This window comes from Alligator mississippiensis, chromosome 3 (genome assembly GCF_030867095.1).
Source record: "Alligator mississippiensis isolate rAllMis1 chromosome 3, rAllMis1, whole genome shotgun sequence".
Classification (NCBI taxonomy): Eukaryota; Metazoa; Chordata; order Crocodylia; family Alligatoridae; genus Alligator; species Alligator mississippiensis.
This window is the reverse complement of record NC_081826.1, coordinates 247,306,911-248,404,457: the sequence shown is the minus strand read 5'-3', so window position 1 is coordinate 248,404,457 and position 1,097,547 is coordinate 247,306,911. Positions and strand designations below refer to the sequence as shown.

The 1,097,547-nt window shown below is 42.6% G+C and overlaps 3 protein-coding genes and 2 long non-coding RNA genes across 7 annotated transcripts; 1 reads left to right on the top strand and 4 right to left on the bottom strand.

Annotated features, from left to right (window-relative positions):
• Window positions 1-44,903: 44,903 nt before the first annotated feature.
• LOC132249594 (uncharacterized) lies at window positions 44,904-47,331 on the bottom strand. The gene is made up of 2 exons (XR_009461101.1): window positions 46,955-47,331; window positions 44,904-45,379 (listed from the first exon to the last, which is right to left on the bottom strand). It is a non-coding gene; the product is annotated as an uncharacterized LOC132249594 (long non-coding RNA).
• Window positions 47,332-50,645: 3,314 nt separating this feature from the next.
• On the top strand, window positions 50,646-204,160 carry VCAN (versican). Its single transcript, XM_006263825.4, has 15 exons — window positions 50,646-50,941; window positions 64,146-64,224; window positions 73,423-73,800; window positions 93,299-93,473; window positions 93,588-93,715; window positions 105,099-105,392; window positions 121,326-124,679; window positions 154,734-160,232; window positions 161,689-161,802; window positions 163,373-163,486; window positions 173,879-174,037; window positions 178,667-178,749; window positions 199,745-199,889; window positions 201,278-201,460; window positions 202,059-204,160. Exons 2-15 carry the CDS (start codon window positions 64,152-64,154, stop codon window positions 202,187-202,189), a joined length of 10,830 nt encoding a protein of 3,609 aa, XP_006263887.3. The 5' UTR covers window positions 50,646-50,941; window positions 64,146-64,151; the 3' UTR covers window positions 202,190-204,160.
• A 79,682-nt stretch (window positions 204,161-283,842) lies between these two features.
• Window positions 283,843-410,779, bottom strand: HAPLN1 (hyaluronan and proteoglycan link protein 1). 2 transcript variants are annotated; one of them, XM_019483058.2, is made up of 5 exons: window positions 410,369-410,779; window positions 360,316-360,442; window positions 329,295-329,663; window positions 302,106-302,408; window positions 283,843-288,022 (listed from the first exon to the last, which is right to left on the bottom strand). In XM_019483058.2, the coding sequence occupies exons 2-5, from the start codon at window positions 360,413-360,415 to the stop codon at window positions 287,733-287,735; spliced, it is 1,062 nt and encodes a 353-aa protein (XP_019338603.1). In that variant the 5' UTR covers window positions 360,416-360,442; window positions 410,369-410,779; the 3' UTR covers window positions 283,843-287,732. The 2 variants fall into 2 exon arrangements, with proteins under 2 accessions (XP_019338603.1, XP_006270247.1); XM_006270185.4 differs by having other exon boundaries at window positions 329,295-329,666; window positions 410,369-410,776.
• A 14,667-nt stretch (window positions 410,780-425,446) lies between these two features.
• Window positions 425,447-437,092, bottom strand: LOC109281808 (uncharacterized). The gene is made up of 3 exons (XR_002088591.2): window positions 437,026-437,092; window positions 435,490-435,571; window positions 425,447-426,078 (listed from the first exon to the last, which is right to left on the bottom strand). It is a non-coding gene; the product is annotated as an uncharacterized LOC109281808 (long non-coding RNA).
• A 119,357-nt stretch (window positions 437,093-556,449) lies between these two features.
• EDIL3 (EGF like repeats and discoidin domains 3) lies at window positions 556,450-1,019,075 on the bottom strand. 2 transcript variants are annotated; one of them, XM_019483064.2, is made up of 11 exons: window positions 1,018,559-1,019,075; window positions 1,011,872-1,011,997; window positions 848,584-848,613; window positions 792,508-792,636; window positions 739,915-740,028; window positions 684,568-684,749; window positions 654,118-654,273; window positions 652,877-653,021; window positions 647,656-647,840; window positions 580,093-580,248; window positions 556,450-560,720 (listed from the first exon to the last, which is right to left on the bottom strand). In XM_019483064.2, the coding sequence occupies exons 1-11, from the start codon at window positions 1,018,623-1,018,625 to the stop codon at window positions 560,571-560,573; spliced, it is 1,440 nt and encodes a 479-aa protein (XP_019338609.1). In that variant the 5' UTR covers window positions 1,018,626-1,019,075; the 3' UTR covers window positions 556,450-560,570. The 2 variants fall into 2 exon arrangements, with proteins under 2 accessions (XP_019338609.1, XP_019338616.1); XM_019483071.2 differs by lacking the exon at window positions 1,011,872-1,011,997 and having other exon boundaries at window positions 1,018,559-1,019,074.
• Window positions 1,019,076-1,097,547: the final 78,472 nt, after the last annotated feature.

The window sequence follows — 1,097,547 nt, the reverse complement described above, 5'->3', positions numbered from 1 at the left end:
CTCATAGATTACAGATCAACTCAAGCGGTGTTTGAAAGTCATGAAGAATTGGATTTAATTATGTATATTTACATAGAAGGCATTTTTATAGTGTCTATCACCAGGGATTAAGCACCTATGTAGAGTGTCTCTGGGTGAAATAAAACTGAAGCCAAGTTGTCATTTTCATTTAATTTAATTAAAAAACATCTGAAAATCCCATCTCCCATTTCCAGCACCTGGTTATGATTTACATCTGCTGAACATGAACCCTGGATTTAATCAAAGCATTTACCCTCATTATCCCCTTCAACCCTTGGTCTCTAGTTTTCCTTCTGAGCTGGTACAATGTTCTCTTTCTTTATCAAGATGTTTAAAGTGTGTTTTAGGGATCAATTTTATTTGACCAAAAGCTGGAGGTCCAAACAGAAAAGGGTGCAGATTGGAGCACACCGCTCTGTTTGAGTTGGCTGACACTGTTTCAGGACCATGTAGGAAGATGGAACAATTTTCACTAATAGTGTGTCCAGTTTTCCAGAGCTGCGTGCATTCAGGCATTGCAGTTGCTGAGATTTCAGCCCCAACTTGGTCAATACATGAAAGATGTATAATGGCACTAAATTCCATTTGCAAAATGAAGTACATGCTTAGCATAAGCAGCCTATTCCAGGGAGTGATTGAAATCTCCAGCCAAATAAATGAATGTCTCTGCTATTCCCATCAGCAGCAAGAGAAAGAAACCACGGCTCTCCTAAGATTTTCTCAGACTTTTTGGATTTTGTTAGTAGTTTGAAAGAGGGAGAGACAACCTGTGTCATAAATCATAAACATTAGAGATGGAAAAGGCCTACAGTATGAAATCATCTCATCCATCCTCTTGCCAATGCTGGGGGAGAATTGGCTTGTGCAGAATATAAGACAAAGGGCCAGATTGTGGCATTAAGGCAGAGTGCTGAGTAGTGAGGGATGGGTGGAGCTCTGGGCAGCAATATGCTGCAGGGATAGGTAATGCCTCCCAGAGCTCCCGCAGTGTTACCTCTTAGCAGAATGGAGCATGTCCTCCCCTGTTTGCTTGGACCTCCCTGCTCTGCCTCCTCTATTTAGAAGAGACTAACGGCTTAGCCTGAAACAACCTTTGCACTCAGTGAAGCAAAAAGGCTGAAAAGAGGGCTAGTCACTGCATGCAAAGGAGGAAAAGATTCCTTGTCCTCACTTACCCTTGCAAAACCAGCCACCAGCTAGCCCAAAGGAACTGAAGAGATGGTTTCCTCCCACATTGTCCTCCGGCAATGCGTCACTTCCTTGTGGAGATAAAGTGCGAGTTTCCTGCTATCTATTCTGCAGGTCTCATGAATAGTGCAGACACCCCTAAGATAAGGGGCCCTGGCTTCCTTCTAACATTTTTATGAACAAAGACTTATGGATACTTCTGACTATAACTCCTCAAGCAACAAGTAAATGGGAAAAGAAACAGTCTTTGATAATTGAATGGACTTATGTGCTTGCTTCTGTGCACCAAATAGAAAAGCATTGATTTCATTGTACAGGCAAAACCACTTAAATGGGATGCAGTTAATCAGGACAGACACTTTAATGGAACAAGATGGGGGGAAAGGATTTCATTTCTTTGGATAAAATGTATGTGTGATTTGTTGTTTTAATGGAATGCTCGTTAACAACAAAGCCCCGTACGTGGGATGACTGATAGACTATTTTCCCATGTCAGTCACTGGCAGAAAGCTGCTAATTGTTTTTTATTATTACGCAGTAATAGTGATGAACGCTGCTTGGTCTTAGATGACATGAACTGCAACATAGCAAGCAGACAATGAGTTTTTTCTGTCTAGTAGAATGAAATATCTTGAGCCGCTGCAGAAGCCTCCTGCTATTTATCTTCAGTTCCTGGTTAGTGATTGATCCTGTATCTTTAAAGGCCAAATGGGCAGGTTCAGCATAAACCAGAAATATTTGTTTCAGGACAGGCAATGAATATGAATCAGACACAGAAGTACAGGCACACAGAAGTCTTGAGAGCAGTGGTGACAGGCACTCCCACAGCCCTATATTTCCAGGTTTGGAGTGTGCAAAAAGAGAGTGGGTGGCAGGGGTTTATTTCTCAGTGGCAGCCTGAAGAACAGACACGCTAATATAGACATGCCTGCAGACAGCAAATCAGAATCAGTGTTCAGCTGTGAGTTTCAAAGCTGCTTGCATTGGCCAGGGGAGGCCTAAGTGAGCTAAAATTTTCAAAAGTGACATGATTTTGAGGGCTTCCGTTTTTGGATTCACTATAAAAGCCTGATTTTCTGAGGCTGAATGCCTGCTTTTCTGGAAAATTGGAATCCTTGAAGAAGTGTCAAGATGAACATTCAAAACAGGAAGCGCCCAAAAATCACTAGTTAGTGTTGAAAATGTTGCCTGTATCCATTTCCAGTCAAAGCTGAAACTAATTTTAATTACTAAGTAGTTTGCAAGCGCTGTTGTTTTATGAAATGCCCGGTTTTAAAGATGTTGCCTTGAATGTAAATGGATAGGGGATCTTTCTGCAACTCATTTTCCTTTGGGACCTTGTAATGGGACCCCCTACCCCATTACTGAAGCAGAGAGGGAGCCAGGGAGCAGATGGCTGGTGAAGCCATGAGGACCTGGAGTGGTCAGCCATTTCATTAAAGGGTCCTCTGCCATTACTAGTCCCTCCCGGGGGCTGGAGGCAGAGGACCCTTTAATGAAATGGCTGACCACTCCAGGTCCAGCCAGCACAGTTGGCATAGGTAGTGAAGTACCCTTATGAAATACCACTCTTCTCCCCACCAAGCGTGTATGCAGCATATTATTCCTTTCTTCCTTCTCAGTAGTGGAAGTACACTGATCTCAGTCTTTTCACTCAATGTACTCTGCAGCAAGCCTCTGATTTTTTTTTTTTTTTTGTGCCTAAAGGTCCCCAGAAGTATTTTAAAGAAAAAATGTTCCCTTAAGATGCCCTTAGTATCAAACACAACTACTCTGGTCTTTTGGGTTTAGTAAGATGTAGCCAGATAAAATATAATATGGCCCTGTCCTATTCATCTTACACATTAGGGTCCCCTTAAAAATGTGAAACCACATGCATGAGTAAGACAAACCAGGCTTGGGCCATAGGTGAGATTTACTTCTCTGAGAGAACTCATTCAGCTAGAAAATATGAAAATATTCTGTATTTGTAGTAGTTGCTCCAAGTTTACGTTAGGAAATCAAAACCGTATTAGACATTGTCTGCAGGGAACTTTACCAGACATGGTGAAGTAAAGGTCACTCCACCTTCTTTCAACGGCCTCCGTGGAAGCCAAGTACAAGTGTTATTAGGTGTTGATATAGTGAATATATTAATATAACCAATTGTCAAACATGGTTATCTAAAACTAATCACTTAAAACAGCACTTAGGTGTCTAAGATTGGTATTTACGGGCCTGGTTTTAGGCCTGACACAGCTACAGCACCATTAATATGAAGATTTCAAGGCCCTTCCAGGTTTGTTAATTCAACTTTTCATGGAGAGGTAGGCAAACGAGTATTACATAGGGTAGAGAGAGGCAAGCTTGTGACTTGTCCAAGATCCCACATGGAGAAGCTGACAGTGAAGTAAAGAGCGCCCAGGACTCCAGATGACTTTGTTCAAATCACTGGAATATTGCCCATCAGAGAAGACATTTCAGTGACCTTCCATCTGAAGAAAGGAAACAATATTCAGTGTTTGTGCCTCTTTCCAGCTTTGTCACCAGAAGCACATTATCAGATACGCTTGTATTTTCAATGTGCACTCTACGCTGAGAAAGAAAAAAACAGTCTAAAACCCAGGCAGTGTTAGAGTATCTACAACACAAGATGCTCAAAGACCTTTTGCTTTATTTTCTTTTGACCTAATTTCTCCCAAAGACTAGAAAATGCCTGTAGGAAAACACCTGAGAACCAAACCCTGAGCTGCATCACATCCTGGCCATAAAGTCTGCTAACCACACACTTCAGCATCTAAGTGAGGTGGAGCAACAGCCGACATACTGCCTGCTTCTTGTGCCTGTGAGTATTTCTGTTTTATGACACAGTATTTCCCACAACATAGCCAACAAAAAAGAGATGGGAAATGAAATTAACTGTCTAGAAGTTTTACAAATAAATATCTATAAAAATGAGATTGGATTCTCAAGAACAAAAGAGCTATTGAGACATTTAACCTAAACATATATGATAAACTAATCAGGGGTGATTTATGGCAATAAGCCTTTTGCTGCAAGAGCTCAGAGGAAGTGAAAAAAGCCCTCCCCTAGTGCTTTGCCCTTCAGTACACTCTCTCTCTCCTCCTTGGCTTTGGAAAGATGTGGCAATTCTCCTAATAACAAATCACAGGTTTGTTTCTTCATATTGGACTTAGTGCAGAAATCAGGCAAGAAGAAAGCAGCTAAATGTGATGCTGATTTATGGTAACTGCTCAATTATAAGCTGCAGTAAGCCCAGGATGAGCTGTTTTCTCTCTCTCTTTTTAAAATGCAACTCTGCTTTCAGTTAAATGTGAAGAATAATGAACTGGAACATGTTTTTTAGGTTTGCAACCTCTTTTGCTCAAATAACAGGATATTTCATGTTGCATTTGCTACTAGAGAGAGACTTCTTTACTAGAACAGCAGAGCCTGAGGACACATTGTTGAGAAGAGGTTCAGGACCCACAAAGAGATTCAGAGCTGTTTCTCATCTGTGCAGAGAGAACAAAAACGTGTATTCTCACATTCAGTGCATACACCAACTGCTACTAACTGGTTATTCCATGATTGCCTATGATGGGTTGCCACATGGTAAATGAAGTAGTCCTTTAAGGGAGTTTAGGCTCAGTCTCATCTGTGACAAGTTTAGTCCAAGCATCACATGGTATGAGCATCCGACTAGGAACCAAGCCTGTTGGGGCATATTGGGTCAGTCAATGGACAGACTAAAAGAGGGATAGAAACCTTTGGAGTATCTTAAATGGTTTCTTTTGTTACATGGAGATACGTGTGCTTTTCTGCAGTGAATCTAGTATTGCCTTTTGTGAGACACAAAGTAGATAGTCCTGACTAGTTAAAACATAGTTTTCTTTAATACAGTCACACGTGAGCTGTGAGAAAAATGGCTCACTGAAGAGGTGATGGCAGGGCCACGAAGAACTTTCCTAATAGGAACATGTCATTTCCTGAATGTTACTGACTGAAAATGGAGGCTCTGAATCTTATGGTGACTAAAGTCTAGAAATGAGGCATAGGGGCAAAACTACAAGCAAACATGTGGTAGGATGTTCTTATGCATAAATGGAGAAATGAAGCTGAGAAAATGAGGCAAGACAAGAAGGGACAGAGGTCAAGAAAGCAGAGATGCTCTTACTAGTAATTTCACAATTTTTTTGTCTTTATGTAAACAACTTTGGAGGCAAAAAAGTGCTAATGTGAAGTTAATGAGGCACAACTCAAATTTCTTCCTCTGATGGCTTCCAGCTCAGGGGGAAAAGACTGTTCATATCTCAGTCAGGCTGGACTTTTGGTCTACTACCTGTGATCCAACTGCAACCTGCCTGACCTCCCTCCTACCAAGGGCTAATTGCCAAATAGAAATTACAACATCCACTTGGCCCTTCACCATTTACAACATGAGTGGAAAATTGTCACATTATTTTAATAAAAACACTTTGAAAGCCTCTAAATCAATAAGTATTCAATATTTCAATAAATGTTTATGCCAGCAGTGTGTCTTTTTATTTATGTGGTATATATTACAGTATATATTTTTTGTTCCATTCATGTTTATAACTAGCTCCATTGTAAAACACAGTTATTTTACTGTCTTATGCTGGGGGAGACACCAGACAAAGCTCTGGCCCCCTTGAAGTCAACTGTAAACCTCTTATTAACCACGGCGAGGCCAAGTTTTCAACCAAACACTGTTGTAGGGTTTCAAGTGTGTATAGATTTGAATTCGGGGTTCTCTACAACTAAACAGGTGGTCAGCCAGCAAAGTGTATAATGTGGAGGAACAGATGAGATGTGATTATAGAGGGATGTATTGAATATTTGAGTTGTAACATATTCATCTAAAGGTTGGTGTTAATGTAATAAGGAATCATGACAGTACTTTTTGCAGTGGTATAAATGAGCAGAATCACTGAAGTGATCAAAGATCAAATCCAAAAAAGGGCAAAGGCATCAAAAGTGGGACTTAAAGGGAATTTGGGGGCCTAAGGCAAAAACTGAGATCCTGCTCTGCTGTTGCTATAGGAGTCTCAGATTTTAACCTTAAAGTTCCCCAGGCACCTAGAGTTTTGTTTCTGCAAATGTCCAGAAGCACCTCACTCTTGACAAGGCTAAGCAAGTTAATACTTAGTTCATGCCTAAGACCACCTGGGAGCTACAAACTAGTTGTTTCTCTATTTGCTTCTAGTACACATCCTCTGAGCACTCCAGTGCAAACTGACAGGGTCAAGCTCCCTACAAGCTACCATGGTAGCTTCTGCTTTTTGTTAGAATGAGGCCAGAGAAGAAAACCCTGCTCCAAAGACTTTATTTTATCCAATGCCTGTTTAATATGAAACACTTAAACAGTCCCAGGAACAGCAACCAGAATCTAGGTCTTCCCCTACCAAGTGAGTATACAAACTGCAAAGCCACAGAATCATGCTTTTGTTGGACATGTTTTCTTTCCCTACACCATGAAGCAGCTTCAACGGGAGGGATTAAGAATATCCTACCCCAGCCTAGCCAGTTGTGTGATGGTTAGGGAACACTCCAAGTCAGTAGGAGATGCAGGTTTAGAGCTCCTTAGTTCAGTTTCTCTCTCTGTCAGGTCTCATAATGGGTGAGTGTTTTAATCAGTAGACTACTACATAGAAAGGGGAAAGCTGTTTCTTCCTCAGCTACGGATTGAAAGAAAGGACTGACTCTTACTCAGATTTTTAAACGGTATAGGTCTAACTTCTCTGGAGGATTCTCAGGCCTGGTTACTACATGGATGGAGGCACCTCCCTGCAGCTTGAGTAAGGTGCCTAAGCCCTTGGGAGGAATAGGAGTTAACACTGTCCTCAGTGTTTCCAGTTGGCCAGTTCCAGGTGACTCCCAATGGACTTTAGGCAGTCCTATGCTGAGAGTTCTGGTTTTTGTAGATTCTGTTCTAAGATGCCTATCCTGACCTAGGTCAGTGATTCTCAACTAAAGTGTCTTTTAAAGGTGACATAGGATGTCATGCAATATTAGCACAGTTAGGTGTGCAAACCTCTACACGAGTCACAAGATTAAACCCAGAGAATTCCAACAAAAGTCTATAATGTCAAAGCATTCTGAACTGTTTTGTTCTTTCTGAGTTCTTTGCAACAGAAGAATTGCTCAATAATTTTTTCTCACACAGCCCCCCCACCGCCCCCCAACCCCAAAGTAACCTAATTGCTGGCATTTTCCAAGTGGTGTCTTGAACCTAAAAAGATGTAGGCACTCTGTAGGGAGCCCAGACACAGAGCCCAAAGTGGCCATGTAATCCTGTTATGGACTAGAAGTAGAGGATTTAAGTCTCATGGTGATAAGGGCCTAAAAATGATGCACAGAATTCACTGAAAACTGCAAGCAAATGGATGTGGTAGGGTGTCCCTGTAATGGCATAAACAGATAAATGAAACTGAGAAGATGAAGTAAGACAAGAAAAGGAAAAGGTCAAGAAAGTAAAGATGCAATCTTACGAGGGTTTTCATCATGTCTTTTCTTTTTACTTGAACAATTGTGGACGCAACAAAGTGCCAATATGAAGTTAATGAGGGGCTCTGGATTCTCCTCCAGGGGTCCAGGCAACTAGAAGTTAGGTGTTGTAATATTGAATCTTGTCAATCCTTTTTGGATTGGATTTGGCTCCAGAGGAGATGTGCACCACAAGCTCTTTAACTCAAGGCATTCAACAAAGCATATAACTGAATTTCATTGCTCATATTTGCCCTGTGTAGACCAAAGGGTGTGTCTACATGAGACATTAAAAGCGTGGTAGACTAATTCTACTGCACATTAGCATGTCATGGCAGAAGCTGTGCTAATGCGCAGTAGAATTAAGCTACTGCACATTAACATCACATAAAAGATGTGCGCTGGTGTTACTGCATAGTAGCACTGATTACGATGCATTAAGTTAGTACCTGTAATAACAGCAAGTGTAATAACAGGTACTAACTTAATGCACCATAATCAGTGCTACTGCGCAGTAATCCCAGAACTTAGTGTGCCATACTAAGTGTGCCAAACTGAGTGTGCCATAATTACAATGCATTAATGCACATGTAGATATGCCCATAGGGAACTAACTAAAATCCCACAGTCCCCAATGGGATTCAGTGTAAAGCTCAAGGCAAATTCTTTGCAATACATCTCCTATATTCCTGAATGTTGGGCAGGAATATTGGGCCAAATCCAGTATCCATGGAAGTCAGTTGAATCAGCTTTGTAGAGAGGACATAGCTGGGACAGAACAAGACTGATGCTTAGAAAGGGACACAAATAAGCAGTGAATGAATTTTATTAATAGACTGAAGGTTTTTAAAAGTCATGCTTCTCTGTAATCTTCTCTGTTAGCAACAGGAAGTGTATTTATAAGAGAAAATAAGGGTTCCAAGAACAAAGAGCTACAGCGAGTAATGACAATGAAGTCCCATCTGCTAAGTTACTTTCTATTGACCCAGTCTTCCATTATGCTAAAGCATCCCTCCATTATTATCTTAAGATGGCATTGTCCTTCTAGAGTTGTTGTGTTTCAGGTGAGCTGCAAATCCATGGCTCTGACTACCTGCAGCCATGTACAGCCAAATATTTAAAGATGAGGTCCAGGGGGTAATATATAGTAAATTACTCTTGAAATATTTGCCTACATATATGATTACTGCTTCTTCAAACTAAAATCCTAAATTGGTGCATGCAAAAACTAGCTGCATGCCTATCTAGCTACTCTTTTATACCATTGTGCCAGGTGCATGAGTGCCAGTACTGGGCCAGTGCTGGGCAGCAATGTGTGCCAAACTAAATTGTGCACAGACACAAACCATTTGCTGTAGGCCAGTGGTATTCAAACTAGGGTACATATACCCTAAAGGGTATGCAGTGCTTTGCCAAGGCATATATGCTTAAATGTTAATAACGGTGGTGGAGCTTCTGATTGGTCAGTGTATGGTGATGTCAGTGGACAGGCTGAGATGAGTTTCACGTAGAGGGAATGAACAGCAACCTTTTCCAGGTAAAGGGGTGTGTGGCCAAAAATATGTGAAAAACACTATTCTAAGCCATGTAGCTCTTAAGATACTTTTCACAGCAGTAGGGACTACTAACCCCAGTGTCCTGACCAAATTCGAACTTGGCAATTTTGTTCGGCAGTCTCATTTCAATGGCTTTTGTCTTGCACAAACATTTAGAACAGGAGGTTTCATAGATTTTATAAATTTCATAGACATTAGGAGTGGAAGGGACCTCACGAGATCATCGAGTCCAGCCTCCTGCCATAGGCAGGAAGTCTGCTGGGGTCAAATGATCCCAGCAAGATAAACATCCAAATGCCTTTTGAATGAGTCCAGAGTAGGTGCTTGCACCACCTCTGGGGGGAGTCTGTTCCAGTCCCTGGACACATGGACTGTGAAGAAGTTTTTCCTTATGTCCAGTCTAAACTGGCCTTCCAGGAGTTTGTGGTCATTAGACCTTGGTATGCCTTGGGGAGCCCTGGTGAACAACTGTTCTTCCAGGTCCTGATGCACCTCCCTTATATACTTGTAGGCTGCCACCAAGTCCCCCCTGAGCTTTCTCGTCTTCAGGCTGAAGAGTCCCAAGTCCCTCAGCCTCTCCTCATAGGGCTTGCCCTCTTGGCCTTTGATCATATGGGTGTCTCTCCTTTGGACTCTCTGAAGCTTATTCACGTCCCTCCTGAAGTGGGGGGCCCAAAACTAGATGCAGTACTCCAGGCAGTGGCATCCTGGGGTCTCCGGTACCTGGGGGCCAGTGCCAGCATTTGCACCCCCTCCTGGGACGATCTGAGCAGGGTGCAGGTCCTGAGACGAATCAGCCTGTGCAAGGCCCCCACCCCCTGCCCCATGGCACTTCTGCAGGAGAATTAGCAGCACAGCACACCAGCCGTGTGGGAAGGGATGGTGGCTGGAATTTCTGGGTGGAATAGCAAAAGAAGCACACAACCCACCGAGCAGGCATGTGGGCCACGCACGAAATGTGGGAGGCACCCCTCCCCAGGCCGATGCCTGGGGGCCATGGTCCCCCCCCATCGGTACACCACTGACTCCAGGTTATTGCTACTTTGCTCTGTGTTCCAGCACAAAGAGTTACATTTCACTAGTGAGCAAACTGTCATTACAAAGTACTCTTGGACAAAAGTGCTATGTTCTTAGGACACTGTAATTATAATAATTGTATTTGTTCTTAAATGGATAATAATAAAAATGGGTTCATAAAATCACCCCTAGTAACTGTTTGTGCCTTCCCCATCATCTTTTTGCCAACATGTTATTGTTCAGCCTGTTGGTAAGATGATTCTAGTACATCAATATTAACAGTTTTGTCTATTATCATACTGAGCCTGGCAATTTAGGTTGGGGGAGGGGGGATTGTTTTACAACTGTGACTTATTTTCTTCTTGCATTTTATGAGACCATCAAAATTTGAACATATACTGAAATGAAAATAAATATTGTTCAGCTGTAACCAGTGCAAACTAGCTTAGTTCTATCCAGATGGTGGCTGTCTACATCTGCTCATTATAGTGGGCCTCATTTTGATATTTGAAGAGTTCATAAGGATTTTGCAAGATCTCTTCATACAAACTCTGTTCCCTGAAACAGAGGTCAAACCTTGAAAATGTTGCCTTTGTAAAGACAGCACTGTATTCAGTCAGTAAAGAAGTGAGATGTTCCTTCATGATTTGGCATAAAAATGTTGTCTTCAGAAAAACTGTTACGGGATGAACTTACGTTTTACTTTAACATATACATACTGCAGTGTATGCATTAAAACTGTTATGTCTCTTAGGTCAGATGCCAAAATTCTCCAAAGAATTACTAATCAGAGTTTAAATCAAATACTTTTTTTATCAAATAAATCTCTTCTTTGATTCATGTAAGACAATTCTCCCAGAGCGATCTTAATTTATTTTAAGGAACTATTCTTTGTCTAACAAACAAGAATTATTGCTTCCTTTCTGATGCCAGAAGCTGACAATTACAAAGGAGCTTCCTTATTGCTTTCTCATTAATTATTTTGGAATACGTCTTTAGTTAGTTTTGTGTGTCCTGAAAACCAGAGATTGTGTCTTCATGTGCAATCTATTGCTCAGTCAAAAGAGGAAGAAAAAGTAAGGACCATTCACTGCTAAATTTCTGGGAACCTATTCTTTCCTCACAGGATATGAGTAATTCACATTGATTTTAATATCCCATAGGTCCCTTGTAGCTCAAACTTCACTTGAGCTTCCCTGTCCATATACTGATGATACATTCAGAATAAAGTATGGTACTGGTGTTGATTATAATCATGGTGATTATATATTGCCAGAAAAAAATGAATATATGAAAATAGACCAAGCAATCCAAATAATTAACTGAAAGACAGCATGAATATATTACAACATGTTAGCCTCAGCACAATTGTTAGTGTTTTTGTTAGAGAAAGTCTGGAAAATAATTTTATAATTCACTTGATAAAGAAGCTTCTTTATTTGGAAGTAAAGGTGCTGGGAAGATTTTAACAAGGAAGTGTTAAATCTTATGTGAGGAAACATTATGGAAGAGGAGAGAATTTCTGAGTACTAGCCAACACTGGATGCATAAGGCCCAGAGAGAGAACAGATGTTTTAGCACCTGCACTCTTTTCTCTTAAAAAATAATTCAGATTTGGATGCTCCACACTGGATCAGTTTGTATTTATTTTCTAAAGCTGTCTCTCTCCTCCTTAAAAGTACGTGGGGTCAGAAAAAAACAATACTGGTATGATGCCATGGGTGTGCATGGTGCTGACAGGAAAATGTTAAAGTTAAGCTCTTCTCTCCAGAGGTTTGCCATTTAAAATTAAACTAGGGATGGAATGCAAAGAACACAGATATAGGCTCAAATCAAAGCAAGAAGCAACAAACCTTTCAGAACTGTTGTTTCCAATGGAGACTGAGATAAAAGCCAGTTGTATCTTAAGGATGTTTCTAATTGGTGCTTCTTTTGATTACTTTGAAGATATATCAGTATATTGCTTTAAGGAATTAAGCATATTTCAGCAGAGGCTTCTAGTAAAACTTTGTGGGAGATGTTTTAAGGAAGGATTTGAATATAGAGATTGCTGCTTTGGAGCATGAAAAGAAGGAACAGCATGAACTTTGTCCTCTGCTATGGCTTCTCTATTCTCCCTGTGGGAGATGCTATGTGATACCTTTCATCATGCTTGGACTCCAGGAACAGCCTCATGGAGTCAATGGTACTTGGTGCATAAGATTCATACAATGAGGCATTGCAGTCTGGCATTGGATCCCTAGCATAGTGATGAAAAGAATATTCTTCTCCCTCTGCTCAGCACTGTAAAGTCAATATGTACAGAAGAGCAGCTGTCACCTGCTCGTCCTAATGAATCTTAAAGAAAATTGCCTGCTGAGTTCTGATGCATGTTTTCAATGAATTTTTGATGAATTCTGCACAGTTTTTGATAAATGTTGGTAAGGATGCGCTATCTGACGCAAAGAAAATATGGTTAGAAATTTCCCATAGCTGGATGGCCTGCAACACTTATTGAGAAACTTTTTTTTTTTTTTTTAGACTAATAAGTGATCCAAATGTGAGCAATTACCATCAAGATTAGCTGTATAAAGAAACCAGTTTTTAACTCTCCCATTTCTTGTACCACAACACTGAAGAGAACAAATTTTGAACAAACAAGATACATTTTGACAGTCTCTGAATGTTTTAAATGTTTTAAAACCACAAACTTTAAAATGGCACACTGTACAGCAAAGTGACAACTCATCAGACTTCCACTGTTTACTTGTCATACTGCAGTCTTAAATGACAAGGAGGTTATTTAGCTGGCTACATGATGGACCCAAACCTGTAGTCCACACTTAGCAACACTATCTGCCTTAGTGTGCGAAATCCAGACTTGAATTTTGCATTGGTTTTCATTCTTCCAGCCTTCTCAATGTGTATATATACAACCAGTTTCTCTTTAGATCCTCTCTCAATATCTCTTCTGGACTAACTGAGATCAACCTCTGAATTTGATATTTTGACTGAATAGAAATTGTGAGACTACACATTTCAGTGGAACTACTCACTTGACTAAGTACCTGCACATTGTGAGAAAAGGCATTCAGTATTTTTAATATGCATGTTACTTAGCACATATACATATGCAAATGTTGTAGGGTGGGTTTACTGTACAGTAAATGACTCTAAAGTAAACTCACAGGCATCTACACATGCGAGGAAGACAGAGAAGATTTGCTGCTTGTGGCAGCAATCTGCTCCCACCCCCACCTGCCCTGCACTGGACTCCTGCAGCAGCCAGGGGGAGCTCTAGGCTCCCACTGGGTACTAGCCCAGGGGCTCGCAGGGAGCACAGGGTCAGGAGATCGCTATCTCCTGGCAGGGGCTAGAAGATTGCTTTCTGCCCCAGAAGCTGCCTGTTACCAGGGTGGGCTTCACTACTGGAACTCAGGCAGGGCAATGTCCCCCTGCCCCATCAGCCTGGAGCTCCCAGGTCCACTCTGTGATTGCAGTCACAGGGCCAAGGCTAGGCCTTTTTCTCCCATCCCTGGCCTGATGGTCACAAGACCTGGAGTGAGAGATCCTTACCTCCCAGCCTGAGCTGTGTGGTCACAGGGCCGTCGCTGGGAATCTCCCTTTGACTACAGGGCCAGGGCTGGGAAATAAGAATCTCCCAGCCCAGGCCCTGCAACTGCAGAGCTCAGGCTGGGAGATATGGATCCCCTAGCCACAGCCTTGTGACCATGGGGCTAGGGCTGGGAGATATGGGAGCAATCTCCTGCCCCCTGCTGCCTGGCTGACCAGGAGTAAATGTGCTCCCGATCAGGAGTCTACATGTATGCTATTGTGCAATAAGTAGTTGAGGTTAAAATTTTTACTTTTATTTATTGGTTGCAAATTTACTTGCAATTAAAGCAGATTACTAATGTGCAGTGGTCACTGCACATTTAATTTAGTAGTTGTATAATCAAGTACTAAATAAATGCACAGTAACCAGAGTTACTGTGCAGTAGCACTGGTGAATGCCCTTTTAGTGACACTATTACACAATAGGCTAATAATACTGCACAGTAGCATATTAGCACTGTCTGTACTGTGACATGCTACTGTGCAGTGTTATTAGGGACATCTATACAAGATGCTAATTGCACAGTAATTAGCTGTAATCTTGAATAAAGTGTTTTGTGTAGATGTGCCCACTGTATATTTATATTAAGAGAAAGCAAAGTCAAAGACGCACCTTCCATTCTAAGTGATGGTGCTTGGTTTCTTGGGGTAGTTTGTTCCACAATCTCAGTGTTTCCATAGCTAACATGCTAAATGCCCAGAACAGTAGAGTATAGGAAGAAAATCAGAGAAGAAGATAGAGTAAGAAGAGGTAAGTTCAATTGTTCCTGCCCAGTTTGCACATTCCCGGTATATTACATGCAGTCCAACTGAGCAAAGGGAGCTTCATTTGGGTCACCTAATGCAGCCTCTGAATTTCGCTCAAAATGTTTTCCAACTGTAGTCAATATGAGTTTTGCCAACGCCTTCAAGATTTGGACCTGATCATAAACCATGATCCTCCATAAAGAAGATAAAACATAGAAGACAATATGAAATGCAATTATTTCTAAACATCCAGAAGAGAGTTTACTATACTGACAGATAAAGATAAACAGGAGGAGACAGCTGTAAAAAGAATTTCCATTGACCACTGACTTGAAAATATATAGTCTCACACAAAATAACCACAAACCACATAAAACAAAATATTTAGATGCTGCAAAAGAATTTATTTGAGGATTTTGCCAGGAAAATATGCACAAGGTATCTGTAATAGAAAACGCTACACTTTTCTTGGCTGAGTGTATATATGTTACAGGCTTAATATGCAGATCTATTTCCTTTGTCAAAGCAGATGACATTTTGAGAGGAGTAGAGGACATTTTGAATATTTATGCCCGTGTGCATGGTTTGAATAGAGAGTTTAACCCAGATTTCCTTTATTAAAATGAAATCTACCCAAAGTTAGGAAATTTCAACTCCTTTAGTACACGGCTAGTATAGTATATAATATATGAAAGGCCTTTAAGTACCTGAAAAGAGTGTTATTATTTTGTAGATGATGGCCACAGATTATGGTATCTGAAAGCAATACTTTTCCTCTATCATGAAAGATGGAAGACCAGAAATAATTTGATTTAAACTGTAGGTAGGTAATGGGCAAAACATAAAACAATTGATAAAATGACTGAGGTTCAGGTGAGATAGATCTGAAAGCTCCAGTCAATCTGTACTTTTAGTTTGAGAAATCAGAACCCTCCCCAACAAGCTATCACAGTAATCATATCCCACCCGTCTCATCCCACTTCCAATTATGTACCGGTTTCTGAACCTATTCACATCTGGTAATGGCAAGGAACCGGCCTAGGTTTGAAGTTGGAGCCAAAATTTGGAGTCCTGGTTAATATCCCAAAACAAAAAACATGTAGTGTGCCTGAGTTTGGCTCAGACATGGCTGAAAGTTAGGAACAACTTAAAATACGTAAGCCTAAACTGATGGAAATCTTCAAATGATCTCATAAGCCTTCCCCTCAAGCCAAAATCTTGAAATAATTTTTAAACTGTCATCTTACATTTTTCTTACCTAGATACCTCTATATTAACTTTGGTGTTTTTGTATAGTTACTTTGCTATTCTAAGGTACAGTGGGCTCTGTCAGGAGTTGGGTGGGGGGAGGGAGGGAGGGGATTATGCAGACTAATGGAAATTGAAGGGGTGTTTGGAATAGGGATGATCTCTCACCTGTCCCTGCTCTTTGCACTCAAGCAGCAGCTGCTACTGCTATAGTTGCTGCTGTAGCAGTGGGCTCAGGTTGCTTGCTGCCTCCGGGGGACAGACTCTCTGAGTACTGTCTGCAGCAAACTCATTGCATGGGCTCCCCAAGAGCCGCTTCTGGTGCTCTGTTTACTCCCTGTCCTCGCCCAGATATCCTGTGGGGTACAGGGCTGCATCTGCTATGGCAAAGACTTCCCAGGCAGGGTATCATTCCATTCACCCCCTGCCTCCCAGGTACACTATTTGTTGCAATGCTACACCTGTCCAGCAGCATGGGCCTGTTCCTGTCATGGTTCCCAGTGTGAGGCGGGAGATTCTGGCTCCGTCTCTAAGATGCCATCTGGGGCTGGAGTCCTGATTGCCACCCCCTCTCATTATGCTACTGGAGCCATTAAAGTTACTGGACATGTCTACACAAGATGCTTAGGCTAAGTACAGACAGTCAAAAAGCCTGAGGTTGAATTGATTCTGTCTTTGCAGGTTAGTCTAAGCTGCAAAGACTGAACCAATAAGCAGATGAACAGACATTCACTTTTGATTCAGGCAATGCAGCTACATGCCTGTAGTGGCTCAAGCCAGAAGCTGGGGGGTGCGACAGCACAACTCTCTGGCATATAGCCAGCATGGGCTATTTGTTTGCTTCCCCTTCTTGCTGCCTCCAAGGTCTCTGGGATTTGCAGTCCAGAATCACAGCAGTAGGACTCTGCAGGGTCACTCATCACTTTCTCTTCCTGCTTCCAGGTGCTTTTGGATGGTCACAACCAGAACTAACCTGGGGGAGAGGGGCAATGAGCCAGCCAGTGAGGCCAGTGAGCCACACTGTTCCAGCTAGGGAACAGAGGCATGGGGCCAGCCCTGCTCTCTGGAGCAGACAGCATAGCCCAGCCCAGCCCAGGGCTGCAATGTGCCAGGATGCCAGTGGACTGTGATTTAACTTGAGCCAGGAAGGGGTCTGGGACAGAAGTTTCATAAATCAGTTTGACCTAAATCAGTTAAGTCTGATACTACATTCAACCAGGTTCATCTTAAACCAGTTTCAGCCATTTTGAAGCTAGTTTATGTGCACTGAACCTGTATTCTGTTACACATTTAAACCAGTTTCTGATCACTTACACTGATTTATGTGTAATTTCTGTCACTAGCCCCACTGTGCAGTAGCTTAATAACATTGTGCAGTAGCATGCCGGTCAAAAACCATGCTAATACACTACTACACAGTGTTATTAGGCTACTATGCAATAAGCATCACCAAAAAAACATGTGCCAGTGTTACTGCACAGTAGCACAAGTTACTGCTCATTTAGTTAGTACTTCATTAAGCAAGTACTAAACTAAATTCACATTAACTGTTGCACATTAATGAATGTATAGACGCTCCCACTGAAACTAAAAATAGCAATGATAACATAACTCTGCTATGGAAAAAGCAATAGCATAAATTCAATTCAGGGAGTTAATCATTCATTAAAATTGTAACAAAACAAAACTAATCAGGTTTGTGTATTATTATTTTTTTTTATTATTAATAATAATAATAAACAGGACTTGGTTTGTTTTATTACAATTTGGCCCGGTTAAATTCTTTTGGCCAAAACCTTTTCCTGTGAAAAATGTAGATTTGGTAACTCTCTAATACTTTCCAAAGTTGTGTTGGTTTGGCAAAATTGTTCATTTCAGAACATGCCAAAACATTTCCTAAAAGTCAAAATGCTTTGCTCTGATATTTTCAAAATAAATATTTATTTTTTTCTAAATTCAGATTGGCTTTTTGCTAAGAAAGTCTCTTCAATGATATTTAAAAGCAAGATAAACATTTGAATCTAAAACAAGATCAAACATTTTTGATTATATATATATAAGATTATATATATATAAACATTTGACCATAACTAAAAATCTGGGGAAAAAACATTCTGGCTCAATTAGAAGTATTTTTTTTAACTACCAGAAAACCAAAGCATCGTCTAATCTCACTCCTCTTCTTAAAGTTCCTACTAAGTGATATAATTGTTGAAATTTTCTCTTAGTCTATAGGGACTGTGCAAATGTTCTATACATCATCTCCAGGATGGTTGTTCCTATTGCTTTTTGAGGCTTTTGTATACCCAACAGATTAATTAAGTAGAAGTGATCTCACAGTTTAATGTTTAATAAAGGGTTGCTTTAATTTTTGCACCCTTCCCCATCAGTATTAACAAGATATTTCACGCTATTCCTTTCTTTTGTTGCTATTATATTTGACACATAACAAGAATATTCTAAAATATGACTTGAATTATTAAAAATAATTTTGAAGATGCATGAGCATCTGGTTATTAACAATACTCACTATAAGGACAACATATTGCAAGTATTACAGTGAAGGATGAGCTGGAGTTAATACCATTTCTAACCAGATAACAGTTGCCAGTTTGTCCTACCAGGGAGTCATTGGACAGCCCCATTCTCTTTCACATAGACTGAATCTTTTAACTAATGATAGAAAATTAGGGTTGGAAGGGACCTCAGGAGGTCATCTAGTCATCTTGTGCAAAGCAGAGCCGTCCCAAACTATATCATCCCAGCCAAGATTTTGACTAGCCAGGTCTTAAAAGCCTCCTTATATGCAGAACATATAAGCAAACCTGGCTGACAAATTCTACCATTGCTTTCAAAATATGAGAAAAGTAGATCTATAAACTTGATCTATAGTCTATAGACTTTGGCGTCCTTGGTTTTGTTTTTAGTGGAAGGGATACAAATATGAGTTGAAAAATACTCTCTCATAAAAATATTATATAGACACAAAGGGTGCATCTACACACGCAGGCTCATGCACTTTCAGCCAATTGGTACCTGGGGACACTACCCCTTGTGCCAGCTGGACTGCTGAAGCAGCCCTGAGAGTTCCCTGAACCCTTTATCCACTGCAGCAATCTGGCAGTGGGGGCTGCTGCCTGGCTGTGACCTACTGCCATCTGCAACAGCATGTGGCCCCAAGGCTGCATGACTCCCAGACCTGGATGGGGACTGCACAGCCAGTAGAGGCATCTACCCCTCTGGGCCAGCTGCTAGTGGGCTGTGGCTAGAGTTGGCCTTTGTGCAGCACTATTGCCATGTGTACCCCTGCCCGTCTATCTGGGCAGCTATGGGCCAGAAGATGTTCCCAGTATGGTGGCCTGCTTTGAACTGTCAAAGCATGTCTTCCACAAGTGGCCAGGAGGTTAGCTGCCTCCAGCTGGGTCCCGGGTGCAAGCTCTGAGCAGGCTCCTCTGCCTGGGTCCTACCACTTGCCTCACTAGCAGGAATTCTGGTGTTCCATATTTGAAAACTGAAAAATCCCTGATAAAAAAATCTCAAAGTCACTTTGTAAAATACCCTGAGAGAAAAAGAGGCAAAGACAGAGAGACAGCAAGCAGTTGGCCAATGTTGTATTGATATATCTACAGTGTTAAAGCAGTTTGGAAACCTACCAGTATCACTGTCATCAGAAAATGAATTCTGTATATCTATATGTTTTGCTGTTTGCCTTTGGTTTTCTTATTATAGAGCAGTTAGAGCTCCTGACCCCTTCACTAACCAGGATGTGGAAACAGCTGCCCCTGCAGCCACAGCTCCTGCCAGCAGGGCTCTGCCATGAGGATCCAGAGGCTCTGACAGCTGCTGCTATAGCCAGTGAGTGTGTATGTGGGGGGGGGTGTTTTTTGGGTTTTTTTTAAGTGCTTAGAGGTTGGGGCTTGGTGGGACAGCGATCCAGGAAGCTGGTGGGGTGCATGGGGGATGGGCCATTGGGGGTTCCCCCATGGTCCCCTCCCCCCTCCTCCAACCCCTCCTCACCCCCTACTTACCAGCACAGAGCTCGGGTCCAGCTCCCTGCGGCCTACACAGTGCTTTAGCACCAGGGCGAGGGCCAGCCATAGAGATGCTTTGGCTGGCTGGCTGACTTGCAGAGTGGCTCTGTGGAGGAACCAAGCCTCCATTGCCTCAGGGTATGGTTGGGGGCCATACTCTGCCCTACTTTTTTTTACCCAGGGTATTTTTTGAACCCTGGATATCCAGGGGTCTAATTTTGCCCACGCACTGCAAATTTGCAGCATAGAGAATGTTTTTTTGTTCCCACATGTGCCTCTTGCCGTGTCTCAAAGGGCTTTGAGACACGGCAAGAGGCACGTGCACGCTCGTCTGGATGTGCCCAAACAGTTTAAGTAAAACAATATATTATTAGCTGAGGATCATACAAGACTGATAAACAACAAGTAATTAGTAGTTGTAAATATTTATTTGAGAAAATTAAATCTCTCAGAGGGAATACTCATTCATAATTTTTAAAGTAAAATAATTCTGCAATTTCATTGAGGCTTGAAATAAATAACAGCTGAGCTACAATTGACTAAGCTGAAGATAGATGTGATACTAATGAAGACATAGGAAAAACAGAAGCTTACAGTTGTTGAACTTATGTTTTTCCACTAAATAGTCTAGGAAAAAGAAGGGTTTTCTTTCTAAAACATCAATTTCTGGCTACTACTGCAGACTGACATTTTTCAATTAAAAATGTCAGTTTTACAATTTGAAGCATTACCATATTTTATAATGGAACTGTCTGCCCTAGATTTAATTTCTTAGCAAATCAAACAGGGGGTAATATTCAAATGGAGAAAAATATTCTATTTATTAAACTCTTTAAATATATTTTCTTGTCGGCTTGATATTCTACCTAAGCAAGGGGAATTTTAACATTAGCAATGTTTTACCAGGACATTATAAAACACAAGATTAAAAGAAGGAAATATACACAGAAACTTGTACCATTCCCTGTGCAGACTATTTCCACTGGTAGAAACAATAATGTTAACTAGTAATGCATTATATCAGAGTCAGGAGAAGTGCCATAACATTTTTTCATAAAATTGGTTCTACTCATGTTTAACACCATCTTACTCCATTGCAAATCCCAGTGAAGTCAAGGAAATCACTTACTGAATAGGTGCTACACAGCATGAATGTGAGTGGAAAAAGCTGGCCTCTAGTATTTAAATCAAATTCACTTTTAGAGGTATAGCTGATGTTCCTATACTAAATTATTCCTTAGTGTGATGGCAATTTAGACTGCCCAAAACATATATAACCTCCGATGGCAACTTTTTGCATTTAACCAATTGTCACCTGGTGCAAGTAAAGAGTCTTGACCTAGTCCTCTTCTGGTCCCTTGTTAATTATTGTAGTTGATGTGAGAAGCACTGTACTTTAAGCCCTGGAAACTCACATTCTCTATTAACACACAGGACGATCACTGCACAAATAGAGACCATAGAAACTTCCCCGCAATTTGCTTCTGTGCTGACCCATAGTGTTTACTTGTTGCAGTGAGAGAAGAGCTCAGCCTCCAGTTTCATTCAATCTTTGGCCTCTTTACTGAGACTCTCTAGGTATTTTTAACATGCCTGTCACCATGGTATCTTCCAATTAAGGATTCCAATTAATATCAGTTCCACTGGTATTTTGTGACATGACTAAGAACAGGGCCTGGGTCATCTACTTATTTTGTGAAGGCCAATGAACAGACAGGCTAGGGACAGACATTACATATAAACTGGTTTAAGTGATCAGCAACTGGTTTAAACCTGTAACAGAACAGATGTTCAGTGCACATAAATCAGTTTGAAAATGGCTGAAGCTGGTTTGAGATAAACCTGGTTGAATGTAGTATAAGACTTAACTGATTTAGGGGACTTAACCTAGGGAACAGTGACCATCACTTGATTGAATTCACTATCTGGCATAGGGTGGGAAAGATAACCAGTAGGGCAGAAGTGCTAGACTTCAGAAAGGCCAATTTCAGTGTGCTCTGGAGATTAGTTAGTGAGGCACTGAAGAACAGGAACATTGGTGAGATGGGAGTCCAGGAAGGGTGGTCATTCCTAAAGGGAGCAATCCTACAGGCACAAAAGAAGTCAATCCCATTGCACAGGAAAGGGGCCAAGAAACCCTCTTGGCTGAACAGGGAAATCCAGGAAAGCCTAGGGGTAAGAAAAAGTGGCATATAGACTGTGGAAGCAAGGGGTAGCCACCAAGGCAGAGTATCCTACTTGGCCCGCACTTGCAGGGAAGCAGTCAGAAAGACCAAAGTAGAAATGGAACTTAGGCTGGCAACAAAAATTAAAGACAACAAAAAGTCCTTCAGGTATATAGGGAGTAAAAAGAAGCCACAGGGGGAGCATAGGACCCCTACAGGACAAACTAGGGCAATTAGTAACAGATAGCGGGAACAAGGCTGAGCTCTTCAACGAGTTTTTTTGCCTCTATATTCCTGAACATGGATCAGGGCAAATCTCCCAATTGGATCATAGACAGGCACAAAAGAGAAACCAGCCCACCAACTGTTAGCACCAACTTAGTGAAGGGACACTTGGAGGGGCTGGATGTGTTTAAGTCATCAGGATTGAATGATCTTCATCAAAGGGTACTGAAGGAATTGGCCAGTGTCATAGCAGAACCACTGGCACAGCTGTTTGAGCCCTCTTGGTGCTCAGGTCAGGTCCCAGAGGACTGGAAAAGGGCCAATGTGGTCCCTATTTTCAAGAAGGGAAGGAAGGAGGATCCAAGTAACTATAGGCTGGTTAGTCTCACCTCTATCCTCAGGAAAACCTTTGAAAAAATTATTAAGGATCACATTTGTGGGAGTCCAATGGGAAAAACAATGCTGAAGGGCAACCAGCATGGATTCATAGCAGGTAGATCCTGCCTGACTAACCTTGTTTCTTTTTATGACCAGGTTAGAAAATGCTTAGACACAGCAATCGAGGTAGATGTCATCTACTTGGATTTTAAGAAGGCCTTCAATACGATATCTCATTCTATTCTCACAGATAAACTGAGCAGCTGTGATGTAAATGTTTACATGGTTAGATGTGTGGCAAATTGGCTTAGAGGTCGCATCCAGAGAGTGGTGGTGGATGGGTTGGTATTGATGTGGAAAGATATGGGCAGTGGAGTCCCACAAGGCTCAGTCCTTGGACCTGTGCTGTTAAATATCTTCATCAGTGACTTGGATGAGGGTGTGGAAAGCACTCTGTCCAAATTCACAGATGATATCAAATTATGGGGTAAAGTTAGCACACTAGAGGGTAGGGAATGAATCCAGGTGGATCTGGACAGGTTGGAAAAGTGAGCGGAATAGAATAGGATGTAGTTCAATAAGGACAAATGCCAGGTACTGCACCTAGGAAGAAGGAATCACGAGCACGTTTACAGGTTGGGGATGACCTTTTCAGCAGCACAGTAGTGGAAAGGGATCTCAGAATCATTGTTGACACCAAAATAAACATGAGTCATCAATGTGACAAAGTGATCAGTAAAGTTAACTGCACTTTATCGTGCATTAGGTGCATGACAAACAGGTCCAGAGAGGTGATACTTCCCCTCTATGCGGCACTGGTCAGGCCACAATTTGAATACTGTGTCCAGTTTTGGGTGCCACACTTTAAGAGGGATGTGAACAACCTCAAGAGGGTTCAGAGGAAGGCCACTTGTATGATTAGGGGCCTTCAGGCAAAGCCCTATGACGAGAGATTGAGGGCCCTGGATCCCTTCAGCCTCCGCAAGAGAAGGCTGAGAGGTGATCTTGTGGTTGCCTACAAATTCATCAGGGGGCAGCAAAGAATAGGAGATTCTCTATTGAAAAGGGCACCCCTTGGAATAACTAGGAACAGTGGCCACAAACTGATGGACAGCAGATTTAGGTTGGACATCAAGAAGAACTTCTTTACGGTAAGGGTTGCCAGAATCTGGAATGGGTTTCCAAGGGAGGTGGTGCTCTCCTCCACCTTGGGGGTCTTTAAGAGGAGGCTAGGCGTGCATCTGTCTGGGGTCGTCTGACCCCAGTGCTCTTTCCTGCCTGGGACAGGGGGTTGGACTCAATGATCTGCTAAGGTCCCTTCCAATCCAAACATCTATGAATCTATGATTCAGGTCAAACTGGTTTATACAATGTCTGTCCCAGACCCCCTGCCTGTTTAGGTTAAACCAGGCACTGCCAGCATCCTGGCATGCTCTGTGGGCTGGGCGGGGCTCTCTGCTCTACAGCAGAGTTGACCCCACCCCCCTGCTCCCTGGCTGCAGCTCCTGCAGAAACTTGCAGGCTGCTCCCTCCACTCCCTCTCACCACTCCCTGCTAAGCAAGACTTCCCCCCTCTCCTCTGCCTTGCTGAGAGGTATCTATGTATTAGCTAGCAGACCACATGCTGGCTGCGGTCTGTGCTGTGACTAAGGCAGAATCAACAGGTAGCTGGTAATGTCCCTCTGTTGTTTTCTTAATGGGGTGATAAACACTGTTATCAATTCCCTGCTGTGCTAATCAGAGCATCCTGCAGCATGAATGCCGCATGCCCCTGGAGCCTGGGGGGGCATGGTGACCGCCTTCAGGTGGCAGTGGCAGCGGTGGGGGCATGTCAGCAGGGAGTGGGGAGTTCCTGCAGGCAGCCACGGTGATGTTAGCGGTGGGGGCGGGCCAAGCAGGGAACTCCCACAGGTGGCTGAAGCGATGACAGTGGTGGAGGTGAGGCACACCAACAAGTGGTTGGCGACCACCTGCACACACCGCTGACAGTGTCCCTCAGCTCAGTACTGTGGAAGGGAAGGGAGGGCTGTTCTAGCACCCCCCGGCTTCTAACCTGAGCCACTGCAGGCATGTGCCTGCGATTCTGTAATGAAATGGGAATGTTTATCCACCAGGTTAGACTAACCTGCAAAGACTGAATCAATTCAGGCTTTTTGAATGTCTGTCCCTAGCCCCAATGGCTGAGCTGGGTCTGACCTGCTTATCATTTCTCCATGTCGCCAGAGTCATCCAACATACATATGAACATACTTAAAATATAAAATTAAGCAGTGTATTTCCCTTGTGATTTAACAGGCATGTCTGCCTTGCTTTCCAAAACTCATTCAGTCATCCTTCAGCAGCTGCTGAGTATTGACTTTATTTTATTAGGTTTATCTTCTGGTTTAACCTGCTCCTCCTTATACAAGATATGCTTGATTTAAGTTATTGCACAAGGTTTGAAGACATAAAGTATTGCTCCAACCTGAAATTGTATACCACACTGCATCTCCCAAAATGATTTAACATTTCTCTTATCAGACCATAAGTTATCTCAAGATTACTTTTCTCTTACTCCTGTTCAAAAAGTGATAACATAATGATAAACTCCCATTATGAAATTTAAGATCACCCTTTATGTCTCAGACAAAGAAGAAAATATTTGCTTTTTTTATATTGGGGTCATATGATTTGGATAGATATATTTTTAACTTATTTCTTGTTGATATAAACTATGCAGCACAATTGCACCAATCAGGTTGCTGGTCAATAGCCTTGCTGTGTATAGACTGGCTAAAAATATAGGTAGATGGTATGGTTGTAGTTGCAAGGAGGGTTATGAATTTGGGCAGAAGGTGCTTGCAATCTTTTTTTTGAAAAACACCACACACCAAATTAGAAATGGCAGTAATGTTATCATCCCAATATCTACTCTGTATAATTTGTCAGGATCTCAGTGGAGTATCTGTCACTAGAGAAGGGCTTACTGTAGTATTTTGAATTTAAGAGATTTCTGTAAGTGCCACTTTAATAAAAGCCTTTATTTACTACTTTGGTACCCAGAAGTACCATATGTGGAGGTTTCCTTTTGGTTTTCCTTTTGTTATGACTTTTCAAGAATAAGTAAAATATCTCTAGGGCCTGATAATAGAAATGCTAATGCATGAGAATGTTAAAAGTATCAAACCGTTATGTGGTAGGCCTGAGTCTCAATTACACTGAGACGACTCTACATCATTTTGGCTGTATAAAAGGACCTTTATGAATCAGGCTCAGTATGTTCAAAGCCAGGATGTCTGTATTCATTCTTTACCAGACCCAGATCTTAGACAAGGACTAAGGATGAGCTTTTCAAAACTGTTTAGGAGACACAATCACATTAAAGTTTATGATAAATTTGCATCTAAATCCACTAAGCTACTTTGGAAACTTCAGTCGTTAGTAATGATTGTATTTTAAAACTATGTCTACAACTAAATTACAGAGTAACTTCTTCCTCAACAAAAATCCTTTCTATTTATATATGTATTTATCATTCTGTAAAGGTGCAATTTATTTTGAATGCAGCATATTTTAGCTGCTACTGTAATGACCTGCTCAGATAACTAAAACTGCCATGCAGCTTCCAACCTGCACACTATTTGAAGACATCTCCCACCTTTTCTGACAGGCAGCTGTATGCACACTATTAACAAATTGATTCCATGAGCAGATAGTGCTAAAGCCCAGGTGGTCTTCAGTTTCTCAAAGGAGTTCTCTGCCCTTGGGCAAAAGCAGCAGCTCCCTTGTATCATGCCATCTTATCTCACCCTTCCTCAATACTTCCCTAAAGGGATCAGCTTTCTGTTTTCAAACTGAGCATTGTAAACTACATGCCATGTCAAAATGCTGATATATTTTTCTTTCTTAGAGTAGTTCATGCAATAATGAGGGCTGAAAACTGCCATCTGCTTCCTCAGAAGGGAAACAGATGTGCCCACATCCCAACCACTCTTCACCATTACAGTGATTGATTTGATTAAGTGATTAAGATGCCTTCTCTGGTCTTTAAGGAAGGTGTGAGGGCCTATCTTTAAAGGTGCGTATTTCAAAACAATAACATTTTTGTATTTGCATGTATACAGATAGCCTTTTTTTAGAAAGAAAGATGTATGAACCTGGCCCAGTTTTCAAGCATGTGTCTATAATAATAAAGTGCATCAAATCTCAGATTGTTGTCTTAAATGGCAAAATTGAGAACATTAAGCCCTTGAAGTCAATGTGAGTCTTTTCAATGAATCCAACAGGTCCTAAACACAGGGTGAACAATGTCCAGATTTCAGATGCACAAAACAGTTAGTGTGGCATTTTGCCACAAGATTATAGGCTAATAGTCCATCTAAATCCAGTACCTTTTTGCTCCAACAGTGGCTAGTACTGAAAACAACTGAGAAAAGTTTACAACCTCCACTGTGCATTTCACTGGGTGATGCTCTTCATGGAAAAGAAGTGGATATTCTTTCCTCACTCCAGCTGGTCATCAGCCAGACTTGTAACATAAATTATGTCTACTATGGCCCTGATCTTGTACCACAGTAGGTAGACTATCGATGTATAACTGTGGCATTTCAGGGTCAATCTTTTTGTACTGCTTATATAGGATGTAGTTCAACTGGGTTCTAATCTATGATTGGGACTGCTGTGCAGTACAACTGTTGATACTGGATTTATGGCCCAGATACCTTGTTCCAGGCAGACCCAAACCCTCAGACTAACCATGACCTCTCCATTCGATAATAGGTGAATTTTACTGACACACAGTGATAGCAGATAAGAATAATGCAAACAATTCTATATTTACCAGTCCCAGTATTCATAGAGTCATGGTACGTCTGGCCAGTATGCAAGCTTCACTCTGAAGTTCTCTCTTGAATGTCAGATGTCAGAAGCCTGGAGGCTGGAGGCCAAGGCCCACCCTCCTCCAGTGGGGTGGGTGAGACAGGCTGGTGCCTGAAAGAGAGACCACCATGGTGGTCTTGGGTTCTCCTCTTGGGGACGCTCTGTTGCTTTGAAATCCCTCCTTTTGTATTCTTTCTCCCCCTCTGATGACTCTTCATCTCTGGGCATCATTGACTGGTTTCTCTGTGGTCATCCATCATACTGTCCACATCCTGTCCTGTTAGCATATTTCTTTGTTTCACAAACCTATCATATGCACATATCTTAATTTGGTTCTTTTCATTGTCCTCCAAATTTCATCTGTTTACCAAAAACAGAAATCCCAAAGGATCCGCAGTGGGCCCTGTGACTTGGCACCAATGCTGCAGAGTCCCTTATCTCTGTTATGGTACACTGTTCATGTTATGCAACAGTGTGGTACGTGTCTTCAATTTCCCAGCCTGTGTGTCTGCTTGCTGTTTGCCTGTGTCAGACAAAGTGGGCCTTGAAGGAAACTTTGTCACAAACAGGTTTTTAGAAATCAATTAACCTTTGCCATTGTCCTGGATCATTGTTCTAATGCAATGTCTACTTTACCTACAAGCCAATTCCCAAAACCAATCCTTTAAATACTATTTTCTAGCTATCATTAACAACCATCAGGTAAATTAGTCTTTCTTATATCAAGAAGTTAGTTATTGTTCAAAACATGCCACCCCTTTTCTGTTTGAATCCTTTCATTTCATGTATGTTTTGCAGAGTGTAGAGGTATGAATAGATCATACCAAATTCAGATTAGAGGTAGGGAAACTTACTGTTTTGTGTGTCTGCTTTATCCTGCACTAAATGGAAGATAAACCATGACAATATAGCATTTGTTTTATTCAGGGGTAAACTGCCCCTTTTTATCTCCTAGTTACTATGGGATAGAGGGATCAAAGGATTACCACATGGTCAAGTAACACAAGGTGATCTCTTACAGGCCAGAGCTGTAACATGATACTATTTTAAAAGCAACACTGGGAGCCTTGCTACTGCACAGTAATGTAAGAAAAAAACTGTGGGGATGCTACTGCGCAGTAACACCAGTTACTGTGCAGTCATTTAGTACTTGATTATGCAAGTACTAAACGAATACGCAGTAACAACTGCACAATCTACTGCTCATGTAGATGTGGCCAATATGTAGCTGAGCTTGAAAAAAATATGTTTTTTTAGCATTCAAAATATCTGTAGTTCCTCTTCTCTTTTACAAGAGTAGTGGGTTTTGTTTGTAACACAGCCATGGTAAAAGTTAGTTTGCATATGTGTAAAAGAGTTATAAATTAAATATGTGGCTGGGTAGGATTCAAATTCTTTGAACTTCTGAGGAGAAGTGGCAGGAGAAGCACCCTGTGAGGATGGACTGGCCATCTCACCAAAACAGTTGTTGGCTGAACAGAATAATCAGTTAGGTAGCTGTGATTTTTGTTATCTAGATCCCACACTTGCTCTTTAAATAAATTCTCTGCTTTGACTGTAAACTGTAAGGGTCAAACTAAAATCCATAAAATGGAATAAAAGCCTTTACCATTTATTTCAGTATAATTAGCTCATCTATCCATACTCAGTTTCAGAATCACATTCTTTACTTTTCTCATCATGGTTCAACTCAATTTCATCCCTAACTTTATTTTACTACTATTTTTTTTTTTACTCTACTTTCTACTTTGCTCTTCTACTTGCCCTACTTTCTACTTTTTTTCTTTTCATTTGCTACTTTTATTTTCTCTCTTATTTGCTTTTTCTCTTCCCCTCCCCCAATCTTGTTTCTTTCCAGTTCCCTTCATCTTATCTTCAGTGGTGTCATATAGAATGTGCAGTCAGTGGATAGCAGTGAAATTAATCTCTTCACTAATGTCAAAATGAAGAAAGATATTTGGGAGAGAAACTCCAAGAGAAAAATCTCTCATTTGTCTGATGGCATCAGGGCACTTAGAAATTAAGATTCTGGTACCAACTAAGATTCTGGTCATTAGTCTGATACCAACTAAACAGCCTTTCTATAGAGCTACTAAGGTAGCACCAACATTCCCACAAGGACCTAATCTTTTCCTCACACATTGCTTTTCATCTCTACTTTCCCTTGCCTCATTGGCCTATTTTATCCTTTGTGTAAATTATACAGAGATCACTGGGTGGGGTTTTTTTCCTGTGTTATGCAGGAACTGAGATCACAATGGTTTTTCTGCACCTAGATTTTTTGCTATATGAATCTACTATCTTTGAGAGTAGTTGATACCCATTGATTATACAGACCCCTTCTAAAGAGAGAGTTACATAGTTTACATAGTCCAGCAGCAGAACATCTAGAATGTCTAGGTACAAATCTGTCTCATGAGAGAGGCTCATGTAATCCAAAAGTTTCAGAATCTAAATATGGGAAATATGATCCTCTTTTTATATCTTGATGCATGCTTGACAGGGTTAATTTATTTTTACTACATGTAAAAATAAGTTCCCAAAAATGCCGTGTGTCCATGAATAAACTTAAAATAAGAGCTTGATTGATTTTGCTTCTTTTACTGTGATGGATTCCTGTCCCACCTCAAAGTGTCCCACCTCAAAGTGTCAGGAAGTGTCAGGAAAATATTTGCCACAGGGCAATGAATGTAAATTTCTGTTTACCCCACCTGAGTCCATCCTCTTTGGTTTCACAGGATGTATTTTTTTACCTTCTGCCTCCATTCTAGTTTCATTTAATCATAATGCATGGGGTCACCCAGTGTCACCAAGAAATTAAGGAAAGCAATGGCAATGCAGCCACCAACACCTGAAATTCAATCAGTTCTGTGCAGAGGCAAGTTTTCCCCAGGGTGCCAGCAGTATTACAAGGATTGTAGTTTCACAAAAAGAGTTCTTGGTGCAGAAAGTCACAAAAAGCAACACCACTGGCACTTTGAAGAGGGATCCTGTGGAAAGAGAAGCAAGCACAGTATAAGATCCTGTTCTCCATCAGTGCCCTGGGATACAGTAAGCACTGATGTGTGGGAACTCAAACACAAGAGTCAGGATTTTTTGACTTTTGAAAGAGAATTAAAAAAGAGAAATGTTTGTCCAAGGAAAGGAGAGGCCCAGGAAAAAAGACAGACATCCCACAGGTTCAAGAAAAACATGTATGTACATAAGACACTAGGTAAACTTTGCAAGAAGAGGCAAACCCTTTGAAAAGATTTCTCCTCTCATAGTGACAGGTATTGTCATAGTTTGCTGTCTGTGCCATATAAATGTTAAGAAACAAGTTGTCTCTTTAAATATAGCTATCCTAAAGTCAATTGTATTTATAATAGTATATTAATAAACCAAATTTGGCCTATGAAAGAGCTGTCCTGGTGCTTGAGAATTTTGAATGCCTAAAAGAGAAAAAATGCCTTCACCTTTAACTATCTGCCATTTTATTGTGTTTGTTTTACTTTTTGCATCTTATGGACAATTAGACTGCCTATACACAGTGGCTAGGGACAGAAGTTACACATACACCAGTTTAAGGGTTCTTGTACATGTGACAAAATTGGCCTTTAAAGTGGCTTAATTGCCCTTTTGCATGGCTTTAATGGCATTGCTATTTACACATTTGGTGGCATATTCCACTTGAATTTCGTGATGATGTATACATTTTGCAGCATATTTTGCTTTAAATGACCTTCTTACATAGCAAGGTAAAACCCATCCAAGGTATTTTAGTGTACTATATAACAAAGTAAAATGGTGTATGGGGCACTGGAAGCTCAGACATGCTCGGGGAAGCTCGGGCTTGGCAGGCTTCCAGCACCCTGTGCGCCATTCCCACCGCCTTCTTCTGCCACCAGCACACCCAGCCACCCACCTGCTACCTTGCTGTTCTGACCCAGAGGCAAGCCAGCCCATTCCTGAGCAGTCCCAGGCAGCAGGAAGGTGGCAGGGATGGTGCATGGGGTACTGAAGCCTATATGCCTCTCCCGCACTCGGGGGGCAAGCTGCCAGTGGGCTGAGCAGTCCCTGAGATTTGAGGGGCCCTGTCCTTCCCTCTGCAGCAGCAGTACCCCCTGGGCAGTACCTGCCTGCTAGCAGCCCACCTGGGTGATCCAGGGGGTGCTGCCGCTGCAGGGGAAAAGACCAGGCTCTGCACACCTTAGGGACTGCTCAGCCTGCCGGCAACACTTCCCCCCTGGGAAACCGTGGGAGAGGCAGGTAGGCTTCAGGAGAAAAAAAAAGATCAGGCTCCTCATTGCTTTTTTTTTCTTTTTTTTTCACATGAGCCGCTGGTGGGCTGAGCAGTCCTTGAGCAGAGCAGTTCCTTCTGCGGTGGCAGTGCCCCCTGGGACCACCCGGGGTGGACTGCTAGCAAGCTGGTGCTGCCCAGGGAGCGCTGCTGCTGTGGAGGGAAGGACTGGGGCCCCCCCTGCAGCTCAGGGACCACTCAGCCCTCCGGCAGCTCATCCCCCTGCTGCAAGAGAGGCAGGTAGGCTCTGGGAAAATAAAAAGACCTGAGCCCCTCATTGCTTTTCTTTTTTCTGGTGCAGCCTGCCAGAAGGGAGGTAGGTGAGCTGATGGGGGGCCATGATGCACTGTGATGTGATGGAAGTCCCTAAATTGAAACAGTGGGTTTCTAAATGACACAATTAAAAACCCACCAATTAAAAACCCACTGTTTCAATTTAGGGAGAACTAAACCTCCATAATGTGTACAAACACCTTCAGTGATCAGAAACTGGTTTAAACCTGTAACAGAAGCTAAGCTCAGTGCACATAAAGCAGTTTCAAAATAGCTAAAACTGGTTTATGATAAATCTGGTTGAATGTAGTCTCAGACTTAACTGATTTGGGTCAAACCAGTTTATGGAACTTCTGTCCCAGATCCATTCCTGGTTTAAGTTAAATCAGAGTCCCCCAGCATCCCAGCATGCTTTTCAGCCCTGGGCTGAGGTGGGCTATCTGCTCCAGAGAGCAGGGCTGGACTTGCCCCTCTCCCCCCCTAGCTGGAGCTCAAGCTGGCTGAGAAGGGGATGGGGGACTGCAACTGGGGTCTGCCTGGCAGAGGCACAGCAGGGTCTGCCAGGCTTCCCCCTGCCCCGCCACCCTTTGCCGCTTGCTGCTCAAGCAGGGATCCCACACACCCCCTCCCACACACATGGCAGAAGCATGGCCACCCCATGCTAGCTATCACTGAGAGATGTCTGTGTGTGTGTGTGTGTCTCCAATTTCACTGGAAAAAAGGCAGACAAGAACAGTGTCCACTTAGGGCTTTTTTTTCCCTGAGCAAGAAGCCAGTGGCTTGCAAATGCCTTGCAAAATGCCTGTACCCTGGAGCAAGAAGAGCTTGAACTAATGTGAGAGAAGCTTTTGCTTTCTTGATGGTCTGATCAGCTTTGTGTTCTGATAAGCTCCCTGCTGGCTGCTGGCTTGCTTCAAAGCCAGAGGCATCTCATACCCTGAAACCCTTATATCAAATGAAGGTTCACTGTGCAGCAATTAATGCTGGTGATTGCTTCTACACATCAATTACTGAGCCTGGTCAGTTTCCCCATCCCATGCAGCTTCCCCATCCCGCAGTCTGTCAGTGTTCAACGGGGGACAGAGAGAGGTGTGAGAAATTACTTGGTTTTCAATACATGGGACCTCTCAGTGCTGTCATTTTGAGATTTAAGCAAATATGAAGCACTAGCTAACAGGATAATGCAGATACATGCAGTCTACACAAGCAGCTCCTCCCTGCTCCCTCATTTGCCTCAGGGTGCTAGCCAGGGCCGGGGTCTGGCAACACTCCCCACCCCTTGAGCTGAAAATGGGGGGAAAGGGCTGCTTCCCCCTCCCCCTCCTGACTCACCCCAGCTAGGGACTGTGCAGGGCAGGGTGGGGGTTAAATCCCTCCCTAATCATAGTATCCTGTGGGGGCCGGGCGTTGCCCCCTCTCAACTCAGCATTGTTGAAGGGAAGGGAGGGCTCACTCTAGTGCCCCCCCCCCTCCCAGCTTCTAGCCTGAGCCACTGCAGGCATGTGCCTGCATTTCCTGAATCAAAAGTGAATGTCCATCCACTTGCAAATTGGTTCAATCTATACAGGCTAGACTAATCTGCAACGATTGAATCAGTTCAAACTCTGGCTTTTTGAATGTCTGTCCATAGCCAGTGGGCCCATCTACATGTGCTGCCATTACTGTCATTTAGTACTTCCTTCTGGAAGTACTAAAAGGTGGCATAGTAATAGCCCATACTGTGCTGTGCATGGCACACACAGTTATTTTTAGTCACTACGTTGCTGTAGCAACACATTATAATGAAGGAGTGTATTGCTACGGCGACATAGCTGAGGCATCATGGTTTTTGCCTGCAGACACTATGTTGCCATAAAGTGTTGCTATGGAAATGTAGCATCACATGTAGATGCACCCAGCATTTGGTAACTGATGTCTGTGAATAATTAATTCACTATGTTGTAGGGAGAACTGATTGCAGACAGTTAGTACGATGATGAAAGCAGCAGAACAAGTTTAAAAAAAAATGCATGGCAGACAAGGTTCTTTGGGTAAATATGGTATCTTTTATTAGACCAACTAAATAGTTGGAAAAATTATTCTTTGCAAACTTTTGGGTACAAATGCTCTTCTTCAGGCATTGGAGAGAGTCTGCCTGAATGCCTGGAGAAGGGTGTTTGTGCCCAAAACCTTGCAAAAAACAATTTTTCCAACTATTTAGTTGGTCTAATACAATATATCACATTTACACAAAGAACTTTGTCTGCTTATGTCCTTAGACCAACATGACTACAACCAACAAGCCTTAAAAATATATGGGCACCTATACACTTGTTCCGGGGGGGGAGAGCAGGTATTTTAATTAGAGCAACCCTAGGTCCAAGTCTCTTAAGCCCACCCCTACAAAAAGCCCAAATTTATTATGATTCTTAGTTCAATGTTGTGAATGTTGAAGTGAAAAAAATCTGAGAAAATAACCTGGTCACACACTTGTTCATATTATTTTGAGTCTACAATGGCTGATAAATCCTGCAAATTTCAAACAGGGTTTTCCTGTGCGTAGTTATTAATGTGAATATTCATTTCATAGCGTGGAAGGGATTTCGCAGAAACATGGCTGCTGTCAACTCTCCACAGGATCAGTGCCTAGTCCCATTAAAGTCAATGGGAGCTTGGTAGGATGATTCACGTGTATAAATTAACTTGCATTGTGTCAGTTTTGCAGGACTAGATGCCTAAGTCTACATGATGCAACATGAGGAAGTCAGTAAAGATGGCTCGGTGAGAGGAAGGAGAGGAGATAGGAACATGAAGGTAAAAATATAATCTACTTTGCAGTATTAAGTCCACAATTAAAATAGTCATGCATATACAGCTTTTAAAAACTCTGTCTTCACCTTCCCTTTTGCTTTTGTATTTAATATGCCCTCACTCTACTGAGCACTGCTTAAACTCATTACTCAGCATTCTTTGTCTCTACCTGGCAACATTTGGTGAGAATAGGACCTCAAATAAGGTAGACAAAAGACCAGTGGCACTTATCTGTCCGCATGTTTGCACCCAGATAATTTTATTTCTTGTTTGTTTTGCTGAACTGAAACTTGGGTCAGGTTATATTTTTAGGTGGAAGCTATGGTATAAGAAAATCTCAGTTTTTACTATTTTCATTTCGAGATCACACACAACTCAGAAGTTTGATGTAAGATTTAAAACTTGGCATTATGAAAACCTGAAACTCAATGAATTGCTGTAGATTCTCTGGTAAAAAATATAAAACATTTTTAATCACTAGAAATCAGCATTGCCTTCTGCATCCTTTTAAATGTAGAGACAAGCCAAAACCTTGGAGTACTCAGTTAGCCTAACCCCGCTTTAAAGTCACTGACTAAAGCAGTGGTACAAGAACTCAAGGCACCCCTGAATAACTTTTGTCAGATGAGTGGCACCCAACTTCAAAATTAATTGACAGTGTTCACCTCCTTGCAGGGGGGCTGGGCAGTGGGGGAAGGGTGTTGGTGCTTCTCTGCTTACCTCCTCACACCTTGAATCACCCTTCAGAGGATCTCTTAGAGCACCCTTCGGAGGATCTCACAATATCACAGAGGGCCCTGGGACCATGGTTGAGAATCACGGAACTAGAGAATGTCTGATTGGCCTAAATTGACCAAGCTATTAATTTTGCAGTTCTTACCGTTCTCCTTCATTGCTATTTTACGTTGGATCCTTCTGGTACAAAAAGGCCAATGGATGATTGAGATGTGGAATGCTTCCTATAATCGAGGTGGAAATTTGTCTGTATATTGTATAAAAATCTTTTTTTCTGAAAGAAATAGTCAAACTATATAGGCATGGAAGGGGTAGGCAAGTTTCAACAACATAACACTGCAGAAGCCAAGAATTCATAATTTCATCTTAACATCTGAAAAACAAAGGCTAAGATAAGGAATGTGCATCACCTTTTCTAGTAGAGTTTTGTGCATCATCTTCAGTTCTCTTTACCTCCTATTCTTTTAAGTAGGTTAATCATTAATAGTATAATACAATTATAGTATAATTACTGTAATATGTAAGAGGTAAAGTGCCACCTAGTGGACAAGAATTGTGTCATTGCTCTTACTGTCTAATTTGATGGATGTTAGATAGTAGAGATGTGCAGTCTGCTCAAGGATGTGGATACCTAACGTGTGGACCCTGTAAGAAAAGAAAAGGAAAATGCAGTTATTGTTTATTGTTTCAGTCCTTTGACAGGCAGAATTTGTTTTCACTTCCCAATTTTAGATACCGTGCCAAGGGGGGTTTTTTTCATATGTTTTGGAGCTTTAAGCCATAGAACAATCTGAGTTCACTAGTAATTTATCACGTAATGGGCACATCTACACTTCGTTGTACGGTAACATTGCTACAGCACTGTGCTTTAGTACTTCCTTCTGGAAGTACTAAAGTATGGTGCAGTATGGGCAGTTACTGCACCGTGTGTGCAGCACACTGATTTTGTTGCTACATCGCCATAGCGGTGCGCTATACCAGGGGAGTGTGCCACTACAGCGACGTAGCTGCCGATCACGTGTAGACCCATGTGATTGCTATGTTCCTGTAGTGCACCATACAGCAACACAGCGCGTCCCCACGTTGCTGTAGGGCAACGTGTAAATGCACCCGAGGTGTATGAAGATCTATATGCAGGCATTTATGATGATGATTAAAGCACTGGAACACATTTTTTAAAAACCAAGAACTAAGAAGCATGGATTCTAATTCACTCTAAAAGCTACTGTGTTTGCACTTTTGCTTGCAGTTCTCATCTTGAAGGATATATCCCTGACTTGTGTGACCACACATACAAAGTACCTATTCAAAGACTAAAGGGAGCACAGTAGGATATGTCTCTATTCACTAGAATGAGGAAAAAGACAATTCTGCTTTGCAATGTTAAAGCCCTACTTAGTACTTTTTGGTATCTGACACTCCATTTTTTATGCCCAGTACAAGTGTTCAGAGTTTGTTGTGCCACAAATGTCACTTCTCAATGAGCTTTAGGCTCATTGAGGGTTTAGAAGTGCTGGTGCCTTGCTGATAGCACCGCATGGTGTATAAGTCTGTCTGGAGTTTGCTAATAGCTTCAATGAACCTTTAACTAGTTTTGTCTTCAGGAAAAAAAGCTTGCAAATTTTTATACTGAGGGAGAAAAAGAAAATACCTTGCACAGATAAACTAATTTTCTTTCTTGACTAAACATCCATGTGTAGCTTACAATGCAACTGCAGCAAACTCTAGTCTCAAATATGTTTCTGTGGTTAGGTTTTCCTTTTGGACTCTGGTGCAATTGGCCTTTGATCAAATAGCATGTTTGTGGACAGGAAGACCTGTCACTGGGGAGCAAAAGAGCATCCAAGAAAGAACATGGAGAGGCTCTGACTGACAGACTGGACACAGCAAATTTGGTTGACTGGGTGGTTATGGTGTTGCTTTAGATTTTAGAGTATGCAGAATGGCGTTACAATTTGGATGGGGAAAATTCCCAGAGACTGGAAATGATAAGCTGCTACTTTTTCCTCCATGTGCTTTCTTCACTGATGCTTGGTTCATTCTGACAGTACCCTTTGGTGACTTGACCAGGGTATGAACAAAGAGGGTAGGAGCAATGATGGTGAGGAGCAATAATTCAGTCTTTCCTCCATGGGAAGCAGTTTTAAGTCCTGGACTTGAGAGAAGACTGGTATTTAAAAGCTTTCCCTCTTCTTGGCTGATGAGGTGGCTACTTAATATTGCAAATTCCAAATACTGAGAAACCATGAATCCATCTCCATTATCATGATATTGCCTTAAAACATCATAAAATATTTTAATATTCAGTGTTGGCTTTGCTTAATTTCCACTACTACCATGTCCTCTGTTGTTGTAATTTTTAAAATATGAGACCATTAAGACCTGGAAATCTCAAAAGAAAAACGAAAGTTGGCAACATTGCACTCATCAGACCGGGAACTCTGGAGTGGGAGTTGCACATGGGCCCTTGTGCCGGTCTGGGAAGCCTGTGGTTTTCTCTGAGCCCACCTGCCAGTAGATGTAGCAGCAGCCATAGCTGCCAGGAGAAGCCAGAAATCCCCTGGCTGTCCACTCTGTAAAGTGGACTGTATCCCAAGGGGGTGGGGTGCAAAAGTTTTACCATTGTTGAAAGTTCCTTCTTCCCTTTGAGCAATCAGGGCAGACAATGAATGCATAGAGTTTTGTGTACAAGTGTTTCTAACTTCTTAAAATCCTGCAAATGGTCTAAAAACATCTCTGCAGAAGAGCTTCCTTAGTCCCTAGATTTTTGTAGGCTTACTCCATTATAAATCCTCCATCCAGGCTAAGAAAGAGCTGGCTCGTAGACATGAACACTGCCTGCCCCCAGATGCTGGGGGGACATGGCGACCACCCGCAGGCAGTGGCAAGCGAGGAGCTCTCACAGGCAGCTGCAGTGGTGTTGGCAGTAGTGTGTGGGGGGGGGGGGATGGTGAGCACCAACCAGTTGTTGGCGACCACCTGCGGGCATCACCGGCAGTGTCGGCAGCAACCAGCCACAATCAGCGATCACTCGCAGATGCCACTGGTGGTGTTGGCAGTGAAGGGGGAGGAGGGTGATGAGCGGCGACTGCCCACTGGTGCCACCGGCAGTGTCGGCAGCGGTTTTTGCAGGGGGTGCACTGTCAAGCTCAGGGGGTGCACATATACCCGCGTATACCCCTTACATGTCGCCAGTGTTCATAGAGATGGGGAGCAACAAGAATATACTTTGACCAAGCTCTACCCATCTCTGATGCACACTTTTGATGGGGTGATAATGATGCTCTGAGACTTCAACCCTTTCCAGGTGTATTTTTTCCTTTGCCCAGTTGTTTCCTTCATGCTTTGTTCCACCATCACAAACTACAATACTGCATCACACTGAGATCTGTGAAAACAACCACTGCAATTACCTCATTTCTATTGTGGCCTGGTCTTTCCACTGCTGGACAGAATGACTGGGGAAGGCAGTGACTAGACTGGCACCCTGTGCAGTGTTTGAGGTTATGTAGCATGCCAAATACAGGGGGTGCTGGGCTCAATTGGGGACAGTGGTGGCAGTAGGGGGCAGGTTAGTCCTTTTAGCATCTACCCCCACTAGCAGGAGACACTGGTGAGATAGGGTGATTGGGGAGCAGGTGCAGGAAGGAGGAACCCACCCATCACTGCTACTGCCCCTTGCCAAGTCTGGTGCCCTGAACAGCCACCCTTCTGCCTGTCTGGTCCAATGAGGTAAGAGAAGTAGCTCTGGCTCTAGGGTGGTGTACCTCCTTTAGCAAAGGAAGGTATGGCACACGACCCCTCAGACTGTGAGGAATGGAGGAGAGGTATGGTTGGAGCTCCCAGGACAGCAGTAAGAAGCAGGTGCAGGAAGGGACCACCTGTCCCCCACCACCGCTATTGCTGGCTGACCCAGACACATAGGGAAGCCACAGAGCCACTTCTCTTACCTACTTGGATCAGACAGGCAGAGGTGGCTGTGCAGGGCACCAGGCTTGGCCAGGGACAGTAACGATAGATGGGTTCCTCCTTCCTGTTCCTGCTCCCTGCTCACCTTCTTTCACCAGTGTCCCCTGCTAGTGGGGGATAGGGGATGCTGGAAGGAGTAACCTGCCCCCTGCTGCCACTACTGTCCCCAGCTGAGCCCAGCACCACATACAGCTGTTTCCTGCAGTCTGGCTGGAGCAGGACAGAAGCAGCTCTAGGGCTGCCCTATGCCACGTCAGCTGGGAACAGCAATGGGTGCAAGGGCAGGTTTTCCTCCTTCTGCACCTGTTATCAGGCAATGGGGATCATGGCAGAAGCAGCAGGGAGCAGATGCAGGAAATCTTCCCACCACCACCACTGTCCCCTGCCAAGCCTGGCACCCTGCACACCTGTAGTCAATGGGGTGTTGTTCACTTTGACTTGAATGGGCTGGGGTTCTTCCCATGCCTGAATCAGCTGTGGACAAGGGGGGCAGTGGGTGGGTCCCCCTTCCTGTGCCGCCTCCTCCCTCTGATGTCCCCCACTGGCCCAGGGGCTTCACTTGCAGGGAGAGGTTGCAGAAGGTGCCACAGTCTTGTCCAGGAACACTGGTGGTGGAAGGCGAGCATGACCACACCACTTCACCCTCTTGAATCCATTCCTGGGCAGTATTACAAAGAATTCTTCACATATGCAAATGGAAGAGGAGGGAAATGTTGGGTCAGCTCTGCTGCCCTCTTTTACTGGTTTTAGGGGACTTTTATCCTTTTATCCTATTTTACTGCTATTTGTTCCCCTGTAGGTCACACAAATGAGAACATGTAAGCACAGGGCTTAATCTGAAGCCCATTTAAGTCAAAGTGAATTTTTCCAATGACTTCAGTGGGCGCGTCCACACATGCAAGCACATGCGGTCCAGCAGCTCAAATAGAAGTGGTGCAAATTTTAGCCAGGGCTTTTTGCCTCAGCGCATGTGCTTGGACATGCACTTTGTTGTGGATCAAACTGTGCCACTTGGGGCAAAATAACCCTGCCTGGCTCCTCCTGGATCTGCAGCCAGGGGGAGCTAGAGCCCGAGGCCAACACCTGTGCTGTTCCCATCAGTACAAAAAGCTGTCCTGGCAAGTAGCTCAGGGCTACTGACTCTGAGGAGCTTCTGGGGCCCATCCAATTGGTACCTGGGGACACTACCCCTTGTGCCAGCTGGACTGCTGAAGCAGCCCAGAGAGTTCTCTGCACCCTTTACCCACTGCAGCAGGCTGGCAGTGGGGACTGCTGTCTGGCTGTGACCTACTGCACACCTGCCAGACCCGGATGGGGACTGCACAGGCAATAGAGGCATCTGCCCCTCTGGGCCAGCTGCCAGCAGGCTGTAGCTGCAGAGTTGGCCTCTGTGCGGCACTACTGCCATGTGTACCCCCTGCCCAGCTATCTGGGCAGCTATTGCCCGGAAGATGTTCCAGGTGCGGTGGCCTGCTTTGAACTGTCAAAACATGTCCTCCTGGCCCCATTTGGCCAGGAGGTCAGCCACAGCCAGCTGGGTCCATGGTGCCAGCTCTGAGGGAATTCTGGTGTTCCCTATTGGAAAAATAAAAAATCCCTGAAAAAAAAAATCCCAAAGTCACTCTGGAAAATACCCCAAAATCCATGTTCCTCCACAATTAAAACAAAAGATCACTATAAAGAGAGAGAGCGAGAGAGTGAGACAGAGACAGCAATCAGTTGGGCAATGTTTTATTGATATATCTAGTGTTAAAACAATGTGGAAGCCTACCAGTGTCTCCATCATAATAATAAAGTGAACTCTAAATACATGTTTCATGGAATCATGAATACATGAATATATAGTTTGCTGCCCTCCCACAGGGGCTACGGCCCTCCAACAGGGGTTACGGCCCCCACACAGGGGTTACAGACACCCAACAGGGGCTAAATGGTCCCCACAGGGGCTAGCGCTCCCCCTGCAAGGCCCATATGCCCCACCCCAGGCCCCCAATTGCTACCCCACCTGGCCCCATCCCCCGCCAGCTGCTGCAGCCCCCCGATGGCTACCCCACCCAACCCCACCCCCCGGCTCCCCCAGACCCCCCAATGGCTGCCTCATCTGGCCCCATCCCCTACTTGCACCCCCAGGCCCCCATGGCTACCCCCCAACCCCTGGTACCATCATTAAAAAAAAAAGAAAAAAAAAAGAAAAAACCCAAAAAACAAGCCTCTACTTACCCTAGAAGCAGGGGCTGGGGGGCTCTGGGGCCTCCTGGGCAGAACCCCCCTGGGGACCACAGGACAGCTGGGGGGCAGGAGGGCCCGGGTTGGGGCCGCTGGGGCTGTCCCTCTGCCCCGTGCTGTGCAGGCAGGGCCCCAGTGACACAGATGGCAACTCAAACTGCTGGTAAGTGCTGGGGTTTTGTTGGTTTTTTTCCCCTCTAGGGATGCTGAGGTGTGGGGGCATGGATTGGGGGCCTCAGGGGGTTGGGATGGTGCTGGGCAGGGAAGGGATCGGGGGGGGTCTGGGGGAGCAGGCAGGGGGTGGGGCCAGGTAGAGCAGGGATCAGGGTGATCTGGGGGGCAGATGGGGGGTGGGGCTAGGCAGGGCAGGGATCAGGTGCCTGGGGCAGGGGGTGGCAGGGGGTGGAGCTGGGCAGGGCAGGGATTGGGTGTCTTGGGGGGCTGAGGGGGCTGGGGCCGGGCAGAGCAGGGCTGGGGGGGCTGAGGGAGTGGGTGGGGCCAGCAGGGGGTGTCCCCCCATAATCCCCATTCCTCCAGTCCCCCCAACCCCTTACTTACTGGCACTGGAGCCCTGGTGCTGAAGCAGCAGGCAGCATGCTTCAGCACCAGGGCAAGGGGCTAACCACGGAGATGCTCTGGCAGCCAGAGCATCTCCGTGAAGGACCCAGCCTCCAGTTGCCTCAGGGCATGGTCCGAAACTGTGCCCTGCCCCACAAAGGGGTTTGAGATGGGGCAAGAGGCACATGCAAGCTCATCTGGATGTGCCCAATGAGTTTTTAGATCTGACATATAGTGCATATTACTTTTATGAAAGGTGATAGAGGCCTAGGAAAAATATTACTGAGAGAATCTCTCTCAGTCTATTTCAAGAACTTGCACTATCAGGGTGATGCCTGACATGGAGAATTTTTACTTTTCACAGTGAATGGTACCTTTCTATGGTTTTAAAAAAAAATCTATGAAAGGCGTGTTTCATTTGGTACAAAAATGGACAAAACCACATTTGATTATTCAGAATAATTTCTGCATAAAATTTTTGGATGCAAACACTGAGTTATCAAAACAAAAATAATGTGTGTCCAAGATGCAGCTTATCAGAGGAAGTATGATAGTGTAAGGATTAACACAGTACTTGACTGTGGCTGAGACCCCTTGATACTGATAATTTCCTCTCTCACACATTTTTTGGTACTGTGTTCTGTTTTCATTCAGATCAGAGTGGAGAGAGAACTGAGAAGTGACCTATTCAACCTCTCTAAGGGTCCTCCATGAACTACAATGTGACTGTTCTTTAAAAACAGATCTGGCACTGTAAGACTGCAGAGCATGTTGCCTTTATAAACTTTATTTAGGTACAGAATCAATCACCCTTGCTAATTCTAAGACTGTCCTTCATGGGAAATATCGTAGATATCAGTGGGACTGCTCACAGAGTAGGAATTATTTAGCATGAGTAACATAACCTGACCCTTAGAACAGTACAATACGCACAAAACATGGTACCAAAAGACAAGCAGTAAAAAAAATTATCGCTTTTAAAGGGTCTGAGCCATAGTCAAGTGCTGTGCAAAGCCTTGGTGCCCTGGGCTTCCTTCTGATAAACTCTGTTCTGGAAACTTGCTATCTTTATTTAGATAATTTGGTGTCTGCAACCTTAAATTTAAAGCAAGAATAATACTGAATAATTAATTGTGGTTTGTTCTCTTCCTAACTGAAGCACTCTGTTCATGGTATTTCAAATACAACATAAAAACGAATGATTTTGCCATACAGGGAACATGGACGTTGGCACAAACTATCAATAACTGTTTCAGAAGAGGGTAATAAACATTATAGCCATTATTGTTACCAATACTAACTATATTGAGGGGTTGTTTTTTTTAATTTGGCTGCAAAAATCATTTCAGCTAAAGCTTTGACCGTATACAAAGAAGTACAGCTTTTAATAAAAAAGTGAAAACAAAATTAGCCCATATAATGAGGATACTTAAGAGGTTCTGAATGATTTTCCTGTTCTTAGTGCTGTACCAATTTTAGATACCATTCCCCTCCTTTCTACACCGGAATAAATCAGGGGAATAACTTAATGAAGGTGAATGGACACACACCAGTCCTTTACTGGTGTACTGTGAGAGGGGAATTGGGCCAGTTGCCTCATGTCCCCATGGATGGTGTAGCAAAGGAGTATTCTAACAGTAACACAGGAGGAAAAAGTTGCATTCTGACACTTTAGAGCTGGGAGACTAAACTGAACACCTTTGCAAGGAAAAGTGATTTATTTAAATTGACCTCAGTTATTTCTGACCCTAATATGGAAAGCACGTCACTGTAAGGTTATAACAGACTGAGAGGATGCATTTTGGGGCCATGTCAGGGGAATTATGCAGTGATTGCTTCTACAGTATATCTTTAGCACACCCCCTACATCCACCCTACCCAGATTCAGACTGCAGAGTGAACAATTTGCATTGTTAGGGACAGACATGGGACCACTCATGGGTGACTAGTGCAACCTTAGTTGAGGGAGGCATGGCCCCCCAATGACCAGTCAGCAACTGGGGGGAGGGCCCCCTGTGGCCAATCTCACCGGCCAGGTTGGGTCCCCCCACGGCCGACTGCCCTGACCAGGAAGCAGCCACATAGCTCCCAGAAGTGGCCGTGGAGTTTCATCTGGCTCTCTCACTCCCTGGCCAGCACTAGCAGGGTGGGCACTGGGACTCCCGCCTGCCCCCCCTTCCCATCACCTAAATAGGGAGCGTGGCCTGTCATGGGGTGCACCAGTGCTCTCAGGGGATGCACATGCACCCCTGTGCACCCCCTACGCATCACCACTGGTGTCACTATACACTACACTGGCAGTCATGGTGCCACTATACACTATACTCCAGATCCCCTCCTCACTCAACATACAGCAACAACTCATTCACCAGCCTGCTCACTGAGTAAAGCAGTATGAGCAGAGTATGTGATTATGTAATTAAGGTGATGTTATTAAAATATTTGTTATAATTTTTTTTGCTATCTCATATCTCAAGGGCAGCTTGTAGAATGCCCTTTATCACCTTTGGATTAAAGACAATACATAGACTTTTCTTGAAAATTTTCACAAAGACACAAACATGTGACAACAGTGATTTATAAGTGGGAACAGTTTTCAGTCTTCCTAAGTATTTCCAGAAAGAAGAACAAACAAAATAATGGATGGTCAAAATGAATAAGAATGAAATGTATAAAGAATCCAACTTCTAATGTCTAGGAAAGGCTTAATGAGATGGTTATAAGTGGAGTGAAGGTGGGGATTCTGCATTCTCCATCTGATATTTGGCTCAGTCACAGAAAAAAATCAGACTCTAAAGACAGAGATCACTAAATAAAAGCAGGATTAAAATATCACAGCGTTGTCAAGATTTCTTTTTCTACTCAGGCAAGCCCCTCACCTTTCCTATTATGTCTCACCACCCTCAGAAACCAAGAGCGTCTCCAATGTAAATTAAACTCTTTCCTCTACTGTTTTCTTTTCCTCTTGGATTGGTGAGACTGTGGGTTGCTTTCTTTCTCGCCTGCCCCCTCTTCCATCCAGATGATTGAAGGATACTGTGCAAACAAGAAACATGAGTGGGTTTCTGAAGAGCTGTGCTCTAGTACTACATTTTCTGATGGCCCTTTGTCCCCATACACATTTGTTTAAATTGAACAGAACACATCAGTTTAAAAAAAATCTCATTTTGCTTTAAAAGATCCTCTCATTAGAGCTGTGAATAATGCCTGCAATGCACACAAGTGAACATTATGGAAAAATGTCACTATCTTTTTGAACGTTAGGATATTACCAGCCACCTTTATAATCAGATCAAATCCCTGTGAGTCAGGCAGTTTCCCTTGTTGAAAGAGTCACAACAGCCACCCGGATCTTCTGCACTGGATTCTGGCAAGCCCAGAGATGCACCTTAGGGCTGAACATGAATGATGTGTGCCCCTGGAGGCTGGCGGGGCATGGCAAGCGCCTGCAGGCAGCGGTGACAGTGAGTGGGGAGCTCCCATAGGCTGCTGCAGCGGTGTTTGTGGCGGCAAGCGCTGACTGACAGTCGGTAACCAACCACAGACACTGCCGGCAGTGGTGGTAGTGGCAGCCAGTGGTGATTGGGGATCACCCACAGACAGTGTTGGTGGTGAGGGATGGCGAGCAGCGACCATCTGCAGGTGCCACCGGTAGTGTCGGCGGCACTTTTCGCCAGTCTCAGGGGCATCGCCACCGGGAGTGAACCTTACACATTTAAATTAAAGCTGAATAGAAAACAGCTCTTGAGTTGTTACACATTTTTAAGCACTAACTTTAGGAGCTGGCTGGCTCCTTCTATAGCTGGAGGATAATTTTGTCACATGACAATGACTTTGCATGTGGGGCCAGCCTAAACTTCTTGCACAATTCACTGGTTAATTGTGTGATAATGAATTTGCACAGTAGGGACAGCCCAATTTTTTTTGCGCAACTGCCCAGACAATTGTGTAATAAATGTAATGTGCGGCAGGGGCCTTATAGACTAACTAAATCAGAAAGGCATGGGCTTTCCTGGGCTGGAGTTTTCCTGAGCCAGAGATGGCCTCCTCAGGCACACACTGACATACTCTAAGGCGGTGATTCCCCACCTTTTTTGTACCAGGACCCATTTGCAAACATCAATGGCCAGTCCCAAACTCCTGCCCCTCACTCCCAACCCACTGCCCATGCCCCCAGCGTGTGGGGCGGGGGGGGAGGTTCTGTGTGGGAGGCAAGCAGCCCCTCACAGGCTGGAAAAGCCACCATTCCCCTTATTTTTCTCCTTTAAAGGAAAATCCATTTTTAAAGTTTAAAGTTCCTAATGCTTCCATGTATTTTTGCGACCCACTTCTGGGTCACCATCCAGGGGTTGAAAAACTGCTCTAAAGGTTGCATCCCCAGGGGAGTCCTCGGGGTGCCCGGGCACTGGTGCCTGCTCCTCCTGCGTTGCTCTGGGACACAGTGGACTTCGCAGGGCTGGGTGCCCTGTATGCGGATGCCACCCCGCCGGGTCGTGGAAGGCCAAAGCCCCGCTTGCCGCCATTAGGGCCGCCATGCCCACCCGCCCAGCCCGAAAGCTGGAGGAGCTCCCAAAGCAGCGCCCAGCAGTCCAGCTGCTTGCTGTCCCCCACCTCCAAAGAGATGCGGGTCGGAGGGGGGGGGGTGTCTCTTAAGATCTCCGCCGCTTCCTTGCGCTCAGAGCCGGGCTGCGCCGGGGCCCGGGGGCGGCTCCGCAGCACGGCCCCCCGGCCCCCCCCGCTGCGGCGGCACAGCGACCCCACCCGGGGTCTGCCCCGGACCCAGCGGTCCCGCCCAGCGCCGGCCTCCTCCCGCTCGCGGCAGGACGGTGACGAGGGGCCGCTTCCCCCGTGGGCTCTGCCCGCGCCTCCAGCTCCCGCCTGGGTCCGGCCGCTCCTGCGCTGCAAGAGCCACGTCCCCACGGGGACGCCTCCGCCCGATCCTCGCGGCATGGGCGGGACGGGCGCGCAGACACGGCCCCCAGCCTGGGGCTTCCTACTCCCCCTGCCTGGGGGCCCCACGGCCCACACAGCCCCACGGCCCCCAGCCTGGGGCTCCCTCCTCCCCCTGCCGGGGTCCCGCTGCCCCCGCCCCGGCCCGCACCCGAGCGGGCCGGCCCCTTCCTTCCCCCTTTCCACCCGCCTTGTCCTTAGACTGCCACCCCGGCCTGGCCGTGTGACTCGCAAGCTGAGGCCGGAGGTTTCCCACAGGAAGAAGAAGCCCTGGTGCAGTGCTCCCGACCTATTCCTCAGCATGACCCCAGTTCTTCCGCGTGGCCCCTCACTCCCAACCCTCCACCCCTGCCAGAGGGGGGCCAGCTGCCAGGGCTACGGGACCAGGGCCTGCAGCCCCCTGGCACCAGAGCTGCCTCCCATGGGAGTTAGCAGCTACCGTGGCCGGGGTGGAGCGCAGAACCCAGCTCTCTTCCCCTCGCGGGTGGCCATGTCTGGGGGAAGGGGAGATGCAGGCTACCTGCTGAGGGCTCAAGGGTCCCTGCCATGCTGCCCTGCCCTGATGTGCCCCTCCATGGCCCAGCGGGTGAGACCCGGCCCTGGGAGGGCAGAGAAGCTTGTTGCCACAGCTGAGAGCTCCACGCCAGCCACGCTGCCTTGGTGAGGTGCTCTCTGCCTGCCCAGCAGCGGTGACAGTGCAGAGTTGTGCCCCCCCCCAGGCTACTCCTGAGCAGGCAAGGGGCACATCACCATGGTAGCGGGGCTCCTGGCAGTGGCACAGAGCTGCTTTGCCAGGGAGGTCCCAGTGTGAGGGCACCAGGGCAGGGAGGCCCGAGCCTTCAGTGGGCAGTCAGCATCCACCTCCACCTGGGCTCCACTCTTCCTGGCTTCCCAGCAGAGGTGATCTTTGCAACAGAAGAACCCAACTGTTATTTTTCTGTAGTGAAAAAGAGAAGATTGATGACTAAACAGGCATTTTTTCCTAGGGGTGTCTTGAATCTCAAGAGCTTAGAATCATAGAAAATGAGGTCTGGAAGGGGCCTCAGGACCAGCCCCAGCTAGATCACCCCAGCCAAGGCTTTGCCTAGCCAGGTCTTTAAAACTGCCAGGAGTGGAGATCCCACCACCTCTCTGGGCACCCTCCCAGTGAGAACGTTTTTTTCTAATATCTAACCTCAACTTCCCTCACTGCAACTTGAAAGCATTGCTCCTTGTTCTCTGATCTGCCACCACTGAGAACAGTCTAGTTCCATCCTCTTTGTAACCCCACTTCAGGTAGCTGAAGACTGCTATTAAATCCCACCTCTGTCTTGTCTTCTCTTCTCCAGACTAAATAAGGCCAATTCCTTCAGCTTCTCAGAAGTCATAAAGCAATCACCGCTTATCACTGAAGGATGCAGACTGCTTGGGCAAATAGAGCTTGGGTCAGCCAAGTAGTTGTTATGTGCAGTAGAAAGGTCAGGGGCTGGGGAGAGCTGGACAGTGCTGGTGGCCATAGGTAGCAGGAAAAAATATGACTGGGGGGGCTGAGTAAAACAAACTTAAAAGGTACTTCTACTGTGCTGCTTTTGGGTGCAGAGGACAGGGGGTGTGGGGGGGGGGGTGGGAGTGGTGCAGGGCAAACCCTCCTGACCCCAACTCCTCCCTCCCGCAGGGCCCTTTTGGGGCCAGCAGTGCTGGTGCTATACACAGGGGTGCTGGGCATGGTGCAGCAGCAGGGTGTCCCAGTGGCACTGGAGCAGTGGAGCTGCACAGACCTGAGCACGTGTGGGACACTGACCTGGCTGCATGCCAAATGACACCAGGTGCTGCAGGACAGCAGAGCATCCCCTTCCCCCTTTAATGTGACCAGCACTTAGGTGTGCTCAGCATGGGGTCAAGTCCTTCACTACTTGATGCACTTCAGAGAAATCGAGAGGCTCAGGTCAGTTTTAAATGCATCCAGCCAACTGCTTGTTACCTACATCAAACAGATTTCAAAGTTCCCTGGAATTAGTAAATCATTGGAGATTTGCATTTAGCAACAACATCTCGTTAAGGGAAACCCTGATTTCCCTGCAATGGGAAAGGCGAATTTCTTCTGCCATTTGGCCGGGCTCTGCGAGGAGTTCGGCCAAAACCCGGAGCCGGTTTCTACTTCCAGGTCGCCTCTCTCACAGCAGCAGCCAGAGGTCTTTGCTTCTCGACGTGGCAAAAGTTTGCAGCGCTCAATGGCTGAGTTGGACTCTGAGGCTTTAGGGAGCGTTTAAACACGGATCCTCAAACAGGGCGTGAGGACGAGTGGGGACGCTCGGCCCGGATTCCCTAGCGGTCAGACGTGGTACTGCCACGCGTTTGCTTCCACGCGGCTCTGCCCGTGAACCATTGTACTCGCATAGACACACCTCGTCCTCCCGGCTTTTCAATCCGTCCCTGTCATCCGGGGCACGGGCAACACGCACCCTCGTTTGATTTTGCAAAGTTACAGGCCTACATTGGGATTTGATTTACATCGCTGTAAAGCCACCATCGTTCTGGATGCACGCCCCTGGGAGGGAGATCCGCATCTGGCCGGTGGTGACCAGGACATCAGCTGTCTTGGCTTTGCCACGTCTTTTGTGCCCCGCTTTCGCACTCCTGGGTGATGATCAGTGCGTCGACTATCATACTGCAGCTCCAATTTGGGGAGGGGGCGGGGGTGGGAGTCAAAAGGAAACACTTCCAGACCTTTAGCTCCGCTGACGTTAGCGAGAGCCCCTATAAACCCGTGCATTTTGGTTTCTATTCATGATTTCATGCATCGTTTCCAAAGAGGTTTGGACAGCGGGGTTTCATCTCAGAGAAAGCCTGCGGATGAGTAAAACTAGGGCGGGGATCCTTTGGCTCGGCGTCCTGGGAGTCTGGCCCAGTCGGGGAAGTTTTGAACCATCCCCAATATCTTCCTTTATTAGTGAGAGTGGGGGGCGCGGGGGGAGGGGAGGCCATTGCAATTCCGATCACTTCCTCCCCGGAGCGGGCTGCGAGGCACAATGGGCGAGCGAGCCCCTGCCTTCCCCTCGCGGCTCGCTGCTTAATCGGGGGGGCACTGACACGGGGACAAAGCTGGCCTGCCAGCCCCTCTCGCCACGGCGGGCCCTGCTTCGCCTGCACGCTTCAGACAAGTCCTAACCGAGCGGCTCGGAGCCTTGCTGCAAGGGCTCATCATTCACTGCTGCTCGGACAGCCCCACAGTAAGGTGCTCAATTAGGAAAGCAGCTCCCCCCAGAGCCTGCCGGGCGGACTGTTGTGGGGGGCGGGGGGAGCTGCCTGCTCCTGCCCCTCCGCGGAGCTGAGAAGTTGTGAGCGCCGCCGGCTCCTGCGAGCCTCTTCAAGAGCCCCTGTGCCCTCCTCTTCCCGGCCCCTCCTCCTCTGCAGCGCTGACGGTACAATGATGGGCTCGTATTTGAACTTGCAGGCAAGCTGACTTGCTTCTTTTGCCTCGGAACTCAGGCAGCAGCTGCGGATCAGGTGCTCGGCCCTGGGGGAGGGAGCGGGGGGCAGGCAGAAAGGGAGACCCCGGCATCAGCACCAACCAGGGGATTTACTCTTTCATGCGGCCAGCGGGAACTCTGGACTAGCCCAAGCCCCACGCTGTGATTTCTTGCCGTCTGCAGTGCCCTACCTTTCAAGGTAACCATGCTTTTTTTTTTTTTTTTTACAACGTTTCTTCCTTTTTTTCGGGGGGGGCGGGGGAGGGCTGCGAGGGAAAGGTTGCAAACTATTGTTCTCCGCGGGCCCCGTCTAAGACAAAGCTGGGGGAGGGGATGAGGGATGGGGCGCTGGAAGCAACCTGGGGGAAGTTCAGGCACGTTGCGGGCACGGCGGAGGGTTGTCGGTGCCCCACGGGGTCTCCTGCTCCCGGGCGCAGAACAAAGGAGCGGGGAGATGAAAGGCGGCGGGCAGGGCTGCACCCCGGGGCGCGGGGACAGGGAAGGGGCGCTCTGGCAGGCAGCTCCCCCGGCCCTGCGCTGCTCTCCCATTCCTGGAGAGCTGCTGGCAGGGGCTGCGGGGAGCCTGCCAGACAGCATCTCTCCGCGGGCGGCCTTCCAGCAGCATATTCATGGTAAGGGGCCGGTGGTGCTGCGGGGGCAGTGGAGCAAAACGTCCCCTTCCCCCCGCAGCCAGTTTCTCTGTTCCCCAGGAGAGCAGGGGCTGCTCTTCTCCCCATGGCTTGGGTTTCCCCCTTTGTTTTCCGAAGAAAGTGAGAGCATCATGTAGGGGAGGTTGGACGGCGGGAAAAGCCCCGGTGCTAAAGAGGTTCATCTGGCTTGGAGGGATCGATTTTTGTTGCGATCCAATGCATTTCCCACCCTGAGCGCCCCCCATCACGCACACAAAGGGCTCGTGGGGAAGGATGCGAGGGCAGGCTCCCCGCTGCCCGCTTGTCACCTTCAGTCCCATCTCCCACCGCCCAGACGGGCGAAGCCCATTGAAATAAGTGAGCCTGGAAGATTTTTTATTTAAAGCAATGAGTGCGATTTTTTTTGGACGTCCCGTGGAGCCTCCCTAAACGCCGCTTTCCTCCCCCCCCCCCCTTAAAAAAAGGAGGGAGTTTCCTTCCAAAATGAGTAAGACTTGGCAGACCTGAAACAAATGCAGAATGCAATCCAGGGAGCCGTGGTTTTGCTCTGAACCACGTTGGACAGGAAAGGACAGGGCAGAACCGGGCGCTGTTGCTCCCCAAGCCTATCACGGAGGCATTGTGTGTGCCATTGTTAGCAGCAACTTCTCCTTTCGCTGAAGTCTTCACTTGGCTGCACGGGGGTTTCCCACCCGGGCGCGGGGAGCCCGTCCCCCGCCCCGCCGTCCTGACAACTGGCTGCTCCTCACATTTCTCCAAATGTCACCGGGGGTGGGACGGTCCTTGTGCTCCGGGGCTGGGAGGAAAGATGTGTGTCATAGCTGAAAGTATTTGCTGTTGCAACCCAGCTGCTCTGGGACCGCATCAGCGCTTGCTGGAGTTTGGGAAGTGAGGGGGATCTCTGCCCCCGGGGGGACCGCATCAGAAAAGCTGGAGAGCGAGAGCGGGGATTGGGGCCAAGAGGACCTCTCCGCCTCCCGCAGAGGGGCAGGGGATTTTGCTCTCGCAAGGGAAGCCTGGCCCGCCTGCAAACCCCTCCCCCCGGCCGAGCAATGAATGGGCCGGACAGCGGTTCCCGGGCACAAGCGCCGGCAGCCTCCGCGCTCTGCTGCCGGGTGGGCGGCGGCGCTGCGCGGGCCGGCTTGCGCGGACCCCCGGCTCCCCCTGCTGGCCAGCCCGGGGAGCGCCGCCTCGCCGCGAGCGGGGGTGATCCCTGGTCCTGGCTTTGGTTTCACGCGTGTAGACAGCTCTGATCTAATTTAACCCCCCACTTTAACATGGGCCGGGACTGTTCCTGGCGGCCCCGGCACCAGGCTCAGGGGAGCTGAAGTCACGTTTGAAGTTTTGCGGTTGGCTTCCAGGTTAAGCCTCTCCTCCGAAACTCCCTTTTACCCTCCCCAAGCTGCCTTGTTTGCTCGAGAAGGAACTGCTTAGATCTGTTTTCAGTCCTGGCTTAGCTGGCAAGCCAGCCTCCCCAAGGAGGCTTGGGCTGGGGAGTAACCAAAGGTGACCTGCCAAGGGCAAACAGCTGCCTGGAAGAGCAAACAGACCACAAGGGGCAGAGATAACATGCTCACCTCTGGCCTGGGCTGTCAGAGCTCTCCTCCTTCCAGCCAGGCTTGGAAAGGTGGATTTGAGCTGAGCAAGAGCCTGCACCAGGGCTAGGCCAATCCCCCTTTCTGTGCAGTGTGGCTGGGGGGCTTTGCCCAAAACCCCTGTGCTGCTCGGTGCCTTCCCCGCCATCAGTCTGCACATCCTGCCCACTCTGGTGTTATGCAGGTGCCTGGTGGAGGGAGCTGGGCAAGTCTTGTTCCCCAGCAGCCACGTGGACTGTGAGCATCCCCCTAGCTTGCTCCTTTGCCCACTGTGTTAAACTGTGTTCAGCTGGGAAGTGCAGAGTGATGGCTTGGCTGATGTCTTTTGCTGAGTGGTGGGCAGGGAGGGGACCAGCTGTCACCTGGCTCAGCCATATTTTAGAAACATGCAACCTATGGCCATGGTCCTTGGAAATCCCTCCATTGGAGGATGATCTTTGCCACAGTTCGTTGATGGGTCTTGAGGTGACTTAAGAGTCCAATGCTTGATCCACAGACCCATCAACAGAAGTTATAGGTCTTTCTGCAGGGGAGGGGAGGGGAGGCTGTAGGCTGGGATTCCTCTCCTTTTCCTTCCTCTGTTCTCTGCTGTGCTTTGAGGGCAAGATGTTTTACCTTGAAATGGGCTGCCTCCTGGTGAGGTTGCTGCACAATTGGAGTTGGTTGACAGCTAGCTCTTCCCAGCTCTTGATGTCAGCATTTGTTTTCCTGAGGTACACCTTCAAGAAGCATGGCAATTCAGGACCAGATCTCATACATGCACTGCACACTGAGCCTAGCTCCTTTCCAGACTTGGCGTGGATTGGCTCAGACTCTTCTGTCAAGTGTAAATCTCGAGTACCTGTACTGCTTCAGACTGACTCTAGACAGCCTTCTGAATATAGGAGGGTCCCCTTGGGAAGGAAGTTCATTATACCTTTTCCTGAATGCCCAGCTACTTTGTGTCGCCAAGGTTAAGTTGGCTGAGGCTGCTACCTGGTGGTCCAAATTCACCCAGGGTATATGCTGACATAAGGTAGAGAGTTCCTCTGGTAGGAAATTTGCCATGGCAGAGATGGTAGTTAGAATGAGTCCTGCCAAGTAGCAGTGGAAGAAGAGGTTTCCACCTTTACCATGCTGCTCTCCAGGTCCATTAGTAGGGTACCTGTGGTGATACCCCGCAGGGAAGCTTGCCCACTCTCACACTGAGCTCTTTGGGGCTCTGGCACTAGTGAATCTGGCCAAGTACAAACATTCAGGGACCATGCATGTACCATAATTCCAAAGGGCTAAATTCTGCCCTCAGATGCCCACATGCTTTGAAGTCAATGGAAATTCCATATGTACACATGAGTACAGGTTTGGCAAGTAGCAAACTGGAATGTGAAGCTGTCAGGTATGCAATAAAAATCATATATTTTTAGCTATTCTGAACGTGCAATGACGGTCACATAGTACTAAAGGATGTTAAACAGATTTTGGGGGGGTATACTTTACATATTTTAGTGAGAATTTTACAAAAGCTAAAAGAAACCCAAAGTCCTGTGCAGAAGCCTGCACTGAACAATGCTAGTCTTAAGACTGATATGTAAACAAATACCTTCTGATGTCTTAAAATATGGAGTATATATATGCATGCATATTCAAGGATCTGAAGTGCAGCACAGATCCAATCACCACTCCTGGGCCCCAAACACTGAGGCTGATTACTTCATAAGATATGCAAAAAAGAGGGCATCCAGCTGAGACCAGCTTAGTACAGATCCTGCTTGCATTGTCAGGGGATATTCCCTTTCTCCTTCCCTGGTAGAATTGCTGCTAGTTGACTAGGAGGGTCATGATTTGTGGTTCAGCTGCAGTAATATGAACACGACAAATTCAACTATTGGAAGAAGCTGACTTAATTGCACTCCACATGCAGCTGAGGCCAGTGTCACCTCCTTGGGTAGAACGGGGACAAAGTAGTTTCCCCTTCCCTGCCACATCCTGGGCTGTGTGGGGGGTGGGAATATTATGGGGAGAAACTGGATGATTGGAGGCAGGTATTCTGACTCCTCTCTCTCTTCCTTCCCAAATTATATTAGGAGTCTGAGAGCTCTTCCCTCCCTTCTTCTTACCCAGTTTCTCTTTCCTCTCCTTTTTTAACTAGTCCTTCTTTCTCATTTTTTGCCTCCCTCCACCTTCTCTCAGAGATGAGGGAGAGGATGACAAGGAGGTGAGATGGAAAGATATGACAGAGAAAGGCCAGGAAGAGAAGACACAAATCAAGGTAGTAAGGAGTAGGCTTCTGGGAAGACCTGAGTTTGTGGGTATAGCTTGGAAGTAATAAATGCCGGTAATTATTTTCCTCTAGTTTGATTACATATCTGCAAGGCATTTGCAGACATAAAAGAGATTTTGGGGGCAGATTCTATGCTTAAGCTTAACCTTTGGTGGATACACAGGTGGCTTTCTGTCACCATTGCATCTCTCTGATTTAGGGCTGCTCAGCAGTCCCAAGCATAAATTAAAGCAGCTCTCAAGGAGTGTTCTGACTTACAGCAACTTCCCTGCAGCTGCCAATAGACTGTTCTGCCGCCCAGAATTGCCTGAGCGCGCTGTGCTGTTGACAATTCCCGTCCGTCCCTAGCATGTCCCTGTGCTGTAGGCTATAGATGCTTACACTGACCCATATATTGCTTCAGTGCCAGACGAATTCCTGTGGGGGCTGTTACTTCTGGAGTGCTGGAAAGGGGCCCTGAGTGCCTGCTGTGAAGAACTTGCAGCCTATATTGAGACATAACCTCACAAATGATAATGGGATAATCAAATGGCAGTGAAGATTTAAACACAGGCCAAGCTAGCCAAGTAACAGCAATAGAGCAATTAATCACATCACAGCAATGTGGTGAAACTGGAAAAGTTAATTAAATGGCTGTTATGGTAAAGTTAATAAGTGCCAGCAATTAACAGTCAATCAGGTAGTAGGAAAGGCCTAAAGAATTGATTAAATAAAAGGAAAATGCAGAGCTTGTGGGGTCTATAGAAGATAGCAGCTGTGAACTTTCCAGTCCTAATGAAGAAGGGGGTGGTTCTAGGAAGGCTCTCATCTGGTACCCAGTGGGGTTGGGGGCTGCATACATGGCCCATAGAATAGGTCCTTTCCAGCTTGCCTAGGAAGCAATAGATCCCCTCTAGGCATAATATCCTCTTGTTGCCATTAGTGGTAGGAGCAGTGGCCCCACCTCACTTCTCTGGTACCTGATCTTGGAGTCAGATGCTGGTTAATTTTCTTCTACATGTTATAAAACTTTTTGTTATAAGGAAAACCTGGGTGGGGGGAGGCAATTAAATATATATATTTAAAATATATATATATATATGCAAAAATATATATATATATGCAACTGCCAACTGTTATGGTTTTGACCCTTGCTAGAGCCAGTTTCACATGATCAGAAAAGCTCCAGTCCTCATGCAAAATTGTTCTTTTTTTGGAGGGGAGCCATGTGATTGGCTGTTTTCATCACTTACAATTACATGGGAATGAATAGCCAATCAGTGCTGTTCCTCCTCCCTTCAGGAAAGAGGGCTTTCTGGACAGAGATCAAGGTGGAAGGAATAACTAACACCATTTCCAAAATACAGAAGAGGAAGGGAACAGAAAGAACTTAGCAATTCTGGTGGTTCTGCTCCCTTCCTTTTTCATCCTTTAAAAAATAAGCCTGGAAAAGGAGATGGGGGCTGAAGAAATCATTGGAGCATCGCATCTCCCTAGGCTTGAGAGGATGGAGAAGATGACATAATTATAACAGGCTAGGGATGGGGGAGGAATAAGATAGGATCTCTGGAGCTGTAGGAAAAGCAAAGGCAGATGGGGAAATTGGTGGATAGGATTGAAGAGGGTACACCAGAGATAAATATGTATAGGTGCAAGGGATACAAACACATTTGGGGTCAGAGGGACAGAACTGATGTGGGATGTACAGGGTTGGGGGTGCATCCGTACAGATGTGAGGCTACGAGGGCATAAACTTAATGTTTAGAGAAGAAGCTGGAGGCTCTGAGACTTCAGGTAAGGTTTTATACAAATCTTTGTAATCTGATCTCTGCTAGATATTTCAGCAACAGATCTTGCAGCAAAACCCAAAGCCCCTTACCATGTAAATAGGGGAGAGTTGACAATGCTGTAGTCATTATACACAAACTGTCAATGGGCAAGAGATGTTCCAAATTTAAAAGACAAGCCAGTGTTTTTGTGCATAGTCTCACCATTTTTTTCTAATTTCTTGTGACTGAAAGATTTTTGGATATTGGGGTTTGCAATATATTTTCAAGAGGTGGAAGAAAAGATTTGGTTTCCAGGAGATTAAGTCTTCAAACCACACCCTCTGTTGTGACATCTGAGTGGGAGCTAGTTACGATTTCTCATGATAGCTGCAGGGGATGTTTAATAAAACCTAGTTTATACTTTAATGTCTCGCTGACAGAATTCCAGTTCTGCTGGCAAAACTTTCAGTGCATCTGCCCCGAGATTGCTGAGGTGGCAGAACTCTCCATGTTTTGTTAGCAGAGTTACTCCACATACGTCAGATGGATTAAGGCGTTTCGTACTGTCAAGCAGTCAATGGAAGGTGTCTGTGGACACTGCTGCGACATAAACCTGCTGCTTCAGTCCTATGGTCCACTTAGTGCACTTTTTGCATGGAAATGTAGGTGCTGAGTAGAGTCACATGGAGGCACTATAAGTATCTGAGTGGACATGGCAGTTCTGGCTGCAGTGCAGGATTAGCAGTCTGTGGGCCAAATCCAGCTCACAAAGAAATTGGATCTGTCCTGCAAAAGCTCCAACCTGGCCCAAGGCAGCACAGGAGATGGAATAGTATACAGCTGTGCTGAGACATGCATGCCTTCCTCAGCCCTTCTTGCATCTCTCTTGGACTTTCACTTACCCTTGCTGCAGAAGGGTTGGGCATTGGCTGCAAGGGTCAGTGCAAGTGACTTAGATGCAGGGGGGAGTAGGGGAGATCTGTGGCCTGGGGGGAGATTTGTGGCTCATGGTAGAGGGATGGGTCACAAAACCAGCCTGTGTGGGGGAACAGATTAGAGGCAAAGAAGGTCTGACCAGCACACTCCCCCTGCCGTAGTTCCATTTGTCCTGGTGAACCTTCTTGGTCTACAGGCTGGGCCAAGGAGGGTCATAGCTGTCTTCCTGCCCCTTTCTTCATTCCATTTGGAAGCCCAAGCATGTCCCTTCTTAAGTGGAACTCAGTTTTAGACAGAAGACGGGTCTACTGAAAATTCTTAACCTTTATTTTCTTTTCCTAAATATTAATTCCATAGTTTGCAGTTACTTTCAGGAAGCCCTGATTTATTGCAGTTTGAGATTCAAAGAATGGCTATTACCCTTCTTTAAGTAATCCAGATTTTTTTTTACGTCTCCCAATCAACATAACCAATATAAAGTGTTAAAGCAGAAATCTTTCATGTGTCAGCTTCTCAAACACCTGGCTTCTCTGAAGAAAAGAAAGAAGGAATACCCCTAGGAGCTCATCATTTCATTACTGACTTAGAGGAAATTGCCAGAAGTGACAAACACTTTTTTAAAGACCACCGATCTTCCTGACTAGAAAAAACATGTTAATTGCTACACAGACCTGTATTGGACTGGAGGCCTTTCCCCTCTTTCTTGATGTGGAATGTTAAAGGGAGCAGAGATTATTATTTTACAATGGGGTTTATCCCCTTGACCTCAACAGAGCTACATTGGTGGGAGATAAAATTAGATGCTATATGTCCTGACCAGATTCCAGCTTCAAAAATATTAGCTGTATGAACCTTGCAATGTTATTACAATAGTTACTCTTCACTTTCTCTGTTCAAACACGTAGCACTGCTGTGCACTGTTAAGAACTATTATATCCCAAAGATAGGTGTATCTGGTCCCAAAGGAGACTGCATTTCATTGTGTGTGTTTACATAGCTTTTTAAGTATTTTTTGTTAAAGTTTCTAGCATCTTTCAGTTTGAAAGATGACAGTTGCATAAGTCTGGGGTGAAGTGGCAGTGTGGCTGAAGTGTGTTGGGGTAGATCTAGAGGTTCATATGTGATCCCAGCTCTAGATTTTTTGCTGAAGGTTGAACCAGCTGGAAATGGGCACCTTCTCATTCAGTCTGGGGAGTCAAAAGTGGCCAGATGTGATACAGCAATCCCTTGCGTGCTTTACTTACACTATGATCCAACTGGCTTCTAGCCTTGGGTGGAGCTTTGATAATCATGAACTAAGATCATTTGTTTTAACAGGGGCAGAAGTGAAACACTAGTTCAAGCCTTGTAGGTGCAGAATGGCCCACCCTCATGTTCATTGATGCCTAAGGATACCAAGGATGCAGTTGATCCTGGACATTGGGATTCCAGTGAAACAGCTGGCTCATTTCTGGGTGTTGTTTTAGCTCCCAGTTAACATCCAGCTATCAGAGGGCTGCATGATTTGCAGAGTACAGGAGAGGGAAATGCAAACTGAGGTTATGTGGGACTTGGCTTAGACCTAGAAGGTATGTAAGAGCATGGAGCAATATACCAACATGGAGGCAAAAGCCTAGAGCAGTGGTCCCCAATCTGTGGTACGCATAGCATCAGTGGTATGCAGACAATCTGTCAGTGGTACACATTAACAGATTTATTATAATTACTTTATATGACAAAAATTTGCTGGTGGTACTTAAGGCTGAACTGAAAATTTTGCTACTGGTACTTAAGGTCGTATTGTTTTCAAGTGGTAGTGTGCAGTCTGCCAGAGTTTGGCAACAGCTGGTCTAGAGCTTGCTACTGAAGGAAGGCTGGGCAATTTGGAAGTTTGGTCTGACGGACAAGGAGAGGTGGGCAGCAGATGTATGACCCCATTTCCTCAGCATGGCCCTGCCTCCCACCCTGCAGCTCCCCACCCCTCTCAGGTACCTCTCACTCCCACCGCACAGCCCCCTGGTCCTGCTGGTGCCCCTCACTCCCAGTCTGCAGCCCTCCACTCTCCCCAGGGCCAGGGCCTGCAGGCCCCAGCCCCCCCACCTCAACAGTGCCTGACCCTGGCTGCCGCCTGCAGGAAGCAGCAGCTGCTGAAGCTGGAGTGTGGAGCCTGGCCCCCCATCCCACCCCCTTGTCCCCTTCTCCACTGGTGGCACGGCCAGAGCAGAGCCATGGGGGAGGGAGGATGTGGGCTGCCCACTGCAGGCTTGGGGCTCCCCGCCCTGCTGCCCTTCTACTCAGGCTCCCATGGGCGGGACCTGGCATGGGAGAGAGCAGTGTGCCGCAACCCCATCTGCGACTTCATCCGCAGTTTCCATCACAGTTTGGGAACAGCTGCCAAAGACGCTGTGTAAAAGGACTGGGTCTCTAGCCAGAGGGTCTGCAGACCAATAGGTGATTGTCTCTGGAGGAAATATCTGTGGTGGCAGGCCTGAGGAACACCACTAGATTGCCCCAAGGGGCTCAGTTGTTGTTTTGTAGTTTTGCAATTTATAGCTATCAAGGCTCGGGTAATTGTACCTCTATTTCTGGAAGTCGAGTACAGGGATTGTTGGTAATTTCACTGGAATCTCTGAGTGTTTATGCAAACCCATTGAGGGCAATAGTGTGAAAGGCCTCAGGCACGGAGCAAATTTGGCACTTGCCTCCAAGCATGTGGTACACTCAGCATGCTGCCAGGCACATCAGGACTGGTGTATCACAGAACGTAAAGCAACTCCTTGCAGTGGGATCAAATGCAGTATATAATCAGTGCATGCACAAGCCTTCTGCTTATGTCATGGGAGTTGCAAACTGAATGTGGAGGCAAAAATAACTCTTCCCCCAGAATTTTTTTATTGATTACATAGGCCATTCAGGTGCAAGAAGACTTAGAAAAGATGTTGGAAACTTAGAGGTAGATATTCAAAGTGTGTGGGGATTTTAGACAGGTGTTTCATATTAAAGTCAGCAGGACATGGCTACATCACTGCAAATTTTTAAAAAGTACTCAGCTTTCTGTGTAAGTAACCCTTGCAGCACTGAATGGAAAACTTCATGGTGCATGCCAAAACATTCATAACTATATACTGCCCTGCCTGCTGATGCCACTTGAAATTACACAATGAAGGGATATTGGCAGCAAACCTTTCCTTTACCCTTCCTCTACTTTTCTTTCTCTCTCTTTTGTGCTATTTTCCAGAGTGAAATCTGTTCACCTGCATAGGATTCTCAGCAGTACTGCTCTATGTGGGTAAAGAACAGGGGTATGTGGAAACCCCTCCTCTCAACCTGCTGAGCTTCAGCTGGAGTAGCTTTTAATGTACACTGGGGGTGGGACAGGGTGGGCAGTACAACTGTATAAATATGGACCTTGTGGCTCCTTCTTTGGCTGCCATGTCCCCAGACCTGGGAAGTGAACTTCCAGAAGTAGAGAACGTTTTTTTGATGTGCCAGGAGCACATGTGAACTCCCCCCCTCCCCTTTACTGTGTTGTGTGAGGGAGGATACTTCCCAAGTGTCACACATCTGGAAATAGTTATTGATCTGCTTCTGCTGTCTCTTTTACTCTTGCCAGCTGAATATCAATCACAAGCAGGGTTACAGGCACAGAACATGGTTTCTCCTTCAGCATCATCTCCAGCCTATTCAAAGTCATAACCTTGCAGATTCTAAGCAGACAGATACTTTCCTTTTTTACCATACTTGTTTCAATGGTGCCTTTACTGACTTCCACTTCTTCTCTCAGGGCAGGAGGTGGGGAGGAATATGCAATTGGCACTGCTGAGAAGCAATCCATGCACTTCCCAGGAAGCACGTTCCTCCCTTCCACCTTTCCTTGAATATCTTTCTAATTCCCTTAATCCTGCTCCCTAAGACCAGGGTGGCCTCCTGGGGATAAAATATTCAAAGCCAAGGCTGTGGAGAGTTGGTTCATGTTCTGATCATTTCAGTTTGGGATGTTATAGCCACTAGCATGAAATAGGGGATGATGTGGGATGACTGCATCCCCAGGGAAGCTCAGGGAGCTTAATGTTTCGTAGATCTCTTAGGCAAACATAGCTAAAGCACTAGCCCTTATGAAGATGCAGCACACCTCTCTGATCTTAACTTTTCCATGCCCTCTTTGAACAGGTGGTGTTCCTAAAAGAACTAGCCTGAGCAGTCAGTATGCTTGGGAGGGCCCAAGGCTGGGAGTTGTCCTAGATACAAATGTTCCTTGAACCCGCCTCCTCTCAGCCCACTCTTATAGTCACTGACTATAGCCTGACTCCTAATATTCCATGGAAATTGCACAATAATGAGGAATCATTTCTCTTACATACCAGTTGAAACTGTGCATCAGCACCCTGATTTAAAACTTAGTCTCTGACAAAATACCATGAGGTAGAGGATCAATTAATAAATAATCAAGCTGGTTTTGTTTTTTCCAAGTAAAGCTACATAGATCAGTGATCTCCCTAGCGACTGATTTAAATCAAGCATTGCTATTAAGGCTCCTAAGATAAAGCTTACTGGATGAAAAGGATAAGAATTAACGCAGAGGTCACAATTCCCATTTGGGATGTAACCACTAGAATGTGTGAATTCCATGACATTTAAAATTGCAGAATAAATGTCATCATATTGTTCTCCAGCCCAGTTGAATCAGTCATGCAGGGATGGGGTGTGTATAGCAGCATGCAGGCTGCTCCATGGGGAAGCAGCTGGTCTTCTCTTCTACACACCCTGGGCATAGGTTGCACAATGCGTTTCCCACTGCAACCAGCTACTTAGCCTGTCAAAGACTGGGATTTTAAAACTTCTGGCCTGTGGGCCCATTTGGGTTTTAACTGTGAATCATCATGTTCAAACCCACCACTTTATATGTATATGCTTGATTTATGATGTTTTGTATTTACTCTGAACTGGTTGCACATTATGGACTATATCTAGACCAGTGATTTGCAACTTGGGGCAATACCTAGAAATGGTAGAAACAGCAGAAAATATCGCCATTAGAGTGAGTACATCTCCAAAAGTTGTCTGAGGGTGACTACACCAATCCAACCAGGTGTCAATAGAGAAAATGAAGACTTCTTGTTGCATTAGTTAATATTTTAACTCAAGTGATGACTTTTTAAATACTTAAGCATAAATTGTTCTAAAGTAGATTTATGCCTAAGAAATCTCTGCTCCAGTTCCCTCAAGGCAGTTAAACTGTATTCTGTTTTGGGCAGGAAGTGGATGCCAATTTTGGCTGCTGGTCTAAATACAGCTCGTGTAGTATATCCCAAGAATGTCATCAGAAAACTGAGGGATTCATAGTAACAACTTTTCAACAAGAGTGTCTCTCAGGTCTTTGCTGTTGCTGAAGACTACTGCTCATGATTGCCAGACATAGTATATGAATAACTATAAGTAATAGATGAATATTTATAAAGTGATTATAGTATCTGACACTTATTGAAATTACTCTCCCCTCACTTAGACATTTTTTATCTTGGTTTTTCATGTTATTTACACAGTCAACACATTTAACTGGGATTCAGCATGAAAATTATATTCTGCTGTTGTGGGAATACTGTAGATTTTGGAGAACTTTTCAGTCTGTAATGAACTGGAGTATTTGGCTTAAAAAAGGAGAAGGACAGCATATGTGAAGGGGGCTGAATTGCCCAAATCAGACTTTGGAAACAGAAACCTAAAAACTTCTCCCAAACTTTAAAATATTGGGGCCACATTGTCATTTCAAATAAAATTTCCTTCTGTAATGTTATCACAAAAGAAATGTTGCAAACAGATAATCCTGAAACAAGCTGTATGTAGCAAAATGATGCAAAGATATTCACTCACCTTCAGAATTCACAAGCAGTTTGTGATGCAAAATAGACTTTGTTCTTAAATGGTAGGCTTTTTTAATGATGTGGTTACCAAACCTACTTAGGATTGAATGTGGACTGGAGACCTCTTTCACAAACAACACGAACAGCCATTGAATGATAATGACTTTTTTGTTACAAATGCATTGGACTAGATTAAAGACTTATTGCTGAAAGGATTCATACCTTAGAATTAATCCTTTTCTGTAATGAATAGCTTACTACAGTAGATCATCATTTGTGAAACTAATGACAAGTATTGCTGTACTGAACTACAGCTCTTCATAAGGACACACTCAGATAATTTTGATTGACTCATTTTTTTCTTTTTTTTGTAGGTCAAGATGTTGTTATTAAATATAAAAAGTATCTTATGGATGTGCTCTATTCCATTAGTAACATATACACTGCAAAAAGGTAAGTCTGAAATGCATGGAGACAGTCATCAAAACTATTTTTAGTGATTATGCAACATGGTCTAATGAAGCAGACCTGGATTCTAATATTGTCTCTACCACTGCTCTACTGAATGACCTTGCGCAAGTGACTTATGGCCCTCTCCAAACTTTGACTGTAGGTAGATCTCTGGGGTAGGACTGTCTGTCACAAGTGACCCTTGCTCTCTTCTGAGGTTTCCAGGTGTTGTAGTATGCAGAATAAAGATGTAAAGTGTCATAGGATTATGTACATCCAGAGTAAACTACTTTTTTCTTTAAACATCTAATACTACAGTTAAGATTCTCTTGATCACAAACACGGGGAACCCCAGCAGATTTAATTAAGAGAACAGAGGATAGCTTTTCACATCAGTTTTCAGGATCTTCCCTAACTGCTTACATTATCTTGGAAAACTCTTGCAAATAAAAATGCTAATTTTCTTTGCCAGCTTGTCCAATGGCACTTACAGAACCAACCAAAGATTTTTCTAGAGAAAAGGAGAGGCTGTGATACTTAAATGGGCTTACCTATTAGGAAAAGAGTGAAATATATTTTTCCCTGGAGTAGGAGGGGAACACCATTATTTCCTTCTTAAAACCTCTCTTATTCTTTCCATCCTTCATTAAACACACAGCAGGCCAGAGAGATTAGAGTTGTCCTCAGGGACAATAGACTCAAAGCCTGGGTGACAGGGTCAGGAGCAGACAACTGAGCTTCTATTTTTTCATTCCTAGAAAGCTGGGACTGATTTTGGTTATTAAGTGGCAACCTTATTTTTAGTTTTACATAGTACTTTAGCTGAAAGTGCTGCATACCAAGATGGTATTATATCCTGGTTTCAATGTATATGCTTTATCCTTTAAATGCAAAATAATCCAGTGGTGAATTTCAAAGATCTTATTCCGTCAGCTGTAACATTGCCTAAGAGTGGAGATATTTTTTGCAAGTTATTGTAAAATTAAGAACTATTAAACACAACAGGCTCACTTCAAAAGTGATGCAAATGCTGTGATAATTCATACATCACTAAGAGGCTATAATTAACATTACAGGAAATGGAAGGAGTGAGGTTTTATCAGAAAAGCAAACAGCAGTAGGAAGATTGCATAATAAGATGAAGTCTGAACTTTGTCGTACCCACAGATTTCTTTTCTGACACTTCCCATTTCTATTTCATACTCTGTAGACTCTAGTCACCTAAACACTGATACTGATGTATAACACAATAAGTTTGGCTCAAGGAGTCAGTATCGTATTTAAAGTACAGAAACAAATTAGTGATGAGCATCTAATTAAGTGGTTTTAATAGTAATACAGGCAGCATATGAAAGAGGATAGAAAAAGCTTTCTGTCCTTAGCCATACAATTTGAACACTTTGCCTTTTATTATGAATAGCTTCATCCATAGTTTTATCACAGCAATTCAATGAGAGATTCAGAAGATGGACATTATCAAAAGGACAACAGTCATGGAAAAGAAATTTCAAATAAATCTAAACAGGGCCGTCCCTGGGTTGGGGGTGTGAATTGAGGTGACAGTCCCAGGCCCTGCTCCTTGCCGCCGCCATCGGAGGTTTCTGTGTTACCGTCACCACCCCAATCCCCACCGCTGACTCTGGCTTCTGCAGGTGGTCACTCCCACCTCGCCGCCGCTGCCGGCTTCTGAGGGTGGTCACCACCCTCATCCCCTGGCCCTGCACAGGCTGATATGCCTCGGGCCCTACACACCCCTAGGGACAGCTCTGGATTTAAAGTTGATGAGATTGGTTTGTATCTAGATTAGTCATTTTTCAAGATACAAGAAGTATCAGGAATATAACCCATGTAATATGATACCATGTTTGCCAGCAAACTTTGCAGACCTATTCTGACCTCTTTACTTTTAAAAAACTCTTTCCATGTACCTGGCAGAGCTGGACAGGAAATGGTTTTCCTAGTCCATGAGAATTTGGGGGACATATAACATTTTTGCTTTCCTTATTAAAACAAAAAGTTGAAAGCTTGAAAACTTGAATTCCATGAGGTCAAAACATACTTATATAAGTTCATATATATATATTTAATTGACATTTTAAATTATCTTCACTTTTTTTACTATAATCTGACTTAAATTTCAAATTGAAAAGTCTGAAAATTTAAATACAAAGCAGATGTTATTCTTTTGAAGTGTAGAAATAGGACTATTTGGACAATTTCAAAATCTTTTCCCCAAATGGGAAATTTGTAAAAACTGAAGCTTTGTTGCAAGTAGTTCTGGGTTTGAGGAATTATTTTCTGAGGAAAAAAAGTGTTTTTGATGAAAAATTTGCAACCAGCCTGAGTATCTGGGAAGCAACCTCATTGTCACCTTAGTGTTACCCTCTAAGGCAGTGAGTCTCAGCCAGGGGTACAATGGCTTCCTGGGGTGCCTCGAGATACTTTCAAGAGTGTTGCATGGTACTACAAAATGTTTGCACGTTTAGGTGTGTAAACATGTTTCACAAGATAAACCAAGATATTTCAAATAGGATACAATAGCGTTAAAACCATTTTGCCCTTTTGTGGATTTCTGAGTTCTTTGCAACAAAAAAATTGCTTGATTATTTTTCTGCACTCAAAAAATTATTGAAATTAAGTGCTGGCATTTTCTGCGGGGTGTCTCAAGGCTAAAAATGTTGAGAACCACTGTTCTAAAGGTATGTCTATACTGTGTCCTTGCTGCTGGAGAGAGTGCATGTGCCTGAGTACAATCTGTCTATTTGCCACACATGCCTTTGAGAGTGTCCCTCCATGGGGAAGCTCTCCAAATCTGAGCTTCTGGTGTGTTTAGTCCAGTTGTGTGGTCTTTGGTATTGCTGCATTCTTGTTTTCTAATAGTCTCTCAAACAGCTCAAGTTAAACTTTTGCAGCAGTCTGAGTTCTTACTGTGGTTTATTTAATGCAGTGCCATGGCAACTTCACCCCAGCCCTATGGAAGTCCTCAAAGATTTTACTTGCATATTTATATAGATTTTTATTTTTTGAAAGTCATAGAATCTGATTTTCTTATGAGAATCATAAGAATCAAGCCTTTTTTGTAACAGCAAGTTGTAGATATGCATCATTTTATACAGTCCCCACTGATTACTTTTTTAGTCTGCCTTAAATTTCTCTTTTATCCCTTATCCCCGTATGTGGTCATGTTCATAGGTAGGTTGTACATTAGCAAGGGGAGCTCTTTAAGCCTTATGTAGCAACAAAAACAGGTGTTTTTAAATGAAAGCAAATTATTAAGATCTTTGGATGTTTTAAGAATCTCTAACTTCCCATAAGGTATATTTGGCAGGAGAACGCCAAGAAGTACCAGATAAGGCTCTGGGGTCATAGGAGTGCCCTGTCACAGGATCTGTGCTGTTTGCTCTTGTACACATGGGGGAACTAATGACAAAAGTTAACGAACAAAGTTTACTTTCATTGCAAGCCTGGCATTTACTCACTTTGAACTAGCTGTTGCTGGGGTATTGCAGGTTACAAGTTGAAGCCAGTGACTGTGATAAACGTTGGAGTTTACCTTACTTGCTTTAAACTATCATTTGTCATGTCAAAAGTCAATGTGCTTTCAAGGTAATAGAAGCTGGAAAAGAGCAGAAAGTCCCTTCAGTAGCCACTTGAGAAGTTTCTAAGATTAATAAATAATAAACATCTATCTGCATATGTGTATATAATATAGATATATTTATACATATATATCACACACATCATGTGTGCACAGATGCATGCATCTATGTGTAGGTGTGGTATATTCAGTTCTGCAGATGGAATTTACATTTGCCTGGTTTTCTATGATTTACTGGCAGAGTATGAGAAGTAATTGATCCTTTCATACTCTATGCCTGGTTTACATCCTCCTTCTCTTTACTGTACTAGCTCAGACCACAAACCATCTGTTACGAACACAGAAGGTTTTTTGTTGGGATTCAATTTATTACCTCCATTGTCAAAGTGCCATACAAGTTCTTGCAAGTAGTCCTGATTTTTTTTAAATTTCATTTTAACAATCTAGACATGTTATATTCTTAAGTGCTGAATTCCCTTCTTAAAAGATTTAAAGCTAATGAACAGAGTCCTCTCAGGCTCATTAAAAAAAAATCAGATTAATAAAGCATATGACTTCATACATGTTTGTTATGGCTGTTGATTGACTGCACTGTATAGAATATATGCAGTTAGGCTGTTGAGAAAAGAATTTAATTATTCTCCCCCCTGTAAACCTGGCTTCAAATAAATAGAATCTTTTATTCTCTGAGAATACATTTTTGTCTGATTACTCAGTAAAAGTGTTTCTGTTTGCTTACAGCTTTATTATATAGCAAGATTATTCTTTTAACAATGTCTTCTCATGTAGAAAATTCCTTCACTTTGGATGGAGGCCGCTTTGTCCCATCCCAATGGCGTTATGTTTATTGTCAGTCCAATATAACAATGCAGTGTTAAAGTTAATCACTCTTCATGTAAATGTGTAGTGATTCAAAACTGTTGCAACTGTAACAATTGTCTGAGACTATATAGAGAAAGGAATTTTGTTCTCAGGCAGGAAATAAATAGTTTGTGTCCAGCTTCAAAGGAAAAAGATTAAGCCATACTTCACTGATAAGAGGCTGACTTTACAACCTCAACTTGTAGACTAGGAACACCTGAGGCAATGCCCACCAAAAAAAAACAAAAATGCTGGCTGGAATTCTGTTGAACAGACAAAGGAAAACAGCTTTATTCCAGGTAGGAGCCTACAAAAAGGAAATTCTGTTGGAGAGCTCCAGGAGACAGGGTTGCAGAATTTATAGCCTTAGTGAGCTCCTTGCCTTTAACTACATCCCTTTAATTATGCAGCCCAGAAACTCTTATAACTGTCTAGCAGCATGGTACTAGTTCCCTGACTAGTAGGACATTACAACAGTTTCTAGACAAAACTGTTCTGCAACTATTAAAAACTCGCACCAAAATCTGCTCTGCCCCTCCTAAGGAATTATATATATATATAATATAAAATAAGGGAACTCCAACAAATCCACAAAATAGAGGTCAAACTGTGACTTTTCCTATGACATGATCCTGCTCATCAGTTTGCATAAACAGATGGAGGAAGAATTTCACAGGCAGCTTGTCAGGGAGAAAAACAAACTGGCATTCATTTATATGGAGGACAGCTATTACATTATGGGCAGATTGTGCTACTGAGACGGTGGTTACTGAGACCCACATTAAAACATCAAGGGGAGCACTTGGGTATAATCCTACCTCCAGTGCCATGATAGATGGAAGGATTCCATTAATGGTTTGGATTATGCAGCCTCCTACCCACTGTGTTGCCCAAGTGACTGGGAGCTGCATGCCTTGCAAGGGCTGCACACCATGTGGGATGCACCAGGGTGAATGATAGGCCCCTGTGCTGCTCTCCACGTGGACTCCCCTGCCACTGCTTTGTGCACCCATGTGCACACCCTCACTAGCCGCTGCACTTCATGTTTGTCCCAGACCCACCCTCTGCTCCCCACACTGCATTTCCCTGTTAACCCCCTCCCTCCCCACGAAGGAGTAATAACAGCTGAACAGAATCCTGGGGGCCACAACTAAATCCCTCCACTTGTGGGCTGCCAGTTGGACAGTCCTGGTCCATCTGAGAACACTAATGAGGATCACAACCATTGATTGGTTGTTAGCCCCTTCCTAACTTTAGCTGGGGTAATGTGCAACCTTGGGACACCAAGGAGGAGCAGTGCCTCCAATCTCCCAAACACGGGGACTATGATACAATGTGCACAGAGACATAATGTGGCCACAAAATTTCTTGTGCCTCATAATATTAATTGAGGCCACTATCATTGGGCTGTGTTGTGCTCCTTTGGGCCTGATCTCACAGTCCTAGCCCAAGAGAATCTCACGTTGACTTCCCTGGGAGGTTTGTCAGGATGTGATTCTTTGTGGCTAGGTGACTTAGACTTAGCTACTATGTGTTTTTTTTTCTATTGGCAATGTTTCCTCTGTGAGCAAATTGCGTTGAAGAGTTATTTCTGTCATCTAGCAGAGGAAAAAATACTTATATTTCTCACCAGATATTCAAGTGGTTTCAGGATCATGTTTTTTTTCATCACATAGATGAGGATGTTAATATTTTTCATCTTACCAAGAGGATGTACAGTTAGGCAAAAGGACTGGAGAAGGAGATGTCTGGGCTCACTAGCCCCTCCTATTGGTCAGCTCTAGGCTATTTGTTGACCTAGGAAAACTGGCAGATATCTGCCTTTTCAGCATGTGGTCAAATACAGTTGCAGAACTTTTCTTGACCTACTTGCTCTACTCCAGGGGTTTTCAACCTTTTTTTACTAAGTGTACCCCCAGCGGCCCCCTTCTTAATAAGTGTCCCACGGGGGGGTGGCAAGCAGCTGGACAGCAAGAGGGGGATAGGGGCTGGCGAGCAGCGGCAGCACAGTACCTGTGCAACCCTCAGAAGGGTGCCACTGCTCTCACCCTGCCATGGCCCTGCTCCTGTAAGGCAGCAATGCGCCGTCCCTGCCCACCCCCGCGTACTCCTGGGACCTTTCCAAGTACCCCCAGGGTTACGTGTACCTCCGGTTGACAACTCCTGCTCTACTGTGTTAGGACCTCCTGTTTTCCCCATGTTTTGCTGGCTCTACCCACCCTAAGGAATGATCTGCAAAGTGGCATGCATAGTATCTTGGGAAGATACATAACTTTCTGTGCTTTCAGCTACAGAGAAAATGCTGAAGAAGCAAAAAGGCAGTAAGGGTTAAAAAGAGGACAAATGACTGCTTTCTGCATTGGACAATAAATCATACTTGGACTGTCACAGGAAATAAAGTTTTTAGACTAGAGCAGGAGCATCACTTAACCCGGGTTTCTTTGCCAAACTTTTTTTTTCCTTTCAAAGGGAAAAGTAGTTTTATTTATTTATTTTTTAACCCCATTTTATTTAATAACAGTTATGTTGATTAGCCTGCAAGTCAGAACAGAGCACTCTGATTATAAAAGTCTTTGAGATACTTACTTTGTGACATAGATAGAGTACATTTGTGGCTACATAGTCTCCTTCCATTCTAAAATGTTGCCCTAGAGTAGGATAGATTTAGCCTGTAGATCATGCTGACATGTTTGTTGCCAAGAGATTTCAGCTGGTTGAATGTGTGGATACCATTTTTAAAGAGAGGAAATCTCCTCAGGGTTCAGTGTAATATTGCAAATTACTGTAACCAGAACAAAGTAGCTCTGAAGTTTACTGAAATTCTGGCAGGCAGGTAGAAGAAACATAATGAGGTAATTATTCTTTTAAATAGTCTCTACAATGAAGATACACATTTTTAAGGCAACAAGACATCAAAATAAATTTTACATATTTTGAGACTGAATCTAGTCTCACATCTATATAGTCTGATAGCAGCTCCACTGAAACTGGTAGGCCAGATTCTTCATTCTGTTGCATCATTTTTGCTTTACTAGAGCTCGGTGCAGTTTCACTAACACTAAGCCGGGGCAATGGAATGGAGAGTCAGAGCTAGAACTGTTCACCTAGTGTAAAATTGCAAATTAGGATCATGCCCTTTTAATTTCTATGCTTTGATTGCTATCATCGGAGAAATATTTATTTTCCTACTCAGGCTGAATAGCACCTTATTCACCAAATGTCTTTCTAAATTTCAGTCAGATTATTTGTGGCGGAAGTTATTACTCAGCATGAGCAGGGACATGTGAATCTAATTCTTATTAATTATCCTTTTCCATCAACTAGTCACCTTAAGATTTCCCTACCTTTCTAGTCATCACATCTGAACTGACTTTGTCTTTCTATCTTTAGAAACAGGTTCGTAGGCATTAATTTCTGAAGGTCACTTGTTTATTTTTTAATTTATGATGTAGAGTTGAATCTTAATCATCATACATGGTGCCTGTCTATAAAGCCAAGACCTTTCCATACCAGGGTGAGCATGATATCAAAGCCTAGACCAATAGATACTTAACCATTAACACTTGCCTGTCTTCCTTTTAAAACTGTCCAAAATATAAGCATGCAGAACGTATTTGACAGTTGATATATATGGAGCTAGATAATTTCCATGGTTGGTAGTTATTTTTTCTTGCTTCATTCTGCTAGTGGTCAATTTTGCAGGTATTATTTTTATAAACTCTGAGAACCATAGTGGATTTAATGATCATCATCTCAGACAAAAAGCTAGAGTGCAGGCCACTGGAAGCAGAAAGAAATGTTTTCTTGTGTGTGTGCCTAATGTTATTGAACCATGCTTAATAACTTAATGAGGATTAAGAGCTGGTGTGTAATGGTAGTGAACAGAAATCTTTTCTCCAGACACACACTATAGGCAGGTTGGATGAACAGTAGCCAACTTTCCCCTAAGGATATAGTTGAGTGAAAGCATTTCACTGTAAAGTGTTTGCAGCTGGAGATGTCATAAAACTATGATAAAAGTCCTATAATCACAAGTCTTGAGCCAAGTAAGGACCTTCTGTGTTCTTTATTTCGCCCTTTGCTGTAACATCCTAAATATTTTAGCTCTGAAATATGTTAAGGCCGGAGGTTAGCAAGGAAATAATAATAAAGAAGAATGAACAGTTGGAGAAACTCACTGGAAAGAATAATTTATATATATATAATATGGTAAAATAAATTAACCACTGATTTAAGAATGAGAGTGTTCTTAAGAGTTGCAATGGTTACAAGGCCATTGGATATCATTCCTTTTTTGACTGTTTTATACCTGTATAAAAATACAGGCTAGCTTTTATATGGCACTTTTAACCTGCAGATCCTGAAATACTTTACAAAGGAAATTAGGAATATTATGATCAATTTGCAGATATGGAAACAAGGCACAAAGAGATGAAGTCATTTGCCCAGGTGGGTTTGGATAGAAGCAAGAATATAATTTGTCTTCTGAGGTCTCTGTAGGCCAGTTAAATCTGGTCTTCCGAGTACCACTCCAGGGCCCTGGCCACTAAGTCACATTGCCTTTGAGTTTATTACATTGGTTCCGGTGAAGTTAGGCCTGATACCAACTCAGGGACATGAGAATCAGGTCCCCTATGTGCTTTAAGCCTTAAATAACAATATCATTTATTGAATTTTTATTTTATTGGCTTGCAAATAACTAACATGTTTTTTCCTGTTTTTTTCCCCGTTTCTTCTTCTAGCTAAAGTGGACAAAAAAATCCATGTACAAGGATCCTTATCTCGAAGAGCAATCCTACCTTGCCTCTTTTCAACTTTGCCCACTTTGTCTCCCGGCTTCCACAATACAAATGAATTTCTTCGAATCAAATGGTCAAAGATTGAGCTGGATAGGAGTGGAAAAGACCCTAAAGACATCACTGTCTTGGTGACCCAAAATGGGAACATCAAAATAGGACGAAATTACAAAGACAGAGTGTCTGTTCCAACCTACCCAGAGGGCACTGGTAATGCTTCATTAACTATTGATAAACTACGTGCAAGTGATGCAGGTGTGTACCGTTGTGAGGTCATGTATGGAGTTGAAGACACACAAAACACCTTCTCATTGGCTGTTGATGGTAAGGTTTCATTTATTGAATTTGCAGTTAGCAGTGATCCAAGTTAATCTGGAAAGAACCATTACTAGAAAGTCAGAGGGGACTGAATGGGGTTAATATCTTTGATCCTGGGAAGGATCTGCTCCTAGCTACCTGCCTGCCACTTTTTCTTTCTATTTTACTTTCGTTCACCTTTTTCTCCCCAAGGTCAGGTACAGACATTACACTTGTACTGATATAAGTAATCAGAAACCAGTCTACACCCATAACAGAACAGAAGTTTGGCACACAAAACCAGTCTATACACATAACAGAACAGAAATTCAGCACACAGACTGGTTTAAAAGATTTGCCTTACCTCTCTCCCTCCCACCAAATGGCAAATGTGCATTCTGTTTGCTACCAATCTAAGCTATGCCACTTACAGAAAACTGTGTCACTTAGATCAATTCCGCCTTGGGATTTTTAAATGTCTGTACCTAGCCCAATAGTTTCAGCAGTTTGTATTCTTCTACCTTCCTCTTCTTGCCTTTTGAGTTTTCCCTTTATACCTGGGAAAATCTCCCTCCCATGTTCACTAAATAATTTGCCTCACCAGCTTTACAATTTGCCTCATCAGTTTTATATCTCTCCTTAGGCCGTGTTGCTTCTTCAGAACTTCTAAAAAATAATCTCTGTAGGATTCCTGCACCACTTATCTTACCCTATGACATTCAGTAAACCAGGGGTTTTCAGCCATTTTGGAGCAGTGTACCCCCTGCGGTTGGATGCAGAGCAGGGGTGGGGGTTGGTGCACGGCTGAATGCAGAGTGGCAGCAGTCACCACATGCAAGCTTCCCCTGCTCCCCGTGTCCGGCCAGGTGGGTGGCACCTGTGCGGCAGCACAGGATGGTGCATGGCAGTACTCTGTCCCCACCTGTCCGCACGGACCCCCCAGGGCTTTCTCAAGTACCTCACAGGGTACACATACCCCTGGTTGATAACCCCTGCAGTAAACTATGTATGAGCTGTCATTGGTTTTACAGGATTGTAAGCACAACAAACAGGAATGGTGTCTTTTTAAATGCTTGTGCAGGAGAACATTGTTGAGAACAATGAGATTAGGAGACTAGTGGGGAGACTAGTGGGGGAGACACTGAGGGCCCAGAAGGTATATGAGATGGGAGTCCACGAGGGATGGTCGTACCTTAAGGGGGCAATTCTCCAGGCCCAAAGGATAACAGTCCCTGAGAGAAGCAAGGGGGGTAAGAGTGCTCAGAAACCCCCTTGGCTCAGCAAGGGCATTCAGGAATGCCTGAGGACTAAAATGGGGGCGTACAACCAGTGGAAGGGAGGAGCTATCACCAAGGAGGAGTACTCCTCCTCGGCCTGGGAGTGTAGGAGGGCTATTAGGAAGGCCAAGGTGGAGATGGAACTCAGGCTAGCGTCCAGGATTAAGGACAACAAAAAGTCCTTTTTCAAGTACTTTGGGAGCAAGAAGAGGGCACCAGGCAATGTAGGGGCTCTGCAAGATGCAAACGGTAATCTTGTGGCCACGCCAGACAAGAAAGCTGATATTTTTAACAGTTTCTTTGCCTGTTTTCCTGAACAGGGACCGGGATATCCCACCTACCAGAGGTAGATACAATCTTGGGGATAGCTCTGTCAGGCCTTCAGTCAGTGCAGATGTAGTTAGGGATCTTCTGGAAGGGCTAGACATTTTTAAATCTGCAGGTCCAGATGCTCTCCACCCAAGGGTGTTGAGGGAGCTGGCAGGGGTCATCACGGAGCCCTTGGCCCAGCTGTATGAGCATTCGTGGTCATCTGGCCAGGTGCTGGGGGATTGGAAACTGGCTAATGTGGCCTGAGCCTGCACTTTTCTAGGCTGAAGAGTCCCATGGCTCTCAGCCTCTTATCATAAAGTCTGTTTATCTGACCTCTGATCATGTGTGTGGCTCTTCTCTGGACTCTCTCAAGCTTCTCCACATCCTTTTTGAATTGTGGAGCTCAAAACTGGATGCGGTACTCCAGCTGTGGCCTCACCAAGGCTCAGTACAATGGGAGAGTGATGTCCCAGGATTTGCTTGAGAAGCATCTATGGATACAAGCCAGCGTTTTGCTTGCTTTACTAGCCGCAGCATCACATTGAAGGCTTATGTTCATCTTGTGGTCAATCATAACCCCCAAGTCCCTTTCATCTGTAGTACTAACCAGCGTAGCACTGCCGAGCCTATAAGCATGCTGCAGGTTTTTCCTCCCAAGGTGGAGAACCTTGCATTTTTCAGTGTTGAACACCATCAGGTTCTCATCCACCCATTTAATGAGCTTGTCAAGATCTGCGTGGATTACCTTCCTGTCGTCAGGTGTGGATGCTTTACCCCAGAGTTTGGTGTCATCGGCAAACTTGGATAGTCTGCTTCTGACACCAATGTCCACATCATTGGTGAAGATGTTAAACAGTATAAGCCCTAGGACAGAGCCTTGAGGGACCCCACTGGTGATCGTGCAACAAGATGATTGGCTTCCGTCAACCACCACCCTCTGGGTCCTACTGCGGAGCCAATTCCCCAGCCAACGGATCATGGTGAGGTTGAGGCTGCAGTTAGTCAGTTTTGCCAAGAGGTGATCATGGGATATCAGACTGAAGGCTTTATTTAAAGACAAGATATACGACATCAATCTCTTCCCCCTTGTCCAGGTGATAGGTCACCTGGCCGTAAAAGGAAATGAGATTGGTCAAGCAAGACCTACCCACAACAAACCTATGCTGGGTATCCCTCAGGATATTGCCGTCTGCTAGCCTTTTAAGGACGGCCTCTTTGATAATCTTTTCCAAGACCTTGCCCAGGATAGAGGTCAGGCTGATGGGCCTGTAGTTTGCCGGATCCACTTTCCTCCCTTTCTTGAAGATAGGCACTGCATTTGTCAGGCACTTCACCAGAGCACCAGGAGTTCGCAAAGATCCATGCCAGGGGCTGAGCTATGATGCTTTCCAGCTCCTTGAGTACTCTTGGGTGTAAACCATCAGGGCCGGCTGACTTGAAGGTGTCCAGCCTCTCAAGGTGTTCCTTCATGAGGTCAGCTTCGATGGAGGCAAGGAATCTCCCTCACCCGGAGCTCCCTGACCCACAGTGGGCAGGGGCGTCCCATGGGACTGGTTAAAAACTGACGCAAAGTACCCATCTAGCAAGTTTGCTTTTTCATGGGCATCGGTTGTCAGCTGTCCCATCTGGTTTAGCAGAGGTCCAAAGTTGCCCTTGCTTTTCCTCTGACTCCTCACATATCTAAAAAAGGACTTTTTATTGTCTTTGATATTTGTAGCTAGCTGGAGTTCCATAGCAGCCTTGGCTTTCCCGGTTTGCTCGCTGCAGTTCTGGACCAGAGCAGAGTATTTCTCTTTAGCGGTGGTTCCAGTCCTCCATCCTTTGTAAGTCTTCCTTTTAAGATGCAGAAGGTCTGCCAGTTCCCTGGAGAGCCAAGGGGGCTGCTGTGCCCTTTTGCTGACCTGCCTCTGACATGGGATGGACTTTGCTTGAGCATCCAGGATTGCTCCCTTAAGGAGCAACCACTTGTCCTGAACTCCCCTCCCCTTTGGGTTGTGGCCCTTTAGGGCCTCACTGACAAGCCTCCTTAGCTTGTCAAAGTCAGCTTTCCTGAAGTCGAGGACTTCTGTATTACTGACTGACTTGCCAACTTCACGGCAGATGGTGACGGTGATCAGCTCATGGTCAGTGTCACCCAGCTTCCCTTGATTGTTAGGTCACTGATTTGGTTGTCCCCGGTTGCCATTACGAGGTCGAGCAGCGCTTTACCTCTTGTCGGCCCGTAGACTTCCTGCTTCAGATAGAGTTCATCCACACACGAGAGAAAGCTTTGCGACCACTCAGATTTGGTTGAGCGCTCCTCCCGTGAGATGTCTGGGTAGTTAAAGTCTCCCATGACAACCATGCACCGGGAGCGTGCACCTCAGCCAATTCCCTGGCAAACTCCTGGTAGCAGACAGATTATAATAAGAAAGAGATATCCTATCACAGGAACACAATAGGACATGCTATACTGTCATCTGATGTGCTAAACCTAGTGCAGTCTAAGCCAGGAACCAGCATCTTTCAGGGTCTTCCAATAAAATGTGTAGTGACAGCTATATGGCTATGTCAGGCACAAAGGAAGTACCTCTTGCAAAACCACGGTGTGGGACGTGGTTGAAAATTCCACAGACATTAACTCAAATGATCAAATCCAAACCAATCTTTGGTATCTTTTACTAGAAATCATATCATGGGCTACGATTTTTCATAAGCTCTGTTAATACTGTGTACAGTGTTCTTCAAAATGTCTAATATATCATTTTGGCATATCTTGGTATTATTTAATCAAACATCTGATGTATCGCCTTATTTGCAGAATTTAGGGAGTCAGTGTCTATACAGCTCTATTGGTACTTTACTTTCACATGCCAAAGGAAAAGAAATAATGGTTTGAGCATTATTGTTCAGAAAATAATATATATGCTATTTCATTCTGTTTTCAAAGTGCTGTCTTAACTGCATATGTATATCCAGATGCAGTAGAAATTTGATGTAATAAAACACATTGATGACTTAGTATATGACTACACCATCAAAGGACCTTGCCTGGGAGTACTGCATCAAAGCATGGCAGACTTGCTCAATATGCTACACCCTGATACCAATGTAATGTAGTCTCTAAGTACTACCCTAAGGTAGCTATATTGATTTAATAGATTTTATAGACATTAGGGCTGGAAGGGACCTCGTAAGATCAATGGGTCCAGCCCCTTGCCCAAGGGGCAGGAAGTCAGCTAGGGTCAAAGGATCCCAGCAAGATAAATGTCCAAATATTTTTTGATAGTGTCCAGAGTAGGTGCTTGCACCACCTCTGGGGGGGAGTTTGTTCCAGGCCTTGGGGGCTCAGACAGTATAGAAATGTTTCCCTATTTCCAGCCTAAAACAGTCTTGCGGGAGTTTGTGACTATTGGAACTTGTCATCCCCTGGGGTGCTCCGGTGAACAGGTGTTTCCCCAGATCCTGATGCACACCCCTTATGTACATATAGGCTGCCACAAAGTCACCCCTGGGACTGCGTTTTTCCGGGCTGAAGAGTCCCATGACTCTCAGCCTCTCCTCATAAGGCCTGTTCTCTTGCTCTCTGATCATGCGCATGACTCTCCTCTGGACTCTTTCAAGCTTCTCCACATCCTTCCTAAATTGTGGAGCCCAGCATCCACAGTTGCATCAGTTTGGGGTGGAACATAACACAAAGCACACATGGCATGTTTCCCTGTTGTACTCCTTGATGTACACCTTTAATAGTGTACATATGTCCATCAGACTAACTTTCAATCCTATAGATCAGGGGATTTCAACCTTTCCGGGTCTGCATGCCCCCGGCAGCCGGTCAAGAACGCAGGAGGCCCCTGACAGCCAGACAGGGAGCCAGGGGGGTGGTGGCAGCACCCACTACCGAGTTTCCCCATGAGGCCATCCTAAGTACCCCCCGGAGTACATGTACCCCCGATTGAAAACCCCTGAGATGGATAATAAGTTTTTCTGCAAAAACCCAAATTATATCAACTTAGATCTGTTCCAAAACAAAATTTTACAATTCCCCTCCCCACAGTTTTCCTCCTATTCCCCCACAAAATTTGAAATTAACTGAAGAGTCAAAATTGACCAACTGTTGGCCAGCTGCAGAACAGTAGAGGGAGCCAACATTGTTAAATGGTCATTTGTACAGGTGGCTATTAAATTTGCCTAATCAACAAACAGATGCTATTTACAGTTCCTTGTGAAGAGTGAATCTGTATTATTGTTGCTTCTCTCAAAATTTGGTCCTGAGAATGTTTCTGAGAATATTTATTTATTCTTCATACCTGTGCTTTTATTTGAGAAAGGTGGTCCCATCCCTCCTAATGCAATTTGTCTTACTTTGGCTGCAAACCAAATGTTTTCTATCTGTGCTTTTACATGTCTTTTATTACTTTAGTATCTGCACACATTCTCTTTTCATCTTAAAAAGTGATAACTCCAAAGCCTACAAGTACCATACTACTAAGCCCTGGGTTCTTAGAATATTTTACAAGCTAAGTACAAGTGAGATCATTAGTTTGGTGGGATCCTTTAGAGTATTAGCTATACTAAGAATATTCCCAATGTTTTGCATGCCAGTGAAGCTGAATCTCTTAGAAACACAGGAACTTTTTTGTAAAATTCTGTATGTTTAGGCAAAGCATTAGGGAATGCTTACTAGTAATTAAAATGTCACCCTTTCTACTCAGTAAAGATCTAATACCCTTAAAATGGTGGATGAGGGGATATGTAGTTTATAAGGCACTTTGGAATCTTTCTGGGGGAAAGATATTGTATATAAATGTTCAAAGTTTCTATCTTTATTATTTATTATTACTCTTTAAATGTTAAGTGTGTTTAGTACTGAATAACATACCAGATATATCTAATAAAATTTAATACACTTCTCAGAAATGGCTGAACATATGATTCCAGATTTACCTGGTGTTAATCAGCATTGTTCTGTTGAAATCAATGGAAATCTCTGGTGTACTAATTCAGGATCTGGCTCTCTACTCCAGGCATTTGCTGTTGTCCTGTTAATTTGAATGGATGTTCCCTAGGAAGATGATTTCAGAACACATTTATATTCCCACACCAGCAAGGGTAGTTAAGCAAACTCAAACAGCTGTACTGTTTGGTTTTCACTTGAAACCATAAAAATTAGGCACACAGAAACTGAGTAGGGTCTACTGAGTTAGCTTGTATAAAAAAGAGAAAGATATTTATATTTGAATGGCTATTTCTAACCTTTCATGAAGATTTAATGGCTATATAAAGACCATTGAACCCAGTGTTCATCAAATGAACACATTTTGCCAGTGGTGAAACGTGTGTGGAAAGAGAGGTAATTTGAAAGAAAGGAGAGCGAGCTCTCTGCAGAATATCCACTTGTCCCAAGTCAGTAGATACAAAACTGGAACACCCACAACTTGTCACTGAAAGTAAACTACAAAACCTTTAGGGCCTGATTTTTTCAAAACCTCAAAACCTAAGGATGCCTGGAAAAAAATGCCAGTAATTGCATGTCTGATTTGTATGTGCAGTTGCCACAAATACACATGCAAATTTGATATTTGTGTACAAATGGTCAGTTAGTGTTTAACCAACTATTTTTATACATACATAGTCATTTGCACAAGCTTCATGGCAACTCCATGTGACCTTGTTTTTTTAAGTTAAGAGAATCAGGCTTCTATGTTATTAAACAACAATATAACATAAGCCTTGCAAATAAAATGGGAAGTATACAGAACCAGTGTTTTTAACCACTAAGGCGCATCCAGACATGCAGGGGCGTGTGCTTGCAGCGGCACACTTGCCGCAGTGCACACCCCTGCATGTGTGCTTCATTGTGGGACAAATTGTCCCGCAAAAGTCAAACTTCCCTTGCCCATCTCCTCCAGGCTCTTCAACCAGGAGAGCTGGAGGTTGGGGCCAGTTGGCCCCAGCAGTCTTACCTGGTAGCTTGGAGCAGCAGGGGCACAGGTTCAGTAGCACAGAAGCCTGGATGGCAAGCAGAGCATTGCCTGGACAGCCCAGCCTCTGTGTGTGCTGGCACACCATTGCTTTTTGCTCCATTTTTTTAATTTTTTTTTTTTGCTACTGGGAAATCCTGGTAGCAAATTTTGGCCCCAATCTACAAATTTGCAGTGTGGGGCACATTTGAACATTTGTGGTGCCAAAAAGAGGTTTGTGGTGCCACAAACTGCATATGCCTGCATGTAGGGACATGGCCTAAGAGCCTATTCTCATCAACGTCAATATCCAGAGTTCTTTTGATTTCAGCAGTGGCAGCACTGAGCTCTAAATTGTCATGTAAATATTTATTTGAGGTATGGACAGAAGATAGCATCTTTGAATCTGTAGTTATAAACATATTCAGTTGTTTCCTTATTTATATTTCTCACAAATAAAGAACATACCATAGTAAACCAGCATTCACATTTTTTTGGAGGGGGAGGGAATTTGGATAGGCTTTTTACAATCCTGTGCTCATTTCTTTATTGGCTTACATGTACAATCTACCGTTATGATTTAACAGTATAACAATAGCTTGTAATAATACCATTCACTTAAGATGTGGTCCAGTGGCCAATTAAGTCAGTAGAAAGTTCCCAAATATTTAGGTATCAGACTTTTACTTAGTACATTTTAGCAGGGAAATCCCAATGATCTTTACACATATCAGTCAAATTCACCTGACAAGGCTTCTGTGAGGAAGATATTATGACTTTCATATTAGATCTCTGGAAACTGAGGCACAGAGAAGTGAAATGATTTACTTGCAGGCTGAGGAAGTGTTAAGAATATAACCCAAATTTACTACCTACTATTTGCATGCCTTAACCACAAAACTGTCTGTCTTTGGGGCAAGGGAATGAGCAAATGGAAAAAAATGACTCAGGCAAAGTTTTAAAAGTCAAGAAACCTGAACTTAGTGGGAGCAAGTGAACAGCAGATTTTGCAAGTGACTTAAACAGCATGAAGGAGGAACAATCTTTGTGTCTGCTATTTGGGCATTTGTTTATTTGGGGTCTGTAGTTATTGAGGTTGGTATGTGGGGAGGATTGTACTGTGCTGGTACAGGTGTGTGGGTGTGCAACCATGGCAATGGTAACAGCAAGGGAGGAAACCTGAAATTATGGCAGACATGAAGATGACTAGGTGCAGAAATTTGGGCTGCACATTAGCCAAGAGTGGCTCCCGATGGAAGCAATATATGCTAGAAGTGTTGCCTCATAGGACTAACGGATAGGAAAATGTAACAGCCATGGTAGAGTTTCATTTAGTTTTTAAGAATATGATGAAGTAAAGGAGAGAGCAGGTTCTACATACAACAAAGAATTTGCAATCACCTGCTTAACAAAAGGATCTAGCAGCAGACCCCTTAGATGAGAAGGAAAGACCTATAAGATTGGAGAACTGTGTTTTAGAGATCAAGACATGCAAGGCTCAATTGAGAATTGCCAAAAGTGAAGATGAGGTAGATTGTAAAGAATATCATAATAAATATTAAAAGCTTGCTCAGGTATTTTATTATAAAGGCAAGAAAAGAAGTTAAGCTATTGTAGAAGGCATTGGTGATACCTTGGCTGGAATACTGTGCACAGTTCTGGTCTATAATGTTCAAGAAAAATGAACTGAAATTGGAACAGGAACAGAGAAGTGCTACTAGATGACCACAGGTATGGAATGCCCATCTTATGAGAGGAAATAAGAAGAGCTTGGCCTGTTTAGTGTAGCAAAATGAAGTCTGAGATTGGATATAAGGGATATAATTGCTGTTGATATCAAGAGACTGAACTTGATGACCCAGAAGGTCCCTTTCCTAGGTGTATAATTCCTGGTGTATAATTCCATTGTGTGGATCTCCTCTTTTGTTTGCAATTGTGTAGATTATTTTTATTTCTGTTCATGTTGGCAAACCACAATTATATCAGCTTCTTACTTGTGGAAGTCTTATTATCAAAGTATTTATGCATATTCCCTATCTCATTGTATTAAATGTTTTGTCCTCTATGAAAACAGTTAAACACGTTCCACATTTCCTTTATTTCTTCATCTATATTTTTCCACTTTCCTCACTTTGATGTCAATCCTTGGACTGACCTTCTCACTTGCCTTAAATTTTTGCCAGTTCTTGCAATATTAATATAGGTCCTGCATTATTTTCTTTTGATTTGTTTTGGACTTTTTCCCTTAAAGTCGATCCTGGAGTTATGAGAATATTAATTATTATTAATCACAGTACTAATACTAATATCTCTAATGCTAATTTTGTTGGCAGTCTTATGTCTGGGTGGTCTTGACTCATAAATTTTGAATGCTGATAGTGGACAACGTTATTGTTCTCTTTCCTAATCATTTGACTGCCCTGGCAGTTGACAATTCCAGTCATCCTAGGGTCTCTTATCCCTGAGGAGATATTGTTTCCTCTTCTCAACAGTTGCCACTAGCTAAGCTGTTCCTGCTTCTTCTTCCTAGCTGTTTTTGCAGCTTCCAGGATCTCATTTGCAATGAAAGATCTGTATATCAGTAGAAACAGCTGGATACATGGCAGAAAGCCATGATCCTGTAAACAGACAACACTCTGCAAATCATCACTGAATGATCTGCAGGCCACCAGTGGATCACTGAACACTAAATTTTAGAACCTCTAATCTAGTGAAGTAAGTCCTAACCCAGGAATCAGGAAGCCTGCTTTTTGTCCTCAGCCATTATCAGTAATCAGTAGGCAACTGGCCATAACTTAACCTCTCTTGGCCTCTGTGTACCATTTATAAAACCATGGATAAGAAAGATCTTCAGTAATAGGTTTTGTATCTATGGACAAAAAGGGGCTACAGAAGTGCAAAGGAACATTATTATTCCTTCCTGAATATAGTAGCACATCTAATTAAATGGCCCTTCTTGCCCAGGGATTGGGTTTTAAAATATAACAGTGCAGCCAAGCATAATAGAAAAGAAAAAAGAAAAAAAAGTTCAGCTGATTTTTGGATAACCCTGCCTAGTGACTTCAGCAGATTTCAGGGATTCAGGGTAGCAGGTGAAATTCCTGCAGATGTTATGTTCTATGTTAGAGGAGCACCGATATATTGGTCCATATCGGATCAGCACCAATAAAAGGAAAATTTACATTATTGGCAATCAGCTTTTTTGGACTGATAATGTAACTGATAAATGCCATGTGCATGCACACAGTCACAGCATGCATGCAGCTAGAAACGCAGCCTGGCAACTAGGAGAGCAGCATCTGGCCAGTAAGACTGTTGGGGGAAGGAGCATGGGGAAGGCAGATCGAGGCCCCCACAGTGAGGGAGGAAGTGGGGTAGGGACAGGTGTTGCCCAGCCAGGGCAGGACATGGGGCAGAGCCATGGGCGGCTTGTCCAAGAGGTATAGTGGGGTAGGGAGAGAGAGAGCAGTTCCCTGCCACTGCATGCACCCCAGAGAAGGCATGGAGGGGGCATGTGCCCCCTAGATTTGTGCACGGGACAAGGATGGGCTGCCTACTCTGGGCTCAGGACCAGAGGCTGTGCTGGCCTCTTCCTGGCAGGGGGCTGGGCTGGGGCTGCTCTCAGGGCAGGAAGGGGCAGCACTGGGAGGGGGAATTACAGGGTGGGATGCAGCCACCCCAGAAGCTGCTGTAGCCCCCCACTTGTAGTCCCTGCTCCCAGCACTGCTGCTGCCTGCCCCATCCCCACCCTCCCCGAGTGCAGCCCTGGCCCAGCCCCCCTCACCCCTGCAGCCAGGAAAAGGCTAGTGCAGCCACTGGACCCGAGCCCACAGCGGGCAGCCCACCCTCGGCCTGTGCACAGATCTGAGGAGCATATGCCCCCCATGCCTTCCCCGTGGCGTGCACAGTGGGAGAGAGCCGTGCCCCCACCCCACTTCCCTGCATCTCCCAGACGAGCCACCTGTGGCTCCATCCCATGTCCCACCCCAGCCTGGCTGGGCAGGACCTGCCTGTGCCCGTGCCCAAGCCCCACTCCCTCCCTCACCATGGGGGCTTCAATCTGCCCCCCACCCGCCCATGCCCCTTTCCCCCTAACAGACTTACCAGCTGGACGCTGTTCTCCAAGCTGCTGGGCTGCATATTGGCAGTCAGATTGGTATTGGCTGACATGGCTGGTTAATAATCGGCCATCAGTATCATCCAAGAAAAATCTTTACTGGTGCACCTCTACCTTTTGTATCTTGTCAATTCATACCTTTTTGCCCACACTTTTCTCCCTGGCTGGTGTGGAGGATGGGCTGTTTCTATGGCTCTTGTTCCATTCTAGGTAAAAGGCAAGAAAGCTGGTATAGAAAATAATGGAAATAAAATACAAACCTAGCAGGAAGCAGTAGCAGTGGAAGTAGCAAGGTAGATATAAATGTGAAAAAAACATAAAATTGTAATTCACATTTTACTTGTTATGCAATCTCTCCTTTGTTTTAGGCATTATAATGATAATACACGGGAGTCACTTCAAATGTGGGAGTCATACCACTTGATTGTGCTCTAAGCTCCAGAGGTTTTATGTTGGCAGCCTAATTGATTTATTTCCTCCTAAACCAGAGGTCTCACTGATTACCCTTCAAGAACAGTATTTGTAAAGAGACTATTTAATTTAACTGTTTAAAATTGCCCATCTTACCATTGGAAATTAACCTCCCAGGCTCTCCTGCTAAATTAATTTAACAGGCTGCTCCACTTCTCCACTGTTGCCCACAGTTTTTAGTGTTTGCTTACCTTTCTAAATGGATCTCTGATTCCATCTATACTATCTCTGCTAGGAGTAAAGAGGCACAAGGGAAAACTTCTTAAAGGAGGAATGCAATTAGTGGGTTAAAATGACTAAAGGTTTATGCTTACTGTAGCTCAGGTGGGAAATAAAAGGTCCCCTGAGCCATGATTTATGTTTTCAATTCTGGGACAGGCAAAATGGCCTCTAGCATACTGTTTAAGAGCTTTTTTAAGTTTCAGCAGCTGGTGGTGGGGTCAGGAGCATCCCACCTGGGTAAGCCAAGGATAGGGTGGTGCCAGAGTGTGCAGTGTTCCTGCACACTTTTATGCAGAGGATTGGGGGAACTATCGATTTTGAGCTGGCTTTATGTCTCTGAGCATTCTCTGAGATGACAACAGTCCCTGGAGGCTGTGATTGCCCCTACCTCAGCATCCCAAAGCTGTGGGAAGAATGGCCACAGAAGTGACCCTGAGAATTCAGGGCCAAATTCTGCTTTGTGCAGGTAAGCAAAATGGGGATTGATGCAAGATTCCTTCAGTGGTGTTCCCTGTGGGATGCAGAGGAGCATAGCAGTTGACATATTCCCTTGGCAGTCTGGGGAAGTTTCTGAGGCATTTTGCCCAAGTAATAATGTTAATTGTGTTCTTGCTTACACAGTACAGCACTGCACTCATCTGTCTAAGCTGCCAAAGACCTTGTGTGGGTGCAGCGTGTGACCAAAACTCAAAAAGAGAGACACAAATGGATTATTTATGTAAAAATCTAAAATGCAGTGGGATTTTTTCTTTCATACAGCAACTCTTTCTATAAGCTCTATTTCATGATTATTTATTTGTGATGTAGATCACTGTCAACAATCCCTGCCTATTTTCAGAACCAAAATTTGTGTGGAACATAGTTAACTTTGGGACTCAAATGGAGCATATTTGAGAAGTAGGTCTACCCTGTATATATGGGCCTGTACCTATCAGAGTTAAGCTCTTTGATTGCTGCATGGCAATTCCAGCTTTGCAAACCTTTTCCTTGGTTTTAGCATGGTTTATAATTTGGGCTTTAATATTGATAAAATTATCAAAATAACAGTCCCTGATGGATAACAACTCCCTGATTCTACTAGTTCCTGTTATTAAAAACCCAACCAATTAAATCCTTTCCTGTGTCAAACTTGCCAAATCCAAGGTATAACAGACCATAAGAACCTGCAAATTCCAGGTGAAACCTGGTGAAAGTTTGCTTTAATCAACTGACCATAATAATCCAAGAACTATTTTAGTAGAGTCCTTCTTTTGTAACATCAGTGGATTTTGCAGCATAACATTCTGCCAAGTAACAAAGCTATGCTGCAACCCAGATGTGTGGAACCATAATTTTTTTTCTCCTTCTATCATGCTGTGCATACAAAATAAAAATATACAGGTGATTGATTAAAAGTCATTCTTTTGCTCAACCAAAATTGAATTTTGGATGCAACAAAATGCTTTCCTGCAAGTGCTCTCACCCACAGGTACTGTTGTTTATACTCATTTGGTTTGCCAGATGCTCAGTGACAACATTGTACTGTTGTAGTCTGTTTTCCACTTGCTTTATTTGTTCCCAAGGCACAGCTCTTCTTTGGCTTTTTCTTTATAAAAACAAATAAGGCAAAGCAAAAAACTCTTTACAAATGTTTTAAAAATGCTAAAACTTGGACAATGGGTTTTGCCTCTTTCTCTACCTCCAACTGAAACAATGAAGGTCCTGAGCTTTAATCTCCTTAGCCCTAAGGGGGTCTTCTAATTATCGCTGACATTGCACCGGCTTACATGTACTGACATTCTCCTCTCCATTCAACTGTAGGCTCCTTTATGGCTATTGCCTCCTCACTGGAAATGGAAGAGCCTTAAATTTTAAGAATAGGTAAAGTTTACCTTCTGGATCAGAGTGAGGAGAACAAAGCATTCTCTAGGTTCCTTCCCAGGATTTACAAATGACCAAAGGCTTTCTCTCAACATTGCAAAAGCTGCTTTAAATTGGTAGTATTGTTAACACTTCAGTTCTGCCTTATTTAGATGTCACAAGGATAAGCAATTGAAAAAATAAGTGGTTACTACAGACATGGGAAAAGATCATAGGCAAGACAGCAAGTCATTGGAAATATACTTACACATTTACAGAAAAAAAATTATTTGAAGAAACAAGTTACACATAAAACGCCATCAGCACCCCAGGCACTTGCTGCCTTACCAGACTTGTGTGTGTGCTGAATCGAACAGCAGGAGCTCATCTGCTGAAATGGAATTGTGTTGTACTGAATCAGCAGTCCATCAGCAGTGTAGACTTCTACAGGTTAGGAATCTAAATTAGGACATAAATGAAAATTTTGTGAAGATTAAAAAAAATGAAAAAAGCAACAAACCTCACCACCAGATGAACGGCTTCAGATTCTTGTGAGATTACATGTTTTGAGACTGAGCTATAAACTCAGTACCAAATTGTTTATACAGTTAAAAACATGTACTATTAAACATGGCTTTATAAAATCTTTAGTGAATTGTATTGACAATAGAATGTACTGGTCCAGATTCTTAGCTGGTATCCACTGGCATGATTCCAGTGACTTCAATGGGACTGTGCTAATTTATACCAGCTGAGGACCTGCTTCATTACTGTCATCTATTCTCCTATTCATACCTTTTCATAGAAAAGCCTGTACAATGAGCAGTGGATATTTTCTCAAACTTCAGAATCTCAGTGGTAGGCTGCCTTAATCAATCTAAATCCCAAAGCCAGTTAGTTGCTACTTTATTTCTATTTATGGGTTTCCAGGTGGAGCTCTGTACTGGATCTCTGAACGCCATTCTGGAAGAGGAAAGCAGGCATGTTGGCCCTGTGGTTAGAGACTGAGATATACAAAACTAAAATGCTACTTGTGTTTGCACAACTCAGGGGACACAAATGATCAGTAAATCTTCCCTAATGGCTAGGTACAGATATTCAAAAAGCCCAAGCCTGAATTGATTCAGTCTTTGCAGGTTAGTCTAACCTGTGTAGACTGAACCAATTTACCACTGAATAGGCATTCACTTTTGATTCCAGAAATGCAGGCACATGCCTGCAGTGGCTTAGGCAAGAAGCCAGGGGATGCTAGAGTGAGCCCTTGGCTAGAGAGAAACTGAGCTGGGGGGCGGGGGGGGGGGGGCATGGCCAGGCCCTGGCAAGCCACTGAGTATGATTGGGGAGGGGTTTAAACCCCAACCCTGGTCCACAGGGACCCTAGCTGGGGTGTGCCCGGAGGGGGAAGGGGGAAGCAGCCCCTGCCAGGGGTCCCTCCTACTACTGCGCACTTGCTCGCTGCTCCAGCTGCTTCAGCGGCAGGAGTAGGGGTGAGGCCAGACCCCGGTAGCCTGAGAGGCAGGTGGGGTTTAATCCCCCATTGCAGGCAGCAGTGATGTGGGCACTGACACAGCACTGGTGCCATCCCATGCTGAAAATCCCCTCAGGCAGGGCCCGAGCTGCAGTGCCTGGGCCAAGTCCCTTGCAGGAGTGTTGAACTGGCCATGGGGAGGGGGGATGTGACCTGGCTGCAGATATGGGGGAGGCAGGGAGCCAGGGCTAATCTCGGAGCCTGACTCGCTTTTGCCTCCCGTTGCAGCAGCACGGCCTGGATTGGGGCAGCCCTAGGGGGTGGGGGTCAGCACCCACCACCTTCTGCTTCCAGGCCTGTGTGGGGACCATGGTTTGCAGGCAGACTGCAAATGGAGTGCAGCTCCCTGCCCCCTCCCTCTCCTGGCAATGGTGGCAGAGACAGAATGAGCCATTGCAGCAGGCAGAGGTGAAGCATCTGTCACCTGCCGCCTGCTTGTGGCAATGCTGTGTGCTCAGAGCAGGCTGCCACAGCCTAGTTGCTGTCCATGCCCTGGGTCATGGGGCCAGGCTGGACTGGGCTTCGATGGTCTGTTGCCTCCCCCCACCACTGCTCATGCCCCTAGCCCATGGCAGCCTGCTCCGAGCTCCTGGTGCCACTGTGAGCAGGTGAGAAATGGCAGGAGCAGGAGCAGCAACTGGAGATGAGGGGAGCAGAACAGCCCTGTTGGCCCCAGGCAGCACGCAGCTTTCCCTTGCCCCCAGTGGCTCCTCCTCCTCCCACTCCTGTGCCTGCTGCACCACTCCAGGCAGCAGTGGTGTGGAGGGAGAAGAAACTTCAGCCTGGGGGCTTCTGCCCAGTGCATTGAGCTCTGGCTTCAGCTCTTAGCCGCCTTCCACCCTCTGCTTCCCATCCACAGAGGTTGCTTATTGCACTAGGCGGGCGGAAGGCAGCTGGAGCTGAAGCTGGATCTCTGTGTTCTGGGTAGAAGCCTCTGGGCTGAAGCTTCTCCCTTCAACACCACCTGGAGCGGTGCAGCAGGGGCAGGAGTGGGAGGAGGAAGAGTCACTGGAAGCCAGTGGAAGCTGTGCGCTGGCTGAGGCCGGAAGAGCTGTTCTGCTCCCCTCATCTCCACCTGTGGCTCCTGCTCCTTCCGTACTGAGCAGCTCTGGGTGGGTGGAAGCTTCAGCTGGAGGTGAGGGGAGCAGAACAGCTTTGCCATTCTGGTGACCGATCCCCATGTGCTGGGCAGAAGCTGCCGGGCTGAAGCTTCCACTTGCCTAGAGCTGCATGGTGCCGCAGAAGGCACAGGGCTGAAGCTTCCTGCCTGCCCACCCAGAGTGGCATGGCAGGGGCAGGGGTAGCAGTGGCAGCTGGAGACGAGGGAGGCCGAACAGCTCTGCTGACCCCGACCAGTGCACAGCTTGTGGTGCAACTCTAGCCACCAGGTGCTGCACTGAACTGGGGGTCGACAGCAGCTGCTGGGTTCTGGGCTCGCCAGTGCCTCCAAGCCAACTTGGGCAGCCTGCTGCCCGGCCAGCAGCTGCCCAGCCAACAGCTGGGCCCAGCTGTCACAGAGCCACAGCTGGCTGGGAAGGGCCCTGCCCCCAAGCCTGGTTGGACCCTTCTCAGCTGGCTTCATCTCCATGACAGCCATCCCAACCTGGGCGTGGGGAGCCAGGAGCAATCTGGCTGCGCAGTTCCCATGGCACCAGCCCAAGCTGCAGCCTGCTGAGAAGGGCCTGACCCTATGGCCCAGTCCAGGCTGGCCCCTCTGTGTTCACTCTCAGCAGTGCCCATAGCTGCAGATCAGGCAGGCTTTGGCCACACCCACTGATGGAGAGGGGAGGGGGGGTGCCTGACGGGCTGCTTTGACCTGGCCAGGCAGACCCCAGCTGCTGGTGGGACAGAGGATGGAGGGGGAGATTAAATCTCTCTCTCCCCATTTGCTTCAGGCTATGGATGGGGCTGGGCATGCCCCTCTGCCACCGCTCAAGCAGCGAGGGGGGGATGCCTGACAGGGGCTGCTACACCCCGGCCAGGCAGACCCTGGCTGTGGTCCTGCAGTGGGAGTAGGAGGAATGCACCTCCTCCCTGCTCCCTTCGCCTCAGGAGCCCTGCCTGGCCTGTGTCTGGCCACACTGCTGCCCCTGCTCCAGCTACAGAGCAGAGGGGCAGGGCCTGCCGTGCTGTCTGCAAAAGACAGCCCAGCCCAGCCCAGGGCTGCAGAGCATGCTGGGTTGCTGGGGGACTCGTTTAACTTAAACCAGGAAGGGGTCTGGGACAGAAGTTGCATAAACTGGTTTGACCCAAATCAGTTAAGTCTGATACTACTTTCAGCCACATTTATCTTAAATCAGTTCTGGCCATTTTGAAACTGGTTTATGCACACTGAACTTATGTTCTGTTACAGGTTTAAACCAAGTTTCTGGTCACTTAAACTGGCTTATGTGTAACATTTGTCTCTAGCCAATAATGGGACAGCAATAGATGTTTTAGGATGGGAAACGTCTAGGTGGCATAAAGCTAAGTGTAGGTGGCTTGGTGCCATCTTCTTTTAGCCTCCCCCGGTGCAGCAAGTGGGTCAGGGTAAATCTGCCTTAGGTGTTGTGCCAATTGTAGCATGGCTCAGAACTGAAGATATTTGAAGTAACTCCATGGAAGTCCTGCTCTGTGGAGTTATTCTACATGTCCAGTGAAACTGAAACCAACTCCTGACTATATTCTTTCTGTGACATCAATCTGATGGATATTTTACACAGATTTCTTTTATTTCTGTTAGGAAGCTTTCTTAATAAAACATACATAGTATAATTTCACATAGATCAGTGAAATACTATGGGGTCTGAATTTGGCTTTATAGAAGAAATGGGTTCTAAATATGGTAGAACGTCTTTAATTTTAACATTGCTAGTCCATTTGCTTTAAAATTAATATATATCGCAGTAGACTGTTCCCACCTTTCAGCAAAATGTAGTAGCAAAGAGATATAGGGAGATCTCACATTACTTAAAATCAATACTTTCTCCAAAATATACTGGAAGAAATGAGCTAGCACATTATGAAATATTATGATAAAATAAAATTGACAAAATACAAAGCACACTATGATTTATTCTGCTGTTGGTTTGCATCTAAACATGCGTTTGCTAATTTACAGCATTTTGTAATTTGTAATGCATACCCCAGTGATCAGCAGGAATTAGTGAAGTTTTACTGAATATTGCTTTTCAAAGATCATCATGAGTCATCCACTACCATTTAACTGTAAAGACAGTGGGAACAAGGAACTGTGGAGTGGAAAATATAACTTAGGCCTTCTAAATGGTATTGAACTTTTAGGGCAAATTTCAGATATTCTTGTGTAGCCAAGAATAACATTTGGCTCCTAACTAGAACTATTCTACTAAAATTCTGAAGTCTTTCTGCAGTGTTTTTTTATTTTTAGATTCTGTCCAATAGCAGTCAGAAATCCTCAAGTCCCCCAAAACCCCCAACAAAACCTGTGTAGCCTGTAATATTTTGTAGTATGCAAAATAAAATATAGACATTATACTAGTTTATTTGTAACTAATGTTACATAGAGGCAGATGCCATGGCCATCGGTAAAACCTGATGCCTTCTCTACCCCGGGGCTAAAATAATTTCTCCAGTTTTGATTAGTATAAGAGTGTTATGTAGTCTTTAATAGCAACAGCACTAGAGGGAGACATGACCTTATGTACTACGAGATATCTTGTCCCAACATTCTATTATTATACCAGGAAAGAGTCTCCTTTGTCTGTTTTCATTACTATTGTATTACTAATTTTCTATAAAATGAATATAGCAAATGTAGTATAACTTGTGTTAGTAACGTGAATTTTTGTCTTTGCAGGTGTTGTATTTCACTATCGCGCAGCAAGTAGTAGATATACTCTGAGTTTTAAGCAAGCTCAGGAGGCTTGTCTGGACAATGGTGCTGTCATAGCAACCCCTGAACAACTGAAAGCTGCATACGAAGATGGATTAGAGCAATGTGATGCTGGCTGGGTGTCTGACCAGACAGTTAGGTGAGATGTTCAACTTGCCTCTTGACCACGTTCCCCAAAAGTGATAAACTTGACTTGTTCGTACTTGAAATGCTACCTTACTGTAACAATAAAAACTAACATACTGTATTTCAGATACCCAATTAGGCAGCCCAGAATTGGCTGCTTTGGAGATAAAATGGGAATGGCAGGAGTCAGGACATATGGATTCCGTCTTCCTAATGAAACTTATGATGTATATTGCTATGTGGAACGTTTGGAAGGTAAGATTGGCCTATATTTATGTTGCATGATGAACTGTAAAATAATTGGAGAACTAATAAGACAGACAAGACAGTGAAGTAAAAACTTCTGTATAAAATACATCTAGACTATTTTGCATATAAAAAAAATTCTGGATAAAATGAGCCTATAGTTTGTGGTAGAAGAGGCCTTAATTAAAGGAGAGTGTGGAGGTGGTAAAGTTTGCAAATGGCTATGCAGGTTTTGAGCTGCTATAGTTAGTGACAGTAGACCTTACTATGAGGTTGTTTTGGGAAGTATCTTTGCATTTTTAGAATGCTTAGAATTTTTAGATTGTTTTGCTTTTTATATGAATTATACTTCTTTTTCCTGTTTTGAAAATAAACTGACTGACATGTACTTAATGAAGTTAATAGAAAATTTTCTGTTAACTTCAGTTGTGTCTGGATTAGGCCTAAGGAAATATTGAAATTAATTTCGCCATCTTTTTATTTTTACTCTGTTAATAAGATAATTTTCACTTCCTTATGATACTAGACAGGGATACACTATGTTACTCATTGCTTTAAGTAATGGCTACTATGATTTTGTGAGTTAAGTGCATGTATATAGCTGAGAGATAAAGTACAAGCATTACTGGAGGTGTAGTTCTGAAATAAAAGCACATATCTATTGAAAAACCGTGAAAGATGCTAAATTAAGAGCCTTTAGCATCAAGAGGAATGCTTTCGTAAGCATTAACTTTACTCTGCTTTTGCTCTACTACACCCACAAACAAACTGCCCACTTGCATTCCTAGACTTTAGTGCATTCACTGACCAAGAATTCTGGACACTCAAGAGTACTCTTGACCCAAGACTTGTGAATTCAACCTGTGCCTATCCTAGATTGTGCAAGAAAGTGAAGAGTAACTGGTCCCAGTCCTGATTCAAATAGTCAGCATCTGATTCAGAGAAGGAATCTTCACTTCCTCTCTCAAACATGCATTAAAGGACCCTGCACATTGGTTCTAGCCAGGTTCTAACCAATGTCAAACCTCCCATTTCTACGCAAACTCATAGAAAGGTAGCCAAGGGTCAACTAAAATTAATCTAATTGAAGCTAAGCAAAGGAGGATTCAGGCCAGGTCATGGAACTGGAACTGCTTAAGTGACAGTGATGGATGATTTTCTCCTGTCTGTGCATAGGAAACAGACCTCCTTTCTCATCCCCTTTTGGCAGCATTAGACAATGTCAAATATGAGATGCTGTTGGTTCACTTGAGACAAGTGGTAGGGGTCAAGAGGAATTATTATTGTGGCCTGGGACTTTCTTGCTGGGATATACCTGATGAGCATACCTAATGCATGATAGGAAACTGCTTCTGCACTTTCCATCTGTGTTTTTTCATTATAACCTGGATAGATAGGCCAGAGTGGGATCATAATGATGATCTAGTCAGACATCCTTATTTTTTATTTTCATACCTATAGTCTTTTTGGACTAAAGTTTTCAATGAAATAGAAATATTTGGGGTAAAAGAAAATATCTGAGAAAATATACTCTGATATGTGGATAGGGCTGTGTGGCATCAGTTATGTATTCTGATATGCAAGAGACTCTCTATTAAATTTACTTCTTCCCTGAGTGTGTATGGGTAGAGGAGACCATATGCGTGGCTTGTAAAATACAGTAAGGGACCCTGCTGCAACTTGGTACAAGTGTTACTATGTTAGAGGACATTTCATGAGAACTTGAGCAATATGGCAAGTCTTTCTGTCTAGGTAAGAACAAAGGAGCCATAATCGTGCTCTACATGTAGTAAAAATGGTTGCTAAAAGGACAAACATTGATTTTGAATACAAGGTTTGTTTGAAATTGCATAGCACAAAAAGAAATTAATGAATGGAGCCATTTGCCCATGGAGATAGTTAGATAAACTACAGACACAAGTGTAATTTATATGAAAAGTAAACACTGCATAAAACTACATTCATTGTTTTGCTTTGCTTCATAATAACATATGAATCCCATGGAAGCAGGCCATAGCTTTTAGGACTTGGAGCCACATGGTGTTTAAGACTGTGCATCATTTAGAGCTTAGTTCTGCAAGAGAATGAGTGAGCTTTTGTGAGCTAGTGAACATCCAAAACTCCTATTAAAGACGAAGGGAATTGATGGTATTTGGCACCTTGTTATATTGGTCTTATATATAGTATACTCCATCCCAGTTATTATATTGTTCATACCTGCAGAGGCAGATACTACCCTGAAGAGCTGATTAAGGGCCAGATCTGTCAGCCTTACTATTACTAAATAGTACCTTAACTGAATAATAGCATTATTGACGACAATGGGACTACTCATAGAATAAGGCACAACTTGACAGTCGTCAGGATATCAGAATCTGGCCCATAATGAAGATGCCCATTAAGGAAATTATTGTGCAATCATTTATATACTGGCATTGTATCAGAGACAGCACTAGCCCAGATGGTCCTAAAATAATGATGGAAATATCTGCAGTGCACTTTAGCTTAAATATGTATTGAATTTACAGTACTAATTTGGTTAGTTACAGATGAAGATATGTATGACCAAGCAGCATTTTGGCTTTCTTCTTTCTTTGTTTCTGGCTTTCCAAAAATCACAGTCAGGCTGAGGCATAGATTTCTCCATGAAACACAAACAATTACATTAAATTAAAACCAGCTATCTAGGCTAAATCTTACCATGTCCTTGTTCTGAGGAAAGCCATAGCAATTAAAGGCTGTGCACAATTATGAGTAAAATATTTTGAGTTTTGTTAAAAAACATGGGAATATTATTATGGGAGTTTAAAATGTCTGCACTTTAATGATGAAAAAGAAACTAGAAAAAAGCATTATTTCATTAAACGAAGTGTAGGCATAGTGGCTTGTAGCAGACTAATTTAAACTTTTCATATTTCATTGCAAATCATTAGTGCTAACTTTTGAATACCTTTATAAATAAAAATCAGTGCTTGCAGTTTAATGTTCCATAAATGAGCTATTAATCAAGCTTTAAAGATCTGGGTATAACTTTAGGGACAATTTAACCACTTTACTTCTTCTTGAAACAAGAGCCCCATCAGCAGTTTTGTAGATGATTCTGCCTCAAGTATTCGTGAATCAAAAGTGATTAGTCTTGCTGGAAGCCAGAACAGGATCCTGCTCTATATACCTAAGCTCGCTTATTAGATGAAGAGCTGGGGGATGTGGTGCAAAGACAAAACACAAATGCCAGTTAGAAGCCTACACCCTACAGGGGTGTAGGTTGTTAGTTAGTTAGTTAGCTAGTTAGAAGCTGTGTGTGTAACACATGCAAACAGTGATTTGTTTAGGAAAGTTCTTTTGGGCTGGGGATTGAAGGACTAGAAAGAACCTTTTCCAGCGATGCACTTCTTTCCCCACCTATTATGGGAAAACCACACAAAGGGAAATTGGGCACCCAAACCCTCCTAGGCTACACTGATTATCACTTCAAGGCTGTTTTTTTGCCAATGCAGCCTCTTTGCCTCTTTGGGGTTTCAGAGACAGCTCCCAACAGCACTCTCAGAGAGACACACTGGGGCAGAGACTGGAACTGCAACTGAGGTTGCTGATCTATGGTTGAGAAACACACTAAGATTGGGGCCGAGAGCAGGAGACTGAGAAGTGGGGTGACTGACTGTAGTCCCAGGAAGCCAGTGCCTCTTGGAGATTATCCATATAAATGAAGACCCCAGGTTCTGGCGGAAGGAGGGGTTACCAGGCCAGAGGCTGATTGATAAGTCTAAGTGATCAAATACAGATCACACAGAACCTGAATCTGACTGGAACTGGCCAATATATGAGGGGAGCCCAAGTAAAGATAGGATTTATGGAAGGAGCTGGGTGCTGGGGCAATAGGTTGCAGTGGCTAGAGGGAAAGTAGACCAGGAGTTGCTTCCTACAACAAAAGGGGGGATGCCATTTTGCCTCTCAGCCAAAAGGATTGAGCAAGCAAGCTTCATCATGTAGAAACGTGAGTCCTACAGGTCCATTATGCTTGTGAGTTGAGTCCTGTAGGCTCCCTCATGTCCTAGGATCCAGAGGAAGATCATGGGTAGTAGTTACTGCACGCCAAGGGACCCTTGGTTTTCTCATGAAACTCCATCTCCACCATATGTTGACGGCCCATTGAGAAAGGCATGGTTTGCTATTTTGTGATTATTTACTATTTATTGCTGTGGTTCATTACTCATGTAATATACCCACCTGAATCCCTGACCTGTTCCTTTTCCATTTTTGCTAACTTACCCCTATACTTTCCAGGAGTAAAATGTTCTTTTATTCTTGGCTGGTTCATGATTTCTAGAACTTCAGCACTGTGATGTCCTAGAGGACATTGCTAGAAGAAAGCTTTATGTTAATTTATGTATCTAGCTAATGGGGCATTGAGTGTCAACAACCCAGGCCCTGTTGGTTCTCAGCTGGGTCAGTGAACCCCAGAAAAGGGAAGAATAAAGAATTCTGTCTCCCTTGGGATTCAAAGAAAAGTACTAGAAATATACTTAAAAAATATAATGTGAGGTTATCCACTGTATTTTAGAGAGGGCATGAGAATAGACTTCTTGGGTCCTAAAGTCTGACTGATTGCTGACACACAGTGGCTCACACAAGTCCCCCATCCAGGGTAGTGAATCCATGTTGTGTAAGAAGCCTCTGGCCATGGTTCTGGCCCACCCATGTTTCCATTCTTTCTTTTAAAGCATATGAAAGTTTATGAAACAAATGCATGAAGAAAGGCTCCTGACTCCCAAGACTACTTCTGGTGGAAGTGAATGAGTAAATTAAGCTTCAACAAAATGAAGCTTGTAACAAAACCAGCTGATAAGCCTTTAGAGCCAAAGCATTTTGGCAGGAGGGTGGTAGCAAGTCAACCTTTGTCTTCAACAAAAACCTTGCCTTCCCTGTCTAGCTTGTTGAATTTGACAGAAATAAAAAAGAAGCTGTAGTCACATGCCTTTTTTAAAATAAGTAATGCAAATACAGAGAGCAGGAAAATCCTGGGGATCTTAGAGTCCTCTGACTGCAGAGGGCAAGCTCTCAATCTGCTGCTTGATTTGGAAAGGGGGCCAAGGATAATACACATTGCATTATTGTCTGTAATCTAAACATTGTCATGGTTTCCATTTCACCCCTGCTATTACAGGGCATGACCAGGGCTAGTTTTTTCTCCACTTATCCTCTAGATCCTGGAGCTTGCCCAGGCAATTTTGCTGAGTTATTTTTCAGTGTGGAATCCAGCTAAGAAAACATTACAGATTGCTTTTAACTGGAAGAAAAATCAATACTCCCTTGCTTTGGTTTTGGAGGCTACGTCATTCCTTTGCCTGCCAGACGAGTTTTCTGTTTATTCCCTGAATGTGTGAAGAAGTATACTCCCAATGTTTTGATTGGGAAACCTTGCTACTTTCAAACACTATAATTAAGTAGCTCAAGATCTAGGATAGGGTTAATCCCTCTTTTAAGTATGAAACTTAATATCATCATTAATGCTCAGGAGTTATTTTTCGAGAAGGCATTACTAGTTTAATTATATGTTATTAGTTTCAGCAGCAACTTTTAAGTTTCTCAGAGGAAATCTGTTTGTAAGGGCCAAATTATCTTCTCTACTAGGTATATCAGTGTTGTGAAAGCCAGGATTGGAACCTAAACGAAGTTCCTTTCCCAAATCTAGTTGATGGCCTCAGGTCAATTTTGATGTAGAGACTTGGGAAATAGGGTGCAGAACCTTATTTTCCCTAGTGAATCTTTGTCATTTCCATAGGAAATTACTTGAAGAGTTAAAAGTTCTTTTAAACACGAATGCCTGTTCCTCTTAAAACACCTATCGTCAGTCCCTCAGTTAATGGAGTAGCGTGTAGACATAAGAGGGGAATGATATGGCTCCTTGAATAAGTTTTGCTACTGTGAAAGAAGCAACCAGAGGTACAATGAATGAGGATGGCCCTCTCTTCAGCTACCTGAAGAGGGCCTGAAGAGGGTATCCAGAGCCTGTGAGCAGGGAGAGAGTACAGGAGAGTACATCCCTTCCCTACAGTACATAGACAGGTGATACCTATAGTGTGGCAGCCTGCACTTACTGAACAAAGGGAATGGGAGATGCTTTAATTGTGCCCTCAATGTTTCCCATACCAGCATGATGACTGTTTGGTAAAATGTCCCCTGTAGCACATGGCTACAGTGCTGCAAGGTGGCAGTACGTGGCTCACATTTCCTATAAGAGTACTAAAGGACGCCTCAAGGAACTATCACAGCAATCCGGCATATGCTTTGTTGCTAATATAATTCATATCAGTGAATCTGTTGGAAACCGTTTTCCTCCTCTCTGTTCAATGGGCAGAGATAATTTTTTTTTTTACTGTAGTTTAGGAAAATTGCCAGGCAACTTTTAGATATTTTTAGGTTTCTATAACAAGAATCATCAGTCTCAGGCTTTTTCCTTCGGCATGATGGCTTTGTACTCTGCTTTCAAATGCAGGGGAAATTAACACTACAGCAGACTTCTTTCTTTTTAAATTGGGCAGGCTCACTGCAGACTCACTTTTTAAAGTGTCACTGCCTGGTAATTGGAATTTGGCTTTAAGTGTGCTATTGGGCTGGTTTAAAATGAGAAGCTTTGGGTTCTTAGCATCTCATCCCTGCTGGTACAAATACAAACTGCTATGTTTTAACATCGTTAACCACTATGGGATAACAATAAAAATATTTTGCTGATTGCTTTGGCATCTTTTGCATTCTTTGTGCCTTCATCTTTCCAAAACTTTTAACAAGTCTAATAAGTGGAAATGGACATAAAGCTTCACTATTTTTTTCTGACTGGATCTACTTTAATTAGTCTACATTTTTCTTTAAATGTATTTTTTGTTTTAACATTTATGAAGTTTTGCTCATAAACTGAACTTCAGACACAAATGGTATCTGTGGGAAAGCAGCAGACTTCAGATAATTGTCCAACTAGGCCCCAGGTCTGTTAGACCAATTCAGTAGATTAAAAGCCATTACACCCACTGTACAAATGTGCAGTATTATCAACTTGGCAAAAGCAGGCAGGTTTCAAGTTTTGCTCTCATAAAATTTTCCTTATGGAATAGTGAAAGGTAAATATTGAACAGGGTGGGTCTCTCTTGCATGAACACAATTTGCAATCATAAAAATGTCCATCCCACCAATTTCAGGGTAAAGCCAGCAGCAAAAGACACAAGTACTCAGACTTATATGTAGAATCTAATGTGTGGATATGAAAATATGGGCACAAATTCTGTGGGACATGCTGTGCCTTTTACACCAAAGTCCATACATTAGGCTAGCTGAATAAATACACATAAATATCCATTTAAAATTCCCCCCTTAAGTGTCATTTTGGTCTGGTTGGAACAACTGTTGCACACTCAGCATGGACCAGCTTCTTGGACCTTGTTACACATTTATTTTAGGCAGCTCCTGGAGCTCTTAATCCCTGGGTTGTCTACACATTAACACCTGAAACTAGTTTTAAGCACACTTCAGGCATCTTAAAGTTACACCATTCTAGGGCAGGTTTCTCTCTGATCCATGTTACCCAGCTCATGTTCCATTAATGTGTGGCCACCCCCCATAGATCAACCAACTTAGTTGCAGTTCTCCAAAACCCCAGGATGCAGAATCCCCTCCCTTACCCTTCTGTTCTGTGTGGACAAACTTTATGCCCCCTGAACTCTACTGTCCAGGGGCAGTTGTAGCACCAAGGCAACTCCCCCTTTTCCCCCAGGGGTGTAACCTTTCCACCCTCAGGGGTGCAACCCCATGCAAACAGCCTGCAAAGCACAGCTAGCCAGGTTGCAGGGCATGGGTGGGTCAAGGAGTGGGGCCTGGTTGGGGGGGAACAAAGTAAGGAGCCCAATTGTGTCCCCATGAATTGGGGCTTCCTTCCCAGGACAGGGGAAGTAGCTTTTCCAAAAGCGCCTTCTCTCACTGCTTCCACTTCTCAGCTGCTCTGGGAAGCATGACCAGCACCCCCTGGCCCCAATCCCAAACCCCAGTTTATTAAAATATGAGCTTTTTAATTTAGTTCCTCCTTATTTCTTTTTATTTTTTTTTTAATTTTATTTTATCCTTCAGTGGCTGACTCTCTCCTACCCTTCCCCATCCCCATTTCCTTTCCACCTCTGATTTTGTTACCCATCCCCATTCCATCTCTTTCATGATCTGGTTCCCCCAAGCCATCTCTTCCCCCCATCCCCAAGAGCAGGGATAGAAGCCTGTCCTGGCTCACCAGCCCTGTAGCAGCAACTCACAGCTGTGGATCCTAGTCAGGACCATGCTTGCTAGCCCTCTGGTGGCAAGTCACAGCTGTACAGGTGGGGGGACAATCAGAGAAGGTTTTTAGCCTTACTGTGTGATTGCTCCAAACTCAGCTATCCCCAACACTGATCAACATTTTAGCAGCTCAAAGTGCAACATGTACCAAGATCCTTAGTTGGTGTAAGTCAATGAAATCAATAAAGCAACTTTGTTCTGCACCACCTAAGAATCCATCTGTGTACGTAGACTTTTTTCTTTCCATCCATGTACTAAATTTCTCCTAGGCAGATGACATAAGGGTGATTAGTTTTATTTGCTTTTCAGATATGTCACATCTGTGGCTCTTATGCCATTAGCAAATCATTCAAAATACATTATTTGGAAGACTGTTTTACTTCCCTTGTACAGTATAGCGTAATATTCTCTGGTAATAAAGAACATATTATTTTCCTTTTTAATAATCTTTTTTTAATATGCTTCCATTTCTTATCTACTTAGGGCTGAGTTCTCCTAGACTGTTGTGTGGGTCCATCATTTTTGGCCTTCAAAACAAAGGAAGAAAATTAGAGCTGGTGCTTTAGGGAGGACCTTTGTTTACTGTTCCAGTGTTGTATGTTGCTCCTGTGGAGAAAATGTGGAGATAGTGTCATGCCTCTATACTTGACTCTGCAGTGGTTTACATATGGGAACTAGCATGCAGACAGGAGCAGGCTGACCCCATGAAAGTTATGTAGTAGCAAGCATACTTCCTCTGTGCTCTCAGAATAGCATTTTGCCTCCTGGGCAATATAATTCTGTGCGTTCCCTTGCCCTGAATGGTGCCTAACAGACATAATTTAACCTTTAATGGCTACATTAATTTACCCCTAAGTTAGAAATTCCCTGCAATTTGTATGAGGAAACTCATGCTATGAAATTGATATTACAGCTGTAATAACAAATCACAATGTTTCTACCTAGGAGAAAAAAAATTGGCACACTGCCTCCTTTCACACTTACATTCCTTTCAGGCCTAAAACAAGTGTAATATTGATTTGAAAGAAACCACTCTGGGTGATGCAGTGTCTCTGTCTGCCTTTTGCTAAGTTGTCTTGAGACAAATGCATAGCTGAGATAGATCACATGTCCAATGTGGCTGTGCACCTCTCCCCAGCAATACTAACCTTGTATTCTGATCCAAAATAGATGAGAAAAATATCAACATTTCATAATAAAATTGTTGAATTTACACTACTCTCCTAAACTGAATATTTTAAGTCTCGTTAGCAGGTTCTATGAATCTATGAATCTATGTCTCCTTACAGCTAGGTATGCAGAGTCCTTCTTGGGGAATCAACAAGTGGAGTGGAGGTCCCAGTGCTCACAAGTGGCAGGGGACCTGTCCCTCCAGCCCCAGTTCCCCAGCTGGCCTGGGGGAGCTGAGAGGATTACACACCCTCCGTCTCCCCTTATCAGCTTGCCAGCCTCAGTCTCTGCCAGTGGTGGAAGGGGTAGAGTCTACTGGTCTTCTGCTGTTTTATAATGTAAATGTAGTTCTCTGCTTTCTTTGGTCACACCAGCCAAAGCAGTCCCTCTCAGACTGTTGCCTGCCCATGTCCTGCTCCAGCAGAGAGCAGGGGACGTGGACAGCACACTGAGCTGAGGAAGGTGGGGATTAAAGCCCCTTTTGGACTTCAGCTGGGTTTGCCTGGGGGGGCGGTTGCTCTCAGGTTGTTGCCCACCCTGTACCTCCTACCCCTGCCCACTCCACTCCAATGCAGAAAAGTGTGGCAGGGGCTAACCCCCAGACAGACCCAGCTGCAGTCCCCTGCAGGGTTTCCCACCCCTACCCCCTTGTCAGCCAGCCCTCACTTCTCCAGCAAGGGTGCAGAGGGGTGAGGCCAACCCTGCTCTCTGGAGCAGACAGCACAGCACAGCACAGCCCAGGGCTGCAAAGCATGCTGGGATGTTGGGGGACTGTGATTTAACTTGAATCAGGAAGGGGTCTGGAACAGAAGTTTCATAAGCCAGTTTGACCTAAATCAGTTAAGTCTGATACTACATTCATCCAGGTTTATCTTAAAACAAGTTCAGCCATTTTGAAACTGGCTTATGTGCACTGAGCTGCTGTTCTGTTACAGACTTAAGCCAGTTTCTGATCACTTAAACCAGTTTATGTGTAAATGCTGTCCCTAGCCAAGGAGCACCAGGAAAGCAGTGTAGACATAGCCTCTGTAGACTTCTAGGCAGACATACCTAAAACTCCAAACCAAAAAGGTTGTGGGGGGGGGGGGGGTGGTAAAAAGGGAAGAAAATAGAAAATAGATCATCTATTGATCATATACATGAAAGGCATGTTAATTATTCTGGGTCAAGCCCCATCAGTAATTATAAAGGAAAAGACATTGTTTGGAGAGTATTGTTCACTTGAAGCCAAACTACACAAAGGGTCTTCTGGTCTATTTTCTCCCTCTCATGTAAATCATACATTTGGGGGTAAATATAAATTGATCCAGTGCCTATTCTCATCTTTTTTTCATGTGGGATTGTCAGGAGTCAGCTTTTAGAAATATAACACTGGAAACTAATTTACAGCATCCAGTAAAGATAATTTACTTTCTTTGTGCCTCAAGTGAGATCCTTGGGAAAGGCCAAGGAAAAGGCTGCAGATATAAAATAATTGGTTTGCTTTTCTTGAGAAGATAAACATTATCAACCCAGTTTTAATGAGTGCAGTGGTTTCACAGCTCTGCCTACAGCCCACAGACTCAAGTAGAAATCACATATGGGCTGTATGGCTCCCATAACTTCTGTTTGCATGTTGAGGTTGGGATTCTGTCTCCAGTCATTCCCTCACGCATGTAGTCAGTGTTTGTGCTTTGTGTTGGATGGGTAAGTTACGCATAAATTAGGGCAGACTTGCTTTTATGGTCACAGACTGGATATGGAAAAATGGAGGACACTTGTTTTGGGTATTTATATTGGGCTGGGGGGAAAGGAAAATTGAGTTGATAAGCAAGACTAAGACTAAACCTTCATTATAGAGAGGCAGTCATAATTGGAGCATCTAGAGAGAAGTGTTCAGTGAGATTCATTCTTGTTTGTATCCCATTAGGTACTGTGTTCCATGCAACTGTGCCTGACAAGCTAACCTTTGAAGAAGCTAAAGAGGAATGTGAAAAAAGAAATGCAGTCCTTGCTACAGTTGCAGAGCTGTACGCTGCCTGGAGGATAGGCTATGACCAGTGTGACTTTGGCTGGCTGGCTGATGGCAGTGTTCGCTATCCTGCATCCGTGGCTAGACCTCAATGTGGAGGAGGTTTACTTGGGGTGAGAACCCTATATCGCTATGAGAACCAAACAGGCTTTCCTTTGCCAGAGACAAAGTTTGATGCCTACTGCTTTCAAGGTAAACTGCTTTATTATTATTAGTAGTATTAGTATTACTTTATTATTATTGTAAGAGTGTATAACAATCAAAACCCTGAAATGTCCAGTTCCTTATGGAGCATACATTTTATAATAAAAGCATTAAATTACTTTGACTTCACAAAAAAAGCAAGGAAGCCAAATAAAACCAACTCTGTTAAAATAACATTATGGTTGACAGACAGGGTGCTGTGAAGAGAGGAAGTGTTAACATAAGGTTTTAATCTGTGCCCAGTGTGCATCAGTATGGTGATGCACATTTTTGTACAATCAGCCAGGCTTAAATGGGTTTCCTAGTGCTTTGAGACTGTAGGCAATGCAACCAAAATATGGCTAAGTTAAATTCTGAGGTCTTTTGCAACCCTTAATCACAGTAGTCATATAACTGAAATCCTTATTGCCATGGCCACTCATTAATAAAGTTAATTAGTAAAGAATAAGTTAAAGTTTTGGGGCTGGGTCTTTAATTCAGGATCTCTACTTTTCTGGTGCTCTAATCAATGACTTCGGACTGTGGACTACATCAGCAAAGTGAATTCATCCCATTCTGCCTTCCCTCTAATGATGTCTAAGTTAGAGAAACACATTGATAAGCCTACCAAAGCACTGGTCTTTTCTGCTCAAGCTTTAGAAATTAATGCATTAATATCTTTAGATCCTAAATTCAATCTCTGCTGATTACAACTCACCTAGGTGACTGGTATAAAATGATACGCTGACGTGACTGCTGTCAACTCAAACTGAAATCATTAGAAGTTGAAGTGGCTCAGCAACTTAAATTACCATTTCTCCCCTACTCTGAATGCATCAGATCTTGCAAAATTTTGCGCACAGAAATAATCCCATTGGCTTCAAGGAAGTATCATGTAAGAGTAAGGATTACTTACATATAGGATTGAACTTTGAGTCTGGCAGCTCCAATGGAAGATAACAATGGTATGTTTATGGTCATTTTAAAGCATAATAGGCCAAATTTGCCTTGACTTTTGAGGAGTTGATTGTTGTCCCCCACTGGGCTGCAGTGGCATTTGTTTTGAGGAAGTGGGCAGACCTGAGACCTAGTCCTCGGCTAGGGTTTCATCTTTTCAACCAAATTTACCTTATTCACATGGGCTACCTACAGATGTTAAAAAGCCCCGCAAAGAGCACTTTACTTTCAGCTTGGTGTGCCCCTATGCCAAGCATAGCACACGCCCAGAAGAGGCATAGCATTAGTTTGACTCAGCTCATCCAATGCCTGTATAAATTGGGCATTTCAGCAGGGCGTTTTGATGCTTTTATCTAAAGCTGATTCAGTCAGCTGAAGCGCTTTATCTATACAGACACTGGGGGGAATTGGGTCAAACTGATGCAATGCCTCTTCCTGTAAAGTGTTGTTTTTTTGTTTTTTCATGTCTGTCAGTGGCCATGGTGTCCAGTTACTTGGCATTAGGTTTGTAGAATAAATGCCAGCCTATGAAAACAGAATTTGCACTTTGTGCTTTGACTCTACTTTTTGGAAGTTTCACTTAAGAGAAATGTTATTGACATACGTTGGGACTTAAAAGGGTGTGTTTGTGCCGGGTGAAGCTGTGCTGTGCAGAGATGTACACAGAGCTCGTTCTGTGTACCCTAGTTCCTGGAGGCACTAGGGCAGTGTTAGAGCCGTGCTTGCCTGTGCTAATAAGACGTGTTTTTCAGCACAGCTGAAGCCCTAGTGTCATGTTACCACAGCTACACTGCTTCTTATACCAGAGTTAGCCTGCACAGAGCTAGCACAGGGTATCTCTGCATAATGCTGCCTTATACTTTACGGTCATGCTCAAAATTTCCTTTACAAGTACTTGCTTGGAGGCCATTTTTTAATCTGCTCTTTTTTGTGCTTCCAAAGCAATTTTCAAGGGTGTAAAGATTTTATCAACTTGTAAACCAAAATATAAGCAACCTATAAGTTAAACTCTTACAGGAAAAGTGATTAAACAAACAAACATGGCTTGGGTGAACAGTGTCTTGGACGGCCAAAGCCGACTCGAGGTGATTTAGAAATTACTCGGTCGCTGGGCGGGCTGGTGAATGGAGAGGCAGACAATGCAAAGAGCTTTACTTACGCCGCTTGTAGCCGCGACGCAGGTGGTTTGGTCGCTTAAACAACTCTGAGAGTTGCTCCAGCTGGCAAGGCTCAGGCCAGCGAATCCGTCCACAAATTAAGCCGGCAGGGAAAGGGGTACGTCGAAGGATTGCGCTCGACGACAGGGAGAAGAATCGATAGGTGATCAGTCTATCGATTAGCTTAGCCGCAAGTCAAATCTCTTTAGAGGCACTCTGCAGCATGCTCAAAGTTCTCCGACTTGGGCGGAAGTTGCACGAAATTTTAAATGGCTAGCAAGCCAATTACTAGTCGCCACGTAGGAATAATTTAGAACTGGCCAATAGCGGGACACAAATTTGCATTCAAATGGCGGGAACTCTCTTGCACCGGGGTTTTCTGTTGCAGCAGAAAAACCTTTGCTGTGCAAGAGGCTCTCATGTGGCAGGAAAATTCCATCGTGCCGAGGCACCAAAATCATTGGGTTGTAACAAACAGCAGTTTTTTTCAGAATATTTTCTCTCTTCCAATTTAAAATTAATACAGCATTGCATTATCACTAAATAAGATTTAGTGTTAGTCTGCTGACCCAGAATTCACCAAATACCTCCCTAGTTTTTTATAGAAACACATAAATATATGCCTATGGCCATAGTCTTTTAAGATCTTAAATTTGCCAGGTGCCCATTGAGAGTTGCTACATTGTTTTCAAAAGAAGGTAGGGGAAGTCAAACACCCTCAGAAAGTGCTCAGTACCTGGTAGGAACAAACATAATTGACATCAGTAGTATATTTACCTGAGCAATAGATAGAGTGCTGAATAAAGATGAAATAGTTTCATAGTTTTTTAGAGGCTGAAAGGGTCTTTACAGATCATCGCGTCCAGCCCCCCTGCATTTGTGCAGGAAAGACCGCTGGAGTCAGATGACCGCAGCAAGATGGGCATCAAGACACTTTTTGAAGATCACCAGGGTGGGTGAATGTACCACCTCTGGGGGAGCCTGTTCCAAACCCTCGGCACTCGACTTGTAAAGAAGTTTTTTCTTATGTCTAGTCTGAAGTGATTTTCATTCAGTTTGTGCCCATTATATCTAGTCCTGCCCTGGGGGGCTTTGGTGAACAAATGCTCCCCCAGGCCCTGATAGATTTCATAGATTTCATAGACATTAGGGCTGGAAGGGACCTCAAAAGATCATCGAGTCCAGCCCCCTGCCCAAAGGGCAGGAAGTCAGCTGGGGTCATAGGATCCCAGCAAGATAAACATCCAGTTTGTTCTTGAAGGTGTTCAATGTAGGCGCTTGAACTCCCCAGATTTATTTATAGTCTGTCATCAAGTCCCTCTGAGTCTCCTCTTCTCCAGGCTGAACAGTCCCAAGTCTTTAAGCCTCTTCTGGTCTCTAGGCCTCCAATCATGGAGGATGAAATATGTGTGTGGCCCCTGCTCATCCACTCAGGGGAAAAAGGGGCTGGTATGGAGCTCTGTCCTCTTTCACTGCCTCAGGGCTGTGCACAATAGTAGTTCCTGCACTTTTGCTAACCACTCTCTCCTTAAGAGCAGGATTTAAAAAAAAAAAAAAGGCAGGGAAGCTAAAGGAACAGAGAGAACTAAGAACCTACCCTGCCAGGAAAACAGGGCCAGAGTGCAGGTGGGAACAGACTTCTCTGGCAGAATGAGATTGCTTCCTTTTTGTACAGTGGAGACAGTGCTAGGGAAGAATCTGTTCTTTTTTGTTAACAGTCTCTCTCTGTCTCTCTATGGTGAGGTGGCTGCTCGCTCAGGGCTATGGTTTGAAAGCAGGGCTGGCTGAAGAACAAGAATTCCTTGAAAGCTTTTAAGGTTTGTTTTTGTTCCACACTGGAATGAAACTGAAACCTTTTCAATTTTGTTTTTTTTTTTTTGGAAGAAAAGCATATGTGTGTGTCCAACTTCAGAATACTTAGTAGACAGGTGGTTAGTGCACTCACCTGGGATACTGGTGAGCCAGGTTTAGATTCCTGCTCTGAATCAGGCAGAGCCTGACCTAGGTCTCTCCATGAATGTCCTAACCACTAGAATACAGTCTGTTTGGAGGGATCTCACTTTGGCTTTGACTCCAAATCCCATCTTGGACCTAAGAAATTTATTTGGCAGATGTTTTGTTTAAAAGTTTCAAACCAGCTCTATAGAAAAGTCACAGTTAAACCCATGAAAGTACTGGGAGGTTCTCAGTGATACAATAATCCCTGATCTGAAACTCAGCCACAACTGCATTTTTTTCTGTTTGAGCACATCCTTTACAGCAGTTGCCACACTGTGCAGTCTTGGTTGTCTTCGACCTCAGAAAAACTACAAAACCTTGATTCCCCAAAGAGAACCTCATCAGATTGCTTACATCTCTCTTAATATCTTTATAATGTATCTTTAATTACATTGTTATGTTTCTCCCCAGCTTGAATACTCAGTCAAATAAGCAAATAACTTTGTGTTAATGAAAAGGACAGAACCCTCCCCCCCAAAATGATTGTTACATTCATTTATTAGATCAGAGGCTGCTAATTGGAAACATATTGTGTTCCCCTGTGAGCAAGGCAAAAATCAAGCTGAGTTATCTAGGTAGCACCAGTGCCTAAAAAGTCTGCAAAACAGATGTTGTACAGTTAAAAGTGGTGATGTCACATTTTTACTGTGTCCCAGTAAAGTTTCCTCTGCCTCCTGCCTGAAAGTTGGTGAAGTTCCCACTGACTCAACTTCTTGAATGTTACAGCCACATGTTGTGCTATAGTGAAATGTCAATGATTAAGGACCAGAGTCTGCCACTTTTACTCATGCTGAGTAATATTATACTCTTTGGGTAGCCCCACTGAAATCTGTGGGACACATATAAACAGATGATTCTCATCCCCAGGAAGGTTAGCTGAATCTGGCCCTAAAGAGCCAGCTGGGGAACCAGACTTCTTAAATACTTCAGAGCAAAAGATTTGTGTGAGGAGAAATGTTTATATTAATCATGATAAAAACAATCCTTATACCAGTATTTAAAATTGGAGACATCTTTCTTCAGCTTATCTTGAAGTCTTTTTTATGACCAGAACTTGCTGGAAAATCTCTATTATATTTATTTTAATTTTATTGTTAAAGTTAGAAGAAAGCCCCCACATTTTGAAAAATTCTAGTCTAAAAACTGAATGATATAGTTACTTTTAAAAAATAATACAAGCCAGTAATACAAACATTAAGTTCAAATTACAAGGCACTAGTTGTTAGCTTCAAATAAAATCACAAGTCAGGACAAAAATCTAATTATAGTACAGTTACATTCAGGATTTTCTTTAGTTTGCTTTCCAGTTGCAAATCTATATCATACAAATTGCATTGAGTCTGTAAAATAAAAGAGTTCAGACTAATAGTTTAAGATTTGAAATCTATACTCTTGTTTGAAATATCACTTTGATCATGCATTTCTTTTCTTTCTGCTCTACAGAAACCATATGACTCTGTTTCTAAAATGCTAGTAATTTTTTTCACATTTTGTTCCTTATGTAGTTTGTTCTCTTCTTTATTATCGGTAATTATTTTATTGTATTCATTCCCCAAATACTCGCTTTTAGTCTCTGATTATACAGGGTGCTTAAGTATGTGCCTAAAGTGACTTGAGTTGGATTACCTGTGAGCTACATTGGCACGTCCAGACAAGTGTGCATGTGCATTTCCCCAGGCAAAAATAGCAATGGCACATTGTTGTGCTGCTGCTACTTGTCCCTAGGGAAACCCCCATGCACATGTGCTCTGGTGCACAGCAAGTTGCCCCAGGTGGGGTAGGAAAGGCTGGAACCAGCACCTGGGCTGGCCCCAGGGGGCCTCCTGGGGCTCCAGTTGTGGCAATCTGGGTGCACAGAGCCTGGCTGGCAGCTAGAGTGTGGCTCTGGTCAGCTGGGCTCCAGTTTTGGGTAGCACACATTGCCAGCACATGCACTGTCTTGCTTTTTTCTGCCGCAGATTTTTCTGACACCGGGATCTCCTGATGTCAAAAAATCCCACTGCACTGCAAATTAGCAGTGTGGTGAACGCCTGCATGTGCGGCACATGCGGTTTGTGGCGCTGCAGATGGGTTTGCAGGGGTGCAAAGCACATGTGTATGCTCATCTGGACATGCCCCATGTAATTAAATAATTTATCACTTCAGGACCATCATCAGAAAGAGTCCCTTGTGCATTAAAAGCAAAGATATTTTTGGTGAAAGAGGGAGCATTTAGTTTAATATTTGTTGTTTCATTTTGGATTCAGCGCTTCAATTTAGATTTGGCATTTCATTTCAAACTGTCTCCTTGTTTTGGCCCTTTCATTTCTTTTCAGCTTTGCTCTGTCATTCCCAGAACTACAGTCTGAGAGCTGTCATAATAGATCTGGGAGACCACAACTCCTAAGCAGCATTCTTGTATGGAGCACTTAAGAATGAGAAATAGTTGTTGTCTTCTTTTGGAAGGTCTCTAAGCAGAAAAGCTCTCTTGGAAGTTCTGCAGCACCAACCCCAGTTGACAATCAAATAGGCATTGATCCACTAAAGGGCCGAATTTGACCCCACTGGTATTTTCCATGATTTCATTAGTTCAGTTCAACAGACTGTAGAGTCTTTTTTAGCAGAGTCTTTTTTGGAGCTGGCAGAAATATTTTCATAGACAGTCTTTAGCCATGAAGCTGATCACAGGATATGCAAAGATGCTGGTCCTGGATGGTGTTCCAGGTATCCTTTCTTCTTTGTGGAAAGTGAGGACTTCAGATACCTTCTCATGGTGACGCTAGTTCAAAATACAATGTTAACTCATCACTCTCAAAGGTACAATCGGAGAGTTCTGTTAGTTATCAGCTGTCTGCCCCAGGTTTTAGATTCTGCTTGGCTAAAAAGGCAGTGCCAGGGCTGTGTCCTGCTTTGAGAAGTGCAGTACAGCAGGACCTGCTGAGCTGCAGAGGTAGGAGGGTATGTAGGGCCACTGATGTGTAGACCTGTGGTCAGGCCAGTGGGTCAGCAGAAGAAAAGTCTGAGGTAGACAGCATGCCATGCTACATGGTGGGAACCTGTGAAACAGGGCACTTCCAGTACTATCTTGGACAACTTCGTGATGGCATTGGTGAATGGATGAATACCTTAAGCTCTCTACTGGGTTTTTACGAACAATATAACAAACAGTACAAAGGTACAAAACGATGGTGACTTCCAGCATGCTCCTTGCCTTGCTCACTCCTTCAATCTGGTTGTGATGAAATTTCTGGATAGTAATGCCGAAGGAATTGCTGATGGGGCGAGGAAGATCTGCAGCCACTAAAGTTGGTCCTTGATAGTTTAGAAAGCTGCAAACTTAAAGAAACTGCCATGACACTAGGTAGGGCAACACTTTTTATATGCTAGAATGATTGTATCAACAGAGAGATGTAGTTTCAGCATTTTACTTATGCTCAAAAATTAAGAGTTGGAGGCCGTCTTCCTAACTATCAGCCCAGCAGCTGAAAACCTACTTGATGTCCTATAGAACTTCGCTGGGGTCACAAAGCCAGTTAGCATGGATCAATGAGGTATTAGCTGAATCATGCCTTTACTGTATTGGCTGAAGATATAATTGAGAGGCACACAAACCCACATCCAGGAACTGGGTAGCATCACTGGAGGATCACTGGTGCAAGTAACATTGCTTACTCTTGTGGAAAACCAGCATCTTTGAAGCATCAAGGAGCAGGGAGCTGCTACTGGGTAGTGGCAGACCTAGATACCTGATTCAGGTGTCTATTCATGGGTTCCTTCCTCTCAGTAACAAACAGCAAGGCAGGATTAATCCAGCTGAAAAACAGGCTAAATCATTGCCATTGCTTAGGGTCATTGAAAGCAAGATCAAAACCAGAAAGCAACACTGCTGCAAGAAGAAAGGATCATCACGCCATCAGGATTATTGGGTACGTAGCAATTAGCATGGACTACAGCACTTCCAGCTGAGACCTGTGAGCAATCACCAGATGAATAAAGCTACACTCTGGTAGCTGTGGGTACGGTCACCCTGGCTGACCGTATGGCTGCTCTGAGCAGCAGTAGGGCAGCATTTGCAGTCACCCCTTTGGCTACGTTGAAACCTGTGGCTGTTGCTCTATGCTCCTCTTTAGCCATTTGGTTTGTTTCCCAGCTCCTGACCATCAGCTTGTTTCTGGTTCCAGACTTTGATCCTAAACACAGGGCAGGACTACCCAGTCCCTTACAACATCCTCAGGTCATTCTCCCTTTAGCACCGGATGGACAACTCCTGACTGGTCCACGTTGCTGCTACCAGCTTTCATAGATTCATAGATGTTAGGGTCAGAAGGGACCTCAATAGATCATCGAGTCCGACCCCTGACTTCTTCTTTAAGGAAGAAGTGCTATCTGCTGCTGCAGTCGAAGGGCTAGTAGAGGAATATTTACAAAATAGGGTGCTAATACCTAGTGCCTACCCATCTCTCCTGCCCACTATACAGCATGAATGCAGAATAGTTCTTTAGTGCAACAGGTGCCATAGTCTCTCACAGGTGTGTACCTCTCTCCACAGAAGTGAACAGACACTGGCATTCTATAGAACTCAGTTTTGAGTGGGACAGAGGATGCCAGCAGCTGGAACATATTTTAGTGTAGGAGGGAGTAAGAGAAAACATACTTTGCCTCCTTCCTTGTCTAGTTTAAAAAATAGACATGACAGTTGGCTTCTTTAGAATGTCCCTGTTCATGGAATAAATATTGCCACTGTTTGAGCTGCATTTTACTGGCTGGAGATCCATTTGGCAGAACCGTGTGAGAGGAGAAATACAAACTTTTCTTATCTTTGCCCTACAAACAATAGAGAGCAGGTTTTAGTACCACATCTGATTACTGTCATGTGTGTTTTGTGTTCACAGAACAATTCTGCAATTGCATTTTCTATAATCCTCTTTCATCAGCTCTGGCTTTGGTTTCAGTGGTGGAAAGCGAGCATGCCTGAAGGTGCTTTCGGGAGGTTTCTAAGGAAAGATTTTTTAGATCTATTGTAACCTAGAGCTCCAGTCAAGAGCAAACATATAAGATAAAATTTCCCATTTGTTGTTTTGGAAAAGATATAAAACTGAAGTCTGAAAATGAGTGACTACTGAGTCAAGAATTGTTTTTGAATGTCTTTTAAAACATAAAGAGAGATGGTCAGGGTCATCCCCACAAAGAAGCCACAGGAGCATAGATGCTAAGTAAAACACAGAGGTTGCGGCAATGCTGGTTGCCAGTAGCGCAAGGCATGTAAGTAGGTTTGGAAGCAAGCATTGTGCACTATTAGGTTGATATTGGTATAGGTCCCATCTCCCGGGTAAAAGAAATATTGAAATCCACAGTCCCCATCTGTCATCCTGTTTGCTGGAATGGTGATCTTGATGTTTTGTAACTTTCTTTTGATGAGTGTAGATTAATGGCCTACCACTCAACCCAAAATAGGACTGCTTATTTCTGATCCCTACCAGGTGTGAATTCTATAACTCAGGTATGTCATAGCTCTGAGGGCTGTTGGAACACACAGTCTTTCCTATTGCATTAAGGTCCTGTTCTCAGGAAAGGAATATAGAAGCAGAACAAACCTAACTAACAAATAATGCTGTTAATTATTAAAAATTTAAATATTTTCCTGGATTAATAGTCTGAATCTCCTTCGTTTCCATGGAAGGAAGAGGGGACAACACAGTTCTTGAGGCTACAGCTTGACTCAGAAGCAGTCTCAGCTTGGCACTTGAGGAATAATTTCTGTTCTTCTGAGTGGGTCTACACTCCCTCCTGAGTCTCCGTAAATTGGCTACCACCTGCTCCTGCCTCCTCAGCACTTTGATGTAATCCTGAAACTACTACCTCCTTTGTCCCTGAGACAGGATCAGTCTTCTCTGCTTCCTTGCAGTTGGCAGGTGCAGTGAGATCTGCTCCTGTTGTCCCAAAAATAGGATTCACAAAAATTGACTGGATGTGCAGAACACTAGGTGTTGAGAAGGCAGGCTAATATTCAGGCTGGGGTGGACTGCAGTAGGTTGTGTACTGTTGGTGGTGACAATATTCAACAGCAATAAAATCTGCCAGTCCTGTCTTTGGATATATCCAAAATTGTGTCTTCGATGATCATGACATCAGGACCCAAACCAAACTTCTCATCGAGCAGGCTGCTGTTCTCCATACCCTGCTGTATAGGTATGAAGCTTGGATGACATATCAGAAACACTTGAAAGCTTTAGAACGTTACCATCAGTGATGTCTTCAGAAAATCCTTCATATAAATTGGAAGAACAGAAGAACAAATGCTATTGTTTTGGCTCAAGCCACAGGGCACCATCTCTGTCAAATAGGGTACATTGTAAGGGTTTCTGGCAACCAGCTTCAAAAACATGTCCTATACTCCAACCTCTCTTGTCTACCTGGTTTCCCTTTTTGTGGATCCCACAGATTTAGGGATTGGCACCTGGAACAGTAACAGACTCCATTTTTCTTCCCTTGCCCCTCTATAGTTACTCCTATTTTAATCTCCTCCATTCACACTTCATAATTTTTTTTTGCATTTAGAGAAGAGTGTGTTTTCAGCTCTTTCTTACCTTTTGTGCAAATGATGTAGGGAGGATGGAAGTCATAAGTCACTAGTCAACTTTTGGTTCCAGACTGGAAAAAATAAAACTATATTGATGGTATTGAAAAGTTTTGAAAATTAAGAATTATTTATTTATTTATTGACTTTTCTGATTCACCAAAATATTTAGAAAATTCTGGGACTGAGTTTTGATCTGCCTAATGACAAAAGTTCTTCTGAATTTTCTGATATTGCAAAAAGCTGAAAATCAGTGTAAATATAAGACCCTTGTTCATCCAGGAACCTAATCCCAAGCATAACTTTAAACACAAATAGTTCCATTGTCTTAAACAAACCCCACCCAGCTGCTTCACATTAGATCCATTACTAAGTGTCTCTTTGAATTGTGTTCTGAGTGTCCTAAATTTATTATTTAATGCACAGATAAAAGTGTTTCTTCCTCCAGACAGGACATTCAAATATTCTGGAATTATTATTAAACTTCTCATTTTCTGACCCTGACATTTGTTCTCAAGCCGTTGTTCTCCATCTCCGCCCCGACCAAAAAAAAAAAACAGTCTTAGTATTATTCCACAATGTTAATGTCCTTGTTTAAACAGCAGCTGGTAAGAAGGGGGGGGGGGGGGGAGGGGGGGGCTATTCAACAGTGAAAACCTAAAATAAACATATGGCAAATGAAAAAATACAGTAACTTTACTGATTTGCATAGATTTCATACCAAATCAACCTGGTGGTTTGTAATATAAAAGGCATCAATTAAAATACAAGATAGCCTTTGATGTAAGCAGATATCTGCTAGATCATTTATTTTTTTGCTGCTAATAGATTTATTAACAAAATCTGTCTAATGTCAAACATAAAAAGAAGCACAAAGCAGATAGCCTATTGAACATATGATGCAAGATGTACAGTAATGCAAAACATATGGATTTAGAATCAGGCACTTAAAACTGGGCTGGAGCAACAAAGCAACCTTGTTTTTGTGTTTTTTTATTTTAATGTAAATCAGAAAGAAGGTTACAGTAGTTTTTACAAAAAAGCACCTTTACACACTAGGCATTAGATCTGGTCAGCTAGTATTTGCTAAACCAAATATCTGATAATAGAGTATTTTTTGGTTTGTTTGTGTCTCCTGAAATTTTACCAAGAAATTTGAAGTTATGGAGTGATGAAAAGCATATGACAGCACGTGAATTTGTATAATGTTTACAATTTGAACACCTTTTCATGAAAACTTGGTGGCCACTTAATCAGTTATGAATAATCAAAGACGCAAAGGCTTTGAATAGTGCTGAATCAAATTCGATCTCTTGCTTTTTCATTTTTTTTAATCTGAAGTATTTTTGCCCAGCTCTATTAAATTTTAATGTTCTTGAAATATATAACCTCTGTATTCTAGTTATAAGTCTGAATTAGAGAAGGGCCCAAACTAAAACCTTAGCTCCAAATACTTCCAAGCATCTGGGTAGTTTGGATCATATCATTCTGGGCTGAAGACAGCCACCTTTTGGGAACCACATGCTTTCAAAAACAAGTATGCTAAAAACCAAAGTGGATGTGGGGGATAAAACAGGAAATAAAGCACAAAGAACATCAATAGATATACTGTAAGGATATTTATTATGGTATAATGAACTCTACTGGGCCCCAGTGACTTTGGTGTCCCATACAACTGTATGGTTTGTACTGCCTTCACAGTGACCCTGGGTGAGGCAATTCATTGTGTATTTATAAATGTGTGTATGTATGAGTGTGTGCTTGCACACACACGTATGTATGTATGTATTGAATTATACATATCTATATCTATAGATATAGGTATATACACACACTTATATACATGCACACATATAATGGGATTGTTACGGCAGTGTACAACATGTTTATTTTCTTTTCTTCACAAATAAAGTAGCTGTAAGGCAAATCTGAGTTTTATAGAAATATGTAATAACTATTATTTTAGTTGGAAGAATGCAAGCAATTTTGTACCAGCAGACCAATAAACATCCATTTTTAGTTATTATATCCCCAAAGATGAAATTCCAAGTTTAAGATTGCTCAAATCAGGCTGTGCTTTTTAAAGGAGATTTCACAAAGTCTCTACAGCATTCATTTTAATGTTTCAGTATAAAAAACTTAATTCCAGGAAAAACTCCTTCACAGTCAGGATGTCCAGACTGTGGAATAAACTTCCTCCAGTGGTGGTGCAGTCATCTACCCTGGAAATCTTCAAGAGGAGACTGGACAGTCACCTCACTGGGGTCGCTTGACCCCAGGTGTCTTTCCTGCCTAGTGCAGGGGGACTGGACCCGATCTACTAGGTTCCTTCCAGCCCCTAACAATCTATGAATCTAATCTATGAAAAACTGGAGTAAAAATGAATAACTTAAAGCCACCAAAACATATAAACAATAAATAAGTATAAGAACCCTTTCCCTTTTACATTAACAAGGAAGAACACCTTAATTATTGTACTGCAGTCTTTTTTGCCGTCTTATTTTTTTTTCATATTCACTGCTACTGATTCGGGAATCTTGAATTTCAGCCATAAACTCTTTTTCCCCCCTCCCTGTTGTCTGTCTTCTCTGTAAATCTTCCTATTCTTACATCCAGCATATGCCTACCTATTTTCTTGTCAACTTTGGTATAAAATCAAATAGCTTGTCTTTATGCATGAAATCTTTAAATTTTGGTATGTGCACTAACCATTTGTTTGTTCGGCCTCATTTATACATGGAAAGCCATGGTGACCAAATATGGAAGAGGTGTCTAATTAGCTCTGTGCACGTGAAAATATTTGCTTTGTGGATGTGCCCTGCCCTGAGTATTCTGAACATATCCTATGCAAGTTTATGAGCTTATTTACATCTTTCTAATTTTTTTTCTCTAAACTTCTTCCTTTTCTCTATTATCAGTTCTACCATCCTTATTTGCTTCTTGAATTCCAGACATACTCAGTATTGTACAATCTTTTTTGCTCCATTATTTTGAATGATCAAAATCAGTGGTGCCCAACCTTTTTGTCCAGTGGGCCAGATTGGCAGTGCCTGGTCTGTCTGTGGGCCAGATCCAGTTGGTTCCCCTGATCCAGTGCTGGGTGGGCATGGCAGGCATCATATGGCTGTGCAGAGGTGAGGGTGAGTGGGGAGAGGGGACCAGGGGCAGGCTGGCCCCAACACAGCCCCACAGGGGAAAGGAACTTTACCTGGCCCCAGGGAGAGGAAAAGGTGCGTAGTCCAGCCCCGGGGAGAAGGCGAGCATGGCCAAGCCCCATGGGGGGAAGGTAGTGTAGTCCAGCCCTAACAGAGGGAAAGGGGGCATGGCGTGGCCCTGGGGGAGAAAAGGGCATGGCCAAATCCTAACACAGGCCCATGGGGGAAGGGGACATGGCCAAGCCCTAACAGGAAGGAAGGGGCCATGGCCTGGCCCTCGTATGGAAGGGGGCATGCCAGGTCCTGATCCAGAAGTGGGAGGGGCATGGCTCCATCCTGCAGGGGAAGAGGGGCATAGCTTGGTTCCTACTGGCTATGCAGGGGAATGGGGTTTGGGGTTTTGGCAGGGGGAGGATGGCCATATTAATGGTCATTGCTTCCCAGCTGCCAAATTTCCAGACCCATTGGGAACCCTGCAGGCCAGCTGAGATGGGTCCATGGGCCACATTTGGCCTGTGGTCTGGAGGTTGAGTACCTTTGCTCTACAGTGAGCATGTTTATTTTTTTCTGAGCTTATTTTTTAACTCCCAAGCTATCAACATTTGGTCTTTTGTGTCTGTCTGTATTGGAGCCTGTACATTGAGTTGTGTTGTATTTGTAAGGAGTTAGTGCTGGTATCATGTACTAAAATTGTTGCAAATATTGCCCATGTCTTTATGGTGATTTTAAGAGCCATATTTTGCTCTTAATCTATATGCATAATTTTCTTTGATATCTGCAAGGGAGGGTAGCATCCTGGTATTTGAACAAGGCACAATCTCGTTCTCTTCTTACATCTTATACTTCAGTGGGAGTAGTTTTGTGTTTGAAAAGCTGCAGGATTAACTCCTTTAAATTTTTTTCCAAAGATTCACATAATTGTATCATAGATTGTTGATCCTATCTATGGCTGTTTTTAAAACTGTGGTTATTGTTCTCACCTTTACCACAGAATCCAAGTACTTCTGAGTATAGTTAAATGAACGACATCCAATCTTGTGGCATTGTAATAGTGTTTGATGATGGCATATTTGCTTCTGTTGTCTAAGTACACTCTTACTGCTGTAAGGGTTCCTTTTGGTGATTTGTAATTATGTGCTGAAAATATACCAAGCTAGTATTTTACTTCCTGTTGAATTGTATGCTATAGTAATCCTTGAAAAAAACACCCATACCATTTATTCTGCTGCTAGTTACTAACAAGCGATAGGATAACAATGATGAAGTGAATTGAGAAACATATCTGTGTTTAACTGTAAAAGAATAATTTTAATATGCTGGGAGACTGTTAGCAAAAAAATAGGGAATGAAAGATTAAAATTGTAACATTTCAGTCAAGAGAATAAAGTAAATCATATTTGTATTTTTATGGTATGTTGTCACATCAAAGCTTCTGAGCAGGTTAATATAGCATCATAACATTAATATTTTTGTTCTTTTGTTTTTACAGAATCTAGCACAAATTCCCAATCTATGGTAATATACATGCAAAATACAAATAAATTATAGTTTACTGACATTACTGAGCTTTTGTTGCTGTTTTACTGTTGTTCTGCAACACAAGACATTTCTTCCTGCAATGGTTGTGGTTTGTGGCCACATAGTACTTCCTGCTTAGGGAGCCAAAGATAAAACTGACCTCCCATTTCTTAGGACAAAGCCTATTTTTCCAATGGAGTTATGAGTAATAGTATATCCTAAAGTAAAAGTAGTAATATTCAATTTACTTCCATCCCTTAAAATACTTACCAAAACATTTAAATTAAAGAAACAAACCTGTTTTGTAGGCACTAACTAAATGCAAATTAATTAAAGCCATTACTTGAAAAATGTACAGTTCTTACCTTTACCCACAATCTAAAATCCAAATTTAGTATAGTTTGAATAAACTCTGACAGATCTTGTGGCACTGTAATGTATTTTGTATGCTGACCTTCAAAGCTGTACTGACTTCAGTCTTTGTCAACAACATTTCTTATAAAACTTTTATTCAGGTTTAGCATCCCGTTTTCATCGGGAAAACATTGTTTATGCCTTTTCTAAATGATTTTCTAAATGATTGTTTAACATCTTTTTTTAGGTGAACAAAATGTTTCAGATTCTCCATCTGTTGAGCTGGACATACCTCTGGAAAGTGTGTCAGAACTAAAACTGATACCTTCTAAAGTTACTGTAACACCTCCTGTCTCTGATACTTCTGTTATGGAATCAGCTGTCACCAAAATGAAGATCCCTAATTTGGAAAAAATCACCATGGAATTGGAAAAGGAAGATGCAGGCCGAACTACAAAAGTAGCGGAGAAAAAACAGGAAGAAAAAAGGCCCAAGGACAACATTAAGTTAACTACTGCTCTACCTCAGACTGTCACACATGGCAAAATGGACACTTCTGATTCCTTACAAATGGCAGAATCTGACAGTACACCTGGGTTAGCAGCGAGTGCATTCACACCAGAGGAGATGGACCACGCTTATTCTGTTGCAGAATTGTCTGAGAAACCAGGTAGGTCTGAAAGCACTGAGGATGCTTTTGTGACCTCAACATTTTTTCAGAGCAGAACACCTGGAACTGAGATTCCCACTGATTCATGGAAAACTTTTGAGAGCCAGACTGAACAAATAGAGGTTGGTCCAATAAGAGCATCTGCAGAGACCTCAGTGGAAACATCCGTCTGGGAGGTTTCAGAAACGGACACTTCAGTCACGTTAACAAGAGGGGAAATGTATCTTGGTGCCCAAACCACGAAGGAACCCAGAAAAAAATCAATGGAAGCAAAATCAGACAAAAAGCTTACAACTGTTGTTATTCCCAAAGGTCTATACACTGATCATGAAGAGATTACAACAGAGGAGGAGGGCAGAGCAAGCGCATATACTGTTGTGCCTGATCAGAGAACTATGGCTTCTAGCAGAACGTCAGGATCAGGAGTTATTACTGTATCAAAGACTTTCTTAGACGAGGACAGTGTAACATCTAGGGAATATTCTACAGCACATGAGCCAACTCCAGCAGTTAGAGTAAGTTCTCCTGTAACTCTGTTTGATGAAAATGTATCAGCTGAAGGAAGTGGAGAAGAATTGAAAGATGTTCAGCCTACTGATGCTGAAGTGTCATACGGAGTTCCCATATCTACAGCTGTACCAGCAATTAATCAGACAGAAACTGAATCTGTGCTTCTCTCACAAGAAGGAACACCCTCACCACAAAGTTTAGGAGAGAGCATGCAAACTATTATCTACCCACCTCACCAAACAACAAGGTCAGCCATCTTAACAGAGCAAAAGAGAAAACAGGAAAAAACTATAGCATCGAAAGAGAAAATAATAGATGTTACAACTCATTATATCACAACGGCAATTCCTGCCTCAGATAAGCACATATCAGAACCCGTGGGCTATGTACCAAGTGAGAAATTCACACTTGCCCCTCAAGTTTCTAGCATGTTGCTATCAACTGATAAGGATCAGAAATATGTAGCTGAAGATGTGTTTCATACTGAAATAATAGATGATATTTTAAATACAGAAGATGATACTGAAGATGGATCACAGATTTCTGTAGGTGCTTCAGGGCACGGGGTACATCCAGAGAAAGCAACAGGTGAAACTCCAGTAAGCGTTGAGCCAACAGACATAAGCAGTAAATTTACAGCTGTATCAGCTGATTCAGATCAGGGTAAAAGTGTCTTCCCCATAAGCAGAGCTTTAGAATTGGAAGTAATTACAGTATCAAAAGAATCACTGGAACAAAGCAATGCAACAGTAGAGCCTTTTATGTCTTCAGTGCCAGCATCACAAGCTACAGACTTGCCAGCTGCCATACCCACGGTAACAACTGACAAAATCCAAATGACAAAGAGTTTTACAGAACATGAAGGAGATGATGTTTCAGGGTATCATATTTGGAAGACACGTGCTCCTACAGAAATAGAAGGAGATGTGGTCACTGAAAAATCAATAGCACAACCTACTGAAGACTTTGCACCTACAGAGAAGAAAGTTACAAAACACGCAGTTACAGAAGGTGTTCAGATAAGTGCTGGAACAGTCAGTAAAGAAGAATCACCTGCATTAGCATCCACTACTGTAAAAACCTATGAAGTAACGAGTGCAGTTAATTTGTTGGATGAAGGAAGTACTGTTGAGCTGGTAACAGAAGCAGAAAGAATGACTACTATGTACCCACATATTTTAGACATAGAAGGAGTGCGCATTGATTTTACAGGGACAAAAGAACCTGTTATAATCAGTGATATAACAAAAACAGACACTACTGTTGCAATTTCACCAACAGAACTTGATGTTTCCCCAGCTTTTGTGACTTCAGAAGCTGAAATCACCAAAGTAATGAAGATTACAGATCAGACACCTTTTAATGCCACCATTCCCATAGAAGGAACAGAAACAAGCACAATGGATACAGGAGTTTTTGTGGAGGAACTCTCTATCGAAGATCGAACTAAGGAAGAACTGGCTGTTGCCACAGGCTCTACTGCAACAGTTTCTAAGGTGCCAGTGTCTTTTGTTCCTTTACCTGGATCAATGTCAACATCAAAACCTGAAATGACTCCAATATCTGTTAAAGCAAAGCAGGATGTGGAAGGTTCAGGTTCAGCATATGATGAAAAATTTACAGCTACAGAAGCAGCAGCGCCCTATGTAAAGGTAACAGTTTCTGAAAAAGCACCTGGTAAAACAACACCTGGGACCACACAACTTGCAGTTTCTCCCAAACTTGAGGGGATTACTGAACACAAAGTAAAGACCAGTGAAGTTATAACAGCAGCACCAAGTACTGAAGCTGAAGTGGATGGAAGTAGAAGAACCCCCATTAAGGAAGAAGACAGAAGTGCGGGGAGGTGGGAATCTATGTTGACATCACATACAGAAAGTACCACTCAACCCACTGAGAAATTTACAGCTGAGGAAACCATGGAAATTCTTACAACCCATCCTGTGGAAGGCTCAGGAATATTGGACGAACCTAAAGGAACAGAACAAATGATGGTTTCAGCTATTTCTACGGGTAAAACAACACTACTACGTGACTTAACTTCATCTTTTATTGATGCAGTGGACAAAATCCATCCTGCTTCAACATCCAAACCATTTGTTACTGAAAAACCACCACCTATAATTTACACAGAAGATGATGAGGAAAGAAGCAGTGACATCATTATAATTGGTGAATCTACTTCTCCCAGTAAAGCCACTACTGATGATGATCTCACAGGCAAGACAGTGGAGCCAGACATTGATAAAGAATATTTCACATCATCAACTGCTACTGCAGTTGCACGACCTACCACACTACCCAAAGTGGAGGAAGCCACAGAGGCTTTACAACCTCAAGATGTGTCTCCCTCTACTTCATATCCTGATAGTGAACGTGATATAAAAATGATAGTTATTAAAATCACAGGCAATGATACAGGTAAGATTTTACCTTTTAGACCAGTGGTCAATAATGGCAGACAATTTTCTATAACAAACCAGTGTATTTTAAAATATATTGAGGCAATCCTTTGATCACTGAAGCGTTGCACATTCTCGACACAGAAGCTTAATGTACTTTTGCTAAGTATGCGTTTTGGTAAGTTTTTAAGCTATATTAAGAACTTATCATATAAATGGCTTTGGGCAAAATTCACTGTTGATGCAAGAATCCATCATACTTATAATTGGTGCATCATACATAATCAAATCAGAGATTTAACTTTGCTTATCTGTGAAACCAAGCATTTTAATTTCATAGCTTCCATGCCATGCATTACTACTCTTAAATGTAGATTGTGTTAACATTCCATTAGTCTGTAGCTATTAACAATATCATTTACAGTGTGATCTGCTAAAAAAGGTTGGTATATTCTGTTACATCTACTGATGGATGTTGCGGGATTTGGGGACAGGATATCTAGCAAGCTTTCTGTGGAGTATCTTCATCATAATTTTCCTGATTACTTCACAGAATCTGTGTTGCAAATTATCATATTTTGCACAAGTTCATCAGGTTTTTTAGCTGATGGCACTGTATTTGTATATCCAGCTTTAATTTCATGGGTATCCAGAACAGAAACTGCTGAACTAGCAATGAACTATCAGGTTATATGATTAATATGTTTCTGCAATACAGTAGCCTAAAAGTACCGAGTCCTTAATTTAAGTGTTTTGTGTGAGAGATGATTGTTATTTTAGTTCTCTGGTACAGTGACCCTTTTAAAATGAGATACGAAAGAGCGGAGAAAAAAGTGGAAATGAAAATATAATATAGTCCTATGATTATCATATTATATTTAATTCTTGTATAATGATTATTTCCTCAGAAAGTAGTTGTATTGTGTTTTGAAGCCTAGCTGAATGTTACACTTCCGTTTCACCAGTTAGGATACTCTTATCCCATTGATTCATGGCTATAATTCCCATCAGCTTTAAAGACTTTATCCAAGAGCTATTCTAATTAATGCAAGTCTTTTATTGATTTCAGTGGAAGATGGCTGGTACTCTTATAGAGGTATGTGCGTGAATCAAAGGACAAAAGACACTAAGACACTAGGACACTCCCTTAATATTTCTAGTATTATTTGTACCTTTATTTCTCCAAATGTAATGTGCTGGGGGGGGGGGGCACCACTGCATCAGTGAGTATGTGCTGCCGTGGTTCTCCCTTATCTTTTTTCTTGGAACAGTGGGAAGGCTGTCACTGCCTGAATTACAGGTCCCTTGTTGGCTGCATGACCAACAGTGCAGCTAGTCCTTAGAATAGTCTTCCTTAAAAGCTCATCTTCCTTTAGCATCTTCAGTTAACAAACCTCTGTGTCTGTATTTGTATAAGTATGTGCCCAAATGTTTGTTGGCTTGTGTATGAATTGCTGAAACACAGAGTTTTTCAGTTCTGCCATTAAGGGTGATTTATTCAATTATGTATACCAGTGGTGATCAACTTTTGGCTCTGTGGACTGGGTAAGTGGTCCAGGGCTGGTCCATGGGCCATATCCCACATGCGGTCGGTGTGCAGGGATGGGCCCTGCATTTCTGGATTGGTTCCCATGTGAGTGGATCGGTCCCTGTGCTGCCTGGATCAGGACTTGCATTTCCGGGCCTAGCCTGCATGGCTTGGATTGAGCTCCATGCACTCTGATCCCTCCCTGCACCACCTGGATCGGGCCCTGCGCTGCCTCAGCCTCATATGCCCAATCTAGCTTGCAGGGTGATGCTGTCAGCTAGCAGGGCACCCCATGGGTCTGGAAATTTGACAGGTGGGGAGTAGTAATTAATTTTCCCAAGCTGCCAGATTTTGGGGGTAATGCAGGAAAGATGACATGGCTCTGCGGGCCAGGGGTCAAGCACCCTGAGATATACAACAAAACAATTCCTGTTGAAATAAGGTAGACTTCCCCAAATGGCAGTTTCTCCCTCTGACTTGAAATATAAGGTGTTTAGCATCTGCTTTGTGAAGGATTCTTTCTTTTCCTGTTTCTAGAATCTAACAACTATTGTTCATAAATTCCCCAGCATCTTAAGTATTGATATATATCAGTTTGCTCCCCTTCTCACAACAAGCCAAAGGAGTGTTTCTTGTGAGGATTTTGATCAGCTTCTGTTTAGTTGTTCATTGTTCTCACACCCAGTGATGCATTTGCGAGACCCTGTCAAGCACATTTTCACTTTACTGCTTTTCAGTACATAAACTTGCTTCTGTGTAGAATGAGATGCATGTAGTAGGTGCTAAAGAGGAGGAAACGTGACAAATGGTACTAACATATGCAATGTGATAAAAGAGAGCTATTACAGTCCACAGCACAACCCTTTTTTCTGTCCTACTTTTATGTAAGTTGATTCATGGTCATAAGGGAACTATATAAACATCATTGACTTTTATGTTATGAAACAAGAATTAATAATAACAAGAATTAATTTTCAAAATTATAATTGTCTTTAGTAAAACAGTGGTTCCTCATTTGCACCAGCAGATTTTGATTGCAGTGCTATTTATTGCTTTTAAAACAGTTAGCAAACAATAGAACAAACCTTCCTCTATGATTTTGAAGCTAACAAGGTATCAGTATCACTTCACAAATGACAATCTATGTACAAAGTCCTACAGACTCTTGTAGCTAAATAGCATTTACTGTTATAAAGGAACTTGAGGTACATGTAGTACAACCTGTTATATACAAATGTATGTAATCCTTCTGTACTTGCTAGTATTGGTGATTGAATTCTATTTTTTGCATCCTAATTGTCAGTATTTGTACATGTGGTGAAAACAACAGTTTAAATGTAGCTCTATGGAAGTGCAGTAGCATATAATCCTAGCCCCTTGGTCTCTTGTGTCTAGTAGCTTTACCTGTAGGTAGCATCTTTGACAGTTGGAATGGGGAAAGGTTTCTTTCTGCTGTCTCCACAATTCCAGATGTACACATGGCCACCCATAAGTTGGCATCAACTTTGTGAGAAAGTCCGCTGTCCTTAGATGAAGTGTGCTACAGATTTGTATTCTTTTTGTTGTCTTACATTCATATATCCCATAAATGATGTGGCATGTTGAATGAAGTTTGATGAAAATTATTAACTAGGTTATTAGGCTGTTCTAGACTCTCATAATTTAGTGTACCATGCTGTACAATACACATTCTGAATTTGATTTTAAATATATTTAAGATGAATGTACACTTGTAGGCTTAAAATATTAGACTAGGTATCATGAGAATGCCTCTGTGCAAAGGCTTTTTTTCTTGTGTTCACCAGAAATTAAATAATAAGATATCTAGCTGCTAAAATGTGTGCCTGCAATTAATTTCGTATGTATGAATGAAGTTTCTTGTAGATCTAAAACTGTGCCCAGGGACATAGAGATGGTTTGAGGCCTGGCTGAAAATCAAGCACTTCATTGTATTTTAACAATACACTGAAGCACTGATAAAAAGAGAATATAGCTGAATGGTTTACACTATATATTTGTATATATTTGTAATAGGAATACAGCAGTTTTCTATGAGAAAACTTATTGTACAAACAACCCACATATTGGTGTGTAAACCTGGTCCAGGTGCACAAATTAATGAGGAATATATAGTTTGCCATTTCTGATGGCCAATGTCACCTGATCAGGTGTGCAAATTAATGAAGAAAATTATATTTGTAGATGGGGACACATCCCTTGTTTTCTAATAAATAGGACTGCGTGCATGTTCCATAATGGAATGTGCTTGGGACTTTATTCATTTGTATGGAAACTTTTGCTCACAATCAGTGCTGAATGGGAGTCAACATACACAAAGGAAGAACACCCCCACACTGTATTATGGTATCACATTAGCAATGTTCCACTATATTGAGCAAATCTGAAGTCTTTTCTTTCATTGGTAAGAAACAATCAGACAGGAAATAATGCTACTCACAGCCTTTTTGTGTTCTATAGTGCCAGTGGAGTGTAATGGTAAATTATGATGCTGGAAGGGAATGGGTTAACAACTTAAAAAGTCTGAAAGAACTTTTCAGCTCATAAAGCTTTTATGACCTGAAAAATGTTAGTGGGAGGTTGTTTAACTGTGGTCAAGGGGATACTGAAAACACAACTCCTGTGTGTGTATGAAGGGTAATTTGCACACCTGCATTTTCAGAAACATTTAAAAGTTCAGTTAGTGAAGATGTTGGAAAGTGCTTATTAGAGCTGGGATTTCACATCGGCTCTGTCTGGTTTCTCGTCTCCTTCAGCTGTGAACAGTATGAAATTTAAGGAACCTGTGCTTTGTGGAAGTTGAATTTTATGAAAAGAGATTACAAACTTTTTATGCTAACATTCACTCCTGTTTTAAGGAGCAGATTTCCAGCTCTAGAAATGAAAGAGGTGAGTGAAATTTGAATGAAGGTAAACAAAACAGGAACACTGCTGAGATTCCTGTAATGAAACTGGAAGAATAGAGTCTTTATTAGGACCATTCCTTGGATTTAGAGAGTCTTCATTATGTGCCATAATACAATACCCTTGCTCACAGAAAGTATGACATTACACTGATTCAAAAGGACTGCTTACATAACTGTAGGAAAATAGGATGAGAAAGGGTCTTCTGGGTCACTGAGTCCAGTACCCTGCTATCAAGGGCAGCTATGGCACATAATGTCTTTCATAAACTGATCAAGTTTTATCATGAAAGCTAGTTTAGATTTTTGCCTTTGTTATTCCTACTGAAAACTTTTACAGTAAAACCTCATTAGTTTGATATCAGATAGTTCAGAGTGTTTGATACTTTGAAGCCATTGTCCCTTCCCAGCCAAAAGAATAGTTTTTTGTATATGGATAATTCAAAATATGACTACTTTGAAATTCAAAGCCTTTTTTTGATTCTTTGGATCATAAACCCATGAAAACTTTTTTATTTACTTTGAAGTACAGTAATGCTGTGTAGATAACACTGCAATTTTAGTTTGCAGAGATGGTGTCTTTTTCTAGTGTGTAGCCTTGTATGCCATGCATAGCAGCAGCCCCCACCATATGCCACTAATTTTACACTGTGAGGACTGTACATACTTTTCAGTAGTGTACAAATTCAGCTGGGGGGAGCATCATGGAAACTAAGAAGTACAATAAGTTCAAAATTTCACAGAAGTTGAAAATTATATATGAAGTAGCTAAGAAAGTGAAATTCAAAACAAATTGTAAACAGTAGGAAATTTCTCTTTCTACACTCTCAACCTATTTGAAGAATTGGGATTTGGTAGTGAAGATGACAATGGAAGGACATGAAACTGGGACGAGGAAAAGAATCCAAGGTGCAAAGCATATGGATGTAGAAGAACTGCTCAAGTGGTTTTGTGATACAAGGGCAAATAATATCCCAATATTTGGATAGCTACTTAAAGAAAAAGCAAACAAAATTGAGTTGAAGCTAGGAATCAAGTGTCACTGGTCTAATGGTTTGTTCTAGAGATTCCAACATCATCACAACATCATTTCACTTTTTGCATGCAGTGAAGGATATTTCATCTGTCATGGCTGTGGAAAATTGGCAAGAAAGTGCAAAACCAATTTTGGACAAATACACAGCAAAGAACATATTTAATGCTGATGAGATGGGACTTGTTTATAACCTGCAACCTGACAGGACACTGATACTTAAATGAGAAACATGTCACAGCAGGAAGAAAAGCAAAGAAAGGTTCACTGTGCTATTTCGCTTATGGTAGTGGGGAAAATCCCTGGTGTATGAAAGGCTTGAAACAACTGCCAACAAAAATGTATGAATGACAATTAAGTTGTTTTGAGAGTGACTGTTCTAATATGAATGGAGCATAGCATGTCAAAACCAAAATGTGCTTCTTCTAATTGATAATTGTGCAGTCCACAATTGGGAAGGATTAGGTCTGAAGCACATGTGCATGCTTTCTCCCAGCAAGCACCATGAGCTACGTGCAGCCCCTAGATCACGGAATAGTATTCCAAGTTAACATGGCATATGAAATAACTGGTGTGTTATCTGCTACAGAAGTTTCCAGGAATGTAACAGATCCACAAAAAATGGAACATTCTTGATGCTGTAAGAAATATTGCTATTGTATAGGATAAAGTTCCATCCAATGTCATCATGAATGGCTTCATGAATGGTGGCTTTGGCACCAAGGCTGCCGAAGAAATTGAGTTTGAGCAAGATGATCCTGACTCAGCTGAACTTTAGGGAGAAATGGGTTGTCCCACTGATTTCCAAGTGTTCATCAATGTTGATGATAAAGTGTCAACTTGTGCAGAAGGAAGTGGGAAAAGAGCAAGGCAAGACACCCTTTGCATGTTAGGACCCCTTGCTAGCTGGAAGACCATGGCCACAAACAGGTACTCTGTTTATGCCAGGAGAAAATACTTCTTCCTGGCAAAAAAGAGAGTATAGAGCCATTCAAGGACTCCCTTGTTGAAGATAGCTGGCTCTTCTGCAAGAAGTTAGATCAGTTACCTAAGAGGAAATCATTTGATCAGTGAGAGGAGGTGAGGATGATCAAGCCTGCCCCCGTGCTCAGCTTTTCCCCAGGCTCCTTCCTGGCGCAGAGAAAAGTGGTCCCTCCCCCGCCCGTGTGGGGCTGTCTGGAGCAGGCACAGGTGGCCTCAAGCAGGCTGCAGCGTGGAGCGCCGGGCATGGGGAGGGCAAGGGGCCACTTCCCCACCCCCCGTGCTCAGCACCACCTTGTAACCTGCCCCACTGCCAGCATGGGCCCCGCGCTGTCTCTGGCCTTGCCCGTCAGGGCTGCGTGGTGACAGCAGCTGCGGCCCCCCCGCTTGCCGTGCCAGGCAGTGTTTGCCGTCACCACTTGTGGGCTGCCCAGTGCATGATCTCTGGGCGGGCAGCAGCAGCCAACACTGCCTGGCACGGCATGCAGGGGGGCTGCAGCTGCTACCGCCACGCACAGCCCCCACGGGCAAACCTGGAGCTAGCACAGAGCCCAGGCTGGCAGCAGGGCCAGGTTACAAGCTGGTGCTGAGCATGCGGAAAAGTGGCCCCTTGTTTGCCATGTGGCCAGTGCCCCATGCTGCAGCTGCTCGCAGCCTGTGGGGGGCTGCCTGTGCCTGCTCCAGACAACCCCACGTGGGCTGGGAGCACTGGCCATGGGGTGGGCGAAGGGCTGCTTTTCCCTGCGCTCAGCACCAGCTTCTTCCCTGCCAGCGGGCAGGGGGTCAGGTCTGTGCGCTGCCCCCCACCCATACCGTGGGGCTGGGGGGCACTGGGAGTTAGTGGACCAGCAGGAGCATGGGGCCTGCACTGATGTCCCAGGGCCAGTGCCGATGGGGCCCAGAGCAGGGCCCAGAGCCAGCAGGGGCACTGTGGACCCGGGCCAGCTTCCCCCTTTCCTTGCTGGTACAGCCCAGCCTAGCTCCACAGACCCCTGCCAGCCTGCGCCCTGCTCTGGGCCCCACCGGCGCTGGCCCTGGGACATTGGTCCCAAGATAGTGACCAGAGAGCAGGGCACCTGTCAAAGGGGGGGCTACCCATTGGCCCTCAACAGCCTGCCAAAACTGGGTAAGTGGCCCTCCACCCGAAATAATTGCCCTCCTCTGATATATTTCAATCCCACATTTCTCTATATGATTTATTCACTTATATGCTATTTGAGATAGAGCTGTTTTAATTGTTTGCATTTGTTCTTGTGCTAGATAGGGAAATATTTGTCCTGAGGGTAAGGACAACTCATGGCAATAACTTACTCTGAATAATCACAAAACACCTTTTATCTCTCAGGGGATAAATGCATAATACTCAAACTAAGTAATGTATTTATCCTCAGGTTCTATTCCAAATTCAGTGTTCATCTCAGTGTTTTGTGAAGAAAAGATGTTGCCTAACATTTTTTGCTGTATAGGCCAGTTACTATCTATTGTGATTATAACTGACTGATTAAATACACTGGCATATGTGTACTAGATAATTATGATCAGCAAGTGATTCAGCTTAATCCACAAGTGCTTAACTCTTGAGAAGTCTGTCACATATTCCAGAATCAATTTCATTGACTACCACAGGAAAATCTTCATCCATGGCAATGTAAATACCAAGTGGTGACACTTATTTTGAAAAGCACATCAAATTGTTTCTGTGGCAGCGTTTTGTTGTCATGACTTCCCTGGTATGCCACTATACTGATCTCAGTTCATTTTTCTCTAGTGGTCTTTTATTGTGTACGTTGCTCACTGCTGGTTGAACTAGTAAATGCAAATGCTTGTTCAGTTTGCTGGAAACTGTACCAGTCTCTATATCCTTATTAATCTGTAGCATTCTGGTTGACATTGCGAGCAGGTCAATCTGAAAGATCATATTCACTGCTTAAACAAATGGACACTGTTTTATTTCATCAGTGAATTATTGATATGGTCTTCATCCAGCAGTCTAGCTGAGTGTCAAAGATGCCAATTAATATGATAATTGATTTGTCAAAGGTATACTCCTACTTCATTGTTTCTGTCTAGCAGTGTTTCAGTTTTAAGGGTCAGCTGGTTTGTGCAGAAGGCAGAAAGTCAATTGGCTCTTTTGAAATACTTTTCTAAATGAAATATGGCTCTTACTCAGATGGTTTATAAGGTAGGTAATCTGTTAGACAATTACAGGAGTAGGTTTCATATCCTGAATGACCCTATATATCCATTCTTAAAAACCGGGATATAGAGCTAGATTCTCATCGTCTCAGTTACTCCAAACTAAAGCAAGGGTCTGATGCCAATTACACTGGCAGAATTGTTTCTCCAGTGGAGTCTCTCTACAGTAAATCTAGAGTAACTCTCCAGGGATAATTAAGATCAGAATGATAGTTGCCTAATATCCATCAGAATGACTTCCACAGGTTCTTTCCTACGGAGCAGATTTCCCCCTAACAAGGCCTTTTATACCTAAGGCCCTTAAATCAGCATATTTAATCCTATTTGAAAGACTTGCTGTTTAATGAAGCTTGCTAGAATTTCTCCACATTACCAACAGTAGGGAAGACTATTACAAATAAATTGTACACAACAACAGAATAACATCTATTTGAAATTCAGATAAAAAAATGAAAATAAAGTAAATTAATGGGCTTTGTACTGAATTCCTTACATTCTCAAGAAAAGAATGTGTTTGGCATCTCAAATTATCGTCCCTGTCAGCCAAATCAAGATTTTGCATTGAAAAAAAATTACTAAATAGTCTGCTGGCCACCACTGCTGTTTCTTTCTGAAGAGCTTATTATAGAACGATGAATATATTTTTTTGCATTCCTTTACAGATATTCACAGATACCAGGAAACAGCACCCGCATCTTACATACTGTTCATAGGATGCATACACATTCCCTGCTGTTTTTGCATTGTTACCAAGGAAACCTCCCAGATCTAGACATAGGGATTACACACTGCAAGCTTTTTTACAGGTCTTTGTTTATTCATGAGACAAATGAATGATCATTTATTAATAGGTACAATGCAGGTTTTAGTATTGTTAGGGGAAATTAATCATTTTTAGAAATGTCATTTACACATGTAGAAATTCCAATAACACTTCCATGTATATATGATATATGGTGTCTCTGATGAGAAGCCTACTTTTAGAATACATTTCCTATTTGAAATATAATAGAATTTTTTAAAAATAGGTGTGTGTCAAGGGTGTACTGAACTTCAGTATCAAGGGTGAACTGAACTTTTCTAGATGTACTTGGGGAATATGAGATTACTGGCTATTCAGGCATAGAATTTGAGCTTTTTGCTACCTTCAGAAAATATTTGCCATACTAAGAAGTAGTGTATTTTTATTTTATATAAAGTGACTCAGATGATGAATCTAAATTCAGAACAAATATGTGGTTTGGTTTCAGAAATACAAATAAACATCACTTTTAAGACGATTCAGAGGTAAAAAAGGATTCACAAAAATGATTCCCTTGAGAAGAAGCATCTAATAAATGCTGTAGTGATGATCCTGTTAAAATACCTACCATCTACCCCTAGTTTTTCTGAGTGTTTAGATTCCAGTGTATTTCCATCGCAAAATATTTTTTGTGTGTTGTTTTTATGACTTAAATCTCTGTGCACATTACTCTGAGATAAATGATTTATTTTTCCTGCTAAATATTGTCAGCAGCTTTTCCCTATCCATCTTTTTCCTTTTGACTGTGTAGATGTGAAGGCTTATCAATCGCATACCTAATGCATGTTGGCATATGCCATAATTTTTGTGAATTATTTACATGCTATGCATCAGGCTATTTTCAGAGAATCTGGTATATGGTTTTGGAGACCTCTGAGAACATGAAGTTGAGATTCTAGTGAGTAATTCATGTTTATAGGGAAAAGTTTAGTGCAATATACTATGATTGACCACTCTGCTACATTTTATTGCACTTGTTACAATAGAAAAAAATCAGTTCTGTTCGATACTCAGAAATAGAAATGTTTTACTTCACTAAAGGGTACAGCTGTCATCCATGTGAAGGACTACCATTTAGTCTTTTCATTAAATGAAAGTTTGTGCTGGATCAGGAGCGCTTTGATCTAAATAAGTTAGATCTCTTTTTAATCTGCTTCTGCTGCTCTTATTTAATCTTTCTTTTTTATTTTTGCCTTCATTAGGTTACAGAAACAACAATTATTATTTTTAGTGCAAACAGAGCTAGCTTCTAAATTTCTTTTGCAGTCCTAGCACAGTCAAGCATCCCAGTGATATAGGGAGAGAAATGCATCAAGTAAGGAAAGGAACGCTTAGCTCTTTGTTGTATTTTTATATGTCAAAAGAGTCTCTGACACCCCAAATAGCATCTTTCTGAGGAATGTTCATATCATAGGGTTTTATCTAACCTAGTTTTTCCTTGCTGGCAAACTGCAATCTGTACTAGGGCTGTGCGAAGCTTCGGTCACTGATTCGATTCAAATGAGATTCAGCCTGATTCAATGGCCAGATCTCTGAATCTGAATTGAATAAGGAGACCCATTAATCTCTCCAAATCAAATTGGAAGCCTCTGAATTGATTCGGAAAGATTCGATGATTCAGCCATAGACACAGCTTACATATTTTTTCTACATACCTCAAGGTATCAGGTGTGGCTCGTGAACGCTGAGATGGTGGGGTGGATGGAGCATCGCTTGGGAGCATGGGGTGGGGGGTCCTCTGCATGCTCAGCAGCGGACCTGGAAGTGGACCTTCCAGTCCACTTCCAGATTCACCGCAGAGCATGCAGGGGACTCCCTCCAACCCACAGCTCAGCGACTGCTGCCTCCTGGGTCTGCCCTCCCCACCACCCCCGTGGCCGATCACCTAGCTGGGAGAGTGCAGGGGAGTCCCCTGCACATTTGGCAGTGAACCTGGAAGTGGACTGGAAGTACTTCCTGGTCTGCCACCGAGCATGTGGAGGACGCCCCTGCGCTCCCGTGGGATGCTCCATCCTCAGCATTCATGCTCAAGGTACATAGAAAAACATGTAAAGTTGTGTTTATGGCCAAATCGCTGATTCTCTGAATCAGAATCGACTCTTCGGATTCAGATTTGGCTGAACTGAATTGGGACAGTGATCCAAATCAGCGAATCAAATCACTGTCTCCCGAATCGGGCCAAAACCAAATTGAATACTGCCCACTTTGTACACCCCTGATCTGTGCTATCTTCTATCTATGAAAAGAAAAAAAATGATTCCAGATTAACTACTCTTTCCACTACTCTGTACAGGATTTTCAGTGATCCAAATATCTCTTATATTAGTATTCAGTCTCATGGAATAAAGCCCTTGAAGATTTTATAAGTGTTCTATATCCTTGGTTTAACAACACAAGTAGACTGGCAGGGGGAGATAACACAAGAAGAATGTATTGGTGGAGGAAAGCTAATAGTGATAATGGAGCTGCAAGGGTCAGCGAACCCAATAACAGCCTTTTAATCCTTAGTCTGACTTTTACCTCAAGTGTAGATACTCTTCATGCTTGAAGGGACTGAATTTAGTGTAAATTCCCACATGATTTCTTTGACTAATCATCTGAAAAGCAATGGGCATTAGTTAATTTCATGCCTTGAGGGAAAAAGGCTGTAAGCACACATTCAGAAATAGCAGCAGTTTCACACTTCAAAATGGCTTAGCTGCAGCAGTGACCAAATAGAACCATAAATATTCTTGTTTTACATAGGCATTGGTAGAGAGCAGATCAGCATTCCCAAGTTGGAAAAAAAAAATCTTGAACTGTAAGGCCCCTGGCAGATGTTAACTTAACCTGGCCATGTTGAGGCAATTAATGGTGCAACAAACAGGAAACTAGTCACAAAATTATTCCACAATAATTTTAAATTTCTACAGCCTCACCTTAAACTGAATGCGTGGAAGTGTCATCACCATCCAGTCTGATGCTGGCTACAAGGCAAGACTTGATGGCTCCCCCGTGTCGACAGAGAGTGGTTGCAACCCTGCATACAGTTGCACTCTGCTGTTTTTAGGGTTACTGACTTAAGAGGAGCTCATCAGCGGGGAGTCAGGTTTCAGGGAGCCATGGGGCTCCCTTTGACCTGGCAGGATGACTACCTTGTGCAAACAAGGAGCTGTGGAGCAAGGCACTTGGCACATCCTGGCCACAGGGGCCTTGGGTTTGTGGAGAGTTTCTCTGATACTGGGATCTCTATGTACTAGGACCTTTAAAACCCACACATGCAACTGGGCTACACATGCCATTTTGTGATAGCCCTGGCATACAGGGACCCTGGGATTGGGACACCAGGTTGGGAATTGTGGAACCATCCTGAGATTGAGGAACCTCCCCAGGATGTGGGATTCTGGTGTGTCAGAACTTCAAGGAAACATATGTGCAGCTGTACTGCATACAACATTTTCTGATATCCTGGTGTATACCAGCCCCAGTGCAGTTCTGGGGCTGAAACCAACCACCAGCTGACAGTATGTCCCAAGACAGGACCAAAGTCTTAAACCAGCTCCAGCATGGTCCCAAGGCTGATTTTGGCAATCAGATGGTGGTCAGTCCCCGCCCTGGGACCATACTAATTCACACTGGGCTGTAGGCAGCCAGTTTTCAACTTGTTGGTATAGGGGAAGCCTGAGATGATGATCCTGGACTCCCCCTGAACTGGCAGGTAGTAATGGCACAATTTGGATCTGGTCTCCAAACCCAAAACTGTGCATCATGCAATGCAAGTGTGGCATGGCAGGAGGTGCAATCACGGGGATTGAGGGGCAGGTTCTATTGTGCCTTTAAATGGATGTGTGCCAGGGTTTTCCCTCTTTCCCTTTTTTCCCCTTCATCCTTCCCTGCAAAAATTACAACAAGGAAAAGTTACCCCCCCATCCCTTGGCATTCAGCCGCACGCTACCCCCCTCCTCCTCCCACTTGGCATCTGGCTGCCAAGGGTATTTAAACTAAAATGGGTTGTAAACCCCTGCTATAGAATCACTCTAGACAGATTCTCAGTCTTTTCAGTCATACTTTCAAAGGAGGAGACTCAAGGGCTATGCGTAAAAAATGCAAAAATGTTTACACACCAATATTTGTGTACATGGGCACTACAATGTTATGTGCATGCAAATGAGTATTCAATGTATAAACCCTCATTTGCATTTCTGAAAATAAATCTGTATAACTGGAGTGAATAAACACACAAATATCAGTACACAAATGCTCTCAAACGCTTGTCCTGCATAGGTAGGTCTACACGTTGAAAGTTTGTCCTAGTGAACATTTGACAGTTTCCATTTTTGCAATGATTAGCTTATATTTTAATGACGAAAGTTGGACCCTAAAATAGTCTTCCTCTGACTAAGTATACAGTCCTGCATGATTAATAGCACTAACTATCTTAAACTAGTAAATTCCACAAAGAGAACAGGGACTGCAACCAAATAATGCATCTGATCAACTGATTTTGACTGCTGGCTGCATAAGTAGTAGGCTTGTAAAGAGGTTAAGTTAAAACTTTCTCAAAGTGCTTGAAAAATACTTGGAGAATAGTAAGGGATAAAATGTCAGTAAAACTTCACATTAAGTGACACTAAGTATACATTAACTACTCAACAAAACTGTAAAAGGGGTATTATAGTTTAGCTTTTCAATTGGTGTAACTCAGCACAGTTCCAGTGCCTTTAATGAAACCAGGTGGAACCATGCCAGTTTCCATCAGTAACGATCTACGTGCCTAGTACTGATATGTAACTATGTCCTGTAGTAATATCATAGTGGACTCACTTAGATATATAAAAGAAATTCCTTTATTAGAACTTGGACATCATAATTATTTTCCATGCTCATACTCCCTCTCTGTTTCTTGGCATTGTCTAAGAATGGAAAACTTGGGCAACTGTGCATTAAATAAGATGGCAGAAATAGTATGGCATTATCAATATTATTCAGATCTGGCATCAATTCAGATTTCCTCATCACTGTCACCACAATATTGTTGCTATTGTAAGGATCTTTTGTAAGGGTACTACCAAAGCCAGAAGGTATTACAGTCCTAATCAGTGGCAGCAAAGCAGATGTACATTAAATTGTAAGCTGAAGAATAAAAATGTGTCAGCTATCTGAGAACAGTTTTATTATTTCATAAGCTGACCTGCTTAAAGTGGTGTGAGCAGGATGAGAGGGGCAAAGGATGGATCAGTCTGAATATGCCAAGCTTTAATACTCTTCCCCTTAGCATCCATGATCCCCTGTGAGAGACAAGATACTGGGCTAAATAAACCTGTCTTCTGTCTAGAACAGGGTGGGCAAAATACGGCCCGTGGTCCAGATACAGCCTGCGAGCCCATTCTATCTGGCCCACGGGGCCCCTAAAATATGTAGAAAATTAATATTTCACTGCCCTTGGTTCCTGTCAAAAATGACAGGAACTAAGGCCAATGGGACCTGGGGGAAGGCCGGCAGGCTCCAACAACAGCGGGGCCTGCCCAGCCCTGTCCCACCCCCCCAGCTGGAAGCCCCCGCCAGGGCTTCTGGCCTGGGAGCACATGGCTGCCCCGTGCTGGAACTGCAGGTAAGGGGGGGCGGGGAGAATGGTGGGGGGGGGCCTGGGCAGGGAAGGAGCACGGGGGGGGAAGCAGCTCTTTCCCTGCCCCATGGCTGCTGCCCCGTGCTGCAGCTGGTCGCAGCCCGTGTGGGGCTGCCTGTGCCCGCTCCAGACAGTCCTGTGTGGGCTGCGAGCAGCTGCACAGGGAGCGCTGGCCATGGGGTAGGGGCAGGGCTGCTTTTCCCGCCACGCTCAGCTCTTCCCTGGACTCCTTCGCTGTGCAGAGAAAAGCGGCCCCTCACCCGCCCCATGGCCGGTGCTCCCTGCTGCAGGCGCTCGCAGCCCACATGGGGCTGTCTGGAGCAGGTACAGGCAGCCCCGGGCTGGCAGTGAGCTGCTGCAGCGTGGGGCACCAGGCATGGGGCAGGCGAGGGGCTGCTTCCCCCCCACCCGTGCTCAGCACAACCTTGCAACCCGGCCCCGCTGCCAGGCTGGCAGAGGGGCCAGGTTACAAGCTGGTGCTGGAAGTGGGGAAAAGCGGCCCCTTGGTTGCCATGTGGCTGGTGCCGCACACTGCAGCCGCTCACAGCTGGCCTGGGGCTGCCTGTGCCTGCTCCGACCAGCCCTGCGTGGGCTGCGAGTGCCTGCAGCAGGGAGCACCAGCGATGGGGCAGGTGAGGGGCTGCTTTTCCCCACACTCAGCACCAGCTTCTTTCCTGCTGGCAAGCAGGGGGTCAGGGCTGTGCGCTGCTCCCTGCCTGTACTGTGGGGCTGGGGAGCACTGGGTGTGAATGGGCGGGGAGCCAGTCGGTGCATGGGGCCTGAACCCCCCCTCTCTCTGCTGGTGCGGCCCAGCCCAGCTCCACAGACCCCTGCCAGCCTGCGACCCGCTTTGGGCCCCGCCAGTGCTGGCCCTGGGACATTGGTCCCAGGACATTGGGACATTGGTCCCAAGATGGTGACCAGGGGGCGGGGCACCTGTCAAGGTGTGGGGCTACCCATGCGGCCCTTGACAGCCTGCCAAAACTAGGTAAGCGGCCCTCCACCCAAAATAATTGTCTGCCCCTGGTCTAGAACCACACTGTTTAAGTACGTAAAATCTAATGATAAACCAGCTTCATGTCCTTTGCTGCCTTCCATATTTTGAATTATGAACTGCTACCAGTCTTTGTGGTGTCAGGCACTTGTGCTCCCTTGCTAATGGGCCAGTTCTAACATTGTGTTAGTAGAAGAATTTGAGTGGTACAGAGGCTGTGTATCATGGAATTGTGTTTGGTGTGAGCATGGGGTGAGAGCGAGCAAGGTGAGAGCGGGCTTGGAAGGGGATCTTCTGGTGAAGATCTTTCTGTGTTCCCTCTGCTACCACAACAGGTCACATAGGCCAGGTACAGACATTACACTTTTAATGCTATAGGTGATCAGAAACAGGTCTATACCTGTAACAGAACAGAAGTTCAGCACACAAAACTGATCCATGCCCATAACAGAAGTTCGGTATACATAGAGTGGCTTAAAAATGGCAGAACCTGGTCAAGGATTTGTCCCTCCGTTCCCTAAAGGGTGAATATGTTTTCTGTTCACTACTGATTTAAACAACGCTGCTTACAGAAAACTGTGTAACTTAAATCGATTCCACCTTGGGCTTTTTAAATGTTTATACTTAGCCATAAGGGCTCATGAAAGCTACTTCAGCCCAGGCAGAAGTAAATTTGATGAGCAGGACAGCAGTCACTTTACAGACTGGGGAGCTGGATTCTTCTTCTCCCAACTGGCACATCTACCTATCACCTGGCCTTTTTACTTGGCCAGGGAGCTAGTCTGGCCTTTTAAAAAATGTATCCAAACAAATCATCAAAGGGCATGTGTCTGCACACGCACTAACATTTTTTTTCTATTGCTTCATCTAGATTTTGGATGGAAAAAATGATTTAATGCTTGCTAATTGTTTATTTTGGGGGCTATTTAACCCAGCAGGGTTTTGTAATCATGTTCTCTGTAGGCAATAGGCAATATATTGTCATTGGAAGACTGCTCATGTAAGGAAGTTGTGATAACAGTAGGTTCCTCTTAATGGGGCCAACTGTTGATAGAGCTTTTGGTAATGAGATTGTAGGCTATCCACGGAAATGTGAAGAAAATAGTTGACCTCAGAATATTACGTGACAACAGTTTACTCATTATCAAGGGGCTATCTCGTAAACTTGCAGGGGTTTAGATTTGATCTAGTAGGACTTCCTGCTCTTTAACAATTATGATCCTAACATTCTTCCAGTTAAATTGTGCCCTTTAACCCATTACTCATTCGGGTATTTTTCCACAATGTTATCACCAAGGGAGAAAAAATACAGGAAGCAGTAAGGGCAAGGGAGAGCTCAGAGGTTGTTGGAAGGGCTGATGATAGATTATTTTAAAATCAAAGGATAGCTTTATTTCTGACATGGTTTTCACATCATCATTGCTATTGCATTCAAATTTGGCAGAGACATTTTAAGTGATCAGGCCAAAGCCCTGCATAAAACAGATGTCCGCTTCAGTGACATCCGCTTTCTACAGGTGTTTCTGGCCTTAGCCAGTAATTTTGTCAAACTGAAACTTGTGGGGATAGTTTAATTGTAAAAATGACTAGGATATAAGAACATTCCAATAATTGAAATTTAGGTTTTCAACAGTGTTCTCTTGCATGGAAATACGGACAACCAAATACTATAAAACAGATTGTGTAATTGACCACCCAGCTTGAACAGCTTTCAACTATCCTCTAGCCAGCTGTGCAAAAATTGTTCTTTTCAGTTGTTGCTTTCCAGAAATTAAGTTGAGCAGTTTAAAGTTTTATGGAAGGCCAATTTACATTTGATTTTTTTTACTGAACAAAAGTAGGGAGTGGGGTAAAAAATGTAAACTTTTTCAATTGTCAAAGACAGAACAAAAAATAAATTTTGATTTAATTTAGAAATGAAAAAAAATCTATTGAAATATGTACTATAGCCTCAGATGTTTCAGAAGACAACCAATGTTAACAAAGCCTTTCAAAAAATATATCCAACTGAGGAACATTTTAAAATGAACTAAATAAAAACTTTTGTTTATTTAGACAGAATAGTAATCACAAATTGGGTTTTACTAGACCTCACCCTTCTCTGCCAGATGCTTGAATGTGAGAGGGAAAGATTAAAATAATCAAAACTTAAATGATTTATGGAACTTTCTTTGCTTTGTTTTACTTAGGTGTGTATAGTAGTAGTCATATTTCCTTAACATCTGAGGTCAGATCTTTGGCCCCATTCCCACCTCTTCCCAGTCTGAGGGAGAAGATGTTCCTAGAGTCATGCTTGAACAGGTTAATAGCCTTATGGGATGGCACTACTTACAGCAACCATATGTGCAGGTGTTCAATATTTGCAATTTCTATTCAGCAGAAAATCCTACATTTTAAAATGTAAAAGAGTTCATAAAAAGAGTTTGTCAGTGTTTCTGACTAGTGTATGGAGATGCTTGGTTGTTATGAACATATGATAAATATGCTGTGGACTTCCTTTTTTTGGATCAAATTTTCAAATTGTTACAGTGTAATACAATTAGAATACAGGAATAACTGGGTAAAATTCTATAACCTGTGTTATGTGTGAAGTCAGGCAAGATGAAGTAATGGTACTTTCTGACGTTGAAATCTGCGAATCTACAAACATCTAATATGCCCCTGATATACCAGCATTCTATATTAATATTCTGGCTGGTTAGTTTGTATGTACCATTATCTTTAGCTTTCAAAATCATGATCCTGGATTCACATTCTCAGAATCAGGATTTGAAAAATATTATTCAAATATAGTGAATAGGTGGTGCTATATTTCACCCCACCACAGCTGGGATGAAATATAGCACCGCTAACTTGTGTTAAAATATAGTAGTTGCACAAGATGAAGATTCATATCTGCTGAGCTGATCTACCATGCCAGAAAGTACGGTCACTATGTTAGCTCTTGTTCTGAAGAAATGAGATGTGGTGGTATCCACGAAACAATTGCCCAGTAGAGGAAGAAAAGTCATGCTTATGAGCATAATGGTGGCATTTCTTAGATCAAAATCATGGTGTGTATGTTGGACTTTTGTACAGCAACTAAATGTGACACAAACCAACACAACCAGAGCTCACAAGTGGCAGCATAAACCAAAAGACATTTCAGAGAAAATAAAGACTCTAAATAGCAATCACTAATAGTTCTTTGATTTTCAATTTTCATGTTATTTAATACATTTTATTTGATCAGTGATATAAATTGAGTGAACAAAGGATATAAATGTTGAAGCAACGTGCACTAGACTTAGGACAGGGCTGTCCAAGTGGTGGCCCACAGGCTACATGAAGTTTGTGAGGGGTTAAGTCTCAGCTCCTGGTCTTGTGCTGCTTATCCCATTGCTCCAGTTACTGTAGTCTACAGGCTCTTCCTCTTCCAGCTTCTGCTCCCCGCCCACCCCCTAGAGATGGACTGGGAAGTGAGGTCTTCAGAGCCCAAGGAGCTTGTGGTGCAGGGATACCTGCATCATGCAGTGTGGAAAAGTGGGGGACGGGAGGGACCTTCAACACAGTGCAGCAGGGGAGGACTCACTGTGGGGGAGGGCTGTGTCACCCAGCATGTATTGGCATTGGGGGTATTCCGCTCCTGGTCATCCAGAAGTTGGACAGCTGATTGAGAAGACAGGCAAATGAATACAATATGCATGTCAAAGGGAAGGAAAAGGTGGTACAGCATGTAAAATCATTAACAAATGTGTATAAGAAAAAAATAAGACCACTCTACTTTTATTTTATAAAATCCTATTAATGTTTTTCCTGATATACTGCATCATTTTTACTTCCTAGTGGGTGAGTTGCACTTCTAACAGATTGCACAGCCATTGTGTGCCAAATTGGGGCAATTTGAAATACTGTAATTCTTACCTGTACATGTAATGTACACCACTGAATTTGACCTAATAAGCCAAATTTATTCATGGTTTTACTCCCCTGAATCCTAGAAGACCTTGTTACACACCAATTTTAGAGGAATATTCTATCGAGCAAGCTTGTGATAGTGTAACATTATTAATTGAAATCTATGCCCAGTATACCTCAGAGCACCAACACCACAAAAATGCTTTTTCTGTCTTATCTTTATTTCTTTGTCTGTCTTATCTTCAAAATTTAGGCATGATCCAGTCTGGTGAAGTCCATGGACCTTATTGAATTGGTGTGAAACATTTCACAACCCTTTCAGTCCATTTATTAGTGACTGAGCTCTACCATTTACCAAAAGTTGTTGAACAAGTTCCAGGAATCACTGGATCCATTTATATTATCTGTTATGCAGAATTTCATCTTTACAAGTTATGAATGGATCTGTGCAAAAGTACATCAAACTCAGGTTTTCGGATAGATATAACTTATTTTTTTGGAGTTTTAAAAAAAATATTCCATTTAGTTCAATCAGCTGCTAAGCTGAGGTCTTTGGGAAATAAAACCTTTCCATCTATAACCTCTAAAGAACCATCTCTGAAAATGCTTTCAAAGTTCTTTACAGAATATTTTAAAAACTTTTAAATAAAAATCTTTACAAAGCATATTATAAACCTTCTGCATATATTTGAGATAGTCTTCCACTCAGTAGCATGGGAACAATGTCTATTTCACTGCCAGTGAGCAATCAGTATTGGATTAGAACCAATGGTCAATAAAATCAATGTAAATTTTCCCCTCCACTTTAATGGCACCTGCATTGATCACATTGTAGCTAAGGATGTCAGAGGATGTCAAGACATTCTCTGACCATTGTGATTGGATTCTGGAGTCAGGGGAGAGCCCTCTATTTTATCTATCATGGATTGCTGTTTACAGATATTCAAAGAATATCAAAAGGATTCAAAGCTGGTGGCAGAGGTGATAACTTTTATTAAACCAAATATTTGCAAAAAAAGTCTTTATTTATTTATTTATTTGCAAATATCTAGTTGGTCTAATAAAAGATATCACCTCTGCCATGAGTTTTGGTTCCTTTTGCCTCTAGACCAATACAGCTACAACCTGCATACCTGACAAAGAATATCAAGGAACACAAATGTGATCTATACAATTAACTGAAACACCTTGTAATTATAAACAAAAAATACTAGATAAAGCAGCATGGTTCATATCCCCATATCAGTCTGTCTTTTCCCTCTGTCTCTCTGCTACATACCTACTCACCTTCTTCCCCAGAAGCCTTTACTTTCTAAGTTCCTTCAAGGCCTGTTTGAATTGGCAGCCTGAATTACCAACCCTACAGTTAGTTATTTTTACTTACTTTTTCCAGGAATCGTATTACCAAAGCCTTTTTCTGAACAAGTGTCTACTTTTCTTGCTTTTTTCATGGTAAAAGGTGAATATACGATAAGTTTTTAGTAGCTATATCCTTTACCACTGGAATCCTATCTTTGTATCTTGGACAGGATCTGTGGGTACCTGTACACAAGCCTAGAGGCTACCCCAACATGCTGCAATTACAATGCATTGGAGCAGACTCATTTAACTGAGTCTGATGGAGAATGGTAATTACTGTGTTCCAGCCAGCCTCCATGTCTTGTGTATCAGTCTCTCCATACTTAAAAATTGGGGGGGGGGCTTTATCGAAAGCTCAACAGACAAGCTTTAGATAAAGTGCCCCCACCACCATTTTGAAGCACAGGAATGCTGATACATGAGATGCTCTGGGCACTTTAATTAGAGCAGGTCTTGGAGCTGCACTAATTAAAGCATACCTTGACACTATTCCAAGAGCATGAGTAAAAAAGTCCTATGTGTCTTTACTAAGGCACCTCAGCTGAAATGGATGTGAACATGAAAATTGGCGAGATGTGTCTGGTATAACTAGGCTGTTTAAAACTATTATAGATGGTTGAATGTCTGGACTCAGTTGCTTAGAATTCTTTTTTTTTATTGATATTTTATGGTATATTTCAGATGCTTAATCTGATTTCTTGTACATTTGTAAAAAACATGGTTGCATGTTATGTGAGCTGAATTATTTAGTTTACTCCCCATCTCTGGGTGTTAAAGAATTTATCATCAGTTAGTAATGTTGAAGGCTGACAACTTTATCATTGACACTGAATTACTAGAATTCTAGAATGAAGAAGGATTTTTAGCAAGGAGCAACTAAGCTGCATTCTTTATGATACTGTTTTCTCATAAACCCATTATTTCTAATGAAAAATTGCTTAGTATTTTAGAAGGAGGCAACCTGAAAGTTTATTTGCACTATGTTGGTGTATCATGCCTAAGCAGAATTTCTTTCTTCCTGGACCCTTAAGGCATGTTAGATCTTGAAAAAGCCAACAAGGTATACTGAGGCCCGATCCAGATTTTTCTATGATTCAGTGTTGTAAGCATTTGTATGCATCTTCTAGGTGAGCTTGGAACAGATGTTGTTCATTAAATTTATTACCCATTACAAATGATTTAGACTAAGCCAGTAGTCTGAAGGACTCCCAGGTGTGCACTGTTACAACAACAATGCACTGGTCAGAACTTGTTAGTCATTTTACCTTCTCACTAATTACTATCTATCTAGTCCCATTCTGATGTTTCAGAATTCTTTATTCTTTATGGTTGCATACAAAGCAGTGTATATATTTGTATACCTAAGTAGTACATACTGTTTTTATGCCTACTTGTGAAATTACAGGGGGTTTATACATGTGTTCTGGGAGTGGGGTGGGGGACACTTTAATTAGAGCGGCTCCAAGAGCTGCTGAAATGAAAGTGCCCAGAGCGTCTCATGTATCAGCATCCTTGTGCTTAAAAATGATGGCGGGGGTGCTTTAGCTTTAGTTAAATCTCTCCCACCACCATTTTTAAGTTCAGGGAGATGCTGATACATGAGAAGCTAGAGTCTGCTGGAGCACGGTAATTACTATGCTCCAACAGACTTGATTAATCAAGCCTGCTCCAACGTGCTATAATTACAGCACGTCAGAGCAGCCTTGCTGCTCATGTATAGGTGCCCACAGTAACTGCTTGAACCAATTTGGTCAATTTGACAGGTCATTTGCATAAACAACTGTTTGGCTTGTGTGCATGGTTATAGTACTTAGTCATGCACATACACTTGCAGTTTGCCAGAAATCTGGTGCTTTATGTTTATTGTGTATATTTTCTATTTAGTTAAATTAAATTATTTGGAGGCATGATTCCATTGCTATTTTACCTCACCAGGTGGCTACAAGATAAAACATGGCATGCTGGTCTGTCCTTACTACCTTCTGACCTGAATATAATGTAGGTGTGTTCACATGGTGCCATACCCAGGGTAATTAGTCTGATCTCCTTAGCAGATCTAATCAGTTTGCTCACAGCACTGCACAAAGGCAGTCACCACTTTTTGCTTGGGAGGTAGCACACACAGAGCAACATGGCATATTTCAGCACAGGGAGCAGGGCTCATCCTGGGACAGTGATAAATGAGTTCCACCTCCCTGCCTGGTCTCCCTGCATCTTCCCTGCTAACCCAGGATCAGACACAGGCAGGGGGAAGGCACTGCTGTCCCCAGCTGTTGGCCCCACTGCTGGCCCCCCATGCATCTCAGTTGGAGCAGGGAAGGAGTGGCCCTGGAACTCCCCCCACCCCTGGGGCAGCTGGAGATAGTGTGCAGCAGCAGTGGGCAAGGGAGGAGGTAAATGAAAGGAGAGAGGGATGTGTCACTGAGCACAGAGGCAAAAGCAACAAGGATCAAGTGTGGGTGGGGGGGAGAAACTTTTCTGATTTGGAGATAACCTGGCTGCTGCTCCCATGGTGTGTTCTGCCCACCCCAGTTATGGGGGGGAAACTGGGATTGAGGATGCAGCCACTCCTGTAGTGCCAGTCAGTGCTCCTTTACAAAATCCTAGACCCACCCATGGACACAGGCATCCATGTCATATAATACCTTTCAAAAACTGTTAAAGCATCATCTTAACAATCCTCCCCCCCAACCTTCAGCCTGATAGTTTTCCTTTTTGTATAAACCAGTGTTGTTTCTCCTTTAGCTAATTATGTACCAACCGTAACATTTTAGTGCTAATCCCCATCCTATCCAGTTGATGTAATAATTTCTTATATGGTACTGTAATCAAATGCTTCATATAATATAGATAGAGTAAGTATATGGATTATCCCTCTTTTAGAAAAATCAGTTTTCTTAACAAAGAAAAGTTTCAGTTTAGCTTGGTGTAATCTATTTTTGTCACTGTTGCACTTTACCTGATATTCCATTTACCTTCATGTCTTTAATTATATTTGGTCTAAAGTCCTGCAGACTAGTGAGTTCAGACTAACAGGTTTGTAGGGAGTTTGCCTCTCTGGCTTAATGTTTAGATTCTTTCTGGGGGAGCAGAAGCAGGAGTCCTAGGTTTGTGTCTTTGATGCCAGTCTTTCTGTTTCCTAAATTATGACTGTGTAATGTTAAATGCATGAATGGTATTTAGAACAAGCAATAAAGAGTTCTCCACTGTAGCCCAGTACTTATAGCACTCTTGTGAAGCGGTGGCTTGGGTTGTAGTCCTGCTGCTATCACTAACTTCTGTCCAAGTCCTACTGAGACAATTTGAGTCTGTCCCATAGTTTGTGGGTAATATGTAAATTATCTTTAACTTAGCCCTATCCTCACTGAACATCAGCCCCTTTTCAGAACAGTCCCTTTTCTCTTTTGATTTCTTTGTCTGAAGAAATTTTTTGATATTTGTTTTGGACCTCGGTCAACAAAGTCAAATTAAGTCAGAATTCAGAATAAAGACTATGAGAAGTTTACAATTTACTTCTTTGGGACCAGACCTCTCATAAGCCTTCCTGTCCAAATGACTGTCTTCTACTTTCTGCCACAAGTTATTAGGCAATTTATAGGAAGTCCTGAATGGAATTCAGTTGTTCTGTATGTGTTTGCATTTAAATATCTTTGATCTAACTCAGGTGGACTTATAGCAATTTTCATTTTGTCTCTATATTTATGAATTTGTGCCATGTAGATTTCTTTGCTTAGTCCTCCCCCCATTTTTGTAGGCTCAGTGCTTATTTCTAATATAGTTTTGAAGTGGTTTTCCATCTAGTTATGTCTGGAGCCATTCCTTACAAATTCCTGCCTCCTTACTCCCCACTTCTTGGATTGGATACCAGTTCCATATAGTTCTTGTAACTTTTTCTCAAAGAAATCCCAAGCTTCCTCCAAATTCAAGTGCCTGAACTCTTCACTCCTGTTCACTACAGTAACTGGTTTCCTTAATTTCTCAAAGTTTCCCCTTTTGATATAAAGAAAACTAGTTACAGAATTACTTTAATTTATTCTTCCATTTAATTTAAATGGAACCATCTTGTAATGACTTGATTTCAGATTATTTTCTATTACTAGCTCTTCTATAATATCCTTGTAATTTACCAAAAAACAAGTTTAATTCTTTGTTTCTAATTTATCTCAGAAGAACTGTATCTTCTCTGATTTGGGGCAGATTAAACTACAAAAGAGTTTGTAACATGTGTGTTTATGTAAATGATTGAAAGAACAAGTACATATGTAACTGGTTGCATAAGGACATAATAGCATAGATACAAAGTCAAATCAAAGGTATAATATTTTGATGGCAACTTGAATTGTTAACCTGTATATTTTTCTTAGCTGTGGAAGACTGCAAAACCCCTCTACATTTCTGAGTAACTTAGAAACCACTTTGCAGTAAGATAATTATGTTCTCCTGTACTGCTTGCTAGGTCAAGAATGTACAAATGGAGTGGGGTATTAATAAGAAGTTTGAAGTGGCAGTGGGAAAACATAATAAATATGTATGAAGAAGATATATTAGCCCAATCTAATGTACTGGGACACTTTTTATAAACAGCGTATGAGAGTTCCTTTTTTGTCAACAGGATTAGTCATGTTGAATTCTCTTCTAGATTTCTGACATTTGAAAATTGCTTGTAGTTTATCTTGGAGAACAGCTTTGTTATATGGGTTAGTTGCATTTGTAGAACATAAGTCCTTTACCATGTTTAGTTGCTTGAAATTTTCTAGTGAGGTAGGGGTTCAATTGCTATAGACTTTTTGTGTGTATACTGTTATGTGATGTGAAACATATACTTATAAAAGTAGGTTCAAAACAAAAATACTTAGTACAGAAGAGTTTTGCTTTCATGAATGAGACTGACAAAATTCAGAATCTTTTACCAGAGAGTGAGTTATAACAATCAACATTCTCAGCCTTTTTGATACAGAAACAAATAGAGATGATGGAGGATTGTTTCATTTTTTTGTGACTCTGGTCTGTAACATATGGGGATTTTAAATACTTCCTTTCTAACTGGGGGACAATTCTCTAGGTACAAACATTGCTATATTGTCCCAACAAGCCCTTGTGTAAAAGCTATGTTAGGAAGACAGGGAATTCTCAGCATCACAGTCCTCCACAGAGCAGCCAAAGAGAGTTGCCACAATTTAGGCAACTTCTGCTGCTTCTGCAGTTATGTGTGGGGCTACTCTGGCCTTTAGAGCACCACAAAGTAGTGACTGACACCCCCATATCCTTGCCTCCTAGTTGGTGAGAAAGATGCACTGCAGAAGCTCAGCTAGGGTTTCTGAACATATACTATCAAATTTGCATGGAAATTAATAACAGTAGAAAGTGTAATAATTATTGGATACAGGTCTCAGTTTCCCCCAAGCTTGGGAGATGTTGGTTTAGGAGCATTACTGATAAATGTATTTTAATTGGGACTGAATCCTGAAGTCTTTGATTAGTTTCCATTCATTCCTCTTACAAATTCCTATTGCCCCCTCATTTTCAGCTTCTACTCTTTAAAGACTCATAAAATTCTTCAGGATTTAGACTATAGTCATTTAACTGTAGTCAATAGACACTGACCAGATTTTTTAAAACATTAATTGCAGGTTTAAATGTGGTAGTGATTATCTTTCCTTGATCCAAATGCAGACAAAGATTGTTCTAGCACAGGGGTACTCAACCCCCAGCCCATGGGCAAGATTCAGCCCACATAGCCATGGCTTCTGGCCCATGGGGCTCCTCACAGGTCTGGAAATTTGGCAGTGGGGGAGCAGTGGCAATTAACAGAGCTATTGCTCCACTGCCAAATTTTCAAGTCTCATGCACCTGAATTGGTCCTGGGATGGGCCTACATGGCTGGATCAGACTCTGGCTGGGCCAGCAATGTGTACTGGATTGGATCTGACCCACAGACCAATCTAGCATCACTCATCCAGACCATAGAGCGAAAAGATTGGTCACCACTGTTCTAGCACAACTTGCACGTACACATGAAGAATACAGAATAAACAGTTGTTTTTTAAGTATTACCTAGGATCTTTACTTAATTTAATACATTTCTATGTATAATGGTCAAAGTGATTGCTGCATCATTGAGAGTAAATTAATGTTCCCATATAGGGGTTAAATAATGTTTCTATATAGGAAGTTTATTTAAAAAGGGTGCATTTACATGTGCAAATGTTCCAGGTAGGCAGGCATCTACACTTGTGGGGAAGTGGGAGCAGATTTGCTGCTCATGGCAGCAGTCTGCTTCCTCCCTGGCTGGCCCTGCACTGACCCTCTGCAGCAACCAGCAGGCTCCCCCTAGGTGCTAGCCCAGGGGCTGGCAGGTAGCATGGGGCCTGCTCCCTGCCCACGGGATTGCTCCCTGCCCACAGGAGCTGCCTGCTGCCAGGGTGGGCTCCAAAGGTGAAGTTCAGGTGGGGACAATGTCCCTCTGCCCCAGCAACAGGGAGCTTCCAGTCCCTGCTCAGGGATTGCAATCACAGAGCAGGGGCTGGGGTTTTCTTACCTCCCAGACCTGGCTCCATTATCGGGGAGCAGGGAATGGGAGATGACAGACTCCCAGCCCCCACTCCCCGATTGCAGAGCTGGGGCTGGGAGATAAGAATGTCCCAGCCCCCGCTCCCTAATCCTGAAACAGGGGATGGGAGCTCCCTGTTGCCAGGGCAGGGGAACGTTGTGCCCATCTGAACTCTGGTGGCAGACCCCATCCTGGCAGCAGGCAAATCCCGGGGGCAGGGATCAATCTCCAGCCACCTGCTGCCTGGCTGACCAGGAGCACATTTGCTCCCTATTGGCTGTCTATATATGCTGTACTGTGCAGTAATTGCTCCTGAGTAAATTTGCTACTTGTATTTTTGACGAATGTTTATTTATATATCATACTTTGTCATTTTCTGTGTAAACATCAGGGGCCAGATTCCATTCCATTCTAAGTGTTATTCATTCCCTCCTGCTTCAGTTCTTGTAAAAGTCTTAAAGTGAAAGGTGGGTAGGTCCCCTTCTTCTCCTTGCTGTTTTTTTGTGGCCCAATCTTAAGGGCCAGATGATGGTGGTACAAAATAAAATGTATTAATGGATTTTTATGACTAAAGAGTGGAAATAGAATCTCACAGAAGTGCATAAGTGCACTTAGACATCTAATAGGTAGAATAGAGTCTAGCCCCAGGAACAAATTTTCTTAAATTTGGCTTTGAAGAGTTTGTATACTAATGGTAGAAAGCAGAAGTCAGCTACACTTAGCCAGATCATCCACACATTGGCATAACATTATTGCCCATGTCAATTTATATCTGTTAAGGATCTGGTCCATCTTAGCCAAAATTGGTACTGAAGTAGAATTACAAGTAAGAAAAATCTGTGGATTTGAAGTTCTGTATATCAGTATGAAATTTCAGGCTATGAATAGGGCCAAGAGCTGTATAAGGGTAATACCTTATGTCTGTTGCTTTTCTGAGCCTGGCATGTATTGTATAGACCAAAAGGTTTAGAATAATGTTTACACACAGGGAAGAGTTTAAAAATGCCTGATAAATTTAGAAGCACAAATGCCACAGGAATTCAATTAAAGTTCTGCAACTAGATGCTTAACATACTTTTGAAAATATTTCTTGATAAGATCTGTTCAGTTTCCTAAAGGAAATATTTTTCAGTATATAGTAAATCATTATATAATTCAAGGTATATAACAAATAGAAAAATTAATAAGCATATATCAAGTATCATTGAATTAAAAATATATGTAATATAATTTTTGCTTAGAAAATATATTCATGTGTCTTACAGATTCATAGATTCATAGATGTTAGGGTTGGAAGGGACCTCAATAGATCATCGAGTCTGACCCCCTGCATAAGGAAAGAGTGCTGGGTCTAGATGACCCCAGCTAGATGCCTATCTAACCTCCCCTTGAAGACCCCCAGGGTAGGGGAGAGCACCACCTCCCTTGGGAACCCGTTCCAGACCTTGGCCACTCTAACTGTGAAGAAGTTCTTCCTAATGTCCAGTCTAAATCTGCTCTCTGCTAGCTTGTGGCCATTATTTCTTGTAACCCCCGGGGGCACCTTGATGAATAAAACCTCACCAATTCCCTTCTGTGCCCCCGTGATGAACTTATAGGCAGCCACAAGGTCGCCTCTCTTGATCATTTACAATATTTTTTGCAACAACCAGAATCCACCTTGGATGTTATTTATTAGCATAGTACTCAAAAGTAAAGAGGAGTGTTTTGAAATTACTTTAATTTGAAGTAGGTTGTATTCTGAAGAAATGGAGCTGAAACATGTACTGCCCTCCATTCCTTCCTTCCTTCCAAGAAAACTGACAGAGGTCTAAGTAGTAATTGAAAAGTTTTAGGAGTCTTTTCTGCAGTTTAACAGTTTTGATAGCTCTTTCTCTCTAGACTCACTTGATAGTCTCCCTGTTTCCTTCACAACTCTATAAAACAGTATAGAATTAAGGATAAATCAGCCCAAAGATATTTCTGTGACTATCGAAATCTATGATAATCATTGGTATTACAGAATTGATAGGCTTTGTGTACAAAAATAATGTAAGTGTGCAGTTTTAAAATTGTCTGTATTTAATTTATTTTGCGATACATACGGTATATGTATTTTGAAAATCATATTTTTGGTATCTATGAGATTGTTTGTACTGCATATGTCTATTATTATGTACTATCTTACTTGTCACTTAGGGATTATGAAAAGCTCTTTTTTTTTACAGATCCAGTCCATGAATTTTTGGATCTATTCCATATACTTCCACCTGCAATAGATGAACCCCCCATAGATACAGAGTCATCAGAGACTGAACCTTGTACCTCAGAGTCTGAACAAGAGTCACCTGAGATCGTAATACTGCCTGATATTATACCACCATTTATAGACTATGAAGAAGAAGATGACTGTGAAAATACAACTGATGTCACAACTCCTCCAGCTTTGCAGTTCATCAATGGGAAACAACAGGTGACCAGTGCACCTAAAAGTACAAAAGCTGAAGAAGCCAGAAGTGACCAAATTGAAAGTGTTGCGCACTCCAGAAATGTAACATTTTCACAAATCAATGGAAATAACACTTTTATAATATCTGAAAATGAGGCTTCTGATACAATACAAGCAAGCACATCTAGAGAAATAACAGGGGTACTTGAAATTACACAAAAGCCTACAGCAGATGTTGCAATGTTAGAACCTGTGTTCAGTGGTGAATCAGAAACTGCAACTGTGGATAAATCTGTAGAGATAACTTCTATATTTGGGCAAACTTCACCAGAAACTGTGGGGACATTAACAGAGCGTGAAACTGAATTTCAGCCAAGCTCAACGAATGACACCAAAATCTTACCTCTGATTCCTGTAGAATCTTCTGGTGATGGTACCACTGATTCTGAATTATCCAATGGTATCTTTTCAGAAATTGTGCAGACAACAATAAAGGAAGATGCTGAAAAAAGTTCTGCTATAACTTCCTCTGTTCCTAATGCAGTTTCTGATCCTGCTTACATAGGCATGGGGCAGGATTTTATGCCAGAAAAAGAAACCTCTATTCTAAAAAGTGATAAAACAATTAAGCCTGATACACTTTCTTCATTGGAAGGTCTTATGGAAACAACGAGTCATACAGAGAAGTCTGTAGCAAGTCCTACATCATTCATAATACCAGAAGGGTCTGGAGATGTAGAACAGGATATTGATAAAACTTCTGCTATGGTAACAGACACTGCGGTAACTGAAAATGTTTCTGTGCAAGATATTTCATTAGGCTCTGGCAGAGTCCTGCCAACAAAAATGACCACCATTGTTTCAGAATCCACCATCCCTTTGCCTCAGGGAACTGGCATTGTGTCTTCGTTTTTTGAAATCACTGAAGTAACTGCCTCTGCCAAATCTGATAGTGGGTCCGTTACTGAAAAAGGGGTTATCAGCTCTACAGGAACTGAATTAAACAGTAAAGAAAATGAAAAAGAAGCACAGAGCACTGTTTATTCAACTAAGATATATCCATCTACTATTGAGACTGGAAAGCTGGTATTCAGTGAACTGGGAAGTTCTAGTGATGAAGTCAGAGTTGTAAAACAGGAATCTACCCCTCTCAGCAAAATGGTGTCAGTGACAGCTGCCACGTGGCCTGAAAGCAAAGGGGTTCCTGCTGATTCTCTCTACACAGACAAAGGGCTTTTCATAGATGAAGGATCTGGAGAAGAACCAGCAGACATAATGAAAACCACCACTGACATAGTTTCAGGGAGTCCCACAAACATAGTGGTAAGTACTGACTCCCCATTTATTGATCCAGGTTCTGGAGATATAGATTTTATTACTGAATCTGCTACTAAGACTTCAGCTCCATTGAGGCCTGTGACTGCAAGCCTTGAAATACAAACTAAAAAGGAGGAAAGAGAAGTTTATCACACACATGCTTCACCTGTGGAATGTACAACAACTCTTGAACCAACAATGTCAGTTTTAAGTACTGAGTCAGATGGCTTAACTAAGGAAGCTGAAACAGGGAGTCTGATATCCCAAAGCATTTTTAGTACAAAACAGCCAGGAGAACAAAAACATGAAATAGAAACAACTTTTGTGATTACATCTGTTCCTTTACAAGAAAAATCTAGTCCCAGAATTAGAAAAGAAATGACAACAATTCCCATTGCAACAGAAGGTGAAACTAAATACACAGCGCAGTCTGGTGTCACATCATCTATAGAGTCTGTAGTTGAAATCACTCCTCCTGATGTCATGTTGACACATGCTGTCAGTAGTATAAGTGCAGCAACTGAATCCATAGGAAGTGAAAGTGGAAAAGACAGTTCTCCGACAATCTCTGTAAACCTCTTTATGGAAGCAGGGTCTGGAGAAGAATCCAGAGATGACAGTAGTACAATAGAACAAGTAACACAAGGTCCCAAAGAAAAACTACTTAGAACTAATTTCCCATTTATTGATCAGGGTTCTGGAGAAATGGACGCTACTGCTGTGTCTTTTACAGAAACAATAGTTTTACCACATTTAGTAGCTAGACAACCAGAAACACAAACAAAGCAGGATGAAAAAGAGACTACCAGCCCACCATCTGTGGATTATTCCTTTACCGTTGAGTCTGAGATCCTAAGTAGAAGAACTAAAAGTGAATTCACCACAATTAGAACTGAAATTGACAAAGAGATGGAAGAACAAACAATGCCTGGTGATTTCATAGAGAAAGCTTTTGCTACACAACTTCCTTTGGAAGAACATATACATTTGGAACAGGATGTGCCTGCAGAAACTTCACAAAAATCTGAGGATTCTTCTTCAGTAACAACAAAGGAATATTTCATTAAGGATACAGATCTTAGCCTTGAGATTTCCATTGTTACCACGGTTAGCCCATATTCAGAAGAAAATAAATTAGAGATAAGTTCTGGCACTGAATCTGTTGAAAAAATGCCTTCTTCCTTTGATGATTTTACTTTAGTAACTGAGTCCATAAAACTTAAAAGCAAAGGTATAAGCCCTCCAGCTTCTCTTACAAGAAAAGAAAAGGAGCAGGTACAAAAAATTTTCCCTACAGAAGATATTCAGAGATCATTTCCAATTTCTAAAGGTGGTGGGCTAATAATTAAAGAGAGCAGTAGTGATTCATTGTTTTCAGGACAAGGGTCAGGAGATGATCTCAGTCCTACGTCTGTAGTGGCACTGAATTTTGTGACTGCAAAAGAAACTGCCAGTACTTTAAGTCCTGAGACATTTCATACTGAAAGTGTGGGACCAAGTCTTTCAACTGAGAAAGCAGAAGTGTTTGGAAGAAGTACTGAACAAAGTCATTCTTCTAGTGAAGGAGTCATTCTACTGGATTTTGTAACCAAGGAAGTTTCAGAAACAACAGATAAAATGATCGCCAGGACCTCAGTCTTCACTGAAGAGAGTTCTACAGATTTCAGTACTAGAGAATCCACTGAGAAAACACACTCTTCTGTTGTCACTGAAGATTCTCAGGAACAGGAAGTTGTCCTTACAGCAAAAGAAAGTGAAAAATATAGAACACCAGCTGCTATTGAAGTTGTAACTCAAGAGGGAACTTCACAGCTGATGACTAATGAAGGTACAACTTCTACTTCTGTGTTTTTTAATGGAACTTCTAGTCTTGAAACAGAGGACACATTTGTAACATCAGCATCAAAAATAGCAGCCTCACTATTACATGAAAGCTTTGGAGAAGGATCTGGCTGGGTTGAAATTGAAGGATCAGTTCTTACAGATGCACCTACTCATTTGGCAGGTCCCCAGACAGCGAAATTGGAAATAACAGTTGCTCCTAAAGCTCACGGAGAGAATTATTCTGAAATACTGACCACAGAGGCGACAATAAATGTATCACAAACTGTTTCAGCCTTATTGCAACCTGATGCAGAAGCAAAGGAAATCTTACTGAATCCAACAATAATTCAACCAAAGACAGTTACAGGGAGATATGAAAAAAAAGTCCCAATACTTGATGACAAAAGAATACTTACAGGAAACATTTCTATTTATAATGGGATTACATTAATTGAAGAACGACCAGGAATTACATTAGAGGAAACAACAATCATAGATGCGGATCAGTCTAAAACGATGCCTGAACATATACTAACTGTGGAGACAACTGAAGATGCAGAGATACAGTCAACATATGGAAGTAATGATAGTATGACAGTTGAAATTAAGAAGTATGATTCAACACCCAGTCTTCCTTCAAATGAGGAAAAATCGGATGGATCTGGTGATAGTCTTTCTTTGACTGCCTCTGGACTGTCAATACATAGTGAATCAGTAACAGCTAAGCACACACCAAAATACAAGGATTTTGGTTCAGGGGATGTTATGCAGTTCACAACAGAAACTCCCACCACTACTGAATTTTCTGAATTAGGTTTTTTTTTTCTAACAATACCATCATTGTCCAGCTCTACAGTGACCCACAGAGTGAATGAAGACACCAAAGAATCTCAGCTTGAGACTAAACATGTAACACCAAAAAGTTCAACAGAAGGCATCTCTGAATCAAGTACTTTTGCAGACAATCAAGTAATAGCAGATCAAAGTGAAATAGTCTTTACCTCTGGATATTCAGGAATGGGTCAAGAAAATCTTGATGAAAAGAAGCCGGTGGTTCCCTCTTTTAGACCAGACTTACCTACTGAGACAGAACAGGAGTTAACAAGTGATGCATCTAATGTAAGTATTACTTCTACACAGTTTATATCTCAACATATAACAGATTCACCTTATGTGAGTGAAGAACAACGTACAGTTTACACAGAAACAAAAACCACATCAATAGACTCTGAAGAAACAGATTCACCAAACCTTTTTTCTGTAACTCAAACTCCAAAATCTCTAGTAACTGTCCACTTAGTAAATGGAGTATCTGAATACCCAGAAGTAATCATTCCAAGTACTTTGTCATCAACTGATTCAAACAGGTCCAACTGGTCAGAACAAACCTTCAAAGAAGCTAGTGCTGATGTAACAGCTACCTATAAACCACCCACAAAAGAACTTTTTAGTGAAACTAAGTCTCCACTAGATTCTTCTTCAGAACCTGGATCTGAAAGCACAACTATTGAGAGTACTCCTGATTTTAGTGAACAGATAACAGACAGAACTGAAGAAACAGAAACTTCTGTAAGTGATTTGATTACTGAAGAAGAGACAACTATTTCTGGAGATACTCAATCTATATTTGTTGTCCCTACAGCTTTTATACACCCTGGAGAAACGGTATACACAGACATTCCAAAAGTTAGCACAGCAGAAGATGAAATCCCTACAGAGAGAGTAAAAGACCATAGACCTGTAGGTGAAGGCAGTACTGAGGAAGCTTTGCCATGGCTGTACCCCACATCAGCTTCAGTTTCACATGACAGTACCAAAGGTGGAGTACTGAAGTCTGACCAAGAAACTATTACAATGTTAACTTCATTTTTGGACCCTCTGGAAATAAGTGGGAAAACACAAATAGCTTTGGTAGTACAGAAGGAATCAACAACGATATCTTCTAACATTGCAGCAAAAAATGCAACCCCTGAAAGCATTTCTGATTATAATAAGCAGACTACAGTAAGCACTGAGGAGCTAAATACTACTCAACTTGTAACGTCACCATTTTTCCTTCTGGATATTACTAATCAATCAGATATTTTGATTGGCACCAGTGGGGGTTCAGTTGAAGGCACAGCTGTCCAAATACCAGGTAAGATCCTTGACACATTTTACATGAATTTGTTTTTCGTACTTGAAAAAATTTATCTTATTCTTCATTTTCATGTAAAAATGTTAAAATGCTAATACCCTAAAATGCTAATAATTCTTAGCAAATGTACCCTTTATGAAATATGGTAATCCGATCACATTTGAAAGACAATGGAGACCCAAAGCCTAAACCATTAGACATCACTGTAGTAGGCACAATGGTGAATACTACTGTATACAAACTTAAAGAGAACTAGAATCTTGATCAGAGCTCACTAATCGTAAGTTACTTTCTATTCACATCAGCGGGTTTTGATTAGAACTCAGGTGGCCAGACCACGTGCCTTTATCTTTCTGTTCTTCAGAAATGTAGCTATGTTATTGTGTTGACATGACAGTAGCACTCTTGCAGTTATTTTATAATTGTAGCTATGTTACTGTATATTCTGATTGATGAAGAGAATAGACATATTGTAGACTTTAACTGATGTCAGGGATTGGAGCAAATGATCAAGATCCTTGTGGTGGAGACAGGTCTTGACTGAGGAACCTCAGTCTCGGCAACTCAGGGACACAACTACTGAGCTATTGCCTAGGCTCTTACATCAAGCAAATACACATCTTCCATCTTGCAGCCCAGAGGAGTGGTATTAACTGTTTTCCTGAATGTCTGAGAGAAGAGATGCACCTGCTATTTAGAAGTGGTTACTTCTTGTATGGTTATATGCGTTTGTATTTGTTCCTGTGTGCCTATATCATATATAAATACTTAAGTGCCAGATCATAGTTCAAATGAAGATGAGTAGAATGCCTCTAAATTCTGCTGTTAGAACAACGAACTCCCTTAAATGGTGGGATCTTTATCTAAACCTTTCAGTTCAGTCCCATGTCTAGGATGCACTTTTGTTTTCTTAATTGTGCTTAAAAAGAAGACAATTAGGACATGTTTTGGGGTCAAGCATATGTACATAACAAAGTTTACTTTCAAATAAATAAGATTTATTGGAAATTGAATAGTTAAATATGATCATTCAAAATATAGCAATGTGCTAAAAAGATGCATGTTCTGTGTACCCAGCCATTCCACTTAAACTAACCCTGTTTAAAAGAATACATTTTCCATTCATTGTGCACATATGTTTAACTGTTTTCAGCTATAATTAATTGCCATGTCATGCCAGCTAAATCCTCAGCAGAACATTATGACTGCCAGAAAGTATAAAATGTCATTTTAAAAAGATGAAATTTCTCTGAAAATAAGTTATTATTCTCTATAGTGAATATAATTTTCTTGCTAAAGTTGAAAATTGAAAACTACTCTAGAGAACAGAAGAGTTTTTACAATGAGTTATCTGTGTCACTAAAGTCAAGCTTACAATATCAAAGGAGAAATAAGGAAGTACCCTCCAGTTCTTTTTGAATATATATTAATGTCTTTTCTTTAACTTGTTTAACAGGCCAAGATCCATGTAAAAGTAATCCCTGCCATCACGGGGGCACTTGTTATCCACGTGGATCTTTTTACATATGCACATGTTTGCCAGGTTTCAGTGGTGAGCAGTGTGATTTAGGTAAGATGATACTAGCTTGAAAACTTGTCTGGTACTGGATTGTATGCTGATTGAGCAAAATAACAATGTTTCATATATGTGAGCTTTGAAAATGGAATAATATATTAATGCAATGGCAAAGGCTGAAGCTTTTGAAATATTATATATTTAGACGAGGCTCAGGCAGATTCTTAAAGTGAATTCTGATGGACCTTTCTATCTAGTTAGTTGTTACTTGCTCATAGATGGCCAATCTTAGATGTCGTGTGTTGCTGGACACCTCCTCCTTTACGGTTAGCAGATATATGGGGTAAAAAAGATGTTTTTGTCTGGCATGACATGGACAGACCTCAGATGTCAGAAACTATGGTTTCCTCATTTTTTTTCATGTTATAAAAAGAATAGTCTTGCTGATTTCTTTACACCAACTTCTTAACAAATCAGAATTATCCACTCTCCATTAAGTTATCAGGTCCAAATATATTTTAAAACTTGAGGAAGTAAGTTTGGTACTACATCAAGGTCTAGTCCACAGATGTTATCTCAACCATAGGACAAAAGTTCCACCTAAGAAGCTCCAAAACAAAATTCAATGAATAAAAACTAGTAAAAGTTGGAACTGAAGTAAAAAGAATCTGGTGTCTCACACAATCATGCATTCAAAGGAATTTTCCTCATTCTTATAATTAATCAACTGTTATTCACACAGATGCATAACTTCCCTTTTATATTTTGATACACAGTAACTCTCAGCAATTTAATTTAATTTGGAGCAAGATGTTTGATATATAAAATCGAACTTCAGTTTTAAATGTTGGCTCAGTCAAATTAAGTCTTTTAAAATGATAATTTCCATTTCAGTTTTCATATATACTCCATATGCTCCCTCCCCCCACATACATACACATATGCATTCTTCATAGTAGTTCATCAAGCACTGCTACCATTTAGATACAAATTGGAAATATTAGGGGAATTTTAATATCTAGAATTAATATTTTGGTCAGGAGAGGTGAACTATAGGATTGCAAATCTAGCAAAGGGTTCTTCTGTGGCTCTATGAAGATAATATCTGTGAAAACATCTCATTGAAACCACTGAGAATGCCTTTAAGAAGCAGTGCCTGTATCAACCAGATATCATGGCATGAAAGAAATAGAAGTATTATACAATGAGGCTAATGCCTGCAATATTATAGTCAGAAATTGGCACTGTTAGAAGATTGTTATACTATGGTCACACAATAAAAAAAGCTTTATAGGAGAAGGAATAAGCTACAAGTTGTGAAATCGGTTTTCTTTCTCAGTTATGGAAGGAGTGACAGCTAAAAAAAAAAGTTATAGATTGTGGAGTCACATAGCAAGATTCAATATGTAAAATTGTATTTCAACAGCTCTATCTCTTTTCTGAGCTTCCTGGGTATGCTTGTGTTTGTGCATGTAGATATAATTGTTAGGCAATGAAAACTCTTATAGTGTCTTTATCCCTTTCAGAGAGATTGTTTTTGTTATTAATTCTGGGTAAGGGTACAGTTTGAAAGTATATATAGTATATATGTTTTAAATGTACCTTTTTTCCATTTCTGATCTAGATATTGATGAATGCCAATCTAATCCTTGCCGAAATGGAGCCACATGCGTTGATGGCATCAATACATTTATCTGTCTCTGTTTGCCAAGCTATGTAGGTGCTCTTTGTGAACGAGGTAAGATAATACAATAATATTTTTTAATCTGTGGGTACTCAGATCACTAGTGTAGTTATCAGACAGGCAGAACTCCCACTAGCTTTAGTAGGAAGTTTATGTGAACCAAGATATCAGGAATAGCTCATTTTTATGGGTGCATCTGCTTTTGTTATACTTCCCTCATGTTTCTCTTTCCTTTCTTCTCCTTCCCACTTGTTTTTGATCATTGTTATGATCAACCAGAAGAGGCATTTATGGTTTCACTAATGCAGATATGCTATGAAGGTTTCTTGGTATCTGATTTTAGCCTAGCAAAGCATGCAATCTTAATATAGTCCTGAATAATATTGTAATATACCCGTGTCTTCCCAGTAGGTTTCTGCTACTATATCTAAAGTCTGTTCTACTTGTGATTTGCTGGGGGCCAGATTACATCACTGAGGTGATACAAACTTGCTCCATACTAGAAAGAGCAGAATGCTTACTGGTGTTCTCTTGTAAATAGGGGAGTACATAAGTTGCTACACTGCTTTAAGAAGTGCAACATATCAACACATTCTGGGGCTAGCTATAGGTTTATCTATTCTCAGCCCCTTCCCAATCTCTTTTTAGCCCCCTTTGCAGTAGTTAGGAGACTGTTCCTTATATAAGAAACAGGACAGAAAGGCACCCAAGAGAGAAGCTTTGGAATGGATGGCATAAAAGGGGGATCAAGGAGAAGCATGACAAAATACAGGAGTAGATGTTTTGAAGGACTGTAAAGACAAGTTACTTAGAATATGCATTATGACTGAATATATGGACAAGGAGGAAGACCCCACCAAATTTCTCCTCATATCTAACTTGTATCTTCCATAAAATTCTCCAGCCTGGAAATACTCTAAAATATTTTAGGAAAAGAAGATGCAAGATCACAAGTGCAGCAGAAACCCTCTGAGTTGGTACATATAGTCTCTACAGCTATATAATTGAGGCAAGATACAGTTGCTCCTGCTTGTTAGTACCTCTTCCACAAGAAGTTTTATTAAAATCAGTGAAACTGCTAGTGGAGTAAAATACTATTCAGTGGGTGCATCTACACATGAAATTAACATGACACAATAAACTCCGGAGCAGTTCAAGCCAGAGTCAGCTGCTGTCAGATATAGTATCTAAACGTGTGCCTGGGGCAGCAGCAGTTTGAACTGGGGTGAAGCAGCCCTGGTTTGGCAGCAGGCTTGTGGGGGTAAGCCCCAGGCTCCGGGTGGCGGCATCAGGCCATGGAGGGGCTGGCTGGGGCATGAGAGTGCTAACGTGTGGAGCAATGCAGCAGGCAACCCTTGCACTTAGCACCCTCGTGCCGTAGCTATCCCCTGTCACTGTCTACACATGTGCTTCATCACACTTACTCTGCCATAAGATAGTACTGTGAGGACAGTACTATCTTATGGTAGAGTTTATTGATTTAGTGCACCCTAATACTAGTGCACATGTAGACAGTGATGCTTTACTGGGGAGCTAATTAGGCAACTGCAGTAAAGCGTGTATGTAGATGCATCCAATGTGTATAGGAATAGTAAAACCTGGCCTATTTTTAAAATTAATTGAGAAATTTCCAAAAGAAAAAGAAATGTCACTTAAGAGAACTCTTTATTTTCCCCAGGCTCCCAAAATTCCTTTCTTCCTCTTTTTCTTCTACTGATTTTACCCATAGATCAGTGAAGAAGACTTTGAGATATAGTTGCATAAATTTTGGCCATTTTCAGATTTGCCTTAGGCTGAGCCTGATGGGTAGACAAGCAGTTTGAAAGTTTTCCAAGTGAGCATAAAGGGACTTAACTGAGTTGAAACCACTGAAGAATTGCAAATCCCAACTCTTGCTACAACTCAACTTTTCAGTAGTTTGGATTACCCCTTTATTTGAAAGACCTTCTGATTTTGTTCTCTGAAGACCTGACAATGTTTTTACAACAGAAACAACTAATACTCTTTTTTCAGTAGATGCATAGTTCAGATGGCTCTGAGCATCATGGTAGCTTTAAACTGCATTTTATGATCAACTTGAGAGTGCATTTTAGGTGGTTAATGGGAACATTTCCTAGTTTGTCAATCAGAAACAGACTTCTATTCACTCAGCTTTGGAATTTAAATTTCCTCCACTTAAAGTCTTGCAGTGGTTTGGGACCTGGGAAAAAGGTTCAGTGCCAAATTTCCATTCTACCAGACAAAATAAAACTGTGCTGGCGATTCAGACACAGTTGTCTGGCAAGGAGGGTATATTTCAAGGCCTCAGCCCTGACTTCACTAGATTTAAAACCCAGCCAGAACTAAAGAACATGTATCTCAAAGTCACAGGAAGGGTATAGGTGACTGCTGAGATTGTGCTTCATTTTATTTTATTTTATTTTTATTTTATGTTTTAATACATACTATTAATTTTGAGACCTTTAAAACAGAAATGTAAGTGTCTATTCATCAGCAATGTTGAGGATTTCCAGTCTCATTGAAGGTAATGCAAATTGTAAGGGCATAACACCTCTGAATATTCAGTCCTTAAGGTACTGATAATGGGATCCAGATTCTCTGTTGTATTCTTATCCCTCAGGTAGTTCAAAGAACTAAAAAAGCAGCCATATATGGGTAGCTAATAAGTTGCCCAGAGTTATTACCCTGTTTATAAGCAAGTCTATCATCTTGTTAAACGGTTGTCAAGGTTAGGGAGAAGGTATAGCCAGAGACAGGTGAGAAATTGTCCTTCAGAATTCATTGCCAGCTGGTGGAAGTTGAAAGTCAGGGTAATCTAACCTGTGCCAGGACCCAGGCAAGAACAAATTGAGAACCAGTGAGCTGTCACTGTCTCCCTGAAAGCCCTCTGCTTTTCCTTACCAAGTGGAAGCATAATTTAGCAGAAGTCCAGGTGCTTGTTCTTGAACAGACCAAGCTGAAGGATATGGACAGGCTTTCATTTGTATTGCTACAAAGTGTCTTGGTACTTTGTAGAAGTACAAAAATGTAGTGCTATGTTTGTTGCTTTTTTGACACTTTAATGCAAGATATATAGGAAATGATTTTGTAAGCCTTTGAGAAGGGCCAAACCACAATTTTTTGGGCCCCCCTGCAAGAAATAGTTTTGGGGTCCCCTGCCCCAAAGAAGCTGGCGGCGGGGGTGGGGTGGGGAGGAGCAGCCGAGGAAGCTGCCGACAGCAGCAGGGGTGGCGGCGAGCGACTGGATGTGAAGCTGGCAGCGGCGTTGGGGGTGGGGGGGAAGGAACTGGACATAAGACACCAGGAACATTCCTAGTGGTTTATAGGATGAATGAATCATTCACTTTAAATGTGTAAATTGATGTGTACGTGTCACATTTAATAGGGGTGGTCTAGGATAGTTTGGCCCAGATTGAAGTCAATGGGTTTATAATACTAGGAGTTACCCAGTCTATGGTAACATGAAGTTGGAAGGATTCAGGATTCACTATTCTTAAACGATGAAAATGTGAGCCAATGCATAATAGTTTAGCCCAAGTTGATTGTGTCTCATTACTAGACTCTCCTTTCTCATGCTGAGAAAAATATTACCTCATGAATAGTGCCATGGTTGAGGAATAAGATTCCATATACAATAAGAACATCTGGACCTTAATTTCAAGACTATGGTATTTAAGTACCTTGAGTAAAAGGAGGATAGATGAGCAACTTCTACCACTCTGCCTGAAGGTTTCTTTTATTTTCTTTCTCTCTGCTATACTGACTAGGGTCCATCTGCTTTCAAGGAAATTCATCTTCACTCTAAACTTAAAGCAGGGTTTGGCTGCCATACTGCTAAATTTCTGCAGACAATCGCTCAAGCCTGTTTTCCAAGCACAGCACTGTTCATGGAACTTATTGCCAAAATGGCAAATATGATTTGTTAATAGACATCCCTCTTTGGGACCATACAACAAGGCTTTTATTTTTTCCCTTTCCAGGTTCCCAAACAAATGTTTTTCTCATAATCAGCAACATTGTTTTTAAGACCAAGATCCGTATCCAAATGTTTGTGATGACTGTTGTCTCATCTAACTCGCTTTGTTTTTAGAGTTTAGTAGCTTACAAAAAGAAAGAGCAGAGAAGGGTTTGCTGCAAGGATACTCTTGGGAAAAAGGCAGATTCTGACTGTCTCACAGCTGAGAGGGAATTCTTGAATAGTTTTACTTCAAGATGTGTGGGCTAATAGGACTCTTACCTTCATTTGTTACCTGAATCCAGACATGCAGACAGGGTTCACAGCTGAGCAACACTCCGCTTACATTCTAATACCTGTGTTTCAGACTAATTTCTTAAGCTCCTTTGTGAAATTTGTTTGAAGACAAGGGACCTATTGTCAGCAGCTTATTGCAGCTGTTGAAAAAGCTGAACCTGCCTATATACTGCACCTAGGGGGTACATTTCTAATGCAGGGCTGGGAGAGTTTTACATCTACAATTGCTGTTATGGGGAACAGAAGCTGTGTGGGTAACTCCTGGCACACATCACTGAAAATGAACCTCTAAAGTGCAATAAATCTTGGAGCTAGCAAGACAACTTTAAAAACACCATAAATGTGGCAAGTAGTATTTCAGTCTTTCCAGAATATTTTGAGTTCAGTGTACAAAAAGTTGTGATTACATCCCATAATAAAATGTATGAATATAATGCCCTCAAAACAGTTATTGTTCCAGATTAGTCCTCATACCAAAACCATTCACAACTGGACATTCATCAGATCAGAAAATTTACTGTCATTCTTCAACTAGGCCTTCTGGTGCAGTAAAGACATTTAAGAGCGTAAACCTTTATATATTGACTTCTCCCCTTTCCGCACACACACTGATATGCATGTATCTCTTATAGCATGTTGTTTAGGAGATTAACATCCTGTTTCAACTATATGTAACGTAGTATTAAATCCAGCTCTGATTTGTTATTGTTTTTATATTTTTATAATATTTATTGCAAAACATTTTTATAAATGTTTTGCATTTATGGTATCTTCTGTACTTAATGAAAAAGCAATTAAGAATACAGAAGTGCAAACAAAGAAAAGTCTAGCATACCAACTGTTGTCATTATGGAGAGGCAATCCCTCATCTGCAATAGTCTTTTGGTTACTGTTGTAAATTGCACCATTGCAGATCTAGTATGGATATAATTTATACCAGTGCAGTATCGTTTGCAACCATAGGCCATGTCCAAACAAGCACAGACACGCAGTATGTGGTGTCTCAGACCTATCTGTGGTGCCACACACTGTACATGCAGGTATTCCCCATGCTGCTACCTTCCAGTGCAGGAGTTTTTTGATCCTAGGAGATCCAGGGGTCAAAAAAAACCATGCTGAAAAAAAGCATGATGGTGCACATGGTGGCAAGGCATGCTGCCCAAAACTTGAGCCTGGCTGGCCAGAGCCATGTTCCGGCTGCTGGCCAAGCTTCCTGCCACAGCTGCAGCCCCTGGAGGCATCCAGGACCCCAGGTAAGGCTGCTGGGGCCAGCACAGTTACTGGCCCCAGTCTCCCCTACCCCACCCAAGATAACCAGCTGTATGCTAGAGCACATATGGCCCCAGGGGCACATAGCATTGGTACAAAGTGTGCCACTGCTGTGTGACCCTGGGGAATGTCCGTGCCATGCATGTTCTGGCATGCAACAGATTACCCTAGGTGGGGTAGTGGGGGACTGGGGCCAGCAACTGTGCTGGCCCCAGCAGACTTGCCGCTGCTACTCATCCTTGGGGAAACAAAGGTCTGCACTCACCTGGACATGCCCACTAAGTTTACCTCCACCAGGGGTTCACATTAGTATAACCACACTGGTGGATGCAGTCTCAGTTTTTTGATAAAAAAAACTTTAGTTTTATAGAAAACATTAACTAATGAAACTCTTAGAAGCTGGTAAATAAATTACTATTCATTCTTTTCAACGTTATTAACACTTCTTTAAAAACTAAAGTGACAAAATTTGATACAGTTTCTAGCTTTAGTAGTAGGTCAAGGCATTATCTATTACTTACTATTTTTGAATGCTCTACTGTCTTTTAACTCTTCTAGTCTCTTTGATCCCTCAGATACCATTTAGCTGTTTTTTCTGAAAGTCTTGTCCATCTCCTATTCAGGGTACAATATCTAGATTAGGGGGGGCTAAAATCCTGCTCTATGCCTGATCCCTTTCTCTGTTTATTTCCCCCAAATACTGTTTGTTATTATTTTACTTCCTGTGAGATGAGATGATCCCTAAACAAGATGAGTGATAAAATTTGAAGCTCCTACAATGAAGGACACAGCACAGTTAGTCAATGCTATGTGGTTAAACAGATGTTCTAGGCATCCAGAGACAGACTAAACTTACAAACCGTCCAGAACATAGAGATTAAGACTCACGCACCCAATGCATATCATTGGAGTTAGGAAAAATGCAGTATTGTAGATTACATTCTTTTTTCATAGTTTAAATTCTTCAACACTTGAACAATTTTTACAATATGAGACATTGAAAACAAGGATATAGTAATAAATAATTGTATTCTATTTTGGTAACATCTGTGTTCTTTAGAGTGTGCGTGCATGTGTGCACGTGTGTGCACGTGCGCATGTATTTGTCTTTGGAAAAAGATTTCTGTACCTGAAATCTAGGACAACTACCCCTCTACACTCATAAAGGTGATAGGGATTATCAGAGAAATGTTAGCATGGCCATTGGTATGGGCATTTTCTGAAAGGAGATTTAAAAATGCAAACAATCCAGAGGTCTAAAGAAATTCTGAAGGGAAATAAACTCTTTGTTTTTCAGAGGATAAAGTAAACCTTGTCTAGTGTAAATTAAGATTAATTTTTCCTATGAGTACATTTTTTTTCGTAACTGTTCACTTTAAGCTTTCTGCACCATCCACGAATGCAGCTACTATTCGCTGCTGTATTGTATATCTATACAATTTCCATAGCACTTCCTGAAATCCCATTCTCAAGCATTTCTTGCCCACCTGATCCATCTCTGAGCAGGCCCAACTTATAAAATTAGAAGTTTTATGAACCTTATTTTCAAGAAAGCCAGAGCCGGATAATCCTGAATGGCGACAGAAGACACCTTCCCAGGGCATCTTTGCTCACCCGTTTCCTAGTTTGATCTATGCAGAGTGTGAGCCAATGGGTAGGGGTACCTGAAAACAGCAGGGAAGTGATATGGAAGCAACACAGACATGCTCACAGAAAGCCACACCGCTGAATTAAGTGAACCAGTGGCCTTATTCACATAGGGCATCTCCTTTGACATGTGAATATTGTAGTTAAAAGTTTTGCATTCAGGATATGTAGAAATGATCCTGGTAGGGAGTAAAAGGAAGACCCAGGGAGGAATAGGACCCCTGCTAAATGGGCAGAAACAATTGGTGACGGACAGGGGGGACAAGGCTGAACTCCTCAATGAGTTCTTTGCCTCAGTGTTCCTAAGCGAGGGGCACGACAAGTCTCTCACTGGAGTTGTAGAGAGGCAGCAGCAAGGCGCCAGACTTCCATGCGTAGACCCTGAGATGGTGCAGAGTCACTTGGAAGAACTGGATGCCTTTAAGTCGGCAGGCCCGGATGAGCTCCATCCGAGGGTGCTGAAGGCACTGGCCGACATCATTGCAGAGCCACTGGCGGGAATATTCAAATGCTCGTGATGCACGGGCCAAGTCCTGGAGGACTGGAAAAGGGCCAACGTGGTCCCCATTTTCAAAAAGGGGAGGAAGGAGGACCCGGGCAACTATAGGCCAGTCAGTCTCACCTCCATCCTTGGCAAAGTCTTTGAAAAAATTATCAAGGCTCACATTTGTGAGAGCCCAGCAGGACAAATTATGCTGAGGGGAAACCAGCACGGGTTCGTGGCAGGCAGATCGTGCCTGACCAATCTAGTCTCTTTTTATGACCAGGTTACGAAACACCTGGACACAGGAGGAGGGGTGGATGTCATATACTTAGACTTCAGGAAGGCCTTCGATATGGTATCCCACCCCATACTTGTGAACAAGTTAAGAGGCTGTGACGTGGATGACTTCACAGTCTGGTGGGTGGCGAACTGGCTGGAGGGTCGCACCCAGAGAGTCGTGGTGGATGGGTCGGCTTCGACCTGGAAGGGTGTGGGCAGTGGGGTCCCGCAGGGCTCGGTCCTTGGACCAATACTCTTTAATGTCTTCATCAGTGACTTGGACGAGGGAGTGAAATGTACTCTGTCCAAGTTTGCAGATGACACAAAGCTATGGGGAGATGTGGACACGCCGGAGGGCAGGGAACAGCTGCAGGCAGACCTGGACAGGTTGGACAAGTGGGCAGAAACCAACAGAATGCAGTTCAACAAGGAGAAATGCAAAGTGCTGCACCTAGGGAGGAAAAATGTCCAGCACACCTACAGCCTAGGGAATGACCTGCTGGGTGGCACAGAGGTGGAAAGGGATCTTGGAGTCCTAATGGACTTCAAGATGAACATGAGTCGGCAGTGTGACGAAGCCATCAAAAAAGCCAATGGCACTTTATCATGCATCAGCAGATGCATGACAAATAGGTCCAAGGAGGTGATACTTCCCCTCTATCAGGCGCTGGTCAGACCGCAGTTGGAGTACTGCGTGCAATTCTGGGCGCCACACTTCAAGAAGGATGTGGATAACCTGGAGAGGGTCCAGAGAAGGGCCACTCGTATGGTTAAGGGCCTGCAGACCAAGCCCTACGAGGAGAGACTAGAGAACTGGACCTTTTCAGCCTCCGCAAGAGAAGGTTGAGAGGCGACCTTGTGGCTGCCTATAAGTTCATCACGGGGGCACAGAAGGGAATTGGTGAGTATTTATTCACCAAGGCGCCCCCGGGGGTTACAAGAAACAATGGCCACAAGCTAGCAGAGAGCAGATTTAGATTGGACATTAGGAAGAACTTCTTCACAGTTCGAGTGGCCAAGGTCTGGAACGGGCTCCCAAGGGAGGTGGTGCTCTCCCCTACCCTGGGGGTCTTCAAGAGGAGGTTAGATGAGTATCTAGCTGGGGTCATCTAGACCCAGCACTCTTTCCTGCTTATGCAGGAGGTCGGACTCGATGATCTATTGAGGTCCCTTCTGACCCTAACATCTATGAATCTATGAATCTATGGTATATAATGTATAGCTCACCAGTTACTTGCATACAGCTGGACTCCCTAAAGCTGTATCATGCCCTTGACTTTTAAACAAAAATCCTCATTCCCTTTCAGAAACATAAATATTTATATACAGCTACAAAGGGAAAAAAAATCTTTAAGACTCAGCTTTGCATCAGGAGTAGTGCAGCACACCATGGGGAAAATCCTTAGCATGCAAAAGCTGGCACCACTGGCTGTACTTGTATTCCTTGAGTTCTTCCTTCTATGGAGGCCATACTAGGGTAAGCCAGGGACATGTTCATGTGGCAGGAAAGAGTTGTGGTTGGAGCATGCTATGCTTTGATGTTTCTGAGTTGCCATCTCCTTTGGGGTTCCAAATGCTGTGATTCAGAATAGTCCTTAGGATGAGCTAAAATATGCCAGTATCAAACAGTTCAAACAGACAAACTCAAGCATCTGGTTTATTCTTTCTAAGCCCATCTTGTTATAAAACTAATTTTCCCTGTGATTGAGTTGTACAGTGAAAGTGCAGAACTAAGCTGAGTATGGAAGTTTTATGCCATCTGTTCTGTCTGTGACTGTCTAACCTTGACAATATAATTGACATCAAACTAAAAAATTGCTACAGTTCCAAGGTTCATGCTTATTTCTCTGTAGCTGAATTGAAATTTTGGCTGATGTGAACTCCTATCTACTGTAAATTCTTATCAGCATCATCCCTCCTACAGGCATGGACAATGTGTAGTTCATTTCTTCATATTTCAGTTTTACAGCTGTCCTTAGAAACTGATATCTAAAGTTTATTAAACTCTATTCTGTTGGGGAGGGTGGGTATTTTTTGGCCAGACTTAATCTCTTCCGAGATAGCTTTCCAACTTTTTACATCTGCTACTCGAACAATGCCAATTATTTTTCTCACCGTCCATTTTCAGTCATCAGAGCTACATCAGTCTTATATCCATGCATTGCACCTGGATTTATTTAATTCTTCCAGTGTTATGGGTTAGTAATGCCCTCCTGGGATATTCAAGGTACAGTCTAATGTGATCATCTGGAATTGTATCGTGTGTTAGCAGACAAAGCTCTCAGAGTTATTAAGGCATAATTTTCCTTATGAAAATGAGAAATAGCTAATAGTGAAACAATAAATAAAATAGAAGAGAACTTAAATGAGATTAGAGGATCACTGATTATTCTTAGTGTGGGGATTTTTAAAGGGGCAGCGTGTCTTTGTGAGCTTTTAAGTAACTTTAAATCCTATTGCATAGAAATGCATTTCATGTATGTTCTAAGAAGTGTGTTTTGTTCATTTGCCATAGACACAGAGACTTGTGACTATGGCTGGCATAAATTCCAAGGGCAGTGCTACAAATACTTTGCCCATCGTCGCACATGGGATGCAGCTGAAAGAGAGTGTCGTCTCCAAGGAGCCCACCTGACGAGCATCTTGTCTCATGAAGAGCAGATATTTGTGAACCGTATGTGCTATTAGGATTCCTCTGGGCAAAACGGGCTTGCAGATTTAAAGCTAGTAATTTACACCAAGAAAACAATTCCAGGCCTCCTAAAAGGCATTCATGTTTCTTTTGTAAAATACACATTATTATTTACTTTTTTTCAAGGAAACACTGTGTTCTAGACCATTACTTTTTGCTGTTAATTCCAGTTATTATTGGGTTAGGAAAAAAATGATCTTTGAAGGAAATCAACTTTATAGCTTTGAAGTGTTAGATCATGAGAAAAATACAAGAACAGCAACAAGTAGAAGCCAAACCAAATAATTTATCCCTTTTTCATGGAGGCACAAGCTACTACAGTTAATCTTCCATTTACTGAACTCACACAGGCAGTTACTATGCAAAGGAAAGGCTTTTCATGCGTTAAACTTATATTATTTTATGGCTTTAACCGTTTCATCTGTCTACTCTATTCCACACTTAGTGTAAGCTAAACCACTGTATCTTTAAACTTGTTTCTTTACAATTGAAAGTTAGCTCCTGTAAATGGGTATAGGAGCAGACAATTGACATTGAACTATTGTGCATCACCAAGGGCTAAGTTCCCTCCCACTTCTAAAACAGGTTAAAGTTACATCTATTCCCCACCTCTATTAGTTTACTGATTATCTTCATTTGTTGTATTATTTTGTGGGTCAGGTGTTCAGTCCCTAAATACTGTATTGTAAGAAAACACTTTTGATTTTACACCCCAGTTTGACATTGACTAGGGGCAGGGGCTGGGGCAGAAGTTGCACATAAACTGGTTTAAGTGAATTGAAACTAGTTTAAACCCACAACAGAGATTTAAGATAAGCTTGGTTAGGTATAGGATCAGACTTAACTGATTTTGGTCTAACTGGTTTATGGAATTTCTGTCCCAGATCCCCTCCCAGTTCAAGTTAGCTCATAGTCCCCCAGCATCCCAGAATGTTTTGCATCCCTGGGCTGTGCTGTCGGCTCCAGCAGAGCAGGCCTGGCCCCTTCTCTAGCTATCACAGTGCTATCACACTAAAACCTCTGCTCCCTGCCAGCATCTTCTCACCTTCACAGCAGCCAGATCATCAGGGATGGCATTAGCTCAGCCCCACTGCCTCCCCAGCCCTCCACTTCTGAGAGGGGAGGTGGGGTAGGGGGGAACTCAATGGCCCAGCCTGGCACTGGACCCCTCAGCCAGGGCCTGCCCAGTGCAGTGGGGCAGGGGAGAAAGCCCCCACTGGGGGCTTTTCGTAGTTTCATAGTTGGTAGGGTAGGAAGGGACCTGAGCAGATCATCGAGTCCTACACCCTGCCGTGGGCAGGAAAGAATGCTGGGGTCAAATGGCCCTGGCTAGGTGATTATCTAGCCTCCTTTTGAAGATCCCCAGGGTAGGAGCAAGCACCACTTCCCTTGGAAGTTGGTTCCAAATCCTAGCCGCCCTGACTGTGATGTAGTGCTTCCTGAGGTCTAGCCTGAACCTACTCTCAATCAACTGGTGGCCATTATTCCTAGTTACTCCTGGTAGTGCTTGGGGGAACAGGGACTCTCCCGTTCCCTGCAGGTCCCCCCTGGTAAGTTCATAGACGGTCACCAGATCCCCTCTCAGCCTTCTCTTGTGGAGGCTGAACAGGTTCAGGTCCCGTAGCCTCTCCTTGTAGGGCCTGGCCTGTTTCCCCCTGACCATTTGAGTGACCCTCCTTTGCACCCTCTCAATGCTGTCCACATACCTCCTGAAGTGCGGTGCCCAGAACTGGACACAGTACTCCAACTGCAGCCTGACCAATGTCTCATTGAGGGGGAGGATCACCTCCTTGGAGCTGCTCGTGATGCATCTGTGGATGCGTGACAAGGTGCAGTTAGCCTTACTGACCGCATCCGCACATTGGCAGCCCATATTCATTTTGGAATCAATAATGATTCCAAGATCCTTTTCTGTCTTTATGCTGTCAAGAAAGGAGCTCCCCAGCCTATAGGTATGCTGCTGGTTCTTCCTCCCTAGGTGCAGTACCCTGCACTTGTCAGTATTGAATCCCATCCTATTCTCATCCGCCCACCCCTGTAACCTGTCCAGATCTAGTTGTAGCCTGTCCCTCCCTTCTAGCATGCCCACCTCTCCCCACATCTTAGTGTCATCCATGAATTTGAACAAGGTGCTTTTCACCCCTTCATCCAAGTCGCTGATGAAGATGTTGAACAGTGTGGGCCCAAGGAGTGAGCCCTGGGGTATCCCACTGCCCACATCCCTCTAGGTCAAAAATGACCCATCCACCACCACTCTCTGGGTGCGACCCTCTAGCCAATTGGTGACCCATCTGACTATCTAGGCATCAAAGCCACAGTCACCTAATTGTTTCACTCCACTGCAGACCAGCTTTCCAGCTAGGATCAGCTCATCCCTATCCCCCCTCCAGCGGCAGGGAACACACCAGAACAGCCAGAGACTGGTCCCCCAAGCCAAGGTCTGCCTGGTGTGGGGGAGGGGGGGCGGGGGGAAGGGTGAGAGGAAAGCTCCCACTGTGGTATTTTCACTCCTTTGCAGCCTGGCTTGTCGGATTGGCATGGGCTCAGCCCTGTCCCCTCCCCAACTCCCCGACCTGTCAGAGGTGGGCAGGGGGAGAGAGGAATGTACCAGACTGCCCCGGCATTGGCCTCCCCGTTCAGGGTCTGCCCAGGACAGGGTGGTGAAGCCCCACCAAGGGCTTTTCATAACCCTGTAGCCAGGCGAGCCAGGTGGGGATCAGCTCTACCCCCTCCCAGAGAGGAGGCAGGGCAGAGCCAATTCCAGCCTGATTCACTGGGCTGCAAGGGAGTAAATCTCCCCCAGTAGGCACTTTCACTGCCTCGTGCCAGGCAGACCTTAGTAGGTGGACTTCAGGTGGAGGGGACTGGAGAGGGGGTGAAACTTAGCCTATGCCAGCCTGACAAGACAGGCTGAGGTGGGGAGAAAAAAGTCCCCAGTGGGGGCTTTGCCCCCACCCTCGCTGCACCAGGCAGACCCTGGCTGTGGGGATCAGCTGTGCTGCTGTAATCACCCCCTTGCTCCATGCCTTTTACAGGCAGGGGCTGGAGAGGAGGGAGTGCTGAGCTGATTCTAGTCCGGTGAGCTGGGCTGTAGGTGAGTGAAAAGGCCCTAGTGAGGTCTTTCCCCCCTAGGTGGGAGACCCCAGCTGGGATGAGGGGCCGGTGCTGGGCTGGGTGCATGCATTTTCCCTCCCCCCTCTCATGGGTGTGGGGCTGGGGAGAGGGCAGGGAGCCCTACTAACCAGGCTGTGGGGGTGAAAATCCCCCCACTGGGGGCTTTTTCCATACTAGGCAGACCCCAGCTGCCTAGGGGGGCCAGGGCCAGTTGGTGTGTGCCGCCCCCTCCCCCCCCCCCGAGTTGGGGGCTGAAAAGAGACACTGGTCCGGGGTTAGCAACTTTAGGCAGCTGGCAATGAGGGGTAATGCATGTGAGTGGCCTGGGTCAGTGCAGGCTTCTGCCTGTCTTGGCCCCCCAAACACTGAAAATCAATTCAGTTTGTTATTAGTTCAAGTTGCATAGCTTAAAAAAACCTGTGAAGATTGAACGAATTCTGCCTTGGTCTTTTTGACCCTCTGTACTTAGCCCTGGTGACCCTCTGCCAAAACTTCTGACATGGGTCTCGTAAGGGGCCATGTCTTCTATGAGACCACATACAGATATTCATTTTCTCCTGGGAGAGTCAGTGCTCTCCTATGAAAAACCACAAGTGTACAGATGTTCAGGATTTTTTCTCCCTAAGCAGAAAAGCCACTCAAGAAGAAAAATAAATGTGGGAATAACTAGGGTTACATCATTCCTAGGCAAATTTTTCGTGGGAGAGCGAATGTCTGTACATATTCTTTTCTGAGAGAAGCCACAGTACAATCCTTCAGCATCTCAGGGTTCCTTGTTCCCTCCCTTCCCCCCCCTCCCCTTTGCTGCTCTTCTCTTCACCCCCAGAGACAGTGTGTTGCTTGAGTTGGACTCTACTGCTTCTGCCAAGCAGGGAGGAGAACATACTTCTTTGACAATCATCAGGTTGTGCTGCTGGAAGTTTGACCTTAAGTAGTTGGGGCCAGCCAATCAAGGCTTTCCTGTGCACTGCTGCTATTCTCCAGGCAGACTGAGGGAGCCTGCAGGGCCCCTGAAATATGTACACGGGGGTTGTGCAGTGTCAGCATAGGAAGCTCTCTGCTTTTCAAGGGCTCAGCATTTGAATGTCTGTTTAGGTGTTTGTGGGGAAAGTTTTCTACCAGGAGAACAAGCTGGGAGAATATACACAGCCATAGTCAAATGCTGAGACAGTTTCTTTCTACTAGTTGTCTTTGTCTGACTTTTAAAATGCACAGTTAGGTAGAAAACAAATCTGCTTTTTTGGGAGGTACCCAACAGAGGGAAGATAGGGGATTGTTTAAAATAATTAGATTAGAATCTACATTTTTACAGACTTCCTTAATTAAATAAAAAGGCTAGAAGATACCCTATCAATATTTGTTTGCACAGTGAGTTAAAAAGAATTCGAAGAACAGGAAGTCTACGTCAGTCTGTGAAAATTCTTTATTTTTCTTGTTGAAATGTCTCCCTTCTATGGGAAAGCTCATAAAATATCTTTGTGGTTCATTTCCTTTTAGGAATTGGGCATGATTACCAGTGGATTGGTCTCAATGACAAGATGTTTGAGCGTGATTTCCGTTGGACTGATGGCAGCACACTGGTAAGATGCCTTTAAAATGAAATAACTGATTATAAACCTTTTTCTGGTCATTGAAATTCCCATTAGAAATAAAATTTGGCCTGACTCCAGGAATAAAGCAGTAGCTAAATGTGCAATGAGTTAGCAAACTTCCTTGTCTTGGGATAGTTACCTCTTATGACCATATTGTATTAGGATCCACAGTTTATCATGGCTCCTGCTGGAGTTTATTGTTTTGCACTTACCTACTCATACAAAAACGGTATGAAGATGTATTTGGTTGCATGAGGATTCACCTTTCACAGGGAATGTCTCACATCCTGTTAAGATGGCATAGTGGTTCCTGCATTATTCTTGTCTTGACCACCAGGGCAAAAAGCATTCTTACGTTGAAAGAAATATTTCCTGATCTTGAGTGATTCTCATCTGCTGAGCACCTTGGAGGTCCTGGGAGGTATTTTGAGATTGTACCAGTGCCTGGCAGTCTACTCTTGATTAGATTATAAAGGCAACTTAAAGCCAGTTTTGCCCACTTCTTTTTTGAGCTGCAGTGTGTGTACAAAGCGTTGACCCAATGGCTTCTTCTTAAGATTTTAGGATATTGTTGGTATATTTTATAGCATTAAAACAATAAGGATAAAAAAATAGAAAGGTAAGAAAAACATTCTCTCCTTAAATTAAACTAACTCAGTCAGCTGCTGGACATCATTCAGTTTCACCCATTCTCTTCCCTATTTGTCTCATTCTTAGAAGAGACAGGTGATTTATGGCCAATTTAATACCCATTGATACATACTATGCAAAGATTGGTTCTGCTTATTGTGTCCTTCTAGTTGTGAATGCTCCTTAAATCAGGGAACATCTGATCCTCAGCTCAAACACAGGCAGTCTACTGTCATTACTGCTTTATCACATAGCCATGGTTTCTTTAGAAGGGAATTTGAAACAAAGTTGATTAATTGCCATTTGATGTACAGTAAAATCCCTATTATCTGGGTTTTACTAGCTGGAATACTCCATTAACCAGAATTTCAGCGGCAGGACGCACATGGTGCTGTGCCCCACCACTTTCCTGCCTGCTGCACTGCTTTCTTCCCTGGATGTGTGTGCGCCTCTCCCCCCTGCTGCAGTAGTCTGTGCCTAGGCTGCCCTGGCATTGCGGGGGAGGGGGGAATGGGCGTGTGGCCAGACATGGTCGAGGGAAGGGACCCAGCGTCAGCACCCGCCCTGCCCAGGGTAAGAGTCAGGAGTCCTGCACCCCTGGGCAGCCACCCCCTGCACAGCTGCCACCTTCCCCCCCTCCCCCTCCACATCTGGCAGGAAACCTGGTGCCTCAGGTGACCAGCACTTTTAGCTTCCCGGCACCCACCACTGCCCACTCATGTCGGATAATAGGGCTTTTACTGTAGATGGATAGAGGCTTAAAGGCCTCTCTGAGATGTGTTAGTAAGAGCTGTGGTGTGCTACAGGTGACAATAGAGAAACCAAAGAAAAAAATCAAATGTTTCAATCATGCACTCAACTTGCTGCCTTAGTTCTAGAACCAATGTGCTCACTTGTGCCTGGAGGCACAGTGGCTAATTACACAGTGAAAAAGCCCGAGGCAGAATCGATTCAATCTTTGCAGGTTTCTCTAAGCTGTGTAAATTGGACTGATAACAAACTGAACTCATGTTCACTTTTTAGTTAGGAAAGGCAGCCAGATTCCTATGCCAGAAGACAGGGGGTGCTAAATCATACCTCCCAGGATGGGGAAAAGGAACACCCTGTCCAGGTGCCAGCTCCTGCAGCCCAGCATCTGCCCACACGGGGGGAGCCCCATGCCTCAGGGTATTTCCTGCACACCAGCCTAGGGTCCTCTGAGCCCTGGTCTGCCCTGCCACAAGAGCAGAGGATGGTATCTCCTCCACATGGTCAGGCTGTGGCTTAGACCCATCCCTGCAGGTTGGAGGGCAGCAGTTCCCTGGGCTGATGCCAGCCCCCCCTCTCCAAACCAGGCATCTGCCCATGTGGGGTGAGCCTCACACCTAGGTGGGGTTCCCTGCTCTAACCTGGGATCCCCTGACTTTGGTCTGCCCAGCCATGCTGGGCTGGAGCAGCAGAGGGTGAGCCACTTTCCAGTGGGCCACCCTGTGAGTGGGTGGGGCTAGCAGAGAGCCACATAGTGTTCTGGGATGCCTAGGGACTGTGAGGTAACTTGTATTGTGAGGGGAACTGGGATAAAAGTCTGATAGACCAGTCTTACCTAAAGTGATCTGATATTACACTTATCCAGGTCTATCTTAAGCCAGGTTTGGCCATTTTGAAACCAGTTCACGTGCACTGAATTTCTGTTCTGTTACAAGTTTAGACTGGTTTCTGATCGCTTATCTGGCTTATGTGTCATTTCTGTCCCTAGCCAATCTCTCCCAAGTGTTGGGAGAGGGCTCCTGCTACTGCTGATGCTTCCTTCTGACTCTTGTCACCTGTTCTTGGGAGCATCATGCTTACATAGCTCTTGTACTCCACTCTCCTCTTCCCTTGTAGGTTCCGGCAATCTGGCCTGGGGAGTAGCAGAGCTTTACACTACTAAATATTAAGCAAGCTGCAAACATATATTGCGAAGACAAATTTGGTATGACACAAGCCAACAAAATACAGGAAATTAAAAGCTAATGCTACTGGGTAAACACAGTGTTAAATTTTTTGCTTTTCCTTTGAATTTAAGGAGAGAAGGCATTCCAGGAGCAGGATCAGACCATCTGCCCAGCAGACCTCTTTTTGATTGATCTTTTTCCCATTTCCCTGCCTTTTTTATTTATTTATTTTTTTTACAACTTCCCTCCATCCCTTCTTTCGGAAACAATCTAGGTGACTCCTGAACTCATTTATACTCAATGCTTCAACAGTCTTTCATAGTAACGGATTCCATATGTTTCATGCATGCAGTGATTCTGTCTGAGTTCCCAACTTACTGTTTTGCTGTTTGCTTTTAAATTTTTAGTCACACTAAAAATTTTCTTTGCTTTCTGCCTTCTTACTTGTTAATAGCCATTTATCCTTCATAGTTGTTACAGTGTTAAATAAGTGCTTTAGCTGCAGCTTGTTCAAATGCATATGTGTTTTCTAAAATACATCTTCAGCTTCCATTGGTTGACCTACACCTAGATTCTAAACATGGTTTTATCAATGCCTTATACAATTGTATAAGTACTTCCTTGTCTTTATTGAATTTGTCCTGTTTAAAGCCTAGCTTTATCTAAGAGGCCAGCTCTAATCTCAGAAATGAAGAGAAAATATTTCTGAATTCATTGTTATAAATTGGATTGATACGGTTAACATTTTTACTGATGGTATCCAATAACAACCAGACTCAGAATATATGCAAAGTCATATTGGCAAGGACTGCATTTTTTTCCCTTCCTCAATATTGTGGGGCATGATCCCTTTCCTAGGACCTTCTGAGCATATGCTAATCATCTGCTTCCCTGTGATTGCAATGGCAGGGTATCATCAGTGCCCTTTTATCCCTGCCTTTGTCAGTAGCATGTTACAGGATATTCTTGGTGTTTTGGGTATTGCACCTTGTGGTTGCATGTGGGGGATCTCAGTGGTGATTTGAAGGATTCCTTGGGTAAATGCTTGCCTGTAAATACAGGGAACAGGCCTGGGTGGCTGAGCAGGTCCCTTCCAGTAGTATGTTTTGATATTCCTAAACAACCCTGACTTTTCTGGGAGTTCAGGGTGTTTATACATGTGCTCCAGGAGTGGGGGGAGGGAGGGGCAATTTAATTAGAGCAGCTCTGAGAACGACTCTAATTAAAGTGCCCAGAGTATCTCATGTATCAGCGTCCCCATGCTTCATAATGTTGGCAGAGGCACTTTATCTAAAGCTTGTTGACCCAGCTTTAGATAAAGCACCTCCACTGCCATTTTTCAGCACGGAGACACCGATACACGAGACGCTAGCGGCTGCTGGAGTGCAGTAATTACTGCACTCAACATGCTGTAATTGTATTGTCCAGTATTGTCTTTGTTGCTCAGTACTGTACTGCTCTCACAGTCAATGTTTTCCTTTGAGTACAATGGTACTTAATTCTATTGGCTCAACGGGAAAGTAAAGTTATGTCATACAGTCTGCCGAGGATTTCTCTGGCATTGGAGCTGCCTTGGGGTTGAGGTTAGAGTACTCTAGGGCAACAGGGATCTGTGGCTTGATTAATGACTACTTTAACTAGTGCCAAAGAGCCATAGCAGTCCTTAGATGGCCTCAGGATGTGGTTGATGAGAAGGTGATGTAAAGATACCGTTATCCTACAGCCTGTTTGAATCATGTACCAAGAACAGCTTGGACAGACTTCAAGATCATGGCCCTTAGGTCCTTTACATTTTGTTTATAAAACTGTTCTGATCCTTGGTACATAAAATCTTTTATGTTCAACTTGAAAAACTTAAAATAGGTGATCATTCTGGAAGTGCTGACACCTTCCTACCCCGTGCTGCCCAAATGAATCAGCTCTGATAAATAGTATACATACATTGTGATTTATCCTTCACTTTTAATTTCACTCTGGTCAAGGAAAGTGAAAATTAGGAATCTATGAACCTCAGACTCTACCACTGGAGATTTAGGAACAAGGTTTGGATTACCTGTTGCACATTTTTCATGGACATGAGGCATCCCACAACTTAATTATTCAGTCTGTTGAAGGGAACTCTTTTACCAAGTGTTGGCATATACTTTATTAGCAATTTCTGGAAAAAAGATCAAATGCTATTCTTTATTATTATTATTATTTGCACCTAAAAGATTTTTAAACTAGTCAATTAAATGAAAGGAAATAAGTCATTTTTTTTGACATTTTCAGTTCACATACATCATACATTGTTTTTTTCTAGATTTGTTAACTGCAGCTACAAGCCACGTATCATTAAATATGATAAGGATTGAACAAAACTACACACTTATATTCATTGATTTGTATTACTGAATATACTTCTGAGGGTCTTGCAAGTTATTCTCCACTAAATTATATGTAGGGAAGTGCCTGTCCATCTCTAGCTGATTTCAGTGAGAGGTCCATGGTTATGTTCAAAAACACCGTTTGTGTGTTGCCTTTTTTTACTTCCACTGGTCAAAAAAGATGGGATTTTCTTTTCACCTTTTACTCCTGTAAGCTCACATGGGATAAACACTAGGGGCATCTCTATACATGCTTTGGGATGGAGCCAGGGATGATGCTTTAATTAAAGTGGCTCTGAGAGGAACTCTGATTAAAGTGCCTGCAGCATCATGTGTATTTAGCATCCTGTGTTTCAAAATGGTGGCAGGTGAGCTTGAACTAAAACTCATTTGACAAGCTTTAGTTAAAACATCCCCACCACCATTTTGCAGCTAATTAGCACGCATTGGAGCAGATGCTCAGCATGTATATAAGTGCTCTCTGGTATTATGATGAAGGGAAGTGAATGATGAATAAAGTAAACTTTGTCATCTATCTGGTAAGGCAAAAAACTTGGTACAAGGTGCAATTGAGGAAAAAACACCCAGCAACTCCTATTAAAGTCCTGTCAAGAAGCATCTACATTTTTGGAAATTCAAGTGAGATTTTAAGTGCCTAAATATAGAATTAAACGCGTAATTAGAATTAAATGCCTAATTACTTTTGAAAATACTGGCTTATTTTTCTTATGGAAATAATCAGCTCTTGGCAATTACTCAAAAATAGCAACAATAAAAATATCCTTTTTTCCCTCAGTCCATGTTTTTCATACATCATTTTGCATTTTACATGGTTAACAAAATAATTCCAGTAAATGAGTTCTACAATCCATGAAGATTCATATTGTGTGTGTGTGTAGTCTAATCCTTATGCAAAGTTATGGAGGGAAAATGCTTGTGGCATTGATAAAACAATCAAACCCAATTGGATTCAGCATATGTGTAAGTCATGGGTCTCCAACCTTTTTAAGGTGAAGATCATTTTTGAAGGAAAGGGCAACCCAGGATCTATCCCGCCCCCTGCCTGCTCTGTCCCCCGGCTGAGCAGGTCATTGTGGGGGGGAGGGCAGAGTCAGATTAAGGTCTACTGGGGGCCTGGGCAAGTATAAAATTGGAGGCCCCCTCCCCTTGGGTGGACCCCGCCAGCCTGGGGGGCACATGCCCACCTCTTGTCCCTGTTCCCTGCCCCCGCTATGGCCAAATGTACCACACACGCATGCATACACACAGGCGCACACAGACACAGTCTCTGCACACTCTACTCTCACTCTCTGCACATGGCCACACACAACACACACACTTTCCTCTCACAGGACCTCCCCCCTCCTCCACCCTCGATCACACAGAGGCAGCCCTACAACCCTCCACCCCCTGCCACAAGCTACCTGATGCTCATTCTTACTCCGCACCTGGCTCCCATTGCACTTCCCTGTAGGGAGCTGCTTCCTAGCTGTCCTGTGCAGCCATGCAGATGCAGAGGGCTGGGCTGGGCTGAGCCAGGCCAGGAGCACCACACCATGTTTCTGCGGGTGGGCAGCAGCACTGGGAGGAGTGGCAGGGGGCGGGGCTAAGATGAATTTAGGGGGACTGTAGCCCCCCCAGGCCCTCCCAGTGCCATCACCCACAAAGGCATAGTGTGGCGTGGCGGTCCTGGCCCGAGCCGGCTCAGCCCCAACCGCTGCCCCCACCACGCCAGGTGGGGCACGGCTCTCCCAGCCTGGCTCGCCCTACTCCCTCCTACACACAGTACCATCCCCGCCCCCAGGCATGGCTCTTCCAGACCAACTCCAGCCCTGGCCCCCTTTCTCCCCAGCCCCATTGGTGGAGGGGCCCCACTTCCAGCTCCCAGGGAAGTAAATGTGAAAGCCACAATTTTAAACTTGGCACCAAAAATGATTGCCGAGTTTAAAACTGCACCTTTTCACTTCCCTGCTGATGCCAAAGGAAATGTACTTATCTGTCAGTATTGAAACTTAAAGTTTTGCTTAAAAAGAACTTTTAACAAACTAGGTTACATACCTATTATACTACACATATTCTACATGTTATATCCAGTTTAACAGAAACAGGTACGGTCTGCATTCTTAATATCTGGCACTGATTACAGCTGTGTTAGTTCATCATGATGAAAGTGAGAGTCTCTCAGGTAACTTGGCCTCAAACAATTCGTAGCAGTAAAGAAGAAAAATCAATGCTATACATTTCACCTGGAAGCCAACAGATAGTTAGTTCAGGCTTCAGTGTACAAGTGCTATGTATTTCTGCAAACAATTGTGCTTATATTACTTACACAGATTTGTCAATAAATAATTCTGCCTGACTATTTACTGGCTATATCTAAAAGCAGGTGAAACACCATTAAGGAAATATGTAAGCTACAAATATTGCCGTAAAAACTGTGCCTCTACCTTTTTAATATTCTTTCCCAAATGAGAGATTCAGTAGCAGCCTTGAGTTGTTGAGGTCAAAGGTTGAAGCCCTGTCAGCTGAAAGCATCCCAACAGGTTTAAAACTTCATTATGAAATACTGACTGAAACTCAGCGAGTTCTCTGGCAAGATATTGCCTGATTGCAACTATAGGTGCAGCTGGCTCTGTCTGAATGTAAATGATAAAATCTGTCAGCTATACATAAGAAACGCAAAACCTAGTTCTCTGTAATAATTAGCCTGTTTTAAAAGTCAATATTTTGTCAATATATGACAACACTAGTTTTTGTCTAGTTTCTGATTTGCTTCTGGACTGAAACAACCACATATTAGTTGGTTTTTTTTAACATTTTTTCAAAATTATATCACGATTTGATTAAAACAAAAATCTTATCCTTTTCTGTTTTGGTTTCTGTGTCAATATTCCTGTTGCCCAGTACCCTAGCAAAAGTGGTGCCAGAGGTATGCTGGAGCCAGGTGCCCCCAGATGGAGGGCACCAAATTAAATGGAAGCAATTATGTAGCAGTGCATAGGCGGTTGCTCTGGGCGTGACCTGCGCCAGACCCCAGAATGCCTAGCTACAGCTCTGCTGTTATCTGAGTGTGCATCTCATACGGGATTCCTGCTGCAGTGTTCAGTTTAGCTCATCCCATCAGGAAGCAGAAAGCATAACATACACTTCAGCTGTCCTGTCACACAGTTTGAATATTAATTATGAATATCCAGTAATTGAATATTGAATGCTCAACGAAGCACTTTCTAAAAAGTGTTCAAGAAAGCAATCAAGTTTGGGAAAATCAGTGAGACTGCACAGAGAAAGAAAGGATCAAACTTGTCATATTGTTTGCAAGGTAGAGTTTGTCCATATATTTAGCTAGGATTTGAGCAAACAATGAAAAAAAAAAAAGGTTTTGAGCAAACAATGAATAAATAATGCACTACATTCAAAAATTGGGAAATTGAATTTAAATAATTCACTTAGTCCTGTGAATAGCAACATTTATAGCTGCGAAGCACACCCCTCTAAATCGAAAAAATCTGGTGTTGCTTTTGGCAGTTCCTCCATTGTATTTGGATTGTAGTATTTCACCATTAAGCACCCTTGCAAATAGGCACAGCGGTAAAGGAGTCCATTGGAACGATTCATGTTATGGATTAAGCGCATATAGCTACTTGGGGTTGTGCCTTAGGCTTCTGTCTCACAGGGGGAGTTATTCATATCCTTTGGAAAATGCTGTTGATAATTAGTGCTTTGTATGGCAGTGAGCTCACTCCCATTACACAAGATTAGTGCTGTATTAAGGAGCTGGCTAGTGTCTGTGGCCAGATTGTCTGTCGCTCATAGAGTGCTGCCAGCTAGGAAAGTAAAGGGCATATTGCCACTTTAACAACTGTCCAGAGACCTTACGGTAGTTTTTCTTCCCTTCAACATACAAGTGTTATGCCTCATGTTTGTAACACTGGACTTCAAGTTGCCAATGTTAGGTAGCTACGTAAAAACAGACGTTTCATTCTGTTAACAACAAAGCCCTCTCTTTTTCTTTTCCTTTATTGGTCAGCAAATCAGACTGTTTTAACCTAAACAAATTTATAACTGCTCCTCTCCCAGAAAGACTAAATTCACTGAACAGAAAAAGAACCCCCCTCCTTCTACCCTCCTTCCTCCAAAAATGATAGACTCTTGTAGGGAGGTAGGCTGCCTGTGAGAGTTAAATAAAACAAACAAATGAAAAAAGTACTGTAGGCAGCTCTAAACAAAAAGCCTATTGTGCCAGAGTCCCACAGAATCCTTGAAAAAAGACGATTTTAAATCTACCAAATATTTTGATTTTGAGTTATACACAGTCATTAGGGCCTCTTTTAAGAGCCTCTCTTTAAGATACTCATTTCCTAGGGAGAGAAATTATTTAAAGTATATTCTTTAATGACAGGTATGTTCTGAGCTCTGAATGTCTCAGGGTAGCAAAGCAGCTTCTTAGACAAAGTTTGGGGGTTTTTTTGTTTGTCTTATTTAACCAAAGGGGTGAGGGGGTGGCAATTACTTCTGACCCTTATTACATATGACTTTGGACTGAAACTCATAGCAGCCTAAAATCTGCAATAATGGTTGGAATAAATGATACAATGGAGGATATTTTTCTGTTTGTGTCTCCACTTAGTTGCACATGCAAAAACACAATTGTGTTGTTCTGATTTGCATAATTATTTTAGTATAATTGCCAGAGTACATGTACTTTACTAGTCACTTCTGTTATGCTCAGCAGAAAAATACCTGTCTGCTTGAGAGAGTTTCAGCACAGATCAGTCCTTTTATATTATCTGTGTGTGGCATGTTTAAATATTAATTAAATTATAGTCTAATTCTAAAAGTGCAAATAGAAAGCAAATTTCTGTTAGATCATGGTAATAATTTGCACTAACCCCAAACCATTTGACCAATTTCATACATCCTTCTGACAGAAACAACTCCCTACTGCTGGGGTAGGAGCAGCAGCCAGCCAGACAATTAATAAATTGCTCAAAAGGGGGGGGGGGGGAGGGGGGGAGGGGAGAAACTGTAGTTTGTCAGACTTGGGAGTGTTAGGGGAGTACAAGGCATACAGAAGCATAGGACCTTATTTTCAAGGGTCCTGTTCCTTTTGCTTTTATAATTTAGCATGATTGTCTAGTAAAGAATAGGGGCCCCAAACTGAACACTACTCCTCATTACTATATAATAGGGACTGCTTAGAAATATCTTAACTACATTAGAGGGACTTTGTATAATGATAAAGCTAGAATGCTGCCAATGTCTCTAACATAGATTCGCCTGGTAGACAGCAACATTAAGAAAATCCCTACTCTTACAGAAAGTATCAGTGTCTCATTAGTACACACACAGAACAGTCACTAGAAAGAGCCCTCTACATACACACAGTCAATGACTTAGTCTTCCCTAAAAAATATATGAAGCACAATAAAAATTAACTTCTGAGATCCTGATCAAAAGCGCACTGAAACCAGTGGGAGTCTTTCCATTGACTTTGAACCACGCAGAAAAAGAGGAGAATTAATATTCTCTCTGCATCTTAAAGCTGTTTAGTTCTATTGAAAAGGCAGTTAATATGTAGGTTCAGCTATGGGTAGACAGCTCCATCTAGTGGAAGTTTCCAGTCCTGCTCAGCACAAAGCTTCAATTCACAAAAGAATTCTCATATTTTGGTATTGATTTAACAAAATGCCAAGTGAAACGCATATTCTTACCATGCAAAATACAAGATTGATACTAATTTTATACCAAACCTAGTTACTGGGTTGGCTTTTCACTGCGTGACATTAACAACTTTCTAATGTACCTTACTTTAACAACCATAGCATCAGAAACTTTTTTTTTCCATTATTATAATGCGGCAAGTTGACAAATCTTATTTGAGCAAACACCTTCTTTTAATGATCTTTCCTCTTATGTTCCTGGGGGATTGTTAATAATGATGAGGCTGTACTGTATACATTTTACTTTGGCTGCTAATATTTCTTGTAAAATTCTAGAAAGATATGAATATGCAATAAATAAGGTCTCTAAGCTTCAGTCTCAGCTTTAAAGTCCAAACCTTTAGAGTAAGATCCTGAAATCAAATCAAAACTTCTATTGAATTCAAAGGAGCCAGAAAGTCACCCTTAATGATAAAGCCTCCCACCTACAAAAGATCTGTTGCTTAACTTTCAGCAAGGCACTTCAGTAGGAGGCTAAATTAATCATCGGAGCCACATTGTGGAGATCAGTGGGACTAATGCATTTGAAACTAAGCAAGTCCTTAAATATCCTTCTGAATGTGGTCACATTAATACCCCAGCGAAGCCTATGGGACTTGCTCCCATGTTTAAAATTAAGCACCTGGAGAAGTCTTTGTGGGATTGGGACTTAATTAACTATTCAAATAAAAAAGTAGTTTTTTGTCTCTCCCAAAGCAAATATCAGATATCTTTCAATATTAAGTGATGTTGTGACTCACCCACATGAAGATTTTATTATGAACACAGTATCATATCTCTACAGTAAATACCTTGGCTGTTCCTAGCCATAGAAAATAAATTACAGGAGCGTCTGAACTGATCCAGTTACTGTAACTTGGAGTGAGTCAGTTGATTTTCTTGTGCATCAGTCAATCCAGATGTAAAACTGCGTAATAGAAAGACACCACTAAACAAAAGATATGGCATCTAAGTTGAGCTAACTTCAACAAATAAATTTCAAAAGAACCCTACTGGAATTGGCTGTGCCAATGGGCTTTTCTGATAAAAACTTCTAAGGCTTATCTGATGTTATGGAGAAGTATATTCTTATTCTTAGCAGGGTTATGGGAAAGAAGACAATAATGAGTAATTGTTAGGTAATTAAGGCTTCCAATGCTCAGGGTATTAGTAAATGGTATTCAGAAACTGTTGCTTAAATTTAAGATGAAACAGCTCACAGTGAAAAATCATTCAGCCCACTTCTGATGCCCTTGCCTCAACTTTATGGTATGCTGTATCAACTTTTCAATGGGTGCATCTACATGTACCATTAAGGTGACATGATAAACTCTAGTGCACTTTGCGCTCGCATTTATCACCTTAATGGCACATGTAGATACTCCAACTGCTGCAGTCTGGGCCACATGTGCAGATGCTGTGCTCAGGATTGCAGCAGTTTGAGCCAGGGTGGAGCAGCCCTGGTCTGGCAGGAGACCCAGGGGGTCGGCCCCGGGCTCTGGGAGGTGGTGTCAGGCAGCACTGGGGCTAGCTGAGGCACAAAAGTGCCCGCAGGATGTGGAGCCCTGTGGCTAGGCAGCAGGCGGGGGTTTGGCCCCGTGCTGCCTGGGCTGACTGGGCACAATGTATTCCCAGGTCAGCATTTATATGTGCATGTAGGCACAGTTCTTTTTGCTGGCATAAGATAAATAGTCTCTGACAGTACTATCTTACAGCAGTGAAAATTAGTTTGCTGCAATCTAATAGCATCACACATGTGCACTGTGGTGCTTTAGACCGTAGCATTTTAGTTGTCTACTGTGCAGTTAAGCACATGTGTAGATGCACCCAGTGAGATGGAGTCAGAGGTCTGGGACAGAAGTTTCATAAACCATTTTGCCCTAAATCAGTTAAGTCTAATATTACATTCAACCAGGTGTATCTTAAACCAGTTTCAGTCATTTTGAAACTGGTCTATGTGCACTGAGCAGGTTTAAACCAGTTTCTGATCACTTAAACAGGTTTATGTGTAACTTTTGTCCCTAGCCAGGCAGGGCAGCAGTGGGAAGAAAAATATCACACTGGCAATAGGAAGTGCCAAAAATATTCTAAGACAAGTTTGTACAGTACAGTCATTTAAAGATGCTGAAAACACTCCCCTCCCTCAGGAGGAAGAATAGTAACCCTGTAAATATAAGATTTGGAAATATTTCTAGTAAATACATTTTTGTCTTAGTTATACAAAGGGGATCATTGGCTTTTACATGAAAAAGGTCAAGCTATTAAGTTGTGTTTGTATTAGCAGTTTCTTTTGTTATGGTTCATTATACACAGTATCTGTTGACTGTTCTGGAATGTCAAATCCTAGCTATTGATCCTAGCCCCTTGATATGTATTTCTGAGAAAAAAGACTGGTTGTTATCACTGAATGACTAAAAAATCCCTGACCTGCTATTCAGCAACAGAGATTCACCTTGCCAGTATGCAAACATCTACAGAGCTAAGTGGATTTCTTATTGGTACCTTAAGCTATCATGCATGAGTCATGACTAACCTACTATAAGGCAGGAAGTATATCAGGAAATCTTGAAGATGTGTTCCTGGTGGAAAAGCTGTGCTTATTCAGTCTGATTATGAGTGACACTTCTGAATGACACAGGTTAGCACTGGCTAATACAATTAACTAGCTTCCAGCTGTTAACAGATTGTTTTTTAGACTTAATTTAATTTAAAACAGGGTCTGTCACACAGTTGGCAGTGAGTGGTTAAGTTTAATTCAAATCCAAGTAAGGAAAAAACCCTTTAAAGACTATAGAGACATGACAGAATGTTATATTTGATTTAGGACCTTACGTAATTCCAATTTCCATGGATCTAAGTGCCTCACAGTCCTCTTGTGAAGTGGGAAAATGCCATTATTCTTGCTTTAAAGATGAGGAACCAAGAAACTAGACAATGTATTTCCTGTTGCATGGGAAGGCTGCAGGTGAATGAGAAACTGAACCTACTTCTCCCTGCTTCTAGAGAAGGCCTGTCCACTGGACCACCTCCTCACAAAAGGGGTTCTTTTTGTTCTGTAACAGTAGAAAATAGCAAAATTTGGGCTGTCAGTGCCAATTCCCAAGAATTTGTGAACCTAAATTTAGCCAGAAAGACTTAGTGGATAATTAGAAGGTATAAATAGAAATAATGCCAGCTCTTTTCATAGATTCATAGATGTTCGGGTCGGAAGGGACCTCAATAGATCATCGAGTCCGAACCCCTGCATAGGCAGGAAAGAGTGCTGGGTTCAGATGACCCCAGCTAAATGTCTATCTAACCTCCTCTTGAAGACCCCCAGAGTAGGGGAGAGCACCACCTCCCTTGGGAGCCCGTTCCAGACCTTGGCCACTCGAACTGTGAAGAAGTTCTTCCTAATGTCCAATCTAAATCTTGTTTGAAGATTGGAAGTGGTGACATGGCAAAATAGTTTGAGGACTCCTAACGGCCATACTAAGATTCAGACACTATAGTCCTGGCCCCAGAGTCATGCGATTGTAATTAGACTGTCAACATTCATTAAAATAGAATTTGGTCGTGTGACCTGAGTGTGTTTAAAGTAGCAATATCTGTCTGTCTCTGAGTAAAGCCTGAAACACTAGTTGTGAATGATATAAACTACCCCACGGTAGTGTTAACTCCAATGTACTGCTCTGGGAGATCCAGTGAAGAAACCACCCCAAGAAAGCAAATATTGTGGTAGGAAGAAGTGTGATATTCTCAGCCTTCTGCCATGAAGTTATCCTCTAGTTGCATAATGGCAAACAGTATATGGCCAAAATGCACAGCTTGGATGTACTTGAACATTTTGACCACAAGAATTATTTACATTCCTCATGGCCTTGCTTTCATGTTGTGCATGAGGGTAATGATTTTTTCGGTCAGTCTGTTTTCTGGCATAATGCAACAGTATTCTTGTTAGGGATACAATGCTGTAACAGCCTTTTTTATCTGGCATTAATTAAAATTCTGATATTTAATAATTTAATATTCAGGTTTTCAGAAACAAAGATTGTATCTTATAAAAGAAATGGCTAAAATGCTGGTAAGATGGCATTTATAGTTTGATTGAAGGCTTCAGGGTCGCTTACATTTTATCAGTCTGAGAGTAAAAAATCCTTAGTAATGGTTTCACTGATCTGTGGAGACAGTAACAATTTACATGAAGATAAAACTTAGTTAAAGAGTATCTGGAAAAGGGCCAGTGCATTTTGGATCCATCTGTGAGCTTGGCTGCTGATCTCTTTTGGCTATGATCTTTAAAAAAAATCTGAAGAGTAAGTGATGCCAAGGAATGGATTTGAAATATTCTATTTTTTGGTGCAGTATATTTTTGTAGACAACAGTAATTGAGCTGAAATATAAGGATCTCAAATGTCATAACCACTAGAAAGAAAGATGCCTTGTTTAGGATATTTTGAACACTGTTTCCCAACAGAGAAATTATGAATCAAGTATTTTGGATATGTTATTGCAAGCATGAGGAATGCCTTTAAACTCTGCAACTGCAGTGATTATAGACATGGGATAGCTTTGAATACAAACACTGGGACTGAATTATTGATGCATAGCAGTTTTATGCTGGTGTAACTTTACTGATCTCAGTGGTGTTATACCTGATGTACAGTAGTATAACAAGGAAGAGAATCAAAGCCTTAGTATACTCAAAAAATCTCATAAAAAAAAAAAGATAGAAATGCATTTGTCAAGTAGTACATGCCGTAGAAACTGTGAGAATCTTTTTCAGTCTTATCTCCTGATCAGCAAAGTGTGGCTAAATAAGGTATTGAAAAACTGCAGAAGGAGCTGGATGGAGATTTAAAAAAAGCAGTTCAGCAATCTGGAACTTCCTTTGTTAAACAATTCTCGCATTAACGCCAAGCAAAATCAGAACTATTCAGCCAAAATAAATCTGAGCAATGACGATATCAGATGTGAGGTAACAGCATATCATGCTGGGGGATATCAGACATTCATGGAAAAACCACAAAGTCTAGATACGATCCTGTGCCGTTAGGCTGCAGCCTTGCCAACAAAACAAACAAAAAGTTTGAAGTCATTATGCAGGCCATGTATAACTCGCACAAACTGCTTTTTGTGTGTTTAGGAATTAAGCCAGCAGGGTGATTTTGACCCTCAACTTATACTCCTGTGTGAGGTGCTCAGTGTCCTTGATTCCCACAATCAGAACCTCACAGGAGCATTCAGTATTTTGAAGGATCAAAACCCTAAGGCTACCTGCAAAGCCTACTGAAATCAATAGGAGTCTTTCCATTGACTTCATTTCCATTTCCATCAATAGGAGTCTTTCTATTGACTTCTATTGGCTCTTGTCTCTCTTTTTCAAAGCATGTATCCACACTGTTTTCATGCTACACCTGGAAGTGCCCTGTCCAGTTGTTCCTGCTCTGCACATGCGGGTTCCCAAAAGTGAGGTAATGTTACCACCTTGGAGTGGGACTGAGCATGCACCGTGTTCTCAGGTTCTGTCTGGGGCATGCTTATTGCCACAAGCAGCACAACATTAAGGCGCCTACAAACTTTGGCACATGGAAATGATTGACACTTCATAGCATCACTTCTAGGCATGACACAGATACAGTGTAGATGTCTTGAATGAGTACAGTGGCTAAGTACACAGTCAAAAAGCCTGAGGCTGAATTAATTCACAGGTTAATCTAAACTGTATAGATTGAACTGATAACCAAGTGAATAGACATTCACTTATGCAGCCACATGCCTGCAGTGGCCCAGGCTGGAAGTCAGGGAGTGCTAGAGTATGCTTTCCTGCTTGGCTGGAGCAGACATCTTGGGCCAAACCTTCCTGCCCACCCTGAGAGGGGGAAAGAGGTTGTAGGGAAAGTGCAAAACACCCTGGGATGCTGAGGAACTGTGAGTTGACTTGAATCTGGAGAGGATCTGGGGCAGAAGTTCCATAAACCAGTTTAACCTAATTCAGTTGTTTGATTGTCAAATTGTGGTCTGGAGCGTTAGCAGAATTCATAGGTATTAGAAAGTATTAACTTGGCAGGGGTCACAATGTGAACACTTCTGCTATGGCCCCCTTAATAAATGAGCACAAGCATGTGTAACAAAATGGTCAAATGTGGTATAGAGACATGTGAAGAAGTAGTAGTTAAGTCTGATACTACATCCATACAGGCCATTTTGAAAGTGGTTTATGTGCTCTAAACTTATGTTGTGTTACAGATTTGAAACAGTTTCCAATCACTTATATCAGTTTATGTGTAATTTCTGTCTCTAGCCAGTGAAACAATTGGCAAAATGCCTGTTTTGAATGAGCACTGAGAAAATCCACAGGATCACAGTGGATGTGTCTACACGTTGCTCTACGGTACACTTTGGCGACATATTGATCATGTGTGTCTACATGTGATCGCTGGCTATGTTGCTGTAGTGGTGCACTGCCTGGCTATAGTATGCCACTATGGTGACATAGCTGGTGAATCTCACTGTGTGCTGCCCATATGCCACAGTATGGACAGCTACTGTCCTGTGTTTTAGTACTTTCCCCAACCAAGTAGTAAAACCTGGCGCAGTACTAGTGGTGCTGTATAGCAACATGTAGACACATCCTGTCACTCATACTATGCCTAGACATATCCTCCACATACACACCCATTTTTTGCTTTTGCATTACTCTGCATTGTAGAGCTGTGCTGTTATTACATACAGGGTGATACAGAAAGTCCTTTATATTACAGATCTCTGTTTTTTGCACGTTTGCATGTCATGCTCAGCTGCTGTGCTGGAGGGATTTGCTTTCCCATATACCTACTGTTGTGAAATGCTGAATTCTGCCCCTTAATCCTGGGTATGTCTTTTGTTAGTGATGCTGAACATTAAGATGCAGATGGAGAAGTTACCTTAGTCCCACTTATGAGTTGGTACCAGTCATAAATTCAGTACAACTCAGTTCAAAATATTACAGTTGAATTGCTTAGATAATTAAAAACTCTTCTGGATAAGATGACATACTGTAGTAAATTGATGACATACTGTAGTAAACGTGAAACTTAGCTTTTTAATAGCTTGCTTCACCATAAGATATATACTATTCATGTGTGGTTCATTAACTTTATTTCTAAAATGTGTTCAAAAGGGCACCCAGTTCTGGTTACATTATAAAGTGAAAAAAAGCTAAATGTTTATGGCATTTATAGGACAAGGTCCGGTCAGAAAGATACAAGTGCTGAGTTCATCTATAAGCATTGGGGTACTGTGTAATTTTGACCACACAAGGGACTGATTGCCTGGTTAGTGTCTGGCATTTATATGAATTCCTGTTCTTCAAGAGAGTTATTTTTATCTTTTATTAAATTCTTCCAAATCTTTCCTTTTTTTCTTTTTAAATTATATAAATTTGTTAAAAATATACCACCCTGAAAAATCTAAAAAGATGTCTCCAGTGCAGGAAGATGTATCTTTAGTTGCTGTACTAATTTAGAGCCTATGGTGAATCCAGATGTGGGGGAGTGAGATTATCCAGACCTGCCTACTTCAGGGTTCCCGTGTCTTTCTCTTTAAGCACCTGACTTAAACAGATTTTGAATATGGACCAGTTTCTGCATTTATACTTTTCATCCTCACTTGTCATGTGGGCAGACTAAATTCTCTACTTCAGTATAAATTTCATTATGTATTAATAATTTCATACTGTATGAATGATCTTAAGACCCAGTTCTGAAATAAAATATGTATGAGTTGATTTCATGCATGTAGCCTCATCAGAATCTACCAAGAATCATCTCTGTGGAGATATTTTTAAAATCAGGTTCAGATTTATCTCTAAGGGCATGGCACAAGGCACTGCTGAACTGAGAAGCATGGCATGCATCCCACGTGCAGTAGTCTCTGAACCAGAAATAGCATAGCCTTCTTAGTCAACCATAGGTTACAGATGCATCCATTGTACTTTCTAACAGCACAATACTGCTTCTGATTTGGAAAGTAGTGCACACAGAGCAGGCATTGCTTGCCTCAGCATGGAACTGCCTTCTGCTATATAGATATCCCCACTGGGCATGTTGGGCACAGGACTGCTGCCAGTATGCACTGACTCCCACCTGCTCCTACTCCACACACATCAAATGCCAAAAAACAGATGTGGCCGTTATTAGAGGAAAACTGAGTGTTTGATAGTCAACACACAAGAGACAACAGCCTCAGAATGACACTGGGTGCATGCCAAACAGTGAGTACTTACATTTGTGGGTTTATAACACCTGTGAAGCACCGTCCCCCTACCATGGTTGAAGGCACTGTTGATGTGCCTCTTTGTCTTTTTGGCTCAGTTACAGACTTAAAATTAAAAAAGAAAAAATGAAAAGTAACAGTCAGTCTTTCTGTTTGGTTTGTTCTAGACGGTATATAGAGGCTATGATTTCCTCTTTCTGTCTCTCTTAATTACCTTGGTTAAAAGCAGGAATGTCCTGTATTTTCTTTCTATGTGAGTGTGTGTCTAATGAAAAATGACTTGCAAAATCAGGTCTGATGCAGGAGAAAGGAGATCAGTAAGATTCCCCACATCCTGTAGTTCTGCCTAATTGTAATTTAGCACACTCTGACCACTGCATAAGAAAAGCTGGGTAGAAACCAGGCACTAAAACACAATTTCTCAGCTGTTTCAAGCTTGTTTGGTGATGCTAAAAATAATTTCTACTTGTGGCCTACTGTGCCAGATTGTACTCATTGCAAATCCACCATTGCAAAATCTTTTACCAACTTTGCTGATGACAGAATTTGGCTCAACAGTTCAAAATGTGAAAGGACAGTACATTTCCCACTGCAGAAATGTTGATATGTCCCTACCCACAGCCTCATCAGAATCTACTAAGGATCATCTCTGTGGAGCCTCTGTGAAGCTCTTTGTCAGATCAGGTCCAGATTTATCTCTATGGGCATATCTGCATGGCACAATGCAGTGTTGAGCTGAGAAGTGCTGCATGTACTCTCATTTAGTTTCCAATATCACTGTTTGCACAGGGTGCATCTACATGTGCAATTAATGCAAAGCAATAAAGTTCAGTGTAATATGTGCTGTAGTTTATTGCTCCTGGGTTCTGCATTTACACCTGCACCCAGGATTGCAGCACATTGAGCCATCTTGGAGCGGCCTCAGCTAGCAAAGCGTCTGAGGGGGTCAGCTTGTCAGCTCAGAGCTGCTTCAACCTGGCTCAGCATGCTGCAGAGGGGCTGGCTGAGGCACAAGGGTGCTTCCGTGCTGGAGCTGCCTGCCGGCTAGCCCCACACTAAAGCACCCTCGTGCCCCAGCCAGCCCTGTCAGTGTCTACAGGTGTGTTACTGTGCAGTACATTGTTTACAAGTACTAACCTATGGCAGAGTTTATTAGTTTACTGTGACTTAGTAGGGCTGCATGTGTAGACATGGAGACTTTACTGCAGAGCTAATTAGGCAGCTCTGCAGTAAATGTCTAATGTAGATGCACCCACTGCACATGTCTACATGTGCACAGTTACTGCACAGTAACCGAGAATTACTTCACAGTATGGGTGCATGTCTACACGTATGTGCCCATACTGCTCAGTAACTATGGCAATTTATGCCGACTCGGGCGTAGATTTTCTACCTGCATGATGCTTGTTTGGTGCATCATGCAGTTAGCAAATTTACGCTTGAGTAGTTACTGCTCAGTAAGGTACATATAGAAGCCTTACTGCACAGTAAACTCTGTGTGTGGACTGATTTGGGACTAACTTTATTCCCAAGTCTGTCCACATACAGCATTACTGTGCTGTAATGTCTGCACATGTAGATGCCGGCGTAAAAACTGCTTACTGTGCAGTAAGTTACTGTATAGTAAATGCACATATAGACACACCCACTGAGTAGCACTTTGCTCAATGACTTACTTGAGAGCACACAGATAGTCTTACTGAAATAAGAACATCAAAATCTGACTCATCTGGTGCAGTTCATTGTGACTGACTGACCATAGCAGTTGGACATGTATTACAGTGGTAGACATTTCATTATTGGTTTGTTGTAATATCTGTTTGTCTAGTTGTAGAGAAAGCATATTTGAGAACCTTAGGCTACATTTCAGGTAGTCTGAGTAGCTCTATTGATGTCATCTGATACCAATTTTCACCAGCTGAGAATTTGGCTTGATAATCTTTTTTTTCCCCACTGACACATTCAATTAACTGAAGCAGAAGTATATTATACATCTGGTTTTATCTAATTTGTGCTTCAGTGCCTAAGTTAAACTATTGAATTCACTCCCTTTCAGAGGTAATATTATGTGACCTGCTTTAATATGAATGTAAGCATATCCTGACTCTGGGAATCATAACTTTGCTCCATTTTTCTGCAGCAATATGAAAACTGGCGGCCAAACCAGCCAGATAGTTTCTTTTCTTCTGGAGAAGACTGTGTTGTTATAATTTGGCATGAGAATGGCCAGTGGAATGATGTACCATGCAATTATCACCTTACGTATACCTGCAAGAAAGGAACAGGTAAATATGTTAGCTGAAATACATCTCATATCTTAAACTCCTACTTTACAAACTTAGGACAGCAAATTCTAGATGATGTCTGGCATAACGGACCTTCAAATGTATTTCTATCACAAAGGCAATAGTAATCTGTGTCCATATTCTGTTTGAAGATAACACAACCATGCTCTCTGTCCCATCTATTGTGCTAAAAGGAGAAATAAAGTACCCAAAGGACCTTTTGCATACTGGCCATTTGCAAGACAGCTTCTCAACACACATGTTCTTCAGATCTCAACACGGCTGGCCTACACCTATTGGGTGGGCCGGCAACTTTTTTTTTCATATGTCAACAAATATTACCATCTCCTGTTCACTAGATCTCACCACCAACAAAAGGGTGTAGCTTAAAACTGGAACAAATCAATTTCTGTTACTTGGTTTGTTTTTCAGTTTCCAGTTGAATATATTTTCTCACAATCTGCTAGTGACCAGGATTTGTCTGAACACCCCACACCAGAACTGATACCTTTGACTAAGTGTTACACACTTACTTACCTCCATTCTGGATCCAGAGCTCAGTATCCTCTTTTTCATTAGGACACTCAGTTTGGAAGGAGGAGTTCTGAGTTTTGATGACTGCTCAAAGGTCTATTATGCACTTACAGGAGACACTTGTTACATAAAGAACATTTTTCCCTGAGAAAAGAAAGTAGGACCACTGGGCTACAGACTCAGTTTGCCTCTTGCTTGATTTCATTCTAGACTTCTGATGCTTACACTCTTGGCTGCCTGGTGGCTTAGCTTTACTAGGAGGGGTAGAGGGGTGTTCCTACCCTGTTGTGTAGTAGTTTGTTGGTTAGGGCAATCTCCATAGAAGGGGGACTTACTAGTTTGAATCTCTTAGGTTTAGGAGGCCCCAGAAGTAAGAGCTGCCAATTTATATGTGCATTCTCCAGCACTAGCCTACCAGACAAAAGATAGATTGCATCCTCACCACCACTGCCTGCTGAAGCTGTCTTTTTGATTGAAAGTGATCATAGTTGCTGTGCTGGGTCATAGCAAAGTTTTACCATCTAGCAACTTAGATTGTAGTGCTTCCATGCATGCCCAGAAGCCAAATTTGAGGTTCTTAATATTTTGAGGCTCCTAATTTGAAGTCCAGATATGTCACAAATGAACTTATGCATGTAATGTAATGAGTTTTGTGGCTGGTAGCATGGAGATCTTTTTTGTTTTTCTTCTTTTTTTCAGCTCAGCTGAAGTCCTATTCCATCCTTTTTATGTGCCTTATTTATCAATCTGAATTTGCTTTATGGTCCCTTTCCTGGGAAAAGACTGTAAGTGAAGTCAGGCTTACATTTTGGAATGAGCCCTATAAACTGATGAACTTGCTTTGTTCCCCATAGTTGCTTGTGGGCAACCTCCTGTTGTGGAAAACGCAAAGACCTTTGGAAAGATGAAACCTCGTTATGAAATCAACACCCTGATTCGATACCATTGCAAGGATGGTTTCATCCAGCGTCACGTTCCAACCATTCGTTGTCAAGGGAATGGAAGATGGGATCTGCCTAAAATTACCTGCATGAATCGTAAGTTGTCTTCTAAAGAGAATTGATGCTATATCAGAAACTATAGACCTACTAATGTATGGGTGAATAAATGAATAACACAGGTTTTCATAAATTATAAATCAGTTGTGAAAGATTGTTCCATTAGTGTTCCAGCCCTGCATATTCAAAAGTTATGAAGCAGGCCTCAAAAAAGAATGAAATTGTTTATTTTCTCATACTTGAAGTGTTTTCAAATTTTAGTTCTATACCCAACAAGGCTGGAAACTGACTTCAATTTTTCTTAAAGTGAAAGCTGAGATTGTCACATAATCACTTAACTTAAGGAACAGGAACATTAAAAAATCAATATGGTAAATTATAGTAATTACAGTAAAGCTGAATTGTCAGCACTGTTTTAGAATCTAAGCATTCAATAGATTGCATTTCTGCTGATGTGCTTCTGTATGTAACATGCATGTAATATCAGTTACCCATTTACTTACCCTTTATTAAACATTAATGAATGGTACTCTAACATAAAGTATAACGGTACTATTTATTAGCCATTTTGAAGTTCAGATTGAGGGGTTTGTTTTGTTTCTTTCTCACAGTTTTCTTTTTTGTTCTCCCTTTACAGCGTCCACGTACCAAAGGACTTATTCTAAGAAATATTACTATAAACATTCCTCGTCAGGAAAGGGAACTTCATTAAATTCATCAAAACATTATCACCGCTGGATCAGGACGTGGCAGGACTCAAGGCGCTGAATGCTAAATGGTGAATGGGGATATTCACCATTTCAGCCAAAGTCCTAACTTACTGTGCCTTTTCTATCACTTATAGGAGTATTATTGAATCATTTTGAAACTATGGACTCCAGTATTCACAACACATTTTTGCAAAAAAATTTGATGTTTGTCAGAAAAGTGAGAAAGAAAGGAAAAAAAAAAAAGAACAAAAATTGGGGGAAACCATTTCCAGCCAGTCAGGCTGGTTAGCTTTCTGTATGCCATCAGTGGGGGACCATGGGATAATGTAAACCAGCCAACTGCAATAGTTAAACAGCTCAATTATAGCACCAATGAAAATGTAAATAAGATGATTTAATGATGTTTAATTGTGTGTTGTTTTTAAAATCCTGTATATAAAATGAAGTCACATTAAGTTCAAGCATATTTATGGTTATATGGCCTCAGAGGTCTTTAATCATGATTAGGTTGTTGAATGACATTCATCTTGGCTGGAAATGGTTTCAATAATTGCATTGACTTAAAAGATATTTTTAGCAGGTGAAGATAAACACAAATTACATGTCATTTTGGACACTGCCATCCCCTTTCAGAGATAAAGTTTGTGTCCAAGAGATGCAGAACTTAGAAGTAGCACATAAAGTGGGATCAAGCCTGATCTAGGGACTGCAATGTGGAACTTTTCCTGCTCTCCATACTGGATTCATCATTCATGAGAAAGGACTGCATGGAGGACTTATATATGACAAGGAGGGCCTGTAAAAATCAAAGTGCTAATACATTAACTCTCTCAACCAGGGCCATTTTTTAAAAACGATTTTCACAACACTAACCACAGGTCTATGTTACAGGTCTCTGCATTTTAAAATGGAGATAGACCTAGGATTTGGGGGATTTTTTTAAAAAAAAAAACCAAACAAAAATCCAAAAAGTAAATAATTTTGTATATATAACCATTTTTTAATCTTTTTTATAAAATAATGAATGTTTGTGTATGAATGCTGCAGCTGTGAAGCGTACATAAATAAATGAAGTAAGCCATACTGATTTAATTTATTGGATGTTATTTTACCCATGCAAAGAAAATTGGAAGAGTTCAGTAGTTTATCGTTAGCCCCTGACCTCCACTGATGCACTTGGAACCACAGTTCAATTCAACTACTATTTCCTGGGTGAACAATTTTTTTTTAAAAACAGGATAATTTGTTTGTAATGAAAGGGATGAAAACTGTGACTTATAGAAGCATCAGAATCATGGCTTTCTAAAAAGAATTGTGTGCACAAAAAGATGATAGATTGTTGTAGATGCAGTGTATATGTAGGGATTTTCCGTTTTTTTAAATCCCATTCCACTCTGTCATTGGCCTGAACATGTATAGTAAATGTAGATGGTAGTTTTTAAAATAAGATGATAGTTTTTAAAATAAGCCCTCCACAGCAGGAACCATATTTCTTTGGTATTTTCTGCAAAGCCCCCGCATACTTTTGGACACTGCAAAAATAAAAAGATGATAAATACCCTATCATACACTTTTGAGGTAATTAAAATAATATAAATAAAATTATGTAGGGGACTCATTTATTATATTGGTGGTAGGCAAAGATGATGAAGAGTAGCAAGTAAAAGGGAAAAATTAAAATACAATTAACATGTAGGAGTTTGTGCTAGATTGAATTGTTCATTAAGTAAATGTGCCATAGCTTCTTAGCAAATACAGTAGTTCAGTTGCAAACAGCATCTTTAAGAAATTCCATTGACTGCTACATCCAGTGTAACTTGACGTTTGTGCGTTCTTCATGGCAGTACACCACTGTGTTGACCTGTACATTTTTTCCTCCTCTACAATGCACATAATACTTTTCTCTATTTATATTATCTTGTATAGTGTATAATGTGAATGTCTGTTTTTGTGAATGAAAGTCTAAATCTTTGTAACTTTTATATCTGCTTCTGTTTCACCAAAGAAACAAGGTTTTGCTATACTGTGACTTGTCTTGTTATTGCATGTCTTCCAGTTTAAATCTATGCAATTTTTTTTTATATGAGTAGTGTTAGATTGTCTAGGGTGAACAAATGCTCCGTTGTCTAAATCCACAGTTATTTGAGAGGGATATGCACCTAATCCAATTTCTAGCAAAGTCAAGGAAGTCATTTGATTGAACTTTAACAGAAATTTGATTTGATTTTAGATGAGTGCTGTAAAGGATTTTTGGACTGTGTTTTAAAATCTACATTATATACTTTGAAGCGGTTTATTACATATACACATCAGGACTTGGTTCATAATATATATAATATATTACATATTGCTTCTATATTTAAAAAGATACAGAATAGAAAATAGGTTATAAAACTTTGCCAACTTTCTTATCATATGTATAGAAAGCCCCTGAAGATTTGGTTTTTTTAGCTTCCCTACTTTTTAGATTTAAATTAAAGTTGGAAGGTATTCAGAAGCCATAGCAACGGTAGTTTGAATAAACCAGGTAGACAGCTTAGGGTGATTCCTTTCAGTCATATTGCTCACAGTAAGATAGGACTGACACCACATATTAAGAAACCCAACCCAAACCATATTTGTTTGTTTAGAACGTTAATTAAACTTTCTCCAACTCTGGAGATCTAATTTAATTCTGATTTAGACCCAAATGTGAGGTTAGTCAACCTATACAGCGCATCTGTTCACGTCACAAAACCACCAGGAAATCAGGTCTAGTTCTACATGCTTGTTCATGTCTATCGAGAGAAGTCAGAGCTTCACTGAAATCAGTGGCATTGCTCTGTTACTCCTAGGAGCATTAATGCAAATCCATAAAAGTTTATTGAGATCTAAATAAAAGAATAGGAGATGATATCAGAAATGTGAATCTAGATTTTAAAATCCACATTTCTTGGCCTCCTCCCTTTAGCTACCAAGTTAGTCCAAAAATCTCTTTAGCTTTTTTTCCTTATCTGTTTCTGACAGAGTCTGTTGCAATTTTTTTCCTCAAAAAAACAAGTTAGGAGCAGAAGCAATGCACCTATGTTCACATTCATCCAAGGTGCTAGTTACTATGCTTTTCTCATATACTTGCTCATTCTGTGTATTTGCAGCTCATATAGAAGCTGAGGAGAGCTGAAAAGGCAGATGTTAAGCATAAAATGTGATGGTGTGGAAGAGAAACAAATCCATTGCATGTTTTCTGCGTTGCAGGCAGGCCTAGAGATACTCAAACCAATCTAATGCCTGTGCATAGAGCCCCAAATGCCACAAGCAATGGAGGCCCAACAGTCTACCAACATGTGTGCATAGCAAGTACTATTCTGTGCACCTTTTTGTCCCCTTCTGAAATTGCCAGCACATCCTGAGTGAGATGGCATTGGGTTTCATCGTTGCAGAGGGTGTGCTGAGATACATCCCCTCTGCAATAGGGCAGGAGGGAGGACCCGGGTAACTGTAGGCCAATTGGTCTAACTTCCATCCTAGGGAAAATCCTAGAAAAGTTCATCAAGGAGTCTATCTGTGATAAGGTTGCAGAAGGTAAGATTCTGAATGGCAGCTAGCATGGCTTTGTCGTGGGCAGGTCTTGCCTTACCAACCTCATCTCCTTCTATGACCAGGTAACTTGCAACCTGGACACGAGAGAGCAGGTTGACATTGTCTACCTTAACTTTCAAAAGGCCTTTGATGTAGTAATCCACAATGTCCTCGTGAGAAAATTGGCAGATTGTGGGCTTAACTCCAAGACAGTCAGGTGGGTGAGAAACTGACTGCAGGATAGAACCCAGGAAGCTGTAGTGAACAGATCTGTGTCATCCTGACAAGAAGTGGGAATCAGTGACCTGCAAGGGTCAGTGCTCGGTCCAGTACTTTTCAACATCTTTATTAACTATTTGGACGTGCGGGTAAAGAACTCACTGGCCAAGTTTGTGTATGACACCAAGTCATGGGGGAGCATGGTCACACTTGAAGATAGGCTACAGAGACAGGCAGACCTAGACAAGCTAGCAAGTTGGGCGGATCAGAACCTGATGAAGTTCAACACTGAGAAATGTAAAGTGCTCCACCTCGAGACGAGTAACCCCCAGCACACCTACAGGCTTGGCAGCACCAAACTGACTAGCACCACGAATGAAAGGGACCTGGGGGTAATAATAGACCATAGTATGAATATGAGTCAGCAGTGCAAAGCTGTAGCCAGTAGGGCACATAATACTCTGGCATGCATCAATTGATACATCTCCAGCAAAACCAAGGAGGTGATTCTTCTGCTCTACTCAGCACTGGTGAGACCGCAGCTGGAGTACTGTGTCCAGTTCTGGGCACCACACTTTAACAAGGACATGGCCAAGCTTAAGAGAGTCCAAAGAAGAGCCACCTGTATGATCAGAGTCTTAAAAGGCAAGCCATACGAGGAAAGGAGGAGGGATCTGGTACTCTTCAGCCTGAGGAAAAGAAGGCTGAGAGGGGACCTGGTAGCAGCTTACCACTACACGAGGGGATTATATCAAGGACTCGGTGAGCAACTGTTCATCAGGGTACCCAAGAGGAAAACCAGGAGTAATGGCCACAAGCTCCTGGAAGATCGATTCAGGCTCAATATTAGGAAAAACATCTTCATAGTCAGGGTGTCCAGACTGGAATAAGCTGCTTCCAGAGGTGATGCAATCACCCACCCTGGAAAAATCTTCAAGAAGAGACTAGACTTTCAGCTTGCTGGGGTCACCTGACCCCCAGTTATCTTTCCTGCTTGGTACAAGGGGCTGGCCTTACAATCTATGAATCTACACTACTACATTAAGCAGGAGGAAACTATGCTATATATTGCAGCATAAATTGAAAAGTTTTGGCAAGATCAACTGTGTAACAAGCTATTTCCATATTCCTACCTTGTCCATAGAGACATACCTCTACTTTCAATATGAGGCAGAAACTTTAGATGATAATGGATAGCTTCCTAAAATTAGACCCAATGGAGGCACATTAATTTGCATATGTGAGGTATAGATACTGGAGATGAGGCCAGAATATCCATGCAGATGGGATCTCCTTCAGTAGAAGTAGAGATAAGAAGTAGAGATAGATGAATGATTTTGGATAAAATTAAAACCTTCACTAAAAACTTGATCAGAAGACCAGGAGTAGAAAAAAAAATGAGCTAGTGCTTCACCAGAAATCCTGCTTTTTCAGTACAGGCAACCCTTGCGTTCCTGTGATCCCCGCTAATGGTGAAATCCACGAATAGGACACTGCATTTATGAACGCAGTCTGCATTCATGAACTCAGTGCCCCTGGTGCCTGGGGGGGCACGGCCCCGGTGGCGATGACGGGTGCCCAGCGGTGGTGGTGGGAGCCCAGTGATGGTGGCAGAAGCCCAGTGGCAGCAAGCGCAGAGCTCCTGAGGAGCTCTGGTAAGTGTTTAAAATGTATTTAAAATGTGGGTTTGGCATTCGTGAATATTTGAAACCATGAATGCTGAACCCATGAATACTGAGGGTTTCCTGTACTCTCCAAAATGGCCAGCAACAAGAAGTTCAGAAAATCTAGTAGTAGAGTCTTCTGTCCCAACACTTCCAGCAGAAACCTACAGACCCAAATATACAGCTAGGTAGAATTGGTTACTTTTTCTTTTTTTGGCAAAGCTTATTAAAAAATGTTTCCAGTTGTGTTCTCACTGGGCAGAGGAATCCAATGGCTGGGGCAGCAGTATAGGATTCTGAGGGCTTGGATTCACTTCACTGCTCTGCTTTGGCGTTCCTATGTGAGCTTAGGGAAATCAGTGGTTCTCTCTATAGCTCAGTTCAATATCTGTAAAAGGAGGATACAAATCTTTCCCTACCACATAGGGGTGTTGTGAAGATGACTACATTCAGGACTGTGAAGCACTTAGGGCACTTATAGGGACCCTGGCACTTACAGGCACTTAGGGCACTTACAGGCTCTTACACATGGAGGGAGGCTGCTTTGACCCACTGTAAATCCAGCGTGTCAGAACAGACTCAATTAATCAAATCTGCTGAAGCTCAGAAATTACAGTGCTCCAGCACTTCAGCGTCATGTGTATCAGTGTCCCCATGTTGAAAAATGGCAGCAGGGCGCTTTAAACTAAGTCGTCCTACCACCATTTTTTCAGTGGGCACAGTTTTTTCAGGAACACTGATATACATGATGCTTGCTAATTAAAGCACCCCCCACCTCACCTCCCAGAGTTTATTTATAAATGCCCTTAGATTCTGCAAATGCAGGGGCACTAGACATAATTTTCATATATGAATTTGCAAAATCGACTTTTAAATCTCATAAAATTAAGCCTTCAAATTTCACGTTTGAAAGTTTCAGCATAGTTACTATGGCGCACACATCAGTGGCAATCCCAGCTTTTGGCAAGAAGCAAGACAGAGAAGGCTTTTGGAGAGAAGCAAGAAATGCAGCCTCTTGTAGACATCCATATATACATTTACAAAGACACCCATATATACATGCACACTCTCCGCACCATAGGACATAAGGTCATTCATTGCCTTTATATACTGACTAAAAGCAGAACTATTGTGATGGAAGATCAATCATTTTTCTTCTGAGCGATGTCCCAAATGGAAGTAATTTATGGGTGCTCTTATCAGCATGATTAGGTGCTGGGAGATAGGGAGTGCTGGCTGCAGTAGAGGCAGTCCTATGTGTTGCAACATCCCAACGTTCTGAGGCTGGAAATACTGGTATCCAGAGCATGGTGGAGTTTAATCATCTCCCATGTTATATCACCAGACGTTGCGCCCTCTTCTGGCTTTAATGTTGGTAAGGACACTGAGACCATTATTTTCATTGCTTCCCCTGCCGTTTGTGGGGATACATCAGATTTCCTAATAGGTATTCATGTGAGGAACTATATGACTATAAACTAGGATTTTTTGTCATAAGAATCTGGTAAATAAGTTTTAGGCAGAGGGTTGTTCTGAGCTATTACTTGACCTTTTCCTTCACAAAATCTGGCAAAATTTTATGGACTGCTTTCATGTTCTTCCTACAGTATCAGTGGATAAAAAGGAAAACTCTACAATTTCCACAGCCATGAGACTTATAATAAGACAGAATGCCTTTAAAAGTCAACAACAAATGCATAGGCATTTCGCTTAAAGTGACAGGGCATAGCTTCAATGGTTTCTGGGAGTCAGAGCTATAAAAGCCTAGCAGATTTGAGATTCTAAGGCAACCAGGAAAGCTAAAAGACAACCAAATATGTTCTAAAAAATCGATTTGAAAAGGAAAGGTCTAAGAAGGTGACTTTCTTCATTTCAGGTCTGCATTGTGTCCTGTGTGAAGCTGCCATAATTTTGTTGCTGTTATAAGTTTTACATTTAATTTTGCTCTAGGTTTTTTGTAGAAAGAAAGCTATGGTTTCATGAGAACTAAGCAGTAGTTAGTCAGAGGTCTTGTCCTTAGTCATATATCTATTCCCTGCTCTCTTTTACTTAAGCCTGGGGTCCTGATCAGAATCTCTTAGAACAAATCCTCCAGGCCTTTATGGAATTCCATTAACTTTGGAATCTGTAAGCACAGAATATTTAATGCTACCAGATCTAAATTCCAGATCATAGCCTTAGTGGGTTATACTTTCTCTGAATGTTGAATCTTGACTGCAAAACCAGAGAATTGCACACTTACCTTTATTCAGTTATATCACTATAGCTCACAATAAAATATATATAGTAATGTATTATATTTTTCTTTGCATTTCAGTAATTCATAAATACCTTAACCAATACATTCTTTGTCACTGCTGACAAACTGATAAAAACTGATAAAAATTATTTAGTTTTGTGATTCACTCTGTCCTAGCATTGGCACTAGTCTATTGTGGGCCCCCAGGAACCATGTGTATCTTTTTCCCCCCATCCACAAATATGAAATATGGTAAGCTATAGAGATGAGAAATGGTATGAACCTGGGTTCACAAAAAGGTTCTGCTCTCTCTATATTTTATTTAGTTAGTTAATCTATAAGGTATATATCTACCCAGCCTTCTGTCTGTCTTCAAACTAAAGCGGCTAACTACCTCTCTAAAATTTACTTAAGGGTGTAGGTTGTAGCTGTGTTAGTCTAAAGACATAGGCAGACAAGGTTCTTTGGGTGAATCCGATATCTTTTATTAGACCAACTTAAATAGTTGGAAGAAAATTTTTAGCAAGCTTTCGGGTTCAAAAACCCTTTGTCAGGCTGAGGAAGTCCTTGCACACCAACTGCAGAGACTTCCTCAGCCTGACGAAGGATTTTTAAACCCAAAAGCTTGCTAAAAATTTTCTTCTAACTATTTAAGTTGGTCTAATAAAAGATATCAGATTCACCCAAAGGACCTTGTCTGCCTTAAGAGTGACTGCCCCTTTGTTCTTTTAACAGGTGCTTTGGGAAGCTGGCTCCACTATGCACAAACATCTAGAAGGTGGATCAAATGCTTTATTTTTCTATTCTAGAACTTAATTATCAACTGAAACCACTTAAAATTTCAGATGAAATTTTCACTATGGTTCTTGTAACTCAGGCTCCCTCTACACATTACACTTAATGTGTAATTAATGAGGCAATCATGCCTTAAGTTGTGACCAAGCTACATGTTCAACAAATTAAGCAATAAGCCACAAAGTTAGCTTTTATACCTTGTTTTAAATCACACCATTAATTGAATGTGTGGCCAAGCGCTACCTTGTGGCTGGGAGCCCTATCAACTAAGGGGCTCCCAGCTGCAGGGATGCTGCCAGCCCCACAGCTGACAGGGCTCACAGTGGTGGTAGCGTTGTCAGCTGCAGGACTTGCAGTGGGAAGAATGCTGCCCCTGCTGCGAGGCTTGAGAGGGGCGGGGCTTGCAGCAGAGGGGAGGACACTGGCCCTGCTGAGAGCCCCACAGCTGAAGATGCTCACAGCAGGGACAGCACTCCCAGTGCTGCCCCTCGCAGCATGCCCTGCAGCCCACATCGATCATAGTGGTGTCAGTGCAGGAAATGCTGGCCCCACTGAGCCCCATCAGCTGCAGAACTCATAGCCATGGGATCCAGTGCAGGAGCCCAGGATCATGATCCCAGGCTCCTCCTGCACCAGCAATAAGACACAATTGGATCTAATGCATGATCCCACAATCACGCCTCCTGCCATGCAGTTATGGCATGGCAGGAGGCACAATTATGTGGTTTGTGCCTTAGATCCAATCATGATTTTACCTGCACATGTAAAGAGGCCCATAACCTTTATATAGTGGTTAACTAAAATTTTCTACAATTGAGCTATATATTTGTCTTTTAGCATTTGTAAAATTCAAAGTCTTCCACATCATTTATACTTATCTGTGCAATTTGAGTGTGGAAGCAATACAGCAGGGATTTCTAGGAAGGAATTTGAAGGTACTATTATAAACAGTTGTTCCAAATCACCAAATGATTATTCCTTCCCTCATTTGTATTCAGAGACTATATATCATCATGCCACAAGATTCAAGAAAAACTGTGACGATACAACCTGTCAGATTTGTTAAGTGAATGATGGAAAATCATCAAAGGAAGGTAAATGAAAAATATGGGCTCTGTTTTATTCCGATTTGGTTTTTGTAGACTTAATGCTTGAACTCATTCTTGAAACTCAAACCAGAATATTAGATTTAGATTATAAATGTGTCAACTAATGGCATACTTATAGTCCTTCCAATCTGCTCCCAAAACTGCCACTGTGAAGCACATCTTCTCCCTCTTGGTCCTTTACATGCTAAAAACTAGAAATGAGGCAATGTAGCCGCCTAGGAGTGGCACTGCACGTGTCAATAAGCCCACATGAGATAGCATAAGAGTGACTTGCTTCATAGGAGGTAGTCAGGACCTCGTAGAAATGTAGTATAGGCATGCCTAAGAGCTGAGTATAGTGCCAAGAAAAAAAATAGGTAAGATAAAAAATATGCAAGAAGCAAGATTCTTTGTGAGTGATATGTTTTATTTGTCCAATTGCATGGTTGGGCTAGACTTAGACAAGCTTTCAGGTATCACATTGCCCTTTCTCAGGTCTCACATTTGAATCTGGAAGTTAAATCTTCAGTTGAATTACTCATCTCAGCTATTTTACAGTGATTACAGTTCTAGTTTAACATACAGAATTATTTATGCTGATGTGTATTTTTGTTAGGAAGACAAGGTTTTTTGAGTAAACGTGATATCTTTCATTAGACCAACAAAATAGTTAGAAAAACATTTCTTAGCAAGCTTTTGGGTTTAAAAACCCTTCATCAGGCAGAGGAAGCATCCGCAATTGGTGTGTGCGCTCTTCCTGAATGGAATGAATAGTAAAGAGGCCAGAGGCTGGTATGCATGCAAGAAAGCCAGTCACTGACTAGGTAAATTGAGGAGTCAGTGGGTGAGAGCCAAGTTGGGGGGAAGAGAGGGGATGAATATATCAGATAAATAGTGGACAGATACCAGGGGAGTCATATATAATGTGTCATAAATCCAATGCCTATATTTAGTCCATGGCTTTTTGTATGCAGAAGGTTGATGAAGTGAAGTTCATAGTCTTGTCTGTGAAAAGTATTTTGTAAATTCCCCTTGAGGATTAGAACTGACAGACAGAGACAGACAGACAGAGACAGACAGAGGTTTTCTTGTGAGAAATGTGCCCCCACCAGCAATTGGGTATTCTTGTCTTTAATAGATTTCTGGTATGTACACACACCAACTGCAGATGCTTCCTCAGCTTGACAAAGGATTTTTAACCCAAAAGCTTGCTGAGAAAAATTTTTCCAACTATTTAGTTGGTCTAATAAAAGATATCAGATTTTCCCAAAGAACCTTGTTTGCCTATGTCCTTAGACCAACATGGCTACAACCTACACTCCTGTTTCTGTTAGTGTTGCCATGTGGGGTCAGACCAACTCTCAGGATCTCAATATTGTGCTGTTAGACAAGAGGGTGTGACAATTGCACACACACACACACACACACACACACTGGCAGCAGGAGAAAGACTCAGTGGAAGGGTTGGAGTCCAGGTAGGAAAGAGAAACAGAATGAGTCCAAATACTTGGTTGAACAGGGGTGGGGGTGATAGCTACCCATCCAGGCTGGAATGGGGTCTTTGTCCAGCAGGTGTTGTCCAGAGAGGGGGTTGCTGGCAGGGCCTCTGGGTGGATAGGTGGTGTGGCATGGTGCTGGTCCAGATGGAGAGGGTGTCCCAAGGAGTCAGTCTTCACTACCCCTTTTTATGGGGCAGACTACATCCGATCTCCTACAGGGAGGGCCTGTCCAGGCAATGTCAGTCCTGTTCCAGAGGGTTCCAGGTGTTCTTACTGAGCATGTGCAGCCTTGGTACAATGGTGGGTTGCCTCATCTTTAGTTTCTTGAATGCTGAGGGTGGTACCAATGGCTGGGTCATTGGTCTAGGTATTGGTTTTGATGGTTTGTTCATTCAGAGGGAACTATTTTAACACCTACTGCCATTGTCTCTCAAGCACCCTCATTCATCCCCATTCATTCAGGAACCAAGTTACATAGGAGGGCTAGGTATGAGTCATAGGTTACACAACAGGACCTGGGGACAAGATGGAGACTTGACAAACAAAATGGAAACTTGACATGACTTATGCTAAATTACATATGTAGGCCTAAATCATATAGTATCAGTAAAACAGTTTATATTGATTTTTACTGTTTTATATTACATAATAATTATACAATATAAAGAAGGAGACAAAACAAAACAAATACAACTTGCTACCAAAATAAAATGCTGAAGCTTATCCTATGTCTTAACTCACTTATACTTATCTATAGGGAATAGGGAAAGAACAAGTCAGAAATGGTTGGGGAAGAGGAGAGAATGCATTTTAACATAAAGAAAAACTGGGGTTTTTGCTACATTAGGAAAGAATTCATATACACCAGGGGTTCTCAACCAGGGTGTCGCACAATGTTAATGCTGGTAGGTATACAACCATAGTTCACAAGTTAAATCCAGAGATTTCTAACAGAAATTCACAGTGTCAAAAAGATTCTGATCTGTTATGATTTTTTGAATTTTTAGCAATAGAGGAATTGCTCTATTTTTCTGCAGTGAAAAAAATGTGTGAAAATGAAGAGCTGGCATTTTCCAAGGGGATGCCTTGAAAATGAAGGGCATCTTGAGTCTAAAAAAGGTTGAGAACCACTGACATATACCTTTAAAATTTAATCATAGCCTATTTGGTATGGTCTACAATGTAATCAAGTTCCAATATAAAATCAGTGCAATTGCTACTCTTATTGACTGTCTCAGAAACGAAGCCAAGGACTGAGTAGTCATGGAGACAGAACTATTCGCATCCCTAGAGGTGTTATCTAAAAGTCATGATTGAAACACATTAATGGGGCTATGTGTAGGAAGCTTGCACTGCTAACTCTGTGCTTCCTCTGTTATGTGGAGACAGCTTTCGTCTCTAGTGCTGTCAACACATCACTTTCCCCGAGTCCTAAGACTGACTTTAAGAAACTGCTGCTACTGAAAATGGAAACTGCATTTCATTTACACACTAGAAAATATAGAAGGATAATCATGTGTGGTATAACAAGCTGGCTAAAATGATTTCTCTCACTTTGAAAAACCTGTGTGAAAATGAATAATTCAAATTAAAATTAACAATTGACAAGGTCAGTAATATGCACTAACAGCACAGAACTAAATACAAATCTATGCAGTTATTTTTCATATGTCATTAAATAATATAAACATTTTAATATGTCCATAGAGGAAAAAAAAGCAGAAAATGTTTCAAATTGCTTAGAAACACTATGTCAGTCATCCAGATTCCCACAATGCAGCACTCTTACCCCCCCCACCCACTGGCAGGCAGGGCACTGAGCCCCCTGTTCCTGCTTGCTGTAGCCAGGACTCCAGGTTTACAGCCCCCAATCCCTGCCTATCTCCCTGCTACTTGCGTCTCAGTTCTGGTGGGGGGATGGGAGGAGGGGAAGAACATAGCAATTTTGAAGTGCTGCAGGGCAGAGGGGGTGCAACAGAGGCTATATGTCTGTACAGTGTTTTATACAATTACTTTAATAATGTTTTGAAGCCTGTTACATTTGGAATTGCTTCAAATGTTATACCTGTCTGCACCCTCTATTTTTGGGCTTAACTATAGGATACAGACGCCTGTTGGCATAGTCAGGTGAAAGCTATTTATTTGCCCTCACTCTCACCCACAGTTATTTAGTAAGTGTTACAAAAAAGCCAATAGCATACTGAACTGTATTAATAGGAGCATTGTCTGAAAGTCAAGCAAAATTATTCTTCCACTCGGTTTGAAATTGGAGAGGCCTTACCTGGAGTACTGTGTCTAATTTCGGGCACTACACTCCTGAAAGATGTGGACAAATTAGAAAGAGCCCAGCCAAGAGGGAAAAAATGCTTAAACTTCTAGGAAACATCTTATGAGGCAGGATCAGAAGAACTGGGTTTAGTCTGGAAAACAGATGACTAGGAATGAGATACTAGTACTGAGCATCACAAAACATTTTGCAGACACAATAAGGAGTTTGATTCTGCAGTCCTTCACTGACTATTCACATAAGGGCTTGGAAACAAGTACTTGAGTATATTTTTTTTAAACTTAGACTTTCAAAACTATTTAATTCCAGAGTTTTGGATCTGCCTTGATAGTTATTTATCTAGTAAAGTACCCCACCTCATGGTCTAATTAGTATTTTAGATACTTAGAGACAGTGCTTACCAAAGTAGCTCAAACTGTTTTTATTTTATAACAGAAATGAATGGTTTTCCAAAGTGGACAGATTAAGGACTTCAGCCTTAGGACACTATTTGCCATAGTCCTAGGAAACTTGTTTTTATGTAAACGTTATATACTGTCTGTCGTGGTGGGGGTCTGCCCGGAGGGCCGTGATCACCCTACGACCCCCTTACCGTGCCAAGTCAGCCCAAGGGCACCCTCAAATTCTCACCCACCACATCTTTGATGTTGAGGTAAAGTTGGGAGGCTGCCTACGACTCCCTGGGCACGGTTAGCTGGGACCTCTGTCCCCGTGTGTTCCTGGACCCCCTGGGGGTCTCCCGGTATGATGGGTGCTCCCCAGGCACCCTAGCCTTATGGGCTATGCATGGCTCCTACCAGCCCCTAATACCACGCCCCAAGCCTCGCAGATGTAATAGATGGTATGTCAACACGCCCGCTTCCCTGGCTCTCTCCAATATACGGCCCCTCACTGGGACTCTCGTTGAGCCCCCACTCAGGGCCCCCTTGTAACGTCGCCCCTCTCTGGGGCCTTCGCAATGGCGCCCCCCCACCTGGGGCCCGCTACGCCCGCACTGGGCTTCTTGGTAATGCCCCCTGACTCTCAGGCCCACCGTGCTGCTCTCCCCTTCTCTCAGGGCACACCGTGCTGCTACCCCCTCTCACCGGGGCAACCGCAGCACTCTACCCTGCTCTGGGGTTTGCCACAGCACTAGCCGTTCTCCAGAGGCTCACCGCGCCCGCATTGGGCCTCCTAATAATGTTGTCCCCTCTCTAGGGCTTGCTGCGCCTGTCCTGGGCTTCCTAATACCACCACCCCTTTCCTGGGGCTCGCTGTGCCCGCACTGGGGCGTCTCAAAGCTGCCCCTCTCCGGGGCTGGGGTCTACGTACCCCGCATGCAACCCAGGGTCTCTGTTCCCCGCCCGCAACCCACTGGTTGTGCTTCTTGCCGCCAGTTGCGCCTTCACTGGCGCCGCGCCTTCACTGGTGCCGGGGTCCCCATACTACTGGGGTTCCCCCTTAAAGTACAGTGGCCTCACTCAGGCGCTGGGGTCCCCATACCTCTGGGGTCCCTATGAGGCCTCCTCCAACCCCTATAGCCTCACCCAAACCACCAGTGTAATAACACCAAAGCAAAACAAGCCCCTAGGCTATAACTTAACATAAGCTGCGGGGCTATAACTTAGCATCATGGCTCAAGCCTCCAGAGCTATCGTGAGCTATACTTGCGATCAGGCTTCTACCCATAACTCGACTGAGGGAGCTTCTGCCTCTCCAGCTGCTGGCAGGGTACTTCCAGCCTGGCCTCAGCCCTGGGCTTTATAAGGGCCAGGCCCTGCCCCCTACAGGCAGCTGGCTCCCCTTAGTTGCTCTGGCAACCCACAGCTGTGCTTGTTACCCTGGCAACCCTCAGCTGGGCTTGTTATGTCATGCCAGGGCTCTCTCTCTTCCTGGCAGTTTCTCCTCTCTAGGAGCAGGCACTGAAGTGCCCTGCGGCACTGTCAAAGAAGAATAAAGGTTTGGATTTTTAAATTTTCAACGTCTATCATTCCACTGTTTCAATAAGAGCCACACATACATATCTGACAGCAAAATTTGACCCTCTGACTCTGGCTCCATGCAGAATATGCCAGAAAGTTAATTACTGCTTTGTGTTCTTTAGTAAATGGTGTTTGCCTTTTTAAGGTATATTCCTTTAAACCATACAGCTAGTTCTCCTAGTGATAACTATTTTCTTATATTTAGTGTCTCGGACGGCCGGAGCCAACTCGAGGTGATTTAGAAATTGCTCGTTCGTCAGGGCAGGCTGGTGAATGGAGAGGCAGACAAGGTTTAATGGTTGTAAAAACTTTACTTACGTCGCTGGTGGTTGCGACGGAAACGGTCCGGTCGTCTGAACAACAATGTAAGTTGTTCCAGCTGGCGAGGCCAAAGCCAGCAAATCCGTCTGTAACTTAAGCTGGCGGGAAAAGGGTACGTCTGGGATTGCGCTCGGCGACGGGAAGAAGGATCGATAGGTGATCAGTCTATCGACCAGCTAGCCGCAAGTCAGATCTCTTTAGAGGCACTCTGCAGCGTGCCCAAAGTTCTTCGACTTGGGCGGAAGTCGTGCAAATTTTTAAACGGCCAGCAAGCCAATTACCAGCCGCCACGTGTGAATAATTTAGCACTAGCCAATAGTGGGACACAAATTTATGTTCAAATAGCGGGAACTCTTTGCACCGTGCACTTCTGTGCTGCAAAGAAAAAATGCACCCTGCAAAGACAGCTGCAAATTGGCAGGAACTCTCTCCTGCATGCGGGTTCTTTATGCAGCAAAAACCCTCGCTGTGCAAGAGGCTCTCATGTGACAAGAAAATTCCATCGTGCTGAGGCACCAAAATCACTGGGTTGTGACATGCCCCCTTGCCGACGGCACAACTGGAATTTTAGACACATGAGCACATCATACGGCATCTTTGTTAGAGGATTCACTGACTTGGCAAAGCCTTCACAACCAATATATATATATATATATATATATATATATATATATATAAACACATAAACAAATAACTTGACAGACCGGTCTTTTTAACAAATTACAACATACAATAACTTTGAACACATAACAACAACTGTTGATCATCGTCTGATTGGAGAACATCCGCTTCGGTCCGTCTTCTCCTATAACAGACAATGTCAGTAAACACTTAACAAAATGAGAAAATAGTGTCATAACAAGCCCTGAGCAAATGGGCGTTTGCCGTCTCAGTGCCTCCCTCACAACCATCACTCTTTGGCTTCGAATGGACTGCAGTCTGGTCTCATAATCAGGAGGTTGTGGATTACCGCTTTTGCTGGGGTCAAACCTGTGAAGAGAACAGAATAACAAGACAAAACAAAACAAGAAGGAATCATAATTGGTTTCACTGTAAGGATACTGGGTGAACGTCGGAACAGCGAGTCATCCAGTTGTGATGAACGATAATAGAAGGACGATCGGGCTTCTCTTCCAATTGGACAGAATAGGTATTGGGATATTGTCCTGACCGCTGAACGGTTCCTTTGTGAACTTGTGGATGAGACTGATGAGGGTGAGGTATTGAGATCCATACTAACTCCTCTGGCAGGAACTTGGGTTTCCAAGGTGGGGGTTTCTGGACATTAGCTTCATCCCATAACGGTTTAGCGGTATTCAATGAGATGAGAACATCATGATTGAATTTGGTCCAGTTCTTAAACGTCCCTCCCCCTCTGAGGCGGAGTTTTCTTTATAAAGGCCTATGTGTCTTTCCGCAATACCGTTGGACTGCGGGTGGTATGGCAGATGAAGATGCCATGCTACATTGTGAAGATGAGCAAATTTATCCAGCGCATTAGAGTTAAACGGAGGTCCTCCATCAGACTGAATTTCATGAGGAGATTGCCAGGTGGCAAATACAGCAGTTAAGGCAGCAATAACAGCAGTGGCATTACTTTTCCGTAAGGGGATAACCTGTAACTGTCTCGTTCCCAAATCAACAACAACTAATCCTTTATTTGGTGGTTTAGACCCTGGGAGGGGTCCTAGCAGATCCACCTGCCAAACTTTTCCTGCCTGAAACTGTGAAGAATCGAACGCTCCGATCTGGTGTTTGGTTTTATGACACTTCTCTTTAGCACATATCTCACAAGCCTGAGCTACCTTTTCCCAATCACACCGAGCTCCATATGAGGCCGGCTCTATAATGGTTCGGCACCAACGTTGATGACAAGCCCGTGGTCCTGGGTGACCCCAATTTTCGTGAAGCCACGCGAGGAACAGATTTATTTCAGGACCGGAGGTAGATGTGATAGGCAAAACCACGTTGGTCCGGAGTGGATCTTCCAAAAGCTGATCAATAACCTCATGTACTGGATCAGTATCCGGACGGTGGGACTTAGTGTGCCTAACTAACGGAAGGTGTACAAATCTAGTTAACATCCTCCAGATGTCTTGCCAATCATCCAGGTTTTCGGTGGGAAAAGCTATACCATTAAGAATTTATTGGATATACTGCGAATCAATGGCGATAATTGGAACGGGAGTGTATTGTCATGATGTGTCAGACAATACTCTAGTACCTTTAGGAATCCTAATAATTCACATTTTTGGGACGAATTATCATCTGGGTTGGCTTGGAATATTTCCTTATCATGACAAGCTTTACAGTAGTATCCATAGCCTCCTTCATGCCGGGAGGTTCCATCTGAGGCCATCCACGCTGGGGCAGAAGTTCCATACAGTGTAGCAACCTTTTCCTCATCTTCTGGGCTTGGATCAGGTACCGTGTCTTCCAACCTCCAACAATGCCAATTATAATGGTGGGTAAGTACTAGCGTATTCCAGGTCTTAGACTCCCCTTGAAAATGTGGGTCGATTCTTCCCGTGTCCAGCAAGGGTAACAATGTGGCACCAGGAGCGCGTAACGTCCCATGCCCCCTTGCTAACGGCTCCACCAGTTGTTCGGCTAGGAGAATCTTTCCTATAGCTCCATATTGATGTTGTGCCGCTTGAAGCGTCTTGTGGGCCGTGTATACTAGCTCATCACGGGGGTTGTGCACGACAGCCCACACGTGATTGGTGGTGAATCCTAGGGTTATGGTTAGTGACTCACCCAGACCGATGGCATGGAGTTGTGTACCTTTAACCATGGTTAGCAGGCAAAGCAGATTCTTCTGATCCTTTTCCGTCCAAGGCGTGGACTTTCGGGACTTGTCACGAATCTGTTGCTGTAATTTAGTGAGGAGTGCCAAATCGCTGGGTTCAACATAATGTCGATACCAATTTAAATGACCCAAAAGCTGTTGAAAATGCCTCTTAGTGACAGGGTGGAATGTTTTTAGCGGATCGATGTTAGGACCCTCATGTGAGACTCCGTGGCGGATGGAACCGGTATATCGAGTGCCAAGGAACGTAATGTCATCTACAGGATGTAGGCTTGACTTTTCCTCGTTGATTGTCCATCCCTCACTTTGAAGGTGAGAAACTAGTTGGTTTACTACACTGGCAACTACAGAGCTATCGCGACCCATGATGGCAATATCATCAACATAACTCCAAATTTTTAATTCTTTTTCTGGGGGAAGAGAGTGCAAGGCTCGAAAATTCTTCAGGGTGTTATTCATGGCGCCAGTGGCTAATGATGGAGCGTTGCGATATCCTTGCGGACAAACTGTCCACCTGTACATGATGCCATCAATACACATATTTAGTATTCCTTCCGGGTCAGTTATTGGGATGGAAAAGAATATATTTTTCAGATCCAATGTGACTGCGACCCACTGACTTTGCTGGAACTGTGCCATCTCAAACATACACTGTGGCAGAGTAGACGGATTAGGTTGTTGAAGTACCTGACACCTTTTATTGACTTCTCAATAGTCCACGACCAACCGGGCTTCATTAGGCTTCCCAGGTTTCACAACTCCCCATCCTGATGATAGGTAGGTGCTGGCTGTTACAGTCTTAATACGGCCTCGTCGCTCGAGTTGCTGCAGAAGGTCAGTAAGGGACTGTTTTAGAGAATCCTTAGTTGGGATTGGCCGATATCGCCAGGTGGAAGTGTTACAAAGCGTTGGTCGATGCCAGTCCTGTTCTGGGATAATAATGGGTAATGCCCGTAGCACTTGTTCTTTAAGGTCAAGCGCTTTTATCCCCGGGATTCCTAAAATGTTGATGCCACCTAGAACAGCCTCTAGGGGATATTGGTGATCCTGAACCCAAAACTTGACCTTCGTTGTGACGGCGATAGCGTTAAGCCCTTGTACCTTGATCGTCTTGGTGGTCTTTTGATGAGGTATCATTGAGGTAATCACATTGGTCTGAGCTCCAGTATCGAGAAGGAAGAATACCTGTTGTTGGTCATCCAGATCGGTAGGGTTGTAAACAGTGAGTTCAGTGTATGGATGAGAATCAGTAGGATCGGGTTTGAATTGGTGAAGGCTGCCGGCAGAGCCGACGGCCATTACTCGTTTTTTGGCAAGTCCTCAAAATTAAATCCCAATGCTTCAGCCATACTGGTCTGGGCCTTGTCTCCCAAAAGTCTCAATTGAGCCTTTGTTAGTCCGGAGTGAGCGAGAAGAAATCCGAACATAGTCCTTTCCTTCAGAGTTCTTTCCTTTGGGGTTCTTTCTTTTGGGGTCCTTGGAAGTGACCCCCATGGCTCTCGCTGAGGGGTATACCCTTGACACCTAGGCCTCAATGTTGCAGCTAGGTACGCTGAAGGTCGATCCCTTATGTCATTAGAAGCTTCCTCACCTTGCTTCATGAGTGCCTGCAATCGTGGGAGATGGCCTAAAAGATTTCCCACTGGTTGACCTGCCATCGGGTTCAAGAAGAGTCAGAGTGTAACAGCATTCGCTCCTCCGTGTACCTCTACGCAGGCATCTATAGCTTCCAAGGGTGTTGGAATTGCCCCGGGGTCCGATAGGTGACGATGAGCCCATCTCTCTTTACACTGGACTGCTGTTAGTCCCATTGGATTTGTTCTTGGGCTCCATGAGAGATACGGTACTCCAACTATAGCCAGGAGAAGTTGTTCTGCAGTAGCCTTCTTTGGGCAACCCTCATGCCAGGTGTGAAATTTGTGGGTTACCTGTCCTACCACAAGCTCCGGGAGCGGGATGGGCCAGTGGGCACTGTCCGTGACCACATTCAAGTCAGTAGTGCGCCCTCCGCTCCACGCCGCTTGTCGTGTCAGGGCACTCGCTTCTTCCTTATCCAGAGTGTCAGATCCAAATTCCACTATCAGTCTTCCTAACCACATGGCCAAGGTTTCTTCCGGCCTTATTTTAGATTCTTTGCAAAGCTCTTGTATCTCTGGTCGGGTGTGTGTGCGAGAGATAACAGTGGTATGCGTGGTACCTTCTTCATCCTCAACATGTTTTGTCACAGCTATTGGGTAAGCTGTGGCAGAGAGAGGGTTAAATTCTGTATCTGGGAGCGTTGGGTATATCCCTCCTCCCATTGCCCCCTCCCCGTGGTAAGGAGGCGTGGCCATTGGGAACGACGTCACCTCAGGGGGTGGAGTCACTAGGCGGATCCCCGCCGGGTCTTCTGAAACTCCGCCCCTCTTTTCCGGGTTCCCCGGGTGGCTCGCGCTTCTTTCAGCGCCATTTTCTGCTAACAGCATCATGCGGCTGGCACTGTTAATAAACGCTGCTCCGGAGCCCTTTGCTGTCCGCTCCAGCGACTCCTTACCCGCAGTATGCATCTGAGCCTCCAAATTCACGTATTCCCTTAATAGGCCCGTTACTGCACGGAACAGCACATTTATCATCTTTCCCTTTTTCCATTTAATTAGACCCCACTTCGGCTTGTGACGGCCCTTAGTTTCCAAATCCTCCTGTAGCTGAATAAGGAGCTCATGGCCCCGCGACTCAGGCACCAAATCCGGACAGTTGAACCAGTCCACGGGGGTGGGTTCCCCCCCCCTCCTTTAAGTATAGGGTGCATTGGGCGAACTCCTGAGCGGGGGTCAGCTTTTCTGCTTTCCGCACCTTCACCCCGGCTAGGGATATGGTTGATGTTTCCTCCGGGGGCCGATAATAAACCCGGTCGCTCCCCATTATGCATCTGAACTCCCCAAGAGATAGCTTTGTTCTCCATTCTTTCACTACGGCTTCTTCTCTTTTTACGGAGAAGTAGCCATCAATATTTCTTTCATCCCCTTCTATCGCCTGGTGGTAAGCAATATGCACCCATAGATCATTTGCATTCTCTACGCGGTGAGTCCCGGTGCGCCAGGGGCAGCACCCGATCAGGTTCATCTCCATCACCGTTCCCTTAGATCCCATCCTCGTCGCCATGTCTCGGACGGCCGGAGCCGACTCGAGGTGATTTAGAAATTGCTCGTTCGTCAGGGCAGGCTGGTGAATGGAGAGGCAGACATGGTTTAATGGTTGTAAAAACTTTACTTACGTCGCTGGTGGTTGCGACGGAAACGGTCCGGTCGTCTGAACAACAATGTGAGTTGTTCCAGCTGGCGAGGCCAAAGCCAGCAAATCCGTCTGTAACTTAAGCCGGCGGGAAAAGGGTACGTCTGGGATTGCGCTCGGCGACGGGAAGAAGGATCGATAGGTGATCAGTCTATCGACCAGCTAGCCACAAGTCAGATCTCTTTAGAGGCACTCTGCAGCGTGCTCAAAGTTCTTCGACTTGGGCGGAAGTCGCGCAAATTTTTAAACGGCCAGCAAGCCAATTACCAGCCGCCACGTGTGAATAATTTAGCACTAGCCAATAGTGGGACACAAATTTATGTTCAAATAGCGGGAACTCTTTGCACCGTGCACTTCTGTGCTGCAAAGAAAAAATGCACCCTGCAAAGACAGCTGCAAATTGGCAGGAACTCTCTCCTGCATGCGGGTTCTTTATGCAGCAAAAACCCTCGCTGTGCAAGAGGCTCTCATGTGACAAGAAAATTCCATCGTGCCGAGGCACCAAAATCACTGGGTTGTGACATTTAGAAGGGTGAAATTAGCTGTAATAGAAACAGGAGCGTAGGTTCTTTACTTTTCATTCAATCCAGGAAGAGCACACAGCAACTCCTGAAACTTCCTTAGCCCGATGAAGGGTTTTTGAGCCCGAAAGCTTGTTTAAAAATTGTTTCCCAACTATTTAAGTTGGTCTAATAAAAGATATCAGATTCACCCAGAGAACCTTGTAACAGAAAATATGTTTACTTGCACTAAGACATTCAGCCACTAGATGCCACTGCATGCTGTACAGAATTGCAGAAAGGGTGTGATCTCAGAGGAGCAAGGAAGACAAGGCTGGAACTCAAGCAAAGCACAATCTTTTCTCTGTGTCTATAGTTTTCTTCGGTAAATGCATCCTATTCAGCTGAGATTTTGATTCCATAGAACAAGAAAATACTATGGCCTCCTATGCTGCAATTCTCAGATCCTGCCTTGTTTTTGACCTTTATTTCACACCTACCTCTTGATCTCTCACCTCAGTGCAAACATGCTTGAGGCTCTCCATTTAAAAACATTCTTGACCTCACTTGTCTCTAACTACCCTCTCTCCTCCCTTTCATCTCTAAACACATCAAACATACTGTTTACAATTGCTGACTGAAGTGCTTCTTCTTCAGTTCTATCCTAGACACTCTCCAGTCCAGCTTCCACCAAAAGTGCTCTTGCAAAACTTTCTTAGGACCCCTTCTTAATCAAATCTCAAAACCAGTAATCCATCCTCATCCTCCTTCCCTTGTCAACTACATTTGACGCAGACTACCATGCTCCCCTTCTTGAGTTCTCATCCTTCCTGGGCTTTCAGGCCAGGCCCAACCCAATTCTTTTCTTATCTCTCTAATTGTATCTTCAGTGTGACCTTTACATCTCACCATCTACACCAGCTGTTTCTTAGTGTCCCACAGAGTTTTGTCCTCAGCCCCCTTCTGTTCTTCTTTACCTTATCTCTGTGCAATGGTATCCACAAACACAAATTCAACTATTATTGCTATGCTGAACATGCCCTCTCTGCTCCAGCCATTTCTCTCTCACTTCAATCTAAAATCTCAGTTTGCCTCTAAGAGATAGATGATTAGCTGGTGACCCTAGCTCAACCTGAGTGAAACATGTAGGATATATCTCCCCAAGGAGAGGCAGGGCATGCTGAGATACCTCTGCATGTGCTAGTTTCATAATCAGGAACCGTATACTTGCATGAGCATGGTTAATAAGGCCTAAAGTTAATAAGGCCTAAAGACACACAGGACTTACTACCCTGTGCGGACAACCATGCTAACATGTCTGTACTGCTTTGTTACCCAAGCTGCCTCTCTCATTTTTGCACGGTGCTGACTTGCATTATATTTTTTCTCTAGCCTTGATAATGTATTCTTTGTCGCTGCTTTTTGCATATTCTTCATCAAACATAAGGTACTTGTCTTCCCATTCAAATCCCTTCATAGTCTATACTCTATAACGACTCTATCACCTGTGATTCAGACTTGAATTACCACCTCTAGCCCATGGGGTTAGTTTCTTTTGAAAGTTCTTACTTAATCTTTGTGACTTCAATGAAATGTGCAAAATCTGACAAATGATCTGTTTTCTTCTTTGTTCCTTTATCTGGATAAAGCTTGTATTTAAATGTAACCCATAACAAAATTGTACTAAATAATCTGAGGAGCAAGTGTTGCACATTCTGGACAAGGAAAGGAGAAACATTATAAAAGAGTGCCAAACAGTTATTCCCATTGCAAATAAGATAAAATACCTGATAGATTTCAAATAGAAAGTGTCTTCTATAACTAGCTAATGAAAGTTTGTTTGATGTAATGAGGAGAACCCCCGCCCCAATGATCTTTTCTTAAATATTTAAAAACCTAAGTAAAACCTGCCAACCAACTGAAGAAAAAAGTACTGGAAATATTAGTTTGCTTCTACTACTAAAAATAATAAACTCTTTAGGTCAACTACACAGAGAACAACACATACTGAATTTGATGCAAAAGAGATGAAAAGCACATAGGTGCCTCTAAGGAATTGTAGATGTACAGCTTGTAAAAAAGTAAAACTAGTTTCCTCAACCAAATCACTTGATGTAGATCTGAGACAGGCATATAACAAAGATCAATACCCACTAACTTCAGTTATTCCTATTACATTATTTTTCTTAATCAAATGAAAATAAAGTAATGTACTAACCCAACTACAAAGTAACCACTACAACTTCATGTTGCCAGTTAATAAAATGCACAAGTGGAAATACCTCGGATGGAGGTTGGGTAGACAACCTTAAACCCCTGAAAGATGAAGATTCTTCTTTCTGTTATTAGACAGCTGCCAGTTACTTCTAAATCACATTTGATTGCCTGCTTTTTGTTTTCCAAATAATTTTATTCAGGAACAGTTCGGACTGAGGTAGAAGTGTCATCTGGAGGCTGTTACCTTGCTCCTGGGATTTTTAATTATCAGTGGGTGCGTCTACATGAGACACTAACTGCACAGTAGCCTAATAACACTGCACAGTAGCATGCCGGGTGAACCCATGCTAATACACTACTGTGTAAAAACCTGTGTGCTGGTGTTACTGCACATTGATTTAGTACTTGGTTATGCATGTGACCTTTGTGTAGATGCATTAGCTCCTCTCTTGGTAGACTGCCAGCCACTTTCTGTTTGAAATCTAACATTTTCTTATAATTGCATTGGGAATAATTGTTTGACACTCTTGTCTAATGTTTCATCTTTTCTGTTCCACATTTCTTTTGTAACTATTTCAGGGTTAATTGTCTTTGGCACAAGAAGCTTGTAAGTTGTTGGAGCAAGGATTTCAGCCTTTCTGCCCAGAAATGTCTGAATTGATGGTCCTAATTACTTATTGTGACTAATATTTTGGAATGCTATACTAATTCTATGTGTATCCTTTGGATGAGCCAGGACTCTTTTAAACAGGCATTTTTCTTTTTGTTCTCACTTTCTGTTAGCTCACCCAGTTTTTCTCATGGTTTACCACTTTAATTTGGAAAGCATACTTTGCATAAGCTTTGCAAATATCCACTACTCCTTACAATACAAAGTTTATTTTTCACAATGCTCATGTGATAAACCTGAATTCCAGCAATGCCAAGTGAAATAATTCAGTCTCAAATACTGTTGGTAACTATTTGAATTCATGTGAATTATGGTTGTTGGGTAGGCTTATAACTAGAAATGGTCAATGGTCTTGTAAAGGAGATGTATATGTATCTAGTAATCTCTAGCCATATTCATACTTCTACTAATGTATTATAGCGAATACCTATGGCTTGCAACTTTTGGCAGAATAGAGAAACACATCCTTTCCTGTTTGTCTCAGATATTGCCTGCCTTCAAAAAAAGCATAACAGTAATGACTGTAGCCCTTTGTTTCTTTCCCTTCCAGGCTGGGTGACTTGAGTTGCTTTGTCCTTTCCAAGATGTATTTTCTGTCTGACACTGGGCACATCTACACATGCATTTACTACAACCTAGATTTACTCTAATGTAAACTAATCCAAAGTAAACATTTTTGGCCAGGCATCTACACATGCGGGATTAGGGAGCAGATTTGCTGCTCTTTGCACCACATTTCCTGTAGTCCTGCAATGGGCCTCTGCAACCACTGAGGGGAGCTCCAGGCCCCCCTGGGTGCTAGCCCAGAGGCTGGCAGGGAGCATGGGGCCAGGAGACAGCTGTCTCCTGATCCTGGGGGGCTGCCTGCTGCTGGGGCAGGGAGCTTCTGGCCCAGCCGCAGGGAACTCCTGGACCTGGCTCCCTGATCAGGGGAAAGGACTTGGAAAGAGCTGCAGAGAAGGGGCAAGTCCCAGCCCCCTGTCCTGATTTGCCAGTGGGGCAGCTAGCAACTATCTCACTGCTAGCTGCCCCTCCAGCAGATTGGGGTTGAGGGCTGTCATCTACCCCACCCTTGCAGCTCATTCCAAGCCATGTGCCTCAATCACCTGATTGGGGCATGGGGCTGGGACCTGTCCCTGACCAGGACAGGTCCCAGCCCCTGCCCTTCATGCTCGGCAGAGGTTGGGCAGCTTGTTTGCCACTCATCTTCATGAGCCTGGAGCTTGCGGGGGGGAGGTGCAAGCTGAGGCACCTGTACCCCACCCAGCTCCATGAGTGCAGAAATGAGTGGGAACAGGCTCCCCCGCCCCCACCAGCAGGAAACTCCCAGCACTGGCTCTGTGACCACAGGGCCAGCACTGGGAGACTCTGATCATGGTGATCTCCCAGCACTGTCCCTGTACTTGTGCAACTGGCACTGGGTGATAAAGGTCTCCCAGGCCCCCACTCCCTGATTACAATCTCAGAGCAGGGGGCTTGGAGCTCCCTGCTGCCAGGGGAGGGGGACATAGTCCCCTCCCAGGCCCCTGTGGCAGAGCCCTCCCTGACAGCAGGCAGCTCCTGGAGGTAGGGAGCTATCTCCCACCCCCTGGTGGATGGCTGACCAGAAGCAGATTTTGTTCCCGGTCAAGCATCGACATGATCACTATGGCACCATTACTAATTTTGAATAAATGTGCTACTTGCATTTACAGGCAGCAAGTTTACTCAGAATTGGAGAGAAGTAAGCAGGTGCACATATAGACACACATGCTTACTTCTCAGTAAACTATGCTAATGTGAAGTTAATCATCTTATGTAGACACACCCACTATGTAATAAAGGTGGAACATACAGGAATATTGGTAAGGAACTAGGGGAAGATTTTCCAAAGCACAAGACCCAGGCACTTTCACTAAGCTTGTACTCCAAAATCCCTTAGGGAAAGATCTTAAAGATTCCTTAAATTCTATTTGCTTGGCCCTAGCCAAAGTAAATAAAGGTTAGAAAAGCTAACATTACAGTCATGTAACTGTATAAGAATTAATATCCATTGCCTTGATTGGTGGTTATAGTATTGGAAGGCAATTAGGGATCAAAAATATAATGCAAATTATATCTGCTGTAGTTTTGTAGATGAATTAAAGCAATAGAATTCACCTAATAATCCTCATTTCCTTAGTTTTTTTATTATGAAATGATATTGTCAGCTATGGAACACCTATGAAAATATTCCATTTATATACAAGGGAAAAATATTGAGGGATTGCTTTATGCTTTTGCAGCAAAGAGTGCCAAGTGTTTAGCCTGAAATGAGCTAACTCAATTTAGTACATGCTATCAAATAGTTGTAGCTTAATGTTTTTTTTCTCCCTCCCTTTCCCTGCACAGATAAGCAATTGTTTTACGCCTTGGTTGCAAGTTGTGTGTGTGTGTGTGTGTGTGTGTGTGTGTGTGTGTGTGTTTTTAAACAACAAGAGGAACTATAATGCAACCATCTTCTGAGGCTACTTCTGTAATGAGTCTGTTGTGAGATAACTGCCTATCAGTTTTCCAACCTTGACACCAGTTAAATAATAAAGAAGGTGAGGGTTACAATGTGTTTTTTTGTTCTCTCCTTTTTCCTCCATTGGCTAAAGCAGGTGGGTTTTCAGCACAGTAGAGTCTCTTGCTTTAGTATCTAGGGGCTTTAGTTTGATCATTTCTCCACCAGCCACACACATCTGTGGGTATGGCATTACATCATGTTTATGACAGTCATCTTCATTTAACATAAGGGAAACACAAGATCAGGGTGATCTAATGAATTCTGCTCTTTCCTTCGCAAAGTGGAATGTACTTTCCAAACTCATAACCATACTTCTTTTCTATGTCAATACTTAAGAATATAGCAACAGCCAGAGAAGCATTTATGGGGCAAATCCTTCCCAATGTATTAAAAATAAATAACTGGCCTTGGTATAAATTCCCAATAGAAGTATGTCAGTGCGAAACCACATCCTATTACAAACCACAGGATAGTGGTAAAGCTGGTCTGTGCCATGTGGCTCTGAAAGATCCAACAAAGAATAAATCTCTGTTGTGAAGCAGGTGCAGCACCCTTGCTTGAGGATCTTACATCTTTTAGTCCTTTAATCTCCATGGCTGAATTACACCAGTCCTGCTGAAGCAGGAGCCCTACAAGAAATTTGTGGATGGATTGCACTGAGACATAACTTCTTTATTTTCCTTCCAGAAGCAAACCATCAGTAGTTGTCATAAATAGAAGGTTTATGGGATTGTGCTCTACATTGTTTTATAAAGTAGAAGAAAAAAAACACAATAGGTTCTCAGACTTCCTCAATTTCCTTTATGCAAAGCCTAGTGATTAGCTAAGATGGCTCATAGTATTAGATCAGGTGGACTGTGGCTAAGATTGTGGAAGCTCCTTGGAGATGAGCATTGGTAGTTGGTTTACTTAATGCCATTGCAAGTTAACTGAATTCACACTCAGTAAACAAAACCAACATTTTTCGTGTCACATTATCTGTGGAAGAAGAATGATCTTTCAGTAAAGTTGCAGGACTGAGAGCCATGATATCTAGGTTCTATCCCTAGAATGGGATCCAGGCTTCCTGTGTTTCTATTTAATTTAGCTGTGCTTGGATTTTTCAAGTGGGTGTAATAGAAGTTAGGAGAGAATTAATATATAATTAAGTGCTCTGAGATCTTTCAATGGCAATTGTTATCATAGATATACAAAAAATTATTCAAGGCCTGAAGAATAACCTTATGATGCCAGATTTAAAGAGCTCGATCTGTTTATCAAAATCTACTTAGAGGCAATTTGATTACAGTGCTTAACTGGCTATGTGTGGAGAAAATATTAGCTAGTAAAAGGTTCCATTATCTCCTGGAAAAAACCCATAAAAGATACCAGTGGCTGGTGACTGACAAATTAAAATGAAAATATAGACACAAATGTCTAAGAGTGAGGAAGATTAACCACCAAAACAAACCACTAAGGAAATTGTGATATGCTCACTGCATGCTTTTTTGATACGTACATTGTAGCCAAAAACAACTTATAGGTAATCAAATACAAGCTCAATACAGGGATAACTGGGCATGTCAACACATGCATTTACATTGGCTTAAAGTTACTATGCAGTAAGCAGGAATAAGCCAGTGTCTACACATACAGGCTTTAAAGCACATTAACGCTATGTGTGATCTGACTTGGGACTAAAGTTAGTCCCAAGTCAGTCCACACATACAGTGTTACTGTGGAGTAAGGCAGACTAGGTTCCTTAGGTGAATCTGGTATCTTTTATTAGACCAACCCAAATAGTTGGAAAATAATTATTAAGCAAGCTTTCGGGTTCAAAAACCCTTCATCAGGCTAAGGAAGTTTCAGCAGTTGGTGTGTGCTCTTCCTGGATGGAGTGAAAAGTAAAGAAGCCAGAGGCTGGGCTGGTATGCATACAAGACAGGTAGTCAGTGAAAATGTAGATTGAGGAGTCAATGGGGAGAGACAGGCTTGGCGGGGTGGGGAAGAGAGAGAAGGGGGATGAAAGTGGAGAGATACCTGGGGAGTCAGATGTCAGGCAGGTTATAATGTGTCATAAATCCAATGTCTATATTTAGTCCATGATTTTTAGTATCCAGGAGGTTGATGAAGTGGAGTTCATAGGCTCATCTCTTTGAAGTGTTTTGTAAGTTTCCTTAGGGGATCAGGACTGAGAGATTGGAGAGAGAATGGTTATCAACGCCCAGGAAAAAGTCAACCTACTAAATGGGTACTTTGTGTCGGTCTTTCATCAGTCCCACAGGACACCTCTGCCCATTATGGAACAGCGAGGCCCAGGTGGGGGAGATTCCTTGCCTTCCATCAATGCTAACCTTGTGAAGGAACACCTTGAGAGGCTGGACACCTTCAAGTCAGCCGGTCCTGACAATCTACACCCCAGGGTACTCAAGGAGCTCGCTAGCATTTTAGCTCAGCCCCTGGCATGGATCTTTGAGAACTGCTGGAGCTCTGGTGAAGTGCCTGAAGATTGGAAGAAGGCCAATGTGGTGCCTATCTTCAAGAAAGGAGGAGGAAAGTGGACCCGGCAAACTACAGGCCCATCAGTCTGACCTCTATCCTGGGCAAGGTCTTAGAAAAGATTATCAAAGAGGTCATTCTTAACAGACTGGCCAATGACAACATCCTGAGGGATAGCCAGCACAGGTTTGTTGTGGGTAGGTCTTGCATGACCAATCTTATTTCCTTTTATGACCAGGTGACCCATCACCTGGACAAGGGAGAGGAGATTGATGTCATATATCTTGACTTCAAAAAAGACTTCCATCTGGTATCCCATGATCAACTCTTGGGAAAACTGGCCAACTGTGGCCTCGGATCCACCATGATCTGCTGGCTGGGGAATTGGCTCTATGGTTGGACCCAGAGGGTGATGGTTGACGGAAATCAATCGTCATGGTGCCCTGTGACCAGTGGGGTCCCTCAAGGCTCTGTCTTTGGACCTATACTGTTTAACATCTTCATTAATGATGTGGACATTGGAGCCAGAAGCGGACTGACCAAGTTTGCCGAAGATACCAAACTCTGGGGTAAAGCATCCACACTTGAGGTGATACAGGATGACCTTAACAGGCTCAAGAAATGGGTGGACGAGAACCTGATGGTGTTTAACACCAAGAAATGCAAGGTCCTCCACCTTGGGAAGAAAAACCTGCAGCATCCTTATAGGCTTGTCAGTGCTATGCTGGCTAGCACTATGGATGACAGGGACTTGGGGGTCATGATTGACCACAAGATGAACATGAGCCTTCAATGTGATTCTGCGGCTAGTAAAGCAAGCAAAATGCTGCCTTCCATCTATAGAGGCTTCTCAAGCAAATCCCAGGACATCATTCTCCCATTTTACTCAGCCTTGGTAAGGCCGCAGCTGGAGTACTGCATTCAGTTTTGGGCTCCACAATTCATAAAGGATGTGGAGAAGCTTGAGAGAGTCCAGAGAAGAGCCACGCGCATGATCAGAGGTCAGGAAAACAGACCTTATGATGACAGGCTGAGAGCTATGGCACTCTTTAGCCTGGAAAAAGTGCAGGCTCAGGGGCAATCTGATGGCCACCTATAAGTTTATCAGGGGTGTTCACCAGGATTTGGGGGGATGTTTGTTCACCAGAGCACCCTAAGGGATGACAAGGTCAAATGGTTACAAACTCCTGCAAGACTGTTTCAGGCTGGACATAAGGAAGAATTTCTTTACTGTCCAAGCCCCCAAAGTCTGGAATTAGCCTGCCATCGGAGGTGGTTCAAGCACCTACTTTGAACGCCTTCAAGAGAAATTTGGATGTTTATCTTGCTAGGATCCTATGACCCCAGCTGACTTCCTGCCCCTGGGGCAGGGGGCTGGACTCTATGATCGTCCGAGGTCCCTTCCAGCCCTAATGTCTATGAAATCTATGAAACTCTGCCCCAATAGTATGTGATATCATAAAGGTTCCAATACATTGGGCCAAAACCACTATGACATTAACTCTGAGGTTCCGCCTGATATAAATTGATAAACAGGCTTCTCTTATTATATGACCTTACATATCACCTTCAGGGTGTGAACAAGAGTTCACCATGCCCAGTCTAAGTGTAGGCAGTTTACTTTAAGCTGCCTACACCTAGACTGGGAGCAACCATCTACTCAGGGGAACAACCTTTAACTAAAGGCATAGAAGTCTCCATCAGATCTTGTCTGGGTCATTTCACTGTACTTGTCTTGAGGTATATTATAGGGCTGTGTAAAATTTCACTGGCTGTTTCATTTTGACACTGTTTCAACTCATGTTGAGCTCAAAACAGTGAAATCGAAATGGAACAAAGGGCCTCGAAACAAAATGAGGCTAGTAGAAAAGTTTCAAAACTTTTGAAACATTTTGAGTTTCAAAGCAGCCAGCAGTCAGGTGGTGGGAGACGGGAGAACCAGGGCTGTGTTCCCAGTGGCTCCAGGCTCAGCCAGGCGGGGAGCTCAGCCCTGGCTCTCCCCACCTCCTGCAGCTGGGGTGTGGGAAGCTGATCACAGTGCGGGGTTGGGGGGGATCACAGTGCAGCTGGGGTATGGGAAGCTGCTATCCCTCGCTCAGTTCCCCTTCCCAGCACTGCAATCCCTCGCTCAGTTTTCCTCCCCAGCCCTACAACCAGGCTGGGGAAGGCAACTCAGCCCAGCTGGGCTGAATTCCCAACCCCAGCATAACCATTGGGCTGGAGAAACAAACTCAGCCCAACTGGGCTGAGTTCCAAACCCCAGGGTGACCATTGGGCTGGGGAAATGAATTCAGCCCAGCTGGGCTGACTTCCTTTCCCCAGCCTGATCTAGCGTGGGGGAGGGGAACTGAGCAATTGAGTTCAGTTCCCTTCCCGAGTATCAGGCAGCAGCACCGGCTTCCCTTCCTCATCTGGCAGGCAGCCCCAGGAGGACTGGCACAGCCCCTGCAGCCCTCCCAGGGTTGGACCTCGATCTGCCTGCCAGATGAGAGAAGCTGTTTTGAGCTTCCCCATTATAGCGAACAGGCAAAATGTTGAAACAGCATTGAAACAGCCTCACTGTTTCGATGAAGCAAAACAGAACAGCTGTTTCAAGTTGAAATGAAATTGAAACAAAATGCTGTTCCGTCGAAACCTCAAAACTCAAGTCAAAAGGGAACAGTGCGGTTTTGCACAGCCCTAATATTGAGGTAGTTGATATAACTGATGCTTGCTGTGCAGAATGGCCACCATTCAAAGGAGATATTTCTCCAAAGTAAAGTGCCATTGACTTCTTCTCTCAACCTCATTTGAAAAACCTTCCCCATTATTGGGTGTGATCCATACTGTAGTCATGGACCTTAGTCCAGATCCTCAGCTAGTATATCTTGCATTTGAAGTCAGTGGATCTACGACAATACTGTATACAATTGCTGAAAGGTTGCCCCACGCTAACAATATGGGAGGTTAGAATATGGTTTAGCAATCCAAAGAACTATTGTTTTACTGATAGGAAAATGTTTCTATCACATTGTAACTTCACAAAATAAGCACCTCCAGGATGTGATGGGATAATCACAATTCCTTTTTTTCTTTTTTTTCTTTGCAAGATGAACTCTTGATTCTGATATCCATTTCCAGCACTAAGTGGGTGTGTCTACATGAGATGCTTTACTGCATAGTGACTAATCTACTGAGCAATAAAGTGTTACTATTTAATCATGTGCCAGGCTACTGTGCAGTAAAATAGGCTAATGTGTATTTATCTACTACCTGAAAATACAGGTAGTAGATTAATAACACACGTGTAGATGCTGGCCGGGAGCAATTTGCTTCCAATCAGCCCGGGCAGCAAGGAGCTCACTGCTACCTGGCTAAGCCCCATGTGGCAGGACATGTGGTAGCTAAAGGGGCAGCTGTTTCCCCATATGTAGTGATTGGGACCATCCTGATCCCCACATGGCTGGAAGAGCTGTCATGGAAGCTGGGACTTCTGCATCCCAGGGATGCTTCTCCCAGCCACATGGGGATCAGGACGCTCCCAATCCCCACCATGTGGGGGGATTGGGACCCTCCTGATCCCGACATGACTGCCAGGCAGCGTCTCCCATAAGGATGCCTCTCCCAGCCACGTGGGGATTGGGTCTGATCCCCACATGGCTGCGACACAGCAGTCCACTGGTCCCCATCCTTTCCCAGCCCTGGCTTGGCACCTGGGGAAGCCTGGAGAGCCCTCTGGCTGATGCAATGGGGCAGAGCAGGGCAGGGGGTTAGGAATATCTCCAGTCTCACCTGCTCTGGTTGGGAGCAAATTTGCTCCCAAGCCAGCATATGTGTAAACCCTTTCCCTGGGGGCAATTTACTGCTCCTTTTTTAATGCACAATAACTTTACTATGCTTTATTAGCATAAGTAGGCATGCCCAGTGTTATGCACTTCATAAACTTCTAAAGTAAAGCAATGTACCCACTATAACAAATGAGCTCAGCCTAATGAAGTGTGTTTTAAAATTAAAATTTGTTATGGTACAATTGCAAAGGTCAAATGCAGAGTAAATATGATTACTTACTTCTACGTAAGTGCTTTTTACATTGCAAGGATCTGGACTATAAAATGGTTAATGTATAAATACTTTCAAATGAATTTATAGTGTGTGAGTAAATGAGAAGGGCAAGAATAAAAGCAACAAAAAGCCAATAAAGCATATTACTGATGGTGTAGTCTGTAGGCACAAGACTATATGAACAAATATTACAAAGGTTATTTGTAAGTTATGCTGTTAAGTGAAAGAGCCAGGCATTAATATCTATTGGTTGAATGTACTGTGAAGCAGTTTATCTATCAAGTAAAGTTATTAAATAGCCTTTTAATCAAATAAATAATTCAGGGCTTGTGTATAATGTTACAAGGATCTGGGAATTGGACACCATAAGGCTTAGAATAAAGCTATTAGTGTTAAAAAGGGCAATGTTAGACTCAAAGCTAGTGCTTCGAAACTGAACTATATTTCAGTTGATTTAAAACTAAAGAGGCTTGAGAGAAGCTGATGGCAACCCTACATTTTGGCATGGCTAAATTGGTCTTGAAAAAGGTATTTTGTGTATATTGCAAATTACCCCTTGTTAGAAAGTCCTGTGGACTTATGCAGAGTTAATTTACATAATCATAAAGCAATTATTCCTCTTGTAGGACCAATGCTTAAATATTGTTATAATGTGGCCTTAGAATTTATATTGTTGCTAGTTGCTTTCTGTTTGGAATGTAGCATTCTTTCCTAATTGGGAAGAGTTAATTATTTGGCATTTTTGGAAACAGTCTTGTCTTCTATATTCCTCTGGTTAGAGGGTTTTTTTCCTTTCCACCCTTAAGTGATGATTCTAATAAAGAGTTGTGAGATTCATTGACAATCTAACAATACTAAGCACACATCCCTTGAAACTAGTGGGGAGCTGCTTTGCCATTTATTTTGACTTTTTGTCTGCTCACTCATCTGGCAGTGAATACTAAAGGCTCAATGTCTTGCACTTGGGCTGCTGCATCAAAAAGCATTACCAAAAATGAGCCAGAACTGTGGGCAGCTATCTGTTATCTCATTTGGAATGTAATGCTGAACAGAGTACATTGGACAGTGTGATGTATCAGAGACCAGTTAAAATATATATCTGTCAGTAATTATTACTTCTTAATATTTTATTTGTATGTGACTCTTCAAAAAAGATTCAGTTTCCTCCTGACAAGGTGTAACATGTAAAATTGCCAGCAAAACTCTGAACTTAAATCCTGATCTAACTCACAGAAAATGGATTAAGAAGATGACCGCAATCATAGAATCATGACTACAAGCAAAGCATGGCGGTATTGGTTGCAATTTCTCATACTTATTGCCCATTCTGGAAAGAAAATATCATTCCAATTTTTTGATGATATGGAATTGAAAAGCTTCTATATAGGAATTATTTAGTTAATTCCCATTCATTAAGGATATTGTATTTGTTCCAGTGGAAATAATACATGTGGGGTGCATCTACACGAGATGTGTATTTCGTCTAATTTAATGCACATTTATGGGTACATATTTACACATGCATGCCCTTAATGCACATTAAAAATGGCAAAATTAGACTAATTGTGCCTAAATTTGATACCTGCAAATGAAGTAATCAAATTTAGGCACAATTAGTTATAGCACATTAACACATGTAGATGTGACCTAGCAATAACTTTAGTGCTGGGCTTGCCCAGCCACTAAGGGCACATGGCAAGGCTGCAGGGTGCCAAGTGCACTAACTTTAGTGCCAGTTCTCTGCATGTGTAGGCATCTCCCAAAAATCGCTTAATGTGCATTAGCTTAGTGCATTAAATTTAGTTATGCTTAAATGCACATGTAGACATGCCCATGTATTTGCAACAACAGGCTATTAATTGAACAACATAATAAAACTAAATATAAATATTTTCTTAGAAAACAGTGAGAACACCCCCCGCTCAAAACTAGAACCAAAACAATGTATTTATTTTTTCTCAGAATTACAAAAATCTTAATTTGGTTTAAATTTCCATATTTTTCATTAAAATTTTCCTACAACATGTTGCAGGAAAGACGGGTTGTTTCTTTCATGTAGGAACAATAATGATCTCAGCAAAGACTCTACCTTCCATTTTTATCATCATAAAAATGATTCAGGCAAAAATGAAAGGAAGTGCAATATTTATGAAATTATGCCTGTTTGACCCCTGAAAAGTAAATATAAACTCAAAACAATGAAAAATTATCCTTAAAAGACTTAACATGGGTTTTTCTTGCTGACAATAATAGGAAACATTGTTGCTAATGGATTGGGCCCACAGTTGTCAAAAGTTCTGTTTCCATTCTAAAAGTTTGCAAAATAAAATTAATCCTTTTGTTTTTCAGTAGCAGTTATCACATAAGCACACCTCTCATCCTCCTACATTGAATACAGATGTGAGGAGTACTGGGGAAAAAGTTGCTGTGTGCGCTCTGTGGGGTGTTGAAGGAAATTAAATAATAGAAAATATAAAGATGTAAGCATTCTCTATCCTGTGAACTGTAGTATTTCATACGTATATTTTGGGGGAGAACATAAAGGGTAAACACTGGTCTGATAATAACATATTAAAGGCAATTTAAGATGATTATAGTAATTTTAGTAAATAAGGCTAAACTTTCAAGAAGAATAATGTGTGATTATACTCAATTCACATTTTGGTTCAGTCCTTCATGCCTTCTCCATTAAAATACCTTCTGAAGCCAGTAGAAATTTTGCCTATGTGAAAAATGGACAGGATGTGAAATGGACAGGGTCCTTATAGGGATCTAGTATAGCCTGAATATTGAATTATATCAGTAATGTGTCTAAGGTAGGGTGAGGGGGGACCCATTCCAGGTGCTGACTATGAGGGGGCACCAGGATCATCCCCTAATGGGAGCCTTTGCTGTGGCAAGGAAAACTGCACTCCTTCTGCCTGGCCATCAGAGTCAGGCAGGGCAGCACCACACTGATCGCTATATACGGGGGAGCAGGAGGGCCCCCCTGACTAAGGTGACACCAGTCACCCATGTTCACGACTTGTTCATATATTCTTGTGACCCACTTTTGGGTTGTGACCCATGGGATGAGAAACACTGCTCTGTGCCACTGAATGGCACAAAGACACTTTGAACTTTTTTGATTTGTTGTAGCAGAGGGCCCTCAGGTGTGGGTGAGTTGCAGTTGGTATAGCACTTGGAGGGGGAGAAGAGAGACAGAAAGTCTGTTACACCTTCTCTCTTACCTAATCCAGGAATAGCCTTGGCCTGGTATATCTTCCAGTGCAAGAGTTACTGTGGTGCTCCTCTAATTTATAGAAGCATATAAGATGAGGGCTGGAAGAAACCTCTAGAGGTTATCTAGTTCAGTAGTTTTCAACCTTCTTTTCATTTGAAGACCCCTAAAAAATGTGAATCGAAGTGTCGACCCCTTTGGAAATCTTGAATGGAGATACGGACTGTCTTGAATTGTAAATGTGAGTATCACATACTTTTGATGGATCATAGCAATCTTTTGCAGGCCCCTTGGACACAGTCAGTGGACCCCCATGGTTCCACAGACTACAGGTTGAAAACCACTGATCTAATCCAATCCCCTGCCTCAGCCAGGAGCATTCCTATTCAAAGCAGTCAATACAAATCCTTCTCTAACCTATTACTAAAACTATACAATCAACCCTGTCAGACAACTACAAGACACAGCACCCTATTCTGCCACAGATAAAGAGGGGGACAATGGTGTCAGTGTCCTGCTGCTGCAAGGGTTGTTAAAATACATTCAAGAGATCCAAGGAAGACTGCCATGCCCTCTTGAGGGCTTTCTGTTGGTAGGGGATTTGCAGAGTGCTCCAGACATCCTATCAAAGCACTCTGGGTATGCTGTCTTCCAGACCAAGGGGTAGAAAATTTGTAATTGTCTGTATAGGTTTCATGCCACTCTTGATTCCCTTATGCAAAAGGAAGACCTTGTTTAAGCCAACTTTCCATCTTCTTTGTGTACGCTGCTAGAGTAGCTGCAAAGGGATGGACTAGGGCACAGGATCAAGCCCCTGGGTCTGGAAACTCTGTCTAATGCAGCTGTTTTCCATATGCAAAGACAAGTTCCAAAAGCTGGAATCTTTGCTGGATCAAAACTTGTTTATCTAGAATTTTGCTGTGAAAAGGTCGACAGCTAATTTGAAGATGTTTATACTTTTTGCTGACTGGATTAATATAAACATTATTTCTTTTTCTAAAAATCATGTTCTGTTGTATTTCTTTTGGGAACTATATTAATATCAACATGACTCAAGCATTAATGAAATACTTTCATTTAGATTGATGTGACCATAGCAGTTAGAAGAGCTGCTATAGTTTGGGGTTATTGTGTTGATACACATGAAGGACTTATTCCTGAGGAATAGTGAATGTTATAGAAAACAGCTCTTTCTGCAACAGGGAAGGTGATAATTACTCTCAGATTGTGCTTTTCTATCTCCTAATGGAGTTTTGGGCATAAAACGAATTTGGAATCTGGTTCCATGTAGCAACTAACAACAGTAATATCTTTCAGAATTGGCTATAGCGGAGCTTCTCAGACTTTCATAGCTTCTCACCTCCATTCCAGGATGACAGACACATTTTGATATCCTGCTCATAGGCCGTGTCCACACATGCATAGATGTTTGGTTCCCTGGGGACAACTAGTAGTGGCGCACCTTATGCCATTGCCAGTTGTTCCTGGGGAATGCTTGGTATGTTGGTATGCAGCAGGTTAGCTCAGGTGGGGTAGGGGAGGCTGGGGCCAGCACTGGGTTGGCCCCAGCAGCCTTACCTGGGGCCCTGGGGGCCTCCTGGGATGCAACCGCAGCAATCCTGCTGCATGGAGCCTGGCTGGCAGCTGAAGTGCAGCTCTTGCCAGCCAGGCTGTGGTTTTGAGTAGCACACATTGCCCCGTGTGTGCTGCTCACTTTTTTTTCCTATGGGGTTTTTTTGACCCCTGGATATCCAGAGGTAAAAAAAAAATCCCTATGCTGCTTCCTTGCAGTGTGGAAAACAATTGAATGCATGGTATTTGGCACCGCAGACGTGTCTGAGGCTCTACATACCAGATGGCCATGCTCATCTGGATGTGGCCACAGTGACTATTATCTTATTCTATTGAAATCAATGGAACCTGCTTGAAATCAAGGTACCACTGCATAATAGTGAGGGCACAATCTGGCTCTAAGAAATGTTGTGTGACCTTTTAACTTGCGCAGTGGACAAGTAACATATTGTAGCTATGATCATAATGGAAATGGCAAAAAATCCTGATATTTTAAAAGGCAATTAATAGAAAAAATATACAACTTGCAAAAAAAGGACAACTTGCTGGGGTGGCTCATCTTGTCATGCAGACAGCTGGTATTCCATGTTGCTATACTTACTGCGAGGCGGGCAGGATCAAGAGACAGAAGCATATATATTCCAAATGAAGTAAGTACAATGAAGAACATTTACAATCTGTACAGTTAATCAGCAGTCAGTGTGTAGCTTTAAGATATGAAACCAAAACCAAGATAAGAACCTTTCAAGGTTTTTGTGGCTACGTTTATACTCCTGCTTAGAAACAGACAAAGACTTCTGAGTTTCTGGTTAAAGACAACAAGGCCTTTTCACACAAGATTTGCTAGTTTGTTTTGTAATATCCAGTCAACATTGCTGAGCAGGGGTTGGTGACTCACCTTTTTCCCCTCTGTGAGTCTCCAGTTTCTTTGAAAACTGCTTATTAGTTCCTGTTGGTTCCCAAATTGCTCTTCACTTTTCTTTATGAAACAGAAAGGAGCCCATGCCAAGTTTCATTGCACTTTGTATTTAGAAAAGCCAGTTCCCAAATTTTCTGACAAACGTTTCGACCCTGTTCCAGATTGACAGCACAGTCATATTTTATCTCTGTCTGTAACTGTCCTAAAGAAGATGAACTAAGCATACTATGCAAGGAAGATTATTGGAAAAGTTCAGGCAAGGGAGATCACTTTATTCAGGATAACCTATACTTCAGGAATTGCTCTACCTGAGGTAGATTTATAATTCACTACCTATCTGCAGCATTACATTTGTACTTTACCTACGTTATTTATATATCTAGCCCAGGGATGGGCAATTATTTTGGCTTGGGGGCTGCTTAGCAAGTTTTGGTGAGCTGTCACGGGCCACAAGGATAGCCCTTGAGCTGTCAAGGGGTGGCCCTTGACAAGCGCCTTGCCCCCTAGTCTCCATCTTGGGACCAAAAGTCCCACCTCGAACCTCTGACCTTGCCTCTGGAAGTCCCTCCCCTTGCCCCTAGATGTGCTCCTTTTGGGAAGAGGGTTTGCCATCTTAAAACTGGAAAAAAAAAACAAATTATATACCAAAAATGAAACATCCATAATAATACATTTTAATGTAAGTTTAAAAAAAAAGTCCTGATTTGTGTGTTTGTGCTGTATATATAGTTACAGAATAATAGCTCAAAATGAAGTCTTACTCTTGTATATTGTGGGGGAGTATGGGTGGGTGGGTGTGGGATTTGTGGGGAGCTGTGAGTAGATTTGTGTATGGGGTTTGTAGGGGTGTGTGTGTGTGTGTGGGTGGGTGGATATCGGGTTTGTGGAAGGCTGTGGAGTGAGTGGAGAGGGAGGATGGCCAGGTGTGTGTGCTGGGGTGTGTGCATGTAGCAGTGCTCTGGGCTCCCCCCAGAGGCACGCTGGTGTGTCTGTGTACATATGGTATTTGTGGGGTATATGACTGTGTGGGGCAGGGTGTAGTTATGGGGTTGGCGGGGGAGGGTTTAAAGGTATATGGGGTGTGCACGGGAGCCTCCCTGAGCACCTTCCTGAGTCTGTCAGTACCTGGCCTTACCCCACAACAGCCCAGAGCCCACACGCCCTGCAGTGCCTCCCCACCACTGCCAACAGTGCACAGCCCCAGCCTGCCCCATGCCCACTTCGCACAACCCAGCTGTGGCAAAACGTGCAACCCCTGGGTATGCAGAGGAGGTAGGACAGTTCCTTCCAGCTGCCACTGATGCCCCCAGCCTCACAGTAGCACCAGGGACCAGCATACATGGCCCCAACCCCAAGCACCCCACACTGGCTCTGGGTTTGCCCATCCAGGCTGAGCAGCAGCAGCAATGGCGGTGGCACCAGGCAGAAAGTGTTGCTCAGCGTGGGGCAAAGCAGCTGCTTCACACCACTGCCACTTAGGGCAGCTCAGAGGCTACAGTGATAGCATCGCATTGCAGCCCAGTGCAGAACACACTCCGAGCAGCTGCACAAAAAACTGCCCGGCAGCAGCGAGGGAGAGAGACCGCTTTCCCCCCGCACGGAGCAACATTTTCTGTCTGGGGCTGCCACTGCTGCTGCCGCTGCTCAGCCCAGATAGGTGAGCCCAGAGCTGGCTCTGGTACCCAGGCTTAGCAGCGGCGGTGCAGGACAGAAACTGCTGCTCAGTGCAGGGCAAAAGCAACTCATCCCTGTAGCCGGTGTTTCCTGTTGCAGTCATCCAGAGCCTGCATGGTGTTGCCCTGCACCTTCTCTGTGCTGCCCTGTGGGGCAACCTAGAGGTGGTGGAGATGTGGTGGAGACACAGGCAGCCCCGCACAGGCTCCAGGTGGCTGCACCAGGAAATGCCAGCCACAAGGAGGAGAAAGGGCTGATTTTCCCCACACTGAGCTGCAATTTGTCCAATGCTGTCATTTCTCAGCCCAGATAGGGAGCCCAGAGCCAGCAAGTGGTGCACGGGGGTCAGGACTGCATGTGCTGGTTCCCACCTGTACCCACCTGGTTGGGGCCAGTGGCAGCAGCAAAGGAGCTGCTGGGGCCTAGGCTGCCTAGAAAGGCAGTCCTGCCATGGAGCCACCCCAGCCCCACTCCAGGCCCAGGGGGCAGCAAGATGTGCCATGGCTGGGCGGCAGCCTGGCCAGGTGGGACTGAGGGACCCACCACAGGCTGGACAAAGTCCCTCCATGGGCCAAATCTGACCCACAGGCTGTATTTTTCCCAGCCCTGATTTAGCCCCTATTATTCCACTGACAGCCTCACTATTCCTCTTGGTCAGGTAGGAAGGCACTATTGTTATCCTTACCTTTCAGATGGGAAACAACAGAGAAACAATTAGTAACTTGAAGAAATCAGCTGTAGCACAGTGATGATACCAGTAGCTTTGAAGCTAGGGCCCAAATCACTGAACCACCTCTGCTCTTTAGCTTTTAAGTGCTGCTTCCCATGAGTATGAATGAAGACTTCCTGGTGAGAGAACTCCTGATATTTATGATCAATGCAAAGTTCAAGTATTTATTAGATAGACTTCAGTGAAATTTTAATATTTTGCTAAAATCCTTACAAAGATGATGGAGGCTTTCAAATATTTCCATAGCAACAAGACTTGATAAGGTATGAAACTTTGGAGCCATAAAACAGTAAACATGAAATTACATGTTGCACTTAGGGCAAAGACCAACCTGTGGGCTGGATCTGGCCTGTAGCAGACTCCATTTCCCAACAGAACCCTGCTGTATCACTGTGGCTGGGTTCCATGGAGACATCAGGAGTGGAGGGGCCATGATAGTGCGGGACCAGGGTTTCCATGGAGACCGGTCCAACCAGCACTGGCAGGGTGCATGGCTGGATGGGGATCTACTCTGGGACTAGGGCTGGGATCTTGGGGAAGTGACAGTACAGGCCAGAATCAGGGCATAGCTGCGATCCTCTGCCCACGTGCTCCAGGCAGGGGCATGCAGACAGAAGAATGCAGCTCTGCCCCAGCTCCAGACCACACTGTCACCACCACAAAATCCTGGCCCCAGCCCTGGAGCAGCTCCCCATGCAGCCGCTGCTTGGGCTAGTCTCCATGGAAACCCTGGCCCTGCACTGTCGTGGCCCCACTGCTCCTGGGGCCTTCATGGAAACTGACTGCAGTAACATGGGCAGGGGCTGCTGGGAAAGCATTTAAAATGCAAATATTTGCATGTTAAAGCTTGTTAACTCATGCTAAGTACCCTCTGAGCAACTCAAAGTTATGCCACTTTTGATAAGGGTTAACTCTGGGCCTTGCTACATAGTTCATGTTAGGGTAACTTCTGTCTGCTCCATGGAGATAAAATGAGAACTTTACAGTCCTCCAGCATCCCAGGATGTACCATTTCCAGTGCCTCCACCCCACCCACAAACAAAGATACAGCTACACCCCTGCTCACCAGCTTTCTAGTGGCAAGTCAGAGTTGCACAGGCAAAAAATAGCATTAACCCTTAACTTTCAACTGCAGTATGTTCTAACTTTAATGCTGCTTAACAGTACACAGATGTAGTATGTTCTAAGTTTAATATGAAACTTCACTCTTAGTGTAAAGTTTCTGAGCTGCATGACCAAGCCTTTGTGCAATCTGAAATATTATTCCATTGAAAATGGAAATCTTTGACTTGAATAAGCATTATCCTGTACTCCTTGGTATGTCTTCACATATATCTTTATTAGAACTCTGAGAAATATACCATGAACACTAATATGTTAGCTGTACACAAGAGATCATTTGACAACTATCTGAGTTATCTTCTTGAGTTTTGAAAGCAGGGGGACAAATTTTAGGTTCAGGCAGCCCAAGGAACGTATCCTGGAGGCATAACTGGGCATGTCCCCTTGTGACAATTTGAGGGATCTGTCTGTACATCTCATGAATTCTGTGTGAGGTTATGAAACCACTATAGATATCTTTACCAAGCATTTCCCAAGGGGTGTCTTGAGTTTGAGAGGTGCTTTGAATCTAATGATGGTGTTGCAGGGCAGTCTAGATGCTCAGCTCCTATAAGAGTGGGAACTGCTAGGGGAAGAGCCCTAGCATTGACTAGGGAGCCCCAGCTGTGGGTTACCAGAGCAACCAGAATGAGCCAGTGGCACCCGCCTGTTACAGGTCAGCTGACAGGAAGGGGTAGGGTCTGGCTCACATATAAATCCCAGACCTGAGGCCAGGAAGGCAGTTCCCTGCTGGCAGCCAAGGGGGAAGGAGCCCTGCCCGAATGAGTCCTTACCGCAGGTACAGTCTCTGACATGGTTGAGGGATGGAATACCCCTGGGGTGGCTTGAATGCTGGTAGCCGGGTGGCTTGAATTTATGTTATGGCCCAGGGGCTTGTGTTTTGTTTGTTGTTCTGACCAGTGGCTTGGGTGAGGCTATAAGGGGACAGAGGAGGCCTCACAGGGGGCTCATGGTAGCATGGGGACCCCAGCCTCAGAGAGAGGGGACAGTGATTGAGAAGCCCCAGAGACAGGGGCCGCATTGAGAAGCCCCAGAGGGGGTGCAGTGCCTGACAGGGCTGCGGAAAGCCCGAGAGCCAGTGAAGACGCAGAGTGAGACAGGGTTGCGGAGAGCCCAGTGAGGACAAGGGGGCCAAATTACAACAAGGCCTGGACAAACAATGTCAGTACCATCAGCGAGGCTTGGGCTGTGGTGTAGGGGAGGAAATGGAGTCACAGATAGCACCCCCTGGCATCGGGGCAGTAAATGGGCAGCCTCCTGCTAATTAACAACAATTAATCAATTAACAACAAGGTGTGGCAGGAGAGAAGGCAGGTGGTTGGCCCAGGAACAGGTGGGCGGGCCATGGTTAGTTCGGCCCCAAGCAGGCCCCCTGTTACAGATGGGTTATTTGAGTCTAAAACTGGTAAGAACTACTGGGTTAAAATAACATTCTTAGGCCATCTCCAGACAAGAGCAGACATGCGGTATGTCATGCCACAGACCCATCTGCAGCACCACACACCACACATGCAGGCATTCCCTGTGCTGTTACCTTGCAACATGTAAGGGGCATAGGGGGTTGACCCCAGGAGATCCTGGAGTCAAATCTATGCTGAAATAAGCAGGGTGGTGCATGTGGCAGCAGCGTACATCGCCCAATACCAGAGCCTGGCGAGTCACAGCCATGCTCCAACTGACGGCCAGGGTCCCTGATGCTGAAGCACCATGTCTGCAGCTTCCCATGGCCCCCAGAACCACAAGTAAGGCTGCTGGAGCCAGCACAGTTGGTGGCCCCAGCCTCCCCTACCTAGGGTTATCATACATTCTGGTTTTCCTGATTATGTCCTCTTTTTGGGTCCTCCTATCTCTGTCTGGGTGGTTTTCTAAAATATCAGCAAATGACCAGGATTTTGATCTGCCTCCGCTTCCCCAGCACTTCCTGGCTTGCCCTAGCAAGGAGCTGCTTGGAACTGGGTGGACCGAAGGGGGCAGGTGATTGGAGGCAGGACCATCACGTGTGTCTGTGTGCAGGCCCCAGCAGCTGGAGGCAGGTAAGTTTATGAGGGGAGTGGGGATTGGAGGGCCAGGGCTTGGGGGGCTGTCAGGGGGGTGTGTGTGTGCATGCACATGAGCATGTATGTATGAGCACACGTGTGTGTGCACATGCGTGCGTGTGTGTGTGTGTGTGTGTGTGTGTGTGTGGCTTCTGGCACTAGGGCTACAGCAGGGCAGGGAGGTGGGGGACATGCCTGTCCCTCCAGTGGGGAAAGGAGGGGGCATTATTTGGGGGTAGCAGGGAGCAGCATGGGCAGCAGGGCTGGGGGGTCTAGGGGGCTGTGGGTTGAGAGTGTGGGGCACCAGCAGAGCTGGGGGGGGCAGGGGGCTGTGGGTCAGGAGCAAGGGGCACCAGCAAGAGTACTGGCAGGGGGTGGTCCAGCAGGGGCTGCAGGTCGAGAGTGAGGGGCACCTGCAGGGCTGAAGGGGCTGTGGCTTGGGAGTGAGGGGCATCAGGGGGGCGGGGGACTGTGGGTCAGGGGTGAGGGGTATCAGCAGGGATGGGGGGCTGCAGATTGGGAGTGAGGGGCACCAGCATGGTCTGTGGGGCAGGGTACTGTTGGTCAAGAGTGAGGGGAAACAGCAGGGCTGGGGGTGGTGGGCAGGGGGCTGTGGGTTGAGAGTGAAGGGTACCAGCATGGCCTTCGGGGCAGGGTACTGTCAGCCAGGAGAGAGGGGCAACAGCAAGGCTAGCGGGGCCGTGGCTTGGGAGTGAGGGGCAAAGGCAGGTCACAGGCATGGGCATATCACTGTTCCCTCCCATCATATACCCCCTCCCCTCCCTTCCCTCCTCCCCAGGTGTCCTCTTTATTGAAACTAGAAATATGGTAACCTTACCTCTACCTCACCTGGGGTAACCTGTGTGCACCAGAGCATGCATGTCACGGGTGTTCTCTGGGGACAAGTAGCATTGGTGTACCACTGCTACTTGTCCCTGGGGAAATGCACATTCCTGCTTGTCTGGATGCGGCCTTAAGGGCTGTTGGTGTAGGAGTTAAAATAGTGGGGATTTAAATGCCATACAATGAGTGATGTCTAATTGTCTTGGACAATAGGCTGGCTCCATCTGAGCTGAGCTGGTTTATCAGGTGAAAGTTGTCTTGGCAACAAGGGCTGTTATCACTGGATGGAAAATAATCAAAGATACACATGAAAAAGGGACTTGAAAGTTATAAAAGAGTAGGGACTGAGCCATTTACCTTCTCTTTGGCCCTTTTTAGGAGTCAAGCGGGGAAAAAAACCCTTGTCTTTCTCAGTATAGACAGACTCCCATTGACTCCCTAGGAAAGGGTGAGCAACACCTTCACAATATTTGCTTGTTGCTTTGTTTTAACTATGTGTAGCCTCTTGTGCTTTATTGCGTAAGTAAGAGCAGTGCTGTTTTAAAATTCTGAGAGAACTTTTTGTTATCAGTGTATAAGGTGCAGACCTTCAGCGTGATTTTGAGAAGGTATATTTAAGCTACAGGGGGAGTCTGAGGAGTCAAGACTGGACTTGGAAAACATGCAACTGAATTATAAATTTCAGCTCTGAGGATGGAGCACTAGATACAAGAGCAGTATCACAGACTTGGGTATCTGTTCCCCCCATTCTGCCAGGGGTCAGAAGTGGAAGAAAGCTAAAATGGAAATACCGCATTGCATGTCAAATAGTCACTATAGAATTGGTGTTACTGGCATAATTTAAAGCGGTCTTTAGGCTGATGTGAAGTAGTCCCAGGGCTATTTTGCCCCCAGGTGGCAATGAGAATGGAACTGTGGTTAAGGCCCTCTCCTCAAGATCATTGCTGCTGAAGTTTCAACCTAATGTTTCTGGGACACTTCCACTGTTGCTAAAGTAATATAAACAAGGATATACAAAATGACCTTCTTTCCAATCATTTCAGGCCTTGTAACATTTGAAACTATCACTCAAAGAATAATGTTTTCTACATATTTATTCACCTCCTTCCGTTGTGCGATTCATAGAGCTACTAGATAAGATGCCTGAGGGCACTCCTCTTGACACTGTCAGTTTGAGTAATCAGGTCTTGTTGTATCAAGGCTGTAAGTTTATTTTTTCTTTTTAAAATATCCAGATTGTCAGGTTTGTCTTTCAGTGATGGGCGACTGATTCCTAAATGCTGCTGCAGCTTCAAAGGTGTCATATCTCAGCCAGTATCTTAGTTTTGAATCAAATGATATAAAATCACATTTGTCACAGTATTTCTGCATTTTCTTTTTTTATTTGGAACGACTTGCCAGTGTCCTTTTCACTTAAACAATCCATTTTATCAAACACCTTTCAGCTAGAATTGAGCTCTGCTAGAAAATGAATAACATATATACAATTCAATGCAGTTATTTATAGTTCTGCAGTACCCTGGCTTCTTAAGTGCTTATAGTTGACATATCTGATGATCCAATGCAGTGACATGTTTTAATGTGGTCTGTGTGCCTGGGTACTTCGTGTCATAAAAATAATTCGGAGGGCTTGTATTCTTTAAGATAAGGTAAATCCAAGCAGACAGGAGTTTTGATCGTTTTCCAGCAGAGGCATACTTCAAATACTCAGATTCTTTAGTAGTGTACACTGAAAACCAGCTAGATTTTCTGATTGCCACAACACGGTGGCTGCAGTGATTTGGGGAATTAATGCACAATTTAAGAATTCTGGTTGATGTTATGCAATTGTATCAGCAAATGCCCCATTGTACGTGGAACCCACCATCTGTTCCTAGCATGAATGACAAGTGCTCCCAGTGGCTGGAGGGGCATGGCAGCAGCAGGAGCATGGTGGTGGCAGCGGGAGCACAGTGGCAGTAAGCGGAGAGCTCCCACAGACGCTGCCAATGTTGTTGATGGCGGAGGTGGTGAGTGCCGACCAGGGGTCAGCGACCACCCACAGACACTGCTGGCAGTGGCAGCGATGGCCAGCAGGGATCACTGACTGCCCACAGACGCTGCCAGTGGTGTTGGTGATTGAGGGGTGGCGGTGAGCAGCAACTGCCTGCAGGTACCACTGACAGTGTCAATGGCACCTTTTTTGTACAGGGTGTACCACCACGCTCAGGGTGTGCACGTGCATCCCCTATGCATCACCCCTGGTTCCTAGGTTTTGGTCAGATATTCTCCAAACAAAAAGGTGGAATAAGCCTTGAAAAATCTAATGCAAATGAAAGTAGCTTGGACAATTGGAATGGCTGAAGTCTAGCTTAATCATTTGGAGCACATATGCCTAACAGGGCTGGAGCCAAGAGAGTAGAAAATTCCAGAAAAGGGAACAAAGAAAGCAGATGGAGGTGCTAATACTCATCAACTTAGGGGGACTGAAAGAAATGGCATAGAGCAGGGATTAGCAACCTTTCAGTAAAGAGGGCCAAATTAACGCAGCTCTGCCATTAGGAGGGCTGGAGTGTATAATTTATTATGGGGCTGATCTTCAACAGGAATGTGATAGTGGGTGGCTCCTTCACAAAACATTGTACAAGACTAATAGACTTGTCCCAGGTCCTTGCAGTATATCCATGGCAACAAAGGCTCACAAAGCACCCACCAGAGCAAACCCTATCTCTCTGCAAATCCTAGGATTAGACAGTCTCTGGACCTCTACACCCAAGGGGAGTTAGGGGCAGGCAGCCCTTGTTCACACACCGATAGGAGCCAGGTCTCCTCCTGCACTCCGAAGTCCAGCAAAAGCTTCCTGCCTGCAGAAATCCCCACTCACTGCAATCTTGCACAAGGATCATTACCTGATTGCTCTGCTAGTCCCTGTCTGGTTCAGGACATGCCTCCCTGTTCCAGTCCCTGCCATTGTGTAGCAGGAAGCCCCCTTTGTACATTTTCCTTCTGGACATGGATATAACAGAAGCCCCTTCTTGCCTGCAAGCCTCCCCCCCCCCCACCTCTTTGCCCTATTTTGTGCATTTCTTTTCCTTCTAAGTATTGGCAGAGACCTAGTACACTCATGGCATGGGCATGGCAAGACTCAGAGCAAGCCAGAAAGCTGAAGTGACTTTCTGTAGGAGAAACCTAGAAACTACATCTACATATCAATTAAGCTCAGTGTCAGAAAAGAAAACAAAATAACTAAAATATCCACTGCAATGACTGTAAATATACCCTGTGCTAACCTAACTCACATACTGTCCCCAGTAGCCTTTGATCCTCATTACCTCCCATTGCATTTTTATATATTTCTCACAGTGCATTTTCATAGTTCATCTGTCTCATCTTTACCATGGCATTTTGTATTTTATATTTTATACTTTTAAACTCTTAAGGAATGTACTCCCTGTAGAATGAAGTTACACCCTGGACCATTGTTAAAACTGCATTGAAATTGTAATTGTAAAGTGATAAAATCTGTTGAGTGAATGATGATCATCAGTAGACAATAGCCTAGCCAAAGGACCTCTATTTTAAGCTAATCAAGCTAAAGAACTGATTCCTGGAACAGAGCACTCACCCTATGGACTATTCCTGTAACCCATGACAATACAGTCATTAAGTCAAGGGTGGACCCCCAAAACTTCAGGGACCAGCAGGCAGAGAGACCCCTGTGACTAATAGCTGTCAGGTACTACTCGAGACCCATGTGGGACAGTGACCTCCGGATTGGGTAGCCAAGATGATGTTGGGGGATTACACAAGTCTGCCAGAAAGGGATGAAAGGCAATGAAGCGTGACCCTCAGTGGTGCCCTCTCATCCAGTACCTGACCTACCGAGACAGAAGGACAAGCAGGCGACCCCCTTCTGGAGAAGACATCACCTTGAAGGAAGCTGATCATCAACAGCAGACTCCAGGGCCTTGGATAGGTTAATATACTGACACCAGTGCTCTCACAATCACTACAGCAGCCACTACACGCTATACTACATGGGTTTGAATGAGTGAGTGCATGTGTATATATAATTCCTAAGGTGACCAGTACCACCCATAACTCAAAGTTTGCATTTATGATTGTATTGGTAACTTCATATCCTGTCCAATAAACTAGATTTAATTATGATCCTGTGAGCTGGTCCTTTGTAGCCAACAATTGCAGCTGCTCCCCAGCACACAGTCCACCAAGCTTCAGGACCAAGCAGAACCAGACTGTATTGAAGCACAGCATGTTTCTGGATGTGTGAAGGAGCTGAAGTGGCCAGGTGGTCATTCTGCAGCATCCCGGGCTGCAGCTGCAGCAGCTGACTGGTACAAAGGTACCATCACGTCCCCGACTAACCCAGTTTATGGTGTAAAAGAGCTTTTGGACACATTAGGGAACCATGGATGTATCTCTGTGGTCATTCTGCACCATGCATTGGGCAACAGCTGCAGCAGTAGGGACTGGGACAGAGATGCCAGCATAATCCTGAGCAGCCTGGTGCATGCCTCAGAATGGACCACTTGGCTGCAGCTGAGGTTCTTTCATGCATCTCCAAATCATTTTGCACTATGCAGCAGGCTGGTTATGGACATGCTGAAGCCTCTCTCATAGTCCCTGCTACTACAGCTGCTGCCTAGCACATGCAGAACAGGCCACATTCCTGCCCCAGATTGCAGGGTTTGAATTATGGGGGAAATCAAGGAGCTGAGTCCCTCATGCATAAGAGATGAGAGCCTCCCTGTAATATTTGACAATCATAACCTGGGGGGGGGGGTCTCTGATTTTATTAGGGCATTATGATGGCCCAATTGGGCTTATTTTGACTCCCCCTGGAGTCAAAGTGTAATTCAAACCCTGCTGGATCATCTACACATCCAAAAGCATACTGTACTTTGGAATGCTCCTTGAAATTTGTAGGGTCCTGTAGCTTGGAAGGCTGCTTAAAAATGTTGGCCATATGTTGCCAACTCCTGACAGAGAGAACAGAGGAGCATGGTTTCTATAGAATAGAGTCCTTTTTCACTGGAGGACCAGTAGAAAAAGCTGCTAGCTCTATGTGAAGCTGAACAATTCCATAATTTAGAGAAGATGCCATGTACAAAGGAGAGGATCCTGGACTCTTAAATGGGAGGCCTCTGAGCCCACACAAGACTTACTTCAGACTTCTGAGGGAACCTCTGTATGACTTAATTTTTGTCTCATTCTGTGCATCTTTTGTGCTATTTAAATAATAACTGCATTTAAGAACTTGGCCAAAGTGTACCTGTGTGTCTTGATTTTACTATAATGTGCTTCAGAATAAGTAACTAAAAACCTAGTGCTGCAAAAGGGTACAACTAAAGTGCTGAGGTATTTTGGTGATCAGTACTATTGCTGGGGGGTGCTGAGGGAATCTGTGCTTTAGAGTCACACTTCCACATTTGAGTAGCAGTCTATGCTCAGGAAGTGGACCAGAGAAGCTGAAACATATTGTCTAGGGATAGAAACGATACATAAACCAGTACAAGTGATCAGAAACTGATTCAAATCTGTAACACAACAGAAGTTCAGTGTATGTATCTGCTTTCAAAATGGCTGGAACCAGTTTAAGATAAACCTGGATGGATGTCGTATCAGACTTACATTGATCTAGGTTAAATTGGTTTATTGAATTTCTGTCCCGTATCCCCTCCAGATTCAAGTTAACTCACAGTCCCCCAGCATCCCAGGATGTTTTGCACCTCCCCTGCAACCTGATTAAAACAAAACTTGAGGATTTATTCTATCTTGTATTTATGCTTTCTTGGAGTAAGAGAAGAAATGAAATATACTTTTATAATTTTTGTCTGCAAAATTATGACACTGTACTGCCCAATTTGTTAATGTTTTTTGTTTAATTAGAGGTTGGTCTCTTATGAAATATTACATATTTTATGTAACAGGATTTTTTAATTTTGATTTTAAAAGATAGGCATTTAACAGTCTCATTTCAATTATTGCAGTTCATTATAAGCACCAACTGAAACGGAGTAAAAGCCACGTGCATTAGAAATAAGGTAAGCTAATAAATGAAGTGTGGGAGCTAGATGACAAGTACAGATTCAGTTCTATTCATAGCTTTATTCATTAGTTACAGTGTGCATGCACATGATTTTTCTCTCTCTTTCTCTAAATGTAGCACATACTGTGGCTCTACTAATGCAGATCAGATGAGTGACTGAGAGTCTCCTGTCCTATATGGAGGCTGTAAGTTGGTTGTAGGCTTTTTCAAATAAATTGTCAGACACCAAGAAGAATCTCTCTCAGAATGTTTCTTAGAATGTCTATATTTCAGGAAGATATTTTAAGTATTAATTAGCCAAAGGTATTCTGTGAAATGCAATAAATGTTGAATGGTTAAAAGCTAATGCAACACTTAAAAATATCTTGGTACATGGGAAATGTTCATTGGTATCTTTAGTTGGCATTGTCTGAAGTTCTGATGCTTTGGCTGGCAGTAACAATTACCACAATGTTGCATTTCCTTAGGTCAGCAGAAAATGTGTGTGTGTATGTATGTGTGTGTGTGTCCAAATAAAATTTTAGAGAGAGAGAGACAGAGCGCGCGCGCGCTAATCTTCAAGGGTATCAAAAGTGTAGAATACTATTTGTGTGGTATTGTAAAGATCTTATTTCTATTTAATTAGGAATGTTGGGGGCCTGATTCTTCTCTCATTTACTGGTATAAATTAGGAGTAAGTGGAGCTAAGTGGTGTAAAGAAGCCAGAAGTAAAAGAAGAACCAGATCTCTGATTTCTATGAGATACAGGAAATTTAAGGCGGCAGATCTATTCCACTTGGATACTACTAGCATGTAATCTCCCAGATTAGCTCAGAAGGCCTAGGATATCATTCCTAGATACCACTATGAAAAAGGACTCTTAAATGGACCTGTCAAATGTACATCACTGTATGGTACAACATCATATTCCACTTCTGCTATTGTACCCTTTTGTAAGTTAGGGAGCAACCATAGTTGACAGGTAAGGTTGAGTGCTTTTGACAACCTTAGGTCCTTTGTATTTGCCTTTTCCTTCTTTTCCAAGCAGCTGGAAGACTGTCATAGGCAGGAAGCTCAGTAAGCAACAGCGTTTTATTTCAGGCAGGGGATGAAAGAGAAGATTGACGGCTGCAGGCTTTTTTTTGTTTCTTACAGAAGGACAGAGGGTGCTGGAAGGAGGAAAAAAAATCAGTCCCCTGCTGTGTTCATATGCTAAGAAGCTGTACTTTTTCCTTACCTCTTCTAAATTAAGAAGTGCACTGTCAGCCTGTTCCTTTTGTTTTCATGTTGTGGGAAGAATGTCAATATTCTGCTAGGTTTTCTAGAGCAGCGTTTCTCAACCTGTGGGGCATGACCCAAAAGTGGGTCACAAGAATATACGAAAGGATCATGAACAAACTTAAAAAATGGATTCTATAAAGGAGAAAAATGTGGAAAACCATGGGTTTTCCCACTGCAGGCTGGCAAAGTTCCAGCATGCAAGGGGCTGCTTGGGGCCCTTGAATGCACACTGGGGCATGGGGGCAGAGGGCAACGGGTTGGGAGCGAGGGGCACTGGGTTGGGACTGGCCATCCATGTTTACAAATGGGTCCTGGTACAAAAGAGATTGAACACCACTGCTCTAGACCTCACTGGAGGCAACAGCTATAGAGTGTAGGGCAAGATAAAATGCAGGGCCTAGCTCTCCTTTTCCAGATAAACCTGCTACCCCTCCTGGGAAATCTAGAGAGAGATCACTCCTGCAATACCCTGAGCAGTAAAGGAATATTTTCACTTTGGTGTGAACTTGGTCATTTTATTTACCGATACTGAAAAAAGATATTACTTTCAAAACCAACCAGGTCTGTATTTTACTGATGGCTAGGACTGGCTTCATAAGGAGGATCACTCCTTTTTTTCCTCCCAAAGAAAAAAGTTTAAACCCAGGAAAACTGAAAAATTCAAGGAAAGGGTGTTCTCTCTACCTCATACAAAGTAAACTGGTTACTCTGTAGGCCGTTTGGCTTTGGAAGTCATAAGTGGAGCACAGCCAGCAACTAAAATATAGCAGATGACTGTCCTTCTCCACACATTTAAAAGCAATCTACTAAAAATGTGTCCCCCCCCCCGTGAACATTTTTGTAGGGCGGAGTGCGGAAGGTGATTCCCTCTCCACCCTTAAATAAATATTTACACAGCATTTTTACATTTACCTTAAGGAGAAATACTGAGGCTGTTCAGAAAGCGTGTGGTAGGAAATAAGAACTGAAAACAATCTTCATTAAACTTTTGGCTCTCAATGTGATGTCGTGGGCTTGGTATGTATCACGGGTTTTGAATGAAACAAATGTCCACATAGCAAAACACAAATTTTACTCTCTATCTTCACAATGTATCTTTGTGTTTCTCAGGAAGGTAGAGGAGGAAGAACTTTTATTGCTTTGGGAGGGTACATTAAATACATCCACTGTCCTCTCAACCTCCTCTAAAAAAAAGTGGTGGGATAGGGAGAGGATACTGTAACTTAGGAAAAAATGCATAACGTGATGGGCACAAAGGGAAACTGTAATGTGTGACAGAACAAACCCTTCTTTATACAAACTCTATTTGTGAGAGAATTTCAAAGTTATGGTTTTCTTGGTTTGCGAAAAACTGAACTAGCTCTGTCAAATGGTTTCCAATTTTCTGTAAATACAGAATTTAGATTTGTTCGTTTTTCCCCTCCCTGGCTATGTTTGGTTAAGCCTCGTAATTATAGAATACTTCATTCTAAAGTCACAAATTGAGGCTTTAATACTTTATAAAGGCTGGGCCACAATCGGAAACATCAACCTTAATTTACCTTACTTACATTTCAAACATATGGAACATATTGGCAACAGGTTATTCTGATAACAAGTCCTGTGTGAGTAACTATAGATTTCTAGGCCAAATAAGATATGTTTACCTCACCGAAGCCTACTCAAGTTACATGTTGATTGTGTGCTTCCCCAGCAAAACTCTGCAGGGTCCATTTGGTTCATCAGAGATGTTAAATTCATCTGGCCCTGTGGACTAGATCTAGACTACTGGAATTCTTACAGTCCAGGTGACCCAAGCTTGCTGATGGGATGAGCGGCAGCAATGTTACTCTCCCAGGTACTGGCCTCAGCAGCACAGCAGCTCTGGCACTCATGTGGGTTGACAATACCATTGCACACCCCACTGCTCAAAATGGCCTGCATCTCGAGGCATAAGTGCTGACTCCATGGGTGTTCTGGGGTTCATGCACCCATGGAAAAGAATTAGTGGGCACTCTGCACGCATAAGCTGTAGTCGTTTCCTGCTTGCAGACATTCTTCCCCCAAGGATCCGTCCTTGGGCCTATATTCTTTAACATCTTAATTAATAATGTGGACACTGGTATGAGAAGCGGACTGGCCAAGTTTGCTGATGACACCAACCTTTGGGGTAAAACATACACACCCGAGGACAGGATGATGATCCAGGCGGACCTTGACAGGCTCAGAAAATGGGTGAAAGAAAACCCGATGGCGTTCAACACCAAAAAATGCAAGGTACTTCACCTTGGAAAGAAAAACCTGCAGTATGCTTATAGGCTCGGTAATGCTATGCTTGCTAGCACCATGGCCGAAAGGGACTTGGGGGTCATGATTGACCACAAGATGAATATAACCCATCAATGTGATGTTGCAGCTGGTAAAGCGAGCAAAACCCTGGCTTGCATCCGCAGATGTTCTCAAGCAAATCCCAGGATGTCATCTTCCCAGTATACTCAGCCTTGGTGAAGAGGCTGCAGTACTGCATCCACTTCTGGGCTCCACAATTTAAAAAGGATGTAGAGAAGCTTGAGAGAGTCCAGAGGATAGCCACGCACATGATCAGAGGGCAAGAGAACAGGCCTTATGATGAGATGCTGAGAGCCATGGGACTCTTCAGCCTGGAAAAGTGCAGGCTCAGGGGGGTCCTTGTGGCTGCCTAAAAGTATATAGGTATACATCAGGATCTGGGGGAATGCCTGTTCACTAGAGTGCCCCATGGGATGACAAGGTCAAATGGTCACAAACTCTTCCAAGACCGTTTCAGGTTGGACATAAGGAAGAACTTCTTTACTGTCCATGCCCCCAAGGTCTGGAACAGATTGCCATGACAGGTGGTGCAAGTACCTACTCTGGACTCCTTTAAGAGACATTTCAATGTATATCTTGCTGGGATCTTTTGACCCCAGCTGACTTCTTGCCCCTGGTACAGGGGGCTAGACTCAATTATCTCCTGAGGTCCCTTCCAGCCCTATGTCTATGAAATCTATGAACTCGCCCCAGAGCCCCCCCCCCCCCCCCCATGGTTTTCCAGAACAAGCAGTGCATTACTTCAACCCCACTCTGCAGTGTTTATAAAGATCAGATGCTTCAGTGGAGCTTTTGGTGCTTTTTGCTAAAGCTGATTCAATTAGCTATTAGATAAAAGTGCCAAAAAGCCTCACTAAAGTGCCTGATCTTTACAGATACTGCAGAGCCGGGTTGAAGTAATGCATTGTCTCTTCTGGGCATGCGCAGGGCTCGGCATGAGAATGCACTTCATTTAAAGTGACAGGTTGTTTTTTGTTTGTTTGCTTGTTTGTTTTACATCTGCAAGCATCCACCAGCAAAAAACAATCAGCACCTGTATCTGGAGGTGGATCTTCTGGATTGCAGGAAGCACCACAAGCTGGCTCTGGCCCACAGCATGGAAGTTTAATACTAGTGGAGTATGTACAGGGATCAAAGCTTCTGCCCATATATTCTTTGCATCTACTCATTCAGTGCTATTGGTAATTCTCTTGTCCCACTTCATGGCTGCAGAGTCAAAGTGTGGCTGCTTTTTGTATAGGAGTATAGAAGAGGCTTCCAACATTCTTCCCCTTCCTTGCAAGGCCCTTATACAAATGTGGCAGTAATCTGGGTCTGAATTTAAAATTACAGTTTGATTCCTAGACATATTTCTCTGCCTTCAGTATGTGGAAAGCCTCATCTTACAATCAAATATTAAGTGAAAATGCAGTATCTGCAATCCAAACGAATGCATTTGGTGAGGCATGGGATGGCGCAGGACCCAGAATAGCGAGGGACCTGGCATGGAGGCAAACAGCAGTGCAGGACCCAATGCAGAAGCATAGGACTTGTTGAGGAGTCACAAGGCAGTTTGGGATCCAAGGTAGCAGTCTTTTCTTAGCTATTAATTCTCTGCAGTCTAAAAAAAGTAAAAATATCTCCTTAGGAATACTGGCTCAGTATTCCTTTCCATATAATTTTAAAACTAAATTGAGTGCTTGTTGTAAAAAGTCATAGAACTAGAACTGACATCACTGAAACCAGGTTCCTCACTAGTCACACAGCCGGGGCAGGAACAGTGCCTCCTTCCCTTTGCCCTACCTATTCCACTTGCAACTGAAAGTTCAGGAAAGCCTTGTGTGTAGACAACTCCTTATTTGTATCCTTGTTCTTACAGGTGAGTTTGCTGGAATAGTCAGTTTTTGCTCATTTTGATGATAATTTTGCAGTGCGCAGTAGGAATAAGACTGCAACCACCAATTGATTCAGATTAAGCCACCAGAAATATATCAGTTAGATGCATTTACCCACTACCAAAGGATCTCAAAGCACTTTAAAACAATGGAGAAAGCAAAACAAGGGCAATGGGAAAAAAGCAGCTATTTGAGATATGCAAAGGATAAGTTACCAGCATGCACTTTTATACCTCTTTCACAAGCCTGCTTCATCTGGAAGTGGTGGAGAAGGGGAAATACAGGCTATCATTAGCTCCCCGCCCCCACCTAAAACTGTGCCTGCAATAGAGATAAGTGGCAAATATTACCTCACAGACATCCAGTCAACTTTTCCCCTTTGTATTAACAAACCACAGTTTAGCATGTCTAATGTCACAATCACGTCTAAATTGTTTTGGGTAATTAGCTGATTGGGTGGTTAGCTGGACATCAAATAATACTTTCTTTATCCATGATCTTGATACAGTAGTTGGACACTCAATATTTGTTTCAAGCATGGTCAAGATGCAAGAAACACCTTTCACTGTATTTTGAAGTTTCTTGTTCTCCCATTTTCCTGTGCTGTTATACAAAAGAACCCACAGTTATCCTGGAAAAACCCCAAACAAATAACCTCATCACAGTTCTTGGAGAGTGACTGAATTTTACTGATTTATAAAATAATAAAGGATGGGTCTGAATGTGAGTTTCAAAGAGGCTGTTTCAAGTTTCATGTAGTTCAACACAGGGGACTGACACTATTTAAAGAGAAACAAGAACATACAGAGTCATTCTGTAACACTTAAATTATACAAGCATTTCAGAAAGATGAGTTCAAACTGGAACATGTGCAGAGAAGGGTTACTAGGATGGCCAGGGGAATGGAAACTAAAAACTTGGCTTGTTTAGCCAAAGAAAGCTGAGAGGGGTATGGATTGTTCAGTAGAAATATACCTAGGCAGAAGAAAACACTGAGGAAAGAACTATTTAAACAAAAGAATGGCAATATGAAGAGGTGTCATTTTATTTTGTTTCTATCTAGTTTTAAGATGGAGCTTCTTTTATATGATGTAATTGCCTGCAAAGGCAGGGTATTGGGCTCAACAATCCAGGATGCCCTTTCCAGTCCCAAATTCCAATACTGCAGTATCTGGCTTAGCACCAAAAAATCATTAGGAATTAAATTGTGAATGTATTGATACCCCTAGGCACTGTTCCAAAGGAGCCCTGGGAGCTAGTATAACTCAGGCACCATTCAAAGGCACAGATCTCCTCTGCTTCCTTTTTTTTTTTTTTTTTTTTTGGGTAGAGGCTCATTAGGAGTAGCAGATGACTAGATCCTCCCGCTGGTCAGTAAAAAGTGAAAGAGAAGACAAGGCTCTAACTACTCCTCCCTGCTGCTGTCATGTACTCCTATGAATTGGAGCCTACAGTCTTAAATAGACTATACAGGTGTGTAAGAGAAGTTTGGGAGAGTAGTGTCTTTTAGACCTCTCTACCTAGCCCAGATTTGCTGGTCTACCCCCACACCTAGTTAAAACAATTAAAAAGAGAGTGAGAAACAAACAATAAGACAAAGCAGGAAAGGTTCTTTGGGTAGATGTAATATCTTTTATTAGACCAATGAGAGAAAAGCTGTTGACATCATATACCTTGACTTCCAGAAAGCCTTTGACCTGGTATCCCACAAAGTACTGATCAGAAACCTGGAAGATATCGGGCTCAACTGTGAGGCTGTCAAGTGGGTGTGAAACTGGTTGTGGGGTAGGACACAGAGAGTCCAAATGAATGGATTGGTGTTGTCGTGGTGAGATGTGGGCAGCGGTGTACCCCAGGGGCTGGTACTTGGCCCAGTGCTGTTCAATATCTTCATCAATGATCTGGATGAGGGGGTGAAAAGCTCATTGGCTAAGTTCGTGGACGACAGCAAGATATGGGGTTGTGACACACCCGCAGATAGACTGCAGATACAAGCAGACCTAGACAGGCTGTCATGTTGGGCAGAATGGAACCAGATGAGGTTCAACATAGAGAAATGCAAAGTGCTGCATCTGGGAAGGAAGAACCCCCAGCACACCTACAGGCTGGGCATTGCTAACCTGACCAGCACTACAAATGAAAGGGATCTGGGGATTCATTCAGACCCCAGCATGAATATGAACTGGCAATGTGATGCAGTAGCTGTTAGGGCCAATAAAACTCTGGCATGCATCAATCAATGCATCTCCAGTAAATCCAAAGTGATTCTCCCACTTTACTCAACATTGGTGTGGCCGCAGCTGAAGTAGTGCAACCAGTTCTGGGCACTGCACTTCAAGAAGGACGTGCTAAACCTCAAGAGGATCCAGAAAAGGGTCACTCTTATGATCATGGACTTGCATGGCAAGCCATACGAGGAGAGGCTGAGGGATCTCGGACTCTTCAGCCTAAAGAAGAGAAGGCTGAGAGGGGACCTGATTGCGGCTTCCCACTATATCACAGGTGTACATCAGGGGCTCAGTGAACAACTGTTCACCAGGGCGCCCTGGGGGAAAACTAGAAACAATGGCCACAAACTCCTGGAAGATAGTTTCAGGCTGAACATTAGGAAAAACTTCTTTACAACTGGGGTGTCCAGACTATGGAAAAAGCTCCCTCCAGATGTGGTGCAGTCATCTACCCTAGAGGTCTTTAAGAGAAGACTGGATGGTCACCTGGCTGGGGTCATCTGACCCCAGATGTCTTTCCTGCTTATGTAGGGGGCTGGACCCGATGATCCTTTGGGGTCCCTTCCAGCCCTATGATTCTATGATTTTAACTAAATAGTTGGAAAAAAGGTTATTTGCAAGCTTTTGGGCACAGACACCCTTTGTCAGGCATAGGGAGACTCTACTGCTGTTACATATTCTCCAAGGTAGAAGAGAAGCTAATTTACAACATGCAGGTCTGTGAAAATGCAAATAAGTTGAAGTTTGGAAGACAATGGGTAGAGCTGGGGGACGGGGCTGGGGAAGGGAAGGGAAGCAAATGAGACAAGAATTTTTGTGATATCTTTTGTTGGACCAACTATACCTCTCATACAGCCCCTGGATCATCACAGCTACAAGAACACTCCAGCCCTAGAAAGTATTATAACAACTTATAAATGGTTTGGTATTTTTAATACTAATAAATACATAAGTATTTAATTTTTTTTAGCCTATTCAAATAGGCTAAGAAAACTTTACACTGTTGTATACATCTTATAGTAATATAACAGATCATACCAGGGCATGTCTACATGTTTATTAATGTGCCTTTGCTACTGCACATTAAGTTTGGTACCTCTATATGAGGTAATAGATAAAAATGCAGTAGCAAAGGCAAACTTTTTTGTGCCATTTAATGCGCAGTAGACTAATTCTACCATGCATTAGTGAATTAGTACAGTTTTTACCCTGATGCACTAATGTGCGGTAGAATGGTCCACTGCGCGTTAAGGTGTCTCATGTAGACACATCCCCAGTAAAATCTTACTAAGGAATTCTGATTAATAAACCATTGATTTACACTGGGGAAATGTGACAGTTTACTTCAAGGCTCTGCTGTCTTGAATTATGATTACATTTATTAAAGTTACTCTTGAACTTGAAGTTCTAATTCAGAAATTTTGGCTTTCCAATATATTTTTCCTGTGTAAAATACAAATTTAGAAATACATTTCATAAGAGTTTGTGTTGATTAAAACAAGTCCAAACTGCTTTAAAATCCAGCTGATCAACTGTGTAAACAATTAATAGAGAAGGTTTCATAGTTACAAAAAATTATGTGGAAAACTAAACAACAGTAATACATGCAAGGTTAACCCTCACCCATTCTCTTGAAACCATAACCATTGTTGTTCTCATGAGGTATCTTGTTACCCTTCAACATTGTTTTATCTCAGGGGGTAACTTCTTACTTCACCCGTATGAACAAAATAGAACCCGTGACAACAGTATACATATACCAAAAACTATTTATTAAATATACAGATTGTTTGAAAGACTATTTATGATGATTTGAACCCAAAATATTATTTAACTAGAACTATGAACAAAATTTAAACTTTTTTTCAAGTTTCAAAATGTGAATGAATAATTTGCTAAGGCTGCAGTTCACACTATTTTCAAACTAACAGTTACTTCCAAAAACATTTCCGAACTGTTTAAACTAAATATTGTATTCCTCACAAAGCAGCAGTGATGTACTATGGTGCCCACAAGCAAATTGCTTACAATCTTCACATTGTTTCTGGATTTTGCAGTCATCTGTCCTTGGACAAAAAGCATAATGTCCACTTATGCTTGCAGAAGGTTCTACTGGGGTGTATTGTGGCAATTTGTAATTTAGGGCAGTCATACCAAACTTGACGTACTTAGACAGGTGACTTATATCCATCATTCTTCTTTTTATTTGTCCATCGATCAACTGTTCTCCAAGCTCCTGCAAAAAAAGTACCGTCTTCTTAAATGTGGTCTTTGCTTCCAGTTTGCATTGTGGCCTAGCCAAATGATAAGGCTGGCAATGGCAGCCGCACCCAGCATATTGAAAAATAGTGTCATTGGACACCTGTTGATTTTCTGTCTGCAGGTGGTCATACAGACTAAGTGGTCAAGGTTATCCACCCCACCCTTGTTTTTATTGTAGTCATGGATGATGTCTGGCTTTCTTTGCTCTCCACCCACTGACAGGTCATGGAACATGGTTGTTCTTTGGAACATAGGAAGTGAGGGTGAGTTCCCCATCAAAAGCAAAAATGGATGAAAAAGTTTCCCTTCTTTGATTTGCTTGCATTTCATTTGGGATATTGGCCTTGATTTTCCTAATCATATCCACGTAGTTCAAGTCCTGCTGTAGCAGTCTTTTAGCCAGGTGAAGAAATTGTGAAGAAATTGTCACCCACAATATTCCTTCCCATCTTGTACCAGGGATGAACCAGTTTTTCAATGACCTGGGTAACAAGATTACCTTGTTGTGGAGCTTCTGGTTGCTTGCCCAGGTAGATGTCTCCAGGCAGGGGGAATGATGTTGCTGCATCACAGCGCCACCAAATTTTCAAACCATATTTGGCAGGCTTGGTGGGTACATACTATCTGAAGGGACAGCAAACCCTGAACACAATGAGCTGCTCATCAACTGTCAGGTGTATTCCTGGAATATACTATTTCCTGAGCTGCTCCACGATTTGTGTCCAAATATCTCTGAAGTCAGGAAGCCTGTATACAGCTCTCCTTTCCTCAAATGTTTGATGTCAAATCTCAGGTAGTTGGTGATTTGATGGAATCATTTTAAACTCATGGTGGCACAATAGCAAGGACACCCAGTGCATTACTCCTACAACTCCTCCAGTGCCTCATGACCACCATGGTATAAACCGTTCAGCAATAGGAGGCCAATGTAGGCTTTCAGCTCTGTTTTATCCAGCTTTTTTCTCTCCTTTCTATTTTCAGGATGGCTATCATTCCACTCCCTGAATCTTCTTTCTGCCTCTCTATTTGTTTCTGTTATGATAACAGTCAGGATATCTTGTGAGAGAAACAGGTGGAATGTTTCCACCACTGTGTCTTTATTACTTTCTCTTGTTGGCCCAGCACTTTCATGGACTATGTCCTTGGCTGTTCTCTGATGATGTATTAGCTGTGGACTTTTTTCCCACACTCTGACATTCCTCCCTCTGAAGGTGTCATCATCTGCAATGTTTTCTGGGGGTGGTGACAGTGGTTCTGCTCTACATCCTGCTGTAGCTCTCCTCAGTCTTCCAGGGCAGCCCTGGCGCGTCGTCTTCCCTTTCCCACTGGAAGTGTTGGCATCACTTCTGCTTGTGGCACCAACTCCTCCTCATCTGAGCTGGATGAAGCTTCCATGGATACATAGTCTTCTTGCTCTGAACAATCTCCCATGTGTGGAACAAAGTCAGCATCCTTACTGCCTTGGGATAAGATTTCATCAGTGGATGTGTTGCTGTCATCCCTGGTTACGTGTACAAGACAGACTTCAGTACTGAATATGCTCTGCCTTCTCATCCTGGACTGCAGAAAAAAAAGAAAAAAATTGATTAGTGATGAATGCATAAAAATAACAAACAAAGACAAGCCTGTCCACCTACGCTGTCACAGAAAAATTTCGCCCTGCCCTATGGCAGTGTAGGTAGCACCCTCTACTCCTGGGCAGAGAAGCCAGAGACCAGCATCCACCCTTTATAGGCAAGCCAAATGTGGGTGGATGGTGTTTGGAAACCACACGTACAGGGGCTTATTGAGATCAGGGAAAAGTGGCATGGGGGGTGTCAAGCCCTTACTGTTGAAGGGGACTCCATAGTGTACTCCGTATTGCAGTATGATGTTGTTATATTTCTTCTCTGCTGTCCCTTTGCTCCTTGTCTACACTTTCAACAAAGACAGGGCAAACTAGCTTGTATGTTATGATAGGGACAGGTGAGGCAGAGCTTTTCCATGAGAAAAGAGAGCAGAGATGGATTTAGGTGTGACAAAGGGGTTTTTTTTGGGGGGGGTGTTGGCAAAGGGCAGGATGTTTTGATGATCTTGCAGCCTGCAAACAAAGTGGTTACCAAAAGGGATTACTACATCTTCTGCTAAAGCAGAGTGGAGGATGGCCATCCATTATTTACCATAGATTCATAGATTCATAGATGTTAGGGTCGGAAGGGACCTCAATAGATCATCAAGTCCGACCCCCTGCATAAGCAGGAAAGAGTGCTGGGTCTAAATGACCCCAGCTAGATACTCGTCTAACCTCCTCTTGAAGACCCCCAGGGTAGGGGAGAGCACCACCTCCCTTGGGAGCCCGTTCCAGACCTTGGCCACTCGAACTGTGAAGAAGTTCTTCCTAATGTCCAGTCTAAATCTGCTCTCTGCTAGCTTGTGGCCATTGTTTCTTGTAACCCCCGGGGGCGCCTTGGTGAATAAATCCTCACCAATTCCCTTCTGTGCCCCCGTGATGAACTTATAGGCAGCCACAAGGTCGCCTCTCAACCTTCTCTTGCGGAGGCTGAAAAGGTCCAGGTTCTCTAGTCTCTCCTCGTAGGGCTTGGTCTGCAGGCCCTTGACCATACGAGTTGCCCTTCTCTGGACCCTCTCCAGGTTATCCGCATCCTTCTTGAAGTGTGGCGCCCAGAATTGCACGCAGTACTCCAACTGCGGTCTGACCAACGCCCTATAGAGGGGAAGTATCACCTCCCTGGACCTATTTGTCATGCATCTGCTGATGCACGATAAAGTGCCATTGGCTTTTCTGATGGCTTCGTCACACTGCCGGCTCATGTTCATCTTGGAGTCCACTAGGACTCCAAGATCCCTTTCCACCTCCGTGCCACCCAGCAGGTCATTCCCTAGGCTGTAGGTGTGCTGGACATTTTTCCTCCCTAGGTGCAGCACTTTGCATTTCTCCTTGTTGAACTGCATCCTGTTGTTTTCTGCCCATTTGTCCAGCCTATCCAGGTCTGCCTGCAGCTGTTCCCTGCCCTCCGGCGTGTCCACTTCTCCCCATAGCTTTGTGTCATCTGCAAACTTGGACAGAGTACATTTCACTCCCACGTCCAAGTCGCTGATGAAGACATTAAAGAGTATCGGTCCAAGGACCGAACCCTGCGGGACCCCACTGCCCACACCCTTCCAGGTCGAGACCGACCCATCTACCACGACTCTTTGGGTGCGACCCTCTAGCCAATTCGCCACCCACCGGACTGTGCAGTCATCCACATCACAGCCTCTTAATTTGTTCACCAGTATGGGGTGGGATACCGTATCGAAGGCCTTCCTGAAGTCCAGGTATACAACATCCACCCCTCCTCCTGTGTCCAGGCGTTTCGTAACCTGGTCATAGAAAGAGACTAGGTTGGTCAGGCACGATCTGCCCGCCACAAACCCATGCTGGTTTCCCCTCAGCATAATTTGTCCTGCCGGGCTCTCACAAATGTGAGCCTTGATAATTTTTTCAAATACTTTACCAAGGATGGAGGTGAGACTGACCGGCCTATAGTTGCCCGGGTCCTCCTTCCTCCCCTTTTTGAAAATGGGGACCACGTTAGCCCTTTTCCAGTCCTCCGGGACTTGGCCTGTGCGCCACGAGCATTCGAATATTCCCGCCAGTGGCTCTGCAATGACGTCGGCCAGTGCCTTCAGCACCCTCGGATGGAGCCCATCCGGGCCTGCCGACTTAAAGGCATCCAGTTCTTCCAAATGACTCTGCACCACCTCAGGATCTACGCATGGAAGTCTGGCGCCTTGCTGCTGCCTCTCTACAACCCCAGTGAGAGACTTGTCGTGCCCCTCGCTTAGGAACACTGAGGCAAAGAACTCGTTGAGGAGTTCAGCCTTGTCCCCTCTATCTGTCACCAATTGCTTCTGCCCATTTAGCAGGGGTCCTATTCCTCCCTGGGCCTTCCTTTTACTCCCTATGTATCTAAAAAACAATTTCTTGTTGTCCTTTACTTGGGTTGCCATCCTCAGCTCCATGGTAGCTTTGGCCCGCCTAACTGCCTCCCTACAAGCACGAGCAGAGGAGGTATATTCATCTTTAGTGATCTCACCCTGTTTCCACTTTTTATGTGCTCCCCTTTTGGCCCTTAGGCTGCCCTGGATTTCTGTGGTCAGCCATGGAAGCCTCCTGGCCCCTTTCCCTCTTTTGCCTCGCTCGGGGATCGTCTTGCTTTGTGCCCAAAGGATCGTTTCCTTTAGGCACAGCCACCCTTCTTGGGCACCCATCCCATCAAAACTCCTACTCTGCAGTGCTTCCTTGACTAATCGCCTGAGTGCAGTGAGATCAGCTTTCCTAAAGTCTAGCACTTTCACCCTACTAGTTACCTTACCCACTCGCCGTCTTATGTTGAATTCTATCATAAGGTGATCACTGTCTCCCAGATAGCTACAGATTTGGAGGTCCCCTATCATGTCATCTCCCGTTGCCAATACCAGATCCAGTATGGCATTCCCCCTAGTGGGACCATACACCTCCTGTGTCAGGTGGAGGTCCTGTACACAAGTTAGAAACCTGCGTGAGCGATGGGACCTTGCTGTCTGCGTCTCCCAGCAGATGTCCGGGTAGTTTAGGTCCCCCATGACTACCACCTCTTTAGCTTTTATGGTCTCCGAGAGTTGCCTCAGGAGCCCCGCATCTATTTCTTCCCCTTGGTGTGGGGGTCTGTAACAGACCCCTACCACCAAATCCCTTTCTCCTTGCCCCCCATGTAGCCTAACCCACAATCCTTCTACTTCCTCAGCCTCGGATTCTGTCTTGATGAGGGTTGATGTATATTGCTCACTGACATAAAGTGCAACCCCCCCCCCCTTCTTCCCCGACCTGTCCTTTCTGTACAATCTATAGCCCTCAATATGTACCGCCCAGTCATGGGATGAATCCCACCAGGTCTCTGTTAGCCCCACTAAGTCATAGGTGTTTAGTGCAAGCAGGAGCGCTAGTTCATCCTGCTTGTTCCCCATGCTCCTAGCATTGCATTAGTATATAGGCACTTGAGCCCTGCGACTGGTGCCTTTGCTGCCCCCCTGCTCCCAGTCCCATGGGGCCCATTGTTTCTTACCTTCTTGTTCCTTACCTGTTCTGTTGTGCTGGCCTCCCCATGGCTTTCAGGTTCCCAATGTTCTCCTTCTTCAGGCTGGGCTGTCCTTGTGGGTGCCACATGGTTTGGTGGTCCACAGCTTCCCCTGCCCTCGTACTCCCCTCCCCCCGACGAGCCTAGTTTAAAGCCCGCCGGAGGAGATCCGCCAACCTAGAAGAAAACACATGCTTACCTTTGGGGGACAGGTGAAGCCCATCCCAGCTGAGCATGTCCCTCGTCGTGATGTGCGGGTCATTGTCCAGGAAGCCGAAGCCTGCCTCGAGACACCACTGCCGAAGCCGCCAGTTGGTCTCTCTGATGCAGTTCTCCTGCCGTCTTCCTCGTCCGGTCACTGGTAGGATGGAAGAGAAAACCACCTGGGCACCGAACTCCTTCAGCATGCCGCCCAGAGCACAGTAGTCCGCCATCAAGTGATCGGGGGTTCTCCTGGCCGCATCATTAGTACCCACATGGACTAGGACCATGGGGTAATAATCGGTGGGCTTGATCCTGGCCTGGATTACCTCCGTCACATCCCGAATCTTTGCTCCAGGGAGGCAGCATACCTCTCGTGCCGAGGGGTCCTGGCGACAGATGGGTCCTTCCGTACCTCTCAGGATGGAGTCTCCTATGACGAGCACACGTCGCCTCTTCCTCTGGGTCATCGTGGATCTCTTGATATGTTTGGGGTGTGAAGAACGTGGTGTTTCTTCTTGCCCAAGGGTGTCCTCCTCCCCTTCCATCTCCTGCAGGGTCGCCAGGGCCTCGTACCTGTTCACCAGTCGGACTGGAGAAGCTGGTACCGGTTCTCTGCATGCCGCTCCGGTCCTGGCTGTGACCGTCTGCCACTCTGCTGTGGAGGGTATTCCCCGGGGTGCTTCTTCCTTTGGTGCCTGGGCCTGCAGGGAAAGGAAATAACTGTCAATTTCATCCTCCGCCTCCCTGATCCCCCTCAGCCTGCTATGGATACCATGGATACCTGAAGGGACATGAATGAGGTGTGAATGAATACTGACCTTTCAGATGCATCCACCTGAAGTGGCCAAACAGGTCTAGGCCTGTCATTTATACAGAAATTGCATTGGGGTAACTTGTTACCCCAATGTGTTAACATGGGCTTGGGGTAAGTTGTTATTCTGTATGGAAAAGCACTTTCATGTCTGGGCTAACATATTACCCTGGGCGATTTTTCATCCACAGAGAGCAAACCATTTGTGTAAGCTTGCTGTTCTTTGGGGATATTGTGCACTGTGGTGCCAGTGACAATATCCTAAAAAGAATTTTTTTTTTAATTAATTCACTTTAAGATACTGCACAAAATATGCATCTAGAGTAGGAAATTACCCCATGGGAACATATGAAGGTTAAGCTTCTTAGGTAAAAATATATTTTTTTACTATAAACTCCCCCTCCCCCCCGCCCCATATTTTGCCCTCATTTTCATGTACATGGATGTTTCCACAGATCCACATGCAAGGCAGAGTTTGGTCCTAACAGCTTATGTCAGTGTCATTCGATACTAGTTAAACTGTTGTGCAGTTAACACCATACTTAGGTTTACCTTTAGCACTATTCTGATTCTTATTTCTCTTGTCATTTGTAATATAGGCTTGAGCATTTGGTAGCTGGCTAGCTGGGTCAAATTGGAAGAAGTAGGACAAGCTAGCAAAGCCACTCTGAATCAAAGATAAATGGCTTTTTGGGTAATTTCATATCTTCTCTAAAACAAATTGGTCACTTTAATTCCTAATCTACTATTTAGAAAAAAAATGCCCTTCTCTGACCTGCAAGCTGGACCTTTGCCTTTCTTGGCAGGCAAAAATTCAGCATGATGGTGCTGTATTCATTATTAGTGAGGAATGTCAATATCTGTCTGGGCGAGGGGCCAGCATCTTTTATTTTAGCCAAATGATGGTCAGACATGCTCATAAAGCTTTCTTGATATTGATGCTTTCTCTGAATGTTGCTTCATCTCTGTCCTTTCTAAAATAGGCAAGGTTATTCAGAAGTTGTAGAAAAGCATTTATTTAAGACTGTGAGATTTCACTTTATTTTTGACCCTTTAAAGTCTGGTTTCTGGTTTCAGACTAGATGGAGACTGCAAAACTGTCCAAATTGTCCATGCTAAATCTTATAAATGCCACTTCCTCTAATATTAAATATTATGCACAGGGAGATGGGATTGCAGTTAACTGTCATGCCCTTCTAAGAAGTCCAGTAAGTACTGTTAGGAAGGACTGTTACCCTAAACACATTTGCCCTGAAAACGTGTTAAACTCCTCAAGAGTTTTACTGTATTACCCTTTTTAGACAATGTGGCCTAAATCCAAAATGGGACAAGAAGTAATAGGAAGAGCTGGTTGAGATAGTGTGTATTCCTTCAGTCAAGTTTAGCTTATTTCAATATGTTTCACATTGTGGGCTTCTCAGTTGTTTCTGTGGTTTCAGAAAGTATTTATTTATTTGATTTATATACTTCCCTAAACAAAAAAGGTCCAGTGCAGTAGCAAATGTTAAAATCATTTGTTTGTATTTTTGACTGGCATGAAGACTATGACCTTCCCTATTCTATATGGACCCTGACCCAGTATCACCTCCAGACTGGAGTGCTGCAGTATATGCTCCTTGAGGCACTAAAACCTCACTGAAAAACTCAGAACATTAAGCTATTGCTGAATGAAGCTATTGTCTTCAATGATCGTGTGGTGAAATCATCACATTATTTCTATCATCAACTATAAACCACACAGTGTTCCAGTGTTGGATTTTAAGCTGCAAAACCCTGTATGAATTAAATGCTGGGTATTTTATGGGTGATTTTTAGTGACTTTTAGTGGAGTAGTTACAATTATTGAATTGCATTCTTTGCTGGTACAACAAAGCCTTAATGCTTCCCTTCAAGGCATGGTACAAGGTTTATAATCTGGTCACACCTTCCTTCGAAATGTAACATGGAATTAGTTTCTGAGACACACTAAGGAATTATTTATTATGACATTGTACATGAGTTTAATATTTTTGTATACATCTAAGAGCATTCCATGAATGAAACTAAGTACAAGAACATGTTAATATTCTAATATGACATATTCTTCACATTCCAAAAAATATATATACATTCCTCATTCAGGTCAGGGAACTGAAAAAAAATAGATGTGACCTTGTGAACTTCTAATTGGGAAATATGAAACTTATTCCATAAAAATAATGGTAATTAGATAGGTGCTAGAAGCCTAATCTAAGGTAAATTGGGGTAGGAAGAGGGTCAGGCAGGATAAGGGTGGGGCTAATGGGAAATTGGGGGGCTAGTGGAGCCTGTGAGAGGGGAGGTTGGGGAGGAACATGGGGGTTGATAGGATTGGTGGGCTCTCCCCCTCCCCCACCAAGGGCTATTTTTAGCCCCCCATCCAGATGAACAACTCTCCACCCAGCAAGCCGGCCTCCTCCAGTCCCACCTGCTCCTCCTCCCACCCCAAGTTACTTCCATTGACTCCCAGCACTGGCTGGTAAACCAGCATCAGGAGCTGCTTGCAGGATCTGGGGGTTTGGTGGGTTCAGAGTGGGGGCTGGATGGCCCTTAGGGTGGGTTGTCTGTCTGGGGATGTGGGGAGGGGTTGTGGGTGGGGGACTAAAAATAGCCCAATGTCATGGGTGAATTGGAAAAGGAGAGCATTGGGGCTGGAGACAACAGCTAGATTTTCCCAGCTCGGGCTGTGCTCCAGACATGTACAGAAGTTCAGTTACCATACCCTATCTACATTTAGTGCACCTCTGAGATACAGATAAAATAGATCCAGTCAGTTATTTTTTGACCAATTTAACCTCCTTGGAACTTCTGTACAGTTTGCATTTAGATTGACCTAACTAGGGATCTAAGTGTAACGTCTGCACGTGGGTTAACTAAGTTACATTGAGTGGCCATTTTTAATGTGATCTAACTTCCGTCTAACCTCCTCATATGTCTGTATGTATGCTTGGGTTATTACTTACTCCCTCTCATGAGGAGGTCCTACACAATTGGAGGTCCAATGAGTAAAGGGCACCCTTAGCCAGAGTGCCCAGGCAGATGCTAGAGCTGATGCTCAAGAAACTTTTAAAAGGACTTGAGAGATATTGTGTATGCTTCTTTTTATAGTGTCCTTAATCATCCTTGTAGTAGCTTGATGGAGACTGACTGGTGTGGCATAGATGTGTCAGAGGAGGGCAGCCAGTGAAAGTCTGATATAAACTTCTGAGAATAGCAAACCAGAAAATCTGAGATCCTCATACTGAATTACACTTGGAAAATGTACGAAAAGCTATTATTTCATTAGGCTATACCACATAACACCTATTCTAACCTGAGGAAAATAGGTCATAAAATCTTTATTTTAAATGCTGTGCAAAGTGCTCAAAATCCTGAAGGCTTCCACATCATGCAAAAGAGATCAAATACATATTAAAAGAAACAGGACAGTTTGTTTCAGATGTAAATGCAAAAAAGCAGGCAGATGTAGTCGTCTCAGTTCTTCAAATGCAACAGTTGTTTTAAATACAGTGAGGGCTTTGATGAACACTAATTTTAGGCAGTTCCTCGAGATCTTAACCCCTGCATCATCCACACATTAACATCTGAAACTAGTTTTAAGCACAGGTTATGTGGCATAAAGCTTTGCCACTCCAGGGCAGGTTTATCTCTGATCCACATTACTCAGCTCATATTCCATTAATGTGTAGCCATTACCCAAAGATGAGCTGCCTAAGTTGCAGTCCTCCTGCATCCAAGGATGCAGTCTTCCCTCCCTCACCCTCCTGTTCTGTGTGGACAGACTTTCCGCCTCCTGAATTCTACTGCCCAGAGGATGGCTCTGGCCCCAAGCCAACTCCCCGGACTCTTGCTCCCAAAGGTGTGACCTTCCCACTCCCAGGGGTGTAACACCATGCAAACATCCTGCAGAGTACATGCCAGCTGGCCAGGTTACAGGGCATGGATGGGTCCAGGAGTGGGGTCTGACCTCAACACCTTCAGAAAAGTCAGGAGAGAATTTTTAAATAATTTATTTAAACAAGTTATTAAAGCAAAGTAATGTTCATAATTTTATTCTAATAATCTCATCAAAGCTGCGACTGAATGGAGATTTAATAGAATTTTAAAATCCAAGATATAGACATATCTTATAACTTACAATACCTTTTACTAGATGGATGTGTTATCAGCATTTATAATCACAGCTTTCAAAGAACCTGAATACCAGACTTGTTGATGTGAACACCTCAAATTCTCGTAAGGCATAGAAAACAAGAGGGACAGCTTTAAAGAAACAATCAGTGCCCTTTTTGAGAAAAGGAAGCTATGTGAGGCATCTAAAACCAAAGGAACACTTGGATAGAGTTAAAAATATGTATATGTATATGTACTAATGAAACTTTCATGACGGACAAGGTCATTATGCAGAACCGAGGCCTGTATGCTGGTTAAAAGATTGCAAGTTCTTTTTACCCTGAATTAAAAAAACCTTTACCCCAAATAGGATTGAAAAAGTTTTATCTGAGAAATGAAAAGGGATAAAGAGATTACTTTCTGTAAAATGGCAGGGTTGGCTGAAATTTGACAGCTGAATTAAAGCCAAATTGGTAACACAGATGTAAAAGCAAATTATCTCAATTGTGGAGGGGAGCAGTGTGTTTTTTTTTTTTACTTAAATTTTCCCTAACAATGCCTGCACAAGGAGTTTCCCATAAAATACTTGTTGAACTTTACAAAGCAGCTAGCCAAGACCATGGACCTTCTTTGGGCTTGGGAGGCTAGGTATACAATAATCACATAGATGGAACAAGAACAGTCAATATGTTTCTTTTGAAATCTCCTTTTGGGACTGAGAAATGGAGTTTTCTCATATAATGGAATGATCTAGTTGGGGCTGGTCCTGCTCTGAGCAGGCAGTTTGCTTAAGATGACCTCCTGAGATCCCTTCCTACCCTCATTTTCAATGGTTCTATAATAGGGGTATTATATATCTATAACTGAATTACTGGACCATAAGAAGAACAACTAGCTACAACAATCAAAACCACCTAAATTAGTTACGATCTGTTACCATGTGCATACAGAAGTTAGACTAAAGTAGCTGATAGTTCTTACATGTTTTCTCCCACCAGGGAACTAGCTAGTATTTGGGGGTTATTCTGAGGTTGCAGTACCAAAAAAATCCCCTTCTCAGCAGACTGTATAAGGAGAATCAACTCATTTTATTCAGATATGTACACTGTAGAGCATCAGATCTTGGGAACTTTTCTGTACCCCTAGTTCCTATCTGAAGGAAGGAGCAATTAATTTAAATCACCATTAAGTTTGACAAATCACATTGTGTTTCACTGAAGAAACAGCATATCGATACCACCACCACTGAAATAAAGATAGGTCAGAACAGACATCTAATTTTTCTTTGTCAAGGTGATCATCAAGCTCCATCTACACCCCTGGGAAAACACTCAGAGTTAAAACACCCACACAAATGCGATGGTGACCCTAAAATTTACAGGGCCTCTACCATATATAAAAGTTATTACAGAGCCCAAGTTGGATATGCCTTTTGTGAACATTGTGGAGCACCTTTGATATGATATTTGTAGCCTCTTTTGGAAAGTTGTTCCCTTTTTCTTGAGGAAGGGATTAGAGATGATTAAATCCCACACAGGATAATAAATTATATTGAATGTATCCTAGCCATGATGTAAAGATCACCCAAACCTTTTAGAGAGACATCAAAGTTCTGGGTCAGTCATAAGTGCAAGTTCATGAGGAAGCCAAAGAATAAGCATCAGCACTCTTTTTGGAGAGCTGTCAGGAGACGGGGGATGTTTGAGGGGCGGTGTAAGAGATTTTAACCAATATGGCTTTTGTCCACCATATATCTGAAGAACACACCAAATCCAATCTAGCCCTGACCTTCCAAAAAGCCCCTACACAGTTTAGCATTGAGAAAAGGTTATATATTGAGAGCCTCCCTCTGTTGGCTATTACAGAAACAGCTCCAATTGATTTATTTTTATTGCTGGGAATGTCACAACTTATAAGCAATACATTGCTGTACCTTTGTAGCAAGCTTGTAAAAGATGATGCAACTCATCTTGATGCAGGGTCTGCTGTGAGTTTGGTGAACTCTCTGATGGCCCCTATTTTCATTCAGCTGGATGTCCCTCCAGTAGATTGTCTCATAAGACAGAGCAACAGCTTTTGTTCTTGCATAGCCTTTTTAGAATTGGTACTCAATTACAGCAATCGTACCTTTGGCACTCAATTTTCTGCTGGCCTGGTTTACAAAGGCACCCTCAGACAATGTGAACTGATCTCTCTGGATGGTTGTGACCTTGATGGCCCTGAATGGAAAAGATAATTTCACTGTGGAGAATTCTTAGCACCTTGGTTTTTCAAGGAAAACTTTTGTTGAACAGTGTAGATGTAAAAATTAAATTGAACCACAGTAAAAATGCCTTCTATTTAACATGTGCCCTGCAAGTACAATTACGCTGGCCTCACTTCTTGTGAAGAAAGTACAGGTAGTGCCTCGTATCTGTCTGGGCCACATGGAGGTTTTATTTGCTGCTAATGCTAAATACCCAATAGATGGGGCATGGGGGAAGAGGACAGGAGGAAGTGTCTACTGATGGCACTGCCTTTATGGCTGCTGATTGGAAGAAATGATTCTTGCGACAGCTGCCCAAACTGATTATTGTTTGTTTCATGAAGGATGATGCCTTTAGTACAAACTATGCTAAAACACCTTCGGCTTTTAAGCATTCTAATATTTTTGTCCCTTTCCATCATCCGAGAAGAAACCCCTGCCATGCCTTTTCAACTGCGAATATGAGAGAATTTATGTGAGAGAATACGTGCACCAGGTGCAGATGGCTAGTAAGCACACGAAAAGTCATGCTGTGCTAATCAATTGAAAGGAGTTTGCATGAGGGTACACCTTGTCTGCCTTGGAGTTGTTTCCTGACCAGGATGCATCATCCACTATTAAGGGCTTTACCGACCACTGTTAATATAATTTCCCTCAAATAATTACTCTCTCATCTGTCTCCAAAAATATCACAGAATAAGTGTAATAGCAGTCAATTGTTCACCAAGCTTTATTTGTGCAGACAATTATTCCATTGCAAGTGAAGAACTTTGCACTTTTTCTTATTGACTCTCATCTGATTGTTTACAAACCATGTTTCTAGTCTATCCAGGTCATTCTGGATCCTAGCCCTGCCTTCCAGTGTCAACATCTCCACACAACTTGGTGTCATCTGCAGATTTCTGAAGCATGCACTCAATCCCATCATCCAAATCATTAATGAAGCTACTGAACAATACTGGATCCAGGGCACTATTGAAGTAGCCTGGGGAACGCCACTTTATACCTCCTCTCAGCTAACCATGAAGTCATTAATGACTATTAATTGAAGATGACTATTGGGACTGGTGCTACAGGTTTTAGAGTAGGTTCTGAAGTCTTTAACGATGATTTGGGAATCTGCTTCTCTGGAGACTGGCTTTCTTCTGTAGAGCTGCTCACACCTGCTTAGGAAAAATATTTTCCTGAAAAGATTTTTTTATAGAAACTTTGTTAAAAGTATAATTTTACATAATATATTTAGTTGCTTCTGTTAGTGAAAATGAGACTGCTTAAAAGCAAAGGCTTTGTAAACATCTGGCAAAAATTTTCCTTTTTGATCATTCTTTTTCTTTTAAGCTTATTAACACCCAGATCAAGGAGATGCCAGTGTTTGGGCACAACTAAGGGCAACAACATAATTAGACCACATATCCTGTAAAACTATAAACAGTTATGTCTGTATTTGTTCATGTATGAAAGGCATTCCTTTACAAATCTTGCCCCAATTTATTTTCCCCCACCTCCAACTCCACATTATCCAAAGTATGCCAACCGTTGCTCCTTAGTTTTCCCAGAGGAAAAGGAGCAAAAAAAAATCCTTGCTTCAAACTCGCATACACACACATTATTTCCCCTTTCCCCCTCTATGCAGACTCATGTTATCAAAAGAACAACAAAGACTCTTAGTCTTGACTACAGTAGAATAAAAGCAAACACTCAGGCTACAACAAACACCCATACAATTTTTCCATAACAATTTTTGTGAAGTTGGTATCAAAAGTATAATAACAATCCCTCTTAGTTTTAAACAGTGTTAATAGCAAACTTGGTTTAAATGATTTTTTATCATATCTTGGTGAATGGTAGTTGGGAATTTGTTACTTCTTCACTAGTCAGATCATCCTACAATTTAGGCAAAATGCTTTTAATTAATCCAGCCTATTAGAAATGAAAAGAATACTCAGATACATGCATCTTGTAACTAAACTTATATCTAGCACAAACCTGGAACAGCATTTCTGTTCATGATGGACTCAAGTGCAAAGGATGCCTGGCTTAATCTCAGGTTTTTAAACCTTGCCTGATCAATCAGACATGAATGCTTGTAGTTATCACTTTTTAGCCCTGAATCAATCAGGGCAGTTAATGGTGAACTCATGAACCCTGCTGCTCTAGAGAAGGCATCATACTTTAACTCTGACCCATTTAACTCTACTTAAGCAGATATCTTTACTATGACCTCCCAATTTAAATAAATTGGATTGATTTAAAAAACATAATCAAGCAGGGAGATCAGAATGCTAAAATGTGTGTATTATGTGTTTGATGTGAAACAGGTCAGTTAGTTATATTCCTAACAAGCTCTTAAGTCTGCTTCAGAATCACCTTCAGTGCCTTCCTGAATAGATACTTCCGTGGTCTCAGAACCTCTAACAAACAGGCTCTTGGGGGGAAGGAGCTCTAGGGAAAGATGTTATCCAGCTGTGGAGAAATTTCAAATGAGAAATTATGACAGATCACAGTTTTAACACGTCCATGCTTCATTAAATCTGTTTCTGACCACTGAGGCCCCTCAATACATTAGCATCTGTTTACCTGAACCTCATCTGGGCATTTATTCACATGTTCCTGGAGGTGGGGGGGAGGGTGTTTTAATTAGTGTGGATCTGAAAGCCGCTCTAATTAAACTGCCTGGAGCATCATGTGTATCATCATCCCCGCACTGAAAAATAGTGGTGGGGGGGGGGTCACTTTAACTGAAGCTTGTCAAATGGACTGTAGTTAAAGCACCCCCACTGCCACTTTTTTCAGCACAGGGATGCTGATACGTGTGATGCTGGAGTCTGCTGGAGCATGGTAATTACCACGCTCCAGCAGACTCAATTAACTGAGTAATTACAGCATGTTGGAGTACCTTCCCTGCATGTTTATAGGTGCCCTTTGAGTCTAACTTCTCAGTGATGTCTCTATATCTTCCACTCTTTTCCCAGCACTGATTCAGATGCTGGGCCTGGGCATTAGGCTTAGCAGTCTGGTTCTCCCATAGCTAGGTCTCCTGATCATATTGTGGCAATTCAAACACTGGCTGGACCAGCAGTCTGCTGTCCTGACTTCTCCCGCCTCAGAACTGTTGCTGAGGGAGTACTTCCTATAAAGAAGTCTGAGCAGGTAAGGGATCTCACCAGGGAAGTGTAGGAATCCATGGTTTTTTCCCTTTCATATGCATTACCTCATTCTCAGAAAACATGCTGACCTCTTCCATGGTTTTTCTGGTGACACTGCTCGCCAGCCAATAGTTAGGCTGGAGTTCTGGCCTAGACTGCTGTTATACTTATTCTAATTTATTTATTCCTGCTTTTGGGGAGATATTTTTGGGCATGAAACGTCTCCTGATTGGTGGTGGGTTATGGATCCTGGGTTTGGGAGGAGGCTAATTGACTGATACTTGTCTCGTCTATTTTTATGAGGTATGCGTTGCAATTGTTTCAAAAGTTATCAAAGTTATCTCACCCTGGCTAACTGTGAAAATGGTAACTTGTTGAAAGATGCATGGAAAATTAGTATATTAGAATGATTGTTCAACAATGATTTTGAACAGGTTATGTGAATTGAATGCCTTTATATGGTGCTATAGTTCCAAGAAGGAAAATTCTTTGCAGATTAGAAAATCTGTACTTTTACCTTCTGGTGAAATAAGGGTGAACTTGTATGTCAAGAGACAGAGGAAAGAAAACAAGGGTTAAAATATATGTAGCAGATTAGCTTTGTGCTGAGTGTTGCCTCTTGGAAGTTAAAGAACCCAGAAAACCTCCCTTGAGGCTTTCCAATGTGGCAAAGCTTGCTTATATTTAGGGACCTACTGATTTTGTGGCAGAAGTGGCCTTCGTAGCAATTCCTTTAATTTTGGAGGTTCCCCTGCACCCTTCCCCTTCCCTGCCCCCAACTGCTGATTGGCTGGGGGGCTCCAGTGGTCTTGCTGCTGACTGGCTAGGAGGCAAAAACAGCGTCATATTTAAACCCACGGTTTTTGTCTCTCTGCTGACTGGGAGCGAGCAGCGGGGCCCTCAACCAATTGGCTGGGGGTATGCGGGGGAACCTGCAAGATTAAAGGACCTGCCAAGCAGCCCACTTCTGCTGTGAATTTAGCAGGTCCCTAGTTATATTTGAATTAAATCAGGAACAGCAGGAAAGCTTATTTTCTCAAGAACCCAGACAAATAATAATCAGTATATGCTAATAAGATTATGTTGAATTAGTAATTAAAAAAAAATACAGCTTTGGAAAATGTCAATTTATTGTATTAAACCTAAGCCAGAATGTTGGCAGCCCAAAATAATGTTCCCAGATGGCCTGGACATGGTTAGAGCAGCATTATTGCAATTAATGCCTGTATAGGGAACAGGCCTGGGAGTGTGAATATTCTAGTCCTTCCCTGACTTTTGAATAGTATTGAGAATCCCCTTTTAAGCTCCAAGGCCATAATGTTGAAAGGTGACCACTGTATTTGGCTGCCTCAGTTTCTGATGCTCAGCTAGTGATAGTCAAGCTAAGAATAGATGTTGTATTTGTCCCTGGACAAGTTGTGCCTGTATGTGTCATGGAACAGTTGATACACCCACCCCCTTCCAATCAGGGTTGAGTGAGTGACTGAACACACTGCCACTTTTCTGCCATTGATTTAATTATGTGATCCTGGGATGCCCATTCAGATGCACTTTGTGGTGTCCTGGTAAAAATTGAGTACTTCATATCCCATGAACCTTTTTAGGATTTATCCTGGAACGACAGACATTGGTGTCTGTATGATCTCACTTTGTCCGGGGAAAAACAGTTTGTCCATACTGCATGTTAGCTACTACATATGAACTGCTTGTATGCATATTCTTACTCTCCGGTGAGTGATAAATAACTTGCATAAGTTTAGCCTTCTTTCATTGCCTTCTGCAGTATCTGTGCAAAGGGGTTTCTTCATCAGCTGGGCTCAGGGCTTTTAGGTCCAGATCTTTAAATGCATACTAGATATTGAATTCCTACTGCCCCAAAATTCTGTTCATGCCACTCTGTGGGCACATCTACACGAGCTGCTTTACTACGGATTAGACAAATAAATATAAATAAACATACCAGGTTTTTCTGAGTTACTTACAGTGCTTGAAATCCAGCATTGTGAAATCCACAATAAATTTCATTTTAAATGAATTCTTCTGCAATGCTCTTTATTTAACTTCAGTAATTATTTCTGAAAAAGTTAACAAATGTACAGGACCTATTGGCCTGAACCAGGAGCATAACAGCATCACTTAGATCATTTAATTGTGGTCATTGCCAATGAACATCATTATCGGTATTCCTTGGGTTCAAATGATAGAATGGATGAATTGCATAGCAGCGTTAACAGTCAAGGTCAGTGATTAAACCTCACTGAAATAAATTGAGTCTCCAATTCAAATCACTGCCACAGCAGCAGAACAACTTGATTTAGACCAATGGTTCTTGATGTTTTTCAGATTCAAGGTGCCCTTCAATGGACCCCTCAGAAAAGGCCAGCTCTTATGCTTCACTCATTTTTTAATACAGAAAATTAATAGAGCAATTCTTCCATTGCAAAGAATGTGAAGACCACATGAAAGAATGCCTTTGACATTATGGTTCCTGTTTGAAATTTCTAGACCTATCATGTGGATCATGTAGATGTTTGCATATCTAACTATACTAATATTGCATGGCACCCTTTAAAAGATCTTAAGGCACCCCAGGGTTATATGGCACTCTGGTTGAGAATTTCTGCTTTAGACTAGTGGTGCCCAACCTTTTGCCTTTTCAAGCCTTGTGTGTAGTATGAGGGTGGGTCTGCAGGCAAGATCCAGTCCAGGGGCTTGATCCAGCAAATGCCACACTGCAGCTGGAGCCCTGTGCTGGGTCAGGCCCACCAGTCTCAGTCCCTATCTCATGCCAAATCAGGCCACTCTGCCCCCGCCCTGGCCCCACATGTGCTGGATCAGGCCCCACCACCTCAGCCCTGGCTTCCCAAATGAAAGCAGAATCCCACGCCCGGGGTGTCATGTCAGCTGGCCAGTGGGATTTAGAAGTTTGGCAGTTCGGGATCAGTAGCAGTGTTAATTGCCACTGCTCCCCCACCCCACCAAATTTGTAGACCCTTGAGGATTCCCATGGGCTAGAACACATGGCTCTGAAGACTGGATGAGGTTTGCTGCTCAGTGTCATAAAGTTAGATTGTTGCCAATTTCTAAAAATGGTAGAAAATAAAATATGGTTGATCTCACCCCTGTATGTTGTATGTTAGTTAAATTAGATGTTTGCCTTTTTTGTTCTTTGTAAACATTTTTCCTTGTATTTTTCCAAATACAGATAATACAGATCTGGGCAAAGCAGAATATCTTGGCTTGTAAACATGATAGAACACTAAAACCATACAGACAGAACAATAAAACTATTCTGGCTATCACCAGCTGGGAATCTGTCCCTCTAGTTGTGATGAATATATATTGAGTCCTGAAATCTTTGACTTCATTAAAAATATAGATTAAACACAAATGAAAGTTTCATAAAAAATGAAAATTACATATATTTTCCCCCCAAACAAAACATTGTTCCATTTCCAATATTTGTGCGTGTTCATATGGACTATAGCATCAACCAGAAAACACTATTTTATTAACACATTCTTTCTTTTTATATCACAGGGAAAAAGCCTAATGAATCTATAGCTCTGGGTTGTGCTTTCATAATGGCTCACAGAAGCACAAGATTAAAGGTACACAATAATGGATGCTAGAATTGCTTATAACCACGGAGCTCTTATAACTTATAATCACAGAGCTCACTTTTTTGCCGATGTCTATCTTTGTAACAACTTAGTTGACTTTGTCAAAATAAGCATTTTCTTGCTTTAACCTTTTCTTTCCATTTCTTTGGGAAAGAAGTAAAAGAATGGCCAGGCAATAAAAATAAATCAACCTTTTGAAAAGAACATGATTTAATTGTTGTCATGGGCATCAAAATTCCAATACATTGTGAAATACAAGATAATAATGACACAGCACATGAACGCATTTGAATTTTAGTTTTTCTCCCCAAGAACAGAAAATAGCACAGACTTTAACCAGCTCTTAAGCATTCTCTTCAGATATCATTCAAGCACGTAGGAAGCTCATTCCAAAATTTAGGATGTTTACTAACTTTGATATTTATAAAAGTAAAGCGGGGTCAGTTTCTGTGTGTGTGTGTGTATACACATAAAATTTATGTCCTTTTGCCTATGTGTGACCATTTCATAATTAATTGTATACTTTTATATTAATTTAAAAAACTGTTTACAGTTTAAGTCATGATTTTTTTTTTTTGTAAAAATGTGCTCCCAGTAAATTATCTCTTAACTTTATTTGTTATAATGATAATAGTTAATAGTAATAAGTTATATATCTGGTAATCCAAGACTAGCTTGACCTCCACTAGAACACTGGAAAACCAATAGGCCTTTTGTCAAATAACATAGTAAACCTCATTTTAGACTGAGACTTCCAAAATGTGACTTAATTTTTCAGGATTCAGACAATCTTCAGTGGGATTATTCAGCTGAATAATTGTCCATAGTGATCATATTAAAACTTAGAATTACTTGGGAGTGGCAAGAAGTGCTAATTCTCTATTGTGCTATAGCCCCTTTGTGCTAAAATATGAAGATCAGAACATCTGGGATTATTCTTATCCAGAGGGAGCATCTAGGTGGTACAGAGCCAGCTCAGCCACCGGACCCTTAGAATCTGTTGTGCATGAAGCATGATCACAGGCTGGATAAGGGTGCTGCTGTACTCTATCCAAAAAGCCACTAAGACATGGACAGATAGCTATAGATAGCATAGGTTTGCATCTCTTCTACTTTATGGTGGCAGTTAGTCAGCTTCAAGGGTCTGCAAGGTGCTGCAAAAGTCATGCAAGCCAAATTTTCACACACACACACACCCCCCTTCTTAGCCACACATATCTTAGTCTAGTAACATGCTCAGCTTCACACTTGGCATCTGGACTTCTATGTCTATATTTATAGTTTATTGGCTCAGGATTCTACACACCTGCAAAAGGTGTGTGTGAGAGGGAGAGGGAGAGAGGGAGGGAGGGAGGGTGGGGGTGGGGGAGAAGAAGAAAAACCCAGTGGAAAAAGGACTTTGGGAAAAAAAGGTCTCTACAAGATCATGACCTTGGAGTTCCCCCCCAATGGCAACCTATGTACCTTCTTCCAAATTTGGAGGATCATCATGAAGGACAGGACCATCTACAGAATGGTCCTGTGTCTTTACACAGTCTCTGACTCCAAGTGGACTACTCAACTATTTGTAAACTGGACTCACACTACTTGTAACTCCTCTGGTCATTACTGCTCCCATGACTCCAGAAGGGAGAATGCAGAAGAAATGAAGCAATATTATCCATATCTTTTGCTCATTTTTCCATGAATTGGAAGGGGGATATATGGTCCTTCTAACCTGAAGCCTCTCCTTGTCCTGCCATTTCTTCCCCCAAGCTAACATTACCAAGTTCCTCACCCTTCTTGTATACAAAAGCATTCAGAAAGGCGTCTAAAATGTCTTGCAGATATAGGGTGGGAAATGAATAGAGCTTTGGAAGTGACTGAGCTTCTTTAGGGAAAGGGACTTTAAAAGTGGCTTACCTTCTGCAGCATTTGTGGGAGATAGTGTTTGTGGGTCTAGGAGATATGAATAAGGCCTGTTGTTCATGTGGTGTAACTGTTTATGACAATAATATGCAATAGTTTCAGGGACTCTTAACTGTTGAGGAAGTAGATAAATTACTAAAGAATTGTGCATTTTTAATTATTTAGTTTCATTTAGATATTATGAACAAATATCCATGCTTGACAGTGATTTACCAAGAGGAAATTTTGCCTTCTAAGCTTGTTAGAAATAGTAAGATGAACTCCAATAGTAATACAATACCTTTCACACTAGAGTACTTTCTATTATAGTTTTTCCATGCATTTATTGGTCTAGTCACAGTTTTAAAATGGGACTACAATCATTTCAGGAAACATAATTTATTGACTCATGTCTGTGAAAAAAATCCACACAAAAACATTCATGAAAGCATACCAGTTGTGTCCTACTGGGATAATTCCACTATATCTCGTTTAGATAATGAAACAATGATAAACTGTAAAACTTCACTGAATACAAATATTGGTCCTCAGAAATTATCATAGTCACCAAACTTAGTATAGGAAAACATTTTTTTTTTTTTTATGTTCAATGATGAAGCTAATACTAGATGGGAATTTCAAAGCTGTATAAGGAACTTGCAAGGTCAAGATTTTCTGTCAGTGATTAGTGATTTTTGAGTTTGCCATTGTTCCAGCTTCAGATGCCATAATGAACATTGATTTTAAATTATTTTCAGAAAGCACCAAGTGTCAACCCTCTTAAAACCAAGTGCCTTTAAGATGTCTGAAGTTCTATGCCGAGCATTATTGTGTTCAAAATCACCAGTCACTTAATTCCCCTTAATTTGGCATTATTTTAATGAGAAATGGGTGCTGAAACCAAAAACCCTTAAGCAGCCCTGATTTCTTTCTCTGACACTGAAAGACACAAGTAAATATCTCCCATTTAGAAAACTGAAAATTTGCTAATTATTTTAAGACTTTTTCATTAATCTTAACCATGGTCAACTGAGAAGTTTGGTGAAGTTGACCCCAAATATTATTTTTTAGAAATAGATATATTATTATGTAGGTATACATGGAATTAAGTGAGTACACAAACAGGAAATACACGTTTTTGTCTTTGATAGCTGGTATCAGATTTTTCCCTTAATATTCTTAGTATAGAGTCTTTATTGGTTTTAATAAGCTTTTCCAAAATTTAATCTCTTATGATGTGTAAATAAGAAAGAAATATTAAATATTTTAATGTTCTTTTTATAAGACAATAACATTTCAAAGGCTAACGTAAAATCAAGCTGCTAAATTTTACAATTTTTCTGTCCAGCAGTTCATTTATATAACTGCCCTGAGTAGATGCTAAATGCTGCTTAGCAAATGGCCTTTAGAGTTTAAAAATAACTCAGTAAAGCTACTCAAAGGTAATACAACACTTCTCAGGCATCTTTAGTTTGAATTAAGAAGAAAGTAGGGTTAATTATTCACCCACTCATCAATATTTTATACACAATATTAACACAATTGAAATGTTCAGCAGATCTAGTTGTGCTTGTTGCTATGCATGGGATCACAAATGAACTTATTTGTCTGAAAGGCAGGATTTTAAATGGCAACAAGTCCTGTTTTGTAGACTGACTTTAAATGCTGTATTCACTAAATGGCATATTGTTCCCAAGTGAAAATATCTTTTTTCTATATATTTTTTTGCAAAACATCAGTGAATCCCAGTTAATAAAAGATCATTGTATTTCAAAACTGAGTATCTAATTTTTTGTAGTGTATCTCAAAATGGTACAAATGTCTAAAATCTGTGCTTGTAAAAGCTTCTGCTTTGAGTAGCCTTACGTTCCTTAATTTAGTCCTAGCAATCATCAAGCTATTGCATGCCCCATTCATGAAAATTATATTTTGCTGGGATGATGTAGCTTAAAGAATTCAGCTCTAAAGCTTTCTTATCTAGAGCTTCCATTAAATTATATTAATTTAAAATATCTATTGAATGATACTTTTACAAAAAAAGAATAAAACAAATTAATGGGTTGATTTTATGAAAATGACTCTTTACAGTAAGTAAAAAAGATTATCACAGTTTTGGTAACTTGCATGAGTTCATATTGATAATAAATCTTTCACATGTTCTTAATGAATTTAAAACTGCTGTGCTCTAGGTACTTTCAGTTGTACGCTCTGAAACAGTAGACACCATATAGCTTGTGCTTTTTATCTGGGAAGCCCACAAAGCGCACTGCTGCTTCGTTAGGACTGCAGCGTTTTCTTGGTCTTGAGATTGGGTAGCGGACACTGCCATCAGCCAGCCACCCAGCGTCGCAGCGATCATATCCTAGAAGTTTCCAGGCAGCAAATATCTGACCTACTTTAGCAATCTGAGATCCATCTTTGAGGCAGGCCTGCACAGCTTCATCATAGGTCAGCTTGGTTGGGTGTATTAGGTAGTAAAAACGGCCTAATATAAAGGAAAAAAAGTCATTAGTCATATGAAATAACTAAGAAACGATGGTAATATATGGCATTTGAGGAGATATAGACAGTAAGGGTGTGTCCAGATGTGTGTTGACGTTTGGTTCCCTCGGGACAAGTACAGCAGCGCACCTTGCACCACCGCGTCTTCTCCTCAGGGAACGCCCATGTCACATGAGCTTTGCTGTGTGACAAGTTGCCCTGGGTGGGGTAGGGGAGGCTGGGGCCAGCACTATGCTGGCCCCAGCAGCCTTACCTGGGGTCCTAGGGGCCTCCTGGAGCTGCTGTAGTCCTGCCAGGCGGAGCTCGGCTGGCAGCTGCAGTATGGCTCCAAGCAGCCCAGCTCTGCTTTTTAGCAGCACATGCTGCCTGAACATGCTCTGCTTCTATTTTTTTTTTTTTTTTTTTTTTTTTTTAACTCCTGGATATCCAGGGGTCAAAAAGAACTGCAGTGGGGGGGAGAACCAGAGCAGCGCATGCTCGGGCAGTGTGCCCTTGCAGTGCAGATAACTCCGGACTGTGTTATGCACAACCATGCTCGTCTGGATGTGCCCTAACACTTTATTTATTTATTCTAGGACGCCCCAGTTCTTGCTCTGAATCCATGTTGACTCACATTTTGATAAGGGGAGACTACAGTCTAAAGAAAAAGAGCATGAGAAGAAAACAAATATGCTATTGAAAAAAAAATAATGCTATGTATGATATCTACAGTAGCTTAGTACAGCACAGAACTCCCATTTTCCTCTCATCCAAATGCTATGCACGTCTTTCCCATTCCATTTAATTTATAGTGTGGGTTTCTTTTTTCCCCAGAAATAAAAAAAGGGGAGAGAAAGACTTAAAGGGAAAGGAGAGATTCAGTAAGTCAATTTAAGGTTCCAATCCTGCTTGGCTTCATGCTATCAGTCTATGCGCTGATGGAGAACAATTCTTAAGTCCCAATAAAATAGGTCTAGGAACTTACAGATATCATACTACACACAGTTCATAAATCTCTAGCTTATTCATGGAGGAGGGAAATTAATTAAATCTCCACAGGATGGTGGCTTTGCAATATCCACTAAACACTAAATTAAAATAATCACAGTGGGTCCCCCCCCACCACCACCACCACAGTGGTATGTTTAAATTTGCCTCTTGATTGTATTTAAGTATGGGTAACAAAGGATAACAAATGCAGTTTTCTTAAAGTAATTAACAACTGAAAGAACCATTCATTGACATGATAGACTATGTTTCTGATTAAGCATCACCACCCGTTAAAGTCTTTCTGCAAGACGGCTGAAATACTGCACAACTTCTTAAAAGCAGAGTCTGAACTTGCAGTACATCAAAAACATGCCTGTCATGTAAGTCTTTTTATAAGAGTCAAAACCATTCATGGCAATTCTGTTACTATTTCTTTTTTAGGCATCAAAGGGTACTTTCTCACCATAAGATGACACTGCATTTGATGCTATGAAGAAAAATGCGTCTCAGTCTCAAGGTAATGAATATATATGCTGGCAAGTAAAGCTAACCTCTTGTGCTGAGTTATTAGGAGCATTGATACAAGCACAAAATACATGTATCAAGGAAAGATTATGTAAATTCATTGTGTTCCTTTCATTCATCATGTTCAGGTTTGTTTATCATTATTTGACAAACAATTAAGTAAGTGCTAGGTGAACATGAATTAGAGTGGACTTGGAACAGCGTTCAGGTTATGAAATAAAAAATCTGAGTAAGCATGCAAGACATTAATCAAACTAACTTGCTTCCAGTAACAATTTATATAAGAAATAAAGCAATTTATGCATGGCATCCTTTTATTTAATCCCAGAAGCAGACGCTAAAATTCTTTTAAAAGAAAAGCTCAAACTTTTGATGCCTTTACTTCTTGTAAAGAAAACAAATAGTGTTCACTTTAATTTTATTTTGTAATAAAATAATTACAAAGGGAGAAAGATCTGCCCTTTAAGGATCATCCCCTCCTTCCTGCAAATACCATTGTCTGATTAAGAAATGGATTTATAAAGACAGATCAGAATGGATTTATAAAGACAATGGGATTAACACTGTTTTTAGGCCTGTATCTTTTCACTAGCATCTGACTATATCCAAACAGAAATTTGGCAAAATTGAAAACTCTATGGTCACTAGAAAAACTTTTTTATGATGGTTTATTGCTATCTAAAAATTTAGAAGTATTTCAGTAAGAACGTTCCAAATAACATATCTGCATCAGTAGAACTGAGAAGCTAGATAATCTATTAATTTTATAAAACAGAAGCTGCATTTTAAGGGACTTAAAATGTTTTAAAACAATGGTTCTCAACCTGTGGTCCACAGACCCCTGGGGTCCATCGACTATGTCTAAGTGGCTTGTGAAAGATGACTATGATCAATAAAAAGTATGTGAATACCCACACTTATAATTCAAAGGGGTCTGCACCTTAATTTGAAATTTCCAAAAGGGTCCACACCTCCATTCAAAAATTTTTAGGGGTCTGCAAATGAAAAAAGTTTGAAAACTGTTGTTTTAAAACACTTGCTAGCATACGGTGTTGCTTTGGATACACATACTCTTTTCTGACACTACAAAAGAGTTTTATTTAAAGTGGATGAGGTTTTAAATTTGATATCTGGCTTTGATAGGACTAACTCCACCTAGTTTATTAGCAGCTTTTAAAGCCATATGTCAGGGGAAAAATGATTTTTTATGGATTTCAATAAGGTCAGGCTTTTGACCTGTGATCTCAATGAGTGCTGTTACTATGCTCCACTTCTTTAAATAGGACAGTTCTTAATAATATACATTGTGCAAAAATGTTTACCCGGATCCAGAACATTTTGTTTTAAAAGCTACCCATAAACTGAGCACAAACTGCTGGCCTGAGGAGAAGAGGCATGCTCAGCAATAAATAAAATGTTAAACTCTAAAATGTGTGCCAGACAGTATGTGAACAGCTATTTCAATTTGGTATAATCTTACCCCAAATAACAACAGAATCGAAGTGTAAAGTAACACCCAACAGTTTTTGGCTAGACCTTCATTTTCTCTTTGTAATGGGTAATCCGTTGGGGTGAGGTAGGAGAAACTTTGATCTTGTACCTGTGAGAATCCAAGAAGTCCTCTATCAATTGCTTTATTTTACCCTTCCTTTACTCCTATTTTTATCTCATCTGCTTTGCACCTGGGATAAAATTAATTCAAGCAAGAAGTTCTGCATTGACCACATACACCATTAATGCTTCAGGTAAAGAGATGTGTAGGGCTTTATTGGCATAGAGCATTTTTAGTAGATCCTGAGCAAAGGGACAACATTTGCCTTGTGAAAGCTGTGAAGCTTACATGTCTGTAGAATTCCCTCACCTCAGACTGACAGTCCTGGTTACTGATCTTTCCACTTCTGCAGTTTCAAAGGTAGCAAAACCCTTATTTACCTTTCTTCTAATTTTTCCATTGGCTACAGGGAAAATGACAACGATTTTAGTGTGGCTCATGTCCGACTGAGATTCTTACCTGGAATAACTGAATTACCAATAACTAAAGAAGTACTGCTTCTGCCACTAACCCACATACATGTACAATGAGCTAGGGCCTATTTCAATAAAACAATATAACTGTCTAACTGCCAAGTCCAAAAATTAGATCCTTAAGGCTCCCGCTGAACAGCTCCTTCACTTGCAAAACACCTAAAATCCTGAGAGTGAAGTCCCTCTAGTCTATAAATTCTGCCACCAGACATGTGCACAGCCAACATAAAACCCTGATGCCACAGATCGTTCAGCAGCTGAACTAGGCATCCCTCACTTAATTGATCTGTGGGCCTGGTCCCGTAGACACACTCAGGACACTGCTACTGGATTCAGCTTCGCACAAAACACTCGCAGGATAAAGTAGGAGGCAGGGAGGTTCTCCCTTTGCCCAAGAACCCAGTAGTTAAAGCACTTGCTTGGAATTTGTGCATCTCAGGTTTAAATGCATCTGTCATTTGCCTGTTTTGGACCAAGTATCTGTACCCTGTTCTTCCATGTGACAGAAGAATGTCCTAATTACTGGGTTAGAGGAATTCTGAGATGGTTTAATCTCTTCTCTTAAAGTTGTTTTATTTTGCATTAAATAATCCAAAAATTGGTCCAAAGTGAGGAGAGAATAGGTGGTTAACTGTATGGTTTGGTAGTTAGGGCACTCCCTAGGATATGGGAGAATCAGGTTCAAATCCTTGTTCCAATAATTATTTTATAGAAAGTGGAACAGCTTCAACAGGAAACACTAAGCAGTTCCCCCTAAATATCGTAGTGGTGAACATGTTCTTCTAGGCAGTCAGAGACTTGGGTTCAGATCCCTCATCTAAATCAGGCAGAAAAGAAGGGGTTTTGAACCTGGGTATTCCACACTTAAGAAGGGTGATCTAACCCCTGACCATAATGAAGGAAGAGTATCACACTCTCCTGTGTGAGCTTGTGTGTGTGAATGAAAAAGACCTAACCTACTTTAGGCATCTAACTTCAGAAGAAGGTTAATGGCTGCGATGCCTGAATGAAGGGACGTGCCTGTCTCTATCCTGGAGATACCTTTGTATCTTTGAGGGGCAGGGTCCCACCTCTTTCTTGGCATTTCTCATTGCTTATCTTAGGCAGTTCCATGCTCAGCACACTGGACTTCTCTGAATTCCTAAGAGCTTCATTCACTTAAGGGTTAGGCACTAGAATGCTGACACTAATGCCTGTTTTGGGGTTTAGCGTTAAGTGGTATACTCCAGAGCTGTCCAACTGGCAGCCTGTGGGCCACCTCTAGCCTGTGTGGAGTCAATGTGTGGCTCCCAGACTCCTGCCTGGTTATCACTGTTTCCATTGCTCTGGCTGCTGAAGTGGCTGGGGTCACTGGGGCAGGACAGCATGGCAGGAGCTCACTGACCACGCACCAGCACCAGCAAGAATAGCTTGTTGGGGGGGGTGGTGTGGAGGGTTTATGCTGCTTGAGTGGTAGCAGCTAGGGGTGGCAGCAAGGGATATGGTAGAAAGAAGAGGGCTTGAATGGCAGCAGTGTGGGAGGGGGGCTGCCTATGCAGTGAGGGGGCTGCTCTTGACAGAGTTAGTGGGGAGCCTGTATGGCCCCCACAACATGCAGCTCATATGGTGTGCAGCCTGAGGCCTGTGCGGCATGTAGCCTTGGCTGCTCTGAGGTTGGACAGCCCTGGTCTATTCAAAAAACAAAAGCAAAGCAAACTGTCAATTATGTCTTGCCATTGTGCATTTGTGAAAAAATAAACTGTTCTCCCTTCCCGTTTCATCTGGCAATGTAGCATATCCTGGTGGTTGCTATAATCTGCATCATGTATAGAGTCATCTGCTGAACAGACTCAAGTTTGGTCAATTTAAATAGCCATACTGAATTGTTGATCAAGCGTATCTTTCTTCAGAATTGCTGTTCAAAGTCTTTGGAAAATGAAATGCTTCCTTTCCCCCTCTTTAAACTATTAGGTTTGACATCTATTTTGAAATACAATAGCTTGATTTTTAAACTGATATTTAGCATACAGAGGCTTCTTTCCAGGGGCCTTCTTTTTTCAACTATCAGCCGCAAGTCCAGTGATTATTAAATTAGAAACCTCCTATTCTCTAGGGTAAGTAACACATTATTATGGTTATATGTCCTTATTAGCTTTCATTTTTCTTCTTCAGAATAGGGATTCCTTACTTGAAATTTCATTTACATTGGATACATCATCTAGGAAAATTTCTTAATGTATCTTTTTCCATCTAAATGAGAAACGATGATTTAACTGCTGGGGTCTGTAGTTTCTCACACTGATACAAACAACTGGATCATTACTGAACGTTTAAAACAATCCCATTTAATTCCATTTATTTCTAAACTTTTTTTTAACACAAAAGATTTGTGACTTCTCTGGTAGAACAGATAAAAAACCAATTATGTGGTGCTGTTTATAAAGTATATAACAAAATTCATGCTAATGAGCAGAATGTGTGAAGCAAACTGAACTCATACCTCTATTTTTTGAAAGGAAGCTTAATTACAAAGGGAACTGGTCACAACTGCTATCTAGTATTTGGTTTGCCCAATACTTTCAAGTATAAAGGATTTTTGTGACTTTTTTGAGACCCATTGACACTTCCGTTGTTTGATAAAGTATAGAGAAGTGCCTTAGGCTATACTGAAGTGCATTTTCTTTGTTCCATTAAATTCTGTTCAGCTTTGGCTGAATGGTAAAGTGTTTTTTTTAATCATTTACCCTCTCGTACATGAGCCAGTCAGAATCTCGGAACACCCTAAATAGCTGATGATTGCTCTTCTGAGTCTGCCGTAGGAGTTTTTCAACGCCTAGCTCTCTCTGTCAGATCCTCCACCAACAGAGTTGGACTTGGACACGTCTCTGGTGTCAGTGCTGTCACAACCAAATTAAGTACTGCCTATGCCACAAGCAAGAAATATATTAATCAAAAACAGTTTTAGTCTGCACTAGGTTAACTAAGAGTTAGCTAACAAGAAGATAGTAACAGTTTTTTGCTGCGCATGTCAAAAAGAAATTTATAACTGCGACACCAACATGAAAAAGAACTTAGCCTTCTGTGTTGTACATAAATCATTATAATTGGTCAAAGAAAACAAGAAATAACCCTATGATAACACCCTAGCAAAGACCGCTAGATAACTGGTGATTCAAATTAAATTTATGACGTGGCGAAAAGCAATTGGCTATTACACAAATAAAACCCGTCTTCACTTCCGTGAAGTGGGAGACCTCCGTGCACACACCTGAAAAACCTCTGAACGTATGCGTGAGAGTAACTGACAAATTGATCACTTGTCAGTTTCCCCCATCTCGACCCAATCAGACGTAAATCAACGACCTGCCGGCCCGACCTTCTGCCCGACCTCCAAACTCTTATGCAGACCGACCTATGACCTACGAACTCTAAGCTGTAACTAACCAAGTATCGTTGACCTCCATCTTTTACCACCTTGACGGCGTGAGTAAATAATCTTGCTTTGCAACCGATAAGCGTCCGCCTAATTAATTTCACTTCATGCGTCACAAGTACCCGCCTGACGGACCCTTAACTGCCCGGGTGGGAGTCAGGGACAGCTGCTGGCCGGCTGCCCTGGGTCCCGACAAGTGCAATTGAACTGGCAAACCTGTGCTTGACTGGCATGGGTTGTTTGGCTTAGGTGGTACAAAGGGAATATTAGGCCTTGTCTCTGCTCACCTGCAGCAGACAGCATTTTTCAGTATCCACCTGTGTACATGAACTCTTAGAAGAAGGGTTCAGACTAGATATAAGGAAAAACTTCTTCATGGTTAGTGTGACCAGACTCTGGAATAGACTCAAAGCGGGGGTGGTGTAGGCACCTACCCTGGAGATCTTCACAAAGAGATTGGACACACACCTTTAACCCCAGCAGTCTTTCCAATCCAGAGCAGGGGGGCTGGACCCAATGATCCCACAAGGTCCCTTTGAGCCCTAAATTTCTGTGAATCTGTGTGTGTGAATCCCGCACCAATACTAAAGAGCAGCAACTAAGTGCTCCATATAGTCAGAACAGCTGTAGTGGAAGAAGCAGGAGATTTCTGGGCCAACTCCTTTCCCCAAGCAAACATGGAACCAGCACATGGGACAAGCAGCCAGTCCTTTCTGCCTGGGGGCACCACATGGGGCAGGATCTTCTTTAACTAGCTTCCCTGGTTCCTGTATTTGTGGGGGGAGAGAAGGGGAAGAAGGGGTGATAATGTGGGGTAAGCCCCCTGACTCCTGTACACTGTCTCAAAAGACAATGTCTCTCCACAACACACAGTGGCCCCTGACTTGTCAAGGTGAGGAAAATAGAGATTTAGGCTGTACAGTCAAGCAAATCTAATTCGACTCCCATGCCAGCTTGATTTACGATACTATCTTTACTTACATGACTGGTTTGCTTTGTGCAGAGGATGTGTACACAAAGGGTAGAAAATACATCTGGAATTTTATAACCTCAAAGTTTAATCTGTTTAATATAAAGTAATAACATAAAGTAATACTTTAAAGGATGGCTTGAACTGGCTTTCTAAAATGAACATCAATATAAATAAGCACAAGTGGTCATCCCACCACTCTAGCAAGCTGCATGAAAAAAATATCAGTTCTTTCCATGTTGACATTTGTGCAAAACACCTCTAAAGTAAACATATGCTGGCCTACGAGATGCACCCCATGAAATGGAAATCCTCTGATAGATCAAAGCTGGCATTCTGACTTTAGATCCTGTCTTTCCATATGGTCAGAAGAACTAGAGATGAGTGTTCTCTATGCCATTCTTAACAGTTCCAGTAGAGTAGTGGTGCTCATGTGGTGCTTTTGATGCCATGGGTCAGAGGATTGATGCAGGGTTAATTGGGGGCAAGATCAAGCTTCCCACATAAGAATTGGGCCCCGCACTTTCTCAGCCTGGCCCACATGCTCAGATTGAGTCCTGCACGGACCTGACTGTTCCCTATGCACAGTGATCAGACTCTGCCCCAGGACTAGGTCCTGGGGCCCCACACTGCCCCTGCCTGACCCTGTGCAACAGAATCAGGCCCTGGGGCCTCATGCCACCCCCATGCACCAGAACCAGGCCCTAGGCCCTGAGCTGTACTTGCCCAGCCCTGTGCCACCATGCATGCCCAATTCAGTGCACAGAGCCATGCTACCCGGCCCATAGGGCTTCTCACATCTCAAAATGTTGGCAGCAGCTACTGCCAGATTTTTGGACCCATGGGGTGTCCTGTGGGCCAGATGGCATGGTGCTGGGGCCAGAATCTGGCCCAGAGGCCAGGGGTTGACACTGCTGCTAGAGACCGTTGATACAAGACAGAATTCATAGCAGCTGTCAAGCAGTTCTACCTTATGCCAAGGAACTGGGTCAGATTTGGAGGACTGCACATATGATTTAAAGCTATCTGTGATCTTGACTTCTGATGGGTGTTCTCTTAAATACTGCAAACTCATCTCTAACTTTATCTGGACAAAATGTTGCAGATACGTAACACTAATCACATACACTAAAAAGGACTTTTACTATTGGAGGACTAGCAATGGCATTAAAGCTGAGGTTACATGATGGTTTTTATTCTAATTCCTATTTCCAGTAGCGTTCAGTGACAGGAAACAGAAATTTGAAGCAGAACTCTATAAAAGGTTTGGATTTGGCCTGTGAAAAATACATATGATATGTATTTTTCCCATATTTTTTGCCAAGCTAGTAAGACAGACACCCAAGGAAGAATACAGTGCATAGATCTGTACTTATCATTAACTAAATAATGAAAAATGTAGGGCATATATCCAATATGAAGATTACATGGATAAGTACTCAGTCATCAGGAAATGACAAGACTGCAAATGTAACTTCAGTGCTGTCTCTGTTGCCTTTATTCCTGTCATTATTAGAAAGAAATTAATTGTCAGCCTCCAAGAATGAAAATCACATTACTAGCTACTACACCTGTATCTATAGAGGCAAATATTTATGTGTGTATATCATACACATGCACACACACATGCACATACATATGTGTGTATAGTTTTAGAAACAGAGTGAGATGGCGTTATCTCTTAGAAGCTCAGATATGTGGGTCATAGAAACTAATTAACATCTGCAATGAATGTAAAGAGAGGAATTAAATTAAGCAAAATACTTTAATTTGGTATTTATTTTGAAATAGTAGTTCTCTATCTTAAACATGATCTAATGTCAGTTTATTGTTTAGGTTTATGAAATGTTTCACTAATGTCTTACAAATCATGATCAAATATTACTTCTACTCGCATAAAGGAAAATGTTGCCCTGGTTGTAAATAACAAATGACAAGCTTCTATTTATATAAAGCAAGACAATGCATTTTGGGAGTGAAATAAGAGTGCATGAACTGAACAATATTTAATAACATATCTATAAAGGTCAGAGGAAAGAGATCACAATAGGTAAAATTACACAAAACCACTACTTTATAGTAGTGTTGGAGTTGTGTTATTGAAGTGAAGGAAGGATTTCTCCTAAATAGTTGATAGGGATATGTGCTATAAGGCTGCAATTTTAAATGTTCCACTAAGTGTGTGTCTATGTCTATACAATTAAAAATTATGTATTTGATTAATCTAGTCTCCAAGGAAATTCTAGCCATTCTGAAGTTACTACATTTAGATTTGCATTTAAAGCAGAAAAAGCTATTTCCTTTTCATGTTTTGATAATCTTTAATGTCCCTATTTTGCACCCTGATTTTTCAGGACCAAACTGAAACTTTCATATAATTCTTTCAAACATTTTCTTTTTTAACAGATGAAACAGTTAAAAAATGAGACCCTTGGGAAAATTTACTTGAATATAGTGGGTTTTAGGACTCTTCATCTACCCTTCTCCCTGCCCTGGGTTTTTTACACGCTTGAATTTTGCACCCTCACACCTTCTAATAGCTCACACAGAGAACACTTTTTGAGCTGTTTTTAAGGTATCTTTACACCCCCTTGAGCCTATGAACCTTGGCAGCTGGCTTACTTCCTTACATAAAGTTGAAAGCTGCTTTATTTTACACTAGCTGTCAACAGATTCCAACAGCCATTCCAGCAGTAGTGTCCCAGCCACATCCCATTTTCCTTGGCCATGTCCCCATTCCAGAGCTGGGAGAAATGTTTATGAATGTATGGTGGCTTTATACCATTGGAATCATACCCTGCTGCCTACCATATGGCATAACTGTGAATCTGGATCACCCTGTTATTTGCCTTATTTGTCATAACTTATTTTACTTCTGCAAGGAAAATAGGTGGGTACAGGCCTATCAGGGGGTCTGGGCTAGGAAACTGTGTGCAGGTACAGTTATCAGCACTATCATAGAAATGAAGAGGTGAATGGGATATAGAGGGTACTGAGTGGGGCTAGAAGAGACAATGATGGGAAACAGACAGTATGAGCATAAGCGGTTGACTGTGCAAGAGAAAAGGAATCCCAGACCTCATGTGTCAATGGCTCAGTGTTTGAAGGACTTGCACAAAGGCAGCCAGGCCCTGATGCTGAAGCCCCGCACACCTGCTGGGAGTGGCACAGTGTGGTGCGGCAGGAGCAGGAGGAGGTGCAGAGCAAGCCAAGGGGTGCAGAGCAGCACACGGCAAGCGGCAGCTGTGTTAGGAACAGCCTGTTGGAAGTTGCTCCTGCTCCTGCCCCAGAACATGAAGCTCCAGCTTTAGGTCCCAGCCACCTTCTGGAGTGGGAGCCCTGAGTGCTGGGGCATACTGACTGAATCTATCAACCCACCTGTTCGCCCAGCATGGCATGGTGCAGAAGGAACAAAATTAGAAGCAGGAGCCACAACTGGAGGTGGGGGTAGCAGAGCAGCACCCAGCCGGGCTGCAGGCACTGTTGGGAGCACGGTGCAGGCTGCCCCAGTGTGAGCAGGTGGGGCTCGGCCCACATGGAGTGCTGCAGGAGCAGTGTGAACCACACTGCCTAGGTGGGCTCTGCTGCACATGCCCTCCTTCCCCTCCCCTCACTCATGGCAGGCTCCCAGGGCCTAGCATCTAGGCAGCACCCCCTCCACACACACATACATGTACATGGCCCCCACACTTCTCCCTCCTCCCCAGGAGGCAGGAGCATTTAGACAGGGCTGGACACAGGCATGGGCAAACCAGGCCGCCACCTGGGGATCAGACAGAAAAGGGGCCCAAAATAGTAATCTTTGTTCTATTGTCCAATTATTATTATCATTATCTCTGGTAAAGGGTGGCCCTATACTAAAAGTTCACCCAGGGCCACTGCCAGGAGTATAGGTACATCACTGCATGTAGGGAGCAGGCCCAGGGCTGTCACCTCCCTGCAATCTGGCCCCATGATCCCAGGCTCACCTGCCCCTCTGCCTCTCACTCCTGAATGTTGTGGTCTGCTAGCATGTAGCCAGCATGTGGTCTGCTAGCATGTGGTCTGCTAGCATGTAGCCAGCATGTGGTCTGCTAGCTAATAAACAGACACCTCCTCAGCAAGGCACAGGGCAGGGGGGAATTCCTGTTTAGTAGGGAGTAGTAGCGGGGTGGGGGGAGCATCCTGCAGTCTGTGCTTGAGCTGTAGCCAGGGAGCAGAGGGGAGGGACTAGCCCATGCTGTGCAGCAGAGAGCCCTGCCCAGCCCAGAGAGCATGCTGGGATGCTAGGGGTGTCTGGTTTATCTTAAACCAGCAAAGGGTCTGGGACAGACATTGCATAAACCAGTTTGAGCCAAATCAGTTATGCCTGATACTACATTTAACCAGGTTTATGTCACACTGGTTTCAGCTATTTTCAAACTGGTTTATGTGCACTGAACATCTGTTCTGTTACAGGTCTAAACTAGTTTCTGATCACTTAAACCGGTTTATGTGTATTGTCTGTCCCTAGCCTAAGTGCTTTCTTCCCTTTGGGTCCCTCCCTATCTTGCACTCAAGCCACACTCTGCCCCAGCTCCATCATGAACAAAACATCTTTTCCTTTTCCACTGGGATTTAGTCTCTCTTCTTTTAAAGTAAAAGAAAAAAGATGGGATATTGCCAAGTTATAATGGTTTACCTGCACGCTGCTTGTTTCGGTGACTGGCTGCTTACTAGTCTTTTCTTTTCTGGAAAAGTAACCTGATTGGTCCCAACCATTTGCTTTTCTAATGCATTTTTGCCCTTGGTTTTATTATTTTTTAAATAAAAATCTTTAAGGTAAAAACATTCATAAAAATGATCAAATCTTGCAAGATTTGCTTTTACGTAATTTAAGGGAAGGAAGAAAACAAAAACAAGCCACTAGTTTGGACTGGAATGATGTAGCATAATAAAATCAGATAAACATTTCTGTTGTGTTTCAATCTACATCCAATCGTGCTTTTGACTTTTTTTGGGTGGAGCACATGTAGAATTGGAATCTCTCTGTGTAAAGGAAAAAGTTTTGTTTATTTTAGTCTAGTCTAGGACAAACACACTTCATTGTAGATTTGTAATATGTGCATAAGCAAAAAGTACTTTCTGTATCCATGTTGGTGGGCTGTATGCCAAACAAATGCTTTCCAAGATGCATAAAATTATTCTCAAACATGAAGCTCTAAACTCAGGTCACAGAAAACTCTTTGTAAAGCTGCTGAGGAGAGAACTGTAATAAATGACTATGTATGGTGTTCTATAGTCCTGATCCTTGTTATTTTGTTTAGCAGTGGTCTTCATTTTTTTGACAAACTATAAAATCAGCAGACTAAATTTTAAACTGCACCTATTCACTTCTAGATCAGAGCCAATCATTGAAAACACTTAGCAGGTGGGGACCAATGGTTGTGTACTACAGCTCAGCAGTAAGAGCCTAGGTGATTTGTCGCAAAGTCTGAAGTAGTATGACTGGTATAGGTGCCATTAATTAGACTGTTCTTGCCATACAAAATGAACCTGCTTGATACTTAAGTATGAGCAAAGGAACAAAATGAAAAAATGAGCACTCACTGCACATCACCTGTTCCACAGTAACTGTTTTGTGTGTCCATTCTTATCTTATAGCAAGTGGAAGACTTACTCCAGAATGAATCAGGGCTAATTTAGCACATTTTAGCTTCCACTCCCCTTGGGATAGGAGTGAACAAAATGAAAAAGTTGCCACAGAGCAAAAGATGTGGGATAAATCCTACCCTCAGTTTCACTTCAATATAATTTGTTTATTTACCCATGCTCTTTAGCAGACAGTAAAAAGTGGCACTGAAGTGCTATATAAAGATGATGGATATCTACTCATCAGTTCTTAGCAATGTATCAATAATGAATATCTCTATATACACATTTTCAGTGTCACAAAGACACACGTAGAAGACTGTTTCCAATATTAATTTAAACTGTTGCTTTTAAAAATGATCTTCATGAAAAAGTGGCAAAATATTTTTACTTTAGACTTGTCTCCTCATAAATTCAACAATGACACTTTCCAGAACAAACATGCACTTTGACAAATCAAATAGCTCTTCTACTTTTTAGTACCGTTGGAATTATTTTCTTTTCTGAAGCAATGAAATAGCCCTTATAAAAGTAAAATTAATTCAAAATACTTACCATTGAAGTTTGATGTAAAACAGAAGACATCATATCTGCTTTTATCTTTATCCCAGAACCCATAATTCCTGACTCCAGGTACTGTGTTTTTTCCTCCACAAGGTTCTCTGGGTTTGGTAATGGGATATTGCACTGATCCATCACTAAGCCAGCCTGCATTACACCAGTCCAACCCTGATCTCCATGCTTCATACAACTGGTCAAAGGAGGCAATAACAGAATCTTGGTCCAGACAAGCTTGCTGAGCTTCATGGAAGTTTAAATTGTAGCGACCCAGCCGTGGAAAGTAAGGAAATACAACACCTAGATCAGCAAGACAGAAAACAGCTTATTAGTCTTTTAACCATAAAAAACAGAAGAGAGAAAAAAATAATTCACTGGCATTTAAAGGAAAAAAGTTAAAGGTTAAATCTATAGGGTGTCAAAATATCATTGCAACTAATTAAGTTTAATTTCTGGGGAAATGCTTTGTCAGCAAGTCAACTGTTTTGCCTGAGAACATTGTCTGATGTCTCCTTACCTGGCAGGCTTTCCTACCTGGCTTCCTCCCAGCCTTTCTTGCTGGAACCTCATCAGTTCTGCATGCTCCTTGCCATTCCCTCTAGAACCTTATTGTCACATATTGTGAGAATGCTCTATTTTGAGAAGAGCTGATAGGAATTTTGCAGTCATTTTTTTTTCATCATGAAATACCAGTTTGATGAAGTTAAAATGGTTAATAAGAAAGGACTAATTTTAACAAATGTCTTGTTTTGAGGGAAAAAAAAACCAGGGAAATTAAAATTGTTGACGTAGGTCTTATATCAGCTTTTTCAAAGGAGAAAAAAAATTCTGGTTCAATACTGTTCATTTAGACATGCAATTAAAATGCAAATGTTTTATATGAGTTTCAACACTAGTAAAATGTTTAGTTAATCCAAAATATTTTTTTCCCAGATTGTCACTCCATGTAAACTTTCAAAGGTTTGACTTTTTGTCTTGATTCAGCACAGGAAAACAAGAACTGAAATCTTGAAAATATTCCTTGGATGAGAAAGCCATTTCCCATCCAGCTCTAGTGTTGGCACCTTATATGCCAAAAAATACACATGCAGTAGAGGAAAGTAGAAGGTAGGCAACAGAAATGGTTGAGGGCTATGCATTTTTTTTCCTCTACCAGGTTCTCTGGGTTTGGTGATGGGATAGTGCACTGACCTCTCACTAAGCCAGACCATATTACACCAGTCCAACCCTGAACTCCATGCTTCACACAATTGCTCAAAGGAGGCAATAATAGAATGTGGGTCCAGGCAAGCTTTTACAGGCAGTCCTCAACTTATGACTTTTTGAGTTACAATGAACGGCACTTAAGATGTTTATAAATTGACACCCGGTTTTGACATTCCGATGTAGATTTCGACTTTATGATACTGGATACAGCTGCGTCCAGCTGGTAAATCTGACGTGGTGGAAGGGGAGGGTGAAGGGAAGGGGCGTGGGGTGGCAGATCAAGGCCCCCGTGATGAGGGAGGGGCTGGGGCAAGTTGGTTCTCTGGTGGCTTCCGCCACTCGTCTGGGAGGGTATGGGGGGGCATGTGCCTCCAGATTGGGGCAGGGTGGGTGGGGCCGGGGCTGCACCGGGATGTGCTCTGGGCAGATGGCAGGGCGTATGTGGGGGCTATGGCCCCCCCATAGCCTCTGCTCTGCTGCCCACCCCGCTCCGCCCCGCCACCCACCCTAATTCGGGGACACATGACCCCCACATGCCCTACCACCACTTGCCCAGCCGGGGCAGGGTAGGTATGGGATGGAGCTTTGGCTCATCTGGGAGGGGGGAGCAGCTCCTGCTGCTGTGCACCGCTTGTCCGGAGGCAGCGCAGCGGCCCCATCTCACATCTACCCCGCCTCAGCTGGGTGAGCAGCGCAAAGTCATAGCACCCTTTCCCAGTGGAGCCTAGTGCAGCCCTGGCTCCACCCACCCCGCCATGCCCGGGTCACACTGCCCCATCCTGTGCAGATCTGAGGACACATGCCCCCCCTCCATGCCCTCCTGGACAAGTGGCAGGAACCACTACACAACCAATGTGCCCCAGCCCCAGCCCTGCCCTCACCGCAGGGAGCCCTGACCTGCACCCCGACACTCCTTCGCTTCCCGCTCCCCTTCCACCACACCAGACTTACCAGCTGGACACAGCTGTATCCAGTGTCATAAAGGAACCAACCCTCCCTCCCCCCCCCCATTTATAACATTGTTCCTATGGGAAAATTGGTTCCAAGTTATGACGTTTCAATTTAAGACATGGTTTTCAGGAACCAACTGTGTTGTAAGTCTGAGGACTGCCTGTACTTGTAAAAAGTGCAAGTAAAAAGCAATGAATTATTTTTACTAGAGGAAGCATTTTAAGAGAATGGGCTGGTGCTGCTTTTCAATAGCTGTATTGTGGCTTTTAGTCACAGTTCCAGAATTGAGACAGTAGGAAGAGACACCTCCCTGCTGTGTGCTGTTCTGTTGAATGGAGGATACTTGTCTCCGACTATACCTTGTGAAGGGATGTGCACAGCCAGACAATTCCTTTAGCTACTATGGAAAGATCTTGGACTCTACCGTCTCTCTGCCCATCTGGGATAGCTAGCATCACATTTGGCACAATTGGAATACACTTGGCAGACAGACTGTAGCAACCATTACTGGCCTATGTTCATGGGACATGTGGCAGTGAGATGGTTCCATGCACCAGATGGGAATCAATCATACTCTAGCCCTAAGCTTGGGATGTGGTTTTGCTTATCAGTCCTCAGCCTTTGCAGAAAGGTACAAAAGTATTTTAAAAATACACTTAAGTAAAATTGGGGAAAGCTGCAGGAGTCTTTAGAATTCTTTGAACAGCAAAATTTAATAATAGACCCATGCCTCTAACTTGCAGATTTTTCGCATGTTTTTTCACATGATGCCTTCCAATTAAAAAAAAAATCCACTGCCTGAAGCAGGAGAAACCTTTCAGGGAAGGTCTAAGAGTAAACCTCTCCATCTGGCTCTGATAAAATACAGTACAGAGCAGAGATAGAATTGAAGTAAAAGCTTGGATCAGACCACCTTAAATTTTGGCAGGGTTCTGAAACCTAATCCAGACCTGAATTTTAAAGTTGGAGCTGTACCAATCTTTGTAGGAAGCTGAAACAAAACTGTATGAAATGAGAGCTAGCTATGATTTTTTTCTTCTGAGCCTGTCTGTAGTATTGAATCCACAAGGTAGAGGAGGTGAGGAAAAATATACACAGTTCAGAAAAGGGGCTGAAATCCCTAAACTGATATACAAGAGGCAAGGATTTCTTAGGGTGATATTTTTTATTGGACCAACTGCATAACTGAGATAGGTGTCTTTTGTATGTAAGAATGTCTTCACCAAAAGCTTATCTAACTCCATCCCACTCTGCAGTTGGTCCAATAAAAGATATCTTCCTAAAAAATCCTTGTACTGCAGATTTCCTGGACCATCACAACTATAATATCACTCTAACACTACAATTAAGTACAGACAGTCAAAAAGCCTGAGGCAGAATCGATTCAATCTAGGCAGCCTCCTCTAAGTTGCACAGGTTGAACCAATAACCAACTGAGCTGACATTCAGTTTTCAATTGGGAAAGGGACAGGGAGGCCTGCACTCACTCAGGCTAGTAGGTGTGGAGCACCACAGCACATTTCCCGGCCTGCTGGCCATTGCAAGCCTAGTCAAGTGTCCTCCAATTGTCTCACCAGTATGTGTCCCCAACCTCCTGATGTCCCCCCACAGGGGGTTAAGGAGCCTCCTGTCTGGGTGCTGGCCCACCTCAGGAGGTTTCCCCCAGCGTGGATTCCCCAGCCCAAGCAGACCTGGGGAGCTGAGGGGAATTCCACTCCTCACCATGTCCACCTTCCCACCTTCTGATTGCTTCAGCCACTGCCATAGGAGGGAGACTGGGTGGCTGCCTAGGCAGCCCAGCATGGGGGCACCGGGGAGCCCCTGTCTTGGGGTTTCCCCCCACCCCAGCCCAGGGTCCCCCAACCCCGTGCAGCTCTAGGGAGCTGAGGGGAATTCTTCCCCTCCTGAACTGCAGAGCTGCTTGCCTTAGCTGTTGTGAGTCTCAGGGATACCACCAGGTGGCCTCAGAGAATGGAGGGAAATTCCTCCACTCCCCTGCAACTAGTTTTGCCACAGACTTGAAGCAGCAGAGGCAAAACCAGCTTCAGAGGAGCAGAATTTCTTTATGCTCCCTAAGGCTGCCTAAGACTCACAGGGACTAGGGCAAGCAGCTCTGGGGTTTGGGGGGGGGGGAGAATTCCCCTCGGCTCCCTGGGGCTGCCCCAGGCATGCTGGGCTCCTGGGCAGACACCCAGCCCAGAGGACTCCTTCTCCCTTCCTCCTGTGGCAGCGGCTGAAGCAATTAGCAGCTGGGAAGGAGGAGTGGGGAGGAGTGGGTTCGAAAAGCCCCTAGGGGCTTTCCCTTCCCCCATACGCTGTGCAGATCCTGGCTAGAGAGGTCTGGGGGTCTGTTCTCCTGCTCCTTCTTCTCCCCATCCCTATGGACTGACAGATGCATGTAGGAGGCAGGCTAGAGAGCAGAGGAGTGAGGCAGTCCTTGCTCCACTGAAGCAGGCAGCATAGCCCAGGGCTGCAAAACATCCTGGGACACAGGGGACTATGAGTTAACTTGAACAAGGAAGGAATCTGAAACAGAAGTTCCATAAACTGGTTTGACCAAAATCAGTTATGTCTAAAATACATCCAATTAGGTTTATCTTGGACCTGTACTCTTCAATATCTTCATCAGTGACTTGGATGTGGGTATGAAGTGTACTCTGTCCAAGTTTGTGGACAGTACTAAATTGTGGGGTGAAGTACACACTCTGGAGGGTAGGTAATGACTGCAGGCAGACCTGGACAGGTTAGAAAAGTGGGCAGTAAACCATAGGATACAGTACAACAAAGACGAATGCAGAGTGCTGCACCTAGGGTGTAAAAATATCCAGCACACCTACTGGCTGGGAAGTGACCATCTCAGCAGCACTGAAACAGAAAGGGATCTCGGAGTCATAGTGGACTCCAAGATGAACATGAGTCGTCTGTGTGATGAAATCATCAGCAAAGCTAACTGCACTTTAGACAAATAGATCCAAGGAGGTGATACTTCCGCTCTATGCGGCTTTGGTCAGACCACAGTTGGAGTACTGTGTCCAGTTTTGGGTGCCGTATTTCAAGAAGGATGTTGATAGACTTGAGAGGGTCCAGAGGAGGGTCACTTATATGTTTAGGGGCTTACAGGACAAACCCTATGATAAGAGACTGAGGGACCTGGACCTCTTCAGCTTCCGCAAGAGAAGGCTGAGAAGTGATCTTGTGGCTGCCTACAAATTTGTTAGGGGAACGCAGCAAGGGATCGGAGATGCTCTGTTCACCAGGGCACCTCTTGGGGTAACAAGGAACAATGATCACAAACTGACAAGAGAGCAGATTTAGGCTAGATATCAGGAAAAAATTCTTCATGGTAAGGGTGGCCAAAATTTGGAATGGGCTTCCAAGGGAGGTGGTGCTCTCCTCTACCTTGGGGGTCTTTAAGAGAAGGCTGGATAGGCATCTGACTGGAGTCATCTGACCCTAGCATTCTTTCCTGCCTAGGCAGGGGGTCAGACTTGATGACCTGTTGAGGTCCCTTCTGACCATAGCATCTATGAATCTATGAATCTTAAACTAGTTTTGGCCATTCTGAAAGTAGTTTATGTGCACTGAACTTCTGTTCTGTTACAGGTTTAAACCAGTTTCCAATCACTTAAACTCATTTATATATAACTTCTTTCCCTAGCCTACCTAAATTTACATAGAAGTCCGTCCTTATTTCTATTTTCTCCTGCTACCCTTGAACTTACACAAAAGCAAGGTAGTAAAGAATACAGATATTACATTATGGCTAGGGAGAGACATTCAAAAATCCTGATCCTGAATTAATTTAGTCTTTGTAGGTTAGTCTAATCTGGCTAGGCTGAATCAGTTTGTAACTGTAAAGACATCCCAGAAATGCAGGCTCATGCTAGAAGCCAGGGGACACTAGAACAGCCCTCCCTTCCCTTCTATTGTGCTGAGCTGCTAGGGGAGGAGATGTCCAGGCCCCAACAGAATGCTCTGATTAGGGAGGTGTTCCCCCACACCTGCTTCTGACCATCCCAGCAGGGAATTGATAACACAGTGTTTATCACCCCTAACTCAGTGTTTATCAGCCCATTAAGAAAGCAACAGAAGGATGTTACCAGTAGGGCTGTGTGAAGCTTTGGGTACTGATTCAATTTGGAGGAGATTCAGCCCAATTCAGTGATTCAAATCAATTCAGAACAGTGACTCCAATCACCAAATCGAATCACTGTCCCTCAAATTGGCCGAATCCAAAGTGAATACTAGCCGCTTTGCACAGGCCTACCTGCTGATTCTGCCTTTGTCCCATCTGCCACAGCATAGACCATAGCCAGCATGTGATTTGCTAGCTAATGCTGACAGGTGTCTGTGCAAGGCAGAAGGGAGGAGGGATCCTTGCTTAGCAGGGAGTGGGGAGGGGAGGGGGGAGCAGGGGGAAACCTGGCAGATGCCTGCAGTCTCTGCCAAGGTCCATCCAGGGAGCAGAGGGGAAGGGCCAGCTCTGCTGTGGAGCAGAGAGCCCTGGCCAGCCCAGAGAGCATGCTGGGATGCTGGGGGAGTCTGGTTTTACTTAAACCAGCAAGGGGTCTGCGACAGATACTGCATAAACCAGTTTGACCCAAATCAGTTAGGTCTACATTCTGTAGGTCTGATACTACATTCAACCAGGTTCATCTCAAACAGGTTTCAGCCATTTTCAGACTAGTTTATGTGCACTGAACTTCTGTTCTATTACAGGTTTAAACCAGTTTATGATCACCTAAACCAGTTTATGTGTAATGTCTGTCTGTAGCCCAAGGGTATGCAAGTCGGTCTCAAAGCACCCCCATTTATGAGCATTCAGATCTCCAGCATCAAAGTCTTAAGACTTGAGTCTTAAGTCTTTTCACTGCTACCATTCTAGCTTACATGTACTGTTGGTTTTTTCCCCCTAAAACCATGCAGTTACTAAACCCCAATGTTTTAGTTCAAGAAAATGAAAACACACAAATGTAAACTTGGCATGGTGCTTAGTAAACAAGATTTTGTATTTATCCAGCAATTAACAAGAGTATCTGTTGTTTTTCTTTTCCCTTGTAAGCCTTCAATTACTAGGTATTCTGAACTTTAAACTACAAAAAAAGTAGTGCATTTCATGCCAGTAACTATGACTTCTGAAATAATAAAGCACATATACCCAATGTGCTTAAATTCATGCTAGATATAAGTATCTAATTTTAGGCAATTAAACCCATGCCCAGCTTGAATTGCTAGGATGCTGAACACTATAACTACCAGTGACTACTACTGAAGTCATTGTAAGACCTTTGAGTTACATCAATTGTGAAAAAAAATAAATTTTATTTAAGTATGGACTGAGATTCCTAATGTTCTCACTTGAGTTTGACAATTATAATGTGATGTTATAAAAACAGAAATATGCATACAACTGCATTTTTAGCTTCTGGCTGTGTCTTTCGAGAGAGACTTAAGTTGCTTTTTGTTTAGTTGCAGTATAAAATTTGCAGCTGATTAGCATTAGCCCCCCTCTGCTATTATGGTGAGAGGTGTGGCCAGAGGTGATTTAATATGATAATTCCGAGTGGTTTTTCTTAATCTGTGCTCTCTGTAGCCCTGGTGTAACCTATACATGTATTGTTGTCTCTTGTTCCTCCCCCATTTCTCTGTCTCTGTTAACATTGGATTAATATGGATGATATATATTATGAAAATCTTTACTTTTCAAGAGATGGAAATAGAACCCCAAACTCCTGGCTTTGAGCCCCTTCCTCTTACAACTAGAGGAGACAATGCCCATTGTTCGTATATTCAGATTAGTAACTGGGCAATGGGAAGACATTACTTATCCAGTCGCCTTTGCATATCAATCTCTTCAATGCTGCTTCAGAACCTATGTAAATCCTACTGTTCAAAGAGATGGCATTTCTTCACCAAATATAATAGGCATAATGATTTTTCATAGGTAATCTGGACCCAGAATTTCTATGAAACAAACTGTGATTTCCCCTCCCCTTCTTTTCCATGTTACAGTGTTAAATGGATTCCTTCCAAGGAACACCAGAGACGATGCTTTTCTCTAGTCAGTTGCTTCTACCAATACACCAAAGGATTTATCTTTGTAGGAACCTTACTGACATCAGCTTTTTCTTAATTCTCTCACAGTTTATCAAGTTGATTTGTAGGAACACTGATCTGGACATTCAGGGCCTCATATTGTCCTTCCATTGCATTCAGTTGTCTTACTCCTCACTCTAATGAAGCAAGTTAGAATTGCACAAACATTACATGGAGAATATCAATTTATTGTCAGGTGTCAATCTTGCACTTTGTACAAGCCTCAATTTATTTAAACAAACTCTTTAAAAGAACACCTGATGTTTTCTCAATGCCCAAAGGAAAAATCAACAAGAGGAACCTGAGCCACTCAAGTAATCAGTGATGACACATGACTGTGACACTATAAGAGGTCCCCGATCAATGATCCTCTACTTATAAAATCCAATTTTTGAAAAAATGGTTATAATAGAAATTGGAATTCCATAAAACTTGCATGAAAACCATTTGAAATATTGCACATTCCAATAAAAATACCTGGGTTTATTTGAAGGTTCATATTCTAGTGTATAAACATATGCTTTTATTGTTATTGCATGCTTTGGAACTAAGCATTTAAAATAAATATTTAGAAGAAAAATGAAGAAAGCAGGAGGAGACAAAGTCAACTAGGACTGGGGTTTTATTAATAAAACTCATCCCATTTGTATAGTAGTATTATAGTTCACATGGCATATCTGCAATTGTATGGTACAAGACTATTTCCTGCAGTATTTTTGCACATGGTGAGCTAAGGACAGTGCTGAATCAGCTACTGATCCTCAGAACATTTTTAATGAACTGAGTATCCAGGACAAGTTCCAGTGGCAGTGGTTATAATTAGCTAGGAAGGAACAATATAAAATAACAAATTTGCCCAGCAGTTAGAATATTGAAACTAGTTGGTCAAATATTTGGCTAATGAATATTAATTCAGCTTGTTCAGTTTTCCTGCCAAGCTTATCACACTAGGAATCATTGCTTCTTCTCTCTCAAAATTCAGACACTGGTGTACAACTCCATATTTCTTTAATGGAAAAAAATTTCTTACATGGAGTAAGAAAGTCCCTTTTCTTCACATGCAAAATAAGGGATAAGATTTCAAATAAGCCTATTGATTTAGGTGACCAGATGCCATTGAAAATCATTGGTAGTTAGGGGTGTGTGAAGTGAGCTGTATTCAATTCAGATTCGGATTCAGCTCAATTCAGGGAACAGTGATTCAATTCGCTGATTTGGATCACTGTCCCGATTCGATTCAGCCTAATCCAAATCTGAAGACTCAATCCTGATTTGGAGAATCAGCGATTCAGCCATAGACACAGATTTATATGTTTTTTTCTACATACCTCAAAGTACCAGGCATGGCTCGTGAATGGTGAGATGGTGGGGAGGATGGAGAATCCCATAGGAGTGCAGGGGAGCCTCCCATGTGCTCAGTGGCGGACCCGTAAGTGGACTGGAAATACTTCCAGTCCACTTCTGGCTCTGCTGCTGAGCATGTGGGGGACACCCCTTGTGCCCTCCTGGCTCAGTGATCAGCTGTATGTGGACCCCGGGTGTCCCCTCAGACCCAGGAGGCACCAGTAATCGAGCTGAGAGGCTGGGGGGGTGGTCCCCCGTGCGTGCCGCAGCAGATCTGGAAGTGGACTGGAAGTGCTTCTGGTCCACTTCTGGGTCTGCTGCTGAGCATGCGTGGGACCCTCTCAGGCTTCCGTGGGATGCACCATCTGCCCCACCATCTCAGCATTCATGTGCCACCTGGCACTTTGAGGTATGTAGAAAAAACATAAAAAACTGTCTATGTCCGAATCATCAGATCTCTCTGAATGGAATCAGAGGCTTCTGATTCCATTCAGAGAGGTTAATGGATCTCCTGATTCAATTCGGATTCAGAGATTCAGCTACCGAATCAAGCCAAATCTCCTCCGAATCAAATCAGCAACTGAAGCTTTGCACATCCCACATAGTTAGTTGTCTTATATAGGGTATGAATTCTACCCTAAATAGATAGGTCTATTTGAGGAGTAGGAAAGACAATGACATTCAGGGCTCCTAACATACCACCATCTTTCCAAATACAAATAAGAGCTGAACCCTACTACCAGCCTTTTGCAATTCTTTAGTCATTTAATCTTAAGGGCTAGGTACAGAAGTTACACATAAAATGGTGTAAGTGATCAGAAACTGGTTTAAACCTGTAACAGAACAGAAGTTCAGTGCACATAAACCAGTTTCAAAATGGCTGAAACTGGTTTAAGATAAACCTGGTTAAATGTAGTATCAGACTTAAGTGGTTTAGGTCAAACCAGTTTATAAAACTTCTGTCCCAGATCCCTTCCTGGTCAAGTTAAATCAGAGTCCTCCAGCATCCCAACATGCTCTGAAGCCCTGAGCTGGGCTGGACTGTCTGTTCCATCCAAGCAGGGTTGGCCCCACCCCTCTCCTCCCTAGCTTGAGCACTATCACTGCTCTGGCTGGCTGAGAAAGGGGTGGGAAATCTGCTCTGGAGTGCTGCCAGGACTGCCTGGCAAGGGGGCAGTAGCCCTTGTCAGGTATCTGCAGCCCTCCCACCCCTCTTGCTGCTCCAGCAGTAGGAGAGGAGTTTGAGTCAGACCCTGGTAGCAGGGCTTTAATTCCCCCATTGCAGGGTGGCGGGGGGTAGCGTGGGCACTGACAGGCTCCATTTGTGCACCCAGGGCTTCAGTGGCCAGATGCCAGTAGCCTTCAGGCAAGAGTGGGATTTAATCCTCCCACTGCAGGCAGCATTGGCAGGGGCAATGACATGGTGCCCTGGGTCAAGTCCCTATGATGAGTGGCCAACTGGCCATTGGAAGGAGGTTGGGAAGGGGGATGTGACCTAGATGCTGGTGGGGGGAAGACAAGGCTAGTTATGGAGCATGACTCACCACTGGCTCCTGCTGTAACAGCATGGCCAGGCTGGGGTGGCCCCCAGGGGTGGGGGTCATTGTCTGCTACCTCCCACCTCCCATGTGGCAGCCCACCCCCCTTTCTTTCCTGGTAGCATTGGAGCAAACTTATCATGGCAAGCAGAGGTGAAGCACCTGCCACCCGCTGCTTACTTGTGGTGGTGCTGGGTGCTCAGGGCAGGCTGCTATGGGCCAGGGGTGTGGGCAGTGCTGGGTGGAGGCAATGGACTGCAGCCCATCCTGAGGACCTGGTGCCACCGCAAGCAGGTGGCAGGTGACAGGTGTCTTCCCCCACTCATCATGATGATTTGCTCTGCCACCACTACCACTGGGAGAGGGAGGGGGGCAGGGAGCCACACTGCAGCTATAGCCCACCTGCAAACCATAGCCCCAATGTGGGGTTGGAGGGAGGAGGCGGTGGGTGCTGACACCCACCCTCTGGGGCCACCCCAGCACAGGCCGTGCTGCTGGAGCAGAAGCCAGCAGTGAGTCGAGCTCTGTAACTAGCCTTTGCTCCCCTCCCTCTGCAGCCAGGTCACATCCCCCCTCCCTGGCCCCTCCCTACAGTCAGCTGGCTGCTCCTCAGAGGGACTTGGTTCAGGGTGCCATGTTGGTGACCCCACTGCTGCTGCCTGCAATGGGGAAGTTAAACCCCCCTTACCCTCAGGTGACTGGGGTCTTGCTGCCGTGGCCTGGGTGCACGTTCCCGGGTGCACAAGTGCAGCCTGTTGGTGCCTGCACCGCCCTCCCCCCGTATTAAATCTCCATGTCCCCTCAGGCTACTGGGGTCTGGACCCACCCCCACTCCTGCCACTAGCCAGTGAGCAAGCAGGGGTGGTGGGTTGAGGACCCCTGATGGGGCTGATTTCAGGGCTGGCCCATCCTATCCTGTGAAACCTGTGGTCACAGGGGGCCCCACAGCCAAGGGGCCCCTGTATCTGGTTGCTCCCCTCCCCCTGCCACTAATGCCATTGGCTTCACATCCAGCTGCTCACCACACACTCCCCCACCACTACCACTGCTGCCACTGCTGGCTTCTTTGACTGCTTACCACCCCCTCCCTCCCCTCCCCCCCGCTGCCAGCTTCTTCACATCAGGGAGCTCCAGCTCTAAAACTATTTCTTGCAGGGGGCCCCCAAAAATTGTGGACCAGCCCTGGCTACTTCCCCTGTCCCATTCCTGGCAGACCCTGGCTAGGGTCCCTGCAGGCCAGGGTAGGAGTTTAAACCCCTCCCCAATCATACTTAGGCCTTCCTGGGCCTGGCCATACCCCTTCCCTCAGCTTAGTTTCCCTCCAACTTAGGGCTTGCTCTAGTGCCGCCTGGCTTCTGGCCTTAGCTACTGCAGGCATATACCTGCATTTCTGGAGTCAAAAGTGAATGTTTATACACTTGCAAATTGGTTCAATCTATGCAGGTTAGACTGATCTGTAAAGATTTAATCTATTCAGGCTCTGGCTTTTTGAATGTCTGTCCCTAGCCAAGGTGCATACTCAGCCCAAAGAAGTATAATTTATCCTCACCCACCCTCAAAGACATGGCAGTCTTGCCTAAGAGAATGAAGTAACTTTAAATAGCATTTTTACTACAATAGTTAGTGGAAATATTAAATCTGCTGAGATAATATTATATGAAGTTAGCAAGTTTCAAGTATGACCACTGTATTTAAAGGTAGAATGAGACAAACATTTCTGTTAGCCCATATGGAATAAAAACAGGCTCTCTATAGCCAGAGTAAAGCAATAGGTTTCCTTCATTTCTAGTCTAAACACAAAAGTAAGGCTTTTTGTAGCCAGAATCAACATAGGATACAGTAAGACTGACTATATATACAGTACTTTAGGGAAATATCTTATAGTGGCAGGAGGATAACACAAATGGACAAACTGTATTTTTCACACTGGGTTTCTATAATTTAATCAATGGTGAAATCTTTCTCTTTTTGGTACAGAACCATATCCATCTTCCACAAGTTGGTATACCTTTAAGATTCTTGGTCTTCTTCCACCAGCTACATGAGTGCATGGTAATACATTAGCTGTCATGAGGAAACTAGGTCAAGTGGTTCTTCTTCCCTGAAATCCTGGCAATGTTGGAAGGACTCCCTTTTCTGCCAAGATCCAAATTTATCACCAAATGTATGTGTGGAGTTCATTGTGTGTATCTCATGTAACTGGGATTGCTCAGGACAATTCAATGGAAGGTCTACTAAACTTTTTTAGGAGATAAACCAATCTAAGTGGAAACAGGGAGAGATTACCAAAGAAAAGTATACCTCCTTTGCTCGTGCTTGTAGGGAGGCAGTTAGACGGGCCAAAGCTACCATGGAGCTGAGGATGGCATCCCAAGTTAAGGATAACAAGAAATTGTTTTTTAGATATACAGGGAGTAAAAGGAAGGCCCAGGGTGGAATAGGACCCCTACTAGATGGGCATAAGCAATTGGTGACAGACAGGGGGGACAAGGCTGAAATCCTCAATGAGTTCTTTGCCTCAGTGTTTCTAAATGAGGGGCAAGACAAGTCTCTCACTGGGATTGTGGAGAGGTGGCAGCAGGGCGCCAGACTACCATGCATAGACCCTGAGATGGTGCAGAGTCACTTGGAGGAACTGGATGCATTTAAGTCAGCAGGTCTGGATGAGCTCCATCTGAGGGTACTGAAGGGACTGGCTGACATCACTGCACAGCCACTGGTGGGAATATTTGAACACTCGTGGCACACAGGCCAGGTCCCGGAGGACTGGAAAAGGGCCAATGTGGTCCCCATTTTCAAGAAAAGGGGAGGAAGGAGGACCCGGGCAACTATAGGCCAGTCAGTCTCACCTCCATCCTTGGCAAAGTCTTTGAAAAAATTATCAAGGCTCACATTTGCGAGAGCCTGGCAGGACAAATTATGCTACAGGGAAACCAGCACGGGTTCGTAGCAGGTAGATCATGCCTGACTAATCTAGTCTCTTTTTATGACCAGGTTACAAAATGCCTGGATGCAGGAGTAGGGGTTGACGTCATATACTTAGACTTCAGGAAGGCCTTCGATACGGTATCCCACACCATACTGGTGAACAAGTTAAGAGGCTGTGACTTGGATGACTACACAGTTTGGTGGGTGGCGAATTGGCTAGAGGGTCACACCCAGATAGTCATAGTGGATGGGTCGGTATCGACCTGGAAGGGTGTGGGCAGTGGAGTCCTGTAGGGCTTGGTCCTAGGACCGATACTCTTCAATGTCTTCATCAGCGACTTGGATGAGGGAGTGAAGTGTACTCTGTGCAAGTTTGCGGATGACACAAAAATGTGGGGAGAAGTAGACATGCCGGAGGGCAGGGAACAACTACAAGCAGACCTGGACAGGTTGGACAAATGGGCAGAAAACAACAGAATGCAATTCAACAAGGAGAAATGCAAAGTGCTGCACCTAGGGAGGAAAAATGTCCAGCATACCTACTGCCTAGGAAATGACCTGCTTGGTGGAATGGAAGTGGAAAGGGATTTTGGAGTCCTAGTGGACTCCAAGATGAACATGAGTCGTCAGTGTGACGAAGCCATCAGAAAAGCTAATGGCACTTTATCGTGCATCAGCAGATGCATGATGAACAGAACCAAGGAGGTGATACTTCCCCTCTATCAGGCGCTGGTCAGACCGCAGTTGGAATACTGCGTTCAGTTTTGGGCGCCACACTTCAAGAGAGATGTGGATAACCTGGAGAGGGTCCAGAGAAGGGCCACTCGTATGGTTAGGGGCTTGCAGGCCAAGCCCTATGAGGAGAGACTGGGGCACCTGGACCTCTTCAGCCTCCGCAAAAGAAGGTTGAGAGGCGACCTTGTGGCTGCCTATAAGTTCATCACGGGGGCACAGAAGGGAATTGGTGAGGTTTTATTCACCAAGGCGCCTCCGGGGGTTACAAGAAATAATGGCCACAAGCTAGCAGACAGCAGATTTAGACTAGACATTAGGAAGAACTTCTTCACAGTTAGAGTGGCCAAGGTCTGGAATGGTCTCCCAAGGGAGATGGTGCTCTCCCGTACCCTGGGGGTCTTCAAGAGGAGGTTAGATATGCATCTAGCTGGGGTCATCTAGACCCAGCACTCTTTCCTGCCTATGCAGGGGGTCGGACTCGATGATCTGTTGAGGTCCCTTCCGACCCTAGAATCTATGAATCTATGAATCTGTGAATTTTACATGAACTGTATTTTATTGCCAATGGATGTTAAAAGTCAAACTCATAGGGATACATTTCTAATAAAATAATAGAATAGAATCTAATAGAATAACATAGCTTTTAGCTATGTTAATCAATTCATTTAGCAAAGTTGACTGACTATATTTTCCTTCTCACTGCTGAAAATATACTGATTACTATTGTATTGTCATTGTAGCACCAATGATGACAGACAAAAAGGGATGGTCCTTGCTCCATTAAGCTTAGAACATAAAAGATAGGGAGACAGGCAAGGGGAGGGAACTCAGAAAAGAAAAACCAAGAGGGATCTTCTGTGCAAATCAATAAGACTGATTACAAGAAATATGGCTGGTACTGATTCTTTAAAAAAAATTTCATGAGTGGATATGAAAGGCGGCAGCTACAAGAATAAAAAAGGCATCCTTTTAGACCATGGGTGGGCAGAATTGTGGATCCGGCTGGCCGCCAGACTCCATTTCCCAGCAGCTCCTGCCTACATCACTGAGGCCAGTTTCCATGGAGATCCCATTAGCAGTGGTGCCATGACAGTACGGGGTTGGGGTTTCCATGGAAAGTAGCCCCAGCAGCACTGGCAGGGCACAAAGCTGGGCAGGGGCTACTTTAGACCCGGGGCTGGGATCTTGCAGCAGTGACAATGTGGTCCGGAGCTGGGGCAGAGCCATGATCCGCTGCCTGCAAGCCCCTACTTAGAGACTGATTTGGCCCATGGGCTGGACCCCTGTTTTAGACCAAATTGACCTCCCAAATTTCTGAGTGTATCAAATCAGTACATTTCACAATCTGCATATTTGTTTCAATTATAGATCTTTTAGCACTAAGAGACAAGGTAAAAGGAATTATTAGAATTCTTCTGTGGTATTTTGGGAATCTTTTTATGTGCAACTTGTTCATTAGCTATTATAGGCTTTGGACATGTATCTTTCTCAAATTAGAAACTGAGGGAATAATGAAAATGTAATAAGTTGCCTAGATTTTGTTCATAATTAATACAATAATATTTAGCTACTGTGTAGTACTTTTCACGTGAAAGTTTCATGTGCATTAAACAGAGTGTAAGCATCATCATCCTCATTTTACAAATAGGGAAGCTGAAGAACTGAAAGATGATGTGATTTGCACAACTACATCCAGCAAGTTGGTGGCCAAGGTAGATCAAGGACCCAAATACTTGGCATACTAGTTCAACTGTTGCTAGCAACTAGACCATACTGGGCGTGTCTACACATATATTTACATGCGCCTAATCTGAATGCACCTTTCCTTAAGGTGATGTAGGTGTGCATTTACACATGGACATGCTAGTGCACATTAAGGTGCATTAAATTTAGGCGCGAATAGTTGTCGCAGCAGCACACATGAGATGTGCTAATGTGCATTAATGCAGTCTATCCATTGATGCACACAGCGTTAATGTGTATTAGCACATCTACATGTTTGCTAGTGTGACTTAGCTATTCACGCTTACATTTAGTACCTGCTTTATGTAGACACATGCTTTTAATGTGCCTTAAATTGGGCTAAGGTGCATTAAATGCACATGTGCAAACACGCAAACTGTCTCTTTAAACTATGCCCAAAATAGAATCACTTCCCTTGATTTAAATACCTTCCCAAGTGAAATGGAAATAAGTGTCATCCATTCACTTATTTGGTTTTATTCTTTTGAGAATGAATTAGAAAAATGAAATAAATAGAAGGCAGAAGTGATATATATAAAAAAATAAAACAATAAAAAAAATAACTGGGATAGAATATAAATAGAAAGAAAATTGAAAGAAACAGAAAAATAAATAGGAAAAAATAAATAAAAACATATGGTAACCTATTTTGAACCATAGCACAAACATTAAAATAATCATTATTGCTATTTCAAAGCTTAGATTAAAATACTGTTCAATTTCTATGTATAACTTATTTAATGAATTAATGAATAGGAGCAGAATACTAGTATACAGCTGGAGAGAAAGAGGTCCATTGAGGTAGAGGTCAATTGCTTTCATTGATATGATAAATTTGCCTTCATCTAGTCTAAGCTATATTGTTTGGTACAGTGAACTCACAATGGAGTGAACGGTTGGTTTGTACTGCCAGGGCATTCCTGGAAATAAATGGGTTTGTCTCTCTGCCAATGAATACCCTTGGGGCCAGAATCTTAGGACATTAGCCTATTGATGTGGAACTTTCCCACTGTGAGATTAACTTCATTACATGTAGCAGATATAGAATGTTAGGATCAGAAAGGATGGGCTGATATACCTTGTTTTTGCCAACAGACATTGATTTGCTCTGATATGATCTCTTTATACATACAGACAATTGCAGTCAAAACCAGCACTTTAAAAGATAAAGGTGAGCTGAGAAAGGAGTAGGAAAGAATGAAAGTGGATAAGTATGAAGATTACAGCACGTCTAATACCAATCATGACCAATGTCATGTTTTATAAAGTTTATTTTTTTTTAGGAGAAAATGTGGACTTATCTTAGACTCAGATTGACTTAGGTGCTTATACTGTTAGGTGCCCTGGTCCAAGAGTGCTATACTCAAAATTTCTTCCCTTAAGTGTCTAAGGAATTAGACATCTACATTTTCAATAAATTCTCCAGTTTCCTAAAGCTCTGCTTCTGAATAGGCACAGAAGTGCCCTCATCTTGTCTAATCTGAGAAAGCTGGCACCTAATGAGTAGGTCCAAAAAGAATCCCTGAACTGTGGGGCTATGTGACAATGGATAAATATACCTCTGAGCTGATTTGGAAGGAGTGGGGTAGTTGCTGCTGGGAGGTGCATCAGCTGTTACAATATAATTACTAAGTCTCCGTGGTCCTGAATGAATTAGGGTTAAACTTGCAATGGTTTTGTAATATTTTCTTCCTCAAACTGGGTTTCTAGAGGGCCTGATTTGGAACATATGCTCTGAATGTTCAATATCCATCAACAAGAATCAACTCTTCATAAAACACAACCCATTTCATTTACAGAGGTGGTGGGAGATGGTGCTTTTTATATAGTAGCTTGTGTGGTTAGAGAACTTACCCAGGAAATGAAAGACTTGGGTATAATGTTCACCTTGGCAGGTTCCAAACCCTCTGCCACAAGAATGCTTTAACCAACTAGCTACAAGATAGGCTAAATATTGGACAGTCTTCAACCATCCTGTTGAAAGTGGGCCACTTTATAAATCAAAATTCAAGATTCACTGAGCCAGAGAACACATCTGTCACAGGGTACTAAGATGAGCCTACTCCTTTAAGGGCAGAAGTAGCCTGGCTAGAGAGTCCTGTGAGTGACACAAAGCTCCACAGCTGCAGGCTAATGAGGAAATCAGCTGGCATTGGTGCACGGTCAGCTGGCCGGAAGGAGGCTGGGCCCTGGGCACATATAAGCCCCAGGGCTAGGGCTGGCAGGAGTTAGTTCTCTGTCACCCACCAAGCTTCCTGTGTGAAGGAGCTACCTGGGGATGTTGATTGCCTGATCTGCTGCCTGGAAGATTAATAGGGCTCCAGGAGCTCATAATGTACCTGGGAGGGTGTGACAGCCAGAACCAGAGGGATTAATAAGCAATAATGTGTGCTTCTTGGAGGCATTTGGTGTTTTGCCTAAATAGGTAATATTAGTTAATATAAGCTTGTAAGTTTGCAAATGTAACTTGTCTGTCATAAGTTTAACCAAACTGATAAATTAACTGTTCATGGAACTGACTGGGCCCCAGAGGCAAAGCTGTAGCTGTGAGATTAGCTGGCCTAACGGTTTTTTGCTCAGGGTTCAGCCTTAGCGATAAAACCTAGATCTAACTGCTAGGCACACCCAAACACATTCCAGGAAGAGGTATCCCAAGAAAGCATATTCAACTGAAGCCTAAAAGGGGTTGGGATTTAGGCAGAGCAATGTCAATTTCAAACCTAAATGTGCTGCATCACAATTTGCTTATTGGATAAACCTGAGTCTGGGTAGTAACCTTTTGTGATGATTTTGACACCTTTCAATCCCATAGGGTAACAGCTATAGGGCAAGATTGTGAGTGGCCCTGAAGCCAACAGATTAGCATAAAACTAGGTATAAAAAACACATGCATCAGGTAACCAGCAGGAAGGAGGGAACAGAACGGTCATTTCTGTCCCCGGCCTGGACCCCGGACTCCCGGTGTGAGTGAGGATCGGATCCTGAGCAAGGGCCCTTCCCCGGTAAGCCCTCTGACAGCGTTGATCTTCAGGGACGCCTGACTTCGCTGGAACCACTTGGTGCGCACCTGGCATTGAGGGACTATCGATAAGTTGCCAACCCATGTCTGTCTATTTGTTGTTTTGAACACCCCAGTGTGGCTAATACCCTCACAGTGCCCAGTTGGCCTGTGACAAATTGATCTATCTATCTATCTGTTATTATTATCTGTTGTTATTATTTTACTATTAGCTCTTGTGTATTGCCTTATCTGCTTATCGCATTTATCTTTCTGTTAACTGTTGTGTGTGTGTAAGCTATAATAAATTTGCCTTTATTCCACTCCCAACTTTGCCTCCTCGATCCAAAATTGATACACTCACAGTGCCCAGCTGGCCTGTGACAGAGGGGCTGGGAGTTGCACAATATTTAGGAAGAAGTTTGTTTCCTTAAAGAGCCAGAGTGTAGTGCAGAGAGCCCAGCACCAGAGGGGCACAGTGACAGGGGTGCAGACAGCTGGAGGGGCACAGGAACAGGGGCTGCAGAGCCCAGCACCAGAAGGGCACAGCAACAGGGGCCAGGGGCCCAGTGACAACAGGAGACTGAGTTAGGCCAAGACCTCATCTGAGGGACAATATTTATATACCACCTGTGAAGCATCGGGCGTGGTAAAGGGAAGGTTTTGGAGCCACGCATCTATCCCATAAGGCTTAAGGTGTCTCATGAAGCACTGACTTGGAGCAGGACCTGGCAAGGGATTTCAAGAACCTGCAGGGATGAAGGGGTCTAACAGAACCATGACCACACAAACTCATTGGCAGCCTCCCTATTTATTATTTATATTAACAAGATGTGGCAGGTGAGAAAAGAAGGTGCCCACAGGGCGGAATTGACACAGTCATGGAGCCCTAGGGGTATCATGGGCATCCCTGGAGACCCCGCACCATGACAATGTCCTTACTTGTACAAGGGTTTGGGTTGTAGCCGTGTTGGTCTAAGGACATAGGCAGACAAGGTTCCTTGGGTGAATTTGATATCTTTTATTAGACCAACCCAAATGGTTGGAGAATAGTTATTAAGCAAGCTTTCGGCATTCCATCCAGGAAGAGCACACACCAACTGCTGCAGCTTCCTGAGCCTGATGAAGGGTTTTTGAACCCGAAAGCTTGCTTAATAACTATTCTCCAACCATTTGGGTTGGTCTAATAAAAGATATCAAATTCACCCAAGGAACCTTGTCTGCTTACTTGTACAACGACTTCTAAGTTTTTTTTCCCTAAGCCACCACCAAGCGAACCTGCTCCAGCTATAGTTAATAGAGGCATGGAGTGGATTCTTTCAGTTTTAACAGGAAGGAGCTAATAAATTTGATTTCAAAAGAGCTATGCTGATTTGCATAAGCTGAGGACCTGGTTCAAAACTTGTAGTATGATGAATACTATCTGAGTACATGTTCATACAACCTTTATCCTGGTCTACCCTTTACACAGAGCAAAAAAGACATAGGGTGTGCCTACATGTTGCCATGCTTTAGTACTTTCAAAAGGAAGTACTAAAGCATGGCGCAGTATGGGATGTTACTGTGCCATGTGCAAGGCACATGGGTAGATTTCGCTGCTACATCACCGTAGTGGTGCACTATACCTGGGGAGTGTGCTGCTATGGCAATGTAGCTGGCAATCATGTATAGACATACATGATCACTACATCACTGTAGCGCACCATATGGCGATGTAGCATGTCACTATGTCGCCATAGGGCACCATGTAGACGTGCCCATAAAGTACCTTTATCTGCCATGGGGAGTATTGTCCCAGCTGCAGACATTGCAGAGACAACTCTCTTTCCAAGACAAAAGGGACTTGCTTGGGATGAGAGAGAGGATGACAAGATAATGTCAGAGGTGATGCTGTAGCATGTAAAATTGCTGAGATAGTATATAGCATAAAAGACAACAGAGTAGCTCAGGAAGGGATTTCGGGACTATCTAGGGTCTGATATATGCCATATTGTCTTACATACAACATACCCCCAAATAAAACATGCACCTGGTTTTTGGAAGGTAGAATGTAGAAAAAAATGTTTTCAGAATGTGTGACAGAGTAAGTCCTCCTAGAAATATAGAGCATCCAGGAAGTGTGGTATCAGGATCTTTCTGGTATGGCAAACTGTCTTCTGTGATGCCACACTTTCTAGGCACTCTATGTTTCCAGAAGAACTTACTCTATGTTACACAATGTTAGGTACGCACCCTTGCAAGGGCAGTAGCAAAGACGCTAATTCTTATTGGAAGTAGTTCTCTATATAAGTTCTTGTATAATAAATAAAGTGTTGTTTCCTCATCAAGATACTTTCAGCACCTCACTTGGGCACAATAACTATGGCAGTGAGAGGGTAACACAGAACTCTGTCCCTTCTTTTTGCTGAGCGGGCACAAGTGGCAGCCATCTTGGCAGCTGTATGGCATGCACAGTGCCTCCAGGCTTGCTTCCTTTCCAGCAAAGAAAACAGCTTTTCTACTTAAAAGATGCATCCCAATTTTAGGGGGGATAATTTTGAGGAAAAGTGTATATGTGAGACAATGGGGTAGATATTGTCCTAACCTAGACATATGGCTAGTGTAATGTAGATACATCTGAGCCAGGTCTAAATTAGCTAGCTTGGGTACTTCTAGCAGTTTAGTCACAGTAGCCTGGAACTTAGTGTAGGCTTCAGAATTGCTTGAGAAACAGGGTTAATATTTGAGCAGTTAGCTTGTGGTGTTTTCCATGCTATCACAGCTGCATTCTGAGTAGTACCAAAGCTAGCGCAGTCATATGAGCTACAGTTACTAGTGTCATTGCAGTGTAGGTTTCTGTAAGCCATGTCTATTCTGCTTCCTTTCTGAGCCTATGGCTACTGTTGAGAAACAAGCCTTGCTTACTCTGCATGTTCATAGATTTTCATAGATTTTCATACACATTAGGGCTGGAAGGGACCTCGGAAGATCATTGAGTCCAGCCCCCTGCCCAGAGGGCAGGAAGTCAGCTGGGGTCATAGGATCCCAGCAAGATAAGCATCCAGTTTGCTCTTGAAGGTGTTCAATGTAGGCACTTGAACCACCTCCGGTGGCAGGCTGTTCCAGACCTTGGGGGCTTGGACAGTAAAGAAATTCTTTCCTATGTCCAGCCTGAAATGGTCTTGTAGTAGTTTATGACTATTTGACCTAGTCGTCATCCCTTGGGACGCTCTGGTGAACAAACGTTCCCCCAGATACTGGTGGTCACCCCTGATAAACTCATAGGTGGCCATCAGATCACCCCTGAGCCTGCGCTTTTCCAGGCTAAAGAGCCCCAGGACTCTCAGCCTGTCATCGTAGGGTCTGCTTCCCTGACCTCTGATCATGCGCTTGGCTCTTCTCTGGACTCTCTCAAGCTTCTCCACATCCTTTTTGAATTGTGGAGCCCAAAACTGGACGCAGTACTCCAGCTGCAGCCTCACCAAGGCCAAGTACAAGGGGAGAATGACGTCCCAGGATTTGCTTGAGAAGCATCTATGGATGCAAGCATCTACGGATGTGCTGAAGCATAGCCAGCAGGCAGCACGCACAGTTTAGAGATGTTCTGAATGCATGCCCCATTAATAGTGCCAGAGTCCATGCTCTGGATTGACCTATGGACAGTGGTTGCCCATTGCTAGCTCTGGGCACACAGAGAGTAGGAGTGGGTAGTAGGCCTTATTTCATTGATGGTGCTCCTAAACTCAGGTAAGAAGCAATATAAATATGGCCTAAGTTACTCTTGAGGCTCTTCCAGCCTTTCAAAACAGCCCAGGGAATGGAGAATGTAAAGCCTGCAAACTTCATTCCCTCCCCCTCTGTCACCCCTCAACACATATAGGGTTGTTAGTTCTGTATGGTAGTATTTGGACTCACATCACAGAATTTGACAATGGGTACCCATCAGCATTTCTCCTTTCTTTTAAACAGTACATTATAGACTAAAACTGATATCGCTTCAGTGATTTGTGTTAGAATCAGAGCAGCTGTACTGAACAGCTAATACAGGGTTTTTTTCTTGAGCAAGGCTGTCACTGAATACATGAATGCCTCTGGCAAATGGGAAAAATGGAGCCAAATGCCTTTTGCCTCCTTCTCATCTTTCTCTCCACTCAAAAATGGGTTTTAGTTGACTTAGCCTGTACATGTCTAATTTTCTCTAAGTCCTAAATTTCACAGAAGAATGTAACTCTTTATTAGGAGATGAACAATAATAATGGGGTGAAATATGTTAGTTGAATACTTTTGCCTTTGACAATGACACAGACACAGTGTTGGTCTTTCTGCATTGACAAATGGAATGCACCAGCTGGCAGTGCTACTAGGAGCTGAAAAATACACATAAAGTGTGTAAAGGTAAGGCTGGCCCCAATAGCCAGTCAGCAAGTATTTCTATGCAAATAAATTAAACAATACCATAGCATATAATAGACCTCTGTGAAGGTCGAGGATTCCTGTCCTTCATTGACTTGCAGGTGCACAAATATTTTTCTAAATAGTGCCAGCGGATAACTTGGCATTGACAAGGATTTCCTCTCAGATACACACCAGAAAAATATGCCTAACCATTCTGACTGTATAGCAGATCTCCCTGTAGATAATTTGCAGATCTATTTTCTTTAATTATATGGGAGTGAAAAACTGTTAAGCCTCTACATTTTCTGAAAATGTTGGCATTCTTTGGGAAACTACTCTAACATTATCCTTCTGTCAAAAGATTCATATCTTTTTGGGGGACATATACAGCCAAGCATCTCATGAAGTATGATGAAAATAAATATTTAGTATGATTTTGCCCTATCTACTGTAATAATTCATAATGCTGTCTGCAAAGTGATAGCGTCATATTTAGAACAAATGAAATCCCTCTCGGGCATCTTTCTGCTTTGGATGAGCTAGAGACTAAAATGGTTATACCCTGCATAAATCAGGAAAACCAGAACAATATTTTTATTTATGATGGCTGGTACAGTTTGTGGGCCTCAGATCCCCAGAGAACAATGTGGATGAGTTGAGTTCTCACTGGGTGTGTTTCCACTTGCATTAATGCACTGTTACTACTGCGCATTAAGTTTAGTACCTGTAATAACAGGTAATAACTAAATATGCAGTAGCTGACTCTGATGTGCAGTAGAGCTGGTGCATGGTCTTCTGGTGATGCTTAATGCACATTAGACTAATGATTTTGCCATGACATACTAATGCATGGTAGAAGTAGTCTACTGCACATCTAGTGTCTTGTGTAGATGTGCCAAAGGAAGACATACTTGGGTTTAATATGGTGGGGTTAGCAAACTTTTTGTGGGTTTTTTTTGTCCTTGAAGAACTCTTTTCACTAAAAAGAATCTAACAATACAAGGATGAAACAAAACAATTGTAGATGATGTATTGTGTTACCATGAAAATCAGTTGGAAATCAGACATTAAAGATATTCAGGGTCTTCTTACATTTGAGTAAATATGGTACGTGCTCTTCCTAAATAGCAGAGCTGTCCAACTTGTAAGCACTAGGGACTGCATGTCCCCTGGGCTACACCTCTGTGATCCATGGGCCCTCTGGGCTGCACACCATGCCCCAGTCACCCCGTGCCTTGTTGTAGCACTCATGGGGAGCCCTGGCCTCAACCTTAGCTACCCAACCACAGGCTCTCCTGCTGCACTGCATGGGTGTCTCAGGCTGTGTCTCAGGCTGTGGATTCCCCCTGCCACAAGCTCCCCTGACATCCTGGGCTGTGCTGCCTCTCTCCTGGCATGGGGACAGGAGGTGAAAGCCAGAGGAGGGAGGGAAAGCTCTGAGTCCCCAGCTGCTATTGCAGCCAGAGTGATGTAGGGAGTAACAGCTTGGTGGGATCCCAGGAGCTACAAACTGCCTCTCCAGGGCTGCATGCAGCTCACAAATCAGCAGTTGAACAGCCTAGCTAAAGAGGATGAACCAACATAACATATCTGTTTGAAATATTTATCCACATTTCATTTATGAAACTCTTGCTTCTTCTGATGTGAGATCCAGTTTTAACTGTCATAGCCATTTGGGGTTATTGCTGTATTCAGATCTTAAAAACAATTGTATTGTTTAATTACAACTGTAATATATTGCAGGCCTGGAACAAATAAGCAAACCTTCTCTTTTTTCTTAAATGGTTTTTAGAGAAAACCTAGTTTCGTACATAGCTATTAAATTAATCTTTTAGTTAAAAAACCCCAGAAGATCACAGCTGTTCCTCAGATTCTATAAGTGCCACTTCTCAAATAACTCCACAGATAAAAGGTAATGGTCATCTGCAGGACAGGTTGTGTATGTACAGTAAAAGCTCCATTAACCAGCATCTTACAAGCAGGCATGTCCTATTAACCGGCATGCCGGCTTGTAAGGTAAAGTGGCACTTCCAGGTTCTCCAAGCCCCCCCCAGTCCGGGGCACAGCAGGCTGCGCAGGGCCCGCCTACCTGCCCCTCAGGGCCCACAGGGCCTGCAGGAGGGTTGGCGTTGCAGAGGGAGGGTTGGCGATGCCGTAGGAGGGGTGGCAATGCCCCAGATGCAGCAGGAGAAGCAGCGGCCCGAACAGGCAAAGACGCCTGTTTGGGCTTCTCAATTAACCAGCATATTATCCCATGGGAGCCAGATGACAAAGCTTTTACTGTAATATCTACCAACCAGAATATTCAATTAATTTGAATTGTTGAAATATAATAAATATATGTTACTCTCTTTGTAGATCTATAACAATCATTCCATAGATCAGGGGTTACAGCACTGGCTGGCCCATCAGCAACAATACTGAGCAACATACTGTAGGCAACATGGCTCTTGCTGTCAACTTCAGTTGAAACCTTTTAATGTCCTGTGTCTATAAACAATATTGCAGAGCCTCACAGTTAGTCTGCTCCCTGGATGAGATACTAGCATAGACAATGCATTAGCTAATATTGAGAAAATTATTCCAAACATATCAAGATTTCATAGATTTCGTAGATTGTTAAGGTCAGAAGGGACCTTAGTAGATCATCGAGTCTGACCCCCTGCCCCAGGCAGAAAAGAGCACTGGGGTCAGATGACCCTAGCTAGGTGTTTGTCTAGTCTCTTAAAGACCTCCAGGGTCGGGGAGAGCACCACCTCCCTTGGAAACCCATTCCAGATTTTGACAGCCCTTACCATAAAGAAATGTTTCTTAATGTCTGCTCTCTGTCAGTTTATGGCCATTTTTCCTGGTAACCGAAAGGGACGCCCTGGTAAACAGAGTGTCCCCTATTCCTTGTTTCCCTCATCCGCCCCCGGATTAATTTGTAGATGGCCACAAGATCCCCTCTCAGTCTCCTTTTTGCGGAGGCTGAAGAAATTCAGGTCCCTCAATCTCTCCTCATAGGATCATACCTGCAGGCCCTTAACCATACAGGTAGCTCTCCTCTGGACCTTCTCAAGGTTATCCACATCCCTCTTGAAGTACAGTGCCCAGAACTGGATGCAGTCCAGCTGCGGTCTTACCAATGCTTAATAAAACTTAAGCTAAACATAGTAAGTGTAAGAGCTTTTTCATTCTGCCACTGCTGCTACAATTAATTTAATCAGTATTTAGGAAAAATATGTACTTGTTAGGCCTCCCCCAGACAGCCATGATTCATGTGCTACCTACCTTGTAAATCCAGAGTTACCATTGCTGTGTCATCCTCTAAGCCTTCAATCACCTCACATTTATATTTCCCATAATCCTCCAGTGTTACAGCTGTGATTACAAGAGAAGCATCATTTGAACTGCCTTCTTTCAGAAACACTCTGTCCTGGTAGTTTCCATAACTCTTCCTGTGGTGTCCCATAGCAACAAAGACGTCCACTTCTTTGAGGTAATCTGAGGTGAGTTTGGTCCACTTGACCCGGATTCTGTGGGTTCCTGAGCCAGCTGATATACTTTCACGGTAAAATTTACATGGCAGTGTAATGTTGCCACCTCTGTGTGAGAAGACTTTACTTTGTTCTGCTACCACAGATAGACGGGGGCCATCATCTTCTAGGATGTGAGAAAAAAAAATTAGTCTTCATTTCATTTTAAAAATGAGATACATGATAGATGCTGTAGTAAACATTAACCATGTGATACGGTAGATCTGCATGCTGTGTCCACTCACAGCCAAGTTATACTAATCAGAACAGTGGATATTGTACCCGTTCTGTTCTAATGTTGGATAAGGAACGCATGGGTATCTAACAGATATTAATGAAACCCTGTGCCTTGAACTGAGACAGTGTTTCAAATGCAGTCCTTACTTCCCTGGGGACTAAGCAGTTACTAATACACAGTTAATAATACATTGATTTCATTGGACCCTGTTTATGAAAGGGCAGCTTGTGACCCATCAGTGGAAAGGAGAAAGCAACTGCAATGTACTTCTTCACAGGTAACAACTGAAGAGTTAGCTGCTACTTGCACAGGAAGGACTGATGTGTAAAGCAGTGGTCTCCAACCCTTTTAAGTAGGAGATCACCTTTGGCATTTAAAAGCAACTCAAGATCTACTGCACGCCACTGCCACCACCCTCTCCCCCCTGCCCAGTAGGTACGTCTGTGGGGAGGGAAGTGGGGGGAGGTGGGGGGCACAGATTGAGGCAGAGGGAGAAAAAATTATTTCGGGGCATGCCTCCCCAGCAGGTAAGTCCTACCCGGCTGGGGCCGCACTCAACTTACCCCTATTCCTGCAGCACTGTCCCTCACTGTGGGAGCCTCAATCTAGCCCCCGGCTCTTTCTTCCCCCATGGACTGACCTGCTGGGCTGGAGCATGTGCATGCATCCACACGGCCACTCAGCCCCCCACCCCAGCCTCAGGTCAACTCCAAGAGGCTCCGAGATCTACCGCAAGAGCTGGATCGAGATTCAATGGTTGGTGACCACTTTCACTGCCACAATGTGGGCACATCTACACAGACATTTATTGCAGAGTTGCCTGATTAGCTGTATCCATACAGGGCTATTAGGCTGGAGTAAACTAATTAACTCCACTGGAGGATAGTACTTATAAATAAAAGTACTGCTCTGCTGTGGAGTTTTTTAATTCAACAGTGCTGCATGTGTAGATGCTGGCAGGGCTGGCTGGGGCACAAAGGTGCTTCAGTGTGATAGCTATCTGATGACTAGCTCTGCACTGAAGCTCCCTTATGCCCCAGCAAGCCCCTCTGCAGCACACTGAGTGGGGGGAGCAGCCCCAGCTGGCAGACTGACTGCCAGACTCCCCTGCCAGCCAGGACTGCTCCAACCCAGCTCAACATGCTATGGTCCTGGGTGCATGTGTAAACATGGCTCCTGGGATCAATAAACTTTGGCGTCATATGCACTGGAGTTTATTGCAGCACATTAATATGCACGTGTAGTTGTGCCCTGTAACAATCAGCACAATTAAGTCAGCACAACAGGGGAAGTAACTTGGACCAGGTAGAGCACTGATTGGTAACTTTTATGAAGTGAGGGCCATTTTAGTGGAGCTTAGCTCTAAGTGCAGACTGCTTCTAACTCAGTTCATGCCACCAGAGCTGGAAACGCAGTCACTGCTCACCCCACAATGCTGCTGCCGTTTTCCTGCCTTAAGGGTGAAAGTCCCCATTGCAGAAATTTCATCAAAGTCCCTCACTGATAAAATGCCACAGAACCCTCCCAGCCCCACAAACCAGATAAAAAGTTTCAGTGAGCCAGATCTGGCCTGCAGGCCATAGGTTGCTGACCCCCGAGGTAGAGGGGTCTGATTACTGATAGCTGTCCTCTAGAGCCAGAGGGAAAGAAGAGTGTATTTAGCAAGATAGAGGATAGTGAATTCTTTTCTTTGATCATCAGCATGGAGCTGATCTCCTATGATCACCAAGATTGAGCTTCTTTATGCTGTACAAATCAAAGGCCCCTGTACCAGTGTAATCTGGTAACCAGTGCAATATACATTTTTCCCAATGTACTCAGTGTTGCTCTATTATTAATTCTAAAGTGAAACCTGGAAAATTATCCAAAAAGTTTAATGCTGTGGGAGCCAGATTATAAGGCCTTTACTCACCCTGATGAGCACTTACTCCAGTGAGTAGTCCAATTGAAAACCACAGGTTTTGCCTGAAGTCCCTGCTTTCAAGCTGTTCCAGAGCCTGCTGCTGTTCACTCTTCCACTTTCTCCGCTTTCCTCCCCCCTTCCCCAAAATTCAGCAGCAGAAGAAAGAATGGGACGAGCTGTGGCAGTGCTCAGCTCCTGCTTTCATGAAGCTCTCCAGGCTCCATGCTGTGGCCACTCATACTTTTTTTCCTTTCCCCTGTTGCTGAATGGGGGGGGGGGGCAAATAGCAGTGAGTTTTGGACCTATTGAAAGCAGGAACTCAGGGCAGACCCTGCAACAACCAGCCAGGGAACACATGGAGTTCACCACATACGCAGAACTCTAAGACCTCGCTGACATCCATGATCACAAGAAAGGGTTTCAGCCACACTCCCTTTGGCTGTGGGTCACAAGCACAATGACCTCTCTTCACTGTGCATGGGCCACACACCTGAAGCAGGTATAGCTGCTGCTCCTCTGTCCCCATGGTCCTGGATCTGCCCACACCGACAGGGTACAATGCATTTATTCAGTTGACGTTTATATTGGCCCAAATTAAAGTACTAAAATACCAATATTTTATAATAATATGGTAAAAGCCAAAATGTGAAAGTGTGTCCAAATTTCTGCTAATGTTTTGACCTAGTTGTTGATTTTGGGTTATATTCAAAGAACATAAGTCCACCAAAATGTATCTGAATTTTTGTTACCACTTCCCATAACTATCTGAATTTTTTTCACTTGCCTTCCTCAAGCATCTTCCTCTTTGTAACACATGAAGACCTCTTCACCCTTGAGACTTTGGTCTATTGTCTCAGATGAACAAACACCTGAGTCAGCAACTCCTTTATCCTCAATGTTTCTACCCTAGATCCCTTGATTCAAGTTCCCTTTTGTCTCTATCAAGGCATTATGGTTGATATTCTACCAAACCATGAAATCTACTGTAAATTGAACCAGTTGCTCTTTTCAGTTATTTTGTCTCTGGGGCTTCTTTGTTCCCAATGTGCATCTTAATATACCTTGGGAAAATCCCAGGTTTTGGCAGTAACAGTTGGCCCAGTCAGCAAGCAGTTAAAATAACTTCCTTAATCACTCCCTCCTACTGTCATGCATAGCTTGCAAAAACTGACATAGCAAGCTCAGCTCTTGTGAAGATGGTTGTACATACTGCCATCTTTTACCATTAGAGACCTAGACTAATACTATGCAATGAATCACAAGGATCCACTTACTACAAGAAAATTACTAACTTCACTATACATATAGGTCAAGAAAACAGACTTAGCAGTTCCATCCATGTGGTCTGTATCTGAACTAAACTGCATCTCAAATATGGCACAAAATCTTGCTCCCATTAGCTCCTTATATAAGTGCAGAATCAATCGCGCTCTCTCTCTCTCACTCTCTCATACACACATGTATACACAACCATACACCAGCACATGTGCACATAGAAAGTATCTACACATTCACTAATGAGCTTTAGGTAATGTGCATTAAATCTAGTACCCCCATTGTTATGTACTAGAAAAATGTACATTAGCCTATTTTAAAGCAAATTAGCTGAAGAGCACAGTTGCTGGAGATACTATAATGTACATTAAATTATGCTAATTCCTACTGAAGTTCATGTGTAGATGTACTGAGTCTGTAGAACCTTATCCATAGCTTATTGAAGTCAGATTTCTGTTGACCTTAGCTTTGGTTTGGGCCTTTAGAAACAAAAACCTAGAAATGCAGGTGAAGATATGGTCAGTAAGAGGATTTTGAAAAGGGAACAGGAAAAGAGTAGGATGGGACCCTGTAAGGCAGGCTCAAATAAACTTCCAAATGAATACATCTTGTATTGTTCCACATATCAGCCATCTACAGCTATAGCTTGTTTTGTGCCTCCCATTGCTTTGACTGCAGTAGCTGATTAGGCACTCAGTGGCTTGTACATTTCTGTATACAGCCCCAGGCTTTTGAATGTTGGAAAACGTGCTGGATAAATGATGCATGCATTCCCCAATAATAGGAAACATATGCTTGACTTTTCTATACATTTCACATTGGGTACATGACACAGCAAGATTTAAACTCCTCAGGAAATGCTGCATTTATAATCAAAGCATTACTTCCCATTTGGAAGTTGTAATCACAAAGGCAATCTCATGCAGAAAATGTGTACGTATTTAAAGATAAAAGAAAAAGTACCCCACATAATTTAGTTTTTAGCCAGGAAGGAAAGTACGAAGAAAATTACTTCTGTATATGTGGAAGCATTGTACCCAGGGTTTGCAATCTGTTGTAACACAAGTCTGGCTATGAGGAGAAGCTCAAGCCCTCCAGTGCATTTCATCTTTGCCTGAGGGAAAAATTCCTCTGATTGGCTGCCATACTTACTTCCAGGCCTCCTGGGGAAAAGCAGCAAGACAGGGCTGTTGTAGGGGGCAGACTGAGCTGTTCCTGTCTCCTCTAAGGAGACAGGGGTTTGGGGAAATGAGAAGAACCCTATTTTCATAGGTGGGCAGAAGGAAGGAAAGAGAAAAACAAGCTCAAGACAGCTGAAGTCCTTTTCCATCTGAATGAAAAATGAATGAGTCTACTGCTCCCTATTCTCCTGTGTATCCTAGTAACACTAAGCCTATAAAGGTGAAATGCGATGCCCATTTTATCTGGGCCTGGAGGCAAGAGGACACTGCTGCACATGCTCTTCACTGCCAAACCTGGGAGAAGAAAGGGAAGAGCTATGGAACTGAAGTAAAGACAAAGCTAGAGCCAAAATCAACTTACTCAATAAATTTGGGAGCATTTGGTAAAATTAATTGTGTCTCTGGGACAGGAGAGTGAACTGAAAAATCGAAGTCAGACCAAAAGAAAAATCTATTCTTTTAATAAAATCTTTGTGGTTGTCCTTGGGGTCTGACTCACAATGTTTGAACTCTTGGGGTTGCCAGTACTTTGAAAAATATTAATGCATGTGTATAACAGGCTCCTTCTGTGCCTGGACAATAGAAGATGTAAACCAGGCATAGCTGTAACCTAGGCTGCATGCAGATGTTAATTTCTGCTGGAAGAAATTTCTTTTAGTAGAAAAGTAGCTCAGGAAGTAGACTGCACAAGCATCCCTCCAGCCCCATGGATGGACAGGTTCACAGGCAAGCTCTCTAGCCAGGGGGCACTACAAGAGTGCTCCTTGCAACACCCCTCCCTTAGGGGAGCCTATGAATTGGGGAGTTTGCCCTCTCTCCTGCCTGGGAAGTGGGCAGGCTCTCAAGTGGTTGAAAAGCAGCAGCTTTTCACAAATAACTCCAGGAGAGTTCCAGCCCTAGGAGAATGCCCCCTCGCCCCCCACCATCCCACCAATAAGCTGATTGGTAGGACAAGGGTATTGTTCTGTAGTGGAAACCCTCCCTGCTTTCCCACATAGGAAAATAGCTCTAGTTCTTGTACTTCTCTGGGCTGACCTGGGAGGAGGGGAAGGAGTACTGAGCACCATCATGGCAGGGGCATGGTAGCCTGCCTTATCCTGTGCTGTTCTGGGCTGATCCAGAGCAGTGTGGGGCAAGGCAAGGGCATTTTGCCATGGTGGCTAGGCTACTGAGCCTTGCTACTATGGCACTACAGCCTGCCTCACTTTGCTTTGCTATAGGTCAGCTGGGCAGCAAGGGGAAACTGGTGGGATTGGGAGCTAGGCTTGGGGAAAGCATCCATGTACCAGACTCCTGGCCCCTCTAGATTTTCAATCACTGCCCCTGCTCAGCTGAGCAGCAGGGGGAGAGAAAGCAGGCAGGAGGTAGCACTCCCTGCCCTCAGTTCCCGGTGCCTGGGGAACTAAGCGGAGGGAGTAGCATGGCAAAGCCCCTGCTTCCTTCTCACACTGCGGGAGGGAAGGGAGGAGCAGCTGCCCCCTTGTGCCTTCTCCAACTTGGGGAAGGCAATGAAACACTTTCCTCTGGTTCCAATTCGTCTTTTCCCCAGGAGGGTTTAAGCAGCGGGGAAGTGTGTAGACGTTCAGTCTCTTGGGAGAAACTCTCCCAGAAATGATTTAAGCATGGTTGTTCCTGCGTTATTTTTCTCCTGAAGTGGCTTGAACATCTGCACACTTTTTTTTTGAACCAGGAGAATGCCAATTCTCCTGGTAGAAACTTTACATGGTTTGAGGCTATAACACAGGGGTTGCCATCTGAGATGGCATGAGTCCGTCTCAGGGGCACAGTTTTGCAGGGGTGTCCTAAATCTAAAAAGGTTGAGAATCATTGCTATAGCAGCTTTTGCTGTTAGCTCTGGAGGTTCCTGAGTCAAATGTCAGCCAAGATGTTGGTTTTATTCTTTTTTTTCCTTTCTGCCTACTCCAGAGCATTTATTGCATAATTCATGTTCTGAAATAGCATCACCTCACTGAACTGGCAATCATGCCTTCCGGTACCATCAAAGTCCGTTGCACTCCAGAGGAGTCAAACTCTTGGCAAAGGTAGACAATATTTCTATCTCTAGGCCATGTAGGTAGTTTCAGTTTGGAATTTCACCAGTGGAAGTTGGCACATGGTGGTCTGAGTCACAATAACTCATGGATTCTCTGGACATGTATTTCCCAGTCACCAGTGCCTATGTTTCAAGTTATCTATGTTAAAGATTTCTAGTCTACTTGGGCCTTCAGAGCCAGCCCACTTAGCAGCACCTCTGTCTATAACATTGGCCACTGGGAATTAGTTTACTGCAATGAAAGTCAGCCTAAATGTGTGGTATATCTTGCTATGTTAATACAAAGAATGCAAATCTGATCTGAGACAATGAACTGTTTACAGATGAGCAAATATCAGTTACAAAGGCATGTCAGAATTCCTCCCTGACCATTCCTCCCTGTTAATTCTTTGATAAGCTATCTTTCACTTTGCTGAGTAAAATTATCTATGAATCCAAATGGTAGGATTACCTGAATGATGAATTAGGGAGTGTGTGAGTGAGTATATTCAGTCTGAATGTCATCTTAAAGAGAAAAGAGCAGCTTGGGCATCCAAAGAAATTTTAGAATGGTTATGTTGCACTGCACTGCAGAGCATATCAGCATCCCTAAAGCCAAATTTTCACAGCCTCAGTTGACGTCTTACTAAGTGGATGCTTGAACTGTGACTGTATAGCTTCTTTTGGAGATAAGACAGGCCATATGCATGGTCACATAACAGCCTTATGCAATGGGGTAACAGTGACAAAGGCTCTAGATAAACTTTAGATACTCCTTGTGACTTACAAAGACATCTGACAATAAAGTTAGCATAAACATCCTGACTAGTACTCCCAATCTCTACATGATCAGAACTGGGTTGGAAGGCTGGGGTGGAAGAAGCTTGCCAGACAGGGTTTCCAATGGAGTAATTCCAGGAACTAGCCATTCCGAAGGAAAGCAGAGTTTTGTCTCATAAGGTAAACACCAGTTTAGCTGTTACGAGCCAGACCTACTTGAAGTTCTATACAAAGGATAATAGAGATAGAGATCGAGTTTTATTTTACAAAGGCCTAATTAGAAACTGTCACAGCACTGGCATCCTAGACTTTACAGAACTGACTGTAAATGAATTCCCATAAGATGAATATTAAAAAAAAATCCTGTCTATCAAAGGATAGACTGCAATTTTATTAAAGAAACAATTTCCTTTAATAGGGTTATATGTTTTACATTTTCTTAAGAGAAAAAAGAATGACTTGAACAGCTTGCTTTGCCAAGTTTTCTGCCTCTGGAGCGACACTAAACAGGTTTGAATAGTCTTGCTTTCTGATGCTTCCCTAGATATAACTTCAATTTCTATGTTCTTTCCTAGAATCAGGAACTCCTTCAAGGCTTAATTATATTCTTTCTTATAAATAAATTACAATGGGCCTGAGGATATCATGTTGTATTATTCTCTCTGTTAACAGTGGACTATGACTTGTCAGAAGAAGCAGAAGATGTGACCAAAAGAATTGATGGGGAAGAGAAAGGCAAAAGTATAAATAACTTGTAGACAGCCTGGTATATCCAGGTAGATACAGCTATGAGAAAAAGTACGCTGCTATCAGGTCATTGGCTGTCCACATTGCCTAGCCTCTTGCTATTTCATCTGGCACAAAGTAAAGCTGCTGTGAATGTTGATCTGAACAAGTTAATGTTGACTTAGGAATTACTTAAAGACCTGCTGGAATCTTGCTGCATAAAGCAGCTTCTCCTTAACTCTCCCTAGCCAAATCAAGTATATTTCAAATTGAATATTGTTTAAGTAAAAGTGAACATTGACAGCTATATATATGAGTGTTGGAAGAAAGAAGCTTTTAGCCACCCTTCTGCATCCCTCTTCATTGTGTCCCTTGTCCCTAATTGTTTTGCAATTAGCACTCTTGTTTTGTTTGCTTTCATCTGTGTATACCTGTAATGACTTCAGCAGTATTTCTGCTTATGGTCAAATAACAGATTGATTTATTAACACTCTGTTAGGTTTCTCAGCTTAACTGCACCTTCTGGTTTTTGTTATCTTTAGTCCAAGTTTTACCCTCAGAGGCACATTCACAGCTCTCAGTGGTTTCCATTGGCTTCCGCACCTATTATGAGTAATAGCATATCAACTTCAGATGATGATTGGGACAGGGGGAAGGATGCAAAAATCTATCTGGTAAGCATACATATCTCATGCTGCTAACTGTGGCCCTTGTCAAATGGTTTTGTCAGATTTTATCCATGAAAATGATTCAGAATATAATTCTCGCTATGCCACCCCACACAGTTAGTCCCAAGGGGCCAGATTTCAAGGGAAGAACTTACAGACCAATGGCAGAAATGTGGATACTAGACAAAAATGGCAATTATAAGAATTTCTTCCTTATCTATAATCAGAATGCTTTTACATCATTGCCATGTTCTAGGTAGGTGATCTGTAGAAACCTTTAATGGCCTGCTGCTATTTTAAATTTACTCTTAAATCCATTGAGTTAACTTGGATTGAATTTTGCTTTGCTGGCTTGTTTTTTTATATGATTAGAGCAATATTAGACTTAAAATAGGCTCATACCCCCTCCTTAGATATGGCAACACAACATGCCATACTAGGGTAACAGTAACTTCCATAATAGCTAGAAAAAAATGGTACTTATAAAACTACATACATAACAGTATCAGAAGTAGAGTCTGTTATGCAAGGAAATATAAGAAAAAGTATTTGTATTTATGATGAATGCTAATAACTTCCCAAAATTGTATTGTCAGACTAACATAAGCTTTTTGTTTATATTTGGCTCAAGCACCAGCTACACTTCATTTATGTCAAAAAGAGAAAAAAAAATATATATATACAAGTGTCTGTGATTTCCACTCCAAGCTTGTCAGGAAAAAATATTTTCTACAACATTATTTCTGTAGTATTAATGCCAGATTGGGCCTCTGATGTATAGTATCTCATCAGCTAGTGACAGATGCCAGATAAGTCGGAGTTAAAAGTTCAGATAAACCATTCCAAATCAACAGTACAGCTACAAAAGAATTTACAAATATAAGAAGGGAAATGCAACTTTCTGTAGAACACTACTATGGAAGTTCCAAGTTAAAATGGCTTGCTTGCACCGACTGCGTCTATATGAGATGCAGACTGTGCAGTTGTTACTGTGCAGTCAGTTAGTGCTTGCATAACCAAGTACTAAATGACTGCACAGTAACCAGTGTTACAGCGCAGTAGCATCCCGGCACAGTTGCCTAGGGACACTTACTTCCCAGTAGCTTTTTACTACTGTGCAGTAGCATTGCATCACAGTTAGTCTACACGTGTGCCTGTCTGCACAGTAAGCAACTCATGTGGATGTGGCTACTGGGTGCAGTTACATGTGCCATTAAAGTGATAAACTCCAGGGCAGTTTGCACTGGAGTCAACTGCTCCTAGGTACAGTGTCTGTATGTGCGCCCAGGACTGCAGCAGTCTGAGCTGGGGTGGAGCAGCCCCTGGTTGCCAGGGGCCCCATGGAGTCAGCCTTGGGCTCCAAGTGGTGGCACTGGGAGGCAGAGGGGCTGTCAGGCTGGGGCACAGGGGTGCTAAACTGTGGAGCTAGGTGACAGGGAGCCCCTGGCACTTTAGCACCCTCATGCCCCAGCCAGCTCCTGTCACCATATACACTTTCATTTCAGCACATGTAATTACTCTGACATAGGATAGTACTGTCACTAATGGTACTACCCTATGGTTGAGTTAGTTAATTTGCAGCACCCTCATGCCAGCACACATGTAGGTATTATTGGCGCAGTGATGCTTTACTGTAGAGCTAATTAGTTTGTGTAGATGCACCCACTGGGCGTGTCTACACGAGACACTATGTCGCCATTGTGATGAGCTACGGTGATGTAGCTCATTGCTATGGCGATGTAGCATCAGTGGGCATGAACCTGTGCAGTAGCGTTGGAAGCAACCTGTGTGGCACCGAGACTAGGCAGTAATGGTGGTTACTTCACAGCCATTTAATACTTGCTTAAGCAAGTAACTCCTAACTTACACAGTTGTTACTGTGCAATCAGTAACTCCTGACTATACAGTTGTTACTGCACAGTTGTTTAGTGCTTGCTTAAGCACTAAAAGTAAAAACTGTGCAGTCTGGCACATGTGTAGATGTGCCCGCTGAGTAGTACTTTGAGTCTAGATCTACGAAAGGCACACTACTGCTGCCACAACTCCAACTTTGGGCCCTAAGCTTCCTATTTAGCATACAGGAAAAGTTAGGTGCCTAAGATTGGGAACCACAAAGCAGTGTTAAGCCATGTGCTTTATAATGAACTAGCTTCCTGAAAGGAAGGGCCTCTTTCTACCCAGGACATACAGCCATGAATATCATGTACAGACAGGCACCTAAACCTGCTCATTCTCATAAAACAAAGCAAAAAAAGCTAAGTATTTAGAATACTTGCTCAGATGTGGGAAACCCAGGTTCAAACCCCTCTTCTCCCTGACTGTCTTATACCTTGTCTTCTACCATCAAGGGGAAGCACTGCCAGCACGTTATAGGGCACTACAGAATGCCTGGGGCCCCTCTCACTTTCTCCTGTTGAAGCAATGCCACCTGCATAATAATAATTAACTGGACCAAAGAAAAGGTATGATGGTATTCTAGTGGTTATGGCATTCTCATAGGAGATGTGAGTTCAAGTACCCTTAGGTAGGAAAGGCATACAAAATTGGATCTATCTCACCCTGGGTTTGTCCTCTAGCCACTATGTTAGTATGTAAAATGGGTTACCCCCTCCTCTTCTAAACAGAGCCTGGCCTGTTAAGAGTGCTCTGCCCCCTTCCCCATCTTCAGATAGACAACCACCTCTGTAGACCAACCCCTGCCTCCCCCGTTCCTGGTCACCCCTCTCCCCTGACTTGGATCAGGCTCCTGGCACTCGTGAATGCCTATAAAACTGGCACTTTTAGAAGGATTGCAGGATTTGGTGGGCTCAGGGCTGTTCATCTGGTGTGGGAGGAGGGGTTGGGGGAGGGGGAGAGTGACTGAAAATACCCCAGTGGCATTGGGGGATGCAGTAGGAAAAATGCAGCCCTGGGGTTGGGACATGGCTGGGCTTCCCCAGCCCCAAGGCTGTGATCTGAATGTGTAAAGATGTTTGGTTAGATTGGTCTAACTTATGCCCAATCTAATTTAGTACTCCTCTCATGGGGAACTGAGTTAGATTAGGCCAGTAATTTTTGGTGTGAGCACAAGTCATATTGGTGTGAGAGGAAACAGAGACACTCAAGAAAAAGAACATCAATGAGGAAAGAATAAAACCCCAAGAGAAATGAATGGAAAATAAAAGGAAGAAAGATTGATGAGGAACATAGGAATCTGAATATCTGATCAGATAAACGGTGCATCTGGTTCCATATTCTGTGTTTTACAATGCCTAATATCAAATGTCTTGCAGTTCTGCTTTGCCTGCCAGTATTCCCTCAGGGCTCATATGGCTGTGTGGAAAGTTTCAACACCACATGCAGAAGACCCCTCCACATGCAGGGGTCAATGGGGAAGGACATTTTTCTACTATTAATCCTGGTAGATCAATGTGCCTTTCTTTTTTATATATCATCAGCTGGAAAGTTCCTTTCTGGATTATAGCGTGTATGATTGTACCTTATCATTGTATCTATAAAAGGTCCGCCCTTCTGTATAAAAGGTAGAGAAATTCTATGCAACTTTAAATTACAACTGGTCAAAAAAAAGCTCAGTATTAATTGTAGTCAAATAAGACATGAATTAATTTTCTCCAGAGACTGTTTGTTTGTTTTCTCCCATCCCCTCAAAAATACTGAACAAATTAGAGTCATATGGAAAAATTCCTACAGCCCTGAAGTAATTAAGTTGGTAGTTAGTATTTAGCTGAGGCAACTTTACTTATTTCAGAGATGCAACTTACAGGAAACTATCTTGTTTCTAATTCTATGTCTTTGATTTCTTAGGTAAAATGTCACTATGAATAAATTCCAAAGACAGCCAAAGGTGTGTGTTGGGGAAAACATAGTTATTCCTTACATAGAGCTTCTCAGAGTCTTTCATTGGATTGATTTTGACACAAAAATTATACCACTCTACCTACACAGGGAAAGTAAAGCAGTAAAGTCCTTTTTTGGTATGGAACTACAATAAACTGTTAGTGGGGGAAAAGAAGATGGCTGGCTTTTATCACACATCAGCTATTCCAAGATAATTGCCCATGCATATGCTCTTATTCTGTGGTAAGTGAATATTAAACCTCTTTTACTGAGAGCCAAGCTGCTACAAGATCACATCCATTCACTGCAGGGTAACAGTGGGCACATGGGCCATTATTATGGAGCAGCTGACATACAGCCAAGTTCCAGACACCCTTTACTTTGCTGTACATTTTTCTGATGTGCACACGTACTGTGGATACTTATCTAGTATAGCTTATTCCTGTAACTCTAGGCCAAATTGACACATAGTTTTATATTTATTTAACTATTTACAGTAAGGGGGGTGATATTTTCAGACTGCTAAACTGGTTCAGTCCCTCTAAAGGGTACAGTTAAATCCACTAAGAGTTTGTATCAGTTTAATTTACTCCCCTAAATTTAACTGTATTGCATTAGAAGTAATGTGAAGTGGTATTATTTCTGTGTGTATAAATAAACAAGCCCTTAGGAGGGTTAAGATACAAGATACCTAAAGGTCAATATAATTGTACCTGCACTGGAGATTTTACTGAGCAAATTGCTTTAGAAAAAATCAACATCCATAACCAATATAGTTCAATCAACATCTATATTTAGAACTGGTTTAAGAAGGGAAATTGAAATAATAACAAATATTTTAAGTACAGCTTTCAGCCTTAACCCTCTAGCTTTTAGTCTTAAAAAAATTCATTCCTCTCCAAAGTTCAGGATTCTAGACATTGTTCATTTTGCTCTCAAGTACTGTAGCAAAGGCAAAAGGTATACAAGAATAGCTTTGGCAGAGTGGCTATGTAGAAGGACTTCACTTTGAGAAGATTCTTCAGCAACGGACGACCCCACTCCACCCAAAGAGGACCTCCGCGAGGAGATTGTATATGGACTGAGACGCTTTCTTCAAACTACTTCCTCCACCATTGCAGACCATTGTATGGGTTTGTGTGTATCTATCTTCTTTCTCTCTCAGCGTCACGAACCCCCACCCCCCATCCCTGGGCTTAGTTGACTAAATTGTATTTTCTGTAACCTAGTTGTGTTCCCCTCCTCACCTCCATCCCTGTAATGTTAGTCCCTCGCTCGGGCGATTTGTATTTCCCTACTGGAGTTGTTATCTTTTTGGATTAACAATCCTAAACATCTACTAATAAAGGTCTCCACATTGCCTGGGCACTGCAGATAGTCTCTACTGACTTCAAACAGACAGTAAAAAAGATGTTTGGGACACTAGTCTTCACAGTCCAGTGGAAGACCCATGGGATTTATGACTTATTATGTGGATACAAAGGTCCCAAAAGTCCCAAAGGTACACAGAGAATATTGCAGTCTCCACAGCCTGATACAGGTTGAATGTGTAAGCCATGCTTCTACTCTTATTTAGTTTCTTATAAAGCCCGACTTTTATGTCCTTTTCCAAAGTACTTCCCTCTTGCCCTTGCAGAGCATAGAAAGGTCCTACTATTCTGCTATGAGTATATTGACCAAGTACTTCAACTGAGACACTTGGCAAGGATAGGAGGGAATGCTTTTGTTTTCTCATCTGCCATATATCTAAGAAAGGGCAGAATACAATTTGTCCCCTAAGACTAGGGACAGACATTACACATAAACTGATTTAAACCTGTAACAGAGCAGTTGTTCAGTGCACATAAGCCAGTTTGAAAATGGTGGAAACCAGTTTGAGATAAACACGGTCAAATGTAGTGTTATCACAGACTTAACTGATTAGTTAATTAACTTAACTAATTAACACAGTGTTATCAGACTTAATTGATATGGGTCAAACTGGTTTATGCAATGTCTGTCCCAGACCCCTTCCTGGTTTAAGTTAAATTAGAGTCCCCTAGAATCCCAGATGCTTTGCAACTCTGGGCTGGGCTCTGCTCTCTGCTCCAGCCCAACAGGGCTGCCCCCCCCGCTCCTTGGCTGCAGCTCCGGCAGAGACAGCAGATACAGGGCATCTGCCTGGCTTCTTCCTGCTTACCTCCCTCCCCCTCAACACTCCCTGGTCAAGCAGGGACTCCTCCCTCCCCTCTGCCTTAAACAGACATGCTGGCTATGGTCTGTGCTGTGGGAGACAGGACAAAGACAGACAGGATAGTGTTGGCTTAGGGCTTTACCGGGTAGTTGGTAATGTCCCTCTGTTCCTTTCTTGGAAAAAGTTGTTTAAAAAGAGCTTGAACTAATGAGAGATCCTTTTATTTTGCTGATGAGCTGATAAATGCTATGTAACTCCCTGCTGTGTAACTAAATGCTGTGTAAATCCCTGCTGGCTCCCCCAGCGAGGGTTGAGGGGAAGGGAGAAATCCCTCCCTAATCAGAGCATCCTGCCGGGGCCTGGCCATGCCTCCCTCAGCTCAGCACTGTAGACTGGAAGGGAGGGCTGCTCTAGCACCCCCCCCCCCCCCCAGCTTCTAGCCTGAGCCACTGCAAGTATGTGCCTGCATTTCTTCAGTTACAAATGGATTCAGCCTAGGCAGGTAAGACTAACCTGCAAAGATTGAATCAATTCAGTCTCAGTGTTTTTGAATGTCTGTCCCTAGCCTAAAGGTTTTTTCCTGAACAATATATATACCCACTGCTGACATCAATCAGTGAGTCACAGGTCATGAATATCTGCCTGTATCCCCTTGAAAATGTAAAATACAAGGCTCAGCCATGAAGTAATGGCTCCTAATTTTTATCTTCTATGTAAACCATTGACAAGGATAGTGTTCTCTTGTTGACTTCTTGCCTAAGGGAGCCACAGTAATCTCAGATGTCAAGATATCAAGAAGCTGAAAGGTCTCATATAAAAAGCCTGACAGAGGTAAATTTGAGCTGCTATTTGTGCACAACAATGCTCTTCCAGACATCAGTTTGCACACCACAGAGGCAATCTCATTGTTTGGATAGACTATGCTACCCCATTCTCCATACAGCACAGAGGATGAAGGACAGACTACAAGAAAAACATTTTTGGGATGACAGTGATGTGACAGAAGGTGTTGTGACAAGAGCTGTGCAACAAAGATAAGGGCTTTAACAGAGTTGGGATATGTGCCCTTGTTCACTGGTGGGGAAAAAGCATTGACTGAAAAAGAGACTATGTTGAAAAATAGCTGCATGTTCAGAGATGTTGTTCAAATTTTCCATGCAAGTTTAATATTTTTTCAATAATATGTGGCTGAGAAAAAAAATGAGAGGCATTACTTTCTGACTGACCCTCAAACCAATCTGTCAGGGCTCAAGAGTAGATTATTGTGAGCCCATTCCTGCAATAAAACTTTGAAGAATCCTTACGCATTCTTGGTATGGACCCAACTCCATTATTTGAAATTACACAAATAAAAGAGCCATCAAAATCATTGCTCCCTCTAAGGACCTGAAAAAAAAGATCCACTTCACCCTGCCATGTAATATTTCACTTTAAATTAATAACAAAAAATGTTTTAAGAAAACAAAGGCCTTTTGGATGACTAGTTTTCAAGCATATTCCTTTGTGATTGCATTCAGAGATTCATGTAAGTATAGTTTCCAGGACTTTAAAAGAGGCAAATGAGGTATTAAAGGAATAGGATCATAAGAAAATAGAGCTGGAAGAGACCTCACAAAATCATCTAGTTCAGTCCCCTGCTCAAGGCAGAATTGTCTGTAAACCATCCCAGCCAAGTCTTTTGGATCATAGCAAAGAAGGGCTGGATAAAGTGGAGAAATTCAGCTTGTAGATGGTAGGATATGCCCTTTTTAACTGTTTTTCAACCTTTCCATTGCTTAATGGTGCTATATAATATCCCTTTTTAATTACTGTATTTCACGGTGTATAGGTCAACACAGTATATAGGACAACCCCTGGCTTTCTGATCTGAAAGGTAAGGATTTTCATAGACACAATGTATACCTTTGGGCTGGGCTCAGCACTCAGCTGGTGTGGCCCCATCCCCTGCAAGCGGTGTTGCTGGTGCCACTTACAGGGGATGGGGCTGTGCCAGCTGAACACTGAGCCTGTCCCCATCCCTGTCCCCTGCAAGCAGCACTGAGTCCAGCACTGCTCACAGGGGACAGGGAAGGGGACGGGGATGGGGGTGGGGAAGGGGACGGGGATGGGATGTGGCTCAGCTGGGCTTGGCCTCCTCCTCTGTGAGTGGTGCTGCCAGTGCCACTTACAGGGGAGGAAGCTATGCCAGCCGATCACCGAGCTTGGCTGATCCCAGCCCTGTTCCCATCCCCATCTCTGGTCCCATCCCTGCCCCTGCAAGAGGCACCAGGCTCACAGGGGATGGGGTCTCTGCAAGCGGTGCTACCAAACACCGAGCCCAGCGCCACTCGCAGGGGATGAGGCCATGCCAGCCAAGCACTGAGCCTGGTTCCATCCCCTGCAAGTGTTGCCAGCCTTGGCATTCAGCAGTGCCACTTGCAGCCAACAGGGCCAGGCTGAATGCTTGGCTGACATGAGACCATCCCCTGTGAGCCCAACACTGCTCACAGGAGATGTGGACAGGGTTGTGCTTGGCCAGGCTTGGCATAGGGCTGGCACAGCCTCATCCCCTGCAAGTGGAACTGGAGATGGGGCGGTGCCAGCTGAGGGCTGAGTCCAGCCCCAGCCCCGATTTTTTGATGTGGCACAGTATATACATTGAGTTTGATTTTTAAGACGCAAAAATTGGGCTTCAAAACTCAACTTATACACCATGAAATACAGTAGCTTATATAACATCACAGGCTCTTTGATAAAGACTGGCCTACCATGACCCAGGATCCATTAAACTTTTTTGGCTTTTGCAGGACTATTTTTTGTAGCAAAGACTTTCAAAGCTTATACTTAATACTTTAAGTCTTGGGTCCTGGTTTAGGGACCTGTCAGGAGTGATGTCTGCTTTGGAACCTTTGTAAACTGAAGCTTGTCAAATGCAGAATCATAAAGCTAGTTACTCCCTGTGCCAGGGAGCCTGGGCTCCTGTCACTTTAAGGGGACAGAACACTGCAGTTAGGACTCAGGGCAGCTAAATAGAGGCCAGCTGTGAGGGGACAGGCAGCCAGGAATCCCCATTGCCTAGACAGGGAGCTGCATTAGGAAGAGGGGAACATGCACAGCAGGTCAGCAAACTACTGCATAGAATACACTGGCTGTAGGAGACAGGAGACAGGTTGGCTAATAGTGGGCTGGCTGTTAGCAATCAGGCTGATCAGGTCAGCTCTAGCTGAGAAAGCAGACAGGTCATCAGACCTGTAGGGTCACATGACCAGACAGGGCAGGGCTTAGGAAGTGCACAAAGCCAGTGCAGGGGAGCAGGGAGTCAGTATGGCCCTGTATGCTGCAGGGGAAAGAGCTGATGTCTAGGAAGACTGCAAGGGAGTGCCTGGTTGACCACTGAGCTGCCTTGGAACTACTAGTAAGACCATGAGAGCTTACATATGGATGCAACCCGGAGCTGGGAGTTAGGTTGATACCCAATGAGAGGATCATTTTTTGTTATAGCCCAAGTGCTTTTTGTTTGAGTTACAGCCAGGGGAGGTTTACCTTTTAAGTATAGTTATAATTGGTGGTTTGGGTTTGGAGCTACTGGAGAAGTGGAAGTCCCAGCCATGCCTGAGGGTCATGCAATTGCTTTGACCCCAGCCAGGGGTAGGGCTTAAATAGCAAGAGTAGTGGAGAAAGGGCCAGGGGCCCAGTGTCCAGGCAGGGTGTGAACCAGGGTAAAGGACCTATAGCCCAAGAAGGGTGAAACAAGGGCCCAAATGGGGAGAGAACCAGGGTCAGGGACACGTATCCCAAGAGGAGTGAGAACCTTGGCTAGAAAATTGTAGCCTGACAGGGGTGAGAACTAGGGTTGAGAACGCATAGCCCAGGAGGGGTGAGATCAGCCCAGAAGGGCAGAGACCAGGGGCCCAGCTGCCCAGAAGGGTGAATTTTAGGACTAGGGGCCCAGGGTGAGAGACACAGGGGCCAGAGGCCCAGAGATACTGTTGACTGACAGGGCTGAAGTCAAGAAGGCTGACCCTGAACCAGTGGGCCAGGGTTGAAGGTTTGCAGCCAGAAAAAAGGAAGGCTGAAGCTGAGAAGGCTGAGGCCTATACAAAAGACAGAACAGTATTGAGTAAAACCTGTGAGGTATGGGCATGGCTGTAGGGGAGGTCAGAGGCTATGAATAGCCCATAAGGCAACAGGTGCCTGGGCACATTCGGGCTGGGAGGGCCATCTAGTACAGGACTGAATTTGATTTAGTGGGAGGGGAAGGGAGCCGCTAGCAAAGGTAGGACAAGGGCATACTCTAGGACCCTGGGGCAGCTTCCTTTTGAAAAATCAACTATTACATTTAAGTCCTGGCTGCAAGGGTAAAGGGAGGGTAACTGCAGCTAGACAGGGCAGCAGCCTTTGGGCCACGAGGGGCATCATGGCTGCCCTTGGAGCCTGGTCCTGCTACACTCCCATGTCAAAAGAAAGGGAAAAGGGGCTCAGCATTTCATTGGATTGGACTGCAACTATATTAAAGTTAAGTGTGCACTGCTCAGAGCTATTAATTTTAATAATATAATGAATATGTGAATACTATTAATTTTACTCATTCCTTATTGTAAAATTCAAATGTAAGGTGAGTGCTAGAAGGAATGGAAGAGTTGGCAGGTTAGAGTCTGGATCCCTCTTTTGAAAGAGCAGGTAGCACATGGGTAGCAGGAGAACATCTTTCCCTATGCTGAGCTATTTTGAGCTTCCAACCTTTCATGGAAATGTAAGTATAAGTAACTTCTCCTCACCAGTTTACAACCTGTCATCAAGGGGCTAATTAGGGCCCCTGTGCTGCTGGTGTTTGTCAGGGGGACACCCATATTCTGTTTGTTACTTTAGTCACTGGGTCAAATATTGCTGTCAGTTATTTATGTGCAAGGCAGGAGTTATCTGACTGAAGTCAATCAAATGACACTGTTGTGATGCCAGTGTATCTGCAAAGAGAGCCTGGCCCCCACTATTTTTTTCCAGTTTTGTATACAGTATCTGTATTAATGGTTAATCTAAGCATGGTGAGGACAGGTAGCTTTAACATTATACTCAGATGGTTCAGTCACTTTGATTAGAGCTAACTGGCTGAAGAACAATTTAAAAAGAGACAGAAATACTGCTTCTGACTTCATGTATACCAGAAAAAAATAAAAAAGAAATCCATTTTGGATTTATGTTGGTATAAATAAAATTAGAATAATATCCAGATACTCTGAATATTAGCTGGAAAAAACAACCAGAAGAAACAAGGCAAATTATTTCTGTACCTCTGTGCTGCAAGAGAAAGCCTGCTTTATGTAATTGTGGTTCACAATTTTGAGGCCCTTTTGAAAAGCCTAAAATTGTTCTGGTTGCAAAACAGCAGAAATGGCCATCCACAAATGATGAGAAAGTTTCAAGCAAAGATAAATTCAGTTGGAACAGTTACAGAGGTGACCGAGACAAAGGGAGAATGTTTATAAGAGAAGACAAAAAAAATTGGCTTCTTTAGGAAAATGAAGGCTGAATAAGGATATAATTGCTTCCTTTTTATACCAGGGAATAAACACCAGAGAAAGAAAATAATTATTTAAAATAAAAAGATAGTTTTGATATAATCTGACCAGGAATAAATTCAGGCTGGAAAATATACAAAGTTTTCTAGGCCTCAGATAAATGAATTTCTGGAACAGCATTCCTAAAGGAGTAGTTGGGGGAATCAACCTAAGTAGTTTCATTCTGAAGCTTGATCAGCTTATGAAAAGTTGCATGTTATAACAGGTGTCCATGTGCAGAGGTTCTCTGAGGCAGTCATGTGCCCCTATGGTTTTTGATTGAAGTGGGATCATTATTCCTCAAAAGCAAAATTTCTCCTTCTTTTTCATAGATTCATAGATGCTAGGGTTGGAAGGGACCTCAATAGATCATCGAGTCCGACCCCCTACATAGGCAGGAAAGAGTGCTGGGTCTACATGACCCCAGCTAGACGCCTATCTAACCTCCTCTTGAAGACCCCCAGGGTACGGGAGAGCACCATCTCCCTTGGGAGCCCGTTCCAGACCTTGGCCACTCGAACTGTGAAGAAATTCTTCCTAATGTCTAGTCTAAATCTGCTCTCTGCTAGCTTGTGGCCATTATTTCTTGTAACCCCCGGAGGCGCCTTGGTGAATAAAACCTCACCAATTCCCTTCTGTGCCCCCGTGATGAACTTATAGGCAGCCACAAGGTTGCCTCTCAACCTTCTCTTGCGGAGGCTGAAGAGGTCCAGGTGCCCCAGTCTCTCCTTATACGGCTTGGCCTGCAAGCCCTTAACCATACGAGTGGCCCTTCTCTGGACCCTCTACAGGTTATCCACATCTCTCTTGAAGTGTGGCGCCCAAAATTGAACGCAGTATTCCAACTGCGGTCTGACCAGCGCCCGATAGAGGGGAAGTATCACCTCCTTGGATCTGTTCATCATGCATCTGCTGATGCACGATAAAGTGCCATTAGCTTTTCTGATGGCTTCGTCACACTGACAACTCATGTTCATCTTGGAGTCCACTAGGACTCCAAGATCCCTTTCCACTTCCGTTCCACTAAGCAGGTCATTTCCTAGGCAGTAGGTATGCTGGACATTTTTCCTCCCTAGGTGCAGCACTTTGCATTTCTCCTTGTTGAATTGCATTCTGTTGTTTTCTGCCCATTTGTCCAACCTGTCCAGGTCTGCTTGTAGTTGTTCCCTGCCCTCCGACGTGTCTACTTCTCCCCACATTTTTGTGTCATCCGCAAACTTGCACAGAGTACACTTCCCTCCCTCGTCCAAGTCACTGATGAAGACATTGAAGAGTATCGGTCCTAGGACCGAGCCCTGCGGGACTCCACTGCCCACACCCTTCCAGGTCGATACCGACCCATCCACTACGACTCTCTGGGTGTGACCCTCTAGCTAATTCACCACCCACCGAACTGTGTAGTCATCCAAGTCACAGCCTCTTAACTTGTTCACCAGTATGGGGTGAGATACCATATCGAAAGCCTTCCTGAAGTCTAAGTATATGATGTCAACCCCTACTCCTGCATCCAGGCATTTTGTAACCTGGTCATAAAAAGAGACTAGATTAGTCAGGCATGATCTGCCTGCTACAAACCCGTGCTGGTTTCCCCTCAACATAATTTTTCCTGCTGGGCTCTCACAAATGTGAGGCTTGACAATTTTTTCAAAGACTTTGCCAAGGATGGAGGTGAGACTGACTGGCCTATAGTTGCCCGGGTCCTCCTTCCTCCCCTTCTTGAAAATAGGGACCACATTGGCCCTTTTCAGTCCTCCGGGACCTGGCCCGTGTGCCACGAGTGTTCAAATATTCCCGCCAGTGGCTGTGCAATGACGTCAGCCAGTGCCGTCAGTACCCTCAGATGGAGCTCATCCAGGCCTGCTGACTTAAACGCATCCAGTTCCTCCAAGTGACTCTGCACCATCTCAGGGTCTATGCATGGTAGTCTGGCGCCCTGCTGCCGCCTCTGTACAACCCCAGTGAGATACTTGTCTTGCCCCTCATTTAGGAACACTGAGGCAAAGAACTCGTTGAGGAGTTCAGCCTTGTTCCCCCTGTCCGTCACCAATTGCTTCTGCCCATTTAGTAGGGGTCCTATTCCACCCTGGGCCTTCCTTTTACTCCCTATATATCTAAAAAACAATTTCTTGTTATCCTTAACTTGGGATGCCATCCTCAGCTCCATGGTAGCTTTGGCCCATCTAACTGCCTCCCTACAAGCGCGAGCAGAAGAGGTACACTCCTCTTTGGTAATCTCTCCCTGTTTCCACATTTTATGTGCCCCCTTTTTGGCCCTTAGGCTGCTCTGGAATTCTCTGGTCAGCCAGGGAAGCTTTCTGGCCCCTTTCCCTCTTTTTCCTCGCATTGGGATCATCTCCCTCCTCTTTGTATGTAAATGATAAATTCTTTTGGCCGTCATAATGAAGACATGTTCCTTACAAAGTTGGAAAAATGTGGAAAACAAAGATGAATTCAGGCTGAAATTAGTGCAAAGAAGGGCTTGTAGAATAATCAGGGTAAAGCATGCATTTCTTATTAGAAGAGACTAAAAGAATTTGACTTGTATAACCTAGCAATATGAATCTTACAAGGGGTTATGATTGCTCACTATACATACTGCAGGTTGGGTAGGGACAACATAGAAAGAGAAGAGTTATTAAAGGTAAAGGGTGCATAAGAACAAATGGTTAGAAAATGTCATGAACAAATTTCAGCTGGTAATTGGACCCTTGTCACTGAGGGTGAGGCCCTTGAACAGCTGTGCAATACGAGGTTGAATCACTGCTGATAGATTGCTAATTGCTCAGCCTAAATGAGGAGGAAGAACTGACTTCAGCAAAAGTCAAACAGCTAGTGACCAGATGCATCCAGCAATTAGAGGAGCCAGCAAATACAGCACAGAAGTAAAAATTTTGTTGGGGGAAATTTGAAGATTTTTTTGCACTTTTTTTTTTTAAAGGTAGATACTGGGAAGAGCAGATGATGATAGTTATTAACACAGCAGTAGAAAGGATCAGAAGAAAGCAGGAAACAAGTTATGTGATGTATAAAACAGAAACTATTTCTCTCCCATAAAGTACCACTCATGGGAGAGAAGCCTCAAGGAGTAGAGATGCAACTGGAGTTAAGATGAGATGCAACTGGATGATGGAGTTAAGATGGGATTTGACCACATAGCAAAGAGAAGAAGAAAGAAGACTATACAGATAGACTGCTGGATGACTGATAATATTATGTGACCAAGAAGAGACAAGTTTTAAGTACAAGTCCATGGGCTGGATGCGATGTACCCAAGGGTACTGAGGAGTTGGCTGATGTGATTGCAGAGCTGCTGGCCATTATCTTTGAAAATGTTTGATGACTAAAAGAGGTCCCAGATGACTGGAAATGGGCAAATATAGTTCCCATCTTTAAGAAAGGGAAGAAGGAGGATCCAGGGAACTACAGACCGGTCAGCCTTACCTCAGTCCCTGGAAAAATCATGGAGCAGGTTCTCAAGGAATCCATTTCTATACACTTGGATGAGTAGAAAGTGATTAAGAACAGTCAGCATGGACACCCCAAGGGCAAGTCATGTCTAACCAACCTGATTACCTTCTATGATGGGATAACTGGCTCTATGGTGTGGGGAGACCAGTGGATGTGATAAAATTCTCTCAAGCAAGCTAAGGAAGGTTGGATGAATGGAATGTAGGGTGGATTGTTGGGCTTGATCACTGGCTTGATATCTAGCTGGCAGCTCGTGTCAAGTGGAGTGCCCCAGGACTCAATCCTGAGGCCAGTTTTGTTCAATATCTTCATCAACAATCTGGAAAATGGGATGGAGTGTACCCTCAGCAAGTTTGCGGATGATAGCAAGCTATGTGGAGAAGTAGATATGCTGGAGGGTACAGCAAGGATTCAGAGAGACTTCGAGAAATTGGAGGATTGGAGCAAAAGAAATTTCATGAAGTTCAATAACGACAGTGGTGGCAGATTACAGAACAAGAAACAGTGGTTTCAATTTGCAGCAAGGGAAGTTGAGGATAGATACAAGGAAATAATTTCTCACTTGGAAGGTAGTAAAGCACTGGAATAGGCTACCCAGAGAGGTTGTGAAATCTCCATCCTTAGCAGTTTTAAGACCCAGGTAGACAAAGCCTTGGCTGGGATGATATAGTTGGAGATGGTCCTGCCTTGAGCAGGGGATTGAACTAGATGACCTTCTGAGGTCCCTTTCAACCTTAATTCTCTATAATTCTAAATTAGTGGCAGGGAAATGTGGTTTAGGAACAATTTTGCTGCATTGGCATGATACATAGGAAGAAGAACCAGGCAGAAACATATGATGGTGAGGCAAAGAAAAAAAGGAGGCTAGTCCCCCATGAAGAGAGGAATTGATGACAGAGATGGCCCAGTGCTAGAGCTATAGGAAGAAAAAGTACAACAGAGAAAATTGAAAGAGGGCCTAAAATGATCTACAAACACAAAGAAAAAAGTGTGCGGGGGCAGGAATGGGGACAATTGGAGATTTATACCAGCATCAGGTAGAAGCAGGTGTATATGTTTGAAAATTCCTTGCTAAGAAGAACTAACAGGCCTGTTACCACATACATTCCATAAAATAGCAGGTTAACATACTTCCTGGCAGGAGCAACAATAAAAAATGTAGATTAGGAAAATTCAAGTGATAGTCCTTTAGATCAGGATAACCCTTGAGTCAGCCTGAATCAAGGATGATTAAACCAGGTATGGTTTGTGTTACAAACATTTACAGGATGTTCAACCAATAGGAGTCCTTCACACAAGGATGGATATCATTCAAGTACCTGGGGTAATTGTTTTCTGGGATTAAGGATTAGAAGAGGTTTAATCTAAGAAATAAAAGCAGATGATTGAAAGAGATTCATAACTTCTTTGCTTAGTCCTAATATACAAGAAAAGAAAGGTAAGATATGTAAGTATAGATAAGTATAGATAAAAGATAAAGGAAATGCCAGTGAGTAGAAGGAGGGACAGAAAAAGAAAAAAAAAAGTCCTTGATGACAACAGTAGTCCGGAAAGCAGTAGTCAGCAAAAACATCACACCTAATCTGACTATCTGACTAGGAAAATTAATGACAGCCAAATTAACAGTGATATTATTACACTAAGCAGCATGGGCAAAAAGGTGGCAGAACGGAAACTACTTGTGCAGGACATGAAATTGGAAGTTATAAGGCTAACAAAAGCACAGTGAAGTTGCAACCTTGAATGGAATACAGATGCTGAAATGTGCATGCTGTTCAAAAAAGAAGTAAAGACAAAAGTGTTAGGAAGGTACTGCACATTAATGCTGCATTAGACTGTAAGTAAGTGATGGCATAGATAACGCAGAATTGGTTGGGATCAAAATCACATTAAAAAGAGATTCTACTGGGATAGTTTATAGTCTGCTATGGAACCCCATAGTCAGATGTGGATATAGTCAGAGATCTCTAATAAATGCTACCAGGAGCTGTGAGATTATGGGAGATGTTCACTTTCAAGGTATAGACTGTGGGTAGGGACAGAAGTTACACATAAACCAGTTTAAGTGTTCCAAAACTGGTTTAAACCTGTGACAGAACAGAAGTTCTGTGCACATAAACCAGTTTCAAAATGGCTGAAACTGGTTTAAGATAAACCTGGTTGAATGTAGCATCAGACTTCACTGATTTAAGTTAACTTGGTTTATGAAACTTCTGTCCCAGACCCCTTCCTGGTTCAAGTTAAATCACAGTCCCTCAGCATCCCAGCATGTTTTGCAGCCCTGATCTGGGCTGTGCTGTCTGCTTCAGAGAGTAGGGTTGGCCCCACCTCTCTGCTTACAAGCAGTAGCAGTGAGGGCTGGCTGACAAGGGGCTGGGGGTGGAAACCCTGCTGGGGACTACAGCTCAGTCTGCCGGGAGCAGCCTTTGCCAGACTTTTCCCCACTGGAGCGGAGGAGGTGGGGGCAGGGGATGGGGTGTGTGGGGAGGGGAGGGGAGGGGAGGGGGCAACCACCTTAGAGGGACTGCTTCAGGCTGGAAACCAGCAGACTCCACCTGTCCCCACCACTGGCAGAGACGGAGGCAAGCAGTTGATAAGGGGAGGGAGAGGGGGTGTAATTCCCCTCAGCTCCCCCAGGCCATGGGAGAGGGGGAAGAGGCTGGAGAATTGGAGCTGGAGGGACTGGTTCCCTGCCACCTGTGAGTCCTGAGACCTTCACTCCAACACCTAAGACCACCTGCTGATTCTCCAAGAAGGACTTTCTGAATACCTGGCTGAAAGGAAACACTCTGCCCTCAGGATTATGTAAGACTTATGCAAGGCTTTCTCTTCTCTTCTTGGTTTACATTTTACGTTAGGCTAAGCTGTGTGTGCTCTCATTGTGTTTTACTGGGCTGTATCTTAGGCAAAGATTTTTGGTTGTTCTTTGTTGTGTGCTTGATGTTGCAAATTGCTGTGTTTAATTCATGCTCGCTTCAGAGAAAGGACTATTCTTGTTCAAGCTTTTATGAATTCAATGCCACTACTTTTTCCCCACTTACCCCCTCCTCAGCCTGGGAGGGCCTGCCCTCCCCACTCCTCGAGCAGGGATTGGGTGGTAGAAGCCTGGCAGGCACTGCACCCCTGCCCAGGAAGACATGAGCTGGAGTCCCCTGTGGGCCAGGGAGGGGATTTAAACTCTCACCCTTTATCCTGCTAGTCCTGGGCTGGGGCCTGGACACACCCCATCTGCTCCAGCAGGGAATGGGGTAAAGCCTTGAAAGCCATGGAGCTTCAGTCCCTTCCCTTTGGCAGTGGCTGGCAGGCTGGGAGCTGTACTCTAGTGCCCCCCAGCTTCTGGCCTGAGCTACTGCAGGCATGTGGCTGCATTTCCTGAATCAAAAGTGAATGTCTGTTCATTTGCTTCTCAGTTTAATCTCTGCAGTTTAGAGTAAACTGAAAAGACTGAATCAATTCAGTCTCGGACTTTTTGACTGTCTGTACTTAGCCTGTAGGACAAATGCTACTAGTAATATTAGGGCTTACATATTCCTGGATGTGATAGCTAACAAATTCCTTCACCAGCTAGTCACTGGGTTAATGAAATATGATTCTATTTTAGACTTCATGTTGGTAAGTAACAAGAGCCCTTTATAGAAAAGGGATTAAGAGGACCCTTGGATTAAATGATCATATATTGAATCAGACTAAGTCTCTCTGTCACACACTTGGATGGAGAATAGGAACAAATGAAGGCTAAACTTGAGTTTTGCTAACCAATCAAGAGCTGCAGAAGATGCTATATGAAGATTTTTTATTCCTCCAGGACAGAAATTTAGGGCATGTGTACATGAAACAGGGGCCCTAAATTGAAGCAGTGGGTTTTTAAAAACACTGGTTCAATTTAAGGTGAAGTAAACCCCCACCTCGTGTACACCTGTGTCTTACCTGCCTCTCTGGCAGCAGGGGGAGGGGAGGGTGAGCTGCTGGTGAGCAGGGGAGGAGGGTGGCTGGTGCTTCCCTCCATGGCAGTGATGGGTCTCCCCCCAGGTGGCACCTGCCCACAGGCACCCAGCTTGGGCAGTCCTGAGGAGCACCGCAGCCATGGAACGAAGGACTGGGTCCCTGCATAGCTCAAGCAGGCAGGAAGGCTCCCGGGGGGGGGGAGGATGAGGCTCTCCACCTTTTTTTTTTCCCCTTCAGTGGAACCTGCCTTCCCAGGCTGCTGCCAGGCTGTCTACATGGGCAGTCTGCACAGTCCCTGAGCCTCATGGAGCCCGGTGCTTCACTCTGTGACTGTATGGCAGCAAACTTAAACTCTTCGGAGGTGTTTTAGTTTGCTGCACCCCAAAGTCATTTAAGGTGCATTACACTACCAAATGTGCTACAGTGGCTGGAATTAATGCACAATACACCACCGACACGTTCAAACCCCAACACCATTAAAGCAGTACAAAAGCATTTAACCCACTTTAAAGTGTTGTGCACACATGCCCCTCATTTTGTCTATACACGCTCATATTGAACAAACATTTACTCAGTTGTTTAAAGATTACCACCTTCACAAAATACAGTCCTTTTAATTGTTGCTTATGCAACAGGTACAAATATCTGCATTGTGAATTCCTGGGATAATTAATGATCTGTAAATGTTAAATAGGAAAAGAAAAGATCTGTAAATAAGGTTTTCATTTCAATTTGAGAAAGAACTCAAATGTGATGGAGACTCAGAAGAGCTATCAACCTTTGGTTTTAGGGCATCAGAGAAGGAAGAAGAATATGTGTGGGTGTTAACTAGCCATGACATTTAGGCAAAAAGTTAGAAGGCTTTTTTTTTAACTCTTGTAAGAGTAAGGTTTTTGGACAGCTTTCCTAATGGAAGAGTGGGGACATGAAAGCCAACTAGTTTTAAGATGGAGTTTGATTTGCCTGTGACTGGGGTTATCTGATCTGGTGGCCTCTGATAATGCAGGACTGCAGTTGATATACAGCCAGTCCCTTCCAGTACTATGTTCATAACCTTTCTTTTTTAGACATGAAACTTAAAAGTTATCCATTCCTTTGTTACCTCCAGGCTGGACCCAAATGCACTTACCCAGGGCTGAGTACCTCTAAAACTCACAGATTTCATGTGTGGAGAATACTGCTGCTTCCTTTACTTGTTGCTGCTTTTTGCATGGAGCATTTAACACAAGTGCTCCACAAACTCAACTAATTTCTAGTTGCTTTCCAGATCATGCTATGTGTTTGTGCAGCTCTGAGCAGAAGGATTGCCCAATCCTGATTAATATCACTATAAAAGTAATAATTAGCAAAATAATAATAAAAGCATAAGGTGTAGGTTCTAACCTTTCATGTTCTTTATGCTATGTATCCTTTATATCTGAGACCCTGAATCAGTTGACCTTCAGGTCTCACAGTAAACTTATTTATAAGAAATATTCTGCTTTACTCTGAGGAAGTGAGTTGACTACAAAAAAAGCTCCTGTTTTGTGTGTTAGGAAGTACTCTGTGTTGAAATTTGTGCTGAATTTGAACTATTTTGCCTTATGCTCTTTTACAGACCGAAGTGGTTGTATACCAAGAGCCTAATGATAAGTAAACTGTATGTATTGGAAAAAAAATAGAAAAGTAGATATATAAGCAACTTTAAAAGTTAAATATATGTATACCTATTTATAGTTTGGTTTAAATATTTACTTCAGCAGAATGGTTCAGCTTCTAAAAAGACAAAAATATATTCAGTTCTACGAAGCAGTGAAGTATTATGAGGAGAAAGGAAGGCGTATCCAATAATTAGACAGTAGTGTCAAATTTTAAAATTCACTCCTGGGGATGAAGGCTCACTGTCTCACAACAGCAGTAGGTCTTGATTTTGATTCACACATTTGTTTGACCTTCATAGTATGGGTTTCTTAACAGTGAGACCAGCCCTCTGCAATTCCTTATTTGACCTTGAAAATATAAGGGTCTGTTCCAATAAGTGCAGAGCACCTACAACTCTTCCAGACTGTCCTCAGACTTCTAACTGCTCGGTATCTCTTGATCTAACTGGATATTTATAAGGACTCTAAAATAAGACAATTTGCCAAGTATCAAGAAAAAATGTACTAAACTTTAGCGCGCGCGCGCACACACACACACACACACGTAGAGAAAGAGAGGGAAGAGTAAAACAGCACATTTCTTAATTTTGCAACATTAATACATTAGAACTATTATCTAAGTCAATTCCAGTAGAGGGAAGGCAAATCTCTCTTAGTTCTGCCTATCTGTATTGCATAAATCCCTGGGCTTTCTTTTTACAGGATGACCCTCAACAACTGAAGCTGGGACTGAAAAAACAGCTGCATTGTACTGCAGACTAAAATTCTGCTACAGCTATAAGCCTTAGGATTCAAATGAACCCAACAGAATTATGCAAATGGACAATATAATGTATTTTGTGAATTAGAGCTATGAGGAAAGACATATTTCTTTTCTGGTAAGCTACTTCTTTTCTGATGTTTGAGTTGCCTGATTCTTATTTCATTTATACTGTGTCTTTTTAAGTAATGATCAGCCATTACAACACTTCTGTGGTGAGAATATTTGCTATGTGTCAGCCTTAACTCAAATTTATTCTACAATAAAATAAAGGTATCTAAATCTATTGCAGTTGCTTATTACTTCATGGTGCATGCTGTTTTATTTTAAAATATGCCGTCTTGTACTCACAAATAAATGCAAGGTTGTATCTTGATTAACTGCTCTTAAATATACTTAAGCACTTCAACTAACATTTTCCAAATGTCTTAAGAGTATAACAGTGCAACACACAACAGAAAAAAGAAGGAAGGTTCAGTAGATATTTACAGTGCAAAAAAAAAAAAAAAGTCAATGCAGCAAAACTAAAAATTAAAGAACATTAAGCACAGCATTATCTCTCTAAGGAATCTGAATAACTTGATATTCTCTGTTGAATATTTCTATATTTCCTTACCTTGGATATGAATAATTCTTTCATGGTCCAGAGTATAGTTGCCAATGTGAGGTTCAGCACAGCAGATAGAAATCAGCACCAGAAAAAGTAGACTCTTCATCTTTAATAGCCAAAAGAATCTTCTTCACTGTGAAGACATTGCATACAGAGGCTTGTGAAATTTGGAAACATTTACAGTGTTGCAGTGCACAACTTGTTATAGCCATATGATCTGATAATGGGTGTATAAAATATTTAACCGACTGAGCTGATAATGTTACAATAGCTAGTAATTTTCAGAGCTAAAGACTAAAGCTGTTTAACATTGGATTTACTTGTGTTGTATTAAATGACACTGGAAATGAAATAATATTTATCTATGCAGAAGTACAACTATAAAAATATAAAATGATGCACATAAATATATACACATCTAAGTATATGTATGGCAAATTATAACCACCAACTGTGTTTCTAGAAATGTTTTAGTGTACTTTTGATTTTTTAGAACTACTCCAGATTTGGTCTATTAATGAAGTAACACCAAACTAATATAGATTGTATCCATTTTTGTTATATAATACAATCCAGTTGTAATGGACTGCATTATCCTTAGCAACTAAATAATACCTTCAGAGCTTTTGTCATTTTAGTCCAGGCTACAAGTTAACAAAAAGGGCATTAAGTTTCCTTGATCTAAGCAGAAAAGATGACAAAATATTTCTCAGCCTGACCAGAAAAGGTACATTTTATTTCAGATGCACTTACCATTTTAAAGAGTGCCTAAGTATACAGTGAAATGTTGGAAACCATGCACAAAGTAGGTTAGAGTTGTATACGCTACCACTGCAGTTGCCCTGATTGATTTTTCATTCATTTCTACCTAGAATGCTGACGCACTAACTTAGTGTGCCAGGTAGGGTCTCTGCAGTCAGCAGAGCTGAGAGCTGCAGGGAAAATCTCTGCCAGCCTCAGAGTAGTAATTAGGCAAATGAAGACCTGAAATAGATAAGGAAGCATGAAATACAAGAGGTCTTATGCAGAGGGTTCAGGCTTATGTGCTCTTTATAGCAATCATTTTACTGACAACGGATTCTCTAAATAAAAAGAGCATACTCCCAATCTGTGCCTTTAAGGAAGCTTGGGTTGTTATTTTTATCTTCAAATAATGCCACTATTAGTAATATTGCTGTCTTGCTAATATAGAAAACATATTTCATTTTCTCTCTCTCTCGCTTACAACAGAGATAAAAAGGAGTCTGAACCAAATCTTCACATGTATGCACCCCCAAACTTAGGAAGTGCTTGTAATTGGAATGAATCACAATAAACCAGTCCTTTAATTCAAACACTCTTGAACACTGACCTTTTTCAAATCCAGACCCAAATGGTATAATTTGTAACCCTCTTTCTCAGAGGCTAAAATGCTGAAATAGGACAATTAAGTTTTGTCCTATGTTTTTATAACAGAACTTGTCTGTTATTTGCCTGTACCTCCATTTCTTCAAAAATGCACAAGTTGGCATTCACATTTGGTTCAGTGTCTTTACAGATATGTATCTACAGGTGATGTAAGTAATGCACATACTTTTTTCACGGTGGTTCACACTCTGCAACCCAAGCATCTCTGGATATTCCCTCTTTCTTAAAATGCTTAGCATAACAGTGACCTCCATATGACAGAGGAAGCACAGATGTGACTCCCCCAAGAGCCTATCAACACTAGTTTACCCTGGAGAGGTCACAAAGGAGTGTAGTGAGATGTTCTCTTTTCAGGGACTGCTGATCTGGCAGTTTGAAACATATATGAGAGCATATGCATAGTGCCACATTGCTGGTACAGAAACCCTAAGCCAGCCACCTGATCTATTTTGCCTGCTAGGAAAGCACTCTAGTTATTGTTTTTGGCTTAGAAGGAGACTGATGACTCACAAATTCTTTTATGGGGAAGAGTGTTAGCAGGTCACCAACAGCCTGTCATGCGTTTTGTTTTTGTAATAGACTTACACTGTTTCAAAATGCAGCTCAAGAAGATTCTCAATTTTCATTACAATCCACAGCCCTGAGCCAAGTGTAGATGTAAAAGGTCCTGAACACAGTAAAAACATTGTAGTTCAACAGGGATGGAGGCAAACTGGCCCAAAATAAAGTGAACTTGGACTCTAAATATCACTTGGCAGGTATGTTAGTGCTCCTCTGCCCCCCCCCCTTAGCACTTTATCTCCATCTCATTGCCATGGTCCTGCTAGCACCTGAAGGTCTTAGTGAAAAGAATTATTTACACAGCCTAGTTAATAGGTCCTAACATCACTTTTTTGTGGACAATGCCATTTCACTGGCCCCTGTGTTTAGGGAGATGGGTGTTCATCGCAGAAGGAAGATTTAACCTCCAACCACTTGAAGGCAATGTTCAAATGTTTCAGAGATTTTGCCTGTGGATATCTAACTCCTATCAGTTGGACTTCAGTACCTACCAACCTACTGGAACATCTAATCAAATAACTGATAGGTAAACTAAGAAAATACAGGATAGATGAAATTACTATAAGGTGGGTTCCCCAATGATGGACTAGAACTCAACAAGTATGGTTCTATGTCAAACTGGAAGGCAGTATCATGTGGGGTTCTAGGCCCAGTAGTATGTGATATCTCAATTAAGGTGAGAATGGAATTGAGCATTCATTTAGTAAATCTGCAGGTGACACCAAACTGGAGTAGGAGACCTATTAGAAGACAGGATTATGGTTCAAAAATTATTAGAGGCTAGAAGATATGACATACAAGGAAAGGCTGGAGAAACTGGAGAAGATAAGCTATCCAGGGAGGAAAAAAAATGTGGAAAAAAAAAATGGAGTGACACGCACAGACAGGACACATGGCTGGAAAGCAGAGCTGAGTCGCCCGGAGCCACACTCTGGCTGCCAGCCAGACTCCGTGCAGCAGGATTGCCACAGCTGCAGCCCCAGGAGGCCCCCAGGACCCCAGGTAAGGCTGCTGGAGCCAGCACTGGGCTGGCTTCAGACTCCCCTACCATCCCTGGGGTAACTTGCCACATGCCAAAGTGCACACGGCACGGGTGTTCCATGGGGACAAGTAGCTGCGGTGCAAGGTGTACCACTGTTATTTGTCCCCGGGGAACCAGACGTCTGCACTTGTCTGGACGCAGCCTTGAAGTCCTTTACTGCTCCATTCTTTATATTGTCTTAGTGTGGCAATATCATGAAGGGATGGCCATGGAAAGAGCTCCTTGCATTTAGTTACACTTGGGTCATGCTTTGAAGATTTTCTGTTTATTTCCCCCCATAACAGTGACTGATGGAAGAAGCCAGTGGACCAGGCATTTTGGGGTCTTAGTTGGAAAATGAGTTCCTTGCTTGAGCAAATTATTTACAGGTTCAGATTTTCAATTTACCTATTTTTAAAATGGGGTTAATGATATTGACTTTCTTTGTAAAAGCACTCTGAAAGCTATGGTAAAAGGTGCATTAATTTAAAAAAATGAAAGAAAGCATAGATCCCATTTGACTCTCTATTTGACCCCTGAATTCTAAGCAGAGCCTTAAAGGGCATGTCCACACATGCAGGCACATGCACTTGCAATAGCTCAAATAGCAAATTTGTGCTGGAGTTCTGTACCTCAGCACACGTGCCTGAACATACACTTTGGTATGGGGCAAATTTGGCCACTTGGGGTAAACTGACCCTGCCCAGCTCCTCCTGGATCTGCAGCCAGGGAGAGCTGAAGACTGGGGCCAGCACCTGTGCTGGTCCCAGCAGTATAAAAAGCTGGCCTGGTGAGCAGCTCAGGGCTACTTGTTCTCAGGAGTTTCTGATGCCTGGCCAGTTGGTATCTTGGGACACTTGCCCCTGTGCCAGCTGGACTGCTGCAGCAGTCCTGACCTAGAGTGGCCCCTGTACCCTCTATCCACTGCAGAGGTCTGGCAATGGGAGCTGCTGCCTGGCTGTGACCTGCTGCCACCTGAGACAGCATTAACTCCCTTAGACCTGCCAACCTTGTTTAAAAATTCCAAATTCTCTGATAAAAAATTCCAAATTCACTCTTTAAAATACCCCCAAATCCATGTTCTTCCATGGAGAACGAGAGAGAGATCAGTTGGGCAATGTTTTATTGATATATTTACCATTTTAAAGAAATTTGAAAGCCTACCAATGCCTCTGTCATCATAATAAAATAAATTATAAATATATGCTTTGGTGTTTGCTTTTGTTTTTTTTATCATAGAAAAATCAGAGCCCTCCCTGACCCCTTCGCTAACCAGGATGTAGGGCATAGGCAATGTGTAGGTGGGGCACAGGGGGGCACGTGCCCCCCCTGAGATTGGCCTCCGCCAGATTCTGTGGGTGGTCACTGCCCCCTCCAACCCCCAACCAATGCAGCCGGTGGTGGCTGCGGGCAGTTCCCGCTTGCCACTCACTGCCATGGTGCCTCCCCAGTCATGGGAGGCACCAGTCATTCATGATGTGGGGACAGCTGTCCCTGCAGGTCCCATCCTATTTGGCAGCTAGGCTTGCAGGGTGTGAGATGTAGCGGGATGTGGGATCTGCAGGAGGGGGATGGGGAGGGGTGTGGGGTTCTTGGGTGAGTGTGTGTGGGGGGAAGTCCGGGTGTGGGTGTGGGTATAAGGGGGATATGGGGTTTGTGGGTAGGTGTGTGGGGGGTGGGGGACATGGAGTGTGTGTGTGGGTTGGGGTTGAGGGGTATATGGAGAATGGCAGGATGTGTAGGGGGATGTGGTGTGTGTGGGTGTGTGTGGGTTTTGTGGGCATGGGGTTTGTGGGGGAGGTTTGAGGGGGGACAGCCATAGGCCCGCCCCCTCACCCCCCATGGCACACAGACCCTGGTGCTGGCAGCACAAGCCAACTGGGCTGTTGGGGCCATGACCCACTGCAGGCAGAGCCCCGCAGGGACATGACACCTAACCTGGCTAACCCAGAGCCTGAACATAAAGAATGGAACTGGCCTGACCCAACCTAGCCAGGCCTAGGCCACCCTGCCAATGCATGCCTTTGGACAGGACCAGGATGGCTCCTGCCACCACCACCACTTGCAGCTCCTGTCTAAAGGTGCACACTCCTGGGGTGGGTTGCGCTGGGCTGGGCTGGGCTGGGCCAGCTCTGTTCACCATGTGCAAATGCTGGGTCAGGTGGTACTGCACTGCTGCGGGACTGTGCCTGCAGTGGGCCATGGCCTCAATGTACCAGATGGATGCTGCTGCCAGCAGGGTTGGGGCTGTGCACTGCAGGGGGTGGCTAGAGTGGCAGGTGTGTGACAGCCCCCTGTCAACCTCCCTCACAAATCCCATACCCACAAATTCCCCCACAAACCCCATACACCCACCCACACACCCTGCATACCCACCAACACCCACAAACCTCCTCCAGAAACCACAAAGTCCCTCCACCCGCATGTCCCTACTTACTGGTGATAGCGCCTGGGTCCAGGTCACTGCTGCAGCCTTGCCTCACTCCTATTTGCTGGGGCAGCAGGGGCACACGACAGCCATAGACATGCTCTGGTGGGTGCTAGAGTGTTTCTATGGAGGACCCAGTCTCTGTTTGCTTCGGGGCACACTCCAGGAGCTGCATCACTTTTTCCCCGCATGCTTTTTTTTTATACCAGGATTTCCTGGTATAAAATTTAGAGTTTAGGGAACATTTGTTCTTTCATAGCGTGCCTCTTGCATCATCTCAAACTGCTTTGAGATGCTGCGACAGGCATGTGCTCGCTCATCTGGATGCACTCAAAGTATCTATATGGGTTTGTGCAGCTCTGCATGAAGAGATTGCAAATGAAGCAGTAGCACAAAATAGCTTGGCAGGTATGACAACAGCAGGTGAGAATAAGTATTGGATCTGCTTTAGATACAAATCCTCCATGTGCAAGGGATTCATAACCCATAATTGTAGTGGCAGCACATAGTCAATTTACTTGGGCTTTTGAAGAAGGTGGGGCAAAATTTGGCATTTTGTCAGGAGACAGAGCAGGGTCACCACTAGATTTGCAATTATTCACATCCTGGAGCTGACTGCCAGGTATTTTGCTTGCTATACTGATTTATATTCAGTAGATCTAGATGACATTTTCAGAGGTTTTCATTTACATTTTCTGCAGTATTGCAAAACAAAACAGAACTTTACACAGCATTTACGAGTCACAGCATAAAAAGACAAACAAAAGACAACATGTTCTGTGTGTAGCAGAATAATTTTTCTTGACAACTCTGATTTCTTATCTAAGGCCTCATGAACCCATAGCACAGGTGATCTGGTGCTTTACCCACGAAATTATTACATGCAATCACAGCATCATCAAAGCACTGCTATACAATGCTGGGGGCAAGAAGAGAGTAAACTATCTCTGAATAGACCTTTTCTTTGATGAAGTTGAATCTTAGCATTTTCATGGAGGACAAAGTGAGATGATCTTGAAGTTTTAGGGTTTTTTTTATTGTTTTGGATGTATTATTTCAGTCTCTCTTTCACAACATGTGCTGGGGGGCACCTACAGTTTCTAGTAAACAAATCACGTATAAGGAAAGACAGAAGGCAATATTGCATGACCTGACCTTCCTATTGGTGACTTCCAGGGGCCATAAAAATATTCCTTCCTGCTCATGCAGGGTTGGGTGAAACTGACCTATTGTATGGGCTCACAAAGTACAATTCTACAACAGTAGGGCTGAAAACTGATATTGACCTCATTGTGCCAGAAATTTTTTTACGGGAGTACAAAATGTGATCGAACAGATGTTTTTGCCCCCTGTTGCACCTTGAAAGTCCAAAAATGTGAGTCTGACAACTCCTATTAATAGTTTGTGCTGGTTTATTGCAGCAGACATCTGTTCAGTTATGGTACAATTCCTGCAGCCTGGGGCAGCCTGTGCTTTCTGGGGTTCCCTGCTCTGTGCTTGTGGAAGCATGCCCTGGGTCTGGGTGAGGTACCCAGGGCTGTTGTCCCACAGGATCAGGCCCCTGAAGCCCCAGGAGTGGCAGGGGCTTGATGCTGTCTGCCAGTCAATTACCAGGCAATTGGATCTCATGGCAAAAATGATGACCGTGCGTAGCCTAGTTTTCCCAAAACACTTCTGTCACACTAAACAATGCTATGGGTGAATCCAGGATTTAGCAAAGAGGGATATGGTATACTGCCCCGTCCTAGACCATTGGGAAATGGGGACAAGGTGTGACTAGAGTCCCATGGGTGGGGGAGGGTAAGCAGGCTCGGGGGTTGCGGGGGTTGGGGCTTCCCTGGGGATTAGGGCAGGGGATAGTGGGATCTGCAAGAATGATAGGGATGAAGGCAGTGTCCATGGCAGAAATAGTGGGGCAAATGGCATTCACAGCAGTGATGGTGGGGCAGGTGGCATTTGCAGGAGCAATGAGGTCCATGCAGTGACCATAGGGGTTTGGGAGGGTTTTGCAGAATCAGGGGGCCTTGTCGGGGGGGGGGGGCTTGGGGGATACCAGGAATTATTTGTAGCCCCCTGATCCCCCTGGTGAACCTACCTTGCCATCTCTCCTGCCTCTCTCCCCACAGGTTCTTACTTTATCAGCACCTGGCAGTGACAAAAGCTGACAAAACCAACATGGAGTGGCTTGCAGGATGGAGGGTTAATGAGGGGATGGCTAGTCTATGGCGGGGGTGGGGGGGAGGGGGGCTAAAAGTAGCCCAGTGCCAAGGGGGCGGTTAGGAAAAGCACAGCTCCAGAACTGTGCTTAGTCAGCAGCTGAGTTTTCCCAGTCTTGGGATTGTACAGGTAGCTAGAAAGAAGTTTGATCCACCAGTCTAATCTAGATCGATTAAGTATGAGTGTACATCAGTCCATGTCTATCTAAGACTGGGTTCCACCACTTTTAGACCAGTCTATGTGTGTGGAAGTTCTGTACCATTATAGATTTAGACTGATTTTCAATCCCTGGGCCCCAGTGCAAGGTCCACACCTCGGTGAACTAAATTAGACTGGGCAGCCATTTTTTAACTGATCTAACTTCCTCCCAACCTCCCCAAGTGTCTTCACTTAGCTTATGATTCTATATGATTAGGAAACAGGACAAGAACCAGAGTCATAACATCTTCTTTAAGGGCAGCAGCTCTGCAGAAAAGGACCTGGGAGTTACAGTGGACAATAAGCTGAATATGAGTAAACAGTGTGCCCTTGTTGCCAAGAAGGCTAATGGCACACAGGGCTGCATTGGTAGGTGTGTTGCCAGTAGGTCAAGGGAAGTGATTATTCCCCTCTATTCAGCATTGGTGAGGCTACATCTGGAGTACTGTATTCTGTTTTGCACACCCCACTACAGAAAGGTTGTGGATAAATTGGAGAGAGTCCAGCAGAGGGTGACAAAAATGGTGTTGAGACTGGGGGTATGATTTATGAGGAGAGACTGAGAGAACTGGGATTATTTAGTCTAGAGAAGAGATGATTGAGATGACTGAGGGATTTAATAGCAGCCTTCAACTATCTGAAGTGGGGTTTGAAAGAGGATGGAGCTAGACTGTTCTCAGTGGTGGCAAATGACATAACAAGGAGCAATGGTCTCAAGTTGCAGCAAGGAAAGTTTAGGCTAGATATTAGGAAGAATTTTCTCACTAGGAGGCTAGTAAAACCCTGGAACAGGTTACCCAGAGAGGTGGTGGAAGCTCCAACCTTGGAGATATTAAAGACCTGGCTGACAAAGCTTTTGCTGGGATGACCTATTTGGGGATGGTCCCGCTTTAAGCAGGGAGTTGGACTAGATGGCCTCCTGAGGTCCCTTCTAATCCTAACTTTCTATGATTCTCTCTTCTTTAATGTATCCATTAACCACCCCTGTCATAATGACCTTTATTTTCCACCAAGGACAAGGGCACAACAGCTTGGGTAACAGGGTACCCATTCAACCAACACATTAAGACCTCTAGCAAAACTGAATTAAATTCAGAGACGCTAGGCTTCACATTGCTGGCCAAACAAGTCTAGAACTGATCTTCTTCCCAGCAAAATTAATGAAAAAAAAATTTCCAAGTGAGACACCGTAGCAGAGTTAAGGCTTGTCAAACTCAGCAGACTGTTCACCGTGCTGAACAGTTCCATTGGATGAGATTTTGCTGATGCTGAGGCAAAGGAAAAGAATGATTGATGCCCCTCTCTCACAGTCACAGCTCAGGAATGGAAAAATTCCTTATGCTAAGATTAGTCTGACTCAGAACAAGTTTTCTGCTACCTCCTCCCTTGCCACTTCATTAGTTGTAGGTTATTTGTAAACTTGAGGCTAGAGGCCATCTAAGTGCCAGACTGTCAGTACCTTCTTGTCTCTAACCATGAGCAATAAAAAAGCAGCATGACCATTCAAAGATATCTGGAAACAATTTAAGTCTATTAGTCCCCTAGGGAGAATGCAAATAAATTGTCTGCAGGGAGAAAGAGAGAAAGAAATATCTGAAAGGTCTCTTCAGCATCTGCCTTTGCGATAGAGGACATTTTTGCCAAACATACGAGGACTCATTTGTCCACAAATTGAAACTAGAAGCCTACATTTAGTGTATTAGAAGTGGCTAACTTTTTTAAATAATCCATTAGTTCAAGTTGTGAACCTTGATACAATTCATAACATCTAAGGTGGGTTACTGTTCTTTTGGGATTGCCTTTGAAAATATTAACTCATGGACACGCATAATACAAAATGATAGGCTGTGAATATGTAAGGGTTTCATACATGAAACTGAATTAAAGCCACACTGCCACACGTCTCAGCACTTTGTAGCACTACAAAAATGTAGTGCTATGGGGGTGTACAAGCTCTCTGGCTGGAGAACTACAAAGTCACGTCAAGGGCAAGCTCCCTAGCCAGGGAGCAACAGGAGGTTACTCCTTGGGTCCTCTATCCACAGGGGAGCCAGATCACTGACAGCCTGTCCTCTTCCATGCCAGGGAAGGGGGCAGGCTGTCAATGATCAGCTGGCAGCTGCTGAAAAGCAGCAGCTGCTAAAGAAAGCCTTCTGCCCTACAGAGGTAGCAGAGGTGAAGAGAGCCTGTCACCACTAGTAGTACAGCTGCAGTGGTGGCAGGAATTCCCTCACGCACCAGAGTGGGCAGGCAGTGGAGGCAAGACCTAGGATGAGGGAATTCCCTCTGTTGTCTGAAGACTCCCAGCTCCATCCAGGACTGCTCAAGCAGTAGCAGAAAGTAGTTTCTCATTTGAGTGGCCATGGCACCAGGGCTCCCTGACAGAGAGCCTTGTGACACTACATGCAACTGTACAGGCATTATATGTAGCAGAAATGGAGCCAAGATTTTACAAGGGGCGGTGGTGTAGGTGCAGTGACCAGAGCTGCAGGGGCGGCTTTGCCCCTTGCTTATCCCACTGGAGCAGGCAGATGGTGTTGCAGGAGTAGCAGCCAAGGTCTTAAGATGCAAGGTAAGCATTCTTCCCTGTCTTTTCCTTATGGACCTCTCCTCTTTTCTCTCCTCTCCATCCCTACCCCTCCCATAACCCCCATCCTTCCTGCCTCCTGCTTTCAGGTGCTGTCTTGAGAGTGTGAGGAACGCCTGCCTGCTCCAGCTAGGCTACATGGGGCATGTCCTCAACTGGGACTGTGGCAGCAATGGCAGTAGCAAAAGAGCATGTTCCCTTACTGCATGCCTGTTCCTAGGCTGGGAAGGACCACCTCTGGGACCAGGCAGGGAGGAGGTATGTGCCTACACACTGCTGCTGAAGTCCTGAGCTGACTGCAGCCCCCATGCACCCCAGCTGGAGTGGATAGGAGCTCCCCTCACACCCTGGGTGCTGTCCGAGTGGCAGGCAGGGAATGGGGGGCATGGGAGGAGAGGAAGAGGGAGAGGGACGGGGACGTGCCTTTGTGCACAAAGGGGAAGGGAGTGTGGAAATGGTTACCTTCTTCAAGACTGCAGTCCCTGGAACCTGCTCCAGCAGCATGGCTAGAAAGAGGCGGTGAGGGCATGCCACTCCACCCCCTCTGGATCCATCCTTGACATGTAGCACTACAAGATATAGTGCTGCCCAGAAATTGCTTTTTGAAAGCACTACTATTTTGTAGTGTATTAAGCATCTTCTTAGTGCTACAAACAGCTTGAACAGCTGTACACTTGCTTGGTGTAGCATTACAAGGGAGTGCTCTAGCCATTTGGCACTATAAATGTAATTCCTGAAACAATGCTTGTTCAGTCTCTCTGACTGATTGTTTGGTATCTCATGTCTGATTGGGGTTGATAACTTCTTGCTATCAGCAAAGCTGGGATTGCTGATGGAGTCATGTTACATTCTTGAGAGGAAGGGAGCCAAGGCTTTCTGAACGTTTCTCTTTTAATAAGACTACTATATCAATAATGGAGTATTATTAATATATTAAAGAGAAGCAGAGTCTGTGTATTATTGGGAACCCAAACTATCTATATTTTAAACTTGGTGCTAATACAGGTTCAATATGGGTGCATACACATTTTTGGGGAAGTTAGGGGGGAGGTTAGATTATGTTCAAAGTGGCTACTCAATCTCACTTAGTTCACCCAGATGCAGACCTTACACACAGTTCCCTAGTTCAGTGGATTTAAATGTGAATTGTGCAGAAGTGCATGACAGTTAGATTAGTCTAAAAATGGTCAGCCCAATCTAAGTTAAACATGCCTCTGAGGTAGTCTAACTTAGATCAGGTCAAGCAAGACCAATCTAATTGAAGTTCCTAGTGTAGCCCCAGGTCTGGGAAAGACTAGCCACTGGCCCCAGCCCCTGGGCTGCATTTTCTCTACCTGCTTCCCTGGCACCAGGTTACTTTAGCCCCCTTGGCCACCACCAACCCCAAGGTGGACCACTCCCCTACAGACCATCAGTGCCCCCCCTCAAACCCACCAAACCCCCCATCCCACAAGCTGCTGCCAGTGCCAGTTTTACCAGCATTTGCTGGTGCAGGGAGCCACAGAAGTCAGTCTCCTGTTTTCTCTCTCTCTCTCTCTGACCAACTGGATCTTTTATTATTTGCAGCACAGTGATCCAGCTTCAACAGGCTGGAGAGTGGAAGATAGGGTGGGGGTGAAGGTGTGGAATCCCTTAGAACTGAAGTGGGAATTTGAATCTTGTTTTCCTGTTTTCTATTACTCAGAAGTATTAAGTTCTGAAAAAGACAGTGGCAGTAAATGCATTGTGTAACAGGCCCAGGCTGGTTGATATCTATTAAGCATGCCCAGAGCATTTCTACCAACTGAGGCCCTCAGGAGACATAGACATTGCTCTACCTAGTTCCTGTGTGGCTCAGACAGGGGAAAGACACCTAGGCTGGGATAGCTGTGGGTAGGTACAGACAAAGAAGTTAAAATATCTAGAAAACTATCACATCAAAAAGGAAAGTACATAGCAAGTTTAGATGCCTCCAGGGTTAGGCAGTCATCAAGCAGGGATACCTTACCTTCATCCATATCTTTAGAAATGTTCTCCCAGGTGCCTAATTTTAGCTATTAAATTATTGGAATTAAATTCAAGTTTAATGCCAAATCCCAAGTTTCTAGTATGGGAAATGGGGATTAATTTTCAAAGGCTGGTGCCTAAACTTAGGTAGCTAAATCTATATTTGAGGTCTTTGGAGAATGGCCTAATTTTCAGAGGTGATGAGAGCACACAGCTCTCATTCAAATTCAGTGAGAGCTGTGAGTTTTCAGCACCTGCAGAAATGAGACCATTTTGTTAAGAGTCTGCCTAGATTAATCTACCCATTTACATTTAAAGTTTTGAGCTGATAATTACTTAGTTTTCATACCAGGGTATCAGGAGGATTGATGTACTAATATTTGCAAAATGCCTCAACAAGGAAACAGGGATGTAGGCTGTAGCCGTGTTGGTCTAAGGACATAGGCAGGAAAGGTTCTTTAGGTGAATCTGATATCTTTTATTAGTGGTTTTCTTGTGAGATTTGATAGATTTCCAGTGTGCGTTCAGAGAGACCAAACAACAACTGCACACCAGAATGAACGCACACCGGAAATCTATCAAAGACAGAAATACCCAATTACCGGTGAGGGCACATTTCTAACAAGAAAACCACTCTCTCTCCAATCTCTCAGCTCTAATCCTCAAAGGAAACTTATACAACACTTCCCAGAGACGAGCCTATGAACTCTACTTCATCAGCCTCCTGGACGCTAAAAATCATGGACTAAATATAGACTTTGGATTTATGTCACATTATAACCTGCCTGACATCTGACTCCCCAGGTATCTCTCTACTTTCATCCCCCTTCTCTCTCTTCCCCCCCCACCCCCAGCCTGTCTCTCATCCATTGGCGGCTCAATCTACATTTTCACTGACTACCTGTCTTGTATGCATACCAGCCCAGCCACTGGCTTCTTTACTTTTCACTCCATCCAGGAAGAGCACACACCAACTACTGAAACTTCCTTAGCCTGATGAAGGGTTTTTGAACCCGAAAGCTTGCTTAATAATTGTTTTCCAACTATTTAAGTTGGTCTAATAAAAGATATCAGATTCACCCAAAGAACCTTGTCAACAAGGAAAAGCAGTATATAAGTGATGGGCATTTCTATTACTCAGTTATCTTGAGCATCTCCATTATAATAGTTTGCACCATGTTTATATTTTATTATTTAGAGACTTTAGAGCATGGGATACGTTTATAGATGAAATATGGGAAAGTGCTTGTTTCCTGAGCACCCTGCTTCCAGCCCTCTTAAGACCACCTGGCTTTCATAGGAATCACCTGAATCACTCCTCCACAACCATCTTCCTACTACCTTGGGTGGTTTTTTCCTTGTTAAATGCCACACCCAGGGCTACTCAGCTCCAGACCTCCTGGCCCTTAAAAATAAGATACAAAAGACTTTCAGTTCTTGTATGGTGGTTGGGATTTTCAGAGGAGTGAGATAGATTGTGAAAACTCACTGAAAGCCAACCTGCTTCAAGTCCATTAGAAAATTCCAAACTTGATATAGCAGTGGATTCTTTATGGGTTTACATTTCAGTCCTATTTTATAAGTTTCATAAACATTCTCTCTCTCTTGGCATTCCCTGGATGGTCTGTGTCCATGCTCCTCATCCAAACTTTTGTTATTACCTTTGGACTTCAAACAATTTTTGTGGGAAGTTTCAATGCAATTCTTTCCGCATCTCCAAGATGTCTGACAGTGAAAACAATATTTTTCTGCTGTAAAGAAGAAATAAAGGTTTTCTTCTTGGGTGTGGCAGGAGTATGCTTATCTAACACAGGGAGGTGGAAGAAAGGAGACCAATGATTTGAGCCAAAGCACACTGCGGTGAATGAAAAGACTGATTGATTTCATTAACTTCGCTAGCTGGATTATGCCCCAGGAGTAGGGAAGTTATGGGATTCATGGCAAAGGAAGGAAAAAAGCTGATTTCACATTGCTCAGCTTCAAAGTCCTGTATTCATCTCAGGATTCCAAATATTAAAATAGATATTTTACTATTGGCCATATGACCTAGCTGAGCTCTGTTAGGTAAAAGACATAGGGGGCAAAGAAAAAGTTTCTTTAAACCAATAGTTCTGAACCCTTTTTGTTCCAGGACCCATTTGTAAACATTGATGGCCAGTCCCTACCCAGTAAATAGTTTACGTAGCCTCCTGCCAGCCTGTAAGGGGAAACCCACAATTTCCCATGGTTTTCTCCTTTACAGGAGAAAATCTGTGATTTTCCATGTTTTTCCGTAATTGTCCTTGACCTTTTCATATATTCTTGTAACCCACTTTTGGGTTGCGACCCACAGGTTGAGAAACACTGCTCTAAACCCCTGGTGTTCAACCTGTGATCCACAGACCCCTGCAGAATCCCATAACTTCCCTACTTTTGGGGCATAATCTAAGGGGTCCATGAAAGATGACTATGATCAATCAAAAGGATGTGCATACCCACACTTATAAATTCAAATGGATCTGCAAATTAAAAAAGGTTGAAAACCGTGCTCTAAACCATCGTTCCTGTTTCTGATCTCTAACCTATATGGAGGCTAAACTAGCCCACAATATGAATTACAGAAGCCTAAGGGCTTCTCTAGTTCATGCTGGCTAGAACACTTCTTTAAGGGCCTAATTCAGCAGAGCAGTGAATCCATTGGCCTAATTCGGCCCAGCAGTGTACCCTAGTTTTGTCCTTTTTAAGCCTCCTGTCATGCCTTCATCCAGTCATGAAATTTCCCTCTCCTAACCCCCAATAGATGGTGGCATATACTTTAGGGAGTTGTAGAATTATGAGACTTACAAGGCTCAGGGATTTCATAGTTTCCTCCACATACAAGGGCTGGGGAAAGAAATTTTCCATATTAAAAAAATACCACTTTTCTGTGCTGAAAAATAAAACAGAAGTTTCGTTTCTGAAGATGTGCCATAATGTATCGATTCAAGAGGAAACATTAAAAAAAGCAGGAATATATAAGTATATATTTATACACATACATGTGTACACATTATGTATATAGTACAACAACTTTTGCATATGTCTAGTTGGAAACTAGATTTTTTCATGATCCCTACATAAAGAACCCCTAGGCTGGTGGCATATTCTAGGAATTAAAAAGCAGAATAACTTTGGCAAGGTAACTGTAATTCCAAAATCTCAGATACTGGTATGGCTGAGGTCTTGAAGTTTTCTCATGCTTTACAGGCACAATAGCATATTTAGGCTATTAACTGTGCTAATAACATCAGTGAAAGACACATACTGAAATATTCTTTCCATTAATTTATCTAGTTGAATTTTATTTGAGAGACAGTGGAAACATTTTTGGAATTGGAAAGGTATCATGAAATAATATATTTAATGGCAAGGCTTCAGAACTAATCAAATTAACCATATTAGGTGCCAGATTCTGGGTTGTATGCCAGAAGGTCACTCAGAACAGCTCAGGAAAGCACACCCTTTTTCTCCAATTCTGGGCCATCCAAGGATTAGTCTAATTTATGATTAGAAAAGCTGGATATGAAATGTGTGTAAAGCATTATAACAGGTTTGTGTTCCACAGGTGGCTTTGATGCCCCCTGGTAGCCACACAATCCCTGCCTGGCTCCAACTCTAAAGTGTCCTCTGGAGCCTTTGTCTCTGTCCTCTCTTGGGTTGCTGGCCCCTCTGGCCCTCTCTCAGCTACTGCCTGCCTTCAGGCCACAGCTTACTTCATGTCCTGGGCTCCTGGGCCCCTGATGGGACACTGGTATACCCTCAGGCACTACTGGGACCTCCTCCAACCCCTAATAGTCCAAAACTCAAACCACTGTATGTAAACTATAACACAAAACATAAGCCCTCTGGCTACAACTAAACCTATAGCCTCCCAGGTATTTAACTCAAGTCCTACTTAGCCATGGCTCTTAATCCACTGCCAGCCCTCAGCCCTTCACTTTCTGCCTCCAGACATAGCATGTTCACGGTCCACCTCCCAGCAACAGGTACCTCACCATGGACTTCTTCCCTCTTCAATCTCCAGGGTCAGGCTACCTGCCCTGGCTCATCTCTCTCCCAACCCCTGTCCTTGTCTGGTCAGGTAACTCCACAAGGTTGGCTGCAGGTGCCCTCTAATTAGGCTTGTTAACTGGGCTCTATGGTAGTCCAGCTGCAGCTGTGCCCTGTCTCTCCTACTGGGCTATCCCAGGCTCTCTGTTACAAGCATCTATAGCTGTTCTGAACCATAGGCTGCTTTTTCCAGCAACAATAGTGCCTCCACATCACCTAAAGATCCCACTACAACAGAGGAAGCCTCCAGTGACTGACAAAGGCAGGACTTAAAAGGCAGTGATTCTCAACCAGGATGCTAGGGCACAAGATCTTTTGAAGGGTACCATGAGGTATGAGGAGATAAGTACAGGCTCAGGTTCATCACTGCTTGACCACTGCCCTGCCCCCACTGCCTGGCCTCGCTGCAAAGAGGTAAGTACTGTAATAACTATACAATATAACCATGCTTGGGACCTAGCATCTGCTGGAAATTTGAAAATTCTGGATTTCTGAATGAGCGAGGCTGGGGCTAGGGAAGGGGCGGGGGAAGGGGCATGGCACAGCCCAGCAGCTGCAGGCAGGTGATGTCAGCCACTCCTGGGGGTGCAGCAGGGTGCAAAGTGGAGGGAACTGTCAGTGTGTGTGAGATGTGGGGTGGCAGGGCATGGCTCTTGCTGCTACATGCAACATGGGAGGGCTGCGGGCTGAGGGGCTATGCCAGGCTCTTCTCAGGGGGGGTGTGCCCCCCGGATCTGCACGCTGGATGAGAGCTCTTCCTGGTGCTCGGGGTGAGCAACAACCTGATCTCGTCCAGTGTGCAGATCCAGGGGCATGCACACCTTGGGAAGAGCCCAGCGCAGTCCCCCAAGCCCTCCCAGGGTGCGCATAGCAGCAAGAGCCTCACCCCCCACCTCGTGCCCCACACCCACTTACAGTTCCCTCTGCTTTGCTCCCTGCTGCATCCCTGGGAGTGGCCGATGCCACCTGCCTGCAGTGTCGGATTTCTGAGAATTCTGGAATTTTGAGTGCTAGATTTATTAGGTTATAGTGTATTAGTTTTTTTAATGGATGCTGCTCAATTCACAAAACTTATGGAGGAGTACTTTGAGTCTGACAAGGGGTGACTCAAGTCTAGAAAGGTTGAAAATCACTGTCTTAAGCAGGTTTGTGCTATCAGACATGCCATTGTACTGAGCCCAGCAATACCTTATATCAAGGAATGACTCTCATAGACATCCCAGAAAAAGACATGGTCACAGAAATGCAATAATCTAATGTCAAATAGGTTAATTGCATATTTCTTGAAAATGCTATCTGTATTGCTAGAGCAAGTTTCTATTGAATCATCATTTAAAGAAAGGTAAACAATTCAATTTTACAACAGTAGCGCTTCCAAAAAACTTCTGCTTATTACTGAAATGTTACACAGTTTCATTTGGAAATTGCACAATAAGCATTATATGAGTAGAGCCAAATGAAAGCCACATGTCAATTGTAAAAGCTGGTGCTCTATCAAAAGTATGTTTAATTGAATTAATAAAAAATTAAATTAAAAAAAAAAGATATGTCTGCCTACAATCTGTTAATTTAAAGAAAAGGAAGACCCAGAGAGAGTTAGGGCTCTTGACCCAGGTTTCCAGATTTGGATTCATCTCTTTGTCTATCAAGTGTGACCTTGGAAAACTCACTTGTGGTCAACAACAAGACAGGGAGGGGTAGTGTCTTAGAGACTAACTAGTTTAGAGAGGCATGAGCTTTTGTAGGCAACAACTTTGTCAGCTACTATAAATAAACTGACAGAAATAAAAGATTTCATATAGAAGGGAAAGGGAATTGGAATGATGTAGTCTGTTGCTGGAGAGACATTTTTTTGAGTTTGGAGGCTGCCTGTAAACTGGAATGGCCTTTGTTTCCTAAAGCTATCTTGAGATGACTATCATTCTTCAGGGGGGATTGTAGGTCACTAATAACGTGTCTAAGGTTTTTGAGCTGGGCTCTGTAAGTGATGACCAGAGGGATTCTGTTGTCCTTGTCATAAGCTCAAATGACATCTCTCCAGCAGTAGACTACTTAACTTCAATTTCTTTTCCCTTCCATATAAAATTGTTTCTTTTTGCCAGTCCATTCATAGCATCTGACAAAGTAGATTGTTGCCTATGAAAGCTCATGCATTTCTGACCAGTTAGCTTTGAAGGTGCTACTCTGCCCTATGCTTTGCATGGCTTCAGACTAACACAGCTAGCTCCTTTTGTACCTAGGGTCAACTAGGTTCATAAACATGATGTAAGTGGAATGTGATTGTATCTAAGTCACAAAAAAGTGATCAAAACCAAACCTCCTGCAGTAGCCATGAGACGTGGAGACTTCTACGTTCATAAGGTGACTCCATTTTGGCCTGAAAAGACCTCCAGATGCCTAAATTTAGACTTGAACTTGCACACAAGTGATCCAAAGCAAGCGGCTAGACACCTAACTGTTGTTTAAGTTTTACCGCGATCCAGATTCAAGCTGGGGAAGCAATGAGATTCCACTGAAGTCCTCAGAGAATGGGGATCTCATAGCATACCTAACTTTCATTGGCAGCATTAATTTCAATCCAAAATACACCATTGAGTCACTTGCACTCTAAAACATAGCTGGTTATGTAGATGTAACTCATCTTTTATACAGTAGACTAATCACTAGCGAACTCATCCTGGAAGTCACTGAGCAAATATTCAATCAGGAACCAAAAACCCTGCATTTCAGCTAAGTGCCCTAACCACTATTATGTGTCTACCGTAAGAAGAGAGTGATTTCTTACTAGGATAGTAAAGCACTGGAACAGGCTACCCAGGGTACGTCTACACAAGATGCTTTACTGAGGCATTAGACTAATCCAATGCATAGTAAAATGTCACTATGTACATGTGTGCAGCGATTGCTGCAAAGTGTATTAGTCTAATGTGCCATTTTCTAGTACCTGTACATATAGGTACTAGAAAAACAGCTCATTAGTTAATGTGTCATATTGCATGTGTAGATGCTAACTGGGAGCAATTTGCTCCCAGTCAGCCTAGGCAGCAAGGGGCCACAGGGGGCAGGGAGAGCTGTCCTGGCTCAATGGGACACTGCCTCCCAGCCACATGGAGATTAGGATTCATCACAATCTCCATGGGGCAGGGAGAGCTATCCTAGCTGCTGGGCAGCTGCCTCCCAGCCACGTGGTGAACAGGACCAGTTGGGGATGGTCCTGCTTTGAGCAGGGGGTTGGACTAAATGACCTCCTCAGGTGCCTTCCAACCCTGATTTTCTATGATTTTATGATCTCAAGTGGGCAGAGGTGCCTAATGTGCAACTCTCAGCCAGGAACCTAAGTTCCAGATACACCTTTGGGTCAGCATTTCCAGTTCTAGCCAAGACTATGTCTGCATTTTACATTAGAAAATAATTGACTGAAAAACAGGAATAAAACTGGTGACATGGAGTGGAACTTGTGTTCCCAATCAGAAAACCCTAAATACCAGGAAATTCAGTCAGAGTTCCTCATGCTTGCTCCTTCTGGGCCCATGACTCTTTTATGATGGCCCAGCTATTCAATGGCCACCCTCAGACCACTTTATAGTTAGATATGTGCCTGTGCTCTAGACCTTGCATGGATGAAGATGCCTAAGATGCAGCCCTGAGATAAATGCCTAAGCTCAAAGCAGTTCAGACATCCCTCTGCACCTAGCATTTTCTATTGACTGGTTGCAGGCCCCTCTCTGCTTAGCAGGTAGGCACTCTGGATCATCCTGTGGAGGCACTTAATTTTCTTTATTAACTGCATAGGGATCTTAACCCTGGGGTTTTTTAGTAGTAAATAGAAAAAAAAAATAGTAAAGCACCTATTTTTTAGTTGTGCTGAAGGTTAAATATAGATATCTATGGGAAAGCTTTCAGTCTGGCCTTTAGTCTTTTTGTTGGCCATATGCAAAATAGAAATAATAGTACTTTCCTGCTTCCCAGGTGTGTTGTAAGGATCAATACATTGTCGACTGTGAAATGCTAAAATACTACAGTAATGGGAGCCATATAAATACATAAAAGAGAGTGTAGGGAAAGGGAGCGCTTCCACAGCCATTATGGCTAATCAAAGTACAAGATTTTTTTCTTCAGTCACTGTGCAACATATTGATATAATATAATATATATGTATATACACATGCATATATATGTATATACATTAGAAAAATTATATTATATTAGAAAAATATTCCCTTATTTCAATGTGCTTTCATCATAATGTAGTAAAAGTTATCTTGAGAAGTATTCTGGAAAACATGAGTCATGTGTTTAGTTAATTTCTTTTAACTAAATTATGATTAATCAAATTTAAGAATGTTACTATGAACATGGCTTTGTGTCAAACACCATTCATTTGTCTCTAAGAAAAAAAAAAGAAAACCTATTTCAATTAAAAGTTTAACAATGCAAGCACAATAGTTGAAATACTGTGATATCATCTTAGTTTGGCCTAAAGCAATTCTGTGATTTTGTTCAAGTAAATGTCAGTCTCATTGAATTATTATAAAAATTACATTTTATTATAAAACATCATAATAGAATAATAGATATGACATGATAACATAAACTTGTACAGTCTCTCCAGTCAGTCAGACATTCCAAAGTTACAAAGTTCCTAAGCCCTGAATTACTAGCTCAAACATAGACACTGAAATGTAAAAAAATATAATTCTATAGCTTGATATGATTAAGTTAACAGCAACAGTGGTTCAACTAAAACTCAAAGATAATCTGCATTACAGAATTCTAAAATAACTGAAACAAAAAAACGTAGGTCTTGTAGCAAATAATTTAAAAAAATCTAGCAAGTGTATGATTAGGGAATGGCAAATTAAGTGCTGAACTGGATGGCCCAAAATATCACTCCCAGTCCTGGGTTCCTATGTTCCCAAAACATAGTAATAAATTATTATAATAGGATGCTTAATCTTTCTCAAAAGTAAAAACCTTGCTTATCCCTTTCTCTTGCCATATTGCAATCCTTTGTCAACTCTTCTGTTACAATTAAGAAATGTGCCAAGAAGCAGAATCAGGTTTACTATTGGTCCATATCCTATTTCAATACGCTATCTTATTCAGGATTCAGCTGAGCAGTGAAATGCAATTAAGTGGCTTTCTTATCATTGGGAATTAAGCTTTCCTGAAATACACAAAAAACTTTCTGAGGTGATTACTTTTTGCTTATTGAAATTTGAATGTCTCTTAAATACTCATTTTGGAATACCAGCAAATGTTGGGAAATATATATATATATATATATATATATATATATATATATATATATATATATATATAGTAAAAGTTCTGTTATCCAGCATCTTACAAGCCGGCATGCTCCACTAACCGGCATGCCAGACTGTAAGATAAAGTGAAACCGGAAGTGCCCACTGTGGCACTTCCGGTTTCTCTGCGCCCCCATGCCTCGGGGCAAAGCAGCCTGCGCCGCTGAGCCCCCACGGCCCAGGGGCATAACAGGCTGTGCAGGGCTGTGTGGGACCTGCCTCCCTGTCCCTTGGGGCTCACAGGGCCCTGCGAGAGTGGCAGCGATGCTATGGGAGAGGCAGACGGACGTCCCAGACGTGGTGTGAGATGTGGCAGCTGGGGCCGCTCAATTAATTGGCATATTTTCTTATCCAGCATCCCCCATTCCCGGATAACAGAGCTTTTACTCTGTTATAGAATGAAGAATCAGAGAATCATTGTTTTGGCTTCAAACTTGTCTCCTGTAATCCTCCAATAGCAGGTAAAGGCTGGATTTTTCCTCTTTCTGATTTGGTTTCAAACTTTTATAACTTTAATAAATATACTTGATACTGGGCACGTCTACACAAGATGTTTATTGTGCAATAGACCAGTGTTTTTCAACCCATGGGCCATGACCCAAAAGTCGGTCAGAAGAATATATGAAAGGGTCGCAGACAAACTTTAAAAATGGATCAACACACTTTTAAAATGGATTTTCCTTTAAAGGAGAAAAACATGGAAACCATAGGTTTTCCCTTGCAGGCTGGCAGAGCTCTAGCCCACATGGAGCGGTTTGGGGCCCCCATTACCCACACACACCCATCCTTTGCCCTGCACACCCACCCCCTGCTCCACACACCAAGGGGCTGGGTCCTGGGGGTGGGGGACAACAGGTCAGGACTGGCCATTAATGTTTACAAATGGGTCCTGATACAAAAACATTGAGAACCACTATAATAGACTAACTAGCTGTGTGGTAAATATTGTGCATCTACATGTATGCTCTTATTAGGCTGCAGTAAACTAATTTACTCCACAGCAGGATAGTACTTGTAAATGCAAGTATATCCTGCTGCAGAATTATTTACTTTTGAGCAGTGCATGTGTAGGCACTGGGGCTATCTGGGGCACAAGGGTGCCCAGCTAGCCTAGGTCTGAAGCACCTTCTTGCCCCACGAGCCAGCCCCTCTGCACATTGAGCAGGAAGAGCAGCCCTGGGCTGGCAGGTTGGCCCCACCAGGCCCCCTGCCAGCTGGGGCTTCTCTGACCCAGCTCAATGTGCTGCAGTCCTGGGCACATGTGCAGATGGCATGCCTGAAACAATAAACTCCAGTGCAATGAGCATCAGAGCTTACTGCATTGCATTAATATGTACATGTAGATGAGCTCACTGCAGATGGAAATGCTGCTGTCCCTTAAGATTAAATATCTACAAGATACTGCATGCGTGCGCCTGTGGCTGATCTAATAGCTTGGCTTTTGCACTGTGCAGCCATATGGAATGTTTAGCTGAGATTTGTTGCAGTAATTATGCCCCAAATCTGAAGAAGATGCATCTGACATCATAGATACATAAAACAGCAGTAGAACCTCTTTACAAACTGTCAGCCTTCCTAGCTATAGATATACACAGTAACTGTGCTGCTTCAGGGATGTAGGATGATATTCAATAAAGAAAAATGACAGTTCAAGATGAGAAGATGAATAAGAACTTTACCTCTACCATACTATTCAAACTGACTTATCATCACATACCACTGCCTTAAGAAAGTAAAGAACATCACAAAATGAAGAATAAAAGGAAAAAATGTTGAAATATCCCCTGTGTTTCCACTTTTAGAGAAAAATGACATCAAGTTTATTGGCAGTCTTACACAATTGAGAAATACAGTACTAAGGTCAGCACTGGTGATGCGTAGGGCATGCACAGAGGTGCATGTGCACCCCCTGAGAGTGCTGATGCACTCCCTGACAGCCAGTGCTCCCCAGAGCAGGGGGGGCAGGCAGGAGTGCTGGTGCCCCCCTTGCGAGTGCTGGCTGGGGAGTAGGGGCTCCAGGAGAAGTGCAACTGGCATTTCTGGAAGCAGCACTAGCACTTTTGGGTGCCCCGCTCGTTCCTCTGGGCAAGCGCAATTGGCCGCAGGGGGACCCCCCCACCCCAGCCAGCACAATCAGCCATAGAGGTATCCACCCTAGTTGCTGATTAGCTGCTGTGGGGGGCACATGCGCCCCCTGACTCAGGAGGCACCAGTTGCCCATGAAGGTTAATTAAAGAATGTAAAGCTATTTGATAATGCCATCATGCATAAGATGCCATGGCAAGTAAAATTATCTAAATTGCTTAAACAAAATGGAACACAGAGTATGTGGTTCCCTAGGTAATAAAACGCTTTAGCTTCAGTGTGGGAAATGTTCAAGGTTATTAAGGTATGACTTCAAAATCTATAGTCTGGAAACCCCTAGTTCTATGTTACAAAAATAAGTGTCCCCATAATGTTTCACCAGGAAATGGAACATGCAGAAAGCCACAGAAGGTACAGAGTTGAAGGCAATACACAAAGAAACTGAAACTGTGAGAACAAATATTCAAAGTATACGCTCTGAGTTATGTACATGGGGGATGTCTCTCCAATCTATTGATTTTTTAGATGGATGGCATGGGTAATTGGAGTCCTGAATATTAATAATCATGTCATTTATTTCCCAATCTAGTAATGTCTGCTACACAACACATTTTTAATTTCTTATTGTCATTTGGATTTTAACCTACGTATACTTTGGGAAAGGGATACCCTGCCATGTACTGAATTGGAACCCTTGGATGATCAAGAAAATGTCTTGGTTTTGGTTATATCAAATAATTCTTCTGTGAAAAATGCTGGAAAAGTGAAGTGAAACAAATGAAAAACAAGGGAAAAAATAAAGGATATGACCGTTTAAGATGCTTCATACTGAAAATTAGCAGGGTTCCACAATGTCACAATAAATAGGTTCTTCAAAGGGAATAAATAAGAAGGCTGAAAAACTCATCTTCTCTGTGTCCTTGCAGAATTCACAAATTTGTTGGACTCTGACAGGGCCATGCCAGAAGCACTTCTGCTGTGGGCTTGAGCTCTTGTAACCTCTGGGCTGTCAAACACTCACCTTAGCACTTGTACTTGCATCACCCCAGCCCCCATCTTCTCACTCAGCCTTATTTATGTGTCTTACTCAGCTATGATAATTCTCACTCAGCCTCAGTCACATACATATGCCTCACTCAGCCAAACAATTAACACTGGTCATGCCTTGCATGGTGTGCCAGTCCAAAGGCCAAATCTTTGGGTTGTGCTGTGATGCTTGCAGGAACTATGTAAGCTGCTTGGGCTCCACTATCATGAACTTATGTGATTATCCATGAGGTAACCAGATAGTGCTCATCTAATCATGCAGCAATAGCCCTTCATCAGTAGTGGATTACATAAGTTTGCCCCTGATTCCCATGTAATGATTCATATGAAGCACAACTTTACCACTCTCACTCATTCTGGGTGCATCTACACATACAATTAATGTGATGCAGTAAATTCCAACACATATTGTGCCAGAGTTTATTGCTTCCAGGTGCCGTGTTTACACATGCACCCAGAACTGCAGCGCATTGAGCTGGTTGGACCATTCCTGGCTGGCAGGGGACCTGGAAAGTCAGCCTGCCAGCCCAGGGCTGCTCTGACCTGGCTCGATGTGCTGCAGAGGGGCTGGCTGGGGCACAAAGGTGCCCCAATGTGGGGCTAGCCAGCAGGCAGCCCCTGCACTGAAGCATCCTTGTGCCCCAGCCAGACCCGTCAATGTCTACATGTGCATTGCTACACAGTAAAGAACTCTGTCATAGAATAATACATGTATTTACAAGCACTAACTTACAACAGAGTTTATTTGTTTACTGTGGCCTAATAGGGCTGCATGTGTAGATGCTGAATCTTTACTGCAGAGCCAATTAGGCAGTTTCACAGTAAACGTCTCATGTAGACCCGCCCTCTGAGTAGCACATTAATCATGTTCTAGCATCCTATAAATTGAGACTACCTATGTGAGTAAGGGTTTAAATCACAACATAAATTGGGTGGCAGAATCTGGCACCAGAGGCTGGCTCAATAATAGCAAAAGTCATAAGTGAACACAAAGTCAATAGAATGCTTCCAGTGTGATAGCTATGATACAGAGCTGATGAGAAGTTTGAAACAATGGGGTTATCAAATAAAGGATCTCCTCTTGAAAAGTTGTGGAGTGGATTCATACCAGACTCAAAGTTCCTATCCGGGAATAAGACCCTGTTTTTTTTTAACAGTAACCTTCATTTCCCCATGTGAAAAAGAAAAACAGAGTTGATAGATCTATAAACCACAGCTGTGGAATAATCAAGCTCATTCAGATCTGTTTCCCTTCCCCCAAGCTGCTTCACAAGCCCCAGCTATGGAGTAGATGCAGTTTTTATCCACCTAAATGTGCATGAGCACTGTATTTAGTGTTAATTGGCCTAGGGGAGAGCTGGTGGTAAGTAGCTTTTATATTCTGCTTTGCGGGGTACCTCAGACCACTCTCCGCTGATGCTGCTAAGTATGCTAGGGACACAGATCCCAAGAGCAGAAGTCAGGGATGATCTCACGGTAGCTTTACTGCCACGTTTCCAGGCATATACAAGTGTAGCAGGTAGGCATGGCATGTTTGAGAATGTAATTTCAAGAAGTACTTTGTCAGCAATATCATCATATCCTAAGGAGCTAACCCTCCCTGTACTAGTCAAGATTGGGATTTGAGCTATGATAATTAATTACTTAAAAAATTAATTCATAGGGTTCTATCAAACCCAAATTTTATCTAAACAGCTTCTAGATCGTTGAGATTTCAAGAGCAACATGAGGTATAGAGCAATGAAAACTACCTCATAGCCTGCCATTTAATGAAAGTTTCAGTCTACAGCATGCGTCTATGCCACTTCTATAGGTTCCCACCCACCTGCTCAGGCTGGCAAACCTGGAAACTATGACACCTCCCTGAAGGTACCTGTGATGGTGCTCTCAAGCACACCAGACAAGAGATCTCAAAACCAGAGGTGGGAGATGCCCTTAGGCCTGCTTCACTGCCTCTTTTCCAGGTTTGGCATGAATGGACTGAAGTGGGTGGCCAGAACCTGCTTCTCGGCCTTATTCTCAGGAGCACCTTAGAAGTGGCATAGACAGGTTCATGGATGCACATCAGAAGACTCAAACCTAGCTCTTTAGCTTCATGGCCCTAATAGAAGATGGAAATTCCTGCCTGGCTGACTGAATACCATTCAGATATGGATGGGGTATTGTTGTAGCCATGAAATGTCCAAGAAGCAAGGCTTTTTTTGTGTTATCTTTTATTGAAAGGGAACCTGATTCTCAGAATTTTGTCCAACAGCTTCCCCAACTGTACAGTTGGCCCAATAAAAGATGGTACAAAAAAGTCTTGCCATTAAGATGGGGAAGAATTTTTAAGGACTAAAGCAGCAGAGAGTGAAGGAGATTCATCTGTCTGGAGATCTTATTAAATTGACTGAGGTAGGAAAGAACTGAGGACATCTATGCACGGGGTTGATTTCCTTACACAACAGACTCTGATAAAGCCCAATCTATACTAGAAATGTTTTGCTGGTTCAGCTTGATAGGGATAGCTTTACTGGCAATTCCTTCCTAGTGTAGACTCAGACCAGAAAAAGTACTTGTGTTGGTATAATTTATAGTGGTTTGATGAATAAAAGCAGCCTTTTATCAGTGTAGCAGTGTCTACATTAGAATGTATGCCCATGTGAATATCATAATGAAAATTACATCTTTAACTGACATATGACATGTACAGACATTCACTTTCCCAGGAGAAACTCTCCTGGGAGTGATTTAACTGTAGGTTATTTTTCTCCTAGAGCAGCTATTTTCACCCTGGGAGAAAAAGCCTGAACATCTGTACACTCATGGTTTCTCCTGGGAGAGCAGCAACTTTCCCAGGAGAAACTGAATGTCTATATGAGCCTGTAGTTATGCCAGTTGTCTAGTGTAGACCTGCCTTAGTTATCATGCCCATTCTATCTACTCTCCAGTGACAGAATAACATAAGAGAGAGTTCCTTTATCACCATTCTGGCTGCAATAAAGACATTTTTAATTCCCCCCAAAATGTCCAAGAGTGAATGACTCTCTCCTTTCCCCAAGGCCATAAACAACATTTCTGCGCCCATGAAATGAATTAACACAATTAACGCATTAATTAGCTAGGGAAGTGAGAATTCCAAACCAAGAAGCAGCAATATACTTCTTTCAGAGATTGGAGAAGTCAAGCAATAGACTTTTCAGCCCTTAGACCAGCTCCACAACACAAACACTTCTTTTTTTTTTTTGTTCTTGGACACTGGAGTACTCTTGCTGAAGGAGGCTGGTCAGATGTATAGCTATCACCTCCCACTCACTGGATCATATATGCTCCACGTTGGGAAGACTGATTTTTAGTCCAAATAGCACACACAAAGTAAATTTCACTTCTTGTGAAATTAGTGGAAGATTAAAAACACAGTACAACTAAGTCACAGTCACATTTTTGCAGTGACATGTGTTCAAAGAAACCTTTGTCCTTTGATCCATTTAAAGAACTAATCTTATTTAAAAATGTGTTCATTATGCTCCAAACAGGAGACATTAGAGAAGCATAGAAATAATAAATGAGCTTTATAATATACCATTCTCCCAAGAAATTATGTAGATAGTTGAAATATATTTCTAAAAATCAGGTCATCCTTCTGATTACATACTACATACATGAAAAAGAACATTTAATTAAATTACATTTGCATTTTGAAGAACTGTTGAAAAATTACACTATTAATTTTTTTTCTCACAATGCTTTGAATACCTCTATTCAGAATATCTCTATTCAGAATTTACTGGATTAGGGCACAGATGTTTTGAAATTTTTTTTAATGTCTTCAAGTTAAACAATTGTTTTTAGTTTCTTTGTAATTACAGCTTAAATTGTGGTATTTGGACACAACCCTGGGTTGATGGTAGCATGAAGCTTTATTCTTTTCCTTTCCAAAGAACTGCACAAGGCTTTTGACTCAGGAAATCATAGCACATTCTAGAGATATTTTATAGTGTTACAAATCCATATTTACCTGGGAAGTACAAGAATCCCTTTTACTGGGGAAGAAAACAATAGGGTAAGTGCAATTACAAATCCATCTACTCTCAGATGTTACTTCATAGCAGCTGATGAAACAGACTGTTGCTAATGAAAGCTTATGCCTCTCTGAAACAGATAGTTCCTAAGGCCCCTGGCAAATGTTAAAATAATGGTGCAATTAGGATATGAGCACTTATATATCCCACCCAAAATATTAAACATCCTGCCATGCTACAGAAGTATGGGCAGAACATGAAGTGTTTGAGATAGGGAACAAAATTCCTTAGATCACAATCATGCAACTGCTGGGATCGGGGTGTCCCTTGTTTGATCCTGAGAATCATGCCCTACCTGCTGAGCATCACAGGGCACATCTAAATGTGTAATTAATGTGCCTGAATTTTCTTTGCAAAAAATTAGGCTCATTAAAATGCTGTGGGATGCACATCTACATATGCTTCCCTGTTTGAGCAAATTCCATCTGACAGGAGCAGCCCAGTCCAGGGCTGCTCCTGCCTTGCTCTGCCCCTCTGCAGCAGCCAGTGGGAGCTCCACACTCCCCCGGGTGCCAGCCCCAGGGCTGGCAGAGGACATGGGGGCCAGTCCTGATCCCCACATGGCTGGGTGAGCTGTCCCTGCTTGGCAGGGACACTGCCTGCCAGCCACATGGGGATCCCCATGGTGATCCCCATGTGGCTGGCAGGCAGCATCCCCACTGAGTGGGGACATCTCTCCTGGCCATGTGGGGATTGGGTCCAGATCCAATCTCCATGTGGCTGGGACACAGCAGTCCCAGCTGCTGGGACAGATCTCCCAGCCATGTGGGGAATGGGACAGGCTCCGGTCCCCATGTGGCAGGGAGACAGCTACACCTGTAGTCGGCACAGCTCCCCCCACTGCACTGGGGCTTAGCCAGGTAGCAGTGGGCCCCCTGCTGCCTGGGCTGGTAGGGAGCAAACTGCAGTAGTAGTCTGCACATATCATGAAATAGTTGTAATAGATTATTTTCCCTCTGAAACAATGGGAACAGAGAAAAATTACCACCATACTGCAATTATGCATCTTCTCTTACATTTAATAAATATATTATTAAATATTATTCAATATAAATAAGTGCTTGTGTAGGGGGGGGTGACTTCTAGTTTACAAAAAGATGACTAAGACATCAGTTTCTGTAATAGTAAATCTTGTCTAAGAATAGAGACATTCCCTTAATTTTTACCTTAAAAGGACTTGCACACACATTTTATTAAGAACTTTTCCATGGAATTGTTTTCAAATGACTAACAGCTTTTAAATTTGTCACAAGTGGGAAAAGAAACTTTGGCAGAAGTCCGTTACTGCAAACACCTCTGTTTAAAAATCCTGAATTAGACTTTGGTGGAAAAATTATTCTGGCACAGTCACAGCTTGGCATAATTTCCATTATAAATGTATAAACTTGTATTTTCAGGTTATAGAGTCTATATGTAATATATCAGTTATTATTTGCTGTAAATTCACAAATGCTATTTGGACCTTGGTATTTGCAATAACAACAACAACAACAAAAACGAGAACAACCTTGGAAGTGAATTTTCCAATATCCCATTAATAGTTATTACCTATTCTAGTGCCTTAACTGGTCTCTCTAAGAACCTTCTCTAACTGATGCCTTTTAGCCAGAAAAATGGAGAATTAAAGATATGCACCTTTCATTCACAGCTATCTATAGATATGAATCCTGCCATGAAGTCAATAGAAAGTAGACTCCAAAAGAACAGCTAGGAATCCAGTCAGTATCTTATAATGATGTAACCAAATACTGTTATGCCCTTTTGGCTCAACAGTGATACTCTTATTTGTTCCTTTTGGACTTTTGTTCCTCTCAAGTTTCTTCACTTTATTATGATTAGAATTTTAGTTCAAGTAATGTTCTCATCTTTCTTGTTGATGAGTTCGTGTCCCCTAAGGCTCCATATAACTAGTAAGCAGAGGAACGGAGGGATCTTACCCTTGTTTTTGTCTGCACATTCTGGCCCCTGACTGAGACAAATGCTGTTTATACATAGCTTGCAACAAACAGTTTGTGATACTGATTAAACAACCCTGCCTGGATTTCTTGAACATGGAAGCAAGAATTATTGATTTCATACAGTGTCATCCACAGCTTACTGTAGCAGTATGCTATAATGTCAGTAAACATTTTAAATATCAGGTTAGCTTACCTAAAACAGCTTTGTGCCACTACATTTCTTGCAGGTCCGCAATGTATGGTTCCCTGACAACTGTGTGTTATAATAAAAGATGCAACTTCTACACAGGCCTTATGATCATTGGCTACTATACATCAATATATTCAGTCTTCCCTATATAATGAAATTATATGGTCATCGAAAGTCCAAGTGATTCCCCACTGTATTATAACTACCATATAAATGAATTCTTCTTTATCAACTTTTATTTTAAAAGTATCATAGACGTTTACTTCTCCCCCGCTTCTGCAAAAATGAGGAAAATGGCACCCATCTTCATAAGGGTTTTTTTTATATGTAGCCCAGGTAACTCGGGTATATACTCCTCTTCTCCAATTGAAGGGGATTGTTAGCTGGCAGGTTTGCTGTGGGGGAACTGCAGACCGCTCAGTTTCCCTCCATCCCTATAGAACCAGGCCAGGACAGTCAGGGGACTTAACTATATACAAATGTATTTACATTAACTTATCACAAGGAAAAAAAACATGAATATAAACATATGTACTATAAAGATATCTAAACAAATAACATAAACAATACCCTCTGGGTAAGTGCCATAAAACCTTATACCAGTGCTCCAGATGCAGGTAAGTCACAGGTAAGGATCTGACCCAAAACAGATAAACCTCAAAATAAACATAGATAGTTAACAGATACACTATAGATAAGTATGGGTGAACTTATTGTGTGAATAACCGACAAATAAATATAAATAAACAACAGGATAATAAAAAGTCCTTTTTTAAATATGTGGGGAGCCAGAGGAAAAGCAAAGGCAACATTGGACCCCTGCTAAACCAGAAGGGAGAACTGACAACCGATGCCCAGGAAAAAGCCAACCTATTAAATGGGTATTTTGTGTCAGTCTTTCATCAGTCCCATGGGATGCCCTTGCCCATTATGGCACAGGGAGGCCTGGTTAAGGGAGATTCCTTGCCCTCCATCAATGTTGACCTTGTAAAGGAACACTTTGAGAGGCTGGACACCGTCAAGTCAGCTGGCCCTGACAATCTACACCCCAGGGTACTCAAGGAGCTGGCTAGCATCATAGAACTCCATCTTCAAGAATTCCTGGTGTTCTGGTGAAGTGCCTGAAGATTGGAAGAAGGCCAATGTGGTGCCTATCTTCAAGAAAGGGAGGAATGTGGATCCGGCAAACTACAGGCCCATCAGCCTGACCTCTATCCCAGGAAAGGTCTTAGAAAAGATTATTAAAGAGGCCATTCTTAACAGACTGGCCAATGGCAACATCCTGAGGGATAGCCAGCATGGGTTTGTTGCAGGTAGGTCTTGCTTGACCAATCTTATTTCCTTTTATGACCAGGTGACCTATCACCTGGACAAGGGAGAGGAGATTGATGTCATATATCTTGACTTCAAAAAAGACTTCGATCTGGTATCCCATGATCACCTCTTGGCAAGACTGGCCAACTGCGGCCTCAGGTCCACCATGATCCATTGGCTGGAAAACTGGCTCTGGGGTTGGACCCAGAGGGTGGTAGGTGATGGAAGTCAATCGTCATGGTGCCCTGTGACAAGTGGGGTCCCCCAAGGCTCTGTCCTTGGACCTATTGTTCAACATCTTCATTAATGATGTGGACATTGGAGTCAGAAGTGGACTGGCCAAGTTCACCAATGACACCAAACTCTGGGGTAAAGCGTTCACACCTGAGGACAGGAGGGTGATCCAGGCTGATCTCGACAGGCTCCGGAAATGGGTGGATGAGAACCTGATGGTGTTTAACATCAAAAAATTCAAGGTTCTCCACCTTGGAAAGAAAAACCTGCAGCATCCTTATAAGTACAGCAGTGCTGCGCTGGTTAGCACTACAGATGAAAGGGACTTGGGGGTCATGATTTACCACAAGATGAACTTGAGCCTGCAATGTGATGTCGTGGCTCATAAAGTGAGCAAAACACTGGCTTGCATCCATAGATGCTTCTCAAGCAAATCCCGGGATGTCATTCTCCCATTGTACTCAGTCTTGGTGAGGCCACAGCTGGAGTACTGAGTCCAGTTTTGGGCTCCACAATTCAAGAAGGATGTGGAGAAGCTTGAGAAAGTCCAGAGACAGCTGAGAGCTATGGGACTCTTTAGCCTGGAAAAACGCAGGCTCAGGGGCAATCTGATGGCCAGCTATAAGTTTATCTGGGGTGTTCACCTGGATCTGAGGGAACGATTGTTCACCAGAGCGCCCCAAGGGGAGACTAGGTCTAATGGTTATAAACTCCTGCAAGACTGTTTCAGGCTGGACATAAGGAAGAATTTCTTCACTGTCTGAGTCCCCAAGGTCTGGAATAGCCTGCCACTGAAGGTGGTTCAAGCACCTACACTGAACACCTTCAAGAGAAATTTGGATGCTTATCTTTCTGGGATCTTATGAACCTAGCTGACCTCCTGCCCCTTGGGCAGGGGGCTGGACTTGATGATCTTCCGAGGTCCCTTCCAGCCCTAATGTCTATGAAATGTATAAAACAGGTGAAATCATAGCAACAAGGGGTCCCAGCAGAGCCCTAGGACTCTACTCATCTACTAATTTACAAACATGAGAATTCACAAAATATAAGGCATGACATCACACCACGTATGGTGCAAGAACCCCAAAGATAAACTTAATCCCAAGAGGAAACCCCAATGCCCTTGGCCTTTTCCCAAGCCCTACAAGGAAGCTGGTAACTTTAGGGGGGCCCTCCCAGTGGGACCTCCACTTTCAGGAGCCCTTAACTAACCAGGGGGGACTCCCCCTCCCCTGTGGGAATCCTCTTTTCCCTGCAACTCATGGCTCCCAGGTCTGGAGGGTGGCCCTCGTCCTCTGCGCCAAGCTGCTCTTGCTTGCAGTGGGCTTCGGGGGAGTCGCTGTTCCCTGGAACAGAGCCGCTCTATGCAGAGCTCCTGGGGCCTCTGGTTCAGCCCTGTCTGCTGGCTCAGTAGCCTGAGAACCATCTGGCTCCCTGGACTCAACCTTTTGCTATGCGTCGGAGGCCTAGGATGCTTCATGCAGCACCAGGCTCAGTTCACTCCTGGACCCTCCGTGCAGCACTTCCTGCACCGAGCTCGCAGCCTCATTTCAGGGGTTGAGAACAAGAGCCGCCCTAGGGGCTCCAAAGGTCCTACTCCATGCACTGTCCTGCGCATCGTGTCTCTGGCCACACACCAGAGGTTACAGACCCGAGCTGCCTCATGCAGCTCCCAGGGTCTGGATGCCATGCTGCACATTGAGAGCCTAGCTGCTGGAGCTGTCTGCCATTCCCCGCTGATGGAAGTCTTCAGAGGCACTTCTGGGCTACTGCTTTGCCCTGCTGAGCAGCTCTCCTCAGCTCTTCTAAGCCCCGCTCTTCTCTCTTCTCTGTCCCGGATGTGTTCCCTCATGCTGGGCATGCAGCTCCTTTTATACTCTCCACGGCTCTGCCCCTGAAGTCTTCCTGACCCGAGTGTTGCAGTCTTCAATAAGGTCCGGGGAGGGGGAAGCTCCTCTCCCCCTCCCCTCAGGAAAGGGGGGTGACTTAACTCCTCTTGCTTCCTTCTGATTGGTGGATGGGCTCCACCAATGAAAACAGCAAGATTTCAAGCCTGGGACTCAACCCAAGCTCCGAAAGGCAAGCCGGCTACAGATCTATGAATGAAAAGCACTTCTTGAGAGCTCTTATCCTAGTTGTGAAGACAGCTTTTAAATGTTAGCTAAATATAAGCAATTCAGCAATGTCTGCCTGTTTCCACAAGCAGCCTGAAACAAAAACCCTGAGACTTGTGACCTGCTTTCATTCAGGGTGTAAATGCTAAAGAACAGTGGTTTGAATTAAAATATTTTAATTTAATTCAGGACCATTTAACAAAACCATAATGTTATTATGCTGAAGTTAGCCATTGCTAATAGATGCTAGATAAACAGCTAAAAAAGGTTTTAAATGGTTTAGGCAAGGATCCAGCAATGAGTCAGACTGAATGACCTCCTTAGGTTCCATCCAGCCCTATTTTTTGATGATTTTACACTTCTCTGCGGTAGCATAAATGGGTGAAGGGTTGTCAGGGACAGCTATTAATGGTAGTAACTGCTAAGGGGGTGGACGGCCTTGCTGAGGGTGTGGAGGTTGCTGAAGGCATGCGATCCCATATGCTGGATCCAGCCATGTTCCTGGATCCGGCTGCACGCTGGCCTGAACCCACGGACCTGTATCAGGCTGTGCTATCCAGCTCATGGGGTTTCTACAGGTCCAAACATTTAGCAGGAGGGGAGTGGTAATTAACACTGCCACTGCTGCGAGATTTACAGACCCATGGGGAATCCCTCATGCTGCATGACTTCCTGGGCTGGATCTGGCAAGAACCACTGGCATAAGCTATATTGGATTTACTGTACTGAAATAGGCAAAGGGAGGCAATCAGGAGAGGAAAAATTGAAGAGAGAATATCACTTCATTTCAGGGTTCAGGCCACATATATTAGGTCTACTGTAAAGTATAGAACACAAGGCTTTGTATACACTGTTTGATACATCCAGTTACATTATCCTGTAACTTGCTTCAATATAAAAAGGTTTTCCAAGTAGTGTGCATGCACATTAACACACACACACACACACACACACACACACACACACACGGATGCATGTGTAATTTACATACATATCTGCATAGAAATGATTGATCAGCCAGTGCTACCCATAGAGTACAGGTAACATCAGAATGGGGGTTCTTTGTCTTTAAGAGCATGAACAGGAAGACAGAATTCCTTTCTTCAGGCCTCTCTGCAAATCACCAGTGGAAATTTTGGTGCTAATTGCATGTCATAGGCCTACATGAGTCATTTAGGACAACTACATTTTATCCCAAAGAAATATCATGTGGCCCTTAATGAGGGAAAGTGTGCATGAGAGATGATACATTCCCACCCACAACTCCTGTTCCAGGTGGGGTTTGGAACCAATGAGTTGCTTATGAAATGAGCAAAACCACATAGGGTGGGGACATGGAAAGGGCACTGGGAGATTCACTTCATGTCCTGGTTTAAATTAGGTTTCCCTTGATGCAATCACGGGGAGGAGAGCACCTATTCAGAGACCTGAAACCTCCCATTGGCCTAAGGAAGAAAAAAGACTCCACCGTTAATGACAACTCTAGCCCAGCAAACTGAGATGGCAGCTAAATACATTGACCTAAGAGCTGATACTGGTGATCAACAAAATGAAATTATGTATCTATTCCAAATATTTTCATTAGAACTTTCTAAAAATATTCCTATTATGACTACAAGTTCACATAGATTATGACTACAGATTCCATCTCGGAGAAAAGGCAGCAAGAGGGCACAGCAGCCCCCCTGGCTCTCCAGGGACCTAGCAGACCTCCTGAGGCTAAAAAGAAAGGCCTGCAAAGGATGGAGGATGGGAGTCACCTCCAAGGAGGATTATTCTGCACTGGTCCAGTCCTGCAGGGAGCAAACCAGGAAAGCCAAGGCTGCAACTGAACTCCAACTAGCTTCGAGCATCAAAGACAATAAAAAGTCCTTTTTCAGATATGTTGGGAGCCAGAGGAAAAGCAGGGGCAACATTGGACCCCTACTGAACCAGATGGGGCAACTGATAACTGATGCCCAGGAAAAAGCCAACCTATTAAATGGGTACTTTGCGTCGGTCTTTCATCAGTCCCATGGGACGCCCATGCCCGCTACGGGACAGGGAAGTCCGGGTAAGGGTGATCCCCTGCCCTCCATTAATGCTGACCTCGTGAAGGAACATCTTGAGAAGCTGGATACCTTCAAGTCAGCCGGCCCTGACAATCTACACCCCAGGGTACTCAAGGAGCTGGCGAGCATCATAGCCCAGCCTCTAGCATGGATCTTTGAAAACTCTTGGCGCTCTGGTGTAGTGCCCGAAGACTGGAAGAAGGCCAATGTGGTGCCTATCTTCAAGAAAGGGAGGAAAGTGGATCCGGCTAACTATAGGGCCATCAGCCTGATTTCTATCCCAGGGAAGATCTTAGAAAAGTTTATTAAAGAGGCCATCCTTAATGGACTGGCCGACACCAACATCTTAAGGGATAGCCAGCACGGGTTTGTTGCGGGTAGGTCTTGCTTGACCAATCTCATTTCCTGCTACGACTAGGTGACCTATCACCTGGACAAGGGAGAAGAGATTGATGTTCTATATCTTGACTTCAAAAAAGCCTTTGATCTGGTATCCCATGATCACCTCTTGGTGAAACTGACCAATTGTTGCCTTGGGTCCACCATGATCCACTGGCTGGAAAACTGGCTCCGTGGTCAGACCCAGAGGGTAGTAATTGATGGAAGTCACTCATCATGGTGTCCTGTGACCAGCGGGGTCCCCCAAGGCTCTGTCCTTGGATCCACATTGTTCAACATCTTCATTAATGATGTGGACACTGGAGTCAGAAGCGGACTGGCCAAGTTCGCCGATGACACCAAACTTTGGGGCAAAGCATCCACACCAGAAGACAGGCGGGTGATCCAGGCTGACCTGGACAGGCTCAGCAAGTGGGCGGACGAGAATCTGATCGTGTTCAATGCTGATAAATGCAAGGTTCTCCACCTTGAGAAGAAAAACCCGCAGCCTTCTTATAGGCTCGGCAGTGCTATGCTGGCTAGCACTATGGAAGAAAGAGACTTGGGGGTCATCATTGACCACAAGATGAACATAAGCCTGCAATGCGATGCTGCGGCTAGTAAAGCGACCAAAACGCTGGCTTGCATCCATAGATGCTTCTCAAGCTAATCCCAGAACGTCATTCTCCCCTTTTACTCGGCCTTGGTGAGGCCGCAGCTGGAGTACTGCGTCCAGTTTTGGGCTCCACAATTCAAAAAGGATGTGGAGAAGCTTGAGAGAGTCCAGAGAAGAGCCAAGCGCATGATCAGAGGTCAGGGAAGCAGACCCTACGATGACAGGCTGAGAGTCCTGGGGCTCTTTAGCCTGGAAAAGCGCAGGCTCAGGGGTGATCTGATGGCCACCTATGAGTTTATCAGGGGTGACCACCAGTATCTGGGGGAACGTTTGTTCACCAGAGCACCCCAAGGGATGACGACTAGGTCGAACGGTCATAAACTACTACAAGACCATTTCAGGCTGGACATAAGGAAGAATTTCTTTACTGTCCGAGCCCCCAAGGTCTGGAACAGCCTGCCACCGGAGGTGGTTCAAGTGCCTACATTGAACACCTTCAAGAGCAAACTGGATGCTTATCTTGCTGGGATCCTATGACCCCAGCTGACTTCCTGCCCTTTGGGCAGGGAGCTGCACTCGATGATCTTCCGAGGTCCCTTCCAGCCCTAATGTCTATGAAATCTATGAAAATGAATCCATTAAAGGGAAGTTAAAGATCCAGGAAGATTATAAAGGACTTCTGAGCCAACCTGCTGGAAGACTTCTGCATATCAATCTACTATAATTGCTTAATAGTTTTCAGACCACTGTATTCATCTTTGTAGAAGTAAACAGTGGAAGAAGTTACCAATTCATCATATGGCTACTTTCTAAGTCTGAGTCAGAACTGACTATATGTATGGAAACCTCATTGCTTCAAATAATTTTTCCTGATTCTGTATCACAAGAGTGGGCAACCTCCAGCATGTGTGCCAAGCATGGTACGCGAGGCCATTTTTCTCAGCATGCATTGGGGCTGGGGAGGCAGCAGCTTTTTGCAGCCTCCCGGCTGCAGCCCGCCTCAGCTCTGGGTAGCTGCTGCCAGCCAGGAGCCTGGGCTGCTTCCAGCAGGCAGCTGGGATGCTGCAAGCCGTGGTGGAAGCAGCCCAGGATCCATGGCCATCAGCAGCTACCCAGAGCAAGGGTCGGCTGCAGCCAGGAGGCTACAAACAGCTGCTGCCTCCCTGCCCCTGGCCCTGGCCCTAGCCCCAACAGGAACAGTGCTGGCACCTGCTGCCTTCCCAGAGCCCAGGACCAGGAGATAACTGGGCCTGGGGCGGGAGGGCAGCAGCTGTTTGTAGCCTCCTGGCTGCAGCCGACCCCAGCTCTGGGTACTACTGATAGCCACGGAGCCTGGGCTGCTCCCATGGAAGCCCTACTGCAAGCAGCTTGGACTCCGTGGTTATCAGCAACTACCCAGAACCGGGGCCAACTGCAAACATCTGCTGCCTCTTTGCCCTGGCCCCAGCTGCCTCCCAGCCCCAGACCTGGCCCCGGGATCTGGGGAGGCAGCACATACCGGCAGTGCTCCCCATTGTGCTGCCCTGGCTGCTGCTTCTGTAAAGCAGTGTTGGAATCCGGTGTGGCAGGGCACAGTGGGGTGGAGAAAGCTGCCTGCTACAAGCTCCCCACTGACCTGCCACAACCCTGCGCTGCTGCCTACGCTGTTCCCATGTACATAGGGGAAGTGTGGCACGGCAGCGGGGAGCTTGGAGCAGGCAGCTTTCTGTGCCCCCTGCTTTGCCCTGCTGCACTGGGTTCCAATGCTGCTTTGCAGAAATGGCGAGGGCACCACAGCAGGGAGCATTGCCAGTACGTGCTGCCTCCCTGGAGCTCGGAGCCCGGGGCTGGGTCTGGGAGGCAGCTGGGGCCGGGGCAGGGAGGCAGCAGATGTTTGTAGCTGGCCCAGGTTCTGGGTAGCTGCTGACAGCCACAGAGCCCAGGCTGGGGAGTGGCTTTGGGTGGGAGGCAAGGGGCAGCAGGGCTGGGAGGCAGGAGCTTTGGGTGGGGGGCAAGGGGCAGCAGGGGTGGGGGGCAGGGGCTTTGGGTGGGGGGAAAGGGGGACAAGCAGGGCATCCAGCCATGTACCCCTTGCCTTCATTTTGTTTTTCTGGCATGCTGGAACTCCGGCACCTTCCAAGATGAGCATTGTGGGAGTTTTTGGCACTCCGGCCAAAAAACATTGCCTACCCCTGCTGTATCAGGTCATTTCCACCTATGAAAAGTGAATATGATTTGAATAAAAAGCTCCCAGAAGAGAATGAAGAATGAGATTCTCTTGTATTAAAATTGTGCAAAGTGTCCAAGTGAGGCAATACTTTATTCTTGTCATTATAAATTATGCATATGTTGAACTTGGACTTTTAAGAATTTAGTGGAGAGGACATGGTGCATCTCAGCATGGCACTGCCTTGCATTATATAGGCATGCACCTTAAGAGACTACATGACTTCTCCAAGGTCCCACTGGAAGAATTGGCTGAACAAGGTATTGAAAACAGGTTTCCTGAATCCCAGGTTAATATCTCAACTGCTGGGTAATTCTTGCTCCCCAGTGCAATTAATAAGAGCAACAATTAAAAGTTAACAAATAATGTCTGTTCACAGATCCTTGTGTGTTCCCTCAAATTAATACTATATTATGTTCTTGCTGCTGGTGTAACAGCTGCAATTACCCTTTTTCAACAGCAAGGATTTAACTTCTTGGCAGTAATGATGCCCTGCAAGTTCTTTGCTGGCACTGTGTTCTGCTCTAAGAAGCTCTTAGTCCCAATGGCAGAGTTAGCATTCAGAGATGGTGATGGTGTCTGGACTATCAGTAAAGTTGCCTAATTAGTAACTACACTATAATTTCTTCAGCAATGAAAAGAGAAGGTCTACAAAGGTCACATGACAAAGAAGCATGCCCTCCCCCAGTAAAGAGTATTATAAGTACTGATTGCATATTGCACAGTATACTTATAGGGCATAAGTCTGAAAGCCCAGAATACAGGCATTTTCTCTCTCATGGTAACTCCTCTGGACAACCATGAAAGGACTGTAAATTTTCCCTAAATGGACATAAAGAAATCCTGTTTTACAAAGACCCACTGTAGCTTCTCTGTGCTACACCCTCCTGGCATAGACAGCATTTGGGGAATAGAAAGAATATAGCACCAGGGCATGCTGAACTTCAAAAATTGCTGGAAAGCAGAGCAGCCATTCAGAGACAGTTTCTAGGCAGCATAATTAAGAGCAGCTCCAAGGTTCACATGTTGGTTGCTGAACTGGTGAAGAGGTCTTTACAATCCACAGGAAAGTGCTGCTCAGTGCTGCTTGCCTCATGAACAGGAGTTGGTATTATTATACGCCATTGGGTGAGATTTCATATACTCTTGCATGAAAGATATAATATACAATAGGACAATGCTCATAAAAATGAAAATGACCAACACAATATGCATAAAATATGTAAATTACTGATCCACTGGAAATTGCCTATGTGATAGAAAAAGAATTATTGAATGCCACTTTCTACAAAGGTGGGGAACTAGGATTTTCTAAAATGGATTTTTGCACATTTTGTGCTATAGAAATAAATATAGATTTGCCCTAACCTATGAACAGCCACAAGGAAAGAGACATATATTCCTGTTGTAATGTCAGAAGAAGGTTGAAAGCTAAAAAAAAAAGTGCAGCGGTTCAGTAATGGTACAGTACTAAACCAACATCCTTCACATAAAATAACAGCAGCTGCATCAATCATCTGACGCACCAAAAATAGCCATTATCACTAAATAATATGACAGGATCTGTCTCTCCTGGTTTGAAAATAAATGCTTTTGCTTCACTTTGACATTTATACTATTTTCCATAAATGTTGAGCTATTTCTCTTTCATAGCAGAAGACCATTATCCTGTGACAATATTCTACTCATATGACATTATCTCCTAATTACATGCACAATTTTGCTACTATTGATCCTTTCTGAAATACAGTAAATCTATGTTTTCTATCTACCTGTTTCCTAAGATAATTTAATGCTGTGAAAAAGAAAATTGAGGATGCTTCTTTTGACTTAGAATTGTAGTATGAAACAAAAAGAATAGCTCTTTGAATACATTAGTTGGATGTGATATATTTATTCTGGAGACAAATTGGACTCATCCATAGCTGAGAAAGTAATGTGGTTATAGTCAAGAACTCTAGGAATAATTTCCTGGCTGGACCACTCACTGTGTGAGCCCATGGAAGTCTTTTAAATGTATTAAATTCACTTTTAAAGGACACTTCAACACACCTTCTGAAATTTCGATTGTAATTCTGAACTTGTAAAAACTCATAATAGAGCAAACAGGCACAATTTCAGAGCAAACACATAGATTTTCAAAGGTTGGAGAGGCGTTCACTCTCGTTGATTTACCATTGGTATTGGGCTCCTAGAATGGGACCGCATTTTTTGACTGAAATATTTTTTTGTGAGAAAGATGCAGATTCGTTGACATCAAAATGTTCTGTGATTCTATGATAATGATTCTATGATTAAATTGATCATAAAAATGATTAAATTGATCATAAAAATTGATACAAAATAATCCAAAATACAGGATCACTCCATTTTGATATCTGTTAAACAGAATATTGGGGTTTTTTAAAATTCAAAATGATTCTTGTTTCAAAATAGCCTATAATTTTATTTAAAAATTAACATATGTTAAATTGCAAATATGTGTTTCTAATTTTAATTTTATACAACATTTAATAAAATTGTTGGTTTTGGTTCATATATATGTGTATACACATACGTACCTATATATACACATAATACTATATATAGTATTACACATATGTACATGTAATAATGTATAATATATATACATACTTTTCTAGTAGGAATTACAGCAAACCAGAGTCCATTACTCACTTCGCTCTACCACTAACCACATTTTGTAGCTCTTAAAATCTGAAAAATCTGACTTCCAGATGTTTGGCTATGCCATTTCTGAATGGGAATGCAGTTTGTGCATACAAAAGGGCAAATATAACTAGACCACAGAGCTTTTTGCCTGTCTTAACACGAAAAAAATAGGACACGAACAGGAAATAACTGGAAATCAGATGTAACAACTGATTTGGAGGGCGTGGGATACTGGAAAAATTACAAATTAAAATATTAAAAGAGAAAGTGACACCTAGTGGACAGAACAACCAGGAACAAAACACAAGATGTAAATCAAATGGAGCTCAACAGGTCATGATGCTATGGCCTAGGAGGAACTGTTAATTGAGGAAGTTTAGTATGAACACAGAAATACATTTTTAACATAATTTATTTTGTTCAGCAAAATATCAGTTGTAAGTAACAGCCACTGGGGGAAAGGAGTGGAGACATTTGGTCCCATGCATGTACAATTTACTGTTCTGCTGATGGTCTGTTCCACGATACTGTAAGTCTAAAAGGAAGTTCTGGATTCTGTTTCCACAGCAGTTCAATATCTGCTCTCACTTGCCTTTCTGCAAATCTGAGACAAACTCCAATGATATCACTGACATTATTCTGGATTAATAGGAACATCAGACAGAAAAAAGTTGGCCCAATATCATCAAATTCAAATCAGTCTTCCTGGAAGTTTAAAAAAAAATGTTGAGGTAATACTTCTGTTGTGTCTTATCATATTGCTACTCCTGTGTCACACCCTTATCAACAACAGTGGTAAACTTTAATTGTCCACTTCTCCACTTTTCTTCCTACTGTACCTCAGGAGTGCTTAGCACCAATCTGGGGAGCAACTAAAAGACGGCTTTAAGCCAACTCTCTATTCCGCTGGAGTCATTTAGATGGCTGTCCAATGTGTAGAACAATATGAGAACTCCTACCTTAACCCTCCTTGCATTTTCAGTACAGGCTGCACCAAGAGAAATGTATAACAGTGAATAAGTAAAAATCTTACTGTCCAACTGTCTTACTGATTAATAAGAAATGAATTCCAGTTGAGAGCAATCATTTCAAAGAATAAAAAAGGAAATTAGAAAACTACGCAAGAATATGAGGTAGTTTAATGTCCCATGTGTGGGCAAACCTTGACATTATATTCCAGACTTTTGGAATGCTTGACTAGTCTTTTAATCTGTGCATAAAATTTAAAATGCAAATGTTCACTATTGAATGTAATAGTATCAGTGATAACATGTTGGAATCACATACCTCAGGCAATAAGCACTGATTGCCACAAGGTGGCAGCATAGTAATGATATATTGTTACAGACAAATGAATAATGCATATGTAGCTACAATAATATGTTGTTGAACTTCAAGTCTAATAATTAAACCATTTAATTGAATGGTTCTCGCTAATGTGCTACTTTTAAGGTAAAATGTTATAATATGTTAAAATCTATGCTATTTCATAAACACAAAATTTTGGAATGTATCTTCTACTCCACACATTTTTACTAGTGTAGTGTTTCCATTTGAATTGGTTGCTCTGTGAAGTTTCTTTGTAGAAAAATTAAACTTGATATTGGAATTCTGGGACATAAAATAAGGCATGTATGTGCAATAAGTCTAATGTGAAACAATTTTTCTTAAGTATTAATGGCTGGACAGTTATTCATTTTCATTTTTTTTATTTTAGTCACTTAAGCAAATTTACCTCCCAATTTTCTCAGGCTCTCTCACTTTCTCCTGTAAGGTATATTCATCAGCTGAGTACAGATTTAATTACTTTAAGCCTTGATTCTGCAAACTTTGCAAATGTGCATAACTTTACTTACAAGAGCCCTACTGAAGTCAGTGGAACTACTAACACATATAAAGTTGTAGGTATATTTAAATGTTTACAGATCTGGGATATTATGGATTTCCTTTTGATCATCCAAGTCAAAAAAGAAGAATACAATACCCCAAACATGTATGCAGATAATTTTACTTACATGGGTAATCTCACTGAAATCCTATTAGAGATCCCATTGATTTCAGTGAACTACTTCAATAAGTAAAGTTACTTACACCTTAATCTGTAGGGCTGGGCCCTAAGTTAATGAAGGTGCATTTTACCATGGCTTTTGTAGATATGGGCTACAAAATAGAGTGACAAGTAGAACTAGCCATTAAGCACAGGAACAATGAAACACCAATTTAAATAAAATGGAGGGCAATAGATAATATGTAAAAACCACAGACTGGCAACAGCCTGCAATTTAAAACAATAGATTTTGAATTATCACGTTCTGAAAAACAAAGTACACATTCCAAAGGTGGTGCTTGTGTACACACAAAACAATTACTAAAGATGCGTATGGAGGTCTTTTCATGTCCAGGACACCATAAAGGGTAAAGATGATAATCTTTGTAGATGCCATTAAAATACTCTATGCCTTATTTGATCCACTTTATCGGATAAGTCATCAAGTAACATAATATGATTAGTGTAAGAAAATATGATGTGACACATAACAATGAAAAAAAGTTCTGTAACACACCTATCACCTTGTAAAATGCAGGCTGAAAATGATCAACCTTAAATTTGAACCATTACTATATAATTCTTCTTTCTTCCCTTCTAGACTAGCTTGAAGCATGTTTTCTACTCAGATTTCTGCCAAACACATTGCTAATCTAACCTGTTTCCATTGCCCATATGTTCCTTGTATGCTGTAAGAATTTAAAATAATAAAGAACTATTGTTAATAGAAGATTGTTAATAGACTCGATAATAGGCTTTTGCTACATTGCTAATCTAACCTGTCTCCATTGCCCATATGTTCCTTGTTTGCTTTAAAAATTACAAAAGATAAAGAACTATTGTTAATAAAAGGTTGTTAATAGCCTTGATAATAGCCCTTTGCAACTGTATAAGCAGGAAGATAATACAGGGGCATGTATCTCTAGTGGTGATCTTTCTGTTTGAATGATTTTATTTCTATTATGCCATATGATTAATGATGCAGATTCTGTCATTATATTTGATCCACATTGCTGCCAAAAAAATAACAATGGCTCAATGTGACATTAATTTAGCATTTTATTATAGAACAGGTTTTATGGCTTTGGAAGGGATTCTTCTAGTTTGAGTTGGTTCTTAATATCCAGAGGTCCAGATTAGGAGGAGTGAAACTAAATTTATTGACACCATATAGGAAGCAGGGAACCAAATCAATTAGCCCATTTGCTGCTTAGGCATTTTACCTTCCACAACTTAAATTTGTAAACTTTGCCTGATTAATGGGAAGGCGAAGTTCCCTCTTGCTTCAGCCATTAGCTCATGCATCATGTTAACAGCCTACTGTGGTAATATTTCATATAGCTCTTGAGAAGTTTTGAAAGCACCCAGTGCAGTCTTCAGACAGATTACTGTTCTGTGATTTCTTAATGCTTCTTTTAAATGTTTGTTTTCAGTGCAATTGATCATGTTTAAGATTTCCATTCTGCTGTGCTAATTAAAAAGGAAACAAGGAGCCTATTTTGAGGCTAAGTGAATGTAAAGGACAAGGAAAATGCTTTTTCAATATGGTGAGAAAAATCAGAGTGACTTAATTATCTATGTCTTCTTCCTGTGAGGTACTGGGCTACCTCATCTCCTACCTATTTGGTCCAAGAGGTGTTTAGCTGCTTAGCAGTACCATGCAAAGTCAGAGCTGTATTTGGTTTTATAATGCCCAGGACACATTTCTGTGGCAGTCTTGATGGGAGCAATTCCAAGCAGGCTAAAGGCAGACAACAGTTTAGATCCCACAGCCAGGAAGCCCTCTCAGAAAGCACAGACTGAAAGGCAATATCATCAGTCAGTGCATATTCTCATCCCTTTGATGACTTCATTGGAAAAAAGAAAATTTATACCAGAAGAGGATCTGTTTCTGCATGGGGAGACAGGAAATGAGTGGACAAGAGATAAACTCCTTTTTTCTAGGGAAGTAAAGAGATAGAGAGGTCCAGGGGACGGAAACTGCCTTAAGGAATAGGGGGAGGAGTGGAAAGAAATAGGGAGAGGAGTGGAGAGGAATGAGCTGGGAGGAGAAATGAAGAAGAGGAAAGAGGAAAAGACTGAGGAGTGTTTGTTAACCTGCTGAAATAATCCAACATTTTCTTCTCCTGTGGTTGTCATTGCAAAAGATATTTAGTGCCACATTCTTAGCGCTGCATTGGATTTCTGGAAGCATTCCTGGAGGCTGCTTTGAAACACAACTTGCTTCTTTTCAATATCTGCACAATAATGCCATATTACATGTGAACTGTGTGTGTGTTTGTTACTGAATGATTTAGGAATCCTTTGAAAACATCTATTGATGGCAAATGATATCAAACAAAATTTGAACTGATTTTCACTGGAACCAACTGATATTTTGGGGGATAAAGCACAAAAAGAAAATAAAAACAAAAGAAACAAACAACAAACATGTTCACTGGCATCATTTACGGTAAAAGTGAACAAAGCTGTCTTTACAGTTAAATTGCAACTGTATTAGTTACAGATGTGTGGATTAAAAAAATGGAGGATGATTATTTGAAAAACAAATTTGCAGTATCCACTAGATGGCATACAGTGACCATGTTTAAGTCATCTTATCTTCACAAAACCCCCCATTCATAGAGTAAATAAAGAAGTGCATTATTAATTTATACCATTGCATCCACTCTACACCTAATATTTGTTTAGCCAGCTGTTTCCTCTAATCCTCCCTAAATGCCATTGATTGAAATCCTAAGTACATTCAGACATTTTGCCCCTAAGAACATTTTGTTACCTACGAATTACAACCTACCTTTTCAAGTCGGTGACTGTGTGCTACAGTTACTAACTATGGAGCCAGAATGTCTAATAATTCTTTACAAGCAACAGAAGAAGCTTGTAATCTGAATTTTTTTTCAAAAATTTGCTTTTAATTTTTAGGTAGTTTTAATTGATAAACAGTTGGTTTAACATGAAATATATTAAATTAATATAGTTTCTACATCCAATTATAATTGACACAATTTCAGTAGAAAGACAAGAAACAAATATTAATTTCAGACCAGAATACTTAATTCTTGCCATGACTTGAACTATTTTGAATATGATTAAGTACAAATGATAGCAAAACCAACAATAATACTCTGCACTCATATAGTAACTTACCTGAAGATCTCAGAGGATTTCATAAAGGCTGGGTCAATACTATTTCTCTCATTTAGCACATAGGCAGGGAGATTAAGTGATTTGAACAAGGATGTGGAACCAAAGTTTTGATTTCAGCTCTCCTTGCTCCAAAGTTCATGCCATAGCCAATAGGAAACACTACTATCCTTGTTAAGCCGCATTTCTAATTTAAGCTTGGAGAGACTGGAGTCTTCTCAATTCAGCAGAACAAGACTTCTCTACCTGATAAAAACTGCATAAACAGCAGTACAATAAACATGCCACAAGAAGCAACAACCATTCCAGCATAAATCTAAGCCACTCAGATCCTTTTTTACATGTACTAGCTGTTAATCATGCAAAAAGGAAGGAAATACAACTGATTAGGTTTATAATGAAATAATTCTTACTGACCAAGTCCCTTCAACACTTCTGAATTATAATGTCAGTCATTTCTCTGAAATAGGGCATTGCTGCTATTAATGCACTACTCCATAACATGTTTTTCTCCTTTCTCACTTATAGACTGCTCAGACTTCCAGGGCTTTTATTGGAAAGACAGGCCTTTTGGCACACTTTCATTGCAGAGCAGCAACATTTTGATTACTATCTTCACATCTGTCTTATTTATTTAACCTAAAAAAGCAGTTGTTCTCCACTGAACTTCGCTGTTCCATTCGCCAGTGACCATTGGTTCACTGACTTGATACACTGAACATCTCAAAACCATTTTATAACTATCACTGTATTTAAAAGGTTGAATATATGGGTCAGAGCCACAGTTGGTGCAAAATAACTTAAGTGCATTGACTTATTTCATATTATAGAAGTTAAGAAACTATTCAATATGAAAACTGAGTAGAGCTTGAAACAGATCCTCCTATTCTGATCACCTGGCATACTTTATCAGTTACAAAACTACCTTGATGCTGCACCCTTGTTCGAACTCTAGTGCAGCTGATCATAAACTCTCTGTTTATCATACATATTTCATAATGCTGAGAATACTTGGCTTCAAGAACAGTTTTTATCATCAGTACCATATCTTCTGAGAATCTTAATTTTCAAATAAGTGTCACACATACTGGTACCTTATTCCAAAAAACTACTAAAATTTTTGTTTCTAGTCTCTTCCTATTCAAATTTAGTCTTACAAATAGTTAATACAAACACATTACATTATAATAATGTTCATTTAACAATACTGAATTTAAGTGTAAAAATAATTTTCATATACTGTTAGCTTCCAAGAAAATTCTCAGACTTCTGAGTTTATGGCATCATAGTGTATCATATACATACAGACTTTCCACACTGAAAACTCCTAGCAGCTGCTATATTATGCCTTTTCACAAAGATAAAGGATGGCAAAGAAATACATCTTAATTTGAACTAATCATCTAAGTTCATTCAAACTAAACAGCTGAATCTAAACCAGTCATAGGAAACAGTTTAGATTCTGACATGAAACATATGACAAGTTCCCACTTATTCAAACAATGGAAAAACAGACAAGTCTATTGAAGGTACATAATACAGTTATGGACCCACTGCTATCAATAAGCTCCAGAGATGCAGTGTGATGATACTATAGCACCCTAAAACGCCTGTGCCTAGAAATGTGTTACTTCAAGTTTCTTTTGTTTTTGTCACTTCTTAAGTAAATTTGGGTGGTGGTGAACTACTTATCATACTAGATTCTTTTCCTATCTAACAAGATCAGTCCCTCCAGACTGGGTGGTACAAACACATTCACATCTCTTCAGCTTCTTCCTCAATCTACATAGCTTTCCTAGCTTTCCTAGCTCCTGTAAATTCTTATTCTGTTGATCTGCTGGAAAACATTAATCTCTGTGAAATGTCTTACAGGAGAAAGCCAGTGGACTACAGTATACAATTTTCATATTTCAGACTGAAACTGTGGTTGCAATACGATCTCTAATTTAACACAGAGCACTTAAAAGTCTGATAAATTGAGAGTAGACAGTTGCAACTTCTTTCCCCCACCTTTGCCAAATTAGATCGCTTCAAAATCCCTGATAGTATGTCTCTGATGCCTTAAGACCTGACTTGCTGTATTCATACCATAGTGTTAAAAGAGAAGCAAAAATGAAGTCTTAAAAAAAAAATAAAGCCTTCCTTTTTTTTTTTTTTACCTTGTCCAGAACTCCCAAAGTTAAGATGCTCTCAAAACTCTCCAGCAGTCTGAAGCAGAGGACACGAAGTGCAGAGAAAGTTTTTTGCTGCTCACCTTAAGTGTGTGTGTGTGTGTGTGTGTGTGTGTGTGTGTGTGTGTGTGTGTGTGTAGAATGTCTGTAGCTCTGAATGGCAGGGGACCTGATTCAGGGCAGGGAGAGTCACTTTCTCCCCAAGAGGAAAAGAAAAAGCAACACGTCATAAGTTGAGTACGCCTCCAAGATGTCTTAATTACCCAGGAATGGAAGGAGAAGGAAAAAAAACCTCAGAAATCCCCCCGCAGGGTGGCCGGAGCCTGGAGCACAGCAGTGTCTCAATGCCGTGCCCTGTCCCTTCAAGATCTGTGTCCTGACGTCCTCCCTCCTTAGATCAGTGCCCTGATGTCCAGCCCTCCTGGATCGGCTGCTGAAAGTCCCCCTCGCGCCACACACACGCCCCGCAGGCGATAAAAACTTGAAAGAGTTTTGTTTCCCCCTTGTGAGGGGATCACTGGAGTTAGATGCGTGACACTCCATGCAACTCGATACTTCCGACCACTTGCCTGTTTCACCCAAGCCCCCTACTCCCCCCTCATCCATCTCGAAGATGCTGCTTTCTGCAAGGGAGGGAAGGTGAAGCACTAGGATGGGGGAGAAAGGGAAAAGTTGGATCTAACAGAATCTTACTGGTTTTGGCCCCAAATCCTTCAAAGCTTCTCCCATGACACCAGAAGACATCCAAACTACCACGGATACCACAGCCTGTGTGCCCCCCAAACCCTAGATCCAGCCAAACTGTGACCCCAATCCCCTAAACTCAAACCAGTCCATAGAAAACAAGTCCAGCTGCTTCTTCTAACCTGGAAAGACTGGCCAGCAGAACACAGGAGCTGCAAATGCACAGATCCTGCTGGATCCATTCAGATTTGGCCCTAACGCTCCTCATTTCACAGCATAACTAGAGTTCCCATCAGGTCTCAACACAATCACTGCATGGAAAAATGCCTCCCCACTGTTGCATCCCTGCATGTGTGAACCCCCGAAACCCAGAGCTGGCACTTAGATTTTACTGGCCCTTAGCAATGTTGGGAGCCCACATTTTCTATTTATTTCTAAAATAATTTAAAAAAATTTTCTGAAATAATTGCATTTTCTAAAAGAATTGCCTTGCTCCTGCTTCACTGGGAAAATATGGATCGCGTTGCAACTGGTCCAGCAGAACTACATAATGCATATCTCATAAGTGCATCCTGCCAACTTTGAATCCCCCTCAGCCAGATTCTGCAAAATAGAAAGAACATGTAAAATCTTCTAGTGCTCTAGGAAACCACACTCTGTTCCAGACTGACACAACAACTGTAAAATATGTATCCTGTTGATTTCAGACTGGCACAATATGTACACTGTTTCAGATGGCTCCCTTTTGCTCAGCCCCCAAATTCTATCAGCTAACTAGGGAAGTGCTATTGCAACAGCTCCATTGCAAAAACTCAATACACTGAAGCAATCCTGGTGAATAGATCTGGAAAAATATTAGAAAAGCACAGCTTCACAGTGTTAGAAGGAACTCAAGGGCTATGTACCCCTGGCTTTTGCTGGCTCTTACTATTTTGGTGCAAGCTGCCAATGTATCATTCATATAAGCGAACCATGGTGTCACTTCAGACTGTTCAGGGCAACAGCACATCTTGGTACTAAAGGAATGCAAAATTCCTATCCAGCACCTGGATCTTGCTGGATTGGAGCCAGTTTTAGCCACAAGTCTCTTATCCATGTAAAAACGGTGCTTCATATATCTTGGCAAATAGGTGACAGAAATGTGCAAGTATAAGCCTGTATCAGGACCTTGGTCTTCATCTAGATACTCCTTTACCTATTAGACAACAAGTGTAATCATCTTATTAAATGAATAGCTAAATCCATAGCCTACACCACTGAGATTTTCAAAGCTGTTTTTTGAGATTTGGGTATGCACCTACTATTGAAAATATGTTAAAATTAAAAAAAAATATATGAGGGTCTAAGTTCAGACTATTCTGAAAATCTGACTACTATTATATATATATATCTAGATATATATATATATCTATATCTAGATATATATATATAATAGTAGTCAGATTTTCAGAATATATATAATGGGTCAGGTTATAATGGGATCATTGATATCTGATGGATCAATTCTATGGCAATGTTCCAAGTGTTGTTGGATGAAATGTGGTTATATCTGGAATGATTCAGATGCCAGACCTAGGCCATTGTGACTTCACTATCATACATGCATATAGTTTTATCTGATGTAAGAGAGTGGTCTAAAGGTCTAAAGCTGGCTGATACAGCAGAAGCAAATACAGCTGTTTTGTATGCAGGGAGGAAGGCTCCCAAAGAAGAAGCCAGCCTGATCACCCTGACTCCCAAAGGTCAGACCCAGGGGATTTTTAATCTTCGTTCATCGTTTGGGAGATATCAAGGTACAGGGATTTTTGGTGATGTAAGTGCTTTTGCTTTTTATTTAGGCATAAGAATTTAGGGGGACTTGGGATCAAAGCCTGGCTGTACCCAGTTGGCCTCACTGATTTATTTTTATTTTTATTTTTTGCTAGGCATGAGGTGCTAATTTTTTTAAGGCGGTGGAAATTGCTTGGACTTGCTCTGCATTCTTATATCAAGATACTGAAAATTTGGGGCCAGTGTTTAAGCGGAGGTGGCATGTAACAGAGTCCATCTCAATGACTACACATGTCATCCAGCAGCACTTGGAGCATTGGGGTAGAATTGATCCAGCAGATCTGAAGGATCCCGTTATCTATATATATAGCTTAATCAGGACAGTCAGAGTTTCAATTTATGAGATGGGCTTTTTTGGGCGCTTTTAAACAGGGATAACCCACTGCCTATATTTAGTGTGAGGAATGCTTTGGGGGTGCAGGCCAATGCCCACAAATGCCAGGGTCAGACCCAGAGGAGCCTACACACCCTGCACGGGAATGACCAGGAAGGGAGAGAAGATCCCGGGACACAACCCGCCCCAAGAACAAACAGGCATGTATTTATAACACCAGGCAGAATATATAGGTCCATTGATTCCCGCCTTGAGCAAGCAACTCTGGTTGGAGAGGAAACGGCTTCATATTTCAATAACAGAGCTACCTTTGATGGAGCAGGGAGGGAAAACAAATCTCAGGAAGAAGGGAGGGCCGGGCGGGGGACCAGGCGGCCTGGCGAGGGGTGGCAGGAGGAGAGCTTGAAGGGGGGAGGGAGGAGCTGTGGGGAAATAAGGTGATGTCAAAGGAGGAGGAGCGGGAAGAGGCCGAGATGCGGCGGGAGGGGGGGCTGTGCCTGCCGGGCGATGCCCCGGGTGCCGGCGGAGGCGGGCGGGCCGGGGCCGGCAGCTCCCGCCTGGTCCCCGCGGCCCGGGCCGCTGCAGCGCGGGGTCGGCAGCTGCGAGCGGCGCTATTGTCTCGGGGAAGAAGAGGCGGCGGCGGCGGCTGAAGGGAGGCAGAGGCAGTGCCCCCGCCCCCGATTAACGCGCGGCCTCGCAGCCCGGGGCGGGGCGGGCGAGGGCTTCCGAGCGGCGTCCGGGCAGCGCCGCCGCCTGCCGCACACCCACTCCCGCGGCATCGCTCTTGCGCCAGCGTGAGCAGCAACAGAGCAGCCGCCTCACGCCTCCCGGCAGCGCAGACAGGGAGCGGGCAACCTGGCGGGGCTCTGGAGGCCCCTTCCAGCCCGGCTCCTCTCTGGCCTTGTGGCTCGGATCAGCGTTGTATTTATAGCGTTCCCCATCCCCCCGCTCACGTTAGTGCCCGGCTCGGGCTCTCTGCATTTCCCTTATGGCTTGTGATTCCTAACGTTTTCTAATCAAGTCAACCTGTTCTTCTCAGCTGCAATGGCTCGCAACAGGTGGGGGGACATACCAGATGTGATCAAGCGGGGCATTGGGGACGATGCATAGGGCTGCATGTGCACCCCCTGGAAGCGCCAGCTGCAGAACCAGAAGTGCCACCAAGGAGCGCGTTGCTGGTTTCACCACCAGCTTAGCGAGGGGCTGCTGATGTCCAGTCAGTGTGTGTCCCCACATCACTATCAGCTTCTGGGGAACCCCCCATCAGTCAGCATCTCCCTCCTGGGCCTGTTATCAGCCGGTGGGGGACCCTTCCCCGTTGGCAATCTGGTGTCCCCCCAGACTCAGGAGGCACCAGTCGCCCATGAAGTAGGGGCATCCGAATCCCAAGACCTTCAAGCTTGGGCCTGCAGGTAGGATGCCTGCTAGTGGATTTGGTAGTATCTGAAGTCCCCGGGTGAGAGCCTGGCACAAAGGACGCTGGCGGGTTGTAGCGCCACCCGCAGTGTTTAGAACGATTGAGTTCTGCCGGGTCGGTCAGTACAGTTTTTGGAATGATTGAGTTCTGCTCAGTCAATATGATTTGAAACTGATTTGGCTGAATTGACCTGAACACAAAATATATTCATTTAAAAAAAAACTAAAAACTTCTCTATGACTAGGGCTCTAGGACTCTATAGCAAGATTTTTTTAAAGGATTTTGGCGTGTGTGTGCACGCACACGTGTCCTAGGTCAAATTAGCGAGATTAGTTCCGAATCCTTTGAATCACTCAAAAACCTTATGTGGCCCTAGTACCAGCAAGTATCCTCCACCCCAGATTTTTCAGCTTGGGGCTTCAGATACTTCCAGATCCTTTGGCAGGCATCCTATGTACAGGCCCAAGCCTGGAGCCTTGTAGGTTCAGAAGCTCCCGTGTTTCATTTGCCCTCAGCCGTATGGCTGCAGGAGCAAGCTAGGAGGAATCTCCCATTTCCATAAAGTCAGCATGTAGCTGAGATCCTCCCACTGGAAGCTGGCCAGTGGGAAGCTAACTATGAAGCTCTCAGGGAGTCCTGTCTCCAAGCAGACAGGGGTGCACTCTCTTCTACACAAAGCCATTTTTAAGCCACCTACTTGGTCAGGGTACTTCCCCCTGCCACCTTCATGGTTGCAGTATTTCCCCTGCCAGGTAAATATAGGACTCTATAACAAGAGTAAGTACAGGAGTATAGGACTCTAAACCAAGACAGGAATGAAATGGGAAGAAAGCAGTTGTGGCTGGGGCAGGCGTGTGCTTCTTCAAGGGAAAGAGGAAATTGCACCTGCCCCTTTCCTACATTACAGCCCTCCCCTTAAGGTCGTGAGAGGGACGAGACTGGTGATAAAGCAGAGGAAGCAGCATCTTTTCTGCAATTCATCCCCCAGTAATATGATGACAGTTTTATGTAATTGGCCTACATGACTTCTCATTCACAGCGGTGTGAAGTGAGCAAGTATAGACTGGTTTGAAAAAAAACCCAAAAATAATGTAAGCAGGTTGGGAGTCAGGCACAATGAATTTGACTTATGGCTTGTATTCTGAAGCCTTCCCACATGTGTGGTTTACCTCAAAAGTTGTTTTACTAGTGGTAGATAAAACAATAACAGCATTTTTCAAATCTGCCTGCTTTTTTTTCTGTTTTTGAAAAGCACTTTTGTGCTGAAAATGTTTCTGCCAAACTTTATGTTCTGTCACTGAAGCTGAGTCTGGAAATTCAGCGTAGCTCAGAAGAGCCATCCCAGACTTACAGCGACAGACCAGATTTTCCATTAGTTCACATTGGTATAACTTCCCTGACATCAGTGGAGTTCTGCTGGTTCTGGTTTAAATTCTCTACTGTGTTTTACCTGGCCATACATATATTAAGGACATTCTATTTTATGAGATGACAACACACACAATTAACAAAAAATATCCAGACAATGCCATTATTTTAAAATAACATCTTCCAAGTATAAAATAGTTATCAGCACCTAGACGATAAAAAAAAGAAAATGTCTCCTGAAATTTTGGAAATTGAATTCCATTCCAGTGCATTATCCACACAAGTAGATAACAACTGCTGCTACAGGATGCTGCCATGTCTTGTACATATGCTAAGGAGAGAAGGGTAGCTCCCTTTTTCTCTGGTTTTATATCAGCTAAGACAGAAATGGATGACATGGTATAAACAACTGGATGTCTGCTCTAAGTGACAGTATCTGCAATGGTTCTATAAGGCCTCCTGAAATATTCCAGAATCAGGAGAAAAATGAATGCCTCTTTCCTGCCTCTAAAGGAAAGGAGTGGATGTGTATTCACTATTCACTTTTGCTGGTTATATGCTAATTGGGGATTTCCCTTTCCTGGGGGACTTTTTGGAAACTCCTTTACAAAACCTCAGCTCTGTAAAATGTTTAGGGACATGACCAAGATTCTACCACAAATATTTATCTAAATTCTCTGCTCTGTCATGTATCAAAATTCAAGCCTTTAGACCTGGGCCAGACACATCTGGCTAATGTGCTTTCTCACCACAGGGGAATTTACTGTCTATTTGCATTAGTCAACTGTTGTCAGTTTTTAACACTTCCAAATTTAATAACTTCTTAACATTTCATTAACACACTTCTTCTCATCTCTTCTTGATCATTAATGAGTAAGTTAAACAACACCAAAACCAACACTAACCTTGGCATCATCTCAAGATCTCCTTCCAGATCTTTTCATTGCCACTCATCAAACCTTAGTTTGCAGTTAGCTTCCAGTTCATGTTGTAGTGATCTTCTTTAGCCAGACAGTTTTAATAACTGTGAATTACATTCTCTAAAGAATAATCAATGCCTGGCTGAAACTCCTGAGCCCTGCAAACTAATCCTTAACTACATTACTCAGAGGAGCAATCTGACAAGATTTACATGATCTTTGCTTGCTGTAAAAAAATCCTGTGTTGTCTTACTATTGTCCAAGAACCTCATTGAGTTCTTTAGGATTAGTATTGGGGCTCTGCTGTTTCAGCTGAACACTGATTATTCTTCTGATAATGTATTCACAGTTAGTGAGATGTTCAGTGTTAATCTAGATAAAAAGTAGCTAACAGGTTGGTTCAAAAGCCAGTGTGACATGGTTGAAGAATAAAGCACAAAATAAATACTAATGGTAAGGAGAAGTATGAATTTAAAACAATTTTATCTCTACTATAAAATGTGCAAAGGTGATCCCAGGATCTACTAGTACAAATCTGCAGAAAAACAAAAGGATTAAATTAATTACAATGTACCTCAAAAACATGTGTGTAAATTTCACTTTTGCAACTGGACCCTTAAATAGCCAGAACTCAGCACTAAATACTTACCACAAATGTTATTTTTAGTAAAGTGTAAGTATAGCATGTTTGAATAGCAGCTAAGGAAAAAAAACCCTCCAAAATTATAAAAGATCACATGCTAAAACTCTTTGTTTCTCAAGTTGACTGAGGATGGGAATTTAATGCTGCTAAACTATTTTAAACCAGCTGAATGGCAGAATTATCTAAAATTAAAGTTATCTAAAATTGTTTCCTCAACTAATAACTTGATTTTCTATCTTTTCCCAGTTCAGACCTTGCACAATATAAATTTGTTCTCTCTAGGTTGTACATTAACGGCCAAACAAGGTCAAATTGTTTACACAATGGAAGATAAATCATTTGTAGTTCTTTAATTTTTTGAAATGTGATTTTTTTTCTGAGAATACTGCATTTTCATTTATATACACACGTGCACACATATGAAAATTAAAAAAAAACTTGTAACAAATGCAAATTATGTTACTTTTAGTACCATGTTCCCTAGAGAAAGATTGAGAGATCCATAAAAGGAATGTACATGGTCTCATCTTGGCTGATCAGATCAGGAGAGTCATTTTCATATAAATATACTTTTGACTTAGTTCTTCATCACAGAACCTTTACACATTTCCCTCCAGAATATTCATTGATTTTGTCTTCTGATCTATATTACCTTTGCCTTGGAAGTTGATTGGTCTTCTTATAAACTTGGACCAGCTCCAGGCTTTTCTGAGAAATCTTTTCATGTCACTTTTGCATCTCAAAAGTGATATTGCTCCTTCCAGTATGAAGTCATACATATTTTTGTTCACCTCTTAGTCCTATATGCTTTTACTCTCAAGAACTGTACCTCCACCTTCATTGGACAGTCCTGATGAATTTGTGGGACCCAAAAAGACTTAGGGGGGAGGAAGGCAGGGGAGAAGAAAGTGCTTCAATAACTTGTTAGAGTTTGTCTATGACCAAAAGTATGAACACTTCTTCTTTCACCAAACTGAAATTTAGTAATAAGACTTATTTGCATTTTAGTATGCTAACATCTTCAGATCTCAAAGTGTATCACAAGCCTTAATGTATTGAATAATAAGACACCCTTATGAAGTATGTAAGATTTATCTTCAGCACAAGAGATGAGAAAACTGAGACACAGAGATATTGCCAGATCAATTTTTATTAAATGAGATACATAATAAACATATGTTCTTCTGTATGCATCTGCTCATCTATATTTGCAAGCCCAAGTACACGATAATGGGTGTGTAGATCAGCTATTTGCATGCACAGTTTTAGTACATGGGGGAAAAAGGCACCAAATACAGACCTCAGGATTTGTTTTTTAAATCAAGCCAGTAGTAAAATATTGGAGACTCAGGTTTGGTGAATCCCGGTGCTTTGTTTCCTATCTGAGTGTTTTCTTCGTATAGAAATACATCATAATCTGTCCTTCTTTATATCCGTTATTTCTCTTTTTATTCAAGAATGATGGAGGCAGGTAAGGAGAAAATTTCCCAATCATTTTATTTAAAAACTTATTCTATATTCACTTAAGGCAGGAGTGTTAAAATCATTTGGTTCTGCTTTATGCGGGCCAGATGACTCATGACCATCATTAAGTCCCAAACCATGGGGCTTAATGTCCAGTAGCAGTGACATTAAGCCACACGCCTGCTGGAACTGCTGTTGGCGAAGCTCCAGAACCCAAGGGTTTAATGTAGCCACCACTTGCAACTCCCCACCGCCTTTTGCCCCTGCTGCTGATCTTAGTCACCAACAGCTACTAAAAATTCCCCAAACAGTGGCAAGTAAGTGGGGGAAGGGGGCAGGAAAAGTGGGGGAAGGGGGCAGCTGCTCAAGTTGCAGCAGTATTAACCTAGATTCTGGACTTGTGCTGATACGGTGACTCTGGCAGCTGAAGCAACAAACTCCGCAGTCTGGAGGTGAGTTATCCAGGTCCAAAGAAGCCCCATGGCCTGGATCTGGCCCACAGGCCATATGTTTAGCACCCCAGACATAAAGGGTAAGATTGGAGGAAGTGCACAGGACCTGAGCTGCAGCAGGAAATCCTAGAAAATCTGGCTGTTTTACTCTACACTTCTTCATTAAATGCCCCAAGAAATGTATAATACAGAAGCAGTTATCCAAACTGTCAAGCTTTGTAGATTGCATCTTCCTCCCTGCCAATCCAGCTCTGCTACCTGGGTGGAATGGCCATGGCACTGTCCTTACTTCACCCCATTTTAGATGGTTCCTTTAAGGAACTAGCATGGAGCATCATCACTTGTCCCAAATAAGTATGCACTGCTGTGTAAAGGGTTGAAATGCTCCTGGCACCCACTGACTAGAAGGCATAGGGAAGCAGACCAGGAGAAAATTAACCTAAAATATTAGTTTTTTTTAATATAAAGAGAATTTCAATATAGCCAAGAAATCCTATTTAGAAGGACTCTAAAATAATAGTAGTCTTAAGTAGGAACAGTAGATCAGCTCTGAGAAACTTTGAACCACAAACTCAATAATGAGTATGCACATCGCCCACTATTAAGTTATCAAGTTCACTTGCCTTTAATGCTGTTTTCCTTCTGGCTATTAAAATGAAAAAAAGCCAAAACTCGCAGTTATTCTACTTTATTCAACTGGGCTCTGACATACTGAGTTATTAAAAGTAATAAATATATCTGCAGCATTTTGTGAGATTCACAAACAAAATCTGCAAACCTATGCTCTCTCTGTTATAAAATCTTAGTGACCTCTCTGAATGTGAAAAAAAATATTTGTATTCCTGAGCAGATCACAAATATTCTTCTTCTGAGGCTAGATAGCAGTTTTGCAATCTAGATGGATATAAGCCATCCCAGATATTTGATATAATATAAAATGTGATTTTGGGCAAACTTGATTTTCTCAAAATAAGATATTGACCCCAGAGGGTGGTCTACTTTGAGTGTAGAGCTGAAGCTACTTCAGCAGAATGAAAGCTGCATTCAGTCCTGGACCAATGACAAAATAGCCCAACTAGACTGAAGCACCATTCTCAATTGTAGTAACTATCCAACATCTTGCAAAATGCGCAGACAGGAAACAAATAATTTTTGCTACAGAAATGGTAGCCGGATCAACTCCCTAATGGCATGAAGCATTGATTTCAGGTCTTGTGTATGGTTTTTCCTTCCTTTAGTTCTGACATGATTTTTGGTAGCTTTTATCACCATACTTTCTAAAGATTAATTTAATTGCAGCCCATCAGCAGTGTTTAATGCCATTCTACTGTTTCCCAGCTCAGGTTTCAAAATAGTATATTTTCAGGGATATATGCAATAGGTTAAGATTGCATGACAAATCAGATACCTGGGTTCTATTCCTGTCTTGCGCTAAAGACTTGCTGTGTGACTTGGGCTAGGCTGATGCTGTGCATGTTGCTGCTTTTGGACATTTGTCAGCTATCAAATGAGGCTTTTCAAGAACTTGGACGTACCTGTGGGGATCTATACTCATTTTGAAATAATAGTCTATTAGTCCTTTTAGGGTTAAAGCTAGAGGAATTAAAATCATGAGATCAAGACAGGAACCAACAGCCATAATGTGTTGCCTCTCTTAGGTACAGCAGATACAGCACCTTACTTTGTGCAGAGAAGATCAGAAGACAAGAAGCTACACAGAGGCAACTTGGCACGTCCCCAAGTTCGCCTCAAAATGTGCATGTCTCAAGTTTGCACAATATTAGATCACTTGGTTTTTGCACACCCTAGTACTTGGATTTATAGATACATGCTTAAGGTTTAAATATACAAATACTTCCATCAACCCAAACTGCCCAATTTCAACTGTGTACTTTATACACTATTTTCAACATGGGCCCTTAGTTTGGTAATTTATTGTTTTATTTTTGTGCATCGGATGGCTGCTATCATGGTCTGTGCATGGCTGAATATGTTATGCTATGAAATCTAAACAAAGCAATAGACAGACGTATCTTTTATTTGTAGCTAGACTAAGCCATCTTTTGCACTTAATCCCACAGACAGTCCTATGCCATCAATGAGAGCTCTTGCATGACTAGGCGCTCCCCAACTTGAGTCCAGGGTTCAAACCCTAGCCCTACTACTTATAATTATTAACTGTCTATATCTTCATAAGCCCCATGACCCTGTGGGTTTACTGCTTTGTTTCTTTCTCCAACCCGCTTTTGCCTCTCTTGACAGTAGTAGGTCCTCTCTGTTCTTCCTCCCTTTTCTATCCTTTGTATTTAAATAACTTTTTTCTGTTTGAATGCCCTGCAAGCCCGTTTGTAGCATCTGATGAAGAAAGCTGCTGCTTACAAAAGCGTCTCTGAGTTAGGGTATTGTTAAATGCTTTACTTAGCACGATACATTTACACTGTAGTAAGCATTAATGTGACTTAGAAAGTTTTCTGAGCAGTCACACATTAATGTTTACTACAATCTATATTGAATGACTGAAAATCAGCTTATTTTTGTTCTCAGCTGTGGGATCACACCCAAGCCCATTCAAGTCTCTGGTACAGTGCAGCAGCTGGGAGTTCACTGGCATGGCATGGGAACTGATCCCATACCACATTGGAGCCCTGAAACGGCAAGACTCCAGTATGGTGGTGCACATGGTGGTGGTGGAGGGGACCAACAAAGCTGTTTGTCAGGCTCTCAGCCTTACTGCACGGGAACTTTGAACAAATAAGTTTCTGTGTGGTGGAGGCAGGGTGGAGGGATTTGATGAACAGCTTTGTTGGGCTGCCCACACCTCCTCTGTTGTGCATTGGACTCCCCTAGTTGTATTACCTACAGTGTTAGGTAATAAGATCTAGAGATACTCCACTGGAAAAAAGACTAAATTTACTACACTAAGGTGGCACTTAGCACATGCTTGAATGCTCAGATGCTAGCATTGTATGTACAGTTAGTACATGGTAAGTGTCATGTGTAACGATATCCTTAGTTTATAAGGTGAAACTTTGCCCTGCCTCCTTTGACTCAAGTAAAGTTGTTGAGTGGGACTGTGAGATTATATGGATGGTGATGATATCAAAATGTGGCTGACAGCTCCTCCTCATCTGACCAAGACAAGGCATTTTTTGTCATCCCTGGTACCTATGATCAAAATAAAGATTTAAATTAGGAGCAAATTGCTCCTATTTATTCTAGGAAATAGCATGAACAATGCAGTGTGCTTACTGAGGAAATTCAAATGCCAAGAGAGAGACATTTTGCAAATACACATAATACTGTGCTTTTTAGTTATTCCTGGATTGCAGTCTGCTTTCTGTAGCCAAAGAAGTCTTTCCTTGATTTACATTTGATAAAGTGACAGTAGTTGTATCTCCTGCAGACCTTGCCTTTGTCACCTCCTATTAGCTTGAGAGATTATGTAAATCCCACTAGGCACCTATTTGCATAGTTACAGGGGTGTACTTGGTAGCTGTGTTGATCTGAGACAAAAAGACACACAAGAAACTAGAACTCTTGGTTCCAAAATGATACCTTGTATTAGACCAACTGGAAAATGGCAAGAAAATTGTCCTTTTCTGCAAGCTTTCGGAATCAAAGTCCCTTCATCAGGCTCTGGGAAAAGTGTAGATGGTACAAGATGGTACCTTTTTATGTTACCATCTATGGGGACTTTTTACCATCTTGTACCATCTACACTTTTCCCAGAGCCTGGTGAAGGGACTTTGATCCCAAAAGCATGCAGAAAAGGACAATTTTCTTGCCATTTTCCAGTTGGTTTAATAAAAGGTATGTTGGAATCAAGAGTTCTAGTTTTTTGTGTGTCTATTTGCATAGTTAGACATCTAACTGCCTTTGAAAATCTGATTCTATTGGTTCAGCTTTAAAGGCACTCAAATTTCCCAGCCCACTCAGAATACAGCAATAGGCACGTCTACATGTTCATTACTGTGCCAAGGTTACTGTGCATTCGATTTAATACTTGTATAATCAAGTACTAAGCTAATGTGCAGTAACTGGAGTTACTGTGCAGTTTTGCCAGCTCATATCTTTTTAGTGACACTACTGCGCAGTAGCGTATTAGCACTGTTTGCGCTGCAATGTGCTACTGCTCAGCATTGTTAGGTTACTGCACAGTGAGTAGACGTGCCCCATAGGTAGCACAACTGCTCCAGTTGTAATATTGCTTCATTTAGGGTTAAAGCTTGGAGCAATTTTGCTACCTTTGAATTTCACTTGGCTAGTCCACAGGTAGCAGTTAGAATGTAACAGATGCTGTGCCCTCCCAACCAGCAGCTCCCCTTTTGAAACATTTCCTTTTGAAATGGCTCCAAATGTATGTTGTAACAGCTGTTGTTTGCTTCAGAAAAAGAGTCCCCCCTACCTTTTTAAAAATAGCTTTAAAAGTATATGCCTCCATACTCATTGCTGGTATATAGGCTTAAATCCATTTTCTGTCTAATCTTATTATATTTGAATAAGGCCCATAATTCTTTAGGGTCATTAACTCCAGATACAAGAAAAAGGAAGACTTTACAGTAGGCAACTGTTGATCCTCTGGCTCATGGTGTATGTACCTGTAAGAGTTCTAATCTAGTGCTTAATGAATCCATTTGTACGGAGTCCTGCGACCATCACACCAAGACCTTCAACATCTATACCTAGGCAAGAGTATGGAGGAGTGGAGGCTGCCCAAGACCTACCACCCACCCTGCTTTAAACCACAGAGATAGAATCCAAAGCTCTGACCAAGTCCAGATCTTGAGTGCCTTGATGATTGTAGCTTTTGCCAGAGAGAAACAGATAAGAACTGCTGCTGGCTGCCTGATGCCTCAGCAAGGCAATATTTCTGTCAGGGTAATATCCCTTAGGCTTTTTACAACCAACGAGTCCCCATAAGGCAGTGAGGGGCTAGGAGGCTAGGGTTTTGAGGTACCTTATGACTTGCTACTCTTTACAACAATCACTTTTTGGTTTCTGAGAAGATGTGTGTCAAACCAAAGATTATAAACGCATTTGAAACTCATTTTATGAAAGACCCTACTGTCTGAAAGGTTTTTCCTTTCTGTATTCTGCTAAAAAGATTCTGCACTGCTGGATGGTATCTTGCAATATAATACTAATATTTTTGTATCTTGGATATCAAGGAGCAGTTTTCCCCAAACTGTTTGATGGGTAGTCATGAGTCAGTGAAGAGAAGAGCATGACACTCCTTTTTTCTTCTGTATTAAAGTATTATCTTGGGGCAGTTTGTATAGTCAACATTTCTAGGGTAATAATACAACAATGTCTTTTTGAGCTTTCACTGCACCTCAACAAAAATCAGGCTTCAGAGGCCTCCCCGGGAGTGCCAACTTCTGAACAACCCCCTTCCTGGAGCACACCCACAAGCCTGGGGTAACCACCACCACCACCACCACCTGGGGTCTGGTTGTTGCTTGGGCCCTGTGCCCCTCGGGGTGCACAGGCCTTGTAGACCTTGAGGGCGCTTGACCTACTGCAAGACCTTGGGGTGCTTCCCTTTCACCTGAAGCACAGACAGTTGCCTCCCTTAGTCAGCTGAGCCAAGGGAATAAAAAGGCATGCCCATTCCCTCTCAAGCATGTATCCCAAAACAGGTTGTAGTGGATAGATTTATTGGGTAGAGAGGGTATGCTTGGGGAGGGGTACAAGTCAGAGAAGTCTCAAAAGAAAATCCCAGAGCAAACAGAAATGGCTTGGTAGCCTTTTGACAACTGACTAAAACACTAGATTCTAAATTCCTTGCTACATTTCACGTAAGTCCCTCCCAATTCCGTCCAAGGACTGATTGAGTCTGCTCTAGAGGCAGCATGGCTTGCTGGCTGTGTCCCCAAAACATGGCTTCCCCTCTAGGAAGAAGGGACCTTATATACTCCCCCCGCCCCCCTCCCCAGCCCATTGTGATCTCATCACTAAGTTCTCACTACAAACCAGTATCAGACCATGGCTGATGCCAGTTGGTCAGTTCGAAAAATGTCACCAACCTCAGGTGAGGGTTTAGGGTTATACAGGACACAGGGGAGAGCTCTCCCCTCCTTCAGGAATGTCTCCAGCCCAGGTCACAGCTCAGTGGTTAATGAAACAGATGCGGGGAGGAGCAGCCTGCTAACAACAGTGGGGCAGACTGGGGAGGGGATTCCTCCACACAGGATATCAGGAGAGACCCTGACTAGAAGACAGGAGAGACTTCTAAAAAGAGAAGTAATCTCCCCATACTCACTTTAGGAGAAGTGAAGACTGCTGCAGGCATGTGCAGCAGCACACTGCACATCCGGAGTGAATGCTTGTTCTGGATTGGAGAACGTCGAGCCATGCCATGTACTTCTGGCCCCAGAGACAGGCAGCCAGGGCGAGACTACAGTATCCGGAGGTCTGAGATGCTGAGGTGCTCTCCTCTTGATGCCAATCTATGGGGATTTCAGCTAACGCAGAAGCACTGAGAAGAAGGCACAGGAGATCAGAGGACCACTGCTTAAGGAAGTGCCACCACGGGAAGCTGGATCAATGGTGAAGCCAGTCAGGAGCCATCATTAATATGTAGGTGCTGCGATGGGGAGAGGGAAGATCTGGTAAGCTGAGCCCTCTCTAAGGGCAGGACTGCTCTCTGGAGCCCCAAAGGGACTGTGTCCGATTTCTTTTCCTGGTTTTTTTTTTCTTCATTGACATTTATGTTTGATCTTGGTTGAGGGTGGGTTTTTTGGACTTGAACCCATTGCATTGTCCCTTGGGCATGGACAGGGGTCATAAACTCAAGAGGGTGGTGCCTCTCCTTCCCTGTAGGACTGATCTTGGGGCTAATTAAGGAGCTACAGGCTTTACCCTTTAACCTTGGAGGAACAGGAGATGAAAACAGCCCTCCTGAGAAGGGGTCACCCCCAGTGATTTTTCTCTGGAACTGACAGCCAGGGTGAGTAAAGTCAGGATGCAGGGGAGGAGGAGCCCCATAAAGTGATTTCACTGGGTAGTCTGGGTAATTCTTCCCCAGAGGGCCAACTTCCAGAATCAAGATAAGAAACATCAAAGTCATAGTGGGCAAGAAGACAACACCAGGGAGGGGTTTAAGGAGGTACTCATAACACCTTCTCAGCCTGCTTACTTTTGGAGAAGACATCAACACACCTAGGCCCTATAGTACATATAGTTGACAATGGAACATATCAATTCCAGAGCAATACATACCTGTGCCCATATCTTTCATAAAATTATTGAGAAATCACAATTAAAATTAATAATTCCAATATGCATATGCCCACACAGGCAACTTTCCTATTTTTTCATGAAGCCCCACAGTGCAGCTCTGTCACTAGCTGCAGTGGTCTGCACATCAGTGAAAGGTGGCTGCAATTATTCTCATTTCCCTTTTTAATCACCCTTGGGGAAATTGCCTCAAGGAACAAACACTCTGACTAACTTGTCAGGATCTAGAGAGTCATTGATGATATTGTTGTTTGATTCCTGTCTGGATCAAGTCCTTTGCTGAGTCTTTTAAATGGATTAAAACTTAGAAATTCAGTGGTCATAGAGTGTACCTTCAACTTGCTTTTAAACATTACAGAATATATTATTTTGTATATGTAGAATGATTCAACGAGGAAAATATTTGTCAGGTTATAAAGAACTGTGATGACTGATCCTTCTGTTTTAAAGGAAGACAGAATCTTTGCAGTTATTGTAACTGGAAAATAAATATAATAAGAAAATTGTATTTCACTTTTTATATGGAAATATGCGTATTGCAGTCAGTCAGAAACAGTCTGGAGATCAGATTAAAAGATTATGTGATTTTTTAAAAAAAAGCATAGTTATTTAAGAAAAACAATTTAAATTGGGAAAAAAAATTATTCAGAAGGGCTGAAATTAGCTTTACCTGAATACATTTTAAATCATAATCTATGCAGCCATTCATAGTAGAATGAGAGCATATTTTCTTTGGAATGCTGGGTTTTACAGTTATGAGTTATGTCACATTGGTAAGGCAATAGCCCTACCTAGTAACAGCCTTTCATTTCAGACCAGTCATTCCCTACACTTTTGCTGCAAACATACATAAGCACGTCCTTAGCAACACATGGATAGTCTAATGTTTGATATAAGGAGATATAGTAAGGGGGACAGAGGTAGAGAGATGAGAAATTGAGATTAGAAAAGGTTTGTTAGCTAGTAGCTAAATTAAATAAGGGAATTCTATTATTTAGAGAGGATTTTGTGTTTAAAAAGTGGCACTACAGATTTTCGCCTTTTCCAGATGACTCCTCTGGTCGTCCATATAGATGTGAAAACACTTTTTTTGTCTTCAGAGCCTTTGCTCTTTTCACTGTTGACTACCAACCACACTGCCATTATCTATTCAGTTTTAAAATTCACTACTATTTGTGATAGATAACAAACTTGGAATTAATATGCTCTCTTTAAAATTGAAGGACTACTCCAAAGCCCAGCCTAGCCAATAAATAGTATAAAGATTTTAGTTTTTTTTCATGTGACAGTCACTACTTCCTGAATTTCAAATGGATTTGGAAAACAATAAACCTTTTACTTGGTTTCTTTGTGTACCCCTTGTGTACCCATTTACTGTCAACAAAACACAAATAGTGGGGTTTCCAGCTGCTGTTGCCTTAGCCACAGGAATGTATTGTTGGAGAAGTACTGATTCTTGGCATAGTTCTGTTCCCATTGAACTCAGTGGTAACAGTCTCACTGATAATAGGGATCTACTTAACTCATGGCAAGACAAAGCCATTTTTGAAGCTTTGTCCTGGCACAAATAGCCCATTTTGCAGGCATTTCATGGTGGCCCCACCCCTTGGCGATGATTGGCAAAGAGGCCCCACCCCTCAGTACTAATTGGCAGAGAGGCCTCAGGGGGAATAGGGATGAGGGAGTGGCTTCCAATTTGACTGCAGGCTGCTCTTCATCTGGCCCCACCCTCAGTGCTGATTGATGGAGAGACGCAGGGGGGAGGAGGAGCAGCCACCATTGTGTCTGCTGCCCATTTCGTGCTACCTTGCCAGCTGGCACCTTCCCCTCCTGGGTGGGCTGCAAGGCCCACGCAGGGAGAAGATGTAATAAAAGCTGATTTTTATCCAGCAACCCCGGATTTCAGTTTCCATGAATAAAACCATGATTTAGGTAGTTCCTAATTATAATAGAGCAGTTAGGTCAATGCCGAGCTTTTTTGCTAATCCGACTGTGTATATTCAGCATAGCAGTTACAATATTATTTTTAATTTCTTGATTACAAAATAGTAACATTCTTTAAAATTATTTTAATAAGCTCCAGTCCTGCAAATGTCTAGATAGCTTGCATATGCCTCAGTCAGTGCAGAAGAATGCCAGTCAATGCAGACAAATGGGCTCTGCTCAAATGGATAGGGGCCTGCACTGAAAAGGATTTTTAAAAGGATCAGATTTGGGGCTGGCTGTTTCTTTTATATAGGAGAAGTAGTTAGCTGTATTATTCTGGAGTCAGGCAGAAGAAAGGGCAGGGTGGCACGTTAGAGACTAAGTCATTCAGAACGGTATAAGCTGACAAAGTAGGCTGTTCCCTAAACTGTGGCCTTTCTGAATGAGTTAGGGTGGAAACAGACATCACCTTCTGTTGCCTTTGTGCCACTATAACAATTTTTATGGCATCACAAAGGACAAGCAAATAGACATCCATACCTCTTGTCACACCACAAATTGTGGTCATGCTGAAGGTGGTATCAATTTGTGCCATATTTAGTGGTGGATGTCTCTTTATAGTGAAAGAACACCAGCAGCTGTAACTGCCCATGTTTTCCAGCCATTCTAGCCAGGTGCTCTGGAGGTCTGAGGGGTCCAATCCTGTATAACCCAGGAATTCCTATGCAGAATCATAAACCTCAGACCTTGGGAGTGTCTGCCTAGCCTTCCCCACTTAACAAGACATGCCCCAGATATTCTGGGGCCATATTTTAGTAGTGGGAAAAGCCAGGCAGGTGCTCCCAGAGCTTGAGGGGCCCAATCCCACATGGGTATTCCTGGGGTCTGTCGCTGAGCACTTAGGTGCCCTGCTCCTTTAAAGAGCTGAAACTGCTAGGGAGAGAGCCCTAGCTGTGAGTGAGGAGCCCCAGCTGCTAGTTACCAGGGTAGGCAGAATGAGTTAGTTGGCCCACACCTGCCAGCAGTCAGCTGACTGGAAGGGGCAGGGCCTGGCTCATATATAAACCCCAGGGCTGAGGCCAAAAAGGCACTTCCCCACTAGCAGCCAGAGGGGAAGGAGCCTCCAGGGAGGAAGTGCCCAGTGATGCTACAACTGCCTGGTATGCTGCTCCTAGGGCTAAGGGGGCTCCATGAGCTCTACAGGTACCTTTACCTATTAGACACTTAGTGCCAGGGACAAAACCTGATCCTTTTAAAGGATCAGAGCACACCCTGACCTTTTGTATTATATTATAGCCCAGGGGCTTGTGTTTTGTTTGCTGTTATATAAGACCTGTGGTTTGGGTGAGGCTATTTGGGGAAGGAGGAGGCCTCATTGGGGGCCCACTGCAGTGTGGGGACCCTGGCGCCAGAGAGGGTGTGGCATTTGGGGGTGCACAGACCCCAGTGCCAGACAGGGCACAGCATTTTGTGGGGCACAGAGCCCAGTGCCATGGGGTGCAGAGACAGGGCTGTGGAGAGCCCAGGTGCCAGTAAGGTGCAGAGCAAGGCAGGGCTGCGGAGAGCCCAGGGAGGACAAGGGGGCCAAATTACAAGAAGACCTAGACCGGACAATGTTGGTACCACCTGCGAGGCTTGGGGTGTGGTAAAGGGCTGGTTGGAGCCATGCATATAGGCCATAAGGCTAGGGTCCCCTGAAACACCCATTTTGAAATGGGACCCATGAAGTTCAGGGAAATCCATCAAGACTGTGTCCAACAAGACGTGAAGGCAGCCTCCCTATATTACAAAAATACATCAAGATGTGGCGGGTGAGAATAGAGGGTGCCCATTGGGCCAAACTGACATGGTCAAGGGGCCTTAGTGGTAACACGGCCATCCTTAGAGACCCCATCCCGTGACAGGGTACACAGAAGTAAGTCCCGTAAGCCCTGGGAAAACACATCACATGTCTGACAGCATCAGGAGACAGATCAATGGGCAACGTGTGTGTGTGTGTTTTTTTTTTTTTTTTTTTTTTTTTCCCCAGTGAAGTGGATCAACTGTGCCAGGACACCCCAACACAGTTTATCTACTTCATTTGGTAACATCTATTTCTAGCCTTAGTCTCTGCCCTGCCCTGTCTTCTGCTTTCATATAAGAGCAAAATAAAGGGCATTCCCTTTATTCAGGCAGTCTTTATTCAGGTAAAATTCCTATTGACCTAAAAGGGAGACATCCTGAGTAGGAACTGCTGGAAAAGAACGTTAATTAAAAATAACCAAACTATTCTTCATTGCTAGGTAACCAAGGAAGTTGCTCATAATTTTTAGTTTTTACAGATCTAGAATATGTTGCTATTTGAGAGAGAGGTACAAGTTGGTGGCACCACAAGTCATGACGTTGATAGGCAGATTCGGAGCAATAAAAATTCCAGGGCTTTCAGTCATAACGAAAGCATCAGCTAACTTAAGCAATTTATAGGTTTGACTAGTTAAAATATATATTTTTTTCTGCTTTCAGGATATATTTAAAAACCATATTTCTTGATATCAGAAACCAACCAAACAAATGAAACTTGACACATCTCTAGTAACTTCATATATGTTAAAATATATGTATGCATATGTTGCTTTATAATTTCTGTAGCACTGCTTTGTAATAAAGGTAGTGCAAAAGCTTGGACTTGCAAGATAAGAATCCAACATTTATATTTAAAGGTATTCTATAATATGTATATATTAATGATTTGAAAAGGCATTTCAGTCTTAATGTGGACCCAAACTGGTATATTGGCTTAGAAATTCTGTTGAGTCTATTTTTAAAGGAACACCAGGTAATAGCAATCAATGACTTTTGACAAAATAAAGTAAGTTTGTCACAAGACAGTCTAAGGTAGATGAGGAATGTGTGAGCGTACATGAAATGAGGACAGATACCTTTTATATTTCTTACTAAGCATATAGGTGTAGATATATACTTAATAATGTTGAGAAACATATTATTGATCTAATAGAGTAAGGTTTGACATTTATAAAGTAAAATATCACTCAGTATGAATGGGAACACTGGTATCCTTAATTGAGATGATGTACCTAATCTTAGCAGTCCATAGCTGTGTACAAGTAGTACTTAGGAAATGAAATCATTTACCAAATACCATGATGGAAATGGGAGAAATTTGATTTGTTTGTGAGCTGATAAAGATACATGAAAAAAACACAAGATGAGAGAATCAAAGGGTAAAATCTATATTCTCCTGATCATATCGGTGCTTTCTGGCTTAAAATCTAAATTTTTTTTTGTTGATATCTCTATACTGCAGACCAGACTGCAGTGTAGTGGTATGTATATTAGCTCAGGTACTAGAAACAAAGCTGTATTTCATGGTGCTCTACTATTTAAACTAATTCACCCTGGTGAGAGCACCCTACTCATTAAAGTTTAGAGAAGCTTTAGATTAGTTTAAGAGAAGCGGCATGTTGCCATGACTATTCCCCTTCCAGCACCTGAAGTGAACTTAGTGGGCATGTCTACATGAGACATTACATCACCGTAGTGACAAGCTGGCGGTGATGTAGCTAGTCACTACGGTGATGTAGTGTTGGCAGGCATGAACCATGGTGCTGAAACTACTGCACAGTAGTGTGTAGTAGCTTGTTGCTACTGCATAGTAAGTTCAGAAACGACCCGTGCACCGTCAGGACTGCACAGTAACTGCTTCTTTAGTAGTAAATGACTTGGCAGTTGGGGGCACATGTAGACATGCCCACTGAGAACTAGGCTGAGTATCTTTACACTACAGTGCACTACATTGTGCAATATGTACAAACCCAGAGGCAAAACTAGCCAGTATTGTGCTGTAGGCAGTAGTGCACCCATCTGCATTCTGCACCTCCCTGACTATAGCTCCACGGGCAGAAGAACAGGGATTAGAGGTATTAAAGGTTTGGTGCTCCTGCAGATGTCACTTCCTTTTTTTGTTGCTAATGTGCATCAAGCAACCTAAAGCCTAGTGTCCAAAAAAGGAGGTGACATCTTCCTCAGCAGCAACATATGTCTGGCTCTGCTCCTTCACTCAGCCCTCTCTGCTACTGTTAAAGTTAAAGCCACTACAGAGAAGGTGCAAGGTACAGGAAGGGGAGTGGGGGCTGGAGAAACAGGGGATGGGAGGGTGAGGCACCCACTAGCTCCATTCCAATGCCCTCTCCCATGGCTTGTGCCCCAGCTGCTCACCCATTGTTATGTCACTACACCTACCCTGCAAATGAAAAGAATGGAGGGAAGAGTAGGATTGTAGATATGGGCCAGCCAAAACTGAATTGTAAGGATGGTATAAGGCCTACATGAACCCTTTGTTCTTTGACAGGTGCCAGACTATGGTTTATTCCCTATTACACCCTGAACAATAGCTCAGTTCCTTCAAAAAAGGAGTATTTTCTGATTGTTTTTCAAAGTACAGCATTCTGTCCTGTCCCTGTATCATAGTCCTAGGCAAAAAAGTTGAAATCAGGAATGGAGAAGACTTACAAGATCAACCAGTCAACCTTAAACCCAGAACAAAATGGTTAACTATAGCACATTGTCTAATGGTGTGTCCAGTCTAGATTTAAAAATCCCAAGCAATGAGGCATTCACTATTTCTTTTGACTATGTTACAGTCTACTGCCATTCACCATCAAAAAGATTTCCTAACATTTAGATTAAATTTTCCTCCTCTTTATTTTATCCCTGTAGCAGGATCAGAGCTCAGGGGTGGCCCATGGTGCCCACACAGCTCCTGCGCTACTCTAGCCCCTTAGGGTACCCTCCCTTTTCTTCTTGCCTGCCATCGCTTCATGGAATTATTTTATTGAAAAAAGTGAGGCTGCCTCCAGGGTCCCAGAGCAAGCCCTTGCCTGTTTTTGGCTAGCATGTTCCTCCTGTACCCAGCAGGTCCCTCCCATACCCAGCTGACTTCCAGTCCTGTCCTTCAAACTCTAAGTGGGAGCACTCCTGGCCCCATCCATGTCCCAGGGCATCAGTTACATTAAGGGCTATTCATGGTCTCCTTCCACCCCTATAGCCATGTCCATACCTCATGGTTGGTACTTCCAGTTGTCTACTGGGCCCTCTGGCCTGTCTGTCACTCTCCAGTCAGCCTGCTGGGCCTCTGGCCCTGTCAAGGCCCCCTCTTTTCTCTGGGCCCCTGCCCTTAATCCATCTCCAGGGTTTGACACAGTTTATTCCTACTCTGGCCCCAACCTCCTGCTCTCTGGGCCCTTGGCACTCACATGGCACCTGCATCCATATCCCAGTCTCTAGCTTTCTTGGTCCCTGACCACAGGCTGGGTTGCTTCCACTAGTCCCTTTTTCCTCTGGGCCCTGACCCTAATCCCTCCCCAGGCTTTGGACCTCTCAGTCTAAGCCAATTCTGACCCCAGCCTTCTTTATTCTGGGCTCCTGGCAGTTGTAGCCTTGCCCCAGCCCTTCACCTTCTGGGTCCCTCACCCTAGACCAGACTTCCTGATCCTGGCTTTAGCTGTCCTGGCCTTGGCCTAACCAAGCACACCAACCTCAACCCCCTGGGCCCCTAACCCTAAGCTAGGCTATCTGTTCCTGTGTGCTGCCAGGTGCCCCTCCATACCTCCCCCATAGCCACGACCCAGCCCTCCAGTTTTTAATGAGAACATAAAGGCAGGCCACAACTCTCCCCATGCTGGGTCATAACTTTCCTTCCAGCTGCAAGTCCCCCTTCCTCTTTACTGGTAGATCTCAGGGACTTTTTGGGTGCCACTCAGTGCCCCTCCTGCTGTCATCCTGCCCAGGAGCTCTTCTCCATGCTGTCTGCTAGATCCAACTGACTGCCTGATCTCAACCACTGGTTTTATGTGCCTCCAAATCCCCACTCCTTCCTGTCAGGTGGTCCTCCAGCTACCCACAAGGGTTTCCATTCTGTGCCTGATGACCAGTCTGCCTCTTCTTGTTGAGGATTAGCCCAGCTGTTTGCAGCTTCTACTTCTGGGCCGCTTAGATGTCTGTGCTTTATCTGCTTGTCATCTATCTGCTGGCTTTTACCCATTTGCTTACCCGGCAAGCTCTCAGGGTAGTCCCTTCCCCAGAAGTAACTGCTATCCCAATTGATACTGGATTGCTCACTTCTCCATAGCTAGCATGCTGCAGCATCCCCTTAAAGTAACATAAGCCTCTGATTCCCTGTTACAATCCCATTGTACTTGTTATTCTTTTGGAAGGGTATTTATTAACATTAATGACATGCTCCAGTTGCTGTTTGGACCAGAAACTTTCCTAGTAATTTAGACTCTCCTGTACCTAGTTACTTTTGTTACCATCTATGAATTCTATGAATCCCCTTCAGTTTGATCATTTATTTTTGGTAATTTACTGCCAGAAAATGGATGCTATTTTCCAGAAAACTTCTTGAACACACATGCATTAGCTATCCTTCATTAAGATTTTTGCATCCACATGTAACAGAAGTAGCATTTATCATATCCTGGAAGTTAAAAACAGTCTTTTACCAAGATTATATCAGTTTAGGCTTCTTTCTGTCTTTCAAATATGTTGGCATAAATATTGTAAAGATTCATTTCTTATTTAATCATCACCCTTGATACTTCAGCTGTTTCTGGAATTTTCTGCTTCACTGTTAGTCAGGACATATTTCTCTATACTCTGTCACCTTTTTTTTACTTTATCAAGTACATATATAGTACATAGTTTTGTAGTACATATTTATTTCCCTGTGTTGTTTATTAATAATAGATAACACTGTAGTATAAATATCTTTACTTATCTCTCTTATTTTGTCTTTCACCTAAAGAAAAATCTGTTTATAATATATGGCCAATACCTTAGCTGACCCCTTTTAAGATGGAGATTAATAAAGCATGAAGAATTATCACTGGAGGTAGCAATTAGGATGGAGTCCCAATCTGTTATAAAAATAAGCAAAACAAAACAAAAATCATTGACTGCATTACAATATACTTCAATCAACTTCAAAATAAACACAGTTCATCTTGAACACTTGTAAGAAAGCCAAAAGAAAGAAAAAAACACCCTCTTTATTTTTACAAAACTGCTAACAAAGTACATGATGCATTTTTATCTAATAGTTCAGGTATTAGATCATACCCCCAGATTGTGTACCCAACACCCAACCACCAACACCTAGTTAATTTTTCTTTTCCCCTTTTACTATCTGCTAGTTACTTGGGGAGAACTTCCTTCTGCTAAATAGAAGGCAAACACTGCACATGCTCAATGCCTCCTTTGCCCCCATTTCAAGGAGTCCAACTGCCATGAGCTGTTTCAACTATACTTAGACTATAATTTATAAGAAGACCCCTGTCACTTAAGAATGGTATTAAGGGCACTTTCTGCATTTTCCTCTCTGCATTTTATATACATACGTCCTTCCTGCATGATTCCAGCAGAGGAATAGCTAGCTCCATATTGATTATGCTGTTGTTCCTGTTATCATTCCCAATAGCTGGATTTTAATAACTTGGTAGCTTAAATGATGCTTATTTTTAACAATGCTTTAAAAATTGGTTATATAATAGTCAGCAATGTAAAAGGCTCATTTTTGGTTTCCCCAGAAGAGATTTAATGAAATCACAGCAATGTAACTATAGTTTCAGTGGATCCTATGGAGACTGCATGACCTTGAAAAATTACAATAGCAAAATCTAAGTCTTTGTAATTACAATAGTGAAATGTAAGTCTGCAGCAGGTCTAGGGAGGCCAAGTGGCAGGTATAAAAATATTCAACACCTGCTGGCAATGTGTTACTGTAATACCAGATAATCCCGCTCTGATCTGAGGTAAATTCCAAAAGCATCACCTCTGGAAGCTCCCTCATCATTGGGAGGAACAATTTGAATTACTGATATACCTTGATGGTTTATAAATTAACTCTAATCACTCAGGAGAAAGACCTGTGTCACACTGTGGAAAGCTCAATGAGAACATCTGCTCAAAGCATAGTAATAGACAAAGAAGGAAAGAAAACAGTAGGTTATATGAGGGAAAAAGAATAGTACTGAAAGTGTTGCAATGCTGTGAAATGCATAAAGGGAACAGTCTTGCCTTTAATACTGTATTCAGTGCTTTCAGGAAGAAATGGTAGACTGTGGATATGAATATGTGGCTTGTTCTGTGTGTGCCTTTTACTGATTTTCTTGGGTTTTGGTTTTACAATGAGCATGAATTACTAGTTTTATTTTGATTTATAGAATTACATTTTAATATATGTACTTCAAACCCTGAGCAGGCATTATCTCCTGTGGCCCCACTATTATGACTATACAGAACAAAGTGGTATACAGACAGTGGTATACAAAATAATGAACGGTATAAGGAAGAAAAGCAGACTCCTACTTACCTTCTCAAAATACAAGAAATAAGAGCATTCAATGAACTGAAAACAGCACTGTTAACCTTGGAATTTCCTGCCACAGAACACAGTGGGACACATTTTCAGTTAGCTCAAGAAGGAAAAGGCAGTTCCATATTATTTTTGTGGTCCTCTTATTTAAATTACATCCTACAAAATATACTACACTAATTGGGGATTTGTACTCTACTCCACCCCTTTACCACTGAAACAAACATTCTTCCTGGTACAGAATTGCTTTGCAGACATCTGGCTGAATTGGTGGCAATATAATAGTACTACATGTACATAGAGCAGTGATTTTTCACCAGGGTGTTGTAGCATTCTCAGGTGCATGAGATCCTTTTAAGGCTGCCATGGGGCACTGGACAATATTAACACTGGTAGTTGTGCAAACACCTATACAGGATTCACAAAATAATCCCAGAGATTTTATATAGGATTACGTAGCCTCAAAAACATTTCTGACCTGTTGTGGCCTTTCCAAGTTCTTTTCAGCAAAAGAACTCTACTATTTTTCCATAGTGAAAAATAAGTCAAAGCTATGAGCTGTCATTTTCTGAGGGATGCCTTGAGTCTAATGAGGTTGAAAACAATGATACTGAGCTTTCTTTTAATGTGTACACTTTAAAGTGCTGTAGTGTAGAAAAGTGGGTAGATGGTAAAACTGAGGCAGAGGTCAAGCAACTCACCCAAGGTTTCATAATGACTCAGTTGAAGAGCTAGGAACAGCTCAGAACTTCTGACTTCTAGTCCCATAGTATAAAATTCTGTTGAAATTTTCTGGAATTGTCATAAGTTCTCAGTCAGGGTTGCTAACTATCAATAAATGTACTGGTTGCCAGTAAAAAAAAAAAAAAAAAAAAAAATTGCCATTAGTAAAAACACTAAGTGGCTACAGCTTGAGTGAAGTTCCAACAGACAGAATACAATAGTGCCATTTGATGTCCAAGTAGGTGTGCAGCACCCTGCAGGGAGTGTTTTCTCAGCCATGTACTGATGTTGCTGCATCCCAGGCTGCCTGTAATGCAGCAAGAAACCTTTTTGCCTGCCCCCCCCCCTCAAATGTGAAGCTCCTCCATATGGCAAAAGCCCCTTCTGCAGTAGTTGCCCCTTTGGGGGATGCTTTCTCTTTTTTACCTTTTCTTCCTTCCTCTCTCTCTTTCTTTTATTATATTATTATTATTTTGATATAAGGTGTACTTGTAGTGAAAATAGAGCTTGTAGATGCTTTTACAAATGTACTTTAAGTTTAAAAGTAAGTCGTACCGTGTAACAATATTAGCAAGGGCAGGAATCTCTGTATGGAGTGGGTCCCTGAATGAATCATGGTTGATTGTGTAACACAGTAGCTAGTCTGGATAAGCAATTTAATGAGTGGCAATTAACACCTACAAAACTACACACTAAGAGGAGGAAAGAATCAATACAGAGCTAAGAACTAACTGAAACTTTACTGTTTAAAAGTACAGAAGCCCTAGTTTGAACTAATCAGTGCTGGAAACAGACCCTTGGAGCTGAAATACCCCCCTGATCAACCACTTCCAGAGCTCTATTCATCACGGCAGTGAATCAATCAAAATTCATCAATGGACTCCTGAGACTGCACGTACATGTGGACGTGAACCCTGGGGCTGACAGCTGCCATCCAGCAACTACCAAGAGGGACGTACCTCAAGGTCAATGACCCCTGGATTGGGTAAGCCTGAGAATTGGGGAGTCACCAAAGTCTGCCAGAGAGGGATAAATGGCAGCGAAGAATAACCCCCAAGGGTGCCCTCTTTGACCTGACCAGCACCCTGCCTGTCCAGCCAGAAGGACCAGCTGGCAACCCCCTTCTGAAGTGACATCACACTGAAAGAAGCCTTGACTGGCCATCGAAAGCGGACTCCGGCGCTTGGGGATAGGTATATCTTGACACCAGTGCTTAGTGTTCATAGCTAGCTACTATGAATGTGCGTGTGCATGAATGTGTGTGTGTTTGAGGGGATCAACACCAAGGTTTATGGTCTGATTTTTGCATCCATCCAATAAACTAGAATTTTATGATGATCCTGTGAGTTGGTCCTTTGTAGCCAACAGTAATACCACTTGATCACATGCAGGTGTCTTTGGCAGTCCATTCCTGTCTAGTGGGGGGAGCAGGGCAGGTAGGGTTAAAACTGGCAGGGTCGGGTGCATGGTGAAGGGTGCAGTCAGGGGCATCAGGGTTTCAGGGGTGAGTAGGGCATTCCTGGCAGGAGAGAGGGGGAAATACAGTGTAAAAAAGCATTGCTGCAGTCAAGCTGGATTGTCAAACTAAGAAGTTTTTTTTACTGCAAACTTCTTTTTGACAACCAAACTTGTTCTTATTTTTTTTTTTACTATGGGTGATATTAAACCCCTAAATTTGAACCCACTTAACTGGGGCATAGCAGCAGAGTAGAAGAATTACAGACCCTGGCAGAAGAATTACATTTACATTTTGTAAAACATATGACATTAAAAATGTGTCAGTAAAAAGATTTGGCTATTGGTAAAAAGCTTGCAAACTGTCTATAAAAATATGTATTGGGTTGGCAATCCTTCTCTCAGTACATAGGGCAACAAAAATGTGTCATTATGTGAAACAGCATTATGACTTTCTCCAGGAATTTATATTCATTTTAAACTTTTCTAACATATATCAAAAAAGAAAATCCATTTAAGAACAATTTTTTTTAAAAGCCCTACATTTAAGTTTTTTCTTATCTGTATGAAAAAAATAATAATTTATCTGAACAAGGGGGGATATCTATACTTCTACCTTCTTTCCTCATTGTGAAGTAAAAAAAAATGACATCATATTTTGACAGATGACATCCTTTTCTATGCAGGGGGGGATGTCAGTTGACAAAATTAATGTTCAGACCTGTCTTTCATTGTCCTAGTATTTTTTTGTTAGGAGTGAGGGGGGTGTCAAACCTGGGGATTATCAGATGTTTAAATGCTGTTTAATGGTATGCTTGTAAAAATTATCCATGTAGTATAGGACTACGTGCTATAATGCTAGTGTGGAGCTTGCGCCCCTCTCGCCACCCAATCTGTCGGGGTTTGCCCCTCCCCTCAACTCATCTGCCACGACTTGGATGTTAAATGCACTTTAAGAGGGGTCTACAGTGGATATCTTAGCTTGGATGGGCCTCCTGATAGACAGTGGTGTGCGGGCCGGGTCGGACCCGGGCCCTTTGTCACGCTGCACGCAGGCTGTGGCTGGCAGCCTGGGCACGCCGGGTCGGAGAGGGCAGGCGCCGAGCTAGAATTAGGCACAGACACTTAACGGTTGATTTTAAGATTGTTTACTTACACCGAGATGGTCGCGGTGCAGGCTGGAAAACTTGCTTGAGTTGCGGTTACAAACAGAAAACACGAACAATCACGTGGAGTTTGCTAGGCTCCACGCAGACTGATCTCCGGAAGTCCAGGACAAGCGCGCCTCAAAATAGAAAACTCGTCGATACGTCTTATAGAAAGTTACCGCTCGAAGACGGGAAGAGGTGGGCGGTGGATCAGGCTGCCAAACTCCTCTGAGTAACACACAGGGCTTCGATGACCCTGCCGCGCACCCAGAGTCCCCACGAGATGGATGTGGAGTACTCTTCAGCTTGGGCGGAAACTGCTCAAGCCTCTTATATGGCTAGCAGGCCAATCGCTAGCCGCCACGTGTGAATAATTTAGCACTAGCCAATAGCGGGACACAAATTTGCATACAAAGAGCGGGAACTCTTTGCACCGTGCATTTCTGTGTTGCAAAGAAAATGCACCCTGCAAAGACAGCTGCAAAGTGGCGGGAACTCTCTCCTTTGCACGTGGGTTCTCTGTGCAGCAAAACTCCACCGTGCAATGAAGCTGTAATCCCACGGGGATAATTCTAGTGCCGAAGCACACACAAAATCAGACCTTTGGGTCATGACAAGTGGTACTCACGGTCATCTGACGCGGTGTTCCACGGGGCTCCGCCTCCCCTACACCCCATCCACACGCCACCTGCTGGGTGATGCGTTATAGATGTTTCCCGGCCTCGTATGACGGCCTCAGACCGGTTCCCGGAGTACTGGTCACTCTCCCTCCCTTCTTGGGGAAGATTTCTTTTTTTATAGAAAATATTCCTCCGAGCCAGGAGGAGCTGCAGGGTTATCCCCCTTACACCAGCTCCCTCTCAGATTCTCAGCTGTTTCCTCTCCCCTACCACAAGCAGGAAGCTCCCTTGCCTCCTGAGTGTAAGCCCCTCCAGGTGGCTGCAAGAGTGCCTCTGCTTGCCCTCCTTGTCTGCCTCCTGTTCTGCCTTCCGCAGAAGGCTTAAAGCCCTTCCCTGGGCTGCCTGCTGGAGCCTCAGAAGCTGGGTTGTCTCCTTCCCGTGCCGGAGCTCACTTCACGAGCTGCCAGCCCATGCTCTCTCTCTCTGGCTCTCTCTCTCTCCCCGCTCCGCCGGCGTTTTTGAATCTTCCCGCAGCGGCCGATACGGCCGCTGGGATTGGCTCAGCTGTTCCCCTCGCTGGGAACAGCTGATGCTACAGCCGGCGTAATGCCGGTTCGCGCGGCTGCAGCCGCGAGCGCAGCTCCTGCTCTCACTGTTCTTCGGGAGGTATGTATGCCCCTCTGGGGGCTTGCTCTCAGGGTCTGGGGTCTGCGGGCTCTCTTCTTTCTCCCTCAAGAGCCTGTGGGGGCACCTCGCCACCACAGACCTCCACCCTTCAGTTGCCTAATGGCGTCTGGTTCTCTCATGTGACGGCATGTACCACCTGCTGCTCCTCCCCATGGATATAACCGAAACCTTCTTCTGGGTTTTCCGCGCCTCCCCATCTGGACAAAAAGTCAGCCACAAAGTTATCTTTGCCCGGACGGTGTACTACCGTGAACTTGAATGGCTGCAATGCCAACGCCCAGCGGGTGATCCTGGCATTCATGCTTTGTTTCTGTGTCAACCACTGTAGTGGGGAGTGATATGTCACTACGACAGATTCCCTCCCCATAAGGTAGTACTTAAAGTATTCTATTGCCTAGTGTATTGCTAGACACTCCCTCTCGATTGTGGCATACCTGGTTTCTGCACGGCTGAGTTTTCTGCTTGCAAACGCGGTTGGGCGCTCTTCTTACCCGTATTTTTGGAGTAATACTGCTCCCAGAGCCCGTCCTGATGCATCTGTCTGTAAAACGAAAGGGGCATTAAAGTTAGGTGTGTGCACAATAACATCACGGTGCATTGCCTCTTTCAAGTCTTGGAAGCTCTTCCGCATATCTGGTGTCCATTTCAGCAGTGCTACCAACCTCCCTGCTAACGCGTCTCTAAGTGGTGTGGAGAGAGTTGCGAAGCAGGGTATAAATCGCCAATAATAGTTAACGAGTCCCAAGAAGGAATGCAGTTGTTTGCGGGTTTGCAGTTCTTGGAATTCCCTTATAGCTTTGATCTTGTCTGTAAGGGGCCGAATTGTCCCTCGGCCTACTCGAAATCCCAGGTATGCTGTTTCTTTTCCCGCCCGTTTGCATTTCTTCGGGTTGGCGGTCATCCCCGCCGCTCGTTCTCCCAGGCCAGCTCTGAGGGATTTAAGGTGTTGTTGCCAATTGGTGGAAAATATAATGATGTTATTAATGTACGCCGCCGCGTATGCTGCATGTGGTGTCAATAAGTTGTCCATCAACCTTTGGAAGGTTGCGGCCGTGCCGTTGAGGCCAAAGGGAATCCGCATGAACTCGAATAAGCCCCACGAGGTCCCGAAGGCTGTTTTGGCACAATCTGTCAAGAGCATTGGGATTTGCTAATACCCCTTTGCCAAAGCAAGCATAGTTATATACTGTGCTTCGCCGATTTTCTCAACGAGGTGAGTGACATGGGGCATCGGAAAGGCATCAAATGTAGTCAGGGCATTAAACTTTCTATAGTCTATACATATGCACAGTGACCCATCTGGCTTGACCACGGGGACTATGGGACTCCGCCAAGGACTGCGGGATGGTCGTATAATCCCGTTCTTGCATCTTCATGATCTCCTGCCTTATTTCCTGTTGCCACCATTGACGTATCGGCCTCCACCTCTCCCTAACCAGGGCCTCCTGAGGTGTCCTGATCTCATGTTCTACTCCTGTTACCCGTCCCGGGACCTCTTGGAACACCGCCCTAAACTCTTCTATTAAGGTTAATAATTCTTGCTGTTGTTGGTTGTCCAGCTCCTTGCCCATTTATACCAACCCCTCCTCTGGGGATCCCTCTAACCCGGAGCAAGGTGGTCCCAGCTCTTCCCTTGTATCACCTTCTAGTGCCATCCAGCCCTGAGGAGTCTTCCACTCCTTGAGCAGATTCACATGGTAAATCTGGCGTTCCCAGCCGTGACCCGGTTTAAGTACTTCATCATCTACCAGCCCTACTTATCTCACAACGGTAAATGGGCCCTGCCACATTGCCAGCTGTTTGCTTGAGGAGGTTGGCAGCGATACCAGAACTCTGTCTCCCAGCTGGAAAGTCCGTGTTCTTGTCTTTTCATTGTAGCACCTCTCCTGTATCCCTTGGGTGCTCCTCAGGTTTTGACTGGCAATCCATTGGGCCCTGGTGATTTGGTCTTGCAGCTCTTTTTGGTACCTTTCCGCCGATACCCCCCCCCCCCAATCCTGTCGGCCTCTCCCATTCTTCCCTTATGATTTGTAGCAGTCCCTGGGGACTATGGCCATACACCAACTGAAATGGAGAGTACTGTGTTGACTCTTGAGGTGCATCCCTCAGGGCAAACAACAAGGGGGTCAAGATGGTATCCCACCTCCGGAGGTCTTCCTGGGAGCACCGTCTGAGCAGCCACTAGATGGTCCCATTTAATCTTTCCACAAGACCATTAGTTTTGGGATGATAGACCGAGGTCTTTAGCTGGGTGATGCCAAGGGTTTTACATAAGGCTTTTATCACCCCAGACATAAAATTCGTCCCCTGGTCTGTGAGCATTTCCCACGGTATGCCCACCCATGCTATCCATTTGAGTAGCTCTTCCACCACCCGAATAGCTGTTATAGATCTCAGGAGCACGGCTTCCGGGAACCGGATGGCATAATCTACCATCACCAGGATATATTGATATCCGTTATGGGACTTTGGGAGGGGTCCTACTATATCCAGCATGACCCGCGAGAACGGTGTCTCTATTATTGGCATGGGATTCAGGGGTGCCCTTGGGGGTTTCTATTCTTGTGCCCTCTGACACTCCAGGCACACAGCCCCCGCACCTTTCCACGTCCTCTTGGAGACGAGGCCAAAAGAATTCTTGGGCCAGCCTAGCCCGGGTCTTGTTACGTCCCAAATGGCCGCCCATGGGCAAGTCATGGGCCAATCTCTTCACCGCACGGCGAAGTGAGGATGGGACCACTAACTGCCTCCTTTGCATGGTACCCTGCTCACCCCATTGTACCCGATATAATAACCCCCCTATTACCTCAAAGCCAGGACGACTCTGTGAGGATCCTTCCCCAGGGTCTGTGTCCCACAGCCGCTGGAGTTCCGGGTCTTCATTTTGAGCTCTACGGAATTGGGCCACGCTCACAAACTGTTCTAGGTCGATGCCGTCGGACGTTATTTCATCCCGACGGGCCGGGCCCTCGCCGGCCCAATTCTCTCTCCTCCTGATCCGGTTCCTTTCTTCTTCCGTTGCCCTCACTCACTTGAGGACTGTGTAGAATGGCCCCCATTCTCGGCCTAGGATCATCTCACAAGCCAGGGTTGGGGCAATTCTGACTCATAGCTCTCCGCTAAACTCCATCACCCGGAATGGCACATAACAAGTCTGGAACCGCATCTCTTCCCCCAGTATGTAGGTCATCGTCAGGGATCCCGCTTGCTTCCATCCTGTCTGTGGGTGCGAGGTCTGCCCGGAGTAGGGACTGGGAACACCCCGTGTCCAATGTGGCCTTGACCGCCCTGTCTCCAATCCATGCAGTTACTACAGGTCGGTTCCAACCTCTGTCTTGGGTGGCGGACCCAAAACCAATCCATAGGCTCCCCTCTCTCCACTTCTTTGCCTCTATCCTGGGAGGGAGGATATCCTGTCAGTGCGTGACTCAGCTTGCTCAAGCCCATCCCACATTTACGGGAGATGTGTCCTGTCTGCTCGCAACGATAGCACACCACCCCTTTTGGTGGTCCTCATCTCGGGCCCATCCGCCTCTCCCCTTCACTTGGCTGTGTCCCTCTTTCGGGCCTCAGGAACCTCACCTGTATCCCCTCTCCCTTTCCGAATTTGCAAAGGCCTCAGCCAAGCGGAGCACCTCTTCACTAGTTTGTGGGTGGTGTCTCCGTACCCATCTCTGGGTGTCTTCCTCCAAATCCCATATGAACTGTTCTAGTAGGATCTGGTCCATCACACCCTCCCGGTCGAACTTGCCAGCTGGCAACCATTTATTAAGTGAATCCCTTAAAGCTTGCAACAAAACCCTGGGTCACTTAGCCTCCTTGGTCTTTCGGGCTCTGAAGGCCTGCCGGTGACTTTCTGGTGAAATCTCAAGCCTGTAGAGGATCGCTGCCTTGACTGTCTCATAATCTCGAGCTTCCTCCCTTGATAGAGCTCGGTAGGTGGCTTGAGCCTGATCTATCACCAGTGCCCCTAGGTGATGGCCCCACTGACCACGGTCCAACCCCGTCTGGATAGCTGTCCTCTCGAATGCTTCGATATAAGTTTTGGGATCATCCTCCTTAGTCATCCGGGGCATTTTAAATAGAGCAGCATTTCGCTGCATCCACTCTTGCTGGTGTGCGCCCTGTAGTTGCTGCACTTCCAGCACTTGCCCTATGGCCTGGATCACCTGCGTAAGCAGCTGTGTGTGTGCTAATACTGGCTGCTGCATCCCTGTTTAATCTCGGGTCGGGAACACTGTCCCGTTAATGCCGTACAAGAATGTTCCCGGCCAATGCACCACTGTGGAGCTTGCGCCCCTCTCACTGCCCAGTCTATCGGGGTTTGCCCCTCCCCTCAACTCGCCTGCCATGACTTGGATTTTAAACGGACTTTAAGAGGGGTCTACAGTGGAGATATTAGCTTGGATGGGCCTCCTGATAGATGGTGGTACTCACGGTCGTCTGACGTGGTGTTCCATGGGGCTCCGCCTCCCTTACACCCTGTCCACAAGCCAGCCGCTGGGTGATGCATTACAGATGTTTCCCGGCCTCATATGATGGCCTCAGACCAGTTCCCGGGGTTCCAGTCACTCTCCCTCCCTTCTTGGGGAAGATTTCTTTTTTTAGAGAAAATATTCCTCCGAGCCAGGAGGAGCTGCAGGGTTATCCCCCTTACTCCAGCTCCCTCGGATTCTCAGCTGTTTCCTCTTCCCTACCACAAGCAGGAAGCTCCCTTGCCTCCTGAGTGTAAGCCCCTCCAGGTGGCTGCAAGAGTGCCTCTGCTTGCCCTCCTTGTCTGCCTCCCGTTCTGCCTCCTGCAGAAGGCTTAAAGCCCTTCCCTGGGCTGCCTGCTAGAGCCTCACAGGCTGGGTCATCTCCTTCTCATGCCGGAGTTCCCTTTACGAGCTGCCAGCCTGTGCTCTCTCTCTCTGGCTGTCTCTCTCTCCCAGCTCCGCTGGCATTTTTGAATCTTCCCGCAGCGGCCGATACGGCCGCTGGAATTGGCTCAGCTGTTCCCCTCACTGGGAACAGCTGATGCCACAGCTGGCGTAATGCCAGTTCACGTGGCTGCAGCCGCGAGCGCTGCTCCTGCTTCCGCTGTTCTCCAGGAGGTACGTACGCCCCTCTAGGGGCTTGCTCTCAGGGTCTGGGGTCAACGGGCTCTCTTCTCTCTCCCTCAAGAGCCTGTGGGGGCACCTCGCCGCCACAGGTAGGAGGTATATAGTAGCTTTCATTTTGCATGCTTCTGGTTTGGGGCAATTTATATGTTCAGGTACATTTTGTTGCTAGTACTTTGTTAACTGGATTGCTAACAAAGTGTTTAAGCATATGATTTGATCAAAGGCTACTCTATTGCTCTAAACTTCTGTATCATACATAAAAGTATGGTATTACTCCAAGGTAATTTCCTGGAAAGCATTTTGAACATTCAGTATTGTTCTGCATGAAATCTAGCCACCTTTATTCAGGACTTCATCCTGTGTCATGGCCTACTATTCAGTCTTCAGTTTTCTAAATTGTAAGACAACAATAATACTGATTGAGGATCCAAACACTCAAGGAAGAATGTGGACTTCTAAGATGAGCTATTGACTAAAACGGAAAAAGTGGACACACTCTTCTCTATTCTATTTGACAAGATTGCCAATTTTGTCTTGAATCTCACAATACTTGATTGTTTACTTTAAATATCTGGCACTAGAGAAAAGTGATTGTGTGAGGATTTCAACTTACTTTTGTAATGCAAACTTTTTATTGCTTGTTGAAGAAGAGACAGGCTCAAAAGCCAACAATGAAGGGAAAACGTGACTATTATATATAAATCATAGTTTGAGCTAGTATCATTAATTTTGTACCACTTAGGTATTGATTTTAATTGGATTGTCTTTCTCATTTACAGTCATTGCAGCCTTTTTGCACCTAGTGACCTAGAAAGCTAAAGATACTACAAAACTTTGCACATTACTTAAACATTTACTTAGTTATCCTCAGAATTATTTTTCTTTCTCTCCCCTCTCAAACAGCCAGCCCTGTGAAAGAATTCACAGTGGGGCTTCCTGAAGGAGCTACCTCTGTTCCTCCAGAGGTTGGGAAATGGCAACTGGAAAGGAATAGCCAGCTTTCCCCAAAGCTGTGACTTTGGGGTGAATAGTCAAGATGTGTGTATGAGGATGGAAGCAGGTTTATGAACAACCCTGATAATGCTACATCTCTTTTTCCTTCGTAAGAGTTAAAACCACAGGTCTTCATATTGGGCCACTTTCCATAGGAAGAGGTTAAAACGAGTGAAAAGTACTGTAACTATCCCCGTGCTACTGATCTGTGATTTTTTTTTTTTCTTCCCAAATACCAAGTAGTATAAGAATATTACACAAATTAAGATGTAGAAATATTTAACACTCTGAGGTAATCTCTGCAGTACAAAAGAGGAGCAAGGAAGAAACTGTGACTATGTGAAAATATATTTATACCCACCTTCTCTCATGTTTTTTTGCAGCCTAGACTGAATTTTATGTACCTCTTTGACTGTCTTTTTTCACCTGTCCATTTACAACCTCTGTCTCCAGGCTTATGCTTGGCACAGGGAAGGGAAGGGATAGAAATAGTTTAAAGGCTATCTAGCTGCTGTATTATTTATTTGTGTCTTCATTTACAGACTCCCCCTTCTGGGAAGATCCCTAAATTTTATGCATTTCAAAGCTTCAGTGTTGGTGCCTTCAGTGTAGGTGTACACACACCTTTTTCATGTCACCACAAAAGAACTGATATTCTTCAAACGAGAATGCTGAGATCCTAATTTTAAGTAGTCTCAAGAAAAAGAATAAAACAAGAAGAAATATTACATAGTATATGTTATCTTACTAGAAAAGCACTTGTGTACCCATGGCATGAAAAAGCTGAAGATACGCACTTATGGAGTTTGACTGCAACTTTGTTCAGTTGCTTTGTTTGCAAGGAGAATATGATCCAGATGTTTCAAAATGACTGAAAAAGAGTCGAGATAAATTTACAAATCCCGTGAGATTTTTTTTCTGAGAAAATTAGTGGAAAGTGAAGTACATTTTATGGTAGATGCAACAACAGACTCTCTCAGCACAAATAGTTTTGTGCCTGTGATAAGTGGATGATGACATTAATGTTTATAAAGAATTCATGGAATGCTTCTTAAAAATACTCTTTGAAACTTCATGAAATCACAACATTTATTGAAAAAAAAAAAATCATCTATTGGAGATGGTAAGTTTCAGACCTTAAAACATGAAGTGTTCCCATGAGGCATTTTATCTCTCCGGAAATAAAAGATTCTCCATTCAGAAGAACTTGGGTTTCTGAGAATTATTTTGTATAATGGAAAACAGAAATTTCAAAGATGCAAGAAATGATCCTAAAAAGAGAGTATGAACTGGTCATATAGCAGCACCAATGAAAAAAACCCCACAAACAAACCAAAAAAAATCTTCTAAACTTGGTTGAAAATTCCTACACGTTATCTAGCTTTACTAAGGTTTTGACAGATTATTTATATCTCATCAGCAGAAAGTTAATCTTTTATAAAAATGACATTTAATTTCATCCCCCCCTTTTTTTGGAATCAAATCCATCAGAAATGTATATAGTACCCTGTATGAATGCCAGAATTTTCAAGAAAAAGAGTATATTCAAGAAAATGCAAACATGGATTTGTGTACTCTGCTATTCAAAGTAGATAAGGAATTCGATAAAATTATTGATTCTAGAATCTCCATTATTCAAGCAAGATATAAATAGAAGACTGCAAAAGTATTAATATTTTAAACATTCTCATAACAACCTCAAATTAAACAAATATAAGTTCAAGATGTGCTTTCAATTTCAGCAAGGATTGACTGGTTACTCAGCTTCATCAGTTGCCAGCCAACTGTCAGCACACAAAGATGAATAGATTCATAGATGCTAGGGTCAGAAGGAACCTCAACTGATCATTGGGTCCAACCCCTGCTTCAGCATGAAAGAGTGCTGGGGTCAGATGACCCCAGCCAGATGCCTATCCAGCCTTCTCTTAAAGACCCCCAATGTAGGGGAGAGCACCACCTCCCTTGGAAACCCATTCCAAAGTTTGGCCACCCTTACCACGAAGAAGTTTTTCCTGATATTTAGCTTAAATCTGCTCTCTGTCAGTTTGTGACCATTGCTCTTTGTTACTCCAAGAGGCGCCCTGGTGAACAGAGCACCTCCGATCCCTTGCTGTGTCCCCCTAATGGATCTGAAGGTGGCCACAAGATCACCTTCAGCATCTTTTGCAGATGCTGAAGAGGTCCAGGGCCCTCAGTCTCTCCTCATAAGGCTTGTCCTGTAAGCCCCTAACCATATGAGTGACCCTCCTCTGGACCCTCTCAAGTCTATCAACATCCTTCCTGAAGTACAGCACCCAACACTGGATGCAGTACTCCAACTGTGGTCTGACCAATGCCGCATAGAGGGGAAGTATCACCTCCTTGGATCTATTGTCATGCATCTGCTGATAAGTAAAGTCAGTCCAGATCTAGCTTAGTTCATTAAGAAAATCTAAATATGAACTGTTTTCTGAAATGAAGAAGGTGACAAAGTGATTTTGGTGATACCTGCAACCATGCTTAAAGTGACTATAGTTTCAGTAGTTCCATGTCATATTTAAACCTGGCTTCAGTTCACAGTGGAACAGGTGTCTGGTCTTATGCGTGTATAGAAGGACAAAATTAATAGTTTACAGCTTACAGATATTATATTTACTCAATTCCAAGTTGAGGTTTTTTTCCATTTAACATGGGGGGGGGGGGAGGTGTGAGGAAGGGAAGACCATGGTCGACAATCAGCTGCTGGGGGACCCCCCCACCCCCAGTCAGTGATCTGGTGCCTCCCCGGACTCGAGAGGCACCAGTCACCCAGGACTCTGGCTCCAACCACACATCAGGGCCACAGCTGCAGTTGCTTCCTGCCATCTGCACCCCTTGCCTCTCCATTGTCAGCCTCAGGCTCCTATCCTCCCTTCCTCATTCCTGCCCCCATCCCACCCCCTACACACACCTTTTTCATTTCCCCTTTCTCCTGACCCTGCTTATCCCTGCTTCTGTGCTGACAGGTTCCTGCTGTGCTCCAGCCTGGGGCATGGAGCAAAGCCTTAGTCCAATCCCTAGCAGCAGCAGGGAGCCAGTACCACTGCTATGGGACTGGGCTAGGGCTGTGATTTGTTCCCCAGGTTGGAGTAGGGACAGAGCCTAGTGGCACTGGAGCAAAAGTAAGTGAAAAGAGGAAGAGGCGTGGGGGAGGGAGAAGGGGTGGGGACCTGAGGCTGCAGGTGGGGAGCAGAGGTAGAATGGGAGGGATAAGTGGGGGCGGGGGGAACGGGCATCAGGAGGCAAGCTGTCCCCCTGTCCACTGTCTACCCCTTACCACCTGCACCTACTGCTTCCCCAACCACTTGCCCCCTACCACATGGCCCCCTATTGGCTGCCCCACACTGCTCCTCCCACTGTCTGCCCTCTTATTGTTTCCCACTGCTCCTCCCACTGCCTCCTCCATTGCCTCACTGCTGGCTCCCCTATGACTGCTTTCAGGACTTCAGTGGTCGTAAAGATGAATTTAAGATGCTCTTCCAATAATTAGATTCTACACATGGAAGATTATAGCAAATTTTAGAAACGTTCTGTTTATAAAATCTAATTACTGGGGGTTGTCTTAAATCCAGTGTCGTCTTCGATTTGGATAAATACACTATTACAGAAGAATTAATTTCAAGAAACCCAGTGCAACAATTATTGTTTGGAATGTTTCCCGATTTGTAAAGTAATGCTTTAATGAGCAGTTTTGTACTGTGACTAATTTTTTCCACTTTAACTAAAATGAGACAAACAAACTGTCTAAACTCAGCATTCACTTTATTAATGTAATTCTTAAGTTTGTTTGAAGTAACTAAAGCCCTCCCAAGTCCTGAGTTGTCCATGCTTACATTTTAAGAATCATGAGTACCATCTGTTGTTAACATAGAGAAATGTTATTAATTACCATTAGATTTATACCAAGAGAGTAAGTTAATGAAGTTAAGTCTTTCTCAACTTTGCTTGTTCATTTTATTGATACAATTCAGTGGTCTAATCCAGGGGTTGGCAGCCTATGGCCCACAACCTGGATCCAAGCCACAAAGCCATTTGATTTTGGTCTGCAGACCGGGTTTTGGCAGCAGGGTTCTTCAGCAGCTGTTCTCCTGTGCTGCCATGGAGGAAAGCAGTGGCAGTAAGTCTTTTCCCTATACCCACACTGAAAAAAGCAGCAGTGGCAGCTGGGTCCTAGCACCCACTTGTCCACCTCTGATTTGAACTGGATCAATTTGGCCTGCAGCACTAAAAATCTTCCAACCACTGTTCTGTGTGACTTAAATTTATAGTAACCATAGACACATGAGTATAACTGTATGGAACACAAATCTTACCTTTAAATAGTTTTTTGTATTTTAACTTCTTTTGCTTTTTAACACTAGTTTAAGGGGGAAAAAATCTCAATGAGAATGTCAGAAACATTTCTAGAAGTAGCAGATCATTGACTTTATAGAGTGCTAGATCTCCTATTGTGTCAAAAGGTATTATTGATGATAGTATATAGATTACTGACACAAAAATGTTAATAGATCTTTCAGAACTATGCTGCACCTACTGATTTATCATTTTGATTTAAAACTTGGATAATAGATACATACAAGATAGTAGTTGCTACCAGCATTTTTATGTATTTAGCTGGTAATGGTTACTTTGCAGCCTCTAGATTCTTTGTCATCTACCTAGCCTGCCTATTTCCTTCTGGCTGTATATATATAATTCAACCCAAATCCTTGTGTATTTTTCAACCCAATTTTATGACATCATGACGACTCCTGTGAGAGAAGAGGGTACTTTTCTATGATAATTCAAATCAGGTATATGCCTTCTGTATATGTTTTGGACCCCACAGAACCAATTAGAAAGACTCCAGTGGAAAGCAACAAAAAGATTAGAGGCCAAAGAAGCATGACTCTTGAGGAAAGGCTGAAAGTATTAGGGTTATTTAGTCTGGAGAAGGGAAGACTGAGGTGGAATTTGCTAACAGAATTCACATACCTGAAGGTGATTAGGAAGAGGATGGAGACGGGTTTTTCTCGGTGACTGTAAGGGACAGGATGAAGCGCAATGGCCTCAAACTGTGGCAATAGAAATTTAGAAATTTAGGTTGGAGATTAGGAAGGACTTTATGGGGGTGGCCAAGCACTGGAACAGGTTATCAAGAGAGGCAATGGAATCTCCATTCCTGGAAATTTTCAAGAACAGATTAGAAAGACACTTGGCTGGGATGGTTAAGTCAGGGAAGATCTTGCCTTGAGCATGACTGGATGGATAACTGTTTGAGGTCCCTTCCAGCCCTACTTTCCAATTGGTTCTTATTTACAATGCCACTCTTCTTTCAACTGGATGATAAATTCTTCGTTTTATAAACGTGAAAGATTTTGTGACTATCAACTCTGAGGTGAGAGGATATTTCATTTAAGTGATGGATGACCTAGCCAAAACTGGCCAAATTAAGACACACAATTCTTTGGCACTAAGAGGCATGGTGGCCCCAGACAAGTGCCTAAATATGGTCAAACAAGATTTGTCCTAGAAAATCATACGCATGCCTCTCTTTTCTTTGCATAAAAATAGCCTCATGTGAATCCCTGTTTCATCTTTCATCCAAAATAGATGGTGATGCTGAAAAATTAGTGTTTTGTTTGAAACTTCTGGGAGACAGAGAAGATGAAATTGGCATTCTTTCTTATTACTCTTTTATGGTTTAAGAGTAATTTTGGATGGAAAAAAAATACAAAAAAACAAAAACTTTCTCCAGCTCTCTGAGATCTATCATCTTTCTCTGGGTAACAGACTCCAAGCTATCAATTGAGGGCATGTCTATGCAGCCTTCTAACACTGGAATCACTGCCAACAGAATAACTCCTATCCTCTTATTCCTATTAAAGATCATCAAAGACTGTAAGTAGGCAAAGTTAATAACTGGGACAAGCACTAATTACCAGGGACTGACCATTCTCCTTCTCTGAATAATCTCAGAGCCCTCTGTGTCTGAGAGAGGCTCTCTTAAGGGCTCCTTCTCTTACATGGTCTTCCTCATGACTTCACACTTTTTGAGTTGGAAGTCCTGAGTGAAGCCCTGAGGTGTTCACTCAGGATAACTCCAAGCTGCTTGGGGCTACTCACAAGCCATCCTTTCCACTTAATCACCGGTGTCCAGGGTGCCCAGGTTGGCAGCGAGGAACTTATTTTGTCAGCAGCAGTAGGGCTGGTATGTGTACTGATGCCCTAAGAGAGCCATCTTCAGACACAATGAGCCCCCAAAATTCTTCTTGACTTATTCTCAAAAGAAACTAAGGGTGGATCCAGGGATGGGGAGTGGAAGGATGCGGTCACACCTCACTTCAGCTGTGTGGCACATGCACAGTATGCTCTCTGAGCTCACTGACTCTTCAGCGTGGCTTCTGCTGGAGTTGATGCCTTGGTTTGTTTCTGGAACCCACAGGATGAATATTGCTGTTGCTTAACCTACAATTTCTTGCCTGCCCCTGAATTCTGAAGTAGGAGAAGAGAGGGTGCAAGTGGAGGTCATGTTCACCCTGGGTTCCAAAGTAATGCCAAAGCAGTGCCTCCAGCAGAAGTCACACTGACAAGCCAGTGAGCTCAGAGTTCACTACTCATGGACTTTACAGCTGATCTGCATCTGAAAGAAAGGATCTGCTTGTCCCACTGGGATGTTGGGTAGATTGTCACACTTAATTCCCAGAATACAATACACTTGTATCATAAAAGGGCAGGTCATAGCCTGCAACTACATCCCTGTAATAAGGGAAAAGTTTTCGTGAGCCTTTGCACAAGGACTTCAGGTGTTCCAGGACCAGGGGTTTGGGTCTTTGTTCATATTCAGTACATAGTTTTCTAAGTGATATGGGGTCTTAAATGGAAGTTTTTATGTAAAACGAACATGATGTTTTTATGCATATGATATTTTATCATCACTTGCAACATCATGTATAACAGTTTCCTTTATAGTTTAAAAATATCATAGATATTGAAGACAAACTAGTATTCTTTTGTTAAAATGCCACTGAAGTGGATTATAATGCCCCTAAGTTGTTAAAGCATCTCTTGGATGCCCTAGCATTGACAAATCTTGCATGGGCGATTTTATCTGTCATGTCTAAGCCTTCCCAGTGGAACTCAATTTGGCAGCTTATCCAGGACTGATACTGGCCCTTCAGCTGTGGCACAGATGTCATATTTTATCCTACAATGAGGGACACCTGTCAAATTGCATCATACTGGCCTCTCAGGCTCCAACAAATCCTGACCCTGACAGGAACATATTGGTTCATTTTTACCTACTTTCTATAACTGTAAAATGGTTAATGACTTTTGGGCATAAAAAATGGAACATTATTTGTGATTTGGTAGATAGCCAGCTCCCACTCCACCCCTTGTGCTTCAATTCTAAATTCAGCCTATGTTACTTCCAAAACAGATGCCCCTACCATACAAATGAATAACTATCCAACCAACCAGTTCACAAAAGGTCATTATCTGTAATTGGAGAGATATGACTAATTTAAAGGTTTTAAACTGGAGAGCATGGCAGTAAACAGAGCTATAAGAGCATACTGATAGGTTTTAAGAACCACAACAGTTTAGAGGTCTTAACTTTTAAAGGACGGATTTTTAAGTGGCTATGCCACTAGCATAAGTCTTGAAAGATCTGAATTCAAGTTCCTGTTCTGCCACAAGCTTCATCAATGATTTTGGGCAATTCTCATTGGCCCAGATCCTCAATGGGTGGGTGGTGACCACCTAAGTATCTTTAAGGATCTGGGCCTAAATCACATATGAATCTATAGCACGGAAAGGCTGAATAACTGGTCCAATGTTGCACATAAAGTCTGTGCGGGAGCAAGAGATTGAATCCAGGTCTCTTATACCTAGGGAAAAGCCTTAATACCTTAAAGACTGTGAGATACAAACTTACTACAGTCATGAGAGATATGTGTGTACCTTGGATAGATACTGTTTTCTGAATAATATGGAAAAGAAAATTTGTTACGTAGCTATAGTGTCTCTGCTACTATCTTAATGTACTCATTTTTGTTCCAATATCCTCTTTTATATTTCCATTATCTTATTCTATGATTCTGTATTATTTATATTGTGTTATGCATCATACTAAACATGTTGAAGTGAAAGAAGTTAACATGAATTAAACTATATTTAATATTAACCCTGGAGATCTTCAAAAGGAGACTGGACACGCACCTTGCTGGGTTTTTTTGACCCCAGTAGTCTTTCCTGCCCAGAGCAGGGGGACTGGACCTGATGATCTCATGAGGTCTCTTTCAGCCCTAAACTTCTGTGAATGGCTATCAGAACAACAGGCATACTTTGCCTAAATTCTTGCATATAAAATTTCATCCCAGAAAAAAAAATGTAGTTGATCTATAAAAAATTACCATGGACTTATGGATATATAATACATTCAAAGAAAGACTTTTCAGTTCACTGTAAGGAATAGGAACTCTTTGAGTTCAATAAAAATGACTGCTTATCAGAGCATTAATCTCTTATAACTTTCTATTTCCTGCTTGTAGTTTTGGCATTTTAACCTTAAAAATAATATGAGAGACTTAATCGTTCAAGGGCTAATCACTGCAAAGCACCTAGAGGTGTATGGCTCAGGTAAGCTTCTGAATTTCAGTGAAACTTTAAGTCTGAATTTTATCCTGTCCTCGTTAAATTCACGAGTTTGTGATCTGAATACTAGCAATGAGTTTTATCTCAGTAAGGGTTGGTCCTTCATGTAAGGAAGAGCCATTATTGAACTAAGCATGAAAAACAACTTATTACTCTTCAGAACACACGAACTGCCAAACAGCAGATTGTCCATAATCATAACAATTGTCTCAGATCTGTGACAGTTTACATAACATAGAGCTAGTGGCATGAAATCAGCAGGATTGAGTTGACAAACAATAACCAGTGGATAAATGAAATGCAGCCCAGAACCCCAGGAGAGATAATAACAACTCATAACAATTGAAGTAAATCAAATGTGTGCAGGGGGAAGAATGGTCTTTATAGCATTCATATCTGAATAGTATAAAGACTTTTTCTCGGTATCAAGTCTAATAACACTGCACAGACTGTGATTTCTGCTTTCGTCATGCATACCTGTCAGGTGTAGAATACAATTATTGTTGGAAATTCAGTGAATGGTTCAATCAACAATTCAAAAACATGATAAAGTGACCAGGATGCATTTCTTTAACAAACACCTAACCCAGTGGAGGGAACTAAGTAAAAATAACAAGTGACTCTACAATGTACATAATAGCCCCCTACTCCATTACAGACATTAAAACTAGCTTTCTAGTGGATGCACATTCCCGTATACATATAGCATCAGCATTACATCAAACCTATTACAAATGTTAAAATTGCATTACACACGGATTCATCCCTCCAGACTCAGGCAAAGAGCAATTATCCCACATCAGTAGTAAGAACTGCCCTGGCGTGCATTATCATTTAACAGTCTAGATAGACCACCTGGTAATTCAGCGGTTAAAAGGAAAGGAGACAGCTGTAGTTTAGGTCCCTGATCGACCCAGATCAGGTTGTAACTGATTATAAGAAGAAAAAGCAGGGGCTATTTATCTGGTACTTTTTTCTGTGAGCAAATGGATGGGGAAAGAATAGGGAGAAAGAGTTGGATATTTTTTATTGTAATTTTTTCCAGTGCCCTCAAGAGAGGGTGATCTGATTTAGCAGGTGCTGGCTGCGAGGCCCGGCGTTGCTTTGAGGGATGCAACCCCACGCTGCTGCCCGTACTGCGGCTCGGCACGCAGGAGGCGCGTCTCAGGGCAGCGCGGAGCTGGCAGCGGCACGGAGATGCCTGCTGCTCCCGCCGCGCCGGCTCATGCCACCGGGCTGTGAAGTCTCGGGGCAGGCGGGGAAACGGGGACCAGCGGGGCCGTGAGGAGAAGGTGCTCGCCCCGTGCTGTCTTGGCAACGTGCCCGCTGTGCGAGCTGCTGCTGGCAGCGCGGCGCTCACAGCCTCTCGGCGCAGCCCCGCTGCTCCCAGGCAGGCCGGGTCGCGCCGGCCGGGCCGCAGGGCGCCCAGGGCGGGGAAGCAGGGCGGAGCCGGAGGCGGCGAGCAGCCCGTGCTTCCTGTCCCCTGCTCCCTCCGCGGCCGCCCCACGCTCCCCTGCGCGCGCCGTTGCTCGCAGCGCCTCCTGGCACAGCGGTGATCCTATTGTGTGATTGCTGTTTGAATTAGTCATGGTTTGGGGGGCAGTACAGTGAGGCTGGTACGTGCCCCTATCAATTACATGTGATAATGGATTCACTTCATGTGAGGGTTTTTTGGAATGCAGCCCTCAAATAAAGAGAGACCCGAGTGTACTTTCATAAAAAATACTGTTATTTTTTGTACAAAATATGGCCCCAGTCCTGTAAACAATTAGACAGGTATTTAACTTCACTTTCACAAACAGTTGTAGTTGTCTTGGACTATATGCTGGCTTCAGACTAACCTCATGTATAAGTCTCTGTAAGATCAGTCTTAATTCTTTGCATATATTTTTTTCTACTAAAAGTTTTTCATTTTAAATATTCAGGGTCTCAATCATCTTTGCTGAACCTTCTTTGCGTGTTTCTTTCTGTTTTTCTGTACATCCTCCTGTTAAAGTTATGCAATGATCTCGGCCAGTGGGGGCCAACCTTTTTGGCAGGTACACCACATTCTCCCCGAATGCTATTCTAATCCCTTTTTCAATGCCCAATCTGCTGCTCATCTTTCTGCTCCCTATTCTGTAACCCCTGCCTGATTTCCTGCTGCTCTGCTTTCCACTCCCTGACCTATCTGCTGTTGTGCAGCCAGTCCCTTCCCAATCCGCTATGTGCCACACAGAGGCTGCATGTGCTACTTGTGCCTCTGGTTGACCACACCTGATCTAGATTGCAAAAGAGACAGGGAACAGCCGGAAGTCTGTTTAGTTTAGGGGAGGATAGAGTTGTAAGAAAGTGGAAACTTAGTGACTTTTAAAATGTTTACCACTTCAGTGTTAGCGAAACAGGCTGTCCTTTCGTTTGGTTGTCATCACCATGTATAATGCCATCAAGCAACTGGGTATGATAAAAAGCCCCTCAGAAATGTCGTGCAAACTTGAACATTATAAATAGAAATAGTAACTCATATTTTTAAGTTCTTACCACTGTTTGACCAATGATTCACATGAATAATCAGTATTCAGGCTAGTGGTTTTTCTATGTCTCAGTTTTTAAACTGAAAGAGTGTGTCCTTTTCCTAGTTAAATATATGTATGTTTATTCATGATGACTTAGCCATGAGCAGAAAACTAAATGTGGAAAATACTATCATAAAAACATTAAGGATGTCTTTGAACAAGCCTAGTTCTTTGGAGGAAGTGTTATTTTGTACGTGATTCCATTGCAATTAATTAATCTACAACCTCCCATTTCCAGGATATAAATGATTGTCTGATTGCTTATGTATTCAATGCAGTTATTTCTAATTTAAAATACAGAATCTAGTCATGCTACTTACTTTGCTTTGGGAGCCTTTGCTCTCACATTTAGCCATTCATCACTTGCTTTTAAGTTGCTGTAGGCACACAGGTAGAGAAGGGAACGTTTTTCTTTTACGCTTCTTAATATACTATGATAGAAACAAACAAAAAAAAATGCTAACCACAACTACATAATAGTACACATCTACATAATAAATAGCTGTGTACATTTTCATTCATTACTAGTTGAAAAAAAAAATTGTTGAAAATCACAAAGGTCAAAACCCCCAAAACAAAACCTCTAATAGCTGTAAAATTAATATTTATTATGTCATAGAATGATTCACTAGCCTAGGCAGACAATTTAAGATATATGCCCTGTATAAAGTACACTTCCAGGCTAGATGCAAACATTAAAAAAGCCTGTTGCAGAATCAACCTAAGTTACGCCGTTTTCTGTAAGTGGCATAATTTAGATTGGTAGTGAACAAAACACACATTCACCCTTCGGTGTGGTCTGGGGGGTAATGGGGGGTGGACAGAGGACAAATCTTAGACTGGGTTCTACCATTTTTAAACCAGTCTGCATATGCTGAACTTCTGCTCTGTTACAAGCATGGACTGGTTTTGTGTGTTGAACTTCTGTTCTGTTATGGGTATAGAACTTCTGTTCTGTTATATATATGGGTTCCTGATCACTTACACCAGTAAAAGTGTAATGTCTGTACCTGGCCCTAATGTTTACAGTATCTCCATTTTCATTTCCTCAGCTATATTCTATTGCAACAATGAATATAAAGGAACAGATGCAACCCTTGCGGGATTTTCAAAAGAGTTTAACAGATCTCAACTCTCCTTGAAATCAATGGGATTTAGGGAGCTAAATCTGCACAAATGCTTTGAGAATCCCACTAGACCAGTAATGGATTCAGGAACAGGGCAAGTGCCCCTCCCACTTCAGTTCTGAGCTCACTGCATTGTCAGCAGGGATCCTGGTTTTCTCTGTTTAAAAAATCCAAAATTATCTCATAAAAATCTAAAATGCTCTGATTAAAAACCCCCAAATCCACATTTTTACATGGTCAAAATGACATGCCGCTATATAGATATGTATAGGTATCAGTTGACCACAATATTTTATTGATATATTTACAATTTTAAAGCAAGTTGGAAACCTACCAGTGCATCAATCATTATAATAAAATAAATTCTAAATACCTATATATTTTGGCATTTGATGTGGGTTTTTTTTATCATGGAAACTCAAAGCTCCCCCTGCTGGCTTTGCTCACCAAGACACGGATCCAGCTGCGGCCGTTCTTCTGCTGCTTTGTGGCACTAAGCAGCCTGGATATGATGGTGCCCTACGCATGCCATTGCCCCTCACTTACAATCCACAGGCCCCATCTCCCCCAGCCCTGCTCATGCCCCTCACTCATAACCTGCAGCTCCCTGGCACTGTTGGTGCCCCTCACTCCCTAGCCACAGTCGCCGACCTTGCCCCCTGCCCTGCTAGGTCCCCTCACTCCTGACCTGATGCCTCCAGGCCCCAGGCCCCCAATGTATGGGGCAAGAGTTGGGTGTTTGGGGCACAGGGTGTGTGGGCATACGTGATGCCATAAGTGATGTGTCTGGGAGGGCACAGGGGAGCACATGGCCCCCCCATATTTCCATGCCTACAGCAGGGCATGGGGCTGCCGCCTGTCTGGACTGGCACAGAGCAGAATCTGCCTCCAGAGTCTTGCAGGTGGGATCCAGTGCAGAAGGTAGTGCTAAGCCGCCATGACTACTAAGATGAGGCATGCCCAGCTCACCTGGCAGCAGCATGGGGTACAACTCTGTACCACTACCAGGAGCCTTGCTGCCATGGCTAAAGTGAGGTGGCATGGCAGCAGTGGTGGTGTGGCATTGTGGTCCCCCTGCCATTGTGCTGGACAGGCAGGGAGCACCTCACCATGACAGCCATGGCAGTGCAGTGTTCCTGGTGGTGGCCCAAGTGGCAGCACTGAGCCTTCCTGCCCTGCTTTGCCCCACCCTCCTGCACTAGGCTGCAGAGGGAGCTTCTGCCTGGTGCTGGTCAGTCAGGTTGCAACCCTGTTTCCTGCGTCCCTCTGTGACTGCAGAAATCTGAGCTCCCTCACGTCCCCCTGATGCATTGCCCATGTCCCCCCACCCCTCATACATCACCTACGCCCCTCCCTCCCCTCGCATTGACTTACCTGCAGGGAGCTGCATGAGCTGCTCTTCACCATGCTGCCTGGTTGTATTGCTAGACACATGCATGTGTGTGCATGCACATGCACGTGGCAGCCCTCTCTTGATTGCTCTCCTCCCACTCCCCCAGTCCCAAGCATCCCCTTGCAGGTTGGAACTCTGCCAGTCTGCAAGAGGAAACCTGTGGTTTCCTGGGGTTTTCTCCTTTAAAGAAACAAATCTGTGTTTTTCCCACGGGGAAACAGAAAGCCTGGATCTCTGCTGGTCAGTACCAGTTCCAGCTGGAGCTCAACATGAGTAGTGAGCTCTGAGCTCTCCAGCTGACAGAAGCAAGGTCTGGGCAGAGCCCTTGCTTTCATAAGTCTTCAGAGCCTGGGGGAGGGGGTATGCTGCTGCTGTTTGTCCTTCCCCTCCTTACTGAATTCAGAAGTAGGAGAAAGGGGTGATAAGTTGTGGCAGCAGTACTCACCCCCTGAGCTCTGGAGTCAAGTGAAAGCCAGGGCTCTGGCTAGATCCTGGACCAAGAGCTTGTGTGTGGCATAGTCAAAGGGGTGAACAACCATGGTGCTGCACTCTTTCTGCACCTGTTCCTAAACTAGACCATTATCAGCACCTTTAGGCAGAGCTTTGAAACTGTGGAACTGCTAGGTCTGATCCAAATCTCACTCAAGCCAAAGGAAAGAATCTTACTGATTTTGTTTGGTTCTGATAAACCCAAATACTGGGTACATCTACACATGACACTACATTGCCGTAGCAATGCATTATAGCGATGTAGTGTCCACAGGCAAAAATCATGATGCTACAGCTATGTCACTGTAGCAACGCATTGCCTCATTATAATGCATTGCTATGGCAACGCGGTGCCTAAAATAACCATGTGTGGGGGGCACACAGTAGTATGGGCTGTTACTGCACCATCTTTTGGTACTTCCAAAAGAAAGTACTAAATGATGGCGCAGTAACAACAGCACTGTAGTGGCACATGTAGATGCACCCATCGTGTGACTATAATGGGCCATATTCTGTGTCAGAGAACCTGCCTGGGCCTAGCAGAGGACTAGAGATGGAGCTAAAATGGCTCTTTGAGCATCTTCATGTTCCTTTGATCCCAAAAAGTCAAATATCAGCTGATTTATTTTATAACAAGTATCAACAGCTGACTAACACCATGCAGGTAGTTAAGGGCCAGCTAGACATAGCAACATTTTAGGTATATACCTTTTTCCTTGTCACTTCTCCTTTGCTAGGAATCAAAAAGGAATAATACAGAAATCCTTATGGTGGCCCCCTGTCACCAGGAGATTTTTCTATAGAGTTACTGCCCAAAGTTTCTGGGTTTGTGAACAGCTTCCTGCTCTCTGACAGGTGTAAAGAAGCCTTAATCAAACCCTATGTATAACTCAAAATGAGAGAGAGAGAAAATACATATATATTGAATTTAAATCTGCAGAAAACCTGTAATCAGTAATGACAGTTATGACTATTTTAGGCCTATCATGCCACTGTATATGCACAGAAATCCTGCAGAAGTCAAGGGCAGTTCCACACACTGAACAATGACAAGACCAGAGGTATATTTATCATAACAGAAATCGGTTTGGCTACGCTAACTTATTCAAAAAATAATTAAAATGAACACAGCTCTGCAGTCAAACTGTGAACAAAATTTCACTCTGAAGTCATGTGACATCTGTGTGCAAAACAGTAGCAGGATCTTGCCATTATTTTAACACTATTAGCTAAAGTGATATAGACATGATCATATACAGGATTCTTAAAAAGCAAATCAGAGGTTGCTATCTGCTATTACAGATTAAGCTGTCATAATGTATATCTCAAAAGGCATTCATTCAAATGACACTTTACATAGTGATACCTGAGGCTGAAAAATTAGCCAAAGCCAGCTGTGAATAAGACCTACTGAATTTGGTGGGACTGACTGGGTGCAATAGACCAAAATTCAGCATAACCATTTAGTTGAATGTAAAGATTCAGAATCTGTTGTCCCTTATCCTGTTGATTAGTCACATATTCTGTGAGCAAACTCATTTATTTCAACATTAAAATGTTTCAGAATCTGGCCCTCAGTTTGGACCCTCTACTGAAGTCAATAGTTTATTTATTATTCTTAAGGAAACAGATCAGACTCTTAATTCTCCTTTATTTTCAGTACAATAAACCAGAGGGTCTGGCACTTCTCAAATCCTTCTGTCTATCACCAATTTGATGTGTGGGTTTCTATTTACACTTCCTCTCCCCTTTCCCAATTTACTGCTTTGCATATTATTTTACTGAAGCAGTTTTCAGTTAATTCTATGTAAATCTATGTATTGCACATTTTAGAACGTGCACATTGCTATTTCCTCTCTCTGTTTTGTTCTCAACCCTTTACAAGAAGTGACATCTCAGACCTCACACTTCACAGATTGTTAACCAGAGTAATTATTATTTTAGCAAAGGCAATTCAGATGTCTGAGAAATGAATATAAAAGATGAACAGGGTACACACTGATCTACTGAAATATTCCTAATATCCATGCCACTGAGCATCATGACATAAAAGAGGATTATATCAGTCAGTATACAACGCATGTACACTGTATTTCAGGAATGATCTTTAAATGCTCCAAACAGATTAAATTAAATCAAATCAAATAAAAAAAAAATCCCAAACCTCCCTCAAATGAATGAATAATAAATTCATAAACTAAGAAATGAATAAAGGAAAAGAAATATGATTACAAGTAATGTACATGATTTCTGTTTTCTGAATCAATAATATTGGCTCTTGTACAAACACTACTTCTGAACAGTCAACTATGGGGATAGGTAATAAGGGGCAAAACTTGCAAAGTCAATTTTGAATCTCTACTGCATAGATTAGGAGAGCTAGCAAGGTATCAAATGAAATCTCCATGTATTCCTGTAGACAGACCAAATCCTGGCAAAAGAGGAGGGGAACTTGGGAAATGAAGGACAGGAAAGAGGTATGGCCTGTTAATGTACCTAGCTGGAAAATTTACTGGCACCAACACCTTAGTGTAGGGTTGAAGAAGTAGGATCCTGTGACTGCTGTTCTTCTCTGAACCTAACAGTAGCTGTGGTTATGACACCTTGGTCCCTACTTAGGAATGGCAGTGAAGGATTGCAGGCTCAATTCACCATTTCTTTATTCCAGTTCAGGAGTCAGCAATCTTTTAGGAGTGGGGGGGCCACAGCTTGCAACCCAGCCAGTGCTGCAGCTCACCATTCCCCTCCTACCACTCCAGCGACTGTGAACAGTCTGCAGTGAGAAGCAGGCTGGAGCAGTGGGCTGGAGCAACTAGAAGCATGGACACACCATTAGGAAAAGGAGGAAGAGATTATAGCTGTGGATTGGCGTGCCCTTAGTAAAATATGAACTGGATTAGTCTTTGTGGGCTGGATTCAATCCCTTTGCAGGCCATATCCAGCCCATGGGCTGTAGGTTGCGGACTCCTGTTCTAGTTAAAAATGGTGTGTACTCCTCAAGTTTTTAATCCTTATTTCACTGCTATTGTATAATAAAAATGTAGCACAATATATCTGAACAGAAAAGACAGTTTAAATTTAGACAGATGCTAGCAAGAACTAACCTTTTAGCAACAAAGGTGAGAAGGAAAGCCAAAGTGCTACAGAGAGCATTCCCTAAAGACATCAGGGAAAAAGAACATTCATTGATGTTAAGTTCCAAAGAGACATTTATTTTAAGTTGCAGTAGAACAACTGCATATATAATTATTAAACATGCTTATCTCTCTCTCTTTTTCACTCTTCCTTTCACATATAACTATGGGCACACACAGCACATTTTAAAGCAAATTTAGAAAACAAGAAATTATCATCTTTTAACTTGGGCTGATTCTGAACATTTTTCGAAATGGTCAAAGAGACTGACTGAACATACTGTCTCCTTGTTTCAGCCCATCATGTTCCACAAAGGAGCCATTGTTGTTGTACATGTACAAGCACACTGCAGCAGGATTAATCATAAACCTGGACCTGTGAATGTCTGTGTGCGTGAATGATTCTTTCTGTGGGTTGAGTTGCAACCAAGAACAAAGTAAGTCCTAAGCCTCAGAATACAGCCTCTGTGCTCTCCTTTAAATGGTTTAATTCATTTCTAGGTGAAAAGGGTTAGAAATTTACAGACCAACTCCCCAGGGTATGTGGTGCAGTTTGTGTGATGACAAATGTACAAAGCTGAACCTTGTATCAAACACGTTGTATGCTACGTAGACAACTTTTGAAAAACCATGACGCCTTTCAGAAGTTCTTGGCTTTTCATGTTACAACACATATTCTGTCTAGAAATGTCACATATCAGTAGGTATTAATGCATAAATTCACATCAAACAAAAATGGAATGAGCAAAAGGCCACCAAACTACTATCCCTCTGCCTTACGTTCAAATCTCAGTGTGAACTGACATTTTAAAAATGAAAATGTGACAAAAATGCCATATCTTGACAGGGCTCTTGAGTTTCTGTTCTACAGGGAGAGTTAGCTTTAGCTGGCCTTGCTGGGCCAAGGAATACAACTTCCTATATTGTGATTCACGATGTGGTATAAGCATTAGTCTTGTATTCATTTTTTGACTTGTTCAGTCACTGAGCAGACTGAAAATACAAGCTCAGAAAAGTCAGATCCATAATAAGACACACTTGGTCAGGTTCAAAACATTCTGCTTGGGAACAAAAAAACTAGATATAATCTCACATTCATAAAGTAAATGTGACATTCAGCAATTTAGCTCTAGTGAAACAATACATGTATTTAGTTTTACTGGGAAAAGTTTGAGAGTTACTTAAGCAAAATTATGTGAATATTGGAATTGGAAAACATAAGTCCAATATTGACTCAGAGAACATTTTTTGAAACATGATCCTAAAACAACTTTTTCTAGTATGTGATCCCCTGTGGAAATCTGGTCTTCATCTTATCCAAAACAAACACATGCAAAAAACTGTCTGTAGTCTAGACAGTGCAGTTACAGAATAATCTGCTATGTTTAAGCAATGGTTCATAGGTGTTTTACTCTGAGCACATGAAGACAGGTGATGCTCAGTTCCTTTCTTAGTCCCTTCAAGCTCTACTGAAATCACATTCTTCTGTTTGTGCCTGTCTGATACTTTCTGGAGCCCTGCAGATGCTCCAGCTGCAATGTAAGCAGAATTAAAGCTCTACCCAGAGTTCAGTCACCAAATTGGGGAAGGAGATGGGGTGAAAGCAATGGGCCCATAGCCCCTCCCTCTCCCTATGGGAAAATTAGGTCACAGTCTAGTGACATGCAAATAAAGGGAAATAGAACCATAGCTTTAACTAAAAAATGAAAAGAAGTATTTTAAAGGAATAATGAAAAGCTTCATGTATGCATGAACTTCTTTCTGCAGTTGGGAAAGTTTAAGCATAGAACACCATTGTGACTACAGATCATTTGCTAACCCTTTATCCTTCATTATGCTTCAAAGAGGAATGATTCTGTGCCATTGTTCAATTAACTCATTTTCTAGGAGCTTACTAATACCATGTCCAACCATTTTCAATTAACTTGATAGTTGATTAGTGCTGATTCATTTTAACTTCACATAAAGGGTCATATGCACCTCAATAGAACATGCAGTAAAATTTTGCAGTACTTAATGGACACACATCATTCTTTGGAATAGAGGGACTGCATATTGTGCCTCAAAATGAAAATAGCCATGTAGAATATTACTAATTGCTTTTAATATATAAATATCTGGCAGCAGCCTGATGCATCTTTTCACAAGGGAGTTGAAACAAGTTGGTCCAGGATGCAATGCCATACATGGAAATGTGTTGGCATTTCTGGGGTTAGTTATAGGAGTTATCTGAAGAGAAATTAGATGATATCTCCTCTCCAGGCCCTTCTCATGCTATGTATCTTGGTGCATTATCCTACCTGCTTCTGACTCTTACTGATAGGCATCTGGTAACAGATTTCTTGTTAGATTAATTTCTTTAAAATCGAGCAGTTCATTCTCAATAAAGCAGCGGTTGTGACATTCCATTGTACTACCTGTGTAATTCTTTCCTTTTAGCATGCCAAACAATGTGCAGTTGGTCGTTTTTGCATTTGAAGCAATATATATCTCAAGGCAAAAGTAACAAATAATGGCACTGATAATTGCATGGCTCAATTTCTATACTTCAAACACATATTCACGGTACTCATTAGGGCTTACATTCACTGCACCCAAATTCATATTGTATGATAGTCTAGTTGAAAGAACAAAATTGGCACCATTGTGTAGCTGTAGCCAGATGTCCTTGATATAGCTATTAGTGCATATCTCATAAAATGACTGGAAAGTGAAAACGATGTTGCTTTAACAATAATCAAGATAAAATAAATTGCATTAATTAGGGAAACATTTCTGCAAAAAGAGAGCAAAAAAGAGAGACCTTGATTACTATTAAATTTGGTCATGATGTTGAACAAGGGAATTACAATATGCAAATGAATGCAAGTGAGGGTTGTTAGTCCTCCAAACCTCCCTCTGTTGAAAGGGGTGGGTGATTAATTTCTTACCAACTCAGGCTAATGAATCTGGCCAGTGCTGGTGAATGGGCATGCAATAAACACTGACTATACTTAAGGTTCAAACAAGATGGTATCTTGTGACATTCATATATGGTATATTAATACCAACGACATCAACCATAACAAGCTATCTACCACATACAATATATTTCAACAATAGAACAAACACATTCAGCAAAATTCACCTCCAACTAACCAAAAATACAACAAGACACAAGTGGCAATAGAAAGCATCTACACACTCTCCCCAAACCTTACACCAGTGATAGCCTAGACACTCTTCAGGTGCTCACCAGGCATACTGCAGACACACATGCACACACACACACGGAGGAGATCTTGGCTTCCCAGGCCCACACTCTCTGTCAGTCACAGTGAGCTATCACTCACGCTGGGTCTTTGCAGGCTAGCGGCTGGCCCTCCAGCTTCATACGTACCGGTCACACAACCACCCACACCAAGCACACTCATGCTTCTTGGTCCAACTGACCGATGATCCTTGTCACATGCACACAATGATGCAACAACATGGCATATTCCACGACAGTGCTGCACACCAGTCAAACTTCCAGGGAACAAATTTTCAGGGGCAAGGGACAACAACGTGTCTGATCAGCACCCATGTATACACTCAGAACACATAATTCCTGTCAATCACTGACAGACCAATCATATGCCTGTATACACGTTACCACTCTATTGCACATATCACCTCACCATTGCACACAGACTGTACCTGTCAATCACTTAAACATACTAATTTCACTTTATATTCCCTCCCACCCAATGTGGGCACCACTGAGTATGCCCAGTACTGGAAAGGTCATCACTTCATTAAGGTTCAAGAGTTTAGCCCTTCCAGAAACCTCTGGGCCTGAACTCCACTGCAGCGACTCAAAACAGGGAACAATTCTGGGAACTTGTCCCTTACAATGAGACTAGTGATCACATTGTAGGCAATATTCTTGCCAAGAGGAAAAATGTAACAGTGTTAGTATGCCCAAGAGCTACATGTGGTAAAGCACTATTATCTAGAAAATACATGACCGTTCTGCTGTATGAATGTCAGGTTCCAGAAGGTTGTGGTTATGAGACAAGCCTAAACTTGTGATCATGCCTCCACCTAGTTTTCTTCTCAAAACAAACAATACACTGGACCTTGAAAACTGGCTAGCTGCTTGTGTCAGTAAGAGATAATTGTATATGGGATAATTAGAAATTCTTGTGTGACTACCGACAAATTTATGGTGCTTATTCCAGTGTGACCGAATTGGCACCAGGCTACCTTGGAGGTGCCTACTGAAATCATCGAGGTAAATTATATGGTGGAATTGTTTTATCGTTCTTAAATCAGGTCACTGTTGACATGTTGGACTCAGTTTGGATGACACTCTCTTGCTTGTTCTCCTACCCTTCTCTCCTCCCGCCCTAGGAGATGGGTCACCAGGATTTCCCAATTCTGTTGGTTGGTTTGACTTCTTTCTGCTCTTCTCTAGGAGGATTTCCAAGTAATACTCATTGGTTTTGGCCTTCATCTCCCTCACTCTCTGTTATTCCTGTTGGCAATCTGGGCACTCTTCCCAATCTCTGAATGCAACTTCTTTTCCGGTATTCAGCATAGAGTTTGTCAGCTTGTAAAGTTATATTTCTGAACTCTCACTCCTCCTTGAAGCCAAGGACTCTGATTCAGGACTGCATAACAGTGGGGCTTATCATCTTGAACCCCATTAATGCCCTCAGAGGTATCTGACTCACAATGACAGCAGCACTCAGTTCAATGCAAAATATAGAACCTGTAGCTGCACTCAGACATGGAGTGATAAAGACAGAGATGGCATCATTTTCTGCAAAATAACACTTTCACAGGAAGTGGGAGAGCTCAAGACCCCTCCACCACTTTCCTCCCTGCACCCAGGGGAGTTCAAATTCGCATCTCCCACTTCCCAGGAGAGTTCCTTAGCTACTAAGGTACAGAATAGGCTGCCTAGGGGTACTTTTCACCTGTCGTATTAGGGCTTGGCCACTAAGCAGGCAAAAATGTGAGACAAATGGGGACAGAAAGAGAATGAGTAAGCAGAGTCTCTTTCCTTGAACCCTTTTGATGGCTTAAAATAGTTATTGGTTAAAAAAAAAGAAGAAAATATCCTGTCAGCAGCTTCTGGAACCCAGGACTCCCTTCTGCCATGGGTACTGTCCACTGAAATTAAAGTTGCTGTTTAGCCTTTGGTGTCGAAGCATTAAATATGCTCTGTGAGGGCTCCTATACATGTGCAGCAAGGGTGCTCAGATGCATTGTAATTACAGCACATCAGAGCAGACTTGATTAGTTAAGTTTGCTGGAGCATAGTAATTACCGTGCTCCAGCAGACTCCAGCATCATGTGTATCAGTGTCCCTGTGCTAAAAAATGACAGGGGGGTGCTTTAACTAAAGCTTGTTCAACAAGCTTTAGTTAAAGTGCCCCCACCACCTTTTTCAGTGAGGGGACACTGATACACATGATGCTCTGAGCACTTTAATTTGAGCATTCCTGAAGCATGTGTGTAAATGCCCTGAATGCCTTATCAATCAGAGGCATAGGCAGATTTGAGGTGCCTTTTAACTATGATTTGCATTAGAATGGAGTTTTGGTACCTAGGAAACTTTTAAGGCAAGAGGAAGGTGCTTAGACAGTTCTTGGCCATTGGAGCAGGCTTGATTTAGATCAGGGGTCAACAACATATGGCCTGTGGGCAAGATCTGGCCTGTGGAGGCACTGGATCTGGCCCCTGGAGATGGAGGGCTTTGCCTCTGCCGGAACACATGCTGGAGCTGGGCAGTGAGGAGCTGCACTGGGGCCAAGCAGCTGCACTTACATCACTGCTGCTTCTCACTACCCACCGCCTTCCTCTGACTGAAGATCAGGGAGAAGCTGCTGCAGTGTGGATCCCTGCTTGTGCAGCCCTGCTTGGTGCCCTCTCAACTGGAAGCTGCACCCACGCTGCAGCCAGGGAGTGGGGAGAAGGAATGGTGGCAAGGATGTAGTTCCCCTCTGGCTGGAAGCTGTGCTCACATTCCAGCTGGGGAACTGGGGGCTAGAAGCTGTGAGGGCATGGGAGCATCTCTCAGCCACCTGGCTCTGGCATGGGTGCAGGCAAACTCCCTCCGCCTCCTTCACTGCTGATGTGCCGCCAAAGTCACCTAGCCTGTGCCAAGTTGTTCCATCCTGCAGATCACGTCTTTTAAATTAGCTGCCTAAAGTCCCACTTACATGATCGCAAGAATTATTTGGATCCAGCCTTTAAGTTCAGACCTACAAAAGGTATTTAAGTATTTGACTGGAGTGGGCATTAAATGCCCAAATACCTTTGCGGACTGGGCTCTAAAAATGTAAATAGCTGCCTAAATACATATTTTTAAGATCCAGATAGAAAGATTTTCCTCAGTTTCTCTCTCTCGGTATTATTTGGAAAGCTCTAACAAATCTGAGTGAAGTCACATCCCCTCAGTGGTCCTGTTTGGCTGATTGGGTATTTTTTAAGTAACCTTTTGTTTTACTTTAGAAACAGTTCAACTCTAACCCACTGCATTTCTTACCAAAACATTGTAAGACCCTAATGGTGATTGCAGGGATCTTGGTTTTCCATTTCCCATGGAAAAAAAAAAAGAGAAAACCATGGATTTTCCCTTTTTATTGGAGAAAACGTGGGTTTCTCCTTTAGCAGAGAAAGCTGTGTATTCCCTGCTTTTGCAAACAGCTCTGCAGGCTGGTAGAGCTCCAGACTGCAAGAGCTGTTTGCAAACAGGGTGGGAAGCCCCCAGCCCTGCCTGAAGGGGGAGGGGAAGGGGAAGGGGAAGGGCAGGGCCTGAGGCTCTCAGTCAGTCATAGCTCCGTTCAGCCTCACTCTTCTCCTGCAGCCTGAAGTAAGTGGGGCTTGCAGGGGGCTGGGGACCCCTCTAGCAGGGCTGGGGAGTTGTGGGTCATGGCTGGGGGGTACCAGCAGGGCTGGGGGGCCAGGAACCAGCCCTGCCCCAACCTGAGCAGGTAGAGCAGTGGGGGAGCCGGCTCCATGATGCTTCTACTGCAGCTGCCTGCTGTTGGGGACAGGGAGCTGCAGACTTTGGTCCCTGACTCCATAGCCCTGGCAGCTGGGGTCCCCCTCCAGCAGGGCCAGGGGTAGGGCTTGTGGGTGGGGGCAAGAGGCACGAGTAGGCTGGGGGGCTGTTGTGGGGACAATGAGGGGCACCAGCAGGGTTAGGATGGCTTTGGGGGTGAGTGAGGGTCACCAGCAGGGCTGGGGGGTCATTGTGGGGTGAGTGAGGGACAGCAGCAGGGATAGGGGGGGCTGCAGGGAGCTTTTAATTTTAATAATGGATTGGGGGGGTTAATCAGAGAATTTGCAATTTTTTGTCAGAGAATTTGTTATTTTTTTTATTGGAGAAAACTAGGATCCCTGGTGATTATGGTGTTTGCTCAGAAAGGATGTTTAATAGAAAAGGTATGTTGAATGCCTGTAGGGATTTAGATTATTGTTTGGCTCTGTCCATTCTCTAATTTTTTTTTAAATTTCCAATGACAGTAACATTATTGTTTGCTGATTTGGATTTCTTTGTTTTTATCCGGTTTCATAACCCTAAGAAATCCGACAATGGTTTGTAAAATCTAATTCTCTTCCTGGCACATTTATACTTCAGCTTTTAGAGGACATTAACAATTCATTAACTATGGGTCATTATTCATTGGTAACAGGACTGCTTGTTATAAGTAACATTTCTTGGGTTTAAATCACCATTTTATTGTTGTCTATAAGATCTCTTAATCATGTGTCACCAACAGAATGGTCTATTGGTCAGTGAGAGTATTTGCAGAAACAGTTTAGCTTCTAGAAGCAGGAAAAAACAATATATGAAATTTCCATTTGCTGATAAGAATGGGCTTGAATCATCATGAGCAGATTACTGAATACATTAAGCAGCAATAGGGAACTTGCAGCTGACCAGCTTTGCTAATCAGTACCTTTGCATTCTATGGGAATAACTGCAGGTCCAAACAGGCATAAACATTAAGAAGCATCTCCTAGTAAGGCAAAGGAGGTTAATGAGTTAGTATTCCATTTTCTGGCTACAGAACAAAATAATTAAGATGTGTGTAAGTGAGCATTATGAGCTAGTGTTCATTCTAAAGAAAGAAACATGATGTTATCTATTGAGTGGTACATTAGTGTAGCTGTGACCCACTATACTAATCAATTATCTTTTCTTCACAAACATGGGAAAAACATATTGATTTGATCTTGTGATTTTGTTCTTATATATACAGACTAAATTGCTTCTGGCAATTTGAACATGACAGCAATTTACTGTGCTAATACTATATTTTTGTTGGTCTCAGATGGAGCTGAAAATTCCAATTTCCTCTTATTAAGTTTCTAAAAAATGTATAGCGCTTTGCAGATTACTTATTTTGTTTCCTAAGAATAAATCAACAACTCTTAAGGGTTATAAAATAATTAGGCTGTACAAGCAATATTTACTCCACTATATATGCAGTTGTTTTCAATATTTATAGTATACATCTAGCCAGTCACCAGAATCAAAGGAAATTTTGAGGGAAGGATATATACTAGACAGTCCATCAGAGCTAGCTCCTACCAGCATGACATTTCACATATCTATTTTTTGAATCACATTTTTTATCTGAACAACTTACTCCTGAATGTAGCTTGGACTATTAAGATTCTTTTCATGAAAAATGCTTCTTGAGATCCTCACTAATTTTCTCTCTTTTAATTTCCATGTACGTTTCCTTTGGTTTTATCAGCATTGTAATAAAACAAATGGCTCATTCTGACATAGTTATTACATCCACATCCCATTGATCCCTTTTGCCATCTTTACTTCCAAACAACATTATTTTCAGTTATTTTAACCCATCTTCATATCTCATCATTTTAGTTATGAATCATAATTGCCACCTTCTGCATCCATCCATTCCAAATGGCAGCGCCAAAATATAAAAATGACATTATGCTCTGACTGTACTGGAATTCTCTTTGAGTTCATCAGCTTCTTCGAACAGATCTAAAACATTTTTCCTATTTATATAAACTTTTTCTCTTAGACATGCTGTCCTAATGTTCTCAACTAATACAGCCAAACCAAATACATGCTTGTGCATCATCTCTTTATTACAAGGGTTTCAAAGTCACCCTGGGTTCTGGGCTCCAGACTTCAAGGCTCCACCTGCTTGACCTGCAGGGCTAGTGGCAGCTGTGGCAGATCCAGAGGAGTGGCAGTGATGCGGGGGTCGGTGCAGCCTCAGGCATCCAGGAGCAACTTAAGGGGTTTGGAAACCACAGGGTAATCAAGGGCTCTATCTGCACAGACCTCACTTGCCTTCGTACCACTGACAGCAATGTCCATCAAGGCCCACAGTCTCCAAATTCTTTGCAGGCCATGCTGCCTGATCTCATTCCCTCAACTTTCCAGTAGCTCAGCACACCATATGGAACAGCTATATTGGCTGTATGTTTGATAGGCCTCCTTTATTACATACAGAAGAGAGTGTATTATGCAAGTTGAAGATGGAGGATGGCACTTTCCCACTCTGTTGGCACTGGATTTATGACCCAGATACCTTGTTCCAGGTGGACCCAAACCCTCAGACCAACCATGACCTTTCCATTCAATAATAGGCACATTTTATTGATATGAAGTGATAGAAGATAAGAATAATGCAAACAATTCTATATCTACCAGTCCTAGAGCTGGCAACAGAGTCAAGGTATGTCTGGCCAGTATCCTGATGACTTTTCATTTCTGACCATCACTGATTGGTCTCTGAGTGATCGTCATACTGTCTACATTCTGTCCTGTCAGAATAACCCTTTGTTTCTCAAACCCATCACAAGCACACATCCTAATTTTGGCTGTACCGGTCTTCTCCTAATTTGGTCTGTTCCTTCAAAACCGCAAAACTCAAGGGCTCTGCAGTTGGGCACTGTGACCTGGTGCCACCTTATGTTATGGAACAGTGTAACACATGGCTTCAATTCCCAGCCTGTGTGTCTGCAAACTGTTTGCCTGTATCAGACACAGTGAGCCTTGAAGAAACTTTGTCACAGGCAGGCTTTTTAGAAATCAATTAACCCTTGCCATTGCCATGGACCATTGTTCCAATACAATATCTATTTTACCTATAAGCCAATTCCCAAAAGCAATCTCCTAAATACCATTTTCTGGCCATCACACTCCCTTTGGGGTACCAGAAGAAGCAGATAAGAAGCAAGTACAATCTGACATAAAACAAGCAATGACTGAGAAAAGGTATTATCTGTGAGGTACTATGCTATATGGCAGATGTCTTACAAGATGCATAAGAAAAAGGGAAGTCTTTCTTTATTCACTGCACACTAAATATTATTAGTAGGGAATAACATGAGCTCTAGCATTATTCACTGCCCACCACACTGCATAGCTAGGTTTGCCAAGCCCATTTGCATTATGTCACCTTCCTTAGCTATGTACATTACAATCATAATACTAATGACTTTAAAAATGTACCGCACATACACAAATGACATTTTCAAACATTTTCAACATAAAATATACTCAAGCCAAGTATCAGCTTTCTGCCAAAGTTGTTTTTTTTTAAAAAAGGAAAAAAATAAAACAATATAAAAGCAGATATTACGCTCCTGTCTCTATATTTTAGATCAGGGTTTTCAATAAAAAATTAATGCTAAAGCCTAATGAAAAAGTCATGAGAACTATTTGACCTCGGATGGGTTACTTTTTACTTAGGTGATCCTGTATGATCTAGTAGTTAAAGACTGGACTTTGACACAGGACATCTAGCATCCATTCCCATGTCAGCTACTGAACTCTTTAGGACAATTCTCCTTGTTTTATTTCCTTTCTTGCTATTCAATTAGATTGTTAGCTCTTTGGGACAGGGCTGACAGGAAAGAGCTTTATATGTTTAAAGCAGTACCATGGTTTCTAGCTCCCATCACAATCCAGGTAATCTATGATTGCTAAAATGGTTCTGATGATTGAAGCCCTTAACCCATATGGAATTAGCAGTCTTGGCCTTACCAACAAGCAAGTGGAACTAATTGTATATATAGTCACATAAACAAAAGTAAAGTAAAAGAGGGCCTTTGGGGCCTATTTTTGTAGTATGGGGAGTTGTGCATTTCTTAGGATCATCTAAGTGTATTTTACTTAATACATTCCTTCCTATTTCAGTGTCCACAGAATTTGTGATGTTCTTCTTTCTCCCCCCTGCCCCCCACCATCTCTTCCAGTAGTACATTGTAGTTATTTCTGTAACCCAGGTGGCAGCCCAATAGTTGCCACCCCTGCCCAATATCAGGGATGGTGTGGTGAGAGTGGGGCAGGGCTTTCGGCCAGCACCAATTTACTTTCCAGCCGGCCCCTGCCGTGGAGCAGCCCGTGGTCCCAAGAAGGTCTAACACTTACATGATTTAACTATTTACACTTTATTTACAAAACAAATATACTAGGAAAAGCTATTTACAAGTGAACTTAAATGGCAAACCCAGAATCACAAAACAAACCAGAATGCATTAGTCAACTCTTGACTCAAGAACCACAGGTAGGGTGACTGGCAGCTTTCAGCCACTGCTGAGATGCTACCACAAGGAAGCAAGGTGCTCACTCCCAGCAGCTCCAACAGACTTTCCAATAAGTGACAGACTGAACAGGTTAAGCTCTTCTGGTCTGCAGCAATCAAATCGTATCAAACCTCAACCCCCCAAAGAGGCTGAAGAGCGACCCTCCATGGCAACCAAAAAGGCAAGCAAAAAACAACAGAGTAGGCTCCTGCAGCAATCAGCATGACCCAAGAACAAAGCTCAGGGTCTCCATCCGATGACAATCAGCTGCAGAATAAGGGACAGGACTGAGTCCCCTCTGGGACAGTCAGTGGCAGAGGGTCAGCAGCACAGGCAGCCCGGGGTCGTCTCTCTAAACCCCTGCTTCAGATGACTGGGGGGCACTCCGCACACCTCACGGCTCACCGATCCCGCTCTAAGCACTGGCCTGCACCCCGAGCTCCTGGGGACCCTTGTCCTGGTGTTCTGCTGCTCCTCAGGATCCCAATGCCTTGCTTGCTGCTGTCCCGCTTCGCCAGGGAAGGTAAGGGGTTTCCTCAACTCACTGGCCCAGCTCCCTGCTCTGGATAAGGATGCTGCCTGCACTCCTGGCCACTGCTTCTTCTCTGCAGTGGGGTGGGGTGGGGGGCCGACTGCCACCCCTAGCCTCCGGGATGCCCAGCACATCCAGCACACTGTGGTGGGGCCTTGGGGCACCAGCTCTCTGCCCCAAGCCCTGGCTGCTGCTCCCTCTCTGCTGCAGGGCTGGAGGTACGGCCGACTGCCGCTGCCTTCTTTTCCCAGGGCCTTCAAAGCTCTTCAGAGGGGTCTCTCTGCTCCCTCTGCTGGGTCAGCTCACCCCAGCTCTTCTTAGGCCTCCTGCATTGTTCCCCGGAGTCACTGTCAGCAGCCCCCCACGCCAGTTCAGCTGCTGCTTTTTATCCCCTCTGGCAGTCCCTCCCTAGCTTGCAAACTGGCCAACCAAGGCTCAGGGTGGCTGGCCCCCCACTCCAGCCATCCCCCTTCCATGCGAAGGAGGGGACTGAAAACTCCTTCTCTAGATTGGCTTCTCCTTTTCCACAGGGCAGGGCTCCCCTGCTCCACCCTTGGGGTGGCTCTGACTTCACCGGCACTGTTTCTAGCCCAGGTTAAGTATCTCAAGCCAATCCGGTGAGCCCACATTGGCAGTCTGTTACATTTCATTGAGTGTTTTGTAGCTATAGTGTGAGAGAGAGGTTAGGCTACATGTTCTTAGGGATTATTTGGGACAGATGGTTGCCTCTAAACAGAAAGAACTGGACTCAGTAACTTGGGTGATCTCTTTAAGTCCTCTGTTTCTTATACATTTTTAAATTTTGAGTGGAAGCTTGGTTTTATATGCTGTGAAGAGAAAATAGTCAATAGAAAGGCTGCTTTGAAACACCTTAGCTATCCAGATGAAACATCTGTTTAGTTAGCTTTGTCATTAGGTCATGGAAGTCTCCAGGTCTTCACTTGGAAATCAACCAGGGAAATTTTGCCCAGATGATCTTACTACCTCTTTCAGCACTTTATACCTCTGTGCTCATAAAAGATTTTGCATGAGCTGGTGGATATTTGCAAGACTGCTTTACATTAGTTCTGTTCTCTCCTTGTAGGGAGGCCCAACAAGGTGTGATAGGTAAGTGCTTATTGCCCCCTTGGGAACTTTCCTATAAGATTCCCCAAGGCATCAGTCTTGTTGCTCTTTTTGTTCAAGCTCTATATTAAACTGCTGAGTGAGATCCTGAGGAGATTTGGAGTGCGGTGCCTTCAGAATGCTGATGACACTCAGGATCATTCTCTTTTTCATCTGACCCAGACCCTTTTTTCTCAGTCTTTGGGGACCTGGTGGCAGTTTGAGAATGGAGTTACCCTGGCAAAAACACATGGGAGGTCATTCTTGGCAGTTGTTCCACAGCTCTACAACTCCCTCCCCCTTGAGTCCTGCCTAAGCCCAAGCCACAGTATCTTCCAGCAGCTCTCTAAAAATGGGCAAGCATTTCACAAGCCGGGTTTCAGAGGGGTGGGAGTTTAGGAGTTTTATCTATATTCTATTTTAATACCTGCTTTTATAAGTTTAGTCTCTTATATATTCTCTTGTTTTATAAGGTATTTTGTTCTTTTCCTGTAAGTCACCCTGAGCCTTTTTAGGGATGGGTGACATATCAATCTAAAAATAAATAAATATATAATGAGGGAGACTAAGATTGTTTCCTTGCTTGCTCTGTTTCTATAGGGAGAGTTGCTAAAATTTAATTTCTCCATGGCTTTTTCTTTTACCCTTTTCATTTTGGTAATAACCCTCTGTCTTTAGAGTACTGCTTGTTATTACTATATCCTTCAAATATCTAGAAGCCACATTATTAATCACTGCATTTACTTCTCCCATTCAGTGAAGGGCCCTCTACACCATCAGAAACCTCCCAGAAAAAGCTTCCTATAATATTGGACCCTTAATTAAACTGCATCAGATCTTTGTATCATTTCTCATCCCATAGATAGCCTGTCAGTCTAATTTCACCCACACCCACATACACAGACACACATCAATACATTTATGAACTCTATATTTCTATACAATTTCAAGAAAAATGATATTCAAAAGCCACTCATTGATTTTTTTTCTTCTGATAAACTGTTCATACAGAACACTGCTTGACAGCCAACAGGAATGAATAAGCATATTCCAATAAAATCACCACTATGTCTGATTACAATATTTTTCAATGGCCAGTTTTGTGCACAGAAACAGAACCCTACAAGGAGGTCATTTGTCAGCCTAAGTCAGAGTTTTAATGTTACTATTAAAATGCTCATTTTTATTTTTCTTCCAGAAAAAAGAGTATAAAGTATAATAAAAGATTAAATGAATCAATACACTCACACAAATCAGCACATTACTGAGGTGTTAGATAATACCAGCTCCTTCTATACACTCATTTCATGGTCTAATTGGCCACTCATTTGTAAATGGATTTGCAAATGATAGATTTAAGTTTCCTTTAGATCTACTGTAGTTTATTGAGCCAAGATCTATTTCGGCAAATATTATTCCGAGATAATCAGTCATTAACACTTCCTATATCAGTGCAGCTGATTCAATACATGAATAGTACCCCTGTAAATTACTGTTACAAATAATGCAGTACAATTAATTATATGTTAGACGAGCTATCAGCCTCTGCACAAAACTGTTATTTCCCCAAGAAAGTCATCCTTTTATGTTTTATAACACACAGCCACCAGCTTTTCATTAGACATTCCATATGCAAAGTGTATATTTGGTTGTTACTTAGATCACTTTTATACCAGCACTGATATCCACAGGATTACTCCTGATTTCAGTGGAATTACTAAATGGGTTCATCTACACGTGCAATTATGGTGCCTGAATAGACTGCAGAGCTTATTGCTCTGAAGTTAATTGCTCCTGGTTGTGCTATTTGAATGTGAGCCCAGGAGCAATTCACTTTGGAGCAATAAGTTCCATAGTTTAGTCAGGCATAGCATGTCGGGACTGGGTGGAGCAGCCCCAGCTGGCAGGGCCTCCCCTGCTCCTTCTCCCCCTTCCACCCCCCCTCCCCCCAAGGTCAGTCTGCCAGCCTGGGGCTGTTTCCCTGGCTCAATGTGCTTCAGAGGAGCTGGTGGGGGCATGAGGAAACTTCAGTGTGGAGCTACTCAGCAGGCAGTACTATCCTGATGTGGAGTAAATTAGTTTACTCCAGCCTAATAGGAGCATACGTGTAGACACCAAGACGTTTATTGCACAGCTAATTAGTCTACTGTACAGTAAACATCTCATATGGATGTGCCCACTGAGAAGAAAGGAAAGTTTTACCATAATATATTTAGCAAGTTATAGTTGAATATGAAGAAGCATGTAAAAGAAAGGAAAGAGAATTATTTGATTAAAAATAATTCTTGTTCCTCAACTGAAATCTTGTACCTCAATGGAAAGAAAGAAATATTTCTCTTCTTTTTCTTGAAAAAAAAAAATACCTTATTCAGAGCGAGATCTGTAAGATGTGTTTGCATGCAAAACAAAAATTGAGCAATCCGTGGAACTGAGCAATGCATTTTACTGTCCGTATAGCATGTAATATTGAAAGTAACTGCCTTATTACATGCTTTTCAAACAACACAATGAAGCTGGAACAGAATAACCTTCTCTTCTCTTTTGTTGGAAAGTAGAGAGGTAGTTGGCTGTGTTAGACTGAGGTCAAGCAGAAGGCAGGGTAGAGTCTGCCTTGTAGACTTACTGAATTAGAGATTCATAAGTTTTCATGAGCAACAACATAGCTCAACTTCAGTAAGCTGTTTTTTATGAAAGCTAATGCATCTGTGATTCAATTAGTCTATAAGGTGCACTGCTACCCTGCCTTCTTTTTGGAAAGTAGTTACTTCACTTTCAGGTCCACAGCTAAATCACAAAACAGTTACACATTGCAATTCTGAGTGTACTATTGTGCATCCTTTAGGGGCCTAGGCTCTGAATGGAATCTAGAAGCCTAGTTAGGCACATAACTCTCCCCATACATTGCATGAGGAATTTAGGTAGCTCAGAGACGGATCCCAAACAACCTGTACGGTGGCAAAATGCTGAGCACAGGGACAGGTCTTATATATTGGTCCTTTCTGGAGTCCAGGTGGTTTGCTCTGCAGTACCAAGAGTCAACCCTCCACTTGAGATAAGTAGTCTGTAGCCCTGGCCTGAAGGTTGGCAGTTAAAACCCTTTCTTTCAAATATTGAGCAAAGGTCATTCCATTCTTTTAAAAATGGCTGCCAGAGAAGGAGAAGGAGGTGGAGATAGTTGGGGTAGTGATCTTCTTTTTTCTATAGTAGCTACAGCACTCACTGTGCTTCTGTTCCCTGGTCCAAGACTTATTTATGCATTTTATCCAATAACTACTAATACAAAATACATGGACATTCTTCAGAATGTTCCATCTGGCTCGCCTAATCAGTGAGCAAGAGAGTTATGCTCCCCCCTAGCCTAATGAACAGCTTAAACAAAAAAAGTAGAACAGCAAGTGCTTCCTCCTACAATAGCCAATAGCCTGGTAGATTGAGAACTCGTCAAGGAGGCAGATTTGAATCCACACAGAAGTGGGAACTGAACTATTTTATTTAGCATTCTGAATCGAAGGAGAGCTACCAGATAAGAGGGGAGGGAAAAGAGTCACCATCTCCTCTTCAGTTTTATTTTAAGAATAAGTGGTGACCACAGTACTGAGGGCATGGTGGGGCATGGTGGGGTTGAATGGTGGGTTTTTCAGTTTGGCAGCTGACAAAACATCTGGGGAAAAAACAAACAACCCTCCCCCCCACACTTTGGGTTGAACTTAAAAGTTAAGAACAAAAACACCAAGCTGAATTGATTCAATCTTTGCAGGTTAGTCCAACCTGTGTAGATTGAACTAATTTGCAAGTGAATAGACATTCACTTTTGATTCCAGAAAAGCAACCACATGCCTGCAGTGGCTCAGGCTAGAAGCCAGGGGATGCTAGAGTGAGCCCTCCCTTCCCTTCCACAGCAACTGCAAGGCTGGAGGGAAGCTGACTGGGTGGAGGGAGTGGGGGAGGGGGGCATGGCCAGGCCCCAGCAGGCTACTAAGTATGATTGGGGAGGGGCTTAAATCCCCATCCTGGCCTGCAGGGACCCCAGATGGGGTGTGCCTGGAAAGGGAAGGGGGAAGCAGCCCTTGCCAGGCTTATCCCGGGGAGGGGAGAGGGGGCATGGCCAGACATCGGCCCAGGCAGCACCTCAGGCAAAAGGGAGCAGGAAGGGGGATTAAGCTCCCCTGTCTCCCCTCTGCCCCACTAGCATAGAGACCCCAATTGGGGTCTGCCCAGCTTTCCACCCTGCTGGCCACTTGCCTAGTGGGGGGCCTGGCCAGATCCAGGGCTGACAGCAGCCTCAGGCAAAGGGGAGATGGGGAGGTGGATTAAACTTCCCCATCTCCCCTCTCAGGCACAGGGATAGGGATCCCAGCTGGGGTTTGCCCAATTTTCTGCCTCGCTGGCAGCTCATGCAGTAGTGGGCAGGGCCAGAGTCAGCCAACATGGGTCCACCATCCACCCACCTTGTTTAGAGCTGCAGAGCTGAGCCGGGCTGCATCCAGATTGCTCCCACCTCCCCGTGCCTGGGCCTGGCCCTGCTCAACCCAGGTGAGGTAAGTAGATAGTGGGACCAGCCCGGGTCAGGCTGCGGGGGTCAGGGCCCTTCCCAGCCAGCTGCAGCTCCATAACAGCTTAGTCTGGTGTGCACACTGGGCAACGGCACAGAGGCAATGCTGGTGCAGTCGCAGGCAGGTGCTGTGGCAGCCAGACTGGCTATACAGGACATGCAGACACCATAAAGGGGGTGTGGTGCTGGCAGCAGCAGCTGCAGGCACACAAGCCCCTGCAGTGGGCATCTGTGGGGTTATGGACCCACTGGCACCTCCAAGCTAGCCCAGGCAGCTGCAAACATACCCTGTGCAGCCAGTCCAACTGCCAAGGCACCCACCTACAGCTGCAGCAGCATCACCTCTGCATCACTGCCCAGCCAGCTGCCACCTGTGTGTGCCAGGCCAGGCTGTTACAGAGCCCTCAGCCATGAGAAGGGTCTTGGCCAAATGGCCTGGCTTGAGTTGGACCACCTTGTCAGGGAATTAGCAGGGCTGGCTGTGGACAACGCTGAGGGCAGGAGCAAAGGGGCTGGCCATAGCCAGCACTGGCCATGCCATGGAGGAAGGGCCCTTCCCAGTTGATTGATGCTCCATGACAACCTGGCCTGGCTGCACAGCTCCAGGCCAGTCACAATACTCTGTATAAAGCAGCCACTTTCTGAAATGAAATAGGCTGGCTTTTTATTTTTTCCCCCCAAAATATCCAAGCTACAGAAATACGTTACTGTTAGACAAAGCAACTGCAAGATTGTATCTTTTTTCTCTTAAGTGAGTTAATTTAGTGCTGATGAAAGGCACAAGAGTGAGAGCAATAAAAAATGAAACCCTCTCTCCACAGACCAGCTTCTGCATGGGTAACCAAAACACGTTTCCCCTTCAGAGCGCATCAGCCTTGTTCTGGAGATCCAACTAAATGGTATATAGTTATTTTGTCTCTTTGCACATTCAGCACTTGTCTTTTCTGTTAAGATATCCAATAAGTCTCCAGTAGTATTAGAAATGATTAGAAACATGACTAGGACTGACAGTTTAAGCACTTCAGTAGCATTATGGCTGAATGTCTTTCACTCACTATGTAGCCAAGCTGTATTTGTAACCAGTAAATTAATAAGGGCCATATTCTAATGCCTTTACTGATGTAGTTTAACATTTTATTTCATACATGGTCTCATTGAAACCAATAAGACAACTTAGGAGATAAAAACGTATGCATTATTAGAGAGTATCAGAATCAAGTCCTAAATCCATGATGTGTTCTCTCTCTCTCCAAGTTGTCTAGTCATGATTTATACTAAGAGCTAGGGTATTTGCGGCTCATCAGCTACTCTACAGTAACTGTCTGTGTGCATGATCTTATCCCTGGTGAATGAAATCTAGGCTCTGGAAACTTGCCCCTCTTTCATTTACTGTGGAGACATCAATAACCATCATGCACATGGATAAAATTAGAGTACCTGAAACGCTCACTATAAATTCCCACCTTCACTTACCTTACAATAACTTGTTCATGTGCATGCCCCTAATATGATTTGAATACCATTACAATAGAAAAAACTCTGTTATAGGTCCCTCCTACACTTTTCTAGTACTTCAAAGTACAGAAGTGATTTTTTTTTCAAAAAACAATTAATTATGAAAGAAAACTTTTTTCTTCACTAACAGCTTGCCTGTAGCTAGTTTTTACTGCTGGGTAGCAATAGGGCTGAGTGAACTAATCTGGATAAAATAACTGACTCACATGTTTCCCTATCATTTAAACCACCCATTTCTTTGAGGGTCTTATATATTCAATTAACTATATGCATATATATAGTTACTTACCTCTTCACCTCTCAAACTGTGGCTTCAGCAGAAATACCAAGATTGAAAAGCAAAGCTACATTTATGTAGCCCTTTTCATCTTCAAAGCACATTAATAATATTAGCTAATTAATTAACATTTGCAACGGCCTGGGGAGTAAATATTATTATTCCTATTTTGCAAATGGAAGACAGAAATAGAGAAGTAAATCTTGAACTCTGTTTTGGTCGCTTTGTAGCAGTGAAAAGAGACTGGCAAGTAGCTGGATTGTCTCAGCTATGACACTTATTTGGAGTAGCTGATAAGAATGCCCTGGCATAGGGATGGATCCCAGGTTTTACCTCTCTCCCAGGAATGCTCTAATCACTAGACTTTGTAGAGTCATTCTTAGTTTCTCTTCTCTCTGGGATGATGAATATTTATTTACTCCATGAAAAATACATCTTCAATGGGACATAATTTGAGCACCACCTCATCAGTGCCTGAATATGCTCTGACCATTTATTTGACCACCTGCAAGGTGAGAATACAAATCTCTTTGGGCAGAGGGTGGAATTAGACCCAAGTGTTTTACTTCCAGGATGCATGTTCTAACCATGGAAAAATTGCATACATGCAGGACACCGTCTCCTGTCCCAGCTGCATTTTGCACAGAGGCTGACTTGGTAGCATGTACAGGTGAGACAGGCAGTGGGACTTAGTAAGGAAATAAATTCTGAACTCTCAGCAGTATTAAAATTGAGGTGATATGAGCTTATCCAGAGATAGAACTTCTGGCACCTGGGGAACATTAATTTTATAAATAGTATCTTGTTCCAGGGTTAGTCAGCAGTTGAGCAAAGGGTTTGAGAATATGAATTAGCATCTCAGGTAATACTTAAATCCTACCAAAGTCTCTTTGTGAATCTTGGCCCAACTGACAAAACAAAAGTTCTGTAAATGTCATGAGAAAGGTCATGATTTCCAGCCAGATTTAGCAGCGTGCCATGAAAGGGGAAGGGAACTGGAATGGGTGGGGGAGGGGGAGAGAGGCATATCTTTCTTTAGGTATTTGCCAGGACTGCAACACATTGATATACAGTGGACAAGTATGGAAAGACACGATAAATTCTGGGGAGAGGAAAAACTGAGCAAGAGGGGAAGGCAATTAGATTCACAGTAAAATACAAGGTGTTTTTTGTACTCTTTTTCCGTGACATGCGGTTTACGAGACATTTTATAGCCTGACCTCTGAGATATAGGGATTGCCTTTCCATTCTATATTCGTACAATGGTGCCTACCTGATCTTTTGGGCTTGTAAGTGCTATTAATAAACATAATAGTAATGGGTGGGGGGCAAAAAGAAAACAAAAATAAATAAGAAAACTGAATAGAGGAAAAAGATCTGGTTGAAAGACATTCAGATGTGTATACTGTCCCCTGTCTCTATACATAGATTGCACATTAAAAAACTGAATTTGTGAATTACTCTCAATTTATAGTTGTAATCAATGAAGACAGCTTTATCAATGGCACTAAAGTTAGACAGAAAGCAGTCTTGTTGTGAGACATAAGTCAAGTTGCTCATGTTCAATGAAAACTGATGCCTTACCAATTAAGTGACTTTGGTGTTTATTGATACATCTGGCACAGTATATTGATACAGCTGCCTTATAGGAAGTTATGCCCTTAGTCTAACACCATATATCTTATCTAAGAAACATGTCAAGGTTTCCAGGCAAGCACATTTTACATGGGTTAAATGAAAATACATATCAAGCAAAAATACACTCAGTGATAGCTCAAAAATAGTTTCTTAACAGCAGTAGGTATGTGTTTGTGACCACATCAATGATTATGCTCTACAAAATCCTAAGATTGGATTTATTAGGTGCTGGGCACATCTACATGTGACGCTACATCACCGTAGCAATGTACTACAATGATGCAGTGTCGATGGGCAAAAACCCTGATGCCACGGCTATGTCGCTGTCACTATGTGCTCCCTCATTATAGCATGCTGCTGAAGTGATGTAACAGTTAAAAATAACTGTGTGCGGTCAGCATGGTACAGTATGGGCTGTTACTGTACCATGTAATAGCCCAAAAGGAAGGACTAAATTACAGCGGAGTAACAACAGTGCCATACGGCCACGTATAGATGTGCCTGCACTGTATTGGGAGGGAAACAGAACCATCTTAAATAGTTTATACCTGTTTCTGTTGCCCTTGCTTTGATTAGGATCTTATACCTGGAGTATTCCTGCTGAATGAATTGGAATTATTGGCGGAATATGAGTGACTGAGAATTTCCAAAAGGTGCTAGTTCTTCTGTGGGCACAATTAGTCTTAACTAAACTTTTCATTCCATAAAACTCAACCCTGATAAAAGTCCATTGCCAGCTTTCCTCCATCATGAGACTTCACAAATAGGGTGCACTAAAACTCTACTCTCTTACATGATATGAGACTTATTTTGTCTCTTTTACTAGGGTTCAAACATCATTCACTATGCTTTATTATGAAGCTGTCTTGTAACCCCCATCCTCATCCCAACAGAATAATTCTATTTTTTTACTACTTTCTTTTCTCCAGTATTTTTAAGTCCCACTTTTTAATGTAGGACCAAGTTTCCTGTCCAAGTTGCAAACCTATTTCTCTTATCATAGGTTTACAGAATGATATTGTCATAGGGTGTGAAACATGCAATATCTGAAGCCCTTTCAAAAGAGGAATGTTTTAAAAAGGCAGATTCTGGTATGTTCTAAATGTTACATGTGAATGAGATAAGCATTATTCAAATGCAGCAGAACCTCTCCAACTTTAACCCTGGAAGGAGTTGTATTCGAATTGTTCACGCAACAACTAGAATGTGCCAGCTGTTGCCCTTTTGAAACATTCTTCTTTAAAAATGTTCCAAGTGTTCTTGTGTCTACACTGGAAGAGTTGGGAAGGTCCAGGCCCCCTGCTCAGATGCAGAATTCATCATTAAGTCATTTCACATAGCTGCCTGTCCAGCCTCTTCCTAAAAGCCTCCCATGAAGAAAATGCCACAATATCCTTTGGCAGCTTGTTCCACTGTTCTTACAGTTAGGAACCTTTTTCTTGAGATTTATTCTAAATCTTCCATGTTATAAAGCTGATCTAGGCATTAGTAACCTATAGCCAGAAAAGGAAACAGTCATGAGTTTTTCAAAATGGAGCTCAGTGCTATTTAATGTACCCCATTACATTAAATGTGTGTGGGGGGGTGGAGGAAGTCAGCACAGCTAGAAACCATCACTGCAGTCAAGCAGCGCTGCCAATCCAAGAAGATTTTTTACTGCAAAATCTTTACTCACAACCAAACTTCTTCTTCTTCTTCTTTTTTTTAACTTTTTCACTATTTTTGTTGTTAAACCCCTACATTTGAACCCCAGCAGAAGTTATATTTACATTATGTAAAACACATATCAGTAAAAACATGTCAGCAAAAACGCTTAGGTAGTAGTAAAAAGCTTGCAGATATTCAGTTAAAAATGTTCTTGTTTCGGCAAGCCTGGTGTCATCATATAACTGTATTAGATTGCATCTACTATTGTTTAACACCATATTGTAGACTCTGCACAGAGGTTTAGTAGGAAGAATCAGACAGTGCAAATGACAAGTCCTCTAAAGTACATTGAATCTGATTTCATATGAGATGATGCTGCAATTAAATAAAAATCTTTGTCTGAAGTCTGGGACTTCCTGTTCTGTCAAGTGCAGTACCTTTTTCTTTTGGCTATGTATGGAAAATAACAATTTCTTAATCCCAGTCTGTAGCAACTTTCAAGAATTTAAAATCTGTTTGTTCTCTACTGGAGCAAAAACAAGACCTTTCAAATATTTTTTTAAAAACAAAACATGTTAAAATGCCAATTTTAGATTGAGAAATAGGCCTTTTATTTGGGTAAGTAGGTTTATTATGTGTCAGGGCTAACTGGGGGATAGGCAGTCCAAGGAGATCATGGGTTTGCAAGAGTCAAAGCTATGGTCAAAGCTATGTGTCTGTTGTAGTCCAGGATAACAAGCCAAGGATTGAGACAAGGCAGGGCAAACAGCTGATCCAGGGAAGGAGGTCCAGGACAGAAACAGCTGCAAAGAGGAATATGCAGGAGTGTCCAATCCAGAGGTTCAGAGCATGGAGTCACAAGTCAAAGCATCTGAGCATGGAGTCAGGTTTAGAAGCTCCAAGAAGGACATAAGCACAGCAGAGCTCTCTGTTGCTCAGACAACTTTTTGCTGGTATGAGCTTATTACATAATGGCAGCAAAGGCACTAGACTTTGATTGGGGGACTCATGTTCAAGTCTTTGGATCAAGAATAGGCCTGGTACAGTGCTATTCCCAGCACATTCTGCATCAAGGGAAACTGGGACTTGAATGTGCATCTCCTATACCGCAGGTCCATTTTTGAGAGTCTCTCTCCCTCTTGCTCTCTTACTCTCCAAAATCTTTTCTGATAAAAACTTTGAATAAAATGTATATGTCTCTAGAAAATGCTTTATCTTCAATGAAATTTCATTTTGTTCCCACCAACTTGAACAAAATGTGTTAGCATACACAGTAGATTATTTCCCAGCACATGACTGAGTTGCAAAAGTTTTACCAAATAGTCCAGCTTTTAAGATCCATATGTCATAGGGTATTGTTCATTTTTGTGGCCATGTTAGAACAGGAGATTCAGAATCTAAGGGGGCAAAGAATGTAAGGGAACTCAAAGAGGATGGAAAAATAATTATTGCCTTGGCAGTTAATTCAAGTGGCTAGCAGGTATCAAGCAACATGATCTGAACTACTGGTGAACAAGGTAAGAGGCTGTGATGTGGATGACTGCAAAGTCCGGTGGGTGGCAAATTGGCTAGAGGGTCGCACCCAAAGAGTCGTGGTGGATGGGTCGGTCTCGACCTGGAAGGGTGTGGGCAGTGGGGTCCTGCAGGGCTCGGTCCTTGGACCGATACTCTTTAATGTCTTCATCAGCGACTTGGACGAGGGAGTCAAATGTACTCTGTCCAAGTTTGCAGATGACACAAAGCTATGGGGAGAAGTGGACACGCCGGAGGGCAGGGAACAGCTGCAGGCAGACCTGGATAGGTTGGACAAGTGGGCAGAAAACAACAGAATGCAGTTCAACAAGGAGAAGTGCAAGGTGCTGCACCTAGGGAGGAAAAATGTCCAGCACACCTACAGCCTAGGGAATGACCTGCTGGGTGGCACAGAGGTGGAAAGGGATCTTGGAGTCCTAGTGGACTCCAAGATGAACATGAGCCGGCAGTGTGACGAAGCCATCAGAAAAGCCAATGGCACTTTATCGTGCATCAGCAGATGCATGACGAATAGGTCCAAGGAGGTGATACTTCCCCTCTATAGGGCGCTGGTCAGACCGCAGTTGGAGTACTGCGTGCAATTCTGGGCGCCACACTTCAAGAAGGATGCGGATAACCTGGAGAGGGTACAGCGAAGGGCAACTCGTATGGTCAAGGGCCTGCAGACCAAGCCCTACGAGGAGAGACTAGAGAACCTGGACCTTTTCAGCCTCCGCAAGAGAAGGTTGAGAGGCGACCTTGTGGCTGCCTATAAGTTCATCACGGGGGCACAGAAGGGAATTGGTGAGTATTTATTCACCAAGGCGCCCCCAGGGATTACAAGAAACAATGGCCACAAGCTAGCAGAGAGTAGATTTAGACTGGACATTAGGAAGAACTTCACAGTTCAAGTGGCCAAGGTCTGGAACGGGCTCCCAAGGGAGGTGGTGCTCTCCCCTACCCTGGGGGTCTTCAAGAGGAGGTTAGATGAGTATCTAGCTGGGGTCATCTAGACCCAGCACTCTTTCCTGCTTATGCAGGGGGTCGGACTCGATGATCTATTGAGGTCCCTTCCGACCCTAACATCTATGAATCTATGAATCTATGAATGCTCTGTGACCTCCAGTGGTTAAAGACTACTTATCTGGCTTACGTATGTGAAAGTATAACATTATTCAATACAAACGTGTTGCAGCCAGTGTTGAATATATGCTGTCTGGTAACATTTGATGATACTGGAGTGTTAAAAGTGTTAATGTAATCAATGAAAAAGAAAAAGTCTGGGAGCAGCACTCAATATAAGCAGTCAAACCTTTACAGAACATTGACACTGAAATAAATATTTAGTGAGTCTATACTGTAGGTGCTGTTCTTTTGACAAGATGAGTTTCATGCCTCATGGCACAAAAGTTATGAGATTTCAGTCAGTAATCAAAGAATAACTCCATATTTTTCATAGCAAAAAGACATCTACTCTTTTCCTTCTGACATCCCAATGATTAAATGGAGGTTTTTTCTTGGACATAAAGAGAGAGAGAAAGAAAAAGAAAGGAGCAGAAAAGGAAGCATTAAAAGATGAAATAACACTGAAAAATGGGTGTAAACTTAATTTAAAAGGGATTGTGGTAGGAGCTGAGATAGCGGAGTAGGAATAGCACAAAATACTATTTCATGTCAGTATCAATTTGAATCTGAACTTGGATCTAAACTACTTGATCTTAAAAATATTTCCAAGCTAATACTTTTGTTGAATGAGATGATGTTTAGGCCAAGATTTTTAGATATAGACATCCAACTCACAGTCTCTTTTATAATGCACCAAAATCCTTTAGCAAAGTCTGCTGGCTGTTGAATCAGGAATTCAATTCTGAAGGACATTATCATTATCATTATGAAAATAAAAACTCCATGTTGTTATTAACATGATGTTCTTGTATTTCATAACATTCTTTATCAAGAATAAAAATGTACATAAATTGTTTTGATAGTCAATTCAGTTTGTTCAGCTTTTCTGGTTACAAGAGTAGAATAAAGCACATACTCAAGATCATGGAAAATAACTGAATTGTAGAATGGGCCTTGGTTTTATGAGGGATTGGGGGCAGGGGGAAAAATGGTGGTACTTTGGGGTGTTGAATAGTCCATTGCCTGAATGTTTCTGCTGCAATTGATCAGCAGTGAGATGACTGGATAATGCTACCATCTAAATAGTCACTTTCCTGTTTCAGAGATAACATACCCCTATTGAGATGAATGGTGCATTTCACACTTTTCTCAGAGCCATTGTTTCTGACTGCAGCTTCCCTGCAATACACTCACTGATATACACTTTCTTTATGTTTGTAAGGATAGCTTTTAATCAAAGGACCAGGTTTCCCATTTCCATTTTGCTGCTGCTGTAAACTGAAAATGCTCAGAGTTGACCTTTCAGTTTTTAAAACAAAATTTTGATGCTGAGATACAATGTAGCAGGGCCTGGGCTTTGAAGTAATTTCTGCAGCCTAGAATGCCCTGCCTTTGTTGCTTCTCTGTGATTGATTCTGAATAGCAGCAATTTCCCCACCTGTGCTCAGTTTCTTTACTCTAATGGAAGGTACTGCCTTTGTCTGAATTCAGAGACAGGGATATTTTTCCTAGAAGGCTAGTGTTATCTATGCAGTGGTGGGATGCATATTTGCATAAAATCAAACTTCAGTCACAGACACCAATCACTGCAGGACTTGAAAATCTTCTAAAAAGAAGTCAGAGAGACAAGATTGGTCTGTATGTGTTGTTATGCTGTTATGCGATCCAAACAAGTTGATTAGGGAATACCTCCGAATATATCAGAGTAGTCACGTGGATACAGTATTAAATTTGTTCTGGCACCACTGTTTCTTCACAGTCATTCCATTCAAATATTCTGATTAGATTATTGGCAGAAATGTTCATCTAAACAACAAATTTTCATAGGTTCATAGATTCATAGATGTTAGGGTCGGAAGGGACCTCAATAGATCATCAAGTCCGACCCCCTACATAGGCAGGAAAGAGTGCTGGGTCTACATGACCCCAGCTAGATGCATATCCAACCTCCTCTTGAAGACCCCCAGGGTAGGGGAGAGCACCACCTCCCTTGGGAGCCCGTTCCAGACCTTGGCCACTCTAACTGTGAAGAAGTTCTTCCTAATGTCCAGTCTAAATCTGCTCTCTGCTAGCTTGTGGCCATTGTTTCTTGTAATCCCCGGGGGCGCCTTGGTGAAAAAATACTCACCAATTCCCTTCTGTGCCCCCGTGATGAACTTATAGGCAGCCACAAGGTCGCCTCTCAACCTTCTCTTGCGGAGGCTGAAAAGGTCCAGGTTCTCTAGTCTCTCCTTGTAGGGCTTGGTCTGCAAGCCCTTAACCATATGAGCGGCCCTTCTCTGGACCCTCTCCAGGTTATCCGCATCTCTCTTGAAGTGCGGTGCCCAGAATTGCACGCATTACTCCAACTGCGGTCTGACCAGCGCCCGACAGAGGGGAAGTATCACCTCCTTGGTTCTGTTCATCATGCATCTGCTGATGCATGATAAAGTGCCATTGGCTTTTCTGATGGCTTTGTCACACTGCTGACTCATGTTCATCTTGGAGTCCATTAGGACTCCAAGATCCCTTTCCACTTCCGTGCCACCCAGCAGGTCATTTCCTAGGCAGTAGGTGTGCTGGACATTTTTCCTCCCTAGGTGCAGCACTTTGCATTTCTCCTTGTTGAACTGCATCCTGTTTTTTTCTGTCCACTTGTCCAACCTGTCCAGGTCTGCTTGCAGCTGTTCCCTGCCCTCCGGTGTGTCTACTTCTCCCCATAGCTTTGTGTCATCTGCAAACTTGGACAGAGTACACTTCACTCCCTCATCCAAGTCGCTGACGAAGACATTAAAGAGTATTGGTCCAAGGATCGAGCCCTGCGGGACCCCACTGCCCACACCCTTCCAGGTCGAAACCGACCCATCCACCACAACTCTCCGGGTGCGACCCTCTAGCCAATTCACCACCCACTGGACTGTGTAGTCATCCAAGTCACAGCCTCTTAACTTGTTCACCAGTATGGGGTGGGATACCGTATCAAAGGCCTTCCTGAAGTCTAAGTATACGACATCCACCCCTCCTCCTGTGTCCAGGTGTTTTGTAACCTGGTCATAAAAAGAGACTAGATTAGTCAGGCACGATCTGCCTGCTACGAACCCATGCTGGTTTCCCCTCAGCATAATTTGTCCTGCTGGGCTCTCGCAAATGTGAACCTTGATAATTTTTTCAAAGACTTTGCCAAGGATGGAGGTGAGACTGACTGGCCTATAGTTGCCCAGGTCCTCCTTCCTCCCCTTCTTGAAAATGGGGACCACATTGGCCCTTTTCCAGTTCTCTGGGACTTGCCCCGTGCACCACAAGCGTTCAAATATTCCTGCCAGTGGCTGTGCAATGATGTCGGCCAGTGCCTTCAGTACCCTCGGATGGAGGTCATCCAGGCATTTTAAGTGAATACTATCAGAAAATATTTGTGGAAAGTGCATTTTGAACACACTGGCTGCGTTTAAATGTGATACTAACTGTGTAGTTGTTACTTTACAGTTATTCAGTAAACAAGTACTAAATGACTGCTCAGTAACCAGAGTTACCATGCAGTCACACCCAGAAACAGCTGTTTCACGAGACTGACTGTGCAGTAGCTTGTGACTACTCCGCAGTAGCGTTGCATCACACTTTCTGCCACAAGATACTACTGCACAGCAGTTACGGGATATTGCAGTGTCAGCATCTTGTGTAGATGTGGCCACTGTTGCCACAATTGGCATAAAAACCTTAATGCTAAATTCAATACAACACTTCCGCTAATTTCCAGAAGAAATTTTGCATCTCTGTCTTCTGTCTAACTAATTACATGAAGACACAAGCTTGAATCTTAGCTGCAAAAATCTGTGATCTTCTGCCTGTAACTGAACATGCTGAGCTAACAGAACTCAAACAGATTGGAGTCTCTGTGTATTCCTGTGATGTAGCAAAGTTTTTCTTGTCAGATTAACAGAATACAGAGGCCATACTGGTACTAAACAACTTTCAAATTGATTTTATGCCTTTTATAGTTTATCTTGAATGTACTAAGAGGACCACTCCTTTGTTCCTGCAAAAATATTTTGGTGTCACCCAATAAGGACCTTATGTTGCCCATCTTATTTGACTAGTAAATGTACTCAGTCATTTAATGAGGAACAAGTGGTAGATAATTTGGTTAGCTCAAGTTACTTTAAATCATTAGAAGCAGGATTTCTGGAAAAACACCCTGATTGTTAAAAAACTGTTGATTGTTTAAAAATCAGCAGAAAATGAAAAGTTATTTTGTTTAAATTAAACTGTCAACAAAGATGCAAATCTATAATATTATTAGAAAACATTAAATGAACCTTAGTTGTATGAGTGTATTACACACACACCCCTATTATCATAATTAGCATTTGTTAACTGTTTTGTGTACTTCTAGTTAACTGGAAATATACCTTGCAGTATGGAAAACTTTGAAGTATTATTTATTTTAAGTTATTGGTACTTACATTTTTGCTTGTAAGGACATTGTGTTATACCAACAGTGTTAGTTGTATACAATGTAACATCAAACTAAATAAAATAAATGGTATAACATGCAGGGGTTAAATAAGTATTTAGTTTATTTTTGCCTAAGAGCTTTTAAGGTGTATTTTTTACCAATAATTATTTATTTATTCCATACAATTAGTAGTTGCAGACACAAATGTTCTTATCTCAAAGTAAGACTTGTCAAACAAGTAAATATGCAAAATATATTTGTAAGAGAACACAGTGAAATTACTCTGCTCCTCTTTCACATTGACTTTCACGAAAAGGAGAGCAAAGTATGCAATCTTATATCTGCACAGCAATTTACAAAGAAGAGAAAGAAAATTTAGGTCAGTCGGATACTGAAAGCACTTAGTTCTGGTCTAATTCTGCTCCCAGCAAAATCAGTGGAGTTTTATTATCAATGACAATGAGAGTCAAAATAAAATGAACACTGAGTGGTTTTAAAAACCAAATTTCAAGTTTATCATTAATGTTTTGGAATCAAATGAATGCAGTTAATTTAGTGAATATCTTATATCCTTCCCACAAATAGGTACATAAACACACTGCAAAATGATCCTGGGAGTAGAGACAGTGGCTAATGTTGGATTAGGCAATAATTAACACTAGATTAATTTACCTTCTAAAATGTCTTCATATTAATGCATGCTGCATTTAGTACCTATTAATATCACATTAATTTTAAATTGTGAGAATTACAGTTTAGATAATAAAATATGTGGTCATAGAGCCTTCCATTTATCTGTCTCTGAAGACCTATGGAACTCCAGAAGTGATATATTAGGAATATGCAAATCATGTCCCTTGTCCTTTTGGCCATGACATTTTATATACCTTTGCAACTCCTATTTTAGAAATCTAATGATTATTGTCTTTCAAGTGTTTCAAAGGGAACATAATTGTGGCAGTTAACTTTTGCCCAGACTCCTATTGCTGGTAGTATATTGGCTGATCTATACTTGGTGGCATTTATGAGGAAGAAGAAGACTTTTCTGACCAAACGTACTTTGGTGGAAGTCACTTTAAGTCTCATATTTTTGACATATTTAAGCAAGAAGCAGCTTTGGTTCTTCAAATGGCCAGCTGCAGAATTGTTTAGGGCTTTGAATCTCTAAAATATCACAAAACAACTAATTTATTTCCTGGAACATCATGGCTACAATGGCACTCTAACCCTACTACTTTCCAGTGTAGACATTTGTAGACCTTGATAACTTGCTCTTAGAGAAATGCTCAAAATTTTAGACAAAGTCTTGTTTTGAGGCATGACTTCTGAACCTCAGATTATTATTTTAGTTGTTTTCTGAACATTTTCCAAATGGCTCCTATTCTTTTTGACATAATGTCTACAAAATTAGACATAGTATTCCAATAACAATCTCAACTAATGTCATATTGTGATAGAACTACTTCCTTCCCCTATTTAATTTTCTCCTGCGTAAGTATTCAACTATTATATCTGTGCTTTCTGAGTTTGAAGTGCAGTGCTGTAACTATGGTCTACTTGGTCATCTGCCATTGCCCATAAGGACATTTCAGGGTTTCTGCTACCTTAGAAATGTGACTGAACTTTTTTGTTCCTATATATATAACCCCATGTTTGGCAGTATTAAAATGCATGTTGCTTCACATGATCCCATCTTGGCAAGAGGTGCAAATTTGTTTTTATGATTGATTACTTTTAGATAAGAGCAGTCACTGCCTCCTCTTCTTCCCTCCCTGCTCCCATTTCAGCTGCCACTGCTGTCTGAGGCTGATCTAGACATGGAAAGCCCTGGAGCTGTCCCTTTCCTACTCCAGCTGGGGGTTCCACGTTCAACAGGGGAAAGTTACAGTAAAGGGCGTATTTGCTTTTCCTGTACCTGGCTCCTGCTGGCCCCCATCTCTCTCACTGGCTAGGAGCAGGCACTGGAGCAGGCACAGAAGAAACCTGCCCTGTGCCACCATTATATCTAACTGATGCAGGCACAGGGGGAGTCCCAGAGCTGCCACTCCTGCTCTGCTTCAGCTGGAAGCTGCAAGTAGTAGCTATGCAGGGTGCTGGATTCTGCTGGGGACAGTGGCAGTGACACATAGGTTCCTCCTTGTAGCACTTTCTCTCTGCCAGTTGGGGGTGGGGTTGGGGGGAGACACCTGTGGGAGTGGGCATGGCCAAGCAGGGAGCAATCACTTGAAGGAGGAACCTTTTTCCCTGGGTAGGTAGGTGGGGATGCTAGAGGACTATGTTTTCTTTTGCGAGAAGTCACAGGATGTATAGGTATTTATTCAGCCAGGATAAACTGTCCTGGGAATGATTTAACCTTGGTTGTTCCCAGATTATGTTTCTCCGGGAGCAACCATTTTTACCGTGGGAGAAAAAGCATGAACATCTGTACACTCATGGTTTCTCCTGGGAGAGTACAGATTCTCCCAGGAGAAACTAAATGTGTCTAGAGGGCCAAGATTATCTGTTACTTATACTGTGAATGGTTTCATGCTTTCTTTAAGACCAGTGATAAAGATATTGAATAGCTTAGTGCCAGAAGTATTTGGCCAATGGTACACAAAACCCTATGAAAACCCCTGTTTAGGGTGATTATGCTTTTAAATAACTTTATTAGATCTACCACTTTATCACTTTTCAAACCATTTAAAATGGGCTATATTGATTGTGACACTGATTAAAAATGGTTATTTTTTATCCCATTGAACTAAGTCAAATATCTTATAAAAGCTGAAGTATGTTGACGTAGGTACGTAGATCTACAGAACTTGTAGCCTCATGAAAAATATATCAAGCTTATTTGACAACCTAAAATTGGTTGACTATCATTAATTATGGTACCATTCTCTAATTCTTTAGTACCTGCATTCCATACCAGCCTTTCCAAGATTTTGCTAGGGATCAATATCAGGCTAACTGGATTCTAGTTATTAGCATCCCCCTTTTTCCCCTTTCTCTTATTCTAGAACTTTACAATGCACAGCCAAATTCTCTGCTGTGATTTCTATGAGTACTGAATGGAATTTGACCTACAATGTCTATAGTCTGACTTCCCTTTTACCTTAACACGCCTAGACATCTCTTCTCTATATTTCCTTGGTCCTATCAAAATTGTGTGGCACATTATTAACCTGTTGTCATGTAAGCAGGAACGAATTCTAATGTTCTGAAAATTATTACAAGCTCTAGAATTCAAACGATGTCTTCCAAAAAGTTTCCATGATATCCTGTAGATATCTTACAAAAGCATGTACAGTAGTATCAAAAAATTGGATCATGCTGCTTTAGCAGGTAACTTTATTGTTAACACTATTTTTACCCAAAGAACCTGAAGAATATTGATTTATTAGTATATTACCTTATTTCTGTAACAACTTCCCAGCCATGTACTTACTTCCATGATGCAATGGATCCTACTTGGCCATTTGCCTTCAATCAGAACAACTGACATAACTCCAGTCTGCACCCAAACCTCTTTTGCCTTTTGCTCAGAGCCTCATACTCACCTCTTACCTGTTCAGTGTTATTCTTGGCAGTATTATTGCTGTCCATGTTGATACAATATTCAAATGCAGGGGTGTTCAACCACTGATTTGTGGACCAGATCCAGCCCCCAGTGTTGTGTCATCTGGCCTGCAGTGTTCCCCACCAATCCTAAAGTTTGGCACTGGGGAGTGGGTTGCTGCTCCCCTGCTGCCAAGTTTCTGGACCATGGGAAACCCTGCAGGCCAGATAGATGGCCCTGAGTACTACATTGGGCGAGCAGGGTGATGCACAGGGCCAGGCAAGGGGCCATGTTGGGTACACTCTAGATATACAGGGGCTGGCTCAGAGCTGATCCTTGTGCATGGACTGATCCAGCCCGTGTACTAGTCTCATACCACTCATCTGGGCCAAAAGGTTGCGTACCATTGTTCTAATGAGTTTCAGGAGCCTCTCTGTCATGTTGAGTTTGTGGTCCACCACACAACATATGAATGCCTCTGAGCCCCACTTCAGGAAAGAGTCCCTAACCACAGCATCTTCCTTCTGCATCCTCAGGTGTCAAGACTGTGGAGCTTCCAAATATATGTCCCATTACTGAAAATGGGAATTAAGTTCCAAAATTATTTAAGTGCTTTACCCAAACTCTGTTCCTTGGGTGAATTTGATATCTTTTATTAGGTTGGTCTAATAAAAGATATCAAATTTACCCAAGGAACCTTGTCTGCCTATATCCTTAGACCAACACGGCTACAACCTAAACCCTTACCCAAACTCTTAAACTCACATACTTACACATTTGAATCAACAAGGATTTGGCCTAAATAAGAATGGATTAAACCTGAGTACTGGTATACTGAAGTGGTAAAGCACATCTAATGTGGCCAAAGCTTATTATTTTCATAGAACTATGACTACAGCAGGGTATTTTGCTGATACAAGTATGTCATTCACAGAATCACAGAAATGTAGGACTGGAAGGGACTCTTAGAAGTTGTCTCGTTCAAGCACAGCCAGAGGCTGGATCATCCCTATCCAAACCTTCCTATATAATCTATTGTCTAACCTATTAGTAAAACTACACAGTCAGCCCTGACACAACCATAAGCTCCAGGTAAAGCAAAGGGACAACAGTGGCCGATGTCCTGCTGCTGCAAGAATTGTTAAAATATGCTTAAGAGATCCAATGACTGCCATGTTCCCCACTACAGAGGAAGACAAAACCACCCACAGTCCATACCAATCTGACAGACTATACTAATCTGTCACAAATCATACTTCATCATACCTGGCAAAAGAGTAATTTAGATCAGGCCTGATCTAAATAAAGGATGATCTGTATAAAGGATTTTGAAAGGTTTTATAACCAATAAAATATTCCAGCTGGAGGGCCACTTAAGAAGCTTTGGTGAATTCTTGTGGGCTAGGGACAAGGGAGATGCCAGCCCAGCATGGCACAGTATAACGGAGTGCTGACCCAGCCCAGCATGGCATAGGGGTAGGAGTGAATTGATCTGGCCCAGGCCTGTCTGCCCTGCACCCACCACTGGGTGGCACTGGATGGAGTGGGTCGGTGGGGTTTCCATGGGGCCAGGGCTGGGGCTGGGGCCAGGAGCACAGGGCAATGACAGGGCAGGGCCAGGCCTGGGGCACAGCTGCAATCTGTTCCCCTCGTGTTCCCCGATCTGCTCTGGCTTCCAGCTCCGCACTGTCACTGCCTCACAATCCCAGCCCCAGCCTTCGCCTGCCTATCCTGCCCCTGGACACCACTCCACACTGCCTGCGGCCCCATCCCATCCACCCAGTCAAGTGTGCCCTGCCTGCAGGGGTCACGGTCTGTTCTCTGTGGAGACCCCACCTGCTTGCCCACTGCCTGGAGCCCCCAGGGGTGAGTGCAGGGCAGACAGGCCAGGGTGCATGGGCAGTGGGGCTGGCTCCAGAAGCAGCAGTGACACTGGCCGTATCAGCCAGAAGGAGCCACTGCCACTGGTGCTACTGGGAACCTGAGTCTGATGCTGCCCCAGACCCACTGTGGGGCAATGGGGCCAGGTGCATGTGTCATTGTCTGGGCTGTCCCCCACACCAGATCTGGCCCATGGGCCACATTTTACCCACCCCTGTTCTGCAATTTCATTTCTACTTCTATTTTTTCATTTTCTCTATTTAAATAAGTTGAACTTGAAAAATAAATGAAGAAAAAAGCAAGATAGTCATGTTTACTATCTCTATGTTACAAAGTGCATAAAAACAAAGTGCATTTATGGATATAGACTGTTACTCTGTTAGGTTATGATACCTGCTACAACAGAAGACATGGAGACTCTGTAAGGGGACCCAAACTTTCAAAAAATACTCTCCATTTCCTATACTCCATCGGGTTATTCAGCAATCCCAAATGGTTATCTCATTTTTATAGGATTGGGAAGCATTTTAAATCTTGCACTTCAAATTCAAATATTTGTAAACATTTTAACTTACAGTGTGCCAGTTCTTTGTAGTGGTTGCACAGGACTATCTCCTTCACTCCCTTTTTCATAGGTTTCATAGATTTCATAGACATTTGGGCTGGAAGGGACCCCGGAGGATCATCGAGTCCAGTTCCCTGCCCCAGGGGCAGGAAGTCAGCAGGGATCATAGGATCCCAGCAAGATAAGCATCCAAATGTGTCTTGAAGGTGTTCAAAGTGGGTGCTTGAACCGCCTCCGGAGGCAGTCTATTCCAAAACTTGGGGGCTCGGACAGTGAAGTGTCTCAGACGGCCGGAGCCGACTTGAGGAGGATCGCTGATTATTCGGCTGTCAGGCGGGCTGGTGGATGGAGAGGCGGGACACAGCGTATTGGTTGCAAAATAACTTTTACTTTAACTTTACTTATGCCACTGGTGGCCGCGATGCAGGTGGTAAGGTTGCTTATGTAGTTACAGGTAACGAGTTGCTTGCGTAGTTACAGGTAGCTGGCAACAAAACGAGCCGGCGAGTTTGTAGACAGAAACAAGCATGCAGGATAAAGGATATGTCGGGAACAGACGGTGACGGGGAGATGTTGGAGGGTGATTAGTCTGCCAGCTTTTCTCTGCCACGTGGCAAAGTTCTCCGTACTCTACCATGTGCTCAGAGCTCTCTGACTTGGGTGGAAGCTGCACGGATTTTTATACATTTAGAGTAGCCAATAACAGACTGCCAGGTGGAAATAGCTAATGACGCAGAATGTACCAAATTTGAAAGTAACTGCGGTTATTCAGGGCAGTTCTATTGTGACAGGGGCACTCAACTCATTTGGTTATGACATGCCCCCTTGACCATGTCACAGTAGACAAGGGAATTAGGTTACAAGTAATTTTCGTCTAGGAACTCGTCGTCTTTACAAGGTTCAAGTGGTAAACGGGTATATACATAAGCAGATAACTTTATAAATCGCCTTTTAACAAACTGTAAGATATAACAACCTATACATACGACAATGGCTATTACTATTAATGGTAAACACAAGGTAATGAGGGGAGTTAATAAATGCATTAACCAAGATGACGTGTTCCATCCCATCCAGCCGAAAATGTCGGCTAACCATCCCTTTCCGATCCCAGCAACGTTGTTGGTGTCTGCGGCAATTTGTTTTATGTGGTCGAGCTGATCTTCTAATGGAATAGTAACGTTAGGTATGCTAATACAACAGTGTTCCCTAGACAGATTAAGGAATTGACACACGCCTCCCAGATGTAGTAACACTGCGTCGAGGGCTAAGCGGTTTTGCATGGTCATGTGTGATGTAGCCTGTAATTGCTGGTTTAATAACCGTAGGGATGTTTCGGTACTATTGGCTAGAAGCTCAACTTGTTCAGCTAATTTGGCGATAGCGACTCTCGCCTTGCCTATCCCTATTCCCCACGCAAAATAACCTTCAAGCATCCACACAAATTTTTGGTTGAATTTCTCTTTGTCTGTTAACTCACTCCACACCGGAGCGCGTCGCTTATGGCGATGAAGTAACATTGGGCTAGGGGGTCTGGAGGTGCTGGCATATAAGGGAGGACAAAGTGATACAGTAGTTAGGAAACATTGTATTCCAGAAAGTGTGGCCGGGAGTGCTGTAAATAGGTGTCCATCTGAACAAGCCCATAACATTCCCAAGGGAGTGGGAGTAGACAACTGTGCGCAGTCGCCCGAGAAATAAGAGGTTTGCCAGGCCCATTTGGGCTTAACAACCTTGAGGTTTGCGCCGTGGCAAGCAGAACTCATTAATGCTGCGCGCAAAATGGGGTAATAGAATGAATACCAAGTTTGATTATTGGATTTGTTAACTGCTAACGATATATTCCAAGTGACTATAGGTGGGGGTTTATGAAGAGGCGAAAGGGTGACCTTGGGGACGGGGCCAGGTATAAGTGCTGTGAAGTTACAGACTGAGTCGTTACTGACCTCTCGCCTCGAACCACGTGCTTACATTGAAGAGGCAGACCAAGGGTGTGACACGGGGTTATTAACAAAAGGGGGAGCCGTAAGCACGCGGTGGGGTCATTTGTCTATGAGCCGTTAGTTATAGCTTTGGCTCGGAACGATAGAAGGTTCAGAACCGAGTTGGAGGTTTTGAAGTTAGCTTCCATTCGTCGAGGAACCTGTTGGTAACAGCAGGAATAGAGTGATGACCCTGCTCGCGACATATGAGTAGGCGGCCATTGTGGCGTCGACCCGGATGTGCTGCAGGTTGGTGCTCGGTGATTCTCACGATTGGGCAGTCACAGATTGCCGCTTCGTCACCGCCGGGGTTGTAAGTGGACAAAACAAATGAACAGACAAACAAACAAAGAAAAGGGGGGCCATAATCGGTGAACAGCAGGGCGGCGAGTTAGCCAATTGTGATGAGCTATGATGAGCGACCGGGTTTGATCGCCTTCTAGGAGCACAAAGTAGGTGCCAGGATATTGCTCGGGTTCGCAGATGACTTCCTTGTGCACTTGCGGATGTGGTTGACGAGGGTGTGGAACGGTGACCCAGACTAATTTGTCTAGGGGTGAGCTTCGGCATCCATGGTTGGGGCTTTTGAAGCGCTGGTTCATCCCAGGGGGGCTTGTCTTTATATGAGGCATTGTGTTGGTGACAGCGTTGACTTGGGTATGCCGTAGGACGTGGTTCCATCCCACCGGAGACTTTTACCATGGGATCCATCAGGGCCTGCAGCCGTGGCATCTGGCTTAGCAAGTTTTCAGCCAGCTGACCAGCCAGTGGCCCAAGGAGAAGCCTGAAAGTCACGGCCTCTCTTCCCCCATAAACCTCTACACATGCCTCAATACTGTCCAGGGTGGTTGGAACATCCCCGGGGTGACCAAGATGATGATGGGGCCACGGCGCGTTGCTCTGCACCTGTGTCGGTCCCAACAGGTGTACCCTCGGGTTCCAGGACGCGTAGGATACTCTGATGATGGCCAGCAGCAGCTGCTCTATGGACGGGTTCAGCGGTTGTCCATTATGCCACGCATGAGATTTGTGGCACACTTGACCTGCGACGATAGCTGGGAGTGGGATGGGCCAGTAGGCGTTGCCTGTTACCACGTTTAAGTTGGTGGTGTGCCCCCCACTCCATGAGGCTTGACGAGTTAGGAAGCTAGCCTCTTCCAAGTCTAGCAGGTCTGACCCAAATTCTACTACTAGGCGCCCCAGCCACATAGCTAGGGTTTCACCAGGTTTCACTTTTGATCCTCTGCACAACTCCTGCAATTCACCCCGGGTGTGGGTGCGGTATGTGGTAGTAGTACAAGTTGCGACCTGTGCATCAGTAACTTGCTTGACCAGTGCTATCGGGTGAACCACGGCCGGGAGAGGGTTAAACATGTCAGGCGGGAGCACTGGATACATCTTTCCTCCCTTATGGGGGGCGGGTTTTCTTTCTGCGTCACTTCAAAGGGCGGGCTGGGGGCGTGGCTGTCCGTTGGTGTCACTCCAGAGGGCGGGCTGTCTTTTGGCGCCACTCCAGGGGGCGGGGCCATGGGCGGTGACACGGCCGGCCCGTCTCCTAAGGGAACTTTCACGCCCTTTTTTGTCTTCTCCTTTTCCGGCGCCATTTTCTGGTGGCGGCTCGGAGCCCCCCGCCGCCTGCTCCAGTGACTCCATGCTCGCTGTTCGCAATTGCATTTCTAGGTTGACGTTTTCTCTCAATAACCCCGCTACTGTTCGAAATAACACGTTTATTATTTTTTCCTTGTTCCATTTTGGACCTCCCCATTTTGCCGCGTGGCGGCCTTTGGTCTCTAGGTCTTCCCGGAGCTGGCCGAGGAGTTCGTAACCACGCGATCCAGGCACTAAAGCCGGACAGTTAAACCAGTCCGGTGGGGTGGGTTCCGCTCCTTCCCTCAGGTACCGGGTGCACTGGGCAAACTCTTGAGCGGGGGTCAGATTTTCCGCCTTCTTCGCCTTCACCCCCGCTAGGGATAGGGTCGGTGTTTCATCCGGGGGCTGATAGCAAACCTGGTCACTGCCCATTACACACCCGAACGCCCCGGGAAACAGCTTTGCTCTCCATTCCTTCATGACTGCTCATTCCCCTTTCACCGAGAAGTAGCCATCAATGTTCCTTCCATCCCCTCCTACCGCCTGGTGGTAGGCGATATGCGCCCAGAGTTCGTCTGCGTTTTCCACGCAGCGGGTCCCGGTGCGCCAGGGGCAGCACTCAATTAAATTCATCTCCACCACCGTGCCCTTAGATCCTGTTCATGACGCCATGTCTCAGACGGTCGGAGCCGACTTGAGGAGGATCGCTGATTATTCGGCTGTCAGGCGGGCTGGTGGATGGAGAGGCGGGACACAGCGTATTGGTTGCAAAATAACTTTTACTTTAACTTTACTTATGCCACTGGTGGCTGCAACGCAGGTGGTAGGGTTGCTTACGTAGTTACAGGTAACGAGTTGCTTGCGTAGTTACAAGGTAGCTGGCAACAAAACGAGCTGGCGAGTTTGTAGACAGAAACGAGCATGCAGGATGAAGGATACATCGGGAACAGGCGGTGATGGGGAGATGTTGGAGGGTGATCAGTCAGCCAGCTTTTCTCTGCCACGTGGCAAAGTTCTCCGTACTCTACCACGTACTCAGAGCTCTCCGACTTGGGTGGAAGCTGCACGGATTTTTATACTTTTAGAGTAGCCAATAACAGACTGCCAGGTGGGAATAGCTAATGAGGCAGAACGTACCAAAATTTGAAAGTAACTGCGGTTATTCAGGGCAGTTCTATTGTGACAGGTGCACTCAACTCATTTGGTTATGACATGAAGAAGTTCTTTCTTATGTCCAGCCTGAATCAGTTGCAGCAGAGTTTGTGACCATTCAATCTTGTCATCCCTTGGGGCACTCTGGTGAACAAACATTCCTCCAGATTCTGATAAGCACCCCTGATAAGTTTATAGGTGGCCACCAGATCACCACTGAGCCTGCGCTTTTCCAGACTGAAGAGCTCCATGGCTCTCAGCCTCTCATCATAAGGTCTGTTTTCCTGACCTCTGATCATGCATGTGGCTCTCCTCTGCACCCTCTCAAGCTTCTCCACATCCTTTTTGAATTGTGGAGCCCAAAACTGGACACAGTACTCCAACTGCGGCCTCACCAAGGCCGAGTACAATGGGAGAATGACGTCCCGGGATTTACTTGAGAAGCATCTATGGATGCAAGCCAGCATTTTGCTCGCTTTACTAGCTGCAGCATCACATTGAAGGCTCATGTTCATCTTGTGGTCAATCATGACCCCCAAGTCCCTTTCATCTGTAGTGCTAGCCATTGTAGCACTGCTGAGCCTATAAGCTCTACAGCTCCGAGCCTATTTCAGCTCCGAGCCTCTGCAGCTTTAGGTAACTTCCTCCATAAACAGATACTCAACCTAAAGATCAGACTCCCTTCTCTGATCTGTCCACCTCCATCCAAACTAAGTCTTGACCCATCTTTCTGACATCTGCGCCTCAACATGGCTAAAAACAGAGCTTTATAAAATACTCTCACACAGACTTTTCCTACTACCTGGACATGTCTACAAGTATATTTACACTGCTTTAAATTTATTCTGCAGTCAGTTACTGTGCAGTAAGTGGGAATAGGCTGGTGCCTACATGTGCAGGCAACTTGTGACTAAATTTAGTCCCAGGTCAGAGCACCCTGCCATGTGCCCCTGTGGCCACTGGAAAGAGCTCCAGCCTCCAGCCACATGGCTGTCAGCCCTTGGGACTAACTTTAGACCCAAGTTGAAACCAGAGCCAGCTGCCAGCACTTGGAACTAACTTTAGTTCCCAGTTGAAGCCAGGATAAATGGCCAGCTAGGAACCCTGGGGCTGGACTCTGGCCGACCCCTTAGTGGCTGGGCAGACCCAGCAGGGAGGCCCCTGGGTTACTGCAGAGTAACGCATTTAGATGTGTGTTACTGAGCAGTAACTAATCGGGTGCAAATTTGATACCTGTATGATGCAGGTATCAAATTTATGCTCAATTCAGCATAAGTCACCATATTTATTGTACAGCATGGGCGTGTACTTTTAGACATGTGCCTGTACTGCGCAGTAATTTCAGTTACTGAGCAGGAAACGTGCATGTGAAGACGTGCCCCCTTATTCTAAATCACTGTGGACACCAGCCCCATCCTGCATGTCACTAAAGCTTATAATTTGGGTAACATCTTTCACTCAGCTCCCCTTCTTCCCCCCAAATTTTACAGCTACGTTATGTCTGTCTTACAAAAACAAATTCTGCATATCCTTTCAAGATCCAGGCTTCTTATCCATCCATACAGCTAACATCTCATCTCAGTTATTACAATACTCTTTTTCCTAGCCTGACAAATGCAATTTTATCCCACTTGTACCTTCTCTGACTAATATTGAAAATATAATTTTTTTATTTCTTCATTTTGGCCATGTCACTCCTCTCTCTGCATCCCTTTGTTGACTCCTTTTTCGCTATTAAATCAAGCTATAAATAACCTTTGTTCATTTTCAAGGTCATTCACAGTTTACCCATTCCTCTCTTAATCACTAATGAAATATCAGCTTCTGAATCGAATTGCCCATGATGACCTCCAACACACACTCATTAAATTTGCAAACATGTTTTTGTGCTTTTCCCAAGCCATTCCTCAAGCTTAAGAGGAGTTCCATATCTGCAAAGTTACCGCATTATACTTATTCAAAACTCTCCTCCTTAAAAGCTTCCTTTTCTACAATGCTTGTAAAAATATTAACACTAGTTAGATTGTGGGCATACTGAGACTTCTGCAAATTGGAATGAACAGGACTGTCTTATTGTTTTTTTTACTTTTCTCTTGGTTCCTCTGTATCTAACTGTTGTTACTTGTAAGAACACTGGTACTGTTATTTATTCTATATTTGTACAGTGCTTATCATGTTTGGTTCTGGTCTATGATCTTCAGGAACCTAATTGCTACAACAATACAATTAATATATAAAAGCAGTAATGCTAACTGTGTTTGAAAGGAAAATAGAGTCTCCAGTTTTGTATCCCGTCCCTCTTTTAGTGGAAAAAAGAGTTGTAGAAGTCTTACAGAGGGAATTAGGCAAGCAAGCAAATAAGGCCTCAGTGAAGCCAAATATTAAATAAATATATTTAAAGATGGGACTGGGTTCATTGACTTTCTTGGGACTACTCACATGCTTAAAATTATACAGGTGCTTAAGTGCTCTGCTGAGTTGAGGGTAAACACTCAATCGAATTCTTCATGAAGGAAAACATGCCAGTGAGATCACCTCCCTTCCTTCCCAACTCTTAATCGTGTCTTGTCCTTTTCTGTGCTGTGCAGCTGCTGTGGAAAGTTTCCAACAGCTCCCAGGGTGGTGGATCATATAGCAGCTTTCCAACTCTACATTTTCCACTTTAGCTTACTCTCCTACACTCACAGAGGAGGGAAGAAGCATTGAGCCTAACTGTATTCTAAGTTTCGATTTGTCACTTAACATGAAGGCAACCTGTGCCGGAGAATGTTGATATTTCCTGCTAATTGATGCAGTGAATAGCAAGTTGAGAACAATGCCCATTTCATTTGCAGCTGTGTTTAATTACTAAGGAAACATTTTTTTTTCAATGACTCTTTTTGTGAGCATACTTTCCACTTTAATTTCTATTTTGTCTGTGGTAAGCTTGGGCTTTTGCTGAACACAGCAGATGTGTTTTCATTATGCCCACATTTGGTAATTTTAAACATGTTGACAACACGGCACATTTGCTAAACAAATCTGCACAAATTTGCAAACTGTGAACTTGACAGTTGGCTCTAGTATTAAAGATACTTCTTTCTCTCTTTGTAACAATATTCTATGCTTTTAAATGGTTAAGGCAAATTGGCATTCAAGATTCATCATTATAAATAATATTATGGTATAGTCCATCTATAATTACTGGTATAAGATAGCGTGCATCTTTTTATACAGTGGCTGATGAGAATCCAAAGATGAGTGTTTCCTTCACATTCCAAGTTTGACTGAAGTCAATCAAGAAAAGTAAACATTTTTTACAATCAACCTTTCATGAAAAGTATTTTGAAGGGCCATGATTAATCCCTTGAATAAGAGACACAAACTGTCTTGTGCATAGAGAGGTGAACTCTGTTCCTGTGCAACTGATAAACAAAAGTCCCTGGTAAACACTACTTTGGCTGGATGTAAGATGCATGTATTCCTGTTGGTCAACTTCTCATGACTGGATTCATCTCATGTTTGTTGGTATCAGTCTCAATGGTTAATCAGAAATAGAAGGCAATCTCCATCGCTCTGAGCATTTTTATTCACTATTCCTTCATGCTGAGGCTATTTAGCTTTAATCAAACAGGAACTCATGATGTAAGCATTGATAAAAAAAATAAGATACTAAGGGAGAAGACATATTCAATTCTCGCAATCTACCCATTGCTAGTGCAGAATTTTTCCTAACATTATAGCAGAGCCTAGATATGCTAGGCCAAATGCTTAGTCTGTAGACAGTGAAATATCACACTGATATAAATGTAAAGGCTGTGAAATTTGGCTAGTAGCAACTGTTAATGAAATATACCACTTTATAAGAGCAAAAGTTATTTATATCAATTTAGAAGGTCTAATATAACTTATCACAATTTAAAAATGTATGAGAGAGAAAATCATAAGTAACATAAAACAAAATAACAGGACCCCATCTACTCCCCAGGGCAGACAGGAAGTACGAAATCTAAACACATACAAATAAGCTACATATAAAGTTTCCAGTATACATAACTAGCAGTCTCTCTCTATAACTATATATGCAAAAAAATCACTGAATCAGCAGTTACCGCTAGCTAAATTTCAGTCTTTACATTTATGTCAAAATAATATTTCACTGGCTAACAACTAAGCATTTGGCCCACCATACCTAGGCTCTGATAACATGTTAGGAAAAATTCTGCACTAGCAATGGATAGATTAATAGATTGTAATAGGTCTTTTCCCTCACTGTCTTCTCTCTTAGCTTATACAAGTGCAAGACAGAGTCCCCAGTTAGATCCCTACTATAAAAGAGCCATAGGGACATAATTGCTAAGCTAACTGTGGATGCAGAGGAACAGCACTGTTAAGCCTGCTTCTGTTTTCACGTAAGAGATTTGTTATAACAGCCCTAAGCATAAAATCTTACTTACGAAACTGATATTGAAAAGAGATATAGTGAATATCAAATGAACAAACAGAACTCTGACCAAAAGCCAAGGAGGCACTAAAAGACGGCGGCTGCCTCAAAATCTTAAGTAAAGCTGTGGGGTATTCACCAATGCAATGCTTAACCCTGAGCTGTCATTTCCCTCTCCTCATTTTATATCCCATTCCTTGTCCTTCTGTATCAGCAATATTTGACTTTAAAAAGGCAAGTGGGTTTTGAACAACATCCTGTTTTTCCTCCCAGAAGAACATCTCATTGTTTCTCACTGAGTTGCTAGCTACATTATCAGGCTGTCTAAACATTTATTATTTCAAAAGAAATGAAGCTACTTCATTAGTTTAAGATTCTGAATTACTGTTAGTGAAACGAATGATTTTTTTAGTACTAAAAGGAGAATCAGTCTGACAAGTATTCTGTGCAGATGCTCCTCTTTTGCACAGCATCCCCATGAAGTTGTATAAAATTATAATTTATTAGCATTTAATTATTTTTGCCAGGGTCTGGCACATTGACAGAACACAATAATGATCTCTGCACTTGGGAGACTTCTGTTACACTCTTAGAATTGCTAACAGAATTTTGATCATGATTTATGGCAATGCACTTCTATGCTTCCTTGGGAAAGCAGAATCACTTTTCACAATTGTTGCCTATAGGGATTGATAAGGGGGGGAAAAAAAACCCCACATGAAGTACCAGAGACCTTGAACACCAACCCAGCATATATATTGCTGGATCAATGGCTGGCATCGATGTGGGTTTTGTATTCCTACCATTTTTAGTGGTGGTTGTCATGGGAATAAGTAATGAACGGCCAAAGGTAATGAGAGGGCATGGGAACAACAGAAAAAAAATCAAAATACAAATAGTATGTCATTATCATACCTTCTTGTTAGTTTTAAATTTTCTTTGTATGCAATTTTAGAGATTTTTCAAAAACTTCCAAAATCTTATTTTTCTGATTGTGACTGCAGTGGATTTTTAAGAAACTCATCATTTTAATTTTTCTCTTCTCAGCCCTCTTGACATCAAACGTATCTGGCTTCCAATCATCACACCAATGTAAAATAAAATAGTAAATTGGTACAGACCAGGCAATTTTATCTTTTTAAGTACAGTAGAATTTCACATGCATAGAGAAGCACTATAGATTGGGTATGTGTAAATGGATTTTGGAGCTTACAGAAATCTTTATTTCCTTCAGATCTTGAACTCCTATTGACATTCAGCATTCTGTAAACATGTAGGAGTCTGAGTGATTTTTTTTTTTGCCTCTTAATTTGTTCTTTCTTGGTAGGGTCATAGATACTAATAGTCACAGAAGTCACTTTAGGAAAGATACTCCAGCTAAGCACGACAGGAAATAATTTCTTTATGATGACCTTGTGTCACTCTTGGCACAAAGCAGTCTTCACAGATGAATGCTTCAGCCTCAGGGACCACTAATGATGGGAAAGTAATAGCTTTTAAACTCCTAGCCACCTGAGCCATGCGTCACACACATTTATTCCCTTCAGATTCTTTTTCTTTTTTTATTTACGCAGTACCTCTCAGAATATTCTTGATATAGCAACATTGCCTTGGTGATAACTTTCAATTAATTTTGGGTACATCTCAGAAAGTCACTACCAGTGTTGAATTATATCCAGGATGTTAGGAACACAGTGCTGCACACAACATTCTGGAAAATGCAGGTCACTTATATTTTACAAGCTGTATTATATTCTTGTTATTCATTCAACATTAATTCAAAAGGAAGGAAGACACTGACAGAATCAATCTGGTATGTAAGGAGTTAATAAAATATTATTTGAAAATGTTTACAAGGCAGTCAAATGTCAATAGTAAAGGCCTCCCTATGCCTCTGTTTAAACAGCTACTGGGTAATACCCCACATCACTGTAGAATACGAGGAAAAGCTAAAGAATCACAGTCTGAAAAGGTGGAGAATCACAGGCAGAAAACCCTTTACTCCTCTCATGCCAGTGAAAAATTCTTTCCTAAAGAATATTTTCTTGCACTCTGTCCAGTTTTATTTTAAAAGTCCCAACTGATGGTTTCCCACTGTTTTTCTTTCCTGATTATTCAACAGTCTAATCAGATTCACAATCAGGGAGTGTTCTCATGTTAATAATTGTAATTATTCATATCTGCATTGCTCTATCACCTGAGGTCAGGGCTCTATTGTGTTGGAATCCTGTACACACATATAATAAAGAGGTGGACTGTGGCAAAAGTATTTACAGAAAGGTTACAGTGTTCTTTACTTAAAATTCCACTCCATTTTCTTATAGCTATATCAGGCAAAACCCAAGGGATGCCTGTGCATGAGTGTGGAGACTGCTCTGTTGAGCCTCCGGTATGTCAGAGCAGACTCGATTACTCAAGTCTGCTGGAGTGTGGCAACTGCTGCACTCCAGCACCCTCTCACATCTTATGTATCAGCATTCCTGCACTTCAAAATGGTGGTGGGGTGCTTCAGATAAAGTTCGTCAAATGAGCTTTAGTTCAAGAACCCCTGCTATCATTTTGAAGTGTGGGGATGCTGATACATGAGACTCTGCGGCACTTTAATTAAAACAGCTCTTCGAGCTGCTCTGATTAAGGTGCTGCCCCTTCCCCACTCCTGGAGCAGGTGCAAAAGTGCCCAAGGATATTTGTGTTTAAGCAAAACAGTGCTCTTACCACAATAATATTTAAAGCAGCCAACAACAGTGACCCTCTATGATGAAGAGCAAGAAAAACATTAAAAAAAAATACTTTGTGGTCTAAAAAACAGAAAGCACTTCAGAATGATCATCCTAGGTCACAGTCTTAACAGGTGTAAATAGTCTACTACAGTGCTTCTCAACCAGGATGTCATGGCACCCTGGGGTGCTATGAGATCTTTTTAAGCATGTCATGTGGTGCTGCACAATACTAGGTTGCAAGCACTGTTAAGTGTGCAGACATCTACCCATGATTCTCAAGATAAATAGGAATCCATATTGTTACAAACATTCTGATCTGTTTTGGTCTTCCTGAGCCCTTTGCAACAGACAAATTACTGTTATTTTCCCACAGTCAAAAAATGAGTGACAAATAAGAGCAGGCATTTTCCAAGGGGTTCCTTGGGTCTAACAAGGGGTGCCTTGAGTCTCAAAATGTTTAGAACCACTGGTCTATTGGCTCCAGTGGTTTTACTGAAACTAGGCTAGTTGTCAACAGATAAAACCCTGGATTATGGTACTACAAAAGGGTAAAAAATACTCTAAAGCACAAGATTAGTCATATTTTGTTTATGGTGATGACCTTCTTATTGTCTAAAGCAGGGGTGTCCAACCTTTTTGAATGTGGGGCCGGATCACGAACTTTTTATCACCCAGTGGGCCGGTGAGCCATATTCAAAGACCTCACAGGAAGTGGTATCACATCAAGAAGTGATGTCATGTGGCCTTTGACACCAATGAAGGTGCAGGAAGTGATAATGAAATGGGTCTGGAAATGTGGTTTAAAATCCAAAATAAAAACAATATAAAAGCAACAATGAAATAATACCAAACACTTGACTAATATAAACACTTTTGTTTCTACTCACTTCTCAATGAATGAAAGAAGCATAATGCAAGTCGACAGATCAAATGTGGAAAAGATATCAGCCAGAGTGGAAACTAATCAAAGCAACAAAATATGGGCATTTTTTAGAATAATCTAGACTATTTATACATAGGGTGACCATTTATCCTGGATTGGCTGAGACAGTCCCAGATTTTATAGGCTGCCTCAGTGCCCCAGCCATTGGAGAAAATTTAAACAGAAGTACCAGATTGGTGGGAATCTGGGAGCTGGGGGGTTGGAGCTGTGTATGTGTGTGCATGCGTGCATGCATGTGCGTGTGTGTGCTTCCAAGAACATGTGTGTTGCAGCAGACAGAGCCAAAGCAGCTATTGGGATGTGCTGGGAAGCATGGTACTTTTGTCACTGGAGCAAGAGCTGTGGGCTGGGGTGGGGACTGGGGTGGTGGCCAGGCTGGGGATGCTGCATGTGCTCTGTCTGCCCTTCTCTGACTCATGGCTCTGACCCCATTCTGGCACCTGCTGCTGCATCCTGGCTGTGTGCTGCTGGGCTAAGTCAAAGTCAGCCACATTGCAGCCCCATGTGGAAAGCCCAGTCTGGCCTGGCCACATCCAGCCCTAAGCAGAGAGGAGTGTGTGAGGCTGGGGCTGGCTGCCCCTGCCCAGCCAGGGACTCATGGCCAGGATGTAGCTGCAGGAGTCAGACAGGGCCAGAGGTGGAGTCAGGGCCAGGGCCAGGGCCAGGGCCAGGGCCAGGGCCAGGGCCAGAGGTGTGAGTCAGACAGAACCCATGCTGAGCCCCCAGTCTGGCCAGTGCCCCAGTCTGCAGCCCTGGCTGTGGTGAGAAAGGCACTGTGCTCCAGACAGCTGTTCTGGCTCTGCTCACTGCCACGCAATTCAGTGTGCATGCATGTGCGTATGTGTGTGTATGTGCACATGTGTGTGCATATGTTTCACTCATAGAGATGTAAAAGTCAGCAGATGGGCTGCCTGCTATCTTTAAGAGCCCAGTCAGACCCATCGGGTATGGTTAGGAGGTGACTGGCCTCTGGGCCAGGCTCCTCCTGCCTCCCACCCAGCCTGGCTCCAGCAACCGCGCACCCCACAGGCCCGGCCCGGCCCCGAGGCGACCCCAGCTCCATGCAGGCACTTACCCCATGCCTCCTTTCCACCACGCATGCGGGCAGAGCATGGGCCATGCTGCAGCTTCCCTGGCCATGTGCCAGGGGCAAGGGGCGGAGCCAGAGAAGAAGTTGCAGGCGCTATCCCCAGCTTGTCCAATCAGGCGCGGCTGGAACAGCCCCACACCATGCAGCCCTCGGGGCAGCCGCGGTGGGACCCAGTTCACGTGATGAGCCCGGCCTCACAGGGGTAAGCAGCTCTCCTCCCCTCACTGCCGGCTAGGGCCTGTGGGCTGGCCCTGCCCACCTCGCCTCACCACTGCCCCGCTGCTGCCACCGCTGTGGAGCACAGAGCAGGCACCAGGACTCCTCTCCTGTCCCAAGTGAGGGACCTCAGGCCAAAGAAAATGGCCCGGCGGGCCGCATGGCAGCCCGCGGGCCATATGTTGGACAAGCCTGGTCTAAAGAGACATTAAAGTTTAAAGATCACTTGCAATTTTTCTCCACAATACTTTGTCTTCTGTTTGACCCTGCTGCAATTGAAAATGTTATTGTAGCACAGGTAGCATACACATGCATACTAGTGAGGGATAGTAGCAATAGCAATGAAGATACAGAAGTATGGTGAACTTTATCTTAGGCCTATTTTGGGGGGACTTTGGGGATGTACTCCATTGCTAGCTATGCTGAACTTCACACCACTGTTCCTTCAGTCCAGGTATTACTCATACTAGCTAAATTAAAGGTAGTGTGCTGCAATTGTAACTTGAATTGCAATATATATGTGTCCTTTGGTAAGAGGGTAAGCTAAAGATCCAGTTGGCACAATTCTGATGTATCAGAACTGTGTGAAAAATATCACATGTATAGTAACACTTGGCCATATTTCACTTTTCATCGTAGGTAGGACAGCTTTGTGTGTGCATTTGTTTGAGGAAACTAGAGGAAACAGAAAAAGAAATCCATTACATAATTTACTCACAGTTAAGTGAAAAATGACCTGTTCATTCTTGGCTCTTTTTTGTTCTTTTATTTCTATTTTTAAAGCTTATACGGACAATTCTGTTTTATCTCTATTCAAAGAACAAACAATAAGTCACTGACTGTGAAATGAGGTCCAAGGAATTCTGTGTACAAAGATTTACAGAAAGCAGTAAAATCATAGAAAAATAGGGACCTCATGCAGTCATCTAGTCCAATCTTCTGCTCAAGGCAGAATCATCCCTGTCTAAATTATTCCTTAGAAGTGTCTGTCTAACCTGATCTTACAATCTTCCAAAGATGGAGATTCCAATACCTCTCTTGGTAATCTATTCTAATGCTTAATCCCCCTCTCATAGTAATGAAGCTCTTTTTATTATACAACCTACTTTCCCTTGCTGCTCACAGGACTGAAGGGTAATGTATACAAGCTGGAAAATGCAAGCATTTGATATCCCAATCTGTATCTGTGCATGCTACTCTTCTGTCCCATATACAGGACACTGCGTTTGTCCTTACTGAATTTCTACTAAAGCCCTGGGTACCAGATTGCAGTGTTGCCACAGCAGAGTCCCCCAGCAAATGCCGTGGCCAGATCCAAAGGCTCTGTGGGTTGCCAATCCCTGCAACAGTCCCTGCCCTAGAGTGTCTGCAGCTCCACCTAGTTTGCTGGTATTCACAAATTTGCTAATTTTGCACTCTATCCTATTCTCCAAATTGATAGTGAATATATTAAACAATACTGGACTCAGAACAGACCCCTGAGAAAACCCACTAGATACCACCTCCCAACTAGAGACTGAGTGATTGAACAGTACTCTTTGAGCCTGATGGTCCCTAACCCCAAGGAATGCAACTACCTTGTAGCAGTTTTACATTGACTGCATTCCTTAACTTAATAATATCATGGGAGAAAGTGTCAAAAACCTTGCTAAAGTCAAGGTAAATCACATCCATTCCTCTCCCCTGATCCACAACTATATAGAAAAAAAGGTAATATTATTACACAATAAGTGTTGATTTATCAGAAGCATAGCAGCACAGATCCATGCCTGAGGCAGCCCAGCTCCTGCCGTGCCAATTATGGCAGCACAATCAACTGTTGCTACAGCAACAGCTGCTTTTGCACGCCCCTTTAGTTATGCTACTGAGACTTAGTCAAGTATTTTAAACAATGGCTCAGACAATTTGGGCCTGAAATACTAATTCCAACTGTCACTGATGAGAATGCTATTGCATAGAGTTTAAATTGTCAGAAGGATTTAAAAAAAAAAAAAAGGCAAACAACATATTGAGCACTGGGGAGGTGGCTAATGGGGTATCACAAGGTTGAATATTAGGTAAAGTTTTATTTACAATTCTGATTATCTAGAATAAGATGTAAATAGTATATTAATCTCATTTATAGATTATACTAAATTAATATCATCAACTCCAGTGACATAAAGAAATAATGCAAGAGGACGTTCATGGGTTAGAAATCTAAGTAGTTGGACACATGCAAGTCCCTGGATTTGTATTGCAAATGTTCACACAGTAATTTGGATTACAGAGATAAAGCAAAACACAGTCTCATTTCTTCACTCTTGGTTATACTACTGCTGGAGATGAATTTTCCACTCAAAACCTATACCTTTGGGAGGTATGATGGATACCCATATCTGACCATACTTCAGTCAGGAGAACTATCTCACGTCATTTCTGTAATCCCAATGACATAAAAATTCTGTGCTTGTACTAGGACTTTGAATTCTTGTTTGTTCTCCATACTTCTCACATTGGTATATAAACAGTTCAGGTATCTGACTGACTGTCCTATCCTCTACTTAAGAACATTGCTAAGGCTTCCATTATTGCTTTCCCTTACTAAGTTTTTATTCAGGTGCACACTTCTCTGTACCAGACATAGCTCAGAAGGTTTGTAAATAGGTAGGAATGTTCTATGGAAAGAGTGAAATTTTCCCTTCTAGGTGACTCCACAGCCCAAGTTCACACTGTGATTACTATTACTTTTTTAATTTCAAGCAGTTATCATACCACTTTACTTGGTTAATCATTCTGAATAGCCAAAAATTCTTTCCATGCTACAGTTCAAGAATTCAGTGCCATGGCTCCCAAAGGCTGATGAGCTTTTTGCAGGTGTTTTCCACATTTCAGGCCTCCCCCCTTCACCTCCACTGCCATCCTCTGCCTCAGAACTGAACATATTCTGCTATGTTCAGAATATTATGGAGCCTTACCTGAGGCTGAAGGATATGTCCCTAGGGAAATAAAATATAGACCTTACTTAAATTATTCTAGCTCCTATGGCATCAGTAGTTAACAACTTTCAAACAGTTTATCAATAGACTAAACTTCACATTTATTTTCTTGCTGAAAATAGTTCTTTCTTTTAGGCAAAGGATTTTGAGAGCAATTAGCACAACACCATCAATGAGGAGCACCCTCTGTTCTGTAACATTGAACTCTTGTCTCAAAATCAGGCAATAAAACTGTATCTAAAAATAAGCACTGGCTTCTAACAAATTTTAATCTCAGGAGACTAAATGTGAGAAGGAATGGCTACTGTTTGATATTTTTCCTTCATGAGTAATACCAGAAGAATTCCCCATAGTTGGAAAATGACAGTTTTTGAAATTTTAAAATGTCCCTGTGACTGCTTCTGTCTGAAAGGACAGACTATCCATTATTTCAAGCTTTCTAATTCCTCTCCGACTGAGGCAGTTTGATTTTAGAAGGTTGAAATGGTGATGCTTCATGGCAAAAGCACCTACTGGAACGATCCATGCAAAAGGTGATGGGACATAAAATGTTACTGTATCTATGGGCTGGTGGTTTGAAAATACAATTTAGTTAGTCATGGTAATTAGCATCACTTAAATAAAACTCATCTATTTAATATTTGTGTTCTTGGTTTATAGAATAACATTCTGCTTTAATAGTGTCCCAAGAGACAGCTGTGAATAATAATTAGGAAAAAATAGATAGATAGATAGATAGATAGATAGATAGATAGATAGATAGATCAATGTCCATATAATATCATATTCTACTGATTAAAGAAGGAATTAAAAAATATTCTGAACTATGGCTAGTGTTGCTTGATTGACACTGAAACCCATCATCCACAGCAATGCAGAGCAGCAATCATTGTGCTGCTTGTGGGATCATTACCTTTTTGACACAATGTTCATTTCTCTTTTCATCTCAGATTTCTTACATAACCAGTTCTATTAATCTGACACTAAGTCTGGTTTTGATCCCTGTTGCCAGTAATTAGAAAGGAATCCATATACCAGAGTGTATTTATTGGAGTGCAGATTTTATTTCTCAGCTGAACAGCTGTCAGCAACATTTCCTAACTTTTTCATTTTGAAATTATAGAAAATCATTGCTAGCAACCCTTACTTTTTCTATTGTAACAGGTGGTCCACAAGTCAGTGCTCTGAGCCACCTTAACTGGCAAAGCCCATCCCAATGAAGAGCTTACCAGGGTCTCATCAGGGAGCTGTTCAGGTGACCAGAGTGACCCCTAACCGATCCATAATGTATCTCAATTCTTACCCTTTACCCCCTCCATGCCAGGCTTTCCAGTTCCCCCAACTCTCATCTACTGCACCCACACCGGGAGCCATACATCCCAACGGCCATGTATCTTTGATCCTCATTCACTATGCACACACAGTATGCATCTCTGTCCAGCACTGTACACTCCATCTGTCCCAGACCTTTGATCTACACACACTGCACTCACACTCATATCCTACATCCCAACCACTCTGTGCACACAACATTCACTTTTCCCACATCCACCACCCTACACTGGGTATCCCATACCCTAACTGCCCCTAAGACAAAGGTGTCAAACACATCCCATCCCACAGGCCAAATGAGTGTCATGCCAGTCCACAAGCTGGATCAAGCCAATGTACCCCCTTCCCTTGCCCTTCTCTTGCCCCCAGCTTACCTGATCCAGCAGCAGCTCCAGCCAGCCTTGGACCTGGCTCTCATACCAGTTGGAGCAGTGGCTTGATCAGGTAGGCTGGGGAAAGGGGAGCAGGAGAAGGAAAGGGGACCTATGGGCCCAGTACAGACCACGGGCAGGCCTTGCTATACCAGTGTGTGCTGTGCCCTGTGTGGGTCTGATCAGAACCAGGTGCAGCACCAGGCACCAGATGATAGGGCTCCACAGCCTGGATCCAGCCTGTGGGCCATATGTTTGATACCCATGCCTATCACCCTATATTTATCTATTACGTCATTCAACCTCCACCTCTCCCTGCACCACGCATTTTCTGCTTGCTGCCCTCTGGGCCATGTGCAGCCCCATAACCCATCCCTCCCTAACTCCATGCAAGGATCAACAGCCTACAAGCAACCTCAGTTAACCACTACTGCCTAACTTGGGGGTGGGCGAAATATGGCCTACAGGCCAGATCTGGCTCACCAAGGGATTCTATCCAGCCCAAAGTGGGTTCCTCAGCCCCACCTGATCCAGCCAGGTGTGGGGGGCAGCCTGGGCCATGGCATGTGCAGTCAGTCCCACCCCCTCAATCATATGGCATGGCGAGGACAAGAGTGGGGGCAGTGTGGTGGCCAGACTCAGCTTCCCAGAAGCCTCAACAGTAGTGGCCCACAATGCCCACCTTCCACCGCCAGTCCACCTCATACCCACTTCTGGGGGTGCCAGATAGAGAGAGTGGGTGGGCAGGGTCTCCATGGAGATTGGCCCAGGACCCCTATGGGAGGGCAGAAGCAAGGCCAGGGCCAGGATCATGGGGCAGTGACAGTGTGGAGCTGGGTCTGGGGCCTGGGACAGAGCTGTGATGCATTCCTCACACATCTCTGTCTGGTACCTGGCCCTGTGCTGTCACTGCCTTGTGAGCCTGGCCCTGATCCCAGCCCCAGCACTGCCCACCTGTCCCACTCCTGGATGCTGCTCCTTGCCTACTTGTGGCTTCATCCCATCCACCTGGATCAGCATGCCCTGCCTGGTCTCTTGGACACCCCAGGTGGCCCTGACCGGTCTCCATGGACACCCCACCCCACCCCACCCAACCCACTCTGCTCAGCACCCCCAGCAGTGGTGCAGGCAGATGAGCCCAGGCAGGATAGGATCTATTGCACCCCTACAACTATACCAGGCTAGGTCAGCACACTCCCCTCCCATGCCACTGGGCTAGATCAGGCCCCATGCCCCTCCTCCAGCCCTCAACACTTCACCAAAAGTCCTTAAGTGGCCCTCCAGCCCAAATAATTGCTGACCCCTGACCTAACTGGTACACTACTCTCCCTCAGCCCAGTCTTTGTAATTACCAGTGTAATTACTAGACTCACCAAGGGCCTTGTTACATGGTAATTTTGGACAGTCCCTGGAGTTCATAACGCTTGGTTTGTCCATACATTAACACCCAAAGCTAGCTTTTAAGCATTCATTAGACAGCTCAAAGTTACACCACTCCAGACTAGGATCAACTCTGATGCTCTGATGCTACGCAGCTAGTGTTACACTAGCCATTCTAGGCTACACCTTGGTAGAAACACCCTACCCAACCCCTTCCTCCACTGGGCCAGATCAGGCCCACTGCCCCTCCTCATCCTCCCCAGCACCCCAGATCCCTGCTCGCTGCCCCCCGCCTCCTTCTCCATTTACCTGTGGCTGCCCACACTGTCTGTCCCAGGGAAGCAGGTAGGGCAGTTAAACTGCTTGCCCAGCTGCCACCACTGCTGCTGCTCTCTGGGCCTGCTTGTACAAGCAGCCACAAGTAAGTAATATCCTGGGGACAGAAGGAGGCAGGAGGCAACCCCGAAGGGGCTGGGGGGAGGGGAGGCCGGGAATGGTAGGAGAGGATTTGTACCATTGTCTAAAGTAAAGATTGCTCCAGCTATGCCAGATGCTTCAAGTAACCCTAATAACAGGGAACCATAAATATGGCATAAAGCTATCATTATGTATTAAACTCCTCACAGCTATAACATCACCCTTACAGTACTTATGCTCCTAATTCATGTAAGTACTTAATTTATCTAAATTAGATGAAGCCATTCACGATCTCTGGGATGAGCCCAGGTACCATGGGCAACCCAAGTGAGCTCACAATAATAAAATGGAAGGTTTCTACAAAACTTGAGAGTGGAAGACAGCCTCTATATCATAGATAAAACCTTTGCTAATGCTGCTCATGTTTTCTGTTTGTAAATGCCAGCTTAGTATGCAATCAGACTTCTCTGTCTCTCTCTCTCTACATTATTCTTACCTAAAATGCTTTGATTTTTTTTTCCTCTTGCACTCTGGTTTCTGATTGTTTTCTCCACCTTAGGTATTTCTCTTCTAATGGCCATGTTCACTGGCATGAATGAGAGTTATGAAACTTTTCACATCTGTTTCATTCCTTTAAGAAGTAGAAAACAAAGATTTAAAATATATATATAATTTAACAAAACAATGCTAGTCCTGAATGCTGTGTGAAAAAAATGTCAAACTATTACTTCAGCCAGTAGCTTATCTGGTATATAGTATGTGATCCATCCCATCAATGTAAGGGATTGAGGACTATCACTGATAAACTTGTTTAAGCTTAAAGTTCTATTGTCTGTTGGGAGCCATCATCCACACACACTTCAAAGTTTTAGTTGTGCTTCTACATGAACATATAAATAATCACAGTTTGCAAACTTGAACAGCTTGCATACATTCGAACAACTCCAACATTTTGACATACAAGGTGAGCACTGCTATGTGAACCTGGAATGTTCAGGTTCATGTATGTTCACATGCAATGTTAAAGTCTGTGAAAAACATGCTCCACAAATTGATCTGAGGCTGGGTATCAGCCACTGTAGATTAGAAGGCAGTGAAGAGCTCTCTGTTAGCAATGTTAATGGTGTCTTCTTTACAGGTATGTAAATACAAAAAAAGGGGAATCCTGTAGTAGAGAGTAAGATGGTCCTCTGAATATCCCTAAGAGTCATGTCTTACAGAAGGAAGGTCTTGAATTTTAGTGTTACTCATATGTAACAAAGGAATCCCTATGGAAAATGTGACTATTTAGATTTACAAAACTTCAATATTTTATCATGGGATATATCTCATGGGCTGTGCCCAAGACACTTTATTTGAATGCTCTTGGGAGGCTGTTAGCAATTCAAGTACAGCCTTTTGGATTACAAACTTTTTGAATTATTACGCCTCACAGTGTAACAGACCTCTGTCTTTTCTTATTTTTATATTTATTACTTGGCTAAGAAATGAAAATGCATTTTAACTAACATGAATAGAAACTGTGCAGTTTAAATTTTCAGGTGATTCATGTGAGCCAAACTTCACCTGCTTTAATTGGAAACCATTCCAGGATGTAGATTTATCCCTCTGCTCCCGCAAACTGAATTCTTATTCCATTTTTCTGGGAGTAGATGTTTATAGTCTATAGTCCTGTCTTCTCAGTGACCTTGGTTTGTCCAACAAACTAGACTCATGAGTTTCAGGGCTTGCAATATGGTAAAAAATGATTAACATTTATGTATACATTGAATAAAAATCAATAATTTCTTATATAGAGAGTACAGTGGGTTGCTTTTTGAGACACTTACATGATTACATTTAGGTTAGAATTGAGCAAGAGTATGCTATTGTGGTGAGGACTCCTTCCTCATAGACTGGAATTCAGTTGTTATGAAGGATATAATGTGGGACTTTGAATATGTAACATTTGTGTATGCTATTATTTTTGTCATGAGATAATCATTGTCATATCCATTTGAAAACTAATAACAATATTTACTTTGACACAACCAAAAACAATCTATCTAAAAGTATTTAAATAATATATGAACATTTCTTTATTTGTCCAAAACCAAAGGAAAAAATATTTAATGGAAGATAATCTTGGGTGAATGATTTAAACTTCCCTGGCTTAGGTCTACTCATGTTATTTGAGACCTGCATTTACTCCAGAAATAGCAGTGTCCGGAAGGATAAATTGTTCTTATGGACAAATCACTGAATCCAAACCAGTAGTCTTCACCTTCACCACTGCTCAAATTTCTAGCATATTAAGTATTTCTACCATTTCGCTTACTCTTTCAGGTACTCCACGTCCAAATCTTGCCATCTGTAACACAGCCAAATTTGGATATTTTAAATATTCTGTATACAAATTCACAAACAATGGACTGGTGACTCCCAATAGCTGTTGAGTTGTACCCTTTAACATAGCTTTTTCAACTAGTGCTTTTTCATTTTTATCACTGAAGTATATGTTACATAGAATAATTTTTTTCTAGTTTCTCTGGGTTTAAATACAGGACATGTCTACACATGTGCATTTACTGTGCAGTAACTGAAATTACTGTGCAGTACAGGAACATGTCTATATTTACATGCCCACACTGCACAGTAAATATGGTGACTTATGCCTACTTGAGCATGATTTTGATACCTGCATCATGCAGGTATCAAATTTACACCCGATTAGTTACTGCATAGTAAAGCACATGTAGATGCCTTACTGTGCAGTAACACTGTGTGTGTGGACTGACATAGGACTAACTTTAGTCCTAAGTCAGTCCACATGCAGCATTAATGTGCGTTAATGCCTGCAGGTGTAGACACCAGCCTATTCCTGCTTACTGCGCAGTAAATTTAAAATGGCATAATTGCTTATGTTGACACGCCCACGGATTAACAGACTTTTCTCTATGTCCTAAACTATTAGTTCCTTATATCATTAAGGTTATTCAGGAAAAATGTCACCAATAATATTGTTGTTGAAAGCAGAAATTAAATATCCCAAGAAACTTCACCCTCCCCCTTGCCTCCCATTTTCTGACTAGTATATATTATAAATGTGTTGTGCCAAATTGTCCTCTGGCTTCACTAGCATAAAACTAAAGTGACACAGCTGAAGTCAGTAATGCTAGGCTGGTATAAAACTAATAGAAATTAGAGGAGTATTGAGTCCAATATCTTAAAGCATTATACAAGTTCCATTTTTCCCTAACCCAATACAAACTGCTTTGCAAGGCTATCTTATAATTTTGACAGATATACATTAGAACCAATCTCCCACAGGTTTAACAGTAAGTCTGCTACAATATCATATTTTTGTGAAGTTGACAAAGGTCTTAGGGCTGATGATTCTACAAGAAGTGCTCAAAATATAAATTGAAAAATGTCATCCCTTACTCTTACTATAAAGCAGACTCTTACTAACAAGCAGACTTTTTTTTGACCTTTTCAGAACTTTATTATAAAAATATTAAAAACAAAAAAAGTATACATGGTTCCACAGGGGGTTGGGCATGAAAACATTCATCACTCAATCTTACATTCTAGCCAAAATATTTAAACTTCCTCTCCTGCTTCCCCTATTCCATTCATATGGTTATTAAGTAGCCATTTTCCACCATAGAGGGCCCTCTCAATGGCTCAGCACAACACAAATTTGTCTGTGTTCTGTTGTACAATGAAATATCAAAACTCCAAGGAAAGATGTGCCCAAATCATCAACTGAAATAGGTGAAGGATGTCAGAGCTGGCCCCTGAAAGTCAGTTCCTTCAGCTCTTTAGGGTCTTGGCCTGTCCCAACCGATAATACTCTCCTCAATGACCTGGCATGGGAAGGAGAAAATGTATATGGTTTTGGAGAAATCTAAGGTTTCTGGCTCCTGGGTGATACATGATAATGAAATTAAAATGGAAAAAGAAGAATGACCAGGGGACCTCTCGTGAATTCAGTTTTCAGGTTGCCTGGAGATATTCCATGTTCTTATGGTCTGTTATTACCCAGACAGAATGATGAGGCCCCTCCAGAGGGTGCTGCCCCTCCTTGAAGGCTATCTTGATCACAAGGAGCTTCCAGTCCCAAATGTCATAAATCCTTTCAGAGGGAGTCAGGACCCAGGAATGAAAGGCATAAGGGTGCAACTTTTGGGGGTATCTGAAGCCTGAGACAGACTAGTCCCTATGGTGCAGCTTAAGGAGTCAACTTCCACTAAAAATAGTTTCATGGGGTCCAGGTTTACCAAAACAGATGCAGAGGTGAAAGCCCTATCCAGCATCTCAAAGACCAGGGGTGGACAATTATTTTGGCTGGCGGCCTCCACTTACCATTCCTTGAAGGCTGCCTTAATCACAAAGAGTTCCCAGTCCCAGATGTTGTAAAGCCTTTCAGAGGGAGTTAAGGCGCAGGAATGAAAAGTGCAAGGGTGTAATTTTGGGGGTATCCGACAATTATTTTGGCTGGAGGCCTCCAGTTAATGAGTTCTGGTGAGCTGTTGAGGACTGCAAGGATAGTCTCACCGCTTGACAGGTGATCTAGCCCAGGTCAGCCTTTTTGGGACTGGAAGTCCCATACCTAACCCCTGACCTTTGCCACTAGAAGTTCTTGTCCTTGCCTTGGAAGTTCTTTTGGGATGGGATGGTGTTTTGCCATCTTGCAACAGGAAAAAAAATCATATACTAAAAATCAAACATCTGCTATAACATATTTTAATTTATTTTAAAAACTGTTGTCCTGATTTATGCATGGTGCAGGTGTGGGCAATTATTTCAGCTGGAGGGATGCTTAACCAGTTTTGATGAGCTGTTGAGGCCCACAAGTGTAGCCCCACCCCTTGACAGGTACCCTACCCCCTGGTCACCATCTTGGGATGAGAAGTCTCACCCCTAACCCCTGACCTTTGCCACTGGAAGTGACTTCCCTTGCCCCAGAAGTATGACTTTTGGGAGTTGGGGAGGAGAGGAGGGTTGCCATCTTGGAACTGGAAAGAAAACTTCAAATCATATACTAAAAATCAAATATCTACTGTATTTCAATTTTTCTTAAAAAAAATATTTTGCAGATGACAGCAAGGTGGATGGAGTAGTAGAAACACTGGAGGGTAGGGCTAGGATTCAGAGTGACCTAGACAAATTGGAGGATTGGGTCAAAAGGAATCTCATGAGGTTTAACAAGGACAAGTGCAGTCCTGCACTTAGGACGGAACTATCTCATTCACTGGTAGAGGCTAGGGGCTAACTGGCTGGAGAGCAGCTGTGCAGAAAAGGACCTGGAGGTTACAGTATACAATAAGCTGACTATGAGCCAGCAGTGTGCCCTTGTTGCCAAGAAGGCTAATGGCATGCTTGGCTGCATTGGTAGGTATATTGCCAGTAGGTCAAGGGAAGTGGTTATTCCCTTCTGTTAAGCACTGGTGAGGCCACATCTGGAGTACTGTGTCCAGTTTTGGGTCCCCCACTACAGAAAGGATATGAACAAACTGGAGAAAGTCAAGCAGAGGGCAACCAAAATGGTGAGGGGACTGGGGGACACGACTTATGAGGAGAGGCTGAGGGAACTGGGATTATTTAGTCTAGAGAAGAAGAGACTGAGAGTGGATTTAATAGCAACCTTTGAATACCTGAAGTGGGGTTTCAAAGAGGATGGAGCTAGACTGTTCTCAGTAGTGGCAGATGACGGAACAAGGAGCAATGGTCTCAAGTTACATCAAGGGAAGTTTAGGTTAGATATAAGGGAAAATAATTCTCATTAGGAGGGTAGTAAAACACTGGAACAGATTACCCAGAGAGGTGGTGGAAGTTCCATCCTTGGAGGTATTTAAGACCGGGATAGATAAAGCTTTTGCTGGGATGACCTAGTTAGGGATGGTTCTGTTTTGAGCAGGGGGTTGGACTAGATGACCTCCTGAGGTCCCTTCCAACCCTAATTGTCTATGATTCTATGATTCTAAATGCAGCAAGCCAAACAGGTGTGCTGAGGGTGGTAGAGAGGACACAGTGGCAGTCAAGAAAGGCATAGAAAGGTATCTTTTCACAGAAGGGCAGGCTTTCAACACCACTGGGTATACAAGTGGTGGACAAAGATGACCAGGTTGCCAACCAACAATGGGTGGCCATGTCCCCATGCATCAATCACTGGAGGTTGTGATGGGCAGCTTATACAGGGTGCACCAGGTCAGCGGATCTGTTTTGGCCCTACTGTTGGAAGGGCCAAAGCAGCTTATTTCATTTTGTGTCAGGGTGGGCAGCAAGGCTATGTGTATGGGGGACCCGGATAGTTCATGCAGACAGCATTTTTTTGGAAATGATCTCAAAGCAGATTCCACCACTGCTCTTGTTGATCATGGCCAAGAACAGCAAGATACCAAGCCCTCCACTCTCATTACCATCTACTTCTGGAGTGACAGGTAGCAACAGAGATAGTGTGTCCAGTAAGCTGCCAACAAAGAGGCTTAATTGTGCATGGAGGTAGTCCTCCAGGGAGCAACAACATATGCAGGGAAGGCAGCCTTTGCTTCATCTAAGAGGTGTGAGACAAAAAGCAGATAGCTAGCTAGACAGACAGACAGACAGACAGATAGATTTATGGTTTCTGTATTGTGTATGAAAGTCAATTTTCTTTGCTTCTGTTAAGGAAGCAAGAAGTATTTTTTTTTTGTAGATGGGCCCAAACTTAGTGAGAGAGACACTGCATCTTCAATGGGTCCAACATTGAAAATTGTCGGCAATGTTGCAATTTGCCATTTGGGTCCAGATGTTAGGAAGACAGTATGATAAGACTGAATTTTTGAGGAAGATGGTGTTTATTACTGGCGTTGCTTGCAGTATTAAGTAAAAGATGATAGATGGATTCCCGAGTTGGTTCACATCCTTCAGAATGGGCATGGGCAAAGACAGTATTAATTCCTTACATAATATTTTAATGATGTACAGAAAACAGAGAGTAACTGACAGTGAAAGATTGATCCAAAAATGTTCCCTTTCCTTCTATGGAGAATAATTCTAGTGGAATTATAGAGGACCAAGAACCATCAGAAAAAAATGAAAGGGGAAAAAATGAGCAGTGGATGTTGTGCAGATAGTGCTGAATGGGAATAAGTGTGGGGAAAAGGTAGTAGGGTTAACATGGACGATTTCTGGAATCCTATAATCATAGAAAAGTAGAGCTGAAAGGGACTTTAAGGGTGCATGCCCATGTACAGAGGTGTGAACCTGCAGTGGTGAAAGAAAGTAGCGGCACAAATTTTCACTGTTACTTTTTGTCTCTGTGCACACCCCTGCACCTCTGTTCATATGCAAATATGAAGCATGGGGCATGTTTTAATGTGCCAGGTGTGCTGTTTATAGTGTTGCAAAGAGGTTTGTGGTTCCGCAAACTGCACCTACCTGCACATCTGGATCCGGTCTAAGAGGTCATCTGCCTCTGCTCAAGGATCATTCCTCAATAAATCATCCCAGTCATATGTTCATCTAGCTTTGCTATGTACAATCCAGGTGTATCATATTCACTGATCACCCTGCATCCAGACAGTACTTTTTTATAACAGTATTACCTCATTGACTCATCTTTAGTTTGTGATTCACTATATACCTCATCTCCTTTTGCCATACTGCTACCTAGCCAGATAGTTAAAATTTTGTATGTTTCAGCATTTGATTTCATCTAAGTACAGCACTTTGAATTCATCTTATTTAACTTCAACATGTTGACTTCAGACTTTGCGAATCTTTTTGAATTCCACCAAAGTGCTTGTCCACCCCAGCTAGGTGTCATCCACCTATTTTACAAGGGTACTCTTGATTCCATCAACCAAGTCATTACTGAAAATACTGAACAGAGCTGGGCCAAGGACAGAATTCTGAAGGACCCCTCTTGAGACAATTTCTCATTTTGACAGCAAACCACTGATAATGGCTCTTGAAGAAGTATTCGTGCATCTACCAAATGTTCTTAGCTTTTATCCAGTGCATAAAGAATTCTGACATTTGACACCTTATTTGACATTTGACACCAGCTGCTTTTCTTGTGTACAGAATGGGAAAATTTGTCAAAACATTTAACAATCCTATACATCCCAGCCATATACCTCTGTCATGCAAGGTTCAATCACCACATGCAGTTGTCTCTCATTTCAGTCCTGAAGGGCTATTCCTTAACATTTCATTTTTGTAACTAAATTTGTGTTTGGACACAGCTGACTTAGACAAAAGGGTTAATTACAGATTGAAGAATATTACTTCAAGGGTCACTGAAAAGCACTGGCCATTGGAATATTCAGGGGTCAGTTTTCAAAAAGAACATTCAATGGCCATGTCTACCTGAGACGCTTACTTTTCAATAGCTCATTACTACTCCACGGTAGCATCTCCAGGCATGAACTGTGACGGGACACTACTGCACAACTGTAATGACCTACTGCTCAGTAAATGTCTCTAGGCAACAATGCCAGGATGCTACTGAGCAGTAACACTAGTTACTGCACAGTCATTTAGTACTTGGTTATGCAAGTACTAAATGACTGCTCAGTAACAACTGCACAATGGGCAGCTGGTGTAGATGTTCCCACTGAGCTGCAAATATGTACCTATATGAATATAATAAAAAGGTGAAGAAAAACCATACAAAATGTTGTGTAGAAAGTTTTCACTTTCCTGCATAGGATACAGGATAAAATAGGCATGGTGCTTTCGTCTCTGCAGGATGTACACCCAAAGCATAAATGCACACCAAATGTGACACTGTATACTATGGCTGGCAATCTTACCTCAAGAGTATAGTATAATCACTCCATGCAATCACTTGGGTACCTTGATAGCTTTTTGGGGAATTTTTCAAAACCCCATATTGCTTAACATTTTAGTAAGTGCTTTTAATCCTTCATTTTTGTGTGCATCAAAATCAAATTCATCGACTTGTTCTGTAAAATAAAATAACAAAGTATTAGGTATGCACAGTAGCCAATTTACAAATATTAAACTGTTCCCATAGGGCCTGTTCCTCACTGTGCCATGCATACCAATTTCATTTTTGAAAAATAGTTGGTTTGAACTGATAAAAAAACCCATCTCTGATAGGAAATGTGATGTTATACTCTTAACTTTAGAAGTCCAATATTTTTCTGAAAAAAAATTCATGTGATCAGAAACAGGAAATGCTGTCATGGATAGAACCAATGGGCTATTTTCTGTGCTCTGATGTGCCATTTTAGATGGTGTCCAGTATCATCCTCTTCATATCATACTCTCTAAAAAGGAGATTTATACAGTGACTTTGCCTGAGACTAGAAATAAATCTCTCATAGGAATTTAGTTATAGTTTCATATTCTGAGTCACGAGGATAACATTCCTTACAAGGACATGGGATATTTATGATAAATATGTGATCCTGTTTTTAATGTTCCATAATATCCAAAAAGAGTGAGTTCCACAATCTCTCTCTCTAGATTTTTAGGTTAATTATGCCTTATATAAAAAGGTGTAATTATAATTTTAAAATTTGTTTCATTTTAATTTCATTTGCTGTCCCCTTGATATTTTACTTTATGAATAGAAAAAGCAAACGAAAAGTCAGTATTTCTTAAGGTTTAAAAGCAAAATATTGTTTCATGGACCATATGTCAAAGATAGGACAGAGCTGGCATATCAAAACCAAAATCTTTTTGAACCCACAAGAGTTGGGGCTGAAGATAGGACTGACTGGGTGAAATTCTATGTCTGCTTTTTTATCAAAGCTGATTAGATGATTTAACAATCCCTTCTGGTCTTAAAAATCTATTAATTTTTATGTTTGATAAAATTCAGATTCAGCTCAAGTTTCTAATTTCACAAGTCATGCCCTTCTCAAAAATATAGAAGCTATGTGTAATATGACAGCTGCCCAGAAAAGAATTTGAAAAAAATGTCACAATAACATGAAATTAATTTTGCAAACCTTTCTGAATGCATTCAGTTTTTCATACTACCTGGACACTTTGAAATGGCAGAGCTTCAGTGAAAGTCTACATTACATTTGTTAAATAATGTCAGAAAAACAAATGAGTTAATGGTCTGATATATATTTATTTAGTGAATTGAACTAAATATAGGTCAACAGAGGTAAAACCAGGTTTTGTAAGATGCGATAGTTCTAAAATATTCTAGGTCAATGATTACTACCACTCTTGTCATGGTTATGACCTAGACATGGCAGGGTCAGGGTTCAGAAACCAAAGGTCTACCATATATTAAGTCCAGAAATCAAGCCAAGGGTCTAAGTAACAGGTAGAAGTTCAAGTCCAATGATTCAAGCTAATCTATGGCCAAGGGCAGGACAGAGGTCAGGAGACAAGGAATCCAACAGACAGGATGAGGTGACCAGGAGTGAGGTCCGGGGGTCCCAGGCTGGACAATCTGATGCAGAGGCAGGACAGGAGCAAGGTATAGCAAGGCAGGAGGCTCTGAATCAGGAGCAGGAATACCAGGCACACAGGTCCACAGCAGGAACACTGGAAATGTTGTGGCAGGGAGAAGCCCCTCCCATCAGGGCCTTGTGGTTCCTATTGGTTCACCTCCATCACCTGATCCTCTGTTTGGAAACCTTATGGAAGGTTTCACTAGGTCCAGCACTCTGCCAGCTGCCTGGTGGCACAACAACCTAGGCTCCTCTGTGCCTGTGAGCACAGAAGAACTGGTCTCAAGCCCCAGGGATCCTGCCAACTCTTAAGATAAACACAATAGGAGCCTGCCTCTTGCTTCAAAGAGTGTGACAGTGTAATGTGACTTGGAAAACGAAACAAACCTTTGGCTTTGTATATTCAGAGGGCTGAAATGACAGTCACCTGGGAAGTATCTGGATTTATCTTCGAATAAAATCTACTGAAGTAAACCATCTTCATTTCCATCACCAATAATTACATCTGCTGTGTAAATTAATCACCAAACATGTTGGAGCCTCAGAGGGGATGAAGGAGGGAAGCATAGCTAATCAAATGGATTTTTCCTTATCGAAAGGAATGCTGTCCCTGTTGCTGCCATGAATCTCTCCCAACCACTCACACAGAGACGGTGCCCTGTTTCAGAGAAGAGTTCACTTTTTCCTGTACATTTCTTGGTGTTTTTAAAAACAGTAAAACAACAGGCCAGGACTGTGTAGATGTGTTTTTCTACATTTGTCTTTAAATGCTGATCTCCATCTCCAGGGTCTGCCATGCCTACAAATTAAAGCCAAATTTAATCCATCTTAGTCTAAATTTCTCTTTGTGCAGTATCTCCCTGCTGGTCTCATTGTTCCATAGTTTAACCATTTTCATTCCATCAGATGAGAATCTGGTTTTACCTCTGTCTGTCTGTCTGTCTCTCTGTGTCTCTATATGTGTGTGTACACACACATAATATAATATTCTTATGGCTTTGAAGTGAAGTTTTTCTTTCATTTTACTGTGTGGACATGTTCCAGTATTCCTTGCAAAACTGTATGACACTGAGGAATGTTGAGTAATCAGTGTTAAGCTTCTCTTATGACCATATTGAACTATGTGTTTTATTCATGTTTGTAAATAAGTATATCAATGACAATATTATACTGTATGTTTTATTCATGGTTGTAAAACAATACATTATAAAAAGAAAGTAGGGTGAAAATTATTTTAAAAAACAATATCGAATGTGCAGTTCATTATTATTTAATCAAAGCTACAGTTCAAATGAAATGGATTAGGTATTTAGTCACAAGATACATTTGGAACAAGTGAAACTGGATCTACATTGAAGTTGAACTGGAATATTTTAGAGCCCGAAAGAATATTTTAGGTCTCTTTGGGCATGTCTAAATGTGCAAATGCTGCTCTAGAGTAAAACCACACTGTGCAGGCATCTACATGGGTGGGGACTTGGGAGCAGATTTGCTGCTCCTGGCAGCAGTTTGTTTCTGCCCCATCCAGCCCTGCACCAGCCTGCTGCAGCAGCCAGGGAGAGCAGGGGAGCTCTAGGCTCCTCCTGGGTGCTAGCCCAGGGGCTGGCAGGAAGCACAGGGCCAGGAGACAGCTCTTTCCTGGCAGACTCCCTGTCTCCTGGAGCTGCCTGCTGCCAGGGCAGGCTCTGGTAGCAGAGCCCAGGCAGGGACAATGTTCCCCTGCTCTAGCAGCGGGGAGCTTCTGGCCTGATTAGGGCAGAGGGCTTGGAAAGAGATGCAGGGGATGGGCTGGTCCCAGCCCCCTGCCCTGATTCACCACCAGGGAAGCAAGCAGCAAGACCCCAGCTGAGTGGGAATTCCCCACCCAGCTGGGGGCTCACTGCTAGCTGCCCCACTAATGGATTGGAGCAGGGGGGCTGGGACCTGCCCCTCCCCCACAGCTCTTCCAAGCCCCATGCCTTGATTGCCCAGTCAGGCCATTGGGCTGGGAAAAATCTGAAGGGCTGGGACCTGCCCCTGACCGAGAAAGTCCAGGGCCAGCACTGGGCTATGCAGGAAAGTCTGCACATGCAGCCCAGAGCTGGCTGGGGACTGCCTGAAACAGGATAGTCCTCAGCCACCTCTAGGCTGCACATGCAGTCTTCCCCATGCACTAGGGGCTGGTCAGGAACTGTCTTGATCAGGGGAAGGTCCCAGCCAGCTCCAGGCTGGGTGGGCAACTCTCTCCTTGCAGGGAGCTCCCAGCCCTTGCTCCATGATCATGCTCCCTAGCCTGAGCCCCTGCTTGTGAATCATCTTCCAACCCCTGCTCTGTTATTGCAGATCTGGGAACAGTATCCCAGCCCCCGCTCCATGATCACAATCACAGAGCAGGGACTAGGAACTCCCTGCTGCCGGGCCTGGGGGACATTGTCCCCACCCAGGCTCCAGTGGTGGAGGGAGGGACAGGGAGCAATCTTCAGGGGCAGGAAGCAATCTCCTGCCCCCTACTGCCTGGGTGACTGGGAGCAAATTTGCTCCTAGTTGGCCATCTACACATGCCGTGCTGTTCAGTAATTACTCAGAAGTGAATTTGCTACTTGCATTTGCAGGTATCAAATTAACTGCCGAGTAGAGCAAATTACTGTGCTGTAAGGGTCAGCGTGTGTAAACGGTGATGCTTACTATGCAGTAATTAGCTCTACTCCTCAGTAAAGTGTCTCATGTAGAGGTACCCTTTTTGGGTGTAATCTGACATACCACAGGAGTATGAAACCAATTAAGCAACCTTAATTTTTTTGAAAACATCATCCACCTTCTTATATGGAATGAGGATCTTTTATTTTCATAGATTTCATAGATATTAGGGCTGGAAGAGACTTGCAAGATCATTGGGTCCAGCCCCCTGCCCAAGGGGCAGGAAGTCAGCTGGGGTCAAATGATCCCAGCAAGATAGGTGTCCAAGTGTTTCTTAAAAGTGTCCAGAGTAGGTGCTTGCACCATTTCTGAGGGGAGTCTATTCCAGACTCTGGGGACCCGGATGGGAAAGACGTTTTTTCTTATGTCCAGTTTAAAATGGTCTTCCTGGAGTTTGTGACCATAAGACCTTTTTCAACCATCCGTGATCTCTGTATATCAGGGGTGGGCAAAATGCGGCCCGCGGGCTGGATGTGGCTTGCCAAGCCATTCTATCTGGCCCATGGGGCCCCTAAAAAATTTAGAAAATTAATATTAATCTGCCCTGGGCTACCTGTCATGCGGCCATCAATAGCTTGCCAAAACTCAGTAAGCGGCCCTCCGCCCAAAATAATTGCCCGCCCCTGCTGTATATTATGCTGCTGAGGACATTAAGAGGAAACCCCCACAGTCCCTGCCCAAAAAAATATTTACAATCCAGAATGAGAAACTTCCATTCACTTCTAGAGAACACAAAACAAAAGCGTTTTCTGTGACCACTCTCTAAAACATTGCCATTTAAAATAAAAATGTTACTGTATAATATTTTTCTGTATATGTTTTAAAAAAATAAACAGTATTACAGATGATGGTAATCCTAGAGAAACTTCCCTGAGCACACAGAGGGAAGAACATGGGGAACAGAAGTTGGGGACAGCCAATGAACTGTACAGAAAAATATGACTGTTTCTACTCTGGCTCATCACTTCCTAACTCTGACAGAAGACAGAAATGTATAAAGAGAGACGTATACCTTGTAAAGGTTGAATTGGTCAAGCAGGATATTCACCAGCACAACTTCCTTTCTTATGGCATGAAGTTAAAATAAATCCAGCCATAATTGCTTGATTCACAGAACAACTGCAGTACATCTGGTTAGTGTGCAGGAAACTTATCTTGCAAGAAGAGGTAGCTCAATAATTTTTAGTTCAATGTCATTATATCCAGGTCCCACAAACCTTTTACTTGGATTGGACACAATTTCTAGCACTCTTTGACTAGTCTTTCAGTAATAAGCAGTGGTCTGAGACTGGATCTTTTCTTAAAGCATGCAATTAAAAGTTAAGATTAAGGGGAAAAATAAATGATGGAAATTATTTTCTTTTGTATTTCATACTTATACAGAGCTAGGAACCTGTAGACACAAGTGGTTTATAAATAAAAATGAGGAATTACATTAATGAAACTGTTTTGTTTTTGGATTAACTGGGCATGTCTGCTTATGTATTTGATGTGGCACCAGTTTACTCATGAGTAAATTACTCATGAATAAATGGTGTTGGGCAGGCACTTACATGTACAGAAAAGCTGGAGCAAGATTTGCTGCCAACCTGCTTCTGCCTCCCAGGGCCCTGCAATGGGCCCTGACCACCACTGGGGGGAGCTCCAACTTCCAGCTGCAGTTACCAGCAGCCTTCTTCAAAAGTCAGCCTCACTCACTGCTCTCTGGCCAGCCATTTCCATGGACAGAAATAGTATGTGCAGTGCAGGGTCATCACATGGTAGCCCTCTTTTCACCATCTGTGCCTCCCCACACCATGGCTGTTTCTTCCTCTGCCCCTGGCAGCAATGACCAGCACCCTGAACTCCTGCTGGCCACCATGCTGGCCTTGCTGGCCCACTGTGCTGACTGCTGCCTGGCCCATGTCTGTCTGGGCTCTCCCAGCACACCACCATGCACTGCCCCACCTGCTATGCTGGACCCCACCAGTGATGCCAAAGATGGACTGCTGGATGCCACAACCAGGGCCACCCTCACTCTTCTGGGCCTCCAGCCCCACCTCCTCTGGGTCTACCAGGCCAGCCAGGACTGATGCTGGCACATCATCCATCACACCTGGGATGATAAGCAGTGGGTGGAGGCCCTCAGGATGACTGGGGCCACCTTCTGGGATCTTCTGGAACAGCTCTGGTCCCACCTGGAATGGCAGGACACTGCCATGTGGCCACCCTTTCCTGCAGACACCCAGCTGGCCCTCGCCCTGCTGAAGCTGGCCACACCCACCAGCCTGCAGTACATCAGCCACCTGTTTGGTGTGTGCAAGGCCATCACCAGTGCACTGGGGCCCTGGATGGGACCCACATTCCCGTCACCTGCCAGAGCCATGGAGACTACCCCTATTACAGCCAGAGGGCCTTTCACTCTGATGCTTCAGGCTGTCATAGACCACTGAGGGGCTGACTCGTACATGAACACTGGCTGGATGGGCAGTGCCCATGATGCCCGTGTCTTCAGAAACTCTGGTCTGCTGGGCCTGGTGGAGAGTGGGTGCTTTGCACTGAATTGAGTGAGGTTCTGTTCCCCCAGGCACCTGTGGGGTTACTAGGAATAACGGCCACAAATTGATAGAGAGCAGGTTCAGGTTGGACATCAGGAGACATTACTTTACAATTAGGGCTGCCAGGCTCTGGAATGGGCTCCCAAGGGTGGTGGTGCTCTCTCCTACCTTGGGGGTCTTCAAGAGGAGGCTGGACAGATATTTGACTGGGGTGTTATAACCCTGCACTTGTTCCTGCCTGGGACAGGGGGGTCGGACCTGATGATCTGTTTAGGTCCCTTCTGGCCCTAAGCACTATGAAACCATGAAACTATGAGGGTGCAGCTGGGCGCTCTGGTGTTCCTGCCCCATCTCATTGGAGACTCCACCTACCTGCTCCTGCCCTGGCTCATGCAGCCCTACACTTGCCAACTTGCCCCCCACCAGGCCCACTTCAACCACTGCCTGGGCTGGACCTGCACCCCAGTGGAGTGCATGTTTGGTCACCTCAAGGGCCACTGACGCACCCTCACCATCCGCCTCAAGGTTGCTAAGGACAACCTACCCTGGATCATCAACACAGCCTGTGTGCTGCATAACATCTGCAGGGGAAGCTCTTCCATGAGGCCTGGGTCAAGGAGGCATGAAGCATTGAGGATGCCTGGCAGCAGGAGCATAACCTGAGGCAGCAGCGGTAGCGGTGCCCCCCCCCCCCCAACGCCCCAGGAGAGCCATGCACCTGCAGTGGGGGCCAGGGCACTGTGTGTAAGAGGTGCTGACTGATCACCCTGCTCCAGCACTCCCTGCTTTAGCCTGCCTGAACAGCAACCCATGGACCCACCCCCCCGCCCACTCCCAGCACCACACTCACTACAGATGTCATTTATTCCCCTCACATCAACCACAGCCCCACCTCCCTCTCTAACAAACAGAGCCCCTCCATCACCAACCAACACTTAAAAACCTCCTTCTCTGAGATAACTATGTACAAAGTGCCTTGTGTGCTGTCCTAGAGTGGGTGGTCATGGGGTGAGGGTGCCTAGGGGGTAGAGCCAAGGAACAGGCAGCCAGTATCCTGGCCTCTGGCTGCTCCCCTGTGGGTGTGCATGCTGCAGCAAGTGCAGTGGGCAGATGGCTTACCTGGGGTGATGGTAGCCATGCTCTGTGTGGGCGGCTCCCCCTCCAGCAGCTGGTGGTTAGGGGCAGGAGGGCTGGTGTGTGGCCCTGACCCCACTGCAGGCAGCTCTGGCTCCACACCTGCATAGAACTGGGGTGAGTGGCAAGGCTGGGCCCAAGAAGGGGGGCTTGGTGGTGCTGGACCCAGGGCAGGGGCTGGGTCAGGGCTTCCTGGCTGCTGGGGGTGTTTCAGGCCTGTTGCTGGGTGGCTGGTGGCTGTCAGGGGGAAGGTGGGGCTAGGGTTGGAGGCTGGGCATCAAGTACCCAGAATATTGTCTAGCACCTGGTGGGTATCATCCATGGTATGCACTGCCCAGGCCAGGATGGCGTTCAGCTCCTACAGCACCTCCATCCACTTGTGCTCCAGGGCCATGAACTGCACACAGAACTCCCTGTCTGCCTGGTCCTGCGCCTCCTCATGCTGGTCCTACACCTCCTTGCGCTGGTCCTGCACATCCTCATGGGTGCTATCCTTGGCCCCCCACCTGTCCTAGCAGGCCATGTCCTCCACCTGCCAGGCCTGAATGTCTGCCAGCAGGTCCTCTAATGCTGTGACCAGGTGGTCCTGGAGGAGGGTCCTGTCCAGGGTCCTCTTCTGTTGCAGCCAGTGCATCTGCAGGGTCCCAGCTGTGGGCAGCAGCAACCCTGAGGCAACTTACCAGCTGCAAAGGGTGGCTTCTCCCCCCTGTTCAGCTGCAGGCCCTGTAGAGCCATGAGACAGAAGCTGTTTGTGAGAGTTTGCAACATTTCAAAGATAAAATACACTGTACCAGGGATTGTGTGCTGCCCAGCCTCAAATCGGGGGTTGGGTGTGCACAGGGGGCCAGGGATCATAGTAAGTCATCCAGGCAGACCTGGGACCTGGCTAAGCCCCTCATCCCTGCTCAAGCCCCTGGGGTGCTGGGTGATGGCTGCAGGCAGCCTGCCTCCCCTGCTCCATTCCCAGAGCAGGACAAGCCAGGCTCCTGGCAGCACCTGCTGCTGTGGCTCCAGACCCTGCTCCCCCCTCCTGGAGGCCACTACCCTGTGCTGCCAGTCAGCCCCTGATGCCCAGGCTCAGGGGGCATGGGGCTCCCAGACAACTCTGTCCTTCCTGCAGGGGTCTACTCCAGGGAGGCACCCTGGGGCCAGCCACCCCATGCTATCATTGGGCTCTGAATGTGCCCTTGCTGCACATGCCCTGGGAAGTGCACAAAAAGCTGTATGCGTGGACTGAGGGGTGCCCAACCTACTATACCCTGCTGCTACTGATGGCCATGGTGTCCCAGGTACACCTGCACACCTGGTATGGGACCCTGAGTTATTACACTGCAGGGGGCAAGCCCGGGCTGCCCCACAACCTTTGTCACCACCTGGAGGGCTACCTATCTGTCCTACATGTCCCTGCATCCCATAGCTGGAGAGAACATCACTGCTGACACTGACACATTCCTTGGAATGTGAGAGGCCCATGCCCATCCAGCTGCAGGGGCATGGGCTGCTCAGTGAAGTCTTGCACTGTCTCCTGCCTCCCTGCATGCTGTGGGTGGGGGAGGGGGGAAGCTGGGGCCAGGAGAATGTGGGTGGGCTGGGCAGTGAGGGGGTAGGGGCCGTGGCCAGGGCCAGGGGAAGGGACAGAGAAGGGGTTGGGGCAGAGAGGGCCCTCCTCCCAGTGTGGGGCTTACCATGTAGCCAGGGCTGGCATGGCTGGTGGCTCCATGTGGTCATGCCCATTGGTGATGGTGTGCAGCTCCAGGTGGTGTCCTTGGATGATGGGGTATGGTAGGTGGGCACCCAGCCAGGGGGTCCCTAAGGGAGGAGCTGTCAATACTGGTGGCTGGTGGTGTCATGGCTGGCCATGCCTCATGGCAGGGGCTAGGGTTATAGAGCTGGTGCGCAAGGTGCTGGCCTGGGCTCCCTGAGCTGCTGGTGGAGATCGCAACTGGGAAGCTTAGTGGGACAGGCTGCTGGATGCCTTAGGGGCCCTCCCTGGTGATATGTCACCAGGGTGCCAGGATGTGTTGGGGGCTTGGGCAGGCTGCCTGTGTTGCTATAGATAGCATGGCTGTGGCTTGGGTTCCAGAGTGCAAGGATGTCTGTTAGTTGCCACATAAAGGGCATGGATTTACTGGCACTCCTTGACCAATGATTGTGGTCAGTGATGGAAACCCATTGTGCCTGCAACACCTTGACCTTTGTGCAGCACTGTTGTGCTGACTAGTCATGCCCGCATTCCCACATCTGGGGTGACATAGGCATTGGAGCACCCACCCCACTTGAACTGGCACTGCACTTCCACCCTGCCCCATAGCACCACAAGGTCACCAGTCTCCTTCTGTAACCAGTTGGAGCCCTGGGTGGTAAGCAGAGGCACGGGCATGGCTGAAGATGATGAGGAGGCCATTGTGCGTCTTGTACCAGTTCTCTGGACCCCCACATGGCTGTCCCTGTGCTGCCAGGCCTTGTCAGCTGCCTGTAGTGCCCAACACAGAGACCCAGCATGGGACTGGCAGCCACATGGCAGAGGCAATGTCCTACAGCACCTGCCAACTCAGGGTAGGCTGCTGGGAGTGGGCTGTGGGCAGGTGGAGCTGGCCCCACCAGCCAGAAGCTGCCTGCAGTTGGGCCTGGGGTCTGGCAGGCCTGGCTGGAGCCTACAGTGGTCTGCAGGACCCTGCAGGCCAGGATGGCATGTGCCTGGCAGCTGCGTAGCAGTCTGCAGTGCTGGGATATAGGCAGGCTAGGGCAGCTGGCCTGCAGCCTTCCCAGGGGGACACAGGGGCCTGGAGTGCCCTCAGATTCCTTGCTGTTGGGGTCCAGGGTTCTAGTGCCTGCAGGCTTTTAAAAGCCTGAGGCAGGGCCTACCATAGAGGGTAGGAGAGGCTCCCAGCCCAGAGCCTTGGCCTAGTAACAGGGCTGACCCAGAAGCAAACTTGCTCCCAGGTTGCATCTACATGTACATTACTGCACAGTAGCTAGTCATGAGTAAATTTGCTACCTGCATTTGCAGGTAGCAAATTTACTCGCAATTAAGTGTTTTTACTGTGCAGTCAGCATGCACATGGGTAGACACATGCACTTACTGCACAGTAAACTATGCTACTGCACAGTTAAGTGTCTTGTGTAGACACGACCACTGTTTTGTTTTTTTCAGCTATTAAATAAAAAGTGATAACATTTTATGAGGTGTCCTTACTGCATTTAAAGAAGTTCTTTTGCATTGAAAAATTAGACTACTGAGTTCTCTCTGGGCTGCAGGTTGGGTCCATAAAAGGTGTAAGTATTGCAATATTCAGCACCTCAATCCAGATTGCAAGGAGTCACTTATCTGCAATAAAGATTCATAATCAGGAACTCTCTCCTGGAATTAGGTACCCCTCAAGTCATGGTTGCAAGCTGAAGTGATACTGACCCTGAATGTAAGAGATCCAGACTCAAGCCTCTCTTTCACATGAGGAAATTTGAATTTAAACCTGACACATCTCAAGCATAAATTCTAACCACTAGGTTATATATACTGTTCTGGGGCAGTGGATTTTTCACCCTTCCTTTTGAAGCCATTCCACTTGCATGGAATGCAAATATTAAATATTTGCAAATATTAATGCAAATATTAAATATTCACGGTGCTGAGGGAGAAAAAGAGAGGGTGAGCTTGATGCTGTAGCTGGTAGGGTACTCATTTGGAAGAAGGTGGCCTGGGCTCTAGTCCCTGCCCCAGTGACTACTTAATTTAAAATATTTAAACATTCATTGGAGGTAGAAATAGAACCCAGATCTCCACTCTCTATTTGCTATATTGACAGGTTCATAGGCTCTGACACTGTCTCTGGCCCAATAAATATTTAATTCTATGGCATGTAGAACATCTTCCACAAGAGGGATAAAGAGAATTCTGTCCTAGACTTTTGACAAGAGTCTTACCTACGATGTCAGAGATTCAGTTTCAAATGGCTTAAGGTAGATGAGGGGATTACACACTTGGTTCTTCCACATCTTGACTGTACTGGATAAAATAATGTAGGGGATAAAAAAGGGGGATGATATTACTATCATGTCTTTTACTGGGTAGTACTTAATCTGGGATGTGTAATCAACAGATCAGGCCCTAGATGTCAAAGGGGTGGAATAGTGCCTTGCATACGAATCCTAACCAGGCTATGTGACTAGTTTCTGAGATTTTAAACTACAGAGCAATTATAGATTTCATAGATTTCATAGACATTAGGGCTGGAAGGGACCTCGGAAGATCATCGTGTCCAGCCCCCTGCCCAGAGGGCAGGAAGTCAGCTGGGGTCATAGGATCCCAGCAAGATAAGCATCCAGTTTGCTCTTGAAGGTGTTCAATGTAGGCGCTTGAACCACCTCCGGTGGCAGGCTGTTCCAGACCTTGGGGGCTCGGACAGTAAAGAAATTCTTCCTTATGTCCAGCCTGAAACAGTCTTGTAGTAGTTTATGACCATTTGACCTAGTCGTCAAAACCTGGGGGAGCTCTGGTGAACAAACGTTCCCCCAAATACTGGTGGTCACCCCTGATAAACTTATAGGTGGCCATCAGATCACCCCTGAGCCTGCGCTTTTCCAGGCTAAAGAGCCCCAGGGCTCTCAGCCTGTCATCGTAGGGTCTGCTTCCCTGACCTCTGATCATGCACGTGGCTCTTCTCTGGACTCTCTCAAGCTTCTCCACATCCTTTTTGAATTGTGGAGCCCAAAACTGGATGCAATACTCCAGCCACCTCCGGTGGCAGGCTGTTCCAGAACATGCTGTCAACAACAGGGTGTAGTCCAGGGTTGACCATACCTACTGTTCCACATTTTTGGTTTTTACCGATTTTCACCTATGAATTCCCTGATTTTTTTTATTGAAGTTATTCAGTTTTTACTGATTTACACCAGTTTTTCAGTTCAAATCCTTCTTAACCAGCTTGTGTGGAATGGGGGGTGCTGGTAAGCTAAAAGTGCTGGTTACCTGAGGCACAGGTTTCTTGCCACCACAGAGTGGGGGACGATGGCTGCACAGGGGCCAGGGGAGGGTGGCTGGAGCAACTACCTGGGGGCAAGGGGCTTTGACCCCAGGATGGGCCGCAGGAATCACTCCCGAGGCACGTGGGTCCCAGTTGCACCCCAGTGGCTCTGGCTGCAGTCCTGCCCCAGGCACTGGGAGCTGTGAGCCCCCCTGAGGGGGCAGGTGGGAGAGCCCAGCCCCGCTCCTTGTAGCAGGTGCTGCACCTGGCCCCTCCACATGGGCCCACGAGGCTGGAGCCACTGCCCGGGGGCACAGGGCTCCTGTCTCTGAGGAGGTGCCAGTGTTGGGGTCAGGTCGCACCCCTCCACATCCAGCTGTGCACCACACTTCCCTCCCCCCAAACACAAGGGCAGCCTGGCAGCAAGCTGCTGCAGCGGAGGGGTGGGGTGCAAACGCAGCCCATCAGCTGTTCCTGGAGCAAAGCAGGGGCAACTGTCATTGGGTGTGGAGTGAGGGGACATGGCTCTTGCTGGTACATGGACCCCAGGATGGCTGCAGGCTGGGAAGCTGCACTGAGCTGTTCTTGAAGGGAGCATGCCCCTGGATCTACATGCAAAACAAGACCAGGCTGTTGCCCGCCCCGAGCACCAGGAAGAGCCCGGTGCCACTGCTGGCCCCAGCCTGCAGTGGCAGCCTGCTCTTGTCTCGCATGCAGATTTGGGGGCACGTGCCCCTCAGGAAGAGCCCAGCACAGCCCTTCAGCCTGTAGCCCTGCTGGGATGCGCATAGCAGCAAGAGCCGTGGCCCTCCATCCCATGCCCACTTACAGTTCCCCCCACTTTGTTCCCTGCTGCAGCCCCAAGGGTGACCGACAGGCTGCAATACACCCCTGCCCCTTCCCTAGTCCCAGCCTTACTCTACTCCCTCCCTCCCTCCCTCACTGCTGTGGGAATGTATTATTATTTTCACCAATTTAAACCCATTTTTTGTTCTTTTCTTCCTTTTATTCTGATTTCAAACTGGTTTTTATGTTTGGAAGATAACCCCCCAAAAATTCCCAGAATTTTTTTTAATAAAAAATGAAAATGCAGAACACTAACCATATCCAACAATATATTCTCAAATGCCATTACCATTGTCAACATTAGCTGGTAAATGGCATTTTTAAAAAGTGTTAATTAATACATGTTAACTAATAGATTTGCTGAGCACGCCTACCTAATGTTAGATCCTGAAAAGAAAAGGCCTAAGGCTGACCTGGACAGGCTCAGCAAGTGGGCGGACGAGAATCTGATGGTGTTCAATGCCAATAAATGCAAGGTTCTCCACCTTGGGAAGAAAAACCCGCAGCATCCTTATAGGCTCGGCAGTGCTATGTTGGCTAGCACTATGCAAGAAAGAGACTTGGGGGTCATCATTGACCACAAGATGAACATGAGCCTGCAGTGCGATGCTGCGGCTAGTAAAGTGACCAAAACGCTGGCTTGCATCCATAGATGCTTCTCAAGCAAATCCTGGGACGTCATTCTCCCCTTGTACTCAGCCTTGGTGAGGCCGCAGCTGGAATATTGCGTCCAGTTTTGGGCTCCACAATTCAAAAAGGATGTGGAGAAGCTTGAGAGAGTCCAGAGAAGAGCCACGTGCATGATCAGAGGTCAGGGAAGCAGACCCTACGATGACAGGCTGAGAGCCCTGGGGCTCTTTAGCCTGGAAAAGCGCAGGCTCAGGGGTGATCTGATGGCCACCTATAAGTTTATCAGGGGTGACCACCAGTATTTGGGGGAACGTTTGTTCACCAGAGCGCCCCCAGGTTTTGACGACTAGGTCAAATGGTCATAAACTACTACAAGACTGTTTCAGGCTGGACATAAGGAAGAATTTCTTTACTGTCCGAGCCCCCAAGGTCTGGAACAGCCTGCCACCGGAGGTGGTTCAAGCGCCTACATTGAACACCTTCAAGAGCAAACTGGATGCTTATCTTGCTGGGATCCTATGACCCCAGCTGACTTCCTGCCCTCTGGGCAGGGGGCTGGACACGATGATCTTCCGAGGTCCCTTCCAGCCCTAATGTCTATGAAATCTATGAAATCTATAATTGCTCTGTAGTTTAAAATCTCAGAAACTAGTCACATAGCCTGGTTAGGATTCGTATGCAAGGCACTATTCCACCCCTTTGACATCTAGGGCCTGATCTGTTGATTACACATCCCAGATTAAGTACTACCCAGTAAAAGACATGATAGTAATATCATCCCCCTTTTTTATCCCCTACATTATTTTATCCAGTACAGTCAAGATGTGGAAGAACCAAGTGTGTAATCCCCTCATCTACCTTAAGCCATTTGAAACTGAATCTCTGACATCGTAGGTAAGACTCTTGTCAAAAGTCTAGGACAGAATTCTCTTTATCCCTCTTGTGGAAGATGTTCTACATGCCATAGAATTAAATATTTATTGGGCCAGAGACAGTGTCAGAGCCTATGAACCTGTCAATATAGCAAATAGAGAGTGGAGATCTGGGTTCTATTTCTACCTCCAATGAATGTTTAAATATTTTAAATTAAGTAGTCACTGGGGCAGGGACTAGAGCCCAGGCCACCTTCTTCCAAATGAGTACCCTACCAGCTACAGCATCAAGCTCACCCTCTCTTTTTCTCCCTCAGCACCGTGAATATTTAATATTTGCATTAATATTTGCAAATATTTAATATTTGCATTCCATGCAAGTGGAATGGCTTCAAAAGGAAGGGTGAAAAATCCACTGCCCCAGAACAGTATATATAACCTAGTGGTTAGAATTTATGCTTGAGATGTGTCAGGTTTAAATTCAAATTTCCTCATGTGAAAGAGAGGCTTGAGTCTGGATCTCTTACATTCAGGGTCAGTATCACTTCAGCTTGCAACCATGACTTGAGGGGTACCTAATTCCAGGAGAGAGTTCCTGATTATGAATCTTTATTGCAGATAAGTGACTCCTTGCAATCTGGATTGAGGTGCTGAATATTGCAATACTTACACCTTTTATGGACCCAACCTGCAGCCCAGAGAGAACTCAGTAGTCTAATTTTTCAATGCAAAAGAACTTCTTTAAATGCAGTAAGGACACCTCATAAAATGTTATCACTTTTTATTTAATAGCTGAAAAAAACAAAACAGTGGTCGTGTCTACACAAGACACTTAACTGTGCAGTAGCATAGTTTACTGTGCAGTAAGTGCATGTGTCTACCCATGTGCATGCTGACTGCACAGTAAAAACACTTAATTGCGAGTAAATTTGCTACCTGCAAATGCAGGTAGCAAATTTACTCATGACTAGCTACTGTGCAGTAATGTACATGTAGATGCAACCTGGGAGCAAGTTTGCTTCTGGGTCAGCCCTGTTACTAGGCCAAGGCTCTGGGCTGGGAGCCTCTCCTACCCTCTATGGTAGGCCCTGCCTCAGGCTTTTAAAAGCCTGCAGGCACTAGAACCCTGGACCCCAACAGCAAGGAATCTGAGGGCACTCCAGGCCCCTGTGTCCCCCTGGGAAGGCTGCAGGCCAGCTGCCCTAGCCTGCCTATATCCCAGCACTGCAGACTGCTACGCAGCTGCCAGGCACATGCCATCCTGGCCTGCAGGGTCCTGCAGACCACTGTAGGCTCCAGCCAGGCCTGCCAGACCCCAGGCCCAACTGCAGGCAGCTTCTGGCTGGTGGGGCCAGCTCCACCTGCCCACAGCCCACTCCCAGCAGCCTACCCTGAGTTGGCAGGTGCTGTAGGACATTGCCTCTGCCATGTGGCTGCCAGTCCCATGCTGGGTCTCTGTGTTGGGCACTACAGGCAGCTGACAAGGCCTGGCAGCACAGGGACAGCCATGTGGGGGTCCAGAGAACTGGTACAAGACGCACAATGGCCTCCTCATCATCTTCAGCCATGCCCGTGCCTCTGCTTACCACCCAGGGCTCCAACTGGTTACAGAAGGAGACTGGTGACCTTGTGGTGCTATGGGGCAGGGTGGAAGTGCAGTGCCAGTTCAAGTGGGGTGGGTGCTCCAATGCCTATGTCACCCCAGATGACACATAGCCTGGTTAGGATTCGTATGCAAGGCACTATTCCACCCCTTTGACATCTAGGGCCTGATCTGTTGATTACGCATCCCAGATTAAGTACTACCTGGCACATGTCTGCAAGATGTCTGCAAATTGCCACTGGTCATAGGTCAGCCACTCTCATGGCACCATTTCTAATCTCAGGTTGAACTGTCTCAGTGTATGAGTGGGGAAGCGATAGACTAGGCACATAGGACTGAGCTCATACCCCCAACACATTCTCCAAAAGGTCAAGACCAACAGATAACAATGTCTTAGGTGATATTTTATTTCTATGTCTGCACTTCCACCTGGTAGTGGAGATTCCTTTAAGTATTTCTTTTCATAGGTCCTGGAACTGTATTGCTTGAGGAAGTGGGGAGGAGGGGGCATGCAGAAGAGCTCCAGAAACCCAGCATCACAGGAACCTTTATGACCCAACATGGATTCAACCTACCTTTACATCGTTTAAGAACTCTGAGGTTGCTGGGTAATGCATGGGCTTGGGGCACACCCTGCTTCAGTTTCTGAAGGAGATTGTACTACAGTGAGAAACACTTAAAGACAAATTCATAGAAATGTCCTGTCTTTTAGCTTCTTCTCTGGATCTAACTTTTGGCAGAAATATATTTACTTTGGAAACACCTTGTGTTTTCTTTCTGCCATTTTTATTTCTGTTTACTTCTCAGCTTCTAATATTAAACAAACCCCAATGTTTTTGTAGGTACACAAACAAATTATATTAACAAAGTGGTAAATGTTTTTTTACAGATGCTGAAAATTAACTCATTAGATTTTGTCCCTAATGTCACAAGGAATAATTTTCACTGGAAAAGATTTACAACCACATAAAGAATAATCCAACCTATATTTTTTTGTTTCATTTGCAATTTTGCCTGGAGGTAAAAGCACCAGTTAGCAGCTACAGGATCTGCTTAATCAATTATCACAACACACAGACACTTTAACCCAGGAGAAGTGAAAATAGGTTACAGCAGGCTATAAACCAAGGGCATGTCTACACCTTTGTTGGATGTCCCTGGTGGCGCCATAGTGAAGCACGTCATACCTTCTCATTGGGCACGTCTACATGTTGCTGTAGATGTGCCCAGTGAGTAGGTATGATGTGCTTCACTATGGTGCCACCAGGGACATCCAGTGGGCAGTTACTTGCTATGGTGCAGTGACTGCCCATACTGCACTATAACAAGTAACTGCCCATACTTGCTATGGTGCAGTATGGGCAGGAACTGTGCCATGCACATGGTGCATGGGTAAATTTTGCCACTACATCACTATGGTGGCACATTATACTCAGGGAGTGCGCTGCTATGGCAATGTAACGAGATCATGAGTAGATGCATTTTATCTACATCAACATTTCATTTGTCTTTCCAATAATGTATAACTATAAGAAGCAAGCAAGTGAAAAAATAACAAGCCAACAGGTAATTTAATTAGAAATTGATGAACCTCTGAATATGCACTTATTATGTAGGCATTTTAGCATCTCTGTTAGAACAATGTGGGCACAATTTTTCTACCCTTACTCAGGATAGTTGTACTTATTCATTTTAGTAGACTCTTTTACTCAGCCTGAGCAAAAGCAACAAATTCAGGCCCTCTGTCTTTCCAAACAGTATTTTTAGTTCTATATATTTTAGGTAAACAAATAACGGGGAAGATCTGTTTACACTGGTGTGAGGCGGTTGGGAAGACTGCTGTTGTATGGTTCATAATTCATAAGCTATTTTAAATGACATTTAAAAGAAGTATTTCTTGAAGTTCACCATCTGATTTGGTTAAAAATTGATTCACTCAGAGATTTATCTCCCCATTAGGCATTAATCTAAATAGAATATAACCCACTGAAAAAAAAAATAAATCAGAGTTGGCCCCAAATGCACTTTTTGCAGGCCATATAAATGCCTGTGGCAGACGTTGGAAAAAAGGGTTGCTAAACGTTTAAAAATATCTAAGCTGTTTTAGTCAAAGTGTAGCTTTCCTAACCTATTGGCAGTTCACTGGGACTTGTTTATCAAGCAATTCATATTACTGACTGTGTTTACAGGTGTAAATCAGGCATGCCATTTGGTCAGCTCAGAAGTTACAGTGGGCCTGAACACATTTTTCTTCACCACATCACACTTTCTTCTGGTTTGGTTTGGTTTTGAAGTCTGCTTTTAGACTCCAAGAAGTATGTGGAGAATGTGACCGTTACAGTCAAACATGTTCTCAGTGAAAAGCCATTTGTTAGCACACGGTCCCTCTCCAATAGCAAAAATGACACTTTCTATTGCAGAACAGAACCTGGAAAGAAATAGAGAGGTGTACATCCAAGATGTGGTAACTGTCATTTTATATATATATATATAACTATCATGTTGGATTTTTCTAGAGGCAAAAATCTTTCAGGCCTGTTTTAAATGATACAGACTTACACTTAAGTTGAACAATGCTTCTTGCTTCTCATGTGGTGTTCATAAACAAAAATGAAATTAGAAATTTCAGAGTAAGGGGGGAAAAAAACTTTAAGCTCAGCAGTGCTGACTCCAAAGTAATATTTATGTGACCTTATAAGAGCAGAATTAAGTCTCTGTGTTCAGCCATTAAGCTACAACTTGTTGAACAAACTGTAAACATATATTAAAAAAAAACATATTTCCATCAAATTATTCAGCTTTGGGCTTAAAAGACTAAAACAACAAACCAAACAGAAGAAAGGAGGGGGAAGAAAACATCTTGTATATAAAAGTTAGATCAGATACAGGATCTTGGTCCCTCACTTATGTTTCTCTACGTTTTCGTCAAATTCACAATGGATCAGATTCCTGAAGAGGATCTTTCCGAAGGGAGAATAATTTGATTGTTTTTGTTTTACCCTGGCCTGCTCCTATTATACTTACATTTATGTTTACTTTTACAGTTTTGCTGCATTAATCCCATGAAATGAAAGCTTGAAACAAGACGTTAGCTGAAATACAGGTGAAATCACATGCTAAGTAAAGAAAGAAAGTGCCAAAAGAATGAATACCCCCAAAATTACACTCAGGAACAAGAGAAATCACTCAGGCTACATAATCAATTAAATGGAAAGAGTTCTGGTTACCTGAGGAGCTGGACATGATTTATATATCATCTCTTTGAGCCTGCTGAGGCCTTAAACACACACAGCATTAGCTCAACCTTTATTGAAGATGTGTTCGTTTATACCCTAACAAATTCTGCAAGCCTCTGTGCCTGGACACATAACATGTTTACATCAGTATAATTTACATAGGTTCAGAAAACTGATGAAAATCATACCGGGATCCTAAGCAGATGGACAACCATCTTATCCCAAGGTAGCTGACTGAAAGCTATTGTTACAAAGCTTCATCACTAGGTAGCAGTAAGATCTGCAATGATCAGTCTGCCTTGAGCAGACAGCTACACACAGGATATATGCTGATATAATTTACTCTGGTGTAGTTAGTTTACCCTTGACTTTTCCAAAGATAACTCCAAGGGCCATATGTTTTGTATCTGCTCCACATATATGCCAATGGGTACAGGGCAAAAGGGCAGGCTTCATCAGTGTAAAAGTGTTGAGTAGTCACAGATAAAGGGCAAATTGTGAAGTCCTTGCCTGTAATTACTCACCTGAGTTTTCAGTGATATTATCTGAGTGAGTAACTGCTGACTAGTGAAAGTAAGGGGCTCATAATCTGGCTGTACTAAAGGAAGTGCAAGTATTGCAGGATCTAATGTGGAGTGAGAATGGAGACAACTTCTCTTCACTAACTCCTGAAAAGGTAAACGGCCCTTCCATTCTCTTCATGAACTGTTTCCAGAGGGGGACAGAAATCTCTTGGTGTCCTTTGCAAGGTTTCCAGTTAATTCTGTTCCTTCGAGTCACTGACAGAGGAGCAGGGGATTCATCACTTTAAGCCAAAACATTGAGGAAGATGAGTGCAGGACCTAAGTCTTCTGCATTGAATTCCAGGTGTCACTGGCTTATTGCACTGATTTATGATATTAAATGATTAAATGATTATATTTTAAATGATATTTTAAATTCCTTTGACTACTGGATCAGAGCCTGCCCTTCCTACACCAAATTCTGGTCTACCTCTTCCTTTAGTCAACGTTTCTCTGCTCACCCGTTCCCCCAACCCCTCCAGGTCCAGTCTTAAACTCAGTCTTTTGCCTTCCTTTCTCTCTGGTCCAGCTTTTCTCCTTGCCACTTTTAATTCACATGGCTTACTCTTATATGACGAGTGGATCCTAACATAAGAGTAAGTGAGAACACAGAAGATAGAGATTCATTGTTCTCTGCTCTGGTGCCTCTATTATTCTGGCTTGGCATAGCTGGGAGCCCTGCTGTAACCCTGGGCAGGATGGCACACTTGTTCTGTGGGGATGGCACATGCACAGTTTGGAGTGGAGTATGCTCACTGTGGACAGAGTCTTTGGATATTTTAACTGCTGATGGAGAATTTAAAGTCCCCGCACCAAGGAGCTGTTCAAAGGAAATGTTGCTGGAATTTTTTAACATGGGGAAAATATGTATTTCTCCCACCCCTCCCCCCTCCCCTTAGGTTTGTTCCTTTGGCTGATATGGGGTTGGGGGGTGGAATCTAATATAGCTGACACAGCTGACATTTCAAGTCCCACATGCTTTAATTCAGGCAAAGTTATATGCAACTACTTTCCTTATATGAAGAGAATTATAAGCAAATACTAATACTAAGCAATGCTATGAGGTCCATAGATAATTTCAGCTAGAGGAAACTTGTCGTTTCATGGCTAGATGCAGTGCTGATAGCTAATTGCACTGTCACCGGCACAGAACCACAAATTCTGAAAACACAAAAAGGGTCGTCTTCTTGGAAAAAATATGGCTTTTTGGGACAAACCCTTATTTTCCCAGTCCTTTTTTGCAAGAAAATAGTGAGTCAAAAAGCTCTTTAGTGTTCTTATCAACATCAAAAGCTCATCTTCTTCTGCTCTGTTAATGGGTCTATCAATGCACCCTAGATTTATATGGGTAATGTTAATGAGAGCTACATATATTTTTCTCTGCATAGAAAAATGATAGCTCCAATTTTTCCTGTCTGTTTCTTTCAGTACTAATACACAGTCATGGTAAATTGTACAATATCAGCATACAGAAAATGCAGACATATTATGACCCTATTCAACCATACATAATGCATGTTTCAATTGGTTTCTCAAAAGCTGTATATCAATGGCCTCTTCTAAACAAGCTGCAAGCTGATATTTGGCAATTAATACGGGTCACAAAGCTTGAAAAAGGACTCTAGTTCTGCAAGTAGAAAAAGGCCAAAGGGAATATAGTGCAAGGAAAAAAATATGAAGGATATAGGCTGTCACATGGATGACATTTACAATATGTACTACAGAAATCAAGCAATATTTTTTTGATATTTTTTCAAACGAATGACCTGTGTCAATTTTTTCTAGTACTTTCAGCAGAAAAAGCCCCTTTCCTCCTTCAGTATTAAACATGTATATTTTATGCTGAACAAATTATGCATAATACATAATTGTATTATGATAAAGGTAATAGAAAAAAATATCAGCCTTGATCTATTGGATATTTTTATTGGCCTCTTGCAATGTCTTAGAATATCAATACAGTTCAAGATGTGGTTCCATTTATTCTACTTTTGATTTTCCAGTCTGATACAAATATTTAGTGACCTTTAACATTTTTTTTGAAGGGTGATTTTCTTTATCTAGTCATGTGAACATCAGAAATGTGTCCACTGACCTATTGCCTGATGTGCAAACTCAGAAAACCACAGTGCATTAGCTTTTAGAGCAGCCACAGCAGCAGCATCAGAAGCATTAATATGATGAGCAGACGGTTGTATGACAGTTCACTTTATTCCCTATCTTCTCACTCTGTTATGCTGGGTTATTCTTGCCTTTACTATACAATAACAGAGGCTGTTTCTACAACACAGTGATATATATGTGGTAAATTGCATGGTGCTAATGCATACTGTTGCAGATTTACCTTAGGAGACCAAATAAATAGTTTCATGTTCTTGTATTTGAAACAATGGATGCACTCAAGCCTTTAAATCTCAGTCAAATGTTGCTACTGGTAAATATAAACAAAACATATTTTGAGATCAATTTAGATTTAAAGGGCCACGTCACTGACTGTGCAGTAGCCCGTGACTACTGTACAATAGCATTGCATGGCAAGAAGCATGAGATGATGCTATGACACAGTAGTCATGAGCTACTGCAGTCAGCATCACGAAAAAGCCATTGCAAGGCACAACTGTGCAGTAACTCTGGTTACCGAGCAGTCATTTAGTACTTGTTTATACAAGTACTAAATAACTGTGCAGCGATGACTGCGCAGTCAGCGTCTCATGTAGACGTGGCCAAGGTGTAGAAAGAAGACAAATAAAAATTATGATTCCAATCAAAAAAACATTGTTAAAGAGTTAAAAGTGCATTTCAACAGAGTCTAGATCTCACTGGGTGCATTTACACATGAAATTAGTATAACACAATAAAGTCTGGTACAGTTTTTGCCAGAGTTTATTGCTCACAAGCATCACATTTACACATGCTCCTGGGACTGCAGCACATTGAGCCAGGGTGGCAAAGCCCCCAACTAGCAAGGTGGCCAGGGTGCCATCCTGCCAGCCTGAAGCTGCTTCCCCACACCCCCAGCTCAACATGCTGTGGAGGAGCTGACTGTGGCACTGCAGCACCCTCATGCCCCAGCCAGCCCCGATCATCTACATGCGTGTTGTGATGGAGTAAATAACTCCACCACAGAATAGTACTAGTCTACAGCTGAATTAATTAGTTTACTCCGCCATAATAGTACTGCACATGTAGATGGTGACACTTTACTGTGGGGCTAATTAGGCAACTCCACAGTAAGCATCTCGTGTAGAAGCCCCTCACTGCTTCCTTATTTGCCTTACTGGATTTTAAGACTTACCTGATCAAAACACACTATTTATATCTAAATGTCCAAGTATTTGTGTCCTTACCAGCACAGATCATGAAGGCTATGCTTTTCATAATGAAACCAAATGATGATTTGCATATTAGTCCCCTAAACATATCAGCAACATGCGTGGGAGGACAGATGACAGCAACGCATTATTAGTCTGAAAAGAATTATTCATTACTTTTTATCATTACTTTCATTTAAACCATGGGACCACATCTTGTGAAGAGATAGGAAAAACCTCTCACTTCTCATTTCTCAAGAAGCATGTTATGTTTCTTCAAAATTGGAATTTCTTTTTGGTTACATACAGGTGTTACATATCTACCGGGGGAATCGCTTCTCTCTTGATAGAAACCACAAAGTGTATACAAGTTCATCAAGTTTCTTTTGCAGGAAAAATGCCTTATGTGGGAGAAAGATCTTTCAGCGAGAAAGATCCCTTCTGTGGGAGAAACTCTCCCACAGGAAAAATGTGTGGATGCTTCCCCTCTACTCAGCTTCTCCTGGGGATCAGAAGGAATTGAATTGTAGGGCAATGCTCCCTGTACCTTCCCTAGGTCAAGGTCACACTGGTCTGCAGAAGCCAGAAGGGAAAAATGACTGCTTGGTTCTTCCCAGTTCTGGGAGAAGTCAAGGAGCAGGGAAAGGCTCCTGTGCCTTCCACAGCATGGGGTACCAGATAAGGACTTTGCCTCACCACTCCCTGACCAGTACAGTCTGGAAGGTGAGGGGACTAGCTGCTGCTGCTCCCTGCCTCTTCAAACCAGTCTCTGCCCAGTTTGAGGAAGAGGCAAGAGAGGGCTTTGCTTTGCTGCCCGCTCTGCTACCCACTCACTGCAGAGACTGGGAACAGAACAGAGGAGGCTAATCTGCAAACCCTGGTCTGGGCAAGATATAGAGAGTCTTTCCTCACTGCTCCACTTTCCCTGAGGACCCGAAAGAGTGGAGCAGCCACAGTTCCTCATGCCTTCCTCAGACTGGGATTGCCTTGGTCTGGCAAAGACTTGGAGAACAGGGGAGAGGGGGCAGCTGCAAGCTGTACGTTCCCTCTCCCGGTACAACTTCTATGACATTTTTCAGAAATTACCACCGCTGCTAGAAATGAATGCCTATTCATAGCCTGTAATTAAAAAAGCAAAGGAGATATGAGAGAGGAATTGCTGTGAGATTTTTGATTGAAACACTCATATTTAGACGTTCATCAAAGACATCATCTTTGTTTCCAGTGTTCACAGTAATTTTCGTCTTATATTTGAAGTGATAGTGATAGGTAGTAAGATCACTAATACTGAGAAGGACTTTTCTATGGAAATATTATGTCTGTAACGTTCAGAATGTATGTTTGACATACAGAAAATGTAATTGTTCTAAGTACATACTATATCTTGAGAAATATTTTTGTGAAACAAAACATACAGTACAATTCATTTTAGAATATATATATATGCACATGAATATATGGCTGAGAATAGTGGTGGGTAAAATGTGATCAATTTGGAGGTTTGTTTTAGCTGGGAAAAACATAAACACTTAATACTGCCTCTGAGCCTCTTCAATGCACAAAATTGGGAAAGATTAGCTTTTCGCACAGAATATTGGCATTTTTACTTCTCTTCCTAGCTAGAAACATAAATTGCACAGTTAACCAAACTTTGAATGAATGAAAACATTTCTGTTCAGATTTCAACAGAGTTTCAATAAAGCATCATGGCTGGGAGTTATCTTTTTTAAACCATTTCAATAATGCATGGGGAGATACTGAAAGACAGAGGCTGTCCTAGATACTTGAATTATAGGAAACTAGATGTACGTTTACGTTGCAGGTGTCCACCCAAATTCCAACAAAATATGAAATAATTGTTAGCTTCACTTGAACCTTTGCATTTTTACCTGAAATAACAAAAAAGCACTTTGAAGCATGTTAAAAGAGTTGATTTCATCAAGAACAAACCTACCCACCCTAAAGATCAAAGATAGCATTCAACAAAATACCATAACATATCTACATTCTGCATTTGTTGCCATTTAGACTGAGATAACTTGTATCTTTCTCAAGGTATTTCATTATAACCGCTTAAAAATGTCCTCATTTTTCAAAAGTTTTATTGGTAAGTTTGAAGACTAGACAAGGTCATACTGGTTTTACATCATTCTACATGATTTAAGTATATACAAAAACATTTGAATATTACACAGCTTGAAAGGTTGCAAAGGTCATTGTGTCTGAGATACTTCTGTACTTACTGACACATCAGAAGCCAGCACTGAATATTATATTTCATAGTTGTTGTATAGCAAAGATACACTCATTAGTATCCTTAGTCTTCAAAACTCACACTAATTTGTATGCAGTCATTCCGAAAGAGAAAGTCAACCTAAAAATCAGAACCAGTTAATGTGATAAGCCCTTAATAGAATCACAAAACTAAGCCTTGTGCCTTTGTTTTATTTCTTAGGCTATAAAAGTAGCACATTATAGAGCTATAGAAAGGTGAAGTCTGCCTACAAATATTTAACTGGTTCAGGGTGAAATTTAATTAGGAGAACATTGTCACTCCATTTCAATGTCATTGTTACAATTAATACAAAAGTTAAAGATTATTTCAGAATGTTTTCCCAACCTTTCTTAAAAGGGATATATTCTACACTTTCTGTGTGTGTGGAATTCCTGTTGCTTCTAATGGCGTTAAGGATGGACTTGTTTAGAATATGCCTAAGGACAATGAATTTAATGCTTACAAAGGGGTAAAAAAAAGAGGAAAAATGATCCAATGGGCCAAATGATCCAAATGGGCCAAATCTAGCTCTCAGTTGCTATCTTAAATCTGAAGTAATTCCATGGAATTCAATGGATTTATTTTAGATTTATATGGCTGCCACTTGGAGCAGAATTTGGCACTACGATTACACAATTCAGTTTAAAGAAAGTGATCTGGCAACTAAACACTGAATGATGTCACTAGAAAAATACCCAGTGAATCTTTTGAAAATGTAAAGGCATCATATAGTATCACAGGGCATTATAACAATACTGTATTTGGAACTTTCTCTTCAGGCTCTGATGAATGAACTGATAAGACTGACAAAAATGAATAGATAAAAATATTTAACTTTGTAAAATATAGATGAGAAAATTATGATATCCCATTGCATAATTATGCTATTTTTTACGTGCAAATGAACATGAAAAATAATCAGTAAGCCAGGACTCAGAATTTAAAAAAGTATTAAAGTACTAGTAAACAGAAACAATTACTCATGAACATATAAATTAAATTAGAAATCAACATTAAAGCCAATTGCTGACTTAGAAGGCCTAATTTTCTGAAGCTGCCTCCGATTTTGTGGGCACAGGCAGGTTGTGGTGGTGTCTGTGTGTTTTTTATTTAATACCTGCAGTGAAATGCAGGGGATTTTTTTTCACAAAATAGGAAGCTTGGTTTAGACCCTTTTACATATCACATACAGGAAAAATCTAAACATTACTCAACTTTCTTCCTGTGTAGAGCCTAAGGTGCAAAACATGGGCAGTGTGTAATTTAAGGAATACATCAGTCCCCCTTTACTCCAATAGTTTTTGCTCTTTAAAAATGCCATTATGATTGACTTTCTCTTTAAAATTGTTCACTACGATTGAAGACCACTTCATATATACATTGTTAAGGAATGCTGTTAACACAGTTACAGACAAGACATTAACAGTCTAGTGGCTTTTGTTATGCAGCACAAATTAAAAAAAAAAAGAAAAACAAAATAACTTAGCAGTGTTGCACAGGACCTCAACATTTCTTACACATACTTTCTTTTACCTTTATAGACTCTTAATTAAAAGTCTTTGAAAATCCATGTCTAAGCCTTATAAAATAAATACTTGTATAAATATAGCTTAAGGGTTAAATAATTTTATAGTGGCAGGGGTTTTTGTTGTTTTGTTCCTCTTTACTAGTTCAAGTAATTTGAGATTACCCCTAGAGAAGACCTCTAGTAATCAATAACAAACTGCTTTGAAAATTTCCAGTCACTATTTTCAGGTCTTTTAAAGCAAAATGGATATTTTCTCTATGTGGAGAATATGAGATCATACACATTTTGAAATTCAAACATTTTTAAAAAATAAGCTTTTGCTTTGTAGATTAGAGGCAACTTATTTATCTGGGAAGCAGGGCTCAGGTTCAGAATGCAATGCTTGAGAGTCAATGAGAATGTAATGGTGACAAACACAGTGGAACATGGAATACTACATATCTATATCAGCATGTTATGAAATTAAACTACGACTAATAATCTGACATTTCAGATAACTTTACTTTAAATAAATAGAAGGGTCCCTACCTTTTATCCCCAGAATTTGAGAGGAAAGCAGTAAAATAACAATCTCTCATGTAGAACTCTTTGTTTGTGAAACTCAAAATACTTTAAAAAAGTGGATACCACTATTTCCCATTTTACAGATAGAGAAACTGAGGCACTGAGGTAAAGTAACCTGCCCAAGGGCACAAAACAAATAAGTAACAGAGGTGGGAATGGAGGAGGATCTCCCAATTCCCGGTTTTATGCCCTATCCACTAAAATTACACTACCTCACACTGCAAAAGAGATGTGTCATCGGAAAACTGATAATACTAATGTAGAAGCCCTAAGTCCCGTGTCACAGGACTACTTCCAGCTACATCCTACATCCTAGGGAGGATGTTGCTCCCAACATCCACTGCTCTGTGTTCATGTAGCTCTCTGGTATCAGTGAATCCACACCCTATATGTCTGACACATTCCAGTTCCTCCCAAGCTGAACAGTTTCCCTCCCACATAGTTTCTCTTAATTTTGTTCCTCCACACAGCAGGAATGAAGCTATTAATCACTTTTGCCCTTATATTCCTGCCTTAGAATTGATACCATCTGGTTTGTATGTTGTTAAAACAAGGTAGTGTGTTTGGAGGGGCTAAAAAGGAAGTTAATCTGTTAATAGTCTACAAGTCAAGAAACAGGGCCAAATTCAAGCCTCATATTGCTCAATAGATACGTACCTAAAAAGTTATAATCAAGGCACGATCTTAAGGGGCCTGCATTTGCACACTTTGGTTCCTGTTGAGTTCACCTTCTGTTGGAACTTTATGGCCTGCAACACAGATGGGGTCTACTGGGATGTGTGTGTCTGGGGTTGGAGGGTGTAATTTATATGCTTTAGCACCTACTATCTGACCCCACACGCACCTTCCCTCCTGGAGACTATGAAGGCATCAGGCAAAAGTAATCTTGTGGGCAGGTCTGTGAGGACTGTATGTCCACTTCTGGGCAAGGCTGAATATGTGCTCATATTAATGCTGTTTTTGCAGCATAAAGATGTGCCTGTATCCACTCAAAAAGAATTTAGGTCAAACTGGATTTACAGTGTGTATGATCAGCCTCTGTGACAAATATAATTGCAAACTAAATTCATACAGTTTGATTTGACACAGTCATTAACTTCATAATATACTGATAGCAGATTTTGTTCCATATACAAATAGGACACCTCTTTTAAAGAAAACTTTGTTAACAATGAGATTAAATATAGAAAACAGAGGCTATGGCCATCACATGCATAACAAAGTAAGAACAAAGTAAAACTGGGTGGAAGTGATTCTTATTTGCAAGAACTCTGCAGTTTAAATAAATATAATGAAAGATGATGTGTAATATCACAAGTGCTTTGCACCACAGAGTATCTTCAAAATGTGTGTCAGAAATATTGACGGTGTTTGATAGGCACAAGGGAAACAACATAACGCAGTCATCCCAGAGAAAACTTATTGCTAAAAGCTGCAGTATCACTTTTTACAAGTAAGATGAGTGTGATTTGCAAAGTGTGTCAGCCCAATTTTTCTAAAGCTGCAAATGAGCTTTGTCATGCTGATTCTCCTTCCTTGTAAAAAGGATGCTGCTGTTCTTTCCTAACACATTTCAACCAGCGTGAACAACTTAGAAGAAAACTAGAAAGGTAATTCCACAGCGAAAGGGACAATACTGTAACGGATTTAAAGGACAAAATTGGATTGGATCATTTAAAGGGCAGGCTTAGACCTCCTTACAAAAGACAGTTAGCGGCCTACCATAAAGTGAGCACTTGTTCATGAAAAAACCCATTCAACTTCATACAGGTTTTGCACAGTTTCTTCTACGGAGATACTTTTAAGAATATAGAGGTGTGTTGTCAACAAAGATCCTTTTCAGTTCTCTTCTGTGCAGCCTAACAGCTCTGACCGTAAAGTGATCCTACCATACCATGACCAAGGGAGAATCCTTATGTGCCGTGCATAGATTGGAGGGTCAATCACATTCTTTCTGTGTGTGTCATTGTCAAAATTTCCCTGGAAAACCTGGAAGGTAAGAAATAAAAAATCCCATCAGTGAGGCTCCATATAGGTGCTGAGTTCTCCTAAGTTCTTCTTCAGGATCAGAGCTTTAGTCAAGACCTTATCTTTTGACTTGCATCTTCCACAGGTAAAAAATGTGAATATCCCATCACCTCTGACAAGATCTTACAAGAGCTCATTCAAAATATCTTGACATTTCAACAAATATTTTGCATAAACTTTAAAAAGACTTTGTAATGAAATATTAGAATTTTTTCATTTAGTTTTCTTTATCACAGTTAGCTTTGTTTAGTGTTTCAATGGGGAGCAAGCCTATGGGCTACTGCCTTTCTGAGCTAAAACTCCAAAGCTTTGAAATTTTTTTGACACAGTACAAAACAAGTTGATCTATTTGCTTCATTTCTATAGCATGTTACACTGCCATGAATGAAACTGAATTCAGAAGCAATTTTGCTGTCCCAAATCCTATCTGATTTATCTAATCAATACTGCACTCAGCTTACAAATGGTCTCCTATGGTAAATATATCAAACCCTTAGTGTTGTTGTCCCTGTAGTCTCTCTATAATTTAAACTGCCTTAAGTACATGTGCACATGTACTATGCCTATCTCTGAAATATGTAGGTGACAGTTTATAAGACAAATTTATCATTCATGAAAGAGCATCACGCACGGAGGGTACAAATTTATTGTTCAGTGTGCCATATTGATAGTATTGAAGACAGACATCTTATATTCAACAAGAATATACAATAAGAAGAGCAGAAGAAAACATGATCTTGCATTGCTTTGTAAACAGGGCGGAGTAGGTAGTTTATTATGTCTTCCAGGAAAACTGTCACTCAGCACCAGTTACCAATGGGTACCTGTCCAGTAGTACCTGGACTAAAACCATCATTTCATTTCCCACTAGTCACCAAACCATCAAATACTGCTTTTCTATAAGTAAATACAAATGAAAAGTAAATTGGTGAAGACTGAAAGGAGAAAAGGAACTTCCAATTTTTTGAAAACACACTTTTAGAATTGTTTTACTATGCTGCTGTCAAAATGATGAGTCCTTCCCTCCTCACCAAGCTACACAGTTATCCATGCTGTAGCTTGCTTGGTTTTCTTTTCCATTTTTTCATTCTTCCCTGCCCAGTGGACCAACTTTAATTGGACAGGTGGAAAATGTCACCAGCTACACTATTCTATAGCCTGGTGGTTAAGTCACTCTCCTAAGAAATGAAAGATGTAAGTTTAAATCCCCTTTACACTGAAGAAGATCTAGAACAGAGGTGTCCCACTTCCTGAATGATTGGTGAAATCACAAAGGTTATTATGGACATATAAGTGCTGCCAGTGCATTTTTGAGTGACAGTGGCCATGGGTCCTGTAGGATCTGAATTTTCTTTTTGACTGAGGTATGTATATTGGGCTTCAGTACCATTTATGTATCTAGCTGGTTAGTGATGGATCAGGCTGCTTAGTCTTTTTGTGAATATCACCCCCAAACTCAAATCCTCCTGCAGCATGGTGTTCTGGAATAAAATCCTGATTCCACTAAAGTGAATCATAAGACTCCCACTGACTTAATTGTTGCTAAGAAGTCAACCTTGAAGTACAGAACTGAATATCTGTTGATGTCTCAAGTTTATTAATATAGTTTAAAAGCATGAGAATGGGAAAAACAGTGGAATTAAGAATAGGATTTTCAAGAGTCTACTGCAGGGGATGGCAATTATTTTTTTAGCGGAAGGCCACTTACTGAGTTTTGGCAAGCTGTCAAGGGCCAAAAGGGTAGCTCTGCCCCTTGATAGGTGCCCCACCCCTTGGTCACCATCTTGTGACCAGAAGTCCTGCCCCCTAACCCCTGACCTTTGCCACCAGAAGTCCCTCTCCTTGCCTCCAGAAGTAGTCCTTTTAGCAAGGGGTTTTGCCATCTCAGAACCAGAAAAATACCAAATTATATTCTAAAAAGTGATCATCTACAACATTCATTAATTTGATTTCAAAAAATATTTTTGTCCTGATTTACATGCATTTGTGTAGTGTATGCAGAAGTGACTACACAACAGCTTAAAATGAAGTCTTATTCTTGTATATTGTTGGGGGTGGGTATAGGTTTGTGGGGGCTGTGGGTGTGTGGGGTGTGCATGGGTATAGGGGGAGGGTGGCTGGGGTTTGTGTATGGCAGTGCAAGGGGACGTATAGGTGCATGTGTATGGAGGGGTGTGTATGTGGGCCTCACCCTATGAACACACACACACTCTGCCCCATGCCTGCAGATACACACATACTCTGCCCCTGTGCCTGCCCACATGTGCGCACATACATACACACCCCTATCAGCATGGTCCTATGCTCTGCGGTCTAGGGATGCAGCCGGGAGCCACAGCCAGCTGGTGCTGGAGCAGGGCAGGGGCAGAAAAGCAGGGAACTGGCAGGGCTGCTCAAGCCTGCAAGCCTGCTGAGGGCTCCCTCTGGGTCCTACTGCCCCTGGCTCCAGCCAGCTTTGACAGGGAGCTGGGGTGAATAAATATTAATTTACTAAATTTTTTAGGGGCTCCGGGGGCCGAATAGAATGGCCTGGCAGGCTGGATCCAGCTCGCAGGCCATATTTTGCCCACCCCGGTCTACTGGCTGGTCTAGATCATTCCTTTGCATGCAGAGTAGCTTAGGTCTAGGTACTATGGAATCTTCTTAATCCAAAATAGAAGTGCTTAATGACTGCAGGCACCTTGGCAATTTTTTGTGGACAATGAGCAGGGTCAGTTTAGACTGCTCATTGTGACTTAGCCTCAACCATTCCACTTAAGTCCTATTTAGGAGCCTACAAGGTTGAGTTTAATTTTATCCTTACAGCTAGATATACAAGAAATCACTTAGGTGCTGAAAGGGGAGCTTAGATAGAATTTAGATACTTGCATCCAAAACTGCAGTACTCAAACATTGTCTGCTACAAGTAGGAGGGGAGAAACTCCACATCATTAATGTCTTTGCAAATCTTTGGTTTCAGCAATGCTCATGCAGTACAAATATTGCAATTTGCACACTGACAATATATTATCTCAACTTCCTTTCTGTGTCTGGTATTTGGATTTTCACTCAAAAGCAATAAGTATATTAAAATATTGTTATAAATAAACTAAATTGTATTATTTGGAAGTTAGGGCCAGCAATTTTTGGAGATCATTTTAAGCCTTGCCAGGAGAAGCTTCTACTTGTGAAAAAGATTCTGATGTAGTATTGGTAATTTTGTTTTGTGAATAAGTAATTGGTAAACTGAATTTACTTAGGAAACAGAAATTACTTTTTTCTCGTGCAAACAAAGAGCTATCTATTTCTAAATTAGATAAAAAGTTGTGTCATTGACTAATCATAGGGAAATAAGAGTCACTGAAATTCTCTCTCTAGTGTCTAGTTCATTAGTAAGTTAATTTGCCTGTAAAGCAAAAACATGTTCCATATCTGAGGTGAAGAATATTTTGAATCTTGAAATGAAATTCATTCCTAAGGGTATTTACTGCTTTACAAGATAACATTTATGTTTAGAAAGTTTGATACAACTTTACTCACATCCTATTTAAGAGAGACTAATTCATTGTGATGGACCAAGAAAAAGACATTTTGGGGGAAAAAAAGTAAGAGACTTCCCTAACACTGATATATGAGTCCATCATAAAACGTAATCTTTTCACAGAAAATGTGCTATTCCATTATCACTGTCATGATCTCATGGCAACATTATAATGGGGCTTGCTATTGAATGCAGTGTTTTTGGAGAAACATGGTGGATCTATCTGGTTTATGTCAAACTATATACCCATGAGAAAAGAGATGCCCAATAAAGTAAGTAGAAAGTACATGCATACACACATTGGTGTGTTGGGATGTTTCCTGTATATCCAGAAATGTCATGGATAAGGAACAGTTCACTACTGCTGTTAAAATGAAGCAGGCAAAGTACAGTACAAGCAACTCCTGCTTGACACTGTTTTGCTTAGCGCTATTTTGCTATAGCACTCATTTCACTTTGATACCCAGTTTCACTTAGCGCTCACAGGTTTTGCTATAACACTAATGGGTATTGGGCAGGGAGCATCAGCAGCACACAGGCTCGTCGCCATCTTATTTTGTCAAAAACTTTTGTGCTCTCTGCTCTTTTGTGCTCTTTTGTACTTGTGTCACCATCTTGCTTCATTTTTTGAGTTGCACTATGAGTCAGAAATGTGCAACTGACTCTGAGAATGCAAGTGCTGAGAAAAAAGTGAAAAAGTGTAACACTGGAGCTTAAATTGGGTGTCCTGAAGCGAATTGAAGCGGAGGAATGCCAGAATGAGGTCTGTATAGAGTGTTGCATTTGGCTGGGTCAACTGTTAGGATCATATTGAAGAATAAAGACAAAATAAAAGAATGTGGTAGAATTGTAACTCCTTCCAATGCTTTGAAACTCAGTAGGAGTAAGGCTCAAATTATGTTAGAAATGGAGAGGGTGTTAAGTGTGTGGATTGAGGATACAACTGAGCGCCATATGCCCTTGAGTATGATGCTTATCCAGAAGAAGGCTGAGTCTGTATGATGATTTACAGAAAAAATTGCCTGAGGGGTCTGCTTCTGAGACTTTTTATGCAAGTAAGGTGTGGTTTGAAAGATTTAAGAGGTGCAGCAGCTTGCATAATGTTTCTATTCAGGGGGAGGCTGCTAGTGCTGACATCCAAGCAGCTTCCAGCTATAGAAATAAGCTTGTGGAAAGTATAGAGGAGGGGGGTTATATGCCTCAACAAGTCTTCAACGCTGATGAGACAGGCCTCTTCTGGAAGAGGATGCCTTCTAGGACCTACATGTCCCAGGAGGAGAAGTCGATACCAGGTTTCAAGGTGTCCAAGGATCAACTTACTTTATTGCTGGGTGGTAATGCTGTAGGGGACTTTAAATTGAAATGACTGCTTGTATACCACTCAGAAAACCCCAGGCTCTCAAGGGGTATATTAAAAGCAGTCTGCCAGTCATTTGGAAGTGTAACAAGAAGGTTTGGGTGACAATGTCAGTCTTTCAGAGTTGGTTCAGGGATTAATTTTGTCCTGCAGTAGAGAAATATTGTGCTGAAAACAATCTGTCCCACAAGGCACTTCTCATTTTAGACAAAGCATCAGGGCATCCTACCACCCTTGATGACTTCAGTGATAATGTAAAAGTTATTTTCCTGCTCCCAGATACCACCTCCATCATACAGCTGATGGACCAGGGTGTCATTGCTGCCTTTAAGGCTTATTACATAAGGAAAACATTTGCCCAGGCAGTCAGGGCTACAGAAAGAGAGGGTGCTCCAACCCTAAAAGAATTTTGGAAGGGCTATAATATCCACAAGGCAATAGATAACATTTCAAGTGCCTGGGATGGAGTTACCTCCAAAACAATGAATGGTGTCTGGCAAAAGCTTTGGGCAGACTGTGTCCAGGATTCCCAAAAGGTTGAGGAACCAGTGGTGACAATTCAGGACAATATTGTTGAGTTTGGAAGGAAAATTGGATTTGATTAACTTGAACCTGAGGACATTCAGGAGTTGATCGATTCCAACAGGGAAGAATTAAACAATGAGGACCTCATTCAAACAGAGCAGCAGAGAAGCCATGAAGAGGAGGAAGATGCTGAGGAAGAGGTTCAATCAGCAAAGGCTTTAACTAGCAAAGGCATGGCTGAAGCTTTCAAACATCTTCAAGCTTTTCTTTCCTACTTTGATGAGAATGACCCTGACATGCAGTGCAGTTCTGCAGTTGCAAGAGGAGTTAACAATGAAGTCAATTGTTACAGGTTGTTTAAGATGAAAAGAAGAAGTCCAAAGTGCAGCTATCAATGGATTCCTCCTTCAGGAAGTACACAACTCCAACTTCAACCCCTGCAGCCAGCCCTCAAAAAAATCTTCAGCTAAGCACTTCAAAATCTTCAGAAACTGACACTAACCCTGACAGCTCTGAGTGCTGAAGGAAGCCAAAAGAGCAAAAAGTGAAAGTGTACCTGTGCATACAGTTCATTACTTTATTTCATAATTTTATACATTATTTCAATGTTCAAAGTGTTAAAAAAAGTATTTACATACACTTAGATGTTGGAATTCATTGACTTTATAGTACTAGTGGGAGATTTCAGTGATTTTATTGAACGAGTGGGGAGCTTTGGGAGTGAATTCTCTCTATTTACATTCATTCCTATGGGAAAATTGGTTTCACTTAACGCTGTTTCGTTTAGCACTTACTTTTTCTGGAACCAATTAAAAGCACTAAGCAGGGGTTCCCTGTATTATACTTTAGGGGCATATCTAGACCAGCTGAGGGCTGCATGAAGGAGTATTGCAGAGAATCACTGGATGTCCTTTCTATACTTGCCACCTCCCCAGAATGGATGCAATGTAGTCTCCTGAGTGTGGCACCAAGCGCATGCCAGCCAGCTCATCTCTAGGTAAAGCCTATTGGTAAATGCCCAGTGCTACCCCAAAGCAACTACACAGAAGTTGTCATTATTCTTTCATGGGATAGAATGTCCAGAGCAGGCATGCTTCGCATCATTGCTCGTACAGTCCTCATACAGTACAGTCATGCCCTGAGAGTGACACTTATTTTATTATTAGAACATTCTATACAGATGAGGATAATAAACTGGGAAATGTGGCATAATCTTACACACAGAGATTTCTAAAACATAAAATACGTCCTTTATCAGTAACTGTTGTATTCAATTATGTTGTCTTGCTTTTAGCACTTCCTGAGATTTTCAGTACAGTTAAGAATGCTTTTTATGGCACAGTCAATAAGCCTGAATGTTAAGTAAGATGATTCATATTTTTAAATGGAAAAAAAACTCTACCTTTTATGATAAAAATGTATAATTTAGAAGAAATGTTAGATAAAAAAATTAATTGGAAAAATCTGAACTATTTCTAAATAATTTATTTTGACTAATCTGTTTTACTCCCAAATTTACAGTGAGCAATCTGCTTTGATGGTGTGTCAGCTGTACACAGCTATTGAATGGACAGTCCTATTGTGTGAGAATGTTTGTGGAAAGGTATAAGTAAATGTGCAATCACAATTGCCCTATATTAATTTTAACTTCTTACAGAAGACCTGCCTTGATTACATGTTGTGCACAAACTTAACCTAGATTACAGTGGTGGTTTGACTGTAGAAATGTATTGTACCACTACACTTATGGCGCTAGAACAGAAAAAAAGTTGAAAAATGACTATCACTTCTGAAAAAAAAAAATGTTGTTGTTCACATATTGCCTATTGATCTTCAAATAATATTTCTGTACAAAACAAACAGCTTATATGAGCCCTCCATTGGAAAAAGCTAACCTTTCTTACATCGGTCTAGCTCATTTAAAAAGAATAGTTAAACCTTGCTTCCAGGTTGAGTTGACTTCAATGTGGATTAGAACTCAGTTGATTGCTATTTAAAATGGTAGTTATCAGAAATCAGCAGGAAGCATACACTTCCTTCCTTCAAATCTGTTCTAATTAAAATCATGCCACATGGAAGGATCATGCTGGATATCCAGGTTCTGTTCTGTCTTAAGAATCCAATTTACTTTCTACAATTCACTGAGGAAGACTTCCTTATTTTGGAAAAGGACTGATGCAGCATTTATAAATTTGAAAGCTGTTTGTTCCCCCTTCTTAAATAATGCTTTTAACCAAGACAACTTAGAAATGACCACTATTATATCAGGATCAGTGAAAGATATCTTATGCCTTTTACTAAATTAATTCTATTAGTTACAGATATCTGGTTGCAACTTGGATGTACCGATTCTAGTAGACTCTTTTTAGTGTCAGACAACAGGTGATTTTATTTTATGTATATGCACTCCTATAGCATGGACTTAGACTGTGGAGCAGTTCATCATGGAGATGAAATACATTTGTCCAGTGTCAGGGGAAGAATTGCCTTTTCTTTCTGCATGTGCATATAAATGAGGTAGGCAAGAGAATGCCTTCAGATACTGTATTACTCAAGAACTCATCTTTGCTTGTTAAGAATACATTACCAAAGGACAAATGATGGATTCTACCATGACTGTAACTTTTCTTTCTTTTTTTAATTTTCCATTTCAGTTGTTTGCAGTTTTAATTTATAGCTGAATGCAAATGTATAAATATCCTAAAATTCAATAGTATTTCAGGACTTGCATGCATGGAAATATGCCACATGGCTGGAATGTGTACAACTTCCAGTGCTGTGTCATTCATTGTTCTAAGTGGATATTAGTTTCAAAACTGTCAAAATAGAGAAGGTAAATCATGGAGTATTTCAAGGCAAATAATGGCATATTGATGTTACTTAAATGAGAAGTTATTCCATTGTGTGTAGTTTGTAAATGGTTTAAGATGGGAGGTTCAAGACAAAGATCTTTGAATATAGGGGCATTGCACAGGCTAATTTCCTTTTGGAAATGTCTTCTGAGAATCAAATGTGGATAGCATGTTGAGCACAGACAGAAATGCAGCTCCCCACTGTAACTGAGAACGCTTTGCAGGAAGCATTCTGAGTTACAATGATCCCCTGGACCAAAAAGAAGTTCATTGTTGGTTCCAGGGGGAAGGGGAATCTAGCTGCTCACTGCAAGCTTGCTGCTCCTTCCCCCTGCCAGCCTACACTGTTTTCACAATGGCAAGGGGGAAAGGGAACAGAGGAAACTCATTCTATGGGGTTCCTCAGCTCGTGCTGGAAGGTAGGGTGGGTGAATTGGAGCCCTCCCACCTCAGGGGAGCTCCAATACCCCACCCTCAAGTGAGGGCAGAAAACCCCCCAGACTGAACTTCATCTGCTCCCTTTCCCCACTTCCAGGGGCTGGGAGGCAGGCAGACAGAAGTTACAGAAGGTGCTGTGTTTTGAAACATCTTCATCTGAACTCTCATGAAATGAAAGTTCAGATTTTTCACCCGATTGGCCATTTTTAAAGCCGTCTGCAGCTGTGCACTTGTGTTTAGTCACAGTTATAGGCTGCTTTCTGCAGCCAGATCAGGAAAAAATTATCACTTCTGTCTGCATCCATTGTGACTCTCAATAAAGCACAGTAGAAATTTGTGATTTCTCAGCAGACTGGACCCAATTTATATTATGAAGAGTGTCATGGGATGGGGTCCTCAAGGATGGCCCAATGGGCACCCTGGATCCTCGTCCGCCACGTCTTTTATAACAAAATATATATTTGGGAGGCTGCCTTTGACGCCCTCTTGGTGACGGTTAGCTGTACACTCTGACCCCGTGCCTTCTCAGACCCCTGGTAGGTCCTGCTCCAAGATAGATGGTACCACCATTGTCTTGGGGCACCCTAGCTTTATGGGCTATGCATGGCTCCAACCATCCCTCTACCACGCCCCAAGCCTCGCAGATGGAATAGACGTTGTTTGGTCTGTCTGGGCCTTGTTTATAATCTGGCCCCCTGCCTCTTTCGATTTGCGCCCTCTCTGGCGCTAGGGCTCTCCATGGCCCTGTCTCACTCTGTGCCCCCTCTCCTGGGGTTTCACAGTGCTGCCCCCTTCTCCGGGGCTTCTCACCGCGCTGCCCTCTCTCTGGTTTGCTGAGTTGCATCAGCTGGTGCTATGGCCACTAGGGGTGCAGACAGGTGTTAGGTCCAGCTTTAACTCATGGCATTTTACATAAAGCATCATGAGTTAGAGCACACTCTATGACCCAACAGATTTTCACCTATTGGGCCAGGGTGGGAGGGGGGGCGGGGCAGTCAGAGGCTGTGAATGGGGCCGCTGCACCTTGCGCCGCCACCGCCCCATTCCCCTGTTGGGCTGGGAGGGGCCAAAATTGGAGCCAGCCTGCACTGGTCCAGGCCAGCAGATGGGGGCACTCCAGCAGCTTCCTAGGAGGTTGCAGGAAGTCCCCTCTCTCCAGCCCTGCCTTCCAACTCAAGCTTTGGGCTGTCAGTGAGGCAGGGGGAGAGGGGAGGGGAGGGAGCTGACAGCTTCTTAATCACCAGAGCTGGTGGGGTAGGGAATGGAACCTCTACATCTTGTCACCCCCCCAGCTATGCCAGCTGTGGTATTGGGGGGGATCTAGGTTGGGCTACCAACATGAGGAAGTTCCATTTTCCCCACTTCCCCTTCAGTTCTGGCCATTCAGCAGCCAGGGGCAGCCAGCATGGAATGGCCAGAGCTGAGGGATACGGTGGGGAATGCAGCCCCCTCACCTCATGCACCATCCCCATCAAACCCATACGGGGTATAGGGGGTAGCCAGGTTGGGTCTGTGAGGTGAGGGGCCCCATTCCACCAACTCCCACCTCCCTGCAGCTGTGGCCATTCAGGAGCTCCGTGCTGGCTGCTCCCAGCTGCTGCATGGCCAGAGCCGAGAGGGAAGGGGCAAGGAATGGAGCCCCCTCAGGGGCTTGATCCAGCCCCCACCAATACTCCAGCCAGGGTGGGGAGGGGACTGTGAGGTAAGGTGGCCCCATTCCCCACCCATTTCCCCCCAGCTCTGGCCATTTAGCAGCTGAGGGCTCTCTATCCATAGTTTCATAGTTTCATAGTTGGTAGGGTCAGAAGGGACCTGAGCAGATCATCAAGTCCTACCCCCTGCCATGGCAGGAAATCCTTCCCCCTGACAGCCCAGGGGTGGAGCTGGGTACCAGCCCTGCCCTCCTGCTTGTGCAAAAAATTAACCCTGGAAGGAACACAAGTTCCCCAAGGCACTCTGCTTTTGAGCAGCTTAATGTAATACCTGATTTAACCAGGGCTAATTTTTTGTGTGATCAGCCATTTTAAAAGCACTCTGCAGCTATGTAGGTATGTAAAAAAACAGCTGAAAAGTGCTTTCAGGAGCCAGGTTATTTGACAAATGTCACTTCTGTCTGCACTCTAGGTTACAAAGATCATGGATAACACTCCAAATTGCACTTGGAGGCAAGCTCAAAGATCAGTAGCGTCTTGATTTGGTACAACTTATTGTATATGGCCAGTAGAACTGTTTAATTTTGCACAAGCTTTAATGTCTGTATAGTTTTGAAGGTTACCCTCTATGGTTTCCATGTAAGTAGTTAAAGCAATCCCATCTGGTGATAAAGTAATGTGTAACCATAGCAAGACATAGTCATAATCATCCTTTCAAACATTGATGAAGGTAGGCACTACTGACATTCAGTCCACCTTATGTTATCAAAATCCATGAATACTCCTCAACTGACAACAGATGGACAACTCAAATCACACTGTGAGATATCAAACCCATGCTATGTGGCTCTAACTACCAACCAGCACCACTTTTGTCTTACTGAAATGTGATTCAGATATATTCCTCTCAATCAAATTTGTATCCAGGCTAATTGTGACAAAAACTCAACAAAATTTCCAGGCTAGATACAGCATGGTGTGTCACTCACATAATGATAAAGCATCAGAGTTCAAAATCCTACACTATCCCCTTCAGTGAATTTATAAGCTGTCAGAAGAAAATAAATTCATTTTTTAAACTTTGGTTTATATTTTCTGTCTTTAATTAATGATGGAAAACTTGTTGGGGAATTTTGAAAAACTAAAAAAAGGTGTGGGGGGGAGGAATTCTGTGATAGTTTCACAGGTTGTATTGTACTGCATTTCAACAAATCAAGTACTAACTATGACAATGTGATAAAATGTGTCCACAGTCTGTATTTCATGCATGAAAGGAATGCAATTCATCTATCATTATAAATAGTGCACCATAGTATCTATGATTTTTACAGGAAACAAAGCAAAAAGGATTATAGAAAATGGGGTGACAATTTAGTAGAATAGCATTTCTTTTTTCTTACTATTAACCTCCTGCAAACAGTTGTCAAGGCAATTAACTAGAGGTGCAAATTACATCATTTTATATATATAAAAATAAATATATACATATATATACATATGTATATGTATATAAATGTATATATATATATATAAAAATGACATGATTTTACTCATAGATCAAGTGCATGTTTAAATATTATAATTTCTGCTTGCCATTAAATGCTCCTACAAGTGTTGACCATGATTGAGGATACAAAATTCTGGGTGGCCTTAGTTCTTTTAAAAATACAGCCCACTACATGTTAGCGAGAAAAATACAGCCTCTAGACTGCCATTTGATACTACAGTTGCTTTAGAATTATCCAGAGCATAGGGTGCAATTTGAGAAAAATCACATTTCAAAAGTAACTTTAAAAAAAATGATTAAATTTGGCATACACAGGTTTGGCATAGGACGTATAGTGAGCTACTGACCTCTAGTTGAGAGAAACAAGATAGCTGTTCTACTCTAGTCATTTTTCTAAAATATATTTTCTTGCTTTATGCTGGTAGCCTAAGTAATTTCTGACTTCTGCAAGGAAAAAGGAAAAGCATTCATGTATTTTAAGGATATAATTCTAACCACTTACTATGAACCTGAAAAGCATCATTTTTAAAGATACGTTTCCCCCCAGTACTTTTTCGTTTGCAGTCAGAGATGAGCTCAGTAGAAATGAGCTCAGGTGTATAGCAGTTAAAATTGCAGAAACCAAATAGAAGCATTAGGGGCTACTACTCTTGTTTTCATATCTTTTCAATTTAAGATTTTGGTCTTCTGAAAATGGAAGCTTAAAAGCCATATTACTTTCTACTTGAAGCATCCAATTATATCCAAAGGTATAAATTCAGTATCTGCAGAATGTAAGTCTGAAAAGCTGATTTTTTCTCTTTTGCAAAATAGCTCTTTGAACAGTGAAGAATCAGAGATGAACACTTCTAGAAATGCTTTGGGATCACTGAAAAGGTAGAGTTATTCTGGAAGCTGTTGAACATGTAAGGAAATACTCAGTATCTTACAACACTGGGCAATTGGAGTTTGCCTCAATTTCTTGTATGCTGAGTGTATATGCCAATGAATAGGTTTTAGAACTCATCTATAAAATGATAGTCATCCATAGAAATTCTTATTCTATCTGTTCTTCTCATCTATTCTTTCTATCCTCATCCATCTATTTTTAAGCACCTTGAAGATAATATGGTGAAAATAACAGACAATATGGATTTGTCAAGAACAGATTATGTTAAACTAGCTAGATTTCCTATCAAAGGTAACAGGATTTGTGGAGTATAGCCCTACATATGATATATCTGGAGTTTATTAAGACTTTTGATGCTGTTTTATACAACTCTCTCAAGTAAACTACAGAAATCTGGTTTAGAGTTAACTCTAGAAAGTGAATATACACTGGAAAACTGTGCTCAAAAAGTAGTTAACAAGGGCTCACTCTCAAACTACAAGCATATATCAAAAGTGAGGTCTGCCTGAGGTCCAATACTATTCAATATTTTATTAATGACCTGGATGATGGAGGAGAGTGCCTGCTCATTAAATCTGCAGATGATACTAAAATAGAGGGAGTTGCAAGCAATTTGGATCAGAATTCAAAATGATTTTGACAGATTAGAGAAATAGACTGAATGGCTTCCTGCACCACGATCTGCACTTCTGTGCAAGGGACCTCCTGGGACGTGATGGGCTTCATCTCTCCACAAAAAGTAAGAGTCTCTTTTATTACAGGTTGGCTGACCTACATCAGGCTTTGAACTAAATATGATAGGGGACGGGGAGGCAGGAGATGGAGGGAGTCTAGAAGCTACAAACTGTAAGACATGCAGCAGTACACCCCAGGTAAGTACCAAGGGCCCTTCGGGCATCAGAACGGGGAGGGGGGGGCATTGAAGGCACCGTTCAGAGGGCTCAAGTGCCTCTATACTAATGCTAGGAGTTTGGGGAACAAGCAGGAAGAACTCGCACTTCTGCTTGCAGATAATAACTTTGATTTAGTGGGGCTAACAGAAATCTGGTGGGACCCTAGCCATGACTGGGCAGTACACATTGAGGGCTACAGGTTGTACAGAAGGAACAGAGTAGGGAGGAAAGGGGGTGGGGTTGCTCTTTATGTAAGGGAGCATTATACATCTACCCTAATCAAAATGGGATCAGAGGAGGAGAAAGTTGAGGCGTGGGTTAGGATATATGGAGGTTATGGGGAAAGGGACTTGGTGGTGGGGGTCTGCTACAGACCACCACACCGAGAGGAAAAGCTAGATTTGGAATTTTTGAAGCAGCTCTCAGAGGCTGTACAGTCTAGGGACATGGTTGTCATTGGGGACCTAAATTGCCCTGACATCTGCTGGGAGGAACAGTCAGGCAAATCCAACCATTCACGTAGGTTCTGGTAGGGGATCTGCAGATTTGAGGTCACCTTGGGGACAGTGACCACCAATAAATCAAATTCACTATGTGGCATAGGGTAGGTAAGATGACTAGTAAGGTGGAAGTGCTTGACTTTAGGAAGGCTAACTTCAGTGTGCTAAGGAGTCTAGTCAGTGATGCACTGCAGGATAAGAGTATTGGCAAGATGGGAGTCCAGGAAGGGTGGTTGTTTCTAAAGGAAGCAATCCTTCGGGTACAGAAGGAGACTATTTCAGTATAAGGGAAAAGGGGGAAAGGAGCCAAAAAACTTCCTTGGATAAGCAGGGAAATCCAGGGGAGTCTAATGGAAAAAAAGAAGGCATATAGGCGGTGGAAGCAGGGGGAAGCTACCAAGAAGAGGTATACCTACTTGGCCCGCACTTGCAGGAAGGCAGTTAGAAAGGCCAAAGCAAGTACAGAGCTGAGGCTGGCAACACAAATTAAAGACAACAAAAAATCTTTTTTTAGGTATGTAGGGAGTAAAAGGAAGGTGCAGGGCAACATAGGACCCCTACTGAACAAGGAGGAGCAATTAGTGACAGAGAGGGGGGACAAGGCTAAGCTATTCAATGCATTTTTTTTAAGCCTCAGTGTTTCTGAACAGGGGTCAAGATAAGTCTCCTAATGGGTTCTTTGATGGCATCCGAGGGACACCAGACTACAAACTGTTGACACTGACTTGGTGCAGAGTCACTTGGATGGCCTGGATGTGTTCAAGTCAGCAGGCCCGGATGAGCTGCATCCAAGGGTACTGAAGGAATTGGCTGGTGTCATAGCAGAACCACTGGCACGGCTGTTTGAGTGCTCATGGCACTCAGGTCAGGCTCCAGAGGACTGGAAAAGGGCCAATATGGTCCCTATTTTCAAGAAGGGGAGGAAGGAGGATCCGAGTAATTATAGGCCAGTCAGTCTCACTTCCATCCTTGGAAAGGTCTTTGAAAAAAATAATGAAGGATCATATTTGTGGAAGCCCATCGGGAAAAATAATGCAGAAGGGAAACCAGCATGGATTTGTAGCAGGTAGAACATGCCTGACCAATCTGGTTTCATTTTATGACAGGGTCACAAAATGCTTACATGTAGGAGTAGATGTGGATGTCATTTTATTGGACTTTATCAAGGCCTTCAATATGGTATCTCATCCCATTCTCATAAATAAATTAAGAGGCTGTGACATAGATGTTTACATGGTCCAGTGGTTGGCAAATTGGCTTAGCCATCATAGCCAGAGTGGTAGTAGACGGGTCAGAATTGACCTAGAAGGATGTGAGTAATGGAGTGGAGTCCCGCAGGGTTTGGTCTTTGGATCTGTACTCTTCGATATCTTCATCAGTGACTTGGATGTGGGTATGAAGTGTACTCTGTCCAAGTTTGTGGATGATACTAAATTGTGGGGTGAAGTGCATGCTCTGGAGGGTAGGGAACAATTGCAGGCAGACTTGGACAGGTTAGAAAAGTGGGCAGTACACAATAGGATGCAGTACAACAAGGACAAGTGCAGAGTGCTACACCTAGGGTGCAAAAATATCCAGCACACCTACTGGCTAGGAAGTGACCCTCTCAGCAGCACAGAAGTGGAAAGGGATCTCGGAGTCATAGTGGACTCCAAGATGAACATGAGTCATCTGTGTGATGAAATCATCAGCAAACCTATCCACACTTTATCATGCATCAGCAGATGCATGACAAATAGATCCAAGGAGGTGATACTTTCCCTCTATGCAGCATTGGTCAGACCGCAGTTGGAGTACTGCATCCAGTTTTGGGTGCCGCACTTCAAGAAGGATGTTGATAGACTCAAGAGGGTCCAGAGGCGGGCAACTCATATGGTTAGGGGCTTATAGGACAAGCTCTATGAGGAGAGACTGAGGGACCTGGACCTCTTCAGCCTCCAGAAGAGAAGGCTGAGAGGTGATCTTGTGGCCACCTACAAATTCATTAGGGGGACACAGCAAGGAATAGGAGATGCTCTGTTCACCAGGGCACCTCTTGGCATAACAAGGAACAATGGTCACAAACTTACAGAGAGCAGATTTAGGCTAGATATCAGGGAAAAAACTTCTTCATGGTAAGGGTGGCCAAAATTTGAAATGTGTTTCCAAGGGAGATGGTGCTCTCCCCTACTTTGAGGGTCTTTAAGAGAAGGCTGGATAGGCATCTGGCACTCTTTCCTGTGTAGGCAGCGTGTCAGACTCGATCTGGTGAGGTCCCTTCTGACCCTAGCATTTATGAATCTATGAAGCACAGGATGAAATTCAGTATGCACAAATGCACACTATCACACCTACCTAGGAAAAATCAAGTGCACAAATACAACATGTGGACAAACTGGACATAAGTCAACAATACTGTGAAAAAACAAAATGCCATACATTCATACTGGAATGCATTAACAGAAGGATTGTATGCAAGGCACATTAGATAATCCTTCCACTCTACTCCGCTCTGGTATGGCCTCAAATAGAGTGCTTCGTCCAACTGGAGAGGGAAACTTTGTCCAGAGAACAGCAACCAAAATGATGAGAGGTCAGAGGTCTACAGAATATGACTTGTGAAAAAAGACTAAAAGGACCAGACTTTTTGCTTGGGCCAGAGAAGACTGAGTGGAGACATGATACTAGTCTTCAAAAGTCTTCAAATATTTAAATAGTTCTCACAAAGAAGAAGATTATTACTGTTCTCCTTTATCACTAGGCAAAGGATAGGTAAGGGGTTTAAATTAAACAAGAGAGGTTAGATAGCAGGGAATTTTTTCTAACTGTGGGAGAATTGAGCACTAAAGAATATTTGAAAATGTTTATACACTTTTTGGCAAATCCTACAGTCACCCAGAAAGGTAAAAACCTAATGTGGTTCTTCTGCAAAAAATATCCCCAGTTTCCAGCTTCAGGATTATAGTTTCTCTTCTTCCCGCTCTGAGTAATGCACAACATTTTTGACGGCACCTCTTTTTTGGTATTATCACACAGATGAGTAAATTTAATTTTGAAAACAGGCCAAAATGTGGCCAATGAATTGGGTCCTCCATAAACCCAAAGGGTCATGATTCATGGAAAAAACAATGGAATGTCCATAAATGCTTATGGATGTCAGATTCTGGCACTCACGTTTTCTAATTAATATCTGAAAAGATACTCTGGATTAATTTAATACCAGAAGAGCTACTCTGGATTAAAATAAGATAGTGGAATCTACAGCGCAGAAGTTTTGTCACTTGCCTAAGATCACAGTGGCATGCTTTTACAGACAAAAACCAAGAATTAAAATTCTAGTTCTACACTAAACATATTTGGTCACATCTTCTCTCTAGCTAGTCTATTCTGGTTCAGGAATGCGCCATCTATCGTACACAAAATGAGGTTCTTATTTTATATGGAGTGCAAGATTTTTTAATAAGACAGTGATTAAGAGCTTTTCATTTTTCCTCAAGGTCTGTGTATACAGGCATCAACAATTCATCTGATGAACGGGGGAAAAAAAAAATTAAATTGCCTTGGCAAATACTGGAGACTAGAACAAACAAACAGGAAAAGCACTGTTAAGCAGGATTGCATTTAGTTTTAGTTTTTTATGTGACTGTTTATTACTGAAGGCTTGAATGCATGCTCTTTTTTAGTATAATCAATGTAGCCATTTGCTATTAGAGGTTTAGTGAGAGAAATCATTTCTTCTGAAGCAATTTTTTAAAATGCCAGATATAATGTAATATGTGTACAAAGTACTGAAGTTTGCAGCTCTCTAATTAATTTGTGATATATTCATATGTTGTTCGTTTCCTATTTTTTCTGCCAACCAATTATACTAGACATCCATCCATAATCAAGCTGCCAGGACCCTCTCAGTTGGGTGGTTACATAAACAGATTTTGTTTTTATTATCTGAAGTCCTTCAACAATTATTTAACAAGTTATTATAGCATAAAACCTCTGAGATGTGCCATTTTGATCTCAATGCTGTCAAGTAGTTTTCTCTCTGAAAAAATATCCTTAAAGAAACATGCATACATGTTGATAACACAAACATTTATAGAAAAACAGTATAGGCTAGTATACCCTCTGAATCAAACTAAGTAGCACCTTTCAGTCAACTGAAATCTGTGGGACAACTCAAAAAGTTAGCAGAGGTATCCTAGCCTAAACCCATGTTGATAAATTTGACTATGTAGTCTAAGATTCTTCACAGAATACAAAACGAAATAAAATTGATACATATGAAGAATATTAAATCTTCCTTTTATAAGCAATTCTGTTTATTCTCAGAACATTTAATAACTGAATATAATAGTTGTTGAAAACAATGAAAACTTGAGACAAGAGTTAGACAGAGAAGCCATCTGGAATTTAAATTAATGTATCTTTGTTCTGGTTAGATGTAATCCATCTAAAAGTTATAATAATTATTTCCCATTTTCTCTGCACTCTTAATAGTTCTCTTAAAAAGATCCCTGAAAAATAGTTGGCTTTGCAATGAATTTAGCTGTTTGAAACATAAAGAATATCATTCAGTGTAAAGCAAAAGTGCATTCAGTAGCATCCTAAATATAAAATATAGAATCAGGCAGTGAGCCTACTCCTGCTGTAGGTCTACCTCAGATTTGCAAAGGAAGAGTTGTATAATTCTATTATTTATATTTATGTCTGCAGTGCTGTGGTAATATGAAGATATATACCTTTTGGGTATTTGTAGACTTAGACTGGTAAAATTCTAGAAAAATTAACATAACTTTATTAGGCAAAGGGTACATTAAAATGCATTTTTTCATAGAATAGCTGCTTTTCTGTGAGTGCTTATCAAATTCTGAGCAGACGTGTTGTTCTCAAAACAAAAACAAATAACTATTTATATGTATTCCACACTAGAGTTAGAGGAAGAAATAATTCCAATAAATGGAGAACCATAAAGTTTTATGTCCCACATTTAATAGCTTTGAATCTGACACACTGCATTGATATGTATAATATTACAGTATGTTTGAATGTCATTGTGTTATGATTCCTTTCTAGTCACCTTGACTTTTATCTGCAGAACCATAAGCATAAGGAACCACATAAAGCAGAGAACATACATTAACCTGCAGGCTGGCAGCACTGATGTTAGTATAATCTTAGTTTTCTGTAAAATGCAACTCAAATATCAATTGCCTTGTTATTTTACCTTATCCTTTTTTTGTTTTTCATCTTGGTATATGGTCCAGTGATCCCCATCATTACTGTACGCAAGTTTATAAGAACCCACAAACTGTACATGACCAAAATCTTTAGCTCCTTGTGTAATTATGCCAGTCAGTTTTGTAGGAACAAGGAGGTCAACCTGTAAAAAGAAAAACAATATAATAGAGCACAGTTAAAATATTTCAAGTTCACAACATGTTTTCATATTTTGCAAAAGAAGATATTCTGGATCGTGTCACATCAGCTCTGAGGTGAAAGAGCATGAGGAGTACTCGGGATAATTCAGGAAAGCCATAAGGTCTGTCAAGAAACCAAGCAATAATTTTGTAAATTAATTTCCAGAACTTCCTCTACCTTTCATTAACTGAAACACACAAATCTCTTTCAAGATTTGAAATATAGCAACTGGAATGGTAAGAACCAACACTTTTCATTCATACAAAAGGGATTTTAAAATAACAGGTGCTTCTCTCCATGCTTCAGTGTTCACATATCTCTACAACTTAAGGCTGAGATTGTCACATACTCACTTGATGTTAATGATATGTACCTTTTCTTTCTTAATTCAACCTACTTCCCTTGGCATGGTCTGGCATTGCTTGTAATTTGTTTTTGGTTGGATTTCTCTTTTAAGAACCCTTTCAATCTAAGATCAGATCCTTAACTAGTATAAATTGGCTCTGCTCCACTGACCTCAACAAAGCTACACTTATTTGCATGAATTGAGGAACTGGCCCAATCATTTTTACACTTTATCTGCTCCTTCTATTCATCAGATACCTGGCACGCTGAGCCTTACCTTTTGCTCTATGTTGACATACTTACATATTTTTCCTCACCCATTCTAACTAGGAAATCCATTTTTCATTGCAAAGGGAGTCACCTGAAAACTGCATGTCATGCCACAGAATTTGATTTCAATTCTTTATCTAAGTGTATCCTGCTTCAAAACAGTGTGGATCCAGTGTGCAGGGTCAGTTTGGCACAGAAGCCCCTGGACACCCCACACACTGGGCAGCATAGGTTTATAGGTTCATAGATGTAGGGTCGGAAGGGACCTAAGCAGATCTTCAAGTCCAACCCCCTGCCCTGGGCAGGAATGAATACTGGGCTTATATGACCCCTGGTAAGTTTAAGCTCATATGACCCCAGCTAGGTAGTTATCAAGCCTCCTTTTAAAGACCCCTGAGGTAGGAGCCAGCACCACTTCCCTTGGAAGCTGGTTTCAGATCCTGGCCACCCTGACTGTGAAGTAGTGCCTCCTGTGCATGATGTTGGCACGTGCCAAGCCAACATCATGCACTGGGCCAGACTGGCTTTAGCCACATGCAGTGCCTGAGACCAGTCTGGTGAGGGTGCTGTGTGCGGCAGGTGTGCAGAACTAGTATCAAGCACCACATGTACCCATGGTCCCACATGCCATGTGCAGTGCACTCTACCTCTGTGCACCATGCTCATATGGCATGCTGCCCCAGCCCGAGACCTAGGGACAGCACCACTGGCCAAATGATAGGGCTCCACAAGGATCTGGCTCATGGACCTTATTTTTTACATAACTAAGTTATAAAAAATATACATGTACAGATTTAATGCAATAATGTAATAGTAATGCAAAGTTCTATTGCCTTTCATAATGTATAAACCTGAGTAAAAACTGAAGGAATTGTATCAACTGACTCTGTATAGGGAAGGAATTGGGATAGGAGGGATACTACCCTATGATGCTGCTCTAGAAACTTGCATGTACGCTGTAATAACTGGGGGTTTTTTTCTCAGTGCTAGAGAGTCAACACAGTTTCATAATTCAATTTGTCTTCATTTTCTTATATTTTATAACTATTATTTATACTTAGTAGTATAGAAGCGCTAATCACGGACCAACACGGACAAAAAGAAACTCTCTGCCCCATAGTGTTTCCTATTAAAAAGTGCAGGCATGCAATGATGATAAGTAGGTAAGATAAGTAAGTTAGAGCTCTAGTTTCACTTGCCCTCTCCCCGTTTTCTCTACAAGAGTAGGCCAGTACTTTATTACTATTGTTTTAAAATATTTCTGCTTTTCTATCATTTCTTCTCCTCTTTTATACACTTTCTTTTCTCTTTCCTTTTCTCCTCCCTTGTCATGCTTTTATTTATTTTACTACTTTTACCGTTTTAAAATGAAGAGAAAAGAAAGAAATATGAAGAAATATGTTTTTCCTCTGCTGTCTGAAGGCAAGGAGATTTGCAATTGTCTTCTAATACCTAGTTCCAGTCTCAGCTCAGCTGCCAAGAAAGTCGTCTTTTCCTGAAGCTGGCAGCCTCATGGAGTTGAAGGAAGAGAATTGTGAAGGGAGGCCAATAGGCTATCTTTGTGAAGGAAGTACAGCTCTTTCACATAGCTCGGGTTGGTTTCATGGAGTATACTAAAACTAAGGCAGTGTTTTGTGGAGAACCAGGGCAGCAAGCAGAGAACTCTTTTACATGATTTCAATGGACGGTCTTACCTTTTAAGCTAAATGGAATTTTTAAGATATTTAAATGCATACACCTAAATATATGGCTTATTTCCAAGTCCACTGAAGTCAGTGCAATCATTGAAGTCAACAATTTGCAGTGTTTGAATACTTTTAAGTGGATCTCTGAGGGAAAGCTTGTGTAATCTATATCAGGACAAAACTGAGACCTTTAAAAGATTTTTGTGAAAAAAACCCCAACCCCAAACACTGCCTGTGAGAAAGCCGTGAGCCTGGTGTTCTGAGCACTCTTCTAAAATAAGACACAGGCTTAACAACGTGCTCTGATGTTCAGACAAGGTTCCTTGGGTGAATTTGATATCTTTTATTAGACCCACCCAAATGGTTGGAGAATAGTTATTAAGCAAGCTTTCGGGTTCAAAAACCCTTCGTGCTCTGATGTTCTGCATTTCAGGTGACTGCTGTAATTATCAGGCTATTCTGGGGTAGAGGTAGTATCTCTTTCCTGATGGAGCTGTTCTACTTGGTATAAGTACATAAATACTCACTGGACCAGAGATGGGGTGAATATGACTGAATCCATAACTCTGTGGTTCGGGAACTCCCCAGGAATATGCTAGACCCATATTAAAGTACCTGATCCAATGCATATTTATTTACTCTTGCAAAGTTGTAAGACCCCCAAGACTGATTTATATTCACCCCAGAGGGCACAAATATAAAATGGCAAATGACTGTCTAAGCAGTACTGCAGGGAAGGAAATGGCAGCTATGGGAATCACAAGATGACTATGAGCAAGCAACAAAATAGTTACAAAACAGGCTAATAGCCTGGTAAGTAGTAACAGTATGTCATATGCAAATCATGGGAAATGATTCTTCCACTTTGTTCAACCTGGTGAGGCCTTATTTGGACTGTGTCCAGTTTTGGATACCACAAAATAAGAAAGCCGTAGACAAAGTGGATCTAGTCTAGAGGAAAGGAACAAAAGTGGACAGAGGTTTTGAAAACAATATAGGTGAAAAACAAAATTGTTATAAAGATGGTGGCAGTGAATTATTCTCTATGACCACAAGGGAAAGGGCAAGAAATAATGGGCCTAAAGTATTAGAGAGATTTAGGCTAAATATTAGAAATAAATTCTAACTATAAGGATGATAAAGAAGTGGAACAGATTACCTAGAGAGGTTGTAAAATGTGTTACTGGAAGTTTCCAAGTGCTGGTTAGGCACACATTTGTCTGGGAGGGGCTGGACAGGAATGATCCTTGATCGAGGGACTAGACTACATTTGAGGTTATTTCCTGAGTCCATGAAGGGTGGGCAGTGCTCTGACCTGTGGATGTTGCAGATAATCTAAAATACTACAAGACTGACACCTGCATGTTACAGATGATCTGAAATACTGCAAGAGACTTGTGGTACAAAATATGGTTGGAGTGTTGTTGTAGCTGTGATGGTCCAGGAAATATGCGGATATTTTGGTAGTATCTTTGATTGGACCAATACAAGCCATTGTCTGATCTGGCATTTAACTTAGCCTGCACCTCCTGTAACTGCTTCTTTTAAAAATCTGAAGAAAGGCACTTTGGTGCCAGTACCTTGACTAACATCTCTCCCAACTATACTGTTGTTTCAGTAGTATGTATCACCAAAAACCCTTGCTTTTCTGTGGTAAAGCATATAGAGCTCAAATCTAAATCTAAAAACACAGTTAATTAAGCTGCATGCATGTTAGTATTCAGCACAAGGAGAGAATATGCTTAGTATTTGGAAAAAGAATGGCAATGGATTTGATCATTTTAGAAATGTTCCCATGCACCAATAGAACATGCATAGTATGAAGAAAGAAAATGCCCACAGCATCACTAGCCAATGGGGAATTTTTCATAGGAGGACAGTGTTGTAGCATAGGATGGACTATTCATCTAAAATAAATTGGGACATTTAGTAATTCTATGTTGGACATAAATGATTTCAGAAACACTGATCATAAAACTGAAAAAGGCTCCTGCCTTAGAAGGTAAATTAAACTCAGGGCTTACAATGTTGAACTAATACTTATTAAGGTAGTACATGAATTAGCTGTGCAGGGAAACAATGAATTGGTAAAATATAATTTATGGTAACAGCAAGAAATAAACTACTCATCCTTGATCTTATTGAAAAGATATGCTCACTGGGAAGGCATGGGATTAAAACATCAGAGGAAGAATTTGAGAAACTTTTCCAGAGGTGAGCGAAATTCTGATCAGAGTATAGAACAGAACTGAAAAAGAACAATTATGCCATGATTCATGTAATCAGAGGCTGCATCCACATGAGCAGGAGCATGTGTTTGCAGTAGCACAAATAGTGTTGCAGTGCACACCCCTGTTCATGTACTTTGCAGCGGGACACATTGTCCTGCTGCTCCATGTGCTGCAGGGTGCGGGGTAGGCTGAGGTGCAGGGAGAGGTTGGCTAGGGTCTAGTAAGTTGGTTGGTTGGGGTTGGCTGGGGTCCAGTAGGCAGCCCCCGTGCTGAGGCACACTGTGCACCAGCCAGCTGAGGAGTGGCACATGGAGAGGGCTGTCCAGGTCTGTGTGCTTCCCTGTCTCCATATGCTGTGGAATCCCTATTTTGAGGCACCCTGGCTGGGTTGCAATGTGCCTTGAGCTGGGGACTTCATGTACCTCAGTGTAGAGGCTTCACAGCAGAGCCTCTGTGCAGAGACAGGGGAGTAGGTGGCTGGGGTTCAGGGTGCTTTGAGATGGGGGCTCTGCAGTGCATGGAGACAGGGGAGCAGGCAGTCCTGGGCTGCCTGCTCCCCTTCTCCACGTTTATCCTGACTCATGGCATTTCAGTGTACTTTGCACCACCTTTTTTATGTTTTCTTTTTTGTCACCAGAAAATCCCGGTAGCAAATTTTGCCCCAGTGCTATAAATTAGCAGTGCAGAGCACAGTTTAATGTACAACATATGCAGTTTGTGGTGCCACAAACCATATGTGCCTGCACATCTAGATCCAGCTACAATGTCTGCCCTCTCCAGAAGTTCAGGAGCTTGTTTTGGTAATCACAGTGTAAGTAGAAGAACCAATTAGTGTGGTCATTGTAGGGAAAGAAAGATTGAACTCTTCACTTAGGCAGACAAGGTTCCTTGGGTGAATTTGATATCTTTTATTAAATTCACCCAAGGAACCTTGTCTGCCTATATCCTTAGACCAACACGGCTACAACCTAAACCCCTGCAACTCTTCACTTATACATTGATTCCAAATGTGTCAGCTGGATTCCAGCAGGTACCCTTGGAAAAGAAAAGTTGATGTTTGTCCACATTCAATACCTTTTCATATCCTGGGGAAATGTTTTTTCCTCAGTTTATCATTTTCACTAAACAATACAACAGATTATTAATGGTATAGAACAGTGTTTCTCAATCCATGGGTCACAAGAATATATGAAAGGGTCGCAAACAAACTTCAGAAACAAACTTTTGATTTTCCTTTAAAGAAGAAAAACTTGGGAAACCACAGCTTTTCCCTTACAGGCTGGCATAGTTCCAGCCTGTGTGGGGCAGCTTGGGCCCCGCTTGTCCGTCCTCTCCCCCCCACCCCAGACCCTATCCCACACACCCTCCTGTGCCCCACACACAGGGGTGCTGGGGCCTGGGGTTGGGGGTCAGAAGTGAGGGGCACTGGGTTTGGACTGGCCAATGTTTGCAAATGGGTCCTGGTACAAAAAGGGTTAAGAACCACTGGTCTAGAAGGCACTAAGGTTTATGTAGATGATGTTGTGACCTGGGGAAAAACAACAGACGATCATTAGAGGAGAGGCTCTAAGTAGCATGGAACCAGGACTTCTGGCCTAAATTTAAACAAATAAGAATGAAAAACTGTGAAATAGGAATATGCATTTTCAGGAGAGAGATTAGCACTGCAAAGAGTGAATAACAGTAAGTTTGAGGCCATCAGTGATGGGCTTGCAACAGAAAAGAACGAAGGGGAACAAAGATTTCTTATAATGCTGACCTATGTTGGGAAATTTATACCTGATCTAGCTGCCCAAAGCAGTGATCTGAAAGCAAGACTATGCAAAGATATCTGGGGGGTATGGGATGGAAATCAATTTGTGAAACTTAAAGGAGTTAATTAAAGAAGCCCCAGTCCCAAGGTACTGGGATAGTAAGTGTAAAGTAAATTATCTGCAGATGCTTTCAGCAAAGATATTGGCATAGCCAGAATTAATGAATTTCCCCACCACCTGTCAACATGAGTGTTGAGGTCTCAAGGGAGACCAGTGGGTCCAAATGATAGTATGGCACATTCGCAGAGACTAAATAAGCAATGATAGTTTAGTTAATAGATTGGTTATAAATATTTGAAATTTCATATTTATGTTAACATTATTAATTGTTACTATGGCTACACTTGGCTGAGAATGGAAGATGTGTGAAGGTGTAACTTTAAGAGGATCCTACATGAGGCATTTGAAACCAGTTATGTTGTCTCTAGACCCATATTATCAACTCGGATCAAAATGAAGGAGACCAGTTGCAGACTCCTTAGTTCTGCATGATTACTGAAAAATGAACCAAGAACGTAGAATTAAGCTTCTAAACCTTTGGGAGCCTAAATGGTCTTGTTTTCAAAAGAGCTATCTGCAGTGGGAGCTGCAGGTTGTTCCACAGGCTAAATATACTTTTAATAGGATTTAGGCACAACATCAATGTGCCATGTCTATCTCTGCAACTTTCTTTCTATTATATAGCCTTGACGTTAAAGTTCTCTTACTATAAGTTTTTGAAAGGAACACTTGTTTTGCTGAAAATTAATGCCTGTTTTGTTAGTTAAAAAAAAAAATCTCATTATTACATAACTCTTTGTAAAACCCTGAAAGATATTTAGATGGATTTCACAAATATTTTATGTGAGTATGGCATTCAGAGTATATCCTACTGAAATTCAGAACAGGAAAAATGCCTCATTAAGATTCAAAGGATTTCAAAGGTAAAATCATAATAAACCTTTATTGTCACACCAATCCAGAGTTAATAAAAATGTAGCAGTAGCAACTGTTTTATGCTTATAGAAGAAATCCAATGGCCTTGTACTCTTGTTCTGGAAAATGATATGGAATCCTGAGAGATGTTTTGGCATATATTTTTGTCAGTTTTTTCTATCAGAATTCTTTCATGACACTAAATAGAAATGATTTCATTAAAATTATACAAATACAAAGTTAATAAGCAAGATTTATAGTAATTTGACACCATGCTGATAGCTGTGCTATCATACATTTCTTCATCTTTTTCTCCACAAAGGGCATATCCCCACATGCAGGGGCATGCGTTTGCCTTGGCACAAACAGCAACACATATTTGTGCCGCTGCTTTGTGCCCCAGAACACACCTCTGCATGCGTGCTTTAGTGTACACTAAATTATCTTGGGTGGGGTAGGAGAGTCTGGGGCAGCACCTGTGCTGGTCCCAGCAGCCTTACCTGGGGTCATGGGGGACTCAAGGGCAGCAGCAACGCTAAGCTGGTCGCACAGAGCCTGGCTGGCAGCCAGAGTTTGGGTCTGGGCGACTAGGTATCGTTTCTGACAGTGCATGCTGCTGCCCTGTATGTCGCACCACAGTTTTTTTGATGTCACCTTTTTGAAGACCAGGATCTCCTGGTGTCAAATTCTGGCACTGTGCTACAAATTAGCAACATAGCGAATGGGTGCATGTATGCCGCATGAGGTTTGCGGCACCTTGAACAGCTCTGAGGCATCAGAAACTGCACAAATGCACTCACCTGGACACACCCAAAACGTTTAAACCCGATTGCTTTTCTATTGAGAGCTACTTCTGTAAGAAAGATTTAGGTTGCTTTCAGATGAGCACGGATGTGTACTATGTAACACCACAGGCCCATCTGTGGTGCCACCCACTGCACATGTAGGAGTTCCCTGCACTGCACGGGGGGCTCTGGCTGCCAACCAGGCTTCCTGCTGCAGGAGCACTGCAGTTGCAGTTTCCTGAGGCCCCCATGGCCCCAGGTAAGGGTGCTTGGACACCACAGTTGCTGGCCCCAGCCTCCCCTATTCTACCTGCAGTAACCTGCCATGCACTGGAGTGCACATGGCATGGCCATTCCCTGGGGACAAGTAGTAGTGGCATCCTGTCCCTGAGGGAACACACGTTCCCACTCATCTGGACATGACCTTAGCGTCTAGGCAAAAATATTAACCTAAGGTAACTGAATGAAAAATAAAAATCAACCCTTCCTGGTGGAAAGGGAAAACAATCTGGTAGTGCATTGCAAATCATAGGTAATCAAACAGATTACCAGAGACCAAAATTGAATTAACATGCCATTGCTGTGTACTTTTCAAGTCTGAATTTTATTAACCGGATCAAAATGTGATATTGACGTTTTTAATGCTTCAAAATTTAGAACCCGGTAGAGGCAATGAGTCCATTACTGATAGGATCGGTAGTTTTTGCAAGAAAAACCATGGATTACAATGTAATACAAAATTCTATAAGCAGCTGATCAAAAAGCAGTTTAACATCTTGTGGGTCAAAGAACTCTTCTGACTACAACTGCTCTCTTAATATATCTGTATTTCACAGCTTGTTTCAGTTGCTAAGATGTTAAAGGCAGTTCACTGTAAGAAATCTGTCTAGAGTAAATTTATTAACAAAAATAAAGCAATGCACGTGAATACTAAAATATTTTTAAATAAAATGCATTTAGTTAGATACCTGACCAACTTAGTGTAAAATTGAATAAGGGTGGAGGAAGTGTTTTTATTTGAGCCATCGTATCTCTACCCTTAACCCAGAATTACTACCAAATATCAGGAAAACCAGTAAGTTTTCAGCAGAGTATCCTGCCCCAGGAATGAAGCTGAAAAACTTTATTTTAAGCCATCCCAGCACTTCATTTCTGGACATGCAACTTTGGCCTGGCTCAGGAAGGGGATGGGCATGGAACTAGGTTTGGAAGGCTCTGTGGCCACATCCCCACAAACTGGTTGTGCTGCACATGCACATGAGATCCCAGTGTCAAGAAAAAATTGTGCCAAAAAAGAAAAGCAGGGTGGCACATGTGGCTTCAGTGAGTGCCACCCCAAAATAGAGCCTGACCAGCCAGAGCCATGCTTTGGCTGCCTGCCAGGCTGTCCATCTGGATCGCTGCTGTTGCAGCCCCAGAATGCTGCCAGGCCCTCTAGTAAGGCTGCTGGGGTCAGCTCAGATGCTGGCTTCAATCTCTCCTACTCCACTTGGGGCAATTTGTTGCATGCTCTGCAGGGGCATGCCTGGGGACTACTAGCAGCAGCACAAATATGTGCTGCTGCTAGTTGTCCCTGAGGAAACACACATTCCTGCTCATGAAGACAGAGCCTGTGGCTGTGTTCAGGCGAGCGTGGCCGTACAGTACGTGGCGCCACAGACACATCTGCCGCACCACATACTGCACATTCAGCTTTTTTCCATGCTGCAAGGAAAAAGTGCAGGGTTTTTTTTTTAACCCCTGGATATCCAGGGGTCAAAAAACCTGCACAAAAAAATTAAGTGGAGCGGTGCATGTGGGGGCAGCTTAAAACTAGAGGCTGGCCAGCCGGAGCTGTACTCCAGCTGCTGGCCAGGCTCCGGGTTGCAGGATCGCTGCTGCTGAAGTCCCAGAGGGTCCCTAGACCCCAGGTAAGTCTGCTGGGATCAGCACAGTGATGGCACCACTCTTCCCTACCTCACCTGGGATAACCTGCTATGGCACAGGCACCTGGGATAACCTGCGTGGCACAGGCATTCCCCGGGAACAACCAGCAGCAACACACAGCGTCTCGTTGCTAGTTGTCCCTGGGGAATCATACAGCCACGTTTGTGTGGACGTGGACTCTGAGTCCTAAAATTGTAACCTGTAACCCCTTCAATTTCCAGATCCAATTTTCCTGTTTTTATTAAAATCCCTCCTATACTATGCTATTATTTTGTGTGTGTTGTTCCTTTGCTGAGATTTATTTTATTTACCTTATTGTGCCCTGTGTACTGGGCTTTACATTTCTTGTCAGCTTAAAGGGCAGCATCCTAATGTAGCTAGTACAATGACATTACTTTGAGTAGAGTCTCCCGGTACCAAGAATGAAAAAAATAATAATAATCAAGAAATAGCTCACACAAGAGGAGAGATTAGCACACCAAATGTTGGTCATAGTAAACACAATGAGAGAGAAAGGGACAGAGATTCAAATCACACCTCAGGAGAAGGGCTACATATGAAATCAGATTAGATTACGTATTTCATACAGGAGTCATTGCTCTCAGAAGTATCTCCGATGATTACAGTGTAGTTGCACCTGTGAGTCTGGCCCCATCAGGAATACATTCTCACACAGGGCTTGATGTATTCTTAATGGAACCATTGATAACGGTACAATTAAAGCCATACTAAATATCTGTAGGACTGCTGTGCCCAAGTATATGGACTGCTTATGCAACTTGCCTACCCATATTCATATGGGAGGCTGGAAGTTCTCATCAGAAAGGGGAATTTCCACTGACATAGAACTACCTGTCTCATAGCCTTCAGCATAAGGGAAGCAGACTGCATCTTGAGAAAAGGCTAGGGAGATGGTGGATTTATTTCTGTGATGACCAGTTCCCTGCTATAGATCTTTATATCTGCACTGTCCACAACATGAAAGAGCTGGAAATATGCTGTACTTATTTATACCTTGACTGAGTGGTCCTGAGTGATTCCCTGTGGCCTACATGTTCAAGCAGTTGATATAGTGGAAAATGGGGCCTAATAAAATATAGCTACAGTAAAAAGCAACACAACTGGCGGACTGCTAAATTTGTGCCAAGATCAGTTCTTAAAGCCTGAATCTTACCAGTCTAAGCTGGTTTCCAACTGTCAGCCTGAAAACCCCCCTCATATTAAAAATAAAAATGACTAGCAAATAATCTATAAGGCTAAAAGTAATTACTTTTATACATTTGAGAGGATAAAACACTACTGAAAATACAATTTCTATGACCAGCGGCTGCACAAATTGAGGAACTCCTTCTTGCAAGTATATTTAATAAATTAAGTAAATATACATCCATTTTACTTAAAATAATGACATTTCAAAGTTATAAAAGAAAGCCTCATTTATAAGAATGTTCTGAGGAAAGAGCCATTGCCTTCTTTTGGCAGTTTGACAGGAGGAAACCATTGCAGAGTATTCTATCATTTGCAAAATAGGCTTTTCACTGACTTATTTTTTAATGGGCATTATATATTGTAATACATGTAGAAGGAAAAATTGAGTATGGATGCACCATTTAAGGGAAGCAAATTAACTAAAAAATTCCTAGTGTGTGCCTAATTTTAAGCAATGATAGTTCTACTGAAGTCAAAAGAATTAGCATACATTCTAAAAATTATACACGTGCTTAAGTACTTTCTGGAACACAGATATATTTTAGGCATACATTTGGGTGGAAGGAATGAAGGCATCAGATACTCCTATAATGATAAGGAGAAGGCTTCTCTTTATTCTTAGAAATTCCTTTTATTTTTCAAAAATATTCAGACCCTTAACATTATATAAAAAATAAGTCTGTATTTTTTAACAGCTGTCATCCCTGATGCAAAACTTATCAATACAAACCTTATTTTGTTCTCTACCCTGCTTAGAAAGTGCTATTCCTTTGTATCAGTTACTGAATATATAAAATAAATAAATAATAATAATTGCACACCAAAAAGTATTTCTACGACTTTAGTTGACTGTATAAGTAAAACTTCTCCAACAGTCTTTAGCCCATATATAAAATCAATGAGAGCTTTAAACCTTCACTTTGTCTTGAAAACTGTACATAAACTTGAAGGATTACTTTAAACTGCTTTGTCCTATAACTTATGTGACTGCCAACTTGTTTGAACTCTCCTCAGTTCACGCATCTTTCTAAAGCTGCGATACAAAACTATGCATTGTATTTTCTATTAAGATAAAACATCTCAGAAATAGCATCCTTAGCACTTCTGCTATGGCCTCAAACTTGTGACCTCTGGGCTGCACCTTAGTGTTTGCACTACCCTGGAGAGAAGCAAAATAACCTTGGTTATAGGTACTAAAATTCAGGACTTTCTCTTGCTATGGGAGTGCCATGTCTACTAGGATACAGAATCCTTTTTTTATTCTCCCTATACACAAGCAGGGAGGCTGCTCTGATGTGCTGTAATTACAACATGTTGGCGCAAACTTGATTAATCAAGTCTGCCGGAGCGTGGTAAATACCGTGCTCCAGCAGCCTCCCGTAACTTGTGTATCAGCATCCTCATGCTTCAAAATGGTGGTGGGGGCACTTTATCTAAAGCTTGTTCAATGAGCTTTAGATAAAGTGCCCCCACTGCCATTTGAAGCATGGGGACACTGATACATGAGATACTCCAGACACTTTAATTAGGGCAAGCTTTGCTCTTATTAAAGTGCTTTCCCATCACTCCTGAAGTACGTGTATAAATGCCCTAGTTTTCATTTTTGCCTGTACAGTGGAAGAGTTTAAAAAGAATGAGTGGTTGAGGGCCTCTACCACCTGAATTAGTTGGTAGCTGTAGTTTAAGACAATCTTCTGGGAAGTAGGAAATGTGGTTTTGAATCCTGTCAGGATGAGGTACGTCTCCCACTTGCCAGGTGAGTGCTCTTATCATACATGGTACAAGAAAAAAAAGATAAGCACCATCATCATAATTTTTTAGATTACTTCAGTGGTATTGATGTGAATTAAACATGCTTGAAGCTTACCCAAGAGAGTAAATCAAGGGTTTGGGCACCTCCCAGTACCAATATGGATTGTAGCAGAACTTAGGCAGCAGTTAGATACTAAAGCTTGAACTGGGTAGCTTCTGAGCATCCACAGAATCTCTAGGATAGAAATGTAAGGGACTGTGCATTCCAAAATAGACATGCTTAAAATTAATACCTTAATATAATATATATTATATTAAGGACTATTCAGTGGCATTAATATATTCAGGACTTCAGTGGCAAATGAAGTTAAAGCATTTTTGTATTATCTAGTGAAATACCAATTTATGATACACGTGTATTTCCTATATAAGGATTTTTTAACATGTCTCATTGCTAACCTTTGCTTAATTTGCTTTACTAAATCCTCTAATATGAAATGCAAAAAATCATGACTTTCCAATTTGGTGTTTCAAAGGCACCAGAGGTATGGACAGAGTTTGGTACTCACCTCTCTCCAGGAAGCCAATGTGGCTTATACTACAAAGTCATACAGGTACTTTTGCAAAGCCCACCCACAATGTACAGAAGAAAAGTGTCTTTCTACTGGCCTTGCAAGAATCATGTCTTCAATGGGAAGGATTCCCAAACTCAGGAAGCACTAAGATGATCTCAGCAGATGATGTATGTTACTAGCTAGTATGCTGATTTATGAAGAAAGGTTCAAAAGGGAATTGAGTATTTTAAGGAGATAGTTACTGGATTATAGAAGTGTTATTCTTTTTACTAACCGTCAATTAATCTTATTCACGTGTAAAAATATTTTCAGTCTATATCTTGGGTGATCATGATACTTTAAACAATGGTAGTTTCTTCATTGTTTAGGAATGTTCATAGCTTATCAGTATTTTGTGATGTCTCTTATCAAGAGATGTAAATATAGATTATATGATTATCACTGATGTAACAAGCTTAGCCATCTTGTGGAATTTAGAAGTAGTTTTAGAGCTGCATGAGGACATTTCAAGAGTTGACCAACTCTTTTCATACCAGTAGGTGTCATAACAGTCAATGAGAAGTTTTCTGGAGAAAGTCAAGAGAAACTACAGCATAAAGTGCTTTAGTCATTAAAAAGAAAAAGTCGTTAACATATGTTCTTTAGGCGAACATGGTAATTTACAATAGTGCTACATAAAGCTACATTGTTGTCAGCTTTTGTATTTTAAAACTATGGCAATAACTTATTGTGAAGCATACCACAGCCAATTCAAAGGAAAAATAGAATTGAAAGGTAGATTAATTTTTACAAATCACCAGTGCTGGAAAATAAGGCAGCATGGTAGACTTGTTTCCCAATTCATATACAAATTTTCTATATAGGTGGGCAGCCTTTTCTTAAAATTAACTGCTGCTCAACTCAAAAGTCCTACTGAGCCCCATAGTTTCTGTATTTACTAAATTCTGTGCCTGAAGATATATTTGACTATTGTCACACACTGTTTTAGAGAATTTCAGGCTACAAAGTTGATAGAGCAGCAGTGCAATGTGCAAAACATTTGACTGAGAAAACATGGAATACAAGCAAAGGAAATATGATCTGTAGAGCATACTTCCCATGTAATCATTTTTTCCCCATTCACACTGAGGTGCAGGAAGGTGGATTAAAATTCTGTTCCTACCTTTTGCAGTTGTGCACAGTTTTGACCTGAAATCAGTGAAAATCTAGGTGGTTTAAAATTAGCTTTGCTTAGAGGATTTAGGATTGTTGCATTTCAAAACTCAAAACTAAACTCCATGGTGCAGACTTCCTTGAATTAAAAGTCCCAAAGAAGGTTTGGCAAATCCTCCCCTCCAGCCCCTCCAAAAAATGGAATAACTAAGCTTTCTGCGCTGCTCTCTTCAGAATGACAGTTATGTGATCTGGAGTACTAAAGAATGTTTAATACAAATATTTAGATCAGATATTGCACTAAGATCCAGGCACACACAATGTTTTTGGATTTTAAAGGGAAAAAAGCTTTTATGTTGATCCATTAAATAAGCTCACTACTTACCTGGTCTGTTTGTCTCAGATGACTAATACAGCTACACATATATTCTGCACATAAATAAGTCTTTATAATTTATTGCTATCCATGCCATAGATCAAGAAGTAAACTAAAGTTTGCACATCAGATACTGCAGGACAACTGATAATTAACGTAACTACTGAACTGTTGAAGTACTAACAGAAACCTGTCTTGAAGCAAAGTTAAATCTTCCTGGAAGATAAGTGATGGTTAGGCTGAAAGATCCTCCTCTTATTTACAAGCTCTCAGTGTATGACTCATCTTTTCATAGTAAATGCAGACAAGACAGCACCATCCAACCATTCTTTTTAGGAATGACTTTGCCCATCTGTCAGCCGAGATTATTATGCATAACCTGTTTCAACAGCTATGCTGCTATAGCTATAAACTAAAAATGACAAAATCTTGTTAACAGACCTTGAAAACAACAATAAGCTTTACAAAACCCCTTGCCAAAATGAAAGAACAAGCTTTTGTTTTCAATGATAACCCATTAATGACCAATACAATTAAAGAAAGAAAATTGGTGCAATACAGTTAAGGGTTCATCTTCAGTAATACCTTAGTCCTTTTTAGTAAGAAAAATTGAGTTCCAGATTTACAAAAGAAGCGGAGTTTCTTCTTCAATTTAGGTTAAATGGCTTGACACTTCTAAAGCAGTATTCTCATAATGAATTGGCATGAATAAAATTAAAAGGCCTATTAATCCTCTCTTTAGGGAATAAGACAATCACCTATCATTGGTCAGAAAGAGCAGCCCTAAATTCTTAATATTGTATATCAAGGTTTATCTGTAACCACCTATCTGCTAAACAGAGTACATTTTTCTGCCCCACAAACTAGTTGAGATTTCTAAAAAAAATCCCCATTGCATAGTGGAGCCTTTAAACATTTTTCAGCAAGCCTCACAGAAAAACAGAATCCAGCCCCAAAACAATAACTAGCCTCTCTCAGGCTGTGAGAGATCCAGGTTTTTGTCTCTTGTCTGAATCTGGCAGAACAAGGATGATAACTTGTGCCCTGTAGCAGGTGAGGCACCTGGGGCTGCTGTAACGCCTCCTAGGGGTTGCCTCAACCCTCCCTGACTCTTCCCTTGCTTCCCAGGGTCCCACACTGGTTCCTTGTCCGCTACATCTTGTAAAACTTAATGAGGGGAGCTACCCTCAGAGGCTGGTGAGCCTAAGGTGCTCTCTCTTTTTCTGTCTCCGTAACAATTCCTTATGTCCTGCTCACCTTATGGGACAAATCTGCCGCCTCTTTCCACCCCTACAGCTACACCCATACCTCACAGATGGTACTCTGTATACCATTTTCTCCTTTGTAGAGGCCTCAGCCCTTTTGGCTTTAGCCTCTCTTTCCTCTGGCTGCAGACGTCCAGTCCTGGCCCACTGGTCTCTTGGTCTCAGCCCTGTAGGCTCTTTGTGTCTCTTGCCCTGAGCCAGGCCTTAGCTCTCAGTGTGCCTGACCCCAGGCTGGGCTGCCCTCAATGTCTCCTGGCCTTAGTCCTCTGGTCCTTGATCCCAGACTGGGCTGCTTGGCCCTCCAGCCCTTAGTCCTCTGGTCCTTGACCCCAGATCGGGCTGCTTGCCCCTCCAGCCATAAACCTTCTGTAACTACCTATCTGGCAAGTTAGATTAGGCCAGCCATTTTTTTGCCTGATCTAAACTCCCTTAATGTATGTACCGTTCCATACTTAGATTGACCTAACCCTAGTTAGCCTGATCTAAGTATAACATTTGCATGTATCCAAAGTGTTCCATATGTATTCTGGTGATTTCTTTTTTTAGCATATTAAGGAAACATAAGTCTGAAAACAGATTTTCTCTCTCATGTAAAATCCGAATATTTAATTATTTTTGACACAAAATGAGATGAGGATAAAATTTAATTATTTCATGGAATAGAAAGACTAGATATTTCAATTGGGAAACATCAAAATGGTTATACTAAAATATTTATCTTCTATAACATCAAAATACCATGATGCAATATAAAATATAAACAGATTAAGATTAATATAGAAGAATATAGACTATATAAAACTAATATAGAAGTTACCAGAAATGATATAGCAGGAATTGGTTTTCTTGTGAATGATTTACATTTTTTTGGTTAAAAATTATTTAAACAAAACACATTCCTGATGGGAAAATTAAGCCATAATTTTTCCCTCACCCTATTTTATTACTAAGTATTTAGATATTTAGTGGGGAAAGATGATGTTGCTATTGCTGTGGTGTCTAGACATTTGGGTGGAAGACTGTGGAAAGTCACTGCAACAAAACTTTTTTTTTTTTTTTTTTTAAGCTAGCTGTATTGCACTCTGTGCTGAGTCATGAAGCAAGTGGAGATAAGTGAATGACACAGAATGCTGGATGTCTTAGTACCTGGCACTCTAGTGACAGAAATGATCTATTTTGGAACTGCACAGTCTTCACTACCCAAGGTTGACGTATACAACATAGGATATTCCTGGCTAATTCTTATTTATTATTTTTATTTTTCTCCATGTTCTAAGGTTGAGGTATAGGCAGCCAAATATAATTTTCCAGGTGTAAAATCTAATTATTGAAGGTTCCCCTGCAACAGCGGGTAAAAGGGCGGGGGGAAGTGTCAGGTAGCCCCTTTGCCCTGTGATCTCTCCAATTTCTTTCCCCTGAAGCCGGAAACTAACATATAAATTAAGATAGCAAACAACTGAAAGATGTTTGCCCTTATCCATCTCAAACTAAACATTGCTCAATAGGATTAAATAAAAAGAAAAAAAAGCATCAATATGGGCCATGTAGTTTATAGTCATGCTCCACGTTGGCTGCATTTAATCAACCTCATAGATTGTTTCCTTTACTGAGAACATGCTGATTTTAGCAACAGTTCAAAGACAGACAATGCATTTAATTGAGGGGAAAACATCTTTTATACAAGTAAATGTATTAAATACACATACATGCACACACACAGAATGTATTTACTTCTATGCCACATATATGTATTTTTTATATACAAAAAACGCCTCACTGTCATATGCTTAAAGAAAGATGAAGAACACAGACAATGCTTCAAATTTTGCCTTTGCACATATGCCCATCCTATTGAGGTGAACAAGAACTACCTGGCAAAGGCAGAATTTGGTCTATTATAAATCAGGAGAGGTAAGTGAGATAATTACTTTATTAATAAAGTTGCCATTTAACTTTCAAAATTAATTTCTCTTGATTTCTGGGGAAAAATATCTAAGAAATCTTTTTCTGCTCAGGGCAATGCCTTCTTCTTGTAAATCCAGCACATTTTTTTTGCCCCAGTATTCTCTTCTTATAGATATTAATCTTTTAAATGCTTACTTTAGCTCTGCCTCTGCCAGATGGGTCCAGGGCTAGTATATTAAAGCTCAGTGTTTACTCTCTAAGTCTCTACATCTTTATGAAAGCCTTTGCAAAAAAGAAAATTTCTCATTCAACTTAAAGCATTTGTAGGATGTTGCTTCAAATCCTTTCATACTCCAGTGGTTAAAAAAAAATATTAAAGGATGAATTAGGGAAAAAACGAAAACATCTACCAGTAGCATATTAGTAAAGAGGTCTGAATACAATATTCCATATTATAAATCAATGTCTAGTAGAAAGCAAAATATTAAATGGGCTGGCTGTAAGATCTTTGGCTCATCGCTGCAGAAGCCTGTTTAGTAAGTGCAGCTTTCTATCAGCAATTCATGTAAAATATGCTGGTTTGCAGCTTACAACCTTATTTTCTCTATTGACTCCATGTACCCATTTCTCATTTACACTCAGGTCCAAGAGTGACCTGATTTCTAGTTCTTTGCTATGTAGTAAGGGAGAAAATGTATGTCAGTTTCTGTAGTCCAGATCAACCATATAGGTTCCCTGATTTTTAAGCAGATTTCATTGAGTAGCCTAATAAGCACAAAATATTTTCCAAATCAGCTGCCACATCAACTGGTGAAAATGTTTCGTCTGACACAGAGAAATCTTGCTTCAAAGAAACCCATATATCAAGTGAATGTTTACATTTTTACAGGAGCAGCACTTGAAGTGTGTTGTTTTGCAATGATGGATTTTGCAGCAAATCTTTTGGAAATGTTTTTTCCAAGACAAGAAAAAGAGACTGTTTAAGCTGTTGCCAGTAGTCACCGTTTTTCTCTGTCCCCTAAAAAAACCCAATCTTTATTTTTCTAGTAGCATCCCTATAAACAACTAAGGTCATGATCCTGAATGGTATTGAGCATTCCTGCCCCTGAAAGGTACATTTCAATTTAAGTTTGTCTGTTATCCCAGTGATTTTACTGGCACTATTCTTATGCTTAAGGGCATTGCTGGAATAGGTCAGAACACTGCATGTTTCACATCCCTAGTCCACTTCTGTTTTAAATTGAATTGAGGATGCATCACTTAAAAATGCATATACTAAGCATACCATCAACTCAATTCACCATGTGCATGATCTCCTACCATGGTGCATAGGGGCTGTGAGTACATATGAGCTTAACTGCCAAATAGACTAAGCTGTGGAGTACACTCTACACTTGCGATGGTATTAGGCCTCAGGAAACTAATTTATGCTGCCGTACGATAGTACTGTTAGGGGACTGTACTATCCAATGGTGGGGTAATTAACAGTGATTAAATGCATGTGTAGATGCTGACCACAGGCGTAAATTGGCCCCAGTCAGTCCAGCCAGGCAGAGGCCAGACTCCCGTCTACCGCCTAGCCATATGACTCTGCACTTTCAGCATCCTCATGCCCTAACCAGCGCTTCTGCTGCCCAACGCTGTCACCTGGAACCCAGGGCTGACCCTCTGTGCACCTTGCCAGCCTGGGCCTGCTCAAATCACTACTATCCTGGGTGAATGTGTAGATGCTGAGCCTGGGAGTAGTTTACTCTGGTTCAAACTGCTCTGGAGCTTATTGCTTAAAATTAACTGCATGTGTAGATGTACCCAGGTAGAATTTCAATGAGACTATCCATGGTAGTAAGCATGCAATAATAATTTTCATAAAAGCTCAAGCTGAAAAGAACCATTAGATCATCTTGTCTGACCTCCTGTATACCACAGGTTATCCAAATCTGTATAATCTTATGGGATCCTGTAACAAGTCCAAAGACTTTATCTCAAACCAGATTTATCTCAAACCAGTTTCAGCCATTTTCAAACTGGTTTATGTGCACTGAACATCTGTTCTGTTACAGGTTTAACCCAGTTTATGTGCAATGTTTGTCCCTAGCATAGGTGACAGCCGTGCATGGGGCAGTGTCACTGGTTACACTGCTGATGGCGGCTAGACCTGCTGTTGCTTTTTTTGCGCTGCTCCCCTCCCCAGCTTTTCTGGGTCAGTGCCTGTGGCTGGTGGCCTTGGTGTCCCTACCCCTTCCCCCTTATTATGTTTCTGGATAGGAGCTGGCACTGAAAACAGTTTACTGAAGAACATCTTATGCACAATAAGTGTCCCCTACCTTTTAACTCTGTTTAATATCTCACCTGTGCATAGCTCCAGGGTATGGATTTCATACTCATCCTTTAGCTCTGTGATTTCAAAGGGACAGTTAATTGGGGAAGATGCAGTCACAATTTTCCTTAATCCTTCAGACCACAGAGCTTAATTCTTGATTGTTCTGGTGTAGCACTGAACTACAGCAGTATGCCAGCTGGTTTTAAATTTCCTCTGTAGGTAATTTATATTTTGTTATTGGGAGCAGAATCTTCCTCTTTTAAGCTGGCAAGAGATTTTTCAGATCACAGAGACCCCTGACATCATTCTCATCAAAAGATAAAAATATTTTACAGTTATATAGAACTCTGTTACTACTGGGATGGTACAGAACTGTGATAACAGTAAAAGGGGCAGATGGGCCAAAGCCACAGAATCCAATTTCTGCTGGAATAGGTGTGACTGTCTTGATAACAATAGCATGGCAATATTCAGTTCATCATTTCGAAATACTGCAAGCTATTGCTCATCACACTTCCATTGAATTTAGCCAAGATATGAGGCTCATCCACTCCTGAATCAACAGAATCAACATAATTAACAAAGCGTGCATATATTACTTGTCAGAATCCTGAGACTTATCAACATAACTAGGGTATTTGAGCATAGATAATTTTATTGCTTTGGATACTATACAAAGTACAGATGAGAGGTCTAATCTTACAGAGACTTCAGGACATGCTTAATTTTTCCATGTGTAAAACTAAATAGTGTTTATAAGGTTAGGATTGTCATGACCCAAAGGTATGATTTTGTGTGTGCTTCGGCACTAGAATTATCCCTGTGGGATTACAGCTTCAATGCACGGTGGAGTTTTGCTGCACAGAGAACCCGCGTGCAAAGGAGAGAGTTCCCGCCACTTTGCAGCTGTCTTTGCAGGGTGCATTTTCTTTGCAGCACAGAAATGCACGGTGCAAAGAGTTCCCGCTCTTCGAATGCAAATTTGTTTCCTGCTATTGGCTAGTTCTAAATTATTCCCATGTGGCGGCTAGCGATTGGCCTGCTAGCCGTATAAGAGGATGAGCGGTTTCCGCCCAAGCTGGAGAGGACTCCACATCCATCTCGTGGGGACTCTGGGTACGCGGCAGGGAAATAGAAACCCTGTGTGAGATCCAGAGGAGTTTGGCGGCCTGATCCACTGCCCACCTCTTCCCGTCTTCGTGCGGTAACCTTCTTTAAGACGTATCTATGAGTTTTCAGCTTTGTGGCGCGCTTGTCCAGGACATCCAGAGTTCTGTTTGCGTGGAGCCTAGCAAACTCCACGTGATTGTTCGTGTTCTTTCTGTTTGTAACCGCAACTCAAGCAAGTTTTCAGCCTGCACCCCAACCATCTCGGTGTAAGTAAACAATCTTAAAATCTACCATTACACGTCTGTGCCTAATTCTAGCTCGGCGCCCGCCCTCTCCAACCCGGCGTGCCCGGGCTGCCGGCCACAGCCCGCGTGCAGCGCAACAAGGGCCGCGGGTTCGCACCCGGCCCGCACAAGGATCAAAGCCTAGACTATTACATTAAGGTTGATTAAATCTTCTTTTGTCCATATTTTCACTCCATTTGGGAAAGAAGTGCTAATAGAAAAAAAACAACCAAGTTGTGTGTGTGTGTGTGTGTGTGCGCGCACACACACACATGTGTGTCTGCGCACATGCTTGTCCAAATAATACAAATTAGAAATGGGCTTCTTAAAAAAGCAAACAAACAAGAAAACCTACAATTCTTTCATTTTATTTGAAATATGTAGGCTTGATGAAGCCGCACTGACAGAGGTGATGGTGAAAATTATTTGTAATCGGAAGTCTGGATGGATTTTGATTGCTCAAAAGCTAATCAGAGCCTTTACTCTGGCACAATTTAGAAAGAGCTTTTATTTGAAATGTTGTAAAATGGCATTAAATCTTGCCAGCAGGTGGGAGGAGAAGCCCGTGGGGACTGTCTTGTTGGCTGGAACTTAGCAGAGCATGGCAAAACATCACAAACTTGCATGGTAATGAGGAAGGCAATTCATTCCTGTTGCTTTTCTGATGCTGTATAAATGACTCAGGGCTTATCAAAATCTTAAAAAAAATTATATAAAAAATCAAAAGTAAGGAAAAAGGGCTTCAATTTTAATAAAACAATTATTTCTTTCACAGTTGCATACATTTGGTAAGCTTTGAAGTTCCAATAGGTTGTACTGTTATTTAATCATCTGTTCAAATAGCACCCTCTTTGATTATTATGTTTTTTAATCTGGGGAGTGACTACTTGGGTCTCACAAAATGCAAATATACTCCTTCTTTCCATGATTTTTGCTAAAACACAACAAGGAGCATTTTAGTTCTAAAAGATATTTCCACTGACATTGTCTCTGCACATGACACTCCAGGTCCCTTCTTCTCGGTGCTGCTTGGCAGTAAAATCCAGATTCAATAAGATGTCAGCACAACAAAATTGGAGGAGGAAGCAAACAGGCAGAAGAGTAAAAACATCCCTAAAAGGAACCTGGTGAGATTGGGGTAAGAGCTGTAAGAAAGCAAGGGGACTGGGTACTAAAAGTCAAAGTCCTGCATCGAGAGAGAGAAAATGAATAGCTCAGCTATAAAACAGTGGATTGAGAGAGCAGATACAGACAAGCCAATGCAACCCATAAATTAAAGGAAATTTATTTTCAAAGCAAAGTCAGCAACACCACAGATTTGTTTTTATGTATACTATTACCCCTTAAAACTATGTGCAATATTCAATAAAATTAATAAATTATTAAATATATACTCATTTCAATTTAAAATGCATAAAAAATTTTATCTAGTATGTTTGCCATATAAACTATAAATATAAAACAGCCACTAAAAAGCTGAAAACAGTAGCTGGTTTTTCAACCCAAAACAAAAGCTGAATCAAAATGAACCTTTCTTACAGATGTATACCCTTATCAGGCCCCTGCATTTCTCCAAGATTGCATCAAGAGTTGAACCTCCCTGACTGGTCCAAAGGGCTCTTACAGATAACGGGGAGAAACAGGTTCCAATGTTGAAGGTATCTGCTTTTATATTACAAAGACCTTCTCGCCTTAGCACCCACATTCCCTGAAGCTATTCTGTATGAAGACAGATTTTAGAGTTCAATATTAACAGCTGTTGGAAATCTAGGCACAGGCAGTACAAATCTACCTTTCCAGTGTTTTCAGGAGGAGTTTTGAGCCTTTCCTTGATTCTTGACCTGTGTGAGGGTATGAATAGTGTAAGATAAAGCAAAAATAATGATCAGAGCAGCAACAGGAAGCTCGCTAAATGTTATTTTCAAGTAGTGAGATAAATTTCTGGTTCGTGACCCCTGGCAGGATTGTCGTGGTCCTTCAATATCCACAGGGCATTCCCTTCTCACATAATATTTCATTGATAAAATTACGGAGATCAAAGATATATTGCCCCATTTTGACACACACAAATGGTAGGGTAATTCCCTGTACAAGCTTTCTGTAATAGTTTATATTTACTATTTATATTTTTTCTATATTAATGATTGCTGTTACAGTCTCATTCTCACTCCCTGGTTATCCCTATCCTCCCTCTCTCTTTTGAAAATCAATAACAAAGAATTAAACCAAAAGAAGAGAAAAAAAAACTTCATAAAAGTTTACCAGGCATTGTAAATGCATTCAACTTGTTGACAGGCGTATTGCTACCCATAATTAACTTAAACCATCTGCTTCTCAAATTTACCACTATGACAGGAAGAAATTTATTGCACTACATAGATCATATTTCATTTGTGTTTATGTTCCCAGGCCTGCATATCATAGAAGTTAGGCATATTATATTATAGCAGTTGAAGTGTAATGATCCCAGAGAAATATACAGCTAACCTTGTGGCATTTGGAGAAGAAAATACCAAACAAAGGGCAGGTACAGACATTATATTAAATCAGTATAAGCATTTGGAAACTGGTCTGTACTCATAACAGAACAGAAGTCTGGAACACAAAACTAGTCTATACCTGTAACAGAACAAACATGGTGCACACAGACTAATTTAAAAATGGCAGAATCCGGTCTAAGATTTGCACCCCCCCCCCCCCCCACTTCCCCTGGGCGAATGTCCGTTTTGTTCACTACCAATCCAAAGAATGATGCTTACAGAAAACTGCGTAACTTAGATCGATTCCACCTCAGGCTTTTTGAATGCCTGTACCTAGCCTAAAAGAAATGAGTCAGGCTGCCTGTTGCCAGCTTTTTATATTCTGCTTACTGTGGAGCTATACATTTTATTAGCCATATAAACAACTATAAGAGCTACACCATTCTAACAGGAGATTAAAATGAAAACAAGGAATATGCATCTATTTTTTCTTAGATACAGTTAATTAGGTCTCAGCAACACTGCATTATTAGGCCAATGGTTCATCACTTATGTCAAGGAGAATTTTGTCATTGATTTTAATAGATGCAGGATCCAAAGCCAAGACAACAGTCCTGACTGAGGTACAAAGTAATGCCAAACACCCCAAAGGGTGCTTCAAGAACGACTTTACTTCAAAAAGTCAGAATTACTCTCAGAGCTCCTCTGAACACCTGCTGCTTTTTATAGTAGCTACTGTAGGCCTCCTTTAAGACCTGATGAAGGGGACCATGGCTCTAAATCTTTAGGGAATTTGTGCCCCTAGGCAGATTTAGGATTTTAAAAAGGAGTGTGCAGCAGACAGGGCTAGCACTGAAGCTCCATCATGAGAGGATGGAGGCAAGTCATGGCTAGAGCTCCCAGGCCATTGGGGGACACATGGGGGGCAGTGAAAGACTAGGTGAAGGAAGGAGGGTCCTCCCATTGCCCTTGCTGTCCCTAGCTGAGCCCAGCACACCATACAGGTGCTTTCAATAGCTGGAGCCCCCAGGCTGTCAGGGGAAAACCTAGAGGGGAAGAGAAGGGAGCAGGCATAGGGATGGAGGACCTCCTTCCAGTGTCCTCAGCTGTGCCCAGCCACTCACATAGCCACTTCCCACTGCCCTTGTTGAAGAGAGGCAGGAATAGCTCTGGGTCTCCCACTGATCCCAGGTGAGCCAGGGACGGGTGGCAGTGCGCAGATCCCAAATGCCATGCTGGGCCAGAACCATTGGTAGTGGGTGGGGTCTTTATTCCCTGCCCCCTACCCATCCCTGCCAGCCCAGGGATGGGGAAAGGGGCTCCAGCTGCAGGGGAAAGCTGCATGGAGTGCCAGGGTCATCTGGGGATAGCAGTGGTAACAACACATGGATTTCTGTCCCCTGCTCAATCCCCACCCCTCCATTTCTTCCTCTGACTTGCGGCTCCATCTGCAGGGGATGGTAGTTCAGGGTGCTGGGTTCAGCTGGAAATGGTAGTAGCAGCAGCAGGTAGGTCCACCCACCTCCTGCATCTGCCCCCCCTGCCCCCCTCCATGTCCTTTGCTGACCTTGAATGTCGGGAGAGCTCACTTTGCTGAACAGGAGAAGGGGGGCATGACTGTATCCCACCCTGTTTCTGCTCCTGAAGGTAGGAACCCATGTGCTTCCATGCGCAAGTCCCTTACTTGGTGCATGCAAGAATCCTTGCTTGTTGTCATTTCCCTGTCATTATCTTTAAATTAATCACTAGCTAAAGCTGAGAAACCACTTTATGTCCTAAAAAGGAGGTGGAGGGACCAGAATTTTCTCTGTGTTAGCTGTACAGCTCAGACTTGACTATAGACAGAGCATTTTTTTGAAGCATTTCTTTTGAATATCTTCCTAACTATGCCAAACACAGGATGCCTTTATTACTTTGCCGAAAGCCTCTGAAATAGTCAGAGATCACCAGTGTAATAAGGTAAGATGCTTTGAAACCAGCTAGCTGGTGGACTTCCAGTTAATTGAAGGAGAGAAAGAAATGAAATAGGATTCTTAGAGGTGAAAGTTATACAAGAAATAATGTCAGTGAAGAAGAACATTGTCATAGGATAATAGTCTCCTGCTGCTGCATACAGTTCTGGAAATGCGAGGGGAAGCAGGCTCAACAAAACACAAATTGACCTCATATCTACATTCTATTGCAGTAAGTTTATTTTTACCACTTCATATCTAATAATGGGTGTCATTATTGTGTCTCATGGATGTACTACACTCAATATTGGTATAGCACTTAGAGTACTGAACAGACTTGTTCTCTTTTTCATATAAGCAATAGGAACTAATGTCTACTAAAAGCAATGGAATCACTCCAGGGGTGGAATCCTGGTCCCACTTAAGTTGAAAGAAATGTTGTTATTGACCGTATTGAGGGATTTCACTCCAGTTACTCTCAATGAGCAGCAGGTTCATTAAGTCTGAAAGGCTGAAAGCTGATTTCAAAATGGCTAACTTTTAAAAAAACTGGCCACTTGTTATCATCATCTTGTCTTTGAGACACTGCTAATTGAAAAAAATGGTATAAATATTTGGCATCTCACTTCTATGTTGATGGATTCCTTAAAAAAAATAAACTCATGTTTGTGCCCTAAGGATAGTCAGCTGAGCTGAATGAGCAAGTTTATTTTATTCTATCAAAAATGTGCCTATCTTTCTTCTGCAGGTCAATAAATCTAGTGGTTTACTCTTGAGTATTTTACAGGTAATTTTATCTACTCTTCACTAAGTTGCTTGTAACAGGCCAACTGCTATATACTCATCAATCAGATACTGAATTTAATATCACTCTCCTGCTCTAATGCACACACTAGAAACTTGTCAAAATATGACCAAAAATTATTAAACATGTATGACTAAATTTGGCAGTTGAGGCAACAGAGTGAAGTACTTTAAATGGGCAATCATTTTTAATAAAACTTGCTGCATTTGGATTTTGCAGTATTAAACTGGCTCCCTAGGAATCAAATAATTTCTCTGACATTAAAATAGATGTCTAGAAATCAAATAATTTCTGTAATTTGCCCATGTTAGACTAGAGAGCATGTATATTTTATTAGTTTTATAATTTTGCCTCTCTTTTGATATGCAAGCTTTAGATGCATATTGCTATTGCATATTTATTTACAGGGTATTCTGAATTGCTGATTTAAACTCCTGGCATCTGGCTTCCCTGCGACTGTATAAATGTGAATGAGCCATATGTCATTGACACCTTGCAGATTGTTTGGCTAGCTGCAGTGATAAACAGTGATTAGGAATGAATAACTCTAATATCATGAACACCCTCCCTACTACTTCAAAAGTAATATGACTTGTACACTGCAAAAGTATTGCAGTGTACCTTATTATTCAGATAAAATTCCTAGATCTGATTTTCAACAATGAGGTGTCTCTGATCTTCACAAATCATTAAAATATTGGTGAAGACTATGGCAGAAGTTGAAGAGTATTGTTGCACAGAAAATCAAATGACACAAATTAATTATGCACCTAGAAAAAAGAAAATACCAGATACAACATCATGACCTATGCATATCATGAGCATGGCATATGGATTATCCAATCAACACGTAGTGACATATGGGAAGGCAGAGACAGATGGCTAGCATCCCACAACAGATTCTAATACTATAACTCCTATACGCTTTGGCAAACACAATGATTAGGAGTCTTCATTAAATGTCTGTAAATGAAAAGGATGCAAGATGTACGATAGCATGTGATGCACAGGTGCCTAAGATATGCACGTGCAAAACTTTATCTCTGGAAACATGCAATATTCATGAAGAAGTGTTAAACAAAAACACTTTAAAATATCATATCAGGATGTTAGTATCACAGATCAGATTGCTCTTACCTCAGCAGCTACAAAACTAGTGGGTTGTTTTTTTTTTATGGTTTTGTGGGAAATTTGACATAGAAATCCACTTTCAGTTGCATTATTTTTTCCCCCCTAGAATTATTTCTACCTTGGCCACCTTGCCAGAATATAACTATTATTTTCTCAGTAAATATACTTTCTATATCCAGCCTATGAATCTGGGTATAATCAAATGTTTCAAACATTGTTACAGGAATTAATAGTATCATCACTTTATCACTTGTGATGTAGCTAATCAAGAACTGCATGCCACTGCTTGTCAGGTATTGCAATATATTCATAATACTTGAAGGAATCCAGGAACAAACACAATCAATGTGAGAGGCTGGGAGGAGATTAAAAAAAAATTATCTTAATTCCTTAGTCATTAAGACACATTAAAAGATCCACCTTTCACTCAGATCGACCATAGTGACAAAAGTATAGAGACTTCCTTCATCAGGACTATGTAAAAAGTTATCTTTAGCAGAGAAATTCTGAATTTTTCTACCCATGCCTCCAAGTCCAATGAGGAAGGCAATGCCTGGGATGGAGTCATAGGTTCTGTTCCCTGCTTCCAATGCCTTTTTTGCACTATACACTAAATAGTCATCAGATAAAAGCCAGACTCCCTTTTGCTGGCCCCATGACTCTTGCTTCCTTTCTGCCCACTGGTCCAGCTTAAACAGGAAGAGTAGAATGGCTCCTTGGCCCTGCTTAGTCCACAACCAGGTGGGAAATTTCCTGGGAAATTGAGGTTGAGGGTTTAAACTTCCTCAGGCTGGGGTAGACTACAAGCCTAGTCTCCCTCTTCCTGACTGAATGCTTCATTATTAGGCAAAAGGTCCAAAGTCCTCATCCTGGAGTAAATTCCTGAGACGTTAGAGGCACACAGGGTATTGCGTACACATTTGTGATATACAATGTACGATCACACAGCTTACTTCAAGCCACGTGATTGTAGATTGGGTTTGGTGTGTGCACATATTTGCTAGTGCCATAACTTATGCTGAAAACTCAATCTAAGTAACTGGGGTTGAGGGGAGAGAGGGTGGAAAGGATTGGGAGAGGTCTGTAGAGGGGGGTTACTGGGTCTTCAGAGGGGTTGTCCATCCAGGGGTGCAGAAATCAGGGTGGGGCTAAAGGTATCCTGGTCAGGGTGGGAGACAGGAAGAGTGCAGCCCCAGGGCTGGGGCAACCATAGATTCATAGATGCTAGGGTCGGAAGGGACCTCAATAGATCATCGAGTCCGACCCCCTGCATAGGCAGGAGAGAGTGCTGGGTTTACATGACCCCAGCTAGATGCCTATCTAACCTCATCTTGAAGACTCCCAGGGTAGGGGAGAGCACCACCTCCCTTGGGAGCCCATTCCAGACCTTGGCCACTCGAACTGTGAAGAAGTTCTTCCTAATGTCTAGTCTAAATCTGCTCTCTGCTAGCTTGTGGCCATTATTTCTTGTAACCCCCGGGGGCGCCTTGGTGAATAAAACCTCACCAATTCCCTTCTGTGCCCCCATGATGAACTTATAGGCAGCCACAAGGTCACCTCTCAACCTTCTCTTGCAAAGGCTGAAGAGGTCCAGGTGCCCCAGTCTCTACTCATACAGAGGTTAAGGGCTTGGCCTGCTAGCCCTTAACCATACGAGTGGCCCTTCTCTGGACCTTCTCCAGGTTATCCCCAACTCTCTTGAAGTGTGGCGCCCAAAACTGCACGCAGTATTCCAACTGCAGTCTGACCAGCGCCCAATAGAGGGGAAGTATCACTTCCTTGGACCTGTTCGTCATGCATCTGCTGATGCACGATAAAGTGCCATTAGCTTTTCTGATGGCTTCTTCACACTGCCGACTCATGTTCATCTTGGAGTCCACTAGGACTCCAAAATCCCTTTCCACTTCCATTCCACCAAGCAGGTCATTTCCTAGGCAGTAGGTATGCTGGACATTTTTCCTCCCTAGGTGCAGCACTTTGCATTTCTCCTTGTTGAATTGCATTCTGTTATTTTCTGTCCATTTGTCCAACCTGTCCGGGTCTGCTTGTAGTTGTTCCCTGCCCTCCGGCATGTCCACTTCGCCCCACAGTTTTGTGTCATCTGCAAACTTGGACAGAGTACACTTCACTCCCTCGTCCAAGTCGCTGATGAAGACATTGAAGAGTATCGGTCCTAGGACCGAGCCCTGCGGGACTCCACTGCCCACACCCTTCCAGGTCGATACCGACCCATCCACTACGACTCTCTGGGTGCGACCCTCTAGCCAATTCGCCACGCACTGGACTGTGTAGTCATCCATGTCACAGCCTCTTAACTTGTTCACCAGTATGGTGTGGGATACTGTATCAAAGGCTTTCCTGAAGTCTAAGTATATGACGTCAACCCCTACTCCTGCGTCCAGGTGTTTTGTAACCTGGTCATAAAAAGAGACTAGATTAGTCAGGCATGATCTACCTGCTACGAACCTGTGCTGGTTTCCCCTCAGCATAATTTTTCTTGCCGGGCTCTCGCAAATGTGAGCCTTGATAATCTTTTCAAAGACTTTGCCAAGGATGGAGGTGAGACTGACTGGCCTATAGTTGCCTGGGTCCTCCTCCCTCCCCTTCTTGAAAATGGGGACCACATTGGCCCTTTTCCAGTCCTCCGGGACCTGGCCCATGCGCCATAAGTGTTCAAATATTCCCGCCAGTGGCTGTGCAATGATGTCAGCCAGTGCCTTCAGTACCCTTGGATGGAGCTCATCCGGGCCTGCCAACTTAAACGCATCCAGTTCCTCCAAGTGACTCTGCACCATCTCAGGGTCTACGCATGGTAGTCTGGCGCCCTGCTGCTGCCTCTCTACAATCCCGTGAGAGACTTGTCTTGCCTTTCACTTAGGAACACTGAGGCAAAGAACTCATTGAGGAGTTCAGCCTTGTCCTCCCTGTCCGTCACCAATTGCTTCTGCCCATTTAGTAGGGGTCCTATTCCACTCTGGGCCTTCCTTTTACTCCCTATATAGCTGAAAAACAATTTCTTGTTATCCTTAACTTGGGATGCCATCCTCAGCTCCATGGTAACTTTGGCCCGTCTAACTGCCTCCCTACAAGCGCGAGCAGAGGAGGTGTACTCCTCTTTGGTAATCTCTCCCTGTTTCCACTTTTTATATCCTCCCCTTTTAGCCCGTAGGCTGCTCTGGATTTCTCTGGTCAGCCAGGGAAGCTTTCTGGCCCCTTTCCCTCTTTTTCCTTGCATCGGGATCGTCTCCCTCTGTGCCCGAAGAATCATTTCCTTAAGGCACAGCCACCCTTCCTGGGCTCCCATCTCTTCAAAACTCCTACTCTGCAGTGCGTCCTTGACTAATCACCTGAGTTCATCGAAATCAGCTTTCCTGAAGTCTAGCACTTTCACCCTACTAGTTACCTTACCCACTCAACGTCTTATAATGAATTCTATTATTTGGTGATCACTGTCCCCCAGGTGACCAATTGAACTTTTCCACCCCCGAGGCTGCACTCCAAATTTGTGCTGACATTCACTAGATTGGGCTAACTTGTTTCCCTTCTAAATTAGTTCACCTTCTCAGGTGAAATAATTTAGATTGTTTCCACCATGTTTTCCTGGTCTAACCTCCCTGAATGTCTAAACATATTGGCATTTAGATAAACCTAACCCTAGTTAGTTAATTCTAAGTGTAACATCTGTACGCAACTATAATGTGCCGCCCTAATTCAGAGGTTTGAGGAGTTCACATTCCCTCTTATGCCTAGCTTTCCTACCGGCTGCTTAGAAGTGACTCCTGATTAGTGTTTACATGCTCTGGATGGGTGCAGGCTGCTTATTGACAAAATGAGAGCTGTTTGCTTCCCAAGGTGGCATGTTTGTTTGGGTTAGTGGAATGAATAAGTAAATTGTACATGATCTTAGTCTAAGGCTTCCAACCAGTGCCCTCCATTCCATGAGTTTTTTCCCCATAGCAAACTTTGATATCTTGAAGAAAACTGAAGCCTAATTCATGCTACTTTGTGGATTATTTAAGATCTGGTGAGATTTATGAGCAGAGAAAAGAGCGAAGTCTAATCCAATTCTGGGCATTATTCTAATGGATATGCAAGATAACCAGAATAGGCAAAGCAATTAAGAGTGAAAAAACAGATCCTGAATATTAATTTCAGGAGTGAAATATTTACAACAACAAAGGCAATTAAAAATGAAAAAGTCAGAAATCTAAATACTTATAGAAGCATAGGCGGTGGAAGGGGGCTAAAAGGGCTTAGCCCCCCCCAAATGCAGGGCAGCGGTAGGACCACAAGGCAGCTTGGCTGACGGCTTCTGGTGCTGCAGGAGTGGGGAGGGATTGAGGCTGTGGCTGGGACTAGGGGAGGGGCAGGTGCAGCATAGCTGGCAGAGCACGGGACTGAGCTGTGAGTGGCTTGTCTTGGGGCCGTGGCTCCTGCTGCTACCCACACCCCGGGAAGCATGGGGGGCATGTGCCCCCGGATCTGCATCGGGCAGGGCAGGCTGCCGCTGTGGGCTGGTGCCAGGGCTGCACTGGGCTGTTCCCAGCTGGGGGAAAGGGTGGTGGGAGCAGGCTGGAAAGAACCCAGTGTAGCCTCTACCCCAGCCTGCAGCAGCACTCTATCCTGCCCCATGCCCCCCAGGCACTCTCGGGATGCATGCAGTGGGAGGAGCCACCGCCCCCTCCCTCTGCCCCCCAGAGAGCAACAATGACTTGAGGCGGGGTGGGCATGGGGGTCCCAGGAGCTCTGGCCCAGCGGCGCAACCTAGGCTGGCCCCACTCTGGCCCCTGGCTCTAGGCCCCCTGGGCAGTGTGGAGCCAGGTCCACTGTGGGGAGGCAGCCAGGGCTGGTGTGGGGTTGGGGGGCACTGGTGCCGGGCAGTGGCCCCAGGTGTGGGGGGAGGGATGGGCACAGCGGGCCCTGATCCTCATCCTGGGCCTGGCTCAGTTCCACTCCCTCCCAGTCTCTGCCCAGTCCCAGGCTCACTCCCTCTTCCCACCCTCTCCCCCCCAGATTTTCCCACCTGGGGGAGGGGTGCATGCGCACGCATGCTCAGCCCCACTAAACAATTTTTTCTCCCTCCACCTATGAATGGAAAAACCTACCTAGAACCACAGAATCACACAAAAGTAGTTTTAGAAGGGTCCTCAAAGTCATCTAGTCCAATCCCTTGCTCAGTATAGGATTATTGCTGACTGAAGTATTCCTAAAAGGTGTTTGTTTACTTGGATCTTAAAAACTTCCAATCATGGATATTCCAAAACCTTTCTAGGTAATCTGTTCTAATACTTAAATACCCTCGGGCTAAGTGCAGGCTTTCGGGGCGGGGGGGGGGGGGGTTAGACTGGGTTCAAAATGACCACCCGATCTAATTTAGTTTACCCTGGGTGTGAACCTTACACTCAGACCCAGTCTTAGTGATAGGAAATCAAATATAAACCCATAACAATACATAAGTTTAGATTGGTGCACACACCAATCTAAAAATTGTGGAACCTGGCTTAAGATAGACGTGGATTGATGTAGTATCAGACTTACTTGATCTAGACTAGATGGGGGCATACAACTTCTATACACTTATCTGTGCAGCCCTGGGTCTAGGGCCAGTGCCTGAGCTTTCCCAGCCCTGGGGCTACTCTTTTTACACCCCCTGACCAGCACTCGGCTATTTTTAGCCCCCTGGTCCCTGTTCCCCCTTCCCACATCACTCTGGATCCTGCTGGCTTTATTACTTTTCACTGCTGCCAAAATCCAAGCAAGTACGTATTGGTGGGGAGAGGATGGGGGTGCAGTGTTTGCTGGGAGGGGGCAGGGGCTAAAAATAGCTTCATGTCCATCCCCAAACCCCACAGTGGACCCTGCAAGTCTCACTGATCCCAGAAGACACTCCCATACCCCAGCAACACCACCTCCCCCATCCCTCCTGTGGATGCTGCCTGCCATCCATCCCTCCCACAGATGCTGCCTGCATCCCCATCCCCCTGATCTCTCCCACAGATCCTGCCTCCTGCCCAGTCCCCCTGCAGATACCACTTGCATCTCCAATCCACTGATCACTAGATGGTACAAGAAAAATCAGGGGAACGGGGTGGGACAGGTAACCCCCAGCCCCTCCCCCCAGTTCCCCATGAAAGTTCAATGCTCCCCCAATGATGCTTGCCCCCAAATGCCCCATTAACCCCCCCAATCCATACTTACCTTAAATCAGGTGGCCATTTTGAACCCAATCTAACCTCCTCCTAACCCCCCTGAATGTTTTCACTTAGTCTCAGAGTCAGAAAGTTCAGCTTAATATCCAACTTTAATTTCCCTTGCTGCAATTTAAAACCATTAAGTCTTGTTCTCTTTGCCTGCAGGGGACAAGGCAGTCTATCACCATCATTAAGTTTTTGAAACTGTTCCAGTTCTGCCAATCCTTCTCTGCAAATCATGTTTTCTATACCTGGGGTGTAGAAGTTTTCTAGATCTCTAATGAGTTGCTGTCTGGCAGACTCTAATTTGCCCAAAACTTTCTTAAAGTGCATTGACCAAAACCGGACACAGTACTCCAAATGTGACAGTGCTTAATAGATTGGGAGAATTACTTCCTGGGTTTTGCAAGTGACAGTCCTGTTGATACAATCCAATAGTGTAGTGGCCTTTTCTGCAACAACATACTGTTGACTCATATTCAACTTGCAGTTCTCAATAATGCCCAGGTCTTTTTCTACAGTCATTTGCCTGTCTGTATCTGTGCATGCAATTGTTCTGTCTTAAGTGCAGGACTCTGCACTTGTCCTTTGTGAATTTTGTTTGATTAATTTCAGACAGTTTTTCCAGTTTATCAAGGTCATATCGAATCAAAACCCTATCCTCTAGAGTGTCTGCAGCTCCCCAGTTTGCTTGCATTAGCACATTTGCTAATTGTGTACTCCATCCTATCCTCTAAATCAATAACAAAGATATTAAACAATGCCAGACCCAGGACAGACCCCTAAGGGGTCCCACTAGATATATCCTTCTGTAGTGACTGCTGAGTTCAATAAACATGGGGATATATAAATGAGAAGTATCCAATAGGTTTTTATCATGGAGCAGTATGCATAGCTTATGTTTGTCTCTGATTCACAGCTATTACCTAACTAGCTAGCTGCTGCCTAAGGGACTATCTCCTTTTTCCCGAACCATCAGTCTCCTATTAGGAAGCATCTTTACATTATAACTTCTATCACTGCATCTTTCCTCTTAACAAAAATTACAAAAATCAAGAAGCAGACAAAAAAATCAATTACCACCCATGTACAGAGAAGAGGCATGTCGCTCTGGAGTGCATTTTTACCAATCACTTTCCTGTTCCCCCTTATCTGCAGTTCTCTTAACAAGTTTCTGTGAGCTTTTCAGAAGGGTTAACTTTTCTCTCAGACTGGGAAAGTATCAGATCCAGTTTCTGATTTGTTTTGGTGGGAAGCTTTTCCTTCAAGCCTTGATAGACTTGGGCCCTTCTACTGGGATCTGACTGGCTTTTTGCAGCTGTGCTTCTGCACATAGCACAAAGTTCAGTAGCTACATACCACTGAGGCTGGTTTCTTTTTTCTGCATGATGGCATTTGCATTTTTGACCATAGGCACATTTCTTCCCATAAGGATGACTTTGCTTCTTGTGTTCTGGAACAACTAGTTTGTTCTGAAGACTGTCCACATTTAAGCCATGACAACTAAGAGGATTATCAGGAGGCATGAATTTTGTCTCTTTTTGTATTGCAAGCACACACTTAACTAGATTTAGTTTCTCACAAGCTGCCAGACCTAAAATTAGCGTCACCTCCCAAGGTACCACAATGAATGGGAGCTTGTATACTTAACTTTTATATTGTATGCTAGCAATACATTATCCCCTCATTGGAATATTTATTCCTGAATAGACGGTTATTTTGATTTATGTTGGTCTCACTTTTGGTTTCAGTTTTAACTTACTCTTTTCATTCTCTGGTAGAATATTAACCCAAGCGACAGTGTCTAATTTAAATTAAACCATTTTTTTTTTTAAACACTTCTGCTGGCGAAATCTAGTCCCTTTTATTGATTCTGCTTGATTCAATAATATCTATAAAAACCTCCTCTTCCATCATATGCTCAACTGTATGCACTTGAGGTTTATATGTCTGAGATCTGCAGCACCTCACAAAATGGATCCTCTTGTTACACTTGAAACAGAGCTTTCCAAAAGTGGCACAACATTTGGCCCCATGTTGTCTTCTACACTTAGTGCACATTGGCTCTTTTGCTCCTTCTCCTGCAGAATGCTTTTGCCAAATAGAAAATTCCACTCAAATTCTGAGAGAGAAATTCTGGCTACGTGCTTTCTGGCCTACTACATGGATAGCCCCTTTTAGTACATTCATAGCATGACTATAAGTCCCAGCTTAACTGGGACAGTCCTGGATTTTGGAGGCCAGTCCCAGCCAGCTGGTAGGATTTAAAATGACTGTTTTAGAAACACAGGGGCGTGGGGCACAGTCTGGTGGGGAAGTGGAACAGTGTGGAGTGGCACAGTCTGCTAGGCAGACAGAACTGCTGCTCACCTCTCTGTCACACTATGCCGCCTCAGCCCTATCTCAGCCTGCAGTAGCGCTGCTGACTTGGGGGAGGGGGGAAGGGAGCATTCCAGATTTCCTGTTCTCCCATGTGGTCACCTACGCATTCAGCTCTGCAGTTTGAACCCTCTCAGTTTCTGCTGACTTGCACATTTGGAGAGTTTTTTCTATGGTGAACTCTCTCTTGTGCAATAGCCTTTCTTGTAATGCAGTGTCTGCAATGCCACAACTAATCCTTTCTCTAATCAGTAGGGATCCAGGTTTTCCATTTCCCTTGGAAAAAACATGGATTTTCCCCTTCAAAGGATATAACTGTGGATTTTCCCTTTTGTAGCAGGAAAATGCAGGTTTCCCCCTTTGCAACCAGCTCTCTGCAGGCTGGCAGAGGTCTAGCCTGTAATAGCTACTTGCAAAGCCTTATGCCCTGTCTGGAGGGGATGGGAGCAGGGCGTGAAAAGCTGAGTCAGCCAGGACTGGCTCAGACTCACATTCCTTTCTGCAGCCTTTGTAAGTAGGAGTGGACCCTGGGGTGGATGGCAGCTGGGTGTCCCTTCTGGAAGGGCTGCAGGGGCTCTGTGGGTTGGGTGAGAGTTATGCTGCCAGCAGGGCTGGGGTCTGCTGGGAGAGCTAGCAGGGTGGGTAGAGGGCAGGGCAGGGTAGGGCAGGGGAGTGTGGGTGGCAATCACCTTGTTTTGTGCGGCAGACCGAGACTGGGGCAGGTGCAGGCTGCCTCATCTTGCTGTGGCTCATCCTTGTTGCACTGGTTCTGGGGGTACTTCCCTGGGGAAGCAGGGGTGGCAGGGAGGGAATGTGTGCTGCACCCCTGCCTGCCAGGCTAAGTGCCCTCAGGGGAAGGGTGGGGGCTGGCAGCACTGCCCAGCCAGGGTAGTGCCCAGGGCCAGGGCACTGGGGGTGAGTTTTGCCTACCTGCTGTGCTAGTGGCCACTGCCTCACTGCTCCCTGCACCATCACACTAAATCCCACCAGCATGCATCTATGGCAGCTGCTGGCAGCTCTTCTGGGGCTAGCACTGGAGGTGGTAGCTGGCAGTGCACTGCGGCAGGGCACGGGGAGGAGTGGGGATGGAAGGAGAGGAGCAGCATGACTGCTTGTCAGACTTTTGCACCGGGTGGGGGGTGGGGGGGTGGAGCCTCCTGGTCCTGGGAACCACTCAGGGGGCTTGTGATGGGCTGGACGGGAGAGGTGGAGGTGGCAGCAGGGTCTATGTGTGTGTGTGATGAGCTGGGGGTAGAAGCAGGGCGGGGGGGTGTAAGAGAGAGAGAGAGATGGGGCGGGACAGGGGAGTGGTTTGGGTACAAGCAGCCTCTGGAACCAGGACTAGAGCCCCCCTGGACTTATAAAGCAGCCTGTGCAGGGGGAAGTTGACCTTGAAGGTAATTGCTTGGAGGTTGAACTCCAAATTGCTTTAAATTGTAAATATATCAATAAAACATTGTGTCATCTGATACCTATATATACATATCTATCTAGTGGTCTTTCATTTTAATCACAGAAAAATGCAGATTTGAGGCTTTTTATCAGAGAATTTTGGATTTTTGAACAGAGAAAGCCAGGATCCTGATCAGAGATTCTATTAAGTTCCCAAAAGCACAGTCCTTACCCAGTGTCCTGAAGTCAGTAAGATACCGATTTGTACTTTTTCTTGTTGTTTGTCTGCACATAAAAATGTATGTCTTTCAAGGCCCTGATTATTTTTTTGGCATGCAGTACTCCTAAAATTTGTAATTTATCTAATTGCATATTTTGGCCTTTTTTGAAGGTTAAAGTCTTATTAACAGCCAGGACTTCCTCCCCTACAATATATAAGGAGAAAAGTTATTTGACTTAGTTATTTTTCTTTTCTGCCCTGTGGCTGCTATTTGTCTGAATGCTCTGCAATTCTCCACTATATTGTTCAACAACAGACAATGTAGGTTGCCAAGCTTCCATGACTAACTGTCCTTTTCATAACTGTGAATTCTTCTGTAAATGGAGTCATGTTGTTTGGATCTCAATTTTTTCAAGTTATTTCTCATTTGCCACTTCACACACCATGTGGTGATCACTAGGTTCAATAAATACAGGCATATATGAATGAGAAGAATGACAAAAAGGTTTTATTTTGGAACAGCAAGCAACCCCTGCAGATCCTAGGTCTGTCTCTTGATTTAACTAACACCAACTTCCTTACTGCTGCCTGAGGGACTAATTCTCAACCCCTAAGTCCCCTGTTAGGAAGCATCTTTAAATTATAGTTTCTAGCACTATACCTCCAAACTAGGCATTGAGCCATTGATGACTATTCATGTGAACGGTAACCCTGAACAGATCAACAATGACTACATGGCTCTGGATTTGAGGGTGAAGGAGTCAGGTGTATAGGATCATAGGACAGTAGGGCTGGAAGGGGCCCCATGAAGTCATCTAGTCTAGCCCCGTGCTCAAGGCAGATTCAAAACCATTCTAGATAAATGTTTGTTGAAACTGCTCTTGAAAATTTCCAAGGATGGAGATTCCACAATAGGTTTTCCTCCTTGGGTAGGTTGTGTTCTTATTGATCTTTTCAGTCAAGGGTAAAGGTTCAGGCCAGAGGGAATGCATCATGGAGATAAACACATGGCTGCACAGGTGGTGCTGCCTGTAGGGCTTTGGGTTCTTTGACCATGCAACAGTATTCCAAAAATGACAGCTGTGAAGAGATGGTGTCCACCTGACAAAGCAGGGAAAGAGCATCTTCATTTTTAAAGCCCTCCTCACTATGGTAGTAAGCTTAAATTAGGTTCACTGGGGGATGGAGGCAGGTAAGTAAAGAAAAAGTAAGAGGAAATATTATGGGGAGCATGAGCAATGTTATCAGAGGGAATTAATCTGGGCAGTTACCTAATTATTCACGTCATTTAATACTAGTGAAAGAAGTTTGGGGAAACGTAAGCAGAAACAATTTAGTCTCATGACTGTGTACTGTCATAGATTGCCATACCTTTTTTGTAAAGAACAAGCTGGGCGGAAAAAGGAGGTGGTGTTGCTTTTTATATGTAAAAGAGATGTACAGTTATTCTGAAGTGAGGTATAAAGGGGGAACAGGCTTGTTGAAAGCTTCTTGGTCCAGATAAAAGGGGAGAATAGCAAGAGTGATTTCACGGTGGGTGTCTGCTATAGACCACTAAGTTAAAGGGAGGAGGTAGATGAGACTTTTTTCAAACACCTAAGTATTCACATTTCAGGACCTGATGCTCGTGGGAGACTTAAACTACTACAACATCTGCTCAACAAGCAAACTTAAACTGAAGAAGTACTAGAAGGTAAGTGGGAGAAACTTCCCTTGTAAACTTCCACTCAAAAGCCCCCTATTTGGTCTGTTTTCTGGCTCCTTGTCTTGGCTCCTTGCCTTGTCCTTGGGACTCTGGCCAGATTCTCAGAAGTGCTGGGTGCATGAAGCTGAGCATCTCTACAAATCAACACATATATAATATCCCTAGGAGTTGAGAACAGCTGGGACATGTTGTATTCCAGTCCTTCCTCCGTTCCTGGAACACATTCCTCAATAGCATGTCCCTACTATGTGGGGAACAGGCAGTGCAGAGGCATTCTCATTGTCCCAAGCCAGGGCAGGAAGTCCTTTATTACAGGAATAATTCTCAAATGCTAGTTCTACCTGCCAAATGTCTCATTTTTATCACAAAAGTGGTCAGGTAGGATTACATTGTTTCCTCAACACCCCCACAATCTAGCTTACATTTTGTCAGGATTCAGGAGTGTAGATAAAAGAAACAACTTGCATTTCAACAAATGTGAAAACAGAGTGAAATTATTTTTTTCAAGTGATAACAAGGCTGGGAATGCCTGCTTCTCTTCATGAAAATGGAAGCACTGGCTAGACAAACATGTTACTCTTAAATTCATGTGATAGCGCTCATACTTTCAAAATAACTCTTACCTCTGTTACTTGGAATATTTTTAATCCAACATTATGTCCTAAATGATTAATTATTGTACCAATAGTGCCTCTCTCAGGAGAACAGCTTATAAATACAGCCAAAGCAGCTGCATTCAGTAAGTTAGCCTAAGTTAGTTAGGCTTGTAGATCTGGGTAATTATATTTTAAACAGTTGTTCTGAAATTTGGGGGACTCAGATACAGGACTTTCTTCCTTCCTCCCAATTCCCTTTTGGAGTGAAAAACTCATTATACATATAACTTGATCTTGTGGATCACCTCCAGCCACCACAAAACCCCACAGGTCACCTATCATCCAAACCCTACCTGGAGCCTCACAGCCAACCTCTTTCAAATGCAGTGTAGAACCCCATAATTTCCCTCTGCCTTGGACCTGATGCCACACATTATTGCAGCACAGGAGTGTTTATTCAGCATGGTGCCTGAACTAATTATTATGTTTTCTCAGATACAACACACCTTAGAATAAGATATGCACCTTGTTTTGGAAAGGCAGAATAAAGGGAAAAAAAATCTTTCACTAAGTTGCTGAGTAGCAGCAGCTAGTGAGAGTAGCATGATCAATTTTCTTCTGCCTGGGCATGTCTACAGATGCAAATGCTGCAGGGTGGATTTACTCTAGAGTAAATTATTCTAGAGTAAACCAACAGTGGGCAGGCATCTAAACATGTGGGGATTTGGGAGAAGGTTTGCTGCTCCTGGAAGCAGTGTCTGCTCCCGCCCCCTCTGGCTCAGCACTGGACTCCTGCAGCAGCCAGGGGGATCTCTAGGCTCCCCCCTGGGTGCTACCTCAGGGGCTGGCAGGAAGCATGGGGCCAGGTTTCCTGCCCCCAGGAGCTGCCTACTGCTGGGGCGGGCTCTGGTAGCAGAGCCCAGGTGGAGACAATGACCCCCTGTCCCAGCAGCAGGGAGCTCCTGGCCCTGGCTCCCCAATCAGGGGTAGGGGGCTTGAAAACAGCTGCAGGGGAGGGGCAGATCCCACCCACGTGCCCTGATCTGCTGGTGGGGCAGTTAGCAGTGAGTCCTCAGCTGGGCGGGGAACTGTTGCAGTCAAGGGCAGGTCCCAGGCTGGGCAGGAAACTCTCTCCATGCAGGGAGCTCCCAGCCCCCACTCTGCAATCATGGAGTGGAGGCTGAGAGCTTCCTGTGCATGGAATGGGGGCTAGGAGCTCCCAGGGCAGGGGGACATTGTCCCCTCTGGGCTCTGGTGGTGGAGCCCACCCTAGCATCAGGCAGCTCCTGGGGACAGGGAGCAATCTGCCACCTCCTGACGCCCAGGAGCAAATTTTCCCCCAGTTGGCTGTCTACACGTACTGCGTAATAATTACTCAGCAGTTAATTTGATACTTGCATTTGAAAGTAACAAATTAACTGTTGAGTAGAGCAAATTACTGTGCAGTAAGGGTCAGCACATGTAGGCGGTGATGCTTACTACATAGTAATTAGCTCTACTAATAAAGCACAGTAAAGCATCTTGTATAGATGTGTTCCCTGTGAATCTTGTGCAGCATTACTTTGGCTTTTGTCCAGCAAAAGCTCAAGCAGCAGAAACTGCTGTTACCATAGATCCTCATGTATGATATGCACCCCAATTTGGTTTTTGGAAAAGATAACATATTGTATGCAAGGAAATAAAGTCATTTTGCTTCTTAGCAGAGCTTTTAGCCTACCTGCAGCAATGTACTAACAAGTATCTGTTTCTTCCTGTTTTGGTAGTATCACATGTGAAACATACTGTATTTACTTGAATCTAAGTTGACCCTGAATTTAAGATAACCCCCAATAATCAGATTCTATATATGGAAAATTTAAACATTTGTTAATTTTCCATAAAATCTAATTATTGGAGGTACCTTAAATCCGTCTCTCCCACTGCTACAGCTGGTCGGGAGTCAAGTGGCTCCTCTGCCCTTTGCCACCACTTCTTCCCCTTATAACATTCCTGCAGGTCACCTGCAGTCCACTCCAGCTCCCCACAGCCTCTGTCCCTCCTTTCTCACTCCCCACTATCTCTGCCCCTTCGCCCTACTCCCCAGTCCCTGCCTCTTCTTCTCACCCTTGCTATCAGATCCTGTTCCTAAGCACAGCATGTGGAAGCACAGCCTCTGCTGACCATACAGCACTGTTGGTACCATTGATTGGCTGGGCAGGGGACAGAGTTTCCCTGTGCTCTGTGCCTGGGAGGGAATCTAACCTGAGTCTGAGCTGAGCTGCACCTGACAGTACAGGTGAGGGAAATGGGTAGGGGTTTGCAGGAGCAGAAACTGTGGAGGGCAAGTGGAGGGATTGAAGTTCTGGGCCAGAGTCAGAGCTGCAGCAGCCCTCTGTCCTTCCCTCCCTCTGCCTTGTACATGAATCCAAGTCCCCATGCTAACTGGGGACAAAAGATTTTGTCTTAGATTCAAATAAATATGGTAATGCTGCCCAACACCATGGAAAAGTTTGCAGGGGAAAGGAGGGGAGAAATCTGAATGAGTTCATTCTCTCATTGATCCTCCTTGTATCCACATTTGAAATCCACTATTTGAGAACCACTGTACTATAAATTAAAGGACAAGGTAGGAGAAAACAGTATTAATCCTTCTATGAGCCTTTTAATGTTCTATCTTAGGCCCCAAGTCTCTCTTTGGGCTAAAGCAAAGGGATATTTTTAGTGGATGACATCTCATAGAGGTGCAGGGAATAACAAGATTGTGGTGTGGGTTACTTGTGGCAGTGTTAACGTGTAAGAGTATGCATGGAGGGTTAAAGAACAATGTTCCTTTCCTTGATTTTGCAGTTTGGGGTCAGGCACAATATGCATGTCGCAACCTTAAATGCGGAACATTTATTTATAATTCTTGTTTTGGGTGCAGGGGACAGAAAGGGCTTTATTATTATCAGAGCATACATATAATCACTTGTGGGAGCAGCCCCTCACTTGTGAGAAATACATGCTCAGTTTTGTGAAGAAGTAAAGTTTTCAGATCCTGAATACTCTACTAACAGAGACATATCACTGACTTTTATGGAGTTTTCATGTGCAGAGGCTTGTAGAATAAAGCCCAGAGGTGTTTGAAAAGAATACAAATAAAGACTCCACTGTTGCTATAGACCTACAATCCAGAAATCATTTGCAAACAAATGAAAATCATTTGCAAAGTGGTAAGAAAGAAGCATTCTGTACTTAATGGTATGAAAGAAGCATCCTGCATTTAATGAGACTAACTCTTCAGTAAGAACTGATGTAAGGGTTGCAGGATCAGACACTTGCGTATTCACAGTCATACACTAGAGCCAAAGCTTACTGTAGTAAATAGAAAGAGATACATACTGACTTCAAAGGAGTTTATATGATACCCCTGATTAAACACAAATATTTAATAAACATTTAAGAAATTATGCTTGCCCATTTTTTAAATCTAATCAAATAAGAGAGACCAGCACAGTAAACTCTCAGTTGGATTGCATCCAATTTGGTTTGTGTAGCTTTCCTTTTATTTCTATAAAATAAAAACCTTCAAGTAGACAATGTTTATCTTGGATATTAAGTGTTCTGTAAAAAAGCATTTTATTTCATTTAATAGGTTACTTAATGGCAGTTTCAGAGCTGTAAAAATCCTACCAAATAGCTACTGCATATAGGCAATATTGCACTAAATTTGGGGTAATAATATAATTAATAAAACAAAATAATAGAACTGCACACAGCCCATTTTAATCCTATCTAAGTGCTGCTTATTGTTATGTATTAGTGAAACGATCTCTGCTTTTGAACAACATCTGGGTGATAATATTGGCATTAACTTACCTCATTAGGCTTTTTCATCTTTAGTCTACAGCCCTGCATGAGCACACTGTTTAGTGACACTATATAAAGTGACAGATTATCAAATTATCTAACAAAACCCCTGTGCAAACAGTCTCTATTCTAGTTTTTAAGATCACGTTGCGTAAATGGCGGAAGAGTAACACTCTAATTAGATTTACATGTCTCTGTAAAACCGAGTTGGGAATTAAATTTGAATAATTAATTTTAATGTTGTCATTTATTTCCTCCTGCATTAAAGTTTAACTTGCTTATATCTTTTAATGTAGGAAAGAATGTAATTCCCAGGATTCAGCACTTGTTTCAATCAAAACAACATGGAAGGACTCATTTACTGTGTAAGCCTTCCCAAAACTGTCATAAATTGATTTGCTACCCTGAGTGAGCTTCTATAATAGATGACAGACAATTTTTATAACTGAATTATATTTGGGATTATAGTCCACTCACTTTGCATCATGCAAAGTCTAGTGCTCCATACATTTTTTTTCATCAGGATGCCACTTTAACATCTGCTTTTTTTTCCACACCCAGTGTGTCAAATATATTGATTTTTTTAATGGAAAATCATCTTAAACAAGACCACATTGCTGACAGCAGGGCCACCACTTTAAGTAAAAAATGTTTGTATTTTAAACAACATAGTAAAATATAAACAATAAAAATGACAATGACACCAAAAAAAGGAAAGGAAGAAGTTTACTACTGCCAAAAAAATAACAATAATGAGGCAAGAGAATGCATATAGTTTATCATAACTATGTAGGCTGACTACTTTATTTAGATTACCCCCAAATAATGCCAATACATTTTTAAAACAGCACATTCTCATCTGTTTTAGCTGTTATATACCTTAAAAGAAAAAAAAATATTTTACAGGGAACTTTAAAAGTTCTGCTTTTCTTTTTCTTTCCTTTTTAAATTTTGCTTCTACTTCCAGGATGTCCCTGTATGATAGAACTATTTAAAATCAACATATTGGGAGTCTCTGCAAATAGTTTAACAGGGCTGTTATAAAATCAGGACTTGAATTTCCAATATGAAGATTTCTAATTTGGGAATAATCATTTTAATCCTGATGGAAAGGCAGATTCCTCAGCTCTTATTAAATAAAATAGAACTCTAATTCCTGTGCCTGATTTATGATAAGATATAGAACAATAAACTTGACCCTGATCCTGGCCTGAATATTGCCAGTCTTGAAACTTATTTTAGAATAATTGGGGAGAGGAGAGGGGAAGGTGAAGAGGGAGGGGAAGTGGAAGTGAAGAGGAATTTGGTGGTAGATGCTTTAAAAAGCAACAGAGCACCAATAACAAAATAAGGCAGCTGTTTTAAAGCTACTCTGAGGTTTCCATTGATGGAAGCAGTCCCCCCAAGAAAGATAGGCAGAAAAGAAACATTACTGTCCAAGGAACAAAAGTAATGTATTATATGCTAATTAGCTGTCATACAGATGTACCACAATATGTACGTATTTATGTACAGATAAAATAAACAATATACTCTCAAAACAAATTAGGTGGATCAGGGTCCAGTATAGAAAAGAACTTCATTATAGCCATAGGCTCTGACTAAAATGGTGGACTTGTGGAAATTTTTAAGCATTTCAGGTGACATCCCTCTTCCTGTGGGGCCAGGAACTTCGGGCCCCCACATACTCAGCACCTCTGATTATAGCCACAATTTTCAGCATGTAATCACATCTCAAAGAGTGCCATTAAAAACACAAGACTACCTTCTTTGTTGGATTTTTGTCACATGCTTTGCTAGAGAGACCTCTTGGGGCTGAGAAGCTTAGATCTACCTTTGATTTAATAATCCATGAAGGAGGACGGTTTAGTGGGATGCAGAGCCTCAAAGCTTGAAAGTGTTTTAGCTAATGTTCACTAACCACTTAAAAAAATTGCCACTTTGTTCTACACCATCCTATTTTCTTTCTTTGGGCCTGTGAAGTGTTTGTTCATTGAAGATTCTCAGCACCTCTAAGGTGACACTATAGGCAGCAGAAGGCCGGGGCTAAATGGGGCTTAGCCCCCCTCCAAATGTAGGGCAGCAGGTAGGGCCACAGGGCAGCCCAGCTGCAGTTTCCAGGCTGCTGCGGGGGGGGGGGGGAGGGGTGGGAGGAGAGCGCACACTCAGACACACAGCCAGGATTGCAGCCCTGGCATGTGTATTACTGCCCAGCACAGCAGCTAGGCAAGTTTCAGTGTACTCTGTAAAGGGGAAGGAGCTTGTGAGGGGCCAGATTGAGGCCCCCACAGTGCAGGAGGGAGTGGGGCAGAGGCAGGGGCGAATGTAGCCCTGGGGCAGGTTGTGGGCTGATCTGAGCCTGGTCCAGGAGTGTGGGGAGGCTCCTGCCACTGTGTACACCCTGGGAGAGGGATGGAGCAGGGCATGTACCCTGATCTGTGCATGGGATGGACGCAGGCTGTCGCTGAGGGCTGGGCTCTGTGCCCCCTGCTGTGAGAACTGAGCAGTGCCATGTGTATTCCACTGCTGGGCTCTGCGCGGGAGGTACATGGCATCGTGCCACTCCCGGGCAGCAACAGTGGGGTGCAGCGTGCAGCCCACCTCTGCCCCATGCTCAGATCCGGGGTGCGGGCAGTGGTAGTAGCACCCCTCCCCCACCTCTGCATGAGCCACCCAGGCTCCTTACCAGTCACCTATGTTTCAGCCAATGCCTCAAGGGGCAAAGTAAAAGCACAAGATTTGAGATGTTCAGCACTACAAAGCAATGCACAGAACTGATCTATAATGTTTGTAGCATACAACATAATGCCTTCAGACAAGAGGGGTATAAAAAACAACCTAGCAACATCATAATATAAAGTCAGTATAACGAAACTCAGATATATACACTAAATCTTTGTCCCTCTAACCAGCAGCACTCAACCAAGCTGTTTTAATTTTTCTTTGAAGATACAAGCAAGGAATCTATAGCATGTTGCAGTACTGCCTTTGAAAAAACAAATCTAATGGCTATATTTTCAGTACTTCTTAGTTCAAAACTTCCTTCATGTGCTCTCATTTCCTTTATACTGTTATACATTTATCTACCCAGGCACATCTGAAAAGCACTCTGTCGAAGCATCAGAAAAAACAACGTTGCTGCTTTTACAAACATTTTCATATTTTCTGTTCAATAGTCATGTGAAGAAACCATACACAATTGTGAAAATAGTTTTTCTGCTTAATTATGCAATAAAGGCTTGGTTCAAATAGGATTAATATAACTAGTGTTTAATTAAATGTGAAACTTCTAAGAGGATCACTCCAACAACAAAAGCAATTAACTTTCAGTTACATATAGGATATAATTAGGCAGAAAGTTGTTGTAATCCATTGGAATAACTTTTAAAATATTCACTTCTTTTGTGTTCCCTACTGTCAGACATATTTGAAAAAATTAATCCTTAAAAACAAAAAAGAGAATTTTCATTCAGGGAAAAGAAATGCTGATAAATGTATATGTTCCAGAGCAGGCTCAGATAATAATAATAAAAAAAAATATTTGTGAACTCAGACTCCATCTCCCCATCTGTTCAGGTGTCAACAGTTAATTATGATTGAAGACCTGATTCAGCAAAGACTTACGCATACAGGGTGCATCTACATGTGAAATTAGTCTGGCTGAATAAACTCTGGCATAGCTCACTCTGGAGTTTATTGCCCCTGGGCTCTGCATTTGCATGTGTGCCTGGGGCTGTAGCATGTTGAGCCGGAGTGCAGCTGACAGGCCTCAGGAGTCAGCCTGATAGCCCAGAGCTGCTCTGCCCAGCTCAACATGCTGTGGAGGGGCTGGCTGGGACATGAGGGTGATATAATGTGGAGCTAACTGGCAGGCAGCCCCTGCACTAAAGCACCGTTACGCCCCAGCCAGCCACGTCAGAATCTACACGTGTGTTATGCCAGAGTTAATAACTCTGCTGTGGGATAGAACTTGTGTTTGGCAATACTATACTAAGGTGGAGTTAATTAGTTTATTCCGGCGTAGTAGCACTGCACATGTAGACACTGACATTTTACTGTGGAGCTAATTAGTCATGATCCTCCAATCATTTATGCATGAAGGGACTGCCTTTTTATTCTGTCTGTATAGCATCTACCACAATAGGGTTTTGCTCTGTAAATCGGGGTTCCTAGGCATTGACATGATACAAATAATTGCTATTACGACCACTACTACTACTACTACTATGCTTAATTTAAATATGTATATTTACTTCAAATAAAACTATTTCTACGAATGAAAGTTAAGCACATTCATGTGTCTGAGCAAGACTGAGATTTATATACATATACAGATACATACACACACAGGGTTTTAAGTTACAGAGACATTAGGCTTGAGGATAGCAGTAGTAAATTTATATTAAACTAAATATAATGCAATGAAATTCACTCCAGTGCCAAATATAAAGCTCTCTTACAAACCAATTACTGAAAATGCAGCATAAAAACTGCTTTGTATGTACCCTGAATTCCATAATAAGAAACAGTTTGTGGACAATATACATTTTATAGTGACATATATGAGAAAAAGATATGAATAATTAATGCATGTATATAGCCACACTCCCATAGAAAATTTGACTAGGCAGTGAAGACTGACTGACAAGATTGTAGTATTTTACATACGCGCACTTTTTTTTCCTAGGGAATAGGGTGAAATATCTCACCATAACAAACACCCAATGTTTTAGGAATAACAAGAACGTTAGATCAGTGTTCAAGTTTTCACATGCTGCAAGCAGTTGCATATGGAAGGTAATACACTCTGTAACATGCACAGGTCTGATCTGCCGCTAGAAGGTTGGTGAGCAGTAGGACTGTGCAAAACAGGCTCTATTCAATTCAGTTTTGGCCCAAATCAGGAACAGTGGTTCGATCTGTTGATTTGGATCACTGTCTTTGATTCAATTCAGCCAAATTCGAATCTGAAGATTCGATGCTGATTTGGTGAATCAGTGATTCAGACACAGGCACAGCTTTAAAAGTTTTTTTCTACATACCTTGAGGTAGCCAGGTGCGGCTTGTGATCACTGTGGTGCTGGGGCACATGCAGCATCCCACAGGAGCATGGGGGACTCTCCAGCATGCTTGGCAGCAGACCCAGAAGTGGACCAGAAGTAGTTCTGGTCCACTTCTGGGTCTGCCAGGGAGCCTGCTGGGGGGTGCCCCTTGCCCCCCCTAGCCTGGCAATCAGTTGCCCCCCCCCGACCCAGGAGGCACTAGTTGCTAAGCCAGGTGGGCAGGGTGGGCCCCTCGTGTGCTCCCCAGTGGACCAGGAAGTGGAGCAAAAGTGCTTCTGGTCCACTTCCGGGTCTGCTACCGAGTGCACTGGGGAGCCCCCCATGCTCCATGGTTCCATGGAGGCAGGACCCAGCTCAGCATGACACTTGGTCCCCCGGGTGACAGCCTGAGTGGCCCCAGGGCTGCCCCTAGGGCAGATGCAGCATCCCACAGAAGCATGGGGGGGCTCCAGTGTCTCACAGAAGGGAACACCAGGATCTCTGCTGGTGAGACAAGCGGCAAGACCCATGCAGAGAAGCTTGTCCGGAGCCAGCACTGGGGACCCAGATAGAGGGTAGATGAGGTGGCTGACCTCTTGGCCATTTGGAGCCAAGAGGACATGACTCAACAGTTCAAAGTGGGCCATTGCAAGGAGCATATCTTTTGGCTGATAGCTGCCCAGATGGCAGAGCAAGGGCACCCCATCCAAATCTGGCAGGGGTGCAGCCTTGGGGCTGCAGGTCACAACGAGACAGCAACCCTCACTGCCAGACTGCTGCAGTGGGTAGAGGGTGCTGGGGCCACTCCAGGTTAGGGCTGCTTCAGCAGTCCAGCTGGCACAAAGGGTAGTGTCCCCAGATACCAAGTGGCTGGGCCTCAGAAGCTCCTGAGGGCAAGTAGCCCTGAGCTGCTGGCCAGGACAGGTTTTTTTATTGCTGGGGCCAGCACAAGGCAGGTTTTTATACTGCTGGGACCAGCACAGGTGCTGGGCCCAGCCTCTAGCTTCCCCTGGATGCAGATCTGGGAGGAGCTGAGAGGGGTTATTTTGCCCCAAGTGGCACAACTTGCCCCACACCAAAGCACATGTCTGGGCATATGCACTGAGGCACAAATCACTGGCTCAAATTTGTGTCACTCCTATTTGAGATGCAAGCACACGTGCCTACAAGTGTGGATGCCCCCCTAGAGAGTGCTTAGCACTTGTTAACAAGCCTTAATGCATGGGCATTCATGTTTTAAGTACTCTTAACATGGTCCAATTGTAACATGTAACCCTACATGAAACAAATCTATCTAGATCTACTTTATCTATGGTATAGGTCCAGGTAGGAAAAGATAGCTCAGTTGTTGAACAAAAATATTCTCAGATCAACTAGATTCTCTTAATACAGCTTCATTGTACTGGTTAGACACACCATAATGTGATATTATGAATATGGTTATGAAAACTCTAAACTCTTCCAAACCCAGGACTGAAAAAGTAGCTTATACTGTCTTTTTGCACTTTTCTAGATTTGAACTGTTAAATGCACAAAGAAAATGAATAATTCTTGTGATCAGTCATGAAGTAGCATTTAGGAAGAACCTGAATTATTGTAGATATCAATCATTTCATATAGTAGTTAGAAGACCTAATGAGAAGCAGCATGATCCAGTAGCTGAGACGCTAAAGTAGTTGATGAGGAGGCTGGACTTAAGATCCAGCCCTATCTCTCTTTCACTTCTGTTTTCCAGATGTTGCCTCCCATGCATTCAAATCAGATGGTTTCTGCTACTGGCCTCATGTTTTCCTTTATATTATTCACTTCATCTTTTCATGCCTCTGTTTCTCCTCTCACCCTTCTGTTCTATTTAGTCTGTTAGGATTTTGTGGTAAAATCTGAGCAGCAATAATCTCTGATTTCAAGTGTACCCATGAGCTGCTGCTGTGGTAACAATAAATATTTTATAAAAGTGAAATTAGCCACCATTTGGTATTGCTGTCAAGAAAGAAGAAAGATGGGACAGTAAGGAATACAAAACGGGTTTTTTTATGTTCCTCTCTAATCAATTTCTAGCCATTCTTTCTTCATTAAAAAGAGAGGGAGAATACATTTTGTTTCATAACTGACAAAGATCAAGAAAAATATTCATGCTCCTTTTATTCTTTTAGCCATTATTTAAAAATCAGTGGAAAGTATGACTATTATTGAATACACTGCAGTTCAAAGTGGGGAAAAACTTACAAACTTTCACATTAAAACTTTAATATGTGCAGTTTTGGAAGATGATCTTATTGGCATCAGATAATATAGTGAAACCTTTTGTAAATGGTAACAACAAATACTTTTCTGTGAAAATCCATATACATCAAAATTAAGAGCAACTGGAAAGTTTCAGTTTATGCTTCCTAATTGTTTAGAACAGAATTGACAAACGTTTTTGCAATAGAAGATTTGTCATCAGCCTAACTTCCTTTTAGCTGCTAGGGAGCAATACACAGAAAGAAACTGTAAGTGAGTAAGGGAATCGACAGAGCTTCCTTTAGTTCTTTAAAGCTAACAAAGGAGCAGTTTCAGCTGCTTAGGGAAAAGTCTGACAGGTATTTTTAACTGATGATGAATTTGTTATGCTTAATAAGTGGCAGACATCGTACCAAAAAGTTAATACATTATATTTTTTCTATAAAGGATTTAACAAAAAGAATGAGACTTTATTCACTGAGTACAGTAGGAGACTGAAATTGCTTTTACTGTTCTATCAGTATAGCTGCTCCACTGCTCATGGGCTCTCTCTTTCACACCTGTTTATCAAGTTATCATTATAAAAATGAGAACCCAAGGAAGCAATCAAAATACTACCTTCTGCTGTTGGGTATTTCATGGATGCCTAGAGACAGCTTTGGCAATATGGAGTGTTTGAAAGCTTTGCCCGCCCTGTCCTTTCAGTGATCTCATTGTAGGTGGGAAGCAAGAATAAAAATCAATGACTTAATTATTGAGGCCCCAGACTTTACAGCCTAAATGCTAAAATACAGCTTAAATACAGCATTAAAAAACTAAAATAAACCAGTTTTATGCTACTTTATTTAATTTGAAGACTTAAATTCAATTGTCACTATAAACATTTCCATAAAATGAACTGTGAAATAAAGCTTTGCAGAGTCAAAAGCAATTTGGAAAGGGCAATGCTGCAATGTGCACTCTTACAACACTGTTAATATGAATAATGGCTTTTGGTTGAAATTATATGGAGGAGACATTTTGTTAGGGAGGGACCTCAGGAAAGGACATTAAATGCACTGGCCAGATAATATCCTTGGATGAAAAGGAGTCCATTCTGATCAGTACGGTTAATGGGAACTGACACTGGAATAGAGAAGACAAGATAACTGACTCTCCAGGCATCAACAAATACAAACAAAAACTGAGTTTCTTAATAGTATTCCTGTATGCTGCCTCTTTATGAAGTCAGGGAATTAATTTTAGATGCAGGAAAGAAAGGAAAATAACAGAGAAAAAGAAAACAGCCCATAAAGAAAGCAGTACCACTAAATACATATTTAATTTTAACTAGCAATGCTCTCTCTATAGTAGGGGCAGGCAAAATATGGCTCGTGGGCTGGATCCAAGCTGCCAGGCAATTCCATCTGGCCTGTGGGGCCCCTTCATAAGCTCTCTGCAAGCCCTGGCCCTGGGCTGTCCCTCTGCAAGGCAGCACCTCCATGCAGGAAGTGTGGCTCTGGTTGCTAAGCAACCACTCCCCACCCCAGCCTGGCCTGACCCAGTCTCAGCCCCAGCCCCAAGCCAGGGGGCTCTAGACACAAAATGCCTCTGCCTGCTAAAGGTTTTTGCTGGCCACCCCATGGCTGTTCCCAGCCCTCCCTGCTTGCCTGAGTGGGAATTCAGGTATGGACCTCACCGGGCCAGGGCCAGGGACTCCTGCTGGAGGAAAGGGGCAGGAACATGGGGAGCCAGACGCTATGGGGTCAGGTGGGGCTGCCACCATGTGTGACCGGGGACTTGGGTGGGAGAACTATAGGGCCAAGCTGGACTGGCCCTGCAAGCTGCCACTACTTGTAGCCAGAGACTTGGGAGGGAGCTGCATGTTATGGGGCTGGGAGAGGCTGGCCCCACACATTGCTGCCACTTGCAGTAGGGGACTGGGGTGGGAACACAGGGACCTGTGCACTATGGGGCTGGATGGGGCTGGCCCTGTTTACTGCTACCACATGCAGATCCAGGGACTGGCACACTCCAGGGACTCCGAGGACCCCCCATCTCTCTCCACATATGCACACACCCTCTCACATACCCCAACCCCACCATACCCTCAAACAAATCCACACCCTCCCACACACACTCCTCCCCCTGCATTGTTGGGCTAAAGTTAATTTGTCTTTATATACTCTTGATCTTGCCTTTATAATACTTATTGCTTTGTTACTTATTATTTTATAACCAATAGCCATTTTAGTTTGCTCAAATAACTGCAACTTAGCCTTAGTTGAGACTCCATTTTGATTTTTACATTGCTTAGCATAAGTGTAACAATCATTTTGTTTTGTGATTTTGTAGGTTAAATATAGTATGATAAGTAGTGTGTATACAAGGCCTGTGGTATGTCTGGGATGTTTAAAAAGAAGTAATGAAAGAATAAACAGTATGTGTGGAACTGCATATGTTGAGACAGTCTGTCTTGCACCTCAGACTAGAAGGACAGAAATAGCCTTCTGTGATTTAACAGCCAAAGATTACAGCAATGTCCAAAGATCAGCAGTTAAGAATTGCAAAATATAAGATCAGGTTTTATTTGAAAGGCTGAAGAAATTGCTGATAACAGATGGAAGAAATTGCAGACCACAAAGCTGAAAAGTCCATCAATCATAACATTGTAACCAAAGAGGAGGATCATCTTGTCATTGAGGGGACATGGCACAGCAAGACCCATAGACTTGTATGGGGAACAACACTATAAAGATGGACAAGAACAAAGAGGCTTTGGGACTGTCCTGCAAAGAAGAGGAAGCATTGGAATGCGTCCAACAAAGACTTGGCTTCACCCTCGTGGTTAACTTGGCTGGCCACCAAGCTAACTTGAGCATCTTAAGGACTGGTAATATCTTGATATTTGTAGGACTGTCTGTCTGTCTCCTTTTGTATGTATGTGAATAAATGGGTATGTATGTGCAAGTGTATGGAATAGGATGCACCACCTTCTGTTGTTCTTTCTTTTATTTTGTTTGTCTTAGGTTTTCTATAAATGCATAAGGAGTTGTGCCTTATCCCCTGATAAGATCCCCACTCATTTTTAATTCACACTGTACGCCCTGTGTGTACAACACCATACTCTCCCACAGGCCCCACCCCAACCACATACCCTATACCCACACACCTCCACAACCACCCCACCACCCTTCCCCACACACCCCATTCACCATACCCACACTGCAAGCACACACCCCACCAAACAAACTTCTATTCCCCAACCACACTCCCCACCACATTCACCCCATTACCCCCCACACAATATACAAGAGTAAGACTGTATTTTGAGCTATTATGTAATCACCTCTAGGTACATTATGTAAACACATATAAATCAGAACAAAAATATATTTTTTAAATAAAATAATAATAAGGTATAGTAGATGGCTGTATTTTTAGAATATGATTTGGGGTTTTTTTTCTGTTTTCAAGATGGCAGCACCCTCCCTCCCAGGAGTATTTCCAGGGCAAGGGGTGGGACTTACGGTAGCAAAGCTCAGGAGTTGGGGTGGGACATCCAGCACCAAGATGGTAACCAGGGGGTGGGGCACTGTCAAAGGGTGGGGCTACCCTTGCAGCCGTCAACTGCTCGTCAAAACTCATTAATCAGTCCTCCAGCGAAATAATTGCCTGCCCCTGTTCTATAGCTTAGGGTTTTTTTTCCCCTCCCGCCACTTTCTTCACATTTTTTTGCCGCCTTTGAAATCCCACATTCAGCTGTTGCTTAGGTTTGTCTTCAGTGTGACATTGTGCAGGACTCAGTGAGAAAAGGACAATTAACTATTTATATTCCCCAAAAACAGAAAAACATCACAGAAGGTTTAAAATATCCAATTTGTCCATTTAGAATTATAGGGTGATAAAAAATGGATTGTGATCCATTTAAGAATTGCTGAAGTTACTGGAAACTTTTTGTATCCCACCAATTCCTTTCTGCATTGCTTAAAATGAACTTTAGACAATTTATTTTAATTTAAGCACTTGTTTTGACCAAGTGCTGGGAACCAAGAGAAAAACAAACCAGTTTAAACACTTTTATGCCAGTCACATACTCATACCATCAAAGTTCACACCGTCTGGCTAATGCCCTCTGTGGACTCACATGTACACCGACAAAGTATAAATCTTCACAATCTTGGTTTTGAGGATGTTTTTGTGCAACAAACTATTTAGGAAGTGCAACTGCTATAACTAAGGAAATGGTTATTCATTTCTAGCGGTAAGAATTTCTCTGAATTTTTTACGGCTAGAAAAAAAACTCAGGAGCTGTTGTGTACATGTGTTCCAACCCACTGACTGGAGAGCTACATAGACTTTTCTTTAGCAGTTGACAGGTCCTGAAAAGCAGCAGCTGCCACAGACAACTCAGGGAGGGTTACAGCCCTGGCAGATACCCCTACTCTTCTACCTATTGTTTGTGCCATGGGAGACTAGCCCATGCTTCTTGCACTTTCTGGACTAACAGTTTGGCTTCCCCAGCGCTGCTCTAAGCTAACCCAAAGCAGCGTGAGGAGAGGCAGAGGCATTCTCCCATGGCAGGAATCTGTTCAGGGAGGAGCACCCCCTCCCTCACTATCACTCCCAATACAGAGTGCCCTTAACATCCAAGAGAAGTGTACAGCTGTTCCAGTTAGGTGGGGAGAACAAGATTTTTCTGATAGGTATTGTATCTAACTTTCTTGCAGAAGAAGCAACTCTCTTATACAAGAAATCCCTTGAATGCTTTTTTGTGCTAGGAGAAAGGGTTTCTCTTGGCACAAATGTAACACCTGTTTATGGGCTACACGCCCAAATAATGACTTCCAGCCCAAATGCAAGAACTGCCTCTTATGAATCACTTGAAAAATAAAAGATAACTTCCAAGGGTAACAGAAGAGAAAAGAATAAGACTGCTCTCACATTCTTCTGGATAATCAAATACAAAGTCTCTGGCACAATCTGTCCCTCCATTATCTGAGATCTTAAAGGTCTCACACCTCCATCTGTATGGGTAGGTGTTACATCCTGGATACATCTACATGTGAAATTAATGTGACACAAACTCCAGTGCATATAACGCTGGAATTTATTGCTTCCTGGTGACAGATTTACGTCAGGATCACAGCACGTTAAGCCAGGGCAGAGCAGCCCGAGGCTGTTCTAACTCAGCTCAACATGCTGCAGAGTGGCTAGCTGGCAGACAGCCCCTGCATTGAAGCACCCTTGTGCCCTTACACCCTATTAGAGTCTATACATATGTTACTGTACAGTAAATAATGACACTGCAGGATAGTAGTTGTAAATACAAGTACTAACTTATGGTGACAATTAGCAGTTAACTACAACCTAATAGGAACGCATGTACAGATGTGGAGACTACTGCAGGGCTAATTGGGCAGCCCTACAGTAAATGTCTCATGTAGATGTGCCCCCTAATACCGTATTTTATTGCATACTACACACACACAATTTTTCAAAACAAAAATTAAGTGCTGAAAATTGGGGTGAGTGTTTTAATCACGGAAATATGATAAAATAGTTTCTGCAGCCAAAGCTGAGAAGGGAAGGAGTAAGGAATGCTTTATGTGTTGCGCAGGGCTCCCTAGCTGCTGGCCGTGGATACTTTCCCCAACAGAGGCGCATGCTGCAGGAACTGTTTTTTAAAGAGGAGCTGATCCCTAGGTGCTGATGTAGAAGGTGAATCAGCTGGGTGGGCTCTCAACTGACCTGACTGTAGGCACTGGTGGCTAAGACTGGGCCCTCAGCTGATCTGGCAAGTACTGGTCGCCCACACAGCTCAGCCTGAGATGAAAAGGGGGGTCACACACTTTGGCTTATCCAGTAGCACATGTACTGTATCCTGCAGCTAAGGGTTTAGCAGAGCAGCCACAATGTTTTACTCCCTTGCTACTACAGCTATCTCTGTTTGCCCTGGGAAAATACTGTACTTAGCCACATTTTCAAGGAAACATTTGTTTCTTCATTCTACTTTTCAAAGACAAGGTAAGTATCTTATTCAGGGGATTATTGTATGGAAGAAAAAAAGATGGCAATTACCATCTAACTGAAAACTGAAAGGCGAGAGAAATTTAATCAAATATTGGAAATCCTACAAAATGTTCCCAAACTGGAAGATATGTTAAGGTGAAAACTGTTATAACCATTATGAAGGATAGGAGAGTAAAAATAGAGTAAGGAACACCAGGTGGTCTTCTACGTCATATAAATGGAAAAACTGCTCTTCCGTCAAGCACCTAGATCAGGATGCTTGAAGAATTTTCCTAATTTTGGATTAACTACACAGTCCAGTTGGCCCCGTGTTCCCATCTACCCTGGACATTTTTATGCCAAGCAGTAACAGCATGAAGACAGGTGGTAATACAAGACCTAGAGACATAATTAAAAATAATCTCTGTAACTTTTGCTCACCTCATATGGAAAATTCTACTGAGAAACTCATATCAATACTTCCCACCTCAGCCCATGCACAGAGTCCAATTCTTAAATCCCTCTAAATATAATAACCATCCACCTATGTATACTTTCTCCTTATTCATTTTTGCCCACATTTCTGAGTTTTTCTCTCCATCCCAGCCCTGATAATCAATGCCCTGAAGTAGAGAACAGTAACAGAAACACAGTAAGTTGCAGAGTACTGAGCTCATGCATGGAATGGGTAACTGGGGTGGCAGCACTGTGAAATAAATTCAGTGGGAGTCAAATACTCCACAGAGGAAACATTACACACATAATCATTTAAAGCAATCACTGCCATCAAAACAACTGCATTTAGAAGGTAGGAGCTCTGCCAACACAGAGAGCGAGATCTTTATGTGTGTATGCATAAAAAAGAGAGTTGCCTTAGATATTAAAAAGATGTGACACTCTCTCCTAATCTGGCAGGGCTGACTGAGGTTCACTGGAACTGGAAGGAAAGATACATCTACTTGGAAGGATTCATCTACTTTTTTTTATGATATGTTATAATTAAGCTTACAATTCTACCAGAACACTGTTATACCTTCCAAATACTACAGTCAAAACATGTTGTTTATGTACTCTAAGTCCTCTGGGAGTTATATAATGTTCTCATTCTGTTAATTACCAGATTGGTTGTGAATTAACATTTTTTTATTTCATCTTTTTGGCAGGCCTTTTTTGAATTAGTGTATAAAAAAAGTATATGCATGACCTATTGATCCCACGTTAAACAAACAACTATTTTTAATTCAACATAGAAAACAAAGTAAAAAATACTGCATGAGTTTGAATCTAAAAACTAACCCTATTTTTTACATATTTGCATGTATCCTCTTACCTCAAATAGTCTCAACTCCGTCAGATTTTGAGAACAGCAGTAAAGAAAAATATGCAAATCCTAACACAATAATCACGTGTTTTTAAAACTGCATAGTTCTCAGAGAAGCACTAATATAAAAACTCTTGATGATATTTTGATTCTTCGGTAAGAAAAATCTAAATTTAATTTTTCAGATGCAATGAAAGAAAAATAATCCAAAAATACACTGCAGCCCCTTTTCTTTTTAAACAACCCAATGGGTTTAAGAAGTTTGTTAAGGGAGTTAATCAAGCTATTTCCTTCTATATAATATTGTATTTATGATCTGCAATTCCACAGCACAGTTTGACAGATGACAAAATTTATATTATCAAGTTCTGAATGCAAGAAGGCTGCTATGATGCAATTGTGATCACCTTGGGTCATAGAAGCACAGGGAGGAAATCATCTTGTGTTTTCTCCTTTTGCTCAAATGGATGGGATGAGTTGGGGAGAAGTAAGAAGCAAAGCTTCCTTACCCTCACTCTTAAAAACCTGACTATACTTCTTGTGTGCTTGTATGCCAGGAGAAGTGTGCTATGTGCTGACTTGACAGGAGATTTGTCTGATGAGCAAAAGGGAATCCAAAAGATTGTGAATCCTTGTGCCACTTGGCTTGGTGGGTAAAACAGCAAAGGAGTTATTTGGGGTTTGCAAGAAAGCCACAATTGAGCCTTTTCAGTACCTTAAGTAAATACTCCTTTTTCTGGTTATGCTCATGCAAATTTAAACAGTTAACTTGGTGGCTACACAGAATCCAATTATTCATCTCATTTAAATCAGAGCAGGTAGATGTGCCTGTGTTAAGAGGACTCAATGATTACACACAATTACCTAATTTTCAGCTAATGCATTGTATATTTCACATCAGTTCTTTATCCAGCAAACCTCTACAGCCTTCATCACAAATATATAGACAATACAAGAAGAGATAGAGGCGGCAAAGCAGATGTGTTGAAGGGATACAAAAAATTTCAGTGTATAGGAAATGCCTTATGAAAGATGTAGGGAAACTATTCCAATGCTGTAATATAAAAATAGTGCACACTCACTGATTTTTTTTGCTCTTGTTCTAAGACTGGAGTTTTGTTCTACTTAGCTGTGGAGCTAATTTTTTCAGGACATTTTACAAATGAATTATTTAGGCTCAAACAGCCCAGATCCTTGGGTGCCACTGAGGTGTATTCAGCACTGGGCCAGAGGACATGGGAGTCACAGTCACCTCTACACATGTTTTCAAATCCAGATATTGATGCTGATTTCCCCTGCTGCCCCCCAAAATTATCCTCAAACAAATGGCTCCTTTATAAGCATAATAAAATCACTTATGTATAGAAGTTATCAATACTCATGATTCCAGTAGCATAACTACAGGGGGTTGGAGAATGGGTCATCAGGTTTGAATACCAATTTAGATGGAGCACAAGAAGGGGGGGTCACAGCTGCTAATGGCTTGGCTATTGCTGCTCTGGCCACTGTAATTGTCACAGCCACTGCCATTGCCCAGGGTGTAAAAAGGCGTCTTATATCTCTGCATGATTCATACATATTCATTACATATGGGGACGGTAAAATATGCTGCTTTTGACCCAGTAGGTACAGCACCTGAGGTGGCTACATGTTTCCTCTGCATTCTGTCAAACCTTAGAGCTGGCAAGGACTTGTTTAGCTGCCAGAATGAGCTTTTCTAATTTCAGATTGTATTGGCACCCTATAGATTATTACACTTTATGGAAATCATTGGAGCTCAGTGTATTTCAGTCATGCCTCTCCTAGTTGAGCTACACCAAGGAAAGAGTACAAGGGTGTGAAACAAAGGTGGTTACACTAGACTTGTCACTGTAGATTGACCTGTGGCAGTGCAATGGCAGCTGAGCACTTAGGTCACATTTAAGGCTGCTTTGCATTGCACATACAAAACATCCTCAGTAGAACAAAGGATTTCAGATAGTACAGTTTCATACAAATGATTGAATATATTACAGGGATTCCACCTTCTTCAGAAGCATCCAAGACTCTAAGTGGATTAAAAGAATCTAAGTGGATCACTCTTCCAACTACTCAATAACTATATAATTTTTATTTTATTATTTAGAAAACTGAGTGTCCAAATCATTTAATAGGCTGGAAGACATCTCTATAAAAAGACTGGTAGGTCTAAAATAATATGAACCATTATAGACAGGTACATTATTTTTTATTATGGCTACAAAGGGAATGCAAAGACTTATTTTAAACAAGGCTCTTCATCTGTGGAAACTCTATCAAGATCTTCTGAGATAAGAAAAAGGCAGTGTATTATGCTGAAAGGTTAAGAGGAGTTAAGAGTTAATCCATTTCATACCTAAATGGGCTGAAGCAAAAGTTCAAGAGCAATGCCTGATACTCAAGATATAATTGGCAAAAAATCCTATGAACCCCAAATCTACTGTACTACTATGACAAAGGAGATGAAAAACATATATACATATAATACTGATTGGCTACACAGGTTCAATCTGCTGTGTATCTACATCCATTTTCTCCTGATTATGCTTAGCTTCACCCGCAATCAGCATGAGAGAGATTTGAAAAAATGTGACTGGTTGCTTCACTCTATTATTTGAGGGACGAATGATTTTCTTATATCATCAGAGCTCCATGGGAAACATGTAAAACACCTGTGAATAAGATGTATCAAGTTTATCATTCATGTGTATCAAACTGTAGAACTCTCCATGGTTTTGGGTCAATATATACCAGAATACAGATAATAGAAATAAAACCTTGTTTAGAATAATTGAATTGTTCTGAAGTTTTTAGTGTGATGATACATATTGTATTGATAGAATTACCAGAACTAAGAAAAGCTCATTTTACTTGATTCTTCATTAACAAAACATTATTTTGAAAGTGGGTCCCTGTCTCACAGTTTACAGCAACTAAAAATGCCCAGTGACGGTGGGAGGCGATTTTGAGAAAAATGCTCATCTGTCTTTTTGCAAGGACAGTAAAGAAACTGGCTGGAGGAAAGAAGTGCAGAGCTGCCTGTAAAATGCTGTTGCAGAAATTGGTCATTAAGCCTTTGAAAGACAGTTATTAATCATTGTTAAGTAGCTTTGTATTCACAATAGCTCACCTCATAGATAATTTAGTCAGTGGAAGCCCTATATAATGTGTTAGATCACTGGAGGAAACTGATTTGGGAAGTGAGGTGGCTGCCCTGTATCAAGAGGCATATCTGAACTTGCAAGCTCTCCAGTTACAAGGACTTGATAAGAGCTTTGCTACGTGGACTTGGTGTGTAGGCAGTAGACAGTGTTGACAGGCAGACCAGAGTGGTGAGAGAAAAAGGTTGCTTTCATGGTATATAAGCTATTGACTTTTTTTGGTCTCTGTATCCAAGTAGAAAAGGCTTTTTATCTACCATAGTCTGTGAGAAGTATATATCCAGGTATATTAAGCAAGCCAGTTCTTTTATTCTAACTCAATTTCCTGTCTATTTTTAACAAATCTTTGTTTTGTTAATATTACTGTTCTATGAACTATCTTGATGGGTACAAGGTTTCTTGAAGGTATTTCTCCCCTTCAGTAATTGTTAAAATAAACAGATTATGAGGTTCTAGCCCAGTAATGTTATTGTTGTTAGGCTGGGTCAGGTGTACATAAAGAAATAAAAAATGGCAAGAATTGGGACAGGTATTGTTCCTGGTTATCAAATAGCTATTCAGCAGCAGATTCTGTATAGATGTGAAATAAGCTAGTAGTATCAAAGGGTGGCTTTTATGCCATTACCTGCAACAGAGGGATAAAGAAAGGTTCATGTTAACCAGGCATTGGGAATTCTGACACAATATTTTGACCCATTGCAATTCATATGCAGACTCTGCGAAAGTCTATGGTACAAACATAGGTTCAGAGATCTGAAGGTCAGAAAAATATAATTATGATTATCTAGCCTGACCTTCTACCCAAAACAAGCCATTGGATTTTATCAACCTTTTCTACACATCGCTGTTGGCTTCGGTGTAGATAATATACACTGGCAGTTATATATACTGGTAGGTAATATATACTGGTAGGTGACCTAACCTTTTCTATCCTTGCTTTTCTAGCTTTGAGTCAGCTATAGTGTGTGCACAGGACTACTAATTGCTTCATAAGAAAGATATTTTAATATTAATTGCTATTTGTAATTAAGAAATCTTGCACCAGTTTTAATGAGTTGAAACAGAAAAGTAGTTGCTGATGGAAAAATATATTAGCCTTAGGTTTTATTCATAAGTTCCTGTGAACTAAAAGTTACCCCAAAATAATAGATAAAGTTTAGGAACATGACACACACATTCTTTGTTGCAAATCACTGGCATATAACCTTTTAACTATGATAACTAGAATTGATTAAAAAAATCAAGGCTACCTGCAACATAACTATGTCTTGCACCAGACCTACTTAGAATGACCTTCTCTACTAAAATATTACGTAAAGATGCAATATTAGCGTATTTTTAAAATACACTAGTCTACAGTGAAAAGTTGAAATGCTGAAGACTCATTTCATAAATAACCTAATTTTGTAGATTATCTAATAGGGATATCAAAAGAGAAACTAAACACACTGCACACAAAAAAAATCAAGGGTCATGGAAATCTGATTCTTTGTGAAATTTTGTATCGATTGGCCACCTACTTTGGCAGGAATTTATGCCTAATTGTGTACCTACTTTGAAATGCAATCATAACTCTGGAACAGTTATCAGTAACTTCTAGTAATACACAGTGGTGAGGGAAAAAGCTTTTACAAAGTTTTTCCTACAAATAAGATCTGACTAGATTTCATGAAAGTAGTGTTATGATAAAAATGCAATCACTCAGTTAGAAGGCTACTATACTATAAGCAGAATTTCTCAGAGGGTCAGCAGCAAAGAGAACATCAAAGACTCAGAAATTTTAAATGACATACTCATATTATTGCTAGTCTTGAAACAATTGGCCACATCTTTGCTGAAGCATATGAATTCAAAATCTTTAGACAGCAGTAAAATTTAACAACTAGATTATACATTGAAAGCTCAAATGGCTTAATGTCTCTTGTTTTTCTGACACCCAGGCAAGGGACAGAAATTACACATAAACCAGTATAAGTGATCAGAAACCAGTGCATATCTGTAACACAACAGAAGTTCAGTGCACATAAATCACTTTCAAAATACTCAAAACCAGTTTAAGATAAACCTGGATGGATGTAGTATCAGACTTAACTGATTTAGGTGAAATCGATTTACTGAACTTCTTTTCCCAGATCCCCTCCAGATTCAAGTTAACTCAGTCCCCCAGCATTCAAGGATGATTTGCAACTCCCAGCAAACCAGCTCTCACAGGGTGGGCAGGATAGCCTAAGCCCAAACTGTTTGCTCCAGCCCAACAGGTAAGCATGCTCACCTCCCCTCCTCCTCCCTCCCATGCCATGTTGGCTTCCGGCCTGGGCCACTGCATGTGGTTGCGTTTCCAGAATCAAAAGTGAATCTGTTAACTTACTTAAACCTCAAAGATTGAATTGATTCAGTCTTGGGCTTTTTGACTGTCTATACTTAGCCACAGTGATCACATTCTCAAGGAAAAGTACCGAAAATATAACAGTGTCTAGTCATCTGTGGCATGTTAACAGAGATAATAGAATAAATATTATATTCCTATGATTTTGCTTCTGCAATCATATTATAAAAAGTTAAATAAAACAACAGAATGCATCTTTACAGATTTCAAATAACATTCAGGTTTGTTGCATAGGTTAATCAGAAAAGAGACAACTTTTTTCAGACCTATAGAAAACCTGCCACCAGTGTTGTGGTTGCAGGGTGAATCAATTTGTGTATTCAAGCAGGTTGGAGAAAAGAGAAGGGGTTTGGTGAAAGATAAGAAAACAGAGAAAGTTAGATGCTAAGGCTAGGGCCAGACAGTACACACAAACTGGTATAAGTAATCAGAAACTGGTTTAAAATCTGTAACACAACAGAAGTTCATTGCAAATAAACCACTTTCAAAATGGCCAAAACTGGTTTGAGACAAACGTGGATGGATGTAGTATCAGACTTAGTTGATTTAGGTTACATCAGTGTATTGAATATCTGTTGGTAGGTTAGCTTTGACCTATGCTATCTGCTTCAGCCAAGCAGGGCAGGCTGTACTCCTGGCCTGCTGTAGAGCCAAGGCAGCAAAGCCTCTGTTTCACAGTCCTGCATCCTGTCTGTACATGTCTGGCTGGCGGGATGGGAGAGAAGGGGAGGAAAGGCAAGGGAACAGACTCTTCCCACCCCAGCCCCTGTCGCTGAGCCCTGGTCTGCAAGAGTTGCCCTCTCACACTGCATGGCTGGGCCCCTGCAAGTTACTGACACGTGGGGTGAAGGTGGGGAAAGAATCCCCCACCCTGGTGCCGGCATGCCAAGCTGGGCATCAATCTGCATGGGGGAATTCCCCCTCCTCCCCACACTGCCAGTCTGGCTGCTGAGCTCTGCTCCCTGCCAGTCTCTGACCTGCAGGAGGAGATGGGAAGGAGCCTCTGTCTTGGTGCTGAGCCAGGGTCTGTTCACTTCCCCTGCTGGCCCAGATCAGGCCCACTCCCCGCCCCCAGCCTTTCCCCAGATCCCCACTGACTTTCCCCTTGTCCCCTGACTACCTGTGGCTGCCTGTGCTATCTGTAGCAGTGAGCGGGCAGTGAATGACCCTGCTCAGCTGGGCTTGGCAATGGCAAGGTGGGATACATGCTTGAACAGCCTCTGCCTTCTGGCCTGGTCAGTGCAGGCTTCTGCCTGCTTTTCCCAACTGAAAAGTGAACTCAACTGAACTGAAAACTGAACATGAGTTCACTTTATTATTGGTTCTTTCTACACAGCTTAGAGAACCCCGCAAACACTGAATTGATTCCACCTTGGGCTGTACTTGACTGTACGTAGCATAAGAGTTGCTTTTACCTCTCCAGCTTTGCAACTCTGCTATCTGTAAATAATCAAAAATTCACTATAATACTCATTAGGAATAATGCAAAACAACATATTTTTTTCCAATCTCTGAATACCATTAACTCCTTGAGATCAGCAATGAGGCAGCAATCATTTCAGATACGGCCACCTTTTTTTGTTTGCTTGTGAAGAGAGACTCTCACCTGCTGTTTCTCTACAAAATAAAACTACTTCTTTCTTTAAAAAAAAAGTCTCTCTTACACCACCAAGTTTCAAGAGACCATTTTAAGAAAATTTCACCAAATCCAGACATTGTCAATTATTCAAATGATAAACAGACAAGGCAGTCCCTACTTCTTTCCCCTGTGTGTATGAACTGAGACTGGGGGTAATAATTGCATTGCTAAATTGCTTAGTAACTGTAGGTAAGAAAGCTAATAAAGTCATAATTTATATGTGAAAAGCTTGCAGGGGGTTAGTGGTGTACTTCTTATGCTGGGGAGGTCTCATGCTGAGAACTGTATTCCAAATTGGCAGTTGATTCAAAACACTCCAATATACAACAGTTCAAAAATGTAAATATAGCAATGACTGGTCAAATAGGCTTCTACACGGTGATTTGTTGCTATCTTTCACATTAGTCTCCCAGTAACTTCTATAAATCACTCTTAGGCTGAAAACAACCCAGGTGCATAGCTTCCTAATGAATTAATTTACTGAATCAATCTTACTAGATTCATGGGTGGTAGGGAAAGATACATTTTAATAGTTTCAATTAAAGTATTTTCTGTGGGCCAAGTCTACTTAGAATGTAAAAAGCTCAAGTTAATGGGCTTTTCCCCAAATTTCTGAGGCCTGAAGAATACAAATCTTTCTCAACCAGCTGTCAAGAAGCCAGTCAGGGGCATCCATTAACAATAATAATACAGCTTCTGGGTGCCTCGTGAATGACTGGATGGGAGGTTTGGCTAATGCCATTTTGCACTCTTTGTTACAGCATTGTTTTGTATGTTGGCACCTATCAACCTTCAATGGACAGCTACACTGTGATGTACAGGTCTACTGAAGTTTGGGTTTTCTTTTGCTTCATTCCCAGTATAACATAGAAGTATATGGATCACAACCATTGAAATGAGGAAAGCAAGACTGGATCCTAAAACATTAAAGTTTCCAATGCAGTAATATATAAAACATGAACAGATGGAACAATATTTATAAAACTTTACCTGTAACCACTGTGACTGATCATTATGACCTGAAGTCCAGGCATTCACTTTGCCTTGCTTGTCTAATCGAGCTTTTCTAGGTTCCCAAGTGAACATGTCCATATTGAGTGTTCTGAAGATACTAGAGGCCGAAATCTGAAAGTCCTGTATATGTCCTGATTTCATCCCAAGAGGTTCAGAGCAACCTGAAAAAGTGAAAATGAATCTGAGACTATTTACTTAATTTCCTAAGAGGCTTAGGTTTTCTTTTACAAGAAAGAAAGCAATTCCCAGCGAAAGGGTGTTAATAATGAACATCTTTGTGAGAAATTGCAAACAAACACAGACAGACTAGCTAAATCAAGCTATTTTATTTTATCAGATTTTGGAGAAATGTAAAAGAAGGCAGTGATTTCAAAACATTTTATTCAGCTATATTTTTACTAACATAAAGGACCCCTCCTGGTATAGCAACCAATTGATTTACACCTTGCCACATTAATGAACTAAGCAAATGCTGTTCTGCATATAAAATGAACTGTTCCAAACAGGAGATTTTACCACACCTTCAACGCTCCTATAAAATATGAACTTTCATTTCTACCCAGGAGAACTTTTACAATCTTTTCTCCTATGCCTGAAGAAGGGTGTTTGTGCCTGAAAGCTTGCAATTAAAGATTTTTTTTTTGCAAAAATCTAGCTGGTCTAATAAAAGATATCACTTCTACCACGAGTTCTATAAGTACATATTTCTTATTAATTGTATTAGTGCTGAAATAAATTCCTGGAATATTAAGAATATCTACTCTTTTGCATTATTTGATATCTTACCAAAAAAACAGTAGTAAAGTGAAGACCACAGGTATTACTGTATTTTCTCACATATACCATATCGTTGGTCCCCAAAACAGCCCCCTGCACCTTCAATTGGGATGCATATATTAAGTGGGGAAGCTGATTTTCTGCCCAGGAGAGAAGCATACTGCTTTGATTTCCATTCCACAGTGTAGCAGGTGTAGCAATACTATTAGGCAGCTGAGGGGATCAGGTGACTTAATGGCTCCTTGTTCTTCACTTCACAGGTGTTATTGATCAGCTCCCCTTCTTAATGGTCTTGATGTTCCATTAATCAAGCAACTAATTTTGCCATCCATTAGCTGCTTCCAGTCTCTCCAGTCCTTCCTCTCCTCTGCTACTTGTGAGATTCCTTAGCTCTTTTCAGTATTATAGAACCATCTCTGGAGACCAGCTTTCACCAATAACAAGGGTTAAAGCTTTAGTTAAGCAGAAAACGGAGGGTGATTCAACTGAAAATTAAGTTGTGCCCTTGCTCTGTGCAACCATAACTCTGTAAAAATATTTTTTCTTTCATTCTAACTTTCAAAAACAAGGTGGTTATGATATTAGGAGGCATGCTATATATGAGAAAATATGGTAAACAATAAAATATGGTGGGAGGGTGATTTTCTCTAAAGTTTTAAGCAGATATAATCTACTAAAATCATGTAAGCAAACACCACATAATTGATATACTCTGTCTACAGATGAAAATAGGTACTGATGAAACTTGCTCATTTCCAGTCTTCTCTGTTAGATTTCTTTGAAAAAAATCATAGATAGAATGGACGAACTTTAATAAGTTAAATATCTCTGCCAGGCTACCTGCAATGGATTAAGAGGTATATTACACTACAAACAGACAAGATGCATTAGGAATTTGAAGGAAATAGGTTGGTCATGGTAGCAAGAGAAATAGTGTGAAATGGCAGCACTGTAACAACAGGACCACAATCATGGAGAAGCAGCTAGGCCAAAGGGCTCTTAAGGCAAAAGGAATAGGTAGAAGTTAGGATATGAGACTAAAGGACTGACTTGCAGGTAAATTCTGCTCTCATTGGCTGCATCCAGACAAGTGCCGCCATGTGGTGTATGGAACTGCAGACACATCTGTGGCACCACATACTGCACATTCAGTTATTTTCCATGCTCCAAGGGAGTAGTGCGGGTAGGCAGATGGTCAAAAAAACCCATGCAGAAAAAAAGCAGAGTGGTGCACATATGGGCAGCATGCACGTCTCAAAACTGGAGCCTGACCAGGTGTAGCTACACTCTGGTTGCTGGCTAAGCTCCGAGTGGCAGGATCGCCAGTGCTGCAGCACCAGGAGCACAGGAAAGGCTGCTGAGGCCAGCCCAGTACTGCCCCCAGCCTCCCTCCTACCCTCTACCTGGGGTAACCTGCTGAGCGCCAGAGGGCATGTGATACAAGTGTTCCCCAGGGACAACCAGCGGTGGTACATGGTGTGTTGCTGCTAGCTGTCCTCTTGAAATCAAAAGCATATGCTCATGTGGACGTGGCCATTGGGTGCATTTATACATGTGCTTTACTGCAAAATTGACTAATTAGCTCCACAGTAAAGCATCACTGTCTACACGTGTGCCAGTATTAGAATGCAGTAAATTATTTAACTTTGCCATAAGATAATACTGTTGCGGAAAGTACTATTTTATGGCACAGTTACTTACTTTGCCAAAATGTACATGTAGATGGTGACAGGTACTGACTGGGGAAAAAGGGTGCTAACACGCAGAGGCTGCCTGCCACACAGCTCTGCAGTTTTACACCCTATCAGTAATTTCCCCTCATTTTACAAACTGGGTAAAAGATGTAGAGATAAATGGCTAGATTCAGCAAGGTGAGTGGACTGGGCCAAACTGTTGGCCCAGTATCCCACCTTAAGTATCCCACCTGTCTGCAAAATGCCACCTGTCTGTAAAATGGCCTGTTATTTAATCTTTGTGGCACAAGGATTTCATGGAAATTATAATTCAAAAATTTTAGTTGAGTCTAGGCAGGTGTGAATATAGGTCTTTGCCAAGTGGGGAGTGTATGCTACAGTTTATAAACTGGAAAAACATGTACTGAACTGATAGCATGCTCCCCAGAGCCTTGTCTTGTAGTTTAGTAACTTTGTTCTTCAGTTTAGCCTTGTACCACCTATGATGAGTCAATTTCCATTGATTTTAGCAAAGCTCAGTGCCTCATAGGAGACATACAGCATCTCATGTGATTATGCAAAGACTTGGAGTCTGTGCTAGAGCTAGACATTCATATTGAAGATTTCCCATCTGTCAGACTTGTGCTCAAATACTGTTTGTCTTGCCATAGGGCAGAGTTTGTAAAGGCATGGAAAGTGCTGAGCAGGCCAGTTATCCTAATGCAAAGACTGCTTTGCCTTAATTACTTCATGTTGTATGGTTTTCTGTTTGTTATATGTTAATAAAAAATAAATAGATTTAAAAATGCTTATGAAAACAACATACTAATTGTTGATGGGCAGTCCATTATAAGTCAAGAAATCATGTAGGGTTCCTTCCCAATTCAAGAATGTGATGACCAAACAGAAGTCAAGGGCAATATCTGCTCCCCTTATTTGAACTGCATTGGGCCTTACTCCATAAATGTGCCTTCCATATCAATAGGCCTACTCTCAGAATTAAGTACCACTCATCATAAATAAGGGTGGCAGAACCTGATGCTAAGTGCAGAGGTTTGCAGTAGAATCCATGGAAATTACTACATGCTCATTTTATAGGTGGCTGTTGTAAGGAAATAGAAAGAGCTTGTTGAGATATAAAGGTGTTTGGCGCCCCACTTAAATAGTACTATTTATATGTTTAAAAAGTTAGCTATGTACCTAATAGTTGGTGAAGCATGACCTAAGAAAGGTTCCATTTTTAATCTTCCTTTAATTAGAAAGATTTAAAAAACAAAAAAGAAAAACAATCCCCTGCTCCATCAGAAGCACAGCAAATCTTTTTTCACCCAACTTCTTTCAAAAGTGATTCTTTTTTCCAGCAGCAGCACTTAGTTGAAAGGACCAGACCTCTAAACATTACTCCCTAACTTAAGACAGATCACCTGGAATTAGAGTGAATTAGTCTGTCTTTACATATAATTATATTTATCTTTCAGTTGAGACTGAAATTGTCCTGGTGAGCTCTCACTTTTACCTCATTTCTGAGAAATGGTGACCTTGAAACTGATATGAGACCACTGAAATCAATTCACTTTAGTAGCTTTCACAGTTCTTTGAGCAAAACAATTCCTGGTCATTCTGGCAAGGACTTATTCTAAATTGTGGTTCCAGAAATGGAAGACATGAAAAAAAAATCTAATACACACTAAACCAGCCAGACAGGAGTTTCTATTTACTTTCAAATCTATCTATATCGGAAAAGGGCTTCAGTGAGATTAATGCATTAACTTTTCATTTCTGAATCTGGTTTTGATGTCACCAGAGGACCAAGAATTATTTAACTTAGGCTGTTTTGATATATCGTTTGTTAACTGAATGACTACTGTTTGTACAGTTAGCAGCTAGTCATATAAAAGTCACTCCTAAATGAATTTACTGTAGGACTCCCACTGGTAAAAGGATGATCCTGGGAAAAAGATAAAGAATTTACATGTTTTACTGAATTTGTACAAGGAACATAGTTCTTGCAGAGTATAGCTAGAGGTCAGGCTTTATATTTATGGCTATAACCCCTGCTACTTCAGACCTTAAAAGGGTTTATATCAGCTCCACTAGTTCACTTACTTTTGCTACAAGACACAATTACAGTTTCTGCTGGAAAGTCACAAAACAAATCTAAATCAAATCAAATCTCAAATGCAATCAGGCCCAATATACTTTACTTCACTTCAAATGGTCTTCAGCTGCACCTACAGAAATCCTGCAACTTCTAAGATTTTATATCCTTGAGTAGCAGTGTGGCCCAGTGACTAGGACACTAAATTAGAGATCATTAGAAAATTTGTGCTTAGTTTCTACCTCTACTGCTACCAAGTACGTCTGAATGAGCTACTTCACTTCTCCATGCCTGTTTCCTCTCCCACATTTTGTCTTGTCTCTGTAGAATATAGTCCACACATCAGAGACTCTCTCTATATGTATTTGTACAATGGAGCCTTGATTTTTGCTGGTAATTGCTGAAGCTAGCATAAATAAACAAACATAACAAGTCACAAATAATTTGATGTCAGTATGTTAACACAGTTTGTCAATGTATATGTCCTCTTAGCTCATCACAAATGTATTACAAATAAACAGATACAAACACACTTAGTGTAACCTCACAGATATCAATCAAGTAATTCCAAGGGTATGCTGATTACTATTTTAAACCACTGGCACATATTTTTTTCCTGAGAGAATATCATTATTGCCAGAAAACTCACCTGATAATTCACAGCCAAGAAGTTCCATTCTTAAAGTACAGTGTCTTCTGCAAACCTGGGGATACAGTCGTATGTACTGTGATTTGATTGGAGGTGTGAAAGAGTTGGCATAGGGGGTATTGTTGTCCACATTTCCACGGAACACCTGTGGCAAAAATATACTCATTTAAAATGTGTTAGGATGACTACAGGATCTTCACTTTACTTTCAAAACTTCATGTCCATCCATTTTGCTCTTTTTGCTAAATCTAGATTTCAATTGTGCTTTGCCTTTCACAACTTCTCACATTCTGCCCACAACAACCTGATCCAGTAGGGTAACTAAATGAATAAACATTACTACTGATTACACGTGCTTGAAGACAGGCGTGTGTTTACAAACCTTATTAAACCGGGGCCTCTAATTTGTCACTCTTTCTTCTTGCATGCTCCAACTACAAATGCACTAAATTACATCTTTCTTTCAATTGGTATATTAAAACATCCCTATTCACTTTAGTCTGCTATAATTAACACTGACTGACATTTATTTTTTCCTCCTGCCTTTAGGGACCTGATCCAACTCCCAGTGAAATCAACTGGAGTCTTTCCATTGATTTCAGTGTGAGTTGAATTAAGCCCTTAAGCATGCTTCTATTCTCACTTGACTTTAACTAGATAGGCTTGCACTTTGCTTTCTCCCATCATTATATACTTTTCCACACAGCATTGCCTCTTCCTGCCTGCATGACAGAAACAGTCCAGCTCTGCAAAATGACTTAGCTCTATCCTACCATGCACAGTGAGGGTTTCCCTTCCCCCCCCCCCCCCACTGCTGCTCTGAATACATTGTAAAAATAGCTTTTATATAGGCTGCTACTGTTCTTACAATGCAGAGATAAGTGGGTTCTCTACTTTTAAGGGTTAACATTAATCTGCTAATGTAATAAAACTAAATTGAAAACAGAGTAATGAGTAATTACTGGTAAACTAATTAAAATGAAAATTAGTTAAGTGTAATAAATGGGATTATTCCAGCCTTGGGACACTGTATTTATAGATGCATCAATTAAAATATAAGAAATTCTGGGCAGGCATAATCTACACATTTATTGCTTTTTTCAGAAAAAAATGAATAAGGCAATACATATAAAACTGATTTCTCTCCCATGTAGTTTTGCTCACTTACTAGAGGTATCTCAGGCTTTTGGAAGTCAGCTATATTTGGGATTTTCATTCACAGACAGACAACTTAATCTTACCATATCTTCATTGGTGCCTTTTACTTTGTAAGTCATCCATGATTTCCCATCGTTACTATATGCAATTTTGTAAGATTTTATATATTCTGGGCTTCCAATCCTCTTAGCACCTTGGGTTATAACTCCAGTGACTCTCATCTTCCTTTGCAGGTTTATCTGAAGTAACAATTCAATATCAACAATAACTGTCTGAGGGACACAATTGCTGTAAGAAGCTAAATTCTTTTTCTGACACAGAGAGAAGAAAATACAATGTTCCAGTCTATAGCACTTTTATTGATTACCTATATATTTTTATTCTGTCTTTCCTTCTCACATATATACGTGAAAAAGATGCATTCTTTTGCCCCCAAACATCACATACTATCATGTATGTGTGTGTCCACACACATACATTTATCGATTCATATATACGAATTGGGTCTTCATCCATTTAGTTTTGGCCCTGCACCGCGTCCAGGTTTGGTTGTGGCCCTGCACTCAACTTTTTGGCAATCCACTGGAACACCTCCTTGTTGTGCTGCATGCTGTGCAGCTGCTCCTGGATCTGCTCCTTGTCCCAGGTGGCAACAAAATCTGTCATCTCCTCAACAGTCCCACTCTGTCCCCAGCTCTAGGTAGCAGATGATAATGGCTTGGGCTCTTCCGTGGCATTGGGTGGTGCCCCATGGGGTCTGGGTGTCCATGGTTGGGTGACAGTTTGGCTGTAAGGGTGTAAGTGGGGACACATGGATGTGGGTCTTGGTGCATGGTTCCTATTCAGACTGAGTCCAGGTCTGGGTCTGGTTGGGTGTGCTTCCCCTTTTAGAGTGACCCCAGCTTGGCTGACCACACCCTCTTCTCCCTTACCTTTCTGGGGGCTTTTACCTGCCACTCTAAGATGCCTCCCCAAGCCCTGAACTTTCCAGGGGCTACCTGGGTTTTCTACCTGATGTGCCCAAGATGCCTGGCCATACCTTCCCAAGCCCCAAACCTTCCAGGGGCATTTACCTGCTGGACCTAGCTTGGTTGGCCACGCCCTCATCCCCCCTCTCCGCCCCTAAATCCCTGAATTTTGTAGGGGGCACCTACCTGCCAGCAACAACCATGCCAAGAACACCCACCCATGCCCTGAATTCCCATGACCGGGGTATAGGCTGTCAGTGACTGGTCCATCCATGCTCTGCCAAACCATGAATTTCATAGAGTCACCTCCCTGCCAGTCTAATACTATCTGATACTACTATACTAATACTGTCTGATTGCACTCTTCTCCCTCCACGCCAGACATAAAACACCAGCACCAGCTCCTTCACTCTGGGTGTGAGTCTGTGCTGAAGTCTGGGTCATAGGGTATTTGCATCTGGATCTTTTGTTGTGAGGTTTTGGGTCCGTATTTGAGTCTTAGGGGTATTCTGGCCTCTGTGTTTAGATCCGAATGGGGTGCTTCAGGATGGGGTCTTTGGATCTTGGGGGTGCAGGGGGCTGGCCTAGGGTTTCAGGTGTCTAGAAGTCTGGGTCATGTGCAGGGGACACATCTGCCTTGGCCCCCCCTATATCTCCCTGCAGTCTGGAGTGCAAAGGGGGTCTAGGGAGAGGGGCAAGGCTTTCTTTGTCTTGAGACAACCAGCAGGAGGTTTACTTCTGTGCTTGGCTGTAGCAGTAGAATGTAACTTGAGGGCCAAACATGTCCCTGCGGAGGGGAGGAGTGGGGAACAGGAGAGCAGTGTATGTTGGGATGCTGGAGGACAGCAGGGTAACTTCTGTTGATAGGAGAATTATACAAGTGCTCGTTAAATCAGTCTAGCCCCAACTGGTCTAGAGTAAGACTGAATAGGACAATGTTTAATTTTAAACAATGTATACAATTTTTTAGACTGGATTAAATGTTGTGAATGTTTGCACACCTAGCATTTCTACTACACTAAATTCTATCGATCTAAGTGTAACGCTCGTATGCACTCTAAAAGACTTAGTATATTTAAGTATAGTTCACAGGAGTTTGTTAGATTGGATGCTTCCTAATAAGGGGGATTTCTCTTATGGGTTTTACTATAAATGGAGAAAATCCTAAGTGTGCACAAACAAATAAGCAAAATAAAACAATTTTTAGGTAACCCTGTCACATTTGCAAAAACAACAAAACAAAAGAACCCCCCCCCCAATACATTGCCATAAATTAGACAAGTGATAGCTCTCTTAAGCAAAATATAAAAGTTGCTTTTTGCCTCCTGACTCCATTTACTTCTTCCTGGGTATATCTACATGAACACTTTACTGCAGAGCTGACTAATTAGATCCACAGTAAAGTGTCATCATCTACACATGTGCTAGCATTAGGCCACAGTAAATTAATTAACCCTGCTGTAAGATAGTACTGTTGGGGACAGTACTATCTTACAACAGAGTATTTACTGTGCAGAAAGTCTATGTGGATGGTGACCAGGACCACAGCAGTTTCAGCTGAGGTGAATCAGCACTGGGCTGGCAGTGGGCTCAAGGGGTCAGCCACACAACTCCATACTTCGGGTACACTTTTGCCCCAGCCAGGTCTGATGCCGCCACCCAGAGCCCAGGGCTGACCCCCCAAGCCTGCTGCGAGCCCCAGGCTGGGCACATGTGAAGATGCTGCTGCAGGGAGCAGCTGACTCTGGTACAAGCTGTCCCAGAGTTTATTTAGGCACGCTAATTTGCACATATAGATGCACCCCTGTCATCTAAATTAATCCATGTTCAGGGTAATGGAGAACATGAGTTAATTTGGAATATTTTTTTGATGATATTATTTAAACAGCTGAATCATTTTCAACTGTATTTACAGTTCACATGCCTTTATATTACATATTTTTTCAATTTCTATATTCTTTGTCAAACTCTGGCCTCTAATGATTAACATGGTACATGTTAACATAACTGAAACCCTTTCACAGTGGAGAAACAATGGCCTCTAAAAGTAACCACAGCTTCAATGTTTTGATTTCATATTCTGCTTCCACACCATGCTAAACCCATACAGAACACATCAGCATTTGGAAGAGTTTAATGATACTAGAGCTGTACATGCATTTTTATAAAGAAAATAATTTTACATGGGTGGTTCTACTAAAATGATTACAGGTAAATATTTAGTCATATAATTACCTTGGCTAACTAACATAAATGTATTTCCCTTTACTTACTGAATTTTGGTTGATCTGGACATTTCAGAAAAAGTGCTCTGCTCTCTGTTCTGGTGTATCCCCATAGCCATGTATTTTTTATATAAAAGTTATGCCATTTTATTTAGTTCTAAGTTTTAGCAACAGCAGCAGTAACAGAAATCTTCTGGGGCCATTCTGGACACTGTTTCTACCATGAACCACTGACTGGGCATTGGTTATCAAGAGTGCCAAGTTTCTTATAATTTAAGAAAAAAAGATATGATATTCTTGATTTAGATCTATAGATTCTCTTAATGTTTGCAAGAAAACTGAAAGGAAGAAAAAAAAATCCCTGGAGCTTTCATATATATAAAAATCTCATGAAGCTAACTTCGTCTGGTGTACTGACATTAATTCAATAAAGTTATACCTTGCTCTAAAAGTCTTTATTTTATTATGACCTTTATATTTGCCAAGTAAGTACTTAGCAAAATTTGAACTTTATAACTGTGCAATAATAACTAAGCAGTAGATGAAATCTTTCTTACTTAATGCACCTTAGTAGGCAGCAAATATTAACCAGCTCTTTTAGCACAACAAGCTGTTTTAAAGCTTATTCTTTTATGATAACAGTGAAGAAAAGCAAACATAACAGATGAATATAATATAAAAATAAACATAAATAAAATATATCTTCTTTCAAACATCTTGGGCCAGATTCTGTTACTCTTTTTTATGGTATGCTGGATAGCACTTTATAACTTTTGTTAGTGAGGCATGGTTCATCACTTCGAAGTGTATTAGAATCCACACAATACAATTTTATTCAATTTTTGTTGAAAAGTCTTTTACTGACACACTCATGACAGCACAAAAACTTGGCTCCACTTTTAGACAAGTAACACATAGTGCTTCTTTCCTTTCCTTAGTGCCAGTTCCTATCTCCTGACAGTGAATAGTAAGATAGTGTGACAGCTTTGTTCTTATCCTTCTCTGGCCTTACTTTATTGGGGGTTGCTCTGGTCTCCTGGTGGTAGAGGGGCTAATCTTCCTTTCATTCACAGCAGCTTCATATTGGTATAATACTTCAATGAAGTTAATCTGGATTCACAGTGAAGTTAAGTGGAAGGAGAATCAGACCCATTGTACCAAAACCAAGCCCCTTTGAGCACGATATGCCTCAGTACTTCCTTATATCCTGGATGTGGCTTTTTAAATACAATCTAGCCTTCAATGATGTCAAAACAGTATCACAAAATGAGGATTAAAGGACTATAGGTGAACGATAACAGTAAGAAAGTATAGACTGTGATAAAAAGAACCAGTGACATTTTCAAGTGTCTCAGGGAATAATGTGCCCAGGACTTAAGGCACTGAGAATCCTTCAGCATTTCTGCACCCCCCACGTGATTTCAGTATGTTTTTTTCAGATATATGACTCTTCTAGCCACAGCCACCCTAATCCTAGTGAAGTCTCTTGTGTCTGCAAACAGGGAATCTGGGATCTATTTTTTGTAAAGCAACAGAAACATTTGTTTCCTGCATTCTCTCGTGACTCTAATTGACGATTGTGCTATTTCCATAGGTGCACTAATACCTTTGCTTATTTGGTTCATAAACAGAGTGGTGTTGCCTTGATAAGGCACTGAAATACCTGCATTGAAATGTTGTCAAACAAAAGCAGCCTTGTTAATCTGAGCTCAATTAAAAAAAAATGTTTTTCAACCTCACAAGGAAAAGGTATACAAAATTTCACAGATGCTGGAAAGTATACATGGGACAATGTTTTAAAATGTATTTAGGTTCCAATCTTGTAAATGAACCAGAATGACATATACAACTTAATTTGTGAGTGTTAAAAAATTGAGTGCCTATTTTTTCTCATTTTACACTAATCTTTTAAATAATATTTTAATAAAACTTCAGCAGCTGAATTTATTAGGCAGTAACAAAAATGTGAAGTAAATAGAAATCTTTTTCTCTTAGAAGAAAACATAAGTGACTTATGTAGCTTTGGTTTGCCATTTCAAAATTTTTCTAATGTATACATTCATAAATATATATACATACACACATATGTATATGTATATGTGTACGTGCGTGTGTGTATGTGTGTAATGTATTTATGAATGTATATATTGGACAGAAAAATCTTGAAATGGCAAACTAAAGCTACATAAATATGTGTGTGTGTATTTATGTAGCTTTAGTTTGATGTTTCAAGATTTGTCTATCTTATACATTCATAAATACATATACACACACACATATATACACACAATCACACGTGTGTATACACACAGACACACATATATGTGTGTGTGTGTGTGTATATCTATGAATTTATGCTAGACAGCAAAATCTTGAAATGGCAAACAAAAACTACATAAATACACACACACGTGTGTGCGTGTGTGTGTATAGTTATAGGTATAGACAGATACAGACATTCATATATCAGTGTCATCTCAGTCTTTGATATTACTTCCGTGACTCAAATCTTAAACTCCAAGAAAATGCATACTTTCTTTTTTAATAGATCTTAAATTTCCTATTCTTCATTAGGTTTATAAAGGGAGGCTATTGACTCATCTAGCAAAACTCTGTTTCGTACTTAAGGTAGAGTAGGCTGTCAGGTGTCATTAAAGATCTGACTTACAATTTTAGCCATAGGATTTTGAATACACAAGAGATTTGTCAGCCCACTGAGTAATTTGTTATAGCCACCAGTTGACATGTAAATGCAGAAGTTCAATATTCAAGCACAATCTGAAGCATGGAATCCATTTTCTTCAGAAATTATTCATAGACTAAAAATCTTTCCTACAATGTACAACATAAACAGAAGAGAATATAAATAGCTTTTTTCCCTTCCTTGATGCTGAACTCAACATTCTGAATAGTTGCATTTTTCTTTTCCAATTCTCTTTTATCTTGTTTCAATTATTTTGTTTATGCCCTTTTGGTTGGTCAAATTATGTTTGTTAGACTCTGAGCTGATGATCTGTATACTTATTCTATGTGGTGTGAACAGGAGAAACATTTAATGGGATCGGTTCAAAGTTCATTTCTTCTACAGCCAAGAATTAAATATAAACACATGCAATATGCAGAAAACCTCTACTTAACAATGAAAGTGTTTGCCTGACACTGTCTTGTTTACAAGATATAGCAGCAGAGAGGGATGAGCAAATTTACTGGCCTTAGGAGGAAAAAAATTTGCAATACTCTTGGTCAAAATTCAGAACCATAATCCTCTTATTATCTTGTGAAATTAGTAACAACAATACTACTGTGTTGTTAAATGGTACCAGGCTCTTTGCAATTTGTTTTTACCACACTTCTAATCTCATTTCACAAGAAATGACCAATTAAAATCCCCACAGGCTTGGGACTCTGAATATAACTTTTTGTGAAGCAAAACAAAAATGTAGTTTATGATGGATTTTGGTGTCTGCCTGTTGTAGTTATAGGCTACTGTTACAAATAATTCTGTTTATTCCAGCATGGAGTATATTTTCTAATAACCCTAGTTACACTGCTGAACCTGTTGTCCAACTGCTAAAAGGCTGAGGATCCAACCAGAGTAGGACTTGACATGAGGGGCTATAGCAAGACCAGAATAAGTGAGTACTCACTGGATCCTTCACTGTATAGAACCAGTTCATGGTCCTGTGTGTGCTCACTTTTTTGTTAAAGGCTCCCAGAACTCTACTATCAGCAGAGCTGCTCCCTGGTTGGTAGCAGTGTTTGGAGCAATAGTGTAGACAGGATACCAGAGGAAGTCTGTAGTTTATTCAACTGATATCTAGACTTGATTAGAACAGGGTTAGGCTTAATCTAGACAACATCATTTAGCAGGAAGAATTCAGAACTTTAACCAGTTAAGTTGGAAAATTGAGCACTGAGGCCAGAATTGTCAAATTTGGGTGCCTAAAGTTGGTACCTACATACACTAACAGAAATTGGGGGCTTCAAGAGTGTGAAGAAATAGAAGGATGAAAATCTATGGGTTGTGTTGTGAAAGGGCACTCTCTGGGAGTTCAGATGCCTCCAGGTAAAGGAGGGAATCAAATCAGGATCACTTATATCCTGGATGAGCTTTCTATCATTAAGCTATTGGGAAAATACAGGTGATAGTGTTGGTGGCAGCAACTGTGGATGCATGTATGTAGTCAACCTGGTTTTTATTTTTTTAATAACTAGATTGGTAATTCAACACAAATTTGTCAAAAAATTGAAGATTTTAGGATGACCAAAACTGCATCTACTGGCTAACTTAATATTCACTGAAAAAAAATATTGCCAGTCATCTGTTCTCACCACTTCTGAAAATCAGACACAAATATTTATGCTCCTAATCTGAACCATTCTAATTTAATAATCCTGGCCTAAGCCTCCTAGCTGGTGCTAGTGCTAGCGCTGCTGTAGATGTTAAAGGTGGTTGAAGTGATTTGATCTTAACAAAGAAAGAATAGTGTATACAGATATGAGGTAGAATCAGAAACCTACACAAAGGCACAGTGCAACACAGAACCACAAGCTGGGCTATATCTATCCCTGAACTACAAACGTCATTGCTTTGTGCTGAAACATTAGTTATTTTTTAAACTGTCAATAGAAATGAAAACATAGTTTGAAGGATGATTCATTTTTATCCATGAGCCTTGCATCTGTTTCTGAAACATGCTGAGAATCTACTCTACTACTGAGTTCAAGGAGAACTGCAGGCGCATAGTAAGTCTCTAGAGTAGGTTTGTCTGTAGCAGCTTTATAGCAGTCACTTCTATAACTGGCTGTTCTTATATTGGTCTATTTGACAGCTCTTCCAGTAAAACATTTACAGATATATTAAGAAGATGTCCCATATTGTTCCAGTACTGACAATGCAAAGAAGATCATTCCTGCAAGCAACACCAAAGTGCCAAAGGAACAGATGAAGCAGGTCAATACATTTAACTACTTGGGAAGTTGGATAACATCAGATGGTAAATGTGATCAAGAAATAAAATGGAAAATAGGGATGGCAAAAGATGCATTTCTGAAAATGAAAAAGATATTGACAAATAGCAAAATTTCTCTGGGGATGAAGTTAAGAGTTTTGGATTGCTATGTTATACCAGCCCTCATGTATGCATCAGAATGCTGGACAATATCGCTAAGTATGGAAAAGAGAATTGAAGCAACTGAGATATGGTTCGTAAGGCACATCTTGAAGGTATGTTGGACAAATCACACTTCAAATGAAGATATTTTGTTAAGAGCAGGCTTCAGGAGGAAGCTGTTGATTAACATCAGAAAAAGACATTTGGAGTTTCTCGGACATGTTATAAGGAAAGAGAAAATTGAAAGTGTGGTTGTGACTGGAAAGGAAGGAGAGAGCGTGAAAGATAGAGGTTGACATGTCAAGAGTCTATCTAAATAAACAAATGTATCAACACTGGAAATTCTGCATGCCCCAAAGAGAAGAGATGTGTGGACCTGGTACCTACAGATGTTTGGATATGGTACCTACAGAGAGACTGACAGTGCTGTATAGGGCTCCATTCAGAAATCCTCATTGGAGATCAGGTAAACTTCAAGACTAAAAAACTCTCAAGAACAAAGCTAAAAATGCCAAGAGAGTGCTCTGCAAATAGGAAACCCTTGATATATTCCATTTGATGCATACAAAAAAAAATGATTGAGGAGAACTAAATTTGAGTGAAATGTTATAAAGACTATTCTGTACTTTCCATAGGACTCATGATGCATGTATCAATTTTTTATGTTACTCCTGATCTGATCCATAGACTAAGGACATGTTTACAAAGCGAACTTACTGTGCCAGGCAGTGGCCCACTCCAATGCACCATGCTGCTCCATGCAGGCTACCTCCCAGGCTAGGGACAGAAGTTACACATAAACTGGTTTAAGTGATCAGAAACTGGTTTAAACCTGTAACAGAACAGAAGTTCAGTGCACATAAACCAGTTTCAAAATGGTTGAATAATCCTGAATGAATGTAGTTAACAGACTTAACTGATTTGGGTCAAACTGGTTTATGAAACTTCGGTCTCAGACCCCTGGTTCAAGTTAAATCAGAGTCCCCCAGCACCCCAGCATGCTTTCCAGCCTTGGGCTGTGCTGTGCTGTATGCTCCAGCAGAGAAGGATTGCAGGAGGGGGAGACAGGGACTGGGGTCTGGGGTCAGGGAAGGGGGTTAAGCTTCCCTTCCCCTGAGTACAGAGCTGCCCTGCCCTGCTAAAAACTTACTGTGCTCTGCAACTGTGGACTAAAAATCCCAGAGGCACCTGGAAGCTGGAAGAGGAAGTAATTAGCAACCTTGCAGAGTCCTTCTGTTGTAATTCTGGACTGCAAATCCCAGAGACTTTGGGGGCAGCAGGAAGAGGAAGTGAACACAAAACCTAGGCTGGCTATGTACAGACAGCTGTACTTAGTGCCTCCTGATTTTTGGCCTGAGCCACTGCAGGCATGTGGCTGCATTTCCTGAATCAAAAAGTGAATGTCTGTCCAGTTGTTTCTCAGTTTAATCTCTGCAGTTAGACTAACCTGCAAAGACTGAATCAATTCAGCCTCAAGCTTTTTGACTATCTGTATTTAGCCCCACAAGGGAAGCAGAACAGCCATACTTAACATGACACATTGGGTAAGTTAATTAGGACTGCCAGTTGTCTTTCATGAACATCACATGGCTGTGGCTACACCATGGCCAGTTCAGGAGGTAAGTCACATGCAGCAGAACAATACATTTGTGTATGCTGCCACCTGGCAAGTTTGTGGTATAAACAAACCTAAAAAAACTTGCACTTGCACTCATTTAGAGCTGTAAGTCCCCTCCCAGCTTCCTCCCTGCAAATCTCTATAACTGACTCCTTTACAATCTGTTACCTTATGGCTATTTTTACAGTGCCTAGTGTAACAGGGTCCATGGCTGTGACTCCTAGGTCTCTAATGCAAATGGATACTAATAATTAGGCCCAACTTTCTTCTGCATTCAATGATCATGTGTCCCCAAGCAATCTCTTGAAAAACAAATGCATACAAGCAATCTCAAAGACGTCAACTAAACTTTTCACAGACCTAAAGTTAAGTATGTGTTTAGATGCTTGTTGACCTCAGTGGTACAGTGCACATAAGAAAGGCAATCAGACTGTGACCATCTGTGAATATATCAAAATGCATGTTAAAAACTGTAGATATGGAAAACATAACTTTGAGGGGTTGATTAGATCAAATTATAGCATTATAACAAAATAGCATGTGCTATGAGCAGTAACAAAATGTGCTCACTTCATTTGGTTTAAAAAAAATTCACTTTACATAATCAGACAGACTGAAAACTGGTCTGGTTTATTTCTTCTTATTAAGTCATTATTTTGGTCCCAAAGGTAGTTGTTATGAATGCCATTAACTGAACGATATGAATTATTCAACTACTAGCATGTTTAGACTGTCATCTCAATAAGAGGCCTATAATCAGTCTCATTGTTCAGAATTCTGTAATCTTGTAAAATTTTATCTCATTTGCAAACTATAAAATGGTTATTAACTTGCTGCAATTGTGTTTTAGCTAAAGATAAAAATATATTTTATTGTTATTATTAATCCCTCTGTATATTTCACTGAATACTGGCATATTCTTTATGACAGCTCTCTCTACCTTTGAGTGTACTTAACAAACTCTTTAAAATAAGAAACCCCTCTCCCACCCAGTATTTAAAAGTTTAGTTAAGGAATGCCTGAATAAAATTATAGGCAAGGAAAATGCTTTTGATCAATAGTATCTCCAAAGAATCAAACTGTTAATAGGTATCTGATGGTATTAAAGGCAGCTCAATGTGATGTTAGCCACATTGCTCCTTTGTGTGTTATTCACTATAAAAACCAGTATGCCTCACTCAGGCTAGTCTAATTGGCCTGGCTCGGCTCAGGCAAGCCATTACTGACTGACTTATTTCTACATATACAACAGATTAAATTCAGGGCCTTCAGAGACTGGAAGGTAAACTATAGCCATAAACCCAAAGCAGAAAGGCTCAACCATTCTAAAGAATTAAAAGTAAATCTTAAACACACCATAAAACTATCTAGGGCAGATGCTTGATTCATTGTATTAACGGCAGAGACCTGAGGTAATGTTCCATTCCCTTTCTTTTAAGATTGTGGCATACAAACATCTTTGCATTCTTAGATAATAAATGTAAATTGATCCAAAGCCCATTAGGTTTCCTTTAATTTCAAATGGGATTTGACTTAGGCCCATTTGTAGCTTGTCAGGCCAAGGAGTATTAAGGAATTACAACGAAGTGACTTAAAAGAACCTATTGGGCATTCAATTTGTAATATGAGAAGCTGACCCAGTCTGTTTAAGGCACTGACTACTAAAACCAAACCTTGTATTCAGTTTATCAGAAAGGCAGCTGAAACAGAAATAAGAGGAAGACAGGATGTCCATGCTGTCAGTTATTCATCCGTTATTCATATATAACAGATATAGTGCTCTCAAAGATGTCAGTGAAAGAAGGATTTAAATTTACCTAACTTCATTTTTCTTTTCCAACCCATCTCCTCTGTAACCACTCATACAAATCCTATATTAATTCCATTCTCTTTTTCACTTACAACTGGTCATATTCCTCATTTGATTGCCTAAAATTTCACTTCAAATCTCTCTGCAAGTTTTCCATGCCTTATGGATACCTATTTTGAACACTCCGTTTTAAACATTTAAAATTGAAAATGACTATTTACCATTATTTTTTGCGTATGTATATTTGCCTTGGTAACACCCCTTGTAATTTTCATGACATTAATACATTTTATCCTTTCTTTAAAGTCTTATAAAACTACGCTTCAGATTATATGTCAGACCTTTTTATTCTTTATTGGATTTTATTTCACCACCTTAATTCTACTAGAAGTGCTATCTTTATGGGCCAGCTTAGACTCCTTCTCTTACTGCTGTCTTCTGCAATGCATTATTTGTGAAATATTCTGCCAAGCAAATTGTTCCTTTCTCTTCCAGTCTTTCCTAAAGTCTTGTTTCTTCCATGAGGTCTACCAATACTACTATTATTATTATTCTTGGTACGACTTTAGCACCTAGAAGTCTTAGCCATGGACCAGGACCCTGTTGTGTCAGAGCTGTCCAAACACAGAATAAAAAAAATGGCTTCTGGGCCAAATCTAAATCTAAAGGTAACAGATGTGCACAGTTAGATAGGGGACCAATGAGGATAATATTGGTTAGCATGATAGAAAGTAATCATTATGCATCAACAGTCTGTCACCCAGTTTTTTGCGTAGGCATTATGACAAAGGAGTATTTTAAGGAGGAATTTGAAAGAGAATAATGAGGCAGCTTTGTGGATGTCAGTGGAGAATAACTTCCAAATTAGACGAATGGGAGAAAGAACAAAACCATTTGTTTGAAAATCTACCAAGGAGGCAATTGAATTTTGGCATAGAAGGCTAGAACTGACCTGATATTGAAAAAGAGATTATAGCTGGGTGGGAGAGATTGTGAAGATAAGTGGATTTTGCTTTAAGTGATTTTTTACATGCTCCCTCTTAATGGGAAATGGGTCTCTTTTTTAAAAAGCAAAATTATGTCTGTACCTGTATCCCTCATTGTGCCCTAGGCTGGGGACAGACATTCAAAAGCCTAAGCCTAACTTGACTCAATCTTTGCAGGATAGTCTAACCTGCCTAGGTTGAACTGGTTTGCAACTGCACGGACATTCCCTCTGGATGGGGAAATACAGGCACATATCTTCAGTGGCTCAGGCTAAAAGCCAGGGGGTGCTAGAGCAGCCCTCCCTTCCCTTCCATAGTACAAAGGTGATGGGGAAGCGTGGACAGTCCCCGGCAGGACCTCTGATTAGGGAGAGGCTTAAACACCCACCCTGGCCTGCACAGTTCCAGGCTTTTCTCCGCTCGCTGCTCAAGGGGTGGGAGTGTTGCCAGTCCCCAGCCCTGGGCTAGCAATCTGAAGCAAGGGGGTGTATGTGCAGTGCATGCATCTGTTAATGATACTGAGCTTTTCAATCTCCCTCTCCTTGCTTCTTCATACTGTCTGCAAACCTGACAGGAGAGGGAGCCAGCAAGGAGCTGATAACACTGCATTTATCAGCCCATCAACAAAACAAAAGACTCTCTCATTAGTTCAAACTATTCTTAAACAGCTTTTTCCAAGTAAGGAATGGAGGGACATTACCAGCTGACCTGTTTATTAGCTCCAAAAAGCCCTAAGCAGACACTGGTCTGTCTGCCTGTCCAGCAGCCTCCAGTGTCTCATTTATCAGTGTCTGCATGCTTAAAAATGGCGTCAGGGTGATTGAACGAAAGCTCATCAAATGAGTTTTAGTTCAAATGCCACCACCACCATTTTCAGGTGTGGGGATGCTGATACAGGAAATGTAGCAATGCTTTAATTAGAGCAGCTCGAAGCCACTCTAATTAAAGTGCTGCCCCTCCTCTTCCCCAAAGCACATGTAAAAGTTTCCTCACATTGGCGGTACTAAAATTAATGCACATTAGGAAAAGCACATTAATGCACATGGAAACATGCCCATTGTAAAGTATCCAGAGGAGCGAAACAATGACTAGAGGTCTAGAAAACATGATATACAAGAATTAGTAGAAACTGGGTGCACTGAGTCTAAAGAAAAAAAAAAGAGAGAGGATTTGCTACAAGAAGCAAATGTTTTTTCTTGATATCTTTCACTGAACCAACTGGAGACCTAGGGGGAGATGTCAGACAAGCTTTCAGGTACAACGTACCTTTCTTCAGATCAGGAAAGATGATTTAATAACAGTTTTCAAATACTATAAAGAAGGAGGTGAGCAATTGTTCTCTGTGTCCAAGAGGATAGGGCAAGAAATAACAGATTAAATTTCAATAAGGGAGTCTTAGACTAGATATTAGGAAGATTTTTTTGACTGGTTAAGCACTGGAACAGATTACCTAGAGAGGTTGTGAATCTTCATCATTGGAGATTTTAAATGCAGGCGAGACAAAAATTTGCCTTGGATGGTTTAGGTAGGAATGATCATGCCTTGGGGAAGACGCTGGACTAGAAGACCTCCTAAGGTCTCTTCAAGCCTATGTTTCTTGAAAGGTAGTTAGCCTTCCCTATTTCATCCTCTCCTTCTTCCTCTCAAGATGAATTCAAGGCCATTCAAGACTTCCTTAAGATATTTGCTGACACTTGTGAAATAATACAAGTATAGCAACATAAATTACTAGATATAATCCTTGAAGGTATTATCCCTACCAGGCAGAACTGTTGAGGACTATTAATGGAGGCCTACTTCAATCAGTAAAGGTTCCAGATTCAGCTGCAAGAGAATAGAAAGGAGATAGTAAATTCTGTTGGAAAAGTTTGAATACTTCTACTACCTTACTCTTAATTCCCTATTAGTTCAAATGTTCCAAGAAAATCTTAAACAGTAAATGACCTTGTAAACATAAGAAAAGGCATAAGAGACTGGATCAACTCTTCAGTTTTTGGAACCTGGCCAGTTAACAAGTCCAGTTCTTGAAATCTGGCAAGTCACACTTATGAAATATATTGTAAAAACATGTTTGTCATTTTCCTATCAGCATACAAAAAAATCCCATAGACAAAGGGAAAAAATGTATTTTTAGCAAAAGAGACATTTTTTCTAGGATAAAAGATCATTGAAATGCAAATAAGTTATATCTGTTTTCAATATCCTGGGATTGTGCACATGTGCAAAAGGAAATTTTACAATTATATTATTTTATATCCCTTATTTCTATCACCAAAAAAAAAAGCTTTGAAAGGAAAGAGTTGAGAATTTTGAAGCTGCTTTTTTAAGGAAAGCCAACTCTCAAAAGCCCTGAGCCATAAGCTAATAAAATCAGAGAGAATCTTTCTATTAACTTCAGAGGCTTCTGGATTATTCTTGAAAACAAGATTCTTCTTTTTTCCTTCTACAAAGGTGGAAAGATAATACATTTCATTAAAAATTGAAAATACCCTGCTTGGTCTAGACAAGGCAGAAGTAACTAGGAAACTTGATCATTCCTAATGGGTGTTTGGTAATTTAATGACAACTTTTTCTTAACACACAAAGAGAAAAAGGATTATAAATGTTGCAATAATGAAAACACATCCATGGCTGAAAACACTTTTTTAGTCTGTCATCATCATTGGCAATCCCTTGATTTGAGGATGATCTCTACCATGGCTCTTTGATTGGTCTTGGGGTGACTTAAGAGTTCAGACCTTGAACCACAGATCTGTCCATAAACGTTGGAGGTGTTTCCATAGTCTGCAAACTGGGATTACTCTCCTTTTCCTTTCTCTGTGATCTCTTCCTGTTTTGACAACAAGACACTATACCTCAAAATTGGCTGCCGTTTGGTTGAGGTTGTGGTACCATTGAAGTCAGTTGGCAGCCAGCTCCTCCCAATTCCTGATGTTAACATCCATTTTCTTGAGGTATGCCTTCAATGTGTCCTTGTAGCATTTCCTTTGGCCATCACGAGATCTGAGGCTGTTACTACGTTGGAGTAGAGTGCTTGTTTTGGGGAGTTGAAAGTTAGGCATCTGCAGTGTCCAGTCCAGTGAAATCGGTGCTTGAGGATCACTGACTCAGCGCTGATAATACTGGCTTCAACAAGAATGCTGGTGTTTCTGCAGTGATCTTCCCATTTGATGTGGATGACTTTTGGGGAGCATCATTGGTGATACCTCTCCAGGTTCCTGAGATGATGATGGGAAGTCAGCCACATTTCACATCAATAGCAGAGGGTAGAGATAATGATGCATTGCAGACCTGGATCTTGGTGTCTTTCTGGATATTGCAACGAGTTAAGATATGCTGAAGCTATTTCCCTAAGGAGGCATTTGCACACTGGATCCTGTTTAGATCGGTAGTGAACAGAAGACACGTTCACTCTTTGGTAGGGAGGAGGCAAATATTAGACCAGGTTCTACCATTTTTAAACCAGTCTGTTTCAAACATCTGTTCTGTTACTGGTATAAACTGGTTTCTAATCACTTATGCTGGTAAAAGTGTAACCGTACCTGGCCATAGCCTTGGATAAATTACTTGTTTATTTCGGTGTCTGACCAATGACCATTGGTTGGTTTGATTACTTTTAATACACATGATACTACATATGCAGAACTCTTTTAAGTCCATTTTTAGTGACATGTTAAATCCAACCCAGGCATTCAAAAATGTTGTTATTCTGATAACAACTTGTTACACTAAGTTAGTAAGAAAAATTGACATATACAGAACAGAAAGGAACACATATAAAATGTACGGCTTGTGGGGCCCCTAAAAAATTTAGAAAATTAATATTTATCTGCTCCTGGCTGCCTATCATGTGGCCCTCAATGGCTTGCCAAAACTCAGTAAGCAGCCCTCTGCCCAAAATAATTGCCTGCCCCTGGCTTAGAGACTATTTGATGCAGAGAGGTATGAACCTCAAAGACAGCAACCCATTTTGTCAGGTGCTATAAAACCAAGTTTCTGATGCTAAGGGAATCCTATCTTTGAACTGGCAGGTTTCTTGTGTATCTAAGATTTGCGAACATAAGTAATGGGTTTTTTGGTGGGTGCTAGTAAAGATTAAATTAAATTAATCAACAAAACAGAACCTATTTTACCTAGAAGTACTGATAACTTGAAATTGACTGCTACATTAAACAACCTGTTACACTAGGAGAGAAGTTATACAGTAGGGGTTTCATTTTGCCAATAAGGCAGAACAGTCTACTCCAAGTTTTAACAAAAATAAATTAACAAATCAATAAAAAAAGTTTTGAGGTGAAAAGAAGCATTAAAGATGCAGGGCCCAGAACCACAAAGGGATTTAGGTGTCATGATGCTAAGTATGGCAGTGACTAAGTTTTAAGTGTCTAGTCTTTTACAAGGTGCCAGGTATCCAGGTTGTAGCTGTATTAGTCTAGAGGCAAAAAATGAATCAGAACTCATGGTAGAGGTGATCTCTTGTATTAGACCAACTATGAAACTACTATGAAACTATGAAACTAGATTTTTCCAAAAAAAAAATCTTTATTTGCAAGCTTTTGGGCACAAGCAAGTCCTCTACAATATATGTGAAGAGTTAGGCACCTCAGAATGTCATCCACAAAAGGCAGCAGACTGATGGAAAAATCACCCAAGCTAGCCAATAGGGAATAGTTGGAACAGAGGCATATCTTAAATCTTGCCATTCCCCAGAGCACTGCACTATGTGCTATTGAGAGGTATCTCTCTCCTCTTGCAATTCACGGAAAGAAATGCACTCCTAAAGGCAAGCACTTAACTCTTTCCTTCAAATTACCAAGTAGAATTACCCTTTTCTTTCAAGTCACAGCTAAAGAAGGGGTGACTTTTTATCTCAGTGGAATATCAGACAGTTGAGATCAATTCCCTCCTTTACATGAGGTGACTCAAGCCTGTACCAGTCACCTCATGGGGAATCGCCTAATTGCTAAGCTACTGTATGTTCACACACTTACTTCCTCTTGATAAGCGTGGATTCTAGTTCCATGTCCCAGGAATATTTCAGTATTTTATTCAGGGATGACTCAACATAAAAGGGACAAGAAGTTCTTGAGCAGGGAGTGGAACCTTTCATGGTGAATACCTTAACCATTGAATATCAGTTTTGATGTAGTTAAGTTCCATTTCAGGTACTCAAATCCTTTTTTGGATGTTGGCCTGAATACTAAATATAACATGTCTGAATGTTAAATATAAAGGCATATGGGCATATTTTCAGATTATGGAAATTTATTAGAGCTTCACTGTTTTCGCTGAAGTCAACAGAACTGTAACAATTTTCTCCTGGCTGAAGATCTGCTTCTACATTCTAAAGGTTAAACACAGAAGCAGGTTAGGGAGCATTCAAAATCAAGGCTTTGCTGTTTTTTATTCCTGAACTGCCAGGTAATCAGCTACATGCAACCCATTATACTTGTCCAAATTTCCTTAAGGAATTCCTGCTATTTTATTAAGCCTTGTTGTTAGACTACTGGCAGAAAACACAAAACTCCAGTAAGTTTTTAACATTTTGCTTCATAAGCATTGTCAGGGACCTAGCTATTTTAGACAACTAAATGCTACAACATTAACTTGACCATTGAAGTTATATGTTCCATTAATTTGAGCTAGAAAATATAATCACATATTTAACCTATACTGATAGGTATTTTTTGGAAATTGGTACCAGAGAACTCAAGAATGAGGAAATGAACTTTGACAAAGTGGAGGGTTTGACAGATAGGAATTTGCTTACAGCCCTTCCTAACGGATGTTTCATAGTGTTATAGTATCATAGTAGCTAGGGTCAGGAGGGACCTGAACACATCATCTAGCCTGACCCCCTGCCACAGGCAGGAATGATTGCTGGGTTCACAAGACCCCAGACAGGTGATCACCCAGCCTCCTCTTGAATTTGCTCAAGGTAGGGGCGAGGACCACTTCCCTGGGAAGTTGGTTCCAGCTTTTGGCCACCCTAACTGTAAAATACTGCCTTCTGATCTCTAACCTAAACCTATTCTCCATCAGCTTATTACCATTGCTCCTTGTCACCCCAGCTGGTGATGGGGAGAAAAGGGCTCTACCTATTTGCTGTTTGAATGACTCTTTTGCAAGAGTTATTCAAACCCTCTGTGTATTTTGGGTTTTATCATTTTATTAGCAAATACTTATCACGTGGTACATACTTTTCCTTTGGAAGTTCTGGATGACTGATGGGGAAGCTGCAAATGCTTTTCCTCTGATTTTTCCCTAACTGCTTGAAGATGAAAATGGTGGGATAAAGAGATTTAGAACATCTCAATTTTAAATGCATTTAGTCCTTTGGATGCGGAGTCTCAAAGGAATTCAGGCACCTAATTCCCATTAGTCTGTGCCTTTTCTCTTTCAAAAGAATGATAACACAATGTAGGAATATTTTAATTTTAAAACCATAACAATATGAAACATATAGTGAAAATTACTGTTTAGGCACCTAGGCCACAATCCTTCAAACATATTTCAACATGCATACGGTAAGCTAAGTGTAATTCCACAGAGTCTTAAGAATAGAGAAAGTACTAAAATAGTACTTGGGATGGAGATTGAGCCTGTTTCTTTTCCCAAGTGAGTGTCATTACCACAAAGCCAGAGAGACGCTTTCTCTTTAGTTCAGTAAAACTTTATCCAATGTAGAATGGAACAGTGCTAACAATAGGGACTAAGGGTGAAGTTATATGTTACACTTAGACTATGCTAACTCTGTGGACCATTAAGCAGTGATCAAGTTAGAACATGCTGTGAGCAGTTGAACGTTAAGGTACTGTTTTTTGCCTACATAGCTTTGACTTGCCACTAGAGGGGTGGTGAACAGGGTCATGGCTAGGATCTATCTTTGGATGGGGAAGGGGTTGGTAGCAGTGCATTCTGGGATGCTGGAGAACTGCAAATTTCTTGTTTTATCTATGTAGTTACAAGCTAGATAGCATGACCCAGAGTTAACTCTCAACTGAAGCAGTGTAATAACCTATAGTGTTGTTGTCCTTCATGGGCAAAGACTACTGCATCCAGTGAAAGGGGGTGGGGGAGAGAAGAGAGAAAAGAAATGGGAAAGAAGCAGGGAAGGAGAAAAGAGAAAAGGAGGGGGAAAAAAAAAGGAAAAAGGAGAAACGAGAAAGAGGGAAGAGAAAGGAGAGGGGTGGAGGCTAGGTCACATGGGTATGTAGGTGACTTATAAGCCCCATCTTTGCTTTGAACAATCTGCTGGAGCAGGGGCAGGAAAGCAATAAGGACAGGGTATGAGATATTTTCATGTTCCTGGCCACACGTTTCATCATTGCTTCTGCCCTGCATTGCTGTTCAAAAGCCAGTGCTCCATTCTGGATTGAGGACCTCCAGGATGGACGGTCATGAGTGATTTGCTCCCACAACTCTGGGTCAATGCCAGAAGTCTTTAGGGACACCTTTAGGGTGTCCTTGTACTGTTTCTTTGGTATGCCATGAGAGATTACTCCATTTGACAGTTCACTGCAGAACATTTTCTTCAGCGGGTGAGTGTTGGGCATTCTTGAAAGGTGGCCGGCCCATCTTAGCTGTGTCAGTTTCAGGAGAGTGTGAATACTGGGGAGAGCTGATCTTCCAAGCACTTTGATGTCCAGAATCTCACCCTGCCACTTGATCTTTAGTATCTTTCACAGGCAGCACAGGTGGAAGTGGTTTAGTTTCTTGACATGACGCTGGTAGATGGTCCAGGTTTCGCAGATGTACACGAGTTTCGGGAGCATGATGGCTTCGTATACCTTCAATTTTGTTGACATTCTGATGCCTGTGTGGTCCTAGACTGACTTACGGAGTCTGCTGAAGACCATACTAGCTTTTGCTAGTCTTGTGTTGACTTTGTCATCCATGTGGGCAGCATAAGAAAGCATGCTGCCTAGATGGACAAACTTGTCAACCATCGACAGCTGGCCTTTAACTGAGATGTGTGGTTCCTGGGGTGTTGTGCCAGGCGCAGGTTGAAACATCACTTTGGTCTTCTTCGTGTTAATAGTGAGTCCAAAGTTGTCAAAAGCTAACAACAATACATCCATGGACCATTGCATGTCAGCCTGTGAGCCTGTGCATAATGCATAGTCGTCAGCAAAGAGGAAGTCGTGAAGCATGGGTGTCTGGATTTTGGAGCTCATTCAGAACCTGAGCAGGTTGAAGATGTCTCCATCAGAACAGCATGTGATCCCCATACCAAAGTTATCATTTTGGAAGGCATCCAACAGCATAGCAGAGAATACCATGCTGAAGAGGGTAAGTGAGAGCACAGAGCCCTGCTTGACACCATTTGTGACCGGAAAGGGGTCAGAGTGTTCACCACTTGCAAGGATGCATGGCAAAATAACCTATGGTATAATGGTTTTATATGAGTAGTTAGGACATACTCTTGGAAAGTGGTAGATATAAGTTTGAATGCCCTCAGGCAGAGGGAGGAATCGAGTTCATGTCTTTTACGTGTGGGTAGTGTTCTAAGCTCTGAGGTATTGGATAAAAAGGGGTGGGAGGGGAGCAGATGGCGACTAAAGGGGGTGACTGGTACCTCCTGAGTCTGGGGAGGGAGGCACAATTTGTGGGCAGGCCTGGGGGAAGACCAAAAGCCCCATATCCACCCCTATACTTCTGTGCTGCACCTTAGTGCCCCCCCCCCCCCCCCCGGCCCAACATGCTGCTGGCCCACATGGCAAAAAAACTGCCCCATCCTGAGCAGTGCCAAGTCAGGGGCCAATCTCAGGGTGGGTGCATGCCCCACCCATGCCTCCCCCACCAGTTACCTGTGGGGACTAACATCCTATTTTGAAAGAAAGGATTAGTCCTGTTTCACCCTTGAAGGATTTAATTTTCTATATCTTCAGGAAGTGTTTCAGAGCATTGTAGTAAAGAGTACGCATGGATGCTTAATACAAGACAGAGGCAGTGTCTAAGATGCACCACTCCATGCTTCCAATTACCTAGCTTAGGTTACTCTCCTATCAACATATATTGTCTGTTATGCAACCTATTCTCAGTAACAAACCCTTTTCATAAAGTGTATAATAGGGTTGTCAAGCCAGTCACTCAAGCAGTCAATTGATTGCATATTGTTTGATGGGTCAAAGATTATAGCAATTAAAAAAAAGCCAACCTACTATTTTTTTGTAGTTTTCCTGACAGAAATATGAGTTTTTATTGTTTTTTGACACATTTCTTAATGGAAAAATTATGCCTTTTCTGTGTATTATTCGCACCTACTGGCAATTATTTTTACAATTTTCAACTGATGTTTGACTGGCCAATTGACCAAACTTTATTTAACTGGTCAAATACCCAACCCTACCGTAAAATGGCAGTAGGTACCTAACTCAGAGTTTCAGATTCCACTATAGGGCCCAGACACCAGGCAATGAAACATTTGGCTTTGTCACTGCCAAGTTCCTAAGATCTAAGATTTAAAACCTAAGACTCATTAAAAGTAATGGTATTTAGTTAATGATTGGGACAGACTCCTGTGCACATGTATGTTTTTGACAATTTTTTCATTCATCTGTTTGGATATATTATTTTCCAGTGCCTTATCCTGGCAAATTTCATCCCAAGACTCTGCTTAGGCAGTGTTGATTATAGGCAAGAAATGCATTTAATTTTTATTTTTTTTAAAGTAGACAGAGGTATTTAAAAAGTAAAAGTAACATTAAACAGAACTTACAAATTTTTAAAATTCCAGATGAATTTTGAGAAGAACTTTCTCACTATGTAGATGGTCAAGCATTGGAACAGTAGAAATACTAGTCAGCTAGCTGGGTGTATGTACTTTACTCCATATGTTAAAATTATGAGAAAAGTTCCTTTAATCTTTTAAAATTTTTTATTTGTTCAATCATGTTCTTTTGTGTAAAGATTTCTTAATGCACTGAGAAATATACGTTAAGTTATGTGAATTTTGTCTTTTACAAGAAGAAATGTTATTTTAGTTAGATTTTTAAATTTTATTAGGCACAATTTTTAAAGCTGACAGCAGCTGGAGTGAACATCCAGGATATATCTTTTTAAACTAATAAGCAGCAAATGTGCACTAGTATTATGATAATTAGGGTGACTAGCAAAATAATTATAGAGCAAATATGCTATATTGTGTTACAGCAATACTGAAGTTTTCTAAGTCAATGGTAAGTGCATTTTTGTTTGTAGCGTTTAATCAGAAATAGCACATATTTTAAGACCTTTTATTACGTGTTTATAAGATATTACTTTTAAAATCTTATTTTAAGGGAAGATTGTCATTTTTTATCATGGAGAACTTAAAAGGGGTCATTAGACTAAGCAGTATATTAATGTACTTGGTTTAATGAGAACTTTCAAACAAACTATGTTCTGGAGTTGTGCTAAGATCAGAACAGTTTTCAAGGCAAGGATAAAAATTATTCATTTCTCAAGCAATACATCTACTGTGTGAAAATTATTATTTTTCACTTCTTATACAGATTTTATCAACCCAGTATCTAAGCACATGGTAGGAAACACACAACTAAATCTTTGCAGCGAAGGCAGCACAAAAACCACAAGAAGATATTTGTACAATTATGGCACTTCAGTTTACCTTCCTGCCAATCTCCTAAGCAATATTAATACTTGACATTTGGACAGAGTTGTCAGCATGCCTTTGAAGACTTCTGATAGGTATTACCATTTCTATGAGTAATTAGCAGCAAATTATCAATAACTTGTAGCCTGGGGAAGTTAGGTGAGTCACCTATAGTTACATAATAAGTCTGATATTAGAAATGTAGGCCTCTTGATAATTAATATCTTACAAGTACTGAATTTCAGTTTCAACCATCAGTTTCAAATTCCTTCCAATTTCTCATCACCTTTCAACCCCACTTCTCTGGACCTACATTCACTGCTCTTTTAGGTCAGCTTTATATGTGCAGCAAGGCTGCTCCAAAGTGCTGTTATTACTGGATTAAATGAGTCTGCTGGATTGTGGTAATTACCATGCTGCAGCAGACTCCATTGTATTGTGTATTAGTATCCCCATACTGAAAAATGGCGGCGGGGGCACTTTAACTAAAGCTTGATGAGATGTGCCCCCCACTCCTGGAGCACATGTATGAAAGCCCTTAACGGCAGCAGACTGAGCAATATATCTGCTGCTGCCCAATGACCCAAACCTACATTTATATACAATATTCACCATCAATAAGCCCATCAGTCAAGAGATAGTTCTTGTCCCAAAAAGTCTAAATTTAAGTTTAAAATGAGACAATAACTGAATGCTGACTGATATGGGGTAGGAAAGAATGTGCCTTCCCATTCTTGCTCCTCTCACCATGGTTCTTCCACAAACCTTCCCCATCAACAAAAAACTCTGTTTATGTCTCAGCTAGGTAACTATGTGATCTGATTGCTGTTCATCCTCCATCTTCATTGGTCATAGGATCATGGGATCATAGGAAAGTATGGCTGGAAGGGACCTCCCAAGCTTATTGAATCCAGCCCCCTGCTTATGGCAGGAGCATCCTTGACTAAACCATCCTAGCCAAGTGTCTGTCTAACCCGCTCTTGAAAAAATTCCAAGGATGGATATTCCACAGTTTCTCTAGGTATCCTGTTTCAATACTTGACCACTATGTCTTAAATCATTCTTTAAAATCTTCTGGGACTATAGATTTGTACAATGCCTAACACAGTGTCCCAAATATTGATTATGGTCAGTTCACGCTGCTTCAATATCAGAAGCAGCAATACCATAGTAAAGAGAAAGAGAGTATGCATTCAAAGAAAAGGGAAAGGAGGAACAACCAGCAACAAGGTTCAGTTGAGTTTTAGGAGGTATGTGGTACAGATAAATGCAACACAAGAGTTAGGGATGCAGCCTCTGAATCAGACTTGTTTTTGTAGAGCTCATAGTGCTTTTTATGTTACATCTTTTATTTTTTTATCACTATGAGAAGTTCTTCTAACATAACATAACAATGACTTTGTTACCAGCTCAACTTAACTGAACTTGGCACTAAACAGCTGAATCAGAGGGATGAAATGATTGGGTATGTTAATGAAAGGTGATAAGGAAGACCAATGGACAATGCCCAAAGTAAGACACCAGAAAAGTGACAAATTAGGAGGTTTACTTGTGATAGGTCTGTTGAACAATAGAATATGCTGACAGGATAAAATAAGGGTAGTAGGCTGACCGCAGAGAGACCAATCCAAAAGCAAGGAGTCGTCAAAGGAGTGAAGTTGAAGAAAAACATAAAAGGAGGCAGGTAAGAAAGGTAAGTGCTGTCATCGTCATCATCATAAATCCAGACTTCAACACCTGTCTGGACTGTCCCATACAATGATGCACCCTTTGCTTTCAGGAGCTGAGCAGTTGTCTTTTCTGTTGAGCAAAGTAACATCTGGGATTGGATGAGATCATTGTATTGAATGTTTTTCTGTCTCTGAATAGAGCAACTGATTACTAATAAAGTTAGACTTTGATTTTAGGACACTGAGTTGTCTGTGTTCATATTTCATGTTCCACTTAAGGGTTAACTGTGCTTTAATGATCCCTAAGCACTATCTGTTTCACTGGTGCTAACAATACTGAGCAAGATGGACTTATGGTCAGACCCAATGGGCGCATCTACACAAGACACTAATTGTGCCGTAGTACTGCAAGCAAAAAAATTAATGCACTAATGCGGCATAGAATCAATCTAGTGTGCATTAGTGTCACAAAAAAGTGTGCGCTGATGCTACTGTGCAGTAGCGCCAATTATGGTGCATTAAGTTAGTATTTCTTATTACAGGTACTAAACTTAATGTGCCGCAATTACAGAGCATTAAGGAACGTGTAGATACACCCACTAAATCGCAATCCTTATGCTCTTAACTAGGATGGCTCAAAATATGCTAAGGTATACAGTTGAATTGGGGCTATACAGTAAGAGCTGTTGGGTAGGAAGTAGATTAGAAGATGACAGTATAAAAAATTAAAGAAGTAATTAGTGGCATACAAAAACTATAATTTCTGGAATTTGCTGAATAGCTCTGTACATGGAACCAGATTAAAATTACACCTATATTTAATTCCTGAATTTGCAAAAGCAGATGGGCTAGCAAAGATAAGAAAAAACAACTGTCACCTGTAACAGGGATTTGAAATAATACAGCATTACTGATGTAGTGACAATTTTAATTGTACTTAACTTACTAAAAGTATAAAAATGTGGAAGTTTCTCTTATATCAGCTGGAAACAGTAATGGTTGATGTCCCTAATGAAGCAGTAAGTAGTTAACACAAATGCTATTTTATCAACATTGAAAACCTATAAGAAAAAACAAAGGTCAGCAGAACCTTAAAAGAAGATATGACTTTAATTTGCTTTCACAAACATGGTCATTGACCCTTTAAATCATGAGCCAATTACAAGCATTGTAGTGCCATTACTAATTACATGCTGAGAGTGTAAATTTAAAATGGCAATTTCCATTTTCAATTCATCAGGAGAATGCAGGAAAATGAAATTGCATACTAATTAGTTCATGCATGTCAGACACCTGAAAGATAGGGGAAAAAACTGCACTCATTACAAGTGAGTTATAAGCAGAGTACTCAAACCTTTCATTTGCCAAGCTGCATATAAATAAAGAAATTAAATGACAAAGAAAATTGATAATGATGGCACAGGCAAAAATATCTAGAGGTCTGTGCATAATTATATTTTGGAGGACTTTGCCTATTATGTAACAACTTCCTTTAGAATTTACCATACATTAAAAACTATAATAGAGGAACAGGCTACTTCTGGGGTTCACTGCACTAAATGTTAATTTGCATTCTAAAAAAAGAAAAGAAAAAGAAAATAAACATAGACATGTTATGCAACATGCTACATAATCTCTGTGTTAAATATTCACTCTTTTTTAAAAGGCCACCTTCTGCTGGTCTGAAGGCCCAATGTTCTTTCAACCATATTGTCACAGGGGGAACCCCCTGCAGTAATCTTATGCAAGGAATGAACCAGTTCAGCTGACTCCATTGCACTGCAGTTCCATCACTCATGGTCACAAAGCAGTCCCTTAGCAGAGTCATTTTTTGTAGACAGGGAGGAAATAAAGGAAAAAAGAGAATGGGCATGGTTGGGGTTGAAGGTTTCTCTCAAAACCTGAAGGGAATTCAGCAAACTGCAATGTTCCTTGTCAGCAAGAGCAAAGTATAGGTGTCTTACAGTGGTCCTGAATACACAGCAAGAAGCATTCCTGAGATGTTGAGAGCAATATAAAAGCATGCATGCTCAGGGCTGCTCTTGGGTGAAATTTGGTATGCACTGAGCTGGAAGCAGGGTAAACCCTGCTGGCAGAGGTCCTGAGAATAACAAGGAAGTAGTGTAAGCAAGGAGGCAAGCCCTTAGGCAGCACTCTGATTTGGAGATGATATGGAGAAACACATATATCCTGGGTAAGCACCAGGGGTTGGAATGCTAAAGCAAATACACAAAATTAAAAAAAATGTATATTCTCTCTTATACAAGCTGCCTAGAAATGAGCCCGGGAACTCCTTCTGTTCCTTTTCTTCTCATATCTTGCCCACTGCCATAAGTGAAAAATCACTTATTTTTCTTCTCATCTGCCCTTAAGAGGGCAGATCAGTATTTGGCCCTTTACAGCTTAAAAAATGATCCAGGGCTTTGAAGCAAAGAACAAATCACAAACTTCACGAAGTGTTATTTGCCTAAAGTTTACTTCTTTGTCAAAGCAAAACCCATTTCAATAGAAGATTCAAGGGCATGCCTCCTCTACATTCATTATCTCCTTGCCAAATTTAGATTTTCTATCCCAAGGTACTTTAGCAGTAGCAATTTCCATAGAAAACTTTGAATTTATTTTTCTTAAAGGAGTTAGCATATTATATTTCTACTTTCCCTATGCTGCAAAGTGGCTCAACTTTTTACAACAAAAGTGACTTCACTCAAGCTATAAAACAAAAATCATCCTTGGACAAAGATGAGCTTTGGAAAATGTCACCCTGCTAGATGAAAGATTCAGAACATTATGGCTAGGGATAGATATTACACATCAATGGTATAAGTGACTGAAAACCAGTTCAAATCTGTAACACAAAAGAAGTTCAGGGCACATAAACCACTTTCAAAATGGCCAAAACTAGTTTAAGATTAAAAAAAAAACGTGGATGGACGTAGTGTCAGACTTAACTGATTTAGGTTAACTTGGTTTATTGAAGTTCTGTCCCAGATCCCCTCCAGATTCAAGTTAACTCATAGTACCCCCAGCATCCCAGGGTGCTTTGTATATCCATTGTAAACCCCGCTCACAGGGTGGGCATGTTAGCCTTGGCCCAAGCTGTCTGCTCCAGCTGAGAAGGTAGGCATGCTCTAGCACCCTCCAGCTTCTTGCCTGAGCCACTGTAGGCATGTAGTTGCATTTCCAGAATCAAAAGTGAATGTCTGTTCACTGGCTTATTGGTTCAATCTACACAGTTTAGATTAACTTGTAAAGATGGAATCAATTCAGACTTGGGCTTATTGACTGTACATAGCCCAAGACTGAGTGAAAAGAGAGACTTACAATAGACATGCTCAGGTACTCTTCACTATAGTTATTTCTAGTGCTTGAGTGATAATGAGGCAAAGCTTTTAGTCTTTAAAAAAAAGTTTATATAATTTTATGTACATACAATTTCCATTCTAAAGGTCTTTAAACACACACACACACACGCGCGCGCGCGCGCGCGCGCGTGCACAATAAACTAAAGGAAACATGGTATACCCTTCCATTCCAGTAAGCTACTTACTTAGTGTTCTCAGTTGCTTAGTGTTCTCAGTCTTTCTAAGTTATTGTTGCACTCTTCAGGAAATACTTCTGCTAAACTCACTTACCCTTATTCTGTACTGCACCTGGGAAGGAAGAACCAGCAGCATACCTACAGGCTGGGGAACTCCCTTCTTGTTAGTGCAGAGGCAGAAAAGGATCTTGGAATCATTATTGATGCCAAAATGAACATGGGCTGGCAGTGTGGGGACACAGTCAGGAAGGCCAACCACACCTTGTCATGCATCCACAGATGCATCTAGAGCAGATCCAAGGGGGTGATCCTCCCCCTCTATGCGACACTGGTCAGGCCTCAGTTGGAGTACTGCATCCAGTTCTGTGCGCCGGGATGTGGACAGCATTGAGAGGGTCCAGAGGAGGGCCACCCACATGATCAGGGGGCAGCAGGGCAGGTCCTACGAGGAGAGGCTCCGGGACCTGAACCTGTTCAGACTCCACAAGAGAAGTCTGAGGGGGGATCTAGTGGCCTGTTACAAACTAGTCAGAGGGGACCAGCAGGCATTGGGGGAGTCCCTGTTCCCCCGAGCACTCCCAGAAGTGACAAGAAATAACAGTCACAAGCTGGCAGAGGGTAGATTGAGACTAGACATCAGGAGGCACTACTTCACTGTCAGGGCGGCTAGGATCTGGAACCAACTTCCAAGAGAAGTGGTGCTGGCTCCTACCCTGGAGGCCTTTAAGAGGAGGTTAGACGAACACCTTGCTGGGGTCGTTTGACCCCAGTACTTTTTCCTGCCATGGCAGGGGGTCGGACTTCATGATCTGCTCAGGTCCCTTCCGACCCTACTAACTATGAAACTATTCTCTCCTAGTCTTTCTTAATGCATAAACTGAGGAATTTGTAAACAACTTGATTTCATGGGAGGAAACTAGGTGACCACCCATCCCTAATTGGGCAGGACAGTCCCAAAATGGGAACTTCAAGTCCTAGTCCCAGGCTACATGACTCCAGGACAGCATTTGGCCCAGATTCGCAGCATCATGCAGGGATCTATGGGAAATGGTAAGCTTCCCTTTGGAGACTGGCAGCATTCCAATACAATACATGCATCATTACAAAATGAGAACTACAGAAACAATGAGTAATCTGATACTAATCTTAATACACTTTTAATTAGCACAGAGCTATAACAATTTATATTTCATTGCTTTGCAACTTTTGCTGTCATGATATCTATAAAAAGTAAGTACCCTGGCACAGATGACTATACAATTTGCAAGACTAAAGAATCTGGTTCCTGAAGTAGATATGTCCATTTGAAACTTTCATGAAACATTTTCTTTTGGACAGAGATGAAGAATAGAGAATTTTTCACCCCAAAGATACATTTGAGCATGAAGTGAAAAGTGGATATATTTTGACCATAACAACAGTTTCCGCTGTCTCCCGTACAACATACGAAACATATGAATTGATCATTTTAGGTGGGCACACCTCTTGAATAGATAGACAGTGGGTAAAAATACAGAGTCTAGACTTGCTGTCTCTGCTTGGGCAACATGGCCAGTAAAGGAGGTAGAGGATTTGCCTGAATAAAAACTGGATCCATGACTTTTTATTTTTCATTCATGTGTGTGTTAAAGGCCATCTATCAACAACTGCTGCTGCTATGCTCCTATGGCTAATGGACTGATGTGACATATGTGAAAAGCAGCATCTTAGATAAGTACCTTAATAAACCTGTTTTTAGGTCTGGGAGACTCTTACAGTCACAGGGAAGAATAAGGATAGATCTATTTTTTCCTTTAGATAAAGATATGTATATTTTACACACAGAGTAGCTAAAATTAGTATCCTCTTCCCAACTTAATAACCCTCTTTAGTCTAGGGTGCCTTTATGACCGTGAATAAGATGCTCACTATTAATTTATCACTAGTCTTCATAAGTTTAAGAGATTCTGGCAATTGAATCTAAGAGAACCCCCTCTCCTTTCTCTTTTACACAGTTCCATCTCTTACCTGAATCCATGGCCATCTGTCATTTTCTGCAGCAGTCCAAGCATTCACAAGACCCTTCTTATTAAGTCTCGCATAGTATGGATACCACTTCTGGAGCCCAAAAAGAGCTCGATGTGTGGATGATGCAGTAATTTGTTGGTTTGATACAATTCCTCCTTCTATTCCCAGTGGGCCAGAACATCCTGTAAAGAGAACCATGAATAATAATGAATACAACTGGAATGCTTAATTATTCAGACAGTGATGAGTGACCATGCTTAGAAAAATTCAGGTAAATGAATCCAGGCTACCATTGATCAAAATATATTACTACAAGTGATTTAAAGCAACTGAACAGTATTTTATTATGAATAGAAAGAAGCAAATAACAAATAATTCTTCATTAAAAACTAACCAATTAGATGGAGTTTATAACCCTTATAGTCTGTCTTCCATAAACATTTGAAAGTTTGTTTGATGAAAGCAAATATTCAAAAATATAAATCCTGCAACTGAGCACTGAAATATTTACTAAAAGCACATTTCAATTTTTATAATTATTATAAAAGTCCCATCTTGCAATTTGTGTTAGTTAGTTCCCTGGTCAAGATGCTGCAAATTGTAATTGAGTATCTAATTAGAAATGTATTTTATGTTGGTTAGTTACATTACTGGTAATAATTCTGTATAGATACTTTTTTCCTGAGTGGAGATTTTATGTGACTAATCATTCAAACACAAGATGCATATTTAGTTGTAATATTCACAACTTTATTACAGATTTTTCTATGACATTTAGAAACAACATGTCTAAATACCTGAAAAATACTAATGGATGTATTTGAATATAGAAAGACTCTAGAAATCATGCAATAGCCAAAGCATAAGAAGATGACTAAGAATTATTTAGTGAAAAATGTGAATTATTTCAAATAAATAAGATGCTTCTGTTCCTAAACAAATCAGAAGCAGAATAAAAGAAGGTGATTACATGAATTATTTGTAGCACATGATTTATTCTGCAAACAAGCAAACAAACAATCTACAGATTTGTAGGCCATATGCACTTGGGCCATTTGAAACAGAATAGAAGAAAGAAGATACTCACTTGCATTTAGAGTTTTCACATAACCATGTAGGCATTTTCACCTTTAGCATTAACTTTGAATGGATTCCAAAACATTATTGCTGTATCATCTTTACTACATACTGTGATAAGAGTCACAAACCTGTCTACAGGGCACTCCCAAAGCACCAACTTTTTCCCACTATTTGTGCCAAGGAATAGAGTGAGGTTTCTTCTAGCATAACTTATCTCCACAAGCCTCAGCATCACTGCTTTTATACTGGCTCACAGCTGCAGCTGCAACCAGTTCTAGGTGGCCTCTCCTTTGGGTTGTGAGAGAGATTTTAGGTCCCCCTTTCCATAGAAAGGGCTAGCCTGGAATATCACTCACTCAGAGATCACTTCTTCCACAGGCAACCAGTAACGAGACAGAGCAACAGAAAGATTTACTGTGTGGGAGAAAAAAATTATACAAGCAAAACTAACCGTAAGCTTGGAAACAGAATAAAAAGACAAATACAGTTTCTTACCCTCTCAACTGGCTATACCCTAACCCCCCTGAGAGTCCTGCCAGTGTTTTTAGAGATCAGCCTTTCTGCTGATCAGCCCTGGATTCTTGGGCCTTGGACCCTTCTCTATTTTAGGAAAAATCCAAAACACCTCGATTCTATTCTAGCTAGACTCAACCCCCTCCCTTCCCCCCCTCAAAAAACAAACAACCCCCGCAAAACCTCCAAGTCCCCCTCCTCAGCTAGCATTATATTAACTGTTCACACATCACCAGAATCCTCCAGAAATCTGTGGCCTCCCAGAAGCACCTGGAATTCCTCTAGCTGGTTGGCAATTGCTTTCAGACACCTTTTCTATAGATGATTGATTTCCCCGTTACAGGCAAACAATGCCTTGGATGCCCAGTCCAATAATGTCTCCTTCTGCCTGTGTTTGGGAGTGGCATTTTTCCTTAATTTTGCATCCCTAATTTCCTTGGTTAAACCATGTCCCAAATCATAAATATACAGATGGGATGACATAATCTATACTGTGATAACAGCAACATAAATGGATACAGCATAACATTGACTTTTCAATGAGACTATGCATACCATATTAGTACATAAAAACAATAGGAAACATTCAAGACACCCCATTAACAAGTCATAAATAATTGTATTTAATTTGTTATAATTTAATCTAGTTTAATTTCATTTTTTAATTTCACTGTAAATAAACAGTGAAAAACTGACCATTGCAATTTTCTCCTTTTACAGAGACTGTGGCAAGGGGATAGCACTTGCAGTCAATAAAAATATAAACCCTGGACATAATGTCCCACTAACAAACATCACAAATATAAAATAACTTGTTATACTAATCAAGTTATTGGGGCTAGGAATCTGGTTTTTCTTTCAGAATAGAAGCACATGTTGGTTGGTTGCAAAGGATTTAGAGTTTTGTGAGGTTCCACGTGTATTATTTCCCAAATGGAAAAAGTCTACTCAGGTTACAACTAAAAAGATGCTGGATGAAATCCTGTCCTCATTAAAAAACAATACTGTCTTCAGTAGACCAAGATTTCACCCAATAGGTCCAACTGCCAGGCAATGTTTAGCTCTGCTTTTTCTAGGTCACATAATAAAGATTCTGCATTCAGCACTTAGTTAATCATTCTGTTGATGTCATATGAAGCACAATAAAATCCACCTCATTCTCCTACAGCCATGCTAGCTGCATAGTTGTTAGAGAAAGAAAAAAAAAAGAAACCTCATCTTCAGATATGATGAAGAATGTACTTAAGAAGCAGCTATATTGAAAAGATGCCCTTTTTACACAAACAACTTTTCTGAGTGAAATCCTACTTTATGGCTGAAAGCCTCATTCCATTCTAAGCTTTGTTTCTTAAATTGTTAAAATAACCCAATTCAGTTTGAAAATTACTATATTTACTTTAAAGACAGGGAAATCATTCAAATTTGAACAAAACTCAGAGCTCCAAAAGTTTCTAATGTTTTGTATATCTATTTTAAATTATGAATTGACAACAACAAACAACAACAAAATGCACAAGAGAAAATCTTAGCTGTTTGCAGGTTCCCATGAAATTATCCATCCATGAGAACAATTAATAGCTATGGTGGAAAGGCAGGTCTAAAAATAAAGAAGTTATTAGGTTTTATTACAGAATCACTGGGCATGTATTTGGATATGGATCAAGGAGTGAGAGGAGGAGAACTGAATACCCCTCAGTGATCTTATGGAGGCAATCTTGAATTAGAAGTACCGCATTTCGGCATCCCACATTATGATACACTATTTAATAATTATATGCTGTTCCTTCCTATTTACACTAATGACACCAAGATGTGGGATGAGGTGGGCACGCTGGAGGGGAGGGGCAGAACCCACCTAGATTTAGACAGGTTACAGAGGTGGGTGGATGAGAATAGGATGGAATTCAATGCAGAAAACTGCAAGGTGCTGCATCTAGGTAGAAGGAACCAGCAACACATCTATAGGCTGAGGAATACCCTTCTTGTTAACACAGTAGCAGAAAGGGATCTTGGAGTCATTGTTGACTGCTGGATGAACGTGAGCCGCCAATGCGAGGAAATGGTCAGTAAGGCTAACACCTTGTCGTGCATCTACAGATGCATCACAAGCAGGTCCAGGGAGGTGACCCTTCCCCTCTATGTGGCATTGGTCAGGCTGCATTTGGAGTACTGTGTCCAGTTCTGGGTGCTGCACTTCAAGAGGGATGTGGCTAGCATTGAGAGGGTCCAGAGGAGGGCCACTTACATGGTCAAGGGGCAGTGGGTCAGGCCCTACGAAGAGAAGCTGAAGGGCCTGAATCTATTCAGCCTTCACAAGAGAAAGCTGAGAGGGGATCTGGTGGCTGTTTACAAACTCACCAGGGGGACAACGGAAATTGGGTGAGGCTCTGTTCCCCTGGGCACCACCGGGGGGTTACTAGGAATAACGGCCACAAATTGTTAGAGAGAAGGTTCAGGCTGGACATCAGGAGACATTACTTTACAGTTAGGGCTGCCAGGCTCTGGAATGGATTCCCAAGGAAGGTGCTGCTCTCTCCTACCTTGGAGGTCTTCAAGAGGAGGCTGGACAGATATTTGGCTGGGGTGTTATGACCCCAGTCCTTGTTCCTGCCCGGGGGAAGGGGGTTGGACCTGATGATCTGTTTAGGTCCCTTCTGACCCTAAGCACTATGAAACTATGAAACTATTTATCTAACATGTTAGTCTGACATTTACTTTCCATTATGTATGTTAAAGCAGTCCTCTACATTTGAACTTTCAGAAAGGTTGGGGAGAAGAAGGTTGGCTTTGTAGATAAAGACACAGTCAGTTCCCTTAACTTTATGTCTGGCAGAAGTTAACATTCAGAACGGAGATAAATCTTTTAATTTCAGATTTATGTTAATATAATAGAAACACTGTATTTCAGAAACCTGCTTCATAATCCAGCAAATTATCTCATCCAAGATGATTGTGAGAGTTATCAAAGGATGGTCTGCCTGAAGAAAGGATAGTAAGAAGGTTCATTTTCATACAGGTCTAATGCATGTTTCTGATGAGAGTTTTGTTCTCTCTTTGATTTCCTGTTGGTTTTAACAGCAAAATGTCCAGGAAAATCAGCGGCGGCAGTCCCTCGAAGTTGAGGATGGTGTCTGTCAGGCTTGATGGGTCCTCAGGTGACTGAGGAGCCTGATTCTGGATACACACATTCTTTTGTAATGGGGGCATGTTGTTGTGTGGGGGAGTGGGATTGACACACCCAGGTTGGTCTCCTCCTTCCTCCACTGCCGCCGTTCCACCTCAGTATCAAGTCATTGGGCCTTGATGTGGTGTGTGCCCTGGTGGACCAGGTGTCTCCACACCGAATGGTCAGCAGCTTGCTCCTCCCAGCCATTGGTCTCAATGCCTCTGTGCTTGACGGCAACTTTAAGTGTGTCTTTGTACCCTTTTCTTTGGCTGCCCTTTGATCATTGGCCAATGGAGAGCTAGGAAAAGAGAATCTGGTGAGGGAGGTGGTACTCGGATATCCAAACACAGTGGCCCATCCATCAGAGTTGATTTCTCAAGAGCAAGGCTTTGAGGCTGGTGGATGCAGCTTCATGGAGGACATTTGTGCTGGTCCAGTGGTCACCCATTTGATCCCTAGGATTCAACCCAAGCACCGCTGGTGAAAGCTCTCGAGAGTTTTAATGTGGTGTTGGTAGACAGTCCAGGTTTCCCTGCAGTAGAGGAGGGTGGTCAGGATAACAGCCTTGTAAACCAGGACCTTTGTCAACTTCCGAAGGTCTCTATTTATGAAGACATGTTGTCACAGCTTGAAGAAAGTGGCACTGGTGCAGTTGACCTGGTGCTGGACTTTTTTTAAATCGATGGCAGCCTGTTGAGAGAGGTGGCTGCCAAGACATGGCAAGTGCTCTACGTACTCTAGAGCCTCCCCGTCTACATAGATGGTGTGAGGGATGTTCAGTTGGCCTGGGAAGTCTTGCTGGAGAACCTTCATCTTCGTGACATTCAAGGACAGGCTCTTATATGAATCATTGAAGAGATCTGAGGTCGCTTGCACTTCCTGTGCAGAGTAAGCCATCATGCAGCAATTGTCCACAAACTGAAGGTCGTGGATGTCCTTGGTGGTGAGTTTTGTTTTTGCCCGGAAGCGCCCATGATTGAAAAGCTTCCCATCCAGTTGATACTGGATACTGACGCCAGATGGTAGATAATCTCAGATGAGGTGGGTGATGATGGTCAGGTAGATGGTGAACAGGGTGGGGGCAATCACACAACCTCCTCCAGGAAAATATGTAGTAAAGCAGATTCTGTTTACAGAAAGTAAACCCAAGTCTCAAGTAATTTGAATCTTGTCCTTGGAAATCCAAATCCCATTTGAGAACTGAAGTCAACTATAATATGGCCCTACAAACAAGATATTACCCTTGAAAGTCAGAGAAAAGCAAGGGTGGAAAAGTATCTTAAATATCTGAATGCCTGGAGGAAAGGAAGCATCCTTAAAAGGACTTGGTGTGAGGTCTACATCAACTTGGGGTTCATCTTATGAAGGTGGGCTACTAGCATATAGAACAAGTTACCAAGTCACCTCACCTCCAAGTCAGCATTTCTAGGCAGGCACAGGAAGAAAAACATCTAGGAGAACATGTGTCCTTGCACAGGAAAAGGAAATACAGTTGGGCTCCAACAATGCTACTAAATTCCAAAGTTAAAGAATTTGGCTTTGGCAGATGTTTTTCAAAATCAGAACATATAGGTGAAACTGAGGCAATTCAACCTCTCGTAAATCAGTCCCCAGCTGCTTCAGCTTTATAGGAAACATGGATTGCTTTGCTTTATCTGCTTCTACTTAAGCTACAGAGTCTTGTGAGTAGCTTTGATTTGAATCCATGTTTGTTTTCATGCTTGGTATGTGTTAAACAGTATTTGAAATCTATGTGAATGTCTAACAAGAGGGGATGTGAATTTTCCTTCCTAAAGTGAAGGCAGTTAAAATACCAAGTACGGTTCTTACTACGCTTCATCAGCCAGGACCATATACAGTCAAAAGTATTTGTCCGCCTTAGCTTTTTGGAGATTAATCCTAAAATCCAAAGCAAATCTCTACCTCTAGGGAATAGGCACTTCATTGTGCAGGCTTCTTATTTTAATTGCACTTCTAGTCTTGGTTTGTCAAGTTTTCATTTGTCAGCTTGAGTGAAACCCAAAATTTACAATTGATAGATCTTAAAATAGAACTGTGGATTTTTTCTACTTCAATGTGCATTCCAAAGACACCAAAATTAAACATGTAGCAAACCTCAGACTGGATATTCTTTGTTAGATAAAGATAGACCAGCAGACATATAACATAATCACAGAAACACTAGCCTATGCAATTTTAAGATCTACCTTTAGAGGGCCATTTTTATCCAAGGTAACATTAAATGACAGTGTTTTCATGTCTACCTTCTTAGACTATTCAAAAAGAATATCACATTGTTAAAAGCCACAGTGACAAAGACGGGCGCCCATTCTTTTAGCATAATGGAATGATTGGTTTATACAAATTCTTGAGATACAATCCATTATTAAAATTAATTAAAACTTTTTGTTTCTGTAATAAAAGGTGACATGACAGGGTTCTTTCAGATGTAGACATCTCATGTCATATATTCTATCATCCCACATTCTGTTAGTATGAAGTAAGCATATCAGTCTCTTTAATAATAGTAGGGTATTTACAACTTATACTAAATACACTAAAATGAACAATAAAATAGATTTATTTATACGTTTATACATGATATAAAATTGATTTATTTATACATTTAGATAATGTATCATTTTTGCTAAAAGTATGCAATACCATTATACAACTTCACATAACATTAAAAGACAGCAGTCCATATAAGTAAAATGATAAAAATGAAGCAGTGGACAATAAAACAAAACAGGGTAATTCTACTCAATCAAGATATATTGTGTTCATGTTTGATTAGCACATGCTAATGCCTCTAAAGCTACAGCTTTATCAAAAAGTGTTGATGACTTATATGTGGGTTATTTAAAAAACACTGCTCAGGTCAGTGAATTTTAACTTTTGCATTGAAAAACAGTAGCTCATGTAAACACCTGTAGCATGCCTATATTCTATATACTTTGCTTTTAACTTACACCTTAATTCAGAAAAAACACTTAAGCATGTGACAGATTTATAGTAAGGTTATGCAGCTGCTGTAATCTTGCCCTGACATGGATGCTTCCCTCCATCAGGATCTATGTTCACAAAACTAAATCTGCTACATTTTTCATGACCTATGTCGCAGGGCACCTTAGTGCCTGCTCCTGAGAGAGGAGAAACTGCCAGGGAGAGAGCCCTGGCAGAACCAAGTGAGCACAGCTGTGGGTTGCCGGAGCAACTAAGCAGAGCCAGCTGCCTGTAGGGGGCAGGGCCTGGCCCTTATAAAGCTCAGGGCTGAGGCCAGACTGGCAGTTCTCTGCCAGCAGCTGGAGAGGCAGGAGCTCCCTCGGCCGAGATATGGGAAGGAGCCTAAGTCGCAAGTACAGCTCATGATAGCCCTGGAGGCTTGAGCTATGATGAGGAGTTATGGCCAGGTGGCTTGCATTTGTGTTACAGCCTAGGGGCTTGTGGTTTTGCTTTGTGTTTGTATTACACCCAGAGGCTTGGGTGAGGCTGTAGGGGTTGGAGGAGGCCTCAATTACTCGCACGCCAGTGCGTGAGCAACTGGCGGCGAGGAGCGCGGCCAGTAGGTCGCGGGCACAACCCGTAGGTTGCAGACGGGGACCTAGACCCCGGATTGCGTGTGGGGGAACATAGACCCCGAAGGCGCAGCTCGCACGCCACTGCGTGAGCAGCTGGCGGCAAGGAGCGCGGCCAGTGGGTCGCGGGCACAGCCCATAAGTTGCAGACGGGGACCGAGACCCCGGATTGCGTGTGGGGGGAACATAGCCCCCGGCCCCAGGAAAGGGGCGGTATTACTGAGTAGCCCAGTGTGGGCACGGCGAGCCCCAGAGAAGGGGGGAGCACCATACTGAGCAGCCCTAGAGAGCGGGGCCATACTGAGTAGCCCAGTGTGGGCACGGTGAGCCCCAGAGAAGGGGGGAGCGCCATACTGAGCAGCCCTAGAGAGCGGGGCCATACTGAGTAGCCCAGCGTGGGCGCGGCGAGCCCCCAGAAAGGGGGAACGCCCTTGTACGTTATTGAGTAGCCCAGTGTGGGTGCGGCGAGCCCCCAGAGAGGGGGAACGCCATTGTGCTTTGTTGAGTAGCCCAGTGTGGGCGCACGGGCATAGCGAGCCCGGCCGCAGGCTAGTGCGGCAATCCCCCTCAGACCAAGGCAGGGCGCTGCGGTTGCCCCTGAGAAGACAGGGAGTAGCAGCGCAGGGAGCCAGAGTCAGGGAGGGTATCCGTGCGGTTGGCCCATAGGACCGGAGGCCCGCTGGAGAGTCCCGGAGCGGAACCACACCAGCAGGGGAGGCCCAGAGTGGGCTAGACGAGAGTCCCAGCAAGAGGCTGGGCATGAGAGAGGGAGCCCAGGGTGGGCCACAGTAGAGAGACAGACCGGACAACGTCCTTTACATCTGCGAGGCTTGGGGCGTGGTATTAGGGGCTGGTAGGAGCCACGCATAGCCCATAAGGCTAGGGCGCTTGGGTAGCGCCCATTATACGGGGAGACCCACGAGGGGTCCAGGAGCTGACAGGCCCGAGGTAACACAAGGCAGCCTCCCTATTAAATATATTCCATCAAGACGTGGCGGGCGAGAATGGAGGGTGCCCTCGGGCCGGAGTAGCGCAGTGAGAGGGCCTCAAGGAGATCACGGCCCTCCGCGAGGACCCCGCCGTGACAACCTAGTTTCAAAGGAGCAAAAAGGTCTTGAAAGTAAATCAGAGGCATTATAGGCTTGAAAGTAAATCAGAGGCATTATATACATGCCCCTATGGTGCTGTTATTACTGTGCCATCATTTAGTACTTCCTGTAGAAATGAATAGGAAGCACTAAATGATGGTGTAGTAACAGCTGTTACTGTGCTTGCCGGTGGTGCACAGTTATTTTTAGACCCTACATCTCCATAGGGATGCACTATAGGGAAGGAATGCATTGCTATGGCAACGTAACTTCAGTGTCATGGTTTGTGCCTGTCAACACTATGTCGCTGTAGCACGTTTCTATGGTGATGAAGCTTCTCATATAGATGTACCCATAGATCTGTCAATATGCCATATACCTTTCAGAAAAAAAGAAACGTTATGAAGAATCACATCGTTATCGCAAAAAATCCCTTGCTCTTCAAGTGTATGGCCACAGACAGGAATTCATTTCTAGAAGTAGAAATTTCTGAGGAACTTCAACTAATAGAAATGTTTCCAGAATAGAGAGAAGTACCTGTAAATAATCACTCTGAACAAGCTTACTGTTCCTAAGAAATCTCATCTGAAATACCCATTCCTCCATATACCACGTTATTTCAACCATGACGCGTCACAGGATTACCAATAATAAAATAAATGCAGCAAAGGATTTGCCATTTGTAATACAATTTAGAACTTTTAAAGATTGCTTTCCTTTCCCAGAAAATTAAAATCTAAATGATTCTATTTAGTGCTTTGATGCTGCAGAAGGGTGCCAAAAGGGAACAAAACAGGGGAAAAGCAGCTTTCACCTTTTTTAGTAAACTGAGGTATGTATTTTTGCAAAGCAAGTACAAGCTGTACTACATCTCTCTTCTGGCATATCTCTATTACAAACCAAAGTTAATTTAACATAATTTGTGACAAGATGAGAAACTGAAGCCTCTTAGGGAGTAATTGCTTCACTGCAGTGAATTTGTGAAACTCAGATTGGTCAATGCCTGCCATTGAATAGCTGAGTGCTTTATTAATTAATACCAGCAGCATGGGATTTGACAGAAGAGATATAAAAAAAATAGCAGCAGTTAGAAAGTTACATGACAGGCTCAAGAAGTAAAATATGGTCAGGGAGATTTTTGCATCTGGAGATGTTACTTTTTACACCAATAAATGGAAAATATAAGCAGTGGTAATATTTGTTAGCGCTATTCCGACAACAAATGAAACTGGGTATGCCTACAAATGATGATGATGGGTGATCACTCATGAACAAGTCTTCCAAGGATCTTAATAGTGAGTCCACAAGTGGCTCCATAGCCCAATTCTAGATCCACATGTCTTGTCACAGTGAGGACAGGTGTTTCCAGGAGTCATGGGCACTGTGTTACTGCATTGGATGTTTTGATGTTCTTTTTGCCTGTTCCTCTTTTCCTCTTCTGCCTGTTGATGAGCTGTTTCAAAGCATTGAAGTTCCTCCCAACAGCCTTCCTTCATTTTGGTCAGTCCTAATCAAGGGTCTCCCAAGTGTTAATGTCAATGTTACACCTCTTCATGTTTCCCTTCAGAGTGTCTTTGAAGAGCTTTTTTTGCCCTCCGCAACTTTGCTGACCTTCTTTCAGCTGTGAGAAAAAGATTCTTTTTGGAAGGTGGGAGTTAGGCATGTGAACAACATGACCTGTCCAGTGAATTTGGTTGTGGATGATCATGGCCTCAACGTTGTTGGAATTTGCTCCGGCCAACATGCTGATGTGTGCGCGTCTATCCTCCCAGCTAATCCAAAGGATCTTGTGAAGGCACTCTTGGTGGTACTTTTCCAAGCCCTTATGATGTCTTCTGTATGTGGTCCAAGTTTCCAAGCCATACAGCAGAACTGGAATGACAATGACTTGATAAACCAGAAGCTTTGTTTCATCAAGGATGTCATGATTTTAAGAAGACTCTCTTAAATCATGTCCCACCCCTGTTCCCTGATTGCTGATTGAGGCATGGGGCTTGGGAAGAACTGCAGGGTTGTAGCAGGTCCCAGCCTCCTGCCCCAAACTGCCAGTGGGGCAGCTAGCAGCAAGCTGGCTACTAGGTGCCCCACCGGTGTATCAGGGCAGGGGTCCTACAAATACATTTATTGAACATACAAATACATTTGATCTGGGGTAAGTTTACTTGCAAGTAAACTACAGTAAATGCTCTGGGGCAGGCATTTACACATGCAGGAAAGTCAGAGCAGATTTGCTGCTAATGGCAGCAAACTGCTCCTGCATTCTAGAGCCCTTGCAATAGGCCCCTGGGACCACTAGGGGGAGCTCTAGGCTCCATCTGGGTGCTAGCCCAGAGGCTGGCAGAGAGCATCCAGCCAGGAGCCAGATGTCTCCCTGTCCCTGCCTCAGGGAGCTCCTGGCCATGGCTCCCCAATCAGGAGCAGGGGACTTGGAAAGAGCTGTCGGATAGGGGCAGGTCCCAGTCTGCCAGTGGGGCAGCTAGCAGCAAGCTAGCTGCTAGATGCGCCACTGGTGTATCAGGTCAGGGGGCTGGGACCTACTCTATCCCTGCAGCGATTTCCAAGCCCCATGCCACAATCACCAATCAGGGCACAGGGCTGGGAGGGGCAGAGGCTGGGGCGCTTGTTCCCTGCTCAGCTTTGTGAGTGTGGAACAAGCTGGGCACCCAACAGGGAGCTCCCAATGCCAGTTCCGCACCATGGTGCCAGCACTGGGAGATCCTTATGTCGCAGTGCCAGGTCCACGACTATGTAGCTCCATGACTATGGAGCATTTAGATCAGCCTAACTAGGGTCTCCCAGCTCCCCGCTCCCTGATTTTGAAGGCCTAGTGGGGGTTAGGAGATAAGCATCTTCCAGCCCCCACTCCCCAATTATGATCGTGGAGCAAACAGTTTGGAGCTCCCTGTTGCAGGGTAGGGGAACATGGCCCCTGACCATCTCCAGTGGCAGAGCTGCCCTGGTAGGCTTAGTTACGCAGTAAACTATGCTACTGTGCAGTTAAGCATCTTGTGTAGACATGCCCAGTGAGTACATAAATATTCTTTTCTCTTACTTTCTTAAAAAAAAAAAAAGAGTTAGTTACCTGTGTTACTCTGAAGTTAGGCAGAAGTCAGGGCAGTAAGGCACCTTATTGACCAATTTGTTCATTCATTCTTTGAATGAATTAGTCTATAAGGGTACATGCAGACATTACATTTAGATCAGCCTAACTAGGGTTAGGTCAATTTAAATGCTGATTGGTGAAGATGTTTGGGGAAGTTAAATGGGGGTGGGGAAATTACATTCCCAATCTGAACCAGTTCATCTGAGGAGGTGACTGATTTAGATTGAGACTAGGCTAGCCCAATCTAGTGAACATCTGCACACATCCAGGGCACAGACCTGGGGCTGGGAAGCCCAACCGCTTGTCCCAGTTCTGGGGCTGTACTCTTCCTACCCTGCCCCCAAACACTGACCACACTATTTTTAGACCCTGACCCTCCCATCCCTGGATGGACAACCCTCCTCCTACTAACTCCCCTCCCCCAGCAGATCTGCCAAACCACGCCACAGACCTGAAAGCCTCCCCACCCCCAATCCTTCCTGCCTCACCTCCTATTCTGTGCTATTTACACTGGGTTCCTGGCATGGCTCCCTCTCATACTCACCACTGCACCCACCACTCTACATAGCCATGTGATTGTAGACTAGGTGTGGTGAATGTCTGCATGAACCTTACGGTGTTACACTGCCCTGGCATTCATTAAAAATAAACCTCTGCATACAGACATGCTATGTACGGATGTCATAAATATAAGGAATGTCAATAACCACATGGCTAGAAATGGAATTAATATAACATGGGCGGTACTCTAATATCTATTTTTAAAAACCCTGAAGATTTAAGATTTAAGTTATGCTTTCAATTCTCTTAATAACTAGGACCAAGGGTAGTGATGGAACAAAGGGGTTGCTTTTGTGACAGAGGAAATGAATATAATAAGAGTGTAATATGTCACAAATTTGAACTAGGAAGCAAAGCAACTGCATTTCAGATTTTATGTCCAGAATTTAAGATTTAGGTTGGGCACCATTGCCTGAACTATTTCGGCTATAATGTTAAGTTCCATTATTATCCATCAGCTAAATAAAGAAAGAAATGTAGACATTCTGTTGAAAAAAATGCTTTTATTGTGATATCTTTTCAGATGGATATTCAGATGAATTCTAAGGTTGCTAAACAACCATACTAGATGAAAAACACATTTTAGAATGAACTTGATTCAGAATAAGTAAGAGACAGAGCGATCAAGGGGTAAATATTAGTTTAACAGGCAAAAATATTTATTTAAGCATGTTTAAAGCTGAATTCTATATTGTATTTCCACAGAGAAATTAAAAATAACTTCCAAACAGTTTAAAAGCTATTTGTGTGGATTATGCCTTTGCAAACCAGAGAAAAAAGATTTCTTGTTACTGAAGATGAAATATTGCTGACTTTGCAGCTTGAATACATAGCTTTCACTTATTCTGTTGGTGTATCTCCAAAAAAAATCATCAAAACAAACAGATTTGAAATTAAAGGCATGTAGAAAACAAATCTGTTTTAGACATATGCAGTCCTCTTTTCCTCCAAGCACCTTATTTTATGGAATGAGATTACTCTGGCTGTGTTTAGCATAGCATGGTAATTGTGCTGAACACAAACCCTGACAACAGGATTACAGATGACCTCCAATATTGCAGTAATTAATGCTGATTCATGCAGAAGCTTCCCACTGTGCAATTTATATTGCAGCCTTTCCCCTCTCTTAGAAGGGGAATCTCTTCAGATACAGAATATGTCTCTTCAGATACTACCTCATTCTACTTAGATGGAAAAGGACAATCATTTTAGCAGATTATTATTAGAGAAACCATCCATTGCAAATATATTACTGATTTAATAAAAATAAAATACATCCCCCTCACATACCACTATTAAAATTCCCTTCTCTTGTGCAAAGCCTGAGTAAATAGATTGTTTACAGGGGAGTTCTATGATACCTAGTACGGACAGAGTCTTTTCTCCCTCAGTGTGCCAATTGCGTAATGACAACAGCAAATTCTGCAGGCACTGGGAACATCAACGTGTGCAATAATGCGCTGTTGCTACTGTGCATTAAGTTTAGTATCTCTAATATGAAGTACTACATAAATGCACAGTAGCCAGTGCTAATACACAGTAGCAACAGCACACCGTCTTTTTGTAATTCTAATTCTACTGCACATTAGCATGGATTGTGCCGTGGCACAAGTAAGCACATTAAGTCTACTGCACATTAAGCATCTCGTGTAGACACTCCCAGTGTGTCCTAAATCATGCCCACAAAGAGAATTAGCCATAATGAAGCTCAGCATGCTAACATAGCTAACTGCCTCTTTCTAACTTCTATGTGGCTAGGTCCCAGAACAGAATTCACAATCATAAATTAGGTACTTAAATTACTTATACAGGGTATAAGAAAAGTTAGGTGATTAGAAGAAGATTCACAATAGCTGGTATGCTGAGCGAGGGGGATGCAAAACGTAGCCCACAGGATGAAGAAAAGGTTGTCTTGCAAATCCTACTACTTTTCAAAGATCATCACCAATTTCTCCTCCTCAGGTACTGCCAGGTAAACATGGCTGCGAAAAGTCTATGCACCTGCAACCATTGGATCTTTTGAAAAATCTGCCTTAATACCAAATACTTTAATCCAAAGCTGTTCTCTCTTGAAGGATATAGTGCAGTTCCTTTCTTAACACATACAACTGAAAAGACAAGACACTGTTACGCTGAAGGTAACCTGCATTACTTTAGCAAATTTACAAGAGCTGCACAGGAAATCAATGGCAGTACAACATCAGTACAATTAGCATTCCTGCCAGCCACACTGACAGTGAGAATGTTCATTTTGCCTCTCTGAGATTACTGCAACTGAGAGGAATAATGTGTGCTTTTCAAGGGCTGAATCTCATTTTGCAGCACAGGTACATTTTTTTGTGCCTGGTATTTTGGATTTTCACAAGAGCAGCAACATCTCCTAAAGCTGACAATATTAGCACTTACAAGACACAAGCACTGAGTCTGTTTAAAAACGACCAGCAGTACTAATATGAAATTTTTATTGTGACAAAATACTTGTCTGCTGGAAGGAGTTTAAAAATGAGATAACTCTATAATATATTGCTGATATAAAATGCTAAACATGAGCAATAGTTACTGCATGCAAATAGTTATTATTTAAATCCATCTATTCACAAACTGAAGTTTTCAAAGACTCTTAACTGTTTTCTTTCCCTACAAAACTTGTTAATAACTGGAAATTCAGAAATCAGAATGTAGTCATGTTTCTATAAAATGTTCCATGTAGGTAGATCTGTTCCCACCTGCAACTGCCTTCAGTATCAGGGCTATAAGTGTTATGCTATAAATATAAAATTAGTCTGAGGGGCAGGTACCCATATTAGGGCTTAAAAAATTCAAAATCAAGATTTATAGAACAACCTGCATGCTTAAGCACTAACAGAGGGTCTTTCACTCCATGATTATGCAACATGAGTGTAGTAATACAAAAAGCTGTATTTGAGGACTCTAAGATATATATTTTCAAAATAAATTTAGACCATAAATTTTAAATAAATTTACAATGGCCTAGGAGTTGGTCTTTGTGAATAAACAGACTTACAAATTTGGCTGAAGAATACTGTTACACAACTCTAGGCATTTATAACTGTGGAACCAGAAATCCACTCTTGGGCACCTTAAAATTTAAAAAATGAGGTCTGTATATGCATCTTCTATTACATAAAAATATGGCTTTTCCTGTATGTTACATGGTATAACCTGCTGATATCATGAGATAACATTGGCTAATACAAGCATTCTGTTTCTTCCAGGAGAGTCTCCGCTCTCCTATTAGAAACTACAAGTGTACAAGCATGCATTTAATTTCTTCCAGGGGAAACATGCCCCCTCTCAGAGAAAGACCTTCCAGCTGTCCACCTGGAAGGTCTCCCTTCTAAGACAAACACTCTTTCAAGAAAGAACACTTGTATGTTCCCCGCCTGGTCTGGTTGGGGAGAAGAGAAAAGGAGATCCAAGCTCCCTGGCCGTTCCCCAGACCTGAGGTCCCTGGTCTAGGGAGTGGGCAGGGAATTTAGGTGGTTGCTCCAGTTTCCTCTTCACCTGGTCTGAGAAGTCAGTGGAGTAGCTGCTCCTTGATCTCTGTGCATAATGATCCCGGACCAGTCTGGCAGGCAAGTGGACCAACTGCTGCTCCCCACAACTTCTTTAACTAGGATCACCCTAGTCTGGGAAAGATATAGAAAGCAGGGGAGAGGCGGTAGGTGCAGGCTGAATGCCTGTACTGTTCCTGTTCCTGGAAAGCTATCTAGCGGTGGAAATTTCTCAGAAATTTCACCACTAGAAATGAACTGTTTGAAGCCATTATAGAACAGTAGGTAGCACTTTATCTGCAGTTATTCAAAAGTTAACTAATATACAACATTGGTAAGCACGGCATGATCATGCAGTGAAAGACTCCTTTGCAGTGCAGGTCTTTTATAATGCAGATACTTCAAGTAGCACTAACAAAGGTTGTTAGGAGAAAGCAAAATAACATTTCCAGATGTTTTGCAATTAAAATTTGTACCAGCATATATCGTTAATAATGTATTTAAAAAAACTCCATGTTTGTATTTAAGCAAGAAATTATGTCATAATCTAAGTGGCAGCAACATACTTAGTACAAGGTATGATTACTGGGATAGCACTCAAAGATGCAGTGTCTATGAATCTTTGCTTTCTTAAAGAAATCCCTTAGTACATCCCAGGCTAATCGGGACTTAAGTTCCTGTCCTGTAAACCATTGTGTGCCAGGAGACTCTAATGCTCTTGCTTTACACAGGCACAGCTGTTTTTCCACATTCAACAGCTTTCAGGATTGAGGCCTTAGTATCTAACATTATTCTGGATCCCAGAGATTGGCTAGAGTGGTAGCATATTCACAAAAATTGGTTGAGATATGACTTGAAGCTTTAGTGATAACAGATGCAGGATTAACGGGAGCATGATAGAACTTTTTATCTGCTTTTCTTCATCTGAAATAGACACCTCAGAAATTTGATTGTAAGAAATTCTGAGATCTCTGATACTTTCCAATTTTTCAGTGAGATAAAAAAACCTTTCAATGGTTTTATGAAAACTGGAGAAAGACAGATGTCCATACCAGAATAGAAAATACCCTCCTGGTCAGGGCAGTAAGCTGGTATGTGTGATAATCAAACTCAAGTCTTTATACTTCTGGTTTCAAATGACCAGGGACATGAAGAAATCTCTTCTCTCCCAGCCAAGTGTACTAAATACCAGCTTATTTACTATTCTAAGGTGCATCTCTTTGTCTGTTTCTGAGAAGAAAGTCTATTCTGGAAGTAAGAGTCCTCTCTCTACAAAAATGTCTTTGAAAATAGTATACATCCTCTTCTACTCCACAAATACTGTTTCTGGTAAATCACCAAAAATATTGTCAGAAAATTCGCAACCAGCTCTACTGAAAACACATTATTCGGTCTACAGTAAAACCATAGGTACTTCCTTTCTGCCTTTATCATAATTTCTTTTTCGCTTCTGTCCTATTGCCAAATTCACATGCTACCCCACTGTTTTTATTTTTCCTTTCACATATCTCTGTACGGTATGGAAGAAGACACTTTTTCTGGTCCATGCAAGTAACTAACAGATCTCAAAAGTAGTGAAAATGGCAAATCATAGCACAGATGTTTACATGCAACACTCTGCTCACTGAAGAGTTGACTTAGAATTCATCTTAGGTAGAATTCATAGATAAACTGTCTTTTAAGAAGAGATTCAAAAGAGGAGAGGGAAGTGATTTGATATACCAGGGGAGAAAGAATTTTAGGCATAGGTAACAGCATGGATGAAGAAACAAAGACGAATGTAGATAAAGGAAAAATAGTGGATAACAGCTTATTTGAAGTCTAACAACAAGATAAAATGGGCTGCCTTTATCATTAGCTGTAGAACAATTTACTAGATTTTGATCATTGTGTTAACAAAAAGTAAAATAATACTGATTACTGGCATGCTAAGTATGCTGTGATTCAAGTTAAAACAGTCATCATAGCAAACCAGAAGGGTAGGGACAGACGTTCAAACAGCTGGAGCCTGAATAGATCCAATCCTTGCAGATTAGTCTAACCTGCATAGATTGAACCAATTTGCAAGTGAATAGACATTCACCTGTGAGTCCAGAAATGCAGGCACATGCCTGCATTGGCTCAGGCCAGAAGCCGGGGGCTGCTAGACTGAGCCCTCGGCTGGAGGGAAATTAAGCTGAGGGAAGGGGTGTGGCCAGGCCTGGGCAGGCTTGAGTAGGATTGGGAGTGGGGAGGGGATTTAAACGCTCACCTGGGCCTGCAGGGACAACAGCCAGGGTCTACCTGGAGGCGGAGGGGAGAGGCAACCTCTGTCAGGGGGCCCCAGCTGTCCACCCCCACTTGCTTGCTGGCTGGAACCAAGAGTGGGGGTGGGGCCAAATTCTGGTAGCCTGAGGGGAAGCAAGGGTTTAATCCCCGCATTGTGGGGCGGGGGTAGTAGGGGTGACATGGGCACTGACAGGCTCCGCTTGTGCACCCAGGGGTGCAGCGGCTAAATACCAGTAGCCTGAGCGGAAGAGGGGGTTAATCCCCCCATTGCAGGCAGCACTGGTAGAAGCACTGACACAACACCCTGGGCCAAGTCCCTCCAAGTTGTGGCCAGCTGATGGGGAGGGGGCATGTGACCAGGCTGCATGGTAGGGTGGGAGCCAGGGATAGTTATGGAGCCCTACTCACCATTGCCTTCCACTATGGCAGTGCAGCCTGGGCTGGGGCAGCCCCAGGGGGCAGTGCCCGCCATCTCCAGCCCCACGCAGGGGCCACATTTTGCAAGTTAGCTGCAGTACGGCTCCCCGCCCACTCCCTCTCCCAGCAGTGGTGGCAGTGGAGTGAACTTTTGTGGTGGGCAGAGGTGAAGCACCTGTCACCTTCTGCCTGCTCATGGATGCCCGGCAAGGGCTGCTGCCTCCTGGTGAGGCAGACCTACCAGCACTTCAGAGCAGAGTTTCCTACCCCCACCCCTTTCTCAGCCAGGCGTAGCAGCAATAGTGCTCTGACTAGGGGGAGAGAGGCCAACCCTCACTGGCTGGAACAGACAACCCAGTCCAGCCCTGGACTCCAGTGCGTGATGGAGGACTCTAATTTAACTTAAACCAGAAAGGGGTATGGGATACAAGTTCCATAAACTGCTTTGACCTCAATCAGTTAAGTCTGATACTACATTCAACCAGGTTTATCTCAAACTGGTTTTGGCCTTTTTGAAACTGGTTTATATGCACTGAACTTCTGTTCTGTTACAGGTTTAAACCAGTTTCTGATCACTTAAACCGGTTTATGTTTAGCTTCTGTCCCTAGACCACAAGGTTATTTACCATGGAAAGACCAAATGATTCTGGGTTCTGGCCGCACGATATTAGAATTTCAAACTACAGATTTCTTGATCACTTCTGTTTTGCTGATAAATGCTGCAAAGCCAAGTCAACTCAGAGGTTTCAGACATCCACTAGAGCAAACTGATATAGCTCTACTGGGTTTGGAGCAATGCTGACTTACAGCAGCTGGAGATCTAGCCCTGAATACTCAACTATGAGCCACTGACACAAAATTGGCACAGCTTGAATTGACTAGAATACATAAACTGCTAATTGATTTAGTTTTTTTTCTGTTAGTTGGTCATTCATGAACAGAAGCAAATTAACAGTAGGGCTGTCCAACTGGTGGCCTGTTAGTCCCTGCAGCCACCTCTCCCTCTCCAGCATAGGGGGAAAGGGCATGCTGCTGGCACAACCCATGCAGTAGAAGGCAGCCTAGCTGAGAGGGAATCACAGGGGGTGTGTGCCACTAGCATGGCCCGCATGGCAGGAGGGTTGTAGCAGGGAGCCCCAGGAGCCCATCCCCATCACATATGGTTTGTGTGGTGCAGCCCACAGTCTACACATCAGCATCATGTTGCATTCAGCTGCACTGATGTTGGGTAGTCATAATTTACACAAATTTGTTTGCAGTTCACATTTATTTTGGAAATGTTGATTGAGAACCTATTTCAGTCCCACTTACTTACAAACCACTAGATGTAATAGTTGGTATGGAAAATTCTGTACACACGCTGTATGATTCATTACCTAAGTCAAATGGTATTGATTCTGCTTCATGAATAAATGATCAGTTACTTTAGCAAACCTGGTGAAACTTTAGCAAAAAATGGTTGATGTTTCCTTTAGTATCTCTAAACCATTAACGGTGGATTCCAGAGTGGATATTGAATAGGACATACATCACTGTAAAGCTATCAGGTTCAAACCCCTCTCTCTATAGCATCCACTTCTGCCACTGTCAAAGACAGAATACTGGGCTAGAGGGACCGTTCATCTGATCCAGTATGGCTCTTCTTGTATTCTTACAAGGAGATCATGACTATATCACTGGTGCTTTGCCTGAGAAAAAAGACAGCACCACCTTAGGGAGAAGCAGAGTCAAAAAATTCATTCCACAAGAGCCTGATAAATGGCAATGTACATAGGTCCTAAATTTAAATATACCTTGGTTCTCTTTCCTTCAGTCAAAAGGAAAGTCATAAGCTATAGGAATTAATTATGTATTGGATTTTCACATTCAGTTTCCTCAGGTTACATCTGAACAAAACAAATGTGTTTGTATGTGTGACTTCCTAGCAGGGAAGGCCATGTTACATATTCTGTCTCAACTAATTGATTGACTGCTTTAGTGCCCAGCCTCTGGCCAGGGGTTTCAGAGACATTGTCCAGTTACTATATTAATGAGCCCAATGTTCAAATGCTGTTGTATACAGATTGGGAATGTCACTGTGAACACAGTGGAAATGTATCAAGTTGTTGTACTTGAATGTTCTGCTGTTCGTTTTTTTTTTTTTTGTCAAGTACTTGCTTAAGTCTCTCATCTGCTCTAGGTTTCCCTCATTCAAGATCTTTTATATGTTATAATTTATGATTTATTTTTTGTAAACATCTCTTGCTTCTCTTTTTGCTTCCCCCTTTTCCATAACCAAGTGGAGCCAAGGATTAGTGGAGGAGTAGATTCCAACTGTGCTGAAAGAAACTTATTTGTTATAGTTCAAGTATTGTTCCATAGTGGCTAAGTACAGAGGTTCGAAAAGCCCAGGGCAGAATTGATTCAATCTTTGCAGGTTTGTCTAATCTGTGTAAATTGAACCGACAACAACCTGAACTGACATTCAGTGTTTGGGGTGGGGGGGGGGGGGGCAAGACAAGCAGAAGCCTGAATGGGCCCAGACCAGGAACCTGTAGACACTCACACCCCTCATGGCCATGCTACCTAAGGCTGCTGAACCCAGTTCAGTGGCAACCCAGGTCTGACTAGCTGCTAGACACATGCACTGACTTGCTATCAGCAGCAGGGAGGGAATCACAGGGGGTGTGTGCCACTACCATGGCCAGCAGATAATATCTCCCCAGCTCCCACCTCTGGAAGGAGAATGCTTCCCTGACTCGGCACTGGCCCCGCAGCTGGGGTCTGCCTGGCATGGTGGGGAAAGGCCCAACTGGGGGGCATTTCATCCCTCAGCAGCTTGAAGCCAGGCTGGGATCACCCCAGCCCTGGACCCTCCTCAGCTGTCTGCCTCCAAGGGGTAAGGGGTGGGAACATACTACTGTGGCCTGGCACTGGCCCCCTAGCAAGAGAATTGCTGGCATAGGGGGGATGCCCCAATGAGGGAACAGGTATGGGGCCCTGGCAGCCTTGGTGGAGGAGGCAGCAGAGGAGGATGCATAGGAGGTGGTCCCTGCAACTCCCACTGGGTAGGCTGGTGGACCATTGCCCAGGCAGAAGAAGAAATGCCGGGTTATTGTGGTGGGCGACTCAATCCTGAGAGGCACAGAGGAGGCCAATCTGCTGACTAGATCCTATGGTGAGAGAGGTCTCCTGCATGCCTGGAGCAAAGATCAGCAACATCACTGAAAGGATTCCTAATCTCAACAAGCCCTCTGACTACTACCCCATGGTCCTTGTCCATGTGGGCACTAATGATGCAGCTGGGAGTAGTCCTGACCGCATCATGAAGGACTTCCATGAGCTGGGGGCTGGGCTCAGGAAGTCAGGGGCACAGATGGTATTCTCCTCCATCCTTCCAGCTGGCAGCAGCTGCAGGCACCAAGATGCCTGCATCAGGGTAGTCAACTGGCGGCTCCAGAGATGGTGTTTTCAGGAGGGCTTCGGATTCTACAACCACAATCAGCACTTCCAGGGAGGAGGCTTCCTGGGAAGGGGCGATCTTCATCTCTCTCCTAGAGGTAAGCATCTGTTCTCCCACAGGTTGGCTGATCTCCTCCAAAGAGCTTTAAACTAGGTTTGACAGGGGATGGGGAACCAGTGGTCAATGAGAACCCAGGCTTGGCGAGCCACAAACAAGGTACCAGACCTAATCAGGTAAGCACTAAGGAGCACACTAACCATCAAGGGAAAGGGGCATCAAGAGCACGTATTGGGGGGCTAAAATGTCTTTACACAAATACCAGGAGTATGGGGAATAAACAGGAGGAGCTCACACTCTTACTTGCTAGCACACAGTATGACCTAGTCGGTTTAACTGAAACATGGTGGGATTCTATGCATGACTGGGCAGTAGGCATTGAGGAGTACAGGTTGTAAAGGCGAGACAGAGTGGGGGAAAAAGGCAGGGGTGTAGCTCTTTATGTTAGGGAGCAGTACACATCTTCCATCATCAAGGTGGGGGTAGAGGAGACGAATACCATGGCTTTGTGGGTCAGGATCCAAGGGGACTGGGGGAAAAGGACTTAGTAGTGAGGGTCTACTACACCAGGATGATGAGCCAGATGAGGTATTCTCCAGGCAGCTCTCAGAGGCCATTCAGGCGAGGGAGACAGTGGTCATGGGGGATCTAAATTACCCGGACATCTGCTGGGAGGAACAGATGGCCAAAACAAACTGCTAATCTAGGTTCTTACACTGAGTGCAGGACCTCCGCCTAATGCAGGTGGTGTCTAGTTCCACCAGGGGTAGCGCCTTGCTAGACCTGGTCTTGGCAACAGGGGATGATCTCGTGGGGAACCTGCGAGTACACAGTAACCTGGGGGATAGTGACCATCACTTGGTAGAGTTCACTATCCAGCGAAGGGTGGGAGAAATATCCAGTGAGGCTAAAGTGTTAGACTTCAGAAGGGCCACTTTAGTAAACTTAGAAGGCTAGTTAGTGAGGTGGCGGGACTCAAGAGCATCAAGCAAATGCAGGTCCAGGAGGGTTGGAGGTTTCTCAAGGGAGCGATACTTGGGGCACAAAAGGAGTCTATCCCCTTACACAGGAAAGGGGGTAAGGGGATAAAAAAGCCCCCTTGGCTGAACAGGGAGCTACAGAAAAGACTGGGGGCAAAGAAAGAGATTTATAGGCAGTGGAAGCAGGGGGCAGCCACCAAGGAGGAATACACCTCCCTGGTATGCTATTACAGGGAATCAGTTAGGTAGGCCATGGCAGAACTGGAGCTTAGGCTGGCTACAACAATTAAAGACAATAAAAAGTCCTTCTACAGATACATAGTGAGCAAAAGGAAGGTGCAGAGTAACATAGGGCCCCTGCAGGACAAATCAGGACCGTTGGTGCTTGACGCAAGGAAAAAGGCGGAGCTCTTCAATGAGTTCTTTGCTTTAGTATTCCTAAGTTACTGACCAAGACAATTCCTCCACTTTGAACATAGACAGATGTCCAAAAGGCACCAGACTACCAAAGGTTAGTGCTGACTTAGTTAAGGAGCACTTGGAGGGGCTTGATGGGTACAAGTCAGCTGGCCCGGATGACCTCCATTAACGGGCGCTGAAGGAATTGGCCAGTGTCATAGCTGAGCAGCTGGCATGGCTGTTCAAGTACTCATGGTGCTCCGGCCAGGTCCCTGAGGACTGGAAAAGGGCCAATGTGGTGCCCATTTTTAAGAAGGGGAGAAGGGACGAACCGGTTAACTTTAGGCCAGTCAGTCTTACTTCTATCCTTGGGAAAATACTAGAAAAAATCAACAAAGAGCACATTTATGATGGCCCAGCAGGGGAAATGATGCTGAAAGGAAACCAGCATGGGTTTGTCACAGGTAGATCCTGCCTGACAAACCTTATAGCCTTTTAAGACTAGGTCACACACTGCCTTGACACAGAAGCTGAGGCTGATGTCATCTACCTGGATTTTAAGAAGGCCTTCAACACAGTTTTTCATTCTATTCTCATAGAGAAGCTAGCAGGCTGTGGAGTGAATGTTTACACAGTCAGGTGGGTGGCCAACTGGCTTAGGGACCGTACCCAGTGTGTGGTGGTGGACGGGTCATTCTTAGCCTGGAAGGAAGTGGGCAGTGGGGTCCTGCAGGGTTCAGTCCGTGGACCAGTGTTATTTAATATCTTCATCAGCAATTTGGATGAGGGCATGGAGAGCACCCTGTCCAAGTTTGCAGATGATACCAAGTTATGGGGCAAAGTCAACGCACCGGAGGGCAGGGAGAAGATACAGTCCGATCTGGACAGGTTGGATCAATGGACAGAATGAAATAGGATGCAATTCAACAAAGATAAATGTAAGGTACTCCACCTAGGCAGGAGGAATCCTCAGTACACCTATAGGTTGGGGGATGACTTCCTCAGCAGCTCAGTGGCTGAAAGGGATCTTGGAGTCATAGTTGACTCCAAGATGAACATGAGCCGGCAGTGTAACGAGGCCATCCAGAAGGCCAATTGCATCTTGTCATGCATTAGTAGATGCATGACCAACAGATCAAGGGAGGTGATGCTCCACCTCCATGTGGCATTGGAGTACTGTGTCCAGTTTTGGGCACCGCACTTCAAAAGGGGCATGGAGAATCTGGAGAGGGTTCAGAGGAGGGCCACTCGCAAGATTAGTGGCCGCTGTGAAAAACCCTATGAGGGGAGGTTGAGGGATCTGGATCTCTTCAGCCTTCACAAGAGATGTCTGAGGGGAGACCTTGTAGCTGCCTATAAGTTTATCAAGGGAGGACAACAAGGAATTAGAGATGCACTGTTTACCAGAGCACCCCTAGGAGTAACTAGGAATAATGGGTGCAAACTAGTGGAGAGTACATTCAGGTTAGACATTGGGAAGACATTTTTTTACAGTAAGGGTGGCCACAATCTGGAATAGGCTTCCAAGAGAGGTGGTACTATCACTTAACTTGGAGGTCTTTAAGAGGAGGCTTGATAGTCACCTGGCCGGGGTCATCTGACCTCAGTCCTCTTCCTGCCAGGGGCAGGGGGTTGGACACGATGATCCTCTGTAGTCCCTTCCGACTCTACAAACTATGAAACTATGAGGGGCTTTTTACCCCCATCCCGCAACTCAGAGTTGGGACTGGGATTGCCCCACCCCCACCCCTTCCTCAGCCATATGTCTCAGAGGCAGGGGAAAATGGGGTGGGAACGAACCCCCCCCCAGCCCAGCACCAACCAGGGTCTACCCAGCATGCGGGGGGTAGTTCCTACTGGGGAGCTTTTTGCTCCTTCAAAAGCCCAGAGCTGGTCTGGGACTGCCCTAGCCCCAACCCTTCCTCAGCTGTCCATCTCCAAGTGATGCCAGGCTCCAGGGGGGCAGGGAGGGGTGCATTCTCATCCCTCACCCCCCTGCCTCTTGGAGGTGGATGGCTGAGCCGATCCGAGCCCAGCTCCAAGCTGGGGCAATTGGGGTGAAAATTCCCTCTGTGGGGGCTTCCCCCCTGCACCAGGCAGACCTTGGTGGGGGTCTGGTGCCTGGTTGGTGTGTATTGGCCCCCGTCTCTCAGAGGAGAATAGTTGAGGAGCAGGTAGGGCTGAGCCAATCCCAGCCCAGCTTCCTTGGCTGTGGGAGAAAAGACTTCCTCCACCAGGGTTGTTCCTCCTTTTTGTTCTGTACAAGCTGGGGCCAGGGGGTCTAGGGGTCCATTCCTCTGCCCCCCACAATGCCATGGGCTGACAGGCACAGGCAGGAAGCCTCAGCTCTGTGACAACTGGGGGCAGGGTCAGCCCTGCTCCTCTGGAGTAGATAGCACAGCCCAGGGCCACAAAGCTTTCTTGGATGCCGGGGGACTGTGGGTTAACTTGAGTTGGAAGAAGAACTGGGACAGAAATTCCATAGAATTATAGAATCATAGAAGTAGGGTCAGAAGGGACCTTATAGATCTTCTAGTCCAACCCCCTGCCTGGGCAGGAGGGAAACTGGGCTCAAGTGACCCCAGCCAGGTAGGTATCGAGCCACTTCTTAAAGACCCCCAGGGTAGGAGCCAGCACCACTTTCCTTGAAAGTTGGTTCCAGATCCTAGCCGCCCTAACTGTGAAGTAGTGCTTACGGATGTCTAATCTAAACCTACTCTCCAACAACTTGTGGCCATTATTCCTTGTTATCCTGGGGAGCGCTAGGGGAAACAAGGTCTCCCCCAAACCCTTCTGGTCCCCCCTAGTGAGTTTATAGATGGTCACAAGGTCCCCCCTCAGCCTTCTCTTGTGAAGGCTGAACAGGTTCAGGTCCCGTAGCCTCTCATTGTAGGGTCTGCCCTGCTGTCCCCAGATCATGCGGGTGGCCCTCCTCTGGACCCTCTCAATGTTGTCCATGTGCGGGCCGGGAGCAGTCCGAGGCCCTTGGGGGTTTTTTCACGCGGCAGGCTGTGGCCAGCAGCCCGGACACGCCGGGTCGGGGAAGACAGGCAGCACGCTAGAATTAGGCACGGACGATTAGTGGTTTTTTAAGATTGTTTACTTACACCGTAGATGGTCGTGGTGTAGGCTGGAAAGACTTCCAGGAAAAGCTTCGCTTAAGTCCCAGTTTCAAGGATTCGGACCCGGGTAGAGCTCTGGATTCACTCACACGAAGTTTGCTAGGCTCCATGGAACTTGCACGCAGGGAAGATGGGTTCGTCGAGGGATCGTTCGGTGACGGGGAGAGGCCAGAGGTTGATCAGACCTCTATAGCCTTCTTAAGGTACACGCACTGGGTCCGATAGGCTCCGCAGCGCTTAGAGATCTTCACGAGACGTGAAGTTCTCCTCCTCCTGATAGTCGTGGAGTCCTCCCTTGCAGGGTTATCCTCCGGAGATCTCCAACTTGGGCGGAAACCACTCAAGCCTCTTATACGGCTAGCAAGCCAATCGCTAGCCGCCACGTAGGAATAATTTAGAACTGACCAATAGTGGGGCACGAATCTGAATACGAATGGCGGGAACTCCTTGCAACATGCATTTCTATGTTGCAACGAAGAAATGCACCCTGCAAAGAAAGCTACAAGTGGCGGGAAATAATTTAGCAGTGCCAAAGCACGCACAAACAAAAATCACACCCTTGGGTTGTGACAGTCCACATCCCTCTTGAAGTGGGGTGCCCAGAACTGGACACAGTACTCCAGCTGTAGCCTGACCAGTGACGCGTAGAGGGGGAAGATCACCTCCTTGGCCCTACTTGAGATGCACCTGTGGATGCACGATAGGGTTCAGTTAGCCCTGTTGACCATGACCTCGCATTGTCGGCCCATGTTCATCTTGGAGTTAATGATGACTCCAAGATCCCTTTCTGCCTCTGTGCTCTCAAGAAGGGAGTTTCCAATCTAATAAGTGTGTTGCCAGTTATTACTGCCCAAGTACAGCACCCTGCACTTGTCTGTATTGAAACGCATCCTGTTTTCATTAGCCCACCCTTGCAACCTATCCAGGTCTTTCTTCAGTCTTTCCCTCCCTACTAGCGTGCCCACCTCACCCCAAATTTTGGTATCATCAGTAAATTTGAACAGGTTACTTTTCACCCTGTCGTCCAAATTGCTGATAAAGAAATTGAACAGTGTGGGCCCAAGGAATAGAAAACCATAAACTGGTTTAACCTAAATCAGTTAAGTCTGATGCCACATCCAACCAGGTTTATCTTAAACTGGGTTTAGTCATTTTGAAAGTGGTTTATGTGCACTGAAGTTCTGCTGTCTTACAGGCTTAATCCACTTTCCAATCACTGAAATCAGTTTGTGTGTAACTTCTTTCCCTAGCCAGTATGAGCACCTTCACTTGAGAGGAATGAAGTAGCTCAAGCTGACTGTTGCAGTGAAGACAACACTAAGTCTGAAGTCTGTAAAGTTAAATACTTCTGAAATTGGATTATCTGAAACAAATTATAAAGTATGCTTTCCCCATGTTTGTTTCAAAATATACATAAAACTTTTTTTTTCCCTCTCAACTTCTTGTTTCATTAATTGTTTAGCAGCATGACTTAAAATCCATTGTTAGCTATGTGCTGACTGGCAATGAATTTTAGATTATGTTTTCATTTGTTTCAAGTCTTCATAAAAATATTCCATATGAAAGGCAACATCTTTCACAATTTGCATCAGTAGCAGCTAATGAGCATGCCTATACTTTTAGACAGGCAAATACTGTTGGGTTGAGTCTCCAGAGGCTGATGTGAAAATGAAATGATTAGCTATGTTCCATGAAACTGAAGATAGCTTTTCAGACAGTAATGGGATGATTTGCTACCTATTTGCTGGTATGTTCAAATAGATTAAATGGTCTTTGTGCTGATGCAGCATATAAGTAAACAGAAGCACATTATTATGTTATCATAGTGGTCAGCATACTTCATGCATGTAAGTAATGTCTATCAGATCTAATCAGATATAAAGAAATTACTATGGTCTACTTCTCAATATTGCCTTTAAAACTAAGGCATTATCAATGTTTCTATTATAAAATCTTCTCTTCATTCAACATGGTTGTAAGATTCAGTCTTAGTTACTATTTGGCCTACAAAGTTTCTGAGGAGAAAAAGATTGTGAAAATGTGGGTAGGTAACTCTTAAAAATGGAAATTAGTCTTTACATAGTTTGGAGGCTTTGAATGTCTATGCAGAATTTGTTTTCTTTTACTGAAAATTGATTTAATTGACTTAGTGCTTATAAAAGTTCTACATGGATGATAGTCACAGTCTCCCTCCATAGAGAAAACACAGGATGGGCACTAGGAGAATAAACTTTTCTCATACTGACCCATCAGTGCATCATAATCTTGCCTTGAAAGAATACATTTCTTAGGACTGTAGAAAAAGATTAGTTTCCAAGGCTCACTCAACCTAAGAAAGCCACATGGTGAGCTGAGCTAAGTAACCAAGGACCATGTAAATAAATGAGTAGGAAAAAAATCACCATTACTCCTTGTCATGGGATGGGTTCCTCAAGGATGGCCATGATCTCCTAAGGCCCCTTGACCATGCCAATTCAGCCCAATGGGCACCCTCTATTCTTCCCCACCACTTCTTGATGTATTTGTAATATAGGGAGGCTACCTTCATGTCCTGTTGGACACAGTCCTGATGGATTTCCTTGAACCCCATGGGTTCCCGGACCCCTTGTGGGTCCCATTTCAAAATAGATGTCACGGGACACCCCAGCCTTATGGGCTATATGCATGGCTCCAACTGCCTCTTTACCACGCCCCAAGCCTTGCAGACAGCATTGACGTTGTCCTGTCTAGGCCTTGCTGTGATTTGGCCCCCTTGTCCTCTCTGGGCTCTCCGCAGCAAACAAGACATAAGTCCCTGGGCTATAACATAATACAAAGGATCAGGACGTGCTCTGCCTCCTTAGAAGAATCAGATTTCATCTCTGGCACCAAGTGTCTAGTAGGCAAGGGTACCTGCGGAGCTCACAGACTCCCCTTAGACCTAGGTGCAGCATACCAGGCAGTTACAGCATCACTAAGCACTTCCTCCCTGGAGGCTCCTTCCCATCTGGCTGCTAGCTCTAGCCTTGGGTTTATATGGGCTCATGGCCCTGCCCCTTCTGGTCAGCTGACCAAGCGCAGCTGCAGGCTAATTTGATCTCTAGCCTGTTGCCCTGGTAACCTGCACCTGGGCTTCTGTCTGTCTCCGTGGGCTCTCCGCAAGTACGTTCTGCTCTTCTAGAAGCAAGCACCTTAGTGCCCTGCGACACTCCTTTATTGAAGAGGAAAGGAATGGAGTGAAATAAAATCCAGTAATGAAATATGCTGGAGTGATAAAATTCCAACTAAATGCACTATTTTAGGTTTAGGCATAGGGGGAGATGTGGCAGTATGCAGACAATATTTGAGCTACGGATAAGACAAGCTCTATAAAGAGAGTCTCCTGGGCTAACCCATAAGTTACATGGCTTTCTTTAAGCAGTGTAGTTTGGATCAGTAGTGAACAGAACACACAGTCACCCTTTTATGGGCAGAGAGCAAATCTTAACCCAGGTTCTGCCATTTTTAAACCAGTCTATGAGTGCCAAACATCTGTTTTATTTTGGGTATAGCCTAGTTTTGTGTGCTGAACTTCTGTTCAGTTACAGGTATAGACTGGTTTCCAATCACTTATGCTGTTAAAAATGTAATGTCCATACCTGGCCCAGAAGAAATGAAGAGGGAAACGTCAGGCACCAAAGTCTATCAGTCTCTTAAGGTTCTGAGTGATTCTCAGATTTCCTTAAATGGTTAAAAGAAAAGGTTCATTCAGTGCAAAACCATGAGAAATGATTAGATGCGACTAGTTAATGGGAAAGTAAAAGCGTTAGGGGGAAGCAGAGATCTCAAAGACTTAGTTTAGATGTTAAGATCACTCAATCCAACAGTATAAAAGAGAAGATAAAACACTGGAATACAATTGCAAATAAGAGAAACCATATTCTCTGAAAGCATTCCTTTCAGTGACCACTTGAAGACCATTGAGAAATGATTGCCTTAACTGAGACGGGGATCAGGGTTCATCTAAATTAAGAAAGACCAGATTTTTTTTCCTCATACATGTATTGTAGACTTTATACTTAGGTGTACTAGTACTTAATTTCCATTTGAACAACTTCACTGAGGATTTTATATATAAAGAAACCTATTCAACACTCCCCACATGCATTATCTTGTACTTGTTAACACTGAAGTTCATCTGCCATTTTTTGCCCACTCATTTAGCTTGGTGATATATTTCTGCAGCTCCCTTCCATCAGTTTGGGACTTGGCTACCTGGCATAATTTAGTATTATCTGCAAATTCACTGTGCACATTGATTTTCAGGTCAGTAATGAAAATATTGAACAAAATGGGCCCAGCACAGATCCCTGCGGAATCTCACTTTTGACCTCTGCCCATCCTGAAAAGTGACCATTTACCACTACCCTTTGTTTTCTGTCTTTTAACCAGCTCTTAATCCACAAAACAACTTTACTCTGAATCCCATGGCAACATTTAAAAAAAAAGCCTTTGGTGAGGGACCTTCAGAACTCTTGAATGAATGCCATCAGTCCTGGGGACTTAAACTTTAATTTATTGATCTGTTCTAAAGCTACTTCTGTTTTCATTTCAATATGGTTCAAATCTTCAGGTCTCTCTACTAGGAAGACAATTTTTAAATGACATTTAATGTGCATAAGCCTATTTTAATGTTCATTAACTAAATACCATGGTTTTTTAAGTGACTCTTTAATGCACATTAAATAGGGTAATGCACATTAAAGTGCACACGTAACACACCCAGGATTGATCTGGCATAGGAATTTCCTCAGTATCATCTGTGGTAAACACTGATACAAAGAATTTGTTTAGCTTATCTGCTATTGCCTTATCATCCCTCAGTGCACCTTTTATACAGTGGTCATCTCACGGGCTCACCAGTTCCTTAGCTGGCTTCCTGCTTTTGTCAGGAGAATGAATTAACATGACAGAAGCTTTTAAGGGTTTTTATTATGAACTTCAACATTTTTTGCTAGAAGCTCCTAAAACTCTTTCTTGGCATGCCTTATTTTGCTTTTATACGCGACCTGCCAGATTTTGTGAGCATTCCAGTTTTTCTCATTTGGGTATGCCTTGTAGGATCAGGCCCTTTTAAAGCTCTTTACAGCCATGCACTTCTGTTTGGAGGATACCTTTTTGCCTTGAATGGCCTCCTTAACTCTGCTAGTAAGCCATGCAGGGGTTTCACTGGTCTGCTTGCTATCCTTTTTGATTGATGGTATACACTTTTCCTGTGCCTGTAATATAGTATATTTAAACAGCTGCAAAGTTGCTTAAATTATTGTTATTACTTGTCTCATTTTAGCAGCTTCTCTAATCTCCCCATGCATTTCATAATCACCTTCACTTTACCTATCAGATGGTCAGTAGTACAATCTTAGTGCTATAATCTTTTTATTCCAGTATGAAATTTCTACCCACAGGGATTCTATGGTAGTTTTCCTTTCAGGTAAGACTGTTAAGCTCTTATTATTTATATTGTCCTTAACATATAGAGCCACTCCCCCACCTGCCTTTCCTATATAGTTTGTAACATGTTAGAATAGTATTCCATTGATTATTCCATTCCATCAAGTCTCTAAAATGCCTCTTACGTTAGTCACTATTTAATACCAGGCCTTTTGGTTCATCTTATTTCTAAGCTTCTGGAATCAGTGTAGAAGCACTTAACGTTTTTGTTCTTGCTAAGCTGCCTGTTATTACTCATGCTATTTGATTGGAACTCGAGATATTCAGACTTGTCCTTATTATTATCTACAGTTATACTTCTTACTCCCCTAGTATCCTCTTCAGGATGGTATAGAATCTGTATGATGTCTCATTTTAGGTTTACATCAACCCAACCTGTATGCTCTTCTGCGTGTGGTGGCTTTCCCCTACTTCCTAGGTTACTTCAGTTGTGCATAACAGAAAAAGATACAGGTAGCATGGAAACAGTCTTAGTATTAATAGTTAATATTATTAATAGTTACGATCAAATATACTGTTCTGAAATCTTCTGACTTAGTTAAATACAACCTTGTGGCAGGAAAACAATTTACTGACTTTAATTTAACATACATCCAGAACTGGTGCAACTAATCATGTGCATAAATAATTCAATACAATTAGCCTTTCTTCTTATTTCTATAGGAATTGTGGGCCAATCTTGGCCTCTCTGAATTGTCAGGAGTTAATTGACACAATCAGATTTAATAGTTTCAGTAGCAGCAGTTATGATCTTTCATGTTAGTAACCCTCTCAAACAAATGCACCAGAAACAAATGAATAAGGGTATTAATTCAATTAAATACCAGAACAATAAAAAAATATATATATATAATCTATCATTTCAGAAATGCTTTCTTAGGGTTAACCATTTTGCAAGAAGTTTAGTTATCCACTTTTTCTGTATTACACATATGCATGTGTACATACAGATGGTCTAAACATTTGCTTTTAGTGGATGATCAGGAACTTATTATGCTTTGGACTAACCGATTTGTTTCACATAAGCCAAAGTCCTACTTTCTCTATCACTGCTGAATATGATAGAATTTGAACATATAACCTGGAAAGTAAACACCTCCATAATTCATCACCAGTCACTCTTCTCTCGGCATTTTCCTTATCCCTCTAATTAAATGTTGCAATATTACACATAAACCCAGGTCTGAACAAACTGCAAACCAAATCCTGCCTACCTTACTTTCATCTACTTTGGACTATATGAATTTTAAAAAATACTAAGTGGTTTGTACTGGATAAAACAATTACAAAAGCAAGCATACTACAGTGATGAAGGAGCAGTTTCTGATCAATAGTGCTCCGATCAAAAAGGCTCCATTTATTATAGGACCTGATGTGTTTAATGTCCAAATGAGTGTAGACGTTTGGTTCTCTAGGGACAACTAGCAGCATCATACCTTGTGCTACTGCTACATGTCCCTGGGGAACACCTGTGCCACATGCGCTCTGGTGCCTGGCAGGTTACCCCAGGTGGGGTAAGGAAGGCTAGGGCTAGCAACTGTACTGGCCCCAGCAGCCTTACTTGGGGTCCTGAAGGCTGGGGAACCTGCAGCAGTGGCATTCCTGCAGCTGGGAGCCTGGCTGGCAGCCAGAGTGTGGCTCTGGCTGGCTAAGCTCTGGTTTTGGGCGGTGCATGCTGCCACCTTATGCACCACCCTACTTTTTTTCTGTGTGGGTCTTTTTGACCTGAGGTCTCCTGGAGTCCATCTCTGCCCACCCCCCATGCTGCAAGGTAGCAGCCCAGGGAATGCCTGGATGTGTGGTGTGTGGTGCCACATACCGCAAGGCCGTGCCCATCTGGACATGGCCTTATGGTGTGGACAGAAGTGACAATTATGGCCTGATCTGGCCCCTGAAAGTTCTCTACAGTCATAACCAAACAGAAGTGCTTAGCTGCAAAGCACTTTAAAAGGGCCTGATCCCACAAAAACCTGAACCCTCATTGCATGAGGGTTGAGATGAAGACATTTCAAAACAGCATCTTCTGTACCTCTGTCTTCCTGCCTTCCAGGCTCCGAGCTGTTTTCAGAATGGGAAGGGGGAAAGGAAGTGGAGGCAGTTTGGTCTGGGGGGGGTTTCAGCCCATGCTGCAGGGTAAGGCAGGTGCACTGGAGCCCTCCCCCCTGCCCCCGAGTTGGGGGAGGCTCCAATTCTTCCACCCCACCTTCCAGTGCCAGCTGGGGAACCCCAAGAGCAAGCTCTCTCTGCTCCATTTTCCCCCTCCTAATCTGAAGACAATGACAGGTTGTGAGGGAGGAGGGGCCGGGAGGGGCTAGCAGAAACTGGCTGCAGGTTCCCAGCCAGCCACTAGATTCCCCTTTCCCCTGGAACCAACAGTGAACTTCTCTTTGGTCCAGGGGATAGTTGTAATGCAGAAAGCTTCCTGCAAAGTGTTCTAAGTTACAGCGAGGAGCTGCACTTCTATCTGAACTTTATAGCTCAGAAGGAGCCTATTTTGTTGATTGTCCACATATTAAGACAAACTAACCATAAAAGAACCAGAACAGTAACTCATATCAGATATTTTCTGTTGGCTTGAAGAACTTTGACTCAATAGATGTTTGTTGTTTAGAGAAACAATTATACTCCTGTAGTTTTATAACCTACACAAAAAATGGCTCTTAAAGCAAATTTAACATACCGATACAAAAATAATTCAGCTTTTTGGATTAGGCTCAAAAGGGGAAGTATGTACCTAACTATACCATTTTAAGAATCAAAACTCAAAAGGTCCTCAAAACACCCAGCTAATTCTCAAGGTACCTAAACTGTGAATCCCAGTCAGATGCAGGTGCCTCCCTCCAACCTGTTGTCTCTTGCTCCCCTTTGGTGGTGGGCTGTATCCATACTTTTTCTATCCAGTATTTCTAATTAGCTGCTTTGGGTCACTTATACATTAGCACACTGGCTTTCATGAATTCCATTTGTTAGGTGTCTAAAACTCCTCATGCCTACACTTTTAATTTGGAATCATGAATCCCACCAGGCATATGGATGACTAAAAGTTAAGCTTTGTAAAACTAAGCCTAAATCCCTTTTGTAAATCTAGCCCTTTGATATTAGGAATGAGGACTTTCTCTTACTAAATAATAAGAAACAGCAGGGTCAGAAAACAGGACTCCTTCACAGTTATACCAATATTTAAATACATGGCTGTTTAACAGTGAGAACTTTAACTATTTTTGTTAACGGCACAATTGTGCTTCTTTTGATATAAAATAATATTTTACTTCCCATGGTTCTATTTGCATGATTAGAACTAATTCACACGTCTCAAGGACACTACATTATACAGCCCCCATCCTGCTCACAATGAAGTCAATGGGAGTTTTGACATTGACTTCAGGGCAGATGGAAAAGGCTGTATATGGGTTACGAAACAATTTCCAGTGTCAAAGAACGAACAAGAAATAATGCTCAAGGTTTTCTCTAGTAGTTACATTCTAACAAAAATAGCTCAGATGTTGGGATTTTTCTTTGTTATAAAAAAAAAAAAAGTTTTATAAAATAGCTTTATGATTTTAATTTAGGGTGTGTGTACATGAACTGGGGGCCCTAAATTGAAGCGGTGGGTTTTAAAAAAACACCACTTCAATTTAGGGCTGATTAAACCTCCGTGTCATGCACACACCCCTCTGACTTACCTGCCTCTCCAGCAGGGAGGGGAGGGCGAGCTGCCAGCGGGTGGAGTAGTCTCTGGGCTACAGCTGCAGGGGGGGCTTTTCTTGGGCAGAGCCTGCTTTCCTGGGCTGTTGTCAGGCTGCCTGCAGGGCTTCCTACAGAGCCATGGAGCTGCACAGAACCTGGTGTTTTGCTTTGTGGCTGTAGGGGCAGCAAACTAAAACTCCTCGAAGGAGTTTTAGTTCGCTGTGCCCCAAGTCATTTAAGGTGTATTACATCACCGAATTGCCTACAGCGGCTGGAATTACTGCACAATACTCCGCAGAGGGGAGGACACACCAACACTATTAAAGTGGTGCAAAAGCATTTAGTCCACTTTAAAGTGTCATGCACACATGCCCCTCATTTCGTCTACACATGGGCTTAGATGCCAAAAGAAAAAGGTTAAAAGAAGGAAAAGTTATTTATCCAACAAATTATACATGCAATTAAAACCAGTGCAAAATCTGGCTAAAACAGTTTTATAAAACTGTTCCATGAATTTATTCCACAGAAAATTACTTCAAAGGTATATACTATTTTAGTGGGATTTCACTTGATTTTAAAGATGACTTGGATGCTAGGAAACTCAGATTACAAGATGAGCTCTTGCTTATACTGTTATTAATTTCTAATGGCATTTTTGGATATTCCCCTGTTGTGGGGTCTGTCATTTAGTCACTAAAACATCCAAATTTGCCTGAAGGAAAAAGATAAACCAATATGCTGCAAAAAGTCAAGGGTCCCTAGAACTGTTTGATGTGGTGAGATCAACAGACCAAAGATGATGATCTTAGTAGCTGCATTCTATAGGGAATGGTAATGTCAGGGGATGAGGCAGTTGTCAGAAAGGTAAAAGAGGATCTTGCAGCGATCTGAATAAACAGCTGTGTAAACTTTTGCTGTTGGCTAGAAGGAAGAAAATATATCTTTAAGATGTTGTCTAGGAAGAAACAGTAAGATCTAGGAATACATATTCACATTTGTTTTCTAATTCAAATAAATATTTGCCGACATTTCTATCTATTGTTTTCTTTTTTTTTAAACTGAGATGTAGCTTGGCACATTGTGAGTTATCATTTCATGCAGCTGTCCTGTGAATCAGCCTCAAAATACATGCCAGATAAACAGTTTAAAAAATAATAAAGAGACAGAACAATTGGGGAGGGGGGAGCGGGGGGGAGACATATCAACATAAATTCTCTATTCCTGTCTGCATTGATGTTAACAGCAAGAATAAGATTATTAAATTCATATATTGATCAATCCCCAGTTTAGGCATCCTCAGTTATTGATATCACCTACAACTAAATCATTTTCTTTACTGCAGACCATAAAAAGTATAAGACATGTTATGTATAAATCAGCAAACAAACAAAAAACAACAACAGAAGTAAAAAGGAATAATGTACTGAGAAAGTAAACTTAGATTATATGATTTCCCTATCAGGAAAATATTGAGATTAACTGTGGTTATAATGGTTGTTAAGAAGACTGGCAGTTTCAGGTAGTAACAAGTTTAACACCAAATTTAATAAAAATTTATAAACCGTACTAAAAATGTACTTAAAAATACAATAACATATGCTCATAAAGAAATGCAGGTTTTCCTGGGGGAGGGGAAGGAGTCAAAGACTGGATTCAAAACATTTGACCCTAACAATAGAAAATGCTACCACTGACAGATAAAAGTAAAGCAGACTTGAACATAGGATAAGTTTTCTTTAGTAAATAAAAAAACTACAATTTGTCTTTTGAAAATTCCAGGGCTGCTTTTCTTTCAAACCTTACACAATTTAAACAATACTTAAAATGTAAAACTGAATAGAAATACTAACATCTCTATTTTTCATTGCATTTTGTTGTTGTAGATTTTTTTATTTATTTTATACCTGAAAATTGCTAAAAGTGCATAAAAGTATAGATGCTGATCTTCCACGTTTCAGGAGAGCTGGTAGGATAAGGGATGCTGTTTATCTAGCTGTTTGCAACCAGTGTTATAGCATTGGTTTGTAATTGCTGAGAAATAACTGCTATTCCCACACTACAGAAACAAAAGGCAAGCAAAGTTGTAGTAAACTGTGTTGTTTTTTCTTTATGACTTCTAGGCTTTCGCATTGAAAAATAACCCTTGTGTTTTCTTCTAAGACTATAGTTATCTTTGTGAACAGGTGGTCAGAGACTAAACTGGAATTAACCACTTAGCATGTTCCTCACTCTCATCTTTTGTCTTACACATCACTGCACCTGAGTCTGGAATAGGAGCTTTACAGAAACCTCCGTCTGTCCACAGCAGCAGGAGTTGTGAATCCTGCCTCAGCAGGAAATTGCTCATTGCACATATTACATTTCCTTTACCTCCTTTATGGCACAGAGCTCACAGATACCAGTTTACGAAGAACTCAGGTAAACCATTTTCTTTTTTCCTTCCAGCTCTACTCTCACAGTTTGCTTAGATTTCTGAATCCAAATTAATCTCCAAAATATCAAGCAAATTTCACAATCTATCAAGTTTTGCATTGTTTGGGCAAAATGATTTAATTCCCGCCCCGCTCCCTACCGCTAGCCCAACCCAAAACCAACATATATTGTAATAGTTTGTATTGGATTCTTCCAGTTTTGCCAGAAAGTCTGTTAGCTTTGCTGAACTGTGGCATTTCATTATGAAAGTTCTGCATAGCTATTATGCTGATCTTTCTCTTTTTGTTATATATGGGGGTTTTGACTGCTGGCAAGAGACTAGAGCAGATTAAATCAGTTAGCTGAGGATCCTATCTGATATCTCACCTCTAAGGAAGCAATCTGAGTATTATTGCAGCCAAGACCTGACTTAAGAGTTTTATTAGCCCTATTGCTGTTGGACCATAACTGAAACAGGAGGGAGTTTCCTTCTGATTAATCCAGTAGGAGCTTTGCTGAGCACATTTCAGTTACAACTTGCTCTTCTGATATTTTTATTTTCTTTGGTGTTTGTATTCAAGTTACTTTTTCATCTTTTAAAGTTTTGGTGTCATAACAACCAGTGGCTTGTTTTCAGCCTGCTGCCTGTGGCTATATTCTTTTATTTTTTCCATTTTTTCCTGCAAATTATTTTCAGTTTCTGTAAGAATTTATAAAAGAATGTATATTACCAGCCAGACAGACCTGATAAGAAAACCACTGAAGCAATTTTTAAAATTACTCAGTGTAGTGTAATGGCTTTTTCTAGATTTAGAAATGTTTAAAACATGCATTGACACAGACTGTGCTGCATAATATAAATTCACATGAAACTTTCACAGGGACAGTGATTTTTTTTTTAGAATCTGTTACCAGATTTTTTCCCCCATAATATCTGTAAAGGGAGAGGCATGATAAAAAAGTGACTTACCATATTTAAAGTCATGCTGTCCCTTCTGTCTCACTAAACAGAGTGGGATTTAGCGGAAGTCAGGCTGGGGAGAGATCTGCTACCTGCATCCCCAAAGCAGGAGATTAGTGCATAGGGGGGAGTAGGTCAGGAATTAATAAGCATGGCTAGAGATGGTCTTCCTATAGGAACCTTCAATCTGAAGTTAAATTTTATATAGGCAAATTATAGAAGCCTTAAAAAGGGGGTTGGCACAACTTGTGATACCAACTGAGGAGCCTCAGTAATGATAATAAGTGAGTGTGTCATAGATAGTGAGGAGCTGATTTACATGTTTAAAATAGGCCTGTCAGGTCTTGAGGCCTGTCTGAATATTTTACAATGCGTTTCTTGCAGGTGCCTTAATATAATTCCATTCTCTATTCCCAAATCACTTTAAGACACTGAAGAATATTTTCTAAGTGGTATATTTCTGACGAGATCAACAGCAGCATGATGGAAATGCATCCTGAGGCATCTATCTGAAGACTGTTTCAGTATCAAATACCAGGATTTCAGTCATGTTTTGTATTATTGTGGCTAAGGCAAATCTAAAATTCTGGTTTAAATTTTAGGCCTGAAATTGCAGATCTTACACTACTAAAAAGTGAGTTTTGTATGAACACAGGCTGCGGAGTAAGGCTCTATATGTGTCTGCTCTTTGAAGGCTATATAATAAATTTTTGAGGGGTTGATTAATTTTTTTTACTAGGTCATTGAAATGCCTGAGAGAACATTTCAATTTAGCGGCATGTTCTGTAATAATATTTTCTGCCTCTGTACACTTTCAGGTATTCACTAAGCATCTTTTTAGCTATGGCTATACCCCATACTTTCACATATATTTGGTATTTAGAAAACATGACAACCTGCTCTGATTTAAGCTGACATATAGAGGCTGAAAAACCATATTTTATACATATGCCTCTTTTTTCTTTTCCTTTCTTTCAATAGTGCCTTCTTTTTAGGGACACAAAGTCAGGCCAGTGAACGGGCCATGTGAATTCAGCCCCACTCCACTGGTTTATGTCAAAGGCTGCTCCCAGGGGATTATCAATCAGTACCTGACCATTTATGTGAATTACATTTTTGTAGCCATACCCCAAATCAAGAAAAAAATCCAGATTCTGGACAGCTTTTAAATTATCAACATCTAGAATAATTTCTTTAAAAAAATAAGACTAAAATACATATTTTATCTTCAAGTTGAAGCTCAAATAGAATTCACTGTCAAAGAAAGATCCATGCAAAGAAATATAGATTCAAAGCCAACCTTCTTTTCTCCAACATTTCTGAAAGTTCAAATGTAGAGGGCTGCTTTTAACATACATAATGGAAAGTAAATGTCAGACTAACGTATTAGATAAATAGTTTCATAGTATCACAGTGCTTAGGGTCGGAAGGGACCTAAACAGATCATCAGGTCCGACCCCCTGCCCCTGGCAAGAATGAATGCAGGGTCATAACACCCCAGCCAAATATCTGTTCAGCCTCCTCTTGAAGACCCCCAAGGTAAGAGAGAGCACCACCTCCCTTGGAAGCCCATTCCAGAGCCTGGCAGCCCTAACTGTAAAGTAATGTCTCCTGATGTCCAGCCTGAACCTCTCTAACAATTTGTGGCCGTTATTCCTAGTAACCCTCGGTGGTGGTAGGGCCTGACCTGCTGCCCGTTGACCATGCAAGTGGCCCTCCTCTGGACCTTCTCTATGCTAGCCACATCCCTCTTGAAGTGCAGTGCCCACAACTGGATGCAGTAGTCCAACTGCGGCCTGACCAACTCCACATAGAATATATCAAGTTAATATATTTTTATATAAACTGTTGAAAATCTGTTTAGGGATTTTTGGTTTAAAAAATAATTACAAGAGCTTAATTAACATTTTACTGAATTAAAAAGCCAAAATCTTAACACAGAGACATTCACAAACCCTATACCAATTCAATGGGGAAGTTTTCATTTACTCATGTTAGATAGTCAGCTACCAGTATTTATCCTTTGTGTCAGTTTATTATTCAGTAGTACTCTGTGAATAGATCTATGATCATTCTTGATAAATGGACTTAAGGATTTCCAAAAATGCTGGCAACAGAAATGATTTTTGCAGGACATGCAAAGAATGTGATTCTTTTATTTGATAGTGTAAAGAAAAGGTTTCTAATTTCACAATCTTTTTACACAATTTTAATTCCATTGACATCAATGGGGGCTCAGTTAATCCCAATTTATCTCAATGAAAACCACATCAAAACCAGGACCAATGCATTTTTTGAAGTAGGCATATCCACCAAGTAGAACTATAAGCATTATTAACTCTGATGTATAACAATAAAACATTTATTCTGGATTAGGTAACACATTAGCTATTTATTTTGCAAGTAATTTTCAACATTCTTTATTTAAACATAGGATCTGATATCCATTACCAACTAGTATTTCTCACTAAAGTTATTTTTCCCCCTTAATGAAAATGGTTGCCTGAATTGTCTTATTAAATGTGGCATGTTAGTAGATCTCACTGGAAATGTTTGAGCTCATGACAGTTTTGAGGACGCATAAGAAAAAATTTATTTGGAGACCTGGCTAGGCTTATCTTAGAGAAATTTGTTGCATTTTATTCAATTTGAATAACTAAATTTAGTCATTGATAAGTCAGTAAATATTCAAAACTAAATGAACAACTAAAGATTAACCTTCCAATATTTTACTTAGACAAAAAAAACCCCAACTAACCCCCCCCCCCTTGGAAGTGTTATAATTTTTAGCATTTAAAGTTGAATTATCAGAAGATCTCAGTAACTTTCAATCTGGTCATTTTGATCATTAATAATATTTGTTTATTAAGAAAACTTGCTAAAAATCAGGATTTATAGTTCAAGAGAAATTTTAATTTCCCTAAAATTTTTAGATCCCAGAGCTTTCAGGCACATGGGAAACCTCTTAAGTTTGACCAGTATTTTTAAGATTTTCAGGGTTCCTGCTCTGGAGCTGAATGCCAAGACCATAATAAGGTTGGGATGTCTCAAGGTTTCAGGTTCTCAGACCCGCAGCAGGAAGCCCAAGCATGGCAGGTTCACCTGGCATAATGGATTCTGGGAGCCCAAGGTCTTCCAAACCCAGGACATTCAAAAACCACAGAGAGTGGTGTCAGTGGAGGGAGTGGGGAAGAGAGCAATAGGGCTGTCTTGAAAAGGTTGACTTCAGGGGAAGGGGAGACAAAAAAAAAAAAAAATGCCTGCTGCTGGCAGCCATCCATTCATGATTGCAGCAGCACCTGAAAGTCACTACTTCAGTTTTGTCCCAGTTACCTGGCTGCATCCCTACACTGTCAGCTAAAGATGCTAAAGAACTGGGTCCCCTAACCTGGGTGGTGGACTTGTGGACCTTGGAAGTCTGGGCTCCCAAGCAGCCCCCCAAGAAACCAGGAAAGTTTCTGTTGGAGACCTGCCTTGCATTTGATGAAAGTTTGGGGAACCAATGATACTTCCATGAAATACTTTGATTTTAATTATTAAACACTTAAGGAAATCTCTTGCAAGTCTTGTATTGAAGACTGCTGGAAGATAAACTTCAGTTGAACATGTTATTCTTATTCATATATGTGTTACTGGGCTCAATACAGAGGTATCTTGCTGGCATCTAAGAAAGTACAAAAGAGAAGACTGGCATGGTATAAGCATGTTCAAAGGAGTCGGGAAGAATATGTGGGAAAAGAAGTTACCAGGATGGCACTACCAGGGAGAAGGGGAAGAGAAAGACCAAAGATAAGATGGAGAGATATAGTGGAGAGGGACATAAGAAAGGTGGAGTTGGAAAAGGACACATATGACTGAACTTGGTGGAGAACCAGGATCCTCAAAAGCTACCACATTTAGAAGGGGCAAGCGAGGGAAGACAACGATGATAACAGGGCTATCCTTGTGAAATTTAGCAGCTTAGGATATTCAATGGTTAGATTATATAACAGGCAATTTTGTTAAACCCATGATGATTCTGAATTCACAGAGTGCTGAAATATTGTGTGTGATAACTTTCTATTGTGAAACCCATGACTTAATCTCAGATGCCTAGTAGGGGAGCTGTATTGAAAATACAGCTTTTAATTTTCACATATTGTGTTTTTTCCCATATTTTCTGCCACTGTTATTCAGGGTTCTGTTTGAAAGCTGTGTGGGGGCTGTCTGGGAAGCAGGAGCAGTGGAGCCAGTGTTGATAAGGGAATTGGAGCTAAGTAATATATAGATATTGTGACAGTGAACACCAAACAAAGGAGATCTGAGAGTAAGAACAGGTATACCAACAAGTCCCAGCAACTACGCAGATTGCCTTGAAGACAGATATATAACTGGGTATAAATAGTTTGGGATGCTTACTGTTGTGTAGGTGGGCTTTCCCTCTGAGGAGTCCTTCATACAGTCCAAGCAATAAACTGAAAGTGGAATGGCGTGCCTGTAGCCTGGCTGTCTGACTTTGCTCCCTTGGGAGCCCTTCAGCCAGTCTTCCTAACAAAACAATAATCCTTGGTCCAAACAAACAATTAAGTAAGTAAACCTTTAGCCTTTCTCCAGGAGGCAGGAGAGAGCCTCTTTAGCTCTGGCCCTTCCTAGAAACAAGTTCCTTTCAGTTAAGTCTACTTTTTGACTGAAAACCACTCCATCCCTTAGCTCAAGCCTCTTGCTTTCTCCATGCTTGGACTTTTAAACTGCCAGCTAATCATTCACAACTGGGCTCCTGCCCCAGGGCTGGTCACCCCACTTAAAGGGTCAGACTGCTCTGCTGGGGGTGCATCTACACATGAAAGTAATGTGCCACAATAAACTGTGGCATGGTTCATGGCAGAGTTTATTGCTCCTGGACACAGCATTTAGACATCCACCCAGGACCACAGCACATTGAGCAGGGGAAGCTCAGCCTTGACTGGCAGGAGGGCCTGAGGGGTCAGCCTGCAAGCCCGGGGCTGCTCCTGCCTGACTCAACATGCTGTGGAGGGGCTAGCTGTGGAGGGGCTAGATGACCGCATCCAGTGAAGGGGGGGAGAGGAGAGAGAAAGGAAGCAGGAAAGAAAAAGGGAGGGAGAAAAAAGAAAGGGAGAAAGGAAAAAGGAGAAAGAAGAAAGAGGAAGGAGGAGGGTAGATGTTAGGAGAGTGGAGAAAGGAGGAGGGTTGCGTGGGTACAGAGGTGACTTATGAGCCCAATCTTTACTTTGAACAATCTGTTGCAGCAGGAGCAAGAGAGCAACAAAGACTGGACACAAGAGGTCATTGTTTTCCTGGCCACCCACTTCCTCACTGCCTCTGCCATGCACCACTGCTCAAAGGCCACTCTGGACTGATGACCTCCAGGATGGACAGTCATGAGCAATTTGGTCCCATGACTCCCATGACTCTGGGTTGATGCTGAAACTCTTTAGGGACATCTTTAGGGTGTCCTTGTACTGCTTCTTTGGTGCGCCATGAAACTGTACACTATTTGACAGTTCGCCATAGAAGATTTTCTTTGGCAGGTGAGTGTTGGGCATTCTTGAAAGATGGCCGGCCTATCTTAGCTGTGCCAATTTCAATAGAGTGTGGATACTAGGGAGAGCTGATCTTCTGAGCACCTCAGTGTCCGGAGTCTTGTCCAGCCACTTGATCTTTAGTATCTTTTGCAGGCAGTACAGGTGGAAGTGGTTTAGTTTCTTGGCATGACGCTGGTAGACAGTCCAAGTTTCGCAGGCATAAAGCAGGGTCAGGAGAATGATGGCTTTGTAAACCTTTAGTTTCATCGACATTCAGATGCCTCTGTGGTCCCAGACCTACTTACGGAGTCTGCCGAAGGCCGCGCTGGCTTTTGCTAGCCTCGCGTTGACTTTGTCATTGATATAGACAGCATGGAAGAGCATGCTGCTGAGATAAGTAAACTTATAGACCATCTACAATTGTTGGCCTTTAACTGAGACGTGTGGTTCCTGGGGTGTTATGCCAGGCACAGGTTGAAACATCACTTCAGTCTTCTTTGTGTTGATACTGAGTCCGAAGCTGTCACAGACTGATAAGAATAGGTCCATGGACCATTGCATATCAGCATGTGAGTCTGCAACACACAGTCGTCAGCGAAGAGGAAGTCACAAAGCGTGGCTGTCTGGACTTTGGAGATCGCTCAGAGCCTGCACAGGTTGAAGATGTCTCCATTGAAGTGTACCTGATCCCTGTTAAAAGTACTGAACTTTAAATAACTATTTATTTTTCACCAAATTGACAGTTTAAAAAAAATTGTTTATGAAAATTCAAAAATAGAGAAGTTTTGCTAAAACAGGGATTCAATAAATCTGAAGAAAGGATTCTGAATTCACAGAGTGCTGAAATATTTTGTGTGTCAACTTTCCATTGCTAAGGCTTTATTTAAAAAAAAAAGAAAATCCTCATTAGAGATAAGTTTGGCAAACCTTAGAGGCTGTTTCAAAATAAATGGAAAGAAGGAAAGCTTTAATTTAATCCCAGATGATGCAGAATAAGTATCCACAACAAAAAGCACAGCAGGAAGTGAACTATTTTGAAACAAAATAGAGACAAAAATAGTAGTTCGTTAAAATATCTTTGCACAAATATAAGTATGGAAAATGAGAACAAAACATTTGAAGTGACACTAAATGATAGAATTTATGATCATTAAACTTGAGGGATGATTCTTCCAACTGGGATGTCAGTATAGATGAGTGTATTCAATATAAAGTATGTAGTAAGAAAGAAGAGATGAAGGAAATGTAATATACATTAACAATATTTCCAGTGATGGACTTGGTCTTTCTTTCATTAAAGCCAATGGGAGATTTTCCATGGCATTCAATGCAAGCAGGGTTGAGCCATTAGCAAACTACAGTTCAACACATGCGACATCAACAGTGAAAGTCTCTACACGAGGAAAACAAAAGGATAAACTATAATAAAAGGCCACCACAGATGAGCATTTCTGAGAGAGGAAAAACAAAATATTGGTGGAATGTGCATAAACAGATTCTGGATTTTGAAATGGGGGATGTAGGATCAGTGACTAGCACTGAAGGGGTGGCAGTACCCCTGCTCAAAACTCCCCCCACCCCCACACTGGGATGGCCAGATCATACCACATGAACAGTAGCCAGGAACTTTAAGTCCCCAACCAGATAATAATCACTCCCCTCCCCTCCCTTCCCCCACAGCTCATCATCCCCTCCATCCCATCTGTATTCAGTGGTAGTTCCCCTCCTCTCCCATTCCCTCCTACCCCACACCCCCACTGCGACCCAACCTGTTTTTGCCATTGTCCCTGGTTACCCTGTGGGGCAGAGGTGCTCCAGTGCTACTCCCATTCCACTCCAGCTGGGCTGCATGGGGAGTTATGCTTCACTGGCAATAGCAGGTGGTGGTAGCAGTGGTGGCAAGTAGGTTGTTCCCTCCCCCTAAACCTATTCCTAATTTGGTGGAGAACACATGAAGGGGACTAGGCAGGGAGGAGGAACTGGCATGCTGCCACCACTGCTGCTGTCCTGGACTGAGCCTGGCTCCTTATGCAGCCTGGATGAAGCAGAGTATGGAGCTCTCCCTGCCCTTGGGGCTGCTGGAGACAATGGGGACAGTGGCAATGTCGGGCAGAAGAAGGTGGGGAACAGGAAAGGAGGGAAGAGGACATGCTGCTGAACATACAAGGGAAGAGGGAGGAATTATTATTATCTGCTTCAGGGACTTAAAAGTCCCTGATTGCTGCTCCCATGGCATGACCTGAAAAGGGGGTGTGACTGCATCACTGAACTCTCTTTGTATCTGTGCCTGCAACATGAGTTCAGCATTCTTAGAATCAGAGAATTGTAGAACCAGAAGGGGCCTGTAGGATCATCAAGTCCAGTCCCCTGCAGTGGGCAGGAAGTTATTGGGCTTAGACAAGCTCAGCAAGGTGCCTGTTCAGCCTCTTCTTGAACACCTCTAATTTACGGTGACTTCACCACCTCTGGTGGGAGTGTGTTCCAGATTCTAGTGACCCTTATGGAGAAAAAGTTCTTCCTTATGTCTAGTCTGAATTTGCTCTCTATAAGCTTATGTTCATTTGTCCTTGTCCTCCCTTGAGGTGTCCTCCTGAAGAGTTGCTCCACCAGATCTTTGTGTTCTCCCCTGATGTACTTGTACGTGGCCATCGGAACACCTCTCAGCCTTCTCTTACTCATGCTGAACAGGTTCAGTTCCCTGAGTCTCTCCTTATAGGGCTTATCTTCCATGCCTTTGGCCATGTGGGTGGCCCTTCTTTGTACCCTCTCGAGCTTATCCATGTCCCTCTTGAAGTGCGGTGTCCAGAACTGTACACAGTACTCCAGCTGAGGCCTCACCAGTGCCGAATAGAGAGGGAGAAACACTTCCCTGGATCTACTGGACACACATCAGCTAATGAACTCCAGAACTCCATTTGCTTTCCTAGTGACCTCATTGCACTGCTGGCTCATATTCATCTTCCGGTCAAGTGTAACCCCAGGGCTCGCTCAGATTCTGTGTCAGCCAGTGCGCCATCACCCATCATGTAGCTGTGGTGAGGGTTCTTCCTACCCAGGTGAAGAACTTTGCACTTATCTGCATTAAATCTCATCTGATTCTGCTTTGCTCAAGAGACCAAGAGTCCAGCCTGTCAAGATCTTCCTGGATCCTGGCCTTATCCTCCAGTGTGACCACATTTCCCCATAGCTTGGTATCATCCATGAACTTAATAACTGAGCTTTCCACACCCTCATCCAGATCATTGATGAATGTATTAAAGAGCACAGGTCCAAGCACAGATCCCTGGGGGACACCACTGGAGATGGCCTTCCAGGATGAGGCCAGCATATCAATTACCACCTGCTGGAAGCAGCCTCTAAATCAACCGTCCACCCATCTCACTGAGGACTGGTCAAGTCCAGCACCCTCAAGTTTGTTTGAGAGAATTCTGTGGGAAACCAAATCAAAGGCTTTACTGAAATCTAAGCAGATCACATCCACTGTGTCCCTTGTCCAGATGGCTTGTTACCTGGTCATAGAAGGACACAAGGTTTGTCAAGCATGATCTACCCTCAACAAAGCCATCCTGATTGGTTCTTAACCAACCTGCAAATGATGGTCTCCTTAATAAGTTTTTCAAAAAATTTACCCAGGACCAAAGTCAGACTGATCGGCCTGTAGTTTGCAGGGTCATCCCTCTTCCCTTTCTTGAAAATGGGTACCACGTATGGGATTTAAAGATGCAGATATATGGTTGGTAGAGAAAACAGCCAAACTACCAATGAAATTGGTTGCTAGCTGCCTGCAAGATAGCTTGGCATTTCCATTTACAGGACTCTAATTCAGTCTTTCCTGGATCTTTACCTGAGCTTACAGAGTATGTAGGGATAACTAGAAAGCTCTAATGAAGCTACTGCCCAACAAATACTTTAAGTCAGCTTAAAATAAGTAATGGGATCACAGAATGCAGTATGATAGATGCTATATTTCAGGGAAATTAAATGTTGAGAAATTAAAACTAGTGAAAAAGATTAAATCAAAATGGTAGCAATTTGACTTTCATAGGACTGGAAGGTGTCAGTCTTTGAATCTTGTGGACTATTTGCAGGCAAGGTTGTGGATGTCAAATGCTTTGAGAATGCTAATGCTCTCCATGGTGTTTTCCAGCTTTATCTTCAGCAAAGCATCATAGTTTTCCACTAGTTGCTCTGAAGAACTCCAAACTTGTGCAGTCATGGTGATATGGTAAAAAAAGATCCAAGCAGCATTAACTACTGTCTAGATTTCCATAGAATACTCATGTAGTCTTTAAGAGATCATACTATGGAGAATGAATTGTTTCTTGAATTGTTTTTTACTATCACTTCCAAAACTGAGGAGCATTTGGACTACAGAATCAGGTGCAGCTTGGTGGAAAAAGGTATATGGCAGGTAATAATTAGGACAAATCATTAAAGAAGGGTTAATTGGAGTAAGAAGGAGTTTTAAAACAAAACAAAACAAAAACCTAGATAAGTCAGTCCAAGAATAAAGACAGGGCTGGGACCCAGAGTTATTGTTCTGGCTAGGATGACTTTTTCCTATCCCGATTCCTTTCCCCATTCCTATCAGCTCAGAGGTGTTGAGACCTTATCCAAAACTCATAACATAGCAGCAGCGCAAGTGGATACACCAAGGTGATTTAAGCATGGCTTTGTTATACCAATCAATGAAACTGTTTAGTTTAGAAAGTGAAAGCCCTGGAAAGTTTCCTTTCTACTCCCATTCTACCAACAGTGCCAACAAAGGAAATCTAGGATCAAGAACTGTCTCGACTCAACTACAGCCTGGTCTGTACCTCCCCCATAGAAGAAATTTTAGTTTGGTTGTCAAGGAGGGAAAAAAAACCCAAACCTTGATACATTAAGTTATATTAAACAGTGAAATACATTTATGGAAAATGGTGGGAAATTTGGGATACTTCAATCTAGATGTAATACAGAACTGTACTAGTGAAATATAGAACTGAAACATTGATACAGAGAGATGGACTGTATGACATAATATAAGTTTCTCCCTCTCTAACTTTGATGCTTCTAGTTTTCTGTGGTTTGGTTTAGAATTCTTTGAGGTGTCTAGCATAATTTTTAGTTAGTAATTATGCATTCACATAATTAGTATAACAACATTAAATTATATAATTAGTGTAAATATGTGTAATGATGTAATTAGAAGGCATAATTACTACTTGCAATTACATAATTAGGTGTGACGACATAGTAAAAATCGTTATAAAATGGGTGTTCACAACTTTAGCTGAAGGAGCTGCTATATTGCACAGTAATAATGTTGATATATGAATAAAAGTTAACATTTTAATGTTAACTACACTAAAAGTAGTTTATAGCTCACAAGTGAATGCTAAAAGTTAGTAAAATTGTGCCAAAGTACTTAGAGAAGACATGGTGAGCTCCCAAAACAGGGGTAATTCAGTGATCTGTAGTCTGCACAAACATTAAGCCACTTGCCTATGTTTTTTTAAACACACCATAATGTAACCTGAGTATTATAAGTACAGATAGTGGCATAACTAAGGAGTCCACATTTTTTTTTTGATGCAGAGCATACTTGTTGATTTTAGCAAATACCTTGCTTTCCATTACATTTCCTGTTTCCTTCTGATACACCTTGTGTTTTTTTCCTCCCAGTTCTGCTATTGACATCACTTCCTTTTCAGAAAAAAGGAACAAAAACCTTGTAATGAAGAAATCTCAGATTCCATCTGCCCTTCTTCTCAGAGAGCTGCTGGTAGATGGAGTGGTCCCTGGGCTGTGGCGGGGTGGAGGGGAAAGGTGGCTGGTGTTTCCCTCTGCAGTAGCAACATGCCCCACCCCAGGCAGCACCCACCCACAGGCAATCCCAGGGGGCACTGCAGCCACAGAGGGAAGCACCGGGGCCCCATGCAGCTCAGGCAAGCAGGCAGGCTCCAGGAAAAAAAAAATATATATTTTTTTCTTGCCAGGCTGCCTACACTGGCTTCGTGCAGAGCCCCTGAGCTGCACGGAGCCTGGTGCATTGTTCTGTGGCTGTAGGGAAGCAAACAAACTCCTCAGAGGAGTTTTAGTTTGCTGCGCCACAAGTTATTTAAGGCACATTATGCCACCGAATTTGCTACACCAGCTGGAATTACTGCACAATATGCCACCGACATGTGCAAACACCACACCATTAAAGTGGTGCAAAAGCATTTCAGCCGCTTTAAAGTGTCAGTCACACATGCCGCTCATTTTGTCTATAAATGGCCTATACGTGACTAAAATTCTAAGTTTTTTTTTATGGCTCCTTAATTTCTTATCCTCCAAGAAATCTAAGGGACAAATCCTTACTGAATTCCTAAATGATATCTTAGCTATTCTCAATAAGCTGAGCAAATGTCACCATAACATGATCTATCAAAAATTTTACATTGAGCTTTATGGTACATAAAGATCAAAACAATCCAACTTTTGTATTTATCAAGTAGTACTTGAAATGTCATTCCAATAAAAAAGCTATATTGCATGCACAGTGCAGCCCTTAATTTTTTCTCCATATACTTCCTGGAGCAAATTTTGAAGATTGAGAGGCTAAGAGGAAAAAAAGATGCACACTATCAGTTCCTAAGAATTACCTATTTTGAAACATATTTAGCTGGCTAGCTGTATCATTTTCCAATTTAGAAGGATGTGACCCAAGTGTGGAGGGCTTTCATATCCTGTATAAATGACTGTCAAAACTAAATAGCTAGAAACTATCCTGTAATGGATTACAGTCGACATGACACCACTGAATGCTTTCTGAATTTCTACTCTATAAATACACATCCCAGTTGAGGGGCTGGAATTGATAAACAAACAAGAAAAAAAAAACGGAAATGAGACAGCTATTAAATCTGTTAAGGCCACTGAGTCAATGTCAGTAACTGTACTCATGCAGTTTCCAAGCTGTATAAAACAGTCTTCTCAGTCTATCAAAACATAATAAAATTAATCTTCAACCCCTTAGTTCTTGCTGCCTTGAACCCTTTGTGGCCAAGGTGTCAAACATATGGTCTGCAGACAGGATACAGACTATGGAAACAATCCCAGTTGCCCTTCAGCCACTTAGCTGCTAATCGCTGCCATGGCCCTGCCTCACTGATTACTGGCTCCCACCATGCGCCCTATGCTGGAAGTACAGCTCTTGCTGTGCCAGAGGGTATGCAGTGGTAACAGGGCTAGCTTCAGCACAGGCCACACAGTGAGGGCTGAAGCCGCTGCTGTATTCTCTGAGTTGGAGCCGCAGTTTCTGCCACTGCTACTATGTGCGTCAGTCTGAAGACAGCAGTTACCACTATGGCTAGGGACAGACATTCAAAAATCCAGAGCCTAAATTGATTCAACCCTTGCAGACTAGTCTAACCTGCCTAGGCTGAACCGGTTTGTAACAGGACAAACATTCCCTCTGGTCTGAGGCAATGCGGACACATGCCTGCAGTTGCTCAGACCAGGAGCTGTGGGGTGCTAGAGTTCACCCTCCAATGCAGGGACGTTTCCTAGGAGGGTGTAGCCAGTACGGGTTGAACTGGCTGGAGAGGGGCTTAATCCCCCCATCTCTGTCCCAATGGCAAGGATCCAACCTAGGTCTGCCGAGATCTCCCCTTTCACTGAAGCAGCAGCCAGGCACCATGGCCCCTGAGGCAGAGGGGGCCAGGGAGGAGGATTAGTCTCCCCTCTACCCACACCGGCAGCTGGGTCTGCATGCTGTCACCACCATGCTCGCTCCCTGTGGTGGAATAAGTCCCCTACCGTTCCCTCCATAAGACGCCAAGGGAGGGGGAATAACCCCGTCCCTGCCCCCCACAGGGGGCCCTGCTGGCTGGTGTCTGACTGTCTGCCCTGCTGCTGCAGCAGGAGGGGGCAGGACCTTTGATGGGGGCAGCAGCCCCTGTCATAATGTTGGGAAGTGCAAGCCCCTTCCTGGCGGGGGTGCTGTGCTGCAGGCCAGGCAGAGCTGCCATGGGCTTCATGCAGCAGCACTGGGGTCCAGAGGGGGCCAGAGCCCTCCAAGCCCCCTGAGGCACCACCACAGCCCATAGCAGATTTCCTCACCCTGCAGCGCAGCCCCCCACCAGGAAAAGGCTTGGCTTGGAGAAACTGTGACAGGGGCTGCTGCCTCCATCATAGTCACTCCCCCCTTGCCGATCCAGTGGCTGGGGCGGGTGTGGGGCCAGATGTCACCACAGCAAGGCCCCTGGGTGGGTGGGGAGCGGGCTTTTTTCCTGGGGCTTATTTCCTGCTCTGCCCCCGGGGCACCGCAGCTGTGTCTGCCTGGCCTGGCTGCAGCCGCCACTCGGTCTGCACTTGGGACAGTGTCTGACAGAATAAGCTCCCTCTTGCCAGCAGGGGGCTGGCCCCGAGCATAGACCGAGTGGCCACTGCGGCCAGGCTGGGAAGACCCAAATCAGTTTCTTCTAGTAGGGAGAAATAAGTGTAGCCAGCCCCCCCAAGAAGGTAACTCCTGTGCCATTTAGGCGATGCCCTTGAAATCATGTAATTCTTTCATAAAGTTTGAGAAATCCATCTTAAAGCTTCCAGTGCTTCACTAAATGGTTGTACCAGAACCTCTTTGTATTGATGTCTGGAAACTTTCTAATGTTCATTCCAAATTGCTTCACAGCTGGTTTGCTGTTTGTGTCAACTATGTTTTTTAACTGAAACAGTCCTCTTCCCATCTCACCTTTACCTCAACCCTGGTGTTTAATCCCTGATATATTTACAAACAGCAGTTATATCCCCTTTCATGTTTGTCTTACTAGCCTAAACAAGCCACACTTTTCAGTCTCCTTTTATATGATAGGATTTTCTTTACTTTCAGTATGCTATCAGCTCTTCTCTACAACTGTGCAAGTTTAAATTCAGCTTTCTTAAACATGAATGACTAAAATTGTATGCTGTTTTCCAGATGATGTCCACCAGTAACTGTCTAGTACAGGGGTAGGCAATGTTTTTTGGCTGAAGTGTCAAAAAAACCACAATGTCTACTTTGGAAGGCGCCGGAGTGCCAACATGCCGGAGCCCGGAGCAGCTGTTTGCAGCCTCCCAGCTGCAGCCAGCCCATGGAACCTGGTCTGCTTGCAGTCTCCCAGCTTCCTGCTGGGAGCAGCCTAGGCTCCGTGGCTGGCAGCAGCTGCTTAGAGCCCAGGCTGGTGGTGGTGTGCCAAGCAAAATGGCCTTGCTCAGCATGCGTGCTGGGGGCTGCTGATCCCTGGTCTAGTACCTTTCCTATATATGTTTGGATTGCATTCATCATTGCTGCATCATATTGGTAGCTCTTGACTAATATATACAGAGCTTCCTCCTCCACCATCATTTCCAACTAATGAGCTCCCAAATTATAGCTGAAATTCCTGCAATTAGTCCTTAAGTACATGACCTTGCATTTTGTACTATTAAATTTTATCCCATTTTTTACACCAACTCTGGATATCTTTCTATTGTTTTTCTGTGATATTTCAATCCACCTCTATATTCACTATGTCCCTCAGCTTTTTTCATCACAAAATTGCTTTAGCACATTCCCCCTTTTGTGCTAGTCATTAATAAAACAATTAAATAAGATTGATCCCAAGACTAATCATTGATGAACTCCATTAGTAATTTCTCTCTAGCCTAATAATTTTCTTCCAGTACAACCCATTGTCATCCCTTCTGTAACCATCACCTTACATACCTTACAATTCTTGTATTAATTCTCATTTTCTGTACCCTAACTACTAATTTCCTGTTTGGCATTATATTAAAACCTTTATTGACTCCCTCAGAATCAGATCTCCTGCATTCCTTTTGTCTAGAAAACCAGTTATCTTATTAAAAATAAATAGAATGTCTCTTTTGTCTTAATATTATATTTAGCCATACATTAATTATATGACTGGATCTTATCTTAGGTACTATTCCAAGGTTATTTCTGCAATGCATCATGTAAAGAATTTATACAGATAGATTTGCAAGATAATTACAATACTTACTGTATTGGCAGTTTCTTCCCATAAATTCACCAGGACACTCACAGGAATAATTGGCAACAAGATCTGTACAAATTCCACCGTTCTTACAGGGTTCAGCTTCACATTCATTTACATCTAGAGAAACAGAGAGTCATGATTACTACAGAAACCTTTTAAAAGTTCTCAGCATGTTTTAAACAGAAAAAACCCTCAAATGTTTTCTGAGGATCCATATTAGTATTTTAGTAACAGCAAACATTTCGGTAATAGTAAACATATTTTCAGAAAACAATGCAAGCTGCGCAAAATATAATCAAAGCAAAAGTATCTTAAACAGATCTGCTCTAGTATAGAATTGGCTAGTTTCACAAACACATTACTTGTTTGAAATGTCCTATTGAGTAAGAGAATAAAAAGCTAAACTGTGGCCATAATGGCAGAAATCTCTCTGATCCCAGGACTATCTTTCTTAGTTATGCACTTGCTTCAGGGAACAAGTAATTTGCATCATAATTTACCTGACAGAAATCACTTTCCTTCTGCATTAGACAGATGAAACTTTAAGACTCCAACCTTTCCTCCCCCCCACCCCTTCCTACCCCATGTATTCCATGCCAACCTATGTGGAGGGGAAATAAGCATCCTTGTGCCATGATCCTTAATATGTATCTGAAAAAAAAAGGAGTGAAGCAATACTTACTCTCCCTATTTCCCTGTTCTATTCTTTTTTGTGTGTGTGGGTACAGACTGCAGGTCACAATTAGGCTCTAAATAAATCAATCCAATGAACCCTAACAGAATAGCTAATTAATACCATTTACAACTTCTCTTTCAGCAATAGATGTCACTTAAGAATGTCTCCCCGTTCATCTTAATTCATTAAACATCTAATTGACAGGTTTGTTACAGTGACTAAGTAATTCCCTTGCTGTGCATGTGTTAGTGGGGAAATTGGAACTAATAGCTTAATTCAGTAGTTTACAAATTTATTGTAAGCTTGTGTTAAATTCAAAATATCAGAGCTAGCTAATTTGGGGAGTTTCTAGAGTATAGCAAACTTTAACTGAAGCAGAAAGGGTGGCTTTATATTCCCCTCCCTCCTAAGCCTGTGGCGTACATTTGACAGGGAGTATTAAAAGAAAGAAAATAAATGTTGGTGAGTCTCAATCAGAAAATATGAAAACATTTTAGGACATTACCCTTACATATACCCTGTAAAAAAAAGTTAAATGGTTATACCATTAAATTGAGAACCTATATCTTTTACCTTATATTGCAGGACTGAAAAAAATGTCTGAGAGAGGTCAGAAGAAACAACAATATCACAATTTACTAAAATTTACCAAAAATTCACCAATGCGTTTGCAGCCTAAAATATATTTTCCCCTAAATACCAAGTGAGGAAGCTGTGCGACTCATCAGATTTAGCTGAATGCTCTTTCCATGAGATATCAGAGTGGTTAATGTCGCCAATGACGACCATGCACCAAAAGTGTGCAGCCTCTGCCAGTTCCCTACCGAATTCATGGTCAAGCTCTTCTTCCAGGTCTGTAACAGACTCCTATGGTTATATCCCCCTTCACTCCCAGAGGGTCTCGAGTCATAGTTTCATAGTTGGTAGGGTCAGAAGGGACCTGACCAAATCATCAAGTTCGACCCCCTGCCATGGCAGGAAAAAAGTACTGGGGTCAAACGACCCCAGCAAGGAGTCGTCCACCATGGGTGCTAATCTCTGCTTGTAGGGAAGTGTACTGCTCCTTCACATAGAGAGCTACACCCCCGCCCTTCCTTGCAACATGATCCCTGTTGTACAAGGTATAGCCATCAATACCTGTAGTTCAGTCATAGGTGGAGTCCCACCAGATCTCCATTATCCCTATGAGATCGTATTCATTTGTGCCTAGCAGAAGGGACAGTTCCTTCTGTTTGTTCCCCATGCTCCTGGCATTTGTGTACAGGCAGCTAAGCCTGCCATCAGAAGCCCTGGGCTTCCCTGTCCTCTTAGAAGAGTCCCATCCTTGAGCTGGGGTAGGAGTAAGATCCCTTGTGTTACATAGATTCATAGATTCATAGATGTTAGGGTCGGAAGGGACCTCAATAGATCATCGAGTCCGACCCCCTGCATAAGCAGGAAAGAGTGCTGGGTCTAGATGACCCCAGCTAGATACTCATCTAACTTCCTCTTGAAGACCCCCAGGGTAGGGGAGAGCACCACCTCCCTTGGGAGCCCGTTCCAGACCTTGGTCACTCGAACTGTGAAGAAGTTCTTCCTAATGTCCAATCTAAATCTCCTCTCTGCTAGCTTGTGGCCATTGTTTCTTGTAGCCCCCGGGGGCGCCTTGGTGAATAAATTCCCAATTCACCAATTCCCTTCTGTGCCCCCGTGATGAACTTAAAGGCAGCCACAAGGTCGCCTCTCAACCTTCTCTTGCGGAGGCTGAAAAGGTCCAGGTTCTCTAGTCTCTCCTCGTAGGGCTTGGTCTGCAGGCCCTTGACCATACGAGTTGCCCTTCTCTGGACCCTCTCCAGGTTATCCGCATCCTTCTTGAAGTGTGGCGCCCAGAATTGCACGCAGTACTCCAACTGCGGTCTGACCAGTGCCCTATAGAGGGGAAGTATCACCTCCTTGGACCTATTCGTCATGCATCTGCTGATGCACGATAAAGTGCCATTGGCTTTTCTGATGGCTTCGTCACACTGCCGGCTCATGTTCATCTTGGAGTCCACTAGGACTCCAAGATCCCTTTCCACCTCTGTGCCACCCAGCAGGTCATTCCCTAGGCTGTAGGTGTGCTGGACATTTTTCCTCCCTAGGTGCAGCACTTTGCATTTCTCCTTGCTGAACTGCATTCTGTTGTTTTCTGCCCACTTGTCCAACCTATCCAGGTCTGCCTGCAGCTGTTCCCTGCCCTCCGGCGTGTCCACTTCTCCCCATAGCTTTGTGTCATCTGCAAACTTGGACAGAGTACATTTCACTCCCTCGTCCAAGTCACTGATGAAGACATTAAAGAGTATCGGTCCAAGGACTGAGCCCTGCGGGACCCCACTGCCCACAACCTTCCAGGTCGAGACTGACCCATCCACCACAACTCTCTGGGTGCAACCCTCTAGCCAATTCACCACCCACCGGACTGTGTAATCATCCACATCACAGCCTCTTAACTTGTTCACCAGTATGGGGTGGGATACCGTATCGAAGGCCTTCCTGAAGTCTAAGTATACGACATCCACCCCTCCTCCTGTGTCCAGGCGTTTCATAACCTGGTCATAGAAAGAGACTAGATTGGTCAGGCACGATCTGCCCGCCACAAACCCGTGCTGGTTTCCCCTCAGCATAATTTGCCCTGCTGGGCTCTCACAAATGTGAGCCTTGATAATTTTTTCAAAGACTTTACCAAGGATGGAGGTGAGACTGACTGGCCTATAGTTGCCCGGGTCCTCCTTCCTCCCCTTTTTGAAAATGGGGACCACGTTAGCCCTTTTCCAGTCCTCTGGGACTTGGCCCGTGCGCCACGAGCGTTCGAATATTCCCGCCAGTGGCTCTGCAATGATGTCGGCCAGTGCCTTCAGCACCCTCGGATGGAGCTCATCCAGGCCTGTCAACTTAAAGGCATCCAGTTCTTCCAAGTGACTCTGCACCACCTCAGGATCTACGTATGGAAGTCTGGTGCCTTGCTGCTGCCTCTCTACAACCCCAGTGAGAGACTTGTCGTGCCCCTCACTTAGGAACACTGAGGCAAAGAACTCGTTGAGGAGTTCAGCCTTGTCCCCCCTGTCTGTCACCAATTGTTTCTGCCCATTTAGCAGGGGTCCTATTCCTCCCTGGGCCTTCCTTTTACTCCCAATATATCTAAAAACCAATTTCTTGTTGTCTTTTACTTGGGTTGCCATCCTCAGCTCCATGGTAGCTTTGGCCCACCTAACTGCCTCCCTACAAGCATGAGCAGAGGAGGTATATTCATCTTTAGTGATCTCACCCTGTTTCCACTTTTTATGTGCTCCCCTTTTGGCCCTTAGGCTGCCCTGGATTTCTCTGGTCAGCCATGGAAGCCTCCTGGCCCCTTTCCCTTTTTTGCCTCGCTCGGGGATCGTCTTGCTTTGTGCCCGAAGGATCGTTTCCTTAAGGCACAGCCACCCTTCTTGGGCTCGCATCCCTTCAAAACTCCTACTCTGCAGTGCGTCCTTGACTAATCGCCTGAGTGCATTGAGATCAGCTTTCCTAAAGTCTAGCACTTTCACCCTACTAGTTACCTTACCCACTCGACGTCTTATGTTGAATTCTATTATTAGGTGATCACTGTCTCCCAAATGGCTACCGATCTGGAGGTCCCCTATCATGTCATCCCCTGTTGCCAATACCAGATCCAGTATGGCATTCCCCCTAGTGGGACCATGCACCTCCTGTGTCAGGTGGATGTCCTGTACACATTAGAAACCTGCGTGAGCGATGGGACTTTGCTGTCTGCGTCTACCTGACCTGCTGATTTGGTGATTGTCACTTCCAGGGCTTGTACTAGTGATTGTCCACTCATCCCCTGGTGATCATAATTTAAAGCTTTGTCAAGCAGGTCAGCCATTGTGACCAAGAAAAGCTTCTTTCCCATCCGGTGCTTCAGTGTGGGGGCTGCCTGCTGGTGAGCTCCATGCTGAAGCACCCTCCACAGCATGTTGAGCCAGGCTGGAGCAGCCCCAGGCTGCCAGGCTGACCACCAGACCCTCTGCCAGCTGTAGCTGCTGTGACCCAGCTCAATGTGCTGCAGTCCTGCACACACACGTAAGTGCAGCATCCAGGAGCAATAAACATCAGCACAATATGTGCCAGAGTTTATTGCTTCACATTTTGTACATGTAGGTACATTTACTAAGGACTATATGGCATACTTAGTACACAATATGCAAAGATGCTAAATTTCAACAGTCTGCTCCTGTGCTTTTATCTATAAACAATTCAGAAAAAACATTGTTGGAATCAGTTTCATGATGGAGAAAGAAAATATTGTGAGATGACTTTTAGCAGTCTTACTGCACACAGTAATACAAGCATAACCCTTTCACATCTTGATTATATCCAGAATGGCACAGATCCGCATGGTTTCCCATATTCTGCATTTTACCCTATCTAAACTAGCTTAAAAACATTTAGAGGGCAAAGAGTTCTTTGTTGACTATGTTTACGATCTTTTTCCTAGTACCTACATTAAATTAATTGCATTCATAACATTTGGCATGGCTACACTTCTTTTTAACACGAATACATAAAAAACATAAACACAAGCTTGAAATTTCCCCATTTTCCTTTTTTTTAAGGTAGAAATACATTTTGTTTAAATACAGTGCATCTGGTAGAGGATCTAGAAGTCCTCTCCCACACCTGTATCCTATTCTGTTTTGGAGGCTATGCATACATCAAAGTCTCAGTTTAGAAAATCCACCCTTGGCCATATGCAAATAGTCTGTTGTGCCTTTTATAGATCAGCGACAAATTTTGGAAGGCTGAGAGTTATCTTCACATTGAAAGAGAAATTGATAACATGAAGCACTGATGTAGCTTATTTGTTTATAGCAAGAACACAAATCCAGATTCCTTGAACTGAGCTGGTCACAAATTTCAATGGAAAATACATCTTACAAAGCCTCAGCTCAAGTATTATCACTTCTGTTTTACTGATTGTCTTGAACTTTGTCTGTCTTGGACTCTTCTGAAATCTCAGTTTAAAAAAAATGCCCCCTATCCTTGCTTCAAACTAATGGCTGTATTGAGAAACCTGCTATTGCAAGCTACTCACTTATGGCCATATTGAAAGATGGTCCTAGTGTCATATCACACATTAAACTTAGTATGTATTAAACTTGCTTAAAATGTGAGCAACCATGGGTTCAAGCAGTAAAACACATGCTAAGTACAACACAACAGGGAGTGATCAAATCCAATAGTTAGCATGAAAGATGCTTACTGAGATGTTCTGGAAAAATAGATAACAGACTGCTAAATGTGCACCATGGCAAACAAACAGTCCATGAACAGTTAGGTTAGAGGTCTCCTGCATTCTCTCCTATCTAGCAGAACGTTATCCTAGATAGTCATCAGCCAAGGCTTCTTTGATCAGAACAGCTTGTTGGTGGTTCTGTATGAGACACTTGGCTGGAAAAGCTGCTTCAGCTCAGGCCCCATCCAAAGTGTCAGGAGCTTCCCCTGAGGTAACTCCATCCAGAGCTGCCCTGGTTTCCCTTGCTTTGCACTTATTGTGGAGGATGCAGGCAGCAGCCACAAAACTGGGAATATTTCTCAGCCTGAGTTCAAGGTGGACCACCCAGTGGCCTTTAGGTGACCAAAGATGCATTCCCCCACCATTTGACAGCTGCTCAACTGGTATTTGAAGATCTCCTTTTTGGAGTCCACCCAATTGGTGTACAGCTTCATGAGTCATGGGGGAGCAGCAGGTGGCTGGGTCTCCAGTAATCAAGGGGGGAATGGTCAGCTCACCAAAATCCATGGTGGGAGTGCTTGGGGCAAATTCCTCCTTCCTCCTTCACTCCATCATCTCCAGGTAACTGGAGTTCCTGAATATGAAGGCATTGTGGACTCAGCCTGATCACTCAACACTGATGTTAGTGAAACACCTGAAGTGGCCCACAATTGCCTAGAGTATAACTAGGGTGATGGTACATTCCAAACAAAATGAGACAGTCCCAGCTTCCATAGTCTGGTCCTGGTCTGTTGGTCAAAAGCCCTGGAGTCGAGTCCAGCAGAGATGTGGAGTGGCATAGTGTGCCAAACAGTTGGGCAGGCAGGCACAGTTCCTGCTGGGCAGGAGTAAGGCTGGCAGACTGGATCAGGTGGACTGGCCTGGACTATGGAAGCCAGTATTGCCCCAGTTTACACAGGACATATGGTAACCCTAAGTATAACTAAAAAGAACCCCTTATGGTTTATGTAATCTGAGGTGCGATGAAGTGGGCACAGAACAGGTGTATGGATCCCACTGATAGTCCACAAGCAATTCATGAAGCCTATCTCTCTGAATCCATCAAGGAACTCCTGCAGGTCCCTGAGCCAGATGAACTGAGGTCCCAGCTCAAGTATGGCATTGTACATTTCATGCATGGCCATTATCACCATTGATTGCGGTGTGCATCAATTTCCAAATGACCAGGGCCACATCTCTCCACACCCTCTACCACATCCAAATTACATCTCTCAATGAACAGGGAGTGCCAAAACCCAACATCATTGTGCTGCAGAGGCCAGCTCAGCCCAAAGGTTGACGAATGGGTCATGGGAAACCCTAAGGTTTTGCTGCCACTGTTCATCATCCCAGGTTTCAAGCATGAGCTGCTTCTACCAGTCTGAGCTCACGAGTAATGCCCAGCAATAGGCTGACACCAGGCCTGCAGTGCTGCAGCTTATATGTCATTGTGTTGTGCCTCCTCCAAGCGGGCTAACATGATGCCCATGACAGCATCATGGTCCTCAAGGGACCACCAGGGCTGGAAGCTTGCACTGCTGAAGCACAAAGTACCTGTAGATGACAATGGCCAAGGAAAGGATTTGCTTGGCTCTTCTACTTGTCATCTCCAGAAAGCCATTGCAGATCCAATCCCTGGAACAGTTGTTCAAGGGGGAATTAGAATTCATCTCCTCAGTGAGACAGCTGGCCAAACAACACTTTCCTTTGTTCTCAGCTACTTTTGGCTTCTGTCTGAAATATCCAAAAAAGGTGCTCTAGCAAAGCATGCCAAGACATATGTTCACTAGCCCTCTAGAGGTGAAGCACAAGCTGTACATGGTTAGAGATCACAGAATAGGAAAGATTGTCATACGTCTGTTCCAGACCTATGTTTATTTTTATACTGTATAACATTCCACAGTTCTGAAGTATACTAAATATTTCAAGGCACATATTTCTACAGCTGCTTGGAAATACAAGAGAATAAAATAAAAGGTTTCCTGCCCAGGCAAATGGCTGGGGTTTGATGAGGAGTTGGGGTATGGTGATGGTTTATAACAGATACCTCACTGAATCCTAAAATGCATGATAATGGCAGCTTTCATCATATTTGCATTGTATTATATGCCCACTGAGGCATGTTGTGCTGTGAGCTGAACTGGTGCAATGCCAGTTTTACCCATTATATGTAGCATAGTGGAGTTGTGTACTGTCACAAACCACTATAATTTTCTTCAGCATGGTGTTTGTGTGAGAGAGCTGACAGCTTAAAGTTAGGTATAGCTACAGAATTCACATATCAAATACATATCTGAAGGAGTCATAAGTATACACTATTCCTGTTGTGGTTGGAAGCCTCAGCTCAAGTACTGTGACCGTTTTTTGACATGCCAGTTTAAGAAGGAGGTAAGGAAACTGGAGGTTCCAGAGAAAAATCACTAAGATGACAAGGTGTGGAAAGCAAGTCGTAGGAGGGAAGGCTGAAGGAACTAGGTAGTCTGAGGTAGTCTGAGTTTGGAAAAAAGGAGGTGAAAGTAGGACATGTTACCAGTTTCCAAATATTTTAAAGGCTACCATAAAGAAGATGGAAACACATTATTGCACAAAAAAGGACAAACAGTAGTGGGGTTGATCTTCAGCAAACATTTTTATATCAAATCTCAGGGGAACTTCTTAACTGTAAGCATAGGAACACCAGAAAAAAAAAAAATCTAGGGAAGTTATGGAATATCCTTCCTTAGAGATTTTTAAGAAAAAGCGGGACAGGAATAACAAATTATGCATCTGTGCCCTTTCCTACCCACAATTCTGTGATTAACTTACTAATAAATTTGAATCCAGCACTAAATGTTTCAAAATAGTATCACTGAAATAATTAAGATGTGAGAAGGCTTGTTAATTCCACTTACTTTGGTCAAATTATGCTTGCTGGCTTTGCAGTCTGGAAAATACACAATGCATTGTAAATCTGGAGATTTTGAGGACAGGATAATACACCAAAGGGTTTTCAATTCAATATGCAGCCACTCTCAATCCAGTTAACAAGCTAAATTCCATCTACACTGGAATTAATGGTTGTGAATGACCCAGTATCTTATACATCACGTTGGTCTTATAATTTGTTGCCTATAAGGTTATCAAATATTGAAGGACTACAAGTTCCCCTAGGTTATTACCTAGATTTCAGCCTAAAAAGAAAGAGAACTAAAGTAACAGCTCTTTGTCTTGGAAATAAAATATGAACAAAGAACAGAAAGAGCTCAATGGTAAATTAAAGTCTTTTCATCTATTTATAAAATTGAACTAAGTAATTCAGTTCCTTATTTGACTTATGTTTTCTTCAGGTGGCTCATCATTTTAGTACAAGATAATATCTCCATAACAAACTTCAAGGTTACTGTGAACTAACAAAATCACACCTGCACACAGAACGTGAACATGAGCTGTCCTCCACACAGTGAATTAAAGATGGTAATTCGTCCCCTTAAAAGCTTTCCTGCATAAAGATAATGTCTTATCAAGATATTTGCTTTTCTATGGTTTTTCATTCATAATGAGAAATGCAGACAAGAAAACGCACAACTTTATAGCATATTTAATGGTGTCAGTGAAGCTGATTTAGAAACACAGAGATTGAACTTTAAGTATCAGTCATTTTTACACCAATCCTCATACTTTAGTCTTAGTGAGCAATTACTTATAATGAATGTGGAAAGATGGAAGCTTTTAATAATTGTCTGTCAGTTTCTCCTTTATTTTTTCAGCAAATCAGACAGCTTTGGTTCCCTCAGTGCAAACAAATTGACCATATCAAGTTATATCTGACAAGTGAAGAAAGACTAGTGTATTCTAGTAGTACGTGTAAGAGCAGAACAGATTTCAGTAACAGGGAAAATGAACTTAACTAAAGAGGAGAATAGGAGTTTTAATATAAAGTTATTTAATTTACAATTGATTATAATGTTTTTATGTGAACAAGAAGATGTCAAATATTTCATTAAATGTGATTTCTACAAACTGGGGTCAGACCCTTTTCAGATTGCTAGATGTGCTAATTACAATACTAAGCTTTATTCTGTGTAAAGTCTCTATTTCCTCCTCCTGATGCAAATATCTTCTCTTAAGAGGTGCCATTTTATCATTATTACAAATTCATAAATAGAAATATGAGTAATTTAACAAATTCTTGAATTCCTAAAGCAGATTTTTCTGAAGACAATTTTAGTTCACTGACCATCCAGTTTCCTATGGGTGTTAAAGAAGAACCCTGATCCCTGCTTTCCAGATTGTTTGTGCTTTTTAAATTAAGTAGTCATGGGAACAAAAGAAATCAGAAACAATCCTGAAAACAGGTACTAGAACTCAAGACTCACCTGCCATGTGCAGATTCAGAGAGGGTGCAGTAGAGCAGTTGCATCCCCACTTTTGGACCATGCCACAGAAGCAGCAGCAAGGGACTTTTTTTTCTTTAAGTCTGCAAAGCAAGAGTATTCTTCCCCACCCTGTCCTCAGTTGCACGTCCCATCCCCACTCATTCCCGCCTCCGACCTTACTGTTTAGGACTATTCAAAGCTTCAGTTGCTGATTTGATTTGGCAGAGATTTGGCCCAATTTGGCAGCTGAGTCTTCAGATTGAATCAGGAGACCCTTTAATCCAGGGGCAGGAAATTATTTTGGGCAGAGGGCCACTTACTGAGTTTTGGCAAGCCATTGAGGGCTGCATGACAGGCAGCCCAGGGCAGATAAATGTTCATATTCTAATTTTTTTAGGGACCCCGCGGGCTGGATAGAATGGCCTGGCAGGCCACATCTAGCCCCTGCACCACATTTTGCCCACCCCTGCTTCAATCTCTCCAAATTGAATCAGAACCCTCTGAATCTATTCAAAGAGATTCAGAGAGATTCAATGATTTGGACATAGACGCAGCTTTACATGTTTTTTCTACATACCTCAAGGTACCAGGTGGCTCGTGAATGCTGGGATGGTGGGGCAGATGCAGCGTTCCACAGGAGCGCAAGGTGGGGGGGGCAGGTGGGGGTAGTTCTGGAAGTGGACCAGAAGCACTTCCGGTCCACTTGCTGCGAAGCATGCGGGAGACCCTCCCCCTGCCCCTGGCTCGGCAACTGGTGCCTTCTGGATCTGGGGAAGCACCTGGTGTCCCCCCACAGCCAATTGTTGAGCCGGGGCGGGGTGCGGAGGATGGAGTCCACCGCTGAGCACTTGGGGGCACTCTGAGCTCCTGTGGGACACTCCATTCACTCCAGCATCTCAGTGTTCATGAGCCATGTCTGGTACCTTGAAGTATGTAGAAAAAAAATTTAAAGCTGTATCTATGGCTGAATCACTGATTCTCTGAATCAACATCAAATCTTCAGATTCAGATTAGGGTGAAGCAAATCAGGACAGTGATCTGAATCAACAAATCGAATCACTGTCCCCGGATTCGGGTTGAATCCAAATCCAAATCGAATACAGTCCGTTTCACACATCCCTACTGCTGTCCTCCACCGACCTGTGGGTGTGGGAGCTCCAGAACTGTTCTTGTAACTCTCCAGCAGAGCTGCGTGGGGGCCAGGCTCAGATGGGGACAGTAGCAGCAGGTGGGTTCTTCCTCTCTGCCTGATTCTGCCAGTCCGGGAGCAACTGGAGGGAAGGAAAACCCACCTGCTGCTGTTGTTTTCCCAGCTGAACCCAACTCACTGTGCAGCTTGGCTAGCCTAGGGCTAGAGTGGTTCTGGAGCTCCCATCACCCATGGGTCAGCCGGAAATGGTGTTTGCAGTAGGCTGTGGACAAGCCTAATGAAAGAGGAAGGGTGTACTGCTGAGCATGGAGGTTAAGAGAGAGAGTTCCAAGGGGGGTACTCTTATCTGATTCAGAGGCCAGCTGCTACTCCTGTGGTGTTCAACAAGAATCCTTATCCCTGTGGTGTGGTTTATCCACCCTGTTATTGCCAGGGGAAGCTGGGAGTAAGGATGCAGCCCTGTAGCACCATTCACTGCTCTAACACTGTCCTTTGCAAAATCCTGGATCCACCCATATTCACCCCTTCCACCCATGTGCACTAACCACTAGGATACAGAATCCAGCTTATTGTGGCATACTCCTTCTGGCTTCATGAATCTTGTATCTATTTCTGCATAGTAGCCTACCTTCAATAGGAGAGGTGGAATTTACCCCAACCCTATACATTGGTGACTAGAGTACCTGTCTGAGAAGCTGGAGGTGTGGGTTTCAAGTCTTTCATGCTGACCTGGGTATCAAACCTAGGTCGCTTTCCTCCTGGGCAAGTGCTCTCATTAAGCTATTATATACAAGGATTGATAGGGACACTGACAAAGGCATAAGCATTACCGATGGCTTCTCTGCTGACATTCAGAACTGCCAATCTGCATAATGAAAGCTGTGAGCAGGCCTATTGGTTCAGGTCCCCTCAGAGGACTCAAGCACCATTTTGTTGAGTTCCTGGATCCTAATGGGGTTTAGGCAGGAGCTACTCAGATCAAGGCTGTTCAGTGCATGTCTAGAAAGCAGCAAGCACCTAGTTAACTTTAAGGTGAAAAAGAGAGGCACATCCAAGTTTTGAGTTGAGGCATTGCCAGAGCTACATGGCTACTAAGCAAGGAGGGGGGGGTGTTGAATCATAATTTTGGTGGATTTAATCACGTGAAGTCTGCCTTAGTCTTATTTTACATTCCCAAAAAGGATTTATCCCAAAGTCCTTCTCTACACTAGGCAGGTTTTGTTGACAAAACCCTCTATTGTGGATACAATTTTACCAGTATTTATGGCATTGCAATGTAGCCAGCCTCCTTTATGCTCCCAGTCATGATACATCTATGATACATCCAAAATAAATACAAAACTATATTATTGATTTAAATAAATGTACATAAAAAGGTGACCATATAGACTAGTGGTTCTCAACTAGAATGCCATGAGATCCTTTTAAAGGTGCAACAGGGTGTTGTGAAATATTAGCACTGTTAGGTTTGTAAATACCTATACATGATTCAGAAGATAAACCCAGAGATTCCATATAAGAATCCACTGTGTCAAAAATATTCTGATATGTTGTGATCTTTAAGATCTTTGTAGTAGAATTGGTCTATTACTTGTCCACAGTGAAAAAAAAGTGAAAGCTAAGAGCTGGCATTTTTCAAAGGTTGTCTTGAGTCTAACATGGGGTGCCTAGAGTCTAAACAGACTGAGAATCACTGATACAGATAGAACCCCCCCCCCCCCCCACAGGGCCGAATCTCCAGCTTAAATAAAATTGGTTTCAGCAAAGCTATGCTGCTGCACTTTATCCATAATCAACTCTATACACTGAAAATTTGAAGTTTAAAACCTTACATTGCAATTTCCTAGACAACTAACTTATTTTTCCCATCCTACTCAAAGGCATGTTCATGACTAATAACTGGATTCAAATGCTTTTATAGAAAAAACCCAAAAAAACACTTACTGAATGCAACTTGAAGAAACTGAGATTCTGGAATAATTATCTCTGAGTCAGATTTTAGCCTTGACTATTGTTACAAATGGAGCTACTTAAGCAAGAGATTTTAGTAACTTTTCCCTAGATATTTTAGAATTGATTTTCTGCCTCTTTTTATGGCTTTTATTGTTCAGAAGTACTGAAAGATTTAATAATATCATAGTTATTAAGATTGAACACTATCTGGCTTGTAGCATCTCCAAAATATGAAAATATTCAATGGATTGTTTTAAGAAAGATGTTAAATGTGGATATTTAAAAAAAGAAATCTAAAAATACCAGAAAATAAGATTTACAATAAGATGAACTTTGTTAGTGAATATTGGACCAACTTACAGTATAGAAAGGGAACCAATTCTCTGGTGGTATGGACTGGTTCAGGTGTATTGAGTTAACAAAACTTCACCAAATCAAACTTCACCAGCAGAGAATTTCACCCAAGATATTCAATAAAAGTAGAATTTACTAGTGTTCTCCTAGGAGTGAGTTAACTACTGAAACAATGGCATTTGAAAGATTAAAAAGTTTGACAGGCAGAATAATATGTCTTCCACAAAAGCAAGATGGCTTTGGATAAAATGTAATAAATGTCACTTTACATTTAAGTATCCATTTCTTAGGCTACATAATTTATGAATACAGTCCCGATTTACAAGGTTATTTTTCTATCTGCTCTGTCTTTAATATTTGAATTTAAAATTGAGCATAAGCATCACCTAAACATTTGGAAACATCAAAAATAGACAGTTCAAACTATTTGTTTGAAGGTATACAAATGGTAAGTCTATTCTTAATAGTTCTAATTTAAAGTCAGGTTCAGGTCAGCTCTTAGAGGGAAAAATGTTGATATCAGATCGCATCACAATTTGCAAGTGCAAGTTGGCAGCTAGACATCTAACTACATTTTTTTTTCAGTTTACCATTGGAACAAAAATGCAAGCATAACTATTTTGCTGATATAAATGCCTTACATTAAGCAGAGAGAAAACCTGATATATAATCCCTATAAATGTCAGTATATCATATTCAAACTAAGGTAAAATGAATGCCTGATTCAAGATAGGTCAATGTTTTTGAACTACCAATAGCATATCAGAGTTTGATATTTTTTTAAACAGCTGGTTTCTTGACTTCAAGTATTTAGTTATTTATTTTGGCAACTTCAGGAAACAGTGAGGTTTGTCAGTTTGATAAGATGTACACCCATATACTACTCAGCTGGTGTATTGTTATACAGATATTATCTCCAAGCATTTCATTAGTTAGAGATATCCTGATTATCTGATATCTGAAGACATGAAGTTGACATTGTACTCATGGACCTAGATAGTAAGCACAAGCTTCTTACTATCCTCAAATACACACCATTATTCTGTCCCTGATTGCATATCACCATAGGCTGCATTTCTGCTTAATTCTATTGCCACAAATTTCTGCTATACCACTTTTTGGGTAAACTCTGTCTTGAAAAATCTATTATGGCATTATCTCCCAGATTATTAAGAACATTTCTGGTTCTTTCAGCAAAAACATAAGTAAGAGTACAGCAGATAACATAAGCAAGAGTACTGCTCCTTCCAGTTAAGAAGAATGTCAGCATTCATCAGGTGAGAGATTTACTAGAGTTGTGTTTAGAAGCCAGAAAGAGGTACCTTTAACAAAATAGATGAAACACTTTAGAAACTAGCCCCAGGCACAAGTCCAAATTTTCAGTACAAGTATGCATAGAAACAGGTGTCAGTCTTCAAATCACTTCCACAGCTGTGACTATAAAGACCCACATGTGTAAGAACAAATTTTGACAGTTATATGACCTTTCTACTATGTAAGAATATACAGACACACATACACACACACAGAGGCTAGGGACAGAAATTACACATAAACTGGTATAAGTGATCAGAACTCAGCTCAAATCTGTAACATAACAGAAGTTCAGGCCACATACACGGCTTTCAAAATGGCCAAAACTGATTTAAGCTAAACCTGGATTGATGTAGTATCAGGCTTAACTGATTTAGGTCAAAACAGTTTACTGAACCACTGTTACAGATCCCCTCCAGATAATGCACTGTGTTAATGCAGAGTCACCCAACATCCCAGGATGCTTTGCACCTTCCTACAACCCCCTCCCACCTTGCAGGGTGGGTGGACTAGCCTTGACCCAAGCTGTCTGCTTCAGCCAAGCAGGAAGGTATAGTTTAGTGCCCCCAGACTTTTGGCCTGAGCCACTGCAGTCACGTGGCTGCATTTCCAGAATCACAAGTGAATGCCTGTTCACTTGCTTATCAGTTCAATCTATGCAGTTTAGACTAACCTGTGAAGATTGACTTGATTCAGCCTCAGGGTTTCTGACTGGCTGTACTTAGCCCGGTAGATCAACAGAATTAGCTTTAGCATTTTTCTTGCATTACTAGGTTAGTGCTTCATTGAGAGAATAATATTCATCTTTATATGTACTGAAGAGCTGGTCAAGAACTTTCTGTCACAAGTGTTTTGGTCATAAAATGCTAATTTCAAAATTTTCCTTAGAAACATCCACAGCATTTCATTTGGGATGTGGGGAAAGTGGTGGAGTAAGAGAAAGGAATACATTAGCTATGAAAAAGCATCCATTTTTAGTATCTAGTATTTATAGATCTCTTTCTGGTAGAGGGAGCACACAGGTATTCAGTCTACAGCTGCCTCCTCCCTCCTAGTCCTTCACCAGATTAGGGTAATCCTTGTCTGGGGAAGGCTTTGAGGGGAAGGGGGAAATGAAGCAGCAGGGAAAGCTCTGCTCTAGGAGTGGAGTGAAGTGGAGGGAGAAATAGTGGAGGGAGCTTCTTCTCTAGCACCTGCCAGAGAACTCTCCCTGCCAGTCCTAGCCTTGGGGCTTAGATGTGCCCAGGGGTCCTATGTCCTTCTGGTTGGCTGACCAGGGACAGGTGCTAGGGGTGTTGGTCTAAGGACACAGCACTGGCAGACAAGGTCCTGTGGGTCAATCGAATCTGGTACCTTTTGGTAGACCAACTAAATAGTTACAGAAATATATCTTAGCAAGCTTTTGGGTTAAAAAACACTTCATCAGGCTGACGAAGCACCTGCAGTTGGTGTGTGTGCTCTTCCTGGATGGAAGGAATAGTAAAGAAGCTGGGGGCTGACAGGCGTGCAATGCAGGCAAGAAAGCAAGTCAGTGAAAATGGAGGCACCAGAGTGTGAAGGACAGGAACCGGGGGGGGGGGGAGGAGTAGGCAGGGAGAAGAGGGATGTAGCAGTGCAGGTGAAAGTGCAGAGGTACCTGGGGAGTCAGATGTCTGGCAGGTTGTAGTGTGTCATAATTACAATGTCTATATTGAGTCCATGAGTTTCTGTACCTAGGAGGCTGATGAAGTGCAGTTCATAGGCTCATCTGTGAAAAGTGGTTTGTAAATTCAAACAAGTACTGAACTTCGCTAACCTCATCATCAGAAGCCAACATCCTAGAGCCCAAAACACACCAAATGGATCCAGGCCATGCCATGATAAGATATGCAAAGCCTGCCATCAATATCTGCAGTATGGAGATATCGTCACAATACATTACATATCTCCATAAATACACGGAGACATCAAGCAACAACTGCGCACCAGAATGAGCACACAACAAAAATCTATCAAAGACAAGAACAGAAAGCCCCTGTCTTGAATCTTTCAGGCCTGATCCTCAAAGGGAATTTACAGACTACCAAGATCTGGGAGATGGTATCCCACTCAGCTCTGTTAAGGGCTTCTGATCCCAGTCTCTCCGAGCAAGGCCATCTCATGTACGGCCTTCTGTTGCTCCACCAGCCTCTCAAGCATCAGGTATGTGTCATTCCACTGCGTCTCCACATTCTGCATGATTTTATGCTGTCGGATGTTCAGTTCTGCCTGTTTGCCCTGCAGCCCTCCTTGATGCTCTAGTGGAAGTAGCCTGCCACCTTCCTGTATTTGATATGAGGTTGCTGGTCGTGCTGGCACCATCACTGGCAGCCCTGTCCCCCTCTAAGGCATCCCTGACAATGAGGTGCAGCCTGTGTGCCACAGTGGATGCCAACAAAGTTGGCTTCATGGACCACCTTGACCATATTGGCCCCATTGTCAGTGACCATGAACCTGTGGATGAGCTTGCCCTGCCCAATGAGCCAACTCTGCACCAAACAGTTCATGGCCCCTATGATCTCTGTTGCTGTGTGGGACCTATCCATCACCTCACCTTGAAGGAGAGCCCACCGATGGCCTGACTGATTGCACTAGTGTCCTGTGGGGGAGAGGTAGGTGTGATCTCCACCCTGACTGCTCCAGATGTCCAAGGTGAAGTGTAAGGCCACCTGTGGACCTGTCTTGCACAGCTCCTCCCTCAAGTACTCCCTGCATGTATCATACAGGAAGGGCGCCACTGTCTTGCTGAAGGTGGTGCGTGTGGACACTTGGTAGGATGGGGTGACGAGCACCATGAGCTGCCTAAACCCAGGCTGCTCAACTAAGGAGAAGGGCTGGCCATCTGCAGCAAGCATCTCCCCAATGCTCTGGGTGATCTTGCTCGCTTTTGCAACATGCCCCCATTTCTGTCTGCCTTTCCCCCACTGTCCCATGGTGTCCTGCCTCTGCTTTGGGGGGTTGGGAGCTTTGAAGTGAGAGAGGGACTTCCATTTGGGCATGCTTCCACTGCTGCCAGGCTGAGGAGGAGCAAGGGCAAGGGGGTGGTGCCTGCAGAGATGCATCAGCATCCCCAGGGTGCTCATGTGTTTTGTTCCCTTGCTCCAGCTTGTTTTGGCTTGACAGTGCAGGCAGATAGCATATTTGGGATCATCTGCCAGCTCAAAATGATCCCAGACCACACTACCCGCTCACTTCTGAGGTGCAGCTGCATGTGTGGATGTTGCACTTTCCCCCACCTCAGGAGGCAGAGGCACAGGAACAGGAGAAGCGGAGTCAGCTGAGCTGCTTGCCTCTGCACCCTCTAGCTTCCTCTGAAGTGACTTCTGGGGAAGGAGACCTGGCTCTAGGGGAAACTTGAGGGGTGTGGAGCACGAACTCAGATGATTTCCCCTCCTTCCCCAGAATTTCCCTTGCTCAGCTCCAGCTCCAGCTCCAGCTCCAGCTCCAGCTCCAGCGCCAGCTCTTCTTTTGGCACTGGAAGACTCAGCATGGGAAGTGAAATGGGGGTGGAGGATACTGTCATGCTGGTACTGCTGCTTGTTGTCATGGTGGGAGGGGGCAAGGTATGGTTGGTGCTCTTGGAGAGGATGCAGACTCAGGCACAGGCACAGGCACAAGCACAGGCACAGGCAATGGCACTGCTCCCCTCTCCTTGCTACCTGTATAACTAGTGGAAGCCTCATGCCTGCATGTTATAGCAAAGAGGCTGTGTCTCAGTTTGCGGGGGCGGGGAGGGGACTTACAGCTCTCCCTCTACCTTCTGCCCCTCCCTCTCCTTCTGCCCCTCCCTGAAGGCTTGCCAGCTGCCTTTACAGCATGCCTCATGGTGTGTTTCATAGTTTCTTATCTTTGCCTTGGCGTGCTGAAAAATCTCTCTTCTTCTGTAACATTATCTATGTGATTTATGTAATATATGTAGATAAGACAATTGTATGTATGTGTATTTATGTAATGTATGTATGTTTGTATGTATTTATGTAATAAATAAAATAAAAATATACAAATGTGTGCATCTGTTTTCCTATAGAAATTCTTTATTATAATACGCAATATAATTATGCTGTGCTTCCCTGCATGGTGAATGGAATGCACACTGCACTAGAAAGCACAGATTTGAAAAGAATCAAAATAGACTAAACAAAAAGAGGATTTTGGGTAGTAATAAGTTGAAAGGAATCAATCAATGAATATAATAATGAAATAAAAAGGTATATAAACTAAAACAAAAAGTTTTTGCTGAATCCCACTTGCTAGGCTAGCAAGCAGGAAATGAATGGTAGCCTTTGTTGTCTTGTAGCAAAACTCCCAGTTTTTCTTTTTTAATATATATATATGAATATGATATGAATGATCATATGAATGATAGATATGCATTCCCTTCCCTACCCCAATTATTTCTGGCTTTTCTTTCTCTCCCTCTCTATTCCCTATAGACAAGCATAAGCGAGCTCAGACTTAGGATAAGCTTTAACATTTTTATTTGGTAGCAAGTTTTTGGTTTTGGATATCCACTGTCTTATATTGTATTATTATTAGGTTTGTATTAATTCTTACTGTTGTATATTGTATTATTATCATTTTCGTATTTATTGTTTCATATGGATATTGTATGATTTAGGCCTGTGTTTGTAAGTAAACCAAAGTACTGTCAAGGTTCCATTTTGTATGTCAGGTCTCCATCTTGTGTCCTCTGCCCGGGCATCCCCTGTGTCGCAACTGTATGAGTCACGTACTCCTCCCATGTAAATTGGTTCCTGGATGAATGAGAGTGATTGGGATTGATTGAAATACAATGGTAGCAGGCCTCTACTGAATTGCCTGTAACAACTGGGCCATCACCTCACACTGATTCATCCAAGAACCACAAGACCAGCATTTGGTCTTGTCTCTCCAAGAACAGAGACAAGACCAGCATTTGAAAGACAAAAGACCCTGCAGAACCAGCAACTCTACCATTGTACCCCACCATTACAGACACCCGGAACTGCACATCCCTGAATGGAGCACACATGCTCAGTATGCCAGGGGCTAACCCTTGCCCGGGCATGCCTTCTGTCACTAGGGTCACACAAGGTCTGCCCCTATAAAAAGGGGCAGTGAAGACAGACCCAGTGGGACGCCCTTTCCATTTGCACCAGCACCATGCCACACCACCTATCCACTCAAAGGCCCTGCCGGCAACCCACCTCTGGACAACACCTACTGGACAAGGACCCCTTTCCAGCCTGCATGGGTAGCTATCACCCCCCAATCCCTCCTCATCCAAGGACTTGGACTCTGCTTCTCTTCCCTACCTGGACTCCAGCCCTTCCACTGAGTCTCTTTCTCCTGCTGCCATGGTGAGTGGGTGCATGCGTGCGTGCGTGCGTGCGTGCATGTGTGTGTGAACCAATAACTTCATGGGGCTGTGTAGTGTGTTGTCTGTGTAACAAAACTGTTATTTGGACCCCTAAGTTGGGTTTTGATTTACTACGGTTTGGCGCTGCTCCAATCTCTGCTCCTCGCCCCTCTAACTTGTGTCTCATTTCTCCCTCTCCTGCTTCTGGCTCACTGTCACCTCCAACGTCTGCCCTGAGCTCCTCTCTGCCTCCAAAACCCCTGTTTCTTTGCCACTGCCTTATACCCACTGCTTTTTCCTTTTCCCCTGAGCAACCAGGTTTCTGCCTCAGTTTCTTTCCTGGCTGTCTCCTCCTTACCATCACTTAGCTGCACCCCCCCCCACCAAATATCTCAGTTGTCTGCTTCAGTTTCCAGCTCCAGTCTACCTTAAGTAAACCCAAGCCTCAGTTCCTCAGCCAACTTCTCTATAGTCCACTGGTTCTAATCCTGGTTCTGGCAACTTTCACTCCCTACACTTTAACTCTCTCATCTGAACCTTCCACCAAGTATCCCAGGTACCCCAAGCACACACATACACACTGTACCATCCAAGTTAGGAACTTACTTGTGTGGACATGTAGGTGGGTTGCATGTGTGTGAACTGGTGAGTGTGTGTGTGTGTGTATATATATATACCGCATCATGTACATGATATACAAATTAGTGATCTGTGTCTAACTTTTGGGGTGTATAGTGTATGTGCTTGAATTGGTGATAGGTATGCATGTGCCTAGGCTGGTTTAGATGTGTATGTGCCTGAGCTGGTAGTGTGTGTGTATATGCACCTAATTGATTTGTGTGTTTGTATATGTGCAATTGTGTCACACCCTCCTGTCTAACAGCGCAATATTGAGATCCTGAGAGTTGGCCTGACCCCACAGGGCAGTCTAATGCTGCTGAGCTTCTGGAAGACAGCTCAGTAACTGACCCCAAGCCAGAAAGCAGCTCAGTTCAAACAATGCTGTTTTTTTATGCTGTTTTTCCATTCCTCCTTCAGAGCACTCAGAAAAGGATCTTGAAATCATTATTGATGCCAAAATGAACATGGGTTGGCAGTGTGGGGACACGATCAGGAAGGGCAACCACACCTTGTCATGCATCCACAGATGCATCTCGAGCAGGTCCAAGGAGGTGATCCTCCCTGTCTATGCAACACTGGTCAGGCTGCAGATGGAGTACTGCGCCCAGTTCTGGGCGCTGTACTTCAAAAGGGATGTGGACAACTTGGAGCGGGTCCAGAGGAGGGCCACTCACATGATCAGGGGCCAGCAGGAGAGGTTAAGGGATCTGAACCTGTTCAGTCTCCACAAGAGAAGGCTGAGGGAGGATCTAGTGGCCTGTTACAAACAAAGCAGAGGGGACCAGCAGGCATTGGGGGAGTCCCTGTTCCCCCGAGCACTACCAGGAGTGACAAGAAATAACGGTCACAAGCTGGCAGAGGGTAGATTCAGATTAGACATCAGGAGGCGCTACTTCACAAGCAGGGTGGCTAGGATCTGGAACCAACTTCCAAATGAAGTAATGCTGGCTCCTACCCTGGGGGTCTTTAAGAGGAGGTTAGACAAACACCTTGCTGGGGTCGTTTGACCCCAGTACTTTTTCCTGCCATGGCAGGGGGTTGGACTTGATGATTTGCTCAGGTCCCTTCCAACCCTACCAACTATGAAACTATGAAATTATGGAAGGGACCTCAGAGAAGGATCTCCAAAACTGGCCAGCTACACAGTCAATGTCAGAGCAGACCTTTCCCCCTCTCTCTCCTTACTTTCTGTTTCCCTGAAGGCAAGCCCAGCTTCAGCTTTCAAACTCAAAACATTTTGAAACTTTTGAAACATTTAGACTGCCCTCATTTCATTTCAAGGCTGTTTCGAAGCCCTGCATTTCATTTTGATTTAGCTGTTTCAAGCTTGAAATGAGTCAAAACAGCATCGAAACAAACCAGCTGGAAAAATGTTGCACAGCCCTACTAAATGCAATATCTTCCATGTTTCAGGGATATATGTTGTAATTTTGTTGGTCTAAGAAATAGAGACAACAAAACTCTTGGGTTAGAGGCAATATCTTTTATTAGACCAACTAAATAGTAGCAAAAAAAATCTTTCTTTGCAAGCTTTCTAAATAGTACACCAACTAAATAGTAGTTGGTCTAGTAAAAGATATTGCCTCTAACCTAAGAGTTTTGTTGTCTCCATGTATCCCTGAAACATTGAAGATATTGTATTTTGCCATTTGGATATGTAAACTTCATTGCTAACCAAGAAAGAAGAAATGTTCATCTCCCTGCCTGATATTGGACACTGCCAGGGAAGAAGCCTGCCTAATCTGCATATCACAGGGAAACTCTCTCACAAAAGGACTGTGAGGAACCCAGGGGAAACAACTTCCATCCTCTACCTCCCCTGTGCAAAATGAAGTTTCTTCTCTACCTGAGAGAACTTTTACAATCTCTGAATTTTCCTTGGCTGATTAAGGGTATTTGGACACAAAAGCTTGCAAAGAGAGACTTTTTTTGCCACCATTTACGTGGCCTAATAAAAGATATTGATTCTAACCCAAGAGTTTGGTTGTCTCTATTTCTTATACCAACATGGCTACAACATATATTCCTCAGGAAATGTCTGGAATTTTAGTACAAACCATCTGGCTTGAAGTAGCATAGAGGAAGCCTCCACTAGTCTGAATTAGTTTTAGCCAGAAGTGTAGCCAAATCTCAAACATAAGAGTAGTTTAGTAGTTTATTTAGAAGTAAAAGAACTTTGGGGATTTTCTACAGATCCTAGAGACTTTCTCTTTTCTTCTCTGAGAAAATGAAAGAAGATTATACAAAGCCATAAGACAGTTTGCAACGGGAACTGATTTAAGCCCTGAATTTTCATTCCACGAGAAATTTTTCACAATATTAAATTTGTTTTCCTTCTGAAACAAGAGCAAAAATGGAGACGTACAGGAAAATTAGATTTTTGAAAATTTAATGCAAGGTCAATGGAAATGATCTGTTTTAATCAAAGTGAAGTGTTTAGGTGAGATTCTAACTTTTGTTATGTATTATATAACTTTCTGTCATTTGTATGATACCTTCAGTTTAAACTTTATTTTATTTTGAAACAGGAAAGGATTAAATGGAAGATTTCAACCTTATCAAATATTTCAAACTTACCAAAACATTTCCTTTAATTTTATAACTATAATTATAAGCAGTAGTTCTCAACCTTCTTTGACTCAAGACACCCCTTGTGAATCATGTGTAGGTGTTTTCACACCTTACAGTGCTAATATTTCATGGTACCCTGTGACACCCTTAAACGGATCTTGTGGCACCTCAGAATTCCATGGCACCCTGGTTGAGAGTTGCTGTTTTAGAGTTCTAGTTAAAAAGATTGTATATTATTCCTGTACATTTCTGCTGTCAGTAGCTAGTTTCACTTATACATTTTCACAGCTTTCATCTTCTATGCAGATATTTTCCTTGTTTTGCCTTTATAGGAAAACTTTTGAGCCAAAGATTTTCAGCCATTTCTTAGAAGCAGGCAGTCTCTACTGCACAGAAGAGAAATCTAGCCACATTTTAAAGAATGCTATGGTCAAAACAGGTAGAATAGAAAACTGATAGCCATCACAAAGAAATCACATTTAAGAATTACTTTTAAAACTGGTAGGAACTGAAGCTGGTAATCTCTGTAGTTCTTATAAAGTGTACACATCATTCCAATATATGCAGGGGTGCTTGACCTCACACAAATGTTATTAAACATGCACCTTTCAGGTGTGCAGTATAGACATAGATTAAAAAGGGCAGGGAGTTCCAATAGACTTCCCTGAAAAGTATATCTTTTTTTCTTTAAAAACCTTTAGACAAGATGCAAAAGGATGATAAGATCATAAAGTTAAGCCTCAAAAAGTCAAGTGGGAACCTAGAAAGAGCACTGTAAAAAATCCTGTTGATTTCAAAGAACTTTGATCAGATTCTAAATTAGGAGGCCTCAATAGGAATCCTGGCCCCAATAAATTACTTTTAAATATAAAATTTACAGTTAAGTCAGTTTTTGTGGTTTCACACTCTCATTTTAAAAGTCTTTTCTGTCCCCTGTTGCTGTATTAAAGACCCACACAAAACAACTGAGAAAGCTGGCCGAGAACCTTAAACTGTAATGAGAATTGCCCAGGTAGACAACTCAATCCATGTGGATCTTCATTGACTGTTTGGCCCTGAGCAAAATCTGATTTATAGTTGTAGCCTTTAATGACTATAAAAGAAAAGAAAAAAGTTATGGTATTTTCTTTCCCTCTTTTAACTTCTAATTTTACATGTCATCTTTATATATGTCATTGTCTTTTACTTATTCTTTTACGTTTATCAGTAACAATTTCCCCGGTTCAGTTAATTTTCATTTAATAAAATTTTGGAACAACATTCCTTGGACCATTTTGATTTGTTTTTACTAAAGTTGCTCCTTAAAAGAATATTTCTACAGAAAAATAGATTTCTTGATTTTAATTGCTTTTAATATATATTGGAATGGAAATCTTAGTTCCATTAAGTTACTTACTATGTAATTTTATAAAAGTATGCCTTCAGGATAATAATTCCTATCATCTCCACTGAACCTTATTAAAATATTGGGCTATTTATATAACAAGCACTATGACAAATCATTTTGTCTGTAACTGAAAAAAAAGGCCTGTTACAAAGACTGTCAAAATTGTAATCAGTTATTATGAGTAATGTTCCAAAACGTTAAGAATTAGAGGTAGATACAAATTATCCTACATAAGAGTTCATCTTATAACTGGTTATATGCAGAAATAGTGTAGTAGTGGTACTAGTGCTTGTTTATTTACAATTTTTCTTAATACAATTAAAAAATTAACATCAAAATTACATGTAATAATAATATCGTTTATAATATACAGCTTTTGCTAAAAGCTTACACTGAGATAATCTAGTCTACTAGTTTACACAAAACTGAACATAGTATGTGATGATAAAAAAATAGGAAGAAAGGTGCAATGGACAATAAACAACCAGGAGAATTCTATTTTATTTTGGCCCTTATTCTTTGTGCAAATAACAAATACACTTAGAGAGTATAAGACAGGACCTGAGTTGTTAGAGGGAAGCCAATTTGCTTTTTCTTCAGTAGTCCAGTATTTTTAATTTTCCACTAATGGATAAATCAATTTCCCCCTTATTTATTTAAAAAAAACAAGCACACAAACAGTGATTTAAGTTATTTAGTTTATTTTTCCTACAACCTATTCTGTCCAAATATGGCTTCCAACATCACCTGCCCATGACAACTGTAAATCTCATAAGAGTGAATTACAGTCTAGTAATGGCCTTTTATTGTTTGTAGTTTTCTACTGAAGATAGGTTTCTAGCCCCAAGGGGCATTTCCCCATGAGTGGGAACATGCATTTTCCCAGGGCAAATAGCAGCATCGTATACTTGTGCCGCTGCTACCTGTCCCTGGAGAACACCCCTGCACTCTGGCATGCAGCATTTGCCCTGGGTGGGGTAGGGGAAGCTGGGAGCAGCACCTGGGCTGGCCCCGGCAGCCTTACCTGGGGTTCTGGGGGCCTTCTGAGGCTGCCTTAACAGTGAGCTGGCCATGCAGATCCTGGCTGGCAGCCGGAGTATGGCTCTCGCCAGCCAGGTTCTGGTTTCAGACAGCACATGCTGCTGCCATGTATCTTGCCCTGCTTTTTTCTGACATAGTTTATTTTGACACTGGGAGATCCCAGTGTTAAAAAAAGTTGCTGTGCTACACGTTAGCAGCATGGCAAATGCATGTATGTGCAGTTTGTGGCACTGTAGATGTCTTTGCGGCAACACAAACTGCACGTGTGCACTTGTCTGGACACACCCAAGGAGAGTTTTACTAATCTCAGAAAATGGGACATTCAAGAAATGTCTCACTGAAGGCATATCTGTCATTATGCTGGCATTCTGAATTCTTAAATGTACATCTTCTTTCAAATACAGGGCAAACACTGGGTCAGTGATTCTCAGTACACTTCCCAGGCCATTTGTCTACAACACAATATAGATGTTATTTAATCAACCAAACAAGGACTTGCTTGAAAAAGGAGAGGCTTTTAAAATGCAGTGCTTAGGGTATCTGGTAGGTGTAAAAGATCTAATTTTCATCCAATAGTTTAGAAAGCTTACTTAAGCTAAGTAGTACAGGTGGGCATAGAAAATGAAATCTGCCCCATAGACAGTTGGCTATGATATAGGCCTACAGGATAGTACCTCCCAAGGAACTATAGTTATTCCTACTTATCCACTAAAGTTGTGCTCACATGCCCTCTGCAAATATCATAGTGAAATGAGGAAGGAATTTTAGCTCATGGCCAGACACCGGGGTTTTTTGCTTTCCTCTGTACTAGATGGAAGGGTGTGGGGGAATCTGGCCCTCTTCCTTATATCTCTCAAATTAATTTTAACAACTTTATTGACAGAGGACCAATAACATTCCTCATCCCCCTGCTTTACCTGTAGCAGGCTAGGATACTTTTGGTGGTTTGGGGCAATATGCCTTGTAGTTGTACATTAAGATTGGCGATATAGTTTAGGAATAGGGTAGACAAGGACTTGTATGGGGAAGTTTAGATAGGGATGCTCCTACCTTGAGCTGGGGTTTGGACTAGGTTATGTCCTGAGGTCCCTTCCAGCCCTACTTTTCTTTGACTCGATGAGGTCATTGGATGTACTGCACTATACCTGATAACAGAACAGCAACACTAAAGCCTAAAAAGAGATCAGTATTTGGATGAACAGCAGGACTCAAACTTTAAGTTGATGCTGGTCAGGAGTAGAAAACATTTTGAAGATACAGGAAGACCATGGATCTTTTATTAAAAACAAACAAACAAACAAAAACTTCCTATAAGTCTCCAAAGCCTTAGGGTCCTTGCTGACTTAGATACCATATATGGCCAATTAGATAAGTCACAAAGAAAGGACTTCTTTAATTTTCAGCTACTGTAGCTAACAGATAGTTTCCTCTTCTCAGAGCTAATGATCCATAATGATCTGCTCTTATCACATCCAGACTGAGCTAATGCAATTTACAGGATCACACTTTCACACTGAGCACAGTATCACAGCTCAGCATAACAGTAGCTCAACAATACTACATTGTGAAGAATACAACAAATTGGCTCCCTAGTAAAACAGACCATACTACATATGGCAGGTATCGCCATGCTGTCTAATAAATCACAGATTGCTTTCCATTGCCATTCTGAGGCTTGATCTTCATTTTCAAAACCATCAATAGGTCTGGGCCCAGATCAGTTAGTGACTACAACTCTATTTATGTCTCCCAAAAACAAGTTCATCATAGTTCATTAAAAAATGAAAATAAGTTAACAGAGAAATATGTATTTACATGTTAGGGTGTCTGGCTGAACTTCCAATTTCAATTTGATCAGTACCATACAGATGGGTGCTATAGAATGACTTGGACTGAGGGCTAGTTTTCTGTATTATTGACAGACAGAATGACATTCACTGCTTATTATTAAGTACCCAAAATAAACTTCAATGGGACTTCAGTGGCACAAACACCTTGCACTGGTTCACTGCACACAACTGAAATTCTATCCACAGGTAATACTTTCACACTGCTAGTTGCTTTTAAATTCATAACTTTGATATTGCTTTTTATTCTTATTGCCATATCAAGGAAAGCAATAACTTAATGTTGTAAGTAGGACAGAATGAGCTAATGAGTCCAACTGTTATAACATTCATTTAGCTCACATATTTTGGATAAACATAGTAAATGGTGTATTTATACATAGTTTATGAAGTGTCATTAAATTAATGGATGTTTTAATAAATGGTAATCAATTGTCTTAGATCATTAGACTTTAGCAGGTCAATACATTACTTACAACTACAGAGTATAAACCCTTATGCACTTTCTATTAATCTCTTAAAACTACCTATACCACACTGTGTCAACAGACCAACTTGTGTCAAACATACTTAGAATATTTATTAATAGTTGTAGCTATAGGGCTGTAGTATTCTCAACACCTCTTCTGCAGGGAAAAAAAGAAAGAGAGGAACAGGTTTCCCTCTTTCATACATATGAACTGCAGGAGCATGTATTCCCAGTGATTGTTAAGAGCATTAAATAAATCTTCAGTATGATGACTTCTTCTGGCTCTTTTTGACTGACAACTCTATTATCTCAGGCTCCACAGAGCCCACTCATTTTTCAAGGCTAACAGGGAATGACGTGCCTGGCTTCTACTGATGACAACCCCCAATACTGAAATATATTTATTTATATGTACACACACACATGCAGATACACATGCACGTGTACAGACACACACACATACAGAGTTGGGCTTGACAGATTCACCTCAAATTGACATCTATTTCAAATGAGACCCATCAGAATATGCTTATGTATTTGCAGCTTGGCATCTAATGCCCTATGTAACATGATGGCTTCAGCTCCATTTGGAATGCAGTCAAGACCAGAGCTTGGGCCAGGACTAATACTATGATGGTAATACAACTTCTGCTTATTAAATATTTGTTTAGAAATGGGGTGAGACCACCTCATTGCTAAACTTACTGGACTAGCTAAGTAAGAATTAAATTAGTTTGAATTGTGCATTCTAAATAGGGTTTAATGTTCTTTTGCATTATTTGTTGCTTATTTTATAAGCTTCTTTTGCAGTAACGTTATTCTGAACCTTTGTTATAAATACAAAGTGTGATAGACTCACATTACTGAGTCACTGACAGGATTTTAAAACCAAAAGGGCATATCCCAAAGGCCATTTTTTTTAAAACTAATTCCTGTCCACAAAAACTTCCACTGAGTTTTTGTCAGGATAAAGACTAAATACTAATGGCCAGATTTTCAGAAGAACAGAGTACATCACACTACAAAAACATCACAGTGATAACTCTCTGATGCTGATCTCTACTGAAAATTTGTCCTTAAAAAACCCCCAAAACCTATTACTGCAATCTCTTATCTCTGTGCATAGTTCCAAGTACTCCTGCTACCATCAGTCATCCAAGTTGGTGAGACTACTCACAGTAGTTAGTGCTAAGCTTAATGAGTGTTTGTAGAAAGAGCTTAAGAACATAATCAAGCCTGAATTAACAGAAAGCAGCCACCTACACTCAAAAATTTAAACAAGAAAAGAAGGGAAACAATTTTGCACAACTGAACATCTGAGCAAACAGAAAAAAAAACACACAACGTAACCCAGCTGCCTATATTTTATTTCTTTTTTTTTTTTTTTTAGAATAATTGCTAGCTAGAAGAGTATCCTGGTCTATTAACATGTGAATATGAATGAAGCAAAAGAGATAGCACTATGAGTTATTCTTGAGGTACTTCATGAACACAAAAGAAATACATCCATCATACAGACGGACACATTCTGCTAGAGCAGTGGTGCTCATCTTTTTGCCCAGTGGGCTGGAATGGCAGTGCCCAGTCCATCTGCGGGCCAGAAGCAGCTGATGTGTCAGATCTGGTACCCAAGCAGGCTTGGCAGGCACCATCTGGCTGTGCAGAGGAGGGCAAGGAGGAATGCCAGCCCCAACTAAGTCCTGTAGGGGAAAGGAGCTAGACCCCAGCCCCATGAAGAGGGAAGGGAGTCTAGTCAGGCCCCAACCTCACCCTGCAAAGAGAACAGGGTGTGACCCAGCCCTGCAGGGTGGGGAGGCAAAAGAGGGCATGACAAGGCCCCAACCCAGACCTACAGGGAGAATGGGGCATGGCCCAGCCCAACCTGGTCCTATGGGAGGAAGGGGGTATGGACTGGCCCCAACCCAGCCCCATGGGGAGGGAAGGGGGCATAGCCCAGTCCCAATCCAGAATAGTGGGGTATGTGGCCTAGGTCTACAAAGGAAGGGGGTGTAGCTTGGCTCTGACTGGCTGCCCAGGTATTGGGCTTAGGGATTTTTCAGGGGGAAGGGTGGCCGTATTAATGACCACCACTCTGCTGAAGCCAAACTCTCAGACCCACAGGGAGCTCCGTGGGCCAGATATGATGGCTCCATGGACCGCTTTTAGCCTGGAGGCCAGAGGTTAAGTAACCTGTTTTAAATTATTAGGTCCAATGACTATTTTTATCAAATACACAAGTGTGTCTCTCCATTTTTATTGTAGATATTAATATTCTTACTCATTCACTTAAATGTATGTAAGTACCACTTACATTACATTGAAAGAGCGGAACCAAAGTAACAAAAAGTATTTCAATATTCTGCATAAAAAGTACCACAGTTGTTTGCAGTTCTTTTGTTTTCTGGTTCTCTAGCATAAAATATACCACACAACAAAATCTTTTTATTTCTTGCAAAGTTTTTGAGGGGCTTCCTGGGAACTGTTCAAAACACAAACATTAAAAAAGAAATTTGTCATATTACCTTACAGGGTTTCAGTATTACTGCCACAACAAATATTTCACAGCATGCAAATGCACCATCATAATAAGCCTTCATGATGCCCAGCATTCTCCATTCACACCTTCTTCCACATGTACTATTAGTCATCAAGAAATTTCTCTACACATTATGGTGCAAATAATTAAAAAAAACCAGGAAAACAATCAAGAAAGCATGTGTTCTAAATCACAAAATCCACTTTGCCACAACAACCACTTTCTGTATGCATAGATCAGTCTCATCAGGCCACTGAATGTTATATGGTAAAACTGTCAAAAGCTACACATATCTACTTGAACTGTAAGGAAATGGCTCTACTCTGCCTTCTACCCCACAACAGCAACAGACTCTAGCTAGGAATCCTTTCAATAGGAACAGAAGTTACACATAAACCAGTTTAAGTGATCTGAAACTAGTTTAAACCTGCAGCAGAACAGAAGTTCAGTGCACATAAACCAGTTTCAAAATGGTTGAAACTGTTTTAAGAAAGACCTGGTTGTATGTATTATCAGACATAACTGATTTAGGTTAAACTGGTTTATGAAACTTCTGTCCCACACCCCTTCCTGGTTCAAGTTAAATCAGAGTCCCCCAGCATCCAGCAGTTTGCAGCCCTGGGCTGGGCTGGGCTGGGCTGGGCTGTGCTGTCTGCTCCAGAGAGCACCCGTCACTCTGCTCCCTGGCTGAAGCAGTGAGGCTGGCTCATTGGCTAGCTCACTGGCTCCTCCAAGAAAACCCTGGCTGGGGTTTGGGGCCAGGAATGGGGGTTAAACTTACAGAGCTGCCCTGCCTTGCTGGCTGTGACTGTGGACTACAGATACCAGAAGCACCTGAAAGAAGGAGAGGAAGTGATGAGCAACCCTGAAGAGTCCTGCTGCTGTAATTCTGGACTGAAAATCCCAGAGCTTTTGGGGGCAGCAGGAAGAGGAAGCAAACACATGGCCCATGCTGGCTATGTGCCAGAGAGCTGTGCTCTAGCACCCCCTGGCTTCTGGCTTGAGCCACTGCAGGCATGTGGCTGCACTTCCTGAATCAAGTGAATGTCTGTTCATTTGCTTATTGATTTAATCTTTGCATCTTAAATTAACCTGCAAAGATGGAATCAATTCAGCCTTGGGATTTTTGACTGTCTGTACTTAGCCTTTGAGGTTCCCCACACCCAGAAAAACTTAAATAAAGCTGCTTAGAGACAGCCTCTCTGCAGCTGTACTTGAGATTTCAGTCTCTACTGTACTTAAGATTGGCCCCTTACAACAACCCCAGAGAGACTTCACTAGTGTATTTCTGGGTTTGAAATGAGTGGGTGGAGCAAACTTGGAAATACCCCAGCAAGTATGAGCTATTGCCATGGTTTAGTGTACCCTAAGGACCAGCTTCAGGGTATCTTGCCTCTGAAGCTGTTGTGCAGCTTTAAGGAAGTTAAACTGACTCCATGACATAAATAACCTTATAATGCTAAAGTTTGGACTTACATTATAGGCATGAAAAGGGGTAAAATGTGTATATGTTACCAATATACTAGGCCTATATTGCATAGAATTATATGTAATATATTGTATGTATGTGCATACATTACACACACATACATGCATACACAAATATCTAAATGTATATAAATAATTCATATAATAATATGTTATATTAAAATAGAATAAAATAAAATATTATATAAAATGAATGAAGCCTAGGACCTCAATCAGGAAGCAGGATTTCATTGTTATAAATGTTATAGAAATATGGGAGTAAAAAGATGGTCCCTGCCCTGAAGTGCTTACATGTTATTAGACAAAAGTAGAGAGAGGTAGCTAGGTACGCTAGTCTGAAGTCAGGCAGAAGGGAGGGCAACGTGTCACCTGAGACTAATGTGCTAGTCCCTTCTGTCATTAGACAAGAAATAACAGATGGGTGCAGAGAGCTCAGCAAACACAAGGAAAGAAGAATGTAATGCCTTATTTTTCTCTTTAACAAAACTTTTGAGGAGAAAGAACAACTGATTAGCCAGATTTAATAAAAAGGTTGAGGAATATTTTTTTTTAGCTTAATTTCATGTCTCCTTTGCCTTGTGAAAATGCAAATAAGAGCTACAGTTATGAATCTCTCTGACTACATCTTATGATAAATATTCACCATCTCAGAACTTCTCCTTGAGGCACTGTATACAAGAGAATTTGTATATTATGAGTGGATCTAACGCCACTAGCGATGAAGAATAGTGATTACGAAATATGAATCTCAGGAACTAATGACATCCTGTATCATTCAAAGACAATTTTGAAATGATGCAACTTTACATGTCCTTGAATGCTTCGGGCTACATCAAAAGAAAGCATATTAAGACATCTTGAAGAGTAGTTGATGTCAATCTGCTTGGACGAACAGTGGGACTATTCCCAGTAATAAGCATGATGCCTATTAATAATGTTTTGAAGGTGTAGACCCCACAGAAGGAAGAAAGTAAAGGAGTCTTATTTATTAGCTATATCATATATCATACTGTCAAACCCAAATCATTTCTAAGAACTCAATAAAATAATTTAGTAACATATTATTAACATAACTTTTCCAAGAAAAGAGGTTTTATTATTCAATTCAGTCTTGTTTTCTTTCCAAAATCTATTCATTTTGTTCAGAATCACCATAAGCCTTCAAATAGAGAAGGTAAGCCTATGACAAAATGACCAATGGATACGTTTCTCAAAAGCCACCTAAAACTTAAGGGTGTCAAGCTATTCAAATATTAGAAAATAACTTTTTTCACTCCTTCAAAAAAACCCCAAAAAACAAAAACAAAAAAACCCTCCCCTCAACCACTTTTTGGAAGAAAATTGTAATAAACGGCTAGATCCAGATGTGCAGGCATAGGTTGTCTGTGGCACTGCATACTGCACGCCTGGTACATTAAAATGCACCTCACACTGCAAGTTTGCACTACAGGGCCAAAATGTGTAATAGGAAATCCTGGGAGAAAAAAATAAAGAACCATGAATAAAAGCAATGCAGTAGGCACAGATGCTCCATCCTCCTGGGAGACACTCTGGTTGCTGGCCAGATGGTCTCCCCTCTTTTAGTTGCCCCAGTCTGGCTCCTTCAGCATACTGGTAGCCAGTAGGAGTGGGAAAACAAAAGTTTCCCCAAAGTGGGGCATTCTGCCCCACAGCAAACCCCAAGTGCAGGGGCATGCACAGTGGCAAAAAGCAGTGGCACAAGTTTATGCAGCAGCAAACATACACCCCTGCATGCAGGGATGCACCCAACCATGAGATTCATTAGGGTTTAAAAGGGATAGATACTAAAAAAAAAAGAAAAAGAACACAAAAGAATAAAACACATTCAGGCCCTAGATAATAGTATTTTGCTTGTTTGAAGGCATAATCTTGAAGAAAACTGAAAATGTTTTTACAGTGCATGATGTATAAAATAGATGCAATATTAAGTGATAAAGAATGAACATTAACACATGGAGAGATATTGGATTCATTATTGTAGCCCTTACTCAAGCAAAGCTTCTATTGAAATAAATGGCATGTTTGTTTGAATGAGTAATGCAGCATTATGACCATTGTTTAAATAAATGTGTATGTGAAAGCATGTGCCTTAAAAAAATATGAAGCTAAAAGTACTGAACATTTAATATCTTAGAGAAAGAAATACAAATCATTATGAATATAGGACTAAAAGAACATTCTGGGTCATCAAACTCAGCTCCTTGCTGTCATAGGATATTTGCTTTATAATATTTTATATAATATTATCACAGTAATGAATGATATAAAGAAGCTTCTTCCAGTATTATAACTTGAGACCAGGAAACATTTAGGAAAAAAAATGTCAAGTTCAAAACTGATATAGGGAACTACTTCATGCAATGCATATTTATTCTGTGTGAAAGTCATTGCCACAAGAACTCACTGAGAGCATCTACACATGCACGTGACTGCACAGTTATTACTGAACAGTCATTTAGTACTTGCTTTGGCAAATACTAAATGACTCGTACTGCACAGTCCTAGTGCCACTTGTGTTGTTTCCGACCCTACTGCCCAGTAGCTCATTGCTACTGTATAGTAACATCGGCATTATGGTTCGTGCCCGCTAACGCTACGTTACTGTAGCTTGTCACTATAGTGACAGAGTCTCATGTAGAAGTGCCTACTGGGACCAGGATTTAGCAATATACCAAAAAAAAGGGGACTGGGCTTTTATATGAACAACAAGAATATTTAATGTTACAAAAGCTAATGTTAGAAACACATTGGAAGGAATATAAACATTTCTATCCCTCAGGTTTTAAACCAATCTCAGTCCATTATATATAAAGATAAAATCTTCACTGAATTGTGAATATAGAGGCTAAACCAGTATAGATGATTGGAAACCAGTTCAAATCTGTAACACAACAGGAGTTCAGTGCACATAAACTGCTTTCAAAATGGCCAAAACCAGTTTAAGATAAACCTGGATGGATGTAGTATCAGACTTAACTGATTTAGGTGAAATCGATTTATTGAGCTTCTGCCCTAGATCCCTTCCAGATTCAAGTTAACTCACAGTCTCCCAGTATGCCAAGATGCTTTGCACCTCCCTCCAAGCCCCCTCCCCACTTGCAAGATGAGCAGGCTGGCCTTGGGCCAAGCCATCTACTCCAGCTAAGCAGGGAAGCTTGCTTTAGCGCTCCCCAGTTTCTAGCCTAGGCCACTGCAGGCATGTGGCTGCATTTCTAGATTCAAAAGTGAATGTCTGTTCACTTGTTTATTGGTTCAATCTATGGAGTTTAGACTAACCTGTGAAGACTGAATCAATTCAACACTGGGCTGTCTGACTGTCTGTACTTAGCCATAATGTTTACTGTGAGACTTTGTAGGACTTTATAATAAAAATGTGGTACTGAGCTACTGTCCTAAGATTTAGTTCTTTTCTTCCATTCTTTTCCTTCCCTTCCAGTGCCAAACAGTCTTATATTGATCACTTGGGCTGCTTACAGACATAACCTCCACCTCCCCTGCCTCCCCCAAATGGTACTTTACTTTAAATTCCATGTGCCCCCATGCCAAGCCCAGCACATGCCCAGAAGAGGCATTGCATTAGTTAGACCCAGCTTGCCCAACACCTGTATAGATAGGGAGCTTTAGTGGGGCTTTTTTGGTACTTTTATCTAATAGCTGATTGAATCAACTATTAGATAAAATGCCAAAATGCCTTGCTGAAGCACCTGATCTATATAGACATTGGAGAGCCAGGTTGAACTAATGTGGTTTCTTCAGATACATCATGTTTATTTGAGTTTTTTCTACGTTTGTCAGTGCCCCAATTGCTTAACCCAAAATTTGATATCCAAGCAAAACAAAATTTCCAGTTCCAGTAGCCTGAGTATCCTCATCACTCAAGATCAGTCTCTTCATGCATTCATTGTAAGAAGCTTCACCTTTCAAAATTTCTATAAATATTCTGATTATCCCATGGAATTTCGCTCATTTTTACACTCATTGGCCCTGTCAGTTTTACATAAGACATTTCTAAATTCTATGAATGGAGTATAAATAGAGTCAGCATTGGTGACATTCCCTCTTGTCAACATCTGCAGATGTCCTTTCCACCTTAAGCCATACTTAATGATCTAAGTACTAGAGTTTGGGTACTGCACATTTCCTCCCCTACAAATTTCCAGGAAAATATACTAATTAATTTTCTTCCTTCTACTGAGCTCTCATAGATCCACTGAAAACATGTCCAAACAGTTCTGTGCTGTCATTTTTTTGACTTATTAAAGTTTAAAATGTTCCAAACTGAATGTGAAAATCATTTGTTCATCTTTACTCCTTATCTAAAGAAGATAATTTGAAAACCTTCAATTGAGAGAGTGCTTTTAGGACTTATCTAATCAAATTTCACATTTTTATTATTATTCTTTATTAAGAAATAAGTTTATTCTACAGATTGTGGTGGGAAACATTGGCAGGAAGAAGAAATCTGGTATAAGCAACAAGTCCTTCCTTGGGTTTCCAATTTTCCCTCTGATTAATCATGTGCGTATACAGCTGCTTCTGACATTTTCTAACTTGTCATTTTGACTTTTTCTGTCCCCCGCCCACCAAGTCCTTGGGGAACTAGTCTGTGTTGGTTCTCTAAAGGCTCTGGGAGTTGGGGAGGAGGCACTTCAATACACGTGCTCTGGGAGTGGGGGGAGGCATTTTAATTAGAGTGGCTCTGAGAGTTGGTTTAATTAAAGAACCTGAAGCATCCTGTGTATCAGCATCCCTGTGCTTCAAAATGGTGGTGGGGCACTTAATCTAAAACTCATTGAACGAGCTTTAGATAAAGCGCCCCCACCACCGTTCTGAAGTGCAAGGACGCTGATATACGAGATGTGGGAGGCTGCTGGAGTGTGGTAATTGCCACGTTCCAGCAAACTCAATTAATCAAATCTGTTCTGATGCTCTGGAATTATAGTGTGATGAAGTAGTGTCTCTACTCATGTATGCTCAATGAAAGTTTTAGGAAAATATTCAAATTCACTAATTTCTATGGCCTTATGAATTTGCAGGTTCAGGGAGGAAAGCTCTCTCTACCTGCTTCTCTCTGGATTGCAATGTACCTTTATTAGCTTTCATCCTTTCTTTCTTTGTTTTATAATTACATTAACATGGCTGCTTCGATCAATCTGTCCTATCTTCAAAGGATTTGGTTACAGAAACATAGCACAGGCACAGAATTACAATATACACTCTACACAATCTCTACTTGTTAGTGAAATTTCATTTCAACATATCTTTGGTCATTTATTAATAGCTTTCTTAATAATTGCTTATCAGGCCTAGGCTTCTCTTGCTTAATTTACACTGTGGATTTTACCATTTCCTTAATCTGGCAGGTTGCTTGATTTAACATCCCGCTAACATGTCATTTGTAATTCTTACATGATTCATATTGCAGTTATTTAGAGCTTCAAGATGTTTTAAAGCCTATTGCTTATTTGCATTCCTACAGTCTTATCCATGCTTTGGAATTTACTATGATAGCAACAGGTAGCAACATTTTTTTCTGTTAGCAAATATTCAATCAGACTTTCCAAACTTGCAATCTAGACTCAAAACTTGATTCGAATTTTGGTATGCATTCTGAATCCCTTAATCTTCTTTATGAATGACCACTTACCTAAATTGCTCCACTAACTGCTCTATTCTGGACTTCCAAGATTAAATTCCACTTCCAGTGGGCGTGAAATGGGCTCTATGGGTCATTTTTGGTTACTAACATACAGTATATGCTAATTTCTACTCAAATATCTAATCTATTTTAGAATTGCTTATGGTGATCTTTATGGTAGTATCTAACCACAAAGTAGGCACTATATTGTATGACTTCCTGCAACTCATGGCTTTATAGACCAGTCAGATTGCATAGGGGGAAGTCTGTAAAAGTGTTGGATTCAGATAGTCCACAGCAAGATTAAGGGAATAACCCAAACTCTGTTTAAACAGTTATTTCCTAGAAGTGAAAAGCACTTTTATATTGCAAATATTTATCTATAAAACCTTAAGAATGTAAACGCATTCAAAACAAATCCCAAACTGAATATCCATGAGTTTCAGAGGGATTCATAATCTAGACTTGAATTTTTCACCTTGGGCTTGTCTCTCATTTCACTTTGTCTAGTGGCAGCAAGTGACTTATTCACTGAATTAATTTACATAGAGAAGGATAATCTTTCTAACTGTGCAGGCTGGGAGCGGTCCCAGGTTCTCGGGGGCATGCAGTGGGCTGTGGCCAGCAGCCCTGGCACGCGGGTCAGGGAATGCAGGCCGGCGGACTAGAATTAGGCACGGACGCTTAGCGGTTGATTAAAGATTATTTTACTTACACCGTAGATGGTCGCGGTGCAGGCAGAAAAACTTGCTTGAGTTGCGGTTACAGACAGAAAAGAAGAGAGGCGGACAAGAGTTCCTTCCATGTGAACCTCTAGTCCAATCTGGTTGAAGGCTCTAAACACACGAGCCCGTCGTGTCAACCGAAGAAAACAACTCGGAGAAAGAGCTCTGGATACACTCACACGAAGTTTGCTAGGCTCTGTGGAACTTGCACACAGGGAAGGGGTTCGTCGAGGGATTGTTCGGTGACGGGGAGAGGCCGGAGGTTGATCAGACCCCTATAGCCTGCGCTGGGTTCGATAGGCTCCGCAGTGCTTAGAGTTCTTCACAAGACGTGAAGTCCTCCTCCTCCAGATGGTTGTGGAGTCCTCCCTTGTGGGGTTCTCCTCGGAGTTCTCCAACTTGGGCGGAAACCGCTCAAGCCTCTTATACGGCTAGCAAGCCAATCACTAGCCGCCACGTGGGAATAATTTAGAACTGGTCAATAGTGGGACACAAATTTGCATGCGGGTGGCAGGAACTCCTTTGCACCGTGCATTTCTCTTTGCAACTGAGAAATGCACCCTGCAAAGAAAGCTCCGAGTGGCGGGAAATAATTTAGCAGTGCCAAAGCACACACACACAAAATCACACCCTTGGGTTGTGACATCCCCCCTTTCTGAAGGCATAGCTGAATTATGCTACACGCTCGTCACTCGGGTTATCAAGAGCTCTTACCACGGGTTGTCGAACTAAATGGATAAACACAAAATTCGCTAACATAAGAAGTTTGTCCTCCAGGGATCGAATCAAATAATAACCAGCACAAATACATATACACATAATCAGATTCATAACAAAGAACTGCACGATCAGGGCTTCAGTGGGCGTCATGGAGAAGTCGCGCATCTAGCCCTCACTTCATTCGATGATGTTATCCTTCTTGGGGCTTCTCTCCACCACGCACTCTGAATTCCGGATCTGTGAACAAAACTCTCAGAAAATAAGTTAACGTATAACAAAATATTTACAAAGTTTCCATGGAACTACACTATCATTTCTAAAACATATAATACAAGTGTTTGCTACTTTAAACTACCCTCTCTTGCACACTCAACTAGATGAAATCGTCGAGGAGCCATCGTCTAGTTCTTCTAGATAATGGAAACCTAATTCATAGGCCAGTTGCCATTGGCCTGTTTCCCCTAAAATCCGAAGTTGTGGCTTATTGAGTCCAGAACGCTGTAGGAGAAATCCAAACATATATCGCTCCTCTGGTGTTCTCTGTGGCAATGATGGAAGATCGGATTCGTGGTGTCTTGCGCCTTGAGCCTCGGTCAGGTGTCGACATTCCCGATCACTGGATAATCTTGGCTCCATCAGGATACGTAGTCACGACAACTGACGAAGGAGGTTACTCACAGTTTGGTTCACCATTGGGTGGAGCAGAATCCGGAGGACGATGATGTTCTTTCACCCATAAACCTCAAGACAACTATCTATGCTGTGAATGGTCACTGGAACGGTTCCAGGATCTCGTAGATGACGGTGAGGCCATGGTCTTATTCGCTGGAGTGATGTCAGTCCCAGCGCACATGCTCTGGGGTTCCAGGCACAGTACGAGACTCCGATGATGGTTAGCATAAGTTGTTCTGCGCCGGTATGTTCTGGCCATCCGTCATGCCATGCGTGGAATGAACGATCAGTCCTGCAACAAGTGCTGGCAGTGGAATAGGCCAGTGAATGTTAAACGCCACCATGTCGATGTCAGTGACATGTCCTCTACTCCACAAAGCTTGTCTGACCAAGAAGCTTGCTTCTTCCTGGTTCAGCAGGTCGGATCCAAGTTCCACGACCAAACGTCCCAACCATACAGCTAGAGTTTCTTCAGGTTGGATTCTTGATTCTCTGCACAAATCCTGCAATTCAGTTCTGGTGTGAGCATAGTAGGCAGTAGCAACTCGGTTAGTTGTTGTTACAGGCTGAACTACGGCTGCGGGAGTCACTGCTGCTGTTATTACTTCGGGCAGGAGGGGCGGATGCAATCCTCCACTTGGTTCTCCCTTCCGTCAGCATGAAGGCGTGGTCGCTGGAAGCGACGCTGCATTGGTGGGCGGAGTCGCTGGCCAAACTCTCGCGGGTTCCTCCGAAGCTCCACCCTTCTCTTCCGGTTCTTCCACCCGGTCTCCCTCTTGCTCGGCGCCATCTTGTCATGGCGTTTCAGGATTCTCTTTTGCAGCCGCTTCTTTGACCGCTTGAACAGCCATACGCACCTGGGCTTTCAAACTTAAATTCTTTTGCATTAAATCAGTTACAGTACGAAAAGTTGCAGTTAGTACTCCCCCCTTGTCATATTGTGGGGCCACCCTCTCATCCACGGCGCGTTCCTCCATCTCCAGATCTTCGCGGAGCTCGGATGGAAGCTCGCGACCCCTTAATCTAGACACCAGCATAAAGGGGGCGAACTGGTTGATCGGCACTGGTTCTTCACTCTCCCGAGCACATCTTAGGCAACGGGCACACTCCTGGGTGAGGGTTGGGTTTACTGCGCCCGCTGGGTTGACTCTGGCGAGGGACACAGTGTTGAGGGGCCTGAACAGGACCTGCTCATCACTCATTATACACCCGAATGCCGCGGGGTGCAGATACACTTCCCTCTCTTTCTGGGCTCCGTCTTCGGAAGCTCCCTCTTCTCCCTTCAGCGAAAGGCATCCGCTGATAAACTTCTCACCCGTTCCGCCCGCTTGGTGGTAAGCGATATGCGCCTCCAGTTCCATAAAGTTTTCCACTTGGCGTTTTCCACTGTGCCAAGAGCAGTTCTTAACTAATTCTAGTTCCAGCGTGCCTTCCCCGATCCCATCCTCATTGCCATGTGCGGGCCGGGAGTGGTCCCAGGTTCTCGGGGGCGCACGGCGGGCTGTAGCCAGCAGCCCTAGCATGCGGGTCGGGGAATGCAGGCCGGTGGACTAGAATTAGGCACGGACGCTTAGCGGTTGATTAAAGATTATTTTACTTACACCGTAGATGGTCGCGGTGCAGGCAGGAAAACTTGCTTGAGTTGCGGTTACAGACAGAAAAGAAGAGAGGCGGACAAGAGTTCCTTCCACGCGAACCTCTAGTCCAATCCGGTTGAAGGCTCTAAACACGCGAGCCCGTCGTGTCAACCGAAGAAAACAACTCAGAGAAAGAGCTCTGGATACACTCACACAAAGTTTGCTAGGCTCCGTGGAACTTGCATGCAGGGAAGGGGTTCGTCGAGGGATCGTTCGGCGATGGAGAGAGGCCAGAGGTTGATCAGACCCCTATAGCCTGCGCTGGGTTCGATAGGCTCCGCAGCGCTTAGAGTTCTTCACAAGACCTCCTCCTCCAGATGGTTGTGGAGTCCTCCCTTGCGGGGTTCTCCTCGGAGTTCTCCAACTTGGGTGGAAACCGCTCAAGCCTCTTATACAGCTAGCAAGCCAATCACTAGCCGCCACGTGGGAATAATTTAGAACTGGTCAATAGTGGGGCACAAATTTTCATGAGGGTGGCGGGAACTCCTTTGCACCGTGCATTTCTCTTTGCAACTGAGAAATGCACCCTGCAAAGAAAGCTCCGAGTGGCGGGAAATAATTTAGCAGTGCCGAAGCACGCACACACAAAATCACACCCTTGGGTTGTGAGACTAACCAGGAGAGATAAAAACACTGTTTTAAAATAAAGCCTTGGATTCTGCAGAACAAATCAAAATCCATGAAAAGAACCAAAAGCTGTGAAATAGATGGATTTTCCACATCATTGCATCTGGGTAACTCAGTTTCTCTTTTGAAGAAGATTAAGAGATATAGACAATGCTATGTTATGTGATTACCAGATAATGGCCTTCTACTATTAGCAGAAAAATCAAGTTGAGGCATAGAAACAATAAATATTAACACATTTATTTTCAGAGCAGGAGCTATTCACTCGCATGTTTCACTGTCATACCAATGATTGATTAATGATGTTGTTCATGCAATTACTTTATGAAGGATAGTGATGCAATAGTGACAGTGCATCTCTATGTCTTTTTCATGAGAGGGCATTCAGATGGGTTAAGGTAAATTTGTTTAAAATGCAACATTTGTTTGTTTCTGTGCTTTTTTTTTTCTTTTACATGCTGCCCTCCCCCTAAATGGCTCATGAATGAACTATCGTTAACTCTGTGATTAAGTTTCTTTTTGATTGATAATAACAACAACTTATATTTATATAATTTTTGGCTGAAAAAATCCTGAAGTAGTAAATAAATCTGATATGCTGTTCACATAAATGACTGCTCACACATCAATTCTCCTTGGTCATGTGGGGTCCCTTTTTCAGCACTGACTTGGGTCTTGATTGTGCTATGCTTGTTTACCAGACCAATTTCTGAGTAAGGGATCCAAAATTTAGTCTCTGAACGAGGGTAGCAGAATCAGACTGAAAAGGAAAACTGCTATTTACAAGTAGCTGAGGGATATTCAATAATACCTTGGTTTCCCGATTAATCCAACTGAAATCAAGATATTTTTCATGGGTAAGGATATTAAGCCCTAGATTGGAATCATCTGTGTTTTCCATCCAAATCCAAACTGGATTCCAGTATAAGCCCACATGGTAAAATTATCTGGAATACCTTATTTGCAGCTTTGCCATTTAGGAATCAGAAACTGAGAAAAATGTTGACAATTAATATGTAACATAGAAGTAATTTTAAGATTATGAAAGCAGTACAATTAATAATGATCTTATAATGTATGCATTAATGATTTACAAAAGCAAAAGGTAAAGAATCTCAAAAATATTGACTGGATGTTGATTAACATGAATGACAGAATGTCAGGTTATGGAGTATAACGTGACTGCAAAAATCTATCCTCTACCCTAATTGATTTAGCAGCAGAATATTAGACATGAAAGAAATCCAAAATAAAATATCCTCACAACTAAGTTAGAGTGTGATCTTTCAGAAAAGTTAATAGTTTCAGAAGATGTTACTTGCCTTAGAATGGGATGGGCAAAATACGGCCCATGGGCAAAATGCGGCCCACCAGGCGATTTGATCTGTTCCATGCATGCCCACCAACTAATTGTATCCTGCCCAGCCCACGCACCAGACTCCTACACTTGTGCACAGAAAGGTCTAGCTCAGCCAGAAAGCAGCTTTTGGGCAGAGCTGCTGCTGTCACTGCTGTAGCCACTGGGGGCCCTGCTTGGCTTCCCCAGCCTCCAGCAGAAAATCCTTCTGTTCCTGCTGCAGCGCTTGCTCTGGGCAGCAGGAAGGCAAGAGATGTGCGTGTGGTGGGGGGTGGTTCTGCAGCTGGGTGGGAGTGTGCAGCTCAGAACTCATGCCCAGGAGATAGCAGAAGCTTGGAGCTCGGGTGGGCATGGTGTGGGTGCGTGGGGTCTGTGGGGTGTGAGGAAGGGTGCGGGGGTGTGGGTACTCTCACACACACTCCCCCTCATGGCACAGCCTCTGCTACTGGTGGCAGTCCCTCAGGGTGCAGGAGCTGCATGTGGCTGCAAGAAGTGGAGCCAGGTTGGCCCAACTGTATCATGTGGGGCTCCCTGTCACACATGTGCAGCTCCCAGCATTCACACACCAGTGGGGGTAGCCCCAAGTGATGGAGGCAGCGAGGAGGGCCAGGCCACTGGCTTCATGCAGGGCTTCCCCCCAGTGGTATGCAAGTGCTGAGAGCTGCACATGTACTGAGGGGAGCCCCACATGAAAGAGGCAGGCTGGTCTGACTCTTCTCTTGCTGCCACATACAGTTCTTGGAACTGGCCAGAGCCACATGCTGCCAGGTTGCACTGCCTGCCTGTACTATGAGCATCCTGGGGGCCTGCTGCTGCTGGCGGCAGCAGGGTCTGTGTGCCATCAGGGAGCACCTGTCACCTCTTCCCTCCCACACCTCCCACCCTTCCTCACACCCCACAAACCCCACACACCCACACCCTGCCTCCACAACCCTGCCATAGAGACATACCTCACAACATACCCTACACCCCACCACATACAGCAACATCCCCTCACAAATCCTACCCAAACCCCCCCACACACCCTACCATACACAAACACATATACCCCCAACCACACCTCACACACTTCCCCATACACAATATACAAGAGTGAGGCTTTACTTTTGAGCTATTATACAATCATCTCTATGTACATTAGGCAAACACAGATCATGATAAAAATATCTTTTGAAATAAAGTTAAAATATGTTATAGTAGCTGTTTGACTTCTCGTTTATGATTTGTTGTTTTTTTTCTGGTTCTAAGATGGAAACCTTCCCTCCCAAAAGGAGTACTTCTGGGAGCAAGGGACAGGAATTCCAGTGGCAAAGGTCAGGGGTTAGGGTAGGTGTGGGAAAAATACAGCCTGAGGGACACATCTAGCCCACTAGGCCATTCTATGTGGCCTGCAAGGACCCTAAAAAAATTAGAAAATATTTACGTGCTCCTGGCTGCTTGTGAAAGTTGACAGGAGGCAGGGGCAGTAGGACCCAGGGGAAGCCTCAGCAGGATGCAGCAGCCCAGCCCTGCCCCACCCCCAGCCATTTCCCTGCTTTTCTGCCCCCATATTGCTTTAGCACCACATGGCTCCCATGTGCATTGCCAAACTGCAAGAGCACAGGCCCACCCTGGTACCCAGGGCCAGGAGTAGGAGTGGTGTGTGTGTGTGTGTAGGGAGTATGTAACAAAAGGGGCCTAAAAGACCCCACAAGCCAGACCCAGAATCCCAAATGGACTGAACAAGCCCCCAGTAAAACACAAAACTTACCCCTGGAGCAGGAAGTGGCAGGGCAGTGATGACATGCAGTGCCACTGCTGCAGTTTAAAAGCCATCTGTCAATCAATCTGGGTAGGACCAGGCTGATGATGTCAGTTCCTGGCGCTGCGACAGGAGATTTAAAAAACACCCAGAGTGCCAGCAGGGAGGGAGAGGGGAAAGGAGAGCCTGCCTCTGCACCAATTATGGTAGAGGCAACGGCAGACACAGTACACTGAGACAGAGAGGTGTCGGAGCCCCAGGACTCAATATATATTGAACAGTATAGGCTTTGTGCTCCCAGGGCTAGACAGTGAAGCCTCAATTACTAAACAAATCCAGCGGCTTTAGTTGGGAGTGTTGCCAGCAGGCTGAGACAGGCATCAGCCAGAATAGAGCCAAACATCCCAGGAATTAGTTTCCTCTTCATTTCTTTCTTTTTCAGATTCTTTATCTTTTCTTTTCTTTTCTTTTTTTTTAAGAGCAGGCCACCTGGGACTGGCAAAGTCCTAAGGTCTGGGCTTAAGCTCAAGATTAAGCCCTTATCAGCAAGGGAGCAATAGAGCTATCTGGACAAGTATAGAAAGTGCCAGGATCAAGCCAGGATCCCACATTAGTCCATTTTCTCAACACCAATGGCTGGCATGTAGCTGGGGGTCATGGGGAGGTGGAGCCCCCTTCCATAGATGCTCTCAAATCTGTGAGTAACCCAAAGTAGGACCCCTGTATTAAACAACACTGAACCCCTCCTATCAAATTGTGTATCATCAAAGTCATCAAAGTCATGGCAGACAAGTTGAGAGGAGGCCTAACTTGGTGGGGGACTCGAGAAAACCCTACCCTCAAATAATTGGGAGTGTTACAGAGGGGCTGTGTGTGTGTGTATGTGTGTGTGTGAGCATGTGTATGTGTGTTTGTAGGGTGAGTCCCACACTTGCACCCCACCATACACATGAACCCACATGCCCCCTCACACTGCCATACATGCAGACCCCCACATCCATGCCCTCTCACACACCCCAGCCACCCTTCCCCCCACAGAGTCCCCCACAAACTCCATACCCAGACACACTCCACATATCCACACACACACACCCACATGCTCCCTCACCCCACACCCACACCTCTCCATCCCCCACAGACACACTCACACCCTCCCCCACACTCCACATACCCACACACCCACACTCTCCCCCACAAATCTATACCTCCCTACAATATACAAGAGTAAGACTTCATTGTAAGTCATTATATACAAACACATCTATGTACACTACACAAAGACATGTAAACCAAGACAAAAATATTTTTTGAAATCAAATTAATGAATCTTTTAGATGTTCACTTTTTAGGATATAATTTGGTATTTTTCTGGTTCTGAGATGGCAAAACCCTGTGTTGAAAGGAGTACTTCCAGGGGCAAGAGGAGGGACTTCTGGTGGCAAAGGTCAGGGGTTAGGGAGTGGGGCATCCAGTCACAAGATGGTGACCAGGGGGCGGGGCACCTGTCAAGGGGCAGGGCTACTCCTGTGGCCCTCAACAGCTTGCCAAAACTGGGTAAGTGGCCCTCTGCCTGATATAATTGCCCACACCTGAGTTAGGGGCAAGATTTCACATCCCAATGCAGCAACTAGGGGGCAGGGCCCCTGTCAAGGAGTGGAGCTATACTTGCAGCCCTCAACAGCTCACCAAACTCATTAAGCAGCCCTCCAGTGGAAATAATTGCCCACCCCTGCCTTAGAAGAAAGTCATTTTAACTTCTGTTTTTATGCTGGAACTATATGACAGAATTTTTATTTGATTTGTAATGAGTTTGCAATTGACTTTCTAGACAGTTTTATTTTTTTTCATAAATTTAATCCTTTGCTCCACAAAATTTTATATGGTTGAAAACAGATCAGTTCATTTTTAATTGATCTAGTCAACCAGCACATACATAAAGATTTAACAAAAATTCTCCACTTTCTATTGTGATGAGTGGCACACACTCAAATCACCTCTGTACAAAGGCCCTTTATAGTGTTACAGGGTTGACAACGCAAGAATATTTGTTTACTGACAACCAAACTTTTTTACTGGCATGTTTTTACTGACATGCATTTTACATAATGTAAATGTAAGCATTTCACTATGCTTTAGATGGTAGTGACCAGGACAGGGTTCAAATTTAGTTGTTTGACCCCAATCATAGTTTAAAAAAAAAAGGCTTGGCTGTTAATAAAAAATTTGAAGATTGTCACTAAAAAAATTGTCTTGGTTTGGCAACCCTCCTTAACTGCAGCAATGGTTTTACACCATGTAGCCACCACCTCAGAGGTCCCCCTTATACTCAGCCACCTCTGACCTCACCCATCACAGAGCTGCCCCCCCACCACTCCAGCCTTAACCCAGCTGGCCTCACTCCTCCCATCCCAGCATGGACCCCCACCTGCTGGCTTTCCCACTCTTGGCCTATAGCTCTGCCCTCCCTTTTTATACAGAGCAGCTGTTAGAGGAAGGGAAATGCCTAAGGAATGCAGTAACAGTAGATGATTAGGCAGGCTCCTGTGAGCTACAGAACCCCAATAAGAGCTCCCTGCAGGGTGCTGCGATCCCATTCAGACACCAAGTGTTGCTGCTGCACTCCATCTGGTTATCAAGCTTAGTTTTTTATGGACACCTCCAGGTTTTTTGGACCAGCATCCCCCCTCCCCCCCTCCCCCCATTATTTAAGAGTTATTCATAAATTTATGGACAGTTGGCAACCTTGAACAGCTACATATAATTTAAGATGTTTATGAAACCTATATTTATCGCAAATCAGTTACCCTCTTGGGTTCTCTTTCCCCACCATGAAGCCAAATCACTGTCTCTGAATTCAGATTTCCATAATTTGATATAATTAGACTGATCCTGGCCCTCAAACAGATCCCTAACTTTGCCCAACTCATCATCAGAAGTTAACTCCCTGATGATCAGTTGGCATTTAATGGGATTCAGCCCTGCCTTAACAATAATGCAAGACCTGTAAATGTATCTCTACTGCCACAACAATCAACGCTCCTCACAACAAAACCATCGGAATCCATAGATCATACAGGTCTTAGAATGTGGTATACGTCAACCAGTGCAAATGCATTCATAGCAACTATGTGGGTAAAACCAGACAAAAACTACACACCAGAATAAATGATTATTGAAAAAGATAAAGGACAGAGACACTGGAACATAGGTAAGAGAACATTTTTTACAGGGAAAAAAAACCCTCCATATCCAATCTCACAGTTCTCATGCTCAAAAGAAACCTACCAAACACCTTTGATAAAAGAGCATGGGAACATAAATTCATAAGCCTATTGGACACACAATACCAGGGATTTAACACAGACAAATATTTCATGGTCAATCTACTTGATACATGCTAATCTCTGCACTTCACAGGTGAAAAAGACACTCATGAACAATCTTATTCTTCCATTAACATGTTTTTACTGCATCTGTTCTGTTGATTGGCTATCTGATAATTCTTCTTGTATCTTTTTTTTATTTACGAGGGGAGGTTCAGAGATCTGGATCTCTTCAGCCTTTACAAAAGACGGCTGAGGGGTGACCTTGTAGCTGCCTATAAGTTTATCAGGGGAGGACAGCAGGGAATTGGGGATGCATTGTTTACCAGGGAATAACTAGGAATAATGGGTGCAAACTAGTGGAGAATAGATTTAGGTTAGACATTAGGAAGAAATTGTTTACAGTAAGGGCGGCCAGAGTCTGGAATGGGCTTCCAAGAGAGGTGGTGCTATCACCTAACTTGGAGGCCTTCAAGAGGAGGCTTGACAATCACCTGGCTGGGGTCATTTGACCTCGGTCCTCTTTCCTGCCAGGGGCAGGGGGTTGGACACGATGATCCATTGGTTCCCTTCCAACTCTACAATCTATGAATCTACGTAGAGTTTTACACAAGCTTTTTGTTCCATCTGCTATTAGAGCTGCTGTGTCTCTTCTTTCCCAGAGGCCTGAAGAAAAGTTAGGCTTGCCTATGTCTAACCCAATCATGCAGTTGGTCCAATTAAACATATCACCCACAAGAATTCTTGCCTCTCACTTTAATCAATTTTATGTGTTGATGTAATTTAATCATGGATAGATTGATGAAAATGTGAATTAAATTGTGAAACTAATCCTATAAAGTACAAATCAAGATACACAAAGTTTAAACGCAGTCAAATGTTATAACATTTTGAGTAATGAAATATTAAGGGGAATAAAACTTTAGTTCTAACAAGAGTAAGACACACTTTAAGGATATGAAAGTTGAGAGTCCCTAAATAAATACTAAAATGAACAAGTCCGGTTATAAGTCCCTGCAGTTTGCAGTTTGGTCCATTTCTGTTGTGGGAGAGGGAAGAGAACTAGATAAGACCCAGTTGCCATCTGTGGACAGTGGGTGCATCTGTGCACATTCAATTGTTCCCTTCCTTCTCTGCAAGATTCCACTGCAAACTCATTAGAATTCAAATAGCTACTTTATCCTGTGTGAGAAAAAACACAACACAGAGGGCAAGGGTATTGCTAGGTCACTTAGAAGTACAGCTGGTCTGGAACGTACCTGACAGAACAGCCTTTTTATCATAATTTACCAATTCACCAAAATTAAAGTTTCCTGCAGCTACAGCTTGAGGTTAATGAAACTGCTCTGGAACTCAGCCGGGGGGGCCTATGCAATCTGGTCTGCCAGGCAGCTTTCAAAACCTACCTAATTTCCTGCCACTCTCCTTGTGGGCTGCTAGAGAGCTGGGATTAGAGAGTTCACCACTCCAAAGTAGCTAGCCAAGTGGACCTTATGTTGTGGACAGCAGGGGTTTTCTTTTTTTTTCTTTTTGAGAGCACTAACATTCACAGGTAGTGGTCCTAATTTTAAACAAAGAGACAGAGAAAAATTTTAAAACCTTCCATGAAATGGCATTATCTTTCTCTATCTAGTTCTACTTAATACTCATGGGGTACATCTACATGAGCTATTAATGCAGCTCAATAAACTCTGGTGCCGTTTGGGGCTGCTTTACCCTGGTTCAAACTGCTGTGGGTCTGGTCACTGTCTATATGTGTGTTTTTGTCTCTGCCTTAAGACTCAGTACTATTTTACGGCAAAGTGAGTTAATTTATTGTGCTCCAATATGGGTGCATGTGTAGAGAGTGACATTTTAGTGCAGAGCTAATTAGTCAACTGCAGTAAAGCACATGTGTAGATGTACCCATGAGTACAGTAGGTATGTATCTGCCTTGCTGTTGTGTGGGAATACTAAAGTAGGTGACAAGCAGAAAAGATTTCCTTTCTCTACTCAATCATCTCAATTACATTTTATTCTGTCCCAGTCTCTCCCTCTCCCCAACCCTAACTCCTCTCCCCATACTGATTTTAGAAAGAAACAGATGAAACAAAGGGAAATGCACTTAGTTGTTAAGATTCTACTTTTAATTACATTACATGGAACACCATAAACCAGGTTAAACATTCATTATTATGAAAATAACTGAAGCTCTTAAATATCATTTAGTAAACTACCCATTGCTTTATTTAACGTCTGCTTCCTTATGCCTGTACTCCATTATTTCAGAAGCAGCATGTGATACAGGAGTTGCTAACTTAATTATACATTTGTTTTATTACACAAATTATTATTATGTATTTCACAACAAATAATCAGATCTTAAACTGTGCCATAACTGCTGGAAGATTTGCACACCATTTTAATGGGTAATTTTTTATAGCTGAATTGACCGCATCCTTGAACATATGTTTGAGTTTTTAATCTTCTGACAGTTCAGCACTTAGCTTGTAATTGCAGCAATACAAGTTTGTGCTTTAATAAAAAAAATAAAATACAAAATGTGGAGTATAGTTCCTACACAAGCACTAATTCCACTCATATTGAATTAATTACGTGTTTGAAAAAAGGACTCTAGACTTCCATTTAGCTTATCTATTAATCATAAAATAGCAGAGTTTGTTTAGCCGATTCCAATATGACAGCAGAGTTCATGACCTAATTAGGTTACCTAATTATGAAAACTCAAGACTCTTACAGATCAATTTTCTTTTGATAAACATACATAACAGCTATTGATATAATCATAGAAACCCTGGAAGCATGTGAGCCTGTAATTTGCTACATAAGCACATTAAAACGTTTTCAGTTGTCCACACTTGCTAAATGCAACAGTGAGAATTTCTAAACAAAATATTTTCTATTTTTTTCCTCAAGAGATATTGATATTTTAGGAATTGTCTTTTCTTCATATCATTAGCTTTAGTCATGATTTATGCAGCGTAATAGTTGATTATCAATGCAAGTTTTCAGCTCCTTAACTGCACTTTCTTAAAATGTAACTGATTTCAACCTGATGCTCATAGTTTCATGTGAAGCTTTAGTTAGAGTTGGACAAACTTTTTTCTAGTAGACTATAACAAATGATTAGGCTCAACTGTTACATTTAAAAACAGCATTTTAAGGACCATCCCTTTTAAATCTGAAGTTTCCACTTCTCAGGACACTCTTTCTATTGAATTAAATAGCATGACATACATTACTTCTTTTTAGCTTGCATCAAAGAGGGTAAAGGAAGATCTAGAAAATGCATTAACATAAAGATCTGCTTTTAACTATCTTTTCAATTTTCAGCTTTCAATACAGAAAGTGAACTGCTGACAGCATAAAGCTGCAACCCAGAACCTTTTCCTTCAGTGAGAATAAGATGTTTCTTTAAAATGAGAAATCAGACCAAGTTTTACTCTCAGTTACACCCACTGAGCAAATGGGGAAAGAATTGGGTTACTCTTAACAAGTGGTCTGTTTACAATTCAATTTTATTTCCCTGTGAAAGGCTTAGCACTGATAAGTGTGGGGGAAAGTCATCATCAATGGCTTTAGATCACAATATTCAATAGCTCTAACTTGGTCACAGTACAAAGACCTAATATTGAGATGCCCCAGGAAATCAGAATAGGTGTAAAGTCTCAACATTACAAGCACAAGAAATGTAAACGCTTTTGTCTATAAATCTAATAAAAGTTAGTTACTATGCTGAACTTACTGTGCTGGCAGTGAATCCCATTAAATCCTTCTGGACATTTACAAACATATCCAATGAATGTGTCGCCTCGATATGCTTCGCTAATTTCACATGTGCCGCCATTATGACAGGGATTAGGAAGGCAGGGTCCTGAAATGTAAAAATAATTTAGTCATACATGAGTTCCCATTTCCTCACTAATCTTAAAAAGGCTTTCACTCAACAAGGACACTCCTCCAGAGAGACAGATCTCACATCTGAAAGAGCCACCCAGATACCACGTGAACAATTGCTGCAGTACAGAAGAAAAACCCTCACAAATTGCACACTGCTGGTTATAACATATCACCCCTCCCTCAAACCCATATGGAAAATCTTCAAACAATTGCAACCCATACCCTATTCTTAAAGAGATCTTCCCAGAATCACCCATCTTAGCCTTCAAACTGTAGCAAAATCCCCAGTTTTTCTTTTTTTAAATTTATTTTAAAATTAATTCCCTCCCCTTCCCCAAACATTTCTGACTTTTTCTCTCCCTTTCTATTCCCTATAGATAAGTATAAGTGAGCTGAGACTTAGGATCAGCTTTAAACATTTTTATTTTGGTAGCAAGTTTTTGGTCTTGGATATCCCCTGTTGTATATTGTATTATTATTAGGTTAGTATTGATTCTTCCTGTTGTATATTGTATTATTATCATGTTCATATTGATTTTGATTGTTTCATATGGATATTGTATGGTTTAGGCCTGTGTTTGTAAGTGAACCAAAGTCATGTCAAGTTTCCATTTTATATCTCAAGTCTCCATCTTGTGTCCTCTGCCCGGGCATCCCATGTTGCAACTGTATGAGTCACGTACCCCTCCCATGTAAATTGGTTCCCAGATGAATGAGAATGATTGGGAATGATTGAAATACAATGGTAGCAGGCCTCTACTGAATGGCCTGTAATGACTGGGCCATCACCTCACATTGATTCATCCAGCAACCACGGACCTCACCCAGAAACAGAGACAAGAGCCCAGCATTTGAAAGACAAAAGACCCTGCAGAACCAGCAACTCTCACCATTACAGACACCCAAAACTGCACATCACTGCATGGAGCACACATGATCAGTACTCCACGGACTGACCCCTGCCTGGGCATGCCTCCTGTCACTAGGGTCACACAAGGTCTGCCCCTATAAAAAGGGGCAGTGAAGACAAACCCAGTGGGACACCCTCTCCATTTGGACCAGCACCATGCCACACCACCTATCCACCCAGAGGCCCTGCTGGCGACCCCCCTCTGGACAACACCTACTGGACAAAGACCCCTTTCCAGCCTGGATGGGTACATATTACCTGCACACCTCCTCCTACAATTTGGACTCTCTCTCTCTGTCTCTCTCTCTCCTCCTGGACGTCAGTGGACTTCAGCCCCTGCACCAAGCCTCTCTAACCCCTGCTGCCATTGTGCATGCATGTGTGTGTGTGCACACGTGTGTGTGGTTGGGTGGGTGGGTGCAAGAGAACCAATAAGACATTGTGTCACCATCTCCCCTGTTCAATAAAACCACTGTCATTTGCAACCCTGAGTTGGGTCATGTTTTACTGAATCCCAGGCCCTTCTTTATCTTAAATTCCAGCCTCATTCTCTCTCTCCTCTCCCTCTCTCTCTCTCTCAGCTCCAGCCCCACACCTCTCCACTAGTTTCCTGATCTCTCAATTCCTACTGCCTTTTCCCTGTGAATTTCTGTTGCCTTTCTCTGCTTTCCCACTGCCCCTGCTGCCTTTCAGTATCTCCTGCCACTTTTCCTGTGATTTTCTGTTGTCCGTCTCTCTGATTTCAGGCTTCCCCCGCACCTTCTGTAGCCATTCCCCACCTCTGCAGCTTCCCAGCTCCTCGTGGCTGTCCTGCAATTTTCTCCAGCAGCTGGAACCTGTCTCCAGCTCCCAGCACCTACTGCCACTCCCTGTAACTTCTCTAGCTGCCCCAGAGCCATCCTCTGGCTCCCCACACCCAGATCCCCTCTTTAATACCCACACTTTCCCTTTGTCCCATTTTCCCTCTCCCCACCTACCTTTTCAGCTCCCCTGTAGCTCTGGCTCCAGTTCCAGCCTCTGTGCCGGCATCACTCCCCTGTTCTGCAGGTTTTGGACATTGTCTTTTAATCAATTAAGATCAATTAACCTAAAGTTACCCCCAAGCCTCAGTTCTTCAGCTCAGGCCCCTGTAGTCTACCGGTTCTAATCCCGGTCCTGGTAACTTTCACTCACTACACTTTTAATTTCTTACCTTAACCTTTCCCCAGGTATCCCAAGTACACCAAGCACATCCATACATACATACATACACATCACAACACCCAACTTAGGAACTCACCTGTGTGTATGTGTAGCTGGGTGGTATGTGTGAGAATGAGTGCATACACATATATATATATAGATATATAGATATCATTGTGTGTGTGTATTTGATGTGCAGGTGTTGGTAACTGGTAACTGATTCCATCTAAATTTGGTGTGTGTAGCGTGTATGGACTTAAACTGGTGATAGGTGTGCATGAACCTAAATTAGTTATTTTGAACATGTGTGTATCTGAGCTGCTAATGTGAGTGTGTGTGTGTGTGTGTGTGTATGGCATTGTGTTCATGATATATGAATTAGTGATCTGTGTCTAACTTTTGCGGTGTATAGTGTATGTGCTTGAATTGGTTATAGGTATGTATGTGCCTAGGCTGGTTTGAATGTGTATGTGCCTGAGCTGGTAGTGTGTGTGTGGATGCACCAAACTGATTTGTGTGTGCGCAATTGTGTCGCACCCTCCTGTCTAACAGCGCAATATTGAGATCCTGAGAGTTGGCCTGACCCCACAGGGCAACAAAACAAGCACTGAACCTCACTAACCTCATCACCAAAAGCAAACTTCCTCAGGCCCAGAACACACTAAATGAATCTAGACCATGCCATGACAAGAAATGCAAAACCTGCCAGCACCCCCACAATTACTATGCCTCACAACAGAGCCATTAGCATTCCTGGGTCTTACAGCTGCACCTCCAGAAATGTCATATATCTCATCCAATGCACCAAATGCCCCGATGGAAAATACGTAGGAAAGATCAAACAACAACTGCGCACCAGAATGAATGCACACCGGAAATCTATCAAAGACAGGAATACCCAATTACCTGTTGGGGCACATATCTCACAAGAAAACCACTCTATGTCCAATCTCTCAGTCCTGTTCCTCAAAGGGAACTGACAAAACACTTCTTAGAGATGAGCCAATGAACTTCACTTCATCAACCTCCTGGATACAAAAAATCATGGATTAAATATAGACATTGGATTTATGACACATTATAACCTGCCTGACATCTGAATCCCCAGGTACCTCTCTACTATTTACCTGCTACATTCATCCCTCTTCTCTCTTCCACTCCTCGCCCCCCCCACCCCCACCCCTGCCTGTCTGTCACCCACTGACTCCTCAGTTTACATCTTCACTGACTGCCTGTCTTGCATGCATACCAGCCCAGCCTCTGGCTTCTTTACTATTCATGCCATCCAGGAAGAGCACACACCAACTGTAGAGGCTTACTCAGCCTGATGAAGGGTTTTTAAACCTGCAAGCTTGCTAGGGATTTCTTTTTTCCAACTATTTAAATTGGTCTAATAAAAGATATCAGATTCATCCAAAGAATCTTGTCATTAAAAAGTACATATTTTTACCACTGACTTGGTAATATTTACCTTTTACTTGATATAAATCATCTTTTATAATACAAGATTTTTATTAACAGAAAAGATGAAGCATGCCACTATTTGTTAATCATAACATTTTCTTTATTCCAAGAGCCTGATCTTACCTTTTATGCAAACAAATATGTACATGGCATTCAGTCATTTGCACACGGTATTCAGACTTTCAGACCAATGATCTTGTCAGATATGTAGGGAGATCTGTCTGCTGTCTTTCTGCACAGTCCCTCTGTAGGGAGTTAGTGGTTTAAAGAGTATTCTGGTATGGATTAGTTTCACTGCGATGGTACAGGCCAATGGTTAGTTCAGCTGAAACAGGACAGAATCCCAGTTCACTTTAAGCACCTAAGGGGCATTTACACAGTCTGTGCTTCCCCCTTGAGTGCTGAAGTGTCCAAACATATACTGAGCCTGCTTAGCAGGGGTGTAATCTGGGAGGGGAGATATATAGTGCCATACACTCAGCCAGATGTGTGTATAGTGCCAGGTAAGTCCTGAAGTTAAGGCTAGTCAAAAACCTATAACTAGTATATTAGATGCCAGAGGAGTAAGAATCTCTAGAGTTTTAGCCCAACAGCCTAGTGGTTGGGGCAAAAGAGCTTCATCACCAAGAACCTGTATCTCCTTCCCACCACAGTACTTTATCAGGCCATAATGTACTGTAGGCATTACCCAGGCACCTCTCCAGCCCCCCTCCTGAAGTTGACTCCTCAGGAAAGAGTTCAGTATGTGAGGCCAGATGGTGTGGAGCTTAGTGAGATTGATGCTACCCTAGATGAGAAAGGACCCTGCATTCTAGCTGGGGACATTGCTCCCAATGGGGCAAAAACTTCTACAGTACTTTGCATCTAAGGGGAGGGCTGGAGAAAGGTCAGAATAATTCTTACCTGGTGGTAAAACACTATACAGGTTCAAACTCCTATAGGTCATGGGATCCTAAACCCTGGGTAAGTTCCCAAATCAACAGACTTCTGGACTAATAAACATGGAAACAGCCCTTGTAAAAGGTACATGCGAGGCAATTCTGTTTTATTCTCTGGAAATAAAATTGTGGACATGTAAAATTGCCACAAGCAACAGTTATGTGGATGCATCCATGCTATTTGGTCACATAAAATCAAACAGGATTTTGACTTAACTTTTCCTAGAGAGCATCTTTTTAATGTGTTTATTTCAATTACATTATCGCTCATAATGAGTGATTTAATAAGGCTCTGTAAATGAAGTACATGCTATTTTTAAAATGTCTGTACCTGTCTTGAAATATCTAGCCCACCCTTAATCCAAGTGAAAGGCTACATCTTTTATCTGCTTTAACTGCTTTTACCATCCATACCTCAATTATACTGAAGTATCAACACATCTCCTACAAAAAAGAATAAACCATGGCATTTGATTTTTTTTTCCAGTTTCACTTTACAAATTGTTAGTCAGTGATCTGAATGTTCAAAACCTGATTATATGCATGAAAAGATCTGTGTTCTCTATAGAACTACTTTTTATTTACAGTCTTTACTCAGAAAACTTAGTTTTCATTTGTTAAAATGCAGAACTGTAATTAAAATTAAAATCTCATTTTGAGATAAAAAAGAAAAAAAATATACAGCATAACTTACTAACAAACAACTTACTGGATTTCAACTGGAAATTCCATGGTTGACATTTAAATATATATATATATATATATATATATATTAAGGGTCTGCATATTAGTTTTGCATTTCCAGTTACTGTTAGAAGTGTTGACATATATTCACAATAACAGCATTCATTCAAAATGTCAAATTAGCATAAATTGCATTCTTGGAGCAAATACTAATTTCCAAAAGATACAAATTATCAAAATAACATGTCAAAAAAAATTTCAGCAGATATAATAGCCCAGATTATTTGAAAAACTGTGGGTGTATAGATTTCTATTACATTTTATACAATTTCTCTATCTCAAAGCCCAGTCCTGCAAACACTTATGTATGGGCTTATTATTAAACATATGATTAGTCCCATTAAAATCAATAAGTAAACTGAAATCAGGGACACTGCAGCAACTTGTTCCAGACTGCAACTGAAACACTAGCAATTCAGAAACCTCTGAAGACCTCAGGAAGGAGAATTTGGATTGCTAAAGTTTTTTCACATTTTCAATCCATAGATATCAACACACACCTTTTTTTATATGGAGTTATTATATTATACTCAGTTATAATCCCTTAGAGCATGCATTCTTTCTTTTACAAGGCCATGGTCTCTTTGCCCTTTGTTGAGATGTCTCAAGTTCAGTCCTTTCAGAAATAATATTTTTAATTATTTGACCTTTCTATGTTGAATGTGAGATCCATATTTTCATATCGAGGTCATTCTGGTAGTATCTGCAGGTAGCCCATATGTTAATTATTTCAGTCCAAACAAATCTTTTCTCTTCCAAACACAATAAATCCTCTAAAATTACCTTCTCAATTTACCTGCTGTTTTGTCCATATGGCTTGTTAAACTACACATTCAGTTCGTTTTTGGTGACCCCATGTCAGTTTGTGTGTTTACTCAGATCAGTTCAAAACACAAAGATGACAGCAAATCTTTAAGTTAAACCCTTTCACTAAAGCTTTTCTTTGACTGGGCATTGACATCCCACAAAAGATTTTGCACAAGGAGAATATCAACGGGGACTTTTAGAGAACAAATTATAAAAAAGATTTAGGGTAAAATTCCCTGCATCACTATTCTACATAGCAGATTTTGGCTGGAGCTCTTTTATCAGAGAATTTCTTGGAGGAAGTAAAAAGAAAACTTCAGAAGTGAGATCTACTATGGGGAACAATGGGTGCATCTACACAAGATCCTTTACTGTGTAGTAGTGTAGTTTACTACGCAGTAACCGTGCATCTACATGTCCCCGCCATTGCCGCAAACACTGTCCCTGCTCTGGCAGCAGGCAGCTCTCCCCCTCCCCCCCGAGGTAGGGTGCAATGTCCTAGCCCCAGCCAGGAGACAACTTTCTCCTGGCCTGGTGCCCCGTGCCAGCCCCTGGGCTAGCACCCAGGGGGAGCCTAGAGCTCCCCCTGGTAGTAGAGAGGCCCATTGCAGAGCCCCAGGAAGTGAGATTGCTGCCATTAGCAGCAAATCTGCTCTTGCTTCCCTGAATATGTGGATGCCTGCCCCAGAGCGTTTACTTCCAAGTAGTTTCCTTGCAAGTAAAATGCTTCCAGATCTAATACACATGTAGGCATACTGAATGTTAAGATTATTTTTGTCCATCTTTCTTTTTCTTTTACTGTGGACCTCCCAACCAAAAACCAAATTCGTAGTCTAAGTGGCTAACTCAGTGTGGTGGTTGCACTTAGGATGTCTCCTTTTACCACTCTATTGTCACCCAACAAACTGTAGGTACCCCGACTTTCCTGCCTGCCATGTCTTGGATGTTATTATTCTATGCTTGAATTTTTTATGTCACTAGTCAGGAGGGTTGTTCAAAAATAATTTTTTTTTTGTTAGGTCTCTAATAGGGTTTCATGGGTAGTATCAGAAAATTTTCTCACTCAGTTCCCAGTATATTCACACGCACTCGACAGTATAGATAATTGTAGTCTGATTCAGATCAAAATTTGTATTTATTTTTATTTTTTATCACACCATACACATTCCTTTACTTTCCAACAGAAACTTTTTGTGTGTGTGTGTCTGATGCCTCGAGTCCTTTCAATGGGTACTCAGATGCAGTCTCCAAGGCTGAATAATAATGTGTCAATTTCACTCTTTTCTTTTCCTTTGCATTCTTTTCAGGTTGGCAGTGCAATATGCATCCCGCAGGTTTTATCCCTTCCCAGATCCTCCCCTTGCCCTTGGAGCACCATTCTTCTGCTTGACACTGTGAGAAGTCTTCGGGTAAGTTACTGATCCCCTGGAGATCCTCTTTCTTCTCCCTTTTCTCTCTTTTTCTCCCCTTCTTCTCCAGTTGAGGCTCCCCTTTCGCCGCGGTGCTCTGATCTCGGAGCTTCTATCCTTATATGTTATTGGCTCCAGAAGCAGCATTCCCCGGGTCTTTTCACTGCTACCACACTTACTCCTTCACATTCAGCAAATATATTATGCTTACACAATCACATTAAGATTGTGTGTGCAAATGTGTGTTCAATTATGTGCAGTTTAGTGTTCAGTTTCCAAAACATGTTTTTAAGTAGAAGTATAGCTCCTAAAAGTTACACTATAATGTGAAATTAATATTGCCTGATTCAAAGACCATTGAAACTTGTAGCAAGGCATCACTAATGTCAATGGTATTTGCAACAGGCCCAAATTAAATGTCTCTACTGAGAAAAGAATTTGTTTCAATATGTTCATTTTGTCCCAAAAATTTTTAAACTCTTTCAGAGAGACGTATTGAAATCTGGTGTAGTCTGCATCCAGATTGGCAGACAGAACCATATTTCATAATATCCCTTAAACTCAGATATAAAAGTTATCCCTGAATCTTATGAAATTTAGCTTAATTCAGAATGACTTATTTTATGTCACACCATACATTTATTATTTTGCTGGGCAAAACAATAAAAATATTTACTGTATATTGTTGTTTCAAGTTAGTTTCAGTCTTCTATCCCTTGTTTCTTAGTAAAAAGGACATTGATAATATGACTACCCATTTTTATTATGTGAATTTGGTCATACAGAATTATTTTTATTCTAAATTAATTGTTTCTCACTAATCAGTTATAAGTTCTATTTGCTTGTTTTTAAAGAAAGCTGGCACTTCAAAAAATATCTGAAAATAATGACAGCATTTTAATTAAAAGCATCTCACTGAAAACATATAAACACTAATCTGCTAATTTTGGTTTATTAACATTTCATTTACCAAAAAGGATTAATTTAATATGCCAGTTTAGACATTTAAAAGCATGACTGACTGAAATGAAAGTAGGCTCTAATTTTACACCGCTCTGCTTCTGAGTTTTTTGCTCCCACCCCTTTCCTGTCCACCAAAAGACTCCCCCTTGAGGTCAGCTATAACAAGATACTTAAGTATCTATGTAACCTCAAGCAGGAGAAAAATCCTACTAAAATTCTTGGGATTAATCACTTGTTTGAAATGAAATATATGCTAAAGAACCTTGCAGAATTAATGACTCAGTCAGTCATCCACATTTTAGCCCCAACCCTGTGAAAATTATGGGTAGACAGATTAATCAGAGGCCTTAAATCATATCTCCTTAGAAGTCTGGGTTCTATACACATCATTGTCTCATGAGTTAAATGATTCATTCCACTGATAATCTGATTAGTATTCTCTGTTGCTCTTACCCCCTATGCAGACAAAGTTTGAAAACATCCTTTTTAACAAAAGAAAGAGCGAAAATCTTGTAAACTGACTTTTAAAACACAATAGGCTTCAGGGATTTCTTTTTTTTAATCGATAGTGCTGTAATACTTTTGTAGGTAATCTTTAGGTAGCTTCCAACACAGAGAGAACAACATTTGATCAATATTAATGAGCAGTTGAATACAACAGTATGCTTTCCAGGCATTTTTTATCCATGTTCATAAAGTAATGTCAACAAGATTAATTGCACACTAAAAGTAATAGATCTATTCAGTTTGCTGCTCTTTTGAGTCCTTCTCTATACAATTCCATTGGTAATAGCCAACAGTAATAAGTGGAAGCATTCTTCAAAAGTGTATAATGCTGGAATTGGAACCTCATGCTGTTTTGAAAGAAAATACTGGAAGTTAACTTTAAGCATGGCAGCTGTTGAATTCTTAGAAGCGCTGACTGAAACATCTGAGGTTTTATAAACAGTGGAATTAAATAAATGTGTTTTCAGTGGCGAACCAAAGAGATTTTTAGCAGAACCATGTTACTGCTATGCTTCTCTAGCAAGGGGATTCAATTCAGTCTCCATAAAAAAATATATGCACTCTAGGGATAACCCAACCCTCATATGGTGATTAAGCATTTGAAAATGAGACCATTTGTTTTTAAAATACAAACTCTGTGGAACAGAAAATCATCATTTCTGAAATAAAAATGAAGTTTTACAGTTTGAATGCCTCTGTACACTGACGGTGAGTACAGCCATTCACCACATCTGGTCTACGTTCATGTGGCATACTTGAATGCCCCTGACAGATGCTAATTTAAAGGTATGGTGGGATCTGATGCAAGATCCCAACAACTGTTCCCTGCAATGCTACAGATGCATGGTAGGAAGTGCAAGTCTGGGATCAAGTTAGGTATGTAAACAGTTAGACAATTGTTTAACTGATAAATTCAGTTATAACCAGTTATAGCTTACTGGTTATTATTTAACCTGGGGCAGGGAGCAGTCTGGCAGGTAAAGGGGAGAAGGGAAACTGTATGGTGCTCTAGCAGGAACAGGAAGACTGCAGGGCAGGTGGGAGGGAGGAAGGAGAGAAGCTGAGGGGAGGGGGAGGGGAAGGGGTGGGGATAGGATCTATAGATCCTGGTACATCCACTTGCAGCCTCCCTGCTTCCTGCCACAAGCAGCCTGGGTTCCAGGCAGGCCCCTGTCATTCACCACAGAGTGTGTAGGCTGCATGTGGCAGACAGCAAGGGGACTGGAAGTGGCTGCATTGGAGTCCATGGAGCCTAGCTATAGGTACTAGTCCCCTCTCATAGTTTCATAGTTGTTTGGGGCTGGAAGGGACCTTACAGATAGATCATTGGGTCCCACCCCCGTGCACTTGGGCAGGAAAGACTGCTGGGATCAGGTGACCCCAGCAAGATGGGAATGAAGGCACTTTTGAAGACTGCCAGGGTGGATGTCTGTACCACCTCTGGGGGCAGCCTGTTCCAAAACCTTGGCACTCAACTTGTAAAGAAGTATTTCCTTATGCCTAGCCTGAAGTGATCCTCAATCAGCTTGTGCCCATTATTTCTTGTACTCCTTTGGGGGGCCTTGGTGAACAGATTTTCCCCCAGGCCCTGTAGTATGCCCTTGATATACTTATAGGGTGCCACCAAGTCCCCTTTGAGTCTTCTCTTCTCCAGACTGAACAGTTCCAAGTCTTTCAGCCTCTCCTCTCCACCCCTCACTCCTCCCTCCCTCTCTCCCACTTGCCCTGCCACCTTCCGGATGCAGTACCTTCTGTTGCTATAGCTGCTGCTGCTGGTAGCACCCACATATGTCCCCCCAGTATGACCTGCAGCAGCCGCAGAATGTGGCAGCAGCAAGACAGAGTTAAGGGGAGGCTCCCCCAGGCCTGTGGCTCAGCCCCATGGTGTGCCCCATTTGCCTGCCCTATCCATGCCTGGGCCTTGGCCTTGAAAGGACCCATCTGCCTGCCTGACTCATTGTGAGGCATGGCCCTGGAAAGCTGGGGCCCAGGGAGCAGCTGAATCCCTGCCCAGCCTCAGGGAGTTGGGCCAGGCAGAGATACCCCACAGGCTGAGCCAGAGCAGCCCTATGTGGGCCAGCTGATGTTTGCCATACCAATTAATCATTTAACCACTGTAATTACAACAGGTTAAATAGATATTTTTTAAAACCATATTTACATACCCAGATCAAGTATCAGATCCAATTGTGCCATACTGCTGGTGCAGGGGGAGCCTAGTTCTAGGCTCCTCCTGCACTGGCAAGTAGCAAGATTGGCTCCCTGCACTCTTGAGGCTGAGAGCCTGGATCAGCCAATTGGGGCTCCCAGCTCAGGGAGCATAGGAGAGTCTGGAAAGGCTCTGGTGTGCTCCAGAGACTGGGAGCACTATCCATATGTTCTATTAAAGCCATGATAGGAACCAGCTGCAAAGTTATTACACATATTTTATTCCTTGTTTTAGCATGCCATTAATTGAATGAATGCATGGCCAGGCCACTAAAAATTAAACAATTAATCACATCTTAAGTCTAACATATATCAGGGACCTAAGTCACCTAAATGTAGACTGGGAGTGGTGTGTGCAGCCATTTGCTGCTCCTGGGAGTTGCTTGGGGAAGCCAGTGTAAGTAAATCAGGATGGGGGGAGGAGTGGGTGGGATTGCGGGTGGGGGGAGGGGGGGGTTGATGGGATTGGGGGGGTTGGAAGGTCAGATGGACAGTAAGAGTAGACAGTTCCCTGCTCGGGGAGCTAAACATAGCCCAGTCAGGGTTAGGGGGCAAGCCTTAGGGCTGGGGTGAGTGGCTGGTTTTTCCCAGCCCTGGGATTGTGTTGCAAATGAGTATAGGCATTCATGAGATGAGGTTAACTCTTTCTTAGATCATGTTAGCTCAATCTCAGTCTAAGTTAGTGCACCTGAATAGGTACAAGTGGGCATTTAGATCAACCTAACCCTGGTTAGAGACTAATTTATGCCTTTAAGTTTAATATACAACTCAAAACGTGTGTTATATTTTTTCCTCACTAAAATTAAGCAATAGCATTGTGTATACATACTAGTATTCACTGTCCAAAAGAGCCAGTCTAGTTTTCAGAAACATATCACAATTATTTTCTCTTAACTTTTTTTTTCCTTCCTCAAATGTAATGTCATGGATTTCAAAATTTGGGAAATATATAATTGAAATAGAGAATAAATATATTCAAAGTAACCCATCTCTTGCAATGGCAGATAGCTGAGAGCTTTCAAAAATCAGCAGGAATCTTCAGGAATCTCTTTACCTGATCTGACAGACACCTGCTTTACAGCATAAAAAAGGTAGAAAATAACAAAAGCATTCAGGGACTCTGATCTTCCTCACATTTATTACTTTGCCCATTAATTTAATCTGATTATTCAAGGTTTTCTTGACAAGGGAGTATGATTTTCAATGCTTCCAGCTGTGTTTCTGTGTGGGAGATGAGCTACTTTGAGTAGAGGCCATTTTAACAGCTTGACAGAAATGATTAAGCAACTAATGATGTCTGGGGATAGTTAACTCAAATTGAAGTCTCTCTATCAATAGATAAAAGGAGGTAAATGTACCATGCCTCCTTAAAAAAAAATCCAATGAGGACAATTAAGCCTCAATTCTTGAAATTGCTACATACATGCTTTCTTGTAAGCATATGAGTAATCCTGTTTAAATGAAGGGAACTACTTGCATATTTAATGATAAATCACTAATGAAAAGTGTGTAGTATTATGGGCTACGTTAGCCAAAATGATTGTCACCTTAAGAGAAAACTGCTTAACAGAAGTGTACACAAAGTACAGCATATTTCTTCATTACCTGTACGTACAGATCTTAGTTGCCCATCTTCTAATGCCGGTATTCAGACTTTTAGGTTCTTTAGAGATGTGCTTCTTGACATAAAGATAGAGTTCAAGCCATTACTCATTTTAGACTAACTATGGCTAGTAAAGTGACCAAAATGCTGGCTTGCATCCATAGATGCTTCTCAAGCAAATCCTGGGACTTCATTCTCCCCTTGTACTTGGCCTTGGTGAGGCCGCAGCTGGAGTACTACGTCCAGTTTTGGGCTCCACAATTCAAAAAGGATGTGGAGAAGCTTGAGAGAGTCCAGAGAAGAGCCACGTGCATGATCAGAGGTCAGGGAAGCAGACCCTACGATGACAGGCTGAGAGCCCTGGGGCTCTTTAGCCTGGAAAAGCGCAGGCTCAGGGGTGATCTGATGGCCACCTATAAGTTTATCAGAGGTGACCACCAGTATCTGGGGGAACGTTTGTTCACCAGAGCGCCCCTAGGGATGACGACTAGGTCGAACGGTCATAAACTACTACAAGACCGTTTCAGGCTGGACGTAAGGAAGAATTTCTTTACTGTCAGAGCCCCCAAGGTCTGGAACAGCCTGCCACCGGAGGTGGTTCAAGCGCCTTCATTGAACACCTTCAAGATGAAACTGGATGCTTATCTTGCTGGGATCCTATGACCCCAGCTGACTTCCTGCCCTTTGGGCAGGGAGCTGCACTTGATGATCTTCCGAGGTCCCTTCCAGCCCTAATGTCTATGAAATCTATGAAATATAATATCATTTTTGATAAATGAATCATTTTCAGTCCTCTGTTTGCTTTGGTGAAGATGTATTCCTAGAACCAACCAAAAGCTCACAAAGTTTGCATAACTATCCAAACATTTGGGGCATCTTTACACATGATTCATGGATGGGGGGGAGGGGTGCTTTAATTAGAGTGACTCCAAGACCTGCTGCAATTAAAGTGCCCACAACATCTCATGTATTTAGCATCCCATGCTTCAAAATGGTGGCAGGAGTGCTTTCACTAAATCTTGTTCAAAGAGTATTAGTTAAAGCACTCTCCCCCCCCCCCCCAATTTTGAAGCATGGGAACGCTGAATACACGACATGTGGAGGTTGCTGGAGTGTGTTAATTAGCATGCTTCAGCAGCCTCTGCATCTCATATTCAGCTAATTAGCATGCTCCAGCAGACTCAGTTAATCAAGGTTGCAATGTGCTGTGATTACAGCACAATGAAGCAGTGTCCCTGCATGTCTACAGGCATCCTTGTGGTTTAAATCCTCAGCTACACTGAGGCACTTCACATTGCCCCTTCAGGATAAATGGACCTCTCTCTATAAACAAAAATTGTATCCTTTAGGCTTCATTCATTCTGAACTGACTCAAACTCCAAATCTTTAGTGGTATAAACACCATGCTGCATTTACACTGAAGAGCTATTTGTGCAAAAACAAATATATTGATTTAAAAATCATTTTGCCTAGATCTACCTTTCACATATTTGCATGCCCCATTCTTATTTGGGCTTGTAATTCCTTATTTTCTTTTTTCCCATGTTATATCAATATAAACATTTGTATTGTAATAAACTGATGTGGGCCTCTTTACCAGCATAAGTGGAGATAGTAGAGAATGTTCAATATTTATGTGACATCAGGTTTCAAACAAGGACAAAACCATAGCAGTGAATAAGAACAAAATTAGCAGTTGAAACACCTTTTGCCTTGTGAACACACAAACAAATATGCATACAGCCTGGTTTCTGAGTATAATAGTACTATACTCATACTACATAACTGTACACATTCATTATGAAGCTATAGCACAATTCCAGATTTGACTACACAATATTTAAATATTTATAAAAATTTTAATGCAGCAAAATGAAGCATTCTGATGATAATGACTGGATGTTTCCAGCTGGCTGCACCAAAAGCTAAGGTTCACACCTCAAGTACAAAATACTTCGGGTCATTTTTGCACATTTCTTTTCCAATTTTGTGCTCTGGGTTGTTGTTACACTGGAATTGAAAATAGTAGACAAATACACAATCAAATACCATTTTTTAAAATAAGTAGAATAATTTCTTATGACAACTACTTTAAGCTAGTGGCTATAAACTGTCATTTTAAATAAGAAAATTTACAGGTAATAAAAATTATTATTTTATCCTTGCTATCCAGATTCTATCCAAAGTTAAACATGTCTTTCTTTGTGACATTACCTTTATAACATTAATATCTATGTCTTATATGAGGTGGTTTAAAAATTCTCCAATAATCTAAAATAGTCTTATGGCTGTGACTTTCATTTTTTCAAGGGATGTCCACAAATCAAGTGCAAGAATCATGGTGCAAACTTAATCCTATTCCCTCTTCTCAGTTCCTCATTGCATATTGTAGATCTCCCTTTGTATTATCCTTTATACTCTTCAGCTCCCAAGTTTTCTGCTACTTTCTTTCCCAGTTCAGTTATCTCAACTGCCCATTCCTCCTCTTATCTTATTTTCAATTAATTTCTCCTCTTTCACCTCTTAGGCTAAATAAAGACATTCAAGGATGTTATGGGGGGTCTAAATTGATTCAAAATGGATGCCTGATATCAGGTAAGTCAAGATGGGAGGGCTAGCAGGGGGTTGGGGCCAATGGATAGGGAGAATGCATGAACCATGAGGGGTGGGGGCCCAGTGGGACCCACGGGTGGGGTGGGAAGGGATGGGATGGCATGGACCATGAGCAGTGGGGGCCCAGAGGGACCCACAGATGGGGTGGGTGGAGCTGGCACAATACGTGGTTGGGGTGGGGAGGCCAGCATGACACACGAGGGGTTGGAGGGTGCCATAGGGCACAAAGGTGCCCTGCTCCTAGAGGGGTGGAGGCCCTGGGGAAGAGGTCCAGAGGCCCAGAGAGAGAGAGACAGAAGCCCAGGTACAGGTATTAGCAGGGTGACAAGCCAGAGGGTAAATTAGCCTGCACCTGGTCAGCTGACTGGAAGGGGAAAGGCTCTGGGCCCATAAAAACCCCAGGCCCAGGCCCAGGGAGGGCAGTTTCCTGCTAGCAGCCAAGGGGGAAAGAGCTCTCCCAGAGCAAGCAAAGGGGAGAGGCCTGACTGCAGGAGCAGCTTCTGATACTGTTAAGGGACCAAGCATTCCCTGGTAGGGTTTGAATAATGTTAGAGCTGGGTGGCTTGAATTTATGTTACAGCCCAGGGGCTTGTGTTTTGTTTATTGTTGTATAAGACCAGTGGTTTGGGTGAGGCTATTAGGGGATGGAGGAGGCCTCATAGGGGACCCACGGTAGTGAGGGGACCCCAGCACCATAGGGTGTGCAGCACTTTGGGGCACACCAACCCCAGTGCCAGAGGGTGTGCCGCGGAGAGCCCAGGCACCAAGCAAGACAGGGCTGTGGAGAGCCCAGGGAGGACAAGGGGGGCCAAATTATAACAAGGCCCAGACCAAACAACATCAGTACCATCAGCGAGGCTTGAGGCATGGTAAAGGGGTGGTTGGAGCCATGCATACAGTCCACAAGGCTAGGGTGCCCCGAAACACCCACTGTAAAATGGGACCCACAAGGGGTCTGGGAGCCCACGGGGTCAGAGGGTACAGCAAATCACATCCAAGAGGACATAAAGGCAGCGTCCCTACTATATATTTTCCATCAAAGACATTGGCACAGTAAGGAGCCTTGGGAAATCATGGCTGTCCTTTAAGGACCCTGTCCCATGACAGAGGGAAGGTACAACCCAGGGGTGAGATGGGGACAGGCATGACCCATGGGTAGGGTGCCACCTCACAGCAAACCTACACTCCTATTCCTCCCTCCACCAGAACATACTTGCTTGGCTCTGGCAGCAGCAAACACTGATAAAAGCAGTTGCACCTCAAGCGGTATGTGGGATGGAGGTTGAGAGGGCTGGCTGGCTGGAGTTTAGGGGGGAGAAGTAAGGAGCTGAGGGGAGCAAAAAAATAGCACAGTGTGGGGTGGGGGTGAAAAGAGCAGCCCAGGGCTGGGGCCAGTGGCTGGGTTTTCCAAGCCCTGGGGCTGGGCAGGTAGTGTACAGAAGTTTCATGCACTGGTTTGACATTAATTGAATAAGTTTGATACTACATAGATCCAGGTTTATCTTAAACTGGGTTCTGCAATTTTTAGATCTGTTTGTGTGCATGGAACTTCTGTACTGTTACAGGTTTAGACTGATTGCCAGTTATGGAGATCGGGTTTGTAAGTGTAAGGTCAGCACCAGGACGAGCTAAGTTTAAACTGGGAGGCCATTTTGAACCCAAGTTAACCTCCCGAAAGTCTGTACTTAGCCTTATTGTAACTCCCAATTTAACCAATCGTAAAATCCCACCCATTTTTTCTCTCTTCTCAGCCCACTTCCTCAACTACCAGGCCCTTCATTCTGGACTATTCCAGTGTCTTTCTTTGTATTCTGCAATGCATTTTCTCATACTTTCTCTGTTATTCCAGGCTCTTTTAAATGGATATGTAATAAAACAGCTCTGTGCCCTGGGCAGTAGCAGTGCATGGGGCAGTGGTGTAGTCAGCTGTGGCAGTGGCCATTTTTGCACCCCTTCCCTCCCAGTGGTGATACCTGGGGCTGCTACCCTGGTCGCTCACCTCAGTAACTCTACCACTCTTAGCTCTAATCCATGGCCTCTATCTTCTGCTTCAGTGTTACACTCTTGGGCTCAGGACAGACATTACATATAAACCAGTTTAAGTGATCAGAAACTGGTTTAAACATGTAACATAACATTAGTCCAGTGCATATAAACCTGTTTCAAAATGGCTGAAACTTTTAAAAGATAAACCTGCTTGAATGTAGTATCAGTCTTAACTGATTTGGGTCAAACCAGTTTATGAAATGTCTGTACCATACCCCTTCCTGATTTAAGCAGTCAGACTTTTTCAAAAGATTCCAGACAGTTTTTATCATTGTCTTTTCTTATCTCACTTGATATATTTAACCTTAATTTGGTGGCAATTGATTACAGCACCTCATTTCTTGATTTATCTTTTCTTTATCCCCATTTTTGCCAGTGTTAAAATTCAGTCTGATTCTTTTTCTTATTCACCTTCTGAGGAGCTACTGTTTATTGATACCCTGGTTCTTCATTTTTTTTTTATATGCAATCAATGCCAGGATCTCAAATCATTTGCCAATCCCAGCCTTAGGCCATATCAATTTCCAAAACAACCTCTAGATGAATTTCACTACATGTTGCTAATTACTTAACTTGGTTAACTGTAAGCTCCTAACTAGTTTCCCCAGTCATAGCCTTTGACACTTTCTAGACCTATACTGCTCTCTGTAAAGTTCTGACGTTCACTCATTATGTGGTCCTCAGTTAGGAGGTTCTCTGACTTTTCTAATGCTAGTAAAAGCACAGGACTTTTTAAACAAACAAACAAAAATAAGCACAAAAGCAAAACCAAACACCCCACACTTTAAGGAGAATAGATGATGAACTCTATTTTTCCAATAAGTTCACTGAAAGACTTTAGATCTAAGTTAAAGGGGTATACATGATGAAACTTTCAGAGAAATCATGTGGAGAAGGGGGAGTCATCTGTTTTATTTTTATGAACATAATATGCACCACATCTCCCTGATTGCATGGAATTAAGTCAAAGCAGGCTGTTGCAGGAGAACAAACAGAAACCAAACCAAACCAAAAGTTTCTCTAGCAAGAGAAAAAAAACAAAGGTTCTTAAAGAAGCCATGGGGGCATTATTACTTTGGAAATGCCCACTTGGCTGAGTCAAATCAAAGAGGGCCAAGCCAGAGAGTAAATTATTTAACCCTCTGGGGTAAAATTAGGGTAAATTATTTAAGGCCCAAGAATTTTGAGAAAGTAAGCCAGCAACAGTGACTGGGAAGGAAATATAGTTGGGTCTGGTTATTTATCACAATTAGTAAATGGGAGGCTGTGGCCCTAAGACTCAGTCTACAAAATGCAGGATCATGCAGTTCCCTAGAGAAAACTGGCAACAGAGAGGCGCACTCAGGAAGGACTAAAAGGTTCCAAGCGCAGTTCACCCAGTAACTGTGATAGGTGGATTCACTTCAAGGACATCTTTCCCCAGTAAGCTATCAGTTCATGAAAGCAGTACCTGCCAACAAGTTATCATGCATGGGCAAAACACAAAATAAGAATTAATTACAAACTGTCTAATGATCAATATTGGTCAGGACTTCTGGACCTGGTACCTTCACCAGCAAACCTTCCTAATGTTACTTTACAGTCTGAATGAGAGATGCCCAGTGATATGCTCTCATTCCCAAGCCTGGCATCTAAGAGTCAAATGAGGCTTCTTTGTAATAATGAAGAAAAAAGATCTCTGAACCTTCAAGAGAGGCAGTGTTCCAGAAATGTAACTGAAAACTAAATATGAACCTTAATTATAGTGGCAAAAAGATTAAAATCCTATTAGTTCCCTTGCAGTATATTCCAAGGGGAATTAAGCAAGGGAATGGCCTAAACTCATGATGTATGTATTTTTTTTTATGAGTCAAGCTTAATTACTACTCTTGTATTAATGACACAGGAACAACAGATGAGAATCTCAGGGGGTGGTTGTCCTCAGGACACAAAACATGATTATAATGTAATAAAAGAGAATGGTAAATGTGAAATACATATTGTCCAAAACGGAGGCAACAAAGCTGGTCCCTAGCTGAATTCAGTGGAAAACAAGACAACATTTATATGCTGTAGTCAGTCATTTCCCTTGGGGCACAGGAAGGACAATCCATCCTCTCTTCTCTTTTCATTACACCATGAGTTCTTAACAGGCCTCTCTCAGGTCTTAAAACTTCCCAAACATCTAACCTCTTTAATTCCAACCCAGCAAGTCTTTTGCTCTAGCACCATATGCCTAGCTCCTCATCTTCCTTTCTCCTCTTGACTGTACTTATCCACATTTTGATTTCTAACAGCTCAGCCATTAAGAATACTCCCCAACATAATATCAGAACTAGTGTTTGCAGCTGTGTGCCTTCAGTTTCAAAATATATCTGTGATAAACTGGAATTTGCTGTCCCCTGCACCTGCTGTACTAACACTCAGGCACTAATGTAAAAAAAAAGTTCTTGATTAATGCAATTCAAATACAGTTGTTCATGGATAAGAATCTTGACCTACTTCAGTGAATAATAGTAATAATTTCTGTCTAGAAATACCAGAGGTTAGGTTTTTATGATAAACAAATACCTTAATTTCATCATCTTTCCTTATGTTATCATGAGCACCATAAACATTATTATGGCTGGTGTATATGGTATGAAAATAAGAATATAGAACTTCTTGAAAGTAATATTTTGCCTTTGACACAAGTCTGAGCAGGGATTTTTAAATCAGTCAAAATCCCAAGAGTCTTTACAACAGGGACCTCAAACATATGGCCCATGGACCAGATCTGGCCCACAGAACTGGGTCATCTGACCCGCAGTCTTTTTCCCCAACTGTAGCCAACGTGGGGGACCTTCCTGTGGCAGTGATGGCTGGAAAATGATATTTGGGGCTAAGGACAGAAGTTACACATAAACCAGTTTAAGTGATCAGAAACTAGTTTAAACCTGTAACAGAACACAAGTTCAGTGCATATAAACCAGTTTCAAAATGGCTGAAATGTGTATAACATAAACCTGGTTGAATGTAGTATCAGACTTAACTGATTTGGGTCAAACTGGTTTATGAAACTTCTGTCCCAGACCCCTTCCTGGTTTAAATTAAGTCAGAGTTCCCCAGTATCCCATCAGGCTTTGCAGCCTTGAGCTGGGTTGTGCTGTCTGCTCCAGCAGAGAAGGGTTGGGGGGAGCAGAGGGAGGGATGGACTCCTCCCCCACATCCGGCAAACCCCAGCTAGGGTCTGGGACCAGGGAGTGGGATTAAAACCTGCTTCCCTGAGTACAGAGCTGCCCTGCCCTGCTAACCTTACTGAAAGTTACTGCTGGCTGCAACTGCAGACCACAAATCCCAGGGGCACCTGGAAGCAGGAAGAGAAAGTGATAAGCTACCCTGGTGCTGTGATTCTGGACTACAAATCCCAGAGACCTCAGGGGAGATGGAAGAGCAAGCAAACACACAGCCCATGTTGGCTATGTGCCAGAAAGCTGTCCTCTACCTCCCCCCAGCTTCTGGCCTCAGTCACTGCAGGCATGTGGCTACATTTCCTGAATCAAAAGTGAATGTGTGTCCAGTTGTTTCTCAATTTCATCTTTGCAGCTTAAACTAACCTACAAAGACTGAATAAGATTTAGCCTCAGGCTTTTTGACTGTCTGTACTTAGCCTAGAATTTTGGTTTTAGGAATTGGCTTCCAGGTAAAGTAGATATTGCATTAGAACAGTGGTCCAGGGGTTAACTGGTTTCTAAAAGCCTGCTTGTGACATCAAGGCGGACACCATGTGTGAGGCCAAAGGACAAGAGGGCATTAACAGTCTGGGAAAATAAAGATATGTACCACAGTGTTTCCTGAAAACCCCAAAGCATGAACAGTATATTCATAACAGAGATAAGGAACTCTGCAGCATTGGTGCCAGGTCACAGTGCCCAATTGCAAAGGCCTTGGTATTTCCAGTTTTGGTGGATGGACCAAATTAGAAGGCCGGGGCATATCCAAATTAAGACACTGGTAAATGACCAAATTAAGAAGTGTGCATGTGATGGGTTTGGGGAACAGGAATATACTGAGAGAACAGAATATGGACATTATGATGACCACAGGGAGACCAATCAATGGTACCTGGAAATGAAGAGTCATCAGAGGAGAAAAAAGGATACAAAAGAATAGATTTCATAGCAACAAAATGTCTCCAAGTGGGGAACCTGAGGCCACCATGAACTGAGGGCACACCACCAGCCTGTCTCATCCACCCCGCTGTGGGGGTTGGCCTCGGCCCTTGACCTCCAGGCCGCTGACATCTGACATTCAAGAAAGAACCACAGAGTGAAGCTCATATACTGGCCAGATGTACCTTCCTTCTGTGACAGCCCTAGGATTGGTAGATATAGAATTGGGGGAAGAGGGTTAAATTTGCCTATTATCAAATGGAGAAGTCATGGTTGGTCTGAGGACTTGGGTCTGCCTGGAAAAAGGTACCTGGTCATAAATCCAATGCGAACAGCAGCACTCAAGCACCTGAGCAAAGCCTATGGCACTGGAGCTTGAGCAGCACCACAGCTTGTTTCTCAGTGGCAGCCAAGTGCTTATGGTGTTTTCTTCTGATAAGGCACAAGCATTGCTGTTCTCACCCAGGTACTTGGCTGGAGCTGCAGGAGGAAGACATGATGCGGCTAGAGCAGGAAGAAGATATGCTGCTGCTGGAGCTCCAGGGCTGTCATTCTCACCAGCTCCCAGACTAATCAGATCAGGTGCTGCATGCATTGGATCCAGTATAGGTGAGAGGGGGTGGACTGTTGGCCCAATCCAGCCCTCAGGATTGGCTCTGTGTCATTTATGCAGATCATGGACTGATCCTACACCATTTATCAGGCTCACAGGACCAGACAAGTTTGACACCCCTGCTTTATACCATATAAACCTCCTTTTATGGTAAAACTCACTGGGTGAAGCAGAGCAGAAAAGCAGGAGGACCCCCAGGCATGCACATGCTTCTCTCCTGTCTGTTCTTAGAGCTACAGTTCTGACAAGCCTGTGCAAAGAAATGCATATGACTATATTTTCCTAAAAGGACACAAACAACCTATAATTGAACAAAAGCTTAGCTCAGGATCAAGAGTTAAGTGCATTCTACTATTCCTTTTCATAAATCTAATAGAAGGATATGGGTTCTATAAGGGAACTGGAATTTGATTGTATGAAGACCAGTATTTTATTAAAATAGGGGAAAGAGGAGAGAGCAGTATCTGCTTCTGAAGAACACTTATGTTAGCATTAGGTTGTATATGTGGTAATCCACTGTTGATGCCATACAGAACAATACTGATGTATAAAATAGTGAATCCAAATCCACTACCTTAGAGCTGTGCTCAATAAATCCTTTTAAATTTGTAGGTAAGAGCTAAGTACAGACATTAAAAAAACCTGGGGTAGAATTGATCCAATCTATGTGGGTTTCTCCAAGCTGCATAGACTGGATTCCAAGTGAACAGAATTTATGTTTGCTCTTCAATGGGGAGAAGCAGGTACAAGCCTGCAATGGCTGAGGCCAGAAGGTGGGGGACATTCCTGCTTGCCTCCCACTCTGCCAGCCATTGCTGATGGCAGCCAAACTCAGGACATACTCCCAACCCCTTGGAGGGGGTAAAGCAGAAGCCCCTTCTGCATGACCTTGACCCCCACAGACCTAGCCAGAACAACTGTGGAGCACATGCTTCCCCCACCGTTGCCCCTGCTAGGCTGGCCAGCCCAGCTAGGTAGGGATGGTAATGGGGGAAAAACCCCTGTCACACAGGCTCCCCCAGCTGGGCAGACCCCAGGTTGGGACAGGGGCTGGGGACAGGGCAGAGGGCTCTGTTCCCCCACCTCAACCCTGCTTCTGCCCCCTGCTGCCCTGTCCAGCTTACAAGCATAGGCAGGACACAAGGCCGGGGAGCAGAAGCTTTGCTGCCTCAGCTCTTTGACAGCTTGGGGACAGAGTCGGCCCAGCTTATCAGGAGCAGATAAGTGTGTTCAGAGGCTATCCCACCCACCCTGTTAGAGGGGGTTAGTAGGGGCTGCAATGACACCTGGGATGCTGGGGGACCAGGTTCTCACCCTTGGCAAGTTTGTAGATGACACTAAGCTGAGGTGGAGGGATAGTAGATATGCTGGTCGGTAGGGTTAGGATTCAGAGAGACCTAGATAGATTGGAGGACTGGACCAAAAGAAATCTCATGAGCTTCAATAAGGAAAAGTGTGAAGTCCTGCCCCAGGACGGAACAATCACTTGCACCAGTAGAAGCTGGAAACTGGCTGGCTAGACAGCAGTTCTGTAAAAAAGGACCTGGGGGTTACAGTGGACAATAAGCTGAATATAAGATGGGGGTCTACCCAGCTGGGGGGCTCTGTGTGGCAGGGGCTTTTCTGCCACCTCTACCCCTGCCTAGCTGGTCTAGCCAGCCTTGCAGGGGCAGTGATGGGGGAAGCACATGCCCTCCAGTTGTTCTGGCTAGGTCTGTTGGGGTCAGGGTCATGCAGCAGGGGCTTCTGCTTTACCCACTCTGGGAGTTTGGGAGAGTGTCCTGGATTCAGCTGCCCTCATAAATGGCTGGCAGACTGGGGTGCATGCAGGAATGTCTCCCACCTTCTGGCCTCAGCCACTGCAGGCCAGTGCCTGCTTCCCCCCCACTGAAGTTCTGTTCACTTGCAATCCAATTTATGCAGCTTGGAGAAACACACATAGATTGTTATGCCCTTGTTGCCCTTGTGTAGCCTTGTTACCCACAAGGCTAACAGCATACTGGGCTGCATTGGTAGGAGTGTTGCCAGCAGATTAAGTGAAATGATTATTCTAGGGTGCACAAATAGAGATTTTGGGGGCTGATACCAATAGCTGATATTAAGGAGGCATATTGGCTGAAAGCAATCTGATATCCAATACAGCTGCCACCAGCTGTTAAGTCCGGTGTGGTTGAAGTGGAGAGGAGAGTGGGGGGGGGGGCAGACCCCACGATGAGGGAGGGGGCAGAGACAGAGGCAGGTGCTGCCCAGCTGGGACAGCAGGATGGCAGCACAGGATGGAGGTGCGGCTCATGGGGTGGGGGCAGCTCCCACCATTGCTAGCACCTTGGAAGGGTGGAGGGTTGCTGTGTGACCCCTGGATCTTCATGGCACGGGGCAGGCTGCAGCTGTGGGGTGAAGCCAGAGCCAGTGTTGCATGGGGCTGTTCTTGCCAGGGGGTGGGCTCAGAGTGAGTCCCAGCAGCGCTAGGAGGAGGCTATAGCCACTCCAGATTTTTCTGCAGCTTCACTCCCAGTCCTGCACCATCACCCAGCACAGCCTTGGCTTTTTCTGGTGCTTGGGTGAAGCCAGGGCATTGAGCCGGGGCTGCACCGGGTGGTGGCGTGGCGCTGAGAGTGGAGCTCCAGCAAGATTTCAGGTGACTGCAGCCTCCTCCCAGCACTGCTAGAGCCCACTCCAAGTCCAGCCTCAGTGAGAACAGCCCTGTGCAATGCTGGCTCCAGCTCTGTTGAGCAGCTGCAGCCCACCCTGCACCACGCAGATCCAGGGGCACATGCCTTCAAGGGCTGTGAGAAACAGCACTGTTTCATTTTGACTTCTGTTTCACCATTTTGATGAGACAGTGTTTTGTTTCATTTTGAAGCACTGTTCCATTTCATTTCAACGAAACTGTTTCGCTGTTTTGACGTCTTACCCATAGGCTATAAAGGGGAAGCAGAAAACTGCCTATAACTTTTTTTTTTTTTTGGCAGATTTGGAGGAAAACAGCAGGGATAGCCCCTTCTGAGGCCGTGAAGCCTGCAAGGTTTCAAAGAGACAGGTGCGTGGATTTCTGTGAAACTGCACCTCAAGCTGCTGACAAGCAAAACTCATGACATTTGTGACTTTGTGTGTGTGCTAAGGCACACAATAACTGGTGCTGGAGCCTCTACATGACACAGTAGTGTGCCCAATGAGGTCTCCTCCTCCCCTACAGCCTCAGCTCTGTCCATCACTTTAAATAACAACAGGTAAGCAGCACACAGCAGCACAGCAGTACCAGCAGCATCTCAGATAACCAAACTGTCACAGACTAGAGCCTTTCTTTCCTTTCTTTCAGAAGCTTCTTCTCCAGCAGCTTCCAGAGAACTCTCCCTGCTAGCCCCACCCCTGGGGCTTAGATGTGTCCAGGGCCCTATGTCCTTCCGGTCAGCTGACCAGGAACAGGTGCTAGGGGTGTTGGTCTAAGAACATGGCACTGGCAGACAAGGTCCTGTGGGTCAATCTGGTATCTTTTAGTAGATCAACTGAATAGTTAGAAAAATATATCTTACCAAGCTTTTGGGTTGAAAAACACTTTCTGAGGCTGAGGGAGCATATGCAGTTAGTGTGTTTGCTGTTCCTGGATGGAAGGAATAGTGAAGAAGCTAGAGGTTGGTGCACAATGCAGGCAAGAAAGCCAATCAATGAAAATGGAAATGGAGGCATCAGGGGGTGAAGGACAGCTTGGGGGAGGGGGGCGAGAGGGATGTAGCAGTGCAGGTAGAAGTGCAGAGGTACCTGGGGAGTCAGATGTCTGGCAGGTTGTAGTGTGTCATAATTCCAATGTCTATACTGAGTCCATGAGTTTCTGTACCTAGGAGGCTGATGAAGTGCAGTTCATAGGCTCATCTGTTAAAAGTGGCTTGTAAATTCAAACAAGTACTGAACCTCGCTAACCTTGTCACCAGAAGCCAACTTCCTACAGCCCAAAACACACCGAATGGATCCATGCCACGCCATGACAAGACATGCAAAACCTGTCAAAAATATCTCCAGCTTGGAGATATCTTCACAATACAATACGTATCTCCATCAGAGCACCAAGGGGTCTGATGGAAAATATGTGGGGACACCAAGCAACAGCTGCACACCAGAATGAGCACACACCTATAATCTATCTAAAACAAGAATGGAACACCACTTGTCTCCAATCTCTCAGGCCTGATCCTCAAAAGGAATTTACAGACAACCAAGATCTGGGAGATAGTATCCCAGTCAGCTCTGTTAAGGGGGCTGCTGATCCCAATCTCCCCAAGCAAGGCCATCTCATATATGGCCTTCTGTTGCTCCACCAGAGTCTCAAGCATCAGGTATGTGGAGTTCCACCAAGTCACCACATTCTACATGATTTTGTTCTGCAGGATGTTCAGCTCTGCCTGTTTGCCCTGCAGCCCTCCTTGATGCTGTGGTGGAAGTAGCCTGCCATTTTCCTGTATCTGGAAATGAGCTTGCTGGTGGTGCTGGCGCTGTCACTGGCAGCCCTGTCCCCCTCCAAGGCATCCCTGACAATTAGGTGCAGCCTGTGTGCCACACAGTGGATGTCAACAAAGTTGGACATGGACCACCTTGACTATATTGGCCCCATTGACTGTCACCATGAACCTGCGGGTGAGCTCATCCTGCCCAACAAACCATTCCTGCACCAAGCGGTTCATGGCTGCCATGATCTCTGTTGCCGTGTGGGACTTATCCATCAACTTGGCTTCAAGGACAGTCCACCAACAGCCTGACTAGTCACACCAGAGGGAATGGTAGGTGTGATCTCCACCGTGGCTTCTCCAGATGTCCAAGGTGAAGTGTAAGGCCACCTGTGAACCTCCCTTGAACAGCGCCTTCCTCAAGTATTCCCTGCATGCCTCATACAGGAAGGGCACCACCATCCTGCTGAAGGTGGTGCATGTGCGCACTTGGTATGATGAAGCCACGAGTGCCATGAGCTGCCTGAACCCTGGCCGCTCAACTAAGGAGCAGGGCTGGCCATGCAGAGCAAGCATCTTCCCAAAGCCCTGGGTGATCTTGCTCACCTTTGCAACACTCCTCCCATTTCTATCTGCCTTTCCCCCACTGTTACAGGGTGTCCTGCCTCTGCTTTGGAGGGACTGGGGCTTTGAAGTGAGAGGTGGACTTCCCTTCGTGCATACTTCCACTGCTGCCAGGCTGAGGAGGAGCAAGGGCAAGGGAGTTGTACCTGCAGAGATGCATCAGCATCCCTGTGGTACTCATGTATTTTGTTCCCTTCCCCCAGCTGGTTTTGGCTTGGCAGCGCAGGCAGATAGTATTTGTGGGATCATCTGCCAGCTCAAAATGATCCCAGAACACATTACTCACTCGCTTCTGGGGTGTGGATGCATGTGTGGATGTTGCAATTTCCCCCTCCTCAGCAGACAGAGGCACAGCAACAGGAGGAGCAGACTCACCTGAGCTGCTTGCCTCTGCACCCTCTACCTGAGCCTCCTCTGAAGTGCTTTCTGGGAAAGGAGACCTGGATCTAGGTGAAATTTGAGGGGTATGGATCACAAACTCAGATGATTCCCCCTTCTTCCCCAGAATTTCCCTTGCTCAGATCCAGATCCAGCTCCATCTCTTTCTCTGGCACTGGAAGGCTCAGCATGGGAAGTGAAATGTGGGTGGAGGAGACTGTCATGCTGGTGCTGCTGCTTGTCATGGTGGTGGGGCGTGTTATGGCTGGTGCTCTTGGAGAAGATACAGACTCAGGCACAAGCAGTGGCACAGGCACTGCTCCCCTCTCCTTGCTGCCTGTATAACTAGTGGAAGCCTCATGCCTGCTTGTTGTAGCAAGGAGGCTGCATCTCAGTTTGGGAGCAGGGTGGGGGGGGACTTACAGCTCTCCCTTTACTACCTCTTCTGCCCCTTCCTGAAGGCATGCCAGCTGCCTTTCCAGCATGCTTCATGGTGTGTTTCATACTGTTTTTGCCTTGGTGTGATGGAAAATCTGTGTGTTCTTCTGTAATGTAATTGGACTTACATAATATATGTAGATATTTGTATATGCATGTAATGTATGTACATTACATGTGCATTGTATATGCATGTAATGTATGTACATATTTATATAATAAATAAAATAAAAATATATACGTGTGTGTTCCTGTACAAATGTTATATTATAATATGCAACATATGCTGTGCAATGGAGTGCATATTGTAGAAGAAAGCACAGATTTCTTTTCTGGGGGAAAAGAATCAAAATAGACTAACAAAAGCAAAAAGTAGATTTTGGGGGAGCAATAAATTGAAAGGAATCAATGGATATAAAAATAAAATAAAAGGGTATAGAAAGCAAAATGTATTGATGAATCCCACTTGCTAGGCTAGCAAGTAGGCAATGAATGGTAGCCTTTGTTGTCTGATGCTGCTGAGCTGCTGGAAGACAGCTCATTAACTGACCCCAAGACAGAAAGCAGCTTAGTTCAAACAATACTGCTTTTTATGCTGTTTTACCATCCTTCCCCCAAAGCACTGGGATTGGAAGGGACTTCAGGGAAGGATCACAGTCACTGGCAAGCTACACAGGAAATATCAGAGCAGTTCTTCCCCCCTCTTCCCCCTCCCTCTTTGTACTTTATGTTTCCCTGCAGGCAAGCCCAGCTTCAGCTTTGAAACTCAAAATGTTTCGACTGCCCTTGTTTCATTTCAAGGCTGTTTCGAAGCCCTTCATTTTATTTTGATTTCGCTGTTTCAAACTGGAAACAATTTGAAACAGCGTCAACACGAAACACCCGGTGAAATTTCACACATCCCTAATGCCCTCCTGCCCCCATGCTCCCAGGGTGCAAGCAGTGGTGGGAGCGCCCCCCCCCACAAACTGTGCCCCCCTTGCCCCAGCTGGGCAGCACCTGGCCCTGCCCCCTGTCTCACTGCTGGGGGTGTTGATCCGCCCCCACCCCCTTCCCTCCCCTCCCCCCAACCCTTCTGATTTACTAGCTGGAGGCAGCTCTCTATGCTGCTGGTGCTGCACTGAGGCTGTGCACAGCACAGACATTTATCAGACAGATTATCAGACCCATAGGGCTGGTAGCTGATATAGACAATTTTCTTCATATCAGTACCAATCTGATATTGGATCAATGTATTGGTGCACCTCTAGATTATTCTTCTCTATTCAGCAGTAGTGAGGCCACATTTGAGTCTGTGATCAGTTTTGGGCCCCCTACTACAGAAGGGATGTGAACAAATTGGATAGAGCCCAGCAGAGGGCAATGAAAATGATGAGGCGGCTGGGGCACATGACTTCTGAGGACAGGCTGAGGGTACTGGGCTTATTTAATTTAGAGAAGAGAAGACTGAGAGGGGTTTTAATAGCAGACTTCAACTACCTGAAAGGGAGTCTGAAAGAAGATGGAGCTAGACTGTTCTCAGTGGTGGCAGATGATAGAACAAGGAGCAACAGTCTCAATTTTGGATAGATATTAGGAAAAAACTTTCCCATTAGGAAGGCAGTAAAACACTGGAACAGGTAACTCAGAGAGGTTGTGGTATCTCCATCCTTGAAGGTTTTTAAGACCAGGCTAGACAAAGCCTTGGGTGGGATGCTATAGTTAGGGAAAGCCTTGCTTTGAGCAGGGGACTAGATGACCTCCTGAGATCCCCTGCAGCCCTAATTTTCTATGATTCTATGATTCTAATGAGTAAGGAAGAGATCTTGGACAGAAGTTCAATAACCTAAATGGATTAAATCTGATACTACATCCATCCAGGTGTATCTTAAACCAGGGCCCACCATTTTAAAACTAGTATATGTGCACTAAACGTCTTTTCTATTACAGGTTTAGACCATTTTCCCAATTACTTATATCAGTTTATGTGTAGTTTCCGTATCTAGCCAAAGAGATAATATTCTCTGATAGATTGCTCCCACTATTACCAACAAATTCTTTTCCTAGAATTTCTTGGAGCTTCCTATATGTCACTTATCTTCTGTTACCAAAATTTCAGAGGAAGAAGTCTAGCTGATAAATGCAGCTGGGGAGGCTGAAAGAGAATGATGATAACAGAATGACTGAGTTATATTTTGTTTCAAATATAGTGACATGCCATAGTACCATCTTCTTGCAGAGCAAATTACCAGAACTATTTGCTTTTCAAGAACTCCATATTAAAAATAGCAAGGAAATCCTTAGGCCAATATGAGAAGATTAAGCTTCAGCTACTGATATATTGTAGCAATTTACATAGTTTTTATTAATAATTACTGCTCTATAAATTCTGGAAGCGAATGTTTCAAACAGATGAAATATTATGGTACAGGATTTGATATATGATAAACCAATTCATGAAAAATAACAAAGACTTGGTAATATTGCTGTAGAGATTTAATTCATTCTTTGCAAGTGAGCGTTAAAATAAGCTACTCAAGGCAAACTGAACATGGATTTATATTCTGTCAGACCTTTGTGTTCTTGAGCTATAAATTTCTTCATTTTTGCTTGTCATTTTAATGAAACAACATGAAATCCAAGACCCTTTGTCAACATATTTAACATATAACTCAAATAACTTCTGAATTTTATGAAGTATAGGTCATTTGCTTTAGTTTATTGGTAAAAGTTAAATGGACATCCATGGAACAGTTGACTTGTAGTTAACTCTTGGATACTTCTTGTAATCCTCAAGGGTTTAAAACTCAAGTTCTAAAATCCTCAGACTAAATAACTCATGGAAGTCAATGAAAGTTTTGTCTGAGGAAAGAATGAATAAAGATATTAAGATTGGACTATAACTAAGTTGGCTATTTTGCTTGCCTTTAACAATTTCCATTTTGCAGTTTATAATGATTTCAAGGAATCTGCTTGTTTTGTTTTAAAAGCCCCAGGTCCAATTCTGAAGTCACATTGTTGTAAATTAAGGGTACTTCCTCTAAAGCCAACAGTATTATGGTTAAACAAAACAGAATTTAAAATTAACACATTTAAGAGGTATAGCTTTAAGTGACAAAATGGCAAAGATGAGTTTATTTTTAGAGTAGAGAAGATAACTGATTATTGTACCTAGTTCTGCATCCAAGCTTGATAATGAACATTCATGTTTTCAACCATGCCTGGAGGAATAAAATGCAATAAGTTTGGGGAAAGGAAAGGTTATTTCAAGAGGGAAAGTCTTCTCCCTTCCCCCTTATTCAGTTCCCCTGGTGTTTCTCACCAGACCAGGAGCAGATGCAGGGTTAGAATCTGTCTCTAGCTGAGCCTGGCTCCATATGCAGCCTTCCTAGAACAGAGCAGGGGCTCTGGAGCACCCCCATCCAGCAACTGGTCAGCTTGGGATGGTGACAGTGGCACATGGTGGAGGGGAAGAATGGGAGGGAAGGAGGAAAAATGTACTGCTAAGTATGGAGGTTAAGAGAGTTGGGAGGAGAAGAGAGTTGGGAGGGAAAATTTTTATCTGCTTAATGGACTTAAAGTCTCATCTGCTGCTGCTCCAGCATCAATGTCTGCCTGTGGGAAGCAAGGCTGGGAAATAGGGTGGGGCAAGTCCTTTCCTCCTCTGCAGTGAGAATCTGGGGCTGAAGCCAGCACTCCCAGCCCCACTGGGCACAGCCTGAGCTGACCCAGAATGGAGGGTGTGACTGACCCAGAATGGCCAGTCTGTCTCTAAAACTGGCCCCACTGGAGAGTGGGGGAGAAGGTGAATTGGGGAAGCCCTGTGTGGGACACTGGGGAAGCCTGGGAGTTCTGGTTCCATTGAGGACTTTCCCCAGTTAGCAGGTTCCCCTTTACCTGCAGGAACCGGGAACACAGCTGCACCAGAAGTACCTGGCCCCTAGACCTTGAGCATCACAGACACAGATACAGAAGTGAGACATAAAGGAGAGTGAAGAGCCCTGGAGAAGTTTAAAAGCAACCACTGAGGAATGGTGAGGGGCAGCGATTCTGCCCACATTTTTGTTTGTTTATTCCAAACAGACTCTTAGGCATCCCAAGCAGGAAGATCAGGACTGATTATATACAAAAGCACTCTGATTCCAACCCAGAGAGCAAGTGCAGTCCGAAGTACTCCCAGCCTGACCCAGGGCCCCAGGACTGATCTACAGACTCAAAGGTTGGTGGAGGGAGTGTAGGGATGGAGGAGCTCCCAGTAGGACCTCTGGTCCTTAACCAAGACAGTGTCCATGGGTGGAGGAGACAGGGTCCTCCCCTGTAGGTTATTCACAAGGAGAGGATACATCCATATCAGACTGGGAGTCATAGAAATGGTGACATTACACTTGTGAGGCAGTGAGGTCTATGTATTAAAGTGCACTGGCACTACCACCTCCGGCGGAGTGGGAAGCCCCCAGTGAAAGACTTCTACAATTTAACATCAAGTCATGGAGGGGTAAGTCTGGAGGTGGGGCCAGAACTTCCTGGCAGGTTTTGCTAACAGGCTGGGCGCAGCCGTACCCTGTTACAATCAGGTATGGCAAGACTAATCTAACTGAAGTTCTGTACACATGTGCAGTGAAGCCTCAGATCAGGGAAAGCCCAGCCACTCACCCCAGCCCTGGAACTGCACTTTTCCTACCCCACTGGTTCCAGGCTATTTTTAGCTCTCCCTGCCACTCTCTCCACCCCCAGATGGACAACCCATACTCACAGACAAGCCAGCCCCCACCCCAACCCTACTAAACCCTCCAATCCTGCAAGCCACCCCCAGTGGTGGTTTTACTGGTGTTTGTTGGTGCTGGGAGTCGATCAAAGTTAGTGTGGGGGGGGGGAGGGCTGGCCAGGATTGGGGGAGTTAGTTTACTGGGAGGGATTTGTTTGTCTGGGAGTGGGGGGGGGGACTTGGGGGCCAAAAATAGCCTCTGGTGTGGGGCAGGGAGAGAGCCCCCAATCCTGCCAGCACCCCTGCAGAGGCCCTCGCTCTACTAATTCTGGCAACCCCCCTCCCCAAAAAAGCTGTCATCCCCCTCTCCCTGAATACACCTGGCTCTCCCTCAACCCCAACTTACTTCATTCTGGCTCCCAGGACCAGTGAATGCCAGTAAAACCAGAACTAAGAGCAGTTTGGCAGTTTGGGGTCCGGGGGGGGGGGGAGCCCAGTAGGATCAGAGAGCTAGCCCTCTCAAACCCCACAACTTCCTCCATGGACCCTTCTAGCCCCCTGATCCCATCAAACCCTCCCAATGCCCCCATCCTTGCCTGCAGACCCTGCTAGTCACTCCCAAGCTCCTCAAGCTCCCCCACTCACCCTCCTATCCTAACTTACCTTGGATCAGGTGGCCATTTTTGACCCAATCTAACTTACCTGCATATGTACCCTTAGGATAGAGCAAATTAACAACTTGTATCACTACAGGATCAGACAATTAGATTATAATGGCTATTTCATGCTCCCCCTTCCCTTATACAGTGGGAAAAATACATGTTTGTCCATGTACCCAATCACCAAGGACAAGAGAAATAACTCAAGATATTAATTAAATAATAGATATTTATTATTGTAAATAGTTACAATACTGGATATATGAGCCCAAATGCATGCATATTCAATAGAGAGTAAAGCTCTTTCACTATCTCTGTGTATCATTCCTTCCATCCATAAATGTCCATTTCTATGCTCTAGAAGATTTACTTTTTTTACTAGAAAAAGTAAATCTAGTTTTTCCTCGGTGTTACTTTCATGCTGCATTTCAAGGACAACTGCTTATTCTTAAGATTACTGGCCTCAGAACTTTGTTGAATATCCTTGTCAATGTTCATGATGGGCAACCTGTTACCATTTCTAAACGTAAATGCAAAATTTCTCTTTTGCCTCTTCCTCCCCAACCCCCCACCAGTAAGTTCCACATAAAATCCTTACCAACACCTTAGTAAAAGAAAGTGTGTGACCTCTACTGAATTCATGACTCCTGACCTAATCTCCTCATTTAGTGAACACGCGGCTACTTCTTTTATCCCACAGTTCCATTTTGCAAATAACACTTTTAAGATACCACACAGATCTGCTACCCAGACAATCCAATTATCTGATCCCTTACAGGGACAGACAAATCCTTCTAAATGAAGCCAGAGAGCAGATTGTTTGCGACATCAGACAGTTTAACAGGGTGTGTTTTTTTTTTAATTTTTTGTTTTGTTTTGTTTTTTAGATAAAGCATTAGTGGCAGGCAGTGAAACAGTGAACACAATATGCAAAGAAACTCCCTTGAATAGGAATTGGACATCAAATCAGTATCCAAGGAGACAGAGCTTAAAACAAGCAGCCTCAGGGGAAAAAAATCCATTCAGTTTTTTTAACTCTTCTCTACACCCTTTGAGACACTTAAGTGTATATGCCACCATTCTGTCTTTCAAACATTTCCTATAGTCTGATTCACTGCAAATCCAGGACAATATCTTTGACAGCAATCATCACTGATATAATACAATACATAACAATACTCATGTAGCTAAATCAATGATTCTGGAAGTATTTATAGAAGTTGTTCTCATCCCTTTGGCACTCCAAGCATTCCTCCATAGCTTTTCTGAATTTAGTGGGCAGAGGGAATCCCTCCTTTTCCCATTCCAGGGAGACATCCACCCTACCTTTCCATTGATGCATGGAGCCCAGGGGCACCCTGGTTGAGAATCACTATTCTTTAGTAAAAGCAAAGGTTCTGATAACCAACAGTACTATATCTGGACAGTTGTTCACAGTAAATTACACTTAGCTCTTGATTTTTTTATAAGGTCTGTCAAGATTTTCCTCTGCTAACTATTCCTTACCTCAACAACCTCCAAATAAGAGGGTGTATTTATAAGAGATTGTATTTATTACTAATAATGTTTGTATTGAAATATGATACCTGATGCCTACATAGTCAGATGGTCGCACCCAGAGAGTGGTGGTGGGCAAATCATTTTCGATTTGGAGAGATGTGGGCAGTGGAGTCCCCCAGGGCTCAGTCGTGGGGCCTGGACTGTTCAATATCTTTATCAGTGATCTGGATGTGGGTGTGGAAAGCACACTGTGCAGATTCATTGATGACACCAAGATGTGGGGTGAGGCGGGCACACTGGAGGGGAGGGACAGAATCCAGCTAGATCTAGATAGGTTACACAAGTGGGTAGATCAGAATAGGATGGAATTCAATGCAGAAAAATGCAAAGTACTGAATCCAGGGAGAAGGAACAAGCAACACACCTATAGGCTGGGGAACACCCTTCTTCTCAACACAGTGGCAGAAAGGGATCTTGGAGTTATTGTTGACTCCAGGATGCACATGAGCCACCAATGTGAGGAAGCAGTCTGTAAGGCCAACCGCACCTCATCATGCATCTACAAATGCATCACAAGCAGGTCCAGGGAGGTGATCCTTCCCCTCTATGCAGCACTGGTCAGGCCACAGTTGGAGTACTGCATCCAGTTCTGGGTGTCGCACTTCAAGAGGGATGTGGCTAGCATCGAGAGGGTCCAGAGGAGGGCCACTCACATGGTCAAGGGACAGCGGGTCAAGCCCTACGAAAAGAGGCTGAAGGGTCTGAATCTATTCAGCCTCCACAAGAGTAGTCTGAGATGGGATCTGGTGGCCATTTACAAACTCACCAGGGGGGACCAGCAGAAATTGGGTGAGGCTCTGTTCGCTTAGGCACCACCAGGTATTACTAGGAATAACAGCCACAAATTGTTAGACAGAAGGTTCAGGCTGGACGTCAGGAGGCATTACTTTACGGTTAGGGCTGCCAGGCTCTAGAATGGACTCTCAAGGGAGGTGGCGCTCTCTTCTACCTTGGGGGTCTTCAAGAGGAGGCTGGATAGCTATTTGCCTGAGGTATTATGATCCCAGCACTTGTTCCTGCCCGGGGCAGGGGGTCGGACTTGATGATCCATTTCGGTCCCTTCTGACCCTAAGCGCTATAATACTACCGACAAATGCCACAATCCTGTTACATTTCCATGTTCAAACCTGGCTGTGCAATCAATGAAAATTCTGGGTGCAAGCTGATGGAAGAAAAGGGATATTTTTATAGATTGTATCCAAATCACCCTATGCTAAGAAAATTAAAATTAGAAAAGTTAGGCACTCAAAAGTTAGGAAATGCCAAGAATGCCTGTGCATAATCAATTAGTTTAATTGTGAGCACACAGTATTCATTTAATTTCCATACTACATTTTACCAAGGGATCTCTATCTAATTCAGTAAATGCAATATTTCTTTTAATCCTCCCGCTCTATATATTCTCCAAAGCTCAACTAACTGAACAATCATTCCCTGCAATGAACACTGAGTTTCCTCATTGTATTTCTGTGTTGTTCTCACACTTGCAACAAAGGGTTTCACAATACTGATGTGAGATGAGGGTATTATGATCCTCATTTTACAGACAGTGAGGCACAAAGATTAATATCAAAACAGTCAGAACATGCTGATTAACTTGAAGTCCTACATAAGAAGCATCTCATGCGCCAGGCTTTTTATACAGGTGTTTTTGTTCAGTACTCTGCTCAGGCTCCAAACATGATCTTAGTCCCAGCAATGCTTACTCCCCAACCCTACTGCTAGCTTCTTTCCTGACCCTACATTCTGCTTGGAGAATCCTGGCCCCAGTTTCCAACGCCAAGCAGACATCACTGCCAATCTCTTTCTCCCATCTCCAGGGTATTTGTTATAATTTACTCCCCTGCTCCCAATCCAAGACCTACCTTTTGCCCTCTATGTGAAAAATCAATACAGTTTCCTCCTCTGTACTGTCTGGTCCCAGCATGGGGAGATATAGCAACCCTGCTGTCAGGCACCACAGTTGTCTAAGACATCTAGATGTGGCAATTCCAGAGCAATTCCTGCTTAATTGCACTGGTACTTGTGGTACTACACAAGCCACCTATAATATTATGGCAAGTTTTAGATGTATATTGTACTTTCTAAAAGATAACAAGCTAGCCACACTGCCTACAACCATGCACAACATATAATAAGCTTTCTTAGGCAGTTTAGGCCAATTCAGCATGATCGCTATTGTAATCCTGAGAAGAAATGGCCAAATTCTGCTGAACTGTGAGATATTTTTTTATGACAGGTGGGCAAACATCCACTGAAGAAAAGGCTGAAAACACCAATTAATTTCCATTCCTGACCTAAGCAAGATTAAAAGCATTTAGAGATGACAGGCTAGTGTGCTAACCTAGTATACCACCTGGCATCCAAAGCTGTTTTTATTGCACAGTCCCCAATTCCACCACAACAGTTGAGTTCATTATGACCTTTATATAGTGATTTTTTAAAAATGTACTTCTCTATTCTGCTTTGAATATATGGAAAAATAATTAGTGAGATAGCTCCAGGCACTGAAGAAAAAAATGTAGTTCTATTTAAAAAGGGAAAATTTGTTACGAATATGTAAGCCAAACTGAATGACAAAGCTGCATTACAGACCCTGGGGGAAATGAATTAGTATGATCAGAATATAAAAGTAGCTCCTGTCCATTAGAAAAGGAAGATACTTCACCTCTTCAAAATCTATGTGGTAGAAAAGTTTTACATACTTCATCAAAGTTATTTGCCCCAAAAATGGCATGTGAAAATTATCTTAAGCCCACTCACAACACTGCTTAAATTTTAGATCACAACATACAGTATTGGATAGGGGATTAAAACCTCTAGAACACACAATATCATAAGAAGGTAACACAATGTCTACACTGATATTTAGGGTTAACCTAGTGCAGAGTAACCTGGTCCCGCTTTACCTCATAGAGGGCAGGGCCACATTAATTATATGTGCAAGGATGAGAGAGGGGGCGACAGAAGGATTCTGGGTGAACTCTATGCAATGAAATAGAGTCAGTGGTGAGGGGGACTGCACTTAATGGGCACTACCATATGTTTTATTCAGATGGGCTGCACTAACCAATTCTTCTGGTAGGTTCATATCAGCATGTTTGCCCAATGTGGGCCATGTGTTTTATAGTTGGCTGCATTTAATCAGCTTCATAGTTGGTTTCCATAGCTGAGCAAATGCTTCTTTGGCATACGTTTAATGATAGACAATGTATTTATGTGAGATTTCATTGTATGTGATAATAAGACAAGGGGCTTCTTTTCCCCATTCCATTTGGCAGGGAAAACCTTGTCTTCTATTAGAGTAAATACAGTACCAAGCAATTGTTATTTCTTCCGTTCGTAGGCTCAGGAAAGCTTTTGTCATCATTTTTAGGCACTCGTTCAACTCCAATTCTAAGGCCATTGTCAATCTTTTAATAATCTTAAGAGAGTTTACCACTGTCAAGCAAACCTCTTTTTTCTGTACTTGTTTAGGGGTGGAGGGGGAAGGGAGAAGGAAGGAAGGAGGAGAGGTAAGAGTTCTATCTCTGTGGCACAAATATAAATTAAAGTCTTTGTAATCATCCTGAATTAAAATAGGATCTTAGAGCAACCAAATGTGCAGGAGGGTTGTCTGTACCTCTGTTGCAAATCCAAGAGCATTTGGGAAAGACTTATTCAATTTTAACTGACAATTTTAGCATAGAAATATGACCTAATTTTCTTTCTTTCTTTGTTTTTCCTCTGTGATTAACAACAAAACAGTGATAACTTACAATTTGAACTTCTCAGAAGCAATAAAATCACCAAGGCAATTCTTTTCAACAAGCAGAGTTGTCCTGGCTGTGAAATCCAATTTCACAGCCACATACAGTTAAATATTAATATGGCAAATATATACAACACTACAGCATAATAATGATTTAATTCCTATGGAAATACCAACCACAAGATCTCAGATGTTTTACTTTTACAATGTAGTGGTCAATGAACAAATGAATGGCTGCCTATAACCTAGGTAACAGCTCCCTCCTAAAATCCTCTTATTTTAGCCTGTGATGAACCTTATATGGTACTGAAGAGTGCTTGTCTTTTTCAGTTTGAATGGGAAAGTAACCAAAGAGTCTGTTGACTATTTTTTAAGCCAAAGCATTTTTACATATTCCCAATATATACAGATGGTGGGAAAATTCATTTCCATCCCACAGTTTTTTTTTTTTCTACATATCCAAGACATTTCTTATCCTGAATTGGACAACTATTCAAAATCTTGAACATTTTTGTGAACAGAAAATCTACAAAAAATAAATATAGATATAGATATATCTTTTCATACTGATGAAATCTTTGGTTTCAGTGTTCAGTTGTAAAATTTGGGTTAGTATAATTAGGTTAATTATACAGTACTGAATTAAATGTAGCATAATTAGCTTAGTATCTGGCAAAGGAGGTTGTTATGAAAGCTCATGCCTCTCTGAACCAGTTAGTATCTAACCTGACACCCTGCACTACCTTTTTTAGAAACTTAAACTAGGCAGACAAGTTGTTAGAAATGGGAAGGCTATATATTTTTTAGTCAAAATGTCAAACTGAAAAACTGACAATTTTGATTTTTTTTTCTCAAAACTTTTTCAAATTGAAATATTTAAAGAAACAAACCGTGTCCCATTAAAAAAATTTTTTTTAAGGAATCAGCCTTTTCCATTTCAAAGAAATCACTAACAATTGTTGACCAGGTCTACTCATAATTATAACTGAGTGGCAAAGAATCCAAGCTTTTATTAAATGCAAATTTTGGGGGAAAATAAACGTCAGATACTCCTGAAAAATGTACTATATATGGGTCTGCATTGTCCATTGGCCTGTGCATTTTACAAACACAAAGAAAAATCCACTCTTTTGCATATGGTATCCAGACTCCAAGACTGGGTGTACAAGAGTAAGCAGGTGATGTGTAGCCAATTTCACCCTCATACATTAAAACCTGGGCAGGAAGTGTTTGGAATCTTGCCTTTACCACTTCCGTGTGCTAGTCATGAGAGATCAGCTAGCATAAGAATGGTCATTCAGGGCATTTTTACACATGCCCTGGGACGCAGCTCAAGGCACTTTAATTAGCGAGCTGCACTAATTAAAAGCACCCGTGTGTCATGTGTATCAGAGTCCCTGCTCTGAAAAAATGATAGCATGGCATTTGAACTAAAGCTCATCAAATGTGTCTTATTTCAAACCACCCCACTGCCATTTTTTCAGCACAGGGATGTGCAGGGACACTGATATACATGATGCTGAAGGGTACCTTGGAGGAGCACTAAATTAAATTGGGCATGATTAGATTGATCTAACTGAACTTTTGTGCACCTTCTGAGCAAAGCTCTGGGGCTGGGAAAACCCAGCCACTCTCAGGGCTGCACTTTTCCTACCCCACACCCTGCCACTGGGCTACTTTTGGTCCCCCAGATCCATATCTCATCCCCAGAGCACACCAGCCAGTCCCCACTGAGCCCACTAAACCCCCTGGTCCTGCAGGCTGCTCCCTGTGCTGGTTTTACCAGGGTTCGCTGGTGCTGTGAGCCAATCAAAGTAAGCTGGGGTGTGGGGAGGGGCAGGCAGGATCAGGGAGAGTTGGTTAACTAGGGGGTTGTCCATCTGGGAGTTGGAGGGTCAGGGGGCTAAAAATAACCTCTGGTTGGGGAGGGAAGAGCCCCCTCCCAATCCCAGCAACAATACAATGGAGCTGCTGGCCTGCCCAATTCCCTAAGGTCCCCTTAAGATCCCACAAGCCCATCTGATCCCTGCAACCTCCTCACAAACCCTTCTAGCTCCCCTGATTCTGCCCATCTCGCTCCCTACCTTGATTTACCTAAAACCAGACTCCCAGCATCTATCCAATCACTGAATTAGGTCAGAGGACCATTTTTAACCTGATCTAACCTCCCAAACTTCTCAGTATAACATTTGTACAAAGTCAGTGAGTCTGATTCCACTACCTTTCCACACAGTGGGCGTGTCTACACATGCTGTCAATTTGAAGCAATAAACTCTGAAGCAGTTTGCACCAGAGTAAACTACACCCAGGTTCAGTGTCTACATGTGCACCAGGAACAGTAGCAATTTGAGCTAGGGCAGAGCAGTTTATGCCAGGGCCACTCCCGCCCTGCTCTGCTCCAGGCTCTGGGTGGTGACATAGTGTGGTGGTGGGGCTGGCTGGGGTATGAGGTGCTGAAAGTGCAGAGCCATGTGGCTAGATGGCAGATAGGAGTCTGGCCTTCTGCTGGCTAAGCTAACCAGGTGCAATTTATGCCTGTGGTTAATGTCTACAAGTGCATTTAATCTCAGTTAATTACTCCACCATCACATAGTACTGTGCATTAGTTTACTGTGTTAATTAGTTTACTGTGGCCTAATACCATCTCACATGTAGACGGTGACACTTTATTCCATAGCTAATTAGTCTACTTTGCCATAAAGCTCATGTGTAGACATGACCACTGATTAATATCTAATTTTGCAAATAATTCCAGTGGAAGTAATGGAATTACTTACTTCACTAATGGAAATTGTACCATTGAGTAGTTTTACTTCCTCAATCTGGGAAGTCTGAGGGGTGGGGAAGTACAGCAGAAGAACATGTTCTATTAAGCAGAGACAACTAGAAGTGCATAACTGAATGAAAAGTAACTTCAGTCCAGAATGGTCACTGAATACCACTTTTGCCAATTAAGGTTCTACTTACAATGAACAAGGTATTAGATCAAGCCCTTTAGGGCATGTCTCCACAAGTGCACATGTGTGATTTTGTAGCACCGCAAACCCATCTGCAGTGCTGAAAACTGCATGCACTGTACATGCATGCATTCACCATGTTGCTAGTTAGCAGCACAGAGGGTTTTTTTGACACTGGAAGATCCTGGTGTCTGTGCCAAAAAAAAACAGTGTGGCATACATGACAGCAGCATGGACCATCTGAAACCAAAGCATGGCTAGCCAGAGCCATACCACGGCTGCTGGCCAGACTTCACGCACCTGGATCACTGCTGCTGGAGCCCAGGAGGCCCCCAGGACTCCAGGTAAGGCTTCTGGGGCCAGCCCAGGTCCTGGCCCCAGCCTCCCCTACCACACCAGAATGCATGTGCAGGGATGTGCCTGGAGAGAAGTAGCAGCAGCCCAAATATATGCCACTGCTATTTGTCCCCAGGGAAATGCCTGTTCCCACTCATGGGGGGTGTGCCCTTACTGTCTAATGTATTCCCTAGTTATTCCTAGATATTCCTAATGTATTCCCTGTTACAGACTTTTTATTTAATTCTGAACCTCATTCTGTTTTGTCTCTCTAACCCATCCACTCTCTTTTTTTAATTCAGTTCCATATTGAGGTCAGTAATCCTTTCAATTTCAGTCCTCAGAGGCATTTCCCAGGCTTGCTGATTGCCTGGGAATGGAATCTTCCTACACATTTTAGATTTTTCTAGTTAACTAACAACAAAATAAAGTTTTAAAAAGTTAGCATTTGGAATAAAGAAAAATAAAAAAGAACCAATGCCAAAAAAAATTACCAAAGAATGAAGATTTTCTCACCCAAATGAGGTAAGTTGTATATATTTATAAAATAAATTGACAACTTAATCATCTGTACTTAAAAAAACCCCAAAATTGTCACACAATTATGGTGAGGATTAGTAATATTTATTGATCACTTGGAAAATGAAAAGCACTGTATCAAGTTTTAAGTACTACTCTCTGGTATCTATATTCTGTTAAAAATATCAAATTCAAACTCTAAAACCTCTTTCATGGTCATAAAAGTCAGACAATATTTGCATATATTATGTATATGAACATAGAAAAAAAGTGCCAATTTAAAACCCTGGGCTTTAAAAAAAAACAATTGTTCAATGACAACTATGACAAAGGCTATGCTTGGTTGAGAGTTATGATCTTAAAAAGGAATGGAAAATACATTTATTATTTCATTCTACTGTGTAAAAACAGATGAACGAAGTCCAGAGTGTTGATCTGTGTACCATTTCTAAACCTGTCTTGAAGGAATCATTCTTTGATATCTTTAGAAAGTGTTTCAGATTCAGGGAAATAAAACTTGAAGCCTTGGGGAAGAAACACAGTGAACTTTTAAAAATATTTTGTGATAGAAAGCTTTCTATAGCAGGTCATCCTCAGTAGCTGATACTTCATACCTGGGAACAGCTAGCTGTATTACAATACAGAGCAAGTCCCTTTAACTTAAAGAGAATACTTGAGAAACACACCAATGATTGTACAGGTGAAGAGGCAATGTCTTTTAAAGGACTCTTCTGAGAAAATTTCTCTAGCTTGTATACGCATGTAAGGGGACATAGGGATTATCCAATCTGACACACACACACACACACACACACACACACACACACAAAAAGCAACCATGTTTGCATTTCCTGTAGTGGTTCAAAATGCAGCATGAAAAAAGCTATCTGAGATCAGATAAACCCAAAGGTACTAAGTTGGAATGTGATAAAAATTGATCCTAGACTTTTAGGCTAGGGATAGAAGTTATACATACACCAGTTTAAGTGATCAGAAACTGGTTTAAACCTGCTTAACAGAACTTCAGTGCACATAAACCAGTTTGAAAATGGCCAAAATTGGTTTCAGATAAACCTGGTTGAACGTACAGTAAAATCTCTGCCATCCGGTATTTAACTAGCCGGAATACTCTGTTAACTGGAATTTCCAGCCGGATGGACATGGGGGAAAGCTCGCACACATGGCAGCTGCCACCATTGTGCCTGCAACCACTACCACACTCTTTGCCCCCCATTGCTCTGCCAGCCAATGCAAGGGGGAGGGGTGGGGGAAAGCTTGCATGCAGTGGCAGCACTGCTGCCGCCACTCTACATGAGCTTCCCTGCACTGCTGCCACTCCACGCTGCACCCTGCAGCTACTACCAGTCTGCATCCAGCTGCCACCACTCCCCTGCTCTCCGCTCCACATCTGGCAGCCACCACATCCACTCACCCCAGCTCTATGTCCAGCCAGAAACCCCTGTGCTTCATGTAAGTGGCATTTTTTGATTACTGGCACCCCCCATTCCTCACTCATGCTGGATAATGGGGATTTTACTGTAGTATCAGACTTAACTGACTGAGGTCAAACCAGTTTATGGAACTTGTGTCCTAGACCCCTTCCTGGTTTAAGTTAAATCAGAGTCCTCCTGCATCTCAATATGCTCTGCAGCCCTGGACTGGGCTGGGCTATCTGTTCCAGGCAAGTAGAGTTGGCCCTGCCCCTTTCCTCCCTAGTTGGAGCACTATCACTGCTCCAGCTGGCTAAGAAAAGGGTAAGGGGTGGGAAACCCTACTTTGGAGTCCGGTCAGCTCTGCCTGGCAGGGGGTTATCAGCCCTTGCCAGGTTTTCCCAGTCCCCCTCCCTGCTCCAGCGTCAGGAGTGGGGCCAGATTCCAGTAGCCTGAGGGGAACTGGGGTGTAATCCCACCATTGTAGGGGGTGGGGTGGGGGGGCAGAACAGGCACCGATAGGCTCCTCTCATGCACCCTGGGCTGTGGTAGCCAGACATCAGTAGCCTGAGGGGAAGGGGGGGCTTTAATCTCCTGATTGCAGGCAGCAGTGGCACAGGCATTGACATGGCATAGTCTCTATCTGATGCTGAAGGTTGCCTCAGGCAAGGCCTGCTTTGCAGCACCTGGGCCAAGTCCCTCAGAGGAGAGGCCAGCTGGCCACGGGGAGGGGGTGGGAAGGAGAGATGTGACCTGGGTGCAGGTGCTGGGGGGGAGCTGGGGCTAGTTATGGAGCCTAACACATTTCTGCCTCCCACTGTGGGCTGGGGGTGCCCCTGAGGGGTAGGGGTCAGTTTTCACCCAGTGCCTGCTGCCTCTTCCCTCCAGCCCTGCATGGTGGCTGTGGTTTGCAAGCGGGCTGCAGCTACAGCGTGACTCCCTGACTCCTCTATCTCCTACTGGAGGCAGCAGCACAGTGAACCATCATGGCAGGTGGTGGTAAAGCACCTGTCACCTGCCGCCTGCTCACAGCAGTGCTGGGTGGTTGGGGTGGGCTCCTGTGGGCCAAGGGTGTGGGTAGAAGCAGGGGGAGGTAATGGATCACTGCAGCCTGATATGGGTTGGCCCTGTGGCTCAGGATGGCAGGCCAGTCCAGCCCGCCCCACAGCCCAGGGGCATAGGAAGTGACTGGTCTGTAGTAGCCTGCCCCTCCCTCTCCCGGTGGTGGCAGAGAAGCAAACTATCACGGCAGGCAGAGGTGAAGCACCTGTCACCTGCCACCTGCTTGTGGTGGTGCTGGGTGCTTGGGGCGGGCTGCTGCAGGCCAGGAGCATGGGCAGCGGCAGGGGGAGGCAATGGACTACTGGAGCCTGGTCTAGCCTGGCCCCATATCCCAGGAGTGCAACCCAGTCTATCCTAGTCCCGTGGCCCAGGGGCATAGGAAGTGACTGGCCCACAGCAGCCTGTTGCTCCCTCTTCCGGAGGTGGTGGCAGGAGAGTAAACCACTGTGATGGGCAGAGGTAAGGCACCTGTCAAACATCAAGCCAGGATGTAGAAACCACATTTCTTAAAGATATAAAAGACTGCTTCCTGGAGCTGTTAATCATGGATCCTATGAGAGGAAAAGCCATTCTTGACCTATTCCTAAGTGCAAAAGATTTGGTTCAAAGGGTAAGTGTAACTGAGCACTCTGCAATAGTGGCCACAATGCAGCTTGGTTGACATTCATGTAGGAGGGAAGACAAGAAGAAAATCTACCACAGTAGCCTTTAAGTTTAGGAAGGGAGACTCCACCAAAATGAGGAAGTTAATTAGACAGATGTTAAAAGAAGCCCCAAAAGGAGCTGAAGAACATGCAAGCAGCTGTTTAAGAACACCATATTGGAGGCAAAGAGGAAATGCATACTGCAAATAAAAAAAAATAGAGAAGACCGAAAGAAAGGCAGTATAATTTAATGGCAGAGTTGCAGAGACAGAAAAAAGACCTCTTTCAAAAACTGGAAGTCAAAAACTAATGAGGAAAATGAGAGAGGATAAACTCTGACAAATCAAACTGTAGTAAGACAAGCTAAGAAAGAATCTGAGGAGACATTTTCTAGAGACACAAAAGATAACAGTCAACATTTCTTTATGTACATTAGAAGCCAAAGGCCTGCCAGGGTGTCAGTTGGGCCTTTGGATAATCAGGGTGTAAAAGGGGTGCTAAAGGATGATGGGGCCATTGCCAAGAAACTAAATGCATTCTTTGCATCTGCCTTCACTCTGGAAAATGTTAGGGAAATTCCCTCACCATATCCACTCCTCTCTAGAGACAAGTCTGTGGAGCTGACCCAAACTGAGGTTTCTGTAGATGGAGTCAAAGAAGAAATTGATAAACTAAACAGCAGCACATTGCTAAGACCTGATAGCATTCACCCTCCAGTCCTGAAGGAGCTCAGATCAGAAACTGCCAAACTCATAACTGCAGTATACAACCTAGCACTAAGAACAGCCTTGGTACCAAAGGAGTGGAGGGCTGCCAATGTGACTCCTGTATTTAAAAAAGGCTCTATAGGGAACACAGGGAAATACGGGCCAGTGAGCCTAACTGGTAGAAATAATAATTAAAAAAAAAAAGTTCAGCACATGGATGAACATGACTTGCTGAAGAAGAACGAATATCACTTTGTCAACAAGAAATCATGCCTCACCAACCTACTAAAGTTTTTTGAGGGTGTCAATAAGCCAGTGGATCAGGGTGATATCACAGTATATTTGGACTTCCAAAAACCCTTTGACAAGGTCCCCCATCAGAGGCTCCCAACTAGGTTAGTCTAAGGTAGTCATGGGATTATAGGGAATATCTACACATGGATTAGAAAACAGTGAGTATAAATGGTCAGTTTTCAGGATGGAAAGAAGTAAACAGTGGGATACCCCAGGGATCTGTATTGGGATCAGTGCTGTTTAACATATCTGGAAATGGGGGTGAGTAGCAAAGTGGCCAAATTTACAGATGACACAAATTTATTCAAAATGGTAAAGACAAAGGTGGACTGTGAGGAACTACAGAAAGATCTGGCACTACTGAGAAAATGGGCAACTAAATGGTAGATGTAATTCAATGTAGATAAGTAAAGTGATGCACCTGGGCAAAAATAACCTAAACTATCCCTACACTATGGGCTGTACATTAGCTGTTACCACACAGGAAAGAGATTTCATAGATTTCATAGACATTAAGGCTGGAAGGGATCTCAGGAGATCATCAAGTCCAGCCCCCCGCCTCAGGGGCAGGAAGTCAGCTGCGGTCAAAGGATCCCAGTAAGATAAACATCCAAATGTCTCTTAAAGGAGTCCAGAGTAGGTGTAGGTGCTTGCACCACCTCTGGTGGCAGTCTGTTCTAGGCCTTGGGGGCTCAGACAGTAAAGAAGTTCTTCCTTATGAAACAGTCTTGGAGGAGTTTGTGACCGCTTGACCTTTTCATCCCTTGGTGCACCCCAGATCCTGATGTACACCCTTATATACTTATAGGCAGGCACCAGGTCCCCCCTGAGCCTGAGCTTTTCCAGGCTGAACAGTCCCATAGCTCTCAGCCTTTCATCATAAGACCTGTTCTCCTGCCCTCCGATCTGGGAATTGTGGACAATTCACTGAAAACATCAACTCCATGCTCAACAGCCATCAGTGTGGCAAACAAAATATTAGGGATTATTAAGAAAGGAATTTTAGACAGAACTGAAAGTACAGTAAAAGTTCTGTTATCTGGCATCTTACAAGCTGGCATGCTCCACTAACCAGTACGCCTGCTTGTAAGATAAAGCGAAACTGGAAGTGCCCACTAAGGCACTTCCGGTTTCTCCAAGCCCCCATGGCTCAGGGCAAAGCAGCCTGCGCTGCCTAGCCCCCATGGCCTGGGGGAATAACAGGCTGTGTGGGGCTGTATGGGACCCGCCTCTCTGTCCCACACGGCCCACAGGACCCTGCAGGAGGTGTGGCGATGCTGCGGGAGGGGTGGAGGGACACCCCAGATGCAGCGGGAGAAGTGGCAGCTGGGGCCGCTCAATTAACTGGTATATTTTATTATTTGGCATCCCCCGTTCCCAAGGGATGCCAGATAACAGAGCTTTTACTGTATCATTATTCCCGTTTATAAATCTATCGTGTGCCACATCTTGAATACTGTGTCCTGTTCTGGTCCTTATACTTCAAAAAGAGCATAGAAAAACTAGAGAAGGTACAGAGAAGGCCAACAAGGAAGAATTAGGGGCCACAAAATGAAACTAGTAGGCATTAAGTCACCTAAAATTAGCAAAAGCAAGTTCTTTTTCACACAGTGGGCGCATCTAAACATGCCTCCATGGTGCCATTGTTACTGCACCATCATTTAGTACTTCCCTTTGGAAGTTCAGAACCAGTCTGAACTTGCTTTTGGAAGTACTAAATGACAGCACAATAGCAGCCCGTACTGCACCACCCATGCTGTGCACAGATATTTTTAGCTCCTACGTTGCTGTAACAGTGTGCTATACTGAGGAAGCGCATCACTACAGTGACGTAACTGCAGCCTCACGGTTTTTGCCTGCTGATGCTACAGCAAAAGTTCTGTTATCTGGCACCTGTGGGGGTGGGGGGTGCCAGATAACCTAATATGCTGGTTACCTGAGAAGCCCAAACAGCCAACTTTGCCTGTTCAGGCTACCACCTCTCCTGCCATGTCCAGTGCACCACCACCCTTCCCTGCCCTCAGTGTGCTGGGGGACAAGGCCCCCCAGCACAAGGAGAGGGGCCCTGTGCAGGCTGCTTTGCCCCAGGCCATGGGGGCTCAGCAAAACCGAAAGTGCCACAGTGGGCACTTCTAGTTTCATTTTTGCCACATTGACCAGCACGTTGGTTAATGGAGCATGCCGGTTTGTAAGGTGCAGGATAACGCGGCTTTTACTGTATGTCACTGTAGTGCACTGCTAAGGCAATGTAGCACCACATGTAGACATGTCCATGCCCAATGTGTAATTAAACTGCGGAACTCAATGCCACCAGATGTGGAAGCTGACAGTTTAGCCAGATTCAAAAAGGGATTGGACAAATTCTTGGAGAAAAGGTTCATCAGTATCTATTGAACATGGGAATTAGGGATACAGTCTCTGAATTAGAACCTCCTACACCTTAAATGCTGGAAGGTGTGGAAGAGGACAGCAGAAAAACTCTGTTCACTCTTTCTTTCAGTATCCATTTTGCCTCTGTATGACAGTAGATGCTGGGCAAGACAGACCCATGGTCTGAATCAGCAAATTGCAATTCTTGTATTCTTATGTTTATGCCCCAGGTACTGACTTGGGAGGGACATTAATAAACATCTGCTAGCAACACTGCATGATCAAGCCAGTAGCGTGGCAACTGGAAGCCACTGTTGCCCCAGTATGTAGCAACTGACCTGAATGTCTGGTTACATCATTATGCTTCTGCTCAGAAGATCTGGTTCCAGTCCTATATTCCCTAAAAATTGAGTCTGGAAGCTTTGGCTTAAAGCTAAGTTCCCCTTCCAGTGAAGAAGCCACTATAGTTCAATACCTACATTATCATTTTGAGGCCCCAAAATGTCTTTTCTGAAGTGTCTTTTCTCTAGATACAGACTCACTTAAGAATAGCCAGGACACTTAAGAAGACATGAATCTTTTCCTAGTGGCTACAATGGTGGCCAAAGTAACACTGCAGTGGTTTCACTTTTGATGGAATTGCATAGAAGAGGCTAATGTAAATTAAACTGCCTTTGCTGCTGAAACCTAAACTTCATCATGAAGGGTAAAATGCAGGATTTATTATAATTGTATCTCTTATTATACATAAAAAAGATTCGTTTTTTGATGACCACTATCAAGGCATTAGAAATATCTAATGATAATGATGTGCATAAGTCTGGAAAATTAGCAGCAAGAGGCAAACCCACATGCTTGACTGACATAGTATTACTGCTTCAAGCAAGGTATAATTTTGGGGAAATAGTATGAATGCTTGTAATCAAATAGATGTTTAGAAGCCATTTTTCTAAATACACAATGTATCTTTCACATTTTGTGTGTTATATGAAAGTTGTTATATGGTATATCCATCTACAACTTAAAGACAGAAATATAAAACAGAATTTAAATGAACTTAGAAAGATTTCCTTCAATATCACTACCATATTAATACTGAAGTCATAAGGTTAATTATATTTCTCTAAAGCAAATACCACAAGCGAGGTGAAACATATAAAGCACAAATAATCCTCTATAGGGAAAGAACAGGCTTGAGATTCAGAAAATGATATTTCAGTTGCTAAAACAACCACAGAATTCCCTACCTACAAGGCTCTTTCTATTAGGGTCTGATCCAAATTCCACTGCGTCAAAATAAAGACTCCTACTAACTGCAGTAGGCTTCAGATCAGGTCTCTAATGCTTATTAAAATCTGTGGGTTTGGGGGTTTTTTTACAATGTGCATCTTTCATCAATGAGAAAATTGTGTGACTGCCAAAAGCAGTATTATATAGAAGGATTATCATCTTTATGACCAACACAAAGATTCTAAATGCCAATAAAATCTGGGAAAATAATTGTATTAAAATAATTCAATGAGAACATTTCAACCTATTACTTTCCAAACAACAACATCTGGTCATATCTTAAAGCAAAATGAACAGAAACTATAAATTTTAAAAGCCTTCAGAGGTCTAAAATGTGTATAACCTGTTAAGGTATAAATTAACATTCACACAAAAAACAGCAATTGAATTTTATGTATAAAAAGAGAAGTGCTAAAGTACTTTCTTTGTAAAAGCTGGTACATGTAAAACATGTATAGAAGACTTTTTCTCCTTTTTTAAATTTGATTTTTATATTTGAATACTGAATCACAGAATACTGCTCCTATTCTGCTCCATAAGAATTATGAGTTGTTCTTAAAAGCAAGATAAAGCATGTGATTGTCACAGCTTAACACTGAGCTTCTTTCTAAGGATAAAAACAGATGAGGCAGATGATCCACTTCATAGGGTGAAACAGATGTTTCCCACTGTCCCATGGGGTCAAGTCCCTCCTGCTCCTGTGACTCAATTCTAAGTGACAACACTCAGGACACACCTCTGCAAATGGGAGAATTCTGGATTCCTTGTTTTCAGAGTCATGCCCAGGGATGCCCTACATCCTTTGGTGCTTTAAAACTGGATCCTGCACTGTCCCGTGCTGCTGTACTGTGCTGGGACCCGTGGCGGGTCCCACGCTGCACTGTGCTGTTGCACCACACCAGGACTTGCATCAGGTCCCACACCATTCTGTGTACCTGCATATTACCAGGACCTGCATTGCACCATGCCAGGACCCACTCTGTGCTGCCTGGGGTCTCCAGCCATAAAGCAAATAGACATCTGCTGCAAGAAAGTGACACAAATTAATACCACTTACGTTGCAAATTTGGGGCATTTGTGAGACCTAAACTCTGACATTTACAGATGGGTGACAAATGGTTATGCCATCTGGCAAGATTTCAATGTTTTTTCCTATTGTACGTTAAAGCAGATCTTTTAAAAGATGTGGGGTTTTTGGTTTTGGTTTTGGATTATTTTTTTGTTCGTTTTGCTTTGTTTCTTTTTTCTGCTCTGTTCTGTATGATTCAGGACAGAGAATTGAATATGCTTTCTTCCACTTCCCAGATGAATCCCCTAATAACAGTTGTGTTGAACAAAAATTCCATCTTGGACCTGAGAAACTTTCATCAAAACTGATATATTTCTGTTAAAAAAATTAGTTTTAATGAATCAGTCTTCCAAAGAAAAACAGTTTTATCAAAAAACAAAACAACCAAAAAAATCCTGATCAGTCCCACTGATGTAATTGAGAACTAGCATCAGACTGAATTATGCATGGCATTTCTATTACATTCATCCACATTTTAAGAGATATTTGATGGTTTTTATTCGCATTCTTTGAACAACTACTTTCTGAACAGATGAGGCAACTGTTTTCAAAAAGTATTTCAACCTGTATAAATTCACAGCCTGATAGCTCATACATGTACAAGTACTTGAGCCAGAAGTATGTGCATATATAATCAAATCACAGAACAAAATAAACCAAAACAAAGACATTGTGTTTTCAGTATCAAGCATAATGGGTCCTTGATCCACAACAGAGAGCCTATCTGCATAGGAAAATTGGAAAAATTTATTAACTCTGCTGGATCAGCCTACCACCTGTAGGTACAATCTTATTCAGAATAACAGCAGCTTTTGGGAACAACTGAAAAAGTCAAATCTATTTTAAATAGCAGTATCCATATGATAAATTATGTTGGTTTAATTGTAGTGGTGTAAATAAATACTAGAAAAATAGTGTGTGTAAAATAAAAAATAAAAAACCTAAGAAACATGATTTGAATTTGAAGTATTTGAGATCAATTTCTACAGGAAAATATTTCAAAATGTATTCATGGCCATTTTCAAAAATAGTCATCAATAATAAATGAATTCAAGGAAATTGTGAGTTGCTGTGGATATTCCATCACACAAATGAAAGGCATTCACTGCAAATTAATTCAGGTCTACAGAGTGGAAGAGTTATTTGGAGGAAATATTTCAAAATATTGGTGCAGGGCACAGTATTAACAAGAAGTTAATACCCCCATCCCCCCACCCCCCAAAAACATCCCCACCAATCTAAACAATTACACTCATGATAAGCACTTATACTCCTCTGTGTCATTCAACTAAAAGTCTGGTATGCCCAAGAACCTGAGTAGTAATTTTTTCCAGATTGAGAGGCCTATGAAATCTCAGGCAGTAGATCTAGAAGCACTCCAAGATGGTATGTATGTGACTTTCTTATCAAGAAAAATGAGAGCATTTTTACCTGAGAGTGGCTACTTACCAGTGTGAGAAGTTCACAAACTACCCTTGTGCATTTGAGGGTGTCTAGAGTGTATTTATCAATTACATGTCTCCAAACTTACCATGTCCCCATATAAGTAAATGCATGCAAGCTAAAGTCACTTGCAAAAGGTTAAGATATACCAGGTTCCTCAGCTAATTTTTTATATGAAAATAGGTCAGCCATGCATGATTTAAATAAAACTGATTTACCTGTGACTGGTTTTGACATTTACTGTTTTTTGAAAAACTGTTACAGCTTTATTAAAATATGCTAATCAACATTTAAATGTTGGAAGATTAATCTACAATAGATTTTCATATATGGATGGAAATTAAGAAAAGTTAAAGTATGTTTTTAAGCAATGTAATTTCCACCCCCATACACCCAAATGCTTCTCTTCCCCTTGATCTCCGTGTCCTTCCCAATCCTACTGCTTTATCACACAGTATGTTCTCAAGTCAGTTTCCCTACTAATAGCTTCCTGTGCCTCATTTTACTCTTTTTGCTACTTCATGCCTACTTTCCATCTCTACTCAACGTTTATCCTTCCTATTCTTACTCTTTTTTCCTCTCCCTGTGTTTTTGTTTACTGTTCTCCCTTGTATTTTAATTACTTTACACCTTGTTGTACTTTACGCCTTAGTTCTGGGCAGCTCCCGGAGCTCTTAACCCCTGGATTATCCACACATTAACAACCAAAACACACTTTAGGTGTCTTAAAGTTATGCCAACCCAAGACAGGTTTACCTCTGATCTGGGTTACTTAGTTTGTGTTCCATTAATGTGTCGCCACTCCCCATAGATGAGCTGCCCAAGTTGCAGTCCTCTAGCATCTCAGGATACAATGCTTCCTCCCCCACCCTCCTGTTCCGTGTGGGCAAACTTTCCTCTGTCTGAACTATGCCACCCACCCAGGAGGCAGTTCTGGCACCAAGCCAACTCCCCCTCCTGCCCCCCAGGGGTGTGACCTTTTCACCCCCAGGGGTGCAACCCCATTCAAACAATCTGCAGAACACATGCCAGCTAGCCAGCTCACAAAGCGTAAGCGGATCCAGGAATGGGGATTGAGGGAGGGGGAGGGAACAAGGTAGGGGGGCAGATTAGATCCCCATGAGCTAGGGCTTCCTTCCTGGAGCAGGTGTAGTAGCTCTCCCAAAAGCACCTTCCCTCATCACTCCCACCTCACAGGTACTCTGGGAAGCATGACCTGCACCATCCTACACCCCAATCCCAAATCCCAATTTATTAAAACATGATACCTGCTTTGATTTACTTCTTTATTTCTTTTAAAAATATTTTTGTTGTTGGGTTTTTTTTTTGGTGGGAGTCACTTCTTTTTATTTTATCTTTCAGTGATTGACTTCCTTCATTTTACCACCCTTCCTCCACCCCCATTTACTTTCCACCTCCCATTTCATTACCCACCCCCATCCCATTTACTCTCCACTTCCAAGCTTCAAGTTCTTGCCCACTTCCCATCCCCAACCCCTCTCTCTCACACCCCCACCTACAGCAGGAATAAAACACTGTCTTGGCTCACCAGCCCTGTAGTGGCAATTCACAGCTGTAGATCCTAGTCAGGCCCCTGCTCTCCAGCCCTCTAGTGGTAAATCACAGCTGTGCAGGTGGGGAGCAACCAGAGAAGGTTTTTAGCCTTAAGGTATGACTGCCCCAAACTCAAGCTAGTACTATCCACAGCAGAGCAGCTCGAAGTGCAATGTGTAACAAGGCCCCTATATCACCTTCATTATCATAGTATCTGAGCACCACACACTTTTGAAGTGTTTATCCTAAGACCTTTCTGAGATGGAAAGGAGATATAGGACCATCTGTGATGGAAAAGCACAAAGGACTAGCTTTATTATGTGAATCAAGTATCTAAGCATTAGGCATTAAACTGCTTAGCTGTTAGGTTCCTTGATCATGGAATGGAACCCACAATCCTGAGTTAGATGCCAAAGTTGCCTATAAAATGTACAAAGTGATTTAGGTATCTTCACAGGCACTCCAAGACCTGAATGGGATGCTACCAGTCATTGATAAATAACAGAATGCTTAATAGAAGAATGCTTCTTAAAATCCTGCTCTGTTGTGGAGGGGAAGTACCTGACTCAGGGCACAAGGTTGTGGCTAAATCCACCTGGTATCCATACAGCCCAGAACTCTCTCCTACAACTATTCCCTTAAAGGACTAAGTAGATGTTCTTCATTCCTTATATGTGTAATACACATATGTTAAGACTATATTATATATATCATTATTATATAATTTTGAAGTTGAATTTCTGAATTTATTTTTAATTCTTCAGTATAGCATCTTAAATTTTAGTTTTATTCTGTTGTCTAGAACTAAATCCTATTTGTAGGATCCTTTTGAATTTTAATACTAACCTCCAAAGTGTGTACAACTCCTGCCATTTTTGTATCATCTAAAAACTAAGATTAGAAAACTCTCTCTGGCATCCAAATCATTACAACATTAAAGAGCACTGGGTCTGAACAGTGGAACCTCTCTTGAACACTCTTGCCATTCTGACATCATTCCATTTATAATTACTCTCTGCTTATGATTATATATCCAATTATGTATTATGTAACAATAATTTTGTCTATACCACATTTCTCCAGTTTACTTATGAGAATATCATCTAGGACCATATCAAAGCCTCAATAAGTCCAAGAAAAGTATGACTTTCACATGCATTTCATCCACCAATGAAGTTACTCTGTTAATGAATTAAGTTGGTTTGAAATAAGTTATCCTTAACAAATACATGTTGCCTGCTAGTGATCAACCCTTCCTACTCCAGGTGTTTAAAAATTGATGGTTTTCTAATTTGCTCTACTAACTTGAAATTAGATATTGAAATTTACAACTATCTTATTGACTACCTTGAATTACTGGCAATCAGTTTAAACTGGTAAATAACTCTTTGTAGATGATACCCATACCTCCAATATCACCCAATGAATTAGCAAAAAGAAAAAAGGGAAAATACAGCACTGAGAATGACCAGTACTGCCCTTAAACGCCATGGGATCAGACTAAGATTAACATAAAAACACAAAGGCATTAAAAATCATTAATGTAATTAAAATGTAAATCATAAGGCATTCTTACCTGTGGAAGTTGGTTCCTCTTCATCTGAAGCTGGGCCAAAAAAAATAAAAAAAAGGAAAAAAAAAGAAAGTTAAATAGGTAAAAAAAACCCCCAAACATTGTTAATTAACAGCCATTTAATTACATTCAAATTTACCTACCCTAGATATGGAATGAAAAATACAAATGCAAAGCTGATTTGTATTAAGTCTTTATCTAATGCAATGCTATCAGATTTTACCTTTATTTGAAAACCAAGTTATATCCACTGTGACCTTAACCTATGAAAATATGTATTATATTCTTGTATTTATACTTCTATATCAGTTGTTCTCAACCCTTATGGGCTCAAGGCACCCTGCACTGGACTTAAGGCACCCCTCCATAATTTTTGTGACTTGAATGACACCCAATTTCAAAATATTAATGTATATATTACATTGTATATTCTTGAAGAGGGGCTGGGCAGTGGGGCGTGAGATCAGCCAGGCAGAGACAAGCCGGAGCCTGTAGTTATCTGTTTATTTCCACAACCTCACAGCACCCTTCAAAGGATCTGGTGGCACTCCAAGGTTGAGAATTATTGCTCTATACCCTGTCTGATTCTCTACTTCAAAATTTTGGGAATAAGCCCAGTATTAGCACAGTGATGGTCAAGGTTTATTGATGCAACTAGGTGCAATAATGTTAAAATTGCTTACTTTAACGGTTCCTTAAAGTCAAGGATATTGTGATATTCAGTAAGTATGGGTAACTCAAACTGCAGATTATATTATTTTTGTATTCAAAGGGAAGGCAGCTCACTCTCTCTCACAAACACTTACATATTGTGGCACAGATTTTCAAAAAAGCACAATGACAATCTAATTATTTTCTCATTAAAGTTAATGGGAAGGTAGACACTGTTTTACAAACAAGCACAAAATGAAATGTTTTTTTTCTGAATCTTCTCAAAGTCTTTAATGGGTAGGAAAGCAGCCAACAAGTGTTTAACTGACATAGTGTAAATAGCTATCATTCTGAAAGTAAATGGGAACTCTGCATAGAGGTGATACAGAAAGGTCTAAGATGATAAAAAGTTCTATATTTCCTTTTCCTTAGTCAGTTTACCTTAGCAGTTGAAACATTAACCTTACTGTTTTTCTTTTACTAGAAAACTACAAGATTTCCACTTTCCCTGACTCTGTTTTTGTCTGGCAGTATATCATTTTAACACTCAAAGAAATCAGAAAAAGAGCCCAAAACTCTTCTTGTGCATGGTCATATCAATAAGTGTGGTCTCAGAACTGTATGCCTTGGATACTCTTTCAGGATATCCATTTTATAACTTAAAATTAATGCACCAACCAAGATTTTACGTGATTTTTGAAAATGTAGGTTTCCTATATGTTTTACTGCTATAAGAGCAGACATTTTTGGAAGTCTCTCTTTTTGGTAAAAATTCACACCAACTACTCTTGGGAGCCTATGACAGTATCATCAGATATAAATTGCACTTGCTACTATATATGACTTTTAGATAATTTAATCTTGTGCTCTGTGTGTAATTGTATATGACAATTATCCTGGAGACAGGCATTATTTCTAATTGCATTGGTAGTGTAGTATTATTTCCAGGGGTGTCAAAAACAATCAATAGAGAACAATGAAATGTTGTCTGAAGCAACAACCAGCTACTTTCTCTCTGATTAAACTCTTTTTGAGAAGGCCAGGGGAAAAAAACCCTTTTTTTTATTAATGCCATTAAGCTTTCAGATAAGCAGTTGAGAGGAAAAAAGAACAAGAAATTAAAACATAGTCCAACATGAAGTGTCCAGGTATAAAGCCTTCACGCCTATCTCCTCCTTCCTCATCATCTCTCATTCAGTATCAAGTAGTGGATTCCCTGATCTGGTAGACCTGTGATGGTAGTTGCCACTGCCTGCCTGTTAAATTTCACATAAAAATCTTCAAACTTTCTTCTATTCTGCCCCTCACACTGGAAGTACCTTTCTATAAACATGTGCAAAGCTCCCTTTTATGTTACTTCTCATAATTCCTTACATTTTCCTCTGCCTTGATGTCTAGAAAATGCTTGACAATATCTGGCTTTATCAAAACTACTACTATCATGTTGGCCAGAACTGTCCCATTGTTTCTTAAGATTTCTGTTGTGGTCTCTCCATATTCTATTGTTTCTTGTCTTATACTTATATTGTAATCTCTCTAGGGCAGACAATGTCGTTTCACATACTGACTGCAAAACATGGGCTTATATACTGTGATAATAATAAAGCAGATAACCAGATAATGTAAAGACAAGGTGTCTATCTCAATAGATGTTTTAAGGAGAGTGGGGGAGAAGAGGAAGAGAGGACATTTTAAAACAGAATTGGTCATATAGGGCACGTATACATGAGGCATTTACTGCAAAGCTGACTAGTTAGTTCCACAGTAAAATGTCATCCTCTATATATGTGGTGCTATTATGACTGAGAAAACTAATTAACTCCACCATAGGATAGCAGTACCAGGCACAGGGTGCGTCTACACATGTTATTAATGTGACTGAATAAACTCTGGTGCAGTTCATGCTAGAGTGTATTGCTCCCAGGCACTGCATTTACACATGTGCCTGGGACTACAGCATGGTGAGCTGGGTCAAAGCAGCCCTGGCTGGTAGGGGATCCAGGGAATCAGCCTGCCAGTCTGAGGCTGCTCTGACCCAGTTCAACATGCTGCACAGGGGTTGGCTGGGCATGAGTGTGCTCCAGTGTGGGACTAGCTGGCAGGCAGCCCCCATAATGAAGCACCCAGCCAGCCCTGTCAGCATCTATATGTGTGTTGTTCTGTACCAAACACCACCCCAGGATAGTACTTGTGTTGACAAATACTAACCTATGGCAGCATTTAGTAGCTTACAGTGGCCTAATAGAGCTGTACAGGGAGACCCTGAGATTTTACTGTGGAGCTAATTAGGCAACTCCATAATAAATGTCTCATGTAGATGCACCCAGAAGTACTATCCTATGGTGGAGTTATTTACTCCACCGCAACACACATGTAGATGCTGATGGGGCTGGACGGGACACGAGGGTGTTTCAGTGCAGGACCCGCCTGCTGGCTAGCCCTGCATTGAAGCATCCTCATGCTACAGCCAGCTGCTCTGTGGCATGTTGAGCTAGGTCAGAGCAGTCCTGGGCTGGCAGACTGACCCCTGGGCCCACTGCCAACCAGGGCTGCTCCATCTTGGCTCAACACATGGTGGTCCTGGGTGCACATGCAAATGCAGTGCCTAGGAGCAATAAACTCTGGTGCAAACTGCTCCAGAGTTTATTCAGCTGCATTAACAGCCCATTCAGATGTGCCCATAGAGTAATTATTCACTATAGATATTCATCTAGATTAGCAAGGATGGACCAAAAAGGCCCAAAGAAATGAAGTCAGACAAATACCCTATAAACGTTTACTTTAGATAGTAAGGTATTGGGACGGAGGAGTGGGGGTGCTCTAATTGGTGGGTGCTAAATCCCAAATAGATCCTTTGGCTGCTATAAAATTTTACTGCAGTAAAAACTAAACTTTATTTTTCGTCATTTCAGTTTTTCCCCCTAAAAATCAAATGCAAAACCAAGAAGCTCTGTATGTTCAGTAATCAAAACAGAGACAACTGAACCTCTATGGCTGAATGCAGACATTTGGTGGGGTTAGGGGGAGGTTAGATTAGGTAAAAAATGGCCACCATATGTAACTTAATTTCCCTAGGCGTGGACCTTGCACTTAGATCCCATCTCAGTGATTGCAAATCAGTACAAACCCATAACTGTACCAAAGTTCCATGCACATAGATAGTCTAAGAATGGCAGAACGCAGTCTAAAATAGACGTGGATCGATGTATGCTCAAGCTTAATTGATCTTGGTTAGACTGGTCCATGGCACTTCTGTACATTGGTTGCCATACCTGCACAGCCCTAGGGGCTGAGAAAGCCCAGCCCCTGGCTCTATCCCTGGGATTGCATTTTTTATGCTCAACCCCCTGGCTCCAGCTCCTCACTACCTCCACCATGCAGACAAGCCAGACTCTGCCAACCCTCATTCCACAAACCACTCTGAGTGCTGGATTTATCAGTGTTTGCCACTGCAGGGAGTTGAGCAAGTAAGTATTAGTGGGGGGAGGGGGCAGGACAGAGGGGTGTATAGATTCTCCAAAGGGGTTGGGGCCTAAAAATAGGCGCTGGTCCCACCCAAGCCCCCCCATGAACCCCTTTGACCCCACCAAACCCTCCTGGATCCCAGCAACCCCCCACAGATCTGACCTGTCCCCCATCCCTGCAGCAGATTCTACTGCTCCCTATCCCTCAGTGGATGCCACCTATTCCCCCCAACCCCCGTGATCCCCTCCAATGGATGCCACCTGTCCTCCCTACCCAATCACTCCCACAGATGCCACCTGCCCCTCCATCCCTCCCAGAGATGCCCAATCCCCCCACCCCTGCTTGTCCCCCTTTACCCTATCCCCCACATCCAGACATACCTTAGATCAGGTGGTCATTTTTAATACAATCTAACCTCCTCCTAACCTCCCCAGATGTTTGTACTTAGCCTATATATATATATATATATATATATATATATATATATATATATATATACATAGTGCCTTTTTTTTTGTTCAGAAGAAAGTCAATATAACATTTTAAAACTAAGCAGAAGGCAAGATATTTCAAAGAAAAATTCTGGCTTGTTGGGCCAACATGACATTAATAGACAGAGATGTTATTCAGAAAATAAACTCATTTTCCCTTTTGCAGTCCAATGGTAATCCAAGATATTACAGGACAGAAATCTGCACATTTAGAATTGCTTTCATGAAAAGGCAAAGACCTAATTTTAGCTGTCATTACTGTATTTCTAAATCCTGAGCATGAGTGAACTGAAAATATGTATTAAAAATTAAATATGAATTTATAAAATAAGAAATTATTCATGCCTAATGCACATAGTATTCTTTATCAAATAAGACACACAGCTTTCTCCCCAACTATCCATAACAGGATTTCTGGTATCACAGATGGCTCAACAGGCCATGTTTGAAAAACAAACAATTTTTAATAAGCCATTGAATACTTATAAAGAACACATTGTATATACCCTTTTCCATCCTGACTCAGATGCAATGTCAGCACTCCACTTTCCATTATTTAAATAAATTCATTAAATTACAAGAAAAACATACAACAATTCTATTTCTGTAGCAGCGATTTAAATCCTGAAGTTATTTTAAAAAGCTGGTAATTCCTGGTAATTAACAGTAAATTTCCCCAATGATATCATTTCAGAAATGAGAAAAAAATGAAAAAAACCCAAGAAATAAACTGCAACCACCTTGCCTGTCAGAGTTGGCACAATTATGCCTACCACTATTAAAGCATCCTCAGTCCAATTTGTCTCCCAATGATTCCATGGCAATCAGGAATGGAACTAGAGTGAGTAACATTGAATAATCAGGGAAATTTAGCAAGGACATCGATAGCGCATCAGAACCAGGTACCAAACTTTTGTGGCAAAGGCATAAAAACAGCTGTTGCCACAGTGGTGGCTGATCATAGTGTTGTAATTGGCATGGTGGCAGCCCGCATTACCATGGGCAACCATGGCGGTGGAGCTTCTCTGATACACCTCTGCTCTAGCCTGTGAGGAACAGAAACCTGGATTTCTCTACCATGGATCACAATATGACATAGCGTGTAACAGTGCAAACAGTTTGTGGATGCTGTATTAGAATTAATTTGATCCACACTTGTGCTGACGTTCATTAACTCACCTATGGCATCCCCATGACTGAGGTGTGGCCTACCTCCATGCTAATAAAAAACAAACAAAATATACAACTGACAGAGGAGAAGATTTGCCCCAAGTGTGAAAGAAAGTACATAGTATAGGGTATGTTATTTTATCAAAATATAAATGATATGCAAATGAGACAACAATCTTAGGTATGGTATGCCCATACCTGTATCAAGCCTCTGGCAGCTGGATATTTTCAGAAGTCTGGCCTCAGCCTGAGCAGGGTAAAAGTGAAATATGTTGAGGAAGCCAAATTCACTAGTGGTTTACCTTAGCTTTGTGCTCAGGATAAATATCAGGGATTAATACAAGATATGAATGCCCATAACAATTTTAATAATGCTTTAGGAGTGAACGTAATGAATAAAAAAATAGTAAGCCAATCTTAGCAGCTATTAGTTGCTTAAAAGTTTAAACGTTTATAGCTTTAACAACACATCAAAATAGGCCTGATAACTATCAACCTTAAGATCCAAGAATGCTCAATACTACACTGTTTCTGAATTTATCCTCAATCTCAAATAAAAACTTAAAAGAATCCTTTCGGGTAATAATTAAACCCTTAGCATAACAAGTAGTATAGATAATGGCTACAATGCAAGTTATTTAAAAATGGCTGGAAAATGAAGAGAAACATAATACAATTGTTCCATTGGATATCAATGGATATTTAAAGTTGGATCAGATCATAGCATCATTTGAAATGAAAATCAATAGGACAACTGACTTTTAGTATATTGCAGTGGTAACGGACATAAGAAGGTTAACCATGCTGATGGCATATTGAATGCTGCTGACAGACCTAGTAATATCAGCCATCAAGTTTTTCCCACACCCATACTTACTGTGCTGGTTAGTACAGTCCACATTGTTCTCCTCCACCTCCCTCCCCAACCCCTTCCACACACACACACAAGCTTGCTCCTTAGAATTAATATGGCAAGAAAACTTTGCTTGGTAGCGCTGTACAAAGCTTCGGATCGTGATTTGGATTCGGAGGCGATTCGGACAATTCGGAGGCCGAATCTATGAATCTGAATGGAATAACTAGAAGCCTTAGGCTTTTTAAATTGATTCTGAGTGTCTGAATCGATTCAGAAAAGATTTGGAAAAGAACTGGAAAAAAATTGGTGATTTGGAGATTCAGCCATAGGGTATAATGGGGAATCAATGAAATATCTATAACTTGGTTGTTTTTTTGCTGATTTGGATGAAACTTGCAGGGGTAGTATCCACTGCTGAGGGTATAATGCCTGCCAGGGTTCAAGGTGATAGGTACAGGGGTTCATGGGAAATTGCACCTCAAGCTGCTGACAAACAGGACTCATGACATAGGTGACACTGTGCATAGGTGACACTGTGACATGACATAGGTGACCTATGTGTACATAGGTGACACTGTGCAGGACTCAATGTCATGAGTCCTGCACTGTGTAGGACTCATGACATAGGTGACACTGTGACACTGCACCCTTCCTGGCACTAGGGCCTCTGCACAATATGGCAGTGTGCCCCCATAAGGCTGCCTCCTCCCTTACAGCCTCATCCCAGTCCACCACTGTAAACGATGGCCGGTCAAAATAACTAAGCTGGCTCAACACCAATAGCACCAGCAGCATCAAAGGTACCCAGATGGAACTGTCACAGAGCCTCTCTTTTTCTAAAGGAATTGACAGCAAGAAGTAAAGATGTTGTGTTGGATATATTACTCATGTTGTATGATGGCTTATCTTGTGTTTTTATGTTTATATGTTTATTATGAAAAAAAACAAAATAGTTAGAAAAATATATCTTAGGAAGCTTTTGGGTTGAAAAACCCTTTGTCAGGCTGAGGAAGTACCTGCAGTTCGTGTGTCTCCTGGTCCTGGATGGAAGGAATAGTAAAGAAGCCAGAGGCTGGCCTGGAAAGCAATGCAGGCAAGAAAGCCAGTCAATGAAAATGGAAATGGAGGTGTCAGGGGATAAGGGACAGGTTGGAGTAGAGGAGCGAGAGGAAGGGGGATGTAGCAGCATAGGTAAAAGTGCAGAGGTACCTGGGGAGTCAGATGTCTGAGTTTTGCCTGCCTGTGGTCAGAGGTGCTGGGGCCCAGAACCCAGACTTCCCCTGCAGTTTTCACCCCCCTGTGCCTTAAGGTGCACACAGTGTCACCTATGTCATGAGTTTTGCTTGTCAGCAGTTTGAGGTACAGTTTCTCAGAAACCCCTCCACCTACCTCTTTGAAAATTGGCAGACCTTGTGGCCTCAGCAACAGCTACCCTCTATGCAATTTTCATCCCACTATGGCTTAACACACACACGTGACATGAGTTTTACTTTCAGTATTTGAGATGCAGTTTCCCAGAAACCCCTATACCTATCACCTTGAAACATGGCAGACTTCATGCCCTCAACAGTGGATACCATCACTGCAAGTTTCATCCAAAGCAGCCATAAAACAAAAAAGTTATAGATATTTCATTGATTCCCCATTATACCCTATGGGTGAATCTCCGAATCACTGAATTTTTTCCGAATCTATTCGGCCGAATCAAATCAGAAAAGCGATTTGGATCTCCAAATCAAATCAACTGAATCTGAATCAGATGAATCTGAATCGAATAGTTGCCTATTGCACAAGCCTATTGCTTGGATCTTTTTTAGTTGTTACTGTTGTTCAATGTGTATATAATAATACTGACATATTGTTCAGGAATGCAATGAAGGCCATGGGGCTAATACTCAATTATGTATCTCTTGTTAATCAAAACTAGCTTATATTGCTTCCTGCTCTGCTAGCTTCTAAGCAAGTTTGAGGGCTATATCCACTGCTGTAAGCCTTTTTCCCCGCTCCATTTTTAACCTTCTCTTGAAAGTACACAGTCATTCTTTTTCCATACAGCAGGGGTAACAAATTCAACTTGAACCTTAGGCCAGATTCCGACCATGGGGCTCCTTGTGGGATGGATCTGGCCCAGGGCACAGGACAGTGACCCTGACAGCAGACCCCACAGGATTGGTGGCCATTCCAGAAGAAGAGGGGCAAGAATCAAGGGGGCAGAGAGCCACCGGGTGACTGAGAGCTATGTTGGACAGCCATTGCTTGCCCCTTTGCCTTTGATGGCCATCTCCCCAGGGCTCCAGAGTCCCAGATTCTGGGCAGGGCATACCACTTCATATCCGCATTCACAAACTCACTGGCCTGTTGGTTGTGCTACAGGCCAGGTAGTGTGGCTCTGTATATTTAACACTCTTGCCATATGGTATACACTCCTAGGAAAAACAATTCAACGGTCATGGATTCTCAGGTAGAGTGAAGGGCCTATTCTGTTTTCAGGTGCCTAAGCTATACTTGCAGCTATCTTTAAAAAGTAATACCCGAGTTTTCAATAAGTAATTGAATACCTCAAGTCTAAAAGCTCCTAACAATTTATGCTTAGTTCCAGGTTAAATTAAAGAAAAAAATTATATTTAAATTCTTAGAAATTCTGCTACGTTATATTTAGATAGCAAAGGGGTAACATGGTAAAAACACATTCAGGGCAGTCTTCTTTCACCCTTACTCCTCCCTCCATACCTTGGGCTTCAGCATGAGGCAGTGTGCAAGACAAGCAGCAAGCAGAGGTGGGCAGTATATGCATCAGAGTATAATGTATCCTGGGAATTATAGTTTTCTAGAGAGTAAATGGAGTTTCTGCTGGGAGAGCGGGGGCGGGCACTTTCACCCCATTTTTTTGGCCAATGAAGCCATATTGAGAGGACAAAAACAATTGCTGATTTTGGCAGCAAAAAATGGGGTCAGTTCTCACTCCCAGCAGCAGCAAACTCCACTGCCACTCTACAAAATAACAACTCCCAGTACAACTTGAATTCCATGATGCCCAGTGTTTGTGCTGGCTGCATCCTTAAGGTGGAAAGTGTAAGCAAAGCAAGGGACTAGGTGGGACTAGGGGGGACCAGAAGGGTTTGGGGGAGACCTTGTTTCCCCTAGCGCCCCCCGGGATAACAAGGAATAATGGCCACAAGTTGTTGGAGAGTAGGTTTAGATTAGACATCCGTAAGAACTACTTCACAGTTAGGGCGGCTAGGATCTGGAACCAACTTCCAAGGGAAGTGGTGCTGGCTCCTACCCTGGGGGTCTTTAAGAAGCGGCTTGATGCCTACCTGGCTGGGGTCATTTGAGCCCAGTTTTCCTCCTGCCCAGGCAGGGAGTCGAACTTGAAGATCTACAAGGTCCCTTCCGACCCTACTTCTATGATTCTATGGATGGGAAAGTAAGTCAACCCTGCTCAGTTTACCCACCCCATAGTACATGGACCACTTCCTTCCTTGGGCCACAAAATAGATAGTGAAGAATTGCCCTAACAGTCAGCTTTTCAGGTGGCACAATGCTTTCACTTAACTGCAGCACCCAGGAAGTCTCTGCCCCACAAGAATTATATTTTTATTGTAGCTTAATGCATGTTATTACTAAGAAAAGACAAGTCTCAATTTCTGACAATAGGTACAGCAATTTCTATAGCAAAAATTTCCTTGTGTTTTTTATTATAAGTCCCTTGGAAATGAGAGTAAGAGTTTGGGTATGATTAAGATGTCAGATGGGCAGTGGGTTACCACATCAAAATGTCAGTGGGTCACTGACCCTGAGGGAAGGCTCTGTGTTGGCTCCCCCTGCTGGCCCCTGCCATTCGCCCCCACCAGCTCCTGGCTGCATTGCTGACTGAGCTGGAACTGTGCAGACCCTGAGGGAAGCATCTATGTTGGCTCCCCTTCTTGCTCTGGGCTGCATGCTGCCTGCAGCTGGAAGACACAGCTGGGAAGAGAAGCTGTGTGGGTGACTCTGTGACAGCTGGTGCTGGGCTGGAGCAGTGGAACGTGAGCCATGTTCCAGGAGGCCACCTTGTGATGGAGGCCTAGCAGGAGGCCACAAAGCATCTTGGGATGCTGGTCTAATTTGAGTCGGGAGGTGATATGGGAAAAAAGTTCGACAGACTGGTCTACTCTAAACTGATTAAATCTTAAACTAGATCCATCCAGGTCTATCTTAAACCTGGGTCCATCATTTTTAAACTGGTCTATGTGAACTGAGCTTCTGTTTTGTTACAGAATTAGACTGGTTTCTGAATTACTTATACTCGTTTATGTACAATTTCTGTCCTGGCCTAGGTGACTGCATGTGTTTTCTAACCTTAAAGTAGAATTGTAAGAACTGGGTCAATATTATAAGCTTCATGAACATTGCATTAACTTACCATTTCCATATTTTAAAACTATTTTGTTGAACATCTAGTTTTTAATTTCTATGTCTACTACTCTAACAACATCAATATTGATATTGTCTCATACAGACAAGTGCATGAGTGAAATCTGGTACCTAGTGAAGAAATCACCTGGCTTGACTATTTGCATGGTGCCCCAACTAAGATAAAAAATATAACGAGATTTGTTTTAATAATCATTATCCAGTTTACTGAAGTTTTACCAATTCCCAAATTTTCATTAAATATACAACTGTATTAGAATAGTAATTCTGAAATTACTAACTGTCGGTCATAACTGAAACATAATTGTGTGTTATGTGAAAAGATGCTCAAGGTCTAAACAAGTTGAGCAAGAGAAGAGCACATAAAATATACAACCCCTTTATGTACAACATATAGTGCATTTCAAATAATAACTCATATTAATTGCTATGAACATAAACCTGTAACATAGAAAGGAGCCCCCAAGCCTCTCTGTTTTTATAAAATTTGCTCTAGTATACAATTAAATGCCATTTTAAGTTGAATAAAGAAAGGACTATAAAATGTAATTATAACTACGGAGGCACCCAGTAGCATCTGTTAGAGTAAGGGATGCAAAACCATATCCATTATAGCTACATCTTCACACGTGAAAGCGTTTACTTTAAGGTGAAATTTTCCATATTGGTGTATGCCTGAAGGTGTTTCATTTGTTTATGTGCTTCCATTTCTGTGTGCATGTGTTAGGTATAAAATTATCAAAAACCCTTCAACTATTTTTGTGTGGTTGCAGAAAAAAAAAAAGTGTTCCCCATTGTGAAAGCATCTTACTTTTATTGTACAGCCACTTTCTCTCCCCAGGTAGACTACAACAAAAAAAACACTGGAGTGTTTTAACTGAAGTTTCTTTCGGTAAATCTGATATCTTTTATTGGACCAACTAATTAGAAAAACCCAAAGAACCTTGTCTGCCTATGTCCTCAGACCAACACGGCTAGAACCAGCACCTCTAACAGAAGTTTAGTGGCCTTGGGTTTGCTGTGAAAAAGGGAAGAAAGACTTCCCCCATTTCAGAACTGAAAGGTCATGACTGCTCAGATTGCAGCTTTCAAAATACAGATTTTAGCAGGTAGAAAAGTGGTAGAACAGGGTTTGTATTCCAGCACTCTCATCTTAAGCCAATAAGCAAAGGAAACATACCTATGGATACTGACCAGATGAGAGGACAGTAATGTGCTGAATGTATTAGTAGGGAAACAAAGGGTAGGTCAGTGTTAATATATCTGCAGCAGGTATTCATGAGACTAGAATACTAGAACACTGTGCCTAGTATTAGTTCTAGTTCCCATGAACGTTGAAGAATTAGAAAGATTTAAGCAAAGAACTACATGAACAAGTAAGGTTGAAGTTAAAAAAATCATTGTAGCTCTGACTATATGCTCTAGGCACCGGCTTTGATTTCAAAGCAGCCAAACTCTGGCTCCCTTGTGATATTACTGTGTCATAATGCCTTTCCACTGTGTAAAATCAAGTATCTCAGCCATGGATCCAAATGACAGCTGATATCAAGTTCCTGCTGGAATGAAATAAGAAAATGCTTCCTTAATGTCTTGCTGCTCTGTCTCCCACTCCCAAATTAAAAACTTGGCAGCAGAAACTGGAAATAGAGAGAGGACATCTTGAATCTTGCAATTTGGAGTTATTTTCAAAATTTTGACTATATTTGACAATCTCCTGAAAATTATGAGTTTTTAACTCATACTGCAAAGATACTACTCCCTTACTGATGGGAAACGAATCAGTATAGCAATACACTGGTTCCAAATAAATAATAGCAACAACTCCACCATTATAGAAAAGACCTCAAAGAATGTAGAGGGCTGAAACTAACTGTATTCTAGAGAAATTCAGTAATACATTTTAAATAACTTGATTTAAAGCCAGATAGAATGCAATAATTTAGAACAGCACTGTAGGGATATCATTCTTTGTTACACTGTATACAGTTACTAGGAGATACTACAGAAAACATATCCCTTTCTATTTAGTTCTCTAGAACTCTGTCAAGGTTTGTTGAAGGCCTAAGATATCATTAAAACTTTAGTTATAAATTGTATAACATGCCAAGAGTAAATCTTGTTTATTCTTGCATAGGAACACATATATAGCAGTAGAAATGGAGGCTGCAGACTTGGACAATTCCTATGTGGGTCACGGGGAATTACAGGGAAGGGCTATAGTAGATTCTGTTGCTTCAGTAACTTTGAGTCATTTCAAGCCATAAGGAATGAGTGCCACCCAATTGCAGACCTAGACAGTGAAAATACAGGCACTGAAGAGAAAATTTAGGTCCTGGAGTGTAGGTTACAGACATCAGACGTCCTTAAAATCAGTATTTAAAATGCATTATTCCATCCTTATGTTTCCAAAGTTAAATTTAGAAAAAGCTGGAAAGTGTACAGTTATAATACAGTATGGCACAATGATCTGTCCTACTTTCTCTTCTGGTTTTGCTGACAAAAGGTCTAATGTTATTCCTTTTGAAGTCAACAGTATTTACCCTTTACTTCAGTTGGATTAGAAACAATTAGGAGTGCACCAATAGAGATTTTGGGGGCCAATACCGAAAGCAGATATTTAAGAAGGCATATCAGCCGATACCGATCCAATATCCTATACCACCTGGAGGCAGCTGTAAGTCTGGTGTGGTGGAAGGAGAGGGGAGAGAGAAGCAGTGGCAGGGGGCAGATCAATGTCCCCCGCAGTGAGGGAGGGGGCAGGGGCAGGTGCTAACCAGGTGGGATGGGGGAGACGGCATGGAACAGAACCACGGCTCATGGGGTGGGGGCTGCTCCTGCTGCTGCTTGCACCCCAGGAGCGGGGAGCGTGTGCCCCCAGATCTGCATGGGACTGGGCAGGCTGCAGCTGCAGGTGGAGCTGAAGCCAGTGCTGCGTGGGGCTTTTCTTGCCAGGGGTTGGGCTCAGAGCAGGCCTTGGTGGCACTGGGAGGAGGCTACAATCACCCCAAATTTTGCCGCAGCTCTGCTCCCAGCACCACACCACTGCCCACTATAGCCATGGCTTTTCCCGGCACTTGGGTGGAAGCAAAGCATTCAGCCATGGCTGCGCCAGATGATGGCGTGGGGCTGGATGTGAAGCTGCGGCGATATTTGGGGAGACTGCAGCCTCCTCCCAGTGCTGCCAGAGCCTACTCTGAACCCATTCCCTGGAAAAAAGAGCCATGCAGAGCTGGCTCTGGCTCTACTCCGCAGCTGCAGCCTGCCCTCCGCCACACAGATCCTGGGGGGGTACGCCTCTATGCCCCCACGCTCTTAGGGTGCAAGCAGTGGCAGGAGCCACCCCCACCCCATGAGCTGCAGCTCCATCCTACACCCCCCCTACCCCCTTGGGTAATGCCTGCCCGTGCTCTTGTCCCCTCCCACACCGTGGTGGGTGTTGATCCACCCAACACACCCCTTCCTTCCCCCCTCCCCTTCTGACTTACCATGCTGCTGGCTCTGCTCTGTGTTGTGCTGAAGCTGCATGCAGCATGGGCATTTATTGGCCAAATTATCAGCCCCATAGGGCCAATATCTGATATAGACAATTTTCTTCATATCGGTTCCAATCCAATAATGGACCAATGTATCGGTGCACCACTAGAAATAATCCCTAAATGTAGCCAAGTACATTGTGGTTTATAATAGGAAATCATAGAAAAATATATAGGATATGTAATAATGCAAAGTATTATTAGTAATACCTAGCTCTTATACAGAAGCATTAACTCTTTGAGTGTGATGCTAGATCAGACAGTGAGCTACCATGGACAATTGAAAAAGATATCAATGAAAGTGAAGACATGTAACAGCCTCCTTAACAAACTGGCTGGGTCATCATGGGGTGCAACGGCCTCAACCCTAAGGATGTCAGCTCTTGCCATCTCGTATTCTGTGGAAGAGTACTACGCACTAGTCTGGAATCAGTCATCACACACCCAAGTTGTTGATGTGCAGCTACATATAACAATGCGCATCATCTCAGGAACTCTTTGACCAAACCTTCTACAATGAGTCCTAGTCCTGAGAAACATTGTTTCCTCTCGTATCTGATGGGACGTTGCAACTTGCAAACTACCAAAGAAGATCTATGCCAATCCAAGCCTGCTCCGGTATGACAATCCCTTATAATCCACCTGCTTCTCATCTACCATCACAACATCCACTGTGGTCCAAATTGCCACACCATGACTGCATGGAAGAGACCCTCTGGTGTGAGAAATGAAAGTTAACATTGCCACCAAATGAGTTCCTTATCACACAGATCCTACAGTCTGCTCACCTGGCTTCAACCTGCCATGCTGTCAGTGGGCCTTGCTGAATAGGTTCTGTACAGGGCAAGGTCTGTGTGCAACTAACCTCCACTGTTAGGGTCTTCATGATAATCCAGACTGTAGCTGTGGCAAAACACACACCATGTGGCATATTGTTGATGACTGCCCTCTGACTAAGTTCAGTGGTGGACTACAGGAACTGAACATGGCCGCTGAGGATGTGATTGCATGGGTTGGCAATTATGCAAATGATGACTGACTGAGTCTTTGAGCCTCAAACCACTTGATAATGAAGAACAATAGTGTAGTTCCCATTACATAAATAGTTCAGGGTAGCATTCTGCCCTGCTTTCTGCTTGACTTCAGACTAAAGTAGCTGACTACCTCTCTCTGTTATATACATAGGGATACTAAGGCCTAAGAAAAGATGGCCAACAGGAAGAACAGGGACTAGAACTCAAATCTGCTAAATCACAGAATAATTTACAGTCTACTAAACCACTTTACCTCTTCATAAGATGTCAATGATGCAAGGAAGTTGAGCCATTTTACCTTAAACCTTACATGGCACTTAAAACTGCTTTAATACATTTGTGGTTGTTGCTTTCAGTGGGAACTCTTAGGCTGGGCCATACTGTGAGTACTAAGTGTCTAAGGTAGTAGTTTTAAATCCTTCACTGATTTTATTTCAAGTCACTAAAAAATCTTGCTTGAATTACATAGTATAATCTGATGGTAACCAAAATAACAGTAAATATTGAAGGCTAAGGGCAAAAGGGCACAAACTGATGCTTTCTGTTTTTTAGCTGCTGTTTTAGAAAAGTGTGTATTAATGAGTACTCTATGGCTATAGAATGCATATTGATATTTTAAGAAAGAGGATGCATTTTTAGAACCCTCATCCTATAATGAACTCAGCACTTCTAGAGCTCATATTTCCTTGTACTTCCCAGAAATGCCAAAACACTCCACAAGGATCAGGCCCTAGAACATTACTAAAGAATGAAGGAGTCTCTTTAATTTGTCATCTATACATGTTTAATGCAATTTTCTAAATAATTAAAGCTCAAGGTCTCAAAACTATTACTCATAAGAAGGTAAAGTGAAGATAATTTTAATTGATTTTTTTATCTTAATGAAGGAAGTCACTGGAAGTCAAAAGTTTATCAACTTCACTGACTTAACCTTTACTTTGAACATAACTGTCAGTCAGCATTCCAGTACTCCTTTGTGCTTTTAATTTTCATTGGTAAAGGAGTCAGGCCTATTGATTTCAAAATGTGATTTGTTAGATCCTTTCATACATGTATTAGATATCACAGAATCCATACACTTAGCCATATTTTTGTGTGTGCTTGTTTTATTTTTTCCTTTTGTTTTAAGAGCATATTTATAATTCTTGGTGCGTTATCTTTAATTTGGGGCTGTATTTTCCCCAAGACACTTAGTACTCACAATATGTCTTAGCCTAAGAACTTCTGATGAAAGCAGCAACACCTGTTGGATGATTCTCAGAATTATTAACAACGGGGTCTTCCCATTTTGTAGACCAGAAAACAGACAGCCCTGCATGTGATTAACCCTATTCTAAGTGATGACTGACCAAATTTAAAGTATATTTATTAGGGCGTGAAATTTCGCTGGCAATTTCATTTTGACGCTATTTCAACTCATTTCGAGCACGAAACAGCTAAATTAAAACAAAACAGAGAGCTTCAAAACAGTGTCAAAATGAAATGAGGCAAGTCGAAACATTTCAAAATTTTCAAAATGTTTCGAGTTTCAAAGCTCAGGCTGGGTTCGCCTGCAGGGAAACAGAAACTAAAGTAAGGAGAGGGAGGGGGAAGAGAGGGAAGGAGTGCTCTCATTATTGACTGTGTAGCTGGCCAGTGACTGTCATCCTTCCCTCAGGTCTCTTCCAATCCCAGTGCTCTGGGGGAGGGATGGAAAAACTGCATAAGAGGCAGCATTGTTTGAACTGCCCTGCTTTCTGCCTTGGTGTCAGTTGAGTGAGGGCACACCTTAATACACACACAGTGTCACCCACCCATGTCAAGAGTTTTGCCTGTCAGTAGCTAGTGGTACAGGGCCTCAGAACCTAAACTCCCCCTGCCCCTATCTCCTTGACAGCTGGCAGGCTTTGTGGCTGCAGTGGGGCCTAGCAGGCCTGCAGTTTTCACCTCCCAGTGCCCCAAGACATACACAGTCCCACAAGTACCCATGTCACAAATTTTGCCTAACAGCTGCCAGAGGTGCAGGGCCCCAGAACCCAGAAGCCCTGCACCTATCTCCTTGACATCTGGCAGACTTTGTGGCCTCATCAGGGGCTAGCAGGCCTGCAGCTTTCACCCTGCTGCGCCTTAACGCACACTGTCACTCCTGTCACAAGCTTTGATTGTCCACAGCTTGAGGTGCAGTTTCCCTAAAACCTCTGCACCTATCTCCTTGAAACTTGGCAGGCTTTGTTATCTTGGCAGGGGCTACCGCCCATTCAATTTTGATTCCTTTGTGGCTTAACACATACACATGACATGAGTTTTTTGCTTTCAAGACTTTGAGGTGCAGCTTCCCTGAAACCCCTGTGCCTATCTCCTTGAAACTTGGCAGGCTTCATGCCCTTAGAAGGGGCTATCATGCCTGCAAGTTTGATCTAAATCAGACCAGAAATGACACAGGTATAGGCTGTTTCAAGCTTCCCCATTATAGCCTATAGGCGAAACGTCAAAACAATGTCGAAACAGCGAAACTGTTTTGACGAAACAAAATGGAGCAGTGGTTTTGAATCAAAACAAATTTTGAAACAAAATGCTGTTCCATCAAAATGTCAAAATGCAAGTCAAAATGGAACACTGCTGTTTTGCACAGACCTAATATTTATAGACCAGCAAAATTACAATTTAACCAAATGTAAAAGGATGAAAAATTCTCTTTTTCCAGATTCCTGATAAATTATTATTTTGTTTATACCACATGTTCTGCATTAGCACGTGTGCGGGCCGGGAGCGGTCCGAGGCCCTCGGGGGGGTTTTTCGCGGCGGGCTGTGGCCAGCAGCCCGGACACGCCGGGTCGGGGAAGGCAGACGGCACGCTAGAATTAGGCACGGACGCTTAGTGGTTGATTTAAGATTATTTTACTTACACTGCTGATAGTCACAGTGCAGGATGAAAACTTGCTTGAGTTGCAGTTACAGACAAAACAAAACAAAACTCGAACCTGCAGGGCACGAGAGTACGTCGCGGGGGGTTTTCGGCGACGGGATGATGCAAAACACGAGAGTACATCGCAATGGGTTTTCGGCGACGGGAAGATAAACTTGCAGGACTTGAACCTGGACAGAGCTCTGGATACACTCACACGAAGTTTGCTAGGCTCCGTGGAACTTGCGCGCAGGGAAGGGTACGTCGAGGGATCAGGCGGTGACGGGGAGAGGCTAGAGGCTGATCAGACCCCTATAGCCTTCTTGATATACACGCTGGGTCCGATAGGCTCCGCAGCGCACCTAGAGTTCTCCTCAAGATGTTTACGGAGTCCCCCCTTGCAGGGTTCTCCTCCGGAGATCTCCAACTTGGGCGGAAACCACTCAAGCCTCTTATACGGCTAGCAAGCCAATCGCTAGCCGCCACGTGGGAATAATTTAGAACTGGCCAATAGTGGGACACAAATTTGTATACGAATGGCAGGAACTCCTTGCACCGTGCATTTCTCTTTTGCAACCTAGAAATGCACCCTGCAAAGAAAGCTACGAGTGGCGGGAAATAATTTAGCAGTGCCGAAGCACACACAAACAAAAATCCCACCCTTGGGTTGTGACAGCACGTAGGGTAAATTCTTTCCCAGTGTGATCAGCTCAGGTTATAGGAAGTGAATCAATACAATAATAATCCCCTACAATAATAATCAATACAATAATAATCATATACTGCAATGCCACAAGCTTTTTTGATTAGGAAAATACGAAAACACTGGATCAAACTATATTTTATCCCCAGTCCTCATTCATAGCTTTCTTTTATGAGCCAACATCCATGAGAGTTCTATTATTAATACAGGATGAATAGATACCCAAGAAACCTCTCTTATAGTAACATGAAGTTAAACTTTAGGTCATCAAGATATTTGAAATACTGTGTGCAATACCATTCATAAAGGATTACATGGAATATTCCTGCATTTGATTGTTAGAGCCACAACTTGGCCTTTTTTAAAGAAAGATGAGCAGAACAAGCAATGGCAAAGTGAGAAAAAAACACCTTCCCTGATTACCCAACAGTTTGTATTCAATGGCAGTATTCCCATAGATTTTCATGCTGTAAATAATCAAAGTATCCCTACTTTCATAAAGTATGAAGTATTTCATCTCCTGCTGCATGTATAAGTTTACTATTACATTAACATCACTATATTAAACAACATTTATCATCTCAGTCACATCTCTGTCCTACTAAGTCTGATATCTCCAACTTAACCTAAGACATGATATGTTAAAGAGACAGTGGGTGTGAATTTTGCCTCCTAAGATCTAACAGACATGGAGGCATACATTTACAGGATGCAGTGAGACCTGCAGAGAATGGCTGGTTTTAGACTATTCTGCCTTTCACTGTACTCAAGCAGCTGTTTTCAGAAAGGAAAAAGTTCTGTTCCTTTAAGGGATCTGTTAAGAGATCTGTTCCTTTTTTTCTCCCCAGTCACCAACCAATGTTTATGTCAATAAATTAACTGATTTTTTTTGGCTGGATGGCTAAACCAAAAACAATTTAAAAAAATGTTTTGGAACAAGCCAAAACACTCCTTTTCCCCCCAGTCTCCATTTTCATGGAAGAAAAAAAAATGTTTGGGGTTAATCCAGAATATTTTTTACTTCAAATAAAATATTGTTTCATTTTTAGGTTGTCCTATTTTAAAATATAGGTTAATGAAACATTAACAACAAGGTAAAATTCAAGCATTTCAACATTTTCACTTTTTTTTTGGCCAAATAGTTTTCTGAATTACTTTTTGTCCTCTTGAAACTAACTTTTTAGATTGTATGTTATTCACAGAAATAGATTTTGCTCTAGTCAGAATAAACTAAATGCTTTTTACCCACAATACAGACTATTTTAAAAGAAATTATGATAACATTAGAAGCACAGATCTTACTATAATTTACACTAAGGAAAACTTGGAGGATCTCCAGTGTCTCAGATGCTGCAGACCCTGCGCCACATCCACACCTCCCGAAAGGAACAGACCATCCAACTCCAGACCCCACGATTTCCAGTGCTCCATGACCACTACCCCCACACAGACCTTACTTCAGAGGTGGAGCTGTATTGGTGGTGGTAGAGCCCCTAAATTTTGATCTGTTCAAATGAGTTCAACTGATAAAGAGCCTAAAAACCTGAACTTTTGACCTCAAGGCCTACTTAAGAATTAAGAGCATGCACAATGGCTGCTCTGGTTTCGGTGTGAAGAGTAGAATGATTGACAGATGAATGTTGCTAACAGGATCAAAGCTTGAATGATTGACAAGGTCCTGATGGCTGGAAAGAATGATTGGACAAGAGTTGTTGCCACCCTGGTGTGGTTGGAGGGCATCATTGAGTTGATGATATCAGGTTCTCTGAGGTCATAAAAAAACAATGCAGCCTGTGAGGGCACGTGCATGTGCATGCCTGTCCCTGCAGTGTATGTTTGAAATCTGTAATATTGGTGTGCATCTTGGTAAAGGATCAGTGGGGTGTGCTGTCTGTATCTCTCCGTTTCTGTGGGTGTCTGTTAGAGTCTCTGTGGTTGGATCTGTGAGTGAGAGAGGGAGAGAGCTGCTGAGTGCCCTGTTTGTAACCAATGTCTGTCATTTGTGACAGGCTGGATAAGTAAGAGAGACAGAACTGTCTGTCAGCATGTATGGTGCTGAGTCCAAAGAGATGATATGGTTCTTCTCACCCACCTGCATCTCAGTCCAGAGAAAAGCTTATCAATCTAACAGTGTCACTACCTGCCTTGCTTACCACATCAAGTGCATGCATCACTCCATGAGCTCTGGACTTCAAGCACCGATTAAGGAAGATTGAATTTTTAAATATATTGCTGGTTTGTCCTTATTCTACCCATTTGTTCTTCTTTGTATCTTTCCACTATTTTGCCCATCCCTAATTCAATAAGCCCTGTTCAACTTACCTAGCTATTAATCTGTCTCTTCTCTATACTTGCACTGTCCATTAAAGTCAGACTTTTTAGTGACAACGATGTCAGTTTTAACCCTTTTTACCCCTTTCTTGTTTCTAATTAGGCCTGCTCCAACAATGGGGAGTCAAAATCTCTAAGAATAGCAGGCATCAATGTGCTTTGGTTATGGGAAGAGGCAGGGTTGCCTGACCCTGTCTTCCCTCCCCAAACTGAACTGCATTTACCCCCAGCAATTCCCAAGCACCCGGACTCCATCACCAACACAGACAGGCCTCTCAGGTATGATCCCAGTGGCAAGCTTGGTGGGCTCTGAGGATCATAGAATCATAGAAAGTCAGAGTTGGAGGGAACCTCAGGAGGTCATCTAGTCCAACCCCCTGCTCAAAGCAGGACCATCCTCAACTAGATCATCCCAGCCAAGGCTTTGTGTAGCCAGGTTTTGAAAACCCCCAAGGATGGAGCTTCCACCACTTCTTTGGGTCACGTGTTCCAGTGTTTTACTACCCTCCTAGTGAGAAAATTCTTTCTAGAATCTAACCTAAACTTGAGACCATTGCTCCACTGAGAGCAGTGTAGCTCCATCCTCTTTTGAACCCCACTTCAGGTAGTTGAAGGCTGCTTGGGTAGAGGGGTGGGGCCATCAGATTCCACCCCCCACTACTCAAATTGCATTGACATCACTATTCCTGAAGCATCCAGATCTCCCCACCATGGAATCAGACACTCTAGACTCAGCGTCCCCCAACGTAACCAGAGTGGCCTGACCCAGAATGCTGTACCGAAATCTGCCAACACCCAGAAGCACCCAACCCCAACCAGACTCACTTGAAGACTACATGCTACACAGGCAAGACAGATTGGGAGAAAGGGGATGGGGGGCATTGCTCTATATGTTAGGGAGCATTATACATCTTCTGTAATAAAGATGGGGCAGAAGAAGGGCAAATCAAGGTCCTATGGGTCAGATTACAAGGGGGTAGAGGTAAAAAGGATTTGGTAGTGGGATCTACTACAGACCGCCACACCAGGAGGAAGAGTTAGACCTAGAATTCTCAAAACAGCTCTCAAGGGCAGTACGCTCAAAAGACCTAGTTGTTATGGGAGACCTAAATTACCCAGACATCTGCTGGGAGGAGCAGTCAGCCAGGTCTGCCCATTCAAATAGGTTCTTAACCTGCATACAGGACCTGCATCTAACACAGGAGGTATGCAGTCCCACTAGGGAAGATGCCTTACTAGACTTGGTGCTGACCACAGGGGAGGACTTGGTAGGGGATCTACAGGTACAAGGTAACCTAGGGGATAGTGATCACCAGTTGATAGGATTCACTGTCCAGCATAAGATGGGAAAGACAACTAGTAGGGCAGTAGTGCTAGACTTCCGGAAGGCCAACTTCAACCAGCTTAGGAGACTGGTTAGGGTGGGACTGAGGGGTAATCACATCTGTGAGATGGGAGTCCAAGAAGGGTGGGAGTTCTTCAAGGGACTGATCCTACAGGCACATAGGTACACCATCCCAGTACGTGCAAAGAGAGGCAAAAGAGCCCAAAAAACCTTCTTGGCTGAGCAGGGAAATCCAGGAGAGCCTTCAGAGGAAAAAAGAGGCCTACAGGCTGTGAAGGAAGGGGGCAGCCACCAAGGAGGAGTATACCTGCTTGGCTTGCGCTTGCAGGGAAGCAGTGAGGAAGACCAAAGAAGACACAAAACTTATGTTGGCAACAAAGATTAAGAATAACAAAAAGTCCTTCTTTAAGTACATAGGAAGCAGGAAGAAGGTGCAGAGTAACAAAGGACCGCTACAGAATGGACTAGGGCGACTCATAACTGATAGGATGGAAAAAGCAGAGCTCTTAAATAATTTCTTTGCTTCTGTTTTCCTGGACACAGATACAAATACATCTCCCAATGAGTCCTTAGTCTGGAGTGAGGGTAATATCAATCCACCAACAGTTAGCACTGACCGAGTGAAGGGGCACTTGGAAAGGTTGGATGCATTTAAGTCAGTGGACCCCAATGATTTCACCCAAGGCTACTAAAGGAATTGGCCAATGACATAGCAAAACCACTGGTGCAACTGTTTGAGCACTCAAGGCACTTGGGACAGGTCCCAGAGGACTGGAAAAGGGACAACGTGGTCCCTATTTTCAAGGAGGGGAGGAAGGAGGACCCAGGTAATTATAGGCCAGTTAGCCTCACCTCCATTCTCGGCAAGACCTTAGAAAAAGTCATAAAGGATCACATTTGCAGGGGGCCAGTGGGTAACAAAACGGTAAGGGGCAACCAGCATGGGTTTATAGCAGGCAGATCCTGCCCGACTAATCTGGTCTTTTTTTATGACCAGGTCACAAAGTGTTTAGATGGAGGAGCACAAGTAAACATTATTTACTTGGATTTTAAAAAGGCTCTTGACACAGTGTCACACCCAGTTCTTACAAGCAAACTGAGTAGCTATGATGTGGATTTTCTCACAGTAAGGTGGGTAAAAAACTGGCTTATGGGATGCACCCAGAGAGTGGTGGTGGATGGGTAAATTTCTCCCTGGAGGGATGTGGGCAATGGTGTTCCCCAAGGCTCTGTCCTGGGACCAGTACTGTTTAATATCTTCATCAGCAATTTGGATGAAGGTGTGGAAAGCACTTTGTCCAAATTCACTGATGACACTAAACTATGGGGTATATTAAACACACTGGAAGGCAGGGAGTGAATTCAGACGGATTTGGATAGACTGGGGAAGTGGGTGGATCAGAATAGGATGCAAATTAACAACGATAAATGCAAGGTGCTGCACCTGGGGAGAAAGAATCTCCAACATACCTATAGACTGGGGGTACCATTCTGAGTACCACAATAGTGGAAAGAGATCTCAGATTCCTGGTTCATGCAAAAATGAACATGAGTCACCAGTGTGACGAGGTAATAAGCAAGGCTAACCACACTCTTTCTTGCATCAGCAGGTGCATCACAAGCAGGTCTAGGGAAGTGATAATTCCCCTCTATGCAGCATTGGTGAGGCCATAGATGGAGTACTGCATCCAGTTTTGGGTATCACACTTCAAGAGGGATTTGGATAACCTTGAGAGGGTTCAGAGGAGGGCTACTGGCATGGTTGAGGGCCTGCAGGTAAGACCCTATGCAGACAGACTGAGGAACCTGAATCTCTTCAGCTTCCACAAGAGAAGGCTAAGAGGCGATCTTGTGGCTGCCTACAAATTCACCAGAGGGGGTCAGCAGGGAATAGGGGATAGGGAATAGGGGACACTGTTTACTATGGCACCCCTTGGGAATACCAGAAATAATGGCCACAGACTGAAGGAGAATAGATTTAGATTGGACATAAGGAAGAAATTCTTTATGGTAAGGGTTGCCAAAATATGGAATGGGCTTCCAAGGGAGGTGGGGCTTTCCCCTATCTTGGAGATGTTCACGAAGAGATTAGACAGGCATCTGGCTGGGGTTACTTAACCGCAGCACTCTTTCCTGCCTGGAGCAGGGGGCTGGACCTGGTTATCTACCAGGTCCTTTCTGATCCTAGACTGATTTCTGATAAAATCTATGACATGTACTGGAACTGGGTTTCAGCTGGGTTCCAGCTGCAAGAGGGGAACCTGACAAGCTTGAAACAATACCAGACTGTTCTGAATGCCTGAACAGCTGGGAGGGAAAAAACAAGGGGATGTTGTGGGGAATGGAGACATGGGCCAGCCAATAAGCCCTGACCTGTTCCCTTGGATGCTTTCTTCTGTCTCTAGGCAGAATGAGGAGCTTTCAAACCTTGCTGGGATGCATTCTCTTTGTGCCCCTTTTTTGGTGCCATCAGAAACATAGGCTGCCTGCAAAGCATGAAACCACCCCAATGAATGTATGAGCAGAGTTCTACTGATAGGGTTTCCAACTGCTTAAATTAAACTGCTTAACTTCCATCAGTTCATCTGAATAATTGCCAACACCCAGAGAGAGACACAGACAGACAGGGATAGAGATATCTATCTTGAGCTTTTTTGGCAAATTAAATTATTTTTCTCTCTCCAAAATAAGATGTTCTGGCATTTAAAATGAGCAGAAAGTATTCCCCTTAGAGAAGTTTATTATACCTGGGGCTTTCAACCTTTTTTAACAAACATACCCCTTCTGTCTCAAAGTTTCAGCTCATGTACCCCTTTATATTTTTTTCATGTTATTAAGCAGGGGGGGCAGGTACTGCACAGCCGGGGCAGGACACAGGACAGAGCCATGGCTCATCAAGGGGTGGGACAAAGTGGCTCCTGCTCCTATGTGCACCCTGGGAGGGCATGGGGGGCATGTCCCCCTGGATCTGCATGTGGGGCGAGAGCAGGCTGCCGTTGCAGGGGGTGGGGGCGGCAGATTGAGGCCCCAGCGGTAGGGGAGGGAATGGGGCTGGGGCTCGAGCAGGGACTGTTTAGGTGGGGTGGGCATGGGGGTGGGGGGAAGTTCCTGCCACTACATGCACCCCTGGGAGGCATGAGGTGGGGTGAGTGCCCCCAGATCTGCATGTTGGGCACAGGCTGGCTGCGGCCAGCATTGGATTCTTTGAGGCAGGGGCTGGGCCAGACTGCACTCAGGGCAGGTGGAGGTGGTGCTGGGAGATGGGTTTGGGGAGGCTACAGCAAATTTTGAGGGGTCAGAATTTCCTAGCTGTAAGTATTCATGCAAATTGCATTGCCATTTAGCCATGACAAATGAAGAAGGTAAGTAAAAGGAGACTTAATGAAACTCTGGCCTGATTTCCAAAACATTCTGTTGTGTGACAGTTTTTACCTCTCCACTCTCTAGAAGGCCTCATTAGCCTCAGGGAATGTCACTAGTATTAGGTGTGCAGCAAACTATTAAGTGTGAAGAAAGGGCAGCCAGGCTGAGGAAGAATGGTCTTCTCCTTTTTTATATCATCTCAGGCTGTAGTAATCCTCAGGAAGAAGACTGCTCAAGATAACAAGCTTTCTCTCTTCGTCTTGAGGAACAGGTGATTAATTAAGTGATCAGCAATTTGCTTTTGGATTTGCATTTGATCAATGTCTCCTGTGGTATGTCTCCTGTGGCAACAGAATTTGGTGGCCAAAGAAAAAATACCTCCAAAAAGTGTTACCATTAAAAATAAGTTTTAAAAAAATAATATTTTCTATCAATACCCCTTATGTTCTAACCCTTATGTCTTGGAAGGTCTTTGACCATAATCATTATTTAATTTTATGACTTTGTGCACTTCAAAGTATCTTTTCTTAGAGCTGCATTAATTGCCCTGTGTTTCATGTACTTCATGCTGGGTAATAACGGGAGTGCCATGCTTTTAATGGTGATTCAATTAAGTTAAACAACAACCATCTAAAGAGAAGCTACAAATGCAACTATCATTCTACTATGCACTACAGACAGATTTCCATGGTGCTTCCTTCAAACACTTTCCTACTGCAAACTATCTATCTTTTACTAAGTTTCATATTTTTCATTTTATATTGTGGTATTTACATGCAATCATGTACTTACTTGCTGAACCCAGAAAATATTAGTACAGAGACCACCCTACGGACACAGACTTCACCACTGGACAATTTCATCTTACTAAGTCTTATAAATCTTCAAACTTGCTAAGTGTTAAATTAGTTCACTATTTCTTATTTTTGTACTTGTTTTTATTTTCTTTTTGTTATTATAAGATATCATATTATCTTTTCCCCACCTCTATTTTGCTGACTGGTATTCTGCTGTTATCTGTATTGCCCATATATCTCAGTTGTCTTGCTTCCTGGCAGTGATACCTTCTTGTCTTGTTCTACCTTTGCCTAGGAGTATTGTTTTCAAGCACTTGGAGACAAAGGTCTCAAGACAAACCTCAGGGAACAGCCCTTAAAGGCTTCTCTGCCTCACTTCTGGATTTGGCATGTGTGAGCAGGGATTTTTTCCAGGATCAGATTAGGATCCTGCTGATAACTCTTTGCACACTTTGCACAATTGCAGTATTTTTTCTATTGGTCACTCATACCTGCCATAAAATACACTGCGTGGCTTTCCCAGACATGCACCCATATCCAGATATGATGCACAGGCTTGTAAGGTCTAGTAACATCAGCTCTTAAACGACCCAAGATAATTGCTTATCCACTTTGAGTGAAATCCTCCTTTGTATGCACAGCTCTTCCCTAACTTGCAAATAACCTTCTAACCTTGCTCCATGCAAGCTGGTCCATCTACTACCTGTAGAACTTCAATGTAGTAATTGGTTTGCTGGTTTGCTGAGAGCCATCCATAAGAGATACAAAGGTAGATAGCATGGTGATCGACTCCATACAGACATTTGCATTATATTCTCAAAGGTATGTCTTGATCAATGGACCTGTCATCATCATCATCAGTTTCCTGGGCAGCCTCTAATCCTGACATCATAATTCTGCAGCCCAAATATGCATTGCAGTCATCTCAGCACACTCAGTGATCCTACATGAGGCTAGTGATCAGACTTCATGACCACCAGGGATAGGGAGAGACATTCAAGAAGCTGGAGCCTGAATTGATTCAATCTTTGCAGGTTAGTCCAACTTGTATAGATTGAACCAACTTGCAAAAGGACAGATATCCACTTTTGACTACAGAAATGCAGGCACATGCCTACAGTGGCTCAGATCAGAGGCTGGGGGGTGCTAGAGCAAGCCCTCAGCTGGAGGGAAACTAAGATGAGGGAAGGGGTGTGGACAGGCCTGAGCAGGCCTGAGTGTGATTGGGGAGGGGTTCAAACCCTCACCCTAGCCTGCAGAGACCCCAGCCTGATTGTGCCTGGAGGGAGAGGGGAGAAGCAGCCCCTGTCAGGGGTCCCCAGTCCTCCTACCCCTGCTCACTCATTGGCAGGAGCTCCAGATGGACTGCTGTGGCCCAGTTGCTGCCTACGCCCCTGGGCCGTGGAGCCAGGCTGGACTGGGCTGCAGCGGTCTATTGCCTCCCTCCACTGCCACCCACACCCAAGGCCCTCAGCAGCCCACCCCAAATCCCTGGTGCTGCAGTAAGCAGGCAGCAGGGGGGACAGATGACTGACCTCCACCCAGCTCCCAGCCATGGACCCCAGCCAGGCCGTGTCCAGTACAGGGGGTGGGAAGTCCACGGGGGGGGGCATTCCCCCCCCACTCCCTCCTCAGCCAGCCCACCAGCTGAGCAGGGGGCATGGCCAGGTGATTGGCCTGGCTCCTGGCTCAGGCAGGGGAGTAAAGCCCCTACCGCAGGAAGGAGCCAGGCTAATCACCCAGCCATGCCCCCTGCTCAGCTAGCAGGTTGGCTGAGGAGAGAGTCAGGGGGAAAATGGCCCCCACTGTGGTCTTCCCACTCCTGGCTGGGGTCCAAAGCCAGGTTGCAGTGGAGGGAAGAGGGTGCTTTTCTCCCCCACTTTTTCTTCAGGTGGCCTGCCAGCCAGGAAGGGGGCATGGCTGGGCCCTGCCTGCTTTTTGTACTGATGGGAGCCTGGCTCCCAGCTTAGGAGAGGATTGCAGGCTTCCCTGCAGCCAGGAGCTGGGCGGATCACCCCATGACATATTCTCTCTGGCTGGCAGGCTGGCTGAGAAGGGAATGGGGAGGAAAAACAGCAGCCTCCTCCCCTTCCTTCTTCCACCCCCATTGCTGACCCCTGCTGCACCTTAGGAGCAGAGGAGCAAGCACAGCTCCTGGTGCTGTCACTTCGCTGAAGCCGGCTGGGGTGGGGGGGTCAGAGCATCAGGACTGCCCGGTACCTCCTGGGCAGAGCTGTAGCCTGATGCTTTGTCTTTGCCTCTGCAGGGGAGCTGGCCACACCCTGAGCTCCAGGCAGGTGTCAGGCAGGTGTCCTTCCCCCTGCATGGCCAGAGCCAGCCCCCACTGCCCATCAGCCCTGCCTGCCACAGCCTGGCACACCCTGCCTCCCAGCCTGATCTTCCTGCCATGCTGTGGCAGGACTGCAGCACAGCTGACACTGGAGGAGGGAGGGAGCTTGCATCCCAGGCCGCAGCTCCCCTGCCCCAGACTGTCCTGCAGTGCAGGGCTCCACAGTGAGTACAGCTGGCAGCCTGCCAGGTCCTGTGGGGCAGCTGAGAAGTGAGTGGGTGGGGGGAAATGCCCACCCCATGCCCGGTGGAGGAGGGAAGCTGGCAGTGGGGGCTTTACTCCCCCACTCCAGCTGGGAGCTGGGTCGATTCTGCAGCAGAGGAGGGGGAGAGGCAAGGGAATCTGCCCCACTTCTGGCTGTTGGGGACAGAAAAATCCCTTCTGGCAGCTGGGAGTGGGGCCAGCCTTGCTCCACTGGATCAGAGAGTACAGCCCAGGGCTGAAAAGCGTGTCAGGATGCTAGGGAACTCTGATTTAACTTAAACCAGGAAAGGGTCTGTTTTAAGAAGTTTCATAAACCGGTTTGACCCAAATCAGTTAAGTCTGATACTATATTCAACCAGGTTTATCTTAAACCAGTTTTGGCCATTTTGAAACTGGTTTATGTGCACTGAATTTATGTTCGGTTGCAGCTTTAGACTGGTTCCTGGCCACTTAAGCTGGTTTATGTGTAACTTCTGCCCCTAGCCCTTGTGCCAAAAAGAGAAGTGGTAGAATCAGACCTTTTCAGAAGGCACAGCAGGAAAGGCAGTATCTCAGTATCTTCTCTATTTGTGTCTGTCAAGGCTACTAGCAAATGTTTAGTACTGCTGCTTTTCCAGCACTGCTGCTCATAAGCCTCAGTCTGAAGCATCACAAGGCAGTTCTAGTACTTTAATTTTGTTGCCTCACTTATGGTATTCTACACTGTTTCAAATGCCAGTGCTTGGGTTTCTCACTGTCCTTTACTCTGCATTAATCTGTGCTAACTTTCTCAAGGTTTCAAATTCTTCCAATAGTTGCATGTAAAATCTAGAAAGTAATTCTGTAAAATCACTGGGGTCCCTTTAGTTTATAAATTCCTTTAATGGTTCTCAGGTTCTGGCCTGAGCCCCTTAAAGGTCAAAAGCAGTCTAGAAAAGGAGAACTAAATTATTCTTAGTTTCATTTTGTCTGTAGTCAACCTAATATTCTCTTCCTAATGCCCATGTGGGGTTTTGCCAGCGCTTTATAACATCATTCTGTATTGCCCTCTCTTAACCACTATTAGGGTGCTTATTTGCTTTATGCCAGATTTAATGGGTGTAATCATAAGCAGATCTGGGATTTTAGAAAAGGGGGTGTGAGCGTAGTGACCAACTCCCATTTCCCCCTTCCCCACCCCCAGGGATAGACCATGCCCCCTGAGCAGCAGCAGGGACCCTTTTTTATGTCAGTCAAGCAAGTAGGAATCTTCCCTCTTTCCCTCTGTTCCCCTCCATGTTCAGCAGCATGTCCTGTCACAATCCCTTTCATTCTCTCCCTCCCCTGCCTGCTGCTGCTACTATCCCCAGATGACCTGGGGATGAGTGGGGGTGCCCCAGAGCTCTTGCCCCACTCCAACTGGACTGCAAGTAGAGTCGGGCTTGACTAGAGATAGCAGCACCCATGGTGGCAGCCAGCAGGTTCGCTTCTCCTGTGCCTGCTCCCAGGCTGGCAGGGAACACTGGGGGGACCAGACAGGGAGGCGGAACCCACTTACATCTGTCCTCGACTTACCCTGCCTTCACAGGGAGCCCAGATGGAGTAAACAGGAACAGTTCTGGAGCTCCTCCCCAGACCAGGGCAGCCAGAGACAGTGGCAGTGGTAAGCAGGGGAAGTACTGTTGAGCCCGAAGGGGAAACAGAGTGGCAGATTCTTACTTGGTTGTAGCATGGTTGAATGAAAGGGGGTGCATCCATGCTCCCACTTCTGCTGCGGGATCCACCCTTGGGTGTAGCAATACTTTTCAGAACCGCAAATTCCTTTCTGAATGGTTTAACCAGAGTTAATGGGAGTTTACATTTCAGTAGACTCATGGACTCAAACTGATCTCACTTCCTGGGACCCTTCAATGAGCCCAGGCCACCACCAGGGGGAACTCTTGGCTCCCCCTGGGTGCTAGCCCAGAGACTGGCAGGAAGCACCAGGTCAGGAGACAGCTGTCTGCTAGCCAGGGCTGGAACATTGCTTCCTGCCCTTGGGGGGCTGTCTGCTGCTGGGGCGGGGACAATGTCCCCCTGCCCCAGTAACAGGGAGCCCCCCAGACCTGGCTCCATGATTAGGGCAGGGGACTTGGAAAGAGCTGCAGGAGAGGGGCAGGTTCCTGCCCCTTGCCCTACCCCTGCAGCTCTTTCCAAGCCCTGCACATGGATCACCTAATTGGAGGGGGGAGGCTGGGACAGTTTCCAGCCCACAGGGCAGGGGCTGGAGAGCTTGTTCCCTGCTCAGCTCCACAATCATGGAGCTGGGTGTGGAACAGCTCCCCAGCCCTCGCCAGCAGTGCCAGCTCCACGGTCACAGGCCTGGTGCTGGTAGATAAGGATCACCGTTACTGCGGAGATGGCACTGGGAGATAAGGATCTCTCAGCATCGGTTTTGTGACCATGGAACTGGCCCTGGGAGATAGGGATCTCCCGTCCCCCTGCTCTCTGATCGTAATCTCGGAGGGGGGACTTGGAGCTCTCTGCTGCCAGGCAGGGGGACATAGTCCTCATCTGGGCCCTGGTGGTGGACCTTGGCCTAGCAGCAGGTAGCTTCTGGGGGTAGGGAGCAATCTCCTGCCCCCTGGTGGCTGGCTGACTAGGAGCAGATTTGCAGGTAGCAAATTTACTCATTATTAGTGAGGTTTACTGTGCAGTGGGCATGGCTACACGTAGCCTTATGGTGCCGTTTTTACTGTGCCTTCATTTATTACTTCCTTTTGGAAGTACTAAAAGATGGTGCAGTTAACAGCCTGTATTGCATTGTGCTGGCCATGCCTGGTTATTTTTGGCTACTACATCGCCGTAGCAACACGCTATAATGAGGGAGCACATTGCTACAATGACGTAGTGGTAGCATCATGGTTTTTGCCACCAGATGCTACAGTCATAGTGCATTGCTACAGCACTGTAGCATCTTGTGTAGCTGTGCCCAGTAAAAATGTGCACGTGTAGATGCACATGTTCACTGCCAGATAAACTACACTACTTTGAAGAAAAGTGTCTTGTGTAGACGCACCCAAGGATATACATATTTGTGGCCTCAGTTTGATCTCTGAATACCCATGTTTTTTAAATGTCCTTATATTCTGTAAGAATCCTGAGAAGGGGCCAAGTGGCTGTTCTCCATCCTCTCTTCTGTTGAGAAAATTGTTGTGGACTGCAATCCAATTTATGGCTAACAGTTTTGGCCAACAGTGACTGCTAACTCACATGCTAACTTGAAGCAACAGCCCTACTTGTTGCATAGATCGCTAAACAACCTGCATTTTCCAAGTGATCTCAGAATTATTTATTTGAATATCTTCGATGTTTGGTAACATTTCTCCATTTTAATATTATTGTGCATCATTGTTGCTGGCATAATGCAATTCTTGATTGTGAAAAAAAGGGAAAGAAAGCACCAGTAAAAGTAATTTTTCCTATGCATGCAAGATCTGTTTAAGACAACTACTGGGAAACTGTGTCTAGGTCTAATGTCTACCCTTCAAGAAAGATAAGGAAAATCTAGAGAAAATTCAAGGGGATCAAAAAGGATCCAGGGGCTAAAAAACAAACCTTAATTGATTCATCTTATGGAAGAGATGGTTGAGAAGAACTGATGTAATCACTATATATATAAAAAGGGAAAAAGAAAATCTGATAGCTATGGGATTTTCAAACATGCTGGGAAAGATGTAACAATATCAAATAATTAGAAATTTAAATCAGAGAAGTGAAACCTCAAAACAATAATGTAAATTCTAAATGGCAGTGTAATTATAGACTGTACCATATCAAAGGCCAGATTTGGGGTCAGGAAGAGTTTCCTCTTCCCTAAGTGAGTTTTGCAGCAACTTTAGGGATCTTCAGCTTCCTTTGCAAATGGAGAATGGGTTGCTTGCTTTAATCATTTGGGCTACTCTCATTTAATCAATTCCCTGCCATTGTGGGGCTACTGGTGGCTTCTCCTTTTATCTGTCTGGGGCACACTTTAGTTTCCTGAAGCATTTGATGATCTCATATAAATAAAGTGTTTGGGCTTGGTAAAATTTAGTGATCTGCAAAATATACAAAGTAAAAATGATAATCTAATAACCTTTTCTGGCCTTTAAATTATATGAAACATTGTAGATAGTTCTATAGTCAAGCTGGTATTAATTTGCTTGTTGATCCAGCAGCATAGTTGCAAATAGTGGGAGTTAAATGACTGGCAGCAACCTTCCATAATGCATGCACAGGAAAATGGTTGGATTTATTAAAATCATACTATGGATATAATCCTCTTCTTCAGAAATTAATGTGTCTTTATTTGCCTCATGCAGAGATCTTGCATGGAAAAAATGCACTCAAGGCAGCTCTCCCTCTCTCCTCTCCCCTTTTCCCTCTGCCCCTATCTTTTGGATTGCAGGTTTAAGAACAGTAGCAAGCACAGCCAGACAGTCATAGAGTGCAAGGTATTCTAGAAATTGTAGTTCTATAGAGTGGCAGTGGAATTTTCTGCTGTCAAGGGAAAACTTTCACTCCATTTTTTCTTCTTGAATTGCATGTTCAGAGGGGGAAAAAAATGCTGAATTTGGCAGCAAAAACAGGCTCAAATCTCCCCCTATGAATAGCAGACTCCATTGCCGTACTACAAAACTACATTTTCCAGAACAATGTGTATTCTATGAGACACATTGCTTGTCATCTGCTTCCTGCAGCTGAAAGGTAGGCAGCAGCCACAAAAGATGCCTCTCCTCTTAAGTGGTGTCACTCAGGACACGTGTCCCATTCACTCACTCAAAGAGATGTTATACTACTGCACACATGTACTGCTGTTCCCCCTAAGTTCCTCCCAGCATACCTGTGTATCAGAGCACAGAATAAAGAAAATTAGTGTCTGAAGGGAACTCAGGAAGTCATCTAGTCCAAACCCCTGCTCATATCAGAACCATCCCCATTGATATCATCCTAGCCAAGGCTTTGTCTATCCAGGTCTTAAAAACCTTCAAGGATGGAGATTCCACAACATCCCTGGGTAACCTGTTCCAGTGTTTTACTAACCTCTTAGTGAAAAAGTTTTTCCTAATATCTAACCTAAATTTCCCATGCTGCAACTTGAGACCATTGCTCCTTGTTCTGTCATTTGCCACCACTGAGAACAGCCTAGCTCTATCCTCTTTGGAACAACTCTTCAGGTACCTGAAGGCTGCTATTAAATCCCAACTCAGTCTTCTCTTCTACAAACTAAATAAGCCCAATTCCCTCAGCCTCCCATCATAAGTCATGTGCCTCAGCCCCATCACCATTTTCATTGCCTTCCACTGAATTCTTCAATTTGTTCACATCCATTCTGTAGTGGGGGTCCCAAAACTAGACACAGCATTTCCAAATGTGGCCTCACCAATGCTGAATAGAGAGGAATAATCACTTCCCTCGATCTTGTGGCAGCAATCCTACTGATGCAGCCCAATTTGCCGTTAGCCTTCTTCGCAACAAGGGCACGCTACTGGCTCATATTCAGCTTATTGTCCACTGTAACTCCCAGGTCCTTTTCTGCAGAGCTGCTGCTTAGCCAGTTGGTCCCAAGCCTATACCCCTGCATAGGATTCTTCCATCCTAAGTGCAGAACATTGCACTTGTCCTTATTGAACATAGAATGGTTCCATTTTCTACATGCCCTACATTACCGCTCAGACTAGGCATTCTCCTTTTTTGCAACCAAGGCTATGTACAGACATTTGGGGAGGTTGGTAGGAGGTTAGGCTGAGGTAAAAATGGCCATGTGATCTAAGGTAAGTCAAGAAGGGGGAGTTAGGGTGCTGGGGGGATCAGGGGAGCAAGCAAGCTCAGGGGGTTCATGGGAAGATTTTGGGGGACAGGTAGAGTGTGCAAGAAGAGGTATTGAGGGGACAGGTGGGGCCCATGGGGGAGGTCTGGGAGGGTTTGGAGGGATCAGAGGGCCTTGTGGGGAGTCTTGGGGGGATGGGGTGTCTCTCCCTCAACCCCCCACCCGAGGACATGGACTACTTTTAGTCCTTTTCTACCCTCCCATCCCAGACAAACAACACTCTCATCGTGTCCGACCCCCTGCCCCTGGCAGGAAAGAGGACCGAGGTCAGATGACTCCAGCCAGGTGACTATCTAGCGTCCTCTTGAAGACCTCCAAGCTAGGTGATAGCACCACCTCTCTTGGAAGCCCATTCCAGATCCTGGCCACCCTTACGGTGAAAACTTTCTTCCTAATAGTTAACTTAAATCCACTCTCAACTAGTTTACATCCATTATTCCTAGTCACTCCCTGAGGCGCCTTAGTAAACAGCGCTTCCCCTATTCCCCGTTGACCTCCCCTAATAAATTTATAGGTGGCCACAAGATCTCCCCTCAGTCATCTCTTGTGAAGGCTGAAGAGATTCAGCTCTCTCAACCTCCCCCCCGTAGGGTCTATCACGAAGGCCACTAATCATGCGAGTGGCCCTCCTCTGGACCCTCTTGAGATTCCCCGCATCCCTCTTGAAGTGTGGCACCCAAAACTGGACACAGTACTCCAACTGTAGCCTGACCAGTGCCGCATAGAGTGGGACCATCACCTCCTTTGATCTATTAGTCATGCACCTGCTAATGCACAACAAGGTGCGATTGGCCTTGTTGATAGCCTCGTTACACTGCTGACTCATGTTCATCTTGGAGTCAATTATGACTCCAAGATTCCTCTCTGCCTCCGAGCTGCTGAGAAGGACACTCCCCAACCTATAGGTGTGCTGGGGGTTCCTCCTTCCCAGGTGGAGTACCTTACATTACATTTCTCTCTGTCCATTGATCCAACCTGTCAAGATCAGCCTGAATCTGCTCCCTGCCCTCTGGTGTACTAACTTTGCCCCATAACTTGGTATCATCAGTGAACTTGGAGAGGGTGCTCTCCACACACTCATCCAAATCGCTGATGAAGATATTAAATAATATCGGTCCGAGGACTGAACCCTGCGGGACCCCACTGCCCACCTCCCTCCAGGACAAGAAGAAACCATCCACCACCACCCTCTGGGTGTGGTCCCTAAGCCAGTTAGCCACCCACCTGACTGTGTAGGTGTCCACTCCACAGTCTACTAGCTTCCGAATGAGGATAGGGTGCGAAACTGTGTCGAAGGCCTTCCTAAAGTCCAGGAAGATGACATCAGCCTCAGCTCCCGCGTCCAGGCAGTGTGTGACCTTGTCATAGAAGGCTACAAGGTTTGTCAGGCAGGATATACCTGTGACAAACCCGTGCTGGTTTCCCCTCAGCATCGTTTCCCCTGCTGGGCCTGCACAAATGTGTTCTTTGATTATTTTCTCTAGCATTTTCCCAGGAATAGAGGTAAGACTGACTGGTCTAAAGTTACCCGGCTCATCCCTTCTCCCTTTCTTGAAAATGGGCACCACATTGGCCCTTCTCCAGTCCTCAGGGACCTGGCTGGAGCACCACAAGTACTTGAACAGCTGTGCCAGTGGCTCAGCTGTGACACTGGCCAATTCTTTTAGCAGCAGTGGATGGAGGTCATCCGGGCTTGCTGACTTGTACCCATCCAGATCCTCCAGGAGCTCCTTAACTATTTCAAAACTAACCGTAGGCAGACTGTTGCCATGTGGACATCCGTCAATGATTGAGGTTGGGGAACTGGCTTGGTCAGTACATAGAAATACTGAAGTGAAGAACTCATTGAAGAGCTCTGCTTTTTTCCCCACGTCAACCACCAACTGTCCTGATTTCTTCTGCAGGGGCCCTATGTTGCTCTGAGCTTTCCTTTTGCCTGCTATATACCTGAAGGACTTTTTATTGTCCTTGATTGTTGAAGCCAGCCTGAGCTCAAGCCCTGCCTTGGCCTGTCTAACTGATTCCCTGCAATAGCATGCCAGGGAGATATATTCCTCCTTCGTGGCTGCTCCCTACTTTTATTGCCTATACATCTCTTTCTTTGCCCCCAGACTCTCCTGGAGTTCCCTGTTCAGCCAAGGGGGCTTTTTTGCCCCCTTACCTCCCTTCCTACGTAATGGGATAGACTCCTTTTGAGCCCCAAGGATCACTCCCTTGAGATACCTCCAACTCTCCTGGACCCCCATTTGCTCTATGTTCTTGAGTTGCATCCCCTCACTAACTAGCCTTCTAAGCTTGCTAAAGTTGGCCCTTCTGAAGTCCAACACCTTAGCCCCACTAGTTACTTTACCCACCTTTCGCTGGATAGTGAACTCGACCAAGCAATGGTCTGACCACCGCCTCCCTCACTTGTGTGGCGTCTGCTAGCTGCCCAGAGAATACATTGTCTAGCTCTTGATCCTGATGAGGAGGTCTGTAGTAGACTCTCAACCTACATTTGCTGTCTCCTTGGCTCCAGGGTCCTTTAGTTTGACACTGTACTAGCTTAGCATTTTTATATATTTTCCTGATCTCTTACTCCTTGCTTGCTATTAGGAGAACTTTATCTAGAGTTCTCTCAAGTTTTCTTCCCTTGTTCAGGTCCAGTGATCAATATATTTTCCTGACCCAAAAAGCATGGAATTCTATGTCTTATAAATGATCCTGCCTATACTCAGAGTCTTTTATGTCTCTACAAGTATATGTAAACATCAGGGATGTCAGTTCTGTTATTCAATGCTTTATTCCATATTCCATTTCTTGGTTTCATTTTTTAACTTGATTATTTCTACAGTATCATCTTTTTCTGGATTAACAGTATTTATCAAAACACCATTATTGGTTTTTCAGTGTTAGAAAATCTATTCCGGATAACAGTATCACATTTCTTATCCATTTTCCTCTCAAATGAGATGGTGAAGAAATTTTACCCTTGTTGTCCTATCTTTCTCTTCCGTGGTCATTTCTGTATGCAGATTCAGTTCTTGTTCCACACTTTCCATGCTTGTGTTAGGTTTTTGTTCTGGAAATCCAACTTTCCCTTTTTGTAGAGTGAATGGAGGGAGGTACTAGATGGACCAATGCCACTATACTTCATGTTCTGTGTCCTGGGTAATAGCATGAGAAGACTTAATACTTCTAATACGAAAGCAGTTCCTTTTTACCTTTTAAAGAAAAACAAATCACAGCTGCTAAGACTTCAGCTACTATTCTAGCCATATGCATAGAGAATGACTTTCTTGTGCCTCCCTCCAAATTTTTGCCTCCTGGTTTCAGTGTTCCTCCCTCCATGTTCCATGCAGTTATTATATTTGGCTCTATCAAGTCAAGCTGAGTCCCTCCATCACAACACGCCCTCCCCCCCCCCCCCCCCGCAATTAACTGTCATCTTGTACATACTGAAGACATTCTTTGACTTCACTCCTAACAGGGCAATCAACTTTGAAGCAGACAAGGACTTTGCACAAAATGAAAGAGGGGGATATAGGAAGCAAACAGGGCTGCGATTTAGAGCTGCCAAATCAAAAGGAACAGTGGAGCTACTATGGACTATTATTTGAATGAACAGAGCTCATAAGAAGCACAAATCAAATCCCATTTGTTATAGTCTTAAATTAGTTCAAAGGGGCAAATTGAATTAGAAGGGGAAAAAGATGTCATCTCATTTAATCCTGATTAACCAGTTACATTTGAGGTTGAGCACTTCAAATTTCTTTTTCTGATTATGGGCCTAATTCTACTCTAAATACAATGCTATTCAATTGAATGACAAACTTTCAATGACTTCAACAGGCTGGGTGGATCTTGTTATAGCAAATATTATGGCACAGTTTGTACTTGTGTAAAGTATGTACTGAAGGAATGTTGCAAGCTTCACAATTCTAGAGTAACAGAAGGATTCATACCATCTTGAATTTTTAAAAGCATATGTCACTCTCTCATTATTCGAGAAATCCTTTAATTTCTTGACCTTTGGGTCTTCAGGCACTAAATCTAGAATTGTATACATTTGATTTTAATAGTTTAAAACTAATAAATAATTTAATTTTGGATTATTGATTCATTTTAGGTCTACATTTTTTTTTCTCTTTCCTTGACCCCAAGGGTGTATGATGAATGCATTAGTGTTTTGAGAGAGTGTATAACATGGATTCAGATTAGTATATTTAATGAAGTTTTTATGCTGCTTTCATCAGGCAGAATTGTTTCCATATAACTCAAATCAATCCCAATGACACTGCTAGTAAGGCCAGAGCTAATCCGTTGCTTACTTTCTTGTTGTTGACCTAAGCCAATGTGTGTAGCAATGAGTTAATGACTGATGCAGATGTTTCTTCTCTCATGCCAGCAAAAACAGGAGCCAAAATTGAATGTTTTCATTTTGTAGCCTGTACACCTCTCTTTTTAAATTATAGTTCATTTAGCCATATTTTGTGTAAATCAAATGACACTGACAATGCAATTTCCCTGCCCACAAAACTAATTTTACTGGGGCCAAATTTCTGCCTCATTAGAATATCTATGGTAAACTATAACAGATAATAAAAATGTCAATTGACTTAAGAAAATCAAACAACAAGAAGTAACACCTAATCAAATACACCTCCCCTACAGGAAAAGTACATATGCATAATTTATTTAAAGGATTTCATGTCTATCTCCTTGTCTTCTATCAGTTCCCTCCTGCAGATAGTCTTTTTAGCTGGAGCGAAAGCAAAAAACAAAACAATGCAATAACAATATAAAAACTTAAACAAAGTAGGCAAAAGTAAGTGATTAATTTTAATTTCATATGTATTTGCACACAGTCACAAGCGTGCTGCTGAATTCTACCCAGTTCAAGATAGCACCACAATACTCATTAATGAACACAACTTCCTTTGTTCACATGACAACATTCCACTGCATGGAGTTTCATTTGTGGTTTTCTATTTCAGAGCAATAAAGCTTCATCCATAGAGATACTCCTAATTTTAAGTCCTGATCTCACTGCTGACTATATGAAGCCAGTACAGAACCTCAAAGATTTCACTGGGGCTCCACTTTGGTACAACAGTCTGTTTGGCTAGGGACAGACATTCCAGAAGCCTGAGCCTGAATTGAATCAATCTTTTCAGGTTAGTCTAACCTGGCTAGGCTGAACCGGTTTGTAACTGCACAGACATCCCCTCTAGACTGAAGACATGCAGGCACATGCCTGCAGTAGCGCTAGTGCAGACCACCCTTCCCTTCCACAGTGCTGAGATGAGGGGGATGTGGCCAGGCCCTAACAGGACACTGATTAGGGAGCCCCCCCCTTCGCTGCTCCTGACCAGCCCAGCAGGGAGTTAATAGAGCATTTAGCACCACATCAAGAAAACAAAGCCTCTCTTGTTAGTTCAAGCTCTTCTTAAACAACTTTTTCCAAGGATAAAAGGGAGGGACATTACCAGCTGACCTGTCGATTAGCTCCAAAAAGCCCTAAGCAGACACTGACCTGTCTTCCTTTGTCCTATCTGCCTTACACAGACACCTCTCAGCATTAGCTAGCATACCACATACTGGCTAGGTTCATGCTGTGGAAAAGGGGAGGGGGGAATCCCTGATTGATTAGGGAGTGTGTGGGAGTGGGGGGGGGGGGGGGAAGCAGGGGGAAGCCAGGCAGACACTGCTGTGCCTATCATTTCTGCCAGAGCTCCAGCCAGGGAGCAGAGGGGAGGGGGCATCCCAGCTCTCTGGGGCAGAGAGCCCCACCCAAGGCTGCAAAGCATCTGGGACACTGGGAGACTCTGGTTTAATGTAAACCAGGAAGGGGCCTGGGACAGACATTGCATAAACTGGTTTGACCCAAATCAGTTAAGTCTACATTCAACCAGGTTTATTGGTTTCAGCCATTTTCAAACTGGTTTATGTGCACTGAACATCTGTTCTGTTACAGGTTTAACCAGTATCTGATCACTTAAACTGGTTTATGTGTAATGTCTGTACCTAGCCTTTGTGGGTATCACAGGGCAGGAGTATCATCTTGGTTAATTGATCTTTCTGCTGTGGTGAAAATGTGATTAGCTCATATTGTCATTATCACAACTAATAGCTCTACATAATAGAACTGCTGTGCTGTTTATGACAATAGCTTTTTTCATGCAGCAGGTGAGGTAAGAATGAGAACTAAAGCACTCCTGCAAAAACCTCTGAAAAAGATTTTTCATCAGCAAGGATCACTTTTTGCACAGCTGTAACACTTAGGCAAACATCTTCCACTGAGAAGTTCCATAAGGCTGATTTATGTAATGACTTCATGTCCTCATAGAGGTTTTCTTTTTCTAATTTTCCTCTTAATTAAATGCCTCTCCACTCTGGAAAACAACCTCTTGCTTTGCACATAAATGCCTAGAAACCAAATGTTATTACTTTTTTCTAACCCTCTAGTGAGTAAGAATGCTGCATCATCTAGGAAATAAGCATTTTTAATGAATGCTTATGTTATGCTTAAGTTACTACCTCTTTGGATCAGAATAAGACTGAAAAAGAGACTTGTAGTTTTCCTCTGTCTTGCCCATTTGTGAATTGCACTTTACTCTCAGGCTTTTTTTTTTTTTAATTAATCTTCTTCTGTGCTTATTTTCAATGCTTGTCTAAGCATTTCATGACACTCACATTTTTATTGACTTGATATTTCCTCTACCTTTCACTCTCCAGAGCACTTAATTTTTTTACTATGTCTCAAAGACCTGGTTGAACTTCCTGTGTTGGCCCCCAGCCAGAATACTGTGCTTGGACTCCCTAAAAAGTGCCCAAGCATTATCTTCAGAGTCCCCAACTCACCCTCAGTTGAAGTACCCTTTTCTAGTAGTCTACCTTAGAAGTGGAAGCCAATGGTTTAACCAATGCCAATCATGAACTTCCCCAGGTCTACTTGGTCATGCTGCAGCCACAGCATGGAACAGAGATTTTTCCAAAGTAACTTCTTCTTTGGTGCATATGTATGCACATACACACTTAATTCCTAGAAAAAGCATAGATACATATAGATCCACACAAAAATAACACCTGCAGAAACACTCTTTTGAGTGTCCTCACCTTGCTAAAATTGCAAGATCTTATTGCAATCTTATTGATTGTCTAGTCAGACAATCTTCTCTCCCCTAACCTGGCAACATGCTTTCTTTCCCTTGTTCAGGTTCATTGATCAATAGGTTCCCCCAACCCAAAAAGCATACCTCTTTTTAATACTTCTCTCCTTGTTCACCTTTTCTGCTGTAGAATTTCATTAGCTCCAATGCCAGATAAGTTAGAGAAAACTGTTTTTTAGCGTCGTAGATGGAATTCCCAAACCGTTGCACCTTATTTCATAGTTCACCTTATATCTGCATCTCCTAATACTGCCTTTTCCCAATTCATACCAATTTCTATTTTGATAATCTTGCAAAAAATCTAACATTCCTAACTATTTTCCCCCAGTATTTGTATTAGAAAAGGCTTGGTTAAATGCATAGCTTCATTATTATGAATGGCAATGAAATGATACAGTACGATAGGGGCAGGCAATTATTTTGGCTGGAGGGCCACTTAATGAGTTTTCATGAGCTGTCAAGGGCTGCAAGTGTGGCCCCACCCCTTCAGAAGCACCCCACTCCCTGGTCACTATCTTGGGACTGGAAATCCCAAATCCTAAGCCCTGACTATTGCCACCAGAAGTCCCTCCTTGCCCCTAGAAGTACTCCTTTTATGAAAGGGGTTTGTCATCTTGGAACCAGAAAAAAACCCGAATATATACTAAGAATCAAACATCTACAATAATATATTTTAATTTTATTTTTAAATAATATTTTTGCCCTGATTTGTCTGTGTTTGCATTGTGATTATAGAGGCAATTGCATAATAGATCAAAATGAAGTCTAACTCTTGTATATTGGATGTGTGTGAATGGATGTGGGGAAGTATGTGTGGGTTTGGATAGGTGTGGGTGTGGGTGGATGGGTATGGGGTTTGTGGGGGTGTGTGGGTGTGTATATGTGGTGTGTTGGGGAGGGTGTAGATGTGGGTATAGTGGGGTATAGGGAGTTTGTGGGGATGGATGGGTATGTATGTGTGTATGGATGTCAAGTTTGTGGGGGGGATGTGGAATGTGTGAAGGGAGAGTGTCTATGTGTGTGGTGGAGTGTTTGAGGGGTGTGTGATTGTGTGCGAGGGAGAATGTGGTTGTAGGGTGTGCTGGGGAAGGGTTTGACAGTATGGTGGGGTATGCATGGGAGCCCCAGCATGCTCCCCTGAGCCAGTCAGCACCCGCCTTTGCCCCACAACATCCCAGAGCCCACACACCCTGTGGTGCCTCCCTGCCACCACCAACAGCACACTGCCCCAGCTTACCCTGTGCCTGCTCCACACCACCGGGGTGTGGAGCATCCTGCTGTTCCCTGAGCATGCAGCCCTGCACCTTGCACACAGCCCTGCATCCTCAGTCTTGCTGCCAAGGCAGCTCCTAGACTGGATTGCCTTTCCAGGCAGCCCAGGTGGTGACAGCTCCTTCTGGCTGCCATTGCCTTTGGCCCCAGCCCTTCAATACAATACCAGTGGGGAACTATGCATGGAGCCCAGACCTGATGCACTCCATGCCTGCTCCAGATTTGCCTCTCAGGGTCAGCAGCAGCAGTGCTGGCTGAGGGGCAAAAACTGTTGCTCATCATAGGAGAAAAGTGGACCCTCCTTCTTACCACTGCCAGACAGTTCCTGCTGCAGCATCCCACAGCCTGTGCTGTGCTGAACTGCCCTGAATCTCTGCTGCTATCACCACTGCCTGGGCTGCCCTGTGGCTGCTCTTCACTGTTGCTGCTTTCCCTCAGGGCAGCCCAGAAGTGGCGGTGACAGCTGGTGGCTGCAGCAAGAAGTTCCTGGCAGTGATGATGGGGAGGGTCTGCTTTTCCCCTGCACTGAGCAACAGTTTTTGCCTGGCAGCTGCCACTGCTAAGCCTGGTTGGGTGAATCTGGAGCAGGCATTGGGTGAGCCAGGTTAGAGCTGTGCATGTGGGTCTCTGCTGGTATTGTGTGGCTGGGGCCAGCAGCAGTGGCAGCCAGAAGGAACCAACACTGCCTGGGCTGTCTGGAAAGGCAGTCCAGCAGCAGGCTGCCCCAGCCCTGCTACATGCCCAGGGGGTACCAAGACATGCCACGGCTGGGCGGCACCTAGGCCAGACAGGACCAAGGGACCAGCCACGGGCTGGACACAGCCCTTCCATAGGCCAGATCCAACACATGGGCTGTATTTTGCCCATCCCTGCAGTAGGAAGTATGTACTTTGTGCAGAAAAATGTCTTTTCTCTATTTTTTGTTGAACTGACTTCTAAAAGAATGATTCATAGATTCATAGATGTAGGGTTGGAAGGGACCTAAGTAGATCATCAAGTCTGACCCCCTGCCCTGGCCAGGAGAGAGTAGTGAGCTCAAATGACCCCAGCTAGGTAATTATCAAGTCTCCTCTTAAAGACCGCCTAAGGTAGGAGCCAGCTTCCAGATCCTAGCCACCCTGACTATGAAGTAGTGCCTTCTAATGTCCAGCCTGAACCTACTCTCAAACAACTTATGGCTCTTATTCCTTGTTACTCTGGGAGGTGCTCAGGGGAACAGGGTCTCTCCCATTCCCCACTGATTCCCCCTGATAAGTTTATAGATGGCCACAAGGTCTCCTCTCAGCCTTCTCTTGTGGAGGCTGAACAGGTTCAGGTCCCTTAGCCTCTCCACATAGGTTCTGCCCTGCTGTGCCCAGATCATGCGAGTGGCCCTCCTCTAGACCCTCTCAATGCTGGCCACATCCCTCGTGAAGTGTAGCACCCAGAATTGGACACAGTACTCCAACGGTGTCCTGACCAGTGTCACATAGAGAGGGAGGATCACTTCCTTGGCCCTACTTGTGATGCATCTATGGATGTATGACAAGGTGCAGTTAGCCTTACTGACTGCAAATATTGTAACACAAGAGCTAACTTTCAGGTCAATGCTTATGCATTTAAGATTTTTAAGGATGAGGTTCTTCATTCCCTCCTGCAATACAGAGAAGATGTCAGTATATCAGAGTGGCACATTTGGTACAGTGCTCGTCAGTTATGACCTATAACCCAACTCATAATCATTTCCCTTACAGATTGTGTCCTGCCTGACTGTTTATTATAGCCAAATTTCTTCTTAGACTTAGACTGAAAGGCTAAGTACAGAGATTTTTAAAAGCCCCTGGCAGAAGTGCTCTAACAATTGTGCTTTACTTAAAGTGCTACAACTTGGAGCAAGAGCAAATCGAACAGAAGTTCATTGTTTAATGGGTGTGGATGGTGCTCAGACCCTGCCTTTACTGGCTGCTGTCAGCAGCAGCTAGGGGAAGAAAGACTCCACAGGTTTCTGGCTCTTCCCCTGCACCACTTCCTTCCCAAGCAGCAGTGCCCTGCCATCTGGCTTGGGCTGCTGCAGGGAGAGAGACCCCAGACCTCACTCCCCACAGTTCTCCCTGCCTGGGCTGCACTGCAGCCCAGCTCAGAAGGGCAGCTGTGAGGAGAGAGACCCCAGAGCTCTTTCCCTCCAGAAACCCTCATTCTCTGACCTCCCTCTCAGCAAATCTGCACATGGGGCTGGAATCAGAGGCTGTCAGTTACTAGGGACAGTGACAGCTGTGGGGGCAGGGCCAGCCTAGGCTGGGGCAGAGCAAACAAGCTCTGCCCAAGGCTAAAGCACATCCCTACACAGCACTACCTGGGATGGAGGCAATCACATTCTAAGGTAACCATTGATGGGACCTGGCACAGATGTTTGATAAAGTGCTCTAACAGAAAGTGTTTTAGGCTAATGCACAACTATCAAGGGTTAACTTAGAGCAAGATCCACCATTTTTAAAGGACTCAGAGTTGTGAATGTCTGTTCAGGTACAGATTTAGAGCAATTTCTGCCTGCTTAACGCGTGATATGTGTAACGTCTGTATCTACCCAGAGTTTTTGGAGCAGAGTCTGTCAACTGTAAGTGTGTGCAGCAAGCAACACAAAGGACATGTCACCACCTTTCAAAAAGAAGCATATGCACACATCAAAATCTATTTTCAGTCTTCATGGGGAATTTAAGGTATGTTCTGTGAAGATGGGGTGCTGGTCAGGAGAAAAGGAGATTTTAAAGTAGCTATTAGTTCAGGCATTATTCTACATACCTTTAAAAAGAGCTGTCCCCCTAGGGGTGTGTGGGGCCCAGGGCATATCAGCCTGTGCAGGGTCCGGGGTTGGGGGGGGAAGCGGGAAGTGGTGAGCAGCTGGAGCTGGCAGAGCGGCAGAGATAGGGGCCTGACAAGTGGGCAGGGGGGTGGTGAGCAGCTTGAGCTGGCAGTGCTCGGCAGTGGTAGTGGAGCCGTCAGCACTCAACAGCAATGACAGGGCCTTTACAGCACTGTCCATGGGGCCCCCCAAAGCGCGGGACCCAGGGCAGTCACCCCGATTTGCCCCACTCGAGGGATGGCCCTGGCTGTGAAAGGCACTAAGGAGAAAAAAAAAATGCTTTCTATATTGTGGATGTGATATGAAAGACACTTACATAAAGTCAGCCGATAGCAGCCTGATGTAGGTGCACAGGCTGAGATCCAGGAAAAGCATCCAGGTATTTTGATGGATCTTGGGTTTTCTATCAGGAATGAAGGTTCCAAAGTCTCATTATACTTGTTCGGTTGCCAATGCAACCTTTCAGAAGGTACAATGCGTACACAGCCAAGATCCCGAAATAATACATGGATCTTTTATCTGTCTATTTATATGCTTTCTAATAAGCAAAGAGGAAAATGAGCTAAGTGACATGAGAGATACAATGCCACCTACAAAAATGTTCAGGTCCAAGACAAGTTCTCTCCTCTTTCATAATTCACCTTATGTCTGCATCTCCTAATACTGCCTTTTCACCATTCATACCAATTTCTATTTTGATAAATCTTGCAAAAAATCTAACTTTCCTAAACTTTTTTTTCCAGAATTTGTATTGAGAAAGGCTTGTTAAATGCTTGCTGAACTGATACATTAGGAATTACATACTTTGTGCAGAGCAATTTCTTTTCTCTATTTTTTGTCGAACTGACTTTTAACAGAAAGCAATATGCAGAATACCTCCACACCAAGCAGAGTACATGCCAAGAAGAGGTATCTCATTAGTGGAACCTGGTTCTCACAGCATCTGTATAGATTGGGTGCTTCAGCAGTACTTTTTGGTGCTTTTATCTAATAGCTGATTGAATTAGCTTTAGATTAAAGAGCCAAAAAGGCCCGCTGAAGTATGACGAATACAGATGCTGAGGAGCCAGGTCCAACTGACATGATGTCTCTTTCAGTAAAGTGCTGTTTTTTTTTTTTTTATTTCACATCTGTCAGCAGTGGCAAGAAGGCTGGGAGCAGATGGCTTCATTGGCAAATGGCAAGCATGGTTCCCACAAAGTTTTCCTCTATTCCTGGCATAGGCAAGGCTGGAGAGGGCAGAGAAGGGAGGCAAGGCCTCCAAGAGGAACACCGACAGGGCTGGGGAGGCGGGGGCTGCAGGTTAGGAATGAGGAGCATCAGTAGGTCTGTGGGGCTGGGGGTGGTGAGTGGGAGTGAGGGACACTGGCAGGGCTAGGGGGCTGTGGGTCAGGAGTAGGGGACACCAGTGGGGATGGAGGGCTGTGTGTGGGAGTGAGGGGCACATCAGAGTTTGGGGGCAGGAGGTTGTGGATTTATAGTGGGAGACCAGCAGGGCTGTGGAGGTGGGCTGCAGGTTGGGAGTGAGGGGCACTGGCATGGTGGGGGGGCAGGGCAGGGGACTGTGGGTTGGGAGCGAGGGGCAATGGCAAGGCTGACGGGGGCTGTGGCTTGGGAGCATGGGGCAACAGCATGGGCAGGGAAAGGGCACTGGCATATCAGAGTCGCTCAGAGTCACAAGCAGCAGAGCAGGTGGCCACAGCTGGGTCTGTGTCCTGGTGAGCAAAGGGGACAGGGGGAGTTCTTATTTTCCATGATAAAAAAAACAAAATCAAATGCCTAAATATATATGTATTTAGAATTTATTTTACTGTAATGATTGAGGCACTGATAGGCTTCCAAATTGCTTTAAATATATCAGGAAAACATTGGGCTCAACTGATACCTACCTACCTACATATACATATACATATACAGTGGCATTTAATTTTAATAATGAAAAATGAAGATTTGGGGGTTTTTTATTAGAGAACTTTGGAATTTTTCTAAAGAGAGAAAATCAGGATCTCTGCCATATATTGTTTTTATTACATATATTGCATTTACTCACATCTAAAGTGAGATCGTTCCCCCCCATCAGCCTTGTGGGGGAAGCCCCTCGTGTTCGATTCACATAGAAAGCAGAGGGAGGGGTAGGTGGCTGCTGTGGCTCCTCTGACTCAAGCCAGAGTCAAACCCACAGCAGCTGCCTGCCCCCCTCCTCTTGCCCTCTGCAGCAGCTGCCCCCCCCCCCTTCCCCACCCTTACTATCAAGTGTAGCTTGGCTCCAGCTCAGACTGCATTTCCTCCCAGACACAGAGCACATGGAATTCTGGCCCTTGCCTGACCAATCGAGAGCACCAATACTGCTGTGTGGCCCAGCAGGGGCCACACTTCAATAGACTGTGGTCTGGGAAGGGAATACAGTCCCAGCAGCAACTCTGGGGGGTGGGGGGAGGGACAGGGAAGGGACAAAGACTTGTGAGTGGGGTGAAGGAAAAGTCAGAGACTGGAGAGTGGGGGGCAAGAGATAGAGGCTGTGGGGGGTGAGGGGAGGCAGGAAGACTGCAGGGAGAAGAGTTGGGGGGGGCAGAGGGCAAAGGGGCCACCTGATCTCCTCAGCCACTGCTTTACCTGCTGTAGCTGTTGAGGAGATACAAATTTAAGACAACCCTCCAATATGAAGATTCTATACCTCGAAAACTATAGCAATTAATTTAAAATTCCATATATAGAATCCAATTAATGGGAGGTCATCTTAAAGTTAAGGTAATCTTAGATTTGAGTAAATATGGTATTTATATTATATAATATTTTATATTATCATTTATTTTATATATGACATTTATATTATACTTATATAGCAAAACAATGGGAGATGTGTTTCTTAGATATAAAATACTAGAACATCTTGCCATTAGTGAATGAAATAGATCATAAATATATATCACATAAAACTGTCTTCCAATGAATAACAATAAAAACCCCTGCAAATTTCTTGACGAGAATATTTTTTAAGGAATTTTGTAATGAACTGATTATCTTAGAAACAGAGACATAAGACATAGAAAAGATCTGTTAGGTGAGCCTGACCATACACCCACTAATGAATAATTATTTTCTATGGCATATTTTTCAACTATTTTGTTTACTGCTAGTAGTAAATTGGTATCTTGTGGTTAGTTGGTACCAAGATATGAATAAAGTTACATATGGAGGTTATTAATGGAATTTCTGTGGACATGTCTACTTCAAAACACATTCAAAATGTTAAAAGCTAACATTGATTTATTTCCTCAGCTCAAATCAAATGTGAATCTGTTGTCAGAGTCCATTATTTTGCTGAAAAACAAGGCAATTTCTCACCCACCATATATCACAATAGCTCTCAAGGCTTCAGTTATGCCAGTTTACACCAACAAACTCCAACTCTCCATTTTTATAGATTTAAGGAAAATATATTTGTTCTAAAAATCCAGTGCATATTCAAGTTAAAGGCCTTCAAAACTTTATTTTGATTATATTTGATTCAATGTTTATTATTCTGAAAAGAGGTGAGTGTGGACAGTAAAGGAATAAATTCTTCTTCATTTGTTCATGGAACCTGAAAATGATTTTGGATGTAGAACTTCATGCTGAACCATAAGAGCCTAATCCTGCACTCTTTTTGCAAGTAAAACTGCCATACATTTTAAATGAGAAAGAAATTCACAGAAACATTTTTGGGGCCTAAAGTATTACACAATATAAACAAGTTTTTAGCTACAAATATTGATATTTTTCAGAGGCAAGGACTATTTTGGGGATATCTTTTATGGGACCAACTATAGAATTGGGAGAGATGTTAGGCAGGCTGTCAGGCACAAATAATCTTTTCCCAAGTTATTCCAACCCCACCATAAAATTTTTCAGTCACAAACACAAAATTTGTTCAGACTGATAGTTAGGCATCCTAACTTTTGAGAAGAAAGGTATTCTGGGTAAAAGGGGAATTATAAGAATTCTCTATAGTAACAAGAATTCAGAATAATACATTTCTCATCCATTACATAGACAATATTGCATTAATTAGCCAGTGTCTCGCAAAGTTACTTTATGTTGAATTTTAGGCTTCTTAAAAAAGTTATTAAATAAAACAAAACAAAAAACAAAAAAACCCCCAAAATATATCTTTTGCTGGAAAAAAAAACAACCTACAGAAAGAAAACAAATCATAGTCTATCTGTCACACAATAAGTTTATTTAGCTTTTCTACTGTTGCTTGTTTTATTTTGTAACTACACTACATTTTGATCTTCTGTTAACCAGTATCACTCCAGGTCCCATGTCTGATCACTCCTACTTTAAAAGTTTCAAATCTTTTGCTACAAGTCCTCCAGGATGCTAGACCTATTGTCTCATTAAAGACCAAACTTGCCTTTTCAGCAAAGAATTAGTTTCCTTCTGACATTTTTATTTTAGTAAGTTGTTTTCAAGTTGTTGAGTCATAGACCACTGAATAAATATCCAGGGACACATGGAAACATTACATAAAGCAGTGATGTAAACCATTGCAACTCTTCCTGTGTTTTAAGACAAACCATTTCTTAAGACTGGACATTATCTTGCTTGGACTTTTAAAAATAGCAAGGATACCTATGTTGTTTTAGCATGCAAACCAATGGGATGAAACAAAAATGAAAATCCACTAATTTCCACCCCATCCTCAGTACTGTGGGAAAGTAATTCATTGCCTAATCCTAAATTATAACTCCTATTAAAGAGGTATTTTTAAAATTATTATATTAAAAAACCCACAACCCACTATATATCAATATATTATTTATGGAAAAATACCAAAAAAACCTATGACTTTAGTTTTGGTAGATGTACAATTTAATAGATTTAAGCATCTATTCTCCATGGTGGATAGTGACTGTACCTACCCACTGACAAACAAGAAAAACCCTGTAGGTATTTAGCCTAAGCACTGAGTTATTTAGTAATTACTCAGAACCAAGGGGTGCATCCACACAAGCACGCACCTGAGATTTGTGGTGCCTCAAAGGCCTTGAGGTGGTTCGAAATGCACCCCACACACATGATTTGGTTCTCCATGTTGTATATTAGCAGCGTGCAGCCAAATTTAAATACTGGAAAACTCCCGGGGTAAAAAAAAAAACAAAAACCCATGCTGAAAAAAAGTGGTGTGGCACATGTGTCAGCAGCATGTGCTGCCCCAAACCAGAGCCTGGTCAGGCAGAGCCATGCTCCGGCTGCCAGCCGGGCTCCATGTAGCTGGATTAAAACTGCTGCAGCCTTGGGAGGCCCCCTAGGAGCACAGGTAAGGCTGCTGGGTCAAGCCCAGGTGCTGGCCCCAGCCTTCCCTACCCCTCCCAGGGCAATTTCCCCATGCCAGAGCACGTGTGAAGAGGCATTCCCTGGGGACAAATAGCAGTGGCACTGGTATTTGTCCCCAGGGAAACATACCTGACTGCTCATCTGGACACACCCAAGGAGGCTAATAGAGTTCTGTTTCATTTAGTGTCTTATAACTAATCACCATTGTGAGATGTGAACTTCAGCCTAGTTCACCCACTTGTTCCAACAAGTCCTTACAAAGATCTCCTGAAAGGAACATTTCCTGACACCTACCTCCTCCAAAAATATTTTAATATTAAAAATATTAAAATCTGCACTTACTTCAAAATGATGTTAAAATGTCATCTGCTGGTACTATAAATATATTCTAAATAATTATTCAGTCTTTCCAGCTTAAGCCATTGACAATTTTTTTCCTAGACTTAGTCAGAAACTGGAAAATCTTTTTTGTCAAATTTTTACTTTGACAATTTTTCTGACTGGTTCTTGTTACTGTTTTTTACTCCTTTTATCTAAGAAGCCAACATAGCGGCACAACAGAGATGGTGAGAAAGAGGATGGGTTCTGCCTGCAGAGCCACAAAGGCAACAGGGCTGCAGAAGTGTCATTAAGGGTCTAATTTAGTTTGTTGAACATATATTTATTGGTTAAGGTGCAAAAAAAAAACACATGACTCATATATCACACACTGAGTTTTCAGAGATGATGACTGGTGAATATATAATTCTTGGATCAGGGAAAATTGATATGGACGTTCCTGAGATATGATAAATATAGGATCTCATAGATTACTAGCTTGCTTGTTTTCTCTTTTTAAAAATAACTTTTTACAGCAGAATTATAATTTAGAACATTCATTTTCCCTCCAGGATCTCTACCATTCTGTCCCTACCACCAGTTGCCATTTAACACCCTGCAACCAATCTGCTTACATTATCCTTGTTATGCTATCTATTTTGGCTTTCATCCCTTTCACATAGGTTCAGGGAATTTCAAGTATTTTTCAGTAATGAGATCCTAGCTGTGCAGTATTGTGAATTGATGCAAAGGTAAATACTATCAGAAAGGTCCCAATGGCTTATTAAAATGCAGCTTTGGAAAGTGTTTCCCATTCTTTTTTAATGCACCTGCTGCTCTTTTACCCTCCCTGTCACTGTACATCTTTTATTTCTTCTGTTATGTAAACTAAACATGGTCTTCATCCATCCTCACAGATAGCTATGGAATGTAAAATGCTAAGATCAGAATTGAATAGTTTAAGTCATATTGTCTTGCCCAGTTTGAATTGCTTGAACAAAGGTCACATATGTCCTACTTACAAAATTCTGTAATCCCTTCATTTGCCTGCAGTCTCATACTAACATTTACTATGTAGTTAGTAAAACGTTAAGAGCAGGAGAACATGAGGGGCATTTGTACACATACTCGGGGGGGGGGGCGGGGACTTTAATTATAGCAGCACCCAGAGCCACTCTAATTAAAGTGCCCAGAGCGTCTTGTGTATCAGCATCCCCTCATTTCAAAATGTTGGTGGGGGCAGTTTATCTAAAGCTTGTGTAATTACAGCATGTCAGAGCAGCCTCCTGACTCATGTACAGGTGCCCAAGGAGTATTGTACTGGGTCAGACCAATGATCCATCTAGCCCAGTATCCTGTATCTGACAGTGGCAGAAGTGAATGCTAAAGTAAAAGCACTGAATTAGATAGAATGATCTATTTTCTAAATTATTTCCCCAATTTTTATTTCAAAATAGATTAAAGGCAAAACCATTTTGTTCATATAGAGTCCATCCTTAGAGTTTGATTCAGAAACTTTCTCTCAAGTTGAACAGAATAAAGTTGTCACCCTGAATTGTTCGGATGAGTGTGTTCCGATTATCACCAAGGAAGTGTTACAGATTCAGGAATTTTGTAGATAGATTTTCTCCTGCCTTGATAGGGCCCCAAACAAAATATTTTCTTTCATATCGTTCCTCAGCTATTCACAGTAGTTCACTCTCTTCTATGAAGCTGTAAAGACTTAATAGCATGTGGCTTCTTCAGACTAGTGAGTTATTTAAATGGCTACAGATATCTAAATGCTTTGTGCAACTTTCAAGATTCATTCAATGTTATTACCAGGGATCTGCGTTTTCTGTTTCCCATGGAAAAATGAAGGGAAAAAGGTAGATTTTCCCTTTTAACTCCTGCAGGTAAGTCTAGCAGTGGGGGAGGGGGGGTGGCAGAGATTGAGACCCCCATAGGGAGGGAAGGATGGAGAGAGGGCAGGGCTGGGGCTATTGCCCAGCTGGGCTGTGCATAGGGCTTGGGGCCTGGGGCCATGTGCGGCTGCAGGGCTCTGGAGGAAAGTGGGATGGGGCTGTGGGCAGCTCATCTGGGGGTTGGGGGGGGACTGGCCCCCACTGCTGCACATTCTCCTGTGGGTAGCAGGGGGGGCATTGTGACCCCAGATCTGTGCATGGGGAGCAGGCTGCCCACTGTGAGCTCCAAACTCCCCACCCTACTGCCCTCCCCTTGGGACATCTGCAGCCCAGCAGGTGGGACCCAACAAGGCAGAGCAGGGCCAGGCAGGGTACCAAAATTTACAAGTATTTAGAATTTATTTTATTATAGTGACTGAGGAACTGGTAGGCTTCCAAACTGCTTTAAAATTGTACATATATCAATAAAACATGGTGTTCAATTGATACATACATATATATATATATATATATATATATATATACACACACACACACACATTATATATATATGTATACACACACACAAACACACACATATATATATGTATGTGTGTGTGTGTATATGTGTGTGTGTATATATGTATACACACACACAAATTATATATATAGTGTCATTTCATTTTAAGCACAGATTTGGGGGTTTTCATCAGAAAATTTGTGGGGTTTTAATCAGAGAATTTGCTATTTTTAAAATAGAGAAAACCAGGATCCCTGTTTATTACTATTTACATCAAAAAAGTTATTGGGTTATTCCCAGGTCCCAACAAAAATTCTGATTTACTCATGAAATGAGATTTGCTAAAGCGGCATCTAAACTTATGACATTATGTTTATGTTTGGAACACATCTCACTATGTAGGTAGTTCAATGGAATTGCTAGTTTTTCTTATTTGTTTATTGAAACTGAAATCTAAGGTCAGCCAAGAGCAACCTCCTGAAAATACTGTCAATGCACCAAGCTCATGAAAACACATCGGAGTTCATTCTCAAGAGCTTCTCCTCAGCTCAGCAACTCCCTCCCCCTTGAAACTTCACAGAGTCTAGACATCTTCCAGAAGTGCTGTAAGATGTCCCTAGTTGGGCAGACAGGACTAAGCTGGGATATTGTTTGGGAGGTAGGGGTTTTATATAGTCTAATCTAGTTTAGTTTATATTCTATTGCAGGGGTGGGAAATTATTTGGGCCTGTGGGCCACATATGGAGTTTTGGTAGGCTGCCATGGGCTGGATCAGCATACCCTTCCCTCTCTTGTGCTCAACTCACCAAAACTCTTTAAGTGACTCTGCTTCACTTTTGGCCAGGCAGCTGAGATGCAGCTGTAGATGGGCAGGGAGTGGTGTTTGAGAGAGGGATAAGCAGGCAAGGCTGGGATCACAGGGTGGGATTGCAGGGCAACTGAGTGTGGGTCCAGGACAGAGCCATGATCTGCTGCCCACACACTCTTGTAACAGGTACTGGTCTTGTGGGAAGGGGAATGCAGGAAGTGGATTGCAGCTCTGTCCCAAGCCCTGCCCCCACACTGTCACTGCCCCATGATCCTTGCCTTGCCCAGCTATCTCACAGCCAATGGAACCTGGGAATAACCCAATAACACAACTCCCCACCTACCTGCAGCCCCATCTAATCTGCCTGGCCATGTGCCCTGCCCGCACACATCCCACCCTCGGCGGTGGATGCAGGCTGGACTTGCTGGGGTGCCTGGGCAGCGGGGATGGGGATGGCAGCACCAGCAACCAAAAGGAGCTACTGCCACTGGGGCCTCTGGAAAGAAAGTCTGGCTGCTGTGCCACCCCAGCTCCACTGCACACTCTGGGATGACAGGACTGGCCTCACATGCCATGGCATGGGCTGTCTCCTGCACTTAGGCTGGGTGGGACTGAGAGACCCACCATGGGCTGGACAAAAATCCCTCAGTGGGCCAGATCCAGCCCCCAGACTACATTTTTCCCACTCCTGCACTATTGGTTTTTATAAGTTTTCCTGTTTGTGGTAGTTTTTTTTGTTTTGTTTTCATGTTTTTTTTTATTTTTTAAGCTTGTTTTGCTCCCTCTCTGTAAGCTACTCTGCACCTTTGACAGGAAGGGCAGTATATAAAATAAATAAATCCCTTTCTACTGAGTGGTTCTTCCGGATGATTAGGAAAGTCCTACTGATCTTTTCTGTTGTCCTCCATTTTGTTCTCTATCAACTCACTCTGTATTTGAAATTGGTTGAGATATACGGAACATTGGACTGTACCTGACTGTAGAAACCAATAATCAGAACTTTGAAACTTCAATAGTGGATAATTCCTAAAATCAGAGGAAAATATAAACAAAATACACTTAATTTTGCTATGTCATGATAGAAATGTCATGGTTTTATTGTTCTTCCTCCCACTTTTACCCAGGCATCCTGCCTCTTCTCCACAAGATCTCAATGTGACCAACTATACAATATTTCTGTCAGTTTTTTACTCTTCTCCACCACAATCAGAAATCACATTCTGAGTTTCTTAAACCTCAGGTCATCGAGACATATACAAACCCTATTCCTCACTAATTAATTTGCATCATCTTCCACTGAGGTCAATGCCAAACATAGCAAGAAAAAAAAAAAACAGCTTTCACTCAGGGAACCAAGGAGAAGCAGTACTACTGAAGTTTTACTACTCTTGTGACCATTAAGAATTATGATAAGTGTAACCACAGAGGCAGCAATTCTGAATCCTTGTGCTGTACTGACAGCAAACATATCTTTCAGTTGATAACTCCATTTGCAACTGTCTAGAAATTGAATTCAGGGAGTCTTTGTACATTAGCCTACATTGTTTTTAGTCATTTCTGTCAGTGGTAAAAGGACTGCAAAATGTTATCATATCAGAATAGTACCTTTACACACCCATGTTTTCATTAATATGAATGGTTATACCTAAGGTCAGCCAAGAGCAGGGTAATGGGGAATTAAGTAGAGGGTGATTTTACAAAGAAAAAAAAAATCAGGCTTCTAATTGTAATCCTAAATGCCTTTTAACAAATCTAAAAAGAATAGTCCTATTTTCACTATTAAATCTTCTACTATACATCATACTGACAAAGAGCAACAATGCAGTCTCACTGCCTTCATGCAAGCAGCATGCAGGACTTTGCACTTGTCCTTATTGGACATCATTTGATTAATTGCAGACCATTTCTCCAGTTGATCTAAGTTACTCTGGAACCTACCCCTACTCTCAGGAGTATCTGTAACTCCACTCAACTTGGTCATCCACAGATTTGCTAAGTGTAAACTCAATTCCATCATCCAAATTATTAATGAAAATATAAAAAATACTGGACCCAGGACAGAAGCCTGGGGAAACCCACTTGAAACCTCCTCCTAGATAGATACTGAGTCATTGATTACTACTGGTTGAGCACGATGACCCAATCAGTTAAGTATCCATATTACAGTATTTTCATCTAGACTGTATTTCTTTAACTTGTTAATGAAAATGTCTGCATTAAAACACTAATATGTGAATATTAATAAGTACTTGGTTATTTACCAATCTCACCCTCTAGCCAACAAAATTAAAAGTTTAGCATTATTAATACATTCCAAATTATTTATATTTTATATATTACTCAAACATTGACATTATAGAAGTGTTTTAAGAGACGAGTAAAAAAAAAAATCTCTGAAGCCCTGTTCATATTTCATATTAAACTCCAAAATTACATATTATTACAATATGCTTTGAGCTCAGGCTCATTCATAGGATCATAGGAAAGTAGGGCTGAAAGGGAGCTCATGAGGTCATTTAGTCCAGCTCCATTTTCAAAGCTGGATCACCCCTGACTAAATCATCCCAGCCAAGTGTTTGTCTAACTTGCTTTTGAAAAATTCCAAGGTTGGAAATTATGAATCATGAATCACTTCTTCCCAGATACATGCAATGTGATTTTTGTGCATACTTAATACCTACTTAATATTTGAGCTTCCTATTATAAATTTATGCAAAAGCATTCTATGGTTGCATTTTCTATAACTGTTGACCACATTCAGACCAAGCAAGCATACTGCAGAAACAGATGGAAAAGGCAGTAGCTTTTTCTTGTATTCCTTGACTGCCAGGGCACAGCTGGAACACATAACACAAAGGCATGGATAGGGTCTCATAGAAAGTTCCTGACTGGGGGGGGGGGGGGGGGGGTTCAGTGAATACTTTTATTTGCTAAACAATGCAGTTACAGACAACACCCCAAAATTATACATTTAAGCTCAATTTTGCAAATAGTTGTGGCTAAATAAAGTATTTGGAGAACTTAGAACATATCTGTGGGAATGTCTCCACCTGTGCTTTAATGCGCAGTAGCCTATTTTACTATGTATTAAAGCATCACATTTTTAAAAAAAGCTCATATGCTAATGTGCAGTAAAATAGGTTACTGCACATTCAGCATCACTTAATAAATATGCAGTTTTGGTACTGTGCATTAGGGCAGCCTAATGAATATTTATTTAGTATCTCAAATTGAAGGTACTAAATTTAATGCGCATTAGGAAAAGCACATTAATGCATACATAAACATGACCTATATTACCTCTAGACTGTGGAAGGGTATGGCATACTTGCTTAGCATGTACTAACTCCCAACATAGCCACACGAGGTAGTATAGCCACTTGAGAGTGGTGTTGTAAGAGCATCCAAGTCAGAGTGCTTTATGGCATACACCCAAAGCTGCTCTACTTGAAACTATTATGGAATTTAGTATTTACAGTGCAAGCATGCTGTGCTTCATTGTACCACTCCCTGGCATGGTCCGGAGGTGGTGTAGGCATGCACTTAGATACCATGCACAGAAACAATAATAAAGAAGTAGTGCTAATGCTATTGACCTGCAACGTGGGAGACAAATTCAAAGTAGTTCTCAGAATCACTTAAATCAGAACCAGGGTCTTCCAGGTACCAGGAGTATGACCCTATATGCCAGGATCTGGGGCATTTTTATGAGGTCCTTTTATTAAACCAACTCTGTAGTTGGGAGAGATTTTGGACAAACTTTTGGGCACAAAGTATAACCTGAGGAATGGCACATTGTGCCCCAAAGCTTATTTAATATCTCTCCCAATTACACATGGTACACTTCAGAATATATTTATATACATAGGTCTTATTTTAATAGATAATACCCTATTTCTCTGTCAATGTCTGGCTTTTTTTCTTTTGTTTTCACCTTTTGGTCCTTTACATTTTTTTAACCATCTCTTAGATTGGCAAATTTTAAAGGCAGGTTAAAAAAGGGCTCCCACTCCAAATGGTAGTATCTAATAAGTATATAGGATAGTCTGTCCCTTTCTATTCATATGTCATTATAACTTATCATCTTGACCAACCAGGTTAAAAAAAATCTCTTGTTCAATGTGAAATAATGAGATTTATGTCTGTATGTCCCCAACTTACCCTCCCATTTCTCTGTTTTTTTCCTTACAAGTCATCTTATAATGGGATACTCAGGGCTGGTGTACTAAGAATACCAGCTGTATTTTCAGTCACTCAGAAGCATACCAATATTGAAAAAAAAGTTATCCCACTCCTCTTCTCTGTCCTTTGTTACACCTCAGCTCTATATTCTTGGGCAACCCTGGCACAGGATGCAGTCTGTCTGACTCACAAAGGACTCCCCCCCCCCACTCCCTCCCTCCCCTCCTCTACATAAACGAAACTGATTAAGATGCAGTGAGAGACGCAGCTAAAACTCTCCAGATAAGGGTGATAAGAGTGAAACAACTGCCCTAGGTCTCATTTACATCGGAGATGGAACCAGATGACCATTCATTTACATGAGAGATGGAAAACAGAAAGCCTGAAGCAGAGACTGCAGTGAATTCTGGGACCAGAGAAGCAGGAGAGCGCTGCATGATGGGGAATCTGTGCTTCCAATGTTAATCAACCCATGTTCACACACACCCAGCTCAGCATTTATCAGACCAGTTCTAATCTGGATTTGCTAAGGACTTTTCTCCCCCCAGACACACACACTCAGCTCTAAGTTTAATAGGCATCTCGGGCCGTACATTCCCCGGTCCCACTATGGGAGGCCTATTTAAACTTGATTGACTAAAACTCGGTTGCCGGTTTAGGGAATGCTGAGGCAAGAGACCGAGTCAGGGGGGGTATGGGCAACATTTGAACAATGGTTAAGGGTTCATCACAGCATCCAGCCTGCTGGAGCCCTAATCCCAGGTGTTGTCGTATCTTTCCTGAGACGACTGGTGGGAGTCCTCTCCACAAAAGGTTATGAGCACCCCAATAATTGCTTTAAGTCTGTTAAAAGACTATAGTAAAATCTGGAAAAGTCATGCTAAACTGAGGCTTGTGCACAACAAGTAAAAATCCAAAATCCTGATGCTGCAAGCTATCTATTGTTCCTGAAGAAACCATGAGATATCCCATCAGGATATCTGCCATCCATAGGAATCTCAAACTGGCTCCCAAGTATTTGGGTTACTCCCTAATCTTAAGTGTTTCCTGATTATCAATCAGTTTCCTGAGATGTTCCAAACCAGATAACCCCTTGTCAATAGAAAAGACAATGATTTACACTACTGAGGGTGCTTCAAAGCAGCTGAACTGAGGGTATAAAAATCTGTAAGTGTGTGTGCTTAAAAAGAAGAAAGAGAAAGAAAAAGAAGAAGCAGGAGGAAAGAGGGAGAAAGAAAGAAGAAGAAGAAAACTCCTGTGCTGACACCATCCCCTGTCGTTCTTGGGACGCTGGAAGAACAGATCGTCTCTCTCTTCAAGGATTGTGCTACGGACTGTGCCTGTCAGCTTTGCAGCCTGAGTACCGTGGACTCAGTGAGATTCCCAGCGTTCTCTCTTCTTTCTAGGCATAAACTTCTGAACCTGAACTGTATCAGTTAAGCTTGAGCTAAGTTTCCCCAAATACTTAGTGAAACCAGGGTAGTATTGTCATTGTTTGTTTTTCTTTTGCATGTCTATTAATACTAGTACTATTATATATTTCATATGCTTAGCAATAAATAACTTTTATAGGCAAACTGGTAGTAATTGGGTATATTTTTCCTTCTCTGCTTCTTTTTCCTCCTGTGCTCTGCAGCAACGCTTCTTTTACCTATGCTAAAGATCCCTGTGAAGCCTAAATTATTGTGGGGTCTGCTCATCAAGAGGCCAAGATTGGGACGTGCTGAGTTTGAAACACATAAGGGGATCCTCTTGTACAGGCTGATTGACCCAGTTTGACTCAGACGTGCCCTTATGAACTGAATGCTGGCCCATGAGGGTGTCAGCTGGACACCCAGCCGGATTCAGAGGGATTCTGTTTACCTGTGTGCTTGTGTCTGACTGCATTTTATTGTTGCTCTTATGAACTGATTCTTGGCATATGAGGGTGTCAGCCTGTCCATGCTGATCAGCCCGGCCAGATCAGGCGTGTCACGTTAATTTGTGTGTGTTTGTGTGTATGACTGATTTGGTGACTGGAGGAACCCAGTCCCATTGAGATTGAGTCCTGCAAGATAGCTCCACTGGGGGTGAGGGCTTGCAGAAGGGAGAAATACAGCTCCGTATAGTAACACAAGCAGCACATTGACAGAATCACTAAGACCCTAGAAACTATCCCTAATAAATGAGCACACCCCAAAGTAATGGGCAAATTTGGTAACACCTTGCATAATGACTATTATTATGCCCATACTAATTGGCTTACTGTAAATTTAAATTTTAAAAGTTCCAAATGGGTCTCATTCTGATCTCTTATACACTGCTTTTACATATCTCTTACTTCATTGTAGATGCTCTTAACAGAGTAGTGCAAAACAAACTAAGCTGTATTATCAAAGATTTCAGTTTTGCAGCCTTTGTTAAAAAGAAATAAGTAGCAAGTTATTTGGAAGATTATTGTAACCATTGAAAAGTTAGGTAATTTTTTTTGGTCAAACAGTTTGCACCACTTTAAAATAAAATATTAAACTTTTATGAGTGATTTTTATTTGCAGCTATTATTTCAAGATAACTATAGGGGAAAAAAAGACATGAATGAAGACTATGGAAACATTAGAAAGAGCCATAAAGTACTAATAAATGAATAATGTAGTGACTGAAGCATTACACACACAAAGCTAAGGACACTTCTTTGTTTGGACAATCACACACTATAGGAATATTTATACAGTTATTGTCACTTTTTGTTTGCACTTACTAACCTCCACAACACTAGAACAATTGAGGTCTGTGAAGCCTTCAGGACATTCGCAAGTATAAAAATCATCAGCCAACCCGGACAAACAGATGCTACCATTTTTACATGGGTTGGAGTCACACACATCCCCTGCAAATAACAGAAAGATGCTTAATCTCTCATATATACTTCCAAATACTTTGCATGATAATTTTAATGCAGCTAGATTATTGACAATCTAAGACATACCATAATAATTGTTCCAGATTCCTCTGAACACCTATGATCTGAATGAATTTGACATATTTTTTAAAGTTAAAGCAGTGCTTCTCAACCTTTGTAGACTCAAGATACCCATTGTTAGATTCAAGGCATCCCTTAGAAAACGCTAGCTTTTAACTTTTGCTAATTTTATGACTGTGGAAAAAATAAGCAATTCTTATGTTCCAAAGAACTGAGAAAAACCACAAAAGAAAGACTGTGTTTTATGACACTATGGATTCCCTGAAATAGTTTGGGTTTATCTCGTAAACCATATATAACCCTGTAAGCCACTCTCCGCACCCTGGCTCAGAGTTGCTGTTTTAAAGGACAGTCTTTGGTCATACCACTTGCCTCAAAATTTCTTCCCAAGGAAGAGGACAGCAGAAGATAATTCCTTTCCCTCTCTACTTTAGAGAGACACAGGATTGCTCTGCAAACAAACTGGGCTTTTGGGTATTTCCCCCCAACCTGACTCCTGCCTACCTACAAAACTCTCATTTAAATGTGGTGGTACTCTCAAGCTCAGGCTCACCTGCACCTATAGACGAAAAATGAAGTCAGGGTTTCCTTCATGCTGGTAAACCTTTGCAATAAGAATGCAAAATAAGCCTTTCGAGTGATCTTAGTCTTTCTTTATCTTCCCACAGTTCTATCAATATGCCCAGAAAATCAGTAAGTCCTTCAACAATATATTAGGAAAGAATCAAAGAGTAACTAAACTTACTACAGCACAAAGAGAAATGGGATATGCCCTCAGAAGTCCTAACAATACATATAGGCAAGTGAAAATAAGAAAATTTAAATCAGTCTCTGCAATGTGGCTGCTTATACCCAAGCTAAGTTAACTCAGAGACTTATCTTCCAAAAACTATTTCTTCTGTGAAGACGTACCCTCAACTGGTCCTCCCTACTGTAGACTCTAGCACTGAGTACATAACTATAGCATAAATTCAGAAAGGAAAACGACAGGTCGCAAAAGGAAAAAAAAAAGTTGGGGTATTAGGCTGTTTGCACGTGACTTAAATAGTACCCACATGGAGTCGTTTCATAGTTTACACATCATATAATATATTAAACTGATTTTCTCTGCTAATAACATCCTGTACCAAAATGCTCTGTGCAAGGCATGTAAAGTTTCGTGTAATGAAGGCTGGAACAGAGAATGTGTCCTCTAGAGCTGTCCATGGATAGAACTAGTTTGAAAGCATGACATGGCTACTTTAGCAACATAATTAAATAAATACCGGCCACATCTACACAAGACGCCTACTGCGCAGTAGTTCGTTACTACTGTGCAGTAGCTAGGGGTGTGCGAAGTGGGCCCTATTCAATTCAGATTTGGATTCAGCCCGAATCAGGGACAGTGATTCGATTTGTTGATTCAGATCACTGTCTCCAATTTGATTCAGCCAAATCTGAATCTGAAGATTCAATGCTGATTCGGAAAATCAGTGATTCAGACATAGACTCAGCTTTAAAAGTTTTTTCTACGTACCTTGAGGTAGCCAGAATGGATTGTGATCACTGAAATGCTGGGGTGCATTCAGCATCCCACAGGAGCCCCCCTCCCCTGCCCCGCACTCCTCCAGACCCAGGAGGCACCAGTCACCAAGCTGGAGGGGATGCAGGGGGGCTCCCAGCATGCTTCCTGGTGGACCCAGAAATAGACCGGAAGTGCTTCTGGTCCACTTCTGGGTCTGCTGCTGAGCGTGCTGGGGGGCTCCCCATGCTTCTGTGGGATGCTCCATGCGCCTCAGCATCACTGCATTCATGAGCTGCCTGCTACCTAAAGATATGTAGAAAAAACATTTAAAGCTGTGTCTGTGTCTGAATCTCCAAATTGATTCAGAGGGTTCTAATTCAATTCAGAGAATCTAAAGGGTCCTCTGATTCGATTTGGAGATTTGGCCACCGAATCAGGCTGAATCTCCACTGAATCAAATCAGGGACTGACACTTCGCACAGCCCTAGCAGTAGCGTCCCTTGGCACAAACCATGATGTTACTACTATGCAGTAGCGTCACAAGCTTCTGCGCAGTAATAACAGGCTACTGAGCATAAGCATCATTAGACAGACAACATTCTGGGACATTACTGCACAGTAATGCCAGTTACTGTGCAGTCATTTGGTACTTGGTTATGCAAGTACTAAATGACTATGCAGTAATAGCTGTGCAGCAGGCATCCCATGTAGATGCGCCTACTGTGGATTGAATTATAGGTTAAACCTAGCTGAGCTGCTAGGTAGACACTTCACATACTGCAAATTTGGGACCTCATCTAAAGCCAATTACTAATTGGCTTTAGATCACACCTTTCATCCATATTATATAATACAATCCTATGTCCCCAGAAAAAAATGCATGCATCTCCCAGAAGAATATTGTAGAAAGTACCAGTGTTCCAGAGCTCATTGGAAATAATGGAAATACACTACACCTATCAGCTTTAGTAGGCTTTTGGCCAGGTCTGAGATATTAGTTTGCTCTTCAGCTATTATGCTACGTTACTAAATTGTTTTGCTCTCCTCTACCATGTAAAGTAGATCCACCCTTCAAAATGTATTTTACATATTATAATCTGATCTTATAAACAACAGAAAAATATTTCATGTATTCTGGGATCAGAACACTGAAATTTCCTTGTATGTTGTGTTTTCATATGCTATGTTTTAACATAATGCTAATTTGTACTTCAAACATTTTCAGTTTCTATTTTATGGCATGGAATTTTGTGTGTCAATCAAAACTGTTGCTACTCATGCATTCAAATTCATAAATCTGAAGGAGATAATTATACCTGTTATATTACACTTATGACAGGTGATCATTTAGTATTCATATTTTCCATTGGGTTTAATTATAGCTTTAAAATATTGATAATTATTGTAATAAGGCATATCATTCTAATGTCTTCTAAATGAAATACCTTGCAGATTAGTTCTAAAAGATATCAGGAAAGACTCATATTCTCTAATTTACAGGTTATAATATTTTGTTTCTTTTTAAGTGATAAAGGTGTCTTATTTTGCATCTAATACTTGTTTAAAGAGAATTGTGGAAAGTGTATTGGTCTATGCCAGAGAGTAGTAACTAATCAGTGGATTATATTTTGTATTATTAATCACATATGTCAGAGTATAAGGGAGAGAAGGAGAAGATTTCAAATATTTTAAAACACCTTTTAATCATGCAAATTAGCTTCAGGGTCTCAAGTGAAATTTCCAAATTAATAGAATGATCATATAAGAAGTGTTCAAGGTACAGCAATTAAAGTGCTTTCCTCTAATGACTATTAAAAAAAAACAAACCCCCACCCTAAATTTGAGTTTTGAATATGGAAAGTTTAAGCTAGTTTAATGGAATAACTCTGAGGTTGCCAATTTACAGCCTGCAGGCTAGACCTACCCCACACAGAGATTGGATTCAGCCTGCCATGGGGTTGTCTGCAGCAAGTTGGGCAGCTAGGGGCTAGTGGTCCCCATCATCAGCCTCAAAGCCACCCCTGTGGGAGACACTATTATTGTAAGAGAAATCTCAGTGTGGCCAGCAGGCAAAGGGTTAACACAATCCTGATACTGCAGTTGCTGCTTTTCTTGCTTGAGAATTTACCTTTGCTGATTGCCGTTCTCAATGAGGCAGCAGTGGCTGTAACGGGGGGCGGGCAAAAGATTCCTACATCTGGCAGCTGCTGTATTAATCCCCAGGCTGCTGGCTGTCCTGACACTTTCTCCCACAGCAGAGGTCTCTATCATGGTGGGAGGACATAAGGCTGAGTTGAGAAGAGGACGGAGGCTACCTCTGCTGGCAGCGTTGTGGGGGTGTGGGTGGGCTGGAAGGTATCACCTGCTGGGGATGGATTAGTGGCCTATGATGCCAGCCTGGCATTGGTGAAGGTTGCCAATAGCTGGACTAGAGCATCCTGAAAACTTGTGTATTTAGGTCTGCTTGGTGTTAACAATATATCTTGCCAATTTTACATCTAGGGAAGAAGTATATTGGTTCAAAGAGAAAGGCAATGAGCTGCTTTTCCAGTTTTTAAAGAATTGGACTTTCTTGATTTGGACGTGCATATAATTCATCCTGAAGCTTGTATAGCCAGAGCTTTATTTGGAGAGTAAAGACTGCTAGACCTTATGGAGTTCATTTAAATATTTCTTCAGTGAAAATAAGGTAGTATGGTTCCAATTAATACTAATCTCAGAGGAGGAAGGCTCTGAGATGTGTATTCTCCACAACATCAACAATTAAATTTGGAGAATACAAATCTGTACAAACCTGTATGGAAGATCCAATGACAATGACAAGGGACTTTTGGATCTAGATAACTGATTTCCTCAATTTGTATTCTGGTCTTTTATTTCACAAATCAAGGACCCAGACATTCTTCATAGGATTAAAGGCCCAATTGTGCTCTCACTAAATTCCAGGATTTCTTTAATACTGACCTTAATGGAAACACAATACATCCCTAGGTTTTCCATTTCTGGACATTACTTAATATCTAAAACCATGACAAGACTGAATAAAATCACCTGGTCATCTTTTATTTGTCTGAAAACTGTTACTGACATTTTCAGCTCATTTTTAGAATATACAAGATGCTTAGTGACCCTGCCTACTGTGTAGAACCAATAGAAGAGACGTGAGTGTTGTCTATAGCAACAATCATTATTACCCACGACCAAGATATGCATAATCTACATTATCTTTTTATTACCCAACTTCATTCCACCCACTAACCCTGGGCCAAATATGTTGTCAGTCACTGGCATACACTTCTTGTCAATGCAATATTAGATTGTAAAATAATGATGAATGTAGTACAGCAATGGCAAACAATGACTGTAGTGATAGCTGAGAGAGTAAGCAATGGATATATTCACTAGATTCACTTGTCACAAAATCATGTAAGGCCAAATACTGCCCTAGCTCATACCAGTGTAATTTTGAAGTACTTGATCTATATAATACCTATTACACTTGTGACCTACCTGTGAGAAATAACAAATGCCAACAAGAATTGCAAGGAGTTCAGTGCATTTTGTCCTGTTGTATGTATTTGTAACTCCTTCTATTTCTCCTTCTCTAATTGTCACTGAAGTATTATAACATTTCCTACCTCAGATTCTGGGAACTGAGGCAAATGAGAGTGGAGAGGTAGACAAAGTCATCCTTAGATCAGGACTAAAACCTTGTTTAAATTTAAGTAACACTGAACTTTAAATTTAAGTAACATTAGTGTATCCAGGAGAAGGTGGATTTTGTTAACTGCCATCCAGGAAGCAATGAGTTATATTACTTTTTGCACAGACATAGGTGCAGAAGAGGGGAAATTCTGTGGGGAAATATATCAACAACTAAGTCTGAGAAGAAATGTGGTTGATGTCAATGTTCTGTTATTGTTACTTGAGTTCTCAAAGCAAAACCACAGAAGATGATAAATTTGAGCTATATATAGTGTGTATATTCTGTTCAGAACAAGAAAAGGACTCTATCTGCTCATATACTAGATTTGAGGGATTTGATATAAGACTATCAGTAGTTTGGGGGAGAAACAATGATGTATTTAGTTCTTCCAAAGATTCTGCTCAGCTCTTCACAGCTAAATAAGTATTGAATAGATCATTACACCTGGATAGGTAATGTGTTAAAAGGTAAAAAACTGATGATCTTTTATGGCCAGTGAACGGTCATTCGCTTGATTAGTGCAAAGGACCTTTCTCCTTATGTACATTAGAGTGTACTATTTCCTAATACCTTATGGGCATTAATTCCTGAAATTGGGTTAAATAAAAACAGAATTAAAGTTATGACCTATTTCACATGGGTTAGTGGAGTTAGACACGAGCAAAAGTGGAACTATCTTAAATAGTCTTCAGGGATAGTAGTTAGGCAGCATTTCACTAAGTTGAGGTGGTTTTGAATTTTTAACCAAACATATTTTTCAAACAATGTCAATTTGTCAAAACCAAGAAGTGTTTCAGGAAGTCAGGTAAAGGTTGATGTGTTTCCTCCAAAGAAAATAAGCAGGGTGCTGTTAGAGACTTGCCTTGCTTTCTGACTAGCTATGTGGTAGGTGAGTTGATTCAAGATAAGGCTTCAAGATTAAGCAGCTCTGTGTAAGCCCTACCCTGCTAAGTATAACTGGATTGGAGACCAAAGGGAAATCCTGGAAGTTCTGTTTGGATTTAAGACTGTCAGTGTATCTTGGCTGTATCTCAATATATTCTTCAGGGGAGCATCGAGGGACTAATATTGATTCCTGAGCTTTTCCAACTATGGAGGCTAGCAAGTGGTGTGCCCTGGTTACCAGGGAAAGAAGGTTGCCAGAGAAAGGAAACTAGAAACATTATCAATTTTTGAAATAATTGTTGGCACTTTCTTTTCATGAGAAATGTTTAAATTTCTAGTTTTAATTTTGAACTGGGTGTGGAGGTGGGAAGGGGTAGTACTTTCAATCTCTTGGAGTTTCCCATGCTACAGCAAAATTCCAAAACTTGGTCAGGTCTAGCACTAGATACTGCTTGTGACCTCAGGGGAAACTTTTGGTGAGTTAACTATGCCCGTATGCAGATGAAACAAGGGGCATGTGTGCATGACACTTTAAAATAGGCTAAATGCTTTTGCACTGCTTTAATGGTGTCAGTGTTTGCGTGCCTTGGCGGTGTATTGCGCATTAATTCCAGCTGCTGTAGGAAATCTGGCAGCATAATGCATCTTAAGTGACTCGGGGTGCAGTAAACTAAAACTCTGAGGAGGAGTTTTCAGTTTGTTGCCCCGACAGCCGTAAAGCAAAGCACTGGGCTCCGTGCAGTTCACGGGCTCTGCAGAAAGTCCTGCAGGCAGCCTGGTAGCAGCCCAGGAAGGCAGGCTCCGCCCAGGAAAAAATTGATATGCCTGATCTTTTCTCTTGTGTTTTTTTTTTGCCCCTGGAGCCTGCCAGTCTGAGCTGCGCAGGTGCCTGGTGCTTCTCTCTGCAGCTGTGGTGCCCCCCCCAGACCCCTCCAATCTGGTGTCTATGGGTGGGTGCCACTGTGGGGGGGCTGCTGCCACCACAAATGGAAGCACCATCCCCCCCCACCCCGCTGAGGGGTGCTGCTGCCACCACAAAGGGAAGCACCATCCCCCCTACCCCACAACCCAGGAACTGCTCCACCTGTTGGCAGCTCACCCTCCCTTCCCCAACACCAGAACGGCAGGTAAACTGGGTGTTTGCATGACACGGGGGTCTAATCGGCCCTAAATTGAAGCAGTGTTTTTAAAAACTTACTGCTTCAATTTAGGGCCCCCATTTTGTCTACACACACCCTGTAACTCTTCATTTAAGGCCTGGCTGTTGGCCAATCACACAAAAGCAACTCTAAAGCAAAATTTAGCTCTTAATTATTTGCTGCTTAGTAAAATTATTCAAGGACATGAATCTTTGGTTTTCTAAAGCATTGCTATTTTAATGACTATAAGTTTAGACTCTAGCAAACTAAATTGGATAAATCTGCATCATGTTTTATTGTTGTTGTACATTTTTTAATGGTAGGCTATAAACCCAGTTTCAGTTATGAATCTGTAGGGTGTCAGACACAAGGCAAAGCTAAAGACAAAATACAAGACAAAGATCCCAACAAAAATCTTCCTAAGCTGACTGACTCGCATAGAACAGCAGAGAGTTAAAGAGGGAAAATATATTATAGCAGCTGTGGACAGCAATGATTAAAACTGGATTTTGGCATGATACAGTGTAGTCAAAGAAATGAGCAAACTCAAAAGACACTAGCGAGCAATAATTCTATTTAAAACTAGATATAAAGTTCATGCAAATTTGCATACTCAGATTAGTAAAACTCCCTTAAAATGTTAGCACCCTTATGACTTACTGGCTTTGAAACTGTGAAGAACAAAATAAATGTCACTTTTGAATCAACAACATGCCTCTCAATTTACATTTGTGCCTCTTGAGAGGCCATTTATATTGAAATATTGAAATTTAATTTGTTATACATTCAATTCAGTTTGATACATAGGTTTTGATTTTAAAGGCTCTGTTCTCAATAAGAAAAGCTTATATGGATGCAGTTTGTTCTGGCTTAAACTGCTGATGGGATTTGTTACCATAAAATACTGTCTGTATTGCATATTACATAACATTTAATACAGCACAATGGGTTTAGAATATAATCCTGTAGTTGGGGTGAGCTGCAGAGAGAAATAGAGCCTACAGAAAAAAACATCACCACAAGACTACAAGTACTTCTTATTGTACTCTGTTTCACCAGTGATGTGTCACTTCCTATTTGTAATAGATTGTGTAAGCCTGACTTCCAATAAATTCCTTTTAAAACACAAAACATGCAAAATTGGTTGACTGTTTGCAAACTATACAACAATCTGTTATATGCTTGTTGAGACTCTGCACCAAAAATGCACTTTACAGATACAAGTTTTATGTTCATTTCCAAAGAAATAATCTCTGGTCCTTCATACCATTCCTGCTCTTTGACATATAACCCAACAAACAGCTTTCATTAGAAGGTATGTTAAGTATTTTAGTAGCAGAAAAATCAGCTTAAGAAGCAAACACTACCACACCTTAAAAAAAATATGGTTTGTGATCCATGGATTGACTCTCTGAAGCAGAAGTGGAGTGCAGGGGTTGTGAGAAGGAGGACTATGATAGCAACACCAGTTTAGCTCTGTCCCTTGCAGCTAGACACAGCCAATAAAATTACACACATATTTTATACAGAAGAAGAGTAGCTCATACTTTTTTTCCTTCCTCAGCACACCTGCACAGAGCCAGCTGTAAACTATAACCTTTGTATTTAAATTTATTAAATGCTTTTTAGTTGGGAGCTTCACTTCTTTTTCCACTTTGGGAAAAATAACGATTCTGAACAAATATACAGTGCAAGACCTTGAACAGCTTTTCATTTTAAGCAGCATGCTGTTATAATTTTATAAAATCCTACAAATCATTGTATAACCCTTCTTTACAAAACAGTGCAGTTTCTTGGTTGGCAGTAAAGGACAACCTGAAAGAGGAAATTCAGTTGCTGTATATAAATAATGCAGCACATCATGATGGTAACAGTGAGTCTATCAATCTCTGTCAAGAACACAAACACTGCAACTTTATGAAAACAATCTTGTGATACGAAGGCCAAACTGGATGGACTGTGCAAATAGAAAGGAACCATCTAGTACTCATCCTGATATAAAATAAGGACTTCTACAAAATATAAATTGTAAAATTACCAAGATTAGTCGGCTCTGACTAACAAACACAGATCACTCTGCAGATGCATTTGACTAATTTTTTTAGTTTTAGAAGTGAAAAATATCCAATAGATATTTCATCCATTTACCACAATGGGATGAAAAAGGAATGATAAAAGACATCACTTAAACACACTTTCATATAGCACAGAGGACTCTGAAATAAATAAAAAAGGACAAAGAAAAATACCATTTAAAAAAAGCCCACTTTAGGTGTGTTCTTAACCCAAAAGAAATTCTCTTCACAAAATATTATTGAATGAAGGTGGTTAATAGGTTTCCTAAAAGAATTAAACATTCATTTGAATTACAGTGACATCAGCTGCAGTTACACGTGCAAGTACAATCTTATTTAATTAAATGAATCTCCACATTTGGGGCTGGACTCAATGATCTTCCAAGGTCCCTTCCAGTCCTAATGTCTATGAATTATAGGATGTAAAAGAACTGGATAGATAACTCGATAGTGTTAGGAAAAACACGCTTTCTTGGCACATTTTCCAATTAGATAATTAGTCATTTTAATGCAATTATAGAATTTGGTTCTAGCCATTACAGGAAACTGTGGATCATAAAGATGGGCCAGTGTTCTGATCCAATATGGCAATTTCTATGTTTCTATCCTAGATTCTAAGATACCACTATGAAATGGAACTTAAATTTTAAAATCTATCTAAAACAATGTTGAAATAAAATGATTTTATTCTCCCTTCCCTGAGAAAAGGACTCATGTATTATCTAGGGGCACCTTTTGGGTGGCCACCAAATAATAGAAGAACCAGATCCATTCATCATTTCTCATAAATTCCTTGAAATCAATATAAATGTTGTTGATTTTGAAAGAATAGTCTCAGCTATGAAATATATCACTATATCCCGATTTCAAAAGGACTGAGTACTATCAGATAGTAAAAGTTTACTTTAATTGTTTTCTGATGCACAGAATCATTGGCAAACCACTGACATTCAAATCCATTTCTCCACAGTTGAAACAGTACAAATAAGAACTATAAATAAATCATGCTGAAGATACACCTGTGCAGAGATGCAAGCAGATAAACATGTGAACAAATGAGCTCTGTAAATCTTTTAACAAATATGTAAGCAGTTATTCTGACTTACTGGCTAGATGGCTGATTTATTTCCTAAGACGAAGAGACATCTGAACAATTACTTTGAATCCCTGAGTACTTAAGAGTGAAGGCAACTAAGTTTTTGATACCTAGAAACTTTATATACTCTCCTTGACTTTATTTAAACTAGACTGATTATTTTGTCTTGCTAATCTTGTAACATGAATGCATATGACAAAGGATCCAAATAATTAATATTATGTATAAAATCATTATAAATATATACATGCAGTAAATTATATGGTATAACTAATCATGTGTGGAAGTGTGCATAAAATTTGTCCCTGTTGACTGCATGTTGTTACATATTTAGCCAAATGAAACCATTATAAGAACCTTAATAAGAACATGCCCAGCTTATGATTTTAGAGGCCTTAGAATAGTTGAGGGGGTTTTTGTTTGTTCTTTTTAAATAGAAAGCTTCAACTACTGGAATCAAGAAACTGAATACAAATCTCAGCTTTCAAGGTTGTAGAAAACAAGGTTGAAAACATGACGTGAAAGCCATAAAGGCTCAGAGGTTCAAATTTGACAAATTATTTTTTAATAAGTGTAACTGGGACCTGCTCCAGGTCAATCTCACTGGGGCCCACCTCCCTGTTTCTGGGCTAACTGCTCGCCTTCTCACCTGCCATGCCTTGTTGGTAATTAGTTCATTAATGTAATTAAGCGGGAGGCTTCCCATTTTTTTGCCGCGATGCCAGGGGGCACTATCTGCAGCTCCATTCCTTCCCTACACCACAGCCCAAGCCTCGCAGATGGCATCCAGATGTTCTCAACAGTCACCAGCCCCACACTGGGTCCCAGACTTCTCCGATCAGGACCTCACTAAGATCCCTCCATTCCGGCAGCCTAATCTGCCTTCATCCTAGGCAGCATAGCTCCCTGAACTGCTTCCTCTTCCAGGTGTGGTCCCCCAGGACCTTTGGCTACAGCCCTGGCCCACCTCCAGGCCAGTCAGAACCCCAGGCCCTCAGCTCTTGGGTGTTCCTCATGGTGGGCCCCTGGCCCTTTCACCCTTCCAGTCCTGGCCCCGGCATTGACCAATCAGGGAATGTCCAGACAGGTGCGAGTCTATGGCCCCACTCTCTCTCTCTGGGGTTCCACCTTCCAGACCCTACAAAGTGGGTAACACACCTCATTGTGCGGGCTACGGGTTAAGGTGCCCCAACCCACCTTTCACTGGGGTGGTAACTGGCCTGGCATTTCTTGAGGGCTCCCACACCACTGGGAGCCCCATCAGGCCACCCACCCCAGGCAGGGTGCAGTTTTAAGTCATACCCAGGACCGGGAGCCTCCTGACCATCCCCAACAGCTCCTCCCTTACCTCCAGATCATATCAGCAGCCAGGCGATGGTTTTGCCTGGCCTTCAGCAGCAAAACTGCCCTGTTTATATGGGCAGCCCTAGGTTCAAAATGGCTGCCCTCATCAGGCACCTGGCAGCTGCCAGCTCCAGGCCCTTTAAAGTGGCAGGCACAAACAGTGCCCTGCCACAATAAGTTATCAGGTCCAGGAAAAAAGTTTACTTTCTTATGGGGGGAAAAAGAAATCCATTCCCTCACTGCAGGTTTGGACATAAAAGGAAAGAGGAAAGCTTATGGTAATTAATAAGCCTTTGCTAATAGGGAAGTATTCAATTTGGAGTTGGCCGATTCAGAGGACAGTGATTCGGTTCGGTGATTTGAATCACTTCCCCATTCAATTTGGCTGAATCGGAATTGGAGATTCGGCACTAATTCAAAGATTCAGAATGGCCAGGAAGAGGCAGGCACAGCTGGGTGGCTGCAGGTTATTCTGCAGCTCCTCTCACTGTGCCTGACTCTCCCCGGGCTGAGGCAGCTTCAGGAGAAGCCCCTATGGCTGCCCTGCCTGGCCCCAGCCTCCCAGGACTTAAAAAAAAAAAAAAAAAAGGCCCCCACTCACTGACTGCAGCAAGGGTTGTTGGGGCTCTGAGGCCTCCTGGCAGAGCCACCCACCCTACAACCCCCACTTCCCAATCACCCCCCTGCCCAGCCCCACCCCCAATGGCTGCCCCACCTGGCTCAACCTCCCAGCAATTAAAAAAAAAAAAGCGTTTCACTCACTGGCTCTGGCAGAGGCAATCAGGGCCTCTGGGTGCTTGTGGCAGAGCCCCCCCCATGCAAGGCAGGGCAGTGGAGGGCAGCAGGGATTGCCCCCCCACCTGGAACCCACACAGCAGCTGCCACCTGACACGGATGCAGCATGGCTTGGCAGGGTGCCGCACAACATCTGGGAGCTGGGGTGGCTCCATATGTCAGCTGGAGACTGGCAACACTCAGCCTCTGTGGCCCCAGCTCCCGAACAGCGCGCAGCACCCTGCCGAGCCACACTGCATCCATGTGAAGCAACACCTGCTGTGCAGGTGCCAGGTGGGGGGGATCCCCCCCCCCACTGCCCTATACTGTGTAGGATGGGTGGCTCTGCCATGAGCATCCACAGGCCCCAATTGCTGCTGCTGCACCTGGTGAGTGCAGGGCTTTTTTTTTTTTTTTTTTTTTTATTGCCAGAATGCTGGGGCCAGGCAGGGCAGCCATTGGGTTCAGGGCTGGGCAGGGAGGAAGACTGGGGCATGGGGGCTTTAGATAGGGCTCTTCCACGTGGCCCCAGAGCCCCCACAGCCACTGCTATTTCTGGTGAGTGCATTTTTTTTTCTCCCTCAGACTGCTGGGACCAAGCAAGGGGGGGCGATCGGGAAATGGGGGCTGCACAGAGGAGCTCTGCCAGGAGGCCTCAGAGGCCCCACACCCCCTGCTACAGCCAGTGAATGCAGGGATTTTTTTTTTTTTTTTTAAGTGCCAGAGGGCTGGGGCCAGACAGGAGATGGGGCTGGGCAGAACAGCCATGGGGGCTTCTCCTGTGGCTCCCTCTGCCTGGGGAGAGGCAGACACAGCCGGAGGAGCCCCAGGAGAAGCTGCAGACATGCAGCTGTGCCTGCCTAACCCCACCAATCCGAATCTCCGAATCACTCTGAATCTTTTCCGAATTTGATTTGGATCTTTTAATGGGTCTCCTGATTTGAATCAGGCTGAATCTCCTCCAAATCAAATCGGTAACCAAAGCTTCACACAGCCCTAGTAATTAACTGTCTGTTCCCAGGTGCAGTTTAGCCTAAGGTTTCCATCCTCTTCACCAATGTGCCTCAGTTCCCAGAATCACAGGTAGGAGCTCTGAGACTGGAACAACTGCCCCAAGTGAAAAGGCTGCTCTAGCCTGGGCTTCAACTATAACAATGCTTAACAGCATAATGATCTAACAGTAAGTTCATCCTATGAGGATTAGTTTGAAAACTTTATAGCAATGTTATGATGTATTAGTTTTACTTTATGTAAAACATTACTTTTATTTAATTCATTCCTAGTTTTACAAATCTATGGTAACACCTAATTTATTATTTTGAATGTGAAATAAGGTCTCAGTCTTCTGCATTGTATGCTTCTCAAATATCTGATGTTCTGTTGCAGGTTCTTAGGAGTCTATTTCTATGCCAAGCTGGCCTGAATGCAGGGTATATTCCTATCAATGTAAGCCTTTATTAACAAACAAATAAGAGAAAACAGTTTAAACATGACTGAAGGAGGATAATTTCAGACAATTTTTGCAAATTTTTATAATAAGCAGGAAAGGATAAAAATACAATACTTTTAATGAGTGAAGTAGCCCATGTTTGCTAAACAAGGCAATCTAGTCAATGATCTCACTTCATCAGAAAAGATGGGATTTCTCTCTCTTGCTTGAATGACAGACATTATTTTGAGCCTGGTGCCATAAATTATTATGAAAACTGAATAGTACTTTTCTGCCCAAATAGCGGTTGCACCAATCAATGCCATTAACTCAAATATACTAAATGCTTGCTAATAAAATCATCTATCATACTGTGTATCTGCATGCCCAGTAGAGCTAGCAAACAATTTAGACAATATTCACATATATTCAAACTCAAATTCATTTCAGACTTCTTTTTGTGCCTTCCTTGTTACTAAATATTTGTAAACATTCATGTAAATCATTCGTCATTCTCATAAAATATTAAATTAATTGAAATCAGAACAGATTCATGATTCTTGACCCTGTTCAAAAAATAGGATCAAAAGAGAACATTTTATCATTGATTTTAACCTCTCATATTACATAGGTCCTTACATATCACCCAATTACCCTTATAATGAACTAAATAATCTGTGTTTTCCTTACACACAACTTCCAGAAAAGCATTTGGCTCTTGATCTGAGGACATAAAGGTTAGGGACAGAAGTTACACATAAACCAGTATAAGTGATTGGAAACCAGTTCAATTCTATAACACAACATATGTCCAGTGGACAGAAACAGCTTTCAAAATGGCTGAAACTAGTTTAAGATAAACCTGGAGGGATGTAGTATCAGACTTAACTGATTTAGATTTAACTGTTTTATTGAACTTCTGTCCCAGCTCCCTTCCATATTCATATTAACTCACAGTTCCCCAGCATCCTAGGATGCTTAACAGGATGGGTAAACTAGCTTTTGGCCTAAGCTGTCCATACAGAGAGTTAAAAAATCACCTTCTTTTACTCATTATTCCTTTATTTCAAACCCCTTATTGCCATGGTATTGTACTAGAAATTTACTTTCAGATTACTGGTCCACTATAACCCCTAGATCTATTTAAGAGTAATATCTTCCTTGGATGCAGTCCTCCATGCCATAGATATGGTCTGTGCTCCTTGTTTTGGGGAAGTATAATTTTGCAGTAAAATATATTTTGTCTGAATAGTTCCAGCTTACCAAAGGAACCAGATCTTCCTATATGGCAGCCCTCCCCTCATTTTTATCAACTATTCTGCCTATCTTTGAATCATCAACACATAATATCAGCAGAGATTTTATAAGTTACATCTAAATCATTGAGAGAACACTTAATAGTAGGACCTGTAAAATTTCCATCTAACACCCTCATCAGGTGACATTTCCTCATACTTCACAGAATGTAGGTGATGACATACACAATTCCTTGATCCATTAGCCAATTTTAATTCCTCTAATACATGCTCCACTGAAAAATTCTACTTTTTAAAATAAAAATATTGAATGGTAATGAAATCAAATGCTTTACCTATGCCTGTAAGTATATTACATCAGTCATCAGCTAAACTTGTAATCTCAAAGCTTTTATCAGGTTTGTTTGACCTGTCCTATTTTCTATTAAACATCTATTAAACTTGTTTTATATTTATGTATTTTCATTTTTTTCTTTAGTTAATAACTACTTCACCAAGAGGGGCTGTTTGCCGCAGCTGACCTATTTTTTTTTTGATTGTTGAAGTATTCCTTTTGGCTATCTAATAAACATTTGTTTAAAAACTCCTAATTTTTTCAGCTATTTAGTTTTTTTTCTTCCCAATATATTTTGGTCATAATTTTATTCAGTTTTAGAAAATTAGCATTTTTCAATCACCAAGTAAATGTATGCATGTTATACCGGTCAGAAATGTTGCCTGTCTACCCATAATACATGCAATCAAAACAAAAATCACTGGTTTTCAGTTAATCACCAGTTTCCAGCTGCCTGCATAAAACCTTGGCCATACTGGAGGACATGGCTGTCAACTGGAGGTCTACAGGTTCATGTAGCCACAAGGGCTTAAACTGAAGCTCCTGGGCTCAGACTCTGGGCTCTGGACTCCTGCCTGACAATCCCCCCCCCCCCCCCCCCCATGGCTATGAGATCTCCAGGATCCCTCCTCCTCTAACTTCTCCTTTCCCACTCCAGGACAAGGGTGGTGCAGTTCAGTGCAGCCTGTAATGCTGGGGATGGAAGCCTGTAGCTTGGGGCACTTGAGCAGTGTGATGCAGCTAGAGAACTTATGGTGAGGAAAGGTTTCCAGGTGTGTGGTGTAGCATGGCAAGGGAGGAAGTAGGCACATATGCAGTGGGGAAACTTGTAATGTACATCCTCCCCAGGGTCCATGGCTCCTACTCTGTATAGCTCCCATCATGGGGGGTCCATGGAATGTGCAGCCTCCACCTACTTGGAAATTGAACTGCCCTGCTGTAGGCCTCCCAACTGAAGCCTCTCATAACAATAAAATGTCCAACAAATATATTTCATGGACTTTATAATATCCTTACCAAAGTATCCAGTTTTACCTGCCTTAACTTCCGGTTGCCTGTGTACCTGAAGGACCTAAATGCACTTGCTTTTTAAATGGTGTGTGTTCAGCATTTTCTGAAACATGGGTTGCTTTATTGTGTAACATGAATTAAGGCATCTAAAAAAAAGTACTAATTACTTTGAAACTCTTGAAATATTTATATATAGCTACTGTGAGATCAAGACATGTCAGATTATATAGTAAACAACACATGAAAGAACAATGTAGTTAACATATAATCTGGCTGCCTTTGATTCCTCAGCCCAAATGACCAGGTACCCATTTGTAGCAAGAAACCCTTTTGTCTGCCCCCCTCAAATGTGAAGCTCCTCCATATGGCAAAAGCCCCTCTTTTAGTATTTGCCCCCTTTTGGGGATGCTTTCTCTTTTCTATCTTTTCTTCCTTCCTCTCTCTTTTTCTTTTATTATATCATTATTATTTTATAATAAAAGGTGTATTTATAATATAAGGTGTATTTGTAATGAAAATAGAGCTTGTAGATGCTTTTACAAATGTACTTTAAGTTTAAAAGTAAGTTTTACCATGTAGCAATGTTAGCAAAGAGCAGGAATCTCTGTATGGAGCAGGTCCCTGAATGAATCATGGTTGACTGTGTAACACAGTAGCTAGTCTGGATAAGCATGTTAATGAGCAGCAATTAACACCTACAAAATCAGAACCCAAGGAGAAGAAAGAATCAATAAAGAGCCAGGAATTCCCAGAAACTTCATTGTTAAAACTATGGAAGCCCCCATTCAAACTAATCAACACTGGCAAGAGACCCTTGGGGCTGAAATACCCCCGATCAACCACTTCCAGAGCTCTATTCATCATGGCAGTGAATCAATCAAAATTCATCAACGGACTCCTGAGACCGCATGTACGTGTGGATGTGACCCCGGGGGCTGACAGCTGCCATCCAGCAGCTACCAAGAGGGACATCTCTCGAGGTCAATGACCCCTGGATTGGGTAAGCCCAAGAATTGGGGAGTCACCAAAGTCTGCCAGAGAGGGATAAAAGGCAACGAAGAATGACCCTCAAGGGTGCCCTCTTTGATCTGACCAGGACCCTGCCTTTCTGGCCAGAAGGACCAGCCAGTGACCCCCTTCTGAAGCAACATTGCACTGAAAGAAGCCTCGACTGGCCATTGATGGTGAACTCCAGTGGTTGGGGATAGGTATATCTTGACACCAGTGCTTAGTATTCAGAGCTAGCTACTGTGAGTGTGTGTGTGTGCACGTGAATGTGTGTGTTTGAGGGGATCAGCACCAAGGTTTATAGTCTGACTTTTGCATCCATCTAATAAACTAGAATTTTATGATGATCCTGTGAGTTGGTGCTTTGTAGCCAACACATTTACTACTGAGTCAACTGGAAGTAGCCTTTAGCTTTAATCTGGAATAGGGTTTGAAGTTATGCCTGCAGAGTTGTAGCAAAATGTCTTACCTACTCTGCCACCATGCCCCAATTATAAAATATACACCCATAAATACACAAATACATATATTAACATACATGTATATCCATAGACTTAGTCAGCTGCCCTCAGGCAGTCATGGTATAATGCAGTTTTAAAATGCATGAATCATCTCTGTTTTCAGATTAGTGGATATTCCCAACTGCAAAACAGGTCTTAAAACTATATCCTTCTGAAATACAGAATCAGTCAGAAAGCATTTAGCATGGAATGTTCTCAGGACTGTATTTCCCAAATGAATTCTAGGCTACATTTTTAAAAGATATATATTTTAAAAAAATAGGCTTACCTTAGACATGATTCCATTTATATTAAAATGTCTGCAGTTGCTGTGCCCTGTTCCCTGATTCCCCATTGCCAGCAATTGCTTGTTAATTTCATGTTATTTGTTCCATCCCTTTTCATTTTGTCACATAACTATAAATCCACCACCGCTGGCTTCCCATATGTACACAAGATATTTCAGTGAACTTAATATTTTCAGTACTCCTGCTGATTTTCTTAATCTAATTCCCAATTTTTCTCCAACTTTATAGGAAGATGGCATTGCCATTTCCAGGTTAATCATGACCTTATGAAAATGTATGCATCTCATGTGTAGAATAAGAATGACCATACAGCTGCCAGTTCAGATAAGGAAGTGACTCTGATTATCTCAGATGATGTAGCTAACACTGACATTTAGAGCTCTGTTGATGAGTGATTTATGCCCCTGATTTTTCCATGGAGAGCACCTTGAAACATGTATTGATACAAGTTTAAGCTGGTTCATGTAAGTTTTAGAAGTAAAAGGAAAACAATCCCAAACTCACGTATTTACAGGTGTATATGGCTGTCTGCAGTCATATGGGTCTAGATTCAGTTACTCAAAAGTTCCCTTTGATGTTACTATATAGTGCATAAAAGCATCATTATCATCCTGAAGGCTTTGAAAACCATGGAGGGTTCTGGTGGGAGGGATGGAATTCTTGATACAATCCCTGCTCCCAAAGTTGTTCATGACTATTTAACACAAAATGTGTATGCATGCTGCGGAGCTCTATCCCCTGCTGGGTCCTGGACTTATGCATTCAATTTGCATGGTTAAGATATGGATTTCTCTCAGCACAGTCTACCCTGTAGCCAGGGGAGTAGGTAGTAGGGCTGTGTGAGGTTTCAGATAGAGCTTCAGATCCAGAGAAGCTTTGGATGCTCTGGGGTCCGGAGCAGTACATCCGGGTTGAATTGCTGGCCTCGTTAGGCTTCCTGAAGCAGTTCAGAGCATCTGAAGAGCTTCAGAGCCGCCTCAGAGATCTGGCCATAGGGGAAACAATAAAATATCTATAACTTTGTTGTTTTTTGTCTGATTTAGATGACATTTAGATGACATTTTTAGTATTGGTAGACTCTGCAGAGAGGATGAAGTCTGCCAAGTTTCAAGAAGATCGGTGCAGGGGTGTGGGGGGAACAGCACCCCAAATTCTTGAAAGCAAAAGTAATGTCACTTCTAGGCGTTACAACATAGTGGGGTGAAAACTGCAGGGATGGTACCTCTTACTGAGGCCACAAAGTCTGCCAAGTTTCAAGACAATCGGTACAGGGGTTTGGGGGAACTGCCCCTCAAGCTGCAGACAAGCAAAACTGGTGCCATGGGTACTTGTGGGACTGTCTGTCCTGGGGCGGGGAGGGGAGACACTACTGCAGGCCTGGCTGCTAAGCTACTGTATTCCCAGTTACCAGTCAATCATGGTTCACTCAGGGACGAAGGAATCAGGGACCAGCTCAATACACAGGACCTAGCTACTATATAACAACTTAAAAGAGCATCAACTAGCACCTATAAAACCAGGCTAAGGAGAGGAAAGAATCAATACAGACAATCAACTGCCCCAAGACAGACACAGTCTTGGCACGAGTTTTGTCTGTCAGCAGCTAGGGGTGCAGGGCCCCAGAACCCCCCTGCACCAATCTCCTCGACAGCTGGCAGGTGTCACAGCAGGGGCCGCCATCCCTGCAGCCGTCACCCTGCTGCGCCTTAACACATGCAGTGTCACCCATGACATGAGTTTTGCTTGTCCGCAGCTTGAGGTGCAGTTCCCCTCAAACCCCTGCACCGATCTCCTTGAAATTTGGCCGGCTTTGTCGCCTCAGTAAGAGCTACCAGCCCTGCAGTTTTCACCCCCTGTGGTGTAACACACAGCCGTGACATGAGTTTGGCTCTCAAGAATTTGAGGTACAATTCCTCTCAAACCTCTGCATCAATCTTCTTGAAACTTTTCAGGTTTCATGCTCTTAGCAGAGGCTACCATCTCTACAAGTTTCATCCAAATTGGAGAAAAAACAACAAAGTTATAGTTATAGATATTTCATTGATTCCCCATTATACCTTGCAGCCGGCTCGAGGCGGAAACCCGGTCCAGAGGTCCACATCAGATAGTGGCTATCCAAAGCGACCAGATCTGAAGCCGGATCAGATCACTGCTGACTTGCACAGGCCAAGTAGGTAGTCCTCTGAGACATGAGTGTGACACCCCCTCTGGCTGAGAAGCGAAGTCAGACATCCTTCTTGGCTATTACATAAAAGGTCAAAAGGTAAACACAATCAGGCCTTTAAAAGAAACGAGCAAAACATTTACCCTTACACAGAAGCAAATCTAGGATTTTGAAAAAGAGAGTCTGCAGCAGCGAGCTTAGAGGCACAGAGGGTATGACTGGTATTGGAAACCAGCAGCAAAGATCAGATCTCTACAGTGGAGAGCTACACAGTCAAAGAGGGGGTACAACTGTACCAGTGCACACTTGTTGTGCTGTGTTTGTATAAATGCAACCATAAATAAGGTGACTTCCAGCCTTTCCAGGTGGCTTCATATACCTTTGCCAATCACACTACATGTCACTGGGACCTACTCCCTCTGAAATTAAGTTAATAATTTCAGCAGATTTTGTTTTTACTGCAAGGCGACTTTTCACAGGTAAACACAAGAGTCCACCAGCATTTCCATGTGCCTTTGTTGTTTTGTATTGAATTTTCTAAGTATAATCCACTAAAAAGAGGGCCCACCCATTGAATCAGTGCTGCACTTGTCCCAGACACTCCTTTCCTAGGATGGAGAATTGATACACAGAGGTGGTCAGGTCACTTATGACCAATGTAAAACATCCTCCCCATTGGTATTAATTAAATTTCTTCATGTCCCACACCAGACTTAAATATTCTTTATCTATTTATGAATAATTCTGTTTTACTGCCATGAGCAATTGGGATGTAAATGCTATGGGATGTTCACTGTCATTGGGCACGGTATGTGATATAACAGCCCCAATTCCATGCAAGAATGCATCCCACGCCAACTTGATGGCAATAATGGGTTAAAGAGAAAAAGTAGCCTAACTAATGTAACCAGTCTTTTTGCTTCTAGTAAAATCTTCTGACACTCATGTGACCAAATCCATTTACAATTTGTCTACAGAGTGTTTACAGAATTTCTGTCTTGGGAATATTTTTTAACCATTCATGTCCTGACAGCGTGGGTCCTCCCTTTTCAATGACATATAGGTCTAGTTGACATTTATTATTTTAGTCTACCAGCACCGTCATCCACATTTTCATGATCTTCTCTTCTGTATATATTTAACACTGGCATCTTCCCTAATTCATATTTGTAATAGTTTTTCCATATTCTGAATATGGGATTCAAACAAGACAGAGCCCATATCCAACTCTGTTTTGAGCATCTTCCCTGAAAATTGTGGTGTCAGCCAAATCATTGATTTATCATCCCTGACCACACTATACAGACCCAAAGTAAATATTCCACTCTCATCTTCAGTGTCTTTACTGCCTGTCTATTATATATACAATACAATTCCCCAGGAGCTGGGGTGTGGAGCCTGTTTCCACATCAGTAACACTGGTGCATGCACTGGCACTGGCTCTTCCAATATATATTTAATTACTCATTTATTCCTATTTCCATAGTCACTCCCCCATGCAGTTCTTTAAAATCCTTTGCTGCAGTTCCCATATCTATTCCAATCTCAACAGCACATTTAAAGGTGAGGTTTTCCTCTGTGAAGAGCTTCCTTTGTATGGCTTCATTAAGTAGCCCACAAAAATCTGTCTCTGAGAGCCTAATTAAGTCCATCCTTAAAACTTCAATCTTCTGAAATTCTGAAGTTCTGTTGTAAAAGATTAAATAGATTCACCTTCAAGTTGATCTCTCTTATGGAGCCCAAATCTTTCTGCAATAATCAATTACTTGTGTGATACATGTCTTTGAACAACTTCCAATATGTCTTTAAGTGTTTTGCTTGCTGGTTTTTCTAGGGTTAGAAGGCTGTGCAATAAATTGTGTTTTTCCTCCTGAACTTAGTTATGTGGCACAATGATTCCATAGAAGAATCTCATTTACTTAAAAAAACCCTGCTCTAGCCACTGTATATATTTAGACCAATCTTCTAACATATGCTCCAATTGTTCCAATACAGCTAGCCTTTATGTTTCCAGCAGATTTCAGGTACTCGCAGCTAAGTAAACTCTTCTGGCAAATTTAATGCATGCTCCACTTGTGGGATCCCATCCTTCTTGCCAGTTGTTGGGTTTGTGCAAATGCAGCCATAGATAAGGTGACTCAAGCCACATGTGTGGGGAAGAGTTGCTGCCATGCTATATATATTTTGAATGGAAAGTAAAACTAAGAATCAATTGTCACTGACAGATTGAACAAAAGTTAGGCTTAAATTCCTACACGCACCTCAAAATATATCATGCCCTGGATCTATCTATCCCTGCCCATAGATGACAAAACAACTGAGGCACTTAAATCTAGGCAGGTGTTTCAGGTTGCAGATTTCAGTGTTGCTAAATCAGCTAACTCTGGTCAACAGAGAGTTAACTTTAAGTACAGAAAAGAGGCAGGGGTTTAATACTCCTTGCATCACCATTTCCTGCTGGTTAGAATAGGTATCTATCTCCATGCTTAGTGTGATGAATGTTGTGCATTTCATTTTTACTTGAGTAAAGTATATGAAAGATAGGAACCTGGATTTGTGGATTCCATTCTAAGAGCTGGGCATTTACAGTTAGATGCAGGAAAGCTCAGTGTAATCCACATCTAAATCCTTTTTTGAATGTGGTCTCCACCAGATGACAAGAAATGTATGATTTACATCAATATCTCATCTGTTGTGCTGCTCAGGTTATTTATTTTTTGCATTGTGAGTTGTACCTGATGCTGCATTTCAGGTAGCATTAAGATGGCAAATTGTGTACAGGATGACCCCAACATACAGTCTGGAATAAAAATGGACACCATTTATACAGGCTTTTTAAAAAAAAAAACCTAAAAAACTACCACAATAGGAAGAATTAGTTGAGGATAACATAAATAAAAGAAGCTAAAATTAATTGCAAGGCCATAGTTTTCAATGAGCATAAGAACAGTTTTCATGGGGTAAAGAAGAATAAATGTTAAAGGGAGCCATGGGATTATCGTTTAATAGAGAAACTTTTAAAATGATAAGCTTATGTAACTGTGCAATTTTATCATCATTTCTTTTACTTTTGCTGTACTCTCTTTAATTAGACTGTAAGCTCTTCAGGGCAAGAAGAGGGTGCATTTGTCTAGCATAAGGTGATGCCCAGAATGACTGGACCATTTTGAGACTTCTGTAATAATAGTAATAGGTGGAAAATTTTCAGTTTCAGTTTCCCAAGAGCTGTGTTGGTCAGTCATCTATGATTTTAAGTGCCAATAAAAGCAAAAGCTAGTCTTTAAGGCTAAGACATATTATGCAAATGCACTTAAATATGTTTTAGATCCTTAGATCTCCTTTTCTTATGAAACAACTGGTCCAGGCCCTTAATTTCATTCCTTCCTTCTGTCATGTTTTGTTACTCAGCTTAAATATAAAAAGTTGTCCTTGGATGTTTTTAAATTAAAAAATCCTAAAAGTCCTCAATACCTTCAGCATGTATGCAGGATCTGATAGTGCAAACAGCAATGAACATGAATAATTTTCCTCAGTGAATACAACTAAGCAGTTTATGTAAGTCAACTTTCTATGAATATTTACAGACTGGAACATTATGGGAGACATAAAGAAAGAACAAGTGACATGAAGAAAGAACAATTACTAGTTGGTTGCAAACAGATTTTTTGTGCCAACTCTTAAATGTCTTCTGTATCATCAGACAATACAAAGTAGGGAAATAAAAAAAAAAAATCAAACCAAAAAGCCATTTCAGCATGAAAACTCAAAATGATTTCTTCTTACGCAGTTAAAACCAAATCTTTCTAATATATTTTTACTCTAAATGAAATTTCAGTACACTACTGTGAAATATTTCAAGTTTGACAAATCAATATGTATTTTCTGACAGTAAAATGCAATTGAAAATTTTTCAAACAACTAATCGATAACACCAAATATAAAGTCCCTATTTCCAATATATATACAATCTGCCATCTAAAAGCATTATTTCTCTGTCTCCTATGTCTCCCCTAATGTATAAGAACAGCTCCCTGTTAAAATCTGCAAAGGCACCTCTAACTCCTCCTTCAAATCCCTCCGTACTTTAAAAAAAAATAGCAATGGTTATACAGCTGGTATGCTGTGACCACTGCTGACCAATATGGATTTCATTGTGCTCCTTCTTTGTCTGTTGACTTTGTGATGCCTACAGGAGTATATTGTAAGCTCTTCAAGGCAGGAACCCACTTTGTCACAGGATGGTAGAGTGTGGGTACAGTGGAATCCTTCTTTCTAGGCATCAGCACCACAACTCTGGTAGCTAGCTGTACAAGCCCACCTATATTGCTCTACCAATCCAACTTAACCTTAACTTTCAGGAAGCAGAAAACAGTCACTTCTGTGTGTCCTTTCAAATTTTGACCTCTTGAGATCAACATTAAGTCTGGACTATCAACTAATCCAAATAATTGTGATGATGGTTTTGGTGATGTCAATGCCTTCCCAGTAAGAACTGGAGAAAAGCCACCAAAATAGCTATTAGATATCAACATCTGGTTGTTAGTGAGTTGGCCCTGGTGTGAATAAACATCCATCTCCAAACCCCTGTTTTATTCAAATGACACAGGATTATATCCATTCAACTTTCAAACGTATTCATGTACTTGAATATATTCATGCAGTGAACCCAGATCTGCTCTCTCTCCCCAAAAGATACAATTCAGACAGTTTTCCACATCCAACCAATGCTCAGGATACAAGTTATACGTTTTTTTGTTGTTTACTGTAATTTCTTCAGAAGGCCTAGAACACAGTATTTGGAGTGCAAACAGGTGATTAGAGAAACCTCGTTATTCACTGACAAAAAAAGTTATTGTGCATAGGTAAATAGATTAGTTGTGTATGATCATGACAAATAATGGGTCTAAAATAAAACTCTGATAAGTAGAAGCTCGGATTCGGCATATTTCTTTGCAAATAGCCTATTAAGAATACAGAAGCTCATTAGGGAATTCTTTCTATTTTTCCACGTATTTATGAGATTCATTGTGGGAATCAGCTATTACTTTTTAATGTGTTGTGCTTGTTTGTTCCCAATTGGAAGATTTGCTATCTCTTTTTCATTAAACAGTTTTACATTTTTTGGATAATTTTTTCCTTCTCTCTCTCCCCATAAGCTCTGATTATTTACTGTTTTTGTTACAGTGTCACCTAGCAGCCCTATTCATAGACCAGGACCTGATTAAAATAGATACTGTACAAATAAATTTTTCTTTCTTTTTTTCCAAGTGACCACTACCCAAGGCATCAAAAATGTATTAGGCCCAGACCCCTTGCCACTGTAAGACAGTTAAAATATTTACTGTCAACAGCCATTTTGGGAGGAGGGTAGTGTTCAGCCACTTCCCTATTTGAAGCCAAGAATGTCTCCTACTTTAGTTAGTCTCTCTCCCTGAGCTCAAGGTAGAGATGTTATTTTTGTACAAGCTTTGTTGCTAGAGAGACAGACAAATGAAAGAGTACACATGAGCAGCAATGCAGAACATCCTGAATGATGAAGGCATTACTTGCATAATACTTGCAGCTTCCAAAACTTTTTAGAGCCTGATCACCCTCTCAATGAAGTTATAGGCAAAACTCCTACTGACATCCATGAAGAGGGAACAGCCCAAGAGGCTGAAATTAGGCTTAGACCCAAAGAAGTAACTGGGTGCTCAAGTGCCCTGGGTTGAAGCTGAGCATGCAAAACCACTAATGGCTGGGCTGCTGGCAACTGGGCCAGCAATACAGTTGCTACTATGTTTGCACTCCCTTTCCCCCAGGGGTGATGTCTCAGTCACATTCCCTTTGTTATGCAATTGCTTACATCAGTATCTTCCACATAACATATTTTGATAAGATCATCTGTGTAGGCTTAAATCCAAATTGTCCTCCATTTTACTCGTGTAAGTCCAAAGTAACACCATAAAACCTCATGCATCTCAGATTCAGTTAGTGCATCTCTATTCTGGCATTATTTTTCTTTCATTTATGTTATATTTTAATGTAGAATTGTTTTAATTGTGCTTTCATTTTTCACAAGTTTCTGGTTATTTCTTAGTTTATCATTTTCAATTTGTTTTAGTCCAAGACTTTAGTTGATAGTTAATGTTTGCCTTATGCATTGTATGCTATTTTTTTCTGTCCTACATATCTGCTACTATTTCCTTGCTAAGTAGTTTTTCTTGACTATCGTAAGGAATCATGCGAACAGAGTAGCTGAATGAGCAATTCTTAAAACTCTTGAATCATTAAAGGAGTTTACTAGCACACGGCCCCTGTGTTATGATTGCTGGGTTATGAAGACATAAATTGCTGCAGCGGCATCTGCTTGACCTGTTTAATCACCAACCTATATACACGCACTGCTGTCTGAAGAACAGGGGACAATAAAACTCTCCTCAAACCTTTGAGCACATTTAGAATACGCTAAGCATTTTCCCTAGGGAAAGTTCATTCTAGTATGGACAAGAATATCTGACAAAGTTCCCTGCTACATTTCTCAGGAGTGAACTGATTAATTTAAAAGGGTAACTTTAATTTTAAGAAGGACCAGGGAGTTAGAGTTAGCTCAAGAAAGGCACTTTAAACAAAGCAACAGTAGGAGCCCTACATTTTACCGTATACTTTTTCTTTTCATAGCTGCACTAGTTGTGGACTGAAAATTAGAAAGGCAATGCAGGATGAATAATTTTACTTTACCCTTCTCCGTGGCTGGCCCCAGGCAACCTGAAAAATTAACTTTGGGGGTTTTTTTGTACTATTAACACAGTATCCAAAGAGCATAATTATTGCAGGCAATCCACATAGCACAACACCAAGTGTCTTGAGTACTCAAAGGAAGATCAAAGCAAGATGCTACTGCGCTTGCAGAATGAATGGAATTCTTTTCTTGGAACAAGCTATAAATCAGTATAAGTAATGAACTAAATTTATTAAGCCCCTTTTGTTGGTAATGAAATGAAGACAACCCATCTTCCAACTCCCTATAAAATATAGTCATGTGAATTTGAAAACAAAACAAAACAGTCTAGGTAGCAGAAAAATCAAAGCATAAGTAGTACAATATCCAACAATCAACGTAGAAGACCTTTTTGAACACCTTAAAAATTACAGTTCCAAATCCCTGTTATACAGCTCCTAAAGTCCATTGGTAACAGGGAACTGAAAGGAAAGGTTTAGCTCCTCTGGTTTAGCTCCTCCATTCTCTTTTCCCTGATACCAGAAATCCACGAACAAATAACAGATGGGCAAGGAAGACTCCCAGAGAGGAGGAAAAAAAAAGATTTGTGCCTTTTTTTCCTCTCTAACTTCTCACCCTGCTGCACAGCAGCCAGTTTGTACAACTATTATCACTTGTTTCTCTGCCAAGTAATGAAGAAACAGCTTAAATGATATCATCAAGACACTGTGATGTTCATCTACTGTCAGTTTCTGAGGTCAGAAAGGAATTAGTCCCTCAAGAGAAGCTTGGTAAGGTGTTTGGTGGGTTGTTTTTCACCTCCCTTATGTTATGGTATCTTGGAAGCTTGGTTTCATAAGAATAAGTAGGAAGACCAGGATCTATCTAGCCAGCTCTCAGAGGTCAAGAGGGGCCAAAGACTAGGATATATGTAGTAAAACTTAATAGCCTACAGAGTGAAAGACTTTAGCTAGGTTTTTACCAAATTATTTTCTAACAAGGTCCAAACAACATGGCTTTTAATCTTCTAAGGTTACGGATTTTCTGCTCAGATCATGTGAAATGTCTCTGTGATGACTTGTCAGTGCTCTCTCAGGCTATTAATACTCTAAACTTACCAGAATACACAAAACATTAACAAGTTTTTTGGATTATTATCTGTATAAAGCAGTTTGAAACCTTCCAATGGAAAGGGTGCGGGACCTTCAGCTCTAGAAGAAGGTGTCAAATATATGGTTCTCAGGCTGGATTTGATCTGCAGATCCATTCTATCTGGCCTGCTGGGCAAACAGGAGTTGGGGCAGGGGCATGTCTTGGGGGTGGTCTGCCACAGAATCTGGGGCCCTTGGGCCCTGGTGCATGGCAGTCAGTGGCAGGAGAGTAAGGGCAGATATAACTTCAGTCATCCTCTGACCACTTCACCTATTGCCACCACTGTGTCCCTGGCTACTGGACCTGCTGCCACAGCATACTGTAGCCAGAGCTACAGATGCCACTGTATGCCCTATGCACCATGGCCTATATCAGAGCCAAGGATGCCTCCAAGGCATGAAGCATGTGGCGGCAACTCTGGCTCCAGCACAGGACATGTGGCAGTAGCCAGAGCTGTGGCTGAGGAGCAAACTCTGGGCTGGAGCTGCTGCCACCACCACAACTGCTGCTGCATGCCCCAGCCTGGAACCAGAGCTGCTGCTACATGCTCTGGGCTGAATCTAGCTAACAAGGAGACCCATGGTCTGGATCTGGCTCAAGGCATGAGGTGAGTTTAACACCCTGCTCTAGAAGAAATAATATTCTGTAGTCTGAGATTATAGTTCAGTTGTGAAAAAAAAAATGTTTTGATCATGACAAAACTGAAACCCACAAACAAAGTGCATTACCAAAATTCTGCATCCTCCATTTAATATCTAGAGACAGATCTCTGCATTGAGGACAGATCAACTTTATCATAATTTGAAGTCAGATGGCAAGTCTACATGTTCATTAATTAATTTTTCCTTATGCACATTAAATTTAGTTACTCTAATGTGAGATACTAAACAAATATGTATTAGGCTGCTCTACTGCACAGTAGTGAAAGTGCATGCTTTTTTAGTGATGCTTAATGTGCAATAGCCTACTTCTACTGTGCATTAGTGTATTAGCACAGGTTTTGATGTGATGCTTTAATGTGCTGTAAAATAGGCTACTGCGCATTAAAGTGCACATGTAGACATGTCCACGCACTACTAAAAGTGTGAACACAACCTCCATAAAGAAACTATTAGTACTAGATAAATAATTTGGAGGCATGAGTTTGACAACAGAAAAAAAATTCAGAACAATTACAAGACCTGCACCAATGAAAAGATTTTTATTTCAGGTTTGGTGACAGTACACAGCCAAGTCTATGGTAGACTAGCCAAACCCTGGAATACTTAGAAAATTACAAGTGTCACCAATAACAGTTGTTGCCCACTGTGAACATAAGCTTAAAACAGTCTGACCATCTTTAGTTCAGAATGTGAACCAATAAATTCTAACCTGATTTAGGATTAAAGGCCTCATCCTAAAAATTACTATACTCTTCACTCTTGAGATTTCCCAGCTCCAGTTAAAGTTGTGGGTACTTAGCACCTTCACAGTTAAGGTAATTTCTGTACATGTGTTCATCTAGATACTGAAATTTGAAAAACATGGAAGAATTTCAGTGACACTTGTGATCCTCTATTCCATACACACTTTGAAAATCCTATGCTTTCGCCTCAAATACTATTTTATAGGTGAGCACAAGTGTGAACATAAATATAGTTGTGGTTAGGATCAGCCTTTTTATTTTCAAATTTTGTAAACAACCCTCCCTCCCCCCCAAATGTATACAGCCATTACATTTAAATTGACCTAATCAGGGTTAGGATGATCTAAATGTCCATCTGTGCAGGTGTTCAGAGGGGTTAAATCAGGCAAAAAAATGTATGCCCAATCTAATTGAGTTCACCTGAGTAGGTGCTCTAACTTAGACTGAGATTGGGCTAACCTAATCTAGGAAAGGGTTAACTCGATCTTGCAAATACCTGAATACATTTGCAGCATACACCATAGGGATAGGAAAACCCAGCCACTAGCCCCAGCCCCAGCCTGAGCTATTCCTACTCCCCTGCCTCCTCTCTTCCTTCTGACTGGGAAACACTCCCCTGCAGACCCACCAGTCTCTCCCCACCCCAAGTTACTTAATCCAGTTTCCTTGCAAAACTCTCAGAAGTGGTGAATGCATGTAAAAGTTGCTCATGGAAGCAGAGAACTGCTGCATGTGCCCACTCCTGGTCAAGGGGTAGGTGGCTTGCTTTAAGCTGCCTACACCTAGACTGGGTGCCATAAACACTTATTCACACCCAAAAACTATTATGGGTAAAATTAGCTTGGTGTACATGTTAATATATTACGCCTTGCATAAAGAAGATTCTCTTAAAGAGCAAAAGAAGCCAATCTCTGAAAGTGGAAATGGCATTTGTGTAACAAATGGCAAGTAATAAGAAATAATTTTTAAAAACTATTACATATATTTATCTACACCATTTCAATATTCAGAAACATTCACTAGATTACTCTTTCTCTCTTCCCCCTCATTGTAGAACTGTAATATAAAATCAGCACGCATCTTATGAACATTGTGGGGGAGGAGGGGAAGGTAAAATAATCAAGATTACTTTTAGTGAATAAGGAAGAGGTTTCCATTCCTAGTATTTCCATCATCATCTACCAATGTTTTATATGTATGCATAAGTGAGAATAAGAAGAGGCAGGAGGGAAGTTATGAGGCAGAAGAAGTATTCAAGGATGGGGTTATGTCTTGGCCCTGGTCATTATTGTAGTTTTATTTTCAGATCATAACAGCACCTTGAAGCCGCACTACATTTATAGCATTCATTATTATTTGTATTGCTGTAATGTGCAGGATTCCTATTTGAAAACAGGTACCCACACAATAAGCATTGTGTAAGCGCACAGTCAAACTATCTCTGTACCCAAAGAACTAATAACTAGGGCTGTGCAAAGCTTTAGTCTCTGATGTGATTCAGCGAAGTTTCGGCCCAATTAGGTGGCCAAATTTGCAAGTCCAAATTGAATCAGGAGACACTTTCATCCCTCTGAATTGAATCGGAACCCTCCAAATCAATTCGGAGAGATTCAGAAAGATTTCGCGATTCAGACATAGACACAGTTTTAAATGTTTTTTTCTACAAACCTCAAGGTACCAGGCATCTTGTGAATGCTGAGATGCTGGGGAGGATGGAGCGTCTCACAGAAGCATTTGGGGGCTCCCCAGAGTGCTCAGCAGCAGACCCAGAAGTGGACCAGAAGCACTTCCAGTCCACTTATGGGTCTGCCAGAGAGTGTACTGGGGGCCCCCCTACACTCCTGTGGGATGCTCCATCCACCCCAGCATTGCATGAGCCATGCCTTGTACCTCGAGTCATGTAGAAAAAACATTTAAAGCTGTGTCTATGGCCAAACTGCTGATTCGCCAAATCAGCACTGAATCTTAGGACTCAGATTTGGCCAAATCCAAATCAACAAATCAAATCACTGTCCCCGATTTGGGCCGAATCCGAATCGAGTATGGCCCATTTTGCACATCCCTATTAATAACTTAATCCAACGAAGATGAGAAAAACAAAAGAATCATTTAGCCTGACAGCTTCATAATACAGAAAGTTTGTAGAAGAGTCTGGAACTGAACCAAGTTGCATTAGTCAGAGTCTCTGCCTTTCTCCATCATTTTTTACATTTGTGTGTATTTTTTTACCATATCCCTGAATACTCTATCTAGCCTTTTGCAAGCCAGACTATTTTGAATCTATCTTTGTCAAAAACTGTATAGAACTCTCTGGTTGGACAGAATGTGTGTGCAAAGCCTCTTTTGCTGGCAAAAAAATTGGGCCAGAATTTCTTATCAGTGTAAACCCCCTCCCTCTCCTCCCAGGATAAACCTAGAGACAGAGACAGACAGACAGAGATTCTAAATGTATAATTCTAAATGTATAATTCAACAATGAAAAAAGATTGCTTACTAGGAAACAAGACTTCTATTTCTTTACCCTTCTGATACAAATTTTGCTCTATTTGTGCAAGAAATGTAGCATTTTCTCTCTATTTTTCTCTATTTTTTCTGAAGGGAAATAAATGAAGAAAAAAGTACCTGGGAGCCTTTGCATTCTAGAATACCTCAAAAAGCAAAGACTTATACCTGGCAAGCTCGGAAGAACACACTAACCACCAGTGTGGGTGATTCTCCCGTTCAAAATGCAAATTTGCATGAGAAACCTTCCAATAAGATTTTTTTTTTGTTGAAACTGATAGGTTTCCTCAAAAATGGTTTTGACAAATTGACATTTCCCTATGGAGAAATATTTAGCTGAAAAAAACCTGACTCAACTAAATAAAAATCTTCCTCCTCTTTATTTTTTTTTTCAACTGAGCATGCTATACTGCATTCGAATAATGTTTTAGTATCTACAGATCTAAAACTTGTGAATTTCTAATTTCTGCATTGTGATAGGGTGAATACATAATGGTTTAAGCATATGTTACATGCAAGCATGTGACAACACACAAAATTTCTTTGTGGGAATTGCCAGTAAAGCAAACTATTTATAGCTTCCATTTTTACGGTTGTTGCTGTCTGGCCCTAAGCACGAACACCAAGTAACGAATCTTACTCAGCACACTGTTAACTCAGTAAAAATGATGGCATCCTGTTTTTTGTGGAAATGATGCTGTCACTTTTCATTGCCAGGGCAAGAAAAGAGAGATGGAGATTGAGATTGAGAGAGTGAGTCAGATAGTATGTGTGAAATAATACTTCTATTGCAAGGCTTTCTTGGAATTTTGTAATTGGCACTTTCACCCTGGAGAATTAATAATAATTATTAAAATTTCATATACACTAAAAATGTAGGGCCTGAGTTTTAGACAGAAGTTGACTTGTTTTGTACATGCTACTGATGGAATTTGATTCTAGAACCATTAATTTGCCACCGTTTTGGCACAAGTTTTTGTACAATTCTATTCCCCAGGATTTTGAATTTAAATTATACCTGGGCATTATTATTTAGCAGTCCAACTGGAACACATTCCACTGAGTGACTAACTGTAAGCAAATTTGCATTCATTTCAGGGTTACTTACTGCTGTGTAAGGAACATTATAGTCATTTTTGGGTAGTTGTATGTAGCACTAGGGCATATTTGATTGACCTGCTAAGAGTATTAGTTGGAAAAAATATTGGTATTAAGGCAAAAATTGACCTAGTTACATATATTATCATAATACACTAGGTCCCCATCTTTTAAACAAGCACAAACAATACACGTTCATGCATTACAGATACAATCTCTCTACTGATTTTACAATATTTAAAATAGGTAAAACTGCTTTTTTTTCATTTCTACCTCATATATAAATACCTAATCAAATGCAGGATTACAAAGAAGCTGAAAATCGAAACATATTTTTCTCTGTGAACAGCATGGCAATAGAAATCTGCAGAATTTTGGCAGATGCCTTTTAAATCAATAAAAAAGATTTTTTTTCTCTAGATGTGGGCATATAGACTGCTTATAAATATGTTCTGATATGTTCTAATTAATCAAGTCTGTTCTAATATGTTCTAATTAATCACCTCAGCATCACGTGTATTAAGCCTCCCACATTTCAATATGGCCATGGGTGTCCTTTAAAAAACCTAATTGAACAAGCTTTATTTAACATGGCCATACAGTCATTTTGAAGTGGGGGGGCTTAATTCACATGACATTAAGCCGTTATAATAGAGAAGCTGTCTGGGAATGTCCCCTCCCCCCACAACCTCTGAGCAGCCATAAATGTTATACATATTTCTACATATTCTGCTTTCATTTATACTAGTAAAATCAATAGGAACTTCCTTAAAGTATTGAAACTATACTGGAATGAAAGAAAATAGGTCTTCACCCTTTCTCTTTCTTCCCTGTTCCCCCTCCCGCCCCAGGAGAGCAAGACACTCAGTGGAACACATTCTCAAATGATAGTGAACTACTTTGCCATCTGCCCACAGAAATCCAGAATAAACATAAGTTATTACCTCCAGTTAATTATGACAGATAAGTGATTTGCTCCCTCTTACATACTGGACTTGTGTTATTACCAAATATTATTTTGACAATTGTAGGACAGGATTTCTTATGCCTTCCCATTAAAAAAAAAAATGAAAACAAAACACCTGGGAGGTAAAAACCAAGCTTCCCCAAGTTTCTATTCAGAGGTTTAGAAGGAACATATAATTGTAGACTGAAATTTGTCTCCCTGTTAAAAGAGTAGGGTGTTTGGCTTTTTGCCTGACCCGGGGCTTAACAGCCACATGTTAGTCATGGAGATCTCAGGACTTCTATAGATGGTGGGCTCCTGTATTGAGGGTAAGCCCTTCTATGTTAATTACTAATCACTTTATTTATTTTGAGCCTTGCTACTACTGCTCATTGCTTACACCCATTCATTCTTTTAGCTCCTCAAAGGGGATTTGCCAGCCAGAGTGGGAATCCACAGGAATAAATATTAACTATCAGCTCCCACTAGTTTCCCAGGGAGTGATTCCATGATTCTAGGTGAAATTACTTCTTCCATGGGTCACGTCTCTTCTTATTTAGTTATTCCCTTCTTATGAATATTAAACTGAACATGAAGAAGTGAATAGAGAAATTCACATTTGCTTTCATTATTATACTACCCACAGCAGAAGTCAAATAGAATTATCTGGCTAACACAGCAGTTAAAGTAAAATGTGAAACTGTGCATGCCAGAAATCCCCTGTTCCTTTTATTAAATGTAGTTCCAATGCACATGATACAACAATCAGTACAAATGTATAGAGCATGGAAAATCTTAGAACATGATATTTCTACATTAGACTCATGATTATATTGTCATTCCTGCCCTGTGGATCTGAAAAGAAGAAAGGATGGTTGTTCTGTGTCATTCAGTGAAGATGGAACTATAAAGTCATCCACTGATTAAACTAAGGAAAGCAATGATGATCTTGCTAAGGGACTCATTACATGAAAACTAGACTTGTTACATTGTTGTAGTGTCGGCCATGAATGGTTCATTGTTGTTCAGTCTTTCACACATGCACAGTGGATGTGATGCTGAGAAGATTCTAGAAGAAGTTCACCTTTTAACCTCAGTGAGGTATTGACCCATTTTTGGAGTAGTGAGTACACACAGTGACCACCTGGCAACAGGGTGAGTCATGGGAAAAGGTGCACAAAACCTTCATGAGGTGAAAGGAATCATGACTGGCTAGGACAGTGAAGGTTCTGAGTGACAGGTCACCTCATGATACAATTGGTTAAGAACATGAGTGACAGCTGCTGTCATGTGAGACGCATTTAAGACCATCACTGAGGAGAAAGTGCACACAACTGGGGTGTAGCTGTGTTCGACTGGTGTGCGACTGGGCATGACTGAGGTGTCTGTTGGTGTGAGGAGACTGGTATGAGACAGTGGAGCTTGATTGTATTGGCTGGGTTTGTGAGAATCTTGAGTAAGGGTGAAAGCTTGGTTAATCAAGTCTGCTCTGACATGCTCTCTGACATGCTGTAATTACAAATTTATACATTTTCTATATATAGAATCTAATTATTGGGGGTCATCTTATAATCAGGGTAGTCTTCTATTCAAGTAACTGTGGTATGTTAGTGCATTATATCACTAATTTGCTTCACATTTCAAGACTTTATTTTGAAACTATATACAACTCATTTATATTTATCTATATATAATGCAGGGATTTTACCAGAACCTAGATTACTAGAGACATATGTTTTCAAATTTGTACATACATTCCACAAGGAAGAGTGATAGTCCTGTATTTAATGCACTGGACTTGGCTTACTTCCTACCTTTGATATACAAATAATAATAATAATAATAATAATAACTTGACTATAGTTATTTAAGAACTGTATCTCAATTCCCTATTTACAAAATTGGAGTAAAACTTCTCTACATTAGTGTTGAGAAGGTAAGTTCATTTAAACTGCTCTATGTCTGCTTAATTATTTTTGTTATTTGTACTATGACACCGAGAATCTGGAGAAGAAGAATCCACTACTTTTTTTTATTAATGTTAGTAAGTCTATGTACACATTTAATATTTGTGAAGTGCTCAGAGAGTATATTTATGGAGATTACAAAAGCAAGCAGTGAATGTTATCCAAGCACTTCACAATAACCAACTAATTTATCTTCACCTCATCCCTGATAGCAAGAAAATATTATTTCCATTTTACATATGGGAAACCAAGTCCCAGAGTAATTAATGAATGCCTGATGTCTCAGAGAGAACCTGAGGCAGTCCCAGGAACTGAATACAGATTTCCAGACCACGGACTTTACCACAAGTTCCACCTCATCCCATAGACTAGTATATCTTAATGTATAAACTTCTACCAGTTCCCTCTTCCAAGGAATCTGTACACCAAGGCATCTGTACACCTTCCCTAGGTTAGTCTTCTTCCAGTCAGAAGTAATCTTTGGAATTCCATGGATGGTCACAATATGGGCTCAAACTATTCTTTTCCTGAAATATTTTCACACATTCATTCTAGCTGAACACAATCAGAATAATCAATTGGCAACTGGTATTATATAAAAACTAGACAATTAGAAAACAAAAAACTTGCAATCTATAAATAATATATTGGAAATGGTGATCATGTCTGCAAGAATTTTCTATTTTATTGATAGTCTCAGTCCCTAAGTATTACTAAGCCTCTGCACCTTCATAACAAAATGGTGCAGATGGAACAAGCAGGTGATGGATGGTGTCAGTATCCCGCACACACAAACCTACTCAGAAGTGTAGCTCTACATTCAAATAAATGTGAAGGTGAGTGTCAGGTACTGATAAAAGAATGAACCACTAAATCCACTTGCCCTATGTCCATTTTTAGGAATGCCTTTAAAAGAGAGCAAGAAAGGATAGCATTGCTTATTTAATTCCTAGCAGTTACATAATGTGTGTGAACTCCAATCTACTACTCTAAGAATGCTTCTATTTTTGTTAATCTTTCTTACTTACCTTGATTATCTGTGACCCCTATAATGTAAAGTTTACAACTATTAAAATTCCATTTTCTTTTCTAGCTGCCATGAACCAATGTGCGTTGCCAAGTAGGTGTGAGAATGGAGCTGAGTCCATATAACATCCTCTCTTCTAACCTGTCTAGCCAAACTAACCTTTTCATTTTGGAAGGCCTGGTTCATAATTTTTGGAATATCTGAAGTTGGCAATAGTATTTAACTGACATGTGAAAATCCATATTAAGCTTTATCATGTCCTGTGATCTTTTAGAAGAAATATCTACTAAAATGCATAATTTTTCTGCCTGTACACAATAGTTAGTCTCCAATTGTGCCAGTTAAAGTTAGTAACTAGAAGTTGCAGTGACCTCATTAGAACACCTGCTAAAATAAAGGGGACTTGAAACATTTCCACCTTGGAAAAAAGAGGCATTAGTGCTATATGCTAAACAAAAAGCATTTTAGGGAATCTACAAGATTTACTTACTAATTTCCAAATTTGGTCTCTTCTGAGAACAGGCTATGTACTGAGCTGCTTCCATGCAGAACCCATCTCAAACTGACCAAACAGTCTGACTGCTCTTAGACAGAATGTCCAGGTCTTCCACCCTTACAACACTCCATATCTAACAACATGAAGAGTCCTACTGATTTCAGCCAGGTTCCACTCAGTAAATAAGTGTGGCAAGCAGGCAAATAATAATTGCTTGTAATGGACAGAGTAGATAGGCTGTCTGCTCTGTAGTAATTACTTTACAAAGAACCAACAATTAAATTTATGACAATTCTTATTTTCAAAATGTATAGGTCATATGAAATATGCACTGCAAATATGTTACTGAAGCTGCTCTATGAAGGAAAGAGCAAAATAATTTATCTCTGCACTAGCTCATACTCTCGTCAGAGCAGCAAATCTGAATAATAAACACTGGAGTCAATGACCAGGAAAAACAGGGCTGGCAGAAAAAATATTAAGAATTATTGGGATATGAAGAAATAATTGAGGAAAGAAATCTCTCTTGTAATTCTAGTATTATTTTTTTATATAACCACAAGACTATAGTTTTACACCTGAATCCTCAGGTGCACTTTGAATGGGCTAGATTGTGAATCCTTTACCTCACCCAGACAGTGGCAGATTGTATTATACGAATGCGTAATTTTTTCCACAGTGTGTATTAGAGGTTCATAATCTGGCCCTTCTGAAAATTCCACTGATAAAATTATGTATGCTAAGACAATTTTAAGATGGTCATTTTTTGACCTTTGAGTACTAAGATGTAAACAATTTAATGTCCTTGTTTGTTCACTGGCTACAGTAAACTAAAAGCAAATAGCACTTGCATTAATTTCCATAATCTGGGGATCCAATCCCAGACAAAATAATCTAAATTGAGTCTTTTCTCTTGGAAACACTGGGTCTTAACAAGAGGATACATTCAACTTCAAACACAGAAGACATATGGCACACGTTTATATAAACTCCAAGAACAATGATATACTATTACCAGAATAGATTCCAGGCCAATTATAAAGCGCAACAAAACCCAGAATATATATATATATATATAGTTGGGTACCAAACAAGTACCCAACAATGGGTACTTTTCATTTTAAAATAGACTATTTGTTTTATATATGTATATGTATTATATAACAAATAGTCTATTTTAAAATGAAAAATACCCATTGTTGTGTACTTGTTTGGTTATTTGGTCAAAGATGCTGAAAGGGAAGGGAACCCCCCTTCCCAAAAAACCAAAACCAAACATTAAACCGTGTTTTTCTATTCTGAAGAGAGGAGGTGATTAGCCATTTCAGTCTGAAGTCAGGCAGATGATAGGGCAGCATGGCACCTTGGAGACTAACTGGTTCAGAGGCACAAGCTTTCACAGACAACAACTTACTTTGTCAGGGCACTCTACCCTATATTTTGTCTGAAGCAAGAAAAGAAAATACTTGTCAATTGATGTCCACAGCAAATAGGGAAACCCCAGCTATAGTAAGCCTGAAAGAAATTTAAAATGTATTTCCAAGATTATCAAACCATTTGTGTAACCACAGTTAGCAAATGGGGCTAGGGACAGATATTACACATAAACCTTTTTAAGTGATCAGAAACTGGTTTAAATCTGTAACAGAACAGATGTTCAGTGCACATAAACCAGTTTGAAAATGGCTGTAACCAGTCTGAGATAAACCTGATTGAATTTAGTATCAGACTTAACTGATTTGGGTCAAACTGGTTTATGCAATCTCTGTCCCAGACTCCTTGTGGGTTTAAGTTAAATCAGAGTTCCCCAGCATCCTAGCATGCTCTCTGGGCTGGGTGGGGCTCTCTGCTCTACAGCAGGGCTGGCCCCTCCCCTCTGCTCCCTGGCCAGACCTTCAGCAGACTTGCAGGTACAGCAAGGTCTGACTGGCTTCCCCATGCCCCCACCCCCCCACCCACTTGCTGCTTCAGCAGAGAACCCTTCCTCCTCTCTCCTACAGCATGGACCATAGCCAGCATGTGGTGTACTAGCTAAGGCTGTGTATGGCTACAGAAGAGACTGTAGACACAGCAGGATCTGCCTGGCTTCCCCCAGCCCCCCCCCCTCCCCCTTGCTGCTTTAGCAGGAAATCCCACCCCCTCCCATCTCCCATAGCAGTGACCACAGCCCCAGGGACCCTAGGCATGTGGTATGCTAGCTAATGCCAACAGGTGTCTGTGTGTGTCTCCCCCCAATTTCACTGGGATAGCAGACAGAACAGTGACTGCTTAGGGCTTTTGGAGCTAATCAACAGGTCAGCCGGTAAGCTGCCTAAGAAGTTTGAAGTAATGGAGAGAGGCTGTTGTTTTGCTATTTGGGTGGTGAACGCTGTTATCAGCCCCCAGGCTGGCTTGCTCACTTGTCAGTTTGCTGCAGAAAGTATTATGAAGCAGGGAGGGAGATTGAAAAGCTCTGGATCATCAACAGATGCATCTACTGCACACCCCTGCTTGCTGCAGCAGTGGGCTGGCAACACTCCCACCCCATGAGCAGCCAATGGCGAAAAGCCTGAGACTGTGCTGGCAGACCTCCCTAATCAGAGATCCTGCTGGGGCCTGGCCATGCCCCCCTCAGCTCAGCACAAGAAGGGAAGGGAGGGCTGCTGTAGTGCCCCCCAGCTTCTAACCTGAGCCACTGCAGGCATGTGCCTGAATTTCCTCAGTACAGAGAGACTCTCTCTCCAATTTCAAACTAGTTCGGCCTAGCCAGGTTAGGCTAACCTGCAAAGATTGTGTGCGGGCCGGGAGCGGTCCGAGGCCCTCGGGGGGGGGGTTTCGCGCGGCGGGCTGTGGCCAGCAGCCCGGTCGGGGAAGGCAGGCGGCATGCTAGAATTAGGTATGGAAGCTTAGTGGTTGATTTAAGATTATTTTACTTACACCGAAGATGGTCGCGGTGCAGGAAGGAAAACTTGCTTGAGTTGCAGTTACAAAACAGAACAAAACAAAGCTTGAACCTGCAGAACATGAGGGTACGTTGCAATGGGGTTTTCAGCAACGGGAAGATAAACCTGCAGGACTTGAACCCGGACAGAGCTCTGGATACACTCACACGAAGTTTGCTAGGCTCCGTGGAACTTGCGCGCAGGGAAGGGAACGTCGAGGGATCAGGCAGCGACGGGGAGAGGCGAGAGGCTGATCAGACCCCTATAGCCTTCTTGATATACACGCTGGGTCCGATAGGCTCCGCAGCGCTTAGAGATCTTCACAAGATGTGAAGTTCTCCTCCTCCTGATAGTCGTGGAGTTCTCCAACTTGGGCGGAAACCGCTCAAGCCTCTTATATGGCTAGCAAGCCAATCGCTAGCCACCATGTGGGAATAATTTAGAACTGGCCAATAGTGGGGCACAAATTTGAATACAAATGTCGGGAACTCCTTGCAGCATGCACTTCTCTTTTGCAACCTAGAAATGCACCCTGCAATGAAAGCTACGAGTGGCGGGAAATAATTTAGCAGTGCCGAAGCACACACAAACAAAAATCACACCCTTGGGTTGTGACAGATTGAATCAATTCAGGCTCAGGCTTTTTGAAGGTCTGTCCCTAGACCAGGAGGGAAGACAGGAACAGGATACTTATGTGCTACCCAACCAGAATTTATATCCTGACTCCTTCCTTCCTGAACATAAAAAGAACAGTATCCAAGAACAATGAGGAACTCAAGCCTACTCATTTCCAAAGGGTGGAACATATCATTCTCCAAAATTCTCTGATCTTCCTATTGAAAGTTTAGGTAAAATGCACATCTCCTCACAAAAGAACTTGGCCAATCATTTCCTCTTTAAGGTGGGAAGTTCTATTTTCATTCTCACAATAACTCAGTGCTGACTTAAGCCTCAGTCCTACAGTCTATAAGTGAACCTAAATGGTCCCCTAGAATCCCACAGAAGTTACTGGAATTGATCAGAGTCCATCTGTGTGGACTGGGTATCAGGACTGGGAAATTAAATTTTTCAGATAATTGTTTCTCTCAAATCCATTTTAAAACCTGTCATCTTTCATAAGCAATTTTTTTTCTAAGCCCCACTTCCTTTTGGTGAATTTCAGGAGTTATCGAACTAGATTGTGACTTAACTTATCTACTAATTTAGATGCAAAATCTTGTACTTTTACATTACATATTTAATCTCTATTATATTATGCAAATATGTAATTAAAGATTGTATGCAATACAACTCAATATCATGTTTCAAAGAGGGGAAACTGTTAGACATAGATTTACTAAGTCTACTCACAATAAAGCCAAGAACCACTGTATGTTATTTGCCAGATGCCACTTCTTGGAGAGAATGGGGCATGGGGGGAGTGGAAAATGCTGATTAGCTTATCATCATAGCTTGAAATGCTATAATTGCAGCAAAACCTCCAACTGCAAGATGGGAACAGCATTATATGAAACATGTTTGTGCGCGCCCAAGACTTATTATCTAAACTATTACGTATAACACTTTTTCAGTCATTTTTCAGTTAATGTCAAGCATTCAAAAATTAGGAAACAGCAGAACAAAAATTCCTTATCCAGCCTTAATTCAGATTCCTTGTTTTTATGTTTTATGATTTAATCTATTATTAGTGACCACTACTCTTTATAGGATGTTAACAATGTTAATTCAGTTTGTATGAATTATTTCCCTGCTTTAAAAAAAAGGAGGGGGGGCAGCTTTAAAAATAAATGAAAACAAACAAAACAAACAGACAAACAAGCAACCCTCAAAAAAGTCTGGCATGCTACCCCACACTGAAAACAATAAATACATCATTATAACAGCTGCAAAGCTTGCCTCTCTGCAAGCTGAGTGGGTAAAATGTGCCTAAGAACTCTTCAAGAAAAGGGTGGCAAAAAGTTTGCAGAGGGTGCAATAGCTTTACCAGACAGGAGGGTATGCCGTGAACAGTGCATGTTTTTTTACTGGAGCATTTGAATTGTGACCAGAGCCCCCATTGCAAACAGAGAGCTCTGATTGGCTGTTACTGAGCCATAAAAAACTGAGGGAGGAAAAAGAAGAGAAGCTGGGGAGGAGCCAACTCCAGACCTGGAGAGAGAAGGCAGAGACTCAGCCCCCAGCCAGGGAAAAAAGAGCTGAAACATGCCCAGGGAACAGGCATCAGGACAAGGGAGAGCCTGTATCATCCCATGAAAAGCTGCTTCCCCACCAGGTTCAGAGCTGTGCAACCAGGGATAAAGGTGCTAGGGAAAGAGTGGTAAGAGGTTGATAAGCAAAGCTGGTAAACTTGCTGGAGCTGGGAGAAGCAGCAGTCAGAGACCTGCAGAGGGAATCCCCTGTCTGAACAGGAATGTGCTTGAAGGGGAAGACATCCCCAAGAGGGAGTGGGCTGAGAGAAGCACAAACCAGCATGGGTATATGAGAGGACATCTAATTACTAGTGTTTGCAGGAAGTGTATTTCCAGAAGGAAACAAAAGGGAGCCTATTGCTTGCAGCAGCTTTTCAGAGCTCATTTCACTGTATTACCAGGAAGGATTAAAGGAGTCCATTTTCCCTGGAGAAGCAGAAGCCTCACCTCTGCCATCTAATGGTAGATCATAGTTATAGATGTTAGGGCTGTGTGGAATTTTGCCGCCAGTTTTGTTTCGACACTTTTTCGCTTGTTTCGAGGTTGAAACAGAAAAATCAAAACAAAATAGATATGGTGGAAACAGCCTTGAAACAAAATGAGGCAAGTAAAAATGTTTCACTGTTTCAACACTGTTTTGATGTTTTACCCATAGACTATAATGGGGAAGGTTGAAACAGCCTATAACTTTATCATTTCTGGCCTGAATGAAACTTGCAAGAGTGGTATGCCCTTCTGAGGGCATGAAGCCTGCCAAGATTCAAGGAGATAGATGGAGGGGCTTCGGAGAAACTGCACCCTAAAGTCTTGAAAGCAAAACTCATGTCACAAGGCTGCTTCATTTCAGTACTTCAACTATAAATATGATCTGCCATTTTTAAAATGTACAGTCTGTCCTCCAGTTTTGACTGTCTTATTTCTTGCCTTCCAGACCCAAACAGTTTATTTATCTCCCTGTATAGGCATGTCATCAGTTTGGGGCAGAATATAAGCCAAGAAGTACAGTATAATTTTCTATGTAGTTTGCTGATATTGATATAGCTTTGAGGTATAATATTGAGTTACTTATCTACATGGTTCTCCAATGATTTAAATGAACAAAAGGAAGTATGGAAAACAAACAATATTCTTAACTCAGTTTGTACATTATTCCTTTAAGGATGAAAAGTGACCTGCAGGGTTTGTAGTTGGTTTATTTTTTTGGTGGTCTGCGTCGCCACCATTTTATGCTCCTACTTCCTGCCTCATTTGTTCAGTTAAATTTAGCAGTTATCACTTTTTCACTTAATCACCCCCAAAGGGTAATATTACTGTTCTCGTTCATTTTCCCGTGAGCCCTTTTAGATAAAAGCTGTAAGCTACTAGCTAAATGAGGCAAGATTTCCCTGTGGATCTCAATAAATGTTTGATTTGGTGTCTTGTCTGTATACAGTAAACTGTCAGCTTTCTCCATTGAGGGTTCTTGTTACATCAGTTGACTTTAAAGTTATATTCACTTTTTTTATTCAAATACTTATTGTATATGAAAGTAGAACAGCAAATACTTGATTTTGATACAGTATCACTATTTGTCTATTTAGACTTTGGTTCTGTAATTACTTGTCTCAATGCCTCCATTAAAATTAGAAAACAGATATTAGATTTCAAAATCAGAGTCTGCTGGTCAAAAACTAAGTCTTTGAATATAATGTATAGCAAACTCAGAGCATAAACAAACATGTATATGCAACACTGACTGCTGCAGCATATATAACAAATTGAAAAATCAATTCAGTTAAGACGACTATGGGCTTCTAAAGAGATTAAGCTAGATGGGTGTACAGGTTACTGAATACTGACACGCTGTACTCAATATTACATTTATAAACAGTGCAGTTCACAAAAAACATTTTTTCATTTAAAATTTTGTTTTGAAAAGCATGAAAATTCCAGCAATATTAAATCTATTTTTAACATAGATGGATTTGCAGCAAAAACAATAAAACTTTTCTGTTTCTATTATATCTCTTTCAAGTTATTATTCACTCATTATGTAACTATTGACAATTGTTCAGTTCAAAATCTGCAATGGATGAAACTTTAGAAAAAATGATTTTGAGGGATGCAATTTCCAAAAAAATCATTCATATTTCTTTATGAAGTATTTCTACAGTATGCACAGCCACATCTGTATGTCTTGCCTAGAAGGGGAGGAGGAGAGGAATAAGACACAAAGAAATTGGGTGGTTTTCCAGTAACTGCAAGAATTATTTTTCTCTTCCTTTTTAAATATCTCTCTCCCCCCCTCATACATGCGCACACACATACACGGGTTTGTTAATGCTAATGCACAACATAAGACAGAACATAAGAAGTGTATGACAAGAATAGCATGCAGTATTCAAGGTGTGGGTATACCATGGCTTTATACAGTGTCATAAAGGCATTTTCCATTTTCTTTTCAATTCCCTTTTTAATAATACCTAACATTCTATTTTCCATTTTGACAGCTACTGAGCTCCACACAGTAACTCTAAGGACTCTTTTCTGAGTGGTAATAGCTAATGTACATCCTATCAGCATATATACGTGTGTAACAAGGTACATGGCTCAGGGGCTGGAGCCCAGCTGCAGCGGGTTAGAGCAGGGGTGGGCAAAATATGGCTCACAGTCCAAATCCAGTCTGCCAGCCCATTCTATCTGGCCCGCAGGGCCTTTGAAAATTTTAGAAAATTAATTTATATTTGCCTGTGGCTACCTAGCAAAGATGACAGGTGGCCAGCGACAACAGGACCCAGCGGGAGCCTGTGACTGAGCAACAAGGCTAGCCTGGCTCCACCCAGCCCCTCTACACTCTTCCTGCCCTCAGCCCCCAACCAGAAGCCTCTGCAGCTTCTGGCCCTGTGCCCCTGGAACTGTTCCCCCTCCCTCCATCTGAGTGGAAAATAAGGTACGATTGGAGGGAGGGAGTAGCTGAAAGTGGTAGTTGCAGGGAGTGGTGGGTGCTGCATGAAGCTGTACAGTGGCAGGAGGCCGGTGGGGAGCAGTGGGACCCATGTGGTGTGCAGCAGGTGGCGGAGCCACAGTGGGTAGTGGAGCCACGATGGTCCCCGGTGGGCAGCAGGTCCATGGCAGGCCCCAGCAGGCAGCAGAGTGGGCCCGATGGGTGGCAGAGCCATGGCCAGGCCCCAGCAGGTGGCAGGGCTGCAGTGGGCCCCGGGAGGCAACGGAGCCATGGCAGGCAGCAGAGCTGTCTTGGGCCCTGGCAGTTGGTGGGGTTGCAGTGGGTGGCAGAGCAGTAGCAGGATGTGGCTCTGACAGCTGGCAGAGTCACAGCCGGGAGCCAGTGGGAGGCAGAGCTGCAGTGGGACCCAGTAGGTGGTGGAGCCCCAGTGGGCAGTGGCACCATTGTAGTCCCCAACAGGCAGCAGAGCCGCACCCAGGCCCCAGTGGGGAGGCAGCGGGCCCCAGGAGGTGGCAGAGCCACAACAGGAGACAGGTCCCAGTGGGTGGCAGAACTGTGGCTGGGCCCCAGCAGGCAGCAGAGCCACTGTGGGTGGCGGGCTCCACCGGGCAGCAAAGCTGTGGCTGGGCTGAGGCAGGACCCAGCAGGCAGCAGAGCCCCAGTGGGTGGCGTTGCAGGTGCAGTGAGCCCCAGTGGCCAGCATAGCTGTAGGGGGCTCTGGCAGATGGTGGAGCCATGGTGAGTGGCGGGGTTGTGGCAGACAGTGGAGTCACAGTGGGGCTGCGGCAGGCATTGGGCCCTGGCGGGGGCTGCGGGGAGCATTGCAGGAAGCGGGGGGCTGCAGGGAGCAGTAGGCAAGCCTGTAGGAGGGAACACAGGGAAAGGTGATGGCGAGCAGAAACACAGAGCCTGTGCAAGTGCCCTGGGACTGGCAGAAACCCAGGGTGGGGTTGTAGAAGCAGAGCATGGGGTCTGTTTGGTTGCATTGTATGAGGCTTACATGCAGCATGTTAGAGCTGCACACTATGGAGCTGGCAGCCTGGCCCTGGCTTTCTCTCTCAGCACACACCCAGCCACCATACCCACATCCCACTACGCGCTCGTACACACACACAAACTCACACACACTCTCCCCAACCACACTGACACTTATACCCCCTTGGTGCCCGCACAAAACACACAGTAGGATTGTATTTTAAGCTATTATGTAGCCACCTCTAGATACACTTTTCGTAAACACAGAAATCAGTAGAAAAATATTTTTCAATAAAATTAAAATAGGTTATAGTAGATGTTTTCTGTGTGTGTGTGGGGGGGGGTATACATATATATATATATCTGTTTCACTCTTTCCAGATCACAGCACCCTACCTCCCAAAAGGAGTAGTTCCAAGGCAAGGGGAGGGACTTCCAATGGCAAAGGTCAGGGGCTAGGAGGTGGGACTTCCAGTCCCAATATGGCAACCAGGGGCGGGGCAACTGTCAAGGGTGGGGCTACCCATGCAACCCTTGACAGCTTCCCAGAACTTGGTAAGTGGCCCTCTGCCCGAAATAATTGCCCGCCTCTGGGTTAGAGGGTTAGAGCCTATCTGCCTAGGAGCACTGGGCATGCTGACAAAGATGATTGGCTGGCCCTGGAGAAAGTTAAAAGCTCCCAGGGAGATGATGCTGGAAACGAGGGAATTTGAGAGAAAAAGGCAACAGTGCAGCACTACAGTGAAGCCCCTGGCCTGGAAAGGAGAGGTGGGGGGGATTTTGGTGATATTTTGTTAGTTTGAGGTAAGAAAGGTGAAAAGCTGGCTTCTGTGCTGGGCTAATGGAGGAACAACCTGCTACACTGTGCTTCTCAGCTTATTCTTTTCCATGTTCATCTCTTTGAAGTTATCAACATGTAACCTGCTATTTCATTGGCTAATTTTGTGACCTATATAGGAAACTTTGAATGAAAGCACAAGATGATAAAATACACCTGATCAATGCCTCTAATGAAAATGCCATTAATTCCTCTTTATCTTTTCTTCAGAAATAAAACTACATTCCTTTTGACTTTACAGTGGGTATGGCAAAGGAATGCAATTTTTCCAAAGTCATGTTTTTTATAATCTGTTTCATGTGCATGTATGTATGTTTATGTACTCACATACAGACATATAATTTACCCAGGTAGTTATAATGTTAGTCTCAAATACTAGGCTAGCAATCATGCAAGACGTATGCAATAATTTATTTTACAGTTTAATTGCTTCTTATGACTAGCTTTGTCATTTATTCTCTCCTCCATCAGTTTTAAATTATTTAAACAAAAGCTACTTTGAAAATGATACAGAATCCTATGTCACTTATGTCACTAGACTGACTAGGATTAAAAAATAATAATAAAAGAAAAGCTGCAAGCCCTGGAGATGCCATACCTTCTTAGTATGAGACCCTATTGCAACTAAGCTGACAAAACTGCCATCATGCTTTCTGACATAAATGATTCTATCACATTTAATAACTACTAAGTAATATGATGTGCAATAATTATTCAGCATGTAGCATATGCCTTCTGACTTCCAATAAAAGAGAAAGATTTGAATACTTAACTTCATATTGCACATAAAAAGATCATCCACATCAGATGTTAGAGTTGAATTTTTAAATATCAAAATTCCCTCTATTCCCATTGCAACAGAAAAAAACCTAAAATGTTATATTTGTTTCTGGCCTAATCAACTCAGCTATTAATGCTAGTCATCCTCTTTGATGGCAATCAAAGCTTTCTCTGTGATTTTATGCATACTTTAGGGAATAAAACCAGTGATCCATTAAAAAAAAAAAGATATATATATTTATTTATTTTGATAAGTTATTGGATTCTTCAGGACACAGAGAAGAAAGGAAAAAATGAAAAATCCGCTCATATGACACAGATATATGAGAAAACCAAGAACAAGGAAGCACTTCACTTGAACCAATTGCTTAGCTTTTTACAAGGATTTCAATATAAACTCTTTTAAGGATGTTCAACAGTACTTTACAATGAAAGTATCAGAGGTTGTTTTTTTTTAATTGCTTCTTTGGCAATCAGCTCCAGAACTCTCTATCCATGTTCTTCGTATGGATGAAATTTGGCCCACCTGGTAAGAATGATTGTCAGATGTCTGCATCCAATGTGATAATCTCACAATTAGACAAATTCTTCTTACAGTGGATTCATTAGGTCAAGCTGGCTTTTGAGAGACAGGTAAGGTTAGTGATAATTTGTATAGCATTTATAATGTATTATAGCCCAGCTACTCAAGGCAAAGGTGATCTGTATTTGTGTCAAATGGACCCTGTTCTTTTTAAATCTGTAATCAATTTGGATTTAGCAAAGAATTTATCAGTGTTATATAAGGACCCTAGGCCTCGTGTATTACAGGATTTGTATTGGCTACATTCACTCTCCTTAGAAGCAGTAGAAAGGTATCCTTGGTCAAACTCAAACTGAACACTGAAGACTGATTTAATTGGTCCCAAGTTTTCTATTCTCACACTTGTCCAATTGGTCAGGTTATTGAATAAGCTATACCAAGAACAACTACAGTGAAACATTACTATCACAGGCCTCAAGAAAAGGTTTTATTTTTCTAATCATGGTTCAGTTACCTAACATTATACGAAGTAAAGTGCAGTCCTCTTTAGAAATCAATCAGGAGGTGTATGGGGTACCTCAAAGTTAAAATAAGTGCCTTTAATTTCAACATTATTTACCTAATGACTTGCAAGGGCGAAATAAAAACCCCTCAAAACTTAATGAAATAAAAATTTCCCCTTTTAGTTTCAGAAAAAGTGATGATGGGAGTGGTTGAAGCCAAGGTACTAGCCACCTGATCAATGGCTCCAGTAATACCTGCAGTCCTCTACAGAGCCTGATTTAAGACCTGGAGAGACCAAGCAGACTTATCCCTCTCACAGCCCCCTGCTTTGCTGTATAAAACAGAATAATGAAACCTAGTGCTAAGCTGGTGTACAATTATGGATAACATGAAACTCTTCAGAAAAAAGCCATCAGTCTCCCTGCATTAAAAATCTTTTAGGCTAGGTTACATCTGTATTAAGTCTCGTGTTGTTTTGCCTAACTTCAAAATTACTTTGTCTGCTTTTTATCATTTTAGGCTAAATAGATTTTTTTAAACTTGGTGGCAGGTGGTTAACCCAATACTTATTTCAACTAGAGCTTTAAATTAACAAATAAATTAAACAAAGCTAAACAACTAAACAGAGGTGCGTGCACTCAGGCGTATGAAAAATGATGCTAAAATTAGATTGAAGAAAAGCTTAATTTTATTTTAAAATAGTAACTGATAGCTACCTGTATTTATTACATTCATTATTTATACTTGTGTCTGTGGGGGTGGGGGGGGTCCTGTGATATACACTGCATTTCAAATTCAAACAGATAATTATTTCGCTCTTTCATCAGAACAATGTTGTAGATTCCAGGTGACATCTCGGTTGAAAATACAACTCACAATTCTAAAAATGTCACATGATTAAATATTTCCCCTCAGATTTACTGAGGTGTAACTTTGTAAAGATCTGTATACTTTTGGGGGCTCTGAAACTTAATACATGAATGGATAAAATGCTGCATTCTGACTGTCCCAAAAAGTGCATTTCAACATTCTATAGTTCTGTAATCGTGACACCAGAAACCTAAAAAAGGAAAGTAGTTCGATTCACAGAGATTGTTGTTGATAATGGAAACATATCTATGCTGCTACCTAAAAATAAACAACAAAATTACATAAACACGCAGAAAGAAAACATGTCTATTTTACATTTACTGTGCCAGCCTTGGAGTAGTCACTGGCTGCATACAGAGATCGTGGAGGAGCATGGTACATTAGAAATCTAAATCCCAAACCATGATTCAGATAGAGTATGGGCACTGCCATACTTGCTGGAGGAACTATGAAAGAAAGTTAATAAGTAAATTACCCTTATCTATACACAAAGTTATTCTTTGTAAAAGGGAGATCAATAAAATAATAATATTTGACTTCATGTTTCATAATATTCTCTATACGACTGATCAAAGTAAAATATGATACACATTACCAGAAGAACTTTGAAATAATTCTGGATCTTTGGCTCCAACCATTTACCATTTCTGAGAACAGAGTATAAGCAAACTGTCTTCATCCATTCATTTCTCTTCTCAACAAAATATAATCTGCTAGCTTTGCTAAAAAGTGTGTATGTTTACTTGTGCAGTAAGAAGCAAATTGCCTAGATCTTGATCAGTGTGTCACCAGGAAGATGACTAACTCAAAACAAATTCATCCAACATTATGCCTATTAATGTACGCTATAGTTATTAAGAAATTTAATTCAACTTTACATTTGCCGTCAGTTCAATATAGATTCTACACTGAAAGACAGATCTAGCAATAACTGCAAGAGAGAAAAGAAATGGTGGGGGGAAAATGTTATGAACCATTATATATTTACATGGAAAGAGGTTTCCTTTATACTTGCTGGGATATAGCCTAAATCCAGTTACACTTGTGCAATCAGTGGAGTTTCTTAGGATTTACAGTAACATTAGAATCATTAGAATGACCTCGTCATTAGAGTCCATTCAGAGATTTGTTATCACTTGTTCCCATAACCTTCCAATCATCCTCTAAGAATGACTGCTTTTGAGGATGAAAAGAAGTCCGTTTTTACAGCACTACCAACAATGCCCAGTTCTCTCCATGCCCTTCAAGAAAGCAGAGTTTTGGAACAGTGGGGAGAGGCAGAGAACTGTTCTCTGCAAAATGGTCAAACCATTCTTGAAGGATGGGAAGACGAGTAGAAAGAGGCCAAACCTAATTATTCCTTGTTCAGTGAAAAAAAAAAGGGTCAGCCCCCTCTCTGGTCACTGTCTTCCCCCTTCCTCTGCATTCTGGCAATGAAAGGCCTGGGAAGTCAGGAACAATTCCAGGAGCTGCTCATCCCCACCAGTTTCTGAACACTTGGATAAATCAAGGAAGTTATTTTTACATTGGAGAGAGCTTTAAAAAAGGACAAGTTATTGTGTATCATGCAAAATGAAGCAGTTTGGCTTTAAAACACGTAGAAGAAATGGCTGCATCAATGATATTACAGTATCAATGAATCGTATAACATCACCAACAAACAAACTGGGAATGAAACAGAGCAGCATGGGAAAAGCTCAGGCACAGTGAATCTATTCTGCAGGGAACAGTAAAATAATAAAACAATTGTTAGCTCAAGGGCAAGCCTCGTATAAATGGCAACAAATTTGGTCGCAGAGAAACAGGATGTCAGTACAAAAGGCAAAAACACCACCACACAGGGGCAACACCAAACAGTTTCAGATTACTTAGCTAGAAAACACAATATAGTAACTACTGGACTCGTCTACATGAGATGCTACTGTGCAGTAGCAACAAGCTACTGCACAGTAGTGTTGGCAGGCACTAACCATGACACACCACTACTGCATGATAGTAACAAGATACTGGATGGTAGCTCATTGCTACTGCACAGTAGTATCTGGAAAAAACATGGGGATGGTACTGCACAGTAATACCAGTTACTGCACAGTCATTTAGTACTTGCTTATGCATAACAACTGTGCAGTTTGCTGCTCGTGTAGACACAGCCACTGATAATTTTATACTACCTTTACTACCATTTAACTTTCATAGTGAGAGCTACTGGGAAGTGTCAAAGGTGTTTACTCAAGTGATATAGACTCGTTTCCCTTTTATCTGACTTTCATTTTGCATTATATTACATAGGCAGTGGAAGATTCAAATTTACTATATCAGGCTTTTTGGCACTGATATAGTAAATGATCTCCAATATAGTATTCCAAGAAGATATTATGTGGACACTAGAGTATTGTGGATTAATTCCCTCCCGCAGGGTTCTGGACAAAGAAATAAAACCATAGGATCCTCATTTCAGGAGCAACCACAGCCTAAAAATGTGATGATATTCTCAAAGGCACTTTGCCAGGTACAGACATTACATATAAACCACTATAAGTGATAAGAAAACAATCTAAACCTGTAATAGAACAGAACTTTGGGACACAAAGACTGGTTTAAAAATGGCAGAACCCAGTCTAAGAATGGATGTAGTATCAAACTTAATAAATTTAGGTTAGATTGGTCTATTGAACTTCTGGACCAGATACCTATTGATTCAAGTTAGGTTGCGGTTCACCAGCATTCCCAGGGCCTTTGCAGACCTCCCCGCCCCCCATGCTCTCCCCCACCCTCACACAGAGGTGGGGAACTCAGTTCGGCTGGTCTGGCCAAGTGCCTAGTTGGCTCCACCCCTGGGCTGTCACAGAGCAAGGCAGCAAAGCCTCTGCTCTCCCAATGGCCAATGGCAGCATGGGTGGGGGGGAGCAGAGCAGCCCCCCCCCCCCACTGTGCACCCCCCAGCTGTGCTCGCTTGGGTGTGTGGGGGTGGGTAGGGGCCAGGCTGTGGGGCAGAGGCTTCCACTCCCCTTGCCTTCCAGGTGCTGCCTGGCTTGGCTGACAGCCCTGCACGACTCCCAGTCCCAGCTCCCGGCTACCCATGTCAGCCAAGCTGCACAGTGGTGGAGAGCTGGAAGCAGAGACTCTCATCCTGAGGGCCCAGCCCCAGCTCCCCCAAACCTCAGCAAGCACAGTTGGGGGGGCCTCTGCTCCTACCCAAGAGCGAATGTACGTTCTGTTCACTCCTGATCCAATTTGCAGCTTAGAGAAACCTGCATAGGTTGGATCGATTCTCCCTGAAGGTTTTTGAATGTCCATACCTTACCTTTATCTCTTTGATGCACAAGTAGTAATCACATATATCACATAATTGTCATTTAACAACACACAACACAAGTCTCATATGAGGAATGAAAATGCTTTATCATTGCTCTAACTTTACACATAAAAGTGTCTGGAGGCCTTCCATTAAATTTAGTGGGAGCAGAGGCCAATGAGCAGCAGCTTTGAAACCAATGTTCCTAATGTATAGATTGGCAATAGTGGTGTATGAAGTGGGCCCTATTTGATTTGGATTCGGCCCAGCTTTAAATGTTTTTTCTACATACCTTGAGGTACCAGCGCGGCTTGTGAATGCTGTGATGCTGGGGCACATGGAGCATCCCACAGGAGTGGGGCGGGGGGGGCCTCTACATGCTTGGTGGCAAACCCAGAAGTGGACCAGAAGTACTTCTGGTCCATTTACAGGTCCACCAAGGAGCATACTGGGAGGTCCCCCTGTGCCTCCCTGACTCAGTTACTGGCCACGGGAAGACCCCAGGTGCTCCCCGCCAGACTCAGGAGGCACCAGTCACTGAGCTGGGAGGCGTGTGGAGGGGGGGTTCTGCATACTCCCCAACGGACCTGGAAGTGGACCAGAAGTGCTTATGGTCTGCTGCTGAGCACACTGGAGAGCCCCTCATGCTTTTGTGGGTGTGACCATCTGGTTTCTGCTCCACCTGGAGCCAAATCTTCACTCACCCACCGGTGCTGCCTGCGACCAGTGCAGAGAGCTCCCACAGCCTCAGCTGTCTTCTCCCACTCCCCAATCTCACTGCTGGTGACAGCTTTTATCCTGGCTGGGCAGTGTCCATCAATAACATCATCTGCCCGCACTGGTTCCATTTGGAGATAAGTGTAGCTGATGAACTGTGCGGGTGCTTTTTCCTGGCACGGCTCACCCCATGCCCAGTAGCCTAAAAAAGATGAATGGCCCCTAATTTCAGGGCTTTTCTTGTGGGGGCGGGTTGTCCCTGTCCCTAGTTCGACCACAGGGACAGTGGGACACTCCATGTAACCCAGCATGGCAACATTCACAAGCCGCCTGCTACCTAGAGGTATGTAGAAAAAACATTTAAAACTGTGTCTAGGTCTGAATCTCCAAATCTTTCCGAATTGATTCAGAGGGTTCTGATTCAATTTGGAGAGATTCAAGGGTTCTCTGATTCGATTTGGATTCGGAGATTCAGCCACTGAATCAGGCCAAATCTCCGCCGAATCAAATCAGGGACTGAAACTTTGCACAGCCTTAATTGGCAATATACTGGCAACCTATTCAGACCTGATTCTTTTTATGACTATAATACACAGTGTTTAGAAGGCACATCTAGGGTGGGTAGTATGCCAGCTATTTTGCGCTATATTGTCACCCCATCTGCTTAGGTAGAGAAGATATTTGTGAAGTTGCTTCATAAAAATATTGAGTCACTATTATATTACCCTTCTGTTAATATAGGTAATATTGTGATGGCCACCTAATCATTAGCCGTGACTGAAAATCTCAGCAATACCCAATCAGAAAAGAAACTGCAAAGGAGATATGGTGCAAAGTAGCTTTTGTCCTCACTCCTAATCATATCTTTAAAAACACCCCATCTGGGAGGCAAGAAGGAGAGAGAGAGAGAGAGAGAGAGAGAGAGAGAGAAGCAAAACCATGAGTGAGATGTAATAGTTTTGTTTTCCTCAGGTTCACAGGTATTACTGGATTTTTCAGAAAAAAAGTACTGTTAGGAAAGAAAGTGTGTCTTCTGCATGGGAGCCTACTGCAAAATCCTTTTGAGGAATCTAAAATTAAAAACTAAAACTTTGTAGCAAAGCTGACCAAAAGGGGGCAAGTGTAGACAGTAGCTGCTCTCTGTAGCACAGTCCACTGGCGACTTGCCTTTCATATACACAGGTAATTGCTGTATATGTTAACAAAACATGTTGCAGAGCTAACTCCTGCTAAGCAGCTTACAGCCTTCAAAGGATTAATTAACACACACACACACACACACACACACAGAGTCACATATGGATGACAGATGACTTGGGCTGTCAGTTTTACTGTTAGGGGATGTCTGGAAGACCATCAATGCACCAGCTACTGCACACTTGCATTAATAGGACTTCTTTTCCCCAAAGTTTATCAATTCGTTTTGGCTTGAAACTTAAAATTTAAGGCTTGTTTACACACAAGTGTTTGTCAGCAAGTCCCCAGACCAGGATGCTTAAATCAGTTCCCTGAACAGAGTAAATGTTTTTTGATGGTATGACTGCATCTTCACTTGAGTTTCTGCCAAAAGCACTATGTCAGCAAGTAATGTGATTTTTTTTATAAATTGACATTAACGTGTCAGAAAAACTGTTTAAATTTAGACGATGCCCCCAGGAATGAAGGAACTGTAGATGAGCCTGTTTTATAGAGAATCTCAGTTCATGAAGTTGGGGCTGACTGTTCCCATGTTCTGAGTGTTGGGCCATACCCCTGTTCCTTCCATTCTTCCCATTCAATGGGAGAAATGAGGCTCATTTTTGGCCATCCAACCCATAATGGCTTTTAATCCCTTCTGGTGTTCTATTTTTCCCTACTATATGGAAGTACTGAGGAAGCATGTTATGAAAAGTAAGTGCTCAGTTTTGGATTTAGACATAGAGCTGCATATTAGTAGTTGTATCAGATGTGAATTTCTGAAATTCTCCTCAAAAACCCCATCTCAGTCAGATATCCATAAAGAAATTAGACTTCTGGGGGGAAAGTAAAAACAAAAACAAACAACCCCCCCCCCCCCCTGAATTTAATATAAGCACTTCCATCTCAGTAAATCTTTTTTTTCTAGCTGCTAGCTCCCCTTAAACTGAAGTCACCTAATATGTGTTACATACTAGCTTAATGTTATTGTTACACTGGAAAAGATGTTGCCACTACAAGTAAGCATGTCTTGTTTATAAGAAATTACAGATCTTATGGAAGCTAATGTATGTGCTAGCTGCCCTGGCTAGTTGGAAAAAGCAATTAAGCTCTTTTACAAAGTTAGACAGATGAAACAAGAGAAGCCACTGACCAGCCATGCGGACTGAAGACGTTATGGCAAATATAGGGGCTGAGGCATTGGAGCTACACGTTAGAAACACAGAACAGTGAAAAAGCCAGAAAGGCACTGAGAACACAATTCTGAAAGGTGGGGGGAACAAGATTTTTTTTTGCAGAATACTAGCAAAAAACACAGGCCAGAAAGTGTGATCAGAGTAACTGACTCCCACTCCTACTGTATTCAATGGAAAATGTTCACATTGATGCAACTCAATTTACAATGATTCAAAGTTAGAAACTTATTCCACCATCAATTTACCCTCCTAATAGGAACAACCTGTGTGACCCTTAATAATGGCAAGCTGCTCAGGCCACAAAGAACAACACTGGTCTTTCATATAAATAATTGATACAGTTATTACATGAATGTTACTCAACTATTAATGGGGAGAAATGGTTCTTGCTATCAAGAATGGGAGTAGAGGCATCCCTAAGAAAAAATGAACAGGCTTGAAAAACATCCATCTGTATTCTATTTGCATTCAGAAAAACTGAGAATTTTCTGTCTTCCCAGTATCCCTCCAAAATGGCAGAATCTGGCCTCTTGTATTTAAAAACAATCCATTGTTTCATCGGTTTTAAAAAGCTATTTTCCATGGGCTCACAAAACACTGCATTTATGATTCTCCTGACAGTTTTGCTGCAGCACTTAAACACTGTTCTCAGAGGTGTTCTGACATTACTCCAATCTTAGTGAACAACAAAGACGTCTCAGCTTGGTAGGTACTACATAAAACATAGTCTTGATTGTCAAGACAATCAAGTCTCACCTAAAGTTTGGGATTCTTGACAGAGCAGCCTCATGGGAAACACAGGACATCCTAGTAAAAAATGAAAAATGGGCAGCAACAATAGCAAATCAAAAAATGCTTCTTGTGAATGCTATAAATTGCTTGCTGCTATTACTTACCATTGAAACAAAGTAGAAGAGAGATGTGTACCAAAATAATCCCTCTCTACTGTGAATACTGCTTAGCTAATATTCATACTGAAGTGTGTCCAGATTTTAAGTAGGACAGCTTGAAAACATGCATGACAGCAAAAAGAATCTGAATATGATGACAATATCCTAGGGCTCTTAGTCTTAAACTAAGGAAATATTATTTTTGAGTTTTGAAATGTAAGAAACAGCTTTTAAATTATATGAAAGTGCATCAGACACTTATAGACTATGTTGGAACACATTTTTAAAGACAATCTATATTTACATTGATAATTATATATAGATAGCTGCATATGTAGGCAAAGCTAATAGTGCCATCTATTATCAAAGTTATTTGACACCTCCCATTATATAATACTGTGTTCATTTGCTTATACATGCCAAACTTAACCATTTGGAGTGAAATGTTTCATGCCAGGTGTCAGCTTCAGAGAAGTGTTTTGTTTGTTGTTGGTTTGTTTATTGGTTCAGCCATGAAAATGAAACTATGGACAAATTCTGTGCAGGGAAGATCTCTTTTGAGGATGAATCATGGTTCAGACTTGGAAGAGGGTTTACTTTCCTGTGTTGTTTTTGGTTTATTTTGGTCAAAAATTATTTAGTCACTGAAAAACTAGTTCTGGACAGCCAAACTTCATGAACTGTTCCGATAAAGTTTGGTGATTATTTATTTATTAATTTTTTTGGCAGGGGGAAGGAGGGTTGGAAATTTAGATAAGTTGAAATAACATGACATTTTAGTTTGGAACAACATTTGATTTTGAAGTTCACGATGATTTATATTTTCAAGAAGGAAAGTAAATTGTAGATGATATTTTCTTTGACCTAAAATTATTTTTAAAAAAATATATACTTATTTCATTCATTTTCCATTTTGGCTACAATCCCTTTCCCTCATCCTTTACCTCCCAAAGTCAGTTATATACATAGCCATCTAAAGAACACAACAGTTGGTCTGCAGAAGTGCTAACAGGCATAAAACTAAAGACAGAAGAAAAATCATCTCATGGTTAAGGCAGTTGAATTCTGTTGTGTAGAACTGTATTCAATCCCTGTCTCTTCTACACAGTTTCTGTCTGATGATGTCAAGTCACTTAACTGAAAGTTTTCATAGGTGGTTCCTGATTGCATTCTTTATATACTTAAAGCTCAGTAGCAACTGGGAGTGAGCAAGAGAGAAATCAGTCCCAGGTGCCAATTCAGAGGGGTACCAGAACAGTAGCACCCAAGGATTGTGCCATCCATGTGCTGGAAGCTCATGCTGAGGCAGCAGCATCCACAGTGGCCCCTGGATGAGGCAGCAAGGACTTGTTCCAAATTTCCTATAGCTCCCCACCTCAACTCTACAGGCCAGGTGGCATAATCTGTTTTCATTCTTCTTCTTGAATCCCTAAATCCTGCTCAGTTTTTTATCACCTCCCGTCACAAAGAATAACTCATTTTAAAACTGTTAATAGCCCTTTGATCTCTCAACTCCCCATGCTGGTACACCCTGGCATACAAGAACATTGTAGACAGGATATTGGATCTCCAAACCAATAGCTTTCTCTGCTGTCTTTCAACTTGTTTCTGGATGGTACCATCTGGAAGTCATTGTGTTGCTTCGCTGCTTTCCAGTTTCCTATTATGCTAAGTCAATATATTCAGACAGAGAAGTCTAGTAACACAGCAGCTTTACCTCATTGATCAAGGATGTGGAAAATGTATATAAATTACATCTCAGTAGTCTTACAGTATGTCTATAATGGCTCTGTACCACATTGAAGACTACCACTGAGAAATAAACCCAGGCACCCATTTCTATTCTGTACACTCTGAACCTGGAAATACAGCCGTTCAGGATGGTGAAGAGCATTCCCTGATATTGCTTTTAACAATGATGGACAGAAGTCTCATGAGCAGCAGTGAGGATACCAGAGCATTCTTACCACCTCAGTTCCAGGTTTGGAGTATGCAGTGTAGAAGTGGGTGAACAGGGTTTAATTTCAGCAGTAACTGAGAACAGTATGAAGCTAGTATATACATAACCTTAGATTATTACACAGCATCACTATGTCTGCCACAGGACCCATGCACCAAACAATGAAGAACAAGTGCAATACTGAATAGCAACTTATTAAGGGACACCACTCATCCCATGCAATTAATGAAGAAAGGGTCCTATGGAGAAAGAGATCACATGATTGTGTAACTCATGACTATGGGAATCCATACACACAAGTCGAAATCATAGGCAAACTTTGATGTTAACCGTTTGCATTTAAAACCTTAACATTCTTCTTTTGACTTAATATTCTTGTTTATGTGTGTAATAAACATACATATAAAACATTAGTGTTGCTGAGTGAGTGGGAAGAAGACTATAATACTGACACAGGCATTACAGAATACATTGCATTTTCTGTTTATATAGCCAAGCATGTTTAGTAAATTGGATACGGAGAATGCCAAAGGCCTCTTGCAGAGAAAGCACAAATGAAAAAATGGAAACTTCCCACGCCCTCTTTTAAAAGAGGAGAAATAGTTTAGAACAGAGCTGTCCAATTTCTAATGCACTAGAAGCTGCACCAGCCTGAGTCACAGGCCCCCTGAGCCACAGGCTTCCAAGGCCCACTGTACTGTGTACATGACTGCCCCTCCCCTCCCCTCAGAGATGCACTGTCTGCAGGAGGGTAGGTGCCCTGGCCTCACCATGGCTGTGGGCTACCTAGTGCACTGTGTGGCCATGGACTCCCCTAGCAAAGCAGGCTGCATTGCACTGCACCACCCCATCCCATCCCATCCCACCCCACCCAGCAGGGTGGGCAGAGGCGGCAGGAAGTAGAAGCTGGAGGAGGTGGGGAGGGGAGTTTGGGGGCATAGGGATACTGACTGATGCTACATCCACAGCTGGGTGGGAGCCTAGGGGCTACAAATTAACCCCATTTTGACTGCCCTGGTTTAGACTAATATTTAAAATCATAAAAACATTCTATAAAGCCATGATTATTGCATGTCTAGCTGAGAATGAAGACTAGCAAGGAATATACTTGTTTAGGAAAGCAAATTAAGGTAGAGCAGCAAGAAGAGCCCAGTGCTTAGGGAATTTTAACATTCTTCAAAGAGGCATCATCTAACTAATTAAATTGATTACACTTGTGGATTCCAAAGGCCTAGAGATAAATTTGTAATCTCAAGTTGTTTTAGAATCCTTGAGTATTATCCTGCTAATTGTATGACTATATTTGCAACCACCTTCAGTGAGTTAAAAGGAAGAAAAATGGAACACTAAAACTGTAAAGTAATTTCAAATTATAAAATGAATTCCTGAAATCTGATTCTAACTGTAACCAGGGGGAGAAAATAATCGTATTTTTGAAATGAATGTTTTAAGAAAATAGTTGCATTCTTGAAATTAATGTTTTAAGAATCCATTAGCTTTGGGATAGTTTAGAATGAGCTTATATCCATACTTTGAAAAGAATATTATCTAAAATTATTATTTTATTTCTAAGAGAAACTAGCTCTCACTTAAGGTGTGCGGGAAGGAATCTATCTATGGGACACTTAGTATAATATACTGAGTCTCTCACCAATCTGTAACATAATTACTGCAATAAACCACCAGTAAAGAAGGAAAGTATTCTCATCTCCATACTACAGATGTCAACTGAAGATTAAGGCCACAAAGGAACCCTGGAACAGAGCAGGGACCTGAACTTGGCTCCTGTAAATCCTGTACTAGTAATACCCTAAGTAGCCTTTTTCTCACAATACATTGCCTGAAGTCTGCTAAGGGTCTTAACACTTAAACTCCCAATTTATTGGTGTAGTACAGTTTAATACTTGCAGTAGGTCACATTTTGCCAGCTGGAAGAAGTCTCTGAAATAGAAGAAACCTTCACTGATAAGTTCCCTCCATCATTCTTCCAGAAGAAAGATGGAGTTTGCTTCCAATCCCATAATACATCACAGGGGCTACTGACACATTTTTCTAAGGCTATCTGGATAGAATTCATGCCTAGGCTGCATCTCTGTCTTTTGTCAACAAATTACCTACCTTATTTACTTATATACTACATGCATCTTTTTCCTCCCCAAAATCAGGCCTTCAAAATTGAGGTGCATGTCTTAAGTAAGGAAGCTGATTTTTCTTCACTGGAAAAGAATATGAAAGAATAAAAACATGCAGATACTGTGCTGTAATGGCTACCAAAATGGCTGCTGCTTATCTCTGGTCCAAGCAAACAGAAAGTGCAGAATCTGATATAACCCTCTCACAGCCATAGCTAGTGACTGATAACTTTAGCTTGTGCCTGAAGGAGCAATTGAGCTGGTTCAGGGCAAGTGAGCTGCTACATACCATCTGTAGTATCTTGATGAGGCTTTTGGTTGGGAAACAACGCTTTATTATTTTCAGGAACTTATACAAGGAATTATTTACAGAAAAGAAATAAAGATCTTGCTACTGTTCTTGCAAGGGACTGGTGTCTAGCTTTGTTGCTCTCCTGTCACACCAGAAAGTTCCTCCTTCCCCTCAGAGACTGCCTCTTTGAATAACCCTCTGTGTAACAGAATGAGTCCTTCTATAAACACAGTTAGCTATGACATTGGGGGGGGGGGACAATGGGGGGGAAGGGATGTCTACATTCCTTCTTCCAAAAACAAAGTACCTGTCTTATATGGGGGTATGTAAGGGAATATGATCCCTTATACGCCTGACAGTATGACTCCAATAATTATTTTAGCCATTGCTGTCTCTACAGTCTTCTTTGAAAAGATATCCCTATGACATGGATGCCAAGTGAAAGGTAAGAAGTAGTAAGAGCACCACACTCATAATCATATCTCACTTGCATTCCAACAATTTACTCACGTATGTGCATACAACCCAGATCTGTGAATCCCTGTCCTTGAAGCCACAAAGCAGGCTGGTCCTCCAGAAATGGAGTATGAGACCCCAGATAATTTCTTTTATCTCAGATACTAGAAAAGCCCCTTCTGATGATCTATGTGATACTCAGAAAGGTACATTGCTATAGAGCATATCACTGTATGTTCAAGATAAAAACAAGCTAGATAATTCAATTTTGAATTAGAATCACAACAGAATAAAAAGTGACTTAGAAATGGCAGATTGTAGTGCTAATCTCAAAACTAAAGACACACAACAGAGCCAGATGCAAAATGATAAACAGAGATCAGATATTTGGAACTGGCATCAATTCTCCATCTGGGTGACCTTTTCTCTCATGTAGTCCCTAAGTAAACATTCGGCTAGTGAAGGGCTTACATTCACACTAAGCATTCCTTATTCAATGAGCAAAAGTAGATTTCTAAGCCAGCTAACTTTTTCAGAGATAAACAGAAAGAAATTCCTGATAGTGAATTGATTACAAAGGTGAATGACAACAGCAACATTATTTAGGATTTTTAAAACTAGCTAAATTCATTAAGGATTAATGAATGTTCAGTGGAAGAACAGCCCTGCATTGACAGGGAGATGGACTAGATGATTAAGTAAGTTTGGTCTGTTATCTCCAGTATTCTGTGAGCTGAGACTGAATTAGAGTTGAAGGTTCTAGACTCTAGAGATTTTCATTATTTCTTTTTTAAATCCTCATATTTCCACCTTCTCTTTTAAGCAATGTTTAAACATCAAAAGCCAGATCACATCATTAAATATATCAGTCAGCAGGTGGCAGAGCTAAGTTAGATCACACTTGCGAAAGCAACCTGGCGTGCCAGTCTGGCCTCAAGCACTGGATCTGGCCACAGCACAATCCCCCATACCCCAGCACAATCCAGTACTCAGGACAATGTCATCCAACCCATAGGCCTCCCAATAGGACCAGAAACTTGGCAGTGAGGAAGCAGTGGCAATATTAATGGCCACAGCAGAGCCTAGCACCATGATTAACTCTGCCAGTGCACTCCCACTGCCAGAAATCTAGATCTGTGGGGAGTCTGACAGACTGGATAATAGTTCCAGAGGATGACTTGAGCCTGCGGGCCATAGGTTATGCATCACTACCTTAGGTATATGCGGTATTGTAATCAGGTCACCCATCCAGCTTCCTTATCAAGGCCAATCTGCTCTAGGTTCAAGTTTCTAGCCAATTTATTCTACCTGGTGCAACCTTGTCTCCACACAAAACAAAGTCAACAACAGAAAAAGCTAATCTGCAAATAACAAACAAAACCAAACCTATGGTGTTTTTGCCAGACCCAGAAAGGAATCACTCAAGCTTTCTACTTGTCTTTCAACATATCAACTTCCCTTCTCCTTCTCTTGCACTCTGCTCCTGGAGCCTTTGGACACCTATACACATAAAAGACCTCTGCTCAATTAGCACTCAATTGAGTCTACTGTGAGACTGCTGGAACGTGCTAATTAGCACACTCCAACACCCTCCATGTCACCTGTTTTCAACATCCCTGCATTTCAAAATAGTGGGAGAGGCGCTTTAACTAAAGCTCATCAAACAAGCCTTAGTTAAAGCACCTCCCCGACCATTTTGAAGGATGGGGTATAGAAGCCCTTTAAGTATCTTTGGGGCTTCACCCTAATTGACTCACCATCCATTGCAGATGACTCAGAGCAGCCAGCCCATTAACTGCTGACTACCCACAGCTGAGGTTTCAGCCCCTGTAGGCCTTACCTCTTAATAAGTATGCATGTCTTTCAACAGCCAGCCAGTTTTGCTGGTCAGAATATAGTCTCCTCCTTTTATTTTCCTACATTTTTTTGGTTTGCTATGTATAAGAAGCACTATTTGGAATCATAGCTAATGCTAATTTGAACATTTTGATAATTAGTTAAAAGCAGATTCATATTAACATAAAATTTTAGGATTGTTTTCTATTAAGTAAGTTTGCAACTAACTTAAATCCTTCTGTCCAAAAGAAAGCTACACCAAAAAGGAAGAACATAAGTGCATATCACATATCCTGCACAGTCTGTCCTACTTCAAGTTTGTCTCCTACTAGCAACACAACTGGTGAAAGAGCGGAGATGAAAGTAACACAGGGTCAATAACTGCAAAAGTGTTGCAATAGGAGTGAAATATCCAAATCTGAACTTTGCCCTTCAGAGCCTGGAGAACACCAGACCATGTTTGTAACTTAAATTCCCCACAAATAGCCCATGACTCTACATGAATTAATTTAAAATGTGACTAAGTGAATATAGAATATGGGCTTAAACAGTAAGCTGTCTACGTCCAGAACTATCTTTATTTGTGTCAAGCACAATATAATGTCCACCAAAAAATAAATATGTCAATTTAGTTAGTACCTCTCTACTTTATTATACAGTAGGTAGGTTCTCAAATTGCCCACATCACTAGAAAATCCAAGGGTTTTCCAATAGTGTATTAAAAAACAAACACTGTTCATATTTGCTTTCATATCCTTAGAGAGAATCATGTATGCACTGAAATTCTTTGGTTGCGTTCTGCTTCTGAATATTCTTTGTTAATTTGTTTAAATATGTATATGACTATATGTTAGAGAAAGCAAGTCAAACTGTACTTGTAGCAGATGGTGGTCAGAGTTTTGACGGTCTTTAATTTCCTCAGTTTGTTGTATATCAGACTGACCCTCTCCCTCCCAACCTCAGAATAACTCCTTGATACAAAAACATTAGGGGTGTGCGAAATGGGCCATATTCGATTCGGATTTGGATTCAGCCTGAACCAGGGACAGTGGTTCAATTAATTGATTCAGATCACTGTCTCCGATTTGATTCGGCCGAATCCAAATCTGAAGATTCAATGCTGATTCGGAGAATCAGCGATTTGGCCATAAACAGCTTTAAATGTTTTTTCTACATACCTCAAGGTACCAGGCATGGCTCGTGAACGCTGCGATAGTGGGACAGATAGAGCATCCCACACAAGTGCAGCTGGGACCCCCTGCGTGCTCAGCAGTAAACCCAGAAGTGGACTCCCGGTCCACTTCTAGGTCCACCAGGGAGCACTCTGGGGGGCCCTCTGCACTTGCCCTGGCTCAGCGATCAGCTGCTGGGGGATCCCAGGTGCCCCTCCAGACACAGGAGGCACCAGTCACCAAGCTGGTGGGGCACGGGGGAGGCCCTCACACACTCCCCAGTGGACCCGAAGTGACCAGAAGTGTTTCTGGTCCAATTCCAGGTCTGCTGCTGAGCACACTGGGGAGCCCCCTGTGCTCCTGTGGGATGCTCCATCTGCCCTGGCACTGCAGCATTCACAAGATATGTAGAAAAATCATTTAGAGCTGTGTCTGTGTCCAAATCACTGAATCTTTCCAAATCTCTACAAATCAATTAGAAGCGTTCTGATTTGATTCAGAGAGATTCAAGGGTCTCTCGATTCAATTCAGATTCAGAGATTCAGCCACTGAATCAAGCCGAATCTCTGCCGAATTGAATTGGGGACTGAAGCTTCACATACCCCTAAAAGACATTGGCTTTTTAGCATCTACCCTATTATGGCTGTTTTTAATTGAAAAAATGCCATAAAAATCTAGCACATATAATCAGAAAAGTGACATTTAATTCTCCTCTACTGGGAAGAGGAGTATTTTTAAAATGTCAACAGCAACAAAACATGTGGAGAAGCATAACTGAATGTCATACAGATACTCCAAAAGATTTACTTTTGAAAAAGTTACGTTAAATTGTGAGGCTACTGTCACTTTTATAGCACTTTGCCCTATACAAAGTGTTAAATATCATCACTATTTATGTTGTGCCTTGGAAGTATGAGGCACTTTAGATACATGCAGTTATCTTATAATCTAAGCACCTAAAAACAAATTTAGGTCTGAAGCTCTTGCATCACTCCATTGATTTAAGCGAGACTACTACTTTAAAGTAGGGATTGAAACTAGGCCTGTGCAAAGCGGCTAGTATTCGCTTTGGATTCAGATTCAGCTAATTTGGAGGACAGTGATTCGTTTTGGTGATTTGAATTGGTGTCCCGAATCAATTTGGCCGAATCTGATTTGGAGATTCAGCTGTTGATGAATCAGCTGAATCTCCGAATCACACAGGCCCCATCCCCCATCCGCTCTCAATGGCTGCCCTGCCCAACCCCAGCTCCCAGCTCTTTGGGGGAAAAAAAAAAGCCCCCACTCACCAGCTGCTGCCTGGCGGGGGGCAAATTCCACTGGCCCCCACTGTCTCACGCTGCATGGGGTGCTCTGCCATGAGACCCTGAACCCCACCCACTCTCCCATCCCTCCCCCCCCCCACCATGGCTGCTCTGCCTGCCCCAGCTCTGGCCCCTTAAGGAAAAAAAAACAAAAAATGCCCCAACTCACCAGGTGCTGGCAGGTGTGGGGGGACAATCTCCACTGCCTCCCACTGCCCTGCGCTGTGTGGGGGGCTCTGGACAAGCCCCAAGAAGCCCCAAGGCCACTTCAGGAGCTGGTGAGCCAGAGGGGTTGGGGTTTTTTTCCTCAAAGGGCTGGGGTGAGCGGGGCAGTCATGGGGGAGGCTGGGAGAGCAGGGGTGGGGGAGTCAGGGGGATCATGGTAGATCCCCCCCATACAGCGTGGGGCAGTGGGGATCACCCCCCACTGGGCAGCAGCCAATGAGTGGGAGCTTTTTTTTAAAGCACTGGGAGCTGGGGTGGGCGGGGCAGCCATGGGGGGGTTGCTGGGGAAGCAAGTAGGAGATGGAGCCTGGCAGGTGTCCACCCCATGGTCCCCACCCCATGGTCCCCTCTGCCCTCCTCCAGTCCCCACTCCTACTTAGCTGCTTGGAATCCAGGTCAAGCTCCCTGCTGCAGCAGGCAAGGACTGCCTGAATCTCTGAAGGTCTCTGAATCTTTTCCAAATCAATTTGGAAAGCGTTAAATTGATTCGGACCTTTTAATTGGTCCCCTAATTTAATTTGGATTCAGCGATTTGGCCACTGAATCGGGCTGAATCTCCTCCCAATTGAATCAGCACCCAAAGCTTCACACAGCCCTAATTGAAACACTCAAGGAAGTAGCTGCAGGATTGGGTGGAAAACATGAATACAGCATACATGTAAAACACTTAAACATTTATGCTTAATGCAAGTCTTCTGGTTGAACATTTTATCTGACTCACAGAGCCATGGAAGAGAGTAATAGTGGACAGGAAATGGTGAGATACCTAACAGGATATGGTGAGATACCTAAAGAAGTAATAGTGTGCAGGAAATGATTTATGTGGGATTTGATATGGCACTGCAAAGCTGTCTGATAGAGGGCATTCCAAGCGAAAGGAAGAATATGGAAAAAAGAAAGATGAGGGAAAGGAAGATGAGCCTTTCTAAGGTCCAGTATTTGCAGAACATAGTACCCAATGTTCATATAATAAGAGATAAGAACTGTATCAGAGACAAGATGGCACCACTTAAGAACAGCACAGTCATGGGCGAAGTACTACTAGAACAAAGATGTTGCCAGGAGAGGAGACTCAAAATCATGAGAAGAATATGGATAGGCAGCTATTTTTAAGAAGTCTTCTATCAAGCCACTGGTATATCCTTTATTGGATTTGCTGATTTCTACTTTTGTTTCTTCATTCTTTTGGCAAAACAGTGCTGTTTCATTCTTTCCTCTTCCCCTGCTTGTATCTTGTCCCTTTCTATAGCAAAGGGATAGATCAAGCTAAAAATTAAATGTGAACCTAATATTAGAAAGAAAAGCTTTTATTTAAAAAACAAACAAAAAACCTCTCATGGAAAACATATTTCAGAACAGCTCTTTTGTTGCACTATGCATATTTTAACTTGATTAAACTTTTCCTGAAACATAGAAGACAATAGTATTAATACAATATGGTAAACTACTTTTTTTCTTCCCAGCAAATCTCAAGTTTATGCCATAACTGCACAGGGCACTGATGGACATACGTTGTAATAGATATTGGCTCTCCTTGACTGATCAAAGACATTTAGTTTTGCCTTGTAATCCTGATATACCACAGGTGTAATGATATCTGTGACAACAAGCCTATGTCTTTTAGTTTAATTATAAATGTCAGGTCTTGGACTTGAGATACCTGCAATGAAACCACAATATCTCTAACACAAATGAAAAAGAATCATCTTCAGAACTCCCTCTTTCCACACATCAAACCTTTCACTCATATCAGTGAACTAATTCATTAGTCTCAAAATTATTCATTGCAACTGCTAGTTTACACAACAACCAATAGAAGTCGTTTTCACTAACCTTGCATCAAGTTTGCAGAAACTTGTAACACTATTTTCTAATTTGTAATATGCTGCCAGCAAATTCATTAGTACTAGAACTCTAGATGCATAAGGTACTGACGAAAGAGGAGATGGAAATGGGTTGTGTTGAAAGGAAATTATCAGTGATATTATTAACTCTTCAAGAATTAGTTTTGGAACTGATTAATATTTTCATTAGCAATGTTGGCAAAAAAAAATAGAGTGCACTAATGAAAGGTGCTGATAACACAAAAAGAGGGGGCTTCATCAATACAGAGGAAGGATTAGAAAATTGAATTAATAGGAATGATGTGAAATCTAACAGTATAAAGTCATGGATTTAAGGATTAACAAGAGCTTCTACTAATACATGTTACTTGGAAGCAATAAGGGAAGAGAAAGACATGTTTTTCACATTTTATTAATCAATCACAGGATGAAATGAGCCACTAACGTGATATCACCAAGAAAAAAAGAGTGAATATTATCCCAAAATATAAAGGGTGAAATATTCTAGTAGAGTGAGAAAAGTATCTCCTTGTGAGACCTCCTCTGGCATATGGTGCACAATTCTGGTGACTCATGTTCAAGGAAAATGAATTTCAAAACTGGTGCAGAGGATGACAAAGGTGGTCAGAAGAATGGAAAGGAAACTAACTAACGGAGCGTGTCTCTTGTAGCTTAGCTAAACAAATGCTGAGAAAAAAACAGAACTGTTTTCTATATAAAGGGATAGGGTTGAGAGAAAAACTAGAGAGAGAGATAAGCGCTCTTTAAGTTGAAGGACAATGTTGACAGAAAAACAAACTGGTATAAAACTGGCTGTGAATAAATTCAGCTAGGAAATTAGAAAGCTTCTAACCATCAGAAGAGAGAAATACTGAAACAGTCTTCAGACAGAAGTACTGGGGGGACCACAAACCATCCATTCCTTTAAGTGTCATACACTGTGTTGTGAAGCATTATGAAGAAGCTGCGGCTTATTTGGCTGAAAAACAAGGCATTTACCATATTTCATGGTGTATAGATTAACACAATGTATAGGTTGATGCTGGCTTTCCTATGCAAAAAGTTAGGATTTTCATAAGCACAGTGTATAAGGTGGGTCCAGGTTTGGTGTTCGGCTGGCACAGCCCCATCCCATGCAAGCAGCACTGCCTGGGCCACACCAGCAGAGCACTGAGCTCAGCCCCGTCCACTATGAGTGGCATTGCTGAGCACCTCTGGGCTTGGTGTTAGGCAGTGCCACTTACAGCAGTCAGGGCCAGGCTCAGAGCTTGGCTGGCATGGCCTCATCCCCTGCAAGCCCAGTGCCACTCACAGGGGTTTGGGCCACACCAGCCAAGTGCCGAACCTGGCGCCACTCACAGGAGACGGGGATGGGTTCAGTGCTCGGCTGACATGGCTCCATCCTCTGAAAGCCGTACTGGGCTTGGCGCTTAGCTGGCATGGCCCAGGCAGTACCGCTCACAGGCCAGCTGAGCCAAGCCCGGCCCTGGCCCCATCCCCTGTGAACAGTGCCGGGCTCAGTGCTCAGCTGATGCAGCCCCACTGCCTGGGCCACACCAGCTGAGCCTGGTGCTGCTCACAGGAGATGGTAATATGGTGTAAAAATCGAGGTTGAATTTTAACTGTTAAAAATTGGGCTTCAAACCTCAATTTATACACCATGAAATACAGTAATACATACATACTCAGGAGTGGATCTAAGATTTTGAAAAATGGAAGTACAGCAGATAGCTTGCTGGTGTGTGAGATGATGCAACCTGTAGCAGAGACTAGTGCCTTGGACAGAGCTCTCAGAGTATCCACTGTGTGTGCACTACACAGTTGTAAGGGAATACAACTGTGCAAGTTCACCCCTACCTGGATTCAACCCTCCCCCACCTCCCCACACAAACGCACAGAATACTTTCTCTGGTTTGGAGTAACACAGGAGGTCTGCATTGGTTTAAAAAAAGAAATTTACACTGTTTATCCCTAGCCCTCCTACACTGTATGCAGTGCAGCACTGGAACCAATTTGAACTTAGAAAGTATGATTTATGTATACTAACTGTGGATCTTCTGGTCACCAAACCTATCTTTTGTACCAGCTTGTTCAGGTTAAGCACCCTCACACATCTTCTATCAGCAGAACTGTCTTAGTGCACAGCAGAGTTTGTGGGAATTTTTCCCAAAATACTGTTTTTTGTCCAGTTGTTGATGGTTTAAAAATAACTTCATGGGACTATACACACCTGTTTTGCCAGAAAAGATTTCTCAATTTAGGATGCAATCTGAGGTCAGAGAGACACTTGCTGGCTCCAGAATAGCCCACAGTCTGGTGGTCAGTACACTCACCAGGGAGTCTTCAGTTCAAATCTCTGATTGATTCCAACTCACAATCTTACCTGCTGGAACTGTTCTGCTTTGTATAAATAACAATTCATTGTGACATGAGCTAAATACAGACATTAAACTTTAAACCAGTCCAAGGCTAGGTACAGAAGTTACACTTAGCATGCATTAAATGTGCAGAAAGCCCTTTACAGCCATAACAGAACAAATAGTCACGGAACACAAAGCACTTTCAAAATGGATCCCAAACTAAGAGTGTTCATAGATGTGCTCCAGGAGCAGGGGGGTAGGGCCACCATAATTAGAGCAGCTCCAAAAACCACTCTAATTAAAGCACCCAGAGAATCAGCATCCCCATGCTGCAAAATGGCGGTCAGAGCACTTAACTAAAGCTTGTTGGATTAACTTTAATAAAAGTGCCCCAACTGACATTTTTCAGCACAGGAACAGTGATACATGTGATGCTGGAGGCTTCTGAAGCACAGTAATTACCATGCTCCAGCAGACTCAATTAATCAAGTCTCCTCTGACGCGCTTTAATTACAGCACATTGGAGCAGCCTCTCTGCACATGTAGAGGCACACTAAGGGTGTTTTTAAATGTGTTCTGGGGGTGGGAGGGCACTTAAATTAGAGCAGTTCTTGGGAGGGGGGGGTGGAACTCTCTTCCTCCCCCTTTTACCCCATAACCACCAGTGCTGAAAGCAGCCAGCTGGTGGGGGGTGGGGCTAGGTAGAGGGGCTCACTCAGAAGCCCCCTGGGAGGCATATGAGAGCACCTCCCAATGTTGGCCAATAAAGGCAGGCTCTGAGTCCTCTCCCCCCACCCCTGCACCAAACAGCACACCTCTGTTGGGTTCACTCCCACTCCAATTTATAGCTCTTTAAGTAAAGTATGATAGAGTGCTTCTGCCAGGGGCTTTTTGAACATGTGTACTTAACCTAAGTGATCAGAAATTGATCTAAACCTATAACCGTACAGAAGTTTAGCGCACACAGACTGATCTAAAAATGGCAGAACCAGGTTTAAGATAGATGTTCACTCAAATCTCATCAATTTAGGTTAGACTGGTGCATCAAACTTCTATATCAGATCCCCTATTGATTGAACTTAGATCCCAGTCTCCTTTGCAGCACCACGCTACCTCCCCCTTGCAGGGAGGTACACTAGCACTCAGCCCAAGCATGGCTGCTTCAGTCAAGTGGGCCCTCCTCGCCCTGAGCTGAGCTAGCAGAGCTCCTCTCCCTAGCCTCACCTTCTGCCTCCAGGCATCTGTCAGCCATAGGCAGGCATCTGGGGAAAGGGAGGCATCTGTGTCCCCTACATGAGCCCCAGACAAGGACACCTGAGACCCTGGTTGTTCCCACACCCCATCATGAAGCACCCCATGATGTCCACACAGATCTGACCTTTAATTGATTTGTTTTAATGCTCCTCAGAAAGCCTGTATAAGCTGGTCTTTGTTCCTAATGCTGCAGATAGTTGCTCTTAAGCATAGTGGTAGTAACATTAGTACTCCCATTGGGAACTGAGACCTAGTAAACTTCTTCTCATTATCCACCAGCAACTCTTCTCACCCATCCACCCAAGGGAGAAGGTTCTCTAACAAAAGTAAAATTTTGACTTCAAAATAGCCTGGATAAATTAGACGTACCCAGCCCTGCAAAGAATCAGCACAAGACCAATGCAAAATTTACACAAAACTTTAGGCTGTTGCCAATTCTTGTGAATTTGTTTTTAAGATGCAAATCTCAAAATATTTGTTATTCTTCTGAAAGTTCCAGCTCCCAGAGTTAGGGAAGTATATGACAAATCTCTGCTGTTCTTTTAAAAACATTTTCTAGTATCATGGTTGTAGAGAATCCTTCCACACAGACATGACTTCCACATGATGTATAGAAAGACATGCATGAGGCTATTCAGGTTTAGCACTCAATAGCTAAACAGTAATTAAATAACCAAGAAAACAAATTATACCTAAATTAAATAGAATATAAATGGCAAGGTTACATAAATTACATAGATTACAATATGCACAAGCACTCCATACATCTATGGTTATATTTAGATGCATTTTCTACATCAAAATAGCACCAACAGTAAGAATAATATTTTTTCTAAAATAATATTTACACTTCAAATATTACTAGCCAGTTCAGATTCTAAAATACACCCAGTCATTTCTATAATAAAATAAAGGAAATCCCACATGGTTATATGTGGAAAATTTTACTGAGTGTTTTATTTTTATTCATTTCACATATCCCCGTGAGTGACCAAAGTACTGCATAAGGAACGCTCTCTATTAAATTTGTCTCACTCTTTGACATCTCAACCCTCAAGTGACCAAGACTATCAGTTTACCAGAAAGGACAACAAACTGCTGAGACTTACATATTCACTGAAACATTTATCACGGCTGCACAGTAAGGAACTGAATAATTTAAGCACAGCTACCAGACCAAGTAAGTTTAGAAAGAAGCCAGCTCTGTAATAATGAATACATATTAAAAAAGACATGGTATTAGATTTACCTTTACATCAGTGTATAGATTTCTGTAAAACAGAATGACTAATTGCCAATTTTACATTTAAAACAAAGTAATAAATAAAGCAGTTATTTCACATCAACTGGTCACGTTGTATTACTTCAGATGTTTTATATTCTGATTGGATTTGTAAATTGCAAGATGGTATGAGGATTTGTGAAAACTGCTTTGTTGTTCAACAACCTGACAAGCTTTCTGATTTTACATAGCTGAAACAGCCTGGCAAGCTCTTTACAGCAGTCCCGCCCTCCTGCTGATTCACTACTTCTAAGCACTTGGCACTGGGCAGCTTTCAACTTTTCCTCCCAAGATGTTATATGAGTTCCCTCTGTAAACACCACCATAATTTTGTTATTATATCACAGAGGTGGGAGATATGAGAACATTACTTAGAAAGAACAGAAAATGAAGTCATAGAGCTAGATTGTGCCTTTAGTCACAGCCCTGAATGAGGAGTAGCTCTAGGAAGAAGCTTTGTGCAGATGACATAACCCTTTAGACACATTTTCCTCTCTGACTCCCCAATGCTCCAGAAGGCATAGTTTGCCTTCAGCACATACAACAATGAATTATACTACCACCCAGATCCAACTGTGCTTCAGTGTCTTGGGGCATAGGGGTAAAGCCAAGTTTTCAGCCCACCTGTTCTGGTGTAGTAAAATATCCTTTGCTGCAATATAAGGAGATTTCTCTCTCCTTCACTGGTGCAAGTCAGTTTAGACCAGTGTAATTTTTTCCATTGTGTGTATTGATATGCATCAAGGATACATTTAACAAAGATTAAAATGCTTGAAAGGGTGCTAAAAGTCTTGCAGGTCTGTTCTCCCATTTCTCCCTTGAAGTGTCACCATCATTTTTTTTCCCTTCCTGTTTTGAATGACAAACTTTACAGCTCAGAATATTTGTGGATCCAACTCATTTAACAACAATACTGCTGACTTCCATCTGATCAGCTAATTATCAGAGAAGTGAGTGCAACTGACAGAGCATGCTAAATAAGAGTATCTAAATATTTGTATGACAGTTATTATATAAAGTCAACAGTTAAGACGCAGCAAATGTTACCTATATTTTTGTATTCTATATTTATGTTTAACTCAGGTTGGCCTTTTATGTCTTACTACTCTTAATTGTGTATTTCTTTCCTTTCTAATCTTGTTCTTCTCCATATGGCAACAGTGGTTTTGTCTTATGTTTTTATCAGATATGGTACTGCTACCACAAGAAAGGAGGGAATTTTAGTGGTTAAGAAAGTATTACTACTCTGGCCTGGCATAAATCAAACATGATGAAGGCCCAAAAGCAAATTTCTTCCGAAAATACTATTAGGCAGATTTTACATGACTGGCAACATATTATTCTGGGCATAAACCTCTTTTACAAAGATGTTACTAGCATGCCAAGCTATGTGATAGTTTTCAGACTTCATGATCCAAGATCAAACCAAATACATTTATAGTTTGACAAGGTAAACCATAAATTGAACTCATGTTCAGAGGGCAAAAGAACATGTATGTCCTGAGTTAAAAATGCAGTTTACCTGTAAAAAAGAAGAGCCTCCATGTGATGACCTAAGCAGACACACTGAAGTCATGTAATTTCTATTTGCATTCAAAATTGTGATTCTGACACATACACACCCCTGACTGTAGAGGTGCCTAAAGATCACAGATGCTTCAACTTCTTTTTGGCTAGGTACAGACAGTCAAAAAGCCTGAGACTGAATCAATACAGTCTTTGCAGGTTAGTCTAAACTGCAGATTAACTTGAAACAGAAATGAACACACCAGGCACAGCTGGTAAACAGAGATGCGTGAGGCAGTGGATTGTCCCATGGGAATTAGGGGAAAAGGTGGGGATTTGCAGCCAGCCGGCAATGGGGTGGGGTTTGCAGTCAGAAGGGAGCGGAGGTCTGCAGACAGCTGGCAGCAGGATGGGATTTGCAGCCAGCCAGGAGAGTGGGGGATGGGGATGGTTTGCAGCCAGCTGGGCACTCCAACTGGTAGCAGGGAGGCTCCAAACCCCACTTCTCCCAACTGGCTGCAAGCCAGCTGCAAACCCCACTGCTCCTCCCATGGGACGCTCCACTGCCCCACCAGTGTCAGTTCACCAACTGTGCCTGGAACAGACATTTACCTTTGTTTTAGAAAATGCAGCCACTTACCTGCAGTGGCTCAGGCAGAAGCCAGGGGGTGCTAGAGAAGGGCGTCTCTGGCTGTGTGCTCACTTCCTCTTCCAGCTGCCCCTGAGGTCTCTGGGATTTGCTGCCCAAAATTACAGCAGCAGGACTCTGCAGTATTGCTCATTACTTCCTCTTCCTGCTTCCAGGTGCCTCTGGGATTTGTAGTCCACAATAGCAGCTAGCAGTAAGTTTGAGCAGGGAAAGGTGTGCTTAAACCCCCTCCTTATCTTCATTAATGTGCAATACCTACTGCGCATTAAAATTAGTACTTGCAAAAGGAAGTACTAAATAACTAAACTAAATAAACACATGGTAAGCAACTACTGCACATTAGTGGAATTGCACACTTTTTCATGATGATTAATGCACAGTAGACTAATACTACCGTACATTAGCCTAATAGCATAGTTTTAGCCGTGATGCTGTAAAGCACAGTGAATCAGTCTACTGCTATTTAAACAGCACATGTAGACACAGCCACTAAGATGCTCAGGCTTCCAGGATTAGAATATTCTATATTTCTGCAAGTGAGAATGCATACAACCATCCAAGTCATGACCCAACACTGCCCAATTTGTAACAAGGACTTCAAGACATGTCTCCCACTTTCTAGGCCATTGTCCCCACTCCTTGTTCTTCTCTGTCAATAAGGACATTAATATTTAATTATTTATTGAAGTGGAACCACCTTCATACAAAGACAAAGATACAAACCCCAGAATGTCCAATAGTTTGAGAGCTACACCATTTTCCTGTGATGCGGGAAACCTGAATTTAGGTTTCTGCTCCAAATGAGGTAGAGTCAGGATTGATAACAAGTCTCCCATCTTCCACACAAGTGCCCTAAACACTGGGCTATTAGATATAACGTGGTGAGAGTCTCTCTCTGGCTTATGTATCTAGAATTCATGGCTAAGAATTCTGAGAAGAAACAGGAACTTCTTCAGCCCTAATTTATGCAGCTAACTAGGTTTAAAGTTGGGATTTAGGCTCAACATTTTTAAGCTATGCTCATGCTCCTGCATTATCAAGGGTTCTTACTCAAGTAGTGGCTGTAACAGGGTCACTTTGGATCTTCAGTGCATAAATTCCTCTAGTTATTTGTTGTATTATCATAGTGTTTCAGCATAATAACCATGGGTCAGATCCAGAGAGTAGTGGTTGATGGCAACGAGTCATTATAGCACACCATGACCAGTGGCATCCCCCAAGGCTCTGTCCTTGGACCAGTTCTCTACAATGTCTTTATCAACGATGTGGACATTGGTGTCAGAAGCGTACTGGCTATGTTTGCGGATGACACTAAACTTTGGGGCATAGCATCCACACCTGAGGACAGGCTAGTGATCCAGGCTGACTTGGATAAACTTCATAAGTGGGCGGACACAAACCTGATGACATTCAATACTGATAAATGCAAGGTACTCCACCTCGGGGGAAAAAAACCCCGCAGCATACTTATAGGCTCAGCAGTGCTACGCTTGCTAGCACCACTGCTGAAAGAGACTTGGGAGTCATGATTGACCACAAGATGAACATGAGTCACCAATGCAATGTCACAGCTGGTAAAGCAAACAGAACCCTGGCTTGAATCTAAGATGCTTCTCAAGTAAAACTCAGGATGTCATCCTCCCACTGTACTCGGCCTTGGTGAGGCTGCAGCTGGAGTACTGCGTCCCGTTCTGGGCTCCGCAATTCAAGAAGGATGTTGAGAAGCTTGAGAGCAGAGGAGAGCCACGTGCATGATCAGAGGGCAGGAGAATAGGCCCTATGAAGAGAGGCTGAGAGCCATGGGACTCTTCAGTCTGGAAAAGCGCAGACTCAGGGAGGACCTGATGGCTACCTATAAGTACACAAAGGGTGTTCATCAGGATCTGGGAGAATGTCTGTTCACCAGAGCACCTCAAGGAAAAACAAGGACCAACGGTCATAAACTCCTACAAGACTGTTTTAGGCTGGACATAAGAAAAAATGTCTTTACTGTCTGAGCTCCCAAGACCTGGAATAGACTCCCTCCAGAGGTGGTGCAGGCACCTACTCTGGGCTTATTCAAGAAATGCTTGGATGCTTATCTTGCTGGGGTCCTTTGACCCTAGCTAACTTCCTGCCCCTGAGGCAGGGAGCTGGACTTGATGATCTTCGAGGTCCCTTCCAGCCCTAACATCTATGATATCTATGAAAATGTAGAATCTAAAGACACAGTCCCAGCACATGAAAAGTGGAGGAGCTAGAAATAGCAAATATAGCACTTATACCAACTTATTTTCATCAATTATAACGCTTACCTAATACTTGTACTCAATCTTGGAATTCATTACGACCTTCATTAACTTAACAGTTGACTTTTTGATAATTAAGTTAGGACCTGATTTAAAGACATGCATAACGAAAGCCATTCGTAGCCATTTTATTGATCCTAGAAATCTGGAAACAGAACTGTATACTGTCGAGCCCCATCCACTGTCACCTTATCTTTTAAAAAATATGCAGAAATTGCTCTTTTAGATTTTCTATTTATAATACAAAGAACATATATAAATACATTTATTTTTTGGTTAATTCTTTGGTGTTTGATATCAAATTTTAATTTGGTTGTCAAATTGAACAGTTCATATTACAAAGAGTTACACTGTTTTTGAAGAAAGGCAAAAATCTGAGAGTGGAATTTTAATATCTAGCTATGTCTGGGCGTGTCTACACATGTGCATTTACTGAGCAGTAACCAAAATTACTGCGCAGTACAGGTCCATATCTACATGTGCATGCCCATCCTGTACAGGAACATGGTGACTTATGCCGACCTAAGTATAAATTCGATTCCTGCAAATTTACACCCAATTAGTTACTGCACAGTAACACACATATAGATGCCTTACTGCACAGTAACACTGTGTGTGTGGGCTGACTTGGGACTAACTTTAGTCCCAAGTCAGTCCACACACAGCATTGATGAGCTTTAACGCCTGCACATGTAGACACTGGGCTATTCACACTTACTTCACAGTACATTTAAGCTAGCATGAATGCACATGTATACACAACCTCTGTTTATAAAGCATGGGAACATAATTACATTATTTTAAAAGCTACATTATATGATTAGTGTCTATTTTGTTAACTTATCTCTTCCCATTCGCTCATTTCAATAATTCTGATGTCCTGAAGCTTTTGGGCTGTAGCAGTTACCCCCTGAAATAGTGCCAGACCATTGGAATCTTTTTGCTGGAGAATTATATCAGCACTGTTTAATTTTAAAAAGCCACATCACTCCTTAGTATGGAAAAATTCTTAAGCTAAGTAAGTCCATCTTAAGGCATGGCCAAAAAATCCATTTTCCCTTTGAATAAAAGTTGGGCAAGTCCTGAAAAACAAATATTCACAAATATTTTAGTAAGTTTTTAAATACATTCATAGTATTATGAGAAGCTCCCCCCCCCCCCCCCCGCATTTTTATACAGTCAAATACACCCAAGTTTTCATTTTATTTGGCAAGTGGTCATTAAGTAATGCAGTACATAAGCTATATTAGGGAGTCTAAAGGACTAAAATGTAGAGAACTCTGATGCCAGGCCACTGATCTATGTGCCATGCTATGTTTTTATATTTCATCTTATAGGAAATCAACTCTTTTCCTTTGTCAGATAATCCCTTGCTGTAAGTTAGGGGGGAAAGGCAGTAGCATTGTCTTCGCTGGAAGAAAAATATTATTTTCTCATTTGAGCACTCTTATTTGAAAGTTTAAAGTTATATTTTCATTTACCAGTTGTACTATTATATCATTCAATGGTCTTAATTGCAATTTTAAAGCTTTTCAGAATATACACCTTATTTATTTTAAAAGTGAAAAGTGGATTCAATTCTAGTGCAGAAAATTACATATTTTTGTGTAACAGAAGCCTGCAATCAGTTTGATTTACTTTCTTAACTTTATAGCTATTGAAGTCCTAAAGCAATAAAAAAGCAGCTTTGAGAAAAGCATTTGTGTCACAGCTGAAATTTGTGGAGTGTTATTTAAAACCTCTGCCTATAAAGGTGCTGAGCCTAAATGTCTGTGGGCACTAGAAAATACAAGGCTAGTCTCTAAAGCCTGTAGATATGCACCTCAATATCCCCAAGGATCTGGTAAGCTCTGCTGCTGCTTATTCTGGGACCATGGAGAAGGAGTCCACTCCCCACTAAGAATTCCTCAAAAAAGGCAAATACAGAACAGAATCCTAGGCATATCCTAAGCATAGAGAGCAAAGCCTCCAGAAACTCTATGGCCCATCTTGGGTCTGCAGGCTCCAATGTTAAAACAAAAAAAATTAAAGAGCAAGTTAGCTCAACTCTCTTCCTTTTACAGAAGTGAAGTCCTGTACACTTATCATAGCTTCCACAGGCAGTAATTAGTAGTAGGGGGAATTAATGAACTAGGTACTGAGCACATATAGTACCTTTCTAAAACCAGCAGAGAGGCAAATTGCACGCCTGAAACTCAGACCTGAAAGGTGCTGAGCACTTCCTGCAAGTTGCTGAAAACCTCCTGTTGGCCGCATCTACATGAGACGCTGACTGCACATTTGTTACTAAACAAGTACTAACTGATTGCACAGTAACCAGACTGTGCAGTAGCGTTGCTGAATGGCTTTTAGGTGTTGCTGACTGTGCAGTAGCTCGTTACTACTGCACAGTAGCATTATATGACATGCAACACTACTTACTGCACAGTAATAATGAACTACTGCGTAGTCAGTGTCTCATATAGAAACGGCCAACAGCAAGTCAGAAAGTGCTTAGCTTCCAATAAAAGTCAATGTGAGTTGAGAGTACACATTAGCTTGCAGAAACTGGTTTCAGTGGGCTCCACAGTGAGGAAAAATAACAGTTCGACAAAAAAAAAAACAAACCTCACCATGACTGGGCAACAGTTCCCAGCCAGCTCTTCCTGCGGTCAGAGATCAGTGAGGGAACAAAGTTATACATGGAACAGTGGTAGACAACTGGAGATGGAAGCTTAGAATCACTCCAGTCCACCTTCCAGGGAAATGAAATGTAATATGTCAGGCTATCAACCCTTAGGCAGAACTGCATCCTGAATTCAATGAGGTTTTTGCTTAAAACATGATATAACAGTATGTCTCAGATTCATTACTCTAAAATAATATAACTTTACTCCTTTATCTTCTTCAAACAAAAGAAGTTGTTGTGGGTGCCGAGTATAGCCGGACTGGGGCTGCGATGGAGTGGAATTAGGCACAAACGCGTACTGGTTGAATTGAAAAGAACTTTACTTACAAACTGACGTACAGGGACTTGCGTCAATGCACACAGTGTAGGTACAAGCAAAATCACACTGATGTTTTCCGAGCATGCAGGGTGCGGGGTACGTCGGGACAGTCGTCAACGGGGAGTGGTTGGTGGTTGATCAGGCCTCCAATTTTGCTCCAAGGTACACGAGGAATTCGTTCCCAACGTGCAGGCGGAGTTCTCCGACTTGGGCGGAAACTACCCAAGCTTTTATACGGCTAGTGAGCCAATTGCTAGCCGCCGGGTATGAATAATTTACAATGAGCCAATCGGTAGCATGCATCCAAACAGTGCAACTGCTAGTTTTGGAGGGAGCTGATCACTACACCAAGGCTTTTCCTGCCATAGCGAGGCATCCCTTGCACCGAGTACTCGCATCGTGCTAAGAATTCTGCTGTGTCGAGGCACTTTTAATTACTAAGTACTGACATGCCCCCTTGCTGATGGCACAGCTGAAATTAGGAGCACATGCGAGTCGGTCAAGTCGTCGCCTTGCCCGAACGGTTTATAAGGCAAATAGGTATGAACAAAGGTAGATAATGAAACAAGTTCGTTCTCTAAAGATCGGATTAAACAATAACCTAGCAGAACACAACTACACATTAACAAATTCGTCACAAAAAGTTCAATCACAAGGATTGCGGTAGGTGTCATGATGACGTCACATGTCGAGCCCGTGCTTCTTGGAGTATTCTTTCCCTCTCTCGTCCGGTTCCGGCATGCGTCTTGGATCTTGGACCTGTGGAGAAAGAAACTCTCTAGACCATTAACCAACTTATCTTATAACATTATTTTAACAAGATGAGTCGTCATCTAGCTTAACTGAATACCGAAAACCTAGCTCGTATGCTAGTTTCCATTGACCCTCATCTCCTAAAATTCGCAATTGTCGCTTCGTGAGTCTGGAATGCTGCAGGAGGAATCCGAACATTATCTGCTCCTCTGGTAGTCTCTGTGGTGACACATGTGGTCGTCACGAGCTAGACTTGTGCGGGCATACGGTGGATTGATGCTCCGAATCACTGGTTGTTTCTATGCCCGGCTTGATGAGAGTTTGCAACCGTGGGAGTTGACACAAAAGATTACCTGCGGGCCGTCCGACTAGCGGGTTTAAAAGAACTCGGAGAATGGTGGCGGCTTTTCCTCCGTAAACTTCAATGCAGGCTTCCATGCCGTTGAGCGTTATCGGGACAGCTCCAGGATCTTGCAGGTAACGGTGAGGTCACGGTCCTCTTTGCTAGGGTGGTGTCAGTCCCAGTGCATGTGTTCTAGGATTCCAGGTGCAGTACGAGATTCCAATCGTTGCCAGTAAGATTTGCTTTATATCAACCTTTAGTGGGCAACCTCCGTGCCATGCATAAGATTTGCGGCTAACTTGATCTGCAACAAGCGCTGGAAGTGGAATGGGCCAGTGGGGATTATATGTCACTGTATTAATGTCGGTGGCGTGTCCTTCGCTCCACGAGGCTCATCCAGTTAGAAAACTTGCCTCTTCTCTGTCCACTAGGTCGGACCCAAACTCCACAACCAGGCGTCCCAACCACATAGCTAAGGCTTCTTCAGGTCTCATCTTGGACTTGTTGCATAGCTCTTGCAATTCCGTCCAGGTTCCGGCATGACAGGTGTTGACAGTGATACAAGCTGTACTCTACGCACCAATCACTCGGCTTCTCGCTGCCACCGGATGTGTGGCTGTCTGAGATGTTGCTGCATCTGTTAGGGGAACCGGATACAACTGTTTCTCCGTTGCCCCCTTGCTGTACTGCGAGGGCGGGGCAGTCAGGAGCGACGCAGCCTCATGGGGCAGAGTCAGCAACTGAACTTCCGCCCGTCCGTCAAAGGATCCGCCTTTCTCTTCCGGGTCCTCCGGGCTTCTCCCTTCCCTCTCGACGCCATCTTGAAATGGCGAGGGAACGGGGTTTTTTCCCGTTGCCGTTTGCTCAGCCGCCTGGACGGCAAGCAGTCGGGCTTCCAGGTCTGCCTTTTCCCGCATCAGAGTTGTTATCATGAGGAACATTGCAGGTAACATTTTCCCCTTTCCGTGTTCCGAGCCGGTCCTTCCAATCGCGGGGTGACTTTCCGCTTCTAACTTTCCGCAAAGCTCCGAAAGAAGCTCGGGATCTCTCAGCTCAGGCGCCAATGTTAAATTAATCAGCACCGGCTCTTCACCCTCCTGCACGCAGCGCATGCAGCGGGCAAACTCCTGGCTGAGGGCAGTACTTTCTTCGCTAGGCTTTTGTCCGGCGAAGGGTTCTGTGCCCCCTTCCTCTCGGGGTCTGAATAGAACCTGCTCACTTCCCATCACACATCCGAATGCCCCAGGATGGAGATGTACTTCCCACTCTTTCACAGCTTCCTCTTCTCCTTCGAGCGAGAGGTAACCGCTGACGAATCTTCCACCCGTTCCGCCCGCTTGGTGGTAGGCAATGTGTGCACCTAACTCCACGGTGTTCTGCACGTGGCATTTCCCATTGCGCCAGGGGCAACTCTTAACTAATTCCAACTCCATTGCGTCTTCCCCGGATACTGATCCTGTTCGTGACATCATGTGGGTGCCGAGTATAGCCGGAATGGGGCTGCGATGGAGTGGAATTAGGCACAAACGCGTACTGGTTGAATTGAAAAGAACTTTACTTACAAACTGACGTACAGGGACTTGCGTCGATGCACACAGTGTAGGTACAAGCAAAATCACACCGATGTTTTCCGAGCGTGCAGGGTGCAGGGTACGTCGGGATGGTCATCGACGGGGAGTGGTTGGTGGTTGATCAGGCCTCCAATTTTGCTCCAAGGTACACGAGGAACTCGTTCCCAACGTGCACGCAGAGTTCTCCAACTTGGGCGGAAACCACCCAAGCTTTTATACGGCTAGTGAGCCAATTGCTAGCCGCCGGGTATGAATAATTTACAATGAGCCAATTGGTAGCATGCATCCAAATGGTGCAACTGCTAGTTTTGGAGGGAGCTGATCACTGCACCAAGGCTTTTCCCGCCGTAGCGAGGCATCCCTTGCACCGAGTACTCGCATCGTGCTAAGAATTCTGCTGTGTCAAGGCACTTTTAATTACTAAGTACTGACAGTTGTAACAATGTTGAGCTTCTCCATCCCTAGGGAAGAAACAACACTTTGCATGGAATTTGGAGGGGTTGGGCGGGGGAGCGGAATAGGAGAAACGTTTCGGTCTCTTCCAGAATAAGTAGTATGGAGCTCACCAGGAACAACGCACGCCCCTGGAGCCTGGGGGGGAAGAGTGGGGGGGGGAAGGGGGGCGTGGCGACCACCCGCAGGTGGTGGCAGTGGTGGAGGCATGGCAGCAAGGCATTCCCATAGGTAGCCATGGTGGTGTCAACGGTCAGGGGGAGGGTGGGGAGGCAGCAAGCACCGACCACCCGCAGGTGCCACCAGCAGTGTCAGTGGCACTTCTCTCAGGGGGTAAACTGTTAATCTCAGGGGGTGCATGTACACCCACATGCACCCGCTATGTGTCGCCAATGGAGCTAACTTTTTGACTTCCACATATCCCACTGGCCTCTGCAACTGGCCATTCCATTTTATGTGGTCTGGAAACTTTTATGCCAAGGTCAAGATTGAAGGCTGCATTCTGCCAATGTCACAATTTCTATGGTTCATCATGTAATAATATATTGGATGATATTATGGTCAGCTCAAAATACACAAATGCATTCAGGAGGAAACACAGAAATAAAGTTTTTCCATGATAACCATATAGCAGTCTCATGTTTTTCCATATAGCAATCTCATATTTCATCTGAAACTGGAACACACACACACACACACACACACACACACACACACACTATTTTACTCTTAAACCAAGAAGGAGCTTTCTACCATCAGACAGAAGTTTTTTCAAGACAAGAACAGCTAACATACTACAATTTATTCGTGTCTACTGTTAAATCAGATATCCCCTTGTGCTACCTTTATTATATACCTTTTTAAGAATGGTATATCCTGACACCTGATTTATAGCACATTTAGCTGCAACCTACTTTGCAAAAAAGTAAATGTACAAGGTATTAAAGAACATGAGGGCTGCTGATCAAGCAACAGTTCTCTCCTGGATTCTGTGAAATATCTTCACACCTTGATGCTTCAAACAGCATAGGTGCAATAAGATTCCACGTTATCATCACACTCTAGAGTGCCTCAGTACTATTATAAAATTGCTCAGTATTTAAAAAATAACAGCTCCTTGAAATACTTCTAGTCTCTCTCTTGAGACTGAAAGCTATCATGCCATGTACTAACATCCTAGTATACAATTTTAGATGACTAAGAACCTCAAAAAGTTATCTGATTGATATTGAAAATGAGGAACACAAGCATGCTGACTCTATCTTGCAGGGGATTATACTGGTGGGAATAAATCCCTAAATATTTTTGCAATTTATTTTAGATTCTTTTCAGTCTGCTGAATAGAAGTTTACTGAGCACAAAGGCCAACATCTGAAGTGTTCCAGTCCCTAAGGCATGAGTCCCACCTTAGCCTTACATATATAGGCAGTAGAGAGGGGGCGTGTGTACAGGAGATGATGCTTCATTGCCGTAGCAATGAGCTACTGCACTGTAGCTCAGTGCTATGGCAACGTACCATTGCCTGGCACAAGCCGTCACACTGACGCTGGAACAAGCTAAAAACAACCGTGCGGTGGCGGGACTGCACAATAATGCTGGTTAGCCCGTGTAGATGCTCCCAGGAAAGAGGGCAAAGGCAGCCTCCTGTACTAAATGGTTCTCTTTCTCTGCACCCACTAAATGAAATGGAAATAATTTCCTTGTCTGTAATGAAAGCTGGACCATATCCATAATAAGGATAGAATCTCTGTACCACACAAAGTGGCAATAATGGATCTTGAAAAATATCTTATCTTGATGCAGTGTTTCTGTCAGATGAACACATCTGCTAAGACTTTGCACAGTTCTAATCTTTTAAATGCACAAGAAAACTAGTGCTATGTTAAAGTCAATCAGTTTGCTGCAACAAATTAGAAACAATGAAAGTCTTTCTGTAATATCAATCTATATCTAGTTTTATTTTTATTTCTACCTTACAATATTGTTTTAAGAATAATTGAAGACCAGGAAGCAGGAGTCTTTTTGCTAAAAACAAAAATGTCCCAATGTTCATTAACTGAGAAACTGCTTCTGACAACTGGACATATATATTTTCTCTTGAGTGCCTAGCTCCTTTCTTCTTGTGTAGGTAAAGTGTAAAGTGTACATAAGTGTTAGAGGTTATTCTGTATTTTAGTATTTTAAAATATTAATTCTGATTTAAATATAATATATATTAAAATATAATTCTGATTGAAAGTTATTCTGGATAGATTGGCCAAATCCACTTACAATAATCACTGTTTAAACAAACACATTTTTCAATAAAATATAGAAAAAATGGACTGTAGAGAAAAAAAAAATAAGTGGGTATTCATTTCTTGAGGTGTCACGGTGACTCTATGAAATAAAGATTTTCAGTGACAAAAAGATGTTAAACCCTCATATCAAGTTGGCTCTCATTAGAAAGCTTTGAAAACCTCACAATAAAGCATGGATGCAAAGCTTTACAGTTAATCTAAAAGTTGGCAGAGATCCATTTGGAATATTTTTCCATTTCACCATTTGTGCCTGCAGTAAGCACTCTGTCCCAGATGGTGAGCTCTTGACCTCTTCCAAGTCCCATAAGCCATGCTGCTTCTTTCCAGTCAGAAGAATAAGCAGTTATTGTTAAGAATAATAAATATCTCCTCTACACACACACACACACACACACACATTTGTTTTCTTGATAGGGATTCTCTTTTATTATGAAGTTGCTTGAGCCTATATCAGACTCTTCCCCTTCCTATGCTCTCCCGACACACCCTGCATGCTCTGATATCAAATATACCCTCCCACTGTAAGGTCATCTAGGACATTCAGGGATACAGCTGTAAGTAAGCTGCTCTCCAACAAGTCAATTCAATTAAATCATCCACGTCTCTCTTTTCTTTTAGAGGCAGCAGATGCTGATATGATCTGTTCACAATTCTTTTTCTAGTTGTTCTGTTTTATTTAACATGATTTTGTTTCTGTGGAGAAGTATTAAAAAGTTGATTTTCCTTCCTTTCAATTTCCTGTGCTTAGTTTTTGCTCTAATATTTGAGAAAATAAAGATTCCTGCATGCATTTTTTTCCTTAAGAAAAAAAAGGGCATGAACTGGAGCCACAAATCTAAGCCACTTATAATTCAGAGAAATTTGGATTCAACTACCCAGTCTGCAAGCCTACCTCTACCTTTGTGCACTCTGTTTTGGCTGACAAATTTGAAAAAAAAAAGATTCCAGATCTGTCTGGAGAGAAACTAAAAATGATTAAAGTTTTAAGAACAAGCCTGAATGTAAGACCTCTTTCATCCTTGACAAAAATCTAGGTAAATAAAAAGACAGATTTTCAGATTATTCTCATACCAGCTTTTCTGTTATTCTGCCCCAAACTGATGCCAAGTACAGAGGTCATATTTTGCATGCTAGTATAATATTATCACTCTTCTAGTCCTCTGGAATATCTCTTCCTAGTCTTTCTAAAAAAGAAACATCAATGAAATACCAGTTTTTTCTGAGGTAACTATAAAAAGCACTTTATATTTATGCAAGATGCAAGAATTTCTTAGGGTGATATCTTTTATTGGGCCACCTATATAGTTGGTATACAGTTAGACAACCCTTTGAATGCAAGACATTCTTCCTCAGTCTTGCATTTGAAAGCCTGTCTAATTCTATCCCAACTACATAGTTGGTCCATAGAAGACATCACCCTAAGAAATCATTGTGTCCCTCAATTTCTGGATCATTAGGGCTACAAACTCACTCTTGCACTGCCACTTAATATACGCATTTTTCATCAAAGTACACAAACAGAGGGCCAGTACTCTATCCTTATCTTCCTTGATATGCTTTGAGCTACCTGTTAGATTGCTTACTATGCTCCTCCTCTTCAAAATTAGTCCTCTCCTGGCACTCCTCATGTCTCTCCTGGTGCTCCCAACAGAATATCCTTTGGTGTATTTCCTCATTCTCCCCTTTTCATAACAGTCCCACAGGGTTCTATCCTTGAAGTGATCAACTGAGGCACAGCATGGGTAACAGAACTTTTAACCTATCCTGCCCTAGAGGCTCTCCCTTCAATTTCCCTTCTTAGTCACACTAGACTAGGACTTGTTAGAGGTTTTTTCAACTTTTTTTTAATTGGAAGAGATACATACATTTTTGTGTTTAAAATAACCCCAAACAACAACAAACATAATTGATATTTTCTAACAAGAAATGTTTTCGGGTCAGGACAGCATTTCTGGATGGAAACCTATCACCAACATCCTGCATGTGACTCAGGCCCATCTTTAATGACAACTTATCCAAGTCCTCCCACCCAGGATGTGTTTAAATCTTGCCAATTCCTTTTCCATTTCAGTTTTAAGATATCACAATATCAAACAGATCAATGTATAAAGGCTATCAGGAACACGGTTTTGGTCTTTGATCTTGACAGCAGCATAGTACAATTTTTGTGTGTCCAAAAACTTCTCTCTGAACTACAGGCCAATGGCTTCCTCATCATTTATATGCAAAGTTACAACTGCTTGTACAGCTTTACCAGTTATCACAGTTCGGAAGACAAGGAGTGGAAGATTTGCATTTCTTTGATACTGAAACTGAATGGCTGTTTTGTAGTAAGTCTTTGTCACTGGAAATAATTTTCTAACCCTAGTGGGGGCTGAAACATTGACCAAAATGTGAATTCACAGCAGCCACCATGGATTCCAATAAGGCAGCGACACACACTACTTTCCAGATTGGCAACATGACTTTTCTGACATAGGTAGAACACTTCTACCTGAAATGTACTGTTGTTGCTTGTTGCAATGAGTTGCCTCCGGGGTGACACCTGTACCCTTCCTTTTTTACCTTGCTAACCTAGTATCTCACAGTCATTATAGAGAGGTCCAACTGACTCAATGTCAGACATTCTTATTTTATGAAAAATATATATGCTCCCCCCACCCCCATCTTCTTTGTAGGAACCATGCATAAACATCACCAGAGCAAAGTTTTTGTCCTACTTCAAATACCTCCTATAAAGCCCTCTGTTATGCTACGATACCTACTAAAAAATTAGGCCTCTGCTATCGTATCCTTAAATCATATGCTTTGTGGGACAAGTACCTTCTTTGTGTTCCATGCTTATACCACACTCACCGCAACTCGGTCCTGGTGTTTATGCACCCCCTCCACACACACATCAGCTTTGATCTCCAGATCTATAAGAATCTGCCATGTGTCTTTGGACAAGGTTCCAATTTCTCTCTCATTTATTTACAAAATGAACAATGTCACTTACCTCAGTCAAATTATTGTGATCTTGCTATTAGCAAAGTAATGTAATACTCTCAATTGCAACATAGAGGTACTAATAGACATGTTAAATTGTGCAATGGAAAAATCACACTGAGACACAATTCCAAAAACAAATATTTTATTTTTGCTGCCAAATGTAACATGCATGAGTGACAAAATCAGCTGCTGTTTTTCCAGATATCTTAAGTACTTTGCACCCAGTATTCCACTGATTTCATTTCAGAATCAGTGAAGTGTCAGCAAAACAAAAATAGTTTCACAGGGCCAGTGAGTAAGAAATTGAAATGCAGAAACAGAACTACATCCTTAATTGCATATTTTCACACAGAGGTGAACTGCTAGAAAAGATGCTTGTGCATATGTTGAAAATGCAATTGCATACTGATATCTAGTGGTGTTTTTAACTGAACTAGTATTATTTTTACATTAACTATCCCAATTACTTTTGTGGGGAGAAGGCTTAATGGCGTACAGTTGCTAGATTACAAATTTCAATACAGAGTAGAATAAAATGTTTAGTATTACAATATACTGAACACTACCTTAACTGGAAATTGAGGGATAATGCAAAATAAGGGTGCTCAGCCATTCACATGGATGCTGCACACCTTAAGAGCACAAGACTGCCACATACAGCAATTAGTTTATTCACTTTAAAAATGTAAGTCGCTAGGTACAGACATTACACCTAATGCACTTTAAGCATACAGAAAGTAGTTGATAGTCATAACAGAACAAATGTTCACAGCACATAAAACACTTTAAAATGGCAGCTCTAACTTAACCCTGGATGGATATGTACTCGCCTAAAGCACTTCCTCTGTGAGAATGCTTTATAGAATGTCTGTGCCAGATCCCATCAAGGGTTAACTTAGAGCATCATTGCTGCCATCTCAAGCAACCTTGCACAGGGCTTCTCTAGTTTTGAAAATAATTCATTTTCTGTGCCCGACTGCTGGGGCAGGCTGTCCCCACCCCATTGGCTGTCACTGACCCAAGTTAGTGACAGCCTCTGATCCCAACCCTAAATGCAGCCTGGCTGGGGAGGGGGGCCCAGCTGGGTAGGGAGGGTGCTGCAGGGAAAGGAGTTCAGGATCTCTCTCCCAGCAGATGGGGATTGAGGTGGGGGGGGCTGGGTCCATGTGGCAGAAGCACTCTGTTCACACCCCTGCCCAAGCAACCTGGCAGTCATTGTCAGAAGGTGCAGAGCAGGGCTGCTCTGACTTTTCACCCTGCCAGTAACTGCAGCCAAAGTTTGGGGGGAAGCCCCCCAGCTACAGGGGTCCTGACTTGCTGACTTGAAGGTAAGGGAGTCAGCCCAGGTCCATACAGTTTAGGGCTTCCTTCCCTCCCCCTTGCCTCCAGTGCAGCAAAATGTGGGGCTGGGCAGCTCTGCTGCAGCTGCTGGCTGCCTCTATCAAGAGGCTGACATGGTGGGGAAGGGAGCACCCCCACTGCAAGACCCGCCGCCCATAGCTTGCTAGCTCAGATCTTTGGCGGGGACAGGCTGGATGCACATAACAGGGGGGCTCCCTTCTCCCTGGCCCCGGTTCCCAGAGCAGGGAAATACCACGCCAGACTGCCCTTCCTGAAGTTGCTGGCTTCCACTGCAAAGACGCTTGGGTGAGGGAAAGGGAGCCACCTGCTGCAAGGTGTCCCCCCACCCCCGCTCAGCTTGCTAGACATGGGGAGGGAACCCCCTGCCATGGGCATCTGGTCCACTCCCCACAAAGACCTCAGTTCTTATGAGGAAGCTCCATTCTCCACCCCCGTCCACCCTTAGCCATTGCTGATAGTTGCCAGCTGGAAGGGAAGTGGGGCTGAGGGGAGACGGCTACTCCGGCAGTCTCCTGGGAGGTGTGCAGGAGTGCCCCCACTTGCTGACTTTGGCTAATGCAGGCAGGCACTGAGCCCCCTTCCCTCCCCCCCACCCCCCTCGCACATCTATTCAGTTGGAACACAGTCAAACTTATAGCACTTATAGTGCAATAGAGTGCTTTCTGCCAGGGACTTTTGAACATATGTACTTAGCCAGTGATACTGTTTCTAGAATGAACTGCATATGTAGGTCACAGTAAATCAAAAACACTGACTTCACACAAATATTTGATTTCTGTTGTTTCAATGCAGACTGCTATATAGTGCACAGCATTTTTTACCCATTGCTTATTAATAAATCAAAACACTTTACATTCATTTTATAGCTTAATAAGTTTGGCACCAATATCTGTAAGTGTGGTCCATTGAATAGCTTTGTTCAAAGTAAGATAGTGCTTCACATTTTAAATCTGTTGTTTTATTGTATAAGTATCTACATTACTACTTTAAGCAGGAAAGGGTTAGGCTTTAAATTAGATCATTAATTATTGGACAAAGTCTGGCCTTCCCCCAGAGTGCAACCAAATGAATCATCAATTCATTTTACTTAAATTTCTTCCCTTAACACTCATATCAGTGAAGCTGTTAAATTCTTTGCTTGATCACTGAATCCCAAATCTGTAAATCTCATCTTCTCAGAACGAGACTTTTCATCTGAGATCTCTTTTGCCAAACCAACTGGTTTTTAAAGCTTAGTGTGCATACACATGGCTATATGCCCACACATTTAAGACCTGAGGTTTTCTACAGAAGTCTTGGTCATAAGGAAACTATTTGAATTTTAATATTAAAATTACATAGGAAAAATAAAAGGAATTTTTACAATATTAACAAATTTGTTATTATAGTTTTAATATACAGATGCAAAACTAAGATTCATCTTTGTGTTAGGGTTGTCAGTAGCAGCTTGTACATTCCCAAGACTATAAAATAAATACTGCACAACAAACCAAAGAATCTAGACTTCAAATTTCAGCATATTTCATATTGTTTGATCCACTTTGCAGCTATACATTACAGCTGATTTTAATGGGGGGTTTTGCAAGCATTTGTTTAGGTAAAACTCTTTTGATTTAATGTTCAGACATTATGAAATTCACCCAGTTCAATAGTACAAAAATGTTTTCATTAAATTGGACTTATGTTCTACATATACATTTCCCTAATTTTCAATATGGAATCAATTTCATAGAAAAAAAAATATATAAAAAGGACCCAAAGGCACCCAAATTAAACTTGTTGTCTAAATTTGAAATAAATCTGCCAAATTCTGGATTATATAAGTAGATATCCATATATGTCCATAAAATAGATATCCATATACATTGAGCGGAAGGCAGAAGAATAGAGAGCACATAATAGTGAAGCAGAGCCATGTGGTAGTTTTGAACAGGTGAAGTCTCAGACTTATAACTTACACTTCCTCCCCCCTCTCGGACACTAGTGAATAGCAAGAACTACTGCTGGTTATTGAGCTGTTCTACTTGGGAAATCATCTCTCAACTCTAATTTTATTCATTTGACAGCTCTCATGGCATTTGGCTACAATGACTAAATGAAAATCTACTTCAAATACTTTTTCCAAGTTCATACTAGAAATAAGAAAAATAAAAACCCTACATTCCAATGGACATAATCCCAATGGGATTTAGTCTATTACATGATTGACTATTATTGGAAATATTGCTTTATTTCTTAGGTGGTGAATAGCAACACCATACTCTTTTATGACTCTTTATGACCAAGTAACTAAATCCTTGGATGATGGTGTCGCTATGGACGTAGTCTTTCTAGACTTTCTAGACTGTCACGACCTCTGACACTGTCTCTCACCCCATTCTCATCAATAAATTAGGCGGCTGTGGCATTGATGCCTACACAGTTGGATGGGTAAAAAATTGGCTGATGGGGCACACCCAGAGAGTAGTAGCGGACAGGTCATACTCAGCCTGGCGTGATGTGAGCGGTGGGGTCCCCCAGGGCTCGGTCCTCAGGCATGCATTATTTAACATCTTCATCAGCGACTTGGACGAGGGGGTTGAAAGAACGTTGTCCAAGTTTGCTGATGACACTAAGATGTGGGGTGAGGTGGACACACTTGAAGGGAGAGAGAGGCTGCAACTAGATTTAGACAGACTACAAAAGTGGGCAGATGAGAATAGGCTGGAGTTCAACGTAGACAAATGCAGGGTGCTGCACCTTGGGAGAAGAAATCCACAGCATACATACAGGCTGGGGAGTTCCCTTCTTGAAAGCACAGAGGTGGAAAGGGATCTTGGAGTCATTATTGTCTCCAAGATGAACAGGAACCAACAATGTCAGACAGCAGCCATCAAGGCCAGCCATACCTTGTCATGCATCCAAAGATGCATCTTAATCCGGTCCTGAGAGGTGATACTCCCCCTCTATGCAACATTGGTCAGGCTGCAATTGGAGTACTGCGTCCAGTACTGGGCACTGTACTTTAAAAAGGATGTGGCCAGCCTGGAGAGAGATCAGAGGAGGGCCACCCGTTTGGTGAGAAGGCAGTAGGACAGGCCCTATGAGGAGAGACTGAGGGACCTGAACCTGTTCAGCCTCAGCAAGAGGAGGCTAAGGGAAGACCTGGTGGCTACCTACAAACTCATCAGGGGAGATCATCAGCAAATAGGAAGAGCCCTATTCTCCCCAGCACCACCTGGGGTGACAAGGAACAATGGTAATAAGCTGATGGTTTAGGTAATAGGTTTAGGTTAGAGATCAGAAGGCAATATTTTACCATTAGGGTGGCCAGAATCTGGAACCAACTTCCTAGGGAAGTGGTCCTTGCCCTTACCTTGGGTAAATTTAAAAAGAAATTAGATGATCACCTGTCTGGGGTCTTGTGTATCCAGCATTCATTCCTGCCTGTGGCAGGGGGTCAGGCTAGATGATCTGATCAGGTCCCTCCTGACCCTAGCTACTATGAAATTATGAAACTCTATGCAGTCCTTTACAAGCATTTTTTTTGCTCAAATCAGGATTTAAGAGCCAGATCTAGACCAGGCTGTAGGGGTATCTATGTAGAAATTCACTTAGAAAGTAGATGTCTGGATCCAGGCATTCCAAATAGAAAGAGTTAAGGCATCTAAACTTCCTATAATTAATATAGATAAGTGTTTCTGAAAAATGAATCAGAGCACCTTGAGGCTGATCAGGGTTCCACACAGAATTAGTCAATATGAAACACTAGGCACAGGGATGAGCTTCTCCTTGGAGGATAGGAACTTGACTTAGACTGCACATTGGATCCCTCCACTGACTTGACAGCCAAGGCGCCAGTAGCTAATTGATAAAAATAATTGTGCCTAACATTTGCATAAAATAGTCTAGTGGCTATTGCACTCACCTAAATAATTGGAGACCTGAGTTACAGGCCCTTCTTGGCCTAAAGAAGTTCAAATGCAAACTCTCATTTTCCAAGAGAAGTCTCTTAATCAGTATGCTATAGAATAGCCTGATTGGAGCATTCTCCACCTTCCCAATGGAAGTCGAGCTACCAAGAATACAAGATAATGTTTTCTCAGAGCAAGCAAAAGGGAACATGACTCTATAGAGTCTAGTGATAAGAGAATTCACCCCTGAAGAGAGAATGCATGATTGCTTTTGCAAAATTCCAGATATAAAACATATAAAGCTGTGCACATGAAGGGGTTAATTAAAAAGAAACAACAAAAAACCCAAATTATTTTTAACATCAAGCCATCCTTTTGATTATTATGCTGAAGCATTTTGTGCTTTTTGGCTGTAAAATGAAAACTTAAAAATTACAGGAGTCAAAGTATAACCAGGAAGCCATTTTAAAAAGGTAGAAAATATAGTGGTCCAGAAGAAAGTAAGTAGTGACTTATTATAAAATGTCATTATGTAAAAAACAACTTCAAACCATACTAAGCTTGACACAGCAAGGTCTTTTATATACACGTCCTACTCTAATTGTACCATGATTGCAGCTGATTCTAGTACTTGTCCATTAGGCCATACAATACCGATAATTTTCAAAACTATTTGAAAGCTTTCAACTCATTTAGAAAAAAAAGGTTGTATTTAGAGATCTTTAGAGATAAGGCATAAAGAATTCCGAGGGGAGAAGGGGGTGGAATAGGACTTTGTCAGCAAGGCAAGGAAGGACCAAAGGTCAGACAAATGGAGAAGCGTGACAATTCCCATTATAGCTCTATAATTCTCCAGAAAGCTAATTATGGGCCAAATAATTCTGATAAATAACTAATTCTATACATTAATTATAAGCATATCAATGACAAACACAATCACTTCCCAGGAACAAGCCAATGATGCCAGAGACTTTTCGGTGAATCATTTCCATGTCCTATCAAAAGTGGGATTCTCCCTCTTAGCAACCATCCTCCTCTTTATAGTATTAATATTTCAGAATAAGCACCATAAGCCACTTCCATTTTCATATTATACCAGGAAAGAAGTAATCACTGCAAAAAGAAATATGGGAAATCTGTGGAAAAATCACTTACTGACCTCTCCTTGATATATGCATTTAAAGATTTGTTTCTATTGCTATTCTATACACACACACATACACACATGCATATATATACACACATATACATACATATATACATACATGCATACATATTTTATACACACACACATATAAGAGCTGCCTTTAGGCTTTTTCAGGAATATGAAATGGAATACTCCAGAAAAGGCCTTCTCAGCTCCCTATTCCCCTTTTCAGTGCTCCCCACATATGTACTACCTTATATGCCCAAATAATGTCATTAGTTAGCCCAGAAGAATGATGTGGATTCTACTGTTCCCTCTACATGACCAGACCTAAGGTTCTACAATACATGACTACACAGAAAAACAAAAAGATGCCATTACTCCTCTGTCCAGTTGCATGTAACCAGGGTGCAATTAGTAGGTTCTTATAAAGTGCCTTTTCAAAGTACAACATCAGTTTCAGCAGATACAGACTACAAATACAGACTAGTGGATGACAAGATAAAGTAAAGTAATGTTTATATTCTTTTGCAAGGTAAGTTCTTCCTACAACTTTTCCTCAGAGAACAAATGTCTCTAGTAATATTAGAGCTAAAATCTTAACAAAAAAAATAGGAAACAAAATTATATTCGTTCTGAATATAATCTTTTCTGTGGAAATATTGTTCTATATTCCTTCACCAAAAATGTTTTAAAAATCATTCCTACTGTTACAAACACATATGCCATGCTGTAAACACATTGTGTTTACAATTTGCCCATTTGCAATGGGTCCATTTGCAGTAGGCATTTTAAAACTTACAACTCTTCAGTTTGGAACCAAAACAAAGAGAATCTCATGAACACACAAAAAACATTAGACCATTAAACTGAATTAACTAACCATTTACTTGAAACAGTGATTTCAAAGTGCTGAACTAGAAAGTCACCCAAGCTTATCTATGTGTAAGATTTCTGAGATGGGAGTAAACTTGGTATTTGACCTTGGTACAGCTATTGCCCAGTGTTGTTTGTGGAAATGCCTCATACCGTGTTTCATTTTAATCTCGGAAAAATGGATTTTGGGGGGTTTTTTTAATTTGAAAATTGGGGATTTTTTTTAATCAGAGAAAACCTTTGTCATCAGACTATACACCTATTCCAGACCACTGAAAAAAAATAACTACCCCTCTCCCCCGGAAATGCCTATTCCGTTAAAGTGAAAAACAGCAAATTATGAATGAAGCAGCAAACCTAAACAGAAGGCTAGGGAGCACAGCCAAGAAAAACATGTTGATCAATATTCATCCAAAAAAAGGTGTGGATGATGGTCAACTGAAAATATTTAAAATTTATACTATATTTGTGGTTATGCCTGAAAAAGTGATATTTTATGTTTTCAAAATTCTGTTAATTTTGAAAACAAAAATTCAATTTTGTGACTTTTCAAAACGTGTTTTAAAATAGTTAATTTAAAGGAAAAAAATGAAATCTATATATAAAATAAATAAAAAGATCCACACACAAAAATGAAACAATACACTCGCTGCTTAAACAGGGATCCCTTCTTCCTCTCTCCCACAGCATGGACTGTAGCCAGCATGTGGTGATGCTGAGAGGTGTCTGTGTAAGGCAGGTATGACAGTGTCAGCTTAGGGCTTTTTTGGAGCTAATCAACAGGTCAGCTGGTAATGTCCTTCCATTCCTTCCTTTGGAAAAAAGCTGTTTAAGAAGATCTTGAACTAATGAGCAAGGCTTTGTTTTCTGATGGGGTGCTAAATGCTGATAACACAGCTAATAAATGCTCTGTTATCAAGAGCATCCTACTGGGGCCTGGCTACCCCCTCTCAGCTCACAACTCACAACTGGAAGGGAAGGGAGGGCTGCTCTAGCACCCCCTGGCTTCTAGCCTCAGCCACTGCAGGCATGTGCATTTTTCAGTCCAAAGGGGATGTCTTTGTGGTTACAAACTGGTTTAGTCTAGCCAGGTTAGACTAACCTTCAAAGATTGAATCAATTTAGGTTCAGGCTTTCTGAATGCCTGTCCCTAGTTGATAAGTACAACAACTGGGACAACACCCAGACAGCATCTATCTTAAAGAAGCAGTCTGCCAGATAGAAACTGGCTAAAGTCAAAGGTTAAGGGCAGACTGGGGTTATGAGGAACAAGGTAGGCTCCTCCTTCCAAATTTGCTAAAAGCGTGAGTTAGTTGGTTTAAGGAACTGGTTTCAACAAGCTAAACCTGTGAGTCAGAATAAATAGGAGACTGCCCTACTCTGGGCCAGAATCAAAATATCTGTTAGGATGGGTTTAGAGTCAGTGACACAGAAGGGCATAGGAAGAGCAGCACATCAATCACAACTACTAGGTACTGGGTGACTGCAGACATGGGATATGCAAGGACCTGATACACTACCTTGTTTTTTACACAATCACCCAACCTACTGAAAAACAACTGCCCAAACTATTTATGAATGCTACAAAATCAGAGTGCTAGGTCGGATATGATTTAAGGTGAAAATCTTGCTCCATGGATGAAGCAGAATAGGGGAGATAGGGTATGTATTCATGTGGCAGAAGACGTACAAGTGAAAACAAAGAATATTTACAAGAATACATGCACCTAGAGCCCATGCTAAGGTTACACAGACCCTGATGGAAGAAGTAAAGAGGTTAAACAGGGAAGATGAAAGGCATTATGAAAAACAGTTCCCATTTGTCCTGAAAGAAAACTTATAACCAGTTTCATTTTTGTATAATGACATTTGGATCAGAACATGAGCCGTAAGAGAGACAGCCAAAGAAATAACAGTTCAATGTGTCACTTTGAAAGGACATAGAAAGCTGAGCTGGAAGAGAACTATCAAGTCATCTTGCCAATTCTCCCAAAGAAAGATGTTTTTCCCCCTCTACACTATATTATTCCAAGCTTTCTCACCCTTATATTACTCAAATGCTGGATGCTCCATCATCTTTCAGATAATATTTCTTCATTGTCTTAAATTAATCAGGAGGCTTTACCAGGTATTTCATCTTCCTTTGCTGTAGATCTTCCTACTACGTCCAATAAAATCCTAGCTGAGCAACCTTGAACAATCCTTCATACAAGAAAGTATTTTGTGATTCAATGAAAGTTAAAAATGGTTAAAAATATACTACTAAGAAAGGCAGAAAAGGGCAAGAAAATTAAAACATTCTCAGAACCAATGCTCATGCCTGGAAGGTGCAATGCCTATAAACAAAATATCTGATTAAGATTAAGTAGAATGATCTCTGGAAGTGTGACAGGGAGAAATCAGACAGAGCCTGAATTAAAGAGACTGGAGGTATATAAAGATATCCAACAGTGACTGAAACTGTCAAAGATGAAAAGAGACAGGCAGACAAATAAAAGTGTTTAAAAATACCTTTTAGTGTTAATTTGTGAACATATAAACTTGGTTTAAAACCTATAGTTCAAAGTAATCCCTGTATTGTCTGCAGAGGTATGGAAGGACCTCAGGAATCACTGGACAAAAATGACTGTTATTCCCTCATTGGTGCAATAATTCTCTATAATTATAGAGGGCTGAAACTTCTACTTGGCAATGAAGGGAGGGGGAAAAAGCAGTTTTGTAGTGATTTTATCAGTCTCCTGACAGAGATATATGACAAAACATATTTACGGATGCTATAACCCAGCGAAGGATTAAAATGATCAATAGCTTCAGACTTGAACTCTCTCAAAACAAGCAACAGTTGGGTGATCAGTTTTTAACTTGCACACAAAGACCTGATCTGTCACTTTACAATCCAGCCTCAGTAACACATAGCCCACAGGTATCCTGGCTAGAGCAGGGCAAAAATGTAGATCAGTAATAATGCTGGAAAGGAAATACTAATTTTCAAACAATATTCCTGTTCCACATCCAGAAAGACTGAGGGACTTAGGTCTCTTCAGCCTAAAAAAGCGAAGGCTAAGAGGGGACTTGGTAGCAGCTCACTGCTGTATCAGGGGAATACACCAAGGGCTTGGCAAATAACTTCACCAGAGCACCCTTGGGGTAAACCAGGAGTAATGGCCACAAACTCCTGGAAGACAGTTTCAGGCTTAACACTGGGAAAAACTTCTTCACAGTTAGGGTGCCCAGACTGTGGAATAAACTCCCTCCAGTTGTGGTGCAGTCACCTACCCTGGAAATCTTCAAAAGGAGACTGGATGATCACCTCACTGGGGTCAGGTGACCCGAGCTGTCTTTCCTGCCTAGTGCAGGTGGGCTGAACCTGATGATCTTGCAAGGTCCCTCCCAGCCCCTAACAATCTATGAATCTATGAAAATCAAACCCCTTTAAAATATGTTCTTTTCTGAACCCAGCCCCATGCCTTCAAAAAAGGGGGAAAAAAGCAGGGGAGGGGGGGAAGGAGTAGGAGAAACCAATATTTTTGGTGGTCACCTGGACTATAGGAAAACCAGGTGATTCAGGCCAGACTTGAACCTGGGATTCCCATATCCTATGCAAGTGTCCTGAACCCACAGGCTAATCATTATTCTGCGGAGGAGTTCTCGCTGATGTGGAGCTAAAAATATTTTCCAATTGCTTTTAATGAAAGTGGCATGCTTTTATTCTTCTTATTTCAGAAATGAGAAAACCATTTTGTCCAAAAATTCCTTACCAAGAGTTATGATCTGGTCTCCACTTCCCCTGATGCTCTGATGTAGAATCAAAAAAGGTGCTGCACGCTGCTCATACAGATTACTTCCTCTCAGCTCATGCTCACATTCATTTCCAGGTGCTTTGCCTAGGAAGAGCAGTGACAGCTGTTGTCCTCCTCATGCTATATGAATGGTCCTTGAACCTCTTTCAGAGAAACTAACCATGCAACTTCCTTATGCTCCTGTGCTCACCTCCATGGGTAGGTACCAAAGTTCATAACTGAGCCCAACCACAAAAAGGACAGTTTTTACTGTGCCTACTTCCTGCCTTTCCTCTGCTGCAATCAGCTGTGCACTACATTTAAAGCAGGAAAATATTATGGGCCCGTTGTACAGAAGCTTTTAAAGTTTCAGAAGCTACTTTGTGTGACCTACTTTCTGCATCACAGAAATACTATAGTTCAGAATGCACAGGCATTTCCATTCTAATCACATATTCTAAGGCATTATTTACCTATGTAATAAAAAAGCACTTCAGATTGTGTCTTGGCATACCAGGCTTTAGTCTGGAAAATACATTTTTAATAAGCTGTTTGCAGGAGGGGGAGAGCCTGTTCATTAGCTTCTGAGCTTAAAGAACAACAAAAGATGCCTCAGAAGTATAGCTGCTTTGGATGCAATTTATGGTTTCTATAACTGTTTTGAAATAAGACGTTTGAACTATTTTATGAGTTCATAGCATGATCTAATCCCATTTTCCATTATACAAAACTATTAATATCTTTAATTAGAAATGCTGGGTCAGATCTTCAGCTGGTATAATGTGGGTACAGCTCCACTGACGGCCAATATAATTATACTAAATACACCAGCTGAGGATCTGACCTATAGATATTTTGCAAGGATTATAGTTGCTTTAATCCATTTTTATATGGATTTTATATGATAATTACAGTATACAGTTTGCATGGAATACATTGTCAGCTATTGGATAATTACATGTTCTATCATTTAACAGTGCTAATGATCTGTTTATAGGCACTGAAGGCAAGTGTAATTTTCAACATCTAAATATTTTTATGGGCAAAGAATATATTTCTATTATTGTAATTTTGATATGTATTACCACAACATCCAGAGCCCCTCATACCAGCACTAAGAACTTATAAAGTCAGCAGCTCTGCAAAGCACAAAAATTATGAACCCTAGCCCAAGGAGTTATGGTCCCAATCTTCTCAGGCCTTTCACCTACTAAATCAGTCCTTGCTTTCAACATGATCCAGAAGTCATCCAATCAACAGGCATGAGGTACCTAACTATGCTTTTTGCATCTAAACATGCCCATTCTTCAGACCACATACCCTATGCTAGTGGCCATAGGCAGGGGTCACATGAAGGTTACTATGGAAGCTGTATATCACTGTGCTTGGTAAATCTTCTCGGAGATGCTAACCCCGCTGCAGGGTGCTGCCTGCATGGTCCCTGAGAAGGGCAGACCTTAAAAAAAAAAAACCATATCTGGTTCACATATCTTTTTATCAGTCTTCCTCCAGTCTCAGATGTTATCAGACCTAAAGGATTTAGATTCTTATTATTTCACATTCTGCTCTCACCAATCCTAGGGCATGTTTCTAAAACAGAAAGCAATACATTTGGGTTAGAAATAGACATTCAAAAAGTCTGAGGCAAAATCAATCTAAGTTACGCAATTTTCTGTAAGTGGTGTAGTTTAGGTTGGTAGTGAACAGAACACGGATTCACCCTTTGGTAGGACAAATCTTGGACCAGGTTCCACTATTTTTAAATCAGTCTGTGCGCACTGAACTTCTGTTCTGCTATGGGTATAGACCAGTTTCTGATCACTTATACCAGTAAAAGTATAATGTCTGTACCTAGCCTTGGTGTTGACGCTTTGCCCAAGCTCTCCAAAATGTCTATGTTCAGTCTGACACAGTAAGATTCCAAGCCTCAAGCATCCCTCAAACAAGCCAAAAATCACTCTCAGAACTACGGGAAACCCTATGATCATTTTGTAAGATTTTGGCACTACTGTTGGCTCTTGAGCTTGTGGGAGTTTGACATAGAGACATGCACTGTAAGAATATTACAGATGAGAGAGAGGAGGAAGCCTACTACTGAGTTAATGGTGATGAATATGAGATCCTTCATAGATTATATTTTTATATAAAAACTGGCTAACATTTCCTTTTTCTTTAGCAGTCTTTAAAATATTATTCCCAGTGGAACAATTAATGGGTTTGACCTAATTTGCTGTCCAAAACTAAGAAGACTTGTAGAAAGGAACAATAGCGTACCTGCTACATGCTTTCTGAAGACGACACTACCAGGAACAGGAATTTGAATACAAAGGCAGCCTGTTCAAGAACAGGGAGAAATCATTATGCTAAGTCACACTGTCAGCTATTTGTAGACAAATGGATGCTGTCCAGAGGTGAAAAAAAGGTTCACCGAGACAGAAGACAACAAAAATCTAAAATAAACGTCTGTGATATTTCTGGCCTTCTGGTATTATATCTGAATAATCATGTTCTACAATTTAATCTCTTATGTTCCATCTGCATCATGCCTCTGATTCCAGCTACAGTAGCTCGCTTTACAGAAGCTTCTAAGCACTTGATCAGAATAAATGTTCACATTGTAATAGAGAAAACATGTAGTTAAAGGAGTTTGTTGGAAATTTGGAATTATTTTATCTCAAACTCACAGACCACGGACAGAAACATTACTTTTTTGAGCAATGCTAGTGCTATCCACGGCCAGTGTAAATATGGATTCATGAAACTCCTAACAGAAACTGTTTGATTTCAAGGAGCATTGTAGAGTTTAGTGTCTAATTCCAACAAACTACTGACTGTGGACTGAATGTATTTGGGATGTTCTCCTTGAAAATGGACCATAAAACATACATGAAATATCTGTATTTGGAACAGCTAAAGCAATTGTAAAATATTAACATAAAAGTAAAATAAAACTAAATAGTCAACCTTCCCCCCCCCACCAAATTACTTATTTGATTATGACTTATTTTTGGGTGGAGGACTTACTCCTGCATGTTTTACATAGTCTCCATTAACAATAGGGACACCTTTCGGTGAGTTATCAATTGATCAACAACAGGCAGTTTCAAAACAGCGCAGAACCACAGACAATGCCATATGCAAGCCCAAATGCTTTCCCAACATCTCTCTCAGCTTTACACTTAATCCAATACAGGACATTACAAAAAACACCCTGCCTCTCATACTTTTCTTCAGGCATTTTGGAGTTTCATCAAACTGAAAATGATTCTGTTTAAAAATATTTTTAAAACATTGTTACTTACCCAAACACAGGACAAATATATATTGGGAATATCAAACATCACGTACGCAGATTCTCTTCAGGGTATTATTGCAATTCAGAAGCGGATACACAAGATAAACCACAAGCCACTATTCACTATTAACCCTATAATTTTTTTTAAGTTCCTTTAAATTTTAAGTCTGATCATTTATGATGACATATAAAACATAACCTTTTTGTCACTGGTCAGTTACTAGATTTAAAATTACTCTTACGTTTCTAAAAATAGGTACAAACAGGACAGAGAAGCTTAAACTGATTCTACAGATAAGACTGAATACATCTACTACACCATAAGATCTCTTCTTTATTGTGTCTGCTGGGTGGCCAATAAATGACAGAACACATTTGCTTATGTGAAAGCTTAAAGAAAGAAGAGCAGTAGCAATAATGGTAAACTTCTTGCGTTTAAAAATATCAAAAGGTATACTACCTCCTTTTAAAAAAATCTATCATCTTTCTTGCAAGCTAAGTACTATAGGTCACAACACCCTTGAAGTCTACATTTTTTTGCATATAACAACATCTCTGAAAATTAAATTATTGTACCAAGATATAATCTGTCTGGCTGGTGACAATGGAAGAAACATATCCAATGTTTATATTGTGATGACTCAATACTTACTAGTTTACATGGCTATTTTTAAATATACTTCCCTGATTTACCACTATGCCTGCTGTATATGTGAAGCATAAATACTAGGACATTGCGAGTTAAGAGTGGACATCAAATCTGAAACGTTTCCCCACTTGTCAGATCCCATTTAAAAACTAGAGGTTTATACTTTATACCAGTCTACTTTCCTAAGTTGTCTAACTTTGTAATAATGGTCTATAGAAAATAGACCAGCACAATGCAATGGTAGACCAGCAAACTGAGCTCTGCAATTAACTGTATTACTACATTTCAATCTACAGCTGGAATTGACCCAAAAAGAAATCAGGAAGAGAACTGACCACTGCAGTGATGACATGACTACATGTTTTCATTTGGCAAGTTAATGTTTATTGATTACGAGGTAACATTTAATCAAACAGATTTTAAAAAAAAGTTGAATAACAGTTTTCAAATGGTTTCTAAGGTGCTGTAAGTAATTGAAATGATTGTACCCATCATAAATTTGGCAAGAGTCTATTAAAATGCTACGACAGCCAGCAAAATTAAATCAATATATCAGATCTGTCTAAAATCATTTTATTTGGTTTCATCATTTTAAGATGACTCAATATAATTAGCTTTTATTACATTTTTAAAGCAAAGGACAAGCCTTTCAGTTAAGCATTATAATTTAAGTAGATAAGGGGAAATGTGGAACCTCTCTCTCCAGAACAGGTGAGAGTAAAAGTGATTAGATTCATTTAAAAATGTATGTGTGTGTGTGTGTATATATGTATATATATATATATATACATATATACACACACACACATACATACATACACACATCCCATAAGTAAAGATGGGAATATTCTTAGATATGTATTAGTCCAACTCAGGTACAATTCCAGGGCCAACTATTTATGAAATGCTTAGACTTTGCCAGATACAGCACCTTTTGCTGACAAGACTTCAGGCACCAAATGCAGGTACAAGGACAGATTGCATAAGCCATCACGTGCTTGCTGCAACTGTACGACTCTTATTGGATTTGGAGAGCCCGCGGCGCTGAATAATTGACAAGCTAATAAAATATTCAAATTTGACTGATCCATTGGTTTAATTTTAAACCCCCAAAATATGATTCATAAAGAGAGCTGACTCCAAACCTTAATGAAATTAGCCAGATGCATGCCAAGATAGTACTCAGTCCATGGATAGCTGCTGAAAAGAAGAGAGAAACCTTTCCTGTGCCTGCCAGTGTATTAACCCAAAGGACATTTTCACCTTTTTTTAATTTTTTTATTTATTTTTTTTTGGCATGTGAATAGAAGAATCCTTGGATATAAACCAGTGCTGTCAAGTTCAGGCAGCGCTCCGGAGCTATCAAGACTTTGCATGGGAAGGTATTGGAGGAGGCTCTGTAATTAAAGGTTGCAGGTAGGGGAGGGGGAGCAGCTTTGCATTACACTAAGCGTCCTCCTCTCCCAGGACAGACACTGCCAGGCGCTCTGGAACAGGGAGCTGCCAGAAAAGGAAGGAAGGAAGGCGAATCCGAGGCTGATGCCCGAGCCCTGGGCTGGGCTGGCGTGTCCCCCACCGTGCCGTGCCGTGCCGTGTAGTGCAGTGGGCTCGCTGCTCCCCCCGGGCCGAGGGAGCGGCAGTGCCGGAATGACCCACTCCGCGGGCGGCTGCAGCAGAGGGCGCGGGAGCAGAGGAGGGGGCGGGGGCCTTGGGCGGCCGCAATGAAGCGCGGGGAGCTCGGGGGGGGGCCTGCGGGGAGGACCGGCTCCTGCCCGCACGGGAAGGACGCCGCCGCCCGCGCACAGGAGCTGCCCGACCGACACCTACAGCAGCTCCGGCCGCGCCGGGTCCCGAGGGACGGGGCGGGGGCAGCGGGAGGTAGCGGAGCCCCAACCCCGCAGCTGCGGAGGCGGAGGGGGGCTGTCCTCTGCCCCTTCCCACGCCGCCTGGGGCTGGCAGGGAGCTTCCCCTTGCGCCCTCCCCCCCAGCCTCTGCATCCCCCCAAACTTGAGCGCAGCGACCTCAGCAGCAGCGCCCGGCATCGGCCGAGATGCCTCCCCGGCAGCAGCCGCCTCCAGCCCTGGCTTTATTTCTCCCTGTAATAAGACTTGCTATTTCATGACCCCAGCCCCAGCCCTCCTCAGGTCCGCGGGCTCCTGACCAGATGCGGTCCTGCAACTTTCTTCCAACACTAGAGGGGGGAACCCCCCCCCCCCATTAAGAAGGAATCGGATAATACATCGCTATATAAATATAGATACGGATCTACTGGGAAATGCAGAGCCGCTCCTCCTCCCCCCAGCTCTTGAAGTTGCTTTCCAGCCTCCCCCCTGGCTGTTCGGCACATCTCCGAGGGAGCCTGTCCTAGTTAGGAGAGGCGGCGAGGAGGGAGATGGACGGCGCTCTTCATTACCACAACCCCTGGATGTGTTTGCAAACTGCTCCGGGTTTTCAGCCCCCAAACAAGGGGGGGAGGGAGGGCAGACAGCTCTGCGGATGTTATCCCCGCCGGTCCCCGGGATTACTCAGAAGGAGCATCCCCGCCCTCCCACAACAGACCCCGTCCCCCGACTTCCTTCAGAGCCAGCACTGCGCGTCGCGCCCCGGTCCCCGTTGTCGTTCCCGCGGACGCCCCCCCCCCCCCGCACTTCGCGCCCGACTTTGGCATCACTTTCAGCAGCGCCAGGCTGGAGCATCCCCGCGCTGCCCGGCCCTTCCCTACCTTCGCCCATCCGCGGCGCCCCCAAGCTCAGCCCGAGCAGCAGCCAGGCGCCCACCAAGCGGCTCATGATCCTTTCCTGCCCCCCCGGGGCCGATCCCAGGGGTGAGAAGGGGCCTTCCGCCGGGCGCCTCAGCAGCGAAGCGTCCAATCCCCGGAGGTGCCTGGCAGGCGGAGCCGCTCTTCTCTCTCTGCCTGGTGGCTCAGCCCTGCCTCTCCCCTAGCAGCGACGGCGGCCACGAGAGGAATATCCCGGGATGAGACAGAGCAGGTCGCAGCCCAAGCGCTGCGAGTCAATCATAGCGCGCGGAGAGGAGCCGGAGCCGGGGCCGGGGCCGGGGCCGAGGCGGGTCGGGGGAGGCTCCTCGCCGGCCGCCGGGCAGAGAACAATGCCGCGAGCGGAGCAGGGAGCCGCCGGCTGGAGAGCGCACTGTATACAAACAGAGGCGGCGTGCGTCTGAGCCCGGAGCCACACAGGCGCGCTCTCCGCCGCCTTCCCCCGCTCGCTCTCTCCACGGAAGTGGCTCCTTCTGCTGGAAGAAAGGGAGAAGAGGCTGGGGAGAGAGGCCCGCGGCCACGCCCTGGCACCTGCTCCTCCCTCCGCCCAGCCCGGCGAGAGCCGTCCTGCCGCCCCCCCACCCCCCGCCCCGGCTCCGAGCGCACAGATGTGCAGCAGGGTCGGTGCCGGCTTGCAGTGGCCTCACTCTCGGTCTAGAAACCTTCTCTCCGGGCACATCCACACGCAGGCACGGGCAAACCGGGCGTAGACAGAAAGGGGGCCCCCAAAAGAATGCAGGTTTCCCTCGCTTTATGCAGGTTCTGTATGTACGAATTCACACTTACGCAATGACCCTTTTATACCAAAAATTCAATATATTTAAGAGATTTCATAGACATTTGGGCTGGAAGGGACCTGGCAAGATCATTGAGTCCTGCCCCCTGCCCCAGGGGCAGGAAGTCAGCTGGGGTCAAAGGATCCCAGCAAGATAAACCTCCACATGTCTCTTAAAGGAGTCTAGAGTAGGTGCTTGCACTACCTCTTGTGGCAGTCTTTTCCAGGCCTTGAGGGCATGGACAGTAAAGAAGTTCTTCCTTATGTACAGCCTGAAACAGTCTTGGAGGAGTTTGTGACCGTTTGACCTTATCATCCCTTGGGGTGCTTTGGTGAACAGGCATTCCCCCAGATCCTGATGCACACCCCTTATATGCACTGGTGTTGTGTAGGGGGTGCACATGGGTGCATGTGCACTCCCTGAGATGGCTGTGCACCCCCTGGAAGCGCCGGCTGCAAAACCGGAACTGCCAGCAGTAGCGCACTTCCAGTTTTGCTGCTGGCTCAGCGATCAGCCTCCCCCACCCTGATCAAGGATCTGGTGCCCCAGTCGCCCATGGTTATATGCTAGGTAAATTCACTCTTATGTGATCAGTGTAGTGGAAGCCTGCCAGCAGCTGCTTTGTGCAGAGCATTGTGGGAATGACACCCACAAAAATATAGTCTCCTGTGTGGATCTGCGTTACTCATTTGTTGTCTGCAACACGTGTTTCTGTAGTTGCCGTGCCCATGACGTTAGTGCCCTGTGCTTGTGTGTGCTGTCTGCTCTTGATGAGTAACAAAACAATCTTGTAAAAGTGGTAGAAATGGGGTCTGGGGTCAGTACAGTCAAGGTGTTGGAACGTATCCCTATTCATTACATTGTAAAGTGGGTTCCCTTTATGCAAATTCTAGTTATGGGCCATTTTCCAGGAACGCATGTACACCATAGAGCAAGGGAAATCTGTAATTTTTTTTCCTGTTGTCTGATAATTATTATCATTATCTCTGGTGAAGGGGGGCCCATACTAAAAGTTCACCCGGAGCCGCCAGGAGTCTAGGTATGGTGCTGTCTACACATCATAGCGATGCATTTTGTTGCTATACAGCACGCTATGGTGGCGTAGCGATCAAGTGGGTCTACACCTATGTCACTGTAGCAGCACACTCCTCCAGTATAGCATGCTGTGACAATGATGCAGCAGCAAAATCTAACCGTGCACCGCGCAGGGCACAGTAACCGCCTGTACTGCGCCATGCTACAGCATTTCCAAAAGGAAATACTAAAGCATGGTGCTGTAGCGACATCACTTTATGGTGACGTGTAGACATACCCTCACTGTCCTTCCACCTGCACAGCTGTGACTTGCCACTACAGGCCTGGTGAGCAGAGGCAGGGCTGGAGCTGGAGCTGTGAGTTGCCACTAGAGGGCTGGTGAGCCAGGACAGGCTCTGTGGTGGAGGGTGAGATCCTGGGATACTAGAGGACTTCAACTTGTGGGGCACATCTGTAGGCACAGGTGACATGTGAGGGGGAGCCAGAGGGGCACGTGGTCCCCCTGAATTTAGCTGTTGTCGAATCCACAAGCTTCTGCGAGCAGTCCCTGCTCACCACCCCGCTCCCCCTCACTGCTGACGTCACCACTGGCGTCTGTGAGAAGTCCCTGCTCACACCACCTCTCCCCCCCACTCCCCACACTGCTGACACCGCTGCCAGCATCTGCGGATGGTCCCCACTCAATGACAACAACATATGCATGGGCCCCACTCACTGCTCACCGCCGACTACAAATGGTGCTCCCCCAGTCTCAGGAGGCATCAGTCATTCATGTCTGCAGGCAGTGGTCTCACCTTAATGGAACAAAATCTGGGAAGTGTAGATCAGAGATAATCCTGCTTAGGAGTGGTAGAGCTTTGAGCTGCATAACAAATGTTTGAAACCACTTTAAGATATTCATGTGCAGACAATCCAGGAGCTAAGAGCTCCAGAAGATACCCAAAATTGCCGCGTGGGCCTCTAGCTGCCAACTCAGGAGTTTCATCCCAATTTTGCCAGGGAAATTCTTAACCTCTGTAAACTTGACTGGGAAAGGGCTCACCAAAGGGTCTCCTTTTAGAAGCTTAGCAATGGACCAGCTTTCATGTCGCACCAACTGTCAGTACCTGGTCCATACCAGGGAAACTAATGATCCTCTTAGCAAACCAAATTCTGAGAACTTTTCAAGGAATCCCGGCATTACTGCCACTAACTGCCCAGGTGTTGTGCAGTCCTATGGCTTTCATGCCATTGAGCCTGCACTCTGGATCCTACAACTTAACGTTGAAGGTCTGTCAGCCGCCAAGCAGAGCCTTTTAGAAGCTGAAGGCCTAGAGTCCTTGTAGGTTCTTTGTAGATTGTGAGAGTGCCCAGGGAAACAAAACTTGGGATGCTTGCTTCTCTGCTGTCTCTCCTCTTTGGAAGGTGAGGTAGGAAGGGAGAACAGACAAGGTCCAGGAGAAACACACATCTGCCCACATGCAGGAGTTTACAGAATAAGATTGGAGGTCTGTCTTGTGCTCTGCTTTTTGCACATCCTTTCACAGCATCTGATGAAGTGAACTTGGGTTCACCAAAACTTGTGCTTTCTCCACCTACATGTTATTTAGTCTGTAAAGGTGCAGTACCCTGCCTTCTGAGGTCCAGTGAACAGACACGAGTCATTCCAGTCAGTTTTCAGCAGGACAAAAAAAAAAAAATCACAAAATTAAAATATTTTTATCTCTCTCCCCCCCACCCCGCCGGCTTTTTATTCAGCCAGCAAACTGAAAAAAATCAATTATTTCACAACTCTATTCACTGCAGGTTCCAGGCTGGAAAAAAAGCCTGTCTTTGTTTATTCTAAGGATAGTATAGATAATGCAAGTTTTTTTTTTCTTTTCTGACCTTCCACTGTTTTGATGACCTGCTTCATCTCTTACTTAGGGAGACCACCTAAGTGACCCAGAAGGCCTTCTGATCTTGCACCATTCAGATTTATCTTCCAAGGAAAATAAAGATTAGGTATTTTGGAAGTTTCCAACTGTATGTCCTAGAATTTGCCTGAGGCCAACACATTTCACATAGGCCACCAGATAATGTGTTCACTTGTGCTGAATTTTGACTGCTCTCTATAAAACATTTTAAAATGTGCATTGACTTAAAAAGAGTGCCATCCATTGATCAGCAATTCAAACAGCACGCTTATGAAATGTTTTGCACAGTTAAGTCAAAATCCAGCACAAGTTAATAGTGAAACAAGAATTTGAAAGTCAAATTTGAAGGTCAAATGCTATTCATATATCTTGGGAACTTACCTGACCCATTGCTGTGGGTTTGAGCACTTGAAAAATAATATATAAATCAACATCAATGTTGATAGTCAAGAAGCAAAATTTTCCACCATTTTTATAGTAGGATACTGTGAGCAAACAAAATCAAAGAGGAAGTCTGGGGCAGAAGAGAACAATCAAATATGTGTATGCACTAGCATCTGTTTATCTGTGGTATCTTTTGAGAAATTTTTCTCAGTAAAAAACAAGTTAAAAAAATTCTCGCGGTAAAGAAATCTATATCTACTTTGTTCAAGGAGGATATTATTTTTTCCCCATGCTGCGAACTTGGACTATTTTATTTGACTTGATCTGTCATTTCGGGTTGGTTTTATGCCTGAACAGCTTCGTTGAGTGCCACGGTTCATTTGAAGCCCATATCAAATGTTTCTGGCCCTTCTTGCAGAATTTTCAACCTTATCAAAGATGTTCGGATTTTCTTGTGTGATACTTTGGTGATCACCATATTGGTGATTAAGCACCTTTAAAGAGCTTCCCTTTAAATTATTAAAAAGCTTAAGAATACTCTGTGTCAGATACCCTGAGTGCATCTACATGTACAACTAGTATGATTCAATAAATTCCAGAGCACTTTGAGCCAGAATGAATTGCTCCTGGGTGCAGTGTCTACACGTGTGCACAGGACAGCAGCAATTTGAGTTGGGGCAGGGCAGAGCAGACCCACCGCTGGATAGGCTGACCGGGCACAATTTATGCCCCTCATCACTATCTACATGTGCATTTGAATACAGTAAAATAATCCACTGTAAGATAGTACTGTCCCCAACAGCACTATCCTATGGCGGAGTTAATTAGTTCACTGCATCCCAATACCAACATGTGTAGATGGTGATGCTTTACTGCAGAGCTAATTAATTAGTCAACTCCACAGTAAAACACACATATAGATGCACTCCCTGTGTGCGAATGGCCTTGATTACTTTCCACCGTGTTCTTTTTTTAGTGGTACTTATGGCAATAATAATCTACATAAATTCATTTGGCTGCATACAGAGGTCTATTTTATGTTTTTAAGATTACTAGAGTGCACCCATTCTGTTGGACCATCTATTTATTTTATGATTCCGAGTTAAGAAACTCCCTCTTCCTTCATTTTTAATTTTAGCGTTAGGGCAAGGAACTTTCCTAGGAGCTTAAATCTTTGGAGGACCAGGAAAATTACAGAAAAAGCTGAGAAAGCCTACTCTCCTGAAAAATGTCCTCTAGGTCTTCTAAAATTACTGTAGCAGTTTGCTGTTCTTATATATTTTTCTAAAGAGGCCTAAAACCTCCTTTTTGATTTGTATTCTCAATTCTGCAGCATGTGCACAGTGTCAATGTAAGCCTAGGCTGGGTGACTTCCTTTGCTTGTCAATTTCTAATTGCTTTGCCAAGAGCTAATTATGGATGTTTTAGGGGTTTTTTTCCCACTTAGATTCAAATCACTTCCTGGTCCCTTGTCACTCAGCCTCTCAAATCTGTAAGATTGAGATAAAGCTGAAGAGTAATTCATAAACCAGATTTTCACCTCCTTTCTGTACTCTGTTTTTTAAACTATTGAGACATGAGCAATATGTTTTTAACAGAAATTTCAAAATTACACTTGATATAACATGGTTTCATAGTTTGCTTCTTTGGTTTGAGTTCACTAAAGCAAAAACAGCAACAACCACCCCATCAAGCTCTTCAGTACCAACTTTTGTCAGAAATAAAACTGCCTTCTGACTGTCTTCCTTTTTTCTGTAACACATTGCTTATAGGTATGGAGTGAAGCACTGTTTACACTTTCTCCAGTTGCCCTCTGCATTTCAGAGTTTCAGGTCTGATGGGTCTTTTAACTACTTCATGTTGCCACTGAAGGCATTTCCTTAGTTAGTTTTTACTTTTGGCACCATGTCCTGGTTAGTAATCACTAGAGTAAAAAATCGTGACTGATCTGTTTCATTCAATGTATGTTCAGATCAGCTTTTCTTAAAATGAGCCTCTGCACAACAGAAATGCAATTTCCAAATAGCTTTAACAACACCTTCTTAAGGTACAGGTCCCCACCTACTAAAATTTGAACTTTGATGGTTTATTTTCTCCTTTGATTTCAGGGCTAGGCCTACCAATAGTTTACTTTGCTTATATCCCAGATCTGGGATATTCTCTGGTCCATAGCTTCCTCAAGGTTTTCTCAATAAATCACATTATCTCTGATAGTATCTTACGTTTGCTCGTTTCATTTCTTCTTCACTCCCCTCTTATCCTGCCCCAACGAACCTCCACGTTAACTCCTTGTAGTTAGGTAGGAGTTAAATAATAATATCAAGTGTACCTTAGTTTCACACACAACCTTTACTATTTGCTTTGATGAGGTTTATTTTAATTTGTTACTTCTTATACTGACACACAAAGCAGCAAGGAAACATCCTGGATAGTAAGTGTTTTAATATAATTTTAAAAATGAATTTCTCCACTGAGAAGTCTAGAAATGTGTAAATATTTGTACTTCTGACAATCCTGACATTCTGATAGTCACCCAGGACTGAGGGACTGATTCATAGTCTTTTCATAGACTTTGAAAAGCAATAGAGCAGGCTTCATGATTTTAAAACTGAATTTTTTCAAAGTACTTTCACACCTCCATTTGCAAGCCTCCAGGATAGTCAACAGGCATGATGGACAACAGACACTCCCAGTTTCTTTCTGCAGAGTTCAGTCTTCAAATTGTTTACAAGGAAAATTCCCTTTTTTTTCCCCCCAGAAATAGCCATTTTTGAAGGCAGTGTGCATGGATTAGGAGTCAGTCTGTCTTTATTCTTACATTTACCTCTGATTTCTCTGTCCATATCTTCATGCTTCTGCATCTTATGTTCCTCTGCCTAAGCCCTTGGGAGAAGGAACAATCTCTCAGGTCTGTACAGTGCTTAGTGTACAACAGTTTGTACAGCACCTCTATTTCAGTTAAGATCTCTAGATGCTACTGAAATAAAACACAACAATTTCCACGCAATCTACTTTCTAATTTTAGAGCTCCTCCAGTAAACAAGAATGGAACCTGCGAGTTAGGCTGGTGACATCTTTAGAGTATTTCAGCCACTCATTTTATTTTAGAGATATGCTTATTGCTTATATCATGATCTCCCATTGTTACACTGACCAGATTCGAGCTTGTTTAGCTTGTAAAATCAGAAGAGCCCTAGGTATTCAGATGCAGGTTATATTGCTATCTTAATTATAATTAAGGTTATAAAAAGAAGCTACTGCACATGGACAGTACATTTTCTTTTCATAATATTTTCTAATAAGCAAGTACTTTGTGCATTGGGGAATTGTTCACATCATTCACATTTCACTACAAGTGAATGCGACAGTTCAATGGACTTCAGTATATACATGTCTTAAAAACAAAAAAAGGAAGATGCATGTACTAAGTCTGCTTATCATCATCTCTGGAACACTAAAAGAATTCTCTTTACACTGACATTGCCTATTTAAAAGGAAATTATTCATCCTTTTGTCACAGCATGCCATGTATAGTGAGACTCAACAATCTTTGAACATGCAAAGTTTCTAGTTTAATCTGTCTTGAGTTTTTAGTTGCACAAAGTGCGAGATATTTCCATTCCCAATGCTTTATGGTTTTAAAAGATGCATGTGACACAGCATCAGAAAACAGGCAGATAAGTGTCTGTGAACACAAAAATCCCACATTAACTAAAATTCCAAAACAGTGCTTCTCTTCCTCCTGTAATGTTATCTCCTTTTTTGATGACACATAAAGAGAAGGTGGGATATTAAGGTGACAGCTTCAGTGCCGAGAAAGGCAGTTAGCTGTGTTCTTAAACAACAAAACCTGAAAAAAATAACTTGAGCGTGAGATTACAGAACAAGAAATCACCCACAGACTGTGTTGTGTTAAGTATGGTCTCAATAGAGACTGTGGATTTTTAGCCCATTACCTAGAATAGTTTTCATAATCCCATGTCCCTCAGTAGGATAACTACTTTGTTTATCCCCTTGCATCTCTTCAACCTGCTGTCCCCTCTTTCAGCAGTGTCACCTTCTTTCCTTTTCTTTTCCCTATCCTTCATCTGTAAATGACTTTATTCCCTTTTATTTAGCACCCCGGTCTCTGTACCTAACTTCTATGAGCAGAAGTTCATAGTATCTAATGAAATAAGCTGTAGCCTACAAAAAAGCTAATGCCTCTCTGAAGTTAGTCTATAAAAGGGTCATCCTGCCCTGCCTTCTTCCTAATATCAGTAACATTTTGCCTCCAAAACCCATTTTCACTGTCTAAACAGAACAGGTGCATTATGAGCCTATTCTGTTATATGAATGAATGTTTTAGTGGGTTTAAAATTAAAGCAAAATAAGTTTTCCCATCTCTAATAAAAAGAGTGAGAACACAAAGGAGAAAGATTCATAGATTCATAGATGTTAGTGTCGGAAGGGACCTCAATAGATCATCGAGTCCGACCCCCTTCATAAGCAGGAAAGGGTGCTGGGTCTAGATGACCCCAGCTAGATACTTATCTAACCTCCTCTTGAAGACCCCCAGGGTAGGGGAGAGCACCACCTCCCTTGGGAGCCCGTTCCACTCGAACTGTGGCCACTCGAACTGTGAAGAAGTTCTTCCTAATGTCCAATCTAAATCTGCTCTCTGCTAGCTTGTGGCCATTATTTCTTGTAAGCCCTGGGGGCACCTTGGTGAATAAATGCTCACCAATTCCCTTCTGTGCCCCCGTGATGAACTTATAGGCAGCCACAAGGTCGCCTCTCAACCTTCTCTTGCGGAGGTTGAAAAGGTCCAGGTTCTCTAGTCTCTCCTCGTAGGGCTTGGTCTGCAGGCCCTTAACCATACGAGTGGCCCTTCTCTGGACCCTCTCCAGTTTATCCGCATCCTTCTTGAAGTGTGGCGCCCAGAATTGCACGCAGTACTCCAACTGCGGTCTGACCAGTGCCCGATAGAGGGGAAGTATCACTTCCTTGGACCTATTCGTCATGCATCTGCTGATGCACGATAAAGTGCCATTGGCTTTTCTGATGGCTTCATCACACTGCCGACTCATGTTCATCTTAGAGTCCACTAGGACTCCAAGATCCCTTTCCACTTCCATGCCACCCAGCAGGTCATTTCCTAGGCTGTAGGTGTGCTGGACATTTTTCCTCCCTAGGTGCAGCACTTTGCATTTCTCCTTGTTGAACTGCATCCTGTTGTTTTCTGCCCACTTGTCCAACCTGTCCAGGTCTGCCTGCAGCTGTTCCCTGCCCTCCGGCGTGTCCACTTCTCCCCATAGCTTTGTGTCATCTGCAAACTTGGACAGAGTACATTTCACTCCCTCGTCCAAGTCACTGATGAAGACATTAAAGAGTATCGGTCCAAGGACCGAGCCCTGCGGGACCCCACTGCCCACACTTTTCCAGGTCGAAACCGACCCATCCACCACGACTCTCTGGGTGTGATCCTCCAGCCAATTTGCCACCCACCGGACTGTGTAGTCATCCAAGTCACAGCCTCTTAACTTGTTCACCAGTATGGGGTGGGATACCATATAGAGATGTGGAGACTCAGGTGTGGGAGTACCCATTTAATTCCAGCTGACATAATTCCTTGTCTAGTTATGATTCTAAGTAGGAAAGAAATTCAGATTTATGGCAAAGGTATAGTAGTGGCTCTGGCACAAGGATTCAATCAATTATGGTGGACAAGTACTATTGGGTAGTTATGCAGACGACACTAAGATTCGGGGTGAGGTGGGCACGCTAGAAGGGAAGGACAGATTACAGCGGGACCTGGACAGGTTACAGGGGTGGGCAAATGAAAATAGGATGGGATTCAATACTGACAAGTGCAGGGTGCTACACTTAGGCAGTAGGAACCAGCAGCATACCTATAGGCTGGGGAACTCCCTTCTCGAAAGCATGGTGGCAGAAAGAGATCTTGGAGTCATTATAGATTCCAAGATGAACATGGGCCAACAATGCAAGGACACGGTCAGTAGGGCTAACCGTACATTGTCGTGCATCCACAGATGCATCATAAGCAGGTCCAAGTAGGTGATCCTCCCCCTCTATGCAACACTGGTCAGGCTGCAGCTGAAGTACTGCGTCCAGTTCTGGATGCCGCACTTCAGGAGGGATGTGGACACCATTGAGAGGGTCCAAAGGAGGGCCACTCACATGATCCAAGGACAGCAGGGAAAACCCTACAAGGAGAGGCTATGGGACCTTAACCTGTTCAGCCTTCACAAAAGAAGGCTGAGGGGGGACCTGGTGGCCATTTATAAACTTACTAGAGGGGACCAGCGGGGATTGGGAGAGACCTTGTTCCCCCAAGCACCTCCCAGAGTAACAACGAATAATGGCCATAAGTTGTTTGAGAGTAGGTTTAGACTAAACTTTAGAAGACACTACTTCACAGTCAGGGCAGCTAGGATCTGGAACCAACTTCCAAGGGAAGTGATGCTGGCTCCTACCCTGGGGATCTTTAAGAGCAGGCTTGACGTTTACCTAGCTGGTGTCATTTGAGCCCAGTTTTCTCTCCAGGGCAGGGGGTCAGACTATAAGATCTACAAGGTCCCTTCCGACCCTACATCTATGAATCTATGCATATATAGTGTACATGCACCCCACTTCTGAATATTGCCCCCTAAAGAACTCCACTACTTCTTAAGTAGCAAATACCGAGTTAAACATTAATGTGTCACTGCTTTATGTGAAAAGGACATATTATAGGTTGGTTTGGGATCTTGAGGACAAAGTAGATTACTTTGAATTTTCCTTCTCATTCTACCACATGACTGATGGGAATCAGAGATGGCAATCTGGCATCTGGTGTACAGATTTTGTTCAGCCTATAAAGCTGAAGACAGTTAGTGATGTTTGCAATCTGGCTATTTTCAAATGAATCAAAGTCTATTGACTTCAGGACTGTAGGGACTAAAGAGCAGTGTACAAGGTTACATGCTGGAAGAAATTCCAGATTATGGACAAGTGAATAGCTATTGAAACCTTCCTACAGATTATGGAATCCCTCTGTTGTCTATAAAGTGACAGTCTGTCTCATTTCAGAATCTTACCCTATCCTCAGTATCATACATTCCCAACCAGATTAATCTTTACTTCTAAAAATTTACCAGCACCTGGCCCATAAGACTGAGAAAGGCCAAAAAAAAAAAAAAAAAAAGACAAAAATAATTATGTAGAGAGTAGGCTTTCTCCTCTTTGTATATGAGCCATTTGGTTTCCTGGGATGATGGATCCACGTCTTGTATCAGTCTCACATTCTGCACTAGAAGATAAAAGAATGCCTGCAAGTATTTAAGTGTCTACTGTTTGAGCACACATAGACCGCATCCAGGTGAGTGCAGCCATGCAGTATGTGGTGCTGCAGACATGTCTGTGGCACCACATACTGCACATTCAGCTGTTCTCTGCACTGCAAGTTGGCAGCGCAAGGGAGTTCTTTGATCCTTGGAGATGCCAGGTTCAAAAAAACCTGTGCAAAAAAAGAAGCGGGGGTGGGGAAACTGCACATGGGGACAGCGTGTGCCACCCAAAACTAAAGCCTGGCCAGTTGGAGCCACAATTAGCCTGCCAGCCAGGCTCCAAGCAGTAGGATCACTACAGCTGCAGCCCAAAGAGGCCTCCAGGACAGGCTGCTGAGGCTAACCCAGTACTGGCCCCAGCGTCCCCTCCCCTGTCCTGGGTAACCTGGGTGTGTGGCACAGGCATTCTCCAAGAACAAGTAGCAGTGGCACAACAAACATCCATGCTTGTGTGGATGTGGCCATACAGTCTAGTGTAGGTTGCAAAGAGAAGGCTTCCAAAAGGCAGATTTCAGAGGGTTTCAGTCAGATTTAAATAGAAAGCCATTTGGCTGATTCTGTACCACAAGTGTTGTTCAGTCCTGCTCTTGTACCGTCTCTGTCCTTTGTGCAATTATGGTCCTGGCTTTAACTCCTCACCCCCTCCCATTTTGAAGAGGTGCAAAGCTGTGTTCTTCCCAGTTTCACATACTCGATACATCCTTCTTGCAAGCTGATGTTCTATGCAGAACTGAGAAACAAGCTGTCTATGTAATAGATTGTCCATGTGCAGTAGTTGCTATTTAAAACAGAGAATGTTTGATTCTCTGCCAACTCTAGAACTTTTTCAAAGGAGGTGACACTTAAAATCATCTCCTTGTTCATTACTCCATGCATTTCCTACAGCCATTATTATACAAAGGCAGCATCAGCGAGAAGAGGCAGAAACATATATAAGTGAAGAACTTGCTACTAATATATATATATAGATATATGTATATTAGTACCTAGTTCCCCATTTTTCTGCTGTTCCATGTATTAGTACCAAGTTTCTCCACTTATCTGAAGTTTCTTTTGCTCTATCTTTAGGGTACATTTGGCTCAGTCTTCCTTGCCTCCTGTTCTGGAGGCTACAGCACATTTGATCATAGTTAAAGTTGTCCCTCTCAGGTAGTTCAAGAGAAGTAGACTTCTTAATGCATTTTAGTTCCTTCTTGGCAAGACAAAGGGACTGTAAGAGGATTCTTACTGAAAGAGAAGGCATGCAAGAATTGAAACTTTCTGGGATGGCAGATCTGCCTCTTGTATCAGTCTCACATTCTGCACTAGGAGATAAAAGCAGAATGCCTGCAAGCATTTAACAGACCACAGTTTGAATCCACTGGTCTAGAGAGTATCCGGCAGTCAGCACACATGCAAGCTGGCACAGGATTCCAAGACAGCTTTTTAGAGACAGACTTTAATTCCACAGGGCCAAGTTTAACCGTGGGGTAACACCACTTAAGTCAGTGAAGTTGCAACTGTACCTAAAGTGAAGAAGAGTTTTAGTAGGATATTTTTTATTGACTATTGTTTAAAATAGTGTACAAAATAAGGGGTTTGAAAACAAGTTCTTGAAAAACATAGCATTTGAAGTTTTTGAATAAATATATCATTTTAGAACCTTCTAAAACTGTTTTCATCTTACCATACATACATGTCAACCACTTGAACTGTAAACCTACAATTCTCTAGATAGCAGAAGCTTTTCCTTAAGTGTTCTGTTAGGTCTATGTAACAAATAATGAGAAGAGGTTTTTAAAGCATTTTATTTTGAGGGATGAGACTCAGAAGATGATTTTTAAAATCTTTTGTCTTAGTTTCAGCAGTTATATTAGTGTAGTTTTAACAGCTCATTCATGCTGTACTCCAGAATGCAGGGGAGGAACCACTAAATTACAATAAAGTATTTAATGGAGTTGTGCCATCTGCATTTCAGTCTTAAGTGCAAATAGAGCTAAAGGATCTTATGATTTAAAAACAAGGAGTATTATTAGAATCAGAAGACTTTCAAGAATGCATCTTTCATGTTGAAATATATTTCATATCAACATACAAATCATATTAATATCTGATAAGTTTTATTGGAAGGTAGTGCTTGGATCAAGCAGATAAAAGCTGTCCAGGTTTCCAGATACTTAAACAGATTTCTACTCAAAGAGACAGAAAACCCAAACACAGGTATTTTCTTTTTACTCTCTGATGAGCTGACAACCTTTCATTACAATTTGTAGACTATAACCCGTTGGATAGAAATACTGATGCACAGAATTGTGGGAGTACCATCATGCCACTATGGCAGACTGCAAGAGCTGTCTTGTCTCTGTGTGCTGATTTTTTGCTTTACCTTGTCCTGTTAAATTACATGTAAGATGTTTTTTTTGAGGTGGTGCCTAGAATATGTGTGCAAGAAAGAAAAATACCATTTTATAATGAGACCATACAGGTGTTGACTCAAATTTATCTCAAGAAGAGTTTCTTGGGTCCAGGTTGGAATTTTTGGTCAAAGACAGATGGATACAGATTCTCCCCGGAGTAGTTTGAATTCTGCTTGTTAGACCACTTACCTGGGAACCAGGATGCAGCAAGAAACAGAGGTTCAACTCAAATCTGGCCCTCCTACAACTATGTCAAATATCTTGTCCACTAGGCTATTTGAAATATTGGGATGGATCTCTGTTATTTTCTTGAAATCTTTGAGGGGGTCTTGATTATGTCTTAATGTGGAATGGGAATATTTTTGCTATCTAAAATTTTTTGCTAGAAAGAAAAATGTCTCACTCATACTTGCATATTGAGAGTCTGGTAAGCTAACCTCTGTGCAAACATAGCAATGCAACTTCCTGATCCAAACAACTTAGTGTAAGATACAAGATATGAGGAGTACAAGACTAGCTCTAGATTTTCCTAAAATAATAACTTTTTTTTGCCAAAAAAATATTTTTAGTGAATTTTGGTTCCTTTTGTCATCCCCGTGGTGGGATGGGCTGGGAGTAACCATGGCAAATGTAAAGACATCTAGAAACTATTGGTGGTGAAAAAAATACATGAATGCAAACAAAAAGAAATAAGAGGGGCTAGTAGCAAAATAGGAGTGCTTTGAGCTCTTGTTAGGAACACACATTTTGGCGGTGTTTTAAAAACTAAAATAAATTAATAATGCATAAAATTAGAGGTATTAGGTTTAAATAATAAAGGCTTTAGTACTGAAGTGCAGATAATCAGTGCTTACTAGAATCAATCAATAGTTAGTAGTTAGTATTCTGGCTGGGTCCTAAATTCTTGGTAGTCAATTTGCAGCTCATTTTCAATATTACCATTTTGCATTTCCATCCATTTAAAAAATGTAGTTCATTATTTTAAAATGATCTCTCCTTCATATGTTTTTACTTTGTTTCCAGATTGTCCTTCTAAAATGTTATTTTCAAATGAAATTTAAGTCACTAGGACAAGCTGATTATGAATGGCTTTGTTATGAACCTAAGAACAATTCCTGTAATTCATCCTAACAACACTAATCAAATTAGTTACCAGTATCTGAAGTTTCACAAATTAGAACATAAGGTCATTTATCTTTTGGGAATTGCTTTCAATTAATCATTGTTACTGTTCTTTGTGCTGGCATTTTTGGTAGAAGTTACGATGCATCTGTTTTGTAAATTTTATGACAAAAATTATTTAGCACCATTTTCCCCACAGTCTAAATAAATAAAACAAGATGTACAGAGAGAGTTCAGTTAGCAACACTGCCTAGTGACCTACTTTCACAAGATATTCATGACTAATGGTTTGACGAAATGGTTTTCAAACATATACATTATCTTATCAGGTAGCCATCATTTTATTTTTTGCTGTCTGACAAAGCAATTTTCCTCCCATTTGCAATTTCCTTGACAGTTCCTTCAGACTATATTGATTTAAAAAAATATATCTTGTAGGTTGTTTACAGAAAAAGCATTTGCAGCATTTCTAACCTTTCTAAACCTATAGCATAATTTTTAAACATACTTACACTGTTGATAGGTAGAAAGAGCTGCAAGATCTTGTGAACAAAAACAGAGGGAAGGATATTTGCATAACAAGGTGTCAAAATCTCCACTCTCATTTCAAGCAAAGAACATTATTCTTTGCTTAGAAATAAAACAGCTGACAGTGATAATAGAGAACCAATAACTGAGCTCCCCTTTGGAGCATGTGCTAATTATGAAAAGTCATAAGCCTGGTTCGTCACTACCCTATGCAGATATTAATGGATGCTCAAACTGCAAAGTGTATATAAAATGCTACCACTCACTTAATGCTTACAGTACCTTTTACTGAACAAGTTGAAGGGACTACACAAATACAAATGCTTAAAAATCAGGTGTCTTGAAGTATAAGATCCTTGTCTATTTCTTTGAGAAAATTCCATGAAAAGCCTCTTGGTATATACAAGTAGCAGTTACTAGCCTAGGGAGTGATATGTTATTGTGTTAAATGATCTTTGTTCCAGGACGTCAAGACTGAAATCCAAGTAGTTATGTTTTATATAGGCTAGACTCCAAGTTTTTAATTTCTTGCCTGTCAGTTTGGGCAGTTATCATGAATCTATTCCTCAGAAATATACCATCTATTTGAATGTGGTTGACAAAAACACCATTAAGAGAAAGAGAAAACCATGTTCAATTAATAAATGAATAATTTGCAGAGAAATGGCACAAAGGTAATGAATCAATAATATATGGATAGTTTCAAATGCATACTTACTGGAACTTACAACTTCGACTGTTTCCACTTTGCTACATCTCCATGGCTCATCATTCCTCAATAGTTATGTAAAAATAAATTGTTCTTTCAACTATTTAGCTTTTCTTTACAGTGATTCACAAAGATTGTATAACTGCTTACTTGTGTATTCTTAAAGGAAGCCATCATATCATCCAAGCCTAAATATAGATGCAGCAGTATTGATAGCATGACACCAAGCGTTTGCTACTATAGCTAAGGCCAACAATACTTGCAGGTTCTCAACAGCATCAAAAATCCATGGAATACTGGCTAGTGGTCTGTATAATAGCCTAACACTTTTTCATCGCAGCTGAGATGCTTATAGTTTATTTGTTCTCATTGCATGGTCTTCTGATTGGCACCTCTTCCCCTCTTGAGATAGTATTGTTCATATTAATGAAACAAAAAAAAAATCCAACAAACAAAAAAAGAGCCTCACAGCTGAGAAGTAATTATCAAACAGCTGATTAGACACTCTGGGGTTTCCTGCTCTCTTAAAGGTACTGCAGCTGTTCTATAATTAACTCTCTGGCATTTATTTAAAATGTTTCTCTTGTACTTGTATTTTGTTCGACAGCTGCTTTTTCTGGTATGATTTGATATTTGTGCAAGTGAATTGGCATGTAGTCCATATATTCTCTCAGTTTCTTATTTATCAAGAGAGAATTCATAGGATGCTGTGTTTACATTTAGTCAGTTCTTATCATTGTGGCTATTTCATTCATGACTGAAAGAGTGTATGAGTCATTAAAGTTATACCAAAAAGCATGAACAACCCTCTACTGGGTGCTTCTACATGAGTTGCTTTACCCTGGCTCCATGTAGGCACACAGCTGTAGTTGCCTGCAGTGGGGTCTGGACCACATACTGGTACTACTGGCCCTAGACACTGGCTGCTGGAGGGGGAGCCACCTGTGCTGGGGGATCACTGGCCGCTGTCACCCTTGTGCAAGCCCCCCACCTGCTGGGCTTGCTATGGTATGTGCACCCATGGGGGAATGGCCAGAGGCCTGGGTGCTGGCCATCTGTCCCTAGGCTCTGCTCCCTAGGTGCCCCCACCCCACACCCACCTACACCAGGAGGACATGCAAATAACCACAGCACTTCACTTGTAAATAGTTTGCATGGGGAAGAGGCTGTTTTATTGCTGGTGGGTTGGGGGGTGGTGGAGGAGCTCTGTTGCTGAGGAGGGAGTGGGGAGGGTAGCCTGTTTGATGTAAGGGGAATAAAAACTGTTGTTCTTCTGAGACATGTATGCAGTGAGCATTGTGGGCAGTGGGGTGGAGGTCCAGAGGTGGTTGTCCAGGTGGGCTACAGCAGGGAGTGCAGGAGGAGATGGTTGGCCAGCACCTCTCATACCCAGTGCTCTGGCCTCTGCTGACAGGTGTGTGGCTCACCCAGGGCCTTCTCAGGGAGGTCCCACTGCTGTTGCTGCTGCCACAGCTGGTGCTCCCACACCCAGGCATCCTCTGCTGGCTGCATCTTCACCACCCAGACCTCATGAATCAGCTCCCCCTAGGCCTCACAGATGTTATGCAGTATTCAGGCTGCAACAATGATGTGGGAGATGTTGTCTTCGGTGAACTTCATGTGGGTGGTGAGGGTGCGCTAAAGGTGCACTCCACCAAGGTGTGGGTCCAGCCTGGGAACAGGTTAAAGTGGGCCTGGTGGGGATCCAGCTGGCTGGTGTAGGGCCATATGAGCTAGGGCAGGAGTGGGTAGGCAGCGGGCCCCAATGAGGAAGGGCAGGACCACCATGGTGCCCAGCTGCAGGTCCAGCTCTCCTGGTGCGAATCACCCACTCTGCACCATGGATGGCAGGGTCATTTGCAAAATGTGGGCATCATGGGCACTGTGTGCCCAGCTGGCACTCATATTTGTGAAGGTACCATGGTGGTCAATGATTGCCTGGAGCATGATGGAGTGAAAGTCCATCTGGCTGTATTAGGGGCAGTCACAATGGGGTGGGTGGGTGACAAGGATGTGGGTCCTGTCCAGGGCCCTGATGCACTGGGGGAATCCCAGGGCATGGAACCCTGCAGTCACCACCAGGGAGTCATGCACCTGCAGCAGTGTGTGCCCCATCATGTCCTGGAGAGTTCTGCACACCTCTTGGATGGTGTCCCTGGAAGTGGCCTTGCCCACCCCAAAGAGATGGCCTACATAGTGGAGGCTAGTGGGTGTGGTCAGCTTGAGCAGGACAAGGGTCAGCCAGGTGTCTGCAGGGAGAGGCGGCCACATGGCAGTGTCCTGCCACTCCAGGTGTGGCCAGGTGTGGCTCGAGCTGTTCCAGGAGGTCCCGGCAGGTGGCCCAGGTCACCCAAAATACCTCCAGCCACTGCTTATCATCCCAGGTCTGCTGGACAATGCACAGCCACCAGTCCTGGCTGGCCAGGGAGGCCCAGAGGCAGAGGGGCTAGAGGCCCAGGAGAGCAAGGGAGGCCCCAGCAGCGGAGTCCAGCCACCCATTGTTGGCATCCCTGCCAGGAGCCAGCCAGCAGGAGAGGGTCTGGACAGCTGCTGCACAGCAGCAGTGGTCCTGGGACAGCGCAGTGTGGCTGGTCAGGCAGTCACTGTGCGTGGGGAATCCAGTAGGACCCAGATGGCCATGGGCCAGCCAGCAGTCAGCACGGTGAGCCAGCAGGGCCAGCACAGTGGCCAGCAGCAGCCCAGGGCACTGGTCATCACTGCCAGATGCAGGGACTGCTGGAGCAGTTGTCTTGCAGGGAGGCAGCAGCAGTGACAACAGAGCTGCTGTGCGCTGCCCCTGCATTGTACACAGTGCTCCTGGCCAGGGAAGTGGCTGACCAGGGAACAGAGAGTAAGGTTGGCTTTTCAAGATGGCTGCTGGCAACTTCAGCCAGAGCTTTGAGCTGCCCCTGGTGGCAGCTGGGGCCCATTGCAGAGCCACAGGGAATGGGAGCAGTTTGTTGCTAAGAGCAGCAAATCTGTTCCCATGTTTCTGTATATGTAGATGCCTGCCTGGAGCGTTTACTTGCACTTAGTTTACTCGCATGTAAACTGATCTTGGCAAAAATGCATGTGTAGATGTACCAACCGTGCATTTTGTTTGTGCTACAGCATTTCCCTGAGAACTTTCTGAAAGTCTTTCAGTAGGATTTAAAAGCATACTGATAAAATTTGTAGCTCTTAGCCTATAAAGTAAGACATGGGTAACTGGTGTTACCTTAGTCAGGGGAGACACGTGCCCCCCACAGCAACCAGTGAGCAACTGGGGACAGGGGGCGGCGGGTTGTGCCAACCAGGAATTGGCCACAGTGCTCCCAGAAGTGGCCACAGTGCTCCCAGAAGTGGCCACAATGCTCCCGGAAGTGGCCACAGCACTTCATCTGGTGCTCCCATTCCCTAGCCAGCACTCAGAGCAGGGGCAACAGTGCTCCCGCCTGCCCCTCTTGCCCGTCTAACTGGGGAGCACGGCCTGTGAAGGGGTGCACCAGCACTCTCAGAGGGTGCATGTGCACCCCGTGTGCCCCCTACGCATTGCCACTGAAGGCAGAAATGCTGGCTCCTTCATAAACAACATCCATCTGCACATACAGAAGATGAGAACTTTTAAAGTTTCTGAAAATTATCTTAGGCCTTGCTCCTCTAAGCATCTGTTTCATTTTATGCACTGTGAATAGTTCTGCTGAGGTATGGTAAATGCCTAGAGCTACTTATCTCAGATTGTTCTGATGCCCATAATACTTGGAACACAGCTGTGACTTGAACACCCTCCTGATGCAAAAAGCATGCCTAAGGCTAAATGCGTAAAAGACGGTATAAGAATTCATGGGTAGGGGATCCCCCTAAATTCTCATAAATAGACTTCATTAGAAACCTGAAGCAGGGGCTATGGGAGTGGGTCCCTCTGGACTTCTTCCCTGGTGCCCTACATTAACCAGAATGTTTCTTGATTAGGAAGCATTCAAGTAATACTAATTGGTTAGTATTTAGTCGGGTTGCCAATCTGACTGCTTTTAGAAAAAAGAAAAGCTCTTTTCCTTGTACAGCTTCTCCACAGAAGGCAAAATCCTTGGTACTTAGTAACCTGGCTAAGTCTTCCTTTGCTCTGTCTGAAGAAAAGTATGATCTACTTGGTCCTCTACTGATCAAGTTTAAGCATCATAGATAGCAATATAACAGACATCCTCCAAGGGAAAATAATAAATAGTAATGACTAATTTAAAATTTTAAAGAATATTCTTTCTCATATGTTTTTAGATCTTCTTTTTAAAGTTGAATTTGTACCTAATGGGATAGTCCTTTCGAACTAGTTTGTGTCTGGTCCAGTGGGGTAGCAAGTGCAAGGTTGTGGATTCTGTTTTAAGCATACAAACAGCCCTGCTTAATTTTCCCTACTCCCCATATTTTGTTTCCTTTCCAGTGGTGAGATATCATGGCAATCCTTGTGCTCTCAGCCAGCGGGGCTAAAGCATACTTTACTAAGGAATAGCCTAGTAAGGAATACACACACATTTTTTTAAAAAGCCAATTTTACAAGAAATGAATTAACCATATAGCCTTGAATGTCTGTACTCAACATCTTCCTGAGCTTAGGTTAAAAATAATTATATTTAGGCTATTGCTAACACACTGAAATATGAATGAAGTTCATTGTTATAAGATGTGGATCTGTTATACTGTGTAGGAGACCATATTTTTTACAGAGGAAAGTTCTGACAGGTATGTGCATTTTTATATATAACCATACCCATATGATTAATATATCCCAAGCCAATGCATTCCATGTTTTTCCAGTATTACTGTCAGAGAGTAGACAACTTGGCTCCCAAACACAACTGAAAATGTATGAACAAAGCAATAAGTATCTTGTATATTTAGGGCTGTTCTATCTATGGGGAAAAAATTCAAAAAGTCTATCTTGACAAGATTACAACTGGTACCAGGTGAAACATTCTGCTTTTTTTCCCTTGAAACCTTTTTTAAACAGAAATCTTAGAACAATTAAAGGGCAACAATAACTTAAATAAAGAAAGTGATTAGAGATGAGTTCCTTTAGTTTATGATTTCTATGGCTCTCTTCCAAGACTAATGAATGACATACACCCTTCGTGCCCACCCCCCCCAAAAGTATTGAGCTCTAAGACAGTTGGTGCCATTAGTAATACAACTATTTCAAAGTCCAGTATTAAAACTGTATCTGAGAAATGAGTGATGGGTCTTATACCTAGTTACTACCTCTCCTTTCAAAATGTGTTGCAGGTATTGGGGGGGGGCAACTTTTGCTAATTCATTATGCTAAATCTGCAGCTTCATTGGGAGAGTATCTAGATTAGATTTTGGTAGATAATTCTTTGTTGGCTAGTCTACTTTGAGAGACTTTTATTGCTTAAGAGGAAAATTTTGAACAGTAGATAAGTAAAAAACATAACCCACTTTCATTGCTTAGGCTGAGGAACAATGAACTACCTTGACTGTGAGCATTAAACACTGACAGCTGCTATGCAATCAAGGAACAAAGGACAGAAAAAGCTTTGATGCATTACATCTTATTAATGTAGATGAGTCATGCTACTGTCTGAATTGTTATCTTTCAGACATACAGTAATTATTTCATGATAACATTTTATTTGAGCCAAACCTTATGATTTTATATTTTTCTTTTGGTCCATCCTCCAGCCTTTCCTCTGTAGGAGCTCTTCTTTATTCCTGTGGTGAAATTTTCAAAGGAATAGAACACTGTCTCGTAGGCAACCCAATATTTTCTTCCACAGAATGATGCCTGTGTTCAAAAAACCTACGCTGACAGGTTGAAAATTAAGACTGACAAACAACTCCAAAGCATGTGTGTGACTGCACAGAGTTTGGTCTTGCCTAAAGCCAGGGATGTTGAAAAGAAACTTTGAGTGGAACCTTGATCTCTCCACCCGATCCCAAAAGCTCCAAGATCAGTCACCATCACTGATTAGCTGTTTTCCAATTTGCCCATTTTCTCTCTACTTCCACACTTCGGGGTTCACTGCCACTCAGTTGATTTTAGGTCTGCTGCAACATACTCTAAATACCATTACAGGACACTGTGGGCGCATCTACACATGATGCTATGTCGTCGTAACAACACAGTACAATATAGCGCGTTGCTGGCGCTCACAAACCATGACACTGCAGCTACATCACCGTAGCAACGCACTCCCTCCTGGCACGTTGCTACGGTGATGTAGTGGCCAAAAATAACCATGTGCTGCTGGCATGACGCAGTACGGGCTGTTACCGTGCCATCACTTAGTACTTCCAAAAGGTAACAACAGCGCCGTAGGGGCACATGTAGACATGCCCTGTGATACGTAACAGAACTTCTATTGACATGTCCTTTAGTTGAGGCTGTAATACAGTATTTTTTTAAGTTCTAGCTTCAAATGCTCTTATGGAGCATATAAACCACTGAAACTTCTGTTGCTTGCAGACCTTTTGCACAGAAATATGTTTCAAACCATTTAGTTTCATTAGGCTCATCATGCCATCTATTTACTTCCCTCAGGCTCTCTCTTGATTGTCTAGAAATTAACTCTCCTTCAGGAGATTCAGTATTTATAGTTTATTTATCCTTTGATTTGGCTTACACCTGCCACATAAGCAAAGAGAAACATTGGCCACTTTTATGGGCAAACTGTATAATCAAAGGTGAACATCTGGAAAAAAATAAGTTAACTAAGTAAGGTTGCTTATTTATATGATTGATTAAACTCAAACAAAAAGCAGCTGAATAAAGTCAAGAGTCTAAGTTCTTTGGACCAAAGGAGCAACACTGACTCTGTAGAAGACATTAAAAGATTATGGAAGCTTTTAATACTAATTAATTAATGCAACCTGGAGCCCATAGATAAGAAAAAAAATGAGAACTTTTCTTAAACGTATCTACAGGATAACTTATCTGCTCTTTACTATTCTGACTTTGAATAATTCATTTTGAATCACATACATTTCCAAACACCTGCTCCCATTTGGATCACGATAGAATACTCTGGGCTCTAAAAAACTCAGTGCTCTCAGATAAAGAAATGTCATGTGCCTCCTACGTCAAAATCAAATGATACATTAATTCTTTGGACTAATTCAAACAAAGGGTCTGAGATAAAATCTTCTGAGTAGTGCTTTGCTGCCTGCTACTCCCACGAGTTATGGTTTTAAGATCAGGCCCACTGGATGCATGCTGAACACTGAAAGCCTATCTAGCGCTAATTTATTTTATTTCAGGTTAATACACAAACAATATTGATAGGCCACATGTGCAATTGTACTGGGCAACCAAATGCTAAGTATATTCAAGTTTTGCTCTCTTTGACAAGCCCATGATAAATCTTGAATAACTGGAACTGAATGTAAATGATGTTTTACAAACTGGATTTGTAGTGAAACATGGGACAAATCCTGTTTCCTTCTCCTCTAGTGAAAAAAGCCCTGTAGTAACAGCATTGTATTGATTCAGGATTTTGGCCACTTCCTGAATAGGTAAAGGTATGGTTGGGAGGTAAGAGATATGCTGAAGGATTTGATGTTAAATAGAATCTCTTCCCTTCCCCCTCACCGATGCTCAGAGAGATTTTAGTACAATAAATAGTATTTTTGTTCCAACTTTGGAATAATCTCTAGAGATCAGTTTTACACACGCTCTGCTGTCTAAGGAGAATTTTCTTCCCTGAGGAGACTTCCAGTGCTCTGATGAATTGCTTGGACTGACACGAGAACATACACTTGTGTATGATCAGTCACACAGGACATTTCAGTCCCAATTCAACAAGAAAGTTAATAGTTCCATTAATGTCAATGAGATGTTCAGATAAATAAAGTTAGGCACTGGCATAAGTACCTTGATGAATCAGGGTGTGGAATGCCTGATGAACAGGGATCCTAGTTTCCTCTGCTTAAAAATAAAAAATTCTCTGATTTAAACCCCCCACAAATCCTCTGATTAAAACCCCCAAAATCCAAGTTTTTCCATAATTAAGATGAAATGCCACATATATAGGTATCAGTTGAACAAAATTTGTTATTGGTATATTTATTATATATATTTATATTAACATATTAATATAAATTAATAATTAATATTAATATATTATATCAATATTAATTATATATAATTATAATATAATTAATTATACGTAACTAATATAATATTGATATAATATTAATATAATATATTATATTAATATATATATTATATATATTTATTATATATATATTTATAATTTTAAAGCCATTTGGAAGCCTACTAGTGCCTCAATCAACTACAATAAAATAAATTATGAATACCTATACATTTTGGCATTTAATTTTGGGTTTTTTATCATGGAAAATCAGAACTCCCCCTGCCCCCTTCATTCACCAGGATGCAGGTCTAGCTGCTTTGTGGTGCTGAGCAGCCCTGATACCATGGTGCCCTGCCCATGCCATTTCCTCTCATGCCCAACCCCCAGCCCCCCCAGCCCTCCTGATGCCCCTCACTCCTCACCCACAGCACTCCAGCCTTGCTGGTGCCTCTCACTCCCCACCCACAGCCCCCTACCCCACTCCCCAGCCCTGCCAGAGGGGGTCCCCAGTTGCCAGGGCTAGGGGTCCAGAGACCTGCATCTGTAGCCCCCTTCCCCCTCATGGGGGGTGGCAGCTGCTGCACCAGAGCCTGGCTTCACCTCCCCCATGGGCAGCAGTGCTGGAGCGGAGCCTGTCAAGTGAGTGGATGCGTACTGCCTGGTGTAGGGTCAGGCTTCCTGCCCTGCTGCCCTCCCCCCCTGAGGGCCTGTGCAGCCCAGTGGGCAGGACCCAGCATGGCAGGGTAGAGTAGGGCCAGACAGAGAAGCTTGATGCCACCAGTAGGAGCTGTGCGCCACTGTGGAAAGGTGACCCATGCCCATCTGGCAGCAGTGAGGGGCACAACTTAATCTTGGAATTAAGACATGAAGGAGATACTGAAAGGTATAAATGGCGATTACATTCTCTTAAGGAAGAAGAATGGCCTTGTGGGTAGAGATGGGAACTTCTGCTATAACATTTTCTGAGTGACTGAGAGCAAATCTCCTGACCTCAGCTCCACAGGGGTATTTTAGGTGCCCATCCACTCCTCTAGGAGCTCAAGTCCACCATCTAAGCATCACTAACTTTTTCAAAGCCATTGGTCACCTGGTGCCTAACCCAGGGACCTAATTCCAGGAGACGATTTGTGGCCAGTACAGGAAGGTACTTAACCCTTTGAAATCAGGAAGGGTATGAAGTCTGTTGTTTAGGCATAAAAACTCTTTCCCCCTCCCAGCCCCTCTTACTCAAAATTTTACTTGACTGTCTCAGACCACTCCATGCTCAACTGATTGGCTTCTGAAATCCATTCCAGAGGAACCTAATTCTCCCTATGCATTGTAGAGAGAACCTCACAACTGAACTTGAGCAGAAGATTCCATGAGTCAGCAGGATGGACATTGCAAGACTTAAATAGAGTAACCCATAATAATAACACTGAGGAATTGGAAATTATCCTCTTTGCACCTCAGTTTCTCATATATAAAACAGCAATAACCATATTTCCATCATTAATATTCTAGCTGTTCTAGAAAAAAAATCATGGAAGATTAAAAGGTATTCAGTTACTACAATAATGAGGGCCATAAAAGTACCTAAGATAGGCAGTACTCTCATTAAAAATTAATAGAAATTAGGTACCAAATGCTCATCTGTACCTTTCAAAATCTCCTCCCTAGTGATTCATAGTGAAGAGAATCTTCAAGATTTCCACATTAGCCTTAGGCTTTCCAGATATACTGGCAGTAATTCTTCTAATGTAGTCAAAGATTTTCCTAAAGTATCTTTGAACTTCACAATATTATAATGAAACAGAACCTCACGATATTTAATTATAATGAGACAGAATTTAATATTTTTTAAATTCAAATTTTCTGCATTCTGTTTAGACAATATGTCAATCTTTATTTTGAATATGTCACAGTCCACTCTTGTGCACTTCCTACTGTATCAAAGTAATTTTTGGTTGAATATCATTTTGGACATTAATCTTCTTCCTCACCATGGTTTTCTTTTTACCTAGTGACCATCAATAGTCTCGCAAGAAAGCTAAGCAAGTATGGGTTAGATCAGGGCTGGACAATTATTTCAGCTAGGGGCTGCTTAATGAGTTTTGGTGAATTGTCAAGGGCTGCAAGGATACACTCCTGGTCAAACTGCTAAGCCCCACCCCGTGACAGGTGCCTCAGCACTGGTCACCATCTTGGAACCACAAGTCCTGCCTCTAACCCCTGACCTTTACTACTGGAAGTCCTTCCCCTTGCCCCAGAAGTACTCCTTTGGGGGTGGGGATGAGGTTGTTGCCTTGGAACTGGAAGTCCTGCCTTGTTACGTGACATAAGAAGGCCCACCCACTTGACACCAAACTTTGCCCTGCTCACTGCCACGTTAGTCTGAGAGTCCCCTGCCCCTACCAAATGGTTCCTGACATCAGAAGCTCCACCCCATGACTAGGAAACACTGCCCTTCCACTAAGCCCACCCACATGGTGCATGGCTTGCACCTGGGGCCCCAGAAATTCTGCACCCTAGAGGTCATGAGGCACAGGAATGACCTATAAGGTAGCGAAGGGTTGTGAACCCTCTAACAACCTGCCGCCTCACCCTCATAAAATCTTTCAGAAGAAATCATTTTAACAAAGTATAGATAAAAAAAATTCATATACTAAAAATCAAACACTTACTGTAACATATTTTAATTTTATTTCAAAAAATATTTTTATCCTGATTTATGTGTGTTTGAGTGTTGTATATAGATGTGAGTGCATGATAGATCAAAATAAAGTCTTATTCTTGTATATTGTGTGGGAAGGTATGGGGGCTTATGTGGGGGGAGTATGGTGGATGGTTGGGGAGGTGTATGTGTGTGTGTGGGGTGTGGGTATGATGTCAGGTTGGGTGTTTGTGTGGGTATGGTGGGGTGTGGGTATGGTTTGGTGTGTGGGGTAGGGTAAGCATGTGTGTGGGTATGGTGGGGCATGTGGGGTTCCTGGAGTGGCCACCATCCATATACTTGTGGCGGCCGAGGTGGTAGGCCGGGGCTATGGCCAGTAGCCCGAAATGGCAGGTGGGTACTTTTTGACAGACGGAGAGGAACTAGGTACCAAAGCGTATTGGTTAAACAAGATTGCTTTACTTACACTGTAGATGATACAATACAGGTAGGCTGAATGCTGACTTGAATTTGAATTACAGTTGCAAAGACGAACGAGCTAGCTAGCAGGGTATGGGGTACGTCGGGAGGTCGGTGACGGGGAGCCACTGGTGGGTGATCAGTCCACCAGGTTTCCTCAGAGATATGTACGGAGTTCGAGCCCTCCGAGTTCGCTCTCTGAGTTCTCCTTCTCCGAGGTGTAATTAATTCAGGTTCACTCTGAGATACGTTCAGAGTGCGCTGGGTTTAATTCCCCTACTCCGAGGTATGCGGAGTTCTCCTACATGGAGACAGAGTTCTCCAAGCTTGGAAAGATATGCGGAGCTCTCCCAACGTGCTAAGCTGGAGAGATATGAGGAGTTCTCCCAACTCTGAGATGTATACAGAGTTCTCCACCATGGGCGGAAACTGATTTACCTTTTATATGACTAACAAGCCAATCGCTAGTCACCAATATGAATAATTTGGAACCGGCCAATTATGGTGTGTGTATTTGCATGAAGTTGGCGGGAACTTTTTCTAAAGCTGTAACTTTCCATTACTGTAGCATTTGGTTACTGGGTTCAGGCATAGCGGAATTTTCCCCTTGTGACCTACTTTTTTGCTGTGACCTACTTTCTCCCTGTGCCATATGTATCAAACCAGATCTATGGAATTTTCCACCATGGCACAGGCATGCAAACCAAATGGGATGTTCCACTATGCCAGGACTGTAATAAACTGCTAAGTGAGGCGCCAGAACGTACCAACCTAAAAGTAACAACAGTTGCTAGGCAGATTCCATTGTGTCAGGGACACTTCTCATTTTGGGTTATGACAATACTCAGCTGCCTGCAGGAGGCTGCTGATTGCACTGCGTGGGTGGAATGAGTAGAAGGTGGCTGGGAGCTGGAATCCTGTGTGCTGATGCAGGAGTTACACCACTGTCCCCATGCCTGCTCTTTGTGACTTATCTGAGTCTAGCCCCTCTGCAGGTGTTGGGGGTAGGGCAGCGGGGAGAGTCAACACTGCCTGCCTGGCTAGCGGCTCACTGCAAAGGGGTGGGAAAGCAGCTCCTGCTGGTGGGCAGCACAGGAAGCCCAACTGTTCCCTAGGAGATGGAAACGGGGCTCCCTTTCTTGGCCTCTGTCCTATGGTTGCTCAGCAGAGGTACAGCTGAGTCCACACTGGCTCCTGCTGCTGTTGCTACCACTGTGGCTCTGTCCCACCTACCTGTTTCATGCAACTATGTGTGCCAGGTTCCCCCCACCACACACACACACTTTGCTTTGTGAGGCAACTGAGATCCCCCATGCCCCCACCCCCCCATCCATGCATTCCCCGACCCAGCCATGCATGAGTGGGACCAAAGCAAAGGGTCCCATCCTGGTGTTTCTTGCACCTCTGAGGAGCAGTTTGCTTCTGCCTTCAGCTGTGCACACAATTTTGTGGCCAGCTGGAGAGCAGTGAGCTATAGGCAGAGGCTCCCCCCCAGCAATGCTTCCTTTCCCTACCTGCTGCCCAGAATGCTGCACCAGGAACAGGAAGAGGAGCCACTGGAGGTGGGAGAAGCAAGCAGTTTCCAAGGGTTGCAGCAGCAGCAGCCCTGTCTGGAAGCTGTGCATGCTGGCCAGGGCTGAGGCCCTCTGGCAGGTGAGGGTGGGAGCATACCCCTCTGCCCTGGGCAGGAGCATGCAGGGCTCATCTCAGGGCCAGTGCAAGTGCCACAGGGGCAGCTGGGGGCCAGGCTGGATACAATTAATTGGTGAGTGCCTGCCTACATACTGGATCCAGTCAACTGGTGGGCTGGATCCAGCCCACAGGCCATATTTTGCCCACCCCTGTATTAGATAAATGGAATATTTGATGAAGAGAAAACTGATTAGATCACTGAGATCAAAGAGTAGCTAATTGATGGCTCAATGTCTAATAGGCAGCCAATGTCAAGAGTAATGCCCCAGGAGTCAGTCCTGGGGCTGGTTTTGTTCAATATCCTCTCAATGACCTGGAAGATGGCATAGAGTGCACCCTCAGCAGGTTTGCAGATGACCCCAAGCTGGGGGAAGTAGTAGATATGATGGAGGGTAAGGCTAGGACTCAGAGAGACGTAGACAGATTAGAGGATTGGACCAAAAGGAATCTCATGAAGTTCAATAAGGACAAGTGCAAAGCCTACTTAGGATAGAATAAGCCCATGTACCAGTACTTCCTGGGGACTGACTGGTAGGGCAGCAGCTCTTCAGAAAATGACCTGGGGGTTACAGTGGACAATAAGGTGGATACGAGCCAACAGTGTGCCCTCATTGTGAAGAAGGCTAACAGCATACTGGGCTGCATTAAGAGTGTTGCCAGAAGATTGAGGGAAGCAATTATTCCCGTCTATTTATTCCTGTCTATTTGGCATTGGTGAGGCCACATCTGGAGTACTGTGTTCAGTTTTGGCCCTGCTCACTACAGAAAGGATATGGACAAATTGGAGAGAGTCCAGCGGAGGGCCACTAAAATGGTTAGGGAACTGGGGGACATGATTTATGAGGAGAGGCTGAGGGAACTGGGCTTATTTAGTCTGGAGAAGAGAAGACTGAGAGGGGATTTAATAACAGCCTTCCACTACCTAAAGGGTTGTTCAAAAAAGATGGAGCTAGACTGTTCTCAGTGGTGTCAGATGCCAGAATAAGGAGCAATGGTCTGAAGTTGCAGCAGGGGAAGTTGAGGTTTCATATTGGGAAAGGCTTTCTCATAAGGAGGGGAGTAAAGTACTGGAACAGGTTACTTAGGTTGTAGAATCTCCACTCTTGGAGGTTTTTAAGACTGGCTAGACAAAACTTTGGCTGGGATGATATAGTTGGGGATGATCCTGATTTGAGCAGGGCTCAGACTAGATGACTTCTTAAGATTCCTTCCAACTGAAGTTTTCTATGATTCTGATTTTTGTGCATGTGTAATCGGGTAATGAGGATGCATGTACATAAATAGCATATTTTCTTATGCATATAAATAACATGTTCACTTACTGAGGTCTTGCATTTGATAGGAAATCGTGGCCAACCAGTTGCGGGATGCACATGTAATTTATGTTGGCTAGTAAATGGCAGTGGAGATACTTTGGGTCTGTGACTGATGGGGAGTTAACATGAACCCAAGGCAATCTGCCAGACACTTTTAAGCAAGCATTGATTAGACCTTTGATCCACACACTATCTTTGGATGTTAACAGCCTCGATTACTGTTTTCTCTCAAACCATCCTTTTTTGAGGAAGATTATTTAGAAGGTTTTGTTGGAGCTGCTCCAGCTACAATTTGAATGACAAGATTTCCTTATTTCCTATCAGTCTTGTTTCATTCATGGATATGGAAAGAGCCTGGCTTGATGTTTATAGATGATAACCTCCCAGTAGTGGTGAACATTAGTGAAGTATGTATGTTATGCTTTAGATGTGTTTATAGTTTTTGATACCACTGATACTTTGACTTAATCACAGAATCTAGCATGGTGGATGCAATGCATCTGGAATGAATTGGTTCCTTCCTCTCAGACCAGCCGTAATTGATATTGGTCTAGATGTGGCCATTATAATAAGTGCCACAATACCTCACTGGAATCTTTGGTGAGCTGACTGGTCAGCGTTAGGGTGCTAAAACTCTTCTGACTTGACTGGTTAAGAAATTGTTATGATGCTAGTTATCTGAAATATAATTTATCTAGTGACATAATTTCTTCCCCATCGTTAACACCTACCCCTAGGATTTATATTTATCAAATTGATAAACATATTTTATATTAGGATCTTTATGTTTACTCCATATAGTCTGAGCCTGCTACTCAGCAGAAAAAAAATTCCCATTAGCTTCAGTGGAAGCAAAGTGGAAATAGAGATTACAGTCTCCAGACTGCTCTGCAGACCCATTCCTGAGGTAATGTTTGTGATTAAAGATACACAGATTTATGTCTGATATTTTATAAGGCATTTAAGATCAAAGTAAATTAGTTTTTCTTATTCATTAATACTTTTCAAAGAGAGATTCTGCCCTATTCCAATGTTCATCCATAAAAATGAGAATTCAAGCCAGTATGCTGCTTGTTCATTTATCTCACAAATAGTTTTCAAAACTTGTTTAAAATCTGTACTAACGCAATATAGATGGATTTTCTTTTTTCTTAATTCTAGTCTGAACAATTCTAGAATACCTGAGTTCCTAGAAGTTATATCCAGAGGGAAGTGGTTAGTTCTAGGGATGGCAACGCACTTCAGACCATCTTTCCTCAAAATCCATAGTTCAAACTTGAACCAAGTCAACACTGACTAACAGCACTACCTACCCTGTTTGAAAAAAAACTGATTTCATTTTAATTTCTTGACATGTCCACATTGATGAAATAAATATAATAATTTAGCACCCTTGTTTGTGATGTTAACACAGTCCAGTTATTAAGTAGTCACAGAAATTGTACTGACTCCTATAGTTGGCATATTAGATTGGTGTAACACAGTTTGCACTGCAGAGGCATATATTGTTTCTGCTTACAAGCTCTTTCTCAATAATGACAAAGTTGTGCTTTGCTTCTTCAGTTGTTTTTTACTAGCATTTACTTTAGTGCCTAAAGTTACAATTGGTATTGTGTATTTTCTGGCATCAAATCATAGAATTAAAGAATAGAAAGACTGGAAGGAACCTATAAGATCATTGAGTCTCGACCCCTGCCATGGGCAGGAGGTGATTGGGCTGAAACAAGCTCAACAAAGTGCTTGTCCAGCGTCCTCTTGAACACCTCCGGGGTGGTGACTGTACCACCCCTGCTGGGAGTGTGTTTCAGATTCTAGATACCCTTACAGAAAAGAAGTTTTTCCTTATGTCTAGCCAAATTTTTCCTCGACTAACTTGTGCCCATTGGACCTCATCCTCCCAAGGGGTGCCTTTCTGAAGAGTTGCTCCCCTAGATCTAGGTGTTCTCCCCTGACATACTTGTAAGCGGCTATTAGGTCACCTCTTAGTCTTCATAGATTCATAGATGTAGGGTCAGAAGGGACCTAAGTAGATCATCAAGTCCGACCCCCTGCCCTGGGCAGGAGAGAATACTGGGCTCATATGACCCCAGCTAGGTAATTGTCAAGCCTCCTCTTAAAGACCCCCAAGGTAGGAGCCAGCAGCACTTCCCTTGGAAGTTGGTTCCAGATCCTAGCTATCCTGACTGTGAAATAGTGTCTTCTCATGTCCAGCCTGAACCTACTGTCAAACAACTTATGGCTGTTATTCCTTGTTACTCCAGGAGGTGCTTAGGTGATCAGGGTCTCTCCCATTCCCTGCTGGTCCCCCCTGGTAAGTTTGTAGACGGCCACCAGGTCCCCTCTTAGCCTTCTCTTGTGAAGGCTGAACAGGTTCAGGTCCCGTAACCCCTCCTCATAGGGTCTGCCCTGCTGTCTCCAGATCATACGAGTGGCCCTCCTCTGGACCCTCTTGACGCTGTCCACATCTCTCCTGAAGTGCAGTGCCCAGAACTGGATGCAGTACTCCAACTGTGGCCTGACCAGTATTGCATATAGGGGGAGGATCACCTCCTTGGCCCTGCTTGTGATGCATCTGTGGATGCATGACAAGGTGCGGTTGGCCTTACTGACTGCGTCCTCACATTGGCAACCCATATTCATTTTGGAATCTATGATGATTCCAAGATCTCTTTCTGCCACTCAGTTACTTCTCTTACTCAGGCTGAACAAACCTAGTTCCTGGAGTCTCTCTTCATAGAGCCTATCTCCCGGCCCCTTGATCATATGGGTGGCCCTTTTCTGTACCCTTTTGAGCTTATCCACATCCTTCTTGAAGTGCAGTGCCCAGAACTGTACATGGTACTCCAGCTGTGGCCTCACCAATGCCAAATAAAGGGGGAGGAACACCTCTCTGGATCTATTGGCGATACATCTGCTGATGCAAGCCAGAGTTCTATTTGCCCTGTTGGTGACTTCATTGCACTGTTGGCTCATAGTCATCCTCTGGTGGACTGTCACCCCCAGGTCCCTTTCAGATGTTGTGTCCGCCAGTGGAACACCACCCATTGTTTAGTTGTGGTGAAAGTTCTTGTGCTGAATGCCTTGAATAGACTGAACCAATATGCTTTTAATTATTAAACGAATGTTGTGTTTAAATTGCCCTTTATAGTTACTTACACATTTCAAGTATCTTTAAACACTTTTTTCACTAGAATTTATAACAACATTTGATTGCTGTGTGTTTAATATCTGTTTGTTTAATATTTTTCCTTTGTTGTGCATAACCTAAAATTCACTAAAATCAATTGAAAAACTCACTTTTACTGAAATGGGCATTGAATCAGGCTTTACATGCAACACAATTTTAATTTGTTAATTTTAGAATTTTATTAATATTTTATTGGTTTTGCTCTTAAGAAAGAAGGACTGCAAGTCACTTGCTTTGTGGAAAAACTATACAGAAGAATGACTCTTCTGTATAAATGTGTGAGAGAAACATATGTGTGAAACAAGGGACAGAAAAGTACAAAAACTCTTCCAAAATAATCTTTCTAATCCTTAATCCATGTGAACTTTTGTAATTTTATTTTAACTTTCATGTGTGGATAGTATTGTTGGATTTGATAATTTAGAATTCCAAAATAAGGTATTGCAAATTAATGATAGTCAATTAGTTACTCATGAATACTTAGAAGACATCTTCTAAACATTTGTATCACAATAGAAACTTTTCCACAAAAGGAAATCAGACCAAATAACCTGGTGATATGACTCCTTAAATGAAGCAGGCAGCCCTAGGGTAGAAGCCCAGCTATGGGTGACTCGCTGACAGATAAGAGCCCAAGAAGAAAAAGCAAGTGGCTAGAGCTGGTGAAGGAGCAGGAGGCAGACTGAAACGCAGAGGAGCTTGCTTTTAGGAAGGGCCAGAACTAAAACAACCCTCTCCTGCCAACTGGAAAAAGCCTGAAGATATTGCTTTGTCCATTTGTTTATATGGGTCAAGACTTATTGTGTTATGGATACGGACCTAGTGAAATCATGGTGAAAGTGCACTGTGGAGTGTCTCCTTTAATTTTGCTCATTTTGCTGTGCACCCTGTAGCTACCACAAACCTCAGGTTTCGGCTATGGGGCTGGTAGCTTAACGAAAGTGTATATAAGAAAAAGCAGGGTTTAATCATGTCAAACAGTGTTACAAGCATTCCAAGAAAAAACTGCAGAAAAAATGTTAGATGATCATTTTAATTTAAGCAAAATATCAATGCAATAATTTTCTCTCTCTTTTTTTTTTTTTTTGTAATAAAATTATTTAAAAAATTCCCAGTCCTCTCATCTAGACTGAATTGGAGTTGGTGTATAGGACCTGATCCAACTCCCATTAATGTCAATGACAGTTGTTTTCTCAACTCCAGTAGAGGAAAGATTGCTCTAAATTGTGAATTTGTTAACACTAGGTTTATCTTTTGAGGTTGAGATAATTAGCATTCAAAACTCACGTTTTCTGATATCAAGTTAATAGAAATCATAATTAACAATGATGAAGATAACAGCTAAAAAACTAATCATAGATCAGAATCCCATTGTGCAGGACAAATATAAAACAAAAATATCATTCCTGCCACAAAGTGCTTGCAATTTAAGTAGGACAAGAAGAGGGAGCATGTGAAGAGGCACTGGCTATAAACCAAATACTTCAAACAGGGAAACAGGCTGCATGGGGAGAATGCCATTTCTGGAGCAGCTGTTCCTTTAAGATTGAAAAACTCAATGAGGGACAGTATGGTGAGTGGAGAGGGAGAGAAGTGAAGTATGACTCCAAGGTCATATTTCAGAAGCTGTGGAAAACTACTGGGACAGGGAAATCCCAGGAGCCAGTCCTGTGTGTCAGAGAAGGCATGACCAGAGGAGTAAGCTGGGAGTCCCTGGAAAAATAAGTTGACACTTGGGTCACTCCAAGGAGAGGCATGTCGGCAGAAACCACGAGAAGGAAGGAGCCGCAGATGCTCATCAGGTTTAATGAAAGCTGAGTTTATTCTTTCTTTTCCTTTTAGTTTGACATTGATTGGGGCTGATTGTGCTCCAGGGATGTTTGAGGGGAGAAAGAGCCGGAGTAATGGCTACTCCCCCACCCTTACAGAAAAAAAGCGGGTGTGTCCCAAAGGATTTAGTGAGATAAGATCTCACCGCCCCCCAAAAGACTGAAAGTAAAATCTCCTGTCATGTTACAAAATGGTTCTGTAGTTACCCATAATTGTGTATTACTTAAGACAAGATTCAACAAAGTGCTTCCAAAGGGAAAATTAAAAGTATATAAAACAGTTTGAAATAGCTGCAATCCATCTGACTGTGAACTGGTTGTAGATGTAAGAAGAAAAAATAATAATAATAATAAAGAGAATTGTTCAACCCATATAAAACTTGGATTCAATTGATGATTTAAATCTTGGGTGTTGTCCAAGAGCCACAGGAGAGATTGTAACACAGATAAAAATCTAGACAGATTGCCAGTGTCCTACTGCGGCAGTAACACCTCCCGACTAATAACATCAAAATTAATCAAGACGTGGCAGGAAAGAGTCAGAATATACCACAGGAGTCCCTAGACAGGGCAATCAGGGAAATAAGAGTAAAAATCAGACCCTCAAATATCAGTGGAAATGTTACAGAGTACAAAGAAACAATGGGACAATATTAGTCAGAATGAAGGATAGTAATCTCAGCTCTCTGCAAATTCATATTTTGTAATGCAGGTGATAGGAAGCTGCCCATGGAACTTACACTCCCTTCAATAAAAGCAGAATCAAAAAATGCAATTTATTTTATACATTGCCTTTTGTATTACTGAGACACTTCACCCTGTTAGTGTTGTGGTGGGTGTAGTAACTTGATGAGGTTTCTGATGTGCAACAACTCTTTTTGAAGTGTTCCTATTGTGACAGAGTAAATCCTCTAGGAGGATTTACTCTGTGTCACAGTAGGAACACTTTAAAAAGTTTGGAAATCCCTGACTTTAATGCTTGTTTTCTCAACTTCAGTTTCCATTAGTTCTGATGTTCACATTTAAAAGCTGCTTTTTTAAAATCTATAAATGAAAAGTGAAGTTTACTGTAAAAAAACCCCCAAAAACCAAAAAACCCAAAAAACCCAGAAAACTCAAACCCAGTAGGCATGACTTATAACAGTAAAACCATGCATTTAAATACTAAGAGTTAATGCCACAAAGGAAGTTTTTAAAAAAGGAGGGAAAAAAGGTCATTTGGCTTTGACTGATTTACCTTTTAAAAAATGTTCAGTGTTCAGATCACTAAAGCATAACTACAGGGAAAGAGCTAAACCTACAAGGGACTTAAGTGCCTGTTTCCAAAATTTAGTCACCACTGAATGCCTCAGAACATCTGCTTAGCTGCTTTCTAACCCTCAATGCACCTAAAGTTTCCCAGGCACCTATAGTTCTGTTGCCAAGGTCTTGAGGATGCCAAGCTGCTCAGCATATAAACTGTAGCCTATTTTCCCAGTAGGGCTGACTTCAGGCAGTGGGGTTTACTGATGTCTTCCCTCCCCGCAAATGATAATGAGGAGGTGTCCCCTTTACACTGAATGGGGGGGTCAGAAGTTACACATAAACCAGTTTAAATGATCAGAAACTGGTTTAAACCTGTAACAGAACAGAAGTTCAATGAACATAAACCAGTTTCAAAATGACTGAAATTTGTTTAAGATAAACCTAGTTCAATGTAGTTCAAGGCCTAGCTGATTTAGATCAAACTGGTTTATGAAACTTCTGTCCCAGACCCCTTCCTGGTTCAAGTTAAATCACAGTCCCCCAGTCTGTTTTGCAGCCCTGGGCTTGGCTATCTGGTCCAGACAGCAGGGCTGGCCCTGGCCCTCTGCTCCCTAGCTGGAGCAGTGAGGGCTGGCTGATGGGGGTGGGGGGGAAAAGAGGGAGGAGCCTGGCTGAAGAGGCAACCAAGTCTGTGTAGGGGGCTCCCCCCCACCCCAGGCAAACTGGCTGGGTTCTGGGGCCAGGAAAAGAGGTTAAAAACCCCTTTCCCTGCTTAAACTTATTGCTGGCTGCATCTGTGGACTACATATCCTAGAGGCACCTGGAAGCAGGAAGAGGAAGGAATGAGCAACCCTGCAGAGTCTTACTGCTATGATTTTGGACTGCAAATCCCAGAGACCTCAGGGGCAGCAGGAACAGGAAGCAAACACACATCTCATGTAGGCTATGTGCCAGAGAGCCATGCTCTCATGCCTTGTCCCCCGCCGCCAGCTTCTGGCCTAAGCCACTGCAGGCATGTAGCCTCATTTCCTGAATCAAAGGTAAATATCCAGGCACTTCTGTTTCTATTTAATCTGTGAAATTTAAACTAACCTTCAAAGACTGAATCAATTCAGCCTCAGGCTTTTTGGCTGTCTGTACTTAGCCAATAGGCTTGTGGTTAGTGTTCTCACAAGGGATAATGAAATCACAAATTCAAATATGTTTTCTATTTGTTAGGGAGCATGAACCTGAACCCAGATTTTCTGTCCCCTAGTAAACTGCTGTAACAATTATGGTAAAGTGTTTTTTTGAGTAACACTTTCTCAATATCCTGTGGCAAAGCTATTACATTTTCTTTAAAAGTACTTAAAATGTTAATTGTCTCAGAAAGCAAGTAAGAATAACCCTTAGGCCTGGAATCATTAGGTAAAGGACACAGGATGCCCCCCATTTGCAAGCTTACTTAATTAGAGACATTTTATTAAGAGAATTTTTGAACAATGTATCATCACCTTTGATTATAGGGTCATAATAGTTAAAAAAGAAGAACCAAATTGCCCAGTCCTAGGATATAGGTAGTCTCTTACAATTATCAGCAGGTCCATGACTACTTCCTCTTAAGGGACCTTGTACTGCTCCAGTGATTTGCTTCCAACTTGTGTGTGTGTGTGTGTACATGCATGTGTGATATGTAGCAGCATTAAAAATGGACCCACCTGAATGAATAGGAAGGGCTGCACTGCAGAAGAACAGAGTGCGAAGAGACAGAGTTTGTCCCACTAGGAACAGTTTGCCCTGAGGGCAAGTGAAGCTGCTGTGGAGGTAGCCATCTTGGAAGTGGGAAGGGTGATGTAACCCCATCAGGGTTTTAATGAGAGATGTTAGCAAAAGCCTGGGAAGAGCCCTGGCCTGGGATTGGCTGAAAGGCTTGGCTAAAAGAAGGGAGCAGTTTTTCCCGGGAAAGAACCAAGGAGAGAGACGATGAGAGACAAGCTGGAGACCAGGGAAAGGATCTCCCCATGGCTGGCCGGCCCTTCAAGAACCCCTGGCAGAGCCCTGCAGAGGTAACAATAGCAGGGAAGAGTGCTACAGTGTGTCTGTTCTCCCTCCCTTCACCTCAAAGCCCTGCCTCGGCAGGGCAAGAGAGGAGCTGCCTGTAAGGAGACTCCAAACCTGGGAAGACCCTCCTGCAAGCCTGTGTGTGGCTGAGTGAACACAGCAGGGAGGGGGGCACAGGGCCAGGGAAAGAGGCTGGAGACTGCCCTGGTTTTTTCCCCTGTGAGTGAGAAGGCACCAGGGAGGGACTACATTTGCTGGGTGTTGTGAGGCTGTGCTGGGCAGGGGAAACTGTTACAACCCGCATCCCAGACACTGCTCCCTGGTGAGCCAAGGAAGGGGTCTGCGCAAGAATAAGTTCTCTTGCAGGAACTGCAGGGGAGGAGCCACCGCCTGCTGCACTGAGACTCCTGGAGCTCATGCGAGGGATGCCAGCACCAGGGACCACCCACAGACAGTCCTGCTCCCTGAGACACCCAGGCAGGGGCAGTGCATACAGGGTCCTCAGTACACACTGGCCAAGTTATAAACTGTGTAAATAAGTTTTTGATGGTTTATTAGTTGGAGTATCAATGTATTTATGTATTGGTTCCTTATTTATCATGGGTAACTTGCATACCTTCCCCTAGTATAAAGTGTATACAAGAAGTATTAACCCTTAGGACACCATCACCAGGTCATGCGGTATAACATTTGTTCTATTGTATTGGTTATATATTACCTTGTAAATAATTAAATCCTGTAAATAGTTTTATAACAGTCTGTGAGGTTGTTTGATTGTAAGGGGAGGCTCTCTGCTCGGGAGCCTTACAGCAGCTACCCAGAGAGCTGGGCAGGGCCATTGGCTACCGGGTACCCCAGGATTCCACTATTCGGGTGAGGTTGCAGATAGTGTCACGCCCAGGGTTAAAGAGAGAAGAAAAGTTTGGGTGAAATGCAATGAATACGTTCTCTATTCTGAAATCTGGGCCTTAACTCCTGAAGAATAACAGAGCACAAGTCTCTTCAAATACACACATATAAACACACATACACTTTGTATTTCTTATTGGTTAGGTTAAGGTTATCCCCTGCTCATTTTGATGATTCCTGTAAATCCCATTCTGAACTACCCAACTCTCACTACATAGGGAGCCTAAATTAGGGACACATTCTCTTAAGTGACAGGGTATTTAAATGAGGCATCACATTGTAATGCCAATGCGCCCTGTCTGATCCAGACCAACATTCTTTCCTAGCAGCTTAGCAGCAGTGGCAGTCCTTTGATATAAGGACAAGTCTTCCAGTGAATAGGGAAGTCATCAATGAATCTAGAGATGATTGAGGAGTATGATCTGAGATCCATATGTTTGACTGCAACCATGGCAAATAGTTCTGGGAGCAAGGAGGAGATACTGGTGATGTCAGGTTACAGTGCTTTCCCTTTGTCTCTCTTATCTGCCCACCTCCTCAGTGAGGTGAGTTTGCTCAAAATGCTCAACACCTGGTTGTACATCCTGGTGCCATTAGGAATGATTCAATTCTTAAGTCTTCCAGGTGTATCTGTACTGTATTTCTTCGATTGCCCTTCAGGGTGTTCTTTTGCCTACCTCTAGAGCACTGCTCATTAATTAATTGGGAATATAGGACAGTTTTGACAGCCAGTTGTCAGGCATCCTTATGACACATCCTGTCCAAAGGAGCTGGTGCTGTATAAACATGCTTCAATGCTGGTGGTGTTTGCTTAAGTCAGAACACAGCCATTCATTCTCCTGTTCTTCCAGTTGATATGAGGATTTTCCAAAGACACCACTGATGGTAATGTTCCAAAGCTTTCAGGTGTTTCTGATATGTCATCAAAGTTTTTTACCTATCTAATAGGGTACAGATGACAACAGCCTGAAAGATGAGAAGTTTGCTTTGGGTCCTGATGATCTGATCAGCAGACATGATTTAAGAGACATCCAAAGACAGCACTGGCAGATTTTGTTAAATATCATTATCTATATTTACTTTAGCTACCAAGATAGGGGAAATGCTAGACATTTTACAATTAGAAGGCAAATCTTGGAAAATGTGGAGGAGCAGCTGGTAGATACAGTTAAGAGTGACCTTGAGCTCTTCAACTGAGTAAGCACACACAACACAATCATCAGCATACCTCAGTATTGGAGGTGTTGGTTATCTTGGATTTGGAATGTAACTAGTTGATGTTAAAGAGGTTCCTGCCCGTGCAATATTGGATGCTGACTCCAGCTAGAAGTCTATCAGTAATGAGATGTGGAATAGCTGTAGTATAGATAGAAAAAAAAGTGTTGGTGCAATCTCACATCCTTGCTTGACTCCAGTTCTAATAGTGAAGGAGTCTGTTTTCAAGCCATTTCTTAGGATGATTGCTGACATATTTTCTTGGGCTAAGTACAAGCATTCAAAAAGTCTGGGGCAAAATCAATGTAAGTTCTGCAGTTTTCTTTAAGTGGTGTAGTTTAGATTGGTAGTGAACAGAACACAGATTCGCCCTTTGGTAGTAGGGGACAAATCTTGGACTGGGTTCTACCATTTTTAAATCAGTTTGTGTGCACTGAACTTCTGTTCTGTTATGGGTATAGACCAGTTTGTGATAACTTATACTGGTAAAAATGTAATGTCTGCACCTAGCCTTGAAGGAGTTTGATAATGGTAACACATTTTGGCAGGCATCGAACTCTCATCAGAATCTTTCATAAGGCATCTTTCTTGATTGAATCAAAGGTCTTAGTCAGGTCAATGAAAGACATGTAAAGCCCTCGGTGTTGCTTGTGGGATTTCTCCTGCGGCTGTCTAGCAACACAGATCATGTAAATTGTACCTCTTAATCATCTGACACCACATTGGGACTCGGGTAGAATCTCCTCAGAGAGAAAAGTGAGTCTATTGAGGAGACTGTTCACCAGAGCACCCCAAGGGATGACAAGGTCAAACGGTCACAAACTCCTCCATGACCGTTTCCGGCTGGACATAAGGGAGAACTTCTTTACTGTCCGAGCCCCCAAGATCTGGAATAGACTGCTGCTGGAGATGGTTCAAGCACCCACATTGAACACCTTCAAGAGAAATTTGGATGTTTATCTTGCTGGGATCCTATGATCCTTGCTGACTTCCTGCCCCAGGGCACGGGGCTGGACTCAAAGATCTTCCAAGTTCCCTTTCAGCCCTAATGTCTATGAAATCTATGATTGTGGGTGACAGTCTTCCCAGATATGGATAGGACTGAAATACCAGAATAAGCGTTTTGATCTGATATATCTCCTTTGTTCAATATGGTAACAATTCTGGTTGCTATCAAGTCACTGGAAATGTGTTCATGCTTCCAGATTTCATAATAATGACTTGTAGTTGGCAAGAGAGCTTTTTTTCTATCTTGCTTATACATTTCAGCTGGTAGTCTGTCAGAACCACGTGCTTTGCTTTTTTTCATCTGCAAGGTAGTCTTAATGCAGTGTTATTGAAGTAGTTTTTATGAACTATTGCAACAGTCACAAGGAAAAAGACCATGCAAGTAAAATGTAAAACAAAGGGACCAATCCCACAGTCACTGTGTGTCCATCATAGTTAAACCCTAAAGAAGTCATCATCACCTCACAGAAATGGACATTAGCACTTCACAGAAATGGACTTAAAATATGCTTTTTGGATATCTATTCTGTATATATATTTGGGATATATTTCCATCTAATGCAAAACATCAAGCACATTGATATGAAAGGCCCCTTGTCAGGGCCTTAAAATGAAAACTTTTCCTTTTAGCTTGACATAAGCATTCCATATTTCAAACCTGAAGAGGGGAAAAAACACTTTAGTGTTACAGAAAAGATGCCAAATAATAGGGAAATATAGATGAAAATCATGAAAGACTTAAAAAGAAGAAATTATTATTGCTGAATTTAAATTTTCTAATTAATCAAAGAATCAGGGGCATAGACTAGAATATCTATAGAATCCTACTTAAAAGTCCCTTTTTTGTGGGGTGGGGGCATTCCTGCAGGTTAAGAGTCTTCCCTTTGTTTCCAAAGTGGAATGAATGACTCCAGCACATTTCAAATTAATGGCTGTAGTTGATTGTTTTAGTATTTCAGTCCTGAACTTTATATTTGTAGAGTTTTAATTATTATAAGGGAAACTACATTTGCTAAACCAAACATCCGTCACATTACTTTAAAGTACTTTTTATTAATATTTCTTTTTGTTGTTTTCTTTGCTGAATTAGTCATTTGGCTTTAGGACTTTTGCTGACGTATTTTTTGTTAAGACATACTTTCATGAGACCTAGTTCCTTTTAAAGGAATGCAGAGCTGTTTGTAGTGAAATTAAAAATTAAGTTTTTAATACACATGCTTCAGGCATGATTATCCCACCCTCAGAAGTTCTATTTCTGTTTTCAACTCACAGACATAGCCATCATAATGATAGCTTTCTTTTGTGGTAACTGAAAAGGAAAGCAGGAAATCAATAATTCTTCATATTTCATAACAAATAGTTATATACTAAGAAGCAGATTTATTGAAAGGTCACACATTAATAAGGCCCCAAATCAAAGCAACTAGAGAACTAGAGAGACAAACATCTTGAAGTTTTCTTTCTTAGCCAGTTCAGTCTCTCTTCCAGTACCCTTGGTTCCATATCAGTTCCAACATCTCCATTTCCCCCTTGTATTCCCAGTCTTAATCTTTGTCCAACCAGACCAAGCCTCTGACTCCCAGATCCCAGCTTTAGTCATCATCTTGTCCCCATCTTCCTCCCTGCCCTTGGATCCTTTTTTCAATCTACTCCCTCTTTTACCACAACTAGGGGTCTAGTTATCCTCCCCCACACCACTGGTGGGCTGTGAGGCTGGGTGCAGTGTCATGAGGACTGCTGACTTCCTTTGGGAAGCCAGCATTTTATTTTCTGTAAGTTATATTTTTTCCCCCCCTCACATTTAACGAACATTACCCACTTTTGTGGGCCATGCTGGATTTTGCATTTTTTGTGAAATCCATGAAATCACAATTTTGGTAGGTCCCTAACCATAACCTTACTTTAATATGGAGAAGACATGAGCAGGATTATAGAGTAGAGCTGCTTCTTCCCCAGTGTTCTTTGGGTAGCAGAAGAGGAACATTTAAAGAAGAGGGGAGACAGGCTTCCTACTCTCAGTTATGACAATTGCCAGAGTGGTCCACAGCATTCAGGAATCACAATATCAGGGAAAGACACCACAGCCAAGAGCTGAAGCCCATTTAGTACAGATGGACTCCTCAGACAATGCACCTGCCAAGATGTATCTCCAAATATTTCACCTCGGTTTTTCAAATGCTAGAATTGGGCATTTTTTAAATACAAACAGCCCAAGGGATACCACTACTATCTGACTGACCTCTTCTGATACATTTCAAGCCCCTGCTCCAAAACTTAGCAGCAGTAGATTTTTTCAGTGAAACCCTTTGAGGCCTTTTTAATATGGGAAAACTAATGTATTTCCCCCTAAGCTCATTCTCTGAAGTAACCGAACCATTTCCAGAAGCTTGCAAAATAAATATCCAGCCTGAGGCAGACCCTGGCATGAAAAAAATTTCAGCCTGAACAGCCAGTTGGGTTAACCTACAAGCAACTGAAAATGCAGAGTAGTAATGTAAAGTATTAGGCAACTTTAGCAACAGGAATCTCTACAGTTCCAATTATAATGCCATATGCTTATTCCACCAAACGCTTGTCTCTTTGTGCTAATATGTTGTGGAGAAGAGCATGTTTTGTCTGAACTTTTGAACATTTACTATTCAACCCAAGATCTATTTCCAAGACTTTCCAATAATAGGATTTTTTTCAGCATTCAGATCTTAAAGTTCTAAACCCAGCTCAAAATGTTTGACAAACAGTATTCAAATCTTGGAATTATGCTAAGTAAGAGAATGACTGCTATCAAGAATACCATTTAGAAAAAATAATTCTTTAAATCTTTCAATCATGAGTAGTTACTGTATTTCAGATAGACACATTTTATATGTCAGTTTTCAGATGTTTTCTGAGTAATTGGAGCCTTAATCAATTTCTTTAAAAGCTTCTGAATTGCAAGAAAAATATCATTTTAAAAGTTATTTGATTTGTAACTCTCTGTCATCTAGTGTTAGTTTCAGCATAATAAAAACACATATGGAAGGCTTTGCTTAATTGCTTGAAAGCAAAAAGAATGTACTTTGACAGAATGTGATAGCATATTTTGCAGGTAACTTTAGCTTCTAGTGGCATCTAGAAAGTATATACTTCTTGCACTATTTAAAAAAACTAGTATTTATAATTCTGGAAAAATCACCAGTAGGGCACAGGGAGGCAACAATTCCTAGTGTGTAGGGTGTATAATTAAAATTCAGTTCTCACATAATTATACCTTTCCTTGTTAAGCACTTTGAACTCTACAGCTAAAACTGCAGTAATAGATGATGTTGTTATTTTAATATTCTCCTTTTATTACTTATTAGAGAAATAGTGTTTAAAGTGCAGTACATTCTTCTTCAGATAATAATTTAAGTTTATTGCTCTCTTGTTACTTTAAATAATTTTATTGAAAAGTTTTATGGAAAGCTAAAAGAATTTTTGGTAGCATTATTAACAGTATGCTTATTTCTATTATAGCTACATCCAGAGGTCTAAATAATGGAGCAGACCCCCTTGTGGTAGGCACTGTATACGAACAGACATTCACTTTTGATTCCAGAAATGCAGCCACATGCCTGAAGTGGCCCAGACCAGAAGCTGGGGGGTGCTAGAGACACCTCCCTGCTTGATGAGAGCAGAGAGATTAGGCCCAGGCTAGCCAGCCCACCCGAGGGGGTGGTGGTTGCAAGGGAGTTGCAAAGCATTCTGGGATGCTGGGAGACTGTGAGTTAACTTGAATTGAGAAGGGATCTGGGACAGAAGATCAATAACTGATTTAGGTTAAATCAGTTTAAGTCTAATATTACATCCATCCAGTTTTATTTTAAGCCAGTTTCAGCCATTTTGAAAGCAGTATATGTGCACTGAACTTCTGTTGTGTGTCAGATTTGAACTGTTTTTTGATCACTTATACTGGTTTATGTGTAATTTCTATCCCTAGCCATAATAAACAGACCCTGTCCAGGATGAGCTTACAATAGATACCATGAATGTGTTTTGGGATAAAGGTTCAATGAGATCAGTTAGGGTGACATTGAGCACTTTAGAAAAAACTTATATTTCACAATATTACAAAACCTCCTATCCTTTGCTTGTCCTTTCCTTAAGTCACAATTCCTCAATGATGGCACAGAAAGATTCTAGCTCAGCATGGAGTGACAAGAAGTATACATTCAGAAAGAAAGGAAAAAAAAAGTTAAAAGGACAGGAAACATAATATATAAACTTTACACGACTAAACATGACAATTTCTATTCAAAATTGTAACTTTTATAGCCAGACTGATTTAGGAGTTTATTAAAAAAATTAGAAAACGTCTTTAGAAAAATGTTTAGTAGAAGGATTTTGCTTTCCATATGCAGGTCTTTTAAGAATAATGGAGATATTGTGGCTATATTTTTCAGGGCATCAAACTAAGGAATAAATCTTGTTTCACTTTACACGCTTAAATGCCATTACACAAAGTTGTGCAATAGCTATTTTTGGCACTTATGCCAAATTTGGAATTCAGCTGTAGATGTGAAGCATACATGCACCCCTTGATCATGCTTAATGAGGGTACACTGTGGTTGGGCAGCTGCACACAGGTACAGCATGCATGAACAGCTATGCACATACGGTGACTAAGTCCCAAAATATAAGTTGGTCAAAATGTTACTTAAAAAATTGCCAATTGCTCAAATCAAGAGCAAGACCTTATAAAGGGGGATAAGGCAAAATGCTGCATTTATTGATTACATGAAGCAAATACATAAGCTTGGACACACCAGTCATACAAAACAGACATACACAAGCATACATACAAAACCACTCCAGTAAGATGTTATCATTACCAGCAGAAGTTACTCAACATTAGCACTGGATGGCCAGTCCAGGCTCATTGAGAGTGATAAGCAGGGGTGAACGGACGTGCCTGTGCTCCAGGAAGTTGCAGAGAGTGGATTCCCCATAAGGGCTTGTCTGCATCTCACTTTTACAGGGATTTCAAGTCTTTGTTCAGCATTGGGGTTTTTCCATACTCAGTTTTAGTTATTTATTATCCATCTTCTGGTTATCTCAACTTGAGGTCATTCCAGTGAAGTTGGTATCTCAGAGTTGGTATTTCAGTTTTGAAGCATTGTGTAGTTGATATCTCTGCCTTGAAGCATTGTGTAGTTCAAATGGCAGGATATGCAAAATCCCTTCTTCTCACTGTCTTCTTTGCACCTGATCACAGACAAGTTCTTTAGCCATCCATTAATTAGTTTACTGTCTGGTAACTCATATATTGGTGCCTTGTTGCTTATACAAATCAGTTAAATCTTCTTCTGTTTTTATGCAAATAGTTACCATTCTTTCACCATTCACCCTCTCACACAGACACTCACGTACACAGGGCATACAAAGTTCATTTACTCATGTCAAGCAGGGAACAAGCACAAAATGGAGTTTTAATTGTTCATAAAAGAGAAAAAAAAAAGCTAATATAAATCAGAGGTTTATCAATGCAATACTATTATCATTTAAGCATAATAACTTATATGCCAAAAAAAAAAAATAAATCATACAATAAACAAACAAACAAACCACACTAACTAGGGGAGAAGGACCTGTGCAATGCCTAAATCCATGATCGGATAATCAGGGCACTTTGCTGGGAAGCAGGATATGCAGTTTCAAAAACCCACTGCATAAGGGGCACCTAGAACTTGGGTATCCTGTTCCCTAGGCAAGTGTCCAAATCATGAGGCTATTAGGCTAAAACCTGGGAGGACCTTCCACTGTCTTGCTTCCAGTTGATGTTCATGCACGTGATTCTGTTTCACCGGAGGGAAAAATAGAATTGGAACCTAAGTTCGAAAAATTGCAGTTATGCAGCTGTGTATGTGCCATTCAGGCACAGAAATGAATTTGGATGAGCTGTTTTAGAGAAGCCCTATTGAAATAAATTGGAGTGCTCAAGTGAATAATGCAGAATCAGGCATTCATGCTGTAGCCTGTACACTGTTCATTCTTAACCAGCTGTCTGAAGATACATTCATCTTCAAATAGGTGTGAAGTGTCCTTCTAGGGATACAGGGTTATTTTTTGTTACATTGTGCTTTAGCTTTAGACAAGACATTTATAGTAGACAGGATGTCGTTTAGTACACAGCCAGATCATCTTGTAGTTGTGTACTCAATTTGTCCTAGCCTCAGTCTCTCTGAATTACTGCAGAGAGTCTCTGCAGTTTTAACAGTGGCAAAATATCCTTTGTACAGGAATATATTAGGTTTTTTTGCCCTACTGCTCTCAGATGTAATCAGTCATCCTGTGTTTTAAAATTTTAAAACTGTCCATTTTACCTAGCTCATATTGTTTACCACTTAAATTGTGCACAGCATAAGAGCACGTTGTTATTATTATATTATGAAGGCAGTTAATCATACGCCAGCTTATCCCTTCATTCAGCAAGAGACAGGCCAGGTCTTCAAACCATTGCCAGATTTCCTAAGAATCAGTTATGCTCTGACAAACACTGTTAATGGTAGACATTCTATAACATACTGATATCATTAGAATGATTAACTGTGTTGTCCTGTACAGCCAGGCCAACTCTCAGGATCTCAAAATTGTGCTGTTAGACGGGAGGGTGTAGCACAATTGCACATATACACACACAAAAATAAGTTAAGTGCACACACACTAGGCACATACACACCCAGGATTACCAATCAAAGCACATGCACACCTATCACCAATTCAAGCACATACACGCTATACACACCAAAATTTAGACAAAAATCAGGGTTGGGGTACTTGGGATACCCAGGGTGCTTGGTGACTATGGGAGAGGAAGTCAAGGGTCAAGCATTTCCATGAGGAGGAGAAGGAGGGAGATGGATGGGGGTTAAGATGAGAGAGGGAAAAATAAGAGAGAGTGAAAGTTGCCAGGGCCGGGATTAGAACTGGCAGACAGGATGGGAGCTGGAGTTACTTGAGGTTTATGGGGCTTAGGGTAACTTAAGGTTAATTGATCAAAGGAAAATGCCGAAAGCTGGCAGAGTGAAGGAGCGATGCCAGGGAAAAGCCAGTACAGAGACTGGTGCCGGAGCTGGAACCAGAACAAAGAAATTCCAAGGGGCTGAGAGGCAAGTCCGGGAGCAGCAGGGGGAGCCGGGAGTGACTGCAGGTGCTGGAGAGGGGCTCTGGGTGCTGGGAAGAGGCTGCGAGGAGCCGCTGGAGGCAGCGGAGGTAAGCCGGGAGATCAGGGATGCTATGGGCGGTGCTTGGGGCCAGGAAAGAGCTGGGAGCAGGTAGAGGTGACGGGGAGAGCTGGGAGAAACTGGGTCAGGTGGAAGATCAGGGAGAGAAAAAAGTGGAGCAGAGATGGGAAGTTGGGAATAGACAAATTGAGAAAGAAAGGTCAGGGAGAGAAGGCAGAGGCAGCAGGGCAGAGATGGAAAGCTGGGACACAGAAGTTCAGAGAAAGAAAGTGGGGGCGGCAAGGCAGAGATGGAAGCTGGGAATGGACACAAATGGAGGGAGATTGGGGAGGGAAGGTGGAGGCAGCACGGCAGAGGCGAGAAGCCGGGAATGGAGGGAGACAGAGTAGTTCAGGGGAAGAAAGTGGAGGCAGTAGCACACAATGGGGAGGCCAGAGAGCAGAGAGAGAGAGGGACAGGAGAGATAGGGGAGAGAAGGCAGGGATCAGGGAGAAGGCAAAGGGAGAGAGGGAGGAAGATCAGAGGGGCAGGAAGCAGAGATTGGAGTAGGGCTGGGAGGTCAGTAAGAAAAAAACCCAACTTGGGTTCTAAACTAACTGTTTTATTAAACAAGCAATATACTGTACAGATCATGAAGTTATTGGTTCCCACACACACACACACACACACACACACAATGGCAGCAGGAGAGAAAAAAGCTTGGTAGAGAGATTGAAGTTAAAGTGTGTAGGGGCAGAGTCCAGATCCATTGCTTGGGGAAGGAAGGTGGGCAATACCTACCTATCCTGGGCTGTGAGTTGATCCTTGATGGCCAGTCAGGGTCACCTCCAGCAAGGTGTTGTCCAGAGGGGGTCACCAGCAGGGACTCTGGGTGGATAGGTGGCATGGTGTAGTGCTGGTCCAAATGGAGAAGGTGTCCCAAGGAGGTCACACTCTACCACCCTTTTATAGGGGTGGGCTACCTGTGTCTCCTATGGGAGGGAGATGTCCAGGCAAGGACAGTCCTGCCCAGATGCCTACATGCAGATCCAGGTGTCCTTATTGTCTGGTAGGACACCATGGTGGGGTTGCTGGTTTCTGTAGGGTCTTTGTCTTTCAAATGCTGGGCTTCTGTTCTGTTCCTGGGTGAGGTCCATGGTTCCTGGATGAGTCAATGCAAGGCAGTGGTCCAGTCATTGAGTTAATTATTTAGTAGAGGCCTGCTGCCATTGTATCTCAAGCACCCTCATTCATTCAGGAACCAATTTACATAAGACTGGTTAGACATGAGTCACAGTTACAACATAGATCTAAATCGTATAGTATCAAATAAACCCCTCCCAGTAAAACAGTAATCACAAAGTAAAAATCAATATAAACATAATAATTATACAATATAAAAACAGTAGATCAAAGAAGGAGGGGGGGGGGGAAAAAAAACAAAACACTTGCTACCAAAATAACATGCTAAAGCTTATCCTATGTCTTAGCTTACTCATACTTATCTATAGGGAATAGAGAGGGAGAGAGAAAAAAAGAGAGTCAGAAATAGTTGGGGAAGGGAAGGGATGGCATTTCTCTCTCTCATATATATAAAGAAGAAAATGGAGTTGTGTTACAGCTGTATTGAACTGATAAATTACTTTATGCACACTTATACAAGTTACAAGTGGAGGAAGAAATTGAAAGTTTCTTTCACTGAAATCATTGTGCGATATAAAAATGTGATTTAATCAATAACATTTCCCCCGCTTCTGTAATGTAAAAAAATGCTATATTTGTATTACAGTAGTAACCCACATAGATCAGGATTCCACCATGTTAGGCACTGGACAAGCATAAAGCACATGGATGGGCCCCGACTCAAGAACTCCATGAGAATCCACCACTAATGCTGCAAGTACTGGATCATACTCTCTGTTGGTCTGAGGACACTGTTACACTGCTCCACTGCAAAGTGCTCTTACGTTGAAATAGCCAGCTATAAAAGGACATCTATGGTATAGAGCTGACACAGGGGCTCCTACATGCCTTTCCCATCTGTAGTCAGCAGAAGATGTCTGGATGGGAAAAAGAAAGAGTGGAATCTTTAAGTGAATTCCTGGGGTCATTGACAATCAACTCAAGATAGAGCAGGCTGAAGACTTGTGCTAGGCCTGGGGCATATTTTCAGGGATGCACACCACCTTCACCCTAGTGCATTACAAAAGATCAAGCAGAAGGCAGGGCAGAGTGGTACCTTATAGACTTTATCTTGGAGAGGCATTAGTTAGTCTATAGAGTCCTTGTAATGGGGTGCACCTCCAGGGGTGGCCATGACATCTCTTGCTGGCCACACTATACCCATCCTCCTACCCCAGCTCACCAATTTGGCCTTTCCCTTCCACTTGCTATGCCCTGATATTAAGATTGATATATTATTTTTTGGAGGCTGCTTTCAGTGAATTGGGATTCAGTCACTGGTACCTAGCTCCACCCTGCTTCCCAAGCTTCCAGTCTGTCTAAGTTGAACAGGGCTCTGCCTCTCTCTCTTTCCACTGTTTCTGGGCTCCTGGCCCTCTTTCAGTCTGGCCTGGGCTTCAACCCCTTCCAGGCTTCAGCTTGTCTCCTACATAAAAAGGGAAGAATAAACAGGAGGGAGGGGTGGGGGGCAGGGGGAGGGAGAAAAACCCCACCCAAAACAGCTCTGCAGCCTCTGAACCTCCAGGTCCAGCAGCTGTTATCAACAAAACAACAAAGAAAATAGACCTTTGCCAGATTAACACAAATAATCTTCATTAGAAAGATCAACCCTTCCTGGGTACTAGAACTGCCCTTAATCAAGTCCTTAATACCTTGAGTACACTTACTGTCTGCCAGGAGAAGCTCCTTTTCCCAAGCAGAAGTTCCCCCTTGCTGGGCTTATAGCTGCTTCCTTCTCTAGCACCAGGGCCTGCCAATTCCTCTGCCCTGGAGGAGAGTAGATATACCAGTCAACCCCACCCTGATGGTCAGCTGACTGGGCTTTCTATTCACAAGGACCAGGTACTGCTATTTTCCCTATCAGTGCTCAGGGTTCTGCTGCCAGCTGTCTGCAGGCTGGGCCCTGCAGCACACCCACCTGTGCCACTCGCACATGCCTTTTCTTGCAGCAAACCTACCTACAGCTTGTAGCACTTGCTGTCTCTTCATCCGTAGCAGAGGTAGGGATCCCCTGTTACAGTGCCACTCTGTCCTGCCTTCCACCTGACTTCACACTCTCCTGGCTAACTACCTCTCTGCTAAAGGAGATCAGCTGCAGATAAAGATGTGGCCTTTATTATACTGTACAAAGGAAAAAAGCCACATTTGAGGACCACTTATTTGTCTAGTGATGCTATTGAAATTATAATTAAAGTGTTAGGACTCTAATGTTTGGGAATATGATATAGACTATGCAAAGTATAACTACATGTGTAACTAAATATATACTATACAATATATAACTAATATATAACTTTCAGGTACAAATTCTGCTACCTCTGTTCATGATGCCTTGGATTTTGCTTCATAACTAGTTTAACTGAAATCAAAGGTACTGTACCATGGCCCTTCCTGAGACATCACGGGCCTTTTTACATGTGTTTCCAGTGTGGCGCCAGGCACTTTAATTAGCAAGCTGTGCTAATTAAAAGTGTCCGCGCATCTTGTATATCAGCATTGCCCCACATCTCTCCGCTCAGAAAATGGCAGCAGAGTGCTTGAACTAAATGTGTGTAGGATCCCCATGGGGCAATGTGCTCTAAATAGTAACATGCAGCTTGAGAAAAAGCGGAACCTTCAGAAGTTAGGTGGGACACTTTGCTGAAGGATTCAGGGTGCCACCATCACCATATATGAGTAGGGTAAATGAATCACCTTGGGATAGATTGTTGTTCATGCTCCATTGGAGCTTGGTGTATGATGTGAAATTTTAAAGTGCAATATAAATTATGTACACTGTCAAAATGAGCTCTTTTTGGTACTGTGTTAGACAATTTTAGAAAAGTAGACAGACACTAATTTGTCACCTCTCTTATCTCTGACCTTCCTGGAGATTTCAAAACAATTTTTATTAAGGCAATGCCTAATAAACCACTAATATTTAGAATGGGCAAAATGTAGTAGATTTGATATAAAGCTCCACTTCTTCCTTCAAGTCAAACTTTTATGGAGGATTGAAACAAATTAGTTAATGTTGTTTTAGGTTATTCTCCATTTTTAATGTAGCTCTACATGTCAAGATTCCAGCTGGTTCTAGAGACAGATATGTAAAACTATCACATGAGCTTTTACACATGCCCTATCCAGTCTGATTTAGCAAAACAAGGTTTGGGCTAATGTAGGACAAAGTGTTGAGATGAGCTGATCATCTGTGATATTGTTCTCAATTGAAGTCCAAAGAAAAACTTTTGATTGTCTCTAGATTGTCAGGAAGTAATATTGGATCACTGGATATAGGAGTTTTAAATGACTGGATCTTCTCAGGATTTGCCTTCCAAATTTTTGTATCTTCCTACTTCTAGATTTATCCACATATCTGTGATACCAAAATTATGAGTGGACCTTTTTTTAACTTCCTATATGGAAAGTTAATTTTGTTCACTATGTCTGGGCAAATTATGCCTACAATTATCTCTCAAGTCAACAGGGGTCACATGCATTACATCCAGTTGAAGATGGATTTGTTTCAATACAAGACAGGTGTACTTCTTATATTGTAAGAAATAAAAGCTTTTTAAACATATTAATAAAATATAGGTTAAAGAAGTGACCAAACCAGTTTCAATAAATGCTAATGGAAATTCACTAATGGACAGAAAACTTGCCTGCCAAGTTTTAGCCTGGCATTTATTTTAATAGCTGAGCAATACGTTTAAAAAAAATGGTTATTTCTAATAAATAGCTTGACAGACCAACAGCAGTGACACTGTAAAGTTAAAACAAATTATTATTCTAGTAAATTGTGCAAATTGGAACTAATTTTGTGGGCCAATTTAAAATACTGCATTAGGAGTTGGTAAGAAGCATTCCAAGTTAGACATTTTTACAGAAATACCACAGAAAAAAATAGTAACCAATGCAAAACACTGTGGATGTATTTAGGGAAAAAATATGCTCCCCCCCCCCCAAATAGAAAAAGTTTGCTCAGCAGAAACAGTAAGAATGACATACTAAGTGTTTTAGGGTATCATTTTCCTCAATTATTTTCAGCAATGACATAATAAAAACAGATAACTAACAACATGGCAACCTCTATGTTAGGAAGTATACTCCTTGTGTAATATAGTTCAGGGAAAATAATTAAGTCTGTAAACTTTGACCACATTCAGTACAGAACATGTTACACTAACAGCAGTCCACAAACAAAAAATGGAAGAATAAAAACCTGCTTCTAAATTGGAGCTCAAAGTCAGATCAAATTCCCTGGCCAATTTAAATGGCTAGATACTGGATCAAATATCTGAAGGCTATCTGCTGTCAGTGGTGCTGATGTGGAAAAGCAGTCTAGTGCATGGATAGACCTGTGGGGCTATATTACAAATATTTGCTCATGTAATGGAACTCACCACCATTCAAGCAGAACAATGAGGAATTTCCCCCAGTTCCTCTTCTGCTACACTTGCAGTAGCGATAGGCTTTCTTGACTTCTTTAAAGAGAAGGATTACATAATGGCATGTATTCTTGTGGTAGCTGCATTTTAAGATAATATCTTCTATTCCCTTCTCCACCAGATAATCATATGATTAATTTAAGATTAATGGTAGATCACTGTTTTTACCACAATTAACAGATATGAAAGCCAAAAAAGTGAAAACTGTTTTCAAGCTACATTTTCAAAGGATATCTCAAATTATTCAGGCAAGACTAGCATATGAAAAAGACTCTATTATCATCAGTCATGTAATTGCAACTGGAAGGATTAAAAAATGCACCCAACTTGCAGACACAAATTAATTGGTACAGCGACTGGTTATGAAATTTAGGAGACTCTTGGGAGAAAATAGCCTTTAGTGTCTAATTGGGTTTTCTGTTGTTGTCACCCTTGCTGCATGTTCAATGTCAAAATGCTAATTCCTCTATCTGAACCAACAGCACTTAGAACACCTAAACTATGGCAATGCAACAATCCCACGTAATAGCTCTATTAAAGCCAGGGAAGGATCCTCTGGCCCAGAGAACTTTAGGACAGTGTCACTTCTGTGTCATTTTAATACGCTTTACAAATCTCAGTCACTTCTGACTTCATATTGAACATCATTTAATACCAGAACTAGCTGGATTTAGATCAGGCAGGTCCTACACTGGCCAAATACTAAACATCACCCACCATGTAGAAGATGGATTTGAGAAAGGCATGATAAGAGTTGCTGTGTTTGTAAGTGGTGTATGACAGTCAACCACTGAAAACTGCTTGCCAAAGTTTATGATATAACGCACAACTACCACCTAGTGTAGCTCATGTAATCTCTTTTAGAGAATAGATGTTTTTATATAGAACTGTGCAAGGAATGGAGCTGTCAGCAATGACAATGAAATGACCTCCCACAGGGTAGCATGCTTGCACCAATCTTTTTTAACATGTGCAACCCATGACCAATGACCAACCCATACAGAGTAATATGAGGAACTTCGTATACTGATGTTCTATGCATTGTGTTGCAAGAGAAAGGCTTCCCTATTTTTGAGACCAGATTAACACGTGCACTAAGCAATTTCTCAGATTACTACAATAAGAACCAGCTTTCCGCCAACTCAATCAAGGCACAGGTCACATCTTTTCACCTATGCCATAGAGAAACCAAGTGGAAATTAAACATCACCGGGGATAAAATCCCACTAATCACCTGAACACTGTGTATGTGGTGGTTACATTAGACCAAACACTTATTTTCAAAGCACATGTAGAGAAGATGAAAGGAAAAGTCAGTGCCTGCAACAACAAACTTCAAAGGTTGATCCCTCGAAGTGGGGACTGAACCCAGCTACGTTACAAATTATGGTACCAGTGCATAGCTACTTCAATTTTAAGAAAACAGACTAGAGAGGCTATTGTGTTACTCTACTGCAGAATATGCATGTCCAGTATGGGAACAATCAGTTCATGAAAAGGAATGAGACCCAGTTCTAAACAACAGCTATCACGAAATAACGGGATAGCTAAAGCCAACACCAAAGGATAATCTGTACTTACTGGCTGGCATTGTACCACCTGATATCAGAAGGAAGGCAGTGAGCCAAAAAGAAAGATCATGGCAGATAGAAGACCCCAGGCACTCACTCTATGGTCACAACAAAGAAACTAAATGGCTTAAAGCGTGAAAGAGTTCTGTGACCAGTGTTGTGCTGCGGACCATGGTGGCTAACAGGGTGCAATTGAGGTTATGGAAGGAAAGATTACATACTATCAGGTGCTCCGAAATGGACCTGGAACTCCAGGAGGACCTTCCCAGAGTGGCCGATCTAGACTGACCAACATGGTGATGCCTGGATCACCTGTGCATGTAAACTGGAAGATCAAAAACAAACAAATGGGGCTACTTTAATGACATGACTTTATGTAAGTGCAGTGAAGTGCAGACTATAGAGCATCTGCTCATTTGCTGACTTCTTGGTGAGACCTGTATGAAGGACGACTTCATTTCAGCAATGGAAAGAGCCATTGCTTGTTCACAATTTTGCAAAAATAACTAGTTTATGACAAGGATACAAGAAGAAGAAGAAGATAGTGGTACAGAGCAGAAGTTAGGGGGAGAGTCTTTATGCAAAGACTACCCAGAATGAACTGTGTCCTGCCCCTCTTTCCTAACAGCTTCCAGGCTTTAGAGATCTAGGAAAACTTAACATGGAACTGGCAGCCCTACTATCATGATTAATATCCATGGACCCATTCTATATGAATTTATCTAATACTTCTTTGAACTTGGTTAAACTGTCAGCCTCTGCAACATCTTAAGGTAAAGAGTATAAAAAGAACTTCCTTTTGTTAGTTTTAAACTTGCTTCCTAATACTTTCTGAATAATTCCCACTATTCTTTTTGCATTTTTGACTGCTGCTTATCACTGGACTGATTTTTTCACAATAATTCCAAGATCTCTGCTTCAAGTAGTAACAGCTAAGGCAGAGGCAGGCAATTATTTTGGGCGGAGGGCTGCTTACTGAGTTTTGGGGAGCTGTTGAAGGCTGCAGAGGTAGCCCCACCCCTTGACAGTTGGCCTGCCCCCTGTTGCCATATTGGAACTGGAAATCCTGTCCCCAACCCCTGACCTTTGCCACAGGAAGTCTCTCCTCTTGCCCCAGAAGTACTCCTTTTGGGAGGAAGGGTGCTGCGATCTTGAAACTGGAACCTCCCCCCCCCGCCAATAATATACAAAAAATAAAATATCTACAATAACTTATTTAAATTTTATTTTAAAATATTTTTGTACTGATTTATGTGTTTACAAAGTGTATCTAGAGGTGACTGCTTAATAGCTCAAAATACAGTCCAACTGTATGGATGTGGGAGGTAAGGGGGTGTATGTGGCAGGCTGTGGCTGGGGAGTGGGTATGTGTGGTGGGCTGTGGGTATGGTGGGTGGGATGGGAAAGAAAGAGAGAGACAGGGCTGGGCTGCTGGCTTCATTGCATGCAGTTCTTGTGAACAGCATGTGAGCCTCACGCAATGCAGCAAAGCAGACCCTGTGCCCAGGCTCTGTGCTCCTGCTGCCCCACCCTGGGTCCTTACCACTCCTAGGGCACATGCATGGACTCTGTGTCCACCCATTACCACCATGTCCCTGCTTTCCCTCCTTCATGCTTGCCTGCCACTTCTCCCACTACCACTGCTCCCCGCAACCCCAGCTGCTTTCTGCACCACTCCCTGCAGCCCCTGCCACTTGCCATGCCACTGCCATGGCCCCTGCCACTCCCCACTGCTGCTCCCCATGGCCTGTCACTCTCCGCAGCCGCCGCTGCTTGCTGTGCCACTGTTACAGCCCTCACTGCTACCTGCTGCCACTGCCCCCTTGCTCACCATGCTGCTCTCTGCACCCCCCCACCACCTGCTGCTTCCTGCTCTGGCTTCAGCCGAGCCCAGCAAGCACCACAGGGCTCCCAGCTGCTGGGTAGTTTGCAGCGGTTTCCACCCCCTCCCTCCATCCGATCTTATCTTACTTTCCACTCAGACGGAGGGAGGTGGGGAGCAGTTTCAGGGTTGCATAGTCAGAAGCTGCAGAGGCTTCCGGCTGGGGGCTGAGGGTGGGAGCAGGGAAGAGGTTGGGGGGCTGGGGGCAGGGTGGATCTGGGCCAGCCATGCTGCTCATCTGCTGGGTCCTGCCACAGGCTCTCCCTGGGTTCTACTGCTGCTGGCTGCCTGTCATCTTTGACAGGCAAGGCAGGGGCAGATAAAAATTAATTTTCTAAAATGTTTAGGGCCCCCACAGGCCAGATGGAATGGCCTGGTGGGCCGGATGTGGCCTGTGGGCCATGTTTTGCCCACCCCTGAGCTAAGTTATATTCCATCACCAATCAATGCTCTCTAACTTTTTCTTTAAGCACTGTATTTGGTAGGAGCTAAGTCTTAAGTCAGGGGTTGGCCAGCCCCTGGAAAGTTTCTGTGTGTGGCACACAGCAGATCAGGGAGGGGACAAGCAGTGCAGTGGCAGATAGGGCAGGAAGTAGAAAGCAGAGTGGCAGATGGGATACAAAGCACAATGAAGGAAGCAGAAGGCAGAGCAGCATATTGGGCAAAAGGAACCAGCATGGCACTTGGGAAGGGTGTGGGGCCAACTTGTGGCACGCCTGCCAAAGAGGTTGGCCTGACTCCCAACTTCACACAAGTAAAAGTTAACTTTGTCTCCCTGATTCAGATGTGAGAAAGGTGGTTAAAATTTCCCACTGCAAAAACCACTGCCCAAATAAAGTAACATTTAAATTACTGTTTTGACATCACAAAGAGATCTGAAATGGTTCAAGAGCATAATTCCTGATTCTTATTTAGTGTTTACAAACATTAACCAATTAATCTTCTTTCATTAGTTAATTAAGATAAGTTTACTGATTGCCAAGGGTGCACTGCAGAAATGATAGAAAGAAATTTCATCACACTCACTATCTAAATGGACATTTGCTTTCTCAGAGGCTATTTACTACTTATATCTGAAGTAGGAGGTAAAATCAATATAGCTGAGGTTTTTGGGGTTTGTTTTTTTTTTAATTCAGGCTTAAAATTAGGTTTCTAAATACCAACCTGATTTTTAAAGTGCTATACATAGGGTGCATCTACAGATGTTGCTATGAAGATGTTGTTCCTTGCATCGTGATTTAGTACTTCCTCTTGGAAGTACTAAATCATGGTGCAGTAACAGCCCATACTGCGCCGTACGCATGGTGCAATTATTTTTAGCAGCTGCTTCACTGTAGTGGTGTGCTATACTGGAGGAGCATGTCACTACAGTGAAGTAGCAGCTGGTCACATGTAGATGCCCACAGATGCTACATTGCCCTAGCGTGTTGCTGCAGTAACATAGAATCACATGTGTATGCACCCATAGGGCAACTCCTTTTAATTTAAAGTATAGAACTACAGCACTTTTTTACAGAAGGCCACTTATTTTGATATGTGATCATGCATGTAGGAGGCAAATTCTAGGCTTCCTCTTTTTAGAACTATGGCTAATGATTTTGACAATAACATATAGAAATCCAGTATGAAACTCTGAGTTCCCAATTAATACAAAAATGTTTGGCTTCCCCTTCATTCCCTTTTTAACTTTTGATTTCTTCTGTATTTCTGTCTCATCATTTTGTTCTTTTCCTTTCTAATTTTAACAGTTTATTTAACAGAATTAGCATGTATTGCCAGGCCTATCCTGTCCTTTATAGAGGTGGATGGTTGTCTGTAGTCTGCAACTACACTATATAAAATACATTGATAAAAATCTTTACTTTTCTTAAACTTTAACACATTTTTTTTTACTTGAGGATCAAATGGTGACTCCATAAAAAACAAAAAGGCTGGGTTTTTGGCAAAGGAAGCAATAATATTTTGAAAGAAAAATCACACGTGGCTTAAATTACTTTGTTTAGAAGCAGGATTTTATTTTCTAGCTTTAAAATATATATATATATATATATTATTGTTGTTATTTATCATAGCATTGCTGTATATTGGACCCATTCTGATTCCCATTTTGTTAGGTTATTAGCAAAGGTCTTATTATTAAATATTGAAACGTCTATTTGTGTGTCTTGTTTTCTACTTTTAAAGAAGCATAGCTGCATCAAAGGACATCAACACATTCCTCTCAGACTTTTTGCTTTGTTAATATTATCTGATAACATATTGTCCTCTCTAATGTGCATTGTACATCAGGGCCCATCCAGAATTTCTCCATTAATTCCACTGGGAATTGGAATCAGACCCAGAGCTTTAGAACAGGCACAGACATTACACTTTTACTGGTATAAGTGAACAGAAACCGGTCTATAACCATAACAGAACAGAAGTTCAGCACACAAAGCCAGTCTATACCTGCAACAGAACAGAAGTATTTCAAAATGATGCAACCTGGTCTAAGATATGCAACCCCCACCCAAGGGCGAATGTGTGTTCTTTTCACTACTTACCTAAACTACACCACTTACAGAAAATTGCATAACTTAGACTGATTCTGCCTTAGGCTTTTATAATGTCTGTACCTAGCCTTAAGGTCAGTAAGTGTAATTCTGCAGTCTATTACACTTGTGTAAACCCATAGAAATGTGCAAAATAGAATCCAGTGGATAGAGCAGGCATCCAAGCCATGCAGACTTGGGCTCATATAGTACTTGTGGGTGCATTACTCTAGAGTCTAGAATGAAAGAAAAGAATGGAAATGGAAGAAAGTAGTGTTATAACGCATTTCAGTATTGGGAATTAGTGAGAAGATTGGGTAGTACTGATTTAATCCAAAGACCTTTTGGGTTTCCTGCAACTTCTGGTACCTTTAAGGATTCAATTGGAAATAAATGATCTTGGGGAACTGTTTGACTCTTTCATGATGAAATATGCACTGCTTTTCAACTAACTGAACTATCTCATTGAGCATCAGAAGTGTTATCTGTCTCTAAATTTCCATTTGGCTAATGACTCTCTCAGCATAGTGTATGACTAAAGCTGTCACTGCAATAACTGTAGTAATACATCAATAATTTTTTTTCCAGCTTTTCTCCTAGCTTTACCAAGTGCAATGAAGAGATCAGTGGTCTAATAGAGTTACTATAGGTATAATGAAAATTCACAAAACTTATCTAACTGAGAAAATGTTAGTTTTGCTGTGAAAGCACTCATCTTGCACTCAGTGCTAAGAATAGAATTACACCTAATTAAATAAAACGACTTTGTGCCTATTCAATACCTAAGAAAGAGCTGCAATTGTCATTTTCACATTTGATTCTAAAATCAACATTTGCATCAGTGAAAGAAATAATGTATGTGAAAAAACTTGAAAAATCCACTGAATTAATATGAATCAGTGAAGTTTCCTTGACATTAGTGGAGCCAGCTGAGGACTCAGTTAAACCAGCTGAGAATGTTGCTTACTTTGTCTTTGAAGTGCAGGAGTTGCTATCATTGCTATAATCAAGAAGTAACTTTTATGCTTAACTCTAATGACAGACATACTCTTTTTTTTTATTTCACAGGCTTCAGAATTCAAGAAAGCATTATGCTTGCTACTGTTTTCTGCAATTGCTTCATGCATGTAGCATGGCATGAAATGCTTTCTTTAGTAAACTAGGGAAGTTTTGGAGAGTGATATCTAACATGGAAAGTCTACGTTATTTAGTAACCCTTCATTCAAATGCCATGTTTACTTTCCAGTAGAGGTGTTATCTGTTTTGAGTTCTGCTTTTTATAAAACTAAAATTAGACGGTTCACAAAACTGATTCTTATTAGGATATTGATAATTTTTTAATTACAATAATTAATTAAATATTTTCTGCTATATAGAGAAAGTGATAATTTTGAGTATATGAAAACGCAAGCATAGCGTTAATACTGTCATGTCATGGGCCTTTACAATTATAGGGCTACACAGTTTTCCTGTAGTTACCTCTACACATGCAAGTCAGACCTTTATAACCATAAAAGCACTTCTAGAGTTCTACAACCAAGTTGTATCCAATGTTCTATCCAATGCCATTAATAGTGCTATTCTCAGCAGCCCAATTTCTTATGACTTGTCCTAACAGTCATGCACAAAGAGTACTTTGTAACACTGTCATATTTTGTATGCCCCTTGAATCCATCCACAAACTGTTAAAAAGGATGATGCCAAACTTGGGACTATGAATAAAGTAGGGCACAGATTTCTGCTATGTAGGTAGAACAGTTGGAAATATTACCACAAGAAGGATTTACCCAATCTTACAAGAAAAAGCTTCAAGCAACAGAAAAAAAATCTAGGAAAAGAATACCAGAGACTGAATATATTATGCATTAATGAGAGGATAGGGAATCTGAGGGTGAAAAGTTGGCTGCTGTGTTAGAAGCAAAGCCTAAGAAAAAAGCAAAATTATGAAAGGCTTTTTATATTAGAGAGAATTTGAGCAGACTATAATCAAATGAGGTTCCTACTAACATTCTTCTCCTTTGTTGCATCTTCCCTTCCCCCACTCAGTGACCCTAGAAACAGTTCCTGCTCACCCCTCTTGAGTGCAAAGAGAGCTCCACGCTAAGCCTTGAGGGAACTAGGTTTTGTCCTTGCCGTGTCTCTAGCTTTGTGGACCATCAAAGCTGATCCTATGTGGTGAGGACACACATAAATCTGACCCATTCCAAAAATTTTACATGAGATCAGATCCAGCTGTTGTAGATACTATGCTTACCTAAAGAGTACTGTTGCCAGGGTTTCCAGTCAAGGAAATGTCAACCACACACCTCCCTCCCATGGATGGACGTATGCAGCAAGACAGGGTCATATTAATGGGTTTTTAACTGTCCGTGCATTTAAGGTTTTGGTTTCTTAATCCTGTTGTTCTAAACCACAATAAATAAATGTGACTAAATACTATGTTATCATTAATGGCTTTCAAGTTACTATAAATGAATATCAGTAATGTGATGATTTATCTTATTTTTCCACCCAGCATGTTGCTTATATCATGTACAAAAAAGATAATATTGTAGCTGAAATTTGTATAGAGGTTAATGTGGTCCAGTGGACAGAGAATCAGGACATCCAGGTATTCCAGTTCTGTCAGTGACAAGTTACATAACCACATTTGGAAAAAATTTAATTTCCTGACTGTTTTCCTATTTATAAAATGAGGATAATACCTACTTTTTGCAGGGGGGTGGGATAGGACTTTGATTGCTCCAGCTTAAAATGAAAAAGCAGAATTTGGGTTACCTGTACTTGAATTCTACATTCAAGGTTTCCATGGACTTTCAAGCAATACTGTCGATCCTTATTTTTCATAGATTCATAGATTCATAGATGTTAGGGTCGGAAGGGACCTCAACAGATCATCGAGTCCGACCCCCTGCATAAGCAGGAAAGAGTGCTGGGTCTAGATGACCCCAGCTAGATACTCATCTAACCTCCTCTTGAAGACCCCCAGGGTAGGGGAGAGCACCACCTCCCTTGGGAGCCCGTTCCAGATCTTGGCCACTCGAACTGTGAAGAAGTTCTTCCTAATGTCCAATCTAAATCTGCTCTCTGCTAGCTTGTGGCCATTGTTTCTTGTAACCCCCGGGGGTGCCTTGGTGAATAAATACTCACCAATTCCCTTCTGTGCCCCCGTGATGAACTTATAGGCAGCCACAAGGTCGCCTCTCAACCTTCTCTTGCGGAAGCTGAAAAGGTCCAGTTTCTCTAGTCTCTCCTCGTAGGGCTTGGTAATTGGTTTTAGAATTGGGGTTCTTTTCTAACAGCTTTAAGAGCTATTAACTCTCTCTGGAGTGGACCTTTTACTTTCAGTTTTATATTTTGTCAACTTGATATCATTGGTTTTGTGCCTACTTTTATGTGTTTCGAATAAGAACTTTTTAAACTTTATCTCTGTAATTTCTCCACGAAACTGAAACATTTTAACCTTTTCCGGTTAGGTGGATTTTGCATGTTATCCCTATGACATTTTTTCAGTGAAGGTATATGTGCCCAGGGTGAATGAGGAAGAATGTCTACCTTTGTTATACAGCTTTTTGATTTGGGGATTGGCAGAATAATGAATGCATCTTTCTGCAGCTAGCTAAGATATGGGAGTCTTGCTACAGTCATAGTGCATTTACAATCGAAGTCCTCGGCCACTGAATTCTACTTTTATGATTGATATGACTATGTAGTGCTTGATGTTGGATTTTCATTGAGACTTGTTGGAAAGTGCTATGTTGGCAAACTTAAAATTACTCAGTTGCCTTTCATTTTACATTTCCAAATATTCTAACATCTTGATTCTTCCCCACCCCCCCTGCACCAGTTTCTTTTTCTCACTCGCCATTCACACATGAAATAAGTAGTTGCTGAGAATTAGCATCCCCTCCCCTCTCTTCTCTATCCATTGTTTTCCTAATTTTCACCTAGTTACATTCTCACTGACCTCCTGTCACATTTTCTGTTTCTTTCATTCCTTGGAGATCTCATAACAACAGCAAAGTCTCCCTATGCCTGAAGAAGGGTGAATGTGCCTGAAAGCTTGCAAATAATTTTGTTCCAACTACTTAGCTGGTCTAATAAAAGATATCACATCTACCCAAAGACCTTGCCTGCCTATGTCCTTAGACCAAGGGCTACAACCAAATACCCTGCATCTGAGATGAATATGTTTAATGACCTGTCAAACAGGCCATTGCAGACATGGTCCAAAACACATGAGCCAGACCCTTCCAGACAATGATGAATTTACATTTTAAAAGGAGAGGCCTATGTCAAGAATGATGCCTGGCTATTCACGAAAGGGCATTCTTACTGTGGGGAAATTAAGTATAAAACAGCTATCTTTAGGATTTTGGAATAGTCTGAAAGGATGTATAGATTCTCCTGGTCATAATTAGATCAGGGAAGACTTCTGATCTGGTAAACTAATATATCCTTGGGGGGCAGAAAATTACATGCATAATATGGGCTCCTCAAAAATCCAATGGATGATATATGTACGTGGCCAGATAACAAACCATACTTATGATTTACCTAAAAAGCAAGTGCTTTTTTTCTAATCTTCCTGGGCATAAGAAGCTTCAGTCTTTTGGACAGTGGGCTGAGTATTCTGGCTGACAGGACACGATACGGGGAACATCTTCAGAGGCCAGAACTGCTTGCTAACCTGTTGGGATAAGCAGAAGCTTTCTTAGGTTTAAGATGCAGGGTAAAATCAAACTGTCCTTCTGATATCTCCTTTGGTTTGTTCATTCTTATATCTCTGTCTGTATCTCCCCATATGGTTACTTATTTCTTATATTTAACCTTATTTTTACAATAAATCTTTTGTTCTCTTTTATAACCAACTTATTGTTATGGCTAAGTATGATTTCAGAGTATTTGCCCATACAGGCAAGCTTCTTCTACAGAAGCAGGGAGGAGAGGGCCAATGTAATATTTCTGAGCACAGTACCAGACAAGGGTATGATTGTTGTAGCTGGCAAAATTCCCCCTGCTAAGTGCAGGCAAGCGGGGTAAAGCAGCTAAAGCTTCACACTACTGGTCAGGGAGGTGACCTTTTGGAGCATATCAGTCCATTCTCAGTGGTCAAATAACAGATGGTAAAGAGGGATTTGGGACACCTGGGAACATATAAGGACAACCCAGGAGTGTGTCTCAAAGGTATATCTGACTATCACAAAAATATGTTCTTAAAAATAATTAGAGCCCCTTTCCAGAATAGAACTGCTCTTGCTGAGACTTTCAAACTGTTTCTCAGTGAGTTGCATCTTACTTTCTGGGAAGTCCCATCACAGAAAATGTGGCTACTTGTGTAGTTAAAGTTCTCCTTGATACAAATAAGTATGACAACTTTGACAGTTAACTCTTGATACCATTAAACTTCACAGCAGCTTAGTAAGGTACCTTTGTGTGAGAATATATTAAATTTACTTTCACTGGTCATCACAGCACTATAGTTTCAATCCTGTTCTCTTTGAAGTTAATTTGAGGTTTAGGCCATAGAGTGAAAAACTGCTGAACTGAATAGCAAAGTACAGTGCTAATTTCTAACAGAATTTTTCTCTGCATGGGAGATTTGATAGCAAGTAGTATAGTTTTAAAGTGTTACCAAATGCAAACAAAGGAGAAACTGGGACTTTGGGGTATAAAAAGTATATTATGTAGTCCCAAGAGGTCCAGTGACACTTGTGTTGTGTTTAATCAAGTAGAACAAAGTAGATATTAGATCCTGGTAGACTATTTTGCTTAGCATTCTATGAGTTCTATTTAAATCTCAGTGGCCTGAATGCTAATTAATAGAACAAATTAATCTTTTTGACCCAAAGGAAATTTACAAGCATGTTCTTCTTACACTTACAAGGATATTTATGTAGGCTTTCAATGGCTCCATTGCAAAGACTGAATAAGAGATATGTGGCAGTCCCAAAATAAAATTAGAAGGAATCAGGTTTAATCACTGAGGCTTTATAAAATTTAATTGTTACAGTAAAATGAGGTTGCCATACAATTTACTGTCAAAACAGTTTGACATCCAAAAGGAGAATTATTCTCTCAGAAGGAGCTTATTTTTTTTTCTCTTGAAGTTTGCAGATCGATATTGTGTTGTAAAAGAATGCAGAGATTCTGCTGATGTGTGTTATTTTCTAAAAAGTAAAGAAATTCCTTATGTTAGGAAAAAAAAATATATATATATAAACTTTCACAAATACAATGCATTTGTGATACAAACATGACTTCAATTTGTCCTCTGTGCTTGTTAATTGTCACAGTATCGTGGCATAACAGACATCATCTTTCAGTTCAAGATGTGTTCTTCTCACAGTTATTTTGTATGCACCATGGTAAATATGTTTACAACTGCCTGGGATCAGCTGGTCTTTAGGGGATAATGAAGCTACACCCCACTATTAATGACAAAACTGACAGCTACACTATAGACTATGGGCCTGGTTTCCATTTATTTGCTTTTTCAAATCTATTAGTACATAAACTAGGGGAAGAGGAGATTTATGAATTGTGTGGGTGGCAGCAATATTTATGACCCTAGTAAAATCCCTTACAAAAGGGAAAGGGCCCAATGCTGGTACATGTGTGAGTGTGCATGCACACATGTGTTCTGCTAGGGCATCATGTTCTGAACCTGAAGATGTGAAATGGGGCAGAGTTCAGAGCTCTTGGGTAGTTTTCAACTTTTGGAAAGAGAGCGATTCCATATGCTTGGGGATACCAAATGTATTGTACTGGAAGTTTTTTGAGCTGCTGTGCATTGTTTTGTGGGAGCTGGGGAGCTCTGTGGAAGTTCTAAGCTGGAAGGGAAATAGGGGTGTTGGACAGAAAACAAGGGAGAATTTTAAACTACCAATGAATATAATTGTGGGTTAGCTGAAGGGACAAAATCAGTGATTAAGAACTGTTAAAGGTTGACAAAGGAATAAATATCGTTTCCCTCTATCTTAACCTTTACTTTGAGAATACACTTTTTTTTTAATTCATAAAGAGAAACTGGAGCTGGGGAAGAAAGAGGAGGCACACCTTTTTCTTTTTACTTTCACATCCATTTCTCTCACCCTACACCAAAACTCTTTATTAGGTACCATCCTTTCCCTCTTTTTCGGGCATCAGCTACTAACTCTGGATCAATGTTCAATTTTGTTAGTGGAGCATGATTGGAAAACTTGCCTCAGAATGCTTATTTTTTTACAAAAGATGGGAGAGAGCCCAAATCCGTGAATTCTTTTTGACCATCTCTTTACTAGGTTAGGGGAATCTCTGTCTCGCTCAGACCTCACTTTAGAACCCCTTTTATTTTAATTGGGCTTATTTCTGTCTCCCAGGGTCTGCACAGCTGTGGTTTGCACTCAAAACTTGTTATTCTTCCCTTTTCCACTATCACAGGTTTCCTTTCATAGTGACTCCAGTGAATTAAATCAAGTGATTTTTATTGCCTTTTGAACATATAGCATATTGATAAACAACTCTGTTGTAAAAAAAGAGTGTCAGCCTGTACAACCACATTTTACAACTTGAATAGAACGTCTCTTCAGATTTAGTTGATCTAAAATATTTCATGCCTCTGGCACAAAAACAACGTTTACCTATTCATTTGCCTCTATCAGCTGCATAGGTTAAAACCAAAGCTAATTATTTCTTAGAGTATATAGGACACTCACACAGGTTTTTATATATATTTTTGCAGTTCCTAAAACCACACTGATATTTACTTTAGGTATGTGCATCTTTCTTCTTCCACTTTTACCAAAAAGGTCAAGGACCACTATGCTTAGCAATAGGAAATTCTGAATATAGCTTTCAAATACTGTGCTTTCTGATTCTTTCAAATATTTAGGGCATGTGTAGACGAAATGAGGGCCCTAAATGAAGCAGTGGGTTTTAAAAAACACCACTTCAATTTAGGGCTGATTAAACCTTCATGTTGTGCACACACCCTGCTGATTTACTGGCCTCTCTGGTGGGAAGGGGAGGGCGAGCTGCTGGCAGGTGGAGCAGTCCCTGGGCTATGAGGGAGGTGCGGGGGGAGGCTGGTGCTCCCCTACCCCAGGTGGCACCTGCCTGCAGGCACCCGGCTTGGGCAGTTCCAGGGGGCACCACAGCTGTGGAGGGAAGCACTGGGCCCCAGCACAGCTTAGGCAGGCAGGCTCCAGGGCGGGGAAATAAAAAAGATCAGACTCACTGCTTTTCTTGGGCAGAGTCTGCTTTCCCGGGCTGCTGCTAAGATGCCTGCAGGGCTTCCTGCAGAGCCGTGGAGCTTCATGGAGCCTGGTGCTTCACTCCGCGACTGTAGGAGCAGCAAACTAAAATTCCTTGGAGGAGTTTTAGTTTGCTGCACCCCAAGTCATTTAAGGCGCGTTACACTGCCGAATTTCCTACAGCAGCTGGAATTAATGTTCAATACGCCACCAAGGCATGCAAACACTGACACCATTAAAACAGTGCGAAAGCATTTAGCTGACTTTAAAGTGTTATGCACACACGCCTCTCGTTTCATCTACACATGGCCTTAGATACCAGTTACTAATACCCTTTAACTATGAATGAAAGTAAAACTGCTTGCTAGAAGGCTGTCCAACTTCATAGCAGGCTGTAGGCCACGTCGGGATGGACTCCATAATGTGAGGACCTGTTCCTCCTCACCTTCGCAGATGGAAACTCCTCCAGCACTGTGTGGAAGGGTAGTTCCCCCACATCACTGCACCATGCATGTGAGCAGGTGTCCTCCCCACGTTACTGCATCATGTGCATGGATAGGTGGGTGCCCTCCCCACCGCCTTACCTGTACATTCCCTCATTGTATCAAGCCGTGGTTCCCCTGGCACTGCAAGCTGCATTGCACCCTGCCACCCTGCCCCACGCACTGGAGAGAAAAGGGAGGCAGAGCCTGGAGATGTGAGCTGCAGGCTGGAGAGTGGAAGGAAGTAGCATCCATTAGAACCACAGAGGGCTGTAGATTGTCCTATGGGCTGGCATTTGGACAGCCCTGGATTATACAATCGTTTTTATTAATAAAGGTATTTGTTTTTGATTTTTTTCACAAGTAATGGTTACTGTGTGAGAAAATATAAGTTAAAGACTTAAATAATATCCTGCTAAAAAATAAATCACAAATAACCTATAATTTCCCCAAAACTATACAATAAAAAAGGTTAATAACAACTTCCAGACCCCTAACTCAATAATTTTATTCAGGGGTAATGGGAAGAGTATCACTAATAAGTCTCAATGATATTACAATCGATTCTGGCAATGGCAAGAGGGAAGCTAATTTGTAAAGTATGTCCTAATTGCTCAAATGTGGTTCTCTGTTGGATAGTGAATGATTAATGTGGGATAGTAGATGGTATAAGAGAAAACAGGAGAGAAGTAAGTAAAGCGACCATGACATGTTTGAGTTCAGGATCCTGAAAAAGAAAGAAAGAGGAGCAACAGAGTAAGGACTCTGGATTTCAGAAAAGCAGACTTTGATATGCTCAGGGAACTCATGGGCAGGATCCCCTGGGAAGCCAGTCTGAGGGGGAGAGGACCTCAGGAGAGCTGGCTGTACTTTAAAGAAGCCTTACTGAGAGTGAAAGAACAAACCACCCTGATGTGTAGGAAGACTAGCAAGTATGGAGAAGACCAGCTTGGCTTAGAAGGGAAGTCTTCAGTAAAATAAATCACAAAAAGAAAGCTTATAAGGAGCAGGAACTTGGACAAACAACTAGAGAGGAGTATAAGAGTATTGCCCGGGCATGCAGGGGTGAAGTCAGGGGTCATGTCTACATGAGTGTGGATGTTTGTTTCCCTGGGGACAACAAGCAGCAGCATACCTTCTGCCACTGCTACTTGTCCCCAGGGAACAGCTGTGCCATGTGCACTCTGGCACATGGCAGGATATCCCATGTGGGGTAGGGTAGGCTAGGGCCAGCAGTAGGATGGCCCCAGCAGCCTTACCTGGGGCCCTGAGTGTCTGGGGCTGCAGCAGCAGTGATCTTGCTCCTTGCAGCCTGGCTGGGAGCTGGAGTGTGGCTGGCCAGCCAGACTTTGATTTTGGGCAGTGCATGCTGCAGTTGCATGCTCCACTCCATATTTTTTTGTGTGGGGTTCTTTTTTAAGCCTAGGATCCACCAGGGTAAAAAAAAAAAACCCTCTGTGCTGCTACCTCGCAGTGCAGAGAACAGCTGATGTGTCTAACATACCACACAGCTGTGCTCGTTTGGGTGCAGCCAGGAAAGCCAAAGTGCAATAGGAGTTGTAGCTAGCAAAGGATGTGAGTGGTAAAAGAAAGGTTTCTACAAGTATGTCAGTAACAAGAGGAAGATCAGGGAAATGGGGGAAGCAGAAAAGGCTGAAGTGCTCAATGACTTTTTCACCTCAGTCTTCACTGGCAAAGTCAGCTCCCAGACTACTGCATCTGGCAGCACAGTTTGGGGAGGAGATAAGCAGCCAGCAATGTCAAAAGAACAGGTTAGGGTCTATTTAGAAAAGCTGGACATGTACAAGTCCATGGACATAAACAGGATGAACCCTAGGGTGCTGAGGAAGTTGGCTGTTGTGATTGTAGAGCCACTGGCCATCATCTTTGAAAACTCGTGGTGATTGGAAGAGGTCCCAAAGGATTGAAAAAGGGCAAATATAGTGCCCATATTTAGGAAAGGAAAAACAAGAAGATACAGAGAACTATAGACTGGTCAGCCTTACCTCAGTCCATGGAAAAATCATGCAGGAGATCCTTAAGGAATCCATTTCTAAATACTTGGAGGAGAAAAAGGTGATTAAGAACAGTCAGCATGGATTCACCAAGGACAAGTCATGCCTGACCAACCTGATTACATTCTGTGATGAGATGACTGGCTTTGGATGTGGGGAGACCAGTGGATGTAGTATACATTGATTTTAGCAAGGCTTTTGATACAGTCTCCCACTACATTTTCGTAGGAAACACAGGAAGTATGGGCTAGATGAATGGACTGTAAGGGATAGAAAACTGGCTGGACCATTGGGCTCAGAGGGTAGTTATCAGTGGCTTGATGTCTAGGTAGCTGCTGATGTAAAGTGGAGTGCCCCAGAGGTTGGACCTGTGGCCAGTTTTGTTCAATATCTTCAACACCAACCAGGTAGATGGCATAGAGTGCACCCTCAGCAAGTCTTTAGATGACACCAAGCTGGGGGGAGCAGTAGATATGCTGGAGGGTAGGGCTAGGATTCAAAGTGACCTAAATGAACTGGAGAATTGGACCAAAAGAAATCTCATGAGGTTCAACAAGGACAAGTGCAAAGTCCTACACTTAGGATGGAACAATCCCATGCACAGGTACAGGCTGGGGGTTGACTGGCTGTGTAACAGCTCTGCAGAAAAGGACCTGGGGGTTACAGTGGACGCAAGCTAAACATGATCCAATAGTGTACCCTTGTTGCCAAGAAGGCATAATGGCATACTGGGCTGCATTGGTAGGAGTGTTCCCAGCCGGTCAAGGGAAGTGATTATTCTCCTGTATTTAGCACTGGTGAGACAACATCTGGGGTGTTCAGTTTTAGGGCCCCCACTTCAGAAAGGATGTGGACAAATTGGAGAAAATCCAGCAGAGGGCAAGAAAAATGGTGAGGGGGCTGAGGCACATGATTTAGGAGGAAAGACTCAGGGAACTGGACTTATTTAGTCTAGAGAAGAGAAGACTGAGGCGGGACTTAATAGCAGTCTTCAACTACCTGAAGGGCGTTCAAAAGAGGATGGAGCTAAGCTATTGTCAGTGGTGGCAGATGACAGAACATGGAGCAATAGTCTCAAGTTGCAGCAAGAGAAGTTTAGGTTAGATATTAGGAAGAATTTTCTCATGAGGAGGATAGTAAAACACTGGAACAGGTTCCCCAGAGTGGTGGTGGAAGCTCCATCCTTGGAGGTTTTCAAAACCTGGCTTGGGTGATCTAGTTGGGGATGGTCCTTCTTTGAGTAGATGACCTTCTGGGGGCCCTTCCAACCCTAATTTTCTATTATTCTAAAGCCTCTCTTTAGCTAGTGCATTATATCCATCTCTCCATGCATGTGAGTAGTCCCAATGACTTCTATAGAAATACTTCCATGCTTAAAGACAGGGATATACTAAATTACATGCTGCAAAAAAAGACCAACCTGTTTCTGGGGAAACAGATATGGCCTCCAGTGTCCTCTATTTGTTACTAAAGAGATGTATGATTGAGACAGAAAAACAGCTTAATTAACTGGCAGAGTGTAGAAAAATGAGGGTGAGGATGTTTTGTGGGAAGATCTTTGACAAATGAAAATCCTGCTTGCGTGCAATTACTGTAGCCATTCTGGTGTCAAGGCTACCTTTTAGGTTTTGTCTGCATAGCACTTAGAACAATTTTATTTTTTGAATTATAGTAGTACTTCGGAACACCTATTAAGAATCAGGATGTCACTGTGTTAGGCACTATACAAATAAAAAAATCACAAGAAAATCTGTGACCACTAGGGCTTATGAATCCTGTTTCATGACTGGGACTCCTAGACAGTATCCCCTTTGAGAGCAATGATAAATCAGAATGATTCCCAGGCAAAAAAGCAAACAAAAATATAATGAAAAATGGAACTGTGCAAGATCCCAAGTTACCTTTAGAATAAGAAAAAAGTTTGTGGAAAACCTATTTGCTTCTTCTATCTCAGCTTTACACATGCCATCTTAGCTTTAGCTGAGTATACAGTTCTATGTATTTAGAGCTTCTTGTTTGTGACATTTATGTTCCAGTTATGAATCTTTTTAGAAATGTTCTTGTTGAACCCTGAAACATAGATGATTGCTTTTCTTGAATTTCATAAGAAGCTGGTGCTTCTGGTGCCTCAGAAACTAGCATGTTGCCCGTTCAAACCTAGAATCATTGCAAGGCCTGCCTGTTCCCTTCAAACAGTTTTCAATATTGCAGCCATGCATATTTGGGGACTGTACTTTCTTACTAAAATCCTTTTTTTTTTTTAAGATTATTTTAAAAAATAGCTTTTAATATTTAGAAACTGCACCAGGGATCTGATTCTGTAAATTCTCCATGAAATTGCAAATGTTTTGTATTTCAGCTGAAATTTTGAAATGACCAAATTTAAGTGAAAAAATTGGTAAATGGACACTAGCACAACCAACTCTAAAAATATTGTTGCCTCTGTTTGACCTGATCATTTAGCATTCAGCATCTTGTGAGGCTGTTTCCAGTAGGAGAATTTAATGATATAAGTTAGATGTTTCTTTACAACCTGATTCATTTTCAGTGAATGACTACAAGATCCTATTTCCCTGAACAAAATAGAAACAACAAGGAGGTAGTTTCCTCATGCAGAAATTTAAGCCTGCTTTTAAAGGAATTAATATGTACAAAACCAAATCTGTCTTTTGGCTTTCCACCAGGCCTACACTCACCACTCTTACTCTCTTAACATCTGTTTGTCTTCCATTGGTTTTCTGCTGGCATTTTTATTCTTAAATATGTGGACAGACATCTGCAAGTAATCAAACCTCTAGCGCTCGGTTCCAGGGAAACCCCTCAGCCCACACAGCAGAGCTTCTAATTGGCCTTGCCATACAGCTCCATGCGTGCAGTGGTTGTTTTCTATTGTTTCAGCTACTATTATGCAAAAATGCATTCAACTGCTCTTTCAATTTAGCCTGCATGAAAGATCATTTTTACAACCACTGATTTTAACTAGGTCCATGACTGGTCAATAGATCAAAAGACTCATTTCATGGTAGCTATTAATGCCCTCAGCATAAATAATGTATTATTTTATATATATACTTATACATATCAAAACACCTTGAATCAAGTTCAGTCTGCCCTAACCCAGGAAAGTTTCCAAGGTAATTTATTTCCAGGGCAGGTATTTTGCCTCAAACTTCTCTCCCTTGGAACAGCTGCATTCTCATGGACTAGCATTGGACCATGAAAAAGCATAGTCAGAGACAATTATTTTTTAACCTACCGAAGTAGCAGTAACTATGATAACTGTGTTATTTATACTACAACCCTAGACTTGGAAAATGGAGAGCCATGCTTAGACAAAACAGTATATATAAAGGAAGTAAAAATACAACTTTCTAACACAGAGTCTTACCAGCTCTTGACAGAGGACCCCACTGGCACTGACCCCGGGACACTGGTACAGGACCCAAGGTGTGTTGCAAGGGCCGCTCTGCCTCACTGCTGTGGTGGCAGGCTGCCACCACCACGCCTCTCCTGTGAGCCTCAGCACCACTTGCTCTGCAGCCGCTTGCACTCAGTGTCATCCCCACAGCAGGCCAAAGCACCCGTGGCAGCCATGGCAAGCACGGGCAACAAGAGAGGAGGTGGCAGACAAGCCCAGCTCATCCTCCTCCTGGCCCCATGGCTGCTTGTGCCATGAGTCCGAGCACCACTAGCCCCATGGATGCTTGCACTCAGCCTGTCCCCGCAGCAGGCTGAGGTGCCCGTGGTGGCCAGGAACAGCAGCGGGTGCTGGGCCGGGGGGGGTGGAAATCAAACCAAATTCTTGAGATCCTAAACTACTGCTTCTCCATAGTTTTGATTAATATTTGAACAGTAATTTAAAGATATGAAGAGCTTTATATAAATGTAAAGGTTCATTCTTAAGAACAATCATTTGTTTAGTATGATTCTCTAGAAGTTAAAATACAATGATGATCCACATTGATGATACTTTGGGTGTTGTTTGTGATGAGTAAATGAGGCTGCATCATTATATTTTAAGATTCATAGTTAACTTTAAAAGAAGCTTTAAATAATATTGAGAAAAAAAATAAATTGGAACTTTTCAAACCATTGCAAAATGTCCGCATGAAGAAAAAAATACTTTAAGTTGGTAGGTCTAGAAAAGAAACTTTGGGCTTTGCTAGTTCTTATGCCTTTGGTAACACAAAATAAATTACGTAATTCTATGTATATCTTTGTTATTTCTGACTTTGCCTTGAATACTTTACATTTAGATAGTCTATGACTGCCTTTGATAAACCATCTTGTTGTTCTACAATGCACCATTTGGCCAGTATGTTTCCTGCAGCACTAAGGAACTGTAATGCAAGGGGCCTTATTGATATTACTGCAACTTCATGTCATTGGAGGTCCATCCCTAAAGAATTTATTCTACAGCCCTAGTCTATTCCCAGTCTAGTCTATTTAGAAGTCTATTCTCATCCTACTTTGTACATAGGGTGACATTTTTCTGCATCAAATCTGGAATAATGGTTCTTAAATTTACCAAAAAAACCCACACAATTAGATGTAGTGGCTAGAAGCCCTAATTAAACAAACTCAGGCTGGAAAGAAGCTGCACATTTTTTACATTAAGGGTAATTAGCCACTGAATCTGAAAGATGCAAAGATAATTACTCTAAACAAAATAAAGGGGGAACTTTATTTTTGTAAGACTGTAACAACTATCAAGGGATATCTCTGTTCAGTGTGGTCAATAAAGTGCTTGCAAGGGTCCTTCTGAAAACTCCAAGTCCTTACTGAGAGATCCTTGAGAGCCACTGTGGATTCAGAGTTGGATGCTCCATCATCTGGCATGTGCCCCCCCTGACAAGGCCGTCCCCACTGCCACCAACACTGCTGGTGGCATTAGTGGGAACTCGCCAGCTCTGGCATTTGCAGATGCTCACCAGCTCCACCCCTGCTGCTACCACTGGCATCTGCAGATGCTTGCCAGCTCTGGCCCCCACCAGCAGTGGCTTCTGTGGGTGCCCCCCCAGACTCAGGAGGCACCAGTTGCCCATGTTCCACAACTGACATGTCCTTCACACTGTGTTTGTTGCAAGAAAAAAAAGCCATAAAAAAAATGGAACCTCTCTATGGAGCATTCATCAACCTACAAAAGACCTTTACAAGACCCTGTTGAAAACTGGTTGTTCACAAAATGCACTCTTCCTATTTAAGGAGTTCTATGAGCGAATGAAGGCAGCCATCCAGTATTAAAATAAAACATCATCTGAGTTTAGCATTGATACTGGCATGGAGTAAAGCTGTGTTTTAGCACCTACCATCTTTGGCATCATCTTCTCTATCCTTCTTATGTATGCTTTTGGAAGTGATCAATCTTGTGTACTAATTGAATCAAGGCTGGACAGCGATTTGTTCAACATCAGATGATTTCAGAGCAAAAGGCATGTCACCCAGCTGACTGTTCAGGGTCTGCTCTTTGCAGATGACTCTGCATTTGTTTCTGACTCACCTGATGAATTGCAGATCATGACGAACAAGTTCTTCGATGCATGGATCAATTTTGGCATGGCAATCAATAATAAGAAAACAGTTGTCATGTCACAGGGCACCAACATCCCACCCAAAATCTATGTTAATAATGAAGCTCTGCACAGTGTAGACCACTTCTGCTATCTCGGCTCAGCTCTTACCAGCTCAGTTAGCCTTGATAGAGAACTTGACGTGAGAATTGGTAAAGCTCTGTCACCTTTGGCAAAAATACCTCAAAAATACCTTGTATCTGGAACAACAAACTATTAACCCTGAACACAAAGGTGTCCATCTATCAGGCTTGCGTCCTCAGTACTCTCCTTTATGACTGTGAAAGCTGGGATGGAGTCTATTTATATTATGATCACTTCCAATCAGAAATCAGGGTCCCTTTTACTAGGCAGTACAAATATATATATAAATATAATGGCAGATGGTCCCTGCCTCACACCGGTTGGACTGTTCCAATGAATCAAGAATATAAGGGCATAATCCCAGATCCAACTCCAATAAAACAATAAACAAAAAATTCTTTGACTTGGTTAGGAACAGAATCAAACCATAATCATTTTTAAATTCTCTATGCAGGATTGATGCATTTGCTAAAGAAGTGGGGCAGCAAATCTGGTCCTGCTGTCTGTTATACAATAGTTTCAATGCATAGGAACAGGTCATAACATTTTGACTTTGAAGACAACCTTGTGCTGAAATGGAATTATTATGAAAGCTTCATTTAAAAGAATGGGAACTTAGCTTAAAATATTTTTTTAGTACTGATAGCAACTTGTTTACCTGATAATCTCTAGTCATAATTGATCAAGAGCTGCTGCTACACATTTTCTTGATGGTAGGGGTACTGTGTTAATCATTGAAGTTATGTGTTTGTAAGCATTATTGCTGATCTTTCATTCTTACTATACATGTATGTGGGGGTTGTTAATATAGTTTGCCGGGTAGTTAATTATTATAGTTTCTTAGCACACACTTGTCTATTGCTTTTCTTTTATCTATGTCATTATCATCTGTGCATCATAAGTAATATGTGTTTTTATTTATTGATTCATTGACCTATTTTGTCTAGTGGCTAAGTCTGTCTTTGAAAACATTTCCCCTAAAGGAGCACTATTTATTTCCTAAGGGGTATTTGCTTAAACAAAGCTACCGTATTAAAATCTTACAAGAGTAAGATTCTTGTCAAGAACCCCTTTGGTCTAACTCATTTGAAAATCTTTTAGCATGTTCTAGTAGGTCAAATAAAATAGACTTAAATTAATCATGTTTTCTATTACAATGTTGCCTATGGTAACAATATAATTATAAAGACACCCAAGTAACGTCACATGTACAAATACTACCTTCTCTCAAATACTAAATAGCTATCTTTACAGTTTTTCTACCTCATAGTCCATTGAGATTATTTTTATATGCAGCATACAACAATAAGAACATTTGAACTTACATAGGAGAGGAGGTTATCTGTTTTTAGAATAAAAATTAGCATTTAAACAAAAATTGTGCTAATATATATTTTTACATTTCATGAATTTTTATCTAAACCAAATACATTTGAAAAATAAAGAGTAAAAATTAAACATGTTTTATTTTAATCATGAGATATTATACCATTTAAATACTAAACAAAACCCTCCCAAACATATATTTTAATTCTACTTTGAAGCATCTGTTCATTTTAGATAATTCACCACAATAAATTGGATTTAAATTGATATGCCAGGAAACCAAGGAAGAATCAATTTATGCTCATTTTATTTAAAATTGTTAAAATGTCCAAAAAGAAATCAATTGTTGTATGTACATACTTTAAATGTCAGCAAATGTGAAACACAATGAATTTTTGATAACATTAGGAAAGTCAGCATTTATACATTAGCTGTATTAGAGCAGCATCCACTAGATACAGAGTTAATAAGTCTGTCAGCATTTTCATTACAAACACAGATTTTCAAATGCCATTTAAGGTCTGTCTGATTAATGTAATTTTCTTTTTAACAATTTTGAAATCAATCATTTTTAATCTACGGATTGCAAAAAAGTTAAAATTGTGATGTGTGCTTACATTTCTGTAGCTGAAGCAAAATT

What these genes read in the sequence shown, in the direction of transcription:
- VCAN (XM_006263825.4), top strand. Translation starts at nt 64,152, where the DNA reads ATGTTGTTATTAAATATAAAAAGTATCTTATGGATGTGCTCTATTCCA. An exon ending in TGGTGAGCAGTGTGATTTAG is followed by an intron (nt 161,803 to 163,372) that starts GTAAGATGATAC and finishes TTTCTGATCTAG; the next exon opens with ATATTGATGAATGCCAATCT. An exon ending in TACCTGCAAGAAAGGAACAG is followed by an intron (nt 199,890 to 201,277) that starts GTAAATATGTTA and finishes TGTTCCCCATAG; the next exon opens with TTGCTTGTGGGCAACCTCCT.
- HAPLN1 (XM_006270185.4), bottom strand. Translation starts at nt 360,415, where the DNA reads ATGAAGAGTCTACTTTTTCTGGTGCTGATTTCTATCTGCTGTGCTGAA. An exon ending in AAGAATTATTCATATCCAAG is followed by an intron (nt 329,667 to 360,315) that starts GTAAGGAAATAT and finishes CTCACATCCTAG; the next exon opens with AAGATGATGGCCCCCGTCTA. An exon ending in TTTTACATCAAACTTCAATG is followed by an intron (nt 288,023 to 302,105) that starts GTAAGTATTTTG and finishes CCTTTATATTAG; the next exon opens with GCCGTTTTTACTACCTAATA.
- EDIL3 (XM_019483064.2), bottom strand. Translation starts at nt 1,018,625, where the DNA reads ATGAGCCGCTTGGTGGGCGCCTGGCTGCTGCTCGGGCTGAGCTTGGGG. An exon ending in AGACCAGATCATAACTCTTG is followed by an intron (nt 848,614 to 1,011,871) that starts GTAAGGAATTTT and finishes TTTTTGGCCCAG; the next exon opens with CTTCAGATGAAGAGGAACCA. An exon ending in ACAGATGGCCATGGATTCAG is followed by an intron (nt 654,274 to 684,567) that starts GTAAGAGATGGA and finishes TTGTTACTTCAG; the next exon opens with ATAAACCTGCAAAGGAAGAT.